This window comes from Corvus cornix, chromosome 2, assembly GCF_000738735.6.
Source record: "Corvus cornix cornix isolate S_Up_H32 chromosome 2, ASM73873v5, whole genome shotgun sequence".
In the NCBI taxonomy this organism is placed as follows: domain Eukaryota; kingdom Metazoa; phylum Chordata; class Aves; order Passeriformes; family Corvidae; genus Corvus; species Corvus cornix.
In genome coordinates, this window is record NC_046333.1 from 133,944,341 (window position 1) to 135,097,773 (window position 1,153,433).

At 37.6% G+C, this 1,153,433-nt stretch overlaps 10 protein-coding genes and 4 long non-coding RNA genes across 69 annotated transcripts in view; 8 read left to right on the forward strand and 6 right to left on the reverse strand.

Moving 5' to 3' along the window:
• Positions 1-9,368: 9,368 nt before the first annotated feature.
• BAALC (BAALC binder of MAP3K1 and KLF4) lies at positions 9,369-35,237 on the forward strand. The gene is given in 4 exon segments (XM_039549727.1): positions 9,369-9,404; positions 9,406-9,550; positions 26,215-26,384; positions 31,542-35,237. Coding segments are annotated over 4 exon segments (441 nt in total). The 5' UTR covers positions 9,369-9,383; the 3' UTR covers positions 31,647-35,237.
• A 14,104-nt stretch (positions 35,238-49,341) lies between these two features.
• On the forward strand, positions 49,342-78,819 carry FZD6 (frizzled class receptor 6). 3 transcript variants are annotated; one of them, XM_039550137.1, is made up of 7 exons: positions 49,342-49,412; positions 49,910-50,290; positions 68,553-68,749; positions 71,143-72,160; positions 74,516-74,664; positions 75,905-76,333; positions 76,828-78,819. In XM_039550137.1, the coding sequence occupies exons 2-7, from the start codon at positions 50,111-50,113 to the stop codon at positions 76,982-76,984; spliced, it is 2,130 nt and encodes a 709-aa protein (XP_039406071.1). In that variant the 5' UTR covers positions 49,342-49,412; positions 49,910-50,110; the 3' UTR covers positions 76,985-78,819. The 3 variants fall into 3 exon arrangements, with proteins under 3 accessions (XP_039406071.1, XP_039406072.1, XP_019144687.1); XM_039550138.1 differs by lacking the exon at positions 49,342-49,412 and adding an exon at positions 49,737-49,751; XM_019289142.3 differs by lacking the exon at positions 49,342-49,412 and having other exon boundaries at positions 50,202-50,290; positions 68,590-68,749.
• Positions 78,820-82,411: 3,592 nt separating this feature from the next.
• On the reverse strand, positions 82,412-87,667 carry LOC104692704. Of its 3 annotated transcripts, XR_005601615.1 has the most exons (4): positions 87,374-87,667; positions 86,132-87,013; positions 85,194-85,302; positions 82,412-83,263 (listed from the first exon to the last, which is right to left on the reverse strand). It is a non-coding gene; the product is annotated as an uncharacterized LOC104692704 (long non-coding RNA). The 3 variants fall into 3 exon arrangements; XR_005601613.1 differs by having other exon boundaries at positions 85,194-87,013; XR_005601614.1 differs by having other exon boundaries at positions 82,412-84,838; positions 85,194-87,013.
• CTHRC1 (collagen triple helix repeat containing 1) lies at positions 87,666-95,666 on the forward strand. Its single transcript, XM_039550140.1, has 4 exons — positions 87,666-88,020; positions 91,098-91,319; positions 92,681-92,897; positions 94,101-95,666. Exons 1-4 carry the CDS (start codon positions 87,685-87,687, stop codon positions 94,241-94,243), a joined length of 918 nt encoding a protein of 305 aa, XP_039406074.1. The 5' UTR covers positions 87,666-87,684; the 3' UTR covers positions 94,244-95,666.
• Positions 94,542-113,697, reverse strand: SLC25A32 (solute carrier family 25 member 32). Its single transcript, XM_039550139.1, has 7 exons — positions 113,515-113,697; positions 109,118-109,268; positions 107,612-107,697; positions 106,245-106,405; positions 100,071-100,184; positions 99,361-99,506; positions 94,542-97,874 (listed from the first exon to the last, which is right to left on the reverse strand). The coding sequence occupies exons 1-7, from the start codon at positions 113,684-113,686 to the stop codon at positions 97,739-97,741; spliced, it is 966 nt and encodes a 321-aa protein (XP_039406073.1). The 5' UTR covers positions 113,687-113,697; the 3' UTR covers positions 94,542-97,738.
• A 42-nt stretch (positions 113,698-113,739) lies between these two features.
• Positions 113,740-142,069, forward strand: DCAF13 (DDB1 and CUL4 associated factor 13). The gene is made up of 11 exons (XM_039548914.1): positions 113,740-113,873; positions 114,855-115,054; positions 117,183-117,290; positions 118,993-119,082; positions 119,972-120,127; positions 120,822-120,899; positions 124,750-124,832; positions 126,771-126,935; positions 130,030-130,165; positions 137,996-138,159; positions 138,958-142,069. The coding sequence occupies exons 1-11, from the start codon at positions 113,804-113,806 to the stop codon at positions 139,043-139,045; spliced, it is 1,338 nt and encodes a 445-aa protein (XP_039404848.1). The 5' UTR covers positions 113,740-113,803; the 3' UTR covers positions 139,046-142,069.
• Positions 142,070-157,224: 15,155 nt separating this feature from the next.
• On the reverse strand, positions 157,225-159,480 carry LOC109145381. The gene is made up of 2 exons (XR_002046738.3): positions 158,922-159,480; positions 157,225-158,023 (listed from the first exon to the last, which is right to left on the reverse strand). It is a non-coding gene; the product is annotated as an uncharacterized LOC109145381 (long non-coding RNA).
• Positions 159,481-160,308: 828 nt separating this feature from the next.
• Positions 160,309-614,741, forward strand: RIMS2 (regulating synaptic membrane exocytosis 2). 50 transcript variants are annotated; one of them, XM_039548364.1, is made up of 44 exons: positions 160,309-160,690; positions 221,417-221,449; positions 221,842-221,928; positions 246,681-246,891; positions 254,250-254,261; positions 274,411-274,718; positions 355,810-356,735; positions 395,564-395,631; positions 397,291-397,410; positions 399,793-399,892; positions 400,674-400,797; positions 405,569-405,615; positions 406,774-406,886; positions 412,479-412,526; positions 419,887-420,017; positions 422,730-422,901; positions 423,453-423,606; positions 431,451-431,477; positions 437,855-437,923; positions 448,285-448,441; positions 452,634-452,750; positions 463,441-463,506; positions 464,104-464,211; positions 467,985-468,050; positions 470,509-470,571; positions 473,971-474,045; positions 476,446-476,517; positions 478,022-478,201; positions 479,324-479,433; positions 480,253-480,285; positions 486,404-486,457; positions 487,881-487,925; positions 497,886-497,975; positions 506,513-506,545; positions 516,722-516,757; positions 521,801-521,901; positions 541,474-541,646; positions 542,633-542,869; positions 560,170-560,411; positions 607,754-607,895; positions 609,229-609,341; positions 610,077-610,178; positions 611,148-611,287; positions 611,787-614,741. In XM_039548364.1, the coding sequence occupies exons 1-44, from the start codon at positions 160,521-160,523 to the stop codon at positions 612,003-612,005; spliced, it is 5,694 nt and encodes a 1,897-aa protein (XP_039404298.1). In that variant the 5' UTR covers positions 160,309-160,520; the 3' UTR covers positions 612,006-614,741. The 50 variants fall into 50 exon arrangements, with proteins under 50 accessions (XP_039404298.1, XP_039404296.1, XP_039404297.1 ...); XM_039548362.1 differs by lacking the exon at positions 395,564-395,631 and adding an exon at positions 395,748-395,956; XM_039548363.1 differs by lacking the exons at positions 395,564-395,631; positions 506,513-506,545 and adding an exon at positions 395,748-395,956.
• A 35,520-nt stretch (positions 614,742-650,261) lies between these two features.
• Positions 650,262-665,694, forward strand: LOC104692883 (dendrocyte expressed seven transmembrane protein). Its single transcript, XM_010405175.4, has 4 exons — positions 650,262-650,352; positions 657,394-658,456; positions 663,484-663,804; positions 664,508-665,694. The coding sequence occupies exons 2-4, from the start codon at positions 657,431-657,433 to the stop codon at positions 664,577-664,579; spliced, it is 1,419 nt and encodes a 472-aa protein (XP_010403477.3). The 5' UTR covers positions 650,262-650,352; positions 657,394-657,430; the 3' UTR covers positions 664,580-665,694.
• A 6,602-nt stretch (positions 665,695-672,296) lies between these two features.
• DPYS (dihydropyrimidinase) lies at positions 672,297-711,688 on the reverse strand. 2 transcript variants are annotated; one of them, XM_010404868.4, is made up of 12 exons: positions 711,581-711,688; positions 705,106-705,220; positions 703,956-704,324; positions 700,474-700,632; positions 698,155-698,334; positions 697,118-697,307; positions 690,343-690,499; positions 689,216-689,357; positions 687,159-687,301; positions 677,664-677,871; positions 676,097-676,201; positions 672,297-672,659 (listed from the first exon to the last, which is right to left on the reverse strand). In XM_010404868.4, exons 3-11 carry the CDS (start codon positions 704,223-704,225, stop codon positions 676,127-676,129), a joined length of 1,524 nt encoding a protein of 507 aa, XP_010403170.2. In that variant the 5' UTR covers positions 704,226-704,324; positions 705,106-705,220; positions 711,581-711,688; the 3' UTR covers positions 672,297-672,659; positions 676,097-676,126. The 2 variants fall into 2 exon arrangements, with proteins under 2 accessions (XP_010403170.2, XP_019144570.2); XM_019289025.3 differs by lacking the exon at positions 698,155-698,334.
• Positions 711,689-712,676: 988 nt separating this feature from the next.
• Positions 712,677-764,592, reverse strand: LRP12 (LDL receptor related protein 12). Its single transcript, XM_039548903.1, has 7 exons — positions 764,410-764,592; positions 735,071-735,127; positions 728,045-728,180; positions 726,394-726,596; positions 720,742-721,843; positions 719,779-719,911; positions 712,677-715,899 (listed from the first exon to the last, which is right to left on the reverse strand). Exons 1-7 carry the CDS (start codon positions 764,486-764,488, stop codon positions 715,036-715,038), a joined length of 2,574 nt encoding a protein of 857 aa, XP_039404837.1. The 5' UTR covers positions 764,489-764,592; the 3' UTR covers positions 712,677-715,035.
• Positions 764,593-1,005,533: 240,941 nt separating this feature from the next.
• LOC104692699 lies at positions 1,005,534-1,019,365 on the reverse strand. Its single transcript, XR_752387.4, has 2 exons — positions 1,016,012-1,019,365; positions 1,005,534-1,012,154 (listed from the first exon to the last, which is right to left on the reverse strand). It is a non-coding gene; the product is annotated as an uncharacterized LOC104692699 (long non-coding RNA).
• A 6,602-nt stretch (positions 1,019,366-1,025,967) lies between these two features.
• ZFPM2 (zinc finger protein, FOG family member 2) overlaps positions 1,025,968-1,153,433 on the forward strand; it is a 305,880-nt gene continuing 178,414 nt past the window's right edge. Inside the window, exons 1-3 of one of the 2 annotated variants that reach the window (XM_010404866.3) lie at positions 1,025,968-1,026,304; positions 1,083,215-1,083,373; positions 1,098,980-1,099,081. In XM_010404866.3, the coding sequence (XP_010403168.1) occupies positions 1,026,265-1,026,304; positions 1,083,215-1,083,373; positions 1,098,980-1,099,081 (301 nt within the window). In that variant the 5' untranslated portion in view covers positions 1,025,968-1,026,264. The remainder of the gene's footprint in view (positions 1,026,305-1,083,214; positions 1,083,374-1,098,979; positions 1,099,082-1,153,433) is intronic. The other variant, XM_010404867.3, reaches the window with a different exon arrangement.
• Positions 1,147,990-1,153,433, forward strand: part of LOC104692697 — a 7,064-nt gene continuing 1,620 nt past the window's right edge. Inside the window, exon 1 of the long non-coding RNA XR_752386.4 lies at positions 1,147,990-1,153,433. This exon is cut by the window's right edge and continues 635 nt beyond it. This is a non-coding gene — a long non-coding RNA (uncharacterized LOC104692697).

The window sequence follows — 1,153,433 nt, forward strand, 5'->3', positions numbered from 1 at the left end:
CATATCTATCGGGATCCTACCTGGATCACCAAGTGCTTTGCTTATCTACCTGACTTAATACCCTCTGCCTGAGCAGCTGAACTGCTCTGTTCCTTAGATCCCCATGGACTGTAGTGAGCCATAGATAGGGTTACATGTGTTCATCTCTAACTGAATCCCAAGGGCTTCATTTCCACATTGTGATGTCTCCAACCTCCTCAAGCTGCAGTTCTTACCTGGAGCTCTCTGCAAATCACTGTTTTGCAAAGCTGCTTTCTTTTTTTTTTTTGCTGTTGCTTTTTAACTTCTCCTGAAGCTATTAAATTTGTGGGGTTTTTCCCTATCCCTGTGGTGAATTGCACACCGAACAGGAAACAAAGGTGCTGCCAAGTGTGTACCAGCCAAGCATTGAGTGCACTGGCATTGTAGCAGTGATCCAGCTGTGGTCGGACACAGCAGGTTCAGGCTCATGGCTTTGTCTCAACCAACAGATGTGCAAAGAGCAAACACTTGGTGCCCCCCCAGCTGCTGGTCTCTCCTCTGGGGCCAGCGGACTCAGGCTGCTCTGCTTGCACAGGTGTAGCACAATACACCCACAGCACACAGCAGGGGCAGAGTGAAGCTGAACGAACACCTGGGCACTGAAAGGATGTCATGGATAGACTTAATGGACAAAGAGACCAAACCCTCCAGCAGTGTTTTGGTCCACAGCACAGCTCCTTTGAAAAGAGCAGCTGGGTGAATAAAAGATTCAGAGAATGTTCTCTGTCTGAATGAGCCCATGCCTCCTCAAAAGCAGCTGGGATAATTCTCAGGATAGATCTTCCTGAGAGACCTCTTTGCTTTTATACATATCCTAGCTTTTATACATATGTCCTAGTTGGTGTACTGGCATGGTATCCCATACAGTGTATGTATTTATTTTGCCAGCAACACAAAGACTGGACTATTCCCTTTTTGCAGTTTTGTAAATGAGGCAGAGAGCTAAATTTCCAAATTCCCAGACATGTTCAGATTTGCAAATCCATCCAATCTCAATTTAATTTAAGCCCAGATATTCAAAGACGCTTAAATGTTATCTACTCACATTTAGACACAAAGTATGCCAGAGCGGAGAACCATGAAATTCATAATTTAATAGAATTCCTCAAATAAATAAGAATGTATTTAGTTATTTACTACCATCACCAGGTGCTTCCACAAGACTGAGGTAGTGTGTTACCACAGGAGAATAACTAACTTTTCTAAAAGAAGATTATCTTTGTTTTCCTTTCCCCAGTCAACGGACTTCCCACTGCAATTGGTTTGACTATGGTGTTAAAAAGTGTAACAATTTTAAACTGAAGCAAGTGAATCTATCTTAAGTCAAGCAGCCCTTGAGTCATCACCATTTACAGACATCATTTACAGACTGTCACATCACAGCAAGCTGAAATCAGTGCTACCTTACGTTAATTTGCAGATGAATCAACTCTTTAAGATACAAAATAATGGAACTGATCTTAAGAGAGGCAAGAAAAATCTCAGCTGAAGAGGGAAACGTCCATCATAGGAAAATGGCTTGGTCATTTGATGGAGAGGGACGATGCAGCCCTTGCAACATGGCATTTGTGCTCCGTCTCTAAGTGAAAGGCTTCTGGCAAACTGAGCTCAAGCAGCCAGGAGCCGCCTCTGGCCCCACTTTGCTTCTGAGAGGAAAACACAGCCATGTTGTCGTCATTCAGAGAAGGAGTGGAAGGGAGAAATAAGTAAGCTGCTGAGATGGGAATGGTAATGGAGATATATTTTGAAACTGATGTAAATCCTGTTTGGTGACGTGCTGGTGAGTCACGAGGGTGGGTGGAAGTGATTTTACATAGTAACGGTATCATCTGCTTTCTGCAACAGCAAACACAGGCTCTGCGCAGCAGCCAGTGAATCATATGCTGAGTACCAACCCAAAAGGGGTGAAACCTCAAAATATTTACAGTTGCATTTCACATCTCAGTGCAAAAAGGCATGGGGAGTCGGCACAGGTGGTGTACAGCTATTCTGGTTTCCCCTGGACTGACCACATCCAACCCAAGAGTCAAAACTTTGGAGGAATCTTAGGAAGATGCTGCTCTAGGCTCCACAGTGTTTAGACAGAATAAAAGAGGACAGACATGAACAGGAAGACAGGATCTTTCAGAATTAACATTTATAATGAATGAGGCTGAATTCAGAATAATTGTACTGAGGTAGATTTTCAATGTCACTTTCAAATAAGCTCAGCAGAAGCACTGGAGCTCAAAGGAAGATGTACAAAAGGTTGTGCTGAAGCTTAGAAATATTCACAAGTACTTATTGAATGGAGATTTTTTTTTTTCCTCCTTTTTTTTGAACATTTTATTTTTTAGATGACAAAACATGCTTTAAAATTCAGCATGATTGCTCTTAATTGGGCTCTTACACACTGATAACACAAATGTAATTAAGTCCTGCCAGTTTTCATCTCCTTTTTCCCATCCTCTTGGCACAGTAGGGAACAGAAAAAAAAAGCCTAGGAGAAGAAGACAGCAAAATATTGTATTTATCAGGTCTGTAGTTGACTGACCAGACCCTGTATAGGTAGAATTAGAAATTCCTCAAGTTACAGAGCTTTCCTAATGTAGTACACAACTAATGGAGTGTCTGACTACTCCCTTTTTAATTGCATTTAGATTTTCCTGCACTGTTGTTTTCAGCTGATAGAGCATCTACTCTATAACAAAACAAATAAATTACTTATAAACAATTAAAATGTGGCAGTACCTGCTTAATATTGTAACAACCCACAGAGAGAAGAATGCATCCAAAGGAAAAAGTCAAAGATATTTTAATTAAGACTTAGGTATTAGGGCCATAAAATTTTAGACTCATTCTGCCAGGAACAACTGAAGTGAAAAATGTTTACCCAGTATGATACTTAGTTACATAAAATACTGGTTTCATAACTAGGTTTTATGATTTACCTTCTTAATTAGGAACAAAGTGTAGTCTTGGAACAGAGTACAAGGTAAACAGATTTTATGTGGAGGAGCTCTGCAGAGACTTGGGTAAATGAGAATAAATCCATCACTGCTCTGCGCTACTGCTCTGCTTGCAGTGTGGGTTTTCCAGGGACATTACGCTTGGTGCCAATGTCGGCTCCTGCAAGGCAGCAGCAATTGATTTGCACCCTTGTAGGGACAAACTCAGTGGCTCCTTCTGCCAGGGAGTACCACCCAGGTATTTTGAGCTTCTTTCTGCATTATCCTTTCTTACTTACACTTAGTATCCTTGCTGGATATTACACTTGATATTCTTCATTCAGGCTCCTTAATCAATAGATATTCAACCGCTCTCAAATGAGGCCTGGTGCACAGATGACAACTTTTTTCCCAGAAAATAATTTTATTTCACTAGCTGCCAGTTTATTTGGAGAAGTCCGGGATACCCAAAGGGACTAGAGTAAAACCTTCTATCTTCTTCAAGAAGGAGATCTCAGCTGGGCTGTCACAGCCTAGCAGTACTTTGTAGTAGTTATTGCACCCTCCCAGTGGTCTTGTGAAGGGAATGGCTGTTTAGAACAACCAGCAGCTCTCAATGTGACAAAGTAATACAGCCAAAGCTTCTTTATTACTACCTTTTTCATACCTCCTCTTGTTTTGATCCCTTTGAACTATTTGAACTCACAGGAAAGTAGGAAATATTTTCCATGAGGACAAGTACACTTAGCCATTAGCTAGCATGCTATCCCTGGAGCATCCCACTTTCCTGAAAACCTGGTATCCACTATCACCCAGTCTCCGCTCCTGTGGAGTGGTTGCAATCTACTTTCCAAACTTGACTGCAGATGGGGTAACTGCATTCCAAGAGTAGCAAAGGGTTCTGCTGCTCAATTCACAAATGAAGCAAGTATCCTCATGCAACTTTGGAATGTTTGAACTTCCAATGTGTCAGAAGTTAGATGGAGGCAAACTTCGGGTTTTGTCTTTCCACATACTGATTTTGAAGATTTCTGTTCACACAGCACACAGAAAAAGCACAATGGACGCAGTACAAACATGCACACCTGCCCCAGTTTTCAGTCATAAGGTATCAGTAAGATGCCACGCAGTGAGGACACTTTGATGCCTGCTATGTATTGGTTTTTCACTACTTGCTGGGAAAGTGAATATGATTATACTGATCCCAAACTTCCCACTTATGCAAAGCTTGCAGTTTGTTCACTGGGAAACATTCGCTATTCACAGGGGAAGGAGAGTGGACCCTGAGAAATTCAGGTCAGCACTAAAGTCCAGCTGTGGTTCAAAGGCTGAGCGAGCTGAAAAGAAATGACCACAAAATTTCCTTGAGAGTACTCCATCACAGGAAACTTCTGTGCTGCCAGGCTCCAGTTATTCACAATTAAGAATCTGGTAAATTATTCTTTTCAAACTAAATTGGAAGATTCAGATGGGGGAATTCAAGGCCTTGCTCTCTGACTCTGTGGATATTGTAATTTGAGGATCTGTTTTAGAGTCATTTTCAAACATGAAAAAGATGCAGTGGAAGAGTGAGTTAATTTACTTCTCTATATTTATGAGCTGTTTGGAGACATCTTACCAAACCTTCAGATGTAGCTAATATTGAGTATCACCCACACATATCCAGGAAGCTGTGAATAGTAAACTGAAAACTTTCTTGGTTTGAATGGCCGTATCAGATAAATGAATGCTACCATTTCCTTGTTGAAAGAAATGCATAATTAATGCAGAACAATGCAAAAATGATATGGTATAAATTCTAAAACTGTTTAAGAGAATCATTTGAGAAATCAAGGCAAGCAAATTATATTTTTCAAGTGTTCATAACAGTAAAGAGGAATGCTCGATCAATTAGTCATATAAACAGTGTGAAAGCTTCAGAGGTAATCTTGCTTCCAGGCATATTGTAATCTTGGAGTGATGATGTCGAACGGGTATAACACAGCTGAATAATTCTATTTCTCCTCAGATACACGAAATACATTGCTAGAAAGAAAAAGTTTTTAATACAAGTTCTTCTTTCCCCTCTAATAACGTCCTTGAACCACAGGGATCCTGGGTAGGTCAGTAAACTGATCTCCTGTCTACTTTCCGGGGTGAAGAGAACAGGTTTGCAAGAAAAGCTGGAACCTGAAACCATGTACTACTTTGAAAACAAACCAGTGGGAGGCACAAAGTCAGAATAACAATTTAATAGAAATTAAAGAAAAGGAAAAAAAACTAAAAGAAAACACTGTTTCAAACTGACAGAGTCAAGATACAACCTGAGTCCCTATTAGGCAGGGTGGTGGTAGCAGTCTGGTAGAATGGTGGCTACACTCCTCTGAAGCGGTGATCCTGTAGAAAAAGGGTCTGCTCTTCCTCAGAAGGTCCAGTGGTGGCTGTGTAGCTCCTGTCCTCTGGAAATCCAGTGAAAAGGCTTGTCTCTGGTCTTCAGTCTTGGATTATATCCACGATGGGATGCTTGGTTCCTCCCTCTGGGTGGAGCATCTCACAATGGGGTAATGAGTCATGAGGCCAAGTGTTGATTAGGCTCATTAACAGAAGATAGTCCGGAGGGAGTTATCTCTGAGTCATGCAGCAGGACAATGATGGGCCATTAACAGAAAGATAGTCTGGGGGGAGGAGGCAAGGAAACACTGTCCCACCTGATTTCAACAGCTGATGGGGATGGTAATAGAATACACTGCAACCCAGGACAAACCAGATTTAACACCATCTAATAAAACAAGCAGAGATGCCACACAAAAAACTGAAGAGAGGCAGGACATCTTCTAAACCTCCTATTGCTTCTTCTGCACCTAACACTGAAATGGTCATAGAGATACAAAAGAATTCATTTGACCCAGCATAACCAAGGAGAAAATTAATAATGGGTGCTACAACAATTACATATGGATTTTATGAGGAAGAGTGTCTTTTCATTATTTTAAACCTATTTTAGAGGTAAATGTAAATGTAAATTCCCCGAGATCCCCTTCCCTTGTTCATCCCCTGCCCATCCTGCTGTTTTACTTCCTACTCTTGTTATTTGAAGTAGCATATTTTGAAACCAGCATACACAGAGCAGACATCACTGACAGCATGAGGAGGAAAAGCATCACTGCAGTGTGCACCAGCCAGCACAAAACCAGAGCAGCTAAAACACAGCCTAAGCTCCACTAATAGGATCTGTGGGACACCGCCCTTTTTTAGCAATTAATGGAGAGAGGTCAGATTTTAATGCCTTGATCATCTCCTGGAGTGAGGGTAGCAGCATGACATATTAAATTTGATCCAAAAAATTGCATTTTTAATCCCTCTCCTGCTAGGCTACACTACCTCAGGTGCTGAAGTAAAGGAAGAAAAACAAATTGTTAAGTGTTCCCCCTCAAGAGTTCTGCAGATTTTAATTCTTCACTTGCATATTGCCATCAACCTCTTCCTGCCATACATCAATTGCTCTCCACCCGGCTTCACAGGCTTAGTTCCCATCTGATTACACTACTGGAAGAGATGGAGTCAGGCCAAAGATTCATCTGATCCTGGGTATTTTCTGTTTCTGGAGGCAGATTTCCTTTTCTGTCCACTTTCTCTCCCAGTGTGATTCTCAGTGCAAAACTAGTGTTATCAAATTCATATCCTTGTACTGTTATCTTGCTGTATTAAAGATGCAATCACCAGTTTCATGCCAGCCAACATGCATTTCCCTGCCATAGGCTGTGGTACTTTATAGCTATAGCACAGGCCCTCTACACAGTGGCTGTGTGCCTCTGTGCCTCAGTTTGCTCCTTAGCTCAGGAGGGAATCAGAATGGTGCAGATCCATCAACATTGTGCATTGTGCACTGCACACTCAGCAGGGAGGAGTAATTTTCAGTAATTCAGAATGAATTATGATAAAAGGGTACCCACAATTGCATTTAGCTCTTTTAACAAAACAATGCAAACCTCTTTTTTTCTCCTAGTCTCTTAAATTTATTTTAAACACACCAAAGAATAAAACTTCCCTTAGCTGTGGAAAAAAATTCCAGTTTCAAAAAGTAGTTCTCAGTTCTAGTAGGAGCTGATGAAAATAAAACTAAATCATTTACTTGATAGAGCTAACAAACTTTTTATTTTAGTCATACAAAAAGTCTTATTTGAAAGTATGTTTTTAAATTCAAAATCAAAATGACACCAGAAGCTTAAATATGAAAACAATAATAGTTACATTATTATTTTTCTGCAGTAATTTTTTCAATGTTCCACCAAAAGCGGAAATTTGAAAGGTGATGTGAAATACTAGTGCAAAGCAGGAACCTCTGTAGGGCTCAAGGAAAATGAACATGGTTCAGTAAAATGATTTAAGAGCCCGCTTTATGGTCTAATTCCTGTCTAGTGGTGGTAGCAATAACAGGAAACAAAGAGAAGCCTTTTTTTGCTCTCTTGCCATTGTTTTTTTAAAGGTTTGAAAACTGTGCTAGGAAAAATAAGTGTCGGAAGACAAAGTTCCTGCAAGTACAGCTAGGACTGAAATCAAAGTGATGTGAAAGCACACATGCCAGCAAGCAGCAGCCTACCAGAGCCCCTCAAACTTTTACGTGAAAATGAAACAAAATAAAAAGGCTCCCCCAAGGTTCTGCTCCAGTGTGTGCTTTGTTTAGAGCTCTTGGTCTAGCAAGTTGTTTTGCACAATTACAATGTGAGACACTGACTGTGTTGTTCATGTTTTCATTTGAAGACTCAGGGATGTCTGGCAGTTTTTCCTGGGCCATGCCCTATGCCCATCCAGGGCACACAAAACTCCTGGGAAGAGGGATGTGTGTTAGGCTTCTTTGTTGGCTTCAGACACCATTATATCCCATTGCCCTGGGGACTATTTGCTGGGGAGCAGTCTAATTGAAATATAATCTCTTTTGAAACTCTCTTTTTATAAAAGTAAAGTATTTTTAATCTGCCAAAACATTGCCACAGTAGTAGAAAAAGTAGCTCAGATCACTGCCCCACTCGCCCTGGGACCTTGGTAGCACAAGTACGGGGACAAGAGCTGTCGACAGATCTCAGCAGATCTCAGTCAGAAAGTAGGATTGCTGGGAGTCACTATTTGGCTGGGAAGGTGTTTAGAAACTCCTCAGTGGTCCTCTGTTTCGGGAAGCACAATGGGTGATTTGGCAGCTCGGACAGCAGTCTCTTATCTGAATCCCTTCAGAACAAGAACACGGGACCTACCACCTGGGATGCAAAGGTAAGGCCTATGGGATCCTCGTAAAGGTCTTAAGCCAGCCTTTAGGGACAAGAGTTTTTACTCTAGAGACTTTGTGTTCCTACTTGCAGCTCCCATAACACTGGACAGCTTGATTTTGGATTTCAATGGATGTATCATTTTTAGCCAACAGCCATACTGTGTAATGGCATGAAGTGCAGAATATGACTTCTGTGTTGCCCTGTAAGTTCTCACAGGGGAAAGAGTCATTCCTGCTGCTCTACTGCAAAATTATTCCAGGAGAGAAACATTTACCTGGGATAAAGTCTCCACTTCATGATATGATCCCACAGTTCCTAGTGTTCATGGGGCTGGCTCCAACCCTGCAGGGACCTTGTGAAGTAGCTATTGCAATACAAACTGCAACCACCATCAATACGACTCAGTGCAGAATCTGTCACTTAGATTACCCAAGTATAATCTTAAATTATAGTCTGTTTTGCAGGAGTCGCATGTTCTTGGTTGTTTCCCAAAGTAGATATTCAAGAGGAAGGAGTGGAAGTATCTCTGGAGTTGAGCACTCGGTACTGCACCTTCAGTTCCCAATTATACAGCAGCAAACTCCAATGCCGAAGGTGACAGCAAGGCTCTCCCGGCTAAAATAGGGAAGGGACAGATGGCTTAGCGAAGCGGAGCGCAAGACCCAGTCAGGGCACACGAGCTGGGTGCAAGACCAGGCCGGGGGGACTGCTGTGCCGTGCTAGCTGTGGCACGCTGGCATGTACGTGTAAATGCTGTCCGTCCAGATCCTAACCCGGGAGGAGAGAGCTCCTGCCCGCCCGGGGCGTGTCTGTCCCCGGCCGCGGGCAGCCAGAGGGGTTCGGCAGGGCAGAGCCAGCGCCGCGGCGGAGGCAGCAGTCCCCGCTTCTGGGAGACACCGCCGGATGGGGAAAGATCGGGGACGAGCCGGGAGGCGGTGGGATGGGAGAGCGGAGAGAAGCGGGAAGGGAGGGAAGAGGGCTGCGGGAGGAGAAGGGGAGGGGACAGGCAGGAGTGGGGGGGACAGCGGAGATAATAAAGCCGGGGAGAAGGGGTAGAAGGGCGAGCAGAGCCGGGGAGAGCTGGACGAGTAGGGATGGGGCTGAGGGCGTGAGCTGGGCCGGCGGGGCGGCCGTGCCCGGCGGGCGATGGTGGCCGGGCGGCGGCGGCGGCAGCTGTGAGCCGGGCGTCGCCATGGGCTGCGGGGGCAGCCGGGGCCGACGCTATCGAGCCCCGCTACTACGAGAGCTGGACGCGGGAGACCGAGTCCACTTGGCTGACCAACACGGACTCCGAGAGCCCGCCGCAGGAGGGTGGCAGCGCCGAGGGCCCCGGCCGGGAGCAAGGCGGCCCGCGCCCCGGTGAGTGAAGGAGACGCGAGCGGGCACGGCGGGGAGGGGAACGGCTGCGACACGCACTGTATGTGCACCTACACACGCTGTACGTGCACCTACACACGCCGCATGTGCAACTGCACACGCTGCATAGACACCTGCACACGCACGGTGTGCGTGCATGAAGGGGTTGTGCGCCGATCCACCTCCTGCTGTGAGGAGAACGTATTCCGCCACTTCGGCCCCCCCCAAGAGATGCAGGCGCCCAACTCTGCGCTGAAGCCGCGGAGGCTCGGAGCGTTCCGAGCGTCTGCCCTGGCCGGCCAGCCCCTCCGAGAGCGGGCCCTCGGGACCCGAGCAGGGGCCGGGACCGGCCAGCGCGGAGAGCGGCCCCGCGGGGAGCGGCCCCGCCGCGCTCCGGGCTCTGGGCTGCCAGAGCTGGTTCGGGCTCTGTAGACCCGCTCACGGCGGTGCTCGGCTATGAGCGCGAGCACATAGACGTCGTCAACTGTGGAACAATGTTACCAGAAGGGAAGAGAGCTTGGTCCTCGAGGTTCTTCCTGTACATGGCTTTTTCTTTTGCAAGACAAGTAAATTAGGAAATAGGTTGAGATTAGGGAAGACGCAGCTTTCTTCCACACTACCTCTGATGCCTTCTGATACACAGAAAGCTGACCAGAGGGTGGGCTGTACAAGAGCAGACCTTCAAGTTTGAATTTCCCAGTTCTTGTCAGTATGCTACATCCTTAGTTGTGTACCTGAGGTGTTACAGAAGCAACAGATATGGGAGAGGGATTGAGGAGCTTTGTTCTGATGTGCAGTTTAAAATGTTTTAAGAATTACTATGTATTGCAGCAGTATCTAGAAATCTCAGCCTAGGTCCAGAAATTCATTGTGCTAGATATTGTTGCTACCCAAAATAGATTAAAATTTCCATATAAAGCAGTAAATGCCTATAGGCAGCTTCAGATGAAAAGAAGTAGCTTTACAGACGTTTGTAGAAAGTAACAAAGCACCAGGAAGAAATTATGGAAGTGCAAGAGTGAAAATTCACAAAGGTGGGCATCACAGGCCAGCCGGAATAGGGAGATCATGACTCTCTGCTGACTGAAATACGACAGGGAGGGAGAAGTCACAAAGGGTCCATATTGTACTCCTGAAGGCTAAAGAAATATTCTGAAAGTCACATGGGAAATTATGATCATTTGAAGGCGAATGGGTGAGTCTATGAGATATCATATTAAAGAGGATTAGATAAGGAATTTAAAGAGGTTCAAGATGATGCTGACCAGTAAGTTCAAATGACAGGTAGCAATGTTATCTCCAGCAGTGAAAGCTAAACAGAGTGTTATCTTTTTACCCCCACTTAGCATTATGTTAGCCATGTTTTTTGTGTTGGTGCCTAAACATCATAAACAGAAGCCAGACAGTCCAAGATCTGACACTGAATAGGAGGTAATAAAGAGATAGATCAGTAAGTATTCCTCCTGGAAACATGTGATAATTGAATTTGTGTTTAGAGATGAGAATACCAGAGATAAGGAGAGGAGAACAACACTCAAGACCAGTAGAGACTGATTAGGGCATGAAAAGCTTTACAAGAAAACCCTGCAGAAGAGATTAGATGGAAAGCGATGAGGAAAGGACAGAGCAGGAGCAAAAAGGATGAGTAGGACTTTAGTTAGGGCAAGATTCACTCGTCAACAGACCTGTGGTGGCGGCAGTTTAAGGAACCTGAGGAACACACACTTCTCCCAATTAGTGCCTCAAAAGTCATGAAGTACTTCATGGAGAGATGTTGTAGGGTAAGATTTGAGGTAGGGAAGAAATAGGGATAAGGAGAGGTACTCCAGGGACTAGAAACAGCACTCTAAGTAAACTTACAGATGAAAGGGAGAGGAAGGAGCAATTGGAGGGGCAAATGAGGTCAAGTATGGGTTTAAGACATGAAGAGGAAAACATGGCTTTATTGTGAGAATTGAAAACTGCCCAACAGTGATAGACAAAAAAGAAGAGTGAGGGAGGGGACAAGAGCAGGATGGGAGAGATGGGGAAGTGGGAGATGACATTGACGTAAGTCAAGGTAGGAAGACTCTGTAACTGGGACACAGAAAGGAAGGAGGCAGCCAGGGAAGGGGGCACCAGCCAAATGAGGATTGGGAAAGAGGATGAAGTTGTTCTTTGTAATTTTTCACTTGGAATAAATTGGTGAAATTCTGTGAAGAGAAAGAAGTAGAGATAGAATGAAAGAAATATTTTGGGGAACGACAAAAGCAGTAAGAGGTGGTTGTGATTGTCAACATGTCTCAGTTAAGTAGAAAAAACAACAGAACTGAATATCAAAATGCAAAGAGGGGTAAATTACTCAGGGATGAAAGAATGTCATATATCAATCAACAGGATCAGAGAGTGTATCAATGAGGAAAGGGTTAGTAACTACCATATATTAATCTTAGTAATCTCATACCACCACAAATATCATCACATCCTTCTCTTTTTTCAGCTAGTACATTTAGCTTTCTGTGCCTGCTCTCATTTGAATTATATGTATTTCTGTAACCAAATGTTTGTACCTTTACCAAAGCATTTTGGAAGCTAAAATATTATTAAATTAAAAGGGAAGTATTGAGGATTTTTCATTTTCTCATTTGCTTTTCTATTTTTTCAATTTCAATTGATTTCTTAGACTATTTGTTAATTTCCCTACTTGACTTTTTACATCCATTTTTATAAAGTGAATTGTAATCTCCCTATTTTTTACAGGAAGACATATAGGACAGTATTAGTTGCTATAACAGGTAAAATATGAGAGATGGTCTTAGGTTCATGAGAAGTGACTTAGGTGACGAGAAGTCACAAACAACCACAAATATAGGTGATTGTAACTTGTTGCAGTACACTGCTGAGGCTTTGGCAATGAGGAACAGGGTAACCTGATATGGATGAAGAGGAATAGAAAAGTAATTAAGAACTTCATGAAGCACTGCAGCTGGTGAGATTGAAAGACATTTTCTGGAAGATAAGTGTACGTACTTTTCATAGGGTGAGTGGCTTCTGTGAGGGAGAAAAAAAGGAAAGAGTCACAGTAAGCCCCTACAATAAAGCTATTTCTTGGAAGAACATCCATTGCTATGTGAGCAAAGAACTTTTCACAGGACTGAGCTACTGCGTAGGCTATAGCTGGGGAAAATAATAGACTACATTTCTGCCTGGTAACCACTCCTTGATCCTTGCAACTCTTTGCACAAATTGCTTTCTCTTTAGAGGGTCTGATTCAGCTAAGTCGAAGTGTTAGCAAAGTAATGACTTTCTGAGGAAGTAATAATCTGTAGGTACAGATGAGTCCCCAGGGCAGTCACCATGGGTTACAAGCAAACCATGGGGAAGAGGCTGAATTCACAGAAAGCACACAAAATCTGTCAAGTATTTTGGAACATGTTTGCACAGTCTGTTATGTTATATTGGGATGACTTGCTGAAATGTATATGTATATGTATATGTATATGTATATGTATACGTATATGTATATGTATAGCCTAGTAATTTAAGATGTACAATTTACTCCCAGAACCAGGACTGTAAAAGTACTCTATAAACACATTCAATATCAACTCTACCAGAATTTTGTTTGTTTTAAAGCAGGTTCAAAGCCACCTTATTTCTAGTTCTTTCTATTTTCACTGACTAAGTTAGCTGCTGTATTCACTTATTTTTCCTTTGTTATACCTGAAGTGCTTCAGAGTGGATATGGCAGGTTGCCTTGTGGTCAGAGAGACTTTACAATCAATTTACCCCAGGGGCTGCAAGTGCCTTAGGACAGACTTTCTCCTTACTGTTTTCCCACACCAACCAGCACAGTAAGACCCCAGTCTTTAATGGGGATTGTTACTGAAATGCAAATAAAAGTAATTAATTTTTAAATGATGTAGCAACCAAGTAAAAAATAATTCTCTTGTGTCAGAACCGAAAAGTTGAACACTGATTGCCTCAGGACTGACTTGTTTGGTTCCTCAACTAGTAGAATATTTGTTGATTTTTTTAATCATTATGTGACTCACAGTATCAGCTAAACAAAGGGCTTTTTACTCTTTGAACTTAACAATTTTTTTTTAGTGAAGTAATTTTTTCCTGAAGCATATTAAAGAAATCATTATTTGTATTCCACACAGACTTGCCTGATGTACTCAGGAGGAAAACTTGCACATGGCATCAGCAGACATAACTGCAGTGAGTAGTCTGTCAGGAATGAAACCTGCAATTTAGGATCAGTTCAACCCCTAGTGAAGACATTAGCAAAATAGCTAATTGAGTCCTTTGTAAAATAAATAGAGAAAAGTAGAGGAATACAGGAGAAATTTTATCGTTGTCTAGCCACTGGCTGGCTAACAGTTTATCTTGCATAATTGCCCCAATACACTCGTGTGTTTATGAACGATTCTTGCTCTGCTCTCTGGGGCTAAATGCCTGGCTCATGCTGCTGCTCCACTGTTTCGCTGGACAACTCCGGGAAGTTTTGTGGACAGGGCTCCTATTTGCCGCTAGGCTCTGGTCAAGACTCAGTATGCAAAATGCAGCGTTTCAGAGGTAACCTTTCTTGGAGAAGCTTTGGACAGTCAGTTTTGCATCGTTTGCGGCAGAGGGCTGCGAGCAGCCGCAGCCGAGGGCCGGGCTGTGCGAGCCCCAGTTGCCGTGACAACAGGGACTGCCGCAGGCTCGGACCGCTCTGCCGTCATCCGCTCCCTCGTTTACCAGGTGTACGCGAAGTTAAGAGCTTCAGAGAAATAAATAAGCAACCATCAGGTTGTAAATGAAAAACCCGGTGCAGCAGAGTGTTTTTCGTTAATTGGACTGCAGAGAAATATTTAATAAACCATCTGCTTTAGCTCAAGAGGAAAAGAGGGATCAGTGCATTGCATGGATATATCAGGATCTCTTTGTGCTCTTATGGTCTTATGTTCTTTTATTAATGGGTTGTTTCAAAATCTTATATGAAACCATATTTTCCTATCAGAAACCTAAAATCAAGTACAGAAAATTCTGTCTCAGGCTAGTGATGCACTACTCACAGTGACATAAAAAGGAACCTCTAATTTTCACTTCTGGACTGAAACCAGATTTATTTGCCCTGCTTTTAGAGTACACACATGTAGAGATGAAAATTATAGCCAAGAAGGTTGATCCAAAGCCTACTGACATCCACTGGCTTTGTAGCAGGTATAAAAGCTTGTGTCCACGCTGAATGAGGAAGTTGCTCTGCATCACAATAAACAACTAGAACAGTGATTCTGATGTGATATTTTCAGGAGATAGCCTTATTACAGTTCAGAATTGCAGTAAAAGTGAATAAACACAGTTCTTCCTGGACTGTAGATGTATTCAGCAATTCCCTTTCTATTGTAGTCCAGACCTTGGGTGTAGTAATGTATTGTATTTGCATGGGGATGTTTTGTAGCAGGGAGCAGGGTACAGGGTTGGTTTCTGTGAGAAGCTGCTTCAGAAGAATTAACTGTTGCTATATGCTTTAGGAACTTCTAGTCAAATTTTTCACAGCATATCTGGAGGAGAGGGATGGGAAGTGTTGCAGGATGGAAGGCAATTAACATTGATGTACCACTCAGCAGTATGTCTCCCTTAGAATTGGAAATAGAGTTAATTTTGCCATCAAAAAATTTTATTTCTGTATCAGTCAATGGATCAGGGAATTATAAAGAAGCCTAGGTAGCAACAGAGGAAAATTATAGAATTAGATAAGTAATCTCTTAATAAATGATGGTTGTCAATCCACTGACCTAAAACCACTCAACATTTCCATTTCCCATTTGACACATGGTTGTGGGTTGACCCGGGCCAGAAGGCAGGCACCTACTAAAGCTGCTCACTCACTTCCCTCCACAGCTGGACAGAGGAGAGAAAATTTAACAAAGGGATCAACAGTTGAGATAAGGACTGGAAGAGAGATCACTCATTAAATACTGTCATGGGCAAAACAGGCTCAACTTAGCAATATGAAGGGAATTTACTACACTGACAAAATCAGAGCAGGATAATGAGAAGTAAAATAAGCCCTTAAAAACACCTTCTCCACACCCCTCCCTCCTTCCCAGCTCTATCTCCTCCCTCAGTGGTGCAAGGAGGCAGAGAATGGAGTCAGTTCATCACCCGAGGCTTCTCCTGCTCAGGGAGAGGAGTCATTCCCCTGCTGCATTCCTCCTCTGGGTTCCCTCCCACAGGAGACAGTTCTCCATGGAGTTCTCCAACGTGAGTCCATGTCATGAGCAACAGCTCCCTGCAAACTGCTGCAATTGAGTCCATCCCACGGGCAAAGTCCTCTCCAGACTGCTGCAGTGTGGGTCACTCTTCCACATGGTGCGGGCCTTGAAGGCCAGGCTGCTCCAGCATGGGAGCAGGGCCCCTCTCTCCACAGGCCTCCCAGGGGATACAGCCTCCTCTCAGGCATCCACCCCCTCCAGTGTGAGTCTCATCCACAGGTGCAGGTGGATCTCTGCATCCCTTTGGACCTCAGCGGGCTGCGAGGGCACAGCTGCCTCGCCACGGCCTGCAGAGGAATCTCAGCTCTGGTGCACCTCCTTTCCCTCCTTCTCCACTGACCTTGCTGTCTGCAGAGTTGTTCCTCTCACATATTCTCACTCTGCTCTTCTCTGGCAGGAAAATTACAACTGCACTACAACTTTGTTTTGATTTCTTTTTAAATCTGTTATCACAGAGGCATTACCATAATTTCTACTTGGCCCAGCCTTCGCCAGCAGCATGTCCATCTTTGGAGGCACCAGAGATTGGCTCTGCCAAACATGGTGGAAGCTTCCAGCAGCTTCTCACAGAAAGCCACCTCTGTGGTTTTTGGCTACCAAAAACCAGGCCATGCAAAACCAGTACATCATATACTTGGAGTTTGCTCAGCATAGAAGCTGATCAAGGACTACAGTATTGGCCTAAACCATTGCACCACAAGAGAGCGTTGAAATTATTGGAAAAATCAGACTCAGATGATAAATACAGCTTTTTGTAATGACCATATTTTTCAGCCCAACCCTAGCTGTTAATTCTTCCATTCCATACGCTTTCACCTTTGCTGTCATTTGATAGTGCAATAGTGGTTTAATTTCACATTTCAGTTAAAAAATGGCACTGATACTTATTTGGCCCGTCAGATCATACTAAGCAATCTATCCCACCACCTCTGGAAGTATTTTTTAATTATTTTTTTTTAATAAATATCCACTGCCATAAAAAAAGGATGCATCCATAGCTAGCAGAACTTAAGTAAAAGTGTCAAAGATACTTGAAAGATGAGAAATTTTCTTCTATGATGACCCTTCAGCTTGCTATTCTGTGAGATATATCAGACTCAATTGCTGGAAAAACTTCAGTCTTGTTTGAGAGTAGGTGGTTCAGATACTGCATGAAGCCTTCTGACCCATCCTCATGTCTCGGGTGGGAACAGCCACCTCTCACCCCTGTGACAGGAGGGGAGGGCAGCAGCTGGACACAGCTCTCCAGGTGCCTCCCCCTTCCCCAGCAGCCTCTTCATTGTACTCTTCTGCCTTTGGGACTTTCTCAAAACACTGCAGAAGTTGTAATGTCAGCCAACACAAACTATGATAACCTTTCCACAAAACCTCTCAGACTTTGATTAGTATCCATTTAGTTAGTGGCCAACAGTCTTGATAAACCCCTCCTACAGTCTAAAGCAGACCTGCTGGTGGACTGATCACTCACAGTTTACCCCAGTATAATAATTTACCGACTGATAAAGTAAATTCACAAAAAATGTCATGTACAGGAACACTTGAATTACATGAAAGGCTTTCCCAGCTGTCACAGTACCAGAAAGCAGAAAGGCTGTTGAGCGTCAATAGAGATGATTGGAATTGGAACCATCTCTCCACATTATTTCCCTGTGGAAAAAAACTCTTTTTACAGCATTGAAATCTTTAAAGGCAAAAATATTCTTAGTTAATGAGAGCCAAAGGTCTATCATGAACTAAAGGAAGAGGTTTTACACTGTCTCTGCAGCATGTGGTGGGGAGGAGGGATAGTGAGAGAGGGAGAGTGTCTGAAAGGGTTTGAGCAGAAAACCTGAGTGGTGGTTTTGTCAATGGCACTTTATGATCAGAGTCACACCGTGAACCAGTTAAGCCAGCAGTATCCTTCTGTGTATTCATGGACTGTAAGGCTGGGAATGCCACCTGCCCATACAGCCCACTGAACTTTCCTAAGTTAATTCCCACAAGGAGCATACCTTTGGGATATTGAGACTGAATTTACAGCTTTTCCAGTGGCTGACATTTTGCCTAAGCCTCTGTAAATTATCCTAGTAGTTAATCACTGTTAAAATAAATGTGCAATGTACTACCTGAAACGTTTAGCTTCAATTTCCAGCTGTTGAACCTTGGTGAGCAAAGCTGAAGAGTCATTTCAGCTCACATTTCATGTACCTTTAAATGCTTTTCATGAGGATTTATATTTAGTCTGCCTAAATATTTTTGCTGCTTCTCAGTGTAATTAATTGAAATGATGTGATTTGCTCATCTTAAAATTCCATGTGTGATAAGCTGGGTAATAAGAATGATAGTAATGCTTTCCATGTCTATGCTGGAAATTAGTCTAAATCATAACGAGGAATGCTTTATTACCACATCCCAAAGGAGAAGGAAAGCCCAGGTAAAGAAGAGGGAAAGAACATGTGAATCCCTACAGCTCTAAGCCCCTGGTCAGAACAGGGTGGGTACCACTGTGGGAAGGATGACTTAGAGAGAGCCAGCAGCCTGCTGCTTGTTTTCCATCTCACACAGTACTCTCCTGTAAGGAGAACTTCTGTCTTGGCATTTTAAGGAAAGGGTCAGACAGTCACTGAGCCAAAAGCCAGCACTTTTGGAAAACAGGCTGGTTTGCCATAATTTGGACCCATGATACAAGGTCTTGTGCATGGAGGGTACAGTTTTTAATGTGCATTTTACATGGGCTTTACTGAAACACAGCCTGTATGTTTGGATGTGGAAAAGCAAATACCCCCACTCTATCCTTCTAAAATCCAGTACTATGTAAAGCACTTCAGAGCTTTGCTTTTTGTGTGTTACTCACTTTGGAGGAAGGAGTGATCTGTTTCTGGCACATCATGTGGCACTGGTTAGTTGCTTAATCCATTCTGTGTTACTATTTTCCCAGGCAAAAGATGTACTCAGCTTTTAAGGTCTTCCAAAATGTTGCTGATGCTTATTTTACAATATAGTGAAAATTCAGTTCTTCTGTCTTGTTCCAGCTATCAAAACTTGTACCTTCACACACTGCACTCTGTTGTCTTTCTGGCGTTAAGTCCTTGCCTAGCACCATGATTACAATTCTCTCAAGTTTACCTTTTGTATCTTCCCTTCATGGTGTAGTGGTTTGGTCCAAAATACTCATTACTGTTTATCTTCTGTGAGATAAGAATTAGGAGAAACGCAAAGCAGGCACCAAACTTGAAAGAATATAAAGAAGTTTAATAACAGACCTAAAAGAGGGAAAAAAATTATACCACACCTTCAGAACTCTCCTCCTCCCCCCACCTTCCTCCCTTCTCCCACTGACAATGTAAAAAGACAACCCTTAAGATGTTCAGTATGTTTACCACTTCCATAATAACCTTGTTCAGTCCATTTAGAAGGAGAAGTCTCTCCTTGCTCGTGCTATGAAATCATTATCACAACAAGACAGCCGCCCACTTCCAAATATTGTTCTGTCCATTTAGGAAGAGGAGTCTCTCTGCCTGCGTGTGAGTCCTTTCCCCCGACTTGCAGCTTTTCCCACAACTGCTTTCGAGGGTCCACTCTTGAAGGTTTTTGGGGTACAATTTTAAGGTTGAGCCGTTCAGAAACAAAAGTTCTCTTCACCCATCTCTGGGAGCATTTCATCTCTAAGAACAGAGGCCCTTCTCCTTCCCTGGGAGCAAAGGGTCTTCCTCATCTTCATCTTTAGGACTATCTCTGGGAGTATCTCTAGGAACTGAGGTTTTCTCCTTTCCCCTTTGGAGCAAAAGTCCTCATCTGGTCCATCTCTCCCTGTCCAAACTTCTCATGAAATTACAGCTGTGTCAGCATCTGCCTATCTCAGCGCAGGTGCTTTTGCTTACGAGTTGAACACTCCACCCCCCATACCTTTATGAAATTACAACGGGTACTCTGATATATCATAGCTTCACAACGGAATTTCAGCTTTAAGCATCTCCTCTTTCTTTTCCCTCAGGTTTTCAGCTCTTCAGAGCAATAAAAGGGTTAATCTCACCTCGGCCTTACAGCTGGAATGTGGCTTATCGAAGTTGAGGGGGGGGAGCCAAGCAACTCCGACTGCTCACAGAAAGGCAGTGGGGGGGGGGGGGGTGGGTTCCGCAGGTGGAACAGGGCCCATCAGCTCCAGGATGGCCGTGGCCCGGCCCAGCCTGGCCCGAGCAGGGCCTGGCCGGGCCCGCTGGCCCCAACACGGAGCCCGCAGCCACCTGTCCCAGCACCGGAAACGAGAGAGAGCTTGGGGGGGAGTTTGTCTATTCTTAAGTGTGTATCACAGAGGCGGTCACAATTTTAAGTGGCTTAAAGAATTTTCCATATTCAAACTGACCAGCTGATAGGTTCTGTCAGGTCCCAGAGGAAGCTGTAAGAAGAACATCACTTCCGAGACTCAGCTCAGACTAACCTATGACAATGGTCAGGCCAATTCCCTTTTATTCAGCTTCTGGAGTCCATTTGCCATGTAGAATCATTTGTCTGGAGCTTTGCAATGACCACACATTCGTTAAAGAATGTTGCAGCATGCTTTTTGTATTTGGAATAAATATAAATTTTATATTCACCTTTATTTCACAGACATGGTTTCAACACTGTTTAATTTGTTTACAAGACAGCTATATTGTGATTCTCTATCACAGTTTGAAATTGAAATATACCAATATACAAAGATTTAGCATGTGCATGTACTTGTAAAGTTAGGCCATGCAAGTGATATCAAGGTTTGCCGCTTGAGAGGTTGTTTGGGTTTAGGGTGAGCTCACTTCAAACAAGCATCCCCCTGTAAGTAGGGAGGAAGGCACAGAGCTCCTGGCTGCCTCCCCACACCTGCGGTGTGCCTGGGCATGGCTCAGCCCTGCCTGCCTGGAGACAGCTTTGGAGAGACCTCCCGAATGTGCAGAAAATGCAAATATGTTGGTTGTATTTTGCTTCGCTGTCTAAAATTCATATCATGTTAGAGTTCAGAGAAACCATTCTGGACTCTCTGAATGTCTGGGCAGCAAATTTATTGCATTATTGTATTTGCTTATACAAAACATTGTTTCTGATAATATTTTCCTGCTGCAGCAGGTCATCCATCTGTAAATCTGGATCCTTCATCCTAGCTCACAAACCCACCCTCTGCTATGCCTAAAAGTTTCTAAATTCTTACTTGTTAGGTAAAAGAGCTATTGCATATTTCCTGAACATCTGGCCTGATCCCTGAGGCTTCTGCTTTGGAGGAAATGACTTTTGTCACAGACTCCACTCCATTCATTTTTTATCAGTCCATGCTACGTCTTGTTTTTGCAGCAGAAGCTTGTACCAGCCCTCAGGCCTGCAGATGCATGGCTTTCCCAAAATGATATCGTTTCAAATCTGGAAAACAGGTAGAGAAAACAGATATTTCAGTGTTTTCTGTACTTATTATCACTCTGTAGCATTAAATGCAAGAAAGTCAGTGATGATTGCAAACACGTATTTCCTCTGGAAGTACCTGTATGTGGTGATAACACTTTTCATTTGTCTTCACTGTGAGTTTTCTCAGAGTCCATCTTTACAGTGCAGCCTCTTTTTAGGCAGGCATCTTCTAAACCAGCATCTTATGCATTATGCATGAGATAACAGTCATGATAAATAAAAAAGGGTGTTGCTGAACCAGAAAATTGAACCCTACTGGTTTGTTCATAGTCAGTTTCAAAGGTATAAATTCAGCACACTAATCAGCAGCTACCCGCTTTAAACAAATGCACGCTTGTTACTCCATAACAGAACACATGACAGCACAGGGTCTCATGCGTACTGGGTCAGATCTAGAACATATTTGGGTCAGAATTCATGTCCTGTTTCGGTCACTACCTGTTGCTTTAAAAGGAAGTGGGAGAATACTGTGGCAAACACACATGGAATAATTTTCTCCACAAATAGTTGATTCTTTTGGCAAAGATTAACTTTGTCTCCTTACTACAAGGCTTCATACCCTGCTCAAACTTTTTGACAGCATTAGCTACTGCAGCATTGTTGATTTTCTTAGTCACAGAAATTTTCAGGTCATCTTGAACCTTACTAAGATTTACTCATTTGATGAAGTCTGTGCAGGAGATCCAGGCAGACTTGTCTATGTGTTACTTGTGGTTTGAGAAGTTGCCTGTGGTCCTGATATTTAAGGACTACAAAATTATCCCCCCTAGATCTCTTTTCTGTCTCTCTGTGCTGGCTGTCAATCCATGACACTACTTTGCTTTTTAGACCAGTTTTACTTTCACAAACTGAATTAATCATGTGATTTCTCCCCTTTTCACACCATCTTTATACAAAGGTGATACAAAAATCCTCATACAAAAATCTGGTTAGAAAGAGTTAAGAGTAAAAATTTCCTCTCCTCTTTATGAGATACTGCCATTAAGAAAAATTTGAATTCTTAGGTGTAACCAGGCTGTATGAAGAACTAGAGCAGCATGTATGCAATGTTTATCCTTGGTTTTGTTATCATTAGTGTTGTCATTATAATAAAAGAAAACAGAAAAAATAAGAAATACAGGTCTAATGTCTTAAATTTTCATTCCATATTTTACATTTTCATTGACTTCTCTGTGATGAACACCCTCTTTACTAAAATGATTCTTTTCAAAGCTTTCTTAGACAGCTCCCTCCCCATGTAAATGTGGGGGGTTTTTTAGAGCTACATGATTTAGCATTTTGAATGGACATAAGCTTGCAAATATGTGAGCAATTTTTCAGACTGCAATTTTAAATATCTATCTCCTAAACTACAAAATTGCGATGATGCTCTCTGACAATTTATGAAAACTCATTCAAAATTCAAAAATGGTTTTGTTTGTTCTGTTTTCTTGGAGAACAGACCAACCTAAGCTGCTTTCAGCTGTTTGTTCTAATTCCTGTGCTACCTCCCAAGTTGTACCAGTCTGACTGCTTGCATCATTGGGGGAAGAATAAAGTCTAGGATTGATTTCAGTTTAAAATAATCCTTTTTCCCCCTGATGCTACCAAAAAAAAGCATTTGTCAGACTGCAGCCTAAAGGATTTTTATTGGCCTGGTAAGAAAGGCAAGACTTAGCATGCCTGTGCAGCCCAGCAAGTGAAGAGGAAGATGGTGGTAAACAATGCCACGGGAGGACAAGTTCTTTTAGGCACACTTTGTGCTGGAAAGGTAGACGTGGATTTGTGAGCAATCGGGCTGCTGCATGGGTATTCTCCCTGTGGTCACTGAGAGAGAACTCGTGTGCGTTTGTTACAAATAAACCTGATTACATACAATGAAATACCAGCCACTTGTCATCCATTCCTCCCCACAGACGGAGAGGCCTGGCAGTCCCCCAAACACTGACCAGCCATTCCTGAGGGAAGGTTCACCATCACATTCGTGGGCACTTAGTAATCACACAGAAACCCAGGTTTTGGGAACAGAGCCATGAGAATCTTGTAGCCTTGCCATTTCATTTGAAAGTAAAATATATGTATTTGACAGAGCACTGAGATGGGATCTGCTGTTTTTCCTGGCCTAAAGAGGCCCCCAGCCTTTTAGCAGGGGTGCCATGAAAGAGAAGATGAGAATGAAAACAACCTTACTGAACCCGTTCACTTAAATGTCTACAGTGATTTAACAACACTGATGTAAATTGAAGCTCTAGAGCGAAAGACCAAGGAGATTATTTACCAAACCCCTTGCTGTGAGGATGGCATAAATATCTCAACAGTCTGCTTGTTTTAAACAACACTGAGGCAAGACCCTTAGTATTGCTATCCTGCTGGCTTGTAAATTCCAGATAGTACATACAAGAGTTAACACTTCCTTTTTGTGTACTGTGGCAAATCCTAAATACCAATGCAAAAATATTTGCTATTTTAAAAGCAACCATGTGTTCCTAATCCTTTTTTAACATCATCTCTGTTTTGCAATCATCATTTTGTGTTGTGTATCTAGTCTATAAAATAGGTATTGCTTTATGACTTGCCAAAACAAATCTCATGCTCTTAACTCTGCTGCTTATGCATTCTCACTGTAACTTCTGCTTGGTGCTTATACATAAAGAGCAAGTCACCAAAGTCTTTAAACTGTTGCCCACTCTCTAAATCATCTACTTGCCAATGAAATTGAATTCTAAAATAGTTGCTTGACTTCAGAATAGCAAATATACTACAGGATAAAATAAAAAATCTTTTTGCCTAGTATTGGTGACCACCAGGTCATCCATATAAAAATATAGTAGCAATAGTGGAAGGCTCAAATACTGATACCTGGTTTACTTCTGACAAGTATTGTGAAAAAAGTCACACCCCTGCAATGCAGGATGCAGCAAGTATGCTCAGGCTGCAAACTAACAGAGACAAAAAATGAGCCAGATATACTATTTTCAGGACTCAGATTTTCCATCACCCTCCAGAAATGGATTCATGAAAGAAAAATTATTCTATACAAGACCAAAAGATGCAACACAATCTGATAAACAAACAATTGTACTTAATAACAAAATGGCTTTTTAGCTGACAGCTGCTTCACCAGACAATTTAGTCAGAGGCCAGATGGCCAAAGAGACACATGGTGGAAAGTAATTTCATAGGATGCTCCACAGAAGGAAAAACTCCTAACTTGTATGTTTGAAATGTCAAAGAGTCAGTTAATGGAATTAGTGTGCAATTCCTAGTGCAGTTTGCCTGTTGAAAGCTGTGCTCAAGCTTGTTCTCAGAGCTCCACCGTAAGGTGAAGCAGCGAAGTCCTGGCTGAGAACTCAGACTCACACGTGGCTCGTTGCCTTCTCCATCTCCCCTCCTGACAACCGGCTTTGTCTATGATATCAGTCTGTGCCACTGACTGCTCTGCACCAAGTCTTTTTTTTGCCTCTCCTCTGGCACTGTGGAGTGATAGGAAGAGGTAAGACCTAAAACATAAGTAGGTGCGGAATTTTGGAAAATGCAGGAGAGGTGAAGTTTACTGTTGTCTTACTGAAGTTGCATCTAAACTTAGGAGAACAACATTAGTTTTTCTATCTAGCAGAAAAGGCAGTTTCCAAAGACAGAAGTATTTTTTAAAAAATAAATGATGATATAGTATTTTCAAGCTTCAGCTCATTTTTTTCCTATCAAAAACTACGTGACAGGATTATTAGTTAACCACCACAACAAGTTAAAGCGCCGTTGGAAAACTCTGCCTCCATCTTCTGACTGCTCAGGGAAATGCAGTGACTAGTTTGTATTTAGACTTCTTAACTCACAGAACCATAGAATGGCTTGAGTCGGAAGAGATCTTAAAGACCTTTTATTTCACAAATCTTTATATATTTTCAAGACCAAGGCTTTGAATATTTGGTTGAAACTTTATTGAATTCAGTCATTGCCTTTGCTAGCTAATACTGACAAATGTTGCCTTCTACTGACAAATCATCTTTTCTTACAGATTTCTGAAAAAGAATTCAGGACTTTGCTTCCTTTTTAGTACCCTTAACATAGGACTTGAATTCCTACCTGATTATTGGCAGAAGGTTTTGATTATACAATGTCACTTCAAATAGCAATGGTTTGTCATTGGTTTTCCACATACTTTTTTCTCACTTAGTGTCTATGACTCCTTCATTTTTCTAGGTTTGATACCTGCATCACTGGTTAGTAAATTTGCCTTCTTTGCTTCTTTTTTAACATAAAGCTCTTCATAAATCAGCTTTGACAAAAACTAAATTGAGAGAAACAGTCATGCTTCCCATGTACTCCTTGCATTTGGATTTCAGACCCAGTGTTGCAACCAGATGTTGAGTGCTCTGCACTTACCATAAATGAAAACTGACCTTTATTAATGCAGTAAGATGATAAAATTAATTTATGCTGTCAAACATCATGTTGTACAATGCATGTGTATCCACACAGCTAGAGCAGAAAGCAAATTACTCATTTATTTGATTGCTGATAGACAAAACAGCATGAAATAAATTTTTCCTAAATTTCTCAACTTCAAATGAAAACATATTCAAGGCAAGGCCATGAATAGAGCAACCTTTCCATCCATATTCATCTCATCTGTCATGATCACATCTAACCCCTTCATTTCCCAGAACTGGAACAGATTTAAGGGAGTCTTGTCTGGGTTTTAAGTTCAGCTCTCGGTCATGTAAGGAGCTGTGTGTGTAGAGAAGCCAATGGAGACCTGCAGGTGACAAAAATCTAGTGATATGCTGCACTCATTGACTGTTTTTCCAAGTTTTCTGAGCCAATGTTTCACAAAGCAGTGGACCATAGGAAAAAGCCCCAATGATGTCAAGTGTGAGGATCAAGATGACACAGGGAGGTAGACTGTTTGCACTGTGCAACTGTACCACACCTTGCATCACTGACACGATCACAAAACGTGGCAAAAGAGAGGGCCAGAGGCAGCTGCAAATTGCTCCTCAGTATTAATTGCCCAATTCCATGTGTCCCGACTAGGTCCTCTGGAGGATGGGAAACTGGGTCACACGGGTGTATCTACAACATCAGCCACGGCTGGAATGCTGAACGCCGAGAAGAGGAACAACTGTGGCTCTCAGTGTGCAAACCCCATGGTCCACAGCATGGGAGCTACAACACAGAGACAGAATGGCTTCAGGACCACAGAGGTATGAGTATAATTATGTTCCCTAATGGCCAGCACTAGCTTCAACCAGGTCTAAGTTACTTTTGTGACAGCCTTTCTTTTTGCAGAATTTTGCAGTATTAAACTGCATTTAATGTCTTGAGATAGGAGAAAATGGTGCCAGGCTGCACTACAGCCATGGCATGATTGAGCTGAGCACCTCTGAGAACACTTCATGCCTGAATGGCCACAGAATAGACGCTCTATTTGTCAATCAGAGTAACACACACACACTTGCTACAGTAAAGAAAGCCCCCACGCTCATTTCTTTCCAACTCAGTCCATCTGTGGCATGTATTGTACAAACTATTTAGATTAATTATCTGAAAGGGAACATGTTTTCCCTTAATTGCTGTTCTGCTTAAAATATGTGCACTGCATGAACTCTGGTTCATTCAAAGCTGGACGTGAAGCTTGAAAAAGTCAGTGGATGTCTTTTCAATAACTTCAGCAGGCTTTGGATCAGATCCTCCCCCTTTTCCCCCTCACTTATGCGTTTGTGTACATTGTATACATTGTAAGAACAAGGCTTTGGGGCTATACCAAAGACCAGCCTTCTCCTGTCACAGCTGCCTACCCACCTACCTGTCTCTTATGGGTTTCCACTTGCTGCCCTGTTTGCATAGCAGCTGCGGAGCTGCTGCAGATTAAAGAAAGTCAAAACCTATGGCTGGTTTACTGCTTCCTTGGTTTCTCATTTGAGGAGGCATTAGGTAAAAATTTGAGGAAAGGAGATTTCCTTGTTTTCTGGGTTGTCTGTAGATGCAGCAGATAAAGTCCTTTACATGGTCCTTGGCATTTCTCAGGGGGAATCTCAATTTCTACTTTGAGAAGTGCTTGCCATGCTGTTGTTGCTGCTTCCCCTACTTTTTCAGGGGAGTCATCATCTAATTTCACATCTGGGGAGAGTGAGACTGTAAAAGTTTGGCAATCACAGAATGTGCAGTCATGGGTGAATGTTTATATTCCTGTGGGAATCTGTCAAAGGTACACTGCACTCCCTTCCAGGTGAGCATGAATTTAGCCTTGACGTGTTCCTAGAGTGGAATCACAAACAGCATATCTTTTACATCTAGAGTTGCCGTCTGTGAATAGGATGCTCCCTGAACTTGCATTTCCAGTTCCACAAAATCTGGCACAGCAATAGTTAAAGGGGCAATATTGGCATTCAGTCTTCTGCAGACAATGGTGAGTGGCCACTGTCCCTCAGCTTTTTCGCCATTATTCAGGGGATACAATTGGTTTTCTTATCTGTACAATGCTGGCTGGATTGGCAGCCCTCTTAAGCATAATTTCTATCTTTTCTTCCAATTTTTGCTTTATCTCCTTTTCTTTCTGTAACTGTTTCTGCAGCTGCTCGGTTTCTAAAGATAGTAACAATTCAGTTGTTTTCCTGCCCTCTATTTCCTCTCTCAGATCTTGTTTCACTCTGCTGTGGCTTTTTCCTAACTAATTTCTCCAATTATTGTCTTTCTCTATGCTCTGCTGAAGCAAGTAGAATCTCAAAATTATCTTTCTCAGTTATAAGCTTGTTCTTGGGTTCCAGATCTTTCTTTTATTTCCCTCTCAAAAGCCAGTGATGACTTTAATAATCCATTTTCTGATTTCAAAGCAGCCTGTTCTATATAGGATATATTTGATGCGAGAAGGGAGTTTTTGATTTCCTTTTGTGTGCAAGATAAGTGAGCCTCCAATACTGCACAAATAATTGCTTTGCCTGTCCAGAATTTTTGGGCCCATTCTTTGCCTGCCTGGGAAGGAGCACATTCATACTTCTGTAACTGTTTATCCATGGCAATCCTGCCGACCACACCAATTTTCTATCACATAAAAAATTAGGGAAGGGAGAACCCCCTTGCTTTCCGTGTTGTCTGCAGATGTAGCAGGACTGGAGGCCTTCCCTTTCTTACTCAGTATTATCTGCCTGTCCAAGATCCTGGGAGACCTTCACAGACAATATTTTAGAGCCACCAACCTGGCACTCTAGGTCTGGTGAGGTGCCAGAGGCGCAGTGTGGCAGCGCAGTAAGTCTGGTCACAACCGCAATCCCTGATGCAAAACCGGCATGAATTGCACTGTAAGTCTGGGCAAATTCAGTGAGGCTCCACATTCACAAATAGGGCAACTTCTTGCCTGTTGAGCAGAGTAAGGTCCACAAACTGCTGTTGATAAATGCACTGGTATCAGAAAGCATAAGCAACAGAATTATTGTGGAATAAAGCTTACCTGACAGGTGTCCCCATGGGGGAGGAGAGGGTACAGCCTGTTGACCATCCCAGGACACAAAGGTAGAGTCTCCTCTGACCTCCCTCCCTGGTTAAGTAATATTTATATTGTTTTCTTTGAGGATGAGGGGGAAAAGTTCCAGCTGATGTAATTTCACACTTAAATGGAGTTTGAAGGACTTTATATACATGAAAAGCACGTACAGGTTTTACTTCATTGGCATATGAAAAGGAATATGTATTTTCAAGCTAAAGCAAATGTCAGCTTTTGGTCACCATTTGGGTCATTCCTTTGGCTTAATTCCTGTTAGCTGCATTGTTTTAAACAGAGAATGACTGCAACACCTCTGTGCAATTCCATCCTTTGTTTCTTGCCTCTCTCATGCATGAAACAAGCTCCCCTGGTGCCCCTGCTCCTCAGGTATGCACATAGTTTGTTTCTGCTGAATTACTGCCAATGTGGGCACGCCTCACTGAGCTTTGTCTTTTGAGAATTTTCCACAGAAAGTGCCTCAGCACAGCTTGTGGTGGAACTGCTACACCCAACCCATAAGAAGTTGTCCCATCTTGGGAGTCACATCCTTAAACCAACGGGTCCGAGCAAATGAAAAAGGGAGTTTGGATTGACCTTCACCTTGCATTTGCTAGCACACAACACATCAGTACATGCCTATTTATTTTATACCTTCATTGTATTATTATCTTCTCTATTGCTCTAGTACAAAGATATTCTCAGGTGACATAAAAGATACTGCTGTATCTTTTCAGGAGATACTGCACCTCCAGGTGGACAGGGACACATTCCATGGCAACATGACATCTAGAGCCATGGGCTTTCTGTAAATGAAAAACCCAAATGCTTGTCATAGCCACTAGCCCACAGAGAAAAATTAATTGGTGAGGTTGGATATGGTCAAACAGAACAACATAATTATTAATCCAATTTGAAAAAGACTTGGCCACAATTGAGAATTAGTGTGTACCTGTCCCACTGTTCGAGAAAATTGTCTAATTTTGTAATTGAATGGAAAATTACCTCTATATTGCACTTAGTAGGAAGTGTGGGCAAATTCCCACAACATATTAATAATGTGAGTGTTGACTGTAATGGTACTACTCAGTGAAGTGTGGATTCCTGCCCCGAGGCCCCACGACTTTGAAGATATCCTCCTGCATTTTCTAGCTGAAATACATTCAGTAACATCTGTGCTGTTGCAGCTCAGTGCAAAGAAAATTTCTGATAATAAGTAAAGCATTTACATTATTCTCCACATCTAATGCATGTGCATAAGAAAGGAAGTTGTCTAAACTTCTTATAGTCAAAAAAGAAATACATATTCCTAGAGAGAGAGTGTAGTATCTAATTTAGGCTCCAGCTCTGGTTTGCCATTCTGCATCTCTGTTTCTCCACTGACTGTTTAGGGAACCACAAGATGAGCAGATAATGTGAACACCCTAAGTTTAGATGCCTCAAGTTGAAAAGGTGATTATCCTCTGCAACTCCAAAGGTACCCATTTTATTCACCTGAACATTCATATTGACTACAGTTTTTCTTTTATCTCGACGTGTTGTAGAATACAACGCAATGCAGCACATGGTGCTCTTGGGAGACTTGGGTTGTGCCATTGGCCTGTGGGCTAGCAGGGAGTAAATCACATCACCTCTCTGTTTCTCACTTTCTCCTGCATCAGGCTCTAAAGCAGCCATCTGCCTTATCCCTTGACACCTGGTTATGTGACAGGGTCCAACTTGTGCTGTCAAAAGGGAAAAGGTTTGACACAGACTCTGTCTGGGAGATTAGTACCCTCTCATGACAGTAATGTCAAAACAACTTAGAAGTAAAAGATGATGATGGTGGTGATGATGAAGAAAGGAGTGCTATACTAGTGAAGGTAACAAGGATGGTCAGACACCTCCCCCAAGAAAGGTGGTATCCATAGTATGTCCTTGACTGACAGTAACCTGGTTTGATTCTCATGATAGTCTTTGGCAAGTCCTTGCATGAACAGTAGCACTGGGGGAGCAGACAGCAAAGGAGCAGGTGTATTCAGGCTGCAGAAATGTGAAATAATACACAGTGGCAAATTAACTCCAGGTGCTGCTCTGCAATATATATGTACCTTCCACTTATGTCAAAAGAACTTTATCAGACATTATTTTACCTGGCACTCTTACCATGTAGATAATGCCTAATTTACCTGGCATTCATTACACTGAAAAATAGTCTCATGGAACACTGGCAGTGCAATAATCAAACCCACCTAATCAGCTGTGTGTCTCTATTAGCCCGGAGCTGGGTGCACTTTGTTAGACCTAACCAGTGTGTTATAGTGCATTGCTTATGGCAGCAAACAGTCTGGGAGATAGAAAAGTATAAATTTAAATTAGGGAGGCACTTGCATGCCTCAGACAGACTGACTTTATTTGAATATTGAAAATAACCTGATGAAGCTCTGAAAGGTATATTTTGTGCTTGGGTCTTGTATGCAGGTGGAAATAAGTGTTACTTTAAAACCATATTTTCCTATCAGAAACATAAAATCAAGTACAGAAAATTCTGTCTCAGGCTAGTGATGCACTACTCACAGTGACATAAAAAGGAACCTCTAATTTTCACTTCTGGACTGAAACCAGATTTATTTGCCCTGCTTTTAGAGTACACACATGTAGAGATGAAAATTATAGTCAAGAAGGTTGATCCAAAGCCTACTGACATCCACTGGCTTTGTAGCAGGTATAAAAGCTTGTGTCCACGCTGAATGAGGAAGTTGCTCTGCATCACAGTAGAAGGATGTGTGAAGGATGCTGGAGACATTCTGTTTATTAAGTAGAACTGTTTTTGTAAATTAGGGGGCAATCATCAGTGACTCTGTTGTCATTGTGGAACTTACTGTACTGTTTAAAACCCTCACAGAGTAAATGGGACACACAGAAAATGTCCACACAAGAAGTCTCCATTAATGTTACAAAAGGCATCAGACAAAGTGACAGAAGAAAAACCAAGAACTGTGCCAATTAATGAAGAAAATTGCAGGTGAGGATGGACTTAACAATGCTTCACTGCACTTTAAATGTCAGTCACTGAAGACATGAAGATCTCCAGGTGTTCCAGGTTGAATACAGCAGACAGCTGCTGCTGAGTGCCTCTAGAAGCAGGTCTTGTGGAAACCAACTACAAACACTTTAGGATCGTCAGATGTCATTTGTCTAAAGCAGTGGCACTACACAGACATACACAGAAATTCATGACATTTTTTTTTTACTAACTTCTACGTTATCCCTTGTGTATGTCCTGTTCTGCGTTGCTATTAAGATGAGGCTGGATAACAAGGGGTACAGCTCATTGCAATTAAAACCAGGAGAGGAACAAATGAATCTGCATTTTTAGTCATAAAGGGTTTTGAGTGTGCACATTCAAACCCACAGAGTTCATTTAAAGCACTCATGTTTTTTAAAACTCAAACCCAGACATCTCAAGAAAGTGAGACTAGTCTTCTACTAAATCTCCTTTCAACTATATATATATTGGTTATATATAGTTAAATCATACAGTAACCTTTTTATATATTAAATTTTCAATTACTTAGTTTTTATTTATTGTTTGTATTGACATAATTTTGGTCTTAAAAACAGTAACTTTCATATTGATCAGCCTTACTTCAAAGTCTTAGTCTTAGCTGGCAAGTAGAGTTATGACTACTTGGTTATTTTATACATGCCCCTTTAATTATGTTGAAGCTCAGGCTGACTTGGAAAAAACTTACCATTAACACTACATGAAAATAACCACAATTTAAAAAGCCATATTCTAATATCAGTTCAAAAAAGAAACTTTCTTTGATAAGATATAATTAATTCACTGTGCATAACTTATTTAATACATTGTGAGCATTCTGTATCACAGTACTCCATGATTGTCATAAATATATATCTAAAAGGAACATAAATGTTCAGTGTAGTAAAGTCTAGGAACTAATTCAACATACTACTTCTTATTATGGAAGTAATAATATATATTCCCTGTGAGTTTGCATGTTCATGAAGATAAAAGTGATAAATTTATTTGCCTTCCCCATCAGACATTTGAGTATCCTTAGAGGGCTATTTAAGAGAACTATTCAAAAGTTGTTCATAACAAACAGATGGCATTTGGAAAAAAAATCCATGTATGAATAGTAAAAAGTCCTTTATACAAACATGCAAACAAGTATAAATAGGATTGTGAACTGAACCCCAGTTTATTCCATATTAGGATCATTTTAATAGCTTGCTGGTTAGGTGTGTGAGTTACTTTCCTAGTTGTACAACAAGTCTATGCAACAGGAATTGTTTATTAATTACTCCAACAAAAAGGCAAACTGGAATCCAGAGTCAGAGCCAGACTTTTGCATACCATAGCATATTCTAAAAGGGTTTACTGGCAGAGAGAGTGCGGTATAAATATCATTAATATGATACAAGAATGCTACAGAAAGTGAATAGTGATCCTGATGTGTTGAAGAGTAAACAGGATTTTGAAGGAAGGTAAAAGGGAAGGTTTGTTGTCTAAGAAGCTGCTTCAGAGATTGTTGCCTTGGGTGGATACCACATTAGAGTGAGTAGATGCAAGAACAAAGGAGTCCTGGCAGTGAGATAATTTATTAGCTAAGAAATTATGTAATGATGATGTGCTGACCAGATGTGTCACATGGCTTGGGTCACACCACAGAAGGAAGCCCGTGAGCTGCATAGCCCATAGGCATGAAGCAGCCCTGGCTCATGCCAGCAGCCATCAGCGAGGCAGCCCTTAAATCTTGTATTCCAAACATGAGATGTGACAAGATGGCTTGCAGGAGATGGCCTCGGTACACAATTATCTGGGCAAGAGCACAGACCTTGCTCATGCTGACCACACTTCCCATCAGGGTGGCTGGCAGCTGCAGAGTGGTGAATGCTGCCTGCCCTGGACTGCCCGTGATAACATTCCTGAGCTACTCCAAGATCCCATAAACCTGTTTAAATCCTGAAACTTAGCTTTATGGCATTCAAAGATTGGATCCAACTTCTGTGGTACAAGCCATGTTTAGTAACAAGCAATTTTATGCACGCTCCTCATGTAATACATTACTGTTCTTATTCATTAGGCAGTAGCCGAAAAGAAATTACATTATGTCCTAGGCTTCTTAGTGCTTGATGTGCAAACTTCCAATGACCTTAATAAAACTAAGAGCATGTTGTGGAGATACGGATCTTGCCTCTGTACACAGATTGGGATATACTTATGTTTACTTTCCTTCTACTAGAGATAACCACCAGTAGAAACAACCAATTTGTTTATAAAATAATATGCCATTCTGTATAATTAGGGCGACAGAATCTAGTCTATACCACTTTAGACAATTTAAAGTCCCAAAAATAGATTCCTGTGCTGGTTTTAGTGGAAGAAGCAAGCCCAAAGAATCAGCTGGACATCTTCACTCCAGGTAGCCCTCTTAGGAATAAGGAGTCTTATTTACAGGGCCTGTTCTTTGAGCATCGTCTTTCAAATATAAATGGCTCAAAGACATAAAATAAAATGACCATGTTAAAAGACATGCACTTTCAGATGAAGGACCTATGGACGTCTCTGTCTTCTTATATGCCAGGATTTTTGAAATTTAATTTTCTCCAAAAGACATTATCACCAAATAATGTTTGATGTCCCTTGGCTGCACATCAAGATTTCTACAGGTACACTGAAACAACACACTTTCTGCTGGAATGATTTGCCAACAGATGGTGAGTTCTTATGATTTATCTAAGTTCAGGTTTTAAACAGAAAGGAACATTGTCATGTTTCCATAATTTCAACGTGTAGTATACATAGGATTTTTGTCTGATAAGTCTTCTTCCACTATGTGAGAAATGGAATCACTCAGAAGAAAGAGGATATTGTCTAACGAAGAGAGAGGATTTACAGTTGGCAATTCATCATGAGGCAAATTAATCTTCTCAAAGACTCAGTACAGCTTTATCTTGCACTATTCCTTCATCTTCTCCCTTATGATTCCTTAACGTATTTCATCATTTCAGCATTACTGTAGGACATTGACTAGAAGACACACAATTTTACTGTGTGACTGAAATGATTTTGTACTGACATAATAGGAAACTATATTGTGTAAGCAATATATGAGTGCTGCATTAAACATGCATTCTTGTTAGTTAAATGACTGAGATTTCATAAAAACCAGGATACAGGTATTTTTGTTCTTTCTGGTATGTTCATATATATAGATATTCATTTGTGCATGTCTCTGCATGTGTACATTGTAATGTCTTTAGTGTGTACTTTGGCAGTTCAGGCACATTTTTTTGAGAACCTTTAATTTCTGTTTGTAATTCTGACACCCAAATGTAAAATATTTTAATGTTGGAACTGAAATCTGTTTTACATGCCTTATGAAAAGAATGATCTATATAATTTGTGCACAGAAATGGTATTTGAAAAAGCAGGCTTAGTTTTATTTGCAAATACATCTAAATTCAAACTAGACTAACGGGAACATTTTTGTACTCTCATTTTAGCTGCAAATAAATGAAGATTGACCTTAAACTTGAAAATGAAAATAAAGAAAAATTTTAAAGTGTCTGTCTATTACTCCTTGTATTTCACACTCCTGTGTTTGTGGTTGGTTTAGCTTTTAAAGCTAAGATCAAAGAGTGTAAAGGTATAATGAATGGTTCCCACCTCTGCTATTCATGGAATCAGAATATTCTGTACCTGATGTCCTCAGGTTGTGGCTCATGGACTGTTTGGTCATATGAAAGGAGGTGAAATACATATATTCCCCATAAGAAATTGGTGTATTTGCCAAAGAGGGATTATGAGGTCAAAATACAGTTGTGCCTCTGTAATTATAAATCGGAGTTTGCTGTTGCTGTCATGCCTAAAGAGGAAGACACTGGGAATCTGAAACACTTTCTCTAGTAAGATGCCATGAGGCAACTATAATACATAGCTAAAGAAACCTCTTATTCCTGCCTGAACTGGAGAGCATGGGGTGGAAAACTAGCTGTAGTGTTGTTTTACCTCTGCCATAGAAATAAACTCCTAAGTTTTACAGATGGCACTTTTTCTTTTTTCCAAAATTGCACTAAATTTTCATTATATTTTTCCCTAGTATCAGAAAGGCTCTTGCTCAAATATCATTGCCATCCTAATTGCCTATGCCCTGGGTGTTGCCTGACAAGTAACTTGTTCTCTTTGATTCCTGGCCAGGATGCTGACACAGCAACTGGTTTGTTTCCTGTGGAAAAGGAAGAATAGTATCAAAGGCTTTCAGATGTGCCAAAGAGAAAAAGGATTTAAGGACACAAGGAAGCCACAGTCCAGCAGTCAGGCATGTAACAGCCCATGGGAACCCTACAAACAGGATGCTTCAAAATCTGGGATCAGACATTGCCTTGCAAATGGAGCCCTTGTTGTGCAGAAAGCAACTGAGGGAGAGGTCGTGTTGCAAGTGAAGCCCTCAAAGATTAAATTTAATGGGCTCTATTCCTCTCATGTCTCTGGGGAATACATGCTAAGATAGCATTTCTAAAATTAATGCTTAGGAGGTGCTACATGAGCTACAATAATGTGTACACAGTGCTCTTCATTTCATAGTGAGGCAAATATATTGAAGAACTCAATACATTGCAGTGTTTCAAAACTAAACCTTCATTGTCCTCAGGGCAAGCATCCCTCATGGCACCAGTGCCTTCTCAGGTGCCTCCTTTCCAGATTGGCTCAGTGAAGCATGTGGAAAAGGTGCTAACAAGAAATAAGATGTACTCTAAGATGTAGGGATGCAAGATCTCATTGTCTTGTTATCACTCTTCAGTTTTCAAATTCTTCTGTCTGATTTTCAAATTTTTTTTTCAGGTAGCTTGTGCATACTATCCAGAGTTAAAAGCCATTCTTCTGCCCTTTGGTAAACTATGGCAAAGTTGGATCACTAATATAAGATAAAAAGCGAGCTGGTCCACCAGAAATTACATTTGTTGACATATGTCACTTAATGAAGATAAAATCCAAGTTTATTTGCAACAGCTCCTTGCACAGAAAAACTCAGCAAACACAAAAACCTAAGAAATATTGTAATCCTAGAACTAGGATGTTCATAAGCAAGAAGGAAAAAGGGAGGCTATAATAGATTTTTCACTTCTTTCTGGAGGATTGAATATCATTTAAGTTCTGAGTGCAAAAAGTGGGATGCTGCTGCAAATCTATCCATTCAAGACTGTATAAAACATGTAGTTTTAGGTTGCTGTGGGTACCTGCTTAGGAAAAAAAAATGGGATTGGGGGAGAGAGAGAGTAAGAGAGTGGTGTCACAGGGCAGGACTCAGCTGTGCTGCCAGTTGTATTAATTAGCTTTGCTTGCACACTCCTGCATTATAATCAGTATTATTCAGCTTTAATTTAATTTCCATTAACCTCTGCAAAAGGTTCTCTACAGGTTTGGATACAGGGAAATACATCTAGGGTATTACTGCATGGATAGAAACAACAGTTTGCCCATGGTCAAACAGCAGCTTAAGAAAAGGCACCATAGCTAAGCAGCAGCCTATTCTTTATCAGCTGTGAAGAGCTGTCAAATACAGAAGGCATGAAATGATGTATGTTCTTCTGTATCTGGTTTTACCAGGAAATTAAATATTGGGCTTGTTCATGCAAGGCAGGTAGAACCTTCCAGGTCACACTTAGTAAGTGGCTTAATATTCAATTTGCCTGACTCAAGGGCTGACTTGAACCTAAAATGTTTGGTATTGGGGCCTGTCCATGTCCCTAAACCATCCCTTCTGCAGTGCAGTAGCATCTCCTTTGCCCTCAAATTAGTCCCCTCCCAGAACACCTTTTTCCACTTCATTCAAACTATTAATACAACATATGTTTTGCAGCTAATTATTAGACACATTGTTGTATTATTGAGAGCATAATTTTACCAATTCAGACATGGGCCTGGCAAAACTAAGGCTCATGATCACAACTGCCAAGCACAGGAGAAAAATTAGTCCTCATTAATTCACTGAACAGCCACAACTCCACCCAAGCAGTATCATCTCCTCTGGGAACTGTAAGGATGTAGGGAGTTCAAAATTAATGTACATGTAGAGTGTCCTATGCAAATAGTATTTATTATTCATATTTCTGATTCAAACCCATCTTTCAGATGAGCTAACATGTTTAAAATCACTGTGGAGGCAAACACTTTATACCCATTCCTGCTCTAGCTGGGTTTTCATACCTGATAAGGATTTTCTGTCCCTGGTCTGTGCCTGATATCTTTTGACAATTTAGAGGAATAAGTAACAAATAAAACGGAATAACTTCCAGAATATATACTGGTATATATATTTTTTAATTTTTCCAGCACAAAATTGCTGTTATCATTGCTACTCATCTGTCTGTATGCTGTCTTTTCTTACAACATAGAAATTACTTGCATCCATGGTGAAAAACAATTTCTCATGCCTTCACCATATAGGTATTTTTCATTTCTGTCTAATAAGCCCTCGCTGGTATTTCATGTTACAAATGCATTTTTCTCACAGGGTGAATTTCATGCTGCCAAATCCCTTAGCTCCAATACCTGTTCCTGGATCCTAGTCCCAGACCATCTGCGCTGCACACATGGCACACGTGCATGTTCACTCCTGGTGAACGCACAGGAGCAAAACAACCAGTTCCCTCTGCAATAAAACCATGCTGGTCCAGGACCTATTCGGTTGCAAATTTATGATCTTTTCTTATTAATTCAGGATATCCTCATTTATGTCTGCTCAGTTCTTTGAACTGTTTATCTTCAAATTCATGTGGAGTTTACCCCACATACTTGAACAGTCAGTGACACTCAGACATATTCCTGTGCTCTCAAGAACCTGTTGGAGATTTGCTTGAGCAAGTCCAGGTGACCACTTTTTTGACATATGTGGTATAATAAAATATATCTTGACAGTGCTCTCAGACTGCCTGTTGTAGTCTTAGAAAAGTAATAGCACCTTCCACCTCTGCTGGAAGTCTTTGATGTCAAAAGAAATAATGATTTCCGTCTTCACACGATGGACAAGTTTAAGCTTTACTTAGCTACAGAAGTGCAGCATTTATTATAAATTTTTTCTACTCTATGATTTTCTTCCATATATCTAAAATAGCAGTTTAAAACTCAGTGGGGATAGGTCTGTGTGACATCTTTCTCCTTCCATTAACTGACCATTTTGGTCGCACTTAGCAAAGATAAGTTTTTATTCAAGAAACACTGATTTTCACTACTACTAAGACCATTGCATACCACATTGTTCACTTTGTTAGCATGAAAACTTTAAAGTGAGTATGGCTTGCACACTCTATACACTTTATATTGGCGTTGTGATATAAAATGCCTTAAGTGTGGGCCAAATTCAGCAGCTTTGTATTTTTTCCCTATGGTTTTGTTTATATAATTTTATACAACATAAAAATAACATTTCTATAATTTTAGACAATATTTTATAAACATTTTTTTATATAAAAAAAATTACTTTTCTGTGTTCATTAGTGAGGCTCTGGCTTCATTCATTCAACATGATTATGCTGCTGCTGCTCTCCTACAATAGTACACAATATAGAAGAAACCTTGTTACCTTACACCAAATTAATATGAAAGTAGAAAGCTCTAGTAATGCAGGTTTGATTTTCTTCCCTTTTTATTGCTTTCAAATTCAGGAACAGGTTAAAACTAGCACTTGAACTGACACAGCTAGAGCTCCTGAATATAAAGCAATTTTAGATTTTTCCAAATTGGTAGAAATTTGAGAACTCATTCCTGGCATTCAACAGTTTCACTCATACAGTTCTTGTAGAGTTCAAACAAAAGCTTAGCTAAATTATTCACTGTACTCCCAGGAGTGTAGAAACCTTGTATTTGCTAGTGGTTGAGGAAAAAACAAAATGCAATTGGCAGAGATGCAGAAATATGTATATTTTGCCAGAAAAGGCACAGAGAGGAGAATGGAATGAGGGAAACATACAAATTAGGAAATTATGGAACTATCAGTCCATTGGATTAAATCCTATGCTAGTTATATCTGTGTAAATCTATGAATACATTAAAATATTTGATGCCATAACAGAACTTGTTGACTTCTATTAAAATTGTATCTGTTTTTAGAATAAATTACTCCACAACACTTGAACAGTTTCACCTGAGTTTTTCAAAGGAAGTTGAATTAATTTGGTACAAAATATAATGAGGCATGTGTTAGTATAACAGGAGAAGAGAAAAAAATGCTGTCTTTGTCTGTTATTTAATTTCAGTCCCTTTGTTCAAGGGCAAATAACTGCTCGAGTGGTGAAGAATGAAGTTTCTAAGTACTTACGCTAGCTGTTGTGGTATCTGATGCACAGAGACAGTAAAATTGGATTTACAAAGGATTTATGAATCCAAGGGCCAGACTAACAAATCCTAGTAACATTATTTGAGTTGCATTTCCATCAAAAATTGAATTGGGGGAGCTAAACTGGTTTTTTACTTGTCTATCCATTTTGCTCTACTGACATTTTGAAAGGGTCCCAGGAGGTGTATTACAATACCTTTGGTATGGAATTTCTTTCTCACCTCTGTAAACAGGGTTGCCATCTCTGGATGTCCGTGCTCCTCTTTACATGGATTGGTTGGCCTATTCCCTTAAATGTTGTCAGTGTCCTTAGGTCTGGAGTGGCTACCAGCCATGATCAGCCTCTCCATCTATCTGCTCAGCAGACCCCTGGCCTCTACTACGCTGAGATTGTTTTGCCTATCTTCACTTTTCACCACAAAAGTATTGGTTCTGCAGAATGATACTACTGTGAAATTAGACCAGACATAGAATGTAGTTCCAAACTTACCCCTAAATGCAACCATGAAAAGCAATGTTCCAGGAGAATGTGTACTTTCAGCATATCATGATCCGAATTGAACCTTTTGGATGGTTCTTAAAGTGCTTGAAAGTTTGAGTAAAGGATCATCAGTGCATGAGGTGACAACTGGTGGCACAGGGTGATCACTGTGATCTTTTACGCCCATAAGGCCCAGCACAGGTAGAAATGCAACTTACTGCAGTGCAGGACTAAAATTAAAGCCCTAAGTCAGACTTTTAAAACAATTAAATACAACAATGAACAGTTATCCATGGCTACATCATTGTCCTCTGCTACTGGGAGGCTCTGAATTGTGTTCTGTTGCAGAACAAGGGCATCGCATCATGCGCAAGAGTGTCTCCATGGAAGGAAACGTAGACATATCTATCATTCAAGGGCAGTTTGGGTCCTCTGAGGAAAAAGAAAACTATGATGATTAGGCTGCTGTTGGCAAGGAAGGCCTGAGAAGTTTCCCACGAACCCTAAGTGTCTCTTTGTCTCAGAAGGTCTCTAGGATCCAGGAGCTGATGGCATGAGTGCCTTTCACTTTCTCTTTGTAATAGGGATACTTAGCTTTCTGGATACTTCTCTGCCATATTCCCTGTTTGGAAAACAAGACCACAGGCCTTTATGACCCAGTGTGGGAACTCATGCCTTCTGATCAACAGGTCAGTATGATTACACAGAAGCTTCTTATTGTTTAAAATACCCCTGTGTTCACACATCTCACAACTTTGACATAATACCCTACTTACATACTTTGCTTACTTACACATTCTACCTACTTATACATACCTTATACAGTTCACTTACTTATACCTAATACACTACTTATACATTACACTTGCTTATCTTATGCATGTTACTCTACCTATACACTTTACAACTTATCCATAATACAGTACATATACATTTTGCAACTGCTGTGCATGAGATCCCACATTGCTTGATTGGTCTCTCTATTTTGTCCATGAGCTCTGCACACAATTTCTGAATATATGATTGGTTTCAATCTAGTGCAGCACAGTCCTTTTTTTATATATTCCTTGCTGTCTTGGTATTTAGTTTTTCAGCTTCTTCTTTCCCAATTCAGCACAGTTTACCTTTCAGTCTTTGATGAATTCCTGAGGGCTCTAACAGGTGGGGCTCCTGATCCAGGCAAGTGCCAAGATGATGACAGCAACAAAACCCATCCAGTGATCAGCAGCCAAGTTAGCCCAGGAAATCCAAACAACAAAACAGCAAAGGACATAGAACAAATATAAACCTGTCCTATCTCTCTCCTTAAGCCTTCAGACTGGGGCTTAAAAACGCTCTTGGCACTGATGTGCTGCATCTGAAGGTGGAAATGCCAGGTGAAGCCAGTGAGGGTAATTCCAGCCTGGTCCCACTCTGAGGGCTCTGGTAAAAATAACTAAAAATGGTTTGGCTGGGGCACACTACCAAGGTTCAAATACTTTACAACAACCCAGTGCTCTGAGAAAGGTGGATTAGGATTCCTATGTCACAGAGAGGCATAAATCCCACCTAGTATCTCAGGCTTCCCTTTTCTTGTTGCTTATTTGCCACATTTTTAATTTGCTTTGCCATTTTGGATGCTTTGTTAGATCCTTAGCAATTGTCCGTAGCTGAGCTTTATAATTTCCATCCCCATCCAGCAAGTAAACTCTCACCCAGCCTCCTGTACACTCCACTTAGAGAAGCAAAGAGCCCCCTGGCCTTCCTCCTCTGCTTCTCATCCCTATGCCTTGGAGAATCCTGCCCCTCTGTCCCTCCCCCATTGGCTCCTGGCCTTCCTTCTCTATCTGAAGCTTTAATTTTTGGCTTTTGACCTCCTCTTTCACCTTCAAGTTGAATACACTCAGTTATGTGTCAGAAAGCCCAAGAAGGGAAATGAAGGCAGAAACTTGAAATCAGTGCACTTTGTACAAAAATAATGTAAAAATACATGAAAGTAGTGGTTAGCCCCTTGTCTGCCTCCTTGTGTCTCAAACTGTCTGTTGTCATAGTTGATGATATCTGTGAATTACTGAAACTCTGGCATGCCAGGTGGGAAGACAAATTTGAATGTTAACTAGATGTAGCCAAAAAAATGCATTTTTATGGTTAAACTCAATCCCTTGCTAATGAAGTATTTTTTCTGTTTATGACCTACTGAGATTACTATTGACACATGCTAAAACCTTTCTTATTCATTACTGGCTTTGTCTATTTTAATTTTTTTGTCTGACATATTCCATGTTCCATTTGCCCCATCCCTGCAGGTGTTCAAAGCCAGGTTGGATGGGGGTCTAAGCAACCTGATCTTGTTGAAGATGTCCCTGCCACAAGGCAGGGAAGTTGAAACTGGATGATCTTTAAGATCCACTTACAACCCAAACCATTCTATAATTCTGTGATTTTATTTTTCTTCCATAATTTGTATTTGAGATGCTGTCACACTCACACTCTTGTCTCTGTAATCTGACTATAAATCCCTGGATGGAAGGGCTTTATTTCCAGACATTGACTGGTTATACAATGGTTGATCTTAAAAATCAAGGATGAAACAACATGGAAGGAGACTAAGAAAATGAGGTTTATATAATTTGGATGTCTTAACAGTGGTCAGCGCTATCTCCTAGGACATGGTATAACTGGTTCCAGAACCCTGTTTTGCAAATCCTAATTTAAAACAGTAATGCTGACACAAGTCCTGGAGTGTACCAGGTTTTATTAACCTGAGAAATTAGTTTTTATGTGGTTATACTTACTGTAAGATCTAAAGCATGACTCATTTTTGTATTCTGCATTGATCTCAGGCAAAACTGTATGTCTCAGCTGAAAACATCCTTAGTATTCTGCATGATGCTTCCATTTATAACAGCTCAGGAGCACCTGCAAACAGGCTTAGGAAAAGCATTATTTCTGAGCATTAAAACCATTATTAAAATAAGTTTTCGTTATCATAAACAGTGACCAAAAAATGACAGGAAATGACTTGCTGTTCTACTTGTAAAGATAATGGATACAGTGATCATGACACTTTCTAATTAATTTTTTACGCATTAACAATAACTTTACAGGATTTAAAAGAAATGCTAGTAAAGAAATTGTGAAGCAATGATAATGAAAAATTTGTGCTTCTTATCTGAATTTTTTCCTTCACATTTTAGAAAATAGTGAATCTGCCACTCCAGCAATCCCACTGGGAGGAGGTGTTGAGAGGAGGTACTTACAGGCAGATCTGGGTTTTTTCATACAAGGTACTATGTTAGGTAGCTCATCAGAACCCGGGAAATCCCTGCAGCACAGGATTGTTATGATGAGGAGAAATGATGCATTAACTGGTTATGGGATGGATATAATTACCAATGTCCTGAAACACTGCTGTGAATGCTCATTAGTTTGCCTTTAGCAGGTTGACATGAATCACCTTCTAGTAGTTGCCTATAAACTTCCAAAACTATTGTTTTCTTGTATATTTAGCATCCTCATGTTTCTATAAATATCTTGAACTACCAACTTAAAGAACAGCATTTGAAATGTGTGTGAAGTCACTCCTGCTTTGATAATTGCACATTGTATTGAAAGGGACAGTTCAACTCAGGAAATGGGTCGATGTTTTGGAGGGAGCAAAACCCAAAGATACAATGTACCCCATTAAGCCAGGACTTGCTGCTTTGCTGTTGGAATCACCTATACCTTGCCTGTCCACTCTTAACAGAGTGCTTGGTTTGTATCAGTGTTTTCCATTGGAAATGACTCATGACCTGAAACAGATTTCTTTTCCCCCAGCTTTGTGACATTGTCTAAAGTACCACCCCAGCCACAGAAACAATGAGATAAGAGGGGCTCTGTCAGGAAAAGCGCTCACTGTTTCTGCTACTGTTACTGTCACCCAAGCAGACAGGCTGCAGATTTATCAGGAGTGAAGGCAGCTGCTAAAAGTCCACAAGGAATGAAGTGTCCTTGGCCTTAAACTGTTAGGACAGTTTACCCTTTGTGAGAGTATTTCCTGTTTAGTTTGCATCGTGCTTAATATCCGAGGCTAGGTGAGGTAACCTGTTTGGAAAGAAATATTATTAGCATAATCACTGTTTTATTAAAGCAATGCTGTGGAGGCACAGTGTTGTCATCTACAGACAAATGAAAGATGAGATCTTTCTTACATCAAAGAAATTAACATCTTCTTGTGTGTGGGTGCCACAACCCACACAGCTGTAATATTTTGAAGGACTAAAGTCTAAATAACATACCTTGTTCATGGAGGAACACGACACAGGTTCCAAGCACCCAGTAACGCAGTAAATACACAGCAATGCATCAACATTCTGGCTTTCTTGATATGATTCCATCTCCAGTCTTCATCGCTGTAGTGAGTCGAGGTGGGTGAGTTACAGTTTAAAGGCGTTACAGAAGAAAATGTGTTATAAACAAGGTATAAGCTGGCACAGCTCCATGAGACTGCAGAAGTATTCTGGAGGCACTAACTCATCAACAACTGGATTTTCTAAATAACTGGGAAATTACTGTAACGTATCTTTGTGATCTTCCTCACGAGTTTATGTGTTCAATTACATGGTAGTCTTGACTTTGGAAAAACATTCTGTTCATAAACTCATACTGTAAACTAAAAAGTATAAATTATGCCAATAACAATGTTTTGTCTAGTTTTTTTCATTTCCAAAATGCATTTGAGAAAAAGACAAGAACTACATTTTTCAATTCTAAGTCTCAAAACAGGATTTATTGGTGCCATCTACTGGCTATTTAGTCCTTTTAAATTGCCACAAATTATGAATAATATGTTTTAAATGCAGAATAATAAAAACACTGTGAGCCTTATAACTGAAGCAGCCAACATCAAACTATGTAATTGGCAAATCTGTAACATTTAAATTACATTAAGTCAAACTCTGGTACAATGTTCCAACAGTACAAGTCAGTTATGAAGCTTCTAGATGTGCCAAGAGGAGAAAGCTCAAGCCAGCGTACAAGTACTCGTGTGCAGACTCCAAGCACTAACACCACACATCCTTCTTCTGTGCTAGAGGAAGGCTTTTTCCTGACAATTGCCAACCATTTGAGATCCCTCCTCCATAAAGCATGCGCATGTGGGGCACTAACATGTTCATGCAGCAGGTAAACACGGTCACCTTGCTGTTTGCTGGAGAGATGTCCCCACAAAAAATTTAATGGAGAAAATGGCACTTTAGCTCATAGCCCAGGCAAGTTGTGAATGTTTCTGCTGAGGGTGGGTTTAAGCAAGCTGGATGGAGCATGGGCATGGAAGGGATGGCACACAGCCTGTTCCACCACATCCATTGAGTCTTGGGGTGATTTTATGATAATACTGTATTTCCCTATCCTCTGCTTTATGTCCAGGAATGGGTCCCATGCTTTAAATTGGGTCCAGGAGAGGGGGAAGAGAAGCCAGGCAAATTCTTCAGCACGGTTTGTGTTCAAGGACTCACACACACTGGGTCCAGGAGAGGGGGAAGAGAAGCCAGGCAAATTCTTCAGCACGGTTTGTGTTCAAGGACTCACACACACTCCCCCGCGTTCTCACCGCTGCAGAGCCGAGGGAGCACCTCCCTGCTTTTAGCCAGCCTGTTAGCTGAGGCAAGAAATTTTCCCATATCGGCATACCGAAATCCTCTGGTAACTTCTTCCTCTTCTTCTGGAACTGTTCAGCCTAGCTGTGATGCGAGAACCAGATCATCGGACCCCGTGGACAGGCAGGGAGGCTGCAGGGACATCGCATCCCAGCCTCGGACCTCGGGAGGGGCCGAGCCAGCTACAGCAAAGAACTCTGAATCCAACAGCTTTCTCCGCATCGAGGAGGTTAATTCTCTAACACTACTCGTTTGTTTCCTGTGCCTTGCCGGTACTCTGCTTGTTAAATAAATAGTTTTTTTCACTTTCGTCCAAGAAATTCCTTCGGGAATTGGTGGGAAGGGAGTGCTGAAACCTGCCTTCAGGGGAGGAGATGTTCCTTCCAGAGCATTTCCCCCTAAACTTGTCTCAAACTGAGAGACATTGCAAAGATGGTGGGAGCAAGCAGAGCTTGGAAGGGACCTGCTGTGTGCCACTGCTGAATCCCCTTCTGCTAAATATGTTGAAAGACATCTGAGGAAGACCTAGAACTTAAATAAGGCTTTAAATCACTTATACTCTTTGTAGTAAAAATTGCTAAACTAATTGTGGGAGGCAGTGCCAGGGAAAGATCAGCAAATCAATATTAACTGGAATGTTAACAATATCTCCAGCGCCAGATGAGAAAAGTATTTACAATTCTGAGTAGCTGCATCCCTAATCAGCAATATATCGGAACACATGCTTAAAATACCTAATCATACTTGAAGGTGCTTTGCTAGATACCAGTGAGAGTGCTCACATTCCCCACTCTGGTTAGTCAAGACCTTAATAGAGCCAGAAACAAATATATTTAGATCATGGCTCTGAGAACCAACCGCTGGAATAACTTGCTTAGCAACTAGGTTCTGAGCAAAGAAAGTATATCAACAGTGTGATTGAAGGAAAGGTTCATGCTTCCTGTTCTCTGCCTTTTCCTGTCACCTAACAAAAACATGAGAGTCTGTAGGGATGGAAAATAATGTTACTTAGCCATATCTGTTTTTCAGAGTTTTATGTACAAAAATGGATTCTGATGGAACAAACTAAGCCATCACCTCATATAAAGCCATATTTATACATTATGGTAATATTAGAGATTACAGCTAAGGCTGCAAAACTATTCCCACTATCCTATTTTCAGATGCTTGCTACTTTGACAAATTTCTGTGATTTGGTTGAAATTTCCCCACCTTGGATCTTTGGCTTTTCAGCAAAATTTCACATTAAGTTAAAATCATTAAAATAATGCAAGACATGCCGGTTTTCCCATATTAAAATTGTAAGAGAAGCTTGTCTGAGAATCTGTCAACCCTATATACTGGGAAGCAGAGACTTTTCCCTTGGTATAGATGGTCCTAGTTAGTTGTCCTGCCATTTCCATGAAATGCCTGTAGACTTAGTCAATGGATCTAGAATGGAAACAGAGTTCATTAGAAATCTGGTGGAGTGTGAATCTGCACTGAACACGTTTTATCCCTGCAAGGTTTCAGTGTGTCTGATGGTGTTCCCAGAGCTGAGAACAACTCTGCAATTTCATCAAGGACTGAGCAAGAGCTTCCCAAGAAAAACTCCTGCAGAAGTGGAGTGGGGAAACTGTCCCTTGCATGCTCCTGGGGCTCTCACTGCCAGACCCCTAGAGTATGTGACCTCTCAGAGCTCATGAAAAGAAAAATGTAATATTTCTAGGATGGGAAGAGCTACTGAGAGAGACTAGGACAGAAGCCAGCTGGAAGATGAGAAGTGGAGCAATGACAAAGGATAATATACATGGGTGTTATCATATAGTAAAGTACATTAACTTCCACAACCTGCAAATAACATTTAATTTAACATCATTTGCTTGTTTGTACAGCAAATTTAATTCCAGCTATCAAGTTACTCCATGTGCTCAAGTGGCAGAGCTATGTGGATATGCAGCAGATCCTCCTTATGATTCACAGAGGTGCTAAAATGGTTTGGTGTAAGAGAATCTGGAGGAGTTTTGTGTTTCTTTAGGGTGACCCAGGCAATGACACACAAAATATCTGTATAAATAGAGAGCTTCTAGATGCTTACTGTCTTCTGAATAACCATGTGCAGGTTCACACTCTCCACAATCCGTAGACGGATTATCTAGATAAATGTGCCAGACTGCACAGACTATCTAGGGGCTCATTAGAAGAGAGGCAGTGCTGCCTGTACATCATCAAACCATTCCTAAATCTAGTTTGCATGTCTCAGCATCTGGTGTTTCCTGTTCCAGTCCTGGAGCGTGGAGCAACTTGCATGGCTGAACAGCAGCCTGATGAGACCTTGGGTGGCTCCATGCTGAGAAATTTGGTCACCTCTGCTTAGTTACCTTCAGCATTTCTATAGTTAGGTCTCATTAGTTCAGGCCTGTGTTTGTGAACATGGCCAGTACTTGTCTGGTATGTGTGGTCTCAGCCAGCAGCAGGTGTGAGAGCGGTGGGAGGACAGTTCACACATGCTCGAGCCGAGTCTCTGGAAGACAGTGGTAGTCTGAGCACCAAAGTCACCACAATGCTCCTTCTTCGCTTGAACAGTCATTTCCCTTTTTTCTCACCACAATGTCTCTTTCCCCAGCAAATACTTCAGATTACTTCCCTTTCCTTCATTAAATTCAACTGCTAAACATCGACTTCTAATATCAATCTCTTCCTCCGCTGTAGCCTCATCTACTGCGTTGTCTGCACCCGTTGTCTCCTGAGGATTCGGGCCTTTTTCAGGACGGTGTGGCAGCCAGGGGGGCAGCCAGGGTGACAGTGAAGGTGGCAGCGAAGGTGGCAGCCAGGGTGGCAGTGAAAGTGTCAGCGAAGGTACCGGCGAAGGTGTCAGCGCGGGGCCGGGCGCCCTCTGTGGCGGAGCCCTCCCGCCCGGCAGAGGCCGAGGTGCGTTTGGAAACAGTCCTCGAGACCGCTTCCAACAGCGGGACAGGTTCATGTTCCGACACTTGAATGTCTGTAAGCTGCCTTCAGAATTTATACAGTGCATTACAGAGATGTTTATGAAAACTCCAGTGCCGAGTCAGTTTGAAGGGATTTTCACGCCGTTTGTGTGTGTGCTACAGTCCCGGAGCCCTTCTCGGCCGGGGCCCACGGACGGAGCCGCGGCGACACAGGCCGGGTCCCGGGTTCCCGCTCCCCGCGGCCCCGGCAGCCCCGGCCGGGGCCCCGCCCGCCGGCACCGGCCCCCACCGGGGCGGGAAGGTGCGGCCGCCCCGCCCCGCCCGCCAGACGCCACATCCTGCAGGTGCCGCGGGGCGGCCATCGCGGAGGGGCCGCCGCCGGTGAGTGCAGCGGGCAGCGAGTCGGGCCCCGTCCAGTCTCGTCCCGGGGAGCAGCGACTCCAACTCGGAGCGTTGCTGCGGGTGGCCGCCGGGAGGCGGGTCCCGGTGAGGGGGTGGCGGGGGCGCGGCCCGGGCGTGGCGGGGATGCGGCGCCGGGGCCGCGCCCGGCGAGCCCCGGGTCCTGGGCGGACTGCACTGCCGGGCCCGCGGGCGCCGCTTCCCAGGGCGGGGCTGGGAACGGGGCGCTGGGAGCGGCGGTGGCTCCGGGGCCCGGGCGGGAGCGGGGGGCGAACGCGCCGCTCCCGGAGCGCGGCGGCACCGAGCCGCGGCCCCGACAGGGTGTGTGGGGCCGGGGAGAGGCCGCGGGGCACCCGGCCCGGCCGGAGCTGCCCTCTTGCCTGCAGGCCGGGAGGGAGGCCGAACTTGGCCTTCGGACGGGTGGTCACCATCGGGTTGTTTCTGATATTCACTTCTCTGTCCCGTCTTCGCACGTACAGGCTCGAAGAAGAAGGGATTTAGTAAAATCGCTCTCAGCTAAAATAGGGCAATACCTAAAGCAGCTGTGACGAGTCTGATTGTGTGCCTTACTGCCTTGCGCTGGAGCCAGCAGAGGAAGATGCATGTTTTTATCCTTGTGCAACGCCGGTCTGTCTAACTACTGAACAGAGCGATGTGCTGAAGCTGGAGATCCTGACAAAATGGGAGCACTCATGTTCTCTACGACGTGCAGTTTACTTCTAGCTCTGGTGCAAGGACACAGCTTATTCACATGTGAGCCAATTACTATTTCCAGATGTTCAGGAATGCCTTACAATATGACTTTTTTCCCAAACATCATGGGACACTATGATCAGGACACGGCTGCTCGCAAAATGGACGTAAGTTCTCCCCCTCACCCCCCCCCCCAATGATAGTATGTAACAAATTTGTCATTAAGAAATTATTTGGGATACCTGTTGCCCTGAATGACAACGCTGATAATGTTTAGTGAGTAGATGTTTCTTGAAACAGAGTGTTCTAGAGCTTCTTGGTTGCATAAACACTATGTAAGGGAGCTAGTGATTTCCTCCCTCCACCCTGCCTTGGATCCTGTATTAGAGTGGAAGAGGAATGGGTGTAGCACAGCAATGTGGCTATTCAGAGCATTTTGGCAGAGCTGATCACATATAGCTCAGGCACCTTACTGTTATACAGAGCAATTGTTGAAATTCTCAGGGGAAATGGTTTGTGCTATCCTGGCCTGCCTGAACTCAGTGCAAAAGTCATATTTAGAAGATGCTTTTTGCTCCTCTCTCAGCTTACATCTACTAAGGAGAAGCACCTGCAGTTATTCTTAGCCCTGTTCTCCATTGTGGATTTTCCATTCTGTTGTCTTCTGACCAGATGCTGAAACTTCTGACTGAAAGAGCAACTTTGCTCTTTTAAACTGAAAATAAGCACTTTTCTTACCTGAACTGACTGTAAGTGTGGCTCCCCTGAGAATATGCCATGTTGTGGAAAGGCTTTGCCCATAGCAATACCTGTAAAGGGCGAGAGCCTCTCTGGGTGAGAGGCTTGTAAAACAAGTTTTAAACCTGTTTTAATAATGGCTTTTCAGTGGTAAGAGGAGGGGGAAAATCTTAACACAGGTCTTGAAAAGCTCAGTGTCTTGTGCTATGCAGAGAGTGAAACAGAAGTGAGGTGAATATTAAGTTTCTATTTAAAAAAATTATATGTGGTGTTGGAGGTACTGCTACTAAAATCTTATTTGCATACTCTTTACTGAGCTTGGAGGAGGAGCTTGGTTCAGTTGCCAAAACATGTTTTTAGCGTTGCTTGGGATAATCACAATTCCCTGTTTGGCCACCAGTTGCCAGCCTGGAATGGCACAGGCTTTGGTCTCACATTGTTTTTGTCAGCCTGGTGTAGATGTATGGAAATTCTGGTATCAAATATTAAGCCATCTGTAAGCAAGCAACTGAATTCAGCTGCAGATCTCTGATAAATTGAGGGCTTTTAAGTTGGAAGGCAGGCTGTAGGCTTCAGTTGTGAACTGTGCAGTTCTTCTCTAGTTGTCATTTGTCAGGAATGCTTCCTGCAGTGTCTGCCACTTTATCTCCGCAGGTACGCTGCTGCTTCTTACTTGGTGTGTCTTAACTGCAGCCATTGAGCCAGCGCTTGTCAGTATTTGTGCCTTCCAGTCATGCTGCTGTTGGGGCACAGAGACCACAGAGCCAGTTTTATTAGGTTGCTATGTCTGACTTTTCTCAAATGTCAGTAACTTGTGCCTAGTGCATGTGTGGAGGGAGTTCCTTCTGGAAAGGATTCATGGCTTACCTTATATATAGCTATTTACGTTCTTGTATAGCTACTTCATTAGAAATTGTGTGGTAGTGAGAAGTTCCGTTGTTTTCTCTCTTTTTCTGTCCTGTCACTCTTATAACCTGACTACTACAGTGGTTGATCACGATTTAGCTAACTGGCTGGGTGGCTGTGGGGAACAACAGTGTCTATTAGGATTTGGTTTCCCTACCCTCTTTGATTGGCTTCCTAGTCTCCTGTCATTCCCACTGCCTGGCCTCTAATTTGGTATTCCTTACTACTATGGTGCTGTGCAGACATTTCTGAACTGCCTCTTATGTGGTTGTCTGCCTGCCTTTATTTGTGGTCCAGCAGTGATGATGGATTGCTTGGTCGAAGTGAATTTTTAGGGCAGCTGCTTTACAGGTGAAAAGGAGTTTGCTCCCATTCTGTATGAAGCTAGTGTTGAATCCACTGGTAGCAGTTAGATTTGGAATTAGTATGGTAAAAACTTATGGTGGTTCATTGCTGGGCCTTCCTTCTGCGAGGGACCAGTGTGTACCAATGTCACTTACACATTTTAATGTCATTCTGCATGTCATTCAGTAATGGCGCCAGTTTGTCCATAGTTGGTTGTAACAGAGAACCTTTGCAGGATTGTTAAAGGGTTCTGCTTTTCAGGGAACTTGGTGTTGCAGCAGGGGAGGAGGAGTCACTGGCTTCTGGAATACTGTTTTCATTTCATTTTTGCAGCCATAAAGAGGCAGCGGGTTGGGAGGTGGAGGAGACTTCTGTTGTTTTAAAAGCTTGAATTTTTCTGTATTTTTCAGTCGAAACTTCATTCATACCAAAGAAAGAATTTTAATAGCATGTTTGCACTCCATAGAAGTGCTTTCTTTTGATCCTCAGTAGGAGTGCTTAAAGGCTTTCTTTTTTAATTCTATCTTGCTCTTCCCCCTCCCCTCCCCCTGCCTGTTCTCAAGATTGGGCATGAGATTTACATCTTTGCATGTAAGGTCTCACTGGGTTTTGAGGTTGAGGCCTGCAGTATTTTGCTCCCTGTATCATAGTTGACTTTGAGTAAGATGCTTAATCATGCAATCCTAAGGCACAAGGTAGAGACATCTTGAAGAAATCAAAAATATTTTGTGCAGAGAGAGCCTTAATGTTAGTCCAGTTTTATGTTTCTGTCCCCTCTAAAAACTTTTGGAAAGTGTTTACTCTCCAAAAGGACCAAGATTTGTCAAGAGGATAAGTCTCACCTCAAGGTGAAGCTCACTCTCCAAAACAGTGGTAACTCACAGTGTCCTACGCTGAAGGCTCTACAGGTGTGTTCTGCTGCAAGGGAGTGTTGTGTAGCCAGAAGAGCTGTGCTTTCCATCTGCTGGTGCACGAAGTCTTCTGTACAGTTCCTCTGATTTCTGGGAATGTGTTAAATTGGTATTTCTGGATGGTGTCTTCATAGTAATCCTCCAGGAGAGGATGATGTGGAGCTACTGTCTCAGATAATGGTTGTCTTCTGGGAAAGCAGCTGATACATGGTCTTACAATTCTGCCTCATGTATCAGCTGTTCATAATGATGTGCTATAAACCAGAACACTGAAGCACTGGAGCAGGAAAATTACTAACTCAGTCCTAGGGCCTCTGTTATGGATGTTCTGGCTGGTGAGGATAGTCCCTCTGGGATCTTGTTTTCTGCAGTAAAAAATACATAATTTCCAGTTGTTCCCTCCATTCACATATTTATTTATTTAGTTTAATTCTGAGCTTTCAACTTGGCAGACTGAGTTTTGACTTCTTGAGTTTTACTTTATATTTGGATTAGTTTTGTTTACACAACAAATGGTGATTTTAGGGAAGTAAAACCTCATGGTTTTGTGGTGTGAAGTTTTGTGCATGTTTGCTAAACAGCTGCATGACTGTGGAATCTGATTAGTTGCAGATGCCTACCATCTCTGTATCTCAAAGCAGTTTAACAGTAACACTGCTCTTGTTACTACTGGTTCAGGTTGGGAGATGGAAGATCTAGGGTTTGTCTGATGAAGAAAATCAGTGGACATAGCAGAAGATCTGGTTCATTACAGTTGTACTTAAGTATGTGTAACTCCCCCTCGTGGTCATCCACAAAAACAAGTCACTTCTAATTCCAGAGTAATTCCTACTTTAACTACCCTGGAATAGGTTGTTAACTGAAGGCATTATTCCAGCAAGGCAGAGAGTTAACTGTGCTGTAACTTACATTCATATCTCTTAATCTGTTCTGCTGCAGTTCTGGAATGTGTCCACAGGAAACAAGCCCTTAAGAGTTCCTGATGTGGGCAAGATCCACAGGTCTGTAGAAGTACAAAGGGAAAAGGCTTGCCAGTGAGTTTTTAGAGCAGACTATAGAAAACACTGGAAAATGTTGCACAGAGAACAAAAAAGTACCTCAGAGAGACTGAAAAAATGATTCAGTAGTGATTTTTCCATTCACTTCTGAGTTCATGGCCATGTGCCAGAGTATGTGTGTGCGTGTCTGTGGAGAGTTAAGTGCAGCTGGCTGCAGCAGACAGAAATTGTGAGAGAACTGGGGTCACTTTAGACAAAGCCATTTAGAGGGGGTTAAAATGTACCTGTAAAAGTTTTAACACTGAAGTTGCATGAGTTAAAATTTGTAAGGTAATGGCATAATTTGCTTCCACTAAATACAAATTTACAGTTAATTCAATATAACAGTACTTAAAAAAACCTGTAAACCTGGTGTCTGCAAGCTTAAATTGGTGTGTGTGTGCACACAGGAAGGAGAAAGCTGTCTGCCATTGTAGGTTGGGAGTTTTGGGAAGATAAGTGCTCTTTTGTGAAAAGGTTATTACTAGGATATCCTGCAAAGTAGCACAGGTGTGAGTTTCCTTAATCTCTGGAGACAGCCATCTTTGCTTCTCGCTTGTACTCCTCATGAGCAGTGCTTGGTGTAATACATGAACCACTAGTACTTAAAAGCATAAATCTCAGCATCTCTTAGGAAAACAGCCAATATTCTCAATCTACTTGGAGTTACATTTTGTCCCTGGTGCTGCCGTAGACCCTAAAGTGGAGAATGTGTGCAGAGGTGTGGACGTTGGCCCAACGGAACAAGCACAAAGGACTCTTTAATTCATATTTAGTTTGTAACGTTTTTGTTGTCTCTTTACCACGGTACTAAGGAGCAGGGAAGGCTTTTGTAAAAAGTGGTAAATGTAGAACGTCATGTGTTACTGTGTACAAACTAAGGTAATTTTACTAGCTTCTCAGCATGTAGTGTTGGTCACAAAAGACTGTGGTGATGAAACAGTTGAATTGATGCTTGTTAAATAGAAGTTGGCAGATACCAAAGTATTTTTTTTGGATACTTCATATGGCTCTAAGGAAATACAAGGCAGTATAACTGACTTCTCTGCTGGTTATGTCTCTAGAAATAGTTGGACGTGAGTAATTCAATTTTGAGCATCACCATGGAACTTGCAGAAAAGCATTGACTAAGGGGTCGAAAACATGAGTTATCTGTTTAATTTTGTAAAATACCATAGAAATTTGGGGTGTATGTTCATTTTTCTGCTCTCTTGCTCTCAGGTATTCCAAAGAAACATACATCATCTTTAGTTCTTAGATTGGTGCTTATAGCAACATTCATAAACCATATTTGCTGATTCCTATGGGTACAGTAAACTACAGCCACTAAAAGAGTGTTTGTTACCTGTAGTACTGAGGTCCTTCAAGTGTGATTGGCTTGTGCAGATTGACTGAAAGCAGACAGGCGAATGTGTGTAATCCTGTTACCCTGGATTTAAGCATATCAGTCATCCACAAAATCTGCTGTATGGCTGCTGGTGTGGGGTCAGTAGCTCTGACCGAGGAAGCTGTGACCGGTCTGGAGAGATGGTCCCGAGAGAGATCGTCTTCCCGGGGCCCGGTGTCTTCCCTCAGCTGCTGGCTGGAGGGCCCGTGCAGGGGCTGTCAGCTCTTTAGTGATTGTCAGCTCGTGATTTCAGCTCAGCTCTGCAGGGCAGCCTCCAAGCCAGACCAGGGAGAGAGAGACGAGAGGCTCGTGTGTAGCTGTTCCACACGAGGCAGCTTTATTAGTCCGCACTCGACAAAGGGAGGCTAGGGATGAGCACACTCTCCCCCTCGCAGGGGCAGGGGCTGGCTTTATAGGGATACAGGGGGTGGGTATCAGAGGGTAAGGGCCAATGGGCTACAAAGGATCTGCATAGGGTCTCCCAGAGGATTCTGGGTTTGTCTTCTTCTCCCTGTAACTGCAAAGTAGCTGCCTTTCCAGGGGAGTTATGCTGGGAGGTTAAGCACTCTCCTTATCTCAGCAGATGTCCCTCCAGGGCGGGGGCTGGGTATACCCCACAGTGCTGCTGCTTTCTCTGAACAGCAGTACTTGTCCACTTGATAACATGAATAGCACTGCCTTGCTCTTTGTTCTGCAAGGATGCTATTTAGAATGCATGGGAGTCCAAAGTAATGCATGCCTGACAAAGAGATGATAGCTGGGGTTCTTGGAGATGGTGTTGACAGTGTGATTCCAAGAGCCTCCTCTTTATCCATGTTCAGAGGCTATGTCTACACTAGCAAATAATTTGGTGTTACAAGAGTGGATGACAAGGTGAAGTCAGCACACTTCTTACCTGTCTGCTGCCTGAGATGGAGGAGTTTTACTCTGGGCTATATTTTGGCTAGTCTCACTGTGCATGAGGCCTGAAGCTGACCTAAGGAAGGCGGTCTTGCAGATCTTTCTCAACAGCAGACTTCTGAGAAATACTGTGATATCTTCTTGTTTGTCTCCTGCAGATGTCTGTCCATTCTGCAGTGCCCTGGTTAATGTTCAAGTGTAGCTGCAAGCTTAGTCTCGCTGTGCAGCCTTGCCTCTGATTCCTTCTTCTCCACACTCAAATCTGAAATGTGGTTATTGGCTAAACTAAGGCAGTGACGGACTTAGTCCTATGGCTGTAGCCTACTCCAAGAGGACACCTGTGGATGAATGGAACAGCTTCCCTGAAACTATTTATATAGAGAAGGAAAACAGGAACAGAGCTACTGAGTTTGGAACTACTTTGCCTTCATTGATGGGAGGAAGTTAGGGCTTGGGAGCTGAGCTGTCTGCTGAGAACACACCGTTCTTGGAGTTGGGGAAAGCAAGCAGTGGGTACAAAGCTTTGAGACACAGGTGCAATTTCCATATTGTCTTAGTGTTTTCGTGGAAGTGACTGTTGCCCAGTGGAACTTTGTGAACTTTACCTGGTCATTAGCAAAACCTAGCATTAGATTAGGTAGGACAGGTCTGCTGAGGGTGATGTGGTGACCACAGTTTTGTAGGACAGGTCTGCTGAGGGAGATGTGATGACCACGATTTTGAAGATCATCTTCACATATCTTTCTCTGAATAGTAAGAAAGTGGACAAAATTGTATACTGTTGTGTGCTGGTGGCCCTCTGCTGTCCTTGAGTTGTCAGACTGTGTGGGGTCAAAACTGAGTAACAGCTCACGCCCAGTGCATTGGCCCACAGCAGCTCTGGCAACAGCGACTGGATTGTCTTGAAGGCTTTGGTGAACTAAGGTACATTGGTGGACATCTTTGCAAGGCTCATGATGTTTATGTCATCTCTACAAATCTAGCCTAAGAATGGCAGAGGATCCTGATGTCTCTCTGAAGAGAGCTTTGTGGTGTTTAGGTGTGAGATGCTCTTTGTCCGCAGTGCTGCATGGGTCAGGAGGCTGGATGGAGCTCGAGCCTTTGTTGCCTGCTGGTGAATGTGGGATGCAGGTTTAGTTTTCCATTTGCAGGATGGATGTTCAGGGTGACAACTTGGCTACAAAATGTTACCTATGCCTTCATTGATAAAGACCACAAAAAGCAAATGGTTCAGAAAAGAACCACATGGGATGAAGAATGTGGTCAAATGTCCATGATTTCTTTTCTAGTTTGACAGTGCAATGATTAAATCTGATGATTTCTAAAACTACTATTGTGTCATCTCTTTAGTTCTCTATTGCATTCCAGAGTAGGGGGCGGGAGTATCTGCACCACAAAACTTGCTGCCTTTTTTTGTCTCTCAGTGTTGACTGCTGATTCACCAACCTTTAGGGGCAAACACGGTTCCTTTGTCACATGGTTGCCTTTTTGGGTCTTTTTCGTGTATTTGTGTGCATCTGTGATTGTTGTAACACATTGGTAATTTGCCTGCCAGAGGAAAAGATGCATATGTCTCCCCTCTTCTTCTGAACTATGTAGTGTAGATGAGTGGAGACTTAGTTGAGTTCTGCTTAGCTATTGGAAGAAGGAGAAGTGTGCAGGGGTTGTGTAAGAGCTGTGTAAGTAGGTACTGTAGATGGGGGGAGAGAGGCCTGGATGATCAGTCTTTGTAGGACAGTAAGGATGACCTCTTACCAAAGATACCTCTCCTCTAGACAAGAGCTTCCTGGGAGAAAAAAAAAAAAAAAAAAAAATCCATCTTTCCTGTACTTAAACTTCAGGTAGATCAAGTTATTTCAGAGAATAACCACATCCTTCCAAGTTTGGCTCATGCTGTATTCCCCAGTTTGGCTCATGCTGCATAACCAGATTTCTTTAGTCTCAGTAGCTACTGCCACAAAGCACTTAGTGGCTGAACTTTCCACACAATTGTCCTGCATACAAAAATTAAAAGCAGTTTTTTGGAGAGGGACTGTACCCATCCAGCCTCATGGTGACCTAGCAATACCTGTTTACTAGGACGTTGTGTCCCAGCTGCATATTGTTTCACACGAGCTAACGCTCTTGCAAGGAAGGTACAAGGTGCACCATTCTAAGAATCCAGTTGGGTGGGGGATCTCTCTGGGGATTATACCTAGAGCTACAAACAGAACATTAAATGCCAAAGGTTAACATGGCCCACAAATCATAATGTGACAGAGAGGAAGAAAGGTGGCTTTGAGTTTTTAGAACAGGAGAAATAGGGAGGATAATGAGGGGAAAGTCACCAAAACGAGCACTGTGGGCTAACAATAAGGAAACAGTGTCTAATGCAGGCATTCAAAACTGGGTGTCTCAAAGTATGACCAGCTGGAAATAGTAGTGAAAGCAGAAGGCAGAGGTAATGATTGCAGATGCTGAGGTAGGTGACTGCAGCTTCATGGGCTTCAGCTTGGTCAGATGACTTGTGCATGCCTGCCTGACATCTCCTACATCGTAACAAAGTTCGGGGTTTTTGAGACTACTAAAGTTTTCATTTAAGACTGCTTAAAAATGCATGAAGTAGGCAAGAAAGAAATGGTGCAGGGTTGCTACTCTGGTGACTTGGGCGGTGCTGTTGTGCTCCACACTCACAGAGCAAGGGGGAAGCACGAATCTGGACGACTTTTGGAACCAGGGCAGTAATGACTTCTCTTGGAATTTCCTTGAAATGGGGAGCTTTTTAAAAGATAACAGACGGTCTATCAACATTATTACAGGTAATCCTTTACATTGAATTCTGCACAAAAAGTTTAGCAATAAATCCAGTTACTCCTGTAATACATGGCAAATACATGGAGAATTTAAAATTTGAATTCTTATGCTACCACAGTCCAGATGTAATGAAGCTCTGTCTAGACTTCTGATGTTTGAGAGCCTGCAATATACTTTCCTTCAGTTAACTTATATTTGTCTGTCCTTTAAGCTCTGTATAGTTTACACAAAACCTAAACCAGATACAATGTATAATTGAAAACCTTCATATAACTAGATCAGTTCTGTAATGCTTGGGAAAAAGCTCTCATGTTTGTTAAGAACTGAAAATTGCAGAGGCTGGAATATCTGTAATTTAGGTCAAGCTGTAATTTAGGGTAAAACAAAAAATGCAGAGAACTTTGGTAATAAGCTGTTTTGAAAAGTATTGGAAATACTTGTACTTTCATTTGCTTCAGATAGTGAGATGTAATATTCCTGTTTATATTGTTTATAACCTTTGACATAGTTAAAAAATATAGGGACATATGTATTTTTATTTTGCATGTGAAAATACTTAAAGGGAAAATATGGAATTAAGTTGTTTTACTACAGAAAGAAATTCTTATGCTAGATTCCTGTATGGGCCATTCACTTGAGTTGGACTTAATCCTAGTGAATCCCTTCCAACTCAGAATATTTTGTAGCTCTGTATAGTTAATGCAAAACAATTCAGAGTGTATGAAAGTAAAAAAGCAGAATAGCCTGCTTTATCTTTCTGTGTCTGTGCCCATTTATACTGTCAATAGCAATGTTAGTGCCCAGGTGTGGTGCTGGAGTAGTTTTTTGGAGTTCGTTTTATTTATTTTTTTTTTTTAAGTGCATGAGTGCCTTGCTGTCCTGTTGACCTTTGAAAACATTCCCCCATGTGCCTTATCCTTACCCTGGCAGGATTTTTGATTAATATTCCCATAACCTTTGAATAGCTAATATGAAAGTTCAGGCCATTATACGTGTACATATATATACGCATATATATATATGTGGACACATATATGTGTGTATATATATATATATGTGTGTATGTATATTGCATGTGTTGGGGTGAATGACAGTGAAGAATTTGCAGATAGATTCGTTCTTGTTGCAGATATATTGAACATTTAGCTTAGCTGCTGAGTGCTTTGGCTCCCTGAGCAGTTGCACAGCCCGGGATCTGAACTCTTGCCTGGATAGTTCAGCTGATGGGTGATGAAGCTCAGTCCCGCCGAGCCTGCCCCGACGGGCACCTGGCTACCTGCCGGCCAGTCCCTGGGAGCTTTACAGTGCAGGGGTTTTTAGGATCAGCTGCCATCCTTTGCCCTCTGAACTCCGATGTTCAGGCGCTGACCGGTAGGCAGCGCCTGGCCCGGACGGCTGTGGGAAGAGCACTGCTGGGAGCAGTCCAGCTTATCAGCCGCTGCACGCTGGGCTGTCCCCACGCTTTGTTTGCAGCCCTTTGACAGTCTAGGTGCATGTGTTGCCTTTGCTGTTCGGTTGAAGGACAAAAATAAGCTTTTATCTTTGCAAACATCTTTCACAGCAGAACAGCATCATTTGTCTCACTGGCTTGTTTACTACCCTTTTCTTTTCTCTACACCACCGCCACCCTCTACCAGCTCTTTGAACTCCAGATTTTCCTGGAGTAGGGAACTTCAACTATTGTCTTTTCAACTTGGCAACCTACTTTGTAATCTGACAAAATAGTTCATTCTTATCTATGTAAATGTTAAATTGATTACATTTTTAAATGTTTGAAAAGCTTTTAGATTAAACACAACTTCATATACTTTTAGTCTATTGTGGAAGCTGCAGAAAGTAATGCTGCTTTTTAAAAAGCAGCTTATTAAAACAGAAATCAAATTCATGTGTGTTTGATGGTTTTCTTTTACCTCTGTTAAATCAGGATGCACAAAAAATGCATAATGAGCTTACAAGTATTCATATTTCTAATATATATATCTTATATACATTTATAGCTAAAATATTTTGTTCCTATTGATGACTTTCAGTCCTGAAAAACTTTTGTTGTTTTACCCATGTAATTTTAACTGACTTGAGAAAATACAGATTACAACTGATACTTCCTGCTGGCAGCAGTAGCTGATTATTACCCACAACTCAGGTAGGGACATGGAGTATATGGGCCCTCGAATGAGTTCATACCATGTTCCTTGGTAGTTTAAAGGATGGTTGGCATTGCACTAACATTTTTGAACATTCCCATGTTCCTGTTTTGCAGTTCTGCTGTTAAGTAGCAGCTTTTAGCAGGCACGTAGCAACAAGACACTGACACTTAAACTGCCTAGGCCTCCTGCAAAATCCTTACATGCCAGATTAAGTGTATTTAACTTGCCTTTGATCTAAATTCATCAATGTAACTTCCAGTGGGAAGAACCTAGTCTTTTCTCAACCTTTCTTTGAATCTATTGAACTTGAAAATTTCATCCTTAATTCAGTTTCATGTGTTGGGACATTTATTTATCATGACTTAGTTAATTGTGCATGAATTAGAAGTCAGAGATTCTTGGCAGCTGCTTCGCTATGGCCATCGGCAAATTGCCACCCTTGCCAGCCCATTTAGGAATTGCATGAAGGCATTAACCTCTCTGGGTGTGATGCTAATCTTGTTTGCATCCAGGCCAGAATAACTCTATTGTAACAGTAGTGTAGGATTAAATCAACCGTGCCATACTTGCTCCGCTGTTTTTAATTGAAACAGATTGTCATTGTAAAAGTGGCTAAAGATACTGTGAAGATTGTTAGCAAAACTCTATGAGTGTGAAGAGTAATTACTGTCTCTTCTTCTGAGATCATTTATGTGCACTGTGATTGACAGTGGCTGTATTTCCTGGCTATCACATCTGAAAACTTATATATTTATGAATATATTTGGTTTAGGGTTTGAAGCTGTACTTAATTCTGTAGTGACTGGATAGTAGGTGTGTTTGTATGGTACTTTAAATTATTAATAATTAATTTTTAATTATTAATCATTAAGGTGCCCTGTGAGAAGCAAGGGAGTTGGCAATCCTTCTGGGTCCCTTCCAACTTGACATATTCCATGACTCTAATTATTCATTATTTAGGTAGGTGTTATTTCCTGTAAAGCAGGTAACATAGTTACATGAATTGCAATGTGTATCTTTGATATAGTAGGTAGGAATCTGAGGTGCACAGTGTAGTATAATTGTAGAAATACAGACTTAAGCCTGCCTTTGCTTCAGTGACTGAAATACAGTTATGTAAGCAACAAAGTTGAAATGTTATTGCTTTAAGTCACAAGATCTGTATCAAAGGGGTGACATGGCTTAACACTGAGACAGTTGGTGTCTGTCATTGTTTAACTTAGTTAACCTCAGTGTTAACTAGATTAATGAAGCTAAATGTTTTAACATGGTAGGTAGAACTCAGTGGTTAGGAGAACAGGTTGTTGCTGTCTTAGATATCTGACTCCAGTGGCTGAACAAAAGCTCGAATCCTCTGTGTATCTCAGCAATTCAAGGTATTTCCTGTCTCTTACAATAAAGGTTTGCCATAGATGATTGTAACAGAGACCTTGATAATTCAATCCACAGTTTTCTGTATTATCTAGGTATCTCTGTGACATTAACCAGCAGGGTACAGGAGACTATTTTCACTTACTTGTTTTGGCATATGCTGGTAGTTATCATACATCAGAACCCCAGAGACTGATCATCTCTGGTAATGCTTTTCTCTAGGATCAGACTGAGATGAGGTACAACAGAGTGTTCGGAACGTCTGCATGGAATAATGAACTTGATTCTTTTGTGTCTCGGAGTTGTAAGCCTGCTGAGCACAAAACAGAGAAGCATGCTGAGCACAGGATTCACATATACTTCTAGGTTGCAATTTACTTGGCAAAGCACATTTAAGAATTTAGACATTTATTTCTGTGTTTTGCACCATTTGTTTTCTCTTGTCTCAGTTGTGTTACTGTTTGTAGAACCACACCATAACTGGATTTCTGAGGTAGCTTGGCTTTGCCGCTGGAGAAAATATAACATAGACACACCTCATAAGGAATCTAGGACTTAGTAAGGTGTTCATGTTTTGTTAGTGGAAAGTTTTCATCCCACTGCAGTCCTCAGTTCTTCACTGATACTGCTTGAGGCAGTGCCCCTCTTGCTGTTAGAGACTGCATCATCTTTCACTCTACAGTTGCTATTAGTTTGTTGGTTTGGTTTTTTTTATTTGTGGTGTTGTTTTTTTAAGATTGTCACTGTATTCTTGCTTGCCTTATATTTACTGAGTTTTGCTTCCTGTTGTCAAGAAGATAAGAATTTATATTTCAGGATTTATATTGGCTGTGTGAGGCTCCATTTCTGTTTTTTGAAGAGTCTGGTTCCATTCTAACATTTTTAACATTCTTGTCACTCAATGTGCAGATTTTCATCACTTCTTCATATGACAGGACAGTGGTTGCTAATGCTTGAAATGCCAAGTGCCTTAGTTTCCTGGAAGAGCAAATTTTGTGAGTTTGTGCCACATGCAGACCCTGAACTTCCTGAAGAGAGGAGGATAATGGTATAAGATTCTGAGTTTAATCCCTGACTTGGATGCTTAGGACACCAGCATGTGCATGCATGCAACTTACCCAGCTAACCACTTGGGTAAAAAGTGGTTCGTGGCTGGGACATCCATGGTTCACGTGAAGTGCCCTTGAAGCCACTGGATCTTAACTGTCAGTGAGCTTGTGATCTTGACTTTACTTTTTGCTTCCAGACTGTGCAGCTGGAGGAGCAAATACTTTGGTTTTGGTAAGATTTTGCTTTTATGGTCCATCAGGAAATGCAGACATACTATTTTCTATGAGGAAACTTTTCCATTTTGGCTAGCTGGAAATGAAGCCCACATTTAAAAATACCTCATTGTTAGCAGAGTTCCAGGCACAATTCACTAACACTTCTGCTGTTCTTAAATGGTAAAAGTAGGCAGTTGCTGAAATAAATCTGTGTTTTACAAATCCCATTTGTGTGTGCTTGAGGCAAAGTTTTACATTGTATAGAGGTTTTTTGGTTGAGAAAACTCATTGGCTGCAAAATCTATTAGAGTTTTTCGAGGGACTCCATACTTTTGTTGAAAGGGATAATTCAGATGGTATATTATATAATAGTTTCAGTTTTCAAAAACTTGGTCACAGCCTATGTTTTTTTAAGACTCTGCTGGTAACCCATTGGAGACTTTGTTTTCCAATGCCTGCCTAAATAAGAAGAAGAAAAGTAGAAATAAATAAATAAATAAATGTTTTTTCCCAATAAGAGATATTAAATCCTGAGCTGATAGTTTCATGCTATACCAAATAATTTACTAGAGTGGTTGCCCTTAGTTACTTGTACTGAAACCTCTGATACCCAACTAATTCATAAATGCACCTAGAAGAAGGGTGCATACTAAATTTGCTGAGAAAACAAAATGGGTTGAAAGAATTGCAGAAAGATCTTGTGCTAGAAGCAACTAGACAATAAAATGGTAGCTGGGATTTAGGGTAGGGAAATGCAGAGTAATAAATGTGGGGGAAAATAACTCCCAGAGTAATAAATATGGGGGGAAAATAACACCCACTATCCATACAAGTGGGTGGGCACAATATTTTATCAGTTACTGTCACTCAGTCTTTGTTGTCACTGGAAATGTGATGTCAGTGTTCAAATGTAGTCAAGGCAAATAGAAGGCAAAGTATGTTATGAAAGGAACAGAAACCAAAATTTAAAGCATTACAATACTAATATATAAATATATAAATGATAATAGGAGGACAAAATGACATGGAAAAAGTGTAGTGCGATCTGTTAGCTGTTTGTCAAAACACGCATTAGGCTGCAAAACCAGAAGTTACAATAAACAGATAAAATGCAGTATTTTCTCAGCAATGCCGGCTTAAATTATGCAGGATAACTCACTGCTGTAGTATTTTACAAAGGGTTTAAGCTTAAGTGATTGAAAAAGGGATAAGATGCATTTCAGGAAGAAAGGTTTGTCACTGTCTTTTCAACACAGTGGTTTTGTTACAGCGTGCAGCTTGTTTCGTAAACCCTTGATTGTAGGAAATTGGGGGAGATATCGGGTTGTCTTATTACAAAGCCCCTTGCTACCAGCCAGGGTGGAATGAGGTGTCCAGCTGAATGGTCTAACTCGGGAGGACAGCTTGTGTTTTCAGAACATCAAACTTCTTGCTCTTGTGCTCATACTTTCAAGTGTCAGAAGGTAAATATTTTTAGCAAGCTGAAATAAATAAAATAAATACTGTAAGAACAGTTACTCTTGGCAGCCAAGTCTTTGGAATTCTACTCTGATTGCTTTATAGGTCTTCCTAAAAATTTGCATTTTTCAATTTATCGGTTAGGGTGGTTTTGCATTTAAATAAAATATGCTCTTTAAACAAGTGTTTAGACAATGACAACATGCTTCAGTAAAACTCTTGCAAACATTTTATTTTTGCTTGTTGTTCATTATCTACCTCTAATATACAGTATCATTATAGATATTGTGATTCTTGTGATATTCCAGCTTTTAAGTAGCTTCATATAACAGAAACTCTGCTGGAGTAGTAAAGGTTGGTTTTATGTCCTGACTTTCTTCACTGGAAGTTTTCTTTATGTTAATTTTCTGTATCAAAGGAGCAAGCTTGAAATATGTAACCTTATTAGCTATGTTGGAAAATGCTATTTAAAAACTGTTGAGTTGCTTATCAAAATAGTTGGTAAAATACCTCTGTAGGTAAAGTTGGTTTCGTTGATATAAATATTGAGATTTTTTTAAATCTTTACTTTTCTAGATGAGGTTGCTGAAAAAGTTTTTGGCAGGTAGTCCAAAACTTGCTCTAGAAAATTAATTTTACATTTTATCAAGTGAGATGAGCTATGGGGGACAAGAAGGAAGAATTCACAACAATCAAGACAAATTCTACAAGAATTTGTATGTCAAAATGTCAAAAGTAAACTCAATTTCTGTAACAATTGAATATGACTACCCAGGCTATTGTCTTTATCCTAAGTTCCAGGAATAACAGAGCAAATGTAAATTAACATCTGAGAAGTAAAGAAAAATCATAATTATGCAAAGGGAATTTAATTCATTTAGGGTAAGCTCCTGACTACTTTTTTCATCTGAAGCTGTGCAGCCTTTAGGAAATAATCTAACTTAGGGAACTGGAGCACAGTATACCAGAACTGCCTTTCTCTCCCTGTCATGAAATACTCAAATCTTGGGTTCCAGCAAAGACAGCTCCAGAGCAGGCATCCAGAGAGGGGATCGAACTTCTGTGTGCCTGTTGTAATGGCATGTGCAGATGCAGCACACAGCTGGAGTGCTCTGAAGGGTACTGCCAACATTTTTTTGGTTTATCATAAAGCACTTTTATGTTATTTTTGCTCTGCCTTGTCGTCTTCCTTCCTCCCCACACATGCCTGTATTTATTACCAAGGTCCCTTGAGGAGTTGTACATATTCCATTTTGTAAGGGAAATTTATTTATCAATGTCTTCTCTTTTAAACTGCATGTTCAGTAGTAAGACTTGCTCTTTGATAAGGATATATATATAAAAAATAAATAAATAAATAAACATATATCTATTTGGGTTACTTAAAAGCTGAAAGAAGTAAGGATGCTGTTCTGAACTCAGAATCTAATCCTTCCTTTTACAGCCATTGGTTGAATGTTTGAAAGACATAGATATTGGTGGCAAAGAATTAAAAAAAATTCTTACTAAATAAAAATCTTACTTAAAGCTTGGCCTACTTTGAAAATTCTATACAGTGTCCCTGTTTAACATCACACTTCACAGTGTGTTAAATACTGTTTTCGCTTTCCTGACACATGAATTTTGCTAGTTACATGTGGTGTGAAGGTTCCTTATTCCTGAAATACAAGAGCTTTAAACAAAAAGACAGCTTAAAAAGCACTTAGGCTGACGTGATGCTGCAGCTGGATTTCACCCTCAGCCATGGGTTAGTTCCCTCCCAGTGGTGTTTAAATCAGCTTGTTACAGTCTCACAAGCTGGAGCAGGAGGGGGTACCTGGTGTGGCAGGCACTGCGGTGAGCAGCACCCTGGAGTGCATCCAGAGCTTAGGGCCGGCTGGAGCAGCAGCGGGATCGCAGCCTTCCGGCACGAGCACACCCCCCCAGCTGGGCTGCCCTGCGCTCTGCTTCCCTCCCTTTTCCCTGGGACTCCTTGCAGGCCTGGTGAGCGAGCTGGAGCGGACTGATCCGTCCTGCCTGCCACCCCAGTGCTTCTGTGTGGGTCAGATGTTGTCACACCATGTGTGTGCCTTGTGTCCTGGCAGTGCCTGGCACCTCGTGGCCCTACCTGGTCTGGAATAGAGTATCCATGCCCAGTCACCGAGAGGTCACCAACACAGGGTTGGCTGCTTCAGTTTTATTTCTGCCTGTGCTCTCTCATGTGAGGCCCTGCTTCCACAGCCCCCAAGCTCCTCTGCTCCCTCCTGTGGGCCCCGATGCTGTGGACATTGGGCCCATGTAGGATTAGGAGGGTGCCTGGTGATGCTGTCAGTGTGGCAGCTCTCACTTCCATAAGCTGTGCTTAAATCAGTGCAGAGCACTTGCGAAAATGACTGATAACTCCCGCTTTGTCTGAAATTTGCACACACAGTAGTACTTTGGCCAAAAAAATTTGCCCTAATAATAAACCTGGGAAAATGTAGAAAGGAAAGGCTGGGTTTTTTTACTTAAAAGCCCGACTATGAATAATCAATTGAATGAATTGAGCAGAAAAAGTTAAACTTCGTTCTGTGAATTCTCTAGTGAGAACAGTCATCAATTACTCACTGCCTGGTACTTGGTAACACAGGCAAAGAAATTCTCAGTCATGTTGAGCGAGATTTGAAATTAGATATTTAAAAATGAGAAATAATGATATTTGATTCTCAGTAATCAAAGAAAACCCCAAATTTCTTTAGAGTGAGAGAAGATGAGTACAACACACCACTTAGGAGTGAAAATGTAATCTAACAGGAACTACAGGAACAGACACACCTTGAAAAACCTCAGGGCATTTGTTTAGAAGCTGACTGGTGTACAAAGGAACTCAGTGTTTTACTCTATTTTTTAAATATGTTGGACATTCATAATATCTTTCAGATTTCTAATGTTGTCAAATAGGAAAAATGAAGTTTGGGTAGTCAGAGATTTTCCAAGAGCCTGGGGCAAGGGCTGGGCTTGAAGTGTTAATGGATCCTCTTGCCACTCAGGCCAGTGGGTTTTGCTTTTTCAAAACTGCTGAACAAACATTATTTTCTGGTATCTTTTCAAACCTACATAGAATCAAATGTGAGCCCTAATGATGAAAGTTAGTTTTGGTGCTTTGAATTACCTTTTTAAAATTGCTAACCAAAGCCTTTTTCTACCCTGTAGCCTTTTCTTATTCTTATGAATCTTCACTGTTCACCAGACGTCCACACATTTCTGTGCAGAGCCTTTGTCCCTGCCTGCCTAGATCAGATTCACGTGATTCACCCGTGTCGAAGCCTCTGTGAGAAAGTGTATTCGGACTGTAAGCAGTTGATGGACACTTTTGGAATTGCATGGCCTGAAGAGCTGGAATGCAGCAGGTATTTTTCATATTGACAGGTGGTGGGAGTGGTATTTTCATATTTGACCTAGACTGAGTTGAAAATCTGGGACAGAATGTTAAATATCACCTAGCTGTAACTTCCTTAGTATGCTGACCCTGCAGTGCTTATGCATGGGACCATTTCTGTATTAAAACTTTTTTGTTATTCAAATGATCACCTGCATTTTCTGCAGCAGATCTTTTCAATAATCAGATCTCTGCAATAGCTTTTTTACTATAAATTTCCAGAAGTTTTAAATATTATATGTTACAGCATAGATTTTGCTTTGGTATCTGATCTCTAAACTAGGGATGATCATGCTTACTATACTAGGGGTTTTAGAAGTAATCATCGTAAGATAATGAAATATAGAATATTCTGTATTTGAACAGACACAGAACATTAAATAGTAGAAACCATATCTTGCTCCTAACTGCTTAAATGTGCAAACCTAGTCTTGTGTTGCTTTTCCTGTACTGCCTGCCAACTCTCTTGTTTGAAATGTCACCTTTTCCTCAAAAGTGTTTCCTGTTTCAGATAGAGGACAGTTAATACTTCATTTGGGGAAAAGATGTCTATATATTTTAAGTGGAAACTACTGGAAGCACTCCAGTGCAATCTTCTTGAGATTCTGACCTCCAGCTGTGGATATTTATAAATTACTAAGGCCAGATTTTTTGTTGTTGTTTGTTTGTTAACACACATCAGGTCAAGAGGTACAGGAAAGGAGCAGAGACTGGAAACTCAAATAATTTTTCTAATTCACATGCGGTTGCTAATCTGTGATAAGGCTGAGGGAGAGCTGGGACAGTAGTCCTGTGCATGGCCTCTGATAGAAATCACTATTGGAGTGAATATGACAAGTGGCATTAATGCCATTCCCCATGCAGAAAAACAGAAGTTGTAGGGTTTTACAACAAGAAGGCATTAACTTCTCCCATCTTCTGTGAGGTTCTATGCAACAATGGTGTCCCTCAGCACAGCAACTATCTTCAAGGATTGTTTTGAAAAAATAGGACAATTACAAGTGAATCCTATTATTCAATATATCTTTAAATGACATTTTAAACCAAATTATCTTTTTTGCAGGATTTAGTACAGCTCTAAATTATTTTATTACTGCTAGCATTTACTGAAAATGAACCTTTCCTGTTCATATGTGAAGTGATACCTCTGGTAGCCAGTACTGAAAAGTCCATGTCCATGTTCTGAGAAGTCCAGGATGTTCTTAGAGCAGCAGAGATCCTGCTGCTGGAGCCCATGGAAGAGGAGCTGGCGTGAGCATGGGCAGTAACTGGAATACTGAGGTTCACACTTCTGTATTCTTACAGACATACATGAAGCCAATTAAGACAATGCTTAAATGAAGTTCACTCTTCACATGAAGTTTCCACATGTACTGCTCCAGACTGTGGTTAATGAAAGAATCTGCCATAGAATCGGTTTTCTTAACAATTAGTCTGGATTTACTTGGACAGCATGATAATGCAGTAAAACAGAGAACTGAAGGAGTTTTTAGCTTGAGCTGAGCTTGGATACTGAATTGAGGGACTCTTGTAATAATGTTTGACAAAGACTGTTGAGATAACAGAATTTTACTTTAAAAGCTAGAATGCAGAACTTGTTTCTTTTAAACATAAACTTGGAATGCATATGAACATAAATCCCATTTTGAGTAAATCCTTACCTGCTTGAGTTATATAATCTTGTGTGAAGATACATCCAGCACTGCAAATATGGTATTACCTACATAAAATTGCATCTTGTTTCCAATTAAAACCTTAAACAATTCAATCTTGAGCAGTTTTTCAATGAACATCGTACAGCTAGAAAATTGCTAAGATATTAATAATTTTTTACAGTGCTTGTATTTTCTGCCTGTGTTTTTTTTCAGTTAGGTAGTTTATTGTTGTTGACAATGAATAGCAGTACAGCACAAAAAATTATATTAATCATGTGCTAGTCATCAGTTATGATGTCAGTCTTCTTCCTTAATTGAAGCTCGCATTTGGACAAGATTTTTTGCTGTCTTCAACACTCTGTGTTCGAAATTTAAAGAAAAAACTGCTGTAAATATTTTATGTACACATGTAAAAGTTTAGTAGAATCTTAAATTGTAGAATGGTTGCAATTGGAGTCGTATTTCGTAAACTGTAAAACAACAGCTAGAGAGCGACAGTTAAATAAACACATTTGAAATCTTCTAAAATGCAGATATTTGAAGTTTGGCTTTTATAATGCCATCTGATTTTTTTTCATATAATGCATATTTGCATTATCTATAAAATTTTAACAGTGCTTAGGATCAGATTTTTCTCATATTTCTAAGAAGTAGTTCTAGTTGAGACTGAGGACTATTGAGGTATTTTCTCTTCTGTTTATTTATTTAGACTAATCAATTGTGATGAGACTGTTCCTGCCACTGCTGCTGTAACTACAAACATTCATGGAACCCAGAAGACCCCAAGCCAGATCCGAAGGGATTATGGATTCTGGTGTCCCCGGCACCTACACACTAGCAATGGACAAGGCTACAAGTTTCTAGGAATTGATCAGTGTGCACCCCCATGTCCCAATATGTACTTCAAAAATTATGAATTGGATGTGGCAAAAAGCTTCATTGGAATAGTTTCAATCTTTTGTCTTTGTGCTACACTTTTCACGTTCCTGACTTTTCTGATTGATGTTAAAAGGTTTAGGTACCCAGAGAGACCAATCATATATTACTCTGTCTGTTACAGCATAGTCTCTCTAATGTACTTTATTGGATTTTTACTTGGGAACAGAACTGCCTGTAATGAGGCAGATGATAAGTTAGAAATTGGTGAAACGGTTGTTCTTGGCTCCCAAAACAAAGCCTGTACTGTCCTTTTCATGGTTTTGTACTTTTTCACTATGGCAGGAACTATCTGGTGGGTGATTCTGACAATCACTTGGTTCCTTGCAGCAGGAAGAAAATGGAGCTGTGAAGCTATTGCACAAAAGGCCATGTGGTTCCATGCAGTCGCCTGGGGAATACCTGGTTTTCTAACCATTATGCTCCTTGCAATGAACAAAGTGGAAGGGGACAATATCAGTGGAGTTTGTTTTGTGGGTCTCTATGACCTGGACGCCTCTCTGTACTTCGTGCTTTTGCCGTTGTGCCTTTGTGTTTTTTTTGGTCTCTCTCTCCTTTTAGCTGGCATTATTTCTCTAAACCACGTGCGGCAGGTCATTCAGCATGATGGCAGGAACCAGGAGAAGCTCAAGAAATTCATGATCCGAATTGGAGTTTTTAGTGGTTTGTACTTGGTGCCACTCGTGGCACTTCTTGGATGTTACGTTTATGAACTGGTGAACCGGAAAATCTGGGAAACTACTTGGGTGTTTGACCACTGTGACCAGTACCATATTCCTTGTCCTTATCAGGCAAGTAACATTTTCCTTTATAAATAATACTATAACGTTAATTAGCAAAACCCCTTATGCATATCTGCCATGCAATGAGTAAATTATTTTCATGTAAAGTAATCAGTTCAAAATCATGGAGTGATTAATTCCTCTGTAAGTCAAAATCAGTGGAATGTTACTTTTGCTTTTAAAATTTTAATCTAGTTGGTAGCATTCAGCAATTAAATTCCAACTTGCAGCTCTAACAGAATATATAACTTTTTTATGGTATTTGAACTTCATGTTACAAATTGTGATGGAGGAGGGTCATTCTCCCCAATATTTGTTTCTAAAAGTATTTGCTTAGTACTTGGGTGCCAAGTTCAGTATCAAACTGCGTAAGTTGAATTTTCATCAATTTCAGTTGAAGCTGAAACAATGATTTTTGAAAATTGGGAGTAAATTGGATTTTAAATGCTGCCTATAACCACAGATTTAAAATCACTTTTTTCTTTTCTTTAAAGTGTGGAAGTGTAAACCACTTGAAATTACAGAACAAATTTCCAATAGATTTTTTCCACAATAGCTGTCATTTGCAGGCTGATTTTCAGAAATGTGAGGAATTCTTTATAAAGGAACCAACCAAAAAAAAGAAAGCAAATAAGGAAAAACAACCTCAACCACACTTAAAATTGTGGAGGTGGTTGTATTTAACATTTGCCTCTTAAAATCAAACTTCCTTGGAAAGACTTTTAAATTAAATCTGCCTATGTTCATTAAATCTGTTGCAGTTTCAGGGAGTGTTACATACTTACAGGTATTGTTTCTTTCCATTTAAGAACGAATATATAAGAAGACAAGGTCATCAAGAGAAATACAAGTGTCTCATGTCATCTTTCATTGCATCACAGTTCCCATCTATGTTTTTGCTGCAATAAACTATCATTAAAAATGAGGAATAAACCATAGGCATTATGGAATGATAAAGATTGATCTCTTTACGTTCTTAAACATTACTTACTATCCTCTGGATTTAAGTCAGTGTAGGCTGAGAATAGGACAGCTCACAGACAAGACAATTATTTTGGCTTCCAATTATTAGCAAGTGTATTTTGGCTTCAGTGGGTTTTATTCTGAGCTCTGTATAAACCTAAATGCTTTGGAATATACAAGTTTGAAAACAAGACTTTTATGCTTTAAAAAAAAAATCAAGAAACTTGTTTTGTAGTGCTTGACTGTAACAGCTTGGCATAATAACACAAAGCATGTGTTTTTAGCCTCTAATTAGCCCATTGGAAGGAAGAAATAGCAACATTAAATACTGCACAAAGATCTACTCTATGGGATCTGTCCCTATAAGAGACAGTGTGTGCTAATTGTGGAATAGCTTAAAGTGCTTGGCCTTCACTTACCTGAGCTGGCTTGTAGACTTTTGTTACTTTTGCCAGATGAAAACCAAATGAAAACAAACTGAAGTAGCTAATGCTACCTGGCCAACAAAAATAGTGACTTTCATAGATGGGTCTGGCAGATGAGACAAGTAGCATAAATTAAATTTGCAGCATGAGAGCAGAAGATAATGATCTCTCACTGAGTTAAATGTCTCAGCTCCTATGATACAGTTCTGCAAATAGGTGGATTAATTTTGCAATAAACAGAAAGCTACTGTGTAGTTCTCTGTGGCTCCTTGAAGATGCTGTCTAATCAGATTAACTCCCAACTAATCCTTCCAGTACCTGAAGGGAGCCTACAAGAAAGAGGAAGAGAGACTTTCTACAAGGGCATGTAGTAACAGGACAAGGGGGAATAGCTTTGAACTGAAAAGTGAGTAAGTTTAGATTAGATATTAGGAAGAAATCCTTTACTTTAAAGGTGGAGAGGCACTGAAACAGGTTTCCCAGAGAAGTTACAGACACCTCATCCCTGGAAGTGTTCAAGGCCAGGCTGGATGGGGCTTTGATCAACTTGATCTACTGGGAAGTGTCCCTGCCTGTGGCAGCTGGGGTGGAACTTGATGATCTTTAAGGTCCCTTCCAACCCAAACCATTCTGTGATTCTGTGAGCCACTTGCTGTTTCTTTTAAGTTGAAGGGATCAATCTTTGACACTTACCTCTGGAGAACATGTTTACTAATACTATTACTCCCCAAATTATCTTTCCTTTCAATTTAGAAGAAAAACATTTCCTTCTGACAGATCTCTTCTGTGTGTATATTCAGCTGAACCACACCTGACTTGACTCTACATGTCTGATGTTTGTCCACTGTACAAGCCTCAACAAAGAACAACAGTCATAAGGAGAAAGTCTCTCATTTGAGAAATTTGTTTTCCTCATTTAAAAAAATCAACAAGTATATTTTCTTCTTTACATTTATTAAACTTTGGTATCTTCTAGGCAAAGGCACTAGCAAGACCGGAAATATTTTTGTTTCTGATGAAATATTTGCTAACATTAATTGTTGGCATATCTCCAGTGTTCTGGGTGGGAAGTAAAAAGACCTGTTCCGAATGGGCCAATTTCTTCAACAGAAACCGCAAAAGAGAGTAAGAAATTTTTTTTCTCTGTTTTTTAAAATGTATACCTAAATTTGGCTTTCAGACATGTTTCTTTATATATAGCTCAGATAATCAAAATATTGTCCTCAGACCCTAAATGCTGCTTTGGGCATCAGCAGAAGTCCATTGGAGTCTGGGGAAGTTTTACATATGCAGTGACTTTTTGGCAACATTCTCAGAATACAGAAAATATTTTCCTCTGCTGATTTCTTTCTTGTAGAGCAGAAGGTGTGTTGCTGTTTTAGCATTGGCTAATACATCTCTGGTTTCCAGCTGAAGGAGGGAAGATAATTTCAGCCATCAGTTTAGTCCTTTTCATGTGTTGTGACCACTTCATTTGACACAGTACAGACACTATGTTTACTGTCATGCAATAATAATATCCTCTCTCCTCCTCTGCCAGGCTTGTCTTATTTTAAAATTAATATTCATTGAACCCTCCTTAGTATCACTTTTATTGCATTAATCTAGTCTCGCTTTTTTTTTTTTAATGAAACAGAAGAATTCAGTTTTATTGTCTAATTTTAGCAAATTTGTATCTATGGATTTAAACAGCTTTAAATTTTGTCTCAATTTCTTGTAGTTGTCATTTTTTCAATTCTTTTCTATGCCTTGATTATTTCTTTTCAGATTATCTGTTACTTATTAATTATACTGTGGTTTTAGATAATTTTGTTTCTTTGGATTTCCCAAGGCAGTAGTCTCTAAGCTCTTTTTATTTTACATCTACATTCCTCGATGGTGAATTTGTAGCTTCCTTTCCCTCTCCCCTTTTTTTCCATTTCCTGTATAATTTTTTCTTGTGTTTCAGATGTTAATTGCTTTTAGCTACAAGGATTTAAAAATAATGAAGTCATTTTTATAATGCTTACCTTTCTTCAGTTGAAGGAGGTTGACTATATAAAGTTAACTTAGTAATGCAGCTGCTTATGAGCTAATCCTTCTTTTCTCTCTAGTAGATCATTAATCTACTTTAGTCATTGGACCTATTTGCAGAAGTACAAAATGTAGAAATCTGCTTTATTTATTTGTTCCACAGACAATTCCTTTGGAGCCATTATGATTTTTTCTCCTCTTTTCACATATAATTCTTTTCCCTGTGTTCATTAACATCCATCTCAGACTGCATCATTGGTTGCTGTTCTTTCAGGGTTTTGTGTACTAGTCTTTATTATATTATAGCTAAGGTTATCCTCTTTGTTCAGTTATGTGCTTGTACTCCTTTCAGTCCAATCAGTGAGAGTCGAAGAGTGCTGCAAGAATCATGTGAATTTTTCTTGAGGCACAATTCCAAAGTTAAACATAAAAAGAAGCACTACAAGTCAACTTCACACAGACTGAAAGTAATTTCAAAGTCAATGGGGACCAGTACAGGTGGTACAACAAATCATGGAACTTCTGCAGTAGCCATCACTAATCATGATTACTTAAGCCAAGAAACTGTGGCAGAAATTAAAACCTCTCCAGAGACATCTGAGAAAGAGATAGAGGCAGACGGAGCATCAGCCCGAAGAGTTGAGGAAGGTGAAAACAGCGGAGATCAAATGTTACCCGGTTCTAAATTGACCATGGATCAGGTGGAAAGGAGAAACAAAGCAGATAGCACATGTCATATGAGTAGCTTGGCTGAGAGTATGAAGAGAGTAGCTGAAGGAAGGTAAGGCTCCCGAACTCAATCTTTTCTTTGTTTATATGTATTACCACTACTTTTGTTAGTTTTCTGTTCCTTCTCTGTGAAGAATCAGGGTTCTCTCAGTATGCAGCTGACCCTCAGTAGCTGTCAAGAGAACTTGCAGACTGTGGCCATGTATCTTTAGCATATGGGCTGTTTTGTATTTTTGTAGGATTCTTCTTTTCCTTTTAAGCGCTGTGTGCTGGAGCTTCAGCTTGTAGGATATTCTTGCCTTGTTGAACAGTGACTCTCAAGAAAACTGTGACTGCACTGCAATCACTTTGAGCGGTGACGGGTCTGAAAAAGAACAATGGTGACCGTAGGCTTGGAAAAGTGTACAGAACTGTATTGCATTCTTCTGAAAAGAATTCAGCTGAAGATACATTACAATTTCTCTACTCAATTTTTTTTCCCAGTGTAATGGAAATTAAACTGTGCTTAAAATTGACTCTCTGTGTTTTATTTTTCATTACTTACAGAATAACTCCTAAAAATGATTTTAGTGAATCTCCTTCACTACAAAGGAGCTGTTCCCAAATACCTGATGTCTCACAGTCACCTTCCGTATCACTACTCGTCTATTCAGCTTCAGACACGAGGAGAGAGTTGGATTCAGGAAACAGTTCTAATCCCTGAAAGATTGAAAATTTGTATGAACATTTGCATTGTATAAAACTGACATGAATTCTTTGTTACACTGGAAATAATGGATATTCTGTGCCTTATTAAAAAACACACATATCCTGCTTTGCACTTAAAAAATGTATGTTTCGTTAGCCATAATGTACTGTATTTAATCCTATCCAGGACTAATGGAAATTGAAGTTCTGTAGGACATGGCAATAATGTAAGAAAAATATGAGAGACTAATATTATTCCCTATATAAAGAACACTTTGTAATGAATCGCATTAAAATAATGCTTAGAAAGCACTGTTACTTCTCAAGGTATAAAATTCCATCTGCCTCTGATATTTTTCAAAACTTGTTAATTTTTTCTCTTTTTTACTGTCTCTTAAACAACAGTATCACTTAAATAAGTGATACACAAATTTCTAAATACTCTCTGAATTATGTATCATGCTGTATCAATTATAGCACTGGTTTATGGTAGCTTGTACACTGAATATGAAAGGGAATCTGGAATTACAGCAATTTATTTTGTACAGTAAAATGAATTTTGTAAATAAGTGACTGCATAAGGTCAATCTTTAGAACTACTGTTTTGTATGTATTGTACAAACTTGGGAAAGTTCATGTGCTTTCCTTAGGGTGTTACTGAAGCCAGCAGTCCCCTGGTGATCAGCCACCGTGACGCAGTTCTGAGAAAAGCGGGTTGGACCTTTATCCATAACATGCACTGATATTTGGGGTGAGATGGGTCCTGTTACAGGGATGTGTCCTGCTGCAGGGATGATGCAGAAAATGCAGCACTGTCTCAGAAAAATGCCTCTTGGAGCCTCTCCTGGTGTGGTGTTCCAGGGCATGGTGCCAAAGGAAATGCCTCAGACTCCTGGGCTCGGTGGGCACAGTCTGACGTACAGACTTTGGGCTTTTGTCCTGAGCTGCAGCGAAAGCTCTTCTCATGCTGTTTCTATGTGAGTAACTTCATTCTTTTTAAAATGCTATAGAGAAATATCTTGCAGATAACTGCTGCAAATAACTGTTGAGTTATAAGTATGCAGACTTCTTTAACAGTCTGTTTACTGAGAAGACAGCCTTAATACTTTTCCTACAAAGCCTGATTTTCTATTATGCTACAGCAATATATTTTCTCTAAATCAAAAAGGCCTTAATACATATAGCCTTTCTTATACTAGGTGGTTCTCAAGAGCAAATACTGCTGATGTGGGTAACAGTTTCATTGTCTGACTTCATTTGCATCAAGATTTTTTAAGAGCCAATGGGATTTATTACTTGAGATAATTTGGAGACAGATTTTGCTGTTTTCTAAACCTAAATGTCAATGCATTTTGTAAGACTGTCCAGCATCTTGCATTTGACCACTATTAGGAATATTTCTCAATGTTTCGATATTATGCAGAAATTTACTGTGAGTTGGGGCAGCATTCGTGGTGATGCATTGAACAATGAAAATTGCATGGTACAAAGGACATGTAAATGCTGGAACAGCAGGAACAACGGTTCTGATAAACCAAAGTTGTTTGTTTTATCCATCATGCATTAAAACTGAAATTTCTTTATATTACAGTATGTGCATTTTAGTAATTTGTAATTTATTGCCTTCAATGGGATATGCTCATTCTTTTAGAATTTTCCCATTAAAAGTACACAGAATTCTTGCTACTGAGTGGAGAGTAAGAAAGATATGAAAAATCTCCTGTGAAAAGGCAGACTAAATACCCTTCATTTTTTTAGTTCTGTTTGTAACTGGGTAACTTTATACACATGTTCAGTACTTTTGTTATTACTGTATTTGTTAGTAATAAAATATGCTGTTGTATAGTAAGAGCTTCCGAGTGGATGTTTCTTAATAACTAGATGTGGCATGTTTGTTGCTCTACCTACTGCTGTAGTATTTTTGCACCTAAAACACAAGTATTTTTAGTAGGGCTGTGTGAGTTAATAAGTATTGCAATGTTTTTATTCCTCCTGTGCGAGAAACTGAGACAGAACAATGCTGGGAATTGTTCACATGAACATAGACTTATGAAGGAGTGAGGAACTTGAACAAGTTCTTTCATCTAATGTTTACAGCATTTTTTTTTCATGACCTCTAAAGACCTCCTTTAGATTATGTAGAATACGTATTTCCATACTGCTCATGCTGCCACCTTCTTAAAATATTGATTTTTAATTTTTTAATGTTATTCCCTCTTTTTAGGAATTTCTGAAAAAAAATTGCTTTTGTGGTAACTGCTCTAAAAAGATAAATGCAAAGTAATTTTGAATTTATAGCAATTACTGTGGACGTAAAAATAGATAAAATATCAAAGAAGTGTGAAATACGAAACAATAATCAAAACATTGAGTGGCAGTGAAATGCATCAGTGGTAGATTGAGACTGTAGCGCTTTGTGTGTTGCAGGGCAGCTGTACCAGGAAAAACAGACTCTGAAATCCCAGGGTGATCCTTACAGCCAAAGAGGCTGTGACCTCTCTGGGTGCTTTAACCACAAAGAACCCAGGCAGTAAATGGAAAGTTAAAGTGCTGTTTGAATGCTCACAACAGTGATGAGAGGAAAGAATCTGAAAGAAAAGGGGCACAGAGATGAGTCAGGGCCTGGAAGACTGCCTGGCTTATCTTGAGGGGCAGTGCAGAATCTCATAAACAGTTTCTCTAACCAAAGGTATTTATTTATTTGCTTTCCTCTTGTTATCTGGATGAAGTTAAAATAAACCATTCATGTTAAAAGGGCTGTTCTGAACCTGTGAGAATAACTTCTCCCTGGGACATTTCCATCAGCCGAAGTTGTTTAATGGAGGCTGGCAATCTTCTGGAAGATGTACTGTAAATCCAGCTATTTACATTGATACCGCCGTTTTAGTCTTGTTTGGTGCCACTGTTTGCAAGAAGCTAGAATATAGGATACTGACAGCTTCTCCAGACCTGGAATTATGTGTACCAAATAGTCTTTCTCTGAACGGAGCTGTCATAAATCACTTCAAATTATGCATTGCACTGAGTTTTCAGGTTGCATATAAAATCTTTTAAAGGACAAGATGAATTTAGCATATCAAATAATACTTGATTTGTGAAATAAACAGCACCTGAAATTACCAATATGGTACTTTTATGGTACATGTTGTTTATACTGTATTTTACTGTTCCATTTGCTAAATGTGTTTAGTGAAAACCAGAGTAGACTTTGCCTAGAGTGTAAATCTATGCACATATTTGAAAAAATAAATTGTTTACGTTTTAAACTATAAACAAAATAATGTTCGTAACATTTAAAAAGTGCTATTAGCAGAGAAGAAGAAAAATACCTGCAGTATTTAAAACCTCTTTAAATCCTTCTGTTTATTTAAATTAAAAACCCCAACAATTCAGTGATGGAGCATTAACAAGCTGAAGTATCACACTATTTTCTTTGACAACTGTTCAACTGATTTACAGAGAACTGTAGCTCCTTTTTCCTTACAGGATACAGAATATATTTGGTTTAAACAGTCAAATACAGTTGAAATTCAGAAGCAAAATAAAAAAAAAAAGAAGAGTTGAACTTATTTTTATTAAAGGAGTTCAGCATTCTGCAAAACACTGAAAAATGCAGTAGCTGAAGAGGATGAGGAATCCTGTTTTGCTGTGAAGTTTGACCACCCAGTCTCAACATGCTGTTTCAAAAGGCTGCACATCAAAGGAGAAGTGCTGCATCCTTCCCTTCACACTGGCCACTTGTTGGACCAGTCTTTGAAGGCATCTGGCTGCTCTCTGCCTGCATTCACTGGTAAAGCTCACTGACAGTAGTAACCAGTGGTATTTGCAGTAATTGGGATGGCTGGCACCAAAGGTATTTCAGAGTCTCGTGAGTATAAATGTTATTTCCTGCATGTTACCTTTTTTTGCAGTGATTCTTTCATGCCTTTACAGGTATCATACTTGTTTTTTTTAATGGACTAGAGTTTAATTAAAGCAGCTTATACCATGTGTTCATGAGCTTTCTGCTTTGTATACCTAGAAGTAGAGCTCAGAATGTATTTCTGATGTACATCTATGAAATCCACTTCTGTTTATTAACTGGATTTTACTTCCTATTAAAAAGCACTTGAGATTAAAAGTATGATTAAAAGACTAAAACATGCCAGGACATTTATATCCAAGCTCTTTGTTAATGTTCATTCCCTGCGTTTCAACTTTGATCACTGAAACAAACTGTAAAATAAAAGTTTGCTTTATTTCAGGTTTTACTAGTCGAAATAAAGTAATGGCCAATGAGATCTTTAAACAAATGATCTACATTCATTAAATAGGTCACAGCTTGTTTCTTAGCAGAGACAGGAGCTGGAGAGGGGAATAGTTCCTGCTGTTCGGAAGAAAGCATTTTTTGTGGAAGGGCAGTGCTAAACAGGGACTTGGTACTGGGCAGAGGTGATGTGGAGGGGTACTGACCTCCCTCCCAGAGAGCACACTCAGGTACAGAAGCATAGTCATGAGAGAACATCAGGTATTTTAAGGGGAAAGGTATTTTAGGACTATTTTTTTCCATAGAAGGTGAAGAGAAATAGCAAGAAAACATTTATTGCCGTTGAGTAGGTTTGCCACAGGGGTGAGGGTGAGATTATTAGAAATGGCCACCAAAGCGGTCTTAACAGGAAAAAGGATGTTAAACGCTGGTCATGTATGAAGGACTAAGAAGACAATGAATGTCCCAGCTTATCTTCCTGATGTTCTACCTTACCACATGAAACTGGATCGCAAGAAATAAATTAGTTATTAGTTGAAGGCTTAAGCTATCTAAGAACCATTCTCTCCAGACCCAATTCTGGTAGTATCATACCTACTATCCGAGAGTGCATGTAATTCTTGAATGATTGAAGATGGAGGCCTTGAGGAAGCTGAAGCAGCTGAACATGTTCCTTGGCACTGGGTTTGAGTCACCAATGTTGCCCTTTGGACACAGGCCTATATGGGACTTGCTCTCCTTCCAGATTCCTACAGGCATGGCTGTGATCCAGACTTCCAAGTAAAGAACAAGTGGATGCACTACAGGGATAAATAATCCAGACACGTGTCATTCTGTGGAATGTGGAGACATGGCACTGACAGGTGTGATGTGCCAGTGAGTGGATGAAATGCAAATGTGTTGGGCTGGCTGAAGTCAGGGCTCACCATGGAAATTAATTTACTTTTCTTGAAATTTTTCTTAAACTTTTAGTAGGCAAGATTATCCTGAGAAAGACACCGAAAGATGCTGATAGTTGTGAGGAGATTCCGTATGGAGAGAAATGGACAGTGACCAAACCAGCAGGAAAACCCAAGAAAGCACACAAACACAAAAAAAAAAGGAGGGAGGACTTTTCCTTTTAAATGAATAGAACCTCAACAGCATTTTTAGGGCACACATCCTGAAAGTTCCTCTACTTGACAACGGGAAATTATGAACTCATAAATAAGATCTTTAATCAATCAAGAGATCCTGTAATTACAGCAAAGTTACAAGGAAACCACGCTAAGTTATGCTCACAAAAGCATAGTTAGATGAGCACCTGCTGTAAAAATATAACTTAAAGAGGGCTCAAAACCACATTTTTCTTCACAGGAACCTGGTGGGTCTTTTGCTATTCTGGCCGAACACAATCTCCACATGAGCCAGGGATTCGCGTGCTTGATCCTTCCCAGTGCCATTGCACTAGTCAGTTGTTGATGCAAGTCAAACAGGATTCCTATATAAGCACATAAAACAATTTTAATGCAAGAGTTTACCTGTGGAAGTATCCTCAGGGCTAAAGGATGACCCCACTGAACCACTTGTAAACCTCACTGTGCCTGACCCAGCAGCCCCAGTCCATCCACTGCCATTTCAGTGACTGTGAGTCATCTGTGAGCAGATGCTGGCGGTGCTGCCCAGAAGCTCCACAGCCCTGCTTGCCTCAAGGCATGGGACTTTTTCACTGAGGTCAGTGTGGGTGTGAGGAGCCAGGTCACAGGAATGCCACGGGCTTCAAGCTCCACCACTACATCCAAGAAGCAGAGCTGCAGCAATCACACACGTTCCCATCTGTCGTCGTTGTGACTCTGCTTGTCTCTCTCCTGAGTTTTGTGCAACTGGGCCGATTAGTTTGTTTCTTTGATGAAACCTTCTTGCATCCGTAGGCTTCTGTGCATTTTGTGTGTGCCTGTTATGGTGGCTATAGGCATCTGTTTCTGTAAGCCACCTTGAAGGGCTACAGAGCACTGCCTCAGCCCTGCTCAGAGCTTGCTTATCCTGAGGAACTCCTTTTCAAAGGCCTCACTGGACACAAATAAAAGAGAACATTTCAAAGTTCAAGTCTATTCCTTTAATTTCGGGATTATCACTAATTTGAGGCACTGCTTTCCAAAACTGGAAGGACAAACTTCTGGCAATGCATTTGATGAATGGTGTAGAAAAACACAGATTGTGCCCTTCATTGGAAGAAGCCTTCCTATCTGAATGGAGCACTGTATTTCACATCCTAATAACCATTTATTAGCACAGGATTTAAGGAAAGTTAACTTTTCAGTTCTGTATAAGCCTTTCTATTCACTGAGGTTTCGTGAGGTAGCCAAGTGATTTTTCTACCACTGACTAATTCGCAGCCACGCTAATGAGCAAATGTTCCTCCTGAGACTCAGCTCTCCCCTTGCACATGATGATTCACTGGACACCCAGTGAATTTAATTTAAAACTGGACTGAAATAATTTTCCCATTCTGCAAGTCCTTGAACAACCCAATCTAAGTGGACCTGCTTCAGACGTGCTCCAGATCCCCCTGCAGACCCAAATGTTTCCATGACTGCAGCTGGGATTGCGCCAGCTGCTCTTGGGTGCAGACTTGCAGAGGTACAGACCAGAAATTTGCAACCAGCAGTCAATAGAAACTGTATGGGCTTTTCATCATAAAGTTTACACTATGGAATTATCTGGGTGTCCAGAGTTATTCTTTATCAGTGAAGCAGACAGTTCTCCCAAATAGTTTTATTAAAGTTTATCTCTCTCTGACTGTTTGTGAATAGTGTTTAGTTTAAAATATTCACTGCCATCATTATTATTGTAAAAGCACAGCTATGGGGAAATGCAACTATAAATCAGCTGATGGCTTGGACAGAAAAAACCAGATCTGCCTGGAACTGCAGCAGGCAGTGGAAGAAACTGTTTCCATAAGTTTTCACTGGTATCTGACCTATGTCTTGCTCTTGAATTGTCAGAGACAATGTTAAAGATTTATCTCCATAGAAAACATAATTAATATGAAGAATAAAAAGTATTGATTCTCTCATGTTTTCTATTGTGTAAAAATACATTTCCTATAGTAACATTAAGAACTGACGTGAGCTTGTTCAGAAGTGAAGAATTAACACTTAACTCCAGGATATTTTTTTTCCTCACACTCATAAAATGCTGTCCTCCTGTATATGAACACAGGAATCCTCTTCTGCAGAAGGGTGAGCACATGCCCCAAATAAGATTTTAAGATTCAAATGTTAATATATGTACCTGCAAAGCACTGCTGTGGCTGTAATGCTTTGATCATTTTATGTAGAAGCTACTGGAAGACTTTTTAAAAATAGGTATATGTGTGCTAGTAAAGCAATAAAAGAGAGGGAGAGATTTTTGGATTTTTTTTAATATTACACATGCTATATGAATCATATATTTAAATTAAGAGGTCTTAGAAGGGACTAAGGCCAAAATCCCATTCATATTTATGCAATTCCAAAGGTTTTTTTTGTGGAAGAAGTTGGAATCCATTTCTTAAATCTGTAATAAATTACCCGAGAGCTCTTAGTTTGGTTTTCTTCTACAGCAGTACAGACAGCTCTTTGTCTCCTTGATCAGACCAGCAGCCTGCAAAGAGCCATTTGAAAAACCTCAAAGTTTTCCCTGATCTCAGCCTTTTACACCAACTTACAAGTCACCCTAAAATATCAGTAATAAAGGGAACAAGATCTAAATTACGAGCCCCACAATTAAAAGCACCAAGGGCAGATCAGCAACGGTGCTGAGCGTTGTGATGCTGAGCACTGCAGTGCTAACTTTGAGCGCTCTGCTGTTACCCTGGTGTATAATAACATGCTCTCCAAAGCAATGCAGAGATCAGGCTGCCAGCAAAAGTCAAAACCCCAAGACATCCCCAGAACAGGGAAATGTATAAAGCAGTAAGAGTTAAAGGCAGATGAAAAGTCCAGGCCTTGGCACTTACCTTACTGGGCCTCTTTTGTCTCAGGATCCTCAGCCTTGAGCTTTCTGTAATATTTAGACACCTAAGTCTGGTGTTTCCGGTTCCCTGCAGTTATTTCATGCTGTAAAGACTAAGGATTGAATAACCATTGAATTGAATAACAATTATTTACTGGTTGAATTCAAAACAGTGTGCTAACAAACAGTATTCATAAACTGGAATTGTTTGCACAGGAAAGGCAGAGAGACCCAATGACCCCACGGGCAGTCTCTTGAATTTAAGCATGTTATGGCTGAGGTGAATGGAAAGATGTGTGTATGGGAACATCCTCCTCTCCAGACTTGTGTGTCTGGATTTTTGGGATGCTGAGAGGCTATGTGAGGGGGGGGAAGCAGCTCAAGCTGCAGCAGAGAGACTGCTCTCATGGCATCAGCCTCATCATATGAGCATCTGCAGTGCAAGATGCACTGACTGTGCCACGGTGACCTTGTGTGAGCCTGCCCAGGCTGTGCAGGAGCAGACTGGCCATCTGGGAGATTTCAGTGACATTTACGTGGTGGATGTAGCAACTAGTAATGTTTGCTGATATGTTTGTGAGATAAAGCCTATATCATATGGCAGTATGGATAAAAGGAAGGAATCACTAATTGATGTAATATGGATCGTGGTCAGTGGGTGCTCAGGCAATTTTATTACCACAGCTCCTTTTAGCTGCAAAATAGTTAAGGCAAAGTAGATCAGTAGTTCTGATTCAGTTTGAGTATCTTACCAGCATTCAGCAGTGGTTGGTGCCCTCAGAACCATTTAAATATATCAGAAGCCCACAGAACATAAGCCTAACAGATGGCAAGGCTTGCTTGAACTGAAGCAGGTTAAGGAGGATGTTGACATTTCTGTTTTCCAGATGGAAATGCACACTGCAAGTCAAATGAGTGCTAGGAACTGCACAAGGCACTCACCAGAGCTCAAAGCAGATGTCCCACCATTGTTTGCTAAGACCTTCTCTTACAGTGCTCCGAAGTTTTCTTCCTCTGGCAAAGCCGTTTGGAACTTCAAAGCTTCTAATCCACACTCAAATTAATGGTGACCAAAGCCAGGTGGGGAAATAATCATGAATGTCCATGCAAATTTTGTTCTCTAAAATCCTGGTTGCCTTAGTGCTGCTGCACTGTGTGCTACATCTGCTGCACCTTGCCTGAGGAAATTAATTCTGTAATACAAAAGTTTGGCACCCTGTGAAGGGACACGCCTTAGCAACAGCCTGTGTTGATGCTGAGGATCCCCAGCCCTTGGTAAGGATGCCTGTGTGAACATGCAGGTGACACAGAAATCAAACATCACCACCTTCACAGTATTGCGGTCAGCCCGGGCCAGAGGCAGCAGGGGTTGCTGACAGCACTGCACAATTGCTCAATGAAGCTTCTGCCTGTGTGTGTTTGTGGATGCTGACTGAGGCTGTCACCAAAGCAATATTACAATTAAGGATTTACATCATTCCATAAATTTTCCCAACTGTTTTAGGGAACCATTATTATTTACCAGCTGTTTTTTGAAGTTGGCAAGGTGTAACGCTGCCCTTCTTCACAAGGTAGGAGCCCTCACCTCAGCAATGTGGCTGACATCAGTCCCAGTTCTCAGGACAGCGAGTGACAGGGTTGATGACAGCAGTGTGACTGACCTGTGCTGTAAATCTCACTTCACTGCTATTGTTCCACCAGTACAGACATGGAAAGGGGAGAAAGGCAGGAGTGGCTTAAAGTGCAGAGCCACATGTAGGGGTTCAGTCTTCTGTGGTTCTGTGCAGCCTATTTGAATGACTCAACGTCTTGTAGCATTCTTTCCTGCAGGAGAAATGTGTGGTTTTGTTAAATACTTCAGAAAAAAAATGTTGAAGCTTATCTTGCCCTTCTGGAAACTCTACCTCTACAAATCCCACGAAGTTTGCAGTATACAGAAGCTACCTCTCAAACATCTGTTACTTTTATTTTGAATTATTAAGGATATAGCACATCCTTTATTTTATAGTGCTTTCATTTCTAGAATGATGAGAAGTAAAGTACGATTTTAAATGAAAGCAAAATGAGATGAGTAGCCAAGAGCTTTTCTTCTGTTACTAAATTGACAAAGTTCAGTCTGGCAATACCAGGTTTTTCGAAAAAGTCCAAAATCCCCTATTGTTCAGAAGGATTTTGTGTCCTTACCTTGACTTCTGTTAAAATTAAGTCTGTGATTGATGTTTTATCACAGTTTCCCCTCACGGTGCATCAGGATCCCGTTGTGGCGTTAGGCGGTTTCTTGCCGAGACAGCAGCTCCTTCATCGGAAAGGAGTTACCGACTGCCGAGCGAGCACCTGAAAACGTGGAAGCGAACTGCCTGGGGCTGCGGGAGAGCCGGGAGGGGCCCGCAGCGCTGCTGCCGCTCGGCTCGGCGCGGCGCGGCCGGGGGCTCCATCGCCCGGGGAAAGCTCGGCGGGGCCGGGCCGAGGGGGCGGGAGCCCCCGGCCCCGTGCCAATGGCTGCGGGGGGGTGGCTCTGCCCGGCCGTCTCGCTCGGTTACAGGATGGAAATTCCCGGCCTCCCCGGGGAGGGAGCTCGGGCTGCGCGCTCTGAAAGGCTCATTTATCCCCGCGCTGCCGCCCAGAGCGGCGGACCCGGGCTCCTGCTGCAGCCGGCCCCGGCGCATCCCCGCCCCGCGCCTCCCCGCACGATGCCCCGCGCCCCGGCCGCCGCCGCCCCGCCGCTGCTGCTGCTGCTGGCGCTGCTGCTGGCGGCGGCCCCGCCGCACGGCGGCTCCGAGAGCCCCAAGGGGAAGCAGAAGGCGCTCCGCCAGCGGGAGGTGGTGGACGTGGTGAGAGCGGCGGGGCCGGGAGCGGGACCGGGGGCTAGGGGCCGGGAGCGGGGCGGGCGGGGGTGTTGGGGGAGTCGTGCGGGCGGGGGGCGGCTGGAAGAGCCTTGCAGCCGCTTTTTTATTGTAAAGATGTGAAAAAATCGATAAATCAGAGGCTTTCGGAAAACCTCGCGGCCGCTGCAGGCAGGGCAGCGCCGCTCCCGCGCTGCTGGGCATCTCTCGTGGTTCAGTTAATTACGCCCTTGTTGTGCTGAATCAGGAAATTGTTGAGAAGGGACTGGACGGTCTTCGACAGAAACCTCAGGGATTCGGCGGCCCGGTGTGTGTTTTAGTGTTTTCCCCATCGGGCCAGGGTCGGGGGTGGCGGCCGGAGCCGGCGGAGCCCCCACTCCCCGCCGTGCCCGGTGCCGGGGGGACATCGCGGCGGGACCCGAGGCAGCGCCGTGGGCTGGTTCCTGCGCTCAGCGCACCGCAGGGGCAACCCCGAAACCTTAGAGCCCTTCCAACATAAGTCGTAAATGCTGTTTAGTTCCTTCCAACATAAGCAGTTAACTGTTGTTTAGCTCCTAAAAGGCTAGTGCATAAACAGTAATGAAAGAAGTACGTAAGATAAAAAAAAAAGTGCTCTTCAGCAGGTACTCTGAAAACTATCTGCATGCTTACCGAACCCACTTTTCCTTGGAGTCGCATGAATGCATTATTCCCACTAGCGGCAGGGACTGCACACCACTGTTTGTAATTCCATTGCTACTAGAAACCTGAAAGCATTGGGACTATCCCATCTCAGGGATACATGACAGGAGGGAAATTTTCCACTCCTTGGAATGTATAAAGCAGATGTGAAGGTAATGTGTGAGCTGCTGGACTGCCGTTCCCCTTCTATAGAAAACCAGTGGCATGGTCATTCCTTCCATGATCGTCATAGAGATCGCCTAAAGTGATGTGCTGGAAGCACCACTGATAGCAAAACTCCTTCCCTTTCACTTCCTCATTGCCTTTTCACTTTTATTGTGGAAATTGAATTGCATTGAGAATAAGGAGTCTGTACACATGGATGAACTTACACTTTCTGTTGGAGCAGTATTTTAGGCTCCCTCATTTCTTTGAAATTGCTCGGTGCTTTTTGGGTGCAACAGAGTGAGCAACAAAGTGCAGGTAAGTCAGTGGCAGCTGACTCGTGCACAGCCCAGCTGTACAGACTGCTTCAGCGAAAGCCTTGCCAGGGCAGAGTGAAGGCAGGACCGAGGGGGGATCCTGCCTTCAGTGGATGTTTAAAATATGTTTTATGCATTTCTAGCTTAAGAAATCATGAAAAGACTTGATTTGGCAAGACAGACAATTTTATTTGGAGTGGAGCCCAAAGCCCAGATAATTCTTGTGCTCCCTTTTATTTTTTGGGATGTGCCATGGCTGAGGTGCTCTCCCTGTCTGGCTGTGGGTAGCAGCTCCTCTGTGAAGGCAGGCCAGCCCCTCTTAGTGTCTCTGGGGATGGGGGGCAATAGGCCAGAGCTTTGGCCTGCCCCCAGCTCTTGCCTATTTCCACATTCAGGATTTCCGTGGTGAGTAACCACATGTAAAAGCCAGAGCCAGTCACTGTTTCAAATAGAGTCCAGTGGGAAAGCAACAGCAAACCAGATAACTGGTGCTGTGTGAAATAGAAATGTCCTTGCATTGTTCTCCTGGGTTGGCGTGTGTTTTGCCAACCAATCTTCTCTTCAGCTAACTTTTCTAAAACATGACTTTCTTCATTAAAATATTCCAATACTTCCACTGCCTTTAGCCAGCAGTGTTTGCTGTGGTGAAGGTAGTAAGGGAAAGCTAGCAAAGCATTAGTCGAACCCTCATTTTACTTCTTACTAGACCTCTCCATCTAATCACTGATTTTATTTTTGGAGTGGCTCCAGCTAAGCCTGTGATGGGTATGCTGGCTTTTGCACCAGAGCCTGTGAAAAGGCACAGCCTCAGTGAAGAAAAGTCACCAGTCTGACAAAGGAGAGAGGGCAGAGGCTGTAGTTTACAGCTCCTGCAGTGCAGACAGGGGCATGGCTGGCATGAGGGGGAATAGTTACAGCACTGTTTCTTTTTGGAACAGGTGGGGATTTGGTGGTTTAAAATAGATGAAGATGAAAAAATGTGAGAAAGTGGAAGAGCAGAATATAGCTATCTGTGAGGATTTGGGATGAAGACTGGAGGAAGCAGTCAGTCATCAGATGGGAAAGAGCATATGAAGTAAAAGCCATGGCCAGCCCCTGCAGGTTCCTGCTCAACATTTCTGTGCCTGCTGACACCAGTGTTCCTCCCGCATCCCGGCACTCAGGCTGCTGGGGGAAGGACCTCTGGGCTTCACAAACCTCCTCTCCAAGGCAGGAAATCCCAAGTCTCATAAAGTGAAAGTGTGTTAACATGGAGTTTGGAAGAGCAACATTTGACCTTTCCTAATATTGTGATGTTAGCAAGGATATTAGTGTGCCATCCTCCCATGTCTGCCTTCCCACTGTTACAAACAGGGTTCCTGGGTTCAGATTTATTCCAGGGTGCAGCTTCCCACGTCCATATCACCATCCGTGTGCATTCTGGAGTCTGACTTGGGCTTGATTATCATGATGTGGTTCTGTCCCAGAGGAGCAGTGACAGAAGAAAAGTGGTGTTAACCTTTCCTCTCTAAGAAACGGAAGATTTTCTTCACAGTTATACAAGTAATGGTGGGTTAGGAGAAAGTAACTACTGATGTGACTTCTTTTTTTGTTTCTGTATTGAAATGTTTTGACTCTTCTGAGGTTTTCCAACAGGTGTTAATTCTTGGACTAGGTAAATTTTTAATTCTAGGATTTATGTATCTTTTCATTTAAAAAATGGCATCTTATTGTACAGCAAATTCTGCTGGCACTGCTTATCTTTCAAAATCTACTCTTCCTTTTTTTTTCTTCTGTGGAACCATTTTCTCAGAGATGCAGAAATAGCCCATTAACTTGTGGTACAGCAGGGGTTTTGTGTTTTGTTGTTATCCATTTGTGTTTGTGACTTGGTTACCCTTGGAGTTAAGGGATGGAAGCAGCAAGATCTGTTCTGTGTTTCAGTATAATGGCATGTGCTTACAAGGCCCCAGTGGCGTTCCTGGACGGGATGGAAACCCAGGAGCCAATGGGATCCCTGGGACACCTGGGATCCCAGGACGGGATGGGCTGAAAGGGGAGAAGGGCGAGTGCATGCGGGAGAGCATCGAGGAGTCCTGGACACCCAACTTCAAGCAGTGTTCGTGGAGTGCGTTAAATTACGGCATCGACCTTGGGAAGATCGCGGTAAGTCAGCTCTGCCTGGAGCTGCTGCACCAACCACAGCAGCCTCTGGCCTGCCTCTGTCAGCTGGGCAGCACCAACCATACAGGTTTTCTGCTGGGGCCTTTTTCTGCATGCGAGGGTGACCTTCTCAAAGGTTTAGTGACTTCAGGTTCCTCTCAGCTGTGTTTCAGCTATGTGCCTGTTTCATTTCTGTAATAGGGTTTCAGAAGAATTTTGTGGCTGGTGTAGGAGTACATTTAGAAGACCAGATCTGTAACTGTAAGGCTGAAAGTCACAATACCAAAAAAAGTACCTCTGGCTTGCCCAAAACAGGGCAAGGTTTTTACCATTTCAGTCCTACGGAGGATCTTTAGGATTGAAATGGTACATCTTTAATCTGTTAATTGTACAACTTTATAACTCTTCTGTTTAATCTGTACATCTTTTTAATCTGTTTAATCTGTACATCTTTAATCTGTTAATTGTACCTGTCTTTATAACTCTTGCTTCAAAGTGGTTGTTCACTGAAACTCAGTTGCAGGATGCCACTGCAAAGGATCAGCATTGCTCAGGAGCAGAATTGCCAATGTCACCCAGACTGACAGTCTGTCCTCCACTGAAGCCCTGGGTGTAAAACTTTCAAACACATTGGTGCAAGCCTAGAAAAAATCCCTCCTCAATCCCAGCTACGAAGCAAAGCCTGGAGTGGTTACACAATTTAGTTGCTGTGCTGTGGCTAGAGGGAGAATCAACTTTTTTAGTAGACTTTTTTTTTCCCCATGATATCCAACATTTTGAAGACAGCCACTTAAAAACCTGTTACCACAGGGTAACAGCCACTTAAAAACCTGAAAATACTAATTTTTCAGTTGTGGAGCTTTTATCAGGGTATAAACCACTCAAAAGCCTTGTGATAATTGTTAACTCCAGGATTCCTGGTAGCAGAGACAGAAACTCCTGTCTTGTCATGCAAGGATTTGGGGATTGGACTAGATGATCTTCAGAGGTCCCTTCCAATCCTTATGATTGTGTGATTCTGTGGCTTGAATGCAGCTTTCAGAGAGCTTATACCCCATTACATAAATCCCAGAAGGTAACTAGGCTACCAACTTAACAGCAGGTGTTATCTAAATAAAGTTAAGAATTTCCATAATCCATTTCTGCTTTACCATCTAGCACGTGCTGTTCTGATTTGCATCTTTGCACCATATGGCATTTGCCAGGCTCACATTTTGTTTTTTTTTCCCAGAGAGGACTAAAGAGAATAGCCAAAGCATTTTGAAATAAATATATTCCTAAATATGTGTCCTAAATATAAATACATAGAAAATGAATAGGTTCAAGCCCAGAGGTTTGTACCAAAGCGTTTTGTCTCCCATCAGGAATGTACCTTTACCAAGATGCGGTCGAACAGCGCTCTGCGCGTGCTCTTCAGCGGGTCACTGCGGCTCAAGTGCAGGAACGCCTGCTGCCAGCGCTGGTACTTCACTTTCAATGGGGCAGAGTGTGCTGGGCCACTTCCTATTGAAGCCATCATATACCTAGACCAAGGAAGCCCGGAGCTGAATTCTACTATTAACATACACCGAACTTCTTCAGGTATGCACGCCGGGAGAGCAGAGATGGAAGGCAGTAGCAGTTACCAAAGGCAGAGAGTGCCATCTGCCTCACAAGGTCAGAGGACTGAAACAGGAGGCAGAAGAGTGGCCAGCTAACACTTTTTCCTCTTACTCTTCTGCCTCAGAGTTGACTATTGATAGTAACAGAATTATAATTATTTATTAAGTGGTACTTCATGGCTGTGCTATTTTTCATGGTATTTATATCCAGAGATTTAGAAATGGAAAACACTTCTATCAGACAGTTCTACTGATCTCTGCCACAACATGAATACAGAGACATTCTGTGCATTATTAGCCTATGGAGAAACAGCCTTACTGCCAAGTAGACAGTGTCATCCTGGCTTAAAATACGAGTATTTGCACATTATCTGTGCACAAAATGAGACTTATTCCTCCTGCAATTTCTACTCTGATTTCAGGTGGGGCACAAAAGTACCTCCAAAGTGAAATACCTAGGAGCAATTATTCATTTGCTAAGCTGAGGCAAATTAGTGAAGTCATTCAACATGAAAGGATGTGACACTAGGAAAAGGGAATGCAGAGTCTGTGCTCTTTCTCCATTTTCCTCCCTGTACCACATGACTACATGAAATCTAATGTCTAGAGCTATCATAGGATTTCTTCAGCATAGGGGTAAAGCTGACTGATCTTCATTACCCAACCTCCAACCAGTGGTGCTAGTGGGGCATCAGGAGTGGAACTTTATAGAGGAGGAGTGAATTAGGAGTGGAAAAGCTTACAGGGTAGCAATCACCTTTACAGGGCTTAGCTGTAAGCCAGGTATGGCTGTGCCCCCACCCCCTCCCATCACTGCTAGAAAGATGGCTGGGAGGGTATGGAGCCATATTCCAGCTCCCAGTGTGTAAATTTAGGTATTTAAAGCTGCAAGTATACCTCCCATTTAGCCACCCTGTGGATTGTGTGGATTGCTTCAGGCATTGCAATGAGTGTCAAGCAGCAGCATGACAGAGGCACTGCATGGCTGTAACTGATGTTGCCACATCTCTATGTAGTAGTTTTTATTTCTGAAATTGTTCTAGAATTCTAAAAACTGTTCACATTTACAAAATAGTACAAGCTTGAAACGAACTGCTGTTCTTAAGTACTCGTGTCTACCTTCAGTTGTGACATACAAAGGGACTGTGCCTGCTGAGGTAACCTGATTTTTGTCTTTAACCAGTGGAAGGTCTGTGCGAAGGGATCAATGCTGGCTTGGTGGATATTGCCATCTGGGTTGGGACTTGCTCAGATTATCCACGGGGAGATGCTTCTACTGGATGGAATTCAGTCTCCCGAATCATCATTGAAGAACTGCCAAAATAACTTCCCTCCCTTTTTATAATACCTTTTTTTTTTTTTTTTTAAATTGTACTATTTTCTTCAGAATTTATTTCAATAGAGTTGGATGCAAGTACTGGACTGAAAGGCACCAAAGCCTTGCATCTGTAGCCTTTGTCTTGTTTTGCACATGGCAGAGGCTTTTTATAATAACCATTTTAGAATACAAATATCAAAACCAAGTTCATTAACTTTTAAAATTTCTTTTTTGATGTAATACACCACTGATTTTAGAATTAACCATAACTTTTTGTATCAAATAAATGAGACCTTTTACAAAAAAAAAAATCCAGGCTATTTTATTGATCATTAATCTGCTTAAGATATTTTACATGGTGTTATGATACATGATTTTATTAGAAGGCTTTAGAGATAAAGTTCTAAGAAAGTAAAATCAGGTGTTGGCTTTAGCCTTCGGAAAACATACATAAAATTCACTTCTGTAAACCTGACTGCAGAACAGGATGCACTGCTGTTACAGTCTTGGCTCTCAACAAACTCCTGGTGACTTAACTGTGACTAGACAATGTGGTAAATGTTAAATACCTCACTATGAACAACTGAGCAAAACCAGACTATCTAAGCTCCCCTTGCTTGCTTCTTGATAGAATGGATTTCAGAGTAACACCTATGACTGGTCTCCACTACTAAGATGCAGATACTAAATAATTTTACAGTTACAGCACTTAATTTCATTGCTCCAATAAAATAATTCTCCTGGATTTAGCCTTTCATATATATAGAACCACTTTGGTATTGGTTAAAAGCTAGATATGTTAATAGTTTAGAAGATACAGAAATAAGGCAGGTTCAAATGCCTAGGCTTTCAAAAAAGGGAACTGGTAAAGTGAAACAATGATGTCACAGCTGTTTGACAAGTGACAACAGCAATCATTCCAACAGACCATTAGCTTCAGTGTTTTAAGTATTTTCTTTCAAATGCTGCAAGTGATATACTCAAATATTTTTTATAATTGTACACATTATAAAAAGAAACCATAGTCATGTTTGTATTACAAAATCAATTTTACATTAATGAAATAAAAAACCCATGAAAAGCATGTACAACATGCAAAAATCTCCACTCTTCCCAGAAATTAAAAGGAAAAAAAACCCAATAAATCTGAGATAATGAATTTATTTCAGCTATTTAGGATTAAATCTCATCTTCTTTTCTGAACAGGCTGTAACATCTCCCCCAGGCATCTCTCAGCTTGGTGGCTCTTGCTGGTAGCTGTTGTTGCAGATACCAGGGCAGCACACCTGCAGTGAGGGGAGCACTTGGGCTTGCCCAACTGCAAGACTGTGTGTGAGATTTGCTGCAAGCCAGCAAGCTACACAGCTGGCATTCTGTCTCTGAAGAACTGTAATGTTTTCACTGGCTTGGACGATGGTTTTAAGGTATCTGAACACAAACAAGTTACTATGAACTGAGCTATGGTGTGAATTTACAGAAAGTCAGTTAACATACAGTAAGTGATTGTGCCCATGCTTGCAGTCTTTGCATTTATCCTGAAGCACGAGTAAGCTGTTCTGAGCCTAAGAGCACACTAATCCAGGGTAGCATGTGCACAGCTTTTTTTCTTTTATGCTTTTTGCATTTGTCTTCACAATATATTTTGGACCCTGGGTGGCAGAGTTAACTCAGTGTTCCATTAAATTCATTCTGTGTACCACAAAACACCCAAACCCAAGGAAGTACCCTCCAAAGGCAGAAGAAGTTGCTGTTATGGATCTACATAATATACATGGTAAACTTCCAGAAAATTTATCTTCAGCTAAATACACACAAACCTTCCTTAATAAAAACCAAAGCCAGCCATACAGGCCCCAGATGAGATTATTATTTCTGATGAGATTATCAACTGTATCAGTAGAGGGGATGGGATTGTGGAAGAGAAAGTGTAAACTATTAATAAAGTTAGTTATACCCAAAACGTGGTATGTGGCAATACTATCTACAAAAACAAGCAAGCGGATTGCCGAATGAGGATTCAAAATACTGAGTAGTGTCTGTAGCTTTCCAGATTTTAATTTAAAATTTAAACCAATCCCCTAATCAGTCAAGTTTTTATTAAAAATTGTTCTTTCTGCTTTAGGTTGGTCTGGTAAACAGGAAACTTCTCTAAGTGATTATTCTGCTCCCTATGAAACTACCTGTTGAATAGCCTTTGCTAATTTATTTCCTAGTTAAATTATACTTTCTAGATACCACTTAATATCTTCTTACCAAGAGCAGAAGGCAGATGTTATGGTCAGTAATGTACTTTCTTAGAGAACTAAAAAAACCCAAAACCATCAAACCCAGAGCTCTAAAAAGTACATATCCTTGATGGCAATTATTGGTATGGAAAAAAACAATTATTATACAAATATACTGAGATGTACTATAATTTGTCATTAAGTTAGCAATCAATATATTAACAATCTTTTCCTTAAACCAAATCAGAAGACATTAATGGATTGCTCTGGTTTTTTTTGAAGAAAGTCCTGTGCACAGGATTTTTTTAGACTAGAAACTTCTTTTTCCAGAGAATATTCTTGAAAATAAGTATTTGGTCCTATTTGTTATTACACTGGTTTGAACACTGCATCACTCTGGGATTACTAGAAAAAAAATCCTCATTTTTAAAATGTAAGCCTGCTTTCAAATATGCATTTACTTAGTAATATTTGGTCAGATGTATCATTAATGGAGACACTCTGGCATAGAGAGAGATGGAGAGAGAATGGAAGAGAGAATGGAAGAGAAAGAAAAGTAATTAAGTGGCCAGCAATGCACACAGCATATGTCAGTCTGGTGCTACAACCAAGTCAAAAACCACAATGCAAGTCTGTCCTGGTATGAGACAAGAACTGAGTTTCATCAGACTTGCAATTCTTCAAACCCAAGAACGGACAGCTGTTTTAAAAAACAATTTCGGTTTCCAAATTGCACCCCACTGAGGCAGCATTTTTGTGCTGGATGAGCAATGGAGGCTGGAGCATTCCATATCCTAAAATCTGACAAATAACACAGAGGTGGATTCAGATGACATTCCTTGTTTTAATGATACTCAGAGACTTAGGAAAGTTTTAACACGCTCCAGAGTTGCTTTCATATGAAGTTTTCCACCTGTGCAGGAGCAAAATCTCACCAACTGTCATCTTGAGACTTGCTGAAACTGCTCAGAGGGTTATTCCAGGCAGGCCAGGATGAATGGAATTGCTGTGCAGCTGCCTTCACCCAGTCACAGCACTATTATTTCACAGTTGCAGACATCTGTTTCAAGCAGACACAGCTGATTCAGGGAGGAAGGCAGCAATGCAGGAACGCTCAACAGGAGAGATGCTGGCAGGGTTTCACTGTCTCTACATTCTTTCCTCAAAATACCAGATCAGTTCACAGTGTCAAAGAAGACTGCCGAACTAAATTTCTCCCAGATCATAAATATAAAAAATAAAGGATAGATTCCTTCCTAGGAACACAAGTTCATACCTTTAATTATTTTCTTTTCTAAAACCAAGTAAAAAGCCAGACACATTTTCGTAAACTACAAAGGTAATACAGCAGGCAGGAGTCACTCTGATCACATTGGGTATAATTCCTTTGTAAAATCCAGGAATACCTTCTTTCCTTTAAAGACAAAAAAAAAAATCGGTTTTAATTAATGTCTTTTAATAGAAAAAATCAGACATAAACCAAAGGCTGGCATTTTATTTCTCCCACTCCCATTGAGAGATTCACTTCAGGTTACAAATGACAATTTTAGACAGTGTTTAAAGTGCATCGAGTATTAACCCATCATTTTTCTCGTGAACATATAACAGTATTATGTATATCAGTTATTTAGCCTAGGCTTTGAGTGGTTTTTTGTGGGTATTGTCTAAGTAGAAGGCAATTTACTATCTTTCTTCATGCTACAAGAACTTTGTAAAGTTCTTGTAAAGCTAAAGAGAGTCAGCATTCATTTTTTGAGAATTTAAGCACCCTCTCCAGAATTTTGATTCTATTGGCCAAAAAATGAGAATCTAACTTGTCCCAATTTGAATCAGTGTTCATGCTAGGGCTGTTAAAAAGTTTCAGAGACATTAAAATCTTAGCTCCTTAGTTGCAGGCTTCACAGGCTTAGGACACCTGGAATGATGAGTAAACAGAGATCCTGGGAAGTGCTTGGGTGTGGTTTACACTACCCTCCCTAAGGTGCATTTGTTTCATCGTGAGCACAGTAGTGGCCCCAGAACAGCTGTATTACACTTTATCAGAACTAATAAGCCTTCCTGTAGACTGCAGCACTGAAGGGCACAGCACTGAGACATCAGAGCTATTTTTGCTCTGAACTGCCTCCAGTTGAAATGGTCGTAACTGCCTCTGAACCAGGGGTGCTCCTGGAACAACACAGCCTCAGCCACTCATTCAGCTGGCACCTCTTCATAGCCCAGGACTCCATTCCCATCTCTCCAGCAATATGCTGCGACCCAGAAGCACTGCCCAGAGCAAGGAAAGTACAGGATGCACATGCAGAGGTGGCCACCCTTCATAATTACACAGTTCTGTGTGAAAACTCTCCCCTGCACTGTGGAGCTCAGGCAAGGCTTGTGAGAAGATATGAATAGGTGTGAGGTCACAGGTCTCTAAAGGTCCTACAGGAAGCTGGGACTAGACTACAAAAGCAGTCAGGTCCCAGGGTAACCCAGGGACATCAGTATAATCAGCTCTGGCTAGCTCACTTCACCTTGCCAGGAGTTTGGATTAGCCACAACTCCCAGAAGCACAATGCTCCTGTCCTATGGGATAAGCTAAAACAGCCCAAGTGAGACTTCATTTAGTGTCCCAAACCTGCCATGTCAATGTTATTTTTTAGCCTGTGAAATTTGCTGGAGAAGAGAGACAGAATAAACAACAGAAACCTGCAGGGGGGCATTGACCCTCTCCTATCTCCTCCTTTGTCCTCAGCTTACTGCTGTTGGTGGCATCTTGCACAGTGTGATTTTGTACAACTAACATTTTGTTTGCTCTAAACTCTACTGGTTCTGCAAGTCAGCACAGAAGCCAGTAAAGGTAGCTCTGATTCTGTAAAACTCAGTTTCCAACATGTAGGCTTTTAATTTTGCACACCTACCTCCATGTCCTGCGGATCACATCAAACACCCCAGAATATGTGTTATGCTGGTCTTGAAGACGAGCTCGCACAACTTGATAGGGATACGTTGCTGACACAGCAAATATTTTGGATACAGCTGCCATCATTATGTATTCCACAGTGTTCTAAAAGCAACAAAAATTGTCAGGCTTGCCTTAAGTATGGCTTAAATTAGCCAGTTTACCAAAATTTTATTTGATTTTTAAATGTACTGCTAAAAATACTCAAGATTTCCCCCCCCTTACAATACAACACATTAAAAGAAACATCAATGCTTATTACATCAGTGCTACAAGTAACTGATTGTAACACACGTGTTGTGCCTTCTCATTCCCATCAAGAGAAACACTTCTTCCAAAAGTAGCTACTTTTCCCCAACTTGCACCCAGTTTTCCAGGGATTAGTACCATACCCTCTGGTTCCACAAAGCAAGAGAAAACTCTCATCCCTCCCTCTAAAATTCTCAAAACACTTGCCACAATAAGAAGTTGGTTTTCAAAAGCAGTGAAAACCAGCTGCTTGTTCCTAAAAGGTGAGAAAGTATTATTCCCTTCAATATAGTCTGCATTTCAATTAATGTATCATAATTAATGTATCATTTGTACATTTGGCTGCTGTATAACCCAACAAATGGAATCAACTTCTATTTATTCATATGCCACAACACATTTTTTTCTCCAGCACCATACCAATTTTGTATCTGATACTCTGTTTCTATACTTGTTGTATCTCTCTTTCAAATCCTCATAGGCCATGAACTGCAGTGCTCCATGTGATGTTCCGAACAGACCAGGCACAAATCCCTAAAAAAAGGATAAAACAAGGTTAAAGGGCAATGCACAAAACCTAAACAACTTAACAGAACACAGCTCACACATCTACATTTGTCCTCCCTTAATGTACAGACTGTGCCCGCACAGCTGTCGCTGTTGCAGTCTGATTCAGAGCCAGTTCTGGGTTGGTGTTCTTAAGGACAGGCATCACACAAACATTTAATAAATGCTACTTTTCTGACATACAGCCTAAAGTCATCTACTGAGTCACTGAGATAAAACAAGTGGCCCAGGGACTCCACCTCACAGAGCACAAGCTGGCAACGCAGATTAGGACTGCAAGATCACATATCAAGCTGTGGTCTTGCAAATGTCCAGCTCAGTGCCTGCCCCTTTCCTGGCACTGAGGGGTTTGGTTCCCACCTGAGACTCGTAAGGCAATGACAGATGCTGGCAACTCAGTGAGAAGGGCCACCAGGAGCAGAGGTACAAAAAATTATTGTGATTGAGCCCTGGAAATAGATAGGTATGTGTTTGCATGTGTGTCTCTGTACAAATGTGTATCTATGAGATACATATATATATTTCTACACTAAAAATGTTTGTGTCTATATAGAATCATAGAATCATTTCGATTGGAAAAGACCTTTGAGATTATCAAGTCCAACCATAAACCTGACACTGCCACATCCAGCATCACACCATGGCCCCGTGGGAGAAGAGAGCGAGCTGCTCCAGCACTGTCTTTCTTACACACCCAAACACATGAAAATATATCAACCTTTAGCTTCAAAAAAGTTGAAACTAAGAGGGGAACCAGGTACTTTCTAAACTGTCTGCACAAGAAAGAGAAGGCAGGAGTTCCCCCAAGAGCAGGATTAGCTCCACTACAATGAGCTGCCAGCTGCATAGGTTCTGAAAAGCACTAATCCTCTTTTTGAAGAGTTGGTCACCTACACTGAAAAAAACGAATAAATGGGGGATTAATCATCTTGGCCAGAAAGGGACTGAAAAGCTTGCTGCAAACTGTTGGGGGACAACTATAATGGAGTAAGTGATCAAAATGTGGTTAAAAGCACTCAAAGAACCTAAGTTTAAAAAAAAAAAAAAAACAACAAAACAAAAAAACCAAAAAAAACCAACAACAAACCCCAAAACTGAACAGTTTTATTTCCTATGATCCATTCAGGCAAGAAAAAGGAATTTAAAAATGTGCCCAGATGCCAAACTCTTTGTTAGACTAAGAAGGAAGCCCAAAATGTTGAATAAAGACTTATCAGGATATGATTAAATGCCTGGAGAAGGAGAAAAAGAGGGATCCCCATAGGAGTCCACTGAAATAGTGTTAAAACAAGACAAAATAATAAAACTCCTTCTAATTGCAGAAAAACCCCCAACAACTAAAACTACAGCAGGCATAAAAATTGCACAGATAATACACAAAATACCACTTCAGGGATCAGCTTTCTGAATGCTACATACAGATTTCTTAAGTATTTCAGTCATTTGGGAAATGATTTTTTAGCATTTCTTTGATAAACGAGGATAAATTTCTTCTCACAGTAGGAAATAATGGTCATGAACTCACTATCAGTGACCACAAACCGATGAAATGCATTAAGGGCTAGTGAAAGTCCCAGAAAAACCACTTCCCCATATGAGAACAAGTGGAATTAAACCACAGATCTGTATTTTGTCAGCTGTAAGCATGAAGTGAAGTTTGAAGCCAAAGGGCCCCAAAAGAGGGAAAAGGACAACTTTGGTTTTCAGAAATCCTGGATCACAGAAGAAAATAAAAGTAATATAAAAACAGAAAGTGGAGAGAAAAGAAAAATGTCAAAGAAAAAATTATCTGGGTCACCAGAAAAAGGAACAGTATGAAACTTAAGGCCAGAGCAGGGAAAATCTTCACAAACATTTCCCTGTGATTAGACAGTAAAGCTCCTAAAGGACAGTGGAAGTAATTGTTCTCCACTTGGAAAGAATTAGAATGATGTATTTATATCATAGAAGAATGAGGTAACATTTTCCCTGCCAACAAAAGAAGAATGTTGAACAACCTTTAAGAGGGCTAAACTTTTAAACTTAAGCCAGAAGATTTGGATAACTTGCACCCAAGAGTCCTAAAGCATCTACTGATTGATACTTCATAAATAAATACCAGCATGCTTTAAGTCTTGTGCTGATGAAAAAAGCTTCCAAAGACTAAGGGACTTTTAATGTTGGGCCAATATTAAAAAGTGCAAGACCGGAGTGAGGTGACTGTCAGCCAATGTGCCTCAGTAAAATAAGAGCTGATCCAGGCTTCTATTGGTCATAGAAAACAATGTATTCTTATGGAAAAATGTTTCAAAGCAAAACTGATTTCTTCACAGCACTGAAGTATCTTGGCTGAGGAAGTTTTTGAAACATATTCTATTTTCTTGTTCTTAGACTAATTTAATACAAAATTCCTTCTTGCCACAAAATTTGACAGAATTTAATATTTATTTTATCTATAATATGACTATAAAGATAAATTTTAAAATAATTTAACTTCATGTATTTCTTGTTATTTTTTACTTTAATATTTGAAATACACCTTTAGGAGATTTTTGCCAAGAGGGCTTGACAAAATGAACGGTTTCTCAAAGAAGTCCTGTTTGAGTTCTCTTTTAAAGGACTAGAACAATAGACAGAATTAAATATGTAATTAGAAATTTAAACGGTAAAACATATAATTCTGAGCAGCAGACAGTGGGAATAAAGAAGTATTTTAAAGTTGGCTTAAAGAGTTTTAAGTGCTGAAAATCTGTGACAAGAGGAAAATGTCCTGTTGGTTAGTGTTTCAAAGGTTACACATCACAATAAAAAGAAACACAGGCACATATACACACTGGAAAGCCTGGGCTTCTTAATAAAGAAAGGAACAAGGTTCATTTGGTGATGTGGTACTCACATCGCTGCCTGACAGCACTCAAGCCAGAGCAGCCTCTGCTGTATGTTTCAGAAGAATGCAGCAAATACCCCTTGTAATCTCTTCAGTGTTGCCTTCATTTGGTCTCTCAGTGTGTCAAAGACCTGTACTAACTGAGTGCCCTGCTCCGACAACTCGTGCAGACAAGACACTGAAGTTGCCATTATCATCTTGATTCCTTCATGGTGAAAAATGTTACCATCTTTTATGTGAAAGCTACTTATGCTTATGTCTCTCTGTAGAACCTGCAACTTAAGTTAAAATCAAGATGGCCAAATCTCAATGGATTTTGCTACATTTAAGTACAAAGATACACAAACCTTACAAGCTTCATATTTATAAGAAGAAAAATTACATAAACAAAAGCATTGCAAAATAAAGAGAACTCGGTGCCTTAGCCACTAAGGGACCAGAAAAAGTACTTTACTCTCCATAGAATCTTGCCTACCAAGGGTGAAATGACAACACACAAGTGTCTAAATATATTTCACTTGGTAACGAGCACACATTACTGCTATGACTTTTGTTGTTGTCAGCATACATTATTATTCTCAGTCTTGATGAACCTGGACTTTACTTTAATCTCTTTAAATTTTCTGCATTTCCTGTATATTTTACTGTTGTTTATTAAACGTTGCTCTATTTCCAACTGCTGCTTCTATATCATCACTAAAAGAGAACAAAAAAAGCACATACAGAAATATGGAGGCCATGAAGGATGCTAGTTGCATTCCTGACTGATGTCTTAGTAGTCAGTCACTTTAGACTATACATCTAACAGTTTCTCAATAGCTCAGATGTATTTATGTTTTCCTAAAAGCACCAATCCTACAATGTTATAATTATTTTACCATGTTTTGTCTTTCCTACCTTATGATTGAAAAGAACACAGCACTTGTAACATGAAGATGGTTGCATGACATTCAACAGCAAAGTAATTTTTAGAGCTCAGGTCTCCAACAGATCCATAGGTGTGTTCAAAATACATAACTCCAAGCTGTTTTTTAATTCAGCCTGGTGTGCAGCAGAGCAGCTCTGTCCCAGTCATCTGGGGGATGGAGGCCAAAAGACAAATCCTAATGGATGGAAGGTGTGGAAGACCACTGACTGGATGATTACGGGGATAATGAATGAAGGAGACTTCTCCTGCCTTTTCAAAACCAGGCCAAGTTCAAGAGGAACAACTTACTGAGGAACCCAGATTCAGATGAACTGTATTTAATGAACAATCAATACCCAGCAGAGCTAATAAAGACAGCTTTGATCCCTGCTAGAAAGATTGATGTATCCTGACTTTACCAGTCTCATGCCTCAAAGGACTGAAAGAATTTGCTCAGATCAGTAACAGCATCTGTGCAATAAAGAGCAATACCAAACTGCTTGGTCAGAAATACCATTCTTCAGAAGACAGATCTCAAACAGAAAAAACCTCCTTCCAGATTTTATTTCCAATTCTATCTGAGACAGTTGTTCTAGCTGAGATCCCCTTATTTGCGAAAAGGTTGTACTATCTGAGATCCCCGTATTTGCGATAAGGAATGCTGTCTAAAATGAAGACTATGAGGGAAAAGAAGACATTTGTGTGTACTATAACTCCTGTGACTCAGGGCAATTAACAAAGCTTTAGCTGTGCGATTTCAAGCAGAGCAAGAAAAATAAAAACTCCCCCAAACACGGAAATGGAGGAAGGCTAAAGTATGTACAAGTCAAAGAGCCAACTGAAGAGGTGCCTTTTCCCCCAGTACAGACAAGGTTGAGAGAGTCCTGACGTCAAATGGAAGTTGCTCAGTGTGCATACTTATGTGGGTCACTCAGGACCTATTTAGGTCACCTTCTTTGCAGATTTAAGCAAGTAATTTGCTCTTTCAAAGGAAGTAGCTGGTTTAGTCCCACACTTGCAGATTAACACTACAAAGAAGTGTCTAGTGCCAAAGGCAACACATGCTACATGCATGAATAATCTGAGAAGAAGGGTGGAAGGACATCTTAAAACCTAACAGATCCAAGAAATTAGAACTTAGAAACAGAACTTAGAAATTAGAACAAGAAATTAGAAATGGAACAGAGCAGACATCCTGGCAGGCAAATCAGAAATCCTGACAATTTCAATGTAGGAATAAGTAAGGTGCCTTGTTCCCGGTGTTAGAATTTGGCATTCATTGCCATGAAGCACACAAGTCTAACAGCACAAGGGAGATCACATTTTTCACTGAAAATAAAAGAAGCTAATGTTCAGTAATCAGGACAATTTCTAAGAGAAAGTGGTCTTCTTCCCTATCCCTGGCAGTGTTCAAGGCCAGGCTGGATGAGGCTCTGAGCAGCCTGGTCTAGTGGAAGGTGTCCCTGCCCATGGCAGGGGGTTGGAACTGGATCATCTTTAACATCCCTTCCAAGCCATTCTATGATTCTATGATTCTGCAGCATTACTTGCAGGAGAGGAGCCAGACTGAATTAAAATAGGTTTCTTCACAACTTCCAGGCACTGATGAATGCATCTTGATGTCATGACCTGAAGGGAGGAGGAGGCAAAAAGTCCAAATCCAATTGCCATGTTTCTCTAAATTAAAGGGAACAAAAAACCCACACATATGCAGACCATATTCAGAAGTCTGCAAATTTAATGTATCTAGACCTGACAGATTAAAGACATCAATAACCAGAGGGAAAATAAGCAGTTGTGAAACTTTCCATTGCGGAAGAAAAAATTAGCAAGCACTTTAGTCATGTTATCTTCCAGAAGATGTTAGAAATACAGAGATAAGGGATAAAATGGAAGGAAGTACTACCAACAACACAGGTTACGTTACTGCTGCCCTGCTTATCCAAATTCTAATTATAGGAAGACTCAAAAAAATTAAAAAGCATTTTATAGTTTACTCTCCTATCACCCAACAGAAGACGACTTAGTCATACATAAAGCTTACATTGTATTCCTCAGGATCTCCTATATTTCAACAGTATAATGGCTTTTCTTCTGATTAAGCCTTTTTGCTGCAGTTCTTCAGTGGGAAAGACTCACAGAATAAAAGTGAGCTATTATAAATTTTTTTATTTTTGTAGACAAATATTTACAAGTCTCACCATGCTACTGAGTGGTGCCAGGCAATCCTGGAATTTTTCTTAAGTGTGGTTACCTTATATAAGCCACGTATGCCCTCTGTCTTGTATATCTTTATGAGAGCATCACACATTCCTCTGTACTGCCGCTTGGATGGATCCACGCCAGCGTTATATTGTAGCACAAGTCGAGTCTTTGTTACCCATATTGGGTTTGTAATGCAGAGAGTCATGGCTCCTGAGAACAGACAGAAGTTACACTGACTGTTAGGCCAACTCCAAAAGCTTTATCCAGTTTTTTCAGTCCAGTGTAACACAGGCTTCTACAATGATAAAACTACCTTTCCTACCAGTGTACTCATATTGTTTAAAACAGGCAAAGTTTATGCCCTCCATTGTTCCCTCTCTCTCCCTTCAAAGCTCACAATCAAGTCCAATTTACTCCTGCTGGGGGTACTTTTGCAGAGCGTATGTATTTTTGCATATTCCTAGGACAGCCCCTTTCTTGCTTTACCTTTGCAGAGTTAGTAGTACAATCTGTTGTATATAGGAAATTTCTTAATGTAGCACTGACTATCCGAGTTATTCTTCAGTATACAATAATTCAAAATTTAATGGACACCTCTGTGACGAGAAATTTGCTTAATAATATTGACAAATTAATAGCAACAACCTGTTATAGCTTTATAGGTTACTGAAAATACCATTGTAACAGAATCCATTACTATTTTTCATGTCAAACAACATGCCTTATATTTCAACATTAAATGAATGCTTCAAAATCCTAATAAAAAGTCTTCTGAATTGCCTGTACAGCATGTAGTGACAGACAAGGGTGGATGGCTTCAAACTGAAAGAGAGTAGGTTTAGATTAGATATTAGGCAGAAATTCTTTACTGTGAGGGTGGAGAGACACCAGAACAGTTTGCCCAGAGAAGCTGTGGATGCCCCATCTCTGGAAGTGTTCAAGGCCAGGCTGGATGGGGCTTTGATCAACCTGGTCTAGTGAAAGGTGTCCCTGCCCATGACAGGGGGTTGGAACTAGATTATTTTTAAGGTCCCTTCCAACCCAAACCATTCCATAATTCAACAGGCCTTCTCCTTTCCAGGTTCAAGTGTTAAACATTTAACAAGTTAACAATCTGACAGCAGCAGATTTCTATAGTTACATTTTGGGACCCAGTATAGCACTAAATATGGAAAACACTTATACAGAATGAAAACAAGGACAGAAGAAATTTTGACAACTGCACAATTCTGCACAAAACTGAGGACCACAGTGACCTATATGTGCTAGACATCATTATTTTATGTACAGACAATAAATGACTGCATTTGGGCTGGAACACTTACCACTTTAAGAAAAAGGTGCACTGACACAGAAAGGCAGCTAGCAGTATATGGAAACGCTAAAATGAACATTAGTCTTTGCATTTAAACTCACCAGCCTCTGCAGCTGACACTAGGTGTTCGCTTGCACTGAGACTTTCCATCTTCCCTTCCTTCTTGTAAGCTTTGATGGCATTGTAACTAGAAAACATAAAATACAATTTAGTAAAGGTGAAAACAGACCTACATCACAAAAAACCCAAGCCCAGAATGACATACCTGACTTAAGATCATGGTGCTACACAGCCTTTGAAGAAAAGGTATCCAAACTATCTTTGTTTAATTGATTAATTGATCTCTGAACAGTTAGGTCTTTAAAGTGAACTATGGTAATATATATTTAAGTTGCATTATTAAGCTGTCAGTATCGCTGGGACTGCATCTTGAAAATTACCAGATAGCAAGAATTAGCTTTTAAAGGAACTCTTTTTTATTGGGAGCCACAGTGCTAGGTATCTACCCTCTAGCTCAGAAATCCACTGAGCTTTCTTCTCTTGATCCAGTTTGCAATCTTTGTGGATTAAGAAATGGTCAACAGAAGATGAACTGTCAATAGGAATCTACAGCAAAGCTTAAGGACTGAAGCACAACAATAACAGAGTCTATACAACTGACATGTGAGCTTTGCATAGGCATACCAACTAACTGATCCCTAAAATGTTTCAATTAATAGGGATAAGCAGTAAATTAAGTCCCAGTAACAGAATTAATAAAGTAGAATACTAACAAATGGGCTTTATAAGCAAAGTCCATCAACTGACAAAAACAATGAAAGAATTGTCACTAAAATGATTAAAAATCAAACATTTAGTTTTTAGTAGAAAACGTCATGTTCTTTAATTCTTAGGAAATCAATTTAGGTTCTTGCTTTTTGAGAGGTTTTAATCACAGTGTATTGGCACTTTTAGAGGATTCTTTATGGGTAATATCACCACCTCTCAAGTTCCATAGTACTTTCACAGCATCAAGGGAATGCACTGTACCTGACTGTAGATACAAATATGCTGCTAGCAAGGATTTTCTTGCTATTTTCTAAGTCCGTGAGAGACTTTTCTCTCTCACAGAAGAGGCAGCAGTTATGTAAACAACCAAACTACCTGCAACCTTGAAAAAATCTTGTTTATGGTGTAGTAGAAAATATTTTGACAATGGATGTTTTAGGATTTTAGCCAATCACCCCCAAGGGGTGGCTGGTCCTTTGTCCAATTAGACTATGAAGAAAAAAGTCTATAAAAGAGTTTGTAAAATAATTAAATCAATCTTGCTGCACAACTCCTGCCTGCTGGATCTTCTCTCCTCCTCCTCCCTATGGCTGCGGGACACAGTGATATACCCTAGGGCCCAGGCCTGCAGTAATACCCGACAAAGGAAATGGTCTCTGACTCAAACTGCTTAAATTCTAAAACAGTAAACCATAATAAAGGGTAACAGACATGGACTAGCTATGAGAATCACAAGTTTGTAAGTCACTTAGCACATTTTTGTACCCCACAAAGAAGATGCAATGTATATCCAAACACTACATCGTGCAGGGCATGACACGCTTTACAGTTCTACTTACAAGAAAAAGTAAAGTCCCCAGGAAGCCCCTGCTCCCACCATGTTTGGAGTTACCCCTTGATACAAGCCTCGTAGTCCTTCATGCTTCCAGACAGTGGTCATACAGTGGAGAATCCCATTGTACTTTGGCCTCAGCTCCAATCCATCGCTCACTACGAAAGAAAGAAAGAAAGAAAGAAAGAAAGAAAGAAAGAAAGAAAAGAAAGAAAGAATAAGAAAGAAAGAAAGAAAGAAAGAAAGAAAGAAAGAAAAAGAAAGAAAGAAAGAAAGAAAGAAAGAAAGAAAGAAAGAAAGAAAGAAATTAATTATACTGGAAAACATTTCAGGAAGCATAAAATTTAACTGCATCCAAGCCAACACAGAAGCCCAAAGCAAGCTACAAATGAACACGAAACCTAGCTGATCAACTGTGTTACAAAAGGATTATTTCACAAGTATGCAAGAGTTGAGGTTTATAGCTTTATAAGCCTGTGTCATGGGTTAGCTACCATAGTCTCAGAAGTGATGTTCTCGCAAAGGAGTGCTTACAGCTTCCCCCATGATCTGACAGAACCTATCAGCTGGCCAGTTTGAATATGGACAATTCTTTATGCCACTTAAAATTGTGACCGCCTCTGTGATCCACACTTAAGAATAGACAAACTCCCCCTCCCAGCTCTCTCTCGTTTCTGGTGCTGGGACAGGTGGCTGCGGGCCACGGGGCACCCATGGCCCTGTTCCACCCATGGAACCCCCCCCCCTCCCCCCCCCCCCCCCCCCCGCCTTGCTGTGGGCAGCGGGAGCGGCTCGGCTCCCCCCATCTCCACTTCGATAAGCCACATTCCAGCTGTAAGGCCGAGGTGAGATTAACCCTTTTATTGCTCTGAAGAGCTGAAAACCTGAGGGGAGAGAAAGAGGAGATGCTTAAAGCTGAAATTCCGTTGTGAAGCTATGATATATCAGAGTACCCGTTGTAATTTCATAAAGGTATGGGGGGTGGAGTGTTCAACTCGTAAGCAAAAGCACCTGCACTGAGATAGGCAGATGCTGACGCAGCTGTAATTTCATGAGAAGTTTGGACAGGGAGAGATGGACCAGATGAGGACTTTTGCTCCAAATGGGAAAGGAGAAAATCTCAATTCCTAGAGATGCTCCCAGAGATAGTCCTAAAGATGAAGATGAGGAAGACCCTTTGCTCCCAGGGAAGGAGAAGGGCCTCTGTTCTTAGAGATGAAATGCTCCCAGAGATGGGTGAAGAGAACTTTTGTTTCTGAACGGCTCAACCTTAAAATTGTACCCCAAAAACCTTCAAGAGTGGACCCTCGACAGCAGTTGCGGGAAAAGCTGCAAGTCGGGGGAAGGGACTCACATGGGGAGCAGAGAGACTCCTCTTCCTAAATGGACAGAACAATATTTGGAAGTGGGCGGCTGTCTTGTTGTGATAATGATTTCATTGCATGAGCAAGAAGAGACTTCTCCTTCTAAATGGACTGAACAAGGTTATTATGGAAGTGGTAAACAGACTGAACATCCTAAGGGTTGTCTTTTTACATTGTCAGTGGGAGAAGGGAGGAAGGTGGGGGGAGGAGGAGAGTTCTGAAGGTGTGGTATAATTTTTTTTTTCCTCTTTTAGGTCTGTTATTAAACTTTTTTATATTCTTTCAAGTTGGTGCCTGCTTTGCATTTCTCCTAATTCTTATCTCACAGAAGGTAAACAGTAATGAGTATTTTGGACGAAACCACTACACTAAATTGGTGTTTCTGCCCGGTTACAGAACCAAACCCGCTCCAGCCTGGAGTTCAAGAACTTAGAAAAAAAAAGGGGGGGGGGGTTGGAAAGAAACAAAAAAATAATTCCTTAGCTCAGTAAGAGGAAAGTTCCTATCAATCTGTCAGGGCTAAACAAATGCACTTTCGTGCATTTTTGATGAGAAGCAGATTTGAAGTTTTCTGTCTCTTCTTTTTAGCACTCCAGCAATTTTGCATCATATGTCAAGTGATACGAATGGGATCCTTGACAACATGTTTCTCTAAGTTGTTTAGACAAGTCCCAAGTAACAACTCTTAAATTCAAATTTTCTCTTTAAAATGTTCTATAAAGTAATGGGTCATATCTTACTGATTCCCAAGTCAGTTTTTACCAGAATACTCAAAGGTTTCTTCTCCCACCTAATAACCTAATTGGTTAGCTGGTTGTCCAAATATTCAAAAAATGTCACTTCAAAAATATAGAAAACACACAAGTTTTTGTTTGACAGATCATGTAGAACATGGATGTCCACCAAACTTGGAGTGGTAACTACTATTGCTCCTACCATAACAGCAAGGGAGTAAGTTGATTACTGACAACATGGGATATGGTGCATGGTGAGATGACAAGAGGTAACAGACACAAGCTGAAACACAGGGAATTCTGACCAGAACTTTTATCCAGCAGAGAGGCCAAATACTTGAACAAGCTGCCTGAAGAGCATCTTTGGCACTACTCAAAACTCCAGCACACATGACTGAGCAAACTGATCTAAGCAGAGGTTATCTGAGTAGAGGGTGAACTCCTTAGCTCTCTTTGGACCTAAATTACTCTATGATGCCAACATAGCAGCGGCTTTCATTCTTAATACAGACACATGGCTAGACTGCAACTGTACTGAAAATTGATCTCCAAGTTTTACAATGAGTGTAGCTTTCATGTCCCCATCAAAATTAACCCTGGTAAACAGGCATTTTCTGTTCAGTGCCACATTTATTATTCATTCCCCTTGCACTTTGTGTCCGGTACTGCACATTGTGACAGACTTCAGCATTAAAGACAAAATGCTTTTGATGAGCACAGTGTGACAAGGCCTCAGCACCTTGACAACCACTCAAAACTAGAACACAAACACTTCTTTTCTTCCTCCTGAATGAGTGCTGCTAGACCTTTCCCAAAGACATTTCTCAATTTTTTTTGCCATACAGCCACTAGATCAAGTTATAAACATATTAAACAACATGGGAAATCAGAGACATGAATGCAAGTCTTTCTGTCAATGATGCTGCCAAGAATCTTCACAACATCCATTTCTGATATCAGCTCCTACTCCCTGGTTGAAGACAAAACATAGGAACTGTTATTTTCAACCCAAACAAGCATGTGAAAGTACGTGACCTCCAAAAGCCAACTAATCCAAACGTACTAAAACCAGATCTAATTAGATGTGGTTACCTAGGGACATGACCAGTTGACTCCTGAATGTTTCCATGGCTGAAGAGATTACAGCCCCTGGGCAACCTTTTCCAGTATTTGACTACTCTCACAGAAAAATAACTGGAATTTTCCATGTTTATGCTTGTGCCTGTTCCTTTCTGGCCTATGAACTATCTCCAAGAAGAATCTGGCTTTACCTTCTCTGTGTTTTCCAATAACATTGTCACAGACTGCAATTTTAGCTCCCCTCAGCCTTTCCTTTCTGAGGCCAAATCGATCCTGTTCTGTCAGCCTGTTCTCCTGTGCCATGTGCTCCAGCCCCTTCACCAGTCTGGTGTCCTCCACTGAAGTCACACCACTGTCATTGTCCTCCTTTCTTGTCCCGGAGAGCCCCAAACTAGACACAGTACTTCCGACATAGTCTTACAAATGGAAAATAGAAAGAAAAGAACACTTCTGCTGGCTATGCTTTTCACAATGCAGCCCAGGATGCGCCCAACAAGGACATTCAACGTTTTAAATTTTGTAAAATGTCTCTCTGATAGTTTGGTTTTGAGATCTTAAAACACCCACGTATCTACTTAAGAAAAGAATCCAAAGATATAGTAAAATGTTTCAATCTCTCTAAAAGACAATATGATAAATGGTGGACAAGTTTCTCAAATTAGCAGAAAAGTCAACAGAAGTCGAGATGTTTCCCTGTAGAAAAACAAATTAGTTAAGAGTTTTCTGCGAAACAATACCACTACTGTTAATAACCAAGGTTATTCCAAAGCTACCCCTAAGCTCTGAGTGTTGAAAATCTGTGGAATAAAGATGAACTTTGAACGTGGGCTTGGGACAACCCGCCTGTTAAAAGCAGGCAGTCCTCCGGTGTCCCCTGGCACTGGTGGTCATGAAAGCGGGGGAGGAGGCTGGCCAGCTCTCGAATCTGCCTGCAAACAGTTCGTGGCACACAGCACATTTTACAGTCCCTAGAAGTGATAAGAAAAAGCTCTGGGATAGCAGGGAAGAGAATCGGAGACCGTCCCTTTCGGCTTACGGCCAGTTTATTCCAAGCCGCGGGGCTGCCCCGCCGGCACCCGCGCTGCTGCAGCCGCACACGGGGTCGGGCAGAGCAGCGCGGGCTTCGGGCAAAAAGCCCGGCAGGTCCCGCGCCCGCCACGGCGAGCTCCGGCACGTCGGTGCGTCTTTAGCTCAGGACGGCGGGGGGGCGGCCGGTCCGGCCTCACCTGCGAAGCGGATCTTGACGAGGTCCAGCGGGTGCAGCACCAGGGTGGACAGGACGCCGCCGCTCATTCCCGCCGCCAGGTTCTCCAGCCGCACGTGCCGCAGCACGGAGCGCGCCGGCGGCTCCCGCGCCAGCGGCTCGCGCGCCGCACACGCGGGGCCCGCGCCACCCATGGCCGGCCGCGCGCGCAGGCGCGGGGCCGGGGCGGGGCTCGCCCCCTCGCGCGAGAGCGGCCCGCGCGGCGTGTCCGGTCACGTGAGCGCGCGGTTCCCGGCGGAGCGGGCGGCGGGATGCGGGTGAAGGTGCTGAGCCGCAACCCCGATGACTACGTCCGGGACACCAAGCTGGACCTGCAGCGCGGTGAGCGGGGCTCCCGGAGCGGCCCTCGGATCGGCCCTCGGATCGGATCGGCCCGGCCGGGCCCGGTGCAGCCCGCCCGCAAGGGATGAGGCCCGTGGCGGAGGGAGGCAGGAAGGCGTTCGGGCTACCGTCGGCCGCGCCGCGCCCCGCCCCGGTCCCCTCCCCCTCGCGGCTGGGCTTGTGCTCGCCAGCGACGGGAATCGGAGAGACCCGGCAGTGGGCTTTGGGCTTCCTTCCTTCCGAGCGCCGGGAGCTGTCCCGCGCGGGTGCCAGTCCCCGGCGGGGAATTGCGTGCGGTGCCCGTCTGCGGAGGAGAGCTTCCCTTGCCGCTCCCCGGGGCCGGGCGGCTGCCGGAAGCCGCATCTCGAGGTGTCAGAGCAGGAGTGCGGGGCTGGGGGTTTAACCACTGTTCTGGTACCCCGAGATTGCGCCTGACCTTAGTATTTCCTGCCTTAGCGCTTGCATTTTTTTGCACTTAATGCTGTTTTAGTCCTAGTACGTCGCGTTCTGCTTTTGCACATTCATTATTAAAACTGCCAAAAATTGTGCTGATTTTACACACAGAATAATAGAGTTTTGTGGGTTGGAAGGAACCTCTAAAAGTCATCTAGTCCAACGCCCTCTCTCCCCCCCCTCCCCCCCCTGCGGTGAGCAGGGACACCTTCAGTTAGATCAGGTTGCTCAAAACTTTGATGGGGCATGTGCCATCTCATTGTAAAAGACTTCTTACTTCTATCTTGTCTAAATTTACCCTCTTTAAGTTTAAAACCATTACTCATTGTCATATCACATCTTTCTCATAGCCCCCCTTTAAGTACTGAAAGGCCACAATGAAGTCTCCCCAGAGCCTTCACTTCTCCAGAATGAACAACCCCAGCTCTCAGCCTTTCCTCATGGGAGAGGTAGTCCATCCTTCTGATCATGTCTCTCCTCTGGACCTGCTCCAACATGGGCTTCTAACGTATGTTTTTTCTGTTGCAGTTCCAAGGAACTATGACCCTGCATTGCATCCATTTGAGGTTGCTCGAGAGTACGTAAGAGCTCTGAATGCCACAAAGCTGGAACGTGTGTTTGCAAAACCCTTTCTTAGTTCACTTGATGGCCACAGAGATGGAGTTAATTGCATGGCCAAACATCCAAAAAGTTTGTCTACAGTGCTGTCTGGAGCTTGTGATGGAGAGGTAAGCTTACAAACCACAACAGAGAAGGTACCTTTCTTTCTTATTTTCTTTTTTCTTTCTCTTTTGTATTTTCTTGGGTTTGATTGGTTTTGCCCCACTTTCCTGTCTTTGTTCAGCATGTTACCTTTATCCTCACTCAGAAGGTGAAAGTTTTTGCTGCTCTGTTACTCTACCACTGGACAGGGGAGACAAAATGTAGTGAAAGATTCATGGGTTGAGATAAGGACTGGGAGACATCACTCACTTACTACCATCAAAGACAAAACAGATTGAACTTCTTATTAAGAAAATCAGAGCAGGATAATGAGAAGTAAAATAAAACCTTAAAACTACCTTCCCCCCACCCCTCCCTCCTTCCTGGGATCTCCTTCCTCCCCCCCAGCAGCATAGGTAAATGGGGAAAGGGGGTTACAGTCAGTTCATTACAAGTTGTTCCTGCCTCTACGCAGAGAGAGGAGTCCCTCCACTGCTCCACCATGGGTCCCTCCCATGGGAGACAGTTCTTCATGAACTTCTCCAGCATGAGTCATTCCTACAGGCTGCAGCTTTTCACAAATTGCTGCTGTGTGGGTGACTTTTCCACACTGTGGAGTCCTTCAGGAGCAGGCAGCTCCAGTGTAGGTCCCCCACAGGGTCACAAGTCCTGGGAAACCTGCTCCATTGTGGGCTCCTCTCTGCATCGGTCCACAGGTCCCTGCCAGGAGCCTACTTTAGTAAGGCCTTGCCATGGATCACAGCGTTCTTTGAGTGCATCTGGCCTCGTCTTCTCCACAGGCTGCAGGTGGATCTCTGCACTCCCATTAACTTCCTCCATGGGCTGCTGGGGCACAGCTGCCTCACCATGGTCTTCACAACAGGCTGCAGGGGAACCTCAGCTCTTCCCTCTCCTTTCCTCACCTTGGTGTCTGCAGAGTTATTGCTCTCATGTATTCTCACTCCTCTCTTCTCTGAGCACAGTTACATCTGCCCACTAACTTTTGTTCCTTCTTGAATGTGTTATCACAGAGTTGTTACCACCATTTCTTATTAACTTGGCCTTGGCCAGTGGCGGGTCTGTGTGGGAGCTGTCTGGCATTGGCTCTGCTGGACATGGAGAAGACTCCAGCAGCTTCTCACAGAAGCCACCCCTGTAGACTCCCACTACCAAAACCTGGCCACGCAAACCCAATACACGTTGTGATTGCTTTTTGCTGCCCACATGATCACCCCCACTCCTCTCCCTAAAGAAGTTAAACTGTCAGATTAGCTAGGGGGAATGGGCACACAACCAAAAACTTTTTGGAATAACAATTTTTCATACTACCTAAAAAAGGCTAAGCCTATATGTATTTGATTATTTTACATAACAATTATAAGTAGCAATCAAGGGCACTTTAATTGGAACTAGTTGCAGAAAAAAATACCTGTCTTTTCTGAATTCCCTGTCTTTTCTCACCCTTACATTGCTAATTTGATAGTACTTGAAAGGTGTCTTCTGGGCAGTTGGTTGCTTTCTGCTTTTTATAGAAAGTGCATATGTCATGCAGTAGTATAAGGGACGTTTACCTTTTCAGAGAGAAGTGGAACTAATTCCTATGAAAGTTTAGCCAGATTTCTTATCCACTGATAGAACGAGTAAAGTACTGGGTACTATAAATACATAAAAATATAAAAACTGACCTCCATTTCTTTGTTGTTGTTTTTTTTAAATGAGCCCAAAAGCTTTGAAACAGAAACCTCTGTGAGAGTTGGACATCTGTAGACAATGTAGTACAGCAACTGGACTGAAAAAACTCTGTTGGTTCCAAATTTCTTTGTGCTTTTGTCTTTAAAGGGGTATTTTTTTTGCTAAATTTATAACTGCTGCTGTTTTTTAGCAAAAATTCTAGTTCAAAAATAGGGGAGTGCAAAATGCAGAAAGTATACAGCTTAGGTCAGGGGAGAGAGTAAGAAGGAAAGAGCCTCACTTTAAAAATTATTTTTCAAGAAAGGAATAATTAAATAGTTTTTAACATTATAAAATCTGACCAGTGTCCAAGCCAGCTCTGCCATTTCATTACCACATGTGTGATCTCTTGTACTTGAATTGTGAACTGCAGCTGTGGGCTGTAGAAAGCTTACAGAATATTTGCTCCTCTGTTTTTAACAGGTTAAAATTTGGAACTTGACCAAACGACAGTGTGTTCGCACTATACAAGCCCACGAGGGCTTTGTTCGAGGCATGTGTGCCCGTTTCTGTGGTACGTCATTCTTCACTGTAAGTATTATGTGTCTCCTTACCAGTGCAGCAGCACAGAGTACCTGTTCACCATCTGTTTTCCACTGAGAAACGTGCTCTCTGCTGTAAAATATTTAAATACTGTATGAATACACTTATTGAATGTGTTGACAGTTCTATTTACAATGAAATTTTTTCTGATGCTGTGATAGGGATGTCATTCAAGACCATCCAAGGGATAACTACCAGAAAATAGCTAACAGATGCTCATGTAATTAAAACTCGAATAAACTAGTTTTCATTAAAGTAGTAAATGGATTGTGTTTATTGAAAGACATAGAAGCATATAAAAAAGTAACCATTTGCATATACTATGATTAAAAATAATCTGATTAAGTCAAGATCATTTCATGTGAATAAAGCTTTATTAATTCATAACAACCACAACAGATTCAGTTGCATGTAAACTGCTTGGAAATAGTACGTCTTCCTGTTGGCATTAAAACAGTTCTAAGGTAAGACAACAAGAAGAACTGTTTTTGAAAACTGAGGTGTCCTGAGGTTGTGCTTCATTTTAACTGGTCATAGAAGAGCCATTTTCACTACATTATATTTGTCTTTTCTAATGTATATACCAGGTCATAGGGACAGTAGTTACGATATAGGGAAAGTCACAATAAAAAATCCTAAGTGACTCCAGGTTAGTTACTCCCCTTTTGACAATCCCTCTGCCTGAAAATTGAGAGAGGGAGAGAAGAAACAGTGGTAGTGCAGTGAGGTAGGGGAAGATAAACTTGTAAAGCTAATATTTTTTTAGGCCTGTTTGCACGATCCGGGTCACTGCACAGCCATGCAAAAGCTTGTGTTGGCATTAGTGCAAAATTTGGAACAGGCAACCAGAGCAACTGGAAAAGTTGCCTTTTAACTGATTACAGGCTCATCAAAGTGACTTCCAGAAGATGATTTGCAGTTTTAGGTGCCAGTTGATTAAAATGTAGCCTTACAAAATAGCCATCATTCCAGCTCACCTTTTTCCTATTTAGCTGTCTATTTTGGAAAGTGGAAAAGCCTTGTGGATGAAGATAGACAGTTGAATAGATGAAGGAAAGGTGGTGATGGGAAACAAGTGGCAAACTGGGAATCAGTCGCCTGCTCTCAGAAGCAGACAGATCCGCAGACAATCTCTGAGCAGCAGCCCCCACCTCCTCTTTCTGCTCCCACTACCGCAGTTTTTATTGCAGATCATTGTTCTGTGGTGTGGAATCCTCCTTTGGCCAGTTCAGGACATCTGTCATGCCTGCGTCCCTCCCAGTCTGCTGCCCACACCAAGCCTGTTTGCTGGTTGGTGAGGCAGGGGTGATGGAGACAGAGTGGGAGCAGGGGGAAATGCCTCAGCACCGTGCAACCATTGTTCAGCAACAGCCAAGGCTTGGGTGCTGTATCAGCACTGTTTTAGCCACAAATCAGAAACACACTGCCAGGTGGGCTGCTATGAAGAATGTTCACTCCAGCCAGACCATGTACATGTTTTAACAACATATTATGACCAGGAGAGCTAATCTGTAGCTTGGAGTTAAAAAATGGAACAGTGAACGGGCAGGAGGAAGCGTTTGTGTATGTCACAGAATGTTTTGGTTTTTTTTTTTGAAAGGATGCCTGTATTTAATTGCAAAGCACATCTAGCAAAATAAAAGGGAATATATTTACATAAAACTGTACTTGATTTCTCCAATATTTCCAGGTTGGCGATGACAAAACCGTGAAGCAGTGGAAAATGGAGAGCCCAGAATATGGAGAAGAAGAAGAACCTATTCACACAATTCTTGGAAAGGTAGTAAATCTGGATTTTGATTTTCCCATACCTCTTCTTTTGAATTAAGTTTGAATCATTTTTTATCTAGTTTTTGAAGGAGAGAGAAATAATGTGATATCACCTGTTATCTTAATGGGTTGTAAGGTGATGGGATCAAATTTTATAATGGCATTTTTAAAGTATCTTCACATTTTTATTACATTTATTTTACATGTAACCAGAAAGGACTACCTCAGATGCCATCAGAGACTGCTTAGCTCTGTCTGTACTAATTATCCCTTTCCTGCAAACTGGTCACATTTCTTTGTAGTCTCCTCAGACATGTTGCCAGTGCTTAGTCTGCATTAAATAACTTTCTTTTCATGCCGATACTTCGCAGCCATTCAATACAAAATATTAACTTTACATCTTTCTTTTTGACAAAAGCAGTCTAAAAATATATACTTTGGCACCTTGAATTTATGGTAAGCTTTGTTAGGAAAAACATTAAAGTTTTTTCCAAATACATAGTTTGAAACTCTTTAGTTATTGCAATGTCTACGGAATCCATTGAAGTCCCCACTGAAAATTCAGTTGCACTCTTAAAATTTTCATTTGCTTTAAAGGCAGCCAGGATTTTGTAAATATGCCTTTATTGCCAACTCCATTGTAAATTAACAAGAAATGCATACATGCACCTTAAATGAAAAAGAAAGCTTGCCTACTGGTAGGGGTACATCTGATAAGACTTAGTTTCTGGTAGCACTGGTGATGTAATTTTCAGTAATACAAATGAGTAAAACCATGTGAGACTCCATATGCGATGATTTGTAGATCTTTTTTCTAACAGAACATACTTGAGTATTTATGCATACAATTGGGTTTTTAAATTTTTGTTTGTTTTTTTGTTTTTTTTTTTTCCTTAAAGACAGTGTATACAGGAATTGATCACCACTGGAAGGAACCTGTTTTCGCCACCTGTGGCCATCAAGTGGACATTTGGGATGAACAAAGGACAAGCCCCAAGTGTTCTCTGACTTGGGGTTTTGATAGCATAAGCAGTGTAAAATTTAATCCCATTGAGGTAATGCTTGTGTTGCATGTTGGAAACCAGTATTTTTCTTGAGCAGTATGAGATCTAAACTCTGTTTACACCATCTTGAATTTTTTTCTTCTAAATTTAGATTTTATGTTTAATGCAATATTTAGGGGGAGGTATACATAGATTTTTATGGTTATATTATTTTGGAATGTAGTACCATATATTTTATCTTCCTATCTTTTGTCTCTGTTGGTGGGGGAGAGGAGGAACAAAAGCAGGGCAGTCTCCATTCTGCCCACAACAATACATATCTGGTACCTCAGTCATACAGTGTAGCAGTTATGTGGCTGTGGAGCTGCCAGTTCCTCTGTTCCAGTATTCTGCTACCTCTGACTGAGACTTCTCACCCTCTCCATGGAAAAACAATTGCATTTGATCTTTTACAGCACTCCTATTATACCCTTTGACTGGGCTATGTTCATAGAATAAGTGTTTATGGGGATTTGCCTGTTAGTTTTAAAGGAGAGGGCACTGCATGTATTTTGAATCTTACAGAAAAAGCTATTTATAATGTTTGTGCTGAGTAATTACCTGCACTGAAGAAGAAACTGATTGGCTGAAAAAGAAACTGATGACCAGCTTTGTGAAATAGCTTAGGTATCTGATGTAAGCTGTTAACCACACTCCAGAAGTATTTCAAAGACCATACACACTGGTTTTGGTTTTTTTTTTTCAGACTTACCTTTTGGGAAGCTGTGCTTCTGACAGAAATATTGTGCTGTATGATATGAGAAAATCAACTCCATTAAAGAAGGTAATATTTTTAAGAGTAATTAATGGCACTAATAATCATCCTGAATATGTTAATAGCCTGTAACTGTTGGTGACAGTAGAGAACAGAAAGCTCTGAACTGTGAGTTCACTGAATTTTCAATGTCTGAGTCTTCTGAGTTTGAATTAATGTTGGGATTTAAACAGTGCAGAGTTAGAAGGGCCTTTTTCTGCATTCAGACGGGCTGTCATGCTCACTCTGTTGTAATTCTTGATCAAGTGCCTGACTTGACAGCAATTTCACAATAAGAACTTTATGTTCCTTTGTTGTGTTCTGTCTATGTATGTATGTTTTTAAAATTTTCTTTTCTTCTCCTTGCCAGAAGGAAAAAAAGTAGCTTCACCACTGGAGAGCCTTGCTCTGCATTTGAAAATGTGTTTTTCCTTTGTAGGGAGCTAAACCCTTCCCTACTATAAACATTCAGAACTCCTTTGCAGTGTAATCAAAATAGTATTTATATGTGGAACTTACCGATGACATAGATTCCTATTTAACAGAATATATGTATTTATTTTAGCTAGGAAGCTGGTAATTCATACACACATATCAAATCTCTATCAAGTTCAGTAGTTCTGAGCCCCAGAACTATCTTAACAATATTCTTCTTGAAATACAATATTCTGGCTTGTGAATATGCACTCAGTGTTCTCCTGTGTTACATACTGTCTCCAGTGTCATTGATTTGATACACACTAGAACATGATAATGGTATTTAGTTATAAAATAGGAATGCTGTTGGCATAACAATATTTCTTTCTCTCCCTGTACCCCAAGAATTTTCAGTGAAGTTTCACTTGGACTACTGAAGCAGTGCTTGTAAAAACTTGTCAGAGATGCCAGCTGAAGACCTGAATGTTGAAATGAGCTCAGCTAGTGCTGTAGAGCTGCAGTTGCAAGGTCAAAGGATGCAGTTTGATCCTTTGTGAACTAAGTTTAAATCTAACAGAATTTTACATATGGATATATGCTAAATATACGACTGTACATACATGTGCATATAGACCTGTGTGCACGTGTTTGTGTACCTCATGTAAGCAGCGTGCTGAGGTGCATTTCCTCGTATAGGAATAAAACACTGATTAGTACTTCCTTGCTTCCATGGACTCAGTACTGGGTTTCTTCCTGGGATAGGGGTAATTCTGCTGTGGAGAGGAGGTGAAATGTCCATTTCTGCATTGAGAGCCAAGAGCTCTGGAACTCCGAAGAGAAAGGTTTTGCTTATTAGAGGTACCTTACTTATGTATGGGCATTGGTTTCTGGCACTGCTGAGTTCCTAGGATTTGATCAGCAAAGCAGTTGGAAGTCAGTGGGAGTCCCTTCATTAATGGAAATAGGAGTACAGCTTCTCACATCATGAAGCAGTAGCTCTGTTGCCTGTTTGTCCTGGGTGTGGGTTTTGAAGCCTTAAGTTTTAAAAAGGGAGGGATGAGATAGTGAGATGCTACCTAAGTTCATGATAAGAACTGGTCTAAAAAAGCTGGAAAACATGAATGAAAGCAATTCTGTTGAAAGACAAGAGGAAAATGTTTTGGTAGGAGTTGGTGCACTTTAAAAGTCATTCTTGTGCAACCTGTGGGATCAGGAAAGCTTTGGGTGTTTTAAAGATAGACTTTAGCGTTTAAACAGCTGACAGGAACTGTGTTTTCTCTTGCTTGTTACATTCTTAGGTGTTCATCTCAACCAAATACGTTGTAGGTAGTAAAGGAAGACAGGTTAATTATTTGGGTAATCTGTTTTTGTGTTAATCTCAACATTTCCAGGCTGACACTCTTTGTGAGCAAGTGTTCACAGGTAAAATAAATAAACCAAGAGAGAGAACCAAGTGTCAGGGACTTGACAATTTTGACTGGTCTTAATAAGGATTTAAACTTACCCATTTTATAAGATGACGTACAATAGATTAAAAGTAACAGTAAATTATGGCTCTGGTATGGGTTTAGATAGTTCTGAAATGCCATTATTGATGTATTTACAGCAACTTAAATTACTTCCAGCCCAGGTTGCCTTACATAGTTGTTACTAAACCTAATGCTAGAACTGTGAGACAAATGAGAAATGAGAGACAAACTCATTTCTTAGGCACTGTTTTAATTCCAAAAGCCACTGCTGAAATGAACTGAAGGCTTGTAAATTTCGGTGAAAAAGCAAAAGATTTGGAGCATGACAGAACTTGACTCCTTTTGAAAGAGCTGGATTTTTTGGCAATATTGAAGTTATTTTGTGACATGATTTAAAGTACTTATTATATGTATGGTGGGTTAACATTAATTGTGTGCTTATTTTGCAGTGGCTGATGAACTTGTACAGGAAGGAATAAAGAACAGTCCTTGATTATTAACTTCCCAGATTTGTGCAAGATTTATAACAATACTGAAATCTTGAGCAAATTCTAGTTGTCACATTAGTGTAAACAGAAGGCATTTCAGTGGCCACTTCTTAAACTAGAGATCACTTTAAACATCTGATTACTACATTCAGTTCTGGCTGAATGTAGTTCCTGAAAATGAGCGGTGTTCTGCAGCACAATGAGCAGGGTGGTGTCGCCTAGGAATTGAGGACTTAGGGAGAGTTATGAGCATAGGCACACGTTCATTGTAATCTTTTGGAGGGGTGTTCAGTAAAGTCATCACTATTAATTTGTTTTGAGACTGTGTTCATTACTGTAAGGGTTATAATTGTACAAGTATATTCTGAAATATGTGTGTAAATTTATGGTGTTTGGTCTAGTAAGCCAAGAACAAAAATGAGATTTGAGTACCATAGTGTTAAACACCCAAATTTCAGGATTTTTAAGTAGGATTATAGCTGGCCTGGAGCATTGTAGACAATCCTGTTTAGAGTTGTTCAGTTTGTTAATAAGTTGCTCTGCAATTACACATCCACTTTGTGTCAGGCATACTGAGTATAGTTCTTATTTTTAAATAGATGGTTGGAAGTTCCTCTCAGGCTTGGCACAAACCAAAGCTGCTGTGTCTGGTGTGTCAGGTGACCTCCTCCCTGCCTTGCCTTGTCCCACAGGGGCCTAGCTGTCCTCCAGGGTGGGGACATCCAACGTACGGCTTCCTAATGCCTCTTGTCTAGTCTGCTGTTAGCAAAGTAGAAGGGTCTTACTAGTCTCCTGTCAGCTGCCTTCCTCCCACTTCAGGGCCAACTGGCCTCTTTGTTGGCCATATGCTTACAAGCAGCAAGCAAATCTTACAAATGTGTGAGGATGATTCACTGCTGCTACAGTGATAGTGCTGAGTAGATGACAACACAGTAACTTCTGTGCGCTTTGCTTGGCACTTCTGCAAGAAATGGCAGCTGTCCAGGAGAATTCATGAACTACAATTTCAGACATCAAATAATGAAGGGGTAATAACTGGGAGAACATAAAAATACTACAATTGCTTTGCAAATGCTGGTTCACAGCTTCAATTAATGACTATATCCCTTGAAATAATAATTTAATTAGGTATGTCTATCGATTACTTAACTAAAGGTTCCTGTAAATAGGATAGAGAAGTGAAATTTTTCGGAAGTTCCAGATTTACTTGTTGACCACTAGCAGGTTGCTATGTTAAATGACCACTTTGAAGAGTTTGATTCTAAGGTGGTTTACAGAGGAAAGCTTAATTGTTGTATAGCCCAAAGCAGTAAGCATATGATGAGGAACAGGAGGTTCTTGGGTTTCACTTCTAACACTGCTGGGGAAACATTCTGTCATGTACTATTCCTCTGCCATAATTCTCTGTCTACAAAGTACTTGTCTGCAGTCGTATATTAGAAGTTTTGAACTATAGTGAGTATTTTACTGCCTATAACAAGGTAGCAATGTGTAAATATATTTCAGGTTATCTTGAACATGAGGACAAATACATTGTGTTGGAACCCTATGGAAGCTTTTATTTTTACTGCAGCAAATGAAGATTACAAGTAAGTGTAACCTTGCTTTTTGATAATCCTGGACATGCTATATTCTTAACCTCTATCTTGGTGATTTATGATCATGCTAAAATAAATTTTTAAAACACTACTCAAACTCTAAATTTGAATCGCTTAATAATCTAGAGAGTTATAGGCATACTGATTTTAAGAAATATGAATTGACAGTAAACTACCTCTTTCTGTATGTCTCAGTACTTGGGGGGTAAACAGTAGTGTAACTTAGAATAAATGCAGCTGAACCAGTGCAAGTGTAACTTGAAACCTCGAAAATAAATACTGTTGGTCTAGTCTGAGGCAATACAAGTGTTCATTTTCTTGCCAGCTCTTGTGAAGCTTGATGCATTGTACTGATCAGCTATTTTGATGAGAACATTTCTTAAAAAAACCCCAGATTAATCTTTTGTGAGACAGTTCTGTAGACTGCAGTACTTATCCTTTCGATGTCTCGGAGCAGTTTTTTACTTTTGAACAATACTATTCATGTGAACAGCTAATCTGATATTGAAAAAGCTGTCTCTTCAAAACTAGGCCATTTCAAATGTGCTCCATATCCTTTTTTCCAGGAAGTCAGTGATCTAACAATAGATCACTGTTTTCTTCTAGAACATAAGCATTTTATCACTTATCTTAAGGCTGTTTTTCTAAGGAAATGGAATCTGACTCAGACCTTGAAAGTAGTGTTATATTCAATGTGCTGTTTTTCTTGTATTTGTGTTATGGTATGGTAAAACTATTAGACTACCTAATCTATTTGTTTATAAGTTTGGGGTTTTTGTTTATGAATTTGCTTTTTGGTTGGCTTGGGGTTTTTAAATTTTTTTTGTTTTCTTCCTCTTGCTAAACTAAAAAATTACTGTCAGGGACAACTGTCCTCTTGCAGCCTGAAGCACTTAGTGTGCAAAGGCAAATGCATATATCAACAATGCATATGCAAGTATTTGCTGATTATATGGAGTAGCAGTTTTGAATAAGATGCTGCATGCTTTCTCTTGGGGAATTTAGAAGGAAAAAGCAATAATCACCATTATAGTGTTCAGTAAGATATATTTAATTTCAGTTATGCATTCATCTGCAGAAAGGAGGGGGAGAAACCTGGTGAATTAAATTTTTTTAACATAATAGTTCTACTAAATAGTATATCTTAAGCAGGTTTCAATAAATGCATTGTCTGTAAAGCACATAGGCTTTTTTGATGGTCTACACAGTGATTATGCCTAGCTTGTGCCACTTAGCTTCTTTATTCAAAGGGAGTAGAGGTAGACTTTATCTGAGCTTTGAAGTCCTTAAGAGCAAACCAGCTGTGGTCCAGCAGCTGGGTGTTTACTTTTTAACATAATGCTTTTCTATGGACAGTGGGCTCTGCTGAGCTAGCATCTCCATGTGTAAGGACCAAGCTTTCCCTGCACTCCTACACTTGCTACACCAAGCTTTCCTTGCACTTGTCTGGCCTAAGATAGGCAGTAAGAGAGGGTGCCAAACAAATGGAACTTTACAGTAGACTCTGAATTACTAGGAGTTCACAATATGGAATATTTAGAAACCTTTCAGAATTGATAGGCTTACTGTAATGATTCAGAGATGCTTCTACAAGTACAGGGTGCATACTTAACATCTGAAGATGGAGTAAAGGAGTCCAGTGTGATGCTTGGAGTCAGTGACCCATGAACAGATGATGAAGGGAATAGTGGAGCCTGTCTGTCTTTTGATAGTGAGCAAGAAACCTAGGTCTGATCCAATAACTAAACCTTGTGGTTAACAAACTCCTTTCAAACCCTAAACAGTGCAGTTTTCTTTCTTTTCAAGTATGAGCTGCTTTAAGGAGTTCCCTCTGCAATATGGGTCTATCCTCAAGTGTGGTTTCTGTAAAATGTGCTGTTTACTTAGGACTTATTATGATACTAAGATGTTGATGTATTTATTTTAAAGCTTATATACTTTTGATATGCGCTTTCTTGAATCGCCTGTGATGGTGCATATGGATCATGTGTCTGCTGTTCTTGATGTGGATTATTCACCCACTGGGAAAGAATTTGTGTCTGCCAGCTTTGATAAGTCCATCCGCATTTTTCCTGTAGACAAAGGTCACAGCAGGTGAGTAGTTTTACACCTTTCTCTCTTGCTGTCATTCATTCCAGTAACTTCCTCCCAAATCCTCAAAATTACTGATTCATTCATTAACATCTTCATTGGCGCATTCACTTCCTGTGAGTGTCGAAATCTTATGCTGTCAGTAGCTTGAAGCTGACAGGCTGTGTAGTTGACATAATTCTGGGGTATGGATCAAGAGTGAAATTACTTAACAAGTAGCAGTACTTCCACAATATGGAATTAAAATTAGAGTGGATTATTGTGCTTAGGTCATTCATATTTTACCAAGGTGAATCTCATTTGATCTCCCTCTCTATGCATCTTTAATGGTTTTAGGTTGCTTTATACTGTTTCTGTCACCACTTAAGTTTGCAGTGTATTACAACATTGTAGCATTTGGTTTCCTAGGGGTTGTCTTCATCCTATATGGATGATTGCTAAAGACATTATGTAAAATTGACTGCTGTGTGAATTCCTGAGAATCAGTTTGGGACCCTTTTGTGCTCTGTTTCAGTGCACTTACTACCTTTTGTTCATATTTGGTTAACCTGGTTTTGATTTGTAATACAGTGCTTTGAGTACAATTCACTTGGATTTAATTTTTCATGTAGGGTTTCGTGAGTATATTAAATATTTTGCTACAGATTATAATCTACTCTGTCTCCACTATTTTTTATTTTTCTTTCAGTTTGATGAAAACTGAAGCAAGTTATTTGATCTTTGTGGTATAATTTGATCTTCATAAACCTGCCTTCGTTATTCTTTCTCCCTCCTTTTACTTTATTCTTAATTTTATTTTACTTCTGCTTGACTTCCTCTCTCCAACCTTGTCCCCCTACAAATTTGTTACTTAGTCAAGTTCTAGGTGGTTTGAGGGCAAAAATGTTGAAATATTGGTTGGTGAAGGAGTATATTTTTATTATTGATTGATGAAATTATGCATGCTGTGTAACTGTGCTCCTGTGCTGCATTAAAAAGTGGGAGGGGCTGTTTACATTTCCTCTAATCTACAGATAGTTTTCATTTTCTTTTTGTCTTGCAATAATACTTTAAATGTGATTAGGTAGTGCAGTTCCTTTGTAGGTTTGTTTTGGTTCTTTTACTGATTCTTGCATTATTAAACAATATGGTTAGCAGCTTCTTTGTATGCATTAATAATGTTCACAAAAGTGCTGATATGCAAAATTGACACGCATCACTGAGGAGAAGTTTGCAGGCCCCATAATGCAACAATAAAAGGCTTTATTTCACATTTTAGCAGATTGTTGCCAAGGCCTGTGGAAGAGTTTTTTCTCTTTGTCCCCACTTTTTCCCCTTTTTGTGTAGTAGCCATAAATTTAGTGAGGAGAAGCCTTACAAATGAAAAATTTTGCCTCATGTAAGCTGATTACAGTGTTCTGGTACACTTAAAATTCTTTAGAAGCTGGGCTTCTTTAGAATTGCACAGTTCATATTAATCTCATGGAATGGAGAAAAGTCTGTAAATAGAAGATCTTATCCTACTTGGAAAACTGAGAGGGTGGTTAAGAATATCTGTAAATAAGGATCCTGATGCTAGTCTAGTTTTAACTTCTGATGTCCTGCCAATCTGAAAAACTCCTAACTTCAATTGCTTTCTATTTTATTTTTAAATGAGAATTTAAATAATGAAATTGTTCAGCCCTAAGAAATAAGAGTTACTATGAAGTTGATTAAATTTAGTAAATGCTTAGTAAACAGAACTGTATTTCTGTGTGAACTTTTAAATGACAGATCCAGGTTATTTCACCATGTTTTCTGTTTTTTCTGTCCCTGAAAAATGATATTTAATACCTTGTGATCACAGACATAGAATAGGCAACGGCTGCAAATTTAAAGTATAGAAAGGAAAAGGACTTAGTTCCCCAAAGGTGGGTGAAGAAAAGGTTTGTTATTGACTCATGTAGTAGAAGGAAAGTAAACGTAGAAATTCTTGTGAAAGTGCAGATGTGTACACATGCTATTAAAGAGTGAAAAGCTGATGTGAGTATTAATGTTTTCTGATGGTACTTGTGCTAATTCTTCCACATAGTTGTTCTTGTAGATTATTGCTTGCTGGCGAATTACAAGAGGTGATTAAGCTTATTAAAGCTTATTTATTCTGATATATTGATTACTTTCCTTTTTCTCACAACCATTTTAGCTCAGCCCCGGTCTAGTTTCTCCACAGCACCTGAATAGATGCTGTTTTCATGTGTCTTTTACATTATTACTTGGATTTTCCTTGCAAAAATAACTGAGTGGAAGATAGAGAATAAGCTGTAGTGCCTGACTGATATATCAAAGAAGTGGCTATTGGTGGACAATAAATAGGCCTTACTTTTTCTTTCCTTCCAGAATGCTAATAAATAGCTAAAATTCCCAGAAAAGTGTATTTAGTCCTTTATTTTTATAGCAGAAATAAAAGAATAAATTTGTTTGATACCTACTCAATGAAAATTAGACAAGGGTTTAACTTAAGTATTGGTTTAAATGTAGCGTGCAGGAACATTTTTCAACAGCACTTGTTGAGCAGGAGTCTGATCAGCAGAAATTAAAAAAGAAATGGAGTCCATTTTTGGGGAAAGGAGGGGAATCACAATGAAGAGTAGCAAATCCATGGCTGTATCGTAAATGGACATCTGGGAGGTGTTTCTTTGGTGTTCTTTCTCTTACTCGTTAGGGTGGTGTCAGATTCTTTGGCATCTATTTTTCTGCATTCCCATTTTGTAATACTCTCAATGTAAGAGCATATTAATCAAAATTATTTCAGGAACGGTATGCATTTCATACTGTATACCTTTGGCATGTTTTGCAAAGAGTGTTATTATTTAACTCTTTACTATAATTTCTATGAAAGCACTTATTTAAAAAGCGTCTTATCCTAGGTGGTCCTTTATCAGTCTATCACACTTCATTTGTATCTGTCTGTAGAAAGATAAGATCAGCACAGTGTTTTAAAAAGTCAGATTTTTTAAAAAACAACGGCAAGAAAAAGTAAAAAAAAAATTTGCCTAGAACAGAATGCTTTCTGCTACTTGAAAGGTAATGGTGAGAAAAGTGATGATCGATGTTTTTAAAATGTTTCTCTTTGCTTTAGGGAGGTTTATCATACCAAACGAATGCAGCATGTCATCACTGTAAAATGGACTTCAGATAACAAATACATTCTGTGTGGCTCAGATGAGATGAATATTCGCCTGTGGAAAGCTAATGCTTCTGAAAAACTGGGAGTGGTAAGAGTTGCATTTTGCTTTTTGTTATCACGAGATGTTTGGGATTTTTCATTGTTATTACAACCAGTTAGCCTCTTCAACTTTTGAAAACTTGTTTCTAAAGGGAGGCTGTAAAATGTTTGACATTTGTGTTTAATTTGCAGACTGCTGTGCAGTGTAGCTCATTGCATTTACTGCAGCTTACAATAATAATAAATGACATGCCTCCTTATTGCTGCACAAGATGACTTTTTTTGGTCTTGTTTAATGTTAACAACAATCATCAGTTCTATCTAAACTAGATTTTTTACCTGTGTGCTAATGGTTAGAATCCATCCCTTACCACTGGAAAGAAGGTAATAAATTCTGTTTAGCCATATTTAATTAATTCTATTTAAGTTTAGAGTTACTACTTTTAAAGATTTTGACTGACATGTGATTAGTTCATGTTCATTCATTCAGTTTGTTTGCTTAAAAAAAAAGGTATAAAAGTAAAAAAAAAATCATGCTGTGATAAGCATATGTATTGTAAAATAGACTGTTGGCACTGATGTGTAGTTTGACACTGAGATTGTCATTTACCTGTCTAACTCTCAGATACCAAGTGGGCAAACTAGTGTGATATCTGAAGTCCACTTAATTCAATGTAAGTCTGTTTGATTGAGGTGTTCCTAGTGTGAACAATCACCAGCCTCATTAAATAAGTCTTTTCAGTTACACTTGTTCAAATGTTTATGTACAGGTGAAGCCCAAATGTTCCCTTTCAGTTACCAGCTGCATAGATTCATATGCATAGTTGTATCAAAGTACTGAGTGACTTTGGAGAATGAATTTGGCACTTTGCCTGCTGGGAGTAATCCCTTTATGTGGCTTTATATTGTTATGGTATTTTGGAGGTGCTTACACTACCTTTTCTGAGCCTATTGGCAGAGCTGTCAGATAATGTCTGGGGGAATTTCTGCTTGATCTTGTGAAAGGATGCGAAGAGATGAAAGGGAAGCTGTGATTTAGGGAAGAATGTGGTACAGTTGAGATGATGGATCTGTTGCATATTTATGTCTGGAACTGCTTATGATTACCTGAAGCTCCATCAACTTTAAGTATCTGTAGGAGGGAAGTGAAGCAGAGCTGTGAGAGCTGGCAGGTGGAGGGAGTGATAGGAATTCTTAGGGCTACACTGGAAACAGGATAATTCATGGACTCCTGTGCACTGTGAAACACTGGATATGGAGTAGCACAGCTAAAATAACATGTATGTATATCTTTAGCCATGACCCACCATAGGTATTGGGAAATCTGTTATTCTCATTTTTGCTATAGAGCAGTAGATAAAGAAACCCACAGCTTTGTGGTCTCTGCAGTAATTGTGATCACAAACTACTGTTTAGGTTGAATTTTTTAAATTTTAATTTTTTAAAGGATACCTCTTTTTTTTTGAAGATGCTTTTTTTTTTTTTTTTTTTTTTTTTCTGCATTGGTTCTTGGGATTTTCCCATGTGGTGCTTTGGTCAAACACCTAAATATCAGTTCCATAGTTGCTAATTTCGGGGATTCCACAAAGCTCATTAGAGACTTTACTTTTGGATTTAACTTTTGCGTTGAATTTGTTTAGATAGTGCAGTGTTGGATAGAAATACTATCTGTTTTCCTTATGTTATATCCATATGCTCATGGCAACACCCTTTTCACCTGATTTTATGATATTAACTGAAACTTTCTCCATTTACTCACTATATTTTTAGTGAGAGATCATGATGTTTCTCTCTAAGATGCTGTTCTGTAACAATTGTCTGGTATGTTCATCTTTACTCTGAGCCCTTTGCGTGAAGGACAAGTGGGTAAAAAGAATGTCACAAATACCATTTTCATGTAGAAGGGTTCCTAATATTTTCAGGTGTGAATAAAAAGTTGACTTTATTGACTACTAGATGGCATTGGCTTCTTTTCTTGTGAAAGAGTAAGGGTAATTCTCTCTGGGAAGTAATAGGCAAGCACAGCTACTCCTGCACTGCAGAAATATGGCATACCAAAAGGACAACTTAGCTATTGTTGAAGTGTTCAGAATGTAGACTGATAAGTGACATTCTGCTGTTTTCTGTAGTATTTGTGTCAGTGAAAACTGGCCATGGATGGGCCTAAAAAAAGGCACTAGTAGTTGTGACTACTGGGTATTGGATATGGTCTGCACATTAATACTCTTGTGTTCTTTGACCTGACAGGAGTCCTACACAAAACAGCCTTTGTTGTTTCCTTCGTGTTGTTGCTTGCTTTGCCCCTTGGAGTCTGTGCCCGTGATTCAGTTCTGCTCTTCTTCCAGTAAAGCTTTTGTAACATGTGTAAGGGTGTATTTCTGTCAAAGCGCTTTGGCTGTTGTCTCCCAAGAGAAGAAAATCAATAACTATCTATGACACAGGTCAAGTGACATGCAGTTTGTTCCCCCCCCCCCATTTTTTGAGTTATTTTTGGGGGGATTTTTTCTTGGTTGGGGATTTTTTTTACTCTCAGAAGTGAAAGTCCTCCCATAATTTAGAATACAGAATTTATCATCCTATCTTAGAAAAAACACCTTGCAACATCAAAAGACAACTTAAGAAAGCAAAATTATTTAGAAATAGAGAAAGAACTTAAAATGGACATAGTGTATTACATAGAAAAATTGCTCTCACTTCACAGGACAGTGATGAACTTGTGAAGAATTACATTATAATGGGAAGAGAACGTTTCACATCCCTGTATCTTATGTGGAAATGTGTTCAAGCATGGTTTTGTTGAAGCCATGCATTTAGCAAGACACAGAATTTGAAGCTGCCTGAAGTGGCTGTAGTTGTTAAAAGTTTTTTTTTTTTTAGAAGCAGTATGAAATTTTAATTTTTAGATATTTAGAGAGTAATTGTAGCTAATAGGACTCAGGAGTCCTCATGGCTTATCACGCTCTTGGATATATCTTGGAAATGTTGCTTGGATTCAGGCAACTGTGCCAATCCCTGTTTGATCCAACCTGGTAGTTCCTGTGATTCTTAACACTGCAACTATTAATGGCTATTTAGCAGGTTCCACTGATTTTCTTCAGTATCTGCTTCTTTTTTAGAGTATTGGTGTTCTTATCTTCACAGGCATATGCTTGCTCATTTTATGAATGTCCAGTTCTTCCACAGTCTGTGGCTATTTTTTGAATGTTTTGAATATTCAAAGCTGAACATTCAGTAATTCTGTCAGAAGTGTCAAAGTATGTCTTAAATGCTTAGTTGCTTGGTCTGCTGTTTTTCTTTGCTGAGAAGATTTGATTGAATGACTCATCCAAAGGTCACTGTATTTCTGTTATAATGCTAAAATCTTGCAATACATTGTATTTTAAGATGGATATTTTTGTGCTGGGGTGCGTAGAAACCAACATCCTGAAAAAGAAAGAAAAATAGTCATCTAACATTTTTTGTTTCCTTTGGTGAGTACTTAGTTGGTTTTTTGCATTGCTGTGTTCCAGAGAAGTTACAGTGAATATACAGTACTCATGCTATGGCTGGTGAACATTTATCCAGTTGGAGTGTTGTACTTTCTGAACCGCAGCTACCCGAGAAGTCATCAGTTCTGACATGCATGTTTCTTTTGGGTTTTAATGTCTTTGGCACTGCACTCATTATTCAAAATCAGTGAAACATGAAAGAAAGAAGAAAAGTCTCTGGAGGAGCCAGAGGCATCTTGTGTCTCTATTCCACTGACAATTAAGTCTGCACAGGTTTTACATAGGGGTAACAAAACCCAAATCTCTCTGTTGGAGCTACTGCAGCAGTTGCTTTAAAATAATTTTCAGCATTTAGGTTTTAATGAAATTTCCTTAATTGATCAAAATGTATTATTAAATAGGACATAACAGGTGTTATTTTTAAGGCAGTAAACATCTATCTCTGCATGCCCAGAAGCAAAAGACTCAGTTAAGACTTGAGAAACTCTAGACTGTTCAAATACATAAAATATGACTTAAGTATGTTTGATGCTTTTACCTGTGCTTTTGAAGAAGTTTGGGATTTATGAAAAGGTAAATGATTTTGACTTTTGAGGAGGAAAATAGAGCCTCATCTGAGTGGAAAGGCTGAAAAAGCAGCAGTGATAGAGCAGATTTCAGTTAATCGTGTACAATTAATGTAATTAATAGAAAGAAAGGGATAGACTAGGTTTTTTTGAATTGTACTGAAAGCAATGAATCATCAGTAAGACTTGTAAAAGCTGCATTGCTCTTCAGTCTACTGCCACATTAAAAAAGAAACTATACTTCACTTCTTAGAGTGTGAATTCTTAGTAACATTACTTCTGGGAGTAACAGCTGCAAAATTTCATCTCTGTTACTTTTATGAATTAGAACAGAGCAGTGGCTTAGGATGCTTAGTATTTTAGTAAAACTACTGATGAGTGAGTGAACAATAGTGGAGCATAATAGGTTTACTGCTTTCTTAAAAAGCAGTTTACTGCTTATAAGTAAATAATAGGTTAACTGCTTTCTTAAAAAATGCAGAAATAGCAGATTTTGAGTATGGGCTGGTAGAGATAGGAGAAAGTGCAGTTAGAAATCTTGGTTTTGATCTAACAAAGTGCGTTAGCAGGAGCACATCAAAACTGTCTTTAGCCATTGTTTATCCTTTCAGTCTGTTTCTAGTACGTGGTTCCATTTTCTGAGATAATCCTGATAACAAGCACTACCAGATAGTGTAGGACGTGGCATTCTTTTCATTGTGATTTTGGGCTCGTGATTCAGTGCACCTGTAACTTCAGCCCTATAGCTATGATTTTATGCTCTTTGCATCTACATTGCTTTATATTACCTTTCTGTTTTTTGCTTTTGTCATCCATTTAGATGTAAAGAGATCAAAATTTCTGGTCCAGGAAAGAATGAATAATGAACTTCATGGGAATAAATTTAAAGAAGGTGTTTTCAGCAGAGCAATACAAAAATAAATAAATACAAGCTATGGTGTAGAAAACTGCTGGGATATATCTGCATTCTAAAAATATATTGCATCTGTGCTGTTGCCTGCCCTAACCTAGAAGGGCAACCTGAAGAGGACAGATAAACATTCGTTTTGTATTCTCATGTTGAATTACAGAAGTCTTAATAGTGTGGAGTTTTAAATACAGCCCTCTTGAGGAGAATTTTTTTTTTAAGGGTGGTTTTAGCTTTTAATCAGGGCTCTGCAAAAATGCTTACTTTCCTTCTGCTTAGATGGAAAAATGAGCAGTCTGTGTCATCAGGAGGGAGGAGAAGAGGCATGGGCAGTTTACTTTAGGAGGCATTTACTGACAACTTTGTTGCATTTAAAGAGTTCTTTTTCCCCTTTTTTCACCCTAAGTATCTGCTGTGAAGTCCTTCTGTGGTAGTGACACAAACCAGCTATGTTTCTGCCACATAATCTTCATTTTCCTCAAGTAGGAAAGAAATTGCAAGTTCATTTTTGGAACATATGAAAAAACAGTCATATGTCACCTTTAAGCATGTCTTCCCCTCATGATGTGACATAAATCCTAATTTATTATATATATTAAATTGGAGAGTGTTCTAGTCCCTATAAATGAAATCTCTAGTACTGCAAATCATGTTGTGCATCTTCTCCAGTCCAAAACAGAATGGGAAGTAACACTGTTCTCTTCAGCTGTTCACACTGACCTTTGTAAAGTGACTTGCAAGAGAGAGTTGGAATTCAGTGCATTATTGCAGTGTGCTTTCTTAGCTATCTGCTATCTCTCATAAAGGAAACTTGTCATTACTGCAGAATTTTCTTGTACAATTGTGTGGATGAGGGTGCACTTAGCACAGCCGGGTGTATTGGCCGCTGGCATCCGGTAGTTGGATGGAAAGTCACCAGCTGTGTGCCTTTCTCTATACCACATTACCCCTAAAAATGGAGTCAGGCTCCAACACCTCTTAATCTATATTAATTTTTTAAATAAGATGTCCTGGATTTATCTTTAATTTACAGATTCACCTCTTGTCTGTAGAATCATCAAGGTTATACTAAATCGGCAGCAATTTGCTCTTCTAAAATTAAAGGAAAATCATTGCATTTAATTAAAATAAAGCTCTTTAATTTGGATTATGTTGGCAGTTTTCTGCAGAGTGGGAACACCTGGGATTTATTAAGAGTGAACCAGCTATTCACAGGCTGGCTCACAAGAAGGAATTTCAGTAAAAGGGGTAGGGTAGCTTTAGTGGGCTAAGACTGTAAAATTATGCAATTTCAATTTCAGAGGCCACAATGAATGTAAGTAAAGCAGAAGGATTTGGGTTTTATGAACAAGAGGGTGTGGAGACCAGGTTAAGAGCATCATGTATTTCTGATGTCTGAATAAGAATTTTCTGAGCCATGAGCAGCTCTGTACCTGGTTTCTTTATTTTCCCAAATCAGAAGCTCCTTTGTGGTATGTTTTATCAATACTTGTTTTCAGACCATTTATGGTATTCTGGACCAAAATCATCTGAGTGTGATACTTATTTATTCAGAATTCTTGAAAAATTCTACCAGAAGTCACATACAAAAGTGATCTCCAGAGTGGAGAATAAATAACCAGTTACTGATTTCACGGGGGGAAAACACATTTCATTATATTTTAAGTGGAATTTCCAAGTGTGTGTGTAATAAAGTTGTTGGGTTTTTTACTGCTTTTTTTGTTAGCATCAGTTTCTGTCTTTTCTTGAAAGTGAGAAATTAGTGACACTGAGTCGTTTACAAAGCTGAATAAATAGAATTTGCCTGAACTATTGTTTTACTTTTAATATTTTAAATGGAGATAGTAGTTTATGACATAAATGTGAAATGGCACAAGACTGGTGCCATGGTTTAATTGAAAATATGAAGGGTTTTAAGATGTTTGAAGTATGGGAGTTACAGAGTTTGGGCAGTAGGGTAGGAAAAAGAGGATGGGATTATCATCATCCCATATTTAATACTAACAGATTTTATGTTTATGTGAAAGATCACTTGACTGAAATGCAGCTGAAATTCCCAAAGATCCAAGTAAATCCAAAATACATAGAGATTGCTGCATTTTTGTTTAAAGCATGCATTGCTTCAGGAGTAATAGCAAACAGGTTTTTTTCCTTTTGATAAATTAACATTAGGACCAAAAGAAAAAAACCTAATTGAAAAAAAAAAATCTTCTGTAGATCGGCTGTGAGGAGAAGGTGTTTCTTACTTTCAGTGTTGTTAATGGTGGCTCGGACAGAATTTTAAACGTGAATTAAAAATTAGTCTTTTGTGGCAATATCAGCTCGCCTGTATTTCATGTGTTTGTGATACTAAGACTTTTTTTAGCTGCTTGATGAAAGTTGGAACTCCCTGTGTGCCGTATAGTCAAGGTAATACTTGAAATCTGATATGTGCATTGTGCTTCCCAAGGGATCGAGGTGCTGGATAAGATTTAGGCCACCTGAAAAGCTGTCTGTAAAGCTGTTGATGAAGACAGTTCCTCTATAGCATTTATAATTACACTGCCTAGTGATTAAAATGCCTACAAATCTTAGTTTTACAGGGAAAGTTGATCATCATCAGAGGTTAGGAAAGACTAATCAAAGAGTGTTTACTGTTAGCTATTTATGTTCTCTTTTGTTCTCGACAGCACATTAAAATCTAATTCTTGGGAATTAAATGTGGTTACTTCACTCAACTTTAAAATGATGATAAATTTTTGTGCTTGAGCATTGGGATATTGTTGGAATTTTAGGTTTTTTAATACTTACCTACCCTTATTCTGAAGGAATTTGCTAGAAGGAAGCCATTTGAATGAAGAGTTAAAATTTGTAGAGAAGATTGACAGTTAAATCCCTGTTCTTTTCTAATGTGCTTGTCTGTGTTGTTCTCCTTGTAGCTTGCACCCCGAGAGAGGGCAGCTATGAATTACAATCAGAAGCTGAAGGAGAAGTTCCAGTTTCACCCTCAGATCCGGCGCATAGCTCAGCACCGACACTTGCCCAAGAGTATTTATTGCCAAATCAAGGAGCAGCGGATCATGAGGGAGGCTCGGCGGCGGAAGTACGTGTTCCTCTTGTGCTCTTCTGGCTTTGCTTTCTCTTCCTCTTAATAAAATGCATCACTGCAGTGCTGCTTGAGCAGCAGTGTATAGGAGTGATAGAGCTCCTTCTAACATCTGAATGAGTGATCCATGAGCTACTGGATTGATTCTAAGGAAAATGCAGACAAGTGCCAGCATCAGTGAGGACTGGCTGCTTCCCAAAAGTACAATGAGGACATGGCAACAGATACCATGTTGGAAGGAGCCACAGTGCTTGGTTAAGCATGACATGATGCCCCATTGCACTGGAAACAGGATGGGCTGTTTTGGGTGTGTGGTGGGTTTTTTGTTTTCGTTTGGTTTTTGGTTTTGGTTTTTTTTAATAATGTCAAATTCCAGAATGAATGTTTTATGCCACCTGGATCATTGCCATATTGGAATTTCTAGGAGCAGGAGGTGCCATATTTTGCTGTGCCACTGAATTAACAGTAAAGTGGTGGGCCCTAGTCATTGTCATTAGCTAAAAAACTCTACAAACTTGAGCAGCTGATCCTGTTGACATGAAAACCAAGCTGAGCTCCCAAGGAAAGGCTCCATTTGAAACCTTTCTAAATTAGCCAACTTTAAAGTTACTTCTAAAAGGGCTGATCCTTCTTCCAAAAGGAGTACATGGCTTTTGAGTAATAGAAAGAGAAATTCTAAACTTTTTTGGTTTTCTGTGTAGGATAACTCCATTAGTAGCTTGAGGAGGAAGCCAGTATTTCTTAAACGTTTGTGCTGACTACTGAGTTTCATTTTTCTGTTTTTTTTGTTTCTAGGGAACTGAATCGTCGTAAGCACAGCAAGCCGGGATCTGTGCCATTTGTGTCAGAGAGGAAGAAGCATATTGTGGCAGTAGTGAAATAATTGTTTTCACATGTACAAAATGTCACAATGAAAGAAAAATGTCACTATTGAGAGAATACACTGTAGAAAATTTAATGGACATTGGTAAGACAGCATATGGTTCCAGAAACAGGACTTTTCTTCCAAGGTTGTGCATCCTCTGACTTCTCAAGTCATTCTCTGCTTTGAGTAGTTACAGGAATTTCCCCAGTAATCTTTTATTGCCATTTGTCTGACGTTCCTGGCCCAACACTGTGTATTGCAGTGGAGTTTGACCCTTTTGATAGAAGCAGATTACTTGGTGGAGGATATCTGTAATTCCAGTTCTATTCCTTGGTACTGTTACTACAAAAAAAGGATGAAATAGGTTAATATTTGTCAAAGCAAAAAATCCTACTCCATACAGAGTTACAAAAATTATTGTCCTTACGCTGTCTGTTTTTAATTTTTATTTAAACAAATTTAATAAACAAGTGACCTTAAGCAGTAGACTAGATTTTGATTATTCCAACTGATTACTCCAAATATCTTGCATTATACTTCTTACACCACAATATATTATTTTTCTTTTATCAAAAAAGAAATTCATCAGGATTTTCAGGCATCTGTAAACGTATTTATAATTTTTCTCTGCCTTCTTAACTATTGTTATATAACTTGACCAAACTTCTGACTGTTGAGTTGCTAATATTGATAATTACATAGTTGAATATTTTTTTCTCTTTAAAACTTACAAAATCTGGATGAAAAATGATATAGATTGTATAAACCACAGAAACTCCTTTAGATGAGATTTATTATAAGCTTTATATTTTAACTTTATAGAAGAAAAATGGAAGTTTCACATTTCACAAGGTATATGTAGCCCAAAGTTCCTTTACAGTTTGCCTGGGAAATGCCCTGCTTCTCTTCCAGTGGGATAAACAGCCTTTTACTGAAGATACCAAGGTGATCAGAAAGCTATGCTGGAATTAAACTAGGCTGTCTAGACTGAAGAGAGCTATGAGATATGTAATAACCCTTATGTTGCTTAACATCATCTGTACGAAAAGATCTTTTAAAGTCTTAGCACTACAGTCTGTAATGACACTCCCCTTTCCCTGAGCTTATGCACCAAAAAAAATATTATGAACTCTATTAGTAAACTTAATACTCAATTTTTTTTATAATCTGGAAATTGAGCACTTGGAGCACTTGCCTTCATGTAATGTCCTGTTTAATGTATCTACTGACACTAATCCATATGCATTTCTGGTTCTTACTCCTTTACTTGTCTCTTGCAGTGCTGTTTGGGCAAGATTCCTGAATCATCATGGCAAAATTATGGCTCTTTGGCCATAAGGTCTCTTTTAATCTCTGGATCACTTAGGTTATGGGGTGATGCAGGAAGAGAAGCAGAGCTGAAGAGCTGTAAGTAGGATGATGAGAAGAAGTGGAACAGATCACGGAATAGCTGATGCTGGCTGTGTGCCTGTTGTACTAATACAGTGCACTCTGTGCCAAATACAGTTTATTTTCTTCCTGAAATACTGAAAAAATTGAGGGAGAATATGCAGTCCAAAGTATGGCTCGTGACACAGCTGTAGTCAAATCTTGCACAATTTGCAAAACCAGACTAATCTCCTGAAATGTGATTAAAAATTTTCGGCCTTGTCAGTTTAGCTTGAGTTGAAGTTGTAGATTATTGATTTGTTGAGTCATGATAACCTCTGGTGTGAACAAGCCCTGCTGCTTGCAATGTATTAGCTTTTGTGCAGAGCTGTGAATGTAACAAGAACGTTCAGTTCAGAAGTTGGTTAGGTTGTGGTGTGGTATTGGTGTGGAGCAATCGGTATGAGCCATGTCCAAAGGATCTCCTCATGTTCCAACACCTTTGTGCACTGTTGCTTTCAGAGAGGACCCGAATGGTGCAACTCAGCGGATCAGGGTTGGCTAAAAATTGCTAGAAAGGTTGTAACTATGCTAAAAAAAGGAATTTTAAAGTTAGGAGGATACTTGGAATCTGCATTTGGTTATGAATTCCTTTTCCAAAATCATTAGGTATAGTTTTACACAGAGATTGGTCTTGGCATCAAGTGGGGCACCCTCTTAGCATTCCAGGAAAAAGTCTGTTTTCCAAAGTCAAATCTTGCTGTGACTCCTAGAAACATACGCGTTGTAAAACCCGTGTAGGTCTGAGCTGGGGCTTTCTGGTTGGAAATCAGTCATTTGGAATTTTGCAGGTGGCAGTTGCAGTCCGTCAGTTCAGAGGATCCCTGGCCATGGATTTGTACACTGTTGATTTATCCCTTTTGGAAACCCTTACAGTTTGACACTTTTTGTGGTCATCCACCAAAAGTACATAATCCCACAATACTCAGAGTAGGGGTTTTCAAATTTATTTAAATGTAGTAGTTGCCAGGTGGTAGCTGTGCTTGCAAGAAGTGCTCATGTAAGTCTGTTACAGGCCATTGCTGAAATGGTTTAGAAATTAAAATAAAGGTGCTGAAGCCCTTAATAATTTTTTATTTGGCAGGGCTTTTTATTATTTTTCCCCCTTGGTAATTTGAGAGGTGTAATCAGACCTTAATCACCTTAATGGAGTTACCTAGATTTATCAAAATGATTATATGTAAAAAGACTATGGATACATGCATGTATGTGTACTCAAGTGTATGCAAAATAAAATCCTTAGCACCACATAAAATACTGAAAATCTAAGGAAACTGGTAGTGTTTCCCTTCAAAATGTTGGTGGTGTCGATTGAGGAAAAAAGGAAGATGATAGATTATTTTCTAAACCAATGCATTGCCTACAGACCTGTTGATTTAAAAAAAAGTTAACTTCTGTATATGTTCTTTCTTTGGGAAGATACTTAAGAAGTGGCTTGAAAGAAAAAGAATTTCTTTATTGCATAAATACTTAAATCAGCATTCATAACCTTGGTGAATTTTAGCTGTTTCATGATACAGCAGCTATGGAGTCATCAATGTTTTATTTCTATTTTATCATAGCCAGACTATGTAATGAAACGGATATTTGAATAAAATAATTTCTTTTACCCTCCATACGTTACAGATACCTAACACAAACTACATGGCCACGTAGGTATGTGAAAATATATAAAACTTTTAGACCAACTAAAAATTTCAACAGGAGGTTTTTTTGCCAATGTCCGTTCGGCCCTTCTTCACTTTGCTCATGGTAACAGAATTCCATGACTTTTGGGACCAGGGATTTTTGTACATTTTCCCCTCCCAAGCCAAAGGACCCCAGGCTGTTGTGATTCTGTACCATCAAGCTCATAACAATATAAAACAATACCTGTGTGTACACCTTACACACAATATGAACAACAAACACACTGCCAGCTGCAAATCCACAGGGGCAGAGTGCAGTGCCTGTTCTGGCACCTGTGTAAACAAGGGCTGTGCTGGGTATTGCTGCTCCACCCTCTTCCTTCTCCCCCCTTCCTTCTCCAGGGCCAAGCCTCACCTGTGGGTGTGCACACAGCTGCAGGGTGGGGCTCTGGTAGCTGCTCTGTGAGACGCTCCAGGCACTGACTGGCGTCCAGCCCATGTTTCCCCTTTGCAGACCCGTGGACCTTCAAGTCCCGCAGACATGTGGTCCTGCTCCAGTGGCTCATACTCTTATTGTCCTGCTTGTGGGCTAGTCCCACTTGAAGTTTGCTAGCCTTGACAGGTACATGCACACAAGACTAGTTAGAAATAGGGTGCAGTAATAATATGGGATGGACTGCAGCAGTGCAGTGTAATTGGTAAGCTGTCTACATGGGACTGGTCCCCCTTATCCTCTTTGTCCTTGGTTTTTCTATGCCTCTTTCTCTTCAGTCTACCTTAGTCACTCCCTTTACACACTTCTGGTAGTTCCCTTAAACATCCCAGAGTAAGTTTGGCACATTGCTGCAATCCACAAAAAAAAATCCTCTAATAAATTTTACACAGTCCCTAAATTCTTACTCCTTTGAAGTCTTACAACCTTTAGGTAATCCCTCAGTTTCCTAGGGAGTTTCCTACATTTGTTTAGTGGGTTTTGTGCTAGGAGCAGTCATCTGCATCATTCCCCTTCCATGTTTTTCAGATTGGTGAGTCTGTGCACTTGGTTTTCGCTAATCGTTCTGATCCTTGTTGTGGCTTTGAGTTTAATTGCTTATCCCTTAGTCAGGTAGCACGCTCGGTTATATGGAAAGATCTCTGCAGAATGGGTGGAGGTAGTAGAATTCATCTTGCTTGACCTTAGATGTCTACAGTGCAGGCCCACTGAACAGCTTTGCATACCTGATCTGTACTTGGTCAAGGTAAATACTTATTTCAGGAGATGTTTATCCCATGCTTCAGACATTTATATTTTAGTCAAAACTTTATTTTTATACTTAATGTTATGATGTGAAGTATGACTAATTAACTTACGAGTATCTGTCTAGGTTTGGACAGAATTGCACACAGAGGCAGTTAGATTTAAGATGAGCAAAACCAGTGACAAGTGAATACCTTCTGCACCTTCTGCTATTCTGCACCTAAAAGTCTAAAAATGTTTGAAGAGAGATGAATGAGGTTTTGTAACTGTGGACAAAGAAATTTCTGTGGATAATGGTTTGTGGGAAACAAGCTCAGTGTTAAACTAGAGAAAGATGGAAAGATGTTTGAAGAAAAGGGACTTTAATTAGAAAGAAAAGACTGTGACGTGCTCACCTAGGACTTCTTTAGAAGGGCTTTAGAAGGTATGTGAAGAATTCTAGGACAAACTCAAAGATCACAGTTCAAATACCACCAACTAAAAACTGCTGAAAGTGTCATTGCTTGCTATATTAAATGAAAAAAATACACACTTCCTCTCAGTTGAAGATGATGTAGTCTATACATAGTTCAAGGCAAATTTAGGGACTTATTTTCAAAGGTAATGAGTAATTACTGTTAGAGTAACTTAAGGCAGAGCTGCTGTTTTCCAGTGCCTTCAAAGTTTGATCTGTGATCTCTGAGGTTTTTAGAATACATAGCGGAATATCTTAAGTTTTAAAGTTTTTCTTATATTAATGAATGTTAGTATCCGTAATGATTTAATTTTGTCCAGGGCTGGAGCAGTTTCAGTAGGTGCAAACAATGTGTGCTTGGTGGGTAGGTGGAAATGATCAGGAGCTTATAGCATGTTGCATCATGTTTTCTACTTTTATGGCTTGTGTGGGCAAAACCAAAGATCTTTCAGCAGACAAAAGAGCATTTCTGATTATTAAAAAGATAAATGGATGGAGATGGTATTTTGACTGTCATTGTAAAAATGTGATTAAAAACCACAATATGATAGAAACCCACAGATTTAATATAGATTCGGTAGACATATTGGGTTCATGTATTTATTACAATACTGACATCCAAGCCTCTAACTTGTATTCCGTCAGAGTGGAATTATTTGAAGATACGGCTTTTTTTCTAAGAGCCTTATTGTAGAATATGACAATTTTTTTGAGCAACCTGAAAAATGTCATTCATTTACAAAACAGTGTATGAAAACTGTCGTGGCATAAGCTGCAAGCGGACTGTGGGATGTAGCAAGGGATCTGTTGCACGTGCTAAGAGAGGCCATTGCATCAAACAACTGCCTGAAACAAGTCCACTAGTTCATGACAGAGCCAATCCTTATCAACAACTGCAGAGTCTCAGTGTGGGTGCTCCTGCTTTTGCTATCTGGGGCAAACATCCCTGCGTAGCTAAGCAGCAGCATTTGGTCATTACTCATTTCCCTTTCACTCTGTCCTGTGAGAACAGCTGTTTGCTGTTTTTCTGCACTTTGAGATCTAGGGTAGAGATTGAACAGTACCTGAGGATGAAATCACTTCTTCCTATTTGTAAAGCTGTTTTGATCTGAGGATTCCAGATTTTCCAGCATTACGGTTTTCTTTCTCTTCTGTTTTTGTTCTCTTCACATCCCTGCTTCCCAAAATAGCACTTCAGAAATTCTTGCCTTCTCAGTGGTCATCATTGACTTGGCTGTATGACTTAGGTTTTGCTATTCAGAAAATACAAATACTTCTTTCTTAAGGTTATTTCTACCATATAATATCTGGGGCAACATTACCCTGAATCCCTACAAAAATGAGGGTTGTTAAGCTTTTAAAGACCTGTGGTTGCTTTAATCATTTGCAGATGCCTACGAACCTGCACTATGGTATGCATAGTATTTGGGATGTGTTCAGGGAAAGGAAACCTGGACTCAAAAATGTTGGGCGGATGAGATGCCAGGAGAGCCAAAGAGGAAAGATTATTACCAGAATATAATTGCACACTGGCCAAAGGGGTGCAGTTGGGTGTGGCAGGAGATGGGGGAGCTGTAAGGCACAGATCAAAAAGAAAGGAGTACGTCAGCAGTTTTCTTGCTCAGTTGGAGTGAAGACGAAAGGGAAAATTCAATCCCTCTTATGCTTTAAGAATGTAAGGTGAAATATCTAAAATGCCTATTTTTTTTCTCACAAATGGGATAATCGAGCATTTAAATCTGAACGCAAAAGAATCATTGGCTCAGCTGGGTATCTAAAGGTATCATATTTATAGACCAGCTATTTCAGGAATAGAGCCTGTGTTCTTTTGCATCACTTAAGGCAAAATATAACCTTGGCAAACAAAACCACTGGCAATATTTGCAGTTGCGTCATTCTCAAGTGAGTATTTAACATCTGAAAACGTTAGGACATTCATGATAAGCTGCTGTTTTTACATAATCCTATCAGTTATGGCTGTCCAGTAGCTGCGGTACAATATCTCAAACAGAAAATGTTCACTATCACAAGTTAAAGCAGCATGAGGTAAGTAACTGGATTATGATACTGATGTCAAACTGTGGAATAAACTTAATACAGTAATTGGGTGTCTAAATGTGATTTGAAACTAAGGTTTAGTCAGAAGAGGGTTTTTTTCCCCTGGGAATAAAGGAATAAAACCAGAAATCTGGCTCAGTGACAATTGTTTAAATTATGGACAATATGTAGTAATTTGCTTCAAAAGACAAATACCTTTATGTGTTTTGTGCCTTATTCTGTGGAGAGTCTTTTGTGTGAACAGCCCTAGACAGAGATTTTGACTGAACTCTGTATGTTGAAGAAATGTCATAGTGAATTTTGGACCAAGACAAAATTTAAATGGATAGTCACACTAAAGGATGTAGTCACAGTAGCAGACACAGAAAAATGTGGCAGAACAGATCAGAACTAAATTCTCAAAAAATCTATTAAAATGAGTTTTGTTAAAATGTTTAGTAACCAAAGATTTTATTCAGAAGATAGGAAAAGCTAAAATAGTATGCAGCGGATTGTTAAACTAAGGAGTTAAATATTTCAGTGAGAGATAAATGGAGGAAGAAGCTGCAAATCTGTCAGGTTCTCAATTTATCTGTCTTAGTTCAACCTACTTTTCATATCACCAGAAGCATAAGAATTCAGCTGCCTTGAAGAAGTACTATCAGAAGCCAATGCCGTCACAATTTCCAAAATTTTCTTGCAAAACTGCTGCTTTAGTGAATACTCTGCTGAAAATGTCTCTCTGGTTTTCTTGTCTTTGGGGATGCCAAAGGTCAGGTGTCTTGGGCCACAATGTCCAGTCCAGGATCAGGGCCTGCTTTATTCTGTGCAACTATTTCTGAGTAGCCTGTTTACCATCCATTCCTTCCTGACCTGCAGATATGTTTAATGCATAGCAACAAAAGACTCTTAGCTTGTCATGGAGGGCGTTAGATTTCCCTGCTGGAGGCCAGCCATGGCCAAGCAAAGCTTTCCACTTGAGTCATTTGCTCACAGTTGAAATCATGCAAAAGTTGCTGTTTTTGTGAGGCAGTAATACTTAAGACTTCCCTCTTATGGACCAATACAGTTATCTGAGGTCACACTGGTTTTTACCACCTTTCTTTATTAACTTTCTGACTTCAGGACATTTCATTCGGTTCTGACAGTTCTTAAGCAGCATGTTTTTTATCAATGTCTCCAGGAAGCAGATACCATCAGCAATGTCCAGACCTACATGTGCGTGATCTGATCACAGAATTTCGTGAAGATGCGTTACCTCCAAAATACAGTAAATTCAGTATTAACTTCAAGACAGCTGGTTAGAGATCTTGGTCCTTGTGGTATCCTAATGAAAACCATAACAATTTTCTGGGTATTGTACAGATTCACCAAAAAATTTCAGAGATCCTCTTGAAAGCTTTCTGAAAGTCAACACAGTCTAGGTATGTTTGGTATGTGCCATGTGTCCTGCTGTGCACTGGTTGTTCAGTGACAGTGCGCAGCCTGAGAATATGGTCAGCACAAGATCAGCTGCCAGAAGTAATCTGTTGTTCTTAAAGTAGCTGAAGATGCAGGGATATTGCAAATCCAATTCAATGTAAGTATGTAGGATAATTTTCTGGAGAGGACTGTGATGCTGTGTCAGTCTTAACAGCCACTAAAATTTTCAGGTAGTTTTGTAAGTTTTTCTTCTACATTATTCTAAAGTGAATTCATCCTCTTGTGCTCAGTTCAAGACTTAGAGCATCATTTTGTGATCCTTTTTGCTGGCTTTGAGCAGACCTGATCTGTTTTACCCTACATTGTGTCGTGCCTTCCAGTTCTTCACTTTTAAGGTATTTTCATCTTAACGCAAGATTAATTTCTCACAGTTATTGTCTTACTTAAATTAGCCAAATAGATTATTTTTCGATTGATATGACAGTTTGAGTATGAAGTGGAAGTCTCCTCTTTAATTTGGGGCGGGGTTTCTTTTATGGTAATGGTATTTCCTCCTTTGTTTTTTATTAGTTAATTCTAGCTATTATTGAAATCAGGAGCCCCCTTTTTGCTACCTGCCAATGTGACTGTCTTCATAAAGGTTTATTCCCTTTTTCCATTTTAATGGGATTTTTTCCTGAGAATTTGGGAAGTTCTGCTTTGCTGGTCCCTGTCTGACACTGCCACTCTACAGCATTGCAGTGACCCAGCCCTCCTATTTTTATTGAAAAATACCAGAAAAGTCTTAGTTCTACTAATGTATTTTGCTGAAGATACTCAAAATTAATTTCTGTGAAACCTGAAAATTATGCCTTTCAATGGAAAAATTGCTTTTTAAAGACATTTAAACACCATGCATTTCAGTGGCTATTTTCTTATTCACTTCTTTTGCAAGTATTTGATTAAAATTTATTTTCCACAATGGCAGCATATATGTCACACTCACCGTTGGCACCTAAAACTTACATGCCTAAACATTCAGATGAACAAATAAAAATTACTATAGGTTAAAGCCATGTTGTGCCCATATTTTATTACAACCAGTCTGATGTGATTTTGTGGGCAGAAGAAGATGTTCTTGCCATCAGGAGATAATTTAGTTACCAAAGTTGGATAATGTCTTTATTGGAGCTGCTGTGTGAACAGATTCCAGATATCCAAGTCATGTTCAGTCCATAATTAGTTCTTCCTACTTTCCCATTTTGCCCAGCCATGTCAATGAGGGCATGCTACTGCTAAAAAGGTTCTGTAAGATGTTTTAGAAAGTGGTTTTGTATCATGGTAGCATTTGGAGGGTTTTCATCCTCACCTACTTGAACTGCATACCTGCTGCCTTGCTGCTAATTGGTTCCTCATCAGTCTCACGGGGCTCTTTATGTGATGTCACTCACAATCAGTGCAACTTCTGTTTTCCTCCAGCAGGGGAACCTCAGTAGTTCATGATTTTATTATTGTTCTTCAATTTGATACAATCTGTTCCCGACCATCTGCACCCACTCATGCTGAGAATATCAATACTGTAATTTTCCGTCTCCCTCATAACTTGAGCTGATTTTTCCAGCTTGCAGCATTGTATGTACGTGCCAGGATCTTGTACATAACATGGGGCAGCAGCTACTTCAAGGTTTGAGCTCCTTGCTGAGATGGGATTGGACTGATACTTGTTGCACAGATTCATTTGGGGCTACCCACTGCTCCAAGGAACTGAGATGGAAATTGTCACAGAGACAAAATGAAGGCTTAGCCAGTAATATTTCTAAAGAGGAAGGTGGTCAGCCTTGCATCCAGCTTGAAGAATCGAATTGAAGGATCAAGAGAGAAATTTCTGTCTGGCCTCTGTCTTTGATTTACCCAGCCTTGGTAGACCTGTCGGGAGCTTACATAATCCTGCTGACATAACTTTGGATCAGAGTCTCCTAAGCAACCCAACTCAGCAAGGTACCAGGTTCAGAAATGGGGAAGAATGTGCATTTGCCTCTGTGTGGGGTGTGTGTGCATGCATGCGTGTGTTTGTACTTTGCATAATTCTGGCAATTTGTATTCTACTGTACTTAGAATTAAGCAGGTTAATTTAGCTTTTCCTCTATTTGTTCATATCTGGTGCTTAGAGGATTTGGTAAATCCTATTCTCAGCCATCAGCTAATTTCATAGAACCTACTACAACTGCTATGTGTTGTCCGGTGGACTATTTTATGATTGGTTTTTTGAACTTTTTTTCTTTACATAATGTCTTGAACTAAAATACTTCTAAATGGGATGCAATTAGAAATGTGATAAATTACATCCTTTCAGTATTTAAGTAATTCTTCAGGTCCTGCAGACTCCTACATTTGTGTGTGTGAGAATATGAGGGAAAATAAAGACACAGAATATAATGAGAGGTTTTGGTGACGTTATAAAGCACAGGAGTGAAGTTCAGATAGCTTATGGTTCACTTAAAACTCTCAACGGAATAATATCTCTATAAATCAAAATTTGTCCATTGCTTATTTTATATATATAATTCTGGTTCATGAATCCATGCCCTGTAGAAATTTCTATACCTTCTTGAGTCATGCAAATGTTGCCTCCTATCACCCTAGATCTTGCTTTCTTGAGTTACTAGCTCTGCTGTACCCTACACTGTTGTCATGTATGTTTTACATAATGTAACATCACTGTTTTGGGGGAAAAAATATTGTGCTAATTTTTCTTCTTTTTCAAAAATAATGTGGAATAATTCATTGTACCAAAATTGGAAAAGTAAAAGAGGCAATCAGCATATACGTGATGTAGAACCAAATAGGGGGAAAAAAAGTATACACAAACAGAATAATTTGTGCTACTTTCTTCATGTTACCTTCATCCTGCTTTGAAGGTCTGATCACAAGAAAATGTCATTTTGAAGGACATGTGGGCATCATCCAATAGGGAGAAGGGTTTAGTCAGCTAGTGAACAGGTTTACCTTTTCCTCTTTTTAAGATATTCTGTAAGAGAATAAAGCAAAGCTGAGACATCTTTGCATGTCTTTCTCATCCTGTGAACTGATAGAAAGAAACAGGACATAAAACAACGGAGTTGTTAAATGCTCACAGGATATGAAATCAAGGACAATAACAGTGTAGGGCAATAGCAGATGCATGCATGAAAGCCAAAGATGTTACATCAAGTCGACAAAGTCACAGGAGGCAACTCTCTGACTAGAAATGAGAAGTAGTTCCTTGTGAGAGAAGCAAACAGCCATGTGTCCAACATGTCCTCTTTGCTCTCAGGACTTGAGTCAGCAGTGTTGTAGTTGCTTGCAGTCACCTGCTACTGCAGGTTAGGTGCTAGGCTAAAAGGCTTTACTGAAGTCCAGGCAGACCACATCCACAGCCTTTGCCTCATCCACTGAACAGGTCACACCATCACAGAAGGAGATCAGGTTGGTCAAGCAGGACCTGCCTTTCATAAAATCAACCTTGCTGGGCCTGATCCCCTGGTTGTCATTCACAGTCATTTTCACCCTTGGTGGCACTCGAGATGATCTGCTCCATGACTTTCTCCAGCACTCAGGTCAGGCTGACAGGCCTGTAGTTCCCTGAATCCTCACTCCAGCCTTTTTTGTAGACAGATGTTATATTTCCTAATTTCTAGTCAACTGGGACCTCTCCAGTTATCCAGGACTACTGCTAATGACTAAAAGCAGTATGGCAAGCTCTTCTGCCAGCTCCATCGGTACGTTTAGGTGGATCTCATCTAACCCCATAGACTTCTGGATGTCTAAATCACATAGCAGGTTGCTGGCTATTTCCTTCTGGATTGTGAGGGCTTCATTCTGTTCCCCATCTCTGTCTTCCAGCTCAGAGGACTGGATATCCAGAAAACAATTGGTCTTGCTATCAAAGACTGAAGCAAAGGAGGCATTAAGTACCTCAGCCTTTTCCTCATCCTTTGTCACCATTTCCCTCTGCATGCAGATTTGTCAAATGTTGATTTATCCAACACACATCTTGGAGTGCAGTGATTTGTACGTAAGAAGCAATGCTTTATTTTAGTGTATAACTCAGTTCTCTATATTTTTATGGCTGAGTTTTGAATGTGTTACAGACTACTTTTTATAGGTTTTGAACTCTTGACAGCCATGAATACTTTTGAAAACGACTGTGAATGATAGATGAATACCTATGAAATCCACAGTATCACCAACAAAATGCCATCAGCTGTTATTGATGTTTTTTTGCTTGGTATCTTTTGAAATAGCTGGCACAGGAGACTACACACACAGAAGGTGGCTACTCATCAGAACAGCTCGTATTCAAGACAGAAATGTAGGAAAGAATCCATATAAATAGAGGAATGTATTTGGATGTTTACTGTTAACACACAGTGGGAAGTAAAAAAAGTTATTAATCTGCCCACTGTTATGGAGAGAAGTACAGCAGTAATGAGACAAGAATTGTAAGGACAGGACTGTTTTACTGAAGCAACATCTGCCCCTCAGTGCAGCTGGATAGTTTCTTGCTTTTGCACATGCACCAGGCTTATTACCCGCCGCCCCCCCAAATTAAGGTGTAGAATAAACTCTATCCACTGTGTGGTCAATGCTAGAAAGTGTCAATGCCTGCTCAGTTTTCTCTGGGGGAGAGCATGTACATTTGCTGTGAAAATATTTCCTATTGTAAAGTACAGACAAGGCTGGAGAGTCTTTCTGCACAAGTGTATCCTCTTTGGCTTTGTAATACATCAATTCTGTAGCACTAAGCTGAACTGTAGTATGGTGGTTAATGACCTTTAGGCTAAGCAGCTGTCTTAGCTCAGTGTTTCATACTTTCTCGTTATTGGGGTAGTTACTGGTTCTGTTCTTTTCCTTGCCAACTCAGAAACCCGTGCTTTTGAAAGGGTCATCCACTAATTTTATGGTGGATGTAGTCCCTTTGGTAAGAGACAAGGCAGACTGTAGCAGCTGTTAGTCTAAAGTATTGTGTGTCTAAAAGATTCTTTGCACAGTGGCAGTGAGGTAACTCCTTTTGCATTCAAAGAAGGAAATTCCCTACACCTTCTTTTTTTTATATACCTCTTTGAAATGCAAGATGAAATGTCAAAAATGAGCTCTTATTTTATTACTCCTTCCCTTCCATCCCTTCCTTTGCAAGAGCATTCTTCATAGAGAATTATTTTTTTCCTGTCCACTATAAAAACAGACTGTGTTCAAGTGCTACTGCTCATACTTCACTATCATCCATCCATTAATATTTTAAATACCTTTGTCTGACAGCAATCCTAACATACACTTTTCGCATCAATTTATAAGATGCTGTAGCCTAAGAAATGTAATAATTGTACTCAAAGGTTACGTATTTTATGAGACTAATATTGGTAGTAAAAATAGCTAAGCTTTTGTGGAAAGGGATACAAATCCCTTCTCAGAATGTTTTGATTTTCTACTTATTAGAAAATCATTGTGAATGTAATTATACTAATGTAGCTAGTGAATGAATCTTGTTTTAATCATACTTGTACTTTTAAGTATGGCAGAATCCTGCTCTGGAGAGCAGAACACAAAGCAGCCATCATCATGTTACTACGCATTTGCTGACTTTCATTTGGCCTAATGCAATTTTCCCCTTAGCCTAGTAAAATGCCAAAGTTGATTAACGTTGATTAAGACTGTTCATAAACTTTTCATGCTGCACAGTTTGATTTTATCTGAGGTATGTCAACTAGGATCTCATGGGGAGCCTTTTCAGGGAAACAGTGCTAGAAAGTGTCAAGTGCTAATGATCTCAATATACAAGAAAGAAATTGTTTTCCAATTAGACTTTAGCTTTTTTCATTCTAGTGCCTTTTGTCTCTGGAGTATAAAATGAACTTTCACATGGTACTGGCTCCTTTTTCATGTACTGGAGCTAAAATTGTAATGAATGCTTGCTTGAATTAAAAAAAAAAATTAAATTGCCTGCACCATTATGCTTTTAGGAGAAGTTTCACAGTGCTACCACTTCTGTCCTTACATATTATTTGAATTAATTGAACTTCCTGATTAATTTGCTGATCGTTTGGCAGATGTGAAGCCTAGAAAGGTAGATTTCTAGATAGAAAATACCAGATGCTAAACTTTAATTATCGTCCCTTTCAGGCATGTTTTCATTATCAAAGCTGCTATAGTCCAGGTCTGTGAGAATTAGCTGTAGCTGAAAATCCAAACAGCTAAAGCCCTGCTGCCTTTGGATTTTGAGGAAAGCAAACAGTCAAACCAGTATTTTCTATTTCTTGCCAACAGAGAGATCACAACTTAATCTGGGTGCAGTGAAAAAGGGACCTCAGTAATGGGCAGGTTTTGCATGAATGGATGTTACCTTCAGAACTTTCCACTCAAATGCTACTTTGGGAAAACTCTAAACAGCTCTACTCCAGCAATGATGCTCTGTCTCCCAATGTGTGCCATTTTTCTTCAAAGATCTATTTAACATCATCTTGTGATAATGTCCATGAGAAAATAGTCATCTTCCACTTCTCTAGTGTTACTGCTGTTACCTTACTGCTGTCTTCTCATTTCAATTGCTTTTGTCTGAGTTACCCATGTATCGTGTTTTGTTTATGGCTCTCTGAGTTTTCTGTGGCAACAGGCTGTTGCCTGTGCTATTTTTTCTATTAATTTCTAGGGCACTAGACTCTTCATACATGACTAGGCTTTCTAAGCGTGACTGTAATAATAATAATAATAATAATAATTTGGGATTTTATTAATACTTTTAATAATGAATAATGATTTGAGAGACAGAATCACTTAGTACAGTCTATGAAAAAAAGAAGGGGGAAAAAAGGGAAAAAGGGCAAACGGTCATTTCTATCTTGTATAAAATCAGGAGATTTGGGACTTTCAAGATGTCACTACAATAGGAATGAATATATTCCTGAGATCTGGAACAGGATATTCTGTACCAACTCTGGAGGACAATCTTATGACTGAATTAAAAAAAAAAAAAATCACATGGACTGAAGAATGCTGGTGTTTCTTCTGAAGCAGCTTGAGTTTCAGAAATGCAGGAGGGGTCAGGGAAGAGGGATTAGAAGGCAGCAAAGTCAGAAGACAATGCTGCATCCATAACTTACAGGAACATACAATAATGTCCTAAGCACCTATTGTGCTAATGTGAGCCTGTGCTCTGTGTGTTGAATAATGTCTATATAATCATTATTTTGAAACCAGTGGAGTATCTGACAACTCAGAACAATTAAAAAGAAACCTAAGTGCTCAAGCTGGGGACAATTTTTAATACCAATAAAGGTATTAAATACCAATGAATGGTCTGTAAATGACCAAAATAAATAGACTCATATGGTTTTGGTAGGATTCTTGATTCTACAGTTCTTTTAGCTGGACAATTGCTACATTGTTGAAAACAAAATCTGTGATTTATTACTATCAGGACTGTTAGATTACAAGAATTAACTTGCTGCCCAGTTACTTAGAAACATTGCTGGTACAGGTTGAGAATCAAATAGAAATGTATAACCAAAGAACTGTCATTACACAAGAATTTTTAGCTTCTTTCAAAACTTCCTCCTTTGAGTTTCAACCAACTAGCCGAACAACAATCAAAATTGAACTGTCAAATTCAGACAGAAAATACTGATCCTGTAAAAACTTCAGCCTGCGCCTTTAATGCAGCATGTTTTATGTTACAAATATGACAGAATATTTCAAACTGAGCATGGAGACAAAATTGCAGGAATGAGACATAATAAAGTTTTTAGCATTGATCTTATTTACAAACTTATGTACTCTGTGTATAACTGCTCTGGACGAAACATCCAAGCTCCAGAAATCATGTTTGTCAAGTATCCCATTTATAGAATACTTCAGGTTGGAAAGAACCTTTAAAGGTCATCTAGTCCATCAAGTCTCTGAGCAACATGTTCCAGTTTTTCTACCCCTATGACAAAAAAAATTTCTTCTTTCTATATATCCACTTCAGTTTAGTTTAAAACCATTACCCTCCCCCATCTATTGCAACAGGCAATAAACATATTTCCCCATCTAACTTTTAGACACTCCTTAGGTACTTAAAGGCCATGGTAAGGTTCCCATAGCCTTCTCTTCTCCAGGCTGAGCAACCCCAACTCTCCCAACCTTAAACCAGAAAACAATCTAACTGATCTGAGCCTCTCTTCAGTTTTCAGCCAGCTGTGCTTACAGAAAACCTATGTGCCAGGGCCTCTACCATATTGCATTTCAATACAAAATACAACCTGGATACCAGCTCCTTGATCCACTGAGAGAAGGCAAATCGATCTCTTCCCACCACAGCTGATCTAGGAATAAGGCTGGACATCCTCCATAACCCAAGCAGCTCCCATGATGCCCATGGAGAGCCCACAGTCCTCTAATCTAAAATGTTTTTGTTAATGGTAGTCCTTGAGCAGGGAAAGGGTTTGAAAGTGCGTAAAAATTAAGTTACACTCTTCAGCATAATTTAAGGACTTTACCCTTCTGACTCTGTGAAGATACTGATCATATGCATGGAGTGGAGGGAAAAGTGGGGTCTCTAGCTAAAAGACCAATACCTTTCCATCTACTGCAGACAGATCCTTAATACCAATGACATTGGGGTGGACTATTTCACTGAATATAGTTGGTTATGGTCAGTAGTGTGCATACTATGGATGACCCTCTTTTATAGGGAATGAGAGTAACAAATCTGACTTCTACCCATAAATATCTAGCATTGTTCAAATCACTTGTGGGGAAGTATCCAACTAACAGAAATTTGCTTGGAGCATAAAAAAAATTGCGTAGAGAGTAGCAAAATCCTCTTGAAATCTTTCTTGAAAGAAATCAAATGGCAATTTGGTGACATTATATAATATAATTAGCTTCCTCAATTTAGACAGGAGAAAGCTGGGAAAGATCCAAGACTGCACCAGAAAACCAGCCCATGATGGTTTGATAGCACTTAGCATAGGACCTGGAAAACATAATTTGTTGCAGTGTAGTTTTCACTTCCTCTGTGGGAATTTGAGGAGTCCCTCGCAGACTGCTTACATGAAGTGTTCTGCAGGATACATTTCTTGCTGGTTATACATCTGATTTGATCCACTGAGAGTCTGAGTACTGGACATTTTCAACCAAGAATATATTTTTAATTTCCTCCATTCACTGATGCATAACAGAATAAAATTCCCTTCATGTCAGCTACATAAAGATGTTTTCTAAGTTTCAAATTGGGACAAAAATAACAAATAATTAGTTACACTGGATTTTCCCCCTTATACAAAACATTATAAAGCAGATGTTAGCATTTCCTTTTCAGAGAAGACTTATACTTGACATGCTTAAACAATGAATCTACCAACTCATTTACTTTTGTAGTTGCTATGAGGAAGGAAATGGGAGTAAGTATAATGAGACCCTTAGTGAAAGACATTTTGTGGTGATATATAAAACTAGGTTACAATATCACTGTTTCCTTGGGAACCCCTCATGTCTAGCAGAACTGAAAAGGAACAGATAAAAAAAGGGTATCAGAAAAATTATATTAATAACTCTGCTGGTGTCAGTACATTTAGATGACTTAGAGAAGCCACCAAAAGAAAGTATCACATACCTTTGATATGCAATTAGAATCAATTTTCATTTACAGATTTTGCAGTGAAGAACAATTTCAGCAGAAGATTGTAAACTAGGAACGGGAATCTGGTTTTTTGGAGGGTGGTAGTGAGTTCAGAATGAGGACTGAGATGAACAGGAAGGGCAGGTACCTGGAGACGCATGAATGTGAAGGTCAGAATTACAAATGAATGCTCCTTAAAAGTAATTTTTGTAAATGATCATACTACATGATAGTATGATAATTCGTTGGTTGATTATAGATTACTGTTGACATCATTACTCTGGAGTGGGTAGAGAAGTCTGTGCTGTTGAGTATGTTTTCATCAATATGTCACCTGGGTAATGTAAGTAACAGTAACAACATGAGACAATTCTGTGCAGGCTGACAGGAACATGAACAAATAATGTTTAATTTCAGAAGAATGTGAGGAATGATAGGTGGAACTGATTGTGAGAAAGGAAGGTAGAAGCATAGAATGGTCAAGTTGAACCATTTTTTCATTGGCATCAAGATAGGATGTCTTCTGCTCTGAATGTGCTCTCTCTTTTCAAAGCAAATAGCTAGATAACATATAGGGATTACAGTTAATGTCCCTGCATTTGTTTGTTTGCATTTACCCATGTAATGGTAGAGGATTTAGTGGAAACAGGGCAAATACCAAGAAGAAAAGAAAGCTCTTGAAATTCTACAGTAATGCTGAGAGCAAGTATTTGTAATTTGTGGATGAAAATTCACAGGCACATTGAAATGAAGCAGGCACTGTAAATCTAGAAAATTCAAAGGTAAATGTCCATTAGAAAGAATCTCAGACGAATGAGGCAATGCACAAAAAACTGTAGTGATTTCTTGCAACCAAAACTACAGTCTGAATACTGCTTGTGTTTATGGTTGAGGCACACCATGAAATATTATTGAACCAACAATAACCTGACAGGCTGAAATGACTACTTTCAATTGGTCTGGTTCTTTGTAATCATTCTTAGAAGTAATTGAGTGATTTCTCTTGTTCTTCACTTCCCTGGGATAAAAAGTATTTTCCAAAGGCTTCTGTACAGTTAATTCTTCCACTCAACATTCATAGATTGATAAAGAGTGCACCATCTTTGGTAATCTGATGACACATGGGTCTACATTTCCTCTTCTTTTTGACTTCGATGCCAGATTTATCTAGTGCCTGGAAGAAACAAGGAATTTGGTGAGAGCCAGCTGGCTGGAATCCAGTCCGAAAGGTGAAGGTGATGTGAACTGGAAGAGCAGAATGCTTTCAGGGCTGAATGAAAAATCATACAGCTCAGTGTCTTACACAATGGTGTACGTACAATAACAAAGGGTCTATTTTACACAATTTTACATCAAGAAATGGAACAGTCTCCTTTAGCTAAGGATGCCAGTGACATGTCTTAGACAAAATTAAAATTCAATGAATATATGTGACTGATAATAGGTAGAGATTATTGTTAAGACCTGCTTTATCACAGCAAACCTCTCATGTCCTTCTGACAATCTGTTCCTCCAGAATTTGTTTCCACAAAGGAACGGTGTTTTCACCAATATTGCAGGCAAAACTCTTTAGTCAGTGAAGCTGGATCCTAGAATTTATTCTCTGTGGCAATACAGCTAATGAGGACCATAATAGGTTCAGAAAGATTACTTTTTTCCCCAGGTCTTTGCACCTGGTTATAAATTGATGCCATGGCAGATTACAAATAGCACCAGCTCCAAGACTCTATGATCTGGGGTGAGATTTCAAACTGTTCAAATTAAACCTTTTAAAATCACGTTATTATTGCTGCATACACCTAGATGTTATCCAACACTGATGTTATGTCTCATAATGTGAGAGAACAGCAACCAGAACTCTACTGTGTCTTACAAAGTAAAAACATACAGATTTGGATTGAATTGTTTTCTTTGGCATTCTTGGATAGGGCATTTCCCATTTATTTGGTCTGAATGGCATTTTGGGTACTCTAGGATACTTTTTCCAGAAATTATTTCTTGCTACAAAATGACTCTCAGATGGGGGATTTAGAGATAGCAAAAGAGTTTTTAGAGATTTATTCCACCACTACCTGGTGTCCATGTGGGAGGAGGACTTTCTGCTCCCAGCTTCTCTCATAGGTGTCACATTCTTGCTCTTGTGGGTTAGAGGAATCTGTCCCGACAGAGGCTGGGGTAGATTTCACACCTTGCGTGGAGTGAAGGACACTCCAGCAGGACCTTATGTGGGCAGTCGTGGAGCAGCAGCTCTGTTGGGCTGGACTCGCACGGCTGAGCAGCGATGCCGTTCCGGCTCGGGAGAGCCGGAGACCGGCCCGGGACAGCCGGAGACCGGCCCGGGAGAGCCGGAGACCGGCCCGGCGCGCAGCCCGCGGCTCCCCTTATGTTGCTCTGCGGTTCTCTGCCCGAACTGAGGACCGTGCCGTGGGGCCTTCGACGGGACGGGGATATGGGTGCTCTGCCGCCCTCCCGGGCCGCTTCCCCCTCGCCTTTCCCGCTGCCTCCATCTCCTCCTCCCGGGGCCGGCGCTCCCCCGCGCCAGACCCTCCTGCCTGGGGCTGCGCTCGGGGACCGGCCCCACCGTGCGGGTGCCCATCTCCGGCCGCCCCGCGGGCGTCGGGAGCGGCGGGAGATGCGGGAGCCGCGGCCGCGCAACATCTCCCCGCCCTCCCCCTTGCCCCCCCGCGGCCGCAGGGCTCGGTCCTCCCAGCTCGTCGCCGGCGCCTTGGCTCCTCCTTGTCCTTCCTCGCGTGATTTTTATCGCGTCCATTTTTCGTGCGAGGATAAATAAATAAATAAGGGCAGCTGCCGCCCGCCGCCCCCCGCCGCCAGCCCGCGCGGCGCCGCTAGGGGCGGCAGCCGGGCCCCGCATCGCCCCGCGCCGCTCGGCTCAGGGGAGGGAGGCGGCGGGGCGATGCGGAGCCCCCTCCCGTGACTCCGGCTCTCCGCCATGCCATGGGTTAGGCGGACTCCATCCCGCAGCCGAGAGGGCACCAGCCAAGCGAGGCGGCGCCAGGAAGCGGCGCGGTTCGGCAGAGGAGCGGCGGGAGGCGGCGGCGGCGGGAGGCGGGCGCGGCGCCCCGCGGTCCCTTCCATGGACGGCGGCGAGGAATTATGAGCCGCGGCCGGCGGCCGGGACTGGCGCTCGCCCGCTGGGGCTTCCCCTGCTGCGCGCCCTGGGGCGCCGGGGCTCCGCTCTCGTACGGCATCCCCCTCGGCCCCCCCGGCAGCCGCTGCCCCCGTCTCCTGACCCCCTGCCGCTCGCTCCGTCCTCCCTCTCCCCGCCGGGTGCTCAGGGTTGGGATAATCTCGCTCGCACCCAAACCACAGCGCTCCCGCGGCTAATCCTGCCCTCTCCCCTCACCCTCCCCACCCCGCCCCCGGCCCTTCCTCTCCTGGAGCTGCCCTCTCCCCTCCCTGCTCCCCCTGCTCGCCCCCGGGGCCCCTTCGTCCCCGTCCTCCCGCTGCCGCCGGCGGCCCGGCGGGTGGGTGCGAGGTCGGGGCTGCCGGGCACCCCGCCCCTCCCCGGCGGGGCCGTCATTAGGCTGCCGGTTGATTACAGGGTATTGATTTGTATGTGCTTCTCCCGGCGCCGGCGGCGGCCGCTCCCGCTGGTGCTGCTGGAGTTCGGGCAGCGCTTCCCGTAGCGGCGGCGGCAGCTCCCACCAAACATGTCGGCTCCCGCCGGGCCCCGGAGCGGCCCCGCCGCTCCTCAGCCTCCTCCGGCCCCGCAGCCCGAGATGCCGGACCTCAGCCACCTCACGGAGGAAGAGCGGAAGATCATCCTGGCCGTCATGGACCGCCAGAAGAAGGAAGAGGAGAAGGAGCAATCCGTGCTCAAGTAAGGGCGGGCGCATCCCTTTATCGTCCTCCGGGGCCCACGGCCGCGGAAGTCTCTCCCCCGGCAGGGTCAGGGCGGGAGAGAAGAGTCGGGCGGCTGGGGGAGGGCAGGGGTGCTCAGCGCCGGGCGAGTGTGGGGCACGGCGGGGGCGACCCGCGGGAGCGGGCAGAGACGGGGCAGGGCTCGGCGCCTGCCTTGGTCGCGCTCCGCGGGGCGGCTCCGGCTCCGCACGCCCCGGCGCCGGCGGGAACCAGACGCCCAACATGGCCGCACAGGTGCCGTCCTCACCCGGCGTGTGCCATCGGGAGGACGGGGGTGGGTCGGGGCGGCGGTCGGCGCCGCCGGAGGGGGCGGACCGGCAGCATCGGGCCCCGTCCCGGGGGCGCGGCGGGCTCCGCGCTGGCGGCGGCGGCCCTGCCGGGCGGAGCGGCACCGCCGGGGCCTGGGCTCCGGCCGCCTGGCTGGGTGGGTTTGCCTCAGCCGCCATCTTCCCCCGACAACGTGTCTGCCGCCCGCCCCCGCCCCGCTGCTCTTTCCAAGCGTGAGCCCCGGCGCCGGGGGAAGCGGGACGCCCTCCGCCTGCCCGGCGCGGGCATGGGGGCAGCCCCGGCTCCGGCTCCGTCTTCGGCTCCGGCAGCGGCAGCGGCACCGGGAGCGATCCCGCTCAGCACCGGGAGCTGTCCGCGGCCACCCGGCCCAGCTCAGCACCGGGAGCTGTCCGCGGCCACCCGGCCCAGCTCAGCACCGGGAGCTGTCCGCGGCCACCCGGCCCAGCTCAGCACCGGGAGCTGTCCGCGGCCACCCGGCCAGCTCGGCACCGGGAGTGTCCGGGACAGGAGCGCGGGGCCCGGGGAGGTGCGAGCTCTCCCCGTGCGCTGAGCCCCAGCCCTGGGGCTACGCCGGTCTCCTTTGCAGGCGCGGGGGTCCCGCTGCCGTGCACAGCGTGGGTCACGCCCTTCCCCAGTCGGGCTGGCAGACACTGAGTAAAGTCGAGAAAACTATTCTCCCTCCGTGATGGAGTAACCACGCTGACTTCGAATGCCTTAGTAATAAGCAAAGCTGCTGCTGTCGTGGACATGACTTTGATGAGTGTGGTGAAGCTGAAGCATTTTTTTTGTACCAAAATTCGTGTTGTGTCTTGGACATGTTAACTGCAGCTGGCCTTTCACACTCAGCACCTGGAAGCTGTCTTCTGGGCTTTAGTTGCTGACTTTGGAAGTCCGTTTCCAAGATTCATTGCATTACTATTAGCATCATATGAACAACTTCAAATATCATTTGTGTGACAGCTCCTAAGCGTTAAGGAGATCTCCTAAAAACATTTCAAAGTCTGTTTAAAAAGGTTTTTTGTTGGGTGAACATTCTGAAGCATGTCACTGTTATGTGAGCACTGGAAATAAAGTGCCATACCTTCTTTTGTCACCACATCTTAGTCTCTTGCTCTACAATTTGTTTGCTATTGGGATGCTTTTATTTTGAGACAATTTAGACTGATTTATTTTATTAAATTCTATGATATAGCAAAATAAATGCAAATGTTTGTCTAAAATTTCTGCACTCTTAAAAATCATTAACAAAGAAGGAAGTGGAAGTTCAGTTGGAAGCTGCAGGAATTCAAGGAATTAAGTTTGCATTTTAAATATATAATAATAGCATTACAATTTTAAAGAAAGCTCCTGTCAACTTTTGCTGTGGACAGTAATATTTATGATCAAATATAAAGTACAATTTCAGTACAGCACTGGGATCAGCTTGAATGGTTAAGCCTGCAAATGAAGAATAAACTATTTTCAAGTAATGGCAAGGTAAAACTAACTTAAGAAGTGAAACAGAATTGTTTAAATTTGTAATACTCAGAATCTTGGAAGCAGACAATGGGCAAAAAAAAAGGTCTTCATCAAATCTAAAGATAAACTTCGGGTGGGGTTTAGTTTCTCATTATGTCTCACTAAAAGGGTCCACTTGAGTTCTGTTTAAGCCGCAAGGGAGAGGGTATGGTGTAGGTTATACATAAAAGATGGCCTAAAGCAACTCTATTAGGAAAATGCTGTTGTCAATGGAATTTGAATAGATGGCCCACAATATTTTAGAGGATAGTGAGAAGTGAGCTGGTGTCAGATGAATAACTCACCAGTTTCATTTTTCTTAAAATGAAGTGTCTCCTTGAACCATCAGGTACATGTTTATTCTAAAAATATCTGTGGATTTATCAAGCACAGCCCTCCACCAAAGTCATACCATCATCTTTATGTAGATATTACTGAGTTTAATTCTCTCAAGAGATGTTTTCTTTCTGTCAAAAGAAGAGAAAGAATAAAAAAGAACCCCCCCATGTTTATATGAATGAACCACTGTTATTCCATAGAGATAAATATAGAGCTAAATCCTGCAGTCTTTGTTCAAGTGTAATTCTCCTCGAAGGCAAGCTTCTTTTGAAGTGGAAGGTATTTTTGCCTCAGCAATAAAATTGTGTCATTTCATTCCATGGAGAAATATAGCAGGATAAAAAAAAGATGCTGAAAACAAGAGCTGACATTTAGAGATATTAACACAAGAACTGTTCAAATGTTGAAGAAAGCAGCAAGCATGTATTCCCTCTATTTTTTTTTTTATAATTTATGGTGATTGAGTGTCAGTATGAATGGCTAGTCCCTGGGCTCTACTTCCTTTCTCCATTCTATTTCTATCTTGTGTTTTTCAAATTCTTATGCTGTGCCCACCACTGTGGTATCTGAGCATTTTCCAAAAGAGCATTAAGTGGTGTGACTCACATCTGTAATGTGGACTATTTATTCTTTTCCTTTCACTCCCTGGGGTAAATATGTGTGGATTTAAAATAGATACATAACTTCTCCTTATGCTTGTTTTACTCTTTTTGGGGAAAGGAAATACAAATGTTATTGAGTTGTAATCTGTAGCAACTAATAGTGATCGGGTCAGCATGAATTCTTGCCAGGATCTGATGGAACATGATGGCATGGAAAGCAGAAGCTTTTCAGATTTGCTGTCTCCTTTGGCCTGGTTTGGTCTGTGAAATATGCTGAGCTACAGTTGTGCACTGTATTCCTGTGGTGGAGCTTCTGCTTTAAAAAGGACGGGTGGAAAACTCTGCTGCTTTGACTGTCTCTCTTCTGGAACTTTTGGGACCCTTGGAGTGCATTTTAAGTGTTATGTCCTAGGAAGGTGTCTTTTTGACAAGGTTATTGAATATATATTTTGCATAATATTTAATATGCATAATGCGTGACAGAGTGAATTTATGTCTGTACTCTGTGTGTAAGTCTTTGCTGTTTTAAGAATATTTACATATTTTCAACCTTTTTCTTTGTGGATGTTTTACTGACTTGGATAGAGCATAGAATTTTTGATGATGACTTTTCCTTTACATTATGCACATCCTTCCTCTTATAAAATCTGGTTTTGTGTGTGTGAGCTTTTTAACAGATTTTAGACAGCACAATGCCTCCATACAGACTGGTTTGTGTGATCAGTCTTGTGCTTTTTTACTTTTAATTTGTACTTTATTTCTGTATTAAATGTATTGAGAGGATGCATACAGGAAAAAAATTACAGGAGACATTAGAATGCTGCCATTATTTATAGACTTCTGTTTCAGCCTGTGTGATGTGCATCTACACTTTGGTACTTGAAATATCATGAGTTTCAAACTCTTTGCTGAGCAGTTCTAAAGATAAAATGCTCTCCTCATAAAGTCAGAATCATAGCTCTGAAAAGATATGTATTTTAGCTTTTCATGGGTATGGACAGTTTGGCCCAGTCGAAGACAAATTTTCCCAAGAGAAATTTTGTTATGAAATCATCCAACTTTTCATAGATTTGCAAAGCATTACAGGTTTACCATGAGGTCCTTATAAAAGATATCTTTTAAAAGTGTGTGTGGATTTGTCAGCTGATTTACCTAAGGGGACAAGAAAGGTGGAAACACAGTGGGATAGCTAGAGGGTGGTGGCTCTCTGTGATCCACCAATGTCAAGTCCAGAGTGAGCTGTAGGAAGGTACAACTGACTGCAGGCTTGTGTGTTCTCAGTTACTGTGGTAGTGATTGTGCAGGCATGGTAAAAATGGGGTAGCTACACTGACTGAAACAAAATCTCTGACAAGCAAACCGTAAGGAAGCTGCACTGTGTGGGCTCTGTATGACACTGTGAGAGAGATGTGGGGCAGGATGCTCACCTGGGGAAGAGGAAGCAGTTGTGACTGCTGGCCATGAGTCACAGAAGTGTAAATATCAGACTTACAAAGCTGTTGTACTTTTTTATAAATAATTATCCTACTTTGTAAATAATCGACTCTGATTTGCACTGTCTTAAAAGCATTGTGTGTTTCGGATTTGGATTTCAGAGCTGAAGAGAAGAAAGAGAGATATGTGGTGATTATTGATTTTGCTTTTGGAAAATGGAGATATGTATAGGAATTCTTAAAGTTTATAGAGTAAGGCAAAAGTATTTGCTTTTGACTAAATAGTAAACTAGGACTCCAGGCAATGTTAGTTAAGTTATGCTTCCATAACTTTGCACTGCATTTTCTCTGAATTTGGAGTGCTGATTAGAACAGTTTGTTGCTACACCACTCATTATTTTGCTCTTGTTTCTGTGCATTATAAAATAAAATGTGGTCAAAGTGACTCTAATAAGTTTATGCAGTATGAAATAAATGATAGTGGAAGTTGCACAGATATACATATAGTTTCCTGCCCTGCCATGTCCTCTTTCCTTCCTCCCGCCTCATTCTGCTCCCTCATAATATTCTTTATCATCTCCCCTTTCTTTTAATAATTTGTACTGCTTTTTGGGCCTCTCTCAAAATTGTCATTATTCCTTGCTCTTCACTCTTATCATATGCTTTGACATTTTATACTGTAGATAATACATGTCAGTTTGTTATGGCTTGTACCATTTGCTCTTACAGAAGACTCAGTGTTTACAATTGTTCTCTAAAGAACCTAACACACTTTCAGGCACTGTCTACAAATGATTAAAGTAATACTTCCTCTTAGTGACTAAGCAGAATATATTTGGAGATTATACAGAGTGGCAATTACAATAATTATTTGGCTTGATAATGTTTATGTTGAGTAAAGTTTTAGAAGACTGCAGTAGTGCTGGTGTTCCCACATTCAAGAAGTACTGGTAGGATGGCTTGGGTGTAGAAAGGCTTGACATCATATGGGGCTGAGAAATCATAAAACAGATACAGGATTTAGTTAACAAAGAACGCCCAAAAAAGACATTCAACACATGACAGTATGTGCTTTTTGTAATCTTGTCAAATAAATACCTTTCTGCACTTGGTTGGAAAAGAAAAGAGAAGAAAACATTTAATTTTACATCTAAAGGATGAGTGAAGATCATAATTTTAAGGTGCTGGGACTGTATCCTAGAAAGCAGTGACTGAAATGCAGTGGTCTCTGGAGATGAGGTTAGGGGACTGAATGGTCCATTCTGGGTTTTGTCTGCATGCATCTCTGAGCTGGGTAACATCTAAATAACTGAGAATGTCAAATAATTGATTTTTCCATTGAACCAGTGGCTAATTAGTGTATATATTGTAAGTGTCAAAATACGCAGAAGTGATAGGTTACTGCAGAACTGGTGTAAAATGTGTTTTTACCCTGCCAGTGAAGTTTTAAAATACTTGCAACACATTCAAGGTTTCATAATAGGGAGGAAGAAGTAAAATAATAGCTTGAACTTGGAATTTTAGTCCAGTGGAATGGGATTTTCTTTAGCTTAATGCCACCTTTCACCCTTTTGCTTTAGTGGCTTTCTTCAAGTTACATTGTCATATTTACAGTCAGTCAGAATGCTAGGGCAGTTTCTAAGACCATTAGGCCAGCCTTTTCCAAGAAGAATTATTTTAGTGTGATCTTTCCTTTTCCCCCAACATCTTCACCGATGATGTTTTTTTGACAGAAACTTGGGGAGATAAAACCCCAAGAAACACAAAAAGTGATGACTTCTGATCTCATCTATACCTGTTTTACTGCAAGAGATGTTATACATTGAGCTTTGAGGTGGGGATGATTTTTTAAGTTAAGTTTAGATCACATGGGCTGTTTTAATCACGTCTTACTATATCAAGGTTAATAGCTACAATTTACCATAGACAACCTAATCTCTCTAAGAGTGGGCAAGTCTTTCTTTTAATTTAAACTCGCCAGCAGGAAGAATGTCTTGAAGTACTAATTGTCTAAAAAGGGCATTCAAAAGCAGTCATTGTCCAGACAAAGTTATTAGTGTTATAAACCTGAAGTTCATATTGACCAATATTGTTTTCAATGCTTACTGAGCTTAGATCTCTTTTGCAGGACTTCATGGTGTAACAGGAGGAACTGTTGCATCCTTGAAGTAACTTTCTGTTGAGGGTATGTTATAGTTTATCAATAAAAACAGTTTGCACCAAATCTGGTAGTGCATTTGTAAACCCCAGTAACTTCATCTCAGGAGTTATTATACTTCTGGTGATACAGTAACATTGAAAAATCAGTGCTGTGCTGAAGAGCTGCTTCTGCAAGATACCATGTGGTGACTGTCCTCGTGTAGTTTCTCCAAGCTATGGTCTTGAATCTGCAAAGGGGTCAGTAAGGATTGAGACTATAAGAGTTAATGTAACAATAAGGTTGTACAGGGGAATAGCAGTGCATTTGAGAAGCAAATACATGTAATTTTTGAAGAGTAAGTGTTCAAAGCAATTTCTGCTGTTTTCTGTTATTGAAGGTGGAAGGCAGTTCTTTTATAGGCCTGAATTTAAGTATCAGCTGTCATCATATTACATGCTTGCAGAGTGGTCTCAGTTGCATTTTGATAAAGAAATCAAATTCATGCATTTTGATAGGGGAAAAGTAATAGTCGTAATAATTAACTTCATGTACCTATATCTTTTGGAGGTTTTAAGTTTTGATGTGAGGCCTGAGGCCATAAAGAATATCTTTGATTTAGACTTTAAAATCTTTTATTAAAAATTTGGTGAGATATCCTGTCTGTTCTAGAAGGAATTAGCAAGAGTTGAACTTGTGTTTCGAACAAGTCTGAGTGCTTCTATTTAGAAAATTCTTAAGAAAATCTTTAAATAACACATGAAACCTATTTTCTTTGTTTACTGTCTCTATGGGGTTGGTTCTTCCTTCTTAAATCTTATATGAGGTTGCTTAAATACTTCCTGATGACCTATTCTTTATTTGACATTAATATTTTTAAGGTGAAGCGTTTCTTATAGCAAATATAATATTGCATTTGTACACAGAATATTTAACAGGTCATAGCATTGCTAGGTATTCGATATAATGTGGCATTTTGGTTCTGTGTATTTTTGAGGGCAGACTTTCTTTAGAATGTGTACTATCTTAAGCATATGAAGAACATAAAATGCTTTCACCTTTGAATAAAATTGTGAGTTAGAAGCAGTCAACCTATTTTGGAAAATGTTTTACAACCATCTTTCATATAACTTTTCAGAAATGAGTACTCCAGTGTGTTAGCAAGAAATCTTTTTCCATATAGTGTTTATCTAACTCTTGGTTTATACATTTTTCTGATTACAGAAAGGATGAGTGAGAAGCAATGCTTTTAAAGCTGTTCAAAACCCAGAGAACACATAGAATAATAGAAAACATTGCTGGTTGGGACTTCAACAGGTCTTGCAATTCATCCTTTGCCTCAAGGCATGACCGACTCTTAAGATAGCAGTTCCTGACACTTACTTGTCTAAACTAGTGATTTGCAATTGTGAGACCCCACCTAACCAGTGAAGTAAGTAGCATTCATGGCCAAGGCAAGGGCACATAGCAGATGATGCACTGAATTCAAGACACTCATCTCTGCAAGAGCTGTGTTGCCTGTGTAGCAGAAGGTGAAGAGTGGGCCAAGCAGATCTTAGGGTAAAGCTCTCGTATACAGTATGAAAATTTTACATTTTTTCAAATGATAGGTTACTACTGAAAGGTATGAGAATAATGACTCCACTACTGACTCAGTCAGGGATGGAGATTTCTTGAATTCCCTGGATAATTTGTCTCAGTTACTCAAAGTCCTTATCCTTACCCCTGTAATTTTCCCCTTACTGTTAAACCCAAATCTCTTTCCTGCCATTTGCTAGTTGCTCTGTCCCCAATGGAAATGCAATACAGTCTGTTATTTTTCTGTATGCAGCAACCTTTTCTGTATTTCACAAATGTGATCATAGCTCCTCCTGTGTATTCTCATCATTCCTTTCTGTAAACTCAACAGGTTATATTTTTTGACTGATTTTTTTGAAACACAGTGTCCAAACCCAGACACATATTCCAAACAGAAGTGTATGGGGAGAGCATGGGGATAAAACTGTGTCTTGCACAGAACCCTTTCCTTGTAAAGACAGTGTCACGTGTTTGGGGTTTTTGTTGTGATATAGCACTTACGGATTCATGGTCAGCTTGTGATCTACTATCCCTTCACCATGCTTTTCTGCAGAAGTCTTGTTGGATCAGTCATTCCTCATATTGTATTTTGAATTTGATTACCTCAGCTATGCACAGTGTTTGTCTTTAGTGCCACTGAGTTGTATCCTGTCTGTGTCAGATGCCTCCTTATGAATTTTGCATTTGAGTACTTAAATAAAATGCACAACAGCCCTTGGAGCAAGAATGAGGACTTGCCTCTAGATAGGGAGTATCCTAATCACAGAGGTATTTAGGCTTTCTCTTGCCCGTCCATACATTTGAATTCCTGACTGCACAATTTTATGCCTTCATGGTTAGGATGCAGAATAAACTTTTCCAGTGTTGCCCATAACTTGTTCATTTGAGAAGAGAGAGCTGTGTTCAAATCTCTTCCTGATAAAGGAGGTCTTTCACCAACGTGAAAATACATGGCTGCTCTATTATTGTAAGGGAAACAGTTGCATCCGCTGCCATATTTATTCACTAGATGCAAGGTGTTGGTTGATTTACAAAAAATTTGACAAAAATGTGAGGTCCCAAGAATATGTAATTACTAGGGGTTCAATGAAAATAAGAAGATGGGTAATGGAAGGGATTGTCTCCTGACTGGAAAAGTTGACTCACACCATTCTACATACCAAGGAGTTCTTCTAAGGGAGAACCAACATTGGCATCAAAATAAATCCATCCTGAGGTGTGAGTCCTCACGAAATCAGTCTTCTTTAAGTTCAGAAACCCGCAGTTTGGTTAATGAAAATCATTGCCTCAGTTTTGGTATCTTTTTCCCATGCTACATCATTTAGAGCTTAAATTATGCTATTTGACCCCAGAAATTCTTTGGGATTCTTCTGACAAGATCTGAATACCTACAGAAGAAGACATCCATGTCTGAAATCGCTTATATTCAATTTGAAGCAAATGGAAATAAAGAGGTGCCTTTAGGATGTGATCCATCTCATCTTAAATTAGACATTTCAAATAGGCCAGATGAATTGCAGAGCCTATTTCTGGCTGTGGACTTAAAAAGAAGATAGAGCGAATATGTCAGATGTAGAGGTCTATCTCACAGACTTCTGGAAGTAGGTAAGTTGAGTCTGCCCTGCAGAATTTTGCCTTTGAGAGTAACTCTTTACTCTTCAGTCTTATAAGAATGCCATGGACATTTTCCCTGCTGGCACTGACATTTATGGTTCCCTAGAAGCTGTTTGTCAATCTGCATATTTTGCTTATATTTCTATCAATTATTAATTAGGGTATGCTCATTTATCTATAACTTTACTATTTGAGACTCACTGCTGGGAACCTGAGTATGCTTCCCTTCTAGACTGTGGTTATTCTTAGGATTTGGTATGTTTTTTATACTGAATTCAGAAAGCCTTTGAAGAATGAGATCTAAAGGAAGACCTTGGAATACAAAATCTTTCCAGCATGTGGGATTAAGCATGCCCATCATCAAAAGAACATTGCAAAGAAAACCTTCCTATGCCATTCACCACTAAGAATGATTAACAGATATTTTAAGGTAGAATCTCATAGATGAAGCTAGTCAGATTGCTAGATGGGAAGTTACAAAAAGGGTTTGTCTACTACTTGTAGGCTTAAAACAATGTAACATTTAAGACCCAAAGAAAGCTCTATAAACTCAGTTTGAGAGTTTCTTTCCTTAACTCACACACCATCTCTCTTTTACTATGTGTTGTTTTAATGGTATTTGTTTAGGTACTGTGTATTTACAAGTTGATATGTCACTTTTGATGGTAGTCTGTTAAAAACATACTGTTGTCTTGCTATGCCTTCTGAATTCAGCATTTTCTTGCTTTAAAAGTCTGGATAAACAGGTATCTATGGAATATGCTGTATGGTATTGAAATCAAATATATTTTTGCTGAATCAGACCCTAAGACAGTTCGGGAGCATGGGTTTTGATTCAGCATACTTTCCTTAATTTGGCTAGTCATTGTGATTATGATTCATTTCATTCTGTGTAACTGACTGCTGCACAGTGAGTGACAGCTAAACCATGTATTATCTAACAGCTAGAAAAATAGCATCACTGTTACGTTATAAGGCTGAGGATTATGCTTTTGTCAAACGTGTTTTCTACTAAAGTTAAAATGCTTCAGGAAAATCTTGCTTTTTTTCAAACTACTTGTAATGTTACAGTAATGAAGTGATGAAATACCACAGTAAACACTATGAACTGTTTAAAATTAAGAACTCAATTTTATTTTATGGATAGAATGAAGCAGCTTGTTCTGGTTTTTATTAATGTGTTGGCTTTTTGGATTGGTAGTAAGATTATGCCTGTTGATACTTTGATGATAGTCTGATTTACATATAAATAGTAAGCTAAGGAGGAGCTAACTTTAAGTGAATGGTAAATATTTCTCAAGTGTTGGTATTACTTCCATGCTAATACATATCACATTGGAAGATATTTCAAGTGAAGCACTAATTTTAATTATTTTGTAAAACTTTGCCAAAGATTCCACCAGTTTTTAAAGTTAAGCAAAATCCCAGTATGACTGAAAGAAAACTGTATTTTTACATAGTATCCCTATTTCTTTAAAAAAAGGGTATCTTCCAATTATTAAAAATATATATCAAAAAATCCATATGTATTTTTTTTCTGCCCTCTTTATGGTTCATCTGTAAAATTGCAGTAGAGGGTGCTCTGAAGGCACTAGGCCAAGAAAAGGTGCTTTCAGGTTAGAGTACAGAGAAAGCACTTGTTATTTGAAAGCCTTGAATTCTTCTGTCTGCTTGATATCTGAAAATGCAGGTGGCCAAAGCTGAATGGAATTTAATGGGCTATAGCTGATCACTAATGTACATTTACGTATTTTGAATTTATTTAGACGTGACTGGAAGATAAATGTTTTTAGCTGCTATGTAGAGTTTACATGAACATGTCTTCTGCAGAATTTGCAGAGTATTCTTGTCTAAAATTTGGTCTGAGTTGTATATTCCTGAGCTTTCTATAACATATTCTCATGTATAGAAGAAAGCTTTATTTGGAGAAAGACAAAATAAACATTTAGTTACATTTTTTAACTTTTAGTATGAAAGGTCGTATTTGTTCTGCACAAACAAGAGTGATAAAAATTATAGAATTAGTTCATGATAACACTGTGTCCTAATGTAATGTCTCAGATATAAATAACTATTTCTTAACTCAGTAAGACCAGTTACTTATAAGTAAGAAGTTTGTTTATTAAAAGGAATACGAGTTAAAATAGTGCCTTTGCTTAGATTTATAATTTTGGCTAATAAAATGTTAGTGGTCAAAACCATTCACTGAATCTGGAGTTTCACTAGGAAACTAAGTCATAGTTCCATAGGCAATGATCACGTGGTCATTATAATAAGTAAAAGCATTGATGTATGTTTTTTCTTGTTATTATTGAAATAATTAAATGATATATTCCTAATTTTGTTCTTAGGTTAAATAAGAAAGAGCAGTTTAGAATTGGTAACATGTTTTGTCACTCTTCATAGCCACAAGGATTTTCTTTGATAAGGGCTTAGGAGTGTTCTATTATAGTAATCCACAAAAAATTTGTATTTCAAAGGGAGTGCTGGTCCTAACATGAATAAGACTAAGCATGATGACCTATTTTAAAACATCTCTTGCCTCCCATTGGGACTGCTGGATTTTGAGCAAAGCTGCCCATAAGAAAGATGTTGGTTTGTGTTAAAAGAGGGAAATTGCCATTAAATATCTTCTATTTGGACATAAGTATCTTTTATTCAGTATTTATAAAGTTGATGAATGGTATTAAGATGTGGAAGGAGGTTTATACCAGAGCTCTACTGTGTCTTTCTATTGCTCAATATGTTTGGACATCATTAGTATCTTTTTTAGGGACTGTTTGAACATCTGCATAATAGTTTTTGTAATTACATGACAGAAATGTATTCTACCCTTAGTTTCAGTTTAATAAAGTTATTCTTCAAAAATTTTCTCAGTGTGTGAAACAAAGGAAGGAAAGGAGTTATTGAACTGATGCCCACCAACCCAACTATTCTTTGCCTTTTAATTCACAATTAAGTTCATATTTCCATAATAAATGGAACTTACATGGAAGCATGTAACTTACTAGATTAGCAACTAAAAATGATATCACTTCTTTTTCGGTGTGAAGTAAGTATTTGTGCCGCATTTATGTGTCCAGATGTTGGGGTGAAGCTGCAGGGGTGGCAGAAGACACCAAGACCTGCCCTCATGTCAGAGAAAATTGGTTTCAGCCAGCTTCAAAATGGATCTACCACTGCCAAAGTTGTCCATTGTGACACTGCTGGCATCTCTGTGGATAATGTGTAAGAGAAGATAAAAAATCCTGTGCAGCAACTGTGAGAGAGAGCAGTGAGAAAAATATGGGAGAAACAGCCCTGAAGACACCAAGGTCAGTGAGGAAGGAGGGCAGGAAGTGCTTCCAGGCACCAGAGCAGAGATTGCCCTGCAGCCCATGGTGAAGACTGTGGTGAGGCAGCTGTGCCCTCATGCCAGGGCAGGTGGATGTACCCTGAATGAACTTGGGACCTCATGGAGAGCCCACACTGGAGAAGGCTCCTGGCACTTACTGCAGCCCTTGGAGAGAGGAACGCACATTGAAGTTGGTTTTCTGGCAGGCCTTCTGATTCCACAGGGACCCCGTGCTGGAGCAGGTTGTTCCTGAAGGACTGCACACTGTGGAAGGGACCTGGAGCAGTTCTTGAGGAATTGTAGGCTGTGGGAAGGACCATGTTGGAGCAGTTCAGTAAGGACTGTATCCCATGGGAAGGACCCCACATTGGAGCAGGGGACAAGTATGAGAAGAAAGGAGTCGCAGTGATGAAGAGCTCTCAACTGACCACAATGTCCCTGCCCCCTCCACCTGCACTGCTCCAAGTGTGGAGGTAGAAGGTTCATAAGTGAAGCTGAGCCTGGAAAGAAGGAAGGGGCAGGGGGGAAAAGTGTTTCTAGATTTTTTTTTCACTGTCCTACCCAGTTATTAAGTGGCAATAATTTGAATTAATCTTCCAAAATTGGAGTCTGTTTTGCCTGTGATGGTAACTGGTGAGTGATCTCTCTGTCCTTATCTTGACCTATGAGCTTTTCCATCATATTCTCTGCCCTGCCCTGTGGAGGAAGGGGAATGAAAGAATGGCTTGGTGGGTGTCTGGCAGCCAGCCAAGGTAAATCCACCAAAATATTTATTTAGCAAATATATTTGCAAAGCTTAACTTGAGCTTAGAAACACTACTCTTCCTGGGTCCCTGTGGAATCAATACAGTAAGAAAAAGAGAGGCTTCTCCAGAAAACAGATCTGAGAGGCTAAATTGAGCTCCAGAGCCCCAGGCAGTTCCATGCTGTCAGTGCAGCACCTGCAGCTCCATTGCCAGCCCAGCTGCTCCATCCTGCCTCCATGACACCATCTTGGCCCTGGTGCAAGTGTCTGTTGAACTGTCTAGGGAAACTGTTTCAGGGAGGTTATGCTAATGAAAAAATATTTTCCCCCATCATCACTTTGACGAAGCATCTTTTTAAGCTATAGAAGGGAACTCATCTGATTTACTGTACAGTCCTACAAATGCTGAGCTAGCACAGCTGAGGGGCTGAGAGAGATTAGCTACAGTACTTTCGGACTCTCTGAGAGAAATGGAATTATTTCACCATTATTTCCACAGTCTGCAAAGACTGGTTGTGTTGCAATCATTGAGAAAACCAGCAGTCAAATATGTACAAACTAATTTCTGATTTTGAAGTTGCTGTTTAAGGTCTGTGAATCAATGCCACCAAAATTAATGTTCAGAGCCTTTTTGGTGAAGAAAACAAAGAAAATGCTCATAAAATTTTTCTGCTGAATAACTGGAGTTGGAAAGCCATTACTGGTGTTACTTTAGATAGAACTAGATTGTGTGTCTCCGTATCAGGCAGCAGGTTTTCTTCTTTAATATTTTTAAAACTCTGATTTTCAGAAATAAGTTAGTTCAGCTCATAGGAGGAAGAAAAAAAGGAGAAATTAAATACCTCAGATGACACTGGTTAAGTGAGTGGGCTCTGTAAAGCTGTGTTGTTGCATTTTCCAGTGTGATCTGGAACATACATAATGAAAGATGTGTAGCGAAGGCCCTAGTTGTAATTGCTGTACACACAAGCACTTGTATTTTCACAGGTGACTGGATAGTCTTTTTGTTGTGCAAAATAATGGGAAAGCTGCTTCACCCCTAGTATTTCAGATTTTATATGGGAAGATCTTCTGATTATTCAAATTGTGTGATGGCTTTGGCTCTAAGTTTGTTTGCAATTTACTTGAAATATAGGCTACATCAGTATTTTAAAAAAGAGGACACATAAATAGTTTTGTTCTAATTTAATCTGTTACTAAAACATAATTTTAAATAACGATCTTGTAGATGAAAAAAATTATGATTGACTTTCAGTATGCTAGGGTCATGAATTAATTAACTGCTGAACATTTGTAAGATTACATAGAGAAATACAAAGTCTGAACTTATCGATGCTACTGTCTATGCCAACACATAAGAAAAAGGCAGACCTTGCATCAAAGCATTTAGTTTTTTTACAATTGCAATAAAAGTAATTGATTCTGCTAAGTTACAGACTTGCAGACTTACTTGTGCATCTGATATGTAGCCTCATTGACTTAATTGAATTAAAAAAAAAGACTGAGAAATGTAGCAATTAAAAATATTGCCATGCTAGTAGCAATTTTCTGAATGCCTACCTAGCAATCTTATTTTTAAGCAATGCTATATTTAGAGGGACATTTCATTCTTTCAGAAGAGAAATGAATCTGTCAGGACAAGGACTATTATGTAGGAATATTAAATATTCACATATTTTGTACTACTTGGTTGCTAATATTAGCCCAGTATTCATTAGGGCCTACATTCTACTATTGGTTAGAATTTTTTTTCTCTTGGATTGCTATAACTGTCATCTTTAATCTGCATTACATTGAAAAATAAAACAGCTGTCCCCTTTCTTATGTCTCCCCTCTAGAATGCTGGTAAAAATTACTACAAATGCAATATTTTGACATGTTAATATGTGTAGTATCCCCACATGACTGTGATGGTCCTCCTTTCATAGTCAAAGCCCACTCTTCTGGAAAGATTTGCTACCTCCACATCTGAATAAATTATACATTTAAAAAATGTCATATTCATTCAGAAGCCAGTAATTTTATTACAACTTCGTTTTGAACATTTTTCCTATCAGTGTCAGACACACATTTCTGGAGGGTATAGTGACCTTTTGCTTTTTCACAGGTTAATATTCAGACTGTTTCAGTGGCTGGTTAAAAATTTCCAGTGCCTGACTGGGTTACGGTGACTCTATTACTGTTTTTTACTGCTGCCTAGAACACCTGTGTTAGTATAAAATGAAATACCAAAAGGTCTTTCCTCCTAATGTTATATGTAAAGAAGGAGCACTTATATTAGATGTTTCTTTCTCTAGAAAATGAGGATAGAACTTCTATAGAGATCTACCTGAGATGGTAATGGAATTATTCTGAAAAAAGAAAGATACTGTGAAAGACATGTTCATGTTAAACAAGAATTTTTTTCCACGCAAGAAGTTATATATTTCTTCCAGTGCTCCAAAGAAGTTTTAAATTAAGCAAATTCTAGTTTAATGTTTTTATTTTCCTTTCATTTAGATTATACAAGATAGGATTTTCCAATTTTTGTCATTTTATATCTACTTTATGTACAAAAGTGTTCTGGGAGATGACCATTCAAGTCTGTCAGTTCTTTATATTTTAATACAGACTAATTTGAAGTAGTTCACTTCCCCCAACTCATTTTTATGGATGGAGCTTGTAAGAAAATATTTGGGTTAGACCCTATCACTGGCAAATAAAACACTTAATGCTGTCTTGTTTTGCTTTCTTGAAAATTTTGCTACCATAATGAAATAATAGAGCCAAATTATGGTTTAACTTACATTCTTTTATTCTGTCATAAGTCTAGTAATGTCATTAGATCACTTCTGATTTAATCTTATTGTGAAAGAAAAGAAATTATGCCCATCATTCCTCATCATTTATGTCAAAACCTGTAAGGGCCATGTGGGAGTGAGAGACTGCAGACAACCTTGCTCCAGCCCTGTAGAATTTAAGCCATGAATTTGTACTTCCTGAACTGTCTTTGCTGCCTCCAGAAGAGTGGAGAGAAGAGCAACCTGAAGTGAGGCATAGTGCCCATCCTGGTGAAATGTTGAAACAAATAAAAACACAGTCTGTCACATTGGAATTGTATTCTTTGGTCTTGGAAGATTTTTTCCCTTCTCACTTGATAAAAAGGACCCTTATTTTTTTGTCTTAATCACTGTGCAGGCTTCCAAGTTTCCTGTTAGCAGTAAATCAGCATTTACTGTTACCACTGCTTGAGCAGGAGGTGCATGCAGTGAAAGCATGGATTGTAGATTGGTTCATAGTATTTTGCTGATGTCTCTATTTTTCTTACACAGTAAGGTGTTTTCTGGTAATTTCTTTAAAAATTGATAATATTTTCCCTTCTAAGAAGTGGATAAACACCGTAATATCTAGTGTTCCACTAGATGTAAGTAAATAAATAAATAAATAAAATATGTGAAATAAATGAAGAAAATAACACCTTGCCCAGAAATGCCCTAGCAAGAGAGTAAAATGACAGCTATCCATTTAAATTAATCTATTGAAATTAATTCAGCTATTCACTGTACATGAAAAAGTGAAGAAGTTAGCAAGCCTTGTAGTATCAGCACTTAATGGTTTTCACTGTTGCTTCGAGAGTAGGTTCCTTTTATTTTTAAAACTTAATTACTTCATTAACCTCATACATCTTTGACTACTCTGCTATCTCTGGATATTTTTGTGTGACATCAGTTTGTGCAATACACACAGTATAAAGGTTCACATTTTAATAAACTGAAATTAGTGTATGTTTCACAAATATGATAAAGCTTTGGGTTAAAGTTCAAGAATAATCACATGTGTAGCAAGTATTCTGCTTACAGCAATAAAAAGTGAAGGAGTTGAAGGAAATTGCAAATTGATATCTTCACTTATGACATCAGCTTTTATGTAGATACAGCTTTAGGTTTTTGTTTGTTTACAGTAGTTAAAGGGGGAACAGTAGGGCTTTCAGCGGTTCTTGCTCTCTCTCTTTACAGACAGTTAACTCACCTTTAAGAGCATGCACACTATTTGAGTTACATGAATCAATTTTTATACAAATGTTTCTGGAAATAAAAAATATTTGAAGATATTTCTGATTTAAAGCTAAAAGAAAGCTATTTCAATAATAAAGTGCAAAGTAGAAGTTATGAATGCACTTGGCTATTACTAAAAATCTGAAATAGCCTCTGTATGTGTGTATGTATGATTTTAATTAAAAAATACAACTATTTTTGAAAAAACAAACAACAGCTACTCAATATCCTTTGGGGTCTCATTAAGAAAATCTTTCTGATCCAAAGTTTTTTACTGTGCTACAATATAAAACTCCTTCACACTATTTTATCCGTAGTAGACCATATGTAAATGTAGCTGTCGTATTGCCTAGAATGATCTTTGTCCCTGTATCTTTCTTCTAGCTCTTTTTGGTGGCAAATCCCTATATTTCTGTTGCTAAATTAATGGGTGTTAACAAAATTAACTCCTGTCCTGATGAATTCATCCAGTTTGGTCAAGTAAGAATCAAAGTAAAGAAATTTGAAAAGGGCATATCTGATTAATGTTATTTCTAAGAGCTGGCATCTGATAGTTGAAGCTTTTTTTTGTGCTGTCAGCTGCACCATTTCCAGCTGAAGTACTGTTTTTAATTTGCTGCTGACAGACAGCTGTGCCAGTCAAAATGAGCGAGCCTGGTTCCTATCAGTTTCTGTTCATTTGCTTACTCACTTCCTTGCTTTGCTACAACCTACTTGTGCTTTCTCAATCTGTCAGATACACTTAAAGGAAGTTGCAATCTACATTTCTACCCTAGTTTTGTTTCCCTATGTTTTGTTATTTTAATAATCTGTTTTATCCAGTTTTAATTAGAGCAGATTGGTCTACATTCTTTGGAGGATGGATAGATTGAGTCAAGGTGCTTGTAAGAATGACACCAAAATTCTGAATGTACAGTGAAATCACCCAACCCTGTTTCTGCTTGTACTGAAGAGAAATGCAAAGCTTTTTTCAGGACTGCTACTTTTCATCTCCAGCAGCTATGTGGGCGTTTCCTGGGCAGAGGTGGAGAGGGAATTGACCTTAACATTTGTAAGCAAGTTTTGGAATTGTCTGCACTCTCACAAAGAAGGAAGTGATTAGAAACAAGAACAAATCTGACTTAGATTATCCTTTTGCACTCCCAAAATACGTTTTTACTGCCTTGAACAAATGTTGCCCCTGAAGCAGCACAAGTAGGTTTTGTTCCTTTCTCTGGGATTTTGGTAAAAATAGAGCAAAAGCACATCATCCACGAGACTCGTATCTTAGTGTGCTCATCTTTGTCTCTCTCTTTCTGCTTCTTTTATTTTCTGTCCTTGAGAAAGGGTGTTATTATTGCAAAAGTTTTCACTGGGAAGTCTAGTAGTTGAATATCAATAAAGTTGCAAAACTTGTGTTTCAGATAGAACACTATTCTCAGTACTGAGAATCCAAGAGCTTCTCAGAACACATTCCCAGTATCTCCAGCATGGTACATGTTCTGTGTTCTCTGGATTCAGGTATGCAACTCAACTTTGAGGTAGTACTCCATAATAGCACAAAATTCAAGTGTATACTAAGTCTCTCCAGGTTTCCTGTGTCTTGGTTCCCACAAAAAGGAAGCATCTGTGTGAGAGTTATGGTATACTATAAAAAATAGCTGATCACAGAGGTCAGGATATCTGAGTCCTGATGCATGACAAAAGATTTGTTTAGGTTTACCCTCAGTCCCCTCCTAAATTCCATTACCTGCAGTGTGCATGGCATGGTAGTACCTACTACCCATGCAATATAGCAGTATCTATTGCAGCAAAACCTGTAGCTTGCCCTACAGCCATGTTTTTAATTGTAGTATGTGGTGAGGTGGGTTCTCCCAGGTTATTCTTGTTTCTTGTTGAACAGGGAGGTTGCTGAATTTTATACAAACTATGTTTTCTCATATTTTTTAGGAAAAGTTGAAGTACTTTAATTAGAAAATGATTAAAGCATGAAAAAGAGTGACATTGTCTTCATTTGAAAACAGAAAGTATCCTCCTGGATACTTAAGGTTTTAAAAACACTATTTTGCCATCAGTACAACTGCATTGCCAGGAGAAATGAGGAATCCAGTATGACCCCATGACTGTGCACTTGATAATCATTTTACTCTTAATAATCTAATCCATCCATTGTAATGAAGCAATTAACTTGCTGTGCCCCTAGCTGTAATCTAAGTGCGAATAATGACATTTATTCTTGTTTCAACAGTTTTGCTGTTGAATACTATTAGGTGGGGTTTATTTGACCTGTCCTTTCAGGCCTTGTACATAACAGGAAAAAAATGTTTTTATATGTCAGAAAATCTGTTGCAAGGACATTTATGATACATGAATTTAGCTTGCTGTCATAAATTTCCTTGCTTCAGAAATAAAGGTAGTATAACATTGGAGGAAATAAAATGGAAAAAAATAAAGAAAAAAAGGGCAAGGAAAGGAGAAACCCCAGCTGCTATTAGTTCCTCAGGTTTCATTTGAAGTGATCAAAGAAGTGATCTGTGACAAAATATTACTCATTCCTGATCTCATCAGTGAGCCTCGGAAGCTTCCGTGTATTTTCCGATTTCTTTTATGGTCTAACACTTAATTTCAATAGATACTATTTTTCTAAGTGTCTCTGGTTAAAATAGGAACAAAAATTCCTTGTATACTTTTTAAATGGGATAAACACAAGATTTTATTTGATGCATAGTATTTAAGGATAAAGTATGTGAGTATGTCCATTTTGACTGCACAAGAATTTGGTAGCACTTGTTTTCTTTCTTATATTATTATTTTTTTTCCTCTGCAGTGCTTATTTCTTGTAAGAGATTTTTATGATACAAGCAGGTTTTGTCTAGAGCAACTGTTACTCCACTCCTACAATGACAAGGAATGGCATTCAGCATCAGATATGGCATTTGGGAAATGTGAGGAGAAGGAAGGCAGGAGGAAGAGTGTTTGGGTTTTGTTCAGTGCAACCACTGAAAGGCAGTTCCAAGTAAAAGTGACATTAGGAAGTTTTTGAGAGAGAAAGCACCTTTCTTTTGTGCAGAGTTTTCAAGGTTTTATTTATTTTCAAATTCTACCAACAGATTTTTCTACTGCAGTGTATTGTGCATGTTCTTCTGAGCTCATTGAGATCTTTTCCCATCCTCAGTAAGGTCTTGATGTATTTAAGGCTTCATTAGACCTTCTCAACTCTTTTTGGGAATTTACATGTTCACTGAGGTAATGAGAGATTATTTTAAATTTTTGCCAGAATTTTTTTTGACAGAACTTTTCATGTACTGCTAAAAGCCAGACAAGTTTTGATATCTGGATTCTGACGGAAGAAACCTGAATTTCTGCCAGGTCCTCTCCCCAGCTCCTTGGCAGCCTCACTGGCAGGCTGGTGGGAAGCCATATTCTGCATCCTTTGACTCGTTCAGTCCCTGGTTCTTCAGCAACAGAGACATCTGGAGCTTCCAGGACCCTTAATTCTGGGAAGCTTTTTGCGAAACCTGAACTACTGATTAAAGTGGGTCAAAAAAAGTAATTCTACTTTGCAGGAAAATTCTGAATATGTGGTATTCATTCTTCCATAAAACAGAATCACTGCTAGGTGATCCTTTCATTATGTGAATTTTGAATGTTCTCCTCTCTGGATTTTTTGGTATCTCAAATGAATGTAACTCCTTTCTCTCATTCATCTTTCTCTCTTCCATCAGTGATAGAACAATGTTTATGGTTAAACAGTACTTTCACAAACGAAATATTGAAATGTAAAGAATGTATGATCTGATGTGTTTTTCAGGTAAGACAAAAATTTCAGCCTAGTTAGTCTATACAGTGAGAGATTATTATTAACTTTGACTGCCTCTCTCTTTACTGGGGACTGAAGTCTCTGAAATAACTGCTCAAACTACATAAAACTGCTAAGTTTTTAGCCTGAATAGGCATAAAATGTTAAATTGGTGTTGTTCTGTTATTTGATTAAAATCATGTGCTGAACCAATGCTTCATTCTTATATTAATCTGACAGCATTGTGGGCTAAACCTCTGCTATGAAAACTTTGATATTATCTATTCTGTATAGTATTTAAATATACTTTTCTGTGTATTCAACACAGAAAACAAACAAAATGTACTTCTAATTATTGTTATCACTTAACAAGTAGCCTTCTGTTGTCTAATTTGGAACAAGAACTTCTTTAACTCCTCAGAAAACTAAATTAGTCCCATCCTTATAGAATAGTAGAGAAAGAATTTAATTGCCTACCTTTCCTTATTTTTCCTTGTCTAATTTGTATTGTGAGAATTTGGGGACAGGAGTTTTTAGTATTTTAGATGTTCATGTCTACTCCGGGTTATGCTAAAATTTGTGGTAACCATTTGCCTTGAAGGTTTTTTTTTAAAACATAACTGTGACTGACATTCCCCAAAGGAACTGCTCTTAAATAAGCCTCTTTGCTTTCATTAATTTTTGGACAATCCAGAAGAGAGCTCATGATGGAAACTTAAAAGGAGGCAAGAATAAACATTTATAAATGAAGTAGGAGAATAGTAAACCATACTTAGAACAAACACAAATACCAACCTTAAATTTATTTGAAGGCTGTATTCTTGTTAATCAGTTTCTTTAAATATAATTGAGGCAAACTGCTAAGTCAGATGTGTGGTGGATTTTTTTCTTTTTCCTTTTATCATCAGATATTCAAAGACATTAAGATAAAAACTAAATAGTTTCACACTTTCACCTGTTTTTTAGGGTGGTAGGTTGGTTTTTTTTTAAGTTTAGGTTTGTTTTTTTTTTTATTCACTGTCACCACCAGTATTTGAAAAATTTTAAAACAGTTTTCTAAAAAAGGTTGGGGCCTGAGAATAGCACCCATCTGTTTCCTGGTTTATAACTTCCTCTACCATCTGAATTTCATGTTGAACTGTTCTCCCAGGACTACTTTACTGGAGCAGTTCCACACGCTCAGACAGCTGCCCTTATAGTCGGGGGTCAATCTCTGAAAAAAAATAGGTAGCTGCACAAGGAGAGGCAAGAGAATAAGAAGGGGAAGCTCTCTGAGCTATTCACAGATAAACAGTTTGGAGAAAAATGCAATTTCTTCTGTACTATCTTTTGACTTTGTTCCAAATGATGAAGAGCAAGTGTTGCAGTCAGAAAAATGCTTTGGAAGCTGCTGAGGATGTGGTCTTACTGATGCGGTCTGTATTATCAGATTAAATTACAGACACTTTCCATTGAGGAAATTACCACAACATCCTAAAAAACATGAAGATTTTATTTTCATTTTTTTCTTAAGTTTGTTTAACATTCCAAGTGAGAAATCTTGAAGCTTGACTTGTGGGTGAAAGAAAGTGCTCATCTACACATGGAAAAATATAATTAATTCCCTCTGTTTTTCACCATTCTTGCTTCAAGCCTGAGTGATTTTATGGTATGTTTTTCCAGAACTTTGTTTATTCCTTGTTTCAAGCTACACATGCAAATCTGCATGGAAGGGAGTGCTGTGGTGCTGTTGCCAGACTGTTTCATACATACAGAAGTAATTTTCTTGGAAAAATATTATTTTTTCTGAAATCCTTGAAACTGAGGAGGAATTTTTTATATCTTGGAATTAATTTGTGGAGTAGTGATCAGTTTTTATGTTCTGAAAGTTTTTGACTTTAATCTCTGTACCTGATATCCATAGCAGACTGAAAATATATAAAGAAATTTTGGATCAAACTGTACTTTTCACCATGTAGCCTGGTACTTAATTTACATCTGGAACTCCTTGCTCATTCTAAATAAGAGTTGGATTTTCTGGGAAGGGTTAAGTGTCTGGATTGTGCCTGACCATCAGAAGCTCATTGTCTTCTGTGATGGAAAGTCTGTCAAGCAGATTTTCAGGGCTTCTCTCTGGAGTAGAATGGAGTGATGGAACTGAAAGCCTGTTCTTTCTGCCCTTCTGAGATTTAGGTTATTTAAAGTACTTTTTTTTCTTCAGTTTCTGTTATAAAAGGGCATGCCAACCAAAAAGTCTGAAGGACTAAATGTCAGAAGATTAGGCTGAACAAAGAGACATTTGGAGAACTCTGAATAAATAAAAAATTTGAAACTTCCCTGGGTCCTCTTTTATTGTGGTGAGGTGGGAGGTTGTGTTGAGGTGAGGGTAGTGCCTCTTCTCCCAGGCAACTAGTGATAGGACAAGGAAAAATAGCCTTAAGTTGCACCGGGGGGGGTCAGTTTGGATATTATCATGATATGCTTTAGTGGGTATGGTGGTATTTAGTCTAAGCTTGGACTTGATGATCCTGCAGGTCTTCTACAACTTTAATGATTCTATGATTCCACTGTTTTGAAAAGGAGTTTTTTTTCCTCCGAGTTAGAAGATAACAGAAGACCACTGGGAAATCTCTGGCTTTTCACAGGAAACCTTTGCTGATTCTAGTCACTGCCCATTTCCAGGAAGAGAATGAAGAAACTGAAGATACCAGATCATTATCAAATATTGGCATAATAAAATTTTTATAGGCTTACTTTTTGAGAATGTCTATTGAAATCCGGATTTCTATTTAATTTTGTGTTCATCTGGTGTCTTCTATTTGATCTACAGAACATTTAGAAAAGAGGCCACCCAAAAGGTTATGGTCATAACCACCTACAAGGAATATTTTGTGCTGTGTTATGCACAAATATTTTAAAGAAATTCTCAGAATGTAGACTTTTAGAGAGGTTAGTTGTTTTTTGTTTGGTTTTTTTTTGTATTTTGAAGTGGCATAGGTCAGAAGGTCTGTTGGTAATATGGCCATGTAAAATCACCAAACATGTTTTATAATTTTTTTCATTATTTGCTATAGCTATGCCTATATTTAGCCCATTTTCCCATTTGCTTTCTGTTACATTATTGATCCAAAGCTCAACTGGCATATTACTGCCAGTTGCGTTTGAATGACTCTATGGGTCTTTCCAAAATGCTATTTTGCCACTTCTGGGATCCCTATGGACCTAGCTTCACTTGTAAGTTCAAGCCTTTACAGATTGGGTGTGTTGTTTTACCTCTGTCCAATTACAGAACCAGAAAAGCCTTTCTGTTTGCCAAATGCACAATGTGGGAGTTGGGATTGCTTTCACAGGCTTGTAATACCTGTAAAAAATGAAGCTATTAATTTTTCCTCAAATGATAAAATAATTGTAGATTAAAAATTTTCAATTAATGAGGCTCAAGTGTCTCAGGAACATCAGGAATTTCAGTTTCTAATTTTTATAAGTAATCATTTCCCAAGCTAAGCGTAGAAGATGATAGAGAAAACAGTCACATTTGGTAGTATGCACTCCCAAGACAACTATCAGAGCTAGGAATTTGGTTTCATATTGCCAGGAGTGTGTTAAAAAAATCTATGAAAAGGGATATAGTAAAATCAGAGATTGAAAAATCTAAGGGGGAAGCTAGAGGCCTTTGTTTTGAGGAACTTGACACCAGAGAAATGTTATGAGATCTCTCAAACTTTGCAGGATACGCTATGGTAAAGGCCATAGAAGAAGCCAGTGTGAATGAGATTCGTAAAACTAATTCATGGGGCAAAACAGTCGCAGATGTGTAAATACATGCTGAGAAAAAGTTTGCTAATTCTAGACCACTATTTTCACTTCCTACAGTGCTTTACAAAATGGCAGTACAACTGAAGGGCTTTCCTAACCCAATCATGTTTGGTAATGCCTATCTACAGACCTCTTTTCTGGGCACAAGTCATGTAGCATGCAATATCATTTGGTATCAGGTCTGTAACAGTAGTCCCTGTTGTTCCTCTGGTTGGTGAGGAATAGAATTAAAAATAATGTGAAACCTCTTGGATGAAGCTGGGGATATAAATATCTATTTATTATTTTTGAAACACATAGTGTATTCATAGTGGGATATTATTTGCTATGGAATGGTATTTTATTCAAGAGAAATGTTATAGAATATAGCAGATATATGTGAGAAATTAGGGTTTTGCAGAAGAATCAGATAAGACTTTGTTTTGACTTGAGGCCAAAGGGGGCTTTCACTAATTCAGTAAATGATACAGTCATGTGCACGAAGATAAACAACCTTCAACATGAGGCATGTCGTGTGAGTGCATCTTTAGACTTTTAATATTTTCACCTCAAATAGTGGTGAAGAAATAAGTACAATTTGTCAACTTCCACAGGAATATGAGGTACTAAGTTAGCCATTCTCTTGAGAGGGCAATAGTAAAATGAGGTTAATACAGATATGAATTACTATGTAGATAAGTATCTGAAGTCCTGTGTTAAGTAATCATTGATTATTCATTGATAAATGTGGTGGGAAAGAAATGGTGCACTGTGCCTTTCTCAGAGTCTTCTGATGCACTTGATGTACATTTTGCATAGGTCGGAGACATCAGGAGTTGAAATAGTAAGAGAAACCACAGTTTCCCTGGTTTGTAATAACCTGATGTAGTAAGAACCTATAGTGGAATTCAGGAAACAATCTCTAAATACTACAGGAGATGTGTCTTTTCCCCCCTCTCTGCACAGAACAGGAATAAAAATATTTTTTCTGCGTTTTTCTGTAAGAGTTGGAATGAAATATCATTTGTTCCATCTTGACAAGTAATGAGGCTGATCTACACTGGTACAGTTCATTGCAGAGTGGAGAATGATCTGGATTACCCTGTGCATTGTAAATCTCTTTGAATTTATAATAATAAATTCAATAAATAATAAATTCAATAAGTAATAAATGCCTTGTTTTGCCTCACCTTCTCAATAATGCAAAAGACGGACAAAATAATTTTATTTGTGAATGACAGACTAAAAGATTAATATGTACAATGACAGACTAAATGATTAAAATGTACGAACTACCAAATTGGTCCCCTGCACCCATATATAGGCTGATATATAGGCTGATGTCTTTGACAGGAGCTAGGCATAAATATGTAAGAAAGAATATCTCACCAGGCAGTTTCATAGCCTTTTTTGCTCTATATGAAAACATATCCACCTTGACCAAATTCATTGTGTTTGGATAGAATTTTCTGCATGCCCCCTCAACTGCTTGTTTTTACAGTTTAGATATTTTCAGTTTATCTCAATTTGATCTTGGGTTCTTAAAAGTACCATGCGTAGATTTTTCCAATATGGAAATCATTCTCTACTTCTGATCACCCTTACTGTCCTTCTTGTTAGTTCTATTTAATAAATTTTCTTCTTTCTGAGGAGTGGTAACTAGAACTAAAAAGTTAAAGATATGAGAATACCACAGATTTATCAAGTATATATAGTAGTATATTGTCTTTCATAATAAACCCCAAAGTTACTGCTTTTGCTTTTCTTGATTACTATTACAAGTTGATTTTTTTTCCTCAAACATAATAGCTAATTTATCAGAGAGCTTTATATCTGTTGCTAGGGTTATTTTTGTCATGTGCATTACTTTTTACGTACCCACACTGACTCTTTCTAGCATTTAGTTACAAGATTAAAGCAAGTCTGTACCACTGGGGAGTTCTTTCACCAAAGCATATATTTTCATATTTGCCTTGTGTTTGGATGACAATATCCAGGCTTTGGGAACTGCCCTTTCGAAATGAGAATGCACTAGATATGGGGTTAGACACATATATTTAATTTAAAACTTTTAATGCTCCCTATGGAGGTTTTCTCAGATTTTTCTCGTCCTAAGTACAGTCCAGATGAGGAATTCCTGTAGTTTGATAATTTTAATAAATTGATAAGATCTGAAGTTGATTTGAATATAAATATTACTTACTTGCCTTCTAATGCTCCAGTTAATGAACATAAATCTTTTTGGACCTCAGAACTACAAGGCAACAGTTTTTATTAGTGTTAGACTGTAATAATTATATATGCAAATGTAGGAGAAATTCTGAAAAATGTGGTTTAAATATAAATATGATTTTTCATAGTAAAAATTACTCTCTTTTTCTGTTTAGAATTTTTATAAAGTGTTTGGTTTGCCTTAAAAAGAGCAAAGCTGTACTAAGTAGAACAATTTAGAGAATACAGACATATGTGTATATGGTCATAGTACAAGATTTATTTACTTAGCTGGAAATCCTGTTAAAATGGTATATGTGACTATAATTTAGATAACAGAACAGATGGAGTGCTGTTCTTTTCAGGTTAAGGTTTTAAAATTTATTTATTTAAATCTTTAATAGCCATTTCCATCTCTGTTTTCTTTGTTTTGGTTTTTGTTTTTGTTGTTAATTTTTTTTGGTTGGTTGATTGGTTTGTTTTGGTAAAATATTTAGAAAATTTGGCATTACTATACTTTCTGATAGTTTTGGGAAGATTGTAATGCACCTACTGTGTTGCATTTGCATTGTATTCCATGAGAGTAGTGCTTGAGAAATGTACAAGGCTCCTACAAGCCAGAGAATTCCACATAAGACAGAAATACCTATTGAAGACTATTCCCTAAGTGTCACTAGTATGTTTAAATACCCAAGGCACCTTTATAACTGACTATTGAAAATGTAGATATTTTTTGGGGGGGAGGGAGGGCATGTTACTTAAAAATACCTGAAAGTGTTTGTCGAAAAAGGGAGAAATGCCAAGTTTCTACTGATATACACATATTTAGTACCAAATTAAAGTTTCATTGATTCTTCTGATTTTAAGAGGAAACATGATAATTATTCTTTATTCCTGTTCTTTTAGCATGTATGGAATGAATGGAAGATGAGTCCCTAGACAGGATGAATGATTCTTAGCTCATCAAGTCCAAACCCTAGCTCTCAGACAAGCAGTCTTAATAGTCTCTTTCATAACTATTTTATAGGTAGAGCATGATTAGTTTAACTGCATTTTGCCCTCACTTTTCTTAGTGGAAGATGTACTATGATACCATTCTCTTTACAGCTAGAAGCCATCTTCTAATTTCCTGCTTAAACCAGTCCCAGCCAATTTATGCCTGTTCTTTATTGTTTTTCTTCTTTCTCTGATACTTGGCTGTACTTTTACTTGAATTTTTTATTTCTTATTTTACTACAATTCAGATCTCTCATCCTATTTCTTAAATTATGCTCTGTATCCCCTAATCGTCCTCCTAAATCTCTAGGTGTAAGTCCATTTTCCTTGAAGATGGATGAACAGGAGTGTGTGTGATGTTCAAGGTGAAGTTTTCACAGGACCACTATGTTGGCACTAACGCTTCTTTCTTTAGCGTAAGTGGCTAGACTAGCTCTCTTTCTCCAGTTGCTCTTCTCTTTTATTCTGCAAATTTGCCATTCCTACTCATTCTGTGATACGAACAACTTTTGTACATTGGCTTCTCAGAGACTTGATCTTTTACTGGGTACAACTGGCTGTAGCACTTTGAGAAGGAACCGAGAGCATGGAGACTAAATGAGCTTGTATACCAGCAGCACACTTAATCACAGATAGATTTGATGTTAATGAGTTATGTGACCTCCCTGCTCCACCGAGTAGAGGACAAGGCCTAGGAGCAAAGCTGGGGTAAGCATTACAATTCCTTACATGACCCTCTGTGAACAGAGATTATAGAATCATAGAATGGTTTGGGTTGGAAGGGACCTTAAAATCATCTTGTTCCAACCCCCTTGCCAAGAGCAAGGATGCCACCCACTGCATGAGGTTGCCCAGGGCCCCATCCAACCTCACCTTGAACAATTCCAGGAGTGGGGCATCTATAATTGCTCTGGGCAACCTGTTCCTGTGTCTCACCACCCATGCACTAAAGAACTTCTTCCTAACATCTTATCTTAATATTTCCTCTTTTACTTTAAAACAGTTTCTCCTTGTCGTACCACTATCTGCCTGTGTAAAAAGTTGCTCTCCTTGCTTTAAAAACTTCCTTTAATACTGAAAGGGTGCAATGAGGTCTCCCTGGACTCTTCTCTTCAAGTTGAACAATCCAAACTCCCTCAGCCTGTCTTCACAGGAAAAGTTCTCCATCCCTCTAGTCATATTTGTGCCCCGCTGCACTTTCTACAGGAGGCCCACATCAGAACAATACTGGTGACAGAGGAAACAGTTATTTCCTTTTGGTTTGTGATTCTATCGTTCCCAAACCCATGAGCTTCAGCAAGGCCAGGTGCAAGATCCTGCCCCTGGGTCAGGGAAACCTCAAGCAAAGATGCCGGCTGGGCAGGAAATAGACAGAGAAACTGTGAGGAGACTTTGAGGTGTTGCTGCATGGAAAGCTGGACACAACCCAGCAGTGTGTTCCTGGAGAGCAGAAAACCAATTGTATCCTGGGCTGCAACTGAAGGAGTGTGGCCAGCAGGTCAAGGGAGCTGATTCAATTCCTCTACTCCTCTCTTGTGAGACCCCACTCGGAGTACTGCAACCAGTTCTGGAGCCCCCAATATATGAAGGACATGGACATACTGGAGTGAGTCCAGAGAAGGGCCACAGAGATGCTCAGAGGGCTGGAGCGCCTCTCCTATGGAGACAGGCTGAGAGATTTGGGTAGTTCAAGCTGGACAAGAGAAAGCTCTTGGGACACCTTATAGAACCTCTCAGTATCTAAATGGAGCTTATAAAAAGGAGGGAGAAGGACTTTTTACGAGGGCATGTAGTGACAGGACAAGGGGGAATGGCTTCAAACTGAAAGAGGGCAGGTTTAAATTGCCTATTAAGAAGAAATCCTTTATTGTGTGGGTGGCGAGACACTGGAACAGGTTGCCCAGAGAAGCTGTGAATGCCCCATACCTGGAAGAGTTAAAGGCCAGGCTGGTTGGGGTTTTGAGCAACCTGGTCTAGTGGAAAGAGTCCCTGCCCATGAGTGATTTTGATAATGGTCTCAAGAACTTTGTTATCCTTAGTGACTTACGTGCAGCATACTCCTCTTCAGACCTATATACCTTCCTCAGAAATCCAAATAAATGAGGCATATCCTGGATGCCTCATCTTTAAGCTGGAACAACTCTTCATTTTGATCCTCTTCTGTGTTTTTTTGTTTTGTTTGTTTGTTTGTTTGTTTGTTTGTGTTCCCCCCCCCCCCCCCCCATTTGCTTTATTTACTTAAGTTTTATTGACTCTTTTTTCCTTTCCTGTCTGTTCATAATCAGTGGGAAAGTTAATTTCTTATAACTTTTCCCTGGACTTCAGTTTATTTTCTTCAAAAATCTGCTTCTTAAAAAACTGCTCTGGCTTCCGGCCTTGCTTGGCATGCAGTATAGCATCCTTCTGTCAGACAGCCATTCTTACCTTCTTGGATGTGTGTCTGGGAGAAGACATGTTTGGAAGAATTCAGTGATTGCCAGACGTTTGAGCTCAGAAAAGGAAGGAACTGCAAAAAAGTCTCAAAACTACTTGTGTAAGAGTTTCACTAGATGTTTTCCACTCTGGTAGTTTAGGTCAATTTAATTAGAATGTCATATGGGCTTGTCTCTGGACTTATGCTTGAACAAATGAAGAATTTTCAAAATTTTTCTAATACCTAGTGAGTTTCATCTGCAGAATTAGTCTTTAGAACATAATTTTGACCCTATAATCATGCTTTTTCCTACTGCACAGTCATTAGTGGATGCTCTTCCTCTTCTGCTTTGGTGGGTTGACCCTGGCCAGGAGCTAAATACAGCTGCTCACTCCTTCCCCTCTCCTGTGGGATGGAGGGAAAAATAAAGAAAGGCCTAAAAATTTGTGGATCAAGATAAAGGCAGTTTAATAGGTGAAACAAAAGCTATACTTGCAAGCAAAGTAAGGGAATTTATTCAATGTTTCCACTGGCAGCCAGATATTTAACCAATTTCTGGTAAGCTTGGCCTCAGCACACAGAATTCAAAAATCGTAACCATGATTTTCCCTGCTTCCATGTCCCTTTCTTGAGTTTTTATTGCTCAGCAAAATATCATATGGTATGGAACATCCTTTTGATCAATGTGGATCAGCTGTTCCAGCTGTGTGTTTTTACAGTTTCTTGCCAACACCAGCCTACTTCTGGAGGGATAGACTGGGAAAAAGCCTTAGCACTGTGCAAGCCCTGTTCAGTGATAACCAGAATTCTGGTGTGTTATCAACAGTGTTAGTCACAAACGCAAAAAAAACCTCAGGACCATACAGGCTGCTGTGAAGAAAATTGACTCCATCCAAGCCAAAAGCAGTACACCTGCACAGATCCTATCTAAAAGAACTCCACATAGAGACAGGAGAATGGGGGATTTTTTGGAATCTAGTAGTGTTGTGTAGAACAAAGCTGTGCCTTTCACTTGGGACACACAGCTCTTCAGGTGGTTGGGAGATTGAAGAAACATTCCTTTGTTCTCCTTCCAGTTCCCCAACAGTTCTTTTTCCTTACTGTACCCTCTGGTGATCTTTCTCTTCCATTTAGACATTGATAAATTATATCAGTGATGGTAGGTTCATTTGGTGCCCATGTGCTTTACTGTGTTTTATTCTCTATACATTTTACATATTATAAATACAGTCATTCCTTCATCTCTGCACCAACACTTCTTTTTTTTGGTTGTTGGCTTCCACTTTTGCCTGAAATATAGAAAGAGTCTTATGGAAGATTATCCCTATATGTTTTTCTCAATAAGATTTCACTTAGAAAGGGATCCAAGATAAGTTCCAAAGTGTTTTTTCAATTAGGATAATTCTTCCCTTTTAAAATTGTATATTGTTCCAGAACTGAACCATTGCTTCACATATTGGATGTCAGTTTCCATATGGGTTGTCTAGAATAATTTACATTTTATATTAAACAGAATTATTTTGCCTTTCTGTCTCTGAATCAGAGGCAGACAAAGACCTCACAGTAAAGCGCATAAAAATTCTTGACTGGTATGAAAGCACTAAGAACACAGAAAACCCGTCAGTTTTCTAATATATTTTCTAATTCTTCAGGTCTTCATTTCATAAACAGAAGTGCAGGTGTACAAAGATACTACATCAGGTTGCCTTGCACTGATCCTCATATGGATGGAGCCTTTAGAATGACAACTCTGATCTCAGTTACAGGAGCTACTAAAGAATTAGCATTGACTGTTCCTTGATTTCTCCTGAATACATAGAAAGAGTATGATGGGATATGTTGCCAGTGACTATCAGCAGTATTAGCAGAGGAATGATTGGGTTCTGGATTGTGGGTTCTGGGTTTGGCTGAGTTGGGAAATAAGTGTAATACATATTAGGATCTATAGAAGATTATAATGCATCTCCTATAAGATGCCTGAACCCAGCAGGGAGCTCAGGAAAAAGAGTCTTTCTAGTCTTATTTCAACTGTCTGAATCAAAACCTGATATGACTCACAGAAGCTCAGACCTATCATTTTAGATACGGTTGTCTTCAGCCCAGGTTAGAAGACTCTCCTTGCAGATGAAATGTCTGGAGGATTTGGCTTCTAAAATATAAGAATTCTCTTTAGTATGAGTGATCTAAATTTACTCTCAGAGTAACTTTTTTTTTTTTCTGGTTTCTGTATGACATCCAATGGCACATCCTTTGTTAAATATTAAGGCCTTCCTCAAAAGATTGTTTCTCAATATGATATCATTGTTTTTTTGGGGTAATTTTTAAAAAAATAAAGCAGCTTGTTCTCTTGCAGCTTTGTTTATGTAAATAAAGACCTTTATAGAGGTATTTAAAGAAAGAGTGAGTTAAAACCTGTGATGTAGAATGTCAGATTGAATGGTTGAAAAGTGGCAACATTTTATGCAATTGAAAAGAGTATTTTATAATAGAAAGTGCATGATCATTCTTGTCTATTAATAATGAAGAATATTTGTTAAGCTAAACCTACCTGAATTCATATATGTGTATATACCTTTTTTTTCCCTTTAAAATTATAATGGATTCACTTTGGTTTTTTACCACAGAAAAATAATTTAGGAGCATGGCACAGATATTGCTAAAAAAAAGTCCATAATCTACTCTGGAAACTCAGTAAGATTAATTTTACATTTGGTAGGATGTAGGGGCTGATGCTCTCTGTATGAAATATTATGTCTTTTGTACAGTGTATGAGAACAGAAGAGGCTAAAGGCAACCGATCATGCGGTTATGTTTGAAAAATGGTTAAGTGAAAATGACAGTATGGAGTTCCCTGTAGATGTGGTTGAGTCTACCACCTTTCAGAAAGAAGAAAAAAGACAAAAGAAAACCCATGAAACAAAATCTTAGTGCTTTATAGTTGCTAGACTTTAAATCCTGGGAATTTTAAATTAAACTCATGGCTTTTTCACTTATGTTCTTTATCCTACGCAAATTCATATATCAGGAAAAGGAATGTCAGTAAATAATTTTCCTAAAAATGAATAGAGGTTGAAAGTAATATAAAATATAGCACAGTGAAAAATTAGGCAGTAAATTGAAATAGAATTTATTTAATTGTCAGAAAAATGCTGGATAAATTAATGGAGGTGAAAAAGTCATGAAAATGTACTTATTAAAGTAGGAAAGTGACTTAAAAACACAGAGAGAACATATTGATACAGTAATTTTAACTTTCAAAAAAATTATACATTGTTAACAAAATTTTGCCCTTTTTATGGTCTCTGACAGCGCTGGGAGAACTCTAGAACAACTCACATGTGTAAAGGAACATTTTTTTTCCCCACTGTAAATGTATTTGTGAGAGAAGTTTGTTGTTAAACAATAATGTACACTTATACTGCAAACATGGTATGCCTCACATATTACAGAATTGAAATTTACAATTTGTAAATTCTTACAATTCTTACAATTTGTACAAATCTTACAATCTTTACATTTTGTAGAAAGAGAATTGCAGTTTGTTTTCAAGTGTGCATTGAAGAAAACCTTTTACATTGTGAAATCTCCTACCTGGAGAATAGGTAGGATAGTTTAATTAAATGTCTGTATTACATACATATATTTCTTTATGTTTATATAAAATTTTCTTCCGTTTTAATAAGGAGTACAAAGCAAGAAAAAGTGCCAAATTTTTAGGGAATGCTAAGTGAGGCAAGTGTAATCAGATTTGAAGTTAAAAGAGTACCTAGCTTGATTGGTGTAAACATGGAATAAAATAATTGACTTGCTGACTTCTTATTTTTAGAACACATATCAGTGTCAATCTCCACAGCTGCCTGTGCCTGCAGAGGTTCTGTGTTACTTGGCGTGTGTTCATGTGCATGATGGAATGTTGACCAGGAATGGTCATTTCCCATGGATGGCTCCTGGTTAGGGGGCAGTGCTGTATCTCAGCTGTGATGCACACAGCCTGTTTAAAGCACAGAAAGAACCAGTATATCCAGCTATAGGTATTTGTAGATTTTCTTTCTAGGATTCTAAATAGTCCTGAAATTTTATTGAAAGTTTTTGCAATGTATCAAGGGATTTTTTTTTTCTTAAATGGAAACTTTTATTGAAAGGACTTAGCCTTCAGAAGTGTACTTAATATTTGTATAAATATTAAATAATGTTATGTATTTGGCACTTATATCAGTGTGAAAATAGATAATTTGAATACTTCGTTGACATTGTAGTGGTTGGTAAGATGGAAGCCTTAAATAACTGTAGTTCATGGGCCTTTCTTTCTTTGCAGAAAACCAATGAATTTTCTACATCACTATGTAATTGATATTGAGGAGAAATAAATTCCATTTCACTTCTTTGTTCATTAAATTGTGTCGATTTTCTCAAATAGAATTATGAAACCAATCATTTTGCTGCTTGTTCTTCAGTTAGCAAGGTGCGTTTCTGATCTGATAGTGGTTACCCACCCCATCTGTATGATACTACTAAATTACTGAATATTGGACTACTTTCCCGTGGTTTTTTTCTGTTTAGTGATTGAAAGTTGTGATTTGTTGTAGGAGGAGTCATGCTGCCTTATACTTCATACAACATTTAACACTCAGGAGGCTGCCCGAGCGCAGGTTAACAATAATAATAGACTAACTGAGCTGCAATAGAGGAGTGATATTCTGTCAGTTTTGAGGGGACATATGAGTTTAGCAAATAATTTAACATAAGAACAGAGCGCAAGGTCTTGGCCTGGCATGTCTGGTACTCGCTGTTGTACTCAGTGCTGGCTCATGGGGGTGCTCCAGTCATGAGTCTGGGGCTCTGGAGGAGGTTTCTGATCTGGTGCCAATGGGAGGTGAAATGAAGGAGGAAGTAAAAGGCAAAGAAGAGATAGACAGGTTATATGTCTTTCCTCAAATTTTTTTTAGTGATTTATGAGTAGCTACTTGAGATGCCTTTTATTAAAAATTTGGACTGGCTAGGAGATTTCTTAGGATCACAATGAGCACTTGTTACTGATGCTTTGGTTAGTGGGTCTCAAGAAATGAAGGGATGCAAATTGTCCTTCTGGGAAATGACGACTAAAGACACAATTCAGTATAGCCCGTTCTTCAGTTGGTATTTTTCCATCATTTAAGACTAGTTTCTGATCTTCTGTTTAGTTTACCATGCATCGTTAACACATTGTCCTTTGGTGATAGAAGTATATTTTGAAATAAAAGTTTTATTCAGTTGCTAACTCACTTTATCTGCCTATTGTATCTTTTCCTGTCAATAATAATTGTTCTAAGATATTTGAAATGTTAAGAGTCCTTATACTAATTCAACATGCAAGATTTATGATTTATTGCAAAAGTAGAATTCCTTCTTGTTCAGCATCTTCATGTCCTGAGTTGATTAGGAATGAAGCACAGTGACAGAACAGCTGAGACTTCAAGAAGCACAGTTCCAATACAATAACCTAACTGGTTATTTTAAAATGAAATTTAGGTCTTCAAATTTTGTCAGATTCATATTTACACTAGTCTTACACCTAGAAGTTTTTTTTGTATTTTTTTTTACTCTACAGTTATCATTGTATCAGTTAAGATGTCACATTAACCTTCTACTCAAGACAGAAAAAAGTACAAGCTTGCACTGGTGTAAGAGGACCATTTTCATCCTTCAGAATTCCTTCTTTTTATTTTTGTACCTGTGAATGTAAAAGAAGAAGAAAAGAATATATACATTAATTATATATAATGTAATTTTTTTTGCGGATTTCCATTTTGTTTTATAAAATAATAGAAAGCAAAAATAAATACATTTTAGTGGAAATAAAAACATTCGATAGAAATAAGTTAATTCGACCAAATGTTTTGAGGGAAACAGTTGTACTGATTTATTTATTTAGGTTAACTTCTAAATATTCTGCTTATCAGTGTCATTATTTCAAAGTACACTTCTGTATTAAATTCATAGTGAAAGATCAGTATCTTTGTATGTCATAACTAAATCACCATGAAAATTAAGAATGACTTGCTGTTGTAGGACAGCATTGAATTTTTTAAACTTTAAAAAAAAAATATAGCACTACTGAAACAATAGTGATTGATATAGTTAAAGTTTTTTTTAGGTGACATCTTAGGCTTCCTCTTCAGAAGGAAATACAAAATTGCTGTCACTAGTCAGTTCTACTCAAAAAGTTTCAAGCTGTCATAAACTTAATTCAGCATGCATCCTAACATTTTGTAGTTAAAATGTTCAGTCATTGATTTTACAGCTATGAGAAGCTCCTCCTAAAGAGGTGTCATTATGACCATATGGTCTAACTTCTGTATAACAGATTGTAGAATTTTTGTAGTAATTTCTATGATAAAAACTTCGGCTATAAGAGCAAGTTAAAAATATATAGCTAGTCTTCTATATCTTCACCTCATTTTTGGATATGCAACTTAGTGTTTTGAGTACTAGCAGAATTTGTCTCCTTTCATTGTAAAACTAAAAATAAATACTGATAAAAGCCAGTTCTCATGCTTTTATAAATACACATCACATGATCTCTTGTCTTCCAAATGTGTATTAGTGTAAGCGCAAAGTTTTAAACATTTTTGGTCAATTGGAAAAGTCATAAAACATAATCTTTAAAAAATTTTATCCAGCTCTCCTGAGCATGTTTGATTTGTATGCTTATTTTAATCCTTAGGTTTGAGTGACTTTTCATAGTGGGACAGCTGTTGGAACTCTAAGTCTCTTCTTTTCTATTAGAAAGGAAGATGTCTTTTATATATCAACTCATTGAAACACCTTAGATAACTTGTGTGAACTTCTGTGAACAGTCAAAGATGAAATGCCTGTTTGATATCTGTGACATCAAGATGATGAATTTATCCCTTTTGTACAGTATGTTTTGAAAATAATTTAAAAATGGAAGTAGCCATTCCACTTGTTGCCAGTTGTGGTGAATCCTTTGCAAAGCAAATGATAGGAATGTGGTTTAGTGGTGGACTCGACAGTGTTAGGTTAATGGTGGGACTGAATGATCTTAAAGGTCTTTTCCAACCTAAATGATTCTAGGAATGTTATGTTCACTTTGTCATGTAGTATTAAACAAAGAAGGATTGATGGCACCTGTTAGAACCCACCTATCATGTTGCTGGATATAGTGATTTGTTAGATGTATTTTGCTTTAGGTAAGAACAATTCCAGGATCTGTGTTTTCACATTTCAGTACAAATATTTGTTACCCTATTTATTTTTTTCACAGCTAGTACATTTTTGTAATAAGTTCCAATAATCACAAATTGGAACATGCTGCTTCAGCTTTTTAGATGACACAGCTAAGGTGATACTTCAACTCTTTCTTTTGGACTTAAATGAAAAGCACAATTAATTTTTTTTACACTAGTGCTTATCTATCATTTAGCCAAATGGCAAATCCTATTTGTCTAGAAGCTTCTTTGAATCCTCCTTCAAATATTTGGTTCTGTAAACTGCAATAATATTTGGAAATTGATAGTTAGTGTAATGAATGATGACAGAATAAAATGTAATTTAAAAAGTGGAGCTGATACTTTTTTGTGGAATGAGTAATTTCTGTTTGAAATAGAATGAAAGCAACACTGATACTAGCAATGAACAATGAATGTGCTACTTTGCATTGGACAGCCATGCTTAACTTGAGAAAAGTGAATAATCTCTGAAATTGCCAAGGTTACTCACAGTCTTAGGAATATATGAAAGATCCAGATGTCTAAGAAATTTATCTTCTGACCTATGCCTATCTATCACCATGAAACCACGTATTTGCTCTAGAGCTCCTTGCATGTCTAAGTCTGGGCCTTAGGATGTGCACAGATGTCTCTTAACAGGAAGAAACAGGAGATTCAGCTTGTCATAATCAAAAAACAGTCAGAAAAGTTCCTAAACTCTGTCTGAGCATCATCAGACATACCACAGGCTCAGCTTATGAAAACCTATGGTTTTGAGTCTGTCATAAAAGATATTTTAATAAGGAAATGCAAGAAGGTGGCCAAAATACAAGCCCAGACAACAAAAGATCCTGGGGGAGCATCACTAGTTCTGGGCTACCAGAAGACTTCAATGTCTGTGCACCACACCCTGAGCCTGGCAGTCCAACCAGTTCTTCATCTGCATGTCCAGTCCATGTGTCCCCAGTTTGTCTAGAAGGATGCCATGGGAGACCAGGTCACCAGGCTTTATGTTCACTTCTCCACACAGCCAGTCATTTCATCAGAGGTGGCAATTGGATAATTCAAACATGTTTGCATTCTCCTGTGCTTGTAAATGGCTTCCACTAGGATATGTTCCATAACTTTCCATGAGTGTCTGATAGGACATTCATTCTCCCAGCTGTTGAAACTATAATATTATGCAGACAATGCAGAGGCTGACAGGAAAGCAAGCTCTGTAGTCCTACAAGTACAGACTTCATCTGAGAGTGCAAAACAATCTGGATTTCTATCCCATTACTTTCATTTCTGGCCAGGCAAGCTATTAGCCAAAGGATCAATACCATATTTATAAAACAAATGAAGTTCTTCAGTTAAATATTGACTTCTACAAGAATATTCTGTGACAAGACAATTCGTGCTACTACTGCACATAATTTAAAATTTCATACGTTTAGAGAGGCTTCAGTCAGGTACTCAAATTCATGGAAAAGACTGAAATTCAGAAGAGTAGTGTCCTTGTCTTTCTGTTGGCTAGATCTATAAAGTTTGTTTGTCAGATTTTTGGGTGTCTGCATTATGTTTTGAGGATACTTAACTTCTTTAATTAGTGCATAATTTAGTTTTCTTGGGGTACTTCATAGGCCTTGTAAGAGTGCACCACAGTAGTTGCTAAATCTTGCTATTAGTCCTTGTTTCTCCAGACACTTGTATGAAGTTAGGGATGTTCCTAAATATTTGCAGTCTTTTGCTTATCTGTGGACTTAAAAGTGGAGGAAAGGAGTTGCCTGCTATATCCTCCATGTTATATCCTTATGCAGAGGAATAATATTTTTTGTTGGAACTCTAACTCTGTTTCTTGAAGGTTGATTTAGCCTTGCCTTGTGTAAGACTTATGTATATGCTTGCCTGATATCTATGTCTATATTAAGGCCACAGCATATGGATTTATCCCTGATGGAGTAAAAAATATCAGACATGTATAAGATAATGCTGTTATTTTTAAATGAGAAACCTGTAAACTCTAAGGCTCTTGCAATAAGATTTTTGTCTCCGAGTGCTTAAAAGCTCTAAGCTGTCAATTGTATACAAGACTAGGAATCCTGTGATAGAGTTCCTTTCAGGGATGATTACAGGGAATTTGCCCTTATTTCCTGGGGAATGAATGATAATGAATTTGTGGTTTGTTTGTATTAGAAAGAACTTGCAGTATCCTCAACTGATTTATATTTAAAGAGCTATATAAATTTTAAGTAGTCATTGACATTCCAACCAGAATATATTCTTGTAGAGTTATCAAGGAGATGACAGTTTAAGATAAAATACATTAATTATAACAGTGTCATCACAGATGCTGCTGTTCTGCTCCATTTTATAGAAAATAGATTACATTTCCTGTCTACTTTAAGTTTCATAACAGGAAAGACTACAGTGGCTGTTCTGCAGGTTTGTTTGACATCATACATATTTTTTTTAATTGCTAGTTTGCCACCTGCTTTAATAACTCTCTTAACTTCAACTAATGCTTAGGAAAATGGCTAGCATTTAAAAAATATTTTTAGTGATATTTAAAGACATTTAAAATTTATGTACTCTTTTTATGGGTGTTTATGTTGAGCTCTGAGGTTTTTAAGTAAATGCAATAAATACAATTATTATATAGGGTTTTTAGACATAGCTTTTAATATTTTTTTAATTATAGCTTTTTCAAAGCTACTGTTAGGGATGTACAGAACAAATTCCCTGTTTTTTGACATGCTGTAATAATATCTGGTGTGGAGGGCTGTGAGCCCTTGGCACAAGAGCCCCCTGCACTCCCTTGGAGGAGAGAGGCCTGAGGCCAAAAAGACTCCCCCCAGAGATAAGCAACCTTCCTCTGGGTCATGGTGAGGAAGTGAACCACTGCCAGCATGCCTTGTTTCTATATGGTAATAGCCTGTACCCAGTTGGCTCATTGGTTTCTACCCCACCCCCTGCCTTCCCCATATAACCTCTGTCCCCAAGCCCTGGTGGTGGGAGTTCCCTTCACAGAGCCTGCTGGATAATAAAAGCTACCTCTGTGGAATAGCCAAACGAGGCTCCTGTTTCTCTGTCCCCGAGTTTGCCTTGGGTGATTTCACAAAGAGCTGGAATCCCCTGCTGCCCAGGGAGACCTGCCACTGCCCCTGAAGAGTTGTTCCTTGCAGGAACCCTTCCACTCTAGGAAGGTCGTGGCACACCGGGTTGTTCACCCCTGGCTCTCTGGAAGCAATAATCTGTAATTAATGCTGCAATGATTTTAGGAATTTTGACATTCACTTGTGGTTTCAGTAACTAATTTAGATAATGTTTATGATGAAGTCTCCCCATTTACGTCCTGAAACCATACACAGGAACAACAAAAGATATCACAAAGGGTATTATTAGTGTCAGTAAGTTTGACCACAGTATTGTGGTGTGGTCATCTGTGGCTGATTTAATGTTCATTTTGAATTATAGGCTTCTGGGGTTTTGACAGGCTTTATAGAAAATTAGAAATTCTGATGTGCCTTTGTTGATCATTCTATAGTTTTCAATTTAATTAAATGTGCAAAAGAGATTTGGCTTTGTTTTTATTTTATAGTGTTCTCTCATTTTAACAATAAATACTGAAGTGCTAATCCCATTCTGTTCTGCAGAGGTTCTTATGTTGTCGTCATTGACATAGCATCTTTAGTCTTTCAGTCATGCATTAAATGATACGACTAACATCTGTTACATTTGGTTTGTTCTCTCACATTCTCTCCCTGGGGGAGGAATTTCATGTGCAGTTAGTGGGGTTTGTTATAACATGGAGGGTTTTTTTAAAAATATGTATATTTCTTTGTGTTCGTATTAGAAGAGATGAGATCAGTGCACTTTTGCACCTACAAAAAAAGACAGGATGATTTAGGAGTGGATGATTGTTTTAGGAAAGTCCTGTCTCCATTCATGTAGACTAAAACCATTATTATGTCTGAGGAGGGAAATTTCTGACCATGATCTTTATCTTGGACATGTTGGACACAAGATGCTGAGCATTTTGAACATAAGAATTGAAACATCACACTCGATGCTCTCCTCTGTTAAAAATCAGTGCAGAGAGTAGAAAACTAGGCTACAGTACTTATGGTGGAAAAATGTAGATGGGAATATGATAATGGCTGATGGCTTCTTGCTGATGAATTTTGCATTACTGTGGTGGGGTAGGTAATGATAATGGCAGCTGATAAATACTGGCACCCTTAAAGATGAAATTGAATCTCCTAGCAAACCAGGAAAGGAGAAAACTGCTGTAGGTGCTGTATGGTAAGCCATTGTCAGGAGGAATTCTAAGAGAATTCTTAAATATTTGACTGATTTAACAGTTTGAGGATATATATAGCCAACAAAATAGAGATACAAGAAGTGGTCTCTTGTGCCTATTCACTTCTTGTTCAGCTTGCACCAGCTGTTCTTCATTCCCAAGGAGATCTTGTTTAAGTAGTGAAACCCTGTTATCGTTATAAAAGTGATAAAAATCAGCACATCCAGATGCTAAGCTAGGCTTTGAAACATCTTAGAAAAATTAGGCAAGATTTCTAAAGCCATGATCAGTGCAACTCTTCTGCTTATTTGCGAAGATATAAATACATTTTATTTATAGCATGTCTTTTTATTGAAATCAAAAGAACTTGCTATTTCCTTCTGAGAACTGTGGAAGATGGCAGAGTACTTCCAGCACTGCTTTCTGTTCTAAGAACATTTTGCAAATCAGTGTTATTCTGCAGTGTTATTGTATTAGCAGTGAGAAACATTATGTGTAATTAATTAGGTAGTAATTTTATGTGCTTTTTATAGGTCAGTCTAGAGTGCTTGTATTTTTTGTAGAAATCAGGTTGCTTCCATACTTCCATTATCTAAGTAGTATGCTAACCAATTACGGTTTCTTCCTTGAGCTGCAATATAAGCCACTGTATACAAGTTCTTCAGAAAATAAAAAGGTCCCTTTTCCCATAAGTTGGAAGAATTTGCTAATTTCTCCTTCTGAAGCTTGTGATTTTGTATTTTTATAGTCTTATTAAATTTAGCCCTTTCTTTTGTGCAGTTCTGCTGTTTTTAGTCAATGCAATTAGTGAGATAATATTGCATTTATTTGGGAGGGGCACTGCTTGTATTACAGATATTATTAGAGATATTGAAACAATTTTAGGCAAACTAGAAACTGACTTGTATATTTTTAGCTATGCAAACTACAGAGATTTGTTTGGTAGTTCATGAGCAAAATGGACACATAAACCCCTGTGTAGTTTTACATAATGTTATTAATTGTAATTTAAAAATATCTATCTAGTATACATTTGAAATACCTTGAAATTTTGTGGTGGTGGCATTGTATTAACATAAAATACGCCTCATGCATGGAATGCAGCCCTTATTTTTTTTCAATGCATGTTATCCTTTATCCTTAAATTGTCTAAGTAACTGTGAAAAGTACTCACATAAAGTTAATTATTCTCGCTTTTCAGTTAGATGGTTGTTAATTTGTCATTAGGACATAGATGGTGACTTATATGAAAGGGTGTGATCAATTGAAAAAAGGCTGCAAATTTGAATTCACACAGAGGAAAATTTCTGAGTTCATAGTAAGAGAAGGGAAGAATCTTTAAGTAGATTTTAAAGTCAGATGATGGACCATTAAGATCTGATGCATCACATATGTGGTCAATCTCTTTGAGCAATTGCATCAAGGTCAAGAACACGAGATTGGAACAGAACATATTTCAAAATACATCTAGTATTGACTTAAATTTCACTACTATTATGAGTAAAATGTTTCAATATTTATAAAACCTCAACCTTCAAAATTTGAATTTTTGTTCTAATCTCCCCTCCACCTTTCTTTCAAATGTCTCTTCCTTGAGAATAGATATTTCAGTTTTTATCAATCCTATTCTATTATATACATTAGGAAACAAGCCCAGGCTTCCAAGCCAGCTGGTACTTGTATTCACCATGCAGATGTATTATATGTATGTATATGTATTATCTTCTCCTCCATAGCTGCTTTTTCTGAATCAAGATAACAGCTTGGTTCAGTCATAATGGGCCTGGCTACCAAATAATATGTGCACAATTTGAATGATCAAGGCGTTACAGTGCCAAAAAGAAAATGAACCGGCTTCACAGTCAAAATGCCTGTTAAAGTGTGTCTCCTGTGTACGTAAAAATTGATAAGACTGAAATCAAAACAATGCTTTTATCACTTTTCCAATAAAGTTAAAAAATCCTGAACTCAGGTCTCACATTTTCACAATTCTCATGTCACTCTTGCCCATCTTTTCAGAACTCTTTAATGTTGTTGGTCACTTTTCACTCCTGTTTTTCTGTACATGATTTGGATAGAAGGGTTTAACTAAATTTTTGAATTGTGTACACTGTTCATGAATTTTGGCATTCAGCTTAGCTGCCTATGTCCTTCTTAGAGTTGATGTTCCTTTTAAAGGGAAAAAAAGTGTATTATTAACTATATGAAAAAAATGAGACTGTCAGTTTCAAAATGTGCTGTTTCTGCACCTGTGACAAGCATATCTGTATCTCTGCATTTTCTATTCTCCATCAGGGCTGGTTTTTCAAGTAAGAGTTCAACTGTCAGTAAGAATACTGAGATCTTGAGGGATAAGTTAAAGAAAATCTGGAATGTTTGATGCAGGCAAGCAGCACCACAGACAGGCCTCACAGGGTTATGATAGATGTGTCTGCTCTGTCTTTGGTGAGTAGGGATCATCTGTAATAGTATGAAACCATTTTGCTTTCCAAGACAGTGTTGCCCAAAAGTATTAATCAGTTTTAAAATTTTTTAATGGGTTAATATGATTTTTCAGAGAGAGCATTTAGTACCTGCACAAGACCATTGCCTCTTTTTTTCAAGAATAGGAATGAGAAAAATTTCAAAAGTGGTTGCAGATATTCTATACTTTGTTTTATTCTAGAAGGTCAAGACCACACCTCCTACTAAGTTTTTATTCAGACTAAGTAATCTAAATAGACAGGGCTTTAGAAAGTAGTTTTCTATTGGCTGAAGTAGTATTTTAATTGAGATGCTAAGATTGTCTCTAAAATCGTGACTTTAAATGCATTTGTAAGTCGCAAAGGAATAATAAAATTACTGATTATTGTGGTCTTACGGATTTTATTTTAAGCTATTTTGAGTTCAGAAAATCTGATGGAATCTCTTTTCTGGATATGCTCTTATATAAGACTATAAGACAACAAGAACAAAATCCCCCTTTAGAAAATTGGGTGGTGTGAGTGGAAGAAGAGCCAGAGTATTAGCAGTGAATCAGCCTACTGAAATTCCAAGAAAAACAGTGGAAGAAATAAGCAAAGTTCTTGTAAGTATCTAGAAGATAAAAAAAAAAAAAAAAGAAAAAAGACTAGTTATCAATGTGGATTTATCAAGAACAAATCATGCCAGAAAAATCTAATTTAATTTTGCAAGAGATACCAGCTTCTGTAGACAGAGAAGTGGTAATAGATGACTTGAGGAAGGCTTTAATATCATCTTGAATAACATATTCCTAAGCAATCCAGGGCAGGTGATACAGAGAAAACTACTATGTAGTTCTGTAGAATTGTAGAATAGTAATATGTACCCATGAGTAATGGACCAGAAAGTTTTACTTAGTATCTACGAATGGTTTTCTGTCTAAACAAAGATTTACCTAATGAAACTTTGGTGAAGTTGTCAAGCACATCTATTAATGTTCAGAATGCTGGAATAGAGTGCACTTACAAGCATATTAGAAAATTTATAAATGAGTTTGAGAAATTAGAGATTTGGTCTAAAATTACTGAATGATATTCAACAAGGATATTATTCAGTAAGTACTATGCTTACATATAATCATACATTTAAGTTGAAGTTAGCTACTGACTATTTATCAATTCCCAAGTGCAGTGTCTAGGCTCTAAACTGCCTCTTATGCTGAAAATGAAGTTTAATTGTACATGTGGTAATGGAAAGGGTACTTCCCATCATAGGTTGGCATTACATTACATTACAACGTCCTACAAAACTGTGAGGCAATAATGAGCATCACTAAATGCCCAGCTGGAATGAGTCTAGTTTTCAAAACTACAGCTCAAAATAGCAGTGGATAAGTTGACAGTAGTCCAGGTGAGATCTCTAGAAAACATTCCGTGAGAAGAGGCTAAACACTTTGATAAGCTTTAGGACATAAGACTTAGGGGAACTTCAGATTTTTCAAAGAAATGAAAAGCTGCTGTTTTTCATGCCCTGAGCAGATGATGGGACAAGAAATATTGAGCTTAACTTGCAGTTTGGGAGATTCATAGAAGATAGAAAATAGGAGGTCTAAGTTTCATTAGACATTAAGCTATTTAATGTACTGTTTTCTCATTTGTCTCTCACACAACTTAGTGTATTGAACTTGTGCTTGGAGTAGACAATGACTAATGACAATAACCATTCTGAAACATAGTAATCTCATCCTTCCATCATTAATTTCTGTAATTTTAAGAAGTCTACTCCTTGTGTTGATTTTGGGTAGGTTTTTCATCTAAGAAGTAAATTTTTTTTCTCTCACTGTCTCTTTAAACAAAAATGCATGCACCTCTTTCCTCAGAAGAAAGGAGTGAGTATTTCTGTTACAAAACAGCAACATAGAAATACACTAATTTATGAACTTGAGAATAACTTTTAAACTTATTTTCTCTAGATTGCCTTTACTTCTCATTTATACTACTAGTATAGGTATAAGTAAATACTGAATTTACAAAATTCAGTTTCATACTCCCCATGGGAAATTGGTACTGGTGTTGCAGCTCTGCAGAATCTGTTAACTAGTGAGTTTTTCAAGGATGTTTGGCATGTGTTACATTTTAAATCATAGGACTATTGTCTGAGCTGGTTTTGATGTCACTTTGTGTTTACTAATTTTCATTTATATTTAGTGTCTTCATGAATGGCAGTTCTGTTCATTTTAAATGTACTCTAATTGCAAGCAGGCATGAATGAATGCTTGTAATTAGCTAGGGATTAGAACAATGGGTGTCTGCATTACAATAAAGACTTAGGAGTTAAACGATCATCCAAAGCTGCTATGCAGCATTTCGTTATTAAACATTTAGAACTTCTGTTCAGATAAGAGTTTGAATAACAAATGTTTGTGAAGAATGATGCTCAGAAAGTAAGTATTTCTACAGGTAGCATTCTGTTAAATGCCTCTAGTACAGGTTTAGTTTTGCTGAAGGAGGGACGTAAGATCTGAAGTTTATTTTTTTCTATCTCTGCATTCCCCCTGCTGAAAATGTCTTTAACCTATTATAACCAATCCTAAGTTTCTGGAATCCCAAACTGATCACTCTTATAAAGGAGTAATGAGCGTTTCAGGTAAGGTGTATGTCAGGCAGAGGGTTCTGAGATCTTAATTAGTTCCTAAATTTATTCCCAGGAAACAGAAAACAAAGGGGGAAAAATTTAGATTCTACTTTATAATGTCATGCAAATGACATTGCATTCTTTCAGGAAGGTCAGGTATTGGGTCAACATCAACATGCTAACTATTGAGAGAAAGCTGTATTCTTAATTAGAGTTATGATGTTTAATTGTACACTTAAAATTTTCATAGGTTGTGGTGAAAAGGTTTAGAATTACCAACACTTGAGTTTGTATCTGACTGTTGGAAGATTTTTTTGCAGCCTGACTAGGAAAGTTAATCTTAGTAAAAATATAGAAAAAAGTAAAGTCAGACAGAAAACTGTAAAATTGTTACAATTTCATGTATTTGATTTCAGAAATCTATGTTAAAAGTGATCACACAATCAAACTTTTTCATCATTCTGGGAGAGAATTTTGACTTTTATGGAATGTATGTACTACTTTCAGGAACCACTGGGAACCAGAAGAAGGAAAATAAAAGTTTCAACAACAACTATTGATTTAAACTATAATTTATGTAAGATCTCAGAGGTTAGATAGTTTGCTCAGAGCAATAGTTATAATAATGTCTGAGTAGTTGCCCTATGAAACCCAGTTGAAGAAGTTTAAATAAACACAGAATTTACTAAATAGTACAATTTTTATTTAATTGTGATCTCACATTTTTGGAATCCAGAATTCTTTCTTGGAGCCTGTTTAGAAAATAGATGTTTTGTTTTCAATGAGAAATGGGAATAGTTACGCATATCAGATTCTCATTTCATTCTTAATTCTATGATGCAGGCAGAGGAGAAATTCAAGGTTTTTTTTCCACTGGTTATTAAACCAATTTTTTGAATAACCTGTAAAAAGACACTGAAGGAAATTAACAACCAAAGCAAAAATAAATGCATGATGTCACCACAGCCTTGAAATTTAGAACAGCCTGATGCATCAACCTGAATTGTACTCTGGAATGTCAAAACCAGTGGACCCAAACCAGCAAGATATTCATAGGCTGAGTAAATCTACAACTCCCTCGACCTGGAAATGTCTCAGATTCAGCCACTGGCCATTCCAGAGGATCATATGTGGCAGGACTTAATTAAAATTAATCAACATTATTAATATAGTTTGCTGATTAATATAGTTTTAGCTTTTAAAACTATTGGCATTCTCAGCCAAAACAAGATATTTTGATCAGAGGCCCTTACATCTTAGATTGAAAGAAAATATTTTAATTAATTTTTATAGCAGATCACTTAAATACTTCTAAGCTTCTGCTTCAAGTGTGGTTTGTGACATGGAAACTATTTGAAAGAATTTTAATTCTGAGCCAAAAATTCAAAATTTGTAAAGATTAATTTTGCAAATGTGTTCTGTAGGAGTTTTAATTTTTATTTTATTTATTTTTTTTTGGTAGGTGTTATTTCCTTCATTAATAAGACCAGATGAGTCATTTTCTGTTTAGAAGGCATTTGCTAAAGTAGTTCCTTTTTTTAAAGACAGGTAGTATTCTCTGAATATCAGGTTTAAAACCTTAAAAGTTGGATGTTTTAAGTGCAGAGAGAGTTGAATGTATTCAAAATTGTCAGTAGTTTCAAATCTGGGTGTGCTCAAAGCATTGGATTATGTTAATCTCTGGAGCCCAAAGCTTGCTCACTAGAACAAGTACCACCCCTTGGTTTAACTGGCATCTGTGATACAGCTCTAGAATCACTTTGCTTCTCATTGTAAATACATCTGTACAACATGAGAAGGAAAAATGTGCACAAAAATGACCAATCTAAATAAACTCTTCAAACTAGGAAATCCTTACTCATGCAAAGAGTACAAGACAAGGGCGTACAAAGAAAGGATCAGGAAAAAAAATCTAGAAAAACTTGGTGAGTTCCAAGTATTATTTAACTTCGGTTCACTTTAAAATAAAGGTGCAAATAGCAAGCAAACCTCAACAGAGTACTGATAAAAAGAGAAATGTAGACAGAAATAGCAAACCTATTCTGAAAAAAGGTACACTGGAATATTTTCTTTCTTAGGGGAACATTAATTCAGGCATATAAAACTAAAGGAAAAGAACATTTCTACTATTGTAAAATGTATTACTATAACTAGTCATGCAGACAGTTTATAATAATATTCTGTTTATGATTCTAACTTTTCTATGCATCAAATGAATCACCAGATAACATCTGTTTTTAAAGAAAACCACTTGGGCTTTCTCTAAGTACCGTGTAAACTGGATGTTGTATTTATCTCAGATGTCTCATGTAGTCAGAGACATCATATCACAGATGGACAAGACTATATCACAGTAACTTCCTGTGTCTTCCAGATATAAACTATAAATTCTGTAGAATATATGAATAGAGAATTCAAAGTGATCTACAAGTATTCCCATTCATATTTTTATTTAACTAAATATATTATCAGGAAAAACCCCAGTATTTTATATTTATTCTCAAGAAAAGGGTCTTAATAATAGTATAATAACGTCATAATATAAGGATATCATCATCATAATAGATAATGTATAATATTCTATATTATTATATAGAATATATAATAGAATAAGGTAATAATATAGGCATGATTCCCTCAAAAAATATTAAATAAACCATATTTAATAATAATAAAATTTCTAACTCTCAAGATTTATGTCAACAGCAACATCAAATCAGCAAAAATGAATGATTCCTTGATAAATAGACTATTTGAAAGTATTGTCATTAAATCTTTATGCATTACTGTTCTATTAAATTTGTATGCATTATTGTTGTATTTCTCATTTATTTTTCTTTTCCTGGTTTTTCACTTCCTGTTTGAATCTTAGATTCTAATCTTGTTTTTGTAGCAGAAGTTATATTGTGTTTCTTTTTTGGTAGGGAACTTGCATTTTTCAAGCCATTTAGTAATCCAGCCTTACAGCTGAAGTTCCTTGTGCTGTTCATTATGCAATAGTGATCCAGAGCTTCATGTGTAGAGAGGGTGCAGGAAACAAGTCTGCTCCAAAAAAGGGGCTCTTTGTAAGGCTGGCTTTGAGGAGAACAGGAACAAATTCATGGTATTTGTTATTTCTGTTCCTGTTGTATCCTTTGCAAATAATCCTCCTCTAGGATTGCCTGCACTCTGGAAGAAATCTGAATCCATTTCACACGATTAAATGTCACAGTCTGAGAAATGCTAACTTATTGTCTGCTGTGTAGTTTTGAAGCTCTAGTGTATATGATTTTCACCTGGTGGATATCTTAGAGATAATAATGTTATAAAATTGCTATTTAACACAAAATAACATACCAAGTCCAAAGTAATTACCAGTGCATATAAAATTAATTACAGAGTTAAAAGGAATTTTTTAAAATTCACCTGCTAACAGCTGAGCCCAGGGTTGCATATTTCACTAGCAGCTGGTGACAGAACAAGCACTTTCTGCAGGAGATGCTTGGAATGCCATCTACTGTTGAAAAAGTAAAAATCCAACCCAAAAGCAACTCAAAACCCTTAGGAGAAACTTCTTTTTTTTTAGTGTTTTGTTCTAAAATGAAATTTTGCTTACATTAGAATTCAAATAATGTTCTGAGAAGGTCCTAATGTGTTTGATTTCAAGATCCTAGCTTTTTTATCCATTTTAAAATTAGGGTTTCTGCTTCATTGTATGAATTCCTTGAGAATTTCAGTCAATTGCAAAACAGTTTGAAGCATAAGTAAAAAATAAAGTCTCATCTTTCCAATACATAATTAATAGAAATTGTATTAAGGAAAGTTGTGATCCAGACACTGAAATAAATATCCCTCAAAATTCCTTATGATTAAAATTTTCATTTAAAATATTTAAGCCTTTTTTGAGTCCTTTCTAAGAAAAACTATTTTAGGACAAAACCTTATATGGTATTTGATTATCCATTACTGAAGTTGACTCTAGTAAAATTGTGTCTGGAGATTATAGATTTACTAAAGTTTGAGTAGTCTTGTACACCTCTATGTTACATTTGAATGTATTTATGCATGTGTTGTTACTATAATAGTGGTAACTGTTTGCATTTTGGATAATGAACAAGACTATGCATTTCACAGTCATCTTGCTACAGTCATTCTTATTTCCAGAAGTAAAGTATGGCTCACTGTAATGCAGCTATTGTGGTAGATCTCACACATCCTGTAGGCAAGAATGTAAAACATTTTTTTTCTCTTTACACAAAATATACAAGATTACACTGGCAGACCGACCTAAGTGCTATTCCAGCACTTGTGTGGAGAAACTCGATATTTTGAAAATAGATACAGTCAAATGAATGCTAGCTGTGAAATACTAATCTTTGCTAGAGTTTAGGTTGTAAAAGTATCTGTAATTTAAACATTTTTTCAATGCAAATCTCACCCAAGACTTGCTATGAGGTCCCCATAATTACAGAAAATTGCATCTAATAACAAATGTTATGTGACAATTAGACAATTTTGTCTCTATTCCTTCTTGGAAAATTGGACAAAAGTCCAATATTCTTTTCAGATTTGATGCCTGCTGTCTCAGTTTGATTTATTTTATTCTCTGTAAGTCATCTAACTGAAATGTCCACGTATCACCAGGATTTAGGAGAGTAACACTTATTAAATTGGAGAAAAAGAATTGAATCCAAATAAAACTATTATTAAAAATAAAAGGCCGAGAACAAGTGTCAGGCTCCCATGTGAGGCTTTTCAGCCAGTATATAATCTGAGCACTGAGATCAGAGAGAAGTCAGGGCTTTTCAGATTGTGTGAGGGAGACATCAGTGTGATCAAATATACAGCAGGACAGGTGACTGTTGTCTCAGAGTTGAACTTTTTAAAGAAATTGAAGTTATTTGTAGGAACATTGCCCTTTTTTTTTTTTGTCTAAAAAGGGGTCTACTGACAGAACAAACTGATTAGATTCAAGAAGATATTTACTTGTGTCTCATGTCCTTGAAATGGATTTGGAAATTCATTATAGTGAAGAATTATGTAACATTAGCTGATCTTTAAATAAGCTGATAGAAACTGAATAGGTAAACTCCTTTTAAAGAAATATTTACTATGGCTTAAGGATTCCTTAAACTTGTGTGCTCTTTTTATCTGCTGCACCCTTCATATGCATTAATTTGATCTTTGTTTTGCTCTTACTGCATTGCTAACACAGGCTAAGTTTTTATTTTATGTGTTGCAAGTTAGCTGGTCCGATCTTGCACCTATTAAATATGATGTTAGAGATGAGCAACTGACAGGTATTAGACACTTTACCCAGAGAAAAGCAAATCTGTGAAACTCCTAATTCAAGAATATTAGTAATATGCCAATCTGAAAAAAAACTTGTGGAGCCTTAGGATTGAAAGACACAACTTCACCCAATATAATTCCTTTGTTAAAATTGTTTATACTTTTTTCTAGTTGTTTTTGTTGCCCCTCTTTGACAACTTTGTGTGATCCAACTTTCTATTATTTATTATTTTATAATTTTTTGCTTTTTCAGGTTTTTGTACATGCCTTATTCCCTCAGCAGACACGACACCTAAGTGGGAAGCAGCCGGCCTGTTCCACATGGCAACAAATTATAGTGCTGACGGCTCACAAATTCTGTCTTAGAAATTCCCACTTACTCTGTAATAACCAAAATACTCTTTTCCTTACTAAATATAGGGAAAAGCTGCAGTAGCCCATTTTAAACTATGTGGTGGGTTTGGAAAACCACTAGATTTTTAGCACAGACCTTTTAATGTCACCTCCCTGGTATAGGCCCCCTGCTTGCCATTTTGTATAACCTTCAAAAGAGAGCATTGATCCATGAATTAATTATTGGAACTATATATAACATAATGCCTACTGTTCAGTGTAGTACTTATTTATTATTACAGTTGTACTATAATTATTTTCTAATGTGCTGATTTGTGAGTTTTACACTCATTTTTATGTTTTTACTATGAACACCATAACAAATAGCAAGGAAGAAGTCTGGCTGAGTAGGATGTGTGAGAAGTGAGAGAGCTTTCATTTGTAGAACACAGTGTCTCTATCTCCTACCCCAGAAACAAACAATAGGAAGCATTTCTGCCCTGAAGAGTTCATATCCTAAGATAAGCAGAACCTGATTTATTTTGCTGATTCTGAAATGATCAAAACATACTGTCAGTTTCTTCAGTTTTAGGGTTAAAAGTACAGGGCTGTTGAGCGCTCTTGTTTTTGGTCACAGTGAACCACACATTTTAGTAGATATTTTATAAATATTAGTGTCAAAATTTCGCTTTGTGACTTGTTTGTCTGGAACCTTAGATAAAACCATCCCATTTTAATTATCATCTAATTGTCAGAGTAATCTTTATTTCACAGAAAGTGTTGTGTTTATGGGTGATGTTCATCTGAGGCTCATGCAAAGAGCTCATTCAGCCTAGACTACTATACAGGAACATGTATATGTGCTTACCTGTAAAGTATGTCTGGTGCTTTCTTGTTGTTTGTCTTGCATCTACAATAAATTTAGTTTGAGCTTCAGAGGATGTTTAACCTCTTAAGCTTGGATTTAGATAGGTTTTAAATTTATTCTGTTTAACAGATACTCTTTCTAGCCCAAGAACCCAACTTCTCCACCAGTTTGTTCACTAATATCAAATATCCGATTACCTCCCAGCTACTGATTGTGGAGGTGCTTTTCTGGAAAGTGCTGGTACTTTGGTTACAAACAGAACAAAATTAGTAAAATCACCTGCGTATGTCTTCAGGATAATACTCCTTTGGAAAGACATTATTACCCAAAAGATGATCCTTCTCAATTCAACTACCTATACTCTCTAAATTAATCAAACACTTGAAACAGTAATATAAATTAAAGACTTTAATTTTGATCAAAAATAGTTAAGCTGCATGTTCTTATGTGTATATTCTTATAGCATCAATAGGGTAATCAATGCAAAGAATCAATTCAGTTAATATTTAATATTTTACAGTTATGCAATTGGCATGGATTTATATTTGACCTCCTTTCTTGGAGTTAAACATACTTACATAATTTAACTTAATTAATCTGTAAAGGTGCCTTCTCAAGAAAATAGTTGACTGTATTTGAGTATATGTCTGTTTTAACTCTGCTGTTTTGTAAAGAGTGGATGCAGGCAAAATTATATACTCTGCTTGTGTCATGTGTCTTGACTTCCGATGTGAGAGTGTAGTCACTGCAGTCACTGCAACTAATCCTCCTCTTTTTTTGCTCATTTGGTGCAGGGCATATAATTGAAATGCTGTTACAAAGATTTAGAAAAATAAAAGAGGGTCCACAGCAGGCAATCTGGGAAAATGCATTAATGGACCTTGCATTCTAATACAGGGTGGTGGAAACCTCTGAATGTCGCTGGAGCTCATGATCTTCCCTCTTTTTCAGCACAATTAAACCAAGGGAATGGGTATCCCCACAGTTGTTTGGATGTAGTTATGCATTGAATGCAGTTCTTTGGAGAGAAAGAATGGGAAGGACAGGGAAACAAGAGGGAACGGAGGTCAGAATTTTATCATTGTTTCTTTAAATCTATTTTATTTTCGGTGCCATTTTAAAGGGTATAAGTTTCAGGGGAGGAAGTTGTTCTAAATTCAGAAATATTGCCAATGGTAAATACTTTTAGAGGTTATGATGTTCATGTACTATGACAAGGGGAATATATAAATTCCAGAGGAAGCTAGTTCCATACCTTCATTAAAATCTTTTCAGTAGTTGTGCATTGAAAAGGCATTTGCTAATTATCAAATGATTTTGGAATATTTCAAATCTGCTAATAATTGTAGACAGTTATTGAAGAGAGAGAGAACACTTCAAAGATTGTGTGTTGGCACCCTGACTCTTGAGAAAGCTGAGTCTCTGTACTGTCAGCTGGGCTAGTGGGGTCTGGAATGCTAAGAACAAATGTTAATCCTGAGAATAGTATTCAGTTTAATTCACCTTATAATATAAGAGGTTATGAAGTAGTTAGCATTCATGCTGCTGTTTTTATTTGAATGATAGCAGCTTTGTAGATTTTTACTGCGTGTAATATAAATCTGGGTTTGAGACAAATTATTTGCTGCTGTCTTCTCTGAACTCTTTCTCTTTTATTGTGAGCAAAGCTGGAGGTCAATGTCAGTATGGTATCTGCAGAAGAAGCAAAACTTAACGATTCTTTTTATAGATCTGAAGCTATCCCTCATCCTTCCTGTATGATTTGCTTTAGGAAAACCAGATAGTGGTGCATTAATATTTGATCTTATGTTGAGTCTTAATCAAGCTTAGTGTAACATGCATTGCTCATTGAGACTACTGCACATATATCCTGCTTTGCCATTAGGATCTATGTTCTCTAAACTTAAAAATTTCGTGCAAGTGTCCCACTCTTTGGATTTCCTAAGCAATATATTTAATAAAAATAACTACTCTTGAAACATCAACAGCTTCATTAAATTGATACTAGCAACATTACAGCATTAATAGTAATAATAAAATATATTTAGATTTTTTTTTTCATAGATGAGTTCCAAGCAAAAGATGACTTGCTTTTCCAATCTTCTCAATTTCAACAGAAGGACTAGAAAAAACTTCCATCGTGGTCTGTCCTAGTCCACTGAGTTGGTTAGGAAATAAGGAAAACATAGAATATTATTGAATGAAAGACTGAAACTCCTGGCCTGTAGCATTTTTAAATGAAAGTGATACAGAGTGTTATATACTATGTGCTCAACTCAGTGTTTCTAGGAGACATTAGGTAAATTCAGTTTATTCCTGCAGATTAGCTAATCTGTCTCCTTGTGCTTGTAGGTCCATGGATGGCAAGTTGTGAATCTTGAGAGTAATACTGGGTTAGAGGTAGATATTATGATGTTTATCCCTGCCACGGATGGCTGATTCTGAAATTTGGATTCCCCGAACTTCACTTGAGAAGAACTAATACAGATATCTAGGTAGTGTAGAGTGTGTTTTAAGGGTTATTTTCATAGATTGAGACACCTGAATTCTTCCCCTATGTTTCTGTGGCTATGCATCCAAGTATGTTAAAATAGAGATGAGCTCTGATAACAGAGTGCTTGTTAGTTTACCTGTCTCCAAAGCACCTTTTGAAAAGAATGTTTTATGGTTTTGATGTAGTAGATTTTAGAGAGAAGCTTTTACTGGTGGCAGTAGATTGAAAAATAGAAAAGTATTAGGAGTTTAAAGGGATAGTAATAATTTTTATATTGATGTTTCCATTACTTAGTCTCCTGCTTCCATTTTTCTTGTTCTCTTGCCTCTTTTTTCTGTTCTGTTCTCGTATTAATTCCCTGTGCCAGTGGGAATAGCCTTAATCTTTGAGGAAATTTTTAGTACACGGAGAGGATCTGACATCAAAAACTGTTCACTGAGACTTGAGATTTAGCTTAATGTTTCTAGCTACTGGAAAAGATCAAAGGGGTCTGGCACTTGCACTGTGTAGGCTTGCAGAGGAACACAAGAGTAATGGTGATGTGTATGTTTCAAAGGGCAGAGGTTTCTGATAACAAAGTGCAAGGTGTAAAAATTCTGTATTGTTGGGAAGTAGAAAAATCCTTGTTTTCAAGTGGAGTAGTGTATGGAGTTGTGATCTTTGCAAAAAAAATTGTGACAAAAGTTTCAAACTCCTCTGACATTTTATAATAGATGGTAAAATACTTAGTGTTCTGCACCGTTAGAATGCATTGTCTCAGTCACTGTTGATCAGACACATTATCTGCAGCCTGTTGGTGGTTTTAGTAAACAGGTGTTGATCAGAATTTGTTTCTAGTGAATAATGAGAACTGGCACTGTTCTTGGAAGAGTTTTGAGTGGATAGGATTGAAAAGACATAGGAAGGTTAAATGAAGACAGGTTGCCTGGAAGAAGCAGAATGCAGTTATACTTCTTGGGCTATTTCAGTTGGTGTGTTGAGAAAATGGATGTTTTGGGGCTTTCTGACCTGGAAAGACACTTCTTTTAAGCAATTATTTGTTGCTGATTGTTGAAAGGAGGGGAGAAAACAAAGCATAAATATGGCAGTACACAATCCAATGAAACACAAAGCCGCTCATGTAACCAAAGGAAATACAACTGTATGTGTACATATAGACAGGGTTCAAGTATCTGGAGTCTCTTTAGTCCTTTTCTGTCTAGAAAAAGACATTTAAACCACAGAAATGTTAAAAATACATTCAGTGCCTTTCCTCTAATATATCATTATTTCTGTCAGTTGCTATAACTTGTAATTTCATCTGAATGAAGTCTTTTGGAAAAAACGTAGCAGAAATTAGTCTGTGGTTTTCTGATTTAGATCCTGAATCTGTGTCCATTCTCTGACCTTGAGAGATAAATACTTGTGTTGTACACCGGGTTCAGGCCTATTGATCCACAAGGTTAATATTAATTTAAAATTATCTGGTAGAATCTATTAATTCAATAGATTTTTTTCATAATTTCTTTTCAAATTGTAGTTTGCCTTCCATGTTCGTTATAATGTCAAGGAAGATAATTTCCTAATCCAGGGAATGAAGGATGTATGGAATGCGTCACTGTTATATAATTATAGAAGCTCTTGTCCTCACATAACTGCAGTGTTGGAAAGTATATAGTGAATGAGACACAGAATTCTAGGAGAAGAAAAGATTAATTTATAAGAGAGATATTTTGAATTGTAGGGTCATATTATATCCTGACTTAGAACACAGTGTTCCTATCAAATGCTGAAAAATTAATTTTAAATGCAGTTTTTCAACATGTTTGATAATGGACAATGTCTTTTATTTAATGGTGCAAAACTAAAAATTGATTGTAAGATTTTCAAAAATACCAAGGGTTTGCAGCTGCATGAAGCCACCAGATATATGCTATTATGTAAAGATGCTATATCCTCTTGAAAAAAAACCTGCCACAGATTTCAAACTACACACTTAGGATTTTACACTAATTTGATTCCACACATGAAAAATTATTGACCATGGTCACTATCCAAAGGAAAGGTGGTGTTGTAATCTGATTATGTGAAGGGCTCAAATTTCCTTTGTTTAGTTCAATAGAACAATTCACAATGAAGTAATAACTTAAAAGTGTCAAGTAAGTATGTTTGGAAATCATGTATGGAAAGGAATATACAGATTAGTGATATATTCAGTTTTCAGTGTTCAGTTGTCAGGGAGGTCACATTTCAGTGTATAGTTCCGTGTATGCCACTTAGGAATTCTGAATTACTATCTGGGAGTGTTTGCTTACAGCTGACCATGGAGCCTTAAGGCTCATAATGTTGAGGAATCTGAAATGTCCTGAAATACCTAGTGAGGAAAGTATGGCCATGCTTTGATTTCCTGTCGCTCCCATTTCTCCTGCTTCGAATTTTCTACATTGAAAAACCAGTGTGGACTCTTGATTAAAGATAATATTATGACTAAGATGCATGGTAGAGTGGAATTGCAACATCATGACAAATTTTTATTTTTATTTTTACTTTTTTTTTTTTTAATATACCTGCTTGGTTTTGTGGGGTTTGTTTATTTATTCATTTATTTTGTTTTTGTACTGGAATGTTACTTTGTATTTAAATTTCTAAAGTGCTGAAGAGGCAAAATCATGCTAGAAGACAATTTAATGTGTGTTGCATGTTCAGTTTTCCCTTTTTGTACCCAGTTTTGGAAAGACTTCAGTGTTTCTCATTGTTCACTTATTTAATTGTTATGTAGTCACTGAATCCTCTTTATGGAGTTATTTCCTGTGATAGCATATGGTGGAGGAGATATGGAGCTATTTTGGTGAGCTTTAGTTTTCTGTGCAACACTAAGCATCCACTTAAAATTACGAGCCTGCACTTCCTGTATGGTTAGGTGAGAGTATTCTCTGTAGAGACATTCAGAATATTTATTTAGGAACCTTTTTGGGTTTTTGAACATATAGGGAAGGTAGATTCTAACTGGATATTTAAGAACACTATCTGCAATTAGAGGATGTAAATATTCCTATGGATGTATGTCTCTATTTTTGGGTTTTGTCATGGCTTAAACCCAGTCAGTAAACAAGGTCCAGGCAGCTGCTCACTCACTCCCTCACCAGTAGGACTGGGGAGAGAATCAGAAGGGTAAAAGATAGAAAACACAAGAGTTGACACAAAGACAGTTTAAGAGGTCAAGTAAAAGCCACTCACACAAGCAAAGCAAAACAAGGAATTAATTCACTGCCTCCATGGGCAGGGAGGTGTTCAGCCATCTCCAGGAGAGCAGAGCCCCATCAGGTGTGTAACAGTTACTTGGGAAGACAAACTCCATCACTCCAAATGTACCCCTCTTCCTCCTTCGCCCCACTTTATTTACTGAGCATGACATCGTATGGTCTGGAATATCCCTTTGGTCAGTTTGGGTCACCTGTCCCAGCTCAGGACAGGTGTTGAATCTCCTCCCAACCTCCCATGCACCCCCAGCTTCCTCACCAGTGTGGCAGTACGAGAAGCAGAAAAGGCCTTGCCTCTGTGTAAGCCCTGCTCAGCAATAGCACAAACATCTCTATATTATCCACCCTGTGTTCAGGCCAAATTCAAAACACAGCCCCATACCAGCCCCTGTGAAGAAGGTTAGCTCTATGCCGGCTGAAACCAGCACAGGCTCAGTAAGAGAACATCAGCTTGCTCACTTAAGTTAAAGCATGTATTTTAGATGGAATTTTTCCTAAAGACAGTGGACAAATATTAATCAGTACTAAACAGACCTCCTGTATGTGTTATCCAGGTATTTCTTTAAGCAAGTCCTAGCAAAGTTCACTCAAGATTAAAATTCCTTAGCTTTCCCTCAGTGTTTAGTTAGGTTGTCTTCAGGTCCTGACATCACTGTAGTTTAAGAAATATAATGCAGATTTTCCTTTAATCTATTAGCTTAGTATATTGTTTTAAATGTCATATTACATGTTCTAAATTGGCCATGAACTATGACAGGCAGTTTGGTTGTGAATAAAAATAAAAAAATAGATTGTAGTTCACATAATAAAGTACCTTCCTTTGTATTTGTAGTTGAATGTATTGCTGGAAATGTTTTAACACGGTATTATGTGCAAAAAATTGAAAGTCAGGCATATAACATTACTGATTTAATTTTTAGTTACATATTAAAGTTTTCCATACTTGGCACTCCCCATTTTTAAAACTAAATGGAAATAAGCCCATAGTACAACTTAATATAAACATACAACAAATATTAAAGGAAATCCTTTAAACTCAAAATAGAAACTTTTCCCTTCCCATTTGATACAGATTTTAGTACTTCAGGATAGTTGTTTTCAACATATTGCACTCAGTTGTGCAAACTTATCTTTTTAGGGTCAAAGAAGAGCAAAAACCACAGCCGACACAGTAAGTAAAACATCTTAAAGATGCAATAGGCTTGACTTTTCTACCTTTGCCGTGTTCTGCTCTCTGCACCTTTGATGGTATTAGCTTTCACTGATACCTGATAGGCTGCAGGTAGTTTGTCATCTGCTTCCTGACTGGCTTGTAAGAGAGCTGCCTGTAGCTTCTTACTCCATCCACATGTTAGCTGGATGTAGGCTCTTGCTGCCTGCTTGTGAACTGGTGAATTGTAGAACTTCTTTTACACCCTTAGTGGCTGACTTAGTTCTGCAGCTAACATTCCCATTGGCTCTAGCTTTTCCGCCTGTGTATTTCTACTAACGTTGGATAAGAAAACATTTAAACTAGTTTGGTTTTATTGGTTATTCAGTCACATTATTTGCTTGTTTAAACAGGTGGTTTCCCTTTAGTGGGATCACTGAGCTGGTAAATAACGTTCTTCAACCACAGCAAAAACAGCAAAATGAAAAGGAGCCCCAGACGTAAGTAAGCTGCTCTCTGTAGATTAAGTAATGTCTGTACAGCATTAGAACATCCTGGAGAGTATGTTTAAAATAATTGCCCATTTAGAACATTCAGCCAAGGGCATTTTACAAGCTGAGCACCAATTGCTTTCCAACCCCTCATTTGCAAAGGGAAAACTGAAAATCAGGTTTTACTCTGCTTATCAGTTACTTAAGTGATTGCTTTAAGGAGTTACTATTGTTCCATTTGGTGGTTTTTTGTTTTTTTTTTTTTTTAGTTTTGTTTTGTTCATTTGTTTTGTTTTTTGGCAAATATTTCATATATGAAACTCCGGGTGATGTGTTTTCTGTGCATGAGGAGCTGGAATGACAAGACATGTAGCATTATATATAGCATGTCTATGCACATGCATAGTCTGGGTCATGCATAGAATGCTATATGAATCTACATAATATGTAGGAAGAGTTTTCTAAGGACCAGGAAAACATCATGTCATTTTTTTCATGCTTTTAGAGTATCTGTAAAGTTTCAAAACTTCAGCAGATAAAAGGTGAAATCTTGGGTCAGTCAAAGCTGAGGAAATTTTGACTTTGGTGGTGCCAGTATTTAATCCATGAACCTTTTATACAGTTAAGCCAGTACTTTTTTTGCTATCTGAAAATTTAAAGTTTTAAGAGAAACTGGCAAAGCTAGGACATTCATTCTTAGAGGAGAACTTAACGTATGGAGCTGAAAATACTCCGTTCATAAAGAGAAACTAAAACATTTCTATTATTCTAAATTTTCAAATTCTTAAAATGTACTTCAGATGTTATTTAAGCTTTAAACAGTTAAGTTGCTGTCTTTTCTTTCTTCTAGAGGTGAATGCCTTGTAAGTTCGTGTGATAAAAGAAATGTTTGCTTTTGAACTCATGCATAACTGGTTTAAAACACGCATTTAACTTGTTAATTATTTTCCAGGCAGAATCAATGTTCATTCATTTTTTAATACATATATTTAAGTGAACCTTCATACTTGTGGGTCATGAAAGATGTGTTGTTTTTTGCGAATACGTAGTGAAAAATTTTCATGAATTAAAATGGAAAAATAGGGCATAAAAGCGATATTCTATAAAGCAATGTATTATTCTGAGCTCTCTTTCTGCTATTCTCACTTAAGGGCTTATAAAATTGTATAAAATATTAATAGTGAATATTTTATTTTTTGTTTCTTGTTAGATACTGGCAATATTACAGTTTGTTCACAACAACTCAGTATTTTGTATTCCCATTTTCCTTAACTCAGCAAAATTTGTTCTGCTTGCCAGTGTTGTACGTATGAAGCACATGGCTTTCAAGAAACTGAAAATACTATATGGGCAGTGTAAACAGATAAGTTGTAGTTAACAAAAGGTATTTATAAATGGTTACTGTTATTATGGAAGGATTTTTTTGAATGGTGATGTCTTTGGGAATGACTTTTGTTCGGTGTTTTTATTATATAATTAAGAAATTAATTAATTTGTATACTCACTGAATGTATAGATACACTTCTCCCAGTCTTGTGCTAACATCTAATGGAAGGATTATATTCAAAAATTATCCTGAAAACCCCAAGATATGGTTATGATGTTTTGATGCCATTCAGAAGGAAAAATGCGAAGTGGTGTTACGTAGAGGTAGTTTATGTGGTTGACACAGGACAAAGAAAAATGGTGTAGGGTAATGTTCTTTGGCAGAGAATCAGGGAGCCATGATGGTATGTAAGTTGAGCTGTAGCCAGTATCCTGAAAGAGATTAATGTCATACAGGAATGTACAGACACTAGCCAGGAAGCACTGTGAAGAGGTTTTCACACCGCTAGGCTTCGGTAAGATCTCACTGGAGTAGCGTGCCCTTCAAAAATTATGTGGAGCAGTTGTAATTCAGTGGAGAGTAATAAGAATGAATAATTAGGTGTCTAAAAACGTGGTATGTATTAGGAAAGAATCAAACACATGAGTTAATTTAACCTCCTGAAGAGAAAATCCCAGGGAATGAAGGAGATGGACAAGTCTTTAATTATACAGAAAGTTGTTGAAAAATTGAAGGAAATTACCACTTTTCCATTTTCATCTCATGGTGAAGCTGAAAGAAGTAAACTTAAATTGAATTAGGGAGGACTGAACTTCGCAGAGAGAACCTTTTAATGGAAAGAAAACTTAAAATCCTTCCATACTTTATTTAGGACTTGTGTGGAAGCTGTGGAAATCTTAAGGAACAGGTTTGGCAAATATCTGTTAGAAGAGGCAAAAGTGTAGCTGGTCCTGTGCTGGGACAAGAGAATGGTCTAAGTGACTTTTAAAAGTGTCTTCCAGCACTGTTTATTTGTGATAACTTCATTAATGTATTAATTACTAGGATTTATTTTTGTGATTATTGTAAATTTTCAGGGAGAAAATTGAACAGAAATACTAATGGTACAACTTTTAAATTTTTTTTTTTCTGACATTAATGGCTTGCAAAGAATTTTGTACCAGGGAACACTGTGGGACACTGGGCAGGAGAATAAATGTCTGTAGAAATTTTTACCACTATTCATACATAGTGGGGCATTTTCCACTTGAAATCACTGTCAGTATCTGAATCTAATTTCAATATATATCTGATTGTCCACCTTTGCTGATGAAAAAGTTTATTTACAGTGAATCTGGGGAGGACTAAATGCAGTGAGAGGAAGCAGAATAGTGTCTGAAAACAAGGTATCGTGTTACAGATTTCACTTTTGCTCTGGAGAAGTTATTGTAGAACCATTGACCATGTGCCCTTATGGGCAGAGGTAGGATTAGTCTGACGCTCTTGGACACGAATTCTGTACTGCAAAATCACAGAATGGTAGAGGTTGGAAAAGACTTCTGGAGGTCATCTTGCCCAACCCTCCTTCTCATGCTGGATCACCTAGGGCCATTGTTTACAACTATGTCTAGCTGGATTTTGAATATATCCAGGGATGGATACTTTAGAAAATCTCTGGGCAAGAGATAATGTGCTAGTGCTTGGTCACCCCTAGAATGAAGTGTTTTCTTCTGCTCAGAGGGAACTTTCTGTGCCTCAGTCTGTGCCTGTTGCCTCTGATCCTGTCACTGGACACTGCTGAAAAGAGCCTGGATCCATTATCTTTGCACCCTGCCTTCAGGTATTATCCTTCAGACAAGGTCCCCTCCCTGAACTTTTTCTTCTCTAGGCTAAAAAGTTCAAGCTCTCTGTCTGTCCTTACATGAGAGATGCTTCAGTCCCTATCTTTTTGGCCTTTTGCTGGACTGTCTCCAGTATGTCCATGTTTCTCTTTAACTGGGGAGGCCAGAACTGGACAGAACTTCAGGTGTGGCTTCACCAGTGCTGAATAAAGGGCAGGGTCTCCGCCTTCTGCTTCATGGTAATGCTTTTGCCTAATACAACCCAGAATGGCATTCACTTCCTTTTCCTCAAGGCAAGCTGGCTCACATTCAACCATGACTTCCAGGTCCTTTTCTGCAGAGCTGCTCTCCAGCTGGGCAGTTCCCAGCCTGTACTGGTGCGTGTGGTTCCTCCTCAGGTGCAGGACTTTGCACTTTGCCTTGTTGAACATTGTGAGATTCTGATCAGCCCGTTTCTCCAGCCTGTTAAGGTCCCTCTGGATTGCAACGGAACCCTTGAGCATATCAGCCACTCCTCCCAGTTTGGTGTCATCCACAAACTTGCTGAAGGTACTCACTGGTCCATCATCTACATGAGTAAGGTGTTGAACAGGACTGGACTCAGTATTGACCCCTGGGATAAACCTCTAGGAACTGGCCTCCAACTAGACTTTGTGCCACTGATCTCCCCACTCTGGGCCCAGCCATTTAGCCAGTTCTCAGTCTACTTTAAAGTCTGCTCATCCAGTCTGTACTTCATCAGCTTCTCTATGAGGATGTTATGGGAGACAATGGGAAAAGCCTTACTGGAGGCAAGATAGACAATATTCACTGCTCTCCCCTCATGCAGTCATTTCATTGTAGAAGGTCATTACATTGGTTGAGCATTACTCCCCCTTGGTAAATGCCTCCTGATCACTTTTTTGTATTTCATGTTCCTAGAGATGGTTCCCAGGATTAGTTGTACCATCACTTTCTCAGGAATTGAGGTGAGTCTGACTAGTCTGTGGTTCCGTAGATCCTTATGCTTCTCCAAGGTGGAAGTGACATTTTCTTTCCTGCAGATGTTAGGCACCTCTCCCAATTTCTGTGATTGTTCTGATATTGAGAGAGGTCTTGCATGTCTTGTCTTGATGAAGAATACTTTTATCTCCAGCACATGTGTACTTCATAATGAGTTTTATCAGCAGTGTTTGAGATATTTCTATATTTTAATCCTTACAGAGTAGAAATTCCTAGCTGCCCCCTGAAGCAACTGCTTTTCATGCTCAACAATCAGCCTACCAATTTTTATTTCTTCAGAATCATAAGGTATATATTTTGTAAGAGGTGTATTCAGGTTGTTCCTCATTAGGATATGGTGGCCTTGTGCCTAAGGGTTTGACTTGGAGCTTATATTTTTCTTTTGCATGAATCTTGGAATGTTATTTAATGGTGTTAAGCTCCAATCACAATAAAGGAATTGCCGTGCTAGACGGCACTGTTGTAATATCGTATGTTGGCAGTGCCCAGCAATGAGTACCCAGAACACACATAAGGAGAAGGATATGCATAGCCTGGTTCTGATACAGGTATTTTAGTGACTTCCTGAGGCAGTGGCTGCACGCATACTGCTGGGTTTATTTCCTGGCAATAAGGAATCTGTTTGCCATAGTTATTTGCAATCCTGTTTTAAACCTATTTCTATTCCTGGTTTCAGAACTTGGTGAAAATGAATTCTACAATTTAATTATCTGTATAGAGAAGTTGTCACCCTCTGTCTGCTTTAAAACTACTTCCTGATATTTTCAATGGGAATTGCTGGTCTTGTGTTATATAATTTGTCTATACTATGTATAACCTTTAAACATTTCTGTTATGTTCCATGAAGTCTATTATAGTTCATACAGTTATCCCTTTCAGCTGCAGAGTCAGAGTTTTTCCTTCTGTGATAGGAACTGCTTCTGGTCATCCTTGTTGTCTTATCTCCTTTTAAAAGCCCTATTAGATCTTCTTTAGTTAACAGTGATCAGTGTCACAGTATGCAAGATATGAGAGCTCTGTGGTTTTATGCAGTGGTTTAGGAAAGAAAGTTTCTAATATTTGTTGCTTAAAGACATCCAAATATTGAAAAGATGGCAGGATTTTTTCCCTTTTCCCATACACAGTTTTGTTTATTTTCAGGCTGGAAGTTTGGTTGCTTGCTAAGAACCATAAGAGGTCAATCATTTAATTTGACAGCAGAAATGTGTACTGAAATTTCTAGAAGTTTTGTGTTATGTAATATAAATAGAAGTAAAAAATAATATATGATTGAAGAATGGAGTGTTTCCGTATGTATATGCATATAGGTGTAAGGTGTTGCTTAGTAGACAATACAGGCTGCAATACATTAACATAGAGCAGCTCCTAAAAGCTCTGTGGGAAGTATTTTCTCTCTAATTTTTGCAATTTCTCAGGGTTTGTGAATGTCACAGGCTGTGGCACTACTAATATGCTGACAACATCCTGATTTGAACTGCTTTCCTAAAGAAATAGACAGTACCCCTAGAGGGTTGACAGGTTGTCTGAATGAGATAAGCAAATAGATTTAGAAAATGCTGGCTTAAGCTTAACTTAAACAAGACAGAAGGGATACTCTTGTAATAAGAGGAAAGCACATTAAGCCTGCAGCTGAATCAGTGACCTCAGTTTCCAGTGGAACATTTAGGACAGAGGCAAAAGGTGTTCTTGTAAAACAGAGGCTATACACTCATTTTGGCACTAACTGTAAGCCTAATGAATGCTTTCATTTTTATTTGCCAAAAAAGAATTGTGGATTTCATTCTGTGAAGAACTGATGATGAAGATCATGCATCAATTTATATAATGTCTATCAGATCTTGTATTAGGAAGGTCAAAACTTCTAGAGAAGATCAGGCCTCAGCTGCTGCACACAACTGGCTCGACACTATTCATGATAATTTAATGTTGTTCTCCTTATGTTATATTCTGGGAGTAGAAGAGATGTGAACCCTATTTTATGTGCAATATTACTACTTCCAATTAAGATTATTCCAAGAACTGGCATAAGGTGGTTTTGAATTGCTAAATGAAATCTGAACCTTTTTCTTTTTTCCTAATTTGTCAGGGACTAAACTGGCAGAGAAGTGGCTTTTATTGCTGAGGCACTCTGACCTAAGCTATGGTGAAAATACGAAAAAAAAATAGGTGATTATTAATTCTTGGAAATATAGATCTACATTGTAGAGGCATCTGTTTTTTTTAAATTTAGAAATGACTATTCAGTGCACCCATGGCTGCTACTATGTATAGAGTTCTTTTTCACAGATTATCTATAAATTTTCAACCATTCATGGTACATAAGTTTTTATTTATGGCAATTTGAGGGAAATTTAAGTTTGCGGAAGTAGCTTTTTAATAATAGTTGTTTTTTTTCTTTTAACTAAGAAAATATTGTCATAAGCAACACATTCTAACCTTTTTTACAAAGTTTCTATTCTTTAAAAATAATCTCTTAGTCACATTTGTGGAAATTACTTGGCAGAGACTAAGCAAAAGAAAAGAGAGTATCTTCTGGTTCTTATGTTTTGTTTGCAGGTTGATAGAAAATGTTATCAACTTTTTTAATACATTCGTCTTTCTCTTTAAGCAGGGAACAACTGTCTCCTCATAATTGGATAAAAAATAAAAATGTGTGATATTACATTGACGAATTGTGGTCAGGTTCATGATTCTCACAGTGAACATAACAAATACCAAAATCTGAACTTCCATGGGGTGTCTATTACCTCAATCACTTTGCATGGCATGGCATGCTTTATGTCATTATTTGCCCTCTGGTAATTTTTCTTATCGAATTAATATTCCCATTAGGAATATAAGCCTAGCACAATAACTTTATGCTATGAAGCAACAGTTAGGGTGCTTGAAGCTGAAGGGAAGATTGGGATTTCAGCAGTTCTACAGCCTTCCTGCATAGACAGAATTCTAGTCTGAAACCTAAAGGAGAAAACCAGAATGTACAGCCAGGCTGTGCTTGGTGTATGTAGGCTTCAGTTAGCTGAGACAATTCCTTTTAATAACACAAAAGTTGTTTTCATAGACATCTTCTTCAAACTCAAGATTTCTGTTTTTCTAGTTTAAAGATTTTCTGATCTCTCTCTGGCAAATTCACAATGTATTTTTTTTTGGCTCTCTGGGCTGCTCCACTGTTACAGTTTTCCTCACCATGGATATTTGTTATCTTCGTCAGTATTTTCTGTATTCTAAACATTTTAAATTTAAGTTAATACGATTGGATTTGAAGAATAGGTCAACACATTATAGTGTTTTCTGCATTATCTAGTTGAAAAATAGATGCTCATAGGTTAGTGTTCTTTTTGGTTGAGTTTTCCAAGAGAAAATAATAAGCTTAGCAGTCAGAATCATAAAATCAAAGGATCTTGGAACTAGTTAGACTTTAATGGAACTGATCTCTCTCTTCCCTAAAGCCATGCTTCTGTGAGTCATGCATCCACCTTCATAGTACTGTAAATGTAGGGTATACTCAGGATGCACTCACACAAGACAGCAGAGTTATGAGTGTCTGTTTTCATCACTTGGGAAAAACAATTATGGCACAGTTAACTTGGGCTTGTTTTGGCCTTACAGCTTCTGTTTTCATATGAAAACTGGTGACTTGAGCTTTCTGGTGTGTTCAATGCTTGTAATTAGGCTCACCTGGTATTATAGGCTAAGAGCTACTTTCTCCAGGGATGATTCTCTAGACCTTTTGCATGAGAGTGTAGATCAAAACAGTCCTTTAGTACCCCTCCTCAATATATTTCTCCTTATCACCTTCTTTCAATCTATTTCATCCTCTCAACATTTTACCTGGAAAAACTCAGCATGGCTTTTACCAAAAAGGAATAACCTCCCAGGATACTGAGTATCACACATGAGTAAGGGTATGACTCATGCAAAGGTGCTAACTTGTATAGTTTTTTGAGAGCAGTGTCTTTATCCCAGAGTAATTCCCATTTTGGTTTGGTTTAGGTTGTTTTCCATATAAACTGTTAGTAAGAAAACATGATCAAAAGATACCTTCATTTCTTCTGCTGTACATGCTACTGCTGTACATGCTACTGAGTGATTGAAAAATTTCTGGAAATAAATAGAAGTATTTTAATTATTGGATGAATTGGGAAGACAACTGATGAAGAATTTGAAGTCAGAGATGTATAAAAGATTATTTAGGAGTAAAAGTAACATTTCCTGAAACAATCAAAGTGGCTTTACTGATGATCTTTAACTGTTTGTATCAAATACATCAGGCTTCCTAAATCAGTAGTGATTGGTGCAATAAAAAAGGCTTTCAAATATAGTTTTAATGAATGGTAATTTGATATAAAAAATATTCTAAATATTTTTGTTTTGCACTGTAGGTAGAGATATCAAGATAAGAGCATAATGAAAAACGTTGAATAAATATTCAGGAAAGAGGAGAGATTCAGTGATCATGGTTGAATCAATTATAACATCATAACTGCATCAATACCCTCAAGATGTTGGATCAAATTCTTGGAAAATCAACAATTAGGTTCACAAACCAACACCAAATTTCAGAACCAGGAAGCAAGTTCTAAAATAGTTAATGCCAGTAACTCTAGAAATGGATCTGGTGGATACTGAAGATGTTTGGGACTTCACAAAGGCTACCTGTGTGGTTTAAACCATACATCTTAAGGTTTGCTACTGAATGCAGGTACTGAGAGAAGTTTGTACCTCTGGAATTACTTCTACAAATGGCCCAGCTGTGGGTAGTGCTGAATGCTAATATGAAGTATTGGGCACTTCTGGCTGCTGATGATACCAGTGGAAAGAGTGATGGTTTTCATACTTAGTTTCACATAGCAGTGGACGTTTTTGCTTACTTGCAGGTTGAAAGCAGAACCAGACCTGTCAGTCAACAGCATCTGGGGAATTCCTGTCCCCCGGAGTCAGGAAACACAATTAGGCTTGCTGAAAATACAATTAGGCTTCCCAGCTGCAGAGCTTTTCTGATGAAAGTTCAGTAATGTTGGTTACATGCTTTTAAACTCCCAACTTTTTTCAACAACATTTCTGTATAATTGATAGCTATGAGTATTTGTCTTTGGGAGGGTTTATTCTCGCAGCTATGTGCTTTTATTTTGATTATTTGCAGTGGTTGATTGTGATACAGTTTTCAGAGTGAGGGTGAGTAAAGTGCTATTATCACTGCTGTCTTACTACTTTGATAAAGAGTAGTTGTAGTATTTGGTCAATTAATTATATAAAAATATAATTAAATATTCATTCCTTAATTGAACAGGTGTTATGGGGCAGCAAGGCTAGAGGAATGAAGCATCTATTTATTTATTTGAGGCAGGAAGGGATTAGACTGATTTAGAAAGGCTGACTACAGGATGTGGAGCTCTGCCATGTTTACCTAGGGAAGACATGCTAGATGAGACCATTGTCTTTTATCACCAGGAGCAGATTTTTGCTATTTGGTGGTAGTCTTCACTCTAGTTCTGGTTTTAGAGATTTGAGGACAATTGAACAGCTAGGCAGAACATTCAGGTATGCTCCAAAAGGAGGACAGTCCTCAAAATATTTATGTCATGAAACCCTTAGTCAGCTCTTCTATTTTACAGATGAATGTAATTTTTTACTTTTTCAACATCATTCCCATTTACTTTTACTTGTGCACTCATGGGTGGCTTTCTGTGATCGTAGTAGAAGTAATTTTGATTTTATAAAACTAGAGACTATACTTATCACTTCCAAAAGATGTTTTTCTGATTATGTTCTGTATAGAGAGAAAGTTGAAGTAAATTCATAGTGATGTGGCTCCTGGAGTATCTTGGACTCAGAACAAACACAGACAGATGGTGCCAGGGTGAGTTGATCAGAAGCCTGGGGTGAGGAGGAATACTACTGGGTACAAAGTCTCATCTATGAATAATATTAACAGACGGTGAAGATTCTCACAGAGCAAAAAAAGGCACGGCCACAGAAACAAAAATCCAGTTTTTATTGGGGCCTGTTTGGAATTTGGATTTGTCACTAACATGATTCAATGACTCCAAAATTTGAAAGCTGGTCAGTAACTCTAGTTATTCTTTCTACATGTCACCTTTTTCTTATCCTTTAGGAAGTTTTGCATCCATTTATATATTCTCTGGTTCTACAGCTGATTACTAAGAAAAGGTTTATTGTAGGAAATGGATTTTCTTGTTTCAGTGTGAGGATATTAAGCAGAGAGAACTTTGATTTTGTCAGCAGGAACACAGTCAGACCTCTAATCTCAGGTATACTTTATCCATGTATAAAAACTGTGTCACAAAACAGTTTTGGGAGAGTTGTGGAGACCCCCTTCTCCAGTTACGTGCCTAAGAGCTAAACATGTTTTATTGTTTCTAGTGCAGTGTTCACCAACAGGGTGAAAATCACTCATATTTGTATGACAAAAATCTGATTAACAGGTAACTTCAGCAACAGCAGCATGTTGTCTGTTTCAAGATTAAATGTGAATTTAAAGTAGCAAGCATACTGTAGTTGTATTTCATCATATCTAGTGATGTTGCTGCATTCTTCTCTTTACAGTATCTATATTGAATCTCTTAAGAAAATATTATGCTATGTGTTCTGTTGGAAACTATTATTTAAAAGATTTGCTATTGGATTTGGGACTTCATTGTGTATATTTCCTAGCTATTACAATAATAATTACCTATGTGCACTAAATGAATATTCTTTCTTTGCTTAGACATGCAACATTGATGAGTTGCGATAATCCTAGGATCACACCTTTACCTCCTCTGGTGATTTGTTCAGGTATTGGCTGTGATATCACAGCCATGCCTTTACCTCTCTTTTGGCTCTACCTTTAGAGGCCAGGGAAAGATGAAAATGAGATGGATATATAATAAGCTGCTTCTTTGGGTGTCCATATTTAACGACAGCTCTTGCTTCCAATGTTGGCAACCGACTGTTACAAAGATCCTATTGTAGCAGCTTAGTTACAATAGCAGAAAGAATTGGAATATATCAGTATTGATATTCTGTCATCTTTGAATAGTGATGTCTGGTCAGTCCTGGGTACAAAAGACATGCAAAATAAGAATGACAATTGATTTTGGACGTGATTTATTTTCTACAGGTGGAATTGACCAGGTTTTGCAGTAGGGAAGATAATAAATATTGTTTTTTTCTCCAAATCTTACTCCACAATGTCTATAATTAGGCTAATAGATTTTATACAAAGTCATGGCAGTTGAGGATACCTCTGTGAGAAAGAGCAAAGGGAAAACCACATTATAAAGTAAGGCTTTCCTTCTGCCAGAGTCTGCCAAGTCTGAATTGCATTGAACCCACTCAGAGGTTAGGCCTGCAGACCTTATTATTTAAAAAAAAAAAGAAAAAAGATTTCTCAGCAATTTGCATGATGGCATAACAATATGGTAATCTATGTGCCCTGATCAATATCATGAAAAAATAAAATGCATGAACACAAGAACTACAGTGCAGGAGAATAATTGCTTGGTGAGGAGCAGAACTTATTCTTCTTGTTTAAGTGCATTGTGCTAAAGCAAATATGAGCAAAATCTGTTTGTATTTAGTACAGTATTCAAGCTTTGTAGGAAAACAGATATTCACAGAGCCGTCAGTGTCCTTTCTCCCTCTGGTAGCTCCTGGGGCCTGCTGCTGCTGCTTCCTTCACTTGGTGGGGTTATGGGCAACCAAGCATGGGCAGCAGGCCAGCTGGTGTCCTGAACTTCGTTCTCTTACAACCCTCATGTATACCCAGTAACTCTGAGCTCTTAAAGGTTAATTAACAGGCTTTAATTAAGAGGGTAAAGGATTTCAATATAGGATTAAATTCTGATCTTTTCTCTGACACTGATTAGTTGGGTTTTGTACAACTCCACTTATTGGGAAAACTCAAGCATTATCTGTCAGAAATAGTAGTAGATTAACTATTATTTATACAGTCTTTGAAGCACAAGTTGCCTTTTAATAAATACTTATCAAATACTTTTAATCTTAACTGAAGAAATACTGTTGCAACGTAAATTGACACATTTTACTTCTGAGAGACGAGTCTGATTCAGTGCGCTTTTTCAGTAAAGGGGAGGTATAGAGGCATGGATTTAGATATAATTGGTGTGGGGAAAATTGTTAAACACCTTGTTGTTCATGCACTTACAAGAAGACCCTCCTGCAGGTGAGAACATCTGTCTCTCTGAGCTCCTTCCTCATTAAAAGAAAATACATTAGCATGATGAAAGTAATTTGTGTTTTGGCCTTACTTTCTGTTACTTTAAGAATGTGAGCAGTATGGAAAATTACAGTCTTCTGAGAACTGGCGAACTGTTTCAAGAGGCTCTCCCCCTAGAGTGCTGCTAGCAATGTGGCTTCACTGGTGCTACTTTTACAGTAAGAATACTGGCACAGTCAAAGCCAAGAGGTATCACAAATAATTGCAAATACCACTTCTGGTGGTGATTATTCATCATCAAACGTTGGTCTAGTTTGCTTGGGTGAAGTTGAGACAACCATATGGTGAGCACAACCAAGACGTGCTTACATTCACTTTCCCAGCATTGCTCACATTTATTTCCTGTTTGTTGGAAAAGGAAAATCATCAAGATCGGAACACTCCTGTCACAGAAGTAAAAAGATAGGGGTTATTTAATAATTGAAAATGCTCATGAATGTTGTAAACAATGTGGAATGAACTCATTCTAATCATGATACTGCAGTGTCAGGAGGTGTTACATTTCGGAGCTGAGACAGTCTGACCTGTTATTTAGTGTGTATATATTTTGGCTATGTGTGTAATTGTCCAATGAAAAAGTAATTTTTCCTTTCATAGTAAGGATAAAAATGTTTATCACGGTACCTTAGTTATTTCTGACATTTCTAAAACTACATGTGTGAAGTGAATGGCTTTCTATTGTAAGTCAACAGACGATGCAAAAAAAGTAACCCGAGTTACTATGAGAAATACTATCTCTGCTGGAGATGCCCTTTATAAATGTAATAATGTTGCAATGTGCTTAATTGCCAACAACTGAATTAACCTCTTTTTCCGGAACATTTGGCAAATACCATATAGTTTTAAAAGGAAATTTAGAATAAAGTTAATAGAAATGTCATTTATGAAAACAAGTAAAATATAAGATAAACTGTGAAACTTCTTGTGAGTGAATAATTTAGAGAGAACAGTAATTTTTATACTTTTAATAATAAGGCTGTTTAAAAAATAAAGATCTAGTAATCAAAACGTATATAAATGTGGCTCAGAATCCTTAGAACTGATATATAATAGAATTCCAAAAATAAGCAGTATCAGCAAAAATGTAGAGATAGTCAAGAGGCAGCTAGATTTCTAATGTTTTTACATTAGTGTAATATTTCTCCTTCAAAACAGCATTCAAGTGAATCAGGAAGAAACATCTAACTGTAAAAATCAGCATGTTTTTTGGATAGAAAAAGTAGAATGATAGGATACAAATAAACTGTAAAAGAAAACTTTTATGAAAGCCAAGTGTATTTCTAGGAATTTAGATTTCAGATGAGAATTTTTGTATAGGATATGAAAGTCTGTGTACATCCTGTCTCAAATGTGTATGGAAGATATTCCAATAGGAGTCTTGAGTTTTGCATTAAGCTCATAACATAGTAAGGGTGCTGCAATAGCTGCAAAATAATCCTAATTCTAGATAATGAAGTACTTTTCTGTTAAAAAAAATACAAACTCATGAGATGTTATTTCCTTTCTGTTCAGTGAGGAGCTCTGACCCTTTCTACTTTTTTTAACCTGGGGATCTTTTATGGTTGATTGACTTACTGGTCTACAGACATTTTGGTTTCTGGTTGGGATTCTCTAATAGATAGACTACTGCAAGTGGTGGTAATTGAGAGTGTCATGATTCTAGATGTGGATAATGCCATGCCTGATGCGCTTATTTTACAGCAATATACAGGCTATAGATTTTCCCTGTCCATTGTGCCTTCACTCATAGAAATTAAGGACAGATGCTGGTTGTCATCAATATGAGACTGAATCCGGAAAGAAAGGCTCACTGTTCCTATGCACAGTCTGAAAACTCCACTTTCAATTCTCCAAAGTACTTAGCAGTAGTAATACATGATAATATTATGGTATCAGTAGGACTGAAGATTCAAGTAATATCACCTCTTGAAATGTGTCTCTGATGGTGTCCTTTTTAAAATTCAGTAAAGCTTGAGCTTATGTTGCATTGTTACCCTTAAATGAGAGAGTTCCAAAAGTTTTCTTCTGTCACTATGACTATTTTTCCAGACTTGAAACACAGTTGTCTTTGAGACAATTGCTTTTTCCTATCAGAATTGGCAGAAATTATTTAAGTGAAGTTGAAGGTATCTGGATGTAAAGTAAAGCATGCAGATTGACTGCTTACATCTTTTTTTTGTCATGAGTTAGTTAAAAAAAATTGACCATAATTATCTGTTATTTTTAATCTACAATCTTGTAATTTCTTTTACTTACTATAACTGGGATGAAATATAAATGCAATGATGGTGCATATGCCCAACTTTAAAGGTCCTGGTCTTGTGCTTTGTCACAGATACACTTCCTGGCAGCCTACTTTTACTGTGAGTTCAACTGCTTGCTCCTGATCTTCATTGTCAGCTGAGGTTCAGTTCTTACAGCTTCAGCACTTTATCAAAGCAGCTCCTTTGGGATAGTGTGGATTGCAAACACACGGACAAGGCCATGGAACTGGAGATAAAATATTTTAACTGCATGAATGCAGTTGTGGAGTGAACTTGGAGAGTTTCCTTGGAGAGTCAGGCACTTTTTCAATTTCAACTGGCATGGTTAATCTTACTTTAAATGAGATCTAAAATTACCTGGGAGGTGTTGGCCTTGTCACAAGGGTAAAGAGCAGAAGGAAAACTACTACCACTGTTGTGTGTAACAGTATGGATTTAGCTTACCCGCTTGATGTTTAAACATTAAAACCAGAGCCATACTGATATGTCCAGTGCAGCTGGAGAAGGTAAAGAACTAGATGAAAAAATCTATTAAAGGAAAAATGAAGAATTTTTTTAGGGAGAAAGAATTAAAAATTCAACTAAGAATGTTTATTTTAGAGTCAAATGAGAAGAACGCAATAGGAATAGACAGACTCACAATGGTTTAAGAAATGATTTTCTAATTTTTTTTTATAACAACATGAGCAGCTATGGAGAATGAGGAAAAATCCGCCACTGTAATCACCATAATATTTTCATGAAAGTTGTGGGAACTTCTGTTGTAATGTAGGATTTGAAATAAGATCCAGCAAAGAATAGTTAGAATCTTCTCAATTACATTGAAATAAAACAGAGTGGTGTGAAAGTATTCAAAGGTGTAGAGTAGTTTCCATATGGACTTATGAAGGAACCTTCCTTGTTTACAGGTGATTACTCTCATAACTATCAGCTATGGAGAAATGAGGGAGCTTTGTCTGAATGATTTGGCCATTAAACTTTTGGAGCAATGTGGTATTATCTTTAATTTTAAATGCCCATATTTCTTATTATCACTAAAGGAGTGTTGGAAAAGATCTTGATAAATTGGATGTTTTACTATATTGTGTCTGTTTAAAACTTAGTTGTGACTTTCTAGCTTTATGGATTGTAAAAGTACAATAAACAATTCAGTGGAAGATGAATTTTAACAAACAAGAAACAATTAGAAAGACACCACTTCTCAGTTTAATCTTGCAGTGTTGGAACTGCTGAGGAAAAGGTAGAAGCAAATATCTGTGTGTTATTCTGAGGAAAACTGGAAGTAACAGGTATAGCCAGGGGCTACCTACTTCCTTTTTCCTTTTATGCATCTTGTCTAGCTTTATCTCGATATCATTAAACCCATACAGAAATATGATAACATTAATTGTGCCAGTCCTTTATAGCCTATATGTTCATCTTCTTCATGTTCACTTTTTCTTGTGTTCACAGGACTATTGTACTTAGTTATTGTTCTGTGCTCCCCTGTCAACAAAGAGCAGTTTCACTGCTGCTAGTAAACAAAGTTAATAAACAAAGGCTGCAGTTTTATTCAATACTGAGCACTATAAAGAGAAAAAAATAGGTAAGGTAATCCTGTCTATTCCAGCTAGGCTTTTTGTCCAGCTGGTGTGTTATCAGTTGATTTATTTACAGAGTCATATCCTCATTTATTAAAATGCAGGGGCTTTTTTCCCCACATTCTTTCTTGTCTTTTTTTTTTTTTAACTGAGTTTCTGAATGTATTAAGTTAAACTAGAGTCAGTGACATGACTTCATCTGCAGTTAAAAATTTATTTAGGGTCATACCAAATTAATTAATTCATTCTGACATGAGGAAGAGTGCAATGGGAGAATATTTTCTATTTTGTGAGGGAGGTCAAATAAGCTGTGAACAAAATGTGATGCAGTGTGGCCTGTAAGCCTTTGCAGAAAGCCCTCGTAAGTGGGGAAAAGAAAGAATGGATCCAGGCCGACTTGAAGACGTCATATTGGGCATGTATTTTACTTCTAAGAATAGCCTGTTCCAAGGTTTCCACCAGCAGAGACTATTTGGGTTCATTCTCCTCATTGCCTCCTCATTGCATGAGGCAAATGATGTTAGGTCTTAACAGGACATCTTCACCTTGCTCCCTTGCATGGAAAAGAGAGACTAAAACAGAGATCTGGTAGTTTTGGATGCTCATTAGCTCTGATGTAGTTGTCTTTTCCCACTTGAATTATAAGTGAGCAGCAGCACTGGTATAAACCAAGGGCAAGATCATTTAGCAGCCACACTCCTTTCTTTCCATTCTCTTAGCTCTTTTTCTTCTCTTTAGCATTTCAGGCACAGTCAGTATAATTCACTTAGATTTAGAATATATATATGCACTTAGATTAAAAATACATGAATTTTACAGTATTTTTTCATGGAAAGCTATCCAAAGATATAATGTTCCATATGTGCGAACTTATTTTAACTGTGTCTGTGCCCTTTTAACCTAGGATTCAGATTTTGGCCATCTTGTGGTGGGGTTTTTTTGGTTTTTTTTGTGAATTCAGTAAGAGTATTATTTTGATAAATAAACGCTTCAGTGATTGAGAGGCAGTAGTATTTTTCTTAGTGTGAAAAAAGTTATTTCTTTTGTAAGTAAGTAAGTAAATTCACCATATTTAGGGCCTTTTTATTCTCTGACTACTCAGTTCTGTAGGCTCTTTAAAGATGTTCTGCACTTGAAATTACCTCACTGTTTCTCTGTGTCTATTTCATGTTAATGAATATCACAGAATAATTAAAGTACATATTCCTTAATAGGTTAGAGATTAGGAAACATGAAACTCATGGGTTTTTTTCCTAGGTAGCTCCACCTGTAAACCAACTCAAACCATGATAGGTGAAAAAGCTAAAAATTTCAGATTTGTTTCTACTGACATTTTCAGGAGGATTTACTCTATCTTAAGAAAAAAAGTCACAGTGCAATATCTCGCTATTTGACATTGCTGAACAGGGCTGTGACTGTCATTATATGGCTTATATTTAACCTTCTTTTTCTAAACAAAATACTGAAAATGCTCAGAAAAATCTGTCTATTAACTTGTAAAGTGGGGAAAATGCATTTCCCACCTGAAAAAACCAGCGTGGAATTCATTTTCCACTACATTCTTCACTTACACAGATTAAAAAAAAAAAAAAAAAAAAAAAAAATCAGATTATTTATACTAAGTGCAACTCACAGGAGAGACTATGCACCGTTTTGAGATAAGATTGGGAGTTACTGCTTCTGCATAGATTTCTTGGACTCAGGGCTGGTAGAAATTAAAATGAATTGGATTTTATGGTATCTTTCTGTTTTAAAAGGAAAAGTTTGTGAAAATTTAGGTAAAACTGGTACTTTCAGCAGGAATCAAAGTAAGTGCCTCTGACTAGCTCTTTTCAATATCTTGGATTTCTCCTAGTTTTTGTAAATTCCAGGGCATAGATTAAAAACTAGCATTTTTACTCTACAGTTGCATTTTTTAAGCCCTTTCAATTTGCATTCTCTGAATGTATTTTTTTCAATCTCAAGTCTACGCTTAGACATTTCACTTAGATAGGTGCCCCTGAAGTTAAACCTACTGACAGAAGAAAATAGTTAATTTTTATTTGAGGAAAGCAGACAGTTAGAAATAGTATGTCAATTCCAATGAGGCAGTCGAGATTTTGCCAGCAAGAAAGTTAAAGTGCTGTGAATTGAGCAAATGTTTGTAGAGATCTCTGCTCACTTCTACTTTCTGTCAATATTTCATTTTCACTGACTTGAAAGCTGAAAAGTCTGAATTGTGACTGGCTTTAATACTCTAGTTGTGTTATCTGCCTGGGTATGATAACCCATTAGTTTCAAATAGAATTGGATGTGAGTTTTTTGTTTCAAGTTACATTTGAGTCTTTGGTTACTTAATAATTTTTCTTTATCTGGTAGACTTAAAGCAGAATCATGGTCTTCTGAAGAGAAGTTTTGTGTGATGCCCTTTCTCATTTCAATTGAATATTGGAAAAATCATAATTTTTCAATTAAGAAAGTTCTATTTTGCATTGCTGAACATTGTTTTGTCGTTTTTTTTAAATTTCTATTTTTCTGCCTCTACATATCCATATCAAAGCATAAACTCAAGGTTTTTCTGCCCTTTGCACTACACAGAGTTGAAAGCAAATGTGAGTTCATTGGTAAGACTTTGAGAGAGTTAGCTATTCTCACAGTAATTTATAAAGACCTGGGTTTTTTTCTGTCAGTAAAAGTGGTCACTTTTTTCTTTTCAGCACTGCTAAGCCAAATAGTTGTTGAATATTTTTCCTTATGATTCTGCTTGGGTTTATACTTCGTCTCTCTTGTCTGATTCCATAAAGCCCTTTCCAATTACATAACAATAGAAATGTTCTTTAAAGAGCGTCTCTGAACTGACCTCCCACTCAAAGCATGGTTATTGCCATGACTCAGTTAAGACAACTGGAGCTCTATCTGGGCAAGTTTTGAAAAGCTCCAAGCATAGTGATCCTACAGTGTCTTGAGACAACTTTTTTCAGTGCTGCATTGCCTTCCAAATGAACTTGCTTCTCCTAATGCTCAGCCTGAACTTCCTCATGAAGTGACATTTTAGTGCCTTTTGCTCCTTGATTTGGATACCAGGAAGAATTTGGCTCTGTAATTTTCCTTTTCAGGTAACGTTTAGATTAGATAGCTAGTTTCAGACAGGTTTTAGATCACTTCTTAGTCCATTCCTCTTCACTGGATTGAGCAAAGACATAATAATTTTTTTGTTGTTGTTGACAAACTGGGCTTGACAAATGTGTCCAATTTGTCAACGTCCATCATCAACAGGCAGACACCAACCTGTGCACAATAGTCCAGGTGCAGCCTTGACAGTGCCAGTCAAAGGCAATAAATAGCTTCCCTTGATGCTGCTCATACTCTTGCTAATACGGACCCATACGTAATTTGTCCAATTTGTAATGTGAGCGCACACACCACTGGCTCATTGCCTGGTTTCCACCCTGTTTTCCAGGGGTTCTTATCAGCAGAACTGCTTTTCAGCCTGCTGTTTCCCAGCCTCTACCAACACATGGGGTTATATATATAAGAATAGTATCCATTAAGAAGTGGGTGTACTCAGTGGCAGGTTAGCTGGCACTATTGTAAAAGGAAGAACTTCAAGTGTATAGTACAGAAAAGAATGTCATATGCTACCAGATAGTGATTGCCACCAGCAGAAAAATTGTTAAATGAACAGACTTGGCAGAACTGAAAGTGAACAAACTCCTTTTGAAGCCTGGATTAAAGCCACATCTATGCTCCGTGCCTGGGAATAGGAAATGAGGCAAGGGCTATGTCTGTGATAAAACTTTGAGAGAAGTGTAGCCAGGAAATGAGAAGCGGCTTCTACACTAACATCTGACCTAAACATCCTGGATTCTTTCTTAGCAGTTGCCCTTCTAATGATAGATTTTAAGCAGATTTGGAAATTTCAGAAACATTTATGTGAACTTTTGGAAGGCAGGTATAGTTTCAGAACTTCTTGTCCATAATTTTTTTTTAGTTTTGGTAAAATGCTGAAAGCTTTTTCTTCTCCCTGGAGGGGAGGAGAAAATAAAAACTTCTGTACAATAATAAAATTTCAGTAATAAACTTGCTTTCCTTGCCTTTGGCATGGATCATGAGGGACTCACAGTTTGCTGCTTTTTGACTTATATTGAATTTCTGGAAAGGTGTGGGCAATCAGGAAAAGCAGAATTAAATTAACTCTGTTCCAGAACAAAGCAAGTATTCCAATAGAAACTGCTTCTTGATGTTGACAGAGCAATCCAAGTCCTTACAAACAGTTGCTTTTCACTCTGAGAAGTCCTCTATGAAGTTATCTTGGATATGTTGTTTTTAAAAAAAAAGCTTGACTGGTCATATAAGTCTCAACTTCACCACTGTTACTTCCAGCAGATACAAGTGTGATTCAGGGAACTGGTTCTCACAAGAGCAGAACTTGATTATCAATTTTCCAGACTAAATTTTCATTATCATTAGGTATTTGCATAAACTCATGCCAACTTCTCCTTTTCCTTTAAAATTTATAGCCGTTGTTAAAGTATAGACTTGTATTTTTGGAACAAATGTAGTAAAGGAGTGAGACTTTGCATCTGTACAGATAGATGGCATGTGCTGTAGAGGCCACTGCATATATAAGGGTTATGGATATGCATTGCTGAGTTTTCTACTTAAACGATCTGTTAATTATGGTTTCATAATTATCTGGATTTACAAACAAAAATAAAATCCCTATCATGCCTAAAAATAAGGCTTTTCATTATGGGTAAACATTTTGACCTGAAATGCAACTCTTACACAGAACCCATTTTTTCACTACAAGAAAGACATTGAGGTGCTGAAGTGTGTCCAGAGAAGGGCAACGAATTTGGTGAATGGTCTGGAGCACAAGTCCCATGAGGAGCAGCTGAGGGAGCTGGGGGTGTTTAGCCTGGAGAAAAAGAAGCTCAGGGGTGACCCTATCGCTCTCTACAACTGCCTGAAAGGAGGCTATAGCCAGGTGTGGCTAAGGCTCTTCTCTCAAGTAAGAAGTGATTGGATGAGAGGAAATGGCCTGTAGTTGCACCAGGGGAGGTTTATATTGGATATTAAGAGAAAATTCTTCATGAAGAGTTTTCAAGCGCTGGAACAGGCTGTTCAGGGAAGTGTTTGAGTCACCATCCCTGGAGGTATTTAAAAGACGAGTGGATGTGCCATTTGGGGTCATAGTTCAGCAGTGAACTTGGCAGTGCTGGGTTAACAGTTGGACTCAATGATCATAAAGGTCTATTCCATCCCAAACTGTTCTATTAATCCTGCATGGCTCTTGACCTCTTGCATTAACAGAGTAACTCACTGGACATAGGGACTGGAAAGTTTTGAGATACTTGAGTTCTGTTTCAGGCTCTGAAGTTTGCCTTGGTACTGGTTACTTTAATTTCCCTTCTAATGAACTCCTGAGCACCTCAGGCAGCTAAGTTCTGAGTAGAAAGATTAGTGCAGACAGCTTGAACAGAATGGAATTTCATTTTGCATTTTGTTTTCTGAAAAGTATATGTTACACAGTTTTTGCTAAATGTGTTTCAGATACTGTGCTGTTCTAAACACCTAATTATTGCTGTGTGGTTTTGGCTTAAATTTTGGCTTAAATATGTGCAGGCTAGATGATAAAAAAATAATTATTTATCTACAAAATAGATAAAAATTTTTAAAATGAACTTCCTAAAAGGAATACTTTGTATTTTGTTTCAAGTATACATAGTCATCTCAGGTGGTTCTGCTTAGTAAACAGAACACATATTGTGTCTAACTGAGTATTTCATAGATTCTTGTCTTCTCTGTTTAATTTTTTCTGACAGCTATCAATACATGTAATATTTTTCTCGAACCGAAGAAGATGTAATAATGAACATTTTTGGCAGATGATAAGTTGTTTCCTAGTAGAGCAAGGATTTTGGAAAACTACTCTGTATAACCTTGCAAAGTTTATACTTTAAAGGAAAAGTTATGACCTTTACATAGATTCTTGTGCCCAGGAGGAAACACAAGTGAAATTATTTCAGTACATGAGGCTTAAGATTTGGCAAAAGCCTTGTGCTTTTTATGCATCAGTGAGACTGGTAAGCAAATAATCATACAAACAAAGGCTGTAGATTATAAGGAAGCCACAAAACTGTATGCAGCCTAAAAATAAACTTGGAGTTCGGCATAGATAATGTGCTTTAAATGAAGAATGCAATGTTAAGCAAAATTAAAAGGCAGGCAAGGTCTCAGAGATTACATGTGTTATTGATGGAAAAAGGCCAGACTACTGACTAGCAATTATATAGTGTTGTCAGTGTAAAATGCTGAAATGTGCCAGGTTTCCAGATTTCCAAATTTTGTTTTCAACTTCATTCAGCTGTTGCTTATTAGTAACTCATGTCCTGCCCCATTCAACAAAGAGCACTCAACGGTGAGCTCTTTTGAAGAAGGGAGAAGGCAGAGGAAGCCCCTTATTCCTGACTGCCCAAATGGATTTTAGGGCAGTGCCAGCTCTCCCATCCCTCCCACAGAGGCCTCAGACGAGCCCCCTCTCCCTGCTCTGCTGCAGGCCAGAAGGCTGGTGCAGGTGGGAAAGGGCTGAAAGTGAGGGAAAAGGGAGCCACTTCTGGTGAGAGTCCACCCTGCTGGGCCTGAGGACAGCCCATGGACTCAGGATTGGTCTTGAAGTGACAAGAGCAGGTACACTAGAAAAATGACACATAAGCAAATGAAGCAACCCTCTTTCCCTCTTTCCCTCTTTCCCTCTTTCCCTCTTTCCCTCTTTCCCTCTTCCTGGGAAAGGGTGAGTGGCAGCTGAGAGCTCAGGCAACAGGTCAGTACAGAGGAGAGGGATGACTCCAGCCTTCTGTCTTGCCTGGTGGAGAGAGGGAGCTGCCTGCTTGTTCCTACAGTTCCTCTGTGGTGTAATGTAAAGTACATTCTTAGCAGAGTTTTCCTGAAAAACAAAGTAAATCCCAACAATTCTTGCCATAAATGTGAATATACACAGTAAATAACAGTTTAATTTTTAACTGACTCATGGAATTTTTGTTTTGGTAGGTGCCTCTGAAAATTCTGATGAAGTAGCTTTGCATCATTGATTTATATGTGATCTATATAAAGGATTTATTTATGCTTCAGGAAGTTTGTCTCCTGGATTTAGTTGTTTTCTAGGAGGTTATTTTTTGCTCTATCTTATGATTCATGTGTGTTTTTTATTAACTTAATCTCAAGATTCTCAAGAAGAATAATTCTAAGGAAAAATAAATGCCTTTTGAAATTTTATTTTTTGTCTTATGTTACCTTTTCAATGTTTCATAAAAAGTGCTTAATTTTTTGGGTTTTGCATTAGCTTATTCAAGGAACTAAAAAGATCTGTTTAAATTAGATTAATATCTTTTAATTTACTAAACTTTACAATCTCTGTTGGAAAAATTAGGTAAGTTGAATTCCATGCTAGGAATTTAAATATCACTGCTCAAACCCCTTTTAATCACAAGAATAAAAAAAAAAAAGAGAGAAGTCAAAGTTCTTTTTTTTTTTCTCAATGTGTTTGAAACTCTCATGATATGCTATGTCACCCTTCCCATCTTTTTCAGAATCTGCAAAAGCTAAAATATTATGGCTTTTTACAATGAAAATTAAATTTCCCATGACAAAATTTACCTTCAGAAACAGGGCTTGTGAGAAAAAAAATTGTCGTTATAGACCATGAAATGCATCTGTAGGTTTGGTCACAATGAGACACTTCTCATTATCATCTAAGGAGATCTGATGATTGTAGGCTCAGAAATATGGATGAATTAACATGACTGAAAGATTCATCACAGTTTTGTACACTGATGGCCACTGACTGCATGTGTTTCTAGTTCTGGAAATAGATGGTAAATGTGTGTGTGTGTATCTTAAGCAATTTTTCCTGGATTTTACACCTAAGATAGTCTTCTACTTTACGTTTCATGAGATGACAGTTCTATCCAATGATACAAATGGCTTAAATGACTTATAATGACTTGTTAAGATGAGGTAACTTATAGGCTTAAAATCAGTGATTGAAAAGTCAGAAAGAACATTTTGGAATCATTATTCTGTGCAGTATTTTTAGATAAATGAAGATAAGCTAGATCAAGAAAAGATATTTGCATCTGTCTGGTGGAATTTGGTAAAAGTACACTTTAAAGAATGAATTAGATTTTTTTCCTCCTCTTAGCCAGTTTATTATTTAGTACCATGGGCTCTTGGATCACTTATCCGTGTTTCCAGCTGTTGTATTTGTAGCAAACAGCTGGTCCCATCCTAAAGCAAAGTTACATCTCTTTGTAACAGTTGGACTCTTAGCTGAATGTTACCAGTGTTGAGCTTCCTCCTAGAGTTTAGTTATAATGAAAAAGAGGTAATTCTTGAATGTAACACTTCTGGAGCATCATAAATTAAATATATTTGCTTTACTACCGTATTTCTCTATGATTTGTAAAAAGTTACTGCAGTTTAGTGACTGTGAAGTATTCGTGGGCAAAGGTAAATCAACAGCTAATGATCTCTTCTCTTCTGCAGAAAATTACATCAGCAGTTTGAGATGTATAAGGAGCAAGTGAAGAAGATGGGTGAAGAATCACAGCAGCACCAGGAGCAGAAGGGTGATGCCCCAACCTGTGGCATCTGCCACAAAACAAAATTTGCTGATGGCTGTGGCCATAACTGTTCATATTGCCAAACTAAATTCTGTGCGCGCTGCGGAGGAAGAGTGTCTCTGCGCTCAAATAAGGTATGGAGTTACGAGAGTTTAACAGCAAGCTTCTCCTAAACTCAGTATCTCTTATGCATTGCTTATGAATCCGAATCACATAACTACTGAAACAGATTTCCTTTAAGGAGACAATATCTACTTCAGGGCCTTCTAAGAGATCTGGCCTCATTTCATGTAATTTCCAATTGCATATGAATTTATGATTATGGCTTTTAAGTTAATACATACCATTTTTTGACTAACAGACTCATGCAAGTACATTTCTTTGATTGGAGGATGAGACTCTATTTGAGAAACAGAAGTATATCTAGTGATCTAGTGATGCTAATATTGAGACATCAATTGTTACAAAGTAGAGCAAGGATTTGTTTCTTTTCTGCTTGCCCAGGCTCATCTGTACAAGATTATTGTAAAATTACTGTTAGAATATTATATGTAATATAATACAGTGCTTTTAAATATTTATTATCTCTTATACATATGCACACATATTATGCTTATTTATATATGCATACACATGCAAATATTAACCTATTTCTGGAAAATAATTAAATGCACTAACATATATTACAACTAGTATATGCTGGTGTTTATTGTATAACAAGTGGTAAACCAGCAATCTGATTTCTTAAAAAACCTGAATGATAGAGTAAAAAATTCAGCACAACTGATGTAATCACAGAAAACCCTTCTGAGATCATTTTACTCAACATTTTAGATAAAATGTTCAGATCTGATACACAGAATCTTTCTCAGAATCTGACAGATACCTGTAGAAGACGTGTGACAATATTCAAGAAGTATTATGCTAGTCTTTTGTAGAAAAGAATTAGCATTAGGAAGAATGCTTCATTTCCTAGTGAAACATTCTGATACACCGTTTAAATTCTCCTTGGCATGGATCATCTGAACTTGACAGATATAAGTCTGACTTCTCTTGACAGATTTCCAATGAGATTCTTCCGTAGCCTCTTAGATAATTTGTTCCAGTGCTTCACCATGCTCACCACAGACTGCTTTTCTTACTGTCTAATCTACATCTGTCTTTCAGTAAGCCCACTTCTCCATTCAGTCTGAGACTGTTCTGCAACTCTTCTCAGCTGGCATTTTTTCTACTGCTGTTGCTAATTTAGTGTGAGGCTTTCCTGCACCTTGTTAATTTTTATTCTAGATAGTTTATGAATATGCTGAACCGAGTATCTCTAGACTGATTTCCTGTCAGGCTTCGCTGGTGATAACTTTCCCTTAAAGAAACCCTGACCATTTATTCCTGTCTTTTTCTTCTTGTCCTTTCATTAATTAAGTTTTCTCCTGGATGAATTTATTCCTATTCCATGGCAGCTGAGATTCTTTAAAAGCCTGTAATCCCAATTGAGCAGTAGGAATAATTCCCTTTTTCTCACTTTCTCTGTGACTACTTGAAAGAATTCTAGTACATGTAACAGATATGTTCCTGCTACTAAAGCCATTCTAACTTTTCCAGACTTTATCACAATTTATCAATCTGCTTGCTAATTTTATTCTGCATTTGGGTTTCTAAAAATCTGTCCAATGTGGATGTCAGACTCACTTTTCTATTCTTCAATTGATATAATGTTGAAACTCCTTAAAAATATCTTGGTATTTTTGCCAACTTTTATACTTCTTATCAATGAGACTGTATCACAGTTAATAATTATTTTAGACTGGAGATGCTTTACACTATCATCTCATTAAAAAAATTTTTATTTTTTTTTTGTTGACTCACTTTATAGCTTCTCTTTCTGAAATATCAGTTCAAAGTATATGCTCCAGTTTATTCTGCATAAAATAATATTCTGGAGTAAGTACCTTCCTAATCACTGTGAATATGAATAAAAAATATCTGATTCAGAAAGACTGTGGCAGTCTCCTGTTTATGATCTCTTTTATGCCTACACAGATTATGCTATTAAAACTCTTTTGGTTTACCAGAATTTACCAGAATTCACTCTTATATCTTTTCTTTTCTGGATACTACTTCAGCTTCTTGAAGGATGACTTCTAATAACTTCCTGTTTTAACTTTGCTTTTTTAGGTCTTTGTAGACATTTTTTGACACATTATATATATATTTTATATATATATGTCTGCTTTGGACCTTATATAAGGTGATAATTTCAATTTCACTGTCTGAAATGTTCTTTGATGGATCTGTTTGAAATCTTCATCATACCAAGTTTCAAGATAAACTCCTGCCTTTTACTCCAGATTCTGCTACTAAATTTTTTAGTACAGACCAGTATTAGCAGCATGCACTTCAGGTGATGGACAATTGCAAAGAACACTCTTCTTTCAAAGGTCTCAGGGCTGACTACTGCTTACAAGGTTCATGGCCATGAGTAGGAGCAGGGAGTGGAAATGTTTTGACTGTTGTCAGATCATTAGATTAGGATTCTCAAAATGTTTGGATGATTTATTCCTTTTTCAGTCTCATTAAAGTGCCTGAAATGTATAGGCATTAGCATTCAGTTCAAGCTGCACAAAAATTATCATTATGTGGGAGTTCCTTCTAGCTCAAACAAATAAAAATTATAATGGTGGCACTTTTGCTTCTGTACAATTTATTAGCTGGGTGAATGGAGTATTTAGCTAGAATGGGGACTTAAATTTCAAGGGAGTAAAAAACCTTGAACAGTCATCTTTTATGTTTATGAAAAGTTTCAGATTGATTAAAACTGAAATAATAAATCCTGTGAGAGCAAGCAGTAATCGTTCTTAGCAGTAAGAGTACCACTGATATATAAAATATACTCCTGTTCTTTTTTTTAAAAGAATATACTGATTTATATAGGGGAATGAATATTGAATGAGCCAGTAGACAGCAGAATGAGGTTTATGCAGGTGAGGAATCTAAATGCTAAAATGTTGGAAAAATACAGCTGCCAGGTTGATACAACATTGTGTGCAGCAAATATAAATTTTAGCACCTCAGAATGCCAGTTCACTAAACCAACCTTTCACTTGTACAGAAAGGAAAAAATGCTTGTCTGAAAAGTTAACTTAATGCATGCTGAATACCTACTTGCAGGGTATTTGGCAACTTACTAACACTTGGGGCCACTGAAACTTCCTTCCTTCTTTGTCTTTGAAGAACAAAAGCGAGAGATTTTCAGTTGTTTTATAAGACCCAACAACATGGGAAACATGTAAGGTGTAAGTAGGGAACTTCTCTCAGTTCCCATGGTTCAGTGAAAGCTTTGCATTCTGATTATTTCCCTGGGGCTGTTTGATTTTAAAAAAAAATCAAGTTCCTTTTGCTGAATGATTCTAACTGCAGGACTTGCAATGTGTTCATCTGCATGGAGTTGCAACACAAAACTGCAGCATACTTGTGCTAATGCATAATCCATTTCATTCTGTTGAGAATTAGCAAGCACTGAAGACTTAGTCTGTCACAATCAAGTTTTCTAAGTCACTAGGATTTGGTATAAACTCCTTGATTTGTTATTGTATACAAATAAATTGGTCTTTAGGAGATGTGCTTTGACTTTGCATTTCTCTACAAAAGACTCATAACACTGTAAACATGAGGAAAGGATTCCTCTAAACCATTTGTGTGGTTTTTCTTTTCAGTTTAATCCACGTCACACCTGTAAAAACTGATAACCTACAACTGTATTCATCTCTCTGGAGAGCAAGTATCTCTGCAAAAAAGGAAAGTCAGCAGTAAATTATTCCAAAGACAATCTCTTATTCAGAAGTTGTGAATTCACAATTGGAAGGTGTAAAAGTTCTCATTAGGATGAATTTCACATCTCAATATCCCCATGGATAGAATAGAATTTGTATTATCAAGTATGTTGAAGACTTCCACTCTTAAATTTGGTCCTGATTATACTGTAACAATGTTAATGCCATAGGAACATCTATGACATTTAAGACATCTCTAAATGATGATCATTTTAAAATGATCAAACCCCCCCCATTGTATTTGAGGTGATCAACCTCTTTATTCTTTTGAAAGTTATACCCAAACTTACCAGGACTACAGTTCAGCTAGTATACATCATGGTCCTTAGTAGTTTTCCCCACTCCTTTCCCAGTGGAGTTTGTCTTCTCTGATGTGGTGCAGCTGTAACCTGGGATCAGCCTTGGGGACAGAGATGTGTGAGGATGGTTTGCAATAAGCCCCCTTGGGAGCTCCAGTTCTTTGCCTGGGAGCTGCTTGGGTGCTCAGGCTTGGTCCCTGCCTCAGCCATGCCACTACCTGAGCTGAGCCTAATCTGTAGGCTTGGTTTCCTGGATTGCCTCAGCTCTACCTCATCACCATGGACCTTGCTGGGGACCTGGATTCTTTGCTGACCGTGGGCCCTGTCCTTGGGTTCCCCTTGGGTGCCTGTTGTGGGACACAGGTCTGCAGGTGGGAGTATGACCTGCCTCATGCCACCCTTTGTGCCTTCTCCTGGCCCTGGCCAAGCTGCTGACCCTGCCTCTGCCAGGTCAGTATAGAAGTAGTGCTGTCCCAGAATAACCCTTCAGCAAAACTTTTCTTCAAATTGCTTCATTTAGTACTAAGAGTAAAAACCTTGCCACAACTGCCATTTTGAACCAGGAGATATTGCTCCTTTCAAGTCTGTAAACTTTGCTTGCAAACTAATGCCTAGCAGAACTGATATTCAGAATCTGCATTTCTGTATTGATACTTTGGATTCTCTTGATTGTTCAAAAACCCTCTGTGGTTTTAATACAAGCTATGTGGATATGATCAGTCCCTTCAAATGACAACTGCACAAACTATTTCTGTTATTAATTTTATTTATTTGAAACTATTTACATTTGATAGCTCTTTTGATCTCAATAAACAGCAAGTGATGGTCTCAATTTCAACAGAGGCTACATGTTTGAACTCTTACTACTTTAAAGCTTTCATAAACCTTAGAGGTTATTCTGATCCTGATACAGTGAACAACTCACAATTTTACCCAGACTCATAATTTTAGGCAATAAAGGTGAGAAATGTACAGTCTTGAAGAGTAGCTTTGACTCATGCTGTCAGATGCCAGATTGACCTTGTGACAGACGTTTTTAAAAAAGGATAAGGGATAGATACTGATTCATTCTAGTTTTATTTTGAGTATAGGATGGAATTCCACTAATTTTGCTAACATTTTTGTGTGTCTGAATACTCATGGAGATAAGGCCTTTCTCCTTAAAACCACTGTTAAAATATACCTGCATTTTCATGTGGAGCAGGACAAATACTACTGAAATCAGACTGATTTGTTGCTTTTTTAGTATCAGTTTTTTGAAAACTGAGTTGAATGATTTCTCTAATGTCTTTGCTATTGAAATGCCTGGCTGGGCTGTCTTTCATATCATCAGTAATATTATTGCTTGCAGTGTATTGCTACGAACTGAAGAATGTTAGACAGTGTGTGTGGAGGAAGCTGAGAGGCTGGAGACAGTCTTAGGTGTTTGGTAAAGTGTGATGGCTTGTCTTGAACTTCACATATCTTTATATTTGGTAGCTTGCTTCTGAAAAGAGGTTCTTCATCCTGGATGTTATTTGGCATAGGTTGATTGTGTGAATCAAGTCTTGGTTACTATTATGATCAAAGTATGAATCACAGGATTTTGAGTTATGCTTATGGATTGTAATCCTCTTGGATAGTAGAGTGTATTTCTTCAGAGGTGAGGATGAGAAATCAAGGCTCTGGATGTTTCCATATAAAATGTCTCTGAGTACTACTGTTTTTCTTACTGCAGTGGGACAGGAAACCATGCTAGGAAAGTATGACACCACCTGGTACTGAGCAGAAAAACATGTCTCTGCACAGAGAGTGATAATGCATGGATGTCCTGTGATTTACATAGCTTCCCATGCTATTTACTAGTTGTGTAACTGAGAATACTGCTAAAACCCATAACATCTTTGAAAATACTTTAATCTTTTGCCACTGAACATAGGATCATACAATAAATTGGGTCAGATCCGACCTGCGGAGGTTTTCTAGACCAATCTCCTGCTCCATGCAGGATTAACTTCAAAGTCAGATGAGATTTTTAGAACCTTGTTCAACTGAATTGTAAAAACCTCCTGGGAGAGAGAATCCCTAACCCCATTGGACAACCTCTTTCAATGATTAACAACTCTTGTGATTTTCTTTTTTCTTACATGCAGTACAATCCCTTAATTGTTGCATTTTGTTTATTACCTGTGCATCTTGAAGAAAATTCTGTCTTTGTGTTTCCTATAGCTGAACTTCAAATAGTCAAGGAAGGGAAGTAGTTCCCCTCTTCCCACATCCTTCCCTACCCCATCCTTCTTTAGGCTAAACAAGGCTATCTTCCTCAGCTTCTCCTTGTATATTGTGTTTTATTGCCTGACTGTCTTGTTGGCCTTTGTTGTATTCTCTCCTGTTTGTTTGTAACATTAAGATTGAGGGAACCTAAGCCTTCTATAAGTTACATGTTTTAAAGTTACATGTCATACAGGTACCGGAACAGTAAATCTATGAAATTAATTGTCACCCTTTTTTGGTAAGCAGTTGTATTCCCAGCACAGCCAATGCTTAATCAAGTGCCTAGATTTAGTCTCTGTATTGGCATGTGAAATTAAAATACCAGATAAAAATCATCATTCTTCATTCACCAAAATGGGGAATATTTTTGACTGAAAACATTTTGAATATTTTTTTATGAAGTATTATTCCATTTACAGTTTTAGACAGCTAAAAAGACAATTTCTTCAAGGAAGATAACCAATAGGAATGTTTGTATTTAATACTGATGGGTATGAAAAAGAAAGTATACGTGTTATAGACCTGGCATGACATGCAGTGAACACTTGTGAGAAACTCTGTCTCCTTGTCCTTTATAACTCCAGGATTTTAAAGATCTGCTGAGTGGCTAACATGCTGTTTTGCCATTTTTGAATACCCTCTGTTTGTCTATAGTAATCAAACATTCTTAATTTCACTGAACTCTTTGCAAGTGCAAAGCATTGATGAATGCTAATGATTTGCAATACTGGGGTCCAAGGTATGAGTTAAATGCTGCATCCTTTCGATGAGATGACCCATTTTTTGGTGAAGATAATTCAGACATGACTCCCAAATTATTTTTATGAAAATAATTTCTTTTGTGCATTTTTTGTACAATTTTTAAAATGTATTAGATAGTCTCAATTTCACTCATGAAAGGATTATGAAAATGATTAAAATTACTTACTTTTCACTATATATCCTTCACCATTAGGGAAAATAAGAAAGATATATATTACTTCCTTTGATATTTATTTATTTATCTTACTAAAAAATTCTACTACTTGCTTTCAACATGGAAGTGACTCTTTCCTTGTATATTTTTTTTTTCCCCTATCCTTTCTTTCTTGCTTTCGTGGATATGAACTCCAGGAGGACAAAGTGGTTAGAGCCTTTTTTCTGTTTAAAGTTCTTTTCTTTTATGGTAGACTTACTTCCTGCCCTACATTTGCTCTCATTTACACAGGTGTAATTCCTACTGAAGGCAAGGGGAATTACTGTCATTAAAATGAAAGCAATGCTTGGCATAAAAGGCTTACCTGTTTTTCAAATAGCTTACTAATGATCTGTGAGTTGTGAACAGTATGCATGATCTTCCTCTCTGCAGCTTTTGTGAGCATGCCCCTGCCTTTCCTTTGCTTTTGCAATATGATATGTGCACAGCTTAAAAAAGTTAAATGTCATTTGTGTCATAGTTGTTTCTTTGATAAAATTCATTTGTATTATTGTAGAAATGTCATAAAGTGATTATTATGATTTTTCCACTCTGTATCACTGATATGTATTCTCTCAACATTTTAGGTTGTAATTTTTTTGGCATGGTTCTGATTTTCAATGACAATACAATTAGATACCAGTAAATATTAAGAAAACATATTTATCCTAAACATTAGGAATATGCCAGCAATGTCATAGAGTTATCCACTAATATAAATTATTTTCTAAACTGGTTTGTAGGCTTTCCTAAAATACAGTGCACATATTGTATTCAGCATAATGTTGAAATAATGTTAAACGTTATGCATGTCACTGACATTGTTTGTCTTGATAACATTACACGCAGAGTAAATATTTTAGTCTTTTATTTTAGCAATATTTAGAAATGGTAGTGTAAATCTGAATTTGGGAATAAGCCTGGATATGTTTCAATATTTTACCGAATTAGTGTAATTGTTTTAAAACAACAGAATTGAGAAAACTACTTGAGCTGGCGTAAAGCTGTTCTTCCATGAAACTCTCTGCTGTATTCTAAAGAACTAAAATTGCAAAAGCAATTTGCCCTGTAGTGCTTGGCAAATAAGTTCCTGTATGAGATGGAGTAAAGAAATTCTTTAGCGTTCATATAATTTTAGTTAATGTATACAGAGAATGGCTTGTTCTATAATAAAATGTAATTTTTTCTTACTGGTAGAAGTGTCAAGGCTCACATTTAACTTGCACCTATGGTTCAGAAATACTTTGCCTCACACACAAGTTTTAAGCCATGTGCTGTTGTTACCATTTAGGATATATCTTTAGTAGCGGGCAAGTGACGCTTGAGATGGGCCATACACTGGTGCCCCAGTCTGTTAGAGGGTACACAGCTTTCTTTTGGCCTACATCATCACAGTTTTTCCACAGTTAAAAGGCTGTGAAAGTTCAAAAGCTGTGAAGTAACACTAGTTAGTAGAATACAGAGGTAGCTGTCGATTACAAAAAGTAGATGAAAAAAAAGAGCAATTTTCTCCTTGAAGAATGTACCCTTTCTGTATCATTTTGCAAGTAATTGATGTGTGCTAACAGTATTTATTCCCACAGTCAGTCCAACAACTGATGTATGTGATACCATCTATGTTGGAGCCATGTCAATTACTAAATTCACCTGGAAAATAAAATTAAAAAAAACTTGTGAAGGAGGCCACAGTAATAAAGTTATATTATTATTTAGCTTTACCGTGTACATGTGTTAAGGAGAGAAGGGACCGGAATTTCCCTAGCTAGTCAACTAGTTAGATTTTTCCATGAATAAGGGCAATGGCTCAAGTTGCTGCTTTATGTAATGTCTATTTCTGCTGATTTTGAAATAGATGATTTAGAAGTTATGAAGGCAGAAGAACCAACAAATATATTGAGTCAGCTTTTTCTCAACTACAGACATTGTGAAGAAAGAACAGCAGTGGTAGTTTTCTTTATATTTTAGTAGTAACTGTAAGGTTAAGAGCCCTGGTGTATTAATGAAGATACCATCAAAATAGGTACTTCAATATAAGCAGTATTTTTTTGTATGGTACAGCATTTACCAGTAGATTAACACACCTAGTGAAGCCTTAATATTATTTTTTATCCTTCATTTTCTAGTGTTAGTGCAGAAGGTCTGAATTCCAATATTTCTTAGGAGGCTTATTCTGTATTTTGTAACCACAGAATGGCAAGTTCAATAGAAAATGCTCCTAGATAAAGCTATAGCTACTTGGTGACTGTTGATGGTTTGTTGACCCAATTAAAAAACATGGATTTGGAAAATGAGGTATATTCAAAGCATCAAGTCTGTAAAGAGTTAGAAACATGTTTTAGTGTGTCCCCTCTAGAAATCTTGTTACATATTTTGATAAAGATTAAGATTGCAGGGAAAAGCTCGGACTGCAGATGGAGTTGAATAATTGGGACAACCATACAGCAGTTTACTGGTGCTATTAATGGTGGTACGCAATGGAGTTAGACAAGGATCCTGACTATGTTTGAATGTTGTACCATTAAACATGCACAGAAGGGAACTTATACCACATGTCTTTCTACTCCACTTGTGACACCGTACTTGGAGTGCTGCACCCAGCCCTGGGGTCCTCAGCACAGGAGCTTGAAGTGAGTCCAGAGGTGGCCACCAAGGTGATCAGAGGAATGGAACACCTCTCCTATGAGGAAAGACTGAGACAATTCTTCAGGCTGAACAATCCCAAGAGAAGACTCTGGGGAGACCTTATAGCAGCCTTCTAGCACCTAAAGGGGTCCTATAAGAAAGATGAGGACAAACATTTTTGGCAGGGCCTGCTGCAATAGGAAGAAGAGAATATGGTTTTCAGCTGAAGGAGGGTTGGTTTATATTAGATATGAGAGAAGGATTTTAATTTGTCTGAGGTAAAATGCTGGAGCAGGTTGGCAAGAGAGGTGATGGAGTGGGGTTCTGAGCAACCCAATCTGATTGAAGATATTCCTGCCCATGGCAGGGGGGTTGGACTAGATGAGCTTTAAAGGTCCATTCAAACCCAAACCATTCTATGGTTCTATGGTATCATTACCGCTTCAGAGTCTACAGCTCACTGTGCCTTTTCCCACAAAGAACATGGGAATGACTCATGAATGTGTCAGGACTTCATTAGTCAGGTATATAAAGAAGTACTTTTACAAAATTGAGACCCCAGTGTCTCAGTAGTGCCAGAAAGGAATAGTGTATATTAAGAATGAAAGAGTTAGATTGTATCTGAGAAGGAAGCAGTTGATGTTTTAAAACTGAAAAATAGTGTGAATTTTTTCCAACTTCTGGATGTTTTTTCCTTAAGAAATAAGGTGCATTTTACAGGATTTCCTGTATTTCTGTCACTATTTTTCAGTCAAAATGTGACTATGAGGTAGAGGTTTCTTTGAGAAATCAGAGTCAATTAGGCTGATAAAAATGAAGTTGATTAAAAAAACCAAAGATACACAGGATCATCTCCCTTTTACTTAGATTTTGGCAATTATATTCGTAATCATATAACTTTATTGAAATGAGCAACACCATTAGCTAGAATAGTGAAACTGTGTGACTATATCACTGACAGTCATGGAAAGTGTCATTAAATTGATGAGGAACTAGGAAATGCAATACCATTTGGGCAAAAATATATCTTCATTTTAAATAGTAGGAAATGAAAATGTAGTAGAATTTTTAAATTTTTACTGAATGTTATCCTGAATTTAAATGAAATGATAGACTTTGTACCTTTTCTCTGAGACCATGGCTTTAAAGTAACCACTCATACTCTGGAGACAACTAATAGGTTTTTGGAAAGAGCTGACAGGAGAAAACATGGTTCCTTCACTTGCTGGTCATTGTCTGGCTTTTTAAAACTGATGAAATTCCAGCACAGTGTTTTGTTATGGACATTTAAGGTTTAGATAAATCAGTTCATATGTGTTAAGTGTTTGTATTCAAGTGACAAGTTTTGTAGTGACATGAAATCAGCAGTGGCATGGCCTTCAGAGCTTCTGAGACTTTTTCGGTTCATTCATCTCTTTCAATGGATTCAGGAACTTGTTTTTAGGGAATCTGTTTTAAACTGCTACAGATCAAAGCCTTCACCAAAACTGTTTATAATTTTGTACAGGATAAACCTGAAGAGCAATGCAAGGGAAATTGCTTTTTATTCTGTCTTTATTTCCTGTGCAAGTAAATAAAATATTTGGCACTTCACTTGAAATAAGCCTTCTACCTTTCTAATGTTATTAATTTTGAAATACTTACGACACAGACAAATAGCTTGTATTTAAAAATCAATTCTGAAACCTCCACTAAGAACTTATAGAATACTTTTTTTCTAAAGCAATTTTATATAAAATTACAGTAGAAAAGATAAAAAGCAATTATCACAGGACATTTTTCTCCATCCCTTTGTCTTACTGTAGTTAAAACTTCCTACTCCCCAGTTTTTGTTCACCATGTTCCAAATTAATCAAAATTATTATTCCAGTCAGGAGAGATGTTGATGTTTTGATGATAACGTTTTTTGTCACTTTTGTGAAAATTTCACTTTTTAAAAAAGAGGGAAAGTTTTTCTCATTTTACTTCTGCCATTCTGAACAGGTCCTGGGCCCTACCAAATTCCCTATTGTTTCTAAACCATCGCTGTTGTAGGTCTGTACCTTCATAGCACTCAACAACCTTCTCATCTGGAATTGCACAAATGTGACAAATATTTTTAGAATCTGTAGGTTGCTTCTCCTACCTCTGCCTTCTTGCTATTGGAAAATATCTGTTTGGGGAAACTCTTACCCTGTTCTTGACACTTGACGCAAGCTGATTTTGTGTTTCTTATGAAGAAACACACTCAGAGTCTCATCAAGATTTTCATGGGCTGTGTATGCTCTGTGTGTTTATTTTAACAAAGAAATATGTTGATTTGCAGATCAATGAAATTTGGAAAAAACCTCTTTTTTAGAAGGAGACTCATAAAAACTATAGAATATTTCCTATACTTAGAATACCTCTGACAAAAGTCTCCTGTACTAGCTATTCTATAGGATCATTTTCTGAGCTACTTCTTTGCTGTGGGAAGCTTAATGATTTTCCTCAGCTCTTGAGTATTGTCTTTCAGATTGGGATCTCTAAAAGTCATTCAGAGAGTTGGCAGCTTAGATCTCCCTGCATCCACTTGGGCCGCTTGTCCAAGCCTGTTCTCTGATCCTGTTTCTCGCATATCCATTTGTCTAAGCTGCTCTGCTTTATCTTACTGTGTTCAGACCACACTCTTGTTTCCTTGATCACTAACAGAATGCACCTCCAGTAGCAGAAGGTGAACAAACATCTTGGTTGAAATTGGTTTGTCATATTTCAATACTAGGTTGCTCCTTTTGCCTGTCAAAATTATCCTGCAATCAAGTCACGTCCTCTACTCAAAATGTTACCCAGCTTTATTTTCACTGTTTTCAAGACTGTCATGATGTGACAAGATAGAATGTAGTCAGTATACAAAGGTTTCTAAATCTGCAAGTAACAGACTTAAACTTGCCTGAAATCTGGTGAAGACCATACATAGTAAATATCTCCTGTAAATGGTTAAATTGGCATACAAATGTTTTCCCTAAATTAGATCCCATGTATTGCTAGCTTTTAGGGCCTTACTGTCATTCCAGGATACACTGTCTGTTGGCCATCACAGTCAAAGAACAGGGAGATTACACAGCATTGTAGTCCATAGTCCCACTTTACATTAACTTCTTTGAGCTGTTGGAGATGTTGGGGGATATGGGGAAGGAGTGAGATTTCATCTTTTTTTTTTTTTTCCCCTCATCACTGCAATGCCCATTGGCCTATTTTCTCATGCACAGATCAATGGCTTACCCTCCACAGTGTTCAAGGAAGGGGGGAAGGTCTTCCTAGGAACTGCCAATCTCCTTTTCCAGCTTCTCCTTAAAAGTTAGTTGGAAAATAAAAATAAAACAACTTCTTGACATAATGTAGCTTCAAAATGGTCTTAGCTATTTCAATCCGATGTAAGGAGACTTTACTTTTGTTATCTGTGCTCCATGCTTAAAGAACACCAATATGTTTCTTGCTTAAGAACGTACAGAAAACTGACGATGAAAGTGAGTCTGAAATTCTTTTTACAGTCGTATTTGTACTTCTGTATTAGATGAGCAAGGGTTTATATGCCCAAAAACTTGTATAATTTTTTTCACCCACAACAGTCAGTGTAAAAAACACTAGTTCTTCCTATAAACCTTGTCCTTTACATGTACACTATGGTGGTGTAATTTTACTGTACAGAAATTAGAGGTAGCTGGTTTGGTTTTAGATGATACTGAATTTCTGAAAAGCACTAGAGGTGATTTAGAGAGTCTGGTGAAATTAGAGTGACCAGGTTTTGTTTTGCTAGCTATTTTTCCCATCCTGCTAGCACTAGAAATTTATCTTTTAACTTCAAATTGTTCAAAATAGATTAATTTTCTATTGAAATTCTTCTGCAAGCTCTCCTAAAATAATCTTGTCTTAAAACACGTATGGAAACATTGCTATAACAATAAAAACTATAGCACATCAAAAAATTTTCACTTTTGTTCAAATTAATAGAGCAAGAGCAATTACAAATAGCAATTCTGGAACCAGAAGATGAAACAGTTCTTGAGCAGTAAGTTTTATTTGCCACCTGTTGCAATATTCAGAAACATTACCATGTGCTATTAAGTTCCAGGTGTAGACCTTTATCAAAGGTAGCTCAGCAAATTCCTCATTTCAGTCTCAGGTGTGTAACAGCACACCTAGGACTCTTTGGACACAGTTAGACATTATGGCACAGCAGGGGATGGTATAAATGTTTAATTATCTAGATTTAGCGTCAGTGGCTGGAAACCAGTGCCTATATATATAAATAATGAAGACATTGCTAGGAATAGAGTAAAGCGGCAAACCTCCCAATGTGTTTGCTTCCCCTTGAATGTTTACGTAGAGCTTTATTTAGCTAGTGTCTTCAAGGAACAGTTTAGTGGTAGGTTGGGGAATTAAATGAAAAAGGCCTTGCATCTGGGTTCATATCTGTTCGCTGTTTAAATCTGCTGTGTGAAAAAAGGAATTCGCATGGCCAGCATCTGTTCATATACAAAATATTGTATGCACAGGCAAGGCAGTCATTCAGCTTAGTATGAGTGCACTTATGCAGACAGTTTTAGCAGATGTTGAACTTCAGTGCATTCAAGGAAAAATTTAAATAAATGTAAAAAATCCTGTGTTTAAACAAGATGTCACCTATGAACCATAAACAGGGTATTCAAAAATTAAAATTTCCTTGGTTCGAATTATTATAAAGATGCCTTCATTCAGCATCAAGAAGATCTATGGAAAAGCTTGGATTTCAGGTAGCTAATTCAATTTCAGTCAATTTATGTGTGTTACTGTTTGTGGCTTTTTGAGGATTAGTTTCATGTTGTTCACAAGCCCTTTTTAGCATTAGATCTGCAAGAAATAAAATAACAATGGTTTGTAAACAAAATACATAAAGTAAAAGGATTTCTGTTTGATATTGGGGATAATATGCTTTCACAAAATAAATCCATACAATGTTTTAATACTGAGAGAATCCAGATGTATCTTTATTAATTTAAGTGGGTATCTGACTAATTTTTTTTTTACTGTGTATACATGTACCTCCCATTTATCTTTAAATGTTTAAAGTTGGTCAGTGTTAATCACTAGCGTTCATTTAACCTGTTCATCTTTCAGTTTCAGTGTAATTGCTACACAACTTCAGAGTCATGACCTGTTTAATTAAGGTGTTCTTGCTCTCAGATACTTGGTCATGTGATTATGAAAGATGATCTTTATTGCTGTTAACAATTTGTATTTCTTACAGTTTTAGGTAGGCAAAGTATGGTACCTTTCTAAGAGATTAGACTAGTTTAACCTCTACATTGAAGATAGGGTTCAAACGCCCATTTCTCCCAATGTGTGCAATTGCCTAGTGTCTTTGCATTCAATATTAGTTAATTTTTAGATTATAACACCATGATGATTATATATTTTTTAACAAATTTGTTTTACTCTGTAGTTGTGAAGCAAATTCCTCTTATTTTACTTCAAATTATTTTTTTTGGTTTTATCTAATCTTTGTTTGGCTTCTATTTATTATCGACATCATTGTGAGTAGCCAAAGAAAACTTTCTATGTAGTGAATGTCTGTCCTCAGTAACTTGGGAGGAGCATAATTGTTTACGTTTTTCTTAACATTGTATAGCAAAAAGTGAAAATTAGTTCAAAATTTAGCATATAGATTCTCAAGTACTCATTAAAAATGTCTAACAAGCTATATTTTATTCAAGAGAAAATGCTTTATTAATATTGACCATGTTGCAAAAGATTTTTTGGTCATGCTTTATGTTTCTGTAGTCCTTCTAGATTAATATGATTGTTTTTGTTTTATAGCTTATTCATCTGTTTATCTTAACTGGCTATTTATAAAAGACTTTGAAATAAAATAGCTATGATCCTAGAATGTTAGACTACTGTAATTCTGTTGTACCAAAAGCTTAATAAAATGCTGTGGATGTATTTAGTATTATGAATGGGATACTATCATAGGTGAGGGTTTATTCAGGCCCTAAATCCACAGAATGGCTGCCTGCTGTGTAAGGCCATTGCTCGAGGGAGAGCATGCCACCAGTTACACTTAGCAGCTAGGGAACAAAAGGAGGGCTTTACCAGAGAGAAGTAGACCACTGTCTTCGCTCTCCATGGACTTAAATATGGGTTAGGTCTAGTCCAGAACTGGGAATTAAAACACATATAACTTCACCTTCTGAGAAGATTAAAAATTCTTTCATAAAGGAACCATTGTGTCTGGATTTAATCTCAACAAAAGTTGAGATTTTCTTTCTAAAGCCTCAAACATTTAGTCTAGCCATTTATATAGGCTGCATGTGGTGTCTTCACAGAGCTGACTTGCTTCCTTCTACATTGTCTGTAGTGAATATTGAAAAAATGAAGGGAGAAACAGAAGCCACATGGAGATGTATCAATAGTAAGATTCAGTGGTTTAACAGGGTAAACTGGTAAGAGCTTCCAGCTGTAAGTTGGAATGTAAAACGACACAGCCTGTTTAGAAAGAATTCCTAACAAACTATATGCTCTTTTTAAGGCAAATTCTATGTCCTTTTTAAGGCACAGACATAGTTTCCAGGATATACTTCTAGAAAACCTTTTATTCTTGTGGGAGCTTCAAATACTGATGCAAACTTTTTCAGGACAAAATTATTTTTGTAATTCAGTAATATTCTTTGAAAAGTCTAATACTTAGTTGTTAGCTGCAAATTGAAATTGTAGTGTGGGTTCTTTTTTGACGAGAAATTCAGTTATTGATGTTCTTCAAGACACTTGCTCCATGACTTGTTTGCTGTTCTTACTTCATCTGGATTCTCATATTAAGAGTTTGGAAGAACATTAAGGACTTTATTAAGGCTTTGGACTGTCAGCTCACATACACGTAATATGTACATAAAGAGTTCTCCCATGATATATTTCACTTTTCCTGCAAGAGGGAATGGTGCAAAAGAGCTATAAAGAAGGAAGCGGTCATTAAACTGTAGATACAATTATCTGAGTGAATTTGAAATAGAACTAAGTTTAGGAAAGGTGATAATTCTCACTAATAATGCTTTCAAAGCCTGCTAATTTATACGAGCAGAGAAGGGGAAGCATTCACCTAGTTGCTTCTGCTGAAGTAGCAGAAGGATTTTGCATATGTGGAATTTGTAGATACTTTAAAGTAAGAAATAATTATGGAAGTACAGAAACGTGTCAATATATATAAAGTAGAAATATAGGCAGTTAACTTTATTTGCTTCCTAACAAAGGGGACTATTTGGCATTGGATTAAAAAAGAAAAAAGAGCTTTATTCCATTGTTCATAAATTCCTTTTTTCCTTTTGTTAAATATAATTGTTCTCTTCAGCCTATTGATAGGTGTATATACCTGACTGTGTAAGGTGTCACTAAGTCTGTTGCTTTTTTACCCTTAGTCTCCTATTCTGTTTTGAAATTCCTGAAACAAACATACTGACATACATATAATTCTCTTTTTAATGTTAGATTTTCTTACTATTCTGTCAGGGTTAACTGTGGCTGCAGCTATTGCAGTCATAAGATGTGTAGCTGTTGTAGTGTGCAACTCAGTGTAGGTTTCCAGGCTGGATACCACAGCATTGAGAATTGGTGGGGGGAGGTGATTGTCCCACCATACTGTGAGCTGCTGTGGCCTCACTGAGTGCTGTGTGCAGTTTGGAGTACCACAGCGTACAAAGGACCTCAGACTATTAGAGTGAGTCCAGAGGAAGGAGATTAAAGTGGTGAAAATTCTTCCTAAGGGCAAGACTTAGGGGTAGTGGCTGAGGTCACTTGGCTTGCCCCGGTTGGAGAAGAGAAGGCGGAGGGGTGACCTCATTGCAGACTACGGCTTCCTCACAGGGATGGGGAAGGGGGCTGGGGAGCTTCTGATTGGACATTAGGAAAAGGTCTTCACCCAGAAGGTGGTTGGTCACTGGAACAGTTTCCCCAGAGAACTGGACATGGCACCAAGCTTGTTTCAGGAGCATCTGGATAATGCTCATAATGATATGGTTCAGTTTTAGGCAGTCCTTTGAGGAGCAGGGAGTTGGAGTTGATACTCCTTATGGATCACTTCCAATTCAACATATTCGATGATTCTATATGTTTTATATTTTGTCTGAGAGCTGTGCTGCTGTGACTACATTGTTAGAGCCCAGGCAGCAAGTTCATGTAAAGTTGAAGAATGTTTATGTGGGATTCAATACACCAGTAACTACATGATAAGCATCTCAATTTTTCTATTACCATTATGTTACATTTCATTAGAGTTGGATCTTTCATTTTTCTCAGACAATTTCAGTAATGAATGATGACACAGATGATGTAAATGGTGTAATTCTGTTGATTTCAATTTAGTGCCATCTGCATACAGACCCCAGGCTTATTGTGGTCCTGTCACATTTCCTCCCTTTTGGTCCCTTGTTGATGTTGACATTGTGTCTTATATTTATAAATAACTTGTGAACACTTAGTGCCATTCATCTTCCGATGGTTTACAAGTGTTAACAAATGAATATGCTCAACACCTCTGGGCTGTAGATCATTTGTTATTTTTATTAGCTGGTCCCTTAATGAAGCTGTGACATTAGTACAGATTTTTGAACACAAAGAGGCATAAATAACATCTAATTGAGACTCTTAGGAAACAAAAGTCTCAAAATGAAATCACTTTAAGATTTTTGAATATTATTTAACATTGCCTGTGAGAGTAAAAGTCTTGATAAAATAAAACAACTTAGAAGTGGCATTTGGATTATTTCTACTATGTCCTAAATTTGGTGGGAAAAATTATTTAGCATAATAATAGCTCATAATAATTGTTATTAAAATATTTAAGAAATTATTGTAACAATATTTTATTAAAAAACCCCTTTAATATTTTCAGACATTCTATATTTGTGTAAAAGCTGTTAATGTCAACCACTTTGCTGGAAAAATTTTGAAAATTAGTAATTCTAATGCCTATTTGTATTGCCTTATTCCAGCCATAATTGCCTATTTGTATTTTTTACCAAAAATTTGTCTTTCCTCCCTCACAAATTCCTAATCCATGAGCAAAATTGCTCTAACAACAGTCTTTACTGAGAGATTTATTTTTTGAGGAATTAAGGGAACAAATAGGCAAAACCCATTGGACTGATGAATTCAAGGAACTTGGTTTTGTGCCGGGATGGCTAAGGGTTAGTGTAAAAAATAACTAACTTTGCAGGAGCTTAAATTTTACTAGACCACCAGAAATTACTGGTTAAACTGAAACAATGAGGATTAATTGAATAAAGAATTAGAGGGAAAAGCTGTAAACAACTTCCTAGCTGAGTTCCTCAAGCCTTAGTACTGGGGAAGATCTTGAATATTTTCAGTAGTGCCCTTGGCATAGAGAAAAGAGTGCTGTAATTAAATACATTGGTTACACAAAGTTGGATGCTTGTCAGCACAGGGGAGCAATGGGATACTGCAAAATAGAGAACCAGATGACCTTGTGAACTCCTGTAGTGAAAATGAGTGCAGTAAAATACCACTAAGTGTAAAATCAGGAATTTAAGAACTAATAAGGCTTTCTTCTCTGAACTACACAGGCCAGGGACTCCTCTGTGGCTCAGTCTTGATCAACAGTCCTGAATTCTGCTTTCCATAGCAGGGTAACTGAGTGCAAACTGCTTATTAGGAGCAGTTTCTGCTCCATGCTGTTTTTCTACACTGTGTGTTGGCATTGTCTGGGAGATGCTGGTTAGCAAAGGCCTGACTGTGCCAGGAAGCATAAGAATTAGCAGGCAATCCTGGGCCAGCACCTGGCCCTGTGACAGGATTGTGTCTTGCTAATATAGGCGTAGTCTCAAAGAGCAAAATCTATTTGGTCTTGAAAAATGAAAGCAGAGAGGGTATGTGATTGGTCACTATAAAATCATCAGGCAGCAAACACTGAGGAGAGAAAGGAGCTATTTACACTTAATGACAATACTGGTACAAGAATAAATAGCAAGAAACTAGTTTGGAATACACGAGCACTGGAAATTGAAAGACATTATTTCCATTGTAGCTGTAGGGATTGGAAAAGCCTTTTGACAGATTTTGGGCTCTTTATTTATAGTTAATTTTAAGATAAAATTTTATTAAATTACGAAATTTTAAATTTTTTTTTTTTTCTTCGAAGCAGCAGGCAACTGGAAGCAATCCATGAGGTTTCTTCCTATCCAGTATTCTTAAGGCGCTTAAGTTTCCTAAGAAAAGTGCAGGAAATGTGTGCTCAGTTCTCTTGCTTTTCTGAGACTGTTACAAATCTGAACATTTAGTAAATGTGTAGCTTGGTCGACTGTACATTCTCAATATATTCAGTAATTATTCAAATTTCCAAGGTTAAAGGTATCCTTTGTGAACCATGTTGTAAACTCTGTTCACTTAGAGCAAGTTAATTTCATGCCAAACCCACTGCACTTATTAAATAAACCCTCATGACCCTCTGGAGTACTGTGTAGGTTTATGAATTCCATTTTGGAAGCAGTGCAGCTGTATTTGTTGAGACATAATATTGGCCGGTTTGTACTATGTCCAAATCACACCCGATGTCACAATAGCCATTGTCTCACTGGAAGTCTGTACACCATTCTACTTCTTAATGAAATCATGAAAGCTCATGAAAGAGCTGAGTATGGTCAATATGGCACTATGTGGGAATTATGCACTGTCTTCCTTGGCATGGACTGGGCAGTGTTGAGTTGTGCCTGTGCCATAGTGAAAAAACCCAAAGTATTGCCTTTACAGATCTTGAAGAATATAATATATTTTATACATGAACAACTTCTTTTTATGCAATATACTTTAGGAAGGATGTACTCTGGCTTATATTAACCCAGCTAGATTAGTGTTCTAACTAACAGTTTCTAGTCCTACTGTGCACATGGAGGGTTTTTTTCCCCCACATTTTTGTGAACATAAATAATCTGTTTTCCTAGTCAAATGTCTTACTTGATAATTATATGAGCAATTTTGCTCATGGATTAGAAATTATACTCTAGCTTGAAAAAATGTATGAACAAAATTACTAGTATATGTCTTAAGGGTAATAAAAGAGTGATGCAAAAGAGATACACTGTCCATTAGGATAAGGACACCGCTGGTACAAAAGAGTGTGTACCTTTTAAAAATTGTAATCACATAATTTCCTCTTCTTCTTGGAAGATAGTGTCATGTAAATATACTGCATCACATGCATGCACAAGAAGTGATACACTTATTTCATGCTGACTTGGTTGTTTATGGCCATTACAACTTTTCATACATGATATATCCATTCACTACAAAGTCAAGAGCAAATATAGTCACCCCCCAGTACAAAGAATTTTTGTAGTGCAAATACACATATCCCTTAAAATATATGTAAAGGTGTTTGTTTCATACCAGTATTATAAGCTTTCCCACTTTTCTTAAGTGGTATTGGAATTCTTCTGATATTTAATACAATTTTGGGGTATAGGTATCTGTTTGTCATTACAGATGTAAGGCAAATAAACATTATAGCAGTTTTGGCATTCAGTCAAACTGATTGTAACATGAAAGTCAGTACCATAGCACAGACTAGTGGCATATCAAAATAATGAAAAAATAGGTAATCTTTACCAACTTTTATAAAAGTCACAAATTCAGAGATTAACTTTGCTCCTGTAATATATTTTACTGACAAAATGCATTAATGTAACAGAAGGGAATGAAAAGGGAACTTGTCTGTACAGTCAGAGCAGTAAAATGAAATGGAAGACTTTGTTTCATTAAAGTTATAACCAGACTCTGCTGCTTACAATGTATGAGCACAAAGATTTATTCCATTCACTCCAAAATAATGATTTTGTGTCTTTAAAATAGATCTTAGCAGCTGCAAAAGATGCATCTGTATTCTGGACACAGACCTCTAGAATTATGTCTTTATAGAGAAATCCTAGAGACATTGCAAAAGCCTCTGTGTTTTCCAAAAATATGAATGTTGGCTATGGATAGCACATGCTATATATAAGTCTTCCACAGTCATAGACACTTTCATTAAAAAGGAATGTCAACCCAGAAATTTTTAAAGGAAGCACCTCATAAAACAGATTTTCCCTCACCAGTAGTGGAAATCAGTACTCTTGGCTGTAAGAGAGAGCATAGACTGCAGATGGGGAGAGCAAAAGGGAATTACTGTTTTTTTAGTGCAAACATGAGACATGTTTTGGTGGTGTATATAACCAAATAGATAAGATTTTATGTTTTAGCTAACTTTGAGAAGTCTTATAGTCCAATTCAAGGAAGATTGAATTCTAAGAAATAAACAGAAAATTTAAAAGTTTTACTTTTGACAGGGACAACTAATAATGTTGTCCCTAAATTTTACTGGAAAATTTTGGGAGATCTTAATGTATTCTGAAAAAAAAGATAACCAGAAAAACAGTTCCATCTCATTTTCTGGGGAGGTGATGTTGAAAGGGATTCTCACAGTCCCAAACCCAGGAAGCTCTCTTATTGAACTTACAGTTCCTCAGAAACACTGTTACATTTCAAATAGGCAAAATGAGCCAAGATTAGCAGAAACAGGGACTAGAGGTAAGGAAGATACCATTGGCCTGTACAGATACTGGGTCTATATTACCTGAAGCAGAAGAAGCAGATTTTACAGTAAATTTTAGTTTTTGTGACTGGACAGAGGAAGGGGACTCATGTTACATAGTGCCAGTGCTGGTTTGCAGTGTCTATTCCACATCGGCATGTGGACTCTTTTTGGTGGTGCCCAGTGACAGGACAAGGAGCAACGGCCACAAGCCAAAATACAAGAAGTTCCACCTCAACGTGAGGAAGAACTTACTAACACTGAGGGTGGCAGAGCACTGAACCAGCCTGCCCAGGGATCTCACTCCCTCTCTGGAGACATTCCAAACCCACCTGGACGCGTTCCTATGCCACCTGCTCCAGATAACTCTGCCTTGGCAGAGGGGCTGGGCTGGATGATCTCCAGAGGTCCCTTCCAACGCTCACGATTCCGTGATCCTGTCATCAGCATAGTGACGAATAGAGAGATGTACTATGTCCTCGAAGAAACTTCCTTAGTACAGGGTGGCTTCAAACATTGCACTGCTCCATGATGTGATGAAGTTTTGCACCTGTGACAAATTAGGGGAAAAAAAGGACTAGCAGTAATGTGTAAGTAATCATGATTAGTTACCTTGATGACCCAAGCAAAGAGTTTTTCTACTCTTCCTTTTGTTGCCTCCTTTCTTTTGATGCTACAGTCTTGTTACCTTGTGTAATTTTTAAGGAATTGTAACCTACATGAAATGTGAGAGCCAAAAAGAAACACAAACACAAATGTAATTAAAACATATGAACTTTGCTTAAGATTACTAGCAGCAAGTGCAACAGTTAATGTAATGCCAATATATATTAGATGCTTGTGCCAAGCAGGTGAACTCTAATAGATTTGGTGAAATATTGTGGAAGCCTTCCAGGACAATTTTTCACCTCGGAACACCTGTAACTTGAAGTAATGTTCTGAAGGCTGATGAGGATTTGGCATAATTATTTCTTACGTTGTAGTGTCAAAGCTATTAAACTCAAGTTATGTATAATCAAATATACTGAGCCTTTTAATCTAATCTTAAAGTAAGGTATCCATTTTGTTCTCAGGATTTAGTGTTAGGCCATCTATAACTATACTTATGGGAATAGTGAATGGTGTTTTGTAAGGTAGCTGTCTTTTCACATGATCTATCTGAAAATAGTAAAATGAATGTCATTACTATATCCTTTTATTAAATTGCATTTCGTTTTCGCTTGAAATATCTGCAGATGTAATTTCTTGATAAATATATTTCCCATTTATTGAAGTTAAAGTGGTGTGTCAAATGTGTTTTGAAGAATTTCATCTAAGAACAAAAAACTGTAATATCTTTTTTAGAACAATACAAAGAAGTAATTTTTGTGCATTCATTACTTCTGATACATAGATGTGAAATGGCTGATTACTGTAGGTTTTGCAGAATTTGTTTTATGGGCCCATGTAGTAAAAAGTGCTAATAATATGTGATGAAAGCTGCTGGGCAGTGTTAGAAGTGGGAGCATATAATGAATAATCTTGCCAAAAATAGTGAAGAAATCAAAAACGAGTTAGAACTTATTAGTTCAGTGTATAGAACTAACCTTTGTGAATGGAAAGCAGATGGAAGGTTTAAGGTGTATCTCTCTAATGCAAATTTAGAATACTTATTTTCAGTGTTGTGTATAAAAAGAAGAAATTATTATTTGAAAAAAATGGATATAAGGGTTAATGTGAAAATGTCAGATATATTTAGTGCGTTCTTTTCCGCAATGAGAAGTTGATTTGAACTGAGCTTCAGCAATGCCTGTTGTATGCACTAGGTGGTGTTTCAGCCTTTCCTATGGAAACGCACATCCCGACCCAGTGCCACTAGCACCTGGAATTCTAGTCCTGAACTAGTACTTAATGTTGGAGAGGAGATTTTTTCCCCCTGGTTTCCTTTTCAAATTGGCAGTGTTCTGGTGTGGAGGATTGACACCTGCAAATTGCAACACAGATTTTTGTGTACAAAATGTGCTCATGACTGTTGAACTTTGTAGGAGGGTGGTTAGGAGAGTTGCAAATGGGTGCAGTAGATAGTGTGCCTACTCTGGAGCACAGATTTCTGATTTAAGGGATTAGTCCTTTAAAATTTCTCTTTCAGAAGGGAAAATTCTACGTTTTCTCCTCGCAGGTTTGTCAAAATGCAGGTATTGAGCATGCAGCCTACTCATGTGGTCTTTGCCTCTCTGCAGTGCTGCTGTCACAGTCCCAGTAAATGCTATGTCCTGGCAGGGACTTGGCAGGGACAGACCCGCTCTGCATGTGTGTGAGCTGTTGAGCACTCTGTCCCGGGCACCTGGGGGCAGAAGGAGAAATCCTGCCCAGGAACATGCCACCTTCCTGTCTGTGCTCTTATGACACCATCTTACAAGTGTGTCTGTCATTTCATTGAGAGGTCTGCACTATAAATTGCCAGTATTTTTTAAATTGCAAGAATGCTTCTACATCCTCTTATAAGATGGGGAAGTCAATTTAGCCCAGTACTATTTGCGGGCTTGTGATTTTTGTGCTCACCGAAAGCACAAACATTTCTGTCTGTGTGACAGTTCCCATTCTTCTCAGTGTGTGTGATTATTTGAAGCTAAAATTATGACTGTTAGGGTTAACACTATGAAATCCTGCATGTTGAAATGATGTTGAAAATAAGGCTTTATCAGAAGCGTGACCTGTAATTATCATTAAATGCTCCTATGAAAGCAGAAAAAGAATCCGCAAAATTCATGAATCTATGCATTTTTAAGGCCATGTGTTTGATTTTTTTTTTTCAAACTGAAATACCCTAAATAAACTTTTCAGGATTCAGGTTAGGTCAGGAGTACTCTTCCTGATTCTAGTTTTAGAGGAGGCGATAGGAAATCATATTAATTCAGAGGGAACTCTTATTCTGTTGGGTACAAGAGAATAATACTGGTCATCCTGGAGTCCATTGTCTGAGGACAAAATATGACTGTCAGCCAAGGACAAAGTTGCCCAAGTGTTTTGACTGTAGTATATAGTTTTTGTGATATTTAACATCTACTAATAGAAGTGAAAATAGCAAATGAGGACTTTGGTGGATTTTATCTCATTGTCATTCAAGTTGTTATATATTTGCATTCTCATATAATTGTTCCTTTCATTGCTCTGTCACATGCATGGAAAGGTTAGAACTACTTTCTGCTGTGTACAGACCTGGCAGAAATATTAAAGCCTTTTAACTGCTGTTGATTAAAGAGGGCAAAAATACTTCTGTCTTGGGTTCTGAAATTTCACTTTGGTGCTTTCTCATGTACTTTCTAGCTTAATTAGCAAAGGTAAAACAGGCCTGCTCTTAAATTTGTATTTGAATGATGTTCAGGCCTGAAGCATACACAGTTTTGGCCTTTGAATGTCCTCTAAGGATATCTAATGTACCTCAGAGAGCAACCTGCTACTTGGGGGGTCTCTCTTTTTTGTCCTCAGTGCTTTGATGGTTTGTTCTGTCTTTTTGATGTAAGCAGACATGAGTTCTCATAAATGACATCAGCCCTATAAAAAGATAAGAAGGAAGTTTACCAGAATAGGGCATACCACCACCATTAAATGGGCAACTGATGCCTCCTTTTTCTGCCCCAGCCCAACACTTTGTGAATGAGGCAGTTGGTGACTTTAGTTTGAGTATGAACCTTGCATCCAAGTGACCTTCTATATGAAGCTCTCATTGAAAGATTTATTGTGAGACTTGACTAGAGAGCATGACCCAAGTTATCTATTAGATAACAGCCTGGAGAATGAAAGCAAGATACAGATTGCAGCTTCTGAAACCTTTTCTACTGGACTGAGCTAAATGTATTGTGGAGGTAGGAACTACATCTTCAATGTGATTCCATGGAGCTGGCTGCATTTAAAAGAGTGATGAGCACTGATGTAAGCCTTTGAATGTCCTATGCTCTAAATCATTGGAGAAAAGGCAGCTTGCTGTAGGATTAGAACTGGAGACATGATAACTAGATTGAAGGCTGAGTGTAGACATTCAAGGAATATATAGCAAAACTGGTGCAATTTTGTTGGTGTACTTAGACAAAAATATATAAAGAGAAGAAAAAGAAAAGGAAATCTGAGCTAAGGCTTAAGAAAAATGAAGATTAAGGAGTGAAGGATGAAACTTGCAGTAGATTAATACTATCTACAATCCAAATTTTAGGGTAACATGATAATCAGTTTGAATGGTCCAATGTGTTCATGGCTGGTGTGTTGTATTTGATTCACTGCATCCTGATTTATTCTCATATAACTTAATAGCTGAATGTGAAATTAACTTACAGATAATTGGTGTTGTTGATTTCCTGAACTGCCATGTGACTAAGGTGATCAGATACAAAAGCTTTGCAAACAAGTACATTTTAGAATATTAAAAAAAATCTCATTACTATATGCAGGATCACATAACTGGGAAGCTGTAGTAATTTTAATAATTTGGTAAACATATAGTGAAAGCTAAATTGTGGCTATGAAGTGGAGAGATACACCACCGTATACATTGTGTTACTTTAGTTATAAAATGGCTTTAATTTAAAATTGTTCTGAAATTGAAGTCACTTCTTGAAGTCAGCATCTACATGTACACATAGGATATAGACCACCATGGAAGTAAATCAGCGGAGCATTTTGGAGAGTTATGAAATTACTTTGTAACAGCAGATTACCTTTTCTAAAGTTCTTTACTGTTAGTGAGAGAATTAAAATGGATTAAAAATTTAATGACTTCTTAATTAATTTTTTTCTATCATCCTCAAATTATAGTGTTAATTTTCAAAGCTTACACTTATTACCATTGGAACCTCAGTATTAGAACCTTTTCATTTATATTGCTACTATCTGTTGTTTTTCCTTGTATTGCAAATAATGAAAAAAAAAAAAGACTAAAAGTATTTTTGTTTGTATTTTTTTCCAAAACTAGTTACTCCAAGGTTGTACAGACATATTTTATTGTATTGAGCTAAGATACTGTAATTTTAATAGACTTAAAACCGTAGCCTTTCTACCTTTGGAAATGGTAACAGTCAGTTGATGTGTGCTTGCTGAAAACTTTGCATGCAGTGTTTACAAGCTAATGGATTTTACATTTAAATATGTCTGAACAGGTAATGTGGGTATGTAACTTGTGCCGAAAACAACAAGAAATCCTCACAAAATCAGGAGCCTGGTTCTATAACAGCGGATCACATGCACCCCAGCAGCCGGACCAAGAAGGTGTTAGAGCTCTGCGGAACGAGGAAGCACCTCAGGAGAAAAAAGCAAAACTGCAGGAGCATCCGCAGTACCAAGGACCACCAGGTGACATATCCACACAAGCTCTGGACAAAAACAGACCACAGGGGCTCACAAGACAAGACTCAATTAAGAATGGTTCAACAGTTAAGCATCAAGTAACTAGTGACACATCAGACAGGTAAGAAAGTATTTAATGTTTATCCTGATAAGATCTGATGAATTTATGCTACAAATTTGATTTTATCTTTTAAAATTTTGTCTTATTTTTATTCTGTAGCCTATAAAATAGGCTACAGAATAAAACAGGGCATTTTGAAGGAGCACTGAGAAGTCTTTTGTTGGTTTCCGATGGTCATAGCCATCTTCATTCCTTCTCACGGAAAAAATGTGGGACATGACAGTTGCAGTGTGACAGAGTTTGTCCATGTGCTTGCAACTTTGTCAAATCACAGTCATTGTGCTGTGCAGAATGTTACCATATTTCTTTTGTGGTCACTAACGTTATAGCAAAGTTTTAGTAATCCAAAATAGGACTCAAAAAGGCAGATTAATGGAAGACAGTGTCTGTTCAGACTACTGAATTAAAACATCTGGTTGTACTTGCAGTATATAGTATTGAGGATGGTGAAATTTTTGTGTAATGACCTGAGCCTTTTCGTGGTTTCTCAGTTTCTTGCTGTTAGTTACTGTCATTAGTATAAATATTTTTTCCTTTACTGGTTTACGTTGATGCTACTTGCGTTGTTTGAAATTGTAACTCTATCGGTGCTAAATGTAGTAAGAGCTGGCTTAGTAGGAGACTGGAGCAGGAACTTTCCTCCCTTTTTCCTGATATGATTATACTAAAAGGCACTAGAAAACTCTCAACCTCTGTGGCTAAGTTTTACTGGAACACAAAAATAAAAATGGTTTCATTGAATGAATTAAATTTTTTCCTAAGCAACACCAGTACAGAACTTTAAATATGGTGGGAAGGGAAAGATGAGAGTGAGGTTGCTCAGGTGTTTCCATGGAAATGATATCCTCATGCGTGTGTGAGAGACCTCCAGCTGCCTTGGAATTTGGCAGCCAGAACAGTATAAGCTGGCAGCTTTTCTCTGCTGCCCAGATATGACCTCATTACAGCATTTATTCTGAGAGCTTGAAGCAAGTTAGACGTATATAGTATCTTTTACATTTAGTATAACAAAAATAGTTTTCCTTTTTCCTCACCTCTTGAATTCCACCATATTTTATTTCCTATTTTTGGTCTTACATGAGAACAAATTGAATGTAATTAATCTAGCCTTTTTTTTTTTTAACTTATTCTGCCTATTGCTTTTTGCTCTGATTTTGGCTGTTGGGTTCAGCTTAGTTGTCCTGAGTGCTCCTCAGTTATATGTGTAGTCTCTGAAAAAACACAGCTGGCCCCCTAACTTGACACTAGGGAGCAGGAGACAAAGGTTGATTCTCTTGTGGTTCATTTTTGCCCCTTAATTTTGCCAGGAAATTAATATCATAGATCATGTGATAACAAAAAATCCCAAACCCTTGTTAGCCGCAGCATTTAACTCTGAATGTGTTTTTACATTATATGCATGCAGAAATATGGAGGGAGAGAGTGATATATAAATAAATATATAATCGAGATACAAAATATGCATTTACTCTAAGTGGAGTTAAATGATAAACGTGGACAGTATAAAGTAATATTTTCTAACGGGAAGAATGTAGGCTTTGTGCCTGAAAACAGAACTATTTTTCTGGTTGTGATCACTTCTACTTAATATATTATTTAAGTTCAGATAGTTTTTTCACTCACTGGCCTCTTCATGTTTTATTTTTGATAATAATTCTGATGTTCCCTAATGAACATATACAAGTATGCTCAGAATATGATATATATTATGTGCTACTGAAGGATAGAGGGTCTTCTGAATAATTATATTCCCTGATGTTCCTCACATAGACTTTTTTTTCTGGACCTAATGAAAAAGATTCCTCCATGATGCCCAACCAAAGTCTTACTGGTAAAATGGGCTTTTAGAGGAGAATATCAACAGTGCTGAGAAAGACTAGCCCAGAATTCAATGGTGGGGAGAAATCTGTATGTGCTGTGGTGCCATTGCTATTCTCATCAATAATACCAGGAAGGCTTACAATTTGTGCTGTTTTTGGCTGGGGTACAGTTAATTTTCTTCACAGAGGCTGGTATGGAGCTATGATTTGGATTTGGGCTGAACACAGGGTGGATAATATAGAGATGTTTGTGCTATTGCTGAGCAGGGCTTACACAGAGGCAAGGCCTTTTCTGCTTCTCGTACTGCCACACTGGTGAGGAAGCTGGGGGTGCATGGGAGGTTGGGAGGAGATACAACACCTGTCCTGAGCTGGGACAGGTGACCCAAACTGACCAAAGGGATATTCCAGACCATACGATGTCATGCTCAGTAAATAAAGTGGGGCGAAGGAGGAAGAGGGGTACATTTGGAGTGATGGAGTTTGTCTTCCCAAGTAACTGTTACACACCTGATGGGGCTCTGCTCTCCTGGAGATGGCTGAACACCTCCCTGCCCATGGAGGCAGTGAATTAATTCCTTGTTTTGCTTTGCTTGTGTGAGTGGCTTTTACTTGACCTCTTAAACTGTCTTTGTGTCAACTCTTGTGTTTTCTATCTTTTACCCTTCTGATTCTCTCTCCCGTCTCACTGGGAGGGAGTAAACAAGCAGCTGTGTGGTACTTGTTTGCCAGCTGGGCTTTAAATCCAGCACAATTTTATTACATTCAACACCTTTAAGGGCAGAAGATAATATATTCTCTTTACACTGAAGCCATGCATAGAATACATATATATCCTAATTTGATATAATTTTAATATTAAAATCTATAAATCTATGTATGCTATGCTTATTATTATTGAACAAATTAAGTAAGATAATTTTATCTCTTTGAAACTTGCTGTTGTGGTCAAGAAATTCTATACAACTTTTTCTAAGGGCTTCTGTCTTCTTTTTGAATGCTTCATGTTATGGGGTTTTGGCTGTTTTTTAACATTAACTGAAAGAGCCAACCAATAGAGAAAAATGTTGTATGGGAGATCATCATGACAAGTTTTTTTTTCTATTCTTAAACTAGGTATATGCAGAAATTGAGCAACTAACTAGTATGTTAGACCATTTGTCTACATGAAGGAATTCTTTGAGAAAAACACGGCCATTCAGAATGTCCAAAATAATAACGTAATAGACAAAAAAGTCTCCAATATTTAGAAGTGGTTGATGCTTGCCTTGCACAATCACGATAATGGAAGTAAGTAGAAAGTGAGAACTATGGTTTCTGTCTTATTTTCATCCCAAGGACATTAGTTTTGACATAAAAAATAATTTAAAATGTTAAAAACAATAACTACTTGTGGGAAAAAAATGGTATTGCTAAGACTTTATGCACTTGGGTTCTGATTTGAATAGAAAGGTAAAATACATTCTTTTTGTCACAGTTTTTTTAACCTTTGCAGCTTCCATGGGTGTTGCAGCAATCGTTGCTTAGTAGTTCTTTAAATCAAGTATCATATGTCTTATCTTGGTCATCTGGAGACAAGTTGGTCACAGAGTAAAGGGCAACATTCACTCCTTTAATCTCAGGATCATCAATGTCCTTTCTGTCTCATTACTTACTATGTTGTTTCTGGATGTGCTTTTTTGTTTTTCCATTCTTGAGCAGTATTCACCATATTTTCTTCCTGTTTTCTTTATGTATATTATTCTTCATTAAAATTTTATTGTTTCAACCATTAGACTAGTATTCTGTTTCCTTGGTGTAAGCAACAATCCCATTTGCAATTGGTAGATCCCAGCCTGTTTAGACAGATAGATAGGTACCTGATTATAGATCTTCTCTGACTGATCTGTAATTTGTTGCCTGAAGAAGCCTGGGATGATTTTGGATTGCATGTTCTCCAAGGACATTTTTCTAATATTGGATCCATTACAGAAAAAAGGTAAAATGAAAAAAAAATGTTCAGAAGCAAGTTGTACTTAACAAGAGCAGAACAGTTTCTCATGACATTTTTTTCTAGTTCATATAATAGATTTATAGCATGACTTAGACTGAAACCTTAAAATCATCTAGATCCAGCCCACCTGCCGTGGGCAAGGATACCTTCCACTAGACCAGGTTGCTCAAAACCCCATCCAGCCTGGCCTTGAGCATGGAGCATGCACAGCATGGAGCATGCACAGCTTTCCTGGACAACCTGTTCCAGTGCCTTACCACCCTCACAATAAAGATTTTCTTCCTTATATCTAGCCTAAGTATATCCTCTTTCAGTTTAAATTCTTTACCACAGGACTTACAATCTGGCCTATGGTGCTTTGACGGCTTTTTATATAGTAGACGTGTGGGTAAGGCAGGGGCAGCAGGCACAGGTGTATGATTCAGTAAATGGCCATGGTGTATTTGACATTGTTTGAGGTGAGACTAATGTAATTTGTACCACATGGAGGTTTTGTGCTAAGCACATGTAGCAGCTTCAGTTCGTGAACCAGGTGGAAACACCAATTTAGTGTAGTGGTTTAGTTCAAAATATCCATTACTTACTTATTTCCCTTCTGTGACGATAAGAATTAGGACAAAGCAAAGCAGGCACAAAACTTAATACAGTTGCAGTACAAAGAAAGAGTTTTATTATTAATAGAATTAGAAGTAAAGAGAAATAACAAGAAATTAAAGCAAACCCCCTCCCCTCTCCCCCCCTTCCAGCACTTTCCTTGTTTTACCCAACTCGCACAAAGGATAACAGAACATGAGGTATTAGTCAGCGCTGCAGTTCTTGAAAAGTCTCTTTCTTATGCTTAAGGAAAAAAAAAGGGGTTTTTTTCAGCTGCACGTGGTTCCCAAACCGCCACCAACAGCAGACCTGCCCAGAAAGAAACAATCTGCTGTGGTGAAAAAAAACATCTCTCCCATGAAAAATCTCACAGTTCCTTCACACTGCCAAACATGGCCCATCACATGGTGTTATTAACCTTTTTAAGGATGAGTTATTTTGTCCTGAACACAAAGGCTTTCTTCGCCACAAGTCTCTAAAAGGCCCTCACTGCTACTATGTATCCTGGCATAGGCACTCTTCAGAAATCTTCAGGGGCCACACATGAATTCTCCATCCCCCCATGTACTTCAAATGGATTAAAGAGACAAGGAGTTTGTGATATTACAGGTTCTTACCACAGCATGCAAGAAGTTTGTTTAAGCTACGCTTGAGAATCGCGGCTCCGCCCTCTTTTCTCCCATCGCCATGCTCAGTTCCGTCTCACGTGACTCACTTTCTCTCTGGCTCTGAATCCGTCATATTGAAGGGTGTTCTTGTTCAGGCTTTACGGTGGAGAAAGCCTCGCTCCCTTTGTGCTGCTGGCTGCATGGTGTCTTGTTCAGTTCAGCACGAAGTGTGCTGGCTGCAGACAGGAAGCTACGCCGGCTCCTGTTCGCTCTGCCGTCTCTGTGTGGAGGGGAGGGACCCGCCGGTCCCAGGAAGCCGCGCCGGATGGGTTTAGCTGTGCGGCAGTCCATGGCTGGTTTAGCTGTGCGGCAGTCCATGGCTGGTTTGAGCTGTGGCAGTCCATGGCTGGTTTGAGCTGTGTGGCAGTCCATGGCTGGTTTGAGCTGTGTGGCAGTCCATGGCTGGTTTAGCTGTGTGGCAGTCCATGGCTGGTTTAGCTGTGGCAGTCCATGGCTGGTTTAGCTGTGTGGCAGTCCATGGCTGGTTTAGCTGTGGCAGTCCATGGCTGGTTTAGCTGTGGCAGTCCATGGCTGGTTTAGCTGTGTGGCAGTCCATGGCTGGTTTAGCTGTGGCAGTCCATGGCTGGTTTAGCTGTGTGGCAGTCCATGGCTGGTTTAGCTGTGAGCAGTCCATGGCTGGTTTAGCTGTGAGCAGTCCATGGCTGGTTTAGCTGTGGGCAGTCCATGGCTGGTTTAGCTGTGTGGCAGTCCATGGCTGGTTTAGCTGTGTGGCAGTCCATGGCTGGTTTAGCTGTGAGCAGTCCATGGCTGGTTTAGCTGTGTGGCAGTCCATGGCTGGTTTAGCTGTGTGGCAGTCCATGGCTGGTTTAGCTGTGTGGCAGTCCATGGCTGGTTTAGCTGTGTGGCAGTCCATGGCTGGGTTTAGCTGTGCGGCAGTCCATGGCTGGTTTGAGCTGTGTGGCAGTCCATGGCTGGTTTAGCTGTGTGGCAGTCCATGGCTGGTTTAGCTGTGTGGCAGTCCATGGCTGGTTTAGCTGTGTGGCAGTCCATGGCTGGTTTAGCTGTGGCAGTCCATGGCTGGTTTGAGCTGTGTGGCAGTCCATGGCTGGTTTAGCTGTGTGGCAGTCCATGGCTGGTTTAGCTGTGGCAGTCCATGGCTGGTTTAGCTGTGGCAGTCCATGGCTGGTTTAGCTGTGTGGCAGTCCATGGCTGGTTTAGCTGTGTGCAGTCCATGGCTGGTTTAGCTGTGTGGCAGTCCATGGCTGGTTTGAGCTGTGTGGCAGTCCATGGCTGGTTTAGCTGTGCAGTCCATGGCTGGTTTAGCTGTGAGCAGTCCATGGCTGGTTTAGCTGTGTGGCAGTCCATGGCTGGTTTAGCTGTGTGGCAGTCCATGGCTGGTTTAGCTGTGTGGCAGTCCATGGCTGGTTTAGCTGTGTGGCAGTCCATGGCTGGTTTAGCTGTGTGGCAGTCCATGGCTGGTTTAGCTGTGTGGCAGTCCATGGGTGGTTTAGCTGTGTGGCAGTCCATGGCTGGTTTAGCTGTGGCAGTCCATGGCTGGTTTAGCTGTGGCAGTCCATGGCTGGTTTAGCTGTGTGGCAGTCCATGGCTGGTTTAGCTGTGGGCAGTCCATGGCTGGTTTAGCTGTGGCAGTCCATGGCTGGTTTAGCTGTGGCAGTCCATGGCTGGTTTAGCTGTGTGGCAGTCCATGGCTGGTTTAGCTGTGTGGCAGTCCATGGCTGGTTTAGCTGTGTGGCAGTCCATGGCTGGTTTAGCTGTGTGGCAGTCCATGGCTGGTTTGAGCTGTGTGGCAGTCCATGGCTGGTTTAGCTGTGAGCAGTCCATGGCTGGTTTAGCTGTGGCAGTCCATGGCTGGTTTAGCTGTGGCAGTCCATGGCTGGTTTGAGCTGTGTGGCAGTCCATGGCTGGTTTGAGCTGTGTGGCAGTCCATGGCTGGTTTAGCTGTGTGGCAGTCCATGGCTGGTTTAGCTGTGGCAGTCCATGGCTGGTTTAGCTGTGAGCAGTCCATGGCTGGTTTAGCTGTGTGGCAGTCCATGGCTGGTTTAGCTGTGCGGCAGTCCATGGCTGGTGAGCTGTGTGGCAGTCCATGGCTGGTTTAGCTGTGTGGCAGTCCATGGCTGGTTGAGCTGCTCGCGCTCGGGACAGTTCCCCCCCAGTGGCCCATGGTCCGTGCCGCAGCTTTGGGAAAAGGGGAGGGGGGAGGGGCCCGTCCCAGCCCGGTGGGCCCGCAGGCTCTGAGGCCTCCTCTACCTTCTGGCAGGCGAGCTGGAACGAAAGGCAATTCCCGCCTTTCCGTGCGGTTTAAATACGTAAATTGGGAGAAGCGTCATTAGTCTAAAAGACTGTCCATCAACTCAGGTTCAACCCACTACAGCACAGTTGAACTGATGGTTTGTAGTGGTTTCCACAGACTCAAGCTTGTGTGCGGGTTGTATGAATGCTGATACAGTGTAACACTAGACTCCCTGAAAACTGCAAAATGATGTGAATCAAAGAAATGCAAAATATTATTTTAAGTAATCCATAGACTCAGAAGGTCTATTCTGAGGTCTGCTGAGCACAGATGGTAGATTTGTGGCTGCAGTTCTTTGATCTACAGATTCAAGTTAATTCTGGATTAGGTAAAGGGGTCTGATTTTTTTTTCATCAAGATCTTTCAAGTAGTCTGTTGTTCCCAAGACCTACACTACTCATCATACAGTATGTGTTTTCTTTCTAGCAGGGAAATAATTTCAACAGACATAGTATTTTTTTTCAGTCATTTTGCAGCGGGCAATCAGCTTGTGAAATGGTTGGTTTCTTCATTCCAAAGCCCACATTTATAATGTATAATATTATTTGATATGATATTAAAATGTGTACAACATCCTAATATGAAAATTTGGGAAACGGGAACCTTAATGCTGATATGAAGCTTTTTTATTTGTCATTCTCTTTGCCTTAGAATTGTTAGACCTTTACACAGTGTTGCCATACTTGGCTTGTAAAAGAATTATTTTTCTTAGTCTTAGTAGGATCCATTGTAAAGCCATTTCAGTAATTTTCCACATATGAACTCAGTGTTTTAAACTGTAAATATTTTGTGACATTCCAGAGGTGTTGCTTCTTTATTCTGTACATATACATAGCTCTCTAAAAGTAGTAAACAACTCATGCATCTTCCCAAAGAAAGGTTACAATGACACAGGTATTAATATATATCTGAAATGGTGTTATGGAGTTCAGGTAGATGTGAATTTTTCAGGGTTTAAAAAAATTACTATTATTTTTCCTAATCTGTATTGTATGAAACCAAAAAGTTCTTCAAAATTTGAAAATTAAAACTTTAATTTTACGATATATATTTGTCATGCATTGTATTAGTGGAAGAAAAACTTCCTCAAGGATATTTTTCATGAGATTCAATGAAAAAACCAGAAAGTGAAAATATTGTGAGAAAGTTCATTTTAATATGTCCTTAGTCAATTTATTCCTGCTACATCTATCAGAGGGTGAGCCTTGTCACAAAAAGAGAATTGGTTCTTGGTACAGGAAAAGATCATGATCTGTAAGCTCATGATCTGAAGCAAGACTAATAAATAAAGCTGCCTGAACCCTTTTCAGATTAACTGTAAGGATATGAGATTAAATCATAAAAACCAGAATGAAAACAACAAATTGAGAGAGTGAGCAGCTGCAGAGTTGCACAACAGCGGTATTTATTTTCCAGGCCAGCAGACACAGTAAAGATATATCCTACTTCCCTCTTCCTTGTCTTCTCCTTACAGAGTTACATATGTATTTGGGGGTTTATTTTCTATCAACCCTCTTACCTCAGAAGAAAAAGAGGATTTTTAGGGTGTTTTCTACACACTATATCGTGGTCTTGGAGAATGCATTTTATTCTCAGTGAGAAATGCAAACAAGAGTGTTGAGGCTACTTGGGTCTGAAAATGCAGGATTTGTGCATGTATTCTTTATGAAATGTATACATGTGCTTTCCACATATAAAGGCTTTATTCTATTGTGTTACCAATGGCAGTAGCATGAAAGTGGTTTCCTGTGTTCCTATCCTTCCATTCTTCGGAGGAATGCCAGTGTGAGTTGGCAGCGTAGGATCTGTCTTTTGGGACTGCAGTTGGGGATGTCAGGGTGTGAAAAGAGAGGAAAAAAGAGACCAAAACAAGGGAGAAAAGGAGTAGAGAGGAAAAAGCAGGCATAAGTGAGACGAGAAATGTGAAAGAGCAGCATGAATTAAAAAATGAAAATGTCTGTCCATCTGTTTCATGTTCATATCTTTTTAAAATGATTCTTCTTTAATTGCTGGATCATGAACAACTGACACTGAGAACAGCACTGATGGTAGTTTATTGCAATTTAAAATATGACAGTGTAACATTAAAGTCAGTAAATTATACTTCTTTTGGAAAGGCTGAAAACTGCCCATTTCTTGAGATTATCACTATTTTTCTGCTGCAACACTTATGACACATCACTGTAGTGCAACCTCTGATTTTGATTTTTTCTGAGTACCTGAGTTGATAGATTTCTAGGCCAGATGTGTTAAAACCTCTTTTCTTGGACCTGTGGAGACTAAGCATATTTGAAAGCAAAGTATTTTACCTGATTTTCAAGTAAAAGAGGTATTTTAACTCTTTTACCAATTTTTTTTACCTGCTGACATATTTATAGACAGTGAGAAATATTAAAATAATTGTGTCGAGACAGTATTTAAAATAAGTGTGTTGGTATTGAAGAGTCAGACTGATAAAGCTGTGTGCAGATTTGTTCATACTCAGAAAACAGGGTCTCTAAACCTTTTGGAATTCTTTATGTAAATTATGAAAAATGGTATGATTTCTTTAAAGATTGTTGACCACCACAATAGCAAAACCCCCACAACTGTTGAAAAGCATAATTATATTCTTTCACTTAATGAATAAATCTAATACTCCATGCAAGAATTTTGCAGGTTGAGTTTCAAACTGAACCAGTATTCATTTCCATGCATGACTGCAAAGACCTCTCAGTGACTTGTGCTGGAGCAGATGCAAAGGGCTTTAGATGTACCCTACAGTATTTTTAACATATTAGCTAAAGATTGAAGTTTTACAGGATTGGAACTGCATCTGAATAAGGTTTTATATTCATCTTCCTACTCCCATTCCAGCATTTTTTCCCACTTTAATAGTCTTTAAAGCTTTAAAGTAAAACCAATAACTTAAAACTAGTCTCCGTAGTTTTGCTTTTGTTTCTTAGCTTTCATTTCACTGTATGTTTTCTGTGATTCTTGAGATAACAGTTTAGAACAAATAAATTAGTTTTTTATTCACAGAACTGCTCTTTTGATTATTTAATTCCTCTACACATAGGATTAAGGACATGGATCAGCATTTAATGGCTGTTCCAGTTTTCAGGTAGAAACTGAAGTTAGGTTTATCTGCTGTCTCAATCTCAAATGACATTAAAAAATAATTTAATAAAAACTCTGGACAGAGGAAGCAATAGAAATTTATGGGAAGAGAGCCAGAGAAATTGCAGTATTTAATTATTGAGAATAAGTACCTTGGGTCCAAGAAAGTCAAAAATCCTTTAAGACTGAAATTTTAATGGAATAATTAGACACTTATGACAAGGATTAAGCTACACCTGCTTACAAAGATGAGTAAGGGTTTTGATATCATTTGTAATGCAAGGTCTCTGTAAGGAGTTCCTGAATGATATTTACGTTGTCTACTAACAGTCCAGACTACCTATAGTGGGGTACACCTTTTTTCTACCTGTCATTGTTAGGTTGCAATGGACTGTAGCATATGCATTCTGTTCTCATTTCTGGAAAAGAGGTGGAGCTTTTACTCTCCATTACCTTTGCAGAACTGTCTGTTTTCTGAGAAATGGAACTCCTTGTACAGTTCTTTGTCTCCTAATACTGGTTTTGTGGATCTCTAGCTCATGTGAACAGTGTCAACTCTGACGCAACGTTCAGGATGTGCAGCGACACTGTGACTTCAATGTGGTTTTTCTGAGCTGTGCATTGCTTCCCTTCCTCCCCTTTTTTTTTCTCTTAACTGATTATTTTTTACTAAAAGATACCTTTTATTATTATTTTAAGATGAGTCTTTATCTAGCTCTGGAACCTGTATTGAGTAGCTCTGGAACCTGTATTGAGTAGCATTGGGCCTCTGACCAATGTTAGCTACAATTTTGGATCCTTTTTTTTTGAGAAAGATAATCTGTTTGGAAAAGAGAGAAAGAGAAGAGGAAAATTCTGTAACTGTAGCAGAACTAACCTACCTTAATAAACAGTCTAAAACTGCCATGTTCCTTTTCAAACACTAGAGTGTTTTAACTGAGAACATAACAAAAATATTTAATTCCAGCTTTAAGTGACAATGTTAACTCAGCTGCAATCATTCTCTGCAGTGAGCTAATCTCATGTTGATTTTAGAGAATTTCATTCTCACAGTTTGCAGTAGAGAGCCTTCTCAAAAATAATTCCATTACAACGTGATGTTTTTATTTTGCTTACTGTTACTGATTACTTTATTTTTTTTCTCAATTGACATTTGTTGCATGTTACTTATTAAAAGCTATCATTTATTATTTGACTTTAACTCAGTCCTGAGCTCAGGGAAGTCTGGATATTCAGTGCTGATATTTGGTATCTTTGAAGGGGAGTTTGACCTTCCTTTGCAGTGTTACATTTCTGTATAGCACAGCTATGTCTTCACCTGTGCTAAGACTGTTAATAACCTAAATCTATAAGCACAGATATCATCTGTATCAGAATATTTAACATTTTTATAAGTACTGACTGCAGCTAACATTTATGACACTAAATGTAGTTTTGCTTTTAACTAAACTGATCCTGTAAAAAAGCAATATCAGAAAAAATTGAGGGTAGCAGCATTTATAAATTATTTTTTAAAATTAATGAGGCCAATACCTTTCTGGGTTGAGCATATTGTCTTCAAGTACAGTTTTGTTGACCTTGCATAAACTCGAATGTTAGTGCTCACTGTGTGCTCATAATCCTTAGTTGTACTGTCCTCTGTTCTTTGGAGGCTAAGTTCCTTAAGAAATATAAATAAAAGATTTTTTAAAATTTCGTATTTAAAAGAAAATGATGTGTAAAGGTGAATAAGATACATCTGTGGAGTGCAGCTGAGGGAAATTTCTAACATTTGTTAAAGAACTCTGCTAAGACAAGTTTATTGTTTCTAGCAGCCAAGTGATTCTGGGATCTGCAGTAAGCAATTCAATGAATGGCTTTTTGTTTTCATACTTTTTACCATAGCTATATAGACCAAAATAAAAAAATGAGTCTGCATAGTTGCTACTGGTGCAAATTCTTTGGCTTTTCTTTTGTGTCTCTAGAAGTCACAAATGATAAAGAAATCACTTCTGTAGTGCAATTTAGTTGTCACTTATCTTTTACATGGTAAAATTAAAAATTTTAGTAACTGTCAATCTATTTTATTAAGTCAGATTTGAGGAAAAAATGTAACAAAAATGAATTTAATAGGACCAAGGTGACCATATTTTTGTAATTCGATGATTTTCTTTTCTACCTCGTCTTTATCATGATTATTCTGTTTCTTTTTCTGCCCCTTCCTCAAGACAAATCCTTTCATCCCTTTGCCTACTCTGGAATGTCCTTATAGAATTATTTAGTTAGTTGTTTTATTGCCTCATTTCTTTTGTGTATCACCATCTTTTTCTCACTGGTGTGAGAAACAAAACCAAGTGCTAGACATTGAAGGTGCTTTCAAAGATATACCCATGATCTTTGTTCACCTAAACCCAGACATTCTTTTCTTCTCTAAGCCACTTCTTTTACTTTCCCCTTGATGTAGTTTACTTCTTTTCCTCACTTTACAACCAACAATTTCTCAACCATTCCTAAGTGTCCTTTCAGTTTTGTGGTGAACTGATTGGACACTTCTCTCCCAAGCTTTGAGAGATCTTAATTTGTGCCTTTCAGAAAAAACCAGAGCTCTCCACATTCTCTATGAACCAGAATGAAGACAGCCACAGACATTTTAAGGGAATAGTTTCAGCAAATTAGTGCAGTAATGTCATTTCAAGTTAAGTAGCAAATGTAGGTGACCTGAAGTCAGTGACTCTTAAAGTGAAGTTTTAAAATCCAAGGTAATATCTGTATATGATATGCAGTGGGCTGTGTATACATGGAACTTGTTCTGACTTCCTGCACTATGCAACACCGTGGCTTGTAATTATGCCCTGGTGTTTTTAGAAAATGACATCAGCAAGTACCAGGTTCTGCAGCACTGAGCTTTCTGAAAATGCTATTAGGGACCTCAGTCACTGTATCATCTTCATAGAATATCAAGAGGTTAACTTGCTCCAAACACAGTTTTCCAAATTTCTGGTCCAGTGTTTTGTCAGCTGGTATTATATGCTTGAATTGGTCCCTAGATGTAATTTATCTGCCTAAGCAAGTTTCTATTATGCAGCTTGTAATAGGATGAACCATGAACTTTCCTGCAGAAACCCCATTCTCTTTGTAAAAAGAAAATGGCAAGGGCAAGAGTTTTTATGGTAATGTTGGGATAGAAAGAAATGCATTTTAGCTGCAAGAGGTTACATTTGTAATGACTTTGTGAAAATTCTGGACTTAAAATGAGTTCTTGATGATCACTTAAAAAATTTTAAAAATACCTAGCAAGGCAGAGGAGATTAAAGCAAAAAACATCTGATTTACTTTATAATGCCAAATAAATTGGGAAGCTTCAGAAAGGCATTGTATTCTAAAGTTCCAAATCAGTGCACAAACTCATTTTTTTTTTTCCAAGAGGTAGATTAATTTTAATTGAATCTTTTTGACTCTGGCATGAGGTGCTGGGCTGACAAAAAAATGACCTGCTTCAGTTGTATCTTTACGCTGCAGTTAGAACTGTGAAAAATATTTAAGCTGGAAGAGGAATCACAATTAGTTCGACAATTTCAACCCTTGAATATAAGAAATTTGACAACTCAAAGGTTAGTTCAGCAATTCCACCTCCTCACTAGGATGAGATAATTGCATTTTATTCCTAAAATGGACATGTAGTGATTAATCTTCCTGTACCATTTATTAACAGGATCTACAACAAAAAGTTATTCTTCAAAGAAACCAAATTTAACTTGGATATGCATTTCTTATAAAACAATGTAAATTTGGTGCTTCTCATGTCTCAAGTACATACAATGAAGACTGAAGAATTGACTTTCATTTACAAAATGTATATCAATATTTGAAGCAAGATATTTACTCTTCTGAATAAAGTAAAATTGAAGTAAAGAATAATTTAATTTCTACTCAGCAGATTTTTTTTAATGCAGACATTCTTTCCAAAATTAGAATATCAAATATAAAGACCCTGAGAACCAGAATAAGAAGGAAAAGAGGAAGATACATCACTAAAATAATGGAAAAGATAGGAATATTTTGTGGATGGGACTCAAACTCTGGAGCTTTGGATATTAAGTGCAGTACTAATAGTGTCTCAACTTCTCAAAAAAATTGTTTTGGATAGTGATAAACTGCATTGCAGTAATGACTGATGCACTAACATAGATCTGGATAATTTTTACCTACTTTACTTCTTTGCTCCTCCTTCAAGTAACCAAGAGCTTTTACAAGAATGTTTGTGTCCTTTTGGTAGATATTCTCAAAAGCTGCCAGTTGTTTTCGGCATTAAGCCTGGTGAAGCTAACCAAACCAGGAGATTTCACTCTCTAAGGGGCATACAGATTTTTCTTTCAGAAGCACTTTTTTGGTCTCTGAAAATGAGATTAATTTAGAAATTTATTCTGTGGTATGTCACCAAGTATCATGAAGCCTTACAGTTACAACAATCAATTATGAAATTAACCCTAACTCCCTTCCCAAATGGCCAATGCTGCCTTTATGCCACTAAAATAGAACTCCTGTATTAAATGGAAATCTTTCCAAAGTAAAATATTTACACAGCCTTAATGCTTATAAAACCCAGGCTCCATGACACTGTCAAAGGAAATAAATTCCAGAAGTGTGTGATCAGCAGGAAAATATTTTTCTGGTATTCCAATAAGCTGAATATAGGAGCAACCCAGGAGACCATAAATCTCATAATGACAGGAAAGGAAGATAAATTAGTCTCTTTGAACTCATCCCCAAGATATGGAAGGCTCAAATTTTTTATCAGTATACTGAACAGCAAAAATTAATAAACAATCTAGTGCATAGATGTGTTGTCATAGCTTCTGTTAAACTAAATGAAAAGACTGATATTAATCTTACTGTCATTTGTTCAATGATCTATCTTTTAGTTTGCACATATATTAGTCTTTGTTTCCATCACAGATCACCTGGACACATTGACACTCAACACAAGTTTGTACCTTTAAGAACCAAATCAGTCATCTGAAAGTAGAGATACAGCAATAAATCTCAAGATATTTTCCAAGTGAATAAAAGTAATTTCTAAAATTAATTAAACTCCCAAATTCATTGTGAATGAGAGCCAATTTCTGCAATGTATAACCACCATGGATTTCAGGATCAATGTAACTGTTACTTTCTTTACATAACAAGGAACTTTATGATCAGCCTGCTCACCAAAAAAGAGCTTGTGCAAAGGATGTCATAACTGTGGTAACTGTGTCTTTCATGAAGAAAACATTGTCTCTTTATCTGAACATGTATATTGGAATAATTTCTGCGCTGGGAGCATTTATGTAGTTGGTAATCATCGTTGGATTGTCATAGGATTTATTTTTTGCTGACTGCTTAAACTTCTGTAACTTGGAGAATAAGGGATATAAGTACAAACTGCCTGTGAGCACTGAAGAAATCAACTTGCACCTTGAATACCTCATCTTGAAATGGAGAGGAAAGACAGGTATCTGGAAACTGTTAGTGAGTGTATCTTCAGGTTCTGTTATTAGTATTTTATGTTATTAATCATGCATAATACTTTGTTAGTAGTATTTTAAATCACATTTTGTGTTTTTGAAAGGTGAAAAATGATCCGCTTTTATGAAAGTGAGGAACTAAAATCTCTTTTGTAGCAGATGAAGTTTTCAGTGCACTGTTGCAAAAATCAATCACATCTCTGTTCTAGGCCAGTAGTTCTTGTCTAGTGAGACACATCTCATTGGTGAACCATCCTGAACTGCAAATGAGGCATAAAGCAGGATTCATGTACTATAATGAGGTGCAAGGAAATATCAATTAATTTTAAGCCAGCTGAAGGTAAAATTAGTTGAAATATATTATTCTAAACCACACGTTCTGCAAGGTGCAGCATCTACTGAATATTGGGCCTTCTGTATCCATGTACTTCTCTACTTCTTCAATCAGTGTATAAAAAACTTGATGTTCCTGTTGGGTAAAGGAACTATTCTTTTAGCCAGGGGAATGAAGTCTCACTTTGACCTTTTCTGACTGATTCTTCAACCTTAGTAGTACTCCTTTAATACTTCTAGAAATTTTATATATTATACACTACATGTATGGACATGGACAAATGTATGTATTTATACTAAAAGGTTAGGATGCCTAGCCATTTCAGTGAACTATCAGAGCTCTGAGGAAAGCAGAGAACTGATTATGGGATCATCATTTGACCCAGAGTTTCCAGAAAATTATTTTCTGGAGATGGATTTCTCCTGTAGGAAGCTGACCAGCCCTGCAGAAATGAAAAAAAAAAAAAATTAGTAGCATGTAGGAATTATTTTAGTACAAAATAGAATCATGCTCTTGCAGGTTGAAGAATTGATTTGTACATTTATTAGACAAATGGGTTGGTTTCTCTTGTTTGCCAAATGCAATTTCTGCCTCAGTAGCTCTTTATATAAATTATGTCTTAGGTCAGGATAATGGTTTAAAAACCCCATATCCCTGGATTTGAAGGCTTCTTTTTTATATGTGATGTCTGCCATTAATAGGAGTTTTGCTAGAAACCATGAAGATCCCTAAAATACCTGTGTTATATGTGGAGAAAACGCATGAGTTGGAAAAAGAAAGAGAATGCACACACCTGGATTTTTTTCAGGTATGGTGTCAGAACACAGCTAAGACAGGAATTGGAAAGTGTTCTCAGATCTAGCAATAGAAATGCAACCACAGAGTTATATTCCTACCTCATAAATAAAGTAATTAGACAACCATAAGAACACTTCTTTAAACCTATTTTTGGGTGCTCATGTAATTTTGGGTCACATGATTTTTTTCCCCCTACATGTTCCCCTTTCTTTCTATTAACTATACAGAAAGAAAAAGGTGGCTAGCTTTCTAAACTGCACTCCTTAGCCATCTACATTTAGGTGGGATGAATCTGATTGTCTTTGTTATTAAGGTCAAACAATCTAAATACAACCTCTGAATCTGCCTAAAATCAGTAACATCTTCGTTTTTAAGCATAGACTTCCCTTAGCAAGGAATACTTAGAAATGCCCAGAACTGTGGGCAGTGAGGTAGAACAAGGCACTGGAGTTTTATTGCAGATCAGGCAAGCTGTATATATTGTGTAATATTCAGAAGGAAAAAGATAAGGGAAATTAAAATGATACATATTATGTAATTATTTTCAACTATTCTATGCCTTGTCATATTTAAATAAAATTTCCCATATTGCCTTTCAGCTAATGTATTAAAGAGAATTCCTCAGAGAGGTTTGAGAAGCCATAATCTGTATTGAGCTAAGGAAATTAACCATTAAGTCAAAGTTATTAATCTTAAAGATATCTTAGAAATAATTATACTGGGAGGTATACCCAGGTGTGAGGCATACTTACTGATTCATTTTAAGAATTAGTACTGTTGTGGTATAGTCTATCATAATAAATAGCAGAAGGTTTTCAAATTATCATTTTCCTATTTCCCTTGTCTAATTTGTTTGTTTTTTTCCTCTGTCTTACTCATACTCAAATGCGCAATTTGTGTGTGGTCAGTGCCAGTTTTCGTATTTGTCCATACCAGGCTTAACAGTAGGATTTCCCAAGTGAACATATGGCACATTTCCTAGTATCTGGGTATGGAAAGAAGTTAGACCTACCTTTGTATTATCTGAGTTTTAAAAAATGTAGAATTATTTTATCAGTAGAAGTATTTATTTTAAGTCATCTGGCATTTAACTTTCACAAGTCTTTATTTTTTCCTGTGATAGATTTAGAATTTCATTAAACAGAAAGTGATTAAAAAAATATAAAATCTCAGCTTCCAAGTATTTTATTTGTAGAATATAGTCTTTCCTAACTAGTAAGTATGCAGGCAAAATATCATGTTTAACTTGCTTGCCACTTTTTAGAATGTTTTAAAGCCATTCTGATCAGTGGATCATGATAATTTCTTTCCTTTACTTAGACCCTGATGAGATACAGGCAAATGAGTTACATTGTATCCTCACAGAACTCAGCACAACTAATTAAGGAAAGTTGGCACTTTCCTGCTTAGGAAGTCCGAAGCTAATCTGGAATTTCCCATCAAGACTTGGCTTTTTGGGCTGATGTACTTTGTACTCCCTGACTTCCTTGAGAATCTATACATGTCAGGGTTAGTTTTGTCTTTTATTAGAAAGTAAACAGTTGCTTACCTTTCTTTCCCTGTGTATTGAAGACATAAGAACTGAGAATTTTCAGAGATGGGAATATCCAGATACCTGTAAAGGTGCTAAAGGTAAACTGACAACTTATTTTATCCTCAATGTAAGCAGATTAATCAGAGCATCCTCTTAACCTTTTTGAGTATTGTTGCCCTTGCTGGGTGAGTTTGTGACTGAGGAACAGTGCACAGACTGCTTCCACTGGCACTAGAGCAGTTCCAGTATTTGGAAACGTGCTAGAGGCATAGTGTTGAACTGCGCTTTTGGGCCTTAATCCAAAGACTGTTGGCATGCAGTGTTATCCCTGATTTCACTGGAATTAGGCTACTTAAACAGTTGATGCTACAAGAAGTGTAGCTCAACAGACTTTGGAACAGCAAAGTTCTAGTATCCTATGCAGCAAGTATGAGAGGGGCTTGGGGTCCACACATCTTGTGTGGACCAGTGACATTACTCTTACCTGCAGCCTTAATCACATCACTTAAGCTTCATATTCTAAAATATTTAATAGAGAATACGCTTACAAGGTTTGTGATAATTAACTGTTTTTTGAAGCTTATTCTGAGGATAAATTACTATTATTTTGTTGTTTGGTATTACTGCTGGTGGAACAGGAGATGAACTTTTGTGAGTCCTTTGTGCATGGGATGTCAGTGACAGCAAGTCTGAGGGAAAATGAAGAAGAGGGAGTTAAATACACCTGGGAAGGCAGTTCCATGATCTCCAGAATCAGTACAGCCTATAATGGTATCTCATGTTTTTCTATCCTATTTCTTCTGTGATGTGGTGGAGGACCTCAGTAACTTAAGCATCTTTTCCTATCACTTTTCATAATTTTGTCAATGTTCAGATGGCAGTGTTGTCGCTATTTGCTGACCATACTCTTGACTGTCTTTCTGCTGTGAAAGTCAATGAGTGATGGCTCTCAGTTCTACCCACTCTTCCTCTATGCACACTGACTGGGGTCTTTCTCCTCCTGTGATGATACAAATTTTCACAGAGATTGTTGGAATTTAACTATATAAACACTTATGCCCTATGAAATTAACCTGTCTCCTCAAGCATATTAGTTATAATGATAGATGGTAATATGGAGGGAAAAAGGGATGAATGGACTGTCCAGGCTTCTAAGTCTCATATATTGGCTTAAACAGTGTAACTTATACTAAAGGGAGAGTATAGATTACTTTTAAATGGCTATATGGGACAAATATGAAGAAGGACACTGAAAAGAATTAAATGAATATAGATGGAATGCCTCAAAAATTAAAGAAACAAAGAAATGTGAAGATACTGGGAATAAAACACAAGAAAGAAAAACCCAGTATTTTATGGTGTAAGATGAAGATGCATTTACTTTCTTTTATATAACTATACTCTGGTTGTGGATATTTTCTGTAACAAGGGTTGGTCTCTTAGCTGGAATTTCAGTATCTTCCATTGTAGATCTGTGACCTGACTACCAAGGATTAAAATCAGTATCACTTTTCCATTCTTGATTAATGTTTAACTCAGTGAATTAAATAGTTCTTTCAATATTTAATTATTTTACGTGAGAGAGAACAGCGTCAACAGCAAAGACAGATTCCCTTAGGAATAACCAGAGGGGTGTTGATAAAAGCTTTGTGGATATATTTTAGGAAGCCAGTAGAGAAACCTGGGACTCAGTTTTCCATGCTTCCTAATGTTGTTCTAACTGCCCAGCTACCTGTAATAAGAAGAATGGTGCATTTTGAATGACTGCTCAGGTGCCAGCACAACAAGAGGATTCATTTTTACAATTCTTGGACAGAGACCGATGCTTCCCTGTAGCCTGGATTTAGGTACTTTTATCCTTTTGAGTTTGAGGCTTTCTCAGTATCCCTTTCTTTATTATTTCCTATAGTAAGTATTCAGAATACTGACTTCTCTGGTTCCTGTTGTATGTGTTCAAATTTACAGTTGTAGATTTTGCATTAGTTGCTGAACTTCTCTTGTGAAACTGAACCTTTGAACATTGATGTGATGAAATACAAATGAGTATGTGCTTTATCCCAAAAGAAAGTCTGCTTGCAGTAGTGAAAGTGAAATGTCCATCCTTGAATGGAATTTCCAATATTCCTTAAAATCATGTCCCACCTTGGAGCATCAGTTTGCTGACCCAAAAGGAGTAGTCTGATCAACAGTAATAATACAACACTATATAATGTCCAAGGCCACTATTGTTAACTTATCTGTTTGAAAAGAATTTGTTCAGAAGTTTTTTCTTTTCATAATGAATGTCAGTCAAAAATTTCTAATAATGAGTATTTAATGAAGTGCTTTGATAAGGGCGTATTGGAGAGCAGTGGTGGTGTAATACAGGTATTTATGTGCTATTAATTACAAAACTTTTTGTAGTATCTAGATGGAAAAAACAGTAGACATTAGACTTTCTGTACATTTAAAAAATCCCACTTTTATCCCCAAACTCCTAGTGACTCAGCTCTACCATTTTCGTCTGCTTTTCCATCCTTACTTACATACTATCCAGTAGATTAGAATGGAATTGAATCCAAAATTGTTCTTGATAGTGTGTTTTATCACAGAAAAATCTTTGCCTTATAAGCTGTAATGTATAGCTCTAATAGGGTTGTATGACTTCACCTTGATTAAAATACAATGTCCTGTGAAATCTTTTTTATATGCCTATAATAAGAAGCGATGCATGTAAGTAATGTTTGAGATAACAAACATTTGTACATATTGTCAACTTTTTTGTATAACAGATTCATGTTTCTGAAATCTAGAATCAATTCAAGGAAGTTTAATCTTATGTTTGAAATAGAAACATTTTATATAAATTGAAAAATGCCCATATTTGGGAGCTTTCTAGAATAATTTTTCTTCTTAAAAACTTGTAGCTGCTGGGTGCTTATTAAGATTCGGTTTGGCTACAGAGAGAGGTATGTGTATGGACCTCAATGTAGCTTGGCTTAATGGATCCAATGATGCTTTCTCAGGCTTGTCTTTTCATTTTGAAATAGGCTGCCAACCATGTCAGGTAGTTGTTCAGACTATCTGGTACTCATTTTGCTCTTTCTCTGCAATATCTTTGAAGTACTTGGTCTTCATTTCTATGAAATCCTCTATGAAATTGGTCTGTAAATGAAATTTATTATTATTAAACCATACATAGCAAGAGCATGTACATATATATTTTTTCAAGTATAAATACACCAAATACCATAATAAAGATCACTGTCAAAGTGAAGCCCTCAAAGGATAGGAAATGCTAGAAACACAAGTGCTTGAGCAGAGCTTGGCTTACCTGGTGCTTATTAAGTACACAATTAGGGGTGTTCTAAAAAAAAGAAGCCTGTGCATGTAGGACCTCTTTTTCTTCTAATACAGGTATTGGAGAGTGTAGAGTGAGAGCCTTGAAGGACAGAAAAGGAGATCTCAAGTTAAATATCAAATAGGTAGAAAACTAATCACTATCTTTTCCCACATTCTTATGTGAAGCTTTTAATTTGGGAATGCTGAGAGTATAATTTCCTGAATCTTAGAAATTATACTAAATCACTGCCCTTCACAACAGGAATTTTTTAGTACAAGAAACAGTGATGCATTTGAAGATCCATAACAGCATTGACCTAAGGTAACTAGTACCTGTACTATTTTGTTCTCAAACAGTATCAATGTACAGAAGATAAATTTTATGTGTGGTTCTACTGACTTTTGATTGTCAGTTGCATTCTGATTCTCAAAGGAATGCAGTGGGCAGAGCCTACTCTGCTCATGCTCATGCTCATTTATTCCATTCCCTTCAGCTTTTTCTTGTTAGGTCTCCTTACTTCATTGATTCTTCTCAGATGAATGATGAAATTTTGGAATTTACCTAAAAAGAGATGTTAGTAGGAAGTCCACATTATAGGGTCAATACAATACTGTAGGCAACCTAATAAATACAGGAAGCAGTTTATTGGCAAAAGGGTCTCTTGGAGTTCGTTAGAAGGGTCAGGAAAGAAAGGCAATTCTGTTTTATTCTGTACTATTCATTTTCATTCTTTGAAATAAAAAATAGCATTTTAAATCAACAGTAAATTCAATTTTGATGAAAATTCCAGATGTCTGAAAAAATATGTATTTGCACAAACCCCATTTCATTATGGCTGAATATTCTTCTAGCAGCATCTATGAAGTATTTGCCTTTAAAAGTATTCTTTTACTTTTATTTTTGCCCTATGAAACATTTTACATGCATGAGTATCTGCAGAGTACTCTTTATTCCTTACCCGAAATTAAATCAAAAAATTAAAAGTTTCAAATATGTGTGTTTTGTGAGTAGTTTTAGAACAAGCTTAAAAAAAATATAGGAAAAAGAAAAAAAAAGAATGTATACCATAATTTCCATTTTAAATATCTGAGAATGAAGACATAGAAAGATGAATGTCAAATGTTCAGAACTTGGTTGCAACTACAGGAGTATTTTGATTGTGATGACCACTCATAAGGCACACAAAAAAATGGTAATATACTTGAAATATATGATAAAATACTGGTCTTGTACCTACTCCATGGACAACATTGTCTGTGAACTGTTATGTGGTGCATATTATACTGATTGGAATTACTTGAATCTTTTGTGACAAGATGATTTTGTTTCTTGGAGCAGATAAGAAAATTTGGGATTTTTTTGATGGAATGAATGTAAAGGCAAATTTTCTTACATTCTAAACACAAATTCTCTGTAATACAGGTGAGCTGGTTTACAAGTATTACTTTTTCATTTTATTACAGCAAGATAGCCACGAATATCCATCAGTTCCTACTTCAGGATCTCAAAATTTACCAGCTTTGACAGACATAGAGCCTGTTTTAACACAAATGCACAGTATGCTATGGACAGAAAAATCGGTATTAAAAACTATTTTGGGTAGTATTTTTAGGGTTTCACATGGGTTTTGCAAACAGCTTTATTAGCAGATATTTTAAATTAACATGGGCGGTAGTGGGGAGTCTTCTATATCTTTTGGGGGGGTGGGCAGGAGATGAATTTGTTCCTATTTCTTTTTTCTTTTAAAATCTGTGTTGTAGCTGCCATCCTTCTGGCCAAAGAAGCCTGGATGGCTTCTTCCTTCTGAGCACATCAACACACTTGAATTAGCTGGAAAGATGTTTATTCCCACATCATCTAAGATTCAAATTGTTTTCAGTGGAAGAGCTTTAGTAATGGACCTCATTTTATGTTGGTTTATTTGGAGATTTTGTAATTAGTGCTAAGATGTTAAAAGCTGTGGATAGAAAATCAGATATCGTAAAGAAAAGACTTTTAATTGTTATTTTTCAATTTGACAGTGATAAAATATTTTCTGTACCATTATGTAATATCATCCTCTGGCACAAGCATTGAAAGAAAAGCGGAAAAAAAGGCTTTTAGTCAGGGATACTTATTTTCTGTACATTTCATGGTATTCACAGTGCACATTATGTTGCAAAATCTCACTCTGTTCTGTTAGACGACAGATTCTGCTTCTTGCTCTTTGATATCCCATACTTATGTGTACCAGTACACAGGCTCCTAAAATAGTGGGTTTTCCTGGAAGTAGACAGGTTTGGAGCACCCTAAGAAGTGACTGATTTTTCTCGGCTCTATCATGGCTGATTCAGTGCAATAAACTTTTAAAAGATACTGAAGATGTCTCGTTTTAAAATGCAGTGCTTATGTGTAATGCAGCCACTCCTTTTAGCAATTGTTCAAGTTTGCATGGTACATCATTGCCTTGATGCTGTATTTACAGTCCCTGACAGAGTGGCTATGTATAGAATGTATACTGTTTGCTTCAGTATACATGAATCGATACTACATTTAAATGTTTGCACTGAAAAACCTGTTATCTCAGATACAGTATAGCTTTTCAGATATGAGACAAAAGATCTATTGTTACAGTCTCAGTGCTACATGTTTTTATTGTGAAGAATATTTTTAGAGTGGTCTTTCTGCCCTTTAGAGCTGCTTTTACATTAAAAAAAAATTAAGAATTCTACATACATGGTCACGGATATTAGTCATTTTCACAGGGGAGGGAAGGAGGAGGGGAAGATGCAGAAATCCTCCTTCTCTTAGACAGTAGTAACAGTGTGAGGATGCCTCGTCCTCCTTTTTTTTACTTCTGAGATTTTATTGCTGGCAGCCAGATGTGCTGAAACTCCTGACGACAGCATCTATTCACTGCGTGTTTTTAATAGGCTTAGAGAAATATGAGTAGAGTACATGAAAGCAGCTCAGCTTCACACTTCAGCTGGGAATGCCCAAAAAGCTTACTGCTGTTTAGAATTCTTGCTACAGTCAGGAGAAAGCCGCTCGGGTACTAAATCTTCTACGACTGAATTAGAAGAATAATGACTGTACAATTAACTATCAGCCCCTGCTCATTTAGGCACAGTTTTTACAGAGATCAGGAGAAATATGGAACTTGAGTGGCATATTTGTATTTGATGGTGTGTACAAAATAGATGACTTTTAAGACAGGTGGTGAAGAAAAATAGAAGGGAAAGAAAGAGAGAAAATGCAATTTGAAACACTGCGCCAGGTCTGCAATTCTGTTTTATCTCATTTTCATGGGGTTTTCTCATCCCCTCCAAATATTTTACAAAATGATCTTTTTGGACAAACGTTGAACAACACTGGGTAAGTAGAAATGAAACGTTTTTGCTTTATCATTTCTATTTTTATGCTGATGGCAATCTATCTGCATGCTTTTCAGTGGGGTATTTTATAATTGCACTCCTAGATACTAATATTTTTAGGGTAGCAGTGAGTCTGTTAGTGTTTTTATGTTTTATGTAAGGGTTTACATGAGAACTCAATCTGCAGAAATGAAGCCAGCAAAGATAGAATAAAATATTTAAGATGGTTATGTATCTTTCAAGTACATTAGCTGCCATTAGAAGCTAGCATTATTAGCTGTAATCCTTAAAGTATATTAAATATTCATAAACAAATTTGTCAGAGAAAATGATTTCTGTGTGGATATGGCAGTGAAAAGATTAAATGCTCAGAGATGTGTCTGTTTAACCATACATAATTTATTGGAAGATGCAAATTAGTAGTCATGCATACCTTTTGCAAAATAGAAAGCAGTTCCTTATTTTTAGAAGATTTAGATCCTGTGTGTGATGCTTTTCAATAATCTTTTTAACTGGCCAAATTATAGCTGATTAGTGGATGCTTTGCAGCAGGTCAGTCAGCTCTGTAGGGTATCCTTTTGTGAATAGTGTTATTTTGTGGGAATTAGAAATGATAGGGTGAAGTTGTTGTTTATTGGTGTGAGACAGTTATTGAATTGGTTTCTTAGGATTTTTGGAGGGGTAAAATGAATTAATTATGCCTCATTTTTGTGTCATTATTCAGTAAACATATTATAGCACCGTTGTTTAGAACTTTTTCATACTGCTATTAAATATTAACCAAAAAAAATATTATTAATTTTATCTAAGAGAGTGGGAGCACAGGTCAGGAAGAAAAACAATCCTGTAGTTTTTTATAAAGGTAGTGCACTGATGGAAACATTCTGGAAAAAGGGTGGAAGTAATAGGCAGAGACTATATCCAGCATTTTAATCTTCTCTGTCTCTGTGGGAGAAATCTTTTAAAAATGGGATATTATTTCTTAAATACAGGGATATTTGCACTTAATAGTTCAGAAATTTCTTAGAATTTTATTTCCCAGAATTTCGTTGTAAGGATTCTCTCCCTTACTGCTGATATTTCCTTTCAAAATATTTTAATATTTATTTAATGTTACTGTTCTCAAGTTTTGTTATCTTGGTTATGAATTTCTAATTAGTAATGCAAAATTATGTAGCTAGTTTTAGCAATCATAATCACTGTTATGAATTAAGGTATTTTTAGGTATATATTAAATCTGTATTCAATGAAATTTTTCTTATGTCCCTTTGGTATACTGTGAAATATTTGAAGCTCTACAAAATGGAGCAATAATTTATGTATTATCAGCTGTGATTGTAAAACTGTGCATATTTCCAAGTGCATAGTTTCAGGCCTGCAGCAACCAACAAAGCCCTTAGCAACTGTTCTAATCAGCTACCATCCCAGTCCTGATTCCCTGGATCTGCTTTTGCAGATCAGAGTACATGCTTTTTGTAGATCAAGGTGCATGCTTTTTGCTAATTTTTTTTTACAGATACACGTGCATGGTGCTTTTTGGTGTTTTTTTTGCTTGTGAGACTTTGGCAAAAGCTGCATATGGTATCAAATCAAAAGACAGAGTCATTTTATTCATTTGTTGTGCCTGAGATTAGGAGTATATTTATTCTAGAAAACTGGCAAACAAGAAAGGATTGTTAGGAAACTGAGCCTCCTACCTATTATGGGCTGTTGTACTTGGGATGAGAATATTTCTGTATTTATAAGGAGCAATGTCATGTTTTTCTAGGTATCAATGCTTTTGGCCTCAAGAAAACATTGTGCAATTTTTAAACAATATGCAGCAGTAATTGTGAGAGAATAATTTGTGCTTTCTCTGTCTTCTGACACTAAAGTTAGGTGAAAGTTTTTAAGGTAATTGAGTAAAAAGATTCCCTCATCCAAATAAGTATTTCTATTTTAAACTGGATCTTGATAAAAGGGCTTTGAAGAAGTCATCTATTAAATCATTAAAGTCATTAAAAATATCACTGGCATTTATTTCAGAGAGTAGTCCTTTGATTGTCTTACTGATTAAAAAAAAAGTGTTCTATTTCTTAAAAGTAAATCAATGTAGTATATAATTTAGGTAGATTTTTGACTTAAAGCTTTTCACAATAAATGTAATGCACTTTCTAAAAACTAATTGTTCATGCGTTAAGAGTTAATGCTTCAGAACTGGTGGTGTACCTCCAGCATGTAAAAGAGTCTGCTTTGATGAGGTATAATGTGGTCTATCTCTTCAGTCTTCAAAGTTATATATTTTGTCCTTTGATGATCCTTTCTCTTTTGAATGATTTTTTTTTCTGTTTTTACATCTAAAAAGTACAAGTCAGAGTCCAGAAAGATAAAGGCTGACATCACACACAGAGTGATTAACTGCTGCTTTCACAAAGTAATAATGTGAAGAAAACAGGTTAATGCATACAAATTGTAGTGTAGATAATGAAATGTAAACCAGAAAGTCATAGGAAATGAGGTACTATACTGTAATTGAATACACATTTACAACTGTAATTGAATACACATTCCTCGTAATTTTCATATCTATTCTTGGAGTTCTTGTTCTTCAGAAAGTTTAGATATGCTGAGATTTTGTTGAAGGAAGGACAGGTATCTTGGGCTTTGCTCTCTGATGCTATGCTAAACATTGGCAGGAACACACATTAAACTGTTTTTTATCATTTCCCATAAAAACTTTACATGAGTTGGATTTTTATTTGCATAGTTTGGCTTTGCAGTAGCTGATGTGAGAGGACCCAAATGATACTAAACTCCTTGTGAGTCAGATTGATTTTAGCATTTAAATGGGCTTAGTTATCCCCTCCCAGAGCTTCTAACGGAGGAATATTGCAGCTGAGTTCTTGTTTGCCAGCTACAGGGCAGCACTTTCCTGTAAGATGCTACTGTGAGTGTAAAAGAGAGAGCTGGTTTGCTGGGCCTCCCTCCTGTTCCACACAGCTCTGTCTGACATTACCAACTCCAGCCAGCTGAAGCAGTAAGAGCTATCATTTTACCTCAAAATTGTGTTTCACTTGTGTTGGAGATTTTGGTGCTATTTCCTGGGTAGTAAGTTATTTTTTATTGAAAAATTATTAGAATGTTTTCATGTTGGGAAATCATAAGAATTGTTTTGCATTTTGAGCATTTGGCAAATAGCTAGTTTATGGAATAAATTCTTCATGTGTCCAGAAAAGAAATCAGTAGACCTTTTATGAAAACACACGATGTGCTTACACTACATCCAAATTTTACAACAGCATCTAAAGGAGGTTTGCTTGTTTTGCAGTCTAAAATTTGTCTGATTACTTTCAGTGACATACTGTTCATTCAAATGACAAAAGACAATGCAATAAAGTTTTAAAATATATTTTAAGCCTTTACTAATTAGATAAGCTGGATGTTCAGATTGCCATTCTTCATTTAGTGTTTAGTGTACAAATACTGTGCTGTCGGATGCTCTATTTGTAGCAGCGTGCTTTGCGAAGTCACAATTGCTTTGGGCGATATTCAGATTAACACATCACTGCATAATGGCAAGCATCTTTTGTGACTAAAATTGATACAAAGTGTACAGAGGACTATCAGTCCAATTTTGCTATTGCTGTTTATATTAGAAGCTTTTCTCAGAAAATGGAAAGTGGGGATTTACCTAAACTTGGTTTCTCATATGACATATTGTTAGGATTTTTTTACAGTTCTGTGAAAGTGAGTTTACTGTCAGCTTGGCCACACAGGGGCATAAGATAACTAATATATTCAGCCCAAAACCAGTACAAAGATTTTTCACCAAATTCTCTGTACAATAGAGACTTAGGAATTGTTTCATTTTGAAATGAGACGCATCTAGTTTAAAAAACAAATGGTATTTTCTTTCATTAATTAAACTTCAGTATTTTTGAAGACTCTTAAGAGTTTTCACTTTCGAAATCCCTTGGTAAGCATCTTTTACATAAATACACTAATTTTTAAAAGATTACTAAAATGCCAAAATAAATTAGCTAGTTGGTAATACTAGACATTTACACTGAAAATATTATTTTAGCAGAAACATATGATTTCTTTTCATTATTTAATTTTCTGTTTTGTTTCCTCAATATATCTACTAGGTATTTACCAAAGCTCCATTTTATAATGAAGCCATCAAATGATGTCAAGAATTACTGGCACCTAAAATTGTTAGTTTTTATGGTGCTAGTAATCTTTACTTTGACATTGAAGGAAAAAGATCATTTTTTCTTCCTTGTTTGGAAAAAAACTTGTCAGAATATTTCTGTAGAATAGATTTGAGGGTTTTTTTTCCCTGACTATATTGGTTCAACAAAGCAAGAGGTTTGCTAATATTCTAAGAGAATGTTGCATTTTCAAGTATGCTAGTTTAAGAGCCAAGAATAAAATCACCATAATGGTATTAGAACTGACAGTATATTGTCCATATTCTGTGATGCAATACTGCTGAATACTGTACCTGAAACTGCCTCTCCTCCCTTTTCAAAACTAGCTCTTCTATAGCTAACTTTAAAAAGGTAGTTTGTTAGGATTTTCACATCTGCTCCTTTTTACCTCCCTACTAGATTCACAGAATCCTGTTTTAAGTATATTCCTCAAATCTGTAGCTGATGTGCTTTCTCAAATAAAAAATATACAGTGTTGGTAAATAAATTTATGTGTATTCCTACCATGTATTTTTTCCTTAATGAATTAAAGACATAGCAAAGCTATTTCCTGCCCTTGTTCTTAACTGTGTCTTGCCTCAGACTCAATCAGAATTCTAAAACTAAGCTAATTCCAGTCCTAGATCTCTATATTACTGTAGAAAGGTTGTTCATGTAAAATAATCCTCTATCTTTTTTCTTCCTAAAATTAGAGAAATAAACCATATTCAGGTGAACCCCTATGTGCATATATATCTATATATATATGAACTTCTCTAAACACAAAGGGAAGGTTGGCAGCTGGGACAGCAAATTGTATATAAAAGGCAGAGAGAAACTCATACAGCTTTGTATTTAGTCTTTTCTGCACCTTTGCCATACATCCCTCACAGAGCACTCTTATGTCCTCTTTGAGCTGAAAATAAGTGTATCTAACTCCATCTATCCTTTGGCCCTTGATTACCTTCTTTGGGACAAAGTGGGACAAGTAGCATGAATTTTTGCGTCTTCTTCTCATGTGTCTATTTCCTCTGGAGGAAGCAACTGAACATACTAACTTGCCCCAAAGCTATTTCTTTCTCAGAGGAAGTTCTGTATTCCATCCCATCTTGGCAGCTGTTGGGTTTTGGGTTTGTTTTTAAGTCCCTATTTCTAGGAAAAACGATCCCTGTAACATTCTGTTACAGATATTTTCAGAGAGAGAAAAGTAAGAGATTTCCTTACAGAACCATTTTTCTTCCCATCTCTTCCAGCTCTGGAGAGAGATACCTTCTGTTACTTCCACCTCAATTGCTACAGATTTAATAAGGGGACATATGCTTCCTCCATGAATCTCACAGAGCTGTGGATATTTGCAGCCATAACAGGTTTCTCTCTATTCTCACTGTGCATCAACTGCTGTTATCTGATGATGGCAATAAAATCCTAGCTGGCATATGATTTTAACCTTCCACCAGGAAGAAAAAAGATGATGGATCAGAGGGGGATAATTTTTCTCAATTCAGCTAGTATGTTAAATTCACAAATTTAAATAATCCTAAATTTAGAAATGATTAAATATGCCTTAAAACTTGATTTTTTTTCCTCACCTGGATGAGAGCAACAGAAATTGAAGGTATAATTGAGTTACCAAGTACAACTTTTTGAAGAGAACATGTAAAAAAATCTCTTTTATTCTTGAATAACTCAGATGATTCCTGTCATTCCTCAGAACAGCCCAATAAGATGTGGGTATTATCTTCTTTTTCTGGAATAAGAAAAGGCAGAGATCATGATATTAAAAATGACTATGTTATTGTATAGTTGAAACATTTAAGAGATTTGTTCAATGACAAGAGCCCAGTATTTTATGGAAACTGCATGTTCCAACATCCAGAAATCAAGGTTGCTAGTCTTGACCCTTGAGTAGATAATAGGTGTATTTCAGGACAGATTGAGCTGAGGTGACTGCAACAATAACTAGCCCCATGTATCCATTTGACTCTTCTTCAGGGTGCTGCCACTCTGATAAAACTGGTATGAGTGCTAAGCAAACCTGCACCATCCTGCCTCAGCTGAGAGTTAGTTTTTTGTATCAGTGTGTGGCAAAGTCAATACCTCAGACTGTTTCCTGTAGCTGGTCAGACTCATATTCATAAATATTTCATTTTTCCCACCTGTGTGGTCAAAAGCTCTTAGTGAGAGTCTTCACCAGTCCTTCTTTGCTCATTACCAAGTATGTTAAAAAATCACCGAATATTCTGAGTTGGATATCAGAAAAAGGCTCTTCACCCAGAGGGTGGCTGGGCACTGTAACAGGCTTCCCAGGGAAGTGATCAAAGCATCAAGCCTGAAAGAGTTCAAGAAGCCTTTGGACAATGTTCTTGGGCACATGGTGTGACTCTTGGGGATGGTGCTGAGCAGGGCCAGGAGCAGTAACTATACTGCATTGTAGAAACATGGGGCTTTGAAGAGCAAAACTTTCCTTATCAGAAAAAAAAAATGTCTTTGCTTTGTTCCTTGACTGAGAAGTTTTGCTGCTGTTCCTGCCACAGTTATTTATTTACTGAAGTAGTGGAATGAAGACCACTTCTGTTGGTGTTGCTCCGGACACTTCATTATATTTTTCTCTTTTTTCTTTTGGGTATAGTATGATTACAGGCAGAAAAAGAATTAAAAGGAAAAACAAACTTTTTAAAACCTCTAATATCACATCTTACAGATGGACAAAATAGCACAAATAACTTTGGAATGTTTGGCTGTGTAGGTCTGGCTAAGCTGGGGAGAATGGAAGGGAGGAGTATTGCATATTGCAATATTGCATATTGCTCCTTTCCTTTCAGGTGCGATGGGACTGTCCTACCAGTTGCTAACTATGGACCCATCATCCCTTTAGATTTCTCAGGAATATACTCTTGATTTTGCACTATAAAGCAGAATGAAAGTTTACTCATAGAAAACACTGTGTTTCAAAATGGTTCAAGAAAGATTGGTATCTGAGCCTCAAATGATTTGTAGGGTTCTGAGAAAGGAATAAATGAATATAAAACTGAAAAATTGTGAAATCTGAGATTAGTTTTGGAGGTAACAGCATGATTTTAACTTTACCTTGAGGTAAAAGGTTTGAAGCAGAAGCTGGGGGTATTTCAAGTCCTTGGCTTCACTTCAGAGGCAAAGTCAGCCTTCTGAACGCTGCTTTTGGATTCTGCTTTCTTGTTCTGAACCCAACAAGGAAAAATTATGGGATAGAGAAATGAAATAAAAATGTTGTCCATTGGAGAAATTTGTCGCGAAGTTGCCAAAGTTTGAAAGGGATTACAGATTGAAATGCTGAAACATTAATTTTATTTGTTTCATAATAAGAATTGAGTTGGATATATTGTAAGTCAAAGTGAATTTGTATGGTGTCTTTATTTATAAGAATGAAATATGTCTTGATTAATACAGTTTATCCTTGCTGCAATATTTGAGTCATCTTTCTGATTAAGACGTATTTTCAAATTCCCATCTTCTGGTATTCAAGGCAATTTTTTGTCATGAAACTTCATCAATATTTTGAATAAATAAGTTTTAAGCCCTTGTCTCTTAGAAAGTTATAGTCACATATATCATAATAGGAACAATAACCTTTAATTGTTAACGGTATACAAAACTAAGTTGACAAGCAAGTAATGCAATTATAATTGCTTTAAGATAGTTTTTATAATTAACCTATAAAATAGGACATATAGTCACAGGGAAATGCTCTAAATGAAAAAGTTTAGTGTGTGGTTTAACTACTGTGCACCAAATATAAGACCTTTTGGCATATGTTATGTACATATATTTGTCATGAATAACAACACATTTAAATATTAAATAAATAGTAGAATAATGAAATAAGAATATTTCTTGCAAGTTTTTGTATTTTTTTCCTCTATATAAGTTGTTCAAAGTATTTTTAAAGTGACTGAAGGAGATGACAAATAAAACGTTACTAAAAGATGGAACCTCAGAATTTCTGGAAGACTTTACACTACAATTATTGATTTATTATTTCTCATCCTACAAAATACGTTTTCAAGTATAGATATACAAACTTAATTAAAATACCATTAAAATCTTTGCCTGAAACAGGATGTTTAAAATCTCTCCTCTCCTCTTGCCCTCTCCTCTTCTATACACCGATGTTTCTCTTTACATTTCTTGATTTTCCTAATATTATATTTTAGGTTGTTGCTCCTGTGTCTTCAGATTGCTATCAGAACAAGTGCATTTTGTGTGGATTTGAGGACCCCAGGGGTAGTCAGTCTTCCATTCAATTAAGGACCTTCTTTTTTTCCCTGCTAATGGTGGCATTGTTCTGCTACAAAATTACATGAACAATGAGTGTTTTAGGGAAAAATCAATTTTTTTAGCTCTTCTGTATCACAGTGAGTCTAACATAGTTTGATCATTATTTAAATAACCTACAGTAAAATCTTCTAAGTGCCCTGTTTGCAAGAACTCTTCCAGTAAGACATGCTTCATCTGCCTGTCATACTTTGGAAGTTTTTGAGAAGTGTCAGGGAGGACAGAAAAGATTTTAAAATGCAGGAAAGATTACAATATAAAAACCAGAATAATTCAAATTATCTATGTGCACAAATGCTTGCTTGTGCTTAACATGTATCTTTAATGTTAAAGTTGCTCATTTGTAAGACACAGCACAATCAGGATGTATAAGGACTACTTGCAATCATAATTCAAATCTCTTTTTTTATAATAAAGCATGAGAAGAAAGTATAGTGTTGTTCAGTCAAGGAACCTGGCAGGTACAGAGGTCTGAATCCTACACTTGCCACTGTCAACATCTCCTTTGTAGTGCCAGGAAAATCATGTGAACTTCACAGCTGGAGTTCCCAGAGATATGTCTTATTTAATACCGCATGTGCATCTATGAATTTTAATTTATAAATATTTGCAGAGGACTTATATCCTGGGTGTGTAAGCATACGGAAAATGAAAGTACAAATTAAATTTTCTCTTTTTTTTTTTGGAATTTAGGTACATCATTAGACATTAGAACATGTGACAGAGTAGCTTAAGTACCTTAGAGATACACAAGGATTTTGTGCCCTGACCTTCACTTGCACACTTAGTCTTAGCAGCTGCAAATTGTTTCATATTACTAACTAGATTGTTTCCTTACATACTGCCAGCTACACAGCTGATGTGTCCTCACTACAGTGAGTTTTTTTCTTCAGATAGGTCATTCAGAACTTCTGTACAATTCAAATATTGAATATTATTCATATATGAATAAAGCAAATGTATTCACAAAGAAATTCTTATCAGTGTGAGGATATATAGTAAGCATGTTAAAATTGTAGTCATAGAATTCTTTAGGTTGGAAAAGACCTTTAAGATAATCGAGTGCAACTGTTAACCCAGGACTGCCAAGTCTACCACTAAATCATGTCCCTAATAATAGCAATATGATATACAATTTATTATATTACATGTAATATTTGACACACATATTAATAATATAAATATTGTCATGTAAGTGGAGACACTAAAAAATTGGGTAACCATACAAGCTACTCAGGGACTATGCTCACAAGATTGCAGTAGTGTACAAAAAGGCCCTGTTTTCCTGTTAAGCACAGACAGAAACTTACTTTTAATTATTAATTAATAATTATTTATGTGTTAATAATTCTGCATGGAATTTTGTGTGGCCTCATGACAGTATACTGGTGAGAAAACTGCAAATCTACATTTTTGTGGATTTTATTATTACTTCCATGCAACTGATGCAAAAGGATTTTTACTTGATTTTGGTCTTTTGATGTAATCCACTACAAATAAGTCTGTATCTTGGAGTTAATGGCTGAATATAGAAATAAAACCATTTCCTACTTACTTTTAGTTGGGAAAGTTTCAGAATAATCACTGGTATCTAAATGGTATCTCAAAAATCACTTTTTTTCATGGAAGTTATGAAAAATACATTAGTTGTATTTAATTTTGATCACATATGGGTGATATCTGAACTGCATTTGTGGCATATAGAAAAAGTCTGCTGCATATATTCACCTTTGATGGGAGCAAGTGGATATTGAAACAAGAGTTTAGATCAGATTGAGAACTAATCTCAAATCTACTGCTCCTTCAGCTGAAGTGAGATGAGCTAATTAAAGGGAAGAAAGAAAAACATATCTTTTAATATGTCTTTGGCAGCACATCAGCTTTACTGAATCCTGGGAGTTCCATTATAACGATTCCAAATTATGAGTGATGTGCTATTGATGTGATATAGTTTTGTCTCCAGAAAATAATGTTAACTTGCATGAAAATGTGTAGAAAAAGTGGACTGCAATGTAAGGAGTGCAACAGGGCAGAGATAAGATAGGAAAAGTAGTTTATTGTATAGACCTGTTCACAGAGTTGCAGTTATTTCTGTCTCTTGCCTATCTGTATTATTTTCCTTCTCCTTCTTTGGTGAAAAAATGCTGCAAAATAATAGAGTATCTCATTAAATCCTATTTCACGTATCCTCATGCAATGCAAAATTTAAACTGTGGCAATAGAGTGGAATATTTCATTATCTCCGTGTACCTAAGTAAGACATTACAGAAATTAATTTCTTTCCTTATTACTTTATATGAGATTGAATCAAAATTTATTACATGAAAGCACTTAATTAAAAGTCCAATGTCTTTGTTTGTTCATATCAATAGCTAAACCCAAATAACTTAACCTTTTTTTAAAATTTTAAAATGATTTTGCACTAATGGCCATTGGTAGTTTTTTTGTTTTCCAGAAGAGAATGCACTACTTTAAGTTATATAACCAAAACCAAGAGAAGGCAACATTTTCTCAGTCTAATAAATTAATTACAGAATTTTTATCAGCACTGCACTGGATTAGTCTATGTATTGAGTAGATCTAGAAAGAAAATTTTATTTTCTATTATTTGGTAGGTTTTGTACTGAATTACTTCTATACAGTGCTATTTTAGAGCATGCTTTAGCAAAGACTGAACTAGATACACTAAATAAAGAATTGCTACAATCATTATAATCTGAATGCACTTTATACTGATTGCAAATTGACTTGTGCCAGCATGAAACTGATTTTATGTTCATATATCTATATACATCTACAGAAAAAAAAGAAACAGTCGTAATAGGGACCTTTGCATGTAGACCTAGACTTTGCCACTACTCAAAACTTACTGTGAAGTCCAATTTAGAAGCATTACTAAAATGGAAAAAGGGGTTCTGAGAGCTGTGAGGGAGAATAGTGTCAGTATCACAGCAGAAGTCTGTACTAACTGCAGTGAAAGCATAGCCTCCATTTCACATGATTGTATTTTCTGTCTGTGATAAACTTTATGCTGATTAGCTGTACTTTCTGCTGCAGGGCTGCTGCATTTTATTTGTGATATATAATGATGTATAATAAATAAGGCAGCTTGAATATTTAACCAGAAACGATACTACATTTATGCAGGTATCCATATATTATCATGAATTAATTATGGTTCCATAGTTAATTGGTAATTTTTTTTTTCTTTTGAAGGAGAATATTTAACTTTGTTGCTTGTATGAAGGAAAACAGTCTCAGGTATTCCTAACATTCTCTCAGGAAAGTTAGACTTACCTGAGTATCTTGAAATCTCATATTTAATCCTGTAAAATAATATTTTAAATATGTACAACCTGGGTCTAATTTTTTTTAAAGTCTGTTCAAACAGTACAAGGAATAAGGTATTAGAATAACTTTTTCCAGTTTCTTTGTAACTATATAAAAAAAGACTGCAGCTGGCTAATGCTGCTTTCCCTGAATCATTATGGATCTTGATTAGTCAATTATGATTTTTTTAAATCTGGTGATTTAATTATTTTAAGTTTCATATTTGGAAAGAATTTGTTAAAAGAGGATTCAATATCTATTGTTACAGAATGATAGAATGGCTCGGATTGGAAGGGACCTTAAAGATCATCCAGTTCCTACTCCCCTGCCATGGGCAGGGACACCTTCCACTAGACCAGGTTGCTCAATGCCTCATCCAACCTGACCTAAATGTTGTTGTCCTCAGTAAATATAACACAACAAAATAGGTATACACTTTGCCATAAAATCGGTATCCCTCCCAAGTATCCTTATATTCTTCTGTAAACCATCTTTCTATATGTTGATGAAAATTTTAGCTTCTACAGAACTAGTTGGAAAAAGGAGCTTTATATTTGAACTCTTAATGATGAACAGATATTTATTGTATATAACTCAGAAGCAGAGCTTGAGGTAATATAGAAAATATTTTAGAAACAGCAGTGAACTTCAGATAAACACCATTTGTAGCATGGCAACTTAAATGTTTTCCACAAAAAGTCCACAGATGCCTGTTGGGGCTGACCATGACTGGTGGGTTATCAACTAAATAAAAAGTTGTGAAGAGTGTCTTAGGTTTTCTGTAGTATTTCTAACTGTAAAATATAAGGGGAAACATGCTATCCTACACATCTCCGAGACCTTGATATTTGGATCAGTGTGCATAATTCTGGACATGCATTTTTAGCAAATCTGGATTTCAGAAAAAGCATAAGGTAAATAATTTCAGAAAAGAGTAATGAAGAGAGATGGAAATATGTCCAGGCCAGGTTGGTTTAGCTAGCATTTAAAAGAGACAGATTAGCAGCAGCTATATGTAGTGATTACTTATATCACAAGAAGAAAAAAGATTTATTTGGGATATTTTAAAAAAAAGACATGAACTGTGGTGTAAAGAATGGAAGGCTTTGACTGAATGCCCGTGCAAATTTCTTAACCTACCACTTTATAGAATGAATCCCATAGGAAATGGTATAAGCCTTAAATTAGATTGAGTAAATTCTAGAAAATGTACTGTGGGGAAAGATCTTTCATTGTCATGGAAACAAACTAGATTATCTAATAAATGTTTTCCATCTCTAGCTGTGTTCTATTTCTGCCATTCACTTTCAGGTGAATTTTGAAAATGGAGGTATTTTTGATTATTTTCACTGTCTGGCATTGCAGTATAGTATACAACAGCTGAGATTTAAGTACTATTTCAAAAAGTTTACGCTTCATTGAGATCACCTAGGAATTATTGTTTACAAAACATAAATGCCTAATTAAAACACATGGACTAAATTGCATTAATAATAGAGCAAATACTGCTATTACTGTTCCTGTTGTTTTCTGCATCATGTGACCCTCACTTCTATTATATTTTTCTAATTGTGCTGTCTCTCAGTCCAATGCAAGGCAAGTCAAAGAACTGAAATTAAAATTAATTCCTCTTATTTATCCTTCATCTAAATTATCCCTTTGACAAGAAAGACCTTGTTTTCAGAAAAATGTGTGTGCCATGTTTGTATGTTACCTTTCACACAAGATTTTATAAACTATTTGCTTGGAGGATTCTCTGGAGAGTAATATTGCAGATGAAATGTGAGCTTCTTCCCATAAGGTTAAAAATGAATTTGACCTAGCACTAATCTAATACTCTTTCTTCCAAAGAGGCAACTGCAACCTGATCACGAGAAGTTTGTAGTTAAGGCATCATCAGCAGTTGTATTTGCTTAAATTCCAATTATATATTTAGTCTATCTTCACACGACTTAATTCAGAAATCAAATATCAATATAAAGAAGTAGCAAAAAAATCCAGGTACAGAATATAGAGATTCTGAAGGCATTCTTAATGCTTGCTACACTTATCTGCAGTTTCTAAATTTTCAGCAGAAAGGTTTTAGCCTTTGCATTGCTAAAACAATTTTCAGTTATATAAACTTTATGAGTCAGACAGTGTATTTACTAACACATGAAATGGAGCTTATATTAAAAGTTCAAAATCTGGAAGGAATATTTCAAAAGCTAACACTGTGCTTGAGAGGCTGGTATCAGATAACAAGAAGGAAATGAGGCTTTTGTCTCACCTGACTTCATGTGCTGATTGGAAGTACCATAGGCCTCGAGTGAAATCAGTGGAGACATCAATATTTTAGGGCAGAATCATGTGACATGTTTTAGGCAGCTACGTTAATTTAAATGTATGGCTGACCTGAAGAGGTGAGGCAGTAGTAGCTTCACTGTTTTGGGGAACTCATTTACAGAGGAATGTGAGTGCAAAGGATGCAATTACTATTCCTTGAAAATCTCCTTGATGCCTAGATCCCCACTTCATGCTCCTGGCTCACATTACCGTCTTGCATAGATGCACCCAGATTTGAATCAGTTGTCTAAATGACGTCAGTGCATCCTTCTTATAGAGATTTGAGTGGTTGCTTTGGCATAGTAATGCGTGGAAATATTTAATGATAATATAAAATCTGAAGAAAACTGAAGTTGCTAAAGAATAAGTATTTGTTTATAGCACTAATAATTTATTTTTCCTTAGGCAAAGCAGTTCCTTCTACTTAGATCCTAAGATTCATACAGAGAAAAGAAATCATGTCTCAAATAGTGTGATAGAGAAATGCTATCCTTTTCTGTAGTAGTTGATATGTAGTATGTATTAAAAACCCCTTTGTTCTTTCCCCTAGCTACTATGGTTGTTGATAGGGGCAACAGTGCTGCTAAGAGAATGAACATTAAAATTTTATTATGTGAAAGTTAAAAGAAATACATAATATAAGATTAATTAAATTCAAATTACCACAGCCTGAGTCTGTGAAAATTAAAATGCTGACTGAGGCTACTCAAATATATCTGTTGGAATACAAAAAATCTTTGAATGTTCTTTTAGTGAGGGTGCAAGCCTGCAGCAACTTTTGTTTATCCTTGTATGCTTTGAGAGCAGTGGAACTTTTCAGAAGGTAAATTTATCAAATTTTCACTTCAAACACAGTGTAATGTGGTTTGCCAACGAGCTGTAAATGTAAAGCTTACAAATACTGTAATACTTGCCATAGAAGCAGGTGATTTTCAACTAAACTATGTATCAATATACTGCTCTCAGAGTTATTTTTTCAAACACCTTCACTGTTTAACACCGTTCAACTTCCTGCACTTTACAGAGATTGATTTCTAAACTGAAACCTTCAAATATAATCTTGCACAAAAAAAAATCAGAAAACATTTCAGACTCATAAAAAAATCATCATATTCCCAAAGAGGGTACATTTTAAAAGAGTCTATTTCGGCTTATTTGAATTTCTTTTAAATCTGTTCTGCATCCATGGTAGCCTAAGGATAACTACAGTGCTGCCTACCTTTGCTTTTCTCATGGCTGTCAACAGCAGCTGTTCCAACCAAACGACTGAAAGGAAAAAGAATCAGCACAAAATATAGTCACATTTTCCAGAATGTTAATTGAGGTTCTGTGCACAAAAAGAAAAATAATAATACAAATTCATTAAAATTAATAAGCAATGCTTGTCAGATATTTATTTGTCTAAGAAGATGGTTGCGTTGATTCTGATTGTGTTTCAAGAATAGCCACAGGAGAAAAATGTAATGTAAACGTTTAAAATTAAACTTAGATTTATCATTATCTGTTTATTTCTGTTTTAACTTCATTTCATCTCTTGTACTATAGTTTCCAGAAATTTCTCTCTTTTTTTTCTTTTTCTGTTAAGTAGAGGCCACATAAAATTTAATTGAATAGCTCTGAAACGCTGTCCAGAGACAAGCACAATTAATTCACTCAAGTAAAAAGCATACTTCACCAAATGCTTCAGAACACATATCCAACTGCACTGTCAGACTGTCTGGATCCAGATAAGTTTTCTGTTCAGTCATCCAGAGATGCATTGTTAGACTGTAAATTACTGTAAAAATTCATCAAGGATATTTTTCAGAATATATATACATACACAGCCACACATATTTTCAAATAGATTTAATAATTAAAAAAATTTGTGACTGTCCTAAAGAAGAATTACTTTTTTTGATATTTGGTGTACATTTTGAAAAATAACTAAATATGTGTGCATCTTGGAAATCAAACAGGTCATAGAAATCTGTGGGGAAGTATGGAGGTAGTTGATAGATCATGGACACGTGCATTTTAATAACTCAATTTGCATATTTCATACAGTTCTGAGAAATTCCTGCCAGTTTTGCAGTGGCTTGTCACCTAACAAGCATGTGGTACTGTATGAGATTCCTGAGTGAAGCACTCTGATGCAGTAGGAGTGCCCAGAAGCAGAGGACACTCAGAGACCTGAAGCCAGCACAAGGCACACTGACCATGGACACGCACACACACTCATAGAACCCTCATAACAGCTTAGTTAGGGAGTGCACAGCTGCAGCCTGGGATCTTTTTTTCCCCTGTTAGTGGAAGAATAAGGACATCCTAGAAGATGACCACAGTCAAAGGCTCAAAGTTGAGAGACATCAAGCAGAGCCCTCCAGGCAGTGGTCACTACTTCCTGGAAGCACCGAGGAGGGGGCAGATGCTCCAGGCAAGGGAAGCAGGAGATGAGGGAACGAGAGTACATACCAAAAATGCCAAAACCTGCAAAGAATTTTCTCTGCTGGTGATATGGCCTGCTTCACTAGGGCCAGGAGTCTGGTGAAATGTTGGAGCAGGGGCCCATGTTTGTTGTCTTAGGTATCCCATATACGCTTAGAAACAAAGTGCTTCAAATTCTCAGAATCCTACATCTTCTAATTTGCTATATAAGAATGGTTAATGATTAACTTTGCATTTTATTTCTCACTTCATGAACTACTTAGTAAGAAATTTTCATTGTTCTCATACCTAAGTTCTTGCAAGGAAGCAAGATGATCTTATTTTCTCATCTTTGACTCTGCACCCTAAGCGTAAGTCAGATCCTATTTTCTGATTTTAAGCTATGGTTTATTAGAAGGTGGGACAAACAGTTGCATCTATTTTTCTCTTATATGTGTAATGGGTAGTTATTTATGCACATATGTAACAAAATCTGGCAGCAGCACATTTGAAAATATATCATTATCTCTTAGAGTAAGAACAAGTAAGTGTTTCTGTCTCAGTTCATTTCCTGAAAATGTAAAGCTTACAAAATTTCAAGCAACAGAATATGTATTGAAAGCAGGCTGTTGATGTGGATAGATCTCATAAAATTGAAGAAAATAAAGGAATCTTAATAGGTTAATAGCAAGAGTACATATTGAGTATTGGTTTTACTTTGATACACTGTTTTATATACTCCCTCTTACATAAAATCTTGAGATTTTGATAACTGTAATTAAACATCTTAACTGTTGATATGGAATGCATAAAATTTACTTGTTAAGCACATTAAGCAATATGTTGTAGATAAGTTCTTGTGGGAGGATACAATAATATGCAATATACCAGGTCTCTACTGATGGACAGTTTGAGAGAAGATATGGGAAAAAAAATATTATGGTGTACCAAGATAGGTATTGTCCAGCTTTTTGAGCAAATGGGCCAAGTTTTTTATCTTAAAAATATCATCAGGTCACATACATAAATAGCGAGTAATTTAGTCTAATCATGCTTTCTCCCTCCTTTCTAATCATTCCTTCTCCCTCTCTTCTGCTCAAAGGAGCTCAAAGGAATCCTAAACTACCAGTGGAGTCTTAAGCTACCAGTAGAGTCTCCTTCTATGAATTCTCATAGTTGAAGATATTATTGGAATTTTAAAGATACCTGTTAAACTTTAGCCTACAATACAAGTAATCTGTGTTATCAGCAGGTTTTTTCCTATTTTTCAGCTATTGATGGTAGTGTGGTAAGTTAAGGTTCTAGCTAGAGATACTGAAAAGTTACCTTCCTTCTGTTTTCCCCTGTTTAGTGGGTTAGCATCCAAGGCTGGGGGGGAATGGTGGGATGGATGAAGGAATATTGGTCAGAATTCTTTTTATGAGATTGGTCTTGATAACCTGATGAACAGGATCGTTGTCAGAAGCAGCATGAGAGAGACTGGACTGATTCAAATATTTTAATTTAAATGAAATTGTTTATCTGAAATGCATTCTCAGACTGTAATAAAACATACTAATAACAGATGAAGGGACTGAGTGCACCCTCAGTGAGTTTGCTGATAACATCAAGCTGATGCAAGCTGATGCATGAAGAACAGGATCCAGCCAGGGGGACCTGGAAGAACTCAAGAAGTGGGCCCATGGAAATCTCATGAGGTTTAACAAGATCAAGTGCTGGTGCTGCACCTGGGTCAGGGCAACCCTTGGTATCAATCCAGGCAGGGGGATGAACAGATTGAGAGCAGCCTTCCTGAGAAGGACTTGTGGGTGCTGGTGGATGAGCGGCTGGACATGATCTGGCAAATATGGGCTTGTGGCCCAGAAAGCCAAACATGTCCTGGGCTGCATCAAAAGCAGCGTGGGCAGCAGGGCAAGGGAGAGGTTCTGCCCCTCTGCTCTGCTCTGCTCTGCTGAGACCCCACCTGCAGTGCTGCATCCAGCCCTGGGGTCCCTAGCGCCGGAAGGACATCGACCTGTTGGAACGAGTCCAGAGGAAGGACACCAAGTTGATTAGAGGGATGGAACTCCTCTTCGATGAGATTAGGCTAAAAGAATTGGGATTGTTCAGTCTGGAAGAGAGAAGGCTTCAGGATGATCTAATTGAGGCCATCCAGTACCTGAAGGGAACCTACAAGAAAGAGGGAGAGGGACTATTTACGAGGGCATGTAGTGACAGGGCAAGGGGGAATGGCTTCAAACTGAGAGTAGGTTTAGATTAGATATTAGGAAAAAATAGTGTGAGGATGGTGGGACACTGGAATAAGCTGCCCAGAGAGGTTTAGATGCCCCATCCCTGGAAGTGTCCAAGGCTGGGTTGGATGGAGCTCTGAAAAACCTGGTCTAATGAAAGGTGTCCCTGCTTATGGCAGGAGCATTGGAACTAGATGATATTTAATGTCACTTTCAATCCAGACAGTTCTATGAATCTATATTTTTGGGTTTTGATGCAGTAGTCTTTGAGATTTTCCTAAGGATTAGAGTAGGAGTATGCGCTGTTATTATCAATTATGTGGTAGCCATTTGTCCATAGATTAGAGATGACAAGGTAAGCATTGGCAACAACAAAGCTGTATCATGCAAATATTTCCTTTCATTTAAAAGAAACTCCATTCTCTATTTTCACTGTTAGAAGATTAATTTCTAGGTTAGAAAGAAACTAGATCTTGATGTTTTTTCTAAACTGCTCTGAGAACATTTAATTGTAAACATAAGTTAAGTGAAAAATGTCCATGCAACTCTCTATTTTAAATAAAAGTATTTTAATAATAATACAATAATAATAGTGGTCCAGCGTAAAAATTATTTTACTATTACTTTGCCATCCATAAATAGATCATTAATTAATTAATAATTTGGTAATTATTATTGTATAAATTTGCTGAGCACTACTGTATTTGCTGTAATCTTGTACAGTACTGTAGCTCTAAGATGCTCAAATCCTGACAGAAATAATCACTTACAAGTTGTGGAGGAGAGTAATAAAGGACACTTTTTTCCAACACAGTATATTGTAGAAGTGGTTAAATGATACCCAGCTGGCCTCAAAACAGTGCAGTCAATATAGTCAACATGATGGATTTAATGAAGGGGAGTGAAAGAGGCAGGGAAGAATCAGAAGGCTTTTTTGCCATGATTTTGGCATAGGAAGAAGCCTCTCTGTGGATATTATAAGTGAAGTGCAAAAAATCTGTCACCTTCTCAGCAGTGTATGACTTATAATCATCATTATGGTTATTGTGCTAAGTTATAATGGTTACTGTAATTAAATCTTACATGTGAGAAAAGAGAAAGAACTGAGGAAGCTCAAGCAGGACTGGAGGTGAGGTACAGTTTGGAGCAACAACAGGAGTATCTGAAAAATTGAATGGATTACTGACATTTCAGAAACTGCTCATAGGAATGTTACAATTCCAAAGTTCACTCATGATAGGGATAAAATTCTAAGACAATTGGGTAGAATACTAATAAAGGAACAATAAGAATTTCAAATGGGTGAGTTTGACACTGGGTAGTGGCTTGATGAGTCAGTACCTTTTTTTTTGGTGACTTTTGGTTTGTGTTTCATGATTTACTTATTTATCCAAAATTCTGTTTTTCAGAGAGGTGTGAATATAAATCAAGTATGACCAGATTCACCCATGTGGGAGATAAGTGTGAAAAATATTAGTAAGGTCATTAACTGTAGCAAGTTTTAGATTCAGGTCTTCCACAGGGATTTTCCCTCCCGGGAAGAGCTTAAGAAAGCTCTATAGTGGAGTTCAAAGTCTGGAAAAACTGCCTTAAAGAGGCTAAAGATGTAGAATATTTAAAGAAGGTGAAATATTCGCTTGGTAATATCTGATAGGTGTCTGCTCCCTGGAAAGTTTTCTTAGGTGCAACAAAATCCATCAGCTGCAAGGAAAGCAACATCTCAGACTAGAGTAAATTGGAAGTTTTGTTCTGGGATTTGGAGATTTGACATCAAAATACTCTAAATCACAACTGAATATTTTTCAGAAAATTATTTTTCAACTTGAATGCAATTTATGGTTTTGATGCAAGAAATCTTCTAGTCTTTGTAATCTGAGAGAGAAGTTGATAAGAATAATTCCTTTACAATGTAATTTATAAACTAACTAAAGATATATTTATAAGTAACTAGAGGAGGATATAAACCTATGAAAATCTATATCCTCAGAGATTTGATACAAAGGAAGATAAGGATGACTGTAGTAAATGTAAGGGAGTGAGTGTCTGGGTGGGGATAAAACTATGTTATATAGGAGGAGAGTGTTAAGTGTGCATAGCAGTAATGCAGTCTGCTTATGGACTCATGGCATGTCAAAGCTGGAAATATATAAGGCAGCACGGTCATCTTATAGATCTTTTTCCCCCAGGTATTCCCATGTGAAATGGTCAAGTTTATTTCTTGTGAACATAATCTTTCATTTTGTTGCTTTATCTATCTAGAAGAACAATATCAACAATAACATGAAAAAGCAGCAGTATTAATGGAGCACAAACTGGTGAAAAAGATTTCACTTCTGAAGCAAAATTTTTGAATTTAATATTTTATTTTGAATTTAACAATTTATCTTGATAATAAGATATTATACACAAGGATGTTATTTAAATTTTCTCCTTAGACATTGGCTTTGTATGACATTCATGTTTTTCCAGTGAACCAGACTATTGGATTTCAGAAATTTTTGCTCTTCTTTTGACATCCTTAGTAATGCATTTTGTAGCTGCTAGCAGTCAAGAACATATATTTTAATTCAAGCAAATTTTCCATAGCAGACATTTCAAGTAAAACTGATTTTATCATTAATTCTTCTTTAAAACAAGTTTTAGGCTCAGTTATCTTACCTGAAAATATTATTTTAAATCTTGTTTATTACTTAAATATATACTACTGTATGTTTTGTATTGTATTTATTACATTCCTTATGTCTAAATTTAGTAGTAGATATGGTTTCTGTGCATTTTAAGAAGCTTGTCCAGGTGGTGTGTATTGTTGTTTCACAACTCCACCACACAGTGGTGTGTACTGCTGTTTCCTATAGCCCCCATCAAACTATTTATGATGATTCTCATGAATTTGTTTGTCCTTTTATCAGTTCATCTCACAAATGTCAAGGCACAATGGACTCATGGCTTTTTATTGTTTAGAAAATACTCGTATTTCAAGCAACAGCTTTCATTACATTCCATTCCATCATAGTCTTTCCAAATCATTCCAATCCTAACAGTGTTATTGTTAAAGAAGCACACCTCATAATTTGGTTTCCATTTCCATGTATTAGATCACGTTACTATTTCTTTTAAATCAAGAAAGTACGTATTAGGAAATTTGTTTCTCATTTGATAAACTAAATACACTGTGTTGATGGAGTCTGTATTAAGTGATGTATTCCCAGTGGTTGAACCATGCCTATCGGTACTTCCTGCTGGAGTTCAATCATTAGATGTGGACCTGATTTTCAAAGGCAGTTGCAATATAAATTTAATATAATAATACAAATTCTGTAATGAATTAAATTTCCTCAGTTCTTATTTATAAATTCAAGGATTGTACCTCTGCTCTTTCTTGAAAATGGAAGTGACCACTTCTTAATTTGGAGACTTCCATCCTAATGTTATGACTTGCCTGTTTTATCTAGCTGCTAAAATTTGCAATTTTAGCTCTTCTGCAACATGATTTTTGAAGTTATTCCTCCCTTTAGTCATTTGGTTAGTGCCATCCTGACAAGTTCATGCTTCTTTGGGAGATACGGAAATGTCAATGTGTAAATAACTATTGGCACAGCACCCCCAGTGCTTCATGGTCTAGGAAATCACAGTTAACACACCACCTTGCTCATTGTGTAGCCCGTTTGAAGCTACTGTGTATAAACTCATAAAGACAATCATTACAAACATTAGAGATTTCCTTGGCTACTGATGGAATGGGAAATATTGTGATCATACCACCTGATATCACCTAATATCAATATATCATGGGACTTCCTTCCAAACCAAAGGAGAGCAATACTTACTGTGTACAGTTTCTGTCTGCCAAATGAAAAAATTTCTATTTCATAACAAGATTCATAGAATTGTTAGAATTCCTGTGCACTTAATATACTTGCAGAAATACTTCATGCCTTTCTAATCTCATCTGGCAAGGGATTTTCCTTATATGTTTTTGGGTCCATTGCTAGGTTTTGATAACTTCTAGTTTTATGCTGATTATTTTCATCTTTCCCTCTTTTCTGCATGTTGCATTTGTGTAACTGCTTTCACTTACCATTGAAATAAAGGACAGGTGCTAAAATGTTCTTAAGAGTAATAGATCAGAATTTCCAATTTTCAGTTCACGTTTTTTTTCCGTCGTTAGATTTGGTTCCTGATTTGAAATTGTTTTCAGCTTTGGCATACAGATTACTCTATACCCCATTGCATTACAGACTAGGACTTGACTGTTAATCATATAACAAATACAAAGTAATTATGATCATTTGTACTTAGGATGTTACTCAGATTTAGTTCCTGCTCTTCATTAACCTCTCACGATAGTATCTGTCTTCTCTTGATGAAGTATTTTCTTCTCACTATTGACAGCTTTCTAAAAAAGTTCTAGGGATGTTTTGGCCTTGATAGCCTGTGATGTCCAGTATGTGACATATGTGCTTATTCGAATGTTTCCCCATTATTGAAAAGGTTTTGTTTTGTTGCTCTATAGGTTATAGTCTATAGTCTTAACGAATTTGTCATTTACCCAGCTCGTGTGACAGCTTTGTAGATCGACTGAAGCTCAACAACCATACGTGAATGTAGTACAACTGATTGATGCCCTGTCACATGGCACAAAGTATGCGCATGATGATGCTCATGTGTGGCTGGGAAATTATAGCAAGCTTGTACTCTGTCTTTTGTTTTTAAAAGTTAAAATGTTTGAGATAATTTCTCTGAAAGTTATTCAGAGAATGTAAAATAGATAAAGCAATTAAAGGGAAGTAATTTAGAAAAGTGAATTATCTGATCCCCATTCAGTGACATGAATTGTAAGAAGAAATGAGTCTTTTTTGAGATGGCGCATTTATTCTTTAAATCCACACGTAGAAAAATGCTCAGTCCCAAAATGTGATCAATAATGTCTTCAAAATTAGTCATTAGGTCTTCGTGTTCTGCAATCATCTGTAACCTATGAAGGAGTTGTGTGGCAGTGTCATTAATTCTAATATATATCATTACCAGTGGCAGAAGACCATCAGGCAATAATTATAGTTTGTAACACAACTTTAGAAGGCAGTATGGTGTCCAGTTGTGTATCTATTTCTCACTGATTTTTAAAAAAGTTTCCATTATATTCTCTCAGCAGAGATCATCAGGGACCATATCTATCTCTTGAATATTTATTGCTCTCTGTCTTTGGACATACTTGTTTGTCTCACTCTTTGGGCTGGATAGCCCTTAAAACAAGTATGTGAACAAAATGTGGTTGCATTCTTTGGCAGTTTACTTCACTGACATCTTGAACAACCTAATCTGACAGTTTAGAGGCTGTCCAAATACCTTGCCTATACTTTTCTACTAGTGAGAAAACCAGCCCTTTATCTGGAATGAAATTGAGTGGATTAAAATGCAAAGGCAAGCAGTATTTTTTTCTCTAAGACATTGTTCCTTTGCACAATTATTACTTAAAGCTGCCTTCTTATAGCCATAATAATATCTGGTAGATATTTTGCAAGACTGAAGTTTGTAGTGTTTTACTATGTGCTACAGGACATATAAAGAAAATGTCCCTTAGGTCACTTTCCTACTTCCCTAGTATTTGCACACTGTTAAGTGAAACAGCCTATTTTTCTTTCTGTCCTTTTCCTTTAGGCTCCTGTCTACTCAGGAAAAAAGCCAACAAAGCAACAACCCACGAACCTTTGCATACCCCTAATGTGAAAAAGAATCCTTTTTGAGAGAGAGAGAGAGACAGAGGAAAGACCTTTAAAAACTAAAATGGAACGTGTGTACCCTATGGGGAAAAGTGCAAAGGTGATTCCTTTTAAAGTTTTCCAAATCAATGAGATCATGTAATAAAACTTACTAGAACACTTACATTCTTACTGCATAAAGAGCTCAGCCAAGCAGGGCTATGGTCACATTTATTCGAGAAACATTCAATATTGCAGCCTATAAAACAATTCTTTGTAGCTGAATTGATCCATTTACTCAATACACTTACTCTGACTTAGTGGTACAGTCTTTGTTTGGATGAGAACCCTTTGGCTCTTCTCAGCTGGGTTGTGCTGCTAATTAGTGTCTTACCTTCAGAAATGTATAGAGGTTCTCAAAGGAGATCATATATCTTCAAATAGAACATAATGTGAAAGGTACTGTAGTTGAGTCCAATCCCTTTCATTGCTGTTTAGGATGCAAACTGATACTTTTGAAAGGTTTCCAAAGTACTTCATGGTACAAAGCACTGTGGGTTGCTTTTTTCTGTTTGTTTGTCTTGTCATTTCTTTTAACACACAAAAAAAGGAGACATATAATGTGAGATTTCAAGGAAACGGAAGGAATGACCAAGAGCTTTACCAGTATCATATAGTTTTGAAAGCACTCATCAATAAGAACACCCAATGAACTGAAAAAGTAGACCATACTTCATACTCCAGAGAAAGGATAAATAAGTCCCTGGCAATCTGACATACCTAAAATTCTTTCTTGACCTCAATTACATCAATTAGGCTATCCATGAAAGGGTAAAGAAGACGCAACAATAAGACAGCTGAGATTTTTTTCATACCATCTGGAGCATGCTTGTCCTCCTCTCAAAAATCTGTTGCTAGATAGAGCCAAATTCTCACACATCAGTGAAAACTAAAGTCTAGCAAAACTAAAATCAAATTATGCTTCTTAGAAACAAGAATGTGATCACTGAAAGCCACAAAGTGAAGGACTAGTTAATAAGATGGTGGAACAAGTAGGATCCAAGCCTTGTTTTTCAACATTTCCTTGTGAATATTAAACAGTCTTCTATGTGCCTAAAACTAAGGTTTGTATTTCTGTATCTTGGTCAGATGATACCTTATTTAAAAGTACTGTCTCTGTTGTAAAACAATGCAGATTTCATGCTTGTATTACTCTATTTGGAACACAATCACAGAAAAATAATTCTTAGGTGATTAGGTTACATTTCAGTTTTTAGTCTTAGTTTATTCATGACTTATTTGTATGTATTTCATCTTGTTACAGCATTATCCTCTTGCTAAAGTTGTTTCTTTCTCTCGATATTTATCCCTAATTACATACATGGAGTCATAATATTCCCTCTTGACTTTCATTTTGCATAGCTAGATAAGCCAAACTATTTTAGTAATACTTTTTAGTGAAATTCTCTATTTTCTTAGGCATTCCAGTGGGTCTTTGTGACTTACTTTTTGAAGGTGACTCAAAGGTAGTCTAAACAGTCTTACAGTGCATCATACAATGTTACCAATACTTCTTTCTATTGCCAGAAGTAACTTTCTGATTTGTCCTAGAACCCTGATTGTCTTTTTTGCTTTGTCACACCTTTGTATTATACTACAACCATGCTGTGATTGGCCACTGCATGTGTTCTGCATTTGACTTAGAAACTTCTCCCTTGCCTCCTCTAAAAGCTTCAAATACCACATAGTTTACAGCAGAAGGGTTTGCATTTAAGTAAGATTCATTCATTAATATTAAATTTTCCCACTTTCTGTTATTGTGCTTAATTTTCCATATCCAGAAACTCTCAAATTTGGCTGATAAACATGAATCATTCTGGACTGCTCATTTCTGTGTTTAGTTTCTGCCAGACACTATATAAGTTTATAAAACGACACTCGTGTAACCAAGCTTTATGACTAAGACAAGCAAAACGGAAGTTTAAAGACTCAGTTCAGGTTGGTTGTGAAATTGTAGGTTTGGATTTTTTTTTTTCTGTTCCCAAGAATCTATGTCATAAATCTTCATTTTGGTATCTTTAGGATTCAGTATTTTCTGTAACTGAAAGAACTACAAACTTACTTAAAAAATTATGTCTTTGTTTTTTAAATGAGAGAGCTGAGATTCCTTTTTTCTTTTTTTTTTTCTGCTAAATACATAGATCATCTAAGTAATGCTCAACTTGAATGACTTTTTTAAGAAGCAATGAGTCCATCACTTAATAGGGGATAAAACATGGTCAATTCAGCATCTGAACTCATACACAGAACTCACCATCTGATTCTTTAGCAACAAAAAAATTTATTAGGTATGTTGGAAAGCTAACATATTTGGAGAAAATAGAAAAACTATTTTGGCTGTATAGTTCCCCTTATAACTGTGCACCTTCTCCAATGCTGTAGGACTATGATGTCTAATGATAATGTAAAAGTCTGGTTCCTTGTGCCTGTTAAAGCACCACCTTTATATTTTCTTCTCCCACCCTATTGACCTTTTCATGATGTAAGTGAGGCCATATGGGTCAGAGATTTCCGTAGTTCGATGTCTTGTCTCTGACAGTGATGAGCAACAGATGTTTAGGGAGGAATATGAACAGCAGTGAAAGTGTAGAACAGCTTAGCTGCCAAAAAATTCAGGGACTTTTTGATGAATTGTTATACATGGATTATCTCTGGTAGATCTGTTCTCACATTTTTAAATAAATTTATTATTCCATCTAGTGTTTTAGCATCCACAGACTACTACAAAAACACGAATTACATCCTTTGGGGAGTAAAAGTGTTTCCTTTTTGCTAGTTTTGAAATCTGTAACTTGACAGGTTCATCAGGTATACTCAGCTTTGAGATGCTGTGCTTCCTTTTATCTTTTCCTTTTTATACATGCTTTTATGAATTGAAATCTTCTTCCATCAGCCTACAGTTTCTTTTCAACATTTCAAAGCATTATTTCTATGCTTTTGACCACTATTGAACACTAAGATGATATTTCAGAAAAATGGCCACAATGTCTCAGGCTTTTGAGTAGATAACAGCTTATTTATTGTCTTCTATAAATTAAGTCTGCTTAGGTTTATTTTTGCTCTTTTATACTTTTTAACATTTAGTATTATAAGCCAGCTTATTATCCAAACGTCAGTGTAAGGTCATTGTATAGCAATGTGTACTCTGATCACATGCTACATTTTTATTAAAGTATGTTGAGATTAATATTATGTGAATTAAACATCCTCATGATGCTTAATGAGAGTAGTTGCTAACACCTGAGTTGAAAAAAAAGGGGTGAAATAGGATGACTCCTAAAAAAATACCATCTATAATGAAATGAATATGATGAAATACAGCTTTAAAAATGCAAGGGACTATCTTGTGCAGGAAGATAAGGAAGTACATGCCTAAGTTTGAATATGTGAGTCATCAATTAGCCTGCTTAGAATACAGTTTAGATGACATATTGTCTTTGACAGCTGAAGAATTTTTGGTCTGTTCCCTGTCCCATATCCTATCTGTCCCATATCCTATCTCACATATTCCCACCTCTTTTAAAGACACAATTTACCATCCCTTTGGACAGATGTGCTGCAAGTGCTCATTCATAGCTCCTTCAAGTTAGGTGGTGCATCCTTGAGCAGCATGCTGGATGACTTTCTATGGAATTTTAGATACTTAATAAATAAACTGTAGTTGAGTCAAAGTGAAAGCATAGATATGGGGGACCCTGTACTCTCTGTGCTCTAGTAGGGGTTCTGCTGTGCCATAGCTTTCTATTCTGTTATTTCTTATTGAGAATATCTGTAAATAAAAGTCAGAGGTAGTGTGTTAGTCTGCTTATACATGACCGGACTTTAATTTTTTTTAGTGCAAATACACTACAATCCTGATTGGTTTTACATCACTCTTCCTCATATATCTTAACTCCATACTAGTGCTTAGGGATAATTTGTTAGTTATGTAGCTGTACATTATATACGGATTTTTTTTTTTCCTTTTAAAAAAGTTTAGATTAGAGATACTTTACTAGTTCAGACTTCTATTTTTACTCTCAATGCCCTTAAACACCTATACCAACTGTCTTTGAAGGCTGTGTAATTAGCTCCCATAGGCAACTTGAACTTTTGTTTGAAGCTTCATTTAGGAGAAAAATCCCATGTGAACCATTGTATTTTTTTTAAAATTTCATTTTCCAGGCTGAGTTGCAAACTGCTATACATGTAATGTTTACACAGCTAAAATAGGCATCTCTTACCTTCTCTTGTTACTTGTCTTTTTATTTTTCTTTGACTAATGACAGGCTCCTTACAATTATACCTCTTAGGTAAACGTGGTAAAATGGTCCTTGCTTGCTGAAGTATTATTTTTGGGAAGTAAATTTTTAAATGAGATCACACTGTAAATTAATTAGTTCGTCGGACTTTTTGCTTGGTAAGGTATTCATGTAGCCTCTGGCTTGAATGGGCTATTCCTACATAGGAAAAGATAGCTTGAAAAGAAAAGTGTAATTATATATTTTTTTTCTTTTACTTTTTGGCAGCAGAGTATTATTTTTTTTACTTGGCTAGTCCCAGAATGAAGGACAATGATATTAAGCATTTTTATGAAGATACTTTACTTTCTTCACATTATTTTTGAATACTGAATGGCTATGTGGGACACAAGTATGCTAATATTCGTGTATAATATCGAATGTAGCAAAGCATAATATGGCACAAAGTATAATATTCCATTACCAAAAAGGTGGGGGTTAGTCTGTAATGGTATAAAAAGAGGAATTTTAATCAAGTTTTTACTGTTTGGGTTTTTTCCTTCTGTAAATCGCTTTACAGTGAATTAATACAATAACTTGAACGAACAAAATGTAAATGCTAAAATTTTAGCTGAAGCTGATGTTATTTTGAGATGAATAGCTGACTAAGGTTGCAGTGAACTGTGAAAGCACAATTGAGAATGCCAAGAATGATCAGAATGCAAAATATTTCAGATTCCATTATACCGTAACTACAAGTTTTTCTTTATTTGTAGTGCCTGGGTTATTTGCCCAGCTAATCTAGATATACTGTATTTAAATTGGACTGTACATTACTGAAACATCCTTTTGTCTCTGAACAAAATTGAGTTGTATTACCAGAATGTTCATGTAACATATTTGAAATTTACCACTGAATCATGTACCTGCTCCCAGTAAATGACTTAAGGACCACTGTACATGCTGCAAGTCCTACTAGAAATTGAGCCTTCATTTGCTTTTAAGAAATAATTTGCTCCTAAAATATTCTTATTCCTTTTTTAGTGTTATTATAAAAGCGTTTAGTTTCCAACAGCTTTATTTAATTTTGACACCCGGTGCGTTTTTTTTTCTTTTTTTCTTTTTTTAATGGGCTCTAAATATATACATTATTCTAGCTTCCACAGCTTTTTATGACAGAGGTTAAAAATTACAGTTCTCTATTTTGATCTTAGCATTAAAATTGAACTATTATGGAGATTTAGTTTTCATTTTGGCTTTAGATTCCCATAAAAATGTCAACCACTTTTGAGATAATAATTTTTTTTTTTTTACTGTGAAGGTCTAGCAGGAAAAAATTTTGGGGTATATTTTGACTGAGGATGAGGAAAGGAATGTTTATCTAAACTGTTTCGCAGCTTTCTGAATATTTGCTCTTCTAATCCTTATACCTGCTGGGTGTAAAATTAGCTGCTTACATAGCTTCCCATTTTATCTTTCAAAATCTAAATAAATACTTAAATTTGGGTTCGGAGGTCTTTGTAAGAATGCAAGCTTCAATGTAGTCCTTTTGGAACTAGAACAGTACCATAATTTCCTAGCGTGAGACTGTGTTGAAACTGGGGAAGAAGGTGCTGAATTGATTGAAGGGTGAAAATTAAGTAGAAGTTTAAAAATTTAAAAACCATGATCAAAGTGATTTGACTTGATGTACATTAGATGATACAAAATTAGTTTTTCCTTTGTATCATACACAGAAAGTTTGCAGATGATTTGCATTTTTTTCCTTAGTAAATTTTCAAGGTATTTCCTCTTGCTAAATAGCTTGAATAAAGAGCAAAAAAGGTGATTGAGGATGGATGCTTATTAAGGAGAAGATGCAGAAAATTAGAGTTTTGGTACAGCTGTGAGTGTTATTTGGTATAATCTCAGTAAATAACAGCTATAGGTGGCAATACAAAAATGGTTCCTTAATAATCATGTGTGACTTTCAAGTGTATACTTAAGTTTTTCTTGTTTAGGGGACATGCTTTTCTTGTCTCACCAACTGAGGATCTCTTAGCCAGGAAGTGTAGAAGTTCAGATCTCATAGTGAAACAACGCAGACTCTATTGAAATGGAATTAACTCACATAAGAACCTCTTCTTCTCTCCTGCACTGTTTAACTGTATTTTGACCTTGTGAACATGAGCCAGTTGGTCTGTCAGCTCACATTAATGCTTAAACTTAGTAAAATATCTTAAGGAAGGCATCCAATTTCAGACCCTGCTAGGGAATGGGGTTTTCAAGTGATTGCTAAAGTTCCCTACTCAAGTCAGTTGGTAATGAACAGTGCCTGAATGTCTCTCAGAAAAATAATGAATATATATTTCACTAGCACTTACTTAAGAAATTTTTTATGCTCACCAGCATTTAAAAAGAGCTTTTGTACATTGGCTGGAACTGTTCTATTGGACTGGTATTGTATTTGGGATAATAATACAGAACTTCAACAAACTATTTAAAAACATATTGGCAAGAAAATTGCACATTATCTAAAACCATTGACTATTAAAGTTTATTTCTTTGTTTTTCTTTGGCAGGTCATCTAACAAAACAGACTGCAGCAATGTCTTCTCTATTTAACAAAAATTTAGAATTTCCTATAAAATTTGATGCAATAGGCTTCACTTAATTTTATCTAAACTGGTATGAATAAATTCTCAGAGTAATACGGGTTGATTCATGAGGCATTGATACACCTTAGGAATGTGTATTTTTCTAGTATTCAAGGCAGTGTGGGCTCACAGCCCAGAAAGTCCTGTTCTGGCTTGCTTCAAAAGAACTGTGGTTGAGGGAGGTGTTCCTGCTCTTCTACTCTGCTCTCATGAGACCCCACCTGGAGTCCTATGTCCAGCTCTGGGGTCCTCAGCCAAAGAAACACATAAACCTGTTCCAGAGGAGAGCCAGAAAGATGATCAGTGCTCTGCAGAGTTTGGATTAGGAAAAAGAAGAAAAAAGAAAAAAAAAAAAAGGGAGAAGGCTCCAGGGAGAATTTATGGTATTTTCCAGTGCTTAAATGGGGGGTCTACAAGAAAGATGGAGAGGGACTCTTTAGTAATAGTGAGAGGCAATGGTTTTAAACCATTGAAACCATGAAAGAGGGTAGATTAAGATAAAACAAAAGGAAAAGAAAAATTATGAGGGGGGTGCTGAGGCACTGGCATGGGTTGCCCAGAGAAGCTGTGGATGCCCCACCTCTTGAAGTGTTCAAGGCCAGGCTGAATAGGACTCTGAGCAGCCTGGTCTAGTGGGAGGTGTTTATGACTCTATGTAATTTAAAGCTGTGTAACCTATGTAGAATACTAATTTTGACTAAGTAAAATGTAATAATTTTTATATTTGTACGCAGAGCCTGGAGATGCTCATAATTCAGGGTTAGAAACTGAAAAATTGACTCAACAATGCAAAATAATTTTACTAAATATCAATTAAAAAATCATAACTCTCCAAGTACACTATTGATTAAGTAATCAATACTCTGTTTCTGTTCAGTTTACAAAACATCTTTAGGCTTAGGGCCTTTTCCCAGTAAAATTTTATGAATTTTATGAATTTTTGGTTAAAATATATAAAAGGATATTTGCCTGTTCAGAAATCATGAACTCTTGTTAATGGGAACTAAAAAGATATATTTTAAATTTAAAACCATTTGTTCAAGATACATCAATCCTGTAATAATGGTTTTATTAGTCCTTCAGTGTTTCCTGACATTTAAATTATTCCATGAAACCACTTATTAAAATAAATTCAAAGCTCTCTGCATTATTTTACAAAATTCTTTGATACTGTTTTGGAAAATAAGCCAAAACCAGCTGAGGCATTATCAAGGAAAAAAGTCCTTGCTTTCTGACCCTGCTTTAAATGTGGTGAGGTCTCAGTCAATTCTCTTTTTGTCTCAAAGTTCACATTGGACATTTGGAGGGCAATGTTGTCATCCTGGCTGTCAGTTATTCAGAGAGAGAAAAGAACATTCATGCCAGATGGTCTCATCCTTTTTATCAGATATGTAATGGTGATAGACAGCATGTGTGTTGGGCAGCAAGAAGAGAAACAAGACGGAGGCAAGAAATATAGATGTCAAACATATACTTTAAATCTTTTTTCTTGCAGAATAATGGAATAAGTACCAATGCAGGGCAGGTATCCTTTGCGTCCCAGAAAGCAACATACATGTTATCTTTGGGCTTTACAGCATAGAAAAAGGGCAACAATAGGATAATAGTGATGCAAAAATACACTATATCTTCGCAACTTTAATTCTTGTTCTACAAGAGAGTTTATGGTTTTCTAAGACTCTAATTCAGCTTCAAAGATTTCAGATAAATACCAAAGAATGAAAAAGAGAAGGCTCCAGGGAGACCTGATTGCAACCTTCAATATATAAATGGACTTAAAAGAAAGATGGAAAAAGACTTTTTTTCAGGGCTTGTAGTGACAAGAGGCAAAGGTTTTAAACCTAAAGAGGGTGAATTGGACTAAAGGAAAAAAAAATATTATGAAAGTGATTAGGCGCTGGAACAGCTTGCTCAGAGAAGTTGTGGATGCCCTATCTCTGGAAGTGTTCAAGGCCAGGCTGGATGGGGTTCTGAGCAACCTGATCTAGTGGAAGGTGTCCCTGCTCATGGCTGGGGGATTGGAACTAGAAGGACTTTAAGGTATCTTCTTACCCAAACCTTTCTATGTTTCTATGAGATGCTCCCTGTTCTAATAGTAAATAACCTGCTTATGCAATTTCTGTTTCTCAGTGGAAACACCATCAAAAGGAGACCAAGACACACAGGGGTTCTATTAAACAAATTGTTTTAATATTGTTTAATTTCATGTCATGACAAGCTGTATAATCATTGGCAGAGTATTAGAAATAGACTCTTAACATCCAGATTAGGTATCACTACATGTAGTATTACTTGTTTAGTTTTAGATCAGCATTCATCTCAATTCATGATGCAGAAGCTGCAGCACACATACCCCACCTACACAGTCCTAAGTTAAGGACAGGAATTTTTTTCCTTGTATTTTGATTCTAATAAAACTTGCTTTTCTTATAAACTTATTTTACAGCTTAGAGCATGGCTTTTGTATTCCTATATTTCGTTTTTTCTTACGTGATTGGTTTGCCTTTGTTTGTTTTGGATTTTTTTTTTTTGTTGGTATAATGTAGTGCTTTTGCCTTCATTTTGGATTAATCTGTTTTAACTTTATAAGTCTATGGTGTAGAAGTCTGTATCTTAGTTGTCTAGTCTTCCTTTAGACTAAAAGGAGAAAAATAAGCAGTTCTAGGGAAAAATTAATCTCTTTCCGTGAGAGACATCCAAAATTTAGATTCTGTAAGTGCAATTTCTTTCTAGTTTAAAGGACTGACTGATGACTTAAGGACTTTACTCTAGAGTGCCTAAACTACTGATTTTTTTCAACAAGGTGAGATCACCTGGTCTCTTGGGTCTGTGGTTTGTTGTTCCCTTTGTTTTATGAAATTTTTCATTTTTTTAAATGTAAAAAAGGCACTGGTTCTATTGAAAACCCCATTGTTAACGTTTTTAGGCTGCTTTTCATCTGGATTTACAACTGAGTCTTAGTGATGATTAGAATTTCTAGTTTGGTCATCTTAACATGTAAGGTTCAGTATCAGGCAAAAATTTCAATTTAATTTGGAATTTTTGGAAACTGCCTATGTAAATGAACGATTCTACTGTTTTGTTTTGTTTTGTTTTGTTTGTTTTGTTTTGTTTTGTTTCCCCCTCCCCCCACAAAACATCATCCAAAAGAGGTGTAGATAGTCCTTAGCCATGATGACTGTGATAGTTTATTCAGGTTTTACACAATGTGGTACCATGCAACAGGTTCATAAATGTTAACTTTAGCTTGAAGGTCGTCTCCCTTGGCTCACCTTATAGTCAATGGAGAGAGACAGGGTCTCTAAGGGATCATTCAGAGAACCTAAACTTGGTTTTCTATTCTGAATTTCCCATTGGAATCTTCTGCCTCGCTCTCCACCAATTGTATTGGGAACCTGGGAGAGCAGATTCTCAGGTCTAAGTTAGAGTGTTGAAAATCCCTGTGTAAGCTCACAGAGAAATCTGATGCTCTGGAAGCACTTGTGGGTCAGTGTACATCCATTAAGGTATACATTGGAAATTAAGGTTATTTTCCCATATTGTATAGAGGGAGTAAACCATGGTCTATTTTCTTGGGATCTTTAAAAGCAGTATCACACTGTAGCGTGTCAGATGGAGTAAAATCTGTTAATCCTAGGGTAAAACATACCAGCTTTAATTTTTATTTTAAGGTACAGAATGATAGGGTTTTGAGTACACGCATTATTTAGTTTTCTACTTCTGATTTTTTCTATTTATGCTGAGTTTCAGATAGAAGCTTTCAAATACACATACACACACATTATGTGAAAGATCAAATTTTATTACTATTGAACACAGCAAAAATATATTTAAGCATGAATTTTATCTTGATATTAACTTTATGTAGTCTTGATAATGTTAGCCATAGTATTTATTAATTTTTAGTAGGTAAATGTGATTTACTAAAATACCATTATGTAGGTACCTCAAAGTAAAAGAAAAAATATAATCCCTGTGTATTTCTGATGTCATTTGGTAGTAAAATAGAAATTGAATTATTTTAAACAGATATGCGTAACAGGGTTAATGCAATATAAGGCTCATGGAGCAAAATGGTCCAGAAAATCACTATTTCTGTGTTAGCAAGACTGAAATTCAATGTACCTTCGACAGTATCAGTTTTATGTTCAAGTTTACTTCTGTAGTGAATTTGAGAAGAAAGATTTTATTTGTGACTAACCCTTTCATGGCATTTATGATAGAGGTTTATGAAACCCTGAGTTATAAGCTTTCAATGATGTTTCCCTGTAGTTTATTTTAAACAAGCCTATAGAAGCACATTCAACATTTTCCTCCTTCTTAATTCTTTTGTTTCAGGAGCTCTGTCTAGAATAAAACACTGTGAATCATTGGGTGATTTGCTATTTTGGGGTCAGGCTTTTTTGTTTGTTTGGTTGGTTTTGTTTGTTTGTTTTTTACTATTTTAGTGAATTATTTTAAAGGAATATGAACATGCTGGGACTTGAGTCTTTACTTTCTGAATTGGATTGTAGGTTTTCTTAAACCACTCCTCTCTGGGGTTAATATGGACATTTGTGGGATAGCATTCCTTTATAAAGGCTTATGGGTATGCTGCTCATTTTGGCAGAATTGTATGAGTCATTTTTAGATGGACTTGAAGCATCTAGATTCTGCATATCAGGTTACTGTTTGTGAGTCAGCAAAAATGAGTTGCTGATGACCCATCATTTGCCAGAGAAAGCGGATGTCAATACCTGTGGTTCCTGGAGGCATCCTGTGCGTGTGCAGGCTTGGTGCTTCCTCTGTCCTCACCACTGAGGTATCTCCCAGCTGGATTCTGCAGTGGCCTGAGCTGCAGGACCACGCATCGCCCTCTCAATCCTTGTAGGGGGTAGGGTGTGATCAGTCAGGTACAGCCCCAAAAAATATTGATGGCCTTAAGATTACATGTTGAGTCTCTGAGGTGTCTGTGCATCAAAGCGATACATCTCATAGAACTCCAATTACTATAAGGTAAGTAATTATTCTCTCTTTTGTTCTTTTTTTTTTTCTCTTCCCATGATTATTCCTACAAACAGGCAAACTGATTAAGTCTCTATATATGAGTTAAAGGGCTTATGTGAGAAAGTGATGACTGCAAAAGCTATCCCTAAAAAAAAATTTTGTTTAGCCTTTAATCTTAAAAATAAACTACCAAAAACTCTATCTCTTCCTGTGAAATTTTTATGTATCTGCCTGGTCTGCAGTGACTAAACAATGAGTAGATAAAGGAAATATTTATTGCATACACAGGTGGAAGAACTAAGTACGCTTTCAAATATCCAGAGCTATTGCATAGTATCTGGTGATTCACAGAAAAGTAAAGATAATAGTTTGCAAAAGATTTCAATCTCCTTTTGAGGTTTTAAATTCTTTGGTCATCCTAAATTTTTTTGTAATAGAATGCTTCTGAGTAAGTGACCTAGTATCTTAAATATTGTAGATAATTTTCTCTTTTGGTGTCTGCAGTTTGGAAAATAAACAAAAAATAGCCTGCTTATGTGTTACTGTATGGTTTCCTCTGATGATTTTATTTTCACTAGCTTTTTCTGAGAATTCTGCTGAAAATGTCTATGTTTGTACAGGGCACTGAATTCTCTGAGAAATCCATCTCCGATTATATTCTTCTGTTTTTTCTTCACCAGTTAATTACATTTCTTAAGCACAGGCACAAATGCAAACTGAGACACATCATTTTTATGGTTTATTCAGTGGACCGCATTGCATATTTTGAATTGGTTAGCTGTTCCTTTACAGTTAGTCTGTAAAGGAACATGTCTTTGTGATACTAGGGTGCAGTTACATTTTGTATATTCAGTGACCCAGTATCTTGTAGCATTTCATATGAGCCATAAGAGAAGATAACAAAGACTAAATGCATGAGTCATTATTTGCTGAAAGGATCTTGTATTCGCATTTTTATTGTGGCCCTCAGAGTGAAATGTTATGATTTTTGTTTTGCAGGATTGAAGGTTTTTTCTAGTGAATATCAGAATAAATGTGCAGTTCTCTTCCTCTGCTGTTCTTTCAACCAGAAAGTACAATGCAGCCCCAGCATGTGCTCTCCACTATGAAAAGTATGGAGTTTTAGAGAAAATTGATTAAATACTGTGGTGATTTTTAAAAACTGTACCTGTCTGGAAAAAATCCTAACCCTTTAAAGGTTTGAAAAATACAGGCATTAGCAGAATATAAAACCACCTTGACACTAAGCCAGTTGCTTTATATAATTGTCTCATTGTATAATTAATATTGGGGAAAGATAGGTAAAAATAGTTAAATGGTCTATGCCAGAGGGATCGAAATTTTAATAAAATATTAATATATTTAATGTAAAAATTTTTTTTGGTTCTGAATACTAGGGAAATATAATTTACTTGTATTTTGGTATGTTTTCTCTTCTAAGCTGATAATAAAAAGTGGCCCAACCTCATTGTCTTGGAAGCAAGGGATACTATGGATTTAAAAAGATGTGATGTGTAGAAACCTCATATTAATGAATTCACTGAAGTATGATTTTCAAGAGAAAAAAGTACATGTAAAAATTTCCAAGGCTTTCTTAGTCTGAGGATCATACTTCAGGGGCATATTGAATTCTGATAATTGAGAAATTTCCATAAAAATGCCTTTGGAAAAGTGACAAATGTAGGTGAAACACTCCAAAGTAGATAAGGGACCATCTCTCCCTCTCACATTTTTAATCCAGCAGTCATTTTATGTCATGCATAATGTCCCCATTAGATCCTGAGAGGAAAAACATCTGCAGTTTTAACTACAACAGCATAACATGTTTAATTTTACCTTCATTTATTTCAAAAGTGTTTTACAATCATTAATGGTTTTCTATTCCAGAGGTAGTGTAATGTGGGATTTAGGGAAAAAAGATTTGAATTCTAAAGACTTTTACTTGCCATGTTTGGTTTTGTGTTCATTATGAAAACATAACAGGAATACCTGTTTTACTGATCAGAGTGTGGTAAATAGCAGTATTATGATTTATATAAAAGTATAGACCTTAATCTATATTAAGTGGCCCAGAGAGTTCATAAACATGCACTTACTGAATATTTTGATGTTAGCTGTTTAAGGCCTGGAAACTGGTTTACAGTGAAACTGTCTGGTAGAATTGGTTAAAAGATTTGAAACTTTATTAAACTTATGGCATGATTGCCCACTGTCTCAGCCAGCTTTCATCTCACTGGCAGATCTCTGGATGTCTTTTAAAAATTGGCAGTATATGTTGGTCATGCCTGGAATTACAATTAAAGTTATGTCTGCTTGGACATCTTTGTCCTTCTTAAAATCAGGCTTCCCACCAATACTTACTTTTAGCCACCTAAAATAAAGGCTGAGGTTATCCATAGAGAGACATTTTTTTTTTTCTGGCATTCTGTTTTTCATCAGAAAATCTAGCCTAGTATGAGATTTTTTTAATGGATTATTTTTCCGTATTTAGAAGCTGGATTTATAATCTGGTCTGGATTTCTTTAGAGGATGCCACATTATTGTTAATAGTGATATCCATAAGAGATGATCACATATGACAAATGTCAGATTATGCTTTGTTATAAATGCATCATTTTGTATTTCAACCAATACTTCTATTTTTTGTCTTGTTTTTATCACAATTCCAGGAAGGAGCAAATGTAAAGTTTTAGTGCAGTCAGCTACAATAAAAAAAAATCCAATGATACATGGAATAATTATTTCCTGTTGCCAGTTCTCATTTTGTAAAAATCATGTCTTAAATCTTGTGAAATATCTTGAATTCTCTGGATATGACTGAGTGGACTTGATTTAATGACTTACATTTTAAATAGGCTTTGAAAGTTACTGCCTGCTGATAGTTATCCTATCTGGATAACTTTTGTTTTATAAACCACCACTACAAAATGTGTGACAGGAACATCAGCTTTCAAGGAATAGGTGACTAACTCTTCAAAGGTGAGACAATGCATGTTCTGCAGTCACAGAAAATTGCTACTGATACTAGAATAGTTTTTACTCTTTAGCATAATAAAGACTTAAAAAAACTTTGTTAAAACAGTAGTCTGGATAGAAGAACATTTTTTGTTTCAGCCACTCACTTTTTAGTTGAATTTTCTATACTGAATATTCACAAAGAATGTTCAGACTTAATGTTTTTCTGTTGCAATTTAGTTTGAGAGAAAAAAATGGTAAATAGTCAGGACTTACTATTTTAAGAAACATTTATTTTAAACAGTTTTTCACATAGATTTCTGAAGTTCAGAGTGCTATTTGGTTGGGTGTTATGAACAAGCTATAAAGAGGTTTTAAATCCCCTACAGCAGCATTTCTACTGAGATAAAAGTAATAAGGGAAAACAGTTTTTCAGGTGGAGATTATCTGTCTTAAAGTAATGGTTTTGGGAAAAGTCATGAAACATGGACTGAGATGTTAGGCATTTTTGAGAATCTCAGACTGCTTGCTGGAGTAAATTTGTTGATATCAGAACCACTAAATAGGCCTCCAAAAGTAATGAAGAGAATGTCATTTACAGTAGGTGCAGATTATGCTGCATATGCTCTCTGGCTTCTCTTCCTATTTCTTTTTCTACAGCCTCTCTTTGAAGTTCTGCAGATGCATTCTTCCCTCTTTCTTCTTCTCTCCATTTCTTTTTATGCTGAAGGCATTGAGGAATAATCTGTGGTCACATTCTGAATGCACAGTAGCTTTTTTGTGAAGATTGAGTCATATATCCTTCTTATACTTCGCATTTTCCATCTAAATTCCAAATAGAGGTTTTATATTTGCCATGGACTTTCTTCTTTTTCATCCAATACTAAAGTAACAAATTCAGAAGAATGAAATATTACTTCTAATCAGAGTATGTGTGTGTTGGTGTTTTGTGCATCTTGGTTTCCATACAAGGGAATATGGGCAATCAGCATTGAAACTTCCTCATACAGTTGCAGCATTGGAGGCTTTGCCTAAGTGTTGTGGTTTCACCTGAACCTGTGTTCAAGGCTAGGCACCACTCTGCACAATATTACATAAGAATGGTAAAGATAGCGTGTTAAATAATTTTAGCTGTAAAAGTAATTGTTAATAATTGGAGAGTAATTGTACCATTATTCCTCAGTGTACTACTTACTGTAAGAAAATCACATAGGTCACCTCAAACCAAGAATTCTGGGAGTTTTCTAATTTAAATTGCTGTTTTCAATCTTTCTATTTGCTTATTATCCACTTCTGATATCAATGTGTTTCAGTTTTATCTCCCATGATGATCTTGAATCATTGCTTGAGGAAAGCCTGCGTAGTCCTGTTCGTATTAAGAGATACTGTTCAATCCAATGCCTGTTTTATTGTTGCCTACCCTGAGAGCGGGGTGTCATAAAAGATGATCCAGAAAGATAGTATGATTTGTCAGAAAAAGGTTCTGAAGATAAATGCTTTAAAAATATACTTTATTGGAAGGCCTGATTTGCAAAGAGATTTTCCAATGGAAGAAATCTGATTCGTAGCACTGCATCTGAAAGCTAAATGCCTCTTGTTAAAAAATGTGTAAGATTATAGAGGTCCTGGATCCCTTGTATTGGTAATGTTGTGGCTTAACCATGGTCACAAGATATTTTGATGGCAAAAACCAGGAATATGTGTGGATTCAGGAAGACCAAAATATGAAAAGTGTATCTCTATAAGGTGCATTTCTTTTTATTTTCTCTTTTGCCACCTATATTATGTGCCTCAGTATGCCAGTCAACTACTGGACATAAAAAGAATTGGAAAGTTTAAAAAATGCATGAGCAGAAAACAAGTTTTGCAGTAAAATGTGTGTGCAGGTTGTGTTGCTGAAAGAAAACTATGTTTGGGTTTTGGACACCAGAAGAAATGAACCTCTGCATTAGAATATTTGGGGTATTTATGTCTCTATGTGTGCTACATGAAACTAGCATAATTATTGTTAGACAGCAGGTAGCTTGACAGTAGAGGGGATCAGGAAAGGAAATCAAGTCTGTGTTGAAGCTCCCTTTAATAGTCAGTGAGCTTAAGAAAGAAGTCCAGAGGATTAATTGTCGCTTGATCTTTGAAAGTAATATATATTAAAAACCCCCTTTAAAGCTGGTGATTGAGCTTGGCAATGGAATCAGGCTATAACACTAATTTTTCACATGTCCTCTTCAAAATCAATTGTTATTCACTTCTGAAGGCTGTTCATATGAGCATTTTTATAGGGGTTCCTAGTGCTGCTATACTTATCCTAGCTTTACTCATGCAGTCGTTCCTGTTTTTTATAAGATAATCACCACCGAGACATTTTCAGACACCTTCAAGCTTGCTATAAACAATGAAATATGGAGTCTTGTACTCCTCCTTGTTAAACTCTACCAAGCAGATTTACTAAATATTAAAGAGTTTGTGAGTATTTATGGTAAGGCCCTTGTGATCTTGAATTCTTAATCTTGGCTACCCCCATATTATTTGAGAGACAAAGTGCATGGTTGTTTTTGTGTGTGTGTATGTGTGGTTTGTTGTTTGTTTTTTGTTTTTTGGTTTGTTTTTTTTTTTAAGGTGAGGAATAAATTATTATTGTCTTGTTGCTAGTCTAAGGCTGATTAGGACATAAGTTTGTCTGTTAACTCCCTCCTTTCCTTTGACTTCATAGACAAGAAGGTATCAAATGCCAAAATGCCATAGGCAAGAAATGCTGTCCCATTCCAGACCAGAAGACTCCTTGGGGCAATATCCATCCCAAGAAGGAAGAAAAAGAGATAAATAATTCTTAATCATATAAAGCCTAACAAAATCATATTTGAAAACTTGGGAGTGGGAATGATAAGGTACATTTGAAAGCAGGAATATATCTGTACATGTGTTTAGGCAACTAAATAAAAAGAGTATCATGGTTTGTTTCCTGCCCAGGTACTTAGCCTGTACTTACACCCAGCATTCTGTTCCTGCAGAATGTACAACACCCCTTCTTGTTTCTAACAAGCACTGTTATTACAGAGAATGAAATGACAGAAATTTAGATTAGAAATATCCTGGTTTGCATTTTATTTTGTGTCCATCTTTCCTAGCACTGGGGGTTTTTTTGTTTGATTTCTGTAGGCAGTATTTGTAAAGCTGTAACCTCAATTTACAGTTCTATCTTTTTTTTTTTCAAATTGCTGTTAAACACAATTTCATTATCTTTTTGAGTACAACTTCATTAGGTTAAGAATTTACCATACTTGGTCCTTGATGAGCTTCTTCACCCGTTGTAGCAACTAGTGATCAATCCTGATTGCAAGACCTACAGCTTCCATGTAAAATAGTTAATGCAAGCACTTTAGCCCACTTCACTGAAATGAATATGCCTGTGCTTGTTTGTAGCTCCCCTATATTTTTAAGATAACAGCAGTTCTCAGTCCGGGTTCTTGCTGTATTTATAGGGTCCTGTGGTAGTCCCTCTGTTTATACATAATTTGCATAAAATGCCAATCATCTCATTGTCTCTATTAAAATCTTTCATAATTTTATTTTATGTAATAAATAGATCCATGCTCCTTGATAATCTGGAACTAAATCTTCAAGTCCGGGTTCTTGTACAAGTTAAAGGCTCTTTTTTAAATCCAGAATTTTTGAACAAAAAATTAACATTTGCGGTCATTGAGACAACATGGCCCTTCTGTTAGGTTGACCTGACCTGAAAATGTTGATAAAGAGAGAAAACAGAATTTTGCATTAAGTTGAATTAGGATGAATTAAATATTTGCCAACCTTTACCAGCCTTGCAAAATCCTCAAGTATTTTGCTGGACCAGCCTTTGCGTGTGAGTCTCTACCTTTGATGATTCTTGGCAAAGATTGTTCATAATGTCTGGCAAAATGTTGAATCTCTTGGCTGTGAACAAGTTTTTCATGCTAAGTTTCTGTCCTGCAGAAATATGTGCTATCCATAATGACTTTAGAAGTTTGACCTTTTTTCTCATATTTCAGTGTAAAATTTTCTACTTGACATTTCCTTAATGTTGAAGCAGAGTAGGTGAATCTGAATCTACCTTGGCACTCGTCTCTGGAGGTCTCTGAGTATGTTGCACTGGGAGAAAATATCCTCTCCCAGCTAATGCTGGTGCAGTGTAACTTTGTTGTATGTAATTAATGGTCTGGTGGAACAGACATATCACAAGGCACAAGAGCAAGTGCAGAATAAACAATCAGCAAGGTGAGGCACTATTACATCATAAAGCATAAATAAAATGCTTCCATCTTAGCTTAAATAAATGAGAAAGAGAAAATAAGTCATAATGTTCTTCTATTTTTGAAAAGGAATTTATGTTATAATGTATTTTTATAACATGGAATACCCTGTCGAAGTCATAGGTGAAGTTTCTATTTTCAGTTAAACTGATCAAATACCTCTTATGTTTTTTCTAAAGTGGAATTTTTCCTCATATGACAAATATTTTGATAATATTGGGCAAATGCAATCTAGAAAATGCTTCTGTATCATTAATGTCAGCTTTTAGCTTTCACAGTATTGATCAGCAACTGCATCTGACTTCTCCATTCAGAGACAGTTTCTAATGTGTTATTGAAGATACTGAAACCAGTCTAAAAAAGAAAAAAGGGGCTGAAGAAGTGACGTCCATAGCCTCTGCCCCAGTAATATATTACAGTCTACTTTTTGCAAAACTTGATCTTTGAAAACCTTTTATTTTCTATGAAGTATTGATGATGATAATTCTCCTAAGAATTTTACTGTATTTTAAGTGTTTTTTATCTTCTGCAAGAATTTTCTAACATGGCTATAATTATCCACCTCATTTTCTTCTCTGCCTCTCCCTCCTCTACCCCAAATTTATATGTATTCATGAATCAAACTCAAAATTCCAACAGAGTGTTGGTTTTTCTCACCTTGCTGCAGGACTTGCAGCAGTACGGAAATGGCCAGATAGTGGAAATGTAATAGTTCTTCAGGTTGTGCTTTTAATAGCATGTCATCCATATAAACCAAAATAATCCAAATAATATTGTTTTGGGAAATATCTCCCTAATGATGAGGGTAAATGAGCTTGGTGCCACAGTAAGGCCAAATACAAGGAATTTAATTTGATTTTCTTTTCCTTCTCAGCAATGCTTCATTCATATCTGGCATTAATCTCATTTCTGTAAAAGCATCCAGGAGAAAGGAAATCAAACTACTTGATCACGGTTACTCTTCTCTCATTATATGAATCTGTTAATATTGTAACTGTTTTGTGTTAGTTCACCTCAATATGCATTTCAAGATAACTATATACCATGAAATATTTGCTAATTGTAAAAGTCAGATCTGTCCAACTAGCTGTTTTGACCATTTAAATTACAGAAACTAAATTACCGAAACTTGATCGTCATTTTCTGCTCTGTCAACTCAAGCATCTTGAATAATTTTTATAGTCTCTTGCCTGGCTCCCCAGCCTGATATCCAGTTGATCTCATACTTGAAAAGTGCTTCAGTGAGCATACATTTAACCTTTCTTGTTCAGGTCAACAGTGAAAGTAAAGTTTAACTTAAAACATCCTACTGGTCCCTAAAATCTGACACTAACAGTACTGATAGTGATGAAGTCATCATTAATCTCGGAAAGATTTAATGAGTGTCTTCACAAAATGTTTTAAATCATTACTTTCCTTTACTTTTTTCTTGTTCCATTGTTTTTTTCTTGTTCCTTTCTGTGTTGCCTTAGCTGATTGATCCCACTCTACTTAAGACTGAATTATTGAGTGTTCTGTAACTTTTGTAATGGACTTGTGTTATCAAAGGTGCTGAGAATCTGTATAATTTGAACAGTTCCCTCTCAGTGTTTGCCAGCTCTTTGCCAGTTGAGTCTAGCTGGTATTGACAGGCCCGCTGGTTATTCTCATACTTCTAGAAATTCTGTAATTGATGGAAAAAGTGACCAATGTTATGTGAAAAATCTGCTAATACATAGCCTAAACTTCAGTTAGAATTTCATAATTTGTATCTTGACTTTGTAGAATCCTATTGAAAACAGGTTTATTGGGTAAAGCAGAAAATGCTGGTGACAGGAACTGTAAAGCATGAATTAGTTGGGGTGTTTATATATGCATGCAGTTACAAAATGGGCATTCATTTCTCCTGTGCAATACAAAAACCTGGCATCTTATTTTATTTTTTAAGTAAAAGTAGAGCAACTAAGTCTACCTTCTTTGTAGTAGTATGCAGAATACATCTAAGGGGTTATGTTACAAGATGAAGTTTATTTTAGTCGTTTTGTTTTAAATTGCCTTAGATTTCCACACAACTGTCTTAGAAGAAACATAGTTATATATTGCAGTGAATTTTATTCATTGCTATTGCATTTCTAGTAGTTCTGTAAGGACTATTCAATATTGGTTTGCTATATTCCTCTATGTGGTCTGTACTGTTGTCATCTTAACTGGGTGCTACCTTTTTATATAGAAGCTGCTAAGCAGCCAGGTTAACCTTTTCACTTCCAAGTGTTCACTTCCACACACTTCCTAGAGTTCTTAGTGGTCTTCCATATGGATTTTTGCAAACATCCATGACTATATTTTCTTCTTTAGAAGGCTTCATATTGAGCCTCTTTTGTGGAAGACTTGCTCTAGTGCAGACATCTCTAAGAGGTGATAAGAGAATAATGGGGGGGAATATCCAGAGCTGGTCTCAGCAGGGATCTGAACGGGGTATCTAAGGATGGCTCTTTGTTGATGTTTCAGAAACCAGGCTGTTATTTTCCATGTGATGTTGTTACTACATGGCAGTATGCTGGGAAATTTTTCACGTAGTGTCTCTGAAAACCCAGCAACACAGACACAGTTTCCATCTTAACCTCCTGCCTGAGGGGTTCTGAACTGAAGGAGCTCTGTCTAGGCAGCTGTAACAATTTGATTCTGAACATTTTGGAATGTAACAGCTGTGGATTGTGAGCCCACTGCTTAAACAACTCTGTAGAAAGTTTTTTTGCTTGAAAAACATTATAAAATCATGTCCTACATGATTTTACATAATGTGTTTATACCATACATAATGTAGGTGCTATAGTTTTTACAGAAATACAACTTATTTTTCTCTAAACTTCTGGTCTGCTTCTATGATAGACTTAGGTGCTGATTTAAAATACAGACATTTGATCCTGTCTCACCAACATGTGGAGAATGACAGTTGAATCAGAAATTTAAAGTTTTATGTACTGTGGTAATTTCCAAGAGCTGTTGAATGCACCTGTCTCATTTCACAGTGGTCCAGCTGATGTTCCCTAGCAAGAACACATTTACCCTGATGGCTTTGTCTTGGAGAAGCTGGTGCAGACAGCCCATCATTCATTGCTGAGCCACCACTGATGTAATTCACTGGATTTAATAATGGGCCTGTACTTCCCATTGCTGAGGAAACTGGACATTTTCACAGCGGTTATTTTATGCTTGCTCTTTTATGGAGGCATCAAAACAGCTCAGTATGATCTATTTAATCTCTTTCAGACTGAAATATGAATCACTGAGATATTTTAAAACTAAAGTTCATTGTATGATAGCACATTTATATTGTAATTGTGGGCACAAGGAAGAGAGAGAGAAAAAAGAAAATACATGCTGACTCAAGTTCATTAGTAAAGTTAGAGTTTTATGAGTTCAACAGTCCAAAACAGCCTCCAGATGTTATTAGGGAAAACAATTCTCAAATGACAGTTCATGTTGCTGATATTTTCTTAGTTTGGTCATTATTGAAATAGCTTTATTTTTTATGTAACGGTGATAATACCCGCATAATAATGGAGTGTTTCTTTTGAAGAAAATTCTCCCCTTCATCAGACTTAAAGGTTTCCTTTGAAGAACCAGGATACTTTCAGCTGCTGGTAAATGCACCTGCTGAACAATCCCTGGGGCATGAAACTGAAACACTTAAAAAAGATTAGACTCAATATTAGATGAAATGATGTATAGATGAACTCTATTATGATATATTCTCCATGATGGCTGAGCAAATAAATTTTGGTGTCAGAATGCCTTTCCTAGGAGTCAGAACTCACTATATTGAGGTGGAGAAAATCTAGGTTTCTGCTAAGTCTTATTTTTCCCATGTCATGCTACTTCATCATGGCTTAAACATATTGCAGTCAGATTTGGTTGGTGCTTCATATTAAACATTATGTGTTTGTAAGCTAGTTTGGATAGGTAGAAGATGCTGTGGAAAACTGTAGAAAAATGTGTTTGTAATTCATTTAAGGCAAATGAGGATATACATTTGCTTTCTATTATTTTCACATTTTCACCATATTTTGAATGTGAGTTTTGGTGACTGTTTCTGGAAATAGTCCATTGATGTTCTCTTTTTTTTTTTTTTTTTAAACTGTGTAAGAAAAAATACTTTCAGCTTTATGGTATGTGCAGCACATCACACTGAAATAGATGCCACAGCTTTTTAGCCTAATAGTTGAAAATTATGCCAAAATTTGACTTCTTACAAACTGAAAGTAGAGATATTACATAACTTAGTTTGAGACCTAGAACATAAAGAAAATGCTGCAACTAGTATCACAAAACGTAAAATACTGGAACTGCACAATTTTAAAAATAGTTTAAATGAAATGCCCTGACCAGCATGTACATTTGTAGGTAATAGTACTGTAGCAAGGCACTAATCAGCTAAGTACCATAATCCTCCTTATAGGGTAAATTCTTACTTGACCTCCAGCTATATACAGCACATGGTAACAGCATTAAACTCTAACACTCCTCTCATGCTCTCAATAGCTTCCCATTGGGTCAGCTCTCTGACTTGAATTGCTGTTGTTTCAGATACTAAACTTTATTTTTTTCCCTAGATGCCTTATATTTTATAAGTGCATTGTGGGGGAAGGGGAGGGTTTGTAAAACATATGTGTCTTGAAATTAAGGGATAGTTTATATGATTTCACTGAACATAGAGGATTAAATGAAAGCGCTAGCGAGAACAGAAATTGATGTATTCTCATGAACCCGAGGCTTCCTACTTCCCAGATGTGCAGTGGCTGATCAAAAGGTAAAGCAGGGAAGAAAGATGCAGAATGTGTTGTGTGAAAACAATGTCTAATGCTCAGCATTTCTTGTTCTTTTGGGGGATGATTAGGGAGATTTTTTTACTTTTAGTAAAAAACTCCAAGGAAGTACTGAAAAACTTTTTTTTGTGCTTCAGATATATGAGAATATTATAATTAACAAAATCTAGTGCTTCCCTATAATTTAGTTTCTTAAATCATATTCTATATTCTGTGAAAAATTAATTCTTGAAATGTTGTATTTCTTTTAAGAAAAAATAGTGTATGTAGAATTTTGAAATGTCCTTTTATTTTATATTATTTGTACTTTTTAATAACAGTTCAGTATTATATTTACTCACTCTTATGTTAGTGTTACTGTGACCTACTATTCTTTTAACACCATGTGTTTTAATCTAATTTGAATCCTGCTGTAGGACAGCTGTTAATTGATTCCTCCCTTCTGCAAATGATTTCTGTAGTGTCAGTATTGATGCAGATAGCATGAATGCCCATTTTAACCAATTATTCTTGAAAAAAATTTAATCCATTTGCTATTTATTATTGTTTTTATTATTATCTTTTTTTTTGAGATGAAATTTTTACTAAAAGAAAAGGTGCAATGTTGCTTATCTATTAAGTGGAAATAATTAGCAAAATATTACTTTTGAAAATGTTCAAAAGTTGAAATAAAGAAAAATCTTAGAGTGTTTAACCTATTTATAAGAGGTAAGCATTCATCAATGTATCTGAATGAATGCTCAGAGTAAAATATATTTTTTTTATTTCTCTGCAGTTCTCTAAAATCATATTATGTGATATAAGGGCTACTGACTACTCAGGCAAAATAAAGGAGGACAAAGTAATTCTACTGTTAGTCCAGTTTTCCTATCTGCGATGTTCGTGATTTAAGAAATAAAAAAGTGAAAAAAAATATTACCTGAATATTTGTAGATTAGTAATTGATACTTACAATCACTCTTTTTGTTCAGTAGCTACTTGTTTTTTACGTGTTATAATTCTTTTCCTGATACAAATTGAAATTAACCCTTCTGCAATGGTGAATTTTTGCTGAATTACTTGTACGGAAGAGAAATGTGTTGTTTCATGTGTCTGTGCAATCACGTCAAGTTCAAGTCAAAGTTGTTATCAGTGGTGACTTTAATTAAAATGACGTTTTGTTACTACAGATTTCCTTTCATTCTGTTGATACAAGCCTGCAGTCAGTGAATTTATATTTTCAGATAAAATCTAATAGAGATCAACATCTGCTCTACCAGTCTCATGCTTCAGTAAATTTACTAATCATCATTGTAAACTTAATTCATATTCTTTGGAGATATTTAGCTGGAGTGTATTCTAATGGTTCAAAGTATGGTTACTATAAAATAAAATTGCAGGGCATGGCTGAAATGAGGAAAGAAATATTGTCTCACATGAGCTTTACCTAATGGATTCCTTAGATATGTGAGTGTTAGATGTACTTCAGGACAATTTTTTTAAAATCCTATTGGTCAAGAAGTGCAATAAACACCTTTTCCATTTATCAAAGTAGGCTGTTTAATTAACTTGTGAATTCTGCACTGGTTGCTTACATTCTTCATCTTCTTTTGAGGGGGTGAGAAGCTAAGGAGAGGGGAACTGACAAAACAGAAGTTTAATCTAGTATAAAACTAGACAGCATAGAGGAACTGTAAAGAGAGATATTGGTAGAAACTGGAACTGCTTAGAAGTCAAAAAAATCCCTCTTTTTTCAATAAGGGAGCCATAGCTGCTTCAAAGAATGTGCAAAATGAATTCTCCTGCACAATATGACTCAGCAAAAGCAGAAGTTATAAGCAGAGAATGAGTTAAATCAATGCCAGCTAGCCTTTTAAAGCCATTGCCAAAAATAGGTAAACATTTTGCTGATTTTTCAGTATGGGAAAGGAAGTCTGTGGAAATGCTTTCCTAAATGAGAGCGTAGATCCCTACTTGGGAAAGGCAGGCTGATCTTAAAGTGCACAGCAAGTTTTCTGGGTTCATTGCACTCATGGGGCTTTGGGTACAAGGTCCAGAGTGTGCTCACCTCACCTCCTGGCAGCCTGGGAACTTTTGGCAAGCTGCTTTATCTGCTCCCTGTCCCCGTTGTTTTAAAACAAGTGCTTTGCCTGTCTGTCCAACCCAACACATAGAAATACAAAAGTTTCAAATAGTAGAACTATTCTTAAATCAACAAATGCTGTTTCCCTGACAGGAGCCATATAGTAAAGGAAAGATGAAGGTGTGTTCAGTGCATTTGGTGAGGCTCTAACAAGAAGCCCTGTATCTTGCATGGCTTTAGTGACAAAGTTCTGGTGGAAAATGTCAATTTTTGCCTTCTATGAATTATTCTTTCATGTACTGAAAGGATCACATTTTGAGTTAAGCAAAATTACAGTGTGTGCAGGAGAGGTATTTTCAGTTTTAGTTTTCCATTCAATTTTATTCCTTGATAATTTATAGGAGAGAACAAAACCTTAAAGTATTGTCAAGTAAATTATAATTAGGTCTTACAAGTAGATGGCCAACATTCAATTTTCAAATAGCTGATGGCTCAGGCCCACTGAGACCTTATCATTTTTTAATTGACCCAAAGCTTCGGATAAATAATAATCTTCAAGTAAATGCAACTTAATTTACGTGGTTAAACACATCTTCAGAATGATGTTTTCATGAGTTTTCTCCGGCTCAAATGTGTATTCTATTAGTCTGAGAACAAGATTACTAGCAGGAGGGTCTGACATCTAGTTTTGACAGTGATATAAATACTTCACATATTACAATGTTTTTTAATATCTCTGACTTCTGAAATGTGATGGATACTTGATTTTTAAAATTTCCTTTTCTACAATACATTTGGGCTAAATTTCTAAAAACCTAAATCAAAGCAGGAGAGTGTTTTCTCTGTAAGGAAGAATACAAGTGAATGTCAAAGACTTTCAAGTGATTTAGTTCCATTATGGAAATCACAGCCATCAAAGCCGAATAGCTGTCTTATATTCTTCCTATGTTATATTTTAAGCACTTAATTCTATTGTGTTGTGGGGGAGTTGAATAATTTAACTTTATGAGCATGAGGTCAGATTACAGTCAAGCTATTTGCTTTTCCATAATATTAGTGATATCTGTACTGCACTGCAAATAAGGTTTCCATCAGTGTAAGGTTATGGGCTGTGTATTAAAAGACCAAATGTCATGTATTGATAAATTAGAATAAAAAAATAAATATACAGTAATAAGTAGGAAAAAAAAAGGTTTTATATTCTGTATCTGAAAAAAACAATGTTTATAGAATGTGCCTGACAAAGAGATTTTTGCAGATATTAGAGTTTTTTAACCATAATAGAGATTTTATTTACTAGCTGTTTCAGACAAGTAGCAATCACAATGGCCTGGAGGATTTTTCAGAGGTGTTACAGCCTTTTCAGAAAAGGTGATAATCCTTCTGACAAGAGATACATAGTGCTTAGTTCAGCTGGCAGCTGGAGGGTGCATATCACACCCTTAAAGTTCACGTAGCTTTTGAAGTTCTAGGAAAGTCCTGGAAAGGCAGGAATAATTATTTTCCATGGTGTATCCAGCTGGAGATGCATGATGAAAGGGTTTCATTAAGGTGTCTTTAAGGTAGTTAATGATGAGAAATGGATTAGACAGAGGCTCATGAAGGTGAGTGAGAATTAGCTAGTGATCTAAAAATAGCAGCAGATTTTTGATAGTAGGGACAGGCCATAAGTTTTCATCAGTACTAGTTCCCTCCTACCGTGATTTCATAACTCTGATTTAAAATGTTTAGCATTCATTGTACAGCTATGTATATAGCAGGTATTTTTGAAATTAAAAAAATGTTGAATGTTAAAGGGGGGGTAATTGTGCTGTGATGACCAGTAGAGAGAATGACAGACTTTAATACTAAGGGTGTGGTGACTGCAGGGCAGGATGAGCCCTCTCCTGACAGAAGGTTTCTGGCAAATCAGGTGTACAGGTACAGTTAATTTATTTCTGATGGACAGGACTACAATTTCTGGTTAGCTTCAGTAGTGAAGTTAGATGACAGGAACAAAATTAATTAGAAAGGGGGATTGATAATGCTAGTCAGCATAGGCCAGGAATTAAATTAGTTACTTTTTTCTATCAGGTTGCTTTCTCTGAAGAAAAGCAGTACATTTTCAGGTAGGTCCTTTTTCTTGCATGTGCCCTATTAGTTGCCACATGAAGGGCAGCTGTGCAAAGCTTTTTCCTTCATGAAAGATTGAAGTAGATTGAGGACCCAGCTGCTCTTTACATTACTGTCAGCCATAGATAGTATTCCTATATTGATGTCTTAAATGGAGGAAGAAAAATGACTGTTTGTGGTAAATGTAGCACATGAGGTTAGAAAATGTTTGTGCAAGTGGTATAAATATATAATGCTAAATCACCACATCCTCCTCTCATTAACAGTTAATTGTGGAGGGTGTATTTTTTAGTAAGTCATGTGCCAGTTCATCAGATGATGTTTCCTTAATAGAAACACGTTTTCCTCGGCAACAAGTCTACAATAATGTTTTTACTCATACAGTAATCCATCTATTTTATCCCGCTCAGCCTTCCCGCCATGACATTATAGCAGTAATGTCACCAGAAAAGAATTGTATCCATATGAGGACACTGTGGCATGGAGTCATATTAATTTATTTATACATATATAAATACACACACATGTTTATTGTGTGTGTTTATATAATCTATTTGTAGCTAAACCAATTCTTACTATTGTGTTGTTTATATTGCTGTAGATACAAGTATGTAGATGTTTAATACTGAAGCATGTGTACGCTCAGACTGCTCCAAGGCACATACAAGATTTGCCACACTAGAATCTATATGGCTTTGTGTGTTACACAGTTCATCATGGAGTTGATCCTATAAACCTTATTTACTAGAGTGTTTTAATGCTTTGGAGGATCAAATTTATACAAGAAGTGTGGCTATGATGACATACGATCTATAGGTAATATAGACTGAGTACAGACAGTGTATTAACAGTATAGTATGTATACATTTCATGTGTACACGTATTTGTCTCAATCTTGCAATGAGATCTGCATGAATGAATGCCTGTATCTGATGAGTGCAGATTTTTCCTGTATGGGGGCCACAACTGGGGTGTGGAAGTTATACAAACTTTTGCTATAGCCAAGAGAAATTTTCAGGGATTGGGTAATTTGCTCTTGGAACAACTTGTTTTGGGATGTGGCGTAATTTTCATCCTCTGAAGTATTTAAGTGAAAAATATTTATCTTCCTTGAGGCATTTCTGCATCTAATCTCTGTTGTCTAAACGAAACTTCTATGTCTTTGCAAACTGTCTGCATTTGGGTAGTTCTGTTGTTCTGATTGTCCGTTCCCGTTGGCCATTCTGGTATTAGACTTACAAAATTCTGTTCATGTTGCATTAGAGCGATTCAAGTTGAGTCCCCAGTTGCAGAAAATATAGAGATTTTGTTAAACTTACAGAGGTTATAATTTATGCTGGTACTAACATGCTACTGTAACAAGACATATGGGACATTTTAGTTTCACCGTAAGCAAATAAGCATCCGCGTGAAGCTTATAGTACTTGTCATGCTTTGCACGAAGAGTTTCATTTTTGCAAGATTGAATTAGCTTTCTCATTTGCAGATGCCATTGCAAAGCTAAAGTACTTTACTATTTACAAGGCACTACTGGGTCCAAATCTTTCAAGCACAGTTTAATAATCCTGTATGGTACCTAAGACAGTACAGAATGCCAGTTTGCCAGTCACCCCACACACCACACACACTCTGCATGGACAGTTGTGGTTTTCCCTTGCTGAGCAGAGATTGCATTTCCTTCCTGGCTGTGAAAAGAGTGTTTTCTCTCCTATCAGATAGACAGAGCCCTTTATACTTTCCTGGGCACCGAGGAGAACCTGTTTCTCCTTCTCCCCTTCACTAAATTGAAGTGTTTCCTTTCTTCCTCTTGGACAACTGTGGCAACAACAGGGCTTTGTATTTGCTCACCTTTTTTCGTGTCCTAAAGACTAGGCAAGATCTCCTGGTTGCTGCCTGCAAGGCTGCCCTTTGGAATCAGTGGTCATTTTGTGAGTGTAGAAAACATTTTAAAAGGGATCTTAATTATAAAGGTAGAACTAAATATAAGAAGAAAGGACTAACAATACAAAAATAGCTTCTCATTTGTATTTTTATTGCTTAAAGTTTGAGTTGATCTACATTATCCCAGAGAAGGCCCACCTCTCAGTCTCTTTTATCTGGGATCTTTACTCCAGTTTCCTTCAGGTAACTTCTTGAGATCCATGTAGGGTGAAAAGCCAAGCATGAATCAGGACATATCTGGAAAGTAACATTTTGCATGCTTATTACCCTATAAGGATTGATAAAGGCAAAATTTGAAGATCTGGTTTGTTTTTTCCCATGTAACTGATCCCTTCTAACCATGTATCAAACAATGTTGTGTCAAACAGAAACCATGACATTCATTATATGTTCCAGACACACCCTTTATGAAAATATTACATATAAATGAATCACATGCTTCAATCTATCATTTCACTGTCAGGAAAGAATATTTGTTAATTCTTCTTCCACCTTCCTCTGAAGTCTCTAGTTGTCTGTAGCTAGATGGTGTCAATGACATCAAAGAGTCAATGCTTTATGTGGCGCAAGAACTCCATTATGGTGTCTGTCTTGAACAAATGCTTGGACTAATACTGCTACCATCCCTATAGAGGTGGGAAGGATTCTTTTCTCAACTCAGGCAGCACTTTGAAACTCTTTCCCTTCACAACACAAAAAAGTGGCTTGTTTTCTGAGTTCAGGGCTTCTGAGTTCATCTGATTTAGACAGATGCTGCCATTGAATCTTTGTCTGTTTTCTGCCCTTGGCACAAATTATAGTTTTGTAGGAACTGAAATGTGTGATTTTGAGCAATAACAGCTGCTAAAAGAGCAAACTAATTGAATGATTCTTCTAGCCCTAATTTCTATGGCGATTATCAAACTCTATGAAATAGAAGTATATGGTCAAGTTATATTGTAAAATGATTACAAAGGATTATAAAATTTTGGTACTTGTAAAGCAATCATGACTACAAAGTAGCCTAAGTATTTGTATTCTATATTTTATGAAGTCGTATTAGCATTTTTCCTTCAAAGCTGCTTTTTCTTCAATCTGTGCACCATAAGCAGATTTATAGCATGACATACTTTCTTTAATTTAGTAGAGAAAATGTGAGAGCACATTCACAAAGAAACGCAATGAATGGATTTTTTTTCCATTAGCTGGTCATGCTATCTTTTAACTAGCATTAGCTGTATATTTGTGCTACATAAAATATTGACAGAATTCTCTTTCTGCTTTCTTGCCGTGATTGTTTAGGAAAAGAAGCCCTTCAATATCAAGAGAACAGAGCAGAAGATACGACCAAAGGGACGAGAGAGACGAATATTCACAGTATGCTACATCAGACAGTGCGATGCCCAGGTCACCATCAGATTATTCAGATAGGCGGTCACAGCGTGGGCCTCAGTTATATGAAGAACCTGAACTGGGTGATTATAGAGATTCCAACAGAAGGAGCCGCAGGCGTTCCAAGGAGTATCCGGTAGAAGAAGAAGATGCACAAAACAGGGAAGAATATGAAAGGCAAAGGAGGGAGGAGGAATACCAGGCACGATACCGAAGTGATCCTAATTTGGCTCGTTATCCAGTCAAGCCACAGCCATATGAGGAACAAATGCGTATCCATGCTGAAGTGTCCCGAGCACGTCATGAACGGAGACATAGCGATGTCTCACTGGCAAATACAGAGTTGGAAGATTCTCGGATGTCCATGCTCAGGATGGAACGGCCATCAAGACAAAGATCTGTGTCTGAGCGCAGGGCTGCCATGGAAAATCAACGTTCATACTCTATGGAAAGAACTCGAGAGGCTCAGGGACCTAGTCCCAATCGTCAGAGGACCACAAATCATAGCCCTCCTACACCTAGGAGGAGTCCAATTCCTCTGGAAAGACCAGACATGAGGCGCTCTGATTCATTAAGGAAACAGCACCATTTGGATCCCAGTTCTGCTGTACGGAAAACAAAACGTGAAAAGATGGAGACCATGTTACGGAATGATTCACTCAGCTCAGACCAGTCTGAATCTGTCAGACCTCCACCACCAAAGCCCCATAAAACGAAAAAAGGAGGTAAAATGCGCCAGGTTTCATTAAGTAGCTCAGAAGAAGAATTGGCATCCACTCCTGAATATACAAGTTGTGATGATGTAGAGATTGAAAGTGAAAGTGTTAGTGAAAAAGGTAAGAGTTCCAATTTTTTGATTGTTTCAATACATAGATTTGATTTGGTTTCCATTACTTTGGAAGTTTATTTTAGCTCTTCAAATTTATTGCAACCGCACATCTACAGCCCTTCACAGATGACTCAACTTTGTTCTGATGGGAATTGGGATTTTTTTTTTTTTCTGATTATGTGTTTAATTTACGTAAATTTAAATTTAATGATTTATGTGGAAAACATCACAGCTACTGTAAGTGTTTGGATAAGTTAAAGGAGACAACATTCCTACTGAAAACCCTGTCAATGAAATCTGCAAAGTATCTAAAGCTGGGCTGTCATATAAGGCCATGGTTTCATGTCCACTAATACCAGATTTGCGTGCTCCTGGATCACAATGAGTGCATATTTGATCTGGATCAAGGGTGGGCGCAGGACCGCATTTTTGTTGAATTAACTGGAGCACATGATGCAGACCTTATGCCAGTTTTGTGCTGTCTGCTGCAGGTTAAAGAGCATCTGATCTGCAAAAAGACCTGTGTATATGAAATTAACCCATTGAAGTTTTGAAACAGATTTAAAATGACTGATGTGGTTTAAACCAATGGAGGTTCCTTTTTCTTGCGGTGCTATGATGATTGATGATTTTTTATTGTAGTGCTTTTTAGATGTAGTTTTGGAGTTACTCCAATGTCAGAAAACTAAGATTGATTGAAATGATTTTCCAGCCTGTAAAAAGATAAATTATGACTTAAATATGACAACGTTGGACCATGAGTTTAAACTCGATCAAATGAATATTATTAGTTCGCTTACCCTCGTGTGTGTTGTTTTAAGCTTTTTTTGAGTTATTATTCTTATACCAGTGAACCTTTATTACTTCTCCTAAATGGTCATCTGCTCCTGTGGATTTGGGATAGAAAATTTACTGCTATTTATTATTATTACTATTACTATTACTATTATTAATATTACTATCAAATTCGTTCTGAAGCAAGTAATTAACTAGAGTCAGTGAAATAACTGAATTTTCATATGTCAATATCAGCAACCATGATCTGATAAGTAAGGAGCAAGATAGTGTAGAATGGAAGGAAATTTCACCATGTCAAAGTAGACAGTTGCATGTACTTACGTGGAACCACTGTGCTGAAACCTTGACCCCGTTAGTCTTCCTGATGAATAGAAAAAACTTGTGCCAACTTTATGGTGTTCATGATTTTGTTCTTAGAAGTGACCTTGAGGAAAATAGGACCAATGAATACATGGGAAGTAGTAACAAAATGTTTATTTATGGCAATTCAGTGTAGGAAACGTAGAATACAAAATAATATACAAACAATATGTTTTTTGTACACATAACACACAAAGCATATACATTTAGGATTATAAAAGCGTAGGATCATTTAGGTTGGAAAAGATCTGCAGGATTATTGATTACCACTAATTTAGCACTTCCATGGCTTCTAACATGTCAATAACCCTTGAGTCTGCTGCTGCATGGATCTCTATCCCCTACCTCCATGGAGACAGCGACTGAAGGACCCCACTAGCACAGTGTCTCTCAGACATTGGAATGCTGCTGCTTGGTTTATCTGTAGCAAGTCTGGTGTCATGCCTTTCCCCTTCAGACCTAGTTTAAAACTCTCTCCATGAGCCCTGCCAATGCCTGAGAAAAGATCCTTTTCCCCTTTTGAGACAGGTGACCCCCATTTGTCATCTGCAGGCCTGGTGTCATGTAAAGTGTAAACATGATCAAAACCCTCTAAAATTCTGCTGACACCAGGCTCGGAGTCAAATATTGATCTGCTGGATCTCCCTCTCTTCCCTCATCATTTCCTGCAACTGGGAGAATAGAGAAGACCGCTTGTGCTCCTGATTCCTTAACCAGTCATCATAAAGCCCTGACGTCTCTTTGCCTTTGGAGTTCTTACTGCAACTTTCCTGCCCCCTGAAAAATCTATAATGGCTGAGGGCCTTTCCAGGATAGGAACCTTTGCCTTCACAACCAGGTCCCAGGGATGCACCAGACTTCACCAAGAAGTGGGTCTGGTCTACATATTGGGCCTTTGGCTCCCTTCAGACAGGAGTTTAAAACATGCTGTACAATGCTAGATTCTCTTTCATAATAATGATCTTACAAAACTTACAGCTTTCACTTAAATAATTCTGTATTTTAAGTGTCAAAGAAAACATTCTTACTGATAACAACAGTTAATAATAATGACAATGTCATGTCTGTCCTACTTCTGAGGTAGTGAATGAAGCTAGATATTTATTATATAAATTAATTTAAAAAGGTTGCAAAAATTTTGCAGGAAAAAAAATGCTCTGTACTTTGTTAATCTTGATTGAATTAATGTAAGCACTTTGTCATGACATACAGAGTGTAACTGTGTAAGTGTGGCCCAGTGATGGCCTGTGGCTGGAACCAATGTGGACAAAAGCCTTGGTTTTTCATAAAGGAGAAGAGCAACTGCTTGAACTGGGAAAGGATGTGACTGCTTCTGACTGTGTCTGCTCCCAGTCTGTGCTGGAGGTCCTGGGCTGGGAGGAAGTGACCATGCATAGCACAGGAAGTCATTCCAACAGTAACACCTGTACCTGGAACCAGAGCCAGCTGGTGCTAGCCTCAGCAGCCTGGCCACATAATTGAATAATATCCTCAGACCCTCCTAATTCTCCCCTGCTCTTTAACCACAGAAGTGGAAGCTCCAGAAAAGTGTTTGAGTGAATTTGGGATGATTTGGCTGCTGCTAGGTATGTGGGAGGAATGAAGAGATCTTTTAAGATGAGGAGGAGGATTGGATCTCACTACCTGGATCCAGCCTTCTGGATAGCTATAGGTAGGCATAGAGAGTCGTACCTCATTATTTTTATTTTCATGAATCCCTCTGGTGTAAACCAGCCTGCACTCAGAGTGATTTCTTCATGAATACCACCAGAGCGAATCCAGCACATAAGCCACCAGCAGTCCACCTTGTATTGCAATACATTATTTCCATAATAGATAAAATACAATTATTTTAAACACCTTTTATAAGAAATTAGTTTCTTCTCCTCCCAAATTACTTGCTTTCCACTCTTTAAAAACATCCCAGACATGAATATTTCTTAGCTGTCCTTTAAAGTCACATACAAAGTCTGTTTGGCCCAAGATATAATGCTGAATATAAAATATTTGTCCTTGCAGTGATGAAGGGTGGGAGTGTTAGAGTGGGGATTTGGTTGCGGTAATAATGAGTTCTCCAAAGTAGGAGAACAATTTTTTTTCCATATCTTTCTCCTTGGAATACCCATAGTTTTTCGCAGATTCTGCAAATAAATATTAACAACTGCTCTGCTGTGAGGATCAGCCTGGGTCTGAGCTGCAGGAGCAGGTGTTCACTGATTTGCATCACAGATTTTACAAAGCCCTAACACTGGTTTTAAGAAACTAGTCTGAAAATTGTGACTTTTCCCAGAAGTGTAGGAAAAAATTGTAGTCATATGCTCTTAAAAGGACTGAAAGTTTGCCTTTTTAAGCTTATCTTCAAAAGGAAAAGAATTTATACATATATAGGCTGGAACATAAATATGTATACAAAATGAAGGTAGAGATTTAGTTCTATTAGTTCAATGGAGACAGTGACCAGCCGCTGGATTAAGAGCTCTGGGAAGAGCATCCGTTATTGCTAAATGCCTGTGCCTTTCAGTATTTGGGTCTGACCTCATTTCAGTAGCTATCTGCCTTAAGGTAATTTTTCCTTGATTTTTAAAAATGTAGTTGTTTTCAGGGGAGGGACAAGGCGAAAATATTTTTATGCATGTTTCTTGTTATGGCCGGAGAAACTAGTGCCATGGAATGCTCCTGCCTCTTCTCTGTGGGGGACAAGGGAAACTGTGAGCAGAGAAAGCTGATGAATACCCTGAAAAGACTCTGGTACCCCATAGACAGTCATGTGAAACACAAGCGTGGTTGAAGAATTCTTGCAGATGGAGATTCAACTGCAGAAGAACTAAATCCTTATGATACTGAATAGTTTTTGTAATGCAAATAAACTTGGACCAGGAAATTTGAGTCATATGCCAGGCTGAGGACTGACATATTGAATGGGAATTAGGATGCATTACGAGGACGAGGAGAAAAGGGAAAGTAGTTTAGGATTGGCAACAAAATGTCATTGGGTGTCTGGAAACCAGTGGATTGATAGGCTGTAGAAGAAGAGGGAGGAGCTAAACTAGAAGATCAAGTAAGCAGTGCCTGTGACTTGTAGTTTGGGAAGAGCAGATAAAGTGAAGGGGACAGGTCTTCTAAAGATAACTGGGAAGGTGAGAACTGGAACTTCCTGAGTGGTAGGTTAGAGGATTCTGAGAAGCAGAACCAGCATTTTGGGAGGGATGATGAGTGGCTGGGAAAAGGGCGTTCAGAGAAAAGATCAGGAGGGCTAAGCTGGGCTTGGAATTTTTTTGGTGAGAGAGACTGGGACTCCCTGAGCAAGGAATGTGGACCTGGCAGCATTGACATGATGGCTGAGGGGGTGTTTGGTGAGATGAGATGTGCTAAGACCATGGTCAGGAGCTGACAGTGTGACAGAGGAGTTCATTCTTTAGAAGCTCAGGAAACAACGCATGAGAACAGTGTTAAATGGACATAGCTGAGATTACGAATGTGTTTACCTGAAATTTAGGCTGTGCCAGGATTATACATATTTTCCAGACTGAATTTTGTGCAGGTCGTCATACACATTGGAGCTCTCTTTAGTGACATAACTGAACACCAGTTTACCAGATGGCCTCTGCCTTTTTCCGTGAATAGGATAAACAACTCTTTCTTATTGTGCTATTTAAATTTTTCTGAAACTCACAATATTTTTTCCACATTATGTAAGAGACCCTTCTTTACTCTTGCTGTGAATACCAGGCTTGTGAAACTGCAAAGATGTCTCCATTTACAACACTTACTGCTAGTCCTGAGATCAGCGTAGCAGATGGTTCAAGGCTGTATCTCCATGACAGGACCTCCTGCCTGTCTTAGGAAGTGCACTTTGGAGAGAAAAAAAAGAAGTTGCCTATATGTTTTGGACCAAAATATTAGGTATATTGCTATTTTCCCTAATAATGAAAGATCAAAATTGGTTAAAATGTTAGAGAAAAACAATTCTTGAAATGCCAATGTTTTTATGAAATTGTAAATTTTAAATGGCTGTAAAATAGATCCTCTATCACTAAACCCAGGGATTATAGTGACATATTTATAAATGTTCTAGACTGTTCAAATCACCAGTTCTTTCTCAAAACCATCTCAGTTTGCGTGGTTCAGTTCGAAGGCTCCGAGAAATGTGTCTTGTAAGAAGAGAACAGTTGTGATGTTGTTGCAGTAGAGTGAACACTGAACTATGTCACCTACAGAAGTCCAAATAAAGCTGTATTTTGTGATGTGCAAGTTAGGCCAGCCTTTTTACATTGCTTGTCCAATTTAAGTGTCTTCTATTGTGAGGGACAGAGTATTTTTTTACCTGCATGTTCACTTAGATGTTTTTCAGTGCAATTGTAAGGAGTAGGCCTTAGGGGAGGTTTCAAAGGGCCCCCATAGTTTGTTAGCCAGCATGAAGCAGATGTGAAGCAGAGTGCTGCAGGCTAATTCTGTGTGTCCACAGGCTTTACAGGTAAATTTAGAAAATCAAACAGTACCACTGCCCATGTATTCCTTATGGCAATACTGTCAAACCTGCAGTCTGCCAAAGGACCAATCTGAAGAGACTCAGGAAAGCTTGTGATCCTTGGGCTTGTTGTACCCCCACTCAGACCACCGGCATGAGAGAGGTGACCTGCACTGAAGCTGGAGTTCCTTCTGCACCTTCCCCAAACATGTGAGGGTCTTAAACACCCTACAATTCTTTACAAATCTCTCAAACTTTAGGATTTCAGCGAGGGACAACCTCTACACTGAAGAAGAGAATTCATTCAAGGAAATCTAGGTGCGTGATAGCTCCAAATATTGCTCTAATTTGTCCTAAATATAAAGTAGGACATAGTAGATTTTCCAGTGATGGTAAACAGTTCAGGCATACACACATACCATGCTCCCAGCCACTTTGCAGAGCACCCTGTGAGAGGTATCTGTTTGCACAAATGGTGGCTGACATCTTATGTGGGTGGAATCTGTGGTGGGAAAGGCAAATGTGTTTGTGTTTTGTCAGAGGTGCAGTTCTTAAATTTAGTGTTTGCTTTCACTCTTATTTTATTAAAACATGATGGCTAGATAGTTTTTATTATCAGAGAAACTCATATGCATAGAAGCATAGAATTCTGGTTGGAAAAGATCTTTGGAATAAAGTCCAGCTGTTAACTTAAGAGTGACAAGTTCACCACTAAACAAGTGTCACATTCACGCCTTTTAAATATCTCCAGGAATAGTGAATCAACTAATTCCCTGGGCAGCCTGTTCCTGTTCCAGTGTTTGACAACCCTTTCGGTGAAGAATTTTTTCCTTATATCCAGTTTGAATTTCTGCTCCACTGAGAGGCCATTTCCTCTCATTCTGTTGTAACTTTGGAGAAGAGTCCCACACCCTTGTGTCTACAACTCCTCTCAGGTAGTTGTAGAGAGTGATAAGGTCTCCCCTGAGCCTCTCTTTCTCCAGGCTAAACACCCAGCTTCCTCAGCCAGTCCTCATAGGACTTGTGCTCCAGACCCTTCACCAGCTTTGTTACCCTTCTCTGGACATGCTCCAGCACCTCAATCTCTTTCTTGTAGTGAGGGGCCCAAAACTGAGCCCAGTATTTAAAATGAAGCCTCACCAGGCTGAATACAGGAGGATGATCACTGCCCTGGTCCTGCTGGTCACACTATTGCTGATACCAGCCAGGATGTGACTGGCCTTCTTAGTCACCTGGGCATGCTGCCAGCTCATATTCAGCCAGCTGTTGACCAACACCCCCAACACAACATGTGGATGGACTCCAGCGATCTTAAAATATTCAACGTCTCTGTGTTGTTGATTGAAAGCTTCAGAGTGCAGGGTGTGTGAGCAGAAGTGTGTGCTTGCAGGACCAGGTGGAAATACACTGTTCTTTGTCACTAAGTGCATCGAAAACATACATATATAACCTTGCATTGGCTGTGTTATGGTCATTTACAAACATAGGAAGAACTGCCCTTTTTCATGATGAAAGTTAAAATGTCCTCATGTATGAAACAGCTTTCAGGTCCTACTTGTTTATTGCAGTATTGAAACCAATCTGGTAGACATCCAGTTTAATTTTTGACAGAGAATTAAGTCTATTTGAAAACAATATACTTGTCACAAGTTAGAAAAAATATGGTAGCTCATGGTGTGAGGAGCAGAAAGCACATTTCCTGAGTGCTACTGCAAGAACAGTGCATGTCTTACATGAGCAGAGATGCCAAGGAAGTGGGATTCCATCATAGCGCTCTCACTTTTAAATTCAGAGAAATAAGGGACCTGATTTCAATCCTACTTGTGCCAGTTTCATACATCTTCAACAACTTTGGCTTCAAAGTTACACTGAGCTAAATTAGATCAGAATGAGGTCACTGTTTCTAAAATTTGTATCATTCAGGTTAGAGAGTTCCTGAAAGTCTAACTTCTCTTATAACAAATTATACTAGAAGGCAAAATTTCAGGACTGAGCTGCAGCAGTTGAACAAAAAGACTTTGAATTTTCACACAGTTGCAGTATAGAAATATCTTAGAATTCAAAATACAAATTTTAAATGGTCAAAAGAAGAATAATTGATTATTTAAAATGCTGAAATGTTTGGCATGTTTTATTAAAACAGATTTCAGTGAGTGACAAAATTCCTTCTTACTATTTCACGTAATATTGCAGAATAGGAGATTGTGTTTTGTTTTTGTAATTAAATAATTTTTTTTTCATAGACACCTCTTCCTCTTACGTAAGGTAAATGTAACTTAAATGTATAAAGAGTTTGGAAATTCAGAATTCTATTATTCCATTTTTTAAGCTTATTCCTATGAATTGTCTTATTTTAAGTGCAAATATAAGAGATATTCAGAGATAAGAAATATTACACTTTTCTCTGTATATTTTTAAGCAATAAAAAGTCACTGTTTTGAAAGTACTTCTTATAGCATTGACTAAGAAGTACCAAACTACTTTAAAATATTAGTATTGCCTATGATATTTTTTCTAGAAAAATATTTTTCACAGATGCATAGATGAGAACAGAACTAGAATGTTTAAAGCTACAGAAATTTCTAATTGTAGAGAATTTTAAAAAAAGTCATTGCCAAACCTTCTCCTACTTACACACTTCCATGTTCCTTAGAAGATATATGAAAATGGTGTGATCTTCTGCAGCATTTAGAGGACTCTACTGTAAAATATTTTAAATTTGCTGTAATTTAAACTTGGCATAAGACAATAATATCCCTCACAGAAAAAGCCCTGCCTTTTCCCAGTTCTTGGCTGCATATTCACATCCTTATTATCACTCCTGCTGGAAGAAGCATTCAGGCAGGTACACACTGCATCAAGCCAGGAAACTTTTGTGGGTAACTCTAAGTAGGCAAAAAAATGGTAAATATTAACATTTGAAGCTTCCTTATAAAATGATGATGATTGTCCTCTAAGATATTAAAATACATGCTGAAAAGATGGTGTGTAACTGATTATGCCTTTTCAGAATCTGAGGATAGACAGGGATTTCCTGAAGTAAGGAAGAAGAAATATTTTCATATCATAATAAGGGAGTACAGAATATTTTATCATAAGTGAATGAACATGAATAATTTCATAGCACTTCAATTCAAACAAAAATGTCTAATACTCAATTTTATGGATTAAAACCTTGCCTAAATTGCAGTCTGAACCTTCTGTATACAAAAGTACAGAAATAGTTAAAACTGTAAGTCTTTAATCCTGTTTCCTTTTACTCTGGGACTTTGCTGGAACTATGGCTATAGAAGAAATGTTGTCTGGGCAAAAGATTAATTGTCTTCTGAGGTGATACAACAAAAGAACTATGAGTTATTACTAAAGTATTTTAGTGCATTTGTTGTAGTTATCTATGGTTTCAGATGAGATTAAGTTTATTATTAATAAGACAATATGATTTTTAATATTTTTAACTTACGGTTTTTATCATTGGAACTATCTTCAGTTTACCTTTTTAACACTAACTGCAAGATGTAGTTTACCCTGGAATTTGTGAAAATTTTCTATTCTGAAGGTAAAGATGGTTCTTTTTCAATTGAAACTGTAAACCACCCAATTATATGAGTGACCAATATTAAAAGTATCATAAAAACATTTTTGCTTTCTCTGTACCCTTTTTTTATCTTTTCCAAATTTAAATAGACAACGAAAGAAACTTGAGTTATCATTCCAAGATAATTTCTCACTATCCTTTTCCATCTTGGCAGGTGGAATATTTGCTGAATAAAATCAATAAATACCCATTAACTTTATAATAGTGATGAAAGAAATTTTTGTACAAACATGGCTGGAAAGGGTGTCATCCTACAAAATGCAAGGCTTCCAATGTAGGTAATTGTTATCTTATTCAACCTGCTCCACTTATTTCAAACTACTATTTCAGTTGAAATAAGTTAGAAATTTTTACTTGTTAACAAAATCTTCTATCAGGGATAAGTGCTAATAATTAATGCATATTTGGCATAGATAAGGCAAAATGAAGACCTGCTGGATTCTGTGTAAAACATTTCAGTTCTTTACAATGCCATGATCGAACAACAAGCCATCATGGAGTTTTTCTTTTGAAGTTTTCTGAATATTTATGTAAATACCGTGATTTTTTAGTCTTTTTTACAGAGGAGTCCCAGCAAACAGAAATAATGACAGCACAAAAAGAAAAAAAGACATGTAATACCTCCAGAATACATGAAGAGTGTGTTTTTCAAATTACAATTTTCTTTATACTTTGATGAAATCATTATTCTTCTAATAAAACAAAACTCTTAAACCTATCTGTCATGATTATACTCAGTGTCATTTTAGATTATGTTAGTGCTTTCCTATGGTATATTTAAATTGATTATGCAGGTAATTTAGTTACTTCTTCTGTTAACTATCAGAAACAAAATGGGCCACCGTCAAATAAATGTACTTAATTAAAAAAATTATTTTAAATTTTTTTTTAATATTTTAATTGGGAGTATTTTATCAATTGTATGGGTTTTTTTTAATATATTTTCTTTAAAAACATGTCTTTCTTGTTCTGTTTTTATTTTTATGTGAATTTCATTAAGGATAGGATAATCAGTATGGGAGAAATAGAGAAACCAAAATGAAGGGGAAACAACAGAACGGGCTGTACATATGTCATTCATGTGAAAACTGTATTCCTAAGATGCTCTGGCCTTTAGCCCTGTTGTCCCAAGCTCCCCTAAATGTGCCATTCAAGACCTGGGATTATTCCCAGAAACTGCTTGACATTAAACTGAATATTGTCGAGGGTGAGACCTGGAAGCGCATGTTTGTCAGAGGAAAGCGTGTTCTTTCCATCTTTTCGCAGTTCTCACTCCATCCAAGCCTCGTCCGTTGCAATTCACAATCTGGGCACCAGGAAGAAATATTTGATACGAATACTCTGGGTAAAGTGGCACCAATTTCTGTGTCCTTCTCTGTCTGGCTGTAAATTGAGCAGCAGCTGTTCAGGAGCTGCTGTATAACACTGAAGCTGTTCCTGAGTGTGAGGGGTGAGACAGACACTTTGGGCAGTCACAGTGACGATCCTACAGAAACCCTTCCCAGTCAGAGCCCTCAGAAGGTGCTGGATGATGAGTGCCTCAAAAATCAGGGCATCCTCCTAGGAATCTGATTATTGATTTAGGAATGCAATTTCACTCTATTTGTGAAAATTCTAGCTAACTTTTTCCAGTAATAATATTCTCTTGAAAGTATATTTAAAATCCTATAAATGTGCTTTAAAGTTTTTGGGGTCTGTCATTAATATCAAAGGATCATTAATGCATTTCTTCTGTGATGGTCGACTGATATTGAAATCCTTTTTTTAGGGGCAAGGTAGAAAAAATGTGATGTAATGATAATGACTTTTATGATAATTAAGAAAATATTAAATAAAACTGTTGGAAGAGAATTGGGTCATTGGACTCTATCAAATTAGTGCTCAGTAGTTTTGTTATAAGGTTGTGTTGAGAAATTTATTTTGCCTTGGCATACAAAGTACCTACAGCTCTCTTAAGAATGAAGTTTTATGCTAGCATATAGGCTAATATTTTTACCTTTTCTACTGAACTTGTCCTATTTTTCATGGGAAGGTTAAAGAATATTGCACAAAGAAAACAAGAGCATTTAGCCCACTTTTTTTTGGTTATAAATCATAACTTTTTTGCCTTATGGTGCTGTATGTGGCTTTGAAATATGAAAGGATTAAAAAAAATTAATTTCTAATTTACTTCAGAAAATATTTCACGCAAAATATATCATGCTTTTCTGCTAAAATAATGACATCTTATAACATTCAGCTGTATTGAGGACAAAGCAGGTCTGCAGACTTTTGGTCCTGACTACTAGATGAACATGGTTGGGCATTGTTGCATATTTTCAGAACCACTGCAGAATAAAAGAGAAAGGCGAAAATGGAGAGATATCACATAGAAATTTCACTGAGTTCCCCCAACAACATTGCCATTATTTACACTGCACCCTGGTCCCCCCTTGTATAACCCATCAGAGTCTTTACATTACTCAGTGGTTCTTTTTCCCTTTACTGAATTTTACATTTTTCTCTTATATTTTTTTTCCACACTTTCCTCTCTTTTGAAGCCATGTAGTTTAGGCAATTATTTGTTTGATCATGCTGCAGCACTTAACAGGCTTTCAGACTTGAAGATACTTCAAAAAATTTTATTTCAGTTAATATTTAACTTGCTAAATTGTCGAAAGTGCTATGGAAGGCACATACATCTGATTTCTCCATTTCACCTCATTGATTAAGCAGCTTGTTTCCAAGGAATGTTTGAGTAGCATTTATGAGCATGGAGAAGTAGATTACAAAAGAAGTGTGTGGTATTGGAGCTTCTGGTTTATGTCTCAGCTGTTTCAATAGAAAAGTGAACTTAATAGCATGTATTCATGCAACACTATATTCTGTGTTAAGATATTCTTTTGAAATGTGTAAAGAAAGATGAACTGAATGAATATGTATATAAAAAATACCTGTGTCACACACCAAGGTTTAGACCAGATTGAAGACAGCAATTCTTATGAAAATGCACTCAGATCAATGGTATTCTGGAGAAACATTCTGTAAGAATTAGTTCTGGTGTTTATACTTTCTGCCTTTCTGAACATTTAGATTATGAATATCTTTTAGGTTCCTAGTTATATAATCTGTTTACTTGGAAAATGTAAATATATGGGCATTAGTTACATAATCTAAATAGAATCAAATAAAAGATTTAATCACAAACCTCCATGGCTGTTTACTGTTTTGCCTATTTATAGGCCATTTTCTATATACATCTATTAACAAGGAAAGGCTTGGCTTCTGATGCACTGTGAAAGATGTTTAGATACTACACTTCCTACTACTACTAGGAAGTGAATGCAGTATGTTTCATTGGATTTTATAATTTCTAATAATTTTACCATTTCTGCATATTATTGTTTGGATTTAATTTTTTTCCTAAGTTTAGTTCTGAAAATCTGTTCATACTGAAAGTTTGTAAAAGATGAGTTCCTTTGAAAAGTCTTCATGTTCTGTTTTTATTACGTAATTTTAATACACTTTAAAAAAGAATATTACAAAACCCCCATTTTTTAAAGCTAGCATATTGGTGATTTGAAGAAATTGAATTTGTTCTTGAAAGCTTTTGACTTAAGAAGGTCATCAGAATTAGGTTTGAACTTCAGACTAATTATTCCAGCACAATTTAAAGGGCTGCTTTTGTTTCTTCAGTGTACAAAGTGTATTCATGTGGCTGAAAGTTCCTGGTTTTCTGACATATGTAATCCATTGCCTCAAGTCAATCACTATGATCCTTTACAAAAGCCAAGCCTGGTCAAGTTGAAATCTTCATAGATGTAATTCAGTATAAGCAGAGGTAGCTGGAGAAGGTTTTCTCCTATTTGCTTTGTGTGTGTAGTATTGCAAGAAAAAGTTGATTCCTTCAAACCCATGAATTTAATTGTAAATGTATAAAATTTTCATGGAGATTCAGGCCCAGTAGAGTGGCTGAACCAATTTAAAGACCCCATAAAAAGCTGAGAAGTCACCAAGTGCTAGTGTCCCACTTCAAGATACTGAGAACACAAGGGTTTGTCTTGAGGTGTGGCTCACTAAGGCAAACTGAGGGGAGCCAGAAGCTCGTTGTCTGGAATGAAAGCCCTATTTTTCATCCTATCTCATGATTGTTGATCTGCACCAAATCCATCATTTACCTGATTTTTAGTGAGGCATTCTAGGTGGCTACACTGGTATGAAACTAAACTTCTACAACAAATGAACACATTCCTTTCACCTTAGTAAGCTGAAGAATTACTATGGCATATTGCATCTTTGCCAGAATGGCCAAAAAGAGCCCAGTCACACTTCTGGGAGCAGCATGGAGAAGAATGAGAGCTCTGTCCAGTGACAAAGAGCTGTTAGATAACTCAGCTGCCTAATGAACCACATTTGCACGAAACAGTAAATAATAGTATGACTTTCAAGCAATGCTGGCAACATCATAGGCAAAATTGCAAATTATAAAGGATGATGTATGTGACGGCTTGAGAGATGACAGAGTAGGTGAGAGCCTCTTGGTATTCCTATTTTCCTAAACCTGCAACTGCATACCTTATCTAAAGATAGGTCTGCACTGCAGTCCAAAGCATGACTGCAGCTCATCTTGACAGATGAGAACTAGTTTTGAGGGCAGTAGTTAATGTGCTAATGGCTGGAGCTGCAGAGTGCTGACTGCTGAGACCCTGGGTAAATATTCACGTGGTGAGTGTGTGCTGGGCTGCTGTGCCCATGTCCTTTTTACTACGGAGGCTCTGCTTGTGTACAGATACCCTGTGAGAGAAGCGGCTTTCCAGCCCTGGCCTCTGCAAGATGACTTCTCTAAGCAGTAAGCTTGTGCAAATAAGAATCCTTTACGGCACCTGTGTAAGATGAGAACAAGCACCTAGCAAAATGCCAATACTTTGTGTTACTGCTGTAGATAAGTTCACAAAATAGATGGTTGTGGCAAACTTTGTACCAGAAAAATATATTATTTATTTAATGTTGCATTTTTTACCAGTAGTCTTCTGTAAGAAAGAAAAACTGCAGCAAAAATAGATGCACATTAAGGCATCTTGACATGATTCTCATTCAACATTTTCTGAGTCTGATTTTCTGTTGTTCCCCTCTCTTTTTATCTGTACAAAGTAACTAAAAAGTGGGTGTAAAACATTAATATTCTGATTTGCTAATATTAATACTAACACCTTCCTTGTGTTCACTTCCCAGTATATCAGATGATTAGACAACATGTGTTGCAGGGGAAGATAAAAGCCTTATTTTTCAAAAGCTGTAAAGTCTCAGTGTGTCTATGAAATTCAATGAGAGCACAGAATGCTTAGTCAACACCTTTGTTCTTTTAAAATATCTGGAAAGAGGCTTGTACACAGTGCCCTATCTCTTTGAGGCATTTACATTTGTGTTGTGTGAGTGTGAAATCCCATCACCCTATGAAGGCACTGACCTTCAGTGACTCTGCACAGATACAGATCGCTGAGCATTTTACATGAGCTGTGTGAAGCTGAAGTTCACTTTTTATTGACAACAGTAAATTGTGCAATAAGAGGTACTATGAAAGTACATTGTAATTGTATAATTTTGTTGCTAATTATAGATAACAGTTGCAGGTCACCTGGATTGTTTGAAAAAAACCAGGTTGCCGCACTGTCTCAGACTTCCTACTTTGTCTATAGGTTCTGTATCAGTGAGACTTGGTTGTTTGTGCTGTAGTTTTCCTTGCTGGATTTGTGTGGAAGCTGATTTTTTTTTTTTAAACCCCATAACAATTCAGAAAATGCAATTCAGCCATGTTGAAGAGTGAGTCCACAGGAAAATGACTTGTTTTGTCCATGTTAAAACACTTAAGACACTAATTTGAAGTGGTGCATCACCTTCCTTCTGAGGTGTGCATTTTATGTCACTAAAAATACCAACAGAGAGTTTTTAGAATCCTCTGAACAAAAATCACAATTCACAGAGGGTTAGGAGAGAATTGTTAGTATTTGGTTGCTAATATCTATGGCTCTGCAGAACTTGTTGAGGCTCCTGTGTATCACTGCAATATATAGGGACTTTTCCTAAGGGATTGTCTTGCATACTCCACAAGAGGATTTTCCCTTTAACTGCTCTGAACCAAGGCTGTACAGGATTACAAGGGAAAGACTATATATTTTGTATTCTTGATATGTCTTCTACGTCCTGCTGACCCCAGGACTCCTTATGTTGGCTGGTGAGAAATATTTTTCAGATAGTACTTTCTGAAATTTAATTAAGATGACTATCAGAAGTTATTTTGACTTGTAAAAATATTGTTCCTTAAGTAAATTCCTACAGTCAAGACTTCTGGCAGAAATGCGCTAAAATACATTATTAAGTGATTTCTTTGGCAATAACAAGCCATAGAAACTGTCTCTTCACTATTGCATGGTTTATTGCAATGGGGTAAGCAAGCTCAAAAAGCAAAACTTCAGAAACTGCATTTTGTGAAATGAATTTCAATAACTTTTTAGTTTTTAATATATTTCATCATTCTTCTTTTAGCTGCTCTATATTTTTCTGAGTATTTGTTGTTCTTTAGATCTTTCTAGCTGAATGTTTTTTCTCCAATTTCCTTTTGAAAACTCTTCTGCTGTAAGAGTAGATGTTATTAAAGATTTATCTTTGTATGATTGCAGCTAGTACTGTTGCCAGATCTCTTCTAATCATATTTGTCTAGAGGGGTTGTAAATAATTTTCAAATTGATTGTCTAATAGCAAGTGACAAAAGGGAATTCAACTCAGTTGTAGATGATTGATGGATTTGAGTTTTCCCCTGCATTTTAGGCTTTGGATTGTAGCAATGGGGAACCAAGACACACGGACCTCTTTGTCTCCCACATTGGATCTCCATTTGTAGATCTTACTTCATGAGGTTTGTTTATTTTATCTGTAACTGGAGTTACACATATAACAGCTCCCAAATGCTTTACTGTTCTTGGAGGACAGAGTGGCCAGGGTCTCAGTGTGATTCATGGTGGATACAGCTGCAGTTCAAGTGTTGCACAGCTGTGACTGGACTGTATCACATCAGCTTGTGATGCCTTAGTGTCCACTAGAAATGTAGATACATACTTTTGCCTCTCCAATTTATTCTTGATTAGGTGAGCCTTGCTGGGGTGTGGAAGTATTTTGGTTCCACAAGTATATGCTAAGTAGCTGGCATTTTCATTTCTAAGCTACCCCAAAACTTTCTCACTCCGGCTGGCTCATCAGAAGCCTCGCTAAGCCCGCTTGGATGTCTTAGGAGTGCATAGTAGGTCTTTTTCAAGGCCAGGGATCTTGCCTGCCTATCAGAGGTTTAAATTTGGTATGACGTAGCATAATCCACCAAATGCTTTGGCTGTTATATTCCCTGCAAAAATAAAGCAGATTTTGCTGAACTAGACAGCCCCATCGGATCATGTACTTGTGAACTATTTATGATAAAAACATAAGCATGAAATTGTAGCTGCATTTCCAAATTACAGGTTGAGGAATAGTCAAGAGAGTCCTAATCCTTGACTGCTGCTTTTAGGTACTATTGTGATAGAACCAATATAGTGCTGTCTAGAGTTTAACTTGGTCAACTGACAATGCTTTATTAAGCAGGAAAGCTCTGCTTTAGGACTTGTGGAGTGTTTCTGCTGTTTTTTTTCTAAACTGTTTTTAAAGCTTCACAGAATTTAGAATGAATAATTACCATTACAACATCTAATACAGGCTGCTATTTATCACAGTCCATTAAGTGACATGCTGTTAATTTGTTATCGAGCTCAATAACTTGTATTACTGAAGAACATCTCGTACTTGATCAAAGGGCTTTTCTTGAAAGGCATCCAGCATTTGTGTGAAGGAGATATGAGAATCTATGATGTCTCTTAATAGTTCATTTAAATAGATGATTCCTGTTGTCATTTAAGGTGAGGATTTACATTCAAAGCATTCATCTAGCCTTGCATGTGTTTTAAACCTTCATCTTGAAAGATACAGTCGTAGTTTTTATGCATTCTAAATCATCCTGGTAAAGTCAGTGGTATTAATCTTAAAGTATAAGCTTCTGCATTTGCCTAAGACTGTGTGTAAACAGAAATAGAGAGGAACACTTATAACTGTATGTAATCTGGGCTCCTAGGATTGCTGCAAATGGTAAAACTTCATCTCATTAAACTTGAATGCATGTTCGTTAATAATGATGAGGACTGAGCCTACCTAAAAAAGACAAAATAGTTCAATGTTCAATGCCTAAACACATCTCCTAACTGCTTTGCTCTGGAGTTCAGTTAGATGTTTTTTCCATCTTTTAATATGAGAAGTTTTGAATTTAAAAGATGTGAAGAAATAAGAAGAACAGATTATACTGTGTTTTAATTATAGAATGATATTTATGTTTGAGAGTATGCATTGCTGTGTGCCTCATGAACTGGCTAATTTGTTTTAGGTTTTCAGCATAGTCTTCTAGATGTTGTGAGCTAACAAACCTGTAAATGGATTAATGTTTTTTAAATAAAAATATTAAATAAATTTTTATATAGGAAAAGATCTACAGAGAAGAGAACAATAGGTTTTGTTGGAAGAAAATTTCAAAGCCAATTGCATTTAGAGAAAGTACTTTCCTGGTCTTTAAAATGAGGATCCAAGAAACCAGAAGAAAAGGGTTATTTCTATCATTACCATTCCAGTAATAAGAGAGAGTAAGTTATATGATGTAATAATTTAACTATTTATTTTATTAGAAAAAGATGCTTGGTGAATTTAAAATCAGTGAGGGGAGGCAGTTCTAAAATTATATGAGGAGAAAATATAGATTCATAAATTAGGTTCAAATTATTAATTAAATATTTTTATATACTTGAAAATTGGAAATTTATTCGGAATTACTTAGTTCATGACTGTTGAAGTTCAATACAATATTTTACTGCATCAAATCTGAAAGCTGTATTGATTTGATGAAACAGTCAGATAATATTTAAAAGAGAAAAAATGAGGTTTATGATAACTGAAAGTCAAGTACTGAAGAAAGAAGGTAAAAGAGCTAAAAGATTCGTCATCCCTTTCTTGATTAATGCATTTTCCAAAGAGTGAGAACAGACATGAAGTCTTTTTCCTCTGGGCTGCAGAAGAACTTTTGTTCTTTCAGATTTTTTTTTCTTCCCCTGCAGTTTTTATTACTGACCAACACATTGTATGCTATGGGGCACCTTGCTGGGGACAACAAGCTGGGGCCAGCTGTCTCACCCGTGTCCCCTCCCAGCTCCTTGTGCACCCTCAGCCTCCTCGCTGGTGGGATGGGGTGAGAAGTGGAAAAAGAGTCCCTTGCCAGCTCTTACGTGGTAAACACTGAGCTTTTGGTGGCACAACGGATCCTGCTGCAGGCTGATGCCAGGGAGGGTTTGTGCTGAGTTCACGTTCCTTCCTGAAAGTGTGAGCAGATAACACCAACCTGAAGGAGCACAGGCTGAAATGCTTTGTGAAGATATTCTCTATTTTAAAGTACTTGCAGTGGACTGCAGTAAAAAATAGAGTTTATGCAAACTGTGGATACTCAATAAACTTAGCATCACATGTTTTGCAACACCTTTTCATGTAGAAGTAACATATTGATTCTATTAAAATAAATGAAGTATTTCATGTTTGCTGAAAAGAACTGAAATTTCTGTGTTCCTAAGATTGATGTATTCTGTTACTTGGATTGGCTTGAATTTCTAACAAGATGCAAATGAGTAAAATTAGCAATTGAACGTATCCTCAGAGGTAAATGCCAGCCCCTTGTGTTCTCTGAATTAGAGCAGCATTTGCCAACAGCTGCTTCTACACGTTAGTGTGTGACTGATAATAAGCTCAATAGAGTGGCTGGGGTTACCAGCATGATCACAGTTTGCATAAATACAATTATGCCCTTTCCAGCTGAGGGCTTGTTTGTGCATCTTTGGCAGAAGTGGTAGAAGAAGTAAGCATGTCGGACTTTGCAGCTGATTGTGTAGATAATGTCTTGGATGGTTTTCAGGACTAATCTAAGTAGGCAGCAGCCCAGAATAATTAAGGTTGGTGAAATTGCCCAGTTGATTATTTTTCATGCTGAGCTTGCTGTTCCTGCTGTATGAGAGGTTAGTGTTTGGTGCAGTGGTTGCTGCTGAAGACAGGGAGAGGATGAGCTGAGTGATCACCTTAGGCTGCAGTGACAGTCATGGCCTGAAGGAAGCAGGAGCAACAAACCTGGCCCTGAATCCTTAACCCTCATCTTCATTTCCTATGCCTCCTTCACCCAAAATATGGGACATCACCAGCCTTAAGGATGGGAATAATATGTGTAAAGGTACCACTTTACTTTCACCATTGCAGCAATAGAACAGCTCTTCATGGTTTGTAGGCCTTTAAAAAAAGGTTTTTCTTCCACAGAAAAATTTTTTTCAAAGTTAATGCTACTGACATCTAAAATATCTACAGTCAAAACCAGAAAATGGGTAAATAACTGTAATATTCAAGGGAAGTAATGAATGACTCTTTTTCTTTCATATTCCATAGCATCCTCAGAAGAAAAAAAATCTCTGTTTAAGGGACTCTCACATGTGCAAATTGTTACTGCTGGGGAAAAGGAGAGGTAAAAAAATGAGGTTTTTTGTCTCATTTATATTTGCTAACTTTATTTCTTCAATTTAGGATCATAGTACTCTTGAAAAAACAAATAGGAAAACTCCTTTCCCATTGGTGATTTTTTTATTTGGTGCAATAGGTACAGGAATATGTATAAATAAATATATGAAAACATAGTGCTTAAGAATAGGTAGGCTTTAATCTCCAGACTTTCATTTGGGGTTATGCTAATTGCTTTGCTTTTTTCTTCCTTTCCTTTTGCTATCAGTCTGGACAATATTGCTAACTATGTCTGAGTGTCTCATACTAGTTGTGATGGTGGTGGCAGCATGAAGTCAATTCAAAAGCTGGGCAGTTTTAGAACTGGTTATATAGAAGTCAAGAAAATGACAGAAAAGGAAATTGAGTGTGGTGCAGGAGAAAACGTAACAGTGATTGTGAGTGTATTCCTGAAGGCTGTTTCAGGTTCACTCAGCCAATGACCTCACAGGTTTCTGGTCTGACCCATGTAGATAATCAGCAAGAAGAGCTGTGGTGAGTAAAGCAGTCTGAAAGCAAAGGTTTTGTCTCCAGGATGACAAGGTGAGAGCTGCAGATCCCTGATGGACAGTAGTGTCTCCACGTTGCTCTGCAGTAGAGAAATCTAGACTCTGCACTCAGTGGGAGTTTTGCTCCTTTTTCAGGTGCAGCCAAGTTTCAGTTTATATGTTGAGAGAGGCATTATAATTGATTATAAAGCCATCAAACTGTCTGATTCTAGTGTGTTTCCTACATTTAAGTTTTAAATAAATTTTTATTTTAAATGTGTATTTGAAGAGTTTGCACGAAGATCTAGACAATGGGATTATTTTCTGTTGAATTCATCTGGTCAGAATATTTCTGGCTTCCCTGAATTTTGTAGGAAATCTCTCATATGCATCAGAGTGAGGATTTGTGTTTTAATTACAAAAAATTAATCCAGTTAACCTAAGCACCTTCAAGGTAACCTATTTTAAAAAATGCAAATGCTCAGCCCCTTTCATGTAAAGACTAATGCTTGCAGACTAGATTTTTCTGCTAGAAGCCAATAGAAGCTGAACATGATAGTTTGTGTAAGTTTTAAGTGGTCATTTGACTCAGATTTCTTAAAAAATCTTCTCAAGTAAAACAACAGAAAAACTAAAGCTGATGGAAAATTTTAATATCAGGCACAAGCATGAACGAAAAACAATTGTTAAGTAATAAATATTTAAATATCTGACTTTGAAGCAAGTCCACATTTATATGGAGGACCTGTAAATACCTGGAACAAATTCTGCTGGGTATATATTACAAAACTTAAAAAAAGAAATAAAGAAGAAAGTATTTTTCTTGCTTGTGCACTTTCAATAACAGTATTTATATTTTTCTAATTTTTATTTGGAAAAAGTCTTGAGAGACAAACCTGTTTTTCCTGGGAGCCATAATTTTGAATTGAGTAAAGGAAGACAGTTTTTAAAAAGGGCGTGGTAAAACACTGGCACAGGATGCCCAGAGGTGTGGTAGATGGGAATGGGGATCCCTGGAAACTTTCAAGGTGAGGTGGGTTGGGGCTCTGAGCCGCGCAGTTGAAAATATCCCTGCCTATTGCAGTGGGGTTAGACTAGAGGAGTTTTAAAGGTCCCTTGAAATCTAAACTATTCTATGAATCTATAGGATGTTTTTTCTGAGATTTAAGGGTGAAATTTGCTGTACTGGAGTTTGATGAAGAAAATAGACAAATATGTGACAGTGGCCCTGGTGATGCTCTAAATCCTTGTTGCATGCTACCAATATTTTAAAACAATTTTTTTAATATATGAAATTAGTCCGTTATACCAGAGAGATTTATCTGTTAAGGTGCTCATTGCAATATGAATTGCAATATGAATATTTTTTTTATTATTTCAAAAGAAAAAATTTACTAGCATCAGTAAATTCAAGAACAGCCAGAAGAATCCAAAGTTTTAGAAATGTTTCCTAAGCATTAAGTCACTAGAAAATGCAGATTGTATACTATGCAATAATCTAAGGTTGCTATACACTTCACCTGTTTTTAGTTACATCTCTGCATTGTTACACAGAACTCACAACTAAAGAAATAGAAAGTAGACACAAAACAGAGAACTTGACACTAACAAAGCATTTGCCATTTCTTATTTGTTTTTTGACTGTCATGATTTATAACAAGAATTGTTTTCATATATCTCATTACGCCTAGTGGTGAGTCCTATTATTATTTGATTTATACGTCAAATTTATAAGTAAATAAAAATACGGGGAACAAATAAACTCTGAAGTTACTTTCTCATTCAATGTAGAAATTCAGAAAAGTAGCAAAGTGTTCATGAATCTTATGAGATTGTATCCTTAGCACAATATATTTGTTTAATATCAGTTGTATTATTTCTTCTTTAGACACAGCTAAAAAAAAGTGTTTTATTTCCTCTGAAAGATGACTTTAAAATTAGCATCTTGGTGAAAAGACCTGCCATCCATTCAAAGAGTCAAATCTCTTCACTAATCTTTTTTTGCTGTGCTCCTTGTAAACACCCCATAGAGCTGGGAGAAGGAGAGGGTTTATTTCTCAATGCCAAACTTCAGAAAAGTTCTGCTTGCAAAGCAAGTTCCAGCTGGAGTTGTACAAGCTTGAAGAGGCTCTTGAGGTACAGGCTGATTTTCCTGTGAAAACAGTGACACGAACTGCCTTTTAAAATTGCAGTATGGGCAGATTTCATCCAGAAATCATCGAGAGTTCAATATGGAGCTTCACATTTTTAAAGTTCCTTTCAGCTGAGCAATGACTGGAAGTCTTAGTTCTATTTGTGATGTTCATTGGCAACTTTTGCTTTTTCTCTGGGCAAAGGTGACTTTTTGAAGTTCTTGTTTTGAAAGTTAAAATTATATGAGTTTCCACTTATGCCAGCTCCTAAGAAATTATATGCTAGGTGTCTTTTACCCAGCCTCCTATTCAGGCCTTTACAACACTGCAAAGAAAATGGCTAAAAAATACCAGCAATTGAGAGTGGAAATCCAGCATGGCAAGTGCATGTGATACCTAATGTTGGCTTACTGAATGCTCTTCACTAAAGTATGGAACTTGCTTTGGGGAAAGATTTTAATATGTGCACAAAGACACTTTTTGCTTGTAGTTGAGAAGTATTTCCACTGGTAGGAAAGGGTACAAAAATTGAAATTTCTTTTCAATTTGAAATGTTAATGTATCCTGGTATCTGTTATCCTGAGTCATAAATAATGAACAAGGCAGAGCAAAGGGCAAAATATGCAAGTCATGAATTCAGAAGTCAGCTGAGAATTTTTCTATTTCCTTTGGAGGCATTTATATTGATTATGATTATCTTTTTCACTAAGTATAATGTTAATGCGTAGTCAAAGCTAGAAATCTAGTGAGCTTGTTTATAACTTACTCCATATTCTCCCAGCAGCAAACAATATGAACAATATGGTAATATGAAATAATCGGAAATAAATTTCCTGGAGTAAGTATTGAAACAGTGTGGTAATATTTTAAAATGTTGACTGTTTATAGTAATGTTGAAGCAGATATAATGCTATCATTTTTCTTTATCAAGTGCATTGTGTTCTCCATAGTGTGCACAATATAGTGCAGATTTTAGAGAAAGTTCTAATGAGAAAGAGGCTGGGGATTTATGTGCATTGTGTGAGGAAGAGCTACATAATAAAAACAATTGATGCAGAACTGATTAACAAAACAGTATTCAACATCTGAAAAATGTGTATTGTTTTACTGTAAGCAGCTCTTTTTAATGGTGAAGTTCTGGAAAAATTCCATTAAATACAGCATTAGCTGCTGTATTTAATTTATAGAAAGACCAAAAATTTGTGAATTTTCACATAAGGCTTTTGTAATAATGCACATTCTGGCATCGTATAACTCATGTGACCCTAGTCACCAAAGGCAAAATGTTTCAAGATATAAAAATAATTACTCTTGTCAGATGAAAGTGATGTATTAGAATTTTTATAAATTAAAAAATGAGAATTTAGTATATGAAGAAACACATTTTTCCTCTCAATTAAAAAAAAAAAAAAAAAAAAAGTGTGTCCACAAATATGTTCAATGTATTTAATGTAGTTTAATTAATGGGCATACTTCTGTTTCAATGATCCTCATTTCTCTAATGTTAGCAGAAAACAAAACAAAAAATCCCCATTAACACTTATTTAAAAGTGCTATATCTATATAAAACAAAGCCAAGTATTTTCCTAAGCCAGAAGAAATAAACTACTCCATAAAGACAATGTGAAAAATGCTGACCAGATTCTTTCTCACATCTGTGTTTGCAATGCAATCTGACAGCATTCTGGGTGATATCAAATATGTACTAAGAACAGTATTTTGATGTTGGTAAATACCACATAATACTTGCTAAGATATAATGAATGTTTTTTAAATATTGAAATTAACAATATCTGAATTAAGTAAAAAAGTAGGTATGTGTACTCCCAAACATCATAGCTGTCACCACATTTATTTATTTATTCTTTTATTTTGTTTATACACAGACTAATTTAATTTATGTTAGCTTTATGTGAAATAGGTGAACTAGGTGATTTTTTAATATAATTTCTTTCTCTTTTCCGAATTATCCTATTAGAATGTGATTTAACTCAAAAGCAAACAAGAACTGTAAAGAAGAGCTTTTAAAAAAAGTTACTGGTGTAAAAAATTAAGGTTACTCTTGAAAACTAAATTCACAATGTGAAAAAATAAGATTTTGCATATCAGCCGGATGAATCTAAGCCCTGGGCATTCACCTTTGAGAAGGTATTTGCTCCTTTGTGCACAGAATCAGAGCCCATTTCTCATTGCTTCTTCCTTTTAACGTTGTGTTTCAGAATCATATATGAATTTAAAAATTTAAGTAACTAGATTTCATGGTCAGCTATACTTTGCTTCCTGAAATGATTGTTACCAATCTCTTTTTGCTTATTACTCCGTGGTCCTTTTTCAGCATCTCCCTTTTTATTGTAGGGAATGGATGGTATCTGGAGAAATGAGACATATTTATTCTTTTAATTCTTACTAAAAGAGCCTGGATTATTTTAAGTCTCCAATTTTTTAATGGTCCTTTGCAGAGCACTCATCACAGTAGTATTTGAATGGCTTGCATTCATTCCTTTATCTCTATAAGTGGAAGAAAGCTTTATTATCTTGGTTTTATGGACTGGAAATCAATGGATCACTGTCAGAACAAAGCTTAGCATTCAGATTCCTTGTATTTTGAATTCTTTGCTCATTACTCTTTTGGGAAAAACTGAAGATCCACATTTCAGCCAACTATTTTTATAATTATTAGATTTCAGTCGGGGGTCACTTGCTAAAATTTGAGTTCTGTTCAGGCACAAAGCATTTAAACAAAGCAAAAGATCGAATTTTTTCCTGTATTCAGTTCACTTTCCTCTAACTGCCAGGTTTGCTTTTTTGACTTTCTGTGTGACAGTCTTCTTCTGGGTCTTGTAAAATTTGCAAAAATCAAAATCTTCTAAATTCTTAAACTGTGATACACATTTCACTCTTTTCTATTAGCGCTTATTCATTCCTGTACATTGACTTCATAACGCCTTTTCTGTGTTCAAAGCTTTCCCAAATTTGCTCTTTTTATGATTAATCTCTTCTAGCAGATTAAGTAACTAAGGCATTGTACAAAGCCAGGGCTGGGAACAGGGCCTGAAGTCTCCAATGTGGAATGTCTGCCTTTGTTATACAGTGTTTGAGGAAGAACAATCTGCACCGGTACTTTCTTGTGCTGTCTGCCCCCGAGTTCTCCTGATGGGGGCCTTTAAACCAGGGAAAGAATTGCAGTCTTGACATCCACCATACCCAGTTTGCTGGTTACACAACAGTTCTGAAGTGTTTGTTGCTGGAGTGGACAGTTTCCACAGAAGCTAAAAAGTGCATGAATCTTGCAGAGTCAACTATTTTATTATGCCTGTCTTAGATGAGACAGCTCCCATTCCTCAGTGTATCCAAGCTGTCAAGATGAGGTCAGTGGTCACGTTGGTCTTCTGTTACCCTGTGGATTGGTAACTCATAAGCTGTGCCTTACTGTAAGGTGTCACCTGGAATGCTTCCTTGTCATGTTCAGGGACATGAAGAATCAAGCATGAAAGCAGCGGCTGCCAGTGAGAAGATTATGGCACTGCGCTGGCTCAGGAACTTTCCTCATGGTTTGATACAAGTTGAGACAAGTAGCTGAGTAAAATTGTATCCAAAGTTGTCTCTCTCTAGGATTGCATTCAACTATTTATTTAACTCCCATGTCTGATTACATGATGTTGATTGCATGTGGCAGAGTTTTTGGAAATAAGTACAAAAGATTTTATGATTGCAAGGGATACTTAAGTAAAAGGCTTTGAAGGATCCTATTGAAATTTTATTCTTCCTAGGAACAGACAAACTCCTACTAAATTCTTGGTGTGTGCAGTACCTGAAATTAAAGAAAAAGTGCAGTGAGGTTTAATACTTGGAAAAATATGAAGGCCAGGGAATATGATATTTTTTTATTATGAGCTTTTGTTGCTTCTGACTTTACTCCAAGAAATAAAAAATTCCTTATTATACTTTGCTTATACAAGAAAGGATGTTGCAAAAACAAGCAATAAAGAAAGTTACAAGAAACATCTTAATAATACAGTCATTTACGAAATTTAATGTTGGAACTAGAGATCTTCCCATCTTTTTTTTTTGCATAAGACCTCATTTGAAATCAACAAAGAAAAAGAAAAGATGCTGAGTTGTAGCAGAGAAACAGATAAAATCTGTAACTGTTTTCATTGAGATGTGTAGTTTGCCAAAGTTGTTATTCCCAAAGCATATCATACTTTTCCAGTTCTTTATCAGATTTGACAGAGGGTGATCTAAAAAAAAAAAAAAGAAAAGCAGGAAAAGCAATGTCACCCTAAAAAGTCATTAACTGCTTGTGTTGTGTACAGTGTATAGCTGCGAGCATAGCCGATTCTGCATTTGCAAAATCCTGTGGTATCTCTTTGTTTCAACAAATTCTAGAATGGGAATTACAGATCACAGTCCATTATAAAATGCAAAATAAAAAATGTTAATAGTGTCACTATTTGTATATTTTCAGAATTACCAATCAAAATTTCATTTGAATCTGATTTTATTTTCTTCTGATAGATATGAATAGTCCAAATTTACTTTCATAATAATAAACAGCAACAGAAGAATACTGAGGTTAAAATTTCTATTCTCTGTAAAATATGTAAAATATTATCACACACTTTTTAAAAAATGTCGGATTCAGGTAATACAATAGTCTAATCATAATAAATTTATTATAGCTTATTCATGCTTTGCATTTTTATAAAGCCTTCACTCTGACAAGGACTGCAGTTCTTACAGTACAGCAAAGATGTTCTATGCTATTTTGTCTGTGCTGAGCAGACACAGGCAGGAAAGAAAAGTGTTTTGCTGAGCAGTCTTCCAAGGGACGGGTGCATTTCCAAGTGTTCACTGCCAGATTTAAATCAGGGAATGATCCTTCTGTTGTTTACAAATCAGTTGGCCATATCTGTTAAGGTCATTGTGTTGACACCTGTGCCAGCTGGATCCCACATCTATTTTTTTGACGTCTGAGTCCTGGACAGAGATATCGAGAGCGCATAATGAGAAGAGGCAGCTTCTTTAATTTAAAATTAAAAAAAATCCCAAACAATCAACCAAAACTGTTTGCATGTAATTTTCATACTTCTTGCTGTGTTTCCTCACCCAGGACTTTCAGCTTCATACTGCATAGAGATGAATAAGTAGTTCATGAGTGAAGTGCATAAGTCTTTGGACAGATCATGGAGATGACATGGTGCATTTTCTGTTAGTCTTCTTTAGGCAGGATAGTACAATGGCAGTTTTTCTGAAAATAAAACTGAAGTTGAGAGTCACAAGACAAATGTAAAAACCTCTCATTTGAAGAGTTGTGTTAATCTGGATAAATTATATTGTCAACTAAGGTGCACACCTAAGGAAATGAGCAACTGAAGCAAGGGAGAGGATGGTTTGAAAATGGCTGTACTACAAGTGTTATTTGTACACAATGCTACCTGAAGTCAATTGCTGCCTTTTTGAAGCACATTGCTTTGTTGTCCTTAATGCATTTGTAACAAGAGTAAGTTACTGACCTCTCTTGGAGCAGTATAGTCTCTGTGTTTACATCACAATTATGCACCTTCTATTCTGTGAATATTGCTCTTCTGCCTGGAGAAGAGAAGGGTGGTCCAGGCTCTGCTACACAATTTGTTTGCTTCTGAAAAACTCTTTTGCTGTGAGCCACACAAGTTACATTGTCTGAAGGACTGCTTTGTGCAATGAGATGTAGGGCCTGGCCAAATTTATGAGGTGGAATTCCCTGATGGTTTTGCAAGCATTAAGTATTGCGGCTTTTTTTTCTCCTCTTATCACAACTTTCCAGAAATTTAAACATGAACAAGTAGAGCATGTGAGGGAATTTTCCTTGAAAAGTAGTGGAAAATACTGACCTTTTACTTAAACTCATTCTGGAAATATTTAGCCTCAGGAGATATATTTTTGGGTAATTGTGATCATACAAAAACAAGAGACTGAGATTAAATCCCTTATGTAATTTTTATTACAGCTTCAGCTACCATGAAGGCTATAATTATGAGTGTAGTTCTTGTTGACTGTGGAAAGCTCCCTGAGCAATGTGCTTCTTTATGTATTCAGTGAAATGAAATAATTACAGAGCTAACATCCACTATTCTTCTGTGGAGACTTCTTCCACTGTTCCACATTCTTCTGAAATAATGAAGACAGTGCAAATTACAATTAAGAAATCTACTTTTTTTCTTTAGGATTCAAAGTTAATTTAAAATGCAAATTACATCTCTGTCTCTCTATTTATTACTTTAACAATCTTAACCTTGTATCTCCACAACATATTTTTAACCATATTGTTTTTCTTTGAAGAACATTCTTAAGGAAGTTCTGTTCAAAGGAATTTTACATCCAGCATACATGGACATGAGCAGCCTTGGATGGATGTTGGGAAGATGAATTTTTTTTTGTTTGTTTGTTTTAATCATGTAATAAAATTTACTGCTTATTTGGTGAGTAGATTTTTGTAAATTCTTGCCATTTTCTAAGAATGGGTATAATAGAGCTAGGAAAAGGCAGAACTAAAATCCTAGAAAATATTAAAGAAAAATCAAGCCCTGTATTTCTCAAGTTTGGCACTAATTGTTTGGAACATTTCACAGTATTTGATGGTATGTCTGTATGTCAGCAGCTCATTTTAAGAGGGTAATTGTAGCATCCTGTTCATTTCATTATGCAGATGGTCCACAAAGAAACAATTCCTTGAATTCAACCCTGACTCCTGGAGAACATGCTCACAGCACCAGAGCTCTCAGGAGACAAAGAATTTTGCATTTAGATCTGCATTTAGATTACATTCAGTAACTAGTGAAAGAGGTCATTAACTGAAGAAACAATGATATTGACTATATTATTTTTTAATTAACTTTTTTAAGTTACACCTTTCTTTCTGTGCACAGAAGATGATTGTGGGGATGGGGGCCTTTACCATAGTATTATGAAATATTACATGTAAATATATTTGTATAGGGACTAAATTAATGCTTCATGACAAGCTAAGTCTTATACCACCCTTACCTTTGAATATTTAATTTTGCAACCTAGCCTTCCTCTTAATGTAAGGTGCATGGGAGTTTTCCTGCATGTATGTATAAACGTGTATACATGAGCAAAATAACCTTGATGGTGATGAAGTGTCTCAAAAAACAACCACAGTCATTGGTATTTTATTTTTGCACATCTGTTCTTTAAGCTGTAACCCAGGTATAACAGGTCATTGCTCTGAACTAATTTGATTATACAGTATCACACTGTCAAGCCTGTGCACAGAAGGTATGAAACTAAATTGGACAGTTCATTATGATTTTTACTTCTGGGATCCACTGGAGTTTCATTTTCAAGTTTTCTGTTCCTCTTTAAAGAGGTAATTAATTTCCTTCAAAGAAAGTGATTTGACAAAAATAACATGTAACCAAACTCTAAAACAATAGGTGTTTTTACATACACCAAATTACTTTCTTCATCATGACTGCTAAAGGGGAGATCAGTAATTAATGATCCAATTACTAGTTTACAAAGGCTTTTATTGCAGTGTCAAGGTGATGTAAAAGCCTCTTGCACTGGTTTTTTTTTGCTGCCATTACAGCTTACTGAATCAGCAGATGCACTGCATATTTATAGATCATTTATGGCATGTGTGCTGCCAGGGATGGATGATACTTTGGACTTACTTGTTTCTTAAGCTCTTGTTTCTTAAAGAAAATAATTTTAAAAGTAAAGTGAATGTATGTTGTGTCTCCTGCAGTTTAGTATTGAGAAGGTAGCAGGTTAAAAGTTATACTTGTTTAGACAACCATAAAGTCATTTGTACTCCATGTGTGAAGTGTTAGGTCGGGTTTAAAGAAAAAACCCCTGCTATGACTTGTAAAGAAATGCTGTGTTTCTTTGTTACACATAGTTTCAAAAGGTAACATTTACCACAGTAGTTGTACTTCCCTCTTGATTGTTAGGTAGAATTTTGAAATTTGCCAATATCTTTTTGCATAATGTCAACTGAGAATTACAGACAAGAAAATAAATCAGCTTAACTTCTGAATGGTGATTTACTATTCAAATACTAGTTGTTCAAGCATGTAATACAGAGGATTTTTTAAAGGTTATTTTTATTTCTATTCTGAAATGTGCATATCCTTATCAGCGATCAAGACATTTAGAGTGAATTTAGAGTCTTCTCCAGTACCCACTGAGAGAAATTATTGGTAATACTATGCTTAAAAATATTGACCTTTTTTGCATTACACCTTCCCTTCATCTGTCCTTATAGGATAACAACCATGTCCGAGGGTAAAAGTGGAGGATATCTTCCCATCCCAAACAAAATCTAATAACTGAACAGAAAAAGGCAGCAAGTATCTGGAACTTAGATATTGGCTTGAATATTTTATAAGACTGTTTCACTTCAAAAATTTAAATGTTTTTGTATTTTAAATTTATTATTGTTGTTGTTGTTGATGAATTCTATTACATAAATAGATATATTATTTGTATATTGGTTATCTCATACTGAAAATCACAAAATGAGTAATTCTTAATACCACTTTTTGGTAGCAACATGTCAGTGATCTTGACTGGAAGCAGTGGAAAGAGAGGAAAAAGATGTGATCAATGAAACAACTGGCTGATCTTCAGTCATGATATATGGGTGGCTGCTGGGCTGATGGAAATTGATTCTAGATAATGACATGCCTATGATAGGAGCCATGTCTATGTTAGTAATGTCTCCTTTCATTAGGATTAGCTCTACATAGCATTGGGGATAAAAGATAGGAAACTGTTATGAATAAATATGTCTCTTTAAAGCTAAGCTAAGAAGACTTTCCTTCCTGACATGCTCACTGTTTCAGCTTTACTTATGGCTGATAGTTCCCTTGATGAAATTAGTACAGCTGTGTCATGAGTACAACTGACATGTTAAGTCCATGTCCTTATTTGTGAATTTGACAGCAAGCCTCATGAAGAATCTATTCCTTTGCTGTCTTTCTTGGTCTCCTGTTGTCTTCACTATGCAAACTTGAAGCTTACTTATTAATTAAGATATAGTGATTCAAAGTAGCTTAGGGTTATTTTCTGTAATAATTAGTGTTGACATCAAAGCAGTAAAGCTTGAAAGTAAATAAGTACACAATATAAGGGAGGTTTTTTGTTTGTTTTTCTCTGTTAGTTTCTTTTTTCTGTTGTTAATAAGTATTAGAAGGAACAATGCAAATGGAAAACATTATTATAGGCTCCCTGTCAACAGATGTCCATTACTAAAAGGAATTAAAATGCACCTGGTTATACACTGCCTGTCAAAGGTAGAGAGCTTATGTCTGTCCAAATAGAAATAGGGTCACATTTAGGATTCAGTACATACGTATTATGTCCTATGGCCCTGAGACTTGGAGATGCCAGGCAGCCTTGTTAGAGCTACTCTGACAGTCATTTTGGCAAAGTTACAACTTCAGGATGTAGAAAGAGTGTATATCTCTGGAAGGCTGAGTATAGGGTAAGCCAGCACAAAGTGAATTGCGTAAGCAAATATGTCTACTAATGCTAAATAGAGTTTTCCTGAAGCTACTTATTTCTTCAGTTTAACCAAGCCTTCTTTGGTGAGTGTATATAAAATGGTAATAAAAAGAAAAGTCTAATGGAAATAGGTACTGAGAGCACACAAAACCCCAAACCTGTTTCCTAAACTTTGCAGCTGTTTCTCACAAATTTTCATAGTGCGCCAATTATGAACTGTCTTCACTTCCAGGGGGCTATAAGGCTTGTTTCCAACTGGCTTGTCAGGTTTTACTGTTGCCTTCCCATTGGCAGCAAAACAGTTGAATTTGCTTGGACTGGTTTCAAACTCTGAGGAAGGAATTTCTTGTACATTTGCAGTTTGGTTCCCAGTTGTGCAGGAACTCCAACACATCACAGAACCATTGGATCTTCTGTGCTTCCTTAGCAGTTGTTTTCCAAGATGACTCATTTTTCTGATTCAGGATTTCATTGATTCAGGAAATACAGGGTTTTTTCTCACCTTCTAGATGCCAGTTAATTCCTCTGTGCATTATATACAAGAACTTAACTTTCAGGAGACTAGTCTGTGAAAAAGGGTGTGCTCATTGAGAACACGTAAATGAGCTATTTGGTTTTAGTTGGTGAGAACATTATCACAGCATTAAATAACACCAAGCTGTGGAAATGAGGGCCAGATATGGGATTCTTTAATAGGATTAAAAGGTTTTTTTCTCTGCTGCATTGTTTCCTCTTTATATGAGTCCCTCATTCAGGTATTGGCAAGCTGATGTTGCTGATACTTGTTGCAGGCCTGAGATGGTGAAGAACTTGTGATCAACATGTCAGTTGCAGCCCTAAGGTGAAGGGATGGTTATAACATGGTTATGGTTATAACATGCATGGTTAAAACAGACAATCAGGGAAGATGTGTGAGGTCAGCCCATGAACACATATGGGGTCTTTGTGGATGTGAAAAGGGAAGAAAAAGGAAAATAGGCATCTTTTAAAAATAATAATAAAAGAGTAAAAAATTGCTTTTGATTACTTGCTGCAGGGCATGATCCAAAAATACTGTCTTATTGAAACTTTCCAGTGTGTGTTTTCCTTTTTATTATGCCAAAAGAACTTCCTTTTTCGGGCACAGGCTCTAAATTTCGTAACAAAAGAAGGAAGAAGGGAAAAAGTGAAAATGCTACAAGTAGGGTCAAAAGTGTAATTTGGAGTAAACATCTTCCTAAGATAAAATGTTAAAGACAATCAAGCAAGAGAGAAATCCGTAGGATATTATGCTGAATTAGTTCTAGTTTTCCCTGATCTTATTAAAGGGGCAGGAAGTATATAACAAAGGTGTGCAAATCTGAAAAAATTGAATCCTAATAAGAAGACAAACTGGCAGTGGTAGACTGGGACAGTATAAAATTTCTGACTGTTTCTCGTAACTAAAGAGTACCTGTCCATTGACTTGTTGATCCAGAGTGTGAGTCTGTGTACTGGATCATATGATAGAGGTTATGGTGTGACATATAGGGTCACACTTCAGGTGTCATATGAGAGACATGATTGTAAGTGTATAAGGTCCTCTAGTTTGTGCAGTGAGCTGTGACTAAATGTATTTGCCATATTGATATGCTTTCTTTCAATTTATTCCAAGGAAAGACATTTATCAAAATATATGTGACTAACAGACTGAGCATAATTTTGTTCTAGAAAATGTAACTTTGAAGAAAGTCTTTCCTGCAATTTAAATCCTTGCAGCAAAACATAAATTAAAAAATACTTTCAGTAACTATTCTTCTATTAATAGTGATCCTAAGTCTCAGTTTCAGAAGGAGAGCCAGAATGAAACAGACATGCTGAAACCCTTTCCCCTTTACACTAGATAAGCTTTTACATCAAGAGTAATATTTTTTCTTTTAATCAGTCCTTGTAGTAGTTCAAAGCATGGCTACACAGTTTTTGGGGGTGAACCAAGGTCTTCAATTTTAGTAAGATTTTCCCCCAGACAGTATCCCTTAAATAAAAATAACAGAGGAATTCAGGATATTTCTAAGTTCTCAAAGACTAGTCCATGGGGTCCAGAGACATTTTTTTGATAGCAGCATCTCTATTCAATGCTTGTATGCTGTCAGTGTCATCATTCTTTCCACATGGGTATGCACTGTTACCTCCTCCTGCCTCCCCCAGGTTTTCACTCACCCACCTCATGGAATGCAGCACTTTGCTATTCACTAATGAAGATTTATACATTTTTTTTCCTAATTGCTGCATTTCTCTGTACATATTAAAAGTCAAAATGTATTTCATATCCTTTACATACAGAACAGCTTCTCTTTTTTTGCTTTGGTAGGACCAGATCCTTCAGACATTTTCCTAGGTTGTTACAGGTTAAAAGTTGCCAAATCCAGAGGAATAATTATTTCCTAACAAGAAATGTTGAAATGCATGGTAGGAAGTTTCAAAGTAAGACCTGCAAGAAGGTGCTTCTTTTTGTAATCAGTGCTCAAACTGCATCAGTGACTGTGTTGAAAAATATTTCTGTGCTTTACAATTAACTGTGTGACAGGCAACTTTGCATTTGTTCCTGCACCAAAAGCTGGAATGTCCCTGATATGTCCAGAGCTGACAAATTGTTTAAGCACTCATATAATCACCTGCAGGCAATTTCAGCTGTGTAGCTCCCCTTTGGAGTCACCCACTGTGTGGCAGTCTAGATGGATAGTATTGCAAACACAGAAAGTAACCTTCTGGAATGGAAGCTCTTCAATAGCTGTAGCTCACTTTTTACTCTGCTCCAGAGGCCTTCTGGTACAGGGCTGCACTGGGAGTTGTGCAGTTAGGAGAAGGATGAAGACACACAGGATGTGTTCGGCTCACTGTACCCTTATGCTGGAAGTTAGCGTGGAGGGTGAATATACTCACTTAATTGCAAGGTTAAATTGTTCGCAGTTTTGAGTAATGATATATAAGTACCATTATTGGCTCAAGTAGTCAGAAGTATGTGCTCAGTATACACTACGTAATCAGGTAGTCTCCTCAGCCTGAAGAATTTAAAGTTATATGACCTGTCCTTTTTGGCATTGAGATTTGAATTTGAGGACAAGGTTTTGGTTTATTTGGTTCAAAGATTATGTTTTTAATTCACTAAGGGAAACATTTGACAGTTTAGAGAGGTCTTGGTTTAGAAAGGGCCTGGGTTATGCCTATATCCTTTGTGAAGATTTTGGGCACTTCAGAGCATCCAAATTACCCTGTATGAGTAGAATAGCCAATTAAATTGAGTGCTTTATATCTAACCTGTTTGGAAGATTAATGGTTTTGGATTTGACGATGAACTTAAACAGCACTCAAAAAAGAGTAAACATGCACCTTGTAGGTTAGCTACAAAATTCTTAATGCTTTATAAAAGATATTCAATTACCATATTTCTGTGTGGCAAACCCATTATAGGAAACAAAAACCTACATAATCAAGCATTAAAATATCAGGGAAACAGAAATTCACCAAAAGTCTTCTAAAATATACTCTGACATTTGAAGTTCCCATTGCTACAGGAAGTTCCCATTGCTGGGGGTTCCTGACCGTGGAAGAAAAAGATCTTTTCCTCTTCCTGTTTGGTTTTGTCTGAGTAAAATAAGCAAAACACACTGAACACCAGTAAGGTTACAAAGGCTTCAGCTTAACCTTGTTTCTACAGAAAGGCTGGGTAACTGATGTATGCACAGCTTTCCATATACACACAGAACTCACTGACATTAATAAGAGCAGACCTCGCTTTTATATCCAGCTGCACTCCTGAACTCACAAGGCATCTGAATATTGTTATAATGGCATAAGCTAAGATTGTATAATATAATTAGTAATATATTAGATCTTTTTTCCGTGAATGGTGGTTTTATACTATAGCTTATGTAATTTATCTGTGAGTGACATTTTCTTCCTGAGTAATTTCTGCTGCATACCCTAAATGTATATATTATCAATAATAAAGTATCTTCTATTGTGGAAGAGAAATTTCTAAGAGAGCAGCAAATGCATTCTGTGGTACTCAGAGTTAAAACTACAGTGTCTTTGTTACAAAATATCGTGGTTTAACTTTTATTTCTTTACCTTATTTTCTTTTGTTTATTTACTTATAATTTTTTTTCTTGTAGGCAAAAACCTATGTGCCTTACATATATTACTTTTAATTTTACAAGATTTAAAAAATAATTTACCTAGTCAAGATTTTAATATTTATAGAACTTGCACTGAAAAATTTATGTCCAGTGATTTTATCAAGCCATTCATTTTATCTCAAAAAGTTGTAGGTATACTGAGCCATACGTGTCTCTCACAGAAATGTAATACACTACAGGGCTTCCAGACAGCCATCCTTTTATTAACATGCATAGTATTTATGCCTGTCATTTAGATCACGTAATGCAGTGTTAAGGGCAAAATATATAAGATCTACAATGGCTTTACAATTTCTAATTTATATGATAATTTTTGGAAACATATAACTACCTATTTTACACAGGTAAAACCAAAACAGTGTTTGGATGGAGTTCTTGGTTATTTTAATTTAATTTTCATTTTATAAATGCCAATTAATTAGTAGTTACTGTGGGAAACAAATAAAAAGAAAGTCAGCCTTCTACATCTTGTTTGAAAAGGAGAAGGGAAAATGGTAGAGCAAGAAGAGGGAGTTCTTTGATTAGGTAACAGGCTCAATTTTGCAAGTGTTCTGTGCAGGTTTAGTTCCAGGGATTATCATTTGATGAAGAGTAACTATTTTTGTAAAATAACCGAATCTAGTCTTGGACACAGACAATTTGTGGATGCACCATACAGTAATACATGGGTTAGAGGACTTGGAATAAGTGGAAACCAGCTACACCAACAGATGAGCCTGGGACCAGTGCTGAAAGGCCCCAGGGAATTTGTAAAACAGGCAATATGTAGGCAGGAACTCTTTCTGTCTTCTGGATATCTCTAAATGTATATTTATGAGTAAGGGCTAGATCTTCATGAGCTCACTGATGATTTCACACAGTACCCCTTGAAACAATGTCTGGAGGCAGAAGTAGCACTGGAAATTCCATTGCAGAAGTACCTTTAGCAAAATGTTACTAGCTTTCGAAAGAGTATTTCTTTCTCCTTTAGCAGGATAGCCACACTTTTATCTGTAATACAGGCAAGATGTTAACATTCATGGCAAAGCAGTTTTGGTAAGAATTTCCGATTTTTAAATGTTATCTTCCTTTCAAGAGTCAAGAAACATAGTTAATAGATTTACAGCTTATTTATTATTTAGAAAATATGAATGAATTAAGGCTTCAAAATAACTTTATGAAGTTACTTTAACACTGTTTTTGTGAAAGAAAAGGCTATTTAATATGCTAACATATTTCTACAATGTGTAAGGGAATAAGTTCAAAGTATCTTTTTGAACCAAAGCCTTTGTATTTTGACTATTTACTTCTTTGAAATGAAAATGAGACGATTTTTTTTCCCATGTAGCATGTGCAGGTCTCTATATTAGGAGGAAACGAGTGGAAAAAGATTATATTTTTCATTGTACATATACAATATACTAGGTTGGACTTGATGATTTCAAAGGGCTTTTCCAACCTAGTTAATTCTGTGATACCTCTCCAAGGAGACTGTTTTACTTTTCTAAAGCATCTCTTAGTTTCTTGTAGTTTTATAAGGCCGTATCTTCACATCCTCTCTGTAAAGTTTTCTAGACAAGTGTTAAGACAGTGCTAAGACTTATTAGTTACATTTCACCACCCTACTGATGTAGTTCCAGAGGAATAGGTTGAGCAATGTTAAAGCAGGGTCTGAAGTAACAGAAATAGAAAAATGTTTTTTGAGGTCTGTATTTAAAAACCCAGAACTACTTTGCTTTAGTTTGGTCAAATTTGATAGAAAATGAAACATTTGTTTCCTGAAGATAGTAATGTAAAAATATTATGTAGCATGCAGTAACAAAATACTTTTCACGTAACGTGTAGCAACAATGGTGAGGGGAAAAAAAAGAGAGAAACGTAATAGTGCAGAATGTGTGGGCATAATTTAGTGTTTAAAGTACATACATAAAAGAGAATGTTTAATAAAATACATGAGTCATTCCCAAATTCTTTGGACAGCAGCATTAATTTAGATCTCTTCTTTAAAACTGTTTCTCAAACTTTTCTTTCTACCACATGTCTTCCATGGAGGTTAAATTCTGACTGTATGGAATATTTATATGTTTTATCAAAACCCTACACACTCCCAGTTGTGGGGTACCTGTACTTACTAGAATTTGTCCTTGTATTTAACCAGGAGACAAATCAAAGTTAATATGCTTTTTATTCTAAATATATTTTCTAGAATTTTTTTTCATTTAACCTTCCTTAAAACATCATCTAATGCAAAGCGAATATAGAGTGCCATTGTTTTAAGTATTTTATTGACGTGATTAGAAAAAATATTAATTTGTGTTAGAGAAGCAAAGAAATAAGTTCCTTAAGACATTCTGTATTTAAATGCTTTCCCTTCTGGATATTCTGTTAGAAATACAATTTGCCTTTTCATTTAATTTACTGTAAATAATTTTGTAGGGACGGTTAATAAACCTGGCGCAAAGATGTTTTACACTGTACGTAATTTTATGCAAATATACACACACACAAATGTATCTCCTTCCTCACTGTTTTTCATATTCCATATACTCTGTTGTTGGAGCCTGAACTTTTTCTTGGAAGCCCTTTGCAAGTCCTGCTGGCAGAGGTTATGAATCAGATAGGATAATCAGAAGTCTTTACAATTTTACTGTATCTTTGTTTGTCCTTTCTTTCACCTTTCCTTTTCTGCACTATCTTGTCTGTCTGATTCTCACAGGAGACATGGATTACAACTGGTTGGACCATACGTCTTGGCATAGCAGTGAGGCATCCCCAATGTCTTTGGTGAGACATGTGGAGCCTTACCACTTAGTTTCCTTTATCATTTTACATTTCCTTGGTTTTATTTACACCTTTGCATGTTTTCTTTTTTGTATCCTTTTTTTATCCCACACCTATAGGGGACAGTCAAAGGGGAAAAAGAAAAACTAGTGAGCAGGCAGTTTTGTCGGATTCTAACACCTTATCCGAGAGGCAAAAGAAAATGGTGTGCTTTGGTGGCCACTCTTTGGAAGAGGACTTGGAATGGTCTGAGCCTCAGATAAAAGACTCTGGGGTAGATACGTGTAGTAGCACAACTCTAAACGAGGAACATAGCCATAGTGAGAAGGTACTGAGATTATGGAGCCTGCATTTTAACCTGCTCATTTGGTCTTTGTTTGCTCTCTGTCACTCATTAAAATAATGCATAAAATAAAAGATAGGGTCTTTCTAGAGACAATATAGCATTTCTTAAGGTGCAGAAAAGAAAAACAAATGAAAAGTCTTTGCATGCTTGCAGCTTTTACTGTTTGGCAGCATAAGAAAAAAAATTGAGAGGCATAAAGGAATGTTCTTATGGTTGCAAATCAGCATATCATGATATTACCTTAAAGAATAAAGTAATTAACAATAAGGATTCTACCAATTGGCTTATTTGATTTACTATTTCCAAACTCCTGGGGCTGAAATTAAATTAATAGTTCAAACCCCAGATGAAAAAGGGAGAAAATTGGGTCTCTCTGCACAGAAAAGTTGTTTTTCTTTTTTCCCTTTCACTGTCATGGTTGTTCATTTGTTTTGTTGCCATGCAATTTTGTGCAGTACTGTGCAGAATTAAAGGCTTTGCCATCTGCTTTGGTATTTTTTATTTTTGCTTTCTGTTTGGTGGAGATTATGATAAATCTTTTTAGAGTTATTAGTTGTAATGGGAGCAGATTTATCTGTGCCTGCTAATTTTGCATGAAATAGAGCATGAAATAATATTTTTCTGTGAAAAAGTGCTATGATTACACAAAAGAAAATCTTAAAAATTTATTAATTAGGCCAATAGACAAGTATAAGTGTGCACATGTATAGTAATGGAATAATAATGCTCACTGTAACTGTGCTTCATATGTGAATTAATTATTCCAAGAAAGAAACAGAATATCAAATGAAGTAATGGATAGACCTTTTAATTGTATTTTTAAATTTTAATCTACTACTACTGAGAGAAAGTAAAACACTGAAAATATTTTTTGGTCTTGGATAAGAATTGACGTGTTTGAAGTAGTGGAAAAATAAGACATTTCTTTTTTCAAATTTGCAGTTTGAGTTAAACTTCTTTTCCAGTATTACTCTTACACTAGACTTTTAGCGATATTTTTCTCAGTACTCAGGTGTGATTCTCATTGTGTGTAGATAACTATGTGTAGTTGTCTGTATCTGTCAGTTCAAGATATTTACAAATTGGATTAAGTAAAATAGATAATGTTATTAAATATTAGACGTCCATTGTGATGAAGGATATGTTCAAATAAATATTTTCCATTACAGTTTTCTGTCATTTTATTACATTAAATATTAGTGTAATCATAATACTTCCATAGAATTTTTAAAATATATCAAGAAATGAAAAGTATTACTGAAATATTTTTCATTAAAATACTATTCACTGTATTTTCCATTAACACCATATGATAGCATCCAGTAACTTGGCAACCATCCAAAGATGGAGATCGTCTCATTGGTCGGATTTTGTTAAATAAACGACTAAAAGATGGAAGTGTGCCTAGAGATTCAGGAGCAATGCTCGGATTGAAGGTTGGTGATGAATAATTTTGAAACGGACAACTCTCAGTTAAATTAGCTAATTTTATAATGAAAGTATTCTCATATTATATAGTGTATGCATACCAGTATTGATAATGCATATCATTCGCAAAATTACAATATAGACATTTTATATTCATTTACCTAGGGTAACTTTGCAGGGTCCTTGGCAGAATGAAAAAGTTGTATTTTTCTGAAAGACTAGACGTGTTTTCACAAGTTTTCCCAGAATGTCTTCATAGCAAAGTACTAATTGCATCCTTGCTAGGCAAGCCAATTCCTGTGTTCTTCAGTATGGAGCATTGTACCATGGTATAACTTCTATTTCCCCAGAAAGGGAAAAAAAGTGAAAAATAAATTATCTCTCTTCAAGACCTGGCGTGTGGGGTACGCCCAGCCCCCGCCCTGGAGGGAGGTCTGCTGAGATAAGGAGAGTGCTTAACCTCCCAGCAGAACTCCCCTGGAAAGGCAGCTACTTTGCAGTTACGGGGAGAAGAAGACAAACCCCGAATCCTCTGGGAGACCCTATGCAGATCCTTTGTAGCCCATTGGCCCTTACCCTCTGATACCCACCCCCTGTATCCCTATAAAGCCAGCCCCTGCCCCTGCGAGGGGGAGAGTGTGCTCATCCCTAGCCTCCCTTCGTCGAGTGCGGACTAATAAAGCTGCCTCGTGTGGAACAGCTACACACGAGCCTCTCGTCTCTCTCCCTGGTCTGGCTTGGAGGCTGCCCTGCAGAGCTGAGCTGAAATCACGAGCTGACAATCACTAAAGAACTGACAGCCTCTGCACGGGCCCTCCAGCCAGCAGCTGAGGGAAGACACCGGGCCCCGGGAAGACGATCTCTCTCAGGACCATCTCTCCAGACCGGTCACAGCTTCCTCGGTCAGAGCTACTGACCCCACACCAGCTGCCATGCTGGGGAACATCTGGGAGTTAATGATATTTCAATCCAGATCGGAGTATGCCAATGGAACTTCCTCTTTCTGAATTTTTTTCTTCTCTGATTGTTTGATTTGCCACATTTTAAAAATATGAAATGAATATTAATATTATTGTTAATATTAATATTACTGGTTTTTATCACAAAATAATGTACTAACTTTTTTTCATGTGTGAACCTCTTTTTCATGATGCAGTGCTCTTTAAACACATTATGAATTACTTCCAGCTCATATATTGATCTCAATTTTGTGTGATATTATTATTTGCTGTTCCTGAAATACTAGTACAAGAATGAGAACAAACTATACACAGTGGAAGAAACAAACATGTATTTATTTTGATTCCATATCCCTGCTGTGAGAAATCATTAAGAAGTTTAAATTTTCTGTTCTCTATTTCGCACAACTCTTTACTTCACCTCAGGTATACAGATTAGGTTGTAGTCACACCCTTTCAGTAAGGGTTAAATCAGTGTAGTTATGTATTGTAGATACTAACACGTTTTGGAAATTTTTTTTTATTTAATTAATAAATAATTTTATTTTAAGTCAGTGGAGAAGCCAGTTGAACCTCAAGTTTTATATGTTTATTTTTGTCTTACTGTCAGAAAATGCCAGAGAAGAGATTAACAGTGCCACTAGAAAGCAGTTTTTGTTTAAACATCTACGTTAAAGTTTCTAAAATCTCATATGAACTCTTCAGTGAGATTCATTAATAGTTCAGATTCAAGAGTAACTACTTTTTAATCTCAATAGACATATGGAAAGAGTGATTTCCAACAGTTAGTTCTGACCTGAATTTTTAAGTATTTATATATTGAAAGTAAACTAAACTGGATTTAGTATTACAAATTTTAAATCCCAGTATGAAGACTGTTAAGAAACCTTAAGAATTTGAAGATTATTCAGTTATGACTGATCCTGACATGTAAGTCTGATTCTAAGATAAATATTAAAGTCAAACCTGTTGAAGTTCCCCGTAGAGAAATTTTCAGTGTGACAAGTATTTTCATCTGACTTGCCAAGCCAAAGGGAATTTCATTGCTTAGTGTGAACATCTTGAGTTCTGTTGTATTAATATACCTTTTTCCAGTTAAAAAAATATTGAAGTGAGCAATCTAATGACCAATACCTTAGATTGTTTTGGGTGGTAGTTTATAATACAATGAGATTCTATACATGTATTTATTAAAATTTAATAACTTTGGCATTCTCTATATGCATTGTTCTTCAATTGTACAAATTGCCAGAATAGCTACAAAAATAACCTGTCATAGCCAAATTTCTGTGGTGTTTTTTTCAAGTGTATATGTGTTACCTGGGCTACATAAAACCCAAGGAAAAAGCTGAATTCTTCTTTCTATTGCCAGTACATTTAAATAATTTAAAGTAATTTTCATACTATGAAAATACTTCCTCTTTGAAACAGGTAGTAGGAGGAAAGATGACTGAATCAGGTCGACTCTGCGCATTTATCACCAAAGTTAAAAAAGGAAGCTTAGCTGATACAGTGGGGCACCTTAGACCAGGTATGTATCTACTATAGATCTATACTGCTGAGTTGCTTTCCTGACGGTGATAACAAGTGAGAGACTTTAATTACATGTGAAATTATGTTAAATATATGTGATGAAATACTTCAGAATTCAATCTGACCCTGTTACTAGATGGTTGCTTTTGTGAAATATATATTGTCATGTTGTTCAAAAAATATTTTAACATTTTTGCTCATTTTTATACTCAATATTCCATTGATGTCCTTCCTAGTAATTTTGTGGTCTATATTTTGTGGCATTATTTGGAGAAAACCAAGCTATTACAAATGTATGAACAGAATCACCTTGTCTAGGAAGCTGCTTCTATTCCAAAACGCAAACCATAGATTGCTGGATTTGAGAATGTTCAAGAAATATTATTAACATAAGAAATATCTGAACTTTAAATACTAAACTTGTAAAAGTACATGGGTCTTCAAAACAGTAAGTTGATGAGATATGATGTTTTAAAGGTATAAATTTTCTAAAGAGCATGTTGGGATTTCTGTAAGCCACAGCTGCCAAAGAGAGTAAGAGCAGCTTCTAACTCAGTAGGGATCCTACTGATGATATTGCTTCTCAGAACTTTACATATTTGAAGCTGACCTGCAGAAAACCTTTAATACTCAGGATTTTCCTGCACGAAGGTCTCCAAATTTGTTCTACAACACAGGTTTCACAATCCAAAAAACTGACAGTAGAATGGCTTAAATTGTCATTGTAAGTGGCATCCACAGCAGACTTCCTAAGCAGGGTGTTATTACTTAACTTACAGGTGATGAAGTATTAGAATGGAATGGAAGGCTACTACAAGGAGCCACCTTTGAGGAGGTGTATAACATCATTTTAGAATCCAAACCTGAGCCACAAGTAGAGCTTGTAGTTTCAAGACCAATAGGGTAAGTAATTTAATGAATTTTTTGCATTAAATATGATAAAAGTGTTGCTAAATTTCACTTTTAGGATGGAGTATATCAAACATCTATAAACATTGTAAACAGCATAATCTTATGCAAAATTCTGTAAACCTAAAGTGTAGCTAGAATGATAGATCATGCCAGTGAGTAAAAAAAGCTGGTGTGAAATCCTGTATTCTCAGAGTCTCAAGCATCATCTGCTATTATGGTTAAAAATAGGTTCCCTTCTCTGGCTTTTCAATTGGTGAGCCAGCCTATATTGGCTCTGAAACTGTGTTTATACTCTTTGTTGTTGTAATTCTTGACTGCTGATTTTTATTTCTCCATTCCCTTTTTTTTTAATACATACATAAAATTGTAAAATCATATTTGGTCTATGAACTGATGATGAACTCTTATTTACTAAGAGCCTGTAATGTAAAATTTTGTGTGAAATATAATATGCTAATGAAAAAATCAATATGCTGTGGAAAGTCTCAAATCCACATTCACATCATCTTCATCTATGGAATCATTTAAATTATTGTTTGTTATCTAACACTGAACATATCTGAATGAATAGTTAGAACTGTGAGAGACCTTTTCTTCAGTGCTGCACATTGTCTATTTTTATTAACCTTGAAATCTACTTCTCAGCGTCTAAACGTAATTTTTTCTTGCATAGCAATTGTTGCTCCATTGTATTAGACTGTGAGTACTTCCCCTTCATCTTTTCTTTTTTTTCCAAGTTCCTACACCCTAAAGTCATATGCATCACATTTTAAATTCTCCATTGGAAGTTCCATATCTGGTCACATCAGGGTTGTGAAGAGGAGAATGCTTATCACTGATTTTGAAGATGCTTACAGTTGTTAAGAATTTTCTTTTTTCCTCCCAGAATTTATTGTGATGTGCAGGACACAACTGGACAGGGTGATAAGTAATATGATTTAGGTTCCCCTTTTCCATGTTAGGTTGGACCAAATGATCTTTCAAGAGCCCTTCCAATCTGGACTGTTTTAGGATTCTATAATCACATTTTAATAAATATATTTTTCCCTTTATTTTGTATAAGATGCACTTTACCATAATATAAGAAAACATGATTAAAAATTAAGAAGTACTGAAAAAGTCTAGAACCTTATAATATGAGATTGTCATTTCAGTGGGGACAACTGGTACAGTTTCAGCTATAATGGGAATACTGTGTTGGACACATCAGGAACTTAATGTGTAGGAACTTAATTTGCTATTACAATTTTAAACAAACTTGATAATAACAAAAACTGCTTTATCTTGTCAGTGAGATGAGAATTCATCTCCTGCATACATATGGAATTACAGCCTCTTTAGGGTAAAGACTCTATCATCTGTCCTATCATTAAAAACCTTTGTATAACTTTAAGGTGTGGGTATAATAGCAATGCTAAGGGACAGACTACATTACTTGTCTCAGAAAAGGAGGTCTCAAATTAATTTCATACACAAATCTTTCATAGTATCTCTCAAATAGAAGTTTATAGCAAAAGTTTCAAGGAACAGCTCACATCTTGAAAATACCCATTTTTTAATCTTTCTGCATTCTCTTCATTGTGTAAAATCTCCTGTATTATTTCTTGTGCTTTTATATTTGCTGTCTGTTGTTCAGCTTCCTTATCATCACGTCTTCTGTTATGTTGCTGTCACTAGAGCAGCTCATCTATAATTCCTTAAACAGTCATGTGGACTCTCAAGATGCCGCCTTCTGCATTAACTGCTTACCTTGTAGTCTGAAGAACTGAGCTAGATCAGTGATAAAAGAGTTGTTCAGTGTATTTGATTCCCATTGCCTTTTTGCAGTAGATGTAAAAGAGTCCCAGTGATGAATACTTCCTACAAATTGGTAGGTTTTAGATTCTTGTTAGGTGTGTGTGACTCTTGGGAGTTTGATATGAACAGCATAATGTCAGAAATGTTTTTCATGAGGGTAGAGCTGATGAACTGGAAAGACTGTATTACTTTTCTCAGTTTAGAAGACTTCAGTTCCTAATCAAATGGACAATATAAATTAATGCCCTACGCTTGTGCAAGGCAACGTAACTTCATAGGATCGTGTTCTGCTCTGGGAAATAAAGTTTCAGTGTATGTAAAATCTTAAAAAGTTCTTATTTACCAGATATCAGAAGTGATATTTATTTTAATTAGAATTATTGATGCCCAGTTGAAGGATTTCACTTTTGCATTGAGTTAAATCTTATTACTTATAAGGAGAATTTCTTGATGGTTTCATGGCAACACTTTAAATCGTGCAAGAAATCTTCAGTTACTGGCAATTAACTTAGCTGAGAATATGTTGTCACATCCTGATATTCTGAGTACAAAACCAAATTCCAGTAAACACAGTTATTAGTTTTTATTATAGGCTATCTGCTATGAAGACTGAAGATGACAAGCTAAGCTGACAAGGCAGATAAAATTGAAAGCCATTCTAAAAAACCCCAAAAATTGAAAGCCATTCTAAAAAAACCCAACAACATGAAACATGCCAGTTTGTCATGCAGTTTACCACTTTTTCCATCTTAAAATAAAAATTGATGGCCAAGTTACTAATCAGTGTGAGCTGGTTTTCTGTTGTACAGAAGAACTTACCTATCTTCTGCTTTCTAATTCTCAGAAATAGAAAACTTAAAATGAGTGTTATTTTCATGGTTTCATCTACTTTGAATTTGGAAGAAATAACCCACTGTGTTTTAATAATTACTCTATGCAACCTGTTTGCAGTGGAACGTATTATGCAAAGAGTCATTATAAAACTAATTTTACTTCTCCTCCATCTGTTTATCTCAATGACAGTTCCTTGTAAGAAATACCATTCACATTACCATGAAATACAGGGATCTGTATGCTTTAGGAGCATAAATGATAATGTTCACAGCTCTCAAGTTTTTTTTCAGCTATCTATAGGAAACTCTTATTCACTCTGTTCAGAATGATTTATATTTTATATCTATATATACATAGATATATATATGTTTTCAAGGTTTTCTTTTCAGATGCATGTGGTAGAAGAAATTTTTTGAATTTATGAGTTAAGCTCAAGAGTGTATTTCTGAGTAAATTACTAGGTGAATATTGGTTCCTGTTATAAATTCTCTACATGTCAAATATAAAAAATTAAATATTTGCTTCTTCAGTAGTACTTGTGAGTTTCTCACAAGTTTTCAGTACTAACAGCAGAGATTTTTCCTTATCTGTAGTGGGCACTTAGAGCAGCTGCATGCCTTCTGATTTGTTTAAATTATTGGATACTGTGTGTCAACTCACTTGGAAAGATTCCTCAGTCTTCTTAGTAAAGCTGTCTTTCTAGCGAGTCTTGAAAAATGTTTGGAAGAGATATACTAAAGGTATTCTGGAAAAGCTTTTCTAAAGAAAATAGTTAAGTTATTTATATATCATAACTGACTCTTTCATTGTATGAGACAGTGGATATCACTGAAACATTTATAATTTCCCTTTCCTTTTCACTTACCTTTTGGTGGGTTGATCTTGACTGAGCACCAGAGACTTGCTCTCTCCATTCCCCTCCTCAGCAGAACTGGGGGAAGAAATAAGATGAAAAAGCTCATGGGCCACTCATCAGTTACCATCATGGGCAAAACAAACTTGAGGGAGATTAATTTGTTAGGAATTAATAAAATAATAGGATAGTGAGAAATAAAACCAAAACTGAAGCCTCCTTTAGGTTCAAATTCACTCCTTTTTTCCTGGTTTTTCTGCCTCTCTCTCCACCAAGCACTCCATGGCGTGGGGAAAGGGAGTTGCAGCCAGTCCTTCTGCTCCACCTTGTTCCCTGGCCTTGGTGTCTGCAACGATGCTTTTCTCATGGCTTTTTTTTTCTCATTGTTTTCTCTCACGGCTGCTGCACAATTGTTTTACCCTTTATTAAATGTGTTCTCACAGAGGCACCCAAGGGGCCAGCTGGGCCCAGCATGGTGCAGCCTCCCCTCACCATGGCCACCCCTCAGGACTGGCTGTGGCCTTGGAGAAAGCAACTGCACTGAAACACACAGCATGATTTTCAATATTGGTCCTGCTGTGACTCAGAACTGAAGCTCTTCATCTTGCTTGGTTTTGCTCAAATGCCTCTGAAATTGTTTATTAGCATATTGATAGTCTTTATTAGCATACAGTAATGTTTGCCCCTCAGAGGAAGAACATATTCCTTTGCTTGGGGGGATGTGATTGAGTGCTTTTAAACTACGTGGCTTTGCACACAATTTAATGCAGGTGTTGCAACACGTCCTGTATATGAAAGTATGCAATTTTACCAAATGAACTTATACATTTTATTTGGTTATGGAAAAGGTATGATTGATTAAATTTGTGGTACAAGGACAGTAAAGAATGTACTGGGATAGCCATTATTGGCAGCTGAGTATGTTTGAGTGAGGGTCCAGTAAATTTAATTAATGTATAATGTCATCATAAAATCTACTACTCACAGTTTTGGTCTACCATTAACTCTGAGATTGTTCTTTTATTTACTGAATTATTTTATTTGTGACTGTGCAGCCTGTCTCCTACATCCACCAAATCTGTTCTGTAGGATTTAATTTGAAGCTGAAGTTATTTATACTGGATAATAGATAATCGTTCCAGTGGCTGAAGACAGCCAGCAGATCATACACCTTTCCTGAGGCATTCCATGGTGGATTGGGAAGTGTTATAGTGTAACTGAAACTTAAATATGCTTGTTAGATAAAGGATCAGCCTGTCTTAATTTTCCTGATTTCAGGGACATTCCCAGAATACCCGACAGCACACATGCACAGCTGGAGTCCAGTAAGTTTCAATTGTGGGGTAGGAAAATCTTCTCTCTCTTTTATGTAAGCACAAATAGAATGAAAAATGTCCTCTGCAGTCAGTATAGCTCTTGTCTCTTTGTCTATATTTGCCTCAGTATGTCATCTTACTGTATTATCTATCTACCTTTGTTTAATAATAAGCTATCAAAAGTCAGGATATTGTGGTTTAGATTCGACATTGGTTATAAGCTTAGATGAGTTTTGATTGAAGAAAGTATAATTCTAACTAATATATAAGACATTAATAGCAATTTTTAATTTCCTGTTTTCTTGCTTTGCATTTCAATTGCATCATATAAACTAAAAATGGAAAAGAAATGTTCTTTGTTTACAGCCTGAGTGATAGCTACTTTGAACTCAGAATACTCTTACTTTATTAGAGCCATTCAGTGCTACTTAAATTGACTAAACACATATTTCTTGTAGGGAAAAATAACTTGTTCTTTGGCTTAGATCTGATAAGATGGATTCCAGCCTGGAGTTATTTTTTATCATTGTTTTATAACTCTATTATAATAAAAGCCATGAATAAATGAAATGACATAAGCTTGATTATAATAATATGAAAAACTCTTTCAACGACTTTTTACTCATTGGCCAATTCTTAAAATTCATTTTATGTTTTGTGAGATGTGATAGAGATGTAGATTGTCTTTTGTATTTATAAAAATACTTCACTTTTGCTCTATGTTTTGTATGTCAAAACTTGTCCTCTGACCATTTTCAGACCTTGTAGATTTGAAACAAAATGCAAAAAAACCATAACATGCATCTTGATATTTTTGTAAAAGTCTAATTAAAAATTAGTCTGATTGTACAAGATAATAAATCAGAAGACTGAATTCATTTGACCACAGTAAAGTGTTTATTTTTGGGCCTTCAACTTACTGACATAATTACAGTCAGAAATATCTGAATAAACTATTTTCCATTCTATAAATAAAAGCTTCTGATTACATTTGATCACCAAAAGATTGAGTATCATTATTTGGTAATTTTAAATAGATTAAAAAATGTGATACTTATCACAATTTTACTGCATGTTTGGTTATATTTCTACAATTTTTGTTTAAAGAATGTTGTAAAATATGCATAACTGCTACTATTTATAACATATTTTTGTTTATAATTACAGGTTCTAGTTCATTTGAATCTCAAAAAATGGACCGACCTTCTATTTCAGTGACTTCTCCTATGAGTCCTGGCATGTTAAGGGATGTTCCACAGTTCTTGTCTGGACAACTTTCAGTATGTAAACATTTCATTGATATTAATATTGTCCTTTTTGTGGCATATACAGCCCTTACTATTGTGCTAGCTACCTCTGACAGAAATTTCTTGTTAAACTAGCTATGTTTTTTGTTTAATGCTATACATCTCAGTCTAGGCAGGACCAGAGTTTCATAATGGTATTCCATTTTACTAGCGTTTGGAGATTTTATAGAAGTTGAATTTGGTATATCCATGTATATTTATCTGGTAAGCTAAACTGGTAGAATCAAATTTTCAGAAAGGTCTAATCTTGGCCTCCAGTCATGTTTGTGCTATTGAGTGTAAACATTTTTTCAACTGTCGCACTTATGTGTAGAGTTGGTAGATTTTATTACCTGTGTGCTTGGAGGTTACTATTGCTTATTTCTTATGCACTAACTTTCATATATAACTTCCCCAGATATCCCTCTGATATTTTACTCATGTTGTATTTGCACAAGTGTTACTCAGTTTTGTTCTTCACTCTCATTGAGAAGAAAGTTCATTACGTGAATGTTTTCTTTTAAAGGGTACTTTTTTTTTGTAATAAACTGAAGAAGTTGGGTTTTGTGCACCTTTCCATGTTGTTTACAATTCCAAAGTGTGATTTTTCAAAAGTGCTCAGTTGTGGCCTGACATATTGGAAAGGAAAGGCAAATGGAATGGAAACAGTGCAAAACTGGTGTTAAACAAGTTTGGAAATGTCACTTTCATGTTACTTCCAAGTTGTATATGTTGAATATACCATAAAAATATGCATAAAATCCAAGCAGACTTTCTAGGTCTCACAGAAATGGTTCATGGTATTGATAGAGGAGAGAAAGAATATTTTTGTCTCTTCAGTGGCCATGTTGGCTCCATTTTGCAGTGCATGAGACATTATTTGTTTGCTCATCAGACCAACCATTTACAATATATAATTTTTTATTTTCTGTAGCTGTTGTACTTAACTATTTTGAAAGATTCAATCCTTTGGATAAATGGAAAACTAAAAATCTTGACTGTAGAGTGCAGAGTGCTTTGCAAAAATACAGTGACAAGGGAACATGAACTGTCAGAATACACAGACCAAAGTTTCTAACAACCCTCTTGTTTACAAGACAGTAAAAAATATTGATAGTGGAGACAGGGAAGAAAGAAGTTTCTTTTGTCTAAACTTCATAAAAGATGAGGCTGTCAAAAAGTTGTGGTGCCTTGCTCCCAGCATGAAATGTCAGATTCAGAGTTAGCTGCTCAGATGACCAGTGCACATACACTATGGAATAATTGTCCAAACAGGAACCACATAGAACTGACTTTCCCACTTTCTCAGTTTCAGATTAAAATCTTCGTGAGTTCAAGATTAGGATGTTTTAGTGAAGTCAGTACATTTTTTGATTTAGTGGTTTGATAGGATACTGAAGTTTGAGGTATATAATCATCGTATTGGGAAATTTTGAGGTATATTCTAATTTATTGAGAATAACAGAAAACCAAAAGTTTTATTTCTGAGAATGGCATATAAATTCAGCATTTAACTCAAGAAGGCATAATTCCTATTTTTATTTATTTTTTAAATGTTTCAATATATAAACGCCTATTCTAAAAAGTTTCTTCCCATCTAAGGAAACCAAATAATGTTAAGAGAAATTAGAAAATCTTTCATATTTGTTTTTGGTACTTCCTTATGCACTGTTTGCAATTACATTCAGTACTCCCTATTACGTATTATCTGTGTTTCCCTCAGAGAGCAGCTGATATCTATCAGAGAACGCAAAGCTTTTGCTGAGTGAAAGGGAAGTCAGAAATACTCTGTAACTCTCTAAAACTGAAATGTAGCCATGTAAGATTAGTAGACATTTCGAAAGTTTGGATGGCTATCTTATCTGCCCAGCTAAAGAAACATTGGCAATAGCTGTATTCCATGTTAATCATGTTAAGGGCACAACCCAGCTCCTGCTGCTGTTGGGTCAAGACTTTGGGAAACAAGTGCTATACTTTTTGCTTGCAAGAGCAACATGCAATCTAACTGGGCACATGGCAATTTATAGGCTAGTATGCATTTTTATAAATAGAGGACTTTATGAGAATTGACGTATTCTACAGGAACAGTATTTTCACAAAAAATCAATGTAGTTTCTTTTTGATCTGATATTTTAAGATAGTTTTGAAAAATTAAAAATTTTGTGACATCAAATTTGGGGGTTTATGTTCTAGAAGGTAGTATGATTAATAGCTTTTCTTTCACTTTTTAATATTTGGGTTTATCATTTTACAATTTTAAAAAGTTTTGAAACTTTGGAAGACTTCGTGAAAAAATCCTGGTTTTAAAGTTGGAGACGTGAAAAATTAGAATGAACGATGAGATTTTCTAATTTTGCACCTTTAGCAAAGGTAAAGTAATAAGGTAAAACTGAATTTTAAAAATCTCCTCAAGTTAAAAAAAATATTTTAGTCTGAATGCTACAAAATGAAAGTGCTTCAGTATTTTGGTTTTTCATGTTTTAATCAGCTTTTTTCTAACAGAACAGTTGATGGATCACATGTTCATTCAAAATAGCTGGGTGAGGTGGAAATGAAAGGAAGTACTAAATTCTGAATGCAGTTGTGAATGTGCTCTTTATGGTGAGTGCCTAGGCAGGAGAATAACTATAGAACCCTGGCAGTAAATGAGGACAGGTTGCTGTCCTTTGTGGAAGTGGTGGGTCAACGACCTTCTGAGTGATGGTGGCTGAGTTCAGACAGGTGTGATGAATCTGAAGGAACAGATGAAAGGCAAGGTTTTGGAAGTGTTTTCCATATCTTCTGTGCCTTTGGACAGTAGCATGTAGTCCTGAAGGGTTGCTGTTAGTGCAGCTGTGGTTACTGTGAAATTAAAGGCAGTGAAATACAAGAGTTGTGAGCAGAAGTGGAGTACAACAGTTCAGGGGGAGGTCTGAAGTATTTGAATGAATACTTGAATGTAGGCTTACTCAGACAGTGCTCTAGATCCTTAAAGGATTTTCATATATTAATAGTATTTTGGAACCTATTTCTTTATGTTTGGTATGGTTTTGGCCAGTTTAGCTGCAGTGATTCCTCTCTAGTATTCAGGGATGTCTTTCTTTGTCCCTTGAGTTTTCCTCTGTATTGGCATTGGTCTGTCCAACTGTTTTCTTCTGTGGAGGTTAACAGTGTCAGTCTAGAGCTGATTAATAGGATTGACCACAAAGTAAACCCTCTCACACAGACAGGAAATCTTCTTTACATTAATAATTATTCTGCCCAAGTACATATTTAATTGAACAAATTATGTGCAACTACAGTAAACTATTGTGTGTTATAACTTACTAAGGCATGAAATTTATCTGTATTCTCTGCACATTATTTTATGGCATTTTTTATTCATGTTGTTCTTTCAGGGGAGTATCTGACTGTTATTGCAATTATAGGTTTTTTATTATTTGCTTGTCTAGTTCCTGTTTCTGTGTTTTTTCACTGAGTTGTTTTTCCTTTAATATAATTTTGAAAAAGTCAAAAGTATTCTTTGTATGCTGGTGCTCCTAGCTTCATTACTGCATTTTGGCTACTTTTTCAATACTGCATGAAAAGTATAACTTGAAATGCTTTTCCAATAGTTAGGTTTAAGGAATAATAACATAACTATAAGACCATGTAAATGCATACAAGTATAAAATCACAGTATTTAATTTTTGTACTGGTGGAACTTCTAACAGAAAAGCGATACCATTTATAAAACTAATCTATTTCCCAGTACACTTGAACCACAGAACCACTTCAGTAGATTTGCCGTACACATTCAGTTTATAAAGCAATGAAAATACAGTTGTATTAATTATAGTTGTCATATATGCAGCATACTAGAAAGCCTTTATGGTACATTATGAAGGGCCTATATGTCAGCACATTGAGGGGGTGAAATCAAGTATGACACATGCTTCCCCTCCCCCTTTCACATGTTCTTTTTCCTTTTCTTCCTCCCCTTTATACCTCTATACAATTAAATTGCTGTTGCTCTAACATGGAAAGTTCTAGGTAGTGCACACAATGTGTTGATTTTCCTCCATTTCCAAGGCAGAATATGACAGGTGAGGACCCTTGGTGCATGGTGGGAGAGATTCTGTCCCTCTTAGGATTGCAATATCCTGTGATAATTTATTTTTCCCCTGTAAAATTGAGCAGAAGCAAGCTGAAGATCTACTTTTATTGTGAGTAGGTCACATTCTGACACCCTAACACTGGGCTCTGCAGTTCTGCCCGTGCAGAGTGGCAGGTAGAGTGCAGCTGCTGCACCTTTCAGGGCACGGGGAGCACATCAGACAAAACCTGTGATCCAGACTGTCAGATTTTCTTACGTACCTTCTTGCTTTGATGTAAGAATAGATTACTTCACACATTTTATGGAACAGATTTCTCCAGCATCTGTGCATGCCAAATAAGTAAGGAGGGTGGCAGAAGCATCATCACTGTGCCTATTCCCATGCTTTGGCTTCATTTCTAATGGAAGTGAATATTGAGTAGTAGCTTATTCCTATCATTTTGAATTAGATCAATAATCTCAGGAAAACTGAGCAGAGGTGAAGGAGATTCCAATCTGTCAGATGGCTGTGATTTTTGTGACCTACTCCATGCTCCTGCTGTCCCCCTCACTGGTCCTCTGAGGTATCAACACATGCTCCTTTTTCTGTCCATGCCCCATACTCTGTACCAATTCTGTGCCACTCCATTTGCTGTTGCCCTAAGCTGAAGGTGGAGAGTGGTTGCTTGGAATCTGCAGCTAGTCCAGGAATTTGTTTTGCCTGTACTCAATGTAGTCTTGATGTAGCCACTTCAGGCCATGAGGTTGTATGTGGTCTAAAATGTTACAGCACAAAAATATGTTATAAATGCATCTATATATGCAGTTTGCTAAATGCTCTAGATCCCATTTCATGCAAGGTCTTTCTGTGTATACCATATGTCATTTCTGTCATGATTGCTAGAGAATTGAAATACATAGATTGTGCCTTCCCCCATGTAATGCTAACACCAAACAGCACTAACTTTCTTTTAATTGTTTTCAAACTATTTAGGAGGACTTTTCATAGACATGACTCTTAAAGTTGCAAAAAAGAGAAAACCTTTTATTTTACTCACTTTCCTAAGTAACCAAAGCTGTCAGTGTGTGAATTGTACTTGTTTCTCTCTGAATATGCATGTACAATTTCCCTGAAAGAGACAATCAACCTTATGTTTCCAACCCCACTTTTAAATCACACTTTGCCTACCTGTTGTTTTTGTTACATGTTATTTCTAAATCTATTGTAAATGTTGTCTATAGACTTGCCAAGAGAAATCCTTGCTCCTGGGGAATCAGTGATAAAATTCCTGTTGACTTCCCTAAGGCAAGAATTTCCATCACAGGGTTTTGATATGATTTGGAAACAGATTTGCAGATTTAATTTATGCATTGCATTAAAATTCTTTGTGTTAGATAAATATGTTGTTGGTGTAAAGCTGTGTTTAAAGTAATAGTTATGTGTCTTTGTTTTTACTTTTGGTCTTTTAGTTTCCAGCGTGTTGTCTTTTTTGGTTTTGTTTTATTGCTTTTTCTTTAATTTTGCTTACCAGAGCCAAAGCCTTAGTAGAAGAACAACGCCTTTTGTTCCTAGGGTTCAGGTAAAGACTTCGTCTGCCTGACAGAAACTAAAGTTGTGGGTTTTTCTTTTGTTTGTTATGGAAAATGCATAGTAGGAAAACGTTACATTGTAGTCCGTTTTCCCATATTTTGAGTGTGTTGCTTTAAACCATATTAACAACTGTCATGTCATCTTGTGAGCAGCTTGTAAAATTCTGCATGGGGGTTAAAATATTAAATAAAAATTTAAAGAGACAACTAGTTTTTGTTTGCTGTCTGCCCAGTATTAAACTTATACAGGTTTCAATAGTGACGATGGCTATGCATCCCACATACAAAATTTGTGTATTGTTTAAGCCATAAATAATTCTATGCTTGAGTTTATTATATAAAGATGAATGTCTCTTTAAATCATTCATTATCATTACTTAACACATGGTTTTTTGCATTTTCCACGTAATAGTAGCGCCTTGAGTAGAAGATGGGCAAAAAATTTGTACCTTGTTTAAATAAACAAATTTCTTGTGTATGAAACTTGGTTCTTGCATTTTTAAGTACATAAAAATAATCAAAACTCTATTTGAATAAAAAATGAATTCTGTTGTCTTATTGAATTTCTTTAGCTTTGATACTCTGTTTAGGTACAAGTTGTTTGCCTTTTCATTAGGAAGCTCCTAAGGTACTATAGATTAATGCAAAAGCAGGTTTTACTAATATGTTACAATGCTTATCTTGCTTTGCTGCATGTTTTTCATTTTCTTTTTGCAACTAGAATATTACCTGATTTTCTAAAAAAATATCTTTATGATATTTTAAGATGTTAATCTTTTATGTAGCAGCTTTATAAATGTTTCTGTTGTTTGATCAATTGTTGAAGGTGTAAAGGATGATCTAAGTGATCAGAAAGAGATGACTGAATTCCATTATGAAATGGAAAAGAGATCTTATATTTATATTTATATTTATATGTAAAAAGGTAATATATTTATAAAAAAATCTAAATAAGACTGTAAATAAGACATCAAATATGACTCATATTTGATAAAGTACATTCTTTTTCACAACATAGTATTCTCGAAAGTATTCCTTACAACTGCTTAAATATAAATTAAAAATTTAAAAATTCTAGAGAAAAAAAGAGATTATAAAATAATGTCTTGATTGTATGCTTTAGAGTTAATATATTATGTGCTATTGACATAAACTGGCTTTTTATGAAAAATTTAAAACATCCTTTTGCATGATTAAGAAAGTTGGGTTCTGCTCATGATAATGAAATCAGAGGGGTACAATCACAAGTCGTTAGTAGTTCATGGAGGTAATTATGTATGACATAAGTAGTTTTTTAATATTTATTTTCTTTTTATATAGGTGATAAATAAATTAAAAATTATATGAGAGTTGATTTTTCAATTTAAAAAAGAAATCTCTGCCTGAAACCTGCATGTTTCATGAAATACTGTAATGTAGAAATAACATGTAGTAGTTCCTTAATCACATTATACAAAATAAAGAAATAGACATAAAATTTGTCTGTTCTACTTAGACTAATATCTGCTAATGAAAAAAACCCACCTTGCTCAAATGATTATGGTAGTCATTTGAGAAAAGAAGTGTCATGTTTGTTAGAAAATATCTAACAAGAGGTGAAAATGTTCAAGGCTTACTCGCTCACCCTCTGGATGGATTATTTGTTATATTGTAGATAAGGATTGTCTTTAGCCCCAGTTTTTTCTCTACACAGTCAGTGCCTGTGGAGTCTTTGTGGACCTCTCTAACAATTTTTTTTGCAGAGCCTAGTAACAGTCAAAGCTAAACATGAGACTTTTGACAAGAGTTCCTGAAGAACTTAAAATTATGACCTTGGCAAAATCTTTACAACTAGTCTGAGACAAAACGTCATCCATGTGCCCACTTTTAGTAGTGATGGTAAAGATTAATGTTAGATATATTTGCCATGCAGGCTGCAGAAAGAAGATGAATTCTCCAGTGGTCTTCAAACAAGGGTATTAGGAGCAGTCCAGCAGCAGTGCAGAGCTCTGGTTACCTTTTTGGCATGACAAATTCACTAAATCAGAGCTCTGAGCTGCTGTTTATGGCTGTCAGGAAGTGTAGATTTCATTGTGGGCTGTGGTATAGCTGTCTCTGTAGAACTCCTTAGAAGAATGAAGATCTCCAAACATTCTGCTTATGCTTATTTGTTTCATTGCTCTCAACAGGAAATGCACATCTTTTTTCTTACTTGCATCTTCTTTGCTTGTTAGTCTGAAAGTGATCCTTTCTGGCAAAAGCTCCTCTCCCACACTTCTCTCCATGTCATTCCATTAATCTTTTAGCTCACTGGATGATTTCATAGAATCATCATTATTTTATTGGGAAGAAAAACACTCAGTTTCTTTCTTTTTTTTCCTATCGAAAGCCCTTCTGAGCTTTTACTAATTTTACAGTACTTGTAAAAGTGCATCTTTATTTCCTGAACTTTTAGATTCAGTTTAGTATACCAGTAATTTTCTAACTTTAAGAGTGATGTTTTATGAATCTTTGTAGGGAAAAATCTGTTTTTAAATTTGTGTTTTCTACACAGTATCTCTTGTTTACTTGGCAAAGCCTTCTTTTGAGCCAGAGTTGCCTCTGGGTTTTTTCTAACTTCAAAAATTTCAGCCATCCTTTTGGCTTTAATACATATACAAGGTAAAACCACTAAAAGAAAAAAGAAATCTAGATTAGGGAAGCCTAAATACTTCTATAATTTTCTGGCCTTTATATCCTACAAGCTTTTCCATTTGACAGCCTTTTCTTGTAGTTGTTCAGGCATATCAGACAGCAGCTGAAGCAGAAAGCAATAGTAGTTTGATTTAGCAGCCCTCAGTACTCAGGATTCTTTAGAGTTATGTTTAAAACCATCCAAAACTTACCTCAGCTATGTCAAAGATCTCATCACCTCAGGGCAGTTTCAGCATCTACATAAGCTTAAATCCAATAAAATGATTACTGCAAGTAATTTTTAAAACTAAACTGAGGGTTTTTTTTCAAACAACAGATCCTACTGGTATATTTCTTTTTTCGGAAAAATGTGAGAATGAAAAGTAGTATCTAATTTTTAAATAATAATAAACATAACAAACATCTATGTAGGTTACATGAAAATTTACAATGAGCAACAGAAGAAAAAAATGCCTGGCCAGCTGTCTCTAAAAGCCAGTGATATTTGAATAGGTTGTGGTGGTAAAAATCAAGCTGTAGGGCAGATGGTCTCTCCCAGTGGCACAAGTTTTATCCCTTTTTCATGAGATTCATGAAGTAACCCTTATATAACAAAGAAAAAACTGTTGCATAGAATTTAAAACTTCAAATATTCTTTTTCTAAATCTAAGTTATGACTGAAGATATGTTTTGCCTGTATGTGGTGTACATAAAATGACATTAGACTTGCGTAGTTGAGCCAACAGTCAAACATTTATGAGACAGGAGTATATGAAGTGCAACAATTCTATTATCTAGATTTTCTTAACTGATTCCCTTTTGCATGTGTATTAGAGTAGGGGTTCTAATACATGATTACTTCTTTTCCAGAACTCTGACCTCAGTCAGTGCTCTAAAACTTTTAGTGAAGATGAGATCTAGTAGAAAAAAGGTGAAATCTAGTAAACTGAATTTATGTCCTTAATTAATATAACTTATATTAACTTCAAATAAGTTTGAGGTGCCTTGAGGAGGAGCTTTCACTAGTACAGCTGAAGGAAAAGTCTAAGTACCTCAATACTTGCAGTGAGTGATCAACTCAAATAAAAGACAGCAAAGCCCATTAGCTCTATTTGAAACTTAGGCTACTCCCGAGGGTGAGCTGATTCTCCAGAGGGAGGCACCTTCTGCTGAGGCTACAGAGGACCAACCTTACCCATCCTGTGATTCTGTGAAACAGGAATACTAACTAGATATACTAGATACCTGCATCCTCACTTGCCAGAATGCAACACCAGCAGTCAGCTTTTATGTATTGTTGTCTGTGTAGGAAGCTTATTCCAGAAACAGGACCTGTGCTGTTTAAATACTGTTTAGACTGAAGAGGTTGAATCTGTGTATGAAAAGAGTGCCTTTATCATCATGCTCTTCCACGTGCCTTTCTTCTCTGGAGTACAAAGTCTCATCTGAAGCTGAGATGCTGTTTGGCTGGATGTAAGTGTGTGGTGTTGTCAAAGCATGCTTACGTTTAGCATAGCAGGTTCCAGACGTGATACCCCAAATGAGTATTGCTCTTGTATTAAACCACTCCTGGTTAAAAACCAGAAAGAATGAAACTGGGGCCAGACCTTCATCTCTCTTTCCTTCAGTCATCTGAGTGCAGAAGAGTTCCTGTTTCCTGCACTCTGTGTGGCAGTTATTCCTACCTGGAAGCCTGTCTCAAGGAGTGCAGCAGATGCACCCCTCTGTGAATAACAGACCATCACACAGTATCAAGAGGCATTGAGTTTAGGTGCCTGTTTGCCTGAATGTAGATCACAGCAGAAGTTTAATAAAGCAATAGGTGCCTGTCTGAATAGTGAAAGAACCCAGGAATGGAAAGTATATGAGCATGTGTGTGGCTAATTAGTCTCCAGGACTTCAATGCAAAGTGGGAAGATCTTCAGAAAGTAAGTGAATTTTAGGTGCCTATATCCTAAGTAATCTAGATAGACCAAGTCCTACTCAAGAAGGTTTTTACAGGTGTTAGCCTCCCCGTTAGCATCAGCCAGCATAATTTTTTCTGTAGTAGTTTTTTTTTCTGTAGTTTTTTATGTGTTGTTAGTTTATCTTTCCTTTTCCTTCATTTAGATCAGGATTTCTTTGTTGAAGTTTCTTAGATGTTCTAAGCTTTTAAAAGTGTGTGTAAAAAAAGTCTTGTCAGATTTTTGTTCACCCCAGTCTGTCTTTCAACATATTTTGTGCCAGTTAGCATGGATATTTCTTTTGTTGCTTCATACCATTTCTCTCATTCAGTCTATTTTTGCCTCTCTGTTAATCTCTGGTCCCTGATATTAGTGGTTCCATTCTTCCTTTGTTTCACCAAGAAGTATCCTTTATATTTTACTTTCACAGTAATTATGAAGCAATTTTTTATTTGTCCTTTCTTCCTTCTTCTAATCCAATGAGAATGCAATCCCATTCTTCCCTCTATGGGCTTCTTTGACCATTCTCCCACAGTTTCTTCCATTCTTCTCCTTTCATCCTAGTCAAGTGACTGCTTGGGTTACAAGTACCTGTGCTGTGTATTGGAGTGCTAGCAATGTGAATACAGGAGAGAGAAAGCTTTCTGGTCTTAATTCTGACTCCTGACTTCTCCTGTAACAAGACAAATTAAAGGGAATTACAGGGAAAATATGCCCAGTATGTACAAGTTTTTCCAATTATCTTTTTCAGAACATCAAGAGAAAAGTAGAAGGTATAAGTCCATGCAAATTTTGAGCTCTTTTTCCAAGCTACGGTTGTTAAAGCATCTCAAGGAAGTGGTGTCAGATGATTTCAGTTTCTGCTTAAGTAATTTTCTAAATATTTTGACTGAAGTTTTCATGTAAAAATTCAATCTGAAACAAATATAGTGAAGAAATATTTAGCTCGAATATGAACACATAATTCTGGTTGTATTTTTGGTGTCTAGATGATTTCATGTTCATCAGTCACAGTTTGTGATAGTGTCTGTATCACAAATATATTGCATTCTCCTTAAGCAAGCATAATTTCCCCAAAAAAGCAAATGAAGAAGATTTTCTTCTGTGCTATTCCCCTTGGGTTGTGGGATTAGCAAAGTCTGTGTTTTGCTTGAGGAGTCCCAAGAAAGCCTGTGGGTGGATACATGTAGTGTCAAAGAGCATTTAAGTTGACTTGCACTTCAGAGGTCATTAAAGCTGTACTGTTGGTACAAAGCTTTCTGCTTTTGATCCGTAGCTGGATGGAGCTAGATAGAAGTCCAGATAATTCTCGGTGTAGGAAAAGTACTGTCAAAGCCCCTGGCTTGCAAGAATATAGGAACAGCATCTAAAATTCACACACAGATGAGTAGCCACAGAGCTCCTTAACTATTAGTACCAGAAACCTATAAATTCTGTAGCAGGGCCAATGACAGGATAATAGAGGACAAGTATCCCGTTTTTAATATCCATTCAAACATTTGGTTGGTGGCTACAGGAATTGCCAGATCTGAAGCAGTGGAGAAGGAGGAAGTACACTGCCACCAATAATTGAGTTGGCATGTCTTAGTGTAATCTCACTTAGTGAAGTATTAGGAATGGCAGAGACCTAAATCAGCCTCTTCTTTATGGGTTAAAAGTATTGAGAATTACATGAGGACCTTTCTTTAAGAGACTGAAATGTTGACGATAAAGAGCTATGATGGCAGATGAAACCCTGTCTCTGAAATTATGTGAGATGGTTTCTGCAGAAAGTGCACCTTCTCCTGTTTATGTCTCCCTTAGCTAGGGTATATTCATGCCTAAGGGTGTATTGCCTGGTGTGCAGGCTGGGCATTATCCTCTCTGATTCCCTTGAGTTCAGGCAGGGTCACTGTTTTCTTTAAATGTCCTAGCTTGTCCTGTCTCAGGCAAAGTCCTCATGAGGAGAGCCTCTTCAGTAATCTGTAGTTAGTGATATTGCAGTGCTACCACCATGTAATGGCTCCCTGGCTATTTGGAAGGCTTTGTTTTGTCCTAACTGCCCCATTTCCCCCTTCTGCAGTGACTGCTCTGAAGTAGGTATATCCCTTTCTTGGCTGATGTGTTTGCAGTCATAGAATTCAAACTGAAACAGCTAAATAGCAGCTTGTAATGACTGTAGTGGAAAAGGATAGCAAATAAAGCCTTAGACTGGTTACTAATAATTCTAAAAATTAATAATAGTGGTTTTTAACTTGTTACTGAGTTGGACTATGAAGAGGGTGGGACTACTGAGCCTTGCTTTCTGGAGGGCTTATATGATTTCAGAATAAGTGTATATATGTTGAAAAACATATAGAGATATGAAATATTTATGGGTTTATCCTATAGTCTCTTTTGCACAACAGGAGATGAAAAATTAATTAATTCATTGTGCATAAACTCCTCAGAAATGTATGAGTACCATACATTAGTAATGCAAGCAATACACTACAAGGGAGAATAATCCTAACCAGAGCACCATGTGAAAAACAATTGGTGTGAAGTAAGGTACTTACTGTACAGGGTTTTAAAAAAAGAGTAACTCCTGGTACATACTGAAGCTATTACAATATTAACTTACTTTTATTCTTTGTTATAAATTCAAAGTAGAATATAAGATTTTCTGTTTAAGTAACCAATATAAATAGAAGCTTATGAGCAAAATTGTTTTTAAGGATTAATATACTACTTCATTGTAGAAATGAGTTCACTAATTAATATTTTCTCCCTACAGATAAAACTGTGGTATGACAAGGTTGGTCATCAGTTAATAGTGACCATACTGGGAGCAAAGGATCTTCCTTCAAGGGAAGATGGGAGGCCAAGGAATCCTTATGTTAAAATTTATTTTCTTCCAGACCGAAGGTAGGGAGAATGCAAAGCAAGGAATATTTGAATTAGTCTGATACTCAGGTGACATGCACAGCTGAGTTTATCAGTCGTACTTATATGGAAAAAAGCTTAAAGTTGTGGGTTCTTGTGTTGAACATGCTATGTAACAGCAAGATGTCTTTGAACACTAAGCACAAACTTGCTTTCCCTGGTTGTACTATAAAATACTGAATAGAAAAGGAAAGGTAAACATATGTCTTTGCATGGGGATCTGTTATTTGCAAAGAATGTTGTTAGTGTTTTATAGTGCCTTTATTTCCTATGGCAGTTATTCTTCTCTAGAGCAAATAACATGCTACAGAGCTGGGTTCATAAATTTCTGGACTGATGAGTCCAGCAGTTTGGTTTGCCCTATCTTTATACAATAAAGCAGTAACAACAGGTTTGGCATCTGAAACCCACAGATTTCTTATCACAGTATAAGTGAGTTAAGGCTGAAGCAGTCTCAATTGAAATTTCCCATTTGCACTTTGAAAACTTCCCCTAAAGCACAGAACTCATATTAATCTGGATGGTGCACTTAGGGAAAATGAAACTGTACTAGGACTCCTATTCTGGAACAGCTTCTTCACTTTTTAGTCCATGATTTTCTGCATTTTAATTTAGGTGTTGGGAAGAACAGCAAAAGAGATAATGTGTTATCCAATTGATTTTTTAAATTGATATTTCCTCAGATTGTGTCAGTAGGGGAGCATGTTTAGCGCTATTTTATAATGTACCAACCAAATAATTCAAAGCTTTAATGTCACTCAAAATAACAAATAGATCAGTGGATTGCTGAATCCGTAGAATAGATTTAACTCGTATTTTTACTTCCTTTGCTTTTCCTAATAGCTAAACTGGGAAGATGTTAACTATCTCCAGTACCATTTCACTTCAGCAGGAAATAAAGCTATTTAGTGTTTTGGAACACATTGCTTTTCCACTTTCATTGTATACCATATGTTGACATGAAGATTTTCTGCGACTACCTAATTTGCCGTGTCATTGATGATTAAAAGGTTTTAGATAGATTTTCTTGGGCTCACCAGTATTTGAACTGTTGATTTAGATCTCTGGTTTATTCAAACTGCTGTAGTGTGTTTGTAGCTGGTGAAGCTGTGCTAAACTGAGAATCAGGTTGGCTTAAATTATCTTGCCTGCTTTTTCGAGATTAATAAGAAATTAAAAGTCTAATGAAACTGTCTGTGTTCACAATGTTTTTACAATGTAAATTGTGATAACTAAAAAATACATTGACATTGAATTTTATTAATCTATAATGTTTTTTCTCATTTATGGGAAGTATTCAGAACTTTTTCTTTAGTTGTTTTATGTGTTTATGATCAGCAATTTGTCTTATAGAATCGTGGGGTTTTTTCTGATGTGGAAATTAATTTTCATTTCCTTAGATTTAAGAGCTAAGTAAGCAACAGTATATTTCTTGTGTAGTAGAAGGAAACACGCTAGAGGTAAAATACACTTAAGTAAGTCGAGCATTTGATTAGAAAAAGATGCTGAATTCTCTTTGGTTACAGAAATTTAATTGAAAAATGTTGTACAATGTAACTTACTTCAGTTCACAAGGGTAAACAAACCTGTGGTATTCTAGAAATTATTTTTTTAAACAATGTATCTAAAAATATTACCTCTTAGGTAATATTTTGATCCATCTTCCAAGTAACAGTTCAGAAATACAATGACGTTATTACAGTTGCAAGTATTAACGAATGGACTGTATCTGCGTTGCCTATTAAAAAATCCTCATAAATTAGTATGGCAGCTGCATTATGAAGCAATCAGCAGGTTTAAAATAAGCATTGTTATGAGGCTCTTGTCAGTATTCTCAGTAGGAGGAGTGTGGGTGTTTTCCAGCAAAGATTGTTTCAATCATAAAATATTAATTCTTTCAAATAGAAATATTCTGCAAAATACATTCCTTTCGATAACACCCTGGAGCCAGACCCGAGGCTGCCAGGGTAACCTTGCATGGAGACCTCACCTTGTAGTGGAGGTCCACCTTCAACCTGGGTGGTTCATTGGAGTGACCAAAGGATTTGGGAAGATTTTGAGAACACTGTTTTTCCAGTGTTGCTGGAAAAGAACATGTAACTCATTTTTGGGGCTCCTGGTTTCCCAGGTGGATATGGAGCCCTTAGTCAGGAAAGCCCTGCACTGCCCCAAGCTCCCTGACCATTCCTTCATGTGGGCCAGCTTCTCCTTCCTGCTCTGCAGTTAGAGTCAGCTGCTGTAGGACTGGAAGCTTGAGAACCAGGTGGCTCATTTTTTTGAAATGCAGGTGTTTGCTATGCTCAGTGTTGTCTGTAGAGATGTTCTACTGTCAGACTGTGCCTTGTGGAAATCCCATCTATGGAAGTACATTTTGCTTTATAAAATGCTGTTTCCAAAATAAAAGAAAATACACCCAAAATCATATTAGAACATTTCTGGTTTTTGGGGAACATCTTAAAATTGGAATTGGCACATAAACTTGAAATCACCTAACCTTGGCTTTTAATATGGACGTATGAATTATCCTCAATATAGGCGCTGACCTTTATAATAAAGGAAAATTCCTGATTTAGATTGTAGTACCCATGGTCCTACAAACTGAACTCCTGATTTAAGATTTCCTATTTTCCATTACATACTTAATGCAGTATTACGGTGTTTTGAACATATTTAATATTTAACTGTTTTTTTCAGTGATAAAAATAAAAGAAGAACAAAAACAGTAAAGAAAACACTGGAACCTAAGTGGAATCAGACATTTATTTATTCTCCAGTTCATCGGAGAGAGTTTAGAGAACGAATGTTAGAAATCACTCTTTGGGACCAAGCACGAGTTCGAGAGGAAGAAAGTGAATTTTTAGGAGAGGTATACAAGTATTGGTAGTTACTATAGAAATACAGTTGCTCATGTAATCATGTATAGATACAGTATTTTTGAAAAAAATTACTAACTATGCAAAGCAAAACTGTTTTTAATGGTTTTATTTTTTCTTTCACTTGTAGTAAACAAATAGTGATCTTGCACATACCACATAATCCTGATATGAGATTCTTTCTGTGTTTTTTCTCTTTTAGTAACAGCATGAATGTGGTTTCTCAATTCTAATTGTTCATTAAAATCCATATTATCCATAGCTGTATTTTACCAAAACTTTGGAATGTTGCTCATTAATTTGAGATATTTGAATGCTGTAAAGGTTCTCATAAGGTAACAAAGGTTTTGTGAAAGATTTTTTGGTATATTTAGTATTGTAAAGGGCACAGGAGATTCTCTCATATTAAAGCAAGGTTTTTATATAACTTCCGACGAAGTCCTTAGCAATAAGAGAATAATAGAATAAAATTTATGAATACATCTATTTAAAAATATTCTGTCACATAATGCTTTCCTATTTTTAACCATTCTTTCTTTTTTAGATTCTTATTGAGTTAGAGACAGCATTACTAGATGATGAACCTCACTGGTACAAACTTCAAACACATGATGTCTCTTCATTGCCACTTCCCCATCCCTCACCGTATTTGCCACGCAGACAACTCCATGGCGAGAGTCCCACACGGAGGTTACAAAGTAGGTCATTAGTTCTGCACTCTGTGTGTAGTCCATTTCAATTAATGCATAGTAAAATATATTAAATTCTTGCAAATGGAAAGCTGACGGAGCTTTTATATTAATTTGTAGCTGTTATGAGTTAGGTCATTTGTGATTATTGTGAGAGTCTGACATGCTAGAAATGGTGTCAACCACTGTGTATTGCACTGTTTTTTTCTTATGAGACAACTCAGTTCAGGTCTTCAGCTTGAGTAAATTATCTTGGTTTTTTGCAATGTGCTCTTTTTATCATGAAGACCTATCTTTTATATTATGTTCATAATTTCATTGTTTAAGCAAAAGTGAATGTGCAGGACCTCTCTCTTTAGCTCATACTTCTTAAAGGAACCTGTATATAACATCATAGTTAGATAAATTAATACCATGGCCTGTTGCCTTGCTTTGATACTATTTTACGTGCTTAGATTCACAAATGGAATTTCTCTACAAATTCTACTTTGTAGAGTTTGTTATTCCCAATCCATAGTAGTTTGATGTTATTAGTAGATATTTTGAAAATACAGTGTATCAAACATGGTAATAAAAATAGATACATAAGAATAAGACAGTAAGGGGGGAAAATCTGTTTTTTTAATACTTCATGGTTTCTCTAGTTTAACTGTTCAGTGCTGCCAGAAAGCTCTTCTTCACTGAATAAACATTATAAAATACCAGTTGGCAGTTATATAAAAAAACCCAACCAAATCAACCAACCAAATTAATAAACCCCCAGAACCCAAAAGGCCCACCACCACTACCACAAAAAAAACAACAAAACAAAACCAAAACCCCAAAACTAGCAAAAAACCCCCCAAACAAAACAAAGGAACTTCAACAACCCAAACCCAATTTCTAAGATTTACTTGGAGTTTCTTTGAGTCGTTTGATGTGAGTGTGTGTGCATACGTTTCACACAAACTCACAGAAATCTGTGTGTAGTCATGCAAACAAGCTTGGATATTTCATATGTTCTATGTAGAGTCTTTATTAAATAACCCATTGTATACAAGCGATTCAAGTGGTTGATCTGTTTGTCTTCTGTGCACTTGATGGTGAGAAGGATTAAAATGCTCCATATCATAATATTCTGAGATAGACACACTGTCAGAGACTTACACTGCATAGCCTTGAAGTTGTAAGATTATACTTGTCCAAAGAAGGAGGAAAGAAGTGGTAGTTAGAAAGTAAGGAGTTCTATTGCAATTCAATCATCTTCAGTCTTCTCATATGCCATGACTGTTATTTAAGTGAAGTTTTAAAATTATTTTTCTTATATGGTTTACTCCAACTTATAACACATTTTAAGAAGTTAAAATTCCATGTACAACTATTTTTACAGACCAGCTGGACTCTTTGTATGTGAAGTTAGTGAAATTCTGGTTTTCAGGAAATATTCAGTCCTGCTACCAAAGCCTGTTTGTCTATCAGAATTTCTGACTGTGCAATAAATAACTGCCATTAGGAATGAATTAATGCTTTTTTTTTTTTTAACATATTTTAGTGATGTTTGAGTAAAGATCTGTTGAATGATATTGACTGAAAATTTGAAAGACATTCAGGGTTTTTTATATAGTAATAGCACTATGTACTAATGAGTAATAAAAAAGTAACTAGTAAATACTAATACAAATAATGTGTTCAGCTGAACAATTTTATATGCTTGTCTGTAAATATAGAGGAAAGGACTTAGCATAACTTCTTGTTTGGTGAAATACTAAGATTTGGTATAGAAGTCCTGCTTTTCAATGAGGATGGTTTAGCCTGACTTTTCCCAGAGCACTAGTTTTTCAGCCTCAGGCTCTAAAATCTTCAATCAAATAAGCAGTTTCAGGTGTTCACTATTATTGCTGAAGAATGTGCATACTCCTACACTTAATTACCCTATTTCCATTTGTACGGAAATAGGAATCCCATAAAGAAGGATTTTCTTTAGTGGTCTAGGAATATATTCATGTCTTGAATCCTTGTGGTATCATAAATAATTTTCAGTTTAAACAGGTAGTTTTAAATGTACAGAACAAGGTCTCCTGGAATTTAAATCCGTACTTTTTAGAGTCTGAGAAGGTATACAATTGGAAATTTAGCATCTGATACGAGTTCAGCTATGGCAGCAGAATCCATTTAGCAATGAAAAAATACAGTTTTTCTTTTATTGCTGTCACACCTCTGAAATGGAAATAAAAGTAGTTCTTGGTGTCCAAAGAGGTCATGCAATATCCTACTGAGAGATCCAGTATTCAATTGGACAAGGCTGTAAACGATGAGGTGTAAGTTGGCCAAGCCTGAAACAGGCATTGCACCAGATGGCCTCCAAAAAAGCTCTTCCCAGTCTAAATGTCATCACCAAGGGACCGGTGAAGGGCAGACAGCACGTCTCAAGATTGTTTGCCTTCACTAAGTAAAATATTTATACTGTATTAATAACATATAGAAGTCTGGGGGTTTTACTTTTTTTTTTTGAGGTTTCAAAAGAGTATGAAGTCAAACTTAGTATGCTAGTTTCTTGTATCTTTCCATAAAGTTCTTGTATATGATGAAACAGAAGATGTTATCCAGTGGCACATTATGACGATGTGAAAAAAAGTCTCTAGAATGAAGACAAGGCATGTCTAGCAAGTTTTTCTGTGTTTTTTGAAGCACTTCTTAGAACATGTCAATACAGACAACTGTCAGTACAGTACAGGCTGTTATAAAGCAGGCTGATTTCAATTTTTGGGGCTGTAAAATCTGAGCAGTTCAGTTCTCCTACCTTTTGTTCATTTCTGTGATGCCTCTATGTATAGAATTAGTGAGTACAATATGAAGGACTTTATTGAATACCCCCAAAAATTGTTAGTGTGAGCAATGACAGGAGAGATATTTTGAATTATAAGGTTGGTTGTTGTTTGTGTAAATACTCATTACACATCTAAGCTTTTTTATCTTTATGATTGCCAAGTAGTGATAAACACATATATTTGAAGACAAATGTTACTCTCTAAAGGTAGTTTAAAAGAACCACCTACACTTACCAATTCTATTCTCTTTTTAATATCACTGGATTGCAGTGTTCCTGAAGAAGAGCAGACTGTCAGCCCTGAAGAGTGAAGTTGTATTTACAGATTGCCAGTAGCAAAGTGCAAGCTTCCCACAGAGCCCCATATGCCATTTTTTTAGGAACCAGCTTTCAGAGACCGTAGCTTAGTTTCTACATATATTTATCTCTCAATATCTTTGAGTGGGCAGTGTGTTGTGGTACAGACTGATCTAAGTCAGCTGTCCACCTTCTCTTTCCCAGTCCTCTGATCCATACATTCCATTAACTTCCTAGTGATAAAGAATCATTGCCATACTTTCTCTTTTGTGTTTTCTGACAGACATCTACTTAGAAACTGGAACTAATATAGAACATAGGATTATGACTTACTAGCTCTTTCAGCTAATTATATTTCAGATTTTCATAACCTGATCCAAAGAGTATATTTTAAGGTTTTTCTAATGTGAAATGCGGGGTAACAAGTAGGCCTATTTTACTTATTGTGCTCAGCTTTTGAAGTGAATTTTTAAAATTGCTTCATTTTCTCTAACATTTACCATAAAATCAGCCATGCACCAAGAATTCCAGAAAACATTAACTAGAATTACAGCCAAACTGAAGTTCTTCTAATATTGCCTCTGAAAAAAGATTGTAACCAGAAAATTAAAAATAATTTTAGAGAATATTTAGGAATTCCCTAAATATTCAGGGAATATATTTGACCTATTGTTGTTTGGTTATTTTTCCATCTCACATTAGCTAAGTATCTTACTAGGGCATACATAAAAAACTGAATGTGCTTTGGATGCTGTGTTCTTAGCTGTTAGGATCACTGGTGTGGAAGTTATTGTTAGTATTTCTATTGTTGAGAACTGATACAGAAATCAAGCAAGGTTTATACCACGAGATTGCATATCAAAAATTACTTCATATCCATGAGCCCGGAGTATGGAGATAGAAATAAAATTGGCTATGAGGCATTCTTATTCCATCTTTTGCAGTTATATCTGTGTAATGTGAGCATTTGTGCAGTGTGAGCTGGTATTGTTGAACTGAGAAAGAAGATGGGGTTATTGTTTATTTTGGAGAACAACAATTTTTTTAGTTTTATGTTGACACTGAATTTATTTTAGAAGTAGGTTTTGTTTCACTCCAAGTGTTTTAAGACTTTCCCAATTAGCTAGGATTGAAAAGCAACTGACACTAGTTTTCTAGATCAGATTCTCAGCTTTAAAAATAAGCTGTCTAAATTACTGCTCTGCAGCCCACAGAGAGTGCAATGTACAGTGTAGGTAACAGCTACAAATGAGAAGAAATGTGAATATAACAGTAAACCCAGACGTTTTCAGGCCTCTTGTTGCAGCATAGGTCTGTACAGCAGCTGAAGGAGAGTTTTCAAATACCATGAGAATTCACAATATGGTATGAAAACCAAAAGTTTTATATTTCGGGCATCCTCAGTAAGGGAAAAGTAATTCATCTATGGGAGATAAACTCTGTGGAGAACAAGATCAAAAATATTTTAGAAATTACAGTGTTTGAAAATCAACATGTAGAAGTCCAAAATGGTGTATTTTTTTCAGATCTGAAGACCAGAAAAATCAATCAAAATGAAAATAAATGTAAATAATCAGACTTTGAAGTACTTTTCTTGTAAAGGGAATTTGACTTTCATTACTTTTAGAATTAAATTCATCAATGACTCCATTCACTGAGTTTCATGATTCTCCAGGCACATAAAAAATCTGGAGGGAGAGAAATTACAGTAATGAGTATTTAAACTCTGGGGATAAAATTTGAGTATAGTTATGTTCTAAAAAATCTGCATATAGTGTGCAGAAAGCTATATATAAAATTTGTTTTTCAAATTTTATTCATTTTTTTGGATGGGAATTAAGAAAATCTATAATGCATCAACAAAGTGTTTTGGGTAGCATGAAAAGTCTTGTCATCTTTTCAGCTTTGTACTTTGTACATTTTTCCATCAGACTCTATTTTCTGGGGCAACGATGAGACCTTAACATGATAAAAATTTTTAAATCTGACTAGAAAAAAAAAATTAAAAAATAAAGAATCTGATTACTTATTAATTTTTGAAAAGCATTTCTAGATGGACTTCTCACTGCTGGGTGATGAGAACTTTTTTTTTGAATGTTCATCAGATCAAGGAGGAATGTCATAACTGTTAATTTAATCCCTCTATTCCATTACTTAAATGGTAAAGTTGTCAAGTCTATATTGTAGAACACCAAGATATACATTTCATAGTACCGAAATCATTAATATTTAACAATAATTAATTACAAATGTATCTGAATCTTTAACCTGTGAAATATGAGCCCCTGTGAAATGATGGCAAATCTTCTTCTGCTGAAAGTTATTTACTTCCTTGGAGCTCTGTAGAGGCTCATTTTACTGCAGGATCAGGATCTTGCTGTCTCAGCAATTTCCTTTTAGTTTGTTGTGAGTGTGGTAAGTCAGCACGATAATTTTCAATGGATGTCACTGAACCTTACTTGAGGAAATTATAATAATGCTGTTCACGAGTAGGTAAGTGAATTGTACTTAATGGAAACATGCATCAGTGACTTTTTTCCAAATTATAATATGGAGCATTTTATGGTCAGTGTCACAGGCCATGATTAATTTATTATAAGAATTTTACCCTAGAGAGCAAGAATGACAGTTATTTTTCTCTTTCATGCTTCTTCCTTAGTTTTTCTCTTTCTTTTAATGGAGCACAGGCCTTGGGCATGTTATCTTTGTTTGCATGCATTGATATTTTGTTCACAGAATATGGACATATATATACCAGTATTGTATTTATTGTACACCTATTATTTATTTATTATATTTCATTGTACATCTATGGTTTATTAAATACTTTAATTAAAAGGTATTTAGCATGATACAGGGATGTCTAAAAAGGCCTTAAACTATCAAAATATTTTTCTTTTTCTAAAAGAAAACTCATTTAGGATAAATGAAAGAAACTAATTTAGGATATTAATTTATTAAATTGTAATTAAACTACAAAAATACTTAAAAACCTATTTGAAGCCGTTTAAGGGAATTAAATAGTTTCTCTGGTTACTTACTTGATACAATCATGTTATTATATTGCTCTTCTGTTGTGTAATGAAGTTTTCAGATGGTTTTATTACTGTTCTGACTTCTTCCTTTCTGTACATATAGAAACAACATTGCTTTCTTAGTCCTCAATCCCATTATAATCTCACTAGTTTTATATTCTTGTGCTCTTCAAGAAGCTCTACCCTTTTAAAGATCTATTCAGCAGTTAAATTCAGAAACCCCATAGTTTTTAACTATATGAATAATTTCTAGACTGTGTTAATTGATTTTTTTTGTGGGCATTTGGCATGCTTCCACCTTCGATGTTTGGGTAACATCTGATGTTGTCAGGATAAACTAGGAAAAGTCTCTAAACTCCATTTTTCATAATTTTGTAGGCAAATAGTTGTCATTTTTAAATGAAATTCATAACCAGAAAAGATTACTACTAAGGAATACAAATATTAGAGAAATTACACAATAAATCACATCTAAAAGGTTGTAAATGATGCTGAAAAAACCCCCTATCATTCACTTTGAAATTATATTGCCTAATGGAATTCTGGGTCTGGGATATAAAAATGTGTTACATTTATCAAGAAACCAAAGTTGAAAATACAGAGAGTTAGAAATCTTAAGTAGTAGATGATTTAGTGATATGATCCACATATTAAAATAGTTTTTACCTGGATGTCAGAAAAAATGTGACTTGCCAGAAGGTACCTAGTCATCCAGTGAATCCATTAACAGCACCATTTGGGAAGAAATTGAAATTTTAATTTTTTCTCTAACAGTGTCATGTCATATAATCTGAGGTGCATCATTTACTTACAGACTGTCATTCTTTTCTATTTAATATGATGTCTGTGAGCTTTTCAACTATAAAGAATAAAAATATTCATAAAATCTTGCTTATGACAAGGTATTATTAATGTTATTCTGGCTTCCTGGCTTCTTTGTATTATGACATCTTACGGAAATAATATTTTCAAAATCTGCAAATGCCATTAACTTTTCATGTTTCCAGAATTGTCCAGATATTCACATACTATTATTTTGTTCAGTTTAGAAAAATTGGTATGATTGTATGGAAAGCTAAAATACATAAACCAGTCAGACTTAAGGAACGCAAACAATAATTCAGGTATTGCAAGTATTTAATCATTGAGCTCATATTAGGATTCTTGAATTTGCTGGTAACAGTGTGTAGTTAAGATTCTCATGTATGTACATATTTACCAAATCAAGACCTAGCTGGAGGGAGAACACTGAATGACATATCGCTTCTGAGTCTGTTAAGTTTAAAGTAGGATTCAAAAGTACATCTTGGGAAAGTTCTGCTAATGCTGCAGTGTCAACAGAAGCGTGCAATATTTTTAAGGGTAGCAGCTCATATTGTATGCCTAGTTAAATATACATTTTGCCCTAAAAAGTTAAACACTTACAATAAAAGTGTGCAGCTGTATTTCAGAATTGGAAATTACTGAAATTGCACTTCTGGATCTCTGTGGCTATTGTGTATAAATGTTGATCCAGAAGTTATTGGCATTTTTGTGGTTTAATTTGTCTTAACTGCTTGAGTTTTCTTATTTTGAAGGAGTGTGGCCCACAGTATCAAATTCTTCCATCTGTGGCAGCAATTATAGCAAAGTTTAAGGTTCTAATCATCCCTGTTACATGTGTTGATTCATGTATTTTTCCCTGACACTACTTCATTTCAATATTTGTTTTCCAGATAAAGGCTTATATTCATATAATTCAGGTAAATTTTCAGCATGCCAGAAATGCTTTTTGCTTCCATCTACATGCAAAATTTAATTTGATATTTTATTGGTGTGCTTTTGCTACCTATTGTGCAGATGCTAAATTGCATAACAGTTCTTTGGCTTTTCTTGTCTGCTTTTCAGTAATAAGTCTTTTGTTGGCTTTCTTTCTCTATTCTTGACATCTCAGTGCTGATATTGGAGCAATATTGTAACACCATACTTGCTTTGCTTGCCTTTATTTTAGGTAGAGCTATGTTAGGAAAACTGTAGTGAGCTTTATTAACTATACTACGAAAATGCTATTTTGCTTAAACTGTATTAAAAGGAATACTATTATATTACAGCTGTTTGAGAACTAGTGTAAGTATGGTTAGAATACAGACATGGGGTAAGTGAAGTACTGGCAAAATCAGTATTTACACTGATATACATTTTTACAGTTTCTTGATTTAAATCCCCCATTACAAATCCAGCTATATCTGAGGAATTTGTCTTAATTAAATATAAGTAAACTAATAACATACAGTTTTTACAAACTTAAATTTTGTAGAGCATTTCATTTGGGACTTTCTGCAGTTTCTGCAGTTTTAATTATTGGAATCTCTTTGAGAATTGGTTCAACTAATGATCTTTTAGTTACGTTTAAAAAAAGAAACACGCATTGTTATGGAAATAGATCCATACCACGGTGGAGAGAAACAAAACCCCGATAGAGTAGAGCTTTCTTGAGAGTAGTACTAATAAAATCCAGTTTCCATTGCATCTCATGTCAGTCTCCCGTATTTCTTCTACTCCCGTCACTCCTGAAATAATCCCACATTCTTCTCATGTTTTATGATATCGTTGCATGGGGAGAGACCAAGTTTGGTGTGGCATCTCTGGACTTGCACACATGTGGATTAGACACAAATTTTAGCTTGATAAAGTTTCTTTTTGATTAAGGACTTCCATGTTGTATCTCTCTCTTCTATCTCTCTCTTCTATCCTATTCTAACCATTTTCAAAGATCTGTAGGAACTTAATAGAATTTGATATTTATACTCCTCTGTCAGTGTAGGTGAAATTGGTCGAAAACCTCTAAAATCCCACTATTATGTGCAGGATGATAAAGTGACAGATTGACGTGGAGACAGCAGGACTGCATGAGAAATTAGCTCACACTAAGAACCCTCGGGCACAGGCTGGATGAATATCAGAGAGCAAATTCTTCAAACAGTTGTTATGAGACTGTTTTGGGGTTGCTTATATGTCGGCTTTGAACATAGAAGAAATACAGGCAATGCTAAGTGACTTTAAGTGGTTGTGAAGGCCTTCTGTGAGCTCCAGGGAAGGAACTACAAGCATGCTTCACTACCCTTTGTTCCCCCAAGGAGTCCACAAAACCTTGTAAAAGCTTCCTGCATTGTAAGAGACAGGACTGGAAGCTTGGTCTCCTTTCTTTTTCTTTTTTTTTTCTCCACAAGTAAAGCACAGAATTCCTGAGCCATAAATTTGGCACTTCCTTCTGTATTTAGGCTGACTCACACTAATTTTATTTCTCATTCTATCCCCTGTCCTAGTTCATTTTGATAACTATGTTGGTTGGTCATATGGGCTTTAGTAGAGCTGTGAACCTCTGTGTTAGTCTTCTCTTGAGGTCCATCAGAAATTTCTGTGGAGAATATATGAAGCACAGAAGATGAAGATGAAAATGGAAATGTTTTTATACTAAAAAACTACTGTATTATAAATTCCTTTTCTGCCTAATAGAAAGTAGAAATGCAAATAATAAAAAATTAAATAGAAAGTACTTGCTAAATGGAACACGAAAATAATGGTCCTAACGGTTTTTAAGTGATGGGGTTTTTCCCCAGCCCTGCAATGGAAGCTACATGGCAAGTGCTGTGAACTTCCAGCTCTGCTGTGTACATGTTCTCTCAGAGTTGCTGTGCTGGCTGCTCAGTGTTGTGCTGAGCAGCACTGCAGGGAAGGAGCAGAGAGGTGTGGAAGGGCAGGAGGATGCTGAACATTCTCAATTTCTGATGGGGAGGTTTTTACTCTCCTCTGAAAAGTTTTATTGCTAGTTTAAGGCTATTAAACCCAAACTTGCTAAAGGGAATAGGAATATATATTTTGATTTCACTGGGGCTGGGGTTATGCGGAATTAAGGCATTTTTATGAGGGTTACTGTAGCATGGGGTCTATTTTGCCTTCAGTCCATAACTGTAATAATTGTTAATCTGGGTGGAAGGGATTTGACAGTCTGTATTTACCGTCTGTTACTGCCCAGCTATCAGACAAAAGGGGAATACTACCTCCAATAAAATTTTATAAATAAACCACATACTAGTGGAATGGCATCAAAGAAAAAGTTAGCCACAGGCAAATCATTGGCACCAATGCATTCATTTAATGTATCCAGTGTCCTGGAATATAATATTTTTACTGAATTCTGAATTTATGTAAAAATGAATTTAAACTCCTTGCTCTTGATTTTAGGACCATATTTTATAATGTATATGTCAAACAGTTTAAGATATTCACTAAATAATAAATAACAGTTTCATTCACAAAATTAATTTTCAATAATTTGTGAGAGGCTTCAATGTCACATTTCCCAGATAAAATATGAATTGCTCTTCCTGTTTTGTGTAATCAGTGGTCCAAATTACTTAATGAAGTAGTATTTTGAAAAGACATGGCTGAGGTGGGACAGATGCCTAAATATTCACATTTACATTGCCAGTAGGTTAAGAAGAAAATGACAATCTAAAATTAATATACAGCAGGTGAAATTACTGTTGCAAAAATTTCAAGAAATTTTAACCTATCTGCCAGCAATTATACTGACATTTCAAATACTTGGTTCAATTAAAGATTTTGACCTGTGCACTTTCTAGTTTGTTCCATTTCTGAAGTTAATGGAAGATGTTTTAAATATGTGTAATCTGATTCCTTTGCAGAAGTTACATATTTCAGCCAGTAGTTTTTGACATTACATATTTAATTGACATGCTTTCCTTCCTTCGTCCTTCCTGAAAACATTGATTGCCAAATACAAAACCAAGTAATTAATTCTGCTTTGAATTTCTCCTGACTTATTTACCATCATTTAAATTTACATTTGTAAGGAAATGAAAATATTACTTAAACATGATTATTATTTTTCAACTGGTTTATGTCTGTTAGTTGTTAGAGCTGGCTTGAAGCAGCTTGAGGAGATAGAATAGATGATCTGAGCTGAACAAGTTTCATATCTCATCTTACAGGTCAAGCTTTCATATTTAAGGATGTCAGGTGTTACAAGAGACTCTCCTCTTTGCAGTAGCAAAGACAGTTTGAGAAATCACTGAAATCTGATCTTTCCCTTGCTTTTATTCTTTTTCTACTCCCATCCTTTGGGCAGGTCTCAATCCTGGCCCATTCACTTTCCCTTGCCCTGACTCTTCCCTGAAGCTCAAATCTCTAGATCCTGGAAGATGATGTGGAGCTGAGTTATTAAGAGATTCTGGAACAGATGGATGTGGCTTGAGAAGACAGAAAGAGAGAGAAAACCCTGTCTTTTATACTTGTGGTCTGTTGAAGCTTCTTAATCTCTTTTTTTTCTGCCAGATGTATCCTGTGACTACAAGAAGATATAATATTAGCTATACAGCTGGGAAGTCTAGAGCCCCCTGTGACAACAGCTGACTATTTTCATCCTCAAAGATGCAAATATCTCCTCCCAAATACAGAATATAATATTCTAAAAATATGTTAAAGCAGATGTACTTAGCTGTAAATATAAACATAAATAAAAAGCAACCTCAGTTGTAATTAATTAGATTCATTCATAAGAATGAATTAGTTGATGAGTAAATTACATCTATTCAAATCATAGTTGATTCAGCCTTTTTACATCTTTCATGACAAAAACCTTTCCTAGCATCCATGTGATGAGCATCAGCAAACTCAATTGCCCTCATCTTCCCATTCCCCAATCCTCTCTCTTTTAGGGCCTGAGTAACTTTACTGGGATCTCTGCACAGCAGCCACAGACGCCCTACCAGATCAGGGTCACGGTCACCAAAAGACAGCATCCCACTGCTTTGCTTTTAGATCCCAGCCAAACCCCAGCCAGCTAGTAGGGCTCTCTTGCTTAGTGTTTGGTCACAAATACTGTCTTCCTTTAATGACCTGGATTTGAATCCGTGGCTAAGGAGAATGGAGACAGATCCTTCTTGCTCACTGGCATGTATATCACTGCACCAGTAGAGGGTTCTCCTGAAAATGGCAGCTGGGACAGCATCACAGGTGGAATGGATGCTTTCTTTGGGGAAAAAGAGAGACTGGCCTTTGTAATACTATCATTAAGAAAATAATCAGAGTAGGTCAAAACTTTTCCCTTCATTTCTGCCCTCATTTTCTAGGTTTTCTGGAGTGCTAATTGTCATCAGTTGCTTGTAATTTTTTGTTTTAGAGAAAGACTTGTTATTTCTTGAATTCAAAGATACTTGTCCCCCTACCCATTGCAACATGGCTATTTCTAAAATTTTATAATAAATTGAGCTACTGTATGAGAATTGCATGACTTTCCCTGAACTAATTTTAATTTCCTATTTCTAGGGAAAGCATAAACATTTACTGCGATTAAATAACCACAATTAAAATTCCTTTGCTGAAATTGCATAATGTATTGGCAGGCTATATTGTTTTCTAAGAATTAGCACATATCATGCTTACACCATTTTTTAGTTGAATAATATTTAAACTGAGAAATTTTTATCTCAAAGAAATAGTCTACAGTCTAGCTTATAAATTCGTACAATCACATCTTAAATGCTGCAGTGACCCTTGATTTCTCATAAAAAGCACAGAAGAAATAGAAAATATGCAAACAAATATGGCAGGAACAATCAGAAATATGAAATGGTTTGTATATGTAAAGAAACCAAACAATGATATTTCAGCTCAAAAAAACCCCAAACCAAAGAGATAACTATAGAACACAGAATGCTGATTCATGTTTCTCAGAATACAAAAGCTTGAATGGCATTGTCTAAAATAATGTAATAGAAATAAAATACAAGAAAGTTGGTTTCACACAATGCCTAATGAAACTGCAGAATTTACTGACATAGCATATTACAGAGGCCTAGAGAATACTGTGACTAAAAATGAAATTGTATGAATTTGTGGAGAATAAGTTGATTACTTATTGTAACAGGATGGCTTAGGAGAAGTCTCAGATCTTGTAAGCCCACTCTTTCTGTATAAGAAGGACCTTCCACTATCCTCTGGTGGGAAGGTAAACAAATATTCAACAGTCTAAAATACGACAGCAATTCTTATAATTCAAATAATTTCTAAAGTTTCTTTAAATTGAAAACTGAATGTTTGCCAAAAACCCCCTTAGTACATGTTCTCCCAGTTTTCTGTTGGGAAAGGAGGGTAGAGATCCTTCTGTGCCAGTCACCCAGGTAGACCATTAAGACTACTTTGTCCTGGGCTTTTTCAGGTTTACTGCAAGTTTTTACTGGTATTTTTGTGTCTACATTTTTCAGAAGAAATTGTCCTGAGGCAGGAAAAAAAAAATCTTGCACGTGATTGGAGGTGTGGTGACAATTGAAGTTTCTGCCTTCTAATTACCCATTTTTAGATGGCTAAAAAATTAAAATAGACACACCATCTTGCTGAAGAACAGGTTTTTTTTCACATTTAAAACAAGTAAATGAATAATTATCAGTCAAATGCAAGTGCTTAGCCCTGATACCAGCAATCAAATACTGTTTAAAAGATGCCACAGAAGACTGAAGCAAATTTAGGTTGAACAAAAACTGAGATATATACTTGTCCTATGTGACCTACATTTGGGCTCTAGTTGTGGAAGTGGAATCTGCTTTTGCCAACTCAGCTCTAGCTATTTTGGCAGGTGTACATTTAATAGTTTACTTGTGTTTCATGGCACACTATATGTGTGAAGATGCCTTTTCTCCTGATAATCCTTATTAACTCAAAGAAAGTACTACCTGTATTTAATATTATTGCTATTATTAACTTTTCTGTTATTCAGAGACTTTGGGGAGGGATGATACCTTGTATATGAAAACTTGGAATATGAACAGTGTGATGCCAGTTTCTATATGGAATGAATATAGATATGAAGTATATAAAAGTATTTCATAAATGAAATGTTGTGGAGATGTATTTCAGCATTTCATTTTAAAGATTTAACTAAAATAATTGGTGCACTCGTATATGTGAAATAATAGAACATGAATAATTACCTTTATATGCTGATAGTAATACTTCATGGTGTAGCATGAAATCCATACATTTATTTTGGTATTATTGGCAGAGGGTAGTTTTAACTTACAGGAAGAAAAATGATACATGTCTTTTTTTTTTTTTCCAGGATCCAAAAGGATCAGTGACAGTGAAGTCTCTGATTATGACTGTGATGATGGAATTGGTGTTGTTTCAGGTACTAATGTTTACATTTACTTGTCTATGTTCAGTAGAAATATTTCTTACTTATAATTTGTTATGTATTTTACAATGTTTTTCTGGTGAAAAATAAGTGGAACTTAAGTGTATATTTTTCTAAGAGACACAAAATAAATATTATGCATAATGCATATCTAACCTCAAAAATTACTATTGGGGGGAAAAAAATTCAGTGTGTGAATGTCCTTGTTGCTTTTATAAAATGATACAAATAGCATAAAGGTAGTGTTTTTATTAAATATCAAGAAGTCTTCATTTCATTTTGTTTGATAGACATCTGTGGTTGATATATTCTGTAAAATTTCATGATGGAATAATAACACTGCCAAAGGTCTGAAACATGAATGTTTAAGGCAGGACAGGAGATATCTTGGCAGATAATCTGTTTCACTAAGTACTGGCATTGAGACTACTTGAGATAGAAGTTGTCATGTCAAAGACTATGTTTCCTCGTCTTCCAAGAGAAAAGATAATACTAGATAAAAAATAGTCATAGCTGAAAACAATAAAATCATAACCATATGCTTTTGATGACTAAAACAGAGAACATATTTAAGATTATAGAAGCATGGATTTTTTTTTAGGTTTGATCAAGTCCAACTGCTAGAGCTGCAAAGTCCACCACTAAACCTTGTCCCTGAGTCCCACAGCCACATCTTTTAAATACCTGCAGGAATGGTGACTCTACCCCTTCCCTGGGCAGCCTGTTCCACTGCTTGACAGCTCTTTCAGGAAGACATTTTTCCCAGTATCCATTCGAAAGGAGGCAGCCATGCCACCCTTAACCAGTACTGAGGGCTACTGGTATCAGCACAGAGTGGGCTACAGGTCTCAGTGTATATTCTGTTATCCTGCTGCAGTTCTGAGATTTTTAACACACAGAGAGTATCCTGTACTAGACAGTTTCTGGGTCTCTTGGGTCAGGCCCAGCTCAAGTGTTACATAGTGGGGTTTGGGCCTTACTCAGTAGAGGCTGAGCATATAATCTGTCTGGTCTGCACAGCAGCTGTAAGACTGTGATCTGCTCAGGTCGATCAAAGCATGTTCCTGCCACACAGCCACCCATCAGTGTATGGGGTATAGTACATTCTGCTGAAGACTAAGGAAAGGTGTATAGGAAAGAGGAATGAGAGGAATACAGCTCAGCTTGGAAATAGAGGGGGAAAAAAAAGAGGTGAGATAGGCAGTCCTGGATATTGCCAGATGGTGTGAAGCCAAGTATTGATAAATCCAAACATTTAGTGAACTATCTAATTATACATGTTTGCCTAGTTCTGTTTCAAAAACCTGTTAACAGTCTGAGCTCAGATGTGTTTCTGTTTTGTCTACATAGCCATCCTTTTATTTCCAGCTATTTCATGGTTATCTCATAGACTTTGCTTAATTTTTGACCCTGGTATGTTACTATTCCATGCCAAGGGTCTTGCACTTGCTGGTTTAAGGAGATAACTTTTTCTTTTTTTTTTAAATAAACAGCATGTAAGTTTTATAAAATAGCCCTTTTTATAAACTGACAGAAAATTTTACAGACTTCATGCTATAAACAGAGCAAGTCATATTTGTGCTAGGCTTCCAGCAGTTGTAGCAGATAGGAAAAGAACACTAAGGCTGCAAAACCATTAAAGTTTCTGTTTTCCTTGAAACATTAATCTTCAAACAGTAACAGGCTCAGTTTTCAGATTATTACCTTAATTAGAAAGCTATTTAGGAAAACTTACAGCATTTTTATATTCCCACTCCCCTGTTTGCTTTACTACAGTCAGAACACAAGAAGGATATGTAGCCAGAGTGGTGTGAAGTACTGGAAGCAAAGAGGCAGTCATTCTCAGAAGTCCTTTGTTCCTATTTTCTGTACTTTCAGTCTTCGGTGAGCTTTCTTTCTGTAATTAGTAGTCTCTAAGGCATTCAAATTGCCTGTCCTCCCAAAAATAGGGGCTTTCTTGTTACTGTGGGTCAGTTAAATTAAACATGTATCAATCTAACTTTGGAGCTTAAAAATAAAGGTAAGAAAGAACTGGATTTGATGGATATATTTCTAAAGTGCCCAGTGTAGCATTGTTTTGAAAGTGACATTTTTTTCCTGCCCTGGAAAAAGGTACCAGGTTTTCCAGAAATTTTTTACCAGGTGCTTGAACATCAACAGGATTCTTATGAAACACCTAGATTTACAATTTTGATTCAATAAACTTACCTTTTGACAACTTGTATAATTATGGTCTTTACAGTTCAATGAATGAGTTTACTTCCCTTACCTGGGTTTCTGACATACGTTTAGTTTTTTAGGATCTGTAAGCTATTGAATTTTTGCTGAACAATTTTACACCTTAGTTGCATTTTATTTCAGCCTGCCTGTGTGGGTAGGAAAATTTGATGGTTTTTAGGTTTTGAAATATTAATTTATTGCCTTACTTTTTTTGTGCTGCTGTCACTGTGTTTGTAAGTCTTCTGGTTTAGTCTTGTCTTGTCTTATCATCCATTCTCCTTATCATTCCCTCTATCATTTAAAGTTCCTCTATTCGTTTGTAGACTCATCACAATCTTGGTTTAAATATATGTGCTCCTTGCATGAAACCATTTGTCTCTGTTTGTTTTCTTTCTTTCTTACTTACCCCAGTTCTTTCATTTTGTATTTTCAAGTTTTATTTAACATGACACTTTGCTCTTCTTCTGTCTGCTATGTAAATAGTGTATTACATGTAGTAAGCTTGCCAACATCTTTCAAGTACTCTCAGTGATTCTTTCCATAAAATTAATGCATATTCCTAGTATCACACCTGAGAGCTGAACTCCAGAAATCTTTAAGAACAATAAAAATTATCTTTTTGCTCCTCTTCCATTTAGTTTTATTAATAACGGTTGACTAGATGTTCCCTTCCAACTCAAACCATTCTGTGATTTTATGGTCTCTTGGAAAAATTATTCACAAAACCTATCACTTCTTGTGGCTTTGATCTTAGTCTGCTTGGACAAATCTAAATAAATGTCAGTCTGTTGCTTCTGTCAGCAGGAAAGGCTTTTAAGGAAATAGCGATAAACAGATTGAAAAAATTCAATTTCTTTTTTCTGGCTACATATGTTTTCTCCAACAGCAATTGTCACATATTACATATTTAAAAAGCATTTTTTTATGAGATTCTAAAATAGCTCTCTTCAAATATAATATACATTCATCTTGGGAAACACTAGAATAGAGTCTCTATTATATTTTATCTTTGCTGGCATCTTACCAGGACAGTGGAATAAGCAGCATTAGCTGTTCTGTTTTTTTCTTTAGAATGGTTATACATAGCCCTCAAACAATTTAAAGCCTTTATTTTGCTGTCCTGAAAAATATACCTTGGCCCTCAAAGTTGTCTGTCACCAGTAGTTCTGTGTGGGAGTACATCAGCATCTACACATGCCCTTTAGAGTGCTCTTATGTGCTTTTTGATAAAAGCAATACAGTATTTTTATATTGGTTTTTTTAAATGTCAGAAAAGTTTACAAAACATCATTTATATTATAACAATAAATACAACTCCGTGAAAGGCAGGTTGGCTTTTTTTTTTTTCTTTCTAGTGTCCAAAGTTGAGCAGACATTACAGTTAAAAAATTCAGTGAATATGGACTGTAATTCCTAAATAGTTTTCATTACAGATACTTTATAGTATATGTGTAACCTAGGGAGTACAAGCAGCCTACTGAGTCTGACTTTATGAACAGAGACATGTATTGTCAAGACAATTTAATCATAAAATTCTCACCTATTATTTTTGTAACACTAAAATATTAAGCAGGATATTAATGTTTAAAATTCAGTTCTGCATCAATATATTATATCCATTATAATGTATTATGAAACACTTGTGATCTGAGATGTGTTTCAACAGATGAATCGTGGAAGTATGTAAGGCAGTGAATTCTGCATAGACTGCATTACAAACCTCTATAGAGAAGAGCTTTTCCAAGTAAGAGAATGCAGTCTCTAGCCTTGAGAAGAAAAACATTTATAGTGATTAGTTTTTATCATTATGCAGAAGATAGCAGTATGTTTCAGGAGCAAATAAGAATACAAAGTAGATATTTATTCAGAGGATAGTTAGAGATAAGTAAATTAGGAAAAAATAGTAACAATCAGTACAGAAAATATCATTGGACTTACAAAAATATTTCTGTGTTTGAAGAAGAACAAAAAGCAATTATCCATTTTTGCTTCACTTCTCAGAACACCTGAGGAATCCTTTGTTCAAAAGAATTATTTCACTGTCATGTTGCAGCCTTCGCTGCAGAGGAAATGTCTTTTTCTCAATTTGCTGATAACGTGGGCTGAATTTTTATACCTGAATCCTGTGGATGATTGCTTCTCAAAGCAGATGCAGAAAACACACTTTGGTTACAGATTGAAATCAACTGCCTATTGAAAGACATCTTACAGCATTAGCACATAGAGTGGATTACTTCTATCCCTACTAAAACACGGATTTCATTGTAGATCAACAGCTAGCCCTAAATGGGAGTCTGTAGTGACCCAAAAGCCCAGTAACTTCAGACATTAACACTGACAAGCTTTTTATTTTATTGTGTGCTCATACCAAATGCCCTGGTCTAAAATGTGTTCTATCTGGCTCTCCCTTGAGTTAAAAATGTCAGTCTGTGTATCACAAAAATCCCCCTCCCAAACTGAAAGTGAAATTCAACCCATGTTAAAATAATCATTATGCTGACCCCCTAGATCAATGGATCTTTAACCACTTTCCTTTCTTTTAAACAAATGATGTATATATTAATTAAAACTTTATGCCTAAAGTTCTTCACACATGATTATAATTTTTCAAGTTTTTCCTTGAATTTTTACTTTCATTTCTTAATGTATACTTTCCATTTGTACGTTTGTTCTCTTATTTAAATTTTGAATGTAATATTTTTATTGTTTAAAGAAAAAAAATATTCTTCCGTATCATTTCCTCAGCTGACAAATCATCTTTCTCTTTAAACAATGAAATTCTCTCAATGCTTTTCTTTAAACTAGTCAAAACTAGTCAAAACTTTTTAAAATATAAGCTGTATCACTCCACTTTGAAAGTAAAGATGGAATTTGATTCAAGTTTTATTTTCAGATTATTAATAATTACCAGTCGCATTCTCTTCGAGGAAAGTTAAGCAAATATGAGCTTGGTGTGTTAGTTTATGTTCTACCATAGTCCTAATATCTATGGAGTGACAAAGGCATTAATAGGCAGTGAAAATTGCAATGAAGTTGCATTCCTATCAGAGATGCTCTTAGTGAATACTTCTCACATAAGGGAAAGATTTGTTGGGGTGGGTTACAATTGTGGTGAAGAGCACTTCTAAAAAGGAAATGTACAAGAAAAGACTGATAAATTCCAATCAACAGTGTGAAGAGGAGGCTAATTTGGGGGACTTGTTGGACAGATGAAAATATACATGGATGAGTGCTTAACTAAGAAGAAACATCTTAATACTACCTGTGGTGGTTTGGGTTTTTCCCCAAGCTTTTCATGTCATGATGGGTATAGGAACAGCACTGAAAACTCAGCAAGCTGTAGTTTATTACTGTGTGGTAATGCTCTCCCATAAGAAAAGAATTGTCTCAAGTGTAATGGGCCCATAAATACAGTTAGTGCTGTAGAGCTAAATATACCTGTGAGGAAATGAGTTGCTATGCAGCAAGTAACCAGCTGTTCCCACTGCCATGTTTACTGATTCCTTTCACTGTACATTCCTTCTTCCCATATTTGTAGAGTAATATTTTGATACAAAATTATTCCCCAAAGCAATGCATAATGTTTCTGCAACTTATACAGTATTCAAATATTATTAATTCAATTTATTTGATCAGTGACTGTCAGCAGTTTTTTTAGAGGACATCCAAATTCTTCATTTAGATGTTCAAATCACCACAGAAGCTGAGCACATTTGTATAAAAGAACTGAACTCCCTCCAAAGTGCCCATGTGTGAAATCTTGGTATGTTAAGCATTTCTGGCAATTTGATTATATAATTGTTTTTAATTAGTGCTTGTTCTAAGTGCAACCACTGTGAGTGTTAGAAAGTTAAATATCTGAAAGCTTGACGCCTCAATCAAGTACAGACATTAAAGTGGAGAAAATGCCACTTAGCATCAGCGTCAGAAACAAGTCCATGATGTCGCCTGTGATGAACAGCCATTCTAGTACTGCCTTTCTAGAACAATTTTCATACAAAGACTTTCTTTCAAGTAAATCAAGCAGCAAGGCATCTAAATTAAAATCTTCATTAGTACACTTAAATTAATTCTTTTTAGGGCTATTTTAGTGCTGAGGATGTGAACCTAATATTTGGAAGTTTGTGATTTTCTGCAATTTTGTTCCTGAAAGATTCATAATTTATTAACAATTCATTAATATCAGTATTTATTGAATATGTACCCTGCATAGCATAATATTAGCACAGTACAGCTATACTGTGTGGATTAATACTTTAAGTCAAGTATATTAATAGTCTCTCTTAAATCAGATAAAACTAAAACTTAAGGTCTGAAGAAGCTGTATTTAGTGTGCCTTGTAAAATCCCTCTTTTCATGTGTATCAGTTTTTAATGAAACCTTCCCATGAAAGAAGAAGGTGGTGGCATTGCAGTTATCTTTGTCATGTGTCTGTCTTTTAGGTATCTGCAGCTCACAGTTGTTTATCACTGATTATCTCTACACTGATTATCAGGTTCTGTGTACTCTCTATGTTGATTTAAGAGGCTTGCCATAGTTATAGAGCCTTTGATTCTATGGTGATGACTCAATATTTATAGCTGCAAGCAGGATAATGTTTGTCCTATTTTTACTACTGCTATAAATAAGTATCTGCTTTGCTCAATAGCAACTCATTGGTCAGTCTGTGCTTATGACCTGTTTCTACTGTCTATAATTTCTTTTCAGAAGAGAATGTTTTTGCCTACTTTCTCTAACCTTATCTCCTAGATATGCAATATTTTGAAATGGCAAGTTAAATCATACCTACAGTACAAACAGTTCAATCAGAGCTACATTAACTCTACAAAACTGAAGGACAGTTTTGAAATTATCTCATGCTAGTGGGTTGCCTTACTGAAACATCTGCTTTTCAATGTGTGACCTGTTGGCAAAAGAGGAGTTTATAAATATAATAATTTTTGGTTTAAGTAAATTAATTACAAATGTCAAAGTTTATTTTCTGGCAACAATATTATTAGACAGTATTAGTCTATTTCTTTGATCACAGCTAAACACATCTAGTTTTGTTCAAATAATGTAGCAAAAATGTAGCAAAATGTAGCAAAATTTCTAGGAATGCTGATTTTTTTTTTGCCTTTGTTGTTGTCATAAGGAAGCAGTACCAGTGTTAGTTACCAGAAAGCACTGCATGTCTACTTCCAAATTAATGTAAAGCACTTATTCGATCAGGATTAGACTTGACAATTAATTATATAATGATATATTTTGATTTATTGCAACAATACTGTGTAAGTGGTCAACTAAAATAACAAATTAGAGCTGGAAGAGGCTTTTTGTTCCAAAGTAATTAGTCTGTTTCTATGTGCAGATTTAAATAATTCAATAATTGTGATTTACTTGTTCTCACTTCTAGGAATTTTTTAGACAAAGAAGGTTTTTGTTTGTGTTTTCTTAATTGATTACCTTGCCCCTCAGAATGTTTAGTCATCTAGAATACCTTATGGTATTGCTCGTTCCCCTCATACTTCAATGACTGTACATACATAATATTATATAAACTGCTGAATTTTTTCAAAGGATTTACCTGTTTCTTCATATTACTACTCTATTGTTTTCCATCTCCAAATGCAACAAATTCTCCCTGTGTATGCAAAATACAGAGAACCATCTCTGTCTTTTTTGTATCAATAGTTATGCATTATTAGGATAACAAGAAAATATTTCTCTCTGTGTTCTTGTATTGCAAATCATATTTTTTATTTCAATACCTAGAAATTGATAATAATTTGCTACTCATTTATGTGTGGTGGATTGACCCTGGCTAGATGCCAAGTGGACGCCAAAGCTGCTCCATCGCTTCCCTCATGAGCTGGACACGGGAGAGGAAGTATCACTGAAGACTTGTGGGTTGAGATAAGGACAGGGAGAGATCAATCAACAGTTACTGTCACAGGCAAAACAGACAACTCAGAGAAAGTATTTTATTACCAATAAAATCAGAGAATGATAATGATAAAATATCCCCCGCCCCCCCAAGTTTTGAAACACTTTTCCCCCACCCCTTCCTTGTCTCTCGTCTCAACTCCACTCTTGGTTCTCTACCTCCTCCCTCTCAGCTATGCAGGGAGATGGGAATGAGGGTTGCAGTCAGTTCATCACACATTGTCTCTGCCACTCCTTCCTCCTCAGGGGGAGAACCATTCACTCTATTGCCCTTCTCCAGAGTGAGGTCTCTCTCATGGGAGACAGTCCTTCTTGAACTTCTCCAATGTCAGTTCATTGGGTTCTTCACAAACTGCTCCACCTCCCATGGGGTGCAGATCTTTGGGAACAAACTGTTCCAGTGTGGGTCACAAGTCCTGCCAGCAAACCTGCTCCAGTGTGTGGGCTTCTCTCTTCACAGGTCCACAGGTCCTGCCAGGAGTCTGCTGCAGGGTGGGCTCCCCACTACTGTTACTTTAGCTCTTTTACCTCTGGTTAAAGAATTGGAGAATTCCAGAATATAATGATTTCCAGACGGACTTGCAAAAAATTTATTTATTTATCTCCTACACTTCACTAGTGAGTGTTTCAAACACAGGTGAAATTTCCCCTGTCTCACCTTGATGATTTCAGAATTATGTTGCTCTGGCCCTTACATGTTTTGTCAGTGCTTATGCTAATAAATGTACTTTGTATATAGGATAAAAGTCTGTATTTCATTACTGACTCTCAGCTGAAGATTCACATAACATGGTTTGACTGCTGTGTAGTGAGGAGAGACTATGTGATCCTCAACATCATTATATTAGTGTGATGTAATGATGATGTGGATTTTTTTTTCACTTTATGTACGCATACCAGATACACACAAAGCAGTTTACTCCTAAACATAGGAGGAAGAAGTTATTTATGAATTAGGATTGTTTATATATATCTTTGGTTGTGAGGCCATACAGTAAATATGAATACTCAGTTGAAAGTATTGAACATACTTGGAACCATAAAGTGGAATGAATTAATAAGGTTTTGTTTAGGTCCTTAGTGAACATTTTCCAGGAAGAAAAATAAGAAAAATCATGAGCAGAAGATTATTATACTCTTGGAAGATTCTCATGGGAAAAGCCTAACAGTTTCATGAGCAAGAATTTTTCCAGTGCCAGGTGGATCTCTCTAACTATTCTTTACTTGGTTACTGTCTTCAAAACAAAGAAATCAGTTATATCAGTTGTCACAGCCACCAGGAACTCTCTGAAGACCTATTCCTGCTAAGCATTATAATCAGGTTAACAATTGCAAATCTTCAATTTCTTATCATTATGTTTTAATTTAATCCTCACAAAATTTGGGGGAAATTTATTTGAAATTGCTGTATATCTGGCATCTTTTTTTCACAGAGAGTATTGCACCCTGGGACAGTCAATTCAGGTTTTTCGATTAGATGAAGACAATCACTTTTAATACATCCAGCTTTTAAAAAAGGTTTTTATTAAAAGCCTGTGTAAAATATCCATGTGTTAGCCTTTTAGGCCAGTGTAACTTGGAGGCTTTTGCTTAGACCATTTATGCCTTCTATTAAGGTTTATCAAGATTAAGCCAGGATGCTTGCTATTTGTGAAGGAATCATGTTTTTTAGTTCAGAATTGTGAGTGAAATCTGATGTCATTGAGTCACTGTTACTTTAATTGTTTCTGAGATACAAATCTTTCTTGAGCCCAGTCTCTTTATTAAACTACATAGTAGCTTCCTGTCCCAAATATTTGAACTAAACTTTGGATTAATTTTTAATTATGGACATTTCTATTTGAAATACATTGTACAAAACAGTTGCAATACAATTTTAATTAAAAATGCAATAATCAGCTTTGTTATTCTAAGGAACAATCAGTTTAATTTTTTTTATTTTTAATACATCATATTAACCATAAATGGTAAGTCCCCAATTTGGTGCATGGTATTAATTTTTAGTGACTATAGGAGCCATAATTGTACTTAAATAAATCACAGCAACAGGAGTCAACTTTACATATGTATGTTTCATAATAAAACCCAAGAACACATGATAACACTGTTGATCAAATCCCATCTTTTATTGAGTTTCTCACTACTACAGATATGGCAGGAAATTGAAAAGTGCAACTTCAGATTCACTGAATATTTGCATTTCTTTTTAGATTATCGACATAATGGGAGAGATCTTCAAAGTTCAACATTATCAGTGCCAGAACAAGTAATGTCATCTAATCATTGTTCTCGATCAGGGTCCCCTCACCGTGGAGATAGTATAGGACGGACTAGATCGTGGTCTCCCAGTGTCCCTCCCCCACAAAGGTAAACTCTTGTTTAACTATACAGTTATATAAATTGAAGTGGTATTGATCCTGTACCAATACAGGAAATGATCTCCAGACTTTCAAAATGGCAATGAATTGGTTAGATCTTACAAAATTATGTCAAGCCAATAATGATTTTTCTTACATTATAGTGATGTGCCTAATTTATATATAATTCTATGTTATTTATGGTTTATTATTACTATATTATTTATTATATGATTACATAATTGTATCTTCTGCCTATTTATATCTAGTTCTTCATCAAAATTCAATGCAGTCCAATCTAAGGAAAGAAAAATATTTCTCCACATTTTCGTTTTCTAGAGCAATTTACAGGTGCCATGTTTTATAGTATGTGATAGTTGGATATTTCCTTAGCATTCATATGACAGTGGATGTTTTCAACCCTTTTGTTTCTGTAGAATTAAGGTTCTGGGGAGCCTCACTTGCTGTCCATAATAGCTTCCTTTCTACTCTTTTTTCCACACTTCTGAATCATCAAGAATAAACTGACAGACATACAATTTTATAGTGAAGGATATCAACTCCTGGTCTTGGAAGGTCTCTGATAATTATTTATCTTGAGAAAAAAAGACCAGGAAATTTCTTCCAAAAGCTAGTCCTTTTGGATATTGCCTGCTAATTAATTGAAAGGATAAGCTTTCTTAAGAGAAAGGAAGCAGAAAGACAGATGTTAATGGGAATGAAACCTGTTTTCCAGCACTTATTTTGCTATGAATGGATAAGTTTCCAGATTATGAAACTCAGTTGAAATGAAAGTGCAAGTTACTTCGTTTGTCCATAATGTCCACAATTCCCCTTTAATACTGAAGATTTGGTATCCAGTATTTCCTGGCAGGAGGACGTTCCTCTCCCTTTCTTGCAGCTATCCTGATTCTTCTGTGTTCTGCTTTCCTTTCTGTTACCTTTGTTCTTTTTGTTAAGTTAAAATTCTCTTGACTTCATAATATCTTACTTATGGTTTTACTTGCCATTTCCTCTAATGGATGTAGCCTACATGATATCCTTTGGCATTAGTGAAGTTCTAGGATCCCAAATTATCCCACATCTCATACAGCTAAGAGGCAGAAACTGTGTGTTTCTATTTGAAATCTAAACCCATCTAAAACATACAGCCTGACTTGAAATGAGACATAAATAAATGGTAGACACAAAGGGGCCTATTCTGATTTTTACTATACTGATTTCAGCCTAAGTAATTGCCTATGCTCAATCTCCAGAGCTTGTCTGAGATATAGACATAAATGTGAGCAAAATCTCTTTGTGTGTGTATGTTTGTGTTTTTATGTGTTTCTGTCTGCATGCATGTTGTGCGCATTTTGGGCAGAACTTTTACCCAAGCTGGTAATTAACACTTGTTTAACATAATTGAAAAACGTACTTTTCTTTTTCTTGTAGTTTTGCATTTCTTTACATGTTCAAAATGTCTCTTGCTTTTTAACTTTCCTAAAGCTAAGTTTTTAAATATAGTTTTGGATTTATTGCAGCTGTTTCCTACAATGCCAGAATCAAATGCATTATTTGTGTAATATTTCCCTGCCCACACACCAAATCATTTCTCTGGGGACTTGTTGAGCTCAGAAAATTGGGTTATGAGAGCTTGAGGATTTGTAGAAAAGAAGTATAATCTATGTACTACAGAAATGTCTTTTCTAGTTCTACTGAAAATGAATGTGTACTCAGGAAATCTATAAGAATTATCAATCACATTTGCATGCTGTTAAGTGAGTTTGTTGTGCATGTGCTGCCGTACAGATGTCCTAACTGCAGTGAGCATGCTGCACACCCGAGATTTCCCATTACTGGCACCTCTGCAGGCAGGAGTTTTTGGGCCATAGAAGTTGTGGTTATATCTTAGAAACCATTTTGCAGTCCTCAGTCCTACTTAAGTTTATTAACAAACTCCACCAAAGGCCCACTGCATCATAGCTGACAAGAAATTGCTATTGCTCTTGTAGTGTTTTAAGCTAATATATTTAACGTACTGTTATTTTCTCTGTAGATCAGAATGGAGTTTAGACTGTGGCAGGCACTAAATAACACCAGGTTCAGCTTTTTCTAAGACTATACACTTGAAAAAGCAAGATGGAGGTGACTATAGGAAGTAACTATGCTGAAATAGTGTAATAAATCCAGTAGGATGCTCCTTATTCTCTACCATCACCGCCTGAAATTACAAATTTTCACCTGCTTACCTGTTATCTAGTTTCTTCCATCCATGTTCTGTCAACTGCAAGAAAGTTTCTAGGGAGTGAAGACACATGTTGTGAAAGAAAATTTTCTTAGAGAACAAAGTTCATTGGGGAAAGTATATCCCTTTTTGTTAAAATAGTAAATCTGTCTAATAAAGGTATCCCTAGAGTGAAACAGAACTGAAAAAGTAGTAATACTGTGAAGCAGGAGAAATACAGTTGTGTAGGATGTTAAAAGCATGGTCAGAATCTGATAAAATACAGAAATTTCAAGAAAATAAATATTTATTTAGAACAAAAAACCAATAAAGTAATCTTACAGAAAGTGATTTTAGCAGACAGGATGGTACTGAGTTTTACAGACTAAGTCTTATACTCAGAGTTTAGGTAGGAGTTTTGATTATGTAGGCAGATAGCCCAGATCTTTGGGAAATTTTTCAAAGAAATGATAGCTTGAGAAAACTCAAGTATTTAAGTCAAGGAAGAGATAAGTAAAGTAAAATATTTTTTTTTTTGAAGCATGAAAGAAACATGGGAAAAGGGTCAGAGAGAATCTAGAGCTCAGTAAGGAGGACTGAGATTTGGTTGTTGGGAAAAGTAAAAAGAGGTTAACAAAGAACAGCAGAGGAACCCTGTTAAAGTCCATTCTAAAGTACAAATACACATGACAGTGTTCAATGGCAGGTAAAGATAATGCTGGATTTTCTAACTAGTATAAATAGGGGGAGTTAAAAAACATACAGAAAAGAAGTTGCAGGAAAGAGTTGTAGAGCAGAAGGCAGAAGAATTATGCTCTTAGTATGGCAAATATAAAGTTTACCAGCCAGAGTAAACTCAGTATTTGGTTTTACGAATGCCAGAGTGGAAAATGTTTTATAACAAATGAAGTGGAGCTGAAGGCAAAAGTTTGTGTGTAACACAACATCTTTATAGCACTTATATGCAGAAATAAACGATGGCATGGCAGCAGCAATGAAGGATACACGTACAAGTTAACACTAATCAGAAACTGGTGAATGATAAAGGTATGACAGGTACCAAAAGGGCAAAGTGACAAGAAAGGAAAGGGGAACTGAGTGGTATAAAACAAAAAAAAAGGAAACTTAGGCTCATGCTACTGCAGATTGCAGTAAAGGACAGGGGACAGAAGAATGTATTGGTCTAAAACTTGAACTTGTATGGAGGGAAGCATGAAATTTGTTATTTTCAAATCTATACAAAACAATTATGTTTTAATTATCCAGTAATTATTACAGTTAACTGTTGCCTTTTATTTTCCTATTCTTGTGGATTTGTTTTACAGAGCAGCAAAAGTGAAGTTAGTGTGTGTCAGGTATTGATAGATAAACTGAGCAAAGCAATCGATAGGGGAAGTTTTGGTCTCAAATAGTACAGGTGATTGGTGCTCTTTAACCAAGCCTGCACAAACAGTTCTGGGTTTTTTCAGATTTTTTTCTAGTGAGATTACAGAATGAGTTTTCCAGGGCAAAACAAGCAGCTATTATTTAATTCAGATGCCAATGTTTTCAGCAGTAACAGCCACAAGTCCCCATTGTGTCTTACTACAGTTTATGTCTTTATAGTAAAGCCAAAATAAAGAGCTCATAAAAAATTGTTTAGAGTGTGTGTTTCAGTTAGAAAGGAATTCTTCCTTGAAGTCTGGAAAAACTAATGAAATTTTGTCTAAGATTAACATTTTTAATGAAGGAAAAAAATTTACTCTTATTTCCAGAAGAAACACATTGGAACAAAAAAAGAGAGCTCTATCCCTATCATGGACTTGGCACTGTTTTCTAAATGAGAAATTATTTTACTCTAAGATTTAAAATCATTTGACTTTAAATGTATACAAAAGTCTGGTCAGATAACAGATCTTGTTACCAACATGTTTGCTAATAATTGTCTTTACAAACCAGTGAGAGGATGTCATCCAGGCACACTCAAAACTCAGAACCTCATATCTTTTGTCCTTAGTCGGAATGCGGATCAGGGACCACGAGGGAGTCGATCTACCCCTGCGCATTACAACACCCTGAACCGGATGGATAGACACCGTGTTATAGATGACCACTACTCCCCGGACAGAGAGAGGTAAATATCTGGCTGGAATTAGAACAGCTGTAGCCTACATGCATCAATGTGAGTAACTTCAGTATGGTAGCTTGCTAAAGTAAATTACATACCTAATCCCAGAGATTAGCATTTCTCTACTCGTTTATCCACTGGTTACATGACATACATTACAAAATATAAGTGCATATAAGACTGAAAAAACTGTTCAGTGAACATGTGTTTGCCAGGAGGGAATCTGAAAAAATCTATGAAAAAATATATAATATAAAGGTTGAATAGTTTAGTTGTCTTTTTTTATAAAAATATTTTTGCATGTTATATTAGTGAATTCTTTAAGTACTAAATATCTTTTGAAAAATCTATCAGTAGACTTCGTTGTTTTTGCTGCTGAATAAAGAGGCATAAACCCAGATAATTTCAGCTCAGTATTAATGTAATGCTCCCATCAGATACAGCACAGTCCACAGATGTAACAAAAGTGTGTTCCAGTACTGTGTTCTGTGTTTGTCTTCGCTCAACCTTCTGAGACATTTCGTAAAAAAGAAAAAAAATGATTAGGGCAGCATGTATGAAATCCGAGTCTCTGTGTTTAGCAGCACATCTGACTGTGACTAATGTTTTGCCTAATGGAACTTCCCAAACAGTAAGCAGAGCTTTAGCAACCTCTATGAATTTTAATGATGTAAAAAAGAATTGCAGCAATAATTGAACAATGTAGTTAATTTTGCTGAATTAATTGTGGCAATGACTTTGTGACATCAAAAAAATTATTGGTCTTTTCCACCTCATTGTCTTCAGGTTAGAAAATCAAAACAAAAAGTATTTATTACCTTTAATTTTTAAAATCTTGCAGCTTCTTATGCACCAAGTTGAAATCCCTGCACTTTATAATGATAGGCATGATTGCTAGATATTGTCTCATTTTATAATTGCATATACCAAGGAGTAATACAAATATATTTTGTTATCTTGAGTGATAATATGCCTAGCATTTGAAGTTAATACTTTTACAGATATCCATTACAGGTTATTCCTCAAGCGACAACACATCATTGGGGTTTCTAACTGTAAAACAAAGAATTTGAGAAATCAGTGGCTTTTTGTTAGCAATATTGAACAGAAAAGATTAATATTTCTAGAGACCAGTAATGTGATGGTCAATGATTGTATGGTATGCAAGACAATGTTCTTCAGAAGACTATAATGTTTTAATTTCAGAAGAAAAAAAATTTAAATGTTCCCAATGAGACCTGTTACAAAAAAAGTATCAGAATGAATTAAAACCCAAATCCCTTCAAAGTGACTTGTAATTTAATTTGGTGAATAAAAAAGTCAAATGGGCAAAAATTAAGCTAGTGAAAAAACAGTCAAGTGTTTCTCATCCAGAATAGTAACTGTATTCATCACAAGTACAGTAGATCATAAGTCAAACTCTTTTTTGCAGTAGAATATTTAATATTTCTGTTTAAGTTATGGAAAAGAAAAGCTATTCAGTTGGTTCATTAGAATATCTGATTTTCATAAAGAAGGCAATAACATGAAGATTCCGAGCTGTTTCCTTAAAAGAAGATTACAGAATGCTTTTGGGACATAATGTTATATTGATTTTTAGACGAGTCATCCTTGAAATAGGACCTAAACTTGCCCTTAGAGCCTGTATATGTCTTATGGAATGCTGCTGCGTTTTTTCACTACGCAAGTTCATTTGTTGCCTCCCCGATAAATGCATAGCTGTGAAAGGTTGCTTGAAGTACTGTACCACAATGTTTTTCCATCATTTCAGTCAAATAATCCCTGCTGGACTGACTTGATTTAGAGAAAAATAATTGTGTTTTTTAGAATATGTCGGAAAAGCAGTGTCAGAAGGCTGTTGGTGATGAGATTATTGAATTTTCACGACAGTTCTAGATTAATAGGTATTTGCTTGATAGGTGTGCTCTGAATCTCTGAACACAGTTTTATATGTTGTCTGTATTTTCCAAAACACACAGAGAAATTCTCCTCTTCGCACATGGTGAGTGGTTGCCTATGTAATCAAATTGTTGACTAGTTATTCCTCTATTGCAACATCTCTGAAACATATTTGTTTTAGGCAATACTGGAGAGAACAGGATAAGACAATTCCCAAATATTTATCATGTTTTATATTCATTGTTAGTTTGACAGTGATTTTATGAATGGAAAGATGATTAGACTTCAAAATTTTTTAATGAATATTTATGATACTGTCTCTGCTATATAATAAAAACCCAATGGTATCCCTAAAGTAGCTCTTCAGTGGTATTGCTCCTGGAAACTGCTGGAACTGCAGGCAGTTGGGAGAAGTTGAAAACTGAATTTTTGTATAGGTTTGTAATCTTTTTACGTTACCCACACTTGGCTCTGAAAACAAATCACATTTTTCCTTCCCACAGCTCTGATGGTTTCTTGTTTCCACGATCCACTTATCCTTGAAGTTGCTTGCAGAAAGGGGATTTAGAAACAGTACCCTCTTACAGACATACTCAGTTGCTAAGTTGAAGTATTACTGAGAATATGAGTAAGAAAATTCTTTCCTTCCTTTTCTAGGTAATTCAGCATTAAGTTCTCTAAGGTATATGGCACTGAGGAGTTAGTTGAAGCCACATACAAAAAGACTAATGGCAATGTAAAACATTCCTTCAAACTTGAATGCATTGTTAGAATAGGAAATAAAATTAATAAACCCCCTGAAAGACACATTTTTTTTAAATTTACTTGGAAATAATTGTAATTTCAAACACCAAACCCTTAAATATGTCAAATATGCTATATCATATACTTATTTTTGTATAATATAAGGGTAAATTTATGGTTTAAATTTGTATCTATAGCTGTATTATCAAAAGTGTCAAATGTTACTGTGTACACTGCTAATTCAAAGTGAGAAATCCTGTTAATTTCTTACCTGTATATTTAATACAGGTCCACTAGTTAATTGTTGTCAAAATGTGAGGTTTTTTGTGGGTACTCACACTCTTATGAAATAACCTAAATTTGTAATGTAAAGAAATGTGAATGCTCATGACCTAATATGGACCCAAGTTCCATAAGAGCGTTTATCTGTAATGGGATAACCTTGTAAATGTCAGTTTGACAGGTTTTAGTAAATTTTCTAAGGCTGAATTTTACCTCATTGGGAAACTGAAACTAATCAAACTACAGAAACCATTGAGAAAATCTTGGAAACAGTTGGATTTAACCTTAGAGTTTTATATTTAAACAATCAATATAATTAGGTGAATTAGAGGAATAATGTGAGAATCTTAGTGTAGTTCCAAAAAAACCCACCAAAGAACAACAACAAAACCACCAAACTATACCTGTGTGTTTCTTTCTGAAAGATATATCAACAACAAACACCAAGATAGTGTGAGAAAATTGTACTCAGGCCCACAACTTCAATGAATTTAGATACTGTTTAGCAACTATTAATTTAACTATATTCTATATCCTAGGTGGGTTCTCCCTGAGGCATAACACTGCTAATGGTGAATTTAGCATAGGTATGTTAAGCCAGAGCATTCTGAGAATGCCTAACTCAAATAGTCTTGCAGGAGAAATGTATGAGAAAGCTCCTAAATTATAAATGTTTTTCTAAGAGGCACTTACAAGAAAGCAAGAGAAAAGGGAAGTTATCCACTATCCATTCATCAAAACTATGGCACACTTTCCATTTTGTTGCTATCTGTTTTGTCAAACTAATAGTTATGAGCATGGTTATTTAGAGAAATATTCTCCATTATTTTAAAATCACTTCAAAGATGTTATCTGGATGTGCTGGGACCAGCAGGGTTATCACACCCCTGTTACTGAGGAGATTTCATTAGTGTATTTGAATACACACTTCATTTTTTTCATGCTGTTGAAAGAATGTGGTTTGGATTTTTTTAACATAAAGTAAATGTTGAAATACATGCCAAAAAATCCCATTCGCTATAATCAAACCAGTGAAGACCAAAATAATTCAGTATGAGTCTGTTACATGTTAGCTAAAGCACAGTGTAAATACCTGCTTCTTTTATTTGACACCAAGTTAAACGTGGGCAAGAGCAACATAAATTCTACATTTCTAAATGTCTCTTAAACTGTGCAGTTGCTTTATCCATGGGGAGCAGGCTCCTAATCCAATACTGTTATTAAGTACGTGCCAGATTAAGTCAAACTAGGAAAAGATTTTTTTTGATGCATTTTGCCATATTAAAACACTGAAAAAAACAGATTTTTTTTTTCACGGTCTTTATTAAATACATAACTGAATAATATGTAATTAGGTAGTCATTTATTTATTATTTAGTTAATCATTTAGTAAAATCATTTAAATGTAAATTAAAATACAAAGGTATTGTAAAGTATAAAGGGTTCCTGATGCTTTATTTGGAAATTTTAGGATAATTTTTTCAAGTTTCAGTTGTGCGTCTCATGTGGGTACGTATCTACATGGGGATATGTAATGTCACTGCTTCTTTACTATTTTAAATACCCAGTAAAGTAAAAGAAATGCATTGCTGAAAATTTGCTTATAGCTGTGTTATAAAATGTTTGCATCAGTTTGAATCTTAATAATTGCAGTGTTTCTTTAAGTTCTTTTTCTCCTTTCAAATCACTGTTTAATTGCACAATTATCTGCACCACCCACCTGGTGCCTCCATGAGTCTGCTGAAGGATGATTATCTCCAACAGGGATGTCGGAGTAGGAAGGTGGCAAAGAAGAAGCTTTGAGCCAAATTTAAACCCCCCATTCCCCCAAGAGTCGTAGCTATATTCCTTGTAATAAAATGCACAAAAAAAAAAAAAAAAAAAAAAACAAAAAAAAAGCCTGTGTTAAAAATAATGCAGTTCTGATAAAAGACTTCAGTGCTACACCTTTGGAGCAATGATTTAAAATGCAGTATTGGAAGCACTGTGATAATTTGATACTGGCTTTCTTATTGAAAGCCATCTTGATTGAATATGTGTCAGCTCAAAAATTCTCTGCTGATAATTGCTATTGTTTCACAATTAAAGTCTTCAAATTGTCAGTTACTATCAGTTGGAAGGAACATTTCCAGGATTTCATCTATCCCCGGAGATTAGAAGAAATTTCTATAGAATTGATGTAACAAAAACCATCCATACCATTAGTGGTGAAAAAATTGTTATTGTTTATAAGTAAAGAAAATCTGTTTTTTTCTTTAAAAAATCCAAACTATTAAATAAAACTATTAACTATAATATTTTCTATGAAATGTGGCAGGGGAAGTTACATAACCAGCACTTTATTCTTGAATGTCATTTGACATTTTCTAAGAGTTAAGAGCTTGACTTCACATTTTATTCACATAGTCTGTTGGTGTGATATGTCAGGTGTTTATGAAGCAGCATGGAAAACATTCCACCACAGAGAGCACTAACTGTTGCTTTATTCAGATGAGAATATAATCTTTTAAAATGGTATAACTGGACTCTGGAAAAAGTAACTAGCTGTAGTAGTTGCTTTCCATTGTTGAAATGAGTAAGCTGCTCATAGGAAGTATAGCACACCTTTTCTCTGAACCCACATCCTTTTACTGGTTCCTGGCTCCTTTTCCCTTGAGCAATTCTGTGCTCAACCTTACAGCCAGTTTGATCCCAAGCACAATTTTTTACTTCATTCCCTGAACTTCATACAGGGAACTACATTCCCACAGTACTTTCCCTAAACTTCATACGGCAGCTTTCTCTTTTCTACCACTTTCAATGACTCTTTCTCCCCTAAATTTCCAACTGATTGACCCAAAGAACCACCTTTTTCTTACTCTGCAGTCTTATTAAGCTAATTTCTATTTTATCACATTGCTAGTTTTTCAGAGAATTGTAACTTGAGAAATTCAGGAGTATTTGGTTAAACGCAAATTCATACTGGTAAAAAAATTATATTTACTTAAAAAAATTTAAATAATTCTATATTTCTCATACATTTAATTTCCTATTTCAGCTGAAAAAATGTAAAGGAGTGTTACAAAAAATAGAGAATTAAACTATTGGCAATGATACATTATATTACTTTAATTGCAATCAGATAATACACTGGAAAAAGCTGAATATGGGAATAGATAAACAGAAAATAGATAAACAAAATAATAGATAAACAGATAAACAAAAATAGAGAAATTTCTTGCTTCAGCTGAGTTTCATTCATGCAGTCTCTAGCAGAAAGGAACACAAAGTCTTGTTTTGCACTCAGAATTATTTATGGATATTTCAACAAGCACAAGGATGTAATAATATTCCAGTACTTCAGCCTTTCCACAGAAGCACTTGGGAGACTACTGCCCACTCCAGTAGGGAAGCTGGAATGTCAATCAGATTTTAGGACCTGGTCACAGAGAGTGAAAATTGAAAGGAATAAATTATCTCCTAAATGCCTCTTCTTTGCTATTAAGTAAAATATCCCAAGCAGTAGAGAACAGGTTAAACTCCCCTTGCATAGGAAGAACAGAAAGGTATTCCATGAGGCTCAAGTGAGGCACTTCGTGTGTGTGTTTTCAAGTGTGCTTCTGTGACTCTTCTGGTATGTTAAGCCTGTTCCTGGGTACTAATTACTTCCAATTAGGCAATCTAATCAGTTGCTGAATCACTGATTTCTGTTTTCTTACCCTAATGGTTCACTGATTTTTTATGAATGTGTAGGAAAATGGACACATAGGCGAGCAGTATCAGAAAAATTTTAAGTAATTTTCTGCTCACTTTAAAAAAAGAAAGTTATCCTGTTTACCTATATACCTGGAATCTTGTCAGAACAGTGGAAATCTCTTTTCACCTGATACAGTGTGGAAGGGGATGGGTATGTATGTGTTGTAGTAATGATCATATTGCAAAACTTACAATGCTGCCTTATTAGACTAACTTAATTATTTTAATATAAGTAAAATGAGTTGTTGCTGCAAATTTCCTGTCTATTTATCTGTAACAAAATATGTAATGCTTCATGAATCTGTGAGGATGCATATTATTATGTTCATTTTGCCATACCATCATTTACCATACTTCTGCCGTGGACTACTATAATGTAGGAAGTAAGGAATGTGTGATAAGAGGCTAGAAATGTAAAGCAAGGCTGCAAAAAAAAAAGGTATCCTGGGGTTCTTTTGTCATATTAAAAATCTGACATATCTAAATTTCATCCATGTCTCCATCATCTTCTGAGCATTCCCATGTATATGTGCACATGGGGTCATGATTGTCATTAACAGCTCAAATGATATATTTAGTTTAGATGGAGCTCTGGAACATTACTGGAGTTCTTTTGCACTTAGGAAATGCGAAGCTTAATGTTTTTACTACGTTATGATACATTTACTTCATGATTTTAAGTGGTTTATACTGGATATTAGCCAAATAATGTGGTGTATGTTTCAGTTTTGGACATTTAGAATAAATCATGGGCATTTTTGGTGTTGCTAACATATTTATAAAACCATAAAGAATTTATATTAACCTAAATACATAAAAATGTATAGTAATATATTTAATAATAAAAAAACAACTAGTGTGGTATGGGTTGTGTGCTCAGAAGAAAGATGGCATTTAAGCATTTTGCTCTGCATGTTGAAATACACAAAGCACAGGAAAATATGCTGCTTCAAACTGTGCATCCTTTGACGTATGGGATATCAGTCATTCTCTCATACAGATGTGTAATGGCCCTTTCCTTTCTTTTTGACTAACCATGCCTACTTATGGAAAATATTACTGTGCTTCAATAGAAACCATTTTCAGACAGACACTTGCTTACATGAATAATATCTCTGTAATTATTATTGTAATATATTTAGAGATTTTATGGAAATGCACAAAAATTGTTAGGCTGTATATTCTTGATTTATGGTTAATACCTTGTACTCTGGTAAGTTACTGTGTTGATTCATGGATAGAACTGTGCTTTCGCTTCTTAATTGATCCAGACCTAATCTAAGTTATTATCTATTATCTCCAACTACCTGAAAGGAGGTTGTATCCAGGTGAGGGTTGGCCTCTTCTCTCAGGAAACCAGTGACAGGACAAGGGCAAATGGCCTCAAGCTGCCCCAGGGGAGGTTCAGGTTGGGTATTAACAAATATTTCTTCACTGAAAGAGAGGAGAGTCTATGCATTGGAACATACTCCCCAGGGAAACGGTCGAGTCACCATCCCTGAAAGTGGCCAAAAAACAAGTAGAAGGGGCAATTTACAATATAGTTTAGTGGGCATTGTGGTATTTGGTCAAAGGTTGGGTGTGATGATCTTTGATAGTGATTCTATGATTCTATTAAGAGTTAGATAGCATGGCTAACATGGGCTCTGAAAAAAAAAAGGAGAAGTATGAATAGCCAGTAATTCCAGAGGGTTAGATCAACTATAAACTCAAGCTTATCCCACTCCTATATGAAGATAAGCAAAGTTCTGGGTGATGAGGAAGCTTATTTTAAACTTGTTAAAAGTTATTGCATATCAAGTTCTGTAAGTGGTTGTATCAAAATGCCAGCTTACTCTGACTCTGAGATCCTGAACTGAATTAAAAAAACAACAAAAAAGGGAAAAGGTTGAACTGCCTGCCAGACATTCCCAAGAAAAATTCCCAGAACTTGGTAAGAACACTAGAGTTCTGAGTTTCTAGAAGTATTAGAACAAAACTTGATACCAGAAGTAGGACAATTAACATAGTTTGGTGGAGATATGAAAAGTTGTTAGGACTGAAATCCTGAGCAGAACATGAACTGATGGTGTTTCGTTCACATACAAATAAGTGAAGTGAAGAGTTTGGGGTGTTCCTTCTTATGGACAGTAAGTAATCTACTTGCAAATAGCATGTGCATTTCCATGAATTTCATGTTCTGCAACATATATTCTGCCTGAAGTCCTAGTTTTGTTTAAGACTTTGGTTTTTAAATAATGGCTAAATATATAGTATTTATTAATGTCATATATTTTTCAAAGACTACCAGGAGAACTTGTCAGCAGTTCACTGGAAAGATAAAAGGCAAAGTGAATTGTTAAAATTAAAATGTCATCTACCAGCTGGAAACACTTAATTGCTTATTAATACTAGAGCAAGTGTTTTGAGGTGTTAATTCCAGGGTTGCATCTGAATAATTTAAAGGCATATTCATGTGAACGTAGCCTGGGAATGTCCCCATGTAGTGTAGAGAATAAGCTGGTATGCAATTCTTTGCCATCATCATACATTTGCTGTATGCTGCTGGGGGGTAGACTCCTACATTTTTATTTGATTTTTCTTCCTGTGGGTGTCCATATATTCTAACAAAAATTTTAAGTGGTGGATTTTTTTCAGTGTTTCTTGGCAGCATGCTGACTGACAGGCTGTTATGGGTAGACTGCTTTTGATACTTAGGTATTTGCATTAGTTTAAAAGCACTAATAGTTTTTTTGCAGCTTGCAGTGTGAACTCTATGATTATTTTAATAATTATTAGTCCTTCTTCAAATTTTCACTGTACCATGTCAAATTGTGCCCTGTTGAATTGTGTACAGCTCCTCATTCTTACAACAAACTGCAAAGTTTAAATTGCATAATCATGGATTTAAGTTAGTTTTTTATAGTGGTGACTCTGCTTTTGCATTTATTTGACAAGAAGTGAACACAAAGACCTCTTGTACTATACATAATTGACCTAATATAAGGAATATTTTCATGTGGGTGATGGCACATTTTATCCTCATGAAAAAGAGGCAAATATAAGAAGTGTAGGTAATATACCTACTGGTAACAATGTGTTTGATTCCTGGAAAATCATTAATTATAAGGAAATTATAATTTTAAATTAAGAGATGAGAAATAAAAATGGAGAATGAGGTTTTCCATGGTTCTTGTGAAATCAAGGTGGACTGTTGTGATTAGACTTTCCTTTGAAATATCCCAGCTTCAGGGAAACAGTAGTCAATAACTCCTTGTTAATGGTAGACCCCTCTATTTTCCAAATCCTTTTCCCTGTACTGTGTGCATACATTTATATTAAAAGTAAAATAACTTTCTTCTATTTTTGGTGATTGGAGAATATCTAGTGTTTTAACAAATATGTTTAAAATGTATACATTTTGACATTGTTTCACAATACAAACAAAATATAAATAACTTAGTTTTATTATTTTGAACTGCATTTGGGGTTTTTTGGCATATTCTGGTACTGATGTTATATTTCTTCATTATTTATTTAAATAATGAAACACTTTCATCTAAATTCACAATATGATCAGTATTAGGAGCACTTAACACTTAGAAACAGGAAAGCTCTGGAACTATGTGGGGACAGATTTCCAAATGGTGGTAGCCTTTCAGACAGACTAGGTAAACTTCTTTCAAAGATATTATTCATACTAGAGTTATAACTGCCTTCCAGCAAGGGAATAGGCAATCTGACTTCTTGAATTGCTTTCAGAGATTTATGCATCTTTTATTCCTAACTGAAATACTGTAGAAAATCCCAAATTTTAGCTATCTTCTTATCCATAATCTCCCACTGGCTTCTCAGAATAAATACATGAATCATCTAGATAATTTTATCTTTAGAACCATATACCATATATTTTTTTGTTAATAAGTCCAGTGCTCTTAAGCAATGTTTTGTAGGTCCTGTATTCTCAGATTATAATGTGTTCTGTTTTGCAATGTGTGTCATTCGTTCTCCATCTTATTGTGTCATATCTGTATTTTTCTTTCTGCCATCACCTCAGTCATTATGTTACTTTACCTCGTTCCCGGTACACCCAGTCCACAGATCACCATTACAGGGACGTCAGGTATATGTTTTCCTCTGTGTGACTATGTGTGGATAATGCATGTACTTCTATGTACCTACATGTCCACTTATGGCTTTATTTGTCTGTGTATAGTGGTAGAAAACTTAGAAGTTGAGTTAGTATCATCATTAGATTTGATAATGCAGTATGCACACAAACACTGAGTAATTCTTCCTGTGTTTCATTTGAATATTTTTTACTGCTGATAATCTGTAATTGATGGTCCACAAAGATGATGCTTTATTTACATCACTCTGTCTTTTAGAGAGTATATAAAGAAAATAATTTTAGTCATCAAACACTAATACTTGTTAATACTGTGATTTTAATATTCAGAAAATAATATATGAATGGCTGTGTTAAAGGTTATGATAAAACTGGAGAGTGATACCTTTCTCACAGTCTTGTAGCTCGTGTAGCTGCGAGCCAATATACTTTAATTTTTAGAAGTAGTTTTGCAAAGTTCACCATAGTTCCAGTCATGTTTTGTTCCAGTGTTTTGTTATGTTGCTGACATTGCTTGCTTTTCATGTTGTTTTGTCCTTGTTTCACCATTTTGTTGCTTTTCTTTTGTGTTCACCCATTATGTTTTGGCAGCCAGGATCACACAATGTATCCTCTGTTTTGTGAAGATGCAATCAGATTACTCCGCTCCCGTAAGATGTGCCGTACCTATTCTGAGGGTGCTTACTATGATCTCGAGAGGTATAATTGTTGTGGAGTGTATCATTAGCTCTGCCACACTGACAGTGCCATGTTTGCTCTCCAAACTGAGGATGTGATCTATATTTTAAGAGATAAACACATACAGTAAATAAGTTTTATAATACTCTGGGTATGTATGCATCTAAAACTGACTACTCAGGGCTGTGGGTTAATCCCAAGAGGTGCTGAATAGCTTCACAGAAGCCAGTTTTAAAATAGGTTATATGGATAGTATATGTCTCTGTCTTTTATAACCCTTATTTTTGCTGGAATTTTCCAGAGTGCTTATAGCATTTTTTATTCTCTTTGAAATAACAAGGAAAAGCCTATCTACTTTGAAGTACCCAGAAAGAGTCTTGCTGAAGTCTTATACTTTGCTTAACTGAAAAATAGTGTGAAAAGTAAAAGCGTATGCTTATATAAGCTTACGTTATATGTATTTGTATACTGCATATTCTGTAGTTCAGAATTACTTGTATATATTCATACCCGTGTGTGATTGCAGAACATGATAGTTCCTATTTATACATGAAATGTATGGAGAGAGAATTTGAGCCCATAGCAGTTTCTGTGAAATAATTTGCCACTTGAAATACAGTGGCTTTTAAGGGATGCTGGTGTAGTACTGTAATTAAGATATTTTCAGAAGTATTGCCAAGCAGGAAAAAGTTTAGAGTTGTGTGCAAATAGAAATCAGAATATCAAACTGAAAACTGTGAGGCAATAAAAAGGAAGTGGTGACTTCAGATCAGATACACTGGTTGATACAGGTATTGCTTTACTAGAGGGGCCATGTAAAAATTTCCACATCAAGAAGTAAAGAACTCTTGATATATTAACTTCATGACTGCCCTCTGGATATGAGTTCTTCAGAGAAGTTCATTAACGTTCGCTCTGGATTCAGATCATATGTCACCATATTTTTAAGTAAATGTGAAATTACTTTTGGAAGCAGAAACAAAAAAGGATCCAAAATATCCTTCCAAAGAAATATTACTTTTTAAAAATTCTCCAAAGCTGTAGTATATTAGACATTATAGCATTTAGAACTCAGTTAAACATTTGTTTTGAAATGATGCTGTTTTACATGAAACCTAATATAAAGGAAGTGTATAAATTGGTCTGTCCACATGTAGAAACTTTGATAAGGAGAGGGATTTTTGGTTTGTTTTCTTAAAATGCATGATGAAATGTGCTCATTTGTGTGCTATTTCAATAATTAATTTTTATATACTTTTTTTTGCCTTAGATATATAGTCTGATTTGCACTATCTGAACCTGTTTCAGATTGCTGGTTATGTCTGTGACTGGATATTAGTGGAAGTTGAAGCTCTTCTCAATTTGTCTTACTTTAAGGTTCTTGACTTGTAAATCTTAATCTTTGTTTCTGAAACTAATCTCTCAAAGTAAAATCAATGGTAAAGGGCAAAAGTAACAGTACTTCATAAAAATGAAAAAGCTGGGATTTAAGCAGTGAGAAAGTCTTTTCCAGGGATTTATGGAACAGAAGGCTATTAAAGCTAATTCTGCCTGGGATCAGAAATGAAAATCTGACATGAAGTGGAATATTTCTAGCTCACTGTTAGAGCAGTATCTTGAGATTCCTTGGGCCTAGAAACTGATCCTGGATTCTGTGGTCCTCTTGAGTCCAGGCTGCCTGTGGGTAACATTAGTGTTCAAGTTACTTGAATCATCCCACCAGATATGCACTCCTCTGAGTACCCCACAGCCACAATCATAGTGCCTAGTTTTTTATCCTTTTGGTCTTTCTGCATTCTAACAGCAATTTAAGGACAATTAATAGCATAATTGTTATCCAGTTCCTCCTTGCACATTGAAAAACACCCATTAATTTTCTATTCCCCATTTTTATTGTAAATATATGAAAAATTACTTTTTAAACAATATTCCTCTTTTACCTTTACTCTTTTTCCCCATATAATGCTTACTCTAAAAAGCGTTGTTTTGTAGGCCAAGGTGTTATTCCTGTCTTCTTTGTTCCACCTTCTTAATCAATGTCTTGTTGATGTGAAGCAACCACATCTCTTCCTATCTTTGACTTTATTAAGCATATGAAACAACTTTCCAGTTTCCACTATTCACCAAAATAGAAAATATTGTTCTGTACAGTCCAGCATTCAGGAAAGAGTCTCTCATCTGGGACAGAGAGTTTTTTATCTTATATCACTCTGAATCCACCAGAGTCTGTGTCCTGCAGGCAAATATATCATATAGATATGTTAGTCAAAATTACTTGCCTTTGTTATTCATGGCTCCTTTCATTGCTTATCTTGTGGTCATTCACAGCCAGACCATTAACTTGTGGTCTCTTCTAGCATTTTTTTCTTTTTTTTTTCCCCACAGAATGACTACTTGATTCTTTTTCATCTTTTCTCTGCTGAAGTTTGTTTCAGTTACTGTTTATCAGATGTTACAGACTTTAGTTCATTAGTTCTAGGACACATTGACATTATCAAAAATCTTAATTTCTGAGGTCATTCTTAGGTTATGACATTCATCATTTTGTCTTTCTGATAGCTCCCCCCTTTTGAAGGAATCCAGCTCTTTCTCTCCGCAAAGGAACGGCAGCATTAACAAGATACAAAATGTCAAATGACAAAATGTCATGAAACAGATGTTAATTAAAACCCATGAATGTTCCCATTTCTCCTCATACCTTATGATATAACATTCAAGTTGAGTGGGTGAAATATTGTGTTCTGAAATGGGAAAAACTGTGAAATATAATATAAAGATACTTACTCCAGCATATGCCTAAGAAAGGCAATAAGCACCTGTGCATCTTCAGTGACTTCAGAGCCCTTAGGACCTGGGGTCTTCTCAAGAACATCCTGCTGCTCAGTAGGGCCCCCCAAGTTTCCTTGACTCTTCAATGTTGTCAGCACGGTAGCACCAGCTGGTGTCTGTTCACACTGCTGCAGCTACTCACACTGAATGTACACAAGACATCATGGCTGGACGTGTTGAGCTCTACTTACACTTTTATTTATATCCCCCAGTTCAGAATCCTATAGTTCTATTATATATAGGGCTAATTCATATCTGTAAGTCCCACATTTTAAATTGTCTGACACACACGTTGTCACTGACAAAGTAAGGTTCTCAAGGTTCTTATCCTTATGTTTAAAAAAAAATATTAGCAATTTGTTCCAAATAAAAATATGCTGAAAACCTCACTGTATGAAATCCTTTGTCAACTTACCTACCTCAGAGCTCAGCTTAATCAACAAGAACACCACACTATGTGCTATTTATTTTTTCACTTAGCCTTTGAGTTTAGTGTTTGTAAGTCCATAAAAGCTGGTTGGTGTATGTTTTGTGCAGGATGTGAGGTTTATTTCAGGCAGAATTTCTGTTGTTTCACTTAAGGAAGTTAGATTTTGCTTCTGATTTTTCATGACTTTCGTTTCACCCAGAAGAAATTTTCTAACATCCATATCCTATTTTTGGTGAAAATTCTCAGTTGCTCAACTACTGGTTTCCTGTCAATGTAACTTTTTCCTTCTATGAAATATGTGTGCATTCATCAAATGTTTTTAATATGTTGTTAATTATTTCTGAATAGAAATTGAATGCAGAAGTTTGAAATTTTATATATCTATATATTTTCATATATGTTCAGAGTATACTGCTGAATTGAACATACAAGTGCTCTATCTTCATTCCATCTTATAAAAAAGTAAGGGTATACATAATGAAAAAAGCTCCCTCTAAAATGTCTGAAATATCTGTGCTATTTATTTCATATTCAGGAGGACTAGGCAGGAGAGAAGAGTGCCTAATTCATATTATGATGACGCAGCCTATACTCCTGAAAGGTATTTTAATTTATATAGTAAAAATAGATAGAGTTGAGTAATAAATTTTTATGAACCAGAGTCAAAAATTCTAATTGGCCTAGACTAATGATATTTAAATTTACAGTGCACTTTATGCCATATTTCTCTAAATACAGAACAACTAACCTCCATAGTTTTAAGTACCTAATTTTCTTTTCAGCCCTCCATTAATTTGACTTTGGATTCTTTTTAAGTTTAATTCTTAACTTGAAAAATTTTTTATTCATTAGATGTGGGAGGAAAACTGAATAGTACAGAGGAGGTTAGGTACAACTGAATATTTTTTTCTCAACTTAACTGCACCATAATTCTAATGGCTAACCTTTTCAGTCACTAGGAGTGATTCTAGGGCAATTTAGAGTCCTCAATTTCATTCTTTCAATAATCTGAATACCTTAAGATGGTGCTCAGTTTTTAACATGTTACTGCTCACAATGACCGACCAAACGCCTTCAAATTGGTTTTGAGTATTTGCTGTGCTAGGAACCAAAGTACTATTGTTCTTTCTAAATTCTGTTATGCATATAATGTATCATAGTGAGCATAATATAACTAAAATCTGACATGTAATCTGAAAAATTTTGGTGTCCCTGGAAATAGTTTTTTGATAACAGCTTTTCATTTTTAAAGAGCTAGGCTAAAAGAGAAGGAAATTTGAAGAAAGGAAAAAATCAATGTTCCTCTCCCTCTTTACAATTAGATGTTTTATATTTCTCTGTCCATTTTTAAGTAAATGTCTGATTTTTGTCTATGCTATGGGAACAGGTAAAGCAGGGATTTTTTCCTAAATAGTAGCAAGATTTTTTTTTTAATGTGATTACAATTAATAAATACAGTCATATTAAAAAAAAAGTGTACTGCAATTTTGAACCCATATTTATGTATTTATGGTGTCTGCAATAAAGTGATTTTAGCAAAAAATCTTATTTAAAATACTGGTTAACTGTAGAGAGTGGCTTCAGTTTCGAGGATATGGATTATCAGGGACAGTGTAAAGATATACCTGTCATTCTCCAGCAGTATTTTAATCTATATTGGATTAAATCTAAATCTAATCTAAAACTTAATTAGATTAAACTAAAGTGACTTTCATTCAGCCATTGATCTGGCTATAAACCATGCAAAAAAAAAAAAAAAGCCCTTCCCCATGCCATCCAATTGGACATAGAAGAAACAAGGGCAGCTGATTTACATTCACATATATTGCATCCCATATGGTCTTCCCTCAACATAATGACCAGGAGATGTGGGGTTATTAAGTTTGTAAGCATATTGCAAAACCCTCAGGTTCTGCAGTATGAAACTTTGGAGAAAAGGCAGTCAAGCGAAAAATACTGCTGGGATTCCCAGGAACAGATTCATGAAAACTCTTGGATCAGTGTATTCAAGCCATTAAAAAGTTTGTCCTTTAGCCTATGGTTAGTATTTTCATATAATATTATATTACATATATAGGAATATTTTTGTCCAAATTTATAATATTGAGGTCCCTTGATTATTTCTGATAATCCCTGTCTTCTCACTTACTGTCATGTGGAAATCACTGAATAGTGAGAACATGGGAGTTGCAAGACTTTACCCTAGCAAGATCCTGAAAGTACAAAACTCCAGATATTTAGTTGAGACTCCTTAACCAAATGGTGAATGATTTGTATCTAGTTTTATTGTACTGGAGTAATGGCACATAAACAGTTTATTCCCTGATTTCTTAAAGCAGCCTTTTTTGTGGCATTATTTCTTTTTTCAATGGTTCTTCTTAAGATAAAATACTTCTATATGTGTTTTATGTTGTGTTCAACTGATTTTCTGAAGTGATGCTGCAAATGCTTGGGCAGCCCCTATTCAGTACTTGGAAGAATAATACCACAATAAAATTTAATTATTTTTCAGTGTTTAATCATTGAAGTGAATTTTCTTCTGCTTCTTACATAGCTGTGAGAAACCAACTACTGTATCAAATAGAAAAAAAAAAGATTACAATTGGAAAGGTCATGTATTTAAAGTTAAAAGCAGTATTTTAAACTATTAATGCATATAATGTTATTTTTGTTAATGTTTTATCTCCACAATTACTTTTAAATTATTCCACAAACTCAATAGCCATTGAAAACATGGAGACATTTATGTACAAAAAGATAAGGGATCAATTAGTCTTTATGGAACTGAAATTCATGGCTAAACTGCTGAAAAGACTAGAGGTGAAATATAATAATTGTATCAGGAAAAAAGCCCTATAAACTTCTTCTTGGTGTATGGTTTTGAAGAAGCTGGTTTTCTTCATACCTGAAAGAAAATATCAAATGTGCAAAATTATTTGAAAACATTTGGAAATCTTCCCATTTTGTTGAGAAATGGTCATGTCACATGAATTAGAGTGCTAATAATAGTAATACATAATTTTTTAATAACACTTCTTTATTTTAACTGCATTGCAAAGGTGGTACAATGGTGCAAGTTCATGGGCAGATGATATAGTCAATGGTTCAGCTGAAAAATATGGGTAAGTAAAGAGTGTAGTGTTATAGATAAAACTAAAATGTATTTTGAATCTTTATAATAAGAGTTCATTTATAATTGTACCAAATTTATTCCTAATAAATGTATTTTTCTTGATGTCTTTCTTTCTTGACTCAGAACTAGGGCATTTATGTCCTAGTCTTTTTTCCAAGATTAAACTGTTTTATTCATTTACAAATAGAAAAAGAACATTAATAATATTTGAAATATTTTAAAAACATGTTCTCACTGTTCAGGGCTGTTTTAATAAAAAAGGGCTTTTTTACTGATAGTACCTGCCTACATTTGCAGTGTTGAGGAATATGTCTTTGAGACCTAATACTTTTTTACTTTCAGAAGTAATCCCAGTTCTATCTGTCCAACCTATCTTTCTTTGTGGTTGATGCATAACCCATGCAAAGTGCTGTGAGCCTTACAATCTTTAGTTCTTCCCAGTTGTAGCTGGCTTCTGATCAAGAAAGCGCACAAATTTTCCTTGCTTTTAGTTCGTTGACTTTACTGCTTCCCTCTCATTTTCTTCTTGCTCTTGCAAGAATTTTCTTTATTTCTACCTCCTTCCTTTGTGAATGTGAACAGAGAACATAAGCAACTGTTAAATTGAAACTTAGAAGATCTGATAAAACCCAGAATTAATGCATCAATATTTTAATGCAGGCTTCTCTCTTCTTTAGAGACAAGGGATTTGTGAGGGTCTTTTGGCTAAACATCAGTGCGGTTGCAGAGACTTGAGACCATATATCTTCTCTAGCTGTTTGAACCACAGTGCCACTGTTCATTGGCTCTTCATTTTTAAGCATACGGCAAGGGCCATACTTACTACTTCATCTTGGAAACTGCACAAGTGTACTGAAAAGGAACAGCATTTAAAGAAGGCTGAAAAGTGCTTAGTATAACTAAAACTTTTGCTTTTGATAGTCACATTAAATACTCCTGGCTTACTTCTCTCTTCTTACTTTTAGTCCTGAATAGATGCTAACATAGGTAAATATCAGAGTTAAATATCTAAAAATAGATTTTTAACTTGAAAAAGAAATTTATTTGCTACTACTCTCTGTCTCCATTTAAATTTAGCTCCAGAAATATTTGGGAAAAGAAATAAAAGATAAAATCATTTATTGTGAACCATTATGACTTTTAAGTAAACCATAAGGCATAGAAAACACTTTAATAGAATAAAGAAATGGATCAGATTCTGTACAGACAATGCACTGAGAGAATGCCTTTAACAGAAACTGAATGCTATTTCGCTCATTCATAGTTTAAGAACTTAAAAGATAATAAAGTTTTACATACCTGCTCCTGTTGGAATGATCTAATTGAAATTCTGGTCTCATCAAGAGACAAAACTCTTGATGTCAGAGAGGTCAGAATTACAGGTCTGTTGCCAAAAGTTAAGAAGATAAACACATAGCTGCAGTATGTGTAGACAATAACTGCATAGATACAACTCTGGTTGTGGTCATTTACTATTTAAATATCTGCCATAATATTAGTGTTTAAAAATGTCACTGAAGGAAAAAAAAGCCAACTATGTATATGTGCCATGTAGAAATAAAGTTACATTTAAGATCTGAGGAAAAAGTCCCACAAAATCCAAGAACCGAGTACTTGTCGTATTTCGCATTTAGTACTTCACTTTAAAAAGGCATATTTCAGTACACGCTTACTTTTAAGCCTAAGACTACTTCAATTGATTAGTCTATAGGTGCTCTGCTGAACTACATTTGAACATTCAAGCCCTGCTAGGAGGTTCTTCCTTTTCCTTGCTTCCTTCTCAAGATTCTTTATGCGTTGTCTTATATACCACTACACTTCTGTCATGAAACACATGTTAATTAAAACCCATGAATGTTCCTGTTTCTGCTCATACCTTATGATATAACATTCAAATTGAGTGGGTGAAATATTGTGTTCTGAAATGGGAAAAACTGTGAAATATAATATAAAGCTAAAAGTGTTATATTTTGGAATATTTCCAGTACTTTAATGGAGGTTTAGATTATTATCTGGAATCACTGCAGTAGATTCAGTTATAGAACTGAGCTGGGGTGAAGGAGAGGAGAGGATTTCAGCTCTCATCTTTGAGAATTTTGAATTCCCAGCTTTTGAATCCTAATCAGCTTTATCATAATCTTCTGCTAATCATCTCATGAACACAGAGATGTGTATTCCTGCAGGGTGATTCTCTTATATGTGTCAGTTAGGGGTCTGTGTTAAAGATGATGAAAGTTAGAAGTAGTTGGCAAAATACAAGATGCTATGTAAGGCAACTGGCTGTATAACTGAAAATGTACATTGCAAGTACCAAAAGCAATAAAGTAAAAAACTTTACAAATTTTTTTTTTACACATAAAAAGGATATGAAATGCATATCATTTCAGTCTTAATTATCCCAGGTTTTACATTACTTACTGGTTTTATTGATATTTGATTGTAATAGCTAGTATAAACCTCTAACTGCATCCACAGAATCATAAAATAATTTGGGTTGGAAAAAACATTGAAAAAACTGTCTGCTCCAACTCCCTGTGTAAAGCAGGACTTTGCTATTTCTCATCACAGATATCAATGACAACACATACTTTGGAGAGTAAATTTCAACAGGTTTAGATAGATATGCTTTCCTTAAGCATTTTTATAATTGTACCATGCCATGTGTTATCATTAGATATGTTGACAACAGTCACCAAAGTGACTGCAGTGCGATGTCCAGATACCTGAGCAAGCTGTAAGCAATTGAATTTCTGTAGCTGTAGCAGAACACAGGAGTGTGGAGCACAATGTGCCTGGGATCATAGCAGAGTTCTCTGCTTTGTTTTCTTAGCTGAGTTAGTAGAGTAGTTCAGACACTGGCATGTTACAGTTTAATCATACCTTTGAGTGGCATGGAGATATACTGGTAGTTATCACATATACCACAGGGTAATATGCATGTGACTAGATCATATCAGTGTATGGATGCTTGTATATATGTATATATGTATGTGTGTGTGTGTGTGTGTATATGTGTGTGTGTATATATATATGTGTGTGTATGTGTTACATTTATAAAAACCATTATAGAATATTACAGCAACCAAAATATCTTGCTTTACTTTTCTTTTAAACCAGAGTACCCAAAAGCTTTACATTCCTGTCTTTTAAAAACTATAGAGGTACATAATTTTATATTAAGTTGCTTTATGAGTATAGATGAGTTATTTGGTGAGATATCCTGTCACCAGTTTGTCTAGATATTTGGCAGTGTACTGCTCCTTCCCATTTTCCATTGCAATATTTATGACTCAAATTTAAATTTGCTTGGTACTAGAAATCTGATTTGTTTTTAGACATGTTTATCTATGTTATGCTAACAGAGGATCTTGTGTCTGTGACTAAACAGCAAAGTTCCTATAGCTAGTAGAAGAATAACATGTCCAAGGATTGAAATCCAGCAGCCGTCCACAGACACTGACAGGTATTGCCATTGTATATTAGCTGGAGTTTGAAATTATAATAATTAGAAAGTGTATTGTTGCATTTTTCTTGTTCTGTTCAGTGTTTCTAGATGAAAAAGATGCACTAGGAGCTGAATTGTAGTGTACTGTAATCCTACAACAATTCTATTTTTATTTCTTCAGGTTTTTGTTACAAGAAAAACCTAATGCTAAAATGGTGATTGGCATGATCTCATAGTTTGTACAAAGTAAAAGAATTTGACATGGGCTTTTAAATAAATTGTTTTCAGTCATTTTGGGGGAAAAAAGTTCTATTTGTTATGTAAGCTTTTACAATTGCTTACTGTTGGAAAATGTTAATCTTTTATAAAGCTTTCTCTTTCCATAAGTTTAGATCAATGACTATAATTATTTGTTGAAAATTCTTTTTATTTCTTAAGAAAAGTAACAAATCTGAGAAATTAAAAATCAGAAATTATTATTTTCTGCATTGGGAAAAGAGTTCACATTTGAAATTTGCTGTATATATATATAAAAAAATGGAGATAAATCAGTATATAAAATAAAATTTGGTAGCACCTTTGCTTAGGTACTATAGCAACTAGAGTTTACAGTGGTATCTAAATAATATTAGATTCTAGTTCCAATGGGTTTGGAATAAGCAGTTAGACTGAATACTCACAGAACTTTCTGTGTAGTGACTTACAGAGAGCTTAAACAGTCTCATAGTGATTGGCTTGCTTGGTTTAGAAGCAAACACTGCTGTACCCATTCCTCAGAATAGGGGACAGTTATGCTTACAAGTCTTGCAGACTTTGACAAGGAGATCAGCTGTCTACCATGCCTGTCTTCCCTAGCAAAGGTAGAAGGGTGCTAAAATAGGCTGTAAATGGAGGACAGCATTTTTTGACATTTCATTAACTGTATTTTCAGAATGAAGAGTCTGTTAGCAAAGGTAAACAGTGCTAGTGTACATGAAAATACTATATGGTTGTTGAATAGTTTAACTAAGACTACCATATTTCCCTCTTTAAAAATCAGTAATTCATATGATACGATTTGTAATGAGAAAAGAAGAAAGTTTCATCTAGGTTATTTGTAAGCGTAAGTCTTTAAGAATGATAACTGAAAAGTTAGAAACTTCCATTTTTAATTTAACTTCCTCCCATAATTATGGCTGGATTTTGATATTCATGCATAATTGTATACAGTGGTAAGGGAGGAGTTTCACTGCCCAAGCAGCCTATCTGAATGATAGTTTTCCTATAAAAGGGACAGTTCCTGAAGACTGGGATCATGCAGTACATGTGTTTACTGTTAAAAAGGATAAAATAATAAGTGAGGATGAAGACCGGACAGTAAAACTATTTTTTGAATTGCTCTTTATATGTGTATGATGTAGAGCCACAAAGTGAAGCTTTCAAGTGGAAAACTGTCCACCTGAAATAGCCTCCATTTGCCATAGTGGTTACTGAGAGGATTGCAGCCTGTAGCCTGGAACCTGAGGATGACAACTCAGTTTAACTTCAGGACTCACTCTTCAAATCCTTTAGTCTACAGAACAGCATTGCCAAAACTTCAAAGGTTTACTGCCAAAATGCACCCTCTCCTTCACTTCTGGGAACTCCTGGTTGTTTTTCCATTTTAAGTAAATGCCTGCTGCAGATTGTAGCAAACTGAATATTTATATTAGCTATTAAGTGTGAAATTTTTGAGGCCTTTATCTGTTACCATAGTGGTTAGCTAGACTGGCTCCATGATGTTCTGTAGAACATAAAACCTGCCCACTAAGCCATTAGTATTGATCCTAATGGTAAAAATGCCACCCTCTTTCTAATCAGGCAATAGGTCAGACCCCTAATATCCTAAAAACTACTTTTTGTACCTATAGAACTAAAGAGAATGAGGCCTTAAGAGTAACAAGTGGGAGCTGTAACTTCTCATGAAGTCTTTATGAGAAGCATGTGCTTGCTCTCACCTGGTCCTCTGTATGTCTTACTGGCTGTTAGAAGGAGAGAGAAATAGAATATGGAATGATACCCTTACCATATTCCTCAGTCCCTGCTGCTCCAGCAGTCCTCCAGCAGTCACTGACAGGGGAAATGCTGACAGACCCAAAAAAGTCTTTGTGGGCTCATTAGTATTCTTAAATATGTGGATAAAAAAGATAAGAGTGAGTTTTCCAGACCTTGATATTGTTATTTTTTTGTAATTCTGTTGAATTTAGGATTTTTTTTTTCTCGGGATTTATTCCCATAGTCAAAGAATGTATTCTGTGGTCATTTCTTGCCATCATGCAGATGGCTGACATTTTTCTCACCTTCCATAACGCTGAAACATCTCTTAAACAATTACGTAAACTAAACAACATTCCTATCAAAGCTAAGGTTGTGTTTCTCTGTCTGTCAACAATGTAAAAGAAGCGAGACAGTGGATATTTTTGCTGATGAAGCTTCCCATTCAGAAACAGAACTGATAGAGGAAGAAGTGAGGTAATTTTGATGTGGTTTTGTGCCAGGCTCATTGTACTTTTCCTACAGTCTTTAGTGCCTCAGCTTACAATTACCATTTATGTGTCTCGCTGTGGTGTGTTTGCTTGTTAGGAGCTTATAGATGTAGGTTCATGATGTATGGTATTATTCTGAATTTGTCTGTGGCAATTCCTTCATATGCTCTAGGAGTCAAATTATGACCTCATGGAAGGCCTGAAAAGACATTGCTTTTAATGAATGTTTTATAAAAGCATTCAGCAAGGTTAGCCAGTATACTCCTTTTCAGTGCCTTTAGAAATAAAATGCTGTCACTAACATAAAAGTCTTCATAATGACGCTGTGGTATGTCTCTCTCTTTTTTGATACTAATTAAAATTTGACTTCTTGTTACACTTAATCACCATCGAGCCACTCATTGTATTAACTGACTTCATTGTAAAATGCATGACTTCGCTCAAGGAAAAGTCCTGAAGGGTACACATTCCCCATCTGTATTCTGTTATCTGCTCAGTTACTCAAGGAGAGCTGGGAGGAGTGTGATTTTAATAAATAGCTCCATTAGGTCATGGATTTTACTTTTAAAATTGCCTTGATTTAATGTACCTGAGGATATTGCTAGCAAATATTACTCCTTGAAAACAGACCAAGTACATTGTGAAAAAAGGTGGGGCTTGATTAATTTCTGAAGTTAATGGCCTGATTAATTGCCTAAGATAGTAGAAGACATGACTGTTTGATCAAGAAATTCTCTTTTACTCAGTCTAATTTCTTCCCATTGCATCTCTAACAATAACTTTTTTTACTGCTGTTTTGGTACAGTCCTGTAGGCTGTGGGTTAAAAGAATTTTTAAATTACAAATCAAATTTTTATAGTTGTTGGAACCTGTGTAAGTACTAATGATGTACATTTTCATCTGATTACAGTCTGAGCACCACATACGAATCTATCACTATAGCCTAGCCTATATTATAACAGACATCCTCAAGTCTAATAACAGTTAACAGTGCTACATGGTAATTATAACATCTAGAATGTGGACTTTCCTACAAACAAGAGTGCTACCTCTAGAGAGAATGCAATCTGTAAAAAATCTGTAAAAATCTATTAATATGAGGAATAATGCACAATTAAACTGCACAATTAATGAATCCTTAGCTTTAATGAGACTTAATATTATGTCAGCTACTCTTTTATTCCCAGGTTCATATGTTAATTGAGAAAACAACAATATTTTAACCCAAAAATTGTCAGGAAACAGACTATTGCATGGATAGTCATTACTGAGACATTGGAAACATTTCAGTCCATTTATCAAGAGTATGGAGCAAGTCAAATCATATGTGTAAAAAACTGTATGTTATCAAGAAGTTATCTCAGAAAATTTATTCCCCCTAAAAATGTATATAACAATATGATTTGCTCCAAACCAGTATCATGCAGCGTATTTTATAATTAATAGAAAAGTCAAAGTTCAACTGAGCTGCTTTTTGACTAACATTACAGGAATTGTGAAGCAGCAGATAGAGAGCCATATCAAAGATCCAGATCAACAGAGCAACGTCCTGTGCTAGAGCGGACCAACTCCCGCTCCCGATCCACAGAGCGTCCTGACTCAAACCTCATCAGGTCGATGCCTTCATTAATGACTGGAAGATCTGCCCCTCCTTCACCTGCCTTACCGAGGTGAAACAGACAAATCAATCAGACTAAACCCCTTCTGCCCCACCAGCTCACCATTTTATTTTCCCAGTAGCTAAGTGGTATCGCCTCATCCTTAGCTGATCACTAGCAGCAATAGATACTAACCCGTTCAGTGCGAACACACTATTTATATTCTACTCTGGATATAATGGTGTGGCTACCATTGCAAATTGCTTGCTAACAGTATTTAACTACATTTGTTTATGTTTTCTCATTTGTCAGGAATCCTGGATGGTTTCCACATAAAACACCTCATAACTTTCATGTTCTTCTCTTACAGAATGAGAAATTATTTGTGTTCATCAGACATTGCTTATGGAACAACCATCATAACATCAAATGAAACTATTTTTTTTAAAAAAAGTTTCTTTAGATGCACTGTACTAACTTTGTCAATTACTTACCATTTTAACCACCATTTTCTCTGACTACATTTTACTGTGCCATAGTCTGTATTGTTCCTGTTTGAGTACCCCTGATTGATATTGAGGATTTCTATACATTATTCTTAGTTTAAACAAACATAATATGATAACAAGATGAGCACATTTTGGTCTATATCGTGTTCAGGAAAGCCTCTCTTTATTTTAGAACTGCTGAGTACATTCTTTCGTTTTCTGAAAGTTAGAGTTAGTATCAAATCCCCAGTGAGAATTGAGTCAAATATCAGTGTCTTTTCTCAGTTTATTACTTTGTTTAGACAAATCCATGTACTCTCATTGCAACTCAAAGGTGATTTAAGAAAATACAAGCTGAGTAAAGATAATCGAATTTGACTTGTGAATAAATTTATGTGTGTGTGGCTATTATATCCACATGCACATGAATATGCACACAACACATTTTCTGGCTTGACTGTGGGAACAAGCATCTTATGGGAACAGCTTATGGAAGCATCCTCAGCGTTAGTTTGGCTTCCTTTTAATTGAGAGATTTCTCTTTTTAATCAGGTCTTTTTCTGAAAAGAGATAATAGTTTCCCTCTGGGACTGCAAGGGTCCCAAATGATGTAAAGTCTACTTAGTCATGTTATCAGTTCTTAATGATATTTAGGGATGAATTTGTATTTTAATGGTTGTGGTTTGTTTTGATATGTGTCTCATAGGTCACATCCTCGAACTGGGTCTGTCCAGACAAGTCCATCAAGTACTCCAGTAGTAGGGCGAAGGGGCAGGCAGTTACCACAGCTCCCACCAAAGGGGACGTTGGAGAGAAGTAAGTGCATGGTTTTATCCTTAATGATGCTCCCAAATTGCTCATGAAAGTCGATTATATTTATTAATTTTCTTTTGCCATGACAGTTGAAATCTCTTGAGTTTTGGTGTACAGAATTAGAATTTGGTAGTGGTATTGCATTTTTTACTCTGTTTTTTTCTATTATGTTTTAATATCTACAATACTCTTGGCTGATGTGAATAATCAGTAGTATAATGCACATGAAACAAGGTGGACTATTAGCATGATCCTGTTCCTTTTGAACTCAGTAGGTGTTTTGTCATTGACTTCAACAGGCACAGGAAATTATCTTTAGTATGTTGTCTAGTGACAGAATTCTGGCTCTTTTGGGAGTCAGGAACCTAGCTGATCACTTGTAGGTTCACATGGAGTGTATTACAGATTGCTAATATAAAACCTCTGCATCTTGAAACAGGAAGAGCAAGAAGACAGGTAAAAATCTTTAAAATTAGAAATGTCAGGTATTTAATGATTCACGTTTTACTGCTACTGTAATTGTGCTTCTCTTTAATGTCTATTAAAAGCACTGGTTGATGGAGACATTTCTGAAATGTTTAGAAACAGGTATATAAATGCATTTTTGATAGCAGATACATTTTCACCCTTCCATTTCTAGTAACTAGATGTGCTGTGCAAAATCAGTCTAAATGGCCATATACACTCATTTTTTTTAATCCTTCTTAACATGTATATTGTATCTTTTAAAAAACTTCTGTTGTTTTTAACCCCTGTGCTTTGGTTCCTTTTTTTTGTTTGTTTTTGTTTGTTTGTTTGTTTTGGTTTTGTGACTTTCCGTAGACAATGGAGACAAGGAGATAGAATCTTATGAAGGTCTGTACATAAAGAAGGACTTGTTTTTCACCTGAAAGCCTTTTTCAGAGGCTGTGTAGGGAAAAACAAACCCAACTGCAATTGGTGTTACTTGACTGCACATAGTCAGAATTATTGTCATATGATTTAGTCTTTATTTTTAGACCTGTGGCTCATAAATTTTACAGGATTCTACATGAAAAAAAGACAATATAAATAATACTATCTAAATATGATTGTCATTAGAAAAGTACCTAGACATATACCCATTTCTAAAGACCTAGAATTTACCCTATGGCAAATAAGAGCATTTTGGCAGTTATGTATGTACACTTCCGGGATTAGCAGGTATTCAGGCACATGTTTAAGTATAAGCATTGGAGGATATTTGACATGTTTTATGTTAGCCATACATTTACTCAGAACAATGTTTTTATTGCAAATATGCTACAGTGTGATACATTTGCTGAATTGGTAGGCAATTTTCAAATAATATGGGAACAAAAATTAATTGAATTAAAATAGTCTTTCAAAAAGTTAAAATATTTTTGCTTAGAATAAAATTCCCTTATATTTTATAGTATTAAAACCACTTAATTTACTTAATAGCAAGCCACAAGATATCAATTGCAGTCCTTGGTTATACCACTGAGGGTCTTTATGTAGTATTACTGTGTTTGTCTCATCAGACTTTTTAATTTAGTATTTCAAATATTTACAGTATTTCTTTCCATTTTGGAAACAAAACTTCATGAAAAGAAAACTCCTGTTTTCTCAGATCATCACTCTATTATATTAATTTCTTTGTTGTCTTATGTGTTGTGAATTGCTTCTTTGAAATACAGTCTAGATATTCCAGGAAATAATCACATCTAATCCCATGATGTTTGCTGTCATTGCTGTATATGCTTTTATGTTTTACCACTCTTCCCTGCTCTTTGCTTAGTGTATCTATTTAGACGGTGAGCTCCTTAGAGCAGCAATTGTGAAGTACTGCATATTTTTACTGTGTTTGATTAGAGAGGGTACCAGTCTTATTTATTATTTACATCGTAGGTTCTATAGAGAGAAATGTAACAAATACAATAAAATAATTATTTTTTATAGGAGTGCTAGAATTGTTTCCTCTGGTAAGTACTGCTGAGACTTGAGGAACTCTGTTTTTACTCGAAAACTGAGTAATATTTTCCTTTTACTTTGTCTTTTGAAAAAAAGCAGTCTTTTGGAAAATCTGGGTTATGGAAAATTTCCAGATCCACAGATGTTGATGTTCTAACAGACAATCAAAGCATCATCAGTGACTCAAGATACACTAACTCAACACATTTCATATTGAATTTACACATATAAAGATAGTAAACACTCTTAAAAACAGAATCCATAGATACAGCTTTCATAGAGCATTCTATGTAAATTTCTGTCATGAATTAAGAGCTCATATTCTAATACCAATAGAGTTCTTCTTTGAGGCTTTTTCTGTCCTTCTTCAGGATTTTCTAATAATTTTCTTTGAAGGGAGCAATAATTTTCTTTATAAAGGATAGTGCTCTGCAAGAACAGCAGATTACCTAACTTCGTTCAGTGACAGAACGTAATTAAGATTAATAGCAGCCTTTTTACTGTGGAGAATTTTGCAGAAAGTTATTTTAGGCAAATTAAGTACCAGTTAAAAAACCTGAAATTTAATAGAATCGGAAACACTGACTACCATAGAAGGAGTGTATGTTGTTATTTAACAAATATGCCATCATTAAACCTGAAAGTTTTGTAGATATTTGAGTAGGTTTCAATGCCTTTTTTTAAGCCCAAGTGATAATCAAAACTTTTGTGCGATGTTGGGAAGGCTGTATCACCATACCAAAAAATGTTGTCACAGAGTAGTCCTTTCTGCTCTTGCAGAACACATACTTGACTCAAATGAGAGAGGTGTTTCTATATTCCATGGAAACGTGCTGTGAAGGTTAAACTTTTTTATTTTGAAATCAAGGATTTTATTGTTGACTAGATTAAATCAAAATAAAACTGATGAAAAGAGTTAGTAAAAGATACCTTATAGACAACGATGAATTGGAAGTCATCTCAGCTTTGTGAAAAAGAGGGAAAAACTTATCTGCTGTGGACTCCTACAGTGGTCTCATTTTGTTTGCATGCATTTGAATAATCTGTATTTCTTACAAGGTTGTAACTGCATACCTTTTCTTTAAATGTAGTAGAAATGCCATAACTCAAGTAGAAAGAAGGGAGTAATTTGCTGTTGGAGATATTTTTTTGTTATAGGGCAGCACTCATTAGAATATGGGATATGGTATGCTTATGGCTGTGTGACTAGAAATGGAAGGGAAGGAAGCTACAGGGAAAAACCCAACCCTCTGGGTAATTGCTTTCCAAATTAGGATGAGAATTAAAATACATTGATTTGGGTTAGATTTATTTGAATGAACTGTTTTAGGTTGGGAGTTTTTGCTCCAGGACATGTAGGTACCTCTTGAATACTTTCTTTCAAAATAGCCTAAGATGTTTGCTTTTAAGAAAGCTACCTGGGAGTAGCTATGAATTCATGTCTGTGGTGTACTGACCCAAACATATTTTTATCATTGTCCCACATGCTCAGTAGAACATACAATATCCTTAGTTATGTTGCATTTACAGCCTTTTATGGTCATCATATTTTTGCTAATTCCTTAGGTTGCCACTGGTGTGTTGCTTTCAGGATCAGATTTGCCTGCTCAGAAGAAAGACTGGGTATTTCTGAAATGCATGTCTTTAGCTTATCTACCCAGGCTATACCTTGGCATCTAGGCAGTTTGGGTTTTGCTGTAGACATAATTAGATTAGTATATTTTCACGTTATGTGGTTAGAAAATAGTTCTGAAAATATGTCTGGGACCACCTAACAAATTTTCACTACTGATGTGCCAGAAGACTTTTTTCAGCTGAAATTTTGTTTGTATATTTTTAAATTATGGTAGAGATAGAGATACCATGTTTAAATGAACATTTGTTAAATTGTTAAAGCATTGTTAATTGTTTAAGTGTCGTTAAATCAAACTTGGTTTTAGTGCTGAAATGCTGATGTACCCTTAAGTATTCTGTATTTTTCATGCTATTGCCAAGAAGTGAATACAGCAGTATTTATAGTTCTTAAGGGTTAACATGATTTTTTTTCATTCATATATGGCTATAATGTATTTCTTTGTTCTTACTCGCCTTGGCAGGAGGGTGAAATCACTGACTGCTTGCTGCTAATTAAAATGGAACACCATAAAGTGAAAGTATTCAGTATGCACCCTTCCAGTTCATTGTTAATTACTAATCAGAGAGAAAATATTTTTTCCTAATATAGATTTTTGCTTTTCCTTTTAAAAATAAAACATAGCCCTTTCTTTCTTCTTTCCACAAAACCATCCCCCAACCATCCACCCAACCATAAAAACTAGAAAATCATGTTAACCCAAATAGATGTAATAAAACCTTAAAATTTGGAAATGAAGTGCTCAGATATTTAGCAAATAGTAGAGCTCAGTAAGGATTTGCCCTTCTATTTATGCTCTATGGTACAGACTTTAATTATATGATCCCATAATAATCTTGTGTCTTGGGAAAGTTATTTCAGAACCTGTTAAGGGCTGATATTAGTGCTGATTAACTGTCCTCTCTTAACTTCAGGTGTGGGTAATCTTTTTCCAGAATAAAATTAGATATTAGTGGAATTAACAGGAATACTCAATTAGGTTTAATCAGGGATAGCTAGCAACCTTTAGTCAGTTTTTATATCTCTCAGATACATATTCAAATCTCTAAAAAGGACAGATGTCTAGTGACAATGTAGTGTTGCAACTCATACAGTCTGGAATGGAAGCCACAGAGACATTCTGATGGTTAGGAAAGCACAGATACTATTGAGAGAAGTACATGCTGTTTATTTTAAGGGGTTTTATCTCATTCAGAACATAATTTCTTTAAATGAGGTACAGTTTTGCAAAATTAAAAGGAATTTTACTGTGTGTTTTACATAACCCTGCCCTAGTTTGATGGGAGATAGAGAAAGATGGTTATAATGCAATTGCAGAGGACCAGTATTAAGACTGGTCATGATTTTATCATACTCTATAAGCTATGATTTTGCAGGGTTTTTAAAATATATGGCATATGGGTATTTTGTTTTATAAAAATGATTGATCACATCTATAAAATATAGGATAGGACCTTACATTATCTTCAGCTTAGCTATGAACTTGATGACTTAGGCAAACACAGCAGTCCAAAAAATGGAAGTACGGAGCTTTGCACCCATCCCTTTTTTTTGTGTGGATATTTCTATGTGGGATGTTAGAAACCTTCATACTTGCACAGCGTAATTTGCATTTTGTGTGCTTGACAGCAAAGTAAACAGAATAGGTTAGTTAACATCAGTCACAAGGCTTCCTTAGGATACTTCCTGAATCTGCTTTGGGGTTGTGATTTCAACTACGAATTTGCAAAAATACACCTTGGGGTTTTAATTGTGGATGCTTAGTTCACTTTCCTGAAAGGCAGCAGAATCCTCAGCCCTTGAAGAATATTAAAATATTTTATTTACATTGGTGCAATTTCCATAGAAAAACTCGAACAAACTTTACCTATAACCCAGAGTTTAAAGTGCTTGCTTAAAATGTTCCGATCTTTCAAGGGAAGTCATAGTTTATAATTTTCTCTCATATTGGCAAAAGGAGAAATTAAACAGCTTTATGAAATTTGCAGATCTTTCTGTCTAGGTCTGAGACTACAAAGGGGATAAAGGAAAATCACTGAGAAGTCATACAGTTCTGCTCATGACAGCCATTGTTAATTTACATTTCAGGGTACCAACATGCCAAAACCATTTAAATTCAATTCACTGAAAATGTTTTTTTAAAGTCTTAGGCACATCTTCTAGACATTTGTTTCTATGAGAGAAGGTTGACTGTACAGATGATAAATCTGCTGAATATTTTAATTGGAATTTTCAATGTCATGATTTCAACTGGAATTTAAATGTCATGATTTTATCACAGAATTGTAGAGCAGAAATCTAAGCACAGATTAGTTTCTATTGCACTGGTTTGATTATAGCCTGAATTTATCTATTAACAATAACTTCCTAGAACAAGTAGTTTTAAAATTAATTTTACATGCTAGCTAAATCTGAAGTCAAGTAATTCAATGAGCTATTTAATTGCACATAAACTTATACAAGTAATGAGAGAAGTGGAAAGAATTCCGGGAACAGAGAACATGAAAAATCAATAAACAATTTAAATCGGAACCTTGAAAAACTGCACTATATTGCATCACATCAAAGCTGTTTAATCAATAACTGGCATTTAAATTAAAGCAGGTGTATGGTAAATCAGTTATTCAGTTTGAGACTCTTCAGGATTATTACTGTTGTTACCCTCATGAGCTTTGTCACAAAAGAAAGTTGTCGTTCTTTATTAATGACTTTAAAAAAATCTTTGTTTCTTATTATCAATGGCACTTTCACTGTTGTTCTCAACTATTTCAGCATTCTCTAGTATTTAAATATGCTCTAGGCAACTGTAGATGCTAGTGGAAAATGTATTTCTTTTGGCATTCTAACTACTCTGAAATCCAGGTAAAAAAAGCCTATTATCTGCCAAATTGAGGATATTTTGCTTTGTTTCTTCTGCACTTTTTAAGGTACCAAGTATGTCCACTAGCTTATGATTTATATACAATTTTAAATATGCTGTTTGAGAATGGAGGCTTGGACTTTATTCCTAGAAAAACTAAAGCAAAGCCAAGCAGAAGATGTAAACTAATTATCTACCAATATGTCTGTTTTATCTTCTTTGGTTCTCATTGTCTGCTTTCCAGTGCTTAAAAATTTAGTAAGAGATTGGCAACAAAGAACATTAAGGGCTGCATGTGGGCATCAATTCTTGCAGAAAGATCTCACTGGAGTAAGCTCTAGATATAAATGAAAAATAGCACTACAATTTATTTAATCTTTGATTCACCGCCACAGACTGAGGGTTTGTATGTTATTGTGGATGTCTTTTGTTTGATGTTCATCTTTTATTTGAACAGCTTGTAACAAAGCATGCATGTTTTTGTCTTGCTTTTTTCCCCCTCTCATCCCTTGCCTATACAAATGCAGCAGGAGATGAAGAAAACAAGCGTACTGGAGTTCAGGAGGCAGAGGTCGAGGCAGGTCTGTCTGACCGCAGTGCCCATCTCCTTTAGATATGTTCTCCCCTGAGTATATAGGGAAGCTTTACCAGCCAGCTTGTAAGCAGATTAAGCATAAAGAATCCAGAGAATATTTGTATCATTTTATGAAAAAACAACACAAACAAATTAATTGTAGCATAGTTTATTTGCCAGTTGTGAATGCTTAAAATATTTCAATGTGGAAAAAGTACCCAACTATTTTACTCTTTTTATTCTTTTTTATGAAAATACTCTGGCACTATTCTCAAGTTACAGACTTAGCAGATCTGGGTGGATGCTTCTTAGATGTGGTACAGTCTACTTTGCATTGATAATTTTTACAAGCAGGGAAGTAAATTTTTTTGTGTCATGTCACTTCTTTTTCCCCCTTAGTTTGTGTAAGCAGACTGATGCTGGACAAAAATAGGAGATAACTGCATTACATGGAAATACTTCGACCATTTTGTATAATGTCCTTCATCCTGCTTGGAAGACAGTTCAGTTGGTAGTGTGATGACAACTGATAGCTCATGATCAAATCAAACAGTTGAAAATACTTTTTTCAACTGGAACACCATGTGATTAAAACATAAAACTTTAACTTCTAATTTCAAAAAACGCCCAGTATGGGTTCAAAGATATGCAGAGATCTAAAGATTTTTTTCAATCATTTTTTTGTTCTTCAGCTTCTTTTTCAAAGGAAGAATCAAAAATGCATAAATTTGCGTTTACATGCCTTGTTAATATGTTACATTCTGTCTTCCATAATTAGTTGTTAATAATTGCCACAAGTGGTGGAAGTGTGGTGCAAAAAAATATAAAAAAGATGAGCTAATCAAGAAACACATTTAGTACTAGCTGGTAGGGAAAATTACTAGCATACAAATGCATGCCTAAAATGCTAAATGCTGCTTAGAAGTGTAAGTGCCTGAATCCTGTGCCCTGAACTCTCTTCCCATTGTTATTTAAGAGAAGAAAATATGGATTACTATTTTCTTCTATGAAAAAAGGTCAGGAATAATGACTGTGATGGGACTCATTACTTGTCCAAAACACTGAAGTAGCTAGAGTAATTTCACGATTTCAGAGGTGGAAAGCAGGTTTACTTTTTTTTAATTTTAGTTCTCACTTAGGCATCCAAAGTGTCCTTTAAGATCTTTGCCTTCCCATTTTTTATTATAATACAGTTTACTTTTTTATTGCTTTTTTAATGGTTCTGTTGCTGTGGTGTTCAGTGGTGCATGTACTGTGTGCTCTTTGCTCTGTTTTGTGGTTTTTTTTTGTGTTTTGTGGTAACTCAAGCATAGTGCATGGAGTTTGGCTCACATAGCTGCAACACGTTTGTGTGTGCTTGTAGTTGCATTGTTCATCATAGCAGCTGTTCCAGTTGTTAATCATCATTGTCTGTTTTTAATGTTGTAAAGATTGTGAGGAAAAACATCAAACCCCACCTGTTAATGGGCGAAAAGGCAAGTTGATTATGATATTGCTTATGAATTGTGGGTGCTTGAAAAATTTCATTTATTTTTTTGCTGCATGTGTGTGTGTTGCTTAGTTCACTAGCTCAAACCTAGTAAGTTCACATATATTCAGTTTCAGTGTGTTGTTTTACTTCTTGGATATAATTATTTCAACTGTGGTTTAAAAATATTTCTTGTAATCAAAAGCTCCACATTTTTATGTTTTTGCAGCTAACTGTATTACTGAGGATATAGTTTACACTAGGCAGATATTTCACCAGGTTGGCTATGGAGAGCTAAGGGGGTAGTTTCTGTATTTCTTCTCATTTTGGAAATCCCGGTCTGTCTTACCCTAAAAGGCCAAGTACAGTTTGCAGACACTTGCAAAATTGTCTGCATTGTCTTCCACTTTTTACCAGGTCTATATTCTTTTACATTGCTTGGATACATATTTTACAAGCTTGTCACATTTTAATGTGACTAGAAAAAATGGACCATTTTAATTATCATATACTTCTAGAGAAAGGCTTATGTTATTAGCCATCATTTCTGTTGTTTAGTGTGTATTATGTTTGATGTTCTCCTCTCTTTCAAATGCTGTAGAAATGAGCTTAATTCAAATCACTGAAATGTTAACATGGAGATTTAGGTTTCTTATCTAAAAAATAGAACAAGAAAGTTGCAATGAACAACTGCAGCTTACTTTGAAGTTTTATTCGAGTTCATGCTTCCAAATTGCTTTGATAATTTTGAAGAAATATATTACTACTTTTCCATATGCTTCTAGGGCCATACTACATTTAGATTTTGTGTCATTGACGTCTTCTGCCAGTGAATGAAATATAAACTAGTAGTTTCTTGTATTTATTAAAATTTGGGTATTCACTCTTACAGTTCCATCTCTGCCTGGAACCTTCAAGGCGTATAGACCCAGTTGCACTGTTATGGGCCATTCCTAGCTGTCTATTCCCTACAGTAACTTAGAGGAGGGAACACAGATATCAGGAGAGCAGGGATTCTGTTTTGCTTGTGCTAGTTCATTGTCTGGGAAGGAAGACCACACCATTTTTAATGTCTCTTGTTATCAAGTGTAGACAAGACTGAGTGGTGTGCCTTTGCAGAGAAGGTGCCGTGTCACCAGACTGGCAGAGCAGTTCACGGGGTTACCTGGCTTGCTCTGGTGGCTGTGCCAGCATAGTCCTGAATGAATTCAAATACTGGGAGTCTGCTGCTGTAACTGTAATCCATGCTACTTACCAGATGGTTCAGTGTCATGCTTTTAAGATTTAAATTCCAGTCGTAGCAAAATTAGAAGCTTTTGCCACTGATCTGACAAAGCTGACAAAACGATAAATAGTGATTTAGTCAGGCAAAAGTAGTTTTTGTTCTTGGTCTATCTTCCACTCCTTCAACAAAACCAATATTTTATACACTTATAGAGCCTGAAAGATGTACATTGCACAATCAACTAAATACTACTAACTTGCATTTAAGATAGTTTGTTTCATACTTTTATTTAGTTCTCTAAGGAGTCCATTTTATGTTTTAGAAGTTTCTTCTGCAGGGCTCTTACTCTCCAAAAGAATGATCGGTGCCAAATATTCAATTTCAAATATTTATTACCAAAACTGTTATCCCTTTCCAATCTTCCTCAGGTCTTTTGCATTTATCTTTCATGTATTTTGTATGACATCTTTTGATCATTTGAGTTTGTGAGAAAAGGATTCAGGTAAAATTCTACCCTTTACTGTCTTAATTTAGGGTGCATAGAAAACGATGTAGTTACCAAAGCAAAATTTTAAGTGTTTCATATTCCCTCACTCTTTGGAATATTTTATAGGATTACACCATATCTTTGTCTATATTAGGAATCAGGAATGCTTTCCAGTTCTCATCTCCCAGACTGAGAAGTGTCTGGAGCATATTGGTGTCTTGAGTTTACAGCAAGACAAGACCCAAGTCTCTGCCCTTTCTGTGCACTCTGATTTCCACATGCATGGGAGTCCCACTGCTCTGTGAGCAGTCTGGTTGCCTGAAGGAATAGAACTGAAACTACGCTGTATTCCAGATTATTCTAAACTGTTGCACAGTTTAGACACAGTCTAGAGTTTAGGTGACTGAAGGGCAAACTAGGCAGAATAAAGGGATGCCAGTCAAAGTGTTGACAGACGGACCTGCTTAACTGACTTGCAGAAGTAGTGTTCAAATACACTTTTTTGAAAAACAAGCATGTTCCTGTCAGGCCAGAGGGCACTCTCATCCTGATAGCTGACCCAAGCAGTTTTTCCATCTAAGACCACTTGGATTTGTGGAAATGGGGCCTACACTTTCCCTGAACTACTGAATATGACTGCTGTGAGTCTCCTAAGTGCTTTCTCTTCCTCTGGCTTACTGACTCTAGATCACTAAGAGACCACAACAGCTTCTGAATTTTGCATGAGAAATGATACTGGATGTGTTTTATGTGTGCTGTGAAAATACTTAACATATTTGTATGTGTTAGGAGTACCTAGAGAAATACTGCATTTTAATTAAATTCTAGTTCAAGCAAAGTAAGGTTTAAATAAAGTGTAGACCTGGTTAGATTGTGCTAGTTGTAGGCAGGCGCACAAGTGCAACTTTCATGCTGGGAAAAGAGTGAAATTAAAAAAACCCCACAACACAACAACATAAACCAGGAAAAGTAAAGTACCAATAAAATGCTCCAGACTGAAGAACCTACATTCTGTTAAAATTCCTTGTGATATCCTTATGATTTTACAAATTTAGCTCTAAAACTACCAGGGAGGTATTACAGGTGAGAAAGAGTCTAGCTACTAACTTGTCCATAAAAACCTTCAAATTTTACTCATGAAAATTTTGAGTTTGCATCTTTCGAAACAACATCACAGCACTGCATAGCATTTCTAAGACTGGTATGTGACAATGGGATGTCATTTTGTCTCCTAGTCAAACACAGTTTGTCTGGTTACTAATCTAACCTTTCAGAGATAAGGCAGAAGAATAAAATGGGCCTTTTGGTGCGGACAGTATTTGCATGTAAAGATGAATGTAAAATTTGTGTGTAAATTTGTGTGTAAATTTGTGTGTAAATTTGAGCAATAAGAAAACTCTTATATGATGAAGTAGCAGTACTTGACATTCAGAAAAACCTAGAGCTTTCTGAAGAAACAAATCTATATTTTTCATCTTTGTGTAAGCTGTTTATTTTATTTTCTTCATTGGTCGGTATTAGTGCTTAAAACTACTGACTTAGTTTCAGACCCCTTTTATGATTAGAATGATTTTTTTAACATTTTAGAATTGTACCATAAGCTTCAATCTTAGCTGCATTTAAAAAGGGTAGAGTACCTGTGATTTTCTGCAGAGCTTTTTTGTGTGTTTGTGTTTGTGAGAGAATGTATAATCATATAGTAAAAAATTATCTTTCTGCTTAGAAAATATTTGAAGACTTGCTATAAGATTGCACCTTTTTCAATAAATATAAAAATAACATGGAAAAAATATCCCAAACCCTATATCAAGCTAAACCTTACCTTCTGCATTCTGCAGAGTGAATTTGTAGGCTGTTCACATTTCCTTGCATGCACAGAGTATTCCCTGACACCCAGGGAATGGAAATGCAAACTGAGGAGACACTGTGGCAGAGAGGTGTAGAGCAGAAGCTCGTACTTTGCTCCACATTTATTTTGGACATTACTTGTAATTTTCCTTTTTTAAATTCACTGTTCATTAAATTCTGGAGATATTTTGATTTTTCTTGTGTTTACCTATTGGAGCAGTATGAGGATAGCCTACCAGCTCAGACTGAAAATCCATCTAGTCTAGTGTCTGGTCTTCAGTAGACCAGGCATGGATGCTGGGAGAAAGGGATATAAGCAGGACAAGTGTGTAGTAAAGCTTATCCAGGATACTGGCTGCCCAGTCTCCTATGACTTGTAACCCAGAAATCTACATAAACAGCAATGGTGTCTTTTCATGGTGTCTTCGTCTCCCTCATAGGTTCTCTGCACTGTTTCTTCCCCCTTATATCAGTCCTTCCAAAATCGCCCCGAAGTGCTTGTCCAAACAAGTGACTTGGGGGAGCATTTCTTCCCAGATGTTCAAAGAAACTGACTGAGAGCGGGCCTGCCCTAACCAGTCTGGCGTGGTGCAGGTGTATAACCAGAAGAGGGAGCAAAGCTGCCATATTTTAAAAACATGAACAAAGATGTGAAACAAACAAACAAATCCTCCCAAGCCCCAAATGGTGGAAAAAAAAGCCTTGATAGTGGCTTACAAATAATATCTTTACTTTGTGTTCTTTAAGTATACTTTACTAAATATTAATGTACATATGTTTAATGTAACATTAACTGTCTTTTCTCAGCTATTTGGAGTATTACATTTTTTTCTGGTGTTCCTTCATGTTTTACAACTCTATTATATTTATAAAAGTAGCAACATGGTACTCTGATTTTTAGCTGACTTTTAGCTAAAGGTAGGGTATGACTTTACTGATTGTTACTTCAACAAGTGCTCTCTGGGACCTTTCTGGAGTATATCTACAATTTTTCATAAAAATCAGCAATAGAAAATTACAATAAGTTTATTCTCCATATAGAAGAATCCACTAGTAAGAAATTTTAAATATTAATTATAATTAAATATAAAACATGAATTTGCAGGTAGAGGATATGATGGGAAGAAACTGCTACTGGTCTAAACTTAAGTGATTTACAGCTACAGATAATTAATGTAGCCTTGGAGTCAACTTGAAGAAAACACTCTTGGAGTAAGGAATAACCTGCAGTGCACTACCAAATTTTTAATACTTATAACAATAATATGAAATGTAGATACATTGCAGTACTTTTTATTGCTTACCTGATGACTTATATTGAAGTTCTTTTAATGTATTCCAACTGCAGCCCCAGATAATGAAGCTCAGGGTTTGGGGTTTGGGGTTTTTTTCTTGTTTTTTCTTTTTTTTTTTTGCAGAATGTGTATGTAGATCAGTAAGAAAGATGAAATCAAAACAATAAATAATTAAGATATGTCAGAAATTTTATTGGAACACTGTATTCATTAAAAACCATGATATAAGCCACTTATGAACAATTTATTTATTTTTAAATTTTATAACATTTCTTAGCATTCATTTGTTGATTTGGAACTAATTTGCAAACTATTTTAATGTGAAGGGTGTGTGTACATACGTGTGTGTGTCCCTGCCTTTATATTGTCCACACTTTGTCAGTACTCAGGGCAAAGTTCTAAGAAGCATTTAAGATTTTGAAGGAAAGACAGATCATCAGGTCTCAGGTAAATGCCTTGATCTCTAAGATACATTAGAGATATTCTGTAAAATATTCATTCAGTGTATGGAGAAAAAAAATGTAGATCAACTCTTATGTTTACTAAAGAGGAAGCTAAAAGATTATGTCCTCAGGTTGGCTGTGGAATGCTACCTGGGGAGGCAGGAGGTCTTGCTCTGTACTTGTCAGAAGAAGACTATGTGTGTTCCTACTTGTTTTTGTTCCTGTTACATCACGGTAGGGAAGCATCAACACTCTTTTAATGAGGCACCTGAAGGTTTCTCTGGTGTAGGAACATCAGCACTCTGGCATAAAATCTTGATTGCTGACTTTGTGTCACTTTGAGTTGGCCTTGATGCCATTAGCAGCCTGCTGATGATGCAACGTGGGACTGGATTCATTCCAGGTACAATTTAGTACATCTGGGATGATTCATACATCATGGTTTGAAGCCATTTGCTTTCCCTTAGTGGAGGTTTGACATGCTGAGAATACCTCTCTCTGTGTGAGCTCTGGAGGCTGATGTCTCTTTAATTTTCTTAGGGACTTTGTTTTGTAAAAAGTAAAACTTGTATGCCGTGAATTTAGTCTTAATTAATTCTTTTTCTTGTATTCTTAATGCATGAGTTGAGACCTTGAGTATCTGATTCAAAACAGTTTCTCAGTTTTTGACAGTTTATCCCACAGTTTTAATGACTTCTTTTTGTGATGCATTGGCTTAAGAAGCACTAGCCAAATCCATTTTTGACTTATTTTTACAGTAGTTGTCACTATATAATATTAATAACATAGTTTCTTTCTGAGCATTCATCATCTAAAACTAAAAATAGAAAGAAGTTCTGAGTACTTTTCATTTGCAGAAAAAAGATGACTAAATTAAGTATGTCCTAATGGAAAAGTGAAGACTTTATGATAACCTAATCAAAAGTCTAAAACTAGAAATGCACTGATAAAAATTGGTTCCCAGAAATTTTAGGTGCTGAAAAGAAGATAAAAGCTGAAGTGGATTAAAAAAAAAAAAAAAAAAAAAGACAAATTCCAGTAAAAGAGAAAAAATATAAAAGTGTTTCAAATAAAGGGTAGTTGTGAGAAGGACTATTACTGGTTATCGTATTGAGAAAAGAAGGGAGGAGGGAAGTATTTGCATACAAAAATTCCTCATCATTAGTATCTGGTATTTTGCTGCATCATCTCATACTTCTGCAGTTTGCTGCATCATTTCCAATTCTCGTACTTCTGCAGTTTGCTGCAACGTTCCTGGTGCTAAGTTGGCATGGTTAGAAATTCAGAAAAGCTATATATGTGCAACTATTCTTCTCATATATTATTTCCACACTTTTAATATTTTTCATATTAAATACTCTAAACAAAAGTGTAAGAAATGCTGAGGTTGTACTTGACACAGGGTGGATTGGAGCACCCCCCCCGCCCCCCCAGGCAGCACAGGTGAGTATCATTCTCATGAGGGAAGGGCACAACACCAAGTGCCACCACAGCTTCATTATTCACTGTGGTGTGCAGTGCCCAGGGGTAGGTGCAACAACTCAATCTAAAGAAACAACTGCATCTAAAGATTGTACATTTCATACTGATGGGAAAAATCTGCACTGGGGCACCTGGCAAATCCTTCTAGCCCTTAAGATGCATCAGCTGCTTAAAATGTTCTCAGTCAAGAATCCCAGATTTTATGTAATCTATGTAAGGTCTTTTTGTATAAATATTTAATAATTTTATATCTTTCATAAGTCAAAGCTAATTATCACAACAGAAGACAGGATGAAGTTCATGTTATGGGAAGTGAGAGTGATAATAGGAGAATGATGAATTAGAAAACTATATGGTTTCTTTCCAAATATTTTTGACCAAAGTTGTCTTTGGTTAAAACAATGAGGGAATAGATGGTGGCCCTTTGCCTTGGGGAAAAGAAGAGATTTTAGAGATTACATTGTGTAAAGTACATTATAGTAACTTATTTGTCTAACCAGAGAGTGTAAGGGCAACACTGACATTTGGCACTTTGACTAATCATCAGCATCTCATGCTAGCTCCCAAACAGAAAGCTCTCCTTTAAGCTCTCCTTAAAACATATTTTCTTATCTTTGTAAAACACAGAGATGGAAATAAAATTAGAAAATGGTGAAGAAAAGGTCAAATGTTTGGTTAAATCCAGTGGATACATCTATTTTTCTTTCTCAGTTGGAACAATAACCATTACTAGTAAAACTCTTGCAATGTTCTAGAAGTCAAGAAAGCTGTTCACTTGATCTGGAGTACTGCCAAACCCCATATACTCAGTCTAAACGTTGTACTTAACTGCTGATAAAATTATATAGCCATTTGAATTTAATGCTGATATGCCATAAATATAACTGAAGCTATAGAAAAGAGGTCATTAGAACCTTTTCTGAAAGTGTTTGCATGCTCATGCTATCACTTTCCTCAAAAACATTGAGTAGCCTGTCTTGCTTTTTGTAATGTTTGTTTTTCTTTTTAAGGTTAACATGCAGCAAAACTATTTATTCAAAGAATTATATTTTTACTTGATTTTTATTTCCTCACTCTTGTCAATTCAAGTGTTATTACAGAGTGTTATGGAGAGGGTTAGCTGTTTTCTAGATACTGACCTCTCAAAGAATTATCAAGGCTTAGTAAAGCTTTTCCTCTGATAGGGAACTTTGTTATAATAAATGTTTTTGGTCACTGAGCCAACTACAGTTTTTAGGTTCAGAACTGAATCAGGAGTTCTGAAAAGGATTCTGACCTAGAGTCAGAAAGAGAGTCTTCTAAAATTTACATAAAACTGGCATGGAAATCACTGGGCTTTCTGATATTCTTCAATATTTAGATTATTTGTTCTATATCATGAAAAATTCCTGTGTTTTAGCTTACTGTATGCCTACTTTTTATCTTATTCTAAGTATAATCTCCACTATATGGCCTAAATTACTGTTAATGATATTTTTTTCATAGCAGTGACTACTCTTTAAATTCAAAAGTAGTTTTACTAAGGCCATTGAATTTCTTTACTTGCTAGTTAAGAAGACACTTCTGGGCTTACTTGAGAAAAAGAAAGGATAAATGACATCAGTAGATATTTTATTGAAGACTGTGTATATTCATAGGGAAAAAGAAAGAATCACGTTTTTGCTGGGAAGAATCATAATAGGATTTTATTTCCACGTTTTGGTAACAGAATGTTCGGTTTGAAATTTCTCATTTAGTAGTTACTACACATGGTACTTCAAAGACAAGAGAGTCTGTTTCAGCATGCATATCTGTGGTGTCATGAAATCATTATGGTGACAATTTTACTTCAAACCTACATTTCCATCAGTTTCAAAAATCAAAGCAGACATTTATAGGACAGCAGCCTGTCATGGACCAACAACAGCCACAGAGAAGAAGGCTGCAGGTAGATAACACTTTCACATGTTTACATTTTGAATGTTAGATATCCATTAGTCTTCTTTAACAAGGATAATAATAAATAGTAATAAAAATAATAAATAAGTATTAAAAATAAATATTAAAAATAAATATTAAAAATAAAAATTAAATAGTAATAAATAATAATAAAAACTAATAGGATAAAATCATTTTATATCAATTTATTTTGAATTGGTAAGATTAAAAATGTTTTCCATATCTTTCATACTGTTCTCCATCACTGGTTATTTGTGTGACCATAAAAGTGATAACATCTATGGGCAATGGTTTGAGGAACTTCTCACTTCATGGGATCACCAAAATAAGCAGATTCTTAACAGCCCAAAGCAAAAATGGAGTTTAGAGTATTGAATCTCTCCTGTTAATTGGTGTAGATTTGGTTTTGGCATGAGATTCCAAAGGGTTTAAAGCTGATAATATTTATGCTAACTACCTAGTTTGTCAGAAGAGAGATAATTAAAGTGTAAAAAAAAAAAAAAAAATTTACAGTCTCAGAACCACTAGCATCTTGCAAGTCTAGAGAATGTAGTTCTGTGGAGCAGTGTACATGCTTCTATCTATAGCTCTTTTCCTGAGCAGTTAAATCAGAAATGCCAATTTCAGATACAGGAATAACTGGCACAAGAGTTCTTATTGAGTAGTTTAATCTGCCCAAATTAAAAGCTGAATTTAAATCACGTTTCAGATTTAGAAAGCGAATCTGACTTAGTTTTGGCTTAAGAATTAATTGTTAAAAACACTTTTTCATTAAACATGCGTGGTTGCTTGTTCAGGTTTTGTTTTGTTTGTTCATTTGTTTGGTTTGGTTATTTTTATTAATTATATCTTTGCAAAGACTTTTTAACCAAAATATTTCTAACTTCATTTATAATTTACAGAAACACAAAGATAATGTAAGAAGCTATAGAATGTAGAGCACTAACTTTTTAAAAGCAGACCAAATTATTGTGTCAACAAGCCCTTGTTTTTTATACCAATTGTTCAATATAAAACACTGCAGAATATTTGATGAGTAACATAGCTACTAACTTTCAGATAAGATGTTCTGTTCCAGAATGTTTAAGATGTGTATTAATTCTCTTCACCACAGGCCTCTAAGAACTGATTTAAATTTTAATGATAATGATCACACGTTTGTTTAGATCAAGTTGTCCCAGATTATATTAGATGTCTTATAATGTAAGTTACATAATATTTCTGATTTTTTTTTTTTGGTTTATGCTAGAAGTTACATGGGAGGACCAGCAGAAAAAGGTGAATGGTACAATAACTGATGAAAAACCATTGCTGAAAAAGAAACACCATTCTGAGACAGGTTTGTCAGGGTTTGGAAAACCACATGAAAGCATGAGACTATAAACCCACATTTCATGCTTTTGTAATGCGTGTGTGCTTTATGTACCTTATTTTTTCACTTTGGTGTGGAATTTTTAGCATGTAGAGACCATTTAGATTACATAGTTCTGTTTTAGAATAGCCAAAATAGATCTGCTTTTGTAAACAATTGTGTTAGAATGCACATGCATTAGAAAAGAAGTATTCTGGCACAATATTAGACATAGTTTGCTTTTTGGTTTTGAATTTTGTTATGACAATATATTTGTGCAAGCCTCAGGAATCCAAGTACAAGCTATGCTGATTCCTGTTTAGTTGACCAAACCAAGATATCTACTGCATGCATGGTGGGAAAATAATCTTCTACAGACTTGAATCTGAAACCATCTTTCACCATCACACATGGCAGAAATAATGTTCCAGTGCAATTTTTTGTACAAGCTGCAGTTTATATCTTCAAACGTCTGGAGTTCTCAAATCTAAAAAAACCTCTTCTTTCCTCCATTCTGTACATGAATGGATTTCTTCTGAAACTAAGAACTATCATAAGCTTTCTTTCACCTCAAATGTCAAGTTCAGTTATTCAGCTATCTTCGTTCCTACAAATGAATGGCAATAAAAAGTAAACCTAGTAATAACGATGATGATAATAATAGTATTGTTCTGTCTTCAGAATCAGAGAATAAAGGTCCTAATCACATTAATTTATACACTTGCAAAGGGCAAGCACACTTTGAGGAATAGCGAAGGTAGGGAGGGGAGGAAAGAAAAAGGAAGGGAAAGGGAAGGGAAAGGAAGGGGAACAGGGAAAGGAATCCTTTTTTTGCAGGTTTCATCCTATATTTAAAGGTTGATCCACATCTACTCAAGTGAATGGGGATTTTTAGTTGCAAGTATACCTAGGTTCAGTTTTGTGTTGCAAATAACTCTATTGGGCATATTAGTTGTCTCACTCTAGTAACAACACTTCTCCCAATCACACAAATTAAAGTTTACAAGATTGGCCAGCTGTGTCACCTCCTAAATTAACACTGTAATCTCACCTACATAATAGTATAATACTGATAATACCCAAGTTTTTTTCTGAAGCTCAACTACTGTACAGCTGGAAGTGCAAGACTCAGAAATGAAGAAAACCAGCAAAATCTGGCTTGGCTCTAACTTAGGAATTAGGCAACCAAGCTGTAAAAGGCCAGATCTGCACTTGCATTGCCTGTTTTCTGACTTTTTGATGCATCAGAAGTTGTTACAGGAGAAAACAAATACTGCTGAATGTGATATGTCCTCTTTTCCAGCTGTTTTAACTATGCCTGACAGATTCAAAATATGTCTACACATCTGCACTATTGTATTTCCACAGAAAGTTCAGCAGAATGGTGCCTCTGCCCAGACTTTTCTCTTACATAATAGCTAGATAGGAACATTAACTCCATCTCCCAGCTGAGGTGGGCTTAGGACTGTGTTCTAGGCAGATGATTTATTTATACTTATTAGCAGTACTTGTTTAGGACCACCTTCTCCAATTTTTAGAAAGAGGAGACATTTTTTAGATGGCTGCTGTTCGGGCATTCTACATTTTGGAACAGGAGTGAAATCTTGTAATCGAAAGACAAAAACAGGCAGAAGAACAGAAATCAAAATCAAATATGAACAACACAAAGTTCTCACTTTAGAAGTGTTCTGTATATTAAAATGGTATTTATCTGATTTTTATCTATTTTTCTGTCTGGAACAGAACCACTCATTTCCAGTGCTTGCAGGGAGTACACAGAATTGTTTTGGAAAGTTGCAATCTCAATTGTCAAAGTGTAGAATAGATACAAAGTTGAGTAAAAGTTGTGTTCCTCACTGCACAGTCCTAGGTCTTTCTATGAGGGCTGATGCCTGATAAGATGCCTGATACTGATTTACGTTATCAGTCTTCTGTATGGGATGATGATACATGAGGTAAAAAACATCTGAGGTGGTTCTGAGCACTCTGCAGTGGGCATCAAGTGGCACATCCCTGTTTTCCTCAGATGCTTTTCCAAACTGACTCTGTCAAAAGACCTATGTATTTCAGTGTTAGGAGTGGAGGAGTAATCAGAGCAACTTCCAGGACTGGCACAATCTGCTATGTGTGGCACACTGCTGTTCCCTATAGACATCCCTATATCATTTCAAACAGGTTCTTTTAAAGGCATAGTAGTCAGGACATCTAGAAGAAGGCACCATAACACCGTACTCCCATCGGGATGTTGAGCTATATTGTATCTATGACTGTGATGTAACCGTGATGCAGCCTGACAGAATATAAGTAAGGAAGCTTCAAATTCCTTGAACCTTTACAATATGGGATTTACTCTCTGCACAGGACTGCACTGTCTTTTGTCTGAGAATGCTTTAAATGTTCTGTCTGCACAGAAAACAGTGAAGTGATACTAACAGTCCCTGGATGCAGGTGGTGCAATGGAGGCAAGGACACCTCATATTGTTGTTCCCCTGTTTTCATTGCTTTTTCGTCTGTTGATGTGTTTTCTGATATGACCTGCTATGAAAGCTTATACTGTCTTTAAGTACAGTTTGTCTGTTAAGAATTTAACCTAACCCATGGAAATAGTCACGGCAGTATTATAGATAAGAAAACTTGTGAGAACAAGTAGACATTGATTACGTAAGTACCATGAGTGAAGAACTTAGATCTGTGAGTGAAGTGTAGAGAAAAACATAAATAGATAATAAAAATATTTTCAAACCCCAGAAAAATAACAGTAATACTGTATCCTGTAAAGCATGAATAGTCAAAAAATATGCATGACTAGAAATGAGATTAAAAAATTTGTTGGAAGACAATTTAAGGTCATTAAATAAAGTAGCAAAATGGTTCTTGTATTACAGACTTTTCAATAGAAGGTGCTGATAAAATTTCTCTTCCTGAATATCAGAAATCAATACTTTTTTTTTAAACAGTGTCTTTAATCTCTTAAATTCTGATGTAATTTGCAGAATTAGTGTTATGTTTATTTCAAATATTCAGTTGAATTTATGCAAAGATTTTGAAGGATTGGAAGAGTAAAACTGCAGAATCATAGGTAAGCATAGCATAAAACTTCAAGCCATATTTTGAATCTGTGCCCTTCCTTTAGCTGCTGTCAGCACTCTGTCAGAAAATACTGCATTCTCGGACACCACTAAATCAAAGAGCATGAGAAACAGTTATTTTTTCATACCTGAGATCATTAAGTACCATCAGCACTCACCCCTGCACCTGAGGTGTAATAGATGGTATTTGAAGAAAAGTGAATAAAGTTCTAGTCCTGTAATTACATTTCATTTCTCGGTGAAAAGAAAAAAAGAAGTACGGTATGTAAACATTTTCACATGGTTATGCACTTTTATATGTGACGCCTTAAGAGAAGAAATTGGAAAAGAAGGTTATGCATGGGGAATGTGTCCTGTACTGATTCAGATAAAGTTAGGCAGGATACTGTTTTTCTTAAAAAACAATTATTTTCATCCTTATCATCGCTAGTGTCTTTTGAACCCATCAAGGTAATTAAAATGGAAAAAGCACAGAGTTTAGGGTACCATGGCAGAGATACTAATTTCTGTTCCCTGTCAATTGTTTTTGAAGTGTTCAATCAGTCTCACTATCCAAAATATTGGATGCTGAATACAGTCTAGCAACCTGTGTCTCCATCTAGAGATGACAATGCAGAAACTGCCTTTATAAGATAGCAAAGAAAACACTATTGGCTTTCCCATGTTTTTCCTACAGAGAGGCAGTAGATTTGATGGCTATTACCTGGAAATCATCCTGTAATGGTTTCATTATCACTGGCTGTTGAGAACATTACAGTGTCATCAAATATCCAGCCTTTGCCACAGAAACGTTTGATTTCCAAGGAGCAGTTGAAGAACAGAACTGTGGGAAAGTGCTGACATATATTAATATGTTTGAACAAAAGGACAAAGGATAGTTATAATGGATTTATACATCTCGGAATGGAATCAAGTAAAAATTGAGTATCCTTGTAATTATTTTGGGGAAAGCCATATTTCTGTAATACGGAAGTAAAACAAAGTTTTAGACAAATCATAGCAATGGTAGATTAAACACATCAGAAAATATAAAGGTAATGTGTGCTTACAAATGGTAAATCTTTAGAGGGATAGATTTGCTTTCAATTTAAAGGGAATCATGCTTATCTTTATCTGTGGAGCATTTACGTCTCTCTCCTGGGTAGGACTATGCCTGGACACTTACATACACAAAGACTTTCAGAACTCTAATATAATGTGATGAAAACTAAGTTTATCTATTACCATGAATTCAGTTGTAGTGTGAAAACAGTGGTAAAAAATAATTAAAAATGAAGTTGTGTTTATTTTAAAAGAAGTTTGTAGTCAGAATTGAAAGTATGAGAGATTGAAAATTATGAAAAGGGGGATATGGTTAGAAATAGATTGAAGAAGGCAAAGTAATGATAGGACAGAGAGAGAGGTAATTGTCTTTTCTGGATTCATGATACTTCCAATCCAATGTGTAACTGTAGTGCATTAATATTTTGAGGTGTTACTATTTTGTCTTTTCCCCCCTTTATAAAATTACCATGTGAACTTTATTCAGAGAAGCAAAATAATAAAAGCTCTCTACGGATTCTTCATTTAGTTTATCTCTTGAGACTTATGAAAAAGTTATGCAGTCTACATGGTTTAATTTGATTTAGAGAGTTTATGATACTGAGAATATTTACAGTTTCTTCTTTTGTTATTTTCTACCTTCATCTCTACTGTTCTTATCTTTGGATAAGAGTAAGATTTTTCATGCTTACTGTCTTTACCTATTGTATTTTTTACATAGCATATATTACATATAGGCTATATTATGTAATTGCAGAATTAAGTGTATTGCTTTAGTCTTTCTTGTATTTTCTTGCTATATATTTGAGTAAAAATGTCAGCATATATCCAGTATACAGCTGTGATTTTGTGTGTATGAGTTTATGCCTTAAGATAACTACTTTAACTAAGAGGGAGCTACCTCATTAAAAAAAATCAGAAGTGTGGGACAGGCTCTGTATCTAGTTGGGGCTTAAAGCTTTTAAAGAGTATTAAAGGATACCGATTCTATTCACAGTCTAGTAAAATAGCCTTTTTGTCTAAATCTGCTAACAAATATTTGTACTCTTAACTTTTCTATCTACTCTTCTGTATCTGTATCCTTAGCATTGCAGAGTTTGAATTGTGTCAGGGGACATCTTTCCTGAGAGTTAAATGTATTAGATCACTCTTCAAGTTTAATCATATCCAGACTAATGACATGTACTTATGGAACATACAGACTCTGTGGAGCATTTCTATCTTAAGAGTCTCTTCCATGTTTTAAGATTATGTTTATTTGATTCTGGTATTGCATATTGTATTTTGTGAAGAGTGTCCAGAAATGAGACTTTTCAAATCTGAGCTCATATTTGCAGTGAAAGATCTTTGGTTCCTAGGAAAAGATAAAACTGAAATTAGGAAAACTCTTAAGGGGAAAAAAAAAGAGTGATTAACTTACATCTCTCTGTCCTCTGCTACTTTAAGAATTTTAGTTGGGCGTGTTTGCCATGTAAAGTTTTTTTTTGAACACTGAGTTCCTAAATACTTCTCTTCTATGGGTAACATTACTTACAATGAACAGTTCTGTGTCAAAGCATGATAAAAGAGATGGTACTTATTTTGGGGGGAGTTCAGACTTAAAGTTTTTCATTAACTTTTTATGTTTATTTATTAAGATTTTCATTTGTTTCCAAGTCTTTATATAATAGCCTTATACATACTACTCTCATACATTGAGATGAACAATTGATGCAAATAAATTTGCATCAATTCCACAACAAAGCAGTAAGTTTACAAATGAAGACTGCCTATTGATGTGATGTAAATTTAATAGAATTGATGACATTGTTTTATTCTTTCGTTTAAATGTATTTATATAAAAAAGATCTATTTTGTAGATTAAGAGCTACAGAAACGGAGAATTTTCAAATATTTTTTGGGATTTATGGCATGGCTTCTTAATCAGGAGAAAATTGACTCACATATGTGATATTGTGTTTAAATTAATCAGTCTATTAGTACTTCCTTCTTCACATCATTAATTGAAAGAAGTTGGTCCATTACCATGCCACAACTTCTGCAAATTCATTAATATTTCCAACAATAAATACAAAAATATTATAATCCATTTATCTCAACAGATGAGGTATCAGTTGATCAGGTATCCACAGTGAGAAGGCAATTATTATCTTTTTCTTTCCTCTGACTTCTATTAGAATTATTCTTCTAATATGTTTGATAAGTAAAAACCTACAACTGAAAAATATTTGTAATTAAGAATGATTTTTGATGCCACTTTGATATGTAATTTTTTTTCATAACAAATATTTTGCATGAGAACTTTTAAAAATGCTATTTTTAAAAAGTATTGGTATATGTGACTGATATGCATGCAAATAGTGGTCATTTGATTCTAAAATACTCAAAGAGAGCTTCCTTGCTATTCAGTTGTGTCTGTCTGGCATTACTAGAATACCTTGCATTATCATACCAGATATATTCCAATTTTGGAAATAATGTGATTCAATTATTTGAAAATTTATAGAGAAGGATTTATTTTATTGCAGTATATGTCTCAAAGCTGCTTGTTCTTATGTATATTAAAAATAATAAACCAAGGATAGTGGGGTCTTGACAGAGACTTTCTGATAACTGGTTTTGCTATACTAGGAGTGCTCACTTCAGGGCTATACAAATGTAATATAAAATGTTTTCAGAACATTTTGAATACTTTAAGCTGTGTTTTGGTGGTGCTAATAATCATTTATTTATTTATTTAGCACTTACAGCAATTATAGCTACACTGTATTAGTGTGAGCTGTAACATGCCATGGAGAAGTAGATCTTTCTATTTGCTTATTTGTATTTCTTCCAATGGATTCTTTGTCTTGCCCAGATAAAAAAAAATATTTATACTCTATTACTGGTTTTTTAACACGCAAAGACATGGCAAGCTTTGTCAAAACTGACAGCTGCTATGCTTTCACACTACATATCATATATAGAGCACTAATGTGTGTTCATTCTGTAAGCAAATTTAATTGCTTAAAAGTGCATTCTAATTATATATGTTTCAAGCTGCTTGATTTTGCAACACTTTTGGTACAGTCTTGGCATTTGATAGTAGATGAAAATATAATCTACTGCTATAATATAAAATTGTTTAAGTATAGAGCAATGGTTGTCAGGTAAAATTTAGTGTTGTCTTTAATTTTGTTTTATTGATTTCTGTTTATTCTAATTTTACGTTTTTTTCAATGGTAACTTGTTATTGACTGTAAAATGACAATAAAATTACAGATATTTTTGCGGTGTGTAAAACTTTCTAGACTTCTTTATCTAGCATCTTCAGCATTAATGATTTATGAGCAGTGTTTTGTGACTCATTAATAAACTGCATGTTGAAATTAGACCAAGTTTATAGATTTTTTTTCTATTTCTGATGATTTTTGTAACAAAACATTTGTTCTGCTAGCAACAGTGGCTTCACAGTTCTTTGTAATTATTATTACTTTTCAAGATTAATTCCTCCCATTCTTTTGCTAAGAATACATTTTCAGTACAGAGCATGGCACTGTCCCTCAGATGTTTTCCAAGTCTGAAATGGCAGTGTGCTTTTGAATGTGAAGTAATAAAGTAAGTAATGAGATAGTTGCTTTGGCATTTAACTTGCATGCATTTGTAGTAACTTAGACTTCTGTGAGATGAGAGCAACACTGGTTCTGAAAACGTACCCTGAATTGACCATGAGACTTAATAGCTATAAATTCTCTTTTCTCACGTTCTGTATTTTGGTCTTGATAATTTTGCCTTTGGCAGAGTGTTACAATAATGCAGTCCTTTCCAGAGTGTGTTATGTGGATTCTGAAATGTCTGAGCTTGTACCTAAGTTTGAAAAAAAAATCTATTTCCTGTTTTGGATATCTGAAGTTTGGTTCAGCATAAATTACAGTAATTTAATAATTGAAAAATCTAATAATACAAGTCCCGTGGTGACATTAAACTGAGTGTTCAATACTTGAAAGAGAAAAATAATACTTGCGTTCAAGTAGATAACATTCAAAAAAATTGTACAGTCATGAACAAAACTATTTATGCTAGTTAACATACCTTTTACTGTCCAGCTTTTTCTTCAGCATCATTGCAAGAATTGACTTTGCTGTCAGTTATAACTTTTATTATTTCCTCAGCTCCTATACTAACTCTGTCTTTACTGTTCTTTTCCAACAACAGTAGTTTAACCGCTTCTTTCTCAGCTTTCTTTTTTCTTCTAGTGTCTTTTATTTTTTTCTCCACTTACTAACTCTGCTCTGCAGACTTCTCTCTAAAACAATTTTTGGCCCTTTCCCTCAGTGTCAGTTTTAACCTTCTGAATACATCCTCTCACGCCCATCTCCTTTGTCTATGTCTGTACATTACACGATGTGATCACAGAAGAAGCGGAATCATCAAGGAGAACAAACTCAGGTCTGTCTCTTCTACTGCTTTTCTCTGTGTTATTTTTTTCATTTTACCTTTTCTATGGATTTTATCACAGCTCACCTCACATACTTTTCCCTCTCTTCCCCCTCAATATATTGGCAAAATATTGTCAAGGTGTAAGAATTTAAGACGCTTATGTAATTTTAATTTCTATTACCTGTAAACTATGGTCACTATAAAAAGTGATGAAAGGTAATTGATGGCAAGTAGAATATGCCTTAAGACTTTAGACTGATTTGATTTCTACCATATCTATTCTTATTTTACATCTCAAATTATCTGTAAATTAGCCTTTAAACTTCCACTTAACACATGAAAACAATCTATAATTTTTTATCTATGCATTCGAAAGCTGCTATGAAAACTGCTACAACTGCAGAAACTCTTATATAACTAGTTATTTTTGACTCTGAGAGGATGTAATTTCAAAATTGAATAATTTCAGTAAGTTAAATTCATGCATTAGAATTTCAAACTTAGTTTTTTGAATAAAACCTGTTTCAATTAGAAGTTGAATTTTTAGTGAAAAAAGCTCTTTTCTCATGCCAAAAAGTGTAAATCAAAAGTTTATGATCGCATGAGAGCAAGAAGTCAGAACATTGAAGGAGTTCTTACTTAGCTGTATTGTTTATGAGGCTTTTATTCGTGCATTACTTATGGTTTCTTTCATAAAAAATTTTAATCTGCCATTTTATTGAATTTTCCACATACTTTATATTACTGGCAGAGAACTAACGTCTATCAAGGCATCCTAGCTCTGAAAATGCAGTATTTGTTCACACTTCCTTGCTTGTTCAGTTGTGGTATGTAGAACAACAGCAAAATTACCCATATTTAAGTTAATTAAATTCAGCTATAAAATTTAAATTTTAAAATTTTTGTGTAAAAGCTTTAATTAATTTCCTGTATCTCTGCTATTATCCCAACAAATTAGAGAAGCCACTTGGATGCCATTTAGATTAGAAAATCTGGAGAAGTTTTGGGGTACATTGACTGGTCCATTCAACTTAGGTGATATTTAGTGAAACGCTTTCATCTTTTCTGTACTATGACTGGCTCCTTCAGAGCTCAGTTTTACTTTTCATACTACTCTTGTCCTAATTAGAGTCATAGATTATTTTTAGAGAATCTTGCAGATGTTTGCTGTGGTTTTCATGTTAAACAAATCTCAAGATAGAAATTGTTAGAATTACAGGGTAAAAAAAGTTGAGTATGGATAGAAAAGACAACTGGTAGAGTGTTCATAATTTCCTCTTTTGTAAATGACCACTCTTAGAAATTAATAAATTATGCTGTAGAAAGACTGAGTTTACTTACCTTGTGCTTATGATTCATTGCCAGTCCCTGTGCAGTGATTCTGAATCTCTTGTATTACAAAACTGAAGTTAGATGATTGTGTGACCCATTTCCTATCTGTTCATAATAAAAGTTGTGGGTCTTTTTATTCAAAAGCCTTCTTCTGAGTTATTGATTGAATCAATATATTAAATCAGAATATGGAATCAGTCCATATCTCTCTTTGTGTTGGAAGAAATCAGACCTTAAAATGGTCAGAAAAAAGCATATCTTTTCATCACCTGTGTTTCTTGAACATATATAAGTTGGTAATACCCGTGTATTATTAAATTTTATTGACATGGCAGTTCTTCTGCGAAACACTACTTAGCTCAGAGTGTTAGGTAAAGGTATTAGGCACTGATTAATTTAGTTGTCTAGCACACAAATGCAAAAGAATGATCAGCACTGCAGTTGCAATAGTTGTTATTACTGCCCTTAAACTCAAGAGAAAATACAGTTCTGTGTATAGTAATATATTTTCAGATGTACATTTGAAACAGGTGCTCTTCCATGCTTGCCTGTGTAACAAAGCAGGTTACACATTTCAGTACAAGGCACTTGGAGCACAGCTAAAAAGCAAGGGTGACATTTCAAAGGCATACTTTAGAACAAAGTGTTTTCCCATTGTTTTAGAATTTGCTTTAAGAAGTGAATCTGGGATTATCCCTTTACAGGTTTTCTTAGGAAATGGTTTTCACATTATTTATCATGCTACCAAACATTCATGTATTCCAGAGGATTAGCTATTGATTTTAGGTGTTACTAGACCAAGAAGTCTTGTGAAAGCTAAATATCTGAATATGTTACAATTGTATTGATAGAAAAATGTTGCCTTTTCCTCTCTCTGGATATTATAATCTATAACTGTAAAAAATAAAATTTTATTCCTTGAAAAAATCTAGATTTTTTATTATAAGTTTTATGAAAGTGAGTGCAAAGCTTTTGCTGTATATTTCAAGCACAAAAGCAAGTTCAGAAAGCTAAGAAGCAAAGGTATTTTTATATAAATTTTGTTATCTGACAGCAGTAGAGCTTGATAGAATCCTTAATGACTAAACCCTGTTTTGCTTGGGTGAAGGAGGAGCTTTGTGATACAGGGTTTTCACAAACCTGCTTTGAGATGCATGATTTTCATATTTTTCAAATTAGTATGTTTTATAGGTTTAGATATTGTGAAAACTGTGGAGGAGATGTGTGCCTGTTCACATCCCCTTGGCTTCACAAAGAATACTTCCATTCAGGAGAAGTAGAAGTAAGCCCCTACCTGCCAAAGAGCCTTAGTTACAAAGCAGACATCTTTATTTTTGTCAGTAACGTTGGTCAGACCAACCAGTTATCATTGTGCCAAAAATTACTGGCAAGTGCATGTAATACTTACTGTGTTCTTCAAACATATGAAATACAGAGAACATTCTTCAGAATTCCAAAAATTAATCTGGTTGACTCAAGTAACTGCCCAAAAAATGATCATCAAAGCATTGGAAAGGCAGATCCATGCCTGTACAAAGGCAGTCAGTGCACATACAGCAGAAATAGTGCTGGGTAATTGATTCCAGGTTTATTCCAGGATGAGAAGGGGTGGCTTAGTGATGCCCAGGCATTCTAAACTTTCTAAGTTAGATGGAAGTTAGAAGATAGTGGGGACTGTTCAATTTCTAAAGGGCCATGAAAGGCAGGGAAATAGATATTGAAGTCCCTTTTTGCAAGCTCTGAAGTAAAACTGTCACGTTAAGGGCACACAAAGGCTTGATTAGAGTTTTTGTTAACTTTCAGAGTGCAATTCAAATAGAAAAGGACTTTGAAATAAAATTTTTTCTGTGCTTTATAAAATCTCTTTGTAATAACATGATTGATGGCAATGAAGCCTACAAAAACTAACAAACCCTACTGAAGATGAATAGAAAGAGCTTGTAGACCTCGACAGTGGAGGGCAAAACAGTGAAAGGGTGTGGCAAATATACTGTAGGAGAAAGCAAGGACAAAAAAAATGGTACAATTCAGAGTGTTTAAGAAATCAGCTGCAGTAGAAGACAAGGAGCACAGTTTTTTTAATCCATTCTTATCGGTACCATAAGAGGTTTTTCAAGCCTTCCAAGAGTGGATCTACTGTGATGTACTTACCCTTTATAAACAGAACATGACACCCCTCTACTTTTGAGTTGTTATTATTATAGTCAGTATTCTGTGACACACTTTCCTTTAAAGAGCAGGATGGTGCCTTGTTCTATTTCCATTTTCCTTATGTTGAAAAAACATTTCTGGGTAGAATTTGTAACATTTTAGCACAAATATGATTAAATTACTTGTGCATCTCTGAACACCTCTGTGATATTTAGTTTGACAGGCTTGTTTAAAATCTGATGCCGTAGACTGTGAAAGAGACATTTAAAGCATCTTAATCTGTATTTGGTCAACAAAACCCAAAGGGTAAACTCCAAATTCAGTTTATAGGTACTTAGCATAGTAATATGGCTGGCTAAACTGGCTACCCTGCTATCATACTGGATGGCTGGGAGGCTCTTTGTCCTTATTTTTTGTTTTGTTTAGAATTAAATCCAGAAACCAAAGACTTCCAAAGTAGCCATCTGTACTAAACCACAAAAATAAAGTCTGATGATCAGTCTGCTGAAGCTAAAATACTAAAACCATCAGATTATGTAATTTAAAGTGGCAGCATAATTGTGCAAAGCATTTGGTTGTTAATTTGTAGTTCTTCTGAGTTCTAAATTCAGGTGCACACACCATTGATGGTCTTGTGTTCTTTGGTTAAACCTTTGACCATCTTTCTGGTTATTGAGATGCTAATGAAGATGTCTTGCATTCTTAGGATAGCTGAAGAATCTCTATTAATACCTGTTAGCTTTTCTGAAAGCAGAGGCGTAATTATCATCAAATGTTTGTGCTTATGATTGGAAGTGGCTCTATCAGAATGTGGAATACTCTGTGGTTATGCTGTGGAGTGTGCCAGTGGTGGGAGCTCTGAGGAGCATGCTTGGCAAACGGGATGTTGGAAATCTTAATAATAAGACTGTGCTCAGGTTTTCCTGAAAGCAATGCAGAGTTTATAGTGTGGCTGATCTGAATGGATTTTTATGAGTACAGAATAGAAGGGCCTACTGACCGCTCAGATATTTTTCTTTTACACTTTCAAAATCCTATTTCATGTCATTTATATAGGGAGGATGTGCCAGAGTTCTTGGGAGAAACAAAATGGGATGTTTTAGCTAATATTTGACTTACTACTTCTTTCTTCCATCCGTTTTCCATGTAGGCCTCAGTATTTTATGAAAGCCACCAAAGTGTATGTAGACCTTCGTATGAGGCAGCACAGAAAAATGTCACCAGCTACCCTGCAAAAATGACCTTGGAAAGGGATCTAGGCAGCATGAAAAAGGGCTAGCCATAGCCCTAATCATTACTTTAATAAATATGCAAAATAGAACTTTGCAGCTTTTTTCAAAAGACCTTTGTCCTTTACCATCTGCACTGATCTATCCCTAATGACGGAGACCTGAGCTGACCCTGTCAATTTATAAACCAAGGCTTGTAGAGATTCTTTAACTTCCCTGTTTAGATCACCACACTATTTTATTCAATTATTTTACTAAACAGTGCCATGTATTCTGCAAATAAGCCAAAGTAACATAGTTAACATGCTTTTAGCATTGTGATAAAAATTTATTTAGGTGGCGAGAAATGTCCCCTGGGTTTTAGTCTTTCTTTAGTGTGTCAAGCTTGAAACCAACAAGAAAAAAAAAAGAAAAAATCCGTCAAGCAATCCTCAAATAGAAAACAGGAATGTGAAGACATCTTCCCTGCTAGGAAGCTGGCTGGCTGAAATAGTCTTCTTTTGAGCATGCCCTTTTAAGGGCAATAATTGACACTTCAGTCACATTTAAACAGTAATAATAAGTATCAGGAATATATAAGTAATATTAAGTTGAAGAACACTTCCACAACCATTAATTATTTTTTATTTTCATTCAGTCTGTGATGTGGATCACAGACTTGGAAAGAACTTGTTTGCTGCAACAGTACCTTTTTTATTTTTGTCACAAATTGGACATAAAGCCCTGGAGTGAAGTTCAGTAACCATTCATATCACACAGCATCTGATACTTTGCTAGACCTGTAGCAGTTAGGCAGTTATATTTTTCACACTGTTGACAGCCAGAATGAAAAAATTTAGAGCTAATTCCTTAGAGGTAGAATTGGAATTTAATAGCTCAGCAAACAGGAGGAAATTTAATCCTTTGTGTACATGACCTTTAACTGGCAAGTTTTGATGTTCAAAGCAAATACTTCTACATTTTACATTTTACTTTTAGGAGACAATCTTCTTTCTTTTGCCTAATTTGATAATAGGGCTATGAAGACGGCGCAGGGCCTTCAGTGGAAGGCATACAAGGAATGATGGAGGTGACTTGGTCTGTTCAGCCTGGAGGAGACTGAGGGGAGACCTCATTGCAGTTATAACTTCTTGTGAGGGGAAGAGGAGAGGCAGGCACTGATCTCTGCTCTGTGGTGCCCAGTGACAGGACCCGAGGAAATGGTCTGAAGTTGTGTCAGGGGAGGTTTAGGTTGGATATCAGGAAAAGGTTCTTCATCCAGAGGGTGTTTGGGCACTGGAACAGCTCCCCAGGGAAGTGGTCACAGCACCAAGCCTGACAGAGTTCAAGAAGTGTTTGAACAATACTCTCACACATGGTGTGACTCTTGGGGCTGTCTGTACAGGGCCAGGATCTGGACTCGATACTGATGTGTTCGTTCCAGCTCAGAATAGTCTGTGATTTTGTGATGTTTTTTCAGGGACCTTCTTTTCAGAATAAAATTGATTTTCCTGTATTCTCATGAATAGCATTTCAAGAGAAATCTCTAGTAAGAAATTCAGCTAGCATTTTTGAAGTAACCAAAAGTTAGGCTTCTACATGTATATTTGATTTTTAAAATAAAATATTATTTAGTAATTTGGTCTACTTTGAGAAATCAGACTCAATTTTCAATAAAACACAGAAGTAGAGGAGCTATTTTATCCACTGTATAAATATAATTCCTAGTCATATTGCTGTTATTAAGTGTCTGCAAATATGAAAAATAGAAGGATAAAGTATTTTATGTCATTGTCTTATCTTATGCCTGAACTCAGAAACAAACAAGGAGTTCCATGTCTGTCTCTTACAATGACGTGTATCCTCCAGCATTGGAGGCTGCAATCTTTTTCATTCAAGACAAGGAAGTCAAGATTTATTTTAGGCCTCTGTTCAGTTTATGCAAATCTCATTCATCTGGATCCCAGGTGAGAGGGAAGAGAAAGGTCAAGGCAGAACCAGGATCTTACCTTAAGTTCGGGGCAGTCAGCTGTGAGAGAAGGGAGAAACCCTGGGAGGAAGACTATGAAGTCCAGCACCTCCCAGTTGTAACCTTAAGGCTGCAAAGTCAGGCTGCCCCTTATCTTCACCAGGAAACCAGCAGTTTTTGAGCAATTGTTCAATGCTGCCATCAGTATCCATGACTAGGGAGAAATCTGCTATCCTGCTTCCTCTGTGGAAATTTACTCTATTCTGTCATGTACAGAGATGGACATGTTCTGTTCCAAGGAACTTGGAGTCCCTGCTACATGAGACTTCTTGGCATGAGGTGGGTGAAGTCTGATGGGGCCCTGGCACCTCCAGGTACCCATCAGAACAGCAAAGCTCATTGAGTTGAGGCATTTCCAAGAAAATCAAGGCCATTTTAGATTAGTTTTAGTTCTTGACAAGCTTGCTCTTGAATGAGGCTCTTATTAAGAATTCTTTTCTATTAATTTTATGTTTCAGATGCATGTTAGATTGTTAGATATTTCTCAGATGTTAGGACCAGTTAGAAAGACCAGGGAGTTAGACTAGGGCAACATGGCTGTGTCTACTATTAAATGAAATGTCAGTGGTCATTATAATAGCAATGTCTACTGTGATGGTGGAAGAAGGTTTTGAGAGAGAATATTTCAGCATTTCAATCTCTCTATGGCTATAGTTCATCTCTGTATTCCATCAATATACTTAAATAATCTGTAGTCTGATTAAGCTGAAAACATAGTTATTTTCTGTAATGTGCAGAAATGTATCCTTCATGAAAGCATTGATTTATTTTCTCCAAAGTGTATAGCTCTGAAAAAAATTAGTTCGTGAACTGAGATCATTACACCACAGGATACAATATATGCTTTTCACTTTGCAAACCAAGGTTAAATCAAGTAATGTAGACAAATACTGACTAATGTGATGATACTGGTCATAAAAAAAACATCAGTTCAAGATTTTTTAGGAATGACTGGTGGCTTTGTCATCTCATATTATTAAGTTTGAGACATTTTAAAATAATCTCATAGTGATTTATGGGTTTTCAGCAGTTTCAAGACATTAAGGCTCTTTAGAACTTTTTTGTTTTGAACACATTGCAACCAAAAGCATTAATTACTTTAGTATCAAGATCCTGAACCTGCTCTGAATTCTTTTAGAGGTGATGACTAGGCCCATAGCTGCAGTGAAGATCTTTGCTGCTATGAAGTTAATATTGTTTTACTTGGTAGATGGATAATACCAATTTTGTTGAGTTCTACTGCTTCCATTCAAGTAAGATCTTTCTCAATTCAATCTTCGGTTCCTTCTAGTACATCTTCAGACAGCTCTTCACAACACATCCGAAACCTCAGTTTGAAGAGTAGGATCCCCTGTGTTGACCTTTCTACTAAAAATCTAAAGAATATATCTATTGTAGATATTTTTCACTTCAATTCCACTTTGAAAACTCAAAAATCCAATAGAATTTTATGTTTGCTAGTACTGTGATATTCATTTCTACAATCCCATTTGGAAATATTTTTCTGTGTACTTTTTAAACCTAGTGCAAGAGTGAGTGAAAGTTGGAAAGTTGGGGTGAAAGGTTTCAAACTTCTTTATTTTGACAATGTATTTATTTAAAGATTTGTGTTTGAAAGATGTTCAGACATAAGGATGAATGGACTTCTGGGCATCTTAAAAAATTAATTACCCTGTATAGTATAAGGTTCCTGTATTAAGATAATATTTAGGCAAAGATTTCCTTTCACTATGCATATGGAATAATTCAGAAATGTCATCATTCTCTCTGAGCTCAAGCTCAAGGCTGTTTTAACGACTCAAGTAACTTTCCTCTATTGTACATTATGTTGGATCGGTGGTATTGCTACCAAATTTCTGCTTTAGAAAGTAATGAGATGGTAGATGACATTGTACTTGTAGATTTTATATTGGTGACAGCAATTTAAAACTAAAAGAAAAATAAAAAAATAAAATTGAAAGGTTGAAAAGCAAACAAAACTATCATTCTCTGCTATTTTCCTAGCACTATCCACAGAGCACATAGATAATAAGGCCAGGCTGCCCAAAGGCCAATTCAGAAGAATGCAAAAAGCCGTATTGGAAAATGGTATTGAGTATGGGGCAGGACAGGTCAGGGAATGGGAGAAGTTCCAAGAACTGATTTAGTGCCCACTGATTTACGAAAGTGTAGGTTTATGACCTGCCATATCCATTTCCCATTAATTTGCCTAATAGTTCCACTAGAAATTGCCAGCAGAACAATAACCTTGATCCCACACATGATAGGAAGCCAGATCCTGTTGAAGTGTAGCATATTATTTATGCTCTCTGCAGGAACATATTTTTCCTTCTTACACTTCTACCTTGCTTGAATATGATTTCTCTCTGAGTTTGACTTCATCCTCTGCTTTGATGCCCACCTACAAAATAGTATTTCCTTAAAATACAACAGCTCTGTTTCCCATTTCAGTCTATGTACTGTAAATTAGATTAAAATTTTGTGAGCAACCCTCAATAACCAATAATTCTGGAAAAATATTTAGTTCTAGTAATGTATACTGTTTTTGGTGTGTAGCTTGGGGGCTGTTGTTCTATATTCATGGGATTGTTTTAATTGAATTTAATATAATTTTGAAAAGTAAACAATCTATTTCAAAGTTAATGTATTTCTAATTAAATTAAATTTCATTTGACTTAAAATTCTTTCACATTATTTACCAAAACTGGATTTCAGATTATTTACGGGCTGCCAAATTATTTGATAGGGATCCAATGTATTTTCATTTCTTTGTGATAGACGATTGCCCTGAGACATTTACAACCTTTAATATGTATTCAGAGTATTTGCTGGCATCAGTGAGCTGAGTTTATGTGCATGAACTGAATTCTGAGTATTGATGTTAGTGTCTTTTGTTCTTCATAATTTTTAACTCTAGGAAAAGCTACAGCAATATCATTCTTAAACCTTTTAACCTGTAGAAGCTATGAGAATTGATTAAACCAATGAAGATATAAAGCAATTGCCAAAACCTATTCTGACACATTCAGTTTTTATGCCTGAACCATTAGACTGTATCTCATGTGTGCACTGCATAAAACATAGAGCACAAGCAAATTTTTTTACTTCTATTTTTGTGTCATCCCAATCAAAGAAACTGTAAAGTAACTCTATCTGACACCTGCCTTGCTCTCTCTTTCTTGAGTGTGCAAATGATTCTGGAAGTGCACAAAATATCCATGGGTTCCCTTCAGTAAATGTTCAATAAGAGTACACAAATGTATACACTAGCATGCAGTGAATATGCCTCTAGATTTAGAGCATCATACTTGGTTGGTTGACTAAATTCTTCAAGTTATATTAATTTGCTGAGTTTTGTCAATTTTTTCCTTTTTAATGCATTTTTATATTACTTTTATTATTATTTCTGCATTTTTTTTCTCTCCCCCTCTTTTTGCTTTACATATTGCTTTCATTTGTTTGTAGAAGAAAAGAAAACAGATCCAGAGAATGGGGATACAGGTAGGGTGACTTATTAAAAATATTTTTGTGCTTTTCCCTTAAATTCTTTGATCTGTTATGTTTAAGCAAATATGTAGCAAAGAGTTGGAGTGCAATTTTGATGTATTTTGGGAATTTCAAAATAGACACTAGAAAATGGAACCTAAGAAAGGGCTTTCCCAAATGTATTTCCTTTGCTGTTTTAAGTGTGTCAAATAAGGGTGAGAAATGGGAAGAAAGAGACCAGAATCAGCTAAAGGCAGATGTCACACACTTTAAGACTTCTTTTCTTTCCTCCCCTCTCCAAACACTGAGCATGCTCACCTGCACGTTCTTCTGCTCTGTTACAAGTTTCTGATTTCTAAAGCATCAGTGTTACTTTAGTCCCCTCATCATGAGTTTTTTCCCCATGCCTTAGTGGCTGTCCCTCCCAGATTTTGTATCCCTTTTGCCCATATGTATCCAAAACAAAATCGGTTCTAATATTATAAGGGAAACTCCACTCTTCCATACCTGATTCCCTTTAACTCTTTGTGCCCCAGAAACCTCACTGTACAGCAAACTCCTCGTCCAAACTGAAATCCTGGTATAGGATCACCATGACCAGCATCTCTAGGAACTAGAATGGTTTAATAATTTCCACTGGAGAAGACAATGAAAGAAAGAATGAAAGAGCAGAGGTCTCAGCTAGTTTTATTTTGATTTTTAGCCAGATAGGTTTGCCTTAGGCTGAGTTGGATGATAAGGGCAGTTTGTTGTCCCTTTTGTCTCTGGTGTGGATCACAGGCTATCAACTGAAGAGTCTTACCCTATCGAGTAACCAGTATTTGACCTGAAGAGCAAATAACAGTCTTTAGCTCCAGGCTGAATTCAGTGATTGCTTATCTCCTTGTAAAACTGTGACTCAGTGAGCAGCTGAGGTTAGGAGAAGTTAGGTATTAACCAAATCACCGATTACAGCCCTTCACTTTAGTGGTAAAGTAGCTGAAATTTATCTTTTTTAATCTTAGCTTATTTCAAGTTAAAACATGAAAATAATGTTTTTTATTTGAAGCTGAAGCAGTGATTTTAGTGCCTGTCCTGACTCCTGTTGTAGGAATGGAATTATACAGCAACCAGCTAGACCTTGATAGGAATTATGTGGATCTTACCTCAATAGGGCTTATCCCTAGATTCCACTTCAGTAAAAGAATCAAGCAGAGTTCCTTTTTCTACTATGCTTAGTAGGCAATAGTAGTTACAGCTGAAGCTGGGTGCCTCTGAATAGGGGCTCTGCCTGTTGCTTGTTACTGGATTTTATGGTCTCTATAGGTGGCTTAATTTTCCAATTGCACTTCTGCTCATCCAATCCTGCTTGCAGCATCTGGGGTCTTCTCTTCTGATTTAATCCTGCAGCCTCCAGGCACCCTTTTGTCTGTGCCTTGAGAAATTTCCCTATCTTTTGTTACAAAATATCCTATAGCTAAAGTCGAAATTACAGTTCATTGTCTAATGGTTACATTTCCATAGATAAAAACAAAGGTCGAATTCACGTGGCCTAAGGTTTAATCTACTGTAGTCACTAGAGCTAAACTCTAGCACAACAGTCTCTCACTGCTGTCCTTGTGGATCTAAGGAGAGATTACAGGGCTGCACTGCACGGTCCTTCTGTGCCTTACTCTGGCATTTCAGGAGTCTTTGCACTGTAGTTATATTGCTTTCCCTCAGCACACTCTCTTCTCAAAATATGGGGAATGGCTGGTAATGAAACAGCAGCTGTCTTGGTCAGCCAGGAATTTCCTTGTGCCCATGAAAACCCCGCTGAACTAACCTTCAGGCCATGGGTTTTTAATGTGAGAGAGTTCAAAACAAGCAAAACTCCAGAATGTTGCCTACTGTGCAATGACCCCAGCTAGGTCTGGTGAGCAGCACCAGGCTTTGTTCTTCCATTCAGTCTTAATTTTTTGTGTTCATATGGCTGGAATATGAGTATCTCCTTGGATATTTCTGTTGGAGGCACAGCTACTGTTTATAAGCAAAATTCTGGAAGGAAGTTCAGGCAGAAATGAACTCATTTTACCTGGCCAAAATTTGGTTGCATAACACTTTGGTACATTGTGGCAGTACATCAGTTTATCAGAAGCAGCTTTAACTTTTCTAGTGTCAGTCCTGAAAATGTGTTGTACTGGGCTCTAGCTAAGGATCTAAGAACACGGGCTCAGTCAGCCCTTGAGTGATTCAAATGTGTGAAAGCTTATGTTCCTACATTTTAACCACTGTTGGTAAAAAATGGTTAGATTCAGGTTAGTTCTGCTTTGTTGACACACGCTCCATGAATGGCTCCTTACTGCAGTGAAGTCCTTGGGATAGGACTGGTGCTCTGCCTTGGTTACCAAACTCATGTTGAAAGCTGAAACTTTTAATGCACCCAGACGGTTACTGAACTCTCTAGAAGTATTTTCTGCTCCTGCTAAATCTTCCCACATAGGTGTCAGCTGAGTAGAGATTTGCCAGCAGAAGTGGAGGTGATGACAGCCCTGCATTCCCACCACTTAGTGTGACATGCTTTCACACTGGAGCACGGGAATGGGAAGTGCCGTGACGCTCTCTCAACCTTTCCTACTCCCATCCAGGTCACAGCTGCATTTGGCTGAAGTTACAGTGAGATCAGCCCGGGCACACAGTAACCCTGCACTCTCCTGCTGCATGTCAGTTCCATGTACAGTAGAACCAGAGCTGATCTTCTTCATTAGGAACTTGCCACTGCCTTTAGGTTTTCCTCCTTTTGCACATAACTGAATTCACTCACTTGTTAAAGACAGTTTCAAAAATACAAAGCAAGTTAGATTTTCCTTTAATAAAATTTTATGAGAATTGAATAATTTTTTTCAAAATTTTTCTGTCTTGTTTTTCTCTTGAGAAAACATAAGCTACAAATTTTGCTTGTTTTTTTTGCAGACACCTCATACCAAGGTCTTATATGTTATGCTCCCCTTTTGAGTGGCATATTTTTTACAGATCATAGGCAATTAGATTTTTGGAAATCTAACTTCCACTTTGTCAACTGATTATAGATAAGAATGAATATTTTCTCAAGTAATTGTGAAATTTCTAATTTATGCTCAAGAAGTGTTATTTCTTCACTTTCAATTTCCTGAAATTTGGCTGAATGTCTGGAGACAAAGAACACATGCAATGATTTAATAAGAAAACACAAGAAAAATTGACAAGATTTCCCTTTTTGTGAAAAATATCTCCTTTCTTACATTACTGAAAAATGACGAGAAGATTTGCAGAATATTATGATTTCAGCAAAAGATGATTTCTTTCTTTGAGAGGAGGCTGGAGTATTTTACTTCAAAAAAATGTACATGTTACTTCTGTCATTGAAAAAAGAAAATACCATTTTCCAGTGTAAAGTTTTTGTTTCCAAGAGAAAAAAAATCTTTAGAGTTTTTAAAACTAGATCCTAAAAAAGTCACTTCATCTTAATGATAAATTGACAAACAGTGCAATGGGTTCTATAATGGGTAAGGAAAATTATGATAGAAAAAAAACTAGCTGAACTTTATTTTAGAAATTTTCATCTGCTTCTCTCTTTTTCATTTTGTTTCTCCCTATAAAACACCATTTATTCTTTCTCATTAATTTTTCTTAAATTTAATTTCTCTTGGAATTTTTGATGAAGTCTTTTCTTTCATGTTGCTATAGGAAGTAAAGATAGAGAGTTAGAATACAAAAACTAGAAGCCAGAAGGTTTATAGAGAACAGAACAGCTTAGTCTTTTTGCATTCCCATTTCCTTTCACCTCCTCTCCTTCCAGATTTCCGATGAGGTGCCACAACATTTACCTGGCAGCTCTCATAGTATATGCTACTACCCCTATTGTTCTCAAGAAAGAAAATACAAAGCTGAGAGGCCCAGGTTCTGTGCAGAGCCCCAGTTTGTTGTTAGATTATGATTTACAGCTGAAGTTCAGAGTTTAAATCAGGTTTCTTAATACACTGGGATCTAATATTCCCATCTCAGTTCCATAAATATGGTCCAGATTGCTCAATACATACAATATACAGAAAATTCTATTTATGACTAGTGGGTTTCTGAATTTTTAATCCTAGACAACTTTTGTGTTAAAATTATGGATAGTTTAATACAAATGTTAGTCAAAATGAATGCTTTTTAGCATTTGGTGGATAATGATTTATGCTTGACTTATACCAGGTTAAAGCAGAAAAGAATCGAATATGTGTATACACACATATATTTTGTTTGAAAATCTTTTGTTAGCTCTTTTCTTCCTCTCATTTTTCTATTTCTCAGTCTTCCACCTCAGCTTTGTCACTAAATTCCTTATTATTTTACATTGTAAATCGTGGTATTACAGTACCAGTTTGTTGAAACCAGCTGCTGCCTGAGTCATGTAGTGAGAACCCATCCCTGACTGAAACTAATCATGTATTTGATCCAGGAAGAGTGAATCCTGAAATTGTTCTTGAAGCTGTGTTTCATTACAATGTAATACAGTGATGCCACTGGGTGGCTCTTTAAGATTCCTTTAGTCATCTTTAAATTTTTTGAGCATAGTAAGAATATACTCAAATAGTAAATGGAAGGTCTGCTAGTCTGTGGTTGTTACTTGATTATTAATTTGATAAGTCAGACTATAATAAATGCAGAACCAGAATCTCTACCCCAAATAAGCAGGTTATCTTTGTATTCCTCTTTATTAAATAAAAGACTCAATTTCTCTTGAATATTACTAAAAAAGTAAAATTATGTTCTGTGGAAACATTGTGTTTCATTTATATTGAGGTTTTTTCACAAAGTTGGCTTCATTTGAATTGTGTAGATAATACAACACTTATTAAGATTCTGCTGAAATACTTATCTGCTATTTTCCTTGTGTTACAACTTTCTGGTTTTCTGAAAAATTGCAATTCAGGAACTAAAATTATATGCACAGAATTTAAGTAGATCAAATTTCATCTCTTTCTGTTAAAATTTCCGTGAGCATAATTTTAACCTTGGAATTGAGGACTGCTTGTGTATTTATTTTCTTTTCTTCTTCTGTTTTTAACTTAACAGGTGCAATGGATGTAGAAGAAAGGAATCGCCAAATGAAAATGAGCAAGTACAAACAGGTAGCAGGATCAGATTCCAGACTGGAACAAGATTATCATTCTAAGGCAAGGGAGTTTTGTTTTGAAAAGCAACAAAATATGCGAAACTGAAATACCCAACATTCTATTAGAAAGTAATAGATGAGTGCCAGGTTGTTTCTTCAGTAAAAGTTTCTTGTGTGTCTATAATAAAATTTTGGAAATGTGCAGCAAAATTCTTAACACACAGTGTTCTTGTTTATTAAAATTTAAGAAGGGTAAGTTAAAGCAAATGAAAGAAGCAGTGTAATTGTCTATCAGAATGAACAATAGTGCCATGATTTAAAAACTCAAAGAGAAGGAAAAAAGATGTTTATTGAGTGACAGATGGAATGAGAGCTATTGAAATTTGTTCATGGCTTTCATATAGTTGAACAGAGAGTTATCTTGATCTATTGAAAACTGGAAGATGAAGTGTTACTTAGTGGCTTTTTAGCACTTGGAAAAGTGTTTTATACATCAACAAAAGCTTTTACCCCAGCTGTGGCAGATTGCCAAGAATTTGAATCTCTATGTAGTAGTATAACCTTAAATATACTATCCAAAATTTCCTGCTATCTGGAACAGGGTCATGTCATATAGAGTGTGTTAATTAAAATAATCAAGATATTTTCAATTTAAATTTCTATTATATAAAAATAATTTAGTGTCCTCTAAAAGACTTCATTAATTGAGGTCGTATTGTAAGTGGAAAACATGAGACTTCTGACCTATAAAAACCTGGCTGAGGAAGAGAAATCTGCTTTAGACTTTTATTTCCAGGTCTTTCTTCCTTGCTCCCAGGATTGGCAAAGCTACTATAAAATGAGACATTTAGTATTTGAATGCAAATAAAGAATCAATTTTAATAATTATTAATTATTATTATAATTAGTATAATTATTAGTTTTGAAGATAATGTAGACTAATACACTTCATATAATTTCTAGAATATACATTTCAGTGTGGGAAAATAGAAGAGCTTTAGCAAAGTCCATTTCCAAATGGAAAACCCTGTTAATGAAAATAGAATTGACAAAACCAAGACCATGAAAATGGCTTAAGATACTTCAAAACTCTGTAGATGTGCTTCATGGTTATTTGGGTATTTTGCAAATGTCATTTTAACTACACAAGGCATAGGAATGTTTATCAACATGTAAGAGGGACTTGGATACTGTCGTGTTTAGATGTTTCTTTTATTTTGACACTTATGGCAAAGTGTTTCTATATTGTTGGCTTTGAAAGGTGTCACCTTTTTAGAGATGAGCGTAATACTGTGAGCAGACCTCATCGTAAGTGTTGTGACCGTATGTACCACAAAAATATGACTTTATGTACTGTATGTATGACCAGACTTGATCTGCTGATTTTCCTGCTCCCTCAATGCTTCACTGAAATTTGAGTCAGAAGTAGGACTGGTGCAGATTAAATTGATTCTCATGTAAAGGAGTTAGATAGAATATATCTACATAAGGAAGTATTTACTACCCTTGTTTTGCCATTTCACCTACACCATATTACTGGGCCTCACTCTGCATCTTTTATCTTTTTAATTAAAATTTTACGTTCAGTATTATTGGAATGTATTAGAGGAAAATTATAAATTGAATAATTTTATGAATATGGTGGTTTATTTATTGCACACATCAAAAAATGTCTCCAGAAATAAAAAAATAATTTACTCTTCTGCTTAAGTGTAGTTTCAGTACTTGAAAATGAGTTATTTATTCTATCAATGAACCTCTGGAACTAGACACTGAATATTCACATATATGTATTAATTCAACATGCATTCTTAAAATCGTGTAGTTTCAAAGCCATATGAGAACCATAACTCTCATAAGCCATATGAGAGTTCTGTCTTCGCTTTTTCACCACTGCTTCAATTCCCCTTAATTAAATTCTTGTATTATCTAGAGACAGAAAACGAGTAAGTAAAATTTATCTACCTGGTTTCTACAAAAATTCTTTTGGAATCGTGAACTGAAACACATATGTCAAGTGCTGACTGAAATGTTCTGTACCGTATACAGTGACTTCAATTTTTTTAGATCTCTCAACTGGCACAAGCAGGCAGTCATGAGTGCCATGCCTGAGAAGGATGTCATTAAGTAGGCATTAAGCCACATTCAGGAAAGCCAGCACATAGAATTTTCTTTTGCCTTTTCTGTTCTATTTCTTTCTTTAAATAGAAGTCAACACGTCAACAGCATCTTTATGTCCCTCTTGATTATTTTGAGTTAAGAAAAAATACCCAATATCTTTCCTTTCTGAGAAGGCAAAAGCTATAAAAGTTGAAATTGTATTAAATATTCAAATATTGAAATAGGCATCCTGTATTATATCTCTCTAGCTTTGTGCTACCTAAGTCAGTGCTAGAGGCTTTAGAAGAAGGTACATACCCTTCTGCGGTGCATAGTCATACATTAAGCAGCTTGTGGGAAAAGTGTAATTCCAGACTTCAATGTTCTTAGAAGCTACTGAATTATAAAATTGATGCTCCCTTATATTTTTTCCTCATGATTGATAAAATTTCATACTGTATTTTTATTGTTCTTATACGTGGCTCATTATTTTTGGAACAATAATTATTCTGCTTCTATAAAATTTTGTATACATTAGTTTAGCAGGGTGTAGAAGAGTTATTTCCTTAAATAACTTCCTTCAGAAGCTGCTGAAGTGTGGTTTCAGGACCGACATATCGAAAGCAAGCAACATATTAACTTTCATATGAATATTTACAGCTAAGCAGATAGAAAAACATTGTAGGCACTAAGAATCAGGTAAATTAATTTCTGATATTGGAACAACTATTTATTTCTGCTTATTGAGTACTAATAGACTTGTACTAAATAGGATGTATGCTACTGTGTGAATGGCAGTGCTGGTAGATGCTGACATACAGGAAAACCTGAATTCTGGAAATATAGCAAAAACCCACAGTAGCACAAGAGTTTTCCACCAGAGACAAAATTATCCATTTATCATACTGTGCCTCTGCAACACCAGCCTGATTTGTGTGGTTTTCCTCAAGAATCTTTCTGTGACTAGTTTATTGTTTTGCATAAGAACTAAGCTTCCCAGTTCTACATTGTTAAGCAAGATGTACTGTGAAGAGGGAAGGGCCAAGATGGGAGCTGAGAGCCAGATGCTGGACTCACATAGTTCACATTTTGTAGAACTGGCTTTTGAAGTCACTTCCCAAAATATCTCATCAAACCTCTCTGCACCTCTCTGCCTTGCTTCCTGCTTGATACTGCCACCATTACCTCTTCTGGCAAACAGATTGGTAGTGCTATATTTGGTGTGCAGCTCCTTCCCCTGGCCATTCCCACCAGTGCTCAGATTCAGGAATTCCTGCTGACAAACAGGATGAAGGATGTGAGAAATCCTGTCATTCCTCTCTCCTTGACCCATGATTATAACGTGCACAGTGGATCAGCTGAGGAGAGTTAAAAAGCTTTGTTGCTACTGAGAAAAAAAGAGAGAAGATACTTCTTGTATATGGAACCCTAGAAGTATTTGCATTCAGTGTAGAATCAAGAGGGAATTCCATTAACTCAGGCTATATTAACCACTACAGAGAAGTCTGATCACTGAAAGCATTGGATGTCAAACTAAAGGGAGCTGGGTTTATGTAGAAATTGCAACAGTGAAACTATAGCTTTCTTTAGGAACAAAGATAAAACAGAGACTGACAACTCTCTGACACACATTTAAACCTCTAAGTATCTTGAGACTTGCTTTATTTGTTTTATTAGGAAAAAATAATGACCTACAAAAAGGCAGAGAAATCCAGTTACATAATATAGCAATTAGTAATAGTCAGTAATGTAGTAATTAGTAATATAATATGTTAGTGCAACAAGGAATAAAGTTGGGATAAAAGAGGTAAAAGAGCAGATAAAAACTGATTTTTTTGCTGAAGAAGCTCATTTAGCCAAATGTGGAAAAGAGTACATCAAATACAGAATAATACAGAACATCAAAGAGGATTTCCTAACTCCACCTTTAATGATTCATATTGATGATAAGACTGAAGCTTTCTGCATTGTCAGATGTATGTAAAACTGCAGTTCCTGATAATCAATAACCACAATTCAAGTTTTAGATACAAGCATAATTCTCTGTATTTGGTGTAGGAGAATAGTACTATAAGGCATACTAGCATGCGATTTTGTGATCTTCTAACCTGATAACAAGACCAAGACAAATTAAACTGTGGAAAAGAAGAGTCAAGCATGTGCTTAGTTTATTTGAGTAGTGTAGTAGATACAGCTGAAATGCTTTTGGAGCATGCAGACAGAACAGCTGCAGTTCTTCAGAATGAGACACTTTGATTCAGCAGTGAATCAAGTATGACCTTGTGGGCTTTCTGTGTGAGGGAACGTGAGATCTGGAGGTGGAAGAGGCTGAATTTGAATGCCTCAGAAGCAGATCTTAATTGTAAGATCTTGTAAAGTGCAGAAGTGCTGCCAAGAGCTGCCTTTCCCCTCTGAAACCTGCAGTAAATAGTTGTGCCATGGGTACAGTTACATGTGGTATCCTCTGACCTGTGCTGTTGATTGAAAGATTTCGTTTGTTGGTGTTTTGGGAATCCCTTTTTCTCCTCATTAAAAATCAAAGCAGAGCAGTACACAGAGCAGCAGAGTGCTAGCAGAAGCACTTGCCACCTTCCTTCTTGAAACCCATGTGGAGAGGGGAATTAAACAAACATCCAACTAAAGAGATGTTGAGAACTTTGATATTTTGCTGCCTATAAGCTGTATTTGATTTATGTTGGTTTTATATTGACAACTGTTTTAAAGTTCTCAGAGGATCATGATATGCCCAGTAATAACTTGATAATTTATAATAATTATGAATATTTGATCTATAATTGTTTCTTACAACTGATGTTGTTAAGAATGTAATTAGAAATATTCAAAATACTAAATACAAAATGGAGGCTAGTTGGATATCCATGTGCCCTCAAAACAGTGCATAAATTGTTTTGTATATATTTCTTTTTAACATACTAGTTTAAATTTTAAAATTTTAAATATCTGGATAAAACTTGGAAAAACAAAATAATTAGAATGGAGCTCTGCTGGAGAATAATTAAAAAAGCAAAGACTAACAGAGATAAGACCACATACAAATATTCAGTGCAATAAATTTCTGTAGAATACCCATTCAGCTAAGGGCCTAACCAGTAGAATTTGATAGGCTTACAAATGGGAATAGCAGTGTGTAATTCCCTTCATCTCCCATTGCTCACCTCCACACCAGTAAGCTCTTATCTTTGGAAAATAAACCAAACACCAATTAGACCAATAAAGAACTTCCCAGCTGAGGAAACATTTTACTTATAGCCTGTTCCATGGCTTTTGTGCTTTCCTATGGACTAATGAGTATTGTACTTTGGGACAGAAACTTGGTAGCTCAACCAGTTGGTCTGGAATGACAGGTCCTGTCACTCCCAACAGCCTGGGAGTGCTCAGGTCACCTAATCAATCATTCTCACGTGTGTGTGATATGCAAGGAATTTTGCTGGTCAGTAGCAGAGACTCTCTCTGGTCCATAGTGCTGGTAGCATTTATATTTTCAATCAAGTATTTCATCGTATTTTTAATACAAAAAATTTTTGGAATACATTGCTGAAATGGAAGTTCTGGTTCCTATAAGTACAGGATTTAAAGCTCAATTATAAGACTTAAAAATATAACTAAATGAAATAAATTCAGAATTCTATAATTGAACTCTATATACGTGGTAATGTAGAAAATACCTCTTCTTTAATTTCTATTTTTATCAAACTGTATTTTGCGGATGTGTTAGAATTAATTTAATGACTTTGAATATAGATGTGGATTGCTGTGATTTCTAGTATTTTCTTCTTTAGTCAAAGATGTGTAAACTCTCAGAAAATATTTCTGTTGCTGTCATTTTTCTTTTTCATTAAATTCAAGCCCTCTTTTCACTTATTTTGGCTTTGATAATTTTCTTTTTTTTTTTTTTTTAATCGTGAGTATCCATGTCTCTATCAGAAATTTAGGGTATTTTTAAATGTAATTCTGTGGTTAACAAAAAAACTGCATTCACATATGATGATTGTGGCTGAAATTTAAATATCTGAAAGTAGACTGATACTGGCTGTCTTTACCTATCAACAGGTGCTTTCTGTTGTCACACATTTTCTTAGATTTTGTGTAAGCTTCTATAGGTAATCATGTTCAGAAAGAAGAGGTTAAATACATTATAGAATGTTATTAAAGTACCTTATAATTTTGCAATGAATCTCAAAGAGAAAAAATTACCCATAAAGTAAAAAAAATAAAACCATCAGCCTATTTTAGCTCTGAATTTTCATTCATTATAAGAGTCCACTAGGAAAAAAAAGGGGTTTTCAATAGCAGAGAATTGGATTTCCATTAAAAAAACATAAATTCTAAGTACCATAGTCTTGTATTTTACAGCAATGAGTAAATATTCTTTTGCAAAAAGTAAGTATTTTCAAGAAAAAAAATTTTAGCAAGCACATATATATGAAATTTACAGCAAAACTTATATCAAAAGCTTTCTGTAAAAACCAGGTTCAATTGAGTATTGTAACCATTCCATTAATAATCAAATTTTAAACTCACGATGGTGATGTTTTGATCAACTTCCAGACAGAGCAATCACTGCAATTTATCTTAAATCCTTTTATCCTTTTTATAATAGAAAATATTTTCCTTTCAGAAGGCTTTGTATAGACAAGCAAATTGCTAAACTATTGGTCTTTTTGTTCAGAGTGGCTGTCTTTTCGTTCAGAGTGGCTGTCTTTTCATAGTAAACTCAATTATTTCTTTTTACAGTTTTAATCTGAATTTAAGCTGAAAAGTTCCAAGATGTTATTGAACTAACTGGCAATTAATGTACAAAATACTGTGACTATGCTTGAATTAATTATTTAAGTTGTTCTGAAACTTGTGTTATGCTGATAATAAGTGAGAAAATCTGCAGGAAACAAGAAAAAAAATTAACTGGGAAATACGTACTAAATATCTGTGTGCCAAGGTGTGACATTCAAAAATAGAGAATGTGTGAAGTTAATTGAATTACTGCAAAAATCAGAGAACTCTAAGAAGTGAGAATGATAATCTGTGATAACGTGTATCACACCACTTTGTGCTACTTAGTTCTGTGCCATGCAAACATGTACAAAAAAGCCATTATTCACATATCAAATACAGCAAGTCTAGAGCAGTGGCTCCGTGATGGAAACAGGTTTGCTAGATCAATTTGCTAGGTTAGTGACCTTGAAAAATCAAGGAAAGTGTGGCACATCCTTAGAAAGGACAGACCTGAAATCTCAGTGCAGGGCTTGCACAGAGCCTGCTTAAATGTGTAGGATCTAAAATGAACCACAGAATCATAGAATGGCCTGGGTAGGAAGGGACCTTAAAGATCATCTGCTTCCTATTCCCCTGCTATGGGCAGGGATACCTTCCACTAGACCAGGCTGATCAAAGCCCCATCCAGCCGCATCTTGAACACTTCCAGGGATGGGGCATCCACAATTTCTCTGGACAGCTTGTTCCAGTGTCTCACCACCCTCACAGTAAAGAATTTATTCCTAATATCTAAATCTGCTCTTTCAGTTTAAAGCCATTACCCCTCCTTTTATCACTACAGGCTCTTGTAGAAAAATCCTTCTCTGGCTCTTTTGTAGGCCCTTTTAGGTACTGAAGGCTTCCCTAAGGTCTCCTGGGAGCCTTCTCTTCTCTAGGCTGAAGAAGCAGGACCTTTGCTTCACAGGGGGTGGTTCAGAAGGGACAGAGCACTGTCAGATTTGGAGGCAGGAACACTGGCTGCCCCCCTCACCTCACACCCCTCCTGCCCTGCCCAGCTCTCCTGTGCTACAGCAGCTCCAGGAGGTGCTCCTGGGAGAGCCGCTCCGTGTGCTTTAGCTGAGCACACCTTAGAGGGAGGATTTTCCCACAGTTTACTGTTACCATTCTTAACTGTGGCTATAACGATGAACCAGTGAAGTGGTTTTAGTGGTGTGGATGTTTTCTTATCATCTGGGAGTGCTCATCTTTATTAAATAGGTTTATTTTCTTTGATAGCAACCCCAAAATTATCAATGAAAATTTCACCAGCTTATCAACTTTTTTCCAAACAGTAGGTTTGAGGTTTTGAGGAACTTTTGCCAGCTGTCACACAGGAAAGAATGCCATGTATATCTATCAGATTTTTCTGTGGGTTTTTGATTCTTTTTTTGTTAAGTATCTTAACTACCTAAACTCTTACGGTTATTTTTCAGGAATACAACTTTGGCTTCAAGCATCTGTACTGCAAGTAGTTCATATGAAGGATTTAGGGAGATCTAGCACACAACCATTATTCTGAAAGAGGTGATTCTACACAATGGAGCTAATCAAAGTAGGGTCAGGACCTTGGAGTCTCAGCATAGGGAGGTTTTTGTAAAGTCTCAATGCCTTCAGCAACACTTGTAGTGAGAATATTACTAAGACATGAAATTACCACTGGGTCCTTGCTAACCTGTGGGATTTCTGACTTGTTTCTGGGAAGTAAAGGCTTTGCATACAAGAACTAGTATTGTGTAGTGCTAGGCAACAGAATATTTTCTTCAGTAATTTATCAGGAGGAGTATTATCCTCCTTCAGCCGATGGAAATCATTGTTTTACCAGAGATTTCTCTGACAGTCTGGAGTCAGTGAATAATAGCAGGGAATAACACAATTTTGGCTGAGCTTCTGCTTTCTAATTTTTCTAATATATCTTTTTTCTTCAAACCATGGAAAATCTTTAAAGGATTTTATATTAGTTGCATCATAAAGAGCATCTTCAGAGAACCAGGATGCATAATTCTGTTTCTGCTTTCTCTTGAGTGACATATGCCATAATGTGAAAAACAATTCTGGCGATTTGCATGGTTCTGCAGTTTAATCTGAAACAAATAGATAAGTAAAAATATCTGAACTTTACTTAGCATATGATTTTCTATTAAAAAATTCAAAACACTGTGACATAGTGTTCTGTAACTAAGAGACAATACTTTAAATTCACTTCTGGTTAACAGGCTGACTCTCAGTTTCAAGAATTGTAAAGAAGCAGATTGGATGATATCTAGGAGGCTGTTTAAAATATTTACTTTCCCTCATCTAAGCTAGTTTTGAGTCACATAAATTTGGGAAATACTATGTTAATGCTATCCTAAGGAAACATTTGTAAAATGAAAATAACTTCAAGAACTGAAGTTATTCTAAGAATTCATAGACATTAAAGATCTTCAAAAATGTTAACAGAAGCTTTTGATCTCAGAATAGTTCCAATCTAGGTACCTGTCTTGTGAAATGAACTAAATTTCTCATGCAGTTTCAATTGATATTTTTTAGTTGTTTCTTTTCTGCAACAAAGATGTGGTAAAGATGAAATTGTAAATAATATTAATAGATGTTGCATGTTTTCAGTAAAAGTGAACTCAGATTGACCTTACAAGCAAGCAGAGGTAGATCACAGTATTTACAATGAGATATGGGACATATAAGTAATAATTCTTTTCTAATTACTCCCTCAAGGACAATGACTGAGAGAAAAAGACAGTTCAGTTTTTCTGATCTGTAGGAGCAGTTTGCTTGCTCAGGATCTCCCTGCAGCCTTTTTTTCGCTAGTTGCAATAAAACAAGAGTAAAGCTGCTGAGGAAATATGTTTTAGGGAAATTGTTTTCTAAGCAGTTTACCTTGTTTATGGATTGATAAGGAAATGGTGGTATCTATATCTTGCAGATTTGTTTCTCCGTTAGCTTGACATGAATCAGCAGAAAATTTTCAGGAGAGTTACCAGCTGAGCTTGTATTTTCTTATTGTGCAGAGATTTTCCAAGATGTATCCTAATAATCAGTGAAAACAAGAAATTAAGAAAAAAAGATTATGTGATGTCCCTTCAAATCATGCTTGATTTTGCAGGCTATCCTCTGATATCTGTGGATTTAAGGACTTAAAAAGTGGAATCATAGATGTATAAAGATATATTTATATCGTGTTCTTGAACAATTGTGGCCTTAGGCACTTCTGCTTACAGGAATAAGCACTCACCAGTTGGCCATGTGTCAATCCAGCTGTTCTCTTCAGCATGAATTCCTTTGAAGGTGCTGTGTCCCAGGACAAATTTGGTGAAAGGCATATGAAATGTTACATAGTGAAGGTAGGATTAAGGGGAAAGTTCATGTCTCTGTTCTTAAGCCATCAGGTATGCTGAAATTCTTAACAGGCTTTTGGGTTAAAATAAAGTGTAATGAAACAGAAATTCTGTGATAAGAAAAGATGGTTGCCTTGTCATCTTTTTATTTTATTTGTGTTTGTTTTCATGAGACCCAAGGACTGAAAAGAATTATGGAAATGAAGTTTAAAATCCAGGTTAATGTATAAAAAAATTAATAATCTGCATATTATTTGATTTCCTAGCTGACATTTGCAAAGTAACATCTTAAAGAAGCCCAAATTAGGTAGAACAATCATAAACAAAAGAGGTTTTTTTTAAAACAGAAATTCTGCCTTGTTACTCTCTTTAAAAAATGAGCTGTTGACTGGATGCCAGGTCTGTATGACGTACAAGAGATTTTGAGTGCAGTGGTGGCAGAAACGGCATGTGAACCACTTGAGGAATGGAAACGAATACAGGAAGCATGCTTTGATTCAGTTTATCCAATGTGAGTAGGATGTACTAGCATTAAAAGACCAATAAGGAGCAGAAAAAACAGAATTATCACTCAAACTGGACCCATTGAGCAAGTGTAGGCTCACCAGACTGTCCTACAAACATCCTGAAGTTCACCAGGAAATAAAGTACTGGAGATACTGTTAAATGCAATTGCACAGTAAATTGTGAAGTCCCTGGATACCTGTGTTTTGCAACAGCCCTGACTTGAACAGCCCAGACTTTTTACAGTGAACACTGTCCATGATGATGCATCTTAAGGAGTCTTGACAGGGTGCTGTGGATTGATAAAGGATTTCTGGTGTCTATTTTAAATCAATTTTCTTCCTTCTGTGCAAGACAGAATAGAAGTTAATGTGTGGCAGTCAAAAAGATCCTGGGGAGTTTGAGAAGATGTACATTAGAGTTTATTACCCGCCATCACACAGCCAGACTGTGGACCCGTTTCTCTAAAGTGAAACTTGGTGACTGACTTTGCCCTATTTTAAAAAGTAGTTAAAATTCCGGTGGAGATCAGCAGTATGAAAGGAAATTTGGATAGTAAATGTTTCAAAGAAATCTTTGGAAGAGTTTTGTTTTCCATTTTTTCTGCTTTCCTGAATTACTGTCACTTTGGAAAAGGGGGCTGATTGTTGGATATCCTTCTACCCTTAATTATCATTATGGGGTTCTTCTTTTGAAGCTCTTAGTTATTCACCTTCATATTATGTAGGTTCATATTTCTTCAAGATGTTGCCTTTCTTTCAAAAACCGTTGGGAATATCCTGTTTGCAGGAATGCATTCTGTGGTTTGCTTATAACTTGTTACAAGGCATTGGCTCTTGTAACAAGATGAAGTCCATCCACAGGACACATGGAATTTTCTATTCCTTCCAGTTTATATAGTCAATTATAGCTGTTTCACCCTAGCCATGTGCTGTACCTGGGTCTCTCTTTTGCCTCAATTAATCTGTCAGAATCAACTTTCTTATTCCAGCTGTGAAAACTCCTCTTAAACATCTCAATTACCTTGCTAAATAATAGAGTAGTTACCTTCACTTTTAAAGATGATGTCTGGTTATCTAGTGGATAAGGCATACCACCAAAGGACTCTGTGGTGTAGCTGTGGTGTCCCAGAGTCCTGTTTCAATTATATTATGATTTGATGTAGAAGCTCTCTCTATGTGTAATGATTTTAAGGTAGCTTTTGATGAGATATTAGGAGACACCTGCTTGGCCAACATAAACCCTGTGGTTTCACTCCAATGTCTAACACATCTTGGATTGCCTCTTAAGAATTTTTTGTGGTGATGCTTATAATGATTCTTCTCTTGATTTATTTGTATTTTACTTTATCTTAAACAACATTTTTTCATCCACTGTGTTTTTCGTATGAGAGATGGGATTTTAAACAATGTATTTGTGATTTTGAACGGTCTGGAATAATGTGGTAACTTTATATATTTCAGAAGAAAGTTTGCAGTGCTCTCTCCTTTCAAAATTTTTAAAATTTGGTCCTGATGTAAAGTAAGATTAAATAATAACATTTAGTTCCCTAGACTAGATGAAACTTTGTGAATTAATTCTGCATCAATAACAGCTTGATTTCAGAATAGATATTAGTGCAGTTGAAATTAGAGGTTGCCTCGATATTCCAAAAGTCGTATTGTATTAAAAAACCCGTCAGAGCAAAAAGCTACTTAGTGTTTGAAAATTACTGCAGGAACATATTTTTTGTAGGAAGACAAACTTGTTGTCAAGCTAGTTTTCAAGCTCACTTAAAGACACAAATACTTAAGAACTGCCTTACTGCTTCCTACTTTACCAAATATTTACAGGGTCTGTAAGTTCTCTTGAAGTAATGCCAGAATATTTTCTAGTGCCCTCCTGTATTTATATAATATTGTGCACTTTGGGAGTTCTTAAAAAAATTACACCATATGCCAACATATGTGAAGCCAATGATTTTTTGCCTTTTGATTTGCCTTGCCTCTGGACTACTTCCCTCTGGATTTCCAGTTGTCCTTAGGCACTGATACATTGGTGACTTCTGTATTACTTCTGCCCTTGGAGTTTTAACTTCAACTCCTGGATCACCCTGACCCATAGGATGACAGAGTAATTTGGGTTGGAGAGGACCTCAAGAGCTGTCTGGTCAAACCCCTAGCAGGAGTCCAAAGCCAGGTCAGCATGAGATTAATACAGGTTCCTCAGGGCTTTAGCTGGTCAGGTCTTGAACACATTCAAGGATGAAAACTGCACAACTTCTCTGGGCAACTTGATCCATTACTTCACTGTACCTATGGTAAAAATGTGCCTACTTATACCAGTCAGAGCTGCTGTGAATTGCATTCTCCCCTGTATGACCTCATAAACTGCTGTTAGGTACTCCCATAGCCATCACTTCTCCAGGCAGAACAATCCCAGCTCCCCCAGCCATCTTGGTGGCCTTCCAATAAACTTAATTTAGTTTATTGAAGTCAGTGTTTCGCTTTGGGTCTCAAAACTGCTTACAGGGGAATAATCCCTTCTCTTGTTCTACTTGTGTTCAAGACAATATAACCAAAGCTGCCCTTCTTTCCTGCCAAGGCCCACTGCTGACTCACTTGATCTTCTTCATTGTTGTTTTCCTTCCCTAATTTAGCAGTAGGATGCTATTTGCAACATGGCTTAGTCCCATAGTGAAATCAGGTTTTAGGAGCTCCTTTGTAAGCCTTCATATGTGAGTGTTGGTTAATGAAATTGATAAATAGATGGCACCACACCACAAAGGGAAGGGATGTGAGAACTTTTGAAGTAAGTTTTTTTCACATGTTCAATAGAAATATGAATGTTCCTTTTTACTGATGTTTTAATTTGTGGTCTAAATTTATTGGAAAATTGGGTGGTTTAGAAGGTGGGTTTTGCAAATCAAGTTACAGTCAGTTCTTCTTATTCAAGGTAGAAGTGGATTGGAATGTTTTGAATATTGAGGAAAAAAATTATTGGATAAGGAATGGGAGTGAGGGATGAATGTACAGAGAACCACTGTACATCCAGCTAGATTTACTGGTCCAGTCACTGTGCTGCTCAGAAGTAACAACACCATGTCTAGCTCTCTCCTTTATGTTAGTGCAAGGCAAGAATGTCAGTAGAGGTGCACAGGGCCAGGCTCAGGAGATCAAAGGTGCTGAATACGAAGCAAGAACTGGCTAAAGGGAGAACAGTTGGAACAATGCCCATGTGACTCATCAGAAGCAAAATATAGGGTTAAAAAAGCAGGATCCAAGAATTAGAAATAAAAAGGAGGAAGATAGGATAGGATCCAGGACTACAAAGCAGAAGACACCATCAGCAGCCAAGAATGAGTCTAAGGTAGACTGGCTGAAGCTCCATATTGAGAAGATCAAGGCAACTGTGGATCTCATTGTATACCTAATACAAGAGCAGGGCAAGAATTAATCTCCTGAGGGACAGCTGTGTGCCATGTGATAGCTAAAGCAGAACTGGCAAAGGCAGACCTGTATCTCAATTGCCTTGATGGATCTTGACAGGAATGACAAACATAAACAGATTACTGAGCTGGCTAAGTATAAATTACATGAAAGGGCAGATTAATCATAGCCTTCATCTTGAGTTTCTGTGTATGCAAGCTGCAGATAAACATGTATTTTATGTACTCATTTGTATGTGTTATTTTGTAAAAATGTCTGCATTTTTTGCTTTATATAAATCTAATGTTATTGTTGTAATTATTAGTAAGTATTTGGCTCTATTTTTAATGGCAGCCTTCATTAGGCAGCCATTAACAAAAGTTTTAGAAAGAATCAAACAATCCAGTAACATTCATTCAAAGGATATGTGGTAACTAAAATTTTCAATGCCTTTAGAATTGTGAATTCACACTGGAAGCTATAGAACATTTCAAATTGCTCTGGCTGCCTGAGAGCTTTTGTTAGTGAGTCAAAGAACTATTGAAATAGTCCAGAATGGTTCTTTAATCTTCTGGTAGTAGCACAATGGAAAATTGTCTGAAACATCTTCCCAACATTTTGATCACTAAAAACATTGACCAGATTTGTATGTCCCTACATAAATGCTAGCAAATAAAACCTGATGAGTAGACTATAAAAAAAGAAAAGATAATAAAATAGAAAGACAGTTAGAAATCACTGACAATGTCAATTGCCTGGACAACTGCATGACTGTATAGTCTGAGATGGAAGACTGGTAACATTAGAGGAAAGCAACATGAAACACTTTAAAACTCCCTTTGAACTAGAAGTTCCAAACCAGTTTCGTTGTGGAAATAAGAGCATTAGTGTCAGACGAGTTCCAGCTCCATGTGGCCTGTCAGCCATTTGCTGGTAGTTCACAAAGAGGTCAAAACGTTTGCAGAGGTTGTTGTATTAGGAAGCAGAGCAGGTATTTGTTTTTCAGCTTTAATAGTCATGAATTCATCACTAAAGGACGGTAATCTCTTGAAGTTAAAAGGCATAGGCACTATGCTGTCACCTGACTGTCCTTTTGTTAGGCTCTCCAGCTGATTATTCTCCTAACACAGGTAAAAATGCTTTTAGAAACTTTGGAATACTTATTTGATAGAATCTGTAATAATGAAGTTTTTCTCGTTCTTCAACACTGAAAATTAGGACAAAACCATCTTACTATTAAAATTACAAAAGCAACTTTTAATCAATCCCTCTGCTTTCAGCAGACTTCCTATTTTTGAAACAGCTTGAAGAGGTTGGGTTGGCTGCTTAATGGGTCATAGTGTCCAGAATGTTGCCTTTATTATATGAGTCTTTATTGGGGTGGAAATGAAAATTTAACCATATTCCAACAAAAGAGGCCTGTATTTCAAGCGTGGGGAAAGCCAGGAGATAATTTTCCTACTGTTGTGGCTGGTATTTAAAAAAGAAAAAAAAAAAGAATCTGAAATAAACTTTTAAATTAACCTTCGTAGTGGGCAGGTACATTTCACCATACCCTGGACCACCCAATTGTCCAACCCAGGGGAGGTATGAGGCTCATTACTGTCCCTGTAGCCATGTGTTCTGCTGAGGGATAGTGGAGCACACAGGGTAGTTGCTGAAGCCAATGATCCAAATCAGTGGCCATACTGATCCAGCCACAGTGGGCTGCAGTTCCTTGGCAATGTGCATTCAGATGGTGCAAATCCTACAGCACAGTACCTAGGGACAGCACTGGAGAGGGATGGGAAATGGTATCTGTTTTTCAGATATAATAGGGGGATTGCACTTGGTTAAAAATTACTTTTTCAGTCCAATAGTTGATCTAGAATTGAAAGTGAATGACCTTTAGAAAATAAGAAAGTGAAATTTGGAGGAAGAAAGCAAGGAAGTATGTGAAGTATATGAAGATGTGATGCCTTGGGGCAACTTTAACCACACAAAAACTAAAAAAGTGATAGCACAAAACTGAAAAAATGGTTGCATTTTATGGTTGGAGTATATGACATGAAAGAACCGAATACTTTTTAACAAATCAATATTTGCACAATGGAAGTACCATTTTTCTCTGGAGGCAGTCAGCAAAGGAGCACTTCAAAAGCTGCCTTATATAGAACTGCAGTTTAAGAAATAAATGTAAAACTAAAGTGCCAGCATGGCTTCTGTCAGACAAGCAGTATGGTTCCTTTGGTCTTTTGTGCTGGAGTTACGGAAACACTGACACGCAGTAAATACACTACTGTAAGCCATTTCCTAAACAAAATCAAGTCAGATATAAGGTTCAAAGTAGACCTCAGCAGCAGAATAAAGACTGATTAGGAGCAGTTAATGAGTGAATATGAGGTATCTGAACTTCATCCAGCAAGAAAGACAATTTAATTTCATTTACTTGATGTTACCTTGCTAGACATCTAGCAGATGCTGAGATGGTAACTCAGACAAGGTCTTAATAAAACCTTTTAAAAATATTGTATATTAAGACATTCAGATTTAATGAAAGGATCAATTAACTTACCCAATTTTAATCTTAAAACATCCTGAAGCTGTAACAGTCAAATAATATTTCAGTGACATCTGGTCCAACAAAAAGCATTTGATGGGAAATACCTTTATGTACAACTGAGAAAAAAAGAGACAAGGTAATGATTTTATGATCTTTTTTCACATTATATTCCTAAAATTATTTACTTTTAAATTGCTTTTCTTGCCAAAACAATTCTCAGTCTTCACAATATACCACTAGATTATTACTTGCATTGGCTAAAAACTGCCCCTAAACCAACACAATAAGGTTTTTTTATTTGTGGAAATGTCTGATTTGATATATACGGCACATTGCTATGCAGTAGTTTAAGAACTGACATTCTCTAGGTGTGGAAATGGAACAGAAAAAATCAAAACCACGTGTTTTTAAAACTTTGTGTGCTGCAGAATGACTCTTCAGAATAACTTTGTGCAATGCTGATACTGTTTGCCACTTCATGTTTAATTCAGAAGGGCTCATTTCCATGGACTGCTGGGCAAGCTCAGTGTAGGATCTGCAGGCTGAGGGCTGTTATTCTATGAATCACCACACCTAATTATCTATGCCCTGATTGCAATATGGTTAACAATTCAATCAATGATTTCCATGTGACACTAGGGTCCATCTTTCTGCCCCGGAGCAGAGCCACATCAGCTCTGCCATGCCAGCGGTGTTCCTGGCCTGGGGGCAGCGCCGCTGGCAGCAGGACCCGTGTTCACACAGGCATCCAAGTCTTGACTTTCCCTTAGGTTGGTGGGAGCCAGTGGCAGTGTAGCCATGGCAGCACAGGGTTTGGCACAGCAGTGACATCTGCCTGGGGGCTCAGATGGTGCTGAAGGCCTGAGCATAGCTCTGCGTTGCATTTTCCATAGCTTGTGATGGTAGCCCAGTACACCAGTCTGTACTGTCCAGTCTTGGTAGCTTTAGGCTATATCAACAGAAACCACATTCATAACTTTTTCTTAAATGAGGAATTATCCTAGGGAAGGTCGGGGGGAATAGGGCTCAATATATACACATTTCTCTAAGGATAATTATTTTTCATTTCTCTAAAGGGCTAAGTAGTTGCTCTTTTGAATGGAGTTGCTGAAAAAGAACACTCCTTTTATTCTGGCATAATGTTCCATTATCTCTGATGATCAGGACAGTTTAATAATTGCTTTTACGTTCCCAAATGAGTTTATAAGTCATAATATGCACTGTCTTCTTCATCAAGAAAAAAAACCCCATCAATGGCATCAATAAAACCAGTCAGTAAATACTAAAACTTGTGAACATTATAATCATGGAGATACTCTCTGAGTTTATGGGTGGCTAAGTTCTCTTTAAAGGCTGGGAGGGACTTGAGTGGTTGTTGATGAACACAAATATGGTAAATTAGTACAGATCAGGAAGAATGATAAAGATTGCTGTACATTGTGCAACCATTTTTGTAAGTGTGTAGTTATGGCTGTGCTTGGTCATTCTCTGCAGCAGATGTACAGTCTAACTTTCATGAGCATTTTTTCTTGTCTTTATTTAATTTCCCTGTCTTAAAATGAGCAAAATAGCTTACTATTTCTAAGTGTAAAAGCAGTTTCTGAGGAAGAGCACTGAAATGTTATTCTGAAATCCTATTTAGATACTGCACAGTCTTTCAGAACATTTCCCAGTGTAACATTCTTGAAAGAGAATAGAAACAAACGATCTGTGTAGTTCATGAAAGACAGTTCTTCTAAAATAAAAAAGAGACAAATTTAATTGCTAAACCTGGATACCTTTCTCTTCTGCAGTACTACACAGGTCTGCCATTTCACACGAATTATTTTTTCCATGTGGCTGAGTACAATGTTCCTACCCCCAAGAGTTCAACAAAGCACTGATGTGTTAGGTAGATTATTTTTTCCCATTGTTTTCTTTCAGTCCTGTCTGTGCTGCTCTTCTTATCTTTTGTACTGTATTATTTTCAGACAATCACCTGGTGATCATTGACAATTCATCTTGCAGTACTATATTCCTGAAAAGATTACCAGTAGCAGCCCATCAGATTTCTGTATACACATGAATGCCTGTACATGAAGAGAAGGAAAAATACCTTTCTGCTATTTATTATATTTGTATACAGTGCCATGCAGAGTGCGTAGATTTAAGATTAATTTAGAGTTAATGTGTAACAAAAACAAATAGCCATCATATTTTGTTCAGATCTAAGCTGAATACTGCTGCATGTTACTCTCTATGTTGTATGGGCTTACTGCTGATCACCAGTCACCTGCCAGTTCCATGTTTGATATGTACTGTTAACAAGCTCAAATACCTTTGTAGTCTTTTAGTTTCTAAGGCACGTGTACAGTTTCCCTACAAATTACCTCTAGTCCAGTCCAATTCTTTCGGACTTTCCAGCCCAGCAGTTCAGCAAGATGCGGGTTTGTTTGCACAGCTGCATCATTGCGTTGTCTTTTGATTTGATAATCTCATCTGTCTATTTACTTGGGGGAAAAAAAATAACATTTGTCAGTTAGAAGTTCTTGTAAACAGGCTAGGCCCCAAAAGAGACATGTACTTTACAGATAGCATGCAGCACATTCTGTCTCCTGTTTAATCTTTCATGAGCTCAGTAATCACAGGCAAGTCACTAATCTCTATGCTTTCCTTTCTGCACTGGTGAAACAGTTGTGGTAAGAATATTCTGTGAGGGTTTAGATGTCTTTTCTAAGATTTGTGAAACTTTTTTACATGCTGGAAATTTTGTACAAGTTGAAACTGAGGAGCTAACTTGACTGACATAGCAAAGCAGAGTAAAATTAGTAGAAATTAGACATAACTTCTGTTCTGTATCAGTGAGAAACTTTATTATAAAAGTTCAGGCAGTGTGGTGACAAAGGCAGTTTAGATAGCACCAGGGACCAGGTCCGTAGCTGATGCATGGTAGCGTGTCACGACAACACCGTGTCTTTGTCCCTTTCCTCTTGCAGTATCGGTCAGGGCGGGATCCTCACCGAGGCTCAGACAATGTTTCCAATAAGTCTTCGGACAGCGATGTCAGCGATGTCTCGGCCGTGTCACGGACGAGCAGCGCTTCCCGGTTCAGCAGCACGAGCTACATGTCCGTCCAGTCAGAGCGTCCAAGGGGAAACATGAAAATAAGGTGAGCATGATGAGCTAGAGTGTCAGCTATAGCTGTCTCATTTTTGTAATGGAACACTTATTGATACTTGTATTTGACATTAGCATTTTGCCTAGAATGACATTTGCAGGGATTTTGCAAAATACTGGCTTAAATGTCTTTTTCATCTCATGTTTTTTCAAGTCTTCATGGTATTTGTTTTTAGTCGAGTTTTGTTGTCTAGGATTATCTAACATACACTAAAATAACAAACATATGCTGTCAGCAAGCATTAGACACACTTTCTGAAAACCATTTTGTAAAATATACTTAATATGGTTGAAAAGACAGTTTAACTTGAAAATTTTTGCCAGCAGAGGCATATTATTTTCCTTTTAAATAGAATGCTGAACTTTTATAGATGTATTATTTAATACTTACACAGACCAACTCAATTTATTTAATACACTAGTCCAATTTAACTGTAGGTATACAATCACTGAACTGCTCTTCAATAAGATGTACACTGTGTATCTGTGACCAAAACACAGCCTTTTCTTTGCCTACACTCTGTGTGCTCTCAGAGGAGCTTTGGCTTTCGTTTGGTGCACAAATGAAAGATAATTTTTCTGGAAGGTGTAACCTGCCTCCGTCGCCTATATTAATTCTCAGAAAATTGTCCTCTTGAAAGATAGCATTTGCAAAAATTGTTTAAGTATCTGCTTATATGAGCATTGTTAGGACCACATTGTGTCTGTCATACAGTTCTTTCTAAATGTGAGGTATTGCCATGCAAGTTTTATTTGAAGAGGGACTTACAGACTGTCCTCATAATATGTTCCAAGGCTCTCTAGTGTAGGCTGGACCCCTAGCCAGCATGACTTACCTTATGTTTGCTTTTATCCTTTAGTTTTTATTTAATTTCTTTTGCATTTCCTTTCTTCATGCATGCTCTTCTCCATGATCTTCCCTTTAATTTATTTTCTTTTTTCTTTTTGCATGCCTTTTTCAATTTCTGTTGACTTCAGAAGGACAAGGGATATAGAGGGGAAAAAAGAGGGAGGGCTGGAAGGGGATGAACAAGATGAAGTATTTCCTGAGGAGGAAGAAAAAGAGGAGGAGGAAAAAGCAAAAGAGCAAGAAATTAATGAAAAAGGGGAAGGGCAAGAGGCGACAGAGAACTGTGATAAGGAGGAGATCAAAGAATCAGGACATGATGAAAAAGCTCAAGAAGACCAAGCTGAGGAAGGGAAAGAGGATGACAGGTAAAATAAACTTCTGTTTATATAGATCTGTTCTTTCTCCTGTACCAGTGCCTGTCTTCCCTTTTTGTTCCCTCTGCTTGCTTATTGCCTGTGCTCCCTGCAGCTCTTTTTTTGTTTGTTTTTGCTCTCAGTCATCATGCTTTCATATTTAATCAAGTTTCATTCTCAGCTTCAATGAACTTGTTCTGCATACCAAATGAGGCAGCACACCAACTTGGCTCATTAATATGCATACAGCTGCAGCATATTATTTTTTTAAATTGGTTTAGACTGAAGTTTGGGTTTGACTATAATAAACAGTAGAAATTGTAAGCTTTTTTATTATATTCCCTACTTGAATTAGTATTTCATGGAAAAATGTTTTGAGTGAAAACTCAGCAATATCAAAATTATCTTTTCTTTTATTTACGGCCATACCAAAGAAGAAAATTTAGATTTTTTTTTCAATCCTCTTTGTGGTGCATACTGATTGACAATCAGTGTGGATAAGAAGAGTCTTCCTTTTTCTTTTTTTGTTCCATGTTAATAACTGTCAAGGATTGCTGTATTGTGGAGGAGTCATGCACTTCAGCTGCTGTGTTGTATCCAGAAACATTGTAGCACAACTGACTCTGGTTTTATCAGATAATATTCTAGAATCATGCATTTTGCCACAAATCCTTACAACAATGTAAAGGTCTGACATTTTGTATTGCAAAACCCATGTATGTTGCATTGAAAGAAATAGAATATTCCTTCTTTCTTCATTAAAAAAAATGAATTTCAGATTTGATGAATATTCTTGCCATTCTCAAGTCACACAAGAATGGCAGAAAATCTCAGAAAAATACATTTTCTTTTAGCCTGCCAATTCTGCACTACCTCTAAATAACTTCTGCCTGTAAAATTGTGCTCATATACATTAGAGCAAGCACACAGAAATCTATGGAAATCCATTTTCTTTCCTTGCTGCAAACTTACACATGTACAAGCCTGTATATCCTCACACAAACAACATACTCAAAACAAGGGAATACAAAGAGAGAATCAAAATGTCTACTGTATAGTCTTGGGTGGTACGGACTATTTTAGCCATGCTACTGCCTTTATATGTTGTGCCATCATTCCTTCACTCATGTTCGTGCATTTTAGAGTTTAGCAAAAACAGTCAATTAGTAGCAGCTGTCTTTAGGAGTGCCTTGGCAGATGTGTTTCAGGGATTGCTGTATGGTAGTGTGCGAAAGGATTATTTAAAGACCTTTTTCTCTTCCATTTCCCACTAATTTCCCAGTCTAATGTATCTGGAAGTCCTGCCTTTCAAAAGCATGACTCTGTTCCTGGTTTCTAGACTTCACTCAGGCTGCTCTTTAGCGAATATGTTGTCCCCATAGAAAGTAAAATCCTCTTTGAGATACAGCTCCTTGTTTCCTGTGCCAGCTTGTTCTTCTGGTTGCTAGCTGCTCTCTGCCTTCAGGAAGAAGTGACAAAAGTCAGGAGTTTCTACTCGATAAAGAAACAAGATGTTATTAAGTGGCTGCTGTGCAGTGACTTCAGTTTGTGTTAGATTTTGGCTCCCTTCATGGAAATCAGTCTCTAATATTAATTTGCCCACTTTGCACATTTTGACCACTTTTAGTATGCAAGTTGTGAATACACAGAAAAGTGTATATTCACCTTCCTTTCCCATGGTAGAGTCAGTGCTCATTTTTTAGTATTGTCTAAACATTTTTATAGGGTAAGAACCAAACAGAAAAGCCAGATTGATTCCTGGATAGGGGCAGGTATAGGTATCTGTACACATTTATATACACACATAGTTGTGTATCATTAACATATTGAAATATTATGACTTGTGTATTCAGTGGACAACCCCGAAGGCAGGATCAATTGCCAGCACTTTTGCAAACCCAGTGCCTTCTGCTCGTTTCTCGGGCAATTTATAAAATAATTTATTCTTGGCAATTTATAAGATAAGGTAATGCCTTCAGCTTCCAAAAAAGAATGTGTTCAGACACACCACAAATATTAAAAGCAACCAAACATATCAATTAAACATATCAATAGGTATTTAAGAGCAGAACAAAGGTGGCCAACTCTTCCTTGATAGAGTAGTAGTAAACTATCATCTAGTTCTTGAGATCTTGGGTGTCAAGAAAAGCTATATTGCAGATGGGAATTTTCAACATGTATTTTTACTTCAGAGGTGCATCTTTGGTTGGAGAGCAGTCACCTTTCCTCTGTGCACACTGGAATGCAGGGGCTGCTCACAATCACTCCATCATCAAAAATTACCTTGTTAAGGGTACCTCATACCTCTTGATGTTACTGTGTTTATATACTTTCTGAGAAACGGTAATAGTCCCACTAAGGTCTTCAATCTGCTGAGATCATGGGTGGGTTGAAATGACTGTGGACCCAGACATCCATCTCTAATGCATCCTATGCCTATTTTAAAGTACCTTGGCACAATAAAAGGCATTAGCTTTTGGAGCACTAGAGCACATTAAATCAATTAATCTTTCTTGGCAGAAATAGTTGCAGCATCAGATTTTGCCTTCATTAAACCTTGTAAAACTAAACTTTGGCATATGCTTGACCTATAGGGAAAACATAATTGTGTTTTTTCTTGGCAGTACATGTTAGCAAACAAAGGGTGGCTCCAGCTCTGCTGTTAAGTATTCATTATGTACAGTTCACTTACATTATTTCTTACTCCATCTCCCTGATAATCTCAGGGCCAAAAATAAAGCCTTCTTGGATTTAATCTTTGATAATTAATACTTTTTTATTGAGGGTACTCTGTTTAAGACTGTTCTAAATTTTACCCTTTCTTAACATTTTTCTAAGTATCAATCCTAAGCATTAATTCTGATAGTCACAATGGTTTTGTTTTACCGTATGAATACACAGAAAATGTAATCACAGAGCAGGATTTCACTATTGGAATACAGTAGAAAAAGACAACCTCTGTTCCAAGCACATGGAGTCTAAATCATGAAATAACATATGAGTCCAGAGAGGGAAGCACAGGACAAAGAGATGTTCCACATGATGGGAGATAGGTATACAACACTGTTTTGGGGACATCTTGACAACAGAGAATAAATGCTAAGAAGAGATTTGAGGAAAGAAAATAAGATATCTTTTTGAATGTTTCTGGAGAGCTCTTTTCAAGCATTCAAGACAATGGAGACAAAACAGGAGGTGCTTGCTAAAAATATATCAAGTGGATGAAGGGCATGTTTGATGATCAGGAGAAGTTATCTTTCAGTCTTGAATGAGAGAAGATAAATATGGTAAGGAACAAGTGCTAAAATACTAAGAAATTAGGATGAATTATGTACAACTGTGTAAAAGACAGTGTAACTTTTTATTGCTGTGTGGAGGGAGATGAAACAGCCAAATAGAAAGGCTACAAAACTTACCTTTCCTCTAGTATCCTGGAAGGGGTTGTTGCGTAAACTGCCAGGGCTGGAGAAAAGCACTGCAGTATCTGTCATTTGAAATCGTGAGAGAGTGGACAAAGCAGTTATCTGTGTGGGTGGACAGAGAGGGCAGAGATGTGAAATAAAAGCATGTGCAAGTCACAAAGTTTCGCTGTGTATTTGGAAGGAATCAGTGACGTCCCATCTGAAGAAAGGAAGTGAATTCTAAAAGACAGTAGAAGGAATAGAGCTGATTAAGTAGGAAGATGACACAACCAAGAAAGGAAAGTTTGTAGTGGAAAAATTCAGCTGGGATGTAATTTTGCAGAGCACTTCAAAATTCAAGAAACAGAGTGCAACATATAGCTTTAAGTAATGTATTTCTTCAGATACAAAACCTTTTCTCTTCCTAATGGTTCTTCATGCTTTTTGTGCCTCTTCTTTTGTTAGGTATAAAGATTCATTTCAAATTCACTTTCTAGTTCTAGTTCATTCAGTAAAAAGTCTTTAGAGAATTTAATTTGTAGGTTTTAGAACTGATTGCTGATGAGTATTTGTTCCTTATTTTTTCATTAAATTGTAATTTTAGTATTTCAGGTTTTATGAGCCTTCCACTGTGACTGCAGCTATTAACAGTTAAATGCAGTATTTTTCTGGAAGAAAAAGCATGCCAGTGCAGTCTTTGCAAGCTCCTTTACAGTGGTGGAAGCCAGTAAAGTTTTTGAAAATGTTTATTCTGGTAAAAATATAAAAAATGGTACAAAAGATAATGAACACCAAGAATCCATTTTCAATGTGTATGTACTGTTTGGTCTCTTAAAGCTATTTCAAAAGTATTACAACGATTGCTTCAACTGCATTACTGGATGAAAGAAGTTAATTGTATCTAACCTTTATAGTCAAACAGGCCATATGTTTGGAAGAGAAAACAGGGCCTGAGACTCTTTCCCCAGTGCATGATCAGTCTTTTAGCAAAATTGCAGTACAGGCAGTCTGTGCTTCCAGTAGCAATAGATAGATAGATAGATAGATAGATAGATAAGGTTCACCCAGTGCCATTTCTGCCATGGAAGGAGAGAGAGCTTGGGTCCGGTTATGTCAATGTTCATGTAGTTTTTCAGGGAAGCATGCCAGCATGCAGTTTCCTGCAGCTCTCAACAGAAGATGTTGGTCTAACAATTTTTTCAACATGACAACAAAGTGATATTGCCATTCCTGGGATGAGAATGGCAGGTTGCAGTACAATGTTCCCCAGCATTTTCAGCTGCAAAACATTGCATTTCCAGGCAATTGGGGCAGGTGTGATGCACTGGGTCCTTGAACAAGAAGCAGCAATTTTATTTTGTGTCTCTCTAACATAACTTTTCTGCACACTTATGACTAGATAAGCACAGTTGCTTCTGTATTGCCAGTCTGTGTCTTTAAAATCAGAGGACCTAAAATAAAGGTTTTTTCAGTAAGATTTTGTTAGTATTACTGAGATGGGTAGAGTTAGAGGTTTATGACAAGCTCTTGCCTCTTTGAAGCACAGATTCAAAGCCACTACTTTTTTATGTAAGATTTTTAACTTCAGTTTTCTACAGCAAGGCAAATATTCAAAAGCTATAAATTCATAGAGCTACTGGGTCTCTACCAACACACATGGACAATAATTGGGCCATTTAGTTTTTCAAATTTTCATAGATGACATGCAGAAGAAAATTATCTGTAGTTTCTGGAAAAATATTATGGAAAAATATGCAAAATATCAATGGTTCCAAAAGGAATTATATGAACAAATACATTTGTTGTGAAATCTGTACTGAGAAGAGAATACAAGTAATTTAAGAAATCTAGTAAAGGTACCTGTTTCTAAATTATTTGTCACCATCTACAAAACCCTTGGAGACCTGTTTTTTCCTGTTACTTTGGAGTAAATACAAAAGATATATAGGCTCCTTTACAGTTAGTAAATTCATTTTGATGCACTGGGATATAATAAATTAATGAATCTGGAAGTATACGTTATTAACAGGTGAACAGTAAAAATACCGCATTTGAAACCGTCTGCAGCTTTGACATACGTTGCCTAGCAGGGAACTCAGACATTATTTCTTTGGCTGCAATGCAATAACAGCTTCCCTCTCCATGGAATGCAGCCTGCAGCTTTAACCTCTGTTGAGCCAGCTCTGACCTGTGATCCATAAAGCACCGATGCACTCCTATTACTAAAGTTTATTTTAAAACTGTGCATCAGTAGTTTAAACAAAACAAAACAAAACAAACCCACAAGAGATGCAGGGAGAAAGCCCTGTAGACATGTAGGGAAGCAGAGATGAAGGAAAAAATTAAAGTGACAGTTTGAAGCAAATGTAAATATTGAAATTAGTTCTGGACTTTTAAGTGTTTTACAAAAAGATTTACTTTCTGAAAATATTTAAAACTAGATTGAATCATAAGATTTTCAAAAGACAGACTTTTTAATCTTTATTTGTACAGGATTGAGCACGACAGATCTGTTGACAAGAATAGCAACACCAAAAACTAGAAGTGAGGTAGAAACTTATAAAAACAAGGGATTGAATAGTGAAGCTTGTAAGGCTTTTCTTTCTTGGACATTATGATTTGACAGATATGGCTCTGTCTTAGTGATGTATGTTCTCACTCCTTTTGCCTCTTCTATTATTTTAATAGAAGAGTGACAAGATTCTGTAAAATTAATATATATTCCCAAAAATGTAAATTATTAAAAATAATTAATAAGTTTATCACTTAGCCTTCCAAGAAACAAACATAAACTCCTTCAAGTTACTTTTTAGAAGTATTTCTAAAATGTAGTTGCTGGGTTTTTGCCATTGCCTTTGAAACACATTGCCAGACCCATCTGGCAAGTACTTTGCTTTAACTAAAGATAAGGGGCCCAGTGCTGGTCTCACTATTGTGTGCTTAATGGCTATGGAAAGATGATGCTCCAGTGGTTGGGCATTGCCCACATATCTGATTTTAATGGATTTTGACCAAACATCTGAACATTTTCAGTAATTTCACTGTACCTGTGTGGTGTTCATACTTCTCTTAGCGTTCATAAGGTGCTACCTAAACAAGCTGGTAGATGTGTCATCAGGTAGCCCCTAGCAGGAAATAAAATTTCCATACAAATACCACGGAGAGCCCAGCACTTCCCAAATAGTAGCCATAACATAAACATGATTCCTATGGAGACCCAAGGTAAACAAGAGGAGAGTTGCTCCAAACTTGCATGGTGTGCAAAGTCCACATTGCCTCAGGAGGGACAGCCGGTTATGGACCTGCCCTCTCCAGCTCAGAAAAACAAAGGTTGCAGGCTTGTGTTCAGAAAGATGTGAGACATCTTTCCTTACAACATTTTCTTTTTTAACATTTTCTTTTATGATGCTCTTAAGTTTTCTGTATGCTTTTATAATTTCCTCCAGAGACCAAAAGTGACTCAAAGTCATTTTGTCAAAGTGATTGAAGTCAGACAAACAAGATCATGATGTCCCAGATATTATCTCTTTGGTTGAAGTAATTATGGCTTCAGATCTCTTGCTCATGTCCGTTTAGTTCTCAGTCCCAGAAGATCAATTCAGAGACATGCTATGAGTTTGGGAGATGTTAGCAGTGTCTATTCTGACCCTGATTTTTCGGAGTCCTCAAGCAACCCGAATTTACAAGGATGAAGGAAATGTTAGAGTTGTTCCATTCTTTAGACAGCCACTGCCACATACATGCACATAAGCATTAAAAAGAACCTGAGCCTATTTCCTTTGTGCAGTACTAATCAAAACAATACAGTCTTTCATGAGTGAAGTATAGATGCAGCTATAGTGAGATCCATATTGCTGACAGCAATTTATTTAAATGAAGCCCTTTCAGGATATCTGGATCTCCTCTGTGTATTATGTGACTTTTCTCCTAATGTAATCTCAGTAGTGCATCTTGTCCAGTTCCCCCATGTCTACCTTCCAAAGTTTTCTGTCAATGAGTTTTCTAAATAAGTAAATTTCCCTCACAGAAATTTCAGTTAAGCAAGATGATTAATCATCTTACCCTCAGGCAAAACATGGTGTCTCTTACCTCTGTATATTTTTGAGCATTTCAGCCTTCAAGTCTGAAATTTTTCTCACTTTCCTGATTTGATTTTACATTACTTCTCTAGTGATTTTAGGTCTGGGACACATACTGGATTTAATGTCTGGTTTCACAATTCACTGCTTGCTTTTCATTTCATAGATCTCTATTCAGCACTTCCAGAAACAACACTGAGCAGCACTAAGCAAGTTTGCAGTGCAGACTGTGACTTAGCAGTGTTAATACAGAAAACTGGGCTCTCTCCTCCATCCCTTTTGGAAGACTAATTCAACAGCAAGTTGGAACAGGCACACAGCACTTAACTTTCAGACTGAGTACATGCAAGGTGCATGTCTGCAAGAGAACACTCTCGATTAAGTCAGGTTGCTCATGATCAGTTTTAATTTAGCAAGCTGGTTGTTACCCAGCTTTTACAAACACAACTGCTTTTTGCCAGGCTGGGTTAAAGAAGATGGTTTCTAAACTCAAAGAATTTGGATGTTATTCAAAACTCACTCGGTCTTTGACTGCAATGTACTTTATTGCCAAGCCGTCATAGCTCATATGGACTTCTTTTATTACCAATGAATATGACAGCTGACTAATGCAAGACTTCTATACCTCAACTAATTTTCTAGATAGACTTCTTTTGCATCCACACAGAGTAAATGGCTGGTTTAGTTCACTGTATCAAAGAAAAGGATTTCATCAAAGAATCATTACCGTTAGCAGGGTAATAAAGCTTTTCTATATCTTTGTCAAGGAAAATTTGAACATTTATCAACACTAGATGAATATTAATATAATCTTCATTGTAATTTCAGTTTAAATTTTTAAAATTATCAACTGTATTTTTAGTTTAAAAAATAGCCTATTATTCCATCAGAGAAGGTGAGAAATTTTATCAGAAATCTCTGAAGCTCTGTGTATAATTCAGCTGCTAGTGTTTGTAACAGCTAGCTATAACAGTGCTTTTTCTGCATCACTCATTTGTTGTGGCAACGTTTCATAAATAATCTAATGGCCTGACCCTAAATGATTTTGAAATTTGTTCCTGTTTGAAAAAAAGTATGCTAGACATGTCATGGAATAGGTTATACTTCTATTAATTTATAGTAATAAAGTAGTGTGGACAGCTTTATATTTACCAGAGAATGGGAGATCCAGCTCAAGTCAACCTATGTACTGTAGGAGGTGAGGTATTCCTGATTTGTAAAGAAAGAGACCCTTGACATTTCATATCAAAATATTGCTACTCATATTTTGAGATGTGGTCACAAGTCTTCTTTGAATAGTAATATATATAACAAAATAGATTATAAACACTGCTCTATTTCCCCCCACAACTTTCTTGTTATAATTTCAATAAAATAAACCTAATTATTAAGTCAGTCCATTAGCTATTAGAGATTTATACCACCAATAAGTTAATGGAATAATTTTTGACCAAGTGGGTCTCCAGAGACTAAGTCATTATAATTTTGAACCTGCAGTGTCTCTCTTTGATGTGAATTGGCAGAGGAGTACGTGCACTGGCCGGAAGCATTGTTCCCATGGAAATGTTATTTCCTACATCACAGCTGTCCCCATAATGCTGTTTTTGTTAAATTTCTCCAGTAAATTAATGAAATAAGAGCCTCTCTGATTGAGTTAAAAGATCAATTAAGAATGGCATTAAAATTCATCTCTTGCATGTAAAAAGCAGTAAACAAAGTCTTCAGTGGGTCTTCCAGTCTCACAGGAGGCATGTATTAGAAAATATCTATTACAACAATTGAAAGTTTGTTAAAATCCTTTCCTTAGGACATCACAGCCCACAGCAGTACTACACACATGGCAACTTTGATTTTCACTATTATGGATGCCTTATTTTCATTAGGGATCATTACCAGAGAACTAAGCTGGAAATCAGTAATATTAATTTGCTTTGACTTTGAAATAAAGAAATAAAGAAACCTGCAAGGTCTGCCAAATGACTTGTGTAAATATGATTCTCTGATATATATGCTTGTAGCAGAGCAATGAGATTACAAGTTGTCATTTCCAATACTGCTGTAAAGACGACTGAAAAATACAAACAACATCCTCAAAAATCCTACCCACAATATACAGTACAATGGAATTTATTGATACCTTCTCCTTCACATTTAAAAGTATTAACAACATTGTAGATTGGAAAAATGCCATACTTCATAACATTGGTTTAAGTAAAGTGCATTAATTGATTAGTGAAAAAAAAAAAAAAAGTTTTTCGTAATAATTTTAGTCTATCAGTCATGGAAACAGATAACATCTGTTACATCTTTACTTAGTCTTTGTAGAATAAGTGATACTCTTTGTAATTTGTTAGTCATTACAAAGTCACTGGGTATAAGGATTCTGTACTGCTCCCTGTGCTGCTTTCTGCCATAGACTGGTGTGGTTCAGAGCCAGGGCCTGATTTAAAAGACAGTTTTATAAATCTTTAGCAGTATGTTACTACTGTAGAACTTACCAGGTTAGTGAAGAGGGAAGAGGAAGCTAAGGGCTGGGGTTCCTGTCACTGGAACTTATTTTGAGCTGGCAGATGGATTGTGATATCAGAGTGGTGTTTTCAGTTTGTGTTTTGGGGTGGGTTTTTTGGTTTTCTGGCCTAAACAAAGGATTCCTGATGAAATTTGGCACTTACTGTACTAATCACCCAGTTTTTAGAAAAGACTTCTGTTTCTGTAGACAAATATCTGACCAAGATGCCTTCCAAGTCTGCAACTAAAAAAAAAAAACCTCCAGCCAAAGACTGCAGTTTTTTACCTATGGCAACAGGATGAGATTTTCCATTTAGTACATATGTTACAATGAGCATTTACTGTGTCTGTACCTGCTTACTGGAAAATATAACAGCCAAGAATAGTATCAATTAGCTCTAAAATTAGTATTTTCTTGTAAGATTATTAAATGCTTTCAAGTCCATCAGAAACTGAGAGAGGTTGGATGAAGTTTCTGACTTGTTTTTTACTACCTAACATCCAAAGATATTGAGTAAACCAAGTTTTTATCTGGAAGCTGTTTAGGATCTAGAACATTTGCCCACAGTGCAGTCCGTCTTACCCAGTGCAAGAGTTACAACCCATACACTGTCCCAGGTAAAGTGGCTTCAAATCAGTTTCACTGCCTTTAGGGCAGGATCCTTTTGCGCTGTGAAATCTTCCCTCTCCTTAACCCAAACCTCGCAAACAGTTTCTTTCCTTCTTGGTCAGATGTCAAGGAAATGGTCTGCCTAAAGCAGGAGATACTAAGACTAAATCAAAAATCTTCTTGTGAGACCTACTTGTCTGCTTCTCTTCTATGAGGATTTCCTTAGGCACTTTATGGAATTCCCCTCTGGCCATGCAACAATTGCAGAAAGGATTTTTTTCCAAGTAGCCAATTCTAATCATTGTTTTTGGGAAGTTTCTCTGGCAATGTTTTGTAATCTTTTTGTAATTCAGTACAAATATTGATGAACTGGAGAGAAAAACCAGATCATTTCTGATTATCTGCTGTAGTAGGAGTCTGGAAGACTTTGAAAGTATCTTTTTTTCCAGAGAGTAATTACACTCTACGTTTTGAAAACAGGTGAGTCTCTGCAAAGAGAGTGAAGATTAATGCCTTTAAGAAATCCAAAACCTTAACATTGCATTTCCAGAAGGCCGTGTTTGAATAGCAGTTTTATAGTTGCTTACTGTTTTTCTTTAAAAGCATTCAGAAAAAGCTTATGAGCAAGAATTGGGCTGATGAATATCAGAATTTGAAAACAATCTCAGGTTTCTGATCTCCTCAAGGAATTTAAGGCTAAGTCTAGACCAGTAAGCGAGATAGGGCCAGGACACAGTCTTGATCATCCACATGGTTTAAACAGCTTGTGTTCTCTTTGGCATAACTTTGTGCTGGACACACTGATAAGGTGCCCCTGATTCAGATCAGGGACAATTCAGGAGATAGCATGGGTTGGGGTCAGTTTTCTCTAGTCAGGATGCGTGAGAAAACCCTGGTTTGGAAAGGGTGTAAGCTGGTGTAAGCTAGCCTGCTGTGCGTACAGAGGCCGTCAAGGTCAGAAAACAGGCCTGACACATTTGATTAACTGCTGTAAGTGTGGCACAGGTCTCTTCATTGGCTACAAGGACCATATTAAATTTCACAGAATCACAGAATCTCCTGAAATGGGAGGGACCCACAAAGATCATCGAAGTCCAGCTCCTGGCCCTGCACAGGACAGCCCCAAGAATCACACCATGTGTCTGAGAGCATTGTCCAAACACATCTTGAACTCTGTCAGGCTTGATGGTGTGACCACTTCTCTGGGGAGCTGTTCCAGTGCCCAAACACCCTCTGGGTGAAGAACCTTTTTCTGATATCCAACCTAACTTCCCCTGACACAGCTTCAGTCCATTTCCTTGGATCCTGTCGCTGGGCACCTCAGAGCAGAGATCAGAGCCTGCATCTCCTCTTCCCCTCATGAGGAAGTTGTAACTGCAATGAGGTCTCCCCTCAGTCTCTTCTCCAGAGTGAACAGACCAAGTAACCTAATCTGCTGCTCATACAGCTTCCCCTCAAGGCCTTTCACCATCTTTGTTGCTCTTCTTTGTGCACTCTCTCAGACCTTAATACTTTTCTTATATTGTGATGCCCAAAACTGCCTCCAGGACTTGAGGTACACCCCAGTGCAGAGCAGAGTGGGACAATCCCCTCCCTTGCCCGGCTGGTGATGCTGTGCCTGATGCCCCCCAGGACATGGGTGGCCCTGCTGGCTGCCAGGGCACTGCTGACTCATATTTCCCTTGCCAGTGACTCCCAGGTCCCTTTTTGGGGCGCTGGTCTCCAGACTCTCCTTCCCTAGTCTGTATGTACATCCCCCATCCCAGGTGCAGAATCCAGCACTGGTCTTTGTCAAACTTCATATGGTTGGTGATTTCCCAGGACTCTAATTTGTCAAAGTCTCTCTGCTGAGCCTCTCTGCATTCAAGGGAGTAAGGAGCTTCTCCTAATTTAGTATCATTAACAAACTTAGAATACCTTTGACATCATAGGTATCTGTCAGTCTGACTCCCCTCAGTTGGCTAACATGGTATCTTTTTAAGAATACTATTTAGTGACTAGGGCTCTCATACTCCACCTTTGGTTTTAAATTACAAATATATATAGATATCTTACTGTAATTTCTTTTCTATTGTCTTGTTTTTCACTTGTGTTTTTAAAGAACTTTCTGCTTTAGCTTTGAGAACTTATTCCTCTAAAATTTATCCATCTTTCCGTTTTCTTTTTTCACTGGAAAACTGAAGTGTCTGAAAAGTTACTTACACTGAGACCTGTCTGCAGCTCTTGGTTTCCTGAAGAGGTTTCCTGGATTTTGGGATAATGCAGGAAGCAATGTTCCTGTGTGAGCTTTGCCCATCATCCTGCTCTTGTTGATAGTTTGGTCCTATTAAGCCAAAGACAATTGCCTGGCTGCCACCTTCACTCTGCTTTTGCTGTAGGCTGACACACAGCTGGGGTTGTGTGCTGATTTTGTTCTTGTTTTGGTTCTAATAATGGTATTATTATGTCATTATGCACATATTATTTGGATTAGGAAAATTATTTTATTTCCCCCTTTATTTTATTCTCCATCCCCCCAGCATCCAGCTGTATATTCTCTTTGCTGAGGATATTTTTAAGATTATTATAAGACACCTTGAGAACCCTGTTTTTACTGCATATTCATTGACTCATACAATTTCATAAATTACTTTTATATAATGTCTGTTTTACAATATTGTTGAACATATTTAACTGGATGTGTGTGAGATTATGTTTGTGTATATACACATGTAAAGAAAACTTCCAGTAATTTCTGTTTCCTGTTAAGGCAGAAGGTTGTATGATTTACTCTCTAAATTCTACTTTTCAGTCAACCTTTCTATTATCTCAGAAAGGAACCAAATCTGACATACAACACCCAGTTTTTCTGAGAATGATCCATTTGTGGCACTGTCAAACAGCAGGCTGGGTAGAAGGATGGTTTCTACTGGGGAGGATATCAGGCATCTACCAAGAATAATTAGTGAATGGGGGTTTGGATTGCCAGAAAGGATTCAGAGTGCTGATGAAGGAAGTGCTCATGACCACTCTAGGTTTACTATGAGGCACTATATACCACTCAGAACTCTCCTAGTATGTAGTTCTCAAAGCTTTTTTGCTAAGAGAGGAATTGAGAAAAAACAAAGTCCCTGCTATGGGATGGCTCTCTCCAAGGGCTGTTTGTTGTTAGGACTGTAACAAAGATGTCTTCTCTGCTGCTTTCAGAGAAGGAGGGAAAAACCCAAACCTTTAATTGAAGCAAATAGTTTTAGAGCTCTACTTGGAAAAATAATAGAGATTTGTGAATGAATTTTAGTATCAGCCATTTGTACTAGTATTTGGTATATCCACTCATATCTAAATCCCTTTGTCCTTATTTGAATTCCCCTTCCAACCTTTGTCAAAAAGTGGGCCAAGAAAAGGTGTCTGACTGAAGTCTACATCATTATTGGCAGGAGTACACAGCAAAACATTTTGTGATACAGAAGCCTTTAGACAGCAGCCAAGAAGCAAACTTTAGTAATTCATAGTACTTTCATAGCTAACTGCACAGTGAAACTATAGTGACCAACCTCTTTAAACACATGGATTTATTTAATAAGGGCAACTATTTTAATCCATTCCACTTAAATAGAATTATACATCTTGGAAAGGACACAAAAAGCACTTCAAAGGCACATTAAACTCAGGAAATTATGACTTCCTCTTCAGTTTAACTTTTATATTAAAATGCAGAATATTTCTGTTTCCACTGATTACACAGGACCTTTATTGAATGGTAATATCACTTATAAAACAATGCATTAATTACTATTTTCCATATGACAGGAACTCACTGATTTTATGGATATTATTTTTAAAAAATGGATCACTTAAATAGGTTGGTCTGCAAGCAGTGAAAAACTTACTTTCCCCGTCAGCCTGTATATGCAAATTAGGAGAGATTCAATAATGACGACTTCTGCAATCTTTCCCCAAAGAGGCATCCATAAGATCTCTCTCCAGGGATCTGTTTTCAAAACAGTTTTAGAAACTAAATAGCTTTCATTTCCTACTGCTCTGTCAAATTTGATCTGATTTTAAAAAAATATTGAGAAGAGAGAGACCTGACTGAAAACACACTCACATTAATCCTTTGAGAACCTGGATTAAAAATAGCATTACTGGATAAGGGGCTCTATTCTGATTCTTAGTAAAATTTTGCTTAAGATAAAGTTGAAGATACTAGCTTTTCCCAGCAATGTTTTTTCTAGGCCTCTTTTATTTTTACATTCAAGATAATGTTGAAACTGAGAACCAGTTTCTGTGTCGTCTGTTTTCTGTGACTGAATTCTTAGAGGTGTTAGTTTGATAAAAAATACATGTGAAGTTATCATCTAACAAGTAAGTTAACATGTTAACAAGTAAGTTAACATAGTGCTAATAAGACACAGAAATACAAATTCTCTTTTACTGTTTCCCTGCCCTCCTCTTTACCCACATCCTATCCCACTCCTCCCTTGGTGATAAATGTAGCAGTGAGAGTCAGTGTCTACTAACATATAACAACAAAGAGAGCTAAAAGAGGGTAAGAAAAAAGCTTTCAGGTTACCACTGTGTTCAGTCTTTTGTGATTGTGTGTCCAGTCAAGGCCACTATGGCTCTCCCTCAGCTTTGTTTTGTGCTTCTCCATCTGTTGATCCAAACACTCCTTTGTATTTTTCCTTGTAACTTCTCTGAGAAGTACACTCTATTTTTCAGTGGTAAAGGTCTACTTCTGCTATGAACCAGTTCTTAGTTTTCCCTCTGGATTGTGGCTAAACTACAAGTCTTCGTTTACTTTTGAGTGCATTAATTCCATAGATAAGTTATTGACAGAATATGTATTGCAAAAAACTTCATAAAGAAATAATACCTTCCTTTTATGAAATAGATTTCAGGCCATTATAGGTAAGGGAAAAGGAGTGAGGCTATACTCAGAAAAATTTGCTCTAGAGCCATTTTCTGAGCACTACAGCTCTAGCAACAGAGCATGCCTTTGCATATTTTTGAAAATCTGTTTAAAAAGCAAAAATATTCATTTTTAGCCTTATAAATTGGTGATGTAACACAAAAATCATTTCGCCTGGGTTCCAGGAATATTCCCCTGTTTTGTGGATTGTTTAAAATGACATCTCATGGGTACTTTTTGGTGAAATGCACTGTAGTAAAAAGAATAATAAAAATTATTTTGCTAAGTTCTGTGCAAGGACTTAATTGAAAGAGAAAATTCTGTATATATTCTCAGGCCCGCATGTACCCTAGAGCTTCCAGTTCTGGATATTTGTTTAGACACCTACCAATTAGATGTCAGAGCAAAATTTGGATAAGTACTGTTGTCATCAGTGTAGATTGCCATTTCTATGGAAAGGAAAGGTCCCTTAGCCTGGACCACTGGCAGATGAGGTTCCCCTGGGACACGTGAAATGCTGCAGCAAATAGTTTAGATGCAGCCGCACAGAGCACATTTACACAGCCTCTAAATGAGTACAAAAGATGCTTTAGAATTGAATTCCATTTTATCAGTAATGATGATCTATGTCACGGAACAGCCAAGTGTTGTATGAAATGCATATGTAGTACCTGTATTTGTTGATCCAGAGATGAAGAAAAAACCTATGGGTGTTCATTACAGTATGATGACTGAGCTTAACCAGATTACTGAAAAAATCCTTGAAATACCTGAATGTTTAGTAACCAAAACTAGGCTTCAAACGGATATTCTTTTCCACTCAGTAATGAATCAAGTGTCTGTTTCCCAGAGGAATATAGGTTATTTGTGTGAATATATATGAGAAGAGGGGCAGAGCACTGACTGCAGAATTTAAATTTTCCAAACAAAAAAGCGATTATATGATATATGGATGTATTAAATCTTTGGTATGCTTTTGCTGGTAATAAGTTTTAAGTCAATCAGTAAGTAAGAGCTTGTTATTTAAAACAAAATTTGATGAGTCAAGTATTTTTACAGTGGGCTGTTGGAACCCTGGGTTCTGGGAATTTCAGCCTTTCAGTGCTGAGAGGCAGTGATCCTCAGAAGTACACGGTATTCGATCCAAAACCCTGGGAAAAGCTTCCTAAATTGTGTGATAACACCGAGGTAGTTGCTTTGTAATTAAAAGTTATATCACTGGGTGAAATATGTGGAAATGTAGAAAATTAGGTTTAGGGGATATAGGTTATAATAGGTTACAATATGGAGGATTTTGGGTGCGGATTTATGTCTTCTTCTTTCTCCTTCTTCTTCATAAATCTAGGCGTTATGGTATTGGTCCAGAAGTCCCGCACTGCAGGACATGAAAAGTTAGTAATTGGGCTATAAGTAAAAACATATTACTTGGTATTTCATAATTGGTTGATCTGGACTTTAAAAGGCCTTGAAAGTTAGAACTTGGGGCCATTTTCTACCCTGCCAACTAGAAAGCACAACCTGTGCAGCTGTGCTAAAGATAAGAAATAATAAACATCAGTAAAGAAGAAAAGCCTGGCGTCTCCTTAGTTCTAATCCAAACTCTGAGTAAAAGAACTCGAAATTCAGAAACAGAGAAAATTAATAGTGGACCAACCAAAAAGCTAGAAAAGTTTCTCCTTTTACCTCTCAAAACCAAGCCCTACCTGTGTGATTAGCTGCTTTTACCCTCCAGTCTCCCAAAACCTTCCATCTGAAACCTGTCCTTTTCTGTCTTCCCCTTTTTACTCTTTGTCTGCACTGTTTATCCGTCAACTGGCTGACAGTGTCTTTACATCCAAAATGCAAAGCAGACAGATGGCCGTCTCAGGAAAGAACATGACAAAGAGCACCAGCATCAGCGGGGAGATGTACACGCTGGAGAAGAACGACGGCAGCCAGTCGGACACAGCGGTGGGCACTGTTGGTGGTGGCAGCAAAAAGAGGCGCTCCAGCATTGGTGCAAAGATGGTCGCCATCGTGGGGCTATCAAGAAAAAGCCGTAGCACATCACAACTCAGCCAAACCGGTAGGAACTAGATTTTTTTCTCTCTCACATTACCATTTAAATGTACATAATATTTATGTATTACAGTTTAATCATTTGAAGATCCTGTTGAAGTTGCGTCATCAACGATATTCTGTGGAATGAAGAAAATGGTCAATTATCTTTTTTCTGTGAACATTTACTAAACTGTTTTTTTTTAAACAAAGATCCTTTTCAGGTTGTACTGATGCTTTTCTTTTCTGCTTACTGGAACCTGCTTAATACACTAATTCCTTACTTTTCAGCTTTTCAGGAACGGACATGAGCCATACTTGCATTTGTGGGGAGTCCTTACAGCAGTTTGTGAAAGGTTGCTGAAATGTTGCAAGATACCTTTGCTTTTGTCACAGATACTGTTTGCATATTTCATCATGAGGTTTTTTCACCTTTGAACATGCGACCTTATTTTGAAACAAAACAATTTTCCTGAACAAAATTATATGTTATATTGCTTCAGTGCAAATGTTTTATTGCTTTCTAATTAATTTCTTTTCAGCCTAGAAGCATAATCGCCATCAGTAGAAATTTTCCTCCTTTCTGTTTCTCTCAGTTCAGATTGGATACTGAAATGTGCTACCAAGGAAAATTGAGAGTTTTTCTGCTTTGATGCCTAAAGCATTTAAAATCTTACACATTTTTTTCCTATTTCTTCCTATTGTGGGGAAAATCCATATAATGCACTCTGAAAAGCTCAATGTCAAATAATGAAACTGAACAGGACAAGTGTATTTTACATGGAAAAAGTTACTTGTATTTGAATAACATTCATATAAAAGAAGTGTTTGAGAAATTTATGTAAGTATGCATATATGTAATATATTTCAAGGTGTGTACAGAAGATATATTGTATGCTCAGTATTTAAGAAAAACTGTTGAAGTTTACAGTGCCCTGCTGTGTGAGGTCCCACCCATCTGAAGGTCTCCATTGTGCTAACCACCATTCAAACACAGATAAGAGATTTTTTCAGTTCTCTCCAAACCCAAGTGATAAGAGTTTTAATGTACAACAAAATGGAGCAAAACAATGATTTGCACAGTCAGAAACTGTGGTAAATTTTTAAGTAAACTTTGGGGGGTGGGTGGGATTAAAGTACTGTAAAGAGTAGAACTAAAAAAAAAAAGAAAAGGAGGGGTAAGTGCAGAAGAGGGCAGGGAGCTTGACTGTGTGACTTCTTGAATGCAGTATGAAACAGGAGGGAGTGAAAAAGAGGGGAAAGAACATATACAGTGGAAGCTCTGAATATCATGCAGACCCTGGTGACTCTGTCAGTAGGCCAGTCTTTGCAGCAGTCTTATGTTTTACCAGCTCACTTGCAGGTTATGGAAATGGCAGGTTTGTGTACATTTCTATTTTCTTTGAAATGAATGACAGATAAAAGATGAAGTCACCTTTAGACAAATCTGGGAAGTGTCTGGTTAGACAAGGAAAAGAATTAATCACTTGCTCATCTAGAAATCTAAATTTTTGTCCTGTGATAGTACAGAGCTCGGTAAGATGCATTTGAATATCAAGTCATTTACAATGCACTACACTACTTTTTGTGATCTAATCTGGTCTCTCTTGCCATAAGAGCTATCAAAGGAAGGATGTCAGCTCTTTGTACATTGCTCAATTATGTCTCAGCACTAGAGAGAATCTGTATTGTGTGTCTGGTCTAGATTTGATTTAAATACCATGCTGTCTTTGTTATTTGGGACTTTCAAGTTGAAGTTTTTCTCTCTGTTATATCCAATCAGTTGCCCAATGACTGATCAGATGCTCAAGTCAGGGACAAATGTGAAATATAATTCTCTCAAGGAGTACTGGAAGTCTTTAGACCCACTGACTGTGACTAGGGTGTTCTGACAAACCCTTAGTGAGGAGCTGTAACTCAGTGCTGTTAAAAGAGCAGCAGGAGCCAGGGGAGCCTGCATGGCTCTGTCAGCCCCTCTCCCTCAGATGCTCCCTGGGACAGGCCTGTGCTCAGGGCTGGCCTGTGCCTGCCCTGATAACAGCAGCCAGTGCAGCTCCTGCTGCCATCTCCCGAAGAAGCCCCTCGTGTTGGTTGGATACAGGGATCCAGGTAAGGCTTGAGGGTTGTTTTGTAGAGCAGGTACCACACACCAGCTCCTGCTGCTCTATTTAACAAGCATCTCCAAGGGGCCCTGTCTGGTGGCTACATGTGGCTGCTCCTACAACACAGGCACAAGAATTGTTTAAATAGGTGGGTCATACAGGCATTGCTGGTTGTGGTGAACAGGCCTGTGGCCACATGTCAGCCTCTGGATGAGGTGTGTGCATGGTGCTGTGTCTGCTGTAGGGTGGGTGAGGGTGAGATCACACCATGAAGAAATATCTAGCATGTCTTCAGATCCTTCACAATGAGAATGATGAGACACCTGAACAGGTTGCCGAGAGAAGTTGTGGATGCCCCATCCCTGGAAATTACCACGGCCTGGCTGGATGGGGCTCTGAGCAACCTGGTCAAGTGGAGGGTGTCCCTGCCCATGGCAGGGGGGGTGTAGCTGGATGGTCTTTAAGGTTCCCTCCAACCCAAACCATTCTGTTTCCATCCATTGGTACATCTTACAGAAAATGTTGGACACCGGCATTGTACATTAATGCCAAAGGAATAAAACTTGCAATTAATGTATTTAATGGATTTATGAATTTCTCTGGTTTGTCTCATCGTGTTCCTTTTCTCAGGTGGTAGGTGCCTGCACAAGGAATCATGTATTGGTACAATCTGGAATCAAAAAACTAATTTTCTGTAGGCATACTGTAAGTATAATTTTCTGGAACTGAGAGGCAGGAAATACTCAGGTGTCAGGGTACTGGTACCATGTAGAAACTGGTCAAAGTATAAAAGTTTCTTAGATACTTTCTGAAGATACTACATCATTCAATGGGCTGGCTAAGTATCTCCTTACATATCAGGCTTGAAAAAGCATACCAGTATCAGAAGATAACACTACTTCTGTAGGAAGTTGTGTGCTCCTATGGGAATCAGTGTAGAAATGCCTATGTCTCTGAAACGGTTTTCAATTATTTTGTAAAGTATAATTTTACTTTAGTGGTTTTCTTCGTTCATATTTTATAATGAAATCTATGCCAGAAGTTTTTTTGAAAGTAGGTAATCATAACTGTTTTCAGGACTGTGTATCAGGCTTACAATACATGGCTTATATGGTCATTTTTAATGTCCTTTCAAATTATTTATATTATTTCTTTTTATTTTCCATATTGCTAAGAAGCTGACACTCAAAACAGACACAGAAATGTATTTTTTATTCGGGTCTGTAGTCCTTTTCAGGTGGGAACAGATGTTTTATGGGTAAAGAGCATGACATAAAAGTAATTTTACTTAAGGTAGCTTTTACTTTAGATAAGACTTTAGTAAATGACAAGATACTGAAGACTAGAGTAGCAACATAAATTAGAATTTGTTTTACTTCTGGTTCCTGTACCTTTCTACAAAAAATAGCTAAAGTTATACTCCATATTCTTGATTCAAGCAATCATTCCTAGAAGCTAACATTTGATGGGTTAGAAGGAGTTTATGTTGTAACCTTCAGGTCCTGATTCCACAGGCATTTTCTAGTGGAAAAAATGGCTTTCTTTATAGAGGAAAATGGAATGCAAAGTGCAATTCTTAACAGTGTTGTCTTAGCTATTCATATCTGGAATGAAATTGTTTTCCTGCTGATCAGCCCTTAGGGAACTGATGATCAGACTTCTATAGAAATGCAGACCTAATTATCAGTTATATTTCATTAATGAGTAAAATCTTTGCTGTCTTCTTCTTATGCAATCTTAGGTGTCCCTTTCAATTTACACACACAGTCTCTGGCAGGCAGATACCTTCACCTCCCTTCACTTCCCTTCACTTCCCTTATTTAGCTGACATTTCTCTTCTAGCGAGGTCAGTGTTTTGTCTTTTCTTTTGTTGGCCAAGACCTGTTGTGTTTGTAGGCTGATTATATCCAAGAGTCAAAGCAGTTTAATGTATGTTTTCAGATTCTGGGGCACTTCATGGGTCATACATACTAAAACATCATATATGAATGTTCAGTCACCAGTACAGGGTCCAGCACGCTCTTAGAGACTGAGTCCTGTGATGTCTTTGGGTATGTGATTACAATAGATGGAATCTATTAAAAGAGATTACAGAAGGAAGTAACAGCATGACTTGAGAGTGACCAGTGCAGCAATGCCTGCAGAGAGGTGTAACCGTGTTTGGATAGAAATCAGTGCCGCTGTGTGTCTGTGAAGAGTGCTGCTCCAAGGTGCCACACTCTGGAGGGCCCTGCACACGTAAATGTAGCAGGTGGTGCTGGGGGGCAACTGATGCTGCCTGAACTGCACTTGCTTTGTTACAACATGTTGCCCCATGTCACCTAAGAACTCTTGCTAAGATGCCATATGTGGCATGAAGTTATAGGGCTGTAAAAGTGGAATTTTGAGACAGTGTTATGAGATCTTTTGACATCCTTCACAATTTTGCTGGGGTTAAACTTCACCATACATTACTGAAGCTACAGTTCTCTGTAGGAAAAGTACAAACATCAGCTGATTCAGTACCAACAAAATGATGATTACTATTGTGTGAATTCAATAGTTTTCATCAAAAAAAGGCACTTCCATTTTAACAAATTCGGGAGAGGTCCAAAGTGGAACAAGATTAAAGTATTTAGAAATTTTGATGCTTTGTGGCTACATCTTAGAAGAAATGTAGGAGAAGTAGGTCTCTCAGAGCAAAAAGTTTGAGTGATGTTTTGTTTTATTTTATTTGTATAAGCCAAATTTTGGATTCTATACATTGAAATTGAAGTCTGCAGTGCTGTACTAGTAAGTAGAACAGTCTCAGTTATGTCTGTCAGGAGCCAATGATGCAGCCTGTAGAGCAATTTCTTCAGCTTATGGAATAATTGAGGGGAATCTATTGGTAACATTGGTTTTTATGTGGTATAAAACTTCACATTTCTCAATACAAAATTTGATTTATATAAAAACGTTCTTCTACTACACATACAGTCAATGTGGTTCCTATTAAAAAGAGGGTGATTAATCACTTGGAATCGTAGTAATTAAAGGAGAAGCTACATTGATTGCCTTTCATTGTCTAAAGCGGGATAGTATATGGTAAGCATACAATTTACTGAATAAAAGTGTATTTGTTTACATAATAGACATAGTTATTTTCTATCCCTAGAACTAATTTATGTGGACAAAATGGCAACTGAAATTATCATTCTCTACTTTTAATTTGGACGTGTATTTTAATTTTTTTTTAAATCATGTATATAGTTCAGGTGATTTGAAACAAGCCATTCCATTTGTTTGGGGGTTTATTTCCTCTCCTATTCCAGAGACAGACTGCTAATGTAATAGATTGCTTTAATGTGTAGTATTACACTTACAGCAGTATTCTTGATGTGTAATCTGATTTACTTTCAAAATTAACACATATTACATTGATAGAAGTATAGGATTAGCAGTTGACAAGAGATTAAGGCAAATTTATCTTATTCATTAGTTGATAATTGTGAACTGAATCCTTTACCAAAGAGAAAGCACCATTATAATAAATACATTACCAAGAGCATTAATCAGCTTTTACTAAATAAACTCTGAAAAGTATGCTAATAAATAAATAGACTCTAATTACAAACTAAAAAGCCTTTTAAATGTCATTAAATTGTTTTTAAATTGTTTTCCTCCATATGTAGGAAAATACTAGGGAAGAAGATATGGCAGTACAAATTTATGCAGCTTTCCTCAACAGATTTTTTGTAGAGGAAGTAGGTGCATATTCACAAAGCTTTTCTGAGAGATGGATGCAGTGAAAACAAACACAGAGCTGAGATGCCAGAACTGAACTCCAGCCAATGCTATCTATGATCTTGTACAAGTCCTCTGGAAGACATTTCTCACACACAAAGTGTGGGAGACACCTTATGCCATATATAAAGAGAAATTCCAGGCAGATGAGAAGGAAGCCCTGTGGTAAGACTAGGGAGTAAGAATAAAAGGCTTAATTTTAGGGGAAAAAGGTGCAGACCATGTACACTAACTGAGCCATACTGCCTCAGTCACAAATAACTCATCAAACTTTTCTGTAATATAGTTATCAACTCTGTGAGGTGTACACCTGTAAGATTTCCATCTGCCTGTGGTAGAAGTAAAACTAACCCTGGCTGTAGGCATTTATGATATTAAAAATCTATACTTATCATTCAAAAAATTATTTTCTGTTTCTTTACTTAAAAAGAAAGTTTCTTTTATTAGTACTTGAACTCATTAATAAGGGGAAAAAAAGGAGAAAGTTCTAAGTGAGATCAGAACATTTAGCTTGACCTTCCACAAGATTTTTTTCTTTCCATAATTAGAGGTAAAAATAGAGAGAAATGTAGGGTGATCTTTCTTGGTAAGAATACTGCTTAACTATTTTTCCTTTTCAGAGCAGAAGAATTCTCATAAGATCCCTGCTAAAAAAAATATACATCTCATAAAAAACCCCAAACTATAAAGCTGGTTTATTTCTGTTTTTGCAGTAAACAAGATCTGAGGTTTTTTGTGTTGTTACATAAGGAAAAATTTAGGCTTTCCTTAAGAAAGTTTCCATTTAAAAGCTCCTTTTGGGATTTTATAATCCCTTAGTTAACATGTGATGTAATAGATGAGAATTTCTTGTTCATTATTCTTTGAAAGAGGGCTCTGATTTCATTATACTGAAACTTGAGAGTGAAAAGAAGAACTTTATAGGGCGTTCTCATACCTTGGCGATTATTCAGTTTTCACTTTCCCTGAAATGTCTGGGATACTTACCTGTAGTTACAGTTCTGTGTATAAATGTAGTTTATACTTCAAGGAAGAAAATTCAGTTGGGTTTTTTTCTCAGTTTAAATAATTTTTCTAGTTTTGTCAATTTCGTACACAGTCACCTCAATGAATACTCTTTGTTTTGTTCTAGAAGGACAATATTCTATCCATTGCTCTGTGAACCATCATCACTACATAACACTGCTGTGAAGGGAAATTCACTTCAGATCTCCAAAGGCCAGCAGGAAGAGGGCTGGAGTACTTTGCTGTTGAACAGTAATCAGAGACATGGTTTGCGCACCAAAAATAAACAAATATTACAGTTATATTTACAGATTCATTAAGGCTGCATCTTTTTTTAATTTAACATTTCATCATAATACAGGATTTCTTTCCTTGTACTTAAATGGAATGCAGTATCAAATGCCTTTTGGCAAGTTGCATCTTAATATTGAATTTATGTCTTTAACACTACGCATGCTATCAATAATACTATTAATAACCCTTTGATGAATGGAATTCTCTTTCTAAGGATAGAAGTGAATGCACAGAATAATTGCCAGAAAGTAAAAGATCATGAAAAGGTGGTAAAAGAGGCATGCTGTGCAGACTAATTCAAAACAGCTCTCTGGCCTTGACTGGTATCCCAGTTACCTGGATGTTGCTGTCTTAAAGAAGTTCAGTTTGACTGCACTCTCCTGTTGCCCATTTAAGCTGGCTGCTGTGTCTGCATTATAAATATGAGCAATCCATGGTCTCCGTAGCATAAAACAGGGAGGGAAAAGTTACAGAACTTCTGCTTTTAAACACCACACAGGATGTACAGCTCGTGGGAAATCATGCAGGTGCCGAGAATACAGCTGTGCTCTTCATACTTCCAGGCATTTTCCTGCATTGAATTGCTGTGCATCTCCAGACTCTTTAGGCTGGTGTGGTCTTCCATGGAACAAGTGTGATGATGCTATCACCCAAAACTTACATGTGCCACTAACAGTAAACTCTTAGCAGAGAACTCTTACAAGAGTAATTACATTAACAGAGTAACTTGAAATTAGTTAGGTGTACCATTGATGAATCCCCAAAAATACACAAGCAACCATTTGATTGGGACGCTGAACCATCTGCTCACAATCAAGTTACCCTACTAGCCTACCCTCTTATCCGTGCTTTATTTGTCATACTGGATCATCCTTTTCCTTTTTTTTGGGTGCTAGCAAAAACTTAAATTTGCAAAATAGTGCATCTCAGGTATGTGCCGGATGGTGTATACCAGGTACTCTCCAAGAAACTGGGAAACTTTTTATTTTCCTTCAGAAAGGGAGGGTGCTCTGAACACAGATCTCCAATCACAGATACATCTTGGTTAGTTGCAACCTGAGAGAGACATTTGGTGTCTGCTTCTCTAGTGACATAATAAAAGAAAGCAGCAGTCAAAACGACATTTCTTGAGCCAGGTTCTGCAGCTGCATTTTTTAAAGCTTCCAGATTGTCCCTGAGGCAGAATGTGCAGGACCTCTGTTTTCTGAATGCTGATGTATAGGATAGGTCCCTGCCATCTCCATGGTGGCAAGTCAGTTGTTTCTCAAATTGTACAGAATCAAAATTTGAAGGAAAATTAGTATAAAAACACTGAATTTGAGGAACTTATGTACCACAGGGGCTACGATCAGGATTTTCCAGTTTTATTACTTTGGAATGAGATGACAGATTCCTGTGCATTTTAGGGACTTGTATCCAATATTAAACTGCTTTTCATTCATATGTGACTTTGCAGTCTGTGTAGAGAAGTGAGACAAACACAGGGAAGGATAAGAAAAGAACAGGAAAGAGACATTATGTGGGACTAGCAGAAGTCAATGGAGTGCCATAATATAAACCTAAAACTTGTCAATACTCTACTTTCTATTTTAGCACAACAAAAAGGATTTTGGGAAATTATTTTTTCTGTCCTTCTGGATTGTACATTGTGCTTATTAATTGTGCTATTGGAGAACTCCAGGTTAAAGTTTTAATTTTTTTGAAGTTTGAGAAAGTAAAACACATCCTTACCCTTTACAAACACTTAATGCTTTGGCAATGGATAGTAAGGAAATGGATAGATTAAAGACTTCCCAAAGTGCATCTAAATTACGTAGAAACATGAGAATCTAGCTCAAAGAGTGCAATGGTGAGCTGTGTATTTTTGAAACAGTATTTTATATTTTGGTAGTTTACAACTGAGGAATTCCTCCAAGTTTTGTCTTAAATGTCAGTACAGGTTTTATTATTGCCTTTTGAGTATTGCTTGAACAACATGATAGGATTTTTTCTAATACTGTTAGGCATATGAGAGTTCAGTTGAACTCTCTTTGCCTGCTCAGGGGGTATATTAAGAAGCAAAAAAATGTCCCTGAGAACATTTCATAGAAGGATGAAAACATTAAAGTTGTTTGCAAACAGTGTATCTAGGAAAAGGTGAATTGCCCCATAACAAATGCAAAAAAGTACCTTTTTCCTCATCACCTAAATAACTTGTGCATGGTTATTTGTGTATCTGTATAAGATAAAAAGATGCTTTGGGTGATACTTTTTTAGCAGTCTTACATTTTTTTTGTAAAGTAATCAAAACATTGTTTCCTTAACAGTGCGAGGGGGGTTGTTCTTCTATACTACTTCTAGGAGTTTTTTCTGTGCTTGCAAGTGTTTGTGTGAATGACTTTCACTTTTTACTGTCATGATCATTTCATTCCAATATGAAATGTTAAACTAGATACGTTTTCTTATACTAATTAAATCTCTGCTCCAAAAGTTACAATCAGATTTTATTCTTTTTGTAACTATAGTACTCTAATATTTTGGGTTTGCCCTTGTCTGGTTAGAATGTGGTGCCAGCAAAAATTATTTTTAGCTCAGTCTATGAAACCATGTTGAGACTTAATTGAAAATATTCACAGTAATAAGTACTGTTCTTGTAACTATTTGCTGCAGTAAGACCTGTCAAGAACAAATTTGTACTGTGAAGGAAAAATTACTTCCCTCTGATTAACTAAATTAATTAATAGTTACCAGCATTACTGACTTTTTAATGAGGTGGATATCTTAAATATATTTGAAAATTTAAAATTAATGCAATATTTTGTGTGTAACGCGCAGTGTTAAGGCACTGCCAATTTAACTATTTATGTAGAAAAGAAAACATAGTAACACCTTAAAAAAATAAAACTGAGTTCTATAGAAACTCTATTTTAGATATTCTAAAATTTGTAAATTACATGTTCTAGCAAGGCAATACTCTACTTTTTTTTTTTTTTTTAATACAGCATAGAAATATGCTAGGATATATGAACATCAGAAAAATACCATTGAATTTGAAGGTCTAGTGAGAAGCATTGCCTGCTTCACCAAAACATTCTTTTTCTTGAACAGGACAAAGCATTTCTCCCTGCTACCAGCTATATCTCCTTGTTCTGTCAATCTTTCTCAGTTGCTATGTCCTCTTGTTTCAGTAGTAATGCTGACCTCCCTGCTGTTCTTGGACCTATCTACAGAGGAAGCGTTTGGTCCATTCCTTGGTCAAGTTTGTAGGCAACTGAAAACTTTCTGGTCCTAATCTCTGCATACCATGAGTTGCATTAGTGACTGAAAATTGAGCTCCTGTCTAGAGGATGCAAATAAAATTAGTTTGTATGAATCTGGGTAACTTGAAGGAAGAAAAAGGTTTGGGCAGACTTTTTGTTGTTTGCTGCTTTAAAGAAATTTTGATTTTATTTCTGAATTTTATTATTATTTATGTATGTTGGAAATTAGCTAAGTATAGTGATTACTAATAAGCATATGAGTAGCTCCACTGAAGTCCAGTAGTTCACTTGAGGAGTTCTGATGCCCACAAAGTGGGGGAAGACATGTGAATCCACTTTTCACAAAAAAGCAACCCTGTTTCCTCTTCTGCTCTCTTTCTTTGGTAAGACCACTAAGGGACAAGAACTAGATGAATCTTCTTCATGTCTGTCACTTGTGCCATTGCTACAGTTTGTGGTTTAATTTGACCACCTTATCAATAGCCAAAGTCATGCCTTCATCAGGAAAAGGACAGAAATGCCAAGAAGCTTAGAAAATTACTTGCAATTAAGTATCTTGCAGCTTACTTGCAGTTAAATAATGCACATAAAAGTCTGGAGAGAACTGTTGCCTGTGCTGTTCCATCTGTGGCTGAAGAGCCATAGGAGTTACCTTCAAGAGCACCACTTCTCAGCAGAGTGCAGGCTGAGACTCCTTGTGTTCTGTTACTGCACTGCTGAAGCCAGGTGCCAGCAGCAGGCACTCATCAGAGGTCAGGCTGCATGCAAATACACAGATCAGTCACTTCAGCAGCTTTCGTATGAAGAAGTCTATGTGCTCAGTGCTCAGTAGAAGTCATTAACTTGCATGCCTTTTGCTATTCCATGTAAGCAAATGCTTTAATGCAGTGTGCTGGCTGGTTATGTGAATTGTTGAACAGAACCCTACTGGGAAAAGAATTCTTTGCAATTTTGAAAGGAATTTTTTTCAGATGGTTTGAGCTGGATCCTGGATTTTACAACCATGCTTGTCTCTTCTCAGCGGGGCGATGAATCTAAGCATGTGTCAGTTTTGTCCAAGTTGCATATTCTGAGCTCTTCAGGATTAAGAAAGAAAATTTTTGTCATTTCATTTGACCTTAGTGTCATCCTATACTCATCTGGAATTTGAAGATACGCAGTGTATATGGAAAGGAACCTGAAGGTCTCCTTCTGGAAAGACCTCTAAAGCTCTCTCAGTCTTATGATCATTTAAGGTTATATCTATAAGGATAAATAAAATGATTGCAGTTTCTGGTACTTTAAATATAGCCTGAGAAAATTAGTTTTGTGCAGTCACCACTACATGATGGAGGATTTATTTGTCTGTGTGCACCATCCATAACTCCTTACAATTTTATAATGCCTTGGTTAATTTCATCTACATGTGAATAAGTAGACCACAAAAATAATTAAATGCAGGAAGATAAGGTAGATGGCAGATCAATGTACTTATAATACATACCTGCATATAAATCCTATTGCAGCCTCTATTTCCACATTTGTTATTCTGATTTATAGCTTTGTGTTCCCTAACTTTTTTCTTTTACTTATATATGTCTGTGTGTGTGTGTGTGTGTGTGTGGACAGGATAGAAGTGGTTGAAAGCACAGTCAGTTACAACACAGGTAAAACTCATTAAAATCCTTGAACTTATTTTCCATTTAAATTTTTGGCATATCACCAAGAATTCTGTTTTCATATGAAAATACTTTGTAGGTGGTTAGTTAGCCATTTTTAGCTAATTTAAGTTCCTTCCCTTTAGAAGAGTTAACTGCATTTTCCAGTTCCACCTTCAGCCCTTTTTTCCTCCATCTCTCATCCTGAGTTATGGCATGTCTGTCCAGCATCTAAACACCAAAGATGTGAACATATTTGGTTGCTTTTTTGTTTTTAGCACAGAGAGTTTGGATCTCACTAAAAGTAAGTATCCTTGACATGATATCAGATATGAAAACAATGACCTCCTAGGAATTTTCTAGATTTTAGAAAAAAAGACTTGATAATTAAAAATATTAAGAAGAAGCCCTTCTACCAACTGTTCTATGAAAACAGTTCTTTAAGACATGGGTCTTAAATCAGTATGAATGGAACTTACTAATACAGGATAATACTGGTATCAAAGGAAGGTATATCTGACTAGTAAAAGTGTACAGGTCCAGGATGAAGGGCTCAGGGTCTGTGGCTGGTAGCAGGGAGCCTGTTGAGAAGACTTTCAACAAAGATGAGCCACAGCCTGAGAGCAGAAGTGATTGGTGAGGATGAACCACAGCAGGAGGCAGCAAGTGGACTGTAATGTGCAAGAAAGTCAAGAGGTGAAGGGAGTACGGAGAAATTCAGCAATTATATCAGTGAAAGAGGGAGAAGAAGGCACACACAGGAGGGGACTAAATGACAGCATGGCTCTGGCTGCACATTAGAGTGTGGGAATCAGGAACAAGGGAGTTAGAGGAAGACTCACAGCTGGGGAAAATTATAGCAAAAGAGAAAAGCTTTTGTGAAGGAGAATTGTGTAGGACTGCTTGGAGTGACCAGGGCAATCCTGAGAAAGCAGAGTACATGAGCAGCTCAGACAGCAATTCCTTTTCTTTCCTCAGTGTTATGCTTTCTTCTTCCCCATTTCTTGTAAGACTTAATTAACTTTCTGCTGTTGTTTGGGCTCAGTAAATATTTATTGTTAATGTATCCCCTTTTTGTTTTAATATTGATTATTAAATAATTCATATTAAAATTAATAATAAAAAATGTCATTTCTAATAAGCAAAAATAGTAATTGAAAATCACTGCCTTGTTGGGGACAGAAAATGAGATTATAGTTTCACAAAGCCATGCTTAATGCATTAAAAAAATAAGACAGCTGTGTTAAATTCTCTTTTTATTTTGATTTAAAAGTTCATCTGGATTTTTGTGTCACCTTAACACACGTCTTAAAGTGTCTTTTTCAAGTATCTCTTTTGCTTTTGTAACAAAAAATGAGAGAGAAAATGTCTGATTCTTTTGAAAAAATTTAGATTCAACAGTCTCAAATAAAGCATTCCTGATTTAAATGTTTGAGAGGTACACACTTCTGTCACAGATTTATAACAAACACACATATATACATGTATATGTATTCTCTATATACCTACTTTAAGTTTTTCATTTCTTCCTAACTTCAGTTGTTCTACAAATATTAGAAGCATTGGAAGCTACATCTCTCATCTGAACAATAATATCACATCTTTTACTCAGCATACTGCAGCTCTTGTTCAAACCTCCTAAATCCATGGAGGTCTCTTATTTCCCTCCCACATGCCCTCTTGTGGGAGATGAGCTGTGCAAATGGTGACTGGCACAGTCCCACCTGAGCTCAGCCTCCTTGTTTTCATTAAACCCATAGGAAGTGAATTCCTTTAAGACTGCTATCTACCATGGAATGTAAATGAAAATGTTTCATAGGTTGTAAAGTTGGTAAGAAGAGAAGAACGTCCATAGAGGCAGAGAGCACAGCTGTATAAGAACCTTTTAGTAGGGGTTACCTAGGAATTACATCCCTGGCTTTTGTGCTGGGCAGCTGCAGTGACCCTGCCTGGCTGCAGCACTGGGCACTGCTGGGTTCTTGGTGCACCACGACAGGATAATCAATATTGGTGGTATACTTCAGTCCTGAAATGGAGCTTTTCTCACCATCACTGTCATTTTTCTGGGCTAAGCACAGAATCGCCAGCTGGATGTGGGAGTTGGCTTGGGTATTTGGTCATCAAGTTTGCAAAGTCTTTCTGAGGGACTGTGCCATGAACTGGGCTCTCAGCCAAATTTAAAGCCAAATCTGTGTAAGTGAAGCCAGTGAATTAATATCTTCCTAACATAACAATTAATAGTATAGTGTAGAAAGGCTGAGTTATTTTTAAAAATGCAATTTGTGCAACGTAAAGAAACTAATAGCTTCATGCTGATAGAATTTTTGGTCCTCTCCTGAGTGGGCTTCCTGAGAGTATACACACTTGGTCTGGCATTGGCAGTGGGTAGCTGGATTAACAGAGTCCTCTGTTTCTAATTTCTGTAGTTCTCTTGGTCAAAAGTGATGTATTCTATATATGTGATAGATTTTATTCTAACTGAACTCCATTCCCAGCTTCCCAACTGAGACATGATGAGAAAGTCACCACGTAACAGTGCCTATGCTTACGCTTTCTCTGGAAGCCAAGCAATGGCTTGATTTCTGACTCTTCCATGCAAGTTCTTCTGCATTGTGGTAGTGCTTCAGTTTATTTTGTAATAAATTGGCATTAAAGGGATATGGAACTTTTTTCTTCTGATCTGTCAAGAGACAGCTTCAGGGACCATCTACAGGTCCCCCTCTATATATATGCAGATCATGTGCAAAATTTAATACATTTCAGTCATGAGTGAAGAAGACCATAGAAGTGCTCCAAGAAAGAAGAGTGAGTTTACATGAAGGCATGGAAATGATTTCATAATGGTGACTATTACTTCCACCCACTCTTTACCAGATTGAAAACACACCAAAGCTTTGTTTTGCAAAAGCCTAAGCCCTAAGCAGGAAGAAGATCAATTGAAAGAATGACTACAATTAAATTAAATTAAATTAATTCAAATTAAATTAACGACTTCACCATTGATTATTTCTGGAGCTGTTTTTTCCTGTTACTTTCTTCAGGACTTAATTGTAGATCCTTGCTTAGCTTCATAAGCGCAGAGTACTTATTTTTACTGGGAAGGAATATGACAGACACAGAAACGATGAGACTTGATATTGAGCAAAAAGAGATTAGTCTTGGCCTGCCTGCAGAGAAAATTACAAGCAATGAATTTTTTAAGGCAAACTTGATTTTATAGTAATACCATTTCCCACCAGTAATCAAGTTCTGTTGTTATGCTGTAGAGCTCTGTCCTGCAGCCCAACAGGTTTTGGTTTCTCCTGTCTGTCGGCACACCCTCATGTACTTGGCAATTAAAAATAATTTTCCCTACCTACTGCTCTGACAGACTTCCTCGCTTTTCATGTCCATAAATTTAACCTCAGTGTCCTGAATTTCAACATCCTTCATGATTCATCTTCTTGTCCTAGCTCAGTTTTGCTCCTCACCAAGTTACTTCTCTTCCTTTCACTCTCACAGCTAAGCTAGATGCACAGATAGCATTTAGACTGAAGAAAAACTAGAAAATTATGTTCTCAGCTGTGGATAGAGCATGGCAAGGAGTGTATTATTAATACCTATTTATACATCATTTTTGAGTAAATTCCTTTGCTCCATTACAAAATACAGCCTTGCATATTTATAAACTAGGTAAATGATCTCTCTTTTGGGTAAAAATACCTCTTTTACAGTTTTAGGCCCTCAAGTTTGGGGTACATGGTTGTTCCGTGGCTAGAAAACAATGGAGCATGTGAACAAAGTGTTTTGTCTACATAAAAGAGGGGAAATGAAGAACTTTATTATGGGAAGAGAAGAGGATTGTCTTCTCTCTCACCCACTCTGTTTGCATATACATGTATACCACTATACTTCATGGAAAAAAATATTTAGATTATTATAGTTCAACAAGGGATGTAAGATGAACATTCAGAAAAGAAATTTTGGGGGATACTCTTTCAGTGATGGAGAAATTAATATAAGCTTGTCAGACAGGGTAGATCTCAGTGGGATTAACTTTTATTAGAAGATTAGTCCTGTGCATGGTTGATGTGTAGAGTGTATGGAGTGCCTAAAGTTATTCTGCCCAACCTGCACCTCTGTTATGTCATTGGCTCTCTGGCTGTTTTGACAAAAATGTGGTTTTCTGCACACTTGGTGCTCTTCCCACTTCCTGAATGAATGTTGAGCCTTTGTTCATATTACCTGATGAGCAAGAACATTAATAATGTATTTAAAATAAGTAAACTTATTTTTCATACACTCTTTTTTGCACCCTTTTTTCTTAAAATGCCAGAAAAACTCACTCCTTTTGAGTTGTATCCCAACATTAGCACACGATATTTTGATATTTTTCTGAACATTATTGTATTTTACTTCATCTGGTCATATTAAATTAGAATTAACAAGTTTTGTGGCAATTAATTACATAATGTGATCTTGATAAGGTAGATCGGGACTTCTCTGTTTCCATCTATTTTGTCAAACAGTACTGTATTTGCTCATAAAAATGATAACTTGCAGTAACAGAAATACAGTATAGACGGACTGGTGGAAAATTGTATCAGTGAAGAAGCATAAGCAGAATGGAGCCATTTCACAAGTGTTTATGCCAGTGAATGCCATGTGCTCCTTTTAAAACATTTTTAATACAATACCAAAACTGTTAGCATAAAAGAATAATTACAGTGTAACTTCTATTTGTTCTGAAAATAAATTGCCAGTACAGACAGAGAACCATAAAAGGAACAGGAATGCAACTTCATTCCACTCTCAAATTCATCATTTAGACATTCAGAGCACATACATTATCTTTTGATTTTGCAGAAGTATTTAATAAAATGTTAAATAATAAATATGTATTCTTGAGAGTACAGCTTTTTAAAGAAAAGGTCACTAAAAGTATCTCAGTTGCGAGGAAGAACAGATGTGTTCCTTGCTGTTGAACTCCAAAGCTCTTTTAGAAATCTGGTAACCTGATTTTCACATGACTGTTTACCCAGATTCATCATATTCAGAACTTACGATGCTAATATTATTTTACTTCAGCATCATTATTTCTTACCCCAATTAATCTGAATTTGACTGTTTTCTCCCATATTCTCACTAATTAATCTTCCTAAACAGGAGTGTAGCAAAGAAACAGATCTTGAGGCTTAATGCACCTTTGTCACTTGTGTGGAAGTACAAGGAAAGCAGGGCAGGTGGCACAGAGCATTTAATGCATCTTGATGAGAGACTGAAAAATAAAGACATTAGTGTGGCCACCTGCAAATGCTAAGTCTTCTCAAACCTCATGTATTCCAAAGTCCTGAAGTAAGGGACGTGCACCCTGAATGACCCGAGGAGTGCCTTCCAGCCATGTGTTTTGGACTGCCACCCCCTCCAGTGCCCAATCAAAGTCAGTGTTTTTAGTCAAAATGAGCCTGATACAAACTGAGGCTAAAGGATCCTTTCTAATCAAATAGTTGATTTATAAATACAGTATCTCACAGATCAAACTTTATTTAGTGCTATGATCTTCCACAAATTTCTTACATTTTCTTAAAGGATTCTTTTCATATAATGCTGTTTCTAAAAATTAAATCCTAAGGAAGAAGGAAAGGTTCACAGACTCCCCTAAAATGTAGTGATTCCTGATCTCTAAGCAGAAATACATTAGAAAGTGAAGGATCCTTTTCTAAAACTAACCTGTTCTTCACATCTTTTCTGTTTGATAGATTAGGTACCTCTGACACTCTCTAATGGAGTAATTACAAAAGGAGGAGGTATTTCTTGAGGTAGCCATGACACAAAATGCCTAAGTCTTCCTAATTTAAAAATGTTTAGGTACCTTTTGTGTGACAATTTGTATGTTTGAGTTTAAACTGTGAATCAAAGATATGATGCCATCTTAAAAAACAGCCTCCAAGTGGATGTAAAACAGCCTTCTAGCAGTAACCTTGGATATGATGCCACTATGTAGGACCATAGTGAGAAAGCACAAGCAAACAAAAGAAAATATTAGTCTGATTAACAGAAAATCATAAAATCATGGGATGATGAAATAGTTTGGGTTGGAAGACACCGTAAAAATCATGTAGTTCCAAGCCTTCTGCCATGTGCAGGGATACCTGCAAAAGCACTGCAAAAAAAAAAAGTTGGTATCAGACCTGCTAAATCTTAGTTACTGAGTGAAGACTCCCTGTTTTACTCCCTCACAGTGACTGGAGGTTGTGATTTGCAGTGTAGTTGTTGGATCTCTGTCCCAAGAGTTTGCCTCAGCTGGCAGGCAGAGCTGGTCAGGGTACCAGCTGAAAGGATCTGCTTCCCTGCACCTCAGGGAGTGTGTAGCAGGGACTCAGGGCAGTGGAAAAGGCAATGACCACATTACTTGATGCTTTAGCCAGTTGAAGAAAAGGTCTTAATTTCCTATAACATCAGTTATGTGTGTTATCTGGCCATTTGGTTAGGAGTCCAAAATATAACCAAAGCCTCTGTGGTTTCTGTAAGAAAAATAGGTACAATTCTCTGCAAGCTTCACCCAATTCAAAAGGATAAATTCTGAACTCTTCAGAGGCTCTTCAAATCTCACAAGGTAACCCTCCCAGCACAATCTTCTGAAGTTACCTTCAGCAGTGTGCTCAGTGTATTTTCCCCTGCAATTGTTGCAAATTTCCCCATGTTCCCAATTTCCACATGACTGCTGACATTTCCTTTCACAGTTAACTTTTTCTGTTTTAAATTGTTCCTCTTCTATAAGAAATCCCATCCTTGGACATACTGAATTCAAAATGAAAACTACTGCACCAATTATCTGTCTTCCAAGTGGTCTGTTCACGTACTTGCCTATATCAAAAATCCTTTTCCTAAGGTGCAGATCTAGTAAATAGCTATTCAGACCTTAGGTCCCTTCAGATTTTCATTAGGATCGCCATCCCTCTGAAGGCATTAGGGTTTTTGTCTACAGGTTCCTTTATGTTATTTGGGCCAAGGATTTTCTGGGTACATGGCTACAGTCAATCTTTTAGTTCACTGTCTGGCTATGCTGAATTGCATGAATCGGATATTTCTTCCCTTCCAATTGAAATTTGGCAGTGAAGATCAGTGATTTCTCCTAGTCTCATGTAGAAAGTAACTGTAAAATCTATATCAAACTACAGATTGAGGTATTTTCCTGTGTTTTATGGTGTTTTCAGTTTCCATATATATATTTGGCTCTGTTATTTGTTGGTGTGCACCATAGGATTCCCACTAGGAAGCAATTGCTTTTGTTTTATCATTCACTTGTATATGATCTTCACCTAACATTTAAGTTCTCTCTCCATATGTGATTGCTGGCTTCCTCTGACAGATCGATTTAGCTGTTTGCTGACATCTTGGCCACCAATTTTCCTTAAACCCTTAACAAAATTTTACCTACACTCAAAGATTTTCCTATTTATGAAGGCCAAAAAAAAGTTTTCCATTTTTCTCTATAGTTTCATTTTTTAAAATGGTCCAAGTTCATCATTTTCTGTCTGTGTCAATTATACATGAACTTGAAATGGGATTATCTGATACACTTCAGTCATTCTGGATGCAACAGAAAGCAAACATAGTACCTGAGTCAAACACTGTATGCTGAAAGAAGCAGAGATCCCTGGTTCAAGCACTCAGAGCTGGTCACTGTCTGAACACAGACTTTTTTGTTTCAAGGCTTTCCAAAATAGAAAAGAAATATTTTCATCACTCTTTACAGCTTAGAAGTTGTAAAAAAAAATAAGAGTTCACTTCTTATTTAGTCATCCCAAACTGAAGTTGTGGTTTAATGTTTTATCCCCTCTGTTTTGACTCCACACTCAAATTCCTATGGCCTTTTTTTCCCCCAAATACGAAGCTACAATTTTTAGGAAAATAATATAACAAAGCAGCACAGAATACATCATTATTCTGATGTATGCACCTCTAATGGCCCCACAGCCTCAGAAAGGACACAGAGCTAAAGCAAGTAGGAAGAGATTGCAGCAGGGATGATGAAGAATATGGAACAGGATTTTTTCAGTTCAGAAAAAAAATGACTGAAGGAAATGATTGAGGGCTGTAAAATCAGCAATACAGTGACTACAGAATGATTTATTAATTGTTCCCACAATGCAAGAACTAGAGCATTGCAGACAGTTACCAGGCAAACAAACAAGAGGAAGTAATTCACAGTACAAATATAAACTAAGGGACCCATTCTATATGATACTGCATGGAGCTGATGTATACACTGGCTCAAAAAGAGATTAGACAAAATGAGTTGGGTTTGATCTAGCAATGGCAATTTGACACAAAAACTTCTAACTCAGCCTCTAAACCAGCAGTCAGCAAAAGAAAGGTGTTCCTTTCTATACTTTTATTTTCTTACATATGTTTCCTAGGCATTGGTATTAGCTGTGCTGACAGAGAGGATACTGAATAATTGGATCTTTGTTTTTTCCTGATATGGCCATTTTTATTTTCTTATGTTTTGTTCATATTTGCCTCTAGTCTGGGACTTGAAAAAAGCAGTCTGATGACTAGACTATGTGGATGTGGGAAACCAGACTTTTGTGTCATTTATCCAGCATGGTAGATTAAGGTCTTTAAAGTAACATCTCTTTCCTCATTCTGAAGTCTTCATCTATTGTAAATTTTGGTTGGCTTTTGGCAAAAGACCAAGTAGCTCATATCAAAGCTGGTTTTCATCATCCCAGCTAAAGAGCTTAGCATTTTATTAAGGTTTTTGTCTTTACTCCTGATCAATAATACATTTCTCCTAAAAACAATATTCTAACTATGATCTTATCTTAAGTATAAATTATTTTAAATCAAATTGGTGCACAACTCAACTGATTGCTGTGCTTACCTGGCACACTTTTATGAAACCAAATTTAATGATAATCTAGAGAGGTTCATGGCATAGCTACATATTTGCATGGGTATAAGCAAAGACAGGAGGTGCCTTTAGAAGACACCAATAGTTTAGCTGTGCAGTCTGTACCTTTCTGCTATGTATCACATTTCATAGAGTAAAAAAAGGTTTAAATTAAAATTTAAAGCATTCTCTAAATATTTACGGGGAAAAAATGTTCTCATATGCTCATTTGTCACATTCATTCTTGGAGAACATTTTTCCTCTCTTTTCATGCATACAGAACTGAACAACTGAACTCATCAGTGTATTAAGTGACCATGAATCTAAAATAAACACAGAGATATTAAGATTATTAAACTGGAGGGACTGAATAAGGGTAGCTGTAGAGAAAATTTAAAAAAGCTTATTAGCTAAACTTTATTAAAACATTAACTAATGGCTTGCATTATAAAATTAAGAAAAGAGTCAACTATTTTTGATGCACTACATAATAGGCAGATGTAACAAAATGTATTCAAATAACTCATTTGCTCAGCTTAGTGGGTTGCTTCTATTCTAATTGAATTTTGTAGAGCTCTCTAAACAAGAATGCTGGTGCAGAATCCTGACATTTGTTAAATCCACAAAGGATTATTTTAGAAAGTAACAATAGCCAGTATTCTTACAGAAAAAAAAAAAAAAAGGAATTTTAATTAACAAAATGTGTATCTTTTTTGTTTTGTTTCTGAAACAAAAGAAGCAATGCAGGAGGAAAGAAATAAGAAAAGAATTATTGGTTTGATTTTTAGGGTTCTGAAAACCCAGAGTTCCTTAAAGATTGCTCCAAAAGAAGTGGGAGGAAAATTTCTCAGCTCCTGCATGAAATAGCTTATGTACTATTCAGTGAAATTTACGGAGGAAGATGTAACAAACATTTATTTTTTTTATAAAAACTTATTTATGTTGAATATTTGGGTGTTATTTTTAGTGTATCATTTATATATAAGAACATTTCAAATTAAATATACATTATTTGTGGGATATGTCAAACAGTTGGGCTGTTGCCTCGATTGCTTTTATCAGTTCACCATCAACTCCTACAATTTTTCCTGTACAAAATAGGATACAGACACAAGTGGGTGGGAATAAATACAGTATAGCATTTCTTTATTTATGAATATAAATATGTGAGTGCATATAGACAGACACTCAAGTGTGTACTGGAAAGGAGCAGTCACAGTCTGGACTGGGGCCACAGGTGACCTGCCTATTTAATCTGCCTGTAAATTGGCTCCTGGGCTTCTGAGTAGGTGAGTCAGAAGAAGTTGTGTGTTGTACCACTGTGCACTCTTTAGTTCAAATCTTGATGTGCCTTTACTAGTCTGAAAAGGTTTGAGAAGCCCTTTTACATAGCTGACACCAGCTGAGTCAGTTGTTTGGGGCTCTGTCATCTTCTAGGTTTGGTTCTGGTATTTTTGTGGCGAGTGTAGCTCCAATTGGAGTCCATAGGCTTTCTATTTTCAGTTAACACTGGCTGTTAACTCCTCTGGGACTGAAAATTCATTCATTTGCTATAGTTGGTACTCTGGCATTGCAGTCACATTGTTTCAAATTTTTGTCCATTGAGTGCAGAGGGAGCCTAGGCTGCTGGTTTAAACTAGACTCCTAGTTTTAATATGCAGAAGTGAAGTGAGATGTCTCTTGGTGCATATCATGGCCACACAGCACAGCAGCGTTGTAAATACCTGAGCTAACTCTGGACAAACACATGACATATTCTGCAAAACTATTTAGCCTGCTCAGACTCTGCACTGATCTAGCTTCCAGTACCTGAGCTGGGGCTAAAGTACTGAGTCCATTGTGCTGTGTAAGTAAACGTATTATGTCACTCAGCATGAACCACTGAGGGTTTTTTTTCCTTTCTCTTCAGTTAAGAGACTCCTTTTTTCTCTAAACCAGAGCAACACCTTTGCCTGTAGATGAGTCAGTTACCACTAGCAATGGGGACTGCTATGACCCTTGAAAAAGAATAGAATTCTTAGAATTATACTGGTGCTGCTTTTTATTTAAAAAAGCTAATACAAGGAGATAAAGAAAGAGGCACACACTTCAGTGTCTCTTACACTGAGGAAATCACAGTCCTCACTTCAATAAACCAGTCTGGAATAACACTAGTGAAAAGGAAGTTGATACAAACTATCTCTTAATATAGAAACATATGAAAAGATTTGTAGGATGTTATTTGCTAGTACATTTGAAATATTCTATCCTGATGGAGATTATCCAGATGGCAGGAAGTTTTTGCTGCTGACTTACTGGGCGTAGTGTAAATTTGGTGCCATTTCTTTCTATGCTGCAGCCTGAGGTTTGTATCTGCTGTGCTATTCAGACTGCAAACTTTTTTAGGAAAAAAACCTCAGATTATGAGTTCATACAGTGTTTTCTATATTCAGGTCCAAGCTTTCTCGCTCTTCTAGCATTATCATTGACTAAATATGCAGCAAAAAGTAGCCAGATTCTGAAATACAAATAGCAAATATCATATAATCATGGCAAAACTGATCAAAATTGTGAACATTATTCACAGACCTATGCTCATAAGTGGTTTTGCAGATGAAAAAAATTATCTTGAGGTTATATATTACTTACATACTTCTCACCTTCTTATTTTCAGTTATTTACTCTTTAGGTCACAGCCTAAATTATACATGAAAGAGAATGAACCTCGTATCTGAGGGATCTTTGGAAAGTATGATATATTTAGATCATTTTGGATGGGACACCTTACTAGCTGGAGAAGTAAAATTTATTTCTTAAAGGTCAGTGTAAGTAAAGAAGCTTAAGTTATCCAGTATTTTGTAGGATACAACAGATGCATTAGGCCAAATTTGTATCAGCATATCTGGTCTGTAATAAATATTAGCTAGTGCTACTAGTAACAACAGTAACAGTAGTAGAAGAACCTTAGTCAATGAAATTTTACTGCTTTCTCTCTGTTACTCTCAGTCCTGAAATACTAAACTGTGAAATTATGTCCAGTGTGGCCTTACATGCAATCCTATGTGAATGAAAGGTTTCTGAGAGTTCCAGGTTATAAACAAACATTTAAGCTTCCCTGTATGGTGTTTCAAATCCAATTTGAACTGATTAATATGGTGATAGTATGGCTAACTGGCTTTCAAACATCTAACTGAGGAAATGGTATTTGCAGCACAGTGACTCTGAGGCCAAATAAGTTGTTTGCAAGGTAACTTCATATTTTATATCTGCAATTCAAATCCTGACTGGCAGTTTTAAATCCGTAGCAGTGTCATACCTGAGAGAAGGTTCTGCTGTATTACAGAGTTAAATCACACAGGGTGGTTCCCTGGCACTGAGTCCAGTTGGAGCAGTTATGCAGATCCATACTGTGATACACCAAAAACCAGACTTTGGATGTGATTTCTGTCCCGTTTGAACTCCTGAATCAGAACATCATTGGAAGTGCTCTAGAACTTTAAACTGTGCTAGAGACTCTTTTAAAAATGTAGCAGTAAAATGATCTAGTTCCTAATAGAAGCCTTCCAGTACCCAAAATGGGCCCTACAAAAAGCTGGAGAGGGACTTTTGACGAGGGCATGTAATGATAGGACAAGAGGTAATGGGTTTAAACTGAAAGAGGGAAGGTTTAGATGGGATATCAGGAAGAAATTCTTTACTCAGTGTGGTGAGGCACTGGAACAGGTTGTCCAGAGAAGCTGAGCGGATGCCCCACCTCTGGAAGTGTTCAAGGCCAGGCTGGATGGGGCTTGGAGCAATGTGATCTAGTGAAAGGTGTCTTTGCCCATGGCAGGGGAGTTTGGACTAGATAATTTTTAAGGTCCCTTTCAACTCAATGCATTCTATGATTCCCATGCATCAGAATGTGTCTTGATATTGTATTTGCTCATGTAGACATAGCTGTGGATTGCCAGATATAAACAAATGAAAGAGAAGAATAAAGTTGTTTTTCATTAGCAGTGGAATTTTGGGATTCACAGATTGTGTGAGTATGGCTGAAGAGACACTGCTATGACTAAAACACCATGGAAATGAGAGAAGTTTAATGACAACAGCACACATTCCTCTGCCAGAAATACAAACAGCATGACAACTTACAAAATAAAACTGAAATCTGTGATTTTGTTAGATAAACATGACATCAGTAGATAAAAATATATTTAAACTTTGCTTGGAGAATATTTTTTATTGTTATTTCTGGATAGATCCTAGTGCCCACCAACTGACTCAGATTCTAGTCAGTGAGTTTAGTGCTGACCATTAAAATTGTAGTGTTTCATTAGCAAATATGGTCTCTTTGTAAAATCCTCATTAAGATTTAAAGTATTCCCACCCCATACATTTGCACCCATAAGAAGGGAAATTTATGACCTCATTAAAATGGTGTAGCTTCCACTGACACTGTGGAACTCCGAGGCGTTCAGAGATTCCACTCTGCCAGCTAGCAGTAACCATATGGATGGTAACCATTTGGTTATAGATGTACCCATATGATGGTTACAGCCAGCCTGGAAACCAGGCTGGCTGATGGATGGAGCTGGTTACCTGCGGACTACACAGTGCAGGCAGTTTGAAAGAGCGTGATTTACAAAATAGATGTGGCAAAGTCTCTGCAGTGCTTTGCAGAGCATAAGAGGCCTCAGCAAACCCTGTTTGGTTGTTCTGCACTGAAGTAATGCACAGGACTCTGGCACATAGTGTTTTCAATGAATGTAATCTGTGGTCTCAAGAAAACAGATAACCTAATAGGCACAGAACTTTGCAAAATTACACCACTTTAATATATATTAACCTTCTACAGGGTATTTCAAAATTACCTGACTGACTTGCAAGAAAAATGTCTCTTCAGTGCTGACATTTGGACTCACCAAGGCTTTTGCCACTTGATGATAACATATTACTCTTAAAAGGCAAACATATTGAACCAGACCTGCATTGTCCTCAGCAAACTATGTTCCCTCTAGACACTGCAGTTCTTGAGTGCAGAGAAAAAGGTGCAACAGGTACACACCTTGCTTTCCACCCTGCTGTCTACATGTTTGTCATTTTATATGTTGTTTGCAAAACACATTTCATCTCAGCAGGATGTTTTTTTTTTTGGTTTTTTTTTTTTCTGGGAGAATACAAGCATAAAGATCATAGAGTGCTTTTCTGCAGTATATCCTCTTAAGTAACATCAGCAGACTGCAGCACCAACAGAGGTGTAGGACACTGTGCTCCACAGGCCACTCAAGTGTCAATAGTTCTGGACTGGTTTTGTCCTGTCCTACTGAAGAAGGAATTACTAGAGAAACAAATCATGTTTCATGAAGTTAGAGTTTCTGAAACTAATTACATTGTGCTCCTCCAAGACATTCTGAAAACTTTCAGTGGAGTACACAGGCAGCTGCAATAATAAAATTTGAGCATTTAAATGAATAACTACAGCTGATTTCTAAGCTGATGGGTGTGATGAATTATAAAGGTTACTCTCAGAGACAAAAAGGTGGATAGGGACCAAAACAGAGGAAGCAGATAGCATGTATGCATTTATAACAAAAAAACCCCAAACCAAGTCAAACAAAACCCCACCACTTGGCTTTAGTTTTTAAAAGTTCTTGGTATTTCTTCCTGTGGGTTTCTTTCTCAAAAACACTTATTTTCCTCAAAAGAGCATGCAGCTTTTTATTTCTGTGCTCTTGATTTCTCACCCTGATGAAGCATTATGAGGTAATACTTTTTGCCAAGCTCTAAGACACCTTGTGGTTTGCAGATTGCCTTGTGATCATAAAGATGTGAAATTATTTTAATGAAAACAGAAATAATCTGCAATGTAGTTCTCTCTCCAACCTCTTAGCTGATGAGCTATCTGCATTGTGCTGCTTCATGCTAGCCCATTAAAAACTCCTTTTGTTATTTAGAAAAACTGTGACTTTATTTTGGTTTTGTGGTTTTCTCATAAACATTGGAGGGGAAAGTAAATATATTTTGTTTAAATAAGAACAGACAGCTTTCACATATGATTAGTATTAGAATTAAAGCAAAAGAGATAGTTACTTTTGTCAATTTCCTTTAAGTTCATTAAAGAAAGCTTAATACAGAAGAGAATGTCAGCTGCTGGACAAGCAATCCACCTATATTGTTTAAGAAACTAAAACTGGTGTCTCTATACATCTGAAAGCATCTTCTGTTTCCAAGAAAAAAAGCCCAACTTTTCCATTTCTACCTTTTAAAACAATTTTTACGTTAAAATTTCCCAATTTTATTTTTAGAAATTGAAATTTGTTGGGTTTTTGGAAGAGATGTAGTGAAAATAATTTCTTTCAGCTCTTCAAATCTGTATCCTTTAAATGTGCAAGACTTCAAAATTATCTCCACAAGGGCTGAATTAGTTAAAGGTAGCGTCCTGCTGGCAGACACTGTTAAGATGATGGGAAGAGTGGAACCACTTTTTCCTGTATAGGAATATTGGAATTGCGTACCAGTAAATGAGTCCTAAAGTGGGCATGCAAAACAAGCACTTCTAGGAGAATCCTGTTTTGCTGATATAACTGCACTTGCACTAACAACTAGGGAATTCTCCCAGAACAGCTGTGTCAGTTAGAAAAGCTATTTTGGTATAAATCTGTACTGCGTACCTAGCTTGGTATTTGGGATGGAGTTGACCTTAAAGTAGAAAATGCCAAAAGAAGTGGGAGAATGGAAAAATTTACTGTTACCATATAAGCACATAGAAAAGTGTACCTGCATTCTCTGTGACTGCTTAGTAGGGGATCCTCAGAAAATCCAAAATGTATGATTTAAATAAAGTAGCATTTAGAAAACGTATATCTAACTGCTAGACATAGAAATAATGTAGGAATTATTGTTATATCATGAAACTTTAAAAAGAGTAGGAGACCATTGAAGGTCAGTGCTGCATGGACTGGGAGCTATTGCCCTGGGAAGGAGTTCATGATTATGACAAAGTTCATGACAAGTCAGGGACAAACTATTTAGCACAGCCTGTTGTGATAGGACAAGGAGTGATGGTTTTAAACGAAAAGAGAGTAGGTTTAGGTAAGATACAAGGAAAAGGTTTTTTATAAAAAAGGTGGTAAAACTCTGGAACAAGTAGAGGCCCCAACCCTGGAAACATTCAAGATCAGGCTGGATGGGATGGGGCTCTGAGCAACCTGGTCTAGTGGAAGGCATCCCTGCTCATCACAGGAGCATTGGACTAGATGACTTTTAACTGTCCCTTCTAACCCAAACCATCTATGATTCTTTGATCATGATCAAAAAATACTAAGTCAAGAACAGTGAAATTTATAAGACGGGAATTAGTAAAAAGAGCCATTACTTTGTGAAGGACTTTTTAGGTTTCTGAAATCTGCCCTTTCCAAGTGCTGGGCTGGAGTTGGCGCATGGCCATCTCCGTAGGCAATGAGGACAGCCAGCACAGTCCTAACATTTAGCAAAGTACAGGCAATAGCAGCTTGTTACTAAATGTTACAAATCTTCATACATAAACCCTGTTTTATACTAACTGGGCCATGCTTTTAATGATCTTTTCAGTGTATTGTTTTTGCTTTACACAAAGGAAAAAAAAAGGTTTAATTCAGTAATAATAGCAGTCGTATATTCCAGTGATACTTAATCTGGACAAATTACTGGAAATTGCTTGAATAATAACTCAGTTGGAGAATAACATTTCCTCCAACCAATACTGGTATTTCTTTTTCCTTTTGTGTCTTCCTAGAATTAGATAACTGCTGGGTTTTGAAACTGGGTTATTTTTTGGAGTGGGAGACAATTCAGTTAACTCTTTTTTTGAGGCTCTTGACAAGTGTTTCTTCTCTGTTGACCTGTTGGCTGTCTCTGATTAGTGAAGACTGAGGGCATGAGAAGAGGCCAAAACTCAGTGAAATAAAACACTGTATTATACCTCAGTGGGAGGTGTGGGGATTCTGTCTCCTGTTGTAAGAGGAAGCAATTTGCCCCTCTTGTAGTAACACATTCCACAAAGATTTCTTAAAAGTGGGAAGTCATTAAGAGTTTGAATTATAATTGTAATATGTTAGGCCTAATAGTTGATAGGTGTGGTGCAAGTTAAAGATAATTAAACAGCATAAAAAGCTCAGCAGCTGAATTGTTTTTTCTGAAGACAATCATGAACAAAATAAATCCCTTCAGTAGCAAACAAAAGAAGTCTGTGGGCAATGCTTGATAGGAGAGGTGACAAAGAAAAGGGCAATAACTCCTTTCCAGTCCTATTCCCAGAATACCTTGCTTAACTGCAGGTTAAGGGAGTGTGTTCAGAAACTTTAGATCACCTTTTCATAGCGACTGCCCTGGAGAATCCTCTCCAAAATGAGCACAAGGGCTCAAGAACTCTTTTATGGCAACGTGTGCTTTTATCTTGTATTCAGAAGCTGAAGCAGGCTTTAGGAATTAATCCATAATGTAGGCAATAATGAAAAAATAATCTCCATAAATATTACTGCATTCTTCTCTCCAGGGAATTCTGACATCTGGGTTCAATACACAGAAGTAGAAATGGGAAGTGAAGAAATTTCATTTTTCTTTTTTTTTTCTTCCCTTGAAAAAAGGTATGGTTCCATGAAGGAATCATCAAATCATTATTTTTCCAAAGCAACCCAGTTTAAAGTCTAATAATTTGTGTTTATTTGAGGCATGCTTGCTGAAATACACCCAGTTACAGCCAAAACATGGAAAAACATGGGGAATACATTAATTTCCATACTACTTTTTAAATTACCACACATGGTATATCTATACAGAAAGAGAAAGGTACATTTATTAGATTCAGAATCCTATTGTTGGCTGGCTGTATTTAGAGTAGGTTGTCACTGAATATCCAGTGCCACAAATTCATCTTCTGGTAATTTTCAGGGACTACAACTAGTAAGCAATTGCTTCCATAGTTCTTTAGATGAGCCACCAAAATATTTTATAATAAATGCAACCCTACAAATAGACTTTCCTCAGGACAGTACATACATTTATAGAAGATGTTTGACCTTGTTCTGTTTGACCTGGATTCCTACAACATAGTTTCTTTCAGCAAACTATGAAAATGTTAAAGAAATATCATACCTGGGAGTCTCTTGCTTTGTCTTAATATTTAGCATTGAGATGGGAATTTGGATGCAGTTCCTTTAACAGGAATTTGATTCGCTTCCACCTGGTGACACAAATCAATGAGTATCAGTTAAAATTTAAACAATCAGCAAAACAACTGGGGGATGTTATCAATGTCAGGGTAGTAAACTTGTTTTCTGCAGTTCAGGATGTGTCTAGATTGCCATCGATTAGATTATTTGTATAATGTAATTATTAGAAACTGAGGACAGCCTCCCCAAATACCATGAGAATTTATGGATTTCTCATCTCAGTTTTGTGTCCGTTTTCATTCTCTCATTTAAACATTTATCTTAAAGAAAATTAGGACAGAAGCATATTGAGGAAGCTTGAATGGGATGGTGATCCAGTGTTTTGTTACAGATTTCTGCATAGGTGCCTAGTATCCCACGTCTGTTTGGGGTAATTGGTAACTGACCACAGATTGTTGAGGTTTTAAAGTGCTTTTCTTGGTAGAGGCTTATTTTATCAATGACAGTAACAGGTTTTTTATATACTATGCAATACTAGCAAAAACATTAACTCGTTTTAGTAGCTGTGGCTGCCAGGTCTGGTTCCGTGCTGAGGGGCTGAGAGATGCTGGGGCTCTGGCGCTGTGGGACAGCCACACCTGTGGGTGCAGCCAAATTCCCACTGAGGCTGCACGTAACCAATGAAGTGCCCCATTAGTGTCTAGTTTGGTCCAGTGTGCCATCAGGGCCCTGTGTCACAGGGAGACTTCCAGCTTCGGCTGAGGTCAGAGCTTAGGGGGAGGTGGTGAACAAGCTTATTTTCTTATTTGGGAAGGAAAACAAGTGTAGACTGCTTTAAAGCCTCCTGGCTCCTAAGCAGGTATTATTTCTTTTACAAGAGATTTCTCTTACTCTTCTAAGGAGAGTACTTGCACAAGAATATTTATAAATGTGAGTGAAAGTAGATGAAACAGATGTTCCAAATCAGTTGCTCTTCTTTGAATATGTATTCTACAGTTTATCTATATTTTTGTAAATATCTCCGAGTCACACAACTGTAGTTTTGCCTTTTCCTGCATTCTCAATGTCTTTTCACTTTTATTCAGCTGTTTTCATGAAAGCAATCAGCAGTTCATCTGAAATGTAATGAACATTAACTCATTTTTATTATCCAACTTCTCAAAAGCAGTCATGAATTATTATTTAATGGACATTTACTTTTCTGCCATATCTTACACTCATAAAAATGTTGAAGGAAGTAATTTTGTCTGCTTTAGTGTTTATAGATAGAAAATTCTATAGTCACCAAGTCTTTTAAAAATATCCTTAGCAATTACTTCAACACATTTTATTGGGTTTTGCCAATTACATGATTTTGTATATTAGACATTTATTATTATTACTACCATTTCACTTTATTTTAGACTTGTTTGCTCTATAGTATTTTAGTAATGTCTTTTTAGAGTAAAGTGTGAACAGGAAAAGTTCACTCGGCCACTTCAATATATTTTAATGGGATGTAATGCAAAGGATCATTTTAGGGGAAAAGGTACTGCAGGCTAACCAGGTGTCCACTGCAGACCTCAGCAGGTCTCTGCCATCATGGAGTGCCCATGGGCCTGCCTGTGGCATGCAAGAGAGGTGTCTGTCTTGGCAGCTCACCTTCTTGTTAATCTGTAAAACATCACAGATATGTTGGGAGGTGACAAACTTGGGCATGTGGCCAGAGAAAAATAACGAGCAACTAAACACACATATTGGAGCATGACCTGAATGAGACATCTAAAATATGTCAGAGCCTAGAGAAGTTGCCCTGGACATCTTTTATAGCCAGTACAGAGATAAAAAGAATTGATGTTCTTCTAAAATAATTTCCTATGATGCCACATGAAACATGCATGCTTTATTGGATTATAGTTATCTAGAAATCAAACTATTGCGCAAATTGTAAAAATAGCTGTAAAAACTCACTGCTTTGCTGTAGACTGAGTGATGATGGGTTCCATCCCTGAATGCTAAAGTTCCGACTAGTTTTCATTCCTCAGCAAATTATGTCAGTGATAGTGTTGGGTGGTTTTAATGTCTCATTATTATCCTTTTCAAACATCAACTCAGTGAAATACACTTCAGAGGTGTGAAGTGTATTTCACTCTACACAATTCCTTCCTGAAGAGTTTCAGTTCCCTTCAAACCATCATTCTGTCTGCAAAGTTTGTTCGATCAACCCCTAAATATTATTTACTATTATTTTGAGATAATTATTTTTTTTTATTTGGAAGAAAACTGAACACAGCCCCTGCCCTGCATTTACTATCATTACTGTTTAAAGGGCCAGTAAGGAAACAACAACTATGTGCAAGGTTTGATAGCACTTTTGCACTGTCGTGAACTACAGTGGAATAAGTTACTGATGCTGCAAAAGATTGCTACAGTAGCTAGTGCCTCTTTTTAATCATGTCCAGTGCTTTAAGTTCTTAGTATTTTAGGGGGAAGGTTGCCAATTGCTATACACTCAATTAATATAACATACTGGGTAAAAGAAAAAAAAGGGTAACATTAAATAGTGTTGAGGAAGATACGGAAGTAAGATTGGATAAAACCGCCAAAATTATGTGTTGTAGCTATGAGCAAATCCTGTGAATTCAAAAAAGGTACACTCATGTTTGCTAAGGAGGCAGATGTGCTTTAGAGAAATACAGCTTGGCTTAAAGTGGAGGAGAGGTAAAGGATTTGCCTGTGGCTTGCAGGGCCAGTTCCTCAAGAGATGCTGGGCCACTGACAGAAGCCGAAGCAAATGGGCACAAGCTCACACACAGGAGGTTCGTGCTGAGCATCAGGAAACATTTTTTCACTGTGAGGGTGAGTGAGCATCGGTGAGTGAGGTTGCCCAGAGAGGCTGTGAGTCTCCATCCTTGGAGATACCCAAAACTGTCTGGCCCCAGTCAGGGCAGCTGGCTCTACGTGACCCTGCCTCGTGACCCAGGGTCCCCTTCCCACCTCAGCCTTTCTCGGGTCCAGTGGTTCATTCCCTTTCTTTACAGACGCCACCCGAGAGCAGACTCTCGCCCGTCGGCTGCAGGTGTGTCCTGCCGGCCAGGAGCGGGGGCAGCGCTGACCAGCCCCGCTCCCCACTGGGACCGCTGCTGCCTTCTCCGGTCCGTGCCGGGCCACGGGGCCGCCCCTTCTACGGCCTCCCCCCGCCTCCAGCATCGCTGTGAGCCCCCGGCCAGCCCCGGCGCGCCCCTCCCGCCTCCTGCCGCGCAGGGGCCGCTCGCCAGCCCAGCGGGGACCGGGCGGAGAACAAAGTCTGCGGGCGGTGCCTGCGGGACGTCCCGCCGCTACCAGCCGGCGCCGTGCCCCGGTCCTGCCTCCGGCGCGTTCGGTATTTACAGACGCCGCGGCCGGGCCGTCCCGCCCGCGACTCTCGCACGACGGCGCCGTCCCGCTCCGCCCGCCCCGGAGCCCCGCACCGCCGGCTGACTGCTCGCCCCGCTGGTAGGCGGCTCCGTGCTGGCTGCGGCGGCCCGCCCCGCCGAGAGCAGCGGCGGAGGCAGCGGGCCAGACCCGGGCACAGCGGGGCAGAGCCGAGCTCCGCGGCGCGCAGCCCGCCCAGCGCTCCCCGCCGGCCTCAGCCCCCGCGGAGGGCCGGGCTGGGCTCGGCCCCGCACCCGCTGCCGCCGCTCCGCGCCGCGCCGCCGCCGCCAAGACGCCGCGCTTCTTGTACCGCGCCAAAGGCGGGTGCCGCTCGGCCAAGATGGGCCGGCAGACGGCGGCCGGCGGGCGCGCCATGCAGCGGTCGCAGAGCCGGAGCAGCCTCTCCGCCTCCTTCGAGGTGCTGGCGGTCTACTTTCCCTGCATGAACTCCCTGGAGGAGGAGGACGGAGGTGAGGGGCCGGGGCAGGGTCGCGGCAGGTGTGTGCGGGGACCGCGGGCGCTCCGGGACGCTGCAGGGGCGGCCCGGGCTGGGCTTGGCGGTGGCCGCCCGCCGGGAAGGGCCGGGGGTCGGTGCTGGACGAGGAGCTGGATGGGCGAACGCGAGTGACTTGGGCTGAGAGATCGGTAGCACCGTGCTTGTAGCTGGAGAGTGAGGTGTGATTTAACAGATGATGTTTACCGTCACATTGGGAATGAAGTTAGTAGCTGAACTTTAGTTATGTTGGGGGGGAAAACAAAGGATAGAGGGTCTTTCCCATTCGTTCCATTTTCTGCTCGTTCGTACGAAAACCCACACTTCCTCGCAGGTGGTTTTCAGACAATCTGCAGGCTTGTTCAGGTATCCCTTGCCTGTCATTACAACATAATTGACACAGAACACCGGAGTTGAGCAATTAAATACCGGCCCCGAGTAACCTTTCCTTAGGGTGAGCAGTGTATGTGGAGGGCTGTGTACAAATAGACCTTGCAGGTTTCACTCATTGTTAATCTCTACTCGTAAAAGTAAGTCCAACCAGTAAAGAACGTGTGTAATTTTTGTATCTTTGTTGCAGGACCAGAACTTTAAATAACAAGAGAAATGCAATGGATTTTCTGTGTAGCCATGCCCCCCCAAACGATTTGCTATTGGGAATGTGTGTAGCAAATGTACATGTATAGTTAAGCGTGGCACCAAACTCTATCCAGGATGGAGCTTGTATGTTGAGTTTGTTTTGAGTATACTGGTTTCATAAAGAAAATAGTCTGGTGTGTTTAAATATGTTTATATATAGAATGAACTGATGGGATTTCCCTTGTTTATCACAACTAATTCAAGATTTTCAATTTCATTAAGATTAATAGAGCAAATTGCACCTTCAGTAGATTTGAACACTATAAAACAGAGATACCAATGTCCAATGCTGCTACGCAAACGTGTCAGCTATGTGTGTACACCACTCATGATCTATTTAAAATATCTGCTTATTCATTTTTCACCTTTCACATTTCAGGCTGAGAGTACAGTGGCTAATGTGTGTCCCCAGTCTTTGTGTTTTTTGATTTATCTTTTCATGTGCAACAGTCCCTGAATTTTTTTCTTCAAAGCGTCTCTCATTTCTGATGTGAATGCCTAGGTGTGGTCCCTCACCTTTTCCCTGCCCTTCTTCTGTGGCTGGCCAGGTTGCCCCTTTCAGTGGAAAGGAAGTGGCTGCCTCCCTGGGGCAAACTGTGCTGTCCTTCAGTACTCTCATCTGCTCCCTGCCTTGAACAATGAAGTGAACTGCAAAATATTGCCAGTTGACTGCAGGGTAGGCTTCACATGGCATTTTTAATACTCTTGATGTGCTAATAAACACTATGGGTGAAAGCACTCACAGAAAATGTAATAAATTATCCTAAACATGTTTAGGTATTCTTTAAAGATTATTTTTCTTTATCATTCCAGAAGCATTTTCTTTTCAGTCCTGAATTTTAGCTACAGTACTTGCATTAATCCTTTGTGAAACCAGAGTATTGATTTGTTTTGTTCTACTTGGTTTTCTTTACTTCTCTAGGAAGTATTTTACTTATTCCCTGCTGGAATCTGTGTTTGTTTAAAACTGTTCTCTGGTTCAAAGAAATAGAAAGTACATGGAAGTCAATAGAGAAATATGTGTAAATTTAAGGGTAATTGTAATGTTTTATTTTGTGCTGGCAAATTATTTAAGCAGAAGTGTTAAAAGATTGTATACTGATTCACATGTTGTCACAGACTGTGTTGATTTATCTTACCTGATCCTGTTTAGATGTAGGCTACACTTGAAAATGCATTTCATTAATCCCCATGAAAAAATAGAAATGTAATAGCTGTGCAGTTTTTATGGATTTGAGTTTCTGGTACCTGAATTTAGACATATCGGGTTATAGAAGGAATGGCAGGCATGACAGCTAAGATTGTTTCCCAAGTGTTCTCACTGGGATTAGAAAGAAAAAATTGTGATGTGTTTTTTGGATGGCAAGTCTCTTCTGCACTCAAATTGGAATTTATTGTCTTATGAGTGTTTATGCAATTATATTAATGTAACATAATTAAAGTGGGTGTGGTACATGCGCTCCCATGTCCACATACATAATGCTCTTTTACAGTTTAATTTGAAAAAAGATGGATGTCAAACCCACTTCATAAGTTAACTGTCCTCAAGATGTAGTTATTTCTGCGTGTGATATGTAGCTTAAAAAAATTATAACCTGCTACAAGGGTGCTTTTCTTTGTTTTGTTACATTTCACACTCAATCATATTTTTAATACAAATATAGAAAACCTGATCTGTTGAAGCATTTATTTGAGATACTCTCTTATTAACTGCTGAAATGAATAATACACTGGTCCAGAGATGTATCTTTCTGTAGGAAAGAGTATGAGTACTGTCAAGTTCAGAAGTAATTTAATAGTAAGTAACTCAGTACAACTTATTAATAATTTTTGAAGCTATTTTTGAACATGATGATGAAGAAGATCCCTTTACATGTCATCTGATTAAAGAAGGAGGCCTCTTAAGCCTTGGCATCCAAGCTGTGATGTACTGAACAAGTGGGCTGTGGAAAGGCTGCTGTTTTCAGTTGGTAGCCATGAACTTGAATCACAGAATGATCAAGGTTGGAAGGGACCTTCAAGAACATCCAGTCCAGCTGTCCACCCAGCACTACACTGTAACCCCTAAACCACTAAACCGCATCACCCAGAGCCAGATCCAGACACCTCTTGAACACCTCCAGGGGTGGTGACTCCATCATCTCCCTGGGCAACCTATTCCAATGCCTGACCACCCTAACAGTGAATTTTTGTTAATAGTATCTAATCTGAATCTCCCCTGTCTCAGTTTAAGACCATTTCCTCTTGTCCTCTCACTGCAGACATGGCAGAAGAGACTGACCCCCACTTCATTACAGCCTCTTGCCAGGTGCATGTAGAGAGTGATGAGGTCCCCCTGAGTCTTCTCCAGGCTAAACAAGCCCAGCTCCCTCAGCCATTTCTCATAAGGTGTGTTTTTTAGAGCCTTGTTGCCTTTCTCTGGACACCCTCCAGCACCTCAGTGTCCTTCTTGAAGTGAAGAACCCAGAACTGAATACAGTACTCGAAGTGTGGCCTCACCAATGCGGAGTACAGGGGAATTCGCCATGGCTAGGCCTGAACTTGCCATGGTTGGCCAGGTTTGCAGCACAGGGAACTGCTGTTCAAAGTAGCATTTCTTACCTACTGATCAGTTAAGATGAATCCTTCAAGTTTATGCACATTCATTATTTAGGAGTTTATTATTCTTAGCCAAGTCTAGTAAAAGGTGTTAGAAGATAATTCTTTGCATCATCAGTTTCTTTCTGGCATTTCTGCATGTGTACACACAGGACTAACACGGTGCCTGAGCAAATTATTTATGTTGTCGAAGTATCAAGGATTTTAAAGAGGTGTCTTGCATTTTTTTTTTTTTGTTAGATTCATTGATGATGCATGGCCTGCATACTGAACTAAGAATTGGTGTCAAATAACACATTTGACAATAACACATTTGACAATAACATGTCAAATAACAGACTTAAATTATATGGAAATTGTTGAAGAGGTGTGGGGACAGAGTACAAATCAGTATCTGTGTGAATGCTCTTGAAGCATTCCAAGCCTCATATTTTTTCTGAAATCTTGCGTTTGTTGAAATAAAATGAATTTTTTGATTGTCAAAAGATGAGAAAATTTCCAGTGTAAATGCATGTGACATCCTTTTAGATGTCTGTGTAGACATAGTGCAAAATCTCATGCACATGATGTATTTACAAGTAGTGCATGAGTGTACTAAACTTTCCTGTGAGCAAATGAATTCTTATGTACGAGAAGCTTAATGGAGAAGTAGAGTTATCGAAAATGCAGAGAAAAGAAGAGAGGGTCAGATCACATGATGTGATCACTAGAAAGCCTACGTCTGTTTTTATGAGTGGGACTGGTAACTTGGTGCTTCCTCAAATTATGCTGTGTGTATTGTTTACTGTAATAAATTTTCACTATGGTTCCCGTTTTATACTCTGTTTACATTCACTTCTGATTTGCATTTACACTGAGGTGTTGTTATAAACAGTTAAATAGCACGTTGCCAGGAATGCAGCTGTGGAGCTGCTGGTCAGGGCAAGATCTGTGTGCAGAACTATGCCCATCAAACGGGAGTTCATTTCAATTTAATATCTTCTTTTGCCAAAGTTTTTGGGTGGTAGTGAAGCTATGAGACTGAAGGGGAAAGCCAAATGCTTTGCAGGTGCTGAAGACAATTCAAGAGATAATTTATGATAATTTAAGACATAGATTAATTCAGAAAAACCGGAAAGCATCTTGGTCTCCCAGTATGTTAGAAAAACAAAAGGCAATTAAAAAAAAAAAAAGCCACAGAATGTTCTTCAGTCCAACACAATCATGCCAAAAATAGCAAAAATTAGTTGCATTAGCTGAGGAGAAGTTACATGACAGTTTTGCATATTGTTGTCTACCGAAGGAAATATCTGAGTGTTGCTGCAGGAGTTCAGCAGGAATAGAAGCACATTATACTCTCCTGTCACCTGGCTGATAACTAGCTGGGAAACTTGCTGGAGGGGTTGTTAGATCCCACGTAGGTGTCAGCGGGAGTGCTGCCCCTGAGTGAAGGCTCAGGACTTATTTAAAGGTATGCTGAGCTGCTCAGTTCAGCACTGGTAATGGCTTCAGTGGCATTTCTCACCAATTATTCACTGTGCATTGGTAAAGCTGGAATAAAACTCTGCAGTTCCTGGATTCTGTTCCTGTGGTTAGACCGCCAGATCGCAGTGTCCCTCTGGAGGTCCCAGTAGACAATAACAAGCAGACAATAATTTGACCAGAAATAGAAAATGGGGGAAGTAGTAACAATAAATTCATTAGCGCAGTAATTATTAAAGTGAAGAGAATCCTGCACATGAAGTAGTTATGCTTTAAAATTACCATCTTAAAAAGAATAAAGTAATATGGGAGTATCAGACAATGAAGAAAATGAGAATAACTACATCATCTTGGGGGAATTGGCCTACATTTTGGCCTTGGTGGTAAAGATGACCTTATTTATGTGGAATGTTCATAGGCAGAGCCAAGGAAGGATATGAAAGAAGGGTATAATGCCCTGTGACAGGTTATCCACTGTAAGAGATGAAGCTTTAAAGATCTTGGCTTGATAGTTGCTAACATACCAGAGCTCATCTGCTGCACATTGCATGCAATAGTGGGGTCGCTCATCTTGGAGGATAAAAAGCACTCTGAATATGCAATAATAATTGTTCTGTAAAAATCTGCATGACATTTAAGTTTATAGTTGATAATTTTTTCTGTTTGCTGTTAGGATACAGTTCAGGGGCTGACTTGAGTCAGCCTTTCCATCATGGTGGTGGGTCTGTCCCATTTCTGCAGCTCCATGGGCTGAGTTCCAGGATGGAGGCAATATAGCAGGCATTTCCAGCAAGTCACAAGTGTTTTTACCAGTTATACTCAGGTACTATACTAATGAAGTAGGTGTAGATGCCAACATTGATAAGACCTTTAAAAAAAAAGTATAGAAAAAACTACTGTTGCTGACAAAGTAAAGAGCATGACAAAAAAACTCACTTGTATTCTAGAAAACTAAGGGAAAAGTAGAAGAAACTGCAGAACGATTGACATTCAAAGTACAACATACTTCAGCCTGAGTTAGAAATGCCCAGCAGACTTTTAAAGTTGTGTTTCTCTTATAGTTGTGTTTCTCTTCTGAGCTACTGGTTACACTGCAGCATGTATGTGAATAGCTGGCAGATAATTCGGGTGTAGCTGTAGCAGCAGGAGTGAAGCTACAGTGTATGATAGGTTGCATCTCTGGTGTAAAAACGTGTAAAAGCCTGTCTCATGTCTATATGCTGTAATTGTCATTTTTCAATGTCAAGGTCAAGAGTGTAATCAGAGCAGCAACACACTGTGTTGTCACTGTTTCAATTTGAAGAGGTAAGTATTTAACAGCAGTAGTTTGAAAATGGGTCATAACAGTGTGAAATTTGCTCAGTTTTTTGTGAGCTGTGGTTATTTAAATAATGATATTTGCATAGGATTATTACTCATCTTAGACAAAGCAAAGGGCAAAGAGCTGTTTCTAATTTGTGTAATCTCAGTAGCCATCCAACTTCTTGGCACCGTCTACCTCATTAAGCCTTAATATAGAGGGTGTTGAATTGTTTCAACACATTTGCTACATCATTCAAAAATGCTGCACAGATCTGTCTGATTGATAGTATATGCAGTGACCCTTGCTATAATAAAAATAATCAAGGTTAGGGTAAAAAGTAGTGTTACTGCCATTATTCCATATTTAGAAAGTATCTCTCACTTTATATAAGGCAAAAAAATGCAATTCTAAGCTTCTCAATATAGGTACTCTTTGCTTTTTAAGCATTTTTAATCTGCTCTTGGGACTGCATGAAATAATGTTTATTAATAAATACATTATAATGGTATACATCCAGAAAACTGAATGTACGTGTAAACATAAAAACATTATCTCTTAAAACTGCAGAAATGGTTTCTGTTTACTTAAGATGATCATCCTTTGTCATTGGCAAAATCAGAGACTGAATGTGAAGAGTTCCTGTGATGAAGATGTGCACCTATCTAGTTATTATTTATATAAATGGTATACAGAATTAGAATGTAATTCCACAAAATTGCTTGCTCTATTTTTCAGGATTTTAATAGCTTGGGGATGAGACTGATTTCCCACTGCTTTGCACTTGTTTAGTTATATAGATTGTTGTACAGGATGTACAAAGTGGATAAAAAATGCTACCATTCTGTTTTGACACATGCACAAAATATGCACAAACTATTATAGACCTATGACATTTGAATGATAACAGTCTCTGTGTGGAGATCATAACTGGTCTAAATGAGGGCTCCTGAAGAACTGTTCATTCAGGTCACTTGTCACGTGGGACACACAGCTGTGGGCTGCAGAGCCGTGTGCTTGTTTGTTGTTGTAGCTCTGTGTTCAGGTTTACAGCAGGTAATGGCTTTTGGCAGGTAAATCCTCTGACCACACCTAGAAAACTGATGGCCTTATCAGTGACAGAAATAGAGACTTCTGCAGTGGTGCTGGAAAGGCCTGAGTGGCTGTGTGTACTTCTATTCTGGATCTGCATCTCGCTGTCAAGATCTGTAATCAGCATCTGTAAAACAAAGGATCCAACCAGACCTGCATAGCCTGCATGTTTGTTGTTATATAGTGAGAGACAGGTAACCAAAAGAGAAGTGGAAATTACATCAGTACTAACCCATCTCTTCCTTACAGCTGTGGTTAATTAGTTTTGATTCCCTGGGACAGCTATCTCTTATCAGGGGTAAATTCTTTGTCAAGGGAATGGCCAAGCATCCAACCTCTGTGCTGTGATTCTGTGTATACTTACTTGGGGTTACCAGGAGTGTTACTTAGCACAGATATTGAAAACAAGCCCTAGGGTGTTCAAGATGGTTATGTGTCCTTTTTATATGTAGCATGTGATTCTGAATAATAATGCCGGGGATACTAAAATTTTAGGAACATTAAGTACTTACTGTGTATGTAGGGAAACAGCTCTTTGTTAATGCTTCAGTCCTGTAAAAATATTTCAAAAACCTTTTTGGGAACACAAGACCATAAGTTGAAGATCTTAAAGCGATGGATGACACATGCAGACAAAAACAGTTTCTCTTTTCTGATGCTCTTAACAATTTGCTGAAGGATCAGTTAAGACTGGAGAATGGACATCAGAACAGCAGTGAAATTGAAGTGGCAGAATACAGCTTTAGACACATGAAGATGTGGGAGAGAATAAAGAGCAGGTGCTTGCCTTAAACCACAGCATTGCTTGGAAGCCATGTGTGGTAAAGTGACTTCACATCACAAGGCCACAACAAGGCACAGGGTTGACTGAACAAATGACCTGCGTTTCCATGATAGGGAAGTGCAATGCAGACAAAAGATGCTGCAATCTGACCAGGAACAAATGAGATTCATGATGGCTGCCTCTTGGGTCCTGTAGGAAATTCATCAAGAATGAGATGCCAAATCTTCTATACCAGCCTTTGACCAGAAGCTCAAGCAACAGTTCTGCAGTTGATTATTTAATTCAGCTCTCTCTTTTCCTTTTTCTTAGATGCTGTCTTAATTACTCTTAATCTTAGTTAACCATGTTTCCATTATGGCCAGAGGAAAGAGAGAGGAGGAAGCACAAAGAACAGGACAAGAGCGAAGAAGTGTTTCTTGACTGAAAGTGTAAAACTACTGAAGCCTCCCAAGAAATTTAAAAATGCATGGGGCAGACTGAGGCTGTCAGCCCAGACTCTCTCACACTTTCCAAACCTGGCTGCTCTCATACTGAAGAGCTTTCTTGCTGAAGGTAGCTCTGCTTTGGGCCTGTCAGAGCAGGCCATTCCTGTGCCAGTCAAAATTTATCAGTATTTTACATTCAGATACTCATGGAAGCAGGAACTAGAATGCAGATCTTCCCTTCTGCCTTACACGTAAGGGAAAACCCCTGGTTATAGTTTCCCCCTGGGTTTGCAATGCTCTTTGGGTTTCAGAGATGCTGACAGCCTGCACTGTGAAAATGTCCATTGGAAGGACTGTAACATAAAACTTCATAAGCTGATTGTTAGCACTGGCATATGAGAATCAGTGAAATGAGCTCAAACTCAAGTGACAATGAAATCTGCTTTTCCCAAATCCTGCTTACCTGCTTGTGTTACCTGTGGGTAACACAAAGAAAGAAAAAACTTGGCTGTGTTTCCTAGTACTTCAACAAGAGCTAAATGCCTTGTTCAATGCAGACAAAACCTGGGCTGCTCCAGAAACAGAGCTGTGTGGCTGCAAGCGAATTTGAGACCTGCCCTGTCTCCCTTTTCTTCTGTAGGTTCAAATTTTCTTAGACTGTCTTTTATCTAGTCAGTTGTTAACATATCCAGAGCAGGTAACTAGGTATGTAAAGAATTTTAGTCTTAAAAAATGGGCACTTTAAGGCAGCTTATTCTCTTTGTGGTTCTAACTCCTGAGTTCAGATGAAAATGCTGAAGGAGTTTTTATGCAGCCTTTCTGGTGAGGTGGGGAGAGCAGAGAAGAGCCACCTCAAGTGCTTAAGTGTGTTTCTGAAGGCACAGCTGCTCTGTACTCTGTACAAGTCCTACCAAGAGATCACATACCAGCTGGGGACTGGCATAGCCAACCTGCCTGTGCCTGTGCCATGTCCTCTCTTGGCTCTGTGCCTGCTGGGGAGCAGTTGTAGGAAGCTCCTGCGGAGAGCAAGCTGAGAGTTCTCGTTCTCACCGCCAGCGGCAGATTTCATCTGGCTAGATCCCAGATGATGGAAAGTAATCTGTTGCATTCACTGCAGTTTTTGACTTGTCCTTATCTGCTATTGAAGATCATATCAGTATTTTTGCATCCCTAATTTGTAAGTGATTTGCACCCCAAGTTGTGGGAACAAATAATTCCATTCATAACTTAGAAAATGTGGCCTGCGGAGTCTATTTGCAGTAACCATATTAGTTAAATTACCAGTGTGATTAACTGTAAGAATGAATGTGCTCTCATAAATACCAAAGCAATTTATTCCACTCCTTACAATATGGCTGCAAGAATATGAACTAGTGTTTTTCAGATAATGTATTCCATATTTTGTGGTGAGGACTTGAGAGAAATTTCTTTTTGCTAGGGCAATTAGCTTATACTAATTTGGAGAACATTTTCGATGTTCTTTATTAGAGTTTAGGAAATTGTGAGTAAAATTATTTTGATTGTGCTCAGCAATGTAACAACAAAGTGCACTTCTAAACTCTCATTTCCATATCCTTTAATTTGGTAAGACTAAAACAGCATGCATAACATGAGTGTATAAGTACACATATAACATACTTTAGGATTATAAACCCAACCCTTACTTTTACAGTGATACCAGTTAGATGTTTATTTCTGAATTAGTGCTGCATTCCCAAGTTACTAATCTAGCTAGAGGTTAGTATTGCCTTAGTTGGGTTCATTCAACTGTATGCTTGTCTTCACAAATGTTTTTTTCAGAAATTACCTGTCTTGAAAGTAAAAGAACAACTTTCAGTCATTTTGTTGGTTTGTTCCTTTTGGTCTGAGTCCAGTATGGAATGCAGCCACATGAATAGTTGAATTAACGCAAGAGAGGAGGTGTCAATTTCCAGGCAGGAATGAAGGAAAACAGTTTGGATTTACTAGAGTGATATGATCTTCAATCAGATGTTCTACCAGCTACAGCTTGGAAGTATGGCACCAAAGGCTGTTTCTTTGACTTGAGTAGCTACTTTGCATTTTCATTGCCACTTGAAACCTTTTAAAATTTTTAATGCTGAGTTTATGAAATATGAATTATGGATGACACAAATACTGTCTTTGCTTTTAAATTGTTTGAGGAATTGTAGGATTATTTTTGATTTATTAATATTTTTCCAGGGACAAATACATTGCTAGTATTGTGGGCAAGCAAGTGGAGGTATTTCTCATGTATTATTATATATTAGTTTAGCCAAATTTCATCTGAAAGAATATTCACATCAAAAGCAGTGGCCCAGGAGTCACACCACCCAGATCCGGGTCTTCTGTTAATTCTATTCCAAGTTGCCATTTTGCTGCTAAAATCTTCAGTTCTTACTTCAAGGAGCATCAATGTCATGATTATGAGCTTTATTGATGAAAGGTCAGATCTTTCTCTTTGGGGACCATCAGAGAGTGCTGCCTATTTCTGCTAAAAACTGGGAAATAGTTATTCACATAGCCTCCTTTCAGCCCTCCTTAAATTCAGTGTTAAGGTCAAAATAATTACTGTTTACCACTCGAACGTACACAAAAGTTGGATACATGCCTAACTTTCATGCTGTATAAAAGTTGTATCTTTGTGTGCCTCTTGACATGTGAACCAGACCACTTACTTCAGTTAAAATGAATGTGGGAAAGTAAAACTGCTTAAAAATAAGGTTTAGAGGGATGCTATGAGCAGCTACACGTGTGCCTCTATGAAGACTTGAATGGCAGTTGCATGAGTTCTTGATTTCTCAGTAAATTGATGTGCAATGGATGTGTTCATTTTTTTATTCTGTTGTTCTACAGTGAAGGCATACAGACTTATAATTCTAGTTCAGAAAAAAAACCTGCTTTACAGATTAATAAAAGTTACAATAGACTCCTTTATCTATTACATAATTGAACATATATTTCTCCCAAACTCTCAAATCTTTGAAAGATATATGAAGATATTGAAGAATCATGCAAGATGGAGATGTTCTTTTAAATTTGCATTAGAGACTTCATGTTTACAAGAATGAATTGAGAATGACCATCATTCAACAAGGCTGAATGAAAATGAATACTTACTCCTCAAAAGAGTTCTTAGAACAGAAGCATGATATCGGCTTCAGGAATTGTGTGCCTTTCACATGTAACTGTGATGCAGTGTACCTTTTCTACAAAACTATAGCACAATATTTTCCTGGAGTTTTGTGGGAATACTTCTTTGAAATGAGTGCTTGTATTTTAGAACAGCTCCAGACCACTGTTGGAAGTCAGCTGCCAGCTTTCATTAGTTGAATATAAATAATAAACCAGCAGGCACTTAGAATGGTACAAGCCCCCAAAAAAAGAAATTGTTGATTTCTGACCTTCATTTTTCATATGTTGTAGTAGCCTGGTATCTTTTTTATTTGCATTTATTGCATCAGGTATTGATGGGCATTTTTAGAAGTAATTTTGATGCAGTAAAATTTATCTTTTCATTGTACTGGGTACTGACTTCATTTGGATAGCTGAAGTTCTAGACGAAAATTATTACTTCTATTATTATTCCTGTTTGTATGTACTGATTAAAATTTATGGTCTTAAGGAATGTGTAGAAGGCTTGTAATAAGCAATATGATTTCAACCACTCATGATACTGCTGTAGAAATGTCTCACTGCTGCTAAATATTGCAGAGTTATTAATCTTTCTTGATGAGGAGCCAGTGGTTTTCAAGGTATTTTTGGTGTCTAGTTCCCACTTCACTAAATTTCCCATGTTCTTTGTCTTACTCAATGTTCCTCATGACTGATGGGCCTGGGAGACTTCAACTCATGCTGCAGCCTGTAGGACAGTGACACTGAGTGCACACATTGAAATTGATGTCTCTCTCCCATTCCCTGTCCAAGGATGCAGATCCTCTTACTATAAGCCAGTCCCCGTGCTCATTCCCCCTGAGGTGTGATAGTCCTCATCTCAAGACAATCTCCTCCTTTTGCTCATTTCCTTTTTCAAATCCCTAAAGCTTCACCAACCTCACAGGTCCAGAAGTTCTTCTGACCTCTGGTACATGACGAGGCAGAGAAGGTGTAAAGGGTAGCAGATGCTACAAACAACTGCAGAAGGAAGTTGAGTCCATCGATATCCTAGGATATTGGATATTACTCTACCCTCATTTTACCAGTATTTAAGAATTCTGTTATTTGTTGTAGCGTATTTAGAGTTCTTGCTCTTTTATAACATCAGTATATCACACATCACTGTGCTGCACTCAGAGGTGTATAGAACAAATTGAAAGAAAGCAGTATGCAGAATTCCTTGCCCTATTGCAGGGAACAGCATTTAAAATCAGAAATGACATGGAGTGGCTGTCTTACTCATGAAAGAAAAACTGAGGTTTCATTTCTACTCATTTCTTCCAGCTGAGGTCTTGATCAAAATTCCTACACTAAAAAGCTACTATATATTGATTATTTTTCCCCTCATCTGATACCCAGACATCTGTCACACTGCTGTTTTTACAAGTAAAACTAAACTATGCAAATAGATGGAAAAATTGTTATTCTTGGAGGTGATAATAAAGTTTCATATTGTGCATAAAAATCAATACTGTATATTTTAAATATAAATTTAAAGCAGCTAGTGAATAGAGAAGAAAGCATGGGAAGGTTCTTGATCTGTGGTTTACTATCCTCACTAATGGGTATCTGTGACTTATTTAGCAGATAATGACCAAATGTTTTTAAAACAATAATTCATCTGAATTAGAACATTTCTCTGCAGGTTTTGACATCATGTTAACCTTTTAATTGAATTCCTAAGAGGGATTTATTCATCCAGGGAAAATATATTTTAAATATGCTAGCCTATGGATTGTTTAAATCTGGTTACCTCCGTGGGCAGACTTGTGTTGTCTGACCTTGGAAAGCAGGCAGTGACAGTACTAAGATCCTGTAAAAGAGATTTATGATGCTGTTTGCCGATTACTAAAAAATTGATAATTTTTAAATGGAAGTTTTGTTACAGGTCATTAATTTGTGGCTCTGAGTGTTTGTGCCACATGGAGCATGGGTGTGCACGGTTGCCGAGCTGCGACAGCACAGTGCCATGGGGGCTTCTCTTTTGTCTCCACAGAAGCAGGGGGCAAGAAGCTGCGGAGCACCGTCCAAAGGAGCACTGAGACAGGGCTGGCTGTGGAGATGAGGAACTGGATGACTCGTCAGGCTAGCCGGGAGTCGACGGATGGGAGCATGAACAGCTACAGCTCTGAGGGAAAGTAAGCAGTATTTACAACTCAGGTGTCCTGATGTTTCTCCATGAAACTGGTCATTAGAGAGAGGCACAGTGAGCGCTGTAGGTCCTGTTCAGTCAGAATTCCCTTCACAAGCCAGTGTCATTGATGGACCAAGCCTAAGTCTTCCCCTGTGACTGGAAGAGTCTCCCACTGTTGGTGCAGAAAGGAGGAGGAACATTTCTGCTATGCCATGGGAAGGGCACATGGTGGGTCAGATCATCATCATGAGGTGTGTCAGGAGGGGCACAGGTGCAATACACCAGGTAAAACACAGATATGGACAAGTTCTCTTCCAAAAGCTCCTGGCATACATCAGTGCTTTGCAGAGCAAAGCATTTCCTGATCATTTTCAGGTGTCATTCACTGGGCTCAAGAGTTTTCCAAAGATTCTGCTGCTTTAATCCTGAAGAAGTTATGTGGGCAGAAGAATGAATCTGTCATATATCATGGTTTTCATAAAAGCCTAAGTTCTGAGTGATGTATATGAGACGTTGCCCAGAAAAGTCTTACTGTAGTTTGATTTATTAGTGGACAATACATCTATGCTGCACAATATACCTTATGTGTCCAAGTTGATGCACTATAAGCATTTGAGATGGCCATTTCTTAATGATTGCTCATTACAAATTTCATTAGTTCTTGTTGCCCTGTAATGGGTCACAGATAATTTATGGCAAGCATTTTAATTTTAAGTTACTTTGGTCATTTGCCACAAGAGATTTCAGTTCTGTTATTGAATAGATGTCATTCTCAAAGAAATTTTAAACAAAATATTTATAATGATGGCAATTTTAAAAATAGCAACCAGTATTTGGTCTAATGTCATCATTTCATTGTGTACATTTGATATTTAGCCATTGAATTCAGAGTAACTGAGAACTGTGAGCAATTTAACCTTCATGTAACTAAATCAGTGGTAAGGGTGTGTGTTAGTATCTTAATGAACTGGTCTCATATGAATACTTTGATAATTAACAGTGATCTTCAATATATTGGAAAAGGAGAACATGATGGAAGAATACTAATGTGGTAGTTATTGAGGATTAGTGCTTTCTTACCTTTTTGTTTATATGCTGGAGACTAAATTGCTGCTTGTAGAACACTGTGGGTTTTGAAAATTACAGTAATTGTTTTGTAAGTTACTTACAGTACTACCAAACCCACAAACATTAAGTGCAAAACACCTAGGAAACAAAAAACAAGCCCAAGCCAAAATAAAATTAACAAAAAACCAACCAAATAAATAAAAACCACAAACAAACAGAGGGAAAATTTAAGTGTATTTATTTTTTTGCTTTTTCAATATTATTTCTAGTTTGATTTTCCCTGGTGTGAGGTTGGCTGCAGACAGCCAGTTCAGTGATTTTCTGGATGGACTTGGTCCTGCCCAGCTTGTAGGACGACAGACTTTAGCAACGCCCTCAATGGGTAAGTGTTTATGTCCTCTAGATATGATATATTCTATTTGGTCAGGTAATTAGAACATAGAATTTATCTAGATTCTCTTTAAATAAGGATTTCTCTTGTGGTTTTGAACAACTCAGTTAAGACCAAAGCTGTAACCTCAGCCGAAGTTGAATGTAATCGTGGATGCTTATGAAGACATGCAAAAGTAGAAAGGTGCTTTGAAAAATTCAACCTTTTACCTCTTTTTCAGTTTTCCATCTTTAAAATGGGGCTAATGAGACTAATCTCTTCTCTGAATCACTTGGATAATATTGTATAAAAATAGGTAATTTAGGTGCAAAATATTTGTTATTGTGTTTACAGACTTTTATATTCACAAGTTATGTTTTCATAACTTGTCTTAAACTAGAGGCACAGTGAAGAGATCTCTGGCAGTTTTACAGAGCTGCTTTGTATTAATTCCCTTGCTGCCTTTTTTTTATATGAAACTCTTAAGAAAGAGAAATTAATTTGAAGTAATAGAGGCATGGAAGATGGGAGACAAAGTGTTATTGCAGAGGTTTTAAATTGTTTACTAACATAAACATCAGTGAAGAGGATAAGTATTAAATTATCTAGTGTTAAAATCCTGATCATACTTACTGATAGAAAACAGATGATACAAGTTGCCACATACTTATCCTAGAAACTATCTCAACATTTCATATATTAAAGTAGTTCTGAATTACAGTGCTGGAGTTTCTTTTTGTTTCCTAGGAGATATTCAGGTGGGAATGATGGACAAGAAAGGACAACTGGAAGTAGAAATAATCCGAGCCCGTGGCCTTGTTGTAAAACCAGGTTCAAAGACACTGCCAGGTAAGGAAGAGGAACCTTAGTAACAATCTTAGCACAGGGCCAAGCGTTGGACTTGATGATCCTAATGGGTCCTTTCCAACTCAGTATATTCTATGATTCTATGACTCTAATAGCATTCTACCAAAAAAATCTGTGGCTTTTCTGTTCAGTTTTGTCAACTCTTAACAAAGTCACATCTCAGTAGATTACAATGTTGTATGTACACTGAAATGCATAACGTATTGAAATGATACACCAAAAATCAGCCCTACTTCAGGAGGAAATTAAAAATCAGGCTGCCAGAAGACACAAAAGTGTTTTTGATAATAGCAAAGGCATCCTTTATTATGGGGTAGAAAGAAAGGTATATACTGAAGATTTTATATAGGAATCTTAGGAATGAAGAGGGAATCAAGAGATGTGGAATAGGACCGTCTCAAAAAGTAGACCAGTATTTGATACTTACTCCTTGTTTTATAATCTGATGTCCTATAACACTATGTGAAAAGGACAATATAATGATATTTTTAGCAAGCTCTTCTGCCAAAATAGAAATTGTGTCAGTCTTTTCTTCACTGATTTTCACCTTGTGAAAATTAATAATTTTAAATTATTAACAATTTGGAGCATTGATCCAAATCTCACCAAAGTCATTGCAAGTCGTGCATTTACTTAATAGCCCTATTTTGCATATTACACAGTATAGGGATGCTATATATAGGAATACCTGATTTTTTCAGGTCAAAATCGGAATTGTTTCATGGTAGAAGAGACATACAAAATACATCAAGAAAAAAAATACACCCAAGGAGAAGAGTAAAGAAAATGCATGGCTACTTTGTATGGGAATAACTGTTAACATTGCTTGTGGAGATTTGTTCTTACAAGTTATATTAAAAGCAGATTTTTATATGGTGATAGAAAATGTGTATGTTACACCAAAAAATCTGGACTTCTTTACTTACTGTTCTTTATTTTCGTTCTTCTAAGCACCATATGTAAAGGTGTATCTATTAGAAAATGGAGTCTGCATAGCCAAAAAGAAAACAAAGGTAGCAAGAAAAACGCTGGAACCACTTTATCAGCAACTTCTATCATTTGAAGAAAGTCCCCAAGGGAAAGTTTTACAGGTAATTTGCATTAACATTCCTCTGAACCTGAAAATGTCACCTGTACAGTTTTCACTGAATGAGTTTCAGACTTCCTTCAGGCTTCATTTGGCAAAAAATTCTCACATTTTATATACTTGTTGAGCAGATAAATACAACAGTTATAGCTATTCATGCAAGTAGAAACTGAGTTTGCAAATAGAACTGAGCAAAAGTCAGTTATAGATTATTTTGCTTCTGGTATATGTGTGGGCTCCTCTCACTGGGTTTTCTCTGGTATTGTGGATAAGTGCTGTTTGTGCCCAGATCATTTCTGTCGTTGCATCATGATTCGTGTATATATATATATATATATATATATATATATATATATATACACAGAGAACTAAACTATGGTTGCAGTCAGATATTTCATTCCTTACTGTAATTAATTAAGCAGAGACTTTTGACAAATCAGATTAAAGTTTTTGTAATTTTTTCTGAAGTTTTTTCAATTTTCTTGTGTTTCTTTTCCTAACAGATAATTGTTTGGGGAGACTATGGACGTATGGATCACAAATCTTTTATGGGAGTGGCACAGATACTTTTAGATGAACTGGACCTGTCCAACATGGTGATTGGGTGGTTCAAACTTTTCCCTCCTTCTTCCCTAGTAGACCCAACCTTAGCTCCTCTGACTAGAAGAGCTTCCCAATCATCTCTTGAAAGTTCAACAGGACCTTCGTATGCTCGCTCATAGCAGCTGTGAAACTGTTGTCATAGCAACCAGCGTTACAAAACCATAAAATTACAGGTCGCAAACCCTGGTAACACTGCATGCTTAATGTTGTGTCTTCTGAGCCTGTTTCTAGGGCTGCAACGCGATCCTGTGTTCTCAAGGAAGTTGCACACATTGTGCCCTATGGAAGGCCCTCAGGTGATAGACTGAAATCATGAAGAACTGATAGGTTTGGAGTTCAGGGACTCAGTTTATGGTCCAATCTGAAGCCATGGACTAAACTAAAAAATCAATCTGTTTCATGCAACGAAAGTCCTTTTCAATGGCATATCTGTTTTGTTGCTCCCGTTTCTTTATTTATCTGCCCTCCCCTCCTAAAGCTTGGTTATGCCACAGAAACGGAGTTACCCTCCCATGAAGCCACGTTACAAGTCAGTGGATTAGCAGACATTGGAAGAAAGGAAGAATGTAAGGATGCTGGAAAAGTCAACTGACACTTGAAGCAGTTGCTTGAGATCTGAAAACTCTTCATATTGAAAAGGTTCAAGACTTAAAGTGGTGGGCTTCATACCTCCAGCTATTGACACAGTGAAACCCCAGACATGATGGACTCTCTGAAAAATAAAGTTCTGTGGATATACTGTACTGTATGAAATTAAGAAATTTTTTTGCATGGACACAGATTTAGCTGAACACTTAAATTATTTTCTTGAGGCTGCAACTTGCAAAAAAAAAAAAAAGAATAAATCAGCCATTTTCAACAGTTTATATTATTTTTAAAAATAAATTTCACTAGTGCATGGTTTTAAAGGGAAGAGAATGCAACAGGGTGATACAAAGACACACCACGTTTATCATTCTTTAAACCAGTCATGGTCTGTGTTTTTGCAGACTTCTATTAAAAATTAAAAATAATTTCTAGCAAATATTTAAAATTCTGTTTATGTGACAAGAAATAAGTGTAATATATTAAATTTATTTAAATGTAAAAGGTACAAGCCTTGTAAAGTTCAACATAATGTGCAAATTGTACACTTCTTTTACCTCCTTTCTCTATCTCTCCTCCCAATCTCCCTTCTTCCTTTTGCTCTTTTTCCCCTCTACCTCCCAGGATGATCAGCATATTCTAAAATGGCTACCTTTTGACTTATTACTCTCTTATGCCCCATATTTGGTTCAGGATTGCAGATTGTTCTGCATTTCTGAATTATTTGAGAAAAATATTGTTTAAGAGCTTACTTTTTTTCAAGCATGTTGAAAAGGATTTTGCAACATGGCTTGGGAGTACATTAATGTAATTCAGCATGTATTTGATAAAGAAGATATTTGAACTTTTGCAATTTATTGTACAGTGCATGGTAACTTATTTTCATTTTTTCTCACCTTCAAATTGAATTCTACAGCAAAATACTGGAATCATGTGGCCATTGTAAGATGTCTTCAATAAATTTGTTTTCAGCACCAGCATCTTTCATTCAAAGACTGAGCTATCATTTCTTGAAGGTTTTTGGAAAGAGGAAAAATTAAGTACCTGGTTGATTTTTAGGAAGCAAATGTAAGCACTTTTATTTGCACTGAACCAAATTTATTGCTACATTTTTGAAATAACAAAAGCAACAAAGGTTACAAATCCATACAATTCTTCTGCTGTAAAGTTCAATTTTCATAAATTACATTTGCATTGCAAAAGACATAATTAGGTAGTATCTGTCTGGAAAATATCAGTCATTGTTTTGTAAAATAGCCTTAAAGAAAGCTTATCAGTACCACTCTGACAGCTATTTGACACCATTACCAGAACCTCACTGCAGTTAATGGATCTTCAAAACCCTGGGTTTTGTAGCAGACAGTAACTACCGTTGGGTGGTGCTGCAAGTTCAAGCTTCTCATTAAATTATCTTATTTAAAGGGAACGTAACTGGCTAATGTTTAATAACAAAATATCCTTCTTTTTTTTTTTTTTTTTTTTTTTTTTTCCCCCTGGGTCTTTGTATGCCTTGAATACCTACTTAAGGTTTAATATTGAAATCTTGCAATAATTTTTGAAGTACATTACATTTACCTTTATGGCCACACAGAATTATTCTGATTTTATTTGAAAATCTATTGAAGTTTCCCATTAACAAATTGTACATGCCTCTTAAGAGGGAAGAAGTAATAACAGTATCACTTATAATGCCTTTTACTTTGTGCAATATCATAGAAAATGAGATTGTGTCTTGTCTGCAGAGTTTATATAATGGATTATTGTTAAGTTAATAGACTGGTAAAATTATATTTATTGAAATAATTTAGACACCTGTCTACCAGCAGCAAATAACTATTAACATGCAGTCTACAATATCCCCTAGGATATTAAACAAAAATACATAGCCATTTTCCTGACACTGTGAGATGTGCTCACACATTCTTGTATGCATAGTCCTCTATAAATTATTTCAAATTTTAAAATCAAGGACATGACGCATGGAAGGTTTGTACATAATTGTCATTATGCAGTATTTATTTAAAAAAAAAATTAATGTATTTTTTTTAATTTTCACGTCTGCAACTCTGCTTATGGTTTAGTCATGTAAATAGTACTATTCCAGTGATCACTGCTGTCTTGTAAATAGTACGTTTTAAAAAGCTAAAAGGAATTACAGTTGGGGGAAAAAAAAGGGCAGATTAGGCCTGTAATGAACACCAACTAATGTAAATCAAACTCATTCTGGTGATGGTATTTAACACTTTAAATAAAACATTTTCTTTACAGAATTTGTGTGCAGCATTTTGTTGCTTTTCTCTAAGGTGGTCAGCAGCATCCTTCCATACCCTTCAGTGGAGCTGGTGGCAAGCAGCTCACGCAGCTGGAGCACAAGCATGCTTTTGTTCTCCCAGCAGGGCTGCCAGTGAAATGCCAGTTTTAAGATGCCACGTTCACTGCCAGGCACGGGGAGCGGTGGGAGGCCAGGCCTGCCCGTCACCCAGCCAGGCCGCAGGCTCTGCTCCGCTCCGGCCGCCCTCAGGCTCTCCCATGCCCACAGCGCACGGCTCCCAGGACGGAGCTGGCTCCAAGCTGCCAGCTCTGGCTGCGAGGACGTGCTCCAGCTCTGATACGCTAAATATGCTGAGACCATGAAGTGCTCACACCAGCTGCTGTGGAGTGGCTGCACTATCCAGTTAAACTTCTACCCTGACCCTAGATACTACCTAATATTAGCTGCCTTTTTTTTCATGAGCAGGGTACAAATGAGGACAGAGTGCTCACCTGACAGTGAGCAAGGATTCATGCAGTCTCTGCAGAAGGGAGCAGTGGTCCAACACTTCTACAGGGATGTGAGGAGTGGGTGGAGATGGGAGAGTAGAGACTTTTATCTCTGCCTGACCCCTCAGGGGCAGCATCAGCACAGGCAGTGGAGACTGGGCATAACTTGAGAACTTATGACTTGGAAATTTACTGAAGAGTGAGAGGGTGGCTGGCAGTTTCAACAGCAAAATGTGTGTATTACCAGATATGAGGTGAAAGAAAAGCACTGCAGTACTGTCATGAGACAAAACCAAAAAAGCAAGCAAGTGTATTTTGGGCTGAGCAGTGGTGGGCACTGTGAAGATAGGAACTCCATTTGTTGCACTGCATCTGCAACTGGGTTGCTGGAGGAACAGACCCAGATTCCTTGTGTGTTAAACCTCTAATACCCCAGCAGGTCCCTCTTTTCTGCTGATGCTGACATTACTGTTGCAAGGGTTCCAGGTCAGGCAAGTCCCTGGGTGGGAGCTGGGCTATGGGGGCAGGTGAGGCTGCCCCATGCCCCAGAGCACATCACCTCCAGCCCTGTGATGGGGTGAGCAGCAAAACCTCCTCCCACAGCTGAAAATGAAACCTTTTCTGCCTTTGGCACTTGCTATAAATATACACAATTACACTCAGCAAATCCTTGAGAAGGCCTTTTGACACCACTGTACAGGCCAAGACAGCTACAACATATACTTTTCTAAAGGGTCCTATTCTCTGAAACAGTTTCTCAAGACTGCTTGCTGTTTCTCCTCTCCAATTTCTTCTTGTCTATGTCCACTTAATTTTAAACCAAACAAAACTAGGTCATTTAATATTAACAGTACCACTTTACTCACGACTATGAAACATTGGCCTAGATGGCTGATTCATCTGTTATGCTGGGAAGAGTTTGTGCCAATAAAAAAATGCAGTAAAACACCATGACGCCCTCATTATGGAGCTTTTCTGCTTCCATGCCTCAAGTTTTCAAGGCTTAAGTAGCATGATGTTTGCCATGTTGAGGGTGAGCATGGGGCTCACCCTCCTAACCAGCTCACCATTGCATTCTCGCAGCTTCCCACTACTGTCAAATATCTGTTCACAATTGTGTAACAATAATTAAGATATAATAGTTTTTATATAGAGGTTTAATATGGCATAAAAGGTAACAAAGCAATAGATTTCATAGCTTCCTCACAAAGTTAGGTAATGCTGTGTGGAAGTCCAGAACAGTTCGTACTTCTTCCCTTGGCTCCTATCTGTGCAATTCTCACCTCCCTGATACCCAAGCAGCAATGAGCAGACACCACAGCTGTAGATCTCAGAGTTTCCAACTGTGACTGTCCTCTCTGTCCCTTCCTTGGTAAATATTTACAGCAGTGCTTTACCAGGAGCAAGTAGCAATGCAAGAAAGAAGATGCACATTTGCCCAGCAAAAAGTGTTTCACTTTTAAAGAACAGGTTTATGGAACCTAGCTTAGCTGGCACAAAAAAAAAAAAAAAATTACCGCTATCTGCTACTAATACCAAAGATTAACTTCTGGAATTATTTGCTTAATACCCGTCTCTTTTAGATGTCCTGTTTAGGATGGTATGAGTCACGCTGGGTGTTCCGGTTTGGCCAAATTTAGAAATATATATATACTCTGAGAGAAGGCACAACCACCCCTCCCCCCACCAGGTTCGGGAAAAAAAATAAATTTTCCTCGAAGGAAAGTGAAGAAGATAAAACTATTTATTTAACAAGCACACGGGAAAGGAAAATAATGTTAAATGGTAAAATCTTTCGCTGTAGAGGAAAAACCTGGGAAAGTGTTTGAGTCCTCCCTTTGGTCTCCTCGGAGCTGGGGCTTGGGCCGGGGCCAGGCCCTCTGTGCCCGGTGGAAAGTCCTCCCGATGTGCTCTGATGTTACAGCAATCAGGCAGTCCAGTAGAAAAGGGAGAAAATCCGAAATTCCAGAGAAGGAAAAGTTCAGCTCTCAGCCTCTCTCCAGAGAACAAGGAACTGGAAAAAAACTGGCCAAAAGCTGACTGGAAAAACTGCCAGCCGGGTGCTTCCTCGCTCCCCCCTGCCCCAGCTGGAAAAAAAACCTGCTATCTTTATGTGACCTTGAACAAGTTTCAAACTGCTTTGAGAAAGTTTTGCTCAGTTTTTCTTCCCCCTCTCAGGCTCAGTTCAGAGGCATAGAAAGGCCAATAATTAATTTCTGGGCATAGGCAGCGATATGGGATACACATCATAAGGTCACCCCAAGACACTGGGGACATCGCATTCTCTCCCTCTCTCTCCACTGGCCACAGAGGCAGAAAGCGATGACTGGCTTGTGTTGAATTTCTACCTTCATAGCAGCTGTGCTTAGGAGAAGCAGGTCCAGGCATAGTAGCCAGAAAGAAGAATAAGGATTCCATAGTCCTTCAGTAGCAAGACCTATCTGAGCTGCCTGTATAATTATCAGGACTGAGGGCAGCAGGCAGCCAATATCTGATGAAGGGGGAAATGGCTGTGAATTAATTTCCCAGATCTGACACATTGTCATGTCAGGTCACTCCTCAGCCCAGCCCCAGGGAGAACGAAAAGCAGCCATACTAATTAAACCACAGGGCATTGATGCTCCAAAATATATTTGACATGAGGTCACATGGAAAGGAAAAAGCATCCTAGATCTGCAGAGAGTGCAGGGTGTGGGACTAAGGAAAGTTTGTCATAAGTGCCTTGTCCTCTGTGACTGTTCCTGCAACCAAGAATAGTTTATTAAATGCTATCCAAAATGTGCATATTATGGAAGTGGTGTTGGCATGAAGATGGAATGGGTGAGTGGCACTGGATGCCATTAATTTTATAGACATGAAGGTTTAGGATACCGCAGTGAGGTGGGAGCAGGTTTGGCACTGGAAGAGTATTTCAAGCGCAAGACTCATGAGCAGTGGCTGAAGTCACTTGGCTTGTTCAGCTTGGAGAAGGATAAGGGGTGACTCCACCACAGTCTAAAGATTCCTCCCAGGGGGCTAGTGGAGGGGGAGTTACTGATCTCCTCTTTGGTGACACGGGGAAATGGAACGGAGCTGCATTAGTCGAGGTTTAGATTGAACATTAGGGAAAGGCTTTTCAACCAGAGGGTGATCGGTAACCAGAACAGGCTCTCCAGGGAAGCAGTCAGGAGTTCAAGGAGTGTCTGGATGATGCTCTTAGTCACATAGTTTAGGAGATCCTGTGAGAAACAGGGAGCTGGACTCAATGCTCCTCATGGATCCCTTCCAACTTGAGATACTCCATGATTTATCTGAAGTTGTTAGCTGTTAGTCAAAATTAGTCAAAGTCCTTCTATCTAGCTACAGTTTTGGTAAAGGAATGATCAGTGTTTTAAAGATGATATTTATATTAAGGTGACACAATTCACTGAAATGTAAACAAAGCAGAACACCAACACTTGCTAGGCTAAAACTCAACCAGTAGGTCCTGCTATGCTGATAGTGCCACTGACATGTGAAGAAAAGGGCCAGTACTACTTGCCAGTGCATGGCAGCCTAGTTTGAATGCCAATAGCAGCCAAAATTATTATCCTGTTGATGATAATTAAAAGAGATTAAGTAATACTGAGGGATTAAGTAGAAATGTGAAATTATCAAAGTAGCAAATATTTTATTGATATCCATTCTGATCCCCCCCTTTTGTTTCTGGTTAATTAGTATTTTAGCTGCAACATTCCTGAATACTGGCAGACAGATCCCTGAAGATGAGGAAGAGTCATTTATGCCAGGCATCCTCTCTCAGGGACCAGCACACTGAGAATTCTGTGGCATGGGAAGAAACTCAGTTATGAAGCTTGAGGACATTTGAAATTTCTTCTTACAGTCTCCCACACACCAGAAAAGACACAACGACTTTCTTTATCAGTTTCTCAGCCCATATTCTGATTCCATACCAAATTCCAAGGTGTGATTTTGTCTTTTGGAATTTGTACTCAAGAACTGCTTACTCTCAGACCTGCTAACCTGGTCTTCCAGATACCTTAGTCACCATCTGCCACATGCCTGAGGCGTCAGCGCACACAGTTACACAACTTCATGCACGAACAAATGAGTCCTGTCCTTCCCTGTGTTTTGGCTGTACAAACCCTGTTTTGGCCCAACAGTCTGGAAGCCAGCAGCTCTGGCACTCTAGGAACAGCCCTGGGGTAGCATGGCAGTTCACCAATAGACAACTTCATTCCTCGCTAGCAAAAAATACAACTTCGAGAATTGACATTTTTTATATATCCTGATGCTATTTGGCCATTGAAGTAAAGTGAGAGCTAAGAAGGGTAGACCTCAGAGTGAGACAAGAAGTATTTGGGTCACATGAAGGGAACAAGGCCACCAAACCACTTAAAATGCAACTACATCTCTAAGTTGTCCCCTAAACATATGAGTCAGGTGACAGACAAGGAAATGCTAAATGGAGATACAGAGGTGACATATTCCTGTCAGCACCTTAAAGAATCTTAAACAAAACAAAAATACGTTGGCACAGTTCCCAGCTCTGAAAATTTCATTAAGATGAAAAACTAAAGAAAATTAATACAAGAATCCCCATTTTGGGATGTGAATTCTTCTCATTTCTAACCCAGGATTTCTTGTTTACAATTAGCATGTTATCAGTAAAGATCACAGTATGTGTACAGCTGTAGGGCTAGTTTTCTTTAGTTATACATGTTTAACTAAGAATATATTTTTATATTGTTTTCTTTACCTCTTTAGGCACAGTTTTTATTTCCTTGTTTTCATTAAGAATGATCCAGAACCAAGCTGCTTCCTCGTGACTTTTCCACATCTAATACATATCTAACACTTACAATATGAGCAGGTGCCTTAGGCAACAGATTCAGAATATAGTTTTCTGACACCTTCAGCAGCTTTGCTTTCCTAACCAGTGCTGAGTTACAAACTCAATTGTGACAGCTGGGTGTCAACATCAAGCCACAGCTGCAGTCCAAGATGGATGCTCAGGCAGTGTTCAGACATCTAAATTAGGTGAAACTCAGAGGGCCAAAATTAAGAGTCTATTTAATTGCACTTAATGGGAAGAGACAGGAGGCCCTCTCTCTGGATAAGATATAGGATAAGACATAACAGGTCCTTATTCCCTTCAGTACTTTTTGCTCCCAGAAAACATCGGGTAAAATCTTCCTCCTGAGAACTGACTGACAATGAAATTGAACACTGTGAAAGCAAAAATGTGGGGGACAGAAAAATGGACCCACTGAAGCTTCTCCATCCTCTCATGCAAACCTCAGACCTTCACACTAACACCATGGCTGACCTTGGCCTCAGTGAGAGGCCGTGACATGAGGTTTGGTCATATTCCTGCTCTCAAACAGCTATGTGAGTTCCATTTGCAGACAGGAAAGTGTCAGCTGGCTGCTGGAGCCCTACAACAGCTTTGTTCTGGTGTCCTTGTCTCCCTTCAGCCTCTGGCTCTTGTTCAGTTAGGTCACATCTGCACTGCTCACTGAAACATACCAGCTCCAATTTGCAGGCATGGAGACCCAGCAGCATGGCTTGCTTTGCATCTGTACACCTGAACTCTCTTCCTTTCTCTTGTCCCTTTCCTGCCTCAAATAAGTTTTCCTCTCCCAAATTTCTGGGAACAAGGGCTGGCCAATGCCACCACAAAGCATTTCCTGGGAGAGTGCTGTCTGCTCTGGGTTAAAACCATGGCAGGGGCCATGCCAGCGATGGGACAGCGAATATGGTACAAGCCAGGGCTTTAGGGCATGGTCTGTCCCTGCTTACAGATGCAGCCTGGCCACATTTGCATGTGGGGACACAGAGCCAGATGGGATCCCAAGTGGATGAGCAAAGGGTAAATCAGTTCTTTTCAAAATGAGAACACAGCACTTCTTTTGCCAGATTTGAAGCCTGTTTTTTCACTCCATGTGGTCTTAAATAAATCTGTAAATAAATGCAAGTCTGTTAAGGGAGAAAGGCTGAAATCAACAAGAATTTTGAAATTAAAAGCTATTGTAAGATGGCCAAGCTCCTGGGCACTGTGAGCAAAACTGGAAGTTTTAGTCTGAAGCAGACAAGGAGCTACTGCAGTGGGTCCAGCAGAGGCTACGAAGATGATGAGGGGATGTAGCATCTCTCTTATGAGGAGAAACTGGGAGCTGGGCCTGTTTAGTCTGGAGAAGACTGAGTGGGGATCTCACCAATACGTATAAATATCTCAAAGGCAGATGCTAAGAGGGTGCTGCCAGGCTGTTTTTGGTGGTGCCCAGAGAGAGGATGAGAAGCAATGGCCACAAACTAAAACACAAGAAGTACCACCTCAACATGAGGAAGAACTTCTTTACCTTGAGGGTGGCAGAGCACTGGAACAGGCTGCCCAGTGAGGTTATAGAATCTCCCTCTTTGGAGACTTTCAAAAACTCTTGGGACACATTCCTGTGTCACCTGCTCCAGGTGTCCCTGCTTTGACAGGGTGCTGGACTGGATGCTCTCCAGAGGTCCCTTCCAACCCTAACAATTCTGTGATTCTGTTAAACATCTGGGTGGTGTTTAAGGACCACTGTGTGCTGCTGCCACCACAGGAGAGTTGGGAGGTGTGGGAGCAGAAGAAGGTACTAAAAAGCACTACAACACATACCCTGATTCCCATCAGCAGGAAGGGTAAGAGCCAACAAGCTTGCTGAGGAGATGCTGCAGGAAAAGTAAATAACGGGATCCATTTTCCACTTTTCCAGAAGTCTGCTGTCCTGGCTGAATATTTACATTGCTCAAGTTGGTCCTACTTGTACAAATTTGCAAAAGGAGACCAGACTCTTGGCCAGTCAATCACAATTAATAAGGATAACATGAATGAACCAAGCAAAGTAATTAAGCCTGAGGAAAAGGAAAAAAAACAAAACATCTGCTAAGGTGTTACTTATTTCCTCTCCATCCCTTGGCTACAACCACGATGTTGTCTTGTCTAGTTCAGCACTTGTGATACTATCCCATTGTTGTTTTAACAGGTAAAATAACAAACCAGCATGCAGGTGGGTTTTCTCATAAAGAGCCATCATTGATCTCAATTTTATAACCACTCCTAAGAAATTTCTGGAAGTGATGCAGTTACTCAAGTTTCATGGCTGAAAATGGGCTCTGAGCACCACAGAGGATAAGTTCTTTTTTAGGTCAGATTACCCTGCTTCTATCCAAAGGATATCATATACTTTCTTCTGAAGCATTTAGCAGGGATACTTGTCAAACCAAAGTGAAACAAGAGGCTGAGATCCAGGATGGTGACTCCCATATTCTTCAAGGCCAGCTTTAATCTTGCTGCTGATCTGTCTTTAAGGATGCCAAATAACGGTGAAATGAGATGGCACAAAGATGAGATGACTTGTTTATAATTCATCAAGTGACACATGCTTTCTTTCCCAAGTAGCCTGTTGGGGTCCCTCCCCCCTGCCATGGAGCCCTGGGAGATGGGCCCTGGGGGGGAGGCACGGGGTTTCCCTGCCCCTGGTCAGCCTCATTCCCCATTGGTTGGTTTGTGTTCCCTGGTGTGGCCAAGGACCCTCGGGTCCTGTGACTGAGGAGTTCCAGAGCAGAGCCCCGGCCATGCGGCTGGAGAAATAAACACCTCTGAAACATCTACCACGAATCTGTCCATATATACTTCCTTTCCACGGGACTCCTGGTTTGATATAGGCGTGTTACAGTAATCCCCACTGTAACAGTAGCCTTACACCCAAATGTGATTTTGGTTTATAATTTACCATTCTATTATTTATTGACCACATGTATTCAGGTCATAACTGTTAATACAGCTCAAATTGTTCAATTGTTCAATTCTTCTTAAAAAAAAAAAGCAAAAAAAGTGATTTCTTCAGTAAGAGCCAAGAAGAACATGGCAAATTGGATGGAAATAGCTCACAATTCATGCAGAAAAGGAAAGTTAAGGAATAAGTGCCGGCCTTGCATGGCTCCACAATGGGCCATTGTTAACTGATGCCAAATCACATACATCATCTTCCCTGGAAGTGAAGAGCTATTACCCGAGCTCTGCAGGGGAAGAATAAGCTGGAAGGAGCTGTGATGCAGTCATCTCCCACTGAGCTTTCTCTGGAACTTTCCTTTGTTGGGAGACGCGCTCCAGTCAGCCTCAGAGGAACCACTTGTGAGGGTTGTGAAACCACACAGATCCCTCGAGATCTTCAGGGATGATGGGCATGGCTGAGTTAGACGGTGATCAGCATGCAGCTTTGAGACAAGGCTTGCCCTCTAATCACTGCTCCAGTCAGCACTGAATTACATTATACCTACCGAACCCTTTCAATGCATTGTCTGAGAAGTGCCCTCTCCTAAGTGCTCCCCTACCCTAGAAGACTGGGACACCTCACAACAGATAAATAAATTATCCATTGGTATCTGTGGAGGCTGGTGGGCCTGCTGGACAATGAATGAAAGGAGTCCTACAGTCGGATAAGTCCTAGGTTCCTTTCCAGCTTGTGGTGACTGAAAAGCTTCCCCCAGAATGCTTTGTTCTGTTCTGTTAATGTACCCCAGTTCTGCTCCCCTGGTTGGTTCTGTTGGCCGCCACAACCGTTGTTACCTGATACGTCCTCAGAGTTTCTCGATTAGTTCTCTTACCCTGGACCCCCCATTGCTCTACCCCGGAACTTCTCTGAAACCTCGCACGAGTGCAGATGCATCAAATCTCTCCTGTAAAACCCTATGTGAAAACTCTTCCTGTTCATTCACCGTCGGACTGTTTCAGCTGGCTATCCAGTGTGTGTGTGCCAGTGTGCTGGCCGCACCGAGAGGCTTCCTTGGAGATGCTTTTGGGAAGGTTGCGGCATGTTGCCATCTAATACAAACACGACAGGTATCTGCATAAAAGAGGTACATTACCTCCCTCTGATGGGTATCCCTGTGAGAAAGGACTACTCCAGCTTTTGCATCTAATGGTACTGGACAGATTTTGTGATGTTTGATCCTTGTTACAGATTGGGCTCTCCTCCTGCCCTGACATCAGGTTCTATTCCCTGCTGCATGGGTTTCATAAATGTCCAGTCTGGGGTTATGCAGGCCCCTTAACTGTATCAACACCTCCCCTGTGTTTTAAAGTGCCTTCAACTAGGTGCTGAAGCTTGAGGGTGCTCTTCTGTGTGGCAAATCTATATGGATATGACTCATCTCACCTAACTTTAGTGGTCAGCCAGATGGATATGGGTATTTTGGTCTCTCTGTATAGACAGTGGAAACAGTACTTTAAAAATATATTTTAGATGTCTCCTTGTCCTGGTTACAGGAGAAGTTTAGCACTATGCGGGTGTAACCCAAACTGTGTATTCTACTCCCCTCTATATCATTTCTGACCAACTAGTAATGATGGGTCTTTTGCAGTAGCTGCCCAGTGCACACCTGACACCCCCAGCTACAAGCTGGGTGTTAAATAAGGTAAGGGAGAAGCAGCAACCCTGCAAAGCAGGGCAGTGTTTCTTTTTCTTCACAAATGACTCACCTGTGATAACTCCCTCCAGGGAAGCACCAGCACAGTCCCACCCATCCTGAGGGGGTCATCTCTGCTAATGGGCCATCATGGACTCAATGGCACCAGCAGAACAGGCAGCTGCAGTGACTCACAGGATTACATCATTCCTTTGTGAAACTCCCCGCCCTGAGGGCAGTACTGAGCATTCCCACCTGAACCTGACCATATATAACTGGGGACTTGGGATACCACCACCACTTGATGGATCCAGAGGAGGATCAGAATTTCTACAGGACCACTGCTTTCAACTATGGCCACCACCCTGACCAACAGGGTGCTAGGTTGTACTCTGACATTGTGGGTTTAGGCCAGTTTTCTGTGTATCATTGCATTTATTGTAAACTTTCTATTGAATTGTAACTCTGACCTGAAATCTCTCTTAAGGTAGTTGTGTGGGGTTCATTTCTCTCACCAGTTTACTTTCAAACCAGCACACTCCTTTAAGAAGAAAATGAGTCATAGCTTAGCTGTACCTATTCTTGTCACTGACTAGGAAGGGAAAAGCTCAGATACACATCTAGTCCACTGAAACCCATAAATTGAGTCTTGCTATTGACTCAAATGGGCTTTTGACTGAAGCCTGCTACACTGCTCTAGCACTGAAGAGGCCCTGCTGTAGAATCCACTCTGAAGCCGCTGGAGATACATCTTGAGTGCTGTAGGACAGCAGCTGATATAACCCGTGGCTGGGGAAGGTGGTGTTGTTGTCTAGACTGAAAATTCCAATATTGTGAGGCTGTCTTATGGTGTTGTGCTAAAGGGAATCTGGTTTGTGTATGAGCTGCAGAAATCGCGGCTACACTTGCAGGCTAAGCCTGATTTTAGTGGGCCATTCTTGTAAGACAGATCTTAGCCTAAAAACATACATGACATTGGTTAAGAAAACCACAAACATGTAAGAAAGGTTTCTTTATGAGTCTTATGGACAACAAAAGGCCAGGCCAGCCCAAGGAGGTGACAGCGCCACGCTCAGAGCACAGTTAGAGGAGGAGTGCTGCCACCTGAGGCTGCTCCAGAGGCATGCAACCAAATAGACGCTAGAAGAAAGCAAGCCAGAGCACACTAGGGAAATATATTATTTGTATTTCTTAAAGTTCTCTCTGTAAGCTACTCCTGGTCTTCCCTTTTCATATTTTCAAACCTGGTCTACTCAGGAACAACACTGCTTATTGACAGGTCTCCAGTCCCACAGAAAAGGCTTAGCAAGACCAAAGACGAAGTGGTAAGGCATTTGACACTTTCCAATAATGAAATGGCAACCTTTCTTTTCTTTAACACTGGGATATTATCAGTTAATATGCTGCCAACCTGCAGACATGGTGCTTTTAGCACTACTGTTAGTTTTTAAGGTCTGGTTGTTGTACTAAAAGATTACCTTCAGTATGAGAGGAGACCTGTGATTTTAGTGATTAAAGGAATTTTAGAGAAGGGTTCCATGGCCTAAATATGCTCATCCATTCTCACTTTCATCTGTTTTCCTCTACACTCAGAGGATAAGGAAATGATCATATGTTTGAAACCAGATTTGTGCAAACATGTTGGTAAACAAACCTAACTGTTACCTTGGAGAGCAGCTTTGTTCAGGTTTATTTTTATTATTAGATATCAACTCTAAAGCAGATGAAATTAAGATGAATGACATTATTTTTGCCTATGCCACTCTCTCTGGCCATTCTCTGGCTCTGCTATTAACCTTGGGTTGAACTGGCTACTATTTAACTTGTACCTTATTTTGAATCCAAGCTTGTAGAAAAAATGTATAAAGGAAGATACTGGAACCTGCAAGTCAGTCTCTGTGTTTTCAGTACAAGCTAAGAACATAGAAAAACAATGCAGGAATTGTACTCTCTGTTTTAAAACAATTTACTATTTAAACTCGAGAAGCCTTGGAGATACCAGCCTCAGATCCTTCTTTCATCAATGTCAACAACAAAATTCCTGTTGACTGTTGTGGTTAAAACTATTTGTGGTGGACATCTGTCCGTTGACTTTTAAGGACTAGGAACTTGGGAGTGGAGAAAAGTATGCAATGTTCTTTTTTTTTAATATGGTGACTATAAAGATGAGAAACACAAAAAGATTCTTTCTTGAATGTTTCTCCAGGATATAACAAAGGTAAATAAAGAGTTACACTGAGAGGGGAGACAATTTCCAGAATGGATGAGGACAGAGCCATGGAAAGAAGTAGTCAGCTGAGGGTGACTGATTGGAGAAAGATCTGCAGCCTCTGCTCTGAGTCACTAGGGGCCCTGCAGAGTCCCAGGAAACTGGTGGGAAATAACCGGCTTGCCTTGTGCACTGAAGAGTGGCAGGAAACCAAAAGGTAGAACTTTTAATCTCCACTAAAGCCTCTAATTTCCTGCATTAGAAGGTTTGATCTCTAAAATAAATTTCAATTTTAGTGGTGGTCTGAATATTTTTGCTTTCCCTTGCCCAAGAAAGGAAAAGTGGAGGGTTATCTACCATTAGTTTGTTCTTTGCGAATTAGTTCTGAGGACTTTGCCCCACCTGTGGAGAAAGAGGTTTTCCTTCTCATCTTTGTGCTAGAGGATTAATTTATTCCACTGCAGATCACAGCATACTCAGATTATAGAAAAAAGAGTTCTACATTAGATTGTGCTAAGTGTTACTGGCACGTGGCAGCAGAGCCACAGGCTGGCAGCAGACTCTCCTGCCAGCACATGCACGGCCCTCGCCTGCCTGGCTGCCTGTCCGTGGCGGGCTCTGCAGTCACATTCCCACGCACATGATGTGCAGGACAGAGACGAACTTCAGGTTAGATTATCTCACTCTTCCAGTGCAAGGCTCCATGGAAAGTGCAGCTGCAATGAGACACTCAGCCATCACAGCCCTTCTCTGAAAAGCCTTTTGCTGAACTGTGCTACATGTACTGCTTTTTCCAGCTAGAAAAGAGCATTCTTTAGCAATGGGCATTTGTGCCTTTCTCTGTGTTTTTTCTATTCTTCTGTTCCCTGTTGTTCAGCATTATCTTTTGCATGCACTGCGTTTGACAGACAGAGGCCAGCCATGCACATACAGGGACAGTGAAGACACCAGGGTACAGATAGGCTATGCAGTGAAATGAATCTGTTCGATGGGGTCCTGACATCTTCTTTTCCATCCTCTAGCTCTGATGGCATTTTTCCCTCCAGTAGATATGAGATGCATCACTGTCCCACTTAACCCTGTTATGTGATCACTAAAGTACATGGTTTAATATTCTGACCTTTTTCTTGGAGGAGAATCCCATATTAACATTTACTAAAGAATCAATACTTACAAATAAGGGCCATGAAATAATTAGATAAAAGAAAGAGGAAAGACAAGAAAAAATTTTGCAGTCTACTCAAGCTGCATTACTTTCTGCTCATTTATTCATCTCACACACAGAGCAAGCTAAATCCTAAGATCTACAAACCACTGATGTTAAGATGGTGCAGATGTTTTTTAATCACTGCTCTCTGCTAATTGCAGCAACCAGTTTCACTTCTCAGATGTGTCTCCCTGACCTATGAGGCAAGGGTGACTGTGTACAACACACATGCAGTGCTGGACTGGATTTCAAATCTGTTTTTTAACTTCCAAGGGTTTTGTGTATCAAAAACCTCAAAAATGCAGTAGTCATAGTATAGACATTCAATGTTTTACATGTTTCAGACTGATAAATATCTGGGCTATAGTATCAGCAGCTACTTGGCTGAAATTGCCTGAAAGCTTGCTCAGAAGGCAAATGCCAAATCACAACTTTCATCACTGAAAACTGCACAAGTATTTCTACTCACTATGCAAGAGGATTTTGCCCATTCATCATCTTGTTGGATTACCTTGGATAATGAAAACTGATTTCACAAGCCCTTCTCTGGCCAACAATGAACCAAAGCTGCTGGAGACATACTTAGAGCCAGCTCTATATCCTTGGACACTGAAGTTTTCCTTTTACCCACTAAAGCAGTAGTAATACAAATATCCCCACATGGCCTCTAAGTGCTGGCAGACTTTAAACCACTTGTGCCGTTCCCAGAAAATATCTCATGAGTAATCTTGCACTAAAACCTTGGCTCCAGACCTCCCAAATGCAACAGAAATCAATAGGACTGTTTATGCCTATTGGGACTTTTTTAGGAACTGAATGTATTCATGAATAGTTAAGGCTGAGACATGAAACAAGGTTTCTGGATGCTATACAGTAACCATAAAAATATTGTCCACATATTTCCTTAGTATTAAGAATATATTTTATAGTGTTAATAATATCAAGTCAGAAAGTATAAATACTCACTGAATGAACTGAAGATCTATGTCAAGAGGGAGGAATAACTAGTTCAATTTTCTTTAAATGGAGAAGTAAGTCTATATGGATAGATCATGAGAGGTTTCAGAGCTATCTAATAGGACTGATGTGGGCCCTGCAACTGAAAGGAGCATAGTCAGTGACCCTTTGTGAGACGCCTGCATTTCACAGATTTCTTATGCAATCAGGAAGTAGTCATTGAAGCCATATGTAAGTACACTAAATATTCCCGTGGAGCTCAGTTCCCAATTTAGAAGAAAATTACAACAACAGCAACAACAACAACAACAACAATAATAATAATGCCACAGCTCAGAACACAGAGGATTTCTGTGTACTTTGCTTTTGTGCTTAGAGGGTGCTTTCCAAAACAAGAATCCAATTAAAAATTGTTGTACACATACGCATTATTTTCTACCCCTTTTCCTTCTCATCCCCCTGCTGCTCCAATGGGTCTTTAGGCTGATGGCTACATTCTGGTGTTGGAGGGGGAGAATTCAGTATCTGGGGTACCTCTCTGAAAGCATATAATGTTCATGTTGATGGTTTCTTCTTCCTCTCTCCAAGAGCCACCTAGGTCATCCTTTGCTAACATGCTCTTGCACCTTTGTCCTTTCTCCACCAGTCTGCATCTTCATGTTATGTGCACATTACTGTAAATGCTGCCTTTTACATAGGTTAAATGCTACCTTTTATTCTCTTTGTTACCCCTAAACCCACTTTTCTCCAGGTTTGTCTCTGGAGAGACAAACTGACCATTAGGGCACTGTTTATAGCTACAGGGTCTCTGGTGACAGCCTACACCCCATCTCTTATCATGCGTTGCCTGCGCTTCTCTACGTTGCATCCCATATCCCTGCTTCTCAAGATCTCTGCTGTTGCACCAGGTCTGTATTTCTCTGCACTGCATCTAGTGTTGGAGTGGTGCATCTCATCCAGTGCAGACTAACTGCTTGTTACTTTGTGTCACACAAAGTAAAAGACATTAGCCATAGACCTCTGAACAGTCAGAGAAGCTGCTCTCTCAACCAAGTAAGCCAGAGCTGAAGGCAGGTGAGGGAGAGCTCAGCCAAGGCAAGCCTGACCAGCCTCAGTCCTGAGGACTTGCAGACTTGTGTCAAAGCTTATGGTCTCTTACTAGGGATAGCAATAGGACAGTCCAGGGCTCTGTTCTTGCACAGTCCCCTAATGTCCCAGTGTGGTGGTCTAGGGATGTGCTGCCTGTGTTAGTGAAAACAGAGCAAAATCAAAACCAATTGAAGAAGCAGACGTGATTTTTTTTCCCGTTAAGACAGGTGTGACCAACATCATGCATAGAAATTGTGTGTAGGTAAGTGCCTCTATAACCTAGATGGAACAAATAGCTTGGAAAATATCCTTAAGTACCAGAGCCTTCAAAGTCCTGAGCCACCAGGTCTTCCATTTACAGAACCGCAGATTGGGTAAGGTTGGAAGGGACCACGGTGGGTCATCTGGTCCAACTTTTCTGCTCAGGCAGGGTTGTCCTAGAATACATTACACAGGATTGTATCCAGATGATTCTTTCTTATATTTAGATTTTGTTATTTTCACTTTATTTATTTTTATTTATTTATATTTACATGTGCTTTTATCCCATGTTTATAAATCATGATTTCCTGCTTTGCTAAGTCAGCCATGAAAACAGAAATGCTATAAAACAAACTAGAGAAAGATTAGAAAAAGGTTCCTCCAAAATACAGCTCTGAGCAGCCTAAAGCCATGATTTATCTTGTACACACATTTTATGCAAATGTGCCTGACTTAAGGAATTACTTTTATCATCCTTCCCCAGGGCTGTGAGAGCACTGTGGTGGGAACAGACAGACAGTGGCATACAGGAGGTAACTGGCAGGGCTATCAACTCTTCTTCATGGTGGTGGGAAGGTTTCTGAATAGCATGGAATTTCATGCTGTAGGCTGGGGACAGCCTCTTGTAATACCTGGTATTACACATTTACATAACAAAAATAAAGAAATGTAATAGCTGAATACATGATATCCTGGTTTTAATAGGAAGGAAAACCACAGCTATGTTGTGGAGCTGAACATGTTCTGCAGCCAGACCAAAAATGTGAAGATTGCGTCTCTGAGCCAGCTATTGTGTTTTAAAGCAAAGGGACAAAGATTCACAATCCCCACCACAATCTGTGAAAACTTGTCTTCCTACAGGGTCAAATGAAATACAACACTTCCATAACTGGTGTTTCTCCATAGACTATGAGAAACATCTGAAACCAAGTACTTGTCACTGTAATGTTTCCCATACCCTACCTCTGACTCACCCGAGACAGATCTCTATCTCTCACCACAGTAGTCATAACTAGCAGCTGAGACATTTTTAAAGTTCCTCTCATTGTGTTATTTGTCAAACATAACCATTAAGGGATCATTAGCAGATAAATGCTACTCAAAATCATGTTCTGATGCCACTAGAAGGGCTTACTGCAATTTTTTACCTATACCCTTGTAGTTTTATGTTTACCTGAGGAACTTATTCATACAGACCTTATTCAGTTTCCATTCAACTTAAAGCTAAGTTTTTCTTATCAGTTAAAGGGAGGAAAATAAGCTCAGAAGATGCATTATAAAGACCTGAGCAGAAAGCTGAGAAAGAGACTGGCAGGGAGAATTCATATGAGAAATCTGCAAATTTCCTTGGTAATTGTTTCGGTAGTGGGACAAGATGAGTTCAGTTATTATTCACACAGTCATCATGTGATCCTTTGGAATGCTAACAGGTCATCTTTGCCCACTTTGTATCAAGTTTGGCATTGGGTTTGAACAACCCCTTGTTCCTCAAGGCAAAGCACATAAATCTGAGTGGGATTTCAGGTCAAGTTAGGCTGAGCTCTGTCACACTGCAAATAAAAGTAAGCTGTATTATGCCCAGCAGTAGGTCTTATCAGTTCTCTGATCCAGTAACCATGCATTTTTGTGAATCTAGGGCTGGCAGAAGGTGGTGTGGAGAATACATGGGCACGGAGTAAGGGCAGGGAGGAGCCACCTTCCCTGGAAGCAGCTTGTACTGTGGCTGCAGGGCTGCACTGTAAGGGCGAGTCTGTTCTGGGATTTCAGCGCTGTTCCAGGGACCTGGCTTCAGGCAACATCCTGGAGCAGCTTGCATGCACCTCCTGAGCAACAGAGCAGAGTCTTGGTGCACATGTACTCTTGGTCTCTGCTAACTGCCTCTATAAACATTGGACCCCCATCCTGCAATTGCCTATAGTAACACATACATTGTCCTCCCTCATAACAGGGGTCAGGCAGGTTTTAAGCAATAAAGCTGCATTGCCATCTGATGATTTAGTTAAACCCGCTTGCTACCAAGTCCTACCTGGATTCTCTGACTACATTGGCAGGGGACACAAACTAAGAAGCATTTTCAGAATACACCACCTGTACTATTAAGTGTCCTAATTTTGATGAGTAAGAATCAAATATTCACTGACCACAGAGAAGCACCAGACCAGGGCACTGCTACACAATTGTTAAGATCTATGCCCTAAGCACTCCTTTCACAAATCCTGCAGTTCCTTCTGCCTCTGCACTTATTTAATTGTTCCCATTCACATCTTCATCCTCACTACACACACAATTTCTTGTTCTGTGCTTTGTAGTAACACATGCTCACACATCTGTAGGTCCTATTGCCTAGAGCTAAGTCCAGAGAGCAGATGGTCTCCAGCTGTATGGTTGTGTGCTCTGATTTCATCTGTCTTTCTGGAGCTGAGCTGTGTCAGTTCCAGTGGGATATGTCAGGGTCGGCCGGAGCCTGGCAGGAAAGCTCTGCACAACAGAGCTGAAAAGCAGCACTGTCAATGTAGGATGTGGCCTTTTCCCACTGAGAACTGCTGCACTGATGCTATGTATGGCCTTATGCACAACATTCTCCTAAGGGGGTGGATTTGGTTTTGGGTTTGAAGGTGAGCTATTCTGGCCACTGGGCTATGTAAGAAATGTGACGGGAACTCTGCTGTCCCAGGCAATTGTATCTTCCTGGCAGAGGGATCCCTGCAGGTTCAGATGGGAAGAGAGCTTTGCATTGCTTGTGTCCATGTGAAGAGGCTGATGTGATTAAAGAGTCACTTACTACTCCTACTGAGCAACCTCACTGGTACATGGCTGACTTGTGCCACTATGTCTATTGTGCCTCACACATAAAAAGCACAAGTATAAGCACTTTGGTAATCTCTGTTAAAAATTCAGTCATAGTATCTGACCTTTCTATACTTTCATACTACATATTTTTCTGTATTATTATTATTATATGTTTCTCATACATCACTATGATATTGTTTTACAATATATTATTAATATAATATATTGCTTATGAAATATATTAGCCAATTATTTCATTATATTAATTCTATATATTATATACTTCTCATATATTGTTTTCTATACTTAGTCCTTACATGAAATTCATTGATTTTAACAGACTGAGGATCAAGTGCCGTGAAAGTGAAATCCACCCAGAATTTAGAGATCCATGGGCATGATCCATTGATTTTGGTGATATTCGCTCAATTGACTGTAATGTGTTCTTTGCTTGTAGTTGAAGAGAGGAAAAACCTGCCTTTACATGCTCAGGCAACATTTCAAGAGCACACAGGAGCTTCACCCACTCTCAGATAAGACCTGAAACAGAAACAAGCCACATCATCTCTGGCTTTGTCATGGTATCACAGAGAATGCAGTTTGGGACCCTTCAGTGATTCAGAAGATATTTTTGGATCACTCCTAACCAGCTGTTCCTAAAACCTGCAGTCACTGTGCACCCTGCTGCTGAGTCATTGCAGCTTCTTCTGTGTGCAGGAAACTTCTACTTTCTGAGGGGGTACAACACTGTTGTAGCCTTACCCTGACCCTCAGGTTTTGCAATGCTCAGTGGCTCATACATATTCCCGGCAAAAAAGCCTCCAACCTTTTGTCCTTGTTTCAGTAAGTTTAGACTGGATCTACAGCTTCAATAACACAAATACTTTATGACAAGAATAGTCAGAATCTGGGGAGTTTTCTTAGCAGTAGTACAGAACATGTATCTATAGAAGAACATGTAGAGTGAGATGCAAAACAACAGAAAAACTGGAATTAATTTTCTTGTTGATGTTCCCAGATATGTTAAGATGGCATTGAAGGAAAAGGAAGGCAAAGGAAGCATAGAGCATCAGAAAGTTATAACTATATTAAAATTGTTCATTACAAACCTAGAAAATGGTATTTGGATTGTAACTTGAAATGAACTTGTAATATCCTTAAAACATCCAAATATCTTTGCTTCTGCCCTGCAAAGATGAAATCCCATAGCCATCCCATTTATCTTGAGAGGGAGATGACAACTGTACACCAAGCACAGAGGGAGGAAAAAGGAATTATGATTCTGAAGAAGCAACTGACTTTTTTTCCTCTTTCTCTCTTTCTTTTCTGAGCAGAAGTGCCTACCTGCAGCCTTGAGGTACTTTTGTGGGACTGCATTTTGCGCAGTCACATTCTTTGGATGGGAATGACTGGCTTACATTTCTTTCCCTAAAAAGTGAACTATAAAGAAGCCACTGTGTGTATCTTTCCTCCAGTGGCTCAGTGGAAGGAGGCTTTGTGTCAGTTCCTTGCACTATCTAAGGTCATTAAAAGTAATTTTTCTTTTTCTTCCCCGTTATATGCCTTCAGCACAGGGCAACTTGGGTAAGGACCAAAGAGTGAAGGAAAAGTAACACTTTCTGGTGCCCTGACCATTACAACCACAGCAGTAAGAGGCAGCAGCACACCTGCAGGTTTTGTGCAATGTGTTGCTAGCATGTGTGAGACACTCAGCGTACCCCTAAAAGGAGGCCTCTGAGATGACTTTGGTCATTTGGTGAATGTTACCTTTCTTTTCTTCTTGACAGACTGAAAGGATTTTCATGCACCATCACAGGCTGGGGGCCTGCTGGTTGGGAAGAAGCTTTGCAAAGAAAACCCTGTGAGTGTGGACAAGAGGTTGATCATGAACCAGCACTGTGGCAAGGAAGCCAATGTATCCTGGGGTGTATTAGGTCAAGTATCACCAGCAGGTAGCAGCAGGGGATCCTTCCCCGCTGCTCAGCACTAGTGAGGCCCATCTGGAAAGCTGTGCCCATGCTGAGCTTCCCAGTACAAGAGAGACAAGGACATACTGGAACAAGCCCAGTGAAGGGTCACAAAGCTGATGAAAGAACAGGAGCGTCTGGGATATGAGGAGAGGCCAAAGAGAAAGGGCCCAGGAAGATCTCATCAGTGTGTGTAAATATCTGATAGAGAGGGGGTGTAAAGAAGAGGATTCAGTCTTAGAATCACAGGATCAAAGAATCACTTAGATCGGAAAAGAGCTCTGAGATTATTGAGTCCAAACTACTTCTCAGTCCAACCTCTTCTCAAAGCTCAAGTCCTCTCAGTGGTGCCCAGTGTGGGGACAAGAGGCAATGGGGGTACACTGAAATGGGAAATTGCACTCCCACATAAGGAAAATAATAAGATTACTGTTTGATTGGTCAAACAGTGGTGCAGATTACCCAGGGAAATGATGGACTGACAATCCTTGGAGATACTCAAATCCTAGCTGGACATGGTCCCAAGCAACCTGCTGTAGCCAAAACTGCTCTGAATAGGAGACTGAACTAGATGGTTTCCAGACATGTCTGTCAGTCTCAAGTACTCTTTGATTTTGTGATTTTTTTAAAGACCTGCTTTTGAAAACTCTTTCTTTTACGTTATCACTGCTGGGAAGCATTAAGCTTTTGTGGATGTCTCAGTGATACATCACTAGTAGTCAGCATAGTTCTGTTAGCTTGAGTTTGAATCATCTGGGTTCAGAGTAGGTGATTTGGAGTATGTGTTTCTTACCCTATCTTGCTGACAAGCAGGTTTATCTCCATTTTTGTCTAGAAATGTCTTTGGGCTTTAACAATTAGCAATGAGTCTATAAATAAACACTGAACAATATCCCTTGCTATTTCTAATGTTTTCTGTTATGGAGTCTGGTGGCAAAATCATTCAGATTTTTTCAGCTTTTAAGGAAAGATTCAGAACAGTCCATAGCAGGCAGAGTGCACTGGCCAGCAAAACCATGCTTGCGTGCTTCAGTGTGGCAGAAAACCAGCCAAGCATTACTTGTCTCTAGTTTCCTAATGTCTGATTTCCTTAGCACACTGTTAAAAAGATCAGTATTTTGTGAGGGACAGAATAGCCTCTTGTTCATCTGTCCTTGAGTCATTACAGAAAATACAAGCAGTGCAGGTCAATGGCAACAGTCAGACAGGAGAAAGCTCTCAGCTCTCAACTACATCACATAAAATAATCATTGAAACAGCTATTGTCTAGAGTGTTTACAATGTAATGATTTTCTAAACTTAGTTGACACATAAGATTACTCTGACTTTAAACTCCAGTTAAAGTTTGGATAATCAGTGATTCAGACTCATTTGAGACAGATCCAAGACAAGGAAAGGACATACAATGAAGCTTCTAAAGACTGTAGAGTAGACGTGAAAAATGGATCAATAGACCCTCCTGGTAGTTCTTAGAAAACTCAAGAAGTAAGAGCTGACAGAGCATGTGCTCTGTTTTGCAAACATTAAGTCTGTCAAGTATCAGAGATAGGATGTGACAGTCTAAGTGGGAAGACAGCTAGGTGGGTAAAAAACTGATTGTGTGGTCAGGATCGAAGGGCACCAGTTAATGGGATATAATCCATGGAATTCTGGATGCTGCAGGAGTAGAGTTCAGGGGTCTGTCCTGGGACTTGTCAACTTCAATATCTTTACTGATGGCCTGGTGGAGTTTGCTCTCAGCAAGTTTGCATTCAACACCAAACTGGGGGGCAGGAATCAGCCAATATGCTCAAGGGCTGTGTGCCATTGGGCCAAAAGCACAGATTCAACAAAGGCAAATGCGAAGTCCTGTACCTAGAAAGGAATAGTAGAATCATAATAGGGTAATTCAGGCTGGATGGGACCTCAGTAGGACTTTAGTCCAGCCTCCTGCTGGGGAGGAGACTTGAGGGCATATGGACATCATTGTACAGGTGATGTGACCTGGTGAAGTTGGCTGGGATGGGAGGATCCTCAGTTTCAGGCACATGTTTGAGAAAACATGCACCTTTTATGAGATTCAAGTTTTGAAGTGCAAACTGTAGTGAAATTTAAACTTACAGGATTACTGCAAAAGTCTGCTTGTCAGGATTTATTACATTTCATAGTTTTCTACGGGAATACCTCCTGGTTTTAGTACAAAACAGGAGTATTTGAAACACAGAAGGGGTTTAGTGGTGGTGTTTTTAAGAGGGAGTGCATGCCAGACACTCTGAGTAATGTGCCGGCACTATTCCATGCCGACTCTTGATATTAAGTTGAGAAACTCTTTGGAAAGGTATTTCCAGAGCAGTTTTGCAGAAGCAGGCAGCTACCTGGCATAAGGCACAGACTGTGCCAGGTGTGGGCTGGAACAGCATGGGGCTGGGAGCTTGGGGTGCTCAGGGAGCTCAGGGCCATGGCAGGCTGTCTGCAGGGACGTGGATGCTGCCAGCCCAAACTCAGGCTGGCTTTTCAGCAGGATCAGCCAACACTGAAGGCTGGCAGTGGACCTGGCAGAAGTGGCAGCCCTGGGATCCCCAGAGGAGAAATGAGGAGATGGAAAGGACTTGGGGAGGGAGCAGGGACTTTCAAGACGTGGATCTAGAGGACAGCCAGGAGGAGAGCTTGGCAGCTCTAATTCCGGAGCCCTATGGGAGTTTGTAAACACAGTGTAAGGGCCATGTCCCTCTCTGTGTCCCAGTGAGCTTGTGGGAATCCAGGAGCACCGTGGGACATTCCAGCAACCATGTGCAGCTCTGGAGGTGGCTCACCACCACTGGGCAGGTATCACTGTCCTGAATCCCATCATACCACTGGAATCCAGATCTGTCCTGTATTCTCCAACGGACCCTGAAGAGTGTAAACTGTGCGTATTGTAACATTTACCTCCATGGGAACTCGCTGTAAGTTGATGGACTTGCACTGACTTCAAAGCTTTTGTCTCAGAATCCATACCCCTTTTTCTCCAAAATCTTTGGTTTGGTAGCTCACAGATGCCCGTGCCATGCCCATACCAGTTGTATTTGTGCTGGCGAAGGATCACTCAGTTATTTCCCCTCTGACAGCTCGTAAGTGGCCCTCAGCATCACTGCTTGTGTGCTGCAGCATTGCTGACTCAGGGCAGAGTCTGTAGTGGATCCTTCAAATCCAAAGCAGTATTATGTATGGTGGATAAAGCCTAAATTCCCTATTATACTGTAAGTTGAGAGTAGTATCCACATTGGGTTCAAGGACTGCAGGACAGCTTGAAAATTTCTCAAAAGACAAACATTTCCAGTGACAGCTGTCAATGATTTACAAGCCATTCTCTATCCACATTGAAAACTAGCATATGAATAATAAAGAATAAACTTAAATCATTCTGTACAATTACTACTTCCTCAGATGGTCATATTATGTTAGTCTATTTTGTTGTTTAACTCTGTTCTGCTTGTGTTAATACAAATGACTACTTTTGTCACCAGCTGGCCAAACTAATGCAGAGTTTTCAAAATACATTTCCTGAGCTAATGGCATAAGCATATAGCCACAAAAGAGTGAACCATTTACACGTTTCTCCTTTGGGATACAAAGTTCAGCATAATTACCACAAACACAAAAGATGCTGTACTAAAGTTTTAATTAAAACCAAAACCAAAATAAAATAAAATATACACAATCATTCTGAGTTTGGGAAAAAGAAACAAGTCCCATTCTTCTTTGCCACATGGGCTAATAACCAGTTTTAATATGCTGCATTTGTGTCACCAAAGCCATTTATCTCAACCTAAGTAAAGAACTTTAACTTTGATGGAAAAACATCCACAGGCCATTTTCCATGGTCTTTCAAGTATTGCTTTGCAGTTAAAAGGGAGATAAATATATAAACTAAATATGTTATAATTTCATGCCTTCATAAATAAAATTATAATATTCTGCAAAAAATTAAAGTTTTACAGTTATACTGAAAATATTATTTAGCCCTGGGTTGTGGACAGAATATATCCTGGCCTTCTGCATGGAGTTGTGCCTGCAAAGAGTTTTTAAATCAGTTTAGTGTATTTCAAGAACATGTTTAGCAATCACATTGGGGTGAAGGATCAGCAGCAAGCTCTGTGGTACATGCTGAGTAACCCTGATTTTGGATAGGAAGTGAAGTACACTGTTTTGCCATTGGATAGCCCAGGAAGAACTCGTCTGCCCACTCAAATGTACCTTACGGCACTGTCAGTAATGTGTATCCCCCTGGCATCCACCAGGTATGATCAGCTGAAGAGGTGCTTTGCTCTTCTTATTCCTTACAATTCTTAGACAAGTGGAAACAAGACATTTTAGTTAGGCTCTAAAAGAGTTTTACGTTTCTTCTGACACACACCCACACAGAAGCACACCCTACCACTCTGAAACTGAAAAGCAATCTATTCAATGCAAAGACATATGAGAAAGGGCCATCAAAGAATAGCCCTGGAGGGTGGGTAAGTATTTTATTTACAAAAGGTCAAATAAACTTTAAATGCACATAGAGTTGTTACACAGCTTTACACATGTGTGGGGCAAAATTCTTCAAATGATCCTTGGGAAGCCAACTCCACACTCCCACCAGAAGGCAGCGTGAGAGTTTTCTTTATATTATATGAAAAAGGAGAAACGTATCCTGGACAGGGGAAAAAAAAAAGCAAAAAAGAAAGAAACAAATCAAATCAAAACCAACCAACCCAAAACAACAACAACAACAACCAAAAATCAACACAAAAACTCCCAAACAAACAAACAAAAAATCCCTAAACAAACTGACACCCAGCTATGGGGTGGGTTGGGAGAGCCTCCCGTCCTGTCTAAAGAGGGAACTGTGTAGGTGATTGACTACAGTGTGAGAGTGGACCAAGACTAGTGGCCAAGGTTAAAGCTCTCCTTCTTCCCATGTTCCCAGAAAGTTCTTAAAAATGTCTAACTTAGTTTTTCCTCTCTCCTGCCACCTTCCCCACCAATATCTCCTCTCCCCTTGTGTGGGAGGAGCACAGGAGAGAGTTGGGTGTGCTGGGCTGGTACTGAGGAGCTGCAGGGAGCTGTTAGGGTTGAGTGCTGCAAGAGTGCTGCTAATTGGGCTTGTGGCTGGAGGTGGAGAGGGCGACATCTGTGATGAAGCTGAAGCACGGGGTGGCCCTGTGATGCATGTCGCAGCTCTGACCCTGTAGCAGGGTTTGAGGAAATCTGTCCACCATGGCAGATCTGACCTGGATCATTTTACATGAGCACTGGAGACAAGCCCATTTTCAGCCAGTTTCTAATGTATCCAGGCTGAAGAATACAATCACCACCTCTGCATGGCAATTTTGTGATCTGTAGCCAATTTATGGTAATATTTCCATCTGAAGTTATGAACTGCCACTGCTATGTTGATTACTGGAGTAGACAAATCTGCAAATTTTTTGCCTTCATCTTTGAAATTTTGGATGTGGTGACACAGGACTAAAACCAGACTTCTGTGAAGCTCTAAAACACTTCTGCTTGAATCTCTGGACAAGGGTATGGCCAGACCAAGAAGGCACCTGGGTTGGCTGGTAGCTAAGCCACAGGTCTGATGGGGACAGTAACAACAATCTGAAAAGAGTTTTTTCATGTCTTCATCCTGATATGGATTATAAACTATACAGAAAGGAAGTTTGGATGTTTTAGAAAGAGAGAAGGATATGAGAGGATATGAGATATTCCATGATTTGAAGAAAATGCCTGGTGTGTAACATGGGGTTTCCTTCCCAAGGAGAAAGATAAAAGCCCAAAGCATGGTCAGGAGTGGGGAAGCATGGAGGCATGGAAAGTTGTATTATATTGTTTTGTCTGCATCACGGTTTGTTTGGGTAGCATGAAGAAAGGAATCATTAGTGTATTAGAAATGTTAACATAGTTTGTGTGCTATGAGACATCATGTGTTGTAATCAAAAACTAGATTTTCTGCTTGAACAGAGGACTAGAGCTGTAGGACAAGGTCCAAGTTGGGTTTCTTTTTGCCAAAAAGAGGGCATATCGATTGAATCAAATTTACTACCACCTACATAATTTCCACTGATGAGGACTAGGTCTTTCCCTTCTAGTGACACTGGAGCCATGGCACTTAGAAAAAAAAGTTTTTCCATTAAAAACATGAAACAAGTAAATTGTATTTTAAGGAACATTTAGCAAACTACAGGAAATATAGGGTTAATACATGACAAACTTCACTAGTTACACATTATACTAGAACAAGATTAAACTCTCCATGGGATTGGTGTTCTGAATAAATGGTAGCAAATCAATTTGACTAAAGATATGACAAGGATTTTTTTCTTTCCAGTAACTAAGATATAAATCTTGTTATGAAACTTAAGTGAAACAAGGAGGAAATTCACTGACTCTTACTGAAAAGACTTGGTTGCACTTCCTTTTATAGTCATTTAATCTCATTCATATTTAAACAATCTCTATGGAAAAGATACAGAAATAAAGAGCTTTCAGTATAATTGTGATGAAGAGGGAAGATTCATTGAGAGCTGGTAAATCAAGAAATAGGAAAAGTAATTACAGTGTATTGTGCATCTTCCTTTATTCTCATCCAACTGAGTAAAACATTTACAGCATGCCAAAAGCAAAGAAAACGCAATAATTATGTCAGAGCACTGATATTTTCTTTGGGAACACTGAAAAGTACAAAATAGGGCATTTGCCAGCTAGGAGCAAGTTTTTCAGCAAGAATTGTTGACTTTAAGTATCGTATAGTAGAGCTTTTCAAATACAGTATAATCTACATTTCGGATTTTGAGCACATCCCAGGCTAACTCTCTTTGCAAACTCTCTGCTGTACTGCTGCAGGTTCTCACAGGGCAGGGAGGAACCAGCCTCAGGCTCTCTCCCTGTCCTGCTTCCAGGAGGTTTGGCTCTAAATAATCTTTAATAGTGTCATGGCTATTATTGAGCTCTTTCAGCACAGCGTAATTCATCCCATTAGCAATTACAGTTCAGCACAAGTGTCCTCAAGACAGCTACCTTTCCTATAAATCTTCTTGTTAAAATCAGTTTTTAATCATGTTTGCCTGGTGTTGGCGTGTGATCTGTGCTGTTTGAGTGCTTGTAGAAAACTCAAGCTCTGACTGGCTAACTTCAGCTGGAAAGTTGTCTTCCTCAAAACCTCCTTACCCATCTGTTTTCTGTCAAATGCTCTATTACTGGACAAGTCTTCCATGCTGCAACCTGTTTCCCCCAATCTTTCCCATATTTACAGAAAGTCTTGTAGTTCCAAATTGGCTTGCCTCATCCTGAACACAATCTTTGCCTGATTGCAGGAATGGAAATGGCTCATAAGCTGTTTTCTTCCTAACATAGTACAAATGTTGACAAATGCTAATTGAAGTTGTGAGTACTGAAGAAAGGATAATATATGGGAAGCCTGAATGTTGATTTTCATAAAAATGCACAAGGAAGTACATCTGCAAGAATAGAAACTCATTTTCTTATAAATCATATACTTTACCATTTAATGTTGGGTTTTGTATTTTGCTTCATTTGATGTATGCTGAGTGCTTACCTGTAACAAATAATTAATTGCTGCAATCGCTGTACCAGACTTACTTCAAAACTTATAATGAACCAGTTTAAGATACAAAAAAAAAAAAAAAGTGTATAACCACAGAAAATTTCTTCCATTTTCCACTCTTTGCAGACAACTAGCAGTATTTATATCATCAATAAGAAAATGCTTTTCTTTGACTGTTGCACTACATCAAATTTCTTTTAAAATGTCATACAGGTAATTCTCTGATTTTATTAGTAAATATTGGGGTGAAAAATTTTCTATATAGGTCAGAAGAAGAGTAGGATTCCCACCTTGTGGAAGGTATCTTTTCAGCTTTATACCAGCTAGGCTAGTACTTTAATGCCTTAGAAAGCCTCGAGCAGCCTAGAGAGGTAGCACGGGCGATCTAGCACTTTAATAGTTCTAAAATCGGTACCTGAATCAGCTGCAAAGCAAATACCATCAGCAGAAGCAAAGAGGGAGAAATATAGCTCCCTGCTCGCTCAATTCCCTGCAGTTAGAAGCTTTCAAATGAGACAGACAACCAGAGATGAGCACAGGAAGATAGCTGAGCCAAGAGAGGGCGGGGCCTCCCTCCACGATCTCTTTTATTCCGAGAAGGGGAAAGGGGAGGAGTGGGGGCGGACCCGGGGTGAGCGGCCAATCAGACACTGCTAAAGAGTCTGAGTTACATTTGGTTTTGCCCGCGCTTGGAACAAAGGAGCTCGGAGCACATGGGCAGGAGCTCGTGTCTTTGGGAGGGGGAGGGGAAGCTCAGAACAGGCAGCAACACCACCTTTCAGTTTTTCACACGGGGAGCTCACTTTTTACTAGTGTTATAACATTATTTATAAATAAACATTTAAATTTTACATATTTGAGTTATCTTCCTCCTGACCAGAACTGTCATGAGCTGCAACTTCCAGTTGGTAGGCTGTGCACCATCTCTCTTTGCTTGCTTCCATAAGAAATAATACATTTTAAACTGACAGGGACTAAATTTAGAGTAGATGTTAGGAAGAAAATCTTCACTATGAGCATGGTGAAGCACTGGAATAGGCTGCCCAGAGAAGCTGTGGATGCCTCCTCCTTGGAAGTGTTCAAGGCCAGGCTGGATGGGGCTCTGAGCAACCTGGTCTAGTGGGAGATGCCCCTGCCCATGGCAGGGGGGTGGAACTAAATGGTCTTTAACATCCCTTCCAACACAAACCACTAATGAGCCTGGGAGATAGCATGTCCTGTAATGTTATAGGGCAGATGGGAACGTGTAAATTAATGTCTCATGAAAGTCTAACTATTTCCATAACTTTGCAAACTCACATGTGTTGAGGTTTGTTTTACGATGCTCTGTGGGTTTCATTCTGTGCCTTCCCCTTTGTTTTACCACTTCTTCTTTCTCAAAACACTCTATTTCTATACTGATTTTAGTATCATATATTCATTGTGCGCAAGAACTTACTTCATTGCCTCAACCACTTCCTCCCTTGTCATTTCTCTTTATATTAAGAAGCCATTCTTTAGCAAAATCATGTGAAAGGCAGAAATCAGAAGACAGAAATTCCAGTCTTTGGTCAGACGTAGGCAGTACAAGGAAAGGCTTTGGAAAGAACTGTACAAATATTGTCTTGTAAGCCTCTGGCTGCCTTATTTCTTCTTCTTTTTTTTTTTTTTTTTTTTTTTTTTTTTTTTTTTTTTTTGTCAGAAGGCACTTTCTTATTAGTCACTAACAATACCCAAACATCCAAGCTGGAAAATAATACTTTACTACAAGTTTCAATCAGGTTAGCAAAGTTATAAATGCCTTCAAAGTAACTGAGGGGTAAAGATTGAAATGCCAGGCCTATTTTATAGCAACATTGCCAGATGCTTTGATAGATCCATTATAAATTCAACTTACATTATTCTAAGCTAAGATTGATATCTAGTTGCTGTTCCTTGGATACATTATTTCTTTCCTTATCTCACTGATTCTTTTCATATCATACAGTAAGAAATTTATTAGTAATGAATCAGATTTCCTGGTAAGATATGGTCCAACAAATGCTGTTATTACATTTTTCCTCTTTTTTCCATATAACCTTTTTCCTTTATCATTTTGTCAGTCTTTGCTGCTTGGGCATCTTCACTGGAGCAATGCTGGCTTCAGCTATCTGGAATAGCATATATTATAGAAAAATGGGGTTGGAATTGTTTGGTATTTCATTACAGTGTAACTGTCTGGGGCAAAACGTTTTTGTGGCACATCGTGTTTGTTTTTCAATTCCCTCGGAGTCTTTTAAAGGATTCAGTTCTTACATCTGGTGTATTTTTGCTTTGGTGTAAAAGCTAATAGGATATTGAGTAAAGATTTGGATGAAAACACAAAGGAGAAAAAAAAGGAATGAAAAATCAGTTATCAATGTATGAATAATTTGAGGGTCACTTTAAGCTGAAAATAATCTGGAAGCCACTTCTGGGAAATGTGCCTTGTGAGTATCCCCAGCTGTACCCCCACCAAGCAGGACTGCACATGGCATCTTCAGCCTGAGAACTTTCTGTGCTCTTCCCAGCCCATTCCCATAATTGTGGCTCAGCAGAGAATACTTCCCATCTCAAATTTTCTGGAATAACCTCTTGTTCAATCTCTAGCCAGTCTAGCAGTGTCAAAGTGATACCACTTATTTTAAAAGTTTTTAATAATATACTTTTTCCAAGCAGTGGGACTTTGAAATGAATTAAAGCAAGAATAGATGAGGAGCTGTGTACATAATGCTAAGGAGGGTGGGAATGCTCAGGCCAGGGACTCACATGAGTCCATAACAAGGTACATGACTGCACCAGGGGAAACTCCAGCCCAAAAGTATGTGCCCATGAATCTACTCAGCAGTTCAGTCTGTGGAGTGAAGGGCAGGAATCCCACAGGCAGCCATGAACCAACCAGCATTTATTTCCAAATAAGGTTGTTGTTACAGACTCCTTAATCCAGGATCTCACAGATGCTGTATCCTCTTTTCTGGAAGAGCTAGTTTGGCAGGTGCAGCTCCTCATTATAACTGTGAAACTGATAAAAGTGCTTCTTTAAACTTTGATTTTATGTTCCATTTGAAATGCCTATTCTCTCTGCATTTGGAGGTAGCAGCTGTAGCTGGCTCTATAATTTGTTGGATGTGGCAATTCCTATATAGAAGAGGTTATGAAACATAAACAAAGTAAAGTAACTTATAGCAGCAAAGAGAGGCACTTCCAGCTTTCATAAAAAGAAGGATGTGATAAATCTGTGCCTTGGGCAGCCACTTCATGTTATCTGTTGGACAATCAATCAGGACTCCATAGAGAGATATCAAGATCTCATTTTCCTGGGGCCAAGTCAGAAGCATTTATGTGGCCATCAATGACAATTAGTCAGCTGAAAACTCCCTGCTCAACTACTTTCCTGGGGACTTTCAGGAATCTTCCCCAGCTTTGCCTACTGGAATAATTCTTTATAGCAAACATCCAGTCAGTGTTTTCAAAGACTCAAACAATACCTGTATATCATGTAAAGATTAGTTTCAGCTACCAGCATTAAATACAAACTTTACCCAAGCTCGGCAGTATTTGGATTGGGTTTTTCACTGGGGCCCCTCAGAACTGAGTTTCTATAATCCTGATTCAATCCAAGAACCATTTACTCATAGCTGTTTTGTTGCTGGCTCCAGACATACTGCTCATCTGGTGGAACTCTGCTCATTGGGAGTAACAATCCACTGTCATTATTTCATTTCCTCAGATATTTAGAAAATAAAATGCAATTGTCTTATTTTAATCTAAATTTTTGCTGTAGCAGTAAAACAGAAACAATAATTAAAGCCATGACTCAAAAACAAGGGCGCAAATATTTACAAATGCTTATGTTTGTTTCTTTCCTTGCACTTTGGAAGCCAGCCATGAGGAAGGACTATTAGGTGCTAGCTGGTCTTCCTTAGGTAGGAGGAAGCAAAGCAGAATAGGGAGTGCTTTTAATGAGACATGGTATTCAGAGCTCTGAACTTGTCTTGTTTTTGCCACACACAGGTCCCACAAAAGGAAGAAATCTTCAGCATCCTAAAGAAAAACCCAAAGGAACACTCATCCAGTTTCCATGTTACAATGGCTGAAGCACAGTGTTATCCAAACTGTGCTAATCATGGTTGAAATTAATAGGCAAACTGTTCTAATCACATCTGTTGAAATGCATTGAGGAACTGCCACAACAGTAGGATCTTGAGGAGTGACATTTTTCAGACTTATGCACATACTTTATGTGCAAGCAAGTTTTGCTAGTCATTCTGCAGGGATTAAGAAGAAAATTGGGAAAAAGGTCATAAATGCACTAATTTTGAAATGATCCTCACTTCTTGAGTGCAGAAGCATCTATACTGTACTGGCAGACAGAGCAGAAATAAAAAAAACAACCATTTTTGTACTGTTGTTCAAATTTGTAAACTGTCAGTTCCTCCCATTTCGCAGTGGCCAGTAGTTGACCATGTCAGCAGGGAAATCCAGGAACCAGCCAGCCCCAGCAGCTGATATTTGCTAGAGATAATATTCCCCCAACATAGGCTTGTGCTGTGTTTGTGATCCTGTGGCCTCAGCCTCTGTCAGCCAGCAGGCATCCACATTGATCCCAGAAAATGTGGTACTGACAAGAATTTGTGAGGGTGTGCTGTGAGTGGGTCACTAAAGTATTCTATGTTAAAAAGCCTGCCAAAAAAATGCAGTGACACCAGCACATCTGGTTGCAGCATATGGGTTGAGAAAGGCCAGCTGAGGCTCTCTATCAAAATGCTGTATCTCTGAAGGGAGCTGTGGCCTTAGGTAGCTTTCAGACTGTGGGGTTGATTTCTACATTGTCTCTATGTACTTTAGAGCATATTTGATTCTCTAGGAGAGACTAGAAATGCTGCCAGTCACTGCCACCACTTGATCCAAACTGCAGGGTATGGGTAAAGGCTGCCATACAACTCCTTGTTCTCGAAAACGTAAGGGGTGGAAATAGTTAGTCCGTCTAGATGATTGTAAACAACTTTATTTCTCATATATAGCCCAAGGAAATGCAAAAATGCCTTTCTTCAGCTTTGCCTTTACCAGGAAGACCAGGCTTTAGGAACTCCAGGCCTTCAAGACAAGGGCAAGTGTGGAGTAAGGAAGACTTACCCTTGGTGGAGGAGAATCAAGCTAGGGCACATTTAAGCAAATGTGCAACCATGGAACTGATGGGAGGCATACATGGGTGCTGAGGGTGCTGGCTGATGTCACTGCAAGGCCACTTTTGATTGTCTTTGAAATGTCATGGAGCCTGGGAGATGTTCCTGGAGAGCAGAAGAAAGCAGATGTTACTCCCATTGTCAAGGAGGGAAGGAGGATGATCCAAGGAGCTGGTCAGCCTCATTTTGATCCCTGGGAAGGTTACAAAGCAACTAATCCTGTAAACCATTTGCAGTGAGTATTCAGCATGTATTTACAAAGGGGAATTCATGGTTACCCAATGTGACAGACTGCAGTGAGATGACTAAGTGGGGCAGGGGAGAGCAGTTGATGCTGTTTACCTCGTCTTCAGAAAGGCTTTCAACACTGTCTCCCATAATATTCTCATAGACAAGCTGACAAAGTGTCATAAATGATGTAGATAAATGGACAGTGACCTGCACTGGAAACTGGATGAGCTACTGGGCCCATGGATGAGCAACAAAAAGTTCAGTCATACAAAGTTCACTAGTGGTGTGTCCCACGTGTTGATACCGGGGCCAAATCAGTGTAACATCTTCATTATTGACCTGGAAAGGGTGTACCCTCAGAAGCTTTGCAAATGATAATAACCTAAGAGGAGTGCCTGATACTCCAGATGGCTGTGCTGCCATTTGGATTGGCCTCAAAGGCTGGAAAAATGTAAAGAGGAATTTCAATTGTCATGGAATCAAAGAATGGTTGAGGTTGGAAGGGACCTCTGGAGGTCATCTGGTCCAACCCCCCCCCCCCCCCCACTCACACAGGGTCACCTAGACCATGTCCAAACGGTCCATAATCCCCATTCTGTGATTCTGTAAACATCTGCTATATATTGCTATCAAGGCTGAGATGCTGGGTTCAATGGAGGCTTGGTCTAACTTAATATGCACTTACCTGCATCCCCTGAGAGAATTTTCCCTTATTTCATAATATGAACGATATGTTCTGCTAAAAGATCATTTCATCCATTCATCCTATAATAATCAGAGACTTTCTCCAGTTATAGATGGTCCGCTGTATCTAATTATACCCCTACATTATGCATAATTTAGATGCTATGAACATTGTGCTATGTTCATCTTGCTATCTGTCAGCTTTCTGAACTTGTTCAGTAGCTGCTTTTGGAAGAGCAGGGCTATGGCTGCACTGTGGAAGGGAAATCTGGACTCAACCTGCTACTTCAGTGCTATCAGTATACCTGCTGGAAAACCAGCTGTCTGGAAAATTACATGCAGGGACACTTCAACCAAGGGCAAATAGATAACGTACATGCCAGCACTACAGTAGTAGCTGATTGGATTCTGCAAAGAGTCCAAGGACAGAACTGAGACTGGTGTACAGCTCTGGATCTTTGAAATCAGAGTCTAAATGAGAGTCAGTCTCAAATTTAGAATTCCTTACATGTAGCAGATAACAACTCTGCAATGGACCAAACCACCTATGACATTTCTGAGAAAAATGAATCTGAAAGATTAAACATAAACAGTAAAATCATAATTGCAAGTTAGTCCTGAAAATGGCTGAAAAAGGCAGTGTATGAAGGATGTTATTGAAAAGGTATCATAGGTGTGTAACAATCCTCTTACTCTTTTTGTTGCTGTTCCCCTTGTGAAGCTGTGTATCAGCATTTGATTTCCTTTAAATCTATTGTCCTCTTTATCAGATGGTCGTGATGACAACTGAATTAAAGGACTGACTGGTTCAACAGATCAATAATTGGTAGAATGTGTGTGACCCATTTTAAGTGGGGAGTATGGCTGTCCAGAATTATCTTTCTCCTCTGTACACAAAAATGCACATGCAAACTGTGTCTTCAGAAACCAACAGTAGATATAAAATAAAAGTTTAGGTGCCAAAGTTAAAGCAAAAGTTCCTCTGCATAGCAGTTCTACCCTCCTGTATATAAATTATCTTTTGTATATAATTTGTGTCTTTATTGTATATTTAAGGTGTGCCTTATTCTAAGGGCTGTATTCTGACAGACTGTCTGCAAAAGTATTTTCACAGATCTCAGTAGGAACATTTGTGGGGTGAAAAATTTTACAGCTTTAGATTTATTTGGGTACTGAATTGCTGCTAGTTTCAAAGGAAGTACCAAAATAGCTAAAATGTTCTAGACCTAAGGCATTACTCAACATAATATTAAATCTTTGAAATTTGTGCCCTGAACTCATTTGCTGATATCTATTACTCTGCCAGAAAAAAAGGTGGAAAGTGGCACTTGCAAATGATATACTATTTTGGTCTTGTGCATAAAGAAGACATGAATCTTTGTCAAAACCAGAACAATTTCAAAACTGTAGTGTGTCTGACTCATTGAGGGAGGGTATAGGAAAACAATTACTCATGTGAGATTTTGTACTACTGTCCGTCTTGGTTCCCCACCAAAGTCAAGAGACACACAGCATGGTGAAGGACCTTCAAGCGCTTTACAGAAGTGCCTGTAAGTAACACTTTAAGGTTAATATCAAGGAACTTTGGACAGTAATCATGAACTGAGCTAGCTATTCTAAGGTAAAAGGACTTGCTTTAAGTTAACTGTTGTCACCTTACTAATTGGAGAGTCTAAAGTTTGTGAAACAATTTACTCCTAAACTCTCCCAAAAGTATGCATAGAGTTATTCTGTTTAGGAGAAGGGACTATGTAATCTCATATGTTCCCTTCCATCCCTCACACTGGAATTTTCTGTGTTTTGCAGAGTTGTTATTGGCAATAGGCAAACTGCCATTTGGATTTACCAAACTGTGCCTCCATTCCTTCCCATGCTTTACGGGAAGAATATGTCTGTAGGTTTGTTGCATCACAGCTTCCTAACACAGCCCACAGAGTTATGAGAAAATTTGATTTTTTGTTCTATGGCCCTTCCATAGCTGTCCATATTCTATGGCTGCCCACACTTCCTGTGTTCTTCTCCAAGTGCCCAGCTTAGTCAAATACAACCTGTGCTGGCAATTAGGAAACACAGGGAGAGGTTCATCTCCCCTGGCTTTGGATAGCTCTGTCTGAGTAACCCAGACACTTTTCACAGTTGAGCTAGAGAAAAAGTTCTTACAGGACACAATCCATCTTCTGTGAGGGTGGAATTCTAAAACAGGTCTGAAGTAACGGCTCTGGGTAACTGCCCTTTTCTCTTTATTGACATATAGACAGCTCAGGTGTGGATATCACAGAATCACAGGAGACTTGGGCTAGAAGAACCCTTTTTAAAGATCATCTAGTCCAACCTCCAGTGCTATAGACATCTCAGACGACATTTAATCAATTTGTGGCATCCTAAAAAACTTGCAATATCTTGCAGTGTTCAGAATTATTCCAAGCTATCTATTTTCAATACAAGAAGAAAAAGAAATCTCAATCAGTTGCTATTTTTGCTTGGTTTTGCTTGTGTATAAATTGTTATATTTGCATTGCTGTGTTTAGTATTTCAAGTTTCTATGCACATATATGATTACATATTTAGTCATCCCTCCTGTTTAATGTGCTTAGTACCATTTACCTTCCTTCCTCATGCAGTTAAAAGCAAATAATGTGAACATGAGAAATGATTATGGTGCCAATGAAGCCTTGGGGATAGCTGCAGTAAGGTTGCTGGATTTTTGATTAGGCTTTTATTTCTCTGTTGAATGCCCTGGATTGACCAAAGGAAATAAAGTGGGACTCCCTCCTGTATTTTTCTTTTACTATGCCATAGTTCAGCACTGGATTTTTTGACAGTATACAAAAAAGAGAAGTAATTTTCTTACATTTCAATGTAACTGATTCAGGCTAGAAAAGAAGGCTCCTGAAACTGCCAAAAAAGGAAATAATTTTTTATATTCTTATTGTGTGCCTTCTCTTCTTTAATTCCTGTATAAAATCCCGATAGGATTTATGAGGCAAAGAACACTATGTAGCTGAAGCAAGGCAAAGATCACTGTGAAGCTGGGCATCAATGGGATGTGTTTCCCATTTAACCTAATGTTTCTCTTAATGAGACCTTGTTTTTATGTGTAAATATCCTGCACACTACTGTGGGCAAAGAGCCTGCCAAACTTCCATACTCCTCCTGAGATCAGCCCAAACAACAGTGCTGTACAGAGAAAGTTGTATCCGACTTGATGTGAAGGTGCAAAAACTAGGTGGTACTATTCAGTCCTAACTCAGTTGCACTTGTAGTCCCCAGGCTTTGCCTGACTTAGGTCTGTATCAAAATAGAAAGTAGAATTAGAGATCTGACTCCTTTTGTCATGCTTTGCCAAGTCAGCTGTGTCTCTGTTAAAAAAACCCCTAATTATTTAGTAAATCCCATTCTTTTACTCACTATATATTTTTTCAGATATACCTGCTTCTTCCATTATATTAAAAATTGGCAAGGTGTTTGCATCAGTGACTAATCCATATACTAGAAATGTAGACCTGCTGCTCACCTCTAAGCAAGGAATAGCCTGGGTAGAGAAGGTTTCAGAAACACTCTGCAAATATTTAGAGTTTCAATCTATTGCAGTTGGACTAGATGATTATTGTTGGCCCCTTCCAACTCAGTTATCCTATTCTATTCCATTTTATCTGTAGCAAGCCACCATCAGCTGCAGGGTGAGCAAGGGACCAAACTGGACAGGACAGGACCAAACTGGTAGTTTGAGGTAGCCACAACTACTTGGATGATGAATATGGAGGAGTCTCCATAGAAGGCAGGGAAAAATCATACATAGCGTGAACACATACTATAAAAAAATTACATAGCTCTATCACAGGGCTCATGGCTGAGCTGGATTTTCTAGGGACTCTTGATGCTATGTACTTATCTTCTGCTTACTCAAATCTGTAGCCATATCTGAAATACCACAAGCAGGATCTTAAGAATGCTTTTAAATTTTTCTCATTTATTTTAAAATGAAACTAGAAAAATACCTTTTAAATATGTTGCATTAAATTCAGTACATCACAAGCCTTAAGAACTGTGGCCCAACCTCCTTGCCAGAGAAGCTCCTTTGGAGAATTTGTTTTTATAATCACTCCTGCCAGCACACCATATGGTAGAAGAATATCATGCTTCCAGACCTGAGTAAAAATTTCCTAGAGAGGAAAACTAAAGCATAGAGAACTTCCCCTTGGACCCAACTAAGAAATTAGTTACAGAGGCAGAATTAGAGCACAAGAGTTTCCAGCTCTCCTCTGTGGGAGTGGGAGTTTCTCATCACTAGAAACTATAGTGGAAAGAAATTGGCAGTTAAGAGCAAGAAAGTCCTTTCCAAGAATAATTCTTTCCTTATGCTACATAAATAATGGTAGCAGCCCCCACCTTAGTTCATGTTACAGGACAGAAGAAAAAGTACTTTGCTTCAGACTGCAATTGAAATGAAGGTTTTGCTCGTCAGCCTCTTGTTAAAATACCTAACTGCGCCTAACACTTTCAGGAAAGCTTTTGTGATTTATGTTTTTAAGAGGAATCATTCTAGAAAGCTCTCAACGTTTACTATTTCTTTAAGCTCTGAATTAGCCTCTTTAGTGGTGCCAAAAATTTATTTCTATCTCTAAGCCAGAGTATTATTCCTTTCCCAAGCATTCACGGCTGTTTAAGTGCCTGGTGATATAAGAACATTCGGCTTCCAAACGTTTTTTTTAAGATTTAGAGCTTTTTTCCTTTGAGTGATTCTCCTGTACTCGATGCTGAACATCTATGTCTGTTGCTGATGCATTATGAAGGGAAAACTGAGATGTCAGACAAGCAACATAAAAGCACACTGTGAGCCTGACTCTTACCCTGGAAAAGTCTGAGCTTAGAGATAGGCTCTGGAAGGGGTGGAAATGCTCCCTTTGCAACCTTCAGTGACCATGGAGGGACACCTGAGCATTCATGCCACAGGCTCCAAAATTCACTGTGTCCCTACAATGCCTTTCCTGCCTTAAAGCTCTGGATTCATGCAGGTTAGGGACAAACCTACCATATATGTTCTGAGTACTGCAGGATGTCATGTAACAGCATTGAATCTGCCCAGAAAAGGAGACTTCTTGATTATTTTCAAGTTCTGTCCATATTTTGCAAGTCTCCAGCCTCCCAGTTCAGAAGTACTTTTGTTAAATCTAAGGATGCAGTCATGCCAAAATCCCAGTCACATATTGCAACCATTTACTGAATGCTTATAAGCATTAACACAAATTCACCATACCCACACATGAAAACACTCAAAACCATGCAAAAACTATACCTGAAAACAGCTGTGAAATTGGTGCTGCTAAAGAAACTCAAAATGCGTTCTCACATGGATGTGAGTGTGAAGCTAGATAAATGCTAGTCTTTTTGCATTTTATTTTGTTAATGCTTCTTAAATCAAGAACAAAATGCCCGATGTATTCTCTGTGCAGAGCAATTTTTCTTAGATATACAAAGAAGTTGTGGTGGCACATACCGTTTAACGATCTGATCACAGAAGTACAGGATTTGATGACAAGGTTTGCTGGCTGTTAGGTCTGGTTCTGCTTGATTTCAGGATAATAAACATCTCCTTTTTGACTTTGGTTCCTAAAAACCTCTTTTAGTAGAAAGAGGACAAAGCAGACCATCCACATAAGCAGAAGGGCAGCTCTGCTCATGGCAGAGCTGGAGCCAGGTGGCTCATGTGCTGACTCTCCTCCCCATTTCACTTGCTGCACCTTCCCAAACATGGCGACTTCTACTTACTTCTGGGGTGTTGATCAACTAATTTTGCACCTGTGAAGGAGCTGTTAATTGCTCTTACACGCCATTTACAGCTGAATTCACTTAGGCCCTGGAGGGAAGCAATTACCTCAGCCTTCCCAGGCCCTGTGATAGTGCCAGGAATTAAGCCCACCCTGAGAGCCTACCGCCCACTATTTGCCTGTGCTGAAGTGGTTAAACACAGAAAATACTCAGCATTTTTCAAGATAGTCCTCAGCACTGTAAAGGAGCAGGCTCAAGTAAGGCCAAGGAAAAGCAGCACATCAGTCCAAGAAAGTCCCAGCTGGGGATGGATGCTTGCTCCCATCATGCTCAGCTCCTGTTGCACGCAAAGGAGATAATGACACAACTAATAACTAATTATAATGAGAAGAAGGGGGAAATGGTGCAGTGAATGCTAGCAGGATTCATAAAGTCTGATGCTAATAAAATACAGTATGTGTACAAAATTATAGTTTAGTTCCTGGCTACCTGCTGTGTTCAAGCTAAGCAAAAGACAAAGTAATATCTTCAGGATGTATTTTATAAAGACAACTATTCCCTATTTAAGATAAACTTACCACTGTTTATTTTATTTAATTAGTATCACATTTGTTCTAGTATGTTAAAAGGCTAATATGCATATAAATTGACCTTGCATCTTTGGACAAATTGCACTATAAATATTATATTGTAAAAGAAGAAGGGAAGACATGAGCACTGAACTATCTCCCATCAAACTGAAATGAATCACAGAAATACTCTGTAATTTACATAATGGGCATGCTGGTAGGCAGGAGAGATGGTGACAAGCACAAGCTATTAGGGTTAAAAGGGTTAAACACAAACTTGTAGAATGGTAAGGTTGGAAGGGACCACAGTGAGTCATCTGGTCCAACCTCCCTGCCCAAGCAGGATCATCCCAGAGCACATGGCACAGAAGTGCATCCAGATGGTTCCAGAGTATCTCCAGTGAGGAAGATTCCACAGCTTCTCTGGCAGCCTGTTCCAGTGCCCAGTCACCCTCACAGTTATGAGAGACTGGAATGATTGATGTTTTGAGACATTTTGGGGTGCATGTGTGTGGGGGAAGGGGCAGGTCGAGCCTTGCTCTGGTGAGGCAGTGCCCTGCCCTACACCCCCTGCCCCTAGAGCCTGTATCCCAGCCTGGCAGTGGCTGCCAATCACTGGCACACTGGAGGCAGTGTTCCACACCCCACCCCTGGAGCCCTTTACCCAGCTCCTAGGTGGCCAAATAACTGGAAGTCCCGCCTGCAGCAAGGGCCCAGGAATACTAAGGAGTGTTGAAAGCAGAACATGAGGCAAGCACATCTTGACTCTACCTCCTCTTGGAATTTCTATCAGCTGAACACACTGGAACCCAGGAGTGGTAGTTATGTGTGTCCTTTTCTATGTATTTCCTGTCTTTCTCTCTTTCTAATTCTTCCTTCTTAGAAATTTTGAGTAACTTAACATGGAACAGGCTTAGAGTTTGCTAAGTTAATGCTTTGAGAAGGGTTTTATGTTGATTGAATGCTGCACTAAATCTTTTGCCAAAGTTCTCTGATTTTCTAAAGTTGACAGTAAAGTATTTTAGTTGTTTTGACCTCTTGAGAATATCTTGTCTGTATTTGTCCTGTGTGTCTTGCTCAGAGTACATGACCAACTGTAAGCCCTTTTAAGATCCATGTTGAGCAAGGTTTTTGGGCACCTTACAACAGTAAAGAAGTTTTTCCTCGAGCTCAGGTGGAACTTTCTGTGCATCAGTTTCTGCCCATTGGCTCTTCTCCTGTTGCTGACACCACTGAGAAGAGCCTGGTTTCCTCCTCTTGGCACCTTCTCTTTAGATATTTGTATACATTTATGAGATTCCCCTCTCAGTCATCTCTTTCAAAGCTGAACGGCTCAACTCCCTCAGCCTTTCCTCCTAAGAGAGATGTTCCAGTTCCCTCATCATCTTCATAGCCCTTCACTGAGCCTGTTTCAGGAGCTCCATGTCTCTCTTGCACTGAGGAGCCCAGAACTGGATGCAGAACTCCAGATGTGCCTCGTCAGGGCTGAGCAGAGGTACAGGATCACCTCCCTCAACCTGCTGGCAGTGCTCTTCCTAATGCACCCCAAGATTCTGTTGGCCTTCTTGGGCACGAGGGCACTGCTGACTCATGGACAGCTTGTCATAAATGGACAAATTTGTAGGTGTGCTATCCCAGGAGAGACCCAAAGAAGGAATGGTGCCTCTGAGGCACACTTTCTTTGCTCTGTACTAACCTACTGCCAGCTGAAGAAGCTGTGCTTCACTCCCCATCCCTGGGGAATGTGCACATGCTGCTTTAGCAGATTCTTCCTCCCTGGAAGCTGCTCTGGCTGCTCCCCACAGATCAAGCCATGCTCCTCTTCATGGGGGTACCAATATGAAGTTTCCATGCTCCTCTCTTTCCCTTCTTGGTGCCTACAAGGCAATGCTAGTGTCTGCGGGGAGCAGTGGGTGCTACAGGAGGCTGGTGTCTCTCTTATACATACACACACACCCACACCCACACACCCACATGTACATGTGAACCACTATCTCTACACAGCTAATGGGAAATCAAAGTGTGCAAAACATAAAAGGACAAAAGATAGAAATCCTTTTAGTCACGTCTTCAATATTTATATCTGTGACATTGAGGACAAATATTTTGGTCTCGTGTGGCAGTTCAGCCCCATATGAGTCAGACCTGCATATCTTGCAGTGTGAAAAAGTATTGGACAGCCAGTTGAAAACACATCATTGTCAGTAGTGTGACCCTGTAAATAACAGTGTTTTTCTTTTCCTTTCCTTTTAGTTTGAGCCATTTCAGTGTCAGCAACAATCAGAAGAAAATGCCAACTTGCATCTCAATAGCTCGGAATGCATGGGAAATTTTTATATCTGAAAGGAAGCCTGGCTGGAAGTATCAGATACAACTTTTTGCAGTTTGCTCTGCAGTTGGCTTCCTCTCCAGCCTTCTTTTTTTCCTTAGCATGCACTTCTCCTTGGCACATCATTCTTTGGGGCCCTTACTGATTCCTGGATTCATCTGGATTTTGCTTTCTATCATGCTCTTCTGTTTCAAGCACCTGCGCTGTTTTAGTGTTCTGTTCCTCCTTTCTTGTGGACTGAAAAATGGCAGGGATGCTCTTATAACTGCTGGCACTGGTGTTGTGGTGGCCAGCAACATACAAAATATTTTTCACAATCTAAAGGTTCTGGCAGACAGTATAACCTGTCATTTAAAGCATGAGCAATTTGCCTTGATAAAATATTATGTTGAGGCAATAAAATGGATTTATGAGGCAACCAAGCTTCCTGCTGAACTATCTAAAGATATAGTGGTCCTAAAGCATGAATTCACACCATCTTACTCAATTTCAGATGGTGCATTAAAACAAGAGCTAAACGAGACAGAGCAAGAAATCCAGAGAATGGCTAACCAGCTATCTTTTATGTTGACTATACTGCCCTATATAGGTCAGAAAGTATTGCCTATAGTTGGGGTTTTTATAGTTTCCTTTGGAACTGGCCTCTTTATCAAAAAATTTGTGGGTTCTCATAGCACCAAATTTAAGAATACTTATATCACAAAACAGTTCATTGCATTTGACGAGCACCAAAAGCAACAGCAAAGACCCTGTCTTCTGCCACTTAACAGAAAAGAGAGAAAAGATTATGTGACAATCCCATCTTTCTTCTTCACAAGAAAGGACAGGAAAAAAATGCTGTGTTCTTTTCTCCCTGTAATTATTCATCTTTGCATCTGGCTTCTGTTTGCTGCAGTAGACTCTTTGTTTTATTTGTTAATTATTTCTGTGAACAAATATCTCCAAGAAGTACCGGATCTAGACATTCAACTCAGTCTCTTTCAGAATGTAAGTACTTATCAGTACCATATATTTCTTAGTTTAGCATTGAAAATTTTCCCTTCATCTTCAGCATATTCTTTCCTGGAATATCATTCATTTCAAAAAGGGCCATTGCCTCTACAGATACATATGTTGGATGGAACCAGACTAAAGGCTAAATCATACTTGACCAGTTCTTTCCAGAGCATTGTAATATTTCTAGAGAATGGTAAATTTTAGAAGAAGGGCTTTCATTCTTCCAGATATATATATATGAAGGAAACTGGAAGCGTAAATTTGACAACTCACAGAACAGATATTTGTGAAGCACTACTTTTATAGTCAAAAGTCACTGTGACACTAATGTAAGAGATGCCTACCTTTCTTTAACTGAGTAGTGTGAGGAGCTCATCCGTTGTATGCATGGGTGTGTACACACGAAATAGTAACTTGTCACCAAAAGCTCCTGGTTCCTCTAGCAGGAGCAGCAGCAGCAGCATAGAGAACGATTAACTAGGTTGGAAGATAAGTCTGGAGGCCATCAAGACCAACCTCATGCTCAAAACAAGGTTGGATGAACAACTGGCTAGAGCATGCTGCTAGTAACACCAAGGTTGTGGGTTTGAGGCTGTGGGCAATTCACTTAACAGTTGGACTTGATGGTCCTTGTGGGTCCCTTCCAACTCAGAATATTCTGTGATTCTGTGGCAAACTTCAGAGACAGATCAGATTGCTCAGGATCTTGTCCGAATACACTTAAAGGTGGAGATTTCACCTTTACTGCAAAGTAAAGCTGCCCAATTTGATAGCTCAAGAATTATTCATACCAACTAAATCAAGCAAGGACAGCAGGAGGCCAGCATGGGTGAGCAAGGAGCTCCTGAAAAAAGCATAGACTAGGTGAAAGAAGGGACAGCAGTCCCAGGAGGAATGCAGATACACTGATTGTATAAGGATGGGGACAGGAAAACCAAAGCCCACCTGGAGCTGAATCAGGTAAGGCGGGTGATAGGCAGCACAAAGGGCTTCTACAGGTCCATAAGCAGCAAACAAAAGACATGGGGAAATGTAGGTCCACTGTGAAAAGCAGGAGGGGTCCTGGTGGCAACAAAGGACACAGAAAGCCCAGGGTACTGAATGGCATCTTCAGCTGTGCCATTCCTAGGAAGACCATCCCTTAGGAATCGCAGGCCTTTGAGATAAGGGCAAGTGTGGAGTAAGGAAGACTTACCCTTGGTGGAGGAGAATTAAGCTAAGGCACATTTAAGCAAATGTGCAACCATGGGAACTGATGGGAGGCATGCATGGGTGCTGAAGGTGCTGGCTGATGTCACTGCAAGGCCACTTTTGATTGTCTTTGAAATGTCATGGAGCCTGGGAGATGTTCCTGGAGAGCAGAAGAAAGCAGATGTTACTCCCATCTTCAGGGAGGGGAAGGAGGACAATCCAGGGACCTACAGTCTAGTCATCCTCACCTTTATCCCTGGGAAGATGACAGAGGATATAATAATGGAAGTCATTTTTGTACATGTGAAGGCCAGGAAATCTATTAGGAGTATTAAGCATGGATTTATAAAGGCTAAATCATACTTGACCAATCTAAGAGTTTTCTGTGATACAAACACTAGGTTGCTGGATGAAGGGAGAACAGTGGATGCTGACTGTGCTTTTATTAAGGTTTCCAATGCTGGAACGCTGGAATACAGCATCTTCATTGACAATCTGATAAAGTGTGGGCTACATAAATGGAGAATGATGTGAACAGAAAATTGACTGAACTCTTGGACTCAAAAAGTTCTGTCTTGTGGTACAAACCATCTTCTGATGTCCCCCAGGAGTAGACACTGGAACCTATATTATTTAACCTCTTCATTAATGACCTGCAAAGACAGATTGTAGCCACACAAGCCTGCAGACAATATAGAACTTGGAAGAGGTCTGAAATACCAATGGATTGTGCTATCAGTCAGAAGGTCTTGAAACGGCTAGAAAACTGGCCCGAGAGGAACCTCACAATGTTCAGCAAAGGAATGTGCCGTGTCTTGCAGTCCTTGAAGAGAAACAACTCCATGCACGTTACATGTTGGGAGCTGACTGGGAGGTGGCTTTTTTTGCACAAAAAGGCCTTGAGAGCTGGACACCAAGTTGACCACAAGCCTGCAATGTGCCCTTACGGCAAAGAAAGTGCTAATCTGGGCTGCATTAAGCAGAGCATTGCCAGTAAGCTGTAGGATGTGATCCTTCCTCTCTGCTTAGCACTGCTGAGACCCAGTAGAAGGGCATATACTAGAGTGAGGAGCCAAGGAAAGGGTCAGGAAGATGATTAAGGGACTTGAAGCACTGTCATGTGAGAAGAGGTTGGGGCTGTTCAGGCTGAAGGAGAGATGATTCAGGGGGATTTTACAAGTGCGTGTAAATAAGTGATGGGGAGTGGGTGTAACAAAAGGAGCCAGACACAGGAGAAATTTCTTCAGTGAAAGGGTTGTCAAGAATTGGAAGGGACTGCCCAGAGAAGTAATGGAGTAACCATCCCTAGAAGTATTCAAGAAACAACTCAATGGTTTAGTTGTTATAGTGTTATTTGGTCAACGACTGGACTCCATGATCTTGGGAGTTAGGTCTTTTCCAACCTTAATGGTTCTATGATTCTGTGACTTCTCAGTGGTGCACAGTGCAGGGAGAAGAGACAATTAGGACAAACTGAAGGAAATACATTTTTGTTTAATCTTCAGGTGATCAAACAATAGAACAAGTTTCTGAGACAGGTTGTGGGGTCTCCATCCCTGGAGATACTAAGAACCCAACTGATCGTGACCCTAATCAACCTGTTGTAGTAGCCTCACATTTGCTGCATACTGTTGTGTTTGGTTTTGCCTGTTTTTCTATCCTTTGTACCTTGAGGGCAGCCTCTTACCATGACCTGCCTTGGGCATGACCCAAGTCAGGGCAAAGGAGCTTAGTCCCACTACCTATGGACAGAAGTCCTGAGCCTGACCATGCCTGGCTGATTCATGGTTCCTGCACTACGAATTTTCTCTATGTGCATTGTTCACTCACATGGAAAGCTGGTTGACTCCTTCAAAACAGAAAACTATGCCATCATCAGATTGTTTCTAGTTCCCCAAGGAAAGCTAATTACATTAAAATGTAAAATTTAACCTCAACAGATTTGTTATATCAAGCCTCAGGGCTGCTGATCTCAGGGAGTCTGGAAGCCGCGTGAGCAGGACAGACTCAGAGACTTGAGATGTTTATTAATTAGCATGAACAATAAAGTTCTTCATGCACTAGTACCCCTGTTTCATATTGAGTTCCTAATTAAGATTTTCCTTGCCTATACATCAGTTCAGTTTAGGGATAAAATATCCTGAGATAGTTTGGAACAGGATAATGTCAAGGAAAGGCTGACAGGCTGAAAATGGGTAGCATGCTTTGGAAACTTGATTTCTCCAACAAACACCTAACAGAAGTGCCTGGCCTCTGTAAGGTGATTAGAAAATCCACAAGGAAGAGTTTGTTATTCCTCTGACATGATCAGAAAAGAGACTGGGTTATTCAGTGTCTCTACTGTGTTCCTACACATAGAACAGAAAGTTGCCTGCCAGTATGGTCCCAGAAGCATGTCTAATTTACCTCTCTCATTAAACGTTTCGGTCCACAAGCAGTGAAAGACATCAGCTAAGTAAAGGCACCTACAAGAGCAGGACAGGCAGCCTCGTCTGTGCGACAACCTTTGGTCAGAGCATTGCCTGGGCCGGTGCCTGGATGCAGAGAGGGGATGGGGCTTAGTGCCATGTGGGCATGGCTGGATTGCTGTTCTATACCACCCACAACATCACTGCAGGTGTGGTTTCAGGGTGAAGAAAGGGTGAGCACCCCTGGATGTGCAACTTTTTTGCTTCCCTCTCTCCTTCAGGAAGGTTGTCAGGATCAGTCCTGCCCCTGCCTACCCTGTCCTTTGCTGCCCACCGCCTTCCTGTTCGTCTGAGACTTGACTCAGGCATATGGTGCTGAAAAACAGTGCTGGTGTGGGAGGCAGCTGCAGCGAACAGAGTGGCGGAGGCAAGCCTGAGCCCAGACAAGTCTGAGCTGAGCCAAAAGGAGCCGAGGGAAGCTGGGTGGAGCAGTCAATAGTGGCAGGGCCGGTACTGGAAGCAACTGCACAGAGCTGAATCCAGCGTCCAAAGCGGTGGCGTGGTGTGACACAGACAGTCTTGCTTTCAGGAGTTTGTCTGTTATTGTTTTCTGCTAGCTCGGGCGTGGGGACAGGGAGAGTGCTGTGGTGAGTGCCTGTCACCTTGTCTGGGGAATGCCATGTGGTGGCAGGCATGGGAAGAGCCACCATCTGGAGGCCACATGGACATCACCTATGGGGAGCATCCACCATCTTGTCTTTGTCCCAGGGCACCATGGAACTAAACTGAGGTGGTGAATACCTTTCATGGGTAAACCACCTTCTCTTTTTATATACTTTTGTTATTAATATTGCTGCTGTTACTGTGCATCTCTTATTCCATTGCTTGTTGCTTTCAGTAACTTATCTCAACCCATAGTCTCTGCCTTTGTTCCTCTCTTACCAGAAGGGGAGAGGCTTATTTGGAGTTTGACTTCTGGCTGGTGTTAAACCACTATGGTGTGGAAGCACTGCTGATCATGTGCTGAGACAAAACCAAAGGGACAAACACCCTGATCTTCAGTTTTACTCTCAACGAAGGACCCTCCAACAGGGCATCTGAGCAGAGTCATAGGAGTGGAAAAATATTAAATCATTATAACCAGATTAGCCAAATATTTCCCCAACAGAGCCACTGAGAAGGTAAGTTCTTAATGGTCCAAAATGCTGGACATTGTCCCAAGAGGAGTCATGAAAATACAGTCCAAAACATTTATAAATAGCCAATAAATTTATTGTTTTGAGCATACCATATATAGACACTGGATGGTCTAGATGATTTAGGGTCCTTTGTAAATCTGAATGTCCAGTGGGAGAAATATTAAGAAAGGAGGGAGTCAGTATTATAACCAATGCCTTTTTTTCACCTTTTCTTGTGCAGAAGAATGAGAAAAGCTATATCATTTCTATGAAAGAGCATATTGCAAAGACTGATTCTTTCAAGATCCCTTTGTTTAAGCATAACTGCATCCCTCATCCAGAGCTCTCTCTCTCCACAACATGGATCCAGCTTGGAGTTATCATCTTCTTCTTAATCATTTTTGGGTTATTCTCTGGCCTCCTGACCCAACTTAAAATACTCGTGTCAGCTTCCTTTTATCCTGACACTGAGATAAAACGGATACATTATTTGCATGCAAAATTACTCAAAAAAAGAGGAAAGCTACAAGAGAAAACTGGGAAGAACATGTTTGCAAGAACGGTAAGCCATTAGCTCTGGGGAAAAAAACCCACATCTTCTCACTGGGTGGTAGCCAGATCCAGGAAATACTTAAACACTTGTTAACTTCAATTATGTGCTAATAGGCTTTCCCCTATGCTCAGGAGCCAGAGACAAATTACCTAATGGTAAGATTAGAACATCTAATTGTTTTGTTCTGTACTTCAACACACATGCCTCAGACATGATATTGGTATGCTCAAATGACTATGTGCTGGCAAGAAAATACTTCCCGGATTCAGAGTCCTCCACAGAAGAAACTTTGTTTTCATGAACATATGAAAAGCACTTAGAATATTCCTGCAATCTAGACAGCAAGTGCTAGGCAGTAAGAACAGCCTTAAATGTTGAGAAAGATGTTCCAATATTGCTTAGCAAAATGGAAGGTGATACATTTCTGTTTTAAAACACAGTGTGACTGTAAATACCATTAGGAAACAGAACTTTTTGCTTGCTAAAACATTTATCCTGTACGTATATATATACATATACATACACACACACAAATGGAAATAACTAACACACGTGTATATATCTAAGGCAAATCCAGACAGATAGCAGCACACACATACAGTTTGTTTAAGTTTGGGTTTTTTACAGCCTTCAATGACTGTACAGGCTATTAGTGTCTGGGTGAGCTTAACTCAGTAATACTACCATATAGATCATATTTCTGTCTTTTCAGGTCAACTTTTGGTTTCCAATACTCAAGGCAAGAGAGGCAGTGAGGAAGAAAGAAAGGAGTGTAGCAGAATGACAGCATGATGTGAAAAAGACCAAGTGAATCTTTGGATATGACTGAGATGCTTTAGTTCCACCTGTGTTTCACGCCATCTTTCCTATGGAATGTCAATTCTAAAATGTAAAAATTTCAAACTCAAAGGGTGAGCAGCAGTATTTTGGAAAGGATGCCATTGTGGATAGTGTGCAGTTCACCACAGATTGCCCTGGACTGAATTAATACTTGGTTTTCAACTTGGGGTCTACATTATCTGAGAAACTTGAGAAAATCATGGATGATCTGTTCTTCTGTTTAAAAGCAATAAAACAGTTTGGAGCTTTTAGGACTACAGAACAAACCTCTTTGGGTTCAGCTAACAGAGGATGTAATGGCAGCAGCAGGTTTGTCTTCTTCATGTTTGCCAGACACTGAAGATAGAAGACACAGCAGAGGCTGTCCCTTGCCTTCTGGGATGCGGTTTAGATGTTTCTAGACATTTTTATCTATTTCTTAAGCCTCAAGCCCTTCAGCCTGGATCTTTGTCATCCCTAGCTCCTAGTCTCTTACCTAGTCTCCCACCCAGAATTCCTTACTTGGTCTCAGTCTCCCACTTCCATGTATCTATAGAATGTACCACTAGCACAGATTGTACCATGCCTTTGATAATCATGAGAGAGGTCATGTAACAGGTAGAAGTGAGAATGCTCACGAGAGCTAGAAGAGAGAGGAATCAGGTGCTGTGGGTGCCAACAGGGTGTCTTTAAAGGGTGGGGCATATACATAGAGGTGAACAATGTTTCAAATCTTGCAGACTGAGGAACCTTGCAGAAGAGACAAAAATGGGCTTAAATATGTTGCATAAGCACAACTGCCCTCAATGAAATAAAACTGAGCCAATACTGAAGTGCTTCACCCATTCAGCCAACATTGGTGATGTGACCTTCATATGATACAAGAACAAATGCAAAATGCCTAAAGACATAGGAATGACTGATGTAGCTTTAGAGATTTAATGTAGAGCTAAAAAATGTGCCCAACAGGCAGTATATTTCTGATTTTCAGCCACAGCCAACTTCCTTTTTTAGGCTGGATAATAGGAAATTCTGCTCTCTTCCTCTATAATAAATGCATGGTTTCAGGACAGCCATTGATCAATGTCTCTGTTTTCTGAATGAATTAAGACTTAAAACTCTATGATAGCAAGTGCCAGAAGTTATTTTCTGCCTAAACCACTGAAAAACACAAAGACTTCTTTTCTTTGGGCCTTCCAAAGTCTCACTTCTCCATGGATGCAGGTGGTTCAGGTTCCTGGTGTGACAACAATTTGTCTCTGGAAAATGGTGCTGGATTAAAGCCGTGCATGATTGAGGGTTGTGCTGAATGTCTCTGAGAGGCCTGACTGTGTCCTTTTTGCTGAAGTGGGACACCCCTGAATAGTAGCAGAACATCAGCTTGTATTTTAGGTGCTACTGTCAAGCACCAGTAGCAAGAAGCATTCTGGTGAGAGAGAAGCAATTAGAAGGTTGCTCTAAATTTGGACTCACAGAACAGAATAGCTATCCAGGTACTATTGATAAGAAGATACACTCTTGTTACCATTGCACATGAAAGGGGAAGAGCTACATGTCATTAAGAGCTGAACATTTTTTGGCAGCATTCTGACTAATTGCTGGCAGGAGTTGTATGTGCTCCTTTCAATCCCAAAGGACAAGCTGGTGACAAGCCCAAATATGGGGGCAAGTCTGGTTGACAAAACACCACCACCTGCTTCACTTGTCATCAGGAGGAAAACTGTGGAGTTTCTTGCCATTCCTGTTTGATGGTATTGCCGCTCAGAATACCTTTTCTCTCTGTTGTTCTGCAAGGAGCAAGTGGAAGCTTTGGAGCTCATGGGAATGGTTCATCAAAAGGACTCAGATGTGGGTCAGTCGTTGGGAGAGATGCCTAAATCTGTTAGGACTTTGAGTTCTGGAGTAGAGTCTCAGGCCAATGTCATACCTGCACTTTAGGAAATTCAGCCAATGTTGAATGTGGACGCTCCCACTGCTATCTGTCAGGACAATTAAGTATTGCTTAGTTTGCCCTTCAAACTGGTAAAAGACAATCCTTCTTGGGTAAATAATTTTAATTCCGTACAACATGTTCAGTTCTGGTAAATATTTTACCTAGATGCTTGACCACACTACTAGTGACAGAAGACATGGAAAAGCCTGAGGTATTTCTTTATCTTGGTCTTTACAGGTAAGACTGATCTTTAGCCATATCAGACCACTCAGACCTGAAGGAAAGGCTGGAGCAAGGAAGACTTACCCCTAATGGTTAGAGAGCACTCAAACACACAGGAGCACTCAAACACCTCAAGACATGATGGGAGGAATCCATGTGTATGGAGGGTACTGGTTGATGTCACTGAGAGGCATCTCAGTTTTTTTGTAGACGGTCATGGTGATCAGGAGGGATTACTGAGGACTGGAAGAAAGCACGTGTCACTCCCATTTTCAAGCAGTGAAAGAAGGAAAATCTGAGAAACTACAGATTTGTCAGACTCATCTCAATCTGTGGGAAGGTGATTGAACAATTTCCCCTGGTAGCTGCTTCCAAACATAAAGGTCAGAAAGTTGACTGGTATATCACTGAAACACAAGAAAAACTTTCTTACTGTGAGTGTGGTCAAACACTGGAATGGGATGCCCAGAGCAGTTATGGAATCTCCATCCTTGGAGATACTCAAAACCCACTAGACATGGCTCTGAGCAGCTCAGAGCAGCAGGGCTAGAGGAGATATCTCTAGAGCTGCCTGACAGCCTCAGCCATTCTGTGATTATTGACGTTAACACAGCACATTGCAGGAAAAATACTAGATATGCACAGCAAAAGCAGGTTTTAATTTGTGAATATGCTGTGCCAGCATCAAGGGTGCCACCTGACAAATATTGTTACCATTACACTCATACAAGAGTCACATACTTGAGTGGACTAACACACACTTTGTTTCTGTGACCATACACATGCATACCTGTATGCTGAAGATGAGCTGAACAGCAGGCAAAGGAGATAAATTTGCTCTCCCCCATCTCGCTAAACCTGGTCTATCAGGGGAAATGGCACATTCTGAACCTACTTTTTAAATTTTTTCTAAATCTTTTCTGAATCAAGTTCACCTTCTATACCTCAGCCTCTCAGTGGTAGGACAGTTCTTACCCTGACCCTGACTAAACATATTCCTTCAGCTGTTCAGTGTCTTTCTTTAGCTGTACAGCTGTACAGGTCTGTTGCTCCCCTGAAATTGCACAGCAACATACTTCTCATTTTCTCCAGACCTTATTTTCTTTTTATTTTCTCCCATTTGTTTCTGTCCGGTGAGTAGGGGAAGTCTGGGGGTTTGTTTATCTTCAGCTGTCTCCTCTGCAAGTTGTTCAGCTATTTCCTTGGTCTCTCTGTTTACCATAACCCTCAACTGCAGGATTCAGTCATTCTCTTTTCTTAAAAAAAAGTGTACAAGTTCCAATAAAAAACCAGCATTCCACCCACAATTATTTCTGTTCCTCTTCTTGCCTACCCTCTCCTCAGATTTCCTACATTTTATTTTGGCTCTTCCGTCATTCATAATCTTCTTTCCTCTTTTCATCTCCAACATCATTCTTTCTCATACATAAAAGTATACAATGCTTTTCTTTCTGCTGAGCACAAGGGAACTATAGGTGCCGTTGAAATTAAGGATTTTTATTCATTTGTTGGTTTAATATCACGTTACTGGGCTTTGTCTCTAAATGACTGTCTAGGGCTTGTCAGAAATGCATTCTCAGAACAAGAGTCTGAGAAGTCTGGATTTGGGATTTGGCTTTTAACTTATTCATCCCTGTCCTGCTCTCAGCTCACAGCAGAACTCAACTTCCTTTTAAAACATTCCTCACTAGTGTAGAAGCTGTTTGATTTACTGTGAAAAATCCTTCAATTGGATCAAATCTGGTTTGTAAAATTAATGAATTATTGTCTTGTGAAAGTAATTCAGAGAGACATACTAGTGCTCCTGACCTTCCTGGAGTGGAATACAAACAAGGATATTTCCTTTCAGTAACAGTGTTTATGAACCTCTCCTTATCACCACCCCATATCCCCAAACCTGGCTGGCTTCTAAAGCAAAGCCAAGCTAAAGGTTTCTTTTCCTCTGTGCTAGTTTTGTTGCAGCATTTCGTGTGACCCGCTGGGTGTGCAAAGTCGGAGGATGCGGGGTTTACAACTGCTGTAACCGTGACCCCTGCTCTGTCAATATTATCACATGGACTCACTGTTTCCATTGCAGTTTAAATAGCCCAGAGATGCAGTTAAAAAAGAAATGAATAATCAAAACCTTTCCTCTAATTCTGTTTTACATCTCAAAAGTGGACAGTAAGGATCAAAGGATCACTCTCTGCTGCTGATGAAATAAAGCCTGAAAATAGGGGTGTTATTGTCGACTTTAGGAGCACAGATTTCAAAACGTGAGCATGCTTCAGGGGTGCTGCTGTGCATGAGAGTACCTTCCTTCTCCTTTCACTGCTGATACATTATACCTGCCCTGCCCTCCAGTGGCCCAGTACAGCCACAGGGCTCAGTACTGCTGCTCTGCAGAGATCCATCCCTGGTGCTGCAGGCTGAAGAGAGAAGTGCTGCAGGTGTGGGTGACTGCACCACAGCCGTGAGTGTCACAGGTGGTGAACTGAGTGCCAGCAACCGGGCAATAAACACCTACTGTCTATATGAGGCTTTCACTGCCAAATGATGTGGATGAAAGCAGTATTGTGTAAGCAGGGATCAGATCTCCCAAACTGCTTTTCTGCTCCTGCCTCTGGAATCCACATCACCAGAGAGAATGGAGTACTAAAGATCCCAAATTTCTGTCTGAGTAGGGAGAGCGATGAAAATATGAGTTTTTTCCTTACTTTAACAATGTGTTTGAATCTTCAGCCTTTCCATACAAGAAAGAGGTGGAAACCAGTAGCATTCCAAAGAGAAATGCTGAGCAAGGAAAGGATGTTCTGTGTAGAGACCTGGGCAGTCCCAAAATTACATCCTACGAAGATCCCACCATTATAGCATACCCCATGTAAGTGGAAAAAGAACAAGGATGACAGAGATTTGCAGTCTGACAGCCTCAACTTCAGTAGGAGTGCCTGAATGGCACAGTTGAAATTCTTTTGATGTCACAGTGTTCCTCAAGGGCTATTACTTGGCACCTTGTGGCTTGAGGCAGGATTCAGGTACTAGGGTCAGCACGTGTCATGGCAAAACAAATGTTCATAAATATAACAAACCTGACAGGCTCAATTACTTGTTGCACTCAAGGATGTAAAAATACAGCAGATGATTTGGTGTAAATCCCAGTTCACAAAATGCAGGTAGTTTCTTTCATGACATCTGCACAATAGTTAAGACTCACTGGAATTAAAAAGAAGGTTTTTCTTAAGAAAAAAAAGGTATAACCCCCTTAGGAAGAATAATCCATGATACAGAGCAGTAAGTACCAATATAGGGCTCAGGAATTCTTTGCTAATTATATAGGAGGAAGCTCACTCATTTCTAATAAAAATGAGTAGGAAACCTAAAAATATCTTACATTTTTCCATAGATTATACATGTACATGGTTTGGAGATTACTCTTACTGCATTTCTGCTCTTACTCCAAGGTGGCAAAAGATTGATTGGAAAGAATGGATTTATGGTTGACCTGCGCTACTGATGGGACAAAACAAAAGAAAAGACTGGCATCCTTTATACAAGAAAGTTCCAGTTCTGACAGGCAAAGACAGATGGAAGGCAGCTGCAGAGTAGAAATTAGCACCATAGTTACACACACTGCATAATCTTTGTAGCCAATGGAGACAAATCAGCACTGCAAGAAAACTGCCCACCTCATCCCAAAGGAGAACAGCTCCAGACAGTTTCTTCTGACCTGTGTGAGATCTTGATGCAGAGACAAATGAAGTTGCAAAAGCATCTCTTTCTCTGTTGATTGTACAGGGAGACTGGGCAACAAACTGAGATGCAGAGCATGACAGTACAGAAGTCTGTACTGAACAATGAACTCCGTTTCCTTGTAATAGTCATTGTAATAGTGCTGGATTGTTGGTTCTGCTGTTCTGCCACCTCAAAGACAAACCTGAGAAACAGGAAGTGGTGCTAGATCTTCTCGACCATACCCATGACTATCCTCCATCATCTTACAAAGAAAACCCTGCTTTGCTCTTTAGAGACACCAGAACTACTGACCTAATAGGAGTTTGTTTTTCATACAAGCTCATACGTCACTGTATGGCTGTGAATATAGCAGGAACTGCAAGTCTGCTTTCCACTGTCAAAAATATTAGTAATTATCATATGTTTAATGGGTATGTCATAAAATATGCAGCACTTTCTGGGCCTGTTTGGCCTGTGGGTTGCACAGAAGTACAGGTTACATTGTTTCTGCACAGAGGACAGTCAACTCACTGTACAGGTGATTTTGTGTTGGCCTCATCTCTCTCTGTGCTACTTTTGGCTGAGGTAGAGTTAATTTTCTACACAGCGGCTAGTGTGGGGTTATGTTTTGGATCTGTGCTGGAAATGGTGTTGATAATTTAAGGATGTTTTCATTATCAAGGAGCAATGCTTACACAGCATCAAGGCCTTTTCTGCTTTTCACCCCATCCCATCAGCAAGAGGGCTGGACGTGCACAAGCAGATGGGATGGGACACACCCAAGACAGCTGACCTCAACTGACCGCAGGAATACCCTGGACCATGTGCTCATGCTCAGCATGTTAAACTGGGGGAAGAAGCAGGAGGGACGTTCAGAGTTCTTTCCTGGGGATGCCTGAACAGCTGCCTGATGATGGGGAGTGAATTCCTTGTTTTGCTTTGCTTGTGTGCATGGCTTTTGCTCTACCTATTAAATATCTTTATCCCAGCCTAAGAGTTTTCTAACTTTTACTCTTCTGATTTTCTTCTCCACCTAACTGGGGGGAAATTGAGCGAGCGTCTGTGTGGTACTTAGCTGCCAGCTGGGATTAAACCACTCTCTAAAATTTTTCCCAGTGACAGCTGCTTAAAAAGAAGAGCTATTACATATGAAAGTGCAACTTTAACCAACATTCAAGTTCTCCAAATCAAAATATGTCTAGACATGGTAGCGGAATCATGCTTCTAAAAGTACAACAACCTCTGAAAAGGGAAATCAGATAATTGAGCAAAAGATTTTTTGCTAATTAGGAATCCTGTCCTACAAAAAACAAAGTATTAGTTACATTGAGAAAAACTTCGCACTTGCAGTTAAAAATGTTTTTTGACATTAATGCATTATGTTTTTCTCTGGTGATCTCATTTCATAAGCCTTCAGGTGATGGGTGTGTGTCTCTCCATAAAGCCAGAACACAAACTATTACTGTAGGTGAGTTCATGAGTATGGTTCACATAGGTTTGCCTAGAGTGCAACGAAGGAAATACTTGAACCCACCAAAAAATGCTTGGTGGTACAGCTGGCAGTGACAAAATACATAAAGTTCTTTAAAGACAGCGACATGGAGATGTGGCAGCAGCTCCAAAATAGTGAGTGCTCTGCTGAATCAGCATATTTCTGTACTGACCCCTTCCAGACAGGGAAAATTAAAAAATAAAATTCAGCATCTGCTCTCAGAACTCTCTGCATTGCCAAGCACAATAGAGGTCTTCCTAACATATAAAATTAGACAATTAGGATTCATCTCTTGGGACCCAAAAGAGCAGGAGTTTAAAAAATGTGCTTAAACACCATTTTTCATTGCTTTTACTTTATTGGCTAGCTGATACCTTTTGAAGATAAACATTAAGAAATACCATCCCAAAACTTACATACTTTAAGAATGTACAGAGCTGTTGCCACATTATAATTGTAGTTATTTTTTTATTATTACTCCATTTTCTAAAAGGAATTTTCCAATTATTATAGCAAAAATCTTTTCAAAGAAAAATTTCAAGGACAATTTTATGTAGGAAGACAAATATAATGCTTATTGGTTACTGTTGTTTCATGTTGGCTCTTGATAAGTTGATTGTGGATTGATTGCTGGAACCAGAAGGCACTGCTCGTGGGGGCAGCAAGGTCATTTTCATTTGCTTTTATCTACAGAGAAGAAAAAGACAATATGATATCATATTTCAAAAGAAAATCTCTTCTTTGCAATTTTTCACTCAGAGGTAATAATGGAGAAGGACTGCTAGGAGCTAGAAAGAATGATTATTGCTCCCTCACTCTACTGAAGCTTTAGCCTTTAGTGCTCTCTATTAGAAAAGCTTTTCCCTTATGGCAGAGAAAAACAAATAGGATACTGCACTCTGTTGCTGCTACTGATGCCCTGGATGAGTTTCACTGTAAGGTAGCTTTAAAGGAATGATACCATGAAATGTGGAAAAGCTAATTTCACCCCCCCAACCATTGCAGGTTTGTTCCTATCCCATATTAATTAGCACTAAGAACAGACTCATTTTAGTGAGGTGCAAACTGGAGCTTTCTGTTCATCTGTTGGGAAATCATTTCTCAAACCAGCTGATCTCATTGTTGGTACACATATGCACCCAAAACTTCAGCCTGGATTTTGTCATGCTTCCTGTCACTCACTGTTCCCCCAACCCATATTTATCAACTCCCCTGCTGTAGCAGACATCATTTCAGCTGCAGCTGGCACACAGCAGCATCATGGCTTAACTGTGCTTGCTGAAGGACTTACCTAGTTTTGACCTTTTCCTGAAGCAGGTCTTCTGCTTGTTAAACAGTTAGAGAGTGAGGGGCTGTTACTAGTCCCTGTCCCCAGCTGCCTCACCCCATCCATATGCTGCACTGCAGTGATCTTCGCTATGTTCTTCTGATGCCATGATGATTTTTTTGCCTTTTCTTTTATACCCCTTTTATATACCTTTATATAGCTTTTGTATTCTTAGTGGTTTTTAGCCTACATTCTTAGACTTATTTATCAAGCTGGGAGACTAAACATCTTAGAAGCCTCACAGTTAGGGATCAGAATGCCCCAGACACCAAGGTCCTCTCCAGAACACGTTTTGTAAACTAAGATAGAACCATCCAGGGGAAGGTTCCTTGGGGAGGGGGGGCTCATTCAAGCCTCTCATTGGGGAATCTTTGATGGATATGCTAATTAGTAAGACCTATAATGTTATACTCAATTGTTGTGGTGCATGTGGCAGTGGCCACTGCAGCAGAGCATTCAGAAGACTGGTGGACAGGCCTCCATGGTCTCCACCATGGTCTAATCCTCACCCCTTGGTTATGGCGAGCTCCCATGCTCCTAGTGGTTCTTAGTTTACATGTTTTAAGTTTACTGGTTTAGGAGTTCTCCATCCAGTTTTATGTATAAGCTCATGTTTATGCATTTCCCTTAATTGCTTATGTATTAGTTCTGGAAAGTTCTTCCTTCCTCGACACTCCCATTGGTCTACTCATGTAATTCCCTCCCCTAGGTTATCCCTATTGGATATTTCCCTGTTGGCTCCTCCCCCTTAGTCCATCCCAATTGGTTGTTTCCCTTTGTTCACCCCCGTATAAAAGGCTGTGTTCTCTCTTATCCCTGGTCTTTGTCCCTGGTCTTTGTCCCTGGGCTCTCCACCTGCAGTAAACCAGCAGGAACCTATGCAAAGACCCTGCTTTGTCCTTTGCCTCCACTGATCCTTTTACACCACCTTTGTTTGGGGCTCGCTCCTTGCGAATGAGCCAGCTTTCCCTGCAGGCTGCAGCTGACACCAAGGACATCTGCAGCTGGACGCTGTGCTGCCTCGGGCAACACAACAGTGTCACTCAATCTGTTGTGGGGGTGCATTGCGGCGTGCATTTCGGCGCATTCCACCTGGATGTGGTGCACCTAAGGATCATTAAATAAATAGAGAGGTAAAATCCCTTTTCCCTTCTAACCGTGCTTGATTCTTGATTTTAAGACCTTCTAAGAGACACTTCAACTCACCAAGCTAACAGAAAACTGACTGAGAAAACAAGGCTAATTGATTTCTGCTGCCTTAGCAAGGAAATCAGCTCATAGAAAGATCTGCCAAGCACCAGGGCATATACAAAGATTGTCAATAACCAAGTTACACACTGTGAACACCGGAGAGGAGGGAAGGGGAGATGCTGGGTGTTACTCCTCTGTTAGCAGTGATGAGCTTATATTAATTAAACACTGCTGGCACTGACTGCAGCAATTCATGGAATCGCAGAATGGCTTGGGTTGGAAGGAACTTTAAAGATCATCTAGTTCCAACCTTTCTACCATGGGCAGGGACACCTTCCATTAGACCAGGCTGCTCAGAGCCCCATCCATCCAGCTTGGCCTTGAATGCTTCCAGGGATGGGGCATCCACAAATTCTCTGGGTAACCTGTTCCAGTTCCTTACTGTTGGGGAAGATGAAACAGGAAAGCCTTATAAATATGATTGCCTGACAAAAGATTTTGGGAATATGAAAACTACAGGCGACATCGAAATGAAAGCCACTTTTGAAATACCAAGTCTTAGTTACTGAACAACTGGAAAACAATGGTATGGCCAACTGAAGGTAATCCCCTCTTGATTGAACAATACCCTCTGCTTGCAGGCAGGTCCAAGGGTCAGAGCCGACCCTACTAGCTCAGCAGAAGGGGTCCAAAGAGTAGTTTTTAGAAGTTAAGATGTAACACTCTATGGTAATATAAGAACTCTTATAGACTGTATGTAAATGCTATAGGATTTGTATCTTGTATTAGATTGGTTAGTGACAATTAGAATATTCAGTACAGAAGATGATTTATTATATTGTAACCAGGACTTCACCATTCCATTCCATTCCATTCCATTCCATCCTTTTCTCATCACTTCTTCTTCACTCTCACTCCTCTCGCTCTCTCTCTCCTTACTCACTCGCTTACTCTCTTGCTCTCTTGGGCCTGCTCAGAGCTGCCAGCTGCAGCTTTAAGCAGTGCCCCTATACCCACGCCCTTTGCAATAAACCGTGTGTTCCGAGATCTGCTTATAGAGATCTCCCGACCGTCCGTCTACACCCGGTCCAGACCGAACCCACCAGCACCTACACCTTACCAGCTTTACTGTAAAGAATTTCTTCCTAATATCTAATCTAAACCTATTCTCTTTTCAATGGCTGTTCTACCGTGTAACACAGAGACACTGACATTTTAGTTTTTCACATCAAGCTGGTTTTGTTCGTGATTTTGGTTTTTTTTCTGTAAAGTTGGAAGTCAAATATTCATCCTTCATTTTGTTCTCCTGTTGCTAACCGAACTCAGGTTTTGGATGGGCCTTCATACCCATGTCTCAGTTCAGCAGTTAGACCCCTCAGTTTCTTTCAACTGAACTTTTTAAATGAGGTTCCAATCAAAATTAGGTTCTCCATACCTGGGCTGCCACACCTTTTTCGTCAAATTTACAGATACCAAGACAACTCAGCTTCTGAGAGGGCTTATTTCAGACAAGCCTGTCACCAGATAGACAACCTGCTACACTTCTGTTTTCTTGAAGTTTCAGAGAAGCATTAAATAGTTTTCACTAACCAAAGGAGATGGTTACCTGCACAGCCAAAACTGGGGAATGAGCCTGTTATTTTCGCGTGACGGATGTTCCTGAGACCGTGCCTGTATATGGTGCCCTCTTGACAGGAACAGGTTGAGATACCTGCAATAAAATTTTTAAAATATTTCACTATTTTGTCTTCCTTTGCAATTGCTAATTGGACATTATTGAAATAGAAGTCCTGTGATAATCCATCTTTCTATGTAATGCACTGGGATTAAACTGTTCCATTTTCAGCTTTCATCAGGAGTCGGGTGGCTAAATATGTTCAACATTGTAACAAACCAATTCTAAATCCATTTTTTAAAGAAGCAACTTGACATGTTCCACCTCATGTTATGGATTTTTCTATTTGTTAGAGTATTCACATTTTCCAGTGATGTTTTTAATACATCAGATTAATTACATCAGGTTAATAAATGTCAATGAAACGAAGCAAATTCTGCCTTGTTTGGATATCTATCACCCACTATTCTAGCTGCTGGCTACAGGAGGCCGAGCTGGTTGAAAAATCACTTTTGAAAACATGCTGCATTTGATATTTGGGTTAAGGGAAAATTCTCTCTAGCTTTGAAGGGAAATGAAAACTGATATGTTCATGGAAGTCTTTCAGAATTGTGTAATTATCAAATATCTTACAAATTTCAGTTTATTGTAGTTTTGATACTATATTATGTGTATGAACTTGCAAGCAGCTCACTACCTCCTGTGAAATTGTGGTCTTTGGAGCAAAGCCCTTCTCAGTCCATCAAGACAACAGCAGAAGGAAATATACAGAATTATCTTGGGGGCATTTCACTGGGCCATATTAAACAAGGATGCTAGTCTGATTCAATTTTTAGATCCTGCAGCAAATCCCATTAATTCAGGTGGTGATTTTAAAGTGTACTTACTCAGTGTGCTTCTGAAAATCCTATTCACAATACAGTAAGGATGCAAAAGCATCATGAATGCTTGCACAGTAAATAGACACTGAAAATTCAATCTTTATGTATTTGAAATATTTTTCTTTAAAAAATAGAACAAAAGCTTGAACAGAGCTATCTTGCTTGGCCCAGCAGTACCCTTTGCACATATTCAGCTTTTAACACATTCTTGCTGGAAGACAGCAAAATGTTCAATGCTCTGCAGGGTTTAGCTCAAAATATTTCATCCACGAAAAAGTTAGAAAATTTTTGATTTCTTCCTTGGTGCAAGGTTTCATCCTGCATATGATATTTAGGCTCTCTGATTTTCAGTGAAATCAGTGATGAAATGTAGCAGTTAGATTACTCAGAAGAAAAACTTTGTCCATTTTTATTGAAAGTAGGACATGTTTATTTTTAAAAGTACTGAGGCTTAGTTCACAAGCTGTACAGACTACTGTAAGAGCAGGAACTAGTCTATAATATTTTTCTGTAAGATAAGGAGCAATAAAAATTGAGTCCTTCGTTTCCTTTCCTCCCACCTTGGCATATTTTGATTAGTACGGAAAATTACCATTGAATCCCCAAACTTCTCTTCCCAAGAGCTAGTTATCCTCATGTTGTACAAGGCGTTTCAGAGATTTATTAGTTTAATTAACCTGTTCCCGCTGCCTGACTCGTTTGTAGACATATGGAGGGAATGGTGGACGGGAGACATATTTGCCTTCTCCTGCTGTGACATTGAAAACTCCGCCTTCATAAACCACTTTGCCTCTTGAAACTGTCGCAACTGGAACTCCATGGCAGACCATTCCTTCAAATATATTGAAGTTATTTGCCTGGTGATGTGTTTTTGCAGATATTTTCCTGTGTTTACAAAACAACACACAAAATTACTATGATCCTTGCCTTTTACTTCATTAGAAAATTTTGATAAATTGATGTAAGAAAAAAATTTAGCAACGTTATTTAACTACAACACTGTACAGTACATCATAGAGCAGCTGTAAAAATAGGATAGCACAATAACATTTCATTGAACAGTAATTGCATTTCAAAAGAATGAAGGGGAAGTCAAAAGGACAGAACTCAGCAGCCTTGAAATGCAAAATTTTCCACTACAAAAGAGATTAGTGGGAAAAAAACCAGGCCGTAATATTTTCTTTGGATAACATGATTTCATTTTGCCTTGTCAAGCAAATATCTATGCACAATTCGATCAGAAAAAGCTCTGACCTTTTAACTGGAATGACTTGCAGTTTCACGTTTGAAAAGCACAGCTGCAATGTTTCAAATATTGAGTCTCACAAAAAGACCATTTCATTGGGAAGTCAGTAGATGGTAATGATTTTTGGTAATGCTTAGTGTGAGCTGGATTGATGCAATGACTGACGGCCTAAATATCTCAATGCTGCTAAAAGATAATGACATCACACTGCTACATACCTTTCCTCCAAGGGTATTAAGTAAATTATAGTTTCAGACTTCAACAGTACTCACTTGAATGATGGTATTATTGCTTTGTGTATATGTAGACCTCATTCTATATGATTTCCATTTCTCCAACCCTAACTGGATAATTTAAAGGCAGAGCCAATGCTACAGCTGACATTACTATCTGGAAGTGCAGGCTGTGTATACTTCCTTTATTGTTTATTTTCCCTACTGAGCTACTTACTGTGTACTGTAACTACAGCTGGTCAAAAGAATTTTGAGTTTCAGCTAATTATTTTATTAACTTCCTGTATCCAATCTACAGATTATATATATTATTTGGAATGTTTATATTTTTACTGTCATTCATCATTTCTGAAAAGAAGGAAGCTTCATGCTTTTGGCTGCCAGTTGGGCTTTTTCCAGTATGGGTGCTCACGCAATGAAAAGTCTATCATGCATATATTATAATTCATATACATGCATTCATATTTTTCCAGAGTACATCTTTTTGCAAAGGAATTATCAAAGTCACAAGCAATATGAAATATTAATAGGTTAAAATATTGATCAATTTGGAGAAAAAATTTCTAAAACTTCATTCAGTATCCCCCTCAAAATGAGAAAACCACAAAAAATCTGTATCTTACTTGAAATACAGTCACTTTCAAAATTAATCATATTAAATATTTGACATGATTACTTATACAGAGGAGAAAAGAATTCATGGAAAGATACTTAGTTTTCCTTTCTTATCATTCTGTTGAAGTAAGAGAAATTGGTTCTTCTAAGGGCTACATTTAAATCTTGGTGGTAACTGACATTTCAAAGGCTGTATATATGTAAATACTGTCTATGACCAATCTGCCCATAGGAATAAAAACTTTGCCTTATACAGCACACCTTGGACAGAAAACTTATGCATGCCTGCTTGCCAATATCAGCATCACCTGGTAGATTCACGTTGGGAAAAGTCAAACCTCTCTGATTTTCACTGGTCCTATTGAATACTATCAAACTAATTTATCCATGGGTGTTGTTATAGCCCTATATGGAGTTTGTGAGCATACTCCTTTAGCTTATTGCATTAGCCTTATGCGTTCAATTGCTAGAGCAGTAAGTAAGAACAACTGTAATATAATTATCTTTAGCATTCTCTGATTATATATCCTATCGATTTGCACAGCAGTACCAGGACATGAACAGAAACATGGAGAAGGTAATTTGAGGAAACACAGAAAAATAAACAAGATCCTTCATCAACATGTGAGCTGTTTAAATGTGCTAGAGCAGGATCACTAGAGGTAACCATGCCTCAGAGGAAAGTACGTCCTTAATTTAAAGATACAAAATGAATGGAAGTTGGCACATTTAAAAGTAATATCCATTTGTACATCTAAACCTTGCAATACGACAAAATTCATTTCCAGAGCTTGTCTCAACAACAAACCTCTGTAGAACACATTTATAACTCTTCCGTTGAAACAAGCTGTAGATCATGCTGCCCTTTCTGAAGGTGAAGTGCATTTTCCCTGATGGAAATCACCAAAAATTTGCCTGTGATTTAACCCTCTGACATTGTCAACGTCAGTGAAAGTTTCAGGTAGCAAGCAAGCAACCAAATAAAACAGAACTAGATGGTCTGTTTGGGTCCCAACATCACAATTCAGCAATCTTATGCAACAGACTGTTTACAGCTGTATCACCAATTTCAGTAGCAGGCAGCTTAGCAAAATTCTGATGTTTGCTCTCAGCTAACGGCAAAAACAGTTGTAACCTACTAATAATCCAAGAAACCAGGACTGTCACCATAGTTGAGTACAACTTAGCAGCTGTCTCCAGCATCCTAAGTGATGCCTGACATAAGGAATTACTCATCATGAGAACAGGTTCTGAATCCAGGTTTCAAAAAATTGTACTGTATTTTTAAAATAAAATCTGTAAAATTCACAAATTCTGCTTATAAATTACAGTGGCTCTTGTTTCAAACAACCTTTCTTAAATGGAGACTGAGATCAGAACAATTACTTCAAAATGTAAAAGAACATTTTCCTCTATAAAGAGGATACTGTAAAGACACCTGCTCCTGTATAGCTCCTACTCACATCAGTGCTTCCATGCAGTTCACTTCAGCTTCTTTTGATACACCTGGCTTGCAAAGAAATCTAAAGCTATTAATATAAACACTGCCATTCCTCTGGTACCAAAGAGGAAGACATGCTTCTGAAATTGTCATTTTTCAACACCATATTTCTGTCCAACTAGTTTGGAGTCAAAGAGTAATTTAGTCCAAGAAAAACTGACAGATTTCCTCTAACTGTGTGAAGATTCAGTGACTAGTAGAACAGTATTTATTTATGCTCTGTGTGATAAAGGACTTATAAACTACAAACTGCAGCTTGAAACTTAGAAAGGAGCAGCAGATAAGATAATGCAGCAACACGTAGGGTGAAAGTCAAGATTATACAGGTCAAGTTATGACCTAAAGCTTTGTTAAGGAGTTAGAGGTACCAGTTTTCATCTCAACAAACATGTCTATGCCTCAGTCAGAGATTGAAACAGTAAATAGTGAGTTACAGGTGGGCCGGAGGGAAATATGGATGAAGGGAACCCATTAAAAATTAGAGTGATCTTCTACCTTTCGTAATGCATAGGACATGAAGATACATCAGCTCTAGAACCAAAACTTTGACCACGAGTATTATCCCTTTAATTTTCAAGGTTACATAAGCAAGCAAATGAAGAATGTAATTACATTTAATGGAAATGGATACATACCCAGATTTCTTTAAAGCTTTCAGATACAGGAATATGAAGGAATGCTGTAGACAACAGCCCTTAGGCAAGAATAGCTGCTCAACATCTCAGTAAAGGGAGGACGCCTGTTATATAATCAATTAACTACTTAATTTAAAAAATAGTAATAATGTCTGTCCTTGAAAACAACTGCTTTGTTGACAGCTGCCAAAGAAAATCAATTTGTGTAGGAGTGAGTATTTGAGCTGTAAGCAACTTCTCTCAGTGCTTAACAGCGCAGTATCTCTGAGCTTTTCAGAGGTGGGGGTAGGTGAGAAATGCCACTTTGCTGAGGACAGTATCAGCCTTTGTGAGTTGCCTCTTCTCATCACTTTCAGATGCTTTTGAACTCCACATATTGTTAACCTGCTTTTCTAAAATCTAGAGAAAATAAATTTTTCACTTTTCTGTGTTTTCTGAGTCACCACTCATTTATCATGATAATTAAGAGTTTTAAAAAGAAAAGCAAAGAACAGGAAAAAGAAAAGGGGAAAAATAAGAAATTCTAACAATCCGTGTGTGAAAATGCTAGGTATAAGCCTATAATGTGGATTAAAAACCCCATGGCCTACTTTATATTAAGGAATTGCAATAATTGCATATACAAATATATACAGGCAACTATTCATGAAGATGCAAGAAGAGGCAGGAAGTTAATGTTCAGGAGCATCAGATCAAAGTGACTTATCTGAAGGAATGGGATCTTTATTTAATGCAATCAAATCTCCTAAAATTCATCATTTTAAGGGGGGTAGAGAATGACAACTAAATAATTTTTATATTATGGTAAGTAGCTAATTTGTCAACAATACTATCCAGTCTGGTCCTACCAATTGCTCCAAGCTGTTCCAGGATGGAAGTGAACATTTGTGAAAAACTGTGAGCAGGAGAGAAGCAGTAATGAGAAATTAGCTTGCAGAAAAGCATACACAAAGAGGAAAACACAAATTAGTCTATTCAATGACTAGAAAAGATCTTGAAGTGTTTACAAGGGAAAAATTAAAAATGATGTAAGGAGAAAATAAAGAAAGATTTAATTTTTTTTTGTAACATTTCTGAATTTCACTTCTCTAAAGAGACCAAGTGACATTCTGGAAACAGCAAGTTACTAGGGAAACGTACATCATGCACTCTCAGAGAGGCTTATCTTGTTACAGTTCACAAAACCAGAGTGTCACTGAGGTTGGAAAGCATCTCTGGAGATCATCTATTCCAAGCCCTCTGTTCTGATCAGGGTTAGCCAAAGTAGGTTTCTCAGGGCCATGTTAAATTGGGTTATAAGTGCCTCCAAAGAGGGAGATTCACAAGCTCTGTGGGCAACCTTGATCACCATCACAGAAAAAAAAAAAATTACTTCCTATGGAAATGAAATTTCCTATATTTTAATTTGTGCCTATTGCTTCTTTCTCCCCATTTTCTTAATTTGAGATAAGAGGTCTTTGGCAGGATTCTGGTGAATTAGTGTACATTCATGCATGCACATGCTTTCACTTGTGCAAAAGAACATGGGGCTATTGAAAATGTCAGAACATACTTGTCCTATGCATAGATATTTGTACAGCACATTATTTCATTTTGTCTCATTGTGACTAGATGCAGTTATCCATATACTCAGTATTCAAATCATGCTCATTCATCAAAAGAGTAAGACAGTTGCAGCATTATTTATTCTAATCTTCTGCTAACATCTTGGTTTCTTCCTCTCTTTTGTTACTAAAAATTACAGGCAGTTACTTGGCAGAGTGCTTAAACGTTGTAACATCCCCACTTCAGCCTCTGAGGCTGAAGACTTGACTACAAATAAGACAGACATAGGCTGCAGATTTTGGTTCTAACAAATGCAGAAGATTTAGCCATGAACATATCTACATGCAAGCAAAGGCATTGAGGGAACATATGCCAGCAGACAGGAGAACTCTGACTTCTTGCTGATTCACATCCAGTCACTATTTCCCTTAAAATGCAAAAATACTGGAAACAAACTAGAAAACACATCTTCCTCTGTCATGTCAGGCAGGTAGATAACCTGTTGTTTTCCTCCCTGCCATCCTCACCTCAGGCTTCCCCCATCCCTGCTGGTCAGGGACCCCAGTCCAGCAGCTGAACACCGGGGCTGCAGCCACCACTGTCCTGCTCAGAGCTTGAGCCCAGCTCCACCAGCACACATGGGGCACACGCTGGGCCTGCCAAAGAGGGCCACTCCAGCAAAGCCCAGAGAGGATGGTGCTACCTGCACAGCCAGCTCTGCCTTTGCAATCAGAAGTATCTAACTTTTCAGCTATATTGAATGAGGGAAAAACCCTGGGGAGTGAGGCTTCCCAATTTGCATGTTGTTATAATGAAGTGTCTGGACTTAGAAAGTTGAACTCTATTTGAGACAGGTTTTTTATCCTTATGGGTGTTTGATCTTGCCTTTGGGACTTGATCCAGAGTATACTTGCAAGGCTCCAACAGGCTACATTGCATTAACTGAGCCCTAATATCTGCTGGGAGCTGGAGCTCTTTAGGACCTTCTGCCCCTCCTTTACAAGGGATGCTCAGCTCTTTTCACTGCCTGAACTGGGTACTGCAGTATTTAGATTCCTTGCTGAAACAAACCCTAGAGATTTTATACTCCTCCTTGCTTTCAAATAGCTAAAGGCATCAGCTATAGAGGACACTGACTTGCTGACAGGTGAAATTCCCTCTCCCTTACTTTGCTCTCTCCTTCTGAAAAAGTCTTTACAGTTGCTTTTGTTCCACAGAATTTGGGCTTTTTTATTATTTGTGTGCAGCTGAAAGAAGTCAGTGAACAGTCTTGATCAAAACACAGATTAAAATAAGATGGTACAGTGAGTACACATTTGCTGCCTACATGCATTTTCCCAAGGAACTTTCACAGAACAATCCTGTTTGCACAGACTGTACTTGGGATGCTGAGGGTGTTGAGGTCTGCAATATGACATTTGGTAGCACATGGCTTGCAATAAACTAACAGATCCCTTTCATATTTATGTGGTCTTTAACGAACAGAATAAGTATGAGGAAGCTAACAAAAAGATCCACTTTGGCAGGACTCACAACACATCTTTCGTAATGCAGTTTCTAACCTATTTATACATTTAATGTTTCTTCCCAATAATGCTTGCTGTCATGCAGCTCTGCAAAAACCAGTATTCAGATGCTTTTAAATACACTAGAAAATCTGATAATTGTTGATACAGTATTTTCTGCAGAAATTACCAGAAAATGCTACAGAAATAGGCCAGTCAGTGAAGCTGACCCTTGGAAGGAAAGCCTCAGCTAGAGCAGCAGAGTGCTGGAAGCAGAACCTTGAATTGCAATTGCTTCCAGCTTGCAGAGCTGTCACACTGAATTCATGAGGGTTTTGTAACCTGGAAAGAAACAATCCTGAATGCTCAGATAGCACCCAACATGTTGCTACTGTGCAATGACATGGACATGGAAATGCAGCTGATTTTGTAGGGATAAAAGTTTTTTGTATTGAAGAGCTGCACTACCTTTCTGAATGACTCTAGAATCTTCCGTATAGACTATCTCTGACAGATTGTGATAATACCAATTCCTCACAGCAATATTCCAGCAATTGGCTAACTCTTTAGGCTGGTATCAGTCAGTATTTCAAGACTACAGCAAAACAACCTCAAACCAGAAGTGAAAAATTGCATTTTCCCCTTACAAGACTTAGAGTTGCAAACAAGAAAAAAAGTCATGCACAAAAGAGGAAGAACTTGGCAAGAAAGAGGAACAAGCCTATTGTGAAATTGAAAATCACTTCCCAGAATCAACAAAGCACACAAGGCTGCACCTTGTGCAATATCTTAAATGGCTGAAATCCATTAGCTAGATTCCTTTTTTCTTCTGGGCTGTTTATGCCCTCTTCAGGATTTGTAGTGAAATTAATAGACAAGTTCCAGCGTGATTTATTTATACTTACTCATATAGTTCACACAACTGTACCTGCAGAGAGACTATTCCCAGCAAAGCCAAACTGATAAACAATGGGAACAGTACCAGATCAGAAAGAAAAATATTGGCTGAACTTAAAATAAGCATGCTCAGTAAGAAAATACAGTTTAAATGTTTAAAAAATACTTAAAGAAAAAGTGCACCTTCACAGCTGCAGTGGGTGAAAAGGCAATTAGAGCACTCAGGAGAGAGTGAAGAAGCAGAAGGAATGTTTGAGAGGCAAAAAAGATAAATAATTACAGGAGCTGATGAAACACCTTGAGAACATTGTCAGAACTCTGCTATCCTTCTAGATTCATTTGTCCCCTGGCAGAGCAGAAGAGAGTTCAGAAAACAATCCTTCAGGGCTTTTTTAATCAGAGTTCATAACTTCACTGTCCTGAAATAGCTCAGTGCTGGTATCTCAAAATATGCTTGCTCAACCTGCCAGAAGGCATAATGCACACGAAAATCTCCCTGACCCAGCACTGGGCAGGCCTCTATATTTATTTGGGTTTTTGACACTCCTGAAACTTCTTTTGCTGGTGCTGCCAGTTTTTTTGTGGGACTTCTGAATAGCAACCTCCATATCTTCAAATATTGTAGCTTAAGACACAGAAGACTTTTCTTCACACTTTCACATGCTTTTGGTATGCATTAATATACTGAAATGAGTGAGAATTACATTACCAAAAATTAAAAACACCAGAAGATTGGTCAAAAGACTTTTGCTTGTGTAAGGTAAATCTAGGATTGGGCAGGTGAGGTGGGGGGGGGGAGCATGTTACCTATTTGTCTGCCAAAATCAGACATGTCCAGTTACGTTTCAGAACTTTCCTACACCATGAACAGAGTGTTCAGCTTTTTTCTTTTCAAAAATCAAAGGCTGAAAGCACAGTTGTATGGTCACACTGCTCACTAGAGCTGAGCCCATGAAGAAAACCACCCCAGAACACTTCCTGACCTGCTGCTGCTGCTGTGTGCACAGGTGGCCAGAGGTAAGACTCGGTTCTTAAATCTCCTGCAGACTTAAGTTACCCTGCCCAGCACTGGAACAGTGGAGATGCACTCACAGAGTTCAGTGGCATCTCAACTAAGAGACAACTCCCCAGCTGATCTGGCTCTGTGACAGACAGCTGCCAGACCGTTTCCAGGCAGTTTAAACAAGACCAGGATGGGCTCAAGAGACAGAGCAAGACTCAAGATGTAATTCCTGAAATATTTATAGAGTCCTGACTATGGGGTTGGCTGATGGTGTGAATATACCTGAGGACAGGAATCAGCTGTAGTGCACAGTATGCTGGGTGAGTTGAGGCTCCTAGAAAGACACTTCCTGTCCCTTCTAGCAAAAATGTACCATGGTATCAAGTCATGCAGGGTGAGACACCAGGACACTGTTTGTGTGTCTGTTGGTGCAACAAGCTTTATTCTAGCAGAATTACTGTGCACACAATCAGAAAACTCCTTAAATAAAAGCATAAGCATGAACAGATTGAGCTTCAAAAGTAAGTTCAAGCCATCTTTGAACAGTTTTTAAGCAACTGTAAGTTCAAACCACAAGTTTGTAATGGGTCACACTGCAGCAGGCTCTTCTCCTGCCCTTTGCAGTGGGAGGAATTCAAACATACTCCAGCACTAAAAAGAGTTGCTCTGACATCCCAAAGGGGTTAGTTTTACTCTTAGGATACCAAGCCCTGGCTGCATAATGTACAGATTTTTAATTTTTGCACTTGGTCAGCAATCAGAGAGAATGTTGTTGAATCCATCTAGAGATCAAAGAGCTCTCCTTACATACACTATTGTGCGAGACAAAATCCTGTAATTAATTCATGCGAGGTGCTATTTGAAACCACCATAATCTCACCCAAAGGCTGATTGTTGTACAAAGGCTTTGTGATGCTTTTTTTTTCCTGCAGAAAGGCTGGATGGGGGATGGTGGGGCGGGGGTGGAGCAAGAAATAATTTCCTGTACATACCTTGTAGCTTTAGGATCCCAAATGACAATGTCAGCATCAGAGCCCACAGCAATTCTCCCCTTCTTTGGGTAAAGGTTAAAGATCTTTGCTGCATTTGTGCTGGTAACAGCTACAAATCTGTTTTCATCCATTTTTCCACTGTGCTGCAAAAGAGTATGCAAAAGAAAACTCATTACTTTTTTAAACAAGGAATGAAAACAATGCTCTTCTTGTTGAAAAAGCTAGGGTGAGTGACATCACATCAATTTTTTTAAATGTCATACTGAAGAGTTTAGAAGTAAAAATAACTACTTGTCTCAGTAAATGTCATACTGAAGAGTTTAGAAGTAAAAATAACTACTTGTCTCAGATGCCCATAATCAATGTACTTTCACTAAATACAGTAACTTTATCTTACTTTATCCCACAGCAAAGAGAAAAAAAAGGACAACTTTAAACCAAACACCCTGTGGATCCAGTCAAATGAAATCAACTGTTTTAGCTGGCTTTAAATCTGCAGTCCTGCTCAGCGATTTCCTCAGGAAACATAACATCTCTCAAGTATCTAGGTTTTGGAAAGTGGTGAGACAGTATTAAGGAGAGTCTCAAAGGTGGTAACAGCAAGGCAAGGCACAATGTGTAGTATAGGAAAACTGATTTGCAAATTTCTTTAGCAATAACACAGAGTAGTGCTCAGTAAATGTTGAAATCAAGTAGTATAAAAAACAGATTTGCTGATGTGACACTTCAGCAAAATTGCAAATAACAATGGATATACTTGTGTCTTGTGACTGTACACTGCTGTGTAATTTAATCCAGCTTCCATGACTGTTGTTTGTTTGGAAAGCCAGCTACACTGGCTGTAATATTGTGCATAGGTCAGTCTAGGAATCAGAATGTCATAAAAACATGTTTATGGAGGTCTGTGAGCAGTCATCTGAGAAGAAAAGTATAATGAAAATGGTGAACACTGCTCTTCTAAGTAATGGCATGTGGGAAGGGAGGGAAGCTGTTCAGACAAACTCACAGAGCTATGTAATATTTTACAAGTGAAAAAAGGGAGGATATTATCAATTGAACTTTTTAAAAATTGTCTTGCCCAACAGGATGCACTGTTCAAAAGCAGCACTGATGAGCACATTCATGTCTCAGTTTCATACAAACCACAAGCTAGATTTCAGTTTACACCATAAAAAAATCTCACTAGAGCTATGCCACAGGTGAGTATAGGCTCAAGTGCGTGTGTTTTGTGCATACCGACTGGAGCTGAATCCCAGATACAGATAAACGAGACATCATGAACCACATTCTTACCAAGTGTGTGAGTAGGTAATTATACTGTGACAAATGAATATGCTTCACAGTGCATTATCAGCATGACTTCACTATTGCAAGAAAACTTAATATTAAATAGAAGTAGATCTTCCAGAACATAACAGTTTTGCACAAGCCAGAGCGATCATAACACCCAGTATGCAGCAAATTCCTCAAGAGATTTCCTTACCTTCCCCCTCATCAGGCATTATCTGAGAAGCACTAACCATTCTTGTGTTGATAGTGAGAATCTGAAGTCAGTGGGATGTGAAGGTGCCCATTTCATGTTATCACATGGCTAAGTGACACATTAGAGAAGCATATCTTAAAACATAAATTAGAAGTTGACAGGCACACCAGTGCAGAAACACCTCCAATGGCTAAGTTTGAGAGAGATCAGAGAGGAAAAAATACACAGCTGATAGAGTTGAAACTGTAGGCACCTCTTCCCTTTTACTTTCATTTCATGAATTGAAAAATATGCTTCAAGGAAATGTACTTGCAGTACCACTGAAACAATAGCAATTCCTTACTGCTTAACAATAAAAATGATTCTTTAGGGAAATATTTTAAGCACCAAGAATCTTCTTCCATCGTCCAGGACCATAAAGTGAGAGCTAATAAGGACTGGTAGGGTTTTCAATTGAATAAGTTATCCTATGATAAACACACTTGATGAAACTGAAGAGTTAATAACTGCTGAGAGATTATGTTTTATTGGAGAAATCAATTACCTCTATGTTTGGACATTTTGATATACTTACAACGCCTTTTTCCCATATGACTGACATCCTGTCTTCCACACCATTCACTCCATTAGGGATTTTTGTGAAGTCGTCTTTGCCCAGAGCTTTCTGGCATATGTCAAAGGTGCAATTGTCAGTCCCTGTCACAGATAGGTCACCACTGCAGAGAAACAAAGTTCATTATGAGTCAGAGTATGTACCAGACAGCACCACATAGGAAAACCTGTTGTAAGGCTGCATAGACCAAGTCATCCATCCTTCAAGATAAAAACTGATATGCCCTGCCAGCCTACCTTCAGTTCCATCCTCCAAGACTGGCTCCACAGTAACAGCCAGTTGCCCTATGAAGCAGTTCCCTCTTCAGAAACCCCTAAGAAGAAAAAAGCCCCAACACTGACACTTTTGCTCTGGATATATCAAAGGTGTCCCACAAATGGAGGACTGTCTTCTTTGCCCAGAGCAAGCAGCTTGGTTTCATCCTCACTTCAGGCAGTTTTAGTCTGTGTCACTCCATATGAACTCTGAAATTACCACGGCTCTGCACAACAGTTAGCCAGTGTTTAGGCATACCTGTACAGGCTCTTTGGTCAAATTCAACCCTTTTGTGGAGTTAACATTTATTGGTCATAAAATACCAGCAAACCACACATCTTGTAATGTAAACTGCAGGTATCTGAAAGATACTTCTTTTTCCACTTTGTTCTGAAGTAGACATTATGAAGTGGACAACTTACATGTACCTTCAGAAGTTAGCAGACTTAATTTTTCATGCAACATTTGAATTTCAAGTGAAAAAGGCAGCTGACAACAAACCCCAGAAAATCTAGCTATGACCTCACATTTTACACATTTCCCACTGACTTACAGCCTTACTCTCTTCCTGGTCATGTTACAATTTTTCCTGCGGTATGAGCAAGGCAAGACATATTGAATAAAATCAAGTGTGGACAGAAGGCCATAAGGGTTCAGAGAAATAAAATATGAAAACAGAAATATTTTTCATCTGTTATTTCGGTTTCTCCTTTCTGATAATGTAACATTCTGTACTTAGAAAATCTCCAGAGCGTCAGCCTGCTGTTATGTACTCCTGACAAAATTTGCTATGCATTTGGATATCAGCTGCTACTGTTTGTTCATCTGCTTACTTGGCCAGTAAGTTCATGAGGAAACCAGGAGTAGATGGATCTGGTCTCAGTGGGGGTCCCATCACATATGCTGCAGCATGAGCCCAGTCTTTATTCCAGTAGTTGGTGCCATCGGTGCCAAGACTTGCAGCAATAGGTTCCCCATAAACCACCTTTCCTGAAAAATGTAAAGCAAAGGTATCATCATCAAACATAAAAATGTGTAACTTGTATTTTCTCTGTTGAGGATATTTTTGGTGGCAATGAATTTAACTTTTAATGAGTGTTTCAAATTAAACACCAACATATGGAAGGACATAATAAACTAAGCTATAACACAGCATCTTTGTTCTGAATATTCTGCTAGTGATTTCCCAATATATTTCCGCTTAAGAACATTGCTTGGGCAAGTTTTTTAATTAAATTGTTAACAGATTTACTATAATGGGTTTTACACATTGTTTACTAGGAATGTGATTGAGATTTCAAAAGGAATGCAGTCCTCAGTTGAATTAATTATGTTTAAGATTCATATACTTGGTAGCACCTTTTCAGTGCTCTGAAATTACTGACTGCATAACAGTGTAAGTTAATATATACAGCATACAGACTTTGCAAGGTGCTACTTTTAATTGTCAGGCTATAATTGTGCCAGGAAGAACAATATGGCAGGAGACATAAACTAAGAAGTATAGAAACATTTCCCAAATCAAAAACTATAAATAATTCAATTTTAAAAGTTATCTCCTGATTTTTAATCTTTTATTCTTTGCTGCACAGGATCCTGTTTTCCTCAGAAGAGGACACCAGCCCAGACTAAATGCTAGCCTTTAAACAGAGCTAACATATTTTAACTACTTTTTCCTCCTGGGAAACGTGGGTTTGAAACTCACCAGAACAAAATGTTTGACTCCCTGAGCGAGTGGTCCAGACACTCTGCAGTTCTGCAGCTGGCAGGTGCTGATGCCTCCAACTGCAGTGGTCACTAAAGAACCAGAATGAGCTGGGACCTCCCATACCCACTCAGAGGCTGCTTGGTGCGGGTTAAAGGAAGTCTCTGCTGGGTCCCAGCAAGAGCCTTCTCCCTCCCCTGATCCCTACAGGCAGTGGGTATTTTGCTATGGATGCTGATTTCACTCCAGGCATAATTTTTATTAGAACTATCACTGCATTGCCCCAGCAAGGCCACAGCTGGTAATTGCTTGGTGATACAAGACTGTGACCTTTCTCTGTCTTTCTGTGTGTAAGTCATACAGTCATACTACCTGCTGGAAAACAACAAAGCAAACCGTTGCAGATTTCTCTCTGTACATTAGACTGCTACTTCTGTGAGCTGCTGGATTGTAACTCCTGCACTAGCATAGATAGCTACTGAGGAGCTCAATTATTTTCAAAATACATTTCCCATTGCACTAGTGCCATTCCTGAAATTTTTGGTGCTAGATTTGCAAAAAGGCCTCACACAATATTATTTCTACATGGTAATCAAGGTCTGTATTGTGTATTTATTCCGAGTACTTGGAATATTAGTACAACTTCGTCCTCAGCCTAAAGACTCCCTGCTAGCATTACTGATTTCCTACGACCACCTCAGCATGCTCTGACATGCTGAATGTGCTTGTCTCAGACTGATGCCTCGTCTTGGAGCATTCTAAGATCTCACTCCCACTTATCTACGTATGTTATAGATTAATACTTGCGCTCAGAGGGAGAGCACCATTTTTTAGACTTGAAAACATGACTTTGGTAGTTATTTACTGGTTTTTGCACCTAGTTTTCAGAACTTAAAAGCACTGACTATGAGGCCATGCATGGAAGTGATATGACCACTCACTGATGAGGAGATTTGAGCAGATATGGGTTTTCTTAATTCAGAGCTGAATGATGAAACCTAAGAAGAGAGATGGATGAAACCAGGACAGCTGGATGAAACCTAATTCACCTTAGTTCAGGGTCTTCCCTGACTCCTGCAGGAGCTCTTGGTCTTCCCTGGGCAACCCCAAACACTGTATTTGAGGGTAGGCTGCCACCAATCTTGATGTATGTAGAGAAGGTCTGGTGTATATAACCAATCTGTCATATTTACCTATCAGTCTTTTGACAGATTTTCCATGATCAAACTCACCAGAAAGGGGTGGGAGAGGGAAGTGTGGTTTGTGTCTCTCCTACTGCATGTAAACAAGCTAAAGAAGCTTTCATCCAAAGTAAACCTGAACTATGAATAATTAAGACATAGCTACAAATTATTATCAGGACAAGACTGAATTTTTAGCTTAATAAATAATTTAGAGAATAACAAGAAAATAGTTTTCTCATCTCAGCTTCACAACATGAAAATGAAAAGAAGTTTCCAAGCTCCCAGTTGGATATGCTGAACTGATTCTAACTCATGTACCGTAGCTGATGACAGTGTTTCTGCAGTCAGAGTTTCAGATTACTATCTCCCTTTGTTCCCATGAGTGGGGAGGAGTAGAAGCTGTTCTGTCAAGTGATTTTGAGTCTGAACACTGCAGTTTCAACAGACTACCTCTGGACAGTTCTGCTGAATGTGCAATTTCTTACATTTCATTTGGGCCATGACTAGCCAGACTGAAGGATACAATAATATCAAGATTCTGCTTTGATCTCAATAAAAAGGAAATTCTGCACTGAGGCTCTTTTAGCTTGACTGGCAACAAGGAAATTCTGCATTAAGTTTCTTCTAGCTTGATTGGCTTCTGCCTATAGGCATAAAAGTGAAGTAATGCAGTGATAAATCATGTCTTTCAAATTGTTAACTTTTCCAGAATTCAATAAAAAAAAGGAACCAGCAAGTATTCTGTTGTTTGGTCTTCCTGACACCTCTGAGCAGCTGGTAAATAGCTGTGTATTTGGTGACTTTTTATCAGATGCCCAAACTGGCTAGCAAGAGCTATTTTTAATAGATTACTTTATTTAAAAAAAAGAGCATTCAATTGCAATTTTTTTTACCAGCTACCAGAACTCAAAAAGAGTTACAACACTGGTAAACACCAACTAACGTTTACAGGCTTGAAAAACTGGTCCATATGTTCTTATTCTAGTAGAAGTTTAGAAGCACTTAAGATAAAGTCATATGGGGCAAAGATACTCACAAGCTATGCTCTGAAAGGAGCGAAGTGCAAGGCAGGGTTTACTGAATCAGGGGTAGCATTGCATCCATTAGGCTATACACAGTCCAGACCTGAGCTGTCCTGCATGAGACAGCTAAAAAGTTGACATTTTTAGTTGCACTCCTGTGCTCAGAATCAGCTTGAGAGTTTGTATACCCTCAGCAATGGACAGGTCTTTCCTCTCACTAAGAGGAGACATAACCTGTGACTGATGGTAGGAACCAACCCTGTAAGTCTAAGTAAGCTTCTTAGAATCTGGCCAAGTACATGTCTTTGTATGCACTTTTTTTTAAAAAAGAAGAAGCATTTTTAAAAATTGACTTTTTCAGTAAGATTTTGCTCTCCAGGTCTCCACTAGAAAGTCCCATTTTCCTGGCTGTAGCAGCACATTAACTGAGGAAAGGGACATAATCTTTAATCATCACACTGGATGATCTTTAAGGTCCCTTCCAACCCAAACCATTTATGATTCTATGGTCTCCAGCTTTAGCACACTTAAATTTAAAGAATTTTTTAGGGGGAAACAGTATAAATCATCTACCCCTAAATCACATTATATTAGCCTTGCTCTCTCCACAAGTATTTCTGGTGGCAGGAATGGGTGACAAGGCCACATTAATTTTCCCCAGTAAGCTCACATCAGGTAATCCTAATAGGGAGAAGGAGCTGCACTGCCTGACACCAGAGCTTTACAGCCTTGTAGTCTCACTGGAGGGAAGATTTTACACAATAGCAGGAAGAGAATCCCTTCTGTCTTCCCACTTAAAGGAATGAGAGTTTCATGCACACAAATGTATCAGACTTTCCTTCTGTAGAAGAATACAGTTCCTCTACCTATTCTCTCAAGATTCAAGGTCATGTTTTACACAGGGATGAAGAAACAGCCCACTGAGAAAAGACAGTTCTCACAAAGATTCTTTGACCCTCTCAGTGGAGAAATGAAAAAACATTGCTTTTGGCAAACAGGCTGGTAGGACCCTCCAAAAAGAACAGGATGAGGGCAGGAGTTAGCCTGTCCCTCTCCAACATGGTGACAATGTGGAATTTTGGATTCCCTGTTGAATATTCAGTAGCTATTACTGATGTACATGAAAAAAACATGCTGCTATAATCTGGAGGTTTCCTTCTTTGGATGGTGTTGCTGTAGGTCAGAGCTCTGGCATGGAAGAGAGAAGGAAAGACTTTCTCTCATCTGATTCTCTTAAAGTTTGCTTAATCTAGAATAAGAACTGCTATTCCTTTACAGTGTGTATGACTGATTTTAACCTTTAAGGTCTGAGCCATAGCTCATTGAAGACAACAGAATTATGCCTACTGTCTTGAGCAAGTTATATCAGGCCTTTAGCCTCCAGTATTAGCTCTCATCTTGTATAGCTAAATGAGGGACAAGGAAGAATTGGGCTCTGACTTACATTTTTGACTAGGAAAATCACCATCCCATAGAATTTGAGAAGCAATGCTTCAGTTCTGGTATCACACTCTCAACCAGAAAATAGATTTCACTCACTGAAGATCAGTTTTTCCCCTTCTGAGGTCAGTGATGGAATTGGAAGGGATATCAGTCTTTCTCTGACATGGGCAGGGATGAATATGCACACAATTTTTATTTCTTGCTAAGTGCTTGGAAAGGAACATAAAAAATTTCACAATTGTGAATAGCAGGAAGCTAGCATCAAGACATGGAGAAATTATCTTGAAAAGATGAATAAACTGTATTAGAGTGAATATTTCAAATGCTTGAGAGGCTCCCAATATTTAAGAGTTTACACAACTTTCATATTAGAGTGGTTTTTAACCTGTCCAAGTTGAATGTCTTTCATTGAAATATTTGAGTTCCATTTATGTCATTCATACAATACTTTGAGAATTTTTTTTTTTGCCTGGAACTCCTTGCTTTCTATTACCACTCAACTGAAAAATGGAAAATAACATCTACTGAAACCAACAATGACAAATTTCCAATTACCAAAATTTATACAGATCAGTCTCATTAAAAACTACAATTCTTGTAACTACATTTGTGGTACTCTAGTTATCTTTTGAAATTTCTTAATCAATTTTAGATTTCTATTTTCTAAACAGTACATTTTTATGCAGCTAGATATAAAGTATGAAGATATATGTTGCTGTGCACAAAGGCAAACACTGATGAATCTGACTGCATCAGCCCAGGAAGATATAAAATACAATTTGCACCACAATGTACATAAATTGTCCCAATTCTTTCTTTGCACATACTGGAAAAGCATACATTTATCCTCAGTAATCAAACTGGCACTGCAGACTGTTCTTACAAAACACGCCTAACCAATGTTTTATAATATTTACTGTCAGCATAAAATTCTTTACTGGAACAGTGTATTATAAAACACTGTTTTAGGTCTTTTATGTTCACAGCCGGTGTTTCATCTTTAATCTGGGTATTTCAACTGTTGTTACAGCTTCTTGTAGGTAATGTTCACATGACGCCTGTGAAGTGTACAAACAAACGTGCACTGATGGATATAACCCACATTCCCAGCAGCACTGGCATCTAGTGGAGGAATCCAGTATAGCACAGTATAAAAAGATGTGCTATTAAAATATATTCTGGTAAACTCTTTTATAAACTTGAATTCCTGCTAATATTTACTAGAAGTCATGGTCATACATATTGTGCATAAACATATCCATCTATATTAGCACAATGACATCACCCTGCTCTGATTTATCACAATCTCACACTCTACATTTTAATATTAATAATCTATGCCCCCTGTGTAGGCATTATCTAAAGACAAGAAATAGAGAAACTGAGGTCTGTATGAAATTCATATCAAGTCAGGTGAAAACAAGCTGTAAACACAAAAGATGTAAAAACATAATAAAAAAGATGTAAAAAGATAATGAGGACAGATAGTTTTAGGTCCTCCAAAACATGGGCTTCTGTCCTGCTGCTTCCATCTTGATAATGTCTCCTCACGGTGCTGGTGTTCCATGTGCTGCTCTGAATGGACTTAGAGATGAGGAGATAAAACATCCTGAATACCTACAGCCTTCAGGCTGCTTCTAGTCTGCCCAAGAGATGGTCAGGAAGGTCAGGCCCCCTTGGCTGACCAGAATTATTCATGAACACTGCAGTGCAAACCTGAGCAACCCTGCACTGGTGGGAATCAAAGCTTTCAGACACTATCATCTTCACCATGACTTTTAAGTGCCCAGTGAATAGGAGTCATGGTCACATCATGGCACTGTCTGTAAAAATTTGGTGTGGTCTCTAATGTAGAATTTCTCATCAAGATATCTGGTAAAGTCTTGCAGACTAACTCAAGGGAGGAGAATAGTAGAGCATTTATTGTCTTGAACTGGTCACATCGTTTTTAATGCAATAATGCTGTCTTGGCCATCACTTTGACTTTGGAGGTACAGTACAAAGAGAAAAAAAGTTTGCTCTGGGGAGAAGGGAAAGTCTCAATTCTGGTTGCTGTTCTTCCATACTGCTCCCCTTGGGCCCCAACAACATACACACACACACACACACACACACACAGAGTTTAGACATCCCACTCCAAGAAATTCTGAGGCTTATGACACCCATGACAAGTAGGACACTAATGCTGTGTTTGGTTTTCCAGGACCCTTCCCCCAATGCCATTGTCCAAGCATAAAAGAACTAGAACTTTTACCTTCTCTTCGTGCATTACTGATCACCTTTGCTGAAGATCTACTCATTACATGGACTACATAAAGGGGGCAGTTCACAGCATTTGCTATGGTAATCGCTCTTTGTGTAGCTTCAGCTTCCACTTCTTCAGGACGACACAGCTCATGACCCTCAGGGCCAGTTATTCCCATTGCCAACATCTTCTTTGCACCCTGAAGACCACACAAAAGCATGTAAGAGTCAGTTAAAGTGTAGCCATGGTGTCGTGAACATCCTGTCAGTCAAATGGATTCTGAACCAGCTGTTGCAGCCAGTTCAAGGAAAAAAATAACTAGACAGTTATGATTTTTTTTTCAAAAAGAAGTTATTGTGGTTTTATCTGAAATCCAATATATCTCTCAATAAATTCAGGTCTCAGAATACCTAATTAAATTCAGAGAACACACTCCACTGGCTTGCAGGATTAAATCATTGCCCTTGAAAACCCTACCCCTCTCACAATATGTATGCTTAAATATCAAGGCCAGTGACGTCCAGTGATGCTACTAACCCTCATTGGAAAGAAAAAAAAAGGAAAAATCCTTACGAAGCACAAAGATGCATATCCAGAGCCTCTGAAAACTCCGCAGTTTTAAGAGGCAAAAGGTTTTGTCTCTACTGTGTTCAGAAACTTAAGATGTGCAGATTTGAGATTATTTAGCAATGAATTAATTTCCGTTATGGGACCTGGGGCACAATGAAAATGCTGTTGACTGGAACAGTTGAAGAAACTATTCCATTATAGCCACTCAAGTTATCACTGGTGTTGAGTACAATCAGTGTAGTTACAGTCTCAGTGCCTCAGAACTCTCAGTGCCTCCACACAGCACTAAGGTGGCAGTAGCAAGTGTGCAGTGAGGCTAATTATGCATAGAGGGATGTTGAGATTTTTGTGCCCAGTCAGTGAAGCTTTCTTCATACCTCTGGATTTGTTTCTGTTACATGAGCTATGTTTGGACAGCCCTATGGTTAGGACCATCTGTATTCCTGACTTTCATGTACAAAATGTCAAATGTGCACCTGTGCAATTAGTTCCCCGTTCTCCGCATGGACTTGAGCAACTGCTCCAAGTTCCTTACAGCAGGAAAAGGCTTCATACAGCTCCTCATCATTGACCATGTATATGTCTTTATAGGCCATAAACATCTTGAAGGAGTTGACACCTTTGTTTTGAACAAGACTTTCCATTTCTTTCTTCACCTGAGAAATACAGCAATTACACTTTACATTTTAATAACTTGGTATAAAGAAATCGTAAATATAAAGGGTGAGCCTCTACTCACCCATCAAACATATGTTCAGTACAGATCTGCCAAATCACATATTTAAAGACTGACTTAGACTATTCTTCTAATATCAAATTGATTCTCAAAGTATATAAAAGAGTAGCACTGCAGTGCAAATATTGGAAGCACAAGCTAATTGTAGGAAGGGAATGCTTTTTACAAAAGGTAATGAGGCAGAATTTTATTTCAAATAAACCTCCTGATGTTGAAAACACCCATTCTAATATTACAGTCAATGTTCCCAACTCAAGACAACATGGATATTTGTGCAAAACTATTGTTCAAAATTGGATTGCAATAGGCTGCAGCTTCTGGTAAACAACATGGTGACAGGAAAGATTTCATCTTTTAGAGCTTGGTCCTGACTCTAAACAATACACACAGCCTTTTGAAACATCTTGTTGTCAAACAAAACAGCTCCAAAATGCTAAGTGTGAGCCTGTGGTTTTTTTTTTTTTTTTTTTTTTTTTTGGGCATGCACTGCTTGATAGGATTCCCCACTTCTACTAGAGCCTATGAAGCCCAGAAAAACATTACATCCCAAAGAAAGACACATATTTTAGTCTGAAGGCTTCTTTCACAACTGGTTAGCTAGAAACGTATATTGCATAACTTTGGCTCTCCCTTCCCAGTGAAATGATGGTGACAGTAATTGACATGTAGCTGTAATGCTATTACAATTTCCATGGGATTAATTCCTTTCAAAAAGTAAAATAATATTTTTCATCTTCTCTCTAATAATCTGGTTGGATCTGCCCACGAAGGGTAAGATTTATAAAAAACTCAGAAATTTATCCAGAGGAGGGATGGGAGCACATCTTGAGTGGGAGTTGTCAAATAAATACCTGACAAAAGGCCCTGCTCTGGCACAATTATAGAGACATGTCATTTATCCTCTTCTTCACTATTTACTACAATTAACAGAAGGCATTGTAAAGAATGCATACTTTTAATTAATACTTTAAATCCTGAGGAGATGAGAGCTAATCAGATGGGCATGAAGTATCAGTCTTCTTCACCCAGGCCTTTCACAGCTACAAAACGCCTGACCTTTCCATTTCTTTTAATCTTGGCCTTTAAAAACAGTTAGATTCTTAATATAAACTAGAACATTTCATTGATTTACACCTCCCTAGTTTTATTTGGTTTGCAGTACAATTCCACTATTGTCTGCTAAGCCTGTTTCAAATGCACATTACTCAAACTTCATTGGAGAATTTATGTCATGTCTTTGCCTTAAGTTAGAAGTTGTGGTCAGTCTATTTTGGCACTCAGTACACAGAATACCAAATACTCTGTTTGCAGAGTGAAGGCTTTGGTGCATATACTTTAGAATTTAAAAATTAGAAGAAGTACTCATATACAAAATAGGAAATTTATTTCACATATCTGTGTACTGATGCATAGTTCTCAGAGAATCCAAAGTCGTCTTGTAAAACATGGGTCACATTCAGATAGATATCAAGCACCTGAAAAAATATTTTATTCATTTAAGCTTTCAGGCTATCAGCAACATTCACTCAGCAAAGATGATTTTCCCATATGTAAATTCAAAAAAGGTTTTTTAGATTATTTCCCATTCGATGTACTATTGACTCCAGTCCTGCTTTACTTCAAAGGGGTATTACTGCAGTCACCCAGGAAAAGATGTTTTCCTTTACAAATGAAGTCAAGTACCATATTTTTCATGTATACCCTTATTAAAAAAAAAAAAACACAACAAAACCACCAAAGCTCAGAAGGAGCAGAAACTATTAAGTATTCAAGTAACAAAAGACAAAATTATTGTAAACACCACTTTCCCCTTCTGACCTGCCTGGTCTTGGTCTTGCACAAGCACTACCTCTAACTTTGTGCAGTATTATCCAGAGTTATAGGCTATCTGCAGACTTGCTTTATTTTTTCAATACACGTACTCTCAGAAGGGTAGGGGCTATTTCAAATGGTGTTTTTAATCACAAAAACACTAACCAGCAATATTTAGCATGTGAAGACTAATTCAAAGCAGGTGTGGTACCAGTTTATGGAATTGAAAACCAGCTCTGTTGTCTACCTTGTTGCTCCACCATGTAACTGCCACGTGCAATGAATAATCACAGCAGACTTTAGGGTCTGCCCAGCTTTTCCATGTATCAAAAGCTTCAGTAAGAGAACACCCTTTCTGAGGGATGGCAAAGTCGATGATCATAGTGGTTCCTCCTGCTATAGCAGCCTGAAAAGAAGAAAGTTATTATTTAGCAATCAGGAAGAATGCAAATTTCCTCCCACCCTCTCTAACTCCCTTACAACAATTAATCTGGATACACTGAAAAGCCAAAAGCCACTGAGGAGTATCCCTGAGTAAAGTCCAAACTCGCAAAATTATTGTGGAGATTACTTTCATCTGCTTTGAGAAAAATGTTCTCAAAAATGTATTCAGGAGAATCCAAGTAAAATTTCAGGCTGAAGGAGAAGCTTTCGCACGTGTACAAAAACTTATCAAAGACTTGGAGATGTGTCTGTAGCCTTCATGCATCAGTGAGTTTCCTCAAGTGTGTGGAATCAGTGAGAAAGAAGAGCACTAGAAAAGCACAGTCCACTTGAGACGTGCTTCGTCAGAGTCTATGTAGTAGAAAAAACAAGCCTGAGTGACAGGCAAATAATTAAGGGACAAATACACAACAACAACAAAAAACCACATTGAGTTTGAAAATACAGTATGAAAATTCCCAAACCCTTGTCTAACACCAAAAGATTTTAAAGGTGTTTGAAAGTGTATTTTTATTAGTAACGGGGTATCGTTTAGTAAAACTGTATAGAGAGCTTTAAATAGAATGAGAAATTTACATCCTCTACATAAACATTGTCAAGTAGATAAATAAACTACAACCTTACTTTATAGATGTATGGTGATCAAAAATTGCTTTTTAACCAATAATTTTCTCTCTTCTTTATGAAAATTGAATTATTACTTTGTTTTCCTTTGGAGGGGAAAAACATCTCTCAGATGCCAGATCCTTGACTAAAAGAAATTGATCCAATACAGAAATTCCTTTGTTGAAATGGTTGCTGTCTTCCAGATTAGCAAAAAAAATCCTCTCTATTGCTCTCAACAATGTCCCTTTGCAAAGCAGGTACAACTAATTCAGATCAAAATATGCATGGTTCAAATTCATAGGATCACAGAACGACAGAATTAACTAGGTTAATTTTTTGAGATCAAGTCCAGCCTATGACCTAACACCACCTTACAAACTATACCATGGCACTAAGTGACCATGGTTTAGTTGGTGAGGTAAAAAAGACCTCCAGTCTTTTTTTAAACATCTCTAGGGACAGTGACTCCACCACCTCCCTGGGCAGCCCATTCCAATGCCCAATCACTCTTTCTGTGAAGAATTTTTTCCTAATGTCCAGCCTAAACTTCCCCATGTGCAGCTTAAGACTGTGTCGTCTTGTCCTGTCGCTGGTTGCCTGGGAGAAGAGCCTGACCCCCACCTGGCTACCTCCTCCTTGCAGGGAGTTCTGAGAGTGACAAGGTCTCCCCTGAGCCTCCTCCAGGCTGAACAACCCCAGCTCTCTCAGCCGCTCCTCATAGGGCTTGTGTTCCAGACCCTTCAACAGCCTTGTTGCCCTCCTCTGGATGTGCTTGAACATCTCAACATCCTTCCTGGATGGAGGGGCCCAGGACTGGACACAGCACTCGAGGTGTGGCCTCACCAGTGCCCAGTACAGAGGGACAATCACTGCCCTGGTCCTGCCAGCCACACTATTGCTGATACAGGTGAGGATGTTATTGGCCCTCTTGGCCACCTGGACACACACTGGCTGATGTTCAGTCGGTTGTCGACCAATACCCCCAGGTCCCTTTCTACCTGGGCACTGTCCAGCCACTCTGTCCCCAGCCTGTAGCGCTCCAGGGGGTTGTTGCAGCCAAAGTGCAGGAACCAGCACTTGAACTTGTTAAACCTTCTACTGTTGGACTCAGCCCATCTATCCAGCCTGTCCCAGTCCCTGATGCTATATTACTCTTCCTTTTTCTAATGAAAAATCATTCTCTTCCTTCCTTCTGTTCACTTAGAAATCAGAAGAAAATTTGTAAATATGTAATATTTACAAATATTACATATTTTGTAAAATATTTGTAAATATTTTGCAAAAAGAGAAGTTTGGAGATTTGTAAATCTCTGATGAATTGAGCAAAATATTTTCTCCAGGAAAAGTTCCACCAGTCAAATATTTTTCAACAAGACTGATTGACTTATTTGTTAAACAGGATTTAAAGAAAATTTATAGACTTCCAAAAAAAAAAAAAAGTCGTGGGTTCCATAACTCCACTCAAACTCTCTTTTTATCCCCTACAACTTTTTCTCCCCTCAACTTGTAAAGAGAGGTGCCTTTAGGTATTCAACTGAATGGGTAAATCTTAGCTAATCATTGTAGCATATTTCGCAATAGTTGGAATTCAACTCTGTCTCCCTGAATTTCTTGCCAAAATATTTGCCAGGTGATGACCTTCAGTGAATAGGTCTGAACACTCTCCACACTTTGACTTGGTTTAAGAATATCCCCAATATCTAACTTTTGACCTATCTGATCTCTAAGCTGGATCTAGAATCTTCTTGTAGGCTCTGAAGTGACTATCTGGACATCCTATTTTGTGTACGCAGCCTCTGCTTTACAGTTTCCCTGTCCTATAAGTACCTCGGAGTTACTCAGAAAACCTTAAAAACTTATTTTCTGCTTTTCAGTAAACCCAGTTCTGCTGTGAGAGGAACTGGGTGTAACGGTCTCTGTGAAGGTGCTGGCTAGCAGACAAGCCAAGTCACAGGGCAATGTGATCCTTTCTGTGGACAAAGGATTTCAGTCTGCCCAACAAAGCTCTTAGAAAAATACCTTGAAAATTTTGGGCATGGAAGCTGTATGGAGATGATACATTATACCATTAATATGAGTAACTGATACACTATTCATATGCAGGGAATATAATGAGATCAGCTAAAAAGCTGAAAGAAATCCCTACTCTGACTGTAAAACTGGGAGAAATTAGGTACTTTCAGAAAGTGTGTTTAAGTGGACTTTCATTGAGAGACAGAGTAAGCACCAAAGCAAATGACAGAAGAAAAACCTGCATTCCTTCATGCTAACAGAGGAGAAAGATCAGATTATCACAAAAGTGCTCAAATGGCACTGGAGAATTAAACTGTTGCTTTAGTTAACCTTTGCTCAGAAAAGTATGAAGCTTGATGCAGGTACCAATGCAGGTTATAGTCTGCATGCTGACAGCCAGGGTAAATGCCTGCCCCACTTGACCCCCGCAGTCACAATAGTTTCTGAAGGAACCCAAATAGGTTCTGAAGGAACCAAACTGGTTGAGGGTGGACCTCTGAGTACCCCAACTGCTTTGTGACAATGTCCCAATCAAAGGGACAGGAACAATCGCCCATGCTTGATTCACACTCTATTCTCTCTTTTAGAAGTAATACTGAATGAGCAGCAGACATCCCTCTCTGAGAAAGCCCAGATGCACACACAGATGTGAATATGTGCACCCACCTTGGTTCCAGTATAGAAGTCATCTTTTGACCTGCTACCCATGAAAGGGAACTCCATGTGTGTGTGAGTATCGATGCCCCCAGGGATCACCAGCTTGTTGGTCGCATCCAGCACAACAAGTCCAGTCGAGGGCTCCGGGTTTAGGTTTGGTCCCACCTGCTGCACCACTCCATCTTCCACATACACATCAGCCACCACAGAGAGGTCATCATTCACAACTTTTCCCCCTTTGATCAAAAGTCTCTGCCGAGCCTGCTTTTGGGGTGGCATGCCAGCACGTAGGAGTGAGACCTCAGCTCAGAAATTGCTCTTGCCTGAGAGCACTTCACTGCCCCTTCCTCCCAGAGCAGCAGTTGTCTCCAAATAGCCCTAAACACACACCACACCATGCTCTTTAAACAGACACTGGAGGAACTGCCCCCTCTGCCCCCGGTGGCTCCACCTCCCACCCCTGTCTGGCCCAGTGACATGAATGGGAGGAGAGCACTGGTGTCAGGCCATTTTCCTCTGGACTCTGCCTGGATAAAGCAAGCCAGGTTTTCAGGGGCCCTAGGGTGTTCTCATGGCACTCGTTCCAGCCTGCTCTGTGCACCCAGGGGTTTGCAACTTGCTGAGCTGCTTTGAAAATGTGGCCATTTTATCACCTGGTGATGCCCAAAAGCAAACCAAGCTCTTTGCAGCCGCATTTGAGGAAACTAAGGGTGACCTGAGCTCCCCACAGAAGAAGCCAGAGAGCCCAAGGGTAACCTGAGCTTCCTGCAGCCATGTCTGGGGAGCCTGTGGGTCTGGCCTGTGCAGAGGGAAATGCACCCTTCTCAGTGGAGATGGTGGGGTCCACGCTGCTCCAAAGCTGTTTCTCAAATGATTTTGGACACACCACCCTCAGGATCCAAACACAGCTCCCCCCTGCCCCTGCAATGACACTACATGGACACCACTCTGGACTGAGGGGGAAGCCGGGGTGTGTGCCAACATCCATATGAAAATCCCATTTCAGCATCTGATGCCCTACTCCATCTGCCCCGTGGCCCTGCTGTGCCTGCCCGGCAGGCCCAGCCTGTGCTCCCCACAGCCCCACACCGCTGCCCACACAACCACTGCCGGCTCCAGCTGCAGCCCCAGGCTGTGCTGGCCCCTCAAATCTCCCTACCCCAGGGGGGCCCTTCCCGAGGGCCAGGGGAGAGTCAGGATCTTCTGTGGCAGCTTTCACACAAGGCTGCTGTGACCTTGGCAAAGATGTGGCCTGTGTGTTTCAGAATATAGACCTGGAAAAAGAGGTGGGAAAGTAAAATGAGGACAACTGGAAAATGAGCTAAAGGTTTGGAGCAGAAGGGGAAAGATCTGCTCTGTACTATCTCACAGGTACTAGTTTCTATGGAATTTTCCCACTTCTCTCCTGCCATAACCCTGGATTTGCATAGTCAGCAGTGACACCACTCAAGTGTGTCCCTGAATCTGCTGAGCACCTGCATCTTCATTCCCTCACCTCTTCCAGTTCAGTGGTGATGATTTAGCAAGATAGAACATTGTCTCTGAGGGCTGTGAGAGGGTGCACACACAGCGCACCAAAAAGCCATTTAGACAAAGGACACAAGATTGGAAAAAACTCACCTTTCCATCAGCATGTCACCTTTGTCCCTTCCCTCATGATGGGTAGGAGAGCATTACCATACATTTGCCTTTCTATCTGCTCATCCCAAGGTATCTTGTCTTACACCTCACCTTTGTGCAGTGGGACAGAGACCCACTGGGATTCATAACATGACACAGCAACAGAACAGGTCAAAGCTCATTTGGGAAAGCAGTTTCACTTTGTATAAATGAAGTGACCTTTGTTAAGTGAGGAGAGGGGTAGCAAGGTCAGAGGTTCTTTTGATCATGTGCAGTCATGTGGGGTGTAGCAGTCAAGTTCCTTTGCCCATCCCAATGGATATTTAATGATTTGATGTAGAACAGTGTCAACAGATTTTTCAGTATTTATTGGCAGAGACTTCACCCTGAAGTTTCAATACCACTTCAGTACCTCAACTGCCAACCTAAAATAGCCACTTTCTTGTAATTTCTCCCTGGCAGATGATTACTTAGTATTTTCTATGAAAGGAGTTTCTGTGTGACAGACCTAGACAGTCATCTCTGAGTATGCTCTTGGGCTAATGGCAGTGGTAAACTGTTCATGCTCAAATCCTTCTGCCAAACTGGGCAGAGGGAGATCTGAGGCCAGATCAGCCACATTACAGCAGATTGTAGTGTACACTGGAATATCCAGTTCCCTTTTTGTGTGTGCTGCACAGGAAAGAGCTGATACAATTTTATACATAAATGCATGAAGAGTACACAGCTCAAAATCCTATTTATGTCTGTTTCTGAACAAGAACAGGCTTGAGCTCTGTTTCCCCTCCTCTGATTTCCTCCTGGCTAATTTAGACTTTATGGATCCTGCTCTTAAGTGCCTAAACCTTTCTATCTGTAACTTCATTCCCAGCTCAGAATTGCAGAGCTGCCCACAAACCAGCAACGTAACATCTTACAATGCTGTGCGTAGGAAAACTGAATTTACCCCACAGGTGGTTTTGAACACATTATTTAATGTATTGGTACATAACAAGATTCTGTCTAAGAAGCCCTTTTATTTAATGCATTTGGACCAAAAAGATAATCTCACATTAGTTGCATTTATGTACATTTGATAAATATTCAGTATTTCACAGCTCAGCTGTCCCTAGAAAAAATAGCTTGAAATATCACTGGTGGAACAGAAATAATACTTAAAATATCATGAGAAGACAACTGGCCCCATATTCTTAGTGATCGCTGATTATCTACTGCTTCTCCAACAGGGCTTCTGGCTCCTAATTGACTTTGTAGTATTTACTCACCCACAAAGCATTTTACTTTTTTGTTCTCTTTGCACAGTTTAAAACAAATCTTTGCTCTGTAATCAATGTTTGACTCTGCACTGTTGTAGTGGTCTGGGCTGGAAGAGAGTTAAACTCTGTCATAGTACCTGGTATTGCTCTGTTTTGACTCTGTGCTGAAAACAGTGTTGGTAACAGAGGAAAGTTCTCATTATTGCTGAGCAGCATTTGCACTACGACAGGGGCTTTTCTGCAGCTCATATTGCCCCGCCAGTGAGGAGGCTGGGGGTGCACAAGAAGTTGGAAGGGGACACAGCCAGGACAGCCAATCCCAACTGACCACAGGGATACCCCAGGCCATATGGTATCATGCTCAGCATATAAAACTGGGGAAAGAGGAAGGAAGGGGAGGGACACCAGTGTAAATAGCATTTGTCTTCTCAAGTCACTGTTAGTGGATGGTGGAGCCCTGCTTTCCTGGAGATGGCAGAACATCTGCCTTCCCCTGGGAAGTGAGGAATGAATTCCTTTCCTTTTCTTTGCTTGCAAGTGCAGCTTTTGCTTTACCTATTAAACTGTCATTATCTCAAACTCATGAGTTTTCACACTATCACCCAGATAGATTGAGCAAGTGGCCGTGTGGTGATCAAATGCCAGCTGGGCTTAAACCACAACCCTGCAGAGAAATTTCATGTTAGAAGACTTTACTGATCCTAAAATGTTACATAGTAGCTCAATGATTTGACAGCCACTGGAGAAAGTCTTCCCAAACTCACAAATCTGAAGTTGAATCATATGTTAATACTTTTGTTGTGTCTAGCAAAGCAAATCCTCAAGAAATCTAAACATGGAGTGTCTTGTTTAGTGGAGCTACCAGAGAAGTACAATCGTAAGAATTTTCTCAGTAGCCTAATGATTAACTGATTCCATTTGAACAACCCTGAAGAAAACACAATCCACACCTATGATTTACCAAATGAAAATAATTTTGCAAATTCAGGAATAAGTTTGCAAGAAACAGAGGACTGAAGTTTGGAACATCCAGCAGACCTTGAGGATGTCTTCTAAAAGTCATTGTAATGCAGACATAATCAGTTTAAAGTCTTCTGAGACACACATATCCACTTCATCCTGGAACCTTTAACTGCTACCTCCCCACATAAAATACTATTAATTTTTAACTTCTCCTTTAATTATCACACCTTACTCTTATCCTCCCTTTGCTTCCATTTTCACATTCTTCCTGCCATACCCTAGTTCTGTAAAGCTCTTCTATTGTCACTCAGTCTTCAGCTTTTTCTTAACTCCAGGAGTCTTACTGGCATTAACCTCCAAATTAAAGTTGGTGAAGCTGAAATGTATCTCAAAATGCAGGAGTGGCAGACAAATAGGCTTTTGAACAAACAGAGTATTTTGTGAAGGAATCTAGAGATTGATAATGAGCAGTGGGAAGAAAGTTCAGCTAATGAAGATGTGCTATTAGTATTTATTTTTGACAACTTTCCTCCAAGGAAGAAAGACTGGATCGTGAACCACATTTGCAATATGAGAAAATGAATAAAAAGGATACCAACAACTTTCAGTAATGATGAATAAAGCACTAGGTGTTAGAGAATTGGTAAAAGGATGTGTCAATTTGAGGTGCACTCTGGATTTGCAGAAAGGAAAGAATGGTTATCTTTTCCCATATTCAGAAAGTCAGAAGGACTGAATACTCTTTTGTTTCTTTGCAACTCCTACAAAGAATCCATAATGTCTGTTCACCTGAGATTTACTTTCACACTCCTCTGCAGTGGGAATTTAATATTCATTCAATAAAACCAGATGGTCTAAACATAATTGCACCTGTAAAGTCTTCATAATTGTGAGACCAGTCAGGTGCCCTTGTCAAAACCTCACAAGTTTTCAGAAGAGTCTGGTGCTGACTACTTTTATGGGATGGATTTTCAGACACAAGTGTGAGGTTTCAAAATCTAATCTCTAATGCCTTCTTCAGTTGTAAAAGCTTTCCCAAACTAGCAAGCATGCCCTATGGTTTTCTATAATAAAACAGGGCTAAAAAACATTAAGAAAGAAGTTCAATCCTCTAGTTCCACATCACATGAACTATTATAAGTATGCTCTCCTAAGTACTGGGCTACATCCAAGATCCTAGTGCCAGTCTTTCCCCAGATCCATTAGCAGTGATGCAGCCCATTAGCACCCAGCCTTGGGTCCCACGTGTGTGACACAAAGGAAGGCAGCCAAAGGTGTCATGTACTGAAAACCATCCTGCTTTTTAGAGCTACAATAATTAGTGACTCTTCTCTCATTTTCATAAGGCCAAATGCCTCCTCCTCCTTGATCAACACAAATGGTGAACCACAGACAGTACAACCAATAACGAAGAAAGAATTACCAGGAACCCAGCAGAGGAGCATCTAAGAAACCTTCATACTGTGCTCTTTGCTCTTTTCACTATTAATTGGCTCAATAAGGGTTTAATAAAATGCCAACTTTATAAATATGTGTGAGACAGTTCAACTCAGGCATTGAAATTCTAAGTCTCACAATGCTCTGGGAAAAAAAGACTTATCATACTTGTCAGTTATTTCCCGGTGGACAATCTCAGTCAAAGAAACTAGGTTCTTAGGTGGGATTTTTCCAGACTCCAAGAAGCACAACCACAAAAGCACAGAGAATAGCTATCTTTGGAAACTGGTTTTTTTACTAATGCATTATCTGGAAAAACACTGCAAAATATTAACTGTATTTTCTCCGACTCTCAAATACAACATCTCTCTATTGAAGGAACACTAAGTCAGGACTGTAACTGCTGGCCAACAGAGTAGGTGAGAGAAAGCAAAACTGAACGTCTCTGTTCCCTGCCATGTCACTGCAGAAATATGATGTCAGTTTATGACATTCCTCACTGTCCTGTATATTGCTCCTGTTTTTCCTCTGGCACACCAGAACGTCTTCCTCCAACTGTGGCTGTCCAAGGTGGTTCTTAACTAACCACAGGAAAGATGACAGATTTAAACCAGTACATTTTACCAGTTGTTTTTCCTCAATTTTATACACCTGGAAAAGCAGATAAACCTATTTCTTCATTTCTGTTGGCATACCTTCAGATGCATGACTATTTCATTGCAAAGGTACAAATGCAATTCAACAATGCTGTGATGAAATCTGAGATTTCTGCTCTAAATTCAGATACCTGTATGCTTATTTCAGGGATCATGTCCTTATTCCTCAAAACAAGTTTATTTCTTTGTCCTTTACATTTTGCCTAATAAACCCTTATTATTTGTTAGGAAGTCCACACTGAACCATAACTGATTCTTTCTTTTTCTTATACATTTCTGATTTGACATGTCCTACCCATTATGACTTATTTTTGGGAAGGCCTCCTGCAATTATTTGTCTGAGAAAAAAATCCTTTGTACAATGTAATACAATTATATTCCTTTAACGTTTCTAGTCTATTACAACTTTCCCATCATTCAAATTCAAAATTCAGAGACTCCTCTTTTTAACTGTTTTTTTTTGCTTCCTGTGTTTTCCACTAATTTCTTTCCTGCACAAGCATCATACAGGGTAACTGTAAACTGAAGAAAATCTCAATCTGAAAAACTTCACTTGCATTTGAGTATTTTCTTTGGTTCTTTGATAACAGGATGCCACTTGGTCACAGGGAGAAATTAATGCTAAAACCTAAACTCTTCTGCTAGATTTCAGTGTGCATGGAGAAATATCACTAATTTGTGGCTGGATATTCACAAAGATAAGCTAAATTGTGTTTATGGTAAATGCCCTTTTGTGGAGACCACTGAACCTATCAATGAAGGAACCACAGGGGCCCCCTGGAAGGATGAACCCTAGGGTTCTATTAGGTTAGGGTGAGAGAAAAGGGTCTCTCCCAAGAGGCTTTGTGTTAAATACGTCAATTATGTTGATATACCCCAGCTCTGTTTTCCTGGTTGGCCCGTTGGCCTCCCTGCCCCTTTTTACCCTATATGTCTTCCCTCCGGAAAGTTCTCCCTTCCCGGTTCTCCCATTGGCTTTTGTTCCCTTGCTCCACCCTCACTACTCCCTTACTGGCTCCCCTACCTTAACCCCGCTTATGCTCCACCTCTGTATTCCCCGACCATTGGGCCCTGGTGTTTTCTCTGCCCCCATCCGATCCCATATCTAAACCTTGGGCCCTCCATGGTTCCTTTGTCTTCGTCCCTGGACACCTTCAGCTGGGTGGTAATAAACTACCTTGTGGAACCTCATACGAAGACCCTTCCCTGCTCCTTGTTGTCGGCCTCTTTGTGGATTATAATGTATCTGGTGTGTGTGTATGAGTGTGTGAGAAGCGGCCTGCCGAGTGACTCCCTTTGTTGGAGGTGCTTCTGGAAGGTTGCGGCACCTCGCCATCTGCCCCCGCCGCAATACCTTTTCTCAAAATGTGATTAGGAATCACTGACACTGCTCAGAGCAACATCTCTTACCTCCTCCATCAGTGACGTGGGAAGTCTTGTCCATCCAAATTCTTAGATAATACTTCAGTTTAGTGGATATTACATTCTCTTCCCCCAAGTTACTACCCACCATAGTGGGTACTGCATATGAACAGAAATCTCAACTAGACATATTGACATGAATGTTGTGCTATAAAACTTCTGTGTATCAAGTCCAATAATTATGGACTTTAATTTCCTTAGATGAGGGAAAATCTAACTACAAGAGTGAAACTCCAATGCAGGATAGAAGGGAAAGAGTTTTAACTATCAATCTGCTTACCTCTCCATATGTTTGGTGACTTGGCAAAGGGACAAGACAGACTTCTCCTTTGTCCTTTCAGAACACACCCCATTTTGGGCAACTGAGTTGTAGCTGATGTCTCGGAGGAATTCAGTTACCAATTGCTTATTTTCAGAAACAAGGGAGGAAGAAAAGAGATACAGTCAAAAAGCCCCACAAACTGACAAAACACTTTACAAAAAGCTTCATCCCAACTACAGAAGATTAAAACTTTTGACTTAAACCAAGATTTACAGGAAATGTGCAGCACTTCCTCAGTACAACTGTCACAGTTGAATATCTGGATATATATATATATATATAGGAAAATAAGTCACTCACTTTTCAGAAAGGAAGCAAAACCTCATCCCAATAGGAAAAGCCATGATTTGATCTGCAGTGAGTATTTAATATAGAAACCTCACTGAAAGAGTATTTGTGTCCCAACTTGAACTTCAATTCCCTGGACTGGTGTCAAAGCTTTGACACAAGTTCATGCTTAGGCATTTGGATAGAAAGTGGAACACATAATACTGTAACTAATTCCAGCATCCTCTCCAGAAACCTGTTTTGAAAGAAGAGTTATCAGCAACACTTGCTGAACTTGTACTGAAAATGACCTTTACTTTGGATACAAAACAAGCCCTTGCACCATCTGAAGCTCAGTCAGCCCCCCTAATGTTTCAGTGCAAACCAAGTGACAAAAAAAGTGTGGTATGTGGAAAATAAAAATGACAAACTCTTTCCATGTTTTAATAACTTTACATGAGGAGAAAACTTGCCTCACAATAACCTACATTCTTCAAAGCTTGCAGATGAAAGTGATTTATTACAGAAAACAAGATAATTCCACAGTAAATAATTCTGACTTTTGTTCAAACCGCCCTAGTATTGTAGCACAGCTAAATCAAGAATCAATTAAACAAAACACTAATTCAAGCTCTCCAGAATAAAAAGAAACAAGGTAATAATGACTTACCGGAAACCTCAGTAAAACCAAACTAAACAAATGCAACCAATCATTCATACATTACTGAAAACAAAAACCAATCACTCCTTTTAATATCCCCAAGAAAAAAAAAATCACTGCAACAAATTCACCTCATACAAATATGAATTTTATTTACAATTTTCCAAATATCAATCAAATCCAGCTTCTCAGTTAAATGTGTAGCATTTGTCCTTTAAAACAAATTAAACATTGTGTTCTTTTTACATCTGCAATATGGAGTCCATAGGTACATGCTATTTGGGGCATCTAATGGAACAAATTTAGATCACTGTGTGTGTTCAACACCGAAGGTATTCTGTGAAGACTCTTTCTTCAAAATTTATCTGCCTCAGGGACAAGCATTTCCACAACCACTTTCTGATGACAATTAACTAGGAAGGTTTAAAAACCCAGTATTTTATACCAGGACATACTGTTCACATATACTTCAGGGTGTGTTACCATGTTCCTATTGCAAAGCTGCCTGCTCTATAAGCAATGCTACTGAAATCAGACTAAAGATTACCCACAGATTTAGATATTATTCAATGTGAATAAAAATGGCCATTGATGACTTTTACTTGAGTATGTGTAATTATGGGCCAACTTGTACCTGATGTGGTACCAGTGTGATGTGATCTGTTCTGAAACTTGAAACCGCATGGGTCATTATAATAAAATCTTTTACAACTGTATTGCACATAAGGTTCCTCAAAAGCACAAATCTACGTAATTGCATCCTGAACTCAGAATTTACCTGCTAACCTGCATGAAAAAATTAACCAGATGGTAAAATATTTTTTTTTTCTCATCCCAGTGTCTGTGAATGAAGAGAAGAGGGAGAAGATACATACACTTTGGAACCTATTCAATTGTTTGTTTCTTCTGCATGTGATTTGTACTCAGAGATGAAAATTTAAAAAAAAATAAAAAAGCCAGACAGACCTTAGATTTATCTTTAAAAGTACCTCAAAAACATAACAAAAATTCAATTTAATTTTGATACATATTAAAATTTTAGTCAGTTCTGCCCGACAGCATAACACGACAGAAATGCACAAGACTTTAAACATGCTTTAAAATGACATTCAACAAAGTATTTAAAATTTAATAAATAGCATACAATCACACACAAATACATTTCATACTGGATCTTTAAGCCTACTAAAAACAGACTGGCAAAGAATAAATAAAACAGTAGTTGACAGTTTTGATTTTAAAAGGTGTAGTTTCTTCTTGTCAAGCTAGTAGCCACGTATTAACCTGCTTATCACAAAATTGGAAGTTATGAGCTTTTTTCCTCACTGATCTGTTTTGCTCCAACATGTAGTATCATAAAAAAATACACTAAAAGGGTTTTCTTTTGGTTTTTTTTAAACAACCAGTCTGCGACCGAGTAAACCAGTTTTTAAATACAATGAATAAATAGGGAATTAGTAAAGCAAATTCAATTGCAACAAAAATGCAACACCCCAAGAAAAGAGCCATGGAAATATATAGCCATTGCAATATTAGACAATAATAGTACTTAAAGTGATAGTGCTTGTGCACTAAGCTCATTAGAGACCTTAATATGATTTTAGTGCAAATCCCTTGAGTCCAAACAAGCTTTATACCCTACAGTATTAGGGAAAGATCTATTACCAGTTGGAACTTATTCTGTAGTGTATTTGTACATATTGGATATTTAAGGAACTAACACATATTGTAATATCTTCGGCCCTTTTTTACTTCAAATCAAAAAGACTAATGACTGGGGATTTTACATACTATTTGGCTGTACCATATTAGACTGCAGTTTAGGAAAGTCAGTGCTAAAAAAGCTTTTGCCATCAGTTTATCTACTATGCCTAAATTTCATATATCATTGCATTTTGTACTTCTGAAAGAAAAAGAATACTCCTGGAGAAAGTTTCTCCTCCCTTTAAGTAAGTTCACATTATGATGAAATTCAAGAATATTTAGACAGTGTTGAATAAACTCAAAGGAAAGTACATATTTTACATAAACAATCCTTACCAGTATTTAGTATATTAAGTTACAAGTATGTTGGCAATAATACAACAGAGTCAATTCCTAAAGGAAAATAATTCTGTACAAATTCACCTGTTAATATGGGGTTAAACAGGCAGCCAATAAGTCTTGAGCAGCCATGTTTCAGGTTTTAACTACAGTACCAGGATAAACTAAATTTGAAACTAATGGGGAAAACTTCAGTTTAAAGAGTAATCTGATTATACTGGATACACACATTGTGTATTCAGAGCCATTAAAATGTTCACTCTTATAGTTCCATAATGTCATCCAGTATAAGAAAAGTTTAATCAACCACACAGGCTAAAATAGCTTTAACATATTGTTGTCCTGGATTTTTTTAAACTAAAAACTAATTTTAACTGTGAAGTACAAAACAATGACAGATATTGCTCCAACTTGTACACAATCTTTCCTAAACAATCCGTACCTAGCAGAGTAATAATGCCTCATCATCACTAGTTTCATTTTTCACTGTTGCCTCTAAGCAAGTGTCGGGTATCTGGGCAGTGTGTACGATGCCACAGCTCTCACAGGGGCCATCTCGACTGCATGACCTCACACTGTGATGTGTTGCACTGTAAGGCTGTCTAAGCCCTGGTCCTTGATCTGAGCTGAGATCAAGTAGAGGTCTTGAACAGTCATTCATGTCAAAGTCTGATGCTACATCAGAGACTGGAATTAACATTTCAACATCATCATCCTCTTCTCTTCCACTTACCCCATTATCAAGCTGTCTCAAAGGACTTTGGTTCTGATTCACCGAGCTTGATCTCCCTAAAGTAAAGCGTACCCAGCGTAAGCCTTGAGTCATACGGCTTAGTGCGCTCGTGAGCTGGTGGCGTGCGGGACTTGTGCTTGGGGGCTCTACGCTTGTCACTTCTCTTCCACCATCCGTGGCACTGCTACTGCTGCTCTGAGCAGAGGAACTCCCACACGCTCCCACTGCTGCTTCTATTGCTGTTGCAGGAGGGACTTTTTGAGGCAAGGTGGCAGCAACACCACCAACTGCTCCTGCTGCATCTCTTCTTTCATTTTCTGTGTCTGTATCATCAGATTCAACTGAAAACAAACTTCTGTGAGTATTATTTCTTTCAGCTTCTCTACTAGTACTTTGGCTGGCAACGTCATCTCCATCCGCCGAGACCAATGCCAACGATCCAGAATGACGTGACCTTGCAAAATTAAAAATTCGATTCCAAATGTTACTTGATCTGCCAGCCATAGGAAGTCTGATTGAGGTAAATCCAAGCTGAGATCGTACTGCCAGCCTCAGGTTTTCCAGAACTGAAGCCTAAATGAGAAGACAAGCAACAATCAAGTGTTGACAGTCTGCTGGTACTAGCAAAGAATGAATGATAACTGTTGTGGAAAACAGCATTTAACGAAGTTAAATGTAGAGTCTTAAATATAAAAAAATGTTGCATCTTTCATAATAAGGATCTGGTATATGTAGCAATAGGCTATTTAAAAAAAAAAAGTGGGCATGAAAAAAGTTTAGATGCTCTAGTGCAAAAAATATTATAAACAGGCAAATTAAGTGGAAATACATAAGCAAAGGTAATAAGAGGAATGAATTCTATATAAGGTACATTTCTGCCCTAATCAAGGATCTCTAAATAAGACAATGTGAAAAGCAAGGCACTATAGCCTGGATATGGAACACTGATTAAAGGAAAGTACAACCACAGAGCCAGCAGAGCAGGCATACTAAATCTATTACAGACAGTCTTACCAAAAAGGTAGTCACTGTGGATTTTAGAGAACAGCACATAGAAACATGTCTCAGAAAGTTTAGGATTTAAAAACAAAGTCTTCCAGAAAGATTTAACAAAGGTGGCCACCTTCTTTATCCACTACCATAGGGCTGCCTCAAAGGGACTAAATTAAATATCTTCTCCAGCAGAGGCTTATAGTTTGACTTTTTCCCCCCCTTCTGGTATCATCAGTTAATTCCAGTTTCAAAATGCTATGCTTCTGTTGAAATAAAATTATCTTTTGTGTTCTAAACTATACATTTCCCAAATTCACTATATGTTTTCCAGTCATTTAGCTACAGAAGAATGCATACCTGAATTTTCCTGTTTAAAACCCTGTATAACTTTTGAACTGTAAGGTAACACAAACACACAAACTCCTTTGTATTGGGGATCCCTAATGATGCCTGAAGTGGCCACCTAAAAACAAAGACTAGTCAAGAATAAGGGAATGAAGGTAGGTATTTATTTGAAGGGCCCTCAAAGGTACCCCCTGGGGAGCCAGAGGCTACTGCCAAGATGGACGACAGGTCACGAGTTCTTCACACTTTTGTAAGTTTGGTTCATTTGCATATCAGGGTTAATTCTCCAATTAAAGCTTCAGTTAATGAGGTAATTTCCCCAAGCTTGCCCCTTCCCTTTAGAGGCTTTTGGTTTATATTTTTTGGGCCTAGGATGATCTGAGTGTCCTTGGAGAGCAGGCCCGGAGAGGCTTTGTTACGTCTACCTAGCATGAGAGAGCAGAAGTGAACAGGCTACAGGAAACTTCAGTTACACACTAGGCAGTACAGGATTTGAAAAGTATGGAAGTTAAAACCTAAGGCATCACTAACTCAAACTTAGAACACTACCTCAGCTAAGTAGCTCAATTCTCAAATAGGTTGGAAGATCTTCTATCATCATTCTAAAAATATTCACAAATGTGTATAATTAGAGGATAAAGCCCATATTCACAACTTTTGATGACACTTACGGCAAAAATATAGAATATTCCTCAAAACAGCCATTTTTCCCCAATTAAACTCTTAACATATATGCATGTATTTCCCTTCGTTTATAAAAATGGAACTTTAGTGTTCTCATGCTGTCACCTTCACCTCCTTTCCACCATTCTTCAGACAACACAGCAGAATATCTGAACAATACTGCATGCACAACCTACCTCTTCCCTTCCATTAGTTCACAGGATGATTGAATTCAAGCATACAGTATGAGTGTACAGCAGCCTTACTTTCAAAACCTACTGAAGAGACTGCTACTCATCCTTGAAAATCCAGCTCTGAAGGCATGTATCAGTTTTAGGCAGAAAGCACTACACAGAAATCCAAGATTCCTATAGCTTGAGACTTCTGGAAATCTTGAATAACTATCTTCAGTCCTACACAGGTTTGCAATCTTAAGATGTGTATTTTGCTCGAAACAAATTTTAACACACCATGACATAATACTGACTCCCTTCCCCCAACACTTTACCATATTAAAAATCGAGTTTTATAATTTATAGAATTCAATTTACATTGCCGTGAGTTTTTATTGACGTTGTCTCCTCTGAAAAACAAAGGTTTTAAGCAATGCAACTTCATTGTTCAAGTATGAGTAAAGTTTTTATCATGGAAGCATCAGTGCTTTAGAATGACATTTTCATTACTTTTGAAGTTGATGGCCTGCTCACTACTACTCCTGATTTCTATGCAAGTTAATTGGTCAGTATAGTTACTTCAGTTTTCAAGGCCTCAAGTCTTATTTGAAGTGCTGGTGTTCTTAATGGGAATTCAGTAACACTCTCACTGTTCAAAACTATTGTACATGCATTGATATTTTATGGAGTGTGAAATCATGGTTACATATAAATACTATCAAGCAACTACATTTTGTTATGTTTAATTACAAAAGATTGCCATATAATTTCAATATATTCTGAAATGAATTTAAAATGTATCCAAAGAAACAGTGGGTAATTCAATTTAAGTCAAACTAAAGAGTAAAGAAAATGTCAGTAATTGCACAGCTTTTCAAAAGCTCCAGTACCAATCTCTGACTGCAGCCACTACGCCTGGGTCTTTCAGAACTGTCCTCTCTATGACGAGATTTCCTCTTAGTAAAAACCAAGATCTTTACATCACCTTTATGCGATTTCATGATGAAAAATGGGTCTGAGCAAGCTAGATTTTTTTGAAAATCGTAATTGTTCCTCCACATATTTATGTACACCAAACCTGAAGTGTCCCACACCTGCAGAAAACATTGGTTTGTTCCAAGTTACCTGTACTAGAGGACTTACACATCTGGGCATGATAACTGCATTGTCTCCACAGACCTTCTTGGGCTAACCCCACCTCAAGAGACTTGTGCACATAGATCCATCATAAACTGGTGAAGCTTAATTTTGGAAAAGAGGACAGCAAGCCAAATTTGTAGAAGTACAAAACTGGTTTGAAACAGTAACATACTGATCTTTATTATAACCCCAGTAACCCACTGAACAAGGGATTCTACAGTGTCCACTACAGGCATTTATTTAATTAATGAAGCTCAGTGCCAATTTAGCTACTAAAAAAGTCTTTACAATGTGTTCTGATACATTTTAAAGCCTCTCATGCAAATTGCAATTTATTTTCCTCTTTTCCTCTGAAAAATCTTTTGTGACAGATCCTAGCTGTTGGTGAACATGTGTGCATGAAAGAACATGTGATAGTCATGTAATTTTTTCTTACAGTAAACTTTCCTGTATTAACTGCAACATAATTAATGCCAACTCTAATGCAGGATTCCTAGACTAAGACGTTCCTTCTATTTCTCAAAAGAGCTCTATAACTGAAAGACATTTTTAATTACTTGAAAAGTTGTTTGACAGAAATTCATTAATCACCCAAGTAAGAAATGTGCTAATCATCCACCTCTGAATCTGGATGACTAGGAACTATTAACTGCCATTTACTAGCTTTTACTTTGTAACTTGTCCATGTAATTTTATATGATACTACAGCCTGGCCTTCTCCATCACCTCATTATTCATAGCAGGCATGAACATACCTACACACTGTGCATGTGAACTACCATTTTGCATTAGAAGTTTAGGTCTTCTTTCCCAAAACAAAAAGTGCTATCATGCAATCCTTACTTTCACAACAGTAATACAGAACATACAATTAGATCTACCAATCTATTACTCTTCATGCAAGAGGGGTTCTATAGTGTGCATTACTGGCATTATCAACAAAAGAAAGTCTGCAAAGGAAACTGTGGTGTTACTGTATCATGATTTTTTTCAACAGCTAATCATTCCTGTAGCATTATTGACTTGAAAAGAGGAAAAGGAAATGCTCTAGAACAAAAGAATGTACATGAAAGTTAAAATATCTTCATTTCAGTCTCCTTAAAATTTAAGTGGTCTGCCTGCTATTTTGAAATCTTACCTGATTTGGGGAACAAACAGGGAAATCTTCGACTGGTGGAATTAAACCCTGGGCAATTAATTGTCCATAGGATGGAGGAGCTTCTCTTCTTAACAGTTCAGCCTCAACCCTTGACAAGTGAGTTTCAAATGATCTTTCAAAGAGAAAAGAAATTTCAGAATACATAAGACACTGATGCATATACATATAGAAAAGAATAAAACTACATCAGACTATTATAATCTGAAAAAAAATTTTCAGAAGATCAAGTTTTGCTAATTTAATTGAAATTTAATTGGCAAAGAATATAAAGTCATTCCTATGAGTCCGTCCAGCTGAAATGGGAGCAAAAAAACCAACCCAACAATAAGTTTCTTAAAAGCAAACAAACAAGCCAGCCCAAACCCATTGGCTGAATATAAAAAGCAGTGTGAGTAATGCTTGTATTATTGTAAAAAATTGAAGGATATGTAATCCTGGTATGAACTAGCCTACAAGAGAAGAAACATGCTGTCATACACAGAACTGCAATATAAATTGCAAATTAACTGCAGTTTTTCCACACTTCCTTTTTGTTAACATCGTCTGAAAGCTTAACCCTCAACAGTGAAGTGATCAGAATACTTCGATCCTCTTTTCTTCACTGGGAGAGCAGTCAGTCACTGGAACAGGCTCCCCAGGGAACTGGGTCATGGCACCCAGCCTTCAGAGTCCAAGGAGCATCTGGACAATGCTCAGCCATAGGTCTAAGCAACGTTTAGTTTTAGATGTCCTGCAAGAAGCAGGGAGTTAGACTTGATATTCCTTATGGGTCCCTTCCAACCTGATAAACTCTGTGATTAACTAACCTCTTTTTACTATCAAAGAAAAAGGAACAGTATATTTACAAATCACATGCAACAATATTTGTATGGCAATAAAACTGCTTCAAGTACAGACAATACCAAGATACCTAAACTTGTAATAAAGTTGAGTTCAACTTACCTTCGCTCAAACATCCTGAGTGAGTACAATTTACAAGTACATCCCAGTGCAATGACAAGCAGCAATCCACAAATAAGACTCCCAATGACAGCTGCAGTTATCACTCTAGTGGGCACAATGACTGGGCAATTCTCTTCGTCACTGCCATCACCACAGTCATCTTGAGAATCACAAACCCAGCTCTCAAACACACAGCGGTTATTTTTACAGTGAAAATTGCCTGGCTGACAGAAGAAACAGTTCTTTTCATCTGAACCATTAGGGCAATGATTCTGGTAGTTGCAGCGATCTGAACGAGGGTAGCAAACACCATTTCGAGAGCAGGGAAACTCATCTCTTTGGCACATGGTGCAGTTGGTTTCATCCCTTCCATTTGGACAGTGCCAGTAGCCATCACAGCGTTGCTGCTCTGTGTAGCACCCCCAGTTTCCACCGCATGGGATTTCCCAGGGCAAACAGAAGCCATCAACCTGATAGGTTGCATTGAACCCTCTTGCAGCATTCACTTTGTCAGCACAAAAATGCACTCTTATCTGTCCTGAGGATGAAACAACTGTGAGGGGAGCATGAGAATCAAATGCTGTCAGTACACGCAACAGCCTCCGTGGATTCTCCTCTAACCCATCATATATTTTGACATAGTCTCCATAACCTGTACCATCAAGTTTAAAATCAGTGAATCGCAAGATTACTTTGCGATGATCACCAGTGTCTATCAGCCAGGTGCAGTTGCTGCCAGGTGGATAGAAGTCAGGATAGTTGGGAGAACTGAAAGTACCATAAAAGTATTTTAACCACTGCCCACATGTTGGCACATCACAGTCTATTTCATCTCCTAGGTCAAGACAATCAATGTTACCATCACATTTTAAAGATTCTGGAAGGCAAGTGTAAAGCTTGGTGAAGCGGGAAAGACACTGGAACTGATTGTTAGCACAAGGCTGAAAGGAAGAAGCTGTTGGAGGATTAGCTTTGGCACACATTTCTTCATCCGAGTTGTCTCCACATTCATCCATATTGTTACATTTCCAACTTTCTGGAATACACTTCCCATTAGCACAATGAAACTGGTCACAATCACAATTTGGTTCATCAGATTTCCCTGGAAGTAGAAAAAAAAATTTTCTTAGAGTTTAGCACTTTAATGGTTTGTGTTGCATATTTATTTCCTGTACCAGGTACTTCAGAAGGGAAAAGCAAATGCCTGAAGTGTCTGTAAACCATGACAACTTTCAGCAAATTTCAAGATAAAACAGTTTTTTCAAGGCAAAATTGCATCAACACATCAGCATGTACCTTATCCTTAGCTGATTTCAGTCAAATAACTTTAACCCAAGCAAAAAAACCAATGCTCATTTATAGCTATTGAGAAATCTGACTTCTAATATGCTAACAATAAGTTAGAAAAATACTCTCCCATCTATCACTCAAAATACAGAAACATTTTGTGCTGCAGTACTGGTTATCTCCTCAAATTCTTTCCCATAAAAGCAGTCAGACTCTCTTCTGCTTTTGGAGGTTCCTACTTTGTACCAAAGGATCTAAGGCAAGAGAGAAGCTGACAGCTGAAGATTACACATTACCACCAAAGAAAGAAACCTCTGTCCTCTCCTCTTCCCACTGTTTGCTCCTGCCTCTCCTGGAGCAACTAAGATGAGAGTGCAGCAAATATACCTGGGATCCAAGCTATTTCAGCTCTGCAACAGTTCAGCTGAGTTAAACACTGCTGTATCACTTTCAATCACTTATTTCTACAAACCACTGTACAGAATGTAAAATTTGCTATAAAACAAACTATCATGGTCAAAAAATTTAAAATGAGTCTGCAATGCAGATGGTCCTACACAGCAGTAATTCAGAAACTAAACTAGACAAATATATATTCATTCTAAGGAACACTATGCCTGAGGTTTTAATAAGGAAACAGGAAAGACAGCATGATGAACTCACTGAAATCCTAATGTTCCCAGGAGAAGCATGTTCTATCTTTTTTTACAAGAGAACAATTCAGATTGGAATGGAGGCCATCTAATCAAATCATCTGCTCAAAAAAAGGCTAACTGGTGTTTGATTAGGCTCTTCAGCACCTTCTGCAATCAAGTATTTTTCAAGTTCCAGTGCTTTATTAGGCAACATGATAAAAGTTTTCACAGCTAGCTTGAATTTTCCTTGCTGCAACTAATCTGCTCTGATAGGTCAAGTCATATCATACCTCTGTTCTCCTTTTTTCTACTTTATCTTCTCAGAAAGCATTAAAAATAAATACTCTAACTTAAAATAATAATTCTTCTTTAGAAAAGTAGAACACATCATTTTTAAATTTCACAAATGCTAAGGTTTTTAAAAAGTGAATGCAGAAAAAATGAAATCAACAACAGTGATAAATGTTACAAGCACTGCTAAAGAATGTTTAGTCTACAAATTTGCTTTCAAAGACTGAAGAATGAAAGGAGAGCAAAATGTATGTGCTGCCAGTGACTGATTTTCAGAAAACCTTAATTTCACTAAAAAAAGTCCGAAGAGATGCAGTATAAATGATACCATCTTCTTGTTCTGTTACAGATATATAAGTATTTATATATATATAGTACACTCACACACATACATACGGTTCACAATATTAGTATGGCAAAGTTGGAACCTTGGCCTTGAATTCAAAACCTGTAAAACTGAACTGCTAGACTAGTCCTACCTAAACTGAGTGACTATGCTCCACAGGTGCAGGCAATATAGAATATGCATCAATGAACCTGTGCAAGTACTAATTAAAATCTAGCTCAGTCCTTCTGCATTGCAGAACCTGGAAGAGCTTGAAAAGAAAGCTGTAACATGGAGTTATAAATTTTGACAGGAATACTGCAGTAACAAAAGAGGATACAATTTCAACCCAAGCCCTTCCTTCTAAAAGCTTTTAAACATCCCAGAAAAGAGTTGGGATACTTGATCCTGATGTAGCATTTTTAATCACCAATCATGCAATCCTTACATAAAGAAAATTCACCTGTGAATCAAAAAGAGTCTTAAAATGATAAGAGATGTACTAAGTAAGAATAACTTTGGGAGCTGTACCACAAAAGACTTGAGGATAGCACATGATCATTAGCAGCACCCATATATAGTTACAGCCAAAGGACTAACACAAGTCTTTCATGCATTTACCGTGGACATTGACCTCTGTGCTTTTAATAACTTTATTTTTCACTCTACATCACCACTAGTAAATTCTGTCCCATTTCAATTCCCAAAATTAAAATGGCTGATAAATTTTAAGTAGCGGGAGGAAGACAGAGGGAAGAAAGGCAAGTAAAAGTGGCACAAAATTTACTTTCTAGCCCAGTACCCTTCCTACCCATTATGCTTTTTTCTATTAGTTTGTTTGTTTTAAATTAAATATAAATATTTACCTATTATTTTCTTTAAACAAGAATTAACTCAAACAATTTACATGACCTATCTTTAACATCCAATTTTAAACATGGGGCTCCCTAAGGGCCATTTTTGCACTTGGAATCTGTAGTGTTTCTATCATTCCAGCACAGATAGGCTTAACTTGCATCCAAGTAACTAATGCATTAGTGTTTGTTCCCCTTTTTCTACGATGACTTGCCAACTTTGAGAGTAGCTTTAAAAACACTGAATTAAACAGTCTATTGAGGTGTTAATTTGAGCACTACTGCATAGTGCTAATGAGAAGAAACCAAACATAATGGCACAGTTGAATGCATAGCAAAAGTGTTAGCATTCAAGAGCTTTTTTTGACACTCAAAGGCAGAAATGACCAGATGATTTTTAGAGCAGTTGTCAACTCTTCTCCTATATACAGATTGGTTTAAAACATTAAAAGACCACTCTGATCACTGAAACACTACACTTTCATCTCAATTGTGTATTGTATCAAACATAGGGAGCAAACTCAAGCCAAAGTTTCAGTATGGCTCATTTGTTAAAAAATGAACAAACTTCCCCAAAATAGTATTTCTTTCTTTTAAAAAAGACATTCATAAATTTAGGATTAAAGTCTTAAGCACTCTAATCTACAACACTACATAGAAGAAATCAATTAACATAAAAACCTGCTTATTATTGAAAATATTACAGCTTCTTCCAAGAGGGGTTACATAACAAAATTGTCTCAAGACCAGAGAAAAAGGGAAGGGTTTTCAGAAAAATTCTACAAAGCCCATGGCTTCCCTCCTCTACCCATTTCACACTCTTATCCAAGGTATCCTTCCTTCTCAAAATCCCTCAGGAAGGAATGCTGCCTTTCCTCTGTGCCTACTTGGAGAGGGAGTTGAAAAGGGCAGAAGCTGATGCCTGACACAGGGTTAACTGTTCACCTGGGCCACTGGCAGAAAAAGCAGCACAGGATGACTGATCAGCCACTGGCTTCTTCCCTGCTCCCTGATACGTTTTTGGTGAGATGGTGCACCAAACCCAGGTAGAGCACTGCCCTGAGAGCCGGGCCAGCATCAAATGCAAGGCTGCATTACTTCCCCAAGACCTGCTAAACTGCAAGGAGCTGAACCATAGAAAGAGCTTTTTTGTAGACTTGAGAACAGGTGATAGAGATGGATAAGCCTGCTTGGAAACTTGTTTGTGAGAGACTGCCACAGTGAAGGAGGCTACTAGGTAAGAAGAGTGCAGAGTACAGAACAGGAGCAAATACAGCTTAGACTAGAGATCAGGGCTAGATTTACTGAATCTTGTTGGAATTGTTTTGAAGGTGGGTGGCACTGGATATGTGTAAGAGTATGAATTGTTTTATGGAGGAGAGGAGCCAAAAGTCAGTGGGCACAGAGATCTGGAGCAGGCCAGTGAATGGATACAGGCATACACTTGGAGGGAGCAAGGTAACATGAAACCATTGTGAAAACCAAGAAAAATCTAATCCAGTATTTGGGATGATCATGATGTAGAACACCATAATCATGCTATTACATAAAACTGTAATACCTCTTAAAGTCAGGAAAAGTTTGGAACTAGTCTTGAGCCACAACTGGCTTCCTCCTCTTGGCAAGATCCAATAGAGCAAGAATGCCTCACAAAACACTCTCAAACTATTACTACTGGTAACTAGTTTATATCACATCCTGTAATTACACAAGAAAAATTTTGCAGGTACAGAACCATGTCTGCACTTGGCTGGATTAATCTGTAATATTAATGCAGTGGGGATTTTTTAGATTTTTTTTTTTAAAAGATAGTATGGCTTCTGGAAATGGGAAAAATGATGCACATTCTGTGAGAAATGTAAAAAAAAAAATATCCTGCCATTTCTTTCCTCTCTTACTGTATTTATGATACTCAGAAGTTTACCCAACTACTTTAATAAATTTATTTTAGTCTGACGAAAACATTTCAAATCTTAAACTATTTTAAAAGAACTTCTAGGTACCTACTACTAATGGCTAACCTTTTTCTTCCCAAAAAATCATTCAATCTGCTTACTGATATTCCCACTTTGAATATTCAAGTTGTGCATGGGATCAAAATACATTACCTAATCTATGTTTTCTCTGATTTCAATAAACCTTGAGGTGACTAAAGGAAATACCCATAGTCAATACTTACCCCGTTAGAAGGACATAATTCTTGGAACAGGAAACAAAAAGTGGAACCATAAAATTATACTACGTATCATTTGAAACATACCAGCAAAGTAGGCCAATCTGAAGCCTTTTCTGGAGATGCTATCATCTGAATGAAACCTTATCCAAACATGATCCTGTGAAGAGATGTATGGTGAGGGAATGGAAGAGCCACATGCTCTATAGCCTTCAATATTCTTGTAGCTTCCAATTGTTAACCAATCTGAGCTGCATCGTCGAGATCCCTGAACATCAAAATCTTGAAAGCTGAAAAAGAAAAATATCAAAATTGCTACTGAACTCAATATTACACAAACAATCTGATTAATTACTACACATGGAAATTAGCTTGAAGTTCTTTTTGAAATAAAGAAATATTTCTGAATTAAAAATGTAGCTTTTCTACCCATGTAGAAATAGGATTTAACCTTGTGCTGATATGTCTAGATTATGAGGACAGCAAGAATGCGTTCTGTCAGATAAAATATTGCATCCACCACTTACAGAAATGCAGTTTTATACAAAAACACACGTTGTCTTAATCTAAAAATAAATTCTGTTAATGAAATTGTCCCTATGTGTCTCATTTAATGATTTTCATATACTACTAAGTGATTTTGTTTAACCCAAATTTCACGAGAATTTTAGCTAATGCTACACTTATGGCAATAATATGATTTGACATTATAAATACAGCTAAATTGTTCAAAACTATGTTTTCAGGTAAGATTTCCTCCCAGTCTCACTACTCAGCTACCCAACCTTTATGTCATGGAATGCCATGGTGTGGCTGCACTCAATCAAGACAAGCTGCCATGGTAATGACGTGTGAGGGGGAGAGAGTCTGTGCAAAACAGGTCTGCACAGACAACAGAGCACTGCCAGAAGTGAAATGTGATACATGAGTGGAAGGAAACAACATGAAAGAAAAAGAGTTTCATTAAAAATAAACAGTATGAAATGTGTAGAAAGCATTCTAGTAGCTGAACAGTTTTACCTACTTTACATTGCATTTATGCCAGTTAAATATTCAGTAGAAAGATTGTTTAAATTAAGAAGCAGTACTTTAAACAAGTAACTGTGTCAAAGAAAATATTTCATAATGAAGAGCAGTTCCTTAGGTCAACAAGTCTATACTGGAAAATGAAGAAAATCTACAAGTAATGCAGTTTCATGATCAAGTCTAAGCAGTACTAACTTGTATGTTAATGCTACAAGAAACCAGTAACTGGAAATGAACTGATGAGAACTTGAATCCACAAGTTTTTTACATTACTACTTTAGAAAAGTTACAAGATATGGGAAACTGTGAGGAGCTCCCTATATCAAAACTCGGCCCTTCCTAAAGTGCAGTCCTATCTATTGACTCACTATTTGTCCGACATTATTAAGCACACCAAGGGACTTCACAGCAATGAAGCATTACAGCATTTACTCTACACACTTTTAAATGAAAATTTCTTATGTTTCAGACACATTAAAAGGATTCAAATAAATGAGCACATTGACATTTTTTCTAGTCACCAATTCTCCAGCTAAAAACAAATGCTACATGGCTGTGTGAGAACAAATCAGATAAAAGGAAAGGCAAAGGACAGAACTGAAATCCTTCACTTACAGGACGGAAGAGAAAACTGGTACGTGCACAAGTGGCAGTTAAAAATGTCTGGTTAGTACTTCTTCAATCCACATGGATAATACAGGAGCACTGTTACCTTATAGTAATGATCTCCCCTGGGTTCGCATGGATGTACCAGCTACAGTTAACTCGGGCAGGATACTCAGAGGGCCACCCTGGACTCGTGATTGTCCCGCTTGGTGATCGAATTTGTTCTGGAATATCTCCACAAGCTAAAATACACATATATATTGAAAGCAATTTGATCAATTCCTTATTTTTTACGAAAAAATATAGGACAAAAACCCCCACCCAACCAAATAGCACTAATCAGGGAAAATATCAGAGTGCATTAGATGACGTACCAGTTAAAAAACCCACAACTTCTAAAGGAGTTTTTAACGGAACATGTCAGCCAAAAGATGTTTTCCAACACTGCCAGTGTGGCAGTTTTTACTTATGTCAATTATTATTACAGATTAAAAAAGATTATTCTATGTGGACTTTGACAACTAGTAAAGTGAAAGATTTTTTATTTTTAAATTTTATTTTTAGTCTTCACAAAGATTCAGTTCAATTTAACCATGCATTTACACTGTATACTGACAAGTGCATTAGAAGATGAAAAGCAAATTAAAGCTAAATAATCAAGTAGCTGAAATTTCCTGTCATAGGTAGACCAGTGTTTGACCATCATTTAAATACTTCCCCCCTTCCAGTTCTTGGCATGGAAATGATCTTCATAAACATGATTCCAAATGCTTGAAAGGCAAGAGCACTTACTGCAGCAGAGAGACCTACAGAACTACATTTCTGATAATGGACTAGAAAGCTTATATTGATAGGTCTAATTATATACAACTGAAGTAACTCAGTCATTTGTACTCTTACTTTATTATAGGTGTAGCTTTCTACATGGCCTTAACTCAGCTGCTGTTCCTTCCAGAGCTCAAGTGTTCTCAGTTCTGCTGATTTTATTTGAAGTAATGTACTTACACTTAAGTTCGTGGGTTTTGTTTTCCTGTTTTTCCCCCCCCCTTAGCAGCCTCATATCCAACACCTGTCATATAGCATATATAGAACCTTCACATAAATAGGAAGGCTAGAATACTCTCACTACAGAGCTTCAAATTATGAGGAAGTCTCAGTGGTCAGAAAACACATTAAAAATAACTGCCCTCTGTGCTTTTATTTTTCAATTTTATCACTGGTAGTCAAAAATCTGCAAGCTGTCAAGGTTTACTGGTAGCCCAGTAAGTTACACACAGTAGTTTGAACACAAGAACTATGACAAATAAGGAAGCACTTCCATTATTGTCTGATCATCAAAAGATTTTAGAATTCCCATTTGATTAAAATAACCAATCAGAACTGATGCAATAAACAAAAAGGATGAAGAATGAACTGCATTTATAACAGTGCAAAAGTTGCAGTAATGTAATCTGTGGAGAGGTTATTGTTTTCTATTTTTATGCACATTTAAGCTTTTAAAATAATTTTGCAATGCTATAGGGACTTGAAATTATTAGAAGTTATAATTTTAAATTATTATTACTTTAAAGTATTTCTATATGGCATAACAAATGCACTTTTAAATATATTTTAGAAGGATTAAAAGATTAAAAAATGCTGACATATGTCTGAATTTTCTATATTAACTTAAATACAGCAGCAAAAATAAAACTCAGTAAATTTACCTTTTTCCTGTATATCTGTAGGAGAATAATGCTTTAAATATTTTTTCACATTCCTTTTTAGAGCTTTACTCATGCTGCACAGTTAAGTATTAACATACCTTAACTGTAGAACACAGGAGCTGCCCTAATATCTTGGGATGAAAAGGTTGCAAAATAGAGAAAGATACTATTCACTTGAATACACAATCATTCACTTTCTTCTTAAATTTTGAGCAAACCCTATAGGTGGTGCTCTAACACCATGATAATTTGGAACACAGCTCCTCTGTAAGTGATCTTTTTATACTTAACATTTGTTCAGGCATTAAATGTAAGGACTTGAAAGAAAAACTGGTTATGAAGTTGTTAAAGTGAAATAGCAGTTTTAACAAAAACCAAAAAACATAGAAAACAAAAACAGGCAAAAATGTAGAAGAATGTATAAGACGTTTTATACCAAGCTAGCAAATGCTGGCAACAATTCCACATACTAGTTGGTTACTACTGAAATAGTCCCCAGCTTCAAAAAAGTTGCCTGGAGGTGAAATTTACATTACAACACACACCTGAGATCAGGTATTTCCAAACTGGCAGGCAAAATTTTGTCACTGAGAACCTCTAAAGAAGATATTAAGTTTATGTGACAAAGGAATTTTTGCACTAAAATACCTAAAAAATAATCCATTCAACATGTGTTCGTTCAGTTTTACAGAGTTCACCTCCAAAAACATGAACATACATAAATCCTGCAGCAGTACAAACAGTAATATATTTGTTACGCAAGTATGAATGGAAGAAATTCCACATAAAAATCCTGTATAACCAAGGTAGTACTTTCAGAGCACATGAAAGCTTCCAATTTTACTCAAACTCAAGATTTTTTTATCCTTTGAAGAATCAACCATATCCTTGTAATTTCTTTATTCTTTTATTAAGATGTCTTTTTTCTCTGTTTCCAGTAAAGCTTACACTACAGAGCTGAGCGCAAAATATGAGCATTTGCAACAGCATCCAATACAGGGAGAGTGAAGCAGACTATGGTGGGCATGAGGAAGCAAGAATGACCACAGGCACAGTAATAAGGGGTGAACAAAACTATACAAGTGCTGTAGAAGAGAGAAAGAACTGAAGAAAGTATTCATATTACAAAGTGGGGGTTCAAAAAAAAAAAGGAATGGACTTGAAAAGTGAATTACAGCTCTCTTAACTTCAAGTTGGCTAGACAAGCTAAACACACTTGCATACTGGATATGTATTAATGCACTACAAATCTCTTATAACTCAGGAGACAACAGAAATCTCCTGTTTGCTTAAAAAGCGTAGAGAAGTCAAGATCAACTGTGCAGACACTGCACTTCAGAAGTGCTGTCTTTTAGAGAGAGTAATTTCTCAGCGAGATTTTTAAAATCAAGGATAACCTTTTGAAATAGAACAGCTTTAAAGGGAATATACTTTATAAAGACAATAGCAAACCTTTAAAATCAATTCCTAACCCTCTGCCTAACTAGGATTTTCTCCTAGACATTTTGAGACTATAAGGTAACATACACGGTATTCATGTAATTGTAAACATGCAGAATGTAAGCAAACATCAAGAAGGATATGGGATAAGAAGAAAATCCAACTGGCAGCCCATAAAGCAGAAATGTATCAATAGAGGCAAACATCCTTACTTTAAGTTGCACAAAATTTGCACTTTTAATCTCACTTGCTAGAAGCCCTGTAAGCATTTGTCATATAGGTCAGTTATGTCTAGGACAACTTAAAATTACAGGAAAACTGATTAGGTTTGAAATAATTTAATTAAAGTATTAAAAGAGAACAGAAGAATGAAAATTAGATGAGTCAGGATAAAAGGAAATGAGTTTGCAACCAAGGCAGAAGCACAAAAGAAATTAAGAAGGTTGCACTGTAAAGAAGCAAAGACACCCAGTGATGCTTGCCCAAGATGTTCTCAAATCTCATGCTGGTGGCTATAATATTTGGGGGGAGGAACAAATTCCTTCTGCACAACCATTTCTACATGAATGCTGTTGCTGCTTGCACTCCCTTCAATGCCCTCATAGTCTTTGGTACAATTCCACTCATCCATCTCCTACCTGTTTCAAACTCTTTCCTTTGAGAACGTTTATTCTATTAACAATCTATTTGCAATTCTATTCGTTACTCTGATATAACTGTTCAGTAGATTGCAATACTGCAATTAGGACTGAGGATCTTTCACATATTAGAGTGTAAAATAATGGTCAAAAGAGCTGTGCACATAATTCTCTGGTGTATATGGGTTTTCCTGTAGACTTCTTAAAAACAGACACAACCGTTTTTCTTATTTCCTTCTTCCTGAAATTTGTTTACCATCCTACATTACAGAACATTATCATAAACTACAGGATATTGATTGGTAAACAGAAGAGAGCCAATGTAAAGGTTACTGTACCAAATTCAACTAACAAGTTATAACAAGAAAATAATTAAGAAACCTATGCAAAAATTCTGTAGCAAGATCTGGAGAAGTAAAGTACCTGTAGTACGAGTGAACAACATGTCAAGGAAAAAAAGTCACTTCAGAAAAGCAGGGAGAGGGAGATTAGGGATTTATCTTCACAGTAATGCCAGGAGATTAGTTGAAAAGATAAAAGAATTAGCTTTCAATGTGAACCACAGGATGATAAGGTATGCATTATATTGGACATGGTAAGGACATGAATGCAGCTGGATAAATGATCTGAAGGTGTTTAAAACAGCTTAGAGTAAAAAGAGAATAATGTTGTGATAAAGTCTAAACGGTGAATAGGGAGGATAATTATTGCATTGTAACTCTCGGGAGCCACTGGAAGTCTTATTTGGAGAACTACAGGGGAAGAAGGCATAGGAATCTTTGCCTCCAGGTCAAACCAAAAGGCTTTAATTTAAAATGCCCTTTGCTCTGCAGTACAGAAACATATTCAGTAAAAAGAAACCATTTTTTAAATATATATAAAAAACAGTGCTGCAGTTCCTTAAAATGCAGAGTGAGGGGTTAGGGAGATGGGGGAGTTGGTTTTGCAATTGTGACAATTATGGCTCAACATACCTCAAAGACAGACCCGAAAATATTTCTGAACCCTTCAGATTTTAAAGGCATAAACACTTGTTCTGTAGTGATAGCTTATATGCAAAGAGACAACATTCCACTAATTGTTCTTGGTAGAAAAAGCATGTTCATATATTAGAGATGTACCTGTAACTTGGCAGATACAATATACAGCAGAAGCATAAATACCAAAGGCCACAGAGGTCTGTGCTATTAAAACATAATTTAGTAAGGTAGGTCACGTAGTCTTACAGCAGCAGCATGACAGGAAATCTACCATCAAGACAAAAATTTCATTTTAAATCCTGTCTCTGTAGCAACTGTCCAAGAAAATCGCTTGCTTGGTTTCAACACCAAGTGAAAGTTGGATTTAGAAAGATTAAAGGCCAGATGTCTTTGGTTCTATTTTACAGAAACTCTGCTTAAAATTGTTCTGCAAAATATAAACCTATCCAGGTATGCCTGATGAAACATATAACCTGCAAGTTTGAAAATATGTTTAGGAGACACAATTTATTTCAAAGGAACTACAAAAATCATCTCATTCATCCCTATCTTTTATACTTGGGCTATGCACTTAACATTTGAGATGTACATACAAAGAGCAGTAAGGAAAATACTCCTTAAAAAAAAAGGGCTACTCTATATGCTTTCTTCAGGTTGTCCTTAACAGATCACCCCTTTCCAGTTACTTCAAAATTCCCCAGTGAAGAACTTGCACTTTGTATTAAAAAAGAAACTCAAGAGTACAGTATTTATTTTCCCCATCCGGAAAGCTATTTTAAAACAAAAGAACATAGGAGATACTTATATATATATACACATATATATATTTGTTGTTGTTATTATTATTATTATTATTTATTTTTACATGGATCTTTCTTCTCAGTAGTTAAAGTTCTATCTACCAGCTGCTGTTATCTTGTGTACAAAGTACGTTGTGTTCTGCTCTTCTTGGCACTGCCTATTCAAGCATGCTGGCCAAAATACTGAAAGCAGAGTCAAAAATTCCATTCACCCCTTGCCCAGCAGATGCTTTTCTGCCTGCATTGTGACCTGTGACACAACCCTTGCAGTAAACAAAGGAGTGAGGGGTTGTTAAAACATACCCTGAAAGCTGCATAGTGAGATTTTAGGCTGACTTAGTGTCTCTCATCCATTCCAATTCCAGCAACAATTGTTCCAACAGTGGCGAGTAGCTATGTTGATATTTATTATTTACAGCGTGCCATAAATGTAGTATATATGATACTTGGTGCACCAGTACTGTTAAAAAGCAACAGCATTCTTCATGACGCAGCACAATAATGGGTAAGAAAGATCTTCTATAATTAGACTTCTAACAGTCTTTGAGTGGTGAACAATAAAAGGGATATAGAAAGCAATGGGTATAAAACTAACTATACACTGACCATAAATTTATCCAAATACTTAACCATACAAGTAGCAATGTAATGTTTAAAGCAATACTGAAGGATAACTACAGCAACATGTACAAGCTGTTCTCAGAAAGGACAAGTTTGCATTTTGACTCTTATTTTAGGAGAAGGGTGTGTGAAAATCAGTTTGAATTCCACAGATGAGTGGCAGCTTTCCTAGGGTAAGAATCAGGCTTGTATTCTGCTACCTGCTGAGGAGCCTTTATCTTCCCATTCGCACATATTCTGAGTATCTGTATGATAAACCATGCCCAGCAGCTGCTGACACTGCACAGCATCTGAAGAACAAAGTCTATACTCCAATACCTCAATGGCCACACAGTTCCACAATCACTAACACACAACAGACCCAACTGCGGCTGCTGCCCAGAGAGGCCTAAAATCGACTTATTGGAAGAGAACACAGAAACCTTTAAGCAGTATGTGTTGCTTTTATACCCCATATTCTCCCAGCATCTCATCAGTTTCTCAGTTTCATGAGTTCTACATTTTTTTTTCTTGCATTAAGGAAAGCTGTGCAGTCAAGTGTACAGTAGTTTCAGTTAAATCTAATCAGGTGAAATGCATAACTCTTGGATTTATATTATTTGATAGTGTCCAAAATTACATTTCAGTAAATTTCATTTCACAAAAACTTTACTGTGGAAAGAAAATATCAATTCAACTTAAATCAACTTTTCTCTTAGTTCAATGTTTGTATGGAAAAATAATTAAGCAGTCCACTTAGAAAGGCATAATCTGTTCATGAGCATGCAGGTATCAGTTTTATCTTATGAGAATTTTTCCATGTTCCAGTTGCTTCATTCCTTATTACATGCTGCAAAAGGCAGTAATAATTTTTATAGCCAAATATCTCTTCATAAGATACCAGGTGGCTTTCAATATTTACTATTTAAGTCATGCATGAAATTTAAACATTACAAAAAATGACTTACCCGTTGACACTCCTGAAATATGCACATTTTCAGAATGTTCTGCAAGAGCACCATTTCCTAAAATTAAACATAATGAATAAGCTAATTTCCAAGATAAAATTTGTAAAAATTCTTCAGATACCTTTTAACAGAACAGAACGAACAAACCTGAAGTTATTTTAATTAATATTAAACATGAAAGGTCCTACATAAGTTTTATCATAAATTAAAGAGAAAAACTAGAGAAAAAGTTACTATACAATAAAAAATATCCCCACACAAGCATTGTTAGTTTACTCAGAACAATTAGATATACTAGAAAGTTAAAGAACAAGCAAAGACTGATACTGGCAGTTTTGAGAAACTATGCATTTTAGATGGTCAACTTTGTATTTTGCATCAGCGCTATTTTATTTTCAAGAAAGGTTTGTTTTAATGCATCTTCCCCATCTCCTTCTGGACCAAGTTTTGTAAGCAAATGCTATGCAAATAAAGACACCCAGGGGACTATATCCATCTCTCTCACAAAAATTGCAGCCTACACCCTTTATCCAGAAAGACGGATCAGATACAGCAGGGAAACAGCTACCTTCAAGAGTAACTCCCCATCCATGTTCATTAAAATGAAGTACACTTGCAAAGATGAACAAGACCCATATGGTCATCAAGAGTAAAAGACAAAAAATTTAACCCTCCAAATCCCATACTACTTTGTACTCTCCAACGGAGAGGAAGTCTGCTAAAGCCAATATATTTGCTGGCAGGTGGCTGTACTGGTACATGGTGTGACACATCAAGTTGTATTTGTGTGCATTTCTCCTCTCCTTTATCCATCATCTTTTCTTTTAACCTTTACAACAAATTTTTAATAAAATCTTTTAGACATTTCAGGAGGAAAGAGCTACTTTGATACGTAAGCTCCTTTGAACACAGGCAGTGTATCTAAAGTGTAAAATACTTCACTAAGCAAATCTTAAAACCACAACTCTTAATCCCTCAAAAGTTTTCTAATATTGAAGCTTTGCCATGTCACACAGGTTTTCATGAATGTGCTATCAGTTGTTCGACCAGCACTGCAATGTAAGTGTAGTATGTCTGGGTAACAAGAACCTTAAATATACAAAGAAAACACAAATTCCTTTTATACCAATTTAAAGACTGTTACGAATTGACCAAGAACATAGTATATCGAAGCCAGCATCCCAGTGCTCCTCTGGTGCAGTGATTGCACAGAATATATTTCAGAAATTGCTCCCAGGGTTGACACCAAATACAGAAAGACCTAATTTTTAGCTTTTTAAAGACACAATACAGTTAGAAACCTGATGATCAGAATTTGTAGAAAAATGTCAAGTTTAATTTATTTATTTTTTAAAACTAAATTCCTTGGCTCTTTAAAGTGACATGTTTCCCACCCCATTTTCAGTGTACTAATTTCACTGCATATATTTACATACCAAGTTACTTTGTCTCAATTGTTAAAAAAAAATCCACACTGCAACAATTCTCCTCAATGTTCAAAACACTGAAGTATTTTTAAAACAAAAGCTATTTCCAATACTGTATTAGTGAGCAATTATTTTTCAATTAAACTATTTTAAAGTAAAATATACTTCTAAGTTTTAAAAACCTATTTTCCAAATAATTCTCCACTTTGCATATCACTGACATGCTGAGGAATGTTGCCACTCTGATTTTGTGTATACAGTAACACTTAGCTCTCAATTTACAAAATAAACATCTTTGCTGGAAAATTATTTTACTTGTAACTAATTCCATAGAAGCACATTTCTGATTGTTTTGTCTTCTATTATTTCCATCAGCATAAAGAAAACATTAATACATTTCAAGACTTTTTGTTTAACCTAAAAATAACTTACTGACATTTCATCTTTCAAATATTATTCACCTTTTTACTTGCAAAAAGGGGCACTAGCACATACAGCTATATCTGTTCTTGAACACTGAAAACAAACATCATGACAAAAAAGAAGGAACTCACAAACATCTAGAAATATGAAAAACCCTGAAGTAATTACATTGAAGACAGTCAGTATCTAAACACTCCATTGATGTTCCCAGAACCTGAATTCCTGACAAGCTGCCTGTACATAAAGATCAGGAAAACAAAAACCCAGAATACTAATGAAATCAGCTCTGATAAAAATACAATAAAACATGAAAAGACTGACATAACACTGAAGTGATGGAAAACAAAGCAAAGTCTATATATATCAAAGACTGACAAAAACTATAAATCAGTAATATTGAGAAGCATACTAAAATGGGAACTTGCATCCATATCCCGTACGCGTTAACTCCGAATTAATGAGTTAAGAAAACTTAAGCCAATACCTAGAGAGAACACTTGAGTATTTTCCATCTAAATATGCTTTACGATCTAACAATCTCTTGAGATGAAGTGATGTCAGATTTATTGTCAAACTAACTTCAGTGATTAGTCAGAAATGGCACTAATGCATGATGATGAAGCCTAAATTCAGATTCAAGTACTATAGTATCAAAGTAAGGTCTTTTTTTTAAAATAAACTCCCAATAAACTTTCATTATATTAAAAATGAGAAATCTCTCCGATTATTACTTCCTCTTTCATTGAAAACTGTCATTGAAATAGTGTGTTCGGATGCCATTTAAAACATTTAAGGGTTACTAACTGCCGACACCATTATGAAATTTTTAGGCAATGATCCTTATGTGATCTCAACAAATACTCACATGGTTCCATAAAGATGGCCTACTAGAAGACCAATATATCAGATCAGTAATTTCCATTAAGATATGGGAACATAATTATCTTTGAAATTCCTGCTAGTCTACTTAAAACAGCAGAATATGAAACATAAAAAAAAATTTCTTAGGTCACCAGTAAGTTTTCATATTTCTTTATGTCCTAAAGACTAATTTACTATTTATTCACATTTCAACCTGAAGTTTTAAACTGAAACAGGTGTCACCTAACAAAACTTAGCACTAAGTTTGTCCATAACAGTTACAGGAGTGTGACAGCACAGCACTGGAAGATACACACCAAGAAGCTCCTGCCTTCTGTTCTGCCTGTAAGAAACCAATATTGTTTTTTTAAAACCAATGTCTTCCATCATTTTTTTTTTCTGGTGACTTCTTAAGAGAAATCACTTCTGTAACCAGGACTATACCCATCTTCTTCACATCCTTTTATAAACACTTAGTACAAATACAAAACAGCAATGTATATCAACTTTAGCCCTGCAACTTAAGATGTGGTCAGCAACTGCAAGTATGTTAAAAAATTCAAATGGACAAGCGTCAAGATAAAATCAAGAACTTAATATGCTTTTTCTAAACAAAACAAAACAAATTGGTAAATTGATTATGATATTTTAAACTACTGGTAACCTAAAGGTTAAACAAAAGTATGAAAAGTACTTTTAATGTCTTTCTACTGCCATTAAAGTAGAAAAACTTTTGTTTACAACTGCCAGTAGTTGTAAACAAAAGTTTACAACTACTACTGGTAACCTAAAGGTTAAACAAAAGTATGAAAAGTACTTTTAATGGCTTTCTACTGAGGTGTACATGAGTTTGTTGCCACCATTCATAGTAATATCTCTAAAGATTGCTTGACTGCAATATAAAAAACTCACCCAACTGGTTACTAAATGAGTGGAACTCTTGATAGAATGTTTTACACCATGGAACAACCTCCAACTTTTGAGGTGCCTTTTTGTCTTCAACAAATTTTAAAATCTCTCAAATGTTCAAAGAAAGAATGGTTATGGTCAAAGTTGTTCACCGATTCTGACAGAGGTATCCATAAAATTTTGTTTTACTTTCACAGCACAAAGCCAGTCCTTTTGACCTCCACCACTTTTTTCTATTCCACTCAAATTCTCTGGGCTGCAGTGCCACCTCGTCTAAGGGGCAGGCAGAGACAGACAAGTAGTTCCTCAGACACTTGAATTAATTCCTTTTGATTCATGTCTCACAGTTGACCGACCACAGAAGCAAGCAAGATGACACTAGGTCTGCCTTCAGGTTTTCCAGCACTTGGTGTATTTCTCCCCTGCAAATCTATACGCAACTATGGTAAACACCCCATATCCCACCCAGAAAATCCCGACACTGTCACATCGATTCCCAATATCCTGGTCCAAGCGTCCTATACATAGTGTGGAGAAGTGAACAGAACTAGGCAAAATATAAAACCCATAGCCTTGAAAGGTATTTGACTCACTAACTACTTCTGAGTTTCATCACAGATAGGAGATTAAATACAGACCAGGGGAGTGGGGCTGGCAACAAAGAAAATGTGGCAGCAGCAAACACTTCAACTAAAGAGCAAAGGAAAAGAATGCTTACACACTTGAAAAACATGACATGTTTGGAAAAATCGGCTGCCAAGTTCCATATATTTGAAACCCAGATAGTAGCGGTGTGCTGAGCCTCACTGTGGAGGCTAATCACAATGCAGCAGCCTTCATTTTAGGATGTTACACCCCCACATCCGTCCTTCCCCACATCCGTCCTTCCCCACAGCCTAAGCAGCACAGCTCCCTCAAAATAGGATGAGTATCAGACTCACAGGATTATGTGCATATAACTTCGGAGCATAAAACTCAGCCTATGGTCCTGATATGAGCTTACTCCTTTGAGTTTTACTCACATTCATGCATTTTCAAAAGGCATAACCAAACAGACCTCCACTTACCTCCACCCTCCCAGAATTAAGTGTCCCTTAGTCAAAATATTCAGATTAAACAAGACAACCTTCTGCACTCCAGATACATATATATATGAACTTGAAGGCTTCAGACAAAAAATAAGTTTACCTAAATACGGACATATTTGAGACACCAAATAATGGCTCTTAAATGAAGCCATTTTGATTTCAAATTGACTAAAATGAGCAATACTAATCTAATACAGTGAAGTGATAAATACTGCAAAAGTACACACAAAGATCTGGTACATGCAACATTGTCCACTGTGATTGTAAAATCAAACTCTCTAACTTCAGTTTGAATTAACATCATGTATCTTGAGACTAAGTTAAATCTAGATTGTGTTTTAAAGAAAAATGAGTGCTGAAATGAAAAAATTAAAAGAAAAAAATCAAGAGTGGCAAAGGCCATTTAAGTCACCTTTTTTTCTGCTGTTACACTAAGTAGTTACTGTCCACAAAGAAAAATCATGCACAGCTATCTCCATTGAAGCTAAATTCTTCTGTATCAAGATTAAGCCTGTGCCATTATCCTTAACTGCCAAATTACAACCACCTATAAATAGAACTGTATAAATTGAAGAAGCGCTGTAACTGAACGGCTATGAAGAGAGAGATTTTTTTAAACTACTTGAGTTAAAAGGTACTATGGTGCATAATGAATGCTACATAAGCAGACTGGACAGGGTATTTTTCTTGAACTACAATTATCAGGGACAAGAGATCAACAACAGTTCCTGTACATAATGTGTTTCTAAACACCCTTTATTGTGATACATGTTAGACTTGCTTTACTTTAGACAATGCATTTCATGACCAAACTTCCTTTCTTCATCCTACTCCCAAAATTCCTTTCCACCCTGTACTTAAAAAGCTGCCTCTTTGTCACCTTGCATTATTTTTCACCAAGTTTTGCTTCTAACTGAACAAAACAAGGGTACTATATGCTTTCATGAATGAATTGGTGCTGCCTTCCATATAACCTCACTAAAAAGCCACTTAACAATGGTACTTTGACTCATGAGTTCAAAAATAAAAATAACCTTTTCATCTACAGATATGGGAGGAGCTAGAAAAATCCATGATGCCTCTGCAATATTCCATCAGGTTTCTTGGGAATTATCCTTTTTGATAGCACATTTTGTGACAGCCCCAGCCAGTGGCCTACCTCCTGCAAACACCTAAGCACAGCTGTGCAAAAACAAGCTTCCACTGGAGATGCCGTGTGTCCTGTGGAACCACAGTCAGGCAGGCTCCTCTGCCGAGTCTGTGGGAGAAAAGTGCAAAGGCCACTGCCTACCTACCACGCCTATGGTTAATCCATGGTTATGATGTTACAGCTCAGAGCAGGACATGTGGGAGACCAACAGAAAAACAAGTACTACTGCTCTTCTTCAGATAAACTAGATGAAGGTTCCTTCCAACACAAACAATTCTATGATTAAAGCATTAATTTAGCATGTAACCCAAAATACTGTATTGAATTATTTACTTGTGGGTCACCTGCAGTTAACAAGCCAAAAAAAATCAGTTAGGAGCCTCCTCAGTCTTTTGACTCATCATTCACAACCTCATCTCTTGAACACTTTCCTTATATTTGTTAAACTAATGTGCATTTAGAATAAAATGCATTAGCCACAGGAATTTAAAGCTGTAACCACCACCAAGCACTACACATGCATAGGTATATGGCCATACTGCTGCCAAGCTCTCCTGTACTGCAGAAGGATCAGCACTCAGCATAATGAGAGTACCAGCTGAAGGAAACACTTTCTGTAATCTCAGATGGACATGAGCGTACAAAAAGGACTAGACATGTTTCTCCTCATTTATAACCCAGAATCTCTGAAAGTATGGTTTCTTCTGTAGGTTCTTTTCTATCTGTGCAACATATGTTCTCCAACCACTGCTAAATTGAACTACAGAAATTCAAATTTTCCCTTCCTCAGAAGACAGGAAGAGCTGCATGTGCATTTCAAATTACAAGAGCAAAGGAACTGAAAGTGAAGCAAACAAGTGGAGCAAAAGAAAAAAAAAGTAAGAGCAATCTAATAGCTTGAAACTTACCCTCCCAGAACAGTCTATGAAATAGGGAGTTATTGCTACAGGGAATGCTTTAAATTAAGGTGCGGCAGAGCTCAGAACATACCGAAGCCAAGCAACCATTTATAATATCTCTATATCCAGTAAAAAAGCAAAGCAGCAGTATCATTCCCAAATTTCTACAAAACCAGTCCCAGCCTTTACAGGTACCACCATTTTCTGCCTTCTGACAGCTTAGTTTGCAATCACTACATCCCTTTGATTAGAGATATGCATGAAATAAAGTTAGTTTGTGCACCAATATGTATTTGGATCAACTACTCAGAACAAGATTCACATCACAGTAATCTCATATTTTTCTGTCTTTACTGCCTTTTTTTACATAATGTATTGCACTTTTGACTACAAGTTTTTGTCCTACACCCTACTGCTGCTTTCTCCCTTTACAAAGGGCAACATGCAATTCATGACAAAAGGCAATTTAAAAAGCATCATGAGAAGGGATGACACTGACTTTTAGGCATTAACTGATAAATAATCTCCAGCATAGCTGCAAAATCTCCAAAAGACATATTGACAGATTTTGTATTTATTTTAAAATCAGTAGTTTGGCATTAACTAGTTCACTTATTTTTCCTTATTTCCTTAGGGTTAAGTATTGGAGTCATCAGAATTTCAGGTGATCATTTGTAAATCAGATTTAAAATGTGCAGCAAGATGCAAAGTATCGTTTATGTGAGGGATGGATTAAACAACCATTTATTTTAATATAAAATTACACATGCAATACACAGAAACATTGAAAGCCTCAGTGCTGTGCAGACATCAGTCAGAATTCTCTACTAAAGGCAAGCAGAGCAACAGTGACAACCTTTATTTCAAATTCCAGCAACACAAGAATATCTGCTACAAAGAAGATACAGCTAATACATCTAAAATTTCAAACAGTGAAAGCCAATGTTCACAGGAAATGAGAAAGTGTTGTATACGTGAACACTACAGTGGCATAAGTACTTTAATTAAGAATGAAAATGACTAATAGATGAAATAGTCGTTTATTTAAATGTTCAATGATACAAAAGCTAGAAATAACCACATAAAATTTCACTGTAGAAGCAGATGAAGCACAGAATTTGTTTACAATACTCAGTGCTGTTATTTCATGTGGCACAATTTTTATTTTAGACCAACTGTGATGCAACTTTATTTAGTAAACTAAGACAAAAACTAAAGAATCAATTCTGCAATGGAATAATTTTACATAGGTTTTAGATTTTTTTTTTTTTACCTTTCACAACAACCAGTATCTAATCTACCACTGTGTGCTTAGACAATTACTCTTGGGTATAAAATAATGGGTATGGTGCTGCTGAAAGTCTGCACTGTATACTCGAAACTTGTCTCACATTGTTTTCTTTTAATCACTCCCTCATACTGTCCTTTCCTTCTCCCAGAGGGACTTCATGAACAACATGTACTTGCATGACACTTTTGAAAAACAGGCTTTTATTCCTTTCTTGACGAATAAAACAGTCATGAAGCTTCCAAAGCATTCACTGTACAAAGTCTAAACTCAAAAGTTAATCAGTACTTGAATGAATATCACACATACTTTTATTGCTATAGGCAGGGCCACAAAGGTGATCAGAGGGCTGAACACCTCTCCTGTGAAGAAAGCCTGAGAGCTGTAGTTATTCAGCCTGAAGAGGAGGAAGCTCTGGGGTGACCTTACTGCAGCCTTTCAGTGCCTAAAGGGGGCCTATAAGAGAGCTGGTGAGGGCCTGTAGTGACAGGACAAAGGGTAATGACGACACTGAAAGAGAGCAGGTTTAGTTTGGATACCAGGAGGAAATTCTTGTGCAGGTGGTGAGGAACAGAGGAGTTTTTTCCCCATAGAAATGTCCCATCCCTGGAGGTGTTCAGGGTCACGTTGGATGGGGCTTGAAGCAACCTGGTTTAGTGGAAGGTCCCCTACCCACAGCAGGTGAAGTAGATGGTCTTTTAATAGCATAGGCCATTCTGTGATTATATAATTTTATAATCTTGATAACACTGAATTAAAAATCTCCAAAGCTAAATATCCTACTACTTTTACGTTCCTTAGCATTGTAACACTGCCTTCATACCTAAAAAAAGTCAACATTCCTTCTTCAGAAATTGACTATTCTAACACATACACCAAAAATCTCAAGTTCACTACATCAGTGAATGCTTTGAATTTGAAGATTATTCAGTGATCAGGTCATTACAAATCTATTAGCTTCTCTAACAAAACATAATACATAATACATCCTTTATTCCTGATAGTTTTGTGGTGTGAACTTGGGATTTGTCTACATTAGTATTTTATTTCATGTAAGGGGCATGTTTCTGAATCTCCTGATCTGCTCCACCTTCTGTGCTTTCATGCACATTACACTGTGGCCTTGGAACGAGCAAACTGGATTTCTTTTAGAGGATATGTTCCTACTTGTAATGGGTACTGAGTTTTCTGGGCCACACTAGAGCTAGTCCAAGAAAAACCCTTTAGAAACATATACAGCACAAACTTACGTCTTCAGCCTAACTCCTTTTGCTCCACAAATCCCCTCTTGCCAGGCTGTGGGATGTACCAATACACACACCCGCAGCGTGTCCTCTGCTCACCACAGTTCCAGTTCTGCCAGGGAGGCTCCACCTCAATTTCAGGAATAAGCTCAGCTGCTGCAGCCATTCAGAGTAAGCCACACAAGTTCTCATTCTGGATTCATTAGGCACTGCATACATTATTCACTAATATTACAACAATTGTGAATGCTGTTGCAACACATAAGAAAATAAATAAAACTCCCTTTCATCTGAGATGTTAGCATAATACAAATTTGACATAGATGCTGCCAGCCAGATGGTGCTGGAGTATTAAAACAGAGCCCAAAACACCATCACGACACATCAAGCAAACGTCTGGAAGATGCTGCAGTCTACAATTGATTCCCATTCCTGCTCCATAGGTGTGGCTTCCCAGTCACTTTCCATTCTTCCTTGTATTTTGAGTCTGCTATCAATAAAATACAAAATTTTAAAGTAGCAGCTAAACTAATTTGACTTAACAGAAGGATTTTTGTGTGAAAGTTTCAGAACAAAAAAAACAGTTAAAGTTTCTCAGTTGTTGTTTTAAAAGGCAAGGACAGAAAAGAACCTGACTTTTTTTTTATTCTCACTCAAAAATTCCACAACCTATTTATAGACAGCTCTAATATACTTGGCAGCAGGCAGTGGAAATTGGAAATTTAGCAGAGACACTGGCTCAGCTTCAACAAGATTCCTGATTTTAAGCACATAAGTAGTTCTATTCATGTCACACCCTACACTTCTGCCCAGCCAGGTATAAAGGAGGTTACCTGACTGAGAACTGCCTGCAAGCTGTACATGTTCTCAGGTGGCAATCTAATGCAGTGTTTCGCATTGGATGGAGAGTAGAAAAAAAAGAGATTACTAAACCAAAATTAAACAATTCAAACAGGGAATTCAGTCACCTACATTGCTGCTAAATCCCAACTGAAAAAAAAAAAAAGATTGAGGAAATCAAAGGAAAAGGGAGCAGATCAGAAATTAGCAGGGGAAGCAAGAGAGACTATACTGCCTACCCATCCTTAAATGTCCCTTATAAGGCTTAGAAGTCTATTCTTAACTGATTAGACCCTATCATTAATTTGAACCTCACAGTCTACCCCCTCCTATTTGGACACTTCCACTGCTATATTACTTAAAAAACTAGAAAAACCCTAAGTTTCTAGCTATTTTAAACAGCTGTGTTTAAAGTACTAAAACTCAGTTATTTTACAAAAGAACTGCTCAGACCATTTGTACGTGTTCAACTGCAATAACTATCCTTTTCTGAAATCCCATTTCAGAATCTCAAACTACGTCACATTTGAGAAGTGCCAGACTAGGGGAAAATTTTGATGTGTGGGCTGCACACTGCTTATAAAGTAGAGGGAAGAGCATTGCAAATTTGATTCATACTCTTCACATGCTTCATACTTTTACCTACTGGTTTCTTTAAATCACTGTTGCAGTAAAAAAATTGGTTTTGTTTTTGCATCATGCTCAATTATTTCTCATCTTAATTCTTTTTAAGTACAGGAACAAATGTTAGTACACAACAGTCTACATAGAGCTGATATGTTATATTTTAAAAAATTATAATCAAAAACCCCTAACCATCTACAATCAGAAGATTTCATAACTATCACAAGTTAGATGGTAACAGCATGGCTTCATCAGGTCATATATTCTTAAAATATAATACTGCTGGTTATCCTCTTTTCCTCTCATGATTTGGGTCTGTGCCACCTTGAAAAAGTGTTAACAGAAGAAATTAAATCATTATTCATAAATAATAACTGCAACCATCATAAACCTATTATAAGCTTGAAGAATAAAAATATAATCTGCTATTACTCCATGAATCTCCACCAGGAACCCGCAAAACATCCAAGCTTCTGGTTCCAGATTACAGTATGACTCAGATTTACAACTGATTTTTTTTTTTCCAAAAAAGACTGAAATAGTGTAGGAGTACTTGATATTGGAGGGTGGGGGAGAATCACGAGGGTTTTTGAAAAGAAGGAAAACACTGCTCTACTGCTGCACCTTTATTAGTGAGCCTACATCTCATGTGCCAATAAACCAAAAAAAGCCTAAGATACATACAGAGAATAATGGTTTCAAAATCCAGAAAGCTCATTGGATTCATAAAATAAAGTTACAGCATCTATTTATTTGAAGTCTTTATTCAGCAGATTGGCTAAGACGTCACAATCCAGACAGAGATCAAGGAGGAAATTTCATGGTTCTGTCTGAAGCAAAAGTAGGGGATTGAGAAATGAAACAGTGATTTTCAGATCTGCTATATTCGTTTTGGAACATTGGCCTGTGCAAACCAGGGAATACTGGAGTCAGTGGTATAGAGCTGCTGAGCTTCAATTCCATCTTTATGACAGTGACAACAATAAATTAGAATTAACTGCAACACATCCCAGCTGCATTCACTGTAGTGACATAAGTGACTTGAAAGCAAACAGTTTACTGGGAAGGGCGGTGAAGCAACAGTATATTTACAGCACTTTTTGCATATATATCAAATATGAAAATCATAAAAGCACTGCATGTTTATTGCATCTAGGAAAAATATCCTCATTTGAAAGATAAAACTATGTTTTCTTTCCTTCTTGTTACTTATTACTAGAAATAAAACTTTGATTTTGGCAACTTTTTACACTCTTTAATGTGTTTTGCTTTCTTTCTGATAGAATTAAAAAACACTGTAGAGTTCCCAAGAAAAACTTGTTTCCTGTAATGTATGAAAAAAGTTCACAGAAACTACAGACCTTGCAAAGACTTGTGCAGACTTGTTTATGCACAGTCTGGTAACTGGAATTTTTAGACCCCACGCACCTATTCACACTGAAACTGAACTTAACCCAAATGTCATGCTGTCTCCCCAGCTACCTTCCAGTAACACAAGACATAGTCTTGGTTCCTTGTTAATGCTTCACTGAACTAATTAAAGCGTAGAAGTAACCTTGCATAGTGTAACCCTGCACGCATTTACAAGGATTGCAACAACACAATGAAAAGCACAGCCAAAGGAGGAAAGAGCTCCTAAGGCAACCCACTTTTTTTGCCTGTCCCTTCAACATCTGTGAAACAATACTTTTTGTTAATCTCATACAAACAACCTTGTGCAAAATTAATTTCATTATTTATTATGAGCTATTTGATCTACTCTAGTTACAGCAGACAGAAGTGGAGACGTCACCAAGTTTCAAGGCAACCACAACACATAGATGCTTCCATTCTCACTACTGAAAAGACATTGAATTGACAGAGTTCATGCTCTACTGTTGTCAACTGGGAAATTTCAATTGCTATGATAGGAAAGGCAATTAATTAGCTATACTGATTTTCTAGACTTGCCTAAACTGTGCTGTTTATTAAATATCCCCAGGACTTAGGAAGAGTAAGACATAAACTTGCTTTAACTTGCTGGTCGTAACATACTGCATTCCTCAAAACGTAGTGTGAATCGCTACAAGTCATAGAAGACAGACATGAATAGAAGACAGATTGCCTGCAAGACATGAAACTGATTTTACTCAGATTAGTAACTTCTTTAAGTAAGAATCAGATCGTGAAAATGCTAAAGCATACTTGTGATATTAACATGCGTGCACATATACTTGCATGGGTACACTCAGCACCCATGAAAGAATTCTGTGCTTGGCAGCCTTCATATTTTTAGATTCTCTTGTTCAAACAAATTTGATTCATCAAAGCAAACAAATGATAAGGGAAATATCCAATAAAATTTATAATTTAGTAAAACCTATTTTCTCTCCGGTGTTTTATGCAAGATCAATATTCTTCTTTGAGAAAACTCCACTACAGCTGATGCATTGATTAAAGTCATTGATTCTAAATGGGAAACTCCAAAGAGTCTCACGGATATTTTAAAAAAGTCTAGAAGCCGTCTGTATTTATTTATATAATTTAAAAACCAATAGACAAATAAGTGCATATCGCTAAGACCAAAATTCTCTCTTTCTCTTTGAAAAGGAGAGCTTTTTTATCCCCCTTCCCTTCCATGTTATCTGCTATAAATCCTGTGATTCTTGTCCTGCAAGAATAATGCTGGTGCTGTACCTCACACACTAGCATGAGTACCTCTGTTTTATTTCAAACACCACAGAGTATCTTAGAAATAAATTTTCAAAATAAATTTGTGGTAAGTTTGGAGTCTTTGTTAGTTTGCTCATGATACAGTAACATAATACTGCCATGCTTCTTGCCCCGTAACAGCACAAATAAGCTTTTCTCATTATTATAGCTTTATTGTGTCAGGAACTGTATGAACAAGAAAAAACAACTCTTGCCCACAGAACTAACTGCTGCGTAAAAACTGGGTATGATACATTTTTATCAGATAAAGGAAAATACAATAAAAATGCACGATACATAAAACAACTGGAAATCCCAGCCCACCACATTCCAAAACATAATCAAATGGCAGTGCTTTACAGGAAGCACAGCAGAGACAGGTGGCACATATGATGCCTTTGTGTTTCCCATGGACAGAACTACCCAGGTGGTGCGAAGCCCAAAGGAAAGAATGGCTAGGCTTGAGTAATGTTAGTAAGCGATAAGGCTGTCAGTACTAAAGAAACACAGCAGAACAACAGGAGACTAAAACCAAGTGAAATGCAACTCTGACATACAGCTATCCTGTGCTAACAACTATCTCCTCATTGTGCTTCACTCTTCCCTCTCTCCCCTAATTCACTGAGAAAAAAGTGCAAAATTTGAACACCAAAAGGAAAGGCTTTCATAAGCATTTGGAAAGCCTGAATTACACTGTCCTGGAAGCAGTAACAGAGACAGGAGAGCTTATGTGAAAACAGTTTTAGTACAGTAATTGTAAGATAAGGACAATTTACATTACCACCTTTATATGCACTGGAAACAAATGCATTTCTGACAGCCAGAATACTACTTCTCATATTGCACAGGACTGTAGGGTATTACAGCATCTTGCCATGAGGGTTCCCAGTAGTTAGAAAAGATAAACACAATCTTCTATTATCAGGAACTACAAACATGAGTGTAGGACAATGATTCCATGATTGCAAAATAAAGAAAAATAAAATCCTTTCTGTAGAGCTAGATAAACATTTGACTAGATAGGCAGCTAAGGCAGCTGCAATTCAGAAGAGTACAACACAGCCTCAAGACAGCTATAGTACAGGTAACATTGGTCGAAGAGAACACAACAAAGTCTGTTTCAAAACACTTAACTATGTAATTTCCTTGCTATCAAACTACATCCCTAAGACATACACATTACCCCTGGAAAACTTTAAATTGTTAAAGTAAGCACACAAGTAATTTGCTATATGGATTCTGGTTTTGGCTTTTTACAAAGCAAGTATTTGTCACAGAAGCTAAAGGATCACAATTACTCATAGATGCCATAGTTTACAAATGAAGGCTTGTTTGTATGACCCTAAAAAGCATTTTCTGCGCCTATTCACAGTAGTCAGTAAGAGAAAGTGTCACATTTTATGGGTCACAAAATCCCAAATTTTATTGTACTACAGTAGCTCTAAGCATTCAAGAATCTTTCTCTCATTTTTTTACGTAACATAAAATTTGAACTACATACAGCTTTCCTTCTTAAATATGCACAGATATTTCTTTCTGACTGTCAACCACATCTGTGTCGTCCTGGGCAGCAGAACCATAATTTCTATCAAAGTGCTTTGCAAGGAATTGGAAACATCTATAAAATTCATGATACATGTTTATCTCAGAGTCAAATCAACACAGATCTGGTGTCTCATTGCACTCTGAACCTTCATGTTTTAGATGTAATTTCACTGCAATTCAAAAGAGCAAAGAGATTTCCAGGAAGTTAGGTAGTTGAAATAGGCACATTTACAGAGGTGTAAATTGCCCCACTCACTTCCCCTTAATAAAAAAGGCCTATGGAGATGAATGACAAAGAAATAAGCTTCCTCCTTTCACTGAAACACAGCCATACTTGGAACCATACCATCTTCCTCAGCTTCAACACAGCCAGCATGAGGCTGCCCATTTCCAACACTCCTGTTCTCAGACTCACCCGCATGCCAGTCCCACCAGCAGAACTAGGAAAGGAGGTTCAAAGAAACTTGCGCCCCTGGGATGTGCACTAAGAAAACACGAAGAGCCTCACACTGCAGTGCTCTGAAAAACCTTACTAAAGCACCAGTTCCGCAGGGAGGGAAAAGCAGGTGGCCATGAGTAAACGTGTACACACACATACAAACGCGCATTAGCTCTAGGGCATTTTTTCCAATGACAAAAGCACAAATAGGAAGAGAGGTTTAAACACAGCAAGAGGAATGAACACCTTGGACAAGATAATGCCATCTAACAGGTATTTCCAAAATCCTTATCACCATTTACCCTTACATTCATATTTATAATTACCTTCCAGTATGCTATCCCTACACCTAGTACACCTCATCTCTTTGACACAAGTTCTTCTGATCTATGCTTTTCTTGATCAAAAAACACTCTCACTGCTTGTTTACACGAGTCATTAACTTTGTAAGGAAAGTTTTAAACAACTTTCTTTCTGCATTCCAGCTTCCTAGAAAAACCTTATTAAAATATATGGGATAATATAAAAAAATTTTTTTACTCTCTCTGTGGAAATCCCTGACAAGAACCATTCCAATGAACACCAGATGATTGAAGGTCAAGTTACATAGTAACTGCCCGTTCCTTTGTCCATCCAGCTCACAACCTCATCCTCCAAAAGCCACTTCAGTTGTTTAATTTGAACATATTCACTGTTACCCAGCAATCCAACTACCAATTCAAGCTTCGCTTCCTGTGAATCACTCAGCTGTGCACATCTGCACGCTCCCCACAACTTCCAAACACTTTGGACTATTTCTACATTTGGCAAAAGAGTAACAGTACCAAAAAATCCAGTTAATAAAAATTTAAAGGAAAAAACCTTACATTTCTATTTGTATTCTGACAGAGGTTTCATTGTAAATTTGTTACTAAGTGTAAGAGATTCCACACAGAATACAGTAATCCATGATAAAAAATGTTCTACCTCTGCTTCCAATAAAATGTATCTGATCTGAAGGAGCTCTTTAAATGGCAGCAGCAGATCATCACTAAACCTCTTAAAGCACTCTGCATCCACTCACTTAAACAACAGCTGAAATATACAATAGACTGTGTTTCTAACGAGCAGATGAGAGGAAATCAGTTGGTAGTAACATCTGTAAAACCAGACAAGGAGAGGAGCTGGAGTTTTAAATAAAGTAGAACAGACGATGCTCTGAAAGTAGCCTATTTCCAGTTCCACAACAAAAACTCAGCAACTGGGTATTTCCCAGAAGGATGCTGTTTGCATTTAAATAATTTAGGACAACTCTTCATTCTCTATCTTCCCTCTGAGGGCCAGACTAATCTGCCTACACTGCGAATTGAGACTTCTCTGAAGAGGAGTTCAGATCATTAAGTCACGCTCCTGTTGCCTCACATCCCTTTAATAAGCCTGCCTTTTCCCACACTGACTCTATCTTAAATTATGCCAAACCAAGACTCCCCACTTCACTCACACAGAATCAGTACAGGACCAGAAATGTGGAGTAACAAACTCTATGCATGCACAACCATGAAACAGCTACTTATTTTCTGTGCTTCAGCTTCTACATTGCTCAACATACTTTACAGGAATACTCTCAGCATTTGTCTATCTTAATAATTAAATCTCAGATAATAAAGAGCTTTTAGGAGACTATGAAAAGAATATATTAATACGAAAATATTTATTGAAGGTTTGCTACCAACCATATCACATCTTGGAGCACAGTATATTCAGATGGAAGTTAGGTTTATAGTACACTTTTGGAATAAGCCTATTTTTAAGAAGAAAGCCCAATACCAGCAAGTCACCACTAGGTACATATGTGCTCTTTTATAAAGAGAGATCCCATGTGACGTTAACAGCCAAGTAGGGAAAGAAACAACAGCCATTTGTTTGGACACTCAGATTCAACCTGTGTATGAAAAAAAAAACTTTTTTTGAAGAAAGGGATGAAGAATGCTTTGGGAAAAGAGCTAAGTGAAAAAGATACTATTTTCTTATGTTAATACCATTTACTAAACTTGATAGGCAGTTGTATTCTTTTGGATGTAGCTTCTTTTCAATGTACATGAAAAGCACTGTTACACTTGTGCATTGATGAAAGCAGATTACATCCCTTACAATTCCTTACTGCTAACTTTGTCTAATGAATAATAATCGTAAGTCACAGTTTAAGGGCATTGGCTTTGCTCTGTGTTAGCTATTTGAGAAACAAAGAGGGTATCTCTAGAAGAGGTTCAGTTCTGGGAAAGAAGTATAAAGGAAATCTGGAACATTTCATGGTACCAGATTTTTCCATTCCTCATCTGTTACTGATGGTAGATACATATACAACTTTCTAAAATTAGGGAGTACTTTCCAGTTGATATAGATTACAAAAGTGAAGAACAAGGCTTATTTGTAATAAAGCAGATATTGTGAAAACAGCATACTTGCAAATTCTTACACTTTTTATACTTCACAATTATTGTTAGCCCCTTGACTATTTACTTGCTTTTCCCTTCTGGATCACCTGCAGAAGTACTCAGAGGCTCAGAACTGACATTACATGGCAACTTTTACATACACCATTATCACTGTTAGGGCACCAAGAGAACGTGATTTCTCAAGAGATTTGTGTATTCACCCAAAGTATTTTAGTTGGTTCAGTCCCCTGGTTAGGCTTGCTGTGGTTAAAAGCAACAGTACAGATGGCATTTCTGTCAGCCTTTGTCCTCACCACTGTATAGGTGTCGCTAATGAGTGTTTTGGGGTTTTTAAATTAATCATGGATCATGCTACAACAGGTGATACTTTATTCTGCTTCTAAAAGGCTCTAACACTCCAATAGCTTTCCTCTTTAGGGAATATAGCCAGAAGAGGAAAACAGGTACATGAGGCTTCAATGTACTAATTCAGCTGTAAAATAAAGGGTAAAAAATACTTTCATTTTACATACATTTCACTCTATTAAAAGCCAACCTGATAACAAAATTCAGCACTTGCTCCTACAGCCTTTTTAAAGGGAGGCACTGAATTTTAAAATAGCAAAAAATGTGACACAGCATGGGGACAAGCACAAGATCAATGTCAGACATAGTGCCTACATGTTCAAATCCCTATTTATCTGCCTTTATATAATGAGGTATATTGCTAATTTAAGTACACATCCTTCCTGTTTAAGAGCAGGCTTCCAGATATAGGGAGAAAAGTACTCCCAGGACAATGGAATCCCATAAACCGCAAACCAAACCCTGATTACCTGTCTGAATAAATTAAAATATCATCAAGACACTTCAAAAATACATCAAAGTACAATATATTTCAGTAAAGGCATGAAGGAGTTGCTTAGTAAGAATCTAACACCATGATCCTTATGTTTATAGCAGTAATTTATACAACATATTCAACAATTCAAGTTTAAAGCTAGTTCAGACCTCTTTCTCATCACACTAACTCATCTCCCTCGAAAAAAAATCATTTGATGTGATCATTTTAGTTGAGCAACACACATGCCTGAGAAACTGTGCATGTTTATTTCAAATTAGGTTCTTTGAGCACTTTATTGGCTCCCAAATGCGGTGTAGGGTCAGTAAGCAAGATCTCAGATGAAAAATTTAAATTCAGCCTTATTTTAATCATCAGTCATTCCTGACAGCTTTTGCATTTTATGCTGAATCCCTTCATGACCAACACTTTAAACTGCTATCTCAGACCTCCTTTGTAAAGCTGCAAAATGTGGACAGTTTCAGAAAACTAGTGGAAAAAAAGTCAAACATAGACCGATTAACTTAATTCTCACATACATATTCCTGGCTTCCATGCTTTTATTTAACATTTTAAGACTGATGTACAGCTGAGTATTTCAAGATACTAATTCAAAAACTTTCATTTCAAGATACTAATTCAAAATCAAGCACTGATAAAACTTTGTTAGTTATGAGTGTGGGATGTCTCTCAACTCCTCAACTATGACCTTAACATTACTCTCTGGGCAGATCTGACTTGAAGGATGTCATCACTGCATAGGACAGTTGCACTGCTGCTCCTCCTGATCTACACAGTTAGAAAACAGGATCTCTTATTCCAGGAAAACTCCTCATGGACCCTAAAGGCACCTATATTGTGTTTGCATGGCCAGGTTTTGGTAGCAGGGGGGTTACAGGAGTGGCTTTCTGCGAGAAGCTGCTGGAAGCTTCCACCATGTCCAAGAGAGACAGTGCCAGCCAGCTCCAAGGCAGATGTGCTGCAGGCCAAGGCCAAGCCCATCAGAAATGGTGGCAAAGCCTCTGTGATAACTTACACAAGAAGAAAAAAAAAGTTGCTGTGCAGATGTAACTGCGGCCAGAGAACAGCAGAGTGAGAATATGTGAAAGGAACAGGTTTGGAGACACCAAGATGAGTGGAGAAGGAGGGGGAGAAGGTGCTCCAGGCACTAGAGCTGAGATTCCTCTGCAGCCCATGGTGCAGCCAGCCCACGGTGAGGCAGCTGTGCCCCTGCAGCCCATGGAGGACCACAGGGATGCAGAGACCTACCTGCACCTGTGGAGGAGACCCACACCAGAGCAGGCAGATGTTGAGAGGAGGCTGTGACACCATGGGAGGCCTGTGCTGGAGCAGGCTCCTGGCAGGTATCTGTAACCCCATGGAGAGAGAAGCTCACACTGGAGAAGGTTTCCTGCTATGACTTGAGACCCTGTGAGGAATCCAAGCTGGATTTTAAGGACTGCATCCCAAGGAAGAATGGCCCATGATGTAGCAGTTCACAGAGAACTGCTGCCCATGGGAAGGACTCACACCAGAGAAGCTCATGGAGAACTGTCTCCCATGCAAGGGACCCCACACTGGAGCAGGGGAAGGACTCCCCTCCCTGAACAGCGGCAGAGATGAACTGTGATGACTGGACCTAACCCCCATTCTCTGTGTCCCTTTTATCACTGGTGGGGAGGAGGTAGAGATGAGAAAGGTCTGTTTTTACTTCTCATTTTACTGCTTTGATTTTGTTAAATTCAATTAACATCTCTAACTCGAGTCTGTTTTGTCTATGACAGTATTTGGTGAGTGATCTCTCTCAAGGACCTTATCTCAACCCATGAACCCTTTGTTATACTTCCTCTCTCCTGTCCAGTTGCAGAAGGGAGTTAAAGAGTGACTTTGGTGGGTCCTGGTGTTCAGTCAGGGTCAGCCCACTACAGCACCACACACAAGCTTTGCAATTCCAACTGACAGTGGGGAAGGTGGACTGTGCTCCTCACTAAGGCAAGAGGATAAAGGTACAGCTCTTCTCCCAAGCCTTACTCATCTACAGTGTAAAGGCAAAAGGCCTGTGTACTGTCCTACATTTCCACGATGAAGAAAACCAGAAAGCTAGTATTGCAGACTTTAAAAGAGGTTAGTAACATTATCACTCAGCTGCGGTATACTGGACTGTCATTTACATGAGACCTGTGACACCACTGAGGCTTTGTTACAGTGTGCATAGATGACAGATGCAACAGGTAACTTGAAATCTGGAATTGAAGTGAGATGAACTAGACGACACCTAGGCAAGAGGCACTGGAAACAGCATTAGCTGGATCAGCAACAACAGGGAGGTAGGTCATTAGTAACTGGACTCCACAAACATTCAGCTCCCAGGCACATCCGGCAGTAAAGCTGCTGGAGTGCAGAAATGCCAAATGCCAGTTATCAGCCAGAAAAGGGACTGCAAAAAAGGATGTTTAAAACATTGATGAAAACCATTTGCTGAATTACAAAATGTTCAAAGATCTCTATTTGTTTATTCACTTATTTGCTAAAATACAGGTCAAATGCAGGAATCTAATGTTCCTGTAGCATCCCTCTGCCTGAGAATACTTGGAAGGCCAGAGATCAAGATCTCAAGCAATTTCCAAGCTCTTCCTGCATTCAAACCCCTTCTCTTGCTTGCCCGTAAGAGTAACTTCTTAGACTGATTATGGTGGCTCACTCAGCCACCATAACACCCTCAAAATAAAAGGCTGGTTCCTTTCCTCCCTTCTACTTGCACAACTTCTTAAAAAACAGCTGCTCTTGCAGACATCTTGGCCTCCTATTCCACTCTGAAGAACAGTTCTGCCACCTTTAGCTGTGAACATGCCTTAACAAGACGTTCCAAGCTTTCCCTCCCTTGCCACCACAGCTCTCCGGTCTTCGTGAATCTCTCCAACCACAGACACTAGCTGAACTTCAGCCATGGAACTGGCTGCTCATTCAGTACCTTTAGATAGGAAACATGACAAATGGGAGGTGCCCTGACAAGGGAAGCTATTTCTTCTAATTACACAGTCACCCAAATCCATCCCTGTCAGTGCTTCCAGCTGCAAGTTGCTGTGATCAAGAGTCATGTGTCTGATGTCATTCATCTTCCTGACTTAAGAGTAGGCATCTCTCTCAGATTATTTTAATTGATGTTTAGATCATGGAAAGGACATACGTTCTTTCGCCGTACTTTTAAAAATTATAAACTGGAAAAAATGAAACATTTATTCTCTCAAGTCCAGTTACAAATACTTCCATATGGTTTAAACACACATTTTGAGTTAAATCCCTGCACACTCTCCCTGAGCACTTCTTTAGAAGACAGCAAATGGAAAAATGTAATTCTTTAGTAATATCAAGAGCAGGCTGAAGTAAATACAACAATATTACAAACAAAAAAGCACAATAATTATCACTCGAGAATAAATTTCTGTTTGAAAATTACTCTGTTGAACTCTATGTGCAGGAAAAAAAAGAAATGGGAGGTTAAAGCCTCCACGTAAAACTATGTGATAAGAGAAGCACATATATATATATATATATATGCATTTGTTTACTGCATGTGATGTATTCATTACTCAGTCCCACTTACTACAGTATCCTTAATGGAAGCTTTTACTTGAGATACTCCATACAATTTCATAGAAGGAAAACACCCTACCAGGGTATACTAATTCACTGGATTGTAATACTCTTTGTGAAGCATAGGAAAAAAGGCATTAGGCAAAGTCTTATGAAAATTCATGTACAGCTAAAATCTAGAAGTCAGAGCATATGAATATAAGTGCATGCCTTCCCACTACGAGGCACATCAAACAAGACTTCATTTTTCTGTTCTAAACTGCTTACCTTCATTTATCGAAGAGTTCTTTCTAAAGGAGCAGCTCATTAAATGAGTAGGATCATTAAATTTTTAAGAGACATAATTGACTAGAACAAACTTATTTCTAGTAACACTAGATATAAATTAAAGGAAAATCTTATGTTTTCCATGAAAGGACTATTCTCACGATCCTTCTGTGCTTTCAGAGGGACTTATCTGTATCTCCCAAAACGTGCATACAAAGCTGGAGTAATAAAACCAAGTTACAGGAGCCTCTAGCAGACTAATTTTTTCTTAACTTTTAAATACAAGCAACTTCATTATAGACTTCCACCACATGCCTAAGTGTGCTCACACTGCTTGTTAGAGAATCACTCTACTGTTTTATGGCTACAACTGACTTTGAATGTCTGCTCTAGTTACCCAGTCAGTCCCAGGGGCTTCCACTTAGCAGAGGAAACATCTCTGAGGTTGAGCAAAGGGTAGTCATGAATTAGACACAATCAGTTGGGTGAAGCATGCAGTTCCCATCCCAATACATAGTTCAAATGTACTTTCCACTCACAGAGAAACACAACTAGTTCACTTTCATTGCTTTGTGGCATTTATAATTTACTAAGCGTGAGCAAGTTCAGGTTTCTCACACAACAAAAAATTCCACAACTAACTAAATATATCTGGGAAAGTCCCATAAGTACTAAAACTCACAAGATGCTTAAGTGAGAGACCATCTTATGACAACTCAAGGTACTAAACCAAATGGTTTCGTGTGGCTCCCTTCCCCCCTTCAAAACATGCTCTACTTGTAAGCTTTCTTAATTTTGGGAAGGCTCTTATTTTTGCTTGCTAACTTCCTGAGTAGCTCCAAAAAGTTGCTCCTCACAAAATAGCTGAGAAAGATATATAGAAATTCCCTCATAACTTAAAATCCAGTGTCAAATAGAATAGCAGGAAAAAAAAAAATCCTAGTAACTAGCTACTAAATGTGCAAGCCTTGATAAGAAGACACTACCATGATGATAACAATGTTATAATGTTATAATAACAATGTTATTAGACAAAGTTATAGTATATCCAAATTTAAAGCATCTGTTCAGAGAAACAAGTCTGAACCACAACTTACTTTTTGAAGTGTTTGCACTGTTCAATCAATTTTGCTGAATTTAGTAGTTTTAACTTAGATATTCACAATAATCAATACTATATATTTCAAAGCAATTGCAAAGCTTTGCATAATGAAGCCTCAGTGAAGTAACAACTGCAGCAAAAAATCAAGTGAAGGAAACAAAAAAATAAGGTAGTCAGAACAACACAATTCTTCAGAGCATGGTATCATACAGCCTGCTATAAATTACTTGGAGCATTTATTTCTACTGAGGGGATAAACACAGGAACTCAAATCTACAACCAAATTTTATAGCATCCAATGCACTGGTACCCAGTGTTTTCTTAAAACCATGTAAATTATGGAAGCTGAATTTTGCCGACCAACAGACACCTCAAGTAATAACTGGTACTGCAAAAATTCCACAGCTAGTAATTCTGAAATGCATACAAGCTAAAAACATCCCAGGCTGTCAACAAATCACACTCTCTCAATTACTGCCTAGCTAGATATCTCAGCTGTCCCAGTATTTTAACATAATTATTAACTATCTGGGACAGTATAAATGGAACACTAAAACTAGAAAATGACGAGACATCTAAGAAAGCAAAACTACATTATTTACACAGTACAAACAGTACTCATGAATTTTTTAAAAACCTGTAAGGAAATTAGTGAATTATACTTAGTAAGTATGGAAATAATGCCTACACCCTGGGAAACTTGAGGTACCTGGTAAGAGGTACATAACATGTGAAGGAATGTACCTAACATACCAAAGGCCTGAAGTTTAAAAATTTGAGATCTCTTAACAAACCACAAGACTGATAATTGCAAGTTTTAGCCAGACCAAGTAACAAATGATAAATATTTAGTGCTTAGTTGAAAATAATATTGATACAGTTAACATCTATTTGATATTAAACCAGGAGTGACTGAAGTGAAGGAATCAAAAGAGATTCACCTGTAGGGTCCTTCCAACACTAATGCAGTAGAGCTCTTCCTCTCCTAGCAATGACAGAAACAGATGAAAAAGCCAGGCTAATCACATGCTTTGCTCTGATGACAGGAATGGAGTCAGATGGCTTCTGTCATGATTCTGGTTACAAGTACACCTCTGCTCTTCCTCTGGCTGACCGTGTTCTCATTTAGTGCATAATAACAATCACACTAACTACCTTATATTCAATTTTCAAACTTTTTGCTATGAGATTGTTTAGGCTATGGATTTTTTTCTTCTCCCCTCAAATGAATGTCACTTTAAATATTGTTCACATAACCTCACAGACCTTTTGACTATAGATGCAATATTGGCTCTGGTCAGTTGAATATGTACATACTTGGACAAGTTGACATACGACTAACTTATTAGACAATATAAATTCCTACAGTGTTAAAATTAGGACTTGTTCTCTTAACGGACTACAAAACTGTTCTAATAAATTAAATGCAGTGGTTTTGCCAATAATACAATTTCCAACTTAGCAAAATATATCTGTTCAGTACATCACAAAACATCACTAAAGACTGACATTCAAGAGTTTAAGATACAATAATTTATTAAGGCAAGCAATTCCTTTAGGACAGTCTGTTCTGGACTTAGAGTTCAAATTCTTTAGAAAACTGAATAAACCAGCTGGCAGACTTTATTTGCTTACATGATTCAGGCTATTATTTCAAACAAGGTGAATGAACCCAAAGAACTATTTATTCTTCCTCATCTCACACCATCATTAACAAACTGACACACAAGTAAAGTTCGGGTCCTGACCAGTGAAATTTTATGACAATTTTACTTGCCTTCCCTTAGAACTGAATGAAGAATGAGTTATATATACAGCCTTTTTTTAACTTCAAGCAACATCTGTACCACAGAAACCTGGAATGGGTCTAATCCAAAACTAAATGTTTTAAAGCTTATATAAGTGTACTGTGTTTTTCTTTAACAGGACAAAATAATATCAATAGCATTGCATTGCACAGTCTCAGTAGTCTAACATAAAACACTGTTTCAATCACAATTTTAGGGAATAATAATTTTCTGATGTCCACTAATATTTCTCAGGTACTAGTACTCCCGAAAGTATTCACTAAACCAAAACAAACCTGGAGATAAGGATAATTAAGACTGACCTCTCCTGCCGCTATTTCTACCTTGGAACTCTTTTAGTGTCCCTGTTCTACTACTGTAAATATTTTTCTTCTGACACACATTTACATCCGGAAGTCAGAAGCAGGGAGATTCACCTACTGTACCACTGCACTGACTGCTACCAACTGTACAAAACTTTAAAGAAATTTTCTGTAGCCTTCTGGTCAACGGGACAGAAATTCAAATTAATGTAACTGGGTGACAAGTATAGTTAAGACTATATAAAGTTCGAATTTCCAGAAATTTGAAAGCCAAATACCCATGCTTCCAGACTTCATTCCAAAGGAAGGCATGTCCTAGTTTTTGCATTATCCCCACCTCAGAGACTTTTCATAACTCAGCCTCTGCCCTGAACACGAATCCCTTACAAACTGGTCCTGAAAGTGCTGCATCACAGTACCAATTAAGATATAAACCGTCATCCTATCAAGAGTTAAATAAAAATCAAACAAAATGGTAACATTAGAAATTCAGTTCTCTAACTTAAGCTCATGTTTTAGCAAGAAAGTAAGTAAGATCAGCATCCCTGGAGGTACTTTAAACATGTATAGATGTGTCATTCAGGGACATGGTTTAACAATGGACTTGGCAGTGCTGGGTTTGTGGTTGGACTCTGATCTTGAAGGTCTTTTCTAACCTACATGATTCTGCAATTCCAAGATTTACTTAATTTCCAGTTGATCAATCATGGAACTTCGGTTTGAAAAATATTGCCCTCAAGAACAGGACTGATTTCTCAAACAACATTTTTTCCCCTAAAAAAATTACTTGCACAACATATGGTTCTGTTTTAAACTCAGATAACTGTTATGGCCTTTGAGATAAGCAGAAATGTCTTAATATTTGTCCCAGTAAAAGCCAGGCCAGGATTACATAGAGACACATAAAACCAATTATTTCTTGGATATAAAACTCTCAAGCCAACAGGAAGGCTGGAAATATAAACCAAAAAATACCGTTGCCCAACGCCCCACTAAGCTGTAATTCTTGTTAGTCGGTGCTATTCCAATATTTCACTCATCAGTATTCCTCCTTCTCAAATTTTTATAATTATAGTCATCATCAGAAGAAAGGTTTGAAAAATTCACCAACTACAGGGAAACAGAGAAACATTCTCTGGAGAGCTCAATGCCCACATAACAACCTTGGTGAATTTAGTATTTTAATTAGCAGAAAATTCTAGATATTTTAACTGTGCAACTGCATAATGGAAGGCAACCGAAGTGATGCGCCATTGCTTTTCCAAGCATGCATTTACCTTAGGTACTGCCTACTGCATTCAAAGCCTTAACATAATGGTATCTGGAAGGCTCTGCTCAGGATCAACATTACAGTCCAGAGCTATGCTGACAGCAGTGTCTTGATCAAATTCACGTCAGTATTAAATTAGTTTAGTTTGGAAGAGCTAAAAGCAGTTGTACAGGAAGGTAAAATGGTTTAATAGGACATAGTTCCCAGTCTCACTCCCTTCTCCCAAAAGAAATAAATGGGAGAAATCAAAATGAAAGCTAGAGAAAAGGCTACACTTAAGTGCTTGCTTCTGTTTTAGATACTATAGCCTGGGGAGGAGAAAGTTCCTTTCCTTTGCGCAGTGAAACTGGTCAGAACTTCAGACATTTGTAACAAAAACTGTTAAGGGAAACTAATCCCTCATGGGGATGAAGTGGCACAGCATGCTGATCAAAATCAGAAGCACCTTCTCCTTTCTGGCAGTGGCATTAACGGATGGTGACGTGTTTCTTAGAAAGGCAGAAGAAACTTATGAAGCCTTCTTGGCTGAACTTTTAAAAGTCTTGATTAAAGGTCTATGAAAAATGTTATTCAGAAAGAATTTTATTAGGTTGGTTTTTCTCTAACTAAAAATTATACTTGTGATTTAAGTTTTTGTAAGGGAAATGCTAACAGTAACATATAAGTTACAGTATCACAATTCAAAATGTTTTACTTAGGTCAGGCTGATGAGGAATATCACAATTATAATTTTGACTTTTATTTTCAATTTTGTGATGAGTATAATAAAACCAGCACACTGAGTTTGTTAGAAAACCTTTCCACAGAAATGAAATTTCTCAAGTACATTAAGTATGCAAACAGAAAAACAGCTTAATATATCCAAACTTGAGATTTTTGCTACCACTTCCTGCTCCACCATTAACTACCTCCTTTTCAGTTGGGCTGGTAGTTTACCTTTTGACATGAAACTCTTTTGCTTGACTTAGCATGCATTCAAAAGACTGGTCAGTACCCCACTTTGTTCATGCAAATACAGCTGCTCAAAAATTACACTTTACCAGCATAACTATTTGGTTACAGGTACTGGCATAGTTGTAGCTCTGTTTGAAGAAGCCTTCCTTACTTTTCTTCTCATGTAAATATGAAACAGGAAATGCTCCTACAAGTTTATGTAGTACATCTACACTTTTAGAGTTTGGACTGATTGTTGCGGCAGAAGTACGTGCTGGACAAAGCACTTTGCACAGAGAAATCTGAAATATATTGATGTTCCAGACTTGAGCTTGCTTTTCTTAACAGTGAAAGAGATTCCAATTTCATATGCTCAATCACGTGTTTAGAGCAAAGGCAACTACTTCAGAAACTGCTGAAGCAGGACCCCTTGTCACTGTCCTCCTCAGGGCAAGGCACATGCCCAGCTCTGTGCCACAGGCGGCTTCTCCTGCTTGAGGCCCACGGACACAACCTATGCTCGACTTCATAAAACAAACACAACTCCCTGAGAAAACATGAGATGACTCTCTTTGTCAGGTATCTGTGTTCTGATCTGTCATGTGTTACTGGGCCACCTCCATACTGTAAAAACCAATCTCAGTAATCTACACAAATATTTTTCATTAGCAGTTGTGTTTAAAGATGGGTTTACACCCAGGGATGAAATCCTATTCGGGTATGAACTGCAGACAGGCCGAGCAGAAGCAAAGGTCCCTGGAAGGTCTTCCAGGCCTGTGCTGATGTGTCACACACTCATCACCAGCGCCAGCCCCCGACCCCGCGGCCCGGAGAGGCCGCCCTGCCCCCGACACCAGGCCTCGTTCGTGCTGGCCGGACGTGGAACATCTCCCAAGCATCCATCCCCATTATCCACAGGCAGCGATTACTCGTGACTCAGAGGATTTGGGGCTGGCTTGTTTGTGCGGCCCCGCGCCAACTCCGGAGTTCCCGGCAACGCACATCTGCGGGAGAGCAAGCCGAGGGCAGCTGGGCCAAATCCCAGAATCCCGGCCTCAGTTTTAAGGACTTCCCAAAGGAGATTTCCGTCAACCCCCACAAATAATAAACAAATAAATTACCAACACAAAAAAACCCCCAAACAAAACAAACAAAAATCCCCGGAGCGAGTTCTGGAGCAGTCGAGCTCGAAGGAGACGGGGCTGGGGGCGGAGAAGGGAAGTACGAGGACACCAGCCGGGCCTGGCGACGGTCCTGAGAGGCTACAGAGACCCCGCCGAGGCCGGCCGGGAGAAAGGCCGCTTTGTTCCCCCTCCCCCGCGGCCGCCTCCCGGCCCGCGAGACGGAGGCGGACGGGCGGCGTCACTGCCCGGTACCTACCGCAGTAGGAGACGACGAGGAGCAGGAGCTGCGCTGACCTCCAAGCCGGGGAGCCCTCTGCGCTCCCCCAAGGGGCCATAACACCCGCCCGCGGGGAGGCAGCGCGGAGCCGGAGCTGCCACCGCGCGCCCCCGACACGGAGCCGGAGCTGCCGCCGCCGCAGGAGGGGCCGGCGGCGCCTCGCCCCGTCGCCCGCCGGAGCCGCCGCCTCGGGGAGCGCTAGCGGCCCGCACGCCTCGGCCGCCCCGCTCGCCCGCCGAGCCATGAGCCGCCACCGCCGCCGGCCTCGGCCTCCCTCCCCGCGCGCCGCTTCCTCCTCCCGGCTCGGCTCCGCCGCGGCTGCGCACTGCCGGCACGAGCGCATGGAGCCGCTCCCGGCAGCCGCGGGCCGGGCGGGCGAGCGGGGCGGAGCGGCGGCCCCCAGACGGCGGGGGCGGGCCCGGGCTGCTGCGCTCGGCGCAGCACCGCCCAGCCGGCTCCTCCGGCTCCTCCTTCGTCACCTCCTCCCTCTCCTCCCACTCCGTCGCCGCTGCAGCCGCCGGGTTTTGGCCCGCCCGGGCAGCGGCCGTCCCGCCCCGTCCCAACGAGGCAGCCGCCTCCACTCGGGCAGGCTGAGGCGGCATCAGAAGGTGGGAGGGTGAATGTCTTGGCGGCTGAGCAGCCCTGGTCCCCGGCCCACACAGGATAACCCAGCGGGTGTTTGAGTGCCCTGGCTCTCGGCCCTGAGTAAAACTGCCTGAACCCAATCCCAGTCTGTAAAGCACAAGGATACCCTGGCAGCCGGGGCTGCGGTGCTTCTGATCTCCAAATCTGCATCTCAGCAGAGAGACCGAAAAATTACCCTGGGAGCACAAAAAGTGCAACTGCTGTGGATGCAAAATTACAGACCCCATAGAAATTCCTTGTGACACTTCCTGTTCGATTATGATTGCCTGTTTTCCTGCTGCACAGTTACCTGTTGTCAAAAGCAAAGAGAATTCACAGCGCAACTTTTATATTTATCTTTAATTTTGCAGTGTCTGTTGCAGGCATGAGAAGTGTTTACTGCCCCTGTTGGACTAGAACCATTTGTTTGGAATAACAAAGTATTGCCATCCCTGCGAAAAGCTAAAGTTAACTTATGTTGGTAAGGCTTTATAGCTACACCTTGAAAATAGATGTGTTGAGTCAGACCAGAGTTCTTGCTCCACAAATGGTCATTGCTACGGAGAGTGCTCTATGCTATTTCTTCTCATTCATCTCATTTCTTTCATAGAATCATGAAATAATTTCATTTGGAAAAGACCCTTAAAATCATTGAGTCCAACTGTAAATATAGCGTTGCCAAGTCTACTACTAAACCATGTCCCCAGGTGTCACATCTACATATCCTTTAAATACCTTCAGGAATGGTGAGTTAACTTGCCTGTTCTAATGCTGACAGCCCTTTCTGTGAAGAAATGTTTCCTAGTATCCAATAACTTTTCCTGTCACAACTTGACGTTATTTCTTTTCATTTATTGTTCTGTGATTTCTCCTGCATTTGTTTCCAAATCCCCATCTATTTGGGAAGGAAGAGAAATATATTGGGAGGATGTCTCATTTAGAAGGGAGGAGATGTTTATTTAAGGGTGAGCATCTGGATGAAGATTCAGCATTAATAATGGTCATGAAAGAAGGAAGGTAAACCAGCCAAGCATGAATACTTTCCAACTCTGGGAAGTTGTGGTCCAGAAACATCTTGTACAAGAGATGGCATCATTAACTGAAGAGTTAACTGAGTACTCAATGGATTAGTCTTCAGTACATTTGCCCAGTCACAGTTTGAACCTGTAAGTGTTCATCTCTCCAAAGACATGAGTATGCACACAAAATTAACATTTCATGGAAGACGAATACACAGCCTATAGGTTTATACAAATAAGTAAAGCATTCACAGCAGCTTGGCCAACAATCTTTTAGGTTTCTTTCTACTCACAAGTCTAACTAACTTCTTCAGTGAAACCTCAGGTGGCTCTTTTTCATGCACTGTATCCCATTCATTTTTTAAATTTTGATTATTTACAATGGGGCACTGAAGGAATGCTCAAGAAATCTGGTCTGTAGCTACTGAGAGAATCATTACTTCTTTTATGAACAGACACCACACAAAGCCTATGAACGCACAGGGACTTCTAACCCTCCCACAGTAATTACAGTTGCAACTGAGAGATGTGATATGATTCTCTTTCCATAGATTTTAGTTGCATAACAAAGAAGACAACACTAATTAGCATTTCAGATTAAATGCAATTCCAAGCAACTCAAGTATCTCTGTTGGCAAAACTACCTTCAACTTACTGCACAAACAAGTGGCTACCCTTTACCATGTACCCAGGAATGATTGTTCATGACAGAGACCAAAGCATCAATGCCTGGCATCACGGGTTTAATTCCAACATCCTTCTTAAAGATGCAGATTGAAGGATGATATACAAAAGTCTTGCCTCAGTACTAAATGAGCTTGGCAAGCTAAAGGTGAGATACTGAAGTGATGATCTAAAGAAAAAAAAACAAACTCTGCTGGAGCAGTTTGCCTGCATATGAGATGAGCTGGATCTTTTAAGTCCAGGGAAGATAATGTGTTAGTAGTCCAGATAAAACACTCATGATGTCAAGCAACATCTTCTCATGTAACAACCTTAGCAAGTCCACCAGATCTACAAATTTCTTTCCTAGCCATGTTGCCTGAGTAAAGAGTCTTATTCATTTTTGGCAGCTTTTTTTGCTACTCCTGTTGGTCTCTGCTGATAGCTTTCTTAATCTCTGATGTTTTGGGAGAATATCTTTACTCCTATGCCTGAAAAGCATGTTCTAAATCCTAGTCATATCTTTATGTACATGAAATTCTAATCATGACTGCATTTTTTGTTTGGTGGTTGTTCTTTGCTGTTATCTGAAGATGACTAATAGAAGTTTATTAGTAGGAATAATTGTAAACTGGCACAGATGTTGACAGCATCTTTCTTTTGTATTTGAAGGCAGGTGAAGATAAAACATCCTCAAAGCACACATGCTTCCCCTTGAACCAAATCAAGATTGCTGTAACAGGCAGTCACTCTTCTGTATGATGCTCAAGGTTGGCACATGAAGCTGCTGAGGCAGCTTCAGCAAGAATTATCAGGCACCCACTGACAATATCAGTATATGATTTTTTTTTCCTCCTGTACTTTTCTTCCCAACATTATTATGTTTTTAATGATCAGTTAGTTATAGTCACTTCAGCTTCACTTCACTTCCTGCTAAGTGCATTTCCTTTTTGCCATCCTTGCTCTTCTTTTTTTTCTCTTCCTCCTTTCAATTCTCCCAGTTCAGACTATACTGTTAGCAAATGCCACCCACAGATTAATAGCAGTTTTATGGCCCATTGTAAAACTACTCCACATTTAATTCCTTTCTCTCTATTCCTGCTCTGACTGTGTGCAAAATTGGAGACAATCTTACAGTGTCTCTCTATGCCAAGTCCTGGTTGGAACCTCTCAGCACCATTTTAATACACAATAAGAATGAGGACAATTTAAGATGTTGACTAGATCTCAGCTTAATGAAGTAACAGTATTTTTCCTTTACCAATCCCAGTATTTTCTGTCCCATAACTTCCCTTCACATGAGGTCATAAGAAATATGGCTATAATCAGTACCAGTAGTTAACTTCTTGGTGAGCCCTCAACCACATCAGAATTTACCTTAGCTGTTTTTTGCAGAAGTTTATCATAAGAGTGACAGCAATAGAATTCTAAATATTCTTATTTTGTGTTATTAGTTTTTTAAAAACAATTGTTTATAAGCAATAAAGCATAGCAATAGGCAGCAGAGGAAATAAATTTCTCTCCTAGACTTAACATTTATTTTGCAGCACAACATATGAACACTGGGACAAAAGTTATTTGTGCCATCTATTCAGTGATTTATTTTTTCTAACAAACAGTTGTTTGCACAGCAGTTGTCTAAAGGGTACTACTAAGCTACATTTTTTTACAACATTAATTTTAATACTAGACCACAGCTACCTCAAATCTAGAGTACCCTACATAACTTCACTGCAAAATGATGAAAGACAGTAGAAGATGTCAGAAATGCCTGGATCAAGGCCATTGTGCTAAAAATATATAGCATACATCAGAATCTGCTTACAGCATGCTGGTGTACATATTCATATTGCTCTTCGATATTGGGGGAAATATATCAAATGTGTTAAGTCATCATTTATTTCCCTGGTATTTATTATTAGTATCATTGTGCAGTCTAGAGGTCAGTCAAGAGCAGGGCCCCGTTTTGCTAAGGACTGAACAAACACAGGACATGCTGTATGCTGAGCAGTGAAAATAGTCCAAATATAGTTCACCTAACTGCAAACGAAGTGTGCCTGGAGACAGTGACAGTGTAGCTGCATCCTTGTAGCTTGCACCCACCCAAATTAATTTTGTAGGGCACATTAGTTTAAGCACCATACTCCACTAACTGCATCTGGGATTCACGTTCATTTCTTCAAACCACTGCAGAGCACTTGGAGTAAGTCACTGCTCTTTTTCCATGCTTTCTGGACTGAGGACCTATTTGTAGACAGTTTTTAAGCTCTTTGCCTAGAATCTAAACAAAGTAACTCTATCCCCCTCAGGAGAAACGGGTGTGTTTACAAACAAATTTTAAGAACTGCCAACAAAATTTCTTACTTCAGTTAAAAGTAATTAATGTCCTTAACATGATAGTAGTAGGGGTTTTCCTTGCTAGTCATCTAAATCTGGACTGTCTCTCTTACATGTATCAGATACTATGCTTTAAATATTATTACAACTGGTTTAAGTTCAACTGACTCTGCAGATTAAATCATGAGTTATAGTTGTAAGATCTGTAGTTTCTCTGACAGTAACAGCACTTCTGTCATATGCTTCATGAATTGCAATTGCCTAATTTTGTAGTTTTAAATAGTTCTGGAACTGTTGCCCAAGCTTATTCATTTATTAAAGTACATCACTGCTCCTGAAAGGACAATCACACAGAAGTAACATCAATTTGGAATAGGCCATGTGACAAAGTGTGACCTAATTCAGCCTGCAATCATGCTGTGTAGCTTACTGCTTAAATAAGTACCTACAACATGGTAACATCACTGGTATTAAAACTGCTTTTGTTCATTCCTTACTGTTAAGTAAAGCAGCTTAACGCTTACTGTGGCAATGTGGACCTAGGTGACAGGCAAAGATCAAGAAGTGTGGTGATATCTTCATTCTTCTGCCTGCTTCCTTAATTACAGCCCCAGAAGTGGCTCAGGAACCATTATATTAGCACTATTTTACTACAAAATTTCCAGTGCATTAGATAAACAGCAGTGGTTATCTAAAGTGGTTGAATAGTATCAGAAGATGAGAGATAATCGGAATCTATAGTTACATCTCAGAAGAAAATTTAGTCTTTCACTCCAGTTTTTGAGACCTAGGGCTGCTTTTCACAGTCATTCTCTTGCCTTTGGATTTATCTTCTCAGGATTAAGGAACTGGATCTGCTTCTTGATACCTGGAAGAAACTTCTATCACTGAAATCTCTGTTTGATTTTTACTGTGTCAAACATAATAAACCCATAAGAAAGGCCTGAGTTTAAAGTCTAGTAAAAACAATGTAGATATTGTTGTAGATATTGTATACAAATAGCTGAAGACATTTGTCTAAAGCTTTCAAATATTTTTATCAATTATCCAATTGCAGAAGGAGCACAACTGTTCAGCTGATTCATGGATAGAATTAAGAATTGAACTATTATTTTAATTTTAGAGCAAACCCAAAGACCAAAGGGAAGAGAAAGGCAAAATATCCTGAATATGAAAAAAAAAAAAAAAAAAAAAAAAAAAAGAAGAAGAAGAAAGAAAAAGCTAAGACAAAAGAAAGACTTCATGATTGCAAAGACAACCAAAAAATCTCAAAAAATCTCTTCAATACTAATAGAAAATTTCATGAGCAGTTTTCAAAACCTAAGAGGCTAATTAGTTAGTGTGGAAAGAGCTATAAAAAAGCCCACAGGGTTGTTTTTTGTTGTGGATTTTTTCATTTTCTAAATTAAATTTAATTTTTCTTACATACAATTTTTGAAGCAATTATCTTTTCAAGCTCCATACTGACACTGGTAATATTCTTGATTTTTAATTAGGTTAAATTAGAACCTCCTTTATCTGGCCTGCACATGCACATTATGTCTCCACTGGTCATTAAAGCAGAAACAGCACAAAGTATGAAGTAGTGAACTACTTCTAAAGTACGGCAGTTTAAATTTTACTGAATTTATTAAAGTTTGAAGAAGCACAAAAAGTTGTAGTTTCATAGCCGTAATCACGATCTGCATGTTGATAGGTCTGGAAGAAAAGGCATCAAGCATAGTATGTTAATATTTTGCCCAAATAGATTTTTTAATCTTGTTGAGTACAGCTAGTATTTAGTCACAGTTCCAGATCATCTGTTTGTACTGTGCACCCATAACTTCCAAGTGGAAGACTTTGAGTCAGAGAGAAAGATCCCAGCCACAGGAGTCCTCAGCGAAAGAAAGCTGTGGACCTGTTCGAGTGAGTCCAGAGGGTGACCATGAATATCCGAGGGCTGGAGCACCTCTCCTATGAAGACAGGTTGACAGAGTTAAGGAGAACAGAAGGTCCAGGGAGACCTTAGAGGCCTTTCAGTACCTAAAAAGGGCTTATAAAAAAGAGGAAGAGGGCCTTTTTACATAGGTTGGTACTGATGGGACAAGGAAGAATTTATTTAAACTGAAAGAGGGCAGGTTTAACTTAGGTATTAGGAAGAAATTCTTTACTGTGAGGATGGTGAGGCACTGGAAGCGTTTGCTCAGAGAAGTTACAGTTGTCCCATCCCTGGAAATGTTCAAGGCCAGATTGGATGGCGCTTTGAGCAACCTGGTGGAAGGTGTCCTTGCCCATGGCAGGGAGCTTGGAACTTGATGATCCTCAGGTCCCTTCCAATCCAACCCGATTCTATGATTCAGGGACTTAATCCAGTCTCCTTCCTTAGTGGATGCCAGAACTGATGTCTACAATTCTCCAGGACCAAGAATGAAGTGGTTTGTTTTCCTTACATGATGGCAGTTGGAATGATGCTGTTTTAAAATTCTTATCAGATTTTGTTTGGCTTAGCCATGTCTAATGCCCTTTCATTGATGTGATTTGCAGTTTGGAGAAAATCATGGAGTCTAAACTTGTAGAGGTGGTGATGAGCACTCTATAGGATAACTGCTAACTTCAAAGGGAGGAACTCCTAGAGGAGCTAGATGTTCAGAGTGGGATTACATTACTTCAGTGTTACTCATCCTTTCCATTGTTCCAACCAGTGGAAACTATCCTTTAAAGTCATAGTTTGGTTCTTAATGCATGACTGAACTGGATTTGGCAAGAGGAACTTGTCTTGAATCCAAAAGCAATGGAATATCTCATAGGTTCATGAGAACTGTGAGTCAGATAATCTAACTATAGTAGGACCTTAAGATAAACAACATAATAACCAGGGTTAGAGGAGAGGGTCTTCTAAGAGCTTCTCTTCTAACAGCTTCTCAAGCTGTTATATACAGATGGAGCAACTGACAGCTACTGGCTTGAGCAAAAACGTTCCAAGGAGTACCACACTTTTCTGCCTAAACTTCTGAACATGACAGTTATTCTCTGAAAGGTCCAAATTTATAGCAGACACATATGCACTTGCGTGTGTATATATATGTGTGTGTGTATTGCATTAAAACACACTGTTACACCTTCCATTGTTACTTAGGTACTTTAATCTTAATAGCACCTATTTCAAACAATCTTGGGAGTCATTCTAGTTCTCACCTTCCCTTGCACCAAATTACATAGTTATTAAAAAATTGTAAGGCTCTCAATAAGACTTTGCATATGACTTGACTCATAAAACTTGGCAATACAGTCATATGCTCACTTATTCAACCTAAGACATAAACCATGTGCTAATATGTTATGAGTGCCAGGGATTTACAAAGCTCTGGACGTCCCCAAGATGAACATGAACTTTTCAGTTCTGAAGTGTGTACAAAATATGCATGTAAATTAGAAGTCAAAGAAAATTTAATTTTGTAGTTTGTTCCCATTTACAAGGGTATTTTATAGACCATTCTAGTCTACTCTTGACAAAGCCACCTTTATTTGAAATCCCATACACAAACGTTTCCTTATTTGTAAAAGCAAACCTGTATCAAACTATGGCAGCTGGTGTGGGGTCAGTATCTCTGACCGAGGAAGTTGTGACCGGTCTGGAGAGATGGTCCCGAGAGAGATCGTCTTCCCGGGGCCCGGTGTCTTCCCTCAGCTGCTGGCTGGAGGGCCCGTGCAGAGGCTGTCAGCTCTTTAGTTGTCACATGGACCGCTGCTGTCTACAGCCCGGGCTAGCTCCAGCGGTGTGTGGCAGGAGTGGGGGGCAGCCGGAGGCACGGAGCTTTAACGCTGCTCTTCTGAAGCCTCAGCTCTACCCTGTGGAGTACCGGCTCCAGACACTGTAGCAGTCAGCAGCCCCCGACGAGGGGAGAGATAGAAAGTAGCGAGGAGGCTTGCCGCGGGAGGTAATCCAACTTTATTAATGGAAACCCACAGAGGACAAGCCCCGCCTACAACGCGCCCATGCCTTACAAAGGGGGGTGAACAAGGGGAGTACACCAACCAGGGACCAATAAGCGGATTAGGAGGGAGAGACACTGAAGGGATGGACTCACATCTGGTCCAATGGTCTTGGTGGGTGGAGGGAGAGGAGTCACATTCCCCAATGGGGCGTCGAGGTTTAGGGGATTTCCAAGAGGGGCGGTATCGGAGGGGGCAGGATCTGGGGGGACTGACGGGGGCCATATAAGGGTAATTAGGGAGGGCTCAGGTGATAGACACCGAACCTTCGGGAACAAGAGGAGGGGTTTGGGATGATTGATAGGGAAAGAGCCAGAACAAGGGGAGGAGAACAACCATATAGGAGCACCGGGGGAGCGGCTTGGGTCTGGGACAAACCAACTGGGAGTAAGAGTGGGGAAGGTAGGGATGAACCACTGGGGTACAGAAAACATATAAAAATACAATAAAAACCTCGCATCACCACATTTAGTGATTGTCAGCTCGTGATTTCAGCTCAGCTCTGCAGGGCAGCCTCCAGGCCAGACCAGGGAGAGAGAGACGAGAGGCTCGTGTAGCTGTTCCGCACAAGGTAGCTTTATTAGTTGGTGAAGGGGAGGCCAGGGACGGGCATCTCTCTGCCCTCGCAGGGGCAGGGGCTGGCTTTATAGGGATACAGGGGGTGGGTATCAGAGGGTAAGGGCCAATGGGCTACAAAGGATCTGCATAGGGTCTCCCAGAGGATTCGGGGTTTGTCCTCTTCTCCCCGTAACTGCAAAGTAGCTGCCTTTCCAGGGGAGTTCTGCTGGGAGGTTAAGCACTCTCCTTATCTCAGCAGACCTCCCTCCAGGGCGGGGGCTGGGCCTACCCCACATCAAACCACTCAAAAGACAGAGCAAGTGCGTTTCGAGACTTTGTGCATATTCCTGAACATGTATTTTAGTATATTCAAGTAATATAAGTTAAAATAAAATGGCCTAAATTTAATAATTCAGTATTTTAATTGAACCTTGTGGTAGGGTGATATCCTGTAGTGAAGAAAGACATATTACATTTTTGTTTTAGCATTTCCCCATCTTTTAATTAAAATACAAGAAAATGTGAAAGGAAGATTAAGATTATGACATTCACATTCTGTCACCTATTCTTCAGAGAAATATCAACAGTACATTTTACGTCTAGTCATTAGAGCTACAGGAGTAAATTAAAGCCTGAGTGTCTAAATCCCATTTGCATCTTTCAATGCATCTGCCATGAGTGACAGTGGGAGATTCACAGCAGAAGAGATGTCCTCATATTCCCTGTTTCCCTGTAGCTACAGAGATCAGTGGGAATAAACATACAGATTCCAATTAGAATGATCATTTGAAAGATCATTTCAATATACCAAAAATACATTTAGGACTAGACTTAGTGGTTTTACATTTTAGTTCTTCACTGTGCCAGGCAATTCTGCATTTCATTTTTCCCTTTTAAGCTTTAGTCCTGCTATGTTATGCTGCTTATTTATTGACATGATTTTTTGAATATATTCCTGTTAGGCTTGTAGAAGTCTTTGGCACACACCAAGTGAGCAGTACCACAATAACACTGAAATATTTTCATGGCAATATTCAGAGACTTTTTGAGTTAGAGGCTGTGTCATGAACTGCAGGAATTAGCATTGTTCCTCAAAGTGAATGAAATTCCACTAAAATCAGATTTTCCTGAAATCACTCTTGGATCAAGCTTCAGATTTTCTGTTTGTAAAAAGTTCAAGCATTTGATGAAATTTCACGTGTCTGCCAACAGACATCTGGCTTTTTTTCCCCACTGGAAAAAAGTGATAGTGGATAATAGACAAAGGCTTTTGTTTGTTTGCTACAGAACAGCTGCTCCTAATCTATCTTGGACTCACACTGGTATTGCAGTATCAAGGAGGATGTAAGCAAACAAACAAGAGAACAATGAGATCCTGAAGGGCAGATTTTAACACCAGAAAACCCAGTAGTAGTGGATTCAGGTGCAATTTGATGCAATATCAATGTAGTTCACTGCAGTCATTTACTACATTGTCCAAGTGTGCAGAATAGTTTACTACTGAACCTGCATAATTGCATTGCAGGAGATATCTGGGCTCCTGGAAATGCTGGCAGCAGGGATCATTTTCATGTGAACTAGCATGTGAGGCTCTTAAAATTCGGAAAGACATTTTATTATTTTTCACAGTTACTTGTTTATTCATGACTGTCCAGGGCCAAAGGGTAAAGACACAGGCTCTGTCAGCACTAAACCCTCTATCACTATCTGCAATCCTGTCCCTGATGACTGGCCTGTGTCACAGAAAGCCAGCTAGCCCATTTCTCATTTTACTCCCCTGTTTGCCCTCCTCCCCCTCCTTATTCATCACAGATCTAGAGCTGGAAGGATAAAAATTTAGGGGAAGCCAGTATTTCCTCACACTTAATCTGTACGTCCAGAGACAGTATACACTCTGTCCATGCTGTTAATCTCTAAATCCCCTAAACAGATAAAGATTTCTAGAGAAGTTGCTGTAGACACCGAGGAGAAGATAAAACTCACTTGGTTGCTTCCTTGGAAGACTTCTACTTCCTAGCCTGAATGTGGACATAAAGTGCAGGAACAAATCCTGGCAATTTCTTCCTGCAGGAGGAGATAAAACCTGATGAAAAGAGGGACAGAACTATAAAACTTCATTCCAGCAATCTGAGGCATCAAGAAACCTATCAAGACAACCTCCCACTCAGCTGCTGTGGGGCTGTTTGCAGGGAACATCCTGGCTTTTCCTGACCAGGCCCAGTACAGACATGGTGCTTGTTGCTCTAAGGATTGAAGTGTTCTTGACAAAGGAAAGGTCACTGAAAGCTCCACATATTGCTGCAAATTTTCTGTAGACTCTCAGTTACTCATTTCTTACTCTTCTAACTAGTAGTGCAGAGAAGTGGAACTTGCATATTTCAATTTGCTGACTCCTTCAACTGCCCATTAAACAGACCTAGACTGAAGTATCACTTTCAGTACAGACAATTCTGCACAGGATAATCCAGCCTACCTGTGGTATCTACTTAGCTCTGTGACAATTCGTGACATTTAGGCTTTGCCAGAAAAGAAAAAAAGGAAGGTCAAGAGTAATAGAAGATGGGAGTGCTGCTGACAGGACATCCATGGAAGCTGGAACAAACTGGCACTAAATCAAGAGAGAACTTCTTGACTCTGCTCCAGTTATCCTCCCTGACCTTGTGAAAAAACAAGGTTTTTCTAAGTCTGAGTTCCCAAGGTAAAGAATGAGGTAATATTCTTTTACCCACCATTTTCTTCAAACTGAGAAGATTTTGATGGTGGATGTCTCACTTCATAAATGTACAGTTCCCATAGTTCAAGGATTCTGATTTTAAGCATGCTACAGTGTGTTTAGGAAACTGAATTGAAAAACTGTCTTTGTAAAATATAATTCATGAAATGTATGTCTGGAAATCCAGCAGGCTCTTAGTATCACTCATTAGTAAAAAGCCTACTCATCTGCCTTCTTTTAAAAAAACAAGGACATACAAAAGCAAAAGACAGATCCACGAAGTAGAAATTCATAGAGTAGAGATGCAAAGGTAAGGCCTCTGATTCATTTTACTGCAGCCATTAAGGTTCATTTCTTGGAATATTCTTCCTATGTGTAGATGTGCACCAACCACCTGGAAATCTCTCGAGTGAAATTTTTAGTTGCAAATTGCTTGCAAATTTGATTTCACTGGAATATCAAGCAGCCCTCTCCCTTTATTTTAATTCCTCCAAAAATGCCCTAGCCCACATAAGGAATATACAAACATTTTTGATATAAGTATATATATACATGCATAATTCATATGTTGCATTCGAAAGTGAACGAATTTTAGCAGTGGATGCACAAACAGCCTTTATTCTGTATTTGTACTTTCTCATTACATAGGACTCTCCAAATAACAATGGAGTATTTATTCTCCTACTATTCTTAGGTGGCTAGCAGATAATATTCCCATCATCAAATGGTTTATTTTTTAAACCTGTTGCTAATCTGTTCAACAGACTGCTCAAAAGCTATGTCTGGGGTAGAAACCCCTTGACTAATAATTATAATTAAGTAATGAAGATTATGTCACTGTATCTGGTGATTTGGCAGGTAAGGGAATACATGAAGAAACAGAATATATAAGGATGATCCAGTCTAGAAGATACGCATTCTCTAGTCTTCAGGGTATTCACTAATCAAATTACTGTACTTGTAATTATATTTTGTAAGTTAAAGGAGATACAGAATTATATCTAAGGGATTGGAAATGAAAAGATAAACTGATTAACTTTTTTTGTTATATATAAAGAAATAGTAGTAATTACAATTTGCTAAACATACCTTGAACTATCATAAATTTAATTAAAATCATAAATAAGAACATCTATAGGTATCTACACCAGTGAGGATTAATAACAATTCAAAGGATGCAGATGCAAAGGCATATGACACCTTAATGGTTTAGGCCAGAATTTCATTAGATTATTAGATACAGCTATAAAATCTTATGGGACTTTAGGAGTTACAGAAAGAGGAGACATTCCATGGTCAACAGCAATACGAGCTTGAGATCACAAATTCACAGAATAGTCTGTGTTGGAAGGGACCCACAAGGATCATCAAGTCCAACTCTTAAGTAAATGGCTCATATGGGGATTGAACATACAACCTTGCTGTTATTAGTAGCATACTCTAACAAGCTGAGACTAGTTAAATACAGCGAAAGCCTTCATTAAAAAAAAAAAAAAGAAAAGATATTTTATTCCAAATTTAACATAAATTTTCAAGAAAACTTTCCAGTTAGCTTGAAATAGCATGGGTGGAATTCTACATGAATTTGAAGTCAACAACAAAAGACCCATGAACTCCTGTGGGAGGCACACAATTTTTTGTACTATTTTATTCAACATAAAATTTTTACACTGCATTTATTGCTGTGGTCTCTGAGTATTTTGCAGGGCATTAGCAGCTGATAGGTAACTACCATCTATCAGCTGCTCAGCTGCCCCCTTGAGGCAAAGTGAAGGTGTGCTGGGCAGTGCGGTTTTCTCCAGAAGTGAAATGGAAAGATCCCGCGTGAAGTTACTCCAGTGCTTCTTTATGAGAAAACTGCAGTGGATGTGGATGCAGGAGGTGAAATATATCTGGAATCATGCACATATGCTCTGTGGCTACCACACGGATTTGGCCACTGAAAGGAGCTCTGTAATGATGCCAGTGTAGAGATGCTGCCAGGACAAAGGTCTAAGCCCATATCTGTCGGGGTCTCCTCCCCCTGCCATGTAGCCCTGGGAGAGGGGCCCTGAGGGGACAGACACGGGGTTTCCCTGCCCCTGGTCAGCCTCGTTCCCCATTGGTTGTTTTGTGTTCCCCTGCGCGGGCAAGGACCCTCGGGTCCCGTGACTGGAGGAGTTCCTCGGCAGAGCTCCGGCCATGTGGCTGGAGAAATAAACATCTCTCTGAAACATCTACCAAGAATCTGTCCATATATATTTCTTTTCCACGGGACTCCTTGTTTGATATGCGTGTTACAGTATCCCTGCTACAACACATATCCGTACATTTCCTCACCAGCTTGGCTGTATGTGCTCTTATACCAAGGTCTGAGCAGTGCTAGCAATGAGGAGCTGCAGGGGTAAGGGAATTTGCAATCACATTTCACTTTCACAGAATTACACTGTCAGTCTTTCATCTGCTGGGTTATCTGACCTATATTTCATCCTCTCCAAAGTAACTTAATTTCTAAGATTCTTCCTCTTTGTACATTTTTAATTCAGAACAGTTGCTTGTACTGATTATCGTGCAGGACCTCTGAGTTTTACCACAGGTGGAATACTATCTATGTTTATTTAGCTTGCTCAGCAAACAGTTCTTTAAGAGTAATTATTGACAAATTAAAGAAGTCAAGTTAACTGCTGCAGGGATACAAAGGGATCACACAGAGTGGCTTAATCAGAAGTATACTGTTTGAAACAAGACGTCATCAAAGACTGGTAAATTGAAAAATGTAAAACATCTGTTAGATAACCCATTTACCATTTGATCTGCTGTCATAATTCTTAAGGAAAAAAGAAAACTGAAACAAAACAACAAACCCAAAGTGCTTCTGTAGCTGGTCACTGGTGGAATACAGAAGATAGAATTTCAGTAATCAGGTGATACAAAATTATGGAAATAAAAAAATAAAATAAAAAGCCCATTTCTTAATTTCAGTAGAGACTAATGGTATCCAAACGAAAACGTCTGAAATTACATCTTTCTAATAAATATTCAGTTTAAATAGTGTACGTAGAGATAATATTGCTAACTCTAGGGATCACCTAAATAACAGATAGACATCCACTGAAGAATACTGATTACACATCTGATGTAGCATTTCCTGAAATGCAGTTCTTCCTCGATCGGAATACAAAGAAAACAGATTTTTTCCAGTGTAACAGGCAACATTTTATAAAAGAATTTGAGGCTAACAATCAACAAAGTCTCATTACAAATGCAAGAAAATTTAACACCATCATATTTTGTTGTTACAATTATGGAAATATTCAGCTTGTGTGTCATGCACTCCCTGCAGGAAAAAATAAGTTCAGCATTATGTAAGCAACAACAGTGTCCTTATCTGTAGGAAAGCTAGGGAAAGTCACACCATGAAAATTTTCAATGTAGAGGAGCTATTGCGGTTGTCTCCTCCCCTCGAGTCATACACTCTATTTTAAAGGTCAGAATTTTTAAAACTGGCAGCTACAGTTAAATCTTAGTTACTATATTAAAATAATACTTAATTTCAGTATCAAAGCTATAACTCAGTCTGTTGACTACTACTAAATATTGATATTTTAGTTGTGAAATAAGGTCTGATTTTCTTTGGGTAGCCCTTCAAATTACAAAAATTTCTGTTCATTATATATACACATAATGTATTCAGTCTCAGAATTAAAACAGTATCAAAGTAACACCACAGTTAGGATTTTAACTTAAATTCTTTAACTTCCTTCTATAAACAGTAAAATGTTAGATGCTACCAGCTTAAAAAGAAAATTTTTGTAAGTATAGGTTATTGATACTATTACCAAGCAAGATATTTACTTCAATTCTCTTGTTGAATTTTCTCATATACTGACCAGCAGAAGTCTCTTTGCTTCCCTAGAAAATTTCACATTCACCCTTAATTTAAACTCTGCAATATTTTCTTTTAAATGATCCAGTTGTGTTTTTTAAAGATCTGGATCTATAATACTTTTGCATAAAATTAAATATCCCCCACTGGTATATTTTGAATGCTGGGGATCTCAGAACTGTTAGCAGTGATGGTCCGTTCCAAAACTTCATCTGTGAGTCGGGGACATGCACATTTCTTCCCAAACATGGTATTCATATTCCTTTCTAAATTCACATGTGAAAATGGTCTTCCTATTCATTTTGAAGGGTTGCCTTGTGTAATGTGAGCATAAACATATATGAAGAAATTCCATAAACACATCGACTGGAACAGACAGTATCATACTTATACTTTCTGCAGGTGCTAGCCATAATATGCACAAAATGAAACAAATATTCACAGGGCCAGATGGCAGAATGTCAGGGTGTTGGGGTTTTAGGAGTTCTCCTAGTTTTTTTTCTGTTAAAGGAATTTTCCCCATACATGTTGCTAGGGGGACAAATGGCTGGATACTTCTGAAAAACAAAAGAAGTGGCTATGGGGTGGGGCGCATCTGGCTACTCTTTTGTTTCACCTGGGTGTGTGGGCAGTTCGGTCCCTGAACTCCGGAAAGAGAAGCTGGTTTTTTTGTTGGCTGCTTTTCCTTCTGCTGAGAAAAACCCCAGGATCCCCAGCCCGCCTTCCCTGCCCCGCTGGGAGCCAGGCCATGGCCGCCCTGCCCCGCTGTTGCTCCGAGCCTTCACTACGCTGTAGCTGTGCTCACCCTGCTTGCCCAGACCTCCGGGGGGGTTCCCCGTTTGGATACATCTCGTCTGCCACCCAGAATTTGTGCTCGTCCCTGCCGCTCCAGCCTGCCCTTCCAGCCTGCTGTTCCCGAGGGTCCGGCCGGACACCGGGATCGGCTGCCCAGGGGTTTGTGAAGCTCCTTTGTCCCATCCCTTCCCGGGATCCCAGGGCACCGGTGCCGCGTGCTCCCCGAGCTCGCTCCGGAGCGCCCCCTGCAGCCGCGGGGGAACCATCGCACCTGCCCTGCTCACCGGGAGCCGCCAGCGCCCCTGCCGGCTGCGAGCGGAACTGCACCCGAGGGGAAAGGGCCCCACAGCCGAGAGAGGCTGGCATTGGATTTGTGGTTCTGTTTGCTGTTACTGCCGTAGTTATTGTTGTTTGTTTGACTGGTTATACACATATAGATATATAATAGTAAAGAACTGTTAGTCCTATTTTCCACACCTCTGCCTAAAAGCCCCTTGATTTCAAAATTATAATAACTCGGAGGGAAGGGGGGTCGCATCTGCCATTCCAAGGGGAGCTCCTGCCTTCCTTAGCAGACACCTGTCTTTCAAACTAAGACACAGGGCCAGAGCACAGCTAAGTCTCATGGACCAGCAGACGGACTGATGGCAGATATGTGCATCTTTGATCCAAGGCCAAAGGGAAGAATGACAGGAGGGTGGAGCCATCACCCCAAAGACCCACGTCTGCGGTTGTGTGGGGAAGGAGAATGCTGAGCTCCCAAAGTGAAAGTCACTGGAAAGGACAGCTTGGAAAATGTGAGGAAGTGAACTGGATATTTGGTCTTAGTAAGTCCACGGAAGCAGGACACTGTGTAGATTCCTTTGTAAATAAACTGAATTTCTCTAAAGAAAGACCTTATTGTAAAAATCAATTTCCCTTACCAGCAGACTAATTGAGCACAGCTCTGAATACTGGCTGAATACTTGAGTCAAAAAGCAAAAAGATAAAGCTTTGAGCATGGTAGAAAAGTTACTAAAATAATCTTTTCAAGCCGATTCTGAAACATTACACAACTTATTTCTTCTTCAGCCTTATCCCCAACACTCACTGTCACCATTCTCAGAGGTTCCTTTCTTACTGCCAGTACTGAAAAGCCTAAACACTAGAGAGAGTCTGCCTTTCTACAGCAGATTTCTTTCATGTCTCTTCAGGTTTCAAAGCAAAGTCCAAATACAGATGATGTGGGAAAATCACCTCTAACAAACGGAAAATTGATGGCAAATATATAGGGGGAGGCATAAAAAGAAAGCTTATCTCTTACTAAACTATCTTTGCTTCAGTGTGGAAGGCATATACCAGTCCTCACTGTTTTTAAAGGACAGGTATTCAAAAGCCTATGTTGGCACAGAACGGTGAAGAATCAGGAGAGATTCCAGCTAAGCAGTGACTGGACTCATTATCAACTTGCTTCCTCCAGCTCACAAATCCCAAAATTGTCTCTCCATACCTAATGTCGTTATGCAAAAGCATAAGACTTTCTTCTGTAACACCCAATACACAATTAGGCTGGGTGACTTAGAAGATGCTATGCACATAAATATGCCTATGCTTTTTTGATAAAGTCTTGAAGAAATATTATTATTAAATAAGCCTATGTGTCCTTGTGCTTTATGCTAAGATTAAGCAGACTATCATACAACAGTCAAAAGAGTTCAACATCACACACAGGGATTTAATGGGAACAAAAGATCTCCCACATACAGATGTGAACACTAAGCAACTTCACCAGGTGCAGTGAAATTAATCCCTTTAATTTAGGCAGTTTATGCCTTTTAGTGTTTAAATTTATGGATATGTTTTCAATCTTGAGACAATTTTATAAAACTTCATTTGTAATGAGTGTTGTTCTTTTGACTACATGAAAGTACATTTCATTAATGGAAGGCTTCCTCTTATTCAGAATCACATATTTTGAGTTTGGGGCCATAGATAAAAAACAGTGTACACAAACTAAATGAAAGTAACACTTGCACTGTGAATTATTTTCTTTTCCATCTTGCTGGAAACATTCCCTCCCTCCCTGCTAGTAACAATAAATCTTTCTCTGTACTGCTCTGTTAACTTTAATAAGAAGTACAGCACACTAGCCAGTGCTGGCTTTCACTTACTGTAGCTGAATGTTAAGCAGCATTGCAAAATGTTAAGTTTCAAGATAACTAAATGGTTTTTTTAAGTCTTTGTATTTGGTTTCCACGGCAAGATTTTGGAAGTGGGAAGGCTATAGGGTTGGCTTCTGTGAGAAGTTATTAGAAACTTCCTTTATGTCCAATGGAGCCAATGCCAAGCAGCTCCAAGATGGACCTGCAGCTGGCCAAGGCTGAGCCCATCAGTGACAGTGGCAGCACCTCTGGGGTAATGTATTTAAGAAGGAGAAAAAACCTGCAGCTATGGATGGAGCCTGAAGGAGACTGTGACCCTGTGAGACACTTGTGCTGGAGCAGCCTTCTGGCAGCAGTTGTGTCCTCGGGGGGGACCCACACTGGAGCAGCCTGTTCCTGAAGAACTGCACTCCATGGAAGGGACTCACACTGGAGCAGTTCATGAATAACTGTAGCCTGTGGGAAGGGCCCACTTTAGAGAAGTTCCTGGAAGGACTGTCTGCCATGGAAGTGACCCCACACTGGGACAGAGAAAGAGTGTGAGGGGTCCTCCCCCTGAGGAAGAAACAGCAGCAAAGACGATGTGTGGTGAACTGACTGCAGCTCCCATTCCCTGTGGGAGATTGAGAGTTAACAATACTCACCTCCCTCTACACACTCCAATAGGAAAACACTAATTTACTAATAACCTCATCACAGCTGTCTCGCTTTCCATTTTCACTGTTTCAGACAGGAACATATACACTGGCACCATGTGTCGTTGATAGAAAAGTATTTGGGATTTCTTTCAGCAAAGATTCTGCTCACAAAACTTCATACAAGAGCGGGAGAAAACTTGGGTTCTTTAGGGCGTGAAACCCATGTAACAGAATTGCATAGCTTTTTCATATGATCTTGTTAATAATATTCCAGTGCTTTGTGGCTAAGTTCCTAACTACACATATCTGTAGCCTGACTTTTGAAAGCAAAATATTACTTTAGTTCTCTTAACACTATCAGCAGCAATATGTAATGAGAGGATGTGTTTATACTGTTGGACTGAATTTCTCACAGGTGTTCTAGTCCACAGTAATCCATACTGCCTATGTGTTGATCTGTCTGCAAGGAAAAGTCTGGAGGTGGGCATATGGTTTCGAAGCAACTGCAAGTGGTCACAGATGACAAGATTCCAGTTGGGATTCCAGTTTGCCTGCCTGCTGCCCCCATGTACTCTGCCCCTTCCTTGCTCTTTGCCACCAAGCAGAAGGCACCATAACTATGCCCGATGCTGTGACATGTGGTGCTGGAGTGAGCAGCTCTCACCTTCTCACTTCCGCTGTAACAGTAGCAAAGGTGGTGAGGATGAGCATTGTTTTCCCACAAGTAATAGTTTGGTTGCATGAATCTGTCCCAGGCCTGGTACATGCAGATCAGGAAACCATTTCACTTAGAAATAAAACTCCAGTGTGGAATATCCTTGTTCCCCTGAAACAAATCTTCAGTCTTGAGTAGCTCACCATATTTACCCTTGCTACTAAGCTGGTCCTCGTCCTTTACAAAGTGTCTATGACCAAATCAGATCATGCATCCTGTCTATATTAGTTTCCAAGACACAGAAGACAGACTGTTTCTTCCCAAGCCCAGTCTGTGGCCATGACAGTGACATTTTTCCTCCAGTACAGGATAAGTCAAAGCTAAGCTGCCTGACCTAGCCACCATTATGGCATTGCTCTGTAAGCAAACTGGTGCAGGTATGCTTGCTGTTGGTGAGGGGAGCAAAGCTGAAGGGCAGACAATGTCGTCTTTAGAGAGGGGACATGCTCTGCACACACTTTCATATGGAGGGTATACTGACAGCCAGTGGCCAGAGCTGAGTGCCTGGGATTAGGAAGACTCTTGAAAGGACTACTCCCTCTCCCAGTCTCCTCCACATATGTATTTTTACTGTTCTCCCCTCATCCACCCAGCAGTAAAGCAAGCACTGTAGAAGGGGTTCTACACTCTACTAGTTACACTTACAGCTCCTCAGACCTATACTGCAAATCTAGTTCTCATGTATCAGCCATGTACATAGGCAAATTTCAAGCCTTTGTAGTTGCAGGCTGTGGTCAACAGCCTGTAGTAGTTATAACACTCCCGACTAGATCACAGTTTTTTTCCAGTGTGGGTCAGTGTGGCATTAAGCAGAGGTACTATAATCAGAACATACCACCACGTCACTAATCACCACTAAAATGCCCATTTTGCTTCCAAGGACTCATGAGGAGCTCTGGCTTCTCTAACCACATCTCTAGATTTAGGTGAAGCATTCAGACAGATGGACAGACAGTAGGGTAGTATTATTAGCATGGTGCCTTCAGGGAGACAGCTGTATCTCCCAGGAAACCAGGCGTTGCAACCTTGGGCCAGAGATCTTTTCCAGGAAATTCTCCTGGATCAAGGCCTGCAAAGAAATGAGCCCAGCCTGAAGAAAGGAATGTGAGTAGTGATCTAGCAGGAGCCTGATTTCTAACGTAGAGTCTTCCCTCTTCTGTTTTCCAACATATTGGGAGGCAGAGGAGAGTGAAGATTTGTTCTTGGGAGACTTCTTTGTGGCTGTAAGTACATGCTCAAAATGACAGGATGAAGAAGTGAGAAATGGGATATAAAAAACATGAATATCAGAAGTTCACGACTAAGTTCAACTAAGTTTCTGTGCCTGATTTTTGCCCATTCCTGTTAAACTGCCCATAATCAGAGAAGATGTGTTACAGCATGTTTGCAGGTTCTGGAACACCCAGCTGCCACAGCGATGCGTCAGTCTCTGTCAGCCATGCAAACCCAGAGGATGGGGAGGAAGACAGCATTTGGACCTCTTGAGATCTGAAAAAGTAACAGGACACACTAAGCATATGTTCTGGAAAACACAGGCCTGATTTCTAGTTGGAATATTTTAAACTATTTCCAGGCCAAGACGGACAGAGAAGGATAATGGGATTTTTGCCTTTGGGGTACAGGTACCTCAAAAAGAACAGCAAAAAGCAATGGTCCCTGTGGATAGGGCTATTCCCCCAAGAGGGACAGATGCATCTTCTCTGTGATGTAGAAGACAGAGGTTTTTCTTTTGCTGCTGTATAGCAGAGTTGCCATAGAGCAACTGTTTCGCTGAGTAGAAAATATCTGCTCTTTGGTTTTGCATGGGAGTCAGCTCCTGGCAGAAGGAGAGGATGCTTTCCTCCTCTTGAAGTTTTGTGCACATTGTGGGTTGTGTTAGATATGGCAGGGCAAGTGATCTCACTAGTGCATTTGGTTTCCCTATTTTAAAACTGCAAAGAACAGATGAGTCCATCCTTTATTGGAAGTTTTGGCCAAATATTTCTTAAACTGTGTTTTCAGAACTGCAAAATACCTTAGGACTGTTCCAAAATCAAATCACTTCAGTGCCTGTCCACTCATTGTCTGAACTAAGCCGCAATAAAGTTGTGGCAATAGCTAAAGAAAAAGATACAGGTGCTGACATTTATATGCAGAGGAAAAAACATTCTTTATGAGTCTAATGGTATGCATTTGGTTCTGCTGTTTGTGCACTCAGAAACAAACAAACCAAAAAAGCGAATACATAATGATGGTTGTTCCTGATGCAGAGGTATGAGTGGTCAAGTACATGGTCATATCAGTGGCAATGCCTCATTACCTAGTGGAGTTCCACCAGGGATGGCTCTCCAGAGCTACTGACTGTGTAGAGTAGGCATAAGCAGGTTATCAGGTGGCATAATCTGCATTAATTCTGTTTGATATTGAGGGAAAGGTAAGTATTGGTGAGTTAGGAGCAGGCATCATGTGGCCTTCCAGTCATAGGTCTCATGGGACTTGCTGTCAGCCACGGGAGCATTAGGCAGCATGATCATGCAGATGGCCTAACAGTCCAGTGAAGGCTTAAATTATATATTGATCATATTTCCCATGTTACATTTTAATCTGATTATTACATTTAAAATGCCTATTTTACATATCTTGGACTGGTAGATCACTGAAGACAAACAGTAACTTTTAAGCAACAACAGATTAATTTTAAGAATACAATAAGAAGCAAATGAAATGATGGCAGGGCTTCTGCTGTGACTGTAATCCAATTTCTCACTGAGCATGATCAGCTCTTCCTCTCTTTATGAGGAGTGTGATAGACAGGACCTGCCCTTTGCTCTGTGAACAGATGTAGGGCTGGTGTGGATGCTAAAAGGCAGGAGCAGAGAAATTTTCCAGCTCTGTAGTTTGTGAAGTTTTTCCTTTCTCATGCTTCAGCTGAGAAACAGAGAAATCCAGCTTCTCACAGCTTCTCTGAGAAAGCTTTCGTTCTCATGAGAACTGGATGGATAACAAGAATGTAAACTATTACTATTAAGAATGTAAACTATTTTTACACCTGCAAGTTGTTGTCAGAACACTAGAATTGTTTTCAGTCTTGTGAGAATAATATTTGGAAATGTGTGTCTTACTGCTTAGCCTATCACCTTGAGAGGTGGTGAGTGAATACGCCAATCATGTAATTTCTTTATTGCAAACTACACTATAAAAGGTGAGCAATTCATTAAATGAGGCCTTGGCTCTGCTTTGGCCATATCATTTGACCTGGACCTATGTCGTGATTTCGTTGTTCTGTGGGGATAACAGCGACAGGCTGGTGGAGCAAATTGTTTCTGGTGATGATTGCTTTGGCTCACCAAAGATACTATAATTCAGAAACCTTCTAATTATATAAATGGTGAATTTTAGCTCTGGTAGTCCTTCTTCCAATGTTAAAGAGGGTGTCAGTGTCACCATCTCTTGCTAATTCCCTGCATTATACAGTACATGTAGATGAAGACAGCAAAGTATTTCCTTTACTTCAAGCTATGAAATAATTAAAAGTACAACAATTTAAATCCCTTGGTGCTGAAGGGAGAGGTAAAGGCAGTGGAAGGGCTAAAGGTGGGCAAGAGGTGGATAAGAGGTGGGCAATCAAGATGTCTCTTCTCAGTCTCAAAACTCATTCAGTTGTAAATCAGATGACCTTTGTGCTACTTTTCCATTTACTTTTCAGGGAGAGATTCAGAAAACCCAGTAGCCTAAAGCAAAAGATTAGCAAGTCAAGGCTTGCTTTTTATGACCTTTGCTCATGAAGACTGTCTTTACTTTCTGAAATGGTTTACTTTACCCATTGTCAGAGACTGAAATGTTATGGTTCATGGCCTAAACATTGTTATGAAGTACCTTTTGCCCATGATGACAAAACTGTATAAAGAAGCTGTGACCACCAAAGCCCTCCGCTCCATGAAGATGCCTCCTAAGGGGAACTTTGGGCTGTGAGTTAAGCCACCTAAGGGAACTTGAGATAAGATAAAGGTGACACTATCATTCAATCATCTCAGGTCTAGGAAAAAGCAAACAAGGCTGAGGGAGAAGAATGCATCCACAAGAAAGCCAAACCCAGCAGCTGTCCTGAAAATCATCCCTGTCTGGGTTCCATGGGGTGGGGGAAGCCATAGCCCTCAGTCTCTCTGCTGAGGCCAGGTTTGCACAGACTCCCCCTAACCAAGGTAGGAGAAGGAGAGTTTTGGGTGTGTGGCATAGCCTCAGGTCAGAGACAGTGAACACCCATCTTCCCTTACACAAACTGACTCAGTTGTAAAAATCCCCACCCCAAGGAGACCACATCCATGGGACATTCATGTGAGAAGCAGCTGAGAGGGTGTCATAATCCATCAAAGACCCCCCAAAATGCTCCCCAGACTTATTCCTGAGGCCTTGCACCACAGCACTGCACATGATGCAAAGACACTCAACAGATCCAGAGTCTGTTACAAGAGACAGTATCAAACTTGCCCCTCCCTGCTCCTCTACAGGGGAATGTATCCGGGCATTCCCACCTGTCTTGAATGTATATTAATCCATCAGACTGTATGTTTTTTGGGGGGACCCTCACCACCAAGAAGACTGGATGGAGAGGATCAATGGGACATTGTTGGGATCCATGGAGCGGTGATATTTTCTACTTAATCTGTCTCTGTCACTCTCTTTCTGTTCCCCCAACTCTTTTCTCTTTCTTTCTCTCTGTCTCTCTCTTTTTCATTTACTTTTAAATAAAATCCATACTACTGACTTTGGTATATAGTCTTCTTTATACCTTAATTTGGGCAGAGGCACTTCTAATAATTTTGATAACCGGCTCATAACACCCATGTAGTAGGTATTTTCCAACCAGTGGGGAAAACGCAAAACTTGTGAAAAAAAGTGTAAAATTCATGAACAGAAATTGAAAGGATGCAGTTTACAATGGGCTGCATCTTGGTGCCTGAGCTTAGCAGGAAAATTTACTTCTGTTAAGTAGTAACTTCTGGTCCATGAAACACTCTTGATTATATAATTTTATGGATTTAATTGAGAGTCAAGTTGTAGAGGGCAGCATGGTATAAAATGTGACAGGTATTGTACATGGAAACCTTCATTGTAAATGCCGTGAATGGGATGATGCAAAAAGATGTCAGGTAAACACAGAAATTGTTAGAAAGGTTCTAAAGGGAAAACTGTGTGATACAATGAAAACGGAGGCCAGCTGCAGATGGGTGCAGAGCTGGCTACATTTAGTCTGTGCTAGAGGGAAGAAAAGGCTCAAGGAGGTCAAGCTGCAGCAAAGCCACCATAGTCAGGATGGGAGATTATGAACACCTATAAATAAGCAATGATCTAAGAACTGCCTAATAGGATGTGAAGGGTGAAGTGAGAGCTTGATTTCAATTTGGTTGGAAAACTTTAAGATTGCAGTAATAATTCCAGCGTCCACTTTAGAACTGACGTTCAATGGAGCAATACATTATTAATTTCCCTCCTTTTCTGTACATCTTCTTTCCCCAGTGTGCTACCACTGTCTGTGAGTTCACTTTTGATGCACCCTTCCGTATCAGCAATGACTCTTTTGTTTCCATCATCTTTCCTTCTCCCAGGCTCTTTTTCTGCTTTTTCCTAGCTCCCTGCCATTAATTTCCATCTATTTCTCCTCTTACCTTGCTTAGTCCCATGTCCCCCTTTACCAGCTCAGTCCTAGTAAATGCTTGCAGATAAAAAACATACGTTAGATTCATCACTGACTGTTGTTTTTAAATGAAACTCCTGATTTCAGCAGCCAGCCGCCTTTCATTGGCATCATGCTAGAATAATGACACAGGTGGGCAAAGGGAATTGGACTCCCATATTTACAGTTGTTAAAATTACAGACTCAGTGTTCTCACCTGTCCCTGAAGGTGAGGGTAACTGAAGTTCTTTTTAATAGATTCCCTTGGGGTGGATTAGAGTGAAACACTGAATGATCAATGTTTAAATATATATATATATATATGTAGGGTTTATTTTAGAACAATTTGGTTCCAATAGAAAGGAGGTATGTAGCCATTTTGGTTATTATTCTCTATAGGAATATAACAATACAAAAGTATAAAGGTTTCACTTAAGAAAATATATAAGGAAAAGAAAGAAAAGGAAAGGATAGGAGTAGATAGTGGAGAGAAAAGATATCACCACCTGTGAATCCAGAAATGAGACTTGATCATTTCAATTTCAATGTCTGTTGGTTGAAGTGGTTGCTACAGTCTTGATCCATTAGGGTAGGGGAGGCCCATGAATCACTGACTTCAATGGGTTAATATAAATTCAGGTTTATGTGGGAATGCCCAGGTACCTCCCCTGAGGGGGCAGTTTTACACTGCCTGATGTAACCCTGTGGATCTGTTGTAACACTGTGGATCATGCACAGTCCTCTGGTAGAAGGCCTCAGAAATGTCTGGGGGCACTTTAGGAGCCTTGATGGTACATGACACTGTCTAAGACATGACAGCTGTCTCTCACACCAGCCAGCATAGTTGAGCCAGTTATGCTCCATCACAAGAGATAAATACCTTCAGGCCTACATGTGGATGTCCTGTTACTTCCCTGGAGGAGGGAAGTTTTACAACTGAGACAGTTGTGTAAGGGAGGAAATTGGCTTGATAAAAAGCATTATCCCACCTAGTAGCATCTGTTTCTTACTGGTCTTCTCCCTTATGTGGCTCAAACCCCAGCTTGTTACTAAACAAAGGTCAGTTTGTTGTGGTCATCTTCTGATGATGAGTGCTCACCCCCTCTGTCTTACGCGGATCAGAGATTTCACCACCACACACAAAAACCTCTCCTTCCCCCCTTTGGTTGGAGGTGCAAATCTGGCCTCACCAAAACACCCTGTTGCTTTTGCAAATGGCTGATTGTTTGAGTCATTAACCATTAACTTTTCAGTCTCCCAGTCCGTAAGGCTCGAAAAGAGTTGAAACTCCGCAGATAGTTCCGCATCATGCCCTTACACACGCAGAGTTGTTTCTCCTTTCCGCTACACCTCCAGCATACAGGGTCAAGGTGCTCGAGGACAGCTGCGGCTCAAAGTGGAAAGGTCATTTATGAGACCAAGAGACATCTCTTTTAGAGCAACTGACTGCTTCCCACAACACATCAAGATGCGGCAGTGCAGTAGAATCTGGGGGTAAGTCAGGATACCCTTGACTGTGAACAAGGCTACCAAACATCTGGGGTTTGCACAGACTTGACTTTTTTCCAGCCCCCAAAATCTTTCTGGGTGAGCAGCTGACACATGAAAGCCCTTTGATGACAAAATTGTTGTCCCTACTGTACTTTGTTGCCACAAAGTGACGTTGGGCTGATGCTTCTCTTAGTGCTCTTACACAACAAAAAGATCATATCCTCTGCATTTGGCAGCACAGATCCTAATCCTGACTCTAAAAACTGTCTACCAAAATTTTCCCTCAGCCAAAAGCCCGAGTGGTTAACAAAGAGGAAAACAATAGCAGTCCAGCTGTAAACAATGAATGGGTGTTTCCAGTGTCCCAAGGATAACCACAGTCTAGTATTTGGATAATCCAACAGCATCAGGCAGTGCCACGACTGATGGCCCTGGTGCAGGGACAACCCTCAAACTCCTCTAAAACTAAATGCAGATTGGTAGTCAAAGACTGGTCAGTCTGATCTAACATTTTCATGGATGGTCCAAATGATAAAAGCATTAAAACCACTGTACATGCTCTGCGTGGTAACAGAACTCCTATGAACATCAGGAAGGATGAGATAGCCACACTGAACACAGAGTCTGCCTATGAGACAGTGACTATCTTTTTCTGGCACAAAGGGTCACACAGTGACAAGGGGTTGCTACATAGCTGGAGACTATGCATCCATGTGGAGGGAAAACTCTTGTAAATCTAAAATATGGGCAACAAAATGCATTGGTTTATTTGTTTTCTTTGGTGGTGTGTTTTTTTGTTTGGTTGGTTTTTTAGTTATTGACATAATTTTTCTGTTTGCATTGCAAGCTAGTTTATTGGAATTTTTTAGTACCATGAGAGTAAAACAATGTGCTAATACACATGCCCTTACACAGTAAGTACTGCAATCAATATAATTCCTACTAATTGCTTCCTCTGGAAAAAGGGGGGATTTCTTCCTCTCCCTTTGGTATGGGCATTTCTGCCAATTGTTAACATTTCTTTAAAACATCTGTCTTTTGAGTAGTATGCGCTCTTAGACATGACACTGCCAAAAAAATATGCTTAAATTAGGCACACTATTTTCAAACCCAGCTACTTAAAACTTAATTGTATAAATAAAACTGTAGTCAGTGAAACTTCTCACTAGTTTGTCTGTTAGCATCAGCAATGTTAAGTATCAGTTCTCTAGAAAATTAAGGCTCCAATAAAATCATCTGCCACTAATTAAAAATGGTTGTTTTAATGATTTATTTTGATATCTGAATGTTGAAAGCAATGTAAATGAGACATCTTCAGAGCTAATATTCAGTACATCATGAACACTCAACTGCTGTCCATCAGTTTGTTAATAATTATCACATGCGTGGTTAGAATTAAAAATTTAGATTTGCTTCTTTGCTTTGATAAATTGATTTATAAAAGGCTTGCAACACAGTATCAGTGTAAAAACCTTTTTTGCCCTGACCTCAGAAAGATTTTTTTAAACTCCTAAGAGCTTTTGTTGGTTAGCTGTTAGAGCGTGTGGGAAGACAGGACCAAATGTACAATTTTGGAGACTATAGCTGCCATTAGTTAAGCACAGAGCATGAATTAAAATATCTGTACTGCTGAAAATGTTCAGAGCCTTTAAAAAAAAGCCTCCATTTTATATCAGCCAATTTAAATTCATTAGTTCTAGGAGTTTTTTTTGCAATGTGTCATGACAAGAAGCTAAGATTGTTTATGGTCTTTCATATAGAAAAAGCATTGGATTATATTAAATACTGTATTTGTGTGTGTGTGTATATACACACACACACACATATATTCCATATAAAAGCTATCTGCAGGATACATAGAGATACACTTTGCAAAACCAGCCAAAGTTAAGTGTCAGAACAACCTCTTGCATATTCATTACATGCAGGTTTTTTGAACGTATTATTTCACGCTACTGTCTATAGAGTGCTTTAAACCTGTTTTCACTAGAAAAACCTTCCTGTTCTATAAGAACCATAGCAGAACACCATCCTAAAATAAGCTTTTTGACAGCTCTACAGGCTGAGTGTGCTATTGCATTCTTGGTTCTTAGCTGCCTACTCTTTGCTGGGAGCTATTGCCATCCCCATTTTGCAGGTAGGAAAATCAGGGGAATACTTCCCTTTTACACTTGCTATCAGCGTGGCCAGTGGATTCAGTCCACCCAGGTCTCTGGTTTCAGTTCACTCAGATGGCCCAGAAGTGGTGGCATGATTATTTTCATTCAAAAAGCTGTGGATGGGGAGAGGCTTACAATGAGTAGCTTGCGTACAATAATATCTCCAGTCAGTGCAGCCAGCTTGGACAAGGAGGGGCATCCACAGACTCACTTACACCAGCAAAACAGTATTTTTGCTGACATGGCTGTTACCAATTCCTGGACAGAATTAAGGCATATAGCACTTGTTCATCTGCTTTCTTTTTTACCTTTTTTAACTTTATCTCTCAATGAAGTCTCTGCCTGTAGAAACCAAAAATTGACAGTGAAATACCAAGAGATTTTAGAATTAGACCTGGCTTTACATCTTTGCCTTGAACAGCATCCAAAATTTTGAAACTGATTATCATATGGATCACAGGTCTTCATGTAATAATCATGATAAAAAAGCAGTGATTAAGATGTGGATCACAGGTCTGCCAAGAAAATAATTTTAAAAAATAGAAATCAGCTCCTGAGGCAAAGGTAATGATTTACCTTTGGAATAAGGTAAATCTGGTACTTGCTTACTTGAAGTTCTAGCTTTGATGTAGTGGTTTTTCAGTTCCCTCTCATTATTGACTTCCCATGACTACCTCTGTAAGGTATAGGTCCATGGTATAAGCAGCATCCCAGAAACACTAAAGTTCACCTGTCTAAAGTTCTCTTAGAAAAATTCTTGGATCCTGGTTAATCTTAGAATCAAAAAATCACTAGTTGGAATAATTTCTTTGCTTCAGTGACTTGAGAGACCAGCCTTCGTAAGAGGAAGGCATACCACAAATCTTATAATATTTCTAATGTTTGTGTTCTTTACAGTCAGTAAGTTCACCTTCTACAATTGTCATTCATTATAGTCCCCTCTTCCTAAAGAATTATTGAAATTAGATAGTGCAGTTCTGTAGCTTGATACATACATTGAGAAGGTAGACAATTTTTTATTTCAGATGCACATGAAATACTTGAAATAAATCTTTATTTCTTCTCTCTTAACGTTGACTATAGAACAAAAAAAGTATAACAAGCTACTCCTAAGTGACCCATTATAGTAATTTTCAGCTTGGCTAGTGTTGGTTGCTCATCTTGAATGTATATTTTCACTGTTCTAATAGGTACCATACCCACTGGGGATGAAAGCTTTTCTTCAAATAAGACAAAAAGTCTCATTCAGATTTTCTACAAATTCCCTGACTACTGCAAGAAGTCCTTTCCTCTTGGAAAGTAAATTAGGAGTGCCAGCTCTCCTGATCCATTGTGCCAGCCTTTCAGTCATTTCTGTGAGAGAGAGAAATTTGATTCTACAATGTATTAACTTTTTGTTCCTTCTTTGAACTTGGCCAGCAAACTGGGTCGATTAACATAAATGGCAAAAGAGGCTGGACATCTGGGGAATGACACCAAATTCATTTTCCATAACTTCGAAGTAACCAGATGGCAAATGATTCAAAGGCCTATCTTCAAGAACCAGCTGTATAGTCCACTTACTAGTATGGTGTTAGAAGTCAGCCTTTACAGTAAGAAATTACACCTGCAACTTTGCCAATGACCTTGCATTAAAAAAAAAAGTAAAAATAAGAATTGTCACACTACGGGAAATTTATAAGGAGCTTATCTGTAAATGAGTTATAGGCTATCAACAGTTAATTATATAAAGATAGCACTTAACAAGAAACAGGGTACACATCTTACCTATGCAGGCTGTATATTCAAAACAGATTAATGTTAATTAAATGGTCCGTCAAGCTGGAGTGTGCAAAATCGATGAGCACTGACAGCAGTATAATAGAGATAAATCTAAGACACTGTCAACTACAGAAGGAGAAGTTTAGACGTTACACGTAAGCTGTGGCATCCAAATTTTGATTGGGACCTCCTTACAGATTCAGTGTTTATATTGGGTGGGTTTTAGGGTCAGTTCACAGCATAGGGGGAGACCAGCTTTCAATGTTAGCGACTTTTGGACTGAGATAAAAACAAGTCATCTCTACCAATCTCACATATTTAGGCTGAATTCCCCTCACTCCACAGAAGGCAGATGAAGCATGACTTTTAGAAAGAGATCTAAATCTCATGCAAAAGCTTTCTGCTGAACATTTGCACTAAAGTCAAAGTGACATTTGACTAAGCAACATCCATTACTTGGTAATTAATTTCAGCTCTCTTTGCAGAATATGCAAATTTAATTAGCACAGTTTTTATGGCATAGCATTGTCCCTAAAGAAGGGATTTTGGTCCTTTTGGAACTTCCCCTCCCTGGTCTTTGTATTAGAAATACACTAAAATGACTTCCAGTTCTGAAACAAAGCAAAGTTTTAAATCAAAATGTCATGGAATATTAACTCCATACTTCATGAAATGCAAGTATTTGGCTTGTTTCAATTTAATACCAGCCTGACCTAGATGTATTATCTAACAACCTCATCTCTTTTTCCTCAGAAGACCTTCTTGATAGCAGGATGTCAAAACAAAAAGGGAACAAAATACAGCTGATAATCCTCTTCCTATCCAACATCTTTCTGTAGCAACGCTGTGCCAAGCACAGCACTGTGGCATAAAGAAAGACCAGAGCATCCCTTGATCATATACTGAGATAGCTACATGACAGAATGGAGGGAAATACATTAACTATACTTAACATGTATTTTTAGTTTCTTTTCTTCCCTTGACACTTTCCAGCCAGGAATCACTTTGGAGAACTGCAGGAACACAAACATCTCTGAAAGACTTTTGTCTGTCTACTCCTTAATTCAGGTTCAGAAACTTTCCACTTTGAATGAATGAATGACTACCATGGGAGCATCACACAGATATTTTCTCTTCAAACATTACAAGTATTAAAATGAACTTTGCCTGGTTTCTACAACTTGTAAGTCACTTCTGTTGTACTTCTCTAGAAAGGTGCAAGCTCCCTTGAAACTTCTAAGCTCATTTGTGTATCTGCCCTCTTCTGTCGATTACATAGTGCTTAAAAAAGGATGAGCTAACCCAACATCTTTTCCTGAGGGCATGTATGATATCTTCTTCCTCTAACCGATCATCTGTTTTCACAGAGTGCAATTATTTCTGAGGGCTTATTCCTGCCAGGACAATGAGCTTAAAGGTTATTAAGAGGGGTACCCATCTCTGTATATGTTTGCACAAAGGCAGCATGATTTCATTTCCATAATAAGCCATAAAGCAAAGTGCTTTTTAGGTATTGGTCCATCTATGGAGTTTCTCACAGTCAAAATTCATGAGAAACATTAGCCAGCTATTTACAATTGACTACTCTGGTCAAATAAAATACCAAATAAAGTAGTAAAAAAAGAGAATTCTCAAGAAACTCAACTAAATAAAATAATAGCTTAGTATAGGAATCAGAGGAGGATTTATGGAGGTACATCCATGCAGAGGAATAGGAAACAAGCAGTAGCACATCCTAGACAAAAGGCTAAGAAAAGAGCATTTGAGTCATTCAGCCTCAACTCCCATCCCGGTTTACTCTGTGCTTATGCAGCCTCACTTCAAGTCCTCTGTGCAGTTTTGGGTGCCACAATTTAAGAAGGATATAAAGCTCTTAGAGAGCACCCAAAGGAGGGCAACCAAGATGGTGAAGGGCCTTGAGGGGAAACCATATGAGGAGCATCTAAAGTCATTTGGTCTGTTCAGCCTGGAGAAGAGGAGACTGAGGGGAGCCCTCACAGTGGTCTACAGCTTCCTCATGAAGTGGAAGCATTCCTTCTATTTGATGATCAACAATACAACCCCAGGGAATGGCCTGAAATTGTGTCAGGGGAGATTGGATATTAGGAAAATATATTTTCACCCAGAAGGTGGCTGGGCACTGGAACAGGCTCCCCAGGGAAGTGATCATGGACCAAGCCTGACAGAGTTCAAGAAGCGTTTGGAAAATACAGTCAGGCGCATGGTGTGATTCTTAGGGATGGTGCTGTGCAGGACCAGGAGTTGGACTTTGATGATCCTTGTAGGTCCCTTCTGACTCAGCTTATTCTATGATTCTGTGAACTCCACTGTACATGACAAGCAGTCCCCTGACATTCACATAGAAGCCTGATCTACTTTATGTACCCAACGTTTCATGGTGCCACTACTGTCGTTTGGGAACTCCTCTTTCTTTTATTTGTCTTTGACAGCATCTTTTGTTCATTTTAGGGATCGACTGAGACACCCACGAACATTCACTCAAATGTTTCTTAAGCTCAAATATTTTGATGTTACCTTTGTTCCATGAACAGACTGAATACCAAAACATCCTGAGAAATTGTTTGACATGTTTTGGAAAAAAAACAGAAAAGATTTTTTTTCTCCAAATCCAAAAGAATGATTTCAGCATTTTTATATCAGCAATTTTATATCATATTTAATTTTCTTGCATTAAAACCGACTGAATAAAAGTTGATTAAAGACCACATGAAGATGCAGCAGTCTGTGAGGTTGAAGTGCCTCATGGGACCTGTCATTCTAGAGCCCTCCCTCCTGCCAAAGAGTTAGGCAGCTATTTCTGCAGTGCATGATTGCTGTGACAGTATGCCAAAATGCATCATGAAAGAAATGTATAGGCAATAAGAAGATCAGATCATGGAGTAAGGCAGGGCCACAAAACATTTGCACAAATCTGTGAAACCATCCATAACACGTAAGGGTTGAACTGATTTCAGAGAGAGAGTTTTAGTGCAGTTCAAAAGATTTTAATTTGGATCACATGTATTTAAGAGGAGGTCCTTTCTTTAGTTTTCTCATTGAAATAAAAATAATAATAATTAAAAATACTGTATTAAAGAAGTTATAATCATAGCTTCATGATTTTAAGTAGAAATTTTTGAGTGAGAAACAGCTTTAAGTGAGTCCAAAGGAGAGCCACAAAGATGATCAGAGGGTTTGAGCAGCTCTCCTATGAAGACAGGCTCAGGGAGCTGGAGTTGTTCAGCCTGAAGAAGAGCAGGGTCAACTTAGAGCAGCCTTCCAGTGCCTAGAGGAAACTAGGAGAGAGCTGGAGAGGGACTTTTTATAAGGGCATATGATTCATCACTCTTTGACCCATATGAAAGTAAATGTAAAGTAAATTTTATAGGAAGTTAGCTATAATTACCACCCAAAGTGTTGGCAACCTAAGCCCATTTTGGGGTGATTTACAATGACACTGACCCCACACAAAACTCTTAGTTTCCTTTAGAGGTAGGTTTTGTTCTCAGAAATGTTGACTATCATCTGGTATGGTATAACTTTCTAATCTCTTTCTGAACCAGTTTGAAAGTGTTAATAATGCCCCATAATTTTAAGAAATAATTCTTCTTTCTAAAAGGTAAGAAGATTCAGGTGTCAGCCTTTAGGGACCTTTGAAAACATTATTATATTCAGGAAAACTATCCATAATCTTGCAGAGAGAGAAAAAGTCTTAGAAGGGATTAGAAAATACCAGTGTTCTTTGTCAGTAAGTACATAATTCATTCAATTTAGTTACTGCTAATCTTTTTTCTTTACTTTTTTAGAACTGACCTAATGTGTCAAATTTACATAAGTTTCAACAGAAACACATTTTCTAGTCATACAGAAAAGATTAGACATATACAGCATGGCCCTTAAGAGTTCCAAACTGCTTTTATATCCTACAAAGCAGTAGTTTATAACTGTGCTAAGTGATCTTTTTATACAGTTGCTAATAAGAACATTAGCACTCTTTCCATACTAAAAGTATCAATTAATCTCATATATTAGAGATAACCTGGTGTTAATACATCATTAGATCAACAGCATTGATTTCAGAAAGTTTTTATTATGTGTGTACATTTTAGGAAGATCAGACTATAATAAATTTTGGTTTGTAAGTGTCCTTTTGCATATGCTTTTCATTATTGAGATTTGTAAATGACCCATTCCCCAGTCAGACCAGGGGAATTACAGTAAACCAACTGATCACACTGAAGGAAGTGTAATCTGTTAGTCTCTGCAGCAACCGCTGTACAAAATACCTAAAAAATTAAAAAGAAAACAATAAAGAAAAGACTTAATGAAAGAACAACCCAAAACTAGACAAGAGATTGGCTGGATTGCCATGTGATTAAAAGCTTGGCTTTACAGTTGGAAAACCTAGAGTCAATTCTTGTATTTACCAATTCACTTCATGTTTCTAAGTCATAACTTTGCATTTGTCAGATGAAATGAAAATACTTTTCTACTTAAGCAGCTAATATGTTGGAAAAGGACTGTTTCTCCCCATGTTTCTGTATTGTTCCTACACAACAGCATCCTGGTGTGACTGGGGTTCATAGTGACACATATTGAAACCCCCACAGAAATATTTATACAGGCTTTAAGATTTCAGAGCAGGTAGAGGGTAGGGGTTCTCCATAGCAAAATGAAAATTACCTAGCTAAACAACCATAAGAGACAACATTTAAGGTCACAGGATGAGGTACAAGGAAGTTTTGGGATCAATGTGCAGGTACCATTTTTAAGCTAGTGTCCAAGTTTGAGACAAATTCGGAGGAATGTCCGAAATGAACATCCTCTGATAGAAGGCAGGTTACAGCCACCCCTCTGCCACCAGGTTCAGAAAGAATTTTCCTCAGAGGAAAGTGAAAAAAAAAATATTTATTTAACAAACAGAGTGCATGCAGGCATGGGAAAAAAAGAAAATAATGCTAGATAATAAAACCTCTTGCTATGGAGAAAACCTGGTAAAATTCAAAGTCCTTTGTGGGTGTCTCTCCGGAGTTGGGGTTTGGTGTGGACCCCTCTGGGTGAAGGTGTAGGGCCTCCTGGTGATGTTCTGGTGTTCTGAATAGTCCAGAAGAGAAGTAGAAGAAGCCAAAGTCCCAGGGAAAAAACCTTCTTGTCTCAGCTAGCAGACTAGCTGAAAAGCAAAGGAGTTTAACTCTCTGTCTCTCTCCTGAGAAAAGGAACTGAGATCTGAGAAAAGCAGGAAGGTGCTTTTCTCCACTCTGTAGCAGCCAGGAATGCAGGGGAGTGTGTGTCCTTGAGCACAAACTGTTCCGTGCTTTTTTTCCCTCCCTTTCTCTTGGACCCAGCTTAAAGACACAGAAAGGCACAGGATTCATGTCTGGCGTAGGGCAGACGATAGGGAATACGGTATCATACGGTCACTCCAGGACAGCTAGTCATCCTGACTGTTTGGTTTTTCATTTTGGACTGAATGTGCACCTTCTAGTCACACAGAGAGGAAAGGATCGGCTGTGTAGGGGAAGTTCAAGAGCTGGAAGTTACTTCAAATCTCACCAGGCAGCAAGAAACATTTTCTGTTTGGTTTTTTTTCCCCCCATATGCTTTGTTTCCTTGGGTGGATTTCAGGAGGGAGAAATAAGGATGAAACATCCCATGACTACTGACCTTGTGAGAATGGGTGATGTATGTTATTTCCCAATTCTGTGGGAGTTCATCAAGGCCCTTTTCTACCAGTTGAAAATCGTTATGCACATCCTATTTTTAGTTCACACAGTATTTGTTTGTGTATCTTTTTTCCTGTGTCGTCTTCTTCCCACCAGACTGAGAGCAAGCACTGTGGGAAATTCAACTCTTGTTTGATACATACTAGTTTTGGTTTTGTATTTTAAGTAGCAACAAAATCTTTCACATTAAGAGACTAGAGTGAACCATGACCGTAATCTTTTTTTTCTGATGGACAAGGCTATAGAATATCCTTGAATAAGCAACCACTTAAAACCATGTAGATCTATCAAAATGGTTCAGATTTATTAAAAATAATAGAGACAGTAGACCACCTGCAGCATTCATTGGTTGGTTGTCCTTGTCATTCAAACAATAACAAAGAAATAATTGAGGAAAGTAAGCCTTTGGGTTTCAATTTCTAGACTGGATTTTGTCAAGCATGTACTACTGGCTACCAGTCACATCTTCATCTGCAACACTGAAACCCAGACATTCACCAGTTCTCCATCACAGGCTGTAGTTGGGGAACAAGTCAGCCCTTAGCTTTTTCTGTCACATCAAAGTGAATGGCACACAGAAATCTCTGTCAACAATGTATTAAAAGATGGTTTCCAAACTCTTCTCTAAACCCTCATTTAGTGTGGGAAGAACAAAGCCCTGAGACAGCTGCATGGCATTTGAGCTGTGTCCTGTGCATTTGGTTCTCCCAGCTGCTGTTTGCCTTCTTCAACCCTACAATCAAAACTGAGACCAACTCTTTCAAGTTCTCTTCAGCTGCATGCACAGGACCTGCAGCTACTCTCCAAAATTTCCTATTGCCATTCCCATCCTCCTGCTTTGCTCTGAAAGAGCCCTGGCAGCCAAAGTCCTCCCCAGGGAAAGAGCATCTTCTGCTTCCACTTCCCTCAGGACTGCCATAGCACTTCACTTAGAGATGAACTGCATCCCCTTTTGTAGTGGATACAGGTAGGATACACTGAACACTGAACTACAACACACTTAAAAGCAGGTGGAAGAAGCTGTACAGTGAAGAGTATTACACAATTACACCCCTCAGGACTTGTGCTGCCTTATTTATAGCTTTTTGCACCCTCTTATTCTACCCCTTTCCAGGTAACAAATCCCAGATATGCTTGGATAAGTATTTCAAAACTGTATAGTCAGAGAACAGTTACAATAGACAGCAAATATTTATAGTTGCCATGGAAAAAAACTCTACTCTATGCCATGCCCTGTCATTTTAAATCTGGTTTAGGCCTGACGGGCTGAGCAACCAAGGTAATTACATTTAAAATACATCTAGCTGGAGCCAAGCAGTTTTTCTTTCCTAGACTGCGAAGCCATAAAGAAGATGAGATGCAGCACTGATGGTAGTAAACCTGGTGATAATTTTAAGGCTAAATGTGCTTCTCCCTTTTCTGTTTGCATGTTTTTTCTCCAGATGGGTCTTAAAAGCTTGGTATAGTTTGCTAACTGATTACTGGCTTAACTGACACCCAGTTACAAACAATGACAATAAAACTCACAGATCCCTCAAAGGTATTTCAATACTCATCCTCTTACCAAGGAGTCATCAGTGTTCCCAGGTGCTGGGTTATCCTTCCCTGCCCTGCCTGGGTGACACACCTATGCCAGGAGCAGCTGCCTGTGTTGAGTAAAGCCTCGCTGCCCCTAAGACCAGGTGGAATTTGTCATTAGCTTCCAAAGAGAGACACCAAAATCCTTTCTATGGAAGTCTGGCAAGGATCAAAGGGAGGCATGGCTTAGTCAAGTTTCTATTTCTGACATCTACCCAAATCTTGCAAGAAAGCAGATTATCCTCATACAGATGTTTAAGCATTTCAATATTGATGGAAATTTTTTTTGCGTACATGTCAGCATGAAAATATGAAACATATATACAACTCTTAAATACTTGGTTGTGCAAATGTTTCCTGAAGCTGCATGATAGATAAAATGGTGTTACATTAGCTGCCTTCTGGGGCCAAGCCATATATCTGTTTTAAGAGGAGAAGTTGAAAGTTTAAAATTAATGGTGAAGGGTTGCATATATCTTCTAGAGAACAAGGTGTTGAAGATGAATATATTTACTTAGCCCACTTGATCTTTGAGAAATAATTAGTAGGCAAATTAACGCCTGCCTTGGCTCTGAGCAAGTATGGACTTTTAAGTGTGTCTATCTCTGGCTCCATATCTCAAATTTGAAGTTTACATCAAGTCTACCTCTATTAATAACAGGTCAGAATCATGCAGTCATTTACAAATTAGGAGTTAAATACATTCTTTCCCCACTAGCCTAAACAGGTAAGTGAAAAGGTGATTGTATATGCAGTCCAAAAATATTTATAAAAGGGTGAACTGAACAAACATGTCAGATGAGCTAAAATCAACAGTTATAATGATCTAATCATCTGTTGGTTAGTTCTCATTTTCAGATCAAGTACTGTGTTAACTTTTCTACTTGTTACATTATGCAATTAATAACCTACCTGTTCATACTCATCATAAGATGCTGTATATGTATATTTTTTATTTATAACACTACTTGTTTTCAGACATAAACATCATAATTTTCAGGATTTTTTATTATCTGCAATACTGGATAAGATCTGGATACACTAAAGTTTAGTAATCCCTTAAGTGCTACTTTTCAGGCCAAAGAAACCATGCAGAAAATTTTCTGAGGTCCTTGACAGAAATGGTTTTGTGTAGGAGGAAGATAAAAAAAAGATTTTAATAATGAAGTGTGGAGTTGCAGTGTAGAGAGACAGGTTAAGGCTTCCCAGAGGCATTAGCAAAATTGAATTTTGCCTCTCCAAGGATGGAAACTCAGGGCTTTGACCATGGGAAGGGGCAGAATCACCATGGGAATCTTGTGAAGGTATAGAGCTTGTTTGATTTGCTGCTGCCAGAGAGAAGGACTGGGCACTCCCATGGGACTGGGCTGCCCATATGTGCTGTCATCCTCACATCGTAGCTCCACTCCCAGCAGTGACCTTCCCAGTTTTGCCACAGGCAATGTAAGCAGGAGGGGCACAGCCTTCCACAGTCTGTCATCCAAAGGAAACACCAACTCTGCTCCGTGCTCACAGCCGGTGATAATCTTTAATTATCAAGGTGTCCCCATGGCAGACAAGTTCCAGCACCTAAGAGCATGGTATCTCCTTTTCAATGGATAAATAAATATTTTTGGAATCATCATACAAAAAAACAGGATCATGAATATGCAATGTAGAATGGTCCTCCAAAGGATCATCCTTTGTTTCTTGCCAAGAAGAAACTTGTTTCAAGTAATAAGGACAGATACTCAATTACTACAAATTGCTACATGGTACAGACATTCAAAATTCATTTGAAATTCACAGATCTGTGATAAGTTTCATTTTCAAACAAATCACATAGTAGAGTACAGTAGCTCTAATTATTTTGTTTGTGGTATACACAGATGTCTGAATCAAGTGGGAGCCACATTACACAAGTCAACAGGCAGCTCCCATCTGGCCACAAGGCACCACTCCTACAGACAGTGTCTAACTACTGGATGAGAACAGCAAAAATCAGGGTAATATGAAGATGGGACAAGGTGGATGATGAAGTTATGTACCAGCAAGAACATGGTCTAATATCAACTAGTCAGGTGTATATGCTATACAAAAAAGAAGCCATTGGTAGCAGCAAGCTCAGTATGAATGTTACAGCTAGGAAAATAAATATATTTTAGCTGATTTCAGGGCCTTTTCAATTTCCACATTTATTATCAAATTCAATTTCCCTGAATTTGCTCACTCATAACTGTATTTGCTTTCTAAAATAGCTTCATGAGAATGCCTGGTTCTCTGTTTTCAAATGGGCGATAGAACCAATCATGAACGGTTTCAGAAATGGGCTATAGAACCAATCACTAACAGTTTCAGAAGTGGAGTTGCACAAAGTCTGTTAACTGAGGTATTTGGGCAGCTGACCTGATAAATTTAAAAATATATGAGTTAGTCCTGCTTACTCAGCTATGGTTAATGATACTCAAATTCCCTTCCCCTTTTTAAGTTTCAGCTGACCAGAGATGAGAAGAAATCTGATTTGTCAGGACTTCATGAAACCTATTACCAAGAGTGAGAAACAAATATCCAAAGCAGAGGAAGAAGCCTTGGGCTGATGACATGTCCAAAATTTCTAAGACCTAAATATGTCTTATTAATAGTTTGCAAACAGAAACAACTGCAGACTGAAAAAAATTTTTATGATGAATGGCTTGATGGCAGCTATTTACCACATCAGTGGGAAAATGTTTATTTCTAACATTTTAAATAAAATATTTATATTTTTGAAATAGGGAAACATTCACACTATATAATTGTCTTCTACTTATGTTGACTGGAAACATCTCAATATTTGCAACAGAAATAGTTATTAATTAACAACACTAATTTTCTAGACTTGTTCAGACTACACTGTTGATTAAACATCCTCAGGACCCAGTAAGAATAAGAAATGAGCGTGTTATGACTTGTCAGTTGCACAAACATGACTTTCAGCTACCAGGAAAGTCTTTGAGCTACATAAATACTTACCGCATTCCCACAAAACACAAAACACATGGTGAACTGCCTCCACTTAAAAAAAAATAAGGCAGCAGAATTGCATGTAAGAAGTCATGCTTTTTCACTGTTTAAATGGTAACTTCTTAAAAAACAAGAGGAAAAGCAGAGATATTGCAATCTGGTTAACATACATTTGTGCATAGACCTTTCTGCCCACGCATTTATGCAAATACAATCAGCATTCGATTTCCGTGAGTGTCACTTTTTCCCTACATTGTTCTAGTTAATTCCTGTATTACTTTCTAAGAAAAATAACCAATAGGAAAGGAAACAAATAACGGAGGAGACAAAGTGTGTCTATTTAAATAAGGTATCTACCTCCTTCCTGGTACTACATTACATCACATTCCCAGAAAACATATTCAGAAAATCCATTTGTTCCAGATATCACCTCCTCTCCAGCTAATACACACAGAGCTTATCCTGCTTTTGAAACACTTTAGTCTTAATATTTTAACCAGTTCACATTGGAACATTTGTCTGGATCCTTCCACCTAGGTTAAAAATGGCAGATATCCAAGCGCAAATCCTTGCAGCAGTGTGAAGGGTATTTTTGTTGGGATAGGAGACCTATTCTTTTTTTGTGCTCACCATTTCTTAACCTAAGCCCATGGTTTCTTTTTCTTGGATGCTGCACTGTGTGTATGAAGACAAAGAAGCCTGTAAGAGATCATTTACTACCTGCAAACTCAGGTGCATTGGACCACGGAATGTTCCTCTGAGTCATTTCCTCTGCACTGCCCATAGAAATAGAGCTTCATCTCCTTCTTGCCTGCTTCGTTCTCTTTACTACCAAAAAAAATTGGTATTTTGTTGATCTTTAATACAGCACACATCAAGGACTTGGACTCCATTGTGTTAGAAATGACACAAACAAGGATAAAATAAAATCCTTGCTCTAGAAAGCTTGCTGTTCTGAGAATTAGATATGGTAAGCTGCAACACTAATGGACTAGATCAATATGGCATTTGCTGTATTTTCCTTTGCTTTGGTCCTTCTGATAAATAAGGAATAGACTCACTTCACTAGTAGCCAAGCTGTAATCAGGGAGCAGGGAGTAGGGAGTCACAGCTGAGGTAAATCTTTGAAGGCTGTATGAAGGTCTCTGGAGACCACAGAAGATGCAGAAGTATATTTTCAGGAATTGCATGCAATTACTGTTAATTAGTCTTCAGATGATAAAGACTGACAAAGCTTAAAGACCAGATGATGAACATTCATGAAGACCCATTCAAACCTATAGGACACATAAGCGTGTAGCATTAGGACATGGTAATGGAAGGGGAGAGATGGCTGCCTATTTGTGTAACTGCTTGCAACTCCAAAACCCAAGAAACTGGGTTTCCATTTGCACCAGGACTGATGAAGGAAATTCCAAGCTGCTCTCTGTAGAACTGTAACACAATACATCAGGTTGCCCACCCTGACATCCTGACAGGGTCAGTGGCACAATTAAATCAAATGACAGCTTTTCTAGCTCATCCCCTCTCCTCTCATTCCATCAAGGCATTTGCCTTCTAGAAACCATTCATGCAGGAACACTTTCTCCTTGCTGCCTAGCACTTCTGCTACTGAAGACATAAATCAGAGACAGCTATTACACTCAGATCTCATGCTCCAGGCATGTCTCATGTCCTGGCAGCCCAGCCAGGACAGCAAACTGGAAGGCCCCCAGGACATCCCACCCAGCTGACTGCCAGGCTCTGTCTTCCCATCCTGCCAGATCATCTGCTCCTCCAGTCTCTGCCTCCCACCTTTTATTGCTACCAAATGCAGAGAACTGCTCAGCTGCTATTACCTTGGAGCTATTTCCTTGGAGGGGTTTCTTTTTTGGTATTTTGTGGCAGGTCAAAGAGCATGACTATAGAGAGGGCAGGAAATGGGCCATAACCAATCCCCACATGCAGGCAAGACAAGAAAATGTCTTAGGACCATCCAAAGGAGAAAATAATTAAGTTGGACACACTGCTTTTTTCTGTGTGCCTCACTAATGCTTTCCTAGGACGTGAGGGGGACCTACTTGACTGGCAGCGAGAAGTATGAGTTAATTCTACATCTCTCAACAAAAATCCTTGGAAAATCTTAGTAAAACAAGGAAACCCTGGCCTTTTTTAAAGGTTTGTATGTAAAGACTGTGCAGTGACTCCACAGTAACTTCATACTGACCCCCACTGTTCACACACTGCGAATACAGATGTGCCTGGGAGAGCCTGCATTTCCCACACATGCAGAAAAGTTCATGTGCAGCACAGCTGCTTCTTCCCAAAAGTGCTGGCATTCACTCCACAGTGGTGTTGCTTAGGATTTGGAACGCCCAGCACATAGGCTGTAATATCTGAGAAATTACAGTTTGCCAGGTTGCTGCAGGCCAGGGAATCTGGGATACCTAAGAAAAGTTTTCAGACAGGAAAAGAATGCATCTGAGGTAACCTAACTATGTAGTCTAGAAGAAGACAACCTTTCAACCCATGCAGAGGACCCAAGGATCACTCAGCCTATTGGGAAAGGAGAATGCAAATCCTTCCAATGTCCAGACTTGTCTGCACTTCCTGTTCCCACTAATTTCTTTCCTGCCTTTCTCCCCACACCCAGCTTCTCCCTGGAATTCACTTGCCCAAATTTCTTTGTCTCCCCACACCTGCATTTACTTACCCTCCTGATGAACATAGGATTCTGCACACATCTCCATCATCATCTCCCTGTGGTCATCCATACACACCTTTCCTGTCCTTGCTAACAACTGAACATTTTCTGAATTTTTCACTGCACACAGACTGCACTTTTTTTATACCCCCACCTTCCACCTCCCCCTGTAGTAAAATCACTTTCCTCCCAAAACATAAGGAGATTTATTCCCTCTGCCCTCTCCTCTTTTTTTTTTTTTTCCCCTGATTATGTCTCCAATGGCCACTGGCTTGGGGGGAGTGTCAGGGCCATTTCCACTTCCCTTTGGAAAAAGCTACCCATCTCATGTGAAAACTGGCAGGCAAACGGTCTTTTGGCCCTTCTACCTCTCAATATAGTTTAGGTTTGCAAATGAAGCTAACACTCTCCTGCTTAGAGGACTTTCCCCTTCTATTTTTCCTTGTGTTTTTTTGATAAATAACCTCCTTCAGGCTTTTCTCCTTGTCAGGTAGTGAGTGACAAGCTTTAGTTGGGGTAAACTTCAGCCATCAGGAAGAACAATGAAAATATGTTTTTATTTCTCTGAATTTCAGGAAAACCTTGACAGAATGTAACAAACCTTAATTAAAGCTATTTTTAGAAGGGGGCTTTATCCCTGAAACCTTTTACTGAAACTGCACCAAGTGTACCTTGCTGCCTGAGGTGCCCCATGCTCTCCCAGTGCCCAGGTGGCTGTTGACTGTTTCCAGAGCTCTGATGTTCAGGGAAAGTCTACTAGTGCTGGCACTTTGTCCCAAGACGAGTTGTGATACCAAGGCTAAAGTAGAAGGGGGGAGAGAGCCTTAAAGGTAAAGAGAAGGTGAAAGGTGTAATCTCATTTTTAGTGACTGGTAGTGACAGGAGAAGAAGCAGTTATACCGATTTATAACTTCCTTTCTACAGAGAGGATATAAAATAAACAGAGTGAAAGGATGCAAGTATGTGGATATAGCTTGTGAATATCAACTTGATCATTCCGGGAAAAAAAAAATATATATATATATATATTTTTAATAACTTCTTATAGAATCAAATCTCACTTTTTGTTTTGTAGAAGATACCTGTTAGAAAAGCTCAGGCTGTGGTCTCTTGCCTCTCCCATGTGGAGTTTAGGATTATGTTGCAGTTTGGTGTGTTCAAGCTCAGCATTCAGGCTATTCTGAAGCCTGCTAGCTCCCTGCTAAAAAGAGAGGCTGATGGTGCACTGCAGAGCTCATTAACAATCAGCTTGATCAAGTAAAGGTCTCTTTACTAAAAAGATTGTTTGCAACACAAGCAATCCCAAATGTTTTCTGCACACCAGATTTATCATAGAAGTTCGCATCTGCACATCTATTTCTTTCCAGTAGTTTAAATGTAATAAATACTAGGATGTTAAGCCACAGCTAAAAAAGAGGGAAATTTTTTTTAGTCTTCCAACAGAGCATGTCTGCTGCCTAACTGGAAGCCCCAAGGACTTAAAATAAAACCAAATGCAGACTGAGATTTGCATTGAGTGAAGAGAAACACAATGCACATATGAAAAGTGGCCACCCTATTTCCTATTTGAAAATTTTATGTAATATTTGAGTTATATGACTGAACTTAAAATTAGACATCTGTTTAGACAGATTACTTAGCACCTTGGCACAGATGTTCTGTGTTTTTTATTATAGCACTTTAATTAAAGATCATTCATCAGCATTCACTCAGCACAGTTAAGTGCCACTTTGAGTAGAGCTGCACAGGGAATGAGTTCTGTGTACCATTTGTAATAGCAGCTTTAAATCAGGTGGTGATGGAAAATGATTGCCACAAAGCCAGCCACAACCTTTTTGCCACTGCTGAGTGGGGAAAGGGGTCAGGAGGGGACTCACACTCTCACATCTGTACAGCAGATGCAAATACAGCTTCCACCCCCTTGCTATCCCCAGTGTTCCTGGAGGGAGGGGAGCAGGACAAGATCCGGTTATCGCCAGTGTACCTGGAGTGAGGGGAGCAGGCACTGAGGAAAACAGCTGGGGGCTACCCTCTGCTATCTGCTTTGACTCTGCCCTGCTGCCTCCTCTGGCTAATCTCTGGTGTCTTCCCACTGGCTGCTGGCAACAAGCGTGCTCTACCAGTAAGAGGTTTTCAAAGGGGGTGAAGGGAAAAGGAGACACAAAATCTGTCTTAGCTAGGCAAGGTAACAGAGAGTCACTGAGGCTAGATCCCAGGAAAGCTACAGAAGGCTAACCAGGAAGGATGTGGAACAGTCCTTCAAATATACGTGCCAGGTGATGCAGTCCAAAAGAATAAATGTAAAACATTGTGAGCCAAGGATAAGCATTTGTGCAATTCTATTACAGCTGGTGGTGGGGTCCGAGGCTGTGACCCAGGAAGAGGTGACCGGTCCGGGGAGATGGTCCCGAAAGGAATCGCCTTCCCGAGGCCCGGTGTCTTCCTCTCAGCTGCTGGCAGAGGAGCCCTTGCAGAAGCCATCAGCTCTTTAGTGATTATCAGCTCGTGATTTCAGCTCAGCTCTGCAGGGCAGCCTCTAGGCCAAACCAGACCGGAGAGAGAGACGAGAGGACCCGTATGGCTGGTTCCGCACGAAGGGAGCTTTATTGTGGGTTCCCTCCGGCGAAGGGAAGGCCAGGGACGAGCTCTCTCCTCTACAGAGGCGAGCTGGTCTTTTTTTATAGGGATACAGGGGATCAGCAAGGGGACCAATGGATTACAGAGGGTCTGGGATAGACCAATGGGTTACAGAACGATCTGCATAGGGTCTCCCAAAGGATTGTGGGTCTACTTTTCCTCACCATGACTCCAAAGTCCTTTCCAGGGAGTCCTGCTGGGCGATTGCGAAATCAAGCAGACATCCCTCCCGGGCAGTGGCTGGGCATATCCCACACAATTCAGTGTATTCACCTTACCAACACTGCCTGTCAGCCTCTTGCAGGTGCACTGTGCCTTTCACCCTGGGCTCTGCCTGGCAGAGACTTGCAGAAATAACTGCTACATACCACAGAAATGTGCTGGGTGGGTTTGATTTGTAGAGAGCCTATAATTTGCTTCCTATCTCTTTTTAAACCCATTGCATCCTTAACAATGGAAACTGTCAGCTGAAGTGATTTTGTCAGCCAAATTTGAGAAGCTGCACATTTTATGACCATTAAAGTTTCCTGTAACTTCTCACTTGAATTTTTCCATGCCTAAGAACATGGGTTTTTTTATTTCTCAAATTCCAAAATAAGCATCAGCAGTGATAAAAACTTGTCAGCTCAACAGGAAAGGAACTGAGGATTTGTTCCCTGGGTTACTTCTATTCTTTTAATGTAATGAATGTTTAGCATAAAATGCCCAGACAATTACATAGTTACACTTAATGCCATTCCCATTTTTCACTATGTGGGTTTGCTTTGCATTACCCACAGAGGCAGTTCTTCAGCAGTAGGAGGAGAAATATGTTTCCCAAAGATTAATTTCACCCCAGTGGTTATAGTATTCTTCCAGGTCATGTAAGGTGCACGCTTGTTTTAGGCCAAGAGGGTACTGAACTTCAAATTCCCCTAAGGCGGATTCTCACCTTCAGCACAAAACACCCAGCTGGGTCTGAGTGGGAGCAGGCTTACAGCAGCCTGTTGTTGGTGTGTCAGCTTTCGCTACCCACACATTTTAAGTAGACCAATGCAGTGCTCTGTTGGGAGGGAGGTGGCTCACCCATCATGCACAGAGAACAACCAGGTAATAGGTATCTTGAGATCCACCTTGGCAGATGGGATCCCAAGTGATTTGTTTTTATAAAACCTATGGTTTCTCCAGAAAATTCCTCTTAGTTGGACATTTCCCTGTCATTTGTGTGTTTTTAAACTGCTGTCAGTGTCTAAGCATTAAGGACAGCATCTTTTTCCTCTGTGCTAAGCAGAGAGCATAGCAGAGGTTTAGTCAAGAAGCACAGAGCTCCCTAATGGTTCTGCTGAGGCAGAATGATTAGATGATTTGATGTAACTTTGGGGCAACATACAAAGTAACTCTTTTTAGCATTGTTTCTAAAACGGTTTCATAGTCTCTTTCTGCATATGTCCTTTCTCTGCATACATCTTTACCCTTCTGAAGGTTTTTTGTGTCCTGTTTTGTTGTCAGTACAGAAATACAGTTCTACCTAATGTGCTTTGATTCCTGTTATATGCTGACATAACAGATAAACAACTGAATGTCTACAATGGCTTAATTCCTATTCTGGTTTTGTAGATGTTAAGAAATCTGGGAGATTGTATTTTGTATTTTTGTATTTTGGAATGTATTTCTCATCCTTCAATCCCTACCCTACTGTTCGTAAAGTATTTTGTGGATGAAAGGCAAACCATACATGCCCTGTTTCAAATGCTGCTTACCTTTCATAACTACATGAATCAACAAATTGGATAAATATTTTTCCTGGAGTAAGGGTTGAGAGAAAGATGGAACAAACAACACATGACAAGTCTCAGTGAGTTCACTTAATGCATAGTGAAGGCATTAAAATACTTAGTAAAGCAGGCAAGAGGGGACAAGAATGAAGTAAAAAGAATTGAGTGTTCATGATCAAAAGGGCCCCTAGTGACTTCTTTATAGGCAGGGCAGGTTATTTTGCGATTACAGTTACTTAAAACAGGGTTTGATAGGATCCAGTCTTCAGTTAAACATCAGTGTGACTGTATGCTAAGATGCCAAATTGCAAGAGTGAGTACAATTTCTCATCAAAATGCCCTGTTAAAAAACAAAGTAGATAAGAGACCATTTCCCATCTAATGTCGTTGAGAATCTGATGCTACAGAAAGCTGGCCATTCTTCAGAATGATCAACAATTCAATCATTTTCCTTTTTTTTTTTCAATTCAAATTCTCTGAGATTAGTGTCATATTCCTGACTTGCTCTGTGCCTTATGGCAGAGTTGCACGTTATCCTCCTTTCAGATGCTATCCCTCCCCACTTCCTAATTTATAAATTATATATATATAAAATATACATATATGTAAGTGAAGTACTGTTTTGGATAAATTTCCTCATTTCTTTAAAGAACTAAATAAAAGAGATTTATTAAAACAATTTTGTTTGGTTTTGGTAGAATTGTAGATTCACAGAACCAGCTGGGCTTGAAAAGACATCTAAGATCTAGTTCAAACATAAACCCAGCACTGCTAAGTCCATCACTAAACTGTGCCCTTAAGTGTCACATCCACATGTCTTTTAAATGCCTCCAGGGTATTCCCTGGTAGCCTGTTCCAAAGCTTGACAATCCTTTCAGTGAATAAATGTTTCTTAGTATCCAATCTAAACCAAGGAGGTTAGTCCCTCTCAACTATCGCTTGTTACCTGGGAAAAGAGACCGACTTCCATCTCCCAGGTAGTTTTAGAGAATAATAAGGCCACCCTGAGCCTCTTTTTCTCCAGGCTAAACACTCCCAGCTCCCTCAGCTGCTCCTCATGGGACTTGCGCTCCAGACCTGTCCCCAGCTCCACAGCCCTTCTCTGGACTCACTCCAGCACCTCCATGTCCTTCCTGAATTGAAGGGCCCAGAACTGGACACAGCACTCGAGGTGTGGCCTCACCAGTGCCCCGTACAGAGGGACAATCCCTGCCCTAGTCCTGCTACACTATTGCTGATACAGGCCAGGATGTCATTGGCCTTGTTGGCCACCTGGGCACACACTGACTGAGGTTCAGCTGCTGTCAACCAGCCCCCCCAGGTCCTTTTCCACTGGGAAGCTTTTCAGCCACTCTGTCCCCAGCCTGTAGCGCTGTTGTTGTGACCCGAGTGCAGGACACAGCACTTAGCCTTGTTGAACCTCATACAGTTGGCCTCAGCCCATTGATCCAGTCTGTCCAGACCTCTCTGAAGAGCCCTCATTTCCTCAGCAGATCAACACTACAACTCAACTTGGTGTTGTATGGAGGAAAGAAAATTGAGACTTTTTTCCTAAATTTCATCTCAATTTTATTTTAATATTTTCAAGACAGCAATTCTGAACTCAACAAAAATCAGAGCATTTATCAATATTACCTTCAATTGAAGTTTGAAATGAAATATTTTATTCCATGCCCACCAAGTGTTCTCTTATCTCAAAAGTGGTCCAGAGCTGGCAGTTCAGATCTAGTATTCTAACACACACACATTTCTTTCCTATCACCCTCCGTTTTATATTGCCTCACTATGACATTCCCCTGTGGTTTTGCAGATGAGCCTTTGAGCTTGGGCTAGTGAGAAAACCAGGATTAATCGCCTGCAGGACAGGATTCTCTCTTTTTTCTTCACTCTCAGGAGGGAAGACAGCTTCTTTGAAAGAGTGGATCGCTGCTTGTGATTCCTTCAATTTACTTTGTCTGTGATGACGATCCTTCCAGTTGTGAGAAATAGTCACTTGCCGATGAAAGAGGACAAAGTCATCAAAGCAAAACTGTTTATATGAGTAAACTGAGTTGGGTGCATCTCACTGAGGAGGCACACTTCTCTCTAAAATGCACAAACTTTTAGACCCTTCCTCAGCTGGTGGGGTCCCTGTCCCTTCTTCCCTTTGGCTGAGTACTCAGGAATTCACAATCTTTCTGAGCGCCCACCACGCTCAAACTGACACCTTGTTTCCCCTCCCCTTTTGATCCCTCTCAGAACTAAGGACTCTAAGTAACAAGCATCAGTTCACTTCCCTTTCTCTCCTCTCCACACTCACGAGGCCTGGCCTCCTGCTAGCTACATCTTTGCCTACATGACATAAGTACACATTCCTATGGCTGAAACAATGGCTGCAGCAGAAAACATTCTTTTATCCCTCACACAAGTCGATGATAGAGTTAATTTCATTTTTTTCTGCTTTCTGACTTAGTTTCAAAAGCCTTTTAGGCATGTATGGAATATTAAAGTTACTTAAAGTTGCAACGTTTGTAACAGCATTAAAAAAGGCTCCCTAGAGAAGTGGTCACAGTACCATGTTTGCCAAAGTTTGGCAAGAAACGTTTGGACAATGCTCTCAAGCACATGCTGTGATATTTGGGGTTGTAGGGTGCAGAGTCAGACATTGGACTAGATGATCTTTGTGGGTCAACTCAGGATATTCTATGATTCTATGAAGAATAAAATGCAAAAGTCCCTCAGAAGTATTTGCAATGTGGAAAGAGAGGAAGGCCGTGGTCCCCATCAATTTGAATGAATGTAGAGCAATGCATAGACAAAATTCTGTCTGCTTTTCGCTCCTAGAAACCAGAATGGTCAGTGAGATAAACGATGACAAACACTGGAAAGGACAGGTGAGGCATAGTTAGGTAAGCTTCATGGATCAGGGAACTTACAGACTTCCAAAACCAAATGCTGACATGCAGACCTGTGACCTCCTTTTTAACAAACTTGAGATTAGACAAAGAATGCAGCAGCTTGCAGTGTTTTGAAGAGTTTTTTCCAGTGTGATTTAGTTATTCTTAGTGTTAACATACAAACAGAAAAAGATACATACACATCCAAACACCTACAAAGGACTAAGGGTGCTATCTAGCATCCAGATACTGTTAGCAACAATAGTTTTTAAACTGCAAAGTAGAAGCAGTTTTCAAAGCAGAGTTGTGAACAGAGATAATTTTAGAAGTAATGCATATCCCTCAGTAGCAGCAGTAGAAGGTATCTCAGTGGGCAGTGTCATGGTCAGAGCCTGACCCCAGAAAGAACAGGCTGAACAACAGAAGAGTGGCTGAAAGTTACAGGCAACAATCCTTTTCTACCTATTCTGATGCCATTATGCTAAGATTATAACCCACATTATTATTTACTGAACAGATTTATGTCATTGCAAATGAAAATTCTGAAAATAAATGGATTTATATATGTGTGTACATATATACATATATTTAGTGTAACAAAAATAATTTATGGACTTTAAGTGAAAAAAGGAAAGAAAGAAAAAGGGGTTATTTGGTGCTGTTTTTTTATTAGAAAGTGTAATTTTGGAGCACTGCTGCAGAGAAGCATTAATGTGTACTTTAGTGTAGAGTTCACTTAAGTGTGTAAATAATCTTTGAAAAATTAGTGCTGAGAGAATTTTAGTCTGAAAATCAATTTTCATGACAGTACAAATATAGAGCTGGGAAGGTTCATATATTTGAGCTCAAATTGACCACTTTAAGGAAAAACACAACCATTAGTTCAAGCACACAGGGCCTATCAGCCAGACCTCTATGTGCAGAGGGAAGACCTCTGCTTGATTGGCCTACAACAAGTGTTCACAACAGAAGCGTCCACAAGAGATGTGCGAATATACAGATATGGAACTGTGCTTAAATACCAGGAGTCACTGATTCTTGGGCTACCACAGGGGAAGAAAAGTATGTTCTGTACATAATAGTGTGATCATAGAATCACGGAGCGGTTTTGGTTGGAAGGAACCTTTAAAGGTAATCTAGTCCCAGCTCCCCTGCCCTGGGCAGGGGTACCAGCTTGCTCAGAGCCCCATCCAACACGGCCTTGAATGTTTCCAGGCATGGGAAATCTCTGGGCAACTTGTTCCAGGGTTTCACCACCCTCATCATAAAAAACTTCTCTCTTATAGCCAAACTAAATCGACCCTCCTTCAGTTTAAAACCATTATTTCATAAATCCTACACCGGTCTGGTAAAAAACCGTGTTGCCTAAATAACACCTCTGGCTAGAACTGTTCCATAGATTTATACCTGTACTCCGTATGTTTTTTATCCTACCGGGAGTTGGGCCGGGTGCTATAAGGAGCGGTGCGAGAGTTCTCTGGAGCGCCAGGGGAAGCCGCTGGTCCGTGGCCGCCGCGCTGCGCTGCGCCCGCGGCGCGGTGCGGCCCGGCGAGCCCTCAGCGCCGGCGCCATGGCGCCCTCTGCCGGCGCCGCGGCCTCCGGTGGTGCCGCGGCCTCTGCCGGCGCCGCCCGCCCAGCGCCGGGGGCGGAGGAGCTGAAACCGCCGCGGCCGCTGTCCTGCGCTTGTTTCCTGACACAGGGAATTACAACCGGCCGGTGAACGATTGCCCCCCGCACCACCGACTGTGAACTCCGCAACCCGGTGGGTGCTGCGTGCTCAGGTGCGCAGCTTGGAAACCAAGCCGAAGGAACCAGGCTGGCAGCGCGGGTGCCCGCGGCCCTGCTCAGGATCTTCCGTAAGAGACTCATCTCCGTCAGATCTAAAGGTCTCACTGTTCTGGCCCAGTTCAGCAGTTTATCCGTGTTCAGATTACTCATGCCAGCCTGCTATAACTCCTTGTTACAGGCAACAATCTCCTGTAAAAACCCAGCGCTCCCCATCCAGAACTTGGCCGTGTGCAGGTGCAGAGGCACTTCTGGCTGAGCAGGTAAAAGCAGGAGAAAGAGAAACAAGAGCTGTGAAAATGCGAAAACTTGCTGAGGAGTATAGCATCACCAGTCAGCTGCCAATCTGCCAACAGTTCACCTTGCGGCTCAGATTAGTGTCCTTTCACTTATGCCAAGCAGGTACATCCACATGAATGAACCGATAAACAATAAAACGTATTCTATGCGTTCTGCCAGAAGTCAAGGAAAACTATGTTTTGTCTTTTACAGTTTGCGTTTATCTGACCAAATTCAGAGTGTGTGACGAAATGCTGATATGTAGATTTGTGAATCCCCTGTGTTTAATTAACATTTTAATTTCAAAATTTACAATTTATTGTCCTATTCAGTAAATATTATTTACACATTCTGGAGCAATCTGAGCTGCAGGAGTGGTCCTTCAGAAATAAACTTGGAAGTAGATCCTTCAGCTGACAGAGCACATCCTGCAACATAGCAACACCATCAACCTCAACGAAAATCCATGGACTGACAAGTTCTGGATCAATCCCTTGAGTGTTTACAAAACACTCCTTTGGTCATCTGTATTATCATAGCATCCGGTGGCATTTCAGCTGGGAACAGGGTTGCATGATGCTGGAGATTGAATAACCTTTCAATATGAATGATATTTCACCCTTAAGATGTAGAGAAATTGAAATCAAAGTGTCAGTAACATGTGATACTAACACCAGAGACACACAGACTGTAGAAATGACACAGTAATAACCCCGTAGAGTAACTGAACTGCCATAACAATCCTACATCAGACCTGCACTGTCAGGATCTAGAACCAGACCACAACCAAAGTTTTATCCCAGCTGACAGCCCCAGTTGGTGAGACTAAACTGTTGTGAGAGATCCTCTATTTGTTATCTGTTTTGGCAACAACAATGTGCCATCCCAGTTCCCAGCCTCAGAGGCAGAGGGTGTACAAAGCATGCTTCCCACTCCTAAGCTTCGGCCACAATAACCCCAGGCAGTGCTACAGACTTGGGAAAGGTGGCTGGAAAGCTGTCCAGGGGAAAAGGACCTGGGGGTGCTGGTGAACAGCCGGCTGCACATGAGCTGCGACAGGGGAGATTCAGGTTGGACATCAGGAGGAATTTCTTCACAGAAAGGGTTGTTAAACATAGGAATGGGCTGCCCAGGGAGGTGGTGGAGTCACCATCTCTGGAGGTGTTCAAGAAATGACTGGACGTGGCATTTAGTGCCATGGTCTAGTTGACATGGTGTTGTTTGGTCAGAGGTTGAACTCGATGATCTCAGGGGTCTTTTCTAACTTAAATGATTCTTTGATCCTCTGATTCTGTAAACCTGGCAGTGAAACTTGGTGGAAACTAGAAGAGTGGCCTGGGATAGGTCTTGTTCAATAATATGCCTTCAGCACGCTGACATCAGTCAGACGAGTTGACTGATAGTAAATTGGTTTTTTGCTTCCAGTAGTTCTGCCAAGCCATTTCTGACAATCCTGTACACTTTATGGGCTGAATCATAAAGACTGTAAACAAATACAATAAACCAAACATATTTATTTGAATTATTTCCTATTTATTTTCCAATTTTGTTTCTACAATAAAGGCTGAATATACCAAACAGCTCTCTGTCAAATATTTAATACTTACAAAAATTCTTCAAAGTTCAAGTTCCCGAAGCTGAAAAGTTTCAACCAAAGTTGTGCAGCCATACCCTGGATACTCATTCTGCCCAAAGAATTTTTCCAGAGGTTTCTTTCATATGGGCCTCATTTTCCCCCTCAATTTTTAAAGTTAGTAACAAGTAATTTTTAGTAGTTTCAGCTCATGGGTCTTGGTGTATTTATTCAACAACATAAAAGAGCTTCTCATCATTCAGTGTTGTTAGTGTCTCATAGCTCTAATCTTGACCTAGTTTGAGAATGTTTTATTTATCGACAGCAGGCTACACAAACAGCCTCCTCTCGGAGGGATTCCAAATACAGGCTCAGTCCAAGAGGATGCAGCTTCTCCAGGGCATCCCTACCTCCCCCATTTTTATTTTTTGTCAGCTACCCCCTCCCTCCTAAAGGGCCTTTAAGGCCTCATTTCTCCCTGACAGTATTTCTTTTTTTTCCACTAAGAAACATTGCCATGACATATACTTATAATTACTTTCTCCTTTCTCCTACAAACTATGACTACAAATCATGCACACAAATCTTGCAGCATTATTGGGAAGAGTCCATGGTGGTATGACTCATTTCTCAGCTGAGATTGTGAGCTGGGGCTTTGCATTTTTCTCATCTTTCAATAAAAATAATCTAGGAAAAGAGACAGTCTGAAGCATCAAGAAAGGAGAAACAACAGAAACCCTGAAAGTAAGTTGAGCATATATCACACCTAACAATACATTTGTTACATTGGCCTTTATGGTGCTTTATGGCACTTCTGTTTTAGAGAACAGGCAGACATACTAAGTGGATGAAAAGCTGGATGTGACCCAGCATTGTGCGCTTGGGCTGCATAAAATGAAGCGTGACTGGCACATCAAGGAGATGATTTCCCCCCTCTACTCCACTCTTGTAAGACCTCCTTGGAGTACTGTGTCCAGCTCTGGGGAGAGAGGATGTGGACCTTCTGCAGCAAGTCCAGGGAAGGGACATGAAATTGATCAGAGGGCTGGAGCACCTCTCCCATGAAGACAAGCTTAGATAGTTGGGGTTGTTCAGACTGAAGAAGGGAAGTCTCCAGGTAGATCTTATAGCAGCCTCTCCATACTTAAAGGGGTTTATAAGAAAGATGGGGACAGACTTTTTAGCATGCAATAGGACATGGGGCAATGGTTTTAAACTGAAGAAGGGTCGATTTAGACTAGGTACATGGCATACATTTTTTATGATGAGAGTGGGATAACACTGGCACAGATTGCCCAAAGCGGTGGTAGATGCCCCATTCCTGGAAAGATTCGAGGCCAGATTGGACTGCAGCTCTAAGCAACCTGATTTCGTTGAAGATATTCCTGCTCAGTGCAAGGAGAATTGGACTAGGTAACCTACAAAGGTTCCTTCTAATGCAAACTATTCTATGATTCTGTGATTAAACCCTTAATGTCAAAGCATTCATCAGCCAAAAGACAAAAACCCCTCCAAACTAAAACCCACAAGCAAAGAAAAAAACCTATGTAGAACCACAGAAGGATTTTTACCCATTTAATTTTAAAAACAACATGACACTTCCTGGTTGCATATTGAAGGAACCTAGACATTTATACTGTCTGCCTCTTACTATGCCTTTACAAGAAGTTCAGGCTTCCAGCAAATTCAGAAAGTACTTGGGCAGAAACTGTCTGCTTTCAAGATAGCTGTTTCGAATAGCAGAGTAATGCTGTACCAAAAAGCCACTATTTGAGAAAAACAGTATCAAATGAGAGCAAATAGAGATTTCCACTGCAGAAGGAGTTATTTCAAGGGCAAACATAACAGGCTTCAAACAAAACAAATTGACCCAGGAGAAGGGAAATACTCCTGTCTGCAGAGTGGCACAGGCCTCCTGTAGAGACCTGCAAAGCCCCATAGACTCTCTGGGGAGGCGACTCTCTGAGACCATGGGCGAGGCTTGACAGCAGGGATACCCCAGAGCTGCTTCAGCTCTGAAAAACCAGCAGAAAAGTAGTATGGTTGCTACAAATTCCCTCAAGGAAAAGGAGCCCTGGCAGGAAATAGGCAGAGCTTGGGGGTGAGGGTGGAAAAAAAAAGACAACACCTAACCTCTCTAACCTCTGTAATTGTCTCTCTAACCAGCCATGGCTATTTTGAGTGTTGGCTCACCATGTGGCCCCAGAGCAGGTGCTGCCTCCCTCTGTCCCCAGCATATTTTCAGATTGAATTTACTTTATTATTTTCTCATCACATGCCCAAGGTCCACCTTCTGCCCAGCTCTTTGTCTGTACCTTTCTCCCAGCTGTTACCTTTTCAGCATCTCATCAGCATATACTTTCAATTCCCTTTGAGACTATTTATAAAGGTGTAAAGGAACATAAATTCAGTTTTCTCCCAAGTACATTAGAGATTTGACTGCTTTGCAGCATACTAAAACTGGACTCATACAAAGAGGCTTTGAAAAGGTCAAATTCTGTGAATATTCAGTTTCTAGCTACATTATATGCAGCTGTGCTTATACTCTTTTTGTGTTCATTTTGTCAGACTATGCTAACAAATGAGTTTGCTGATATTATTTATGGGATAGTAAATCTTATGTGCAACAACATAAAATTCATACTAATGAGCAGAAATCCATCACTGATCTGTGTGTTCAGTCAAAACAAAAATAAATATCTGAGACTGTGAATACCAAGTTCTTAATAAGTCCTGAAGATACACAATTTGAGGATTAAATTATTCATAGTTTCCACTGGCTTCAAATAATAAGTGTATATTACAAATTTATAACTTATTTGTTGTTAATTTGTAAAAGGGAAGAGGTAAAAATTGCCATATATATGATTCTTGCAGTTTATATTAAATAACAACCTCCTAATTTTAATCAATTTAGACTCTTGAAAGTTTCCTAATGAAGACCACTTCAATTAGTTTCAAGAAGATTTTTGTCACAGTCTGAATTGATTTACACTGATATGATTTCCCTGCAGTCAGTGGAGCTGATCTGATTTAGTCCTGATGAAGATCTAACCTGAAACAAGGTACCAAAGACAGCTTGCTCAAAGAGTGCCCAGAGGTGGAGGTGCTGGAGTGGAGGAGCTTTGGCTGGTAGAGAATTTGTGCAATTATTTCTGTCACAGCCTAGGTTGCTGCTTCTCAACACAACCAGTGAAAGAAGGGTGGGTGTAATCCCAGCATGGCAGGGAGGTGACACAGCAAAATTTAATTGTACCCATATCTCATTTTTTTTTCAGTATCTGATCATCACTGAATGGGAATCTGTGGATTTCTCCACACTCCATCCCTTCAGCACAGTGAGATCTGGAACGTTACAGTGCAGATCACTCCTGTAATGCATCTAATATGAACTAACATGTAATTTCATCTTATCAGGCAGTCAGTGAGGGATGCTTTATTTTTATATAAACTTTTAAATAAAATCTTTGCAATCTCAGACAATTAAAGGAATTTGAAAGAGACAGGAAATAGAACAACAGAAAGCAAAACCAGAAAGAGAAATGAAGAAATGAAATCCAGGAGGAAAATAGCAGAGGAAAAGGAGACAATTGATAACCTTAGTTAAGTATGACTTGAAGATGTTAATGAGTATAGTGGCACTGTGGTCATCAGCATAAGGCTATAGCATTCAGTAGGGAATGTCAGCTTTTGTGATTAAAGTCTCCTGGAAAAGAATTTGTCATTAGGTGTCTGCCAATGTTCTGCCCTTGCATCATCCTCGAAGGCCTCAGCCATGCTGCCGTTCAGTTCTGTGGGACTTTTGTCTCCTCCTCCTCTCTGCTACACCCTCAGCCCCTTTTCTGCTTCTTTTACCATCTCTATGCCTTGTGCAGAGGCACAGCTTGCCCAACCAGGCCTTCTGCAGCCAGCAGTCTTGCCTCTCTGTTACTCACAGGTGGTACTGAAGAGAGCAGAAGGATGGCTGTAGCACCCTCCTCCCTTCCCCAGTTCCGCACGAACCGGCTGCTGAAGGAGAGGCCATCTCCTGCAGCTACCCCTGTTGGGTGCAACGCATTCAGAGGCAAAGGTGGGGAAAGTAGTCAGGTACACAGTGCTCCCCACCACACCCCATATACTGGGAAATCATGAGCATCCCTCGGGTGCATATCCAGGAGCCGCTGCAGCCTATTGAACACACTCTTTGCCTTGGATTTTATGACTAATAGTAATTTGTACTGTAAGTAATCTTGAGAGATTGAAACCTCTTTTTAACCACATGCTATACCCCTCCACCCCAATCTAAATGTGCAAAATATGGAAGGGGCCAGGAGGCAGAAACAGTTGGGGTGATTTGCCCAGCACAGCTTAGTGGTGGAGGCAGAAGCAGAATGCAGCTCTCCTGCCCCCCTCTTACTGAGATTGTCCCCCGGTAAAGGAAAGTTTATAGTCCTGAGTACTGCTAAACTATTACAGCTTTGGGCTTTTACTATGGATCATAAAAGTACCTCAGAGGGTCGAATCAATTTTATTAAATTACACGTCATCGGAGATCTTTTGTGCCAACACTCTCTTTTACACCCCTGCCAATGACTGATTTCCAAAGTAAGGGAGAGAAAAAGAATGAGAAGGGAATAGTAACATTGCTCCTTCAGATTCTAATTACTAATGCAGATCTTGGATTTGTCTTATGGATGATGTTTAGCTTCTAGCAAAGTTAGTGAGTACTACTGCTCTACATGGATGCAGGGGGAATCAGATTGACTGCACAGATCAATGGCTTGACACAAAAGCCTTCTGCATGCAGACTAAACAGAGATCTGTTAAAATAAACCATGTAATTCATGGTCAGAGTGCTGAAATTCTCAGAAAAAAAGATAGTATTTAAACCAGACCCTTGCTGTGAATAAATCTCAGTATCTTCAGCTGGAAATGACAGAAAAGATCTAGTGGATTTCCTAGAAAAATTACAGTCTGCTATTTGGGAGCTGCCAGAGAATGAGGATGTTTCCTACATTGATTGATGCTATAAAATACTCACCCACAACCAACTCAAGGGTACTCCTTCCAAGAACACAATGCTTCTGACTTTAGTGGAAATGAGAGATAAGGAGAAGATCCTTCAGGCACCCTGGAAAGAGAGAAGCATTGAATTCCAAGGGCAAGTGATAACAATTTCTCCATACTTCAGCCAAAAGATACAAGAAAGAAGGAATTGGTAGAACTTTAAAAAGCCTTTGTAGTTTTAAAATCCAAGGCTGTCATCTCTTCTGAAACTGGGAGTTCTACATGAAAATAAAGATTACCTCCTCTGGGATTCAGATTGAGGGAAACAGTTTGTAGCAGATACTACCCTCATTGTTGCCCTGGGGCATTCAGATGGATTAATTCCTTGTGTTTTGCTGGCAGAGCCCAGGCAGTGATTCCTGGCAGTGTATGGTCTGTGCAGAGGGTCCCATGGGAGTTACAAGCAGCCCACCAAGTCTACTCCATCATGGGGACTGAGACAGATGGTGCAGCTGCCAAAGCTGATGGGGCTGAGCATCTGGTAAATGTGTTGATTTAAAGCAGTTCTCAAGCAGCAGCCGCTGCTGTAGCTGAGATGAACACAGTTCAGAGGTGCTTCCTTGTCTGGAGCCCATGGGGGAACTGGGGTATTGCCACAGCTTCTTGAAAGTGAGTGCCACATGTTTTGGAGGATGAAGAAAAGGTTTTGGCTGACCTGTCAAGGACTGCTGATACCAGAGAGGCACCACAGAAAGTTAATGCGACCACTATTTCACAATGATATTTGATATTTAGATTCCTCTAGGAAGGTTCTTGGTCAGCATTGTATTTTATTTCTTGTCTTTGTCAGTATCTTCTGTCTCTCCCAGTTTCTTTGAATAAACAATGTCTGGTTTAAATATTAAACTGTAGTTCAGTTTCTGACTATTCATCGCCAGAGATGAGTGATGATTTCTCTGGGATACAAAGTGCACAAAGGGAGAGTTTACCAGCCCAAATCTGAGACTACAGCTTTGGTGACTGCACCCCAGCTAGATTTAGACTGGTAGCGTGGGGGCCTGGACATGTTGTTCTCTGGTTTTATTTGGAGTCTGAGACAGCTTTTTTTCCAATTTGTCTATCCAATGCTGTCACATTGATACCAGGTGACAGCACACTGCTTAAGGGTCACATAAATACAGCCTTAATGATATCAAGTCATCAGAAGGAGACCAGTGAGATAGGACTGAGGAAAAGATTACATGCTAGCAAAAACTACTGAAGTTTTTTAATCTGCATGGACAGCCCCAGAAAAGGCCATGAGCCTACTATTAAGTACTACCATCCTTCCCAAGAAAGAGAGCACCTATGAGCTGTGAGGAAACATTACCAAAGCCATTCCTACAGCTGCAATGGGAGACTTCTCCTCAAATTCACTGATACTTTTGCAAAGTTACTGCACCACTCTGAAGATGTACTTATTTATAAAAAGAATTAATTTAAGTAAAAAACAAATACTTCTTGTGTGTGTCAAGCCCACAGTGCTAGGAAATTACTGTTGACAATGCTGTCAGTAAAACTCTCCCAGTACATCTCACAAAATAGTCTAAGTGAGACAGCGTGCTTGGTAGTCAGATACAGATGATATTGGAGAACTGATTTATAACTGTAAACCTTGTCAGTTTTTATAGCTGAAAGCTTCTTCACCAAGAAATCCCTGTGAAGTTGCCACCCTACCAACAGTTGTGAGATCACTTAGCTTCTGCCGCCATTTCTTGGACAAAAAGTTTGCAAATGGGGCCAGGGTTTGTTGTACAGTCTCCTCCACCCTACAGGTCCCTTAATTTCTGTGACTTTTGGTTTACCCAAAGAATTAATGCTTGATATATTAGGATGTAATTTACACCTTAAAAACTGAGGAAATTTCTGTATGGTGATAAAATTTGACATGTGTTATCTGTGCCCTGCCATCAGAGTACTAATGGGAATCCAAATGTTTTTAGAACTTTTTAACTCCCACACAAGCATTCAGGAGGGATACTCTATCTTTAAATCAGAAAATAACTTAGTTCCTGCTATCTTCTCAAACAGGAGCACGTAGTCCTACAAAAAAGATCCCCACTGAACTACAAGTGGAAAGGTGTTTACATACCAGACAGGAAGCCATATGACCAGGTTTGGGTAATCACAGGAAACTAGGGAAGGAAAGTGTGGTGGAGAAGGAATTCCAGAACTGAAGAGGAAAGAAATTTGGGTATGAAGGCTCCTCTTAAAAGCACGAGGAGCACAGATAACGAACCTTGATGACTACGGGTGGAAAAGATCCAGTGACCACTGAGAAAATGATTATTTCACTGGTACATAAAAGATCATGATAAATTTTTTAATACTCATTTTATTTGCCAGTTTGCCATTTGTATGTCACTTATGCTAAACAAAATATTTAACAGTTTACATAAGTACAGGCAAAGAAAAGCTAGGGATTTGTGAACTAAAGGAAGTACACATGCACTGTTTATATTTATATGCAATTACACTGCTTTACCCAGAACGATGGAAAAAGTCAGCAGATTTTGCTTTAAAAAGTTAAAGAAAAGAGAAACTTCTGGAGATATTTTTACTTCTAACAATCCAAGAATATTGGCCTATAGTATATAATTATATATGGATTTGTAATTTTCCAGTTACTCTTTGAAAGGTGCAGTTGATTCTTAATTTGAGAAAGAAATAAAAGTATTAATAATAGCCAAAAGCATGTCTCTGATCCTCAGCCCTTGGTGTCTTGAGGAAGAAAAACACTGCTCTGCCCCATAAAGGGCTTTACCCCTCTCACCCCCTTTTGTTTCTGTGTTTTTGCAACTTCACTGCTCAGGTATTCATCCTCTCTCTCATCCTCCTTATCCTTCTTTGGTTTTGACATGGTTGATTCCAACCTCTTTTTACACTGTGACTGCCAGCTGTAGTTTCCTATTTTTACTTTTTCCCAGAAGCATCTTACTTCTTTCTCCCATGCTGCCCCCAGGCTTGGGAGATGTCTAGAAGAATGGTTTCCTTAACCTCCATCTCTAAAATGTCTAAGAGAATAGTCTCCTTAGCCTTCATAGTTAAATCCCCTTTGCCTTGGTGTCTGCAAGACAGTCTGCCATTGTTGAGATGACTGCTTTGTGGATAGCTGTCTATCACTTACAATAACTGCCTTGTTCTTCCAAGCCTGTCTATATTCATCTGACTAATAGGCCATGTGGGGTTCACTCCTGTTCATTCTCTCGCATTTGTGCAGCTCCTGTGACACATTTGTGCAGCTCCTCTGAGCAAAGCTGGGAGGCACTGCCTCGGTGTCTCTCTATGCAGCAGAAGTATGTGTTCTTCATGTGTAAGAAAGCCCACTCATGCTCTGAAAGTTTAAATATAGAAAAGACAGACTGTTTTATCCTTGCCTTACAGAATATCCACTTGGGTTTAGGAGCCAGCTCAGAGAGCCTTGTTCACTCGCTGAGTTCAGCACAGCTGTAATGTGCTTAGTTACAGTCCTGATCTTGAAAAATTGATTCCACTTTCAGAAATATTACTAATTCTAGGGGCATTCACCACTGCAAATATGAGGGCTATTGCAAAAGCCTGGAAACCTCAGTGATCTTAAGTGTCCTTTCCAACCTAAATATTTCTATGATTTTATGAAATTATGAAAACCATGGGCAGCTTTATACATGTTCCCATCAAGTGTTTAAATTCACAGGAAGAGAAGGAGCACAAGCCCCAGGTAGCTACAGGTTCATTTCACCCAGACTACTCTAGTCCAGGAATACCTCAGAAGAAGATTTTTTCTTACAAATTTTTGTATACTTGTTACAAACCTGTGGGAAGCAGTATTAAACCCTAACATTTTTTGGTATCTCAGCCTTTTCTGGTTTGTTTTTAAGTGTAACAGGCATCCTATAATGCTGTTTCTCCTTCTCCTGAGTTGACTTTGGCCAGCACTGAAGATACAGCAAAATTTTGTGCCTGAGAGAGGCTCTGATCCAGGTAGCCATCAAGGCACCCTGTGCCCTAAGACCCTTCACCCAGGACCACAGAATGGAAGAATGACAGCCCTGTATGTCTCTGGATAAACAAGCCTTTGCAGGGCTCTACCTGGCACTCAGGGCCAGCATTTTTGGGTGTAGCTGACTTAGTGCCAGGCTTGAGCAGCCAAGAGGAGCGTGCATCTTTCCTGTGCACCACTGAGTCCATGCAGCTGCTTCTTCCCACATCGCTAGCTAAAGGATGCTGGCTGAGATGTATGTATTGTAAAAAAAAAAATTTAAAATCCCATCCATTTTTTCTTACCCAAATGATAGGAAGCATAGAGGAGTAGAACAAGAATGAGGAGAAAAGGGAGGAATTCCTCCCTTCAACTTTAAATGGCCTTTTAAAAGACTGTTTTTTAGTGTGTCTGAATAGGTCTGGAATAAATATTAGGAATTTTTATTTCCCTGATTTTTGTTACTGTGTTGCTGTCCATTGCAGAATCAGGTGTGTGAGCATCCTATGACCATAACCTTTTTATTTCAGTCTGGTTATTTCTATGGGAAGGGAATGTGTTGGGCCCAAATGGTAGCGACAGAACCCAGGTTCTCAAACCGTGGTACTTGCTGTTGTGAGCACTCAGAAATTAATTCTGGTCTTGCTTTTTATGGTAAAAATTCAGACAAATATGTGACTGTGCAGTGACAACAACAACAAAAAGCAATTAAAAGGAACCAGTTGGACTCGAAGCAACTCTTCTCCATGATATAGCCAAGTTAAACATATCCCTAAACATAACTGCTACTGAAGAGAAGATAGGAGAAAAATACATGAAGTGTCTATCATATCTACATGCTTAGTGTACCCCTTAAAGAAACTAATAAACAGTGAAGAGGGCAGTATGAGGACATGAATAGACTAGATTAGACTAGAACTGATTTGTGAAGTTAAAAAAACCAATCAGTGGCCAAAAATTAAAAATTTTGTTTTGTTTTTTCTGAGCCTTTGTTTTTTTGTGGGTTTTGATTTTGATTTTTTGGTTTTCTTTGGGTTTGCTTTGTTTTTTAATTTAAAATCCTGGTTTTTAAAAGGTTCTGTTAATCTTCATTTGAACGCTAGATGGGGATCTTGAGTCAGTCATGCCAGAGACTCCTTTATCCTGCTTTTTCTTTATTGTAATCTGTTTTATCATGGACAAGGTACATGCAATGCAAGTTTACTCTTCAGGAATTTATATTTTTTCTAAGGTTTTTTTGGGGGAAGGGTAATCTACACTAAATAAATATTTACTTTTAAAAAAACATAAGTTTAATTAAGGTTACATTGCATCTTTCAAAACAGAAGGGAATGCATCTGGAACTGTAGAGCACATGCTCTTCATCGTCCTAATTATTTGTTTAATTCGAGTGGCACATTGCAATTGTTTTCTCACTTTTCAGTGCGAGATCTGGTTTACAGTGACGATTGTTTTACCGCTGTGTAGCACAGATTATGACAAGGGGAGAGGAGGCAGAGTCGCTCACTTGCGGCAGTACTAATGACCCAAGCATTGTTATTTCCATAAATGGGATCTTTGTGTGCTAACTAAACCTGAGCACTACAACTGTGAAAGCTGCTTTCCTTCAATCTTCCCCAAATCTCCATATGACTTGTATACATGATAATAAATTAATCTCTCTTGTTACCGTGTTGTTTGTTTAGTAAGTACCTCTTTCTTTCATGTGATGTCAAGCTCAGCCTTAAAATGTGAATCATATTTTGAGCCATTGTCTCAAATAGCTCCTTTCTTGAAGGATTCTTTTTTCTCCCTTCAGTAAACTGGGCTTTGCAAATTGCATTGTGAAGAAGTATGTATGGCACCAACCTCACACCTTCAGACACTGCTGTGGACTGGTCTTAACTAAAGTGAGTTTGGCTGTCTCAGCTCATTTCATAGGGACACACTAGTCCACACCATGTAACATGCAGTTTGGGATTATTGCCAGTTTATTCCCAGAAAATACTCAGAAAGGAATTAGTGAAAGGACTGAATGACTTCTTGCGGCATCTGTGGAGTCAGGGTATATCCAAGGTGAAATGGGATCATTCCTCCTTTCTGGGCAGCAGAAAGGAGGAAAAAGAAAATAACCCAACCCTGCAGTGGCCTGTTGTTCTTAGTGCCTCATGCCATTATTGTTGGAACACTCTGTACTGAAACATGCCAGTGGAGGAATAATTCATACTGCAGAGAAACAAACTGAACACCAAATCAGTTCTTTTAAAAGGATCAATTTTTAGAATGTATTATAAATAAACAATTGTTTCTTGATATAGAGAATGATTTTATTTGACAACACACAGTGCTGCTTCTGCTGAGCAGATTGCTCTGCCAGAGCAAAAGGAAAAAATAATATATTAAAGACATGAGATGCATGAAAAATGTCATTAAATAAATCTTTACTAGCCTTGAAATGGGGATGGTTTGCATAATTGATTAATCATAAGGGGACATTTTTGGTCACAGAAATTATCATTAGTAGAGCTCCAAAGTTAACTAATCTCTATACGAATAAAAAATGCCATTTTCCCTTCAGATCTTTCCAAGATCTCTTCTTTCTTTTAGCCTTTCTTGCTTTTAAAGGCCTTAATAATTAAATGATATTTAACTCGAAGTGTGGGTGATGAAACCCTTGTAAGCCAATTTTTCCCCCGGCACTCAGCAAGAGCAGTGGTGCCCAAGCAGTGCACGTGGGCCCAATCCTGCAAGCTCATTTGTGGTGCTTCACCCCCATGCACCAACAGTTTGGATCTGGGATTTTCCTTCTAAACTCCAGTCAACAAGACCTCTCTGAATTTTCTTCCTAAAAAAGAAAAATATAATCATGCCAAGCGGCATCTTTGTGCACTCTTTTCCATTCCAGTATTAAAAGGCAACTGTCCTGTTTGTTCTGAAAAATTTCACCTCCCTGTGAAACTGTGGGCTTGCAAACATGCACACACTCTTTGTGAGACAGCTTGTGATCCTTTAGGGTGGATGTCACTGCATCTACTTCAGAGATATAATAATAAATATTTTTTTATTGCCAAGAATTTAATTAAAGGAAACAGCTTTCCATACACAGTTCTCAGAAGGATTTTCTTTAGCCTGCTTTTTTTTTTTTTTTAAGGCATTTTACATTGAATAAAACAGGAATTGCATGAAGCAGGAATGGGTTAAACAAGGCTTGCCATATCTGATTTCATTAATAAAAAATAAATGGTGTATGGGTCCTAGCCTGGTCCCACACCACAAACTGGCAATCTTCTCTACTTCTCATTTATTGTTAATCCTTCAGGAGGTACAAATGGTTGGAAATCACATCCACGACAAAAAGAGGAATGGAGATGTTTGGCATCATACAAAAGAGTTTCCTGTTTGTTATTTTGCAATGGATAGTTTAATTTGGTTTCTTTAACCAAGAGATGATCCTTAAATTGAGACTTACAGTACCTTCTTATCATAAATTTCCTTCTCAGGAGATCTCTAACCAAGTGTTGCAATACATTGCAGACAGGAAAATGTGTTCAAAACCTCATTTCTCTACTCCATTTCTTTAATGTGAAAATAGGGTAATACTCATATATCTCAGAAACATATTGTAATGGCTTCCAAACATGAACATAAAATTGGTGTAAAAGTAATCTCAGTCTGTAAAATTTTTTGATTTGTGTTTGTATATTTATATGCAGAACATAACATATATGTAAACATAAGCCTCTATTCACTCTAGCTTGTACATGTACTGAGATAATTACACAGAACTGAATATTGATACATGTGGAAAATATATTGTGTAAATATTTAAAGGATGGAATAGACTTAATTAAGAGACAATTTCAATGCATTTAGATGTTAATTGTTGTACAAAATCAAGATTTCCTTAGTAATAGTGTTCCTATTTATAACTGTATTGCTATGTAAGGAACTGTTTTCCCAGTCTCTAGTTATAGCTAGACAAATTCAAAGATGAGTCTGAGGGTTTTGAAGCAAATCAGTTTTTCAGTTTCTTACCAGTTGTTTTTAGCAGAGTAGAACAAGAGCAATGCAGACATTTGCAGGATTTACAAAACTTAGTGAGGCCAATTTATGTATATTTTTGCCGGTAAACAATACAAATGTTGACTGCTGAATACTATATCTAGTATTTTAAAAGATTCTTATGCTCTCCTCCAAATTAGTTTCTATTCTATCAGTATTTTGTCTCAAACTGAGTTGTGTATATAGTTTTTTAATTTCTTGAGATTTATTTCGATATCTCATAGGTATATAAAGCAAGTGCTTTTAAATCCTGTATGTTTGAAAATATCTCTTTCATAAACAAGGATTGGCAACCTAGTAAAAAAATTTTTGTGTGTGCTTTTTTTTCAAGATTTGACTATAGTTGTATTGAAGATCTTTTCTTTTTGCCTTTGTTTTGATATTCTGTCTTTCTGCATCAGCCTGCATTGGATGTTCAGCATTATCAAATATTTGTATGAACAGGAACACATTACAATGCTACAATATGCTCAACCAGTGTGACTTTTTTTTTTGTGTGTTTTGCATCTGAGGTTTTGTAGTAATTTAGTCCCTAGACCAACAGCTGAGACTTACTTGTGTGGTATGACTGCATTGGACGTGCAGAGACATCCACTTTTTCTGAACCCACCTGCCTGTATATTTTAATAACAATCCTAACTTGAATGATCTTCCCCAAAGAAGTTGTTTAATAGAGATATCCTTTCTTCTACTTTATCTTTTCCTTATATGATCCAGTTCAAGAGAGCTTCCCACCTTCTGTATTTAGGCAAGTTTTGAAAAGCTTACTTTAACTTTGACAGGTTCAAACATTTTTCTGAGCCTAGTGTGAATAGTCCAAGGAAATTAATTATTTGATATTTAAATTATGAATGCATGATAGCATGCATACTATCCTGATATTTATAAGAATCAAATATTTAAAAACACAGTAGTCCTTTTTGTTCAGTCCTGGAAGAAACCAGGGTCTAGCCAATGTGAGGGGGGAATACTTTCTCTTAAAAATATGACGTTATGATGATCTCAGCCATGTAGAGTACTAAAAATCTATTGGATAGCGATGACTTTCAGTCACAAAACCCAGCTTGCTTTCAGAGTAGTGACCTAGATAAGATGAGATCTGTATTCTATTATCACTCCCTAAACTACCTAGTTATGCATGGCACTTTCATATCCCAGTGTGCAATAATATGCTGCTAGATCATGTAGCACAGGGTACCGCATCCTGATGTGTTATTCCTGTATTAAGTGCGTTATATTTACTGTACCTTTATGAAAGAGATGTTTAGCCTATTGATCTTGCTGCAAACTCTAAGAAAAGTAAAAATAAAATGAAATGGACTTTTTCTGAGACTGTACAATTAAATCTGCAAGAGAATGAAATTTGTCTCCTCGACTCCTGGAGCTCCATATAGCAAGACAGGACTGACTCCCATCTACTTCATCATACTCATTCTCCCAACGTGCATTAAATGTACATTGACTCAGCTGCTAATTCAGGAGCATGAGTAAATTGTACAGTGAAGGAACAGAATAACTCTACCTGAAAAGACAGGTGTTGTCCACAACTTACTAGGTTAACCTGTTCACAAAAAGCCCACACTATTTCTGGAACAATTCTGTTCAACACAGATACTTTTCATGGAAAATCTGTTTCCAGTATTGTGCACATGCCACTATCCCCTCTCTTGTCGTAGTTGAATGCTGACATAAATCTTTTTCTAATAAAATGAACTATTCAAATTTTTCTTTACTGAATGATGTCTGAAACAGATGTATTTTAATCTGCTGGGCATAGAAAATGAAATTTACATGTCAGTGAGGTCTTTCTGGTTAATAAATGTTTTAAAAGAGAGAAAGCAAGAAGCTAAATATATGTTACACTGCACTGCTTTGCATATGGTGCTTTTAGCAGAAAATACAGTATTCTAATACTAAATTGTATCTTATTTATGAGACAAAAAGTATACATATTTTGTGATAACAAATATCTTTCATTTAGGGGTATCATATAAAATGCTGGAAAGGATTCTGATTTCACCAGCAATACTTCCCTTGTGCTAGTCCAAATAATTATTTTTTTTCATGTAGCAGCAGCATCTGCACAAAACATTTTGTTTGTTATCTGTGTGTGTGTGCATTTTTGAACTCATTATGCTTTCCTATTCTTTTAGCTGTTTACATAGCACCAATTTTAGTACATTACTGCAGCTTTCTCTTACTCCAAGTGAGCTGGATCCAAAGCCCAGTGAAGTCATTGGAGGGGCCCTGTTAGCTGAAGTTGACTTGCCATTGGGGATGGAGATTAAGACAAAGAAGAGTTGTATTCAGTGTCCCCTGGAGATTCAGGCAGGATTTCCAAATAATCATGAATACTTCTAAAGATAGCTGTGTATGTTGATGAAATTTTAAATTTTCCATCACGATAATGTTACTCATTTTGTAGCATTATTTTGGGGGGAGGCAAAGATCATAGCTATTAAAAATGAAGCTTTAAACCCAATTTACTTTACTGTCTGGACTGTTGCCAAGTTTGATAGAGATGCAATGGCAGAGTTAGCCTAAATTGCTTGAATAGAAGGCCAACAGACAGCCCCACGTGCTAATTGTGCCATGTGCTGATACCCTCAACCAACTCCTTCTCCCAGCCCCTCCCTCCCTCCTTCCTTCCCTCCCTCCCTTCACACTTATTTCCTCCCAATAATAATAATAAACAATAATACTATTAATAAATAAAAATAAGTAAATAATATTATTTAAAATAATTTAATATCAATATAAAATAATTTCCCTGTGCTCAATACCCAAGCAGTTCATCCTCTGAAAATATGATGATAGCTGAGGTGACATGAATTTTACCTCAAGGAGAACAATGGTCTGAGAGAGTCTTTTTTCATCAGAGTCAGTGGTTGGACAATGCAGGAATTGTCTCCTGAACATTCCTACCTTAAAAAATGGGGCTGCAGCACCACAGTAGAAATCATTCCTTAGGTATCTCAATTAAGAGCTCGGTTGTTATCTTATCCTGATTAAAAAGTGCTTGAGTTTCTACAAGTTTTTAGCCAGAGAAACTCAGGAATGATGTCCATGTTCATTTTTTAACAATTAGCAAGTCTGAGCCTCAAACTGACAGATTACTGCCGTTTGGCAGTATCACCAATAGACAGGGAGTTGTGAAATTGTAAGATATTATTGTATTGTTGGTAGCCTGAGTAAATCTAAATCTTTTCAAGCTTTGCTTCAGTGGGTTAATTCCAGGACCTGAATTACAAGTGCAATTTGAATTACATTGCAAAGACTGAACTTACTTCACTTTAGCAAAGTCCTTTTTCTTAAGACTTATGAATTCCAGTTATTTTGAAATCCTGAAATGTTGAAATCTTTTGATACCTTTCTTATTATTTCCAAGAAAAGATGGGTAAAGGTTTTTCCTGACTTTCCCTGCCAGCACCTCTATTTAGGTAAATGTGTTTCTTTGACTTTACCTTTATTTTGTGGTATCTTAGCTGCTGCTACACGCAATATACATCCACAGGGGCTTTTTATTCTTCCCATCCTAAACCTGAGATATTAAAATAGCAGAAGGAACAAACCTTGCCAGAATCAGAAAGTAATAAAAAGAAAATGAACCAAATAAATGTTCTGTATATATTTAGGGCAATTGAAGAGACCTGCAAAAAGAAGGTTTCAGAGTGTCTCTACGTATTTTGTCCGAGAATTTTAAAACACTTAACGGATTCTAGCTAATTAAGTCTCAAAGCTTGATGCTGAGCTATATGAGGCAGGGCAGAGGACATCACCCATTCTGCTGACGAATGAAGGGAAAAGTGATTGCATGATTTGCTGGGTACAAAAGATTATTAAATATTGGATTTGTGAATAAAGATACATATTTCAGTTACAATTTAACCATTAAGATTGATTTTTTTTTCACCAAACAACAACAGTGAAAACAGAGAAAAGTATGCTGTAATGAAGTCTCTCATAAAATAATTTGTTTAATCAGTAGCTTGTTGTTAAAAGAAAGCTGTATCTGACAATAATACATACAAAATTTTATTTAGAGTAAAAGGGCTGTTACTGAGCACTGGCTTGAAACTAGCTTTTCAGGTTGTTGAAGTATTTACTATTCATTCTTCACAACAGAAATACTCACCAGATAATTGCTGCAGAGGGCAAAAAAAATACACGTTAATAATAGCAGTTTAAAAGCTCAACAATTTTTTTAAGAGAAGCAGCTAAATGGGGCTGTGGCCCTGCAGTTGTTTGCAGTAATCAAGGACCTTCAACAGACAAGTCCTTATTCAGTTTCTAACAACTGTGTGGATCTGAGTAATCAGACTGGAAACTGTGTGCATACTGTTCAGGTTTCAGCCTAGTTTCTGACAGCTTCAGCTTTCCCTGGTGCAGCACCAGGATTTTTAAAATCTCATCAGATAAATTCCATCTGTGGAAAGTAAAGCTATGCTGTGATGATGCATAATTAATAAACCAAAAAGAATGGGAAATGGAAAAGATCTGTTGCTAGAAATGTTTAGCCTTCTATATCTACCAGTTGCAATTTTTTCCTCCTGAAGTGTTTTCCTTAATCCAGCCTTAAGAGATTGAAGTGATGAAGCTTCCTACACTTCCCTTCAGAGAGGATTGCAAAGTATAATACTCAACAGTGTTCAATATTTTTCATGAAATTATGGTTATATTTAGCTTTTTATGTGAATTCTGTAAATCTGATAGACGATCTTTTGTTTGGAAGAACACCTCATTTTTTTGGAAAAATATAGACTATTAATATTTCCAGCCAGTTATGCTAGCCTCCTTTAAGTATTCTTACTGACATATATTTCCAATGATTTTAGAACAATTTAATGCTAGGAAAATGTCTTTGTGAAGCAACACTTTTGTCAAAATATCAGAGGAAAGTATTTTTACTTTATTCTGTCTGGAGATGAATTTAGGATTTGGCTCAAGTTGAATTATAGGCAAGAATGCCTTACGTGAATTTGCAGGTTGTGTGACCCTGTGGTATTTGGTATTTTCTGTGCTGCTCTCTTTGGGTTCTCAGATTTCTCTTGTGGTAAATTCCTGAACATTTTGTGATATAATACAAACAGAGGTATCAATAGAGGAAACTGAGATTCAAATTCACTAAAATTTGGTTTATGTTGTTCATAATCTATAATCTTCAACATCCATGACTCCATATGAACTCTGTTTCATATTTATTTGCAAATTTCCTTACTCCCCTGGTTCCTTCTTATTATATGATGTGCCTTAACTCTCTCAGAGTAATGCAATGCAGAGACTGAGGTACTGCAAGAAATGCCTTATGCAGACTCTGAAGAACGTATTGGTTCATAATTGCACTTAAACTCATATTATTAGATCTCACTCTGATTACATATAAATTATCTCCTGTAACCATTTGAATCTTTGAAGCTGGAAGGGGAAGGCTGCAGTGTTCACTTATTCCAGTGGGATTCAGATTTCCAAAATCCTAATGTGTACCAGATGTGAAAAGAGGGAGACTCTAGCCAGACTGGTGAGTGGCTGACTGCCATATTTAATAATTACCGAGAACTGGGGAATGCTCACTACACAGGACACCCTCAGTGTGGAAAGGGAGAAGGAAATGGAAAGCCATTTGAAAATTCAGGATTCAGTGTCCACAATATTATTCAAATGCCTAATGTCCAACAAATACCTTGTAGAGACAGCAGCAAGCTATTTTTTTGGTGCAAGGTTTTTTTAAGAGCTTGTTTCAGAGTCTGTTTTTCTCATTAAGATTTTAAACCCATAGCTTCTTTCTAACTTTGATCTTATTGGTTGACATTAATCCTTATTTTACATTGTTGCTGTTTTGGGTTTTCTTTGGCGGGGGGGGGGGGGGGGGCATCCCTCAATTCAAGATATCCGTCACTGCTTCATCTGAGTGAAAAAGCAGCCATTTACCAGGAGAAGGCACGGATAGTTCTGCTTTCTCCCAGGCAGGGAGGGAGGAAGCCTCAAAATCAGAATGAGTTAGTCACCAGCACCAACGTCTGGACACAGCCCTTTGCTCCTGTATTTACTTCATTGCACCCTGGATTGCACATAAGACAAGAAGAGAACAAGCCCTCTGAACTGCCCAAACCACACTTTCTTTGGTTAGAGAGCGGAGTGCTGAGTGGAGACTCAGCACTGCAGTAGATGGGTGGGTTTGAAAGAGAGAGAAAGAGAGAAAAACTTTCTTCCAATTACGTGAGCTTTGACTGTTGAGTTTGTATGCAAATGTCACAGGTCATATGTGATGCATGTTCTGGTGTAACCCTGGCAAAAAAGACATCTGCCTCTGTTAGAGATGCAGAACAGAAACGTACCTAGATCCCTTTTGTCTGGGAAACCAGACCCAGGTTTAATTTGGCATGACCACATATCTACACATCCCTTTGTACAGGAAGATATTATTCCTCGACAGAGTGTCTGTAAGTTTTAGTTGTTTGCTACTAGGCTTTCCTTTGCCAGCATTGCCTCCATGCCAGCAAGACCTTTACCTGACAGTATTTAATTCAGGGCCAGGAAACGGAAAAAAAAGGAGGGCAAATGGAATATCTTCAGCTCTACATTTGCAAATTTGCCCAGTTTTGCTCAAATGACTTTCCTGCTTCCTAGTTTGTCTTCCCCTCAGCACAGAAAAAAAGAGGATTAAGGCTGTCAGGGCTGTACTTCAGAGGCAGCCCCAGCAAAGCCCCTAAAGAAGAAAAGCGAACAATCGTAACCCATCCTCTGGATCCTCTCCAGCATAAGAAAGGATAAACTAATTTTTTTAAGCACTCCTTAGGTTCCACAGTCAAATAAAGAGCACATGGCAGTCTCTGGAATTGAAGATAGAAGGTCACTGAGACCTGGATTTATTAGTGAGGACACTGAATGTTGTCCTAGTGCCATAAGGAGAGTTTTGGTCACTGAAACTGATGCCCTTCAGATGCCATGTCAAGGTCTGAAACCTGACTAAAAATTAAGAGCAGATGCTGCTAGACACTGTTTGCTATTTATCATCTCTTCAATAATCTTGGCCAGAAATGGGAAGTTTAGCAATCAGACAATACTTCCCACAAAAATTAGTGTCAGAAGAGGATTTATTGTGTAAGGACCAAATAAATGCATGCTTGAAAGCTTCTGGCAGTCTGCCTTTTCTTAAGGAAAAATTACCAATAGTATGTGTTTTCCCCCAATTTTCACCATGGGAAAGATATTTCTCCTCTGTGGAGTGCTTAAGAAATTTTCCTTAGAGGATCTAGGACCTCCAATTGAAACATGTGAAAACTGATTTAATTGAATTATCTGGTATCTTTATTCCTTTTTGGTACTTTTACAGTGGCAAATCCACACCCAGAATTCAAATATAATGACAGCTTTATGCAGCATGAAATAGTACAAGCTTAAACAATTGGAGGTAATCTTAGCTAATCAGATAGACTAACATTCATAATTTTTTAGTGAGTTTTAAGATTACTTGGCATTTGCAACAGTAAGTAAAGTCAGGACTGGATTTTCATTGGAAGAACACACAATCCAAATGCTGTGGTCCATGCCCTGTGAGCGTCCTGTTCCTTGTAAGGCCAATGCAATATGCAATAGAAGAAAATGAATGTTAGAGGGGCATAATGATAAAGAGGTCACATCCTTTAGCTGATGCATCATTTGCTGCTTCGCAATTATTGACAATTTATGGCTCAGTAGAGGACAAAAAGAGATTGAGAGGAAGGTACAAATAAAGTTTGGAAGACTAGACTTTGCATTCGTTAGACTTGATAAAAAATAAATTTTTCTTTTTTGTCAAAATTGTGACATCTTCTTTATGTGTAACACCAGGTGAAGTATTTTTTATTAGGTAGTTTGAGTTCATTTTATTTGAACATGTAAGCCTACTTCAAGATATACCTATCAAATATAGCCCTAGATAATAATTTGGGAGAAGGAAATGTTAATTTTTTAAAGTCTTGTTCCAAGCATCTTATGTCCCACAGACTTACTGAGACACATTTCTAAAGTCTGCAGTCCTGATGCATCCTTGTTGTTTAGATGAGAACTAACCATAATATTTCGTTGCAGAACAAAACAAGAACTCTAAGTATCTTTGGCTCATGTATTTTACCCACATCTCTATATAACAAAATCACAGGCTCCATCTCACATATTTTTGAAGGAGTAAGAAGGATAAGGAGAACAGCTAAAAATTAGCTTTAAGAGCTGTAAGTTACTTATTAGAAAGATTTTGTGTCAAATTATGTACTTTCTTTATTTCAACAGTAGCAGTTCTTTCTATTTCCTTTTGTCTGCTACTCTACATTACACTTCTGAGCTTTGTTCTTTCTCATCTAAATGAAGGTGTATTTCTGGATATGCCAGTAAAGCATGTCTTCTCCAGGCAAAGAATTTGTTGTCAGAATATCTATATTGGAATTCAAAGACAAAAGCCCCATTAATGCAATTTCTATTCTGAATTCTCAAATGCTGTTGTTGCCATTTCTCAGTTTTAAAAGGATTTGTGCATCTTGACTTTTTACTTAGGAAGTCCAATTATTAGCCTTCAAAATAGTCTGCCATGACCCACCTAGTGCTCACCAAGAAGTAATGGCTCTATGGCTCCTTTTGATGTTAGATATCCGTGCCTATCCCTAGTGTAAGCCAAGCAAAGTAAAAATCAATCCATCCTGCATTCTCTTGGGTATGATGGGGGGCAACAAGAACAGGCTTGTCTGTGTAGTTACAAGAAACAGCCCAAAAAAAGAGATGTCAAACAACAATGCTGGACTCAAGCCAACATATCTCAAAATAAAATGGCGAAAGATTTCATCAGTACAGGAGTGAAAATCCCTCTTGAAGCATCCTCTCAAAAAAATACAATTTTCTCAAACACTAATCTGGAGCAATGATATTAAACATTTTTTTTAATAACACATGAATTTTTCAAAATCTCCTGGATGAAGCTTTGTAAAGTAAGAAAGGCTTGATTCTCTCACATTTTCATTTGTTACACAGCTATGTAACTGTAGATTTTGTGCCTCTGTAAGGGCTTCATCCAAAGACTACTGTATCATTGGAAAAAATTTGATTTGCGTACACATGCTTTAGATAAGCACATAAATGAAAGATGAACTCTCTGAATCATTGTGCTTCATTATTTCTGTTACAATTTTGGCCTTGATCATGTTGCTTCTGAAATAGGGCATAAAAAGGACACATCCTCCAAACATTCATTCATATGAAACCAATTTGTAGTAAAAGTATTTTAAAAATAATATCAGACCACAAATATTCCAGACCTATGTATTCATTCATCCATTAAATTAATTTCATTAAAATCATATGGGTGTGGATGAAGATTTTCCTATTTTTTATTCTATGCCTATTGAAATACTGAAGAGTGTTGGCTGACATTTCAAGCAAAATACCTGAAGGTAGGATCATCATACTTGATGTTGTATTCTGCCAAGTTGCATTTGGATTTCAGAGTAGATATTTAATTTTTATAAGACACACAGGGAATAAGAAGCATTTTCTACTTATGGAAAGTGACTACAGCTGAAGATATGCAAGTCGTCAATTTATCTCATGCAATGTGTATTTCAGTACATAATAAATTATGCTCTTCTTGGAGGAAAGAGCCTCTTTTAATCTTAGCAAGTAACATAGAAGAATCACAAAACTGTTCCGCTATATCTATTTGAGGAGCTGAGTCTACAAATCAATAATAAAAAGTAGTTTTCTTGTGATAGTCAAATACAATTGGGAAGAAGGTATTTTGTAGAACCTCCTAAGTATGCAGATTCACTAAGTTAAGTGTCAAACAATATAAATACTCCCTGGGCCGTTTCTAACTATGCCATTGCAACACATTTAATTTTATACTTTAAGTGAATAAGAAAGTTTTGTATTTGAGAATGTATTGTAAGAAGAAATTAATTGAAAGTTAAGGTAATGGCTGCTTTTGCTAAGAGACAAAAGCAGTTTGAGATGTATCTGTTGGAGGCTGTGAACCAAGCAGAACTCAGCTGAGGAATATATGCCTGCCTGTTAAGGCTCTTCCCTCAACCCTGTCTATGGTGCGCCCACTCTTTCATGACAACCTGCTCAGGGAATTTGTTGTGTAGTCCTCTAAAAGAATGTGTTATTGGTTTGTAACATGTTTATTGGTATGGAGCAAGTCAGTGGCATCATAGCACAATTCTTTACTTTATTCAGCAGCAGCAGCAGGGGATACTAGTATGAATTTGGCCAGTTCTGGAAACTAATATTTAATACTCAAGGAGTGCCACAGGGGTTCTTGGGTTGGTGAAGTTTGCGGACTGCTAGGTAGAAATCAGAAATAAACTTTTCCAAAAAAGTTGGCTATAGCATTTGACAGTAGGTGAGCTTGTATATAGATTCTCTGAAGTTGCCAAATGGGAACAGAATTTCTTCAGCAGTAATAAATGCAGAGTGGCCTCTGCTATGACATGTTTATGTTGCTGTGTGAGTGTCTTGCAAGTTTTGAAGCCTTGCACTTCAGTTTTGTTAGTCTGTTGGAAGAAATCTCATTTAACTGGCATTTTTACATCTACATTAATTCTTTTAAAACACTGAAGTGAGTATTCTACAGCTATGTAAAGAAACGCATTATCAAAGCATTAAGATATGATTAAACTGACATTTTCTTAAGAAAACGAAAGGAGCAGGAAAAAGCCATTCTAAAAGGACTGAGTGCTACATACTCCAGATATTATCTTCAGTGCTTACTCAGGGATCTTTAAAGAAGCTTATTACCAAGTACCCTAAGAAGACAAGTGTGGATGTGTACAGATCAGAGGAATGCAAGTTAATGCACCTGCCAGATTTTACTATCGTACAAAGCATGTCAATCAGCACTCAGACCTTGCGTTTAAAAATGTGTTCCTTCAGATTTTTTTCAGTGCTGTATCTCACATAGCTAGAATTTCCTAGTCAGTACCCATCCAGGGTTGCAAATCATCATAAATTGTGCTACTGAATATATATCACTGACGTGAATGTGAATAGTCCTTAGTTAGATTCAGTAATGAGCTATAGAAATACTAGTGGATATGGTTGCTGTGAGTACATATATTTAAATCTTCCTGCTATTCTCAATAGGAAATAAAAATAATATTTTTAGATTAAAGAAAAAAATCAGTTCTGCATATGTTTTCTTTAAGAAAGGTAAATTAAAATGCATAGTGAATTGAATAGATTGGGCAGTTTATAGCACATGAATTTTCCGTGGTTTAAAGCAGAGGTGCTTGATAGCTACATACAGCTCAGATCCCACAGGATCATTTCAAAAGTGATGTGTCAGTTTTGGCTTGGTCTTCATTAGAGAGAAAATATGTTCAGAAACTTGTCCTGAGAGATCACTGTTTGGAAATGCCAGTAGTGGTGGAGGGCGTGGTGTACCAGATCATCACAGGATGGCTGCAGGCTGCTGGGAATCTGCGGTAATGAAGAAGACAAATACAGAAGAGAACTTGTGAGAAATAAAATGTATTATGGCCACCACACACTGTGCTAATAAGGTCTCCTTTGTTGCTCTGTACCAAATTAGGACATTGCTCTCTAAAAAAAATGTATCCAAACTGGAAGTGCTGCAGAAGGACTAGAACTAGGATGTGGGGAAAAGAAACTCAGAAGAGAAAAATCTTCCTTTTACTGTGTCTACAGTATTTAGGGAGATTATGACCACTGCCTATATGGGGTCAGAGAGAGATGCTGTACAACACAACAGCCACTGACTGCACAAAAGCAAGCAGATCTATAAAACAGCTGGGTGAAAACACAGATGGCAACAGGCAGCAGGTCCTGGTTACCCATCAGGGCCCTCAGGCTTCAGTTCCCACCAAAATAAGGAGTCTGAACCCTGGGAGGTTCTGTGATCACCTTCATGTGCTCATGCTCTCTCACTTGTAGCTCTCACTTATTCAAAGGTGTTCAAACCTTAGAGAACGGTGCAGCACCTTGCAAACTTGTCTCTATTCACAGTTTTAATTGGAATTTTTCCAGATTTAGCCCAAAAAATATTTTATCAAGTGAAAACTCAGTATTTACTGAGTTAGGACATCAGGTTGTGGTATTAGATGGAAGTCACTTTATAAAGAATGTAGAATAAACATAAAGTGACTGAAGATATTCAAGTGATGCTGTTCTACTGGAAATATAGTCATATAAATAAATGGGCTTTATCAGTTTGCTGGTACCTCCAGCAATGTTGACATTTGCATTCTGCTCTCCTACCTCTGACAGACTTTAGTTCTATTAAAATAATGAATTCTTATGCTGATACTCTCCTCTTAGCATGAGGCATTTGGAACAAGTCAACACATTTTCAGGGATTAATTTTGGAAGTTTATATTAAGATATACAGATTTAAAAAGGAGAAATCTGTACAGATGTCATGTGTCAGAGATTTCTCTTTTTATCAGTCCTCATAAAACATGTCCATATATGATGTGTTTTCCAATAGAAAAATGAAGCACAAATCCTATTGGGATCACCAGCAGGGTCTGATGTCCAAAGGCAGATATTTTATTTAAATGATCCTATACTGCTCAGTAGGAAATACCATTTTCATTGTGTTTACAAACATGTTAGCATTCATTAAAATGTTTTTCTTCTGCCCTTGAGATATGTATTTTAAAAGACATACTTCTGAAAAGCTTTAGAGAGCAGAATTTTTAAAGTCTGATCATTTGACAGGTGTTAATTCACATTGAAACTCTCATTGCAGAGAACTAGAAGCCAGGGTTCAGAACAGCTTCAACACTGGAGAATGACTGGACTGTAACGTGCTTCAAAATAGTTTTTGCTTCATAACTTTGTAGCTACTTTGAGGTCAATGTAGAGGTACTTACCTGGGATACAACATACTGCAGTACAGTCTGTTCAGTGCTTTCCCCAATCAGCCCTATGCTCTGCTTGTACTTATCAGCATCTCAACACTATAATTTCCTTTTGATGCATGACTTCAAATTCAAACAGCTACTGGATAGTTTTGACATCATCAGCTTTTGTAAAAAATAAAGTTAGTCATTTGATGAACTCTAAAGATATCATATTCTAGAGACTGTTCATCCTTCCTATTTTTTTCTATGGTGCAGAGACATGATTTGTTAAGACAGAGGGATGATTTTAAGTGCCCAGAAAAGGTAATCCATCCCAGTCCCATCTTGAGACACTCTGGCCTATTCAAAATTCATTCTCTTCACCTTATAAGGCTTTTAATATAAGCATCTCCCCACTAAGTGTTCACTAGCTGGGATATCACCAGCAACAATGATGTTGCTGTAATAGGTGGGGTACTACCATAATAGTCATTGGGGATTTCTCTATAGTAAATTTTGGGATGATGTGCAGTTTCTTTTCAGACCTACCCCATAGCTGTTTGTTGAAGCAAGGAGGGAATGATAACAATAGGGAGCAGGGGACAGAGTTATTTTCTGTTCCAAAAGTGGTGCCCTGATATGGGTTCTCATGTGCAGCCCAAAAAGCCAAAAGATTTCTAACAGAGGCAGGAGGCTGCTTGCATAGCGCTGCTGAAATCACTTGGTATTCCTCCTCTTTGGGCGCATGAAGGACTGTTTGAGCAGATATGTCTTTCAGCCTGTAATTATGGTCCTTCAGTCCTCCTGGCAGAAATTGTACAGGTTTTTTTAGCAAAATTACTATCACCAGAATTGTCTCAGTGTGGAGAATTTCCATAAGGATTGATTTCTTACATGGAGCAATACAAAAAGTACTCATTACTATCTCCTGTGACTTTGCCTGAAATTAGGGGTCTTGCAGGATGCTCCAATGAAGGGAAAACAAACAATTTGGATATAATTTGTTATAATTCTGCCTAATTTTAAAGAATATTATGCTGATATATACCTGCCATATGTGGAAGGTCAGGTGATATTTCCAACATTATGTTTTCCAACATTATATCTTGGTAATGCATGAATTAGTCAGCAAATTTAAATAACTTCTTTGATTTAGAGTACTTCAATATGTAATTTACTTCAGTGTTTAATTTCAGTCAATAAATATTGTTCTATAGTTTTTTTCTTTACAACATGAAATGCTTTGAGTCCAATTTCATTGGTATATCCATTTGAAGAGACCTGTGCTCTCAGGCATAAGATGCATTTCTTAGTACCTGGCAAAGTATATGTATACTATTTTCTATGTGAATATTGCATGCTTTGAAAGTGATTGTAAAATGTACACTATAGTTTCTTACTTTGGGGACGTAAAATTGATAGGCAAACTTTCAAACACAAATTTCCCTTATGACAAATTTTCTTTTATGGTTAATGAAGTTATATGATAAATCTTCTTTTTCTTTTTTTAAATTTTATTTTAAAATTTTTTTATTATGCTTCTGAATTCCTGGACTAAAACATATGACCTTGAGAAACTTTAAAGTGAAAGAGGTGTTTCCAACTGTCAGAGATGCCCAAGACCTCACACCATCCAGCAGTCATTCCACAGAACACTGAAAGGTTATGAGTACATCCTGGAGATGCTGAAGGTCTTTTAGCCTTTATGACAAATGGAGACCTCTGTATGTAGTACACTTTTTAGATCACAAATTAACTGGAAGACAGCTTGAGCAAAAGTTAATGCTTGGCCCTCTGTTGGACAATGTTTCTTTGAAAGGTTCTATGAAATCTATAATTTTCTCTACTTTCTTTAAATAAGTCTGTTTTTTAAAAGGGTTAATTAATATGCATGAACAACAATGACTAGGCAGAAAGTTGCATCACCCTTGTTTACTTCACACTAGCAATATGGTGAGATTTTGGATTAGTATAGCCGCGATGTACAGGGAGCTTCCAATTTTGAGCTGGTGGTAGTTTGCAGAATCAGAGGTAATCACTGTTACAAGACCATGAGCCTGATTATGTGCTCCTTGCTGGCAAGTAATTGCTCCTAAAAGTCCTTCCATATGGATCACCACAGTTGTAGATGTGCAGTTATTCTTGAAGTAAATTCAGTCTACTCATACGACAGAATTTATGTGTGAGCCTGCCCAGTGAATCTCTTTAGATTCTTCTTGGGGTAATTTAAGAACGGATTATTACGTGTAGATGGATTCTTCCGAGATCCTAAATTATTTTGTGCTCTTACCACAGAGATCTACTCATTTTTTTAATGGCAAAATTCCAGGATTTTTAGAGTAAGCGCCATAATCCAACTTTTTTGAAAATCTCTCATCATATTTCTAATTCTAAACTACTTGGAGATGTGAAAAATCTTTAAATATGTTCCCACCAGTCCAATGTAATGAAGATTTATCCTTAGTTTTTCTAGCTACAGCTAGAAATAAAATACTTACAATTATTTTATTTGGCCTTCCTACCATTCAGTCATGAAGTAAATGCCAATGTTTCTTTGTACAAGTAAAAGTTTTCTTAATCTTCCCCACATCAGCTTCACTAAATTTCCTTCTTAGCTAGTGGAAAACTTCTTCTTCATTGAATTACCTCGCAGAAACCCAAAGAAACTTGTAAATTTAAAAAAAATGACCACAATGCAAAGCAACCATCCCACAACAATTTCATTCTTGGTCTAGAGAGAATCAATCCATGTGGAAAATGTAAGTTTAATGTATGACTTGAATAATACTGTAATGTGAGTTGCAGAAAAAGTTAGATAAAGGTGATTGTCTTTTGTTTGCACTGTCTGTACAGAGTAAAAATGGAAATGCTTTAACGTGTTGCATAACATTTACAAGCCCTAACTAATCTTTGAAACAACACTGATTTATGTACACAGTAACTATTTACATCTTTCTACTTAGCGGAGTATTAAAAAAGAGATTAGGACCAAGGTTCAGGATGAAGTTGCCTTAAGCTAAGTATTTGATTTTGGCTTTAGGAGTATAAATAAAAATGGCCTAGTTTTTAGAGCTGCTGAGCGCAGATACCTCCAAATCAATCTTGTGAAAGCTGTAGCTCTTACATGACGTGGAATCTGTCCACTCTTTGAAGTGATTTACGTGGGTTGAAGTGTCTGGTTGATGTGCTTAATTTTGAAAATGTTCATCTAAAGTGCTTGCCCCAAAACAGGCTAATCAGTCAATCAAAGAAAAGGAATCCTGTCAGAGGGACAGTGATCTTCCACTCCCATACTGCAGGCAAAAAAAACTCTATAGGGAGGACAGTAGCAAGAGCAACAATTAGTAAGGTTGCCCTTGACTCTGCAATATCCATTGGATCTTAACCAACACTTGCACAACACTATACAGTAACACACAGCAGCTGGGAACTGCCCCTGACATCAGGAGGAATGACCTTCAAAAGCATCTATATTGCCTATGAGTTCCAAAATAAGTTTTTTCCCAGCACCTTTCTTTGTTGTCTGGGGACACATCCCAGCTCATACATAACACAAGTGCCTCTAGGATGAACACAGTTTTGCTTTGGGGGCCTACTCTTGGGTTTATTTGTTGAGTTGAATATATTTAAAGATATCCCTCTTCTCTTGATTTTCTCCACCTAACTTCAGCCTATTTCAGATTTGTGAGCTCTTTTTCACATGTCAGTCATAATTCCAGCTGCAGTTTGAAGAAATTTACCACACATATGAATATGAATAAATATTCATTGGTAATGCTCCCTTTAGTCAACTGACTCTGTTTTTGCAATATCCAGTTGCCATTCTGGTGAGACAGAATCCAGGTAAGGCACCAATATTTCATGCCTTTTTCAGCAGAACTATAATTTATCCATCTTTTAATAAACCACTGTCAGTGGCTGCTCTAAAAAGACAAGCACGTGTGACTCAATACTGTGTTTTTCCCACTTTGTGGAACACTCTTAATTGGTTACAAAGTCTCTAAATATGTAGAGGCTAGGGTTTTGTTCCCTAAATTTGTGTTGTTTTACACTGCAGAGTGAATTTGCTTTTTTGTGTCATGGTAGTAATATGTGCACTAATAAGCACAAAATCAGGCACAAGGATGGATTTGAATAGAAGGCATATTATTTCAACTTGATAATGACAGGGATGTTCCCACACACATCAGGAACTAAATTGGTTCTGGTGAAAACTGGAAAGTCTTAATACCACATAAGTGGTGTTAAGTGGAGATTGGCTTTTTTCAGCCTGTCCCGAATACAATGTTCATTTCTAAACATTGTCATCCTCTGCTCTGATGGAATAGAGGCAAATAGAGAGGGATTTCTGACATGCCAAATGTCCCATAGTTTACCTCTGGCAACTGGCCTCTTTTGTATCTATCTGCGGTGGACTGCAGTAGCAATATGGTCAATAATTCCCGGTCTCCTAACATGCACTTCCTATTCATATAATCCTGACTACTCCTTCCCTTGTGGTCCTTACCAAATAGAACCCAAAACAATCTTTCCAATCTCTTGACCACATCATTTGTCATGATGACATCCACATCCAGGGAGCTCTTCTGTGGTGTGTCACACCAGTGATGGAAGAAAGAAGATTCTGATGATCGTATAGGAATGGAAGACAAGAGGATCATTTGGCTTCTTGAGGAAGGATTTGGGAAAGTTATAAGCAAAATTCCAGATCTTCAAAGCCTGCATAACACAGAATAACACTGGTTTTGACTGTATACTGAGCTAGTCCTGCAGTTTATGTACTGGTAGGAAACACTAGAGATTGTCATGCTGTCTTTACACTGCATTTCACTGCAACCCAGGAAAAATTTTGGGGCCTTTTTTCCCTGAGTTAAGGGGATGATGCTGCCTGTTTATGTCATACATGTGCAGTTCTCTGTATCTCAGAGGCAGGAGCCATGACCACATGTAGATGCATGATGTTCAAAAATTGCCCAGGGTATTCCTGAGGCTGGGTATTTTAACACAAACTGTGTGAACATGATTGTGGCTCACAGCTGTCACTTGAGGGCTCCGGAAGAGGTTTCCACAGCTTCCTCATTGTGATTCAATAATAAAAACAACAGCAGTTACCACTTCTCTCTTACTTTCCAGCCTGCAGAGCATAATATAAATATTGACTAATTAGCCCACATGAATCAGGACAATGCTCACCACGTCTGCTCAGAAATGTACAATGAGGCTGGGATATTCATGTGAGCCTGAGGGAGTTCCCTGCCCAAATCACACGGCGTGTCACAGGGAGATGGGCGCTAACTCCCTGAGGTACCCTTGAAAAACCAAGCTTTAATAGATCATGTCTACAGTAAATTTAACATACAATTAAGCATTTTCACAAAGCAAATAGCACCAGAACTGTTGAAAATGTAATCCTACCCCCTTGTTAAAACAGGCTTGGCTGTTTGGCATTATGCAGAATGACTGTCACCACAGCGCTTTGAAGTCACTATCGCTAAGGCAAACATGTGCAGGTACAAATAATTCAGCAGCAGAACTGATGCTCCCCAAGTTTCTTATGCCATGTATGATCCTGAAATCTTCAGGATCATATTTTAGTCTATTTATTCTCCACACAAAAGGTACTTTACAAAATCTGCTAAATAGCTGGGCCTACTTACTGGGTCCCAGGAATATGCCCTGTACACATCTCATCAGACACATCTGTTTCTTCGTCTCCTGGCTCCTCTGTTCTCTTTCACCAGCAGCTGGTCTCTGAATGGATGTCGGAGACTGATCTCTTTGCTTTGCTTAGGCTGTGGGATTGTTTCTCTTCTGGTCTGCAGAGATCTGTCAATATTAGCTTAAATGTAGGTTCTTTCTTTCTTGTGAAAAGATAATAATTCTTCCTCCTGATGGTGGCTTAGAGCACTTCAGATTATCCCTTGTTATTTCTTTGCAAGAAGAAATGTATATTCTCTTTTCATAAGAATTATAGCAGTTAACAATCCTCCAGCCCAAACTTTGTCCCATGAAGAACCAACATCAATGGGAGTTAGCTATATCCGCTAAGGGTAGAATTAGGATTCTCACAGAAATCTTTAGGTTCAAATAAAACAATCTTCACTGCTGTAACCATAGCAGCTCTCATGTCCTACATAGTACTTTTTAAGGATATCTTGGTCAAACATAGCTTTCAAAGTACAACAGTTTTTTCTCTCTCTAGGCCATGCAATTTTTTCTCTATAGGTCTCTGTTCCACAGAGCACCAACTATTCCTCAGATGTCAGAGTTCTGGTTATTTATTTGTTCCAATCTCAGTCTTGTTTACCAGATTATTTTGCAGATTCTAATTTAAAAATTTAGAAAGAAACAAAACAAAGAAACACCACCTCACCTCAATTAAATTATTAATGATTTGCATTGTGTGCTGTCTTTCTACAGTTATTTGTTATTTGTATAATTAGTTTTCCTTTTTACTAGTATGTTCCTTGGCCAGCTTTTGATGCCTAATTTGCACGCCAGAGTAATGAGGCTGTTTTTTCTCAGCTTCCAATATAGCTAATGAAGACAGAGTGTCTCTTCTAGAGCAAACTTTAGGCTGCCTAAGATGATTTCCTGTCTGAAAATTTGCCAAAGAAACCTTTGTTAGAACCAAAGGTGTCCAGTTTAGGCACCTAAAGTACCTTGTTTGGTACTAGCAGAGCCTCTCCTTTTCTGCTTCCTGTGTCTCTACTGGCACTGGGTCACTTTCCCTCTTGCCCAGGCAATGTGCCCAAGCTATGGAGACAGAGAAGGCCCTCTACATGACGTGCCTTCCCATCTGGGTTTGCTTCTGACCAGAAATTACTCATGGGCTAGAAACAACATGCTGAAGAAGGGCCAGAACTTCACTGAGCTCTAAACCATGGACTTCAGCCAGAGTACCAGGTTTCTAACACGGAAACCAGGAATCTGGTTTCCAGTATGACCAGTGGAAAGGACATAGCACATATGATTCCCTTTTTGGTCAATGTATTTATTAACCCGTGCTTGGCCAAATTATCAAATTTTTCACAATTGCAGGAGTGCTTTCTATAAAGATTAATATTTCTGCAATGGTTTTAATGGCTAATGATGAAGCATCAATCAATCTATACATGATTCAACAAGCAGAGGCACTGGAGTTATTCTACACTGATTTCATTCATCTTAAAAAAGAAAACAGGTTTTATTTGGGGGAGAGTTGAAATTGATATAGGATACATTGCTAATGAATCTCAGTATTAAGTTTTAATGCAAGCAGGTCACACTACCAGGGAGAATGGGATAAATACCCATAAAATAAAGAGCACAAAGACTTGACTGAAATGATAAAAGAGCATGATTGTGAGCAATTAACAGCTTTGTCCTTGATCACTTTATGTATCTTCTAGTTTACAGGACTAGTTGTCCAGTGTGGGAGTAAGAGCGGTTCACTGAGCTGCAGAAACAACTATAGCAGCAATGGCAGAAAAATGGGGAGCAGGGTCAATTTTTCTTCAAAAAGAAATAGAGTTTTCTTCAGAAACCATTATAGTAAATTATAAGTCTTATGAACGGCTGAAGATTTTGCCTGTCATCAATACATTCTCCTTGATCTATCATTCACATTACAAAGCCATGGCAATGGTAGCAATTTTTATTTACTGTTTTTGAAATGGAGGATTATTCAAATTTTAGCATGGAAATATCCCAAATACACTTCTCCTGTCATCTGAATATGTTATATAGTAAATTGTAGCCTGCCCTTTGATGCATTGATTTTAATATTTGATGATGTTAATACAGTAAGCAGTAACGATTATGTTAAATCTCTACTGTATATGGCAGACAAGTGAAGCCACCTTTCTAACTTTGAAATCTGCCCTAAAGCACATGGTTACAAAACATCCTAGGACACTGTGTGCTTAGGACTTTCTGAAACCTGAATGCTAGACAGTAATGAGCACTGCCTTCCCTCAATAAAGATCTGTAGCAAAAAACAGATATGCCCATGTTCGGTACTGTTAAAATGAATAGCTCCCAAAATGTAAGCGTATTTAATTGTGGGATGTATATGTCTTACAGGATCACATTCAGATGCATGCGCTTTCTACAATGAAAAATGGATTTGCAATTTTCATTTTCCCTAACTATAAATATTTGTATGCCACTTAATTTAAAGATTATACTGAAAGATATCATTTTCGATTAATATTATGTATTTTACACCATTTACAATCCATTTCAATATGCTTGCCTTCTATAAAATGTATTTCAAGACTCCCTAAAAAAAAAAAGAGAAAATAGGCACACTTTAAGCAGTTTACAGGAGACAGATCATTATCTCCTACAAAGGAAAGGAAACAGGAAAGCTGTAAATAATAAGTTCTGAATAGGAATGACATAAACAGCCTAATCAATGTCTTCCAGAACTGGCAAGTGACACCTCTTTGTTTTTTGCAAATAAAAACCTTCTTAACATCACAATATAAGCCATTATCTCTGCAGGCAAGGTATATTTAGAAATGTACAAAATGTACATTTCCTGCCAGCCACTAGATCAGTAGGTGGAGATCTAAAGTCATGCAAATATTACAGTAAATGCAGGCAACCAATTTCTAATTATTCCATATCAGCAGATTTGTGAGGAATATAATTTATTAAAAAAGAACAGTTTATGATCAGCAGACCTTAGTTATGACTGTTTAGGAATTCAGTGCATTTTGATCTAATCACAAAATCAAAATATTCATGAAACACAATGATATCTCCCCAAAGCAGCCGGGCAGCCATTAATTTTGAAATTCGGGTAATTTATTAACACTTATCTGTAGCTGTAAAAGCTTACCTCTGTGTTTGTAATACGGGTAAAAGTGAAAGCAGTTTTAAAACTGATTCCTAATGATTTATAATGGTTTGCTGTAATTTGAGCCAGAAATTCAATTAAAATGTATGTCTAGTTTTGTTTCAAGATCTTTAGTTAAAAATTCTATTAAAATTCTATTTCCTTCTTGCATTAAATGTATCTGTTATCTGCATATATGAGAAATATAAGAAAATTCTATCATTTATTCCCCAGACTCCACAAATGCCTTTAAAAACATTCATTTTTATTTCATAATTCTGCCAAGGTACTATTTAGAATTTGTACAGCAGAGAAGGAATAAGTGTGCATGCTATTTTCTTTTGAAGAAAACCAGCTTCTCTACTGAGTGCTCATGCAAATATTCAAGTGACATTTATCAGTTCATCAAAGAAAGGAAAAACAAATAACACTGAATTATCGGATGTTTTAAAAGCTTCATTACAATACCAAGGGTATAGCTCCTTTCTATATATGTTCCCATTATAAATCCTTCTTGTAAAGGATATGTAACTTCACTACCAAAATTCCCTTTTGAGATAACACTTCACATCGTTATTTATAAATAATGAGAAGTAAAACTGGCCACTCTCGTGTTTATTTATAGGGAAACAAAAATGAGACAACTCACTGCTGATGTTGGAATCACTCCAGGCTAAACCAGGAGTGAAGGAGTGAATATTACTCACTTTCCCTCTGTGATTGTCTTATCTCAGAATACTTCACCACATGTAAAGGTAAAGGACTGAGCTTATAGATGAGCACATCTGTTAATGTTGATGAGAGTGATGTGGCCAGTCCTAATTCTCTGTGTTGGGAACTGATCTTTTGTAATGCAGTTAATCAGCTGCTTCTAGATAAAGAGAAAAACATTCAGGTACCCAAATCAATGTTACATTGTGCAAAATACTTACTATTTTCAAATTCAGTTATTCAGCATTTACCATACTTAGGTGTAATTGTCTGGGAGTAGTGGTGAATCAGGACCATATACCAGCAAAGTAAGGATGCAGGTCAGTAGACCAAGTGGCACTAGGAAAGCATTGAAGGCTTTTTTGTTCTGTTTGATCTGGGTCAGTAGCAGCTACTGACCCTGTGAAAGTAAGTTTTACAGAAGACTGGGACACTTCATAATCAGTGGTAAAGATAAATCTGAGAGGAAGAAGATGTAGGTCTCTCAGTGTAGAATAATTACTGGGTTAGATTTACAGGAGAAAAGATCCAATAAATTACTTCATTGGCTTTAAGACTCAAGTGCTTTTGACTAGAGAGCAAGGAAAGACTACAAGTCAGGAGGTTCCAAAATGGAAGCCTTTCATAGAAAGAAGGTATATTTGCTGTGGGAGATATGGATTAACAGGGATGGAGACAACACAAAGAAAGTATTTGCATGATGCTTTCACAAGAGAAAGAGCAAAGGATTAGCTTTTCAACTGTTGATCAAGTTAAGGAGGGAGTATTCATATGTTGTGTTTAACCCAGAAGCAGAAAATAAAAAAATAGTCAGTTGACACTCGCTAGTGAGAATAAATGTGCAGGGTTGCTGAGCATCTTCATTCCCTAGGTGATGTCACCAATACATGGAACATACCACTGTCGGGTTTCTGTCCTTTCAGACCACTGACAATCAATGGTTTCTTCCAGATGAGATGAAGAAGACTCTCTGTAAGGTGTGGCTCTACAGAGACAATATTTTGGATGCAATCCAGTATGTCTGTCATTCTCTCCTGTGGAGGGCAGTGGTACTCTTAAATAGTAGCTCCAGGCTTTAATAGTGTAATTAATGATCTCAAGATGAAGCAGCAGCCAGCATGTTAACAATATTATTGTGTACTAAACTGGATGAGAGATATTGCAAGAAACAAGAATTGATACAAAGGGTCGTAGAGAGGTTAGGAACATAGGCAAAGGAATAACAGAATTGCTTTATCTTTAAGACAAAATACATAATTTTCTAGTTGTTTCACACTTGTAATAACAGTTCACAACAGACAACAGACAACAGACAACAACAGACTTAAGAAGTGGGTGAAACTTGGAGAAACCTGCTATACCAGGAGATAAGGGTGAGAGAACAAGAGACCTTAAAGTGAAAGAACAAGAGATATCAGAGTGATAGCATCAGAGACCTTGTGTTTATAGGAGATGTAGGAGTGATAGAAGAAAGCAAACTGGATGATAAGTGAGATGCACACAGGCATATGGGACTTGGGATACAGAAAAGACTCTAGAAGCATTAAATGAAGAGATGCATTCCTAGAGATAAATATGTGTATTTCTCTGCTGGTGGTTGAATTAAGTTTTTACTGCTTTACTGGGTTCGGTCAAAATTCTAAGAAGCAACTTAGGGAGTCTACTGGGAAGAAATCTCAATGTGTATAATGTGAAGTAACTAAAAAGGAAACCTTTACACCCAAATTTGGAGCAGTTAGTATTTACAAAGCATCTTAAAACTTAAGATACTAAAAATCAGGATAAAACATTTATTAACGTCTAGAGGGAAAATTTGCCTTTTACCTCTCTTATTCTCTTAAGAGAATTTTTGGCATCTCAGTGGTGAGGGCATTGCCTCTGCCTGTGCTGGTATCATCATCTCTGGGCTTGTCTTCCCTCTTAGAACACCCTCATGCTTGCTGTTACCTGGCATCAAAGCCTGCTGCAAGTACTAGGAATATCTTCACTGGGCTTCCATTTTGAGGCAGCTGGCTGTTTGCTCTTTCCAGCTGGTAGAAGGACTGAGATTTTCCACTTGACTTAATGCGATCTTTTTCTGCTCTTTTATTGGAAGACATTTTTTAAATACAAAAATGATATACTAAAAAGAGTGAACTAAAAATGTAATTTTAAAAACAGTAAATAAAAATAATACAGTTCTCATATTGATTCACAGAAAACTGCTTCTTCTACAATAATTTCAGAACTGAAAACATTTTTACAAATACTAGCTTACCATCTGAATACTTGCAAGAACTGAACACCACATATGAATCAGGATAAGCTTGATTTGTTCATTTAGGAAAAAGAAAAAAAAAAGAATGTGTTTCCCGTTGTTCTTCAATTTCCGTAGAAAAATACAAAATACCATCGAGAAATGCTGACAATTGTGCTTTAGACTGAGCCAGATTTCTCTAAGGAGTATATAACCACCATATTTAATGGCATGCAGTCCATGAGTTTAACAGATTAATTCCTTTATATAGCTAGCATTCTGCCTTCCAATTAGAGACATGTTTCTACCCAGAATATATTAAGAAAATGTAAGTACAAAGAAGTTCCATTACCATTTTTATACTGGAATTTATCTGCAAGGGCGGGAAACACCAGAATGGGAGAAAAGAGGAGACTCAGAGCCCAGTTCTGCAGTGTCATAATCCCATCTAGGTGGGATCTGTCTTCGCCAGCTCTTGACTGCTTGTTCCTAGTCTGTGTGCTGATTCTGAACTAATCTGTTAAAAAAATTTCATTGTTTTGTTACCATTCATGTCACTGCTCCCCTTACTGAGTCACCATTGTGAATGGAGGACAAGTAGGTGATTCTGGAGGAGACACAGACTGTAATTACGGCAAACCTGACTTGGAGAGTCTTACGCTGTGGCAGGGATACATATGCAGAAACACTGACAGCTTGGTATTGAGAAAGGTTCTGTGAAGGATCTTGGGGAAAGGACCTAGAAAAATGAGGCTTGGAGATATAAACAAAAAAATACTGCCTTACAGTATTTCTTAAAGTTTTCAAGGAAATTTGACCTCATACCTTCCTGATAGAAAACACCAGAAGTACCTATTATCAGTTTATTCCCCTTCCAGCAGAATTTAAACAACCCTGAACCATGCTGCTATGTTATTTAGCACTTACAATTGTTCTGGGTGTTTCAGATATGTAACACAATTCGTACTCCCCTTTTCAGAGCAGGTTCCCAGAGAGCTTGCAATGTCATCTTCCAGAGGCCCACGATGTAGCTCTATGTCTCACTGACATCAGTGGGTCAATAACAAATCCCATCTTACTTTCTGAGCCATCCTTCTGCCAACATTTTAGTGCTTAACTCCATCGTTGCCTGAAACCTCTGGGAAGCTGGAACTCTTCAGCTGATTAAAGTACGTCTTTAAGTCTTTGCTCACATCATGCATTCAGCATATCTTGAGAAGAGCAGTCAGTCACCCATACACAGGAAGAATCAAGAGCCTTCACCTTTGTACTGTTTGATGCCTGTTTCTCTCCACTTGATTTCAGTGGGATTCGGAGCAAACAAAGAGGAAAGATGAGGAAAGCATTGAAGGTGCCTTCGATACTTTCATAAACATAGTTTACATAGGAGAATAGAGGTCTAAAATATTTTTAGGCACTCCTTCGGATATCTACACCTCTGAAAGAACGGTGCTGACTTTGTCTCTGAATCAGGCCTAATATTTTATAAGCATACTATTCTAGTTTCTCTCTACTACCTGCAGTCACTCTTTTTTTCCCTGTAAAATGGGAACATGGCATTATGTATCAGAAAACTCCATTGTTTTCTCATAGAACTCTAAGGCCTGTGATGTATTAGCAGCCCTTTTGTACTGGAGAACACTTTGTATACTATATTTCCTAATTACTTAAGAATTTTCTGCTTTTATTGTTCTATGTCACGGCCTTAACATCCCTTTTAATGTACTTTTGTGTGCAAATTAGAATAGCAAGAGTTAAGAAGTAAGACTTTCTGTACATGGTGGCAGATGTTCAGAGTAATTCAGCATGTCAAGCTGGGGTCAAATGGAAAGGGAATGTCATTACTAAATGGTAACATTTTCTGTGGGTTTTAGAGAAATTCAAATCCTTTTTTAATCTAAATTTATTTTATCTTTTTTTTCAGGGTTAAGGGTTGGACTTCAAGTTCCTGTCAGACATTTGTATATTAAAATGACTTTACATTTAATTATTTTCTAAACTAACTTTCAAAATAGTTTTTCACAGGACTGCTATACCAGAACGCAATCTATTTCACAGGACCTTTTATCCTGACTCACATATATTTTGTATGATATACTTTCCTACTTCTAAGGCATGGATTCACATATCCTCTAATTATTTTTTAAAATCTCATGCCCAGGAAGTGTCTACTGTCATTCTAGAAAAATCGGGGACACAATTCTCTATCCAATATGTATATGCCTAAATGATGCCTAAATGTCACTGATTTACTCTGAGTAGTAGAGCAAGAAATTTAAGCCCTGACCTATTGCAGCAAATTTGCATAACAAAAGTTAAGGGGAAGGGTTTCTATCTGTGACACTCATGACAGTGGTCAGTTGCCTTATTTTTATTTTCCCTCATTCCTGTACTCAGTGTGCAGTTAAAATTCCTATTTTCCTTTAATTCTGCAGTGATGTTGGAATGAGTTTGAGATGGGGTAATGTATTCAAAATCATAATGGTTTAGAAAATTACTTTCTATTTTTTAGCTATTACCACAAAGTCTTGTAATACATTATCATGAAAAGAAAGGACTAGGCACGACAGGTGTGCTGTAACTTGGTCATAACTGTACTAATGTCTGTGGGACTGTGTGGCAGTAGATTATCCCGTATATCTTTTCCATTATTACCCATTTTAGCTAGTCAAGGGCAACTATCAGCACCAAAACTCTTCCTTCTGTGCTATCATATCCCTGCCTACCCAGTTTTCCTGTGCTTCAGCATGGAGCATTATGCACCTTGCTAGGTTAGCTTCATGTACCTTGCTAACCTATGACCAACAAGCAGGGCTGAGGCTCTGCAGGACCCACTAAACTGCATGAGACGAGGTAAAAGGGATTGCTTTCTTATAGTACGATGTCTTACATCATTACACCTTTCTGTTTTGTTTCCACCTTCTCCCATTCATGCTTTGAAATTTGATTTCTCAGCGAAGCAAGCCCCAGTGGAGTGCTTATTGACACCTAAGTCATGAAAAATGTGCTAGCCTGAGTAACAAGACCTGAAATGAAAAATAATCTATGCCAGTAGTTTCCATTAACTGACACACTCTTCCCATTAATTGATTTCTGGAGTGTAAGTATCAAAGACAACTTTGAAAATTAAATGTTCGCAAAGAAAATGAAAATTTAATTTTTAAACATTTATACAAATTATTAAATTCTTCATACATTCAAACTCAGGACTGATTCCTCTCCCTCGCTGGCAACTCCAGACACATTGAATATGTAGAGTTGACCCACAGAACTAATAGGAGCCTTTGGACCTAATTCAATAGTTCTTGTCTGTGAAGGAAAGGTGTGTTTTCTTTTACTAGCACAAGACACATTATGCAGGACCTTCCAAGTTTTCAATCCCACTGCTACACTGAAGTTGTGAAGCATCTCCCAAGAATCTGTGTGCCGTGCTTTAGGAATACTGCTGGTTAAAGTAAAGGACTTTTCACAGCAAAATTCAGGTTCAACTAACTCAGAATCCTCCTGTTCTAGGGTGACTATATGAGATATAGAGGAAGGAATATGAGAGGGACTAAGGAAGATCAGTCTTCATGATTAACTCAGTCTTCTGTTATATTGTCTTCTGTCTAGCCACAGAGAGAAACAACAGGTAAAATCAGACAGTGCTGCACTGCATCACTCTCTATCACAGCCTGTAACTCTATTGATTGTGAATGAAGCGGAGACAAACTTTTCATCATTTCCTTAGGCTTACACTGACTTAAGATTCCTATTGATTCAGCCAAGAAAATATGATCATCAGTATAAATAATAATAATTGGTGTACACAACTATAATGTTGTCTGTATTATATTGTTAGGGCATAGGACTTTATCTGGATTGCTCTTGAAAAACAAAAAAGATGGAAACTACCAAGCCTCCCAGCAGGTACTGGCAGGATGCTTTTAGATGCCTGGAATTGCCCCTTCAGGTTGGAGCAGCTCAGCTCCACCACTCTCTCCTTATAGAGCAAGTTCTCCACCGTGTCCAGCTGGAGGTCCTCAGCTGAACTGGCCCAAGTTCGTAAGTGTCCTCACACTGGGTTATCAAAAGCAGATGCAGTATTTCAGATGTCTCACTAAGCTTCAGCTCTTCCTGTGTGTTTTGAATAAAGTCCTTACTGAATGTGTAATAGCTTCTCAGTGTGTCATCTTTGACAAATGTCTGTCTAATCCATAGTCTCTTTAGAGAAAGTAAAATAAATCATCTGGTATTATGGACAAGTGGAAAGTCTCTTGCCTGATTTTAAACCTAGGAATCATTGTTCAAAATTAATTTCTAATTAAAAAAGGCTAAGCAAACACTCCAGTTGTTACATCCTTTCTGGCTTATTTGTGAGTTCACCAAACTGAACAGAATTGCTAGGAAACTGTAGGAGTAAGGAACTGGAAAATCTGCTCCATACGGGTACGTTAGAGGAATTATCTGTTCCTGTCTACAGGAAAGAATTTGTGTTGTTTGGAGGTTCAATCCTGTGGTTTAATACTCCTTCCTGTTTTTTATAGGCAGTTCTTTGCACAGGGCAACCTATGACACCTCTGAAATTCTTTTAGTGGCATTGTGATATTTTTTATCTTTTCCATTATATGCTACATATTTTGTAGAGAAAATAAAATAGCAGGAGTCATGGAAGAAAAAGTTCTGTCTTCTGGAAGAATGCCTAAGTGAAACATTTTGGATCTGGTAGATTATTTTTGAGCTGTTCTGATAATTTCTTTTTCTTAGTTTTTTTTTGCATTTTAGAAGTGTTTTCATGTTTTGAATAGTTTGATTCTATAATTCTATTGTCTTAACTTTCTCTGCAAAGTAAAGAAGTAATCCCACATGTACCGTGAGCAAATGTATGTTTCATTTCCCAGTAAAGAGCATTAATTAAAAAAGACATATTAAGGTTCTGCATTAATTGTTATATTTTATGCAAGTGTGCATCAATTCTCCCATTTCAGAATGCCATTCAAGCCCCAGCTATATTTTCTACAAAATTTCTTGTGGTTCTAATTTTTTATCCATTACATCAATAATTTCATTATAAGCATGAGTAACAAATTTAGTTATGTGAAGTGCATTTAGCATAAAGTATTCTATCCCATTAGTTAAGGGTGGTGTATTCAGATCCCTATGAATGAAAATGACCCAATGTTGTATTTGTTAAAAATAACTGTATTAGGAAGAGAAAATTGGATGTTGAGTTGCTTGAAATCTTGAAAGGATTTACAATAATATGAATCAGAAAGATCACCTATAAAATTAACACCGCTTACCTTTCAATGCTTGAAATCCTGAAAGGATTTACAATAATATGAATCAGAAAGATCACCTATAAAATTAACACCGCTTACCTTTCAATTCTTGAAATCTGAATTACCGTAGAAGAGTGGTGAAAAAGCATTTTGGATTCAGGATGCAAGGAAAAAACATCATGAATTCAGGATTGAAGATCTTCTGCTGGAGAAGAAGGATAGCCCGTCTTGGTCTAGGTATTTTCCTGAGGCTAAGAGATGGAGTCAGTTTTGTGGTGCTACATTGGCCCAGATTTCTAAGTGGTATTCCAGTTACTGCAGTACCTATGGCCAAAATACTCAGCTTTAGGGGCAAAATTCCCATTGCCTCCCTGCTGGAAGTTTTCAGTAGGAAGTGCTGGATTCTTAACCACACTGATGTGCTGAGCATGAAAGTTATGAAGCTGGAGAAAAGTGGCAGTGGTAAGCATTGCCTACAGCCCTCACTCCTCTGCACCATTCTTTGCTGGTGAGTTGTGGCCTGACTGGTCTTGAGAGCAGCCCCTTACACGGGGGCTCATTTTTCTATTGAATGACAGGTACAAATACAACCACAGTGATGGGGAAAGCTTAAACTACTTCCTGAAAAAAATCTGCTGTTTTTTAATATTCAAAAATGACATGACTGAATGAATGCTTCATGCTCCACTACCTTATAACTTTATATGAATGCCCCTCTGCATACATCAGTCTGGAGGATGCATTTATGAACTGAAATTTCTGAAGATTCAATTTCTGTTGGAGCATTTCACCACATATACTTTTATTTTAAACTTGAAATAATGAATTGACAGCTATGTTTTGTGAGCTTCTTTACCCTTGGTTAGAGCAACTTGGGCACTCAGGTTCCTTCATGCCAAGTGAAAGTCCACCACCTTCTTGACAATGGGGGACCTTGTCCTATTCATTATTGTGCTAACATAACAGTGTTTCATGAATGGCTAAGCAGCTCTCTTTTCACAGCTTTTTCGCTGTGGCTGTGTGACACTTCTTCCCCGGACATCCACCATTAATGAGAAGCTGCGATGAGCCGCGCTCCCGCGGCCCTGCCGAGGTGTTGCACCGCCCCTCCAGCGCTGGCTGCTGCGGTGGGGGGAGCGCCGAAGGCAGTAGGAAAGCGACACTATTAGCCAGCTCTGTCTTGCCTGACCTCAGCGACCAAGGCTGGAGTTAAAAGCAGGGTAGTTGTGTATAAAGCGAAGTGTTACAGACATGTTAATAGCTTCCTCTCCCCACCCACTGTATCGGTGGAGATGCCACGTTCCCTAATGCTCCACTGGTAACCTGCTGGCTTTTGACTTTGCTTTGTATGAGACGAAATCCCAAATTAGAGGTTAGTTTAAAGTTAATTTATTGTCCACAGTAAAGGGAAAGTTCAAACAGGTTTCAAGAAAGGCTTCAACTGTGCCATTGCTGAGAGAGGTATCCTGGAGATAGGGAAGGGGCTGTGGAGTATAAATAAATCCCATATTTGTGTTTGTGAGTGTGCATCTATATCTCTATCTGAATATATATCTAAATGGGACACCTATCTAGATCTACATGTGTAAATACTGCTTACTAATATGTTGTATATAGTTACATGTGATATAAATATCTTCCTGTATTTATTCACGGTATTTTCTTATTGTCTGTGTGAAGGTTGTGGCATCCAACTTGCCCTGTTTTCCATCACAGACCATGAAGTAGCATGGAAGAAGCCAAAAGTGACTGCTTCTTTCCTTTTTGAACTGCTGTTCTTTCTCCCAGTAACAGTCCTCCTGTTCAATAAAGCTTTCTGTGAAAATCCAGAGGTGAAGTACTGCCAGGAGTTTAGTGGCAGTAGGATTTCCTTTTTGTTTATTTACATGCAGTTTAAATGAAGCACTGGGCACCTGGATTGGGATGGGAGCTGGTCACTTAGCTTTGTTTGGAGATGCACACACATTGTGTGCTTTTGTCTTTCTTAGACAAATGGAAGTAAAACTTAGAAAAAATGCACTGTTGGTCATACATAAGAATTCCAGCTTCTCTTCTGTTTTTTCCTGAGGCTGGTCCTTGACTTGTGCTGTAACATAAGTCCTGTCCAGGTGTTGTCACAAAGAAAAGTGCACAGCATGAGTGGAAACTTTGTGAGGCAGTGCACTAAAGATAAAGCAGTGTAGCTGCCTGTGTTCTAGTGCTCAGATCCAGGCTATCACCATGCTGGCCAAGGCAAAGTAGTTCACCTACATCTGGAAGAAGAGTAAACCATCCCAGGAGCTGGTATTGGCTAGAGATTTAATTGCAAGTGTATTTTTTTTCCTTACTTCTTTTCCTCCTTCCTACAAAAGTTAAAAAGCTAATGACTCTCTAATGGTTGTTGAAAAAAGGCTGAAAATGTGATCTGGGTCCACACTGCAGGCTCAAAACCTAGAAAGCGAATTAAACAAACATTGTAAGACACTGTAAAAGCATATTTTAAAGTCAATTGCATGGTTTGAGGGGCCTGACTTGTAAGTGTTCAGTATTTGACATCCCTGTGTGCTGATTTACCAAAGTAGGGCTATTCTTCCCCTGAAATCCTCATGGGAGCAGTTCAGCTCTCATTGCCATTAACAAATTTCATATGATAATGCAAAAAACCCACTTATGCGTACATGGAGCAATGCAGTATTTAGTTCATATTCTGGCTCACATCACCCTGACTTTGTTTATGCTTAGATACTCATCTGGACATGGGCAGAACAGTTTTGCTAGTCTCCAAGGTTCAGATGCTGCAATGACTTCCTGCCATTGATCAAACACTGTGATAATGGTCTTGGTTTATGGGGTGTTTGTTATCAGCTACAAAATCACAGAATTTTATGGGTATTTCATTCACTATAATGAGATAGGAGGCTACCAACCCAGTGGGCATTTTCTTTATGTTCATTTTAGCCACTTACTGCCACTTTGGCAAGCAGTCATTTTTCTTCTAAGAAACAAAATATTTCCATATTTCACATTTCCAAGAGAAATGTGTTTGTTTCACTTATGTGAAGAGTAAATAGGACATCTTGCTCATTTTATCCATGTGTATAAACCCACATTATTTATAATTTGAAGAATAAGCTTAGTAGAGATCTTTACTAAGGACATTTGAGCTCTTTAATTTCTGGAACACACAGTGTAGTCTACAATGCAGTCATACAAATTACTGTCAAGAAGCAATCTATAGATACATCCCACAATATCCTTTTGTGTGTCTGTGGAATCAATGCTTCATTGTCATGGGAATCACAGATATATAGGGCTGGAAGGTATCTACAGACATAGGATAATTCATTCCCTATCCTCACGGTATATAAAACAAACATGACATATCTCACTTGTTCTTAAAAACCTTCAGTGAAAGAGAATCTGCAACCTGCCTCAGTGAACTGTTTCAACCCTTAACTGCCCTTCCAATTGGAAACCTTGTAACCTGAATCTCCTGTGCTGCAAATTATATGTCTTTCTTCTCCTACAAATCCCACTCAGGCCCTAAGAATAATTGATCGCCACACTCTCTCTAACAAGCTCTATATATTTGAAGACATTATCATGCCTGCCTTCAGTCTTCCCTTTTCCAGACTAAACAAATCCAACTCTTTCAACCTTTCCTTGTAGGTCACGTTTTCCAAAGCTCTTATCATTCCTTTTGCTTTCCTCTGGGTTCTCTCTAAATTGTCTGTATCTGTTCTGAAGTGTGGTTACCAAAATGGGAAACATTACTCCAGCTGAGGTCTGAGCAATACCCAAGGAGAACAACATCAAGAACAGCACCTCCAATAGCTTATATACAACACTTTTGACCTCCCCTTCAGTTAAAGAGTTTTGCGCAATAACAAGAAACAATTTAGTTCACGGCCTGCTGTGTTTGTTTGTTTTACATTAATCTTGCCTATTTATTCTTCATTTAACAATTGCTCATATAACTTCTCTAAGTTTAGTATTCTGCATGTATATTGACTGCATTTCATGTTCACTTGTGATGCTTTCTCCAGGATTTGAAGAATGCCTTGTATTCTGACTGAACTGCCAAAATGCTTTGTAGTCCTTGTCTTATTCCACTTACTCTTGGGACAAATGCCAAGTATAAAAAACATAACTGTGTCCTCCATCCCACCACTGAGATGGTCAGTGGAAATCACAGTAGAACAGAGGTGCCGGTAGGGATTCCTACAGGATTCTGTATGAAATACCTTCCAGTTTGACAGGGAATCTGTGCTAATCATTATGGTGGTGCTGTTTTCCAAACACTTCATCACACTCTTTTCACTGAATCATCCAGAGCACATTTCTCTTGCTTATGAGAACAGTATGCAGAGTTGTGTTGAAAAACCTGCTGAAGTCAGGATTTATCAAATCTGCCTTCTGCTACGCCATTATCCAGTCATCCTGTCGAAGAAAGAAATTAGATTCATGTGATCTGTTATTGATAAATCTATGCTGGCTGTTTCTTTTCACCTTGTTTTCTTCTTGGTGCTTTCAACTGGATTGTTTAATGATTTGGTGTGTCTTTCTGGCTGTCTTTAACTAGACTATAATTCGAAGATTCTCTTCTTCTGCTTTTTCTTTTTTTTTAAAAAAACCCAAAACAGTTACTGTATTTGCCATTCTCAGTCCTTTGGAACCTCTCCCATACATGACAAAATTTTGGACACAATCACTGATAATCCAGAATTTATTTCATATAGATCATAACAGCCCAGTGGCTGAATACCATTTGGCACTATGAACTTGAATACATGTATTCAATGTATAAATTACATACATACCAGGTCTTTAACCTGATTTAATTAAGACTTTGTTGGATCTATTATCAATATATGGCTCAAACTATCAATAGCATATGCATTTCCATGAAAGAAACATTGTTTTTATGGGGTTTATTTTCTGCCATATTGGAGTACATGTTTGAAAGAATCTCTAAAATCTGTTCACATTTTTAAAAGGCCATGTGGTACAGGAACTAGTTTAAACAAGGTTTGACTTCCAGAAGTTTGTCCATAATCAAGTGAACTGAAACGTCAAAAGAAATAGAATGGGGAAACTAAAAAGAGAAGAGTAATGGAATTACTGAACTGTGAGGTTGAAAGACACCTCAAGAGATTGTGCAGTATAACAACTTTCACAGAATGAAGGTCACAGGGGACTAGACAAGCTCCAGCTGATGGTTTATACCCAGTTTTTAATATCTCTAGTTCTGCAGTTTCCATCAAACACTGTATTTTAGAATTCTGATTATTGAACGGTTTTGCTAACAACACTCTACTTTTTCCCGTGCAAATTAAGGCGATTTCATCGTGTGTATAAATACCTGAAAAGAGGGTGCAAAGGGGGAACCAGGCTCTTTTCAATAATGCCCAGTGACAGGGGACAAGAGGCAAGGGACACAAATTGAAACACAGCAGGGTCTGTCTGAACATAGAGAAAACCTTTATTTTCTGTGAGGATGTCTGAGCACAATTACAGGTTGTGCAGGGAGATTGTGGAGTCTCCCTCCTCAGAAATATTAACAAAACACCTAGGCATGGTCCTGTCGAGCTGGCTGTAGGTGTTCCTACTTGACAAGCTGTGTTGAACCAGATGACCTCCAGACTTCCCTTCCTAGCTTAACCATTCTGTGATTTTGTGATCCCATCCTTCTTCCAGTAGTCAGGTAGAACATTTTCACATGTATCCACAGTTTAGGCTCCTACAACTGAGTTTTTTTCTAATCTAAATAAACCCATTTTCTTCACTTTTTCCTTGTATCTGATATTCATTTCTAACCAGAGGTAGATTTGGGCTACTAAGAGAGTTTGGTATCAATATTTCTCTTTTTCAGGGATGCTTAACTGTCTTATATGTCACATTCATATACAATGAAAATGTATTTGCTGCTCACTGCTGACTGAAAAATCTCATCAGAATTGATCAGTTATACACTCGCAAATTGGGAGGTATTTAAAATGAAACAGTAGGAGTCTCTGGCAGATCTAGATTTATTCAAAAGTTACATTCAGAAGCTTCTCTAGCTCTACCTATCTGCACATCAGTTGAGCAAATAGTGGTATCATGCATCCCTGGATTTACCTTCAAGCAAGGTCAGGAGCAGAGAAGATGAACTCTTTGATAGGCAATTCACAAAAGAGTTAAAGCAGTCAAAGGATTTTTAAAAGCAGATGTGAGTGAAAAAAAGCACTTTTTACAGTAAATCTGATGATATGCCTATAATTAAGTCACATAGGTTAAAGGCTTGTTATGGTAGGATTAACATATGGTAAATACATCTATTGAATTACACTGAGATTCATATGATGATTACATATAAAATTCCATGTAATGAGATATATTTATCATCAAAAGGTCTTTGGCCTTTAAGAAAATGTTACAACAATTATCCTGTGAACGTGAAAAGTCAATAGAGGTATAAATGCATGTATTTATGCCATTATTGTGACTGGATTAATTTTAACAAGACCAGCCCTGCTGACATTAAGCCATCAAGGGGGAAGCCTAGTGTTGCTCATACAGCCTCTCAGCATGCCCTCTTGTCTCTCCTTGTCTGCTTGGACAGACAGAAAGAATTTTTTGCTCCACTCCATCCTTTTATAATCAAAGCTATGGAGTTTCATAGTAAATATTGGAAGATACACAGTCCTACGGCTATTACAAAGACTTTTCCTCTTGGATTTCCCAAATCTCTCAATTACAAAAGCTGTATTAGCAGCGAACACTAAATTTCAGCAGTCACTAATATGATTTGGAATAACCTATTACTGTTAAGCAACAAGTTCAGGCTCATAAACATGAAGGCAAATAAACTGTGGAGTAATAGCAGAATAATGATTTTCTGCCGTCTCTGTGAAAGTGAGATGCAAAAAGGAAGATGGGGTAGGATCCATAGGTGTGCATGAGCAAGCAGTAAAGAGACATCAGATAGACACACACAGGTGGCACACCAACCTGCCCATCCCTTCTCCAGAAGAGCAAAAACACACAGAAAGAAATGGTTTCCCTTCTTTTTTTCTGACCTTAAGTGTCTTGTCTTGTTATTTTCTTCTTGCAATATAACATTCTCTGTTGCTTGGTATCTAGAATGTCCAGTCTCGGGCAGGCTTTCAGTCACTGGTACTTAGTAACCTGAGCATTTGGATGTGCTGGGGATCTGAGCACAAACACTGTGTTTAAGGAGATTGAAAGCAGATTTAGAATAGATTGTTTGCCTTGCACCCTGAGAGGGCTTGCACCTTGGTTTCAAGCACAGGAGCAGCCTTATTTATTAAGTACTTTTTGTTTTAACATTTGTAACAGCAGTGTTATACCACTTGACCATTTTACATCAACAGCAATATTCACCCACTAAGGGATATAATTATAAAAATCAATAACATTCTTCTTCAGTGGATTAAAAAAATACATTTTTTACTTCTGTTTCAGTTTGTGAAATGTTGGGAATTTTGCAGAGAGCTAGATGACTATATACTCATAATTTATTTATTTCTCTTTCCTTGGTAACATTATACATTGCAGATTTTTGCTTTCCACTGTTGTCTTGCAAAAGCCAGTGAAAGACAACAAGAAGAAAATACGTATATTTCTCACCACTACTTATAATTTCACATTCTTAATTTTTCTCCCCAAACTGATTTTTACATTTAATAGGATACCAAACAACTAAGAATACCATTCTTGTCTATAAATTGCAAATTAAGTTTAGCTATGAGTTCTTGTTTGGAAGTATAAAAGTTTACACTTTATTGTATTTAAAGGCAGCTGTCTTTTGTGGAATTTTAAAATAGGCTATTTTTTATCAAAGGTTTTCCTTTCATGTCCTTTGATTACTAAGCTATATAAGTTAACCAAAGATAACTAAGCATTAACCCATGTTGCAGTTTTTATCTCCTTTGGCAATCCCATGAGACTTCAGCTAAGTACATTAAATGGAGCATAAATCTTTTAGTTGTTTTCATTAAGTCACATATTTAGAATACATATCCCAGTTTATTTGATCAATTGTAAAATATTAGCTGTTGCAGTGAAGATTTGTGACACGGTTTGCAGCAAGTGAACAAACATTTCTGCAGAGCACTGAAAATTTTTGCTGGAATGCATGGATAAGTTACAACAATTAGGGTTTGGAACGGCCATTTGAGAGGTTTTTTTCTTTATGTAACTTGCAAATGTATGCTTAAAGGCCAGTAATACCAACAGGCAAGCTTTGAAGATAATTCTAATATTGGCTTAATATTCTTGGTTTGCATTTCTGTTAATTTTCGCAGTTTTCCTATCTTTTGTTCTTTTTTTGCTTTTTTTTAAGTATTGGCCAGCCACAAACTCCAAGAAGAACACTAGTTGCAAAAGGGCAGGTGTTGGGAATAGAAGTTTTATTGCATGGTGGGGCTTATCATAGCTTCCTAAAAACCATCCTTTTTCAACTCAGTTCTGATATTAAATTATGATAAAGGAGAGATAAGTATTAATACATTAATTATTTGTGTTGGTGGGTGGTCTGATTTGTATTGAATAATTTATTGAAAACTTTTGTCCTTAATATAATATTTTGCACTTTTGAATTTGTTTTTGTCTTAGACTTTGACTATGTTCTATGAGGACTAGTGTCATGCATCTCAGTACACCACAGAAAAAGAGTTATTTTTTCATTTACAGAAAGTGAAGCTCAGGTACTAAGGCATTACACAATTTCTTCCAAGTAACAGCCAATAGAAAAACTAAGTTTAATGCCAAAATGTATGGACTTCAGATAGAGCCTTGCACTGACACAACCCTTCATATCCTTATGTCTTTTGTGGCTCTTGTGTTTTGGAAGAGGACAATTTGGCTGCTTGGCTAAATTACCTGGAGTAGAAAGAGTCTGGTTTAGGCACTTTGCTTATCCACAATGATCCTGAATGTTTAATCAGGCCTGTATCCTACTATTTTTACTCACTTCTCTTATGTCAGCATCCCTGTCTGAAATCAGTAAGGCACTTGATGTAATAGGAAATTTCCTAAATGAACAAAGGATTTTCCCTTACTTTGTCAAATAAGTTTGAAACCATACTTTTAAGATTGTGTCTAAACCATCTTGAATTTCAAATCTTCAGTGTCAAGGGAAGAATTATAAAAATATTTATCAGAAAAGTGTTCTTAAACCATAACCTATGTTACCATTTCAATATATCTGACCAGATACATAGGATATGTGTATTTGTCAATACACATTGGTATTGCAGAAATTCAGGCTAACTGCAGAACTACATCACAAATTGACAAGAATGGCATATGTACAAAGCAGTGTTCACATTTAAAACATGCAGAAAATGCCATATGGAGATTTTTTGTACTTCCTTTACCAATATAAACCTGAAGTAATGCTGTTTAGTTTCACAAGTGCTCAAAGAGATTATGTGAATGTCCAGTTTTTGTTTTAAAATTTTAACTCTGTATTTGACACAACAGTTCAGTCAGCAGCTCAGATAGAATCATTTTGAAATTTAAAAGCATACAATCAACTTGGTAACAGCCCCTCATATTGTTTATAAAAATTGCTAAAACTTGGTTCTTGGTAATAGCTGATGTGGTGGTTCCAAAGCAAAAGCAGGACATTTGAATGTGCCCCAAATCTTTTTGATACAAAAGGCATAGCTTCAACCTCATTTATGATAACTGCAGGGTCTTTACAGCACTGGGAGGTCTGCAATTCCTTCTTTAGTTGTGCATCCTTTGGTAAGTGATTTAGCTACTACTAACTCAGCCACAAAAAGCTTTAGCTACCAAATATTTTCAATCCTGGTTTGGAATTCTTTGTTTTCTGTAAGACAAGCAGTTAGGTGATGCTCCACAAATGCAAGAGAGCTGTGCTTTGTGCCTTCTAGAGACCATTATACAGGCCAGTTTTACTATCAGTAACACACCATTTGGGAATCAGTAACACGTTGTTAAAAACTTGTGTACAACAGTCTTTTTTTGGAAGTGAAATACCCCCTTTGTGTTAATATACACTACAGTTCTGCTTATTTTAAGAATGCTATACATTAAGTAGATATGATAGGTTGGCATTCATTGACAAATTAAGTGAGTTGATTAGAAATCTGAAATCTGCATGGACCTTCATTATGTTTGTCATGAATTGTAGGCCTAAAAAGTGCTTTTCAGATAAAAGACACAAAACATGAAAGTGAAGCAGAGGCTGATAACCCTTTCTGAAGAAAGAGCTATTAGTAAGTCTCATTGCTTAGCCATCTAGTAAACACTTCAATGACTTCTGATTACTATTAACCAACAGAATGATGTTTTTCTCAGCAAAAAAAGAGAATTACTTATGTCTCCCAAGCTGTCCATTTCACTTCAACAGAAAGATGTAGCTTGGTAAGACAACTGTGCAAATGTTGGCAAGGTTTAAGAAAGTAAGAAGTATAGGCAGATTTCCCTCTGTTGAACAACCTGTTTTATCCAAGGCAATTAAAGAATTCTGAATAGAAACCACAACCTTTTAAATATATATTTTATTAGATCCAAGATGGTCATTACATTTTTAGAATCGCTTGTTCATTGAGCTTCTTAAATTAGTCAATATGTGAAAATCACATCTCTCACCATCATGCACCTGGTTTAGCATTTTCTGAGATAAAAATGTGGGGGTTTTCATTGCTTAGAATGTATCTAAATATATAACTAGGTGATGAAGTGAGGTCTCCAGCCTAGGAGCAGGGGAAAAATTCTTTGCCAACACTCATACCTTAGCCCTATGGAAGCCCTGCCAGCATAATTTAGGGTTGACTAAAACTGGCTCTAAATTTCATCCAATTAGCTGGAGTTCCAAGATGCTTACTTATAAGCAAAGCACTGCCAAACAGAGAAAAAAATCTACTGTTTCCTCTTCCATGCTCCTATGGGAAAAGCTGTGAAAGAGACAATTGGGATGGAGACCTGATATCAGTATAAAAGTTGATGGGAAGTCAGAGTTTCTGAGAGAATGACAACAGAGAGCAGAATCAGTGTCCATGTGCATGTATAAATGCACTCTTTATGAGACAAAACTTTTAAGAAAAGGTAATATGTAGCTGAAAAAACAGGTGTACTTTCAGTTGCACAGCCTTTCTTTGAGTAATTCACAAATTTTGTTTCAGTTACGCTTTTAGATCATCATGGATGCAACAGCAATTGAAACACCCAAGTGCCAAGGCAGTTTTGAACACTTATTTTCAAAGGAGGCAGTTTCATCAATGTTGTCAAAGGCAATGGTTAAAAGCAGTGAACCACCACCAGACAGGTACAGCTTGTTTCATTTCATGAGGAGGCAGGACATGAACAACTGAAATTGTCTTCTAGGGTATGTAGAGCACAAGGCACTTGAAGTCCAGGCATGCTGTTACTCTTCTGTTTGAGTCTGCACCCGTCAAAATGATGTTCTTACTGATTTAACTTTGATCAAAAACCACTTGACAGAGAAAATAATTCACATCATATTATGCAGATGAAGTTTATCTCTGCTGTGTTAGAGTATGTCTAATACTCTAGCATTTAGGTACCAGGAAATGATTTATAGCTATAAAAAAATGCTCTTTGTGTTTAGTTACCTCAGCCATACTGCCATAAATATTAATATTAAACATTAATATAACAAAATACTTGGTATGCAGCAAAATTTCCACCATAATTTTTAAAGGAAACTCAGATAAAGTCTTGCAACATCCATTGAATAGTAGAAATCTTTCATGAAACTGGAAAACACATTCACCCCATAAGTATGTTAAACCATGAACATAGTTCTGCACTGTTTCCAGGTAGATTTGAATAGTTCATCAGACATTAATTTATTTACTAGGTAATCAGAAGCAGAGTTAACCCTTTAAGTACTTCTCTGCTGTCAAAAAGGAGGTTTCTAAATAACAGATCTATTTTGTCCTTTTTAACACTTGCTCATATTAAGGAGTGCAGACCACTTCTGGCTCGTTTAAGATGTAAATTATTATTGGGTGGTCTATGAGGCAGCTTACAGGTCCAAGGTCCTGGGAAGAACCAGTCTGTTCTTCAGTACTGGTAGGTCATTAACGGAGCATTGTCATAATGTAGGCATAAACACAAAGAAATCTAGAAGTAAAACCTTCAGGGACTTTACTGTGTGTTGAAGCTAAATCGTTTTGCCTAAGTGTGAAAATGTATTATCTATTAGTTTTAGATTCATTGTGTCCTTATTCAACATAGCTCTTAAAGAAAAGCCAAATAAATACTGCATAAAACCACTGAAGCTTTCAAATGCTTCAAGAAGCATTTGAAACATCAGTTGAAATACCATCAGGTGTGCTAAAATGTAGCTTTCAGGTGAGCTGGATGGCCTGTTATTACCACTGTAATCATTATTACTGTTATTTTAATTATTTGATCTAATTTTAGGATAAGCCAGGACCTCACTTCTGTAAGTGGTATATAAACGTGGAAGGTCCCTGCTGCAAAGGTTGATGAAGCACAAACTTAGTAAAACCTTCCCTAGCTCTGCCTCAGTCAATACAGGAATCCTAGCAACAGTCAGGTGTGCAGAAAAGGAGGAAAGGAGATGGTGACTTTCTGCATTAATCAGTGATGCCGAGTATATATATTTGCTGTAGTTAGGATAAGTTACATTTGATGCATTTTTTGTGACAGTGCACTAGACAATGCTAATATAAGCGAGTCCTAACCATACAAAACAACTTTCTCTGGTTAGCTCTGACCATTACAGAAAAACATCATGTTCTTTTCGGTCTTTGATATCTGACAAGGGGCCAAGCATTGGCCTTGATCAATTTTGATTCCCCTTTTCATGCTCAATGTTCTTCAAGTTCCGAGGCCTGTGGCCACAGACTTAATGAAACTCAGAGGCTGGATCTTAATACTGATAGTTCTGAACAATAAATTTGAGTCATTAAGCACTTCAGGAGGGAGTGAACTTCTGTCCAAAGAGACAGATTCTTGAAAAAAGTGAATTACTGAAAAAATATTAATGAAGTTTGTGGGAAGACCTGGAAAAAATTCATGTTCTGTTTTCAGCTGCATTTTGAGCTTTGTAGGAAAGGGATTGTTTAGTTGTGCTAAATAATTGTCAGATCAGAAAACCCTCCATTTGATTTCTTTCCCTTGCAGTATAAAATCACACAAATCACAGCAGTTTTGTCTGGAAAAATACAGAATGCTTAAATTTCCATAGTCCACATATTTTCCTTATTGTGTAAAAATTGTATTGCTTTAGTCTACAAGTGAATTTCTTACTTAGCAAAACCTTTAAGTTTATTGATAGCTTCTATATTTTGGTAAAAAGTTAGTGTTAACATTAAAACATTCAACAATTCAAATATAGGATTATAATCTCATTGCACAATATTTTGAGGGGCTTCAGCACAAGGAAACTGAAGTGATCTAAAATGATCTGCAGAGTGCTTTGGAAAATAATAGCTTTTTCACTTTTCTATAATAATTTTTTTATAAGATATGGGTACTGATTGTGCATGATGATTCATAATCTCTCTTCTGTACCTTAGTTTTCCTTTCATTTTTCTCCTCTTTATATATACTCAGCTCAGTTTCACTAGTACCATTTCATGTCTCTCTCCACTTTATGATGTGATGAATGGAGCCATTCTTCTCTCCCCATCATTACAGCTGGTCTTTGATCCAGTACAGCTAATTTATATTTACCAGCTATCATCTACTATCAAAACTTTATTGGAAAAGAGGTGCACCTGGACTGAATGAATTTCTTTTGATGGAGTTTGAGATTATTTTAGGACTTGTGGTTAGGACATGTTCATCCTCTTAATGGAACACAATAGAGCCATCTTCTAATTTGTGCTAGCAAGCACTTGGTTTGTTTCAACACATCATACATATTTCAGAGTTCCTCAAATATTAGATTTGGATACACATATTTGTTAGTGACTTGATCAGAAAGATTATTTTCCTTCCTAAATTATAGTGTGTTTTATACACATACAGATGTTATTTGTATTTGTAACACAATCCTAATCTGTAAATCATTATAAAACTGTAAGGATATAGCCACCTGTAGAAATAGACTGTAGAAATATTTCAGATAATTCTGATCCCTACTCTTCCACAGATGAACTGTCACACATACCTAAATTCATTTGGTTTATCCTATTTAGATATGTTTTCATTGCACATTAAGACAATGCACAATGTGCAGTTAACATTCTTAAAGTTAAAGGTGTAACTTGTAATAAATGTACTTTCCTTATATCTGTGTACAACTATCAAAAAGTCTATCACAAATTTTCTTTAGACAGTTCATTTGTAAGTTATTCTATTTTACTGCAGGTTTTTTCCTTACATTAACTACTGAAAATCTTTCAAATAAGCAAATTGGACATTTTCTTTTCTATCAAATTGTTAGATGAAGCTGTGAAGTATGGGTTACATTGTCAATTCTCCTTTATGCAATTTGAAATAGTGTTGCACTAAGGGGGACTGGTGACAAATAACTCCACACTGCTGATATAACTTATTCTTAGGGAGGTCAGCTATATGTTAAGATACAGCACCTAAATTCAGGACTCTGCAGGCAGATGTCCACATGGGCCCTAATGCGCCTAAGCTTCTCTTCTAGTTAATATGGATCTAATTAACAGAGCCTAAAGATTGGCTATGCTCATCTAAAGCAGAGATCTACTATGTGTTTGGAAACTGGCCACTTGGGTTTTTTACAAGTTGTTATGTTTTATTATATTTCTCAAGGAAAAAACATCAGAAGGCAGGTATCCCAGTTCCTGGAAACTCAACACACTGTCCCCAGTCAAAGGAAACAGAAGCTGTCTCTCACCCATGGGACTTAACTCGGGAAACCTGACTTGTCTGAAAGGTTTGTATTATTCTGGGGAAGTCCCCTGATTTGGGAAAGTCCTCTGTCTCAAAGCTGGAAGGATTGAAGTCTAGAAAGTCACAATTCATACTGAGTACTGCAGAGCTTCCATTCTCCTGGCTTTGACAGGAATCCAAGCTTCATCAGAAGCAAGTGGAGTAGGTGGCTGTAAGTTGTGGTCACCTGGCAGGGAATCTGAAAGCTCTCCAGTCCGGTGGCCAAGATAGGCCAAGGTAGTACTGTCCCAGTTGGTGAATCTCGCAGACCTCTGTGTCCTGACAGCCTGGTCCATTCCACTGAAATTCCTTTTGTGTATTGATGAGAACTCATCACATTCAACATACTCCTTCAAAGCATTCCTTCAAAGCATTTAGCATAATAAAAAGATATTAAGAATTTCTTAGGTTAGAGGCTATAGCTGTTCCCTCTTAGCATCTTCCAGTGCATCATGCTTGCTCCATGTCACAGGATGGGGAGTGGGAGTGCAATTGTATTAAAGCTGAGTTTGGCATCATAGTGTATGTGAGGAAAACACCTAAACTGATCATTTTTCCTCCTGATAGGAGGAAAAAGACTTCAGGTGGAAAATTCCTACCAAATTATTTGTAGTTCAAATTTTATGCAGAAGTCTGAAATGGAGCACATAGGATGGATTTTAAGAGTTGAGGACTTACACAACACCTCAGGGAATAATGTAACACAGAGTTATATATAGCAAGGTCAGTGGTGGATTTACGGTGAGTGCATGAAAAAGTGCAAAGGAACTTGTAATCCTTCTTCCCCATACAGATCCCATTAGCGTGACCTCCCCTAGTTGGGGAAATGATCCCATATTGACTCTACAGTCTGCTCCTCACCCCGTCCCCTTCACAGCTGCCTCCAGTCACTGGCTCACCATGGGGCTGACGACAGGTTGTTCACTGATAATGACCCACACTTCATAACTCTTTTTTTTCAGTCCTCCCTGATAGATCGTCAGTTCCAGCAAACCTGGGCAAGGTAGTGACAGAGCTGCAGGAAGAGACATTATTAGCAAAAGCACAGTCAACTCCAAACACCTTGGCACAGTCAAGGCATCTGTATTTCCTCATGTTAAAATATAATAATAGCAACACAGAAATTCACACTTACGTGCTCATATAATCTTTTTCTATCTTTGGTTTAGAATCAAATCAACAGTTGTTACAATAATCATTGTATATTGGCCTTGGTCAAGTGAGAGAGTTGCAATCATTCATTAACTTCATCCTTTTCATGTATTTCAAGCTAGAAAACAAACACTCATTTCTAGGCATTGTATCTATCTGTTGCACTTTTACTATGGCCAGAGCACTGGTGTTAATTAGATGCTATGTGCGATTTTAATCCCTATCATTTGCCAGGATTCACACAGGAAGACAGCACCTTAAACAATGCATCACATCAGAGAAATCTATTTAAACATTTGCTTTATTATTCAGGGAGGGTAGAACTTCTTCGCATGGTATTATGATGCTCTGTATTCACAGTCCCTAGACAGCACAGAATAAAACAGTTACGGCTTTAACAACCTCAGGTTTGCAAAAAGCCTGAGACTAGTTTTAAAAAAACCAAGATTTTCACAAAGATACATTTTAGGGCTTTTTTCCCTTATTGTGAATTATTTTTGTTTCCACTTGGATGAATTTCAAGATTTCCTTAGTCTCTGCATGGTCTGGGACCCCTTTTAATGAATATATTTCTGTTATTTCTTGATTCCAAGAGACGAGAATTTTCAGGGGAAAAAACCCAAGCAGACAAACCCCAAACCAAAAATCCAAACCAAACCCAAAACACACCAAACAAAACAAAACAAAAAAACCAAGAAAGGAGTATAACAGAATCCTAATATAGTCAGGCATTTTGCCTATATTTAATTCACTGCAAGTGACAAGCCCCACTCAAAAAAAGGGCTTTTAATTCAAAATGACAATTTTTGTTGTAATCTGAACTAGGGTAATTAATAAATTCTTATACAGAGAAAAACCAAAATAATTGGATCAAAGTGCAGAGAAGTCACAAGCAGGGAAGAAAGCCCTTTGCTACAACCATCTGAGTGCTCCCAGGCCAGTCCCTGCTTCCCTGCTTGGTTCAGGCCACTCAGAAACAGTCAGCTGGATCACACCCATTCTGCACACTCCTCTTTTGTCCTTGAGCTTTTGCTATGTCTGTCACCCCAAACAGCTAGCTGTGCATTTCTCCCCTTCTCTTCCCAGTATTCCCTCCTGAGACTCCCGAATCATCTCTGAGACCCTGGGTTTTCATTCCCACCCAGGATGGATTTCAGAAGCAGTTTCTCCAAGAGCCCCTCAGCTGCTGAGACAGTGCAACACTCCCCTTCCTCCAGGAGTCTCCCCTGACCAAGTTACTCTCCTGTAACCCAGGAAAAGCAAAGCAGACACCAATCTCTTACCTGAGTGATTTGCAAGACTGATTTTATATATTTTATATTTTATATTTTATATATACTCTGCATATGTCCTTTATAACCCTCTGTGCTAACCTCTGAGTTGGACCAATGCCTGTTTCCACAGCCTTGGTCCTGATTTCAAGAAGGGTGTTGCTATGTTTTGTCTGTTTATGCAAATATGTATATCACTGCTCTGTGCTTTACATTGCATATTTTCACATGCATCTCACAATGCATCTAGCTCTGTGATATCTGCTGAACTCACAAGTAGCAACGTTTAAGGCTCTGCATGCATAATACAAATGATAGCATCATGTATATATATATATGCAAAACAAAAGAAAGTCATTATAGAGGTAGAACGTAATTTTACAGTCATGCTTACTCTTGAAGTGATCAAACACATTTGCTAGTTTATTATGTAAGTTAAATATAAATATATTCTGCTATTGTGTTGCTCTCAGAACCCCAAAGTAGGCAGCATCTCACTTTCCATAAGAGACACAATATAGGAATATTTCTCATTTGCTTGATTAGATCTTATGATGATTTTTAAAAGGTCAATAAATGGTACTAAATGTTTACCAGATGTGTTAACCAATGAATTATCAGTCCTTATGAGTTCTTGCAAAGCCTAATGATAATTAAGGTTTTTGTATTCATCTCTTTAATAAATCCTTTAATAAAGACAATGAGAATAGTCTATGACATACCATACATGATCACACTATCAACTTATTTTCCATTTTAAAATGAAAATGACATATAAATTTTGATCCAAATTAATGCTTAAAGATATCTCTCATCCGTCACTAAAACACGATCATCCAAATACAAGTATAAATTAGATACAAATCTGCTTAGCAGCAGATGGGGCTGTAATATCCTGATATATTGTCTATGTAGCTAGTGGAGGGCCTTGGAAGTAAATCCTCTGTAGGAGTTTCAAAGTGAAGAGTGTAATCCAAATATAAGCTAATAAACTTTGTAAGGAATAAGCCTTTGAAACTCAGGACAAGAAAACTCTCTCACTTCAGGAGAGATGTTTTTCTTTCTGTAGCTAAGCAATCACTTAGCTGATATTTGAATCTTAACTTATGTTTCCTGAAGTTGTTCTTTGATCCAATACTGCTCAGTCAAAATCCACTATTTTAAGTTTATATATGGGATAGAAAAGTGACCTCAGAATGTCACACCATGTGTTTCTCATGAGCTGTTAGCATGCTATTCCCTCATGATTAGAAACTGCAAGATTCTACTGTGTTGAATGATCTGGTGATATCATGAGACTTGCGTTTCTCTGGATCTTTAGCTACTTCATAAAGACAATACAGAATATGCTTTTTTTTTTCTCAAATAAATGTAAAACCTCTATATCATCAGAATAATGGAAGTTTGTGTAAGCAAGAGGACAGTAGCTGATTCAAGCTGGTGTTCTGGGGCAAGAAGTGGATATTCAGTTCATTGTCTACAGATGACAAGTAAAAGGTAACTAGTTAAATGATACTGCAAAGCACAATGCACCTTTGAAAGACTGGCTCTATGTCAAAATGAAAGCAGAGGCCTGCAAACCGTGAAGCAAACCCTGCTTGCTTCTGTCCTGTGTACTTAAACCCAGTGTCAGCAGGCTCGGTGGATGCCTGCACTCCTCACAGGCAAGTGCAGTGGAGTGTGCTGCCCGTGGGCACTGCACGCTGCCATCTGCAGCACACGGGCAGGTACAACGGGACTGGGCACAAAAGGAACCTAGATACAGTGAGAAACAGCCAGGGAAGGCTGGTTTTGAGGGTGGGAGGAATCTCAAAATAAATCCCAGGACTTCAGGCATCAGGGCTTTAGGTGAATTGGCATCCAAGAGAGGGATGAAGGTGATGGAAGGTGGGTTACAGGTGCTCTTCCTAGTTACAGACCTGATCTGTAGCCTCAAAGGAGGCTGCCTTTTCTCTGAAGGAAGAAAAGTGCAGTGATTATGTCTATTCCTATAAACTGTGGGGAATGAGATTATACGGGGGTGGAGTGGAAGGAGGAACAGAATGAAGAGATGGGTGAAAGCCTTAGGGTTCCCACACACACACACCAGCTAATCTCCCGAGACCACATGTCTTGGAAGAGGAAGAGCTCATGCTATGATGCCTGGGGCTCTTCCACTGCTGAGCTGCACACTCTTCCTGCTGTGACAATAACTCCTTTGGAGGAAATGCGAGAGGGAAGGAGGAAAGGATGAAACTTGGAGCTTTCTGGGATTGTCACCAAATATTCACCCTGGACATACTCTGGATGCAAGTGCTAGCCTGTAAATAAAAATGGAAAAGCAATGACTATAGTGCCAAGACACCACAGAAAAAACCCTTTATTTGACTTTGTGACTCTGTGAGCTTATTTGCAAGAGCTGTCCATTTCCTTTTTCTGCTCTCTCTTGATGCAGAGCATGCTATACAATAAGGACTAGGTGAATATAGTTGTTTCTGAGTTTCTTACTTAGCTCTGAGCACCTCAGAAAAGTTCAGGAATGACTTTCAATCAGGCATTTTTAAATTGTTTTTAATTTATCTAAAAAAATAAGCTAAAGAGTTTAATTAACAGGCTCAGAGTAATAGTAATACCATTTTTCCTCAGCTATCAGCTTTCACTTTTATTTACGATGGGAGTCCCCCTTGTATCTCCTTTCCCACAGGGCCCACTATCACTAATATTTCTGTGATCTGTGAATAAACCAAAATTTAAAGTTAGTACTTACAATCAATGCAAATTAATGATTTCTTAAAAAAAAATATTTCAATCAGGAAAAGCAGCTTTGTAGTTGAAAATCCCATGCTGGCCTTAGAGTGGGAGTTTTTCCAGCCTCTGCTTAAATCCAAAAAAATACTGCAATCTTCTGGCACAGGCTCACTGTAATGCTTTAAAAACAATTTAGCAACTGTCATTGCTGTAATTACAGTAACTAATTACCATCCTTAGCAAACAAATAGCTTAACATAATACGCAAGCCGAATCAATTTTGAAGAAATGCAAATTCCGAAAGCGAAAAAGGGCATTTTGGCAAACCTGAAAGAGAAGCGGGAAAATAATACACTTTGTTTTATCTGCACATAATTCCCAGGGAATATCATATCATAAATATTTGCATTCAGTTCTTATCAGGACATTTGCATTTGCTTCTTATCAGTCTGCAGGCTGGACTCTGCCAGATAGAAAGTAGAGCTCCACACCATGCACATATTTCTAATGAATCACGTCTCAGGCCGAGAGAATATTTTGGCTGGAACTTTATCACTGAGATGAAGAGGTCATTTACTCTCAGAGTCAGTTCATCTTGGAATTGTCTTGAGATTTTGATGTGATTCAACCAACATTTTTTAAAACGAAAAACAAACCAACTTCGCATTCTGCTTCTGTAGCAGTTATTAAGTCTGATTGTTTGAGAAGTAATTCCTTCCCCCCCAAAATCAGAATCATATGTAAACAGGTTTGATTCATATTTGTGTCCCACACTCTGTAACAAACAATGCTGCACATTTTCCAGTGTACGGAAAAAGAATAAAGCAGTAACAGACTAAAATGAAGCCTAAGAAGGAAACAAGCCACACTTAACAACCATTATCTTGAAACTTAATGCCAAATCCTTTTGTAGTGCTTCAGAAATGCATTTGATTAGTGGCAGTTTTCTCAGTAATGAGAGGAAATGTTTATGATGGGAAAACAGTGTTTCTAATGAGCCATCAGATTTCCTTAGCAGTTACCACAGAAAAAAAATCACCTTTTTATTATAAAAAGTGCATTTCACCTGTAAGAAAAACAAGTGGAAAATGTCATAAACATTTTCCTGTTGCTACCTCAGATACACGAAGGGAGTATACACCAAAAACACTGAATCAACTCAATCCTACTTTCAGCATTCTGCATGTATGCAAGGTTTTGTTTGTTTTAATGTAGAATATAAGTGTGAGCCCATAAACATATTCTGTGATGGCAAAAAAATAAAGATGTCCTATACCCAAGTATAAAATTGATAACTATTACATGCCATCTGGAAAAATTTAGATTTTGTACATTTATTCAATGGTATAGTATTTCCAAATATTTTAATGGAATGGAGCAATTATTTTCTGTGACTTTCAGTGCCAGAACACCTCCTTTTTTGTTGTTGTTGTTTATATACATATTTATATGTTTTTTATATTCCTGTAATCTAATTCAGAATTTAAAACAACTTTTCTCCAAAAGTGCTTACTTTAAAGCCATGCAAATTGCCACTTTCAAGTTCCTGAACTAGTGCAACAGCCAGATCCTTAGCAGACACATGTTGGTATTGTTCAGCACAGAGCTGCTGCTTACACCAGCTGACTATTTGGCACTATTTATTTTCACATAACTTCTGAGAAGTTGAATCTTGACTAGTGATCAATCTACTATATGGTGTGTTTTTCCTGTTATGTGTTGTAACATAGCAAACAAATTTGTCTCCTGGTCATTTGAAGCATTACAAAACCAGTTAAAAATGCATCTACTTTTTTTCCACGTAATGACTACTTAAAGTTAGTTTCACCTGATGCCCAAGTATTCCACTTTGATTTATTTGTTGAAACACACTGTGCAGTTTCTAGTTCATTATAATTCAAATGACTGATACAGCTCATTTGGACCAAGAAAAACATTGCATCAGCAGTGTCAGAATTATCTGAAAACAGCCTCTGGAGCCATACTGCTGTTGCCAAAGTTGGGATGGTTTTGATAATATACTGTGATATAGAGTGAATGTTGTTTTGCCCTTTCCTGGTGCAAATTTGGATTTGCAGTGCTGCAAGGACTTGACTGCTATGCAGCTGTAAGGAAAAAGAGTGAATATGTGAATGAAGCTTTGATGGAGCTGTACAGGGATCATCCAGTCATTTCCACAGAAGAGTTAACATCACCTAAATTTTCTCCTTGAATCATCAGAAACTAGTGGAAAAACCTCCAGCAGCAGAAACAATGACATCCTCAAGACCTCTCAAAGATCTCCTTTACATAAGTAAAAATAAGTACATATCTGAGCTCCTGAACGTTTCCCACACACATAAAATGTGTGGGAAAAGGAAAAAAAAAAACCCACAAGATTGTCTTTCTTTAATTTTATTTCAATGAAATTAAATGTGATTTCACTGAAATGTAGACTTTTGTATTTGCTGTAAAAATAGAACAGTTAAGCTTTTGTTTCTATGTTGCTGAATGTATACCTCTGCAGTCAGTGATAATTTAGCCATTTTAGCTCATTGAGAGCAGTTTCATCCTCATCCCCATCCATTCTCCTTTTGTCTCAAATTACATTCATATTAAACTAGGACTAACAGTGTAGTGCAAAAGCTGTTTTGAACATGGAGTTGAATTCTGTAACTCCTCTGGTCTAGAAATCATCTCTAGGGTTCATGTTTTATCATTTGTTTTTAGCTCTTTCTTTGAGGTGGGAAGGGCTTATAGTTAAGAGCCCATTATCAGAGTGAAGGATGCAGGAAATCCAAAATATTTATGTTTGTTCATGGCACGCGGACAAGAAACAGTGCTCAGGAAAAGGGTTTTCTGATTAAGTGATTGAAAACACTCTGGTGTATGTTAATGGCTTCTTCTGTCCAACAGATAACATCATCTTTAGCCTTATCTCTGTTCTTGAACTTATTTTAAACATTCTCCTGTGCTCTTCCAATTATATACTGCGCTCTTTCGGCATCCTGTCTCTTCTCTGCAAATCATCTCATTTGTTTGCTTTCTAATTTTTTTGCCAGCAGGTTGGGTGTAAAAAGAAGCATTTAAAAGATACTTGAAGTGAAAAAATACTTTCCTGAGTAAAATTAATTTACATGGAATTAAACCGTACACTTACAGAAAAAGAAAAATTGGTTTTTAAAATAATAACTCTTGAATTTTAATACCTTGATATCATTCTGGCTGCATGAACACTCTGAAAAGATAAAGATGAAGGAAGATCTGATCATTATTTAAATGTATGCAGAAGACTCCCAATGAGACAAAATTAGGTAAGATCATGGTAGATCACAATTTTTAAAACACTGAATATATCCATGTCTTTTGAGCTGTTAGACTCTGTCCAGGATAAGACACTACAAAGGCTTCTGTACCAATCATGGTACCACTAAGAGTAACTTATAAGGCACCTTTCATTGTGTAGGATCCCAAAGAGTTTAGCAACTTTGTCTGCTGCTTCTTCATTAAGGAGCTATGTTTTTCATAAAAGAGCTATGTCTATATCACAGGTACATTTTTGTTTAGATATTCTGCACGGTCTGTATCAGTAAGTAGGGAAGATGGCTGATCCAGAAGTTCGTACATGACTGTAGGCCTGGATTTGATCTAGTCTCCTGCTGAGGGTGTAGCTGATGAACAAAATAAAACATGACTTCTCTGGTGAGAGGGATAGGGAGGGAGAGAGAGAAACGGAGAAGACAAAGAAGGGAGGGAGAGCACAGAAGTGGGAGAACTGCCTTCCAAGGCCTGATTCAAGTTTTATTTCTATATTTTGCTCACTATTAAGTACAGAATTTTTTCTTAAGCAGTGTCTAAAAATTCATCCCCACCTTTTCCAAGTCAACCACTCTACTCTCTTGGCCAGTCAGACGATTGTTTAAACCCTTCAGAGTGAGCTGGGTGTTAAAAGAAGTCTGATATTTTCTTGTTTGAAAGGATAATCACTATGACATTTTACAAAAGGTAGGTTACACTAATGGAGGTTACAGTGTTTTAAAAAAAAGGTGAGGTGAGCTATTGGAAAGGAAGAGAGCCAGGCTGTGCACCCTGGGTGGACAAATGTACACCAGAGGATCTCTGAGTGGGGAAAGGATCAGCAGGATATGAAGCACCCACCCTTTGTCAGCACCTCAGCAGAACAAGTGAATAAGAGGTGGATGTAGATCCTATTACTGTCATTCACTGACTGCAAACAAGCAGAAGTTCCTAGAAGGGACTTATTCTTCTTCTGTGTACATGAAAAAAAATCTGAATCAAGGCCTGTATTTCCCATCCCTGGATCTCTGGTCTGTAAGATAAGAATAGCAGACTTCATTCAGATGTTTATTCTTTGGAGGGCAGGGTGGGGAAATGTTGATAGAATTTTGAAGGTGGCCAGCATTAGAGCTGTATTAGTATTTCTTAACATAGAAATTAACTGATATTTTTAAAGGAATAAAATAATTGAACGCATTTTTGGTAAATATTACCATTGTTTATTGAATTCCTTATTCAAGCATGTACAGTATTCAACTACACAGAATTACTCTAACACTTAATAAAATTTCTTGTTGAACACATTATTTGATGAATAATGGTAAAATTTCTCAGATAAGGTATTCCTTAAGTACTATTCATCCAGCTATATTACAGATAAGAGATTTTTACTAAAACACCAAGGACTTTAGTATCCTTTTGAATTGAAGGACCTACACAAATATTGAGTTCTATGGATAGAAGGGTTTACAGAAGTCTAGCTCTACTGAAATTACGGCAGCTATACCCCTTTCTACTGATATAAATCCAACTCAGGTTACAAGTATTGCATAGACATGTTGACTTTTATTTTATATTAATAAGCGTATCACACACCCATTTATTTATCCTTATGTTTCTGTCTAACTTTCTATAGGATACACACTTGAAACTCTTCTTGCATCACTGAAATGCTGGCATCCATTGAGGTGAAAGGCAATTTTTGTTTAACAGGAGACAGAAACACAAAACGAATGTTTAGGACAGGAAGTGAAGGAGAACTAATCCAGCTGAAATTCCAAAGGTTTCCAAGCAGACAGAATAATATTTGCAGATGTGATTAAATTACTTATTATTAATGATTTTTTTCGCATTTAGTCCTGAATTTATGACTTTTTTTTCTGCATCTTGTTGTTGTATCATAAACTGTATCATCCACTGAGGGTAATATTAATGCAGATATATTTTATTCACCAGTGTTTGCTTTTGACTTTCTCATAAAGATATTACAATCAACATATTTTTTAAGCACTGATGGGGGCTTCTCATAATTAATACTTGTTCTCCTTAGGGCATAGCTGTTCATCTAAACCTTATGTTACTGCTCTGTATTCCTGATGGATGGTCACTCTTTAAGGCCCTGTACTTCCTTTATTGAAAGGAATACCAAAGGATGAAAAGTGAATGCCAAAACACTGTATTCATATAAATATTCACACTGAAAATACTCAAAGTCTTTGAAATCATGACATTAAAAGTGAAGTGGAAGTTTTCAGCACGTCTAGAACAGATATAGTGGCAGAAATAAGGAGTTGAACAGTGTTAATGGCTTATTTTTTTTAACTAGTCCGTTCTTGTATTCATTCAACCACTGCAGTTGTCCAAATTCTCCTGGAGGTCTCTCTTCACTCTCAGGACTAAGCTGCTGGTAAGATGATGCAGGTGAGCACCGGCACCATAATAGAAGGATGCCTCAGAGCCAGTTTACTTCTGGATCTCCTTGCCTGCATGGACATGAGGCCACCCTAGAAATCACAATTCACTGGCGGTAAGTCCATTTGGGCTTTATTCCTATTGCTCAGCAATCAGTCTTGTGACTAAGTAAATGTTCACCTCAAATTTCCAAGTTCTCTTCCTTTTTCTGGAACTCTGAGGTGCTGGGAGGAGCTGACAGGGAGGGAAGAAGGTCCTGGGTATATAGCACGTTGATGAGGTGGGACTCAAATGCCACTCATTTCCCAGGATGACAAGGTGGAAGAGGCTGGAAGCAATGCAGTGGCTGAGGCCCAGGCATGTGGGCTGACAGGCAGCTATTCCCTCAGGAACAGGTACGTGGCTGGGGCCTGTGTCCTCTCCCAGACTGCTTTTCACCAGCCTTTCCCACCATCACAATCCTGCCACACACTTCGCTGTGTACAGCCATGGAAAAAAGAGTAAAATAGCTTGCTGGTAGAGAAAAATCATTGTGAAGAGTGGTGATGATCACTGGAAAAGTTTCTGGATCTGACAGGTTTTCAAACTTACGTTTAAACACCAATTCTATACCCTGATTCATACCTTCACTATTAATTGTTCCTTTTGAAGCAGTATAAAACAAAGAGAGGAAAAATAGACACTCTTTGCATCTGGAAAACACACCAATTGAAATATCAGCATGGGTAAGTCCGCTCTGCAGACACTAATTGATATTGTCTGAATAAGTGGAAGTGCCTGTCAGAGAATCCTTTTAAACTGCTGACTTGTTTCCATATCCAGTATATTTAAAATTGGCATGATGTTAGCTTCCCTCTTCGAAACCCTCATATTTTGATTTATGAATGTTTTCAAATTTTTAAGATTCTCAAAAACGTTGTTTCACCTGTAAGTAGAGAGATAGCTTGTTTGGCTAACTGCCTTGAATGACTGTGTGCCAGGTAATGAATAATACCATGTTCAATATTCTAAATTTGTGTTCCAAATTCTGAATTCCGAATGAGCTGCATGGAAGTATACTGATAAGTGGCTGATTTTTACTGCAAGGATTGTCTTATTTTAAACTTTACATTTAGTTGCCTTACTTTACTCGAAGGATTTTTGAGTGGAATGGGATTTAAAGTGATAGTCCATAATATTCCTACATTTTTCTAAGTCTTGGGTGATGCCAAACTGAATAAAGGGGTAAATCAATGGAATCTATTTCTGTGAAATAAAAGGACTAAACTCATCCCTGGGTGTATCTGTCAAGAGTTAAGCCAAGAATGAATTTCTCCCAAGTATTAAAGTACCAAATCTGTTTAGGTACTCTCCTGAGGCCAATCAGCCTTGTTAAATAAACACTATATTTTGACTTCAGCACTTCTCTTAATTACATTATATAAAAAATCGGGGAAGAAACTCAGGTGAGGAACTCAGGGAAAGCATTTACCAGTGGCGGGCTCTGAGATACGGTACTATTTTCCAGTCTGGAACATAAGGAAGCATTGTGTTTGTTTTTCATTTACATAACCTCATGATAACTGCTGACTATTTAACAAGCATGTTTGAAAATTGAGGTTAATAAAATCAACATTGACAAAGAGACAGGAATTAAGTCTTTTATTAGAAATTTAAAATGAATATGAACTAAATTTTATTTGAATATATAACTGAGGTCATGACTATGTAAAGAAACGTGAAATGAAGATAGTTCACATATTTTGTTGCTGCACATGCTATGAAGATTTTATATTATTCTAAATTCTCTTTAATTAACACTTCCAGAGCATAACTAGTGTCACATATACAGATGTGGAAAACTACTAAAATGGTGCAGCTGATAAGCAAAATAACATGAAAAGTCCATTACAATTATCACAATATATTTTGCTCAGTATAATAACATGGAACTGATAATCATTATTTAACTGCAACTACGTAGTTGCTTTAAGACTAATAAAATGCAAAATAAAACCCAGTTTCAATATCAAGAAAGTCATAGCAGCAGAATTGCTTTTAGTCAGTCAAATATATACAGAGGTGTAGCTGTGGAAATGATTGACTACATTAACTACCACTGCATATTGCGATTGCTCTGGATTTCAGTTGTACAAATCTTTCAAGTTACTCAGGTTTATTAGCAAATTCTGATTTACAGAGAGATACCTTTGTTCCTTCTGGAGTTGTTTTAGTCAATTTTATCAGGATATTTTCCATCACCAGAGTGCTCTCTGGAGAAGTGTATTTGCTGACTTTTAATGTAAGAAAAATGCCCATTATCTGGAACGATACATGTTCAATGTATTTTATTGTCTGAACCCCATGTGAATTCATTTACACCTCCATAGTTTACAGGAGGAATGTTTTTATTTCAGGACAATAGAACATGGTTTTCTCAGTCATGAATAGCAACAAAAAGGGCAAGTCAAAAGTGAAAGAATACAATCAAAGACTAGACTTAGTCCACCAGAAAAATAGTAATATTTGTAAAAAGCTATTACTGAAATCTTAAAAGAGTAAATTTGCTGCAGATTTTAGGGCCATAGGTGTGGAGCTATTCATCACAATTTCACTGCAAGATGTAGGAAGCAGAAGGATTCCTAAAAGTCATTTGGTCACCAATCATCCTGACTCAAGATCAAAGTCAGAGACTAATTAGTAAAATTAGTGCCAGAAGACCACAGTCTGCAGTAAGAGATGCAATCCCTTTTCATAATGCAGAATGAAACTGGATCCCGGGGAGACAATGAATTTTTTGTCATAAGTTAGTCTGCATCAATCATCACTGCAAACAAATTAATTGAAATATGGCTTAGTATTGATGTTCTGTTCCAAAAAGGTATGTTTTTTGAAAAAAAGAATAGTAGAATTTGGCCATGTAAATTTTTTTTCTCAAAGATTGTTTCAATTCAGATCTGCAAGACAGTGTTTATTATATTTTATTTCTTATCTTCTGTGTTATTTTTTTCCTAAAAAGGGATAGGCTTCCAAGTCTTCTTCTGTAGAGTCTGTCCTGTGTAGGTTAAAACTACTTCATACATGTAAGAAGTTCTTCAGGTGCTTCTATCATGTCAAAAAAAATCCAAGGTGCTCTTTATGAAACTTACAATCTTCACTTCCCCACTTGGCATATTGCTTTCTAATGGCAGTAAATATTAAAAACGTTGGCATTCTTTTCTTATCTATTTTCTTATCTCTGTTTCCTTATCTGTCTCTCCTTGTTTTTCATTACCCTTATGTTATTCATCAAGATAAAGGGGGGGCCCAGAACTGTCTATTTCCCAAAAGTTTCTTTGTACAGTCCATCTTTGTAGGAGAATTTCCTTTTTTAGTTCTTAACCTTTAAGAAGAGCTCGTGCCAAGATGGGCTCTGTGCATTATCTGAATCCTGCTGAATATGTTTGAAGTTCAGCCCTACGTTAACGATGTCCACAGAAGTCTTGGCATCATCTTCAAAGATGTGTAGGGCCATATTTTAAAGGTATTTAGGCACCTAAGCATGTTCTTATCTCTAGTTTTAGGTGCCTAAACATGAATTTATCTGCTACATTAGCTGATTTAAAAAATGTGTTTATGTGCAGTTTTAAAAATCTGGCCATAAATTTTCAGGTAACTCAAGAAATATTCAACCAAAACCAGAAAAGGTTCCAGGGAGGAATACATCACTGTATGATTTGGGGAATTTGGTGGCTGCTTCTTCAGTGTGAATTCGGGGCTAGCTTGCAAATCCAGCAATAATTCATGTGAACATTAGAATGTTTGTACTGGAGACGATGAAACATCCATCTAGACTGCTGTCCCATGTCCAATTGTTGCCAGTAGTAGATTAAAAAATAAAAACCCAAACCAAGCAAATAAACCCACGGCAAGAAGAGAACAGTATTTTTCCTGGAATATCATGTTACTCTCATCTTGGATTAGGGATTTCCGGAGACAGAGGCTGCCCATGTAACAGGTCCTTAACATGCTGTCAGCACTTAGTGGTTGCAGTACAGCACTGGCCTGAGGTTTGCAAAAAAAATAGCCAGGCCATCTCCAGAATCTCTTTTTGAAGGTAAGAGCTATCTGTTATTCTATTACTGCTCTTTCATTTACCTTTAGGATTATTTTCGCAAATCTACTTACTTTGGGTTCATTGAAACTCAATTGCATCAGCACAAAGATGCATGAGTACCTTCTTGTAGCCTTTGTCCATTGTCAGTGTAACCCCATTCTTTCTCTCCCCTCCTCAATACTCAGAGATTAACTTGTGTCTGTTGCTACCAGCTTTTTCGGTACAGAAATGACACTTACTGATCCATAGTGTCAAGAGTGTCTCCTGGAGCTCTTTTTAGAAACTGAAGTCACATTTGCCTGTTCTCATGCTGCTGAAACTGAGCCAGAGCTAAGCAGTGAGTATCAGACCAGAGTCCAGCAACAAACTGAGATCTTTCCTGCCTTGAGTGAACATTATATGGTTCTAGAGATTGTTCCTGTTATTTTCAGCCATGGTCTCTAAAACCTTTTTAACTTACACTTTTGTTTGGGACACTTCTTCTAACTTGTCCTTTTCATAGAAATAGGCAAGTGTTGGACTCCCTTTATCCTCCCCTAGAGTGAACATTAGTGCAAGGAATTCTCTGAGGTTTTCTAACTGCTAAAGTTTTATTTTCGAGCTTCCCTCTTGCACCTTTGCCATCTATCAGCTCTATAGAATCCCTGGCAGACTTCTGGTTTTTTTATGGTTCTAAAGATGGTTTTACTGTTAGCATTTTATGCTGTTAGAAAGTTGTTCCTCAAATTCTTTTTTGGCCTGCCAATGTTTTTTATTTATGGTTTGAATTTACTTACTGGTGTTTAGACTAGAAAGAATTTGCAGACAAGCTAAATGCCAAGGTTATCCATGAAAGTAAAAGAACTGGATCAGCTTAGGAGTTCACTTTTCTTATCTTGACAGTGGCTAACCCCAGATATTTCAGGAAAAAAGGGGAGGGGAAAGGGAAAAAAAAGGAACAGGATGTTTTCAAATTACCTACTCTAAGACATTACAGTGGTTCAATTTTTCCCTGAAGCCCAATATTTTATATCATTAATATTTTTTAAATCTAATTCTCCTGTGAATTTGACTCCTTGCTTCCACAATATCTATCAGGAGTAGGTTCCACAATGTGTTTATTGTGGGGGAAAAAACATCTTTTCTTTAACTTGAAACTTACCAAATTTCAATACCACTAGTTTTTTCTTTCTTTTGTACTGAAAGAAAATGTTTTTGAAAAATTAAATAGATCATTCAACTTTTTTTTTTTTCACATAATTATTTCTATTTTGGGCTGTTTTAGGGGGAAGAGCTTTTATTTTGGAAGAAAAAGAGAAGAAGTTGGATCCAGTCAATATATATTTGATTTACTTGGGAGGGACTTTGGCAAATTTGTGGGTAAAATGTTTATGAAATGAAAAGGTCCTGATCCTAGTGAAAGGAAGAAGAATAGGAAGGTAGTCACAATAAACTTTGAAAAGGAAAATGTCAATAAACTATGGTTAGGTAAGTTCCTTGGGAAAGAATTCTGTGAAGAAAAATGAAGTTCAGAAGAACTGGCCATTCATAAGAGAGACAAGATTAAAGTCACAGCAGTAAAGAGTTGTGAAACATAAGCAGTGCATAGCCAATATTGAAATCTTCAATGCAGTCAAAGAATGAAAAAAGGGAAGGAAGGAAGGGAAGGGAAGGAAGGGAAGGGAAGGGAAGGGAAGGGAAGGGAAGGGAAGGGAAGGAAGGGAAGGGAAGGGAAGGGAAGGGAAGGGAAGGGAAGGGAAGGGAAGGGAAGGGAAGGGAAAGCCAGATAATACTTTGACAAATGAGATGTGTTTTCCTAGCCTTTTCAACAAACCAGTCAAAACAATCCAGTAAATTTTTATATTTAGGAACTCCTACAGTGAGGAGGAGATTCACAAGACCAAGGAATGGAAAACAAAATACTTGACTCCTAAAAATGGAAAAAAAACCCTACAAAAAACTGCATAGGACAATGTACACTCTTTTTTTTTTTTTTTAAAATCTTGAATCTAATTATTAGCCAATAATATCTAAGCACATAGAAGATAAACATGGTTTTGTCCAGACAAAATGATCTCAACCCTATTTATTTTCTTTCTTTGTCAAAGTGACTGGAATAAACTGGAAAAAAGATAATGATGATTTATCTTGCTATTTGCAAAGATTTTTATGCTGTCATATTACATTCCCAAGAAAATCATATATAAATTTGATTAAATAATTACATTTTAGATGAACAATTGCTTGGAAAACAATAGTCAAAGAGAATGCATAAATAGCACTGTATAAAATGGGAAGACAAATTGAACCATGCACAATATTTTTAATGACCTGGATTAAGAACTGGAAAGCATAATTGGTGAATGTCAAAACTGGGAGGGAGAATTACAGACAGACACTTTGAAGAATAAAATAAAATAAAATATTGAAATCTGCAATTAATGAGATTAAACCTGAGGGGGAAAAAGTATAAAGTGATACATACAGATACCTACAGATGTGATACTTACAGAAAGGAGAAGTCAAAAACCCAAAATGGACAGTAACTAGAAAGAATGATGCACCCCAGAAGATATCTTCAGCGCCACAGACTGAATGTGAGGCAGAAATGTGATGTTGTTTCAAAAAGAAAATCCTAGTCAAAGATGCAGAAAAAGGATGTGAGGTTTGGGAGGTAATTATTCTGGTCTATCTACTACTGGTGGAATATTTTATCCAGATTTGGGCACCATGCTTTAAGAAAAACTGGGCTTGGCGAGAGTCCAGGACATAGTGACAAGAGTGTTTAGAGGTTTAGAAAGCATGGTCTATGAAGAAAGGTTGAAAGAATTTGGTTTGTTTAGTCTAGGAGAAAACAGACTGGGAGACAGACATGGTAGCAGCCTTTCAATATGTAAAAGTTTGTTACAATAAGACCAGAATTACTTGTTGACTATAGGTAGGTTTAGAAATAGTTGGAACTATTTTTTGTAAAAATTTGAGTTATATATTAGGCATGACATTATAAATGAGATATTTAAGCAATGGAGCACCCAAATGAAGAAACCTATGCAATCTCAGTTGCTGTTTGTGCATATCAAGTAAACCAAACACTTATGTACTGCATATTAGATCCTCTCTTAGAGTAGGGGGAATATTAGATGGTCTCGCAACCCTATTTTTCCATTATGCACAGTTCCTTAGTCAAAATATTTTGTACCTGTTACCTAGAAGCATGAATGCAACATGTACAAACTAGCAAAACCCACTATCTCTTTATTACACACTGTTTTTATGACTTGATGCTAATTTTTTGCTTATTCAAACAGCCAAACACACTTTTTCAGAATCATTTTAGATTAGTTCTCTCATGACTCTAACAGCAGCAATTGTCTGTCAGTAAATCTCTTCTCTACCTGCTGTCTTTAGGACAGGAGAACCACAGCTGAGCACAGTGTTCCAGTTGAGAATGAGCTGCTTGTTTATGCAATGACCTGATATAAATTGTCAGGGTAATTGTCTATCCTAGTCTTTGTTCAATCTTATGTATTATTTCTGTCTTTAGCCATTGTTGACAGTGACCTGACTTTTTTTTTGGATGCCCATTCACATAGACTTGCATGGTGCTCCTCCTTACCTTTGTGTGTGCTGGTTATTCTGAATGATGTATGTCACTGAACATTTTGTTGCATTGTTTTTCACCTTTTCTGCCCATCATTATTATATATTAAGAAACAGTCTTAGTTTACATTCTTTATGTTCTCTTATCTTAATCTATTGCTAGGATAAAACTATCCCACTAATATTGTCTGCCTTTTTTTATGCTCCTCACATACAAATGCTTATAAAGTCACTCTACAGCCTTTTTTTGCCTTAACACCTTATATTTAGGGATGCACAGCAAAAGTAACCACACACCTGGCTTGTCCACAGTTGAATGTCCTTCATTTAGGGGAAAAGTACAGGATCTTAGGAATGCTATTTGAGATGTCTATTTTAGACGACATGAACTAGTTGCCAGTTGCACTCCACTGAATCTGAAGATAATCTGACTGGCTCAGACATGGAGTTTAAATATGTTGGGCAGGTGAATTATCCTAAAAGCATATGGAAATATTTGAAAAATAATGTTTTTTCATTGTGGCTGAGAGGTATGTTTTGGAAAACATTAGTTGCTAAGCCTTCAGAGGCTGAAATTACATCTCATCACTGCTTCACACATTGGCATCATAGAATTTGTAGAACAGCAAATAAATATCAGAAACTTGTTTGTGGTGGAATCCACTAGGGGATTCCAATATTCCTTATGTGCGTGACAGAGCACAAGCTTCCTCAGTGTATGACACACACTATGAAAACCATAGTGACACCAACAGTTGAGTGAGCATCAGTCCTGTGTAAGCTCTGAGGTGGTGTCCTGCATGATGAGACAGCTCCACAGACAAGATGAAACTACAGCTTTCTGCAAGTGAGTGTTTAAATACCAGGATATTAATAGCTGAAACAGTATGTTTAAAAAGGCCTGTTGACCATTTCTTGAGTCCAGAAAGATTATTTTCAGTCAATAGAGAGTGGATGCTACACAAAGAAGGAAAACTTCTGAGGTAAAAGCTGAAGTGGCCTATACTGAGCCTTCTCTGTGAGGACACTGAATTGTCTAAAAATTTAACATGAAAACTAACAGCAAAACTTGGGAAATGAGACTCTCTAGCTGAAGTTTAATAGAATAGAAATATAGAATAGCCCAGGTTTGAATGGACCTCAAAAAATCATGCTGTCCAGACTTCTGCAGGAGAAGAAGCTTAGAAAAGATGACATTCCCTTTACAAATGGGCCAGGATGTCTATCTTGGCTATATGACTGGGCAGATTTGCTGTTACATGGCAAGAGCCAGGATGAAGCATGCGTGTTGGCTGAGATAGGTAAAGATCTGCAAAAATCCTCTTGACTTCCCCAACATAAGTTCTCTATGTATGACTGCCTGATGAGCCTAAGAAGAGAGAGGACATGAATAGATTGACAACATATGTAGAATATCACTAGAATAAGTCCCTTAGCTCCGTCATGACCACCCTTGTCTCTGGATTCTTTTACCACCTCCAACACTGACAAGAATCTCACAAGTGAAAAGAGAGACAATTCTGCTTCTGGGCTTGCTCCTTCCCTGAAAGTCAGTAATGAAAGTGACAAAATTGCAGTTATGATTCAACCATGGCATAGACGGTTTCTAGGCAAATTCTTACAGAGCAGTAAAGCTTTGTCCATGCCATTCACTTGAAAGGAGTCAGCTACTTGAGATATCTACAAGCGGAAATGTCAGTTTTTGAAAAATAAAACCCATGAAAACCTAGAAACTAAGACCACAAAATTAGTACTGGCTGGGATGAGTGGGTCTGGTTAACCTGGATTTTTGCAGTCACCAAGCCAATGGGGATTATTGCATTGTTTTATGTTTAAAACTAAACCCCCAGGATTTTCTCTTCATAGTTATCACTGGCTGCAGAATCATCTCCCTGACGTTGAATCAAAAAACTATAAAAAATGAAAACAGCTACCATATGTTCATCACTGTGATCTTTTAAAATGTGCACCAGGTACGAGATGAAAAAAACACTCTTTTCTGAATCTTCTGGGAGCCTGAAATTTTATCTGTAACAGAGATGTAACCAAACTGCTTCATTCTGCTGTTCATTTGGCTGTCCATTGTGAAACTTAAAGATAATAGGAGTGTAACAATTGTTAACTATTTAAGTGCTGGTTAAGTGGAAGGATGTTTTTGTGACTGTTCCACAACTCCAGCCCCCTACTATATTTTATTTGTATTCTTGCTTGTTTTTCAGAGGTCTCAAAATTCCATCATCTGTCCCTATCTCAGCCCAAGGCAACTTCTAAAATACAGTTCTGTGCACACCTCCCAAAAACTATAGCACACTGAAGATGTCTGGTTAGAGCCAGATAAATGAGATGTCCCAACAGCAAATGAAGAAAAGAATTGGAAATTATACATTTCATTTACATTTCCAAAAGTTTCCCTTAATTGGCCAAACTGAGCTGTAGCTCAGTCTAAAACAAGTAGGATCACTGAAACCAGGGAGAAGAAGTGTGGCTCTGCCATGAGTAAAAGTTCACTGCCTGGTTCAGACAACGATGCCTAAATTAGAAGTACACTCAGGAATCTCCCGTCGTACATCTCAGTAGTTCAGCGTTCATAACTGCAAGTACCATCTTAGGTTGGGATTTATTTGTGGTAGATGTTATTATACTAAGGACAGGGTTTTAGTAAACCAAGCAGAGTGCAGAGATATCCAAGGTAACCTGGCTACCAGAAGCAGTACAGGTACGTTAGTACAGGCTCATGGTATGATAGGCAGCAGTTATCTTTCCTGGTTAAATCTAGCTCAGTTGTGTCTCATACACTGCTGTCTGCAGTGTGACGTGTCCTTAAAACAGTTCTTATTCCAGGAAAAAATTAGTATTATTTGCATGGTCACATAGAAACCCTGTAGTAGAATAAGGAACCGACTCCTCAATTCTTAGACTCTGGTGTTTAATTAAAAGACCAGACTGCTGTGTGCTCTTTAGTGATCCTGGCTCTGATAGTGCACCCAGTACCAGTTCGGCAGCCCCCATCCAGGCTGGGGCACAGTCAGGGCTCCTTCCCCTCCCAGCACAGGCACCTTCCTTTCCCAGTAGAGTTCCCCAGCCCCTCTTGAGCAGCAGACAGTTTTCCTCAGCTCACTTCCACAGCTCTGTATCGGGACTCTGGGCCCCATGAAAGTGATTTTCAACCCGGGGCTGAAGGAGTAATACATCTGAAGAGACAGGGACCCTGCTGTCTGCTAGTTGAGCTAGTATCGGTCGTGATACAAGCCATACTAATGTAAAAACGAGTAAGGTATTTATGTGAGAAATTTGAATGTAAAAAATGTTCATAAAGCAGGTGTAGAGAAAAGAAGGAAACTATACTTATTTTAAAGGCTTTTTTCATAGTCTGTTGACAAGTTGACAAGTAGTTTAGGGGCTTATTTTACCACATGGATGTGAGCTAGAACTCATAAGAACTTTTTGTCCTTAATTTTGTAGTCATGGAGCAAATTCTTTGTTTGAAGGAAGGCACTTAGAAATCTAATTCCTACAGAGGAAGACACGTGATTTAAAGCTAATTCCTATACCTTAGGTTCATTCATTGGAAAACTCCCTTCCCTCAGGAACAATTAAATGAAAACTAAAGCAGAATGTCCTCAGCAGAAGAGATTTCCACTGCTATGTTTGTCCTTTACATTTCATATGAATTAAGCAATGTAAAAATCGTAGCTCATAGGGGCAAATTAGTGCCCTAAATTCTGCGCTTCCTCTGGTTTGATACCAGGGAAAGACACAAAGAAGTTATTTCAGGTGAAATAGAGTTAGTCACTGTAACCTGTTCCTTGAGGGATGCCCTGCCACAGAGTGTCTTTCTTTGAACTCTATTAGAAAAGTTATTGTCTGAAATTGCTTCATATTTACCAGCTATGCCTAAGTCTGCTACCACAAGGTTCTGGGAAAAACAGGACACTTTTAAAGTGAGTTATTGAACTAAGTTTTCTGGAAGGTGCATGGATATTAATGTAATTCTGTGAGAAAGCTCCCTTCAATTTTTTCTTAATTTCTGTACCTACAGCTCTGTATGGCTTCCTTTCATAACTTACTATTGAAAAACAGGATTACAATGGTGTCAGACATCATTTTAGTTTTGAGACTATTAATCCAATCAAACTCCTGAAGTATCTACTGGTATAAGTGGTGGGAAGTATTCTGAAATGCTGTAGAATCAGGAGGACTTCCATGTCTGAATATTTTTATCATGAGAGTCCTTAGACTGCAATTTCAAAACAACATGCACACAAAGCCATTGTAAATCATTCCTTTCTCTTTGCGCTCCACAAGGAACATGCCAAAGCTCTCGTTTCATTTATGTTGAGATGAAAAACAATTAAGAAATACATGAAAAAGAACTAACTTTAAAAAAACCCCAGCTACATATTAACATTTGCCCTAGAGCAAGTAGATTTTACAAATATACAAAGAAAATATAATTAAAGACTAAAAAAAATTTCACCAGAGCTGAACTTTTTTCTGACTTATGCTGCTTGGCAGAGAAATCCCCCAAACCCTGTCACTCTCCTTGCTGTGTTCACACACTGCAGAAATCACAGTGAACATGCTGCCAAAGCAGATTGTGGTGGTTTCTTTCCTCATCAAACTATAAAACTGTTGCATTTATTTGTGCAAAAATGTAAGAGCTACTTTCAGACTCCTGAAGAGGAAGCACAGTCCTTCAATTTCCTTTGAGCAACATTATGCCAGAACATATCAATATCTGACTTAGGCAAGCTGAGGCCCCCCACACCAGGGTAGAAATACAACTAATGAGGCTTTAAAATAGACAGTTATGATATTCCATATATCTCCCACGATATCTGTGGGTTAAACAAGGTAGTGGTCTGCCCTGAGGAAAATGCTAAGGACACAAGCAGGTCCTGCAAGATTTGTCTGCAGTTGGACTATTTTATTTTAGACACCAGTCTAGAATTGTTTCAGTTTATGTCAATAGAGCACTTGAGAACATTGACATTTTAATAGTCTTCTATTTCTGCTGTTTATGAGGGTTATTAGATCTCTGGTGTAGCATGTTCAACTCTAAAGCCTCCTAAGATCAATCTGTAATTGCAGAGCAGGCCATGGTTTGTACATGGGAATGCAGCTCAAGCCAGCGCTGCTCAGCTCTCCTGCTGCCCTGGGAGGCCATAGCGTGGATGATTCCTTGCTGAGTTTGGTGCTCACCAGGACACTTCAGAGGGCAGCTGGTCTTGGTGGTGTGCTTTGAGTGAAAACTGACAGACCGATGCATGTGTGTGCCTCTTTGAGAACCTGCCTTACAAGACCAGCAGGTGCTTTGAACCTCCAGCCTGTAGCAATAAATATTGACTGATGGCTGATTGATTAGCAGTCTGATAGCATCTTCTAATGATCTTTCTACCTTCTAGCATTTTTAAGAAGGTCCCTAAATGTAGCTTTCCTTTTTCCCAGCACAGCTTTAAAATTACTTGCAGTGTTCTAAGTTAGCAGAGCCTGATATTTCTACCTTCTGGTGGAAGTCCCATGCCAAATTTGATCCACTGCAACATTGAGACATTTTGATGGTGTATTCTGTGCCTTGCAGGAGATGGAAGAAATTATTTTCCTGCCCTCTAGTTTCTGCAGGGTGATTGATAGCCTGATTAAACCAGGCTGACTCCATTTGGTTACAGAACTGAGGTTTTGCTACTGTGAAAAAAAAATCCTGTTACAGCGCTTTGCAGTTAAAAAAAAATCACGTGGATTTAGACCAAAATATCTGCCTCCATGGAGACAGAGCAATGTTCAGAGAGGACAAATGTTAGTTCTTAGCTTGAATATTACTTGTTACTTCCAGAAGTCCAGGATAGTGAGGTCCTCAGAACACAGAGAACTACATCCACATCCTTTGTGGTAATGGCAAAGGCAATACAGACTAGGGAACTAAGACCTACTTCTGGTAGATATGAAACAAATTTATAATTATTTTCAGCTAGGCTACATGCTAGATCTGTCCTTATAAAAGCCTATTGAAATGTATAATAACTGCATACTTGAATAATGAAGTGGTCACCTTTTGTTACTGAGTTTAGAATTTAAAGAGGTAGGTCTGTATTTCAAGGGGGTTTACATAGGGACTGGGTTAATCAAAAGAAATCGTTACACATAAGCAAGTAATATATATCAATTCATTTGAGACTTGAAGGCTAGTAATCATGGAGAACAAATGGCAGATCTCTGGGTAAATTAAAAAGAAACTTTTTCTAAATTTCTAGAACCTGCTCACTTCTTTTTGAATTTCACTTCCTTATGTGCAACCCCAGCATTGGGAATGCCTTTATATTTCCTCACAGTTTTCTATTTTAGTGTCACAGGATCTCTGTTTCTTTTTGCAATTTTCTTTATGCATCCCAATATTCATTGTAAAAGCAATTTCACAAACAACAGTTATTTTTACTTGCTAGAAAAACTCTTACTAACTGTACTTTACTGCAGATTATACATAAAGTGTGTATTCGTTATTGCCTAAGTGAATTGTATGAGTTTTACATCACTCCAGCAATTATGTCAGGCTGATGAGTGTAATGTAAATAATCCAGCAATTGTTTTTGTATTGTGCCAGTGCATAAGGTCACTGCCCTAAACACTGAGTCCTGATTTAACAAAGGTTATTTTTTTTAATAAGGCACATTAATCCCACTGTATTGGTAGCTCTGTCCCTCTTTTGAGTTGAGCTCTGCTATCCCACAAATTGGATGAAAATCTCATTAGTGGAGCTATAATGAGCTGGCAATGAAAGCCTTCAAGCTTGCGTGCTTACAGCCATTTGCCTGTTTGTCTTACTCTTCATCATGAGCCTAAAATTGCCCATTAGGATTCCAGTGAAGAGCTACTCTGACTGGAGCTGGGATGCTGACAGAACCACCAAACAGGCAGAAATATGTCAAAACCCAAAAGGGTGGAAGGGTATGATTTATGGGGAGACTGCACCTGCGCTCACTTGTTCATCCAGAGGTAAACTATAAGGAGCTGGGGGGAAGAGAGGAGGAAAAATAAAAGAGTGGGATAGACTTAGGGGAAAGGGAGTAAGGAAGTTGTTTTGTTGGAACTTTTAAGCATGAGTCAGAAGAATTTTATTGTACCTGAAATTAATCAGATGTCAATGAAAGGAACTTCAAGCAAGCTCTTGCTATTAAGTGTCATGAATGCCAGCATTAATGCCAGAATAGGGAGAGTCACAAGATGGTTATGCAGATCCTTTGAATCAAAATGATTCGAATATGACTCCAGCACATAACAAAAGAAAGGAAATCATGGTGAAAGTACGACCACTCAAATGACAGGTGCTTCTGCTGCCTTCAATAGAGACAACATTTTAAAAAGTCAACATCCAGGACACTGAATACTTCAGAAAAACTGAAGTCCTTTTGTGATAGCAGAAGCCTCAAAGCTGCCAAGACTAGCAGGAGATTGAGCAAAGTATTCAAAAAGTCCAGTCTGTCACAGGTACAATGAAGTCACACACGGTCTCTACAATTGACTATCAGCATATTTTAGTGTAGTGTACATGGTCAGCAAATATTTTAGAAAATCAAGTTGCCAGTAAATCATCACAGAGTCACAAGAAGCTTTTGCACTCTTATTAAAAAAAAAAAAAAAAAAAAAAAGAGGAAAAAAACCACCATTGTGGCAAACACTTGAAACTGCAATCCAGTTACTACTTGAATGCAGAATTCACCAGGCATGGAATATTAGTCAAAACTCTAACTCTGTTTATCTGTAAGATTCAGCCTTAAAGAATCTTTGGAATATTCTATTCTCTTAAATGACAAACAAATGAAAAAAAAAAATCCTTCTCAAATTAAGGCCTTTCAAATAAAAAGAGAAAGTAGAAAATATAAGGCATTTTAGAAAAGCTCCAGCTAGCATTTAGCAACAAGAAAAAACCCACCAAATAAAAATGGGAGACAAACCCAGGATGAAGTCCTTCTCAGAAAAGAAAGTATGTTCAATAACATGTACTGTTTAGACTAAGAAACTGCATGTCTTCATTTTCTTGCTTTTTAGTTTTCATTTATAAATGTGTTTCCTGTTTTGAAATCAGGATTTTTACCCTTTGCTATCTTAAACTCTGCTCAAAATGAAGTCAAGAAAATCTGATAGCCACAGAGCTTTTAATGAATTCTAATGATTAAACAATTAAAATTTAATTGCAGTCAGGCTTCTAAGATTTCTATGTCCCTAATCAAGTTTACCAAACTTTTAAAATGGTGAAAGGTACAAGTTAAAACACAGTTAACATTAAGCACCAAGAAAAGAAACACAGTCACGTATCGAATCAAAGAAGATCAATCTGATGACAGCTATAAAGAACTTGAGGTGGGATTCATTGTACTTAAAATTGACTATATAGGAGTTAGAAATATAATCTAAGCTAGTCAGGAAGACTTCTTCTGCGGTCAGTAAAGAGATAGGAAATTCCAGAGAGTGACTCATTGCACTCTGTGACAAAGAGCATCAGTGCACTGTCTACAGAGAGAACTTAGATTACAAGCATAAGCTCTGATAAAGATACAGTAAAACATTAAAATGGTTGACTGAGTTTGTTTCTGCCCCACAGCCATCTGCCCAAATTTCTCTAAAATATTTCTGCTCTTAAGAAATATTTCATCTACATATGAATCAGCTCCTGAAGCACTGCACCCTTTAAACCTGTATAGGACACAATAGAAGTTCAGTAGTAAATTTGTGTGTGGATCAGGTGTTCTGGCCTTGGGTTGGCTCTTCATATCACAGATGCAAAGCAGAGTTTCCTTCTGCTGTTGAGTTTTTAAACTTTGTTCCTCTTCTATCAGAGCCCTCAAGGTATACAAGAGTTTTCAGACAACAGAAGTTAATAACATCAACATCCTGCTTGATATTGGTATATCCTACTTACTGTGCTAAGCATAAACTATTACTTATCATGTGTGAAATCTGTTAGATTGAAAGAGAATTAGTGTTCAGCAATATAGAAGAAATGTTTTGATTTGCATTATGGACATTGGAGACTCATTATAACTTAGTAAGTTTTGAACGTGATTAAAAAAGCAAAACAAAAAATCACAATTTTAAGTCCAAAAATCTGTATTTCAAGGTGTGGTGGTTTGGTTTTTTTTTCACTTCATATTAATTATTTATAATAACACTGCATGGAATGTGTTCAGCAAAAATAATGAGGTTTTAATAAAGGAAATTTTATTGCAGCACTTCACTTCTAAATATTTCTTAAATTGAAAAGGAAGATAGGAAGTTTGTTAATTACAGGTCATACATACAAATGGTTATAAGTTAACTGCTTTCTTTACTGCAAGTTTTGTTAACGATAAAATAATGATTCAGTGAGTGTTGAATCCATATTAGTTCCTCACTGCAGGGCCCAGAAAGGATGTCTGCATCTTATACCATTTTATGCTGCTCTGCTGGGTCATTTTTCTCACAGAAGACTCATAGTCGGCTGCTTTATGCCGTCTTGTGCTCTCAGCCAAGTCTATGTGTGTGCCTCAGTGGATGTGAACAGCTTTAACTATCTGCAGTAGCTAAACAGCATGCAGGAAGACACAGAACCATGACCAGCTGTATCATTTTCTTCTAGATGAAATAATTTCTTCTCAAGTTGTATAAGAGACAGGACCATCTGATAATGATGCTGGAGAAGAGAAATGAGAACAGTAGCTACAATTGATCAAATACAGTGTACTGTTGAGATCACTGCTTGTGTTAACAAAATTCACTCTGGCAATGGCATAGACTAAGTGTGCTGGCACAGCTCTAGAAGATACATACTGAAGGATCTGAGTGCTCTGATACAAAATTGGAAAAAGCAGGAACAGGGACAAGAGGTCACATTTGATTGCACATGCTGTGCTCCACACTAACATTGCCACATCTCAGCTCTGTGTGCCAGATCCTGTTGTGCAAATCCAGACCAACTGCTGAAGTCAATCCCATTTTTCTGTCTTTAAAGAAGCATATTGTCCACTCTGTGAAATAAAGATTAAGATTGCTTTTCATTGAAAGCTCTTTATTAGTTGTTTTCTAGAAATGTGACATGTGACAACATACACCCAGTGGGCAAATGAGTTTCACCACTGTGACAGCAACACAACATAGCAGTCAATCCCAAAGGAATGTTAGGGCAGCAGTTTGGCAATGTTTTTTATTGACCATTTACAGTCTTTTTCATAGTTGGGTTTTTTTGTATTATGACTCTGCTAAGCAGTTCCAAAGTCAGAAATTGCTTTGGCTTTTTTAAGTAGCTAATATTCAGAGCAATTAATTCCATCTTGTCCTGACTTGCTCCACCCTCTTCTATTACATAGTGGTAATTATTCTTGTGCTGTATGAGTTGCATTCAGCTTTACACCTTTCTTAATTCACAGACCGTGGTTGAGGGCAGTAGATTTTGCCAACAGAGAACAGATAGCAATTTCAGCATGATTTTTTTGGTAAGGAAGAAGTTATCCCCTTTGAACACTATGATGCAGAACTTGCAATTATCACTGGGTTTATGTGATTATTTTATCCTTATGATACTGTCTTGTTTATCCTCTAGCTTCTTGCAATAATAAAGTTGCCAAATTTTTTTTGTTATTATTTTTTCATATCACATGCTAATGTATTGGTGTAATTGTTTATGAATTGGCAATGTTTCACCTCCAGCTAAACAGCAAGATCTTTAGGAAGAATATCAGAGATGTCAGGGAAAGAAACAGCCATGTTTCTGGGAACTTTAGTATCTGATGGAAATGTTTAGATCATTGTTCAAGTTGTTAAGAGGTTGCCCAGGGATTTTAGGCTGAGCCATAGAAGTTGTAAAAATCATTACTCCTCTGATCATTCTCCTTCCTGTCCTTTTCAGTGCTCTCTTGAAGGCTTATATTCAAAGTGGTAGCGATGAAATATTGGAATTGTACTTCCCTTTCTGTCATATGTTAAGCTTATGGGCAGGCAGTGCTGATAATAGTGATGATGATCTTGAAGTCTCTGGAATCTGTTTTTCTGCCTTTTACTGATCTATCCAGATACAATATCCCAAAGGTTCTTCCTTTTTTTCTTTCATCTGCCAGTAGATCAGGCTTCTGATCTCATTGTTTGTGATGTCTAGGAGAGGAATATTGGCCACACAGATCATAGTGAAGGGCAATGTTGATGCTATCTGTGGTTTACACATTGTGCCAAATGTATTATGGCATTATGTTTTATAGCCTTTCACGTGTGTTATCCCTCCTCCCTTTGTGTGTCAAGAGGCAGTGTGCAGCTGCAGCCAGGACTGCAGTGAATGATTTTAGCTGAGCTATCTTACCCAGAAGAGTCTATATTGACATTTTAATGTCTCTTCACACATTTCCTATATCAAGGCCTTCTGCCTCTAAAACTGATTTTCTTTCTACGATTGGATTTCTTCCCTGCGTTTTCCACAATTACTCCGTTAGCCAATAACTTTAAAGCTTGTCTAAGAAACAACCCTGTAAACAAGTTTTTCAGACTTCTTCCAGCTTTCCTTCTAGGTATATTTAACATCTCAGTGTCTGGTTTTGGATGTAATGCTCTTTATGGAGTAAGTCACGTTTTTGGTTATTCTACCAAGACCCTCAGTTCTACTGAAGTAAGTCCCTAGAACATATATTCAAAATAGGGCATGGAATTAGTTGTCTTGAAAAGAGATTGTTTCTGCTAACTTTGTATTCAAGGTGTCAGTTTTCTCTGAGAGATAAGGTTTCAATGGCTTCTTCTGTCATTAAAAGCACATAATTTGTTGCAAAGTGTATGAGTTGCATGATTTCTGGAAAGACTTGATCATCTTCATGAGGTTAAGATAATTTTACCTGACTTGGTAATCATCTAAGATTATTTATATTTGGGGTGGTTATTAGTAATGTTTTGCAAGATGCATTGAATTTCCATTCAAGTTTTCCTTTGAAGGCCGAATAACGACAAGTTGTAAATTATGAAAATTGGGATAATAACAAGTTCCCCCAGAAACTTCCCAAGGGGTTATGGACTGGGTATAAGCTGTAATCTTGGAGGGGGAGGTTTCTGTCTTCAAGACAGTTATATGTAAATTTTCAAGAATTATGTTATTGTAGTGCTATACTTTCTTAATGCTTTCTTTATTCATGTATGAGGGACAAAATCAAAGACCTCATAGTCTTTGCAGATTTTTCTGAGTTTTTCTGGTTTTGGCAGTCTTTATACTCTACATGTCAATCAGAAACCAATCCTCAAAAGTATTTCGTTTTGCATCCTTTTCATTCCCATGTGAAATTTGCATTGGTAACCACGCTGGAGTAGATTTTTTCTGATCTGATCAATGTTAACAGCTTGCAAATGGTTGAGAGATGTGATTATTTAGGAGCTGGGATCTACTTGATGGCCAGTGCTTTTGTTTTCCATAATTAACTTTACTCTGACATGCATCTTAATGATTACTCCTGAGAGAAGTCACTGGAATTTTGAGCAGGTCATGATGCAAAAATACAAGATACTGAAACCAAAAAGTATGGACAACATCTGGTCCTGCCATTTTTTTTTTCTTAAGGAACCTCTTGACTGTTTCTGCTGCTGATTTTAGTTTTATTTTTTGTCAAACCTCTGTTCCAGGATCTTTGATCTGGTATTTCTTTTCTGTTCAATAAGGTTGCTTGGGATATTTTTGCACAACTTTACGGACTTTGGAAAGTTTCTAGAGATTCCTCCTAATAAAGTCTTTTGCTTTAAGTTGAAAGGTCTTTCAGTCTGCATGACTTATATTTTTATATCTTTTAGTCTGCAGATAAGGAGGGCATGGTTCACTTGTTCACTTCTGGATAACTGATAAATATTAATAATAACCTGTGTATAACAAATTAAAAGAGGGTGTTTTGTTTTGGTTTTTTTTTTTTTTTGGTAACAGCAGATTTTTTTATATACTTGAGCATTTATAAATTGAATGGTTTCTGAAACTGTGACTGATTTTGTTCACTGGAAATGTGTACTTTTTTGTTGTCAGTGTTTTTCCTCTTTCTCCATATATTTCTTTCATTTTACCCAAACTTATCTCTGGATGATTTTATTTTGGTGTTTGTTTGTTTCTTCATTTTTCTTCAGATATTCTTCTGTAGAAATACTATTACCTGGACTCCATTTGTTGAAGAAGATATGCTCTGGGGTATAATCCACAGCCTGTTTGACCATCTGAGCAGTTTTACACGGGAATTGAATAAGAAATGTTAAAAGATTAAAACCTCAAGTATGAAGAACAATTACCTATTGATATCTCTGGAGTCTTTCAGAGAGCTGGGGTAAAGTCAGTATAGTGTTCATTTATTCAGAGAGAGAAGCCTCAGAACTTTGTGATTCATGGTAGCAAAAAGCAATCGACAAAAAAGACGGTATTAATGTCTGTTTGATCAGTAATGTTTGTGACACCTGGATCACTACTGTAAGATTAGCTATCCTTACAGCTAGATACATCTCTTCCTCATTCATTTCAATAGTCTGCCTGGAAGGACTTGAAATATGGATAGGAAGAAATGATATGTCACAGGAGTGGGATCACCATTACTTTTCAAAATGAGCATGGCCAAGCAGCAAAGGTAAAAGCTGCAATTATTTCCCAAATATATTCTAATTGGCAGTAAACTAAATTTATTTTCCCTAAGTCCAGTCCCATTTTGCCCATGACAATAAGTGGTAAGTGATCTTCTTTTCTTTATCTCAGCCCACATACTTTTTCATCCTATTTTCTTCCAGTGACACACTCTGGTTTAACTGCTAGCCAGGGTTAACTGGGCACATTTCATCATAGTCTGGTTTATTGTCCTTGTTGCTGAGGCTCCTGCCATAGGTGCATTTTTCCATTCATGTTTGGCGAGGGTAGTTTTTTAAGAGAATCCCTTGACCAGGCCCAAGGCTGACATTGCAGGGAGGTCTCAAAGCATAAAGGCTGGATTTCCTTTGGAGGAAACTATTTAGACAAAGTTCTAAAAGGACTGCTCCTGGTATGATCCAGCCACTAAGGGGTATTCTGGCCAGGAAATGCTGGAGCTAACGCATCCTGGAACATGGCATAGACACTGGGCCTGACAAAAGCCCTTTTGGTTATACAGTTCCAGTCCTGTAGTGTTCCCTGCTAATGTAGACAAAGCCAATGGCCTCCTTGAAGATTACTTGCATTAAAGCTAAAGAACATAGACAAGTAAAATAAAAGAAAAGATGGATTTCCTTTGGTGTTTCATAATTTCTGGCTGTATCTACGGTGCTGTAGGAACAGTCCCTGACTGACAGACCGAAAACAAAAAAATATATCCCCCACTGACCTAGGCCCACTGCCCCAGACGTGATATGCAATGCTTGCTCCAGGTATTTTCTGGTCATAGGCACCCTTCTGAAATGCACTTTAAAATATAATTTTATTTTCAATTTGAAGTGACTCAGATGTGACAGTTCTGTCATGGCCTATGACATGGTGTTTTATAGTGTCATGCTGTAAATGTGATGCCTACTATGGGCAGTGGCAAGACATGAAACAGGCAGATATATATATATATATACTTGTAGGCATAAAGCTCTCAGTCATAGGACTTCAATACAGTTTCCTTTCATCTTAGAGCAAAACCAAACAAGGCCACATCTGAGTTTCACCTCAGAGGGAAATAATTGTGAAGAAAATGCCAAATAACAGTTCAGAGTGCATGTAGTTTGGACAACCAGTGTAACAGAACCTGAGAGAAATAAAAAGATGAGTTGAGAGAAGCAGGTGCACCTTCTGCTTGAAGAGCAGACCGCTCCGCAAGAGGAGACCATGTAGCTTCTACCAAGATAGCAAATGCTGCTAGCTATGCAACATATATGGTTTAGTTCTAGGTAGCCCTCTGAGGAGCAGAGAGTTGGACTCAATGGTCCTTATAGATCCCTTAAGATATTCTGTGATTCTATGCAAATTGTTTCAGTCTACTCATACTGAGATTAAATATTGTACAGGTATTATATTCATGGTGTTCTCCCGACATAAATAAGTGCTTACTACCAAGGGGATTACCAAGAGGTATCCTTATGAGTCCTTTCAAATCTTGCTTATTTTCCTCCTCTTAAGCAAAGCAGCCATGATTTTCATAAAATGTCAATGTTCTCTTCAAGTTAATCTTGGTTTTGGCAAAAACAGTCAGGGTAAAGAGACAGACCTATTGTCACCTTCTAGAATACCTTTGCTAGCCAGGATTTAAACAGAAATTAAACTATAAGAGAAGGAAAAATATCTCCAAAACTGTGTGCCATACCTCTTGCCAAGACCAGCTTTTAAGACTTTCACTGATGACATTTGGGTTCAGACTCAGTGAAGTGGCTCTGAACTTTCTATTAAACCTGGGCCCTGGGTCTTCATCTCTTTCTGTTAATTAGTCTTAGTCTCTGAAGAATTATGATGTCTTGTGATGCCAGCACAGCTCTGAAAGGTCTAAGTTTGTCAGTTATCTCCTGCTTGCAGGGAGTTTATCAGTCCTCCAACACGCTCATCTCAGGGAAGGATAGCATCCTTCATCAGGCTGTTCTGGAATCCATGTCCCTCAGTGTCCTGCTATTTGGTTATTTTTAAAGTGTCCAAATGGAAAGAATTAATCACTTATATTTTTACAAGTGTATAAAAAATATTGCTCCTTTACCAGGAACATTATTCGGCATTATGCTGCAAGTGGTATGACTGACTCCAGGAACAAAATGCCAGATCCAGGATAGGATTGCCAAGGTACATGAATCATGCACTTAAGTTCAGAGCAAATTCACAAAGGAATTCTCAGAGGATTAATCATTTTAGTAGAAAGTATATGAAGTGCAGCACTTGACAATTTGGGTTTTTTGTTTGTATAGTTGGTTTCCCATGTAATTTTCTTTATTTTTGGGGCAGGGGCAGTGAGGATTTATGAATGTTATTCACTTCACTGTGAAAGACTGATGTTTTCATACTTTCATCATTTAGGTTATACATAATGTTTGCTGTATATGCTACGAAGGCTTTTATTTAGCATTAGTCATATGCACCAGCCTTGGAGAACTGAACTTGCTCAATACACAGAACAATTTACTGAAAGAGCCATCAGTGAAACCCTAGTGGTTTGGCTATGGTTCTCCATGTCTAAATTGCAGGTTACCCTCATTTTCAGTTGAAGTCATATGAAAAACATTTTTTTCAAGGTCAGAATTCGACCTTATTATAGGAAATACGTTTATTACTTTTTGTGCAACTAAAACACTGGTATGAGGCTAACTTTTATTTGGTTGCACAAAGTGAGGAAAATTCAGGTTGTTATATGGCTAAAATCAGCTCCAAAGTAATTTCTAGCATTAGCAGTAAAGACAAAGGGACTTTGGAATCCAATGGTACCAACATTGAGCAATATAAAAAAAAAAAGATTTTTGTTTGCATGCTCTTAGGGAGAGTGGAAACGAGATATAATATAAAGTGGACATTAATCTGGTCTGGCAATCTACCATGTACATAGCCTCTCCTCCCCTGTTTGTCGTGCATTGACAATGCAGGAGGATTTTAAATGTTGGTGGACAGGAGTAGGGAGAGAAGAAGAAAGAGATGGGCCAGATGCTAGCTTGAACCTTCAGGAGTTATTTCAATAGATCTGTTTGCCCAACCCAATAAAATAATAATGCAAAAATATTTGCACTTCTGGCTGAGTATGTTTATTGGGATTTGCTGATAAATAGAAAGCAATGACCACATAAATCATCAATAAAAGTTATGGACTGTACTATATGCTAAAATGAGAGGCTGCATTCTGAGTACAGAATCAGAAAACTGTGCATCATAATAGGTTGAAGGACCATCATAATGTGTAATGCCAGTTACAGCATTGAAATTTATCTGTTTACATGAATAATTCAAGATTTTATCAGGTTTTAGGGGCTATTTTCTCATTCTCTTAACTTCCCTCCTAAGAGCTAATATATTCTCTGGTGGCATGAGTGAAGAAGAAGGAAATATTCCCATTTACACCACTAGGAAGCTTGCCCCATTGGATTTTACATAACATGATTTTAATGTTGGAACTGATTTCTGTAAGTCATGTATTTTGTTCTTTGCACTTGATAATTATACTTTGCAGCTGATTAGCTGAAGTTCATTTTAATAATTGGCAATTTTTAGAGGATAAAATTGGTGAAAATGTTGCCATACATATATATATATGTATATGTCAATTTGTGTTACTTCTAAAAGCTGAGCTGTATATTTCCAAATCATATTACTTGAGTATTTTGAATATACCAAAATGCTAAAACAGAGCAGCATGCAAGAACTGATCATTGCCCATGAGCAGTAATTGCTTAGAGGCATTGAAGTATGGTACTTCTAGACAAAATAGGTAATATTTCCAGAGTCTTCTCACAGTTCGTCTTCCTGCTTTAACACATTGCATGTTATAATGTAATCTATGAGATAGAAACAATACCAGGAGTCCTAATTAAATTAAAAGTAATTACCCGTTGTGTAGATACGGCTTCCAATTGAGCAGCTGCAAGTTGATATTTTGTCATCCCCAGTTTATCTATATGCTCATGCGTGATTCTTTGTATCAGTTATTAATGACATTTTCTCAGTACTCATGAAGTGTTGTGGAAAACAGAAGAGAAAAAGGATGAATGGAAAAAGTGTTATAGGAAACTCAGACAGGGAATGAGTACATTTGCTACTGTAAATATTCAGCTGGGATGCTAGTTCCTTGCTCACTTATTCTTTCTTCTACTCAGAGTTGTCTGAAAGAAATACAAGATTGTGCTTTTCTTCCCAACCCCCCTCACTTTTTTTGGGATCTAGCAGCAAATTTAAAAAACAGAATGTGACAGATTAAGCATAAGGACTTAGTTCCTTTACAAGGCACTTCTATATCCTGTCCTGGAAATGTCAAAATATCCTACGTTGAACATAAATAGAATTTATTTGTTTAATACATAGATATAATCAACACACTTTTAAAGAGCTTTTACATCATAGGAGAGGAGAAGAGAGGAGAGGAGAGAAAAAAGGAAGACTTCACTGAAAGTAAACTGAAAAGTGTTTGGGTTTTTAATGCTGCAATGGATTTTCCACTTTCAGAAGAAAAAGTTTTTTGCTTTTAAGAAGACTTTATGTGACAAAAAAGGGAAACTTCATTACAGAAATAATATTTCACTAGACTATTATTTGGTCTGGTTTAGTGTCTTTTTCAGATCCATGGTTCTCCTATAACAATGGGATACAACATCATTCTCCAATTAAGAATATTATGCAGTTGCTTAAGAGTGTACATGGGGCGATGTCCGTTTGAGTGACTGTTATCTTGCTGGCATAGGCCTCCTATCAAATAGGAGCAATTATTCCCAAAGCAGTCAAATTAAATTTTCATAACTACAAATCTGCATTTTACCTTGGGGCACTACCTGATTTCTTCGTTCGTCATTCCTTAATCCTCTATATTAAATCTAAACAAATCAATGTTTACTAACATTAATATTTTAACATACAGTACTTGCTCTGCCTTCTGACATCTTGTGCCTTTATTAGTAACATGGTGAAGGCTTTCGGCAGCTTTTGCTTTCTACCAAGACCCCTTTTTTTGATTTTCATTCTTTTTAACTGGTTTATTTCTTTATGTGCAAATGTGCACATACAAGTGTATATCTTTCTGCCACTTAAGTCACCAGAAATTCCTAAGTAATAAGAGAAAAAAAATCATCTCACCACTGAACAAAGGTCATTTTATGAAAAGACTAAGGGAGCATTAAAAAACCCCGCTTCAATTTCTGCATTAATCAAGTGAAAAAAATGGGTTCACTTCCCTGTAAAGAGCCAATCAGTTACTTCTTGGTCCCCAGATTTACCAGCACAGGTCCATGCACTTTTACAAAAGCATCTCTCTGTCTAGAGAGACTGAAGGCAAGGGCTTTTCAAACCATATCAAGAGCAAAGCACATCTGCTGCTTGTGAAGCTGCTTCCCAGATACAGTGAACCCACAACAGTCCTCGCAGCCACAGACCCCTGATTCCCACCCTGTAGTTGATTCATATTCCTATTAGATGTCTTCCAAACACCTAATTATAGTACTTGAATGACTACTCAGTACCTGGAACTAGTGTTTGTCTGTATGCGATAGAAAGAAAATTAATGGATAGGAACACAGATCAATTTTAAAAAATTGTATTCTAGTTCCTTTCTTCTTTCCTTCGTTCCCATCCTTCCCATTCATTTTGAGATTTTTCTGCCTATATCTGTACCATAAGTCCCCCTGCATTATTTCTCTGTCCCCAGTGAAGTTTGAAACTCCTTTCCATTTAGTATCAGCAAATGTAATTACAGGCTAGTTACTTTCACTTCCAACTCGTTAATGAAAATGTTAAATAAGACTGGACCTAAAGCACCATCCTAGAAACCCACCAGATAATGCTTACAGTTTCTATAATATGGTCACTCCCTGTGGCGATCTGTTCACCCATTGCCTTTCTTACTGCTCCCCCACTTTTCCTTGCCCTTAGCCCTGGCCAGTCCCTCAGGCTCTCCCCATTGGTTCCTGTACCCCAACCCCGCCCAGGGACCGCCCCTGAGCCCCTGACAAAACCCCTGCACGCCTGGACCACGAGGTCTCTCTGCCTCTGGGGATCGCAGGGACAAGATGTGATTAAAGTTCTGTCAAACCCCTATGGGAGACCCTTCTTGCCTCCTGTGCCATCACTGGTTGTAACACTGATAGCTGCCGGAGCAAGATTGCAGGGCTGTCCGAAATGGACTACAGGAGGGTGACCAGGATCGCACTGCCCTAAGCATCCCCGCTGAGCTCTCAGGAAACTACAGCCTGCTAAGATAAATCTAGCTCCACAACAACTCTCTTCCCTGAAAGACTTTTCAGAAAATATTGACATCACCTCTTTACTTACCTGTTGGGAGTTTCTGGATAGTCATCCAGATTCCTCCAGGACTATGTATAATCTCTCTCATTGCCTTGAGTTTCTTGCCAGCTCATAAACTAGCAAAGCCAGGCTTGAAAACTGAGATCCTTGGCACACAGATACTGTTAGTTTAAGGGTTTTACTTCCTTTGCTGAAGATGAGGAGATGGGGATAGAAAGAAAATTACCTTTATTTAAGTCATTCTAGTACTAGCACAGGTTTACTTATGGCTAGGAGTATAAACTTGAAAGTAGAGTTCTGTAGGCTGTGTCCATCAGCAGTTAAAGAAAAAATGACAGATAATTACCAAACTAACATCAGCAGCCACATTTTTTCTGCCTTTTTATTATTAGAAAAAGTTAAGTCCTGATACCGAGTTCATTCGTTCTGTTTTCTGGCACACACTGGATGTTTGTATGCCTGCTGGGCTGGAATCCTGATGCCGGAGAAAATAAAATAATGCGTGCTGCAATTTCTAGCTAGCTACTGGGCTCTTCTCTGCACTTAGCTTCAAAGATTTTTTAAAACATATTTTTCTGCACCACAGCTCAGAGTTGCTAAATCCAGAAATTGAAACATTCTGGGAACCAAATCATTTGGGGGAAAATCAAAGCTCTTGGAATGTTGCCCTAGGATTTTGAAGATAGCAGTTAATAGTAAAAATGTTCAATATTTTTAAGGAAATCCCGCTTATAAAAGGCTGCACCATTCAAATCCGTGATTCAGAAATAGAATGAATGCTGCATGTCTAACAGCGAAGGAAATGCATGCCTGTGTTGTGAAGGCAGGATTTAGTAAACAAAAGGAAACCCCTTGCATTTTCTGTCTTTTTTGCATCTATATTTACATGCTGTGAACAGTTGTGTGTGAATCCAAAGATGAAGCTTATTTAGTGGTTCAGGTTAGTCTCTATAATAAGTCTGACAACAACTATAATACACTATCCAATTTATGTAATTTGTATTTAAATACTGGTGTTGTTTTCCAAATGGAAATAAAAAGGATTAGGGGAGGGAAGAGTTTAAAGGGTGGTGTTAAGGCTCCTTTGCCTCCCCTACCAGAATTCCCTAACACTTGAATTGTGCAATGATATTTTAAAGCACATTTTAGTTGAAGTATAAGTTTGCAGAGGTTGTAGTTGCATTACTTATATCTGCCATAAATGTATACCCTCTGTGAAAGGGCTGCTCAGGACAGTGCACTCAGAAATGATCAGGTTATCTTTTAAGTTAGTTCTCAGCAGTACCCTCTGAACAGCTGTGTAAAGGCTATTGCCAACACTGTGGAATTAGCAGAAAGGAATGGCTGAGGATAGAGGGAAGGACCTTAATGGGAACATGAATTTATATCAATCTATAATGGCTATGAAGTTATGGTCAGAGAGAAAAAAACTGACAGAAACAGACCTTTAAGACTTTTCCAAATGCTCCCAATCCCAAAGCTTCAGTATCCTCAGGATTTCAAAGACAGCAACAGTGTAGCCTGAAGGCCCTATCTTTTTAGGCAGATTACTGGTGGTCCACAAGGAACAATCTGTAGTCAAGGTCAATAGAATCATTGAGCAAAACTGATCGAAGAGCCTGAGGGATAGAAAAAGCATAAGACTGCGAAGTACTCTCAGGGCTCTGCCAATAAGAGTCCCTCTATATGGTCATTTATGTATTAGAAGCCTTGTATAGAAAATTCCTCAATGTTTCCTTAAAATGTGAAAAATTATGCTTAATTTACTATAATATATGAAAATTCAGAGTGTAGTCATGCAGGAGAACCTGGATTTAGAGACCAAATGCTATTGAACATTGAGAGCACTGCAGTACAGGTCCTCGTGCAGGAAGGGTGCAGAAGTAGTGGTGATGCACACATATGCTCGAGGCTGTGTGTGTTAAACAATGATGTTTTGCATATGGGACTTATGTGTAGTTGTTATGTGTAGAGCATAATGTCTTTACAGTAATTGAATCTTTTCTTTATAAAGCAAAAGAATGTTTCCACCCATCTGGCTTCTTAATACTTAAGTTTAAATGGTAAAGCCCCATGTATTTTTCCCAATGCTTTTATTAAACTTACAGTTCACCTAATCTGTGGTGATTTGATAACTGTGGTGATTTGATAACTTCAAACAGAGACTCATACACAGTCATCTAATGTTAGGTACCTGACTGTGGTGTCTACATTAGGGCCCTTGGCCTTCTGTGAAGGCAGAGAATAAGGCTAGATGATCCAGAGGATGACTCAGGACTGTGTTTCTTCAATGAATGCAAAGAGACCTGAGATTGATTCTAGCTTCTGCAGCCTTAGTGAAACTCTACGTGTGTTGATGTAAACCACAGTAATAAGGATGGATATCAGTCACATTTGCCTTTCTGTAGATCTCACAGAGTATCCAATGAAAATAGTTAAAAGCTATGACAGAGTCCTCATTTTGGAGTCTGTTTCATTATTTTCCTAGTATCACCTTCCATATAAAGTGTTTTTTTATTACTCATCTCAGCAGAAGAACAGAGTTTGCAAAATGTACTCTCCATGAAGGACAGTACATTTTCTGTACATCTTGGTGTTGGCCTGAAAATCATTTGGGTTTTTCTGTTATTTTCATTTGAAATATAAGAGCAAAGGAGAGATAGGGACCCTATCTACAGATTTATCTTGGACAGCATCAGATGAATTAACTACAGAATTTGAAGCAAAAGCACTTTGGCAGTGCTGTGCCTGTTTAAAACAACAGATCAATGAGATAATTAACGTGGGAAGGCGCATGCCACAACACAGCCAGATCCATGTTGGGATCATGGCTGCCCTGTGTGGGGATACCAACTCAGTACTTCAGGGCAGTGTTTGTACAAACCTGTTGCTAACAGGGAGTCCCTTCATGCTCAGGAAGCAAGCTTAGTTAGTGCATGCATTGCCCTGGCTTTGGTGTTTGCTTGACAAGATCCACAGTTATGTAGTGTTAACAGAAGCAGAGCAGTACAATCTCCTTTATCTGGTCTTTTTTCTCTTCCTCAGCATATATATTGATATGATTCACTTCCTCTTCAGAAAAGTAATATCTTGGAAGTACGACCAAGTTATGATGAAATAACAAGAGGTATTATATGTTCCACTTTGGGTTACAAAAAGAGGCGGGTTACATGTTCAAACTTTAGACTCTTCAAAATCTTCCTGAAAAGATTTTTTTTTTTTCAGAAAGCAAAAGATTTTACCAGTAAGGAAACACTCCACAGACAATATCTGGAGTATGTAGAATTTCCATTGGTGGTAAAATAATCTACTCTGGTAAACAGTAGGTTTCATGTAGTACTGCAGGATTTTTCTGTGTTCTCCAGGTCCCTACCAGGATTTACCCAAACTCAGTATGAGTCTCTGCAGTGTATCATTATATCTTACAGTCCAGGTGGTTGTAATATATAAAATGAACTTTAGTGGATTATTTTTTCTGGAAATTACTTCCATACCAAGCCATATTTCTTACACCATTAAATGGAGTGTTTGGTTTTGTTTGTCATACTACCAGCTCCACATTTTTCTAAATGTTTCAAAGATTGCTAGGATATTTTTGGTTTTGTTTGTTGGGTTTTTCCTGTTTTTTTAAGTAAGACATGCATGTGAAGATGAATTTCTAAAAACCCTTTACTGGCTTTACCTAGCTCTCTTTGATAAGGGTAATACTAAGAGGGTTCCAAACATTTTTCACAGTTCCAAGTATTATGTAGTGAACTTAAGATGCACCGCAATACTCATGTTTCCCACTCAATATTACCTACTTTTATTTCTCCTTACACTTAGTTTGCCTTTGGGAAACTGGCTATGGGTTCTTGCCAGTTTGCTGTTGTATTTAGTGCTGAAAGATGAGTTAGTGTTGCAAGATAATGACTTTAAACATCAGAGATGTTGCCTTCCCAGTGATATGACTGCTGTAAATTCTGCCTTTTGCTTGTGTTTTTCCCAGATAGCTTATGCTGATAAAGTTATCTTCTGATACCCAAGAGTTATTGCAGTGGCCCCTTCACTGTTTCATTGGCTTCATGTTTTTAGGATATATTATTGGTTTTGTGGAATCTCTAAACCTGTGTTTTGTGAATCAGAAGTTTTTCAAGAACACTAGTTCAAGAAGCAATAAAATCCATGCTTTCAATAATATACTCATCTCAGCCTTTTCAGAATTGGAACTGTTTATGGTCCATGGTTTCTATCTAAAAAGTGAGAAAAAGTTCCCAGGTGGTCATTTCAGAAGTTTAAATCATTTGCGAGAAAACTTAAACTGGGCATTCAAGACTGGTATCTTCAAAGTTATGAGTGCTTCTTTCCGGATTCTTGTCACATACTTGCTACACTGCATTCCCAAACATTGTATACTTTAAATTACATTAGCTAATAAGTGCTCCAGATGTGAACAATGCTTCAAACCTGAACCAACAAAACCATCAGGTGTTTGTCCTATTTAGCATTTCAGTTAGAAGTGAACCATTTGTGGATATGTCAAATTTAGTAGTTCCAACATCTTAATTCTAGTTTGTAATGTGCTCAGAAAGAGGCCAGCTCTGTATTTGCAAAATAGAATATGCACATGAAGATTAAAATGTGTTCAATTTTTCTTCTCCTCACAAAACAACCTAATTACTCTTCTCTTGAGAGAAAGAAATGACACAAAAATTTTTTAACCTCACTGACCAGATTGCTGATGAAACCTCCCTTGCACTCTAGCACTGTCTTTATCACATTTATGACATGTTCAGAAGCAAATACCAAGTTTTATTAGTAGAAAAGGAATGATCAATTTTTTTGCTAGTTGAAGTGTTAATATTTAATTGTGACCCTTGTAGAAATACTATGGTTAAAATAGAAAAGTTAATAAAACTTCTATTCAAAATAACAGCAGATGGCCATGTAGTGAATACAAGCTTAAAATCACTCTTGGGGCTCTATTATGTTCACAAACTGCCTCAGCTATCAATTCCTGTGTATGTTGCTGATGAGAGAAAAACTGAACTCCTGTTTCATGTAGTGCACCTTAGCTGAGTATCATCGGACATGAAGGGCTATAGACAGCTCTGATTTCTAAACAAATCCCCTGTAGAGAGGCCTGGCATATTCAGTTAAAAGGTATTCTTCTGACATTACTGTGGGGCTTTTTCCCATGAAAGTTTTCATTAATATAATACAGATTAAAAAGTCAGATGATAGTAAAATAAATACTTTTATTCCATAGAGTATTGCTTCTGAAAATATGACAGCATTGAGCCAACTCATCTTGTACAAAAATGGAGTTGAGATACAGGAGGCAAAATATTCAGTGAAAGAGAAACTCCTGTCTGATGCCTTGGAACTTGGACAGTGAGCCCGATTTCTGAGAAAATGGAAAGGCAAAAGCAGCATACAGCAGAAGGAAAGGTAGCTGGATAAAAGCTGTAGAGAAGAGTACACAAGCAGATCTAGTGAACAAAACAAGGTGATATAGCTGAGATATGCAGAAAGCAGACACTTCCTTCTATTTTTGTGTCTTCTTTTTGAATAGCTCAAACCTTACTGACCCTGGTTGAATTTTTACTGGCTCCTTTGACCTAATACCACATATCCACAGGAGGACTTTTTCTTTTCAGAAAAGGCAGACAACGCAGGTGACAAATTGTTATTCTTTATTTAATTTCCTTCTTTTGCTGCAGGCAGGTATTTTTAACCCTTATTATGTTTTCCTTTTTTTACTTCCAAGGCTACGCTCTGTTCTTTGGGGCAAAAGATAGGAATGAAAAAAGTATTGGAACATGTCTATCTAATAACATTCTCACCAACTCTTTTTCTTTTCATCCCTTGCTGATTCTCTGATAAGTGTATAAAAAAACTTACAAAAGAGATGGTGCAGAGTTTAGAATATCAAAACAATTTAAATACAATTGCTGCAATTTTACCTTACAACTGGAAAGACATAAGCAGGAAATGGTGGGTAACAAAAGTCTTGTTTTCCCACAGTGTCTGAAATAGACTTTAGGGAGTTCCTCAGGCTCATACTTACAGAAATATAATAGTGGATATTTTAACAAAGGCAAGAATTTAAACCCATAATGGTTTAACATAATATTTTGACTGTTAAGCAAAAGGGGCTTGGTCTGACCATTTTATATGATGTAAACATAGAAAAGGATGTCAGCAGAGTATTGGTGCACATGTGGGGTCTGCCCTAAGTACTCCTGCAGCATATGGTGAAGCAGAGGTGGCCTAAGCTATAAGCTCTCTTTAGTTTTTTTTTTCTAAAGTAATATTTTCTGCTTTATTTATCTCTGCGTGGGGAGAATGCCTTTATTTTTCTTGGCTCCTCTGTTAAAACCATCTACTGAAGAAATAGATAATAAAGGATTAGCAGGGGCATACCTGAGGAAAGAGAAGGTGATGAAGGGGAAACACGTCATCAGCTAGGCATGTAGGACCCTCTGCAGACAGACCCATGGGATCCATTAGTGGTCCAGCCAATCCTGAAAAACTGCCAGAGGAGATCTTGGATCTATTATTAGCTATTAACTCTTCTGGATGCATCAATGCCTTTGGTTCCAGTCATAAAGTGACAAAGATAGTCAAAAGGTAATGCTTGCAAGTGTCACAAGTTAACCATCACTGTGTCTGGGGCACATAACATATAACACAACGCTAGAGAGATAAAGGAAGTGCTGGAAAAATAAAGCATCATGTACAGGAGGTTTGCTAAATCTATTAATTTTAATCACCAGTATTTTTCACAAATATTTCAGGACCAAAAAGCCTTTCTGATGTTCTTAGGGATCTCAGGGACCAAGAGTTGATCAGAGTGTGCAGCAAATACTTACAAGAAACCTGTCTGTAGCTGGAAAGCTGAAGAATTTATTTGCATTTATGCTCACTGTAAAGAGGCTTCAACACTAGAACCTTTGTGGAGAACACCTTAGGGAATGTGCTTGAACCCAAAATGTCAGAAAATGTGTTGTTATGTTGATATTATATAATATATATATTGGTATTCTTTAATGTATATATTCTATAATAATAACATCTTCAGATGGGGATTGTATGGTACATTGTACGTACTGCTACATATTACGATGAAACTGTACCATGGAAGTTTTCACCTTCTGTTTACAGAGCATGACTTATCACATGGAACTTCCTCCATGTCTTTGAAATACAAGGTTGCAAATAAGATGCTAATTTTTTAAACAGTCTCCTGAAAGCTCTGTGAGTCTGATGTCCTGGCTGGGAAGATTCGTAGAAATTATCATAAAAGAAATTAATCAGCAAACAATTTGACCAGTATTGACAGCAGTGTTAATATGGGTTTTGCATGGGGAACTTATGTCTCAGGTAATCTATTTGAGCGACTTGTTGAGCATGTGCACAAGGATGAGACAACAGATACTGTGTTCTGACATTTCAGAGGCTTCACCAGTCTTCACCTTACTTGTGATCAGTTTAGCAAGAACAGATAAATATCTAGCACAGATAAATGTCTTCTTAAAGGATAGCAGAAGAAAGGTAGGAGTAAATGATCGTTAGAGAGGGAAAATAGTGTACCCTACAGAGACCTGTGCTAAGGCTTGTCCTATTCAGCATATTTGTACAGGATCTAGAAAAGGTGGTAGAGACTGATAAAGCTTGATGATGTTAAATTATTCAGTGTAGTAAAAATGAAAGCTGGTGAAGAGCTGTGGAAAGATCTCACAGTATTGAGTAATTGGGCAGTAAAATGGGAGATGAAATTCACTGCTAATAAATGCAGAGTAATGCAGTTGGAGAAAAACAAGCTTAATTTTACAAACATGGTATTAGGATCTGAGCTGTTACCACACAGTAAAGAAATCCTAAAGTCATAATAGGTAATTCTAAAAAAACATCAGCATAACACACAGTAGCGGTTGAAAACAAACAAATGAACAAAACCAAAATAGAAAGCAGGGAATTATTAGGAAAAGATCAGGGCACGAACAAAATGTGTCAGTAAATCCAAGTGTCCTCTGTATAGTTTTGATGCCCATCTCAATAAGAATTGAGAGATCTGCATGCATTTGATGTTCTCCTTTTGTCTATGTAGATCTGAACACGTATCCTCTGTTGCAGTGTCTGGACCTTAGAGAGTCAGAAGTGGGTGTTTTTGCAGTACTTCCTTTTGAATTTTTTTCACTTTGCAGGACTGCTTGCATGTACATATATATACCTTCAGAGCAGTCTTGGTGTGAATGTAAAAGCCTAGTTCAATGAAAGCGCTGCGAAGATAAGCATCAATGAGCAGGCTCACCAGGATACATGTGCATGGATGGATTTCAGAAAAGATTTCAGCTGCTGATGATTGAATGGATTTCAAAGGAAACATTGAAATGAGGCTACATGACTACAAGGGCAGGTGAAGACGGGATACAAAATGAGAAGATGTTTTATGTGCTGAAACAGCAGCAGAAGTCAATAGAAGCAGCTTGTCTGGTTGTTCGGATGCTGATTTGAGAAGTGTGTTGACAGAGTTGGCTTTCAAACAGTCTTTGAAGGGGAGGTGATGGTTCTAGTTGAAGGCAGGGTGACCTGAATGAAAAAAAAATCATGAAAAATACCTAAAATTTTTCACTCAATCCTAATTATGTATTAGAATGGTGTGCAAAAGTTGTCCCCTCTGCATAGCAAACTAGGCTAATGTTTTAAAATAACCAGAGGGTGGGCGATGGTTGAGCTCTGGAAGCCTGGGTGGATATGCTGCTTCTCACCCAGACAAGGCTCTTTCTAGAGCCCAGAGAGTCCTGATGGCAAAAAAAGAGTTAGCAGTAACATCCTCAGGGGAGGTGTGTAATAGGCAAGAGGGAAAAATCAGCACAGCAAACTGTGCTTTACAGAAATTTTACTCTCAGATGAAAAGAAAATGCTGAGCATGATGAGAAATGGAGAAATTGCAGACAACAACCAATAATTATAGGAATTCCAGGGGCTGGAATTCCAGCTTTTTCATCTTGTATTTCCTTTTAAAATGTATTGTCAAACATCCCTGTTGTAAAATAAAATAAAAAAGTCCAGTGAACGAATACAGATTCAAAACCAAACAAACAACTGAGTGACAAAAGAAAATGAAAGTAATTGTCTGGGAGGAAGGGGGCTGAGGTGTGTGAAAGGGAGCTTGTCTGATCACCCAAGCTGCCAGCTTTTCAGTAAGAAGCTGAGGAGGATGACTAGAGCATCGAAGGCAGAGAGGAGCTGGCAAGAAATTGGAAGCCAGTCTCACTTTCTTTCTGTTTTACTGAAGACCTTCTCTCTTTTCCTTTCTATCTCAAATATTCAGGTTTTTCTACTTTGTCCTCTATCTTACCACCTGCCTTTGTGGATTTTACCGCTCTCCTTTCTGGCCTCAGTGTTTTCCTTAGCCTGGGTCCTGCTGTCCTGCCGCACAATCCACTTATTTCTGTAACATCTCTTTCCTTCCTTCTGCAAGTTCCTTCTGCCCTACTTGTTTCCCCAACTACTCTTTGCCATGAGATAAACACAGAAGAAGAGACACCAAGCCAGATAACAACAAAAAAGCACAGTCTGGACAAGTTCTTTGTAAACAAAAGTTTCCAAAACCTGGAGATTTTTACTGAAAAACTCATCATAGGATGTAAATCCAAATCCTTCCCTGTGACTGCTCAAATAAAGGCCTTTGCCTTGGAGCCACTGTCACTTTTCAGACTTCAAAACAGGTTTGGTAGCCCTGCCTTTTCCTCAGAGAGCCCCCAAGCACTGCCACATTTGTGCAGGTTTCTTCCCACAGCTATGAGCATGTTGAGCCAACAGCCATAATTTTCTAAAAAAGAAACTGTGGAATAGTCAACAGACATGTGTTGACCAACTTCTGCACTTTGAGGCTTTCTGAAAAACCTGTTTTGATGATGGCTCCTTTACAATTACAGTTGTTTCAAAAAAAAAAGTGGGCCAGTTTTTCCTTTTGTGATAGTCTGATTTTTATGCTCTCCTAATTAAAGTATGTACAAAAAAATTTCACATATGTTTACAAAACAAACATTTATGGTACTTGTGTAATTACAAAGTCTTCCATTAAATTAGTGTTTCACGTGTTTGTGTTTTAATTATTAACTGTGGCAGAATATAGCTAAAGCAGAAAACACGTAATTTCTATGATAACTGAACACAATTAGCTGAATATCTTTCTATAAACAAAATATGGTTTTCATTTGGATTCTTCCATTGTATTAGTTGCATTTATGGCAATGCAAAGGAGCCTAGCATGCTCCCTCTTCACTGTGGGGGTTGTATGACATTTTATATTTTGGAATCTACTATGTTAAAAGTGTTTATTTACATCGTGTCATGCTTTAACTCTAGCCAGCCACCAAGTATCCCACAGCCGCTCACTCACTTCCCCACCAGCAAGACTGGAGAGAGAATCAGAGGATAAAAGCTGGAAAACTTGTGGATTGAGATAAAGACAATTTAACAGGGAAAGCAAAGACATGCACACAAGCAAAGTAAAAAAGAGAATTAATTCACCTCTTAGGCAGGTGTTCAGCCATCTCCAGGAGAGAGGGGCCCCATCACATGAAGTGTTTACATGAGAAGACAAATGACATCACTCCAAACATCCCCCTGCTTCCACCTTCTTCCTCCCACTTTATATACTGAACATGGCATCATGTGATCTGGAATCCCTTTGGTCAGTTGGCCTCAGCTGTCCCAGATTTGTGTCCTCCCAATTTCTCATGCACCCTTAGTCTCCTCACCAGTGTGGCAGTATGAAAAGCAGAAAAGGCCTTGGCTCTGTGTAAGCACTACTCAGAAATTTTAAAAAGAATCTCTATATTAACACTATGTTCAGCACAAATCCAGAGCACAGCCCCATACCAGCCACTGAGAAGAAAATTAATTTTACTCCAGCCAAAACCAGCTAACTTCATGTAACATCATGTGGCATGATGTAAAGATTTTCATATAAATCTTGCCTCCTACTCATCCATACATAATTGTCTGTATAGTACTTTCTTTGTCCTTTTTCTGATGTACCAATGACCCATATGTCTACTATTAACTAATAGTCAGTTTTGTGCTCATGGTTCCTACACAAGTTTCCTCATCTGTGTAGTCCTAATAATTTCAGAATAGACTTCATTACTGATCCTGCCTTTACTGTTGTCTATTTAATTTTTTATATTTAAATAATTTCTTCTTTGTTATTGTTATTGGATTCTGTGATATGAAATAATTTCTTAATGGAAGAGTGTCTCATCTTATGGAACTTTTTAAAAACTTTAATATGGATTGCTAAAGTTAAGGTGTTCTACAAAGAGGTGAGTAGCACATCTGGAAAATCTAATTTCTAAATACATTTATCTTCCTATCAGTATGAAAATTATGGATTTTCAATTCTTTGTTGAGTGACAGTCTAGCCATCAAGAATTTCTTCACTGAGGGCAGCAAAAACCAATCATTTCTTCAGTCACTTGGAAGACATAGGAAAAAATCTAGGTTAACCTTCCTAGCCCTGGAGAAACATGACAACACTGTAACTACTTAGTCTTAAGTGCAGGGGTCTAACATCAGATTTCACCCAAGTAATAATTTTCCTTCTTTAGCCTAACAAAAAAAATTGCATGCAAGTTCCTGAGAAGTTTCCCTATAGGGATTCAGAATGGAGGGAAGCTTTTCTGTACTCCTGGAAGCAGCTTCCATGGTCTGTGAGCTGGGTGACAGCTGACAAATCTTGAAAATTTTCTGGCAGCTTATCTAGTTACATGATTTGCTCAGATTACAGGTGCTCCTTACAGCCCAGTACAGCCCTGCTCTTGCAGCTTCTGGAGATAGCCTAGTCTCAATTTCCATATAGCTTTATTCCCTTGCTCTAGGCATTGAGACTTGATACCTGCTTTGGAAAAGCTGCCTTGACAGACTATTCAAAACCCCCATAAGAACAAACTCCTGACCAGAGGAGAGGGCTCTGGATTCACCTCTAGTGGCATATCTTAGGCAGCCCTTTGAAGGCTCACTCCATTTCCCACCTGGCACCGGTTATAGGCCTCTGAGATGTTATCCTCACGTGCTCTATGGCCTGCCCTCTTTCCCTGCTATTAGAGAGTCCTACAACCTGGATTACCTACAAGTGTAAGAGCTGCAGGATGTGAAGAACCTTTTTAACCTCAGTACCATCAGGGCAGCAGTCCAATGGGAGGCAGAGGAGAGATCAGGCTCCAGCAGACACCTCACACAGAATGCCACAGTGCTGGATCTACAGGGCACCTATGGACCACTTGCATAACTGCTGAAGATACAAACACACTGCAGGTTGCAGCTACTATGTCTTAGGGGGAGAGAGCTAGAGCTGTCTTCACCCTGACCCGTTATATCCTTTTAAAGAAGATACCACATATTAAGATTTGATTAGGTCCCCTTTTAATTTTATTCTGATTCACAGAAGGAAAAGGAAAAAAATATTTGTCTGAAAAGGTCACCTGGTGAAGACTTCCTTGCATGATACATACATTCATTTCAATAAGAGTCTGTACACATAGCAAAGAAACCCAGAATTTCACAGTCTTGGTTCTGCTGAAAGATAGGATAAAACTGAACCTTCATATAAGCAAACATAATTTCTTCATGGGACTCTCACCCATTTCTACCATGGCTGAATTTGATCCAAATTGCTTAACACTATTCACCTTAAATATTCATTTTTCAGGGAAAGGGTTTATATAACCTGTCTCCTTATATTATAGCTAACGTAAAAAGTTTGTGACTGCAACCCTAAATGTTTTATCACCTGTCAGACATTTCAATGATAATAAAAAGTAACATCCTTTAAATTAATTAGTCATGATTAGGACTTCAAGCCCACAGGCCACTTCATTATGCAAAAAATTATAAGTTAGCTATTTAAATTACCATTAAATTGATTCTTATGTTAATTGATATCTCACAACCCCTGTTTTTAATTTCTATAGGCTCTTATTAAGGTTTAATACAAGTAACTAAAATATTTTAACTAATCATTTAAATAAAGAAAAGATACTGAAAAAATTATGATAAATAATTTTCTCTGCTTATGATTTATGTTAAAAACAGGAATTACTTTAATAAAATATATCAGACATCACTCATGCAACCATATTGGTATGCATATTGTTGTGATTTTCTATCCTACCATTTAGCATAAGAAGAAAGTCCCTTCTGCACACGCGCAGCAGAGATTTTCTGAGGTATGCAATGATTTGCACAGATATTGAAAGGCAGAACTTGGATCATAGGATGCAATCAAACCACTAATGTGGAATACTAATAGTGGAGATGGGTATTCAAATTAATGTAAGTCACCTGTTAATACTTAGACAGGATACATCTTGGATTTTCAAGGGCTCTTTGGCTTGCCTATGGCAAAGTAAAAAATTTCTTGGAAAATGTGTGATTTGTTCCTCAAGTTAGGGTCTGACAACATAATAGTAGAACAGACTTGTTTGTTTCTCCAAACTGTTCCATTTTCTTAGTATTCTGTTAAAGCATGTTTAAGTTAGGTGCTCAGTTTATGGACCTTTTCTTTTTGGTTTCCAATATTTGCAACGAAATCTCGTCTGCTAGTTAGTTTGTTTCCTGATAATTAGCTTTCTGAATAATGTAATACAGGTAAGAAATAGAGATATAGGGCTCTATCCCAGCAGTGTTGCTGGAAATGGCTGTGCTGCTAGTGATTCAAGCTGAGACAGTGTTCCTCTCTTGGTCCGTCCCAGAGAGTTCAGAGCCCCGATGATGAACAACACAGGCTAGATCTAAAAAGAACTACAAGAACATCCTTAATGTCTCAAATAGCCTCAAAGTTCTTGTCCATAACACCAGTACCTTCAAACTTCATTCATGCTCCGAGGCATGTAAAAGGTGCTTTTAGTGTCTTGCAATTGAAAACCTCTCTGGTGGGCTCTGATCCTACTCACAGTACACCAGGAACTTTCAATTGAAAACCCATCACAAGGAAAAAAGTTCCAGGACTCCCAGCTGCCAGGTGGGGCCCTGGGACATCTTGAGCCAAGAGTTCTGCACTGCAGAGGTGGCTGACCTCCTCTGAAGGAAGCAAGTCCTGTGAGAGCAAAGCACTTGGCTGGGTATCTGGGAGTGCCTCTTGGAGCAAACAGAAAGACCCATATGTTTAAATACCTTCTCTGAAACAAGTGCAGCTTTGATACCAGCCTATGCTTTAAATATTTGATACTTCATCTGTCAATGCCATGCATAGATAGTTAAAACTTCTAAATACACCAGAGATTATAAAAATACTAAATATAGCTAGACTCTGAAGCTTTTCAGATAAACTCTGGAGATTTTCAACTTTTCTTAGAGATGGTACATTTTATCCTTCTTACTATAGCTGTCAGAGGTTAACCCGCAAAGGCTGCTGGGTCCAGAATTCTCTGAATCACCAGTGGACAATGCAACTCATGCTATTTATTGAGTAACAACATTTTACAGATGACAGCACCCTACCTGGATTATTTATTCTTAACAGACATCTTTTATTAATGGGACTTCCACTTCACATTGTTTTAACAGAAGAAAGCCAAAATAATGTTTACCTCTAAACTACCAAATACTGGTCTTCAGGCAAAAAGAAAAAAGTGCTTCAGATGGTATCAAGGGCCATATATATAAAAGTTTAACAACACCTGTCATAATTCCCATTAGTCTATTAGTGACAGAGAAAAAATTCTTAAATTAACCTGACCAAAGGATTTTTTAACTAGATATCCTTAGATCACATTGCAGTGTTGTGTGTTACTGGCTTTTTTTTTTGAGGAATGATATGTGAATAGATTAATATTAATGTAAGTAACAAGGATCATTGGAAGAGCAGATCTATAAAGGGTCAGTAGAGTACATTTAAACAGATAAAATCAGTCTCTAATAGCATAGTGCTATAACCCATGAAATAATGTTCACTTTTTTACCTTTATTTCTTTATTTTATATTTGTTGTTATTTTTTTCTATTCGTACTCTAAGAATACATTATAAGTTATAGCAGCACCCAGGGGTATCACAATAATCAGATGGATAATCACTTGCCTTATAAACTTCCATTTCCGAGCTTTAAAACCCAATAGTGAAAAAAATCTCCAAATAAACAGTAATTTGAAATTTGGCATCCAAAGCTTCAAGGATTTAACTTGGGATTGAAATGAAGTTATAAAATAAATTTTCAAAGATAATGGCTCTGCTGTTTGTTTTTTTCTCTGTCAAGGGTTAAGTCATGTGACTTGAAAAGTGTTGCCATTTAAGCAGGATAATTTGGCAAGAAGTTGTTCATAATACGTTTTAATTACTTTTGGCATTATATATATGGGTTTTTTTAAATTGCCAAGACATTTGAGTTGGAAAAAGGTTCTCAGCAGAGGTATATTCATGTGGATTCTATCTTAGCATAATCTGAAATAAAACACTTGTTCCTCTACCTTGTCCTATCACTATGTGCTCTTGCGAACAGTCACTCCAACACTCTTGTAGTGCCCTTCAGGTCCTGAAAGGCTGCCACAATGCCTGCAACAGAGCCTTTTCTTCCTCAGGCTGAAAAACATCATCTCTCTCACCTTCTTTTCATGAGAGAAGTGCTCCAGCCCTCTAATCATCTTCATGACCCTTCTCTGGACTCAGTGCAGGAAGTCCACGTTCCCCTTATGCCAGGGTCCCCAGAGCTGGACACAAAACTCCATGTGGGTGATCATGAGGGAAGAGTAGAGGGGGAGTATCACCTCCATCAGTCTGCTAGCCACACTGCTTTTGATACAGCTCAGGATACAGTTGGTTTTCTGAGCTACAAGTTCACATTGATGGCTTGAGTTGAGCTTCTTATCAACCAACACCTTCAAGTCCTTCTCCTCAGTGCTGATCTCTATCCATTCTCTGCCCAGCCTGTGTTTGTGCTTGGGATTACCCTGCCCTGCATGCACTTGGCCTTGCTGAACTTCGTGAGACTCACACAGGCCCACCTCTCTGGCCTGTCAAAGTCCTTCGGGATGGCATTCCTTCCCTCCAGCATGGTAACCCACCACACAGCTTGGTGTCATCATCAAACTTGCTGAGGGTATACTCAATCCCACTGTCCTTGTCACCAACAAAGATGTTAAACAGTGGCATGATCTTGCCTGTTAACAGAGGTAGGAGGCTGACTGGCCTGTATTCCCTGGTCTTTCTTTTTTCATGTTTAAAAATGGGAATTTATTATGCTTCCCCTTCTCCAGTCAGTGGGAATTTCACTGGATTTCCAGAGCTTCTCAAATATGATAGATTGTGGTTAAGGAAAGTTTCACCATCTTCAGTTTATGAATGGGTAAACAACACAGAAAGAAAACTCAAGTTGCTGGCCAGTGTCATACGAGGAGAGGAGAAGTCTTCTTCAAAGTAGTAACTCTGGTGTTAACATGGCTTTTGACAATAGAGTGCCCACAGTTCCTAGAAAAAATGTTGTCTTGTATACTGAGCTAGAATGAGAAGGACATGTTTTTTAAGGGTCCTCTCCCCCACCCCGCTTCCCCAATTCCCTTTGACTCCTATGTACTAATGGATGTAGATTTATATACAGAAAGGGATAAAAACTCTGCTGTCTTTCCAAAGTCTGCTCACATATCTGGATTAGTGGTCCTTACCCCAAGATCAACATATTCAGCTGGAGATGTAATACATTAGATATTTTCAAAATATTGCTCCTCTCACCTTTATACTGTTCAGTATGAGGTGAGATACATTGTTTTACCCTGGCTGGTTAATCAGTCATGAAGTTACCTATTTACTATTAGCCAAAGTTTATCTGAGAGGGTTCTCTAATGAGGCTATTCAGTCCTTGGCAGAAAATATTTCCTCATGAATCTACATTGGAAATGACTTCAGGGGAAGGCATCTCTTAAAAAAATAGTGGTATAGATTCCAGTTCCTAATAGCTAACAGACAAACCAATCCAGGGGCTCAGTGGGGTGGAGTTAGTGGCAGTCTTCTTCAGTTGGGAAAGATTTACAAATGGCTTCATGGTGCAGATAATAGTTCTCAAATAAATTGAGTTGTGGCTTCATTAAACAGCATCCTTTACTTCTTTTTCCCATTTACCTGAAACAGCCATAACCAGGATTAAGTGTTGTGTGAGAATATAAAATAGAGAGACAGTCTCCAGAATTGCAGACCCTAAAGCTTTGTAGGGATTTAAAGATTATAACCAACACTTTGACCTGGCAGTAGATGGGTAGCCAGGGAAAAGCATGGACTCTGAGTACAGTGTACCATTTTGATAAAATGAACCATAACATTCAATACCAGATAAAGCTTCCATGGACATTGGCCTCCCAATGTTATGCTGTGTGTCAGCTCTACTCTTCGAAGACATTAATGCTGTAACATTTCCTCAGCATCTGATACCTTGGCAATTTAGTTAAATAACCCAACTTCAGTTACCATCACTGTGTAGATGAATCATATATGTGTAACTCTAGTGCTCTGTCCTGAAACTGATCTTTGTGTTGAAAAGCTAAACCTTTATATCTCTTCATGGATGCAGCTTTCAACTTGAGTGCAACATGACTAAGAAAAATCTCGTTCTTTCTGCTCCAGACTTTTCTGTGTTGCTATAAGCAGCAGCACCATCCTGTCTGTTATTCACACCACTAAAAATCACATGGACATGATCTTTGCCTCATGCCTTTGATTTTTATTCTTCATGTCCAAGCCATGGATCAGCTTTATATATTATGGCATAGGAACTCAAAAAAAACAGATGGCGCAGGCAGCTAGGGAACCTCAAGAAAATAATGAGACAATATTGGTCTTTGTAACAATTATTTTGCAGATCCTTGCAGGAATGGCAGGTTTTCAAGTGAATCCTCTCTATACAAGTCTTCAAGTGATTCTCTACTCTTTATCTACTCAGAAAAAAAGCCCTACTTGTCTTCATGTACAAGGCCCAGCCAGTGCCCACTCAGCACTGATTCAATAGCTAAAAGGTGGATGTTAACCTCCAGCAGGCCAACTTTCAAGTTTTTGTGCTTTCTTCTGTACTGGACCTCCAAGATAAGAGAAGATGACATTGAAACTACACATTATCCTCTTTTTGTCTTCGAAACATTGTCTTTATGACATGGTTTTCCTTCTGCTCTGTTTTGTGCGGTCCGAACTACAATGCAGTCCTGGTCCCAAGCTAGAAATGCCAGATGCTTCATCAATATTGTACTCAGCATCAATTTCTCTTAACGGCATCTGAAGTGCCTTTTCATGGCTGTGACAAAGCAGACAGAATTCAAGAGGAATGAAGATGAGGGAGAAGCCCTCTGTCCCCTGCAGTGGTGTCAGGACAGGGCAGCTGAGGGTTCAGGTCCTTCCAAAATGGCACATCAGAAAAGAAACTAATTTTTGTCCCTGAAGGCAATTGTGCTGAGATTATAAGAGAATAGCTGAAATCTTTTACTGGACCGTTTTTCCCACCAACTCCTCTCTTCACCCTCTCATCAAAACACATTTTGGCATGCATTTTCCACTTTTTGCTGGAAGAATGGAAATTCTTAACATTTTTCACTTAGGTGTGTGTTGTTTGGGTTTGTTTCTTTTTTTTCACAAAAGTATCTTTAGGGGTATGAAACATATTTTAAAAAATATTTAATTTAATCTTTTTCTCTGAATCCAAAAGCAAAGGTGATGTGGCAAACTAGGATCTGCATGGAGGAGCTCTGTGTACCATGGAAAAGGTGGTAGGCGATGGGAGCCTTTGAACTCTAAGTCTATTGGAGATGCCCTGGTTCAATAAGAAATTAATTCAAAGAAGTCCTGTGGCCTGCATTATGCAGAAGGTCAGACTAGAGGGTCACAACCGTCTTTTTCAGCATAATAATCCATGAATCTGTGAGACCTACTGTCTTTTATGGTTCATTTCTTCTAAATGCCAATGTTTATTTGTAGCAGTAATATTATTTAGTATAACATATATGGCTGGCAGGGTAAGTAAATGCTAACATTTTTGCTCAGATTTTTTTCATTAAAAAAACAGAAAATGAGTAATAGATGATGTGATGAAAACTCATCTCAGATATAGACCTAAAAGAAACTCTTCTCTTTGACCAGATCGTTTTCCTGGGCTAGAAGCTTTTGTTTTTAAAATATTTTAAGTGAGTCTAGGAGAGGATCTTGAGCTTTTGTATAGGGTCAGACTACAAGAAATTTGATTTAAATATTATCAGAACTTTAAATACATCTGTCACATATTTTTGGCAGTTAGAGGCCACCTTTATTCTGTGTAATGATGACAGTTTGACTTTGTTTGATATTTCTTTTTTAGCCGAAAGAATGGTGCATCTTTCTTTAATTGTGATCCTCATCAACCATTTGGCCCAGTAATACTGTGGAAATTGAACTCTTCAAAAATTAATGCTAGCATTTATTAAATAATGCATCATACGATAAGTCAATTTGAAATTCTAAGTTGAACTCCCTGCTCATAAGAGAGGGATATTTTCTTCCCTGTGCCATCTTCGTAAAACATCTTTATAGACTTTCTAAATACCTTGAATGTCGTTCTTGGGTTTTGATAAATTGATGTCCACTGAGGCTATTCATAAGGAGACATTTTCTCTGTTACAGAGCTTTCAGATATTCTATTCCTTGAATTCCCTCCATTCCCTCTATTTCTACATAATTATTATTTTCTTAGTCTGAGCACGTTGGAGAAATGTATTGCTGAAAAGCAACCATTCGGTAAAGATGTAAAAGCTCATAATACACATGATGGCATCTTCTGCAAACCAGCAGGAATTTTGCACCATTATAGGAAACACATCTTGTTTACCTGGACATAATATCATCCTGAAGGGGACATCGCAACATGTGGAGGAATGACCACTTGGAGGATTGATTTATGTATATATCTTTATATCTTTGTATCTTTGTATCTTTATATAATTTATATATTCATTTAAATAAATGCTTGAACTTTTTTATTTATGGTTTTGGAGAAAGCAGGACTGGGTCCTGAAAGTAGACGACAATTTATACATATGTTCTTTTATTTTGACAAAAGCAAGTGTAGATTTCCCCATTTGCCTGTGTTTAACCATCTGAATGCTTTTTGAATATGCCTTTTCCTGAGTCCTGCTTGGGGTTTGTCCCTTATTCTCACATGTTGAATGCAAACATGAGTCTGTAGCTTTCCACTCACTCATCCACTGCCCATGACTCAGGTAGGTGGTGAAACAGAGGCTGCTAAAATAACTGAGTAGAAATAAGAGCAGCAAAAGGTAAGAAGGTCTGTTCAGTAGGAGAGGGTCTTTGCAAACACAAATCAAGATAACAAAACCATCCCTTGACAATTGCTTGACAATTAGCAAAACCCTGAGCAAGCAAGCTGCAGTCCTCAGCCTCCAGGAGCCCCTGCTCACTCACCAGAGGCAGCTGAGGCAGCTTTAACCTGCTGTGCTCCTCCACACTGCTGCATCGAAAGAGCAGCATGAAAGTCAGTGTTTGGAGAAAATGCATAAAAAAATTTTAATAAAACCATTATATATATATATATATATTTCCCTTGACATAATATTGTAACTAGTGTGCATGGGGGGTGTTATCAGTGGGGTCATGAGTTTAGGTTACTTCTTTGCTTCCAGCATCTTAAGAATGTCTTCATGCTTGTGTTTCAGATGAAGACAGACCTTCAGTTCAGGCTGTCTTTACCAGTAATACCTAGTACTGTTTGCCAGAGTAGCAACTTTGCCAAGCAGCTCCACAGCAGTGGCAGCGTGTACAGGTAACTGGGATGTGGAAGGTGACAGCTTGAAACATGTCCAGCCTGTTTCCTCTTTCTTCCCTTATACAGCCTTGGTGGACTGAGATAACAGTGCAGTTAAGGGATATCACAAAGAATGTGGAGATGTGAGCTGAAGTTCTGCTTGTGACTTGTGCTGAGGTCTGGCTCCATCTGGCACATCAGGAAGCAGGCCTTGGCTCTTTGGGCTGAAGCTGGCTATGCCTTGGCTATCTCACTCCCTGGCGTGCTACTGCTTTCAGAAACAGACGGGTCTGGCCTGTTTTTTAGCCTGGATACACTTCTCTACTGGGGAGGTACTTTTGTCTTTTCTGTTTCTGTTGACTAAATATCACTTTAACAGTTCAAAAGGCCACTACTTTATGAGTGGAAAAATGTGATGTATTTGAGTATGATGGGCTCCTATGTGAGCACAAGTGATTTGGCAAATTTTGAAAAGAGAACATGTGGCCTGAATAATCAACAAGAGGAATTCACAATGGTTTGGCTTGGCTTGTCTAATTTTTTCTCTAATTGTCTGTTCTTATAACTGCCACCTGTTCTTTTGTTTGCCTGTAGATCTGCTTTTTTTTTAAACTAGAAGACACATAATGATAATTTAACTTGACTTTCTTCATAAAATAGAAGCTGTAACTTCACTGCTTCCAATGCTTTTGTGATGAATTGTGCCTTTAGAAAGATGTCAAGTGTAGCATTCCCAGTGATGTCTATCACCTCCTTAGGTAAAAACTTCTTGTAGTTAATTATTTCCAGCGTTTAGGACATTATGCCATTTCTGCTTGGATTTTTTCTGGCTTTACCTGCCATATACTGAATTTTGTTCAGTCTTTGAAGGTAGAAAGAGCCCTCTGCAAGCAGAGACCTTCTGCCTCAGCATTTACTTATAGGCTCTGATCAAGTTGCTTCTTTTCCTTTCTCTTTGACAAACTAAAGAAATAAAGCTTTGTATCTCTCTACCAGGCAAGATCTGTATTATCAGTCATTCCTGTGGCTCTTAACCAAACTCCTTGCAATTTTTTGAGGTTCAGTGTTTCAGTAATAGTCGCACCAAGCCTATAACACCTTAGTTTTAAGAATATTCACATACATAGGTAGATGAAGATGTCATCTGGGAACATATTATCAATCTTGTGCAAGAGTAAAACATGTGGTTCAGCTTCAAACTCAGCGATGCCAAAAAGTCTGAATTTTTAATTCGTATGGGGAAAAGCTGTATCATATCACTTATGGTTCCTACTTTTAATTGCAATTTCTGCTGCAAAATATCTGCAATTAAACAAACTGAATTGAGTTGTGTTAGTAACAATAGATGAAGAAAGATGGTTGAATCCTACAGGGAACAAATAAAATCTCCTTCCCACAGGAAAGAATCAGTTTTCAAAGATAACTAAGGTAGGGCAAAATGGAGATCTTCAAGCTTCCTTGGGCATACTGTGAGGTGAAACTATACAGGTCATGGCAGTTCTTTGGAGATTTGTTTTGAGATTCATTTTCATTTCTAATCCAGTGCATGAGAGAGGAGGTCAAATGAATTGAAACAAACCCATGCTTCTATGAAGCCATGTGCTATGAAACTCCACCTGCTACAGAGGAAGAAATAGCTTTGATTTTAATCACTTTTAATCAAATCACTTAGTCAAACCTCTCCATCTTCAAAATGAATCCTGCTGAGGAAGCGTGTGAGTCTACAACACCACAAAGAAAAGGGGCAATCTAGTTGGAAAATGCTTCCTATCATTTTGGCAGAATTGAAGACTGCATTGATTCACAGCAGTATAGACCTGTTTATTTCTGCATGGTGTGTATGTCCATGGTGCAATCATTATGCTTAATTCTTTATTTGGTGGTAATAAAGAATGTATAGCATCAGACTTAAATCTTCAGTAGCAAAACACTTGAAGTGATATTGTTCAGTTCACACATGCAATATATACTCACACACAATTTTAACTCACACTTAATCTAATGAAGTAACCTACTTCACCTAATGCTCTCTCAGTAGCAAAGACTGGAAGTTTTGGGAGCTAGAACTCTTTTTTCTTGATTCAGGGAGACAGTGCATAGCCTGCTGAGTGATTTAGGTGCCTTCTTTCCCTCTGCCCCTTTTCTTCCTCACAGAAACTGCATGTAAATTGTAACTTCCTCTACAAGTCCTGCCTGCATTATATTTCCTCTCTGTGCAGCACTCTACATATGGAATTAATTTATTTCTCTGCCCAAACTCACTTAGGTATTCCCCATGCATTCATTACAGAATAATCAATCAAATAATTCTCTGTATCTTTACTTATCACACGTAACATTGTTTCCTTATGGAGCATCCACCCAAAAATTCTCTTCTACATGACCAGGAAGAAAGAGTGACATTGCCAGAATTTATTTTGCCTCAGCTGTAGATTTCTGTATCTTCATTTCTAACAATGTTTTTATTTTTTAAATGGGACTTCAGCCGAATTCAGTCCAAAACTCATGAGTATTCTTTTATTCTCAACTAATTTTTTCTCATGTATTTTTAAATAGACTTTTACTCTTGGGATTCTTTCTTTCTTTCTTTCTTTCTTTCTTTCTTTCTTTCTTTCTTTCTTTCTTTCTTTCTTTCCTCCCTTCCTTTCTTTCTTTCCTCCCTTCCTTCCTTCCTCCCTTCCTTCCTTCCTTCCTTCCTTCCTTCCTTCCTTCCTTCCTCCTTCCTTCCTTCCTTCCTTCCCTTGAGTTTAAAGTGGCTTGACTATTAAGATTTAAAAAATCAGAAATATCTCTCGGTTTTTAAGACAGCTTCAAAATTACTGTGTTTTTCCACAGAGCTCAGTGCTATTCTTTGTGCATGTGTGACTTGGTATATGCTGACATGTTTGTCTTCTGTTACAGGATTTTAAGATTCCTTCAGTCTGGTAAAAGAGAATATAGATTGAGCATACACAATTTGGTTTTAAATGATGGACATGTGCTGTGCTACCTTTTTCTGTAGTGCAGCAGTAAATTCTTCCTATCACACTGAGAGGTAAGCATGTTCTATGTTTCAAGTTTTAAAAAAAAACATAATTAAAAATGTCTCTTATGTTACAATATATGTATGTAGTACACACCTATTTCTATAGCATACAGTATATAATGAGTAAAGTGATTACTCTGATCTAATATAGGACTCCACAATATGAATTATGTCCATGCAATGATTTTGTATATCTATCTTTTATTATGTGGCACAATTTGCTTTATTTTCCTCAGGGCACAGCTTGAGCTCAGTTACCACCTCTGATTTTTGTGTGGATAATAAAATATTTATAGTCTTCAAAATTAGGTGCTGAGACAGTGATTAGTGTGGTATGAGTGAGCAACTGAATAGATAAGGGCGTGATATTTTGCACATGCATTACCACATACTGAACTTAGGCACTCAAAATCCCAATTTGTTTGTATGTACATGCTTGTGATTCCAATTTAGCAGTTGCTTTCTTCTTACCCGTGATATTCCTCCTGCAGTTTTACCTGCCCAGTGCATTCTTCTGTTTGGAAGATATTTGGCCATGGCAGCTCTGCTGTGTGGGATACAGCAGGGACACAGTTCAGGCAGGCTAAGATTTTTCTAAGCCTCCATTCAAATTACAGTGTGATTGCCTGGATGCAATTTTCTGTGTGCTTCGTTGTTAGGTGGACAATACCTTAAAAGCCAACAGGCCCCAAGAAGCCTGTGACTCTCCAGAAGTGCCTTTGACCAGGTCCCTTTGCCAAAATACCTTCTCTCCACTTCTCATCCTATACTGCACTCCCAGTGGCCGCCTTTAACTGTAGACAATTTCAGGGTCTTACAGAACACATACAAAAAGTTTTGGAGACAATTCAGGTCAAAAGTACCGTGTTAAGGTAAATAAACCTTTAAAACCACTCGCCTTTATCAATGAAATTTTAGGATGTGGCCCTAATTTCTATGTCTTGTAGACATAGTAGTGAATTCATCTCTTGCCTGCTTGCCTTGCCTGATTCAAATCTGTCTATTTAAAGGGCCCACAAAACCAGACACTGCTTTACACAGCTAATCATATCAGAAAGGTAGAAGCTTCTTCAGTCCCTGAAGATATTAGATGCAGGCTTATTTCTGCAAGGAAGTATCCCAAAGTACATTGAGGTTGATCACAGTAAGCAAATTATCTGCCTGCACAGAGTCCTTGAGAATATAACCATATTATAGGATAATTCATTAATCTGCTCACTATTGTTTTAATAGAAACATGATTTCTTAATGTTATGTCCTTGAAAATTGTTTATGTTATTTTTTGTCAACAAGCTTCTTCTATCAAAAACCGTGTTTTAATATTTACAAAGAAATTACAAATGATCCTACTACACTGTGAATCTTTGAAAGTAGTAGATAACTCAGCCAAAGAATTGATCACATGATACTGACCCAAAGGACTTGTCATTTGCATGTTTCTTTAAAACTAAAATGGTACTAAACTAAAATATCCCAGCTACTGCTGTGCATGATTATTCCTCTTCTAGTATCCTCTTTTTCTTAGTGCTTAAAATCATTGTTTCATCCCTCCCCAGAAGTAACGCTGTCATTTTTGTGGCATATACGTATAATATAATAAACTAGCTCATAGCAATAAGATTAGCTGAAGCCACATTTATTTTCCCAACCAAGTTGAGAGGATTTGGAATGGAGAAGCAGCATTGATCATACACTGTGTTTTGCCATTGAATATCTAATTTAATATTAGTTAAACTTGATCAACAATTCGAGAGTTTAGGGTCACATTATTAACAGAAAACATCAATCCTTTGGATAATTCAATTAAAAAACATCAATAAAAATCTAATTTCAAAAGTCACTAGTATACCAATATACCATATCCGGCAGACAGAATCTGCTCAGCCACCATTGAATCATTGCCTGTTTTAATAAGTATTCAGAAATTATACTGAGACTTCAAAAGAAATTGTAAGGAATTGTTAGCAGGTTTATTAATGTTTTATGTTTTATTAAAAGTTTGGGTGTACATTTCACAATGAGCAACATCAAAAATCAGACTTTCTGCCTGTAATTTTGCTTCCTCCTGTCTTTCTGCCTTTGGGATTCGCTCTTTTCCTTTCATCAGCTGCCATTTTCAGCAGCATGCAGTAATTTCATGGCTCATTGCAAGCGCTGAAAACCTTTGAAACCACAAATGCTAACCTACCTGGCCTGCAGCCATTTAGGAAGAGATTAATTTAGCAAACAGAAGCAAAACACTTTCTACTTCTAGCCTGTGCATAATTTCACTTCTATCTATATTTATTTTACAGTGAGCAGCGTAATGACAATTTCAGTAATTGCAACTCTGTAAAAATTTGCCTACCTAGCTTATCTCACTATCACAAGACTGTGAGTCAGTCAGATTAGAAAAAGTACAGCATGTGAAACTGCATTGGTTGCCTTCCAAAAAATATGTGCCTTATATAAAATTTAAGTGATGCTTTGCACTTATTTGTATACGTATCTACAGGACAATGGATTCTCCATGATGTTTGCTTGAGATGCATATGCCTTTTTAATGCACTGTGATTTATGGGTGCTTTTCCCATACAAAAAGATCAGCAACACTAGTAGGCTGCAAGTGCCAGCCCATTTCTGCAGACTTAGTTACAAATGGCTGTTATGGTGCTGTCAAGTGATTTGAACAGAACTGAAAGTCCATCTGGGGCAAATCTAAGCTATCATGCTTGGAACGAATTCAAATTCAAAATTAGCCTACAAACTGTTAGCTGAAAAAAAAGTTCAGAATGTTTTATTGTTTCTAATTTGACTCAAAGATCAAATTGCCTAAGTAAACACAGAAACTTTTCTTCGAATCCATTTTTTATTCCATTTGACCAGCATATTCAGAACAAGATGCATAGAGTCAAGCTTATATTTATTCATACAGTAAGACAAAAACTGCTTGATTTTCCTGTTCCCCTGTGATTTTTCTCAGTGCTGAGTATCCCACTTCTTACCAAATTTGTTGATCACTAAGGTTCCTATGTTTATTCTCTGGCAAATGTAAATGTTACAATAATTGAACCCAAAGCATTTGTTGCTATGTGGTGTGCCAAAAAAAAAAAAAAGTAGCAACAAAGAATTGTTGTAGAATTTTCAGATACACAGGAGAAAAAAGATTTCTTTGCAATTTCTTTCCAATTCCCATGTCTGACTTTATAGCCTGCATGATGGCCTCAGGTATGAGAAATCCCTAAGGTATCTCACAGCTCCTGACTTCTATATTGGTATCCTGGCACTGGTAGCAGGGCAATCTGGTGCTGCTTTCTGGCAGTCATTGCTCCAGGCTGAGCTGGTTGGAAGGGATTTCAGCGACCTTGAATGACCTTGTGGATGGCAGTCACTGGGTAATGATTTTGACTGCAGGATTATGCAGTGGTACTTCCCGCCATGAGGGGCTGCAAGAAGATTGCTGCCAATGACACAGAGGGAGATGGAGTCAGAGGGAGAGAGTGGGGTCCTTAGTGATGGAGATGAAATGGTTTAAGGGGCACAGCTTTCCAACTTTTTACATGAGGGTAGTGAAAGAGTAATTCGATATCATTGTTAGCTTTCTTTGCTGCAATTCAGATACATTTAGATCAGCAAAAGGAAAGTGCACAGCATTAAACTTGTTTATGCAGTGTTTTTATAATAGCTAATTCATTTAAGCATACAGATACACAGACGGCAGTGGGATGACTGGCCAACCCACACAGATGTACACCTCCAATCTGGCATCCCATAACATTCATAAAATATGTCAACACAGCCTGGATTCCTTCCATAGTTTATGTTAAACTACTGGTGTTCATATCATACAAGCAAAATATTTCATGTTGTTAAAATTTGTGTCCCTAGTAAATAAATAGAAAAACTAAACACATTCCCCCTAAATGCACAAGCCGTGTGCAGCAGCACTGAAGCAATATGTACTGCTTGTACTTCTAGTAACATTTCAGAAATTAACATTTGTAGAGCTGTTTATCATGCAGGCAAGTGGTAATATGGAGGCTCCTATGTTTTATTAGTATTCTCCTTTTAGCTGTAATGTCCCTAGCAGTGGTCTCTTTAGTTGCTAGATTCCCAGTACATGGGACCACACAACAGAGCAAGCAGGGAGGAAGAGGATAAGATGAGGAACGTGACTATTCAGGGGGAGTCCCACAGCCTAGTGATGCCCCCATATTGCTGCCCCATAGCTTTGCATTGTCCCTTTCATTCATCCTGAGTCCCCAGCTACAGACACCAGCAGTTGGCATAAACCATCTTTTTTTGGCATGGAATGTCCTTGAGCTGTGGGAAGGCAGCAGCTCCACTGACTATAAGTGCAGATGCTCTAGTGCAGGATAAAGGCCAAGAATGAGTCTGGTGTTCAGGGTGTAAGAATAAGAGCTGAATCCTATTTTTAGACCAGAATTCATCGAGCACCCTGAATGTAAAGTGTGTTCACAGACAGAGTCCTCATGAACCATGGAGTACTTGAGAAGTGTTAGGACAGTGCTGGTTCCCCTGCACATGACAGCAGCTATCCCACCTCTCCTCAACAGGATTATCCCACCCCCACTTTGCAGAAGACCATGATGGTCTCAGCAGCTGAGAGTCTTTGAGTAGCACAGCGGGTATTTCCCTTTCTAAAAAGGAGAAATTAGAAGGGTTGTTGCAGAGTAATAAGCAGTGGCTCCTCCTGGGGGCCTTTGATGATTTGGTGCTTGCCCAGGTTTGGTTTTTGACTTGTTGTCAGGAGATCTTTTCCACACATCTTTTCCAAATTTCCTAAGCATGGCTGCTTAAAATTTTGCACCTTCCTGCATCTCTGATAGTTATATATTATTATCCAATGATGAAATATTATTTTTATATTTATATTTAGAGTGTTAAATTATGCCACTAATAAATTATGTCACTAATATCTAACCATGTAAAGTAAAATAGATTAGCATAATACTCTGAAACACTATAATATATTAATATGCAGTAAAATAGATCCATTGCCATTATGTTTAATGAATAATATTCCCTATTAACACACATCTCTGCATTTAAGTAATTCCAGAGCTATGACACAGAACAATCAAATGAATACATGGTAAACAAGCTATCATTTTGCTTGGGCCGAGCAATGTAAAATACTTAGTGAAATCAGTAAGTGCTGTCTGCAGAGGCATTGTAGGATTAAGCAGATATTCAGGTATACCTTCACCTTTCCCTGAATAGAAAATATGCCCATCAAGACACAGGACTAGTGTGGAGGAAAGAAAGCAATATTTGATCATTAATACACAGAAGCAAAAATACACTGCTGTTAGACATTCAAAAGTCAGTAAAACCACATGCTGCTTGGAGAGGATTGAATTATCTTCAAGCACTACCGTCTAATTAAATATGTATATATTTCTAGGGCCTGAGCTCTGGAAAGCATTCCTGTTGAAGAGGGAGTTTAAGCATATGCTTAACTACAGAATGGGGGCTTGGAGGAGGTATTAGTATGTGTAGTCAAAAAGTACATTCACCAGACGAGAAAAAAACTTGTTTCACAATCAAGACTGATGACAGTTTGCTATAGGTTAATCAATTGCCTCGTTTCATTACTTCATTTGAAGTTGGGGTTTTTTTCTTTTAGATGGTACAAAACATTGTTGTAAACAAGTAAATTGTTCTTTTTGATTAACAGATGGCTTGAGACTAGCAAAAAAAAATTACTATTTTTTAATTAAAGAAAAAGCATTCCTTGTTGAAACCTTCTATGTTACAGTTCATCCAAGGGAAAATTTATTAAAATTAAATTATAAACTTGTGAAAAACAGGATTTATAATGGAAACATGGGTGCAGCCATAACTAGAACCATATGAACTATGCTGCTATTATTTACTATGGTAACATTACAAAAAAAACCTACACTGTTTGGGCCATTATCCTTACAGTTTTCTTTTCTATACAAATCATTATATTTATTATCTGTCTTCTTGTATAGAGTGTACAGAAAAGGCCAATCAAAAGCAGAAGAAGCCTGCTTTTCAAAAGGAAATTGGACCTATTTCTAATTCTTCTTCTTTATCAAATACGAGGAGTGCAGAATTTTTTGTGAAAAATTGTTTCATGTAAGATAAAAGTGCAGATTATTGGTGAGAAAATGACACACTTTTCCCTACATCTTGAAGATTCTTGGGTGATACTGCCAGTTTTCCCTAAGAGATTTTTACCTTTCTCACAAATGCATTTCCTCACAGATTCCAGGCAGCAGGTGCTGGGGCTCCGAGTATTTATTTGGGAATACACTGAATAATTCAGCTATTGTGACTTGGAGAGATGTCTTAGCAATGTACTACTTTAGAATGAATATTGTACAAAGTATTGGAAAAATTGGTGTTTTCAGAAATAAGCCTGTCTAATTTACAAGGTGAGGAAAAACAAAACTGAATTTGTGTTTGTTTTTCTCATCACTTCTTTCTTTCTCTGAGTCTGGAAAAAATATGAATCTCAACGCTATTATTCCTACCTCCTTGGAAATTGTTCTAAACATATCTGCATTTCTGTGCATTTCTAATTGCCACAAGCATACCTGTATTTCTGCGTGTTATCAGAGTTAGTGACAGTAGTCTAGTATGGACACAGAGCCCCAGTGCCTGGCTTACACAATGGTCTTTATAATTATGACTAATATATATGTGCCAGTTTTTTAACTCTTTCAAGCTATAAAAGGGATGTGGTAAAAGTTAACTCTCTCTGATGTGATACAGGTACAGAAAACCTTCAACGTAAAGCATAAAAAAAGCCTTGAAATTTTATTTAGAAACTGTTTCATGATGTTGACGCATCACTAATCCAAGATGAAACATCAGTATATGTGGAACCTCTTTCTTTTTTCTTCTGAAACACCCATTTGACTTAGACATCAGTTAAATATAGCACAATATGATTAATCCACATTTATAGTAACTTTTTAATGTGTTCTATTTATCTGCAGTAAGATACCACAGATTAAAAGCATAGTTGGGAACTGTAGTGAGTCAATATTAATACCAGTGGTTTAATACTATTATCTGCCTGACAACTATGCTTAATTCAGTAAACATTCCTGACATTGTAAACATGGCCAGTATAGCTGTTATTGCAGAGTTGGCAAATTGATTGACAAATAATATGTTTAGAGATACAGGGCTCTTAGAGACTATGGATCATTTGTTTACTGATAACTGGCAGGATGCTCTGACTCAAATTCTACCAGTTCAGCTAAAGAACAAAAAGCCACTTTATGACTGCTGCTAGATGAAACAGTATTCTTGTTTTTTGGGGATTTTTTTCAGACTATGCTGCCACTTTAGGAGTATCACCTCTGCACAAGAAATCTGTATCACAACTGAAAAAGGATAGTGCTGCTAAGACACAGTTGTGTTTCTGAAGTTAAAATACCCAAAGCACTTCACAGCATTTGATGACTACTCATGACAATTAAAAATCACTTTATTTATTAGGAAAGTAGACATCGAGCAGAAGAATTAACCCAAATGGATTTTATTTTAGACTACCTATTGTTATCTCAGAGTATGTCAATATTACGTGCTTCAAAAGAATGGATAGGAAATGTTTATCAGTAGACAATGAAGCCAAATAGATTGTTTATGACAGTATGGGGAATACATTTCTTGGCAAGATTTTGAAGTGCAGTCAGGAGGGTCATTCTTGTGGCTGCTTTTGTTGACATTCATCATAACTGAACATCTAGACTGTAAAATACGTAGTGTTTTTGCACCAAGTGATTCTCTAGGTACAGCATACTGTGTTTGTATTGGACTTTGACGGCACAGTCACAAAAGATAGGATGTTCAAATACTGCATATAGCACTGCTGCTTCCATTTTCAGTGTTTCTAGAATTGCTCATTGCAATTTACAAATCACTACCAAGCTTTAATTTGTTTCTTTCCCTCTTAATTCTTCTGAGTATACTTGGATATATTTTTGTCAACGTTCATGATCTTCCCTTATTTCTGACATTAAAGCCTAGAATCATATTTTGAAAACAAATAACCAGAACAAGGGTTTATACACACATATATATAGCAAAATAACACACAACATAAAAGAAGATTAATATTTCAGTTTTAGTTGATTTGCACATTCTTAGACAGTTTTTTGCTAAATTATGGTCTTAAAGCATTAATATTACCACATCACAAATCCAATGTCAGGCAAGGTAAAATCATGGAGTGGATATGATCAAGGAATATTGCTGTTGTGAGGATTGCAGGAATATAGCTCGTTTCATAAAAATATTACATTTGTATCACCCCATTTTGCATGTTAATGTCTCATTAATAGGATAGGGAATTCCAGTTTTTACAAGGTCTATAAAAATTGCTGAACAATGGGCAGTGAAAGGAAGCCTGGAGAAGGAAACAGCTCATCACTACCCAGACCCTCTGTTTCAGCTATTTCAGCTGTTATTTCAGCAATGCACCAGAACCTTTACAACTAGTCACCAAAAATAATAGTCTCAATGCGTGTAACCGTTGCAGATAGTACAGCACATTTTATTTATTACTGAAGTTAATAATGGTATTGTATTTATAAGACTTACAAATGACATTTCCTTTATTTACTACAACTTACATGGCTGTTTCACCCTACCCTGAGCTTGCCCTAAGGAACCTGTTCATGATATTTATCTTTTTCATTTTAAGTAACCACTGCTTCTTCTCTTTCAAACAGTCTGGCTTTTTTCAGCTGCTCAGTTGCTGAGCCCTGCATTGAGCAGTGGTAGCACAGACCTGCACAGCCTCCCACCATGCTTCATCCTCCTACAGAAAAAAGTATACAGACATGTAACCATATGCAAGACTTAAACTAGTTAGAGCACACATATTTTTATTCCTTGCATAGGTTCATCACTGGTTGAAAGTGGATATAAAATAAAGGCTCTTCTGATTTGGCATAATCTTGTACCTACTTCACACTCATCAGTGTGAGTTCACAGCTGGTTCGGAGCAAAACAAATTCAGGCATTATCAGCACAGATACATTTTTAGAGAACAAAGTATTGTCAGTATGCCACACTCTCCATGTTTGATTAATGTGCACATTCAATACAAATCAGGACAGTCCTTCAAAGAGCTCAGTTCACATAATTGACGCCAAATTTTAGGAACTGCTGATTGGTGAGGTGATTTTGAAAATGTGGCACTTTACACAGAGATCAGTGCCTGGCTGCTTTAGTGTTGTACAAGATGTCAGAGATCCTTTTGTGCAGATCTGTTGTTTGAAGATGCAGTCTTCAGATTCACAAAAATGAGGGGCAAATCATCATTACTCCCATATATGCTTTAATAACAAAAGTGAATTATTGAATACCAAAACAGTTCTGTGAAGCAGATAGTAACACATTAGTCTGAAAGACTGGAAAACTTGAAGAACCCAATTGTGAAAGAAGAGTAAATATCTTTGACTCCGATTTGCAGTCCAAAATGCAGAGAAGAAATTTGAGATGATCCATGCAAACATTTAAGTGACATTAATGAAGTCCAAGAAAGTTCAACTCACAGGATATGAAGCCAGAAGAAGGAAGCTGGAGGTTCGTGATAGGACAGAGAAACTATGCTGACGGAACAGATATGTAAGGGCCGTAAGTTACAAAACCAGAGACTTATTTCATACACACTTCTCTTTTTGGCCTTGTGCTCTAGCCACAATACCACAATCCTTCTCTCCATTTATTAGAACTATTAGCATTTTAATCAAATTTACATAAATGAAAAAGGTCAGAAATTTAAAAATATAAATAGAAGAGAAAAATTTTAGGTGAAAATTTTGGGAACTGGAATCCAATCAAAATATGTATGTATAAAAAGTTAACTAAGAATTGATGAGATAGTTAATGTAATGAGTTGAAAAATAGATTTTGAACAGTAGAAAAAATCCATTTGGATTTCCTAACTATAATATTATAGATACATTGCAGAAGAAGAAATATATCCTTGAATAAGTCTAAATGTAAATAAACCCTCACTTCCATTTGGCTAAATCAGAGAAGAAAGCATCTTTGTTCCACTACATTTCAAAGGGCATTAAAGAAGCTTGGAGCTGCATGTATATGAAAACCTCACCCTCTTCATTGCTCTCAACATTGAAGTCCATTATATTCACTAGAAAGGACTTGGCACCAAAATATCTGAAGATTAAAAGTATTTGGAGATGCTTAAATCATCAACCTTTACTGATATGTACTTCTAGAGAAATCACCTAACGTTTAGATCAGATACCCACAATCCAACCTGAAAGAAAGCTATTAAAATTGTTCCTACTCTCCTTTGCAAGTTTGCCAGTCTCACATGGTATGGTGCATCATGTTGGCATACAGCATGATGCTGCATAAACAACAAGACTGTATTGTACATCATCAGAAATATGTGAAAATTCATTTGGATCTGCCACCAGCTATCAATTTCGACAAGGAATGTATCTGCTCCAGCTTAATTAGAGAGGATGAAAGCAGGGCATATGGGTCAGCCTCCCCAGTGCTCTGTCACAGACATTTTCTCTATAAAACATTCCACTTCCCACTTCAGTGTCATCAGCCATATCTGATACAACACCAGTAGTCACAGGTTGCAGATGCACAGTGACTTAAAAAATGATATTCAGATTTTGTTTTCGAGGTCAGCTGGAGGAATATATTCATCTTTCCCCTTACCCAGTGTCAGAGATGGGATTTTACTGACTTCAGTGAGGACCTCCTGAATCAGAGCAGTGCAAAAGAGACTAAACTCAAAATTCTGGGGAAAATTCTTCTTTGACACTGAAACTTGGTGTCATTCCATTTTGTACCTCAGATATGGCTTTTTGTGTTTGATATTTGTATATTTGTGGGGGGTAAATATATATATATATATGCTTATATATTGTTACATACATGTAGATATATTGTCAAACAGATCAGGATTATAACATTTTTCACACAGAATCTTCCTCTGTTATTAAAAAGAAAAAAAATCTGTTTTATTTCTTCACGCATTTATTTTTAAGGCTACTTTTTATTTTTTCATATAAATATATGAAAAATGTCAAAGAAAATAGATTTTAAAAAATCCTTTACATTTTCTTATGTCCTGAACTTCGTACTGTTTCCAGTGCAGTTGCATTTTACAAAGAAATTGCATTACTACCAGCCCACCCAGATAGATTGTGACCTGTTCTTTTACTAGTCTAAAGGTGACTTTCATTCCCATGTTGACTTTACTCTGTGCCCATTTGGAGGTTCATTCAGTGAAATAAAATTGCCTTGTAATTATTTCTACTTAGAGAAATATGACAGCTAGAATTTTTATGTTAATTAATCTTTGTGTTTTTTTCATTATTGTGCGTCTGCCTATCATAAATTTCCTTGCAATCCAGTTTTAATGCATTCTATAAATTATTGTGGTTTCTTCCAGGCCCACCGTGCTTTGCAAATAGTTGACTTTTCACAGTTTTCTGTTGTTTGCTGTAGTACCACCATATGTGTGATTCAGCAGGAATGGCTTGCATGTCTGAAAATACATGATTAGGAGGGTTATTCATCAGAAATGAGCCCATGTCCAGAGTGTAATCTTGCTATGAGTGTCTGTAAAAAAATTAAAATACATTTTAAGAAGCTAAAAAGTAATATCTAATCCAGGGTATACTGGACTGAAGGGAACAAAGAAGGCATTATATTTCTTCTTGTTTTGCTGGCTCAGTGAAATTAGGAAGCCACTGTTTCCTCACCTGCATGCCCAGTTAAGGGCCATCTGTTTCCTGTTTAAATGTTGTGTCTCTTATGTGGTTTTTCCAAAACCCCTCTTGTATTAATCAACACAATCCCAATAAACAGAAACACCAAATCTTGCTTATCTGTCTTACTCAATAAAGCATTTGGTAGTTGCATCTACCACATTTTAATTTTACTGCAATGCTTTGTTTACACCAACACTCACTTTTGTTTTCTGCATTTTAAAAATTTCTCATTGAGTTCTAGGCTGATTTTTAAGATTTCTGCAACAGTTTGAACTCCTAAAATAATATGTTGATTTTATTCACTAATGGTTTTAATCTGGGTCTGGTGTCATATGTGGGACTTAAACATCTTCATGAATGTTATTATGAATTTAACACCGAGTTAAAGATAATAAGGTCAAATGTATCCTTGATACATTGCCTTTGATGAAGGTAACAAACAATGAACATGGCCTGTTCTCCTTATTATCATGGTTTAGATTTACAGGAAATCATTGGTGGATGGATACTCCTGGCAAGAAGAATCAATGAGCCAAATTGGTTACTTGGATTGGGGTGAGATTTACACAGAGAAATAATGCCTTTTATTATATCAAATAATTACAGTATTATGATGCCACCACAATGAATGCAAACACTATAAATATCAGGTGTCATCTTTAGAAAGTAGTCTTTAATAAAGTACCATTATCATTGATATCAGAATACTTTTTCATTTAATTTTAAATAAAAATGAAGATGAATGAATATATACAAAAAGTAAGGAACAAAAGTAGCTTATAAAAATGACCGAGTGAAGTACTTAATTTCATAAATACATGCACATACAAACAAAGAAAGGCTTTGAAGAACTTCATTAAGGTTTTCAGAATCAGCTGCTCAAATACTAGAAAATATTTCTTGGGCATCATTGATCTGGCTCATTTCTTGCATTCATTCTGGCACAGCCTTTAACTGCACGGCTAACATCCAGCTGTGCACAAAGCCCTTCCTCATCCATCGCATCTGATGGACAACCCCCACTTCATGAGCTTCTGTTCTGTATTTGTTGTCTCCTCATTGCTCAGTGTATGCTGAGACTGTATTTATAGTGCAATTTTCATACCTTCCCCGAAGGCAGTTGGTTATTTTTGGGTTCCTCTTAGGTGCTCATTGGTAGCTGCAACAGCAGTGGGGAGAGCCGTGCAACTGCTGCAGTGGCATAAGATGGAGGTACAACACCTGCAAGTGCATGCCATGCAGTGCCTCCTACAGATCCTGCCCTGCCACCACTGCACTCAAGTGCTCTACCAATTTGTTTTTCTCAAAAAGTCTCATCATGTGGGTAATTATCATGCTGTTATTATTTACAGGCTAAAGATGAAAGAAATTTTGATGAAAATGAAAAGCTTCCTCTAACTGTCAACCAGATATACCTAGAATCTGATTTTTTTGAATCCTTGGGAGAACTCTGTGGCATCCCTGCACACATGAAAACCCTCTTTCATTTTGGTTAGACATAGTGGTTTACCATTTCCACAAGACAGACATCCCAGTCTGAAATCAGGACCCAGGAAACTAATATACTTACTGAAATCCTATGAAAATTCTGGTTTAAGTAATGGTCCAGCATCACTCAATCCTGAAAATTTATGCAACACATTTTGCTTTAGTTCAGCCCTTTTCTCTGTTGTCTGAATCATAGAATCATAGAATGGTTTGGGTTGGAAAGGACCTTAAACTTAGTTCCAACCTGCCCTCCTTGGCCAGGGACCCCTCCTACTGGGCCAGATTGCTCTAAGTCCCATTCAGCCTGGCCTTGAATACTTCCAGGGCAGCCACAGCTTTTCTGGACAACCTGTTCCAGTGCCTTACCACCGTCACAGTAAAAAATTTCTTCCTAATATCTAGTGTCATTTCACGTCCATTGTGCACACAGACATCTGACCTTTCTTATCCCTCGTCTGATGAGTTACCTGGTGCCACTTTTCATTCTGAGGTCTGTGCTCAAAACCCTGACTCCTCTTGTTTCAGCTGATTACATGAAATGTTGCCTTTAACCACTTGTGGCCTCCCTGCCATGCTCCCTGAAGGCTTCATCCCACTGAGCAGCAGTGCATGCATGTCACAGCAAGAACTGGGACAAATTTTGTTACAGAAGAATTGTTCTGCACAGTTTGGTTGCGGACCTGGGACCAGAAAATTTACACCGGCTGCACATTTGTAGGAAGAGGACTGATTTCTACATCAGTCTTGCCCTTCTATCCTGGTGACTGTAAGACTCCAGCTGGAGAGCATGCCATGGGAGAAAATAAGATTAGCTGGCCTGCTTCCCCGCCTTGACCACCTACACCAGCATATATTACCACTTAAATGGTCTGACTTTCAACCACAGATAAACTAAGACAACAGGCGGCCTTACGCAGGCCGGCTTTGTCTTACTTGTGGCTGGATGCAAAGGTCACTTAGTCCAAGCCATAGTCCATGCCTTAGTGCAAAGAAAAGGTGACATTATTCACGGTAGTGATACCGGTGTTTTTCAAAATGAGCAATACAGGACTCAATTATCGTTGCTGAAATTTTGTCGAAGAATCCAACCTAGGTCAGACAGAAGGCATATAACATTATTTTATCCCAAACAGATGAAATTTTCCTAAGCTATGTCACTGAAATCAGCAGGGTGTCTAGTAAATGAGAGGATGTGTTTCCAGTCCCACTTACAATGCACTGAAAAAACAGTGTGAATGCCAAATGAAAGATATTAAAGCTGGGTCAGAAGTGCATGTCTCAGGACACAGAAGTTATTTCAGCTTGTGAGTTAAATAAGTAAGGATAATAAACAGAGACTGGCATAAAGGGTTAAAGCTTATACAGCTATTTCATCCTGAGTGTATTGAACAGAGCTCGTATTTTTAGTTGACTTAAGTGATTTACGTTTCTATAAAATAGGGTAATTTTATAAGTTTATAGAAACAATAAAGAATGTAAAGCAGGTTGTACAAAAGAAAAAAACCCAATCAAAATGAACGTTTCTGAAAGGAACAAGGATGCTGACAGAAACATGGGGCTCAATTGATAAGGGGAACTTAGAGATCACAATGCCTCCTTTGGCACCTGAGTCCAATATAGGTAGGTATGGCTGTATCTAATAATGATGCATCACCCTGTCTAACCCTGTATGTACCTCAGCTTCCCTGACACCTCGAGAAAGCAAGAAACTCCTAAATCCAGAGAGACCAAAGCACCTAGGCTCACTCTCTGTGCCTTAATCATAGGTAAGTCTTCCTCTACTTATGCCACCATAGGACTAGATCTATCAGGTTTAGGTAACACAGAAAAAGAGGATGGCAAAGAGACTGCACCCACTTTTTTTACCTGAGGAGTCTGTGGCTTTTCTATTAATTTGGACTGTGAAATGTCCAGCTCTAAATTTTTCTTTCCTGTTGGGCCCTTAGATCACATCTTTTGGTTCCCCAGAGAATGCTCTTGGCTGTGAGGTGACCTGCAACGGAACCTCCTCTGTCTATCACGTGAATCTGTATGCAATAATGCAATATTTCTTTGGGCCAGTGAATGGATAAAGGCAAGAAAATGACTCTGTAATGTGATTTTTTAGACACTTGAATGAGATGAATATAAAAAAAACCCTCTCCTTAAAAAGGTCGTCATTCTGCTTTCATGAATGTGATTCTTCATATCCACCCCTTCCTATTCACTGTAGAGGGAGACCCTGAGAACTGACCAAATCAGGACTGGGAACTCCATTAGATGGCAGGATGCTTTAACATGACAAAGTTCAACACAGCAGAAAATAAATCTGTCTGTTCACTTCCCCCTTGAGATGACTTCCTTCCTTGTTTCCTGTAGCTGGATATGTGCTATGTGGGAGAGGGGGCAGGGTGACTGCCTGGTGGAAATCCTTCTCTCCGCTAGTGGATATCTTTAATTAAAATTAACCTTTCAACAGAATATCTGAATCGACATATTCCTGACTTCACACTACCTGTCTCTCTTCTAGTCTTCTGGAGACAGACTGGCAAAGCTGCAATGCATCATATTATCTAACACCGCAAATGTTCAACCTTCTTCTTATAACAAGTCTTTCTCTGTGAGCCTCATATTAAGAACAAACCTGAAACCACAGATACTGGAATTGAAAACCAAAAAGTTTATTTGAGTAACATTCCAACAACCTCTGCTTTTCTAGAAGAAACAGCTCAATGTCTGCCTCTAAAGTGCTTCCTGTGCCATGTTTTGGAGCAGCCTCCCTTATCATGCAGGCAAAAGACACTAACTATTCCATTAAAATTCCTTCTAAAGAATCAGGGGAAGGTCGCTAACATGCACCAGTGCGGGTTCACTCATCTTGCAGCTTCAGTTTATAGTTCTTCACTTTAAATAACACTAACAAACTCAGAGTAAATCAAAAGGATGTAGAAAAAGAGGTAAGCTCCAGTGCAAGCTCTCACTGCTTTCATGTGCATGGTGTTTCTCGTCCAACTCTAGCTTATACAACAGAATGTGCAACACAGTAGTCCCTGGGTTTTCACTTTTATAATTTCACAGTGGCCAAAGCACTGAAAAATACATCCATCAGCCAAACATTAGCTGCTTTGTTCTTCCCTCTATCTAGCTTTTTTCTTTCATCCTTTCTTTCTCTTTTGACCTTCTCTTACTCATTTCCAGTTCTTTGTCCCCCTTTCCAGTACTATAATGCCTTTCCCTTCTTACTAAACTTCAGATCTACTTCCAGTCACTGTGGAACTTGTTTAGTTTTTCCTTCTTTTGTCATTTTGGTTTTTCTCTTTATAGCATGACCTCTCTTCCTTTTGTTGATCCATTAATTTCTCTGGTCAACAAACTACTTTACTACTTTCTCTCTGTAAAGATTCCATTATCATTCTCTTTTTTTCTGCCTTCCATCCTTCCCTCATTTTTTTCTTTCTCTTCAGAAGCATTTTCTTTGTCTTAATACTCTCCCAGAATATTTCTTCTCTGGCATTAATAGAAAAAGTTTCATTCATTGTCTTGCTTTCCCACAGGCTCAGTTCTCTCTCATCTCTCCCTTTTTGACTTCTAAGTACTTAGAAGCCACAAATATCCATCTAGCAACTTGAGTAACTTAGTTTGATCAAATAGTGTTGATCAGACATAGGTGAGATAAAGGAAGAGTACAGCTGGACTGACCAGGAGCACATAGTTTGCTAACACAGAACTTCCCAAGAATAAAAGAAGCTCACCAGTTTTGAGGATCTCAGGACCTCTCCAGTGCTGTCAACAGCTTAAAGGGGAAACCTGAGGAATGGTGAAGAAGTGGATATGGAAAAGGCAGGAAAGATGAACTAAGGGAATATTAATTTTATGTTATGTTTCTTTATGCCTTTCAGGTCATTAACATTTAGGGTATGTAGAAGCAGCTTGAGAGAGGCATTTATATTTATTGTTCGAAACTTCTCAAAGTTGTTCTATGAAGAGCATTTTTGGCTCTGTCAGGGTTATTTCTAACATGGGAGAAAAGTTAATTCCTCCCAGAAACAAGTTATTATCATAATTTGCTAACATATGTCTATCATAACTATGTTTTTTCTTGGAATCCTTCCAGCAGGTAATTTTGGGAGACCATTTAAGTCAGCCCTTTCTCTCTGCTACATAATGGGAGCATGGGGATTTTGATTACTATTCCCCCCTTTTTAACTTTTCAACTGGTGTTTTAAAAACCGAGGGTTGGGTTTTTCATTCTTCCAATTCAGCTTTCAGAGTGCAAAATGAAGGTCTGGCACTCCAGGGTGTATGTTAGCTACAGGATAATGTTTGTGGCAGAGAAGTATACAAGGCAAGAAATGGCTTTTGTGGGTGATTAAATACTGAAGTGAAGCTGAGGTGTTTGATAACCACAGAAGCTATTTATTGTGTGTATACTCCAGTGCCATGAACATTATTCCTATTATACAACAAGACAAAAGAAGATTCAACAAACCATAACGAGAGAAGGATGAAGGGGTTTTTTGGTTGTTGCTTATTTGTTTGATGGAAGTTTGAAAGTTCTAATTCATTTAGTGCTTTTCCTAACATTTCATTTCATGTTGAGGGGTGGCAAGGGAGGGGATTAAGGCCAAAAGACAGAGATTGGCCTGCAAATGGTGGTAGTAGGGACTGAGCTCTGAATAAATATTGTGAGTTATCATAAGTTATCATAAACAGCAGTGCCCATTGTTTTGCTGGGACTCCAAAAAGACCATGCTAATAGTATTCTTAAAAAGCATTTCTTTATGTTGTGACAAATAAGCTTAGGAAAAGAATCAAGTATTATCAAGTATGAAAAAACCCAACAATGTGATATATCAAGAAGATAATGGTAATATGCATCTTCTAGATGTTCTGTTAATCCTCACAGTAGCAGTGAGAGCTCAGGAAATACTGCGAGACCAGGCTCAAAAATGCTACTCAGATTCTAAGTGGCAATTCCCTGTGGCTTGTTCCCTGCTTGTTTCCTGATATTTCTGTGGAGTATTTTGGTTTTTTGGGATGGCCCTCGGTGATCTCCATCAAGATTCTATTCTCAGAACAAACTGAAAAATACAATGAGTTTTGAATAAAAAAAATCCATCAAAAGCAGGGAAAACATACCTGTCTCACTGTCATTACTTAAGAGGTGTCAATTCCTCCTTAAATCACTTGAGTTGTTAAAAAGAGCAGAAACAAAATGGTGTAGCTAAAATGACCAGCTACCCAGTGGAAACCCTGAGCAGAGGAAATTAGTCACAGCCAACCCCACCACTGGTCTTTGTTTGTAGATGTTGCTCATTAAACAATTATGAGCAGACAATGTATTTGTGAAGTGTGAACTCTGTTTGCAAATGGCTTGTCCTAGATAAACAAAGACTGCTTTGTCGAATCACGAGAAATAATTTAACCCTCTGTAGTCACAACAACCCCATGAGTAGCGGCTCACCACTTCAGAGGTGGGGAATTCACAGAGAAAAATGTTTTGCAACAATGGAAAAATGTGAATTAACTTCACATTTTAAAGCAGTGTTAATCATGCTATGATTTTCTTTGCAAATCTCCTTACAGGAAATAATAAAAATTCCACAGGAATATTTGTTACTTTAATGAATTAACATTAAATGACTTTTAAGGTTGGCAACGCTGTCTACCCATAGGCATTCCTTCAGTCCAGGCTGTTTCTAAAAGTTTTTTTAAGTCATTAAAATATTATCTGAGCATACTGTTGAGTACAGCTTTGAAAGGTGCTGGACTGTCATCACAAGCTCACCTAGCAAGGCAGATTAAGGAGGCTTGCACCTGCCAGCCACAACACAGCAGCAGTACATGGTCCTGCTGCCCTCTCTGAGGTCCCTCCCTGCCTCTGCTGCATTGGATACCAGAGAAGGCAGGCTCCATAGCCCTCAATCCCTTCCTGTTCATGCCCAGGAAATATTTCCTCAGTATCAATATGTTAGTTGTTGCCAGCCAATTTTCCTCTCTTTTACTTATCATCATATGTGGCTTAACAGATCAGTGCCCTCTCCTGTGAGACTCAGTATCCTACCAAGCACATCTTCTTATTTGGATGATCGATTATTTTAAGTACCTTTGAAATACAAGGGTACAGTTTTGTTCAAAATTGAGGTATTTTCTTATTATTGCTTGTGTCCATGTTTTTTATTATTTACAGCATCTAAACATTTATATCTGTTGTTGAATTGTATATAAAAAAATAAAAATGCAGTAATGGAAATTTATTTTAACATCTAATATAGCCACACAAAACAACAGTATGGACTCAATGATTCTTGCCGTTGTTTTTCAGGTACAAATTTCCATATGAATTATGGGATAATAGTTCTGTTCTGGAGTGGAATGTGAGTACAGCTTTCTTTGTGGTATTCAGTGCTAATGGGAATATTTAAATGACAAAGTTCTACTTATTCTAAATTATCTTGAGTGACTATATGATATGAAAACATACTGTTAAATTCAGATGTATCATTCAGAAGAGGGTTTTCATTCTCCTATGATGTGACCTAATTTCAAAAAAATTGAGACTGGGAGTTGTGCTCTCTTTGTTTTACACAGCAGATGTTAATGCCATTATCTATTTAATTTGAAAGCTGCACTGATTTCCACTGTTTCTTCCTTTGAGTGTCATTGCTGTATAAAAAAAATACTATCAAGCAAAGGTCATTTACAGTTACACCCAAAATTCTGGCCTGACCTTACAAGTAATAACCCGTTTTTTTAAAAATCATATGAATGTGGATGGCTGTAATGTGACTATTGCTTAAGTCTGGGTGGCATAATAGAATAACAGAACTGGGATTGTCATCAGAAAAAAACATCATAAGAAGATTCCTTATGGCCTTATTGTCCCCTGAGGTATGCATATTCTTGAATGCAAAATGACATGGGGCAAAATAGCACTGGCCCATATTTTTGCACACCATTTTATTTCAGTAGTTTCAAGATCAAACCTGCTCAATTTACAGGTCTACTTCAGAATAAGCTATGCTTGCCTCAGGTTTTAGAGATGTAACAGTATTGTGGTCTACAATCCATCAGTATTTCCTTTCCAAAACTTAAAAAAATCTTTGTTGATTCTACTTTAATTTTCAGCATTTTTCATATCATAAAACTCCTAAAAGTCTACTTGCTCCATCCTTCTTCAAATGCAATGTGTTGCAAAATGTGTTATTGCTTCTTTTTTATATCTCATTTCAACAGCCTAAAAACTCAGCTGCCCCTTATATGAATTTTGGAATCATACTTCTTTGGCTTGTGGTCTTCCCAAGCATCAGAACCGTCTAGTATTGGGCTTTATCAGTATGAAGTTAAGGAATCTGTAAGAAAAACCTGGGATGTGAACAGAATTGGTGTGAATTCAGTGGGTGGCCTTCTTCCTCTAACTGCTATAGATTCACTGGATCAGAATGCTAATTGAGGGATAAGCTTTCATTTAAAGGATTCTTAGGTATGTGATTTAAAATAATTTCCCTATACTTGTGTTGGTAGAAACTCCTCTAAACCATGACACAAAAGTACCCTAACTGTACGAACAAGAAAAGAATGTGCCAGACCATTAAGCAAGTACAATAAAGGGTGCAAATAGTAATTTGGAGAACAAGTAAAAACTCCTGCAGCAATATGATCTCGAAAACATTGGTTCCTGGATGAACTTATGGTCAGTGTCAGGTGGATGTTGAAAAAATTTTACTCTATAATATAGGCCCTACAGAGATAATATAGACCCTACATTGTAATAGGTCCTGTAGAGGGACCTAGAAAAATCGGAGGGCTGGGTGAACACCAGCTGTGTGAAGTTTAATAAATACAAGTGCTGGATTATGCTCCCGGGCTGGGGCAACCCTGGATGTATAGACAGACTGAATGTACGGAGGCTGGAGACCAGCGTCGTGGAAAGGGACCTGGGGGCCGTGGGCAATGGAAAGTTGAATATGTATCAGCAGTGCTCTGAGAGCCAGGAGAGCCAACCATGTCCTGGGGGCATCAAGGCACAGCATCACCAGCCAGGAAAGGCAGGGGATTGAACCACCCTGCTCTGCACTGGGGTGGCCTCACCTTCAGTGCTGGGGACAGCTTTGGGGGTCATAATATAAGAAGAATATTGAGCTATTAAAGATAGTCCAAGGGAGGGCAACAAAGATGGTGAAGATATGAGATGTGGCTGATGTCACCTGGTTTATTCAACCTGGAGGAGACTGAGAGTCCTCTTAGTCCAGAGATTCCTCATGACTAAGATATTTACAAGCAAGTACTGATCTCTTCTTTCTGATGCCCAGTGACAGGACCCAAGGGAATGGACTGCAGTTGTGTCAGGGGAGGTTTAGGTTGGATATCAGGAAAAGATTCCTCACCCAGAGGATGTTTGCACACTGGAACAACTCCCCAGGTTGTGGTCACAGCACAAAGCCTGACAGAGTTCAAGAAGTGTTTGGACAATGCTCTCCAGCACATGCTTCTTGGGACGGTCCTGCACAGGGCCAGGATCTGGACTTCGACTGTCGCGTGGGTGCCTTCCAGCTCAGGATATTGTATGAATATTTTGTGAGAGAATTATTATGCACTATGCAGTGTAGCTAAGAGCTTACAAATAGAGGGAAAGTATGTCTGCTAAATATTATCTGAAATTATTTTTGCCATGTAAACAGAATTCACAGTGATGTCAGAGCTGAAAGAAAAAATCTGTTAATTGAAGTAATTTCTAATACATGAAAATTGCTTTTATTTTCTTACAGAATCATGTGGTGAGATTTCCTAGAATTGCTTACACTGTAACTGGAAAGTTGCATATATGCCAGCTAAATTTAAAAAGAGGTGCAAGCTGACATTAGGAGAGGAGGACATCATGTGGTGTTTTAATATTCTCAGACAATATGATAAATAAAGGCAAAGAAAGTAGGCTTGTTGTCTCTGAACTGAAAGCTGCATAACTCTACAGCAATGCACATCCCTTCATTTCTCATTTCCCTTTATCATCATATTACTCAAAGCCCCAACAACAATGCCTTGTTACGCCAAATTCTTTTAGTGTAATAAAGATCAAACTTTACTTCTGTAAAATTGAGATTACTTTACATCTGCAAATTTTTTTTCCTATACGCGTTCTTAGTTTTGGGATACATGTAAGTAACTAAATATGGAAAATATCTTCCAAGAATATAGCTATTGTAAAAAAAATCCAAAATAAACAAAGAAATTAGTAGGTACTAAAGCCATGCAGTCAAGGTTGGTCTTAAGATAATTCCAAAGGTTTGAAAATGCTATAATGAGAAAACCTTTTCATTATAATGAGAAGTATTTTTATTCATTTTGCTTGAGAAAATCTTACAATAGCCTTTAAAACACGATCTTGAGAGAAATTTTTCTAGGAACAGCAAATCATAGAGCGTCTTTACTGAACAGAAAATAGCACAGCTCATCTCAGCTGTGCAGTTACAGTCCCGAATCCAGACATTTTGGCAACCATACAGTATGCAAACAAGCATAAACTTTGTAAACACATGATTAGGCAGGACCCTTCTGCAGGATCCCATATTTAGGATGGTCATAAGATGCTCAAACAAAGAATTAATGCATTTGTATATACAATCCCCTTAGAGACAGATTATGAAATTTTCAGAGATAAGCCCTCCAAAAAGGATTCGTGATGAAACACTATCCATAGCATTAGAAATATGTACCAAACCCATTCTTAGCAAACATTCCAATATATCATTTTCAAATGGAGCCCCCTTAGTCTCCGTAATAAATGTCTACTCTTTCAGACAACAGACTTCCCCGTATCTCACAGATGAAAATGAAGAAAATTTAGGAGACATCCTAGTGGTGTGGTCTCTATATTAGCACACTGTCAATTTAAAGACTAGAAATTTAAAGTATGCAGAAAAGACCTGTAATCAGAAAAAAAACCACTTAGAGATTAGGGCTAGAATTTTGAAGGCGATTTAGAAAAATAATATATTCATTTAAATTGAATACTTTATTGTTTCTTAAATCTATTTTGCTATAAAGTAGGATTTTGTTTCAAATTTAAATCAAATTTACTATCAGTATAAAATGTTTGTGGTTGAAACTGTATCATAACAAAATACTTCAAGTGTAAATTAAAGAAAAAATTCATTACACCTGTAAATAACATAAAAATCGTTGAAGTAAGAAAAAAATAGTTCAGGTTCACCAAAGTGAGTTTTCTTTAATTACATCCAAAGCTAAAAGAAAAATCACTTCCTTGTATGGTTCTGTAGAAAAGGAAAAATTGCAAAAATATGGTGAAGATTTTGTTAACAGAAGGGTTAATTTTATTCTGAGGGAGAAGCTAAATAACACCTAACCAAATCACTGTATTTTTTAAAACAAATTAGTTAAATGGACCTTTTATGCTACATATAAAATGTTACTGGACATGGGGTTTTTTCCCTCTCATGACAGTACAAAACAACAGATGTTCAGGCAAGCCATACTCAGAGATTCATACGAAACAAATAATAAAAGCCTTAGTCCTATGTGATGAGATATCACTTGTTAGTGATGAAACTATTCAAAAAGAATTATAAGATAAAAGAAATATTGTGTTGCTTGATATCACGGAGCAGTGTGTGGAATTATGGAGAAGCAGAGACCTCTCTTAGTTTAGTCTTAATATGTCACTTGCTTAGTTCAGAAGCTTGGTGTGTTTTTAATTGCTTTACTGTAATTACATGAAGAATTTTTACATCCTTGGCTATACCATGTAGAGTTCAGTAAACAAATGTTACTTTGAAGACAAAATACATTTGGTGCCACTTAATTTATATTCAGATAACTTGAAATAGAATTATACTGGGTCAGTTCTGAAAGAAGTAGCCAGGATTACTTACTCCAATTCACAGCAATCATAGATTATATGATTGTGTAATTTCTTGTATTTCAGCCTTTTATTTCAGCATTGCACTAAGCAGATCTGCATAAAGGATCATGTTTATCATACATTGTCAGGGTCAATCAACTTAAAGTAAATTTTTGTAATGTGCTCATGGGGAGAAAAATAAATTGCTGTGGTTGAAGTTCCAGGCAGAAGAAAATTTAAATAAAATTAAGTGTTTGCAGAGGCAGGAATGGTAGTATATGCTCAAGAGAAAAGAAGGAAAACCACTTCTGTTGCATTTTTCACCCAATCCCTTAAGATAGATGCTGAAATATTATAGGCTAGATCTGTTTGGAGGGTAAAGTGAATGACAGAGGCAGATCTGCTTTTAATGCTATTTGATATATTTTTTGAAAAGAAACTTTAAATGCTTGAGGCACAAGGGGAAGAAATTTCTGAGGTCTTTCCAGCCAATGCTCTGCTCAGAAAGCCTTTCCTCTGGGCTTGCCTTTACAGCCATGCTTCAAGTATTTCTATAGGTGTCCTTGCCTCCTCTCCGCCGGCTGCTCGCAGCAGCAGCAGCTCCTCAACAGGCCTTGGTACACCCCCCAGGCTCACAGAAATCTGCATTTGCCCACATCCTCCAGGTACATCATTCACTTCCTTCTGGCGGTGTCTGTGACCCATGGGTTTGACAATTGTCTATTTGTTGTTCTTAAGAAGGGCTCAGGAGACCAACTGGCCCAGCTTAATTAGTTTATTGATTGGTACCATAAAGTCCATAACCAATTAGTGAGAGTAAAATTATTAATGTCCAGTTCTGCAATAGTTTACTATGGGAATGCAGCCATGCAGCAGAACAAAGCAAACACAAGATACAGCTCATCATAGCCCCATGTGTATCCCACTTCTTCCCCAGGTCACATGAGAAAACCTTCCATTGTGTGCACTTCTGTCCCCATTTTCCCTAACACAGACAGGAGAATATACATTCTGGGTTTATTCTCTCTTGCAACTATTACAAAAGGAATAACTGACCTAGCCCTTAGCAGAGAGACTACAACACTTTAACTGTTAAAAAGAATGACTGCTGTGGAATGGAGTGTAGCATGAATGCAAAACATTTTGAGAATGTAAAACAGAATAACAAGACTTTGGATAACAGGGCAATAGATCCTATTCATTATCTTTCTCAATGAGATTTAGTTATATCTATCATAAAAATAGGTTTTCTATACTGTGAAATTCATAGTCATATGCTAATGATTTAGTGGAAAATGAAGCATGGTGTTTTACAATTAGTAGTTAAAGAAGGAATTACAGAATACAGCCAGGATGCAGCGATCAGCACTTGTGCTCTGATAGCAAGCAGGTTGTTCTTTCCCTATATGTAGGCAAAAAAGCTCTATGCTGTTAATGTTATATTGTTATATGTTTTGAGGTGTTTTGTTTGGGCCATTAGGCACATCTTCATAAAGGAAATTTTTATTCCTTTAACATGGCTGCAAATATCTGGAGGTATCAACTGTTGTATAATTAAAGGACTATGTTATACAGGACGAACTAACATGATTGCTTCTAACAAAACCCAACAGGAGAAAGAGAAACTCGTCTGCATTGGAACAGGATTGATTATGATCAGGATCTGTAAGGCACACCATTAAATACAGTCCTCAGTTTACAACGGTAGAGAGATTTCTTGTTCTGTTTCCAGGAGCCAGCTTATTCTGTCTCCTTGCTACAGTTTTTCTCTCAAGACTTTTTTGATCATTACCTTTTGTAAGGATTACACTGTGACATTCAGTTTAAGGAAACACAGTAATTTCTTTCAATTCCAACTTTGTAACTTTATTGGGATTTGATTACAAGAGTTTTGATAGTAGCATCATATTTGACAGCATATCTCATTGTTTTTAAGAGGTAAGCAAATCTACTGTAGCACCATGGTAGCAAGGACTTTGTTCTTGCCAAAACAGAGACAGAAGGGGTACTGCATTTGAAAGGACTTCAGCAACACTTTTGGAGCTGAAAACATATACATTGAAATTAGCTTGTTGAAAATGAGTTAATTTTCCAGTTTCATTGAAGAAAATTGTTTTTACAAAGGAAAGGCAGTGTGGGGGGTTCATTACTGCAGTATTTCTTGCATGAGTTCATTGATGCCTTGCTCTCAGGTTGTGAGTTGAAGTCAGCGTGAGACATTAATTCATGATGATACTGCAGTGCAACTCATTTCTAAATGTATGTCGTAATACTGTGATAATGGCTTATTCTTTCTCAGAGTGGTTGTGCTCTGGAGAAGGTATCATACCTTGAAGAATGTAAAAACATGATTGCAAGTGGCCTATATCATTCCTAGCCTAGATTATTCAGTGACTTACAGAGAACATGAAAAAGCTGGTACATTTTGCTGTATTTTTCCAGAAAATGGGTTTGCATCTTCTGTAAAACCCCTGAGGAATCATTAAAAAGAGAAGGATGAAATAGTAAACTCTGATAAAGGAATAAACAGCAAAAATACTTGTGGAAATCAGATGTTTGACCCTTTGGAAACAGAGCAGAGCAATTTGTCAGTGGAACCAATGTTCCTCTTCAGTTTGTGCAATTGCTTGTTGGAATGGAAATTTATTATAAAAGTGGTAGAACTGCTTTTTTTCCCCCTTTTTTCTGAGGTCTTCCTAGAAATTTGCAGGTGATGAGAGAAGCCTTCATTCTAATAAAAGAATAGGCCAGCTTACTGATTGGAGAAAATTACATGGAGTTTTTTAATCAAAGTCTCTGTGGTCTGCTGTCTGATTTTCTAGGCCAGATGTCAAATGTTTTTCACTGATGTCGATGTTGAAGTAATCACTAAGCCAATTCCAAGAATGAGTAAGTGAGACTGTAATAACATTTCATTTCAGTATTACATAAGCTTTTTTTTCCCAGCTATGAACAAAGTAACAGGACCCCTCTGATTCAATATAATTACGCAAACTATTACTTTGAAATTTGTGAGACAGTTTTCTGTGTGGGCAATTGCTCTATACATATATATGGGAGGTTTCAGTACAAAATGCAAAAACACATTTACAAAGTTTTATATTTTTAAACATTTACATTTAATTTAAAACATAATTACATTTTTCATATTTAATCTATTTTATTAAGTTTATCTTTGCTGCTACAGTATTAACCAGTAATTTGAAAGGCAAGAATTTTCTAGAAAAAAGACTTTGCAATTTGAAAATGGGGAGAGAAAGAACCAGCTGGCTCAACAGATGAAGTACCTTAGTGAGTGAATCTCAGCTGAATATTGTGTGACTATGACATCAAATATCTTACAGTTTTTACATGAAATACAATCAAAGTTACTCATAGTGATGTAGAGAATTAGTCTAGTAGAACTAACTCAGAACTTAAGGAACACACTGTGTAGCTGTTTCAAGAGGAAAGTGATGATATAACGAAATATTTGTCACAAATAGAGAAAAAATCAAATCTAATATGAAATTATATACAATACACAGAGTAATCTTACTCTATGGGTAAATTAATAAATTAGTGAGTAATTTAATATGGGTAATTATTAACACAAAGGTACTCAGGTGGCACATTGACCCTTAGTAGAAACGAATAAAATATTAACATTGCCTCTTTCACCACAATTCATATCTTTATTGAAACTATATTTTGATTACGTATCTTCTGCTTTATCTACTGCATATTTGGTGAGCAGCTATCCAATTTGCTGTTCCTTCATTGGTGAAGGGCTGCCTCATTTCTTAGAATTTCATATTCCTTTATGAGCTTTGCTATGGTGCTTGGTACTGCAGTTTCATAAGCAGTGATGACATCATGAGGTTCTCAGATTGCTTTTCTGAGAAGAAGCATTATTTATGCTCATTTTGCAGAAGAGGAATATTTGCAGAAGGCATAGGAAGATTGACATGAATATGTGTTACTGTTTTCTGGTACCCATCCATGATCGTTTTTCAGCATCCTTCACCTCAGAGCACACTTTGTTCAAAGCTCTGCTTGCTCCCTACATGCAGTTAGGTTGTTATTTGCAATGTCTGTAATTTCAGCTCATGCCTCCTGTATATAAAGCATGTGTACAAGCAGAGTATGTGTAGAAACCAAGGTCTTGTGGGACACAGAGTCCAGCTCCTCTTGCTGGGCACACAGGACAGACTGGACTCCTAGGCCTGCAGCCCAGGCATCGCTGCTGGCTCAAGCTGTAAAACTGCACCTCTCAAGGGCCTGTGATCTGATCCAAATTAATTTGGCAATTAATTTAGGCAAGACAGAAGGACTCCTTTCAAGGATGGGGGCGCTAGATCTTGTAAGGAAAGGTCACTAGAACAATTTAATGGGGCTTGGCAGCCCTTGAAGAGATACCATGTGCTTTTTCTGTGATACAGTGGAATCCCTTTTGGCTCGTATTTCCTAAGTTTATTCAGTATGAGAGAGCCACACAACAGGAAAACTTACATTTCAAAACCCAAGTTTAAAGTCTGAGAAATGTGTCAGAAAGTGAAGATGGGATCTTAAAATGGGAAGCATCACACAAGAATCAAAAGAAGCAGTACTACCAGTCCTATTCCCAGAAACAGGCAGAATATAAACAAGTTATATTGCAACAGCATAAACCCTTTAGAAATATAAGAGCTTTCAGCTTATTTGTAGTGGTCCCCAAGGACAATTCTCTGTCCTGCAATCTGGACTTACTCTACCAAGTACCTCAGAGGATGGTGAATGCAAGATTGATTATACAGTGAATAAGTAGATTTGTTAGAAAAGTTAACATTTCATTCATAAGCTCAGACATGATCTTCTACTACAGACCTATGTCATAATATAAAAAAGTTCCCATAAAGTGAGCAGCTTTGTGATTAAGACGCAGGCTGAGGAGCTCCAGCATTCAGTGATACCTTTCTGCTTTATCGGGCAAAACCATTTTCATGTGCTACCTATACAGCAAGGACCAAAAAATCTGCAGGGATTGAGATAGTCCACTGCCACTTTGATAGTGTAATGCTGAATTAAATTAAAAACTTGGAGACACATACGACTAGATACTATTGCATAAAACAACAGTTCTCCAGAACTGCCTTGTGCAAAAAATTTGTATGTGCAGAGCAGTCTTTGCACACTTAGGTGTTGGTATACAGACATCATAAATGTTTGCTTACAGCTTGGGCCCTAAACGAAAATTACAATAACCATATACTCTTTCAGGTTGGAAAAAAATGGGAAAATTAGTATCACAGCTAAAACTGTTGGGGATAATAAGGTTACATTCCAGAATATGGGTTTGATTCCGTTTATGTACACTTCATGACAAAGTACATGTTCCCTTTAATAAAAATTCGCACATTGAATTGTCTAGCATTGTCAAAGACAATCTCTCTAGGCAAAACCTCTTGAAAATCATACCTAGTATAACTCCTTTGACCATGTAAAAAAATCCCTCCAACAAATAATGAATAATTTTCATTATTTATCAATTTTTCAATATTTTTGCCTCTTCAATTGCTTGTTGAAAATAGCTTATTTTCTTTTAACCTCTGTTTGAAATTGTTCACTCAATCTTTTGTGAATTTTTGTTTCTCCATAACTTCTTATTTCGGTTGTTTTCTTAGCTACAATGCGTCACTGGAGACTCGTATAATTGTTTCTTACTCTCTAGTTGGATGTGTGAAATTGTAGATACAGAGCCTCTGATGTGAAAGCTCCTGGAAAATAAATACCTGCAATTGTTGAGCATGCAACATTAAAATATGTTTTATGAGATGTTCAAGGCAATAAAAAGACACTTCCAGAAAGTATACGGGAAGAAAAACACTGGTAGGAAAACATCCCCAAATCATTTTTTATTTTGTGCAAGTATTTATGGAAATAGTATTTGCTGGAGTGGGCTAGAACTTACACAAACAATATTTTTCCTACTCTTCAGGGAACCAGAGAAATAACATGTAAGTAAATCATCCAAAAGATGTATTTTGTTAAAATATTACTGTTTCAATATTTTGAAGACAGGAATTGGTCAAAACCTGATTATCATGACACAATCAAACATGTCAAAGCTCACACTGGTGAATGCAGGTTGAACATTTAAAACAGCACTGATAAAAAGGTAGGCACATTCTTGTATTTAACATTCCCAAAAAAAGGTTTTCAAAGTCTTACATACACTTTGGAAACAGAAATTTTTGCCTGATTCTTGGTAAGAAAGATAGTAAATACTACTCCAAACACGTTCTTAATAAGGCTTTCCATAGCCAAAAAAATAAAGCTACTACTGGGAGGTCACCAAAAGGAAGAGGATGACAGAACAGGTAACTCATGCTCTCTGTACTGACTCTGACCATTGAGATGCTTCTTCCATTTGCTCTGCTTTCTCCTCTCTCCTATCTCTAGCTGTAACATAAACAGCAGGACCCTGGCTCTTCTGAGTGTGGATGACGACAACTTTCCCAAATGAGACTGCAGATCTTCCCAGTGTTCTGTGAGTAGAGCAACAGCACAAGGTTAGTAACTGCTGCTGGAAGATGGAAAAGCAAAAAGCTTACTGAAGGAAGCTGAGAATGAAGAGGAGAAGTTTCCATAGAGAAAGCATGGGGAAAAACAACATCAGCCCATTACAGGATGAGGATGGTCACCTCACAGGTGACAGAGCTGAGGCAAAGGTGTTTAACACATTCTCTACCTCTGTTTTCAGCATGAAGGATGGACCAAGGAGGTCTCAGTAGTGCCCTGAGCTGCAGGACCCTATCTGTGAGAATGATCAACTTCCAGTCTACCTGAAATGTGCAGTATCAGCTGCACCAGCTGATTCCCCACAAATCTATGGGGCCCCATAGGATTCATCCAGGAATCCTCAAAGAGCTAGCTAATGTCATCGCAAAATCAAATTCCTCCAGATCACCGGAAACCTCATGAATCACTGGTCCACTGCCCATTTTGAGAAGAATACAGGGCTGGCTGGCTGGCCTCTTTGATGGGGCTTGGATGTAAAACATGAATGTTTCTAAGTATCAAGACTTTTGTAAATGGGAAAACTGTGTTCAGTGCAAAGGCTGCCAGGATGTGGGTGGGAAAAAGGAATCTGTTTTAGAAAAAGATGTGTTTCTGAGAGATAGAACAAGAAGTTTGATCTCAGTGAGATGTAAAAGCAGGACAACAGTGGAAAAAAATAGATGATGATCATCAAGATGTTAGAACAAAGGAAGAGAATGGTTTCTTGTTGCATTTTATAGCAACCAATCCTAGCGACAGTCAAAATGGTAGATGCACACTCATAAAGGTATATTCTATATATTGAAGCCATAAGTGTGAATTGCAGGCAGTTTTAACCAAGAAGAGGGCTAAAGGAAAAATATCATTCTCCAACAGAAATGTATAAAAACTAGCAGTTTGAAAGGAGAAAGCTAACAAGTCTTTGTTAATGAAATAAGATGAGTAAAATGAGGTATTAACTTTTGGAAAGGGATGAAGTTAGGAACAGTCTCGCTCTGCACTTTGTATTGAGCAATAATATCTGTTTGTTGAACTGATCCACACATAGCTTTGAGCTTTGCTATTTCCTTTTATTCAGACCGATGATTTTGCTAATGCATTTTCCCCTTGGGTGTATTTTTCAAAGTGACTCCTCCCTAACTCCTGATATACAGGCCTTTCTATTGCCAGCAAATGAGGTTATGACTTACCATCTTGGGTGACTGGACAACACATTCTTACTGGGACTGCCGCAAAGCTGTGCTACTGTCACCCTTCAGACCACTCTTGGTGACATGTTTAACCTTGTCTATACCAGAGGCACAGCTGTCAGTTGATTACTGCTCTTTTTGTGAGCTCTTTATGTGTCATTGTGTTACAAGCAGGCTCATTTCACAGAGTATGCGTCCCATCAGAAAGGCACCTTTGCTTACACTAGCTGCAAAACTCATTTTACACAGCCTGTTTTAGTCCATCACAGCAGTATTGTGCATTTTGCATTAAGTAAAGGACATGCTATTCTGGTTTCTTTGAAGATGTTGTGAAAGGTGGGCTAGCAGTACAATCCTGATCATGGTCCCACCTTTTTCTCAGTCTGAGTAATCAAAGCAATTCCACTAATCCCTTCACAGAGATGAGAGCGGCTTAGTTATGTTCACGACAATGGCTTGCTGTTTTTCAGCTGGGGCTTTATTCATAAAATGGTGCCTGAGGCAAAAGGACACTTTGGGGGTGCAGCCTTGAAAATTTGGCACCTCAGTGAATTTAATATCTCTGCACTGTTCTGCAATATAATTTCATTAAGAGCTGAATCTTTCTGGTCATAACCAAATGCCACAAAGAGTCTGCAGGTTTCTCAGTGGAATTCAGTGCCTCATGATTTCAGGGAAAGACTGACTTAGGGTTTGGGTTTTCTTATGGACATTTCCAGGAATGATTGAAAAGATGACTGCAAACCTACTAACAGCTTGTTAGTAGGAATGTTCCAGGGGAGATACTATACTTCTATAAAATCTTCTTGGCTCCTGGGATAAATAACAGTCTTCCAACACAAATCATGGTTATTGGCAAGTGGAATATGAGTCAGCAGTGCCCTGTCAGACAGGGGACCAACCTTGTGCTGAGGGGCATCAGGCACAGCCTCACCAGCTAGGCAAGGGAGGGCATTGTCCTACCCTGCTCTGCACTGGGGCAGCTTCACCTCGAGTGCTGGAGGCAGTTTTGGTGCCACAATATAAGAAAGGTGTTAAACTATTAGAGAGCATCCAAGGAAGGGCAGGAGAGATGTTGAAGGGCCTTGAGAGGAAGCCATATGAGGGTGGCTGAGGTCACTTGGTCAGCCTGGAGAAGAGGAGACTGAGGGGACAGCTCATCACAGGCTATGAATTCCTCATGAAGGGAAGAGGAGGGGCAGGCACTGATCTCTTCTCTGTGGTGATCCACAAAAGGACCCAAGGGAATGGCATGAAGCTGTGTCAGGAGAGGTTTAGGTAGGATATTAGATAAAGGTTCTTCCCCCAGAACATGGTTGGACACTGGAACAGGCTCCCCAGCGAAGCGGTCACAGTATCAAACCTGACAGAATTCAGGAAGCATTTGGGAAATACACTCGGGCACATGGTGTGACTCTTGGGGATGGTCCTGTGCAGGGCCAGGAATTGGACTCAATGATCCTTGTGGGTCCCTTCCTACTCAGCATGTTCTGTGATTCTGTGATTTTAAACCTGAGCTGATATCTCTGTAAAAGTCTGCCAGTATATTAAAAATTAATTACTCCTTCAAACTACCAAATATGATACACATAGTACTGGTTGAGAAAAAGGATTTCTCGTGTTTTTAAACTGCTAAAACCTTAGTTTGACTGGCTTGACCTGTGTTTGAGAGCTGAACAGTGCAGAGGAATTAATTTTCTCCTCTTATAGTCTCTTAATCACTGTCCAGGACATGTTCCAGTATTGATGACAACTGCAAGCCCCAAAAGACAGCCTTTACAAGAGAGTGCAGGATAAACATCCCTGCAGCCAATTGCTGCTAACTCTCAGAATAGTGAAGATGGCTTCATTCCAAAATTATCACAACAGAGACCACACAGATGGGAAGATAAAGGTTCCCTCGGTAAGCTGCTAACAATGCAGACCATTTTGCTCTGCAGCACTGGGATGCACAGGTAAGCCACCTGTGTTCTCACGACGTCACTGAAGTAAAGGCCAGGGTCGATTGCTTGATGGGTGCTCTTTTATTATCATATATCAGGTGCCACCTGCAATTTCATGTCTTGGGCAGTAAGAGAGAATCCATCTGTCATCTTCCAGTGAATCTCAGTGAAATATCTTTTCTTTTGAAACTGAGACCATTATGCTTTGGAAGCAGATATAAGATAGGCCAGATGTTAAAAAATAATTCCAAAATCCATAAGGAATTTTTAAAAACGGGTTTTTTTGGAATGGAATTGATTTACTGCTACATTTACTTCATGAACGGGGACTGTATTTCATTCAGTAAGATGCAACTAAACAATAGATATGCCTGGATTTATTCTGCTCATCACATAAGGTCTCCAAAGGGTCTAAATAATTTGTAACTCTTTTAAAATTAATAGCTGAACATGCCAGTTTAAAATTGGCAGGTGAAGATAAAAAAATGCACTCAATATTTTGTATTTTGAAACTCCAGCTTTTCTTCTGGTTTGGAAGACTTTTGGGTGTCACTACTGAAATCCCAAGGCAGATGTGTGGGACACAGGTCTCGCATACTTACTTTCTCATGGATGCAGCAGGCTCCTAGATGCAGTGCCAGGCCTATCCTCTCAGCCACTGCATCTTCTACAGTACCTGTGTAGCATCCACAGGAAATCAGAGGGAAAGCACGTCTCATCTGCTCCACATCATGCCCTGCTAGTGAAGGAGAAGTTATGATCAGCTCTTCTCTCATTTCAAAAAATTTTCAGGGCTTACAAGAGTGTGTCCAAGATGATCAGGTGCCTCTTCAGCCATCTTTTCTCCAATTGTGCAGTGGCAGGAGTATCATTAAGAGAAGTAATAGTACTTGGTAAGACAAATGTCTGTGAATGCTTTCAGCATGATAATTAGTGACATAAAAAACCAACTGTAGTTATACCCAAATATTTTTGGTGCGTTGTTATTTTTATTGCAGTGAACACGAGGGAATTTTCTGGTACTGTTATGATTGATACTATAAATTTCAACAATTGCAAATTGTTGGGAAAACTTTATGATGTTATCCAAGATGCTGACTTACTTGTACTAATAAAAGGTGGCAAAACTAATGTTGTATTATGTGGCTGAAATTAACTTTGATATTTTAAATGATATTTTACATTAATCTTGGAGTCTTACACTCTTCCTTAATTTTAGTTATAAAATAGTTTTTTGCAAAGGTTGACTTTAACTTTTATTTTGGCTATATATGCCAAATGACCTAATGTAAGGAATTAAAATAAATTGGGTTCAAGCCTCACATTCACATTTATGGCTAAGTTTAGCCTCAGCTTAAGAAACTGTCTTGGGATGGCTGTATGATATGTATCCCCTATTGCCTGCTCTATGACCAGACATGAATCCTGTGCCCTTCTGTGCTTTTAAAACTGGGTCCAAGAGAAAGAAAAAAAAAGCCAGGAAAACCTTTCCAAGCAGTTTTGTGTTCAAGGACAGAGATACACACTCCCCTGCGTTCTGCCCAGCAGCTCTGCTTCTGCAGCAGGGAAGAGTGTAACATTCCTTTTGCTTTCTAGCTAGCTTTTTGTTCGTTAGCTAAAGCAAGGAGTTTTTCCTGGGACTTTGGTTTCTTCTTCTCTTCTGGACTGTTCAGAACACCAGAACACCAGAACTCACTGGGAGAGCTTTCCACTGAGGCTCGGAGGGGCCCACGCCAAACTCCAGCTCCAGAGAGGAGAAAGCCGCATCCACAAAGTACTCTGAAATCTACCCAGGTTCTCTCCACAGCGAGAGGTTTTACTATTTAGCATTATTCTTTTCCGTGCCTGCGTGCACTCTGCTTGTTAAAATAAATCGTTTTTTTCCTTTTTCACTTTCCTCAGAGGAATTTTTTTTCCGAACTTGGCGGCAGAGAGGTGGCTGAAACCTGCCTTCTTTGGAGGGGACGTTCCTCCCAGAGTGTTTCCCTTAATTTGTCTCAAACTGGGACAGAGACCAAAAACGGAAAGCTGAAGATGAGCTGATTAGCGTATCATCCAGGTTCTGCTGTCAGAAAAACATATTAGGCTGGAACTTTTAACACTACACACAAAAAGAAACTATAAAAGAATACAGTCATACTTTCCCACAGTTCATTTTCCGCTCTTCTGTACCAGCTTTTCTAGTCTCTAAATTTGAATGTTATTGTGTAAATTGTGTACATGGTATAGATTATGCACATTTTTTAAACTGAGAAACATTTTCAACCTGGCACCTCACTGCCTTTATGAGCTGTAACCATCTGCACCAGTCTAATTCATACAGGTAATGTGTGTGTGGAACCACAGGTTGCTTACACTGTGCAGCTATGAAGCTATATATCTTAGTTCCTTCAGGGGAAATGAGATATATATGACCTGGACTTTTTGTTCAACCAGGAGAGCCAGTTCAGTAGTCCCTTCTAATGCCCTGAGCAGTCAGTTTCTCTGCTTAGTCATTCAAACCCTTCAACAACAGGGAAAAGTTTGGACTGTGTGACTCTGCTTCACAAAAGGTCTGTCCACACAGCCAAAATGATCTTAGGAATTGGAACAAATTAATAAAATTAGTGTTAGCAATTCATCATCCCTTATTTCTGAATGGACTCAAATATGAAATTTAATAGTATTATCATATTATTAATTAATTACTGTATAGAGTCTGCCATTCATATCAGAGGGAAAAAAGTTATTAGACATGAATATCTATTTAAATGTAAGGTTTTAAAGAAGTCCTGGTAGACAGCAAACTGGTATCTGTCTTACACACTGAGCAAGTTGATGGAATGCCATAGTAAAGAATGGTGTTATTATTAAGATATTCATAAGACTAAGACACTTGTATTTTAACATATCATTAAGGTAATTACTATTATTAGATAAAATTTGAAAATTTTAATATGAAATTTGCAGAGAGAAATCGTGTCTCACTAACTTACAGGAAAGTTCTTTTGTGGAGTCAGTGAACATAGATAAAAGTGAACAAGTTCTCTTAGCATACCTTGAACACTAAAAAAAAATCTTCCAACAAAAGATTGTAAAATTCTGGACTCTCATGGTTCCAAGTAATCTAAAAGTAGCAGAAATGAATAGTTATTTTTTTTACAGTGCAAAGGAGTTAACAGAGGAGTTCCTTACAGATCAGTGCAGTGACTTTGTTATTTAACATATTTATCAGTACAGTGGAAGAGTGTTTGGTACAGAAATCATGGCCTAAAATTATTCAGATTACTTAAAATGAAAGCTGAGAAGACTTGTGGAGAATGTCACAACACTGTGAATGAGAAAGAAAACGGCAGATGAAATTCATACTGATGAACACAAGGTTATGTAAATAAGAAAAAAATTATAGGCTATAAACTAGTCATTGCCATTCAAGAAAAATATCCTGGAGTTATAAAAATTACATAAAACCATTATTTCCTTAGCAATAACCAAAAAAGAAAATAAATATTAAAAAGTATTAGGAAACAAATAAAGAGCAAAGCAAAAATATCATGCCATTGCACAGACACACAGAACTCTTACATATTAAACATTGGGTAATTTGGAAACTGTAATAAAATAAAATAAAAATGTAATAAAATAAACAGTGAGTTATTTAACCTGAAAAATTATATAGTAGAACTAGAAAAAGTAGAGAGAAGTGGAAAAAAGTATAAACCAACTTTTTATGAGAAAAGACTTAATAGAAAATTACTTTTCATGTTGGGAAAGGAATGACTGTAGGGAAACATAAATTAATGTCCATAAAATCATGAAAGACATGTAGAAAGTGAAAGGAGAATGTTTATTCACTATTCATGTAGCAGAAAAACTTTTATCAATTAAAATTCTTGCAAATTTTTACACAGAAGGAAGTTCTTTACACAGTTCACACAGTCATCTCTAAAGGTCGGGTGAACCCAGGATACAGTGGAGGACTAATGTTTTAGTCTGTTAAAAAAAGCAATTAGTCACATTTTTTGATGAGAACATTCTACAAGAATTGTCAAGCTCAAGGAATTAGATTCATCTTCCAGCTCAGAAAGACCTCAAGACTTACATTGCTGGATAAAGGTTATAACAAGGGAAGACTTGCCTTGTTTTCACAGTGGAATCCTTTGCAAATCAGACTCCTTTTCTCAAGTGTTCACGATCTGCGTAGACAGTCAAACCAAGATTGTGCCAGATGGTTTTCTTCTGAGAAATATTACTGACTGTATTTCTAAGGTTTTACTGTTTCTGACAAAAATGAGTACTTCATCAAATTTAGAAAAAATAATTCAGAATATGATGAATATGAATTTTCCCAAAAATGGTGGATTTGCATGTAGGCAAGCTTTCATTGTCTTCACTGTTATTAATCCTGTTTCCCCCAGTTCTGACCAATGCCACTTTTACACACAGGCATTTGAAACACCTATTTTTTTGTGGATCTGCTTGGAATTGGTGTGGCACAGACCAGCTTGAATTCCCTGGTGAGCAGAAATGTCAATGGGAGAAGTAGTAACCCAAGGTTGTAGGTTCAATCTCTTTGTGGGTCATTCACTTAAGAGTTGAACTTGATGATCCTTGTGAGTCCCTTCCAACACAGAATATTCTGTGAATCTGTGAATTTGGTTGTTGTGTCCCTTTCAGCTGTGAATCTAACAAGGCAAACAGTGACTGAGTCTGCCCTCTTGGCAGAGGACTTAGGGACAGATGTAACAGAGCTACATCCCTAACACCAGATCCTACCAAAGGGAAAGCAGCCTGGATCCAACCTCTTTACAGTAGACAAACAAAAGAGAAACATGCACATATAGGCTTGTTTTGGCAGAGTTTGCTTATGTCTTGGCGTTGCAATGAATGATTGTTTTCAGGAACATTTTCAAGTTTGATTAGATTTGGTTAGGGTATCTATGATAGCATAGGGGATGTGTCTTTATCAAAAAGAAAATTAAAAAGCCATGTTGGAAAGACAGTGTTTTGTTCACATTTTCAGTCTACTGTGTTACTCTCAGCAGGTCACTTCACTTTCTTGTTCTTTGATGGTGCCATTTGACTGCCTTTGGGGATCCTTTCAAAACCTTGTCTGTGTCAGCGCTAAAAGCTCCTTTGTTCGCATTTTTATTCACCTGTAATCTCAGAATTAGGCAACCTGGAAAAGGAGATATTGATGATGTCTTTCTGAGCTTAAAGAAAAATACAGACAATAATGTCTCTGTATAAAAGCAAATAGGTGTTGCCTACTCTAAGAAATACTTCTAGTCCTTAATAAACAGGTAAAATTGTTTCACATGATTTTTTTTTCTTACTAAGTCTGATAGCGAGAGAAATATTTTAAAACTTTTTTGATCAGAAATGCAAATTCTTATCCATCCTTGCTTTTTAATTAACTTTTTCATTTTCAAATACAAAGATAGTGTTGATGATGACTGGTAAGCTTGGGCTGAGAGATGTACTGATCTAGTGCTGTTCTTTTGAAATCTGTAGAGAAATGAATCTCAGGGTACAAATGAAATGATAATTGGGATTTCAGTTCATCAGGGTTCAATTCAACAAAATAAATGTTCAGTTTCACAGATTGCTTCTTAAGGTCTTCTTCTGTAACACACAATTATTCAAGACTCAAATGACAGTTAAATTTATTATAATTTTTTCTAATATTACCACTGTCTCAATCCCAGAAAGGTGCTGTCAGGATCTGAACCTCACTGTGTTCAATCAGGAGCAAGAAGGAATAGCCACCCTTTGTAAATACATACAGCTGCTTTTAGAGCTCTTAATCACCTTCTGAAGGCTCCTAACTTGACTATATAGGAAAACTGGAGTCTAAATACAAGTGCCTATATTTCATTTAGCTGGTTACAGCAACCTGAAGCAGACTATTTCAATAATTGAATCCATATGCACCAGAGTAAAGATGATCAAAGACCCGTTCCTTACTGAAGGAACATAGAAGCTGATAAAAATAAATTGATAAATAAAAGCCCCTAATGTAAATTATTTACTTAATATGGCATGTCTGGACAGAGAAAGTAAGATGTGCCTTGAGGTCCACAAAGCCATCAACTGGCAGTGCCTATTCTTTTAAGAGCTGGAGTTCTGGAGCTACATATCCTGAAACACAGGAAAACTACATTTTCAGAAAGTCCAAAAACATATAATCATAGGAGCATAGAGTCATTAAGTTTGGAAAAGACCTCCAATATCATCGACTCCAATCTTTGACTAAACACCACCTCATCAACTAAACCACAGCACTAAGAGCCACATCCAGGTATTTCTTGAACACTTCCAAGGACGGTGATTCCACCAAATCCCTTTGTAGTCCATTCCAATGCCTAGCTACCCTCTCAGTGAAAAAAATTGACACGGTATCTAACCTGAACCTGTCCTGACACAGTTTGAGGCAATGTCTGCTTGTCCTGTCACTTTTTGCCTGGGAGAAGAGGCCAATCCCCACCTGGTTACGCCCTCCTTTCAGGGAGTTTTAGAGAATAAGATCGGCCCTGAGCCTCCTTTCCTCCAGGATTAACAAGCCCAGCTCCCTCAGCTGCATCTCATATGATTTATCCTCTATACTCCCCCCATCTCCACAGTCCTTCTCTGGACCTGCTCCAGCACCTCAGTGTCCTTCCTGAACTGAGAGGCCCAGACCTGGACACAGTACTCGAGGTGTGGCCTCATCAGTGCCCAGTACAGGGGGGAAAATCACTATCCTTTTCCTGCTGGCCACACTATTGCTGATACAGGCCAGGATGCCACTGGTGTTGTCGGCCACCTGGACACATGCTGGCACATCTTCAGCCACTGTCAACCAGCACTCCCAGGTCCTTTTCTGCCACGCAGCTTTTCAGCCACTCTGTCCCAGCCTGTAGCACTGCAGGGGGTTGTTGCGGCCAAAGTGCAGAACTTGGCACTTTGTTTTATTGAACCTCATACCCTTGGACTCAGCCCATCAATCCAGCTTGTCCAGACCAGTTAGCACTTCTATTTATTCCACATATTAATACTTTAAATACAAGGAAAATCCGCATTCTCAATTCATTATTCTAATTCCACCTTGGGTTTAGATAGCAGATCAAGTTTGAAGAACTCAGTGAATCTGGAGAATTATCATATTGAATTAGACATCAAAACACTTTGGGGAATTGAACACTGAGGACTGAGATGGGTGCTGTTAGTGGCTGCACCACATGAAGGTGCCTGAGGGATGAGTCCTGGAGGCGACTCTCCCACCAGCACCAGCAGCAGAGAAGGTTGAAAGCTGGGGTAGCAGCTGGTGTGTGTGGCAGAGCTGTGAAGAATAAGGCTAGTCAAGGGAAGAATTCTAAGCCTGTTCTGGATGTGGTCAAGCAAAGGGATCTACTTAAGGCATTCAGAATAGTGACTCAGACAAATGGTTTTAGCAGTCTGAAATGGCTGACTGGGAGTAGTGCATAAATGAGACCACAAACTTGAGGAGACAGAAGACTTATTGGGATGATTAGTTACAACAGGTAAGTAATTTCCTTGATTTCAAGGAACACATTAAGACTAACCAAAATAACACTATTTTTTTCTCATGAAAAAGCAGGAGTTGTCTATGGTCAAATTCCCATGAAATACAATATGCAATTTCCAATGCATCAAATGGCTGAAAACATCTGACTGCAGAATCTCTCCCATAAAATTTGGATTACTTTGAATACTTTTAGTCCTCATCATAACTAATATCAACATGACAGCAAAGAAAAAAAATCCCAAAGTTACGATTTCTGATTTTTTTGGTTTTTTTCATATAAATGTAGTATTACAACAAGAAGAAAAATCTGAGAAGGTCATAGTTCAGCACATCCCATTAATGTCTGTCCCTGGGACACAGTAAACGCAGTTATATTCCTGAATCACAGAATGGCCTGGGTTGAAAGGGATGTTGAAGATCATCAACATAGTTCAACCCCCCTGCCATGGGCACAGACACCTGCTACTGGACCAGATTCCTCAAAGCCCTCTCCAACCTCGCCTTGAAAACTTCCAGGGATGGGGTATCCACAAACTCTCTGGAAAACCTGTTCCAGTGCCTCAGCACCCTCACAGTAAAGAATTTTCCCCTCATATTTAATCTAAACTTAGCCTCTTCCAGTGTGAAGCAATTCCCCCTTGTCCTAATACATATTATACATCTATTTACATACCCTTGTAAAAAGTCCTTCTCCATCTTTCTTGTAGATTCCCTTCAGGTACTGGAAGGCTACAATTAGGTCACTCTGAAGTCTTGTTTTCTCCAGGCTGAACAATCCCTGTCCTCTCAGCCTTTCATCATAGGAGAGGTGCTCCATCTGTCTAATCAACTTGGGGGCCTCCTCTGGACTTGCTCCAACAAGTCAATTTCCTTCCTTTGCTGGAGACCTCAGAGCTGGACACAGCATTTCTGGTGGAGAGCTGGGCACTGTATGACTGACCCTCTGCTGCAGGTTGCCAAGGTCCAGATTCCTTCAGGGTAACAAAGATCCTCTCTACACCAGGCTACATTCTGGAGGCTGCTTTGTAAAGGTAAGCAAAAAATTACAGAAAATTAGTGTAGAAAGGAACCATAAAAATCAGTGGGTTAAAGTAATTCAATTAACATTTTAAAGTTAATTTTTAATTGGACAGAAGTGTTGATTTTCTATTTGGTTTTTCAACTCTACACACCTGACATTTATTTTGAGACAAAAGGAAAACTGAGGAAAGGAAGAAAGAAAAAATGTTCTTGCTTGAGGAAATTCCTGCCTGGCAAAAGGCTGCCTCATGGGATGTTGTATGTATATTTTTATACCTAGGCCATCAATCAATAATACAGGGGCTCAAAGAATCATAATTAAGTTTAACTATATTGTAGACTTGTTCTATTTAAATCCATAGAAACAAAAGACATGGATGTCTGTGGCTCTGCATTGCCCCTCTCAGTAACACACGGAGTCCACAAAGTCTGGCATTCCAGAAAGACTGTGCTGCTTCTGATCCTTGCTCACACAGGGGAAAAAAAAAAGGAAAAAAAGAAAGCCCCTGTTTTAATGCTGACAATATATTAAATGAAGAAATTAAATGAAAAAATTCTGGGGGGGTATACACAATGATAAGAAAGTAACATAGCAGTGGTTACATTTTCTATGGTAGACATAATTGATATGTTTGTTGTATGTGATTCACACATTATTTTAAGTTTCTGAGGGGGATTTTTATTGCAAAATATTCTGCATTTTAAATACTATTTAATTATGGTTTGTTTCCTTAGGGATTATATCACCATGTGACTTTAATTTGGTATATACCCTAAGGGGCAGCATATTTTCAATTATGAAATATTTCCTCCAGAAACAATAATGGTTCAATGATTTATTGCAGGATCCTATTATAAGGTGCCTCATACAAGTGAAATCTGAAATGCAATTGGCTTAACAATATAGTATAGGCAGGACTAAAATGCATGTGAACTGAGCGTATGGGCCTTTTTCACAAAAATCATATTTATATACTTTCATCCTTTGCATAATACTTCAATTATTATATCTTGAAAAAAGAACTTGGAAAGCTGAGAGCTATGAAACATTTACATTATTATCTCTTCAAAAAGTTCATTTTTGGACAAGTATCATTTGGATAGGGATTAACTTAATCAGAGATTTTGAATCTTCTTTACTTTAATTTTTAATCTCTTTTTAAAAATATGTCTGAATCTTAAAAAGGCCTAAACCTGTAGTCACAAAGCACTGCTTCAAAAAAGGGGAAAAAAAAGAAAAAAGAAAAAAGAAAGTTTTTAAAGCAGCCACCAGCTGTAAGAGAGATAGTGCAAGCAGCAGATTTGTGACAGAGTGGAGCATGAAACCCATCAGCTGATGAGTGAAAATCCCTGGTTTCTAATTAATCGAGGTACACAGGCCAAGGGATGAAGAGGATCAGGGAAATGAAATCAGGAAAAAGATACCATCAGTCATTTCTGCGGCCCATTGTCATACTTCAGAATCTGCTGTAATGAATCACTCAGGCATTCCACAGATACATTCAAATGGTGAAGAAAATTCATTGTCCGGTGAAGAGTGTTTGATAAAAATCTTTCTTTTCCCCCCTCTTTGTCAGAAGCCTATGATCAGAAAAGGAAATCCAGACAGCACAACAGGTGTGCTTTTGCAAGCCTGGTGAAATCTGCAAATGAACAGAGGCACTAAAGAATTTTTTTGTACTAAAATTTCACCAAAATGAAAAAAGTCACTTGTAAGAGCAGAGAGTGGTAAAATGCACTGAAAACAACTGAAGATTAACGGGATAAAAGGTACAAATGCTCTTCTTGTTAAGAGTTTCCTGTCCCAATAAAATCATCTTATATGGAAAAGGTGAACAGCTACTTTTTTTAGAATGTTTTTGCCAAGTTTAGAATTTCCAGATATTGACACCTGTCCTGAAGAGCTACTAATCCAAGAGTTAGCCCACATTTAAGACAGCACTAAACTGTCATTCTAAAACTTGGGCATGGGCAGGAACAACTACCTTTTTTGAAAAGGGGAGAGTTTAATTTTTTTCTTGCAGTTATTTGGTCTCCTTCAAACACAAAACAACTACATTTAAAGGCAAAAGGGTTTTATTTTTTTTCCTCTCTTACAGGCCTGTACAAGCACACACTCATGCAAATACTGTGAACAAAGAGATGCCTACATTTTGGATATCTGTTAGTTTCTCTCCTGTCAGACTTGTGCAAATTTTAGAATTTATGAAAGCATTAGACTGAAGCTCTTCACAAATTGAAATCCCCTTTATTTAAAATTTGGGACAATATTTTTTGTTTGTTTATTTGGTGGTTGGTTGGGTTTTTTTGTAGTTTTTCTTGGGTTTTTTGTGATTTTTTTTGTTTTGTTTTTGTTTTTGTTTTGTGGGGGTTTTTATTTGTTGTTGTTGTTTTTTGGTTTTTTGGTTTTTTTTTGTTTTGCACATGGCTCAACTTTTTGACCCTGAGCAGTTCTTATTCCAGTGTATTTCTTAAAGTGGTGTCCCCCATTAGGTGACACCAGAATATAATTGTTTTTAAATATTCAGGTGCTATACTAAGATGTATAAGGATGGCTGATTCATTTTAGATTTAATTACCATAATATAGGGGTTTGCTGTCTATAGTATCAATCACTGAGACACTTTATAGTTGATAATATTAAAATGGCAATAATGAGAATTCTGCTTCATGATGAAAATAATTTTAATCATGGGTAGATTACAAATCCATTTACTGTTACGGTTACTGAGAATTCTATTATCTGCCTCCTATTGTGAAAGATGTTGAAACTTGTTTTCAGGAAACGTAAAAGATTATAGAAGTATGCACTCTATGCAAAGTTTCTATCACAGCAGAGCAGCAAAAACCTGCTTAATGCCAGGAACTGTTAAAGATGAAACTTGCCAAGTGAACTTGTAGCTGCATCTCTGCATGAACATATGCCTGGCTATGCAGATCTATTTATAGGCTCAAGGACAACGTGGGTAGCTGGTTTAGATTCTCACCATGGTTTCTTCTACTCACAAACAGTACTTAGCCAGGTGACCAGCTGTTGCCTCTGCAATGAAGTTGTTACTAATTACTAGCTCCAATCTAATGTATAGACATAGGTAATCTAGAGAGTACTTAGTTTTTCTGGTGGCTGTACCTCTGATGTTTTCCTGTGACTATGGACCTATCACCTAATTTTTTTTTTCCCTTCCTTTTTCTCTTCTTTTTTATAATTCCATTTGACACTAAGCAGCTACTTCTACAACAGGGCTGCCATCAGGCTGGGATTGCCTGTGTCTCCTCTATAAACACACTAAGACTGGTACCATAGATTCATAGAATGGTTTGGGTTGGAAGGGACCTTAATGATCATCGTGGTTCCAACCTCTCTGCCATTGGCAGGGGCACCTGCCACTGGAACAGGATACTCAAGGCTCCATCCAGCCTGGCCTTGAGCACTTCCAGGGACGAGACATCTGCAACTTCTCTGGGTAACCAGTGCCTGACCAACCTCACAGTAAAGAGTTATCTCCTAGTATCTAATCTAAATCTACCCTCTCAGTTTAAAACAATTACCCCTTGTCCTATCACTACATGCCCTCATAAACAGTACCTGTCCTGCTTTCTTGGAGGCCCCCTTTAGGTACTGGAAAGCTGATCTAACATCTCTCCAGAACCTTCTCTTCTTCAGGCAGAAAAACCCCAACTTTCTCAGCCTGTCTTCATAGAAGTCATGCTCCAGCCCTCAGATCATCTTCATGGCCCTACTCTGAACTTGCTCCAGCAGGTCTATGTCCTTCTTCTATTAGGGGCCCCAAAGCTGTATGCAGTATTCCAGGTGGGGTTTCACTGGTGCAGAGCAGAGGGGGAGAATTCCCTCCCTCAACCTTCTGGCCACACTTCTCTTGAAGCAGCTCAGGATGCAGTCGACTTTCTGGGCTGCAAGTGCACATTGACAGGTCATACTGAGCTTCTCATCAACCAATATACTCAAGTCCTTCTGGTAAGAGTATCTCTTCACTTGGACATCAAGCTGTTGACAGCAACTCTTCAAGCACAATCATCCAGTCAATTCCCCATCCATGAGTGGTCCATCCATCAAATCCATGTCTCTCTAGTTTAGAGACAAGGATGTTGTGTGGCACAGTGGCAAATGCTTTTCGCAAGTCCACGGAGATTACATCAGTCACTCTTGCCTCATCCACTAATGCTGTCACCCTCTCATAGAAGGCCATCAAATTTGCCAGGCACAATTTTCCGTTAGTGAAGCCATGTTGGTTGTGATCAATCACCTCCTGGTTTTCCACGTTCCTTAGCAGTTTGCAGGACCATCTACTCGATGATCTTTCAGGACATTGAGGTGAGAATGACTAGCCTGTCACTCCCCAGATCTTTCTTTTCTTTTTAAAAATGAGTGTTGCATTTTCCCTTTTCCTGTCAGTGTGTGGCGTAACTGCTTTCTCTTTCAGTTCCCTCAGGACCCACAGATGCATCTCAACAAGTCCTATGGCCTTGTGCACCTTCAGGTTCCTTAGATGTTCTTGAACCTAATCTTCTCCTGCATGGGGTGGTCCTTCATTATCCCAGTCCCAGCTTTTTCATTCTGTTACTCAGGCAGTGTGACTGCAGCAGTTTCCCATGAAGCTTGAGGCAATTAGGGGGATAGTGAAATGAATCCCGGAGTCAGTCTAATCCCAAAGTACTGTTGTGGCTTGAAGGGTTGAAGATCTCAGATAATTTCTTATTCACAAAATGGCCAGGTGGTAACACTGAACTCTAAATGCCCTTAGCTGGCATCTGTACTGGAAGAAGTGGCTGGGATGCAGAACAATTGGACAAGGGGATTTCTCAGGCTAGAAGTGATTTTTCCTGGAGCACACATGCTGCTGCAGCACCCCTGCAGTGCTGGAAGAGCTGTGATATCTAAGAGCTGCTCTGTTCCAATTTAATTTAAAACAAACAAAGAAACCACACTGAAGTAATTTTAATGCAGGATTTTGGACAGGGTCTTGTACTGATGAAACAAATAGCATGAGCTTCACCCTGCTGAACCTTTCTCTGAAGCCGTGTGTAGCTATGTGTGCACATATACATTAGCACTGCTTTGATTATATAATGTAATGAGCTCAGTGGATTTATTCTGGATTTACACTATGGAGCCTCAGAGCAGCGTTTGGAACAGTGTCTTGTCTTTAAGATGCCAGTTTTGTAAATGCGTTTCTTTTCTTAAGGATACTGATGAAAATTTATTACTGATTTTTCATGCATAATTTTGCAATGGAATCAGATTTTTCTGTTCCAGCTTCATTACTGTTTCTGAATCGGGATTAAAAATTTTTACAAACTTAGTAGAGAATCAGTTATCATCAAAGTCCCCAGGAGCTCATTTACTGGTGTGCAAACTGCGCCCCACACTGGTCCCCTGCTTTGGAAGAACTCAATGAATAAATTAAATTTCCAGAGACAGCCAGCTTTATAATCCTGGCCTACTGCTCTCCCTTCCTACTTGCATAATTTTTTATCATTCTGGGCTTCATTCTGTCCATTCAGCCTCCGTTGCTGACCAATGAGTCCAGGGGGAGGGACACCGGGGCTCAGGAAGTCTGGAAGCATGACTAACAGGGAACAACGGGCAAAACAGTAGATGGTTACAAAAGCAGAAAAACACATCTGTAAAATCTGCTGTCTATGGAGAAAAACTGAAAAATATACTGTCTGCACCTTAATTTGCATGAGATATACCATTAGTAAAATGAACAATAACAAATATAGAATCAATCTGGGATTTTTTTACAAGAAACAGATTTCCTCTTTTTTATTATATCAGTCTCCTCAAATATATTGCTACTGAACCTTGTTAAACAAACATAATTTCATCTGAACAATAAATCGGTTGCTTTATTTTTTACCTGGTGTTTAAAAAAGCATGAGATGAAAGAAAAAAACTTTACAGGTAGCATGATCTTCCTTGAGAAAAAGTGAAATAGCAACAGCAACAAAAAAATCCTCTTAATCAGTCTATTTTGTACCTCAGAAAGACTATTTGGAAAGGTTTTCATCAAAGTGATTTTCTGCAGATAGCTCATAGGTGATCAGGATAAAACCCCACAGCTTCAGCACTTCAAATATTTATCATATATATGTTTGCTTGAATCTTGATAAGGGTGAGATTTGGGACTTATGGACACTGAGATAGGATGTCACCTGAGACATTCATCTGATTCTGAATGCAGACAGAAAGAAAGTGCCTAGGAGAGGCCAGAAAAGAGGGAGGGAGAGAGTAAGGGATACTAGGAATGGACAGCCCTTGTTCCTAGCTCTAATATCCCGCTGCAATTATTTTGTGGACATCCACTCCTTGCCTGCACAGGAGATAGGGCTATAAGTGTATGTTATTTTTTAATTACAAGGGGGTAGAAAAAATCCTGATGATGGGCTGGAAGGTGCCATTGCATTGTTATTTTTTTCTCTCCCTTCGTTTGCTGATTATGTGAGCTGGGCTCCTTTGCTAGCCGATGATAAGCAGAATTTCCATGTTCTCTGCATAATTAATCCATCTCTGCCTCTCTTCATGCCAACTCGCCCGTTATCGCCGGCACATGCCTGAATTGCAAAAGAATCCGCTCTTCAATTGGAACTTATTGATATTCTAAGAAAAAAAAGAGAGGGGGAAAAAACTGAAAATCCTTAAGTTTAAGCTGCAGATTTTTAAATGGATTAATTTCGCTGCAATCGCAGCCATCTAAGGCGGGAAGGCAGGCAGAGCAAATTGAAAGCATCTCCATGTTTGCAGAATTGGGTCCAGAATGCTGAAATATACTGGCACAGTTCTCTTTTAAAGTCAGAAAATTACCATTCATTTACATCACATGAAATACTTTTTTATGCTAGAAATATTCAAGAGACGTTCCTTAAATGCCTGCTAATGCTAGATAACATTTCTAACTTTCAACATTTTGCTAGACTTTGATATGACATGATAGGAATGCCTGCCAGTGGGGAATATTATATGTACCCGTAATCTCTTTTTATCACATATTTAGATTATATCATCATCTTCCTAAACCATCCTGAAGTAGTCTTTAAACAATGTACTCTGTGTCATAGGCTCCTATTTAGTATACATATATGAGCCAAACTTGGTAGGGCACATTTAGACTTTGTCCAGTATGAAGGGTTTTTTAAAGTGGCGACACACGATCTTAAAAATGCAGTTCATCTTTTTCTACCTTTCACAAAGTTAAGGTGCATTTCTTAGGGTTCTTTCTACATTTAGAGATTCTGTTTTGACTCATTTATAGCATGCGATTTGTTTTGATACTTCGATGCAGCTCTTGAGGATTATAGTTATATTTTAAAAGGGCTCGGCTGTACTCCATACCAGCCTGGCACTGCATGTGGAATAACAAGAGCTAGTGGGAAGCTAGGACTTTTCTCTCTCTTTTTTTTTCTCAAATATTATCAAAATCCAAATATTCTTCTTCTTTTATTTCTCTAACACTAAACTCACATCCTTCATTTCCTTGACCCTAGAAAGCAGCAGCATTCGGCAACACTGAGAGATTTCTTTAATATCTCAGCTAAGCCACAATGTATCTGGCATTCCATGCCCATATGCTAGAAATCAGCAATTTATGCTGCTGTAGAAGGAAATGTTGACACTCACAGTTAACAGAGGGGGAAAAGTTGCTACACTGACTGCAAATGGAGATTCAGCTGTTAAGAAATCTTTGTTATTATTAGACAGACGTCTTTCATTTGAAAAATACATGTGAAAGAAATAAAAAAAAAAATAGAGGAACTCACAGACACATACCAGAGAGGGAAAAAAAAGAGACATACACCAAGACAATGATATTTGTGGCAACATCTGTTTCAGATACAAAACCATGAGCTTAATACATGGTTGGGCCATCTTACCCTATAAAATTAGCACTTGTAATGATTTGCATGTCAGTAGTAAGTAAAGAAAATGCCACTGTTCTAGCTTGGATTTTCAGGCAATAAAAAGCACCATACAAGAATGACTAGTGATCACATTAGGATATGTTTTTATATAGCAGGAAGAGAACAAAGAAGGTTTTCGTGTTGCTTCATAATGATTGACTTAATGACAGTCTTAAAGCACCAGTGAACTTGAGGATATTTCTGGCATATTTTAACATTACAGTTTTGAGAAAATCAAAATGTTTGAAAATGCTTGATAGAGAAAGATAGTTATGTTTACATTCAACTCTATAAGCTGCTAAGAGAAATAGTTAAAACCACATTTAAAATAATCAAAATTTCCAAACATCTCTGAAATCGTATACTTAGCACATGAATAAAATCTCTAAAGAACAAAATGTCTATGTTCTTTCTGAATATATCTGTAGCATCAATAAGTAAATAATAAATAAATAGCCAGTATTCACAATTGCTGGAGATATGAATTTCCAATTGTGTATTATTTTGTTAAAAATAACAGGTTCCAACCTAATTTGGGAGGAAAAAAATAATACAAGATTACATATGTGTACTGCATAATATCACAGAACTTCCTAATCTCTTACAGTGAAACCCTGGCTATTTCAAAGCAATCACAAAATTCATATTGTCTTTAGTTACACCTGCATTTCAGCACAATTTTAGTAGTAAAATCATGTTTAATTAAGTTTATACAACAGTCAGTGTTGATCATTTATATTGGAAAGTTTCTTCTAGGAATTTATACTGCAAACTTACAGCACTGACATCATTAAACCAAAAAGAATTCAAACATGCTAAATTTATTTTAGCTCTAAGTAAAATTGTAGATATTAATTTAAAACATATGCCTTTTATATTTTTTATATCTATTTACATTCCACCTTTTTATTATCATCCAATTGTACATAACAGTATTCTGTAATAATTATTTAAGTAACTAAAATTTTCCATACTGATTTAGGAACCAAAATTTCTGTACTAATACTTTGAAGGATTTTGTGGAATACTTTTTCTCACCTGAAAAGAATGACAACAACCACAACAGTGAGGAAAAAGGGGATTTTTAGCACACAGCAATCTTCCAGTTATTCAGCATATTTCAGCATCTGTTTCAGATGATAAATATAAATTTCTCAAGCTCCTTGTTATCAACCTCTGTATTGATTCGGCGTTTTAGAAGACCAACATAGAGCCAAATAAAAAAAGAGATCAGTGCTCAGCAGAAATGTACCCTCATTTAGAAGCCTAGATTCAGTGAAAATCAAATGACTGCAATTTATCCATGCATGGCATTGCCTAGCATTAATCTACCCTCAATTTTATAACTGGAAAGCAACTGTAAATGAATTACCAATTTATTTGTAAATTTTACTTAGAGAAATTTCCTTGCTCCTTCTAAAAACATTACTTTGTTTAATTTAGGGTTTCTGGGTTTGTTCAGTATATGAATTCTATTTAATGTGTGGTCATCTTTAGACAGTTTTGCAGTGACACCAGTACCAAGGAATCTGGGAACCCTTTTCAGTTCCCAGATGCTTGCCCCCTGCATATTGAGCTACCTGGCAGGAAGTACAGCATAAGCAACAGATTTCAACACATATCAGCTATGGTCAAGAGATGAATCAGAATCCTATGGAATGCCATAGATGCAGAGGGATTTGACCGGCTGCACTCAGGATATAAAGGTTTTATTGTTTGTCTGGCATGCATGCACCATGTACAATGTAAAGACTGACTGATATTTAGAATAACTGGAAAGCTGTTGTGCCTGCCCACTTTCACCTTTCTGAAGATGTGAAAGAAAACCCAAAGTCCTCATTATGATGGAAGTGTGGCAATGAGCGTGGTTATGTGATTAGGTGCCCATTGTGTTAACCTTAGTGAGGACACTTAAGAAATCGGTTGTAATATGCAGCCCACAAAGAAAGGCCCTTAGCAACCAAGAAGACAAAATACTGTAGGGAAGCACAGAATATTTGATTTGCCCATAAAAATCCTTGCATATGTTCCACTAAGAGAGCTTAGCATCTTGTTATTATAATAATAATTTAAAGAATAACACAAAATCATAACCCAGTCCACACAACTAACCAAAAAATTACCCTCCCATAAGAGTAAGTGGGTAGATGCAATGGGAACCTCTCTTTGGGAAGGAGCCTTATTGAGGGTCCTCAAATGATCTCTGGTTTAAGAGATCATCAGTGAGATTACCTGCACATGAAACCTCCTGCTGTAGATATGTAGCAGTAAGACCTTAATAGGGATATATGAGGGAACAAATAGATTCAGAGAAGTCCAGCTGGATAGATGTCACACTTCATGTTAATAAGAATAGATTTGCATTTTCATTTTATATCCTGCTCAGAAATGTATCCTTGACTCCAACTCTAATCTCCAGGACAAACTATTAGCAGCAATAGTAAATCAACAACTTGCCAGATATTATCACACATTCTTGTGTCTAAGTGTTTAGGTCTAAGATAAGTGTTTGAGAAAATACAAAATTTTCCTAGATGGTCAACAAGGTATCCATGGAATTCCAGTGATAGGTCCAGGGAGCCTTCTCCCCCTCCTTACTCTTTCTCATTTGTTTTCCTCAGGACCTGGGAAGAAAACTATAACAAGCATAATTCTGAACCCAGTTCTATGAAACCAAAGTGAATAGACTATACACAATTTCAGTGAATGTCAGACTGTCTCTTAAAAAGCATCAAGTTATAGGTAAAACAGTGAATTTATTTACAGGGTACAATCAATTTTTTTTTTTGCAACAAATCCTGGCACAGAGCTACAAAGTGGTTGTCGGTATTAGAAAAAATTATAAGATGAAGTTTTCAAGAAGAGAAGTTATGATTTAGACACAAAATGTGTATTTTTACCGTTGTATTAAAAAAAAAGCCAGAAAAGTAGAGGAAAGCAAAACCTTCCCCAGCATAATATATTAACAAAGGAATATTTGCATGAAAAGCCCATAAATACATTCAACCTGAAACTAAAGTTGCCGACAGAGAAAAAAATAGAGCATTTCCTGGAACCAGGATTGCCAGTGTGTGCTTTATGTACTCACCTTGATTGTTTGTTATTTGCTGAGAGCTGATTGGAATCAGAATCAGATTCAGCCATCCTCTCTGGCCCTGGGGCAGTTTGACTCAGGAACAGGAGTGGAGTAAGCCCAATTTATAAAGAATGCTTTGTAACATTCACTGGTCAGTGATACACAAATGAAGTGGCACAAACCCCCCGCTGCATTCACATGATAGGACTTGAAAATGGAAGGTGGCCTTTGGTAAATAAAAACGGGGCAACCATTCCAAAACTAGAAGGGCAAATGGATGCAGGCACTAAAATAGCAACTGCAGAAATAACAGATGAGGATTTCCAGCCTACTGCAGAAGAAGATGGTCCTTCTCGGAGTAAGTGGGTTTAATGCTCAAGTGAATCAGAAGAACAGGCCATCAAATATTTCCCTCTAGGTGCCACATCTGCACAACTGTTCTGTTACATGATTACAGATACACCTCGACAATGAAGCACAAATCCCTACAGGAAAAACTTTCCACTGCAGATCTGTTCCAAGGCAGATTGCAGCCTGGTAATAGAAAAGGCAGAGCCGTAGAGTTGCCAGCATTTGACAAATCACAGTAAGTCTCTTTGCCTCAGTGAGATAGAGCGAGGACAGCTCAACTGTCTGAATCTGTGGCATCTAATGAACAGGAACAAAATTACCTCAAACTGTTAACAAAGAAAAAATTATTTTTTCTAAAACTGAATGTACTATGGGCTATTGAAGCTCATAACAAAAGTAAAGCTAAAACCTAGACAGAACTGAGCATATTTTTTATTTTTCCATTTGAAACCTGGGATTATTTCCTCCAGGCATTTGGAAGGACAATGCTAGCAGAACCCTGTTTGCCAGTAAAGCTCAGTTTTGGAAACCACCATCAGTCAGCATGAAAATGGGTCCAGTGGTATGGAAATGAGCTCATTACTATTATTTTTTGCTGGCACACACACAATTTATGCTGTTTTAGAATTTTGAAATGTTCGACATGAATTGAAAAGAAATAAATGAGTTAACAATATTAAACAGTCAGTTGCTAATTACTGAGCAATCCAAACCTGCATCTGGAATGACATGCTCAGACATCCAGTTGGACCTCTGGCCATATACTATCCCAGATCCTCACACACAGCTCCTACTACTGTCAAACACTGAAGTACTGGGTAAAAAGTTCAGTGCATGGATTAAAATATGGTCAGAGATGTCTATTTGTAGATACTTTAAAAAGAATAGTAAATATCTGCAATTTACCAGCAAAACAAAAGGATGAGAGCTGTAGACAGGAAGGTAGGAAATCGCTCTGAATCATTGCTCATTTCACTCTCATTGCTTTGTTTGGAGCAGAAGTGTCCAATAACTCCAGTGCTGTTTTTTCTCCATAAGGAGGCTACTTACATGGATTTAGAATGTTACTTCATCCTAGTACCACATTTCAGCTGCCATAGATCACATTTGTAATTGTTCAATGTAAGAAAGGAAGTTTATTATCTACATATTGATCCCAAGGTATAATACTTGGCAGAAAGAAACATAAAGAAAATTCTAATATAATGTAGTAAGTTTTAATGGTGTAATTCCAAGGATAATAATATTGCTAAAAATATTATTCCCCTAAGTATGAAAAGTCATTTACCTTTACCTCTAGGTTTCTTCTTGGTCCTAGCTAAAATATTAACTTTTAATTTATTTGAATTGTGTTTCTTATCATGTATTTTCCAGATAAAGACCACCTACATTAAAACGTGTACATATGCTTAACTAAACCAGATATTCTATGGTATCTTCTTGTAACAATGAAGATTTCTTTAAGTATATTCTTCAGTAGTATGATTTCCTACATTTATGTTATATTATCTTGCATATATAAAAAATAACTGGTCATAAATAAATTTCAAAATAATTCATAGAAGTCTTTTAAAAATATAGGTGTCTGATTTTCATTTGCACAAACACATTTGCTTACACGTGTTGCACTTAAAAATTATTTCAGCCTGAATCAGTGATTTGGTGTTGACCAAACAGATCCAGTGTAGTACATTTCCTGGTGATAACAGTCATGCAATCAGTTGCAGTAGGGCAGAGGAATCTGCAAGTTTAGAACAATTCCCAGGAACTGAGCCAATACCCTGCACTCCTTTTGGATATTTAGTTGTAATTCTGATGGACTTAAAATTGTGGCCAGGGAAAGCACATATTTTGTGAATTTTTCTTTAGGAAAGACTGAAGTGGCAGGACCCAAAAATACCCAGCAACTTACATCAAGACTTGTTTTCATGATTCTTTCAAACATCTTTAATTCTTACTCATGCAAACAATTCACAAGTGTGGTCATGTAACTAGATTCAAATGAAAGACATTTAAACAACTAAGAATTAAAGCAACTAGAATCATGGAATCATTTAGGTTGGAAAAGACCTGTAAGATCTTCAAGTCCAACCATTAATCAAGCGCTGCCAAATCCACCACTAAACCACATCCCTAAGTGCCATATCTACGTGTCTTTCAAATAACTTCAGGAATGGTGACTCCACACTTTCTCGGGGAGCCTGTTCCAATGCTTGACAACTCTTTCTGTGAATAAATTTCTCCCAATATCCAAACTGCCCTGGTGCAATTTGAGGCTATTTCCTCTCATCCTATCACATGTTACTTGGGAGAAGACCATGACCACCTTCCATGGAGCTGTAGAGAATGACAAGGAATCTCCTCAGCTTCCTTTCCTCCAGGCTAAACACCCCAGCTGCCTCAGCCGTTCCTCATAAGACTGGTGTTCCAGACCCTTCCCCAGCTTTGTTACCCTTCTCTGGACATGCTCCAGCACCTCAATGCCCTTCTTGTAGTGAGGGACCCAAAACTGAGCACAGAATTCAAGGTGTGGCCTCTCCTGGGCTGAGTACAGGGGGATGATCCTTGCCCTAGGCCTGCTGGGCACACTATTTCTAGTACAAGCCAGGATACCATTGGCCTAATCAATGCAGAGACTCATAAGGGAGAAAATATCATAGTAGAAAGATTTGGTTTGTACATTTTAAATTCCTTCACAGAAAATAAATATTCCTTCATGTACAGATACATTAAGGACCTGGTAGCATTATTTAAGAACAAGTCCTCTATGATTTGGACTAATATTTTTAATGCAGCTAGTCAACACTGTATCTGTGAAGTGTGAATTAAGAATAAAGATTATTATACTAGCTTAAAGATGGATATTTACACATTTGCTTCCCATATTCATTAAACATTTTCATGTAGAAAACAGTAAAGAAAAATCCCATGGAAAGCTGAAATCCTAAGCAACTAATTTTCCACATTAGGAGGAGTCTCAGTGATCATTGTGAGCTTTATTATTGCTTTATTTGTGGGAATTACTAGCTCTTAAATTGTTCTGTTGCAAATCTGAAACATGCAATAATTTACATTACGGTAATATTTAATAGAGAACTGAGAATTGTGAGATAGTTTACAAGTGGAGCTACTATTACACTTCTTGTAACATCTTTCCATTAAAAAGTTAACAAACTGGGTTAATTGCTTTGTGACAATGTTTCTTTTTAAAACTTTCTCTTTCCATGCAGCAGAACATAAATGCTGTATACTGTACCAGTACGAGTCTGTTTTAAAACACTGCTTTTCTCCTGCAAAAGTTTATGGTGTACATACATAGTCTGCATTCTATTGCATTAATTCATGCTAAAATAACCTAACAAATCAGAGAACTTTAAAGAACTCACACAAATGTATGTGTGGTTTGTGTGGGAACCAAACCAGAGACTCTTCAAACTCCATACAGTCATAATAAATTTGTAGATTTTAAAATGTAATGCATGGCAGATGTTATTAATTTGAAAGGGAAAATAATTTCACATTTTTAAACTGAACATGTGTTTACTTACAAATTACATGATAATTACATCATTTTGTCCTCCCTGTTAGTTATGCATACCAATAGAGAAACCTGGGGACAAATCTGCCAAACACCTGATGAAAATGTAAATTATATCTGGCATTAATTGATTTACTTGGAAGTTTTTATAAAAGTTGCAGTAGCTAAAAGGTATTGATTTTTTTAAATAAATGTGTACTTTAAAGGTGACAGCATGTAGTAGAACAAAAGTGTAAATTCAAATTATCTATTACTTTACTATTAATCATCAAGTGCAGTTATTAATTATGGTATTCAATGGCTTTATAGCCATTTTCACATATCTTCAAAAAGTGTATTAATAGCTGATAATAAAACTGAAGGTAGATACTACATATAGTATAGTTCTGAAATAAACATTTTTGAGTGAATATGTTCATAATCCATTGAATATAGGATATTATTTATTTTTGCAGTGGATGTAGATAGGATTTTTCTCAGAAAAAAAAAGACTGTTTTAAGAAACAGATTCTGAAGTCTGTAGTATCATGTACTAGATAGTCGCTGTTGCTTAGGACTGAGGCAACTTGACTCAGAAGGAAAAAGTATTCTTTTATTTGATATGAACCTTTTGATTCCATTTTCTGCTCTATTCAAAAGTGGTGTTGAATATCTAGATCTTTTGCTTCAAAATTCCACCCTGAACTTCAGGTGAATGAAATGAAATCCAGTCTGTTGACTGTACAAGAGAAAGGTATGTGGACAAAAGGTTACAGGCAGCTGATAAAAATCCACTTCTCAATGGAATATGTGCAGAACCAGTAAAAAAACTCACTTTATAGCAGTTATGATTACTAATTCCCATGTGTGGGTAAGTGAAGTATATCTCATGCACCTTGTTTGTCTTGCATATCCTTGCCAGCTTGCCACGCATATTTAGGCTCAGGAGTTCCTCCAGTCTGGAGGACAGGCTCCAACCACCTGAACCTGCATTTGCAGCGGATGGACTGGGAGTGTGTCTGTTTGGGATGTGCCCTGGAAAAATTTTGCTACTGTTACTCACTTGGTGAGTGGTTTGGGAACAGAGTGCATATGCTAAAGGAGTTGCCTGCATCAGGAGGAAAGATCTGTGTCACTGTTGTACTGAAAAACAGCAAGAATCATGACACAGATCCAAGGAGAATAACTCAATTTAATCAATTATAAACTGGTTTATATAATGTGATCCACAAGAGTGGTAGGAGGTCATTGGTCCTTTGACCAACCACCCCTTAGAAGGATTGGCTGAGGTTCTCTTAACACCCGTTCAAAATATTTTTCCAATTTACCAAAAAAAGACTGGAAAATAAACCCCAGGTGCAGAGATAGAGAATTCGTTTACAAAAATCCTAAAACTGTTTTCAGCTAGCTTGCATGAGAAAGAAAAATTTCACAAGAAGCTGTAGCAGCTGGAAAATTCCTCTGCTCCTAGCCTTTTAGTATCCACAGATCTGCATCCTGCATCTTGGAGATTTGTCAAATAGGACCCTACACCAGGACAACTGGGTTTTCTTGGCAGGTGCTCATACTGTGTGTAAACTTTTTTGTGAAAGTGCAAAGTGCCCTAAAATTTAAGAGCCACCAAGGAAAGATGGTACCACTTTAGGTGGTTGTATATAAGCATGTTTCTAAGGTCTTATTTAGAAATTAGTTTATAATTAGTTTATTATATATAACAAAATATATGCTTTGATTTCAATGAGTGTTATAAAGTAAGGTCCCATTTAAGCAAACCCTGAACCAAAAATGAGGCAGAGGGCATAATGTTACCTTCATAAATAAAGACAGAAGAATTTATTCCTAATTGTACTTACAATCCCCTCTGCAGGAAGTATCAGAACACCCTCAAAGATATTTAGATTGCTGATGTGCGTTTTCTAATGAGCCTGTTTGTGCCCATCAGCACTTAGACAAAGCCTTTGGAAAGGACAGAAATAAATGTTTTTTTATAAATACTCTATTGTATTTCATAAATTATGGATTCTATAAAAATACATAATTTTTCACACTATGTATCTTGAGAAGCTTTAAAATATTGCATAATTTGCATCTTGGATAATGAAATTTTCATTAATAAATATATAAATCATAAATCATTTATTCATACTGTGTAATGTAGCAGTTTATTACATACTGCTTGATTTTGTAATCAGGGAATCCCCTGATGAAAAAATAGCACAATATTAATTACCAGCACCATCTGTGCTAAACAATAGGAAAAACAATATTTTAATACAATGACTTCATGCATGTCAGTTATCTTCAACATTAAACCCCGCAGTTTTGTTGATGGGGTTTACCTTCTACTCATTTAAATAACTGATGTTCTTACAAAGGTTAAAACAATGAATAAATGAATTAAAATTAAATATAATGAAAAATACCAATACATACAGCATGGATCAAGTTCATTCATCAAATAAGTGACTATACAGGTATAGATACACCTATATTTACACATGCATTTTTAAATTCCCCTACAAATGTTTCCAACAAAATTATTATTTACATGCTTATTTCTCTCAGAAGACTAGTGTTCAACTAATAAGAGTTGAGGGGGTTTAGTGATTTTTTTTTTTTGATGGGTTTGGTTTTTTTGTTTTTTAAATTAACACAATTCTAAATACATAATCCTTAAAACATAAATATCTACTTGTCAGTATTGTGAACATAAGTTGTTTTGATGCAGACAAGAATATTTAAGGTGTATTTAGTATTCTGGGTGAGGGAACAGGTGAGTTTGCTTTCTCTCACTATAATAGCAAAGATGTTACTCTTATACATCCAGGTGCTAATTTTGTTTAATAATTTAATAAGCTTTAAAAGTATGGTAGCTAAATCAAAGCTACACCTATGAATATATTTCCTTCTTGAAAAAATCTGCCATAGGAGCCAACCAGGGATATTAGGATGACAACAGCATTCAAATTCACTGATTGAGTTTGCCATGGGAAAATCTTAAACACATATTCCTTATTTCCAAAGTGCCTCACAAAGATCCATACCTGTATCACGAATTTTCAACATTCTTCTCTCTGCAAAATCTTATTATTTACTTCTGACACAATAGTTTTCTTCCAGTAAGCTATCATCCAGTTCTAATTATATTTAAGCATATGCTAATTACTAGAAGTTGTTTTTTCCATATCTATCATATATTGAGGTTGTCTATTGACTTTCAACTTTCCCCATAACATCTGTTTTGATTTTTCAATATTTCCAGACTCCATTGGCATTCATGGCCTTCAAAGGTACATATCAGAATGCTAAGAAATCACAGTAGGCTGTGTCCCAGAACAGCGCTTTTATTTTTGCATGCATATACTTTTGGTGACAATTACTCATGTTTTATATTAAGAATTTTCACTTGCTGATATACACAGTTTCATAAGTATTGTGTATAACGTTGTTTGCAGGAATTTACCTGAGAGGAGACAGTAATGAGACTCCCAAAGCTTTAGGAACTGCCCAGAGCATTTATTTACCATAATAGAAATTAACTGCTTATTTACAGCCATCAGCTCACCTACTGAAAGGCAGTGTGAATTCTCCCAAGCCCTGGGCAATGTGCTTTTCCCAGGCCTCCAGTGAGCTGAACATTATTCTCTAGAAGTGTATATGCACTTGACTGTGCTGAAGGTGGGCTTCTTCCTGCTCTCTGCATGGTGTCCCACCCATCCAGCAGCTGGCTGATTTTCAGGCTCTCAGATCTTCGAGTCCAACCAACCACCCTAAGGGCCACAAACCTCCAGGGATGGTGACTCCACCACCTTCCCGAGCAGCCTGCTCCAATGCTTGACAACCCTTTCTGTGAAGAAGTTCTTCCCAATGTCCAACCCGAAACTGCTGTGGCACAGCTTGAGGCCATTTCCTCTTGCCCTGTTGCTGGTTGCCTGGGAGAAGAGCCTGACCCCCACCTGGCTACAACCTCCTGCCAGGGAGTTGTAGAGAGCAATAAGGTCACCGCTGAGACTCCTTTTCTTCAGGCTAAACACCCCCAGCTCCCTCAGATGCTCATATGACTTACTCTCCAGACCCTTCACCAGCCTTGCTGCACGAGATGATGGCAGACATCTGACATCTGCCTTGTGCTAGAGTTGGGTGACAAGCCAAGGAAACCTTTCAGACAGAGCCATAATTCTCTTTAATGCTCTGTATTAGAAACGAAGGTATATAGGAAGGCTTTGCACTTTTGGAACTGTGACATAGTGGTACTCAGCAAATACCTTTATAATAATAATAATAATAATAATATTTTATTGTGACATCTCCAGATACTGTCTCAGGGATCCTGTAGCCTCTTGCTGTCAGTGGATTCATGTATACACTAAATCCATTCAGGTATTCATCTCCTTAACAGGGCTATCCTGGTTTGCTACGAAAATTGCGAATCTCATCAGATCCTCCCTAGGGACAACTAAGCATTGCAAATTCTGTCTAATTTCTTTTTCTTCCTCATTTTGATGTATGCTTGTGGCCACTGCTCCATTTCCATATCAATAATTCTTTTCTTGAACCAGCCTGGCTATTCTTCCCTCCAAGAGTTTTCTGGGGATCATTGAAAAGATTTATTTCTCCTTTGCAATCTAACGGTTTTCTCAGTTGTGAACATGACTCCAGGCTGATACATACTTCCATACCTGTATAACTCATAGCTTTTCTCACTTCATGTTGCTGTGATTTTCCTTAATTTATTAATTAAAGGGAACCTCCTCAGAATGATTGTTCAGACTTTTACCTTTTTTTTCTTCTCAGAGGAAATGTCCTCCTCCAATTTGCCCAAGCTTGCACTATTCAGTGCTCACTTTTTGCAAGGTCAGTCCAGACTGCAAACTGACCATTATGTAGAATTCGCTTATTGGTCTTAGTGACTAGGTGACTTCCTCTTTCTGCTGCCTGTACTTCATTATTTCCTCTTACTCTCTTAGACCTAAGTGCTTCTTCTGGCAACAGCAGTTTTCTCACACATACAGATCATTTCTATGGCTCTTTATATTTAATTTCTTATTATTTCATTCCAATATATTTTTACAGGCAGTTTTACTCTTGCCTATACAACATATTTTTCACTTTTTACTGGTGACTTCTTCTGTATGTCAGGGCTTTTCTTCTGAGGTTTTTCAGGCCTCCTCCATTCTCTTTTCAATATATTTCTACTCTCAGATACTTCCTCTTGCTCTTTTCTTTCTGGTTGGCTCTTCCTCCTAGTTGATCAATAATTATTTTCAAAATATTATTTTAATTGTTCATCTTTTTCTAATCTTCAATAATTTCTCCCCATCATTATCTTCTCTACCCTTCTTGACTAGGCACATCAAAAATCCTAGGCCCTCTATATACCACTGGAAAAAAATATTTTTTCTCTATTGAGACAATACCACTGGAAAAAAATATTTTTTCTCTATTGAGACATTTCAGTGGTGTTCCAGGGAATCAACTCTTATAGTTTGCTTTTTAGCCCTCAGTTTAATTTATCCATTGCCTTCTTCATTCTTCCTCACTACTCATATTCTGTACTTAGAATCACAGAACAGTTTGAGTTGGAAGAAACCTTAGGGATCATTTAGTTCCAATCCCTCTGCCATGGGCAGGGACACCTTCCACTAGACCAGGTTGCTCAAAACCCCATCCAACCTGGCTTTGAACACATGAGATGAGCACCCACAGCTTCTCTGGGCAACCTGTGCCAGGACCTCACTACCCTTGCAGTAAAGAGTTCCTTCCATAAAACAAGGAAAAATGAGGACATGATCACAGATGCTTCATACAGTATGGAGCAGATGTCACTTGCCTTGAATATCCAAATGCTGACAATACCTGAGAAGGATTCTGCTTTAGATTTCTGTTATGCTATTACTAGAACAAGGTATTTTAGAAACATGAATGTTCCATTTAATGTTTAATGTCTCTCAAATAGAAAAATAATAGTGAAAAAGTATGTACTAAATAGTAAATTGAAGGTGTACAAATTCTGCTCATGCTCTAGCTTGTCAACCTGGAACTTGACATTTGATTATATTTGAAATATTTAGAAAATATCCAGCTGCTGTAAATATATACTTTTTGAATTACTACTGTACTGCAAAATGCCTACATTTTCATATAACAAGAATTCTACTGACAATCTTCCAGTATAGGATTCAGGTATTTAATTTGCATTAGAAATTACAAAATGCTGTAAATACATTTCTGAAAGATAGAGATGTTTACTTTAACAGATGAACCTTCATAGAATGGTTCAGCTGAAAGCAAGTTAGAACTTTCTGCCAGTAAAGATTTGCAGCTGACACCTGGCTTTGCAGTTAGGTGAGAGAGGCAACTCATTATGAGCCCTATTCAGAACTGCTGGCTAGTGACACTGAGTGCATAAGGGGCAAGGGAGAAACAGTGCTGCAATGGGCTTCAAATAATTTTCAGTCCCTGGAGTACTTCAAATGCCACTGAGACTCATCTGAGCACTCCTGAAGAGTGAGTAAGCCATGTAAAAGTCAGATCCAGTGCTCAGAGGCTGCCACAGAGATACAGGCAGTACAGCTCCAAATGTGAAACACAACCTTCTGGTATCTTTGCTTTTATGGCTGCTTATGGTGGTGAAAATCATTAAATAGAGTACGTTGAGAACTGACGTGGTATATGCATACATACCCAAAACATATATAGTGCTTATATAGAGATAGATTACATGTGCAGGATTCATATTTAAGATTGCGACAGAAAGGCCCAAATTAATCTTGTTCTACAATTACATAGTGTATAACCATACATAACCATATTATTTAAATTCTATAGCTGATATAAAAAATTTGATTTTATTGATCAATTTGCTGTCCCATTTATTGATCAGTTTACCTTTTGATTCTTCAAAGACTTCTGATAGGACACTTGTATTAGAATCTCCTCAATGCATTTAAAATAGTTTCCCAACAATGAGGGGTATTTTTAACCCTACTTTCTCCAAAAAAAGAATACTTTTCTGAAGAATGCATATGGTATTCAGACATTAGGCATCTGACTTGCTACCTGTAGAAAATGCACAAGAATCATGGACTAGAAGTCATTGTTTTATAAGCTGGGCTCCATTTATGTAAATAACACATTTAAGAATGCAGACTTTTTAGAAGACTTATGTTACATCTAAGCAAATGTTTTTAGCTAATAGTCTGTACAGCTGACTATTACAAGTAAGGTACTTATATGTCGGTGGGTTGGTAAATAAATAACTTCTAATGAGGCTTTCTAAATAACTCTGCTCTATTTTTTCCTTAAAAAACACAAACATTAGAAATGGGACAACACTGCATTTAGCTACCAAGCAAAGCTTAAGAGTCTTTGTTTACTAGTTCATTTCTTCTAAAAAGGTAAATATACTTGCACCAAATTTTTTCATCAGAGTTCACAAAATTGTCTGCATATTCACTAAAATGACAGGATGAATTTTTCTGTTCATAGAATCACAGAGTCATTTAGATTGGAAAAGACCTGCAAGATCATTGAATTCAACCTTTGAATACCACATCGTCAACTAGACCATGGCCATGTTCAGTTTCTTGAACACCTCCAGGGATGGTGATCCCACCACCTTCCTGGCCAGTCCACTCCAAAGTTTGACAACCTTTTCTGTGAAGAAATTCCCCCTAATGTCCAGCCTGAATCTCCCCCTGTGCACCTTGAGGCTATTTCCCCTTGTCCTGTTGCTTGTTCCCTAGGAGAACAGTCCGACCACCACTTGGCTACAGCCTCTTCTCAGGAAGTTGTAGAGAGCACTAAGGTCACTTCTGAGACTCCTTTTCTCCAGGCTAAACACCCCCAGCTCCCTCAGCTGCTTCTCATGGGACTTGTGCCCCAGACCCTTCACCAGCTCAGTTGTCCTCCTCTGGGCACGCTCCAGCACCTCAATGTCCTTCCTGAATTGAGGGGCCCAGAACTGGACACAGCACTCGAGGTGTGGCCTCACCAGTGCCCAGTACAGGGGGACAATCACTGACATAGTCCAGGATGCCACACTCACTATTTATGGTACAAACTTGGATATAGGACCCAAATATGAAATAACTGACAAAAATTAAGGAAATAAGCTAGGTGGAATTTGTTTACAGTTATTATTCAGTCTAGAACAGCTGAAAGAAATAATTAAAATGTTCGGATTTAATGTAGGTCAGAGCAGATGATTGTTTTAAACTTGAATTTGTAATTAGTGTAGCTACCAAGAGATTGTGCGCAAAATGCAAACTGTTTGCTTCTTGATAATTTTGTTAAATAAGCCAATAGAGGGACCAAAGACTGAGCAAACAAGTAGACCTAGTTATCCCTTCTTATCAAATTCAATCCTTTTATCTGTCACAGTTTCAAGACATGATACTATCAACAGATTTTTTTCAGAAATAAACATTCTGAAATTTCCAATCCAGACAGAAATAAAAGATTTCAGAGTGATATCTGTGCAAAGAGAATGAAAGAGATGTCAGGAAAAAACTTTTGCATGCATTTTTTTTTGTACTGATGGCTTCCAAGCTGCAGTTTTTATGTTCAAGAGTGGAAGCAATAGTCAGTTACCCTATCCTAGTGGATCTATCCACTCTTTGACGAGATTAGAGGAATGATAATGCTTGCTACTTAGCATGCATGCTCCAAATACTGTGCTTCAGATGTTTTTGAGAAACAAATAATAGTTAATTCTTTTCCAGACCCCAAATTTAAATGTTTCTTCAGGACAGAACCAGCTTGCAATGCAATGGATCTTTTTTCTTCTATCCTGTTGGGCAAAATGGTGTTTTCCCTCAAGATACTTTCCGAATTACGGTGCCCTGATTTTGTTCAAAAAAGGCTGAAACATTAAGCAAGGAATTTGCTTTTTCTTATTCAAGTCTGTGGAAACTACATGAACACATGTAGTATGTATGTACACATTTATGGTTTTGGAGCCTTGACTGAGATCTTTACCTCCAGTTCTAGTTTTTTCCAGCAGAAAAAAGCCTCCCAAATTGTATTATGAAACCAGATACTCCTATTGGATATTTAGACACTGTGTATACTGGTATAAGACACAAATGAGTGAATCTTAAAGCCATTTATATTTGCTTTATTGGCAATCAGTTTTTCAAACCACTCTACCATATGGTTCATCTTGCTTATTTTTCTACCATAGGCAGGCAGTTTAGCAGATCATAGACTGTACAGTAGACTCTTGTGCACTGCTGTTGTGTTGGCCTAATTCTCTTTTCAAAACAAGAAATGGCTATGTAGTGTTGATGGAAGATAAGGTTACATTACTTCTTTACATTATGTAGAGTGTAAGTAGCTTAGTTTCCCAAAATTTTCTGGAACATCAAGTGAAAGAAATGTCATTTTCCTTGGATTTTGAAAATCACACTACTTGGACACATCACTAAGGCTTGGGAACATACTCTAAAGAACATGCTTTTGCATCTCATCTGTAAGTGCAAGAATCAAAGGTAATCTTTTAGATTCTACTTTACTGCATCTTTGTGAATGTTATGAATGGCTTTATTTTTTTTTCAAATTCTTTATTTCAGAAATACATTGTGTGCAAGGTTGGGGAAAAATCTACTCTGAGGTCATCTTCTTTTTCTTTTATTATGGTTGAATAAGGGTCATATATGACATTTTAGAAAAAACCAAAGCAAATGTATTCCTGACAATTATTGCAATTAAAAAATCCAAACGTGAATTGGTTTGACTTTCATATATGATATTGTGTCCTATATGAAATTCAAATTAAATTAAATTCTTATCCTAAAAGGCCAGGGGCAGGAACAGAAGGTAAAAATACATTTTTTAGCAGCTCATAGCTTTCATGCACTAAATTATAAATATCAGTTGCAAACATAAAAACAGATTAATGCCATGACTAGTGTTCTGATATGACTCATGAACATGGAATTTGAAGACACAAAAATACTGAATGTTAGAAAAATCATACATGTTATACTTAGTAAGTCAGAGCTTCTTTAACATTGATTTTAAAATGGAATCTCAACCAGCTGTTTACCAGGTAGTGAAACTGAGGGAATCAAGTCCCTCTAGACTGGCTTGGAAAATCTTGAATCTTCAGTGTAGTGCCAAATAGGCTTGAGGAGAAACAGTGCCTGGAATTTGCTCATATTTGAACATTACCTTCAGAGGAGAACGAGTTTAGTCAAAAAGAGAAAAGAAGAAAAGGCATGAGCACATAAGCAAGCAGTAACACAGTCAAGTGTTGCTGCATTGTGCATACTCTACCACTTTTGTACTCTCAGGTACTGATACCAGTTAGGAAAGATTTGTGTGTGTTGGATGATTTTAACAATATGTCACTGTAAGAAAATTCAGTTACCTCTGGTATACTAACTTAAGACCTGCTAACTTGAGCTGTACTTACAACCCTACTCAGAAAATCTGTCTAGTGCACAAAGGAAGGTACAAATTGCAAGGAATAGAAAGGTTTTTCCCTAGCTCTTTAAAAGGGCACTGGAAAAAAACCTGGAAGAAAAAGAAAGGAAGTGTAAGGGAAGAAGCAAAGTAGCAGGAGGAAAAACCAACAAAGCCAGGGAAAAAAAAAAAAAAGAGGGCAAAAGAATCCTTTTCTGAGAAAAACTGTATTTTCCACCTTCCTCTTGAGAGAGAAGCAGTGGGCCAATGAGGACATACAGATTGTAAATAGAAAAACTCATGTTGCACCGTTGGTGGCTCACAGCATTTTCCACTTCTGCTATTCCCAAGATTCACGTATACTTGAGCTTATAAGGAAGAGATTAGTAAATGAAAGGCAGGAAAGGAAAATATGCCCTGATAACCATCATCCTTATCAACATTAACAAACTCCCAGAAACAGAGGACAACCATTTTTTGCCAGTCTACACAAAACTTTATCTCAGAAATGGAGCAAAGAGTAGAATTGAAAGAAGTCAATTTGATGTGCATATTTCGATTGTTTCAAACATTTCTTGAAAGTCTATAATTGCACTATGTGAAGAATGAATAATATTAGAACACATCTATAGCAAAGTGGCAGTGGCTATGGTTAGGTGAATTTTCCAGCTTAGTCTATTTAATTTCAGTTTTACACATTTACTTTAAAATTTTGTTTAATTGAGTCATGTATAGAATCAAAGGCCTTTCTAGAAAGCTTTGTAATTTTAAGATTATTTCATATTAATTTAATTTTACTATCAATCAAAGGCTGTAGTATGTGGCAAGCTTTTGAGTGCCAGAGAAAATAATCCTTTATTGCTGTTGTTGTTTCATCAACAAGAAGGTTACATAGTGCATTACTTCTGTAGGTCAAGCCTACTGCGCACACTGGGGAGCCTTTCTTCTCCCCTCTAAGTGCCCTGGCTACAAACATTCACATCCCCTGTAATTTGCCAGCTCTTTTCAGCTCCTTGAGTTCCTTATTTCATTCTAGAGTTTCTAGATATATCCCTACCCTTCCTTTTCTCCCAGAATAGGATACCCTCTTGTCTTACCTTCCTGCCAGAGTGTCTTGGAAACAATTCATTCAGGGATTTTCATATCTTAAAAAGTTGGAAACAGGTGCTCAGGTGAAAGTCTATAGGCTGATGCAGTGGCACTTTTAGCTTCTGGATGTGGTAATCAGAGTTCCATCTACTTTAATTTTCCCTGTTCAGCACATTGATTCACAGAAATTGATTAAATATAAAATTCCAGACATGGCACAGTAGAAGTAGGCAGAAATGCCATTGAGCTGCATGTTGAATCTTCCTTCAATCTGGCTGTTATGCTGCTGCTACTTCTTTGTACAATGTCTCTGCTAGCCTATGGATAGCAATGCAAAGCTCTTTTCCCTAGAATGATTTAAATACACAGTTAAACTACGAGGCCTTCCTAAAATGAAATCTCGGTTTATTACAACTGTGAGTACCACTCTTTTTCAATGGTTAACAGCCCCAGTAGTGTGAACCCAGTTAGCTGAGTAGTCATATCTTTTGCTTCTCTCAAGATATGCTTTTGTTAGTCTGGATCGGGAAAATTCTTTGTCTGTTTCTCCATCATTTTGTTTCTACAATACCATGTCAAAACTGACTAATGGGGAGCACGTTCTGTAAGCATACTACATATTGCTATTCAATATTAAAATGACTATTGATACATATGGAATAACAAAATCACACTACATGTTTTAAAGAGAAATGTGAATACCTAGAACTTTTAAAATGTCATTGTTACTCATTTTTCTTATTGGTATATTATACTTAGTGTAAGATAGATAGCAACACTAATTTAGCCCATTTACTGAAAAAGAAGTATTCAACAGTAAAATAGTCAGAAATAATTTAAAATTAATTTTTTTCCAAGGACTTTCTATCAAGTTAAGTTAAAGGCTTCCTTGAAATGTATGCACTCTGTAGGTTTTACATATTTGGGCAGTATACAGCTGATGATAGCCACTGGATTTAATACATGTACTGAAATAAAGAAAGGCATTATAGCTTTTGATTTGTATGCTGTATCTTTCATATGTGCAATTTTCTGTGCACACTGTTATATTTTTCTATGTCTAAGACACCTTCCCTGAAAACAACTAGCTGGAAGACCAGCTGGAGATCTTTTCAAACTATACTTCATAATCTTGAAAGAAGGGTATTCTTGTTTTTCTGGCCAGCAGTAAATTTTCTACCTCAGTAGCATGGCTTATGGTACAGTATTAAAGATCCAAACTTTCACAGCAGGTTGTATTGGCTATGTAAGCTTACACTGATTAAGCTTCTAGGAAGAAACAGTCAAATATAAATACACAAAACAACAACATGAATTCTCAATTGAACTTAGCTAAATCAATGAAATGTGAATTGTGAATTTATCTCACTTTAATGTGCATTATACAACTAAACCCAATTTAATAAACGGTCAAATCCATGGCCTATAGATTAATCCCTATTGATATTTTCTGTGCAGTGTTATTTCGACTTTCCAGCACAAGATATCCAATACTACTGCTCTGTCTGTTGACAGTCACATTGAATTCTTTTAATAAAATCTGGTATTGCATTGCTGCTAGACCGAACAAGAAGTGAATTTCCACATGGGAAAATTTGGAAGTAGATGCAGATCTTATTATTACTACACCCAAAGGCAATAATACATACTCTCTTTTTGACACATCAAGTCTATTGATACATACTATATAAATGAATATAAAAATCACCACTAATTACTGCAGGATCACACTTGGAGGATGTGGCCTGGAGCCTGTAGTCTTCCTCACCTGCTTGACTGTAAATTCCCCTCTAGTGGCTCTTTGGAGCATACAGACTTTGCAGGTATCACTGCTTGTTTTGTAAACAAGGTGAGGTGACAACATCTTGCTGACATTCGTTGCCTATAAAATAATTATTATATGAAGATTATGAAGATTGTTATAACACTGTTAGGCTCCATCCACTCCCTTGCCATGAACACCGCAGAATTCTGTCACTGCACACCCATGTGCAACTCAGATTGGAGCTGTACTACAAAATCCAGCTCTTTGGCTTATTTTCTCTCTTGCCTTTGAAAACTGGTTAAAATTCTCTGAAGGGGCTAGGTTTTCCTAAAAAAAAAAGCCTATATTTCAAAACTACAATATTTCTTATGACTTCTCCGTTTGGCAGACAGGTTTCCAATGAAGCTCAAGAAGAGTTTCCGAGCAGTCCACATGGCATCTTACTTTGCCATCTGCTCGTGGTCCCCAGCTTCCAGGTTCCTCTGTTTTAGTTTACTCTTTCTGTGAAAATCTTCCAAAAATGGGAGTTCAAACCCACAAATAGTCCATGCGGACTTTGCGCAGTGGCCTGACCTTGATGTCTGGGAGCATGAGTACCTTAGTCCTCCCATTTTCCCTGGATCAGAGCTGGATCATCTTGCTTTCAAGGCACTGATCCCTCAGTGCTATCTTAGCTGACTGGGAGGTCTGGCTCAGGCTGTGACTTTGAGTTTCCAGTTTCTCTGCTGTAGAGCCAAGGGGAAGCAGAGGTTGGCTGATTCACCTTCTCATTTTCATTTAGGAGAACACAGATGCAAGACAAGCCATAAAAAGCCAGAAGGCTCAGAACTTGTGTCCTTGTTCAGTTTCACATAGAATTTTTCAAATTCTCTTGAATGAAAATAAACTTCTGCTTTGATTTTGAACAGAAATTCCAAGTTCCTGCTGAAACTGAGAGAAAGTGAAAAAAAATCTTCAGAGAAAAGAACATATCAAATATGGCATATATTTGGAGTCAAGTGATCTGGACATAAGAGAAATGTTTTCCTTTTTTGCTTCCCCTTGAATACTCGTACGCAGTCTCCTCAGTGCCATCAATGTGCTGAAATATGCTATAATCACTGTTTTTCACTGTCCAATGGTCAGCATGCACATGAGCTTTTCCTATAGCATAGGGAATAACACACTCTGTCTTGTAACCTTGGAAAATTAAAATTTTCCCTGAAAAAAGTAAAACTGAATACAGTTTACTAGATGCACAAAACAAATTACCAAAGGAAGACAAATGTTTTTGTTTCTTTTCTAGTCTTGTTCAGGTATATTTATTTTAAAGGGTACTTGCAATTTCAGAGTGGAAATGAGCTTTGTAAATTGTTTCACTTTTCAACACTGTATGCCAATTGGTTGCCTTTTCACCTTTTTCTTAGCTTGGGGGCTGTATGAAAAGGCAAAATATACAAAAGAAAAAAATCAGACTACAAATCAATCTCCAGAAAATGAAAAAATTCTATTATTGTAATTTGAGATAGATGGTACTTGTAGAGAAAACAACCCATTCTCATTAAGAATGAGATTTAGCTTTACTTTTTCACACTGAAATAGAACCTTAACCCTTGAGCAATCCCTCAGAAATAATTTTATATTGTTAATGTTCAATGTGAGACCCTGATCCCACTGAAGTAAATGGCAAAGATTCCATTAACTTCAGAAGAGTCAGATTAATTCCTGATCTCCTTGGTTGTTAGAGTGTGTCCTGGCATCTACCTAGCAGCGTAAGAAAGTAAAGTACCCTCACAGAAAAGGATTATGTACCTTTGATGAGCATCATGTCATTTGGTAATACAGAGAATTTAAATCATATAGTACAGATTACTAATCATTATCATATACCAGATTCTTGTCTTTGTTCTCACTTTTATTGACCTTCACATGTATGGAATCTTTCTAGAATATAATTTCCATCAAGTTCTAAGGTTTAGCTCATGCCTGCTTACATTTACCTTGTTAGCAGCTGTGGTATTGTTCAATGTTAGGGTTAGCGTTAGAGGAGGGAAGTTGATTAGGGATGCGTGTGTTTGGAGAAGGAATTCTGTGGAAGGGAATACTCCTCTTCAGGAACTGTTTACTGTTCTCTTTTATGAAGGGTACTTTCTATTGCAGTGGAAATGATGGATTAGATTTTTTTGCGGAAACTTGCGACTTCCATTGCTCAGAGGTCTGCGGTGCAGGACACACTTGCAGACAAGTGCAGGCAATTGGCTGGGAGACAAAGGAAAGTTTTGCTGGAGGTGTCACTTTGAAATGATGGCTCCAGGATGTGAAAGTTTGGCTTAGTTCGAGTTGTGATGAGCATAAGATTTACATTCATTCAAGTTCCTTTGCAAGTTGTGGATAGGCAAGTGAGTTTAAGCGCTGATACCTTGCAAGTGGACCTTCAGCAAATCTCAAACTGCTGTTATGGCTCCTTCCTTAGTGGCAAAAATCTATTATAAAGTATGGGGGAAAAGGAAAAAGTTTGTTGGTGCAGTATAGGCTTAAACATGATCCAATATAATGTAGCATTTAACTCATCATTCTCTATTTTGTTTTATCCTGTGAGACCATAAGAAAGAGACGGGCAACATTTCCAGATATTAAACTCTTTAAGGGAAGAGAATATGTCTCTCTGTGTGCACTTTGAACTACCTCCAACACCTTGGTTCTTTATAAATTGTAGTAATAATAATCATTTATTGCTCTGCAGTGTGGTCTGGTTTCCCATTTACATCCAGTATGATTGGTTTTGGTGTGTCGCTGTCCTGTTCATCACTTCTCACCTTGCACTTACATGCAACTTCTATTATGGTTATTTTTAGAATACATAAGGCACTCAAATAACATGATTACAAGTGTGGAACAACAGCCTAGGAAATAGATAGGAGGATAGTTCACAGAAAGAAGCAACACACTGCACCTAAGCTGTGCAAGATCAAACTTGACATTATAAAATCAGAGAGGGTTTAACAGGAAAATAATGTGATGAGACTACAATGACTGCTGCTTTTTTAAAGTTGGGTTACCATCATTTAATGAGTTTCTGGACGTATTAAAAAAATTCTATATGGATGTATCCACGTGTGTCTATATAGGCAATATATATGTGTGTAAATATGTGCATGTACACCTGGGATGTGTGTTTATGTGTGTGTGTGTTTTACAAAATACTCAGAAAATAGTGTGCTGCAGGAAACAAAATGAGCAATTTTAAGGTCCTATAATAGTGTTTTACATTTCTGGAGAGAAGTAAAATGACCATAAGTTTCCCTTTCATGGAATCTGAGCAATCTTCATAGAAAGCCTCATTTGCTGTCAGCTTCAGGAATGACATATATTTACATGCATTCAGACAGTTTGTGATGCCTGGAGGCAATGAGTATCAGGGAGAGGTGCAGTGTGGAATGCTCTCCCGGCTCTGCCTGACAGAGGGTAGTGAGTGTTTTGTTCCAGTTGTCAGTCGTTAGAGCACCCCTGCGATTTCTCCAGCTTCGTGCTGAAGGCTGTCTTGGGTGCTTATCGCCAGGATGGTGTTGAGCTGGTGGAGGCATAAAAGAATCTTTATCTCCCCTCTTTATTTCAGTGTAGCAGAGGAATGAGCCCAATATAATATGACCACTACAGGTAAAGTTTGTAAGTCTATGTTCCTCAAGGTATTGACTTTTTATGATGTCTATCATGTACCAAGTAATGGAGAAATTTTGCATCAGATATAACTCTTACCCCTAATTACTTTTTTTCTTTTGAATTAAATACTGTAATTGGTCTGTCAAAAATGCTGCAATAATATTTTGTTTCAAAAATAAAAGACATACATTTTGCATATAACTGAAGCAAATTTTAAAATTATTATAACCCCTCCTATCATAGGTACTCTTTACTATAATCCTTCTCTGAAAATGCCTGTTTGCCCTAAACCTGTTATATTATCTATATTCACTTCTGCTAATGGCTCTCACAGCTGGAAACCTTACTCTAGCCTCTGGTCAATTTTACTTGCGGTCAATATAGTCTCATTTATTTTTGGTTTCATCATTTACATTTAACATTCTTTTTGATGCTCCTTCACTTGGCTCACCTTTCTCTAATCATATTAGGTCAAGGTGGGTATACAACTCTCTAAAATCCAATGGGACTCTGCATAAAGCACTGGCTGGAGGTTTTATAATTTGCCAAAGAGCATAAATTTATTGTTACATTTCTATATTGATGTTACATCACTTTACATCTCTCAGGGTAAGAAAATGTAGTTAGACATTATTCTAAATAAAGAAATTATATCCCTGTAGATTTTAATTAATTTTGAACCATTAAGATTTGATATTTAAGTCAATGTATGAATCTAAAATAATCTTAACACCTTGAAGAAATGCAATTTTCTCCTAAAACTACTTTTAATTTTAATTTTACCTCAAGAGGGATTGCTACAGGTCTTAAATAGCTGTCAGAGATAGCTACAATAAGGTAACATCTGGATAAAATTAAATGTTTTAAGAAAATAATTAATTTTAAGAAAATAACTCAGCCTGAAACAGATGAAGGTCCAGCCTTCTAGATAATTTTTAATTTTAATAATTATTTTGGAGAGTTTGTAGTTATTGAGAGCAGAGAACATGGAATAGGGTATAAGTATTCCAGCTCTACTGCTTAGAAGCCCCTAGAATAATGTAGTCAGTAAAGAGGTGTCTGGGGACATTAGCTGACAAGGTCAAGTGGTTGGATTTAATCAAATTCATTTTGTAGCTGGAGATTTAGTCATGGTTATAAGACAGAGAAGTCATCTCAAATAAGGAAGCCTAACAAGAAAGCAATATATCATCTGCATGAAGTGAAATATATTGCTCTCAGCCATTTAGCTTCATGTCAGAATTAAAGGAAGGTTTTGGAAGAACAATTCTAGCAAGCACTATTTAAATACAAGTAAGTGATAATGTAAAGCAGTTGTGGGGGTTTTTTAGTGATATTGTGAATGCCTGGTAACAGTTAAATTTTTTTGCTACTGGGATACACTGATGTCATGAACTGGTTCAGGACAAAGATCTGTATTTCATTACCAGTTTCAAAGTTTGTATAGTTTTAGCATAAGGAACTGGTTTTCAACACCTTCTACAACCATCATGAAAGTTTAAGGCAGATACGGCATTAGTTTCACACAGAACTGGTCTCTGACTTTCTTATGCTGTTTGAAAGTGGAAGTCACTGCAGGAGCTCAACTGCAGAAACAGAAACTGAGCTGTCTTGTAGAGCATTGCTCATTATCTCAAATTAAGATTCAGGTCATATGAAATGTTTGAGGTTTAGAGCTTTGTATGAGCTACCAAATTTTGAAACAGATAGTCTGAAATTGTGATGATTTCAAGATCTTCAATCCTCTCAGCGAACAGGGGGATTTGTTATGAATCACTGATCAATAATTGTTCCTGGTCTAAAATTGGAACCAGAGTTGCTGTGTCTCATAAAGGACATCCTCTGGTCTTTCAGTTTTTTTACTAGGTTCATTTAGTATACGCATGCCTTTGTGTTCTAAGATCAACTTGTTATAAATGCCTTGCTCTGAATTTTAAAATTTTGAATGAGTTGAACTTATTTCAACTTGTTTTCTTGCATTCAATTCAAGACATGATTTTCAATACATGGGTATTTAAAAAAAAAATTATACAACCCAAAATGAAATAATAAAAGTAAAGAAAATAGATTAAAGCTGTGTATTTTTACAGAATGGAGATTTCTTGGAACTAAAGGCTCTAGGAATAGGTCTGTCCAATTATATCACCCAGTCCAAATGCAGGAAATTTAGGTCAAATTTTCCTTTTTTGTTTTTTTTTATTTAAGTGAATTTTTAAGCAATAAATGAAAGTGCTTCACCTTTGTTTTAATTTATTTTCATTATGCAAAATCTCACCATGACAGGCATTTAGGCATTTTCTTGATTAGAAGACTAAACTTCCTGTTCTAGAAGTCTACACTACTCTTTAAATATTATCTGTTACTGAGTATTTTTTCCAAGTGTGATCTCCTAGCACTATCTTGGTCACAGTAAAATACACTTGTTTCTCATCAGCATTACTCATAAGACATTCCCCAGGTTACCCAGCTTCCTTTCATTTATTAGAATTCCTTTCTTTTTCTTACCGCAGTGCACAGGACCAAAGTTAAATCCTAGGAAAAGGAGTTAAGAGTAAAAACAAGAGAGATATATTGACAAATACTGACGAGAATATGAAAGGTAGATGATAGAAGCATGTAAGTGAGTGAATAGCAATTGAAAATTATGTACAAGGTGACTAATAGGCAAAATAAAGCATACTCATCAATATTTTTCTGTCTTTCAAAAGATCAAAGCTTTGTCTTCATGAGGTAGAAACTGATGGTTCTTCCTGTAGGTTCCATATCTTGCATCCAGAGGCCTTTTTCCCAACTCCCCAGGCAGAATGATGTGTTGGAGAACAATTAAATAGGTGCACTGCCGTTTGTGGTGTTGAATTGCAGGTTGCAGGTCCACAGCTTTTCTGGCAGCATGATTAGAATTAAAAGATGTTTAAAGTCACCAACTAGGGGTGATTTAAGAAAAAGGCAAATGTTAATTTCATGCAAGTATTAGCTGGCAATCTTCTACACAGTACATGTGAACAGGAAATTGTTCACAACCCGCATTTTGGCCAAGATAATCAAAGCTGATTTGAGCCCACAAGACAACTAAAGACATATCTGAGTAGGACCTTCATTTTTAAACCATTTGATAGTTATTACACTGGTGTTCTTCTGTACAGTTTGAAATATTTTGTATTTTAAGAGACACAGGTTAGCCATTTAAATGTTGGTATATCCACATTATGAAGCACTGAACAAAATAAAAATTGGGTGCTTCAAATGCTTACCACCAAGCTCCAAATTTCTACACTTGCTTGTGGGGATATTCTCTATGGCTCAAAACACCCAAAAACGTAAGTAGTCCCAAAGCCATTATGTGTCCTACTGCCACATAGATTTTATGAGATAAATTAATTTGTGCTACAAGTGTTATAGCACAAATACAAATTAATATTTGTGCTATTAATCAGTTGAGAATGTCTTAGAAAATTAATTCATAATATTATACTTTTTTCAGGTGCTCTATGCATGGTAATCACACAAAATCCACATCCACTTCTATTTTTAGGTATTGTAATGAGTTTTAATGTAGTATTAGGCGAATATCTACTCAAAATTGTTGATCAGTCTCTAATTTTGAAGAAATTTTCTACTTTGCACAACTGAAAGGTATTAAAAAAAATAGTAAATCTTTGGAGATTTTATTATTAATTATTTCAGTAGTCTACCTCTACTTACCAAAGGCTCAAACAATATTTTTCACTTTACAGAGCAAAATAAAACTTAAGAACCCTTTAGAATAGCAATTATCTTGTTTTATCATCACAAGCAGATGCATTCTGGGAAGCAGAAAATACAGCCTATAAACCAGATGTCCAAGTACCATACACATTAGGAGAACAGAAAATATCATGGAACTGTACATAAGTATAATGATAGGAATAATGACAAGAAAAATTTTAAAAAAAATGTTTGATTTATTAGTTAGTTTGAAAGAGGTAAATTTTCCATTCTGTCATCCTAAAATTCTGAGGCCAGAAATAACACAGATGCTCACATAGCTGATATACAAACTAAAATGATGGATTAAAGAATCAGTGATTTTGGAACCTAAGTGGTGACAAGGCAAAGGAAGCAGTGCTGTTAATGATGTAACAAAAGTAAATCAGACATGTGACTTCAAAATAATAGAAAAATTCTTCATTAATAATTCCAGTCTGTAATTCTGGAAATGGATGAACATGAGCAACACATATAAAATTTTGCTTTTTTTATTTGCACCAGTTCTACAGAGTGAGTGAAAGGGAATTTAAAGTAAGTGCAAAACCACATTGAATAAATAGGCTCATCTGTGTCTAGTTGAGTCTATTTGACATTTCATAGCCAGAAAATGGTCACAGGAACAACCTCCAGGGAAAGGATCATTTAAACATCTACGAGTTTGTTGGTCAGTGTCCATAAAACAGGAAAATACAAGCAGGAATACATGATCCATAAATTAGATTAAATTCGATATCCATTATAGAAATACTTTCAAATAAAGGGAAGCTGATTTGAATGAAACAAGCTCTATACACAAATAAACTCATAGATCCGACAGCTTTACTTAGTTGCTTACATCAAAGTGTAATGTGTGCAAAGTAATTTGTTTCTATAACTGGAGAACACTACTCAGTTGTATTGATGAAAATGATTTTATAAAATTGAGGGCAACTTTCTCCCTTGGGTTCTTGATGGGAAAAGGCTATGGAGTGGTTATTCTTCAAGATTTTTATTTGGAGAGCTTCCACCTTAATCCTTTTAAAATCAGTGGCTGGGAAACAATAATGAACTTTGATTTTCTCCTTTTTATGCTGGTATAATTCCTAACTATCATTATCAGTCAAAGGATTGTCTCTAGAGCAACATTTTTGGAAGCAGCTTGATTCAAAATTTAATTTTAATTTTCAAGAGAGATTAAAAAGGAAAACTGAAAAGAATTCTAAGTTACTGAGACACTTCAGAAAAATCACAACCCTACTTTTACATTTTAAAGTGCTACCTGAATTTTTGGATGTTACTTGTGGATTTTAGGAGGAGAGGGGAATTTGAACTTAATTTTGTTGTGAGCAGATAGAATACGAAGGAGTTAAACAACACATATACTGCCAATATCTTCAAAATCAATGATGCATTTAAATCAACCAACTTCAAGATTAATTTAGCTTTACTGTGTTGTAAAGTGGGTTACTAAAAATCCCAAAAGTTTTCTCAAAAGAATATGGGGTTACAAACTACTGAGGGAAACTGTACTTTCCCTTTGTTGTTCAGTCTACTGGACTATTATATCTTTCACTTATTTTCTAAGTTTGCTGTGCAAAGTAAGCATCTGGTTCTGAAGGTAGAAAACCTTAGGGGGTCCCATTTTCAAAAGACTGCATGGGAAGATTTCCTTTCTAACATAGTCAATTCTATTTATAGGATAAAGGCATAAATTGAAGAGTTGCATAAATTATGAACACTCCCTTAATAACCCAAAACATGTCCATGCTGCTGAGAGGAACCTAAAATCTCGAAAAGAGAGTCTATGCTGGCACAGACTTTGAAGCTCCAACATATATTCCTATTCATGACAATGATGCATAGTTTTATATATACCTCAAAGGGGTAAACAATACCAGTTCTGATACACAGAGAGGACAATTTATGCAACTGCTCTGAGGGGGAGGAAGTTTCATTTACACGGTATGAGGAACAGATAGGACACAAGTACAGATGATACCATATATACTCCACCAGCTATCGCTATGCATTTGTGTAAGAACATCCATTCAATAGATACATAGCAGAAGAAAAACTTGTTGAAAAAAGTTGAAGAAGTTGATGACTGTCATTATAATGCCATAATGGTAAACTGGTACAATGATACCTATAGAGGAATTATCATGTATGTTTCCAGTTTTCTATTTTTAATATCCTGATCATAGGATGCTTCTGAGAATATTGTTGAGATGCTAGTGTGTATGCAACTTCCTTCACTGAAACTGGGCAAACTGAGATGCCCATAATATCTAATTTGGCAAGAGCAGAGATGCTGCTAATCTTTCCCAAAAGAAAAGAAAAAAAAAAAAAAAAAAGAAAAAACCCTGCTACATAACAGTTATGGAAGAAGACCAAGGAGAAGAGAAAATGCTATTTTACTTCAAACTCTGCAACTCAGGCTGTACTTTATACTTGTGTCACTACTTTATGAGACTAGCACTCTGAAGTCATAAACAGTAATTTGACAAAATTAATGTTATCTTTTCAGTGTTAAGCTATGTCTACATGAAGTACTGCTGTTGGCTTATCTAAAAAGAAATTAAGATAGAAATAAAGATTTTTAAAAAACTACAGCTGTTCTTTCCCTCTTTCCTGTTTCTTCTATTCTATTATTCCTTAACTTTCCTTAATTTTTCTCATATCTTATTCTGAACTCCTCCCTCTCTGGGCTTATAAGCTTCAAGAAAGTTCATGCTACATTATTGTTTGCATGTCTCAGAAAGGTGCCTCTCTCAGAAGCACGGTACAGAAGACTGTACAGAGTTAAGACTGTGCTAAGGGTAGTATGTTCCTGGGGAGGGTAAGGTCATGGAAAGCAGAGAAGTTCTCTGAGTTGTAACAAAACTGGCCTCTGAAGCCCACACACATGCCAAAACAGTAAGTTACTGCTGCTGTGGACTGCAGTCTTGCTACTGGCAGAAATCTGAAGTGTGGTGTGGGATTATGTATGTTTCAGTACATTTCTGAGTTTTCAGTAGCCATCTGTAAGCAGTGGGGTGAATGGGCTGCATTTCAGACAACCAAGGCATCCAGGAATATTTCTTCATAGGATACTGTTCCTTCCATCCCATACTCCAGATGCTGCCATATGTGTGATACAGTATCTTGTTGTGAACATGCATCCACATTTTCAGCTTTGTTCAAAAAGCTTTCTCTAGCTATGCCACACCAACTGAATTTTCTTTTCCAGCTGAAGGCACAGCACACGACAGGTTAGCTTGTGCAAGTCAGTTTTGCAGTAGAATCTTGCTGATATTGAGATATATTTTTTTCTATAAGGAGAACATGGATGTCAAAATTAGGAGCTGAGTTGTATGTATAATTTTTCAGAAAGAAATCAAATTTCTTTTCAGGTATTACTACAATCCTGTGCAGTGAAAAAGAGTATTTTTACATTATTATGAAGATCCTGGCTATTCTGTGATTCCGATTTTAAGTTGCCCAAAATGTCTAAGCAGTTTGGTAGACTATCATTTTGTTCATCTATAAGATTACCTGAGCAATATCAGAGAGCATCCAGTCAGGAAATGAAGAATAATCTTTGCCACTATTTTTGGATAACAAAAAGATATAAATTTTAATGTGAGACGAAAAGTATCTTGCATAAATGAACTACCAAAAGAGATCAGTCATTTCTGCTCTAAATAAATACATGAAAAGAGACAGCAAGCTGACACCACGAAAATGCTAAGCTTTGCACCAACCAAAAATTAACTCAAATTCAGAGAATACCCTCTTCAGGAAAAGTCTGCTTAGGAATCCAGAAAGTTTCTGAGGTCGCCATTTATTTCTATGCCATTCTTCCCTCTCCAGATGTAGTGGACATGGGTTTTGGCCTCTAAAAACTGGCAGATGTCCCAGAATGGTTGCAAAGGTCTGGACTATCAACGTGAAGTCTGACTCAGCACTGATTCCAGCACTCTGTGAGTCTGGCTTCCCACATTGCTGCATCCATTGAAATCCTGTGGCCAGGAACTTCACTGTAGGACTGTGATCATTCCTAGGGAGTAAAACATTCACAAAAAAATGTAGTAGCAATTTGGTTCTAACTTGTCTACAGGACTGGTTGAAAGGGCAGTTCATATCCACTGGTCTCACCCATTGTCTTGGATATCCTCAGATCTTCTGTAGGTTCTTTTGCATGTGAGGAATCTGGCTTGCAGCATTTTTCCTATATGTCATTTAGAAACACACTGGCAAGAGTTTTTTCTTCTTTATTTCAAAAGCCAGAGAAAGTGTTACTTCTAAATTCAAAGCTCAGACTGATCATCTATCAGCTGCCCAGCAATATATTTAGGTCTATTTTCTTGCTGTCTTGGAATATGGCATGACCGCACAGAAAATCTACACATTGCAAAATAAGAATAAACTGTCGATTTTTCAAAGAGCTGGGAAAAGTGTGAATTGTCCCATATTCATGCTAGAGGGGTATTAATTTGGAACCTTAACAATTTCATGATCAATCTAGTTACCTATTTCACTCTTGGCCAATGAAAAAGAGGAATAAAGTTCTAAAAAGCTATGCCCTGTACTCTTCCTAATGCTCTAAGTGGATAATACTTGGAAAAATACCAGCCTTTTCTCTTTCATTAAGAGCTAATGAACCAAACATTACGATTAAAATCATGGAAGAAGCCAAGTCCTTACTATGGAAATCGCAGCCTAAGAGCCCAACAGAACCTATGCCATTATATTTTTAACATTACATACTCTTATTTGATGTTATGAGTAGTCAGAACTCGATTATGTATACAACACAAAAATTAAGCATATTTTTTTAAAAATTCAATTGCTGCCTAAACTTCATGGTATCTTCATTATACAGCAGTATCTTTGCATATAATAGCCTGTATACAGATTTATGTAAGAATTCTGAAGTTATTTTCCTCAGTGTACATCCTTCTTCTCGCAAAAAAAAAAAAAAAAAAGACAGGAAATCCATAATTGCTAGTCAAGAGGTTAATTCTGCTTCCAAGAAAATATTTCAAAATGTTAGTACTTCCTCATTTCAATGACAGAATGGAAAGATTGTTCTAAGAATCATTAAGTGTTCTCCAACAAAGGACATTGTTTTTAAAATCATGCATATTATCTGTGCATAAGAAAGTTAATAGCACTTGAAGATCATGAAATCTAAGCTGCACTTTTCCTGGTTTCTTTGCCAGAATTTAAGTTTTAAACTGTGATAATCATGCAGTTAGAGGGTTTCTATAAATCTTTGTAGAACCTTAGCAAGGCATAGAGAGTTGGAAGTGATGAAGTTCAAGATTATTAGGAAGTGAGCCTCTGTGGAGGTTATTTTCTTCTTCTTGAGATATTGATATTAACTAAGAGCATACATCTTCTGGACTGCTCACATCCAGTTACCATTTTGGTTGAAGAGAACTACATTTTTATACTATTCTTACTGCATCATTTCCTAATTATCTGTCTGTACCCTCAGCTTTTGGACAGATGGCCACCACTCCCTCAGTACAAAAACTGGACACATTCTTCCCCTGCCCCTACGCTCAGATGCTGCAGTTGCCTCCTGGCTAGGGTTACTGGTCCCCTGGCCATGCCGGCAAAGCACTCTGTGACCACTGTCTGGTTGCTACAGGCAACATTCAACAGGTGGACATGAAGAGCCAGTGAATGGTACAGGCACTGCACCTTGGTACGGACAACATTGTAACTACACAGCAGTTTCTATAGCAGTTCAGAAAATTATGCAATTAGCGAGGGAGAGGTCGTTTGTATGAAAGATCTACTCTGAATGACTGTCTCTGCAGGGTCACAGAAAATGCTGGGCCTATTCTTGACCCCGGGGGAGAGCCACGCCACTTGACTTGTGTTCATGCAACTCAAACCCCTGCCACAGCAAAAGAAAGTGGCCTTGCCCACACAGCTTATCGGAAACAGCTCCTGGTGAGCAGCACCGGAGATTGGCTTAACAAAAACACAGCATCAGGGATCACGTGCAGAGCTCGAGCTGTTCCCTGGCCCAGCCTCAGCAACTACACATGGCCTGCTATAGATTTTTTTCATCTGGGATGTACTACAGGCTACTTATTCTGCCAAAGAAAATGGGCAATTTCCATGAAGTATTAAAATATACTAAATAAGAGTTCCTCTATGAATTAGAGAAAATTGCTCATTAATTTACACCATTAATTACATTAATACAGCAGGCATATGTATGTTTCTTTTTTTGACAACATTTTAAACTTTAGGTAAATAGGTCCAAAATAACCTGAAATACATGGAAATGACTAAGTATAATAATCCATTAAGAGATCAAACATGTCTCTGAATGGTCATAGAAATAATACAACTTTATACTAACTCTTTTGAGCTGATGAAGCAGAAAACAGCTTTAATGCCTCCGAACAGACAAAATACATAACTAACAGTGCTATTTAAATATTAACAAAAGCAGGAGTCAGCACAAAAATGATGTTATGTAATTTACGCCAAACAGCATTTAAGAATAAACACTTAGAGACTCTAGCATTGCTTCATTTTGCATTGCTGTTTATCACTTATTTGTAACTGGTTTGTACCACATAAAGTGTATTAACTTTTAAGTTACAGTGACAGTTTTACAAGTTACTTGTAACTTGTAACATATATTGTTCAAATGTTGGAAACAGATTACTCAACTTCATTCTTTTACACTTAAACAACAGTTTAAAGGGAGTATCTGCCAAATTGCCTATGCAGACTAAAAACTGTGTGAGAGCCTGGCAACAAAATAGAAACAGAAATAAACGGTCAACCTATATGGAGGAAAAGACATTGCTATTTCTAATTAGGGAACCCAACTGCGATTTAAGAGAACTGAGAATGTTGAGAATGGATAAAGATCAAATATAAACTTAAATTTGGAAGATGGGTTCTTCATTCTCATCCATGTAAGCCCCCTTCTGAGCCTTGTTCTGCAACAAAACAAAACCAGAGCATTTCACTTGGTGTATTATTATCATGTTTATCTATTGCCATAGAATACCTTCCTGAAAACACTACCACTGTTACACTGGCAGTTAACCAAGAGCCTATACACCTCTAGGAAAGAAATTGAAATACAAATTTGGCACACCACGATTACTTCACCTAAACAGAAAACACTTATTATTTACTCAGATTCTTTCAAGTATCTGAACAACAACAAATGTTGAATATTGTTCACAGATTCCATCTTATTTTTTCTTTAATAAAAAAGTGGTTTTGTAAATTCAGTTGTCATGTACAAACACTGTTTTCTAACAAAATATGACGGAAAATTTTAGTACATCACCCTGTTAGAATTTGTGTTGCTTATATGACTCCTGCAATATTGCCCCAAGAAAGCACTGAATGTGTCAAGAGGTCAAGTCAAAAACTGCTTCTGTCGAGAGTATTTTGACCACAGAGCTAAGACTGAAAGCAATGCTTAACAGTTTACCTGAACATGTCCTGCCAGTGAAGCTCTAAGAACGCTTACTGTTGTATTACATTCACGTGTCAGATCTGAAATTCCTGGAAGCACAGTAGTAAAGACATTTCAGTATCAAACGTCCTTCCTTGGCATGCATGAAATCAGGCCGATTCTCTTTTATTTGTGTAGATAGTGGTTTTTCCCAGAATTTTTTAAAAGGTAATGTTTGACAACACTGAGAACGCGGTAATGGGCGTGTAATGCTTGGCAATGCACTGAGATACAGAGAGCATAGTCTGTTCACAGTGGGTCACTTATAACTATATATGTAAATGACATTATTCAAGTCATTAAAACAGAACGTTCAAGAGAAATTTTGTCCAAAGACACAGACTGTAAACATGGGCATTGCTGATAGTTTTAGCTATGTCAAAACACTTAACTGGTTTCAGTAACGGGAGCGTCAAATGTTGGCTTCTACCAGGCAAGAAAAAAACGTTCACTACTATCACTGCTTAGAAAGGCGAAACTAACGAAGCCGAGGGACTCAGTCGGCCGGCTTGTCTCCCTCGCTCACCTACGAGTCAAAACCCGAGGGCGCGGGGGAAGGGGGGCAAACAGCGATGGCCGCACAGCCAGGACTCCCCAGGCTTTCGCAGCTAAGTGCAAGCGGCCAGAGAACCGCAAGGGAAGGACGCTGGCACGCTGGCAGCTCGCCCATCCGTCCGTCGGCTCAGGCAGCGCCCGGGGCTCCGGCCGCGGCAGAGCGGCCCGCGCGTGGCGGCACCTGTGAGGCGCAGCGGGACCCCTCGGTCCGGAGGAGGCGGTGGGAAACCTGCTCGGAGCTCCCAGCCTTGGGCCGTGCGGGACCTCTCGGCCTGGGGGCAGCGCGGCAGGAAGCGCTTGCTCCCGCCGCGGGCAGCGCGGAGGCCGAGGCTGCGCGCCGCAGCGCGGGGACACCGGCGGTGCCGGGACACCCCGGAGGTTCCCTGTGCGGGGCGAGGGGACTCGTGCCGGCTGCCTGCTGTCACCGACTTCTTTGCCCGTTCGCCCGCCGTGCCTCTTCCAGGAAAGTTGCAGCTCTCCCGGTGACCAGAAGCCCTGGCAGCGCCGGGACGATTGAAGCCTCCCGCCTCGACAGCCCGTGCCCCAGAGGCAGGAGGCGATTTGCATGCGGACTTGTCGCTGGTAGTAGCCACTGCCCGTCAAGCCTGACGGACAAACGCCCCCCTCTTTCCGCCCCCCCCCCCCCCCCCCGTCCCGGAAAGCCCCTCCCTCGCCCCCTCCCTCGCCGGCACCTCCTGCCGCCTGTCAGTCGGAGCGGAGCGCGGCGCGGGCGGCGGAGGGTGGCGCGACAACGGCAGAGAGCGGGCGGGAGAGGGAGAGAGAGAGCGAGGAGCCAAGCTCTCCCCTCCCTCTCTCCCTCCCTCCCTCCCTCCCTCCCTCTCTTCCTTCCTCCTCTCTCTCTCCCTCCCTCCCTCCCTCGCTCCTTCCCCTGCTCCCTCCCTCGGTTCTTTCTGCTTCTCTCTCCCCTCATTCTCGCTTTCCGTCTCACCCACCCCGATCTCCGTTTCTCTTCCCCTCTTCCTCCGTCACGCGCGCACACACTCTTACCCTTCTCCTTGTTTTTCTGTCATTTGACTTTGCATCTCAAGGCGGCCACCGGCTTCTCTATGAATCCCGTCTGTTGATCTGTCACCCTCCCTCCACCCCCGTCCCCTCCCAGCTCCACTCCTGTACCTGGAGCAAGGCAGGAGAGGCAGCCGAGCAGCATGTCCCGAAGGAAACAGAGCAAACCCAGGCAGATCAAACGTAAGTTTCCTGAGGGGGGCTCCCTCTAACAGACTTTTATTTATCTCGTTCTTGGGAGACGCGAGAGAGGTGGATGTGGGATCAGTAGGGGGGTCCGGAGTACGGACTGATGAAACTTTGGCAGAGAGTCTGAGTAGGGGGAGAGAGAAACGGGACACGAGCGAAAGCTGGGAGCTGCTCCGATGCGGGTTGAGCAAGCTCCTCACTGTCTCGGTTTTTTTCGCTCCTTTGGAGCTCATGCTGCCGCCCCGTAGTCTGTTCAAACTATTGCTCCGTGTTTCGGAGTGGGATCGCTCATGTGTTTTCAAGTTGAACTAGCGCCGGGAGAGCACACAAACCAGCCTCCGAACACCGTCCCTACCTAACTGAGCAACTTCGCGCGCCTAGCGCGTGTGAACAGACCCATGCCGAGCCTGGGCTGCAGTAAGTACCAGAGGACCGCAGAAACGGTGTGCGGGAAAAGACAGCAAATTCCCGCGGGGAGCCCGTGGGCAGCGCCGCGCCGGCCCCGGCCCCGCTGTTCCCCCGGGCCCCGCGCCGCCCGCGCCGCTCGTGTCCCTCCGGGGCTCGCTCTGCACCCACACCATAGGCGCACACTCGCCTTTGCCGTTTTAGGGGCTTTAACACTTTTGAACTGTTTTCTGTGTTGAGAAACAGGTGTGCTGAAGGCTTTTAGTTGAAAGATACTCTGCCTAATAGTGTTCATAGTTCACTTCTCTTGCCTGTGACACACGACAGTCTTAACTTCATAAACTTTTTTGTGCTTTAGTTTATTCATCTGAACAAGTCTAGCTGTCGGGACTAGAAGTGTCAGGCGTTTCCAAATAGGGTCTATAAATAATTTTGTTATGAAATCAGCCGCACTGGTCTGATGTATTTTCATTGATGTTCTGTATTACAGAACTACATTCAAAGTAACCATCATGGGACGTGGAGAAGCACTTTCACTAGTATTTTCCTTATTGATTTCTGACTTGAGAATGCTTATTGATAGCCCACTTCGGATGGAATATGTATAGAATTGGCAAACTGATTTATAAAAGAAGAAAGTGAGCTTCATGTCGAATAAGATTGGTCACTGTAAAGTGTTTGAGTAATAGTGGCCGAGAATCCCTGCTTTGTAGAAACTATCTTTTTACCTGATAAATACAAATAACCATCATAGTTTTAGTTTTCAGTTTACTGAAGCAGCTTAATATATGCTTGAAACTTTTTGTGACATATTTTTGAGTTGAATATAATTTTGTGAATCAAGAAACTTTGATTTACTTTGGAAATTGATATTCCCAAATAAATATGCTATATGCTTTTAAACTTACGTCTATCTTATTTACTATTAATTTAAATTGTATTCTTAGTTCTTTAAAATCGTGCATTTTATGTAATGTGATTATGAACATTATTTAGAAAGACTTTCTAGTCTATGATTGATGTTTTGATTGTTAATAAATAATGTTAATTGATTGTGTGGCATAAACCTCATCATCTGATTTTAGTTTTGCATACTTTCTCATCCTCATTTGTCTGTCTCTTCCTCTCAGTGACTGAAAAGTGCTTGGAGGGATTTTCAGGTACTGTACTGCAGGTACAGGTCACAAAGCATTCTGTAGCTTTGCTGTATGGCACAATATGCTGAAGGTGATAAACCAGAAATTTATTTTTCACAATCAGGTGCTATACAATGGTTTGCAAGTGTATGTTTTCATGTATGCAACAATGCAAGTACATCTAAAAGTGTATGTAGAAATCGTGTAACTATATTTGAACAGTGTTTACAGAAGACTTTATTTACTCATGCTTTTAATTGCTTGAGTATGTTTAAGTTTGCATTTAAGCTAGAAGTAAAACAAGGTAAGCAAGAGTTGGAGGATAAATTATGTACCATAATCCTTCTATATGATAGCTGTTGGGGGGGGGGGAGGGTTCTTTGCTGTAGCTGTAAAGCCATTTTGTTTCAAATAAGTCATTCTCTGCTACAGAGTTTTCTGTGACTATTTGGCCAGGCATAAGTGGTATTTCTTGGATGAAGAAGTTTTGTTCTGGTAGAGTGCAGTCTTTACTAACACGTTTTCAGATTCTGATATTTAAATGAAGCCATGCAGTGTGTTAGGCATAAATAAGTCAACTTTTAAAGATTTTTTTTTTTGTACATTAAAATCACATCTGGAATATGCTGATCATAAAAATAGCAAGTAAAAAATAATGGAATGACTAGTGACAAGACTAGACCACTGTCTTTAAGTTTGAAAACTCTTCAGTTTGTGAATAAAACAGAAAGTACTGCTGATAAAGCATGCACATTTTAGAAGCTCTATGACAAGCAAGAAGTCAGCTTACACTGGAAACTCTGAAGACAGTCAATTTAAAGGACAAAAAGGTTGTTGGGCACAGTTTTTTTCTTTTACTGCATACAGTTCCCTGCTATCTAAAATTGTGATTTATGCAGTATTTTAATATTTTGCTTATTCTTTCCCCTTGGGTGCTCTCTGGGCAGCGATAAAAAGGCGACGCTGAAAGAGCACCATTAATTTGCTCTGATGACTGGCCAGATAAGGGGAGATAATGGGAAAGATAAGCGGAGAAGATATACCATCAGAAACCCGATTATTACCATTAAAATTCCAGCCCAGCAATCTGCAGAAGCCTGATAATTCCTTCTCCGTTTCCACCACTTTGGATGATAAGGCAAAAAATAGTCACTCAGTGCTCCTTGATTAGACTGCCTGGATTTCCTGATAATACTGTGATAAATTATGTATTTTGCCCCAATGTTTTGTCCCAAAAAATTCAGGGTGTTTTTTTCCTTTCCAGGTCTGTATTTTTTTCCCCTCTTCCCCCCCCTCAAAAAAACCCCCGAAACCACCACAACCAAGAAAACCTACCAAAAGCCCTCTCTCATGAGCTATTATTGTAATCCTAGTTTGATAAAAAGCACTGATAGGCTAGGAGGTGTTTTGTATGGGAGACCCATATCAATGTTATCAGGCCATCTCACTGCACCAGCTGCTAGCTGTTGTTGTTTTTAGCCTTATCACCTCCTGCCAATATGCCAATAAATTGCCCAGATTGTTCTCCATTCTGTGGCTGCGCTGCAAAATTTATGACAGAAATGATGATTTTCTTTTTTTTTTTTCACCAGTGCATTTCTTTATGATTAGCAAATGTGTTTTGTGTGCAGTTTTATTGCTATTTTCTTGTTCTTCTTGCAGTTGTCTGTAGTCTGGTAATTTGTTTACTGACCCGTATGTCCCCAACTTCAGTCCCACTTAAGTACAGTGGTTTATAGATGGGGGACAGTTGAATTGCTGAAACATTTTTGTTAATTTATTTTTAAAATGTTTCTTTGTTACCTAATTACTCGAAGAAATTCTTAAAGGACCTTCTTCCTTTTTTTTCCACCCCTACTCCTCGGGGATCATGTTCTACAAAGAGAATTTTTTGGAAGTATTAATGGAACGGTTTCTTTTACAACTTTGGGATTAATACATAATTTATGTAGTACAGTGTGAAGAATGTGCAGTATGAAGTGGTCTTGAATTGTGTGTTAGGAAGGGAGAGGATACCGATGAATGTTGGAACTTCAAATTACATATGCTAAATACATGTTTTGTAAGCAAAATGTTAAACAAGGAGGAGTTAGGCTGCAGGTCATCGTGTTAGCCTCTCAAGAAGTTTGTATTAATTTTCAATGAAAAAATTGTCTGTCCAGCATTTAAGTAATATTCCAACCTGTTTTGTACAGTTTGTGATGTGTAAAGAATTGTAAGGAAAAATCTCTATGTCTGAATGCTTAAGTTCTCACCTTACACTTTATGAGACTGCTTTCTTCCATATTTACTATTTCTTCCAGTTTTAACTCTCTTTTTATGTGTATTTTTTTAAAAATGTGAATGATGGTTTAAAAATCGTATTTGTCTTTAGCCTAACATCAATAGCGGAGTAATATTAAGCAATGACATTCTTTTCTACATTATCTTGAGTTTCAGTTCTTTTGACAGAAAAATAAATTTCAAGTATATAGTCAAAATACCTATTTTTTTCTTTCCTAGTCTTACATGCCAGTGGTCTTTCTAAATAATGAAGCTGTTTAATACGGTGCTGTCTTCTGTACAGTGCCAGGTCACATAAACCCTGTGGGTATTTTGCGTGCCACATATAAAAAAAATTGTCTTTTTAAAAGCCAATACATGTTTATTATCCTGGGAATATAGTCCTTCTACTTGTTGCCTTTAAAATAATACCGTTTGGCTGAAAATATTTCTTGAAGTTTTTTTTCCTTTATGACATTTTTTGTACTCTTGCCTGATAAGGGATATATTATCAAAGTTTATTTCCACATGTTGTCTAGATTTTTTTCCTCTCAGAGTCCATAATGACTATTCTGTAATTAAAAGTATTCAGAATTACATCAGTGATGCAGTACTGCAAAATAAAATTCACTGCTTAGCGAAGTTTTGCAGTTGCTATTAATAATAAAAAAAGGCATACAATAATATTATTCTGTGACGATGTACAATATTGCTCTCGTCCATTTTTGTTTTTATTCAAGAGCAGAATCCACATGAAAGAACAGGAAAAAAATTAAATTATTGGAAATGTGCAGGAAATTCTGCCAATTAGAGACTCATAAATCATTCAGTGAGTTTTGTAAGTTTAATAGAGGCACATTGATACATTGTCATTGAGATCCAATAGGCTTATATGTAGGTGTTTGGTTTAGAAACAGAACTGAGAGGTGAGAATCTCTCTCTTTTTGTGTTTCGCCCTCTCCTATAAAATTACAAAGTAACATAAAATGCAGCCTACAGATAGCTTTAACATGTGTCATTGCTAAAGTAGGCTAGGAAATTAAGTATTTTCTATCTTTATCTTTTTTTTTAAATATACATGTTTCTTCTCTGACAGAGTTTCACTTTGTACTCTCCTTTAAATTGCACTGTAGCACATTAAGGGCACTTACAATGGTTTAAGTTTAATCAAAGCAGATGACTAGGTAAGCAGCTGCCTGTACCTCTTGCGTGTGAATCATGAATGATGTTTTTTAGTTTTCTGAGACTGAGTATTAATTCTTTGCAAACAACTGATATTTATGGTGCACTGTATATTTGCACTCATGTGTTAATAGAAATTTAAATATTTTTAAGACATTCAGCTGAGAGGGAAAATAATGCAATTAGTTGTTTTTTTTTTTTCTGGTATCTACTAGTTCCTATTTTTGTTAGCTGCACAATAACTAATGTAAAGATTCATATAGGGCTCTGTTTAATGAAGGAAGGAGGAAACCAAACTGTCTGTCAGTACTGCCAGTTATTTCCATTAAACATGACATATACTTCATGAGTACTACAGAGGTAACTTACTAATAAGAAAACTTGCTGCAGAGTCGTACAGAGCACTGGTAAAAGCCGCTTTTTGGTCAAAACACCATTTCTTAAGTCAGAAGAAAATCTTCTAATTTACATGGTAAGATGACTTGAGCAAATTACAAGATGGACAATATTTTTGTTTTTAAAGAAAGAGAGGAGCTTTTTTCTTTCTTATTACATGATTTTTATGAAACTTTTAAAATATGTCCCTAAAGAGGGTGAAGGAATCCCAGAGAGTCTTGATGAGGTATTTTACCAGTATGTATGTCCCAGCTTTAGTTTGTGGGCAAGCACTCTAACACAAAGATATAATTGCAGTTAATTTAAATATAGCCTGTAAATTAAATGTGAGGTGAAGCCAGTTTTCTTCTTCGATTTGCATGGATATGCCTTCAAGTTTGTTATCTTTCCAGTGAAGCTTTCACCTGTGGGTTTTTATTAGTTTTTTTTCAATTCAAATGAGGGAAAAAACAGGCTTCCTACTAGATAAATGTATGTTCGCCATTTCTATTCAAAATCCTTTGACTTGTGTATTACATATATTCTCTAAAACAGTCTGCTTAAGCTTTCTTTGTGCTATATACTGTAAGAGTGCTTTTAGTCATTCATGTTACAGGTATTCAGTGTGTAGCAGTTTGTATAGCTTCTATTCGAAATCTTGACGTTCATTTCTCTCTTTTGGATGCAGATGAAAAGATTTAACTAAAATAATAAGTTTGAGTTGTGAAATTGCTGTGATTGAGAAAGCGATGTACCCCTTTAAAGGTATTAGCATAAAGATAGCACATTTGTTTATTATGTCTCAAAATCAGCTTCTAGTATCTCTGCCACAGGTAACAATTGACTTTTCAGGCTTCAAGTTAATAGCCTTGTCTCTTGCTTGTAGGGATCAATATTAGTATTAATTAATCACCATTATCAGCCCTAGGATCTGGTTCTATTTGTTGTTACATCAGCAAAATATCAATATAGAAAGTGGACTCTCTGATCGTCATGGCAACTTCATCTCTTGGGTCAAAGAAAGTTTATCTTATCTGTGCATGGAGAGTGGCAAACTGTTTAGGGATCTAGTTTGAACTCTAAGAACATTGATTTAGTTTTTGTTTGCGAATAGAGGCTGAATTCCAATCACAAGGGATAGGTAAGATTTAAATATTAATGCCCACAGGCTTGTCTGAGAGGGTGTCATTACCATTACTGTCAGATTGTCTTTTTGAGATGACACAATGGTAGAGGAGAATTGTGTAGTCAAGACTATTTACAGTTTAGTAATTTGCGCATTGGACAAACAGGATTTAAAGTGAAAGTATGGAAATTATGTAGCATTTATGCAGTAATATTACTTTTCCCAGTCAATGTATGGTTAGGGTTTCTTTCACTTAGTAACTGTAGAAATAGCGCAGAAACATAGATTAGGAATTGGTAGAAGGAACAGATTTTATTACGCATCTCGCTTCAGAGATTTTTTTTTAAGAAAGTATTTGAGAAGTGTAGAGAAAGAATATCAATGTTCCACTCACTCCGGAATTAATGGCAAATAGGCATCATGGAAAATCTGAACACTACAGTCTAGTTAGTTATTTTTTGTGTTTTATAAGTTGATACAATTATCTCATGAGTTTGTGATAATAAAGTACTGATAATGCTATTTTATCATGTCAAACCTCCATTTTTCTATATTCTTAAGTGCTTCTTTAAAGTTCTCTTCTTAGACAATGCACCTGAGATTTTTTATTATATATAGTCATAGTGTGGTTAAATCTCTCTTGGAGGGATTTAAAGACTTGATGATTGCAAGCACAAGGATTACTTTGAGACACAAGTGCACTTTCTTTACCCAGTTGTTTGTAAGTATATGTGTGTATCTATTTGTCTGATAGCTCCTTAGGACATGCTTTATTGAGACGAACATACAGATAAAGGTGTATATAGATGAAGAGTATCAATATTCTTGCCTCCTAGTCATAATATTTATTTATTATTTTTAATTTCTAGCGTGTGAAGGAACAAAAAAATCTGTGTGTTTTCCTGATGCAGCTAAATATTGTTTTAGGAAATCCCAAATGTAGTAAGATCAATTCAGTACATTTGCAATATTGAAGAAGAGTTCTTATAAAAAATTGCGAAATAAACCGACCAACCAAAACCCAAACACTTGCATAAAGCTTACACTTTAGAAGGAATCACTTTTCGGTATTGACATTTCTCATTGATTATTCAGTTTTATCTAATGCTTTGAAAGGGTAGTGACATCATGAGTTGGTAGCAGATGCAGGCAGTTGTCACAGTAGCCTTTTCTTTTTTAGAAAAGAAAAAGAGATCTAGTTTGCTATAAGTGTTACACAATCATCTGTTGTATTTTAATAGCTCCTGATATTGTTTGTGTAATTGCAACCTTGAAATTAGTTTGTGTAAGTTAAAATATAGCAATAAAGAAAAAATATTCCTGTTTTCCTATTACAGATATTGAATAGATTTTATCCTTGTTATTTTCCATTGATCTTCTCATTTTTCATATCTCATGTGTCCTGTGTTGAGGAAGGGTGTTTTGTAACACTGTCACCCTTTGTAAATGCTAATATTTGTTTATATTTTTAAGAACTAGCTAGGATTTGAAAACATGTTTAGTAAGTGTGATGATGTATTTATCATCAGAAACCTTTTATATTTATAGAGCTAATTGGGTGCAAGGCTTATTTGTCTCTTCAATCTATTTTTTATATATATATTCAATTTCTTAACTGTGAGTGTATAAATCAAGCTGAAGTGGGACGTTGAACTATCTTATTTTTTGATTACCACCGTATCATTTTGCAAAAGTTTTATGATCAAGGTTTGTTCAATTACAATCATTTTACAATGTGAATATAATTTAGTAACAGAGTATCAAAAATAACAATGCTTTAGTAATTAGTGAGTTATTCTGACATATCTTTATAAACTCTTCTCATCCATTACTCTTTGCACTCACATAAGTGAATTAGAGTGATGTTGCTTTATTCTTCCAGACAACTGAAGCTTTCAGACTGTGATTAGCTGACACAACTGCATGTCGCATGCTGTTTTACTGTACTCGGTCTTTTTACCTTACATTCAGTATACCAGAGGACAGTAAAAATCTTCTTGAATCCAGACACTTTTCCATTTTTCCTTTCCAAATAATAAAGGTCTGATGCCAACTGCAGTAAAATACTACAGCATTTCCTGTGTTACTGGGTTTGCCATCCATCTAACGCTTTTTTGGAAGGTATAAATATATGAGAAACTTAAGGAATACAATCTTTAACTTCCTTCACAGAAGCAGTCCCGTTGATACTACTTAAAATGAATGTGAAATGCTTATAGGATAGGAGCTTAAAAATACCCAAACCCACAAATGGTATCTAACAGTTTGGTGTATGTAAAATTAGAATGTAGAGTAGAATGAGACTAGGTTTAAATGAAGTGTTTTCATTATGTTCAAAGGAATTCCAGAATTCGCGTTTTGTCTCCTGTGCTATACATGTTCCTTTTCATATTATCTGAGAAGTAAAAGTCAACTATTGTGGCAAAAGTTATATAGAAAAATATAATTACTTTCTAAACATACTTGTAATTATTATTGGAAAGTGATTTTTAATGAGAACAGAATGAATTTTACTGTAAAATAAGAAATTCCTCATAGACTCAAATATGATGAGAGAAGTCTTTCTGTGTGTCTGTTGTAAAGGTTTTCCCTGCTGAAATGGAATAATCTTGAAAACAATTCTTTACAGTGATACATGGAGGTGTTTATTAGGCTGAGAAGAAATTCTGTACAGGGTGTTAGTATTTTTTACTTTTGTAGTTGCAGCACAAGCCTTAAAGGAGGGCTGTGTTTTACTTGTGTATTTGGGATCATCATTATAACCCTGCCATTTAAGACTTGATTTGATTTCTATTATCGAATGTGTAGGTTAACATTTATAAGTTATTGTGAAAAATTTGCAAGGACATTGTCAGATCTACTTGAAATTTTTTATATTTTCTGTAGATTCCTAGGTTTTGTATTCACTTTTCACTTTCAAATTTAGGCTTCATATTAGATGACAATAAAGATCATTGCTCTGAAGTTTTGAAGAAGTACAACAAGGATTTTTGTCAAACATTTTATACAGCTTTATGCAAAGAAAATGAACCATCTGTAACTGATGCGTCAAAGTAGGATGCAATTGTTAAGCCAATGAAGACAGTGGTATAATTACCAAAGCTGAAGTAGCAGTAGTTTTTCTAAAAAAACCCTCAAAAAACCTGTCTCCACTCCCTACCACCCCCTCATGATACAGTCTTCACTAATAAATATGTATGAAAAGGCTTTTAGAAGCAGTAACAGATCATTTTTGGAAGCTTTCGATCATACTGGGTTTTGAGTATTGTATCTGCTAATTGTACTTCATCCATTTCAAAACAAGTGTAGACAAAATGCTCTAGTTTTGTAGGATGCAGAAGAGTAAATCTGTATGTCCATAAAAGTACTGATTTTTGGGGCAGTTTAATTTGTCAATAATCTATATTCATATGAAAAATACTGAAGTACAGTTGAATAGCAACGTGTATGTGAATAGGATGGAGTACCTCTGAGAGGCCCTTGGCTCCCAACTAGCTTAAATTTGTAAGGAAACTGCTTAATTTTTTAATAAAAATGCATATATATTTCTATTTTTTTAAGAAAACCCCCAGAACTTGCTTGATAGTTGTTCTAAAAATGCATTGTGGTATTTCAGTGAGCACTAGGAAACTTTAGAACTGAGAAAAAAATCTCAAATATTTGACAGTTTATCTGGGAAAAATATTAGCTAGTTGCTAAAAATACAAGTGCACTTCTTAACAATGTGCATCTTGGACAAACAGACGCATATTTTGTCATCAAGTTACTTAAGCTTCTGAAGTCAGGGCTACAACTGGGTCAGATGATAAGATGAGCACAACAGAAAAACGAAGAGTGGCTCTGATAAAAACTGATTGATTGATGTCTGGCTTCCCCACCATCACAAGCAGTTGACAGTTAGTTTGGGATCAGATGATTTGGCTTTTGCGATAGAAGATGGGGCCTGGTAGGCAAGTCTGAAGGACAAAAAGGTCAGTTTCTGTACGGTGTCAGGCAGTGCTGGGTTCCCACAAGGTGGGGTATTGGATTAAGATTTTCTTTAGTTACAAGACGTAACTTTCCATGGTCCATTGCAAGGCCAAGTAATCTGGTCAGTATTAATGCAAAAATACAAAAGACTTTCAATTGTGAGAGAAAGGAATAAAAACATAGGAAGTATACCTGTTGGACCAGTGAATTACAAAAAAGCCCAGTTTTGCTATTTAATTTCTGTATTTGCTTTAAGCATTATAATTAATAGCAATTAATGATTTATCAAGTCTGACCTTGAAAATTGGTTTCCACAATGGATTTGTCACTGCAGGTGCAATGAGTTTTATGTTACTTATATTTTGAGGGACTTAACTTGTAATACAACATTGTGGATAAATTAATTTCAGCTTGTGAAATACTGTTATTCTGTGACCCGTTATGTACAGGATAGCACATTGTACCTTATATATACAAGTATGTATTTTTCACTAGATTAAGAACAATTAGCATTTTACACTTAAATATAATAAAAATAAATTTATGTTAAGTGTGTTTTTGTGAACTGGAGATAATTTATCAATCTGTGACCATACCATGACCACCTGAGTGTTTATGGGGGTTTGTGTGGGTGTGTGGTTTTTTTTCAGAATGCATTTACAATTAGCACTCTCTGTAATAGTCACAGAAGGAGAGAAAATGTGCAAATGAAAATTGAGACATAATATCTTTGGAATGAAAAAGATTTTCAAGACTGCCATGAAAATATGTACAACTGCCACAGAGTTGGAATTTGGACAGCTTGGATCTGAATTTAGATTTTTGGACAGTTTGATACTCTCTAGAAATCCTTTATAATGTATCGCTTTTCTCTGAGTTTTAAGGGTCACATCTCCAAAGGACAGTTGGGTCTCAGCTAATGCTGCTGACTTAATATCAGTAAGATGAATTCTGCAAGGTGCTGTATTGCTGATAGTATAGCTGGAATGCAGTATGAAAGAACCTGTAGTGTAACCTGGAGTGTTACCAGTAATAAGTGATCAGTGCAGGTGAGCTGGTGGTCATTTGAACAGTGATTAGTTATATTTCAAGAAAGGTTGTTTTCTTAGTGTCTAATCTCTGGTGATCTGTTTCATTTAAGAAATAATAATTAAACAAAAGGTCTTTGCCAAGAAATAACACAGTTTTATCCTGGCTATTTTTATACCTCTCTTTTAAGCTGTATGTTAAAGACATAATTTAAAACACAGAACTCAAGGCTTAGAGAATTATTTATGAATGCAGATTTAAGACAAGACTGTGGAAGGGTTTAAGAGCTTCTCCAGTATTATTTATACTATCTTGGTGCATCCCTTTGGCATCAGAGCTTTGTTAAGTTTTCATACATTATTATCCTGATTTCTCACAGCATTACTACAAATAGTCTGAAATAAGCTATAAAAGCCTATGATAATTTGAACATAGGGTTTAGATTTTCAGATGTGTTTCTTTGACAAACGTTGCATCACAGAATAAGTAATTTTTTTTTGAACATCTTGTACTGAAGTTTTCCAAGATATAATTATATGCTTAATAAAAATGAAGAGAGCTTTATTAGAGTTTTCTTCAAAGTATAATACTTGGGTTTGACCAGGATGGTAGCCTGCTTTGTTGGCTCTTTGGGAGTTTTACACCTCTAGGCTATACAATTGAGACTCATTTAGTTGTATAAAGAGGAGAATTGAGGTTGGTAAATCAAAAAGGGGAAAAAAATTAATATTTCCAAAATAATCAAGATCAGCAGTTCTTATAAATGAAGAGTAACAATCAGCTACTTAGACCAGCTAGACTGTGTAATTTTATGATTAGTCCTGCAGCTTAGGAAATCTCATTTAAGTGGGAGTGTGCTTTGGGGATGTTATGACTGGTCTGAATAGTCTGCCATTCATTTTGATGTTTTTTGGCTCCTGGTTCAGAAGTTTTCACTGTCCAGAAAGGTCAGATTCAGGTATGGCATTATTATGCCACAAATTCTGGCTAAATTTGTTTTTCAACATCAATTGTCAGTCAAAGCATTGTGTTTGAAACTATGGCCTTTACATTATAAAACAAATGAGAAAGAAACGTTTGGTGTGTTACTCTTGCCATGTGTAAATTCTTTCAAGTCTTTAGAGTGATTTGTGCACCAGCAATACCAGTGTAAGAGAAGAATAACACCCATTTTGCACAAATGTACTCATTTTTGAAAATGAAAACCCACTTTTGCATTCACAGAAAAATCTTTGGAGAATATGGATGTGATGTCATGAGGGAAATAACTGCAGTTTTGGCTTGTCTTTTATGTTTAACTTGGTGCAGTTTTATGTTAATCTAGTCCCACATTCTTCCAAAATACTTTTTACTGGAGTCCCAAGCTGTGTAGTGATTTGAATTTTGTTTGCAGGGATGTTATAAAACATAAAAAATAATTGGTGAAGACTAATCACATTTATTATTAAAATATTGATTCGTTATAAGAAAAACATTTTTAAATACTTTGCAATCAGTTCACTAGTCTGTATTCATTTCTTAGTGGGCAGATGTTCTTGTTAGTAAAAGTACCAAGATGCAGATGGTAGTATTTGGCATCTTTTTAGAGGCTTCACTGTTATCTGTGGTGAGCTGAACACTAAACTGATACATGATTCTTCAGTGGCAGTTCATATTTGCAAGAAATTATTTAAATAATTGTCTTTGTAACAGGTCATGAGAAAAAAAACACTCTTAAAAATAGTAATCACAAGCTAAATAGAAAGTTTTGTGTTTCTGCATGTATGGAAGCGTTTTGACTAATAATTTGAACTTGAGAATTATTTCAAACAATATATTTTTAAAGAATCCTTTGCAATCATCCTTATTTAAATAAACATGTATATATGTATCTCAATGTATGTGAGAATTAATGTGCATCGAGGCAGAATAGCAACAATCTAGCATAAAATACACTTATTTTGTTTGAAGAGAATAACATACCATCGGTAAAGATAATAATAGTCATAAGCACGTAGCTTGAAATTATGAAGTAATTATTTTTTAATTTTTTGAGTGGTCTTGCATGCTGTATCTTAAACAGACCCCTTGAAACAGGCAAACTCTGGAAATATTGCCTCCATTTCAGAAATACAGAAATGAAAGCTTATGCTTTAGGTTTCCCTATGTGGTCAGTCCATACTTTCCAATCCCATGGGCATTTTATTTTGGTGGGGTTTTTTGTTTGTTTTGTTTGGTTTTGTGCTTTGTTTTTTGGGTTTTTTTGCATTAGTTGTTGCCTGATGTTAAGGGATTCTCAACACCTACAGCTCTTGCTGACATCACTTAAGATGCCCTAACTGGTACTCTCAGGAGTAGCGTCTAAATTCTTAGATTCTTTCATGCCTGTTTCTGTTGATAAGCTATACTGTTGTCCTTTTATTGGAAATTTCCATGTGTGTGCATGTTCATAAGTGTTATCATAGCAAGTATAGCTCTTAGGAGATTTTCCTTTCTGTCTTCCAAAAGACCTGTAGAAATATTTCATTTCAGATGAAAATCTTAAAATCTTACTTTATAGCAAGATCATGTAGGGGGAGCTACCATGAAACCTCCAAACTCGAAAAGTTTGCCATGCTTGTCTTACTAAGCTGTTGCTAGTGCTGTGGACTCTTGTCCTGGAAATAAGTTCTGTGTCTTAGATTTTAATGTTATGCTTTTCTAGGCACAATCATACAGAGTTTATCTTCTCTAGGTCGTCATCCTGCGTTTTGAAATTTGTAACTGCAGTGCCAAAACCAGTTCCTCTTTTATTCATATCAGGTATTTTACATTCTGAGGGATTTTAAGATGCCAGGCATTTTCATATTGTGGCCAGAAAAATTTTTCCTAAAACAAAACAGCAAACAAAAAAGTCCAGTGCCAAGTCTGGTGGGGATTTTTGCACCTTAAGGATGATGTATCTTCAATTTATGCCTAATTGCTTATTTTATGTAGCTCTCATTTATAACATACCAGAATGTATAACAGTATGACATTACAAAGAAACCAGGCATATTATGCAAAACTGACCTGCATTTATAGAGATCATGAATAATTTTGCTAATAGAAGTAATATAAAACAAAACTGTAAATGAAGGATTTTGAATTTCTGTAAATTACCTTTATAAGGAAAAGACACAGAGACTGGCAGAGGTAAAGATTTGCATGGAAGTGAGTGATGATGTTTTCTTTCAGCCTTTTGAAAAACAAAATATAAGATTAGTGAAAATAAAATGTATTTACGGCACCTGAACTATCACACAACACTTAGTTTAGCTCTGATTGAATTATTCATAGAACAGTATTTTGCCCATATGTGATCATCTGTTTTTATTTTATTGTTTTTAAGCTTCTCACAAAAAGTCCTGATCTTTAGGCTTTAGGTTTTACCTTCTAAGTTGTTCTCATGTAACATGTTGAATATTTGCCGTTGTATCCTTGCTTGTTTGTGTTAGATTGCAGTATTGTGAGGACAACTTGAAAGCTGTTAAACATGAGAAAAGCCTCAAAAATTGGCGTGAATTCGATCTCTTCCTAGAAGGGGAAGTATCATGAAGAATGAAGCATTGTTTGTTCATTTGTAGACAAAAAGAAATACATTACTGAATCCAGGGAATTTAGGACATCCTAATACCTTTTTTTCCCCCCTTCATTTTCTTTCTTCTTTTGGGAGGGAAGAAAGAGCATAGAACTTGTTTGTACTATATACAGGAACGCTGAAAATCTGTGAGGCGCAATTGTTGATAACTTTGATAGATTATACATTCAAATATATTTTGATACTTGAATTATGTGATTATATTTGTATGTAAAATATTAAGAAAAACTGTGGGCACCTCTGATGTCTGTGTTTTGTTCCCTAATTAATCATCTTATTAGAGGAACTTCAGGAGAGTGTGTTAAATGTTCTGCATTCTGTATAAAGTAGTACTTTATTAGTGAAGTACATGGAATGAATGTTCAAATTCCATTTTGTTTTGCACATTAATGATGCACTGCTTGTTCTAATTGTGAGTTCATGTAATGGCAAGGTGTTATGCCTGTGATAACCTGCATATAAAAGAAAATATGTATTTAGATTATTATGCCATTCCTTTCTTTTCTGCATTTTGATTGAGTGGTTCATCCCTTATATCTGATGGAAGTTACTTATCTGATAATAATTACGTAATCTCTGTTGGAGTAAAACAGTTGTTAGTGAGTGATGGACTCACTTTAGAAGCACAACATTTGTAACCTTGCTATAGGAATTGTATTTTCTGAGTAATAGAAGACACATTCTATAGTCTGTAGAACAAAAATTTCTTAAGAATACATATGTCATGCTTCTATTTTTCTTGGGTCCTTTCTGGTGTTAAAAGAAAACTACCAAGCAGCAATGTCAAAGCCATGTATCCTCTACTAATGGAGAGTTATTTGCAGGTTATTGTTTGAGTTCTTGGCTAGTAATAGAGAGTAATCTGTAGATAGAATTTGTAGACAGACTTCAGTGTGTGATTTCTTTGTACTTCTGTCATGTTCTCTTATAATTTGGTAAGTAATAATTTGCTCCTTTGGATTTTTCCTGTTCGAAGAACAATCAGTATCATTACTCAGTTTTTGGCAAAACTTTGAATCAGAGACTGGAGATTATTTATCAGGCAGGTACTGGTAGAGCCTGCAATAGAACCCAAGGCCTTTGTGACCTGTTTACCTGATGAAGTACAGTTTTTTGTGTACTTTTAATCATACTCATCTCTACAATAGAGCTTGCTAATGTTAGAAATACCTCTTAATAAAAAGGAATACAGAATCTCTTTGCTTGATCACATGATTCTAATAAAGAAAAGCCAGGCGCAATAAGAGATTGGTAAGACTCTGACATTTACATTCTGATAAATATATATGTATGTAAGAAACAGATCTTAAATATTTATATATACACATATATATATATTTAGCTGGTCTGCCTATAAAGCAGACGGGACTCCAAAGGCCAGTGGTTTGCTGAGTTAACAGAAGTTATATAAAAGTAGTGCCATGTGGCCCTTCCTGGATTCACTATGTGGAGTCATTAGGCTAAACCTTTTACACACACTTGTTGCATCAGGCAAATGGGAAGAAGTTAGTGATTGTCATTGCGGTAGATGGTGTAAATTTGGGAATGATAAATTTGGGAAAAGACTCTATTTCTCGCTAATCCCACTTAGTCTCCAAAGCACTTTCCAAAGGTGCCAGTTAATAGAAATGAATGGAAAATGGGTATCTTAGTGTTCTCCTGGCTACTGCTGAAGGAATAACTACTTTTTCATATTTATATGTCTTACCTCAGATGAAATACTTTTCTAAAAATTGAACGTCAGTGATTTGTTGGATCTTCTTCTTTTGTGTAAGTGGTAAGACCTAAATTTGTTTCATCGTCTGTGAGGTAGTTATTATTTTCCTTTTTTGAAAAATACATCCAGAGTGAAAAGCAATCCCTTTACAAAACATTAAAGGTAAATTAGCCACTTTTCAAGTGGGGTTTGTTTTGTTTCTGGTTTTTTTTTTTGGTTTTTTTTTTTTAAGAAATGTATCATTAGGTATAGTACCACTGTCTCATAACAGCTGGGAAATGACAACTTTAGAGTCACCATTTCTATAAATAATTTAAGAATACTTTCTAAATGAGTAACCAAAATTTTTCAGCAAAGCTGCTGAAGTTATGCCGTACTGGAAACAGTGGCAAATTTTCAAGAAATTGAGGACTCTCCTTCCTAGTTGTGTTATATCTATTCTGTGTTTGTTTTGTGTGACCAGTCACTGGAGAATGAATATAAGGAAGAGCAAGTAAACTGAATAGTAAAAGGCTTTTTGACTGCCCTGTTTATGACTTCGAGGGCATTGGGTTTGTGCCCTTTTTGCTTGATAGTGCTCTATGAAAAGATGTGAAGTGTGACTAAGAAGCAAAACCAAAACCACAACATTTATTTTCCTCCTCCTTTGGTTTGTGCCCTCGTTGAAGGTCTTTATCACTGCTGTAAATGAATATGAGGACAGTGTGGGGAACTCCTGGAGTGTGTAAAAAGATGGATGCTGTAAAAGATGGAATCAAATCAGCTTAAATAGGGATTTCTTAGAAATAAGTTTTATGTCCAGTGCTTAATAATTGATATAAAGAGAAAACAATAATTTACTACCTTAAGATTTAGAAAGCCCTTAAATTGCATCAGTGAACCAAGACATAGTTCATCAAAAGAACAAAGGTCAAATATGACAGTATTGGCATTTTTAAGATACCAGAAAAGGAGAAAAACAATGAGCAAAAATTCTTTCAGGACTCATTTGCATGTTGCAGGTGAAAATGACATAATTAAGATACAGTTAGATGGAACCAGGTCATAGGTTTCATTGAAATCAAAGTGAATTTTTCAAGTACAATTTCATATTAAGTGTTAATTTAATAAATTAGTGGAGATCAGTGAAAGGTCAGTCTGGAATACAAAGGGTTAAAATGCTGAACAGTGACCTGAACAGGGAGTTGTTGTGTCTCTGAATCCCAGACATACTTTATTAGGACAATCCAGCTGGTTTTCTATTTCTATCTCCTCATTATCAACACGCTTATGGTATGGCCTCTTCCCCCTCACTTCCAGTGCCAAGAATTTGGCAGGGACACCATGTGAGGAGGTCAGAGACTGATTGAGAGGAAAAATGAAGTTGAGACTGCAGCAGAGAGGCAGAAAAAGTGAGTCCAGTCGGTGAAGAGCTAAGGTTTTTTGTTTGCTGTGTGGAGACTACCAGCAGACGTTTTTTTATTTTTCCTTGTGAGCAGTGATTACAGCTCTGTGTGAAATTAAACTACTGACAGGAGGTTTCGTTTCCTTCTTACTGAAAGTGCTGTAAAATAACAGTCAAGCTTAAGGAATTGCATATGTAAAATCAGTAGAAAAATGAACAAAATTGAATCTTTGCTTTCTTCATAATGATTGACATCTTTTGTATATTTTAAGAAAAAAAGCTGAAATTGTACTATTTTTCTTTGGAAAAGCAAAGATTTATAAATAGAAGCCTCATAGTGTTAAATTGCTTTATGTGTTGGATCAAGCTTTCTCTGCTGAGAGAAAAAAACAACCTCCAGCAAATGTGCAAGGGAAGGAAGTGGGAGGAAAAAAGTCTTTCTCACACATTTCCATAGTTTCCATTTAAAATATATATATAAAAATATTACTGCCTTATGACACATGGTTTACATCAACAGGTATATCAGTTTAGTATTAATATTGATGAAACTCTTTGCATGATTTGTATTGATGAAACAGAAAATAAATTTGTTGCTTTTTGTGTCCGAAACCATGGATCAAAGCACATGGAGAAAATATAGAAAGATTTTCTATAGAAGATCAGTTTCTGTTGGTAACAGACTTACTTCTTCAAGACAATATGCAGTGCTTCATTTCAGTGTGATATGGATTATCTCAAAATTGATCTGTGGTTAATACTGTACTAAAAAGTATTTTTGGTTTTTATTGTTTTCCTGGCATTCCCCTTTAACATAATGGAAAAGTGTCTGAATAGAAAAGTGAGTTAATTTCTTGTGTGTGCAGGGAGATACTGATTTTGTAGTTATTACGTTCCAATAATTCCTATCGAAACAGAGATTGTGTCCATAAGGAGTGGTAGGATTTAGTCTTTGTCAGATATTTGATTTCCAACTATTACACAAATATTGTATATTTATTACAAACAGATGTTAGTAGTAGGTCTCTGCATTTATGCTGTGGGGCTAATGCTGATGTTTGACCATGTGTTGCAGTTTCAAACTCTTAGGACCAAATGATTTCTCATCTCATTTGTCTGTGTTCAAATCCCAATTTACTCCCATGACATGAGCCCTGTGGTTTAGGGCGATGTGACCCTTAAAGGATGTCCAAAGAAGATGTTAAGTGTGTTAAAAGAAGAATGCAACATTCCTAGGCCTTGATGCTTAGAAATTCTAAATTTCTTGTTAAACTGCAGTGGAAGAATATTGTGCTGACTAGCATACTGTCCTGAATTTCTTACAAGTGATAGTGGTGGTGGTGTTTTGGGTGTATGGGGAAAACCTAGCACTGAAATGAAGCAAAAAGTGTGACTTAGAAACAGAGATTGGTGGGGTATGGGATGGGAGGGGATGAGGGAGTGAGAGCGAGAGACTTATTTTGCTGAAAGGATGAAGGAAAAGTAACAAAATTCCTCTCACTGGTAAATTCAGGTACCTCCTTAATTGAACAACATGAGCACACAAGCAGGGTGCAGATTATAGACAAAGGAAAAAGAAAGGAATTCACTCTGGGCTGGGATTAGAACCTGGGGCTTTCCAGATGTGAAGAATAATTTACACTTAAAGAACCTATTCTCCTAAAGGAAGGGAGAACAGTGTAGTTGAGTTATGCCAGTAAAGAATATATTTCTGTATTAATTCGTAATTTTTAAAGTACTATTTATGCTTTTATTTTTATACTATTCACAGTAAACTCCTGACACTTCTGCCCCCTCATAACAGACACCTAACAATGAAGCAGCTTCAATTAAGAAGCAGAACATCAGCCTCTGGCATCTTACTCTGTTGTTCCATCTTTTTTGCTAGGGAGAATTCATTTGTTTCTTAATTAAGAAAAACACCAATAGCACGAAAAATCTGCTTATGGTACCTGAATGGTAATTAGGTGAAAGGTAAAAAAGAAACACACACATACATTCCAGTAGCAGCCAAAATGAACTTGAGCTGATAAAAATGAACTAAACTACCCTTGCATAAATCGAGGCTGAGAGAAGTGTACAGTCATTATGGCTAAGACAATATGCAAACTATCTTCAAAGAAATCAAATTGCTAGAGTGTTTTCATTTGCATGTATTAACTATTAACATAATGAGGAGAAGTGACATTGGACCCGGATTGTGTGTCTGCTTGGATTGATAACTCTACCGCATCTGCAAACAGGCACCCAAAAATCAGACTAGTAGTCAGATCAGTGTTGAACTCTGAAGTGGGTATGGCTTTTTGGGGGCTTTTTTTGTTGTTTGTTTGTTTGATTTTGTTTGTTTTGTTTCTTTTGTGAGTGTTGTGGATTTTTTTTTAATATCTGGAACCCAGAACAACATGCTGAGATGTGGAGCACAGTCTATCCTTCTATTTTCATTTTTTTAATGTGATCCTTCTGCTACAAGCACTTCATACATTCAAGGTAGATATCAATTTTGAACTTTTTCCCATTATATATATTCCCACTTACATCAAAGGATGACTGTTACTGCATGTTAGTTTGGAGTTATTGATTGTTTGGGTAATTACTCAGCAATATTTTTTTGTCTTTCAAGACTGTTCTTATATATCAAAATGTCCTTCTTAAACCGTCAATTACCGTGCTCATGAAGAGAGAGAACCCTTAGAGAACTCAGACTTTGGAGAAGTCAGTTACATTCTATTTTATGTGATTACTTAGAACAATAGCAGGCAATGTTTGTGATTGCAATTGTTACCTGCTTACATATTGGAAATAGGTTTAAATAGTTGATTACATAATATATAAGAACTTGATAAATATAGCAACTTCTTTTGTTGGAAGAAAAATTAGAAATAATTAAAAAACCTGAAGATTTTTTCTAAATTATTCATAAAAGGAAAAACTTATAAACTAAGTGCAGTTTTTTTCCTGATTTTCTTTGCCTAAAATCTTTCTAAAGGGGAGTTACATCTTGATATTTACAGGTCAATATTTCTAAAAGAATGTCATTTTGGAAGAAGGTGAAATGGGATGGAAAGCAGCCACACCCCTTCTTAAAAATTCAGAATTTATGTCATTTGCATAATATGGGAAGAAATTATAATTTTTTATGTTGTATTTATGTATACACACACAGAGTGTATTCATGTGATTTATATAATTTCCTGTTCTTGTTCTTGAAGATTGTAACAAAATAGTAAGTACTTTGGCTTTGCTAGAAGGAATACATAAAATTTTATCTCTGGATGTAAACCCATCTTCCAAGAGGGGAGGAATTCCCATGTGGTTGGTTGAGTGCTGGATGCATTTGTTTCTTAGCATAGCCCAGGAGTCATACTCCAGTCTGAGAGGTGAATTATGTGAAAACTTCTATTTTTGAAAAGAATATTCTTAAGGCAGCCCATCTGCGTGAGTAAAGGTATGGGGAATATCTGTCTAAATAGGGGTTTACATGTTTAAGCTTGATACTGTAAACAACAGACACTGACCTGTAATAAAGGTATTATGATAACACAAACATTTTTCAGTTAATAATGGCTCAGGGAGCAGGTGTAACCCAAATACTTTTATTTTTTCTAGATGTGCTTGAACGCTCAGTAATTTCCAGAGATATTGCAAAGCTGGCACTGAAGAATTCTGACCAAAATTTTTTATTTTAGATGGCTAAATGTATTTATTTTTACTTTGTAACTAAGGAGGGATCACTGAAAACAAATATTTTCTCTTCGGCAATTTGTGGAAGTTAGAGTAGGATCCCCCACAGCCCATATGGGCCGTATTCTAGTCTTGAGTCTTTCAGCCTCAAGTTTGAGAATTGGTATATAACTTGCCATACTGCAACTTGTTATTCCTTTTGTCCTTGAAAGATTGGTATAGGAATATCTCTACAGTGTAGGAGTGGATGTGAAAATGCACGAACTTGTTGGGTACAAATCTCTTGTAATGGCCTATTCCAGGTTTCTGTGGAATAGAAGACTTTGTGAAGGATAATGTGAATTTCAGATTATCTCTACCCATGCAGCTGAAATTTCCATTTAGAGCTACCTTAAAATTAATTATGCTAACTTTTACAGAGACTATATCATGGATAATGTTAAACCCAAAACCAAACAACCTGAACATATGAAAAAATAAATAAAAAATCATGTAGCTATATTTTATTTGATATCATTATATTTTTATTTGCTAAAGATCTTACTTGAAGGCTTTTGCTTTCTTCTCTGGCAAAGAAGATAACTTTCCAAACAAGTCAATAGTTTGTGCTATGATGTTACATTGTGTTGGGCACCTAATACTAATATAAATGATGTAATGATATAAATATCAGGATGCAGACAGGAATTAGCTATCTTAGGTACTGGAATATGACATGACTGCCTTTCAGTTTTGAAATAAAAGTGGAATTTTAAGTATTGTAATGTATGTCAGAAATCGATCTTTTCTCTGTATCCATCTCATGCATAAAAGTCAGATGAAAAATGTTGTTTAAAAATAATTGAAGAGACAGGTATTTCAGAATAAAAAAAAGAGTTTGCAGATCTTTCCATATGTAAAACTTGAATATATTTAATAATTCTAATTAACATTAAATTTTTCTCAAATATTCAAATTCTCATTTGCATGAAGTCCCACCGGGAAGCATCTTCTCTTGAATTCCCATAGGATAAGGAGTGAGCAAGGGTTCATCCTTGTGTATCAGCAATTTTATGTCCCATTTTTCAAATTGAGGAATTAGACATGTCAAAAATAGTGTGCACGTATGTGTGTGTGTCTACATGGAGGAGTAATAGGAGGATTCCAGAGAGCCTAATGTGAAGAAGAGCCTACTAAGAGAAGTTTTAGGATCTTGTATGTCTTACTGCATTTTGAGATTAACTGAGATTAACCCTCGCTTCCTTTTTCACCTTCTACTACAGAATCTTGATTAATTTTGTTTGTTAGTATTTATATCCTAGTTGTATGTGGGATACCAAATTTTAGTAGACATGCACTATTTTTTAGGCTTCATTTTCGTTCAGAAGTAGAATTGTATATGAAATTGTTTATCAGTGCATTTTTGGATATGATACAGGTTTTTCTATGACCTGGCTTTAATGAAAAGAGGTATTTAAGGCACTCATTCCTTGTGCTATACTAGTGTCTTGGGTAGGATTGATATACCAGAAATACCGTCTGAAAGACCAGATCCAAAGAACCCAAGAAAGTTCTTGGATTTAGTCTCTACCTTTTGTTTATGAAAACTACTACACTCATTGAAATTATTTGCTTCACCTTTTGGAAGGTCAATGCTGCTTCTACTTGTGATTTCTGGCTTTTTGATGTCTGGATAGGAGGAACTGTGGAAAATATTTAAAGTCTGCCTTTTTAAAATCTGATGCTTTTTGCAGAGATCAAAGGCCTCAATTGTTTCTTTCAAAAAAAATGGGAGCAGTGGATAGAGCTGTATGGCAAAGTCTGTTGTACCTTGCACGTCAGTCTTGGAGCTTGGCTTATAGGATACATGGTATATTCAAGCTGGCTACCCACTCATGTCTAATGATACTCTTCTTTTTCACAGTGACATCGCTCTGGAAATATTGTAATGGTGTAAAGAATCTGTTTCCATTTACTGAAAGACAAAAAATATTTTGATGATTTTATAAGTCTGATAATGTTCTTAAAATAGTATTGTAATTCAACTAATGTATAAGAATTATAATGACTGTAATGATAGTAATAGAATTATTAATATTTTTATAGTTGGATTTATATCCATTGTAGAAAATCCCCTGTGGAAAGGGAAGAAATAACCATAAATTTATCATCTTCAGTGAGAAGGAAGGGTCAATACTATGGTGGTAGATCTGTGGGATTTACCTGCTCCTTACTCCTGCACTGCATAAGCATCCATGTGTGAAAAATGTGACTATACTGTGTGATTCACTGTTGGCCCTGAATGTGATAAAAATAGTAAAATAATTTTCCATGGTGGACATGATTTGCTTATAGACAAACTGTCATATGACTCTAAAATCTAAAGTTTGGATTTACTTTAAAATATTTTTGTTTAAAATATTTTAAATTTTTTATTTCCATTTTTCCATGAAGGAAGAAGGATGGTGTGCCTGGTGGGAAAAGTTTAAATAGTGGTAAAATGTGTCATGCTTATCACAGAGAAATGAAATTTGAATCCTGCATTAATTGTGTTTTTTGCAAGAAAGCTCCTCAAGGATTTTGAGGGCACGTTTGGCTATGATTATGTACACTGTTTGGCACCATTTATACACCAGTTTGCTGTGCTGCTTTGAGCAATATTTGGGGAGTTTTCTTTTAATACCTCCCCTCCTCCACCAGGTCTGAATGATTTGTCAATTTAAAAAAATTTTTTTTTTTTTTTTAATTACTAAATCCCTTTTTTGCCAGGAATACTTGAGATTCAGTGACAAGCACATTGGTCTTTATTGATGTGTATGTGGATTTTGTTGATTTGTTTGCTTGGTTTTTGTGGATTGGTTTTTGTTGTTGTTGTTTGGGGTTTTTGGTTTTTTTGTTTGTTTTTGTTTTGGAGTTTTTTGGGGTGTTTTTTGGTTAATTTTTGTTTAAGCATCTCTTAAAAAAGGATATTTCCCCTGAGGTCCCTAGAGGGACTTAGAATGAACTTTCTGAGAACCTCTGTCCCTTTAATGTACATTATCAGTTTCCTGTCTTCTCTTCGTGATCGATGTCCGAACAAAAGTAAACCCCAGAAATCTTGCACAAGGATTATGTGGAACATTACTGCAGAAACCAACAAGACATTTATAAATGAAAACATAAAAAAAGGTTGGTTGTTGCAGCCACGAAGTTCAGCTTCTGCTTCCCCCTATCTTCACTGTCATTGCACTGCACTGGATGTGCCAATCTAGACATTACATTGAAAAAGGAGGGAAAAAAATGAAATGTTGAAGTGGGAATGTCAGAAGGGCATATTAAGTTGAGGTGATCTTCTCAGGAACTTTTTTAGGAGAGTAATGATCTTAAATTCTTTGTAGGCTCAGCTTCAGTACTCTATTCTGCATATATTTGAGTAACCTACAGAGCAGTCTCTTGGTGTAGTCCATAGACAATATTGATGAGGCTGCCAAGGCACACCCTGGTTGCACATGGATTTGTCTCCAGATACCAGAAGCAACAAGGAGCCTCAATAATTAGTCCATGTCTAAAGTAACTCTCCTAGTGTTGTCATTTCACGAAGGTATTAAATATGTTACTTGCATAAATTTTTATTGCTTTCCATTTCCAGTGTTCTTTAGAATGACACTCTTTTCCTGTGTCATAAATTTTGAAATTGAATCTCAAAGAACAAATAATTAATGGTTCTTCATATTCTTGTACGAGGTTACTGCTGCAGAGCTTGCAATGTGTAATGTTTGTAGGTGAGGACATTAGCTGCGTTTGTTGAGCTGACACCAGCTGCTGATCGTGTAGGATGTTCTTCAAGTGCAACCTGCGGATGGATTGAAACCACTGCTTGTGAGCAGGGGATGTTCTTTATGACTTAGGGATGTGAGAGCATTTTTTGCAGAATATGGCATAATCTTTCTAATTTTACTTCCGTAATAAGTGAGAGTAACCACGTATCTCATTTCCTTTAAGACATACTGCAAGATAATTTTCTTTTCCGTATCATTCTTGCTTATAGTGGGGAAAAATAAATCATAAAATAAGACATGAAATTTGGGGAATAGAAACCAAAAAACAATAAAAATTTGCCTGCCTGGTTTTTACTTTTTAAAAAATAATTTTTGCTAAGTTGTTCAGATACCTGATAGCCTGATAGGAAGCCAAAGATACAGAATTCAAATAGAGTTAAGACCTTATTAAAATTGTGCTTTAAAATTTTTCTTATTATTTTAGATCTTTATACTAAATAAGAGAAGTGAGTACATTTTCCCCAATCCAGGGATGACATAGCATCTTTATAAATTTCTAGCGTGGCAAACATTAACCCTTTGAAGCACACATGAGTCTGAATTGGGCTGAGAGCCACAAGACATTTGCCGTACATTCTGGAGATAAAAAGAGGAAGAGAAATATTGTGAGGGGTTCACAAGCAGTAGGTCCCCAGGGATCCCACTATTTCCTTACAAAATGACTAAGCTCTATGTGCAGTTCTGAGAAAAGGCAAAGGATACCCTCAGCAGTCACTTCCAGCTCCCCTTCTCCCGTGTCTGGGGATTCAAGCCCACCATCAGCTGTGTGCTGGTGACCTGTGCAGTTGGTCATGGCACAGCTCTAATATGCAAGCATACTTGCTGTCTAAAATGAATGTGTTCGAACACGTTGCCTTCTTAAGCCACTTCAGTTCAGCTGTAGTCACGCTTTTCAAGCCTAATGCTGTAAAACCACTACACTTTGATATGAAAAGTTTTAAGAATCTTTTTTCACTGCTGCAGAGAAGTGTGTAAATTCAGAGTCTGGGAGACAATAAAGCTTGTAAAAACTGAAGTGTCACACTAGAATTGCCCAATGCTGTGGTAATTTTTGTAGAAATGTGAAATTGATCTCTATTTTTGGCTTTATGATTGTAGGATAAAATTACTTTTTTCTGGAGTAGATGAGCATGTGCTCAAGGAGAAGGCTGAAACCTAATCTATCCAAATGAAATCTTGCCATTTTAAAGAAGGTCTAATAAAAGGCAGTAACAGGTTTTTGGGTTGAGGTTACAGTACTAAGTGGAATGATAAGTCACATTTAAGTGGTTTATCAAAGCGATTGAATATATTTGATAAACTTATATTACTGTACCATAGTTTTATCTTTCTATTTGATAATGTTCTACTGTGAAACTATATCAAATACCATCCCAAGAATTTATAAATAGCTGAAAGAAAAAGATTGTGAACTTTCAGTGGGTATTTGGTGCAACAAAACTACTTGAAATTGCTTCAAATATTTAAAATGTTTTTGCTAACGCATTGGCTCCCAGCGGTGAGAATGGTCCAGGTACCAGGCTACTAGCCAGAATTGGTCAGTTACCCATGCCATGTTCTAATCAGGGCAATGAGCTTCCAAATAAAAGGTGGAGAGAGATAACTTTAAGATATTTGGTACAGAAAGGTAGGTAATATTTCTTCTGGTTTTGGAGACAGGAATGTGATTAAGATACACTAAATGGAAATCCATACAAAACCAGTTCAGATTTTTGGAAGAGGGAATGTGATTAAGATATATTGAATGGAAATCCATACAAAACCAGTCACATTGTTAAAATATTCAAATATGCCTTACTGTAACAAGAAAGCACTGTAATGTACTGAAATCAGCAATAGAACAGCTGTGTTTTAAAGGACAGTACTTTGAATGTCACTTGACAATTTGCTTTCAATTAGAAGTAATTTACAGGAAGATGCCCACAAGCTAATCTTTACAGGATAATTAAGTTCCATTTTCTTTACTTTTAATTAAAAAGCAGAAAAGATTTAGCTGATCCATAAAAAATGTTCTGTTTAAACATTCATCAGACTTCACACTCTTTTTTTTTTTTGTTATTTGTTGTAGCAGATGTTATCAAAACTGCAGTCTGCTGTTTTAAACCCAGTATATTTGGGAAGTGAAACGCAAGTTGCAATAGGCGTGTACAGCTGAGGTATGATCATTTAGCTTCTCTGTATTTGAATAGCTCTAAAATGATATCCATACTCTGGGCTTTAATCTTGCTCCTTCCATTGCTTGCCGTTGTGGTGAGAGAAAGTGAAACAGATGAACAGCTCTGGGGATGCTAATTTTCCTCTTGCTTTCCTAAAGCCATTAAAACCTGAAGTCTAAACGTAAAGATGAAACAAGTATCTTTGTCATTAAATTTGCATATTAGCAAAGTTGTCTGTGTGCTTGTAGAATCAATGAAAATGAGAATTCCTTTGCTGATTTCACATTGAATGAAAAAAAAATGAAGTGCAGTTTATGCCCAAATATCTGAACACTCAGATTCTTACATTGCAATGAGTTAGTGCTAAGGAGGAGAGATGTATCTGTTTTTCCCAGATATTCCCTCATCATATTGTAGATTTTAAAGAAGTGAAAGGAAATTTAATTCTAGATTTTAAATTTGTCCTATGTGCTGTGAGAAATTCTACATATGAAACTGAATCTTCAATACTTTTTCAAGTGTGAGATCTAATTGTTGGTTTACAGCCCCGTTACTCCAATGAACCTGTGAAATGGTACGTAGGAGGGCCATGATCTTAACAAAAATACCTGAATGCTTGTGTTAGGTATTCAGCATATTCTTTATAAATGTTTAACTCAGAATTGACCAAGTATCCGTGATCACTTTTGAACTGAGAATAAAACCATAGAATCATTATGTTTTATGTTGAAAGGGATCTACAGAGATGTTTTAATTCAACCTCCTGCTCAAACAAGAACCTATTTAAGTAAGGTTCCCAGTCAAATTTTTTATTGTCTTCAAGGTTGGAGATTCCACAACCTCTTTTAGCAACCAGTTCTACAGTTTTACAGTCATCACTGTCATCTCTTTAACATTTACTCAAAATTTCCTTTGCTATGTCTTGTGTCTTTTGCCTCTTATCCTATCTCTACGGACCTTCAGGAAAAGTGTGTCTTTGCTCCCCTGGTATTAGGTCCTCCCATTAGGTATTTGAAGACAGCAGGAAGAACTCTTCCTAAACCTGAACAATTCCAGCTGTCTTGATTTTCCCTTGCCGTAGTCCTGTGGCAATCTTGCACTCCGCTGCCAGAGTCATTCCAAAACCATCTATGTCTGTCATGTAGACATGGCACTTAAAATGTGGTCTCACTATTGCTGAGTCGAGGGGAGTAATCATCTCAGCCTGCTGTCTGGACTTGCTTAGATCCATGGGCGTGGTTGGCATTTGCTGCTGCACGGGCTCACTGCTGATTCACGCTCATACAGCAAAGCTGTTTTTCAGTATGTTCGTCCCCAGCTGGTACTTGTACCTGGGATTTAGCTGTCCCAAAAGTAGAGCTTAGAATTTGCCTGTGCTGAACTTCACGTTTCTGACAACCCAGATCTCCTTTGTAGCAGCCTTGCCTTCTAGTGTGTCTTGGTAGCTCCTATCAATTTGATACAATTTCAAACTTGCTGAGGGCACTCTGTTTTGTTGTTCAAGCCATTCATGAAGATCTTAAGCCATATTGACCCCTGAGGGGTGCCTTTAAGTGAGGAACTTGTTAGATTTTGTATTAACCCTTTAAGGCTGGTAATCTAGCCAGTTTTCTCTTTATAAAATCAAAAATGCAACCCATATGTTAGGAGGTAAATATTCTTAAAACATTTGAAAACTTTTGAAAATAAAGATATTTCATGCATGTTTTTTCCATAAATTAATACTAGAATTACAATATCCAAATACACTGAATTGTTTTGCTGCAATTAGTGAATTCTGTTATTGAAATAAAAATTTCTATCTATTTCAAGGTCTAGATTTGCTCTTGAGTTAGCATATAAATTAACAAGAACTTTCTAAGTGGTGATACTCAGTAAGCCTTGGTGTAACTAAAAATATGATAGAATAGTTTTTGATGAAGTTAAGAGTAGTCAACATGGTCTGTAAAAAAACATAGAACCAAATTCTCAGAAATCATTTTCAAATTGAACTTTTTGAGAATTCAGAAGTCAGAATTGTCTTGCTTGGAAAAAATCTCTTGTATTTTGAAGCTGTGCTAGTGCACAGCAACCTGTTTGCACATAGATACTTTTTAAAAAGACATTTAATATAAGCTATTCAAATGACTTCAGCTATCTCTTCTGTCAGTTTTAACAAGTTTTTACAATTGCAACTTATAATTTCACTCTACAGAATTCGTTCCAGCACTATTAAGAGCAGAAGGAAGTAAGAAAGTAATTTGTTGTTGTAACTGTCATTCTTGTGGTTTCTTTTACAAATGTCTAAGCATGTTTACTTTCATCAAAAGGCTTATGGAAAAATGAGGACACACTTATGAGTCACCTTTTAAAAAGGCTAGAGAACAGTATGGAAATAAATTTGAACATGTGCTTGTTTGCAGAAGAATCACTTCATATGCAGTTAAATAGATGATTTATGGTCACTCTTAGTGTAAAAGTCTTCAACTATCTAATTGTTTGGCATCCAAAATAAGCTAATTATTTAGATTCCTCTTTGGGAAGAGAAATAAACAGTTTTACAGGGTAATTAATTTTTTTTCAGTTTTACACCCTGCTTTAAGATTTGCTTTAAACCAGCATACTACTGAGAAAGACAGTGATGACCTCTTCCTTTTGGCTGTTAGTTCTTATGGCTGTTCACATATGGCACAAATGTTAGTGTGTCCGTAGAGCAGACTGGGGGAAGGAACTGTTCCAAGTGAAAACCAGCTTCTCTCCCCGTTCCCCATGGTTCAGTTTTAATTCAAATCAATTTCTTTATCTGGTTCACCTGATGGCCACAGAAGTACTTTTGCTAATCCAACAATGAAGACAGCATAACTTAAAAGTAAGCAGAAGGGGTAGGGCAGCCTGTTTTGGGAATGCAGCCTGCTTGGTGTCAGCATAAGAGATAATAACAGTACACTGCTAGACAGATGTTTTAGGATGGAATCACTCCGGGATGCTCAAAAAAAATGCTCTGCTTTGTTTAAAATAGTAGGTAGTGATATGTAATTAGTGCAGCAGATACGTTGGTTGCTCCTTGCTTATACTAATATTGCAGAAGGCAGAATACTGTGTGTCTTGAATGAGAGTTTTGTATCAGAGACAGCTGCAACTTTTTTTCCTTGTATGCCTTAGAGCCTCTTTACTTCTGTATACACTTTTGTAAGTGAACTTTCTGTGGACACTTTTCTTTAAGATGTTCTGATTTTTTTCCTCATGAGTAAAGAATCCAGGTTTGAACTCAGATTAGTGTAAGAAATTATATCCTTTAAATATTTGCTTTAGAAAGATAGAAATAGATAAACTGAACTTTTAAGTCTTTATCTGTAATACTAATTCCCTTTGATTGTAAAAATTAGTAAATAAAATACCATTGCTTTTCTATGACTGTACAGAAAACTTAGTTATGCTTAGCAATGTAATAATGTATTCATCCAATGTTTGGTTACTTTTTGGTTACTGAATAATCAGTGAAGCTTAACACTTCAGGGGATTCAGTCATAGTCCTGAGATGAGAGTCTTGATGAATAATTTGAGATATATTCTGATCCATTAATACTGTGAATATAATTTCAGTTGAAGTGTTCCCAGTTACTTCATTAGTGAAGTTCAGATGATTTGCTTTGATGGACAGGAAAAACATGTTAATTTGCAAAACTGTAAACAAAATAGTTAAAACATGTTCCCACTTCGAACCCAGAAAGGTGAAGATAGTCTATTTTATATTCTAAACCTAACAGATGTTAAAATTTCAATGATGTGTCACTAAAATGTCATTGCAAGATGACATTTTAGCATTATGACTGTAGCATAGTTGCCTAAATCTCTCTGCAAAGCAACTTTTCCATTTCAAAATTATTTTGCTTAGCTTCAGTGATTTGTACTTAGTCTTGTAAATCCATAAATATTGTCAAATCAAGAAACAAAATATTATTTGAATTCTTCTTTTCAATAAATGTTAACTAAACTATTAAACTACTAAATGTAATTTCTTCTTGTTTCTACTGTTTTTCTTCTCACAATCCAATTTATTTCAGAATTTTAATGGTTTTGATGATATAGATCTCTCCTGTGTTTCATTATGAAGGCCACATATGTGCTGAGAAAAAAAAAAAAGAATTAAATTTTTACTCACAAAGTAACTTTCCATCCTTTTATTAAATGTACTTTGTACAGTATTTTAAAATTATGTTACAAATTGTCTGAAAACATCACTTGTATACTGTAGAGACAAGGATGGAAAGAGTACTAATGGCGTTCAGACAAGCAGTAATTAGCTATGCCAATAAATAGGACAATTTAATAAATGAGTTATAGCAAGAAGGAGTAAGTTGCATACTGAATAATTACGGGACTTTGGTACTTAAATTATGAACAGAAGACCAAGGTATAGGAAGGTGTCTCAGAACAAATGTTGTATGTGGTTTCATATTAATGTCATAATATGACATTAAATGATATTACAATAACTTATTTAGTAGTATGATTCTAATATTAAAATACTAAACCCATCTGTCTGAGAATATTACACTATCATAAAAATCATATTTCTCAACCCGAAATATAGTTAATCTTAAACATTGAGAAATGTGCAGATTTGACATGAGCAGACATTTAGTGAGTTTGTGAGAATCTGAAAGCTGAGGAGGGACTGGAAAGATTTTACAGTAATAGTTCTCTCTTTTGTGTAATATTCAGCCATTTCACCTTGGATTTGCTTTGCTTTAGAAATTTTTCTGAATGCACAAAAGCAGTCAGAAAAATTTTGTATGTGTATGGAGAATGGGGAAATGATATGAGGAAAGGGGAGAAAAGAAGCTGTCTGGGGAAGTGAAGTTATCTGTGTGTAGCTTAAGGAAATGTAGCGTCAAGTAATGGAAAGATGGGACAATTGTTTGGGAAGTTGCAATTCATTTTCACTTGGTCTACAAATTGTTGCTATTGCTTCTCAAAGTTCATTATTCAGTTGCAGCTAGAAATAGAACCAGAATAATTTATTTGTTATTGTAGTTACTGCAGTATTTGTACACAAGGGCGGGAGAAGATGCTCCCACAGAGTGTGATGTATACCTGGATATGCTGTGGTCATTTTCTTCAAATCTCTTGTATCTTCTACTGAATGAGTGTCAATCCAGTGCCTACTCCGAAAAGCTGTTTTGTACAACCAAAATGCTTAAGCATTTGCTTAAGCAAATGAGTCAATTTACCTAGTATTAACCATGTTAACTAGCTAGTTCTCTATGCTTTCCTTAGCAGACACTTCCTGAGCACTGAACTTTACCACGATAATGTAGCTGCCCAAGAATTGACATGGGATATATAAATATAATGCATACATGTGTATATACACACTGTAAAGGAAAAGTTGTACTGAGGAGGGAATATCCAACCTGAAAGCAGCAATACTCCTGCTCTCTTTTCGAATGTGAGTGCTAAAAGAAATTTCTTTTATTTATGTAGCACCTTTCATTATCATCAAAAACCCTGAGACCCCATATAAGACAATAAAATCAATGTGATAAATAAATAAATATGAAATATAAAGCAAAGTCCTCAGGATTTTTTAATGGGAAAAAAGTTCAAAGGAATGGCAATATATCCATACTTTGAAACTCCCTAGAGGAAAAAAAAAAAAAGTGAAATTAAATAGATTTTAGGAGAGAGAGTACTCAGTACTCCTTCCTGTAGAGACACAAAATTTGTAAATACTGAGTGGTACCTAAATGATGATATCCATCAGAATCTGACTCCCTATTGAACTCAGGTTGGTCCACCTGAAGACTTTAAAATTCATCAGAAGGGAATATCTAAAGTCACTGTTACTTGTAGGCCTACCCTTTAAGGAACACAAGGTGAACATAATGTGTGACAGTACAATTGGGGGACTGGACTCAAACCCCAGATGCCCCAAAATGTATAGTTCTTTTGGAGAACAGTTATCTGAAAATGAAACTAAGATCATTCATCTCCAGTTCTCAAGTAAAACTTCATGTGGGATAGGCACTAAATAGGAACATATCTTTTAGACCTACAACACAGTGACTGCTGTTTAAACCCACCTAAGTTCTTTTCAAAATAATGAAGAGATCTGTTTTGATCAGCATAGCTTATTGTGCTGTATGACCTTTAAGATAAGGAAAAAGACAGGAAAAATGGCAAATGGTCAAAATTTAGAGCATTTATGGTATTAGAATTTAGAAACCTTAGGAATTCTTTTATTATCAATATTACAGGATGCCCTCTTGATTCACTAAGTATGTTAGATTTGGAATGAAAGTTAAGAAAATAGGTAAAAGGAACCCATCCTCCTCCCTCAGGGAGTCTCAATTTGACATCTTTGTGCCCATGAGAGAAGAATACTACTTTTAATTTTTTTTACTACAGATAGCTTATTCGAAGCTCAAACAGTCTCTAAAGTACTGTGGCCTATTAGCTAACAGGCAAATACATGTAATATTTGGTACTAATAGTTACTGTTGTGTGACAACGTTAGGCTCTCAGCCTGCCATTGTGGGAGACCATAAGTCCAGTCTTGGAACACTTGCTGCCTGCCTTGTGTTTACTAGAATAGCTGTAGGTTTGATTTAGGTTCCATTTTTACTGATAGCTAAAGATTTAAGCTGATTTTTAAATGTAAACCTGTGCCTGCCAACCAGTTTATGAACATACTTCCTTTTCTTTTGGTGACAGTCAAGCTTGACTGTAGAAGTTTTCACTTGAGGTCATCTCTGCTGATCTTTAACTTGTGAACTGAGCTGATATGCCTTTCATACTGGCCTACTGGGTAGACAAGTGCTAACTTCAGTGATCTGGTCAGAGACCTCAATAAATAGTTTCTACCTTCTGTTCCTGGTGTCACTCTGATAAAGAATTTTTCATTCTCTATACTATACAGTTAGGAAGATTTGCTGCTCCACAGAAGCCCTGTTTTATTCTCAGTAACGCATTCTGGTATACTTTGCTTTTCTGGAGTTAAAATTAAAACTTTCATTACTTTTTCCCTAAAGTAATGCTTCATGAAAAAGCCCAGCAGTTGCAGCTTATGTTTCTAGCTCAATTGTACCATAGTTGATTAGCAAGTACTTTATGACAAGCAGTAAATTTCCATAGGTAGATTTTGTAGGGCTTACCTAACAAATGCATTGACCCAGAGGGCAAGAACCTGACTGCTTCCTCTGACAATGTTTGTAGACAAGCTTTATTGTAGATTAGGACTCTTCACTTTCAGAGCTTAGACAGTACCTCTGGGCCTAATTGTGAAGCTGAGTAGAGACAAGGGACAAACGTTTGTAGTTGTCAGCAGTGACTCCTGTCCTTTCATGAACAGTGGCCAAAATGCAGTTTTTATGCTGGTCTTGAAAACTGTGTCCAGTTCTCGTGGTATTTGCTCTGCTCCTGACTTTCATGAATGAATTGGAATTTTCCCTAGGATGTTTGAAGACTACTCTGTTCTGTCAGAAGAGATAATGAAGAGCTTTAATATTAATGGTGAGACAATGATTGTGACAAACTTGCTTTTATACTTTGCAGAAGAAAAATGATAAAATGATTGTATCTGCAAATTGAGTAGACTCTGATGAACAAAATTTTAAACAGGTAAAAGCTTGCTGATCCCAGGACAGCTGAACAATCAGACAGAAATGTGTGATGCATCATCTTGTGACCTTATTGGTTTGACCTTATTGGTTTGGATTATTACTGGTTGATACCTTTCCTCATGGCCATGTTGGTTTATTCTTGCTCTGATATAAACACAGTTTTTTAACAGCATTTGAAGTAAATGAAAATATTTTATCTGCTCCAGATGACGTTAGGTCTGGTTGTAATAAATATGAGTATTTACAATTGTGTGATTCAGCACACTTGTTGAAACTTCAGGAAATATCCCTCAAGCATAAACACACTCTACCTGAGGTTGGTGAATGAACATATAGTTGGAAAATGTAAATTTTTTTTACTTAACTGTAATTTATGGATTTTCATGTACCCTGTTTCTACTAGGTGATATTTTCTAGGACAGAGTGGAAAGTATTAATAGGTCTTTGCATTTCTGTGATATCCAGTGTCAAAGTGCTTAAAAGCATTAATTGATCAAAGCTTGCTATGTGGCTAAGTTTGGTAAGGATTCAATTTCTGAAGCAAAACCACCACTTAGTAAAGAGTTGTTTACAGGGAAGTTGCAAGCACAGATATCACTCCAGATGTGTCCTTCTATGAAGCCTTCTCTCATTCAGTGTTATGTGCCTGCCAAGTTTTTGACAGATTGGCAGCTCTTTCTTTTTCATCTTTTTTTTTTAATAATTTTCAGCATTTAAAATGTGGTACAAGTATTATCAGTAGATGGTTCCTTTTAAGGACTGAAGCACTGTAGATGCCAAGTACAGGTGTCAGAGTTTTTAAAATGTAGGTATCTGCCTTAGCTGGGTACTCGGAGTCCCTGCACGAAGTATTTTGGGCTACATCCTCCCTCTAGTCTGTGGGAGACCTGTGTTTCCTGAGAGGATGATGAATTACTCTTACACTGAGTTTGAAGAAAGACAGGATATTTGGTCAGTACTGCAAAACCACTTCTGAGCTCCATGGAGGTGTCATGAGGCTTGAGGCTGGTGCCACACACCATGCCTTTCCTCCTTGGAGGACCAGGCTGAGATTAGCGACTTAGCTGAACATACCTGCCCTCTATCAAGTGACTACACTAATTAGGAGGCAAGAACCGTTTTTGCTAGATTTCTTTGGGTCCCATTACTCTTCCTGTTGTGGCTAAAATTTGGTCACACAAGAAGCTGGAGTCATTGTACTTCACATAGCCTTTTTGGTACATTCTTGAAATAAAGACCAGTGAAACTGAGGCATTGTTTTACATTAGTTGACTTTCTGCTATTCTAAAACAGCAACTGTGTTATATTGGGTTTTACACTTCATGCTTTGTTTATCTGCCTTCAGTAAATTATTTCCCTGGGCAGTATCTTATCCTTACATCATATTTCTGGTATCTCAGTGGCATATGTTGTACCCACTGGAGCACACTTGGTAGTAATGTCTTCATGATGCTTTCTAATGTCATCAAATTGTACATCCATCTTGTGCTTAAAGATAAACAGATAGAATTGCTGTAATCCAAAGAGCACAGCCACAGCTCTTGTTCTTTGTGAGAGTAGCTCTGAGAACACTGGCTTTCTGTGTCTCTCAAGACCTTATTTTTAAATCCTATGAGCTTTGGATCAATCATACTTATTAACTACACCAAGAATTCTGCTTTAGCTCTGTAAGGTCATGTAGGACTGATAGTAAGTTAGAGCTGATTTTTCAAAAGTGTAACAAGCTGTATTCCTCTGTCCAGGTCTAGTGAGCTTATTGAAGGGAAGACTTGCTGTTCAAAGGAAGGTGAATTTTAACCAAAGTATTTCAACAAACAAATAATTCTATGATTTAGAAATCCAAGTAGGTGTCCTGTCTCCAGAGGATTTCTCCTACAAAACAGTGCAATAAACAGTAAGTAAAAGATACTGCAGAATTGGCCACCAATGTCAGTAAGAACTTACTTCCTTTCTTTTGCATTTCTTTAAAATTCTATGGTCCTGAAAAAATGTTATGCAGCTGAAGGCAGAAAATAGGCTGCTCTGGTATTCCTTTGTAAGCAACAGATTAATAACTAATACAGAGTAAATTTAAATTAAATTAAATAGAATTTTTATGGAAAATTATATACATAATGTTTTCATGTAATGGAACAGGTATAAGTGGCTGAATCACTGCAGCTGCAGCACATCATGTAATAACACAAGCTAAAAAAATGTTATTTAAAGGTGAAAGAGACCCTGGTGTCACTGGTTACCTCTCCATGTTAGATTTCCAGAAGTGAGACCTATCCTTTGAAGTAGAGCCTTAAGGATAGAAGCTTGGCTCAAAGCATAGATTTAAAATAGGTGAGTATCGTTACTGTGTATCCAAGCTTCAGTCTGGAATTACAAGCTGCAGTTGTTTGGCTGAAGAAGTAATAAAACTTGTATTAAATAGTCGTGTATTGACCAACATAGTTCCATAGGCAGGATTTTGTAGGCATGTTTCCAAGAGGTGAACAGGCTGCTGTGCCTTCAACTGTAATATCTGGTTAAAGATTTATGTTGTAGAAAATAAAATAAACCAAAGTCAGTTCAAACATTGATAATTTTATGCCAGTGTATGTAAAAAATATACATATGGATTCATTAATATTAATACTACTAATAATAAACCAGTTCTGTGTAGGTAAGCAGTGACAAAAACTGTATTGTAGAACTGAATTATAACATTTCATCTTGGGTCCTGAGGATGTTCTGACTTTCATTCCTGTGAATATCTTTTGATAATTATTTTATTGCTCCTGTAGATGAACCATTAAAGATTAAAGTTTCCTGTGAAAAGCCCAGTCAGGGAAGTCAGACTATAAGAGGAGATTGTGTGAATTGCACTTTTTGTTATTTCTGCATTAGGACAGATTGATAGTTGATCAGTAATTTCAACATTAATTTGTTACTGGTTCGATCTCTTATATTTTAAAGTTTTTGCTTAATATTATTAATTACAGTAGGAAAGCACATAGGAATTAAATGCCTAGGTCTCTGTTATGCAGTTTATGGTTATATTTGAGGGGGTAGGCATTATTACTCTGATCTTAAAAAAACCCACCTCAGGACTACAGCTGATCCTATACTGAGAGTCAGATTTCTGTGGAAACAGAAGACACCATAGATGCATGGTCTTTAATTCACAGGGATGTTTTCCTTCTTACCTAAATTCAACTTCTTGGTTGTAAACAGAAGTATTTCAAGTGATCTAGTGAATGTACTTCAACAGAATAAATATGGGTGGCTTGCATTGGTTCAGAGCAGACTGTCCTCTTCAGCAGAGGTTTTGGTAAGAGGTTTTGTTTGGTGAACAAAATTGAGGCTACTAGAAGCTACAAGCTGATATGAGATTCTTAAATAGCTTGTTGGGAAAATAGAGGATATATTTAGTAAGGTAGATAATAAAAAGCACTGGTTTCTTCAGCAAAAGGTGACTTAGTGGATATTTCAGGAGTGATGCAACACTTTATGCAGAACTGTGTGTGCCCTCCCTTAGAGAGTGCCTGATGTCCCCTCAAAACACAGGTTGTAGTTTTTTTTCCTTTTCTTGCCTTCTTGTTCATGATAACCAATGAAATCACACTGGATACAGGAATATTCTCTGTAAAATTCTAAGATACTTGTTTGCATTAGGAGGTTTTGTTATTCAGAGGTTAGAAGAAAACTTAACAAAGTAAATTACAGTTTATAAATTACAGCCGATTATGGATTTTGCTGTCTTAGAAAGAAAAAAATAAACTATTAGTGTTTTCAGGTAGAGAACTAATTTTTTATACTAAATTAAAATTTTCAAATAAAATTTTTAGTCTGCATTGGCCTAGTTTTTACTGGATATGTTTTATAACTTTGAAAAAGTTTTGCCCTGTGAAACGTGAAATAAAAATTCCTTTTCATAACATCTGCCAGCATACAGCATGTGCACACCACCAAAGAAAAGCACTTGCAGTGGTGCGTAGGATAGAGCTAGAAATTTGGCTAAAGAAGTGTTGTTTCGCTTCTGCTGGGAAAAATCTTCTGTAGTTCAGTGCCCAAATGATGCCTTAAGGTAAACTGGTTCAGTTTATCCACCTTTGAAGATTAAAAGACCTGAATAATTTCTGGAGGCGGGGGCTGGTTTTTTGGTTTGTTTTTGGCTTTTAACCCTGTGATCCCATAGATCCCATGGATTCACATCTGGCTCAGAGCAGTAAGCAATTAAAATTAGTGCTTAAACCCCACTTCCTCTGTTGACAGTGAAGAATATGCTACTTTTCACCTTTGAGATGATTTAGAAGTGTTAGTACTTACCATATTTTAGGAATAATTTTCATATTTCCATAGGTTTTTAAGTGACTCCAAATTTTTAAGGAGTATTTAGGAGTCTAAAAATGTACAAACCTTCCTAGGATCAGTTTAGTCTCTTCTCTTGAGTAATACTATTACTGTGACATAATAAAATATCCCACAGAAGTCAGTATGACGGGAAACAATATAGATCGTGGCACAGTGAATATTTTGCATTTTGATCAGCTTTTCTTAAAAATTATCTACTATAGAATCACTACAAAATTTAAAAAAAAAAAGCAAGGGAAAAGAAAATTTGAAAACCATCTGTGAAAAGAGAGAAGCACCCATCAGTATCTTATAAGGCTTTATCACATAGTGTCCAGTGGCTATTCAACAGGTATTTTACTTACTTCAGAGACCTGCTTTTGTTCCCTGCAGCACAGGGACCTTCATCATAGTCATACTTGTCATTGCTGAAGGGGGTAGAAACACCAGTGTAGGTATGCACTGATCTGCCTTTGAACTTCTTGTGTGTGATTTTGGTGACTGTCAACTACAGTCAGTAATGAGGGGATCTTATTGTCCATCTTCAGACTAAAACCTTGACATGCAAGCTTATCTGTGCTTACATACTCGAAAAGTAACAACCTGAAAGAATGTTATTCCTGTTTATACTCGCATTACTTGTGTCTTAAACCAAGTTTTATTACATTGAAGTTGATGAAGGTCTTGTATTCTTGACAAGAAGACAATTTCAGAATGGAGTTAGAAGGTTACTTAGTGGTCATCTTGATGAGCCTGCAGTTTTCTCTTAAGATGTTTAGACTGACATCAGATCTCTGCCCTGGATGATTCTGAGTCTAGAATGGAATCTTGATGCCAGTTTGAGTATATCAACATATATTTTGAATTTTCTTGCATTATAAATAGCCATGCTTAACACTGATTAGATCAAGAAGTGCAAAATGTTGTCTTCCAGCCTTTTACAAAGAGAAGGAATTTTGATAGTTAGGATGAACACCAAATATTCTTTTTGTTCCAGTGGTAATTTTCACTGGAAGTAAGATATGAATGAAACCATGTACCTGCTATGCTCACTAGTTTTCATATTTTTTAATAGCTTCTAGACTGGGTGTAGAAATTACTTAAATTGCTGGCATTAGCACTACAGTAGTAGGCTGCTAATTTTGTATTAAAATGTGTTGAAAGCCATCAAACCTTTTTGAAAAGTTTCTCTCTTGTCATGTCCCCATCCCTGCCACCCCCAGGAATTAGTTTTTTATACAGATTTTGTAGAAAACTCTGTTTTTAAAAGTATAAAAGTTTTCTGTAGATTAAGTCTCATGAAAGAACATAGTAGTACTTAGCTACACGATTTTCCAAGATATTTGAAAACCAATCTGATCTCCTTTTTTGCTGTGTAGTTCAAAGAAGATATTTCTGAGAATTTCTCATGTTGCAATTCCCACTCTATAGCTTTCTTTCAGTCAGATAATAGTGCTTAATTTTAAAATACTTGTCCCTGATGCATTTTTTTCAAAATATATCTGAAGTCAACCTATTTTTGTTCTAGTATTATTCATTTCATCTTACCTTTAATATAACTCACATGATGAAGTTTTTATTAATAACTTGTTGGTGATGATTGTGTTTTTGTCCATCGAGAATAATGATGATTTTTAAAGACAATTATCTATGATTTTAAAGACAATTATCAAAGTTTTGAGTCTTCTAGAGTACACATGTAATAGCCAGAGCAAAGAAGTAACGAACAATAGAAACATTAAAAAACAAGTTTGCTAAAATTTATAAATTAACATAATAAAAAAGATTAATCAATGGATCTACAACGCAGCATAGCTTAGTTCTATACAGCATGAGCCAAGCTCCAAAACAGTTTTGTATGTATTTGATTCTAACAAATGATATTTTCTTGGTACTGCAGTCTTTCATGTATATGGTCATAAATCAGATGTACAGGTCTAGAACAAAGTGCTCCCTTCGGTGTCAAGCAGTAGTAGGCTCTTCTGCCTTACTGTGTATTTGGCTCTGAGGCTTGAACCAAATGTGGCATATTTATGTTTGTATCTTATGATTGGAAGGCTGTGCCCCATGAAGTGTGAGATTTGAAAAGTATTTGGTTCTAGGCACAATGGTTTGTGAATGTCATGAGGACGGCTACAAAGCACGTGAGTAAGAGAACACCATGAGAGCCTGGCAACAGGGAAGAAAGCGTGCTTATTTTTTTGAAGACTGCTTCAAATTTCTCTTCACAAACTTTCCCTCTCACCATGTTGCTTTCTTTTCTAAGTTAAAAATCAAACCCATTCCCTTCATCTGGTATTACCTGTTTTGGTGAAGGCACAAAGACATTGGTTTGCATTGTGTGCTGCTCCCTGAAATTTGATATTGCTTGCCAGAGAAAACTGGAAGGACATCTGAGGACATTAACTGGCAACAGAATAACCCTCAAGGATATTCCAAGCCTGGATATTGATGATGAGAAAAAAATGCTGTTCTGAGTGTTTTGCTGGGACATCAAGAAAACCCTCAAAAGGGTACATAAAAAGAAAAAAAAAAACCCTGTATTTATTGTGCTAAATAAATAGCAATTACATGTTGGCAGTGTCATGATAACAATAGTTTCTCCAGTAGTATTGACATAATAATCTAATATTATTGATAGTCATAATATATGAATTGACTGTAAAATGTTCTAAGGTAAGGTATATTGAACCACTCTATTTGATGGCAGAGGAGAGGAGGAGGAGGAGGAAACCAAAGCATAGGAGAAAATTATTAACCAGTAAAAATGAATGTCTGCTTCAGCCTGTCATTCCATGGTCTGGTTTTCTTTCGCTGCAAATCTTTAAATATTTTCAAGTTCTCTGGCATGAACTGGGAGGAGAACCCACAATTCTTCTCCTCAATCTTCACCCACAGGTGTAGCAATATAATATAATGCATGGTGGCATTTCATATTATTGCAGACTGTAGACGTTTTAGTAATGTCTCTTCTATAAACGTGTCCATCTTGAAAATCTAATTATTTTTGGAACAATTTTTGTTACCATATGGCGTGACAATGTTATGCAGCCCGTAACAAGCAGTGCAGCGAGCTGTTTTTAGTGTTTCCTTCTGTATTACTAACCACGGCTAACCATTTTTATCAATATTGCTATTATATTTTATGCTTTGATTTCAAACCTCTTCTTATAAAAGTAGTCTTGAATTTGACACTGTTTAGTAGTACAACTCACTTGAGCTGGTTGTCTGTGTGTCTGTAATGAGTAACATCCACTTTTACCCCTACCTTAGTCCTGGATACTTCCTGTATTCCAAAGTGTCATGGGTTCCCTCTGTTTTTTTAGAGCTCCTGAGGTGTGACAGTCTCATGTAGTATTTTCTGTCACTTGCCTTTTTGATCCCTATGAAGCAGAAACTATATGCCAAATTCATTCTATATTCAGTTCTGCTCACCTTCGTACTGGAAGATGTAAGGAATAGCAGAGAAGAGTGCTCAGAGGATCAAGCAGTGAAATATCTGAGTAACTCTTAGACTGTAGTATGTGAGGAAGATTAAATTGTAAGAACACTTGCTTTTTAGTAAGGTGATAATTTAAAGGGTCATGACAAAAGGCTGTTAGTGTTTGAAGGTATAAACATCTGAAAAAAATGTGTCTTTAGAAGAGTTATAATGAAGAGGGATAAATTGAAACTGAGAAGGAATTTTTCCATGAGCATTAGGTAAAATGCTGTAAGTGACTTCTTTTCCATTAAGGAACAGTTGTTCTAAGGAAGATGTGTAAAAGCAGCATCTTGATCTTTAAAACTGAAATAGGCAAAGTATGAGCAATATCGGAGGATCGGTTCTGTGTTTCCAGATCAGAAGCGGCATGATATGATTGCCTTTCCTACAGGCCAAGTTAGGTGGTACCAAATGTGGTTAACTAAGCATTATTCTTCTAAGGGTACAGAGTACAACATTAAACAAAGTACTGCATTGGATTTTGTGTGATTGCTAAACACACATCTGCTTGTGCACGTATGAAGAATGTCATGGGAAGAGTGTCAGTGCAATTTTTCAAGGGTAGAACAGCAGCAGACAAGAGAAATGCAATTATGGCATAAAACTAAGGGGAAGATGGAGCGAAGACCTTGTCAAACCTTCCAAGACCCAGATGTGGGAAGTGTGGATTGCATTCCTGGTGCCTTGTAGTTTTGGTTTTTTTTTGTAACTGTTGCCTCAGTGCTACAAATGGTGCTAATGTCTGTGTATAATTAAAGTCTCGCTAGAGCACTTATTCTTGGTTTGATAGTTTTGGAGGATTTAAAGGATATTCTTCTTACGTTTGTTACCTGTAAGTCTATTTGATGCTGGGGTTGAAGTCTAAAGTAGACTAGAGTACTACAGAGAGTTCTATTGGTGTTAGTTCCTGCTAAGATAGTATGAGAAAATGTGCAGCATCTCCTGATATTAACACTGAATCACAGAATGTTTGAGGTTGGAAGAGACATCTGGAAGTCATCTTGTCCAACCCTCTGTTCACACAGGGTCACTCAGAGAGATGTGTTAGTAGCTATGGCAAGAGATTTTAAAAAGGGCAGTTATTTACTGGAGAATACTTTGACAAATGTGATTTTCTTTTTCATAAAGGGGAGCTATATTTGGCAAGAAGTCTTGGGGAAAAGAGTTTCAATTTATTTTGTCAATTAGTTCATATTTTGACATTATTTCATGATAAACCAATAGCAGTTTTGCATAATTGTCACTGCTCTTATTTGCATCGTAAAGTGACACAACCTTACAGTAGCTAGAAATGTTTTAACATGGTAATACAGACAGGAAACATTATGTTGTAAGAGCAGTGAAATGTTTCTATAAGTTATGCTATGTGTAAGGATTTAAAATACAAAATGATGAAATTCAGTACTAAAATTTATTAGCAGTGAGTATGTCAAGGATTAACCAAAAAAAAAAAAAGAAAAATAAGAATAAGACATAAAGAATAATATTCCAATCCTTTTTTTTTTTTTTTTTTTTAACAGTGTCTTACTGTACCAGAACTTTTCAAAGTATTTAGCTCCATGGGAAATATTTATAGGTGCGTGTTTCATCAGTTAAGGTACTTCTAAATACTTAGAAGCCAATTTCCTTTGGAAATCAGTATTTCATATTCAGTTTCTTAGTTTTCTTTTTGGCCAGCCTTAGCAATTTAAGGCTTTTCAGAGCATTCTGCAAATTTTGTGTAATAGAATGCTGCAGAGTGACGCAGCTGTATTAGTTGAACTTTGAAAAGCTTCTTTGAAGTGTAGAGTTTTAGTTGTAGAGTGAAGCTGGAACTTCCATGAACATGGAGGTGTTTAGTCCTTTAAGTGATAGAAAATAACAAATAACTCTTCTGGATTTCATTCCTAACAGGAAAAAAATTGGCTAATCCAAAACATAAGCCAGTCAAAGACATTTTGATAATCAAATTTTATTAGTAGTAAAGCCAGCAAAATTTTCAAGTGAGTAAGTTTACTGAGAGGACTCAGCCTGGAATAAGATTATCTTATTCGAGTTTGGCATGTAGAACAAGATATTAGGAAGGTTAAAAGTATAGGCAAAAAATGTTTTCGGAACTATTTGCTGTGAAAAAGAAAGAGGAGATGGGCTATCAGCTCATCATTGCCAAAGCATCCAATCGTATTATTCCATAAGTTGGTTTAGCAAAACAATGATCATGATAAGAGAAGAGAAGAATGAATTCTTGTTTTGATTTCATGCTTATTGCTTTGAGATTTGCATAGCCTCATAATAACACTTAGCAGCCATCTGGTTTCTGGAGGAAAAAACTTTTTCTTACTGAAAAGGCTAGGACATAACATGCACCATTTAAAAGCTCATTGTCTGGAAATGACATAATGACTTTCTGTTTTCAAATTATTAATTAGTGATTAACTCAGAAAACCAGCAGGTTATGCCAACTCTAGGGGACATACAATGTATTTTGTGCAACCTTGCAATTCCTACCAGTGCGGAATCAAATTAAAGTAGTAAAAATTGAGCAAAGATATTGAAGGACTCAAGTACATTGTAATATGCAGTTTCTTTTAAAAGATGTAGTTTGCTTATTTGTATTTTGGGGTTTATATAAATGTATAAAGATAAATAACTTTAAATGACTTATTAATACTGTCATTCAATAAATCCCATTCTGTATGTGACCTAGACTATGGTGTCATTATATTACGTATTCCTGAGATGTGATGATGAAAGTCAAGGATTTTCTTGGCATTTGTAAGATGCATATGATGATGACGGTTAATAGTCCGTTATATTTCTAGTTAACAAAATAAGTGCTGTAATACTGTTAACTCTTTAAAGAATCTTAAATAAACCACAAACAAAATACACCCTTAAAATTTCATCCTTATGGTGCATCATAGTAAATTACACCGTTATTGTAACTAATCATAAATGACAGTTTAGTGGGAAAAATGAGATCTGAATAGCCACAGAAAAGACATTATGCATTAATATTTCTTTGCTGTGGGTCCTCAGGTTGGGATCTGTACATGGGAGAGACTCTGCTAATGCCCAATTTTTGGCTTGTTGTGGCGAAATGCTACATTTTATTCTACCTGACTTTTTTTCAGATTATTTGATTTTTGTTAAAATATACACTATTATTTTATGTTACAATCTGATTCATTTTACAACCTGATCTAAAGATTTAATTCTAATTTGAGACCCTTCGGTTTTGTTCTGTGTATCAATAAACTCCCATTATGGGATTAAAAATAGCAAATCCCCTGTAGGTATTTAAAATTCAAGGCTCTAAGAATCTAGGTATACTGTCAGCAAGTTTTCTGATAATGCAAAACTGGGAGGAGTGGCTGGTACACCTGAAGGCTGTGCTGCCATTCAGTGAGACCTGAACAGGCTGGAGGGTTGGGTGGAGAGACACGTAATGAAGTTCAGCAAAGGCAAATGCAGCGTCCTGCACCAGAGGAGGAATAACCCCCTGCAGCAGTACAGGCTGTGGGCTGACCTGCTGGGAAGCAGCTTTATGGGGAAAGGACCTGGGAATCCTGCTGAAGAACAAGCTGTCCATGAGCCAGCAGTGCTCTTGTGCCCAAGAAGGCCAGTGGTGTCCTGGGGTGCATTAGGAAGAACATTGCCAGCAGGTTGAGGGTGGTGATCCTGCCCCTCTGCTCAGACCTAGTGAGGCACATCTGGAGTGCTGTGTCCAGTTCTGGGCTCACCGTTGAAGAACGACAAAGAACAAGTGAAGAGAGTCCGCTCGGAGGACTACGGAGGTGATGAGAGGACTGGGGCACGTCATTTATGAGGAAAGGCTGAGGGAGCTGGGCCTGTTTAGTCTGGAGAAGGGAAGACTGAGAGGGGAATCTTTTCAATGCACACAAATATCTTAAGGGCGAATGTCGAGAGGGTGGGGCCTGACTTTTCAGTGGTGCCCAGTGACAGGATAAGGGCCAATGGGCACAATCTGAAACCCAGGAAGCTTCATCTAAATGTGAAGAAAAATAGCTTTACTTTGTGGATGTCTGAGCACTGAAACAGGCTGCCAGAGAGGTTGTGGAGTCCCCTTCCCTGCAGATCTTCAAAGCCTACCTGGACACAGCCCTGAGCAGGTGAACCTGCTTTAGCAGGTCATATTATTGTCAAATTAAAAGAACTTCTATAAGCTGAATTACCATGCATTATAGTACATGTCTGTGAGATAAAGATCATCAAGTTTGTAGTTTAGTTAATTCCTAACTTCTCAACTTTCCTGATGCTTTAGAACTGGCAGTCACATTAAGCATGGTGTTTTTTACCATGTGAATCTGTTATATCACCTGCTGTGTTTCAAAGTTTTTCCTTTAAGTGTTGTCATTGTGTTATGTATCAGTTTAGGCGTGCTGACTGTTTACTGAGGGCTAACCCAAGTTGGCACTGAATTCTACATACAATCTTTGTAACTTTGATCATGTTACCAGAGATCAAATTTGGGCTGTCCTCAGGGGCTCCTTTTTTTGCAGTATTCTCTGTTTCACTTGTATTCGAAAAGACACAGCAGAAAAAAGCAATAGTAATTTGAAGAAAAATAGTACCCAGAGAGAGAAGTCGTGGGTTCACTACTGATTTCTGGACCTAAAAGTCCAGATTCCTTTTTTCTGCTTTTTGATTTAATTGCATGATGATGTACGGAGATGAGGACCAGTTTCCATCTGAGGAAATGCAGCCAGAAACAAAAGATGAACAGGAATAATCTGCAGCTACATACAAACTTAGAAAATATTAAAAAAACAGAAGAAAAAAGACCCCTTTATTTTCTATAGCAATATAGTGTGTCTTTGCTGGATGAGAAATTGTGAGTATTTTGTCTTGAAACTGGGGATGTAAAATTACAGTGAGTAATGAGTATGTATTCCTCTGATCCCTTAATGTACTTGATGTGAGGTTCCTCTTTCATCGTAGCTAACATGCTGGCCATTAAATACACTGTAGCAGCATCATTAGTGGCTTCAAAGTGCTCCTACTTGCATCACATTTTTCCCTTCAGCAGGTGAGTGAGAACAGTGATTAGCAAATACCAGTATGTGTCACTCACTACTCATGTGATTGCCAGTGAAGTCCTGTGTTTGGGGTAAGGGCAGCACTGGAGTTGGAAGCAGAGTGAACTTTTACTGCCTTCATGGCTGTGAAAAGCTTTCAGCTCCAAATATCACTTGGCTGTATGTAAGATAAAATTCATCCTGTTTGGGGTGTGATGTTTGAAACTGCTTTGCTGTAGCAGTATGTGGTGAAGGAGATGGGCTGCAGAGAAAGGTGCCCTGAGTAACAGGCGGTGTGTTACCTACAGGGCTGAGATCCTGAATGGTGAGATTAGGACATAGAAAGAATGTCCTCTTACTTAGCAGTATCACAGTTTGTTATGACTGGAGGAGAGGATTCACTGAAAATTTCTGGATCCTGAATCCTCAGAGGATTTCCCTGGACTGTTTAGAGCTGCATACCATAGATATTATATGACAGGTGTTTGTGTAGATTGGTTGGTGTAGATGTGTCTATTCCCTGATCTCTTATGTTGAGTTTAAAAAAAGAAACCTGCAGTAGTACAACAAACTGAAAAGAGAGTCTGGGTATTGTTCTAAAATTGCACCTTTAATTTTTATATACTTCATTCTAAGATGCAAGATGAGAGATTTTTCTTTATTAGAAAGGTGAATATCCAATCTTAAAAATACTTTATCTGTAGAAAACAATATGAACATGTTAAAAAAAAAGTTATAACTTTACCGTTTTTTCTTTTTACGTATAATTTTAGGGAAGGACACAGAATTAACAAGCCATCTTCTTACACAAGTGGTGCTTTCTTTTCCTGTTTTATTTTAAGCCTGTAGGTTTAAACATTATCATCATACTTTTCTAGCTAAAACAATACACTAGAACTGGATAATATTTTCATCAAAAGGAGCTGTGTATCATGGGGCAAATTAGATTGCCGTTATTTTTGAATCAGATTGCTAGTAGTTTCAAACATTGTTTTGTAAAATTTAGCAGATAGGAATCATACAGAAATAAATGATGGGTTTAAAAACTGCAAAATAGATCATTATTCAGGGTAAAATGCTTCAGGGACAATATTTCTGTGTAAGAAATCTTCCTTATTTATACTCTATTAAATTTAAGAAAACCACTGATAAACTACCATTGTAAAATTATTCCTAACATGAAAAGTTATCTAAAAGGATCACAAATGCATCTCTGAGAGCTTTATGTCCAGTGTGCTGTTTGCTTTGTAGGCATTAGCTAAAAATTCCCTTCAGGAAGATTAGAAATTGGTGCACTCTGGTGCTGTGGTAGTTCTGTGTTGCTGCTGTGATTTTAGTAGGGTGCTGAGTCAGAATACTCATCTTGTCACCTTTGTTCTCCTCTTTCTCCTCTTGTATCACCAGAAATACACAGAAGAGCATCTGCTGGGGAGCATCTGCTGTGCAGCTGTTACAAGTGTAGGTAGAATTAAGACATGTATTTTGGCATTAGCCCTACTTGAAAACTGAGGTCTGGTATTTAACTGCAAAGGTCTTGCAGTTCATGTTCTGTGCACACTTCCATGCTATTTTTTGAAATTAATGTCTTCCTAAGCATATTTTCAATGGTTCCTGTTTCATAATTTCACTTTTATTGATTGAAAATATTCTGGCCTTGGATCTAAGAGCAAACTGACCATGGGCACTGTCAATTTTGTTGTGGCCTCTTGGATAATGGTAAGAGAAAAGAAGACAAGAGGATAAATGAAAGTGAAGTTCCAAATTACTGGAACATTTAAAGGTCTTTGAAAAGTTCATATACAAGCACAGTTAATGCTGTCATGCACCGAAGTGCCAAAAGACCTAGCAGTGAAGAATATTAATCTACTTCAATAAAATCAAAGGGTTCATTTTTTTTTTTTTTTTTTGGTAAAGAAATAATTTGAATAAAATTTGACCCTTTCTACAATAGTCTGTGGGTCAAATTGAACCGACTATTAAAATTCTCTAATATCTTTCTTATATTACCATTTCAAAACTCAATTTAAATATTCACAGAGCTCCGTTTTTAATAAACTTAACAAAATTCAGGTAATTTCCTTCAACTTTCTTGATTGAAGGAAGGCAGTAGGTACAGATATAAAAAGATGTACAGCTACAAGCAAAACCTGAAATCAATTATATATAAGAAATAACATAACACATGGAAAGAAATTAATCAAAAGGAAAAAATTCTGCTATATGATTTTCTTGGTCTGCTACCTGCAGGCAAGGAACGTAAATGAAAAAAAAAAAAAATCAGCATTCTTCTTAAAGATAAGGGGAAAATTAATAAAAATGTTTCCTTCCTACCAGATTCCCTGATGCAACTTATGTTAAAAGTGAATGGCTGCAGGAAGAACTTACGTGTTTAAAAATCACTTTTTTTTCCTATGGAAATATATTTTTGTACCTTTTTCTTGCTGTTAAGCTGAATTACATCAGGTTGGTGTAGATTTATAGTGGCCAAAGAGCATTTCTTTTTCTTTCTCTCTATTAAGTTTGTCACTGAATCATGGTCATAAAGTTTCTCCCAGTTTGAAAGGGAGGAATGGTTCATTCTGCTTGGATGCCCCAATGAAGACGTAAGGAATTCCTTAAAACTTGGAGCAATCTTCCAATCTGGACAGAACTTCTGAAGTTCAGTCAATTTGCTAAACAGACTGGGGAGGTTCAATGTGCACAGGCAGTGCTGCATCTCAAGTATAGCTGAAAATGTAATAGAAATAACAGAAATAACTTAGTTAATAAGATAAATAACCAATAAACTGAATGGGCTGAAGAAGCCAGAGAAACCTCTAAGGAAGTCCTGTATGGAAAACTGCACAAGAGGAAGAGAACTCTGAATTATCATATGGTGTCTTCACTCCCATTGCCATATTTGAAATGAAATAAATTGAAACCTCTTTTGCATTTTTAGTATTCCTGACTGAATTTTTAGGAAAAAAGTTCCCTACAATGTGAAATTAATAGACGTGTTTGCCTGCTGCTTTTCTTATGTAATTGTTTCTACATAGGAGGAAATGTTCATGTTCAAACAGGAGAAAAATGGATTGATTTTTCTGAAGTTTTTCCCTCTGCAATCAGAGAGCATCACATACCTAGGTCTTACCATAAGCTAAGGATAATGGGCATGTGGCAGCATGTTTTCCTAGGAAATCCTGAATAGATCCCACAGAACATGCAAGGTGTCTGATGTTGATCCAGTCAATTTCTGGCTTCTGATTTATTGGAGTTGTTACTATTTAATGCTGCTAGTACTAATTATACTCATTAACCTCTCCCCAGCCACTCACTGTCAAGTATTGTAGGCTTTCTGAAGCATTCTTAATTTGTTAAGAGCACTGATTTATGTTGCCGCTCTGGGAAAGTAGGAGAGTACTGGTAAGTGAGAAGGAAGCTAACCACTTCACATTTTCATGAGTTAATTATTTCAATGATACTTTTCTACTATAGGATACATGCATTTTAAGTGCAAAACACTGCATGGGAAAGCATATAAGCATGTGCTTAATTTGAGCTTGCATTTAAGTGGTTTCATTAGGGCGAAGTCTGATGAATTTGACTATGAGAAATTATTACAGAACTTAGCCAGTTTAACGTTATTGAATTTCAATTATTTCATTACAGTTATAGTACCATAAAACTGGAGTCAAGCATTGATGGATCAGGACTAATGTGCTCAAGGGGTTCAATGCTCAAATTTGTGTTAAGAGGAGTGTTTATTGTAGCAAAAGTGTCTTTTGTTAAGTGAGTGTAAATCCTTTTCTGATGGTTCATTCTCACACTCTTATGTGCTGTTAAAATTCTTACAGTGCTGGTTTTGTTTTGTTAAACGTGGCCTGTCCTTTTGAGTGCTGAGGTAGCATCTCTTACTCACTATGTAATGATTGCCACTTAGCTAGCTATCTTTGTGTGCTTGCATCTATATGTATGCATTTACATTGCAGTATATGATATTTTAGGCATATTTATTTATTTAGCTAAAAATTTTATTAGTGCTAAAAAATAGGTCCTTGAGCGTCTGTAAATCTGGTACAAATTAGGGAGCACAGCTCAGATTTCCCCACACTGTGCTGGCAAGTAGCCTCAATCAGAAGTAATTTTCTCCATGAAGGCACATGCAGCTCACTCGTCAGCCTCTGCTCAGTAGATACTGTTATTTGTATCAAATTATATGTGGCGGTTTCTCAGAGTGGACTACTGTGTCCACTATGCCATACAGATTTCTACTACATTGACTACTTCGTTGCTGTCACTGGTTGTACTGTTTTCTACTGTGTCTTGTTTATCTGTGCTATTTGCAAAAAGAGTTGAGATTTGTATTCATATCAATAAATATTTATGAATTGGAGCAAGTACCAGGTGAGTAACTAAACTACTCAACCCCTCTTTTGTTGTGTACAACACGATTATTTGCTTGTTTTATAAAGGAGAAAGGTTTTTTCAGGACTTCATGCAAAATCCATGAGTTAATAGAGACTTAATTTGCCTCAGATTAAAGTACCCCCATTTAAGATTAGAAATTGAGGTTTTACCTAGTGTGATTGGGAATTCTTAACTATTTATCATGTATCTAGCTAATCTGAAGCATTTCAGAAACACCTCTCCTTATATTGCATCACATTCTTTTACAAACTGCTAATAGGAAAAGAATTGCTGAAATGAGAAGACAAACATCTAGACTATCTCTGGAATTAACTATTCACCTAAATTCTTAAACTGCTTAAGTTTGAAATTTTACTGCATTAATTATTAAAGAGTCTAATCATATCTCAGAGCTGTTTATTTTGGTTGTAAAGTCACACTTAATCAGCAGTTACTGAAAAAGATTTTTCAGCAGAACAGGGTGGGACCTTAACCCTGGTCCAGCTGAAATAAAAGTAGACATAGTACATGTTGTGCCACAAGTACTTAACAACATGATTAGTTTAAGTAATGGGAGTAGTACTATTAAATTAAATCAAAAATTTAAAAGAAATGCAGAAGGTAAAGCATGGTACTAAAGTAACTGATTAACCTGTATTTGGACTATTGAAGGTAATATATCAATATAATAACAACTGGGGGGAAAAAAAACCACTATCACAGAAAACAGTTGAAAGAAACTATTGTTTTTAAATGCATTTCTTTTGGTCTATATGACTCAGTATTTTAAATCAGGGAAGAAGTTGCAGTAGCTTTTGTCCAGGTTGTTCCCTAGATAAAAGAGCTAGTCAATGTTATAGACCTGTAAGTCTTTGAACCAGATAAATTCTTAGTTCTCTAGTTGATGTAATTTACTGGTACCAGCTAGAGGTTTTTGGTAGCTCATGACCAAATCAGGCAAACATAAGCCTGCATAGTTAATGTTTTTGCATTTGTCAAGAATATGTAATTCCATATACTCCTTATTGTGAGATTCTGAAAATGTGTTTTTATTTATTGTCTGTTTATGTACAATTAGATGAAGTAGTCAAGAATAGAGAATTTACTCTATTCCTAGTAATGGCTTTGGATTTTAGTGTTTTCTTTAACCCACTGTACGTTTGAGTGATAATTAAAAATGGCCACAGAAATCATTGATTTTGAGTTCCCATGAAACTAGCAACTCAGAAATACTTAATTTTGGTCTTATTCTTGGGAGTTGGTCTTACTCATGTTGAACAGTGCCTTACTCTTTAGTTAAAGTTATCAGTTATAAAATACCAGCTCTGGGCATGAGCTTAATGTATTTTGAAATTTAAAAAATGAAAGACAGCTCAACATGCATAAGACAGAATTTGTCCCAAAGGTCTAGTTGTAGATGGGTGAATTAGACAAGGCAGCAGCTGCCTGAAACCTGGAAAAATATTTATGCATGGATCCTCCAATTTCAGCAATAGTCATTGCTGGTGTTTGGGGTGCATGCTCTGATTCCAGCCCCCGTTAGGTAAAGCTCTGCTGTCTGCCCGTACGTGCCTCCATGAAGTTCTCTGAGTTTTGTACGTGGGTGGCACGTGCAAGGCAAAAGGCTCGTGTAAATGCATGCACACCTCTGATCTCCTTGGGGTGTGACAACATTTACATTTAAGTTTGCAAATGCTGGGACATGTAACTTTAGGAAATGTTACATACCTGTTCCTACATAGGATGTATCTATGGTGACATTAGTCAGTATTTTTTTTAGTCTAAGATTGATTTAAAAAATAAAGTCATGGCCAAAAAAATGACAGGGGTTTGAACAAGCACTGTGGAGCTGGTGTGTACATGGTATTTCTTCTCCTTTCTTGGGAAGAGTGTCAATGGAAATTATAAGGCGTGTTTCCATGACTGCTGCAAATGAAAGCATAGCAACTGCACTTCTTTTCCTTTCCTAATTAACATACAGTGATGATTAGCTTGCTGATTACGTATTGGTGACCTGATCAAACAAACTGGTTTAACATCTAGAAACAGACCTAAATGTCATGTATACATGCCAGTTGGATTACTTTCAGGTAAATTGCTTTTGCTGTATTTTGTAAGACGCATTGTAAAAGTCAATAAAAAAGAGCAGGAAATTGACTTTCACTGAAAATGTTGGCTGAAGTTTAAATTTTTTCCTCAGATTTAAAATACTTGGAAAATTTATTAGGCTTATAGCTGCTCCTGAAATGATGCAAAATATGGTGTTAATACATTTTTATATGTTGCAAAAACTTATATTTCCCTAAAATAGCATATTTTTTTCTGAGTTTATTTATCCAGGTGTTACTAGGAGTGCACACTAGTAAATGGCTCACACCAGACAAATGTCACGTATTAATAATAAAATGAAATTTGAACAGTATTTCTGATAATTTGTGCAGAACCCCTTGTGCTTTCATTTCCTGAACCTGGACACGCGTAAGGTGCCTGGAGTGCCCATGTTCAGCTGCAGCGCACTGTTCCAGCCTGTGCTCGTGCTTTGTTCTCTGTTCCGTACAGTGCCATAGCCACTCTTCATTCCCTGTGCATATGCAGTTGCTGGATTTTTTCCCGGCATGGCTGGAAGGTGCAATTAACAGTAATGGATACTTTGATAGTGAGAATCTTTATTTCTTCAGCCATAATAATAGCCCCTTATTTTAGGAGCTATATTGTTGAATGACAGCTACTGTTGGCAAGTATGTGTCTACAAAAGTGGGTTCATTTGGTCAGATTCTCAGCTGGCACAGAGAGTCATATTTCCATGAAAGATAGTAAGCTATATTAATTTATGGAATCCCAGCTGGGAATCTCAATCAATTTCAATAAAAAGTAACCATCATATTCCTCTGAAGCAAGAATTACACAACCTAGCCTAAAGTGAATTTTCCTGTTTTAATAAATGTAGGTAGTCACTGGTTCGTAATAAATTACATAAAATTAGAGTGTAGTCAATATTTGATTTCTTTAAAAATTTATTCCTTCCTTTTCATTGAACACAACAGAATCATTTATGTATTGTATCTTAGCATGATAGATTATATAGGAATAGTGTATTTAATACCATAAAACTATCATATAAATACAAATCACATTTTTTTTCATTAGCTAGCTCGCTTTCATTTTGAAGAAGAAATACTCAGTCAATTATAAATGAGGCTGTGCTTTCATTGGAGAGTGAAATACATAATTTTTTTCCAACCTCAACCATGTATAATGAAATCTCTCTTCTGAAATCCAGTCTTAAGATGGATTTTGAAACATACTGACATTTAATAAAATCTTCGTTAAATTAAAATATGTTCAGTTATTTCAAATCTCTATTTAAATCTAGGGTAAAATTCTACATCCTGCACAAGAGATGTCTTTAGCAAATAATTACTATTAACCAAAGATTTTGAAGTGTGTGTATATGAGAAAGATTTTAATTTTTGAGTATATTCTAATTGATGACTTTGGTGCTGTGTTATAATCTGTCTGGTGCTGTCTCTTCGAGAGGATCTGTAGCAGTAGTATCTCTAGGTAACTAGAAGAAAAGTCAAAGACCTCAGACTACCACTTCAAATTCAAACTCATGCCCTGTTTCTGTAACTAGTTTATTTTTTAGGAGCCCTGGTCTGGTAGTTTACCAGGATATTTGTTTGGCCTCTGTGAAATGAACAAATAGTCTCTTGACCACTGTCCATGGGCTGGGAATCTGTTAAGGAGTCTGGCATGAATGATCATAGATACCAGGGGCTGGTTGAAGCAAAATAGCAGAATAAACTGAAGTTTGTGCTGTCAAAACCTTTGTAGTGTTTCACTGTTGTCAGTACTTTTAATTTGATTAACAAAGCTTGTAAAAGAACATTTTAAGTACTGTAATTCAGCATCAAAAACAATCACTAACAAACAAGGCTCTTCACTGTTTATGTTGTTTTACAAATACAGCTTTGATTTCCACTGTTAAAACTGTCTGTGTTTAATAGTAGAGCCCAATGAATAATGAAAAACCTCCATGTGTGAGTATTATTAATACATATTATTAATGACACTTTGCTTATCCTGAAGTCATCAGGAAAAGTCACTTTCAATTTAAATTTCCATAAAATGTTATTTTTCCAATTCTAATAAATGCTGTACACAGCTGTGAATGGAAAAACTAGCCAAAGAAGGCCAGTTAAAAGTTCACTGAGGTTTTATTTCACATTGTCCTGTTAGATCGTTTTGCCACAGTGTTCCTGATTCTTTTTTAAGGGCCCCTTGAAGATGCTACTGAGGATGAAGAAGAAGAGTGCCTGTCTGAGGAAAATGATACTATCTCAAAAGAAGACTTTCCATTGGAGGAAAGCTTTTCTGCAGAGTTTGAGCCTGAAAATCTGAGCTGTGAAGAAGTGGAATACTTTTGTAATAAAGGTAATCATTGTAGCCAGCCTCTTGAGAGAATATTGGCCAAACTGTGTCCAGCTGGTCAAAGAGATTTTTTGGTTTAAAATGTACAAAAAGCCCTATTATTATTACCTTAAAAACAGGAAAAGGAGTCATTTGTGAAGTTAAGTCTGGTAAGGGATAAATATTTGAGTATGTTGAAAGACACTTTTCAGGGACAGGAGTCATCTTGCCTTAATGTTTTCCTCCAAGTGTTATTTTCTACATATTTAACTGTAAAGAACAGACCCCAGAAGTCAATTATTACCAGATCTGAAGCTAGCAATGCAGCATGTCTGTTCATTGCTTCTCTGCCTAGGAAACATTGCTAGGAAAACAGATTGTGTCTGTAGATTCTACGATTAAAATAGAGCTTATTATAGAATTTATTATGCATGGTGGAAAACTAGTGATTTGTGAAAGGATAACTTTTGTAGTTGCAGATACCTTTTTGGTGCACTTGTTACTTGCAAATTATTGAAGATTGAGGTACTTTAGCATAAGACACAGCAATTCATTCTTACCATTCCAGTCTGCAAGGTTGTGCTGCTTCCCAATCAGCTGACAGAAAAACACACTATTGTTACTTAGAACATTGACTTAACCTTCTTCCTGCCAGATATCCATTTGATTGCTCTATCGTTTGTCTTCTGGAGGTAAGGATGCCCTATCAAATAGCTGAAGTTGTTGTGGTGGTGTTCTTCTGTTAGTCCACGAATCCCTCGGGCATTTGGATGTTGATGGTTTCTCTGTCTTTCTGCTCTTTCCCAGATACTGACATATAAATAAGTTACCATTTTTTCATATGATAACTTGGTATGTTGCTGGTTTTGTATTATTTTCATCTCTCTTGGACAAAGTCAAATAAATCGGTTTGACGAGTCAAGTGTTCTGACTGCAGAATATTGGTCCTTCCTAGAGAGTCTTCAGTCATCAGTGGCAAAGGCATTGCAGTGTATTTTCTACATGTCCTCTATGGAGCTTGCATACTTTTTACAAAATAATTTACTTTTGCGTTACAGGTTCTTGATACTTAGTAAGCCACCCTAAGAGATCAAAAGAGTTTAATTGATAGTTTGGAGTTCAGCTGCTAGAAATCTTACGGTGAGGAGAAACCAGATTATGAATAGGTTCTTTACCAACAGAAAGAATTTAGTACTATTATAACTGCGACATGAACACCTACTACAATTACTTTGTGTTCACATGCCTTTCAGAAAGACACCATTTTCCTTAGGTGGTAAAATGTACTCCTCCTGCTATTCTGCTATTGGCAGTACTAAATAAATATTTAAACCACTGTGTGCATAATTGTTATACTGGCGTCTCTTGAATTCCTCCTGTCAGCAGTGGAATATTATGTCCCACTATTAGTTCATATCATATCAGTTTGATTTAGTTACCTCTCTGTATTTCTTACTGCATTTCCAGGGCCTACCAGTGGAAAATACTATGGTTTTGGGTGAAATCAAGAAAAAAAATTTAATTTTTTTTTTTTAAATAGTAATCAATATTGCAAATTCACATTGAATTTCAATTTATCTTGGATCTTCCCTTTAAACAAAAATCTTTCAGGGAAAGCAGTGAATCCAGGCCATTGTATTAAAGAAGATCAGGCATCAAATGGGAATCTGAATCTTGATTATGTTGATTATATGTTTTATTAAGAACATCTGCTGATTCTTCAGGCTAAATACCTTCTGACTTCCCAGCAGTTCATAAGTGTGTTGTAGTTATAAAAGAATCTTAAGTCTCTCCAGTGCAACTGCTGCAGAAGAAAAGTTGAAAAGAAGATTTCTAAGGATCAAGGGGCACATAAAATTTCTAATCTACCTCCAGCTGAGGCAGTGTGACAAAAAGTCCCACTTTGAAGCAAACTGGGAATATCCCTGGAAACGGATGGAATGGGAGACTAGAAATGTGCTGGGTTTTTATTAATGTCTCAACTTCTGTGGAATGTCCTACTTCTTCAGGGTCACATCTTAAGTGTCATTAGCATGAGGCTGCCAATGTTTTTCTGAAGATAAACCCTAAGAAGACAAAACTAATCTGGAAAGCAAATAAATTTCTTTTGTGTCTTTTTCTTAGTGAAAGGGTTTGTGACTCTATTATATAGTAAATACTAAAAATGAGACTAATTCTCACTGGGTTTTTTCATTAATCTGTTAAGAATTTGTGGCCTTCTGTTCTTCTTTGTAGTGTTTCAGCATTGAAACTAAAAGATGGTATGAGAAATAAGCTACTTTTTTTTCCCTAGAAATATTTTTTAACATCATGAATGAAAATTCATTAAGAAAATGAAAAAGCTTGAAAATGAGTTGTGTACCAAATAGGTTAGAGAACAAATAAATGCAGTCTAATTTCTGCTTTTGGGGCCTGAGTTTTGATTTGTTTTCTGCTCTTTGATAGTATTGGCAGCCTGTAAATGACAAGTATTTTCAAATAAGGAAAAAATCAGTGTAGATCTGTGTTTTCTCATGCAACAGGTTTTCTTTTCCCAGAAATATATTGGAGCTGACATGGGAATCCATTATGCTATCTCTGAATTCTGCCCTTGCTATCATGGACCATTAAAGGTTCTAGAAAGTAAAGGTGTTTTCTTGGATATAAATTTTATCTGTCCTGTCTCCCTATTTCCCTCCCCTGGGGCTTCTTCCCAGCTGACCCAGAACAAGAGGACAAATGAGTAGCGGGGCTTCCTGCAAGAATCAAGAGGCATGGGGAACAAGTGGCACAGCTGTTGGGGATGAGGTGTTTGTGAGGCTTCATCCATGGTATGTTTTTTATACTTACCCAGCTCTGTAAATTCAAGTACCACCTAAAACCAGAGGCTTTTTACTATCCAAACTAGGTACCAAAGGCAAAAATTTACTGAAGTCACAATTCATTCTGAGGAATGAGAATAGAGGACTTACAGGTTCACAACTTGGTAACTTTGGTTTTTTGACTGAAGAGATTTTCCTGTCAGACTGTGCCTAATGGTATTATAAGCAGAGAGCAGTCCCTAACTGTCTAAATTGCAAACAGGAACCTTTATAAAGCCATACTTGTCATTCCCACCTTATTAATTTGGGTTTGTGAGATAGATTCAGCAGAATAGTTGCCAGAATTAGAAGGTGAAGGCGAAAGCCTCTGCAAAGAGTGAAGCAAATTAATCACATTGATTGAGCTACATGTCATTTTACAACTTCTCAGTTTTCAAAATTTTGACTTTCTGCTATTACTTTTCCCTTCTCCTTTTGCTAGTTAATGGCTTTTATGACAAGGAATTCAGAAAATTCCTCTTCTCCCACAATTTTGCAATACCACAAAATTAACTTTGCTGCATTTGAATGTTTATTCCTATGTGATCTTCATTTACTCTCAAATGTGAGGAAGTGTACAACAGTTTAAGCATGTAAATATTCAAAGCTGAAGTGGAAATTACCAACCTGCTATTTGTCAGGGATTGCTTTAAGCTTACAACTCTTATTTTTTAACCTTTTGGATGAAGAGCTTCATTATAGATGGTAGCTAAGTTTGATTTGTTTGCAGTTTTTGACAGTGGGATTAGGAGAAAGGGAGTATTTTGGAAACAGGACAGTGGTGTTCTACTACAAAGCTGCGCTGATCTCTATCTTTGAAGTAGAAACAAACAACTTTGTAGAAGGTAGCCTTGATGATAGTTCATTACATCTTGTCAGTTTGAAAACAGGCTTTGAAAATTGCTGTTTATGTTTAGTTACTACAAATTGATGTATTGCCAATAAAGAGGGTATCTGATGATGCTGTCCACACAAAGCTTGTATTAGCCTGGAATCTCCCTTGATGAATATGTTTTTTTTTTTAATGTCCAGATAGTGGGTATCTGGAATCAGAGTCTGTATCAGATTAAGATTAGTTCAGATTAAATACAGATATAGAAAATTTATTACTTAAATGTCAGTATTTCAGCAATCTAAATAAGGAGAAAGTAGCCTGTCTCCCATGTAGAACAGGGATAGGCTGGATTTGGAAGCTAGGAGATATGACATAAAGATTAAATTTTGTCTACTGTAGGTTGGAATAAGAAAAAAAGGTAATGCTAACAGAGATGTGAAGAAATGAGCTGGAGGCGTGATAGGGCTAGTAATTGCAGAAGGGCAGATAGAAGGGGAAAAACATCAGAACAGTACAAAGGCCAGGTTGAAGGTGATGGGATGAAAACCAAAGTTCTAAATCAAGTTCATTTGTGAGGTGAGATAGTTTATGGTTGGTTTTCGAGTCTCTGACTACTGTCATCTTGCTTAGATACCCTCAGGAAAAATAAAATGTTCTTGTCTGTTACTTGGAAAGTTTGCTGTGCTCATATGGTGACATCTTTTACTCTCCATAAACAGGAAGGAGAACAGGAGCCTTGGTGACTTCATAGTGGTGGAAACTGGCTAAGCAAATTACAGTTCCTTCCTAGCAGAAGTGTTAAATGAGGGTTTAACTTTCAAAGGAAAATTATCTTGAGCAATATGAGAGATCACTTGAGATTAGTAGATAGTTAAGTAGCTGTGTTCACAGAAGAGGCAAGAGAAGAAAATGGAGGTGGTGTATAATCAAAGGAGAAAATGTTGGACTGTTGCCAGAAGAAGGAGGTAAATGAAGGAATGTCCATATCTGATAATTAGTGAAAGAAGGCAGGTTTATTTCTTGCTGCTTGCCAAGACAGTTATGTCAAATTCTCCTGTTCACTGCTTGTAGTATGGCTATTGCTCTTGCTCCTCACGTTGTAGGATTTCCATAGTTACTTCATCACAAGGCAACATTGGCATCAGCCCTCAGTGGAAGGAGATTCAGTGGCCTTAAAACTCCTGGTGGGAGATGGGAAGGCAAATGGCTTCTGCTTCCCAGTGTTAACTCTGCTTCAGTTGGTGACATTGGGTGATAGCGGGGATACATGAGGTGGGGTGGAGAGTGATTGTTTCAGGATGCAATGATTTTAGGATCTATAACACACACTGCTGTGTATGTTTGCAGCGATCTCTGTAGCTGGTTGAGTGGTTCGAGTTCCTGATACATTGGTTACCTTTATTTGTGGGGGAAGAGGGAAATGAGGGGAATCCAGTGCAGTCTGAAACTCATATGCAGTTCTAAGTCAGCAAGAAGAGAACTCAGGGAATATATGGCCTGCATACTGAGTGTGTACCTGGTTCTATGTTCTCATATTCTGCTTGGGCAGGAAGGGATGAGTTCCAAACCTGAACTAAGTTTTCTGCTCGTGTACATATACTCATGTTGTTGCTAGCCTGCCAGACCAGCTTGGGACTGGAATTTTTTATGTTAAATCATGTGACCTGATTGTGCAGCCAGGCTTGAGATTCAGAGAAACAGCTGCAGTGTGATTCCTCATATGAGAAAGCATATACAAAGCTAAGTTTGTCGGTGTATTCATCTATCCCTTCGTACTTCATGTGCAAAGCTATCATGCTGCCATCTATAGTACCAGCCAAACTCTTAACACCCTGAAGATGATTTCTGTGTGTCCCTTTTTCCTCTGGAGTATGACTTTGTGTCTGTGTGTATGCCTGTGTGCATCTGTGTACATATTCCCTACTTCTTTCATGTTACAGATGTAGTGACTAACAATATGCTTGCTCTTTTCTGCTTCTACATCAAACAGTAGATTTTGCTCACTTTTCTTTATTTTTTCCCCATTTTTTTAACCAGAAACCTTTTAATATTTTTTTTTTCCTTTTCAGTAATGGATTTCATTCTACACTTTTGCTGTAGCAAGTGGAAGTAGGATCAGCAGAAGGCAGCTATACCGTAATCACTTTGAGCTCAATAAGGAGATCTTTACAGGCAACTTTGTTCTTATTTCTTAACGGGATTAAGAAGCTCAGCTCTTTAAATTCTTGCATATAACACTGACATTTCGAGGGTGTGTTTGGACCAAGGAGTTCAAAGGGAAGGAATAAAAAAGAAAAGCCAATATGACTTTGTTTTTTACCTTGCTGCAGGAGCTGTTTGTGCAAATCGCCTATAAGCTTATTGACCTGAATCTTTGACTCCTTGTTTTCTCTGGATTTGGCTGGAGTGTAGACACTGATAGAGCACTGATAGAGGTGATTGCACAGCCCTCGGCTTTGCTTGGCACCAGACACCCCCCCTCCCTGCACCTGACATTATCTTTCCCTGGCAATACTTCTGCTGGAGCTCATATTCCTTTAAATTCTTTATATTTATTTTAATTCATTACACTTGATTTAGGTAGGCTTTCTGACTAAATGAAGGATACTTTCATTCTTTTTGGTAATCAGAGACAGAAGAGGGCATGTATCTATTTTCATCTTTTAGGATAACTAGAATATGCATAAGAACACACAGCACTGCTCCCTCCAAAAATGCAACAGTTACCTCCTATTGACTTGTGTGCATGTTTGTGACACTGCTGGATTTTCATGTTCCCCAGAGTAAGGGTTCCCTTATGTTTATCTGTATCATATTCATCTGAAACGACTTTAGAAGACAAGGCTGGGGGACCTCATCAGTCTCTACATCCACCTTGCAGGAGGTTGTAGTGAGGTGGGGGTCAGTCTCTCCTGCCATGCCTGCAGTGAGAGGATGAGAGAAAATGGCCTTAAGCTGAGGCAGGGGAGATTCAGATTAGATATTAGGAAAACATTTTTCACCGTTAGGCATTAGCATGGTCAGGCATTGGAATAGGTTGCCCAGGGAGATGGTGGTGTCACCATCCCTGGAGGTGTTCAAGAGGTGTCTGGATCTGGCTCTGGGTGATGTGGTTTAGGGGTTACAGTGACAGTGCTGGGTGAACAGTTGGACCTTATGATCTTCAAGTTCCCTTCCAACCCTGATGATTCTATGATTCTAATGTTCCGTAGTTTTTGTCAGATGCTGAATATAGACAAAGAAACAAAGGGGCTTCTCTGATAATAGCCTTTGAACAATGCTAAGTCAGAATTAGATTGGATCCCAGCAGGATGAAAGATCTTTTTCATCTGAATATCAGCATTTGCCTTGTGCTTTACCTGTTATGATTTCTTATTCTTTCCTGCTACTGGAGCTCAGAGGATCACCTGTTTTCTTGCTAGAAGGGAAAAGAGATATCTGAAAAGGTTTGAGTGACCTTTTTTTTTTCCTTCACCATTCACTAGAGAGCATGTAAAGGCTTCCAAAAGAAAAAGTACAAGATTGTCTATTCTATACTTCTCTTTATTTACTGCTAACCCATGTTTAAACCTGTCATGCCATATTTTCAGTCCAGCTGAAACCTATGTAGGTATTGACATCAACTTTAGTTGGATAAAAATTTGACCTAAATTGAACACACAAACCCTTCTTCTAATCAAGACATTAAATAATTGGTCATCAAGAAGAAAATTGTATCTCAAAAAGAAACTAGAAAGCTATGTTTCAAGAAATAAATACAAAGATCCAAATAGAAAACATTATTTTAACTGTATAGAATTAAAAAGTGAGAGAAACACTTAAACAGCTTACTCAACTTTAAGCAGTTTATCAAAGCAACTCCAGCCTTTTCAGTCAGCACATTTTGGTTTTCTTAAGAACAATGAAATTCTGAATTCTATCACAGCAAGGGATAGAATTCACGAAGGGATTATTTGGTTACAACAAGTAGTGTAATGTCCTCTTTCTAGAAAGTCACAAAACTTGAATTGACTTAATTTTGAGATCAAATTTGACAGAATATGGATTGCAAATTAATAAGGGTAATCTTCTTTAAAACATGAAATGCACAAATGACAGTTTCATCACATGTTCTTAGTTCATGTGTACTGTACATCTGTTTCTAATTTTATTTATAATGAAGGTCCATTTTGTCTCTTTTTTGTCTGATTTGGTGTTGTCGTGGTCTAGCATGTTTGTCCTTGACACAAAAATTCTGAATACTTTGGAAGAGTTCTAAGACATGGCTGAAAAAATTCTTGTCAACCCAGGCCCACAAAGCAGACTTGCTCACAGGTTGTGTACTATATGGGTATATTTGCAGTAATTTAACTCTGAAAGGATCAGTAAAAATAAATTAAGCAAATGCCACATTTATGACATCGTTAGATAAATATTGGTAAGAAAAATATTACTGCTGGATAGAGAAAAAGAAGCATGTATTTATGACTGCTAAGTCTTTTTCTTGGGTTTGACTCACAGAAGCCTAGACTGCTTTTGAAATCATGTGTAATACAACATGTATGTGGAAACATGCCTGTAGTGATAGGGAGTTGGCTGCTTTTGATATTGAAGCATCTGAAGTGTTGATTATTTCAAATAAAAACCTCCAGTTGTTTTCAACAAGGTAAATTAAAATTTCACTGTGTAGGAACAGATACCTATTGCTATTCATTATGTAGTCATGTGGAAATCACATAAAAACTGGATTTGTATATGATAATGATTTTACCTGTAAAGTATTACATGAGGTGTTCTTGGTTGGATGAAGAATTTTTATAAGAGATGGAATATTTCTGCAGTAGAGATGGAACAGAATTGTTATATAATTAAATTGAAATATGAACTTGAAGAAGAGCCTTCAAACTTAGAATTTGAAACTTGTTAGAATTTCTCTGAAGTAATCTCTCTGTTCTGCTGCAGGCTGGTTTAGAATCTCATGGATTGTTGATTTCCATTGAAATAATTTTTAAAAATTATATTAAGCAACAGTCTTTATTTGTGGCATGTAAATATCTTTTAAAATGGCGCTTCTGCTGCTTTTCTAATCAAGTGCTTAGAGGTATGTGGTTTGAACCCCAGGCTAGTACTTGCGTATGTCTAATAGAGTTCTTGTATTTGAAGCTTTAATGGGGAAAGATTGAAAAGATGCAAGACTTTTTTTCTTTTTTTTTTTTTTAATCAATAGAAGCTCTTGAGTAGCTGGTATATGGTGCTTGTTTGTAGCACTGGTGTTTAGAGTTGCTCCCTAAAAATTAGAATATACATATAAACGTATATACATATATATATTTAAAACACATTATTAAAAAGAAAGCCAGGAATACAATTTAGAGAACACTTTCACTGTTCTGCAGGCAATACATTTGAATGAGTGATCCTTGTCTTGAAAGGGACTTCAAAAGCAAACAGTGGCGATAATGAGAACATATCAAACATGTAGAGAAAGAGGAAGGCCAGACTCAGTCTAGATGAATGTGCTGCACAGCAGTGTCTTATCCCAGGAGAAAAGTGCTGTAGCTGAAATAGTTAGAAATAATTGACACTGCTTTTTAACATGATCACTGTGCTGAAATGTAATGTGTCAAGATGTCATTTTATTAAACAAAGTGGTGATTTTAATAGGAACCAAAACAGTTTCATACCACTGTTTTGGGAGAGCTAGCGGCTTGCACATATGTAGGCACTCGCTAACACTTGAGTATTCACAGACTGATCCTAAAAGTTAGGGAAAAAGACAATGCCTTGTTTCTGAGACTTGCTGGATAAATAATTCTAAGAGTGCTTAGGGCAAATGGAAACATGCAGTTATTTCAAATGAGGTTTTTCCCAGGAGAAATTATGATTGTTAATCAGCATGACAGAAAACAATAATTGCTTGCAAAGAAGCAAAGTATTGAGATGATTAATATAATCTGAAATAAAATGCAGTAGATTAACTTGTTCAAGTGCTGGCTTCTTTCAGGTACGTTACCAAATCAATCATCTGTGGGCCAGAGATTGCTCATACTTTCTGTGTTTGTAGAGTAGGGTGTCTCAGTTGATTTTTATGGGCTTCACTGAATATATTTCTGATATTTATCAGATGAATTGATAACAGTCTGGTAGTGATAGCACCAGATCTCTTCCTCTATCTCTCTGTCTCTCTGCCCTTGCAAGGTTTGTAGAATAAACCCGTTTGCATGGCACTGTACCCACTGTAGTTTTTGATCTTGTCCTCACATCATTTGGCAAATAGGACAGTGTGGAAACATCCCTCCCAAATTATTTAATATCTTTATTCTCACAGTTCTATTACCATTCCAAAATCTTGTATAATTTTTTTTGCATTATTTTATACCTATAATATTTTATATCTGCTGAAACCTGTATTGCCATTACAATTATAGTTAAATATATACATAGAATACTTTAAAAAGAGATAATCCACAAGAAGGTTAGTTAAGGCCTGTTAGATGTCATTGGTCTTTTTAAGAATAGTGTGTGCTGCTAAAAGGCAAGTTACACTGAATGAATTAAGTATTTGTATTTTAAGTTGTATATGGTTTATTTCAAAGTTACTGAGTATGGCTTCTGAAGAGAGGTTCCTGGCAACAATTCTCAGTTTACAGTGTGTTTCTTAGGATTCAAGAGCAGGATTATCAGTGCGTGTAAGCTCTGTTACTGGTTGCAGGCTTTGAGATAAAGTGAATAACAGAGGACAATTTTTGATTGCTGATCTGTAGTTTCTGAAGCTCTGGCATCTAGTTCATACATATAGTCTCAGAATCCTTCTTAGGTTGGATCTAGAATTACTGCTGCTGTAGACTGTGGCAGAAAGGAGAGAGCCTGCTCCCCCTTCACAGTCAGTCGCACTGGTCTGTCACCATACATGAGGTTATGTCCTTGCCAAATGAAAGTCTACAGTGAGTGACTCCCCAAGTCTTTGCATTGAGTCTGTTTTCTCTTTTGGCAATACAGAGTGCTACAGGCTTTGCAGCAATTTATTTCTAAACTGATTTATTATAATTGAGAAGTGATGTTTTACTCTGAACAGCTGTATGAGGATGTTAACAATTTAAGTTTACATTTATGCTGCCAGGAAGAGGGAAAACAAACTGAATTTCAAACTTTTAATGTTCTCTAATAGAACCTGCTGTGTGCTTTTTGTGACTGGTACATTCCTTCACCCAAAGCTATTTTGTCTGATGATAAAACCATGAGTGTATGAAGCTTGCACGTTTTTCATCTCTTTTATGACCTTATCTTTTGTGAGCGGCTTCTGTGAAGGTATCCTAACTATAGGAAGCACCTGGTAAACATACATGATATCTATGCCATGATAAGCAGTTGCGAACAAGAAAGTAGATCTGTCAGTTCTGAACTGTTCATTGTTAAAAATACTTTGTTGATTTAGCTGATTGCAAAATACGTTATAGAGTGCCTAACAGCTGCTATAACATTCCTAGTCAAGAAAGTTCAATAGTTACATTGTGCGAGACTTTCTGTAAGAGCCTAATACTGATAGGAACAACATGGATTAAAACAGCAGGGTTGAGAAGAACTGCTAACCCATGTGCTTCTTTAAAATACCACAACTACTTGTGGTACAAGCTGATTAAGTACAAATTGGAAAGTCTTTAATTTGTTAAAAAGATTAAAGTGAAATTACTTGTTAATATTCAAGTCTCTCTTTTCCTACTTGTCAGTGTTGTCAGAGAAGTTGGAGTTCTCTCTCTCACATTTCTGGTAATATTTCCCTTTTAACAGTCTTCAGATTTCCTGACCAACTTTACCATCTTGAATTACAGTGAATTGTCTATTGGATAAACATTAGGCTATTTAAACCACATTAAAAAAGCTTGAACTGTTTTTGAAGACAACAGAAACAGTCAATGCTGGTAAGAAATTATAAGGTCAAGATGAAAATTCTATCCACATTACGTACTGAAGTTGTTTGAATAAGACTTTCTTTTTTCCTCTTAGCTAAGCAGTGTTTTGTGTATTCAGCATTTCAGCATAAGTCAGAGATTTGTTTCACCCAACTTTAGCTGACTAAAGATAGGTTCCTAGTCTAAGCTGTATGTTTAAGAAGATGATTCATTTCAGCTCTCTCAGACACCAAGCGGGGTCTCATATCTCAGGCATCCTAGAATAGGATGAATCACTCAGGAGGTTTCTTTCTTCCCTGCCTATAGGAGCATCTACGTAAGTAGTCTGGACTAGTTTAACTTTCAGGCATCTGGGGTTAGAGGTGATAAGTTCTGCCAAAAGTGTAACTTTAATACCAAGTATAGAGAAGTAGTGGAAATTCTCTTAGATTTACTTGCTTCATGACTGAACATAGTTTATGGTATTACATGTGCTTACTCATAAGAGTATTTTTTCATGCAATGATCATTTAAAGGACAGAATTCACTTACCAGGCTTAGTTGCTAAGAAGCAACTGCCTAAACCTGCCTAAACAGAAGCAGGTTTTGGTTCATTTTAGAGTACTTACCATTGTTTTTATATCACTCTTCAGTGTTGTTGGGAAAAAATTACTTATGCTTTAACTTAAATACAAAATGTAATTGAGCAGCAAAGTAAAGAAAAAGTGTGAGAAAACCCAAAATAATGGGATTAGAAAGGAATCAACAAGTTTGTAGCAAATGGGTAGTATATATAGGCAAAAAGCACTTGATTGGACTTGAAGAAAGAAATAATTAATGTCCTGGATCCAGTTAAATGTCTACACCTGTAAATTGAAGAAAAATGTAATCAGTTCTAAAATAAATATAAAAAAAACAGTCTTATTGGGACTGAAAAGTAGTCAGTGACTGAACAGAAAGAGTAAACAATGGAAAGACAATAAATTCTGAAAGGAAATAAACTCCTTTGTGCTAAACAAAAGTTAGCTGCTAAAATAGCTTTAAGTATGGGGAAAGAAAGGAAAAAACTTGAGAGATGTGCTTTGTTATCAGCTCTTCTGCTAAGCCTCCTTTTGGCTTTTTAAAGTTGCAGTGTCTCCAGCACCAAATGGATTGTCTTGATTGCCTATTTCAGTCTGACCTTGATGCTCAGCTGAGCCTGGGATAGACTTCACTCCCTGGTGGATTCAGAAATTGACAGTGATGTACCATTTTTTGGTTTCACAAGCAGATTGGAGTAGTGTGGGGGAACAGGAGAAATCAGTGTGGTATTTCAGGTGTATAATGCATGCACTTGGCAGTTGGGAATAATAGAAAATATCAATGAAAATACTTAGGAATACTTCTAGATGCAAAGCAAATTTTTCCTTAATGTAAATTCTACATTTTATCTACTCTATTTGCACAAGACATGCATCAATTCATGAAAACTTGACTATGAGAAGCACATGACAATATACTTCATGGAACACTGAAAAAGGAAGTTAATGGAAAGTGAAGTCATCTGCTAACATACATTTTCAGATCTTTCCTCATCTCCCAAACACTTAATTACTGTGTACTATAGTTTGTGTACCTTAGCTGTTGCTCTGTCCTTTTGCTTTTCAGCACAATCTTTTCACGTAACGTTGTCCTCTTTTAATTCTAATAGTTTAATTTGTTTGATATTCTGGTTAGTTGCACTGATTGGAAGAATGCTGAAATTCGCAGGCTAACACCAGGGTGGTATATATTATAACCTGGAAAAGCATAATATTTTGGATAGTTATCCAATTATCTGTGCTTCTTCTCTGTCTAAAAGAATTACTATTTCTAAATTTTGCTGTTACTGTTCTGATTTAGTACATACAGCTCTATTATATACAGTGGAAGAAAAACATTTGCATTCTATACAAAGAACATTCTAAGGACTTTCTACGTTGGTTATACATCTTGAGTTAGAAAACAAGAATTGCCCTTGTTGTGAAATGCTTTCCAACATTTTTGAGAAAACTGGAGTTGATCTTGCTAGGTTTCAACTTAAGAAAAATTTCCTTTGTGTCTCTCCAATGAAAGACAATTTTTTGCTGCTTTAAGTAGCTATGAATGTAGAAAAATGAAGGTAAAATTATCCTGTAGGTTCTTCAGTCCACCCAAAGAAAGCAGAGGTCTGATTACTACAAAGTAACTATAGAAATGCTAATTCAAAGTAGGCTAGTTGCTTAAAAACAAATAATTGCTAAAACTGCTTAGCAGAAACTTGATAGCTTTTTCAGCACATGAGTATTTAGGACTTTCTTCTGAAAGGTAACTTCAGATTGAACTGAACCATATGAACTTCAAATGCCTGGCTACAGTTTTACAGTCAACACAAAAATTATACTAGGTATTTTTGTCGTATTCAAGTTTTATTTTACACACTACCGGTGCCTCTGAATATTCTGGACTATGTTTTTAGTACCACAAGTACACTGAACTGTAGTTTTGTAATCAAACTCTGGAGTGATTATAGTATTGTGTTTGTGTGAGTAGTAGTTTATCAGGCTCTTGTACTTCATATTTGAGAAGACGTGTTTTATGAATGCAAGGAAGAATATATTATTACAAGACATTACATGTGCATATGAAGTTAATACTTTATAGTGTTTGTATATATTCATGTACTTGAAAACTCCAGGTCACAATCTTATCTGGTATAAATATAGCTCCAGTGATAACGTATGGGGATCTGGCATAGTTTGTTGTAATCACATTTCTTTACCTATGTTGCTAATTAAAGCTTTTGTTATCATGAGTGGGGAAAAAATTTCAAGTTACTGCTTAATTGCTGTGCTTTTTGCTCTTTCTTGATCGCCTGTTGTTAAATCAACAAAGGGTCTGATTTTCCAGTTTGTAAAATACACAGTATTTGTTTTTCTAGTGCTGTCACTTTTTTTGTGGTAGACCATTTATGAACAAGTGTCCTTCAAGTTTGATAAAAAAAATTAAACCATAATCAGTCCTATTTGAAGTAGTTAATAGTGTAGATTTGAGTTTTTCTTTCTGTTCTTCTTGTGTCTTCCTATGCTTGAGTTTCTTAGATAGGTTAGTATTAAAAAAAAAAAAAAAAAAAAAATCTACAAATGCGTAAAATCCCAACCTGGAAAAGCCTTTAGAGATGTCACTTAATGTATTACTGTGGCCAGAGTGTTTTGTGTTAATACCTGAACCCCTCATCCTCAGTGTAGTTTTCATAGTGGTTATTTCAAAGTATTTTTGCATGGAGCTTAGTGTATTTTTTTACCTGAAATAACTGCACTTTCAACAAGCAGTTCTTCAAATAAAAATTAAATGGTCATCTCTAAAAATTTAACCTTATCATAGTTTTCTGTGTGTCCTGTATATGACCTTGTAGTGGGTAGTAACAGAGGACAGACAGACATTTTCAGGTACTTCTGGATGGTGAAAATGTGAAAATTCATCAGAAACATAGCATTTCTTTAAATAAAGCTTGATAGAGAGAAAATTACTTTAGGGACCTGCTGGTATATTATGTCTTTAAGGGCAAATTCCTTAAATGCTGAAATATCATGAATTAGCTTTCCACTAGTTGTGTGAAAAAGCAAAATGTTTAGTGGACCGTATTTTGGTTTTGAGTGTCATTTATCTGCAGTGCGTAAGAAACATTTAGGTGTCAATTGAAGAAAACCCATGACTGAAAGCATATGTTCCTGGGGGGTCACAGCCGATTTCTTTCTCTCCTTTGTGCATACAGACTCAGGGATTTTATGTGCTTTGGTTTACAGAATTAGGTGCAAGTTGTGGTTCTGTTTTTTAAGCATATGGAGTAAACACTGTTTTCCAAGATTTTCTCTACATGGAACTTGGATGTACTGGATACTCGGGGCTTCTTTCAGTCAGTGGGAGCTCGCAAACGTTTACATATCTAATATTTTTTAAAATTTTCTCTCTGTTTATAGACGTGTATGTTTTCACTCAGTCATGTAAGCAGTTTGGATATTATAGGAGCTCTGCTTAAAAGTCACTATTGAAATATGTCAATACTGTATTTTTTGATGGGTTTTTTTAGGCAATGAAGAAGGCATCCAGGAGGCAGCAGAATCTGATGGTGATGCAAGGTCAGAGAAACCAGGGCAGCTTGCTGTGGAGACTGAAGATTGGGATGGGCCAGGTAGGGAAAAACATCTGAAAGCCAAGAGAAATTTCTTGAACTAGACTTCAGTATTTGTTAATTTCATTATTTTAGTAGATTGTTATGCTTTGCATTTATTTTTAATGGATTATCTCTTTTATGATCCAGGATACCGACTGGTAAGTACTAAGATGAAATTCTTGGGTAAAAAAAAAATGGCTTTGGTTATACCATTTTGTAAATTGTTAAACATAATATGCCTTATGCATTGATGTAAAGGAAAATGTTCTTGCTGCTTAGAATTTTAGGATTAAAATGTATCAGTAAATTCTTTCTTCCATGGTTGAATTAAGGGAGAAGCACTTCTGCTCTGTTTTCTGAGATCAGAAGACCACCCAGATGCTTTGGTGTCTTCTCAAGCTTTGTGCCAACATTTAGCATCATGTTTAGCTGAACAAATAGGCGTGATGTCTGCTAACATTTTCAAGGACTTTTTTTACCTGTTTGAGCCTGATAGAAATCATTTAACACACCTGGTCATTGGTTTCAGTGGAAAGAGAAACTCAGACTGCAGTCAATGAAGCAATAGAACTTCACATTAAAACAGTAATTCAAGGTAACATTTTCTACTGTGTAAGTGAAGATGGTGCAAGCATAACATTGCTAAGATGTAATGGTAATATGGCAATACTTTCAAGTATCTGTTCAATATAAATATGTAAAACCTCTGTACTGTAAAAGAACCTAAGGCAAAGGGGTAAATTGTATTTCTCAATTAGGCAATTCTGCAGTTGAATGCAGTGTTTTCACGGGCATGGACTTGGGAATAGGCCTTAAAAATCCATTATATTGACCATAATTTAATAAAACTGTTGCAAAATGTGCATCTGAAGCCAAACACACTCTAGCAATAGTTGTATCTCTTATGGAAATTTTCCCTCAAAAGGATGAGCACATCAGAAGAGAGTTCCAGAACCATTCTATCAATAATTTATAATGCAACAATAATATTTCATTAGAAAAATTCCTATATTTCAATTACATTTTCATCCTTGCTTGATTTTGCAAATTACTGTATGCTCTTCATGAAGAGGAGAACAAAACTAATGGCAATTTTCTGAAATCAGTAGCTGGAAAATACAGTGCAAACAAAAATGAAGACATAGTGTATCTAATTATTATGATAGCATTTAAAATGGTGTTCATGATAATACACAACTTGATATTCTATATAAAGCACTATGGTGTTATATGGAAACAAGGTTTAGTATTACACTACTGTACATGTAAAATAATGCAAAATATATATGTAGATGTAGCAGAATGGCCTTTTTTAGCTGCATAGCAGATTTAAAGGGTGTCAGTACTTACCATATGACTTGTTTTTAATTTCATTATAAATAAAGTCTGAAATTTCTAATTTTTTGTTGCATTTTTTAGTGTATTTCAGCATAGTTGAATATGCTTTTTGTGGCTGTTACTGCTTTTTATATATGCTGCCTTATTCAGAGGTTTCTGAGGTCTTTTATGGCACTGTGGAGTAAAAGGAGATCTTTTCATTTGGTTGGGAAAAAATTCAGTTAAACAGTAGGATGTGTGTACTTCTTGTCATATTTATTGATAGCTTTGACATGGAATAAGATGGAAATCAAAGCTGAATGTGGGAAAATTTCTTTTGACTTCTGAAAACTGATGACCACCAGTATCAGTATCTGTATTTTATTTAAATATTGATTCTTTACAAGGGTATAATACGTATGAAAAAAGGAATGGGTGTATACCACATCCCATGCTCTCCGTCATGCATGAAATGAAGTTGGTTACTATTGACATAGAAAAAGAAGCAATCGACAGAAGATCATTTTCAACCACGCAGTACAAAGATAACGTCTTTCAGTTTTTTGGAAAAAAACACAAAGCATGAAATATTCTGCTTATTTAGGAACATATTTTAGTACAGCACAAACAGAGCCATTGAAAACTTTGATTCAACTTTACCACCTGTCAGTAGAGGCACAACCTCAAAGGGCAGATGATGATACATTCGTTGTTATCTGAGCTGTCTCTGGTCTCCATACCTTCTCTGGTAAGGAAAGTCTCTGAGAGGTGGAGCCTCTCAGAATCCAGCAACTGTGTTCTGCATGATACAAGTTGCTGTCAACTGATAATGTGAGCTGTGACAACTCAGGAATTTATATAAATAGTAGAGCTGTTTTGTTATTTTAATATTTTATGTCTTTTTTTAGCACTAAGGGAACATATTGTGACTTTCAGAGCCAGTACTTGCCAGGAACTGAAAAATTAAGCTTCTGGCATTAATTAGAGTTTTATTTTGTTTGAAAATTTGCATTGTTAAATGGTTCACATGCATTCTTAAGTCTTTGTAATTAGAATATCCTTATGAACAAAAATCTAAAGTTAAATGTGCTGTAGCTTCAAAGAGTTTCTGCAGAAGCAATATTTCAGATCATAGATTCTTGTGACCTTCACTGACCATCAGGGAATGTCAGAGATACTGCCTACTTTGTGTAACCACTTTGAGGGTTACCTGAATGTTTTCCAACTACCCTCAATTTTCACTGTTCTTATCTTCAGTTTTTAAAAATTCCTATTCAGTGAAACTGCTCTGAAATAATGGAAGCTGAGGTCAATAGAGTATGTATAAACACACAGTGAAGGACCTGATCCTTTTTATTATAGCCAACAGGAAAAGTCCAAGGAATAGAAAGAGTCTGAACAGCAAGACTGGTTTAAATGCATTTTATGTAAAAAGAGTTCATTTTTAAATGGGGGAGCAGAGTTCATTTTATGGCTTTATATATGCTGTTTGCCTTGGTACATGGAGATCCATAGTTCTATAGCCTTTGTATTATTGTTAGGATGTCAGTGCATGTGAGGGCAGTGCTTTAACACATAACGAGCAGAAAGGTCTCCTACATGGCTTCTACAGATCACCCAGGACATTTAGGGAATACGACCATTCCAATTTCTACTGGATATATGTTTCATGCTTCCATAGCAGAACTTCCTTAAAATCTCTGAAAATTTTAGATACCTGGCACCTCAAGTAAAATATTGTTAAGCCAAATCTAAGGAAAATATATATTGTATGGCATCTTGAAAGATAAATTGTTTATAGATTTGGAAATGAATGCTTGTTTATCATTATCCAGTGGTAATACTTGCAGTGGTGGATACCAGTTCAGTCCACCGTACTTGTCGTTATAAGAGACAGCAAATATGAACTCTATCACAAAGGAGAAAAGGTTTTAATTAAGAAGTATGAATTATAACTTGGAAGTGTTTAAGAACAATTTTTTAGACTTACCAAAAGCTATAATAAAAGTGGAGGAAATGTTGATACTACCAAGAAAAGAATTAAAAAAAAAAAAGAAAAATCCAAGTGGATGTAACCAGATGCTAGGAACTATGATACCAGGCTGAAAGGAAAAAAAAAAAGAAAAGAAAAAAAATCACCCTAAAAATCTATCAGTAGCTTCATTAATAACAGTAAGATGACATTTTAAAATGTGGTAAGAAAAAAATAATTAGAAAATTGGTATTGATCTATTACAAGCCATGACTCAATAGTTAGAGGGGACAGGTAAAAGGGTAATGTAATTATTTCTAGTCTGCTTAAAACATTTGTGCTGGAAAGCCTATTTGACTGTAGGTGATGACTATACTTCTGTACTACCTAATTTAAGCAGTCTGGTGGTTTGAAATTGACTTTTTTAGGAGCTAGATGACCCAGATCTAGTGATCAACTTCAGTTTAAAAATATTTTTGACATGATTTCTCAAATGTGTTGAAAACCAGTAAAGGTTAGTGTGGGTAGTTACAGACCTCTGTACACATGGCAGTGGTCCCACTGGAAATTAGGAGATAAGTGATGTAAGATGCTTTTATTGAGAGAGGGTTAGTCAGAATGCCAATCTCTATAGGCTTATAGAAAAAAATATGTCTTGTAAAACCAACATAATATGTAATGTGACCTAAAGTATATTTAGTTACTTGCAATCTGTTTAAAATTTTTAAAAAAGCTAAATAATGGATAGATATTGCTATTGGTAGACCTGAATGACTTGCCATGTTAGCTGCTGCAAAATTTCAGTTTCAGTGTAATTAAAGTTATGGGCTTATAAGAAGGTAATAAATATTTTGATAGAATTGTTAAAGTTGTAAAAGATCTGTAGGAGCATCAGAAAGTAGGGTCTCTGAAAAAATCTTGAGATCTAGTGAACTGGGGTTGAGCCCACAAGAAGGAGTTGTGGCTATGGGGTACGTTTTGGTTCTCAGCTTACTTTGCTTGTCTGATCAGCAGTCTTGTTTGATGCTGAAACGGGGTTCTGTGACCTGCTGTCACACTTCAAGAATGATGTTAAAATTTTTAGCAGGTTTAGAGAAGAGCCACTAGAATGTTGAAAGGACTGGTATGATGGAAGAGTCTAGGTCCTTTCCCTATTTATTTTATCAAAGATATATTGAAGTTATATTAAAGGGCAATCTGATTACAAACTACTTTAAATTCAGAGTGAAAATCTGATAACCATGGGCACCTCTTTCTAGCAAAGTATCAGAAGATTAAATGGATGTTGAAGATCCACAGTTTCAGACACAAAGAATGGATTTTAGTGCTTAAAAAGTCATTATTGAAACATTTTATGAAAAGTCACTTATCTGTCATTAGAAATATTTGCATTCAGAATGAGATACTTTCCTAAAGAGCATCATCAAGTTCTGTGGCAAACACTGGACTTCTAAAATGAGAGAGATTTCACTGGGGCAGAAATTTGACTGACTGACCATGATAGTTCCTTGTAACTTAAATGAAATTAATAAATGAGTATACTATCTATTGCTTTTATAAATACTGTACCATTTGGATGCATTTATAATGAATAAGTAGAAGCAGTCCTCCATATAAGCAATTCTCAATTTTTATTACTTCAGTAACTGTTTATTAAAGCTATGTTAAGAAGGATAACTTCTCTGTGCTTTTCTCTATTCTGTAATTCTCAATTACCCTGTAGTGATGAAACAGTAGAGTTGGAGACATCATATACCTGTTCTGTAATATACAAGGGAAGGTTTTTTCCCTGTAGACAGATGGGACACAATTTTCCGGTACTGACTAAGCCAGTAAGTTTTTCCAAATCCACTGCACTATCCTGTGTGCCCCATTCTTTTGATTTTCTTCCCGCAGTTCCAAAAAACAATGAGTGTTTCAGCCACAGGTGAAGTTGTATCTGGATTTTAAGATGGAAAAATATTGTCTGTCACCAGTTGAGGAACTAAGTATAGGGCATTTACAAAGGTGAAATTAATGCCACTCAGAAAAGTCTTGGTCCTAAGGAAGAATTGGTATCTTTCTTCTTGTCCTTATTCCTTATGTGAGCTCTTACTTTTATAGTTGTAAAAGTACATGGCTTTTTTGTGGAATATGTGGTTTTATGTGGCTAGCTTGAAAGTCACTCTCAGAAGTTCTTTTGAATTGTACCTGAATTCTGCTTAGAAAGTGAGAAAATGTGATTTGTCCATGTCCAAAATAGAAAAAAAAACCCCAAACCAAAAACCCACCCCCCACCATGCAGTGTAAAATAAGACCTAAGAACAGTATGGTTTCTTTTAATTACTCTTACAGGTTGGTATTTTTCTTAAGATTTATCAGAAACTTTAAGAAAAATAGTATGCTGGAAATTAAACAGCACTTTAAAATGATGTTACATTGAGCTATGCTGCTGTTAATATTTAATAGAAGATAGAAACAGGCTTTCATGTGAATTCTTGTGTATTGCTTTAGTGAGTTATAGATCAGAAAAGTTGTAGTAAACATTGGATATGCCAGGTTCACATTTTTACCTGCTATAAAAGGTAGTTTGAAAAGCTTTTCTTTATAGATTTCCTGTAACCATTCATAAGAATCACTGCAAATATGTATTGATTGTTGGGTTTACTCTGCATTATTTAGTAATACTATAAAAAGTTTGGGTTACAAAGCAGAGCTGTATAATATAGAGTGGAACTGTTGGTAGACCACTGCAAGATGGAAACAGACATTAATGATAGCCTTCCCCTCACACACACCTTTTTTTTTTTTACTTTTCTTTTTCTTTTTTTCCTGTTTTTTTTTTTTTTTCTTTCTTTCTTTTTAAACCAGTCCTAAGAAGGACTTGGAGATTACTGTCCTGATTTTGTTTCCTTTTTGATTGGGGAAATGTGGTAGATATAAGATCTTGGAAATGCTATTTGAAGTAAATTAACAAAAATCCATGAAACATAGTTAGCCATAGATATAGTCTGACAGTAAGAAGAATATTGTGAAGAAGCAGAGGAAATCATAGAACGACTGTGTGTTACTCTGACAGTGAATCGGTATTATCTCTGCTATCAGATAATGCAGTTATCATTAATTTTCACATTTGCATTTCAATCTTTGGAAGGAAATGACTCTTGCCGGATGAAGATAAGAGCTCTGTACCACTATAATGAACCATCATTTTATCCCGATGCTTTGTATCCATATGAAAATGAGTCTGGGTGGTGTGGTATGTGAGGAGGGGGTGGGGGGAGGGGTCACAGAAACATTATAACAAAGTGTCAAAAATCACTACAGACTTTTGGAACCCTTAATGAAACAAGAGGCAGTCTAAATAAATCTTCTGTAGTGAAGTGGATATTGGATTAAAAGCAGAGAGCTGGGCTCCCAGGCTCCAGGGGTTGGGAGGGAACCTTATTGAAACAGGGAAGGATTTCTGTGGATATCGATCTGTTTTCCATCAACAATTTGGAACTAGGAGGAGGCCATTTGGACATAGAATAACAAATGTAAGGGTCTAAGAGGCATTGAGTTAACCTTTGCACTGCAGGTCTTGTTTTGACACTTGAATTCTGTTAAGGGAGGTGCAAATGCTCGTGGGCTGCTGTCTTTGTAGTTTGAGTTATGGTACTGGAGCTGTTTTAAGTGGTTACCACACCTGTGTATTAAACGCAGGGGTTTAGGTAATTATCAGTCTTGTGTATAGAATTCAAGGACTGTAGTTCTTTTTCATGCATAGCCCCTGAAACTCGATCTGCAGACTTCTGCATCATTCCATTTTAGCTCTGATTGACTAATACCATTGTTACTGAAATATACTTGCACTATATTCAACTTGTTTAACCTTTATGTGTCTGTAACAGACTTCACTGTACATAATTTAGACTCACTGCCAAATGTCTTCTAAAAACAGGAACTCTTGAGCTTTGTCCTGCTGCCCCATTTTTTGTAACAAAAGCTGAGTTTCTTAGATCATGAAATGATTGTAAGAACTGGTATTTAAATATATGATATTTAAAAAATAATTTTTAGTGTGTAACTCTGCACCATTTATAGGAGCACCAGGATGTCAATCTTGGTGTGACCAGCTGGGATTGATGAATTATTCTGTTGGCTGTAGCAGCAGCTGCTTTCTCTTGCAGATCTTTCTCAGGTCTCACCTCTCTCTTCTTACATGATGAGAGTCTTCGCTTCATAATGAGAAGATGCAGGTCTAAGAAGCAGAAGAAAAAATATGCTACTCCTGTGTTACTATATTCAGTAGTGACAGAAGTGGAGTAGTAAATAAGTGTTAAAATAGTCCCTGTCATGATTTTGGTTGAGGCCAGTAGACACTCTTCCCAGGTAGCTCCCAAGGTACAGAAGCTGCAGCATAGCAGGGAACATTCTCCAGAGGTGGTTTGTGTGCTGTCACCTGATTAAAGGCTAAGGAAGTCTCCCAGCACACAAACATGGCTGTACTTGGCCTCTGTGCCCAGAGCTGTTCTTTGCCACATGCAACAGACCTTTTATGCATGTCTAACAGACATACTTAGTACAGAAGTTGGCTTCAAGGCAGTTGATCCTGTTGATGGACTGCTCCCTGTATGGGCCTGAAGGATGAGGATGTGAGAGTGGCTGGGTGAATTCTCATGGAAGTAGCAGCCAAACCTTTGCTGTCATCTTTCCCATGATCAGTTTTGACTTTTCTAGGAAAGAGGTTGTTGCATGACCTACACTGACCCTGTGTAATAGATGGGGAGAAATGTTACTTAGGGTCACACCTGACAAAATGAAATTCTGCCCTCTAACCAAAAATAGTGGTCACCAAGGTTTTAAGAGAAAATTGAGGTGTAAAATAATTACTCTAAAATCATGTGAATAGGCAGTAATAAATTTTGAAAACTAAGACATACTTCTTGTTATGATGTCACTTGCTGTGGTGACTTCTGTAGTACCCCTTTCATAATGCAATGTTCAAATATTGCAGGATTCTGTAAACCTGGAGACATGGATTGTCTCATTTGACTTGCCTAAAATACCAAAAGCAGTGCCTTCATCACTGAATACTGGAGCTCTTGTCATGCATTCCAACTGTTTTTTCAGTTGGGATGCCATTTCCTTATCATTATATTATTAACATAATATTATAAATACTATATTATTATATCTTAATATTATTAGTATATAATTGTGTTATTGTTAGCATATATATATGAATTTAATTTCAAAATCAGTTGCTATAGAAATGAGCCTAGTTTAGAAGTACCATCTTATAGGATGAGGTAAAAACAATTTAAAACAGCAATGAGATAAAAAAATGAACAGTTCCAGCAACAATCCTAATAACAACAGTGTATGTAAGAGAGGGTGTTTTACACAGAAAATGCTCATCGATGCGGCACAACCCCAAGACAAAGAACAAAATGGCCAGCACACCCTCCATGTGCCACCTTTTCTTCCCAACCACAAGCCATGCCCTCCTTGGAAGTGAGGATCCCTTACTTCCACCCCGCAGTGATGATGTGCATGGTACAGAAAAACAATGTGGACACGCACACATGACTCCAGGCTGTGCAAAATTAACCCTGTCCTTGGCCAACTAGGAAAACTAGGTGGGCTTGAAAATGATACGGTACGTTCCTAAATTCCTTTGTACTTCTGTATATCCAGCATGAGGCAAGAACATTGGCCTGACTTCTAAAAGTCATTGAACTCCAAATGGAAGGTGATACATATTTGAAATGTATTCTGTTTTGACTGGCATTTACGTTTCAAGCACAAAAGACTTCTTGTTCTCTGAAAAAAGTTGATAGCTGGGAAAGGCATGTGCAAAGGAAGAATCATCAGATTCACTAGGTACTTCACTTTGGACATGATATGCTATATAGTGGATATTCTGTAAAGTACAAATCCCCATAGGTCACGCCGTGAAGGACTCCTAGGCTATGGAATTCTGCAGGGAATCAATGAACATCTGCATTACAATACATTGTTTCTTGTAGTTTCATGCACCAAGGGACCTGCAGAGACTGGCAGAACGCTTTGCACTTTTCAGCTGTCTCCACTGTAGTTTGGCCATAAAGGCAATATTACACCGTGGTAATTGCAGGAAACAGTGTCTGGTTTTGGAAGCATATTGGGTGAGAATCAAAAGGGACATGTAATCAGTCCACAAGTGTTTTGTTCTTTGTTGTGTTTTTCCTGTTAGCTAAGATTATTGCATTTGGAATACTGCATGGCAACACTGGCTCAAACAACTGAAGGATGGATGTGTCAGTATATTGAACCGTACGCACAACACAGCGTTATTTAATGCATTTAAGGTGTAGTCCAGTAGTTGGATACGAATACCTACTGAGAGATGCTAGTGACTTTATTTCTTAAATTGGCAGGTTTCAGTGATGAACTCTGTGTTCAGCAAAATAAAGTATTTTGATTTTCAAAGTCCAGTGTCCTTTTAAACCCTCAAAAGCTGCTTTATTTACTCTCTCTTAAGAAATCATAAAATAAAAGTTGGAATAATATAAATAAAACAACAAAAAAAATTATCACCAGGAGCCATTGTACCTCCTATCAAAAGAACTAACTTTTGCTGAGAGTAAAAAATTTAATGTGACGTGATACTGTATTTACTCACAAAATTGCACAGTTCAGGAAGGTTCAGAGTGAGAAAAGGAAACTGGATGTTGTGGTCATGGAACTGGAACTAAGGGCGAAGTCGTCTCTCGGTTTTGACCTTGACTTTCTGTGTTTAGTTCAGTGAGACCAGCTTAGCACACATTTGGGTGTAGGTTTAATTGCCACATTTCATTTTTAAGATGCTTTACCATTGCATTCTCAAAAGGAGGATATGAATTGAATAGTAGATCTTATTTTCTCTCCTTGATTTAGGCTTCAGACAATGATATGTGAAAATGATCTTTGTAAAGTAAAGTAGTGGTCATCATACAGAAATGCTGCAATAAGCTCTCTTATGCAATCACTCAGCACTTACTCGCCAACACGGCAAAAGTAAGAATGGTCGTCTTAATATCATCAGACCTCACTACAGAATGTGTAGTTCTTTAAACATGTTCTAATGGAATCTGTGAGAAACTCCAGAATCAAATATTCAGAAGTATGGTCCAGGGTTAAAACTGGTAAGATATTTGGGTAGGCAGAAGTAATAATGGTTAAAAGCCTGTGATTGGAAAGCTGTAACTCTTTGTTTTTCCTGCAGTCAGCTGATTACCTTAGACATTCTAAAATAGCTGTGTAGAGGACATTGTGTTCCTACCCCTTCTCATCTTGACAAAGATTTTGGAGCTTTCTGAGTGTGCTCTTTAATTTTAGGGGTTGTTTCCAAAAACTATTTTTAAGCTATAGCATATTAAATCATATTAATGCGGAAGGTGCTTGCATATGCCTGTTTTGGTAGTGTGGGCAGCCAGTCCAGTGTATATACTGCATCTTTTATGATATGTTACAGAAAAAATGAATCACTTTGTCCCACCATAGCTTACTCTTTCCCTTTGCTCCCCTTCATGTTTCAGGACTTTTAAACTATGTATTCAAGTTGAAAAACCCAAACAGCCGTATCTGACTTCATAACATATTTTTAGGGATTAGAGGTAGAAAAACTTTACAGTATTTTACGTAACTTTGTTTTAAGTAAATATTGCAGGATTACACATTGCCTTATGTATTTTATAAAACAATATTGTCTGATACATTTCAAAGATTAAACTATAAAAATCCTATTTTACTGAGAGAAAGTACTCAGGTTGGGCTTGTTCAGGTCTGTGCTGCTCTGATTTTATGGCAGTATAATTGCGTTGATTTAAAAGCTGCTTCATCAGCATGAACCCACAATGATGGACTATTTTGGATAATTTAGAAAGATAATATAATGTATACACTAGGGACATACTGTTCCAGAGTGTTTTGTGTATGCATTTTGGGCTGGGTGGTTCTTAAAGGAGACTGAATTTCAAATTACATCATTGTATGAAAAAAAACCTTCATTAAGTTATCTGAACTTTGATACTTACAGTGTGATGCCAAAATTACTTATCAGTTCATAAATCTTTGGCTTGCATATATAAATAGATACTAGTTCTCATAAAAAAAAATGAGACTATCTGGAAAGCGGTCATGATACACATCCAGTCAGAGTTTTCTTAAGTTGACCACAGTCCAATTTTCAGGGCTTGTGTAATGCAGCATTGTAAATGCTTCATGTAATTTGTTGTCATCTGATAAAGTATGTATAATATTAAAATTTATTTACTTAATACTTTTACTATAGTGATTTCTACTTTAGTCTTATTCTCAGAAAAAAACCCCTTTTCCCCCAATTACAGAACTGCTCAGCATGTGATAATGACTATTTTTCAAGGTTTTGTATTGGATATCAACTTTTCATGGAAATTTTCTTTAGCAGGTGCTCTCTAAATATGTGACTATTTCTAGCAGCCAAAGAAGAAAAAAACCTGCAATGAAACAACAGATACTTTGGTGTGTTGTGTTCCGATAAGAGCTATCATTTAGTTTAATTACTATATCCGTAACACTTTAGCCATCAAATTTTGAGCGTCTTCCAAGGAAATTATTTTCTCTCATCTTGTCCTGCTAATCATTATTTTAATAGTTGGGACTTAGGTTTTTTTCTATGTCGTCACTCCACAGTGTGTGAGTCATTGAAGAATGGTGTGATAAGGTAGTTGATAGGGATGTACGGCTTAAAATGGTATAAATGTGCCAGAAGACATCTTCAGGGGACCCTGATGAAGTGTCCTTGCATATTGCTATGGTACCTTTAAATACATGACCTGCAAAACAATGGGCAGTCAGGAGTGTTGGAGTCTGTTCTACATGATGCATGAAGTAAGCTTTAGGTTTCTTTTATGCTTTTCTGTAGGAATGCATCTGATTACAGAAAAGTCAATCTCCTTGGATTCTGCCTCTTGTCAATATAGCCTGCAATGGCATATGTGTATTGACAAGCATGATGTAATAGATTAGTTGCTCAGCTGATTCATTGGTCTCACATTGTTCCGTGTTCTGTATACTGGGAAGCTCAGTCAAGAAATTAAATACTCCAATAGCACTAGGAAACTGATCTTTCTTGCTAAAAAGCCTCTTGCCATCTGCTTGCTTTTAAATTTTTCTCATAAAAGAGACAAAAAATGGCTTGAATTTTTTAGAAGGCACGTCACATTAGTTTCACCATTTCTCAGCTTCTAGGATCATTGCCCTATAAAAATGCTATGTGTGTTTCACAAAGCTTGGACATATCATGATGCTTATCTAAAGAGAAAAAATGATATATTTTTAAAAGAAAAATGCTGACCTAGTTAGTGAGGCTGAAACCACTCATTAATTAGAAGTCATAATTGCAATTACATGGTAAAATTAATTTATCACGAAAATAATCCTATCAGTTTTCCTTTTTGGAAAAATGGAACCAAATGATTTTAGCAGCCCATATTGCTTAAGGCTGATATTACAATGATACTGGTTTAGAGTGAATAAAGTAATCAAATTCTATTTTCAAGACCTGAAATTCTGAGACTGTGTCATAGATAGTTTATGTATTATATGAGATTCACTTGAGTTGTAATTTTGTAATTACATATAATATATAAAGCATATATGCACAGATAAATGCATAAAAGGACTATAGTGTGTTGAAATTTAAAAAGAGTGAGTTGAAGGTAACACAGCACATAATATATAGAAAAATTCATGTAATATGGCAAGTATGCTACAGTGTGTGAAACTGAGAATGCCTTTTCTACTGTCAGGCTATTTAGACTTCCTTGATATTCAAATGTTAATGTACATTAAATGGAATTTAAGGAGGTCCACCTTGGTGGACCTCAGGCAGCCCTAGCAAGTAGTGATCCTTGGGGATCCCACTTTACGTATATATTTGCAGAGATGTGATAGCCATGAAATATAGTCCTTTGATGACATCATAACTGTGAAATATGACATTATTGCACTCACCAGCAGTCAGAGCGCTGCTTTATCTATATTAAACAGTCTGTACACATAAATAAAGAATACCAAATACTGAAGCTGTAACCCAACATGGCCATCTTCAGCTGAAGTACTCATCACTCTCCGTGATGCCCTATGGATGTCAGGGGACTATTTGTAGAGTAGTTTGCTGCCAAATTTAAATTTAACAGTGTCTTCTCTCTCTTAGACAGCTATATGTACAAATTCATCAATTACTTATGCTTAAATTTTAACAAGAGGGCAGAAATGTATTATTTTATGTCAAGCTACTCAAACTTGGTCTTTAAATTTAAGGATCTCAAATATATAATTAAAATTTCTGGTCCTGTTGCAGTAAATAGAAAAGTACACATTGATGACAACGGAGTTAATGCCTAGTCTATTAATGGCTAGTTAATGTATGAATACATATATCCTTTGCCCAAGACTCACAATTGTACTTTTCAGGAGAAAGACTGTTAGGCACAGTCACCAGGGGAGCGTTCATCTGCCTGCAGTTTGCTATTAAAGGGAGAGAACAAGTACACTTTTGAGCACCCAAAAATATTTTAGGTCTCCATGAAAAAGACTTCATAGAAGCAAGAAATCCATACATAAATCTATCTGTCCAGACTAACCTGGAATTTGAAGATAGAATCAGTAAGTCTTACTTTATTTTTTTACTCTACAGGTAGTAAGAAAAAAAAAATTACTTTCAGAAAAACACTTTTGGTCTTCTAGGCTCCCATATGGCAAAGTATTTAAAAACTTTTATTTTAATGTGTGTGAGCATGCCATTAAAAACCAAAACTACCCACATGCATTAAGTTAAGCTCAAAGTAGGACTGTGGCCTTAGCTCAGAAGCTCTTCCAGGAAGGAGCTGCCTTTATCACGAGTTCTACGTACTCAGCAAACTGCTAGACTGCATAAATTAATAAGGATGCAAATCAAAGCAATACTAAAGGCCCCTTTCTACTCCTCTGGAAATGTGAAAGGCCTTAAAGGTAGTCTAAATTACTTCAGCAATACCAAGAATTCTGAATACAGTGAACTTCAAATTGTAGCTGCTTTAGTTTCTGTTAATTACAGAACATTCTTTCATGGATTTCCTTGATTTTCTAACTTACTATTTTGAAACATTTTTTTATTAAAATACTTAAGATGTTATGACTTGTATATGCTTCTTACAATAAATATTTTTCTTTTCCTTTGAGAAATAGGAGCTAAATCTTGAGGCTGCTATTCATTTCATGGACATTCATTTTCAGTGATGGGATAGTAAGGTCTAGCATAACATGCTATTCTTTTTAACGGAAAACTCATTTGGATTCTGAAATCCTTTCTTATTTATTCCAAATTTTAAAAATGCCATCATATTTTATGGCTCTGATTACATCTGGAGATACAGTCTTGTGGTGTCATAATGCACAAGAGTCCTGATCTTGTTTAATTTTCTAGGGGTATGATTTTATTATAACTGTCTATATTGTGCTGTAACTGTATATAGGAATATTCCAGTATAAAGAATTGAGAGAAGAAGATACTTAAATATTGTCCAGGGATAGAAAAGGATTGTGATATATAATGTCCAAAATGTTCCTAAGGACAAATCTTCTCTTAAAGGAACTAGTTTTGGGGGGGATTTTGTCTTTTACAGTTTGTTTTTTTTAATGAGAAATGCCATAAGTATGACTGAAGGGGTATCCTGAAATACCTGTGTGAAGCATCAGTGGCTCTTAGTTTCCCCTTCTGAAAATCAGTTGTATCTATTGCCTACTGTTTTAATTACTGGCTAACTCCAAGCAGTATTTTAGAATTATGATTGTTGCTTGATGATTTTTTCAAGCATCAGCTGATAAACTAAAACTTACCTTGGCACTTCAGGGGAATAAAAGAAAAGATACCCTTTTAAAGCTCTTATTTTCTCAGTGCCAGTTACTTAACTGTGGTACCTCCTCTTTGTATTTTTATCAACATTTTTCCTTCAATTTTTCTTTTATGCAGACACTTCCTACTCTTTAAATTTTGCCTTCCTTATGCAGTATTTGTAGTAATAAAACAAGTCCACATATATTGTTTTTTTATCTGCCTTATGGCTATGCATTGTGAGAAAGAAGGCATGAGATTATTTAACTGAATACATTTACTTCATATGAAAACTGTAGCACCTAAGCTTGCATGTGCTTCTCTCTTGTGATCATGGCCCAGTGATACTTCCCTGTTGTATTTGTCATCCCCACCTCTCTGCCTGCACTTGCATTCCCCTTCCTTCATCCACGAAGACAGTCACAGCACAGGAGCTAGCGAGGTGGCAGTCCAGCAGTGCTTAGGGGTGCAGAAGTCTTTACATTTTGGCTGCTTAAAAACAATTCATGAAAAATGTGTGCAGCAAAGAGGCAGTTTCCTCAATACACTCGTACATGTGCTGAAGAAATGTCATTTTCCTTTTCAAGGAAAGGATTTTGTTGTTCATGTTTCCTTTTGATAATCCATAATTTCTGTTCATCTCCTTTTATATTTTTGGTCTGATTTTGTTCATGCTCTTTATTTTTACTCTGGTCTGAATTAATTTTCTTTCTATCATTTATTTCCTTTGATTCTATTAAAGTCCTTTTTCCATGTGGTGTGTCTTTCATGCATTAAAATTATAAAATATATCTGTTTTCTCTTTGAGCACTCCAGATTTATTTACCTGGCTTTCTAAGTTTGGATATAGTGTTTCCTATGGCATTTATCAAAGATAGTACAGGAGAAACAAGCACGCTATTGCTGCTCTTGGCTCTGCTGTATTTTCAGAGAGCATCTGCTTGTGTTCATTTGATTGTTCTTTTTTTTCATCAGCTATGTATATAACACAAACATATGTATCATCAAATCAGTGAAAACACCACAGAGAAAATAAATTTTATGAAATTGGGAGGGAGTTTGCAGCAAACAGTGGATTATATTGGTGTTATATAGCTATCTCATCAAAAGGTAGCAAATGCACAAGACCTTTTGCGCTTTTCAATTTGAAAGAAAATTATTTCATTAGAAAAAAAAGAACCATCACTCTAGATGTTGGAGAATGCCAGAGCCTGATGAAACCAGCTGAAGAGACAAACTGAGTGTACGGATGCAGATTAGCCTTCAGAAGATGAGGGTGTAAAAGGGATTTAATGGTAGGATGGATTATAGAAATCCTTGTAACAATGTTAAATAATTATAGTTCCAGCCGAGATCAAAGCAGTGCTGATTGAACCCCCTCAAGCTGTTAACACGAGTATCTTGAAGGAAAAAAAAAAAGGAAAAAAACCCTCTGAGATTGGTCAGCCTGTGCTGACAGTGTCCTCTGATCTGGGGAAGTTCTGGCTGTGTTGAAGGTACAACTTGTGGGGGAGGGAAAATAGAGGAAGGATTTATCTGTCCGAGTAGCCTATTTGAGTTGGGGGGGGGTTTCTTGTTTTTTTAAGGGAGGAGGAAGAGGTTATTACAATCAATGCTACTGGAGTTCACACACTTACTGAAATTGCAGTAAACTTTACAGTTGGCTTCTTTCCATATTGGAAAAAGGATTAAATTTCTTTAGCAGAACTCTGGTCTGTAACAGAAAATTACTAGTCTTTTTTTTTTTCCTCCCCCCCACACGTTCCCCCCACTTTTAGAATATGGTTCCTATATACAGACCTGCCCAGCAACAACTATTAGTAGTGATAACTGGAAGAATGCCTTTGTAGTAGCGATATTTGGCTGCAGGCAGGGAGTAAACTTGCTATGCCCATTCTATAGCATTAAACATTTTTTCTCATTGCCTTGCCTTCCTGGCATTCATGCTTGGAGGATTATGCTTATGCCTCTATTAATAAAAAAAGGAAGTCAAAGTTAAATACTTATGGTTTGGTGGCATAGTAACGTGGCATAGCCAAAGCTTTTCCTTTTATGCAGCTGTCTGTAAAGTGCATCACATCTAGTTGGCTGCAAAAGAAAATGTATGACTTCAACGAGGTTGAGGTGTATTTCCAGTGGTGGTGTGTTGACTATGTTCAGTTCTAAGTAGAAAGCTAGAGGGTACATTAGCTGAGTAATAAAAAACAAGGGTGAAGATGACTCTTTATGGACTGGAACTAAATTGTGGAATCATAGAATGGTTTGGCTTGGAAGGGCTTGTTTTTTTCCCCACTAGATCATGTTGCTCAAAGCCACATCCAGCCTGGCCTTGAACAGTTCCAGGGATAAGGCACCCAGTATTAGTTTGTTCCCCAGCTCTGTGCTGGAACTGCAGGTGAGTGAAAATGACCATGACTGAATGGACCTAAAACATTAACAGCTGTTGGACATCTCTCTCCTTCCCTGTCTCTCCTCAGTGCCTTCTTTTCCCCTCCTCACTCCCCTATGACTTTATTTTTGAACAAATACTAGTACTTTGTTTCCTGGGTACTCCCAGTCTACTAAATGCCAATCAGGGAGTGTGTTAATGAATTGCTCTATATTTCAGAGAATAATGATGCATGTCAAAACCCCAAACATGTTCTCAAATCCCTGTGTAAGAAGCTGCAGTAATATTTCCCAAATGTTGTAGGTAAAAGCTTGTATCAAAAACTATTACTTTTTTAAAATTCAAGGACAGCATTGGTATTGCTTTATGAACTCTTTGTATGAGACCTGTCTAGGGACTTTGTTAACCTGTTAACTTTGGTAAGCTGCTTCTTGCTTAAATTCCAAGTAGAAGTTTATGTTGAGGGGGGCCTTAAATAATCTGTGTACCTTGGGTCAGGGATGAAGGCTTTGTGGCACCATCTTCAAGGAGTTTTATGGCCTTTTCTTTGAAACTGTAACAGTCTTTGCAGGCATCTTGAAATAGCCATAGATGTCCAAGTTAAAGATACAGGTTCTGCGTCTATTTTCCTGGCCAAGTCCTATGGAAAACATGGAAGTCTGTGGTCAGATGATCTTCTGGGGCATTTTCCCAGAATGTGGGGTTTAATCAAAATATTGTAGAAAATATTTAGCTTTCCTATTGAAAGTGTGATCTAAGACAAGATAGAAACTATTTTGCAGTAATTGCTGAGAGATCTTGGCCAAGATCTGCAAAGTTGTTTAGGTGTCTAACTATTTGTTATATTGTAGTTTGTAAAGTTAAACATATGTGTGGGAGCAGGGCTTTGTTTTTAATCAAACTGGTAGTTACACTGCTGGATAGAAACAGATAATTCCAATAAGTGAGCTTTAAGGAGGTGGTATGCTAGTTCAAAACTACCCGGCATCAATTAAACAAGGGTTTTAAGTGTGAGTGTATCTGAGACTATGGGGTCTTGAAGTCCTGGACAGGGATCTCTCAATTCCTTTTTATAAAGGGATAATTTGAAGGAAGGAGTTGATGCTGTTTGGACATACAAATCTGTTATTTTTATGGTATTATTTTGGGTGTAGTGAAAACTGATGTGATAAATGCTTCGGAGAAGAAATCACCGTGTCAGCCTGTGCTAACAGCTGAACTGTCAGAATGAGTTTTTTGTATTGAAAATGGGAAATAATAGTTTCTTTTTGAAACCAAACATAAATTTGTAGTGCGGTTTAATTTTGAGACTGATTATGTACAGCGTTACTAACGAGAGGGAGAAGGAAGAGCTTCTGAAACAGTACTTTTAGGGACAATAATTGAAGGCAGGAGGGGAAGATAAAGGAAGCCATTAGCAATGTTTCTTAAGTTGAGGAAGAGTTTCATGGACTCTCTTTAGAGAATGTGCAGAATCCTTTCCTTTTTTTTTCCTTTTTTTCTTTTCCTCCACTGTCTCGGGTTCTGCTGCTGCTATCAAAAATGAATAATAAAACTGGGAATCAACGTGAAGTCGTAAGTTCTCTCGTCGTTAGTTTCTTCAGCATGACAGAGTCATTCTGTAGGATTCTTTCTTTCTTGTATCAGGTTACCAAACAGAGAATTAAAAAAAATCTTTGCCTCACCATCAGCCTTCCCTATTGCTTTCTAACCCTTCCTGAAATTGCTGAGGAAGAGTTAATAATGGAGCTAGCTCTAGTGCATGTTACATACCTATTCTCACTTCTTCTTCACACTTTAAAACCCTTCACAGAGGATTTTAGAATGGGAAAATGCTAAATCAGCTCTTTCCATGTCTTTGGCTTCTGAGCTTTTTTTGTCATTGTGCTATGGAAAAAAGGATCAGACTCCAAACCTTTAAGCAGTAGCTGCATTTGGAAATAATCTAAAGTAAAGTGATGTCTTTGCGCAATAAGGAACACCATTGTTCCCCTTTGTGTTCTGAAATGACAAATTATTGCCCCTTGACAGTAAGTTTGAAATCAGATAACTGAGATTTGCTGAATGATTTTTATCTCCAGAGTCCATGTAAATTTTTTGTATGATGTGTGTTGTGTGTAGTGTTTGTAGGAGTATGGTACAGCTCAGAGTTATATCCAGCCATATGTGGATAATTTGAAGATCTGGCATTTTATGTTACCAGAGGGGGAAAATGCCTGGTTAGACTTAAAAATTTCCTGGTTATTTCCAATTGACATTATTATTTTAAAGCTATATTGTTCTCCATTTTAACATAACTTTCTACATTTTAATTTAGATTGTGCTTACAATATGAATGGTTCTAGATGTAAGTTAAAATATATATGATGGAGAGGGCAACCTTCCCCCTCTTTCATGTTCTCCCCCTCCAGCCACTATTTGTACTTCCAAGTATAAAAATACAGTATAAAGATTCTAGTTGCTGCTCAACATCTGTGAAGACACTGGAAAAGAAGCTATTGGTGTTGATGTCTCTTTCTTTATTTTTTTCCTCTTTATTCATCTTTTATTAAGGAACAAAGGAGAGGAAACAAAACATTTTTAGGCCATAGTTAAAAAAGTGTATTCGAGATAGTTATGGCTGGTGTGTCTCAGCCGTTGAACATAGAGATAAATACATGTAGTACTTTTTGTATTTGATGCTTTTCAAGTATGAAGATCATCATAGATACTAAAAAAAGTAGAGAGGAAAGCAGTTGCTCATAAATTCCAGATTTCTGGATGTTTTAGTTTGTTTCTGAAATTTTGCTTGGAAGAAATCTGTTTTATGAAAAATTAGTTTCCTTTAAAATTGATACTATAGGGCTTTGATAACATCTGAAATCTTTATTTGAATATCTTACATTGGGTAGTGTCCTGTCCTATACGGTACCTCATATGCAGCTATAAACTAGCATCTCTCATTCAGATTTAAAGATTTCCTGTTATATTATAAATTATAATCAAAATTGCACAAAAGTGATTTGAGTACAAGCCAAAATGTACTTTCCAGTCTCAAAAACACTATTCAAAGCTATCATTTGAAGATGGAGTTTCAGCCACTGTCCCTCCTTTGAAGAATTTTTTCTTTTAACTAATGCTTGTTTACATTTCTAAGACAGGAACCAGTTTAAACTTTTCTGAGCACAAATACTAGAATTTACTTTCACAAATTCCTCTGAAGAGTTTGCTGTGTGCTAAGTGTAGTAATTTCAGATGCTCAGGTCACATGTACATGTGGATGTTTACACATTGAAAGGACAGAGCATGCATCAATTTTTAAAGTTTTCCATATGTACCAGAAGTTGATGAATCAAAAAACAGAACCTTGTGATTTTTTTATACCTGTTTGTAGTAACTTCTAAACAACACTAAATTTTTGTGTATGTATCATCAAATATATTTGCAACCAACCACTTGATCTCTCTATCATATGATTTTTAAGAATTCTTTTTGGGTCACCTGTTAGATTTATGAATTCTCAGTAAGTGAACTAGGGCAGATGCTCAGGCTAGAACAAAGGCATGTCTGAAGACTTAGTCCTCAAGCCTGATGTAGTTTTCAGAGGCTATAGTGTGGTATACTGACAACCATGAAATCTGACTGTACTTAGCACAGATATAGTTCATTTCAGCTTCATAATGCTGTACTTTATTAATAATCAATGTATATAGACTCAGTTTTAATACGGAAACAAATCAGCAAGCCTCAGGTTTTTTCTGTACTAAATTCCCATGTTTGAGAAGCTGAATGTAGAGAATGGCTGTGGTTTATTTCTTATAATTATGAATTTAATTTCAAAGTCATGCCTAGCTATATCTCAGATATTTTGCTTTGGTGAAGTACAGAACCCATGTGGGACACTGCCTCCTTCCCACTCAAGTCTTCACCTTGAGTTTAATGATGCTTTCACATCAAGTTAGGTGGTTTTCTGAAATTTTAATTTATAATTGAACTTATCTAACTCAGGGGATAATATGGCTTGCTCACTCGCTTTGAGCTTCACTTAAATAACTAGTCCTCAGATACTTGTTCAGACACTGAGCTAGGAAGGAATTGGTGTGGGATCATTTAGAGCCATGCATAAAGCAGCAGGACATCTCACTGCCACCTGCAAATGAGAGTCATGGTGCTGTTGGCTCAACACTGAATTTAGGTCCTGACTTAGGATTTTGGTTACACTTAAATAATACATATTTCTAAACATGTGATGACTTGGACATATATAACTAAAGGTGGTAGTATAGACAAATCTTATAGGTGCCCCTTTTCTCCCGAGACTCTTCACTGTAGCCCTCTTTGTAAGTGGAAGGGGAAGAATAATAGGGAAGTAGTTGTGGTGTAGGTTCTTCAGGAGGAAGCTATCATCCTATTGCCACTAGAAATAGCATCTTCCAAGCACTGAAAAGAGAATTTGGAGATTGGGGTGCTATGTAAAAGAGCAAATGTTTCTGTGGTTCCAGAGCAAGGTCAAAGGGATGACTGGAAACCACCTTCTGGTCTGCTGAAGCTGGTGAAAAATAAGGCTCTTTATGGTGGATGTCTCTCAGCCTTTCATGTTCTTCTGAATCTACTCTGCCACTGCTGCATCTTGCAAAAGAGGCTGCCATCTAGAATGTGGTGGAATGTAATATACAGAGAACAAAGTATCTAATTAGAGAGGAGTCCCTTGAGGTATAATGGGAAGGATTTGTCCCTACTGGCACATGCAGTATACAGACCTGTGTGAAATAATTACAGTGTGCAACTTATATGGCATTATACTTTCTGTGTTTCTCCTTTGGACACATCATCTAAATCATCACTAGACCACCTCAGCAGCTGTAACTACCTAGTTTTTCATTTTGCCTCGCTCAGTGGCTTGCTTTGGCTCAGGAGGGACTAACTGGGGGCTGACAATATTGTGGGGATATACATTTCCTTTCATGATTCAGAGGTCTGCAGCAACTCAGTCAAAAATAAAAGAATCCTATAAGCAAATAAAATGTGAATTGAATACAAGGTTCCTGATTTATCTAAAAGCATTTGCTAAAAGTACTTCATTTCTTTTACTGCTGCAATAAAATAATTTTACAGTTAGTAGCATATAACTTACACGAGTGACAAATTTGGTACTTAAAAAATATTTAGGTTAAAAAAACCTGTCACTTCCAGTAAGTCATTTTTAGAGTGTAATCACTTTAATTCTCCTCTCTAATTTTATCACCAGGAGACAAGCTCCAAGCCCCCTAACCTCCTGTAAAAATCTTTGTGCTGCTGCTTGTGGTGCCTCCCAGTCAGAGTGACAGAATGGGGATCGAGGCTGGCATGGCTGATCTAGAAATGAAGGAAACATGTCTTAGTATCTTGCAGTCTAAGTGGTAGATAAACATCGTTAATGTCAGGTCACTTGAAGTCTAAGTTTAACATAAAACAGTAACTTGTCAGAAAATACTGCATGAAACTTATGACATGTCCTACTTGGAGTGGAAAAACTGTAAGCATGTGGTGACAGTAATATTGCACTGGCACAGCTATTGATTTAAAGAGTTGTTTACAGCCCTGCAGAAGACAGGCTATTGGAGCTATACTCAGGGTGTCTGTTCTCTTAGAGCAGCCTGGGGTAGTTAAAATGCAGTGGTGCATGGTTTGCATTGTAGTGTTATGGCTTAGCAGCACGGAGGCAACAGCAGCCTGTGAAGAGGGGAGGACAAAGTCTTAGTTCCAGGGTACTCCAGCATTACTGGAGTCCAAATCCAAGATGTCTTGTCTCTCTTTGCTTTCCCCAGTATGATTTTTCAGGCGATAAGAAGCTACCAAAACTGAGAAGCTTATTAGTCCACCAATAATGTGTTTCTTTGAGTTGGATTCAGTTCATGTGTTAATAGTTTGATGTTTTGTTGGAAACTTCATCAGAAAACTCAGGATATGCTGGAAAAAATATAAAAGTAAAAAGTACAGAATAAGTTGAGATAAAAATTTTATACTGGATAGATTAATGAAATGGTTAGGGTTGGAAGAGACCTTAAAGATCATCTACTTCCAACCCCCCTTCCCTGGTCAAGGACACCTTCCAGCAGACACCTTCCAGCCTGGCCTTGAACACTTCCAGGAATGTGTCATTCACAGCTTCTTTGGGCAACCTTTTCTAGTACCACACCACCCTCACGGAGCAACATGGCTCTTGGTTCATATCTCAAGAAAATAAATTGTTCTATTTATTAAACAGCCTTTTCTCCCTTCTTCCGTTTTATTAGTCTTAGGTTTTGTAGTCCTGAGATTAGAGCACCCACTTAGAAAGATAGGGAGCTGAGTTCATATCTGTTGTTCCAGGATTGACTGTATTTAGAATGAACTGATTCTTTGCTCAAAAATATGCTAAATTCTGGAGGAGTGCACAGAAATCCACATCTCTCTGTCCTTAGGTGATGACCATAGGAAAGGTGCTAAGTACATCACGAATTTTTGGTTAAAGTTTTTATTATTAACATAAAGGGTGGATAGAGGATTTCCCCCTCCCTTTTGAGTATTTTTGGAGGCAAAAGAAATGGATTGGAGTCTTCTAAGGGTGAAACAAAATGGGAGCCACATGTCCTGATTCCTAGATCAGAGTTCCTATGAAATTATGGTCACTATCACAAGTTTCATTGTGAAAACAAATGTGCCAGCTGTGCTTTGTGCTGTACTCTCTACTTTCTGGGTATGTTTGGTTTGCTCTGAAGGTAGAGAACCTCTTACTTTATGTCTTTGCATTTTGATAGATTTAGAGGTATATTAACCTACCACCCGAGAATGCAACTGCATTTGAGTTTAGACACCTATGGAATCAGAATAAAGAGACTTCCAGATATATGTAATGATAAGCAGCTGCTGAAGTAAGATTTTTCTACATCCTTTTCTTCAGTGTTGTTACCTATATTGCACTGAACCTCAATTAAGAACTAAATTATTAAGTCTTGACCCTGTCTTTAGTTCTGATTTTTATTTAAAATGTTTTACAGATCAGAAAGAGAAAGCATGAATAAGTGACATGAGTTATGAATAAGAGCAAGGCTGTGCTTTTTATTTAGATTACTATGCAAAACATTTTCCTTTCACGGTTAATGTTTTTTAAATGTAATTAGACTTTTCCATCCAGGAGAACCCTCCTTTAGGAAGACATTAATTATTAATGTATCAATTATTAATAGTTACTAATTAAAAACTATGAATAATACTACTATTTAGAATCATTCAGTAATTTAGATTGGAAGGTACCTCCAGAGGTCATCTAGTCTAACCCCAGCTCAAAACTGGTCTGACTTGTGTTAGGTTGCTCAGGGCCTTACCTGGTCAGGGTTTAAAGATCATAAAAAATGGAGAATCTGCAGATTTTCTCAGCAGTGCTCAATGTTTGATTTCCTTGCTTAGCTGTTCAAATATTTGCTTACCATATGTTGTGGAAATTTTCTCTTGTTGCAATGCTTGTTTGTTTCTTCTTGCCTTGTCCCTGATGATCTCCAACAGGAGAGTGGCTTTGTGTTGTTTTTACCCTCCAATATACATTTGCATACAGCAGTTAAAGCCCTGTAGCCTTCCTGTCCAAACACTGATCTTCCCAGCTCTTTCAGCACCTCTTGCTGCAGTCCCCTGGCAGTTTTGTGGTCCTCTACCAGACTTACCCCAGTATGCGTATGTCCTGCTCGACAGACTTGTTCACAGCCCAGGATGCAACAGGCCTTCACTCCTGCAAGAGCACACTAAGATACAAGTCCAAATAGTCTATTCACAGATTGTTTTCATCAAAGCTACTTTCCAGCTGGGCAGTGACCATCTTGTACTGTTACATGAGGCTCAACCTGTGCCAGAACAGGACTCAACATTTGCCTCTGTTGAACTTCATTTGGTTTCTGTCAGCCCATTTCTCCAGCTTTTTATGGTCTCTTAGCTGCAGCTGTGCCCCCTGTGTGGTTCTCAGCTGCTCCCACCAATTTGATATCATTTGCAAACCTGAAGGTCATTCATTCCTAATGTCCAGACCATGAATAATTATGTTAGAAAGCACTAGCCCTAGATAGCTCCTTGAGACATGCTGCTAGTAACTGGACTTCATACTGTTGTTCACATTACTTTGATTCAGTAGTTCAGCCAGTTTTGTAATCTATCCATAAATTCATATTTCAGCAATATGTTTATGAGAATACTCTGTGGAAAACCTTTCTAAAGTCCAGCAATACCCACTGCTGTCCCCTCTCACCCGCTGAGTCAGTCATCTCATCGTAGGAGTCAGTGAGGTTGGTCGGGTATGATTTGCCTTTAGTAAATCTGTGCCAGGTGTTCCAAACCACCTTCTGACATTGTATGTGCGAGGTCATGGCGATGAGGAGAATTTGCTTCATACTATTCCCAGGGATGTAGTTTGGGCTAAAAACCCCTTAGTACACTCCTCCTTATCTTAATGCGTGGTCTAATGTTTGCCTGTTTCTAGTCATAGGGGCACTTTCTTCTTCACAGGTGCTGCGGCATTTCAAAGCTATGGAGAATGGAATCATAGTGACAGTGGTCAGCTGCCTCATCATCCTTGGATGCAGCCCATCTGCTCCCATGGACGTGTATGTGTATGTCCAATTTGTTTAAGTGCTCCCTTACTTGATCTTTCAGTCCTGCAGATAATGCTGTAGACTCTTACTGCTAAGCTTGGGAACTGAGGAAGCCTGATGGCACACCTTAGAATTAAAACTGAACCAAAGAAGGCATTTAGGGCCTCAGCTTTTTTTTTTATGTTCATAGTCACTATTGCCTCTGACTGACTATCAAGACCACATTTTGTGGTTTGTTTTTTTTTTTTTTTTGTTTTCATTTTGCTGCCTATGTTCCTGCTGAAGTATATTTTGCTGCCCTTCAAATCTCTCCTTATTTTTAACTCTAGGTAAGAACAGCATTACAAGGAATGCATAGATAGTCCTTTTAATTTTATCTTATCTAAATATAGTAATCTCTAAGTTAGTTTAAGGTAGTCTTTAGTCAATGAAGTGAGATAAGCACCTTTACTCCTTCCATTTTAAGATTGCTATCTATGAGAAAGGGGATAATTTTACCTTGTGGAACATGTCTCAGTTTACAGCAGCCAGAACCAGAATGTATAGCTTATACCTGACATCAAGTTTTTAGGCAGCTCAAGTCAATATTAAACTGTTAAATGCAATTTAAACAGCTAATTTTTGAATTCTGCTCATAATTCAGATAAAATACATGCTCACATTCTGTCCTGAATTGGCTTGCTTCTTCAGTAGCATCAGATGTTTCTGTAGGGTTTTCTGTTTGATACTTCTTGACAATATTTATGTTGTTATTTTGTTTAATTTACAGGATCATGAAATAAAATTAGTTAAATACAAGAAAAGATAATTGGGCCCAAATTCTATTCCTCAGACTTCAAAACTGGCTAATGTATTTAAATGTATATTTAACATTTTTGTTTTGTATAAAATACATTTGAATGCATGCTGAATGGCCAACTCTAATATCAGGAAACACTTTCAACAAAATCATGCTTGTTCTGAGAGTAAAGAGAAACACTGCCAAAATGTTTTTGAACAGTTTATAGGAAGGTTATTTTTAGAGAATTTGCAAAGCAGATAGACAATAAATGTCATAAGATTTCTTTCAGTGCAGAAAAAATTAGTTATGAGTATCTGTAAGGGTTAAGGTGTCTTAAATCTTATCTTCTGCTTTTGTACAGAGCCGCTTCATGACCAAGTAATTTATATAGGGAGAAAGGCTTCTCTAAATTTGGATAGCAAAGTTCTTTCTACCTTACTTAAAGTGTCTGTAGCTTGATTTCTTTTTTAATCTGGACACACTGAACAATGCAATTACAGTTACAGTCTTTGAGGACGGTAGGTTATCAAAACTCTGGAAATCACATTCATATCATAGTATATCTAAAGGATAATAAAACAGTAGATACATTTTTCTTATTTTTTTCAGATTTATGTCTCACTCTTTTTGTGAATGCATGACTCCTTAGGGCTTTTGAGGCAATGTAATTAATGTTTGTAATGATATTATTGTTTATTACAAAACCAGTAATGCACTGTGAGCCTCACTAGAAGTACAGAGTCATCAGGAACATGGGACATGGCTATTTCCACAGCTTTTATATCTTGGGAGCCCCATTCAGTTGAAGTAACCAGGGAACAGATCCTGAGATGAAAACAATGAATTGGTTTGGTGCTGAACCTTTGACGATATTGTCTGCATAGGGCTTAAAAATGTGAAGGAGAACATATTTCCAAAAGCCATGACAAGTGGCTGAGGCAGAGGCTCTAGGGAATGACATCCAGTGAATTGTTTCTATCATGACATTAATTTAATGTACAATGCAGTCCACTTTTCTATATATTGGATGCTATGTGATTATATTAGTCTCATTTTCTCCTGGAGCTTCTTTTATTAAGTTGTATAAATCATGTGAGCACAGTAACCATGAGTCACTTACAATTCTGCTTGTTCACAAAATTTGTTACACATAACCACAGGCTCAATGATCACTTACTATAGGGCTTATCCTGGACTGGAAAAATGTAGTAGAGGATTTTTTTCTTTTTCTGTGGTTTGCCTTAAATAGAAAGGCGCTTTCTTCGTTAGGCTGATGCAAACAGCAAGCTAATGTTTCACGGTCTGTTAAAAGCTCAAATTTGAGGGAGTCTTAAATGAAGTTGGTCTATTCTTCAATCTCTCTGATGCGTTTGCAAAGAAAAATAAGGAAAACTTGAAAGTATTGTGTTAGTGTTTGATATTTTTCCCATCATCTCCCTTCTCATAAGGGTATTGTTTCAATTTGACTATTCTGCTTTAATAACAGCTGCATGTGCAGCTGTTTGTGTATCTTTAAGCAGCCAAACCACTCATTTGCTACACCTAGACTATTTGAAACTAAGTCTACCAAGTAAAACATGGAGGCAAGTTCAGTTCCCTCTCTGTCTGCTCCAGCCCCCTGACCATTTTGAAAATCTTTTTCTTGACGGCTTCAGTTTGTCAGCCTCTTACAAAGGAATTCCCAAGACTCGAATATAGTATTGCAGATGTGGTCTAACAAATGGAGGAGGATAATCACTTCTCTTGGTCTTGTGGCTGTGCTCTTGTTAATACAGCCCAGGAAGCTGTTGACCTTCTTTGGTGCCAGGGCATACTGCTGGTTCCTGTTCAGCTTTCTGTCAACAAACACCCCCAGGTGTTTCCAGCAGAGCTGTTACCCAGCCAGGCAGTGCCTGTAGTATTGCAAGAGTTCCTCCTTCTCATTCCCAGGACACTGTATTTGTCCTTGTGAAGTTTCATGAGGTTCCTGTAAGCTTGTTCATCGCAATTGTCTAGGCAGCTCTGATTGACGGACAGGGCTGCCTTTGCATGGATTCTGTCCCAGTTTGATGTCATCTGCAAATCTGATGACAATGCATGCCATCCTTTCCTCCAGGTCATTTATTAAGACATTAAACAACCCGGTTCCTGGTATACTCCCCTTCTTGTCAAACTCCAGGATTAGGATGACCTAGTAACCAGTACTGGCTGAGCCCAAATGTCACAGAGTCACGGTGTCACAGAATGACTAAAGTTCTTGAGGTCACCTACTCCAACCCTCCTGCTCAAGCAGGGATACCTAGAACTGATTGCCCACGATTATGTCCAGACTGATTTTGAACATCTCTAAGGAGAGAGACTGCACAACCTCTCTGGACAATATCTCAGTCACATCACAGTGAAAGAGTATTTCCTGACATTCAGAGGGAACCTCCTCTGCTTCAGTTTGGGCCCATTGTTTCTAGTCCTGTCACTGGGCACCACTGAAAAGAGCCTGGCTCCATCTTATTTACATAATTCCTTCAAGTACTTGTATGCATGGATGAGATTTCCCTGAGTTTTCTCTCCTCTATGTTAAAAAGTCCCAACTCTCTCAGGCTGTCCTCATTTGAGAGATGTGCTAGTCCTTTAATCATCTTTGTAGCCCTTTGATGGACTATCTTCAGTATGTCCATGTCTGTTTTGTATGGGGAAGCCCAGAACTGGGTACAGTACTGCTGGTGTAGCCTCACCAGTGAAAGAGTAGAGAAAATTAACTTTTGAATTTAAATTTTCTATAAATAATATATTGTAATTTTGATAGTTTGAGTTGATCCAGCCTATTTGAGGTTAAATTTGCCTACTTGGAGTTTTCAGTTACCTTATCACATTTTTGCTGTATGATTGGTTGCTTGATCAAGAAGTCTATCATGTATTTATTTTCTTCTTTCATATATGTGAATGTCCAAGTCAAACCATAGCATTCTTTTTGATAAGCTTAGGAGACTTAATTTCCTGGCTCATTTACAGTATGACATCTTTTCTGGTCTTAATTATTTTAATGTATTTCCAATAAATCTCCTCAAAGTTTTCAGCTGTATTTCTGGGAACTAGGGCAAGAGAACTGGCCACAAAATTACAGTAGACCCATTCTGAGGCATCTTACCCACTTAATAGAACCTTTCTACTGCAGCACAATGTATCTTTCCATTGCTGCTCTTCAGTAGCACTCACTACTGTGCTTTTCCACTTTTGGCTACAGTGCTCAACTGGGAAATCCTGTTGAGCTGATAACAGGCCTGAATCCCCAAATATTTTTTTGTAGCCAGTGCTTCTCAGAAGTGAGTCCCCTGCCCTATGGGTATGTCCTGCATTCTTTGGTCCCGTGGGCACTTTGTTTTTCTCTATTACCACACACATGCAGTGAGTCCAGATTTGCCAGCTCATTATGCTGTCCTGTACCAGCCTTCTTCATTATTTAGTCCTTTCCAATTGTTTTCTTCTCCTCAGCCTTTATCATTAAATGACTTGATTCTTTGTTCTAAGCCATTCATAATTAAATACTGAAGAGTCAAGAACCAGTGCTTTCCAGGCTTCACTGGAAATACATTCACTCAGTAAGTAGCGATGTTCATATTTGTCATTTGTCCCGTTTCCACTGAGCTTTGTTTTTTGAGTACTGTTATCTTAACCCTAATTAAAATGCAATGTTGTATTAAATCAAATTCCTTACAGAAGAGTAAATGTAATACTAGTGGCATATGATTTAACAGATAGTTAATAGAAAACACTAAGTTAGTATTTTAAGATGTTTTCCCTAAGTATATGTTGATTGGCAGTAATTTAATTACTTTTATTTAATTCCTTATTAATTAAGCTCTATATCATCTGTTCAAACTGCTTTGCCATGTATCAATATCCAACTGACAGGTCTGTTATCCGGGTCATTTTTTTTTTTTGATTTTGAAGTATTGGCACAACATTAGCCCTCTTTAGAACAGTTGTAAGAATGAGTCCTATAGTGACAAGTAAATCTTTAAAAAACAGCATATGGGATTAATACAAGAAAACATTGTACAAGAAAGAAAAATGTGCAGAGAAGTATAAATTGGTAGCATTCACAAACATGGTAATATGCATCAGAATTTTTAAGGAAATAATTGAACAGATGAATAAAGTAATTAATTTTATTAACCTGACCTACCATTCAGCTTGTAGTCCAGGAAAGGGGGCAAACAAAATATTTGGAATGAAAAGTCCAGAAACTAGTAAGGCTGCATAGGGAGTGCCTCACTGATTTCATGAGCAGTTACTCAGAAAGTAGCTCTTTTCAAGTCAGAGAAATTCATATGTCCTCATGGTCCACAGTCTGTTCTCTAGATGAACCTAGTATCATAAATTGTAAACACACATCTCTAGGAAAGAGACCCTAGGTAATATATTGGATATTTAAATACTGAATTACATGTTAGTAAAGAAGAAATCTGATATCTGTATTTAATAAAACATCTGATCATCATGAAACCATACTCTCTAAGTGATTAATTCAAACTTCCATATATGTGGGCACAAGCACTTGGAGTGAATCTGGCACAAAAATCATAAACAAAAGGTTTTCCTGTAATAATAAAGTGTTGAATTTTAAGGGCACCATCTGGCAGTGATGTAAAGAGATCTGTTCTTGGTAGGGATTTATTTATTTGTCTTTACTTAATAACTTCATTAATTATTTGATTAAAATTATTAAAATAAGTTGGGAAAACTGAGTTGGGAGAGTTTTTGAAACTTCTAAGGAAAAAAAATGTATGCTTCTTTTGATTACCCAAAATGTAATTAAAGGAATTAAAATCTTGGTCTTCCATTGCAATGACACAGAGACAGTTACATTCTAGGTTTCACATGTCTCAGTAGGAGAAGAAATTCCGAGAAAAAAAATTGAAAAAAATCTGTGAAAAAGAATGATAGAAGACTGTCGAAGATGAAGAATGATGAAGACTGTAGAAGACAAATTTTTAGAAAATGTTAAAAAGTTCAGTACATTGAATTTGCAGAAGAAATATCTTACGGTTCTATTGGGCAGTTGTGAACTAATTAGAATTGTATCTGTGGCAGTGGCAGTAATTGTTGAATTGGGAAAGGTGATAAGCGCACAGCACGCAGACAGTGGTGTTTCCCCTGTTATACCTATCTGTCTTCTGATATTCTGCAGTCTTCATCTTCCTTGATCAATAGCTGTATCTTTATACTTACATTTGATAAACTTGATGAACTTCGCTTGTATGAATTTTTGTTATTTCTAAAGCTTTGGCCTTCATGCTCTTGCCCTGCTATTGGGTAGAAAAATAACCTTTTTTTGGTATTTTAAATCTGCTGTTTGAGTGTTTCGTTTGATGCTCTCTGGTTCCTTAAGAGGAGGAATGTTTATTACTACACCTGCTGATCATGCATTTGCATATTTCTGTCTTATCACATCTATTTACTTCTTTTGCAACCCTACAGAAGGCTTACAGTTCGTAGGAAGAACTCTGAGAAATAAAAAGGTAAAATATTTTATTTACTTTGAAAATAAGATAAATTAAAAGGCAACAAAATGAAACTCAAATTTGGTAGCTATAGAGCTGAACAATGTTATATTTTTTTTAGTATATATTTTGAATACAAAATTTTAGAAAAAATACCTGTTTAATTTATGCCTAGAAAGGTCCAGGACAGCAGGCATGGTCTGCAGTTAAGCAAATAGTGGTGTGTGTCTCTACAATCTACAGAGTGATATGAATAGTGATATTTATTGTAACTTAAAGTTTGAATGTGATGACACCATGACTTGAAGATATGGAAAACAGTCAGGTTGCAAGATTACATTATCAGAGAAACTGAAAAGATTGATCTGGTTACGGGTCCCGTGGTGGACAATGTAGTATTTTCACTGGCAGCTTTTGGATCGGGCTGAGTGTCTCCTGGTATAGGTGTTGTGCAGGGTGGGGGCCTCAGCACTTCCAGCTGCTTCACTCTTTCCTAGATAATGCTCCTCAGACATTTTACATTCCTTGAAAGCTGAAGGGTGGTTGTTGTTGTCATGGATTTATACTTAAGAATGAACTTTTCTTCAGATCTTCTGCTTTCTAAGATATTTGGGTTTTGATCAAGTATTTTTAATATGGTTTTATTTAAAATTCTTACACCTTTTCAGCAATCAGATATTTCCAAGTTTGGTTGGTTTTGTTTTCATTTGGACAGTTTTTCAGTAGATATAGTTCTCTTACCCTAATTAATAGGATACCTCATAAATGGTAAAGGCCTTTTTCTGGTTATCCTAAGAACAGCTGAATGAGGAAATGCAATGGTGGCTCCTGTGGCTCCTTTGTGACCCTTCAAAAGCAAAACCTTCATCTTGTTTGTCCTGGCAGTACTTTGCAGATACTGAGTTGCAAAAGTGGGCATACAGGAGTTTAAATAACCCCCAAGCTGAACTACAGACTGGAAAATCAGTGTCTCCCAGAGGCATAGGTAAGCTGGGAGAGGCCCTGCTGAGCCTCTTGCTTAGAAATCCTATGAGATTTGTGTGTTTCCAATATGCTTACCTTACATAGGTTTTTTCTACAAAAATATATTAATTTCAAAGCAAAGCATTGAGGAATCTCTACTTGGAGCATAGGGGAGAATGGATGGCTTTGGAAGAAGAAGCAGGAAGAATGGATTCCTCCTCTCACTGGCAGTCATGCTTTTCCAGGGTTTCTTACCTTCTCAGCTGAGCTCTCACTACTTGTCCTGAGAATCGGGTGTTACCTGGGATTACCGAGAGGCACGCAGTACCTCCTTTGGTCCCTTTAGACCCACAGAAGTCGTTAAAGGTTGCAGCTGGAGCATACGACCCTTTCCTTTGGGAGTTTTCTCCTTCCTTTTTCCCACTATCTATCTAAGGACAATGTGAGGATCCTTGAAAAGCAATTCTTGCAGAAATCTCAATACTTGTGCTGCTTTTTGTAGAAAGAAATAAGTGGGAATATTTCCTTGCTGTTTTATTTGATTATAGTAAAGGTGCAGCAGTATTTGCTTTGTGTTATCCTGCGCAAGTGTTTATTAATCTAAATAATGGAACTTCAGTTATCAGAAAATTCTTGTGCCTGCTTAAAGCACTGAAGAAAGTATGAAGTCAGTAGATGCTAATTTTGGGGGAAAAGTCTGGAAGGATTTCTGTCTTACCTTAGCTCAAAACCTGTCAGTTTTACTATTAGCTTACTTCCAGAATAGAAAGTATTTACAGAACTATTATATAGCCTATTGAATTGATATGCAAGTCTGAATTCAGTTTTATAAAGAAAAGGGATGGTCCTGGCCCTTAAAATCAGTTTTTGCATAAGAATCAGTGTTAAATAGCATTAAGATCTGCCTTAAGTTGGATGGTAAGGCTACATAAATAGAGGAAAACCAATGAAATAAACAGTATAGATAAAATAAACACTGGACTTAATTGTTACTCTTGTTCTAGTCATAACATGGAATTAACCAGATTAATATGTTAACAAACTGCAGTTTGTACAGCTGTTCAGGTGAAGTTCTGGAAAGGGATAGTCTTTAGAGCTTTGTTAATGTGGTGCTTTTCCAGTAGAAGTTTCTTCTAATTTCTGTTCCTTAAAAATGGTTTCATCCACTTTCCACATACTAATTATTGTCATACTGAATATATTGTTTCTATTTTTCATACTTTTTGCTTAATGGTCTTTGCCTTTTGTTGTTGTGATGTTTGTGTTTATGTTTTTGTTATGGCTTGTTTTTTTTCTGTATTTCCTTTTTCTGAGGTGGCTTTGCTTCTAGTTTGAGTTTGGAAAAATGGCTGCTCGACCAAGTAACTATTTCTTCGTGCTTAAATTGCATCTCATCTTTTTTCTTGCCCAGAGAAGATCTTGCACTTAACCTGGCATTTTCTCACCTCTCGGTCAAAAACTGCATGATTTCATAGTGAGAAGAGTACATTAAAACACACAATAATAATAATAATAATAATAAATGTTAATCAAAAAACTGCATGTGTCTTTCTGATTGTGCCAGTGTTGTGGTATTCAATTATGCAATTTTCATTGGCATATTAATCATCTTTTCAACAAACAAGCCAGCGTTAATTAAAGCAAACCATGGATAAAGACATGTTGCCGGATCATCATTCCGTTTATCACAGCGCACAGGCTGGCCGTTAAGTAAATTCTGGACTGTGAGATGAATTTCAATGTTGGCTTCATCTTTTTTGTTGGAGTTTGAATGAAACTCATCTAACAACAACAACAAACTTCAGGCTTCACAAGAGAAAGATGAATTTATTTGTAATTAATGGCAAAAGAAGAAAGATAAAGTAGTTGTAGGCTTCTAATGGGAATTAGAGTATTTCAAACTAAACCATTTTTGAAAATTTTTTCTGTCTTCCACTGCTCCCGTTCTTACCCTACTTAAAGCATCAGAGTCCTGAGAGCAAGGAATAACTGAACCCTCATCTACCTTTATAAATATAGGTTTCATTTTAACTTTGGGGCAATTAGTAAACCAGTTGGCCTTAAATACGGAATCTGTGCAAAGAGACAATATGAGACAATCTTTTTTACTGATACATGCATGAAAGAGGTGGGAGGGAAATACACTTGTGTCTTAGAAGTGAAAATAGCCAACAATTCTTTGATGAACAATAGTTGCATGGTGATTTTTTCAGACACCTCCCATAGAAAAGACTTCACTGCTGCATGTACAGTCAAGATCACTTGAATATATTTGTAAGTCTGTTAAAACAAGTATTTGTAGGTTTTTCAAGTGTTTTTATAAGACCATGAGCTTAATGCTTCTGCTGTGAAAAGTACATGCTTCATCCAACAAAGACCTGACACTGGCACAGAGGGGCTTGTTTCTGTTTCTGTCCTGAACTCAAGGCTGATGAACTGTCTTCAGCACTAGTTATCATAAGTATATTCGTCTAGATTCCTTCAAACATGGGTTTAAAAAGGTGTAGAATGAGTTTTATTTTAACAGAAAAGTTTTTTTAGTATGCCTGCTATGAAAAATGTATGGAAGCACTAATGGGACAGATGATCATGTCTTAGATCAGCTTAAGAGGATCTTGGACAATAGCAGTTAAAAGTTTGCATTCCTGAATGTTCATAATAATCTGTCATTTTAGCTACCTCAGTCTTCCTATGTCTTTCTGTTAATCAGTTCTGTCAGCTACTTTACAATATACTGTCTATACTTGCAATGTAATCAGAATACGCATGCTTCCTAAGAAACAGAGAAATTGATTTGGGAAGAATTGTTATTTAGCTAAGTAACAATGGTTTTAATGTAATTAGGTGTGGCTAAGTTAGGGGAAAAAAAAGAAAAAAGACATTAGTAAAACTAATTTAATCCTCACAGCTCTGTGATGCCCCAGTTAGATTATTTCTACAACTTAGAATGCTTCATGTTCATGCCACTTTAAATACCTCTATGCCACACAAAGAATATGCAAAGTAGATCTACATCCAGAATGGTAAAACCCAGTTGGGACTTTGGTAAAAGAACTTAAGAAAGAAAACCTCTGGTAAAAAAGTCTGCCTTCCCTTAAGTTGCTGCATGTCTAGCTGAGTTAAAGATATGGGCTTATGTAGTCTATCAAACTTGATCATCTTCCGCACGCTTAGTTTGCTAAAATTGCTGGTAACAGTTTGTGATCTTCAAAGATCTCTTATTTGGATGAGCTTCAGTGAAACCAGATCTGCAGTACAGGAAGAGAGTTCAGTACACCATAACTACTTTACAGTTCTGCTTTAAATATATCAAATCCTGTTTTAAATCATAACCCAAGCCTGTTAAAAATGTAACACTATATGTCAGACGAGTATGTTGTAAGGTATTGTAAAGATAATCAATGTATAACGCTTTCAGTTGTCTTCCACTGTGTTGTTTTTGCTTGGAAGCATATGAGTCACCCTAAATCTGCTTTATGGTATAAATCAATGAAATTATTCTCATGACTTCTAATAGTTTAGTTCTCATTATAAAGTGTCTGAATATTTTCTGTAGCTCTAATAAGATATTTTTAAGGAATAGCAAAAGTTTCATGTAGTTAAAATGGATTCTGGTTACACTGGCTAAATCATTAAATTGTTTCATAAATGGTTAGAGGTATATAATTGAAAATTAATTCTACTTGAAGTACATTATGGAGTATAAGGGCATATGGCATCTCATGGACTCTGGAGTGTGAACTGAAATCTTTCTCTTCATTCATTTTGGCTATGAACTTTTTACTGATCCAGCTATAAAAATGTACCTGCCTGTTGAAATGGGGAATCTCCATGGCTGGATGTGGTGCTGGCTGCAGAACAGTACTCACTTGGATCATACTGGTTACAGAAAATTCACTGTAGGTAGCATTTTGATTTCTAAGGTAACCAATGTAGATCTTCATCTGTTTTTAGTATACTAGCCCGTCAGAGAAAGTTTATGTTTGTATTGCAGATCCCCATGGCTTTGAGAATCTCTCATCAGAAGTTTTGTGCTAGGTAATATATTTTTAAAATGGAAAGTAGAGCAGCATTTTGTATTTTCAGAATCCATTAATCTGGGAAGTTCATTTTAGCATATCAGATCAGAAACCTTCCTTATTCCTTTTGAATATTTTGAGAATGGAAAATTATGGTGGTGATCAAAGGAATAGTCTAATTCATGGTAATAATGGGAAAACTGTATAATGCTCTTTTCAGTTTATTGGTAGAGGCCATCAGGCTAAAGTGCCATCTTGCACTTATTCCTAAGCAGGGTTGTATTACATTTTATTATTTATCACACTGTTAGCACTGACTAGTAAAGATCAAAACTATTGATGAATCTAGAACTGCTGCAGTTCCTTTGTTTTTTTAACAAGAATCTGAAATCAGTTAATCAGCACTGTAATACAAAGAAATCAGCACTCTAATTAGTACTAAATAAGTGATTTTCATATAGTTGTCACTTATTATCATTTGGAGTCATTAATATCCTTATGAATGTATAGTTCAGAAGGACTGTCATGTTTGGAAATGCTTTTGGAAATGCCAGCAGTTACGGCTTTTAAAGAAACTTAATAAAATTGTGTTACATAATATAATATAATATATTTTTAAATAAAAGTAACCCTTCTTCTACGGATTAAGTATTTGCAGTTTTAGTGTAATGCGAAATGGTTTTGAATACTTCTGATACAAGGTAACAAAAATTTGTCCTAAGAATGTTATGAGTCTGGTACAAAAATAGGAGTAGTACAAATACCATGTAAACATGTGACCTTCTCACAGTATTAATAAATAGAATAAAACATGCTCATTTTTGGCATAATTTGTTTATTACTTGACAGTGGGAAACAGTGAGTGCTTGTTAGACATCATCAATTGGTCACAGATGTGTAAATGTACCAATTCTCTGCACAGAAGAGGATTATTATCTCATTTCACTGAGAATAATTTTGGGGTACAAATAAATATTCTGTTTCCCCCTTGCCCCAAATCTTTGTGTATTTGTGCATTAAAATTAGCGTCAATAAATGAGTGCAAAATACAGCTAGATCACATTTGTGTTTCACAGTGCCTTCACATGTCATTGGTGTACGCCTGCGAAAAGAGCAGCAGCCGCAAATCAGGTGTGTTCGTTTCACAGAGAGAGCTTGTGCTCTTCTACCTTTTGGATTATTCATTCGTACAAAACGCAGGCAGAATAAGACACTCGTTTATAATTTCTCATCATGGTTTCATCATGTGTCAGCATAAGATACTGCACTGATGCAGTTTTGTAGTGTATACTTAAAATGTAAGAATGAGTGAAATGAGAGCTGACATTTTTCACATATAAACGGAAATTCATCTGTCTCATTGAGAAGGAGGGGTTGTGCTTGAAAGTGCTGGGGACAGTTGAAATTCGTCTCAATAGTTAGTGAGTAAAAAAATGTCATTTCCCTTGTTCAGACAGCCTTTCCAAAGGATGAAAGGTGCCTCCTGTGGGAGTGTTTCCATGCATAATTTCATTCACCTGTCCTGTTTGTAACACAGTTAGTTTGTGAGATCCTTGGATGATAATATGGCATGGTTTTTATTTTCATAGCAGTGAGTGATGCCTGGCAAATGAAAAGGCAGTGAAATAGTCTTCAGAAAGAAAATAAAACCCCAGTCCTCAAAACTTCCTAGAGTATGCAGCATACAAAGCCAGTAAGGGGATGTCACTGCATCAAAGGAGTCTGAGTGTCGGCAGCTTTGGAGGGGCAGAACCCACCTCAATTTAGTTGGGTTGAATATTCTGCGGAGTCTGAGACAGTCTTACAAATATTCCGAAAAAGCAGGAAGAATGTAAGGGATTCAGTGTGGTGCGAACGGCTGGTTGGAGAAGGAGCTCTGGGCTGAAGTGTAGTGCCTTCTGCCCTCCTTTTTCAAACATTTAGGAAGATTTCCTGAAGCACCATCGATTTAGGGTCTGACGGTTAAAGCCTGAAGGACAATTTCATACTTGCTGCTATCCTGCCCTACATTCTTTCTGGATTAGTTCAGTTCAGTAAAATTTTACTCTGCTTTCTGGGTCGTTTCTGCCTTTGAATATCAGGAACAAATATTCGGGTCTATTTTAAAGTATTCTTGTTTGGGAAGTAAGGGTGCACATACACCTTTTCTGTAGAGCTTTGAGGGTAAAAGTGCTATCTTGATCTAGTGCTAGTTTATGGTACTGAAATGGTGGGAATTTTTTCTTCATTCTAGAGCTGCAGTAGATTAAAAAGCATAGTATATGTTTTCACCTTCACACCTAGTACATACCCTGGCAGGTCTTGTGTAAGAAAAGGTGATATAAAATGTCTCTAAGGAGTGAATAATATTTTTTTTTCTTTTTAACAGTGCTGTTTTGGTATCCAGGCTATCTTATTTTTGTCAAAAAACCCGCATTTTATTTTTCTGGTATTCACAAGGAGAACTAAAAGGTGGAAATCATAAAGCAGGCACTAATTTGAAGTTGCTTTGTTACTTTGCTTCTTTTGAAGTACTGTACACTCTCAACTATGAGTATGTGATAGCTTGCATCTATCTGCTTTCTTCTTAATAAATAACCATGCTTGATTACTGCTGCCTTGCATAGCAGACCCTTACTTTGGTCTGTTGAAGGGCTTGGAGGTGTGTTCACACTCAGAGTAGTCATTGCATTTATAGGGTAGCACACGACAGCAAAACTAAGGACGCATCCAGCAGGGTGTCATTAAGCAGGGTGTTCTTGTCCCAGTTACAAGGTACTGAGTGTGGTGGGCTTGAAGTGTGTGGAAAGGGGGAGACTGCAGGACTGCCTTCCCTGTGCAAGGCTGTGGCAGCCATCCTCAGCGCCGTGCTGGAGCGCTCCCAGGCCTGCTGCGCCCTGAGGGGAAGGCGCCGTGGGCGGAGGCCCTGCCGGGCTGGCGGTGCCGTCCTGGGACGGGCAGCGCGGGAGCCGGGCACCCACACGAACGCTGGTTTGGCCTCTGCGGTACAGGGGCCGCAGAGGAGAAGCAGAAGGGGATGATGGCGCTGCAGGAGAGACTCGTCTACCTAAAGAAGGAAGGCAGGAAGGCAGGCAGGCAGGCCTGCAATTTGTAGAAGCTGATAAGAGGAGGGAGGCTGGTTTGCCACTGCAGGAGCACGTTTACCCATGAGCTGTGCAGACCTCTGAGTTCAGCCGTCACATCCAGCAGGGAAACATCCCACTGCATGCCGCACAAAATCCCATCGGATAACACAAGAGGCCTTTTTAGGTGCTGCTGGAGCACCAGTCTGACCAGTAACACACAGTTCACTGAATCCCTAATTCCAGTTGGGAAGTTATCTGCTGTCTCTAGCAGTGAAATCCTGACTGATAAGCGAAGAGGCTCATCTGCTGGTAGCAGAGCCTCCAGTTTATCAGTGTCTAACCAGCTCATAAATCAGACTGGTGTCTGTTTTTATTTTGTTTTATCAAAATTTATTTCTATCATTGTAACAGTTAATACTTTAATAAGAGAACTTAGCTGGGAACATTAGGAAGTTAGTTAGAGACATTTTGCAGGCGCTTTTTCCCTTGTCAGTGACAAGGTAAGGTAATCCTATACACAGGCTGCTATTGTGAGATGAGAAACTGGCCTCCTTCACTGCCAGAGACCAGATGCACCTCTCTCTATCCTAATCTGTAAACGACTTAAAGGAGCCTTATCTCGGGGCTCTTCTGCTTCATTTCATGCTTGATTTACTTTAATTTGTCTGATAGGGCACAAGGATTTGGAGACGGCCCATCTTTCTGCAGAAAATGTTCAGATTTTTTTTTCCTTGGCATTGTTGTGTTGGGGGTTTTGACTTTTTTTATGTGGAGGAAATCTTGCTCCAGTGCAGCAAGCTGCTTGAGTGTGTTTAGATTTAAGCTACCCCAGCAGAAAAGAGTTTGTGAAGTGGTATGATTGTGTGATGGGCCACATTTACATTGAAATCACATTATACGATATATCTGGACTCCTGAAGGGAGCAGTGCAGTGGAGCGCTTGTGCCCACAAGATGCTTTGAAAGGACTATATATAGTGGCAACAATTGATACGAGATTTTACAGGAGACTTTATAAATATGTAAATGGGTGTTATCTGATTGGGTTCTTTGGCTACACATCTGTACCTCAAAGGAAGTGGAGCTGTGAGAACTACCAGGAAAACAGTAGTTTGCATTCTAAGTAAGGCTGAGAAATAGAAATGTCTCACAGGTTGACAGCAGGTCAGGGTGGAGGTGCTTTGCATACTTTGGAGGTAAGCCTCTTTGATGTGAAAGCGATCTCTTACTTCCACCAGAAAGGTAGAATTACCATGAACAATTTTCATTTGTTTTATAACATGGCTTAGATCAGGAGCCATTGACCTTTAGCATTCCTTGTTATTTCTTTAAATTGCTTATGTGATATGGCACTGGGGGGAATTGCCTTTACGTTTTTTGCATTTTAAAAAATGTACTTTCAGTGACCCATGGGAGAGAAAATAAAGTCTTTGGTACATTGATCCCTTGATTAGTTATTTCCTAAATGAAAATGGAAATACTGTTAAAGCAGTAATAATGCTATGTCTTAATAGTTGAGAAGTCAATAAATGGCTCCCATGTGCTTCATTAAAGTTCTTAATGAAGCCATTTTTGATAGCTGAACTTTACATTATCGCTGCTTTAGTCAGATACTTTTTAGGGAGAAGGAGGCAGTAATTTGATGGAAAATGGTTTTCTTATTCACTCTAGTAACTATATGGCTAAAATTCTGTGTATCATAATACCTGTTTTATGGGGTCATACAAAACTCATCAATCATAAATATGGTTATTTATAGTCATACTTAGAGAATTATTTTTTTCTGGCAGTTCTTGTATTTTATTTTATATATTTATCTTATAGCATAGTCATACATTAGTGAAATGTAGCATTTTTTCAGCAGTGTTTCAATATTGCTATTTGCAGGATGTTCTAAGTATTTTTGTGTAGCCTCACAGCAGTGGCAGCCTCTTCTTTCCTTTACGCCCTTATTGTAGCAAGTCTCGGCCATTTAATTCCTCCCTCCTCCTCCTTGCACTGAATTACCAGTCCTGACAGAGCCCTTCATATTTTGACAGGAAGGATTTAGTCTCTGAGATGAACACACCATTCAGCAATGAGCTGAAAAAGGGTGTGAAAAGCTTGTGGGCTCCTCTTTTGCCTTTCATGAACTCTTCTACAGCCAGTAGAGTGGATTGCATGTATGATCCCTTACACAATAAATATGAGGAAGGAAATCTGGGCTGGATCTTGCATGTCTTCCTAATGGGGTCTTCACCATGGGGAAAGTTGTTTCCCTGGATTATTCGGGCAGTATTATATTTATTGTGTTATTATAGCGAAGTATAGTACTTATTATACAAGTAAGAAATCATAAAAATGTTACAGCTATGTATTTTTTATTATACGAAGCAAACAAAATTATTTTCTCCAATTTTTAAAGTAGTTGGTGTGAAAACCAGGTGAATTTTCAGGCATAAAAACATAATATAGGAAACAAGAATACTAAGTTATTTCCTCTATGACCCTGGCCAGCTCCCTGATGCCTAAAATTTGGCCTTGATTTTCCAGTTCCCTCTTCTGGGTATGTACAACCTGGTTTTCACTGGTAAAGGACTTCACCGGTGGATTAGAAATACATTGGAAGTGAAGTTCTAAAGTCAAGCCCAACCCAAGCTTCATAAAACTGGAAGACTTTCGGTTAGGTTTGATATATTGTTTTAATTAGCCATGAAAGAAGGCTCATATTACTTTCATATGCCAATAAGGTCTGATGCTTAATTCACTTTAATGTTTCCAACATTTTGAAATCTTCTGGTAGAAAACATGGTTAATACATACATTATTATTAGAACAGTAAATGCAGGGTGTGATCCAGCATATGTGCATTTCAGTTAACTCTTAGATAGAATGTCCTAATGAAGGCAGTGTATTGAAACACACACATATGTAAAGTTCTATTTTAGCAATTTAATTTTAGTTGGTACATGCTTTTCCCTAACATTTACTTCAGCTGAACATGTTTACAGTACTATAAAGGAGAATTCTTTCCATTTCAGTTTATAGGGACTTATTTTTGATCCAACTAATAATAATTGAGAAATAAATGAATGGAAATAATAAACAGAAATAAGAAAAGGGTAAAAAAGAAGCTCAGAAAAACATGAATCTAGATGATGAAATTAAAAATTAAAAAATCAATGCCACAGAGAGCAGGCTTTTTTTTCTCCTTTTTTCTTTTTACCTCCTTCACAAAGTAGACTATGATGGAAATCAAAAATAATGTAATACAAATCAAAATGGTCATTAAACTGGTTTTGAATTTTTTTATCAATAATTCTGTATGGTACTTCCAATATAATCTCAAGGTGTGAACAGAGTGTGGAAGAGAAGTCTGAAGAAGCTGAATATGCATAGTACATCCTGAGGTAGGTAGTCCGCATAGAGCTGTTGTACAAAACCATTCTTCTCCATTTAGGAGAAGGAATTACTGACACCATTTTAGAGAGGAGGAGATGGATGACTCCCAAAGGTAAATGGCCTATTGATGCTCAATATGTTGGAGGTTACACAACAGAAAAGGGGATACTGTTTCTCTAGGGGTTTTTGAGGATATTCTTCATGAACAATTTAAAATGCCGGTTTTACAGTGCTATATAGAATATACTATATATAGAATATACATATATATATTCTATATATATACTATATATATAGAATATATACTATATATATGTATATACTATATATATAGTATATATATATACATATATATATATTCTATATATATACTATATATATATGTATATACTATATATATAGTATATATACATACACATATATATATATTCTATATATATACTATATATATAGAATATATATAGTATATTCTATATAGCACTGTAAAACCGGCATTCTATATAGCATTGTAAAATGCTATACATTCTTCCTCTGAGTAATGGTTCAGACTCATATGCGTTCTTAGTTAATGCCAATGGGAAGACCTCTGGTCAGTTGGCTCAGTTCAGTAGATTTTATTAACAGGTAAATATTTGTAGTAAGTATGTTAAAAATATCACCAAGAAAGAACGATAGACCTGGCTAACATGCAAGTTCTTTAAAAGCACAGAAATAGGGAATTCACTTTTTCATCAGATGGATCTAACTTCCCATATAAAATATTTTCCAAGGGTTTTTCTTTGAATCTCTGTCGCTAGTGATATTTATGGTTTCGCTAAAATGTTCAGGTAGAGAAATACCTGCCCTCATAAATCATTTGCAGATAATACTGGTTCAGACGGTCTCTGTCCAAATTGATAATGGATATCTGATTCAAAAGAAATGTCTTGTTTCTCAAAAGTTCTGTGGAGCATGCTGGAAGATGGTAAAGCAAAAAAAGAAAAATAATAATAAAAAACCCAAAAACCCAGGCAGCAAAAAAGAAGAAACAAAAAACCCAGACAACCAAAGCAACCTTATTTTTAATTTCAACTTCGTTATTATCTGTTACACTAGTGGGCAGATATTGGCAACAGCAAACTACATTAGGATTGTTTGATTTGTGGTTTTATAATTCAGACAACTTTCAGAAAGTTGAACTCATGTCTCGTGTTTATATTGGCAGATTTTTGCCAAGTTGAGAAATAAAAGTGTGCTATAAATAACGATAAAAATAATAGTATTGTAAAAAAGCCTCCAAAGTCACCCAATTTTAAACAGTGTGGACTCCTCCCACTGAACTGTTTTCCCATTAAAAATTGAAAATGCAACTGTTTTCTTTTTTATTTTTTTATGTGCAAATTTTTTTACTGTAACCTATTGAACTATTTAGAGTTTGGGGAGGGGATTTTTTGGGTTTGTTTTAGTCTGATGTGTTTACTCTTTCTGATGTCTCTTTCTCTTGCTTTTGTACTTATACGCTTATCCTGTGACTTGATGGATGTAGGATCAGAGATGGAATAAATTCAAATGGTTAATTATCACAAAACAGATTGAGTGCTGAGGAATTTTTACCTTACCTTATTCGTATCCCTGTTTTGGAAGAGGTTTGGGCAAAGTTTGAACTTTGTGGGTTTTGTTTTATTGCCTTATTTGCCAATAATTTGGTTTGCAATGTGACACCCGTAACTTCCGAAGAAGCAGTTGGGCAGGGCCATGCCAAGGGGATGAGTAGCATCTCAATCCAGGGACTGAGGGAAGAAGAAGGATGCTGGGAAGGAGGAGGGGAAGCATTGCTTGAACTGCACGTTGTGCCTCTGTAGCACAGGTTGACCCCTATGGACAACAGTTACACCATAAATTCTTAGGACAGCCAAGGACAAGTCCAGAATGGGGTCTGATAGCTTTAAAGTCTTGGTATTTTTGAATTCATTATGGAGTCCATATGTTGAAATTAGAGTTTAACTTCTATTGTGATTTAGATACAATGCTTACATATTTTGATTATTTTGTCCTCCAGAGCCCCAAATCTCTATAGTTTTACACATCTCTCATGCATAATAAATTGGAAGTATGTGGGTTGATTTGCTGGAAGCAAGTCATGCACTAAAATAGTGCAGGCTCCTTTGTGTTCTTATAACAACAAAATTGGTATGAGCAGAAATGAAAAAGTAGGTGAAGCTGGCCTTGAAAGAGGTGCTCTAAATCCAAACAAGCTGTATGAAATAGCATTGTCACAAATGAAAATTGAAAAATACAACAAAAGCAACTTTAGGCTTCAGCAGTATTTCTGTTACAGATAAATGCTGTGCAGTCAAAAACTTCTAAGTGCTACAGCTCTTCTCATGAAGATACTTTGGGACATTTTCAAAAATATTCATGTCTCATAGGTATCTCTGTCCCAAAACATCCACAGAGAGGTTTTTAAAACTTTACATTGGTTGGTATTTAAGGATTGGCTCACAAATATCGGCCCTTTCTTTCACAGAAAGGACTATGGCAAAGCAAAATTTAAGATGATGTAAATCAGCATAACACCTTCCATCTGCCTTGGCTTTGATCTAGATATAACTCTGATTTGTACCAGTTGATGATTTAATTCTGTACTCACAAAAATATTGCTTAAGAATGAACATTTTGAGCTACAAATCTGTGGTGTAGGGACAAACAGAACGTGACACCATTCAAAGAGAACAATCCTATCCTTCAGTCTTGAATATTAAAAGACAATAACAAGGTAAATAGCCTTGTGTGTTTCCTAGCAGCATTTTATTCCATTTTATGTCTGACTGGACTTCACCTCATTGGACTTTTGATTTTTATGGGTGAAAAGGAGAGGCCAATTGTGTCCTTGGTGAAACTGCAGCATCTTGAGGGAGTTAAAAAGCTACGTTTTTTCCCCCATAGTTGTGGTATTTTATAATTTAAGCATAATCCCCTAATATAATTGACATTTATCAGATTATCTGCCCAGCACAGGAAAAGTTACTTTTTTTCAGGGATTAAATTTGTAATTGTTTCAATGATGGCTGGGAGCTCTTACCTTTTATTTAGGTGAATGAATAACAATTGGAATTTGTTTTATGAAGTAATATCTCCTTCCCTGCATAAAAGATGAAAAAATAATTTCTTTGATGACAGTAGCTCTTTCCATTTAAGATATCTTCCAGGTTTTTAGGTATCATTTTTCACCTCAATGTTTGTTTGTTTTTCATAACAGAAATAGTTTTACCAAGTAATATTAGAAACTTTCTGAAATTATAGGGTACTATCTTCTTCAACTATCTTTGCAATTATGATACGGAAATATTGCATCAGCAACTTTCTAAACATAGTATGCAGTGGTGACATGAGTTAATTGAACAGTTAGGAGATAATGCAGTATCATTGACACGATTTACTATGTAATTACCATTGTTTCCAGTGGAGTTATCATGTCGCTACCACCTAATATCATATGTTATTTTGTGATAACTGTGAAATTTACTTATCATCCTGTTTTGAGAGACTCTGTTAGTCTTAGACCAACCCCTCTCCACCGAAGTTAAATATAAGAGCTGTGTAATAGAGTGACCTGCCCACCAGCTTTGGAGTGTGACAATTAAATCATAGGTCTTACAGTAAAGCTTTGAAAGAATATATTGCTAAATTCATTCAGAGTTCTGAATGGCTTAACTTCTAAATATTCTTTCTTGCTGCAAGCATCTGTCAGTTTGAATGAGTCTGCCAGTGTTTCTGCAACATAAGAAGAAATGCTATGTAATTCAGCAAAACATTTCAAATATCTTACTTTTAACATTAATATTTTTAAACTTTTCTGTGCAGTGGGGAATGAAAATGTTTGTATTTTAATGGCTTACTATGTCCAACTTACTACTTTTTTTCTTAAATTTCATAATTTATTTATGATCTGAGATTTTGCATTCATTACCAGGCAGTGGTCTGGTTGAAATTTCATCTCAATGATTTTTGGAAGTTTCCAAAACAATGGGAAAACAAGGAAAAACTTGAAGAACCGTGGCTGTCCTTGTTAATTTAAGTAGAAAGTAGTAAGAAATAAAAAAATAGAAGGAAGCAGTCTGTTTTAATTTAATTTGGTTTTTTGTACAGGTTTTTTTTGTGGCAATCTGTCTCCAGATGAAAACTTTGATAAATAGTTCAAAATCTGTAGTTTTTTTGTTTTCACTTTTTACATTGCAACTGAAACTTAAGGTAACAATTCATTCAGGTTCTGTTATCTGCTCCAGTATTTTGATAAGTATTTACATAAACTTATATTCTGTGTTTGTGCATCTAAAAACTACCTTGAAGCAGTCAGTTTTATTATAATTAGGCTTGTCAGAAGGTTTCCATTATTTTTTCTTAGAACTAAATGTGGTACATTTCAATGTAAATTACTAACTTTTCATTTTATTTTCCTTTTAGAGTTCTTGTTCACATAATGTGTCTTCTTCCTCATTGACTCAGCAAATGCACTAATGTTAACAGTCAAAACAAACCATTTGAGCTGTGAAACACATTGTATGTAGGAGTAGCAGAGTAACCTGAGGGCTCCGGTAAATGCATCTGTCATTTCTGGAAACAAGCTTTTTACTTGTTTTCATGAAATAAGTTAAATTGACTGCTTATGTCTGAATCTAACTTTTGTACTACAGGACAAATAAAATATGTGAGTACTAATGAGGGGGTTCTTGAGAATATTGTAGCCTGATATCTTCTCCCATATCTTTTGATGTAGTTAACTTAGTCTCATGTACCTTTAATTCTACTAAAACAGACATTTAGTTCTACTAAACAGACATTGGTTATACTAATTACCACCAGACTTTTACTACAAATATTTTCTCCCTTATTCAACATAAAATAAAAGGGTAATTTTTTTTATTTTCAATATATTGATATGGAAGTGTTGTGGTATTTTGTCTGTAAATACTGCTGGAAGTTCCCTCTACTAAGTGCTCTCTAGTACACTGCCCTGGTGCTCATACACGATTGCCTGCTTGAGCATAGGTTTGCCGAATGAGCAGTAAATCAGCTGAGCTGTTGTTTTAGAGGTTAATATTTAAAAAAAAAAAAAAAAAACCCACAACAAAAAAGCAGAACCAAACAAAACCCCACAAAACAGAACAAACAAAAAAACCAACCAAAACCAAACCAAAACCAGGGAGCAAGAATACACAGGCAAGAGTACTATAAACATCAGGAGAGAGTCAGTGGCGTTTTGTAGTTAGTAAGGGAAAAATGTTTTAGCAGTTCTGCACCACCATGCTAACCTTTACTTTCTGTGTATATTAGGTAAGAAAAAGCTTTGAGGAGACTGTAGTGCTTTTCTTCCAAAGTGCAGGATTTTCTCTCCACATCAGTTTTAGATGGTATCTGTGATCAAAGGGACATACACTGTTCATATGCTTCCTCTGTACTTCAGAACGAGGGGTGACCTGGAGGGTGTATAAGTGCCCTTGTGTGGTTGCCTGGAAACTTTGGCCCACACAAGTGTCAACTTTCTTTCATGGTTATAAAGGAAGACTGCGCCTCACAGAGAGCTTTAGTCTTGGAGAAAAAAGGTCCTTGTATGTTTTAAAACAAGTGTCTCACCAGGAGATAATGGTAGAGCAGTGGGTTATAAATGATGTATTTTGTTCACTTCGCCTTGATAATGGCACAAGGGAAAAAAAGTTCATCGCTCTCTTATCAAAATACTGTGACATTTCTCCTTCAACTGTAAAATTTCCTATCACATTCCTCTGCTGCAACAGCAACTAAATTTACTCAATTGTAGAGACTACATAACCTCTCATCAAAAGGTGTCTTTTATTTCTTCTTTTCTCCATGCTTATACTTCAGGAGAAGCACTAAGGTTGCTGAAATCACTTTTAACAGTGAAGCAAATTTGCTTTTAAGGAGCTTATACATTAGCTACTGACTACCATACAATACCGTGCAGGCTCTTTTTCTATCTTGGCCAAAGACAGCATGACATTTTCTGTTGTCATGTCTTTTTATGCTGATCACATTTGTTCTTGAAGATGTGTTTTAAATGCAGCAACTTAAAAATGAAGGTGACTAATTGCTGAAGACCAAAAGCACTGCAAAACAGTTGCACTTCTCCTGAGTGGTAACTTACTTCCAGTTAGTACAGATTGCTGTTTGAGACAAGAGATGGCATTTTTTGTTCCACCAAACAAATATCTTTATTTGGCACTTCCAGTTTACAGAGGTTCCGGTCTGTGTGTTCTACTCCACTGAAGTTTTGGTTTGCCCTGTGCCCAAGGCACATCTCTGTGCTTTGTCAGGGTGTTGTTCCATTCCCTCTGCTGGGAATGACCGTGCAAACGCAGCTGTGCTGTTTGGGGGCTGCTTCCTAAATGCCTGTTCAAAGCCAGCTGAAGTAAATGGGAAGTGACATCAGTGGGTTTTGGATAAGTTACGCCTTTGTCTAATACAGAGGAGCAGTATGGTAGTAGACTGTATTTCATTGGCAGAAATTGGTGTACAATCACTTCCAAAACTATGGAAAACTGTTACCACAGGGGACTGTTCTGTTTCCATGACTGTAATGGCAGACATCATAAAGTGTGTAAATCCAAAGTGGAATTCCCTTTACATTTTGACAGGTGTTAGTATAACAATACTAAAAAATCAGTAGTGAAATGTGAAGCTTTGTGAACCAGATTCCTATAGTGGAAGTTTAACCATGCAGCTTTCACTCAATATTTTGCCCACATCCATTTTTAACATGGATCTATCAAAGAATATTACAGAACTGCAGCATGGTTTATAAGTATAAGTAACTGAAATGTTAACAAATGTAAATACTATTGCTAAAATGCAGAGGTAAATCACAAAATGGAAACACATCTAAGAGAAAATAAAGTTTAGTATGCATGTGGAGGGTAGCCTTGAGTCAAGACTGCATGCACAAAGATATTTTGGTTTTTTGAACAGAGCAAATGTTGAAGAACAGCTCTAATGCTAATATAATGATTGACTCCTTACAATGGATCCTGCTCAGTTACAATGTCGTCAGAATTAATCTCCAGAGATGTCTAGAGGATATGTGACATTCCTTGCAGGACTCAGGGCTGCCTCCTTCAACAACAGGCTTCTAATAATGAGTAAAAAGCCCACACATTAGTATTGTGCAACTACCCCAAAACCAAATGATGACTGGGATAAAATCCTATGTATGTGCAGCTGTGTTCTGTGCCTGGCATGCAAATGTTCTGTTTCAACCAATTATGACTTCTCTTACATTTCAGAGAAGAGTTTACTACTGAGTGGATCATCATTTGGAAGAAATTAAAATTGGAGCAATACAGGGATATGAATATTTTATGATATAGATGATGACTGGGTGTGAAATTGGGGATAAGTGAAAGTTCAGTTGATATTACATACTTCTCTTTCATACTCACATAGTAATCTATTGGAAGATACATTGTCTTTAATCATAGTCTGTTGAAACACAGGCTCATGGATGGACTGTTTTTGAGATGCATGACATTATTTCCATATTTTTCAAGAGGTGACACAACCATCTGTTGCTATTTCGAAACTGTGAAGGATATTTTTATGAAAACTGCACCTTTATTAACATTGTGATTCAAGAAAAGCTCTTGGTTCAAAATTTGATGTTGAAACAGTGAGATTACATAGTAATTGAGCTTTTATTTGCATTGGAATGGTCAGTGAAAACATTCAGCGTACCCAAGAAATCCCCCATCCCTTTGCACAAATAATCTTTGTGTCGAAGGACAAGGGCCAGTGGGGCAGTGTGTTCTCATATTAATAAATGTATGGTTTATATATTAACCTATAAATGTGTGCTGAGATCAGCTAGGAATTTTGTACACATGGCATTATGCTAAGTTAAAGAAAGGTAACTGATGAAGACAAGAGGCTGGCCCTAACTGCTCTGATTTACTGACAGTGCTACAGTATGACACAAAAATCTACGTCATTTTTGCCTTGAAAATAATTTTTAAAAGTCTTTAAATCAATTTAAACTTGCTGCAAATTGGGCAAAGTAATTTAGATACTACAGTTTCAAAATTTGATTGCCATCTCCAGTCTAGGTAGTGTGAGGTGCTAGGGAATGAGGCAAGAATCCAAAATAATCACATTCTGGAAGAGTAAAAATGCGAGTCTGAAATGCAAAAGCATTCATTGTGCTTTCTGAAGGCATGTTGTAAGCAGCAAAATGGGAAAACTTTAGCATTAAAATTCAGAGACTGAGGTAGGTGTAGCAGCCCCATACTCTCAGTGTGGTATATTTCCTGATTAAAAAGCAGTTTCTTGAGTATCTTTGGTTCCTGTAACCAGAATTGAAACGGGGACTAAATCTAAGTAACTGTCACACTTGTGACAGCTCAGTGGCATTAAACATGGTTTGAGGCTTTGGCAGACAACCCCAAATTTGTAATACAATAGACAGGATATCAGAATAACAGTGGCTTAGCATACCTGTGCATAGCTAAATGAGAAGAGAAAAGCAGATATCACCATGAGGTGAGAGGTACTTTTGCACATTTGCATGAACAGATAGGCTTACACAGAGTAGATGTAGTTGATCAGTATTTTGCTTGATTGTGTTTGATGATGTTACTTGTTCCATTTGGTTGAGATACAAAAAAAAAAGAGTAATCAGTGGGGCAGTCTGACCTGGATCTAGTCAGTCTACCACATATTCTTACCAGGATAGCTGGGAACAATATCCATTTGGAAATGTGAGCTGTAGGAATCCTTGTACTAATCTTTTGAAGACTGTTTGGGGGTCCATCACAAAATGGCAACTTAAAAGTAGAATTTACTTTACTGTTTGTCCCAAGAATATGAAAAATATGAGCTCTTTATAAAAAAAACACTTCTTGCTTTTCATATGAAGGTTTTTAATAGCTTCTTTGTTGTTTTACAAAAATTATTTGGTTTAGCGCTTAAATTATTTGTTTTCAGTAGTCTATAAAAAGTGTACAATGGCTACACACTATATAAAGGACATTTTTATGATGAAGAGATGAAAGGAAGGAAGATGACAAATCTTACAAGGGAAAATAATTTTTTTCTGAGAGCACTATAAAATTAATGAGTGAATATTAACAAATATAGAAAGTTACTTATTTAGAATGTTGCCTAGAATCTTTAGATCTATAGTCAAATATTGTTAAATGGGTGCACAAAGTTTTATTCTTTATAAATCCAGTTTAAATGCTTAGACATGAATGATTCCAGACAGTCAAAATGTGGTCAGGTGCTGTATGTACATAACATTGTCTAAATTACAATTTATTAAGAGTGTTACTGACAAGCAAGGTGGGTATTTCCAGAACTGAAGGACATCTGGAAGGCTGGGGTGAAGTGCATATAAATGAAAAAGTTGGAAGGAATTGCAAACGTCTTTGAGACAAAAGTCATGCAAAAATAAGGGATAACTGTAAAAGGGAAGGTGAACTTAAGAAAAACATAAAATAATCTACCTAGAGAACTTTGAAAGCATATGTTGAGAAGTTAAACATGGATTTTTTATTTGATTTTGAGATGAGCCAGTCATGATGTTTGTTGCTACTTGAGCTGAATACAGTTTTATTAGAATGTTTGGATCTATTTGCTGTCAAGTGGTCATGATTGCCAAATTCCATTTTACCTACATATTACAGCATGAAATTATAATACATTGGATGAAAGGAACAAAAATAAGATCAGAAAAAGAATTTCTATTGGATTTCCATGCAGTATGCAGTATGTTGATGTCCTGAATGTGGGGTCCATGGTACTGTTTTGGTAATTACAATAATGCTTAATTTTCGGGTTTTCTGTTACTGCGGAAAGAGAAAGGTCTGAGGAAGTGAGACTTAAGATGAATGAGAGGGAAGAAGAAAACCAAAAGATCCTTGTGAAAAAGGATTGATGCTCTGTGTAGGTGGAATGAACTTTTTGGTTTATTGTGTAAAGGAAAGTTTTGTCCTTGTAACACTAAGGAGGTTTGATAACCAGAGGTGTGTTACGTTGATAGAACACAAAACATTAGACAAGGTAAAAAGATAAGGAATCACTGAAGGGAGTGGAGACACATGCAGTTTTTACTCCTGTATTGCCTGTGTGCACACACTCTTGTCCACCCACCCACGTGCTCCCAGGGAAGAAGAGGCAAAAGGTTACTGGGATCCCCAATGACTTGCTCCTTTTTTTTTCCTCCTACACTTTTATTCATATATAATTCAAAATATGAAGCAGGGGCAGGGGTAAATAGCCCACATAACCCTTCTCCTTTCCCCACTTCTGGCCCATCTTCTCCCAATTGTCTTTCAAGGAGATAAGCTAATTTACAACATAATTATTTTCTCTAATTAATATGTGCAGCACAGGAGAATGAAAATCACTTAGTATGGAAAAATTATGGTTTAGGGTTCGGATATGTGAACGTGCTATTGTGGGTTAACAAGTTCCATACATTTAACTTCTGTCCATTAGTGTGCTTTAGATTGTGAATTCAGAGGGATTTGACTCAATCCTTTGACCAGTGTTCATTTAGTCAGCCTTTGTATTCCCTTCTACAAGTTATAAGCCTCAAG

Bases quoted from the DNA above. Each gene is read 5' to 3' on its own strand.
- FZD6 (XM_039550137.1), top strand. From the start codon at position 50,111: ATGGGAGCACTCATGTTCTCTACGACGTGCAGTTTACTTCTAGCTCTG. The intron at 68,750-71,142 runs GTATTTTTCATA...TTATTTATTTAG, and splicing joins GAAGAGCTGGAATGCAGCAG to ACTAATCAATTGTGATGAGA. The intron at 72,161-74,515 runs GCAAGTAACATT...GGTATCTTCTAG, and splicing joins ATATTCCTTGTCCTTATCAG to GCAAAGGCACTAGCAAGACC.
- CTHRC1 (XM_039550140.1), top strand. From the start codon at position 87,685: ATGGCTGCGGGGGGGTGGCTCTGCCCGGCCGTCTCGCTCGGTTACAGG. The intron at 88,021-91,097 runs GTGAGAGCGGCG...TCTGTGTTTCAG, and splicing joins AGCGGGAGGTGGTGGACGTG to TATAATGGCATGTGCTTACA. The intron at 91,320-92,680 runs GTAAGTCAGCTC...GTCTCCCATCAG, and splicing joins TCGACCTTGGGAAGATCGCG to GAATGTACCTTTACCAAGAT.
- SLC25A32 (XM_039550139.1), bottom strand. From the start codon at position 113,686: ATGGGTGGCGCGGGCCCCGCGTGTGCGGCGCGCGAGCCGCTGGCGCGG. The intron at 107,698-109,117 runs GTAAGTAGAACT...TATGTTTTCTAG, and splicing joins TGGGGACTTTACTTTTTCTT to TTACAATGCCATCAAAGCTT. The intron at 97,875-99,360 runs GTAGGTGTGCAA...TTGTCTTTAAAG, and splicing joins GTGATCCGCAGGACATGGAG to GAAAGAAGGTATTCCTGGAT.
- DCAF13 (XM_039548914.1), top strand. From the start codon at position 113,804: ATGCGGGTGAAGGTGCTGAGCCGCAACCCCGATGACTACGTCCGGGAC. The intron at 120,900-124,749 runs GTAATATTTTTA...AATATATTTCAG, and splicing joins AATCAACTCCATTAAAGAAG to GTTATCTTGAACATGAGGAC. The intron at 130,166-137,995 runs GTAAGAGTTGCA...TTCTCCTTGTAG, and splicing joins CTTCTGAAAAACTGGGAGTG to CTTGCACCCCGAGAGAGGGC.
- RIMS2 (XM_039548362.1), top strand. From the start codon at position 160,521: ATGTCGGCTCCCGCCGGGCCCCGGAGCGGCCCCGCCGCTCCTCAGCCT. The intron at 437,924-448,284 runs GTACTAATGTTT...ATTTCTTTTTAG, and splicing joins TGGAATTGGTGTTGTTTCAG to ATTATCGACATAATGGGAGA. The intron at 541,647-542,632 runs GTGAGCATGATG...TGTTGACTTCAG, and splicing joins AGGGGAAACATGAAAATAAG to AAGGACAAGGGATATAGAGG.
- LOC104692883 (XM_010405175.4), top strand. From the start codon at position 657,431: ATGCCAACTTGCATCTCAATAGCTCGGAATGCATGGGAAATTTTTATA. The intron at 658,457-663,483 runs GTAAGTACTTAT...TTTCTTGTGCAG, and splicing joins AACTCAGTCTCTTTCAGAAT to AAGAATGAGAAAAGCTATAT. The intron at 663,805-664,507 runs GTAAGCCATTAG...CTGTCTTTTCAG, and splicing joins AGAACATGTTTGCAAGAACG to GTCAACTTTTGGTTTCCAAT.
- DPYS (XM_010404868.4), bottom strand. From the start codon at position 704,225: ATGCCACCCCAAAAGCAGGCTCGGCAGAGACTTTTGATCAAAGGGGGA. The intron at 700,633-703,955 runs GTGGGTGCACAT...TCTTCTTTTCAG, and splicing joins ACTTCTATACTGGAACCAAG to GCTGCTATAGCAGGAGGAAC. The intron at 697,308-698,154 runs GTGCACATTTGA...TGTGGTCTTCAG, and splicing joins ACGGGGAACTAATTGCACAG to GGTGCAAAGAAGATGTTGGC.
- LRP12 (XM_039548903.1), bottom strand. From the start codon at position 764,488: ATGGCCCCTTGGGGGAGCGCAGAGGGCTCCCCGGCTTGGAGGTCAGCG. The intron at 726,597-728,044 runs GTAACAGTGCTC...TTTCTTTTTCAG, and splicing joins GGGGAGATCATTACTATAAG to CTTTCAAGATTTTGATGTTC. The intron at 715,900-719,778 runs GTAAGATTTCAA...CTTCTCATTTAG, and splicing joins CTGTTTGTTCCCCAAATCAG to GCTTCAGTTCTGGAAAACCT.